Source organism: Bufo bufo, chromosome 9 (assembly GCF_905171765.1).
Source record: "Bufo bufo chromosome 9, aBufBuf1.1, whole genome shotgun sequence".
Classification (NCBI taxonomy): Eukaryota; Metazoa; Chordata; class Amphibia; order Anura; family Bufonidae; genus Bufo; species Bufo bufo.
The window spans coordinates 146,794,234-147,770,169 of NC_053397.1; the positions used below are offsets into that span (position 1 = coordinate 146,794,234).

The following is a 975,936-nucleotide window of genomic DNA, read 5'->3' on the forward strand; positions in this document are numbered from 1 at the left end:
TAAGTATGATGCTTCTAATATTGTAATATTGCTAAGTAACCATGGCAACCAGGCCTGCAGTAGCGTCCTGGTTGCCATGGTTACCGATCGGATCCCCAGAGCGATTAAACTGGGACTCAGATGGGAATCTCCGCTGCCACCAATGATCGGGCGGGTAGGGGGGGGAGAGGGGAGGCCGCACACTGGCCACCAATGATATTACAATAGAGGGGGGGAGGGGGGCCAACGGAGGCCGCACACTGGCCACCAATGATATTACAATAGAGGGGGGGCCGCGCACTGGCCACCAATGATATTACAATAGAGGGGGGGCCAGGGGGGGCGCACACTGGCCACCAATGATATTACGAGGGAGGGAGGGGGGGGGCTGCACACTGGCCACCAATGATATTACAATAGAGGGGGGGGGGGGCGCACACTGGCCACCAATGATATTCAAACTGGGGATGGAGGGGGGTCTGCCCCCTGCTGCCTGGCAGTCCCTGATCTCTTACAGGGGGCTATGATACGCACAATTAACCCCTTCAGGTGCGGCACTTGAAGGGTTAATTGTGCTGATCACAGCCCCCTGTAAAAGATTGGGTGCTGTCAGGCAGCAGGGGGCAGTCATGTACACAGTTGGTAGTATATTCTAACTAGAAGCGTCCCCATCACTATGGGAACGCCTCTGTGTTAGAATATACTGTCGGATCTGAGTTTCACGATGTAACTCAAATCCGATGGTATATTCTAACATAGAGGCGTTCCCATGGTGATGGGGACGCTTCAAGTTAAAATATACCATCGGATTGGAGAAAACTCAGATCCTATGGTATATTAACTCCTGACTTTACATTGAAAGTCAATGGGGGACGGATCCGTTGGAAATTTGCACCATATTGTGTCAACGTCAAACGGATCCGTCCCCATTGACTTGCATTGTAATTCAGGACGGATCCGTTTGGCTCCGCACGGCCAGGCGGACACCAAAATGACTTTTTTTTCATGTCCGTGGATCCTCCAAAAATCAAGGAAGACCCACGGACGAAAAAACGGTCACGGATCACGGAAAAACGGAACCTGTTTTTGCGGACCGCAAAAAAAAAACGGTCGTGTGCATGAGGCCTTACTCTGTAGGGTCAATGCTTTTGTATTGATAAGAAAAACCATATGATTTTATATTACATGCTTGTTACTATTAGGCTACATTCACACGTCAGTATTTTTCTATATCCCGATTTTCGGTCCGTTTTTTGCGGATCCGTTGTTCCTGAAAATGTTTCCGTATGTCATCCGTATGTCATCAGTTTTTTGCGGATCCGCAAAAAACGGAAACATGTATAAATTTCAATCAGCAAATAAAGTTGTTTGGATTTCTTTGAAAAAAAATTGAAAAAAAAAAAGTGAATAAAAGTCTAGTTATGTGTTACCTCAGGTGCCATTTAATTTCCAGGAACGGAATCCGCATATAACGGATGACATACGAATGTCTTCCGTTTTTTGCGGATCCATTGACTTTGTATTGGTCCAGGATCCGATTTTTGCGAAAAAGAATAGGACAAGTTTTATATTTTTTCGGACATGCGGAACGGAACAACGGAAACGGACAGCACACATTGTGCTGTCTGATTTTTTCCAGGACCCATTGAAAATTAATGGGTACAGAACTGGTCCAGATCTGTTCCGCATAAAACGGAACAGATCAGGAAAGAAAAAACGGACGTGTGAATGGACCCTAAGGATGTATAATTTATGTCACGGGTGAGAATGTTTGTGCAGGTGTCTCACATCATTCTAATTGTCTCTGTGTCACCCCTACTTCCCCGAACTCCTCCTGGGGGGCGGGGAGACTGGAGTTGGACCCTATTTCAATGCAGAACATGTCAGACACCTCAGATCATGACTAAGAACACTACTGTTCGAAACGCGTAGATTCTCTGGGATTAAGTGGGAGACAGTGCCACTGATTGCTGTATCCATTTGGAACATGTTGATGAATAAAGATTGGGATTTTTAAAAACGTCTACATTTGGTGCTGGAGCCTTCTTCTATACTGGAAAGTAATGAGCTACAGAAAAAAAGACATGAGGAGGCTATGTGTGCACAGATGCAGACAAACTATTTCCTAATGCAGCAGCTGGTAGCCATGCAAGAGTCGGTGCGAACATCCCTGCTAGGAGTTTCAACCGCGACAGCCCCGACTGTGTCTACCGCCAGGGACAAAGTCCGATCCACCCTGAAGAAAATGGGTCCGGAAGACGATATAGAGGCATTCCTGACGGTGTTCGAAAGAGCAGTGGGCTGAGATGGTGGCGCTTTTTCTTGTGGGGGACGCACAAAACGCCTATTTTGACCTCAGCCTGGAGGAGGCCAAGGACTAAAAATGTCCGGGTCCCGAGCCTGAGCACCCCGTGGCAGGGGCACCAGCCGTAGGGGTCACCGTAGGGGAGGTGGAGTGTAACCCCAACCGTTTTCCCCTAGAAGGATTGGCGGGTGAGACAGTAGAAAGTTCATCCATCCTAGATCTGGAGGTACCCCAAGAAACCTTCGGGTCGCTAAGCTCCAGGATCTGATGTTATTGCGGGCTAGAGAAGGTGTGTCGGTGATCAATGGCGTTGCCCAACGTCCCGGGGCTGATACATATTTCCTCACCTTGCCTATAACCAGCACCTGTTATACCGGGTAGACAAGGTGAGGCAGGAGGTGGTGGAACAATTGGTGGTGCCCCAACCTTACCGGCGAATGGTCTTGGATTTAGCGCATGCGCATGTGTTGGGAGGGCATCTGGGGGTTAAGAAAATGCTGGAACGAATTTTACAATGGTTCTATTGGCCTGGGTTATATGAGGAAGTCCGGAGGTTCTGTCAGTCCTATCCAGTGTGTCAGGTGACTAGCCCCCAACCTCAGTATCGCAGTCCACCAGTGCCTATGCCCATTATAGAGGTGCCTTTCGAATGGATCGCCATGAATCTGGTAGGCCCCATTATTAAATCAGCCCGAGATCACCAACACATCCTGGTAGTGTTAGACTATGCCATACGGTATCCAGAGGCGTTCCCATTGCACCATACATTGGCCAAGGTAATAGCTAAAGAGCTCATGAGTATGTTCACCCTGGTGGGGATACCAAAGGAGATTCTGATGGACCAGGGGACACCCTTTATGTCCAAAATAACAAAGGAATTGTGTAAGCTATTAAATATTAAACACCTGCACACGTTTGTCTACCATCCCCAAACCGATGGGTTAGTAGAACGATTTAATAAGATCCTGAAGTCCATGCTAAAAAGAGTCATGGCTAAGGACAGGAGAAATTGGGACTTACTGTTGCCCTATGTTTTGTTTGTGGTATGGGAAGTGCCCCAGGCGTCCACGGGGTTCTCGCCCTTCGAGTTGTTATATGGGCGTCATCCCCGTGGGCTACTGGATATCGCAAAGGAGGCATGGGAGCAACAGCCTACGCCTCATAAAAGTGTGATAGAACACATAGGAAAAATGCAGGACCGAATAGGGGTCGTGTTGCTGATCGTCCGTGAGCACATGGAAGAGGCACAACTGGCCCAGAGTCGGGTATATAACAATTCCGCCCGGGTACAGACATTTCACCCGGGTGACCGAATTCTTGTACTCGTGCCCACGGTCGATAGTAAATTCTTGGCCCGGTGGCAAGGACCCTATGAAGTTAAGGAGAAAGTGGGCCCAGTTGATTACAGGATATACCAGCCAGGTGTCACAGATCAGAGTGGGGGTAACTCTAATCCGTCGGATGTCAATATGAAAGATAGCTGCTAGGCCAGGACAGGAGTCAGGGAGCAGGTCACCTCCTATTACATCCCTAAATCTGACCCTGTCTCCTAGCCATATGAGCCAACCCTGATGGTAGGAGGGCTCATACTCAGGAACCTAAGATCCCTACTAGCCCTCAGGGACGCCCTGGACTAGGAGCAGAGTAAGACGACCTGTTCCTCCACATCACAGACGAACAGGAGTCTCAGTGGCCAGGCTGCAAGGAAAGGTGGCACATGTACAGCATATGGCAATGGCAGGTAAGTAAACTAGTATTACACGTACCTGCCACAGACACACAGCCTGGAACCCATGCACGAGAGCTGCTGTCCACAAGAACACAAACGGACACAGCCCACACCACACATCACACAGGAACCCAGGACCATAAGCTGCAATAAAGATAAAGACACCACTAGACATATAACAATATAAGAACAATAATGTCTAACATAACTTATGACCACAAGGGTGGCCCTCACTGGCAGATGGTATATAACCAGGAGGATGACTCCAGCTAACCATGGCTGAAGTACCCCTCAGATACAGGCATCCAGCAGGAGCTAAATAACCCCAAGTAGCCACACCCACACACAGACACACCCAGTGTTCAAACACAAAGTAGGGAGTTAACCCTTTCTACACCAGGCAAGGGAAGAAAGCCACTTAAAGGGGAAGTGTACCAACAACTAACAAACTGCAGCTGTTACCGCCGGCAACGACATGCGTGGCAACCATGTCCTGGGAAACAGCCAGAAGGCCGAGACAGTGCCACGACATGTACACAACAACACACGTTGCCACGGACAACCACAAGTGACGAAAAGTGTCACAATGCACACATACCTCGTGCACAACAAACCGGGAAAGTGCACACATACAAAGAGAGGTTGCCAGGTGTAACCGCATGCACTTGACAGCAAGCTGCCTAGCAACAGCTCAGGCTGCTATACTGCCAAATACAGTCCTGTTGCCAGCGGCAACCACACGTGAGGCAACCACAAGCAGCCCTCACCATGTGGTTGACAATAAAACAAAACCACAGGCAACTGCATGCGGATCCAGGAGTCACGAGCATAAACATGGGCGTGACACCAGGACGGCGGAAGCCCGAACAGGTATATCATGTGAACCTACTGAAACCTTGGAGAGACAGAGAGAATTTTTTTGGAGACAGCCCGCCCTCTGTCTGGACGGCAGGGAGTGACCCGGGGTCACCAAGGTTCCGGAGAACGCAGCTGGGGTGACGATAGGGGACGGACTGTCAACCAAACAGCACAAGAGGTGAGAGAATTCGTGAGTCGGAATAGGGACGTATTCTCTGACCTTCCTGGACGTACCACCTTGATAGAGCATGACATTGTCACCGAGCCCCTGGTGAAAGTCCGCCTGTAACGGCACCCCAGGTAAAAGCCGTTTAAAAGATATTCCCTTTCCAGAGGCACAAGCAGCTACTAAAGATGCCAATCTCCCGAACTGGAAACCACATGAATGCTGCATACAGCCGAATAGGAAAAACCATAGGAAAGGTTTACACTCCTAGCAGTCGAACTGGAGTAGCATACAATAAATCCCCCCAAGAACGAGACAAGGCGCCGTATTGAGGGTCAAGCAGTGGTCAGCCAGAGCTGTGTGTTTATTGTTCTTATATACACATTCTTACACATTAGTACCACCCACGGGGTTTTGTAAAACAACCAGTAACCCCGTACAATACACTCAGACACTCCCACACAAAATCCTCCCCTCTGACTGTTATACAATTACCTTACACAATGGGTTAATGTAATTATCACAGGCAGGAGAATACACAGTTTTACACAATGTCTTCTGTCCTGGAGACAATTGGGAAGTAATCCAATTTATCTCCAAGGGCAGAGGCAAAACTCCATTAGCCACATGGTAGCAAAAGACAATAAAAGACATAAGAATGTTTAACTGTGCAGCTATTGCATAAAACATAGATATTTAACATATCCCCAGATAGCTCAGGTCTGAGCGCATTTAATTATTAGGTTAATGGCATAAAGACTAAACTAATACAGTAGAATCGCCATGGAGCCAAAGTCTTTCACATAGTCTTTTATTATCCGAATGGGCTCCATGGCATAGCTATCTGGGGTATCACTGTGTGATGTTGTGATTGATGCAGAATGTGGTCTGGCATTATCTTGTTGAAAAATGCAGGGTCTTCCCTGAAAGAGATGACGTCTGGATGGGAGCATATGTTGTTCTAGAACCTGAATATATTTTTCTGCATTGATGCTGCCTTTCCAGACATGCAAGCTGCCCATGCCACACATGCAACCCCATACCATCAGAGATGCAGGCTTCTGAACTGAGCGTTGATAACAACTTGGGTTGTCCTTGTCCTCTTTGGTCCGGATGACATGGCGTCCCAGATTTCCAAAAAGAACTTTGAATCGTGACTCGTCTGACCACAGAACAGTCTTCCATTTTGCCACACTCCATTTTAAATGATCCCTGGTCCCTTGCTTAGAAATTGCTTCTTCTTTGCACTGTAGAGTTTCAGCTGGCAACGGCGGATGGCACGGTGGATTGTGTTCACTGACAATAGTTTCTGGAAGTATTCCTGAGCCCATTCTGTGATTTCCTTTACAGTAGCATTCCTGTTTGTGGTGCAGTGTCGTTTAAGGGCCCGGAGATCACGGGCATCCAGTATGGTTTTACGGCCTTGACCCTTACGCACAGAGATTGTTCCAGATTCTCTGAATCTTCGGATGATGTTATGCACAGTTGATGATAGATGCAAAGTCTTTGCAATTTTTCGCTGGGTAACACCTTTCTGATATTGCTCCACTATCTTTCTACGCAACATTGTGGGAATTGGTGATCCTCTACCCATCTTGGCTTCTGAGAGACACTGCCACTCTGAGAAGCTCTTTTTATACCCAATCATGTTGCCAATTGACCTAATTAGTGTTAATTGGTCTTACAGCTCTTCGTTATGCTCAAATTTACTTTTTCCAGCCTCTTATTGCTACTTGTCCCAACTTTTTTGGGATTTGTCGACACCGTGAAAATTGGAATCAACGTATTTTTCCTTTAAAATTATACATTTACTCGGATTAAACGTTTGATCTGTCATCTACGTTCTATTACAAATAAAATATTGACATTTGCCATCTCCACATCATTGCATTCAGTTTTTATTCACAATTTGTTTAGTGTCCCAACTTTTTTGGAATCCGGTTTGTAGTATAAACCGCAAAGTGAGACAGTATGGGAGGGAATATAAAGGAAAGAGGATTAGTCTAAATAGGTGACACCTAGGAGAAGGAAAGGAGATGAGAAAGCGAAACCAAAACAAAGAACATCATGCAAGAGGTAGAGAAGGACGTCTGTCAGACCTTCTCACAGAACTGGCAGTGACAGTACCCCTCCCTCTACGGGTGGACTCTGGACACTCAGAACCCACCTTCTCAGGATGAGACCTATGGAAAGCCTTGATGAGACGAGTGGCCTTAATGTCCGCCACTGGGACCCACATCCTCTCCTCAGGACCATAACCCTCCCAATGAACAAGGTATTGGAGAGAACCGTGGATAATGCGAGAATCCACAATCCTAGAGACCTGGAATTCAAGATTACCATCAACAAATATCGAAGGAGGAGGCAAATAGGATGGTACAGTGGGTTGGACATAAGGTTTTAATAGGGACCTGTGAAAAACATTATGGATCTTCCAAGTCTGAGGAAGATCAAGACGTAAGGCAACAGGATTGATGACGGACAAGATCTTGTAAGGCCCAATAAACTTAAGACCCAACTTCTAGGAAGGAACCTTCAGTTTGATATTCTTTGTAGACAACCACACCAGATCACCCACATTCAGGTCCGGACCAGGCACACGTCTCTTATCCGCCACACGCTTATATCTCTCACTCATCCTCTTCAGATTACCCTGAATCTTTTGCCAAATAAATGACAAAGACGAGGAAAATCTCTCCTCATCAGGTAAACCAGAAGACCCTCTCCAGAGAATGTCCCAAACTGTGGATGAAACCCATATGCACCAAAAAATTGTGACTTATCAGAGGACTCCTGGCGACGGTTATTTAAAGCAAACTCAGCAAGGGACAAAAAAGAATACCAATCCTCCTGATTCTCCGCCACAAAACAGCGCAGATATGTCTCCAGATTCTGATTGACGCGTTCGGTCTGACCATTCGACTGCAGGTCAAAAGCAGAAGAAAATGACAACCGAATCCCCAAGCGAGAACAGAAGGCTTTCCAGAATCTGGAAACAAATTGCGTGCCCCTATCAGAAACAATGTCTGAAGGAATGCCATGCAATTTAACAATGTGATCAACAAACGCTTGCGCCAACGTCTTAGCAATGGGTAACCCAGGAAAGGGAATGAAATGCGCCATTTTGCTAAAACGGTCCACTACCACCAGAATCACAGTCTTCCCCGAGGAACGAGGCAGGTCCGTAATGAAGTCCATGGACAGATGCGTCCAAGGACGGGAAGGAATGGGTAACGGGAGGAGAGAACCCGATGGCCGTGAATGAGGGACCTTGGCACGAGCGCAGGTCTCGCAGGCTGCCACAAAACCCTCAACCGTCTTACGAAGAGCCGGCCACTAGAATCTCAGAGCAATGAGATCTACTATGGCTCTACTCCCCGGTTGCCCAGCAAGGACAGTATCGTGGTGCTCCTTAAAATCCTTAAGTCGTAAAGCGAGAGGCACAAACAACCTCCCAGGAGGACAAAGATCAGGAGCCTCTGCCTGGGCTGCCTAAACCTCTTCCTCCAAATCAGGATAAAGAGCAGAGACGACCACCCCTTCAGCCAAAATGGGACCCGGGTCTTCAAAGTTCGCCCCTTCCGGAAAACAACGTGACAGGGCATCCGCCTTCACATTTTTAACCCCAGGGTGGAACGTGACAACAAAATTAAACCTAGAAAAGAACAAAGACCATCTGGCCTGTCTCGGGTTCAGACGCTTGGCTGATTCCAAGTAGGCCAGATTCTTATGGTCGGTAAACACGGTAATAGGGTGTCTGGCTCCCTCTAACCAATGGCGCCATTCCTCAAAAGCTAATTTGATGGCCAACAACTCCCTATCTCCCACATCGTAATTTCTCTCTGCAGAGGAGAGTTTCCTTGAGAAAAAGGCACACGGTCGCCATTTGGCAGGAGAGGGACCCTGAGATAAGACCACACCCACACCCACCTCAGAAGCATCCACCTCAACAATAAAAGGTAGAGAGACATCAGGTTGTACCAAAATGGGAGCGGAGGCAAAACTCTCTTTGATACTAGAAAAGGCCTTAAGCGCATCTACCGACCAGGAGGAAAAATCTACCCCCTTTTTAGTCATATCAGTGAGTGGCTTAACAACAGAGGAATAATTCAAAATGAACTTTCTGTAATAATTTGCAAAACCCAAAAACCGCATCAGCGCCTTCTGATTCTCAGGAAGCTCCCAATCAAGCACAGCGCAGACCTTCTCAGGGTCCATGCGAAAACCAGAAGCGGAGAGAAGAAAACCAAGAAATTGAATCTCCAGAACCGCAAACACACATTTTTCCAGTTTAGTGTACAATTTATTCTCCCGCAGAATGAGCAAGACCTGACGTAGGTGATCCCTATGAGTTTTGAAATCAGGAGAAAATATCTAAATGTCATCTAGATACACCAGTACAAATTTACCCATTAAATGATAAAAAATGCTGTTCACAAAATGTTGGAAGATGGCCGGAGCATTCATCAAACCAAAGGGCATAACCAAATTCTCGAAATGACCCTCAGGGGTATTGAAGGCCGTCTTCCATTCGTCCCCTTCCCTGACCCTGACTAGGTTGTATGCCCCTCTTAAATCCAACTTAGAAAAAACTTTAGCCCCAACAATCTGGTTAAACAGGTCTGGGATTAGAGGAAGCGGATATGGGTCACAAATTGTGATACGGTTCAGCTCCCTGAAATCAAGACAAGGTCTTAAAGAAACATCTTTTTTCTTAACAAAAAAAAAAAAACAGCAGCAACAGGTGACTTCAAGGGTCGGATGTGTCCCTTTCTCAGGCTCTCAGAGATATAAGTGCGCATAGCGACTCTTTCAGTTTGGGACAATGGCGGATCCAGAGCCTGGTCTCGGGAGGGGCACTTCTAGATTGTTTTGTGGGGGCGGACAGAAAATAATGTGTTGTTTACAGAACAGACTATTTTATTTAACCTATCGTACAGCTCTAACCTGATTTAAAAAGTCACATTTATCTTTCCAAATTACGGATTTTAACCGCCTCCGGACCGACTAATGCAGGATCGCGTTCCGGAGGCGGCAGCGCTGCGCTGCGCAGAGTCACGCATATACGCGTCATCTCGAGAGATGCGAGATTTCTCTCAAAGCCGGCCCGTGCATGCGCATCGCGGGCCGGCAAAAGTTAAAGAACAATTTCGTCACCAGCCTGCCAGCAACGATCATTGGCTGGCAGGCTGGCGATTTTCAAAAAAACTAATCACAAGCCATATAACAGATCATATTAGTAAATCTGATCTGTTATATGGCTTGTCTGCTCCTCTGCTGGTCCTTTTCGTCGGTTGGATCCAGCAGAGGAGCAGACTTCACAGTGAGTAGCACCAACACCACACTTTAGCCCCAGATCACCCCCTGCACCCCAATTAACCCTTTGATCACCCCTTTGATCGCCCCTGTCAATCACTTAGTGAAAGACAAAAAGTGATCAGTGTAAACTGTCACTTTTTTTTTTCACTAGTATTGGCTGTTAGGTTTTAGGATAGTTTAGGCCCCTTGGTTAGGTAGTTAGCGATCGGTTAGCGCCCAGCCCACCGCACCGCAGTCACTTATTCGCTGTTTAGCGTATCGCTAATCAGCATTTGTACTTTTATAGTATCTGTAAGTGATCAAAACTGATCACGGTCAGATCTATAATAGTATTAGTGTCACTTTAGTTCGCCCTCCACCCAAAACGCAGTGTTTGCCCGATCAGGCCTGATCGGTCGCCCACACGTGCGTTCACCCACGCCCGCCCCACCGCAGTGACAAAAAATATATATTTTTTGATCACTGCACATTCACTTTACAAGCACTGCGGCGATAAAAAAATCAGTTTTGATATTTTTTATCAACCGCAGCGGCCTCCGGTACTTCGCTAGCCTCCCCTTTGTAAGACAGGCTTGCTTTTTTTCTTGGGTAGTCTCAGGGAATACCCCTAAATTTAGTAGTCCAAAATGTCAAACAGGGGGTATTCTTCTGAAGAGGCCTACAGGATTCTGACCCAGTCGGATGAGGAATGGGAACCCTCATCTGACGAATCTAGCAGGTCAGAATATGAACCTGTAGAAAGCAGTGGCTCTCTGACCAAAAGTTCGGACGAGGAGGTGGAGGTCCCTGATAGCACCAGGCGTACCAGGCCCCGTGTCGCTAGACCACAGGTTATGCAGGATCCGCTTCAAGAGCAGCAGAGTGAGGCTGGCGCTGCCGGATCACGTGGTGAGGCATACACCAGCAGCGCAGCCCTCCCTGGACCTAGTACCAGCACTGCCGTACAACATGGTGACGTGGCGAGCACCAGAAGGGCAGTTGAAGCTGGTACGGTGGCACGTGCAATAGTTACCCCGTCGCAGCTACCGCAAAGACAGGCCCGTAGAGCCCCTAGAATCCCTGAGGTGCTGGCAAACCCTGATTGGCAGTCACCAACTTCAGCCGCACCATTAGTTCCCCCTTTCACCGCCCAGTCTGGAGTTCGGGTTGAGACGGCTCATATCGGTTCGGCCCTGGGATTTTTTGAGCTGTTCTTGACTGCGGAGCTCTTGGACTTAGTCGTGGCAGAGACAAACCGGTATGCCACACAATTTATATCCGCCAACCCGGGAAGCTATTATGCCCAGCCTTTCCGGTGGAAACCAGTCCAAGTTTCCGAAATTAAAATTTTTCTCTCCTCAACATGGGTCAAACTAAAAAGCATAAATTGCGGTCATATTGGTCCACGAACCCGATTCATCACATGCCCATGTTCTCTGCTGCTATGTCCAGGGCACGATTTGAGGCCATCCTCGGTTTCCTGCATTTTAGTGACAACACCACCTCCCGTCCCAGAGGCCACCCAGCTTTTGACCGGCTCCACAAAATTCGGCCCCTCATAGACCACTTCAACCAGAAATTTGCAGATTTGTATACCCCCGAGCAAAACATCTGCGTAGACGAGTCCCTAATACATTTTACCGGGCGCCTTGGCTTCAAACAATACATCCCAAGCAAGCGTGCCCGGTATGGGGTCAAATTGTATAAGCTCTGTGAAAGGGCCACAGGCTATACCCACAAATTTCGGATCTATGAGGGAAAAGATCAGACCCTGGAGCCGGTCGGTTGCCCTGACTACCTGGGGAGCAGTGGGAAGACAGTCTGGGACATGGTGTCACCCTTATTTGGCAAGGGGTACCATCTTTATGTGGACAATTTCTACACAAGTGTGGCCCTCTTTAGGCATTTGTTTCTAGAACAGATTTGCGCCTGTGGCACCGCGCGAACTAGTCGCGTGGGCTTCCCCCAACGGCTCGTTACCACCCGTCTTGCAAGGGGGGAGAGGGCTGCCTTATGTAACGAAGAACTGCTCGCGGTGAAATGGAGAGACAAGCGTGACGTTTACATGCTCTCCTCCATTCACGCAGACACGACAATACAAATTGAGCGAGCAACCCGTGTCATTGAAAAGCCCCTCTCAGTCCACGACTATAATTTGCTCATGGGAGGGGTGGACTTCAATGACCAGATGTTGTCTCCGTATTTAGTTTCCCGACGCACCAGACGCTGGTATAAGAAGGTGTCTGTATACGTAATTCAATTGGCTCTGTACAATAGTTTTGTTCTCTACAGTAAGGCTGGGAGAACAGGATCCTTCCTCAAATTCCAGGAAGAGATCATCGAGAACCTCCTGTATCCAGAAGGTTCCGTGGCCCCATCCACCAGTGTAGTTAGCCGTCTACACGAGCGACATTTCACCAGTGTCGTTCCTGGTACCTCAACCCAACCGTCACCCCGAAAAAGATGTTGTGTCTGTAGCAGGAGTGGAATAAGGCGTGACACCCGCTATTTCTGTCCTGACTGTCCTGACCACCCTGCCCTATGCTTTGGAGAGTGTTTCCGGAAGTACCACACACAGGTACACCTAGCATAGGGATTGCATCTCACAGAACAGGCACACAGGGCTGTTAGGGCCCTTTTACTCACAGCTGCTGCAAACCTCTCCTTTCACCTGGGATAAAGTGCATAACGTACTTCGCCACATCTTTGGGCAATTTGCACTTTGCACATTGTCCCATGGGGAAGGAGAGGTTTGTTCTATAAAGGTAAAAAAAACTAAACAAAAAAAAAATACCGTTAAGTAAAAAAGTTAACGTTCAGATAAAAAAGTTAAAAAAAGTTTATATGTTCTGTTCAAAAGTTAATAAATTTATTGCGTTGCGGCCTGGTTTTTTCTTTTTTGTTTTGTTTTTTTTACCTTCCAGGTGGACCAACCGATCGACTAGCTGCAGCACTGATGTGCATTCTGACAGAAGCATTGCGCTGCTGTCAGATTACACGCAAGTCGGTGTATGCGGTGCTGCAAGACAAGATTTCTCCTCTGCAGTAAAAGATACGTTTGCCGAGGCATATGAGCTGAGGAGGTGGCGGTGTTCATATACTTTGGCAAACACTTTGTATATATAAAAAAAAAAATCCCGGCAAGGATTTATTCATCCACATCGATTGATGTGAATGGAGAAATCTAATTTGCCAGGGCATACGAGCTAAGTGGGTATGGATGTTGGGCGGAGCTCCTATGTCCTGGCAGACGCCTTTCCCCTCCTTTTTCTTTTTTTGGCAGAGATTTTTTCATCCACATTGATCGATGCGAATGAAGAAATCTGTGCCGTTCATTTTTTTCTTTCAGCCCAGAGGCTGAACGAAAAAAAAAAATCTCATTACCCGTATGCTCAATATAAGGAGAATAGCAGAAACTCCTAATGCTGGGCATACATGTAATGATTGCGGAGACCCTCAAATGCCAGGGCAGTACAAACACCCCACAAATAACACCATTTTGGAAAGAAGACACACCAAGGTATTCGCTGAGGGGCATATTGAGTCCATGAAAGATTGAAATTTTTGTCCCAAGTTAGCGGAAAGGGAGACTTTGTGAGAAAAAAATCAAAAAGATCAATTTCCGCTAACTTGTGCCAAAATTTTTTTTTTCTATGAACTCGCCATGCCCCTCATTGAATACCTTGGGGTGTCTTCTTTCCAAAATGGGGTCACATGTGGGGTATTTATACTGCCCTGGCATTTTAAGGGCCCCAAAGCGTGAGAAGAAGTCTGGTATCCAAATGTCTAAAAATGCCCTCCTAAAAGGAATTTGGGCCCCTTTGCCCACCTAGGCTGCAAAAAAGTGTCACACATGTGGTATCTCCGTATTCAGGAGAAGTTGGGGAATGTGTTTTGGGGTGTCATTTTACATATACCCATGCTGGGTGAGAGAAATATCTTGGCAAAAGACAACTTTTCCCATTTTTTTTATACAAAGTTGTCTTTTGCCAAGATATTTCTCTCACCCAGCATGGGTATATGTAAAATGACACCCCAAAACACATTCCCCAACTTCTCCTGAATATGGAGATACCACATGTGTGACACTTTTTTGCAGCCTAGGTGGGCAAACGGGCCCACATTCCAAAGAGCACCTTTCGGATTTCACCGGCCATTTTTTACAGAAAAATTTATTTCAAACTCCTTACCACACATTTTGGCCCCTAGAATGCCAGGGCAGTATAACTACCCCACAAGTGACCCCATTATGGAAAGAAGACACCCCAAGGTATTCGCTGATGGGCATAGTGAGTTCATGGAAGTTTTTATTTTTTGTCACAAGTTAGTGGAATATGAGACTTTGTAAGAAAAAAAAAAAATATAAAAAATCATCATTTTCCACTAACTTGTGACAAAAAATAAAAAGTTCTATGAACTCACTATGCCCATCAGCGAATACCTTAGGGTGTCTACTTTCCGAAATGGGGTCATTTGTGGGGTGTTTGTACTGTCTGGCCATTGTAGAACCTCAGGAAACATGACAGGTGCTCAGAAAGTCAGAGCTGCTTCAAAAAGCGGAAATTCACATATTTGTACTATAGTTTGTAAACGCTATAACTTTTACCCAAACCATTTTTTTTTACCCAAACATTTTTTTTTTTATCAAAGACATGTAGAACAATAAATTTAGAGCAAAATTTTTATATGGATGTCGTTTTTTTTACAAAATTTTACAACTGAAAGTGAAAAATGTCATTTTTTTGCAAAAAAATCGTTAAATTTCGATTAATAACAAAAAAAGTAAAAATGTCAGCAGCAATGAAATACCACCAAATGAAAGCTCTATTAGTGAGAAGAAAAGGAGGTAAAATTCATTTGGGTGGTAAGTTGCATGACCGAGCAATAAACGGTGAAAGTAGGGTAGGTCAGAAGTGTAAAAAGTGGCCTGGTCTTTCAGGGTGTTTAAGCTATGGGGGCTGAGGTGGTTAAAAATTACAAACAAATAGGTGATATTTAACCACATGTAACTTTATTTAACAGTTTTGGAGACATTTTCATCAGGAGTTTGTATACTGATTATAGAACAGAATATTCCCAGACAAAACTGTAACAAACCATGCACAATTATGTGTAAAAAGGTAGAAATATACTGATAACAGTGTCACTTTCCAAACACTAAAAGCAACAGACACATCACATTTGTACATTAAATAACATGAATAATTTACAGAATTAGCTAAATTCTGCGTTTTCCTTGCTTTGCAAATAGCTCAATTATTCTGTCAGTATTCACAGGAACATCTCTATGAATGTAAAGCAAACTCAATCCATTTAATCTTTCCTCTGACATTCGTGACCGAAGCCATGTTTTTACACGACAGAGGGTTGAGAATGATCTCTCTGCAGAGGCCACGCTTACAGGTAGAGTTGCTAAGATCAGAAGTAAACTTCTGATGGTTGGAAAGAGGTCCTTGTCGCACACATCTAAAACTTCAAGGACTGTTTGTGGAATTTCATTGTTTTGGGATAACTCCCTTTTCCACTTTGTGAGCCAGAGACAAATTTCTCCCTGAAGTAATGTCTCCACTATCCTAAGGCTACCATCAGCTAGAAGAGGGTGGAAACGGTTTGATAAAGAGTGGACAGCAATAGGATCCATGGTTTCAATTTTGTTTTTTACAAGTACGGGTGGCATCAATATTTGAATCTGGAAACACTGCATTGAGTTTTCTGGCAAACGAGCTTTTAAATCGTTAATAATGTTATCCAGCAAAGTAACATACAAAGATTTCCTGTAGAATTCTTCAGTTGATCCTGCATTGTAATTTGATCTGTGCACTTGTCTTTCTACAAGACGTGGCAATTTTAGTTCCACTCCAAGTTCTGAGGCCAATTCTGTAGCCTCCATATGCAAAGTGGAAAAAGTCTGATCAGCGTTAGATCGCATATTCTCCAGGGATGCCATGGTGACATTCAGACATTCAGATGCGCTTGTCAAATCAAGTGTTGGAGATTGAAGAAAACGACTCAGAGGTAGTGTTACTTTCAGAACATTGATAAGTGAAATCAAGGAAAAGATAAATTCTGCACTGCACAAAGAATGGATGAGAGTAGAGGCTGATGAACTAGAGCTTGAGCATTTCCATTGAGATATTGCTGATAGTGCACTCACCACTTTAACTAGTCCATCTCGAAATCTTATAAGAGAATCATGGCGCTCTACCCATCTAGTTTCACAAAGACTGGTCAGTTGAGAGCCTAACTCCTGCTTTAAAACAAAATTTCGCTTTGTTGACTGGTTGAAAAATGAAATGGTTGAATTGACCACTGCTACAGCATTGCGAACTGCTGAAACGTGTGAGGACTTTGAAATTGAATTGTTCAGAGAATGGTTGTAGCAAGGACATCTGCAACTGTTGGGTGTTGCTTTAATAATTTCTGAAACGGCACCAGCCACCTCTGAAGACATAACACTGCAACTGTCTGTTCCAATGCCAACACAATGAGTGATATCCAGGGAGAGGTCTTTGATAAGTTGGATTACCATCTGGCCTAAAACCTGTCCTGTAAGCCTTAGTTCTGAATCTGAACTATCCAATCCGGACTCACTCTGAGTTGCAAATTCATAGGCATCTACGAATTTTATAAAATCTTCACGAATAGATCCATTGTAGACATATCTAAAGTTAAGTGAAAGCTGTTCTATATGTGAAATATCTGTAGTTTCATCAAATATTACACTACAATAGCAAGCCTCTTTAATTCTACCAACAATAATTGTGCAGATTTCATCACCACAACACTTGATTAAATAATTTTGTGTGGATTTTGAAATGTACTACACGTGAAGATGCAGTAAGGAGGTGCTTCTCTAACATTTTGTCTCCAGATGCAACACGGTATCTCAGCAATTCCCGAAAGTTCCCTTCATTCACGTCCGGAGTGGAGTCATCCATTAATGCACCATCATCTCGGTGCCCACGTAGAGGTATATTTTGTCTACCCAAGAATATAATGGACTCAATGATAGGACGAATTCGCTCTTGGTTCTCCTTCACCTTCTGAAGACGATGTGAATTTATTTGATTGACAATTTCATTGTCAGGGGAATGGTAGGTTTTTAAAAATGCTTTTCCTTGGGTTACACTCTTTTGGTGATAAACTAGTCTTGCATGGACTTCCAAATCTCCTTCCTTACCCTTAAGCTTTTTAAAATAAGTAAGGGGCTCAGTTACCAATTTTCCAAGTGCCATGCCTTTGTTATGACCACCTTTGCGATGTTGTGCAAACAACGCACAGTACTTGCAGAACAAACCCTTCTTAACAGCTGAATATACTAGCCAAGGAAAACTGTCAATATGTTGTTTTGACAAGTATCGTTTGATTGTCTGAGTTTCTCAATTTTTGGAAGTCGTGTTCTGAACAGAGAAAGGTAGCTCATATCCAGGAGGAGGCTGCCATGGATTTTCCAGTAACAAGCATTTGGTGAAGTCATCAATTGTTTTCCCAAGATGTGTCATTCATTAGGATACTGCCTGTTTGAGGTGGGGTATCAACAGACAGTGGCAACACAGAATCAGTTTGACAAGGTATTGGCTCTACATGTGACTGTGTACCAGAACCAGAGACGAGTGTCAGTTTCTATAGTTGAAGTGCTTTCTAGTACAGGCTGTGCTCCTGTTGACTTTTTTGCACTAGTACTGAAGAAGGAATCTATAGTCCTGCTATTCACCCTTTTCTGGCTCATTTTGCGCTTTCTACAATTAAATCACAAAAGAGCACACCTTGTAAAATAATTGTAAAATAATTGGCTTGCTAGGACATCATGCCCACATCCATTATGTTATATCATGATAAATAAATGCAATAGCATTACAGTACCTTGTTTAAAGCACAATAAAGCTAGCCTTCTAATGTAATTAATTTTGCCAATAAAGCCTGCACTCTACTTCAGATATCAAATAAAGATCATTTAACATCTGTGTTTAATAGATCGGTCAGTCTAGGTACACAGGGTTTGATCATTTAAGGTAACCCCCCCTTCCCACAGTCTGTCGTTCACTGATAGCAGGCTCAGGCTGGCAAGGCAACTTGAATTGTGCTAAAGTGGCTGGGCTAGGGCCATTTTAGTGAACTCTTATAGTGTGACAGTCAATTTGCATATGGTCAAGCCGGCCATTAGGCCATAATGTCACTATGGCCTAATGGCCGGCGTGACCACATGCAAATTGAAGCTTTAGACTATGGCCAGTCAGTGGCTCTAACTCTATGGAGTAAAAACCCCTTTAGGTTTAATACACTAAAGCAGGGATGTCCAACCTGCGATATACAAACTAAGAAGACAGGTTGGCATAAGCAGGAGGTGCTCAAACCCACATGCAGTTGTGCATATATATAGGGGAGCAAATCCTGCACTTGTGGCCCGTTGCTAATGGCAATCCCCAGCAAAATGCATACAATGGAGGATGCCCGCGGCGAACCACAAGTACCAGAATAGACATCCTACACAAGGTAACAAGTGCGGATGTAATAATTTATATAACAATATAACAAAACAATAACAAACACAGGTGCACTCTGCAGTATCACTAAATCCTCAAACTGATTTTAAAATTGAGAGATTAGTCAACATGTCCTACGGTGTAGAACATGTCTAAGCCCGGACACCACGACAAGGTTTCTCAAGTAGCCCGGGACCCTACACTCTCCTACCTGAGCCGTATGGGCGATACCAGGAGCCAGTGGGCAAATTACAGGAGCATAAGGCCGACTCACAAACAACTCACCAGTTACCTCCAGCATGTGGCCATGCTTGCAATGGGAGAAGGGAGGAGTCTGTGAGTCCCACTCAAGACTTGCTGATATGTCCCAGGCCTCACAGGTGCACCTAAATGTGGCCTGTATATGGAAAACAGGCACATTTAAATAGGAGTTTATACACCTCCAGGAATCTATATATACAAACTAAGAAGACAGGTTGGCATAAGCAGGAGGTGCTCAAACCCACATGCAGTTGTGCATATATATAGGGGAGCAAATCCTGCACTTGTGGCCCGTTGCTAATGGCAATCCCCAGCAAAATGCATACAATGGAGGATGCCCGCGGCGAACCACAAGTACCACAATAGACATCCTACACAAGGCCACATTTAGGTGCACCTGTGAGGCCTGGGACATATCAGCAAGTCTTGAGGTAACTGGTGAGTTGTTTGTGAGTCGGCCTTATGCTCCTGTAATTTGCCCACTGGCTCCTGGTATCGCCCATACGGCTCAGGTAGGAGACTGTAGGGTCCCGGGCTACTTGAGAAACCTTGTCGTGGTGTCCGGGCTTAGACATGTTCTACACCGTAGGACATGTTGACTAATCGCTCAATTTTAAAATCAGTATGAGGATTTAGTGATACTGCAGAGTGCACCTGTGTTTGTTATTGTTTTGTTATATTGTTATATTAATTATTACATCCGCACTTGTTACCTTGTGTAGGATGTCTATTGTGGTACTTGTGGTTTGCCGCGGGCATCCTCCACTGTATTCATTTTGCTGGGGATTGCCATTAGCAACGGGCCACAAGTGCAGGATTTGCTCCCCTATATATATGCACAACTGCATGTGGGTTTGAGCACCTCCTGCTTATGCCAACCTGTCTTCTTAGTTTGTATATATAGATTCCTGGAGGTGTATAAACTCCTATTTAAATGTGCCTGTTTTCCATCTACAGGCCACATTTAGGTGCACCTGTGAGGCCTGGGACATATCAGCAAGTCTTGAGTGGGACTCACAGACTCCTCCCTCCTCCCATTGCAAGCATGGCCACATGCTGGAGGTGACTGGTGAGTTGTTGGTGAGTCGGCCTTATGCTCCTGTAATTTGCCCACTGGCTCCTGGTATCGCCCATACTGCTCAGGTAGGAGAGTGTAGGGTCCCGGGCTACTTGAGAAACCTTGTCGTGGTGTCCGGGCTTAGACATGTTCTACACCGTAGGACATGTTGACTAATCTCTCAATTTTAAAATCAGTTTGAGGATTTAGTGATACTGCAGAGTGCACCTGTGTTTGTTATTGTTTTGTTATATTGTTATATTAATTATTACATCCGCACTTGTTACCTTGTGTAGGATGTATATTGTGGTACTTGTGGTTCGCCGCGGGCATCCTCCATTGTATGCATTTTGCTGGGGATTGCCATTAGCAACGGGCCACAAGTGCAGGATTTGCTCCCCTATATACAGGGAGTGCAGAATTATTAGGCAAGTTGTATTTTTGAGGATTCATTTTATTATTGAACAACAACCATGTTCTCAATGAACCCAAAAAACTCATTAATATCAAAGCTGAATATTTTTGGAAGTAGTTTTTAGTTTGTTTTTAGTTTTAGCTATTTTAGGGGGATATCTGTGTGTGCAGGTGACTATTACTGTGCATAATTATTAGGCAACTTAACAAAAAACAAATATATACCCATTTCAATTATTTATTTTTACCAGTGAAACCAATATAACATCTCAACATTCACAAATATACATTTCTGACATTCAAAAACAAAACAAAAACAAATCAGTGACCAATATAGCCACCTTTCTTTGCAAGGACACTCAAAAGCCTGCCATCCATGGATTCTGTCAGTGTTTTGATCTGTTCACCATCAACATTGCGTGCAGCAGCAACCACAGCCTCCCAGACACTGTTCAGAGAGGTGTACTATTTTCCCTCCTTGTAAATCTCACATTTGATGATGGACCACAGGTTTTCAATGGGGTTCAGATCAGGTGAACAAGGAGGCCATGTCATTAGATTTTCTTCTTTTATACCCTTTCTTGCCAGCCACGCTGTGGAGTACTTGGACGCGTGTGATGGAGCATTGTCCTGCATGAAAATCATGTTTTTCTTGAAGGATGCAGACTTCTTCCTGTACCACTGCTTGAAGAAGGTGTCTTCCAGAAACTGGCAGTAGGACTGGGAGTTGAGCTTGACTCCATCCTCAACCCGAAAAGGCCCCACAAGCTCATCTTTGACGATACCAGCCCAAACCAGTACTCCACCTCCACCTTGCTGGCGTCTGAGTCGGACTGGAGCTCTCTGCCCTTTACCAATCCAGCCACGGGCCCATCCATCTGGCCCATCAAGACTCACTCTCATTTCATCAGTCCATAAAACCTTAGAAAAATCAGTCTTGAGATATTTCTTGGCCCAGTCTTGACGTTTCAGCTTGTGTGTCTTGTTCAGTGGTGGTCGTCTTTCAGCCTTTCTTACCTTGGCCATGTCTCTGAGTATTGCACACCTTGTGCTTTTGGGCACTCCAGTGATGTTGCAGCTCTGAAATATGGCCAAACTGGTGGCAAGTGGCATCTTGGCAGCTGCACGCTTGACTTTTCTCAGTTCATGGGCAGTTATTTTGCGCCTTGGTTTTTCCACACGCTTCTTGCGACCCTGTTGACTATTTTGAATGAAACGCTTGATTGTTCGATGATCACGCTTCAGAAGCTTTGCAATTTTAAGAGTGCTGCATCCCTCTGCAAGATATCTCACTAATTTTGACTTTTCTGAGCCTGTCAAGTCCTTCTTTTGACCCATTTTGCCAAAGGAAAGGAAGTTGCCTAATAATTATGCACACCTAATATAGGGTGTTGATGTCATTAGACCACACCCCTTTTCATTACAGAGATGCACATCACCTAATATGCTTAATTGGTAGTAGGCTTTCGAGCCTATACAGCTTGGAGTAAGACAACATACATAAAGAGGATGATGTGGTCAAAATACTCATTTGCCTAATAATTCTGCACGCAGTGTAGGTGACCCCTATAAAACCCTAAGAGCTCACCCTGACTGCTAAGCACATAAAGTACAAGGGTCTCAAAGGTAGACGATTGTATGCCCACGTACCTAAGACTGTATGACACCTGAAAACCCTATAATAGTGAGGGGACACGACCACCGTCTCCCTGCACTTCATACGGAGGGAGTCAGGGTCACCTAGAATCAAGCCAGCAAGGAAACACAATATATGAAAGGACTTCGCTGAACAAGCAGCAGCAGAAGCCTCCAGCAGTGAACACTTCATCCAGGAAGTAGTATAAACCGCAAAGTGAGGCAGTATGGGAGGGAATATAAAGGAAAGAGGATTAGTCTAAATAGGTGACACCTGGGAGAAGGAAAGGAGATGAGAAAGTGAAACCAAAACAAAGAACATCATGCAAGAGGTACAGAAGGACGTCTGTCAGACCTTCTCACGGAACTGGCAGTGACAGATGGCCTTTGTCACCCCGGAGGGGCTTTTTCAGTATCGGGTGTTGCCTTTTGGGTTGCATGACGCTCCGGCTACGTTCCAGTGTCTGATGGATGTCGTCCTCAAGCCCCATCACCAGTATAACTCCGCGTATCTGGATGATATAGTTGTGTTCGGCCCGGACTGGAAGGGTCATTTGTCAAAACTTCAGGCAGTGATAGATTCTCTCAGGAAGTGCTCGGTGGGGCTAGAGGAAGCTCGCTATTTGGGGTATGTGATCGGACGTGGAGTCGTTAGGCCCCAAGTGAATAAAGTCGAAGCATTCCGGAAGCATTCCGGAATTGGCCTAGGCCTCGTACGTCCAAGCAAATACGGTCATTTTTGGCCTGATTGGGTATGATGAGGTTCATTCCCCATTTTGCTGCCTTGGCAGCCCCATTAACCGGACTCTTGAAGGGTAGAAAGTCGGTGATGGTTCGCTGGGGAGAGCAGGAGGAGGAGGCGTTCTCCCGTTTCATGTCGGCCCTATGTGGGTCCCCGGTTCTGGTGACGCCCGACTTCAAGCGGGAGTTTGTAGTTCAAACATGCCTCGGGAGTAGGACTAGGGGCTGTGTTTCACAGGAGCTCAATGGGGAAGAGCACCCTGTTGTTTTTCTAAGCCGCCAGCTTACCCCAGCAGAAACCCGGTATAGCATCGTGGAGAGAGAGTGCCTCGCCATCAAGTGGGCACTTGAGTCTCTCAGATATTACCTCTTAGTGAGAAGGTTCCGTCTGGTGACCGACCACTCCCCTCTCCAGTGGATAAGTCAGGCTAAGGAGGGGAGCGCTCGAGTCACCAAGTGGTTCTTATCCCTCCACAACTTTAAATTCACTGTTGAGCACAGGGCCGGCCGCTTACAGGGGAATGCAGATGCCCTGTCCCGGGTACACTGCTGTGCATGTGTTCATTTCCTCAGGTTTGAACAGTATGTTCAAGCCCTCAGGGGGAAAAAAAGGGGGGGATATGTAAGAGAGTCCCCGGGATAATAATGGACGGACGATACGTGCCACCAGAGGTCCTGGCCTCGGTGGAGTAAGAACCGGATCATTGCGGTTACATCGGCGAATGCTGCTGGCGCAGCGTGTCCGGGCCGGTTCTTACTGGGAACAGGTAAAGAGCAGGGTGGTGCCTGTTCCCCACGGCCAGCCCAGGTTTTTGGTGGAGCTGGGCCTTTAAAGAACCCAGCCTGGTGAAGATGGGGGGTGTGGTGTGTCTTGCTGGGCTGGAGATTTTGACAGAGTCGGTGCTGGTCAAGTAGAGACTGGGCGCAGCTCAAACTGAAGGATAGCCCTGTGACCTGTGGTGCCACTAGCCGAAGGGCCTCCGGCCTGTTGGTGGCAAAAGCAGGTAGCCTAGAAGCCTGCAGGACCGGTGTGGTCCGTACAGAAACAAGGTGACTCAAACCTGCTGTTTGTTTGCCATGGAAGGACTCTTTGTTCTATGCTCTATGTGGCTACGCCTCTGTGTGGTCTGCACATTGCCTGTTATGCCTTTGGTGTGAATAAAGTCACGGTGTATCACAAAGTCTGTGATTGCCTCAATACTGCCGCCGCTACCGTAGCCTACCACGAGCACACACTTACAATATATATATATATATATATATATATATATATATATATATATATATATATACTTATAAATGACGCCCAATTACGGGTGCCCCCCCAGCTGATGAATCCTCCTGCAGAAGGGGATGCCTCCCGGATAACTGGACAAATGTGTCCAGTTGCGGGCACATCAAAAGACAGAGGATCAAAGAGATCCTCTGCCTTTTGCTAAACACCTCTGGCAGGGCCGGAGATGTTTGGCATAACAAGGACAGGGGAACAAAGAGCTCCCCTGCCCTTGTATGCCGCTTACCTTTGGCGCTGTAATTACAGCACCAGAGGTACACGGTCACTTCAAAGACAGGAGGATCAAAGCGATCCTCCGCCTGGAACCGCCGAGATGCGCGGGCTGGTGCAGTGATGTCATATCACCATGCCAGCCCACGTGCACTTGCCTGCAGGCATACTCATATGCCTGCAGCGCGGGCTGCTCAGGACCGAGCCCCGCTGGATTTAAATAGTTTGGCGGCGGAGCTCTCGTCAGTTGAGCCAAGCGGTCCCATTGAGAAGCAAGAATCATCCATAAGCAGAATCATCCCCTGGAAAATTTGTCTAAGCCAGGATCATCCCCTAGGAACGAGCATTAACCCCTCACTGTCTGGCTGAGTATTATTAACCCCTGCACCCCTGTATAACACCTACTACCACCAATGGTATATTAATATTAACCCTAAATCCCACTGCCTCCAATATTATTAACCCTTTCCCTATAACCCCTAGTTACAGTGTTCTACCCTTACCTTGCCATACCCCTGCATCACCCTATACCACCAACACATTAACCCTTTCCTTATGTCCACTGCATTACCCTGTCCCTGCATTTACCCCTGTAGTGCCCTTATCACTGCATTTAACCCCTGTATTGCCTCCATAGCCCTATACCCCTGTATCCCACAGTTACCCCTGTATTGCCGTTAACCCTTTGTATTCATTTTTTATCCCGTCGGGACAGCTTATAGCTAGGTTTGGGAGGGTGCTGCAGTTGCGTGTGTGTGTAAGTGTATGTCTAGCTAGATTTTGGGGTGGAATTATAGTGGGGATTGTATAGTGTTAGTGTAGTAAGGTTTATTATTGTGCTGTTAGTGTATTACCATGTGTGTCTATATGTATATATATTTATATAACCATTAATATAAATACATGTAGACATAGCAGAAATAATTGACTGTAGACTTGTTATTGGTTTAATAAATATTTTATTATTAAAATACAGTGTATAGTTTTTTTTCGCCACTGTAATACAGCCCACGTAGCTCAGGAAAAAGGCAAAGCAACAGGGAGAAAAAGGAAATAGGTGGAGCCAACTATAGCTGGCTATGCCTTATAATTAATAATAATTATTAATATTAATCCCAAAGATTAATAATTCATATTTCCTTTAACAGCAACAGTGGTTTTAACATTTTTCTACCATATTCTGAGTCAATAAAGGAGTTTGTTTTTATCTGAGTGCCAGATCCATCCATGTTTTTTCTGTATGGGCTGGTAGCTCTTTTTAACCACCACGTTTCCCCCCTCTTCTATGTCTGCTCCTTCTATTTTCCTCTTGCACCTGTTTTGGGTGAATGCTAAGACGGAAAAATCTTGTCGATTTGGAGTTGAATAGGGTAGCTTTCATCCAGGGCTGGGACAAGGTCCACCACCAACAGAGGCTGAGCTGCCCAAGTGCGCCCCCCCCTCTCCGTCGCCGCCATTTAGATATGTATGTTTGTTATTAATCATCATCCAGATTCCCCTCCCCTAAACAGTGCCATCCACAGATCCCCCGCCCCTATACAGTGCCATCCACAGATCCCTTTCCCCTAAATAGTGCCATCAACTGATCTCCCTCCCCTAAATAGTGCCATCCACAGATCCCCCCTCCCCTAAATAGTGCCATCCACAGATCCCCCGTCCCCTAAACAGTGCCATCCACAGATTCCCCTCCCCTAAACAGTGCCATACACAGATCCCCCTCCCCAACGCCCCCAGGAGTACATTTATAAACTAATCAGTAACTTTAACTTGTGTTACATACATCAATTTAGAGTAAAAAACAAGTGCGCCACCCCTATACAGATTATCCAATTACATGCAATTAATAAAATACACCAATGAGAATGCATGTTCACTTTATCTAATTTACCTATATGTCTCACCTGAATATTCAACCTTCGGGAGGATTTTGGATATTCAGGTGAGACATATAGGTGAATTAGATAAAGTGAACACGCATTCTCATTGGTGTATTTGAGCCATTGCCTGTAATTGGATAATCCGGATAGGGGTGGCGCACTTGTTTTTTACTCTAAATTGATGTATGTAATACAATGTCAGTAGGCTTGACAAAGGCTGTGTATCAGCCGAAACGTTGCCATTTGTATTATTGCTTTTGCAGCACGCCAGACCTGCAGGGTATAGCGACAGTGAGGTCACGGTATGGGCAATCGAGGGTTACTCACTTTTCTGAGGAGAACCCTGGGCAGGCATGCAACAGTGAAAGGAGAGGCAGACACTAGTTCCTCTGGGGCACACTCTGTAGATAGGGACCTGGCCTGATGTTGTGTGAGGTGCCCTGGATGTTGTAGGTGTTTTGAGTGCCTTAGGTAAGGTCCCTTTAAGATTCGTGACGCCAGTGCCTGTAACGGTGGCACACCGATTTGTAGGAGGATTAATAGAGTACGCAGTTGGTAAACCAAACGTTGCTTTACTTGGTGGAACAGTCCAACTTTTTACATACAGTTGCAGTGGTATATAATGCAGTCCTTTATCATACAAAATGCACAGCAGGTTTACTTCACAGCAGGTTTCAATCTTGCAAGATACTTGGAGGGCAAACAGTTAATACTTTGCAGTGCAATGCTGCTCTATCCCCACAGCTATTCTAGCTGGCTGGATCCCAAGGCCCGGATGCCTAATTTCTGGCTTAAATCCTTGGTATAATATCCTTCCTCCAGTATTGGCACTTGCTTAAGGTTACAATACCTTCTTTTCCTAGCTGTCTTCAGTGCTGAATTTGAAAGGTGGCTGCAGGTTTCTCCCAGGAGGTGCTGTCCTACTACTGTGTATCTCAACTGAGCTAATCTTAGCCTCAGGAGCTTCAGGTTGACTAAGTGACTCCTCTAGTCCCCTGGAATACACTGACCCTCCCCTGTCTGGGCCTACCTATATATACTTAGGGCTCTCTAGCTCCCTCTAACGCCTGGGAAGCTAAACTGCACCCTGACAGGCCTGACACCCAGTTAACACAGGGAAATCATACATGTAAAAACACATTAACACCTTTGTGTAGTGCCCACCTTTACCTAGTGGGACACTACATACCCCCACGCTATGACGTTGCCCGTCCTCGGCGCAACATGGCGGGTCCGCCCATCTGGAAGCGGCATCCTAAAAGACAAATGAGAGCATGCATATACAGCAATCACCACAGTAACAATATAAAAATTGACAAACAGTGTCACTGAAAGGAGTGGTGAAAAGGGGCGTCGTTCTCTTCTCTCAGGATATGTAAGGGAACAGGGGCGCTGACCTGGTGCGGCGTATCAATAAACCAGGATAGTCCATTATAAAACTTTAAATTCAAATAGTCCATAAAAATGTAAACAAACATAAGTCCTTGGAGGCTCAAAGGATCATGAGTCCGTACCCAGGCTTGCAAAGGGTTAAACAGGGGTTTCCCGTGAGGGGCTACCTGGGCCCATAATGTAGTCTCCAAACCTCACAGGTGGGTGCCCCCTGGTAGAACGGGTAGACCACCTGACTGGCAGGGGTTCTTCCTGCCTGGACTCAGGAAGGTCAGAGGAGCCCACCGCCTCTGGGGCTGCTTCAGGAGCTCTCTGGGGTAAGATGTCCTGTGGCAGAGGACTAACAGGAACGGGAGCAGGAACCATTAAATTCAACCAGGGCGTGAGGAACCAGTGGAGCGGCTCCTTGTCATGGATTAAGTTCTCCACAGCCTGCATAGGGTCCATAAGTGGAGCTGGCAACTCCGCTTCAGAAGGCTCAGGCTCCATATCCTCTGCCGCTGGTTCTCCTTCTATACAAGGCTTGAGACGGTTCCTATGAACGATTTGGGGACCTTTTCCTTCTCTGGAGACTTGATAAATATGTGCTTCAGCATTGGGGATGGCAGAAATAATATAGGGAATCCTTTCCCATTTGCTGTCCAACTTGCTGGTCCGGTGGTTGTTTTTCAACCACACATTGTCTCCAAGAGCCAGGGGTTCCGCATGGGCAGCCTGGTCATAGTCTTTTTGCTGCCTTTCTCGAACATTCTCCATGCGTTCCTGGACGATCTCCTTAGCATTGAGGAGACGTCTTTGATGTTCCACTACCCAATCCGTCCTTGGCAGTGGGTTGATCACATCCAGTACTTGCACACCCAGGGAATGATCCGCAGGCAATCTCCCTTGTCGGCCAAACATCAAATAGAACGGGGTGTAACCGGTGGAACAATGAATGGTGTTATTGTAAGTGTACATGAGTTGCGGCAACAGAGTAGGCCAATCACCCCTCGTCTCAGGGGGTACTGCTCTCAGCATTTCAATGAGAGTCTTATTCATTTTTTTGCAGAGTCCGTTACCTTGCGGATGGTAGGCAGTGGTCCAGACTTTCTGGCAGTTATGCAGCAGGCACATCTCATGGAACAGCTGTGACTCAAACGCAGACCCTTGGTCGGTGAGGATCCTTTCTGGGCAGCCGTAGGGCAGTAGGAAAATGCTTCCAGAACGCCTCCGCTGTAGTCTTGGCTGTCAGGTCTTTCACAGGCACTGCTACGACAAACTTGGTGAAGTGATCAATAATAGTCATGGCATAAGTATACCCTGAGCGACTCGGCTCCAACTTCACATGGTCAATAGCAACAAGTTCTAAAGGAGTTTTACTTACGATAGGATGGAGAGGCGCCCTCTGGTCATGGCGTTCAGTTCGCCCCACAGCACAGGCAGTGCATTCTCGGCACCATTTCTCAATATCCTCTCTCATCCCAATCCAATAGAATCTTCTGCGAATGGTGGCCTCAGTCTTCTGCACACCGAAGTGTCCGGACTGGTTGTTGTGATACATATCCAGCACCAGGCTGGCATCCCGACGTGGTAGGAGAATTTGATACACTATCACAGGACACTGGATCCAGACTCCTTCTGAGCAACAGGCCTCTTTGAAGGAATAGTTGGTGGCGATGTCTCCACAGTCTCGCTAGTTCTGGGTCTGCACTCTTCCTGCGGATTCTCTCAGGGATTTTCCCACTGGTAAGGAAGTCAAGCAGTTCACTGAGGACTCTACTTTCGGACTGGAGCTTAATCCATCTTTCTTGCTCGCCTCTGGACTCAGGACCATCTGATGAAGGAGGATCAGCAGCAGGGAGATCTTCAGTACGGATATTATCCTGCTGGGCAAATTTATTGTAGAACGCTGGCATTTCCACTTCTTCCCAGGCATCTTTTAGTTCATCTGGGGCCTGTGTAGTGGGAAGCCGCGACAGAGCATCAGCTTTATCATTGGAGCGGCCTGCCCGGTATTTCACAGTAAAGTCATAGTTGGCAAGGCGGGAGGCCCATCTTTGCTCCAGTGCCCCTAATTTGGCTGTATTCAGATGCGCCAGGGGATTATTGTCCGCGAAGGCAACAAATGGTGTGGCAGCGAGATAGTCTTTAAACTTTTCGGTCACAGCCCACACTAAGGCAAGAAACTCCAGCTTGAAAGAACTGTATTTCTGGTCGTTCTTTTCAGCTCCCTTCAGGGATCTGCTGGCGTAGGCAATTACCCTTTCTTTGTTATCTTGCACTTGAGCCAACACGGCCCCCAGGCCTCTTTTACTGGCATCTGTGTAGAGGTGGAATGGCTTCTGATAATCTGGGTAACCCAGAACAGGGGGTTCAGTCAACTTCTTCTTTAGGAGTTGAAAGGCAATTTCCCGTTCTTCGTTCCATTCAACAGGAATAGGAGTTTTTGGGCTCTTCTTTGGATGCCCCCTCAGGAGCTCATGGATGGGATCCGCAATTTGTGCGAAATGCGGGATGAAACGCCTGTAATACCCTGCAAAACTGAGAAAGCTCCTCACCTCTTTCACGGTCGTAGGAGTAGGCCAGTTGCGGACAGCAGCAAGTTTATCAGGATCACGCTGTACTCCTTCGGCACTGACAACGTGCCCGAGGTATTTGACCGCTGGTTTCAGCAGGTGGCACTTGAATGGCTTGATTTTGAGGCCATATTTAGTAAGAACTTGAAACACCTCACCCAGGTGTTTTAAATGGTCCTCATACGTCTTGGAGTATATAATGACGTCATCCAGGTATAATAGCACAGTCTCAAAATTCCTATGGCCTAAACAACGTTCCATCAGCCTTTGGAACGTTCCTGGAGCGTTACACAGCCCAAACGGCATATAATTGAATTCAAATAGGCCCATAGGTGTAGTGAAAGCAGTCTTTTCTCGATCTTCTGGGGCCATGGGTACTTGCCAGTACCCACTGGTTAAGTCCAAGGTGGAAAAATAGGCTGATGACCCCAGGGCAGTCAAGGACTTTTCAATGCGTGGCAATGGATATGCATCTTTGTGGGTGATTTGATTAATTTTTCTGTAATCCACGCAGAACCTTATGCTGCCATCTTTTTTTCGGACAAGAACTAGGGGCGCAGCCCAGGGACTATGACTGTCCCGGATTATATTAGAGTCTTTCATCTCTTGTATCATCTCTTTCACAGACTGATAGGTAGTAGGTGGTATAGGTCTGTATCTCTCCTTAATAGGAGGATGAGAGCCAGTGGGTATGGTATGTTTGATTACACTGACCTCTCCGTAGTCCGTGGAGTGTTTGCTGAAAGCCTGGTGGTGCTCCTACACCAGCTTCAGGACTCCCTCTATTTGCTCTTTTGGGGTGGATTCGTTCCCCACATGTAGATCTTCCCACCAGGATGTCGTAGGGAGGCTGCTGCTCTGTGTGGTCTGGAACGCCTCCGTGGCAGGCAGACGGATCACATCCTGGAAAGACACCTGAAAAAGCTGAGCAACGGGGCAGTGCTTAAGGAGAGTAACGGGATGATCACCAAAGTTAATTAAACGGACAGGCACTTTACCTTGAGACACGGTCACCAGGCTCTTGGCTGTCCGTATGAAGGGATGATTTTCAATGGGAATAGGTTCCACTAAGGCCTGATAGTCCTGGCCCTGGATCCCTAACACAGCACGGCACCAAAGGATGATCTGGGAATTGGAGGCAGAATTACCGGCCGCTTATCCCGGATCCGGACAGTACAAATTACTCCTTTTTTGTTGGCGAACCTTTGTTGAGCACACAGCACACTAATAGTCTTTTGAATAACTCTTCTGGAAGCAGGTGAGGCTGAAGATATAGTTTGATTTAATGCGTCAAGCACTTCGGAGTAACAATTTTTTTAGAACGTTAGTCCCTAAGATCACAGGGTGTCCTCCTTTATCTCCTGCTTGTACCACAATCACGCCTTGCTGTGGCAGGGTGGCTTCTCCCACCTGAAGGGTAGGTTCCCAATACCCATGCACTTTCACTAGCTTACCGTTGCTGGCAATGATATCTAGCCAGGACTCTGGTGGCTGGGTGAGGAGACTTGGATCCCAGAACTTGTCAAAGGCAGGCCGTTGAATGGTGGTGACCTGTGACCCCGTGTCCAACAGGGCTTCAAAGGGTATCCCGTTGATACATATATTAATTTTTGGACGGGATCCTACATACTTTAGGCATCCAGCTTGGATCCTTTGGACCTACTGTTCTACCTCCCGAGGGGCGGTCCTCTGCCTCAGGGGTTGCCCGTTTAACTGCCAGCACATTGATTCGGTATGTCCATATTTCTTACAATGGTGGCAGACAGGCTGTTTTCTACTTCTGGGCCGGTAACTCGGTCGCCCATCAGGTTCTTTTGGATATACATCCCTATAGGCAGGTGGGAGCCTTGGAGGAAAAGGGCCTTCATCTTCCAGTAAAAATGGTCTCTCCCACTCCTCGATTTTCTTACACACCTTCTCTAAGCTTAGAGTAAGATGGTTCACTTGCTCCATTAGTGCTGCCACTACATCTGTGACTGGAGCCTGGGTGGCCTGACTGACTCCTGCAGGCCCCACATTAACAGTCTTTGGCTGACAAGCCTGAGGTTCAAGGAAGGCTGCTGGCCTTGGAGCAGGGTTCTGGCCTAGTATACTGATGGCCAATTCCTTAAAATCCAAAAATGTACAGTGGGGGTGTTGAGCTGACAACATCCGTAGCTGGCCCTTTAAATGCTCAGTACTTACGCCCGCAATGAACTGCTCTCTAAGAGTCCGGTCCTGATCCTCAGCTTCTTTGGGATCCACTTGGACTACAGCTCTCAGTGTCTCTTGTAAGGACAGGGCAAAATCGCGGAGCGACTCTCCAGGCTGCTGCTTTCTGCTGAAGAAACGCATTTTAACTTCTGACACCGTTCTGGCCTCAAATGTGGTGCCCAAGCGATCAAAAATCTGTTCCAGGCTACTCGTCTCAGAGCGGGGCCACGACATGACTTCCCTGCGGGCGGCCCCTTCTAACTGAGCTAAGAGGATCTCCATTTGCTGTTCGACAGTTATGGGATAAAGCCGGAACAAGGCCAGTATCTGCTCCCTAAAGTCCTTTAACCTGTGGGCTTCCCCTGAATAACGTGGGAACCAGGGGGCCCCAAAATAATACGGCATGGTTAACGGCATCAGGCTTGGCGGTGCCCCGGCGGCAGGGGCCCTAGAGTCGGCTGTGGGTACTTTGGAAGGCACGACTGGGGCCGCCTGCCCGATTTCCTCAGGTGCGGACATGGCGTTAATAGGCGGGTATGGCCCTTTAAATGTAGCGGAGCGGAGCGGCAATGTAATAACTTTTTCTAAGTAAAGTCTTTGGTCACTAAAGGGATCCTCTCCGGTGCCCTGGCAGGGGTCGGGAATGTTCCGGTAAGGTAATCGGAAGAGCCGGCAAAAGTTTAAAGTCTGTACTTACTCCGGTGATGCTCGCTCCAGATCTTGCGAGATGCGTGGCTACGGGCGCCGAGCGTCCTGCGTACAGCGTCAGTGGGTGGGCGCGGTCTCTCGTAGCTCCGGGACTCAGGTAGGCGGCACCTTTTCTTCCAGACAGGGCGGCGTTCTTCCTCCTTGTTCTTTTTCGCGCCAAAGTCCTCTTTTTCGTGCCAAACGGTTCCACAAGGAGCACTTGCAATCCAACTCAGGTTAAGTGGGCAAAATCGCTGTCGATTCACTGACAGCAAGCGGTGGCTTACGCAAACGGCAAACAGTCCAGACAATAAAATCTTCACACCGCAAATTATTACAGTTCACTTTGGCCCAGCAATGTTCAATAAAGCAATTAGGGCTTGGTCACTTTAAGGCAAATAACGGCACACAGTTTTTGTATCCGCAATGGCGCAGGAATGATCGTATCCTGTTTGTGACGCCAATTTATGCAGCACGCCAGACCTGCAGGGTATAGCGACAGTGAGGTCACGGTATGGGCAATCGAGGGTTACTCACTTTTCTGAGGCGAACCCTGGGCAGGCATGCAACAGTGTAAGGAGAGGCAGACACTAGTTCCTCTGGGGCACACTCTGTAGATAGGGACCTGGCCTGATGTTGTGTGAGGTGCCCTGGATGTTGTAGGTGTTTTGAGTGCCTTAGGTAAGGTCCCTTTAAGATTCGTGACGCCAGTGCCTGTAACGGTGGCACACCGATTTGTAGGAGGATTAATAGAGTACGCAGTTGGTAAACCAAACGTTGCTTTACTTGGTGGAACAGTCCAACTTTTTACATACAGTTTCAGTGGTATATAATGCAGTCCTTTATCATACAAAATGCACAGCAGGTTTACTTCACAGCAGGTTTCAATCTTGCAAGATACTTGGAGGGCAAACAGTTAATACTTTGCAGTGCAATGCTGCTCTATCCCCACAGCTATTCTAGCTGGCTGGATCCCAAGTCCCAGATGCCTAATTTCTGGCTTAAATCCTTGGTATAATATCCTTCCTCCAGTATTGGCACTTGCTTAAGGTTACAATACCTTCTTTTCCTAGCTGTCTTCAGTGCTGCATTTGAAAGGTGGCTGCAGGTTTCTCCCAGGAGGTGCTGTCCTACTACTGGGGTATCTCAACTGAGCTAATCTTAGCCTCAGGAGCTTCAGGTTGACTAAGTGACTCCTCTAGTCCCCTGGAATACACTGACCCTCCCCTGTCTGGGCCTACCTATATATACTTAGGGCTCTCTAGCTCCCTCTAACGCCTGGGAGGCTAAACTGCACCCTGACAGGCCTGACACCCAGTTAACACAGGGAAATCATACATGTAAAAACACATTAACACCTTTGTGTAGTGCCCACCTTTACCTAGTGGGACACTACACTTTGAAGTCCGAATAAAGTCGATGATGTGAGATGCTGCTGATACCGTCTGCACTTTTCTTCATACCATAACCTGTCTCCCTATTGGTCATGATTGTAAGACCGCCTTCCAGCCAATCACTTCATACCATAACCTGTCTCCTCATTGGTCATGATTGTAAGACCACCTCCCATCTTCTGGTATAAATAAACCACGCCTAGCCGTTGGAAGCAGGCATATTATTGGAACCTACTTGAGAACGTCTCTGTGATGTTATTTTGGAGGAATTGCGCACACATCGACGCACACTACACCAAGGATTTCCCGATTGTACTTCTGGCGGTCGTTTTCGGTTGTGAGAATGAGACAAAGGAGCACATGGCGACATCAGTTGGTGAGCACAGTTAAGGAGCTCATTTTTTCCCCCATTATCAGCAGAGCTTAAAGGAGACACAGCTTAATTTTCAAAAAGCAAAAGACGCCGGCATAAGGTAAGAAAATCTGCGGTACGCCAGACCTGCAGGGTAATGCGATTGTGAGGTCACGGTTAATGGCAAGCGAGGGTTACTCACAGTTCTGTAGGGAAACCCTGGGCAGGCATACAGCAGTGAAGGAGAGGCTGGCACAGGAGTCCTCTGGGGCACACTCTGTATTTAGGGACCAGGCCTGGTGGTGGATGAGGTGCCCTGGATGTTGCAGGTGTTTTACGTGCCTGGGGCAAGGTCCCTTTAAAGTACGTGACGCCAGTGCCTGTAACGGTGGCACACCGATGGATGGTCTTAATAAGCGAGGAACACAGATGGTATGGTGAACCAAACTTTGCTTTACTGTAATCAATTCCACTTTATACAGTTAGATGTCAACTCAGTTCCACATATCAAGTACACTTCGCAAGCAGGGTTTCACAATCATGGCAGGTATACTGTTTCCTGGCAAGATACACAGAGGGTAAACATCCACACGCGCAGAATCAGGCTGTACAGACTCCTCGGAGATAGTGTACACTGTTCCTTAGAACTCCTGTCTGGCTTTGATCCCAAGGCCCGGATACCTCAATGTAGGCTTTTATCCTTGGTAAATAATCCTCCTCCGGTACTCATTCTTGCCTTACATTTCTACCCTTTCTGCCCTTCAGCTTACTTGTATCAGCTGGACATGTTGACTCTGCTTGACTTGGTGGGAACTACAGGGTTTCTCTCCCAGGAGGTAAACTCTTCCCTTGGGGTACATCTTCTGAGCTAACCATGGCTCTCTGGATCAGTAGGTAGACTAGGATCCCTCTACTAGTCTCCTGGTAGCAGCTAGAAGCCTGGGCTGTCTAGTTGCATGTCAGGAGAAGGCTCTGGCTTGTGCCTTCTAGCTTGTCTCTGCAGACTCCTGACCTTCAACTCCCTCTCCCTGTCTGGGCCTGGACCTTTATACTAGGGGTTCTCTAACTCCCTCTAACGTCTGGGATGACTAACTGCATCCAACTAGGCCTGCTTATGCATATTACAGGGGAACATTGCATACAAACAATACCTTATAAATGACATAAAATGCACAATTAGAGATAACATTCCTGTCCCTAGTGAGGAGGAGTAACGCACACACCAATTGACCCTTGTGTAGTGCCCACGCTTATCTAGTGGGGACACTACAAATCCTTTTCCTCACTCTCATTTTTGAGAAAGTTTTGCTCTTTGTGAATTGAAATCTGTGTACTCCAATCTGCTGATATCAGGAAAAGAATCTACTGAAAGAACCTTTTGGTGTATGTGGTTGATGTTTTTCCAATAATAGCTATTTACTGCAAAGCAGTGAAGAAGCTCTTAGCGCATATTCTTGATCAAAAATATGTCGAGCCCACCTACCAGACGACAAGGTCCCACCTGATAAGAAGCTACCTTGTCGTCTGGTAGGTGGGCTCGACATATTTTTGATCAAGAATATGCACTAAGAGCTTCTTCACTGCTTTGCAGTAAATAGTGACATCATGTATTTGACCCTGTTCACATATTCACCTGTTTACTCAGTCTTAGCACATTTAGTGGTGTGCTGCTACTTCATTTGTTTGCTATATTATTGCCAGGTAGCTTGCACCTGCTATTTGTCTCAGGAGGTGCTGTTCCGTTTTTTGCTTATATATATATATTATAGAGGACCAGGCATCCTCTTTGGAACTTTGCACTCCCTGCCCATCCCCCACCCCTTGGTGTTTTTAATCAGAGTAACAATGGAGCTGGACCCTCCATGTTAGAGTAGGTCCCACCTGATAAGAAGCTACCTTGTCGTATGGTAGGTGGGCTCGACATATTTTTGATCAAGAATATGCGCTAAGAGCTTCTTCACTGCTTCGCAGTAAATAGTGGCGTCATGTATTTGACCCTGTTCACATATTCATCTGTTTACTCAGTCTTAGCGCATTTAGTGGTGTGCTGCTACTTCATTTGTTTGCTATATTATTGCCAGGTAGCTTGCACCTGCTATTTGTCTCAGTAGGTGCTGTTCCGTTTTTTGCTTTATATTATATATATATATTTGTGGTCCTGGCTATGGCGCGAAGCCTGGTGAGTGTGACTGAACCTAATCTAGCTAAAGTGGCTGGTGGTGTGCCTGTTGCCACGTGACGAGGGTAGGCCAAATAAAGGGGGCATACCCTATGGGAGATGTAAGGAGAAGGGCCGGGAGGGAGGGGCGAGAGAGGACGTGCACCAGGAGAGCTGGGCGGCGGAGCTTAAGAAGCCCCCTACGCCCCTCCCACAAAAACAGGCTGGATTCAGCCTGCTGAATTTGTGGTCCTGGCTACGGCGCGAAGCCTGGTGAGTGTGACTGAACCTAATCTAGGTAAAGTGGCTGGTGGTGTGCCTGTTGCCACGTGACGAGGGTAGGCCAAATAAAGGGGGCAAAAATACGAGTAGGAAAGGTTAGGAAACAACTCTTTATTGTAGATGATGGTATTACGGAACCAAGTCAGAGAAAGCTGCGGCGATTTCGGCTTTTGGATGCGGGATGTATTGTGAGAAACAGGAGGACTTCCAGCGACCCATTTTGCGTATGATTTGGGCCGGGACCCCATGTTTGGATGTGGCGGAGGCGGCTCCGATCCTGAATGAATGGCCCGTGATGGCCTGGGGGTTGAACCCTAACCCTGACGCGAGGCTGCGAATGTGTTTGACGAACTGCGAGGACGTGAGTGGCCGTGACGGGAAAGGAAGGAGAGGGCTGGCGGGAGCCCGGTTGCCCAGGGTGGTTAGTAACCTGTTGAGGACGGCCACGGGACACCAGGAGTTGGTGGTAGGAAAGTATTCTATGCGCACTGGGGGCCCGATTTGTGAGGTTTTGGAGACTGGCAAGCTGAAAGTGAAATGCTCGTGACTATGGGTGAGTTGGTTTAGAGCGGGGCCTGTGTTGTGAGGAGAGGTGCCGGTGAATTCCCCGGGCCGGAGAAAGCCGTAAAAGCTTAAGTAGAGGGCGGCTTTAAGAATGCAGCTTCTGAAAGGGCCAAAAGGACTGCTGTCTAGGGAGGATGAGAGTTTCCTGAACAGGTCCCCTGAGACGGGTTGCCTGGAGGGTTCGGATTTGTGTGAGCTTTTTTGAATACCCCGCAGTGTGGCTTTGATGGCGTGGGAAGAAAAGATTGGGTTGCTGTCTGGATGATGGATCATGAGGTGATGTTGGACCCCTGACAAATACGATCTGATGGTGCTGAAAGAGAGGTGTAGGTCCTTGTGGCAGTATGCCAGGAAAGCCATGATGAAAGTGGTTTCGCTTACGTTGCCCCTGGGGTGAAGGTGACGAAAAACCTCGAAAGCTTTCCAACCTGACTGGTAATTTCTGGTGGAATTTGCGGATGAGAGTTTGAGCCATGGATAAGTGCCTGTCTAGTCCAGGATCAGGGAGCCGAAGTCCAGGGGAGGGATCCCGATTCTCTCGGCTTGTGGCATGACCTGGAAGAAGAGAGTTAGATTTAGGCGAGACAAGGCATCTGCTGCGATGTTCCTGATGCCCTGGATGTGGGTGCAAGAAACATGAAAATTGTGTTTGAGGGCAAGCCAGGTGAGCTTGCGTAGGAAGCGCATGACTTTGGGTGAGCTGGATCTGCCTTTAGTGATGATGTCGACGACCGTATGGTTGTCGGTGATGAAACGTACTGGCATGTTGCTCCATTCTTCGCCCCAGACTTGTGCGGCTGCCACGATGGGGTACAACTCAAGGAGAGGAGAGGGCTGAATGGCTTGAGGGTCCGAGTGGATTTGGGAGGGCCAGGAATCAGCGAACCACTGGTGGCCGAATAAGGCGCCGAACCCGACGGATGCGGCCGCATCGGAGTACACGGTCGGACAGGTGGGACTCCAGCGAGGGACGAACATGGAGATGCCATTCCATGCTGACAGAAAGACCCTCCACATGTCTAGGTCGGCCAGGGCTTCACGGTCCAGTTGAATCAGCGAGTCCTGGGTTATGGCTGTAGGTAACAATTGGAGGAGTCTTGCTGTGAAGGATCGTCCCTGTGGCATGATGCGGGTTGCGAAGTTGAGAGAGCCCAGTAGTGACTGCAGGTCGCCTTTGGACATGGTTCTGGATCCTATGTGAGCGGAAATGGATGATTGGAGTCTGACTAGTTTGTCCTCTGGGAGTCTGGCTTCCATTCTGCAGGTATCTAACGTGATACCCAAGAAGGTGAGGGCCGTGTTAGGGCCATCGACCTTTGATGGCGCCACTGGGACCTGTAAGGCGGAGAAAATGCTAAGGAGACTTTCCAATCTGTCGGGCACATGGTTGGGGTGCTCGACCAGTAAGAAATCGTCCAGGTAGTGTATGACTCTGGGACAGTTGCCGTGGTTTACCAGGATCCAATGGAGGGCCTGGGCGAACTGATCAAAGAGCCAGGGGCTGCTCTTTGACCCGAACGTGAGGCGGGTGGCGAAGTAGTACTGGTCCCTCCATTTGATCCCGTGAAACCTCCAGAGGTGGGGTTGGATAGGCAGGAGCTTAAAAGCGTCCGAAATGTCCACTTTTGAGAGCCAAGCGCCCGCCCCAACCTGTAAGATGAGTTGGATGGCTTCATCCAGGGAAGAGTAGTGCATAGAGTACTCTTCTGACGGTATCAGGGAGTTGAGGCTCGGGACGCTGGATGCATGAGGCGCAGACAAGTAGTAGATTAAGCGTTTTTTATTGGTATTTTTCTTGCAGACCAACCCGATGGGGCTCACCCTGTAGACCTGGAAGGGAGGGGTGGGAAAAGGGCCTATGATGAAACCCTTCTGCAGCTCGACCTGCAGAAGAGAATCCACCGAGGCTGGGTCCTCCATGGCCGACATGACATTGGGGGTCTCCCAGGAATCCCGGGGCAGGGTGACAAGACCGGTGTGGAAACCTGTTGAAAAACCGGAATGCAGGAAATCAACGAAGGCGGGATCGTGGTGGGCATTGAGGAGGGAGACGAGAAGGGGGACATTAATGTCGGCTAGTCAGCTTTTGGCCGAGCGCTGGGAGCAGGAGGACTGGGGGTGGGCCCGGAAGCAGGTGGAACAAATGTGGAGCGCCTTACATTTGCTGTAGTTGCAGAAGCTGGAATTGAAATTATTACACAACTGGTTTTTACCCAGGTACACGATGGGGCAACCTAATTTGTCCAGGAGCGGACCCGGCTTCTGGGGGGCAGAAGTGCTGGGCAGCTGTTTGGGCTGGGAGGAGGCGTGGGCGTTTGGGCACCAGTCGGATGCGTGCAGAACTGACTGGCAGTTGGAGCAAAAAGGTGACCTGAGACCTGCAAAGTGTCTGCAGAATAGCTCCATGTCTAGAGAGGCCCAGTTGGTGATATGCTGGAACTGGGCGACGGCTGCGGCTGCCTTCGCCGAAAACGACCGGTGATAGTCGTAGAAAGCGAATCCTCCGTATTTGTGCCCCAGCTCCGTAACCCTGTATAAGTATGCGTCCAGCTCGTCTCTTCTAGCAGGATGTGCCGAGCAGATGATGTCGCGGTAGAGGCTGAACGCGAGCACGAACTCTGGGATGGAGAGTTTTTTGTTCAGGCGGGAGTCTTTGGCCTTCAGAACTACGGACACATCCCCGCATGCGATGGTCCGGTTTTCCACCGTGTCATGCGTGGAGATGAGGACCGCTGCCAGGTTCACGTCCTTGCCTGCGAGTATGTCCCTGCGCAGGTTTTCGGGGACGAAAAAGGAAGGAGCTATTTCGGGAGCCCCGGACGACCTACCTGGGGAAGACGGCTGGGAAGTGAAAGGACCAGGGGCGGGACTGGTCGGAGCGGCAGGCGAAGCGTCCCAGCTTTCGACTGCCTGGAGCCTGGTGTTGATGTCGCAGATGGAACTGGACATGTTATTGATAGCGGCGTGTAATTGCGTCAGTGACAACTGTATGGTTGACATGGAGACCTGCTCCATGGACTCTGTGGATGGCTCAGGAAACAAGAGGCGATATAATTCGGCCTTTCGGGCTGTGGCCGAATGGCGGATTCCTCGCTTGTTCAGCTCGGCGATCATCTTGGGAATGGTCCATGTCCGGTAAGAAGAGTGACTTGCTCGTTCCGATACCGCGGACTCCATGGTCGATAGAGCGTCCTCAAGATCGGAAACGTGGGACATGTTAGAGCTGAAAAACGAAGAGGGAGAACACGAAAGCTGGAGGGGGAAGCGAGAGCGTCTGGTCCCCTTGTCGGGCGTGATTTATCAACTTACCTTAAGTCACTAGAGCCATTCACGCCGCGAATAAAGGGGACGGGAAAAAACTGGGGAAGCCAAGATTGTCACTACTTCACCTACAAAGAACGGTATATGATGCTACGATTGGCTATGCCGGGCGGCCAGAATAGCGAATCGTGTCCACTACTTACCTGGAAGATCGAATAGATTCTAAGGGAGCACTCACGGAGTAGCTTAGCCACCTGAAAGAACAAGACCGGACGTGTTGATTTGGGAAACCGTAGCTAGTGCGCGACCAGCGGTTTCCTGGGGTATGACCGGGCCGGTGCCGGGAATGACGCGTGTGACTGCTGCAGCGGCAAGCAAAGGGGTGGGAAGGGCGCCATGGGTGGGATTGCGCCCCCGCGAAACTGATGGAGTTTTTAACAAGGGGTCACAGAGTGAAATGTGTGCCAGGGCGATCCTGGGTGGACGAGGTTAAGGAGCGGTTCAGGGCGTACCTTTGAAGAAGACTGTTGGGACAAAGTAGGGCCTGGGCGTAGCAGGCCCGGGGTAGGTGTGGGAAAGCGAGGTGGGCGCACCACCTTGAAGACACATGGGTTGCGTGACCCGAGCAGAAAACAAAGAGAGAGATAGGACACAGACAGGCGATGTCGGATGGACGGAGGGAAACAGGCTTTGCCTGTGAAGGCCGACAAGCGACCAGATAGAGAGGAAAGAAATGAGAAGAGAGCAGGGCGTTCCTGCGGACAGAAAAGTAGTGGAGGATGGACGGGTTTGGAACCAATTTTTTTATTTTATTTTTTTTATATATTTTTTTTTGGATACCCGGACGGGACCACCCGGAGAAGGATGACGCTGGTCACCTGGCGGGTGCTTGAATGGTGGACCCCCCTAGCCGCCGGGCCCCCCCCCGGCCGCACGGGCGGCCACCACCCGGACCCGAGGCACCAGGGAGGGCAGCCCGCGCAGAGAAGTGCACCATGCGATGGTGGGTGTGAGAAACTAGTGTTAGGGGGGGCAAAGTGGGAGGGACAGGCCGAACAAGAAGGCCGCATTGTCCCTCCCCCGATGCTGGTGTGCGGGTGTCATGGGTGACGGCAGGTTGCCAGGTGTGGGGGGGGGGGGGGGCTGGGGGTGGAGTGTGGGAATGGAGATGGCTGCAGCCATGTTTATTTTAAATGACTTTTTTTGTTGTTCCCGGCCGCCGGCTCCCTGCCCTCCGCCGCGGTCGGGAGCGGTGTTCCGGCCTGGGCAGGGCGGCAGGAGGAAGCGGTGGGCGGCCGGGGACTGAGGCAGTGGTGGAGCCCGACGCAGGTGGTAGGCTCACCCCGCCGACCTCTGACCCGCCGTGGCAGCGCGATGCGCTCCACGCTGGAGCGCACGGCGGTGGGCGGAAGGCGCGGGAGTGGGCGGACCGGGCGGAGGGAACAGACTGCAATGGAGCCGGTCGGGTCAAGCGCGGTCCTGTGAAGAACAGTTTGTCATGGTAAGTAGAAGTGCACTTACAAATGAAAGTACTGTTGCAGTACATGTAAGAGTTCATACCTGCTGAATATGAGATCGCAACACGTCCTAGAATAAGATGACTCTTTCAACCAGAATTTTGAAATATGTTTAGCTTAATATACTACTTATGATTATCTCTTGGTGTTGAAAGAAGCAAGGGGAGTAGCTGAGAAATAATGGGCAAAGTTCAGTAACTGGGTTCAGCTTGCCAAACACGGATGCATGCCATGCTATGTCAGGCAGCAGAGTGGCATTAGTGTGGTGAGTGTTATGGACTTGGTCACAACTGCAACCACTTTTATCCCTATAGCTACGCCAGATATGTATGCAAATCGAAATGCTTTACATGTATGTATGTATATATTATATATATATATATATATATATATATATATATATATATTTGTAGGGGGATCTGTGGGGACCCGGGGGATCGGTCTGCGCTGGCTCCGAGTACAGGGAGCATGAGAGATCATGCCAGCGGCCCCCGCCAACTTCCGCCTTGCCGCGCGGCGGTCACGTGATGCGCTCCACGCTGGAGCGCATGACGGCGAGGCGGAAGCGGCGGGAGAGGGAGAGAACCGGCCGGGTAACGGAGGAGATGGCTGCGGGGTGGACGGTGTGGGAGCTGGCGGGGGATGAAGGAACTGGAGGGGGCAACTTACCTGGGAAGCGGCGGGTTCTGGCGCACAGAATCGCCGCACGTGCGGGCAGCTTGGCCGGAAGCGAAATGACAGATGCAACTCCTCCTACCAACGAAAGGCGAGAGAGGACGTGCACCAGGAGAGCTGAGCGGCGGAGCTTAAGAAGCCCCCTACGCCCCTCCCACAAAAACAGGCTGGATTCAGCCTGCTGAATATATATATATATATATATATATATATATATATAATAATAATAATATAATATAATATATCTCTTTATCTCTATCTCTATATATATATATATATATAGTCGGGGGGTAATAATTCAATTAAGAATTATTAATTATGGTCATAAAAATAATTAACCATAAAAAATTTAAATTTGTCATAAATTCTTAAAATCATGACCTGGTGAATTGTAGACAACCTAATTGATACAATTCACATCTGAGTCCGACTATTTCCTCAGATAAATAAGTTCTTTTTGACGCGAGATGACGTTAATGATAAAATGTAGTTTGGCATTATACAATAATACAGATATTATAAAAAAAATATGCAGATTTATTGGTTATAAGGTTATAAGCATATATAAGTAAATAAACACAATGATACATGCAAATGAATATATAAATATCATTAATATAAAGCATTACAAGCTTAACAATACATGTGAGTGGAAATAACTTGTCACATTATAACCAAGCTATTATTAGGTTAGGGTATCAAAATAGGAACATAAGTTATATACATTACTTCTGTTCAGAGAAAACCTCATGATATCAGGATGGGCATGTCTAATCCTAGACATCAATATAGAATGCTAAATACATTCTGCCCCCCTAACCAACTACACATCACATGACTTCGAGATGGGCAAATCCATCCAAGGATATGACTTTGGTAAGACTATTATTAAGACAAATAACAGGGATCTAGGATCTTAACTGGGAAGGATTTGAAACAAATCTTCCTTGTGGGAATCCATCACTTAGCTTGGCGAAGAATGTTATATATATATATATATATATATATATATATATAAAAGCAATTATTTAATGCTTTGCTAGATTATGAGTCTAGATTCTTCTGCAGGTAGAATGAAGCCTCACAATATCCTAAGACTACATCTCAATATGGAGATGATCAATTTATTTAATCATTTATTTATTCGCCAATCTAGATGGTATAATTTCACCCACACTATCAAATTAGTCTTAATAAAATGAAATATCATTTTCTGTGTCTCTTACCAAGTCCTAGCAGGAATCTCACTTCTGCTCCTAGGAAAGCTGGGTGGTCCATCATAGCGCATCTCATTATGGCTTCCATCTTGATAGACCTCAACTTCTCCTTTACTAGCTAGCTCTCTTTTCTCTTGAACCCCCCCATGCTACTCCACACACAAATAATTATTCCCCCCCTTATCTAAGAATCATCCCCTTTAGATTAGGATTCCCAATCAGGTAGGGTGGGTGTATTCGCATGCTAATAACCTCATGACGTTATCTCAACTCCTAATATGGAATCGAGCAAATAATGAAATAATATAATGTTGCCCATCTGACTCCAGATGGCACTGCGGTACTATAGGTGAATATAACAACTTTTTAAGCATTAAAATTAAATATCTAATAATACTTTCACAGGACCTTTTTGACCTCTCTACCATAAATCACTGAGAAAGGTCTTTTTCCTTACACTTTTAATTACCTATATCCTGGACTAGTTGGAGTTGACTGTCTTCTCCTATCTTTTTGAAATATAGGTTGACTTGATAAAAATTTTATGTAGCGGCTTTGATGCTTGGTATCGGAACTTGTACATTCCATTTATGTTCTCCCATGAATAACTATTGTTTTGAAATCCAATTAACTTAAATTTACTGAGTTGTTTCTGTACCTTCTAAATGGTAAATACATAGTATGACATATATATAAATCGATACATTGTTACACATAGATAACACATTATATGAATTATTGATTAACATATGTTGTAAACTAAATATACAATGCAGAGATATATATAATATAATTATGAATATATAATCCTCATACAGCAGGTGTGCTCCAAGGACATGAGTCCTTATCAAGTAACCATGTCCCCTCCATGTTTTAGGGAGCTGACTTACTCCTTAACAGATGGTCTCATATCTTCAGCACTAACTTTTAATACAATGTCCATCTATGTTCACAACTATTATTTTTTTTCATATAAACTGAACTTGCCATGAACTCATCTTGGCTTTTTCAGCCACATAATATAATTTTGGTTCAGGCTGGTCTTATTCTTAAAGGCAATGAGATGAGCATTCATTTTGATTATAATGTCATTAGATAATATTGTATACGTATGAAAATGCCCAACAATATATATATATATATATTATATATATATATATATATATATATATATATATATACACACACACACACACACACACACACACACACACATATACATACACACACACACCTAAAGAATTATTAGGAACACCATACTAATACGGTGTTGGACCCCCTTTTGCCTTCAGAACTGCCTTAATTCTACGTGGCATTGATTCAACAAGGTGCTGATAGCATTCTTTAGAAATCTTGGCCCATATTGATAGGATAGTATCTTGCAGTTGATGGAGATTTGAAGGATGCACATCCAGGGCACGAAGCTCCCGTTCCACCACATCCCAAAGATGCTCTATTGGGTTGAGATCTGGTGACTGTGGGGGCCATTTTAGTACAGTGAACTCATTGTCATGTTCAAGAAACCAATTTGAAATGATTCGAGCTTTGTGACATGGTGCATTATCCTGCTGGAAGTAGCCATCAGAGGATGGATACATGTTCTCATTCTGTTTACGCCAAATTCGGACTCTACCATTTGAATGTCTCGATCTGAAATCGAGACTCATCAGACCAGGCAACATTTTTCCAGTCTTCAACAGTCCAATTTTGGTGAGCTTGTGCAAATTGTAGCCTCTTTTTCCTATTTGTAGTGGAGATGAGTGGTACCCGGTGGGTTCTTCTGCTGTTGTAGCCCATCCGCCTCAAGGTTGTGCGTGTTGTGGCTTCACAAATGCTTTGCTGCATACCTCGGTTGTAACGAGTGGTTATTTCAGTCAACGTTGCTCTTCTATCAGCTTGAATCAGTCGGCCCATTCTCCTCTGACCTCTAGCATCCACAAGGCATTTTTGCCCACAGGACTGCCGCAACCTAGAAATGGTTGTGGGTAAAAATCCCAGTAACTGAGCAGATTGTGAAATACTCAGACCGGCCCGTCTCGCACCAACAACCATGCCACGCTCAAAATTGCTTAAATCACCTTTCTTTCCCATTCTGACATTCAGTTTGGAGTTCAGGAGATTGTCTTGACCAGGACCACACCGCTAAATGCATTGAAGCAACTGCCATGTGATTGGTTGACTAGATAATTGCATTAATGAGAAATAGAACAGGTGTTCCTAATAATTCTTTAGGTGAGTGTATATATATATATATATATATATATATATATATATATATATATATATATATATATATACACACACACATACAGTGGGATGCAAAATTTTGGGCAACCTTGTTAATAGTCATAATTTTCCTGTATAACTCGTTGGTTGTTCCGATAAAAAATGTCAGTTAAATATATCATATAGGAGAAACACACAGTGATATTTGAGAAGTGAAATGAAGTTTATTGGATTTACAGAAAGTGTGCTATAATTGTTTAAACAAAATTAGGCAGGTGCATAAATTTGGGCACTGTTGTCATTTTATTGATTCCAAAACCTTTAGAACTAATTATTGGAACTCAAATTGGCTTGGTAAGCTCAGTGACCCCTGACCTACATACACAGGTGAATCCAATTATGAGAAAGAGTATTTAAGGGGGTCAATTGTAAGTTTCCCTCCTCTTAATTTTCTCTGAAGAGTAGCAACATGGGGGTCTCATAACAACTCTCAAATGACCTTAAGACAAAGATTGTTCACCATCATGGTTTAGGGGAAGGATACAGAAAGCTGTCTCAGAGATTTCAGCTGTCTGTTTCCACAGTTAGGAACATATTGAGGAAATGGAAGACAACAGGCTCAGTTCAAGTTACGGCTCGAAGTGGCAGACCAAGAAAAATCTCGGATAGACAGAAGCGACGAATGGTGAGAACAGTCAGAGTCAACCCACAGACCAGCACCAAAGACCTACAACATCATCTTGCTTCAGATGGAGTCACTGTGCATCGTTCAACCATTCGGCGCACTTTACACAAGGAGATGCTTTATGCGAGAGTGATGCAGAGGAAGCCTTTTCTTCGCCCACAACACAAAAAGTGCCGCTTGAGGTCGGCTAAAGCACATTTGGACAAGCCAGCTTCGTTTTGGAATAAGGTGCTGTGGACTGATGAAACTAAAATGGAGTTATTTGGCCATAACAAGGGGCGTTGTGCATGGAGGAAAAAGAACACAGCATTCAAAGAAAAACACCTGCTACCTACAGTAAAATATGGTGGTGGTTCCATCATGCTGTGGGCTGTGTGGCCAGTGCAGGGACTGGGAATCTTGTCAAAGTTGAGGGACGCATGGATTCCACTCAGTATCAGCAGATTCTGGAGACCAATGTCCAGGAATCAGTGACAAAGCTGAAGCTGCGCCGGGGCAGGATCTTTCAACAAGACAACGACCCTAAACACTGCTCAAAATCCACTAAGGCATTTATGCAGAGGAACAAGTACAATGTTCTGGAATGGCCATCTCAGTCCCCAGAACTGAATATAATTGAAAATCTGTGGTGTGACTTAAAGAGAGCTGTCCATGCTCGGAAGCAGTGCAGTGGCGTACCTACCATATAGGCAGATCACGCAGCTGCTATGGGGCCCGTGGCATGGGGGGGCCCGGAGTGCATGGAAGGCCCCGCCCCCTACATCTGCAGACAGTTTATCGGGTATTGAGACACACCCACTTGTCCTGCATTCAGACCTGGCCGGGCCCTGCTTGCTTCCCCTATTCTCGGTCAGGGCCCCCCTCCGAACCTCTCCGTCCCCCCCATTCTGTACACAATAGAGCACACACTGCTGATGTCCCGACCCTCTGTGTCAGGCTCAAGCAGACAGAACTTCACAGGCCATGCCCACCTCCATTGAGACACACCCCATCCGTGAAGCCACGCCTCCCATCGACAGCCCGGGGGAAAATACTGCAGCAAAAAAGAATCTGAGGTAGGAAACTAGCTGTCTGACCCCCCCCCCCCCCCCCCCCTCTATCCTGCTGTTACCTATCTCCCTCCTGGCCCGCACAGACCTTCTCTTGTATGCCCCTCTACTACTCTCCACACAGAATAGCTGCAACCATCTGTGGCCTCCAGCCACTATCATCTTCTATGTTCCCTGAAGTCCCCAGAGACTCCTTGCCACCTTCTGTGACCCAAAGAACCTGTACCAGTTTCTGTGCCCCCTTCTCATAAAAGAGCCCCTTCTACCTTTTGTATACCTTGTCACCACCACCCACTCACAAAGCCCATGGAACCCTCCGTCCTCCTCCAATTTCTTTCTGTCCACCCATCAATAACTAAGTCCATGCCACCTGCTTCTTTCCCCTTTCATATAAAAGAGCCCATGCCATCTGCTGCTAACCTCCCTCTAATAACAGATCTTCTCCATCTCCTTTTGTCTTTTATGTTCACTCCCCTCATAGAGCCTCTAGCAGCTTCTAATCTCCCACCCACTACAGTGTCCCTGACATCTGCCTCCTCTAAGGCTCCATTCACACGTCCGTGGAATGGGTCCGCATCCGTTCCGCAATATCCGGAATGGGTGTGGACCCATTCATTCTCAATGGGGGCAGGAATGGATGGGGAAAGCACACTGTGTGCTCTCCGCATCCGCATTTCCGGAGCGTGGCCCCAATCTTCCAGTCCGCAGCTCCGGAAAAAAATAGAGCATGTCCTATTCTTGTCCGTAATTGCGGACAAGAATAGGCAGTTGTATGGGGGTGCCAGCCGGGTGTATTGCGGATCCGTAATACACTACGGACGTGTAAATGGACCCTTAGGCCCCTTTCACACGGGCAAGTTTTGCACCCGCACAGAATCCGGACCCATTCATTTCTATGGGGCTGTGCACATGAGCAGGGATTTTCACGCATCCCTTGTGCGTTGCGTGAAAATCGCAGCATGTTCTATATTGTGCATAGAAGTGAATGGGGCTGCGTGAAAATTGCAAGCATCTGCAATCAAGTGCGGATGCGGTGTGATTTTCACGCACGGTTGCTAGGAGACGATCGGGATGGGGACCCGATCATTATTATTTTGCCTTATAACATGGTTATAAGGGAAAATAATAGCATTCCTAATACAGAATGCATAGTACAATAGGGCTGGAGGGGTTAAAATAAAATTCAAAATAATTTAACTCACCTTAATCCACTTGCTCATGCAGCCGGCTTCTCTTCTGTCTTCATCTTTGCTGTGCACGAAAAGGACCTGTGGTGATGTCACTACGCTCATTACATGGTCTGTCACATGATCCATCACCATGGTAAAAGATCATGTGATGGACCATGTGATGAGCGCAGTGACGTCATCAAAGGTCCTATTCCTCAAAAAAGAAGACAGAAGTGAAGCCGGCTGCGCGAACTAGTGGATTAAGGTGAGTTTAATTATTTTTTTATTTATTTTTAACCCCTCCAGCCCTATTGTACTATGCATTCTGTATTCAGAATGCTATTATTTTCCCTTATAACCATGTTATAAGGGAAAATAATACAATCTACACAACCTTGAACCCAAACCCGAACTTCAATGAAAAAGTTCGGGTCTGGGTACCACATTCAGTTTTTTATCACGCGCTTGCAAAAGGCATTGCACCTGCGCAATAAAAACTGAACAACAGAAAAAAAATCGCAGTCAAAACTGACTGCAATTGGGTACCTACTCGCGCAGGTTTGCCGCAACACATCCGGACTCTATCCGGACACGCTCGTCTGCAAGGGGCCTTACAGTGCCTAGTGGTACTGACTCTGTGGCAATTATGGGACCAAACATTGCTAATAGCAGCTCTGTCCCACTGTGTACATGATATGGTGGCTTTATCTGTGTACATTTAATAAGGGTCCATTCAGACGTCCGTTAAAAGGGTCTGGATCCATTCTGCAATTATGTGGAATGGGTGCAGACCCATTCATTTTCAATGGGGCCAGAAAAGATGCAGACAGCACACAGTGTGCTGTCCACATCCGCATTTCCGATCCACTGCCCCGAACTTCTGGCCCTTGCTCCGGAACAAAATAGAGCATGTTCAATTCTTGTCCTCAGCTGCAGACAAGAATAGAAATGATCTATTAAGTGCCGGCGATGTGCGGCGTCAGTGTTTTGCGGACCGCAAAACAGTATGGACGTCTGAATGGAACCTTAACAGGATTATTTATCTGTATAGCATATTATGTTATTATTTGTGTATAGTGGCCCCTTTCACACGGGCGAGTATTCCGCGCGGATGCCATGCGTGAGTTGAACGCATTGCACCCGCACTGAATACTGACCCATTCATTTCTATGGGGCTGTTCACATGAGCGGTGATTTTCACGCATCACTTGTGCGTTGCGTGAAAATCGCAGCATGCTCTATATTCTGCATTTTTCACGTAACGCAGGCCCCATAGAAGTGAATGGGGTTGCGTGAAAATCGCAAGCAAGTACGGATGCGGTGCGATTTTCACGCACGGTTGCTAGGAGACGATCGGGATGGAGACCCGATCATTATTATTTTCCCTTATAACATGGTTATAAGGGAAAATAATAGCATTCTGAATACAGAATGCATAGTAAAATAGCCCTGGAGGGGTTAAAAAATAAAATTAAATAATTTAACTCCCCTTAATCCACTTGATCGCGGAGGCCGGCATCTCCTTCTGTCTCCTTTGCTGAACAGGACCTGTGGTGAGCATTCATTACAGGAAAATGACCTGTGGTGACGTCACTCCGGTCATCACATGATCCATCACATGATCCATCACCATGGTAAAAGATCATGTGATGGATCATGTGATGACCGGAGTGACGTCACCACAGGTCATTTTCCTGTAATGAATGCTCACCACAGGTCCTGTTCAGCAAAGGAGACAGAAGGAGATGCCGGCCTCCGCGATCAAGTGGATTAAGGTGAGTTAAATAATTTTTTATTTTTTTTAAACCCCTCCAGCGCTATTTTACTATGCATTCTGTATTCAGAATGCTATTATTTTCCCTTATAACCATGTTATAAGGGAAAATAATACAATCTACAGAACACCGATCCCAAGCCCGAACTTCTGTCAAGAAGTTTGGGTACCAAACATGCATGATTTTTCTCATGCAAGTGCAAAACGCATTACAATGATTTGCACTCGCGCGGAAAAATCGCGGGTGTTCCCGTAACGCACCCGCACCTTTTCCCGCAACGCCTGTCTGAAAGAGGCCTATGGGAGAACCACTATATGGTGGAGTTACTGGTGTGTGCAAGGTTTAACAACATTATTGGTGTGTAACGTGTAATAGATAATAGTTTTTGTGTATAACGTATGATGTTCACGCTTTATTTCTTGCACGTTATGAGTCATTATTCATGATAAATGGCTATTTTTTTCTCATGGTAAACTAAGTATCAGCAGCAAGGAGTTAAAGAGGTTATCGTTATCCAAACCCTATAATGCCCCCCAAAATGCCAGGGCACCTCATACAGGTAATACTTAACCGGCTCCCGTCCCCCGCATCACTGATGCCCACACGGCCACCACTGCATCCCCCCCGTCACATGAATAAAAACATCCAGAGACAAGGGGGGCAGTCAATAGCAGGCCACAATGGGAACGAACCTCCTTAGCATCACGGGTGACACTAGGAAGGCTAATTTCCTTCACGGCCTGCTGTTGGCTGCACACACCCCTCTCTCTCTCTCCCCCCCCCGAGCATATGTATTACCTGTATGCGGTGGCCAGGCATTTTGGGGGGGAATAATAGGTGTTAGATAACCCCTTTAACAATTAGGATACCAGAGATTTTTTCATTTTTGCATAATTCGATTTTTCTTCCCTATCTTCCTTGAGCCATGACTTTTTTTTTTTTCTAGTCACATATCCATATGAGGGCTTATTTTTTGCAAGACAAGTTATACTTTCTAATGCCACCACTTAATATGGCATACAATGTAGTGGGAAGCAGTAAGAAAATTCCAAATGGGGTGGAATTGGAAAAAAAAAAATGCAATTTCTCCACCATTTTACAGGTTTTGTTCCTATGGCGTTCCCTTTGCAGAGAAACTGACCTGTGCCTTTTATTCTCTGGGTCAGTAGGAATTCAATGGGGTGTGACAGGGGAGGAGCCAGGGCAGGTGGTGGGATGGGCCAGGGGTGGGTAGTGGGCGGGGTTAGGAGGCCCAAATCAGATTCTTGCTATGGGGCCCAATGATTTCTATGTACGCCCCTGCTCGGAAGCCATCAAACCTGAATGAACTAAAGATGTTTTGTAAAGAGTAATGGTCCAAAATACCTCCAACCAGAATCCAGACTCTCATTGGAACCTACAGGAAGCGTTTAGAGGCTGTAATTTCTGCAAAAGGAGGATCTACTAAATATTGATTTCATTTATTTTTTGTGGTGCCCAAATTTATGCACCTGCCTAATTTTGTTTAAACAATTATAGCACACTTTCTGTAAATCCAATAAACTTAATTTCACTTCTCAAATATCACTGTGTGTGTCTCCTATATGATATATTTAACTGACATTTTTTATCGTAACAACCAACGATTTATACAGGAAAATCATGAATGATTAACAAGGTTGCCCAAACTTTCGCATCCCACTGTATCATATATATATATATATATATATATACGCTCACCTAAAGAATTATTAGGAACACCTGTTCTATTTCTCATTAATGCAATTATCTAGTCAACCAATCACATGGCAGTTGCTTCAAAGCATTTAGGGGTGTGGTCCTGGTCAAGACAATCTCCTGAACTCCAAACTAAATGTCAGAATGGGAAAGAAAGGTGATTTAAGCAATTTTGAGCGTGGCATGGTTGTTGGTACCAGACGGGCCGGTATTTCACAATCTGCTCAGTTACTAAGATTTTCACGCACAACCATTTCTAGGTTTTACAAAGAATGGTGTGAAAAGGGAAAAACATCCAGTATGCGGCAGTCCTGTGGGCAAAAATGCCTTGTGGATGCTAGAGGTCAGATGAGAATGGGCCGACTGATTCAAGCTGATAGAAGAGCAACGTTGACTGAAATAACCACTCGTTACAACCGTGGTATGCAGCAAAGCATTTGTGAAGCCACAACACGCACAACCTTGAGGCGGATGGGCTACAACAGCAGAAGACCCCACCGGGTACCACTCATCTCCACTACAAATAGGAAAAAGAGGCTACAATTTGCACGAGCTCACCAAAATTGGACTGTTGAAGACTGGAAAAATGTTGCCTGGTCTGATGAGTCTCGATTTCTGTTGAGACATTCAAATGGTAGAGTCCGAATTTGGCGTAAACAGAATGAGAACATGTATCCATCCTCTGATGGCTACTTCCAGCAGGATAATGCACCATGTCACAAAGCTTGAATCATTTCAAATTGGTTTCTTGAACATGACAATGAGATCACTGTGCTAAAATGGCCCCCACAGTCACCAGATCTCAACCCAATAGAGCATCTTTGGGATGTGGTGGAACGGGAGCTTCGTGCCCTGGATGTGCATCCCTCAAATCTCCATCAACTGCAAGATGCTATCCTATCAATATGGGCCAACATTTCTAAAGACTGCTATCAGCACCTTGTTCAATCAATGCCACATAGAATAAGGCAGTTCTGAAGGCAAAAGGGGGTCCAACACCGTATTAGTATGGTGTTCCTAATAATTCTTTAGGTGAGTGTAAATCTAAATAGATCTCTCTATATATACCGTACAGACCAAAAGTTTGGACACACCTTCTCATTCAAAGAGTTTTCTTTATATTCATGACTATGAAAATTGTAGATTCACACTGAAGGCATCAAAACTATGAATTAACACATGTTGAATTATATACATAACAAACAAGTGTGAAACAACTGAAAATATGTCATATTCTAGTTTCTTCAAAGTAGCCATCTTTTGCTTTGATTACTGCTTTGCACACTCTTGGCATTCTCTTGATGAGCTTCAAGAGGTAGTCCCCTGAAATGGTTTTCACTTCACAAGTGTGCCCTGTCAGGTTTAATAAGTGGGGTTTCTTGCCTTATAAATGGGGTTGGGACCATCAGTTGCGTTGAGGAGAAGTCAGGTGGATACACAGCTGATAGTCCTACTGAATAGACTGTTAGAATTTGTATTATGGCAAGAAAAAAGCAGCTAACAGTCTATTCAGTAGGACTATCAGCTGTGTATCCACCTGACTTCTCCTCAACGCAACTGATGGTCCCAACCCCATTTATAAGGCACGAAATCCCACTTATTAAACCTGACAGGGCACACTTGTGAAGTGAAAACCATTTCAGGGGACTACCTCTTGAAGCTCATCAAGAGAATGCCAAGAGTGTGCAAAGCAGTAATCAAAGCAAATGTGGCTACTTTGAAGAACCTAGAATATGACATATTTTCAGTTGTTTCACATTTGTTTGTTATGTATATAATTCCACATGTGTGAATTCATAGTTTTGATGCCTTCATAGTCATGAAAATAAAGAAAAAAACTCTTTGAATGAGAAGGTGTGTCTAAACTTTTGGTCTGTACTGTATCTCTCTCTATTTCTCTCTCTCTCTCTCTGATTTGGTTGGGAGACCTTTCTTTAGTTACTGGGGGAACTACTGTCTGAATTCAAGGGTTGCTGCTGAGCGAGAAGTTTTTGATCAGTCACTGCAAAAAAGGGCTTTGTGTGCTGTTCAGCTTGACTATATAGAATCATATCGACAAAGGAAAGTGAGTTGATGAGGTTTTTTTTTTTAAAGAGACAAGGTGATATACACTCACCTAAAGAATTATTAGGAACACCATACTAATACGGTGTTGGACCCCCTTTTGCCTTCAGAACTGCCTTAATTCTACGTGGCATTGATTCAACAAGGTGCTGATAGCATTCTTTAGAAATCTTGGCCCATATTGATAGGATAGCATCTTGCAGTTGATGGAGATTTGAAGGATGCACATCCAGGGCACGAAGCTCCCGTTCCACCACATCCCAAAGATGCTCTATTGGGTTGAGATCTGGTGACTGTGGGGGCCATTTTAGTACAGTGAACTCATTGTAATGTTCAAGAAACCAATTTGAAAGGATTCGAGCTTTGTGACATGGTGCATTATCCTGCTGGAAGTAGCCATCAGAGGATGGATGCATGTTCTCATTCTGTTTACGCCAAATTCGCACTCTACCATTTGAATGTCTCAACAGAAATCGAGACTCAGACCAAACAACATTTTTCCAGTCTTCAACAGTCCAATTTTGGTGAGCTTGTGCAAATTGTAGCCTCTTTTTCCTATTTGTAGTGGAGATGAGTGGTACCCGGTGGGGTCTTCTGCTGTTGTAGCCCATCCGCCTCAAGGTTGTGCGTGTTGTGGCTTCACAAATGCTTTGCTGCATACCTCGGTTGTAACGAGTGGTTATTTCAGTCAACATTGCTCTTCTATCAGCTAGAATCAGTCGGCCCATTCTCATCTGACCTCTAGCATCCACAAGGCATTTTTGCCCACAGGACTGCCGCATACTGGATATTTTTCCCTTTTCACACCATTCTTTGTAAACCCTAGAAATGGTTGTGCGTGAAAATCCCATTAACTGAGCAGATTGTGAAATACCGGCCCGTCTGGCACCAACAACCATGCCACGCTCAAAATTGCTTAAATCACCTTTCTCTCCCATTCTTATATTCAGTTTGGAGTTCAGGAGATTGTCTTGACCAGGACCACCCCCCTAAATGCATTGAAGCAACTGCCATGTGATTGGTTGACTAGATAATTGCATTAATGAGAAATAGAACAGGTGTTCCTAATAATTCTTTAGGTGAGTGTATATCACCCGGGCATACCAATAGCTGTGTGAGTAACCCTTTTCCACTCCAGGTCAATTGGAAGCCCTATCCTTTGGTCAGGTCACTATTCAGAGCCAAAACCGAGGCTGGTATATCTCATTAGGAGACTCAGAGGGCCGCCGTGTGTCGGCGAAAGCCCTTTTCCTCACACTGCTACTCCTTTTCCTAAGGTCTAACAGAGTCCGTGTGCCGGTGCCAGAAACCCTAGGGCAACTCAGAGGCGAACGAAGGGGAGTAGCAGCCGTCCAGGCGTGTGCCGTGGGACAGTCCAAGCGTGTGTCGCGGTACACTGTAGGTGGACGCACCTACTTTTAGAAGGCTCGAGCATGGGTGTAGGCAAATCTAGGGAACAGAAGGGTACGACTTCTGACTATAGGACAGCCAAGCAGCACATGAAATCCATCTATGGAGGAGGAGTTGTTAAGCCCCTCAAAGATTGGCACTAATGGACTGTAGGTTCAGAGTGAACCATCCCCAAAGAAGGGACATTTGAGGTCTGGATTTGGGAAAAGCTTGTCCATGTATTCCCCACTAGCCATGGTTCCCTCTAGAAGGCAGAACTTTGGCTGCACGAATGCATCGAGCTCCAGCAACAGAGCATTCAAAAGTCCCAGACAGTGCGAACTAACACTGTCATGTACTCCCGTTCAACTAAAACTACGGAGTCCAATAAAACCAGGGATGAGACCGAACTGCAGGCAGGCTTAAACCTACTTGCTACACAGGCCATACCAGCAGCCTCAGCCGCTCTGTCTCCATCTCCACCACCAACTGAGGGACCGGCAACCAATCTCTCTGATAATCGGATTTCCCAAGGTGTCAGTAATCCGTTTTAAGTCACACTATGTGAAGCCAGAGGCATCTCCATAATCAATAAACCCAAACCAGAGTGCATAGCGGCCTTAGAAAGGGATGATTTCCAACAGAGCCCGGAGGGGGATTATAGGTGCTATCGAGAGGAACAGTTGAGTGCCAGACTCAGGGAGGTTTATGGAGTCAAGTTTGATGGTAGTCGGAGACTACTCATTACCAAATTGTGGCAATTAGATGCAAGCCTGAACAGGCAAACACCTCCAATTGAACCGACTCCTAGAGCCCCGGACTCTGAGCCAATAGCTAGTCCTCAAAAAATAGAGCCTTTGTATCTGCCTTTGGCCAATCTGGGGGAAACTGTGACTGTGGCAGAGCCTCTCCAACCCCCTACCAGCGACCTACCACCTTCTAAGAGGCCTCCCGCTGAGGGTGGTCCACCTCCCGGGGTGTTTCCAGTCTGGGTACAAGAATGTGAGGGACCCCCCGGACAAAACACTACGAGCCGTATCACCTGGCACGTACCTTTTACCGCAGGGGAGATCAGGGAGATCTTGAATGACCTCCCGGATCACAGGACCAATCCGCGTGGGTTTGCCAAAAAAATTAATGTCAATCAGCTGAGCTATGGGATGAGTGGAGCAGATTGTGCACGCATCCTCAGAGCCGCTGTAGGTGAAGATGTTGCAGATGACATCATTTCCAGGTGTGGTATAACCACACATGAGCAACTCACGACGTGGGGTAAGGAATTTTGCAAACACTTGACAGACAAAATGCCTACCATGTACAGTGTTGCGTCCCCCTTCCAGTTCATGGCAACAATCCAGGCCATAGAGCTGGACTTGCATGCAAGGAAGGAGGCCAAGTCGGCCAAAATCATGACAGCATTTGAGTTAATTGCCCAGAGTAATCATCCTAGGCAAAGGAGAAACAAAGGGAATAAATATCCTAGTTCCTTTGCTGTCAGAGAGGTCATGTAGCACACTACTGTCCAGAATATGAGGATGAGGAGGACCAGGATTCTCCCAAACCTCGTAAGACCACCCCTGACCGGCCCTATGCACATAAAACAAACCCAGGGAAATCGTACCGCAATACGGATGGCCCTCCGGGAACCTACCATTTCATCCCCGATCCCGTACATTCCCAGAAAATCTGAGCTGTTACACATTCCAACAGCTCAGCCCGCTAGGGAAACGGCAAACCGGTGTCAGCTCATGTCAATCTGTTTCTTGAGGAATTGCCATACCCTCTATCCTGTCTCATTGACACCGGCGCAGCCAGAACTGTCCTAAAAACCTAAGACCTCAGAGGCGGGATTCCACTTTCTGGCAAGACTACCCCCACTGTTGGATTACAGGTCAATCAGTGACTCTCAGAGAGACTAAACTATTGCACTGTAAGTTAGGCTAACACACAGAAGCAGTTAGATCTTTGTTGATCTCAGATGATGTCCCTATTAACCTTTTGGGGGCAGACATTCTGTCGGAAATTCAGGCCAAAATCTCCTATACCCCAGAGGGTGTTGTGGTTACTAGTGCACTCACAGACGAGCTGCTGTGTGCAGTGGTGGCAGTTCCGTATACTGGAGAACCTGGCAACTTTGTGCCCCTGGACGTACTGGCCGAGGTAGATCCTAAACTTTGGGCGGTTGACAAGTATGACGTCGGCCTGCTGCCGGTACCTCCAGCCACTATACGGATTGCCCCCGGTTGCGTATTACCAAGATTACAGCAGTACCCGCTGAGTGTAGCGCAGATGGACAGCCTCAAAATACAGATCAACAGGTATCTCCAAATCGGGGTCTTGACCCCAACTCAATCCCCATGTAACACTCCTCTATTTCCAGTGGCAAAGAAATCAGCCAAGGGCCAGGAAGTCACTTACCGACTGGTCCATGGTCTCAGAGCCATTTAACAAAATCATTGTCAGTGATGCCCCGTTAGTGCCTAATCCTCACACATTACTTGCTTCCATCCCTCCTGAGGCTTCGTACTTTAGTGTCATCGACTTGTCCAATGCCTTTTTCTCTGTACCACTGGATCCCCAGTGTCAATATCTCTTTGCTTTTTCATTCCAGGGTAAACAACTTACATGGACCCGGTTACCACAAGGGTCCATGACTAGCCCGTCGGAATACAGTTGTAAGCTAAAGGTGGTATTAGATCAGTGGGTGCCAGAGGATCCGGAGGTTGCCCTATTGCAATATGTGGACGATTTGTTGGTTTGTTGCCCGCATAAGGAGTCATGCTATAGGCATACCATCTCGTTGCTTAACCACCTGGTATCCACTGGGAATAAGGCTAGCAAGGAGAAATTGCAGTTTTGTATGGAGAAGGTTACTTTTCTAGGCCACTGTATCTCAAAAGGAACCCGACATTTGACAATGCAACGGATACAGACTCTCAGAGACTTTACTCAACCTCGTAATGCCCGACAGTTGAGAGCCCTTCTAGGTCTAATCAATTATAGCAGAGATTGGATCCCTAACATTTCATCCAAACTGGGTCCTCTCTATACTCTTCCGTCACAAACACCATTTCAATTAACTGATGAAAACTGGTCAACCCTCCAGGATCTGATCCAGGAACTTTCTAGAGCCCCGGCACTAGGTATTCCCAACTACAACCAACCCTTTTCCCTTTTCTGTCACGAAAGTAAATGGCATGCCACTGTGGTACTGACCCAATTACACGGATCCAGGTATAGACCCATTATGTACATTTTAACTGAACTGGATCCGGTCATCAAAGGCTCACCTGGGTGCGCCCGAGCTGTAGCCGCCTGCGCTGTACTATTGCACAAAGTAGGTGATATCGTTTTAGATTCCCCTTTGACCCTTTTCACCCCACACTCTGTCCAAGAGCTCCTTAACCAGGTCCAAACCAAACATCTTTCGGCCGCCCGTTTGACCAAGTATGAAGTAGCTCTCCTCACCCCTACTAACCTTACACTAAGACGATGTACCATCCGCAATCCTGCATCTCTTCTCCCGACCCAATCAGACTCGGAAGAAGAGAGGGGGGATGAAAGGATTGCGACTGACGTTCAAGGAGATATGTGAGGCTCTCCACATCAATCAGGGTCTCCATACTCCTTATCATCCCCAAAGCAGTGGCAAGGTGGAGAGACTCTATCAAGAACAAGATCTCTAAGATCTCTGCCGACACGGGTAAACCGTGGCCCGAGTGTTTGTCCATTGCTCTCTACTCTGTGCGCAATGCACCAAGACGGCCTCATGGGCTGTCCCCATATGAGATTCTGTTCGGGAGTAGACCAAAGACGGGGTTGTACTTTCCCCAGCAGCGGTCATCTTTACATTGTCAGCTGACGGGGTATGTGCAGTCTCTTCAACGGGAACTCCAAAAGATGCCCCAGAGAGTTTATGAATCTATTCCAGAATCTATAACTGGTTTGCATTCCATACAACCAGGCGATTGGGTGGTCGTTAAAAAACATCAGCGCCAGGGACTGGAGGCGAGATATACCGGGCCGTACCAGGTTCTACTTACAACACCAATCTCCCTCAAGGTCGAGGAACGTGACGGATGGATCCACGCCAGCCATTGCAAGAAACTACTGGACCACAAAGTGCAATGATCAGGTACCTCGTATTCCTTTATTCTTTCTGTCTAATGCACTTTGGAAAATGTTATGAGGAGTCACATCCGAATTTGTTATTCAGAATGCATTTGCAGTTAACAAAGACGGCAAATAGATCCAACTGCTGGGTGTGCTCCAAACCACCTCCGGGTCAGAGCCTCCCGGCCATGGCGGCAGTTCATACCCTTTATGACATCAGGGTGGGTATGAGAAAAATCAACCCTTTAGGTAAATCTATGGAGCGTCACCTATCCATAGAGTTCAACCATACATTCTTAGATGGTAACGTCACTTATGGTCTTGATTTCAGCCCTGAGACTTGTAGTAGGCTTAGTAGACCCGTGTGGGTATCCAGTCAATTAGGGCGACCCCAGATTTGTTTGAATATCAGCTCTGGATTTGGAACTAAGTCCATGGGTCGGACCAAATGCCCATCTGGGATCACTGTCCAGATCGACCATAGAATCCCTGACCGTAACAACCTAACCACCAGACACGACTATATCTGCTGGGGGGAGGGTGTGACATTCAGGACGGTGCAGCAATCCCTTTATCCATCCAGCTGTTGCTCAACTCCCGTAACCGGGACCCTAATGACCTTTGTGTCTCTCTAACTGGGCCCTATTACTTCTTGTGTGGGTAGGCTACTTACAGAGTCATTCCCACGAATGCTAGAGGGCATGTCCTTAGTCAGGTTAGTCCCCGCCTCCTACATTGCTGATGGCCACGAGGGTCTGATGGTGCAGAGGAGGGTGAGTTTGGGAAGAAGGACTAGGAGGGAGCTGTTCTCTGCAGGGGACTGTGCTTGGGCATGGTTTCCGGCATGGACCGGATGGGGTACAGAACTTATGAAGCGGCTGAACAAATTTTCTACCATAGTGGATGAGATGTTCAACGAGACAGTCGAAGCCATGAGAGAAGTCTCCTCCGAACAGCGACAGTTAAAAACTCTTCTCCTCCAGGAGAAGATGACTCTCGACTATCTTTTAGCTGAAAAGGGGTGTTTCTGTGAATTCATCGGGGAGGATTGCTGCACCTGGGTGGAAGATACTGGTGACAAGGTTCAGGCCCATCTAGATAGAGTTAAGGCGTTACAGGGGCAAGCACGTGTGATTGCAGATGAAGGTTGGAACCCCTTTAAAGGTCTGGGGGGCTTTGGTTCTCTATAGGATCATGTTGTTCTCTATAGGATTATGGCTTAAGGAAATAGGAGTGTATGTCCTGTTACTGCTGTGCTTTATATTTCTTTTCTATGTGGCGATGAGAATGACCTGCTGCTTGATGAATCGAGTAGCGAGGAGCCGTTCAGAGGACCATGTTATAATCGCAGAGAACCATCACCTAGAGCAAACGGATTCTTACTCCAGGAGGACCAACCCAAGAAGAACCACCGCATTTTAAGGAACCGTCATGGAGAATCACCCTTCCTTTTGAAGGGATTTCTTTATTAGAGACACTTTAGAGACTTTTCACTGTCACCACCCTTGCCGGACGTCGCGGTCAAGCAACCGAAGAGGCCAAAGAATGATAGGCCAGGTTCTTCTTGTTAGTTCATCTGTAGTGTAGCATGTTCCCCTTTACATGTTTATTCCCTTAAGGCTGGGTTCACACTTGAGCGTTTTACAGCGCGTTCAAACGCGCTGTAAAACGCTCAACACATGAAAACCAATGATTCCCTATGGCCCTGGTTCTCACTTGAGCGTTTTACAGCGCGTTTGAACGCGCTGTAAAACGCCCTACGCTCAAACAAGTTCTTGAGCTTCTTTGGGGCGTTTTGACGCGCGTTTGTGGCCATAGGACACTGCAGTCAATCACACAAACGCGCGTCAAACGCGCGTTTACTACTGCAAAAAACGCGCATAAAAACGCGCGACAAAAACGCGCGTTAAACGCGCATATCAAATACGCTCAGGTCTGAACCCAGCCTTAGAGGTCTGGTTTGAGTGATTGTAGTGTTAGGAAGCCGCTGAAATGACGACATATGGCAAAAAAGGGGGGAACTGTTGTGGAAAAATTATTGTTCGCCGTATGGTCACCATCTATCCTATGGAGATGCGCAGATTCATTCGCGTTCACATCTGCGCAGAGACTTTCGCACGATGGTCTGGTCGTCCCGAATGTGCGATAATTCACATCTTTGCCAGCCAATCACTTCATACCATAACCTGTCTCCCTATTGGTCATGATTGTAAGACCGCCTTCCAGCCAATCACTTCATACCATAACCTGTCTCCTCATTGGTCATGATTGACCAATAGGAATTTTAATAAACAGCAAACTAAGCTGCAAAAAACAGTGTCAGGCAGCTGCTGCCAAGGCCAATAAGATAATGGGTTGCATCAAAAGGGGCATAGATGCCCGTGATGAGAACATATTCCTACTACTTTACAAATCACTGGTCAGACCACACATGGAGTACTGTGTACAGTTCTGGGCTCCTGTGAACAAGGCAGACATAGCAGAGCTGGAGAGGGTCCAGAGGAGGGCAACTAAAGTAATAACTGGAATGGGGCAACTACAGTACCCTGAAAGATTATCAAAATTAGGGTTATTCACGTTAGAAAAAAGACGACTGAGGGGAGATCTAATTACTATGTATAAATATATCAGGGGGCAGTACAGAGATCTATCCCATCATCTATTTATCCCCAGGACTGTGACTGTGAAGAGGGGACATCCTCTGCGTTTGGAGGAAAGAAGGTTTGTACACAAACATAGAAAAGGGTTCTTTACGGTAAGAGCAGTGAGACTATGGAACTCTCTGCCTGAGGAGGTGGTGATGGTGAGTACAATAAAGGAATTCAAGAGGGGCCTGGATGTATTTCTGGAGTGTAATAATATTACAGGCTATAGCTACTAGAGAGGGGTCGTTGATCCAGGGAGTTATTCTGATTGCCTGATTGGAGTCGGGAAGGAATTTTTTATTCCCCTAAAGTGAGGAAAATTGGCTTCTACCTCACAGGGTTTTTTTTGCCTTCCTCTGGATCAACTTGTAGGATGACAGGCCGAACTGGATGGACAAATGTCTTTTTTCGGCCTTATGTACTATGTTACTATATTGTAAGACCGCCTCCCATCTTCTGATATAAATAAACCACGCCTAGCCATCGGAAGCAGGCACATTATTGGAACCTACTTGAGAACGTCTCTGTGATGTTATTTTGGAGGAATTGCGCACACATCGACGCACACTACACCAAGGATTTCCCGATTGTACTTCTGGCGGTCGTTTTCAGTTGTGAGAACGAGACAAAGGAGCACACGGCGACATCAAACTTATCTCCTCATAGAAACTGAATAGATTAGTTTGACATGACCAATCTCTCATAAATCTGTGCTGATTCGGCACTATGCATTGTAAGGGATCGCCTTTTATTCGGGGGTCATTCTCACAATGATCTTCATAACCACTGGGTTTTAGGTCCAAACAGTGCAATTTATTTTACACTCTTCATACACAACATGGCATAAAACAAAAGCCTGCCCGTCTGGGCTCTACCTAAACATAATAAACATCGTATCCCTAACTCAGCTATACGATAACGTTCCCACATGGAACCAGGTGCGGCTTACCCCAGACATACAGTCCACCAGCCCTCAGGCTGTAACAAATGCAGTACCTTTGGAGGGGTTTGTGGTCTAGCAGTCCTCCTGACTCTGACCTTTCAATGCTTGTTCCAGGGTGTCGCTGAGTCCCTCAAAGTCCAGGCTATTGCATAGCCTCGTGGCCCCTCAGCCTTGCCCAGCTGAGACCACACTGACAGAGCCTCACCAGGCCTCTGTCTGCACACTCTCCAGAGTGAGACACACCCAGGATCCAGTAGCAGGATTAAATAGGATCCCTGGACATGAGCATGTCTCAAGTCCCGGACTGGAACCTGGGGAAACAACACCTCAATGTTCACATTGCCACATATCCCCCCCCACCTCTGTTCAAACCTGTGGGGGTGAACACATGTACCAACTGGATGCTCGTGACAGGGCATCCGCATTATACTGCCATCTTCCGGCTCAACGTTCCCGCTGGAAGAGATGGCCAGCGTCACATGCTTCCCTTTATTTTGCCAGACCCAGGCCATCAGAGCTTGGTTTGTCATAAACACTGCCTTCCTACCTAGACTACAGTGTCTAAGGGCCTCCTCCGTAATCTCTTCGCTGGAGAACTTAGCTTTCTGGCTTGCTTCTTTTCTAGATTTCTTCTTGGTCCCACAACCTTTAACTTCCGCAACCTTTACAGCCGCGGTTTCCACGGGGAGCTCCCGCCTCCTCCTTTTGTTGGAGATCCAGTTGGTCAGTTTTAAACCACCCTTCAGCTGCTCTAATGTCACCTGGATATCAGGCAGTAGATCCTTCAGCTCACTTATCTCCTTCTGATTGCAGCTGTACTGACACGTCTGGTCATCTAACACTGCCTGGGTATAGGTCTCAGTCACTAGGCTGACGTCTCCCCACTTAACTCTCGTCACATCAGGTATAACTGTTGTCTGGTCGCTACTAGCAACTACTTTAATTTCACCAGACCTTGACCTGGTAGCTTCATTCTCTGGGTTGCTATCGTTCACAGCACATACGTCACCTATACCGCTCGTGTCATTATTAATTCTGACCTCTAGGGGCACCGATGAGCTAATTACCACCTGGGACACTTCCTTAGTAACCAACCAACATTGTGGAGACTGCATTTCCACCTCTGATACGTGCGGTACACCCTCTAACCCGATCAGATTTTCCTGCACCTTCAAACACTGAGCTGGAGCTGGGCTTTGCTCCACACTACTTATATGCATGTCTTCAAACCTTTTGATTAAGTCATATAGCGCTTCATGAAACATAACAGATGCAGAAAATAAAGTTTCATCATTTACATTTTTACCACCAGGGGGCGCGTCTCCCCTGACCCCAACCTGCAACGGAAAAGATATATCACTGTCACCACATATTTCATATGACATCACATTTTCCTTATGCATTTCCGCATTTTTGTCACCATCACTTTGCACTTGACCAGCACCATTGTTTTCAATGGTCAATATTCTTTCCCCATGGAGGTCAATGTGCAGCTCCCTTAGATCTTCACTTAAAGGACAGGTACAGGTTCTGCAGGAGTTTCGTCACTATCTGCAGAAGTGTCTACCTTACCCCCCAGCAACAAAACGATATCACGGCCCAATAACACATTAGGTATACGTGAAACTGCATCACGAAGTTCACCAGTCCCAGATTGCACTGGAGTCTCACACTCAGGGAGAGCAACCAGACAGTCCATGCCAACTCCATGAAAGTCCTGCACATAGTTCTCAGACACCCGGCTGGCAGGTACCAGGATCACCTGGCTCTCTGCGTCCAACAACGCCTGGATTGGACTGCCCTTCTCCACAAGGTCACACATTGGTGTAGCAGTCTCTAGTCCTGGTGTTTTTACACCGACTGGCTCGGCAGATAGCAACTGCTGCCGGCTCATACCACAGCACAGGGCTTCTGAGACATTAGGGCCCTGGTCAGCAACATGCCCAACCTCCAGAGCCCTGCTGCCTGTCACTTTAACTGCTGTATACGAAACAACTGGAACGCTCTTACCCACAGCCGTCACGGGTTTGGTGCTTCCAAGTGCTGTCTGCACGTCTCCCCAGCAGTCATCTTCCTTCTCCGGGATGTTGGGAACCTCCCATCTTGGATTCCTGGTCATAGGACAACCAGGTGCACACCTTCCCACTTGGCGACATCTCCAGCAGCACTCTCTCTGTTGCCGGACAGCTGCCTGCTGTCGTGGTTGGTTGCCCTTAGCAACAGCTTTACGGCATCTTCGCACATCCTCTCTAGGACTCTGTACACCTTGGCAGAAAACACTTGAACTCTTGAGAGCCGCACTGCTCTCTATCTCACTCTCTTCCCGCCGGTTGCCCTTGGCAACGGCATACACCACCTCTGCATCCAACCGCATCCCGAGAACCTGCAGTTCTTGGCTCCTAGTCACTAGGTCACTGCCCAGTTCCTCCGCACAGCGGTTACCATGGGAAACGCCCTGGGTTAGGACGTCTCTGTTTGTCCAACCCGCACATGAGCTTTTCCTGCTCCTGTTGCCACATCATTTGCCTTTGGCTAGCCTTCAGATTGGCCCGCATAAGCTGCTTGGTGAAATCCTCCATCCACCCCATAGCAACTGACAGTATTCTAGCAACACACCAAAAAAAAAAATTATTTTTTTTTCCAAACAGGTCAGTCTCTTTTCTGGTCTTCTGGCCCTTTAAATCTCTGCACCACAGCAAAAATAGTCCACAATAGCACGAGCAGCACCTGCTCCACCGAATAAACAGGCTTCCGGGCCTTTAAACTCCAGCACAGCAGGGTTCAGCAGCACCTGCTCTTTTTCTTGTTGTTGTCCCTAGCAACCGTCTGTTGCCCTTCTCTCATGGACAACTTGCCCGCATCCTCCACCAATTGTAAGGGATCGCCTTTTATTCGGGGGTCATTCTCACAATGATCTTCATAACCACTGGGTTTTAGGTCCAAACAGTGCAATTTATTTTACACTCTTCATACACAACATGGCATAAAACAAAAGCCTGCCCGTCTGGGCTCTACCTAAACATAATAAACATCGTATCCCTAACTCAGCTATACGATAACGTTCCCACATGGAACCAGGTTCGGCTTACCCCAGACATACAGTCCACCAGCCCTCAGGCTGTAACAAATGCAGTACCTTTGGAGGGGTTTGTGGTCTAGCAGTACTCCTGACTCTGACCTTTCAATGCTTGTTCCAGGGTGTCGCTGAGTCCCTCAAAGTCCAGGCTATTGCATATCCTCGTGGCCCCTCAGCCTTGCCCAGCTGAGACCACACTGACAGAGCCTCACCAGGCCTCTGTCTGCACACTCTCCAGAGTGAGACACACCCAGGATCCAGTAGCAGGATTAAATAGAATCCCTGGACATGAGCATGTCTCAAGTCCCGGACTGGAACCTGGGGAAACAACACCTCAATGTTCACATTGCCACAGCATGTAGTTTCATCAAGATACAGGATAGCATCTATTATAAAACCTAATCCACTTATTTAGCAGTCTGTACCTATTTTAGTGTCTGTATTTATATTGGGGTTTGGCCTGAGTATTCACTTTGATAAGGTTGGCTTCGTTTGTGGGCATGACCTGTGTAAATATTATTATTATTATTATTTATTATTAAAGCGCCATTCATTCCATAGCACGGTACATATGATAAGGGGTGCACATACATAATACAGACAATTGCACTAATCATAAACAAAATGAGTTACAGACTGGTACAGAAGGAGAGAGGGCCCTGCCCGTGAGGGCTTACAATCTACATGGTATGGGAGAAGGACACAGTAGGTGGGGGTGAAGTTGGTCATGGCGGTATAGAGGCAGCAGGGTCACTGGTTGTAGGCTTGTCAAAGGGGTGGGTTTTCAGGTTTCTTTTGAAGGATTCCACTGTAGGTGAGAGTCTGATATGTTGGGGTAGTGAGTTCCAGAGTATGGGGGATGCACGGGAGAAATCTTGGAGGCGATTGTGGGAAGAGGTGATAAGAGGAGAGGAGAGAAGGAGGTCTTGTGAGGATCGGAGAGTGCGTGTGGGGAGGTATCGGGAAAGTAGCTCAGAGATGTAGGGAGGGGACAGGTTATGGACGGCCTTGTATGTATTTGTTAGTACTTTGAAGTGAATTCGCTGGGCAATGGGGAGTCAGTGAAGGGATTGGCAGAGGGGAGAGGCAGAGGAGTAATAGGGTGAGAGGTGAATTAGTCGGGCAGCAGAGTTGAGGATAGATTGGAGGCGTGAGAGAGTGCTAGATGGAAGGCCTCAGAGGAGAGTGTTGCAGTAGTCTAAGCGGAAGATGATGAGGGCATGTACAAGCATTTTCGTAGATTCAAAGTTAAGGAAAGCGCGGATGCGGGAGATGTTTTTGAGTTGGAGGCGGCAGGTGGTGGAAAGGGCTTGGATGTGCGGTCGGAAGGAAAGGGCAGAATCCAAGGTCACTCCAAGGCAGCGGACTTGGTTGACCGGGGAAAGTGTGCAGCCATTGATCATGATAGATAGGTCTGTTGGGGGGGTTGAGCAAGATGGGGGAAAGATGATGAATTCTGTTTTATCCATGTTAAGTTTTAGAAAGAGAAAGGCGAAGAAGGATGATATAGAAGACAGACATTGTGGGATTCTTGATAGTAAGGTGGGATGTCTGGACCAGAGAGGTAGATTTGTGTGTCGTCAGCATAGGAGTGATACTGAAAGCCATGGGACTCTATGAGCTGTCCCAGGCCAAAAGTGTAGATAGAGAAGAGCAGGGGTCCTAGGACAGAGCCTTGTGGGACACCAACAGAGAGAGAATGAGATGAGGAAGTGGTGCGGGAGTGGGAGACACAAAATGTCCATTCTGTGAGGTATGATGTGATCCAGGAGAGGGCCAGGTCAGTGATGCCAAGAGATGAGAGAGTTTGCAACAGAAGGGAGTGGTCAACAGTGTCGAAGGCCGAGGACAGGTCAAGGAGAAGGAGGACAGAGTATCGTTTATTGGTTTTGGCTGTTAGGAGGTGACTTTGATAAGGGCAGTCTCATTCGAGTGGTGGGGTCGGAAGCCAGATTGTAGGCGGTCAAAGAGGGAGCAGGAGGAGAGGTGAGAGGACAGTTCTGAATGGACATGTTATTCAAGTAGCTTTGAGGCATACGGAAGAAGTGATATGGGGCGATAACTGGACAAAGCAGATGGGTCAAGTGAAGGCTTTTTGAGGATGGGTGTAATGGTAGCATGTTTAAAAGCAGAGGGGAAGACACCAGAGGTTAGTGATAGGTTGAAGAGATGAGTTAGGGCTGGGATAAACACTGTGGTGAGGTTAGAGATGAGGTGGGATGGGATTGGGTCAAGTGCGCAGGTGGTCAAATAAGATCTGGAGAGTAGAGTGGAGAGTTTTTCTTCTGTAATGGTGGAGAAGCGGGTTTTTGGAGAAGAGGACCGAGCAGTTGTGTAGAGGGTCCATGGGGACTGTGTACTGAAGCTTTCTCTGATGTCGACTATCTTTTGTTTGAAGTATTTGGCAAAGTCTTCAGCTGAGATGAGAGGAGAGGGTGGGGGCGCTGGGTGACGGAGAAGGGAGTTAAAAGTATTAAAAAGTTGTTTAGGGCTGTGAGCGAGGGAAGATATGAGAGATGAGAAGTAGGCCTGTTTTGCATCAGCGAGTGAGGATTTGAATATGAGGAGGGATTGCTTGTATGCGGTGAAATGATCTTTAGAATGGGATTTCTTCCATCGCCGCTCAGCAGCCCTGGAAGCTTGTCTGAGTTTTTTGGTCAGGTTGGTGTGCCAGGGTTGTCTGTTAATTTTTCGGGTTTTGTTGCGTGTGAGGGGGGCAACAGTGTCCAGAGCTGTACTTATTGTGGTGTTATACAGGGTGGTGGCAGCATCTGGGTCTTGGAGGGAACAGATGGTAGAGAGTGGGAGAAGAGAGTCAGAAAGCAAGCGAAAGTCGAGATGTTTAAGGTTCCTGCGGGAGTGTGCTAGTGTAACCGGGGGAGCTGCAGAAGAGGCCAGTGAAGAGAAGGTGAGTAGGTTGTGGTCGGATAGGGGGAGAGGCGAATTAGAAAGGTTAGATAGGGAGCACAGGCGGGTAAAGATAACATCCAGAGTGTGACCAACTCTGTGGGTGGGAGCGGAAGACCACTGTGATAGGCCGAAGGAGGAAGAGAGTGATAGTTTAGAGGCGGCTGAGTGGCTGGTGTCAATAGGGATGTTGAAGTCACCCATGATGATAGTGGGGATGTCGGCAGAAAGAAAATGTAGTAGCCAGGTGTTAAAGTGGTCAAGAAAATTGTCAAGAAATAGTGGGCAAATGTTAAAAAAAGTATGTGTGTCACATTGCACTGCTTCAGAGAACCTCACTTATGTAATCATTCAAAAGAAGATAAGTATGGTGTGTGAATCTATGTTTTTATAAGGCTACTTTCACACTAGCGTTTTGGCTTTCCGTTTGTGAGATCCGTTCAGGGCTCACAGAAGCGGTCCAAAACGGATCATTTTTGCCCTAATGCATTCTGAATGGAAAAGGATTTGTTCAAAATGCATCAGTTTGCCTCCGTTCAGTCACTATTCCGCCTGCAGCAGTTGGCTGTCCGCCTGATGAAGCGGAGCCAAACGGATCCGTCCTGGCACACAATGTACGTCATTGGGGACGGATCAGTTTTCTCTGACACAATCTGGCACAATAGAAAACGGATCTGTCCCCCATTGACTTTCAAAGGTGTTCAAGAGGGATCCGTCATGGCTATAGAAGACATAATACAATCCGTTTATGACGGATGCATGCGGTTGTATTATTGTAATGGAAGGGTTTTTGCAGATCCATGATCGATCCGCAAAAAACGCTAGTGTGAAAGTAGCCTAAGCCGTAAATTTGTATGTTTTATGTGAGTATACCTCTATACCTGAAAATCCATATGGGTTTATGGCCTTTTTACATAGGCCAATGATTGGGAACAAAAACTCTTTTCTCCATCATTTTCCCTTGTAATCATGCTGTTCATTACCCAACAAATGAGTAAATGCTCGTTTTTTGTGCACTCATCCTTTACATAGCTCCAAAAATCGTTTGTTGGCACACATTGCATATGTAAACAGAGGATGTCCTGCCGATAATATCCAAAATAAATGAGGCCCCTTTTGAGAGCCACATCTTAAGTTTGTGATAAGCTAATACATTCGGTAGCTACAGTTAGTAGCATTGTCATTATATTCTTATTGGCAAATTGTAGTACATAGTACAGGGTGGGGCCAAGGGTTAAGATATTTAATGGGGGCAATCTTCATGCAAATGCTTATTCTTATCCTCTTTATATAGGTGCCACTACTATAGGCACCTAAAGCCAGCAAGCACATTGCACTGTGTAAACAGGGGCATGCTGCTGACAAACAATGAATCAGTATGGGAACAAACAATCACAGTAGATCCCATGTGGAGGGAATGATTGCTACATATAAATGCCGCTTTACTGCAGCTCAAAAATCGGGCAATTATCAGGAATGAATGGTTTGTTTCCAATCAATGCCCTGTGCTGCCCACACTGTTGGCGTAACAGATATACCTCCCCTCCCCCATACACATGGACTCTTAGTATCATATACTTGAGATGGTCAACCCAAGCTGGTAAGTTCAGCCAACATTAATCTATCGTGTATGGTCAGCACCTAAATTTTATTATGATGGAAAGAAGGTTGTGAATATTTCTCATCAATTCTGTGATTGATGTTTATAACAAAATACATTTCTAACATTAGGGATTTGGTGGAACAAAATATATCAATAAATGACTTGAGTTAATTTAGTAGCTGTGCCATAGTTTTATTGTAGCTCACATATCTGCCATGACCAGTGTTGTGTATTTGCTCAGAGCGGCTCACACAGAGATAGGAAAAGAGAGGAACTTCTTTATCAGATAATTGAGGAAGTGAAGACAGGTCATGGGAAAAACAACCTATAAAGATAGGACACTAAAGCGTTGCCTTGTGTACAGGACATCTGCATCATAAAACATTCTCATGTATAACTAATTACTTTTCTTTACTCGGATGATAGCTAATTTTCTGTCAAATATTGGATTTGTAATCCTACTTCTTGTTATTGACTCTACATATGCAAAGAAATAGAGTTGTTAAAGGTCAATTCTACATACAAAAATGTGTATTAATTCTGTAAGAGACCTGACATGATATTACAACCCACTAACCAATATATGCTGGTATTCTAGTACTAGAAAACAAATATGTTACCTCAACCTTAATGGGGGTTGTAGAAATCGTATGTGCATGCTGCGTGAACAGTCTTAATCATAGATATGGAATGGATTTCTGCCACAAATCTGCTATATGTAAAAACCTCTTTTACAGAATGGGTTATTAAACTCTGCATAAGTAGTGCAGTAATATAGTCTACTGGTTCTACCCCCTGTAGTAACAGAAAAATACTGTACACGGAGGGCACAATAGAATGGATGGAGAACATAATGGCACAGGGGTTAGATACTATTGCTTTACATATGTAAAGTGCAGTGTCGACTGTACCAGTGAAATATACCACCTACTGGTTCCACCTCTCTATACTACATAGTATACAGAAAGTTGGGTTAATAGGGTATATAATACATGTATGTTAATCAGATAAAGGTGAAAGGGGCTGAATACAGAACCCAGATGCACTTATAATTAGAATTGTTTCAGCAAGGTTATAACTAAAAAAAAACATTACAGAAGAATATGAACAAAGACAAAAAACAATAATAAGTGACCTACAATAATGACATAATACAAGTAAATGGACCATAAATTGTTTTTCTATCTGACAGATATGTTTTTTTTCCAGCTGGGGTCTGCAGCCTAGGAATCCAGAACATTCATGATTCCTTAAGGTAAGCTTATGGTCAGTTTCTTATCTAGATACAGGAATTAGTTCTAAAACCTGGAATTAAAGCTGTCTGATCCTGGCCTAGATTTAGACAGGTGGTGGATATGTTGAAGTTATGTAGAGGCCGGCGCCTCTACATAAATCTGACGAATCTACCGTCAACTAAAGGGGTATTGAAAAATGCTGGGCTTACAAATGACCCCCATTATGTGCAATTCAAATATACATATGTCTTTACTGGTGCTAATGTCAGTTGACGGGGGGAAGTCAAAAGCTACCCACATCTGCTTTACTTAGGGAGTTCTGTAGGCTCCTGGACTGTTTGTAAATGGTAACATGTCCATACCAGATTCTTGAACCTGGGCATGATTTGATTAACAGGAGCCAATTTTTTCATAGTATAATTTTGATCTTTGGCATTATTGGATGATATATTTTAATGGTAGTGGGGGTACTGGTACCTAGCGCCCTGCCAGAACATGTATGTACTTGTGTATGTCCATGCTCTTCCACAGACACTCAGTGGTACTTGTCTGGCAGATTCCCAGCATTCTATGGCAGAACAGCCTACCTGAACAGGATGCTGGCAGTGTGAAGCAAGCCTAAGCCCATTGTCATGATCCTTTTGAACTTTAATCATTTTAGAGAATTCTCAGTAGCCTTTGGATGGTTACTCAAGTACAAACCGGATTCCAAAAAAGTTGGGACACTAAGCAAATTGTGAATAAAAACTGAATGCAATGATGTGGAGATGGCAAATGTCAATATTTTATTTGTAATAGAACGTAGATGACAGATCAAACGTTTAATCCGAGTAAATGTATCATTTTAAAGGAAAAATACGTTGATTCAAAATTTCACGGTGTCAACAAATCCCCAAAAAGTTGGGACAAGTAGCAATAAGAGGCTGGAAAAAGTAAATTTGAGCATAACGAAGAGCTGGAAGACCAATTAACACTAATTAGGTCATTTGGCAACATGATTGGGTATAAAAAGAGCTTCTCAGAGTGGCAGTGTCTCTCAGAAGCCAAGATGGGTAGAGGATCACCAATTCCCACAATGTTGCGCAGAAAGATAGTGGAGCAATATCAGAAAGGTGTTACCCAGCGAAAATTTGCAAAGACTTTGCATCTATCATCATCAACTGTGCATAACATCATCCGAAGATTCAGAGAATCTGGAACAATCTCTGTGCGTAAGGGTCAAGGCCGTAAAACCATACTGGATGCCCGTGATCTCCGGGCCCTTAAACGACACTGCACCACAAACAGGAATGCTACTGTAAAGGAAATCACAGAATGGGCTCAGGAATACTTCCAGAAACCATTGTCAGTGAACAGAATCCACCGTGCCATCCGCCGTTGCCAGCTGAAACTCTACAGTGCAAAGAAGAAGCCATTTCTAAGCAAGATCCGCAAGCTCAGGCGTTTTCAAAGGGCCAGGGATCATTTAAAATGGAGTGTGGCAAAATGGAAGACTGTTCTGTGGTCAGACAAGTCACGATTCGAAGTTCTTTTTGGAAATCTGGGACGCCATGTCATCCGGACCAAAGAGGACAAGGACAACCCAAGTTTTTATCAACGCTCAGTTCAGAAGCCTGCATCTCTGATGGTATGGGGTTGCATGAGTACGTGTGGCATGGGTAGCTTGCATGTCTGAAAAGGCACCATCAATGCAGAAAAATATATTCAGGTTCTAGAACAACATATGCTCCCATCCAGACGTCATCTCTTTCAGGGAAGACCCTGCATTTTTCAACAAGATAATGCCAGACCACATTCTGCATCAATCACAACATCATGGCTGCGTAGGAGAAGGATCCGGGTACTGAAATGGCCAGTCTGCAGTCCAGATCTTTCACCTATAGAGAACATTTGGCGCATCATAAAGAGGAAGGTGCAACAAAGAAGGCCCAAGACGATTGAACAGTTAGAGGCCTGTATTAGACAAGAATGGGAGAGCATTCCTATTTCTAAACTTGAGAAACTGGTCTCCTCGGTCCCCAGACGTCTGTTGAGTGTTGTAAGAAGAAGGGGAGATGCCACACAGTGGTGAAAATGGCCTTGTCCCAACTTTTTGGGGATTTGTTGACACCATGAAATTCTGATTCAACATATTTTTTCCTTAAAATGGTACATTTTCTCAGTTTAAACTTTTGTTCCGTGATTTATGTTTTATTCTGAATAAAATATTAGAAGTTGGCACCTCCACATCATTGCATTCAGTTTTTATTAACGATTTGTATAGTGTCCCAACTTTTTTGGAATCCGGTTTGTATAATAAAAGCCCTCTGTGGTCAGTTGGTTAACAGTTAGTTTATCTGTGGACAGTTTACTCATTGTGTTTTTCAGAACAAGTGTTCAAGGAAGCTGTTACTATGAAAGTAACAGTGTGCCGAGGTCTGGATCAATTTTATTCAGTTTCTACAAAATTCATTGAAGATTGTAAGTCACCCACCACCCTCAACAAATACATAAGACATCATCAATAGAATATTGCAATAATATGGCATGTTTGTGTAAGATTAGAATATACAGTATATTGGTATATGTTGGCCTCACCTTTTTTTGTATGTGATAATTGTACTTAAAGATAAAGAAATAGTAAGTAGAATATTAAAGAGAACCTGTCACCGGGATTTTGTGTATAGAGCTGAGGACATGGGTTGCTAGATGGCCGCTACAACATCCGCAATACCCAGTCCCCATAGCTCTGTGTGCTTTTATTGTGTAAAAAAACCCGATTTGATACATATGCAAATTAACCTGAGATGAGGCCTGTCCCTGACTCATCTTACTGTCGCTGATGGTGTACAGGAAACAAGACAATACAATATAAACAATGACGCACTGGATCCACAACTAAGGAACAAAAGGGAGACCCCTGCATGAGACCTGCCACTCTCCCTTATTGCTCAGCCTATGCGACCACCCCAAAGGTGGATGGGCGCATATCCACGTACCTCGACTATCTTACACCTGAAGACCCTACAATAGTGAGGGGATACGACCACCGGCTCGCTACACAGACACAGAGGGAGTCAGGGTCACTTGGATCCAGAAAACAGAAAATCATAAATACATAAACAGCACTTATCTTGCAGACGACTGGGGACTGTGGACTGAGAACTAGGAACAGCATGCACACACACTCCAGGAAGTTGTATAAGCCGCACACTACTGCATTCTGGGGAGGAACTTAAAGGGCAGCAATCAGTCCAACTGCATGACAGCTGAGATAGACTAACGAGATGAGGAACTCAACCAAAACAAAGAAATTCAAGGAGGAGGATCTGAAAGGCTCGTGTCAGAGCTTCTCAGCTGTCTGGCTGTGACAGTACCCCTCCCTCTACGAATGGACTCCGGACACTCAGAGCCCACCTTCTCAGGATGGGACCTATGGAAAGCCCTGATGAGATGAGAGGCCTTAATGTCCGTCACTGGGACCCACATCCTCTCCTCAGGACCATAACCCTCCCAATGAACGAGGTACTGGAGGGAACCGCGGACAAGACGAGAATCCACAATCCTAGAGACCTGAAATTCAAGATTTCCATCAACCATAATCGGACGAGGAGGCAAAGGCGAGGGTACAATAGGTTGAACATAAGGTTTCAATAAGGACTTATGAAAAACATTATGGATCTTCCAAGTCTGAGGAAGATCAAGACGGTAGGCAACAGGATTGATGACAGACAGGATCTTGTAAGGCCCAATAAACCTAGGACCCAACTTCCAGGAGGGAACCTTCAATTTGATATTCTTGGTAGACAACCACACCAGATCACCAACATTCAGGTCCGGACCAGGCACACGTCTCTTATCTGCCACACGCTTATATCTCTCACTCATGCTCTTTAGATTATCCTGAATCTTTTGCCAAATAGATGACAAAGACGAGGAGAATCTGTCCTCATCAGGTAAACCAGAAGACCCCTCTCCCGAGAAAGTCCCAAACTGCGGATGAAACCCATATGCACCAAAAAATGGTGACTTATCAGAGGACTCCTGACGACGGTTATTTAAAGCAAACTCAGCAAGGGACAAAAAAGAACACCAATCCTCCTGATTCTCCGCCACAAAACAGCGCAGATATGTCTCCAGATTCTGATTGACGCGCTCCGTCTGGCCATTCGACTGCGGGTGGAAAGCAGAAGAGAATGACAACCGAACCCCCAAGCGAGAACAGAAAGCCTTCCAGAATCTGGAAACAAACTGCGTGCCCCTATCAGAGACTATGTCTGAAGGAATACCATGCAATTTGACAATGTGGTCAATAAATGCCTGCGCCAGCGTCTTAGCATTGGGCAAACCAGGAAAAGGGATAAAATGCACCATTTTGCTAAAACGGTCCACCACCACCAGAATCACAGTCTTCCCCGAGGAACGAGGCAAGTCCGTTATGAAGTCCATGGACAGATGTGTCCAAGGACGGGAAGGAATGGGCAAAGGGAGGAGAGGACCTGATGGCCGTGAATGAGGGACTTTGGCATGAGCGCAAGTCTCGCAAGCTGCCACAAAACCCTCAACCGACTTACGAAGCGCAGGCCACCAGAATCTCCGAGCGATGAGATCCAGTGTGGCTCTTGCCCCCGGGTGCCCAGCAAGGACCGTATCGTGGTGTTCTTTAAAAATCTTGTGTCTCAAAGCGAGAGGCACAAACAACCTCCCAGGAGGACAAAGATCAGGAGCTTCTGACTGGGCTGCCTGCACCTCTGCCTCCAATTCAGGAAAAAGAGCAGAGACCACCACACCTTCAGCCAAAATGGGACCCGGGTCTTCAAAATTCCCACCTCCCGGAAAACAACGTGACAGGGCATCTGCCTTCACATTCTTAACCCCAGGGCGGAACGTGACAACAAAATTAAACCTTGAAAAGAACAAAGACCATCTGGCCTGTCTCGGGTTCAGACGCTTGGCTGACTCCAAGTAGGCCAGATTTTTATGGTCAGTAAACACGGTAATAGGGTGTCTGGCTCCCTCTAGCCAATGGCGCCATTCCTCAAAAGCCAACTTGATGGCCAACAATTCCCTATCTCCCACATCATAATTTCTCTCTGCGGAGGAGAGTTTCTTTGAGAAAAAGGCACACGGTTGCCATTTGGCAGGAGAGGAACCCTGAGACAAGACCGCACTAACCCCTACCTCAGAAGCATCAACCTCAACTATGAAGGGTAACGAAATATCAGGTTGTACCAGGATGGGAGCGGAAGCAAAACTCTCCTTGATATTAGAAAAGGCCTTACGTGCCTCTACCGACCAGGAAGAAAAATCTACCCCCTTTCTGGTCATATCAGTGAGTGGTTTAACAACAGAGGAATAATTCAAAATAAATTTCCTGTAATAATTGGCAAAGCCCAAAAAACGCATCAGCGCCTTCTGATTCTCAGGAAGCTCCCACTCAAGCACAACGCGGACCTTCTCGGGGTCCATGCGAAAACCAGAAGCGGAGAGAAGAAACCCCAGAAATTGAATTTCTGGAACTGCAAACACACATTTTTCCAGTTTTGCGTATAATTTATTCTCCCGCAGAATGAGCAAGACCTGACGTAAGTGTTCCTTATGAGTCTTGAAATCAGGAGAAAAAAATCTAAATGTCATCCAAATACACTAATACAAATTTTCCCATTAAATGATAAAAAATGCTGTTCACGAAATGCTGAAAAATGGCTGGGGCATTCATCAAACCAAAAGGCATAACCAAATTCTCAAAATGGCCCTCAGGGGTATTGAAAGCCGTCTTCCATTCGTCTCCTTCTCTGACCCTGACCAGGTTGTATGCCCCTCTTAGGTCTAATTTGGAAAAGACTTTAGCCCCAACAACCTGGTTAAACAGGTCCGGGATCAGAGGAAGCGGATAAGGATCACGAATAGTGATACTGTTCAGCTCCCTGAAATCCAGACAAGGTCTTAAAGAACCATCTGTTTTCTTAACAAAGAAAAAGCCATCGGCAACAGGTGACTTCGAAGGTCGTATGTGTCCTTTTCTCAGACTCTCAGAGATATAAGCACGCATAGCAACCCTCTCAGGTTAGGAGAGATTGTATAAACGAGATTTAGGCAGCTTGGCGCCTGGGATGAGATTAATAGGGCAATCATACTCCCTGTGCGGAGGCAAATCCTGAACTCCACTCTCAGAGAAGACATCTGAAAATTCAGAGAGGAAAGGTGGTACAGTCTTAGTAGAAACCTCAGAAACAGATGTTATGAGGCAATTCTCTCTGCAAAAGTCACTCCAACCATTTATTTGCCTCGCTTGCCAATCAATGGTGGGGTTATGTTTAGTGAGCCAGGGTAGTCCCAACACTAGAGGAGTAGGCAAACCGCTAAGGACGAAACATGATACATCCTCAACATGAGCATCACTCACAATTAAACGGATATTGTGAACTATGCCCTTTAATGATTTCTGAGAAAGTGGAGCGGAATCAATAGCAAAAACATGAATATCCTTTCCCAAAGTGCATACCTGGAAACCATGAGTTATTGCAAATTGATTATCAATGAGATTGACAGCTGCTCCACTATCCACAAAAATCTCACAAAAAATGCTCTTGCTCTCTAGCGCCACCCTAGCAGGTAGGACAAAACGGGAACTACAAGTAAACGGAAAACCTTCAATTTCCACCTCAACCCTGCCAATAATAACAGACGGAACATTTTTAAAAGATTTTTTCCTTTTTGTCTCTTTATTACTCCCAGAAAACTGCCTGAATCTCCTAGAGGGACAAACATTTGCCAAATGATTTATACCTCCACAACAAAAACAAACCCTCCCATGCAGGCTGAATCTTCTATTGTCTGAGGCAATCAACCCCAGCTGCATGGGTTCCTGCTCAGAAGGGGCTGACAGTGACTGAGACCCCTGCGCACAGAATGAGACCGCTGCACTGTCCCGGGACTGAGTATGACAGGAAGGAGAGATCTCTCCTCTCTCACTAAGACGCCTGTCAATACGAACGGCCTGAGACATAGCAGAGTCCAGGGAGATTGGCCTCTCATGAAAGGCAAATGCATCTTTCAATCCCTCTGAAAGACCCTGGCAAAATTGACTTCGGAGTGCAGCATCATTCCAACCAGTATCAGCTGCCCATCTCCGAAATTCTGAGCAGTATATCTCTGCGGATTGTTTACCCTGGCATAACAGACGTAGTTTAGACTCAGCCAGAGCAATACGATCCGGATCATCATATATCTGACCCAGGGCTAAAAAGAATTCATCCACTGAGCGGAGGGGCCATGCCCCCTCCGGTAGCGAAAAGGCCCAAGACTGAGCGTTACCCCTGAGCAGCGATACAATGATCCCCACCCTCCGTTCTTCATCACCAGAGGAATGGGGAAGAAGGCGAAAATGGAGTTTGCAAGCCTCTTTAAAACGCACAAAATTCACTACCCCCAGAGAACGTATCCGGGAGCGAGATCTTAGGCTCAACACAAACTCCATGAACGCAAGCTGAACCTGTCACTTGAAACTGAGAAAAAATCCTACGGAGATCAGCTACCTCCAATGAAAGACCCTGGAGGCGTTCAGCCAAAAGTGAAACCGGATCCATGCTTGAGACGGTTTTGGCGGCTTATAATGTCGCGGATGGTGTACAGGAAACAAGACAATACAATATAAACAATGACTCACTGGATCCACAACTAAGGAACAAAAGGGAGACCCCTGCATGAGACCTGCCGCTCTCCCTTATTGCTCAGCCTATGCGACCACCCCAAAGGTGGATGGGCGCATATCCACGTACCTCGACTATCTTACACCTGAATACCCTACAATAGTAAGGGGATACGACCACCGGCTCCCTACACAGACACAGAGGGAGTCAGGGTCACCTGGATCCAGAAAACAGAAAATCATAAATACATAAACAGCACTTATCTTGCAGACGACTGGGGACTGTGGACTGAGAACTAGGAACAGCATGCACACACACTCCAGGAAGTTGTATAAGCCGCACACTACTGCATTCTGGGGAGGAACTTAAAGGGCAGCAATCAGTCCAACTGCATGACAGCTGAGATAGACTAACGAGATGAGGAACTCAACCAAAACAAAGAAATTCAAGGAGGAGGATCTGAAAGGCTTCTGTCAGAGCTTCTCAGCTGTCTGGCTGTGACACTTACGTACAGGACTCCTCTCAGGTTAATTTGCATATGTATCAAATCGGGTTTTTTTACACAATAAAAGCACACAGAGCTATGGGGACAGGGTATTACGGATGTGCTAGCGGCCATCTAGCAACCCATGTCCTCAGCTCTATGCACAAAATCCGGGTGACAGGTTCCCTTTAAGTAGAATAAAGTAGAATATTAAGAGACAGGCATAATGCACTGCACTGCATAAATAGCACAGTGTATTATATAAGCAATCAATGAATCACAAGTTCAAGTCTCCTTTGGGGCTCATAGTAAAAAACTGAAAAATGTAATTTTTAACAATAAAACCCCTTTGTCAGCAATGAATTAAACTATACATGTTTGATATAATTTACTTGCATAGTGAATGGCATATAAAAAGGACCATTTGCTGTTTTTGTTCATCCAAACATAAAAATAAAAAAGCCATCGCTTGCAGAATATTGCTACACAGATTTTGTGCAAAAGTAGTAAAGCTTAAAAAACCTATATAAATTTGTTATTTCTGTACTCTTACCGACCCACAGAATAAGGGTCCATTCACACACCCATAATTTTTTTGCGGTCTGCAAAAAACACGGATACCAGCTGTGTGCATTCCACATTTTGCAGAACGCACATGGCTGGCCCTATGATAGAAATGCATATTCTTATCCACGATTGCGGACAAGAATAGGACATGCTCTATCTTTTTTGCGGGGCCGCTGAACGGAACTACGGATGCAGACAGCACACGGTGTGCTGTCTGCATCTTTTGCGGCTCCATTGAAATGAATTGGTCTGCACCCATGCGGACCCAGAACTATGGACGTGTGAATGGACCCTAAAGGTAACATTTTATTCACGCTTCATGATACATGAACAGGTAAAAAGCAGTGGAAGACTTGCTGTTTTTTTTTACATTACATTACACCCATAAAGATGTACTGAAATTTAATCAGTAATTAAGCACCTCAGTAGTGCAATTGCAAAATAAAAATTGTCCCATACAGAGAAGCCTTGGCAAAGTTAAGATTTTGACTTTTGGAATACTGCATCCTTAAAGAGGTTGAGCCTTGTGGCTGTTTTACGTACTCCAGCAGTATGTTGTACCTAGTGAAAAAAATCATACCCACTGGCTGCTCGCTACTCATTCTGTTCCAGTGCCCCAACTCAGTTCCACAGTCTTCCAGTCCCCAGCCTGTAAAATTCTAGATGGGGTCAAGCATGGCACTGTGACTGCTCAGTCACGTGCTGTTTTGAAATATGTCACCACCGAGGCCAGTCATTGACTGCAACACTGCACTTGAACTCGTCCAGAAGTCTGCAGGCTGGGGAAGTACAACACTCCGCTGTGGCTAATTAAAAACAGCCATAAGCCTGGACAAGGTTGGACTCTGAGTAAGGCAGCTACACAGTTAGGACTAGTTCACACGAACGTTTGTTTTGCGAGTGTACGGGCCGTTTTTTTGTGTTCCGTATACGGTCCATATACAGAACCATTCATTTCAATGGTTCCGCATAAAAAATGGAATGTGTTCCGTTAGTATTCCTTTTCCGTTTTTCCGTTCCGTTGAAAGATAGAACAGGTCCTATTATTGCCCGCAAATCACGTTCCGTGGCTCCATTCAAAAATGGAACACATACGGAAATGCATCCGTATGTCTTCCGTATCCGTTCCGTTTTTGCTGAACCATCTATTCTATGTAATTACTATATACTGTACATGGCATACGGAAAAACGGAACGGAAAAACGGAAAGGAAACGGAAACACAACGGAACTCAAAAATGGAACAACGGATCCGTGAAAAAAGGACCGTGAAAAACTATAAAAGCCATACGTTCGTGTGAACTAGGCCTTAATGTCAGTTTCTTTAAAGGGCTTCTGTCACCCCCAAAACACATTTTTCATTTTTGGGCTTGTTAAAATCCTTATTTAATGACTATTCCCTATATAGGGCTCTTACCTTGGTCTGTGGCTTCGTTTCATAAAAAATCGATCTTTTAAAATATGCAAATGACTTCACTACCAGCAAGTAGGGCATCTACTTGCTGGTAGCTGCCGCATCCTCCTTTTAAAAAAACGCCCCCTCCTCCTGTTGATTGATAGGGCCAGCGAGCGCTCTCCTCCTCCGGCTGGCCCTGTCAGCATTTCAAATCCCGCGCCTGTCTTCATTCGGCGCAGGTGCTCTGAGAGAAGGACGCTCGCCTCCTCAGCACTCCCTCAGTGCGCCTGCGCCGAATGAAGACAGGCGCGGGATTTGAAATGCTGACAGGGCCAGCCGGAGGAGGAGAGCGCTCGCTGGCCCTATCAATCAACAGGAGGAAGCGGCGTTTTTTTAAAAGGAGGATGTGGCGGCTACCAGCAAGTAGATGCCCTACTTGCTGGTAGTGAAGTCATTTGCATATGTTAAAAGATCGATTTTTATTGAAACAAAGCCACAGAACAAGGTAAGAGCCCTATATAGGGAATAGTCGTTCAATAAGGATTTTAACAAGCCCAAAAATGAAAAATGTGTTTTGGGGGTGACAGAAGCCCTTTAAGAATTCTTTTAAACTCTTTAAATCTTTTAGCTCACTTCCTTTTTTCTTCAGTTATCCTATTTGCTGGTCCCAATGAGCCTGTACCAACAATGTCCCGGCTGAATCATGCATTGGTTTCTCTTTGCGGTGTGCTTCCCCTCTTCCTAAGGTGAAGTAACGTACCATCCTGCTGACATGCTATCAAGCCAAGCCCAACACACTTGCGCTGAGGTCTTCAACTGCTTATTTAACCTAAGTGAGTAATCAGGAGGCAAAATGTAGACAGTGTGCAGAATCTTGGTGCTGATTACTCTCCTTTCTTGTCATAATCACAAGATTAAAAGCATTAAAAGCTAAACTTTCTCCATGCCTGATCGGTTTCTCCATGTGGCTTTCTCAAGGGCTGCAAATCCACTGATTGCTTCTCACCCTATGCATTTTATATACCCACCTTCACAGCTTTAAATAAAACCAGCTCTACATTTAATCCATTTGGAGTCAGCGTATTCATACAATATCTACATTGTAAAAAAACTCTAGGAATCCAGCTAAAAGCAAAAACAGAGGAATCTTTATTTCAGTGGTTAAAAACTTCCAGTACAGGATATAATGTTACACGTTTCAGACCTCTTTTAATTCGGGTCCTTCATCATGACATACTAATCACTCAAATGGATGCGCTATATGTGCTAATCTGACACCTGACTCTAAATGTATTTGTGTCTGAGGGGGGAGGTGGGCACATCAGAGATTTGCACCTCTACATATAGAAAGGAATCTTCAGGTAATACGATCCTTCATGCCTCCTCTTGTCATCCACCCCATGTTCTGTATAATATTCCCCTTGGGTGAACTAATCCGCGTAAGACGCAACTGTTCTGGAGGAGGTTCTTTTATTCGTGAAACCGTGTAATTAATAGGCTTTCGAACAGATCATATTCACGTCAGCGGATGTTAAAACAGAGACAGTTTTCCTATCCGGAATGGATAGGAAGGAATTAATTTTTCCCTTCCCCCACGACAGCACCACAGAGAGAGAGGATCCGCCCCAAGGGACAGGAAACCTGCAGAATAAAAAGGTGGAGCCTCTCTCCCACCTCAGTGTGGTTTCATGTCCCTGGAGTGGGAGACCTGCAGTTTCTCTTTCAGGTTCTTACCTATGAGCAAGGAAGTCTCAGAGATGCTCTGGAGGGCTATGAGGTACATACCTGCTGGGGTCTATCGCCAATATGTTGGGCTGGCAGGACCCTAGGAGCGGTGGTGGTCCGGCACCTAGCTTTTGCGGCAGGTGCGTGTGCACTCCTCAATTGGAGTGAGGCCACCCTGAAACAGAAAGGAAATGGAAGCAGCCCCATGTTCGGTGTTGTATTCCTCCGCATACGGCCGGGACCCAGCAGGGATTTGGGTCTTCTGGAGCAGCTTTTTTACTATGCATGCGGTCCAGAGGAGGAGATAGCGCTAGAAGTGGACATCACTTTTAGAAAGCGTAGGTTTTACAGCAAATTTTTGGTGTTATATGGCCTGGTTGGCTGGCTGTCTAACTCATGGCTTCAGGGCCTGGCTGTCTGCCTCATGGCTTTACAACCTGGTTGTCTGCCTCATGGCTTTAGGGCCTGGTTGTCTGCCTCATGGCTTTAGGGCCTGGTTGTATGCCTCATGGCTTTATGGCTTGGTTGTCTGCCTCATGGCTTTAGGGCCTGGTTGTCTGCCTCATGGCTTTAGGGCCTGGCTGCCTGCCTCATGGCTTCAGGGCCGGGCTGTCTGCCTCATGGCTTCAGGGCCGGGCTGTCTGCCTCATGGCTTCAGGGCCGGGATGTCTGCCTCAGGGCTTCAGGGGCTAGCTGTCTGCCTCTTGGCCTCAGGGCCTGCTTGGCTTCAATGCCTAGTTGTCTGCATCTTGGCCTCAGGGCCTGTTTGTCTGCCTCATGGCTTTAGGCCTTTCTGGCTGTTTGCCTTTGGTGTTATGTTGGTTAGGCCAAACTCTGATGACGGTATGGTTGAACGCCTTTGCATCCATGCATGCTTGGTTGAATGTTTTGCTTTATACCTATCTATGGTCAGCTGTACGCCTGTTGCGTTTATTCCTGGTTGGCTGTACGCGTGTTGCGTCTATAACTGGTCGGCTGATGCCCGTAGTGTTTATGCCTCGTCGGCTAACGCCTGCAATGTTTATGCCTGATCGGCTCACGCCTGTAACGTTTATGCCTGGTGGGATAATGCCTGTAACGTTTATGCCTGGTCGGCTGACGGCCTGTGAGTCTGTACCTGTCCGGCTGGCGGCCTGTGAGTCTGTGCCTGTCCATCTAGCCTGTGCCTGGCTGCCTTCCTGGCTTCCTGTCCCTCAGTGCAGCAGCGTCCTGTCTCTATATTAGTCAGAGCAGAAAGACAGCACAACATTTGATCCGGCATGCAGGGTCACATGGTGCGCTGGCCAATGACAGCTCTGCCAATACTAGGCATGACTGTGATGGCTTCCAAGTGCCCACAGCTTGAATGCTTGTTGATTGGCTGCGCTGCAGCCTTTCAACAAGCTTTATTTAAAATCTGAACAACGGACATGACTTTCGCACCAATATCTGTGTTCTGGTGACCGGACACCGTAATGTTGCGGTCCGGGTTCGCTCATCCCTAGTCTATAGATATTCAATAATTAGTATAGATAGATAGATAGATAGATAGATAGATAATATAGATATATAGATAGAGTAAAGCTTAAAAGTTTGTGAACCTTTCAGAATTTTCTTTATTTCTGCATAAATGTGCCCTAAAACTACATCAGATTTTCACACATGTCCTAAAATCAAATACAAATAAATCAAACAAATGAGTCAAATATTTTAGACTTGGTCATCTATTTATTAAGGAAAATGATCAAATTTCACATGTCTGTGAACTGCAAAAGTATGTGAAATGTTAGGATTAGTAGATCATTTGAAGGTGAAATTATAGTGAGGTGGAATATTTTCAGAAACTTCTGAAGGGTTTACAAACTGTAAGAGATAGAACTCCATCTTGTATATCCTATATCTATCTGAACCAGAGTTCAATTGGAGGTTAATAAAATGTTAGCTGTCACGCTGGAGGAGAGGGGGGATCAGCTGACAACCTCCCCTTCCTTCCTGTTCTATTTTTATAAATGCTAGCTTCTGCTATGCTAAGTTCACATCCTCTTCTTTGATAAAGATGTTTCATTTCTTCTGTCTTTGTGGTTTTATGTGACGCACGGCTGTTGGACGTCTACCAACAATCATGGTATAAGATTGTCTGTTAATTTACAATAAAGTAGATTACTGATTACAACCATTGTGTTTGTATCAGCTTTCTCTGTACACATATGCTATTTAAATTCGGAACCCATAATCATAGACGCAGGGGTAATTGCCCTCACAAAACCTGGCCCCCAATGTGGGGTGGGGCTGGACTAATCGGCTCTTCCTCGACACCCCGATAACCACGGTCAGACGGTCAGAGGACGTACAGATCCACTTAACCACCTCCGGACCGCTGTACGCAGATTCGCGTTCCGGAGGTGGCAGCCCTGCGCTCAGCGACGCATATACGCGTCATCTCGCGTGAGCCGGGATTTCCTGTGAACGCGCGCACACAGGCGCGCGCGCTCACAGGAACGGAAGGTAAGAGAGTTGATCTCCAGCCTGCCAGCGGCGATCGTTCGCTGGCAGGCTGGAGATGTGTTTTTTTTAACCCCTAACAGGTATATTAGACGCTGTTTTGATAACAGCGTCTAATATACCTGCTACCTGGTCCTCTGGTGGTCCCCTTTGTTTGGATCGACCACCAGAGGACACAGGTAGCTCAGTAAAGTCCCACCAAGCACCACTACACTACACTACACCCCCCCCCCCCGTCACTTATTAACCCCTTATTAGCCCCTGATCACCCCTGATCACCCCATATAGACTCCCTGATCACCCCCCTGTCATTGATTACACCCCTGTCATTGATCAACCCCCTGTAAAGCTCCATTCAGATGTCCGCATGATTTTTACGGATGCACTGATAGATGGATAGGATCCGCAAAACGCATCCGGACGTCTGAATGAAGCCTTACAGGGGCATGATCAATGACTGTGGTGATCACCCCATATAGACTCCCTGATCACCCCCCTGTCATTGATTACCCCCCTGTCATTGATCAACCCCCTGTAAAGCTCCATTCAGATGTCCGCATGATTTTTACGGATCCACTGATAGATGGATCGGATCCGCAAAACGCATCCGGACGTCTGAATGAAGCCTTACAGGGGCGTGATCAATGACTGTGGTTATCACCCCATATAGACTCCCTGATCACACCCCTGTCATTGATCAACCCCCTGTAAAGCTCCATTCAGATGTCCGCATGATTTTTACGGATGCACTGATAGATGGATCCGATCCGCAAAACGCATCCGGACGTCTGAATGAAGCCTTACAGGGGCATGATCAATGACTGTGGTTATCACCCCATATAGACTCCCTGATCACCCCCCTGTCATTGATTACCCCCCTGTCATTGATCAACCCCCTGTAAAGCTCCATTCAGATGTCCGCATGATTTTTACGGATCCACTGATAGATGGATCGGATCCGCAAAACGCATCCGGACGTCTGAATGAAGCCTTACAGGGGCGTGATCAATGACTGTGGTTATCACCACATATAGACTCCCTGATCACACCCCTGTCATTGATCAACCCCCTGTAAAGCTCCATTCAGATGTCCGCATGATTTTTACGGATGCACTGATAGATGGATCGGATCCGCAAAACGCATACGGACGTCTGAATGAAGCCTTACAGGGGCGTGATCAATGACTGTGGTTATCACCCCATATAGACTCCCTGATCACCCCCCTGTCATTGATTACCCCCCTGTCATTGATTACCCCCCTGTAAAGCTCCATTCAGATGTCCGCATGATTTTTACGGATGCACTGATAGATGGATCGGATCCACAAAATGCATCCGGACGTCTGAATGAAGCCTTACAGGGGCATGATCAATGACTGTGGTTATCACCCCATATAGACTCCCTGATCACCCCCCTGTCATTGATTACACCCCTGTCATTGATTACCCCCCTGTAAAGCTCCATTCAGATGTCCGCATGATTTTTACGGATGCACTGATAGATGGATCGGATCCGCAAAACGCATACGGACGTCTGAATGAAGCCTTACACGGGCGTGATCAATGACTGTGGTTATCACCCCATATAAACTCCCTGATCACCCCCCTGTCATTGATCACCCCCCCCTGTCATTGATCACCCCTCTGTAAGGCTCCATTCAGACATTTTTTTGGCCCAAGTTAGCGGAATTTTTTTTTTTTTTTCTTACAAAGTCTCATATTCCACTAACTTGTGTCAAAAAATAAAATCTCACATGAACTCACCATACCCCTCACGGAATCCAAATGCGTAAAATTTTTTAGACATTTATATTCCAGACTTCTTCTCACGCTTTAGGGCCCCTAGAAAGTGCCAGGGCAGTATAAATACCCCACATGTGACCCCATTTCGGAAAGAAGACACCCCCAGGTATTCCGTGAGGGGCATATTGAGTCCATGAAAGATTGAAATTTTTGTCCCAAGTTAGCGGAACGGGAGACTTTGTGAGAAAAAAAATAAAAAATATCAATTTCCGCTAACTTGTGCCCAAAAAAAAAAATTTCTATGAACTCGCCATGCCCCTCATTGAATACCTTGGGGTGTCTTCTTTCCAAAATGGGGTCACATGTGGGGTATTTATACTGCCCTGGCATTCTAGGGGCCCCAAAGCGTGAGAAGAAGTCTGGTATCCAAATGTCTAAAAATGCCCTCCTAAAATGAATTTGGGCCCCTTTGCGCATCTAGGCTGCAAAAAAGTGTCACACATGTGGTATCGCCGTACTCAGGAGAAGTTGGGGAATGTGTTTTGGGGTGTCATTTTACATATACCCATGCTGGGTGAGATAAATATCTTGGTCAAATGCCAACTTTGTATAAAAAAATGGGAAAAGTTGTCTTTTGCCAAGATATTTCTCTCACCCAGCATGGGTATATGTAAAATGACACCCCAAAACACATTCCCCAACGTATCCTGAATACGGCGATACCACATGTGTGACACTTTTTTGCAGCCTAGGTGGGCAAAGGGGCCCACATTCCAAAGAGCACCTTTAGGATTTCACTGGTCATTTACCTACTTACCACACATTAGGGCCCCTGGAAAATGCCAGGGCAGTATAACTACCCCACAAGTGACCCCATTTTGGAAAGAAGACACCCCAAGGTATTCCGTGAGGGGCATGGCGAGTTCCTAGAATTTTTTATTTTTTGTCACAAGTTAGTGGAAAATGATGATTTTTTTTTTTTTTTTTTCATACAAAGTCTCATATTCCACTAACTTGTGACAAAAAATAAAAACTTCCATGAACTCACTATGCCCATCAGCGAATACCTTGGGGTCTCTTCTTTCCAAAATGGGGTCACTTATGGGGTAGTTATACTGCCCTGGCATTCTAGGGGCCCAAATGTGTGGTAAGGAGTTTGAAATCAAATTCTGTAAAAAATGACGAGTGAAATCCGAAAGGTGCTCTTTGGAATATGGGCCCCTTTGCCCACCTAGGCTGCAAAAAAGTGTCACACATCTGGTATCTCCGTATTCAGTAGAAGTTGGGGAATGTGTTTTGGGGTGTCATTTTACATATTCCCATGCTGGGTGAGAGAAATATCTTGGCAAAAGACAACTTTTCCCATTTTTTTATACAAAGTTGGCATTTGACCAAGATATTTATCTCACCCAGCATGGGTATATGTAAAATGACACCTCAAAACACATTCCCCAACTTCTCCCGAGTACGGAGATACCAGATGTGTGACACTTTTTTGCAGCCTAGGTGGGCAAAGAGGCCCATATTCCAAAGAGCACCTTTCGGATTTCACTCGTCATTTTTTACAGAATTTGATTTCAAACTCCTTACCACACATTTGGGCCCCTAGAATGCCAGGGCAGTATAACTACCCCACAAGTGACCCCATTTTGGAAAGAAGAGACCCCAAGGTATTCGCTGATGGGCATAGTGAGTTCATGGAAGTTTTTATTTTTTGTCACAAGTTAGTGGAATATGAGACTTTGTATGAAAAAAAAAAAAAAAAAAAATCATCATTTTCCACTAACTTGTGACAAAAAATAAAAAATTCTAGGAACTCGCCATGCCCCTCACGGAATACCTTGGGGTGTCTTCTTTCCAAAATGGGGTCACTTGTGGGGTAGTTATACTGCCCTGGCATTCTAGGGGCCCAAATGTGTGGTAAGGAGTTTGAAATCAAATTCTGTAAAAATTGACCTGTGAAATCCGAAAGGTGCTCTTTGGAATATGGGCCCCTTTGCCCACCTAGGCTGCAAAAAAGTGTCACACATCTGGTATCTCCGTACTCAGGAGAAGGTGGGGAATGTGTTTTGGGGTGTCTTTTTAAATATACCCATGCTGGGTGAGATAAATATCTTGGTCAAATGCCAACTTTGTATAAAAAAATGGGAAAAGTTGTCTTTTGCCAAGATATTTCTCTCACCCAGCATGGGTATATGTAAAATGACACCCCAAAACACATTCCCCACCTTCTCCTGAGTACGGCAATACCAGATGTGTGACACTTTTTTGCAGCCTAGGTGGGCAAAGGGGCCCATATTCCAAAGAGCATCTTTCGGATTTCACAGGTCATTTTTTTACAGAATTTGATTTCAAACTCCTTACCACACATTTGGGCCCCTAGAATGCCAGGGCAGTATAACTACCCCACAAGTGACCCCATTTTGGAAAGAAGAGACCCCAAGGTATTTCGTGATGGGCATAGTGAGTTCATAGAATTTTTTATTTTTTGTCACAAGTTAGTGGAATATGAGACTTTGTAAGAAAAAAAAATCAAAAAAAAAAAATCATCATTTTCCGCTAACTTGTGACAAAAAATAAAAAGTTCTATGAACTCACTATGCCCATCAGCGAATACCTTAGGGTGTGTACTTTCCGAAATGGGGTCATTTGTGGGGTGTTTGTACTGTCTGGCCATTGTAGAACCTCAGGAAACATGACAGGTGCTCAGAAAGTCAGAGCTGCTTCAAAAAGCGGAAATTCACATTTTTGTACCATAGTTTGTAAACGCTATAACTTTTACCCAAACCATTTTTTTTTTACCCAAACATTTTTTTTTATGAAAGACATGTAGAACAATAAATTTAGAGCAAAATTTATATATGGATGTCGTTTTTTTTGCAAAATTTTACAACTGAAAGTGAAAAATTTCATTTTTTTGCAAAAAAATCGTTAAATTTCGATTAATAACAAAAAAAGTAAAAATGTCAGCAGCAATGAAATACCACCAAATGAAAGCTCTATTAGTGAGAAGAAAAGGAGGTAAAATTCATTTGGGTGGTAAGTTGCATGACCGAGCAATAAATGGTGAAAGTAGTGTAGGTCAGAAGTGTAAAAAGTGGCCTGGTCTTTCAGGGTGTTTAAGCACTGGGGGCTGAGGTGGTTAAAGCAGCGCTGCAAGGTAAGAGACGTTATCTTGCTAAAATCTGTGCCTAATCTCCTGTCTGTCCAAATCGGTGTGGAGTTGGAGTTTAAAAAGCTGTTTTACAGTCCAACCTGTTTTTGGTAAAGAACTCTAAAGAGATGATATTCCTATGATTATTGGGTAAGACTTTTGACTATGACGTTTGAGACAGTAAACTGAGATTGCTGATATACAGTTGGAAGAAAAAGTATGTGAACCCTTTGGAATGATATTGATTTCTGCACAAATTGGTCATAAAATGTGATCTGATCTTCATCTAAGTCACAACAATAGACAATCACAGTCTGCTTAAACTAATAACGCACAAAGAATTGAATGTTACCATGTTTTTATTGAACACACCATGTAAACATTCACAGTGCATGTGGAAGAAGTATGTGAACCATTGGATTTAATAACTGGTTGAACCTCTTTTGGCAGCAATAACTTCAACCAAACTTTACCTGTAGTTGCAGATCAGACGTGCACAACGGTCAGGAGTAATTCTTGACCATTCCTCTTTACAGAACTGTTTCAGTTCAGCAATATTCTTGGGATGTCTGGTAGGAATCGCTTTCTTGAGGTCATGCCACAGCATCTCAATCGGGTTGAGGTCAGGACTCTGACTGGGCCACTCCAGAAGGCGTATTTCCTTCTGTTTAAGCCATTCTGTTGTTGATTTACTTCTATGCTTTGGGTCGTTGTCCTGTTGCAACACCCATCTTCTGTTGAACTTTAGCTGGTGGACAGATGGCCTTAAGTTCTCCTGCAAAATGTCTTGATAAACTTGGGAATTCCTTTTTCCTTTGATGATAGCAATCCATCCAGGCCCTTACGCAGCAAAGCAGCCCCAAACCATGATGCCCCCACCACCATACTTCACAGTTGGGATGAGGTTTTGATGTTGGTGTGCTGTGCCTCTTTTTCTCCACACATACTGTTGTGTGTTTCTTCCAAACAACTCAACTTTGGTTTCATCTGTCCACAGAATATTTTGCCAGTACTGCTGTGGAACATCCTGGTGCTCTTGTGCAAACTGTAAACGTGCAGCAATGTTTTTTTTGGACAGCAGTGGCTTCCTCTGTGGTATCCTCCCATGAAATCCATTCTTGTTTAGTGTTTTACGTATCGTAGGATTCGCTAACAGGAATGTTAGCATATGCCAGAGACTTTTGTAAGTCTTTAGCTGACACTCTAGGATTCTTCTTCACCTCATTGAGCAGTCTGCGCTGTGCTCTTGCAGTCATCTTTACATGATGGACACTCCTAGGGAGAGTATCAGCAGTGATGAACTTTTTCAATTTATAGACAATTTGTCTTACTGTGGACTGATGAACAGCAAGGCTTTTGGAGATACTTTTATAACCCTTTCCAGCTTTATGCAAGTCAACATTTCTTAATCATAGGTCTTCTGAGAGCACTTTTGTGCAAGGCATCATTCACATCAGGCAATGCTTCTTGTGAAAAGCAAACTTAGAACTGGTGTGTGTTTTTTATAGGGCAGGGCAGCTGTAACCAACTCTCCAATCTCATCTCATTGATTAGACTCTAGTTGGCTGACACCTCACTCCAATTAGCTCTTGGAGATGTCATTAGTCTAGGGGTTCACATACTTTTTCCACGTGCACTGTGAATGTTTACATGGTGTGTTCAATAAAAACATGTGAACATTTAATTATTTGTGTGCTATTAGTTTAAGCAGACTGTGATTGTCTATTGTTGTGACTTAGATGAAGACATTTTATGACCAATTTGTGCAGAAATCCATATCATTCCAAATGGTTCACATACTTTTTCTTGCAACTGTAGATATCTGTTGTCCGGTATGTTTTGCGGAATATAACTTATAACAAAAAAAAGGAAATCAGGACCCCTGGAACCCCCTGAGGGGTTGAATAAGCTGAGGCTCAGTGCAGAATACACTAGGCATATAGTGGGGAAGATCTGTGGAAAACTGAGTTAGGTTTGCTGGAAAAATAATTTTAGTCTTCTAGAGTACACTGGTACAAGTGAGGAAGCTCTAGGTAAGGACTAGGAGAAACTGACGTCAGGAAATTGTATTCTTTGGTGTTGAATGACAAAACTTGTGGACAACTGACAGATATGACTAATAATCTTAGTGTCCCAGAGGGTTACAAGACAGCACAGACTCTAGTGGAAGTGTGGGAAAAGTTCAAACAAACTTATGGTGGTTGGATTAGGGATCATGGATGCAAAGGAGTTGTTGACATATGTATAAAAGTAGTTTGTGAGGTTGAAACTGGGTGTTTGAGAGAGAATGAAGCATTGGTAGCCGACATAAATGACCTCCGGGGCGTTACGAAAAGCACTTGAGGAGGGGACCGCGGCCCCATGAGAAGGTAAGCAATCTTGCCTGCCTCTAGTTGCTTTATTTCGTTACATCACGGCTGTCTGTCTGCTGGACGATGATCATACTGTGAGTAGTAACTGGTGTTGACATTTTGGGTCCTTAGAACTTCAGACTAAGAAGGAAAATTCTACTCTATTGTGGATATTCGTCTCTGTGTTTTCTGTGGTTTGTGTTGTGTGTCAGGCGCCTCCCAGGTAGCAATTAATCCAGGACAAGAGAATTCCCCTGGAAGGAGGTTGCGCTTTGAGCGCAGGGACGGGACTGAAGGAGACTACAAGAGATTTCTGCCTGTGAGAGTCTGGAGGAATTGCCAGACGAGGGGGCAACCGTGGAAGCCGGGAAAAAATCCTATCTGCCAGTGAGGTGAGCCCTGCTTGTTGTTAAAGAGGGGAGGTGCCGCTTGTTTTAGTCTTGTTAATGTTCAAGTGGGTAAACAAGAAGTTGAAAAGTTTATCTTTATCTTGTATACTTGTTGATTGTGTCTCCCCTCAGAAGAAGAAAAAAATAAAATAAAAAATGTAGCAGAGGAAATTCCTGTACTGATTCTTTAAAGTTGTGACTCATGAAGTCCGGTTGTGACTGCCATCCCTCTCAGGGTGTGAGGGGTGTTTGGGTTAAATGTACATGCAAGAATTACTGCTGCAGAACCCGTAGGAACTCTGTTTGCTGAGATAGAGAACATATGGAGACGGAGAGCTGGGTACTTGTAAGGGACACCCCGTGTTGAGGTTATTATAGACCTGGTGGGTCCCCAAGGTGGTCTATGCGTAAGTCCTGACTAGGTGAACCAGAAGGACTGTCCGAGGGAGGATAACCTAGAGTAGGTGAACCAGAAGGACTGTCTGAGGGAGGAGGACCTAGGGTACTTTCACACCTGCGTTAGGTGCGGATCCGTCTGGTATCTGCACAGACGGATCCACACCTATAATGCAAACGCTTGTATCCGTTCAGAACGGATCTGTTTACATTACCATAAACAAAAGAAAATCTTTTTTTTTTTTTCATGATAATGCAAACGGATCCGTTTTGACTTACACTGAAAGTCAATGGGAGGCGGATCTGTTTGCACCATATTGTGTCAGTGAAAACAGATCCGTCCCCAGCGTTTTGGTGTCCGCCTCGAGAGCGGAATGGAGGCTGAAAGGAGGCAAACTGATGCATTCTGAACGGATCCTTATCCATTCAGAAAGCATTGGGGCTAAACTGATCCATTTTGGGCTGCTTGTGAGAGCCCTGAAACGGATCTCACAAGCGATCCAGAAACGCCAGTGTGAAAGTAGCCTTAGCTATGTGTACCAGAAGGATTATGATCCGAGGGAGGAGGACCTAGGGGAAGCCCGGCCGGCAAATTATGTAATTCAGGATTTGGGGTGTTATGTGAGCCAGACCCAAATCCTGGGATTGGACTGAGACAGACCATGGGGACCATACCAAGTAAGTCCGGGGAGGAGAAGAGGAAAACTGCCAGACAAATAGTGAGAGAGAGAGTAGGAAAGAGTTTCTTGCAGCCTTCTCAGTTAACCCCTTGTTATGTACCGGCTGTGGGATTTATGGGAGAAACTGTTTTTGTCTGTGAATCTGAGCCAGTTAAACAAAAAATAAAAGACAGTATGGTTGTTACCCAATTGTTACTAAAGAAGAAACCTCAGTTACAGGATGGTTCATGTTCTTAGAGAAGTTAACAAGGTGACAATTTTGAAAACCCCAGATAGAAGGGAGGCTGTTGAAAGGATTCAAGTGCCCAAAGGAGCACAAAGCCTAAGGGTGTTTTTAGGACTGGTGTCATACTGGATTGGACATGCCTCAATGTTAATGCAGCCTCTGTGTAATTGTCTGTTATCTGACCCATTTCACCTGACAGGAGAGGCAGTGAATATTTTTCATACAATGAAGCTGTGCATAACCTCAGCCCCAGCCCTGAGTATTCCAAAATATGATGAGGAATTTAACTTGTTCTGTTCTGAAATGTACTAATCTGAATCCTGCTACTTTGTTACCAATTACAGATTCAGAAATGAGGGAGGGTAGCACAGGTAGCCTTTTGTCTGATTTAGCTCAAAATGCTTCTCATGATTGTATACAGTTGATGCAACAAGAAACTTCTGGATTTTCTCATGATGAACCTCTTGATAACCCTGATTTTGAGTGTTTTGTAGATGGAAGCAGGAATATGGGAGAGGATGGCCGGTTCCACACTGGATATGCAATGATCACACAGCATGAGGTAGCCGTTTCTGAACCACTCCCTCCGCACATGTCTGCGCAGGAGGCAGAGCTGAAGGCACTCACTGAGGAATGTAAATTGGCTGAGGAGAAGAAGGTGAACATCTATATAGATTCAAGGTATGGTTTTGGTATTGCACATGACTATGGACCCATATGGCTGGCTAGAGACTGTCTAACCTCTGCAGGTCAGTCCATTAAAAACAAAGACTCCGTGCTTGAACTGATGAACTCTTTACTGTTGCCAGAAGAAGTTGCTATTGTAAAGGTAAAGGCTCACACAAGGTGTACCACGGTAGAGGCGAAAGGCAATGGCAGAGCTGACAAGGCGGCCAAACAAGCTGCGCTCTAGCCAATAAATGCTGATGCCACTCCGGTAAGAGCCTTAAAGCCTTTGGATATTTCTAAATACATTTTAATTAAGTTGTTTGAACAGGCCCCACTTGAAGAGAAAGAACTGTGGACTAAACAAGGGGCTAGGCCAGATGACCAAGGAGTATGGAAAAACAAGGAAAACATTTGTCTACCACGCTCTCTGTACCCAGTTATGGCACAGGAGGGCGCCGACCCAATCATCTATCAAAAGGGTCCATGGTAAGTGTAGTTAATACAGGGTGGATTGCTCCAGGGTTTTCTCTGTGCACTGAATAACCCTGGTCAAGTGGTAAAGACTCCAAGCAAGCACACCCCCAGGCCACTTTACCTGTTTCAGAGATTGCAGATAGATTATATACAACTACCAAAGGTAGGAGTGTATGAATTTGTGTGTGTTAATCTCTTTTCAGGTTGGCCGGAATCCTTCCCAATAACCAAAGCAAATGCCAAGAATGCGGCAAAGAAACTGGTCAGTGAACTGATATGCAGGTATGGTGTTCCTAAAGTTATTGAGTCAGATAGAGGTTCTCATTTCGCAGTTGAAGTGATGAGGGAAGTTATGCAAGCATTAGGGGTGATCCAAGCATTCCGAGTTGAGCGCTTGAACGGATAAAAGGCCATGCCGGAGATCCAGAGGCCCTGGACAGAGTGCTTGCCTCTTGCTCTACATTCAGTAAGGACTATCCCAAACAAGAGGACAGGGTTGTCCCCTTTTGAGTTCCTGTTTGGATGTGCCCCCAGGTTAGGGTTGTACTTTCCCCAGCAGCTGCAGATGAATAATGACAGTCTGACCAGTTACATACGGGCCCTCACAAAAAGGCTAGAATACATGCATAAACAGGTGTTTGCTTCACTTGCAGATCCTGACTCAGTAGAAGGAACTCACAACTTGCTGCCCGGAGACTGGGTGGTAATAAAAAGGCATGTGAGAAAAGGACTAGTTCCAAGATTCGATGGTCCCTTTCAAGTACTGTTGACCACCCACACCGCTGTAAAGGTTGAAGGAAAACCCAACTGGATACACGCTTCTCACTGCAAGAAAGTCTTGGAACCACAGGATGAAGATCCTCCTGCTGACAGTGGCTCTGACCCTGAGCGTGTCAGCAGTTTTTGTCCACTGAATGATGAATGGGACAATGCTTTGATATTGCACCATCAGGTGCTGTTTGAAGGAATGAATGAAATTGAAAAATTGATAGACTGTTGGCTCTGTACTCACAGTCCTGTATGCCCTATTTCGCCGTGCCCCTCAGTTTTTTTGAATTGACTGAACTGGCCAACTCTACTATCTTTTTCACAGGCATGAAGCATGAAGCAGGTTAAGTCCAAACTAACCCCCCTGGCTCATGGTAAACAGATCAGGGCCACCAGTTAATTATAGCTCTACCCCCTGGAACGAGAACATGTGGTGCAATGTGTCATGCTTTCCAAGTTGGACACACTGTTATTGTTTGCAAATACAGTCGAAAGGTATGTCTTTTAGTCGTCATGACAAATTCGGCTACAATGACTCTAACCCGAACAGCCTGGTGCAATGTGTTGGTATAGATCCTTTAAAGGGTAAGAATCTGGCCTGCAACAACCGAACTGTAGTTGATTTAATTGCTGGAATAGCCTCTAAATCCTCAGGTGGTCAGTAAAAGGGACTGTCAGAAGGTGTCCTACTGGCCAAAATAACTCAATTGTTTAATAGTATGGTGGTTGCAGTCCCAGAAGATATATTCCTGGTCTGTGGGCATAAGGCATACAAGTGGTTGCTCAGAAATGTCACTGGTTTATGTACAATCGCCCGGCTTACTCCTGCAACCTTTATAATACCCCATTCCAACATAGATATGTTTATTAATAAAGTTTGTAAGAAGGGGAAACAATATCGAGATTATTGAGCCTATTTGTGGTACTGTTCCCCCTGAAGGGAATCCTTAAGGTAGAATAAGGTTAGCTTGTTCTGAAGTACCTTTGGGCGGTAACAGTTCACAGATTTCTCAAAATGGGGGAATTGTGAGAGATAGAACTTCATCTGAACCAGAGTTCAATTAGAGGTTAATAAAATGCTAGCTGGCACGCAGGGGGGGGGGGGGATTCAGCTGATAACCTCCCCCCCTTCCTGTTCTATTTTTATAAATGCAAGCTTCTGCTGCGCTAAGTTCACATCCTCTTCTCTGATAAAGATGTTTCATTTCTTCTGTCTTTGTGGTTTTATGTGACGCATCACAGACGCAGGGGTAATTTCCCTCACAAAACTATTCAAGCACCATTGTGTATATATAAGATTTTGTTTCACAACCTTTTGAGGGAATCATTGCAATCAAGCTATTTCTGTAACTCTCAAGGAGACTTCTGCACCTGTCCACAGGTATTTTGGCCCTCTCCTCTTGAGCAAAGTGCTGTCTCAGGTTTGAAGGGTGCCTTCTCCAGACTGTATGTTTCAGCTCCTCCCACAGAGGTTTAATAGGATTTAGATCGCGGCTCATAGAAGGCCTCTTCCGAATAGTCCAATACTATGCTCTTAGCCATTCTTGGGTGTTTTTAGCAGTGTGTTTTGGGTCATTATCCTGTTGGAGGACCTATGCCCTGCGACAAAGACCAAGCTTTATGACACTGGGCAGCAGTGGCCCACATAGAGAAGTAAGGGCCTCATAACAAGGATCAACCAGGCCCCTCCCCCACACACAGGGCAGAAGGGTTTCCGCCTAAACCTCTTTCAATGACCTTTGGACAATTTTTTCCACTGCATCATTTGCTAAAAGTTGTTCCTTTAGAGGCTTAAGTCCTGACCAAGTTTTCACCCCCAGTAGTAGAGGGGATGATCCCAAATGGGCCCCTCTTACCTTGGGCCCCATAGCAGCCACATGGTCTGCCACTAAGGTAGTTACGCCCCTGCTAGGCAGCTTATTTCGCTACAGAATGCATTGATAGTCTTGAGATTTCATTGTACCCTGCACAGATTCAAGACACCCTGTGCCAGATGCAGCAAAGTAGCCCCAAAACATAACCGAGCCTACTCCATGTTTCACTTTAGGTGCAATGTTCTTTTTAATTTTTTCACCTGTGAACATAGAGCTGATGTGACTTGTCAAAATCATAAATATATTCACAGTTATTATTCACATGATAATATGATTTGGCTGCATAAAGCAAAGGAAGACTATTTATACCTGCCTTCATTGACTGTAAAAAATGCTAAAACGCCATGTTGTTTCCCATATGAGTAGAGGCACTTTTAATATCTTGCCTTATTTAAAGGGCTTCTGTCACCCCCAAAACCCATTTATTTTTTTATGGGCTTGTTAAAATCCTTATTTAATGACTTTTCCCTATATAGGGCTCTTACCTTTGGCTGTGGCTTCTTTTCCTTAAAAATCGATCTTTTAAAATATGCAAATCACTTCACTACCAGTAAGTAGGGCGTCTACTTGCTGGTAGCCGCCGCAAAAAACCGCCCCCTCCTCCTGTTGATTGACAGGGCCAGCGAGCGCTCTCCTCCTCCGGCTGGCCCTGTCAGCATTTCAAATCCCGTGCCTGTCTTCATTCGGCGCAGGTGCTCTGAGAGAAGGACTCTCGCCTCCTCAGCACTCCCTCAGTGCGCCTGCGCCGAGAACGTCTTCTCTTTCAGTGACATCATCGGCGCAGGCGCACTGAGGGAGTGCTGAGGAGGCGAGCCTCCTTCTCTCAGAGCGCCTGCGCCGAATGAAGACAGGCGCGGGATTTGAAATGCTGACAGGGCCAGCCGGAGGAGGAGAGCGCTCGCTGGCCCTGTCAATCAACAGGAGGAGGGGGCGTTTTTTTGCGGCGGCTACCAGCAAGTAGACGCCCTACTTGCTGGTAGTGAAGTGATTTGCATATTTTAAAAGATCGATTTTTAAGGAAAAGAAGCCACAGCCAAGGTAAGAGCCCTATATAAGGAATAGTCGTTAAATAAGGATTTTAACAAGCCCCCCCCAAAAAAAGGGTTTTGGGGGTGACAGAAGCCCTTTAACCGCCTCCCGACCGCCTAACGCAGGATCGCGTTCCGGAGGCGGCAGCTCCAGGCACAGCCACGCATATATGAGTCATCTCGCGAGACGCGAGATTTCCTGTGAACGCGCGCACACAGGCGCGCGCGTTCACAGGATCGGAAGGTAAGCGAGTGGATCTCCAGCCTGCCAGCGGCGATCGTTCGCTGGCAGGCTGGAGATGCGATTTTTTTTAACCCCTAACAGGAATATTAGACGCTGTTTTGATAACAGCGTCTAATATACCAGCTACCTGGTCCTCTGGTGGTTCCTTTTGCTTGGATCGACCACCAGAGGACACAGCAAAAGGGACCACCCTCTGTTTTCTATCACTCGGCCAGTTACTTACCCACATACAGACATTTTCTCCCAGTCTGAGCATTCTCATTTTATATACTAACCTTTTATGTGGTACAGTGTCAAATGCTTTGGAGAAGTCCAGATATATGACATCCATTGATTCGCCGCTGTCAAGTCTAGAACTTACCTCCTCATAGAAACTGATTAAATTAGTTTGGCATGACCGATCCCTCATGAAGCCATGCTGATATGGCGTTATTTGCTTATTTCCATTAAGATGCTCTAAGATAACATCTCTTAGAAAATCTTCAAACTGTTTACCCACAACAGATGTTAAACTTACCGGCCTATAGTTTCCAGGCTCTATTTTTGGACCCTTTTTGAATATTGACACCACATTTGCTATGCGCCAATCCTGTGGGACATTCCCTGTCAGTATAGAGTCTGCAAATATCAGAAATAAGGGTCTGGCTATGACATTACATAATTCCCTTAGGATTCGGGGGTGTATGCCGTCCGGGCCTGGCGATTTGTCTATTTTAATCTTTTTAAGTCGCTGTTGTACATTTTCCTGGGTCAGACAGGACTCTTAATGGGGAATTCATTTTTACATTCAGAATTTCATCTGACAGTTTATTTTCCTCAGTGAATACATTGGAGAAAAAAATATTTAACAGCTTTGCTTTCTCCTCATCGCTCTCTGCGACTCCCCCCTCATTACTCTTTAAAGGGCCGACACCTTCAGATTTATACTTTTTAACATTTATATAATTGAAGAACATTTTAGGGTTAGTTTTACCCTCTTTGGCAATTAATCTCTCGGTCTCTAGTTTGGCCGCTTTTATTTGTTTTTTACATGTTCTATTTTTTTCCTTATAGTTTTTCAGTGCTTCCGTGCTACCCTGTTTTAGTGATTTATATGCTTTCTTTTTGTCATTTATTGCTTTCTTTACAGTTCTATTTATCCACATTGGTTTCTTTTTATCCTTAACCTTTTATTCCTATACGGTATGTACCTCTCACAATGAGATTTTAGGATGCTTTTAAAGATATCCCATTTTGTGGCTGTATTTTTATTTATGAGGACTTTGTCCCAGTTAGTTAGGCCTATGACCTCTCTTAGTTGGCTAAATTTTGCTTTTTTGAAGTTTGGTATTTTTGTTCCTCCCTGTAGAAACGCTCTTTTGAATGATAATTGGAAGGTTATTACTTTATGGTCACTATTTCCCAGGTGTCCCCCAACCTGCACGTCTGTTGTTCTGTCAGGCCTATTGGTTAATACTAAGTCCAGTATGGCCGTCCCTCTAGTCGGGTCCTGAACCAGTTGGGAGAGGTGATTGTCTTTGGTTATTGCCAAGAACCTGTTTCCCTTATGAGATATAAAAGTTTCAGTTTCCCAGTCTATATCTGGGTAGTTGAAGTCCCCCATAATAACCACCTCATTATGATTTGCCGCCTTGTCTATCTCATTTAGTAGTAGATTTTCTGTGGACTCTGGTATATTAAGTGGTTTATAGTAAACTCCTATTAGTAATTTATTATTGTTTTAAGCTCCATTATCTCTACCCACTCCATTTGTTCATGTCCCTCACTTATATATTCCTGGAGTGTGGGCCTTAGACAGGACTTTACATAAAGGCAGACCCCTCCCCTCTCCGGTTTTGACGATCCTTTCTAAACAGACTGTAACCTTGTACATTAACTGCCCAGTCATAGCTCTCATCCAGCCATGTTTCCGTTATTCCCACTATATCATAGTCCTCCTCACACATCACTAATTTTCCAGTTTTATTAGTCAGGCTTCTGGCATTAGTGTACATACATGTGAGAGGTTTATGTATATTTTTTACCCTACACCATTCCTTCTGAACTGTTCTAGTCCCTCCTTCCATTCCTCCCCCAGTCCCACTACCTTGCCCCCGGTCTCTATATGCACTATCTTCCCCTCCTATAATGTAATTCCCCCCCCAAGTCCCTAGTTTAAACACTCCTCCAACAGTACATATATATCACACTGAAGCATGTCTGCAGTGAATTTCTATCATTGTGCAGCTTTTCTACATAGCCATCGCATCTTGCCTAAGGTATATGACTCCCCCAGAGTGAAGATAAACCATTGAAGACTACCTGTGACATTTCAACCAATTTGACAACTATGTCCAAGGCCTGTGTACACAGGGTGGATACATTTCTTTTTGTAAGCCTGTCCATACATAATGCAGCCTGGCAGTATAATCCACGTGCAGATCATAGCTAATTTTTGGGCCACACCTGTACTTACCGGGTTACACCTGTACATGCTATTTATAGCAAATAGTGTATACATGTGCTGGGTGGTAAGTACAGGTGTGGCCCAGCAATTAGTGGTGGTCTGCACAGGTATCTTGTCTGGCTGCATCATGTATGGGCAGCCTAAGAAGAGCAAGGGCTGTTTCCTACCCTTTTACATGTCTGAAGAAAAATATCCAACTTGAAGGAAAATAATAACATGTTTTCATAAAGGTGATAATCTTGATGTGTTTGGCATTTACTTTATTTATTTGGCATGTTCAAATTTACTTGTTTTGTCCTTTTGACTTTATGATTCCAACTAATCAAATTGTCAGGATTTAATATGTTTTTATCTTATCCTGCTTTACTATGTCATTTGTTTTAACTGCTATCTTTTGTTTGAATTGCGTACACAAGTCTGATGTATATTGCTGCTGGAAACATGTAATTGACCCATGTCTCCATAAGGTAAGCATATGTTACAGGAAATCTTTCTAACTGCCTAGTACAAGACTAAACCAAGTGCATACTGTTTAACTGATAATAACAGATATTCAACGCGTATGAGAGTATATCCACTAAAACTGAATGGATGAAACTACATTTGTGAAACAAACTATTCTGACAGGTTGCATAGGGCAGCGCAGTTTGAGGCCTCTTACCTTTCTTTGATGTCCACATTAGCAGAACCAATGGGGATATTGTATCCTTCTGAAAGGCAGGGCAAGTGGTATTAATTATAGTGTTGATCGAGCATGCTCAGCCGAACACCAGTTCGGCTTGAGCATCACAATGCTCGGCACATCGCGCTGTTCGGCCGAATACCGCATGTGCTCGAGCGCAATGCTCGAGTCTCCTCCCGCACATTTGTTGGCTGCTATGCAGCCAATAAACATGCAGGTAAGTACTGCCACTCACTGTAATGCCGTAGCCATGTTGGTTACTGGCATTACAGTGATTGGTTGTAGGGAATAAAATTTTTTTTTTTTGTTAGGCAGGGTTGGTGTTACAGACCCAAAAGTCCTTTTAAGGACTATTGTTGTATCTGGCAGCAATATATATTATTATCGCAACCTGCGCTAAATTGTGTGCAATTGTTAGAGACTCAAAAGTCCTTTTAAGGACTATTGTTGAATCTGGCAGCAATATATATTGTTAGCGCAACCTGCACTTAATAGCTTGCAATTGTTTGGCCGCTGCAGACAGCGACATTATCTGCGCTACACCTCCTGTGTAACGTGTGCACAGCCTAAAAATATCTGTGACATCCAGTGTACTTTTTCCATAGACGGTGTCCACTGCAGACAGTGACATTACCTGCGCTACATCTCCTGTATAACGTTTGCACATCCCAAATATCTGTAATTTTTTATTAGCCGCTGGTCACAGCAGCGTCATTGCCTGCATTATATATCCTGTATAACGTTTGCACATCCGAAAAATATCTGTAACATCCAGTGTACTTTTTCCATAGACGCTGTGGACAGCGACATTATCTGTGCTACATCTCCTGTTTAACGTGCGCGCATACTAAAAATATCTGTGACATCCAGTGTACTTTTTCCGTAGACGCTGTGGACAGCAACATTATCTGTGCTACATCTCCTGTTTACATGGGCGCATGCTTAAAATATCTGTGACATCCAGTGTACTTTTTCCGTAGACGGTGTCCACTGCGGGCAGTTACATTACCTGCGCTACATCTCCTGTATAACGTTTGCGCATCCCAAATATCTGTGACATTCCCTGTAATTTTTTATTAGCCGCTGGTCACAGCAGCGTCATTGCCTGTGTTATATGTCCTGTATAACGCTTGCACATCCTAAAAATATCTGTAACATCCAGTGTACTTTTTCCATAGACGCTGTGGACAGCGACATTATCTGTGCTACATCTCCTGTTTAACGTGCGCGCATACTAAAAATATCTGTGACATCCAGTGTACTTTTTCCGTAGACGCTGTGGACAGCGACATTATCTGTGCTACATCTCCTGTTTACATGGGCGCATGCTTAAAATATCTGTGACATCCAGTGTACTTTTTCCGTAAACGGTGTCCGCTGCGGACAGTTACATTACCTGCGCTACATCTCCTGTATAACATTTGCGCATCCCAAATAGCTGTGACATTTCCTGTAATTTTTTATTAGCCGCTGGTGACAGCAGCGACATTACCTGCGCTACATTTCCTGTATAACGTTTGCGCATCATAAAAATCAGTGACATTCAGTTTAATTTTTTCGCCGCTGGTGACAGCGACATTACCTGCGCTGCATCTCTTGTATAACGTTTGCGCATCATAAATATCAATGACATTCCCTGTAATTTTTTATTAGCCGCTGGTGACAGCAGTGACATTACCTGCACTACATCTCCTATATAACATTTGCCCATCATAAATATCAGTGATATTCCCTGTAATTTTTTATTAGCCACTGGTGACAGCGACATTACCTGCACTACATCTCCTGTATAACGTTTGCACATCCCAAATAGCTGTGACATTCCCTGTAACTTCTTATTAGCTGCTGGTGACAGCGACATTACCTGCGCTACATATCCTTTATAATGTTTGCGCATCCTAAATATCAGTGACATTCAGTCACATTTGTTTGGTGCTGTTGGCAGCGACATTACCTGCGCTACATCTCCTGTCAAACGTTTGCACATCCCAAATAGCTGTGACATTCCCTGTAACTTCTTATTAGCTGCTGGTGACAGCGACATTACCTGCGCTACATCTCCTGTATAACGTTTGCACATCCAAAATAGCTGTGACATTCCCTGTAATATTATAATAAGTTAACGGCAATTAGTGTCTCAAGAGGTTGATGATGAGGATGAGACACAGTTGTCAATAAGTAAGGTTGTTGTTAAGGTCAACAAGTCAGGAGGATGACCAGAGTGAGGAAGTGGAAGAGGAGGTGGTGGACGATGAAATCACTGACCCAACCTGGGAAAGTGGCAAGCCGAGTGAGGACAGCAGTACAGAGGGGGAGGGATCCGCAGCACCACAACAGGCTGGAAGAGGCAGTGGGGTGGCAAAAGGGAGAAGGCGGGCGGCGGGCCACACCAAACAGGCCCGCAACTGTTCCCCGGAGCACCCCCTTGCGGCAAACTCCCTTGCCAAGGGGTAGGTGTTCCGCAGTCTGGCATTTTATTGAGGAAAGTGCGGACGATAAAAGAATTGTCATTTGCAACCTGTGCCGTACCAAAATGAGCAGGGGCGTGAACACTAGCAACCTCACCACCACCAGCATGATCCTGTCACTACCAGAGCTTTGGGACGTTCTCACAGCTCTGTTTCTCCACCCCTGTGATGATGTCACTACTAGAGCTGGGAGGAGTTCTCACTACTCTGTTTACTTTTGGTTTCTTTCACCACAGCTGTCCTTCATGTGTTTGATTTTCCTCTCTTTATATCACCCCTCCTCCTATGATAGGATGTGGATTATAGTTCTCACTTCAGTTGTAGCTCTGGCTTTAGTTTCTTCACTTGTAGCTATCAGTTCACTGGACCTGTGTTCTGCTGCAGCTAGCACTCCGGATATTGCCAGCCTGTCCTTGGATCCGTCTTCTCTGCGGCTGCAACACCGTCAGCTAAGTGTGCAGACATTGTTGTGTTCCTGTTTATTTTCTGACTGGATCTGAGGTGGCCACGGTTCCCTCCATATACTGAGTAGGGCACTGGTGGCCGTGCCCCTTCCACTATTGTAGGGGTTACAGTGGTCATTAGTCTTAGGCACGTGGGCATGCCTCTTTCCGCCATTTGGATCCGGGCATGTGCTTTAGCAGAATAGGGAGAGCGTTGAGGGTCGGACAGGGGTCACCCGTTATCCTCCCTAGTTCTGGGTCCAGTCAGTAGCTCTGTACTGTGTATTACTATTGTTGCCCACATACAGCCGTGACATTATAATCCACCAAAACCGTCCTTTTTTGACATGGATCCGCTTTCTGGCCTGGTTGACCGCATGCAGGGTCTTTCTTTGGAAGTAGCGGATCTCCGTCAATCTATGACTCAGCTTCAAGCATTGGGCCCTGCTCCGGCTCATGGAGTCTGTTGCGAGCCAAAGGTCTCACTTCCGGAGACGTTCTCCGGGGGCAGTGAGAATTTTGTTCGTTTCAGAGAGGCATGCAAACTCCATTTTTGCTTGTGTCCTCACTCTTCTGGTAATCAAGAGCAGAGGGTGAGGATTGTCATCTCCCTGCTCAGGGGTAATGCTCAGACTTGGGCTTTTTCGCTGCCATCAGGGGATCCCTCCCTTCGATCCGTGGAGGGATTTTTTGTGGCCCTGGGGCAGATTTATGATGACCCGGATCGTGTTGCTCTGGCCGAATCTAACCTACGTGTTTTATGCCAGAACAAACGGTCTGCGGAGCTTTATTGTTCTGAATTTCGGAGATGGGCAGCTGATTCGGGTTGGAATGATGCTGCACTCCGGAGTCAGTTCTGTCATGGTCTCTCGGAGAGATTAAAAGATGCGTTTGCTTTCCATGAGAGACCAACGTCCTTAGAGTCTGCCATGTCATTGGCGGTACGCCTTGACAGGCGTCTAAGAGAAAGAAACGAGACCTCTCTGTCCAGCCATTGTCAGTCTAGGGGAAGTGGTGCGGACTCATTCAGTGTGCAGGGGCCTCATCCTGTCTCGCTCCCCTCTGAGGAGGAGCCCATGCAGCTAGCTCGACTTGCCCCTGATAAAAGAGGATTTAGTCCTCAGAGTATGGTCTGTTTTTGTTGTGGGGGCATAGGTCATTTGGCAAATGTTTGTCCATCTAGGAGATTCTTGAACCGTACTAAGAGCGATAATAAGAGAAAAATCTCAAAAGGTAAATCATCAAGTTCTGCTTCATCTGCTACTTTGGGCAAAGTTGATGTAGGATATGATGCTTTTCCTCTGACCTGCAGTTCCCGTTTTCTCCTGTCTGCCAGGGTGGCGCTAGAGAGCAAAGTCATTTCTTGTGAGATTTTTGTCGATAGTGGAGCGGCCGTCAATCTTATTGACACTCAATTTGTAGCCATGCATGGTTTTCAGGTTTGCACATTAGATAAAGATATACCTGTTTTTGCTATTGACTCTGCTCCACTCTCACAGAGATCTCTGAAAGGCATTGTTCACAATATCCGGCTAGCTGTAGGTGACACTCATGTGGAGGATATATCTTGTTTTGTCCTTAACGGATTGCCGTCTCCTCTAGTTTTGGGGTTACCCTGGCTCACTAGACATAACCCCACTATTGATTGGCAAGGAAGGCAAATAAATGAGTGGAGTGACTTTTGTAGAGAGAATTGTCTCACAGCGACCTTTGCAGAGGTGTCTACTAAAACGGTGCCATCATTTCTCTCTGATTTCTCGGACGTGTTTTCCGAGAGCGGTGTTCAGGAGCTACCTCCTCACCGGGAGTTTGACTGTCCCATTAACCTCATTCCCGGCGCCAAGCTGCCAAAAGCACGCCTCTACAATCTCTCACAACCGGAAAGAATCGCTATGCGAACTTACATCTCCGAGAGTCTCGAAAAGGGGCATATTCGTCCCTCAAAGTCACCTGTGGCCGCGGGTTTTTTTTTTGTTAAAAAGAAAGATGGCTCTCTGAGACCTTGCCTAGATTTTAGGGAGCTGAACCGTATCACGATTCGCGATCCCTATCCCCTTCCTCTGATCCCGGACCTCTTCAATCAAATTGTTGGGGCCAAGGTGTTTTCCAAATTGGATTTGAGAGGCGCGTACAACCTGGTCAGGGTCAGAGAGGGGGATGAATGGAAAACGGCCTTTAATACCCCTGACGGGCATTTCGAGAATCTCGTTATGCCTTTCGGCCTGATGAATGCTCCGGCCGTCTTTCAGCATTTTGTTAATAGTATTTTCTATCATTTAATGGGGAAATTTGTATTGGTGTATCTTGATGATATTTTGATTTTTTCCCCTGATGTTCAGACCCATCAGGATCATCTTTTTCAGGTTCTGCAGATTCTGCGGGAAAATAAATTGTACGCCAAGCTGGAGAAATGTCTTTTTATGGTATCGGAGATTCAATTTCTGGGTTTTTTCCTCTCTGCTTCTGGTTTTCGCATGGATCCCGAGAAGGTCCGTGCTGTACTTGAGTGGGAGCTTCCTGAGAATCAGAAGGCATTGATGCGCTTTCTGGGTTTTGCGAACTATTACAGAAAGTTCATTTTGAATTATTCCTCTGTTGTCAAACCCCTCACTGACATGACAAAAAAGGGGGCGGATTTTTCCTCTTGGTCGGAGGAGGCGCTTGCAGCCTTTTCTAAGATTAAAGAGAATTTTGCGTCTGCTCCCGTCTTGGTGCATCCCGATGTTTCCTTACCTTTTATTGTTGAGGTGGATGCTTCCGAGGTGGGTGTGGGTGCGGTTTTGTCCCAGGGCCCTTCCCCTGCCAAGTGGCGACCCTGTGCCTTTTTCTCTAAAAAAACTCTCCCCGGCAGAGAGAAACTATGATGTGGGCGATAGGGAGTTGTTGGCCATCAAGTTGGCTTTCGAGGAATGGCGCCATTGGTTGGAGGGGGCCAGGCACCCTATCACCGTTTTTACCGACCATAAGAATCTGGCATACTTGGAGTCGGCCAGGCGTATGAATCCGAGACAGGCCAGATGGTCTCTGTTCTTCTCCAGATTCAATTTTGTTGTTACATTCCGACCTGGGATAAAAAATGTGAAGGCTGATGCTCTCTCTCGCTGTTTTCCGGGAGGAGGAAACTCCGAGGACCCGGGTCCCATTTTGGCGGAGGGGGTAGTTGTTTCTGCTCTATATTCCGATTTGGAGGCCGAGGTCCAGGCTGCCCAGACTGAGACACCTGCCCGTTGTCCTTCTGGGAAGTTGTTCGTGCCTCCTGAGCTACGTCACAAACTCTTTAAGGAGCATCATGATACGGTTCTTGCTGGTCACCCCGGGAGTAGAGCCACGGTGGATCTCATTGCTCGGAGATTTTGGTGGCCGGCTCTTCGTAAGTCGGTGGAGGGTTTTGTGGCTGCTTGTGAGACGTGCGCTCGCGCTAAGGTCCCTCGTTCACGGCCTTCAGGTTCCCTTCTCCCGTTACCCATTCCTTCCCGTCCTTGGACACACCTGTCCATGGACTTTATCACGGATCTTCCTCGTTCCTCGGGGAAGTCGGTGATCCTGGTGGTGGTGGACCGTTTTAGCAAGATGGCTCATTTCGTACCTTTCCCTGGTTTACCTAATGCTAAAACGTTGGCGCAAGCTTTTGTCGACCATATTGTTAAATTGCACGGCATTCCCTCTGATATTGTTTCCGATAGAGGCACGCAGTTTGTGTCCAGGTTCTGGAAGGCTTTCTGTTCTCGCCTGGGGGTTCGGCTGTCCTTCTCTTCTGCTTTTCATCCGCAGTCGAATGGTCAGACTGAGCGCCTCAATCAGAATCTGGAGACATATTTGCGCTGTTTTGTTTCAGAGAACCAGGAGGATTGGTGTTCATTTCTCCCTCTTGCTGAGTTTGCTCTGAACAACCGTCGTCAGGAATCTTCTGATAAGTCACCATTCTTTGGTGCATATGGGTTCCATCCACAGTTTGGGACATTCTCGGGAGGGGCTCTTTCTGGTTTACCTGAGGAGGAGAGATTTTCCTCGTCTTTGTCTACCATTTGGCAAAAGATTCAGGGTAATCTTAAAAAGATGAGTGAGAGGTATAAGCGTGTGGCTGATAAGAGACGTGTGCCTGGTCCGGACCTGAATGTGGGTGATCTGGTGTGGTTGTCTACTAGAAACATTAAGTTGAAGGTTCCCTCCTGGAAATTGGGTCCCAAGTTTATTGGGCCTTATAAAATCTTGTCAGTCATCAATCCTGTTGCCTTCCGTCTTGATCTTCCACGGGTTTGGAAGATACATAATGTATTTCACAGATCTCTCTTAAAACCATATGTCCAGCCCACGGTACCCTCCTCTTTGCCTCCTCCTCCGATTTTGGTTGATGGCAATCTGGAGTTTGAGGTTTCCAGAATTGTGGACTCTCGCATGGTCCGCGGTTCTCTTCAGTACCTCGTTCATTGGAAGGGTTATGGTCCTGAGGAGAGGATGTGGGTTCCGGTGTCGGACATTAAAGCCACTCGCCTCATCAGGGCATTTCATAGGGCTCATCCTGAGAAGGTGGGTCCTGGGTGTCCGGAGTCCACCCGTAGAGGGGGGGGTACTGTCACTACCAGAGCTTTGGGACGTTCTCACAGCTCTGTTTCTCCACCCCTGTGATGATGTCACTACTAGAGCTGGGAGGAGTTCTCACTACTCTGTTTACTTTTGGTTTCTTTCACCACAGCTGTCCTTCATGTGTTTGATTTTCCTCTCTTTATATCACCCCTCCTCCTATGATAGGATGTGGATTATAGTTCTCACTTCAGTTGTAGCTCTGGCTTTAGTTTCTTCACTTGTAGCTATCAGTTCACTGGACCTGTGTTCTGCTGCAGCTAGCACTCCGGATATTGCCAGCCTGTCCTTGGATCCGTCTTCTCTGCGGCTGCAACACCGTCAGCTAAGTGTGCAGACATTGTTGTGTTCCTGTTTATTTTCTGACTGGATCTGAGGTGGCCACGGTTCCCTCCATATACTGAGTAGGGCACTGGTGGCCGTGCCCCTTCCACTATTGTAGGGGTTACAGTGGTCATTAGTCTTAGGCACGTGGGCATGCCTCTTTCCGCCATTTGGATCCGGGCATGTGCTTTAGCAGAATAGGGAGAGCGTTGAGGGTCGGACAGGGGTCACCCGTTATCCTCCCTAGTTCTGGGTCCAGTCAGTAGCTCTGTACTGTGTATTACTATTGTTGCCCACATACAGCCGTGACAGATCCTCCACATGGCATCAAAGCACCCTAATAGGTGGGCCGAACGCCTAGGTCCACAATCAGTGTCTGCGGGTCACACCACTGCCGTCTCTTCCCCTGTGTTACGTGCTGGCCAATCCCCTGTCCAAGACGCAGGCCTGGATGCCTCCCGCCCTGCACCTGGACCTTCGCAAGCACCATCAGCTAGCACATCCACTTCTGTGTTCCAGCACAGCGTACAGATGTCAATACCCCAGGCCTTAGAAAGTGCAAATGTGAGGCCCGGGCTATATCAGCCAGTCTTGGGTGGGGCTCAGAGCTCTCTGCCTCCTCCCATTGTATGCATGGTCACATGCTGGAGGTTACTGGGAGATTGCTTTGAGTCGGACCTTGCGCTCCTGTAATTCGCCCACTGGCTCCTGGTATTGCCGCATGGCCCAGGTAGGTTTAGCGTTAGGTCCCGAGCTACTTGAGAAACCTTGGCGCAGTGCTCGGGCTCAGACATGTCCTCACGTAGGACATGTTGGCTAATCTCTCAATTTTAACACCAGTTTGAGGGCTTAGTATGATCGCAGAGTGCACCTGTCTTTGTTTTTGTTATATTATATATACTGTTTATCACATCCACACATTTGCTATCCTGTGTAGGATGTCCATTGTGGTACTTGTGGTCCGCTGCAAGCATCCTCCATTGTATGCATTTTTGCTGGGGATTGCCATTAGCAGCGGACCACAAGTGCAGGATCTGCCCCCCCCCCCCCCCCCCCGGTATAGATGCACCACTGCTTATGGGGTTGAGCACTTCCTGCTTTTTAATACTACACCAATTTGTAGTTTGTATTTAGACTTTTTTGAAGGTGTAGAAACTCCTAGTCTGAATGTGCCTTTATTTCCATCTACAGGCAGCATTCTGGTGCACATGTGAGGCCCGGGCTATATCAGCCAGTCTTGGGTGGGGCTCAGAGCTCTCTCCCTCCTCCCATTGTATGCATGGTCACATGCTGGAGGTTACTGGGAGATTGCTTTGAGTCGGACCTTGCGCTCCTGTAATTCGCCCACTGGCTCCTGGTATTGCCCACATGGCCCAGGTAGGTTTAGCGTTAGTTCCCGAGCTACTTGAGAAACCTTGGCGCGGTGCTCGGGCTCAGACATGTCCTCACGTAGGACATGTTGGCTAATCTCTCAATTTTAACACCAATTTGAGGGCTTAGTAAGACTGCAGAGTGCACCTGTCTTTGTTTTTGTTATAGAAAACTAAAGCCCTACAGATGATTTTCCCAAAAATCCAGCTTCCAAACTTATCTGAAGTTTTGGCAATTTGCTTCCGACGAATCTTACAAAATAATGCCTGTGCTATTTTACTATGAATAATTTGTGGGAAACAGGGCAAGGAGGATGCAGTTGGAGGAGACGCCATTCTGAATTTAGCTTTCAATTTGAGAGCATGAGTCAGCACTCTTGTTGCTGTAGGGATAGGTTAGGGACATATTTCGTTAGGTATATTGAATCAATAGGTAGAAAAGTCAGGGTTTTATCAGGGAAAGAATAGGGTGGTCATCAGTGGCGTACATAGAGAAGTAAGGACCCCATAGCAAGGATCAAACCAGGCCCCCACACAGGACAGAAGTGTTTCTGCCTAAACACACTTTCAGTGACCCTTGGGCCATTATTCCACTGCCTCATTTGCTAAAAGTTGTCCCTTTAGAGGGTAGAGTCCTGACCAAGTTTTCTCCTCCATTAGAAGAGATGATCGCAACTGGGCCCCCTCTTGCCCTGGGCCCCATAGCAGTCGCATGGTCTGCCGCTATGGTAGTTACGCCCCTTGTGGTTACTGAGAATTGTGTGTGGGCTACTGTGGGCTGCTGCTGGTGGCAAGTGGAATGGTCATGTACGAATTGGAAATTCTGCAATCACCAAAATCCTGCACGAACCTCTTTTTTTCTGTACATGAAAAGCCTGCCTTATTTTAAAAAAAAATCAAGTTTCTACAGTACTTAAAGGGGTTGTCATGTTTCCTATATCATTAACATCAGATCGATGGGGGTCAGACTCCTAGCTCCCCCGCCGATCAACTGAAGAGAAGGCAGCGCTAGTGCAAGTGTTACATTCTCTTTGCTGTTTACCTGATTGCAATCGGCATTGCAGCAGCAAGCAGGTATAATAACAGCTACTCCTTCCCTTTAACTTGAATGGGAAGGAGCACTTGCTGTTACACCCCATCCCTTGTGTCAATACACCGTGCAGTTTTACAGTGGGGCAAAAAAGTATTTAGTCAGCCACCAATTGTGCAAGCTCTCCCACTTAAAAAGATGAGAGAGGCCTGTAATTTTCATCAAAGGTATACCTCAACTATGAGAGACATAATGAGAAAAAAAAATCCAGAAAATCACATTGTCAGATTTTTTAAGAATTTATTTGCAAATTATGGTGGAAAATAAGTATTTGGTCAATAGCAAAAGTTCATCTCAATACTTTGTTATATACCCTTTGTTGGCAATGACAGCGGTCAAACGTTTTCTGTAAGTCTTCACAAGGTTTTCACACTAGTGATGGACGAACATCTGCCGGGACGATCGCGCAAACGTGATCAAATGTTCGCAAACCGCAAGTTCGCGGCGGGTCCCATTCATTTTAACGGCAGGCGAACCTGAAAAACCTTCACCTCATATTTGCAGCCAAGAAATAATTACTAGAAGTGCACAAATTGTCCCACAACATGGACAGTGACATACCAGATGCATTATTCGAATTTGCGATCTCCATTAATTTATTTTTTCAATGCGAAATATCGGCAATATAATTTTCGCGTACGCGCATGCGCAAATGCACTATACAGTACCCAAATGCACTATAAAGAAAGTATATTGGTATATAACACCCCGCTTCAATCAGTTTTTTTGGGGGACGACTGGTATATCACACCAGTAGAAATAATTTGTTCCAATAACGCTTGTCCCTCTATATACCTGCAGTATCGCAGAAGAACCGCACACAACTGCCGCACAATACAAATGCACTATAATTAGAGATGGGACGGGGGATTCGTTGAATCCACGAATTCCCCGAATCTTGCTGGATTCTTGCTGGATTCTGAAGGTCTGAAAGGAGAAGATGAGGAAAGAGAACATCTACATCAAAGGAGACGTCACTGGATGTAAGAGGTATGTGGCGCTGTATTACCCTGTATGTTCTGTAGTGATAGGAGCAGGGGTCATAGCGGTCATATAGGGTGCGACCGTGACTGGGAGGTGGAGGTTCAGACAAACTGACGCGGTCTGACTTTGTTTCTTACACCGTGCGTTCACACAATTATGTACAGGATTTGTAGGATTTGAGATTCAAAAGATTCAATATATTCGAGAACCTTTTCGGATTCGGATTTAAAAAAAAATTGGATTCGTCCCACCTCTAACTATAATATACTTTCTAACATAGAAAGTATATTATAACATTGTACAAGGAAGGCAATCCATTAGAATATACATAAAGATAAAACGCAACCTATAATAATGTTACTATGAGGATCCATTCACACGTCCGTAAGTGTTTTGTGGATCCGCAAAACACGGACACTGGCAATGTGCATTCCGCAATTTGTGGACCGCACATCTCCAGCACTATAATAGAAAATGCCTAATCTTGTCTGCAATTGCGGACAAGAATAGGACATGTTCTATTTTTTTGCGGAAACGGAAGCACAGATGAGGAAGTGCGCATCCGCAAATGCGGATGTGGATCCGCAAATGTGGATGCGGACAGCACATTCCGGCCCCATTGAAAATGAATGGGTCTGCACCCGTTCCGCAAAATTGCGGAACGGATGCGGACCCATTTTGCGGACGTGTGAATGGAAAAGATATCCCTCAAAATGAAAATAAATAAAATTATTAAAGTTAAGCAAAAAGCATAGACGTGGTAGGCAATAACAAGTGCTCGACGGCACTAAATCAGGAACCATATGTCCTACCACAATCCGGGGGGTTCCAGTGCACATCGATAAATCCAGGAGGGAAAGCAAAAAAACATCCATCCCTGGGCTAGATGATGATGTGGCATTGAAGGACAAGGTGGGCAAAGAACTCTAGGTCTCTCATCCTGAGAGACCTAGTCCTGAGTGTCCGGAGGCCCCTCGTAGAGAGGGGGGTACTGTCACGAGGGTGTCAAGAGCCACGCCTGACTCTGTTATACCCGGGGTCAGGAAGTCGCAGCGGGTGGCTGCGCGCTCTATGTCTAAAGACAGTGCTGTTTATTAATGGTAGCTTTCTGGGTTTGCCTTGCAATCCTTTTTGGCTCAGTCAGGGATCCGTAGCTTCTCCTCCTCAGCTGTTTCTTGTCCAGCAATCCCAACCTCCTTATATTCCCATCTCTCACTTCTCTGGTTGCCAGATATAGAGCTTCCTGCCTGGACTTCTATAATGACCCACTGGAGCTGTGTAGCTGTGTTCCCTGGTTGTTGTTCCAGAACGTTACCCTCCGGATCCCTGTTGGGCCTTGGTGGTCTGCTGTTGTCGCCCATCTGGGATTATATGTTTGTCTGTATTGTCTGTCCTCTCCTTGGTGTTTTCCTCTTAGTGTCAGTGGTGCGGACTAGTGATCCCACCGCCCCGTTCACTACATAGGGCTCATCTTAGGGAAAGCTAGGGTTTAGGCACGTGATCGGCGTACGGGTGAGGAACCCGTCTAGGGACGTCAGGGCAGTCAGGTGCCAGCCGCAAGGTGAGTCAGGGGTCACCATCTTTCCCTCTCCCTTGGACAGGGCCTTCCCATTTCCCAACCTTTGCGTGACGCCGGTCATTACATTATATCTGGCCCTTATTTTGTGTAGGTAAAAAAAATAATAAAATAAAAAAAAAAATTACTTTTTCTTTCTATCTACTTAGAATCCAGTATGGATCCAATTGCTGCTTTGTCAAAGCAACTTCAAGGCCTGTCTATGAAGGTGGCAGGATTGAAGGCGTCGGTCCTCCAGCAACAGCAGCAATTGCTACAGACCGCAAGCCCAGCGGTTGCTACAGGTAACCAGGTTGTTGCGGAACCCAAGGTTGCTCTTCCTGACAGATTTTCTGGGGGAAGGGACAAATTTGTGACGTTCCGTGAGGCCTGTAAATTATATTTTAAACTGCGCCCTTACTCCTCTGGTAATGAAGAACAGCGGGTGGGGGTTGTTATTTCCCTGCTTCAGGGGGACCCGCAATCCTGGGCGTTCTCTTTACCCACTGATTCCCAGGCTCTCCGGTCAGGTCCGTCCTCCTGAGGCTCGCCGTATGCGTGGGGTTTCTTTTTTCTGTGGGGAGAGGGGTCATTTTATTAATGTCTGTCCTTCCTTTCTCAAAAACAAAAGAGCGTCGGAAAACTACTAACCCCAGGCTGTGTGGAGGATGTCAGCCGGGGGGTATACGTTTCCTCCATACGAACATCGCAATTTGTGTTGCCAGCGGCTGTTGTTTTTGGTGTTAAGACGGAGACTATTTCTTTTTTTCTAGACAGTGGAGCAGGAGTAAATTTGATAGATGCCCATTTTGCCCACACTATGGGTTTGTCTCTCTGTATGCTACAGAGACCCATTCCCATATTCGCTATTGATTCTGCTCCTCTGTCTCAGAGAAACCTCACTCACATTGTCCATAACTTACACCTTCGGGTAGGGGACCACCATAACAAGTGGCTTTCATGTTATGTTCTGGAGGGGCTTCCCACTCCTGTGGTGTTGGGTCTTCCCTGGTTGGTAGCACACAATCCAGTGGTGGATTGGCAGGCCAGGGAGATATTGGAGTGGAGTGAGCATTGCAGAGAAAATTGCTTAAATAGCAATTGCTTAGTCGCCTCCATAGCTACCCTACCTACATTTGTTTCGGACTTTGAGGACGTTTTTTCTGAAAAGGGTTTTTCTTCGTTAAAAAGAAAGATGGGGGCCTGCGTCCTTGCCTAGATTTTCGCGAATTAAACCGGATAACCATCCGAGACCCATACCCTCTTCCTCTCATTCCTGACCTGTTTAATCAGATTGCGGGTGCTAGGTGGTTCTCCAAACTTGATCTTAGGGGGGCCTACAATCTGATTCGTATCAAGGAAGGGGATGAGTGGAAGACAGCTTTTAACACCCCTGAGGGGCATTATGAAAATCTAGTCATGCCTTTCAGTCTGACCAATGCTCCTGCTGTCTTCCAACATTTCGTTAATGACATTTTTAGTCATCTTATCGGCAGGTTTGTGGTGATATACCTAGATGATATTTTAATTTATTCGTCTGATCTGAAAACACATGAGGTGCATGTCAGACAGGTACTGCAGGTCCTACGGACGAATAAATTATATGCTAAAATTGCAAAGTGTGTCTTCGCCGTTCAGGAAATACAGTTCCTAGGTTATTTATTATCTGCTTCAGGTTTCCGTATGGATCCTAGGAAGGTCCAGGCAATTTTAGATTTGGATCTTCCTGAGAACCTCAAAGCACTGCAACGGTTCTTGGGCTTCGCAAATATTTATAGAAAGTTTATTAAAAATTATTCGGTGATTGTAAAACCCCTTACTGACATGACTAGGAAGGGGACTGATTTTTCTAAATGGTCTGACGCCTCTAAAATTGCTTTTTCCTCTCTAAAAGAGAGGTTTACCTCGGCACCTGTACTAATCCAACCTGTTGTCTTCCAGCCTTTTATTGTTGAAGTTGATGCGTCAGAGGTGGGAGTGGGGGCTGTGCTGTCTCAGGGTCCGTCTCCTGGCAAATGGCGTCCTTGTGCGTTCTTTTCTAAAAAACTATCTGCTGCAGAGAAGAACTATGATATTGGCAATAGGGAACTATTAGCTATTAAACTAGCGTTTGAAGAATGGCGTCACTTTTTAGAGGGGGCAATCCAACCCGTCACTGTGATTATGGACCACAAAAACCTTCTGTACCTCGAATCAGCTAAGCGTCTCACCCCTAGACAAGCTAGGTGGTCGCTATTTTTTACCAGGTTTAACTTATTATTATCTATAGGTTATTACCTATCGTCCTGGGGCAAAAAATACCAAGGCAGATGCACTATCTCGTTGTTTTCCTGGAGGGGGTAATGTGAGTGATCCGGTACCCATTCTACAAAGAGGAGTGGTTGTCTCTGCGGTACACTCTGTTCTGGAGGGGAAGGTGTTAGAGGCCCAGGGGGACGCCCCGGTCTCTTGCCCCACAGAGAAATTGTTTGTACCATTAAACCTGCGTCTCGAATTATTAAAGGAACATCATAATTCGGCACTTGCTGGGCACCCGGGTAGTAAATCAACCTTGGAGCTATTGTCTCGTCGTTTTTGGTGGCCAAGGTTGCATCAGGATGTAATGGATTTTGTGTCTTCCTGTTCTACTTGTGCGCGCGCGAAAGTCTCTCATACACGTCCTGCAGGTTCTTTATTGCCACTTATCATTCCCAATAGGCCATGGACACATCTGTCAATGGATTTTATCACTGACTTACCTTTGTCTGCGGGTAAAACAGTTATCTTGGTAGTAGTGGACAGGTTTAGCAAAATGGTACACTTCATTGCGTTACCCGCACTACCTAATGCTAAGACTCTTGCTCAGGTATTCATCAGTGGAATCGTGAAGCTTCACGGGGTCCCTTCCGATGTTGTTTCGGATCGGGGAACCCAGTTTATTTCTAAATTTTGGAAAGCTTTTTGTTCCCCTTTGGGGGTACACTTGTCCTTTTCCTCAGCTTTCCATCCTCAGTCGAATGGACAGACTGAGCGTACCAACCAAAACCTTGAGACATATCTAAGATGTTTTGTGTCTGAAAACCAAGAGGTGTGGTCATAATATTTCCCGTTAGCCGAGTTTGCCATAAATAATCGCCGTCAGGAATCTACTGGCAAGTCACCATTTCTTGATGCATATGGTTTTCATCCCCAATTCTGTACTTTCAAAGAGGTGGGGTCTTCTGGGGTTCCCGAAGAGCAACGGTTTTCGTCATCTCTTTCTTCTGTATGGCAGAAAGTGAAAGCTAATTTGAAAAATATGGGAGGTAAATATAAATGCATGGCTGATAAGAGACGGTCGCCAGGTCCGGACCTAGTAGTGAATGTCTATGTGTGGTTGTCTACTAGGAATATTAAATTAAAGGTTCCCTCTTGGAAACTGGGTCCTAGGTTCATTGGCCCTTACAAAATAGTAGCCATCATTAACCCCGTGGCTTTTCGCCTGGAGCTACCTCAGACTTTTAAAATCCATAACGTCTTCCATAAGTCGTTACTCAAGAAGTATGTTCCACCTCTAGAACCGTCACCGCTGCCACCTCCTCCTGTTGTTGTGGATGGTAATCTAGAGTTTTAAATATCCAAAATTGTTGATTCTCGTCGGGTCCGCTGCTCTCTTCAATATCTGGTGCATTGGAGGGGTTACGGTCCCGAGGAAAGAATGTGGGTTCCAGCGTCTGAGGTAAACGCCGACAGGTTAGTTCGGGCTTTTCATGCCTCTCATCCTGAGAGACCTAGTCCTGAGTGTCCGGAGGCCCCTCGTAGAGAGGGGGGTACTGTCACGAGGGTGTCAAGAGCCACGCCTGACTCCGTTATACCCGGGGTCAGGAAGTCGCAGCGGGTGGCTGCGTGCTCTATGTCTAAAGATAGTGCTGTTTATGGTAGCTTTCTGGGTTTGCCTTGCAATCCTTTTTGGCTCAGTCAGGGATCCGTAGCTTCTCCTCCTCAGCTGTTTCTTGTCCAGCAATCCCAACCTCCTTATATTCCCATCTCTCACTTCTCTGGTTGCCAGATATAGAGCTTCCTGCCTGGACTTCTATACTGACCCACTGGAGCTGTGTAGCTGTGTTCCCTGGTTGTTGTTCCAGAACGTTACCCTCCGGATCCCTGTTGGGCCTTGGTGGTCTGCTGTTGTCGCCCACCTGGGATTATATGTTTGTCTGTATTGTCTGTCCTCTCCTTGGTGTTTTCCTCTAAGGCCTCCTGCACACGACCGTTGTGTGCACCCGTGGCCGTTGTGCCGTTTTCCGTTTTTTTCGCGGACCCATTGATTTTCAATGGGTCCGTGGAAAAAACGGAAAATGCACCGTTTTGCAGCCGCATCCGTGATCCGTGTTTCATGGCCGTGAAAAAAATATGACCTGTCCTATTTTTTTCACGGCCAACGGTTCACGGACCCATTCAAGTCAATGGGTCCGTGAAAGAACACGGATGCACACAAGATTGGCATCCGTGTCCGTGATCCGTGGCCGTAGGTTAGTTTTTATACAGACGGATCCGAAGATCCGTCTGCATAAAGCTTTTTCAAAGCTGAGTTTTCACTTCGTGAAAACTCAGAACCGACAGTATATTCTAACACAGAAGCGTTCCCATGGTGATGGGGATGCTTCTAGTTAGAATACACTACAAACTGTGTACAAGACTGCCCCCTGCTGCCTGGCAGCACCCGATCTCTTACAGGGGGCCGTGATCAGCACAATTAACCCCTTCAGGTGCGGCACCTGAAAGGGTTAATTGTACTATCATATCCCCCTGTAAGAGATCAGGGCTGCCAGGCAGCAGGGGGCAGACCCCCCCCCCCCCTCCCCAGTTTGAATATCATTGATGGCCAGTGCGGCCCCCCCCCCCCTCTATTGTAATTATTCGTTGGTGGCACAGTGTGCGCCCCCCCCTCCCTCCCTCTATTGTAATAATTCCTTGGTGGCACAGTGCGCCCCCCATCGGCCCCCCCTCCCTCTATAGCATTAACAACATTGGTGGCCAGTGTGCGGCCTCCCATCTCCCCCCCCCCCCCATCATCATTGGTGGCAGCGGAGTTCCGATCAGAGTCCCAGTTTAATCGCTGGGGCTCCGATCGGTAACCATGGCAACCAGGACGCTACTACAGTCCTGGTTGCCATGGTTACATAGCAATAGTACAATAGTAGAAGATTCATACTTACCGGCTGCTGCGATGTTCGTGTCCGGCCGGGAGCTCCACCTACTGGTAAGTGACAGCCTCAGGTCTGTTAGGCGCATTGCTAAATGAACTGTCACTTACCAGTAGGAGGAGCTCCCGGCCGGACACGAACATCGCAGCTCCCAGGTCCCAGGTAAGTATGAATCTTTTACTATTGTACTATTGCTAGTAACCCGCTGCCACCAATGATCGGGGGGGGGGGGATGGGAGGCCGCACACTGGCCACCAATGTTGTTAATGCTATAGAGGGAGGGGGGGGCCGATGGGGGGCGCACACTGTGCCACCAACGATTTATTACAATAGAGGGAGGAAGGGGGGGGGGCAGGGGGCACACACTGTGCCACCAACGATTTATTACAATAGAGGGAGGAAGGGGGGGGGGGCGCACTGGCCACCAATGATATTCAAACTGGGGAGGGGGGGGGGTCTGCCCCCTGCTGCCTGGCAGCCCTGATCTCTTACAGGGGGATATGATAGTACAATTAACCCCTTCAGGTGCGGCACTTAAGGGGTTAATTGTGCTGATCACGGCCCCCTGTAAGAGATCGGATGCTGCTAGGCAGCAGGGGGCAGTCATGTACACAGTTTGTAGTATATTCTAACTAGAAGCGTCCCCATCACCATGGGAACGCCTCTGTGTTAGAATATACTGTCGGAAATGAGGTTTCACGATCTAACTCATATCCGACAGTATATTCTAACATAGGGGCGTTCCCATGGTGATGGGGACGCTTCAAGTTAAAATATACCATCGGATTGGAGAAAACTCCGATCCGATGGTATAAAAGGGACTCCAGACTTTACATTGAAAGTCAATAGGGACGGATCCGTTTGAAATGGCACCATATTGTGTCAACGTCAAACGGATCCGTCCCCATTGACTTGCATTGTAATTCAGGACGAATCCGTTTGGCTCCGCACGGCCAGGCGGACACCAAAACGGCTTTTTTTTCATGTCCGTGGATCCTCCAAAAATCAAGGAAGACCCACGGACGAAAAAACGGTCACGGATCACGGGAAAACGGGACCCGTTTTTGCGGACCGCAAAAAAATACGTTCGTGTGCAGGAGGCCTTAGTGTCAGTGGTGCGGACTAGTGATCCCACCGGCCCGTTCACTACATAGGGCTCATCTTAGGGAAAGCCAGGGTTTAGGCACGTGATCGGCGTACGGGTGAGGAACCCGTCTAGGGACGTCAGGGCAGTCAGGTGCCAGCCGCAAGGTGAGTCAGGGGTCACCATCTTTCCCTCTCCCTTGGACAGGGCCTTCCCATTTCCCTCCCTTTGCGTGACGCCGGTCATTACAAGTACCAATCAAACCGTCATCTCTTCCTGCAAAAAATTAGCCCCTACATAAGACAATCCCGCCCCAAAAAAAATGGCCAACAGAAAATCGAGATGCTAAAACATGATTTTTTTTTCAAAAATGCCTTCATTGTGTAAAACTGAAATACATAAATAAATTTGACATATTAGGTATCGCCGCGTCGGTAAAAACCTGCTCTATAAAAATATCACATGATCTAACCCTTCAGTAGAACGCTATTAATTTTTTTTTATAAAAACTGTGCCAAAATAGCAAATTTTTGGGTCAGCTTGCCCCATGAAGAAAAGAAATGTAGCTTTCAGAAAATGAAGACAAAAAAACATTATTTTTGTTTTCAAAAATGCTTTATTATGTAGAACTGAAACAACAACAAAAATACACATATTTGGTATTGTCGCATCCGTATCAAGGTGCTCTATGAAAGCAACACATGATCTATCCTGTCAGGAGTTCTCCGTAAAAAACTAAAAATAAAAACTGTGCTGTAACAGCCATTTTTTTGTTATCTTGCCTCACAAAAGCGTAATATAAAAAACCTCACAAAAAATCATATGTACCCCAAAATAGTACCAATAAAACTGTCACCTCATTCCGTAGTTTACAAAATGGGGTCACTTTTTGGGAGTTTCTACTCTGGGGGTGCATAAGGGGGGTCTTCAAATGTGACATGGTAACTTGATTATCCCAGTGAAATTTGCCCTCGAAAACCCATATGGCGCTCCTTTCCCTCTGCACCCTGCCGTGTGCCCATACAGCAGTTTACGGCCACATATGGGGTGTTTCTGTAAACTGCAGAATCAGGGTAATAAATATTGAGTTTTCATTGGCTGTTAAACATTGCTATGTTACAGGGAAAAATAGATTAAAATGGAAAATCTGCAAAAAAAAGTGAGATTTAGAAATTTCACCATTCTCCTTTGATTCTTGTGGAACACCTAAAGGAACAAAGTTTGTAAAATCAGTTTTGAATAACTAGAAGGGTGTAGTTTCTAAAATGGGGTCATTTATGGGTGGTTTCTACTATGTAAGCCCCACAAAGTGACTTCATAACTAAAGTGGTCCTTAACCTGTTAAGGACACAGGGTGTACCTATACAGGTACATCCTATGTAGTTCCGATCACCGCTGCATGGCGGGTGGAGATCGGAACTGGGTGCCTGCTAAAATCAATCAGCAGGCACCCTGAATCAATGCCTGGGTCATTTTTAACTAGGTGCGGGCGGTGCTGGGGGGGCGGGCGCGCGATCATCCCGCACGCCCGCTCTCATATTCAGGATGGCCGAGCGGTTAGCAAGCAAAGTGTCAGCACATTGCTCACACTCTGCTTGAAACGGCTGACATCTGTGCTGTGATGTCAGCCGTTTAACCCCTTCCATGCCGCGATCCACAGGGACCACTGTATGGAAGAGGTTACTAGGGAGGGAGCTCCCTCCCTCTCCCATCGGGGGCTGCTGTGCCGTTTCAGCCCACGATTCTTGATGGGATCACAGAGGAAGGCGTCCCTCATCCCTCCCCATCACCCGCTGCTCTGTTGTGGCAGCGAGTGATGGTTACCATGGCAACCGGACGCCTTCACAGGCTTCCGGCTGTCCATGGTGCTGATCAGACTTCTGCTAAAAGCAAAATGTACTGTACTGTATTATACAGACACCAGACCCACTGGATCTTCCAGAACCAAGTGGGTCTGGGTCAAAAAAATGTAAAACAAAAAGTGAAAAAAATGTAAAAATAATAAAACATATTTAGCACTGATTAAAAATAAAAAAATAAAATGCACTACACATATTAGGTATCGCCTCGTCCGTAATAACCTGCTCTATAAAAATATCACATGACCTAACCCCTTAGATGAATACCGTAAAAAATTAAAATAAAAACGGTGTAAAAAAAGCCATTTTTTGTCACCTTAAATCACAAATTGTGTAATAGCAAGCGATCAAAAAGTAATACGCACCCCAAAATAGTGCCAATCAAACCGTCATCTCATCCTGCAAAAATCATACCCTACCCAAGATTATCACCAAAAAACTGAAAAAACTATGGCTCTCGGACTATGGAGACACTAAAACAGGATTTTTTTTTCTTGGAAAAATGAAATAATTGTGTGAAACTTACATAAATAAAAGAAAGTAGACATATTAGGTATCGCCGCATCCATAATAACCTGCTCTATAAAAATACCACATGATCTAACCTGTCAGATGAATGTTGTAAATAACAAAAAATAAAAACAGTGCCAAAACAGCCATTTCTTGTTATATTGCCTCACATAAAGTGTAATATAGAGCAACCAAAAATCATATGTACCCTAAAATAGTACCAATAAAACTGCCACCCTATCCCGTAGTTTCCAAAATGGGGTCACTTTTTTGGAGTTTTTACTCTAGGGGTGCATCAGGGGGGCTTCAAATGGGACATGGTGTCAAAAAACCATGCCAGCAAAATCTGCCTTTCAAAAACCGTATGGCATTCCTTTCCTTCTGCGCCCTGCTGTGTGCCCGTACAGCAGTTTTCGACCACATATGGGGTGTTTCTGTAAACTACAGAATCAGGGCCATAAATATTGAGTTTTGTTTGGCTGTTAACCCTTGCTTTGTAACTGGAAAAACTTTATTCAAATGGGAAATCTGCCAAAAAAGTGAAATTTTGAAATTGTATCTCTATTTTCCATTAATTCTTGTGGAACACCTAAAGGGTTTACAAAGTTTGTAAAATCAGTTTTGAATACCTTGAGGGGTGTAGTTTGTAAAATGGGGACATTTTTGGGTGGTTTCTATTATGTAAGCCTCACAAAGTGGCTTCAGACCTGAACTGGTCCTGAAAAAGTAGTTTTTAGAAATTTTCAGAAAAATTTCAAGATTTGCTTTTAAACTTCTAAGCCTTGTAACGTCCCCAAAAAATGAAATGGCATTCCCAAAATGATTCAAACATAAAGTAGAATGGGGAATGTAAATGAATAACTCTTTTTGGAGGTATTACTATGTTATATAGAAGTAGAGAAATTTAAACTTGGAAATTTTGGGGTAAATTTTATATTTTTTTATGAATAAAAATGAATTTTTTTGACTCCATTTTACCAGTGTCATGAAGTACAATATGTGACGAAAAAACTATCTCAGAATGGCCTGGATAAGTAAAAGCGTTTTAAAGTTATTCACACATAAAGCGACACTGGTCAGATTTGCAAAAAATGGCCTGGTCCTTAAGGTGAAATATGGCCGTGTCCTTAAGGGGTTAAAAAAAGTGGGTTTTGGAAATTTTCTTAAAAATGTTAAGGTTTGCTTCTAAAATTCTAAGCCTTCTAATGTCATAAAAAAAAATGACATTCACAAAATGATGCCAACATGAAGTAGACATCTGGGAAATTTACAGTAACAACTTTTTCCTAAGGTATCACAATCTGCTTTAAAAGCAGAGACATTCAAATTTAAAAAGTGGTGAATTTCTTTTTATGAATAAAGGTGAAACATATTGACTCAAATTTACCATTAACATGTACCACATAAAAGCTTAGTATATAAAATGAGAATGCTCGGACTGGGAGAGAATGTCTGTATGTCGGTAAGTAACTGGCTCAATGATAGAAAACAGAGGGTGGTTATTAACGGTACACACTCAGATTGGGTCACTGTCACTAGTGGGGTACCTCAGGGGTCAGTATTGGGCCCTATTCTCTTCAATATATTTATTAATAATCTTGTAGAAGGCTTGCATAGTAAAGTAGCAATTTTCGCAGATGACAATAAACTGTGTAAAGTAATTAACACTGAAGAGGACAGTATACTACTACAGAAGGATGTGGATAGATTGGAGGCTTGGGCAGATAAGTTGCAGATGAGGTTTAACACTGACAAATGTAAAGTTATGCACATGGGAAGGAATAAGGCAAGTCACCCGTACATACTAAATGGTAAAACACTCGGTAACACTGACATGGAAAAGGATCTAGGAATTTTAATAAACAGCAAACTAAGCTGCAAAAACAGTGTCAGGCAGCTGCTGCCAAGGCCAATAAGATAATGGGTTGCATCAAAAGGGGCATAGTGTCACCGCCAGACATCTGAGAAGCTCTGACATTCTTCAGAACCTCCTGCTTGAGGTTCTTTTGTTTTGCTTTCGTTTTGTCATCTCGTTTCCCTCTCTCAGCTGTCATCTAGTTGCACTGATTGCATCCCTTTAAATCCCCTCCCATACTGCATCACTTTGCGGTTTATACAAATTCCTGGAGCGTGCTGATGCTAGAAGCTGTTACTGCTGCATCCACAAGATAAGTCTGTTTCTTTATTCCTGTTTTCCTGTGAGCTTGATCCTAGGTGACCCTGACTCCCTCCGTATTAAGTGTAGGGAGCCGGTGGTCATGTCCCCTCACTATTATAGGGTGTTCAGGTGTCATACAGTCGAGGAACGAGGGTATGCAATTTTCTACCATTGAGATTTTCGCATAGGCTGAGCAGTAAGGGAGAGAGCTAGGGTTGTTACAGTGCTTACCCTTCTGTTCCTTAGTTTTGGATCAAGTCAGTCGGATCTTCATTTGTGTCTTCTAGTTTTCTGTAACACCATCCTGTAATGACCGGCGTCACGCACAGGGAGGGAAAAGGGAAAGCCCTACCCAAGGGAGAGGGAAAGGTGGTGACCCCTGACTCACCTTGCGGCTGGCACCTGACTGCCCTGACGTCCCTAGACGGGTTCCTCACCCGTGCGGCGATCACGTGACTAAACACTGGCTTTCCCTAAAATGAGCCCTAGATAGTGAACGGGCCGGTGGGATCGCTAGTCCGCACCACTGACACTAAGAGGGAAACACCAGGGAGAGGACAGACAATACAGACAAACACATACACCCAGGTGGGCGACCACAGCAGACCACAAAGGTCCAACAGGGATCCGGAGGGTAGCGTTCTGGACCAACAACCAGAGAACGCAGCAACACAGCTCCAGAGGGTCAGAATAGATGTCCAGGCAGGAAGCTCTATATCTGGCAACCAGAGAAGTGTGAGAGGGGAATATAAGGAGGTTGGGAGTGCTGGACAAGGAACAGCTGAGAAGATTGAGCTACGGATCCCTGAGTGAGCCAAAAAGGGTTGCAAAGCAAACCCAGAAAGCTACCATAAGGAAACAGCCCTATCTTACATAGAGCGCGCAGCCAACCGCTGCGACTTCCTGACCCCGGGTATAACGGAGTCAGGCGTGGTTCTTGACACCCTCGTGACATGGACGGAATAGGAGGAGAGACAATTGGTACTGTGGGGGCGGGGAGGGGGCGGAAATGAGGCGGGATTTGATGGGGGAAATGGGGGAGATGGATGGTGCTGAGGTGGGGGAGGTGGGGGTGGCGGGAGTGGGGGTATTTTAGGGGGGACGCATGCGGTGAGGGAGGAGGTGGGGAGGCAGAGGGATGGGGGTGGTTGGCATGTGGGAGTGGGAGGGTGGGCGTGTTGGGGGTAGGGTGTCTTAGTCTAGGGGGGGTGGCTGGAGGCCTTGGACTGGACGGGTGTGCGTGCATCTGGATGAAGAGAATCAGGATAAGGGGTGGAGTATATGGTGGAAATGGTAGACTGCGATCTGGGGTTTAGAAACAGTTGGTTTCTAGAGATTCATTTAAACCGTATGGTTCTATAGTTTGAAGTTTGAATATCCAGTACATTTCTTTTCTCCTCAATTTCTGGTAGCGATTTCCATGGGTGACTGGGATTTCTTCGATGGGTAATAGGGAGAGATCCCCTGGATCTTTGTTGTGTGCCTGAACAAAATGTCGGGACACCCCATGTTTAAGAAAGCCGTTCGTGATGTTCCTGCGGTGCTTGTTCATCCTCTCTCTCAAAGTGAGGGTGGTCCGGCCGATGTACTGTAGTCCACAGGTGCACTCCAATAGATAAATGACGTATGTTCATGAACAATTTAGGAAGTGTTTTATTTCGAAATTCTCTCCTGTCATGTTACTGGAGAATTTGGTAATCCGACTTGAGATGTTTAGGCAGCACTTACATCTACGGTGTCCGCATTTGTAACTGCCCAGCACTTTGGGAAACAGGCTCAGAGTTGGAGAAGGATGTTTCTTCTGAGCGCGCAAGCGACTGGGGGCAATGACATTTTTAATTGTTTGTGCTCCTCTAAAGGTTATGTGTGGCTCCGGTTGTATATGTTTTGTTAGGAAAGGATCCGCTTGTACTATCTGCCAATGTTTCTTGAGTATATCTCTAAGGGTCGTGTGGTTGGTGTTGAATGTAGTTATGAAGGACGTCTTGTATTTCTTAGTGGTGTCTAGATCAAATTTTTTGGTAATTGGTAGTTTAGTTTCTGATTTTACCATTTACCAAAAGTACACAAATCTATCCATAACCCACCAGGGAGACCCATTATTTCTGGCATCTCCTCACTAACATGCAATTTATCACATTACATCGACATTTTTTTACAGAAATATGTTGTCCAGTTACCATCCTACCTCAAGGACTCCGCCACTCTAATCACCCTCCTCAATTTGAAAAAATCATACATTTGGGCCACACTTTACGTTGCCTCATTATACTCAAACATCCCACACAAAACAGGGATAGATGCCATACGACATTGTCTACAACAGGATGTGAACCTCCCGGCCTCACAGGGACAATTTATCTTGGATGGCGTCGATTTCATCCTTAATCACAATATCTTTACTTTCGAGAACAAAATTTACAAGCAGACAAGGGGGACCGCTATGGGGACGCGATTCACGCCCAGCTTCGCGAATTTGTACATGGGGATCTTCGAAGAGCAATTAATTTATAACGAACATCCTTGGAAAAACAAACAGTTTTTTATAAACGTTACATCGAAGACCTACTTTTGATCTGGGACGGCAGCCTAGAGGAGGCCAACAATTTCACCACCCATCTAAACAACAACAGCTTTAACCTCACCTTCACAGCCAATTACTCTGAAACTTCCATTGAATATCTGGACCTTTTCCTATCCACTAGGGACAATGCCATTGAAACCAAGACCTTTTTCAAAAAGGTAGATGGAAACAGCTATCTGGACTACCGGAGCGCCAATTTAGGCGGATCCGCCGGAACTGTACAAAGGATGAGGATTTCCAATTACAAAGTCAGAAAATTGAAAAAAGATTTCACAACAAAGGGTACCCATGTGGCGTCGTCAAGGCAGCACTACGGCAGGCACAGAAATATTCCCAGGAACACTGTCTACCATCAGAAACTAAACTACCAATTACCAAACAATTTAATCTAGACACCACTAAGAAATACAAGACGTCCTTCATAACTACGTTCAACACCAACCACACGACCCTTAGGCCTCATGCACACGACCGTATTTTTTTGCAGCGTCCCCATCACCATGGGAACGCCTCTATGTTAGAATATACTGTCGGATTTGAGTTACATCGTGAAACTCAAATCCGACAATATATTCTAACACAGAGGCGTTCCCATGGTGATGGGGACGCTTCAGGTTTGAATATACTAAAATAACTGTGAACATGACTGCCCCCTGCTGCCTGGCAGGTGCTGCCAGGCAGCAGGGGGCAGCCTCCCCCCTGTAGTTAACACATTGGTGGCCAGTGCGGCCGCCCCCCCCTCCCCTGTAGTTAACTCATTGGTGGCCAGTGGGCCCCCCTCCCTCCCCTGTAGTTAACTCGTTGGTGGCCAGTGGCCCCCCTCCCTCCCCTGTAGTTAACTCGTTGGTGGCCAGTGGGCCCCCCCTCCCTCCCCTGTAGTTAACTCGTTGGTGGCCAGTGGGCCCCCCTCTCTCCCCTGTAGTTAACTCGTTGGAGGCCAGTGGGCCCCCCCTCCCTCCCCTGTAGTTAACTCGTTGGTGGCCAGTGGGCCCTCTCCCCTCCCTCCCCCTCCTAATTAAAATCTCCCCCCCTATCATTGGTGGCAGCGGAGAGTACCGATCGGAGTCCCAGCTTAATCGCTGGGGCTCCGATCGGTAACCATGGCAACCAGGACGCTACTGCTGTCCCGGTTGCCATGGTTACTTAGCAATTTGTAGAACCATTATACTTACCTGCGAGCTGCGATCTCTGTGTCCGGCCGGGAGCTCCTCCTACTGGTAAGTGACAGGTCATTAAGCAATGCGCCGCACAGACCTGTCACTTACCAGTAGGAGGAGCTCCCGGCCGGACACAGTATATTCTAACCTGAAGCGTCCCCATCACCATGGGAACACCTCTGTGTTAGAATATACTGTCGGTTCTGAGTTTTCACGAAGTGAAAACTCCGCTATGAAAAAGCTTTTATGCAGACGGATCTTCGGATCCGTCTGTATAAAAAGTAACCTACGGCCACGGATCACGGACACAGATGCCAATCTTGTGTGCATCCGTGTTCTTTCACAGACCCATTGACTTGAATGGGTCCGTGAACCGTTGTCCGTCAAAAAAATAGGACAGGTCATATTTTTTTGATGGACAGGATACACGGATCACGGTCTCGGCTGCAAAACGGTGCATTTTCCGATTTTTCCACGGACCCATTGAAAGTCAATGGGTCCGCGAAAAAAAACGCAAACGGCACAACGGCCACGGATGCACACAACGGTCGTGTGCATGAGGCCTTAGAGATATACTCAAGAAACACTGGCAGATACTACAAGCGGATCCTTTCCTAACAAAACATATACAACCGGAGCCACACATAACCTTTAGAAGAGCACAAACAATTAAAAATCTCATTGCCCCCAGTCGCTTGCGCGCTCAGAAGAAACATCCTTCTCCAAATCTGAGCCTGTTTCCCAAAGTGCTGGGCAGTTACAAATGCGGACACCGTAGATGTAAGTGCTGCCTAAACATCGCAAGTCGGATTACCAAATTCTCCAGTAACGTGACAGGAGAGAATTTCGAAATAAAACACTTCCTAAATTGTTCATGAACATACGTCATTTATCTATTGGAGTGCACCTGTGGACTACAATACATCGGCCGGACCACCCTCACTTTGAGAGAGAGGATGAACAAACACCGCTGGAACATCACGAACGGCTTTCTTAAACATGGGGTGTCCCAACATTTTGTCCAGGCACACAACAAAGATCCAGGGGATCTCTCCCTATTACCCATCGAAGAAATCCCAGTCACCCATGGAAATCGCTACCAGACATTTAGGAGAAAAGAAATGTACTGGATATTCAAACTTCAAACTATAGAACCATACGGTTTAAATGAATCTCTAGAAACCAACTGTTTCTAAACCCCAGATCGCAGTCTACCATTTCCACCATATACTCCACCCCTTATCCTCATTCTCTTCATCCAGATGCACGCACACCCGTCCAGTCCAAGGCCTCTGGCCACCCCCCCTAGACTAAGACGCCCTACCCCCAACACGCCCACCCTCCCACTCCCACACGCCAACCGCCCCCATCCCTCTGCCCCCCCCCACCTCCTCCCGAGCCCCATGCATCCCCCCTAAAATACCCCCACTCCCACCACCCCCACTTCAGCACCATCCATCTCCCACCTTTTCCCCTGTCAAGTCTCGCCTCATTTCCCCCCCGCCCCTACAGTACCAATTGTCTCTCCTCCTATTCCGTCCACCTCGCTTTGCCACCACACACACCATATCATGTTTCAACACACCAGCCCGAACATCATACATTATTACACATTGCCAGCCCGCTTTGGACCCCCCCCGCGCTGTTTCAGTATCCCTGTTCAAGAACATCAGCGCATCTCCTGTCCAGCGCTTGCCGAGCGGGGATCCTCCTCTGACCTCACCAACCACGCCTCCAGCACACCAGCTGGTCGGCGCTTCAGAGAAAGCATTCCCGCCTGACGTCACCAACCACGCCCCCCTGCCACCCCATCTTTAAACAGCGCGCGCTCACACACGTGGTGAGCGGCGCCCTAGACAGCAACACGCACCAGAGATAATGTACGTACATACCCCTCTAACCTTTTATTGTATAATGCTCATACATACCCCTCTAACCTTTTATTGTATAATGCTCGTACATACCCCTCTGATTATGTGGGGAGATATTTGGCTTCAGCACTTTCGTTGTATCTTTTTAGACTTGAGAAAGGAGTTATAAACTCCGAAACGCGTTGTCTATTGCACAATAAACAGCTATTACACCAAAAGTTCCCGATTTGAGGTTGTTTTATGTGCGCCAAAGAAGTACCCTACTGTGTGCCAGCACACAAACCATCCACTACTTCATGACAAAACAACACATGATCTCAACATGTGAATCACCCACCCTTAACAGAATACCATGAGCAATATGAGTGAGACTCCTTTGAGAAAGAGGGGAAGAATCAATTGCGAATACCGGAATCTCTCTTTCTAAAGTGCAAGTACTTAGACCCAGATTTTGATGAAAAAGAAAATCAATAAGGTTTACCCCAGCACCACAGTCAATGAATACTTCAACAAAAAAAATTCTTGAGTCTATCGCCACCATAGCTGGAAGGAGAAAACGAGTATTACAGGGAGCTTGCATACCTGCTTGCTCCACCACCCTATTCACACTACCAAGAGTCTGGAATGTTTTTTTTTTCTTTAAGTAAACCTCTTTGTGATTCTTTCTCATCAACATGCGGTTTAACAAAAGGACAAGCAAAAATAAAATGACCACTTTTTCCACAGTAATAACATAGTTTATGCAACCTCCTAAAGTTCCTACTACCAGAACGGAAAGATACCTGACCCAGCTGCATGGGTTCCTCCCCTACCCCAGAGTTACATGTCATATCACCCTGGGGATCAGGTGAGACAAAACCACTCACAGAAGGGATCCCTTGTGCGGATGGAACCTTACACCTCTCTCTAATACGTCTATCTAACCGTACTGCCAAAGACATAGCATTCTCCAATGTATCCGGGTACTCATGAAAAGCAAGGGCATCTTTCAATCTCTCAGATAACCCCTGACAAAACTGACTACGTAACGCGGGGTCATTCCACTCTGACTCGGTAGCCCATCTCCTAAACTCAACGCAGTAAGCCTCTGCAGTATGTTCACCTTGTAATAAATTACGTAATTTAGATTCCGCCATCGAGACCCGATCTGGATCATCATAAATTAATCCCAAGGCTTTAAAAAATTGGCGGGTTATAATGTCACAACGGACAGGATACAAGATACACAGAATGTGAACAAACAAGTTTCTAGGCAAGAAGCTGGGGATCAAGGTCACCTCCTGACAAATCCCTACCAGCTCTCCCTAGACTTCTATGCCCACGTTCAGACCCTGATGGTGGGAATGAACGTGTCCTCGTGCCTAGGCTGAAGATTCCCTAAAGTCCATAAGATGGTGAAAGGGGGAAAGAGGCAGCCTGCTCCCTCAGACCTGGAGGGGGCAGGCGTCTCTCTAACAGCCTAGACAGACAACCACAAGATAAACAAAACCAACTTATCTTTCTGAGCAGGAACAGCAAATCCTTCCTTTCTTCCTTCCTCTGAGCCAGACAAAATCTATAACCCGCACAGGACACTGGGAGTGGGCGTAATTTAAACTCAAACCAACAACCCCACCAAGTGCACCTGAAGAGAGGCGGATATAGCTCAAATCCAAAACAAAAACAAAAGGCTACACACGTGCTGCTTACCGGGCAGACCTCCGCACATAGCCTGAGCAAGGCATGACAGTTCGTAATCGCGAATATTCTAGTTTATTTTTAATCAGTACTTCTGTTTCTTGCTTGTGGGCCAATGGCAAGGCTGCAATATCTTTGTCAGAGCTTAGCAACATCCCTAGCAACCAATAGGTAAGTTGCCTACCCCTTACTATATAGGAAACTCCCCAGCAGGAATTACAGTGCTATGATAGGGATTAGTGTCTAATATCTACTCAGACTTGCGAAAATGTAAAGTTTCATGTATTGCGAAAAAATATGCGCATCATTAGTGCCGATTTGCGCAATCGCGAATATATTGGAGCACTCTATCTGCATATAAAGCTATTGTTCTTCCATGCATGCGAAATGTAATCAAAAACAGTGCTTTAACCACTTCAGCCCCCCTAGCTTAAACACCCTTAATGACCAGACCACTTTTTACACTTCTGCACTACACTACTTTCACCGTTTATTGCTCGGTCATGCAAATTACCACCCAAATAAATTTTACCTCCTTTTCTTCTCACTAATAGAGCTTTCCTTTGGTGGTATTTCATTGCTGCTGACATTTTTACTTTTTTTGTTATTAATCGAAATCTACTGAAATTTTTGCAAAAAAAATGATTTTTCACTTTCAGTTGTAATTTTTTTTAACCACTTCCCATCTGGGCCCTTTGCCCCCTTCCTGACCAGGCCAAATTTTGCAAAACGGACATATCTCACTTTATGTGGTAATAACTTTGGAACGCCTTTATTTATCCAAGTCATTCAGAGATTGTTTTCTCGTGACACATTGTACTTCATGATAGTCATAAATTTGAGTCAAAATATTTCACCTTTATTTATGAAAAAATCCCAAATTTACCCAAAAATTAAAAAAAAATCGCAATTTTCTAAATTTCAATTTCTCTGCTTTTAAAACAGAAAGTGATACCTCATAAAATATTTATTATTTAACATTCCCCATATGTCTACTTTATGTTGGCATCATTTTGGAAATGTCATTTTATTTTTTTAGGACGTTAGAAGGCTTAGAAGTTTAGAAGCAATTCTTCAAATTTTTAAGAAAATTGCCAAAACCCACTTTATAAGGACCAGTTCAGGTCTGAAGTCACTTTGTGGGGCCTACATAGTGGATACCCCCATAAATGACCCCATTGTAGAAACTACACCCCTCAAGGTATTCAAAACCGATTTTACAAACTTTGTTAACCCTTTAGGCGTTCCACAAGAATTAAAGGAAAATGGAGATCAAATTTTTAAATTTCACTTTTTTGGCAGATTTTCCATTTTAATCAATTTTTTTCTCTAACACATCGATGGTTAACAGCCAAACAAAACTCAATATTTATTACCCAGATTCTGCGGTTTACAGAAACACCCCACATGTGGTCGTAAACTGCTGTATGGGCACACGGCAGGGCGCAGAAGGAAAGGAACTCCACATGGTTTTTAGATGCCATGTCCCATTTGAAGCCCCCTGATGCACCCTTACAGTAGAAACTCCCAAGAAGTGACCCCATTTTGGAAACTAGGGGATAAGGTGCCAGTTTTATTAGTACTATTTTTGGGTACATATGATTTTTTGATCATTCAATATAACACTTTATGGGGCAAGGTGACCAAAAAATTGGTTGTTTTAGCACAGTTTCTATTTATTTATTTTTACAGCGTTCACCTTAGGGGTTCAGTCAAGTGACATTTTTATAGATTGTTACGGACGTGGCGATACCTAATATGTATACTTTTTCTCATTTATTAAAGTTTTACACAATAATAGCATTTTTGAAACCAAAAAATTATGTTTTAATGTGTCCATGTTCTGAGAGCTATAGTTTTTTTTATTTTTTGAGAGATTTTCTTATGTAGGGGCTCATTTTTTGCGGGATGAGGTGACGGTTTTATTGGTACCATTTTGTGGGACATACGCGTTTTTGATCACTTGGTGTTGCACCTTTTGTGATGCAACGTGACAAAAATTGCTTGTTTTGACACAGTTTTTTTTTTTTTTTTTTTACGGTGTTCACCCGAGGGGTTAGGTCATGTGATATTTTTATAGAGCTGGTTTTTACGGACGCGGCAATACCTAATATGTATACTTTTTTTTATTTGTTTCACTTTAACACAATAATAGCATTTTTGAAACCAAAAAAATTATGTTTTAGTGTCTCCATGTTCTAAGAGCTATATTTTTTTTTTTTTTTGAGAGATTTTCTTATGTAGGCGCTCATTTTTTGCGGGATGAGGTGACGGTTTTATTGGTACCATTTTGTGGGACATACGCGTTTTTGATCACTTGGTGTTGCACCTTTTGTGATGCAAGGTGACAAAAATTGCTTGTTTTGACACCGTTTTTTTTTTTTTTTTTACGGTGTTCACCCGAGGGGTTAGGTCATGTGATATTTTTATAGAGCTGGTTTTTACGGACGCGGCAATACTAAATATGTCTATTTTACTTTATTTTTTCTATTTTAATTTTTTTTTTTTTATTCCTAACTTGGGAACTTTTTTTTTTTTTACATGTGAAACTTTATTTTATTTTATTTTTTCAACCCTTTATTTTTTTTATTTTTTTTTACACTTTTCGTCCCCCATAAGGTCATACAAGACCTCTGGGGGACATTTGCTTCACTTTTTCTTTTTTTTTTCACAGTTGATTTCTCCTGTAACTGGGGCTGACATAGTAGCCCCAGTTACAGGACAAATGCACCCCTATAGAGGCTGTACAGCAGCAATCCTGCGCTGTACAGCCTCACAGCAGGGCTGATCGAGGTCTCTGAGAGACCTCACACAGCCCCTGCACTCTCCGGTCACGGCGGTCACATGACCGCCGGGCCGGAACAGGAAGCGCACAGCGCTTCCTTCTCTGCAGACACAGCGCTCGGTGAGCGCTGTGTCTGCAGCGATCGTGAAGGCAGGGACACCTGGGAACTGTCCCTGCCTTGTCTTAGGGTTGCCCTGCTGTCACTGACGATTAGCGTGCAGCTGCTATTTCTGACAGGACGTTTTAAAACGTGCTGTCAGAAATAGACGTCCACCCATAGGACGTTTATATCCTATGGGCGGACGTGAGGCGGTTAAAAAAACGACATCTATATATAAATTTTTCTGAAAATTTATTTTTCTACATGTCTTTGATAAAAAAAAAAATGTTTGGGTAAAAAAAAAAATGGTTTTGGTAAAAGTTATAGCGTTTACAAACTATGGTACAAAAATGTGAATTTCCGCTTTTTGAAGCAGCTCTGACTTTCTGAGCACCTGTCATGTTTCCTGAGGTTCTACAATGCCCAGACAGTAGAAAAACCCCACAAATGACCCCATTTCGGAAAGTAGACACCCTAAGGTATTCGCTGATGGGCATAGTGAGTTCATAGATCTTTTTATTTTTTGTCACAAGTTAGCGGAAAATTATGTTTTTTTTTTTTTTTTCTTACAAAGTCTCATATTCCACTAACTTGTGACAAAAAATAAAAACTTCCATGAACTCACTATGCCCATCACGAAATACCTTGGGGTGTCTTCTTTTCAAAATGGGGTCACTTGTGGGGTAGTTATACTGCCCTGGCATTTTAGGGGCCCTAATGTGTGGGAAGTAGTTTGAAATCAAAATGTGTAAAAAATGCCCTGTGAAATCCGAAAGGTGCTCTTTGGAATGTGGGCCCCTTTGCCCACCTAGGCTGCAAAAAAGTGTTACACATCTGGTATCGCCGTACTCAGGAGAAGTTGGGCAATGTGTTTTGGGGTGTCATTTAACATATACCCCTGCTGGGTGAGAGAAATATCTCGGTCAAATGCCAACTTTGTATAAAAAAATGGGAAAAGTTGTATTTTAGAGAGATATTTCTCTCACCCAGCATGGGTATATTTAAAATGACACCCCAAAACACATTGCCCAACTTCTCCTGAGTACGGCGATACCAGATGTGTGACACTTTTTTGCAGCCTAGGTGGGCAAAGGGGCCCACATTCCAAAGAGCACCTTTCGGATTTCAGAGGGCATTTTTTACACATTTTGATTTCAAACAACTTCCCACACATTAGGGCCCCTAAAATGCCAGGGCAGTATAACTACCCCACAAGTGACCCCATTTTGGAAAGAAGACACCCCAAGGTATTTCGTGATGGGCATAGTGAGTTCATGGAAGTTTTTATTTTTTGTCACAAGTTAGTGGAATATGAGACTTTGTAAGAAGAAAATAAATAAATAAATATCATAATTTTCCGCTAACTTGTGACAAAAAATAAAAAATTCTAGGAACTCAACATGCCCCTCTCGGAATACCTTGGGGTGTCTTCTTTCCAAAATGGGGTCACTTGTGGGGTAGTTATACTGTCCTGGCATTTTAGGGGCCCTAATGTGTGGGAAGTAGTTTGAAATAAAAATGTGTAAAAAATGCTCTGTGAAATCCGAAAGGTGCTCTTTGGAATGTGGGCCCATTTGCCCACCTAGGCTGCAAAAAAGTGTCACACATGTGGTATCTCCGTACTCAGGAGAAGTAGGGCAATGTGTTTTGGGGTGTCTTTTTACATATACCCATGCTGGGTGAGAGAAATATCTCGGCAAAAGACAACTTTTCCCATTTTTTTATACAAAGTTGGCATTGACCAAGATATTTATCTCACCCAGCATGGTTATATGTAAAATGACACCCCAAATCACATTCCCCAACTTCTCCTGAGTACGGCGATTCCACATGTGTGACACTTTTTTTGCAGCCGAGATGCGCAAAAGGGGCCCAAATTCCTTTTAGGAGGGCATTTTTAGACATTTGGATTCCAGAATTCTTCTCACGCTTTAGGGCCCCTAAAATGTGACACCATTTTGGAAAGAAGACACCCCAAGGTATTCAATGAGGGGCATGGCGTGTTCATAGAATTATTATTTTTTTGCCACAAGTTAGCAAAAATAGATTTTTTTTTTTTTCTCACAAAGTCTCCCTTTCCGCTAACTTGGGACAAAAATTTCAATCTTTCATGGACTCAATATGCCCCTCAGCGAATACCTTGGGGTGTATTCTTTCCAAAATGGGGTCATTTGTGGGGTGTTTGTACTGCCCTGGCATTTGAGGGTCTCCGCAATCATTACATGTATGGCCAGCATTAGGAGTTTCTGCTATTCTCCTTATATTGAGCATACGGGTAATGAGATTTTTTTTTTTTTCCGTTCAGCCTCTGGGCTGAAAGAAAAAATGAACGGCACAGATTTCTTCATTCGCATCGATCAATGTGGATAAAAAAATCTGCCTCGGCAAACGTATCTTTTACTGCAGAGGAGAAATCTCTTCTTGCAGCGCCGCATACACCGACTTTTGTGTAATCTGACAGCAGCGCAATGCTTCTGTCAGAATGCACATCAGTGCTGCAGCTAGTCGATCGGTTGGTCCACCTGGAAGGTATAAAACAAAAAAGAAAAAACCAGGCCGCAACGCAATAAATTTATTAACTTTATAATAACATTTGAACGGAACATATAAACTTTATTTAACTTTTTGAACAGAACGTTAACTTTTTTGCTCACCGGTGATTTTTTTTAATTTTTTTTTACCTTTATAGGACAAACCTCTCCTTCCCCATGGGACAATGTGCAAAGCGCAAATCGGCCAAAGATGTGGCGAAGTACATTATGCACTTTGTCCCAGGTGAAAGGAGAGGTTTGCAGCAGCTGTGAGTGAAAGGGCCCTAATAGCCCTGTGTGCCTGTCTTGTGAGATGCAATCCCTATGCTAAGTGTACCTGTGTGTGGTACTTCCGGAAACACTCCCCTAAGCATAGGGCAGGGTGGTCAGGGCAGTCAGGACAGAAATAGCGGGTGTCACGCCTTATTCCACTCCTGCTACAGACAGAACATCTTTTTCGGGGTGACGGTTGGGTTGAGGTACCAGCAACGACATAGAGGAAATGTCGCTCGTGTAGACGGCTCACTACAATGGGGAAGGATCCTGTTCTCCCAGCCTTACTGTAGAGAACAAAACTATTATATGCAGCCAATTGAATCAAATATACAGACACCTTCTTATACCAGCGTCTTGTGCGTCAGGAAACTAAATAAGGAGCCAACATCTGGTCATTGAAGTCCACCCCTCCCATGAGCGCATTATAGTCGTGGACTGAGAGGGGTTTTTCAATGACACTGGTTGCCCGTTCTATTTGTATTGTCGTGTCTGCGTGAATGGAGGAGAGCATGTAAACGTCACGCTTGTCTCTCCATTTCACCGCGAGCAGTTCTTCGTTACACAAGGCAGCCCTCTCCCCCCTTGCAAGACGGGTGGTAACGAGCCGTTGGGGGAAGCCCCGGTGACTAGGTCGCGCGGTGCCACAGCAGCCAATCTGTTCTAGGAACAAATGCCTGAAGAGGGGCACATTTGTGTAAAAATTGTCCACATAAAGATGGTACCCCTTGCCAAATAAGGGTGACACCAAGTCCCAGACTGTCTTCCCACTGCTCCCCAGGTAGTCAGGGCAACTGACCGGCTCCAGGGTCTGATCTTTACCCTCATAGATCCGAAATTTGTGGGTATAGCCTGTGGCCCTTTCACAGAGCTTATACAATTTGACCCCATACCTGGCGTGCTTGCTTGGGATGTATTGCTTGAAGCCAAGGCGCCCGGTAAAATGTATAAGGGACTCGTCTACGCAGATGTTTTGCTCAGGGGTATACAAATCTGCAAATTTGTTGTTGAAGTGGTCTGTGAGGGGCCGAATTTTGTGGAGCCGGTCAAAAGCTGGGTGACCTCTGGGACGGGAGGTGGTGTTGTCGCTAAAGTGCAGGAAACGCAGGATGGCCTCAAATCGTGCCCTGGACATAGCAGCAGAGAACATGGGCATGTGATGAATTGGGTTCGTGGACCAATATGACCGCAATTCATGCTTTTTGGTTAGACCCATGTTGAGAAGAAGGCCCAGAAATTTTTTTAATTCGGAAACTTGGACTGGTTTCCACCGGAAAGGCTGGGCATAATAGCTTCCCGGGTTGGCGGCTATAAATTGAGTGGCCTACCGATTTGTTTCTGCCACGACTATGTCCAAGAGCTCTGCAGTCAAGAACAGCTCAAAAAATCCCAGTGCTGAACCGATCTGAGCTGTCTCAACCCGAACTCCAGACTGGGCGGTAAAAGGGGGAACTACAGGTGCGGCTGAAGTTGGGGACTGCCAATCAGGGTTTGCCAGCACCTCAGGGACTCTAGGGGCTCTACGGGCCTGTCTGTGCGGTGGCTGCGACGGGGTAACTATTGCACGTGCCACCGTACCAGCTTCAACTGCCCTTCTGGTGCTCGCCACTTCACCATGTTGTACTGCAGTGCTGGTACTAGGTCCAGGGTGGGCTGCGCTGCTGGTGTATGCCTCACCACGTAATCCGACAGCGCCAGCCCCACTCTGCTGCCCTTGAAGCGGATCCTGCGCAACCTGTGGTCTAGCAACAAGGGGCCAGGTACGCCTGGTGCTATCAGGGACCTCAACCTCCTCGTCCGAACTTTGGGTCAGACTGCCACTGCTTTCTACAGGTTCATATTTCTGACCCGCTGGATTCGTCAGATGAGGGTTCCCATTCCTCATCCGACTGGGTCAGAAGCCTGTAGGCCTCTTCAGAATAATACCCCCTGTTTGACATTTGGACTACTAAATTTAGGGGGTATTCCCTGAGACTACCCAAGAAAAAAAGCAAGCCTGTCTTACAAATGGGAGGCTAGCGAAGTACCGGAGGCCGCTGCGATTGATAAAAAATATCAAAACAGATTTTTTTTTTGCCGCAGAGCTTGTAAAGTGATTGTGCAGTGATCAAAAAAATAATTTTTTGTCTCTGCGGCGGGGCGGGCGTGGGTGAACGCACGTGTGGGCGACCGATCAGGCCTGATCGCGCAAACACTGCGTTTTGGGTGGAGGGCGAACTAAGGTGACACTAATACTATTATAGATCTGACTGTGATCAGTTTTGATCACTTACAGATACCATAAAAGTACAAATGCTGATTAGCGATACGCTAATCAGCGAATCAGTGACTGCGGTGCGGTGGGCTGGGCGCTAAACGATCGCTAACTACCTAACCAAGGGGCCTAAACTATTCTAAAACCTTACAGTCAATACCAGTGGGAAAAAAAAGTGACAGTTTACACTGATCACTTTTTCCCTTTCACTAGGTGATTGACAGGGGAGATCAAGGGGCAATCAAGGGGTTAATTGGGGTGATGGGGGGTGATCTGGGGGCTAAGTGTGGTGTTGGGTGTACTCACAGTGATGTGTGCTCCTCTGCTGGAACCAACCGACCAAAAGGACCAGCAGAGGAGCACAGAAGCCATTTAACACCTTATATTTATTGGCGGTTAATGTAAAATTACTTACAGTGAGCAGGAGTTCTTCCTCACACTCACAAAAGTTTTTGCCAACCATTTTCTCCAGTCTCAGGAAACTTCTAGCACAGGGGTGGTCAACCTTACAGACACAAAGAGCCCAAAAAAAAAACGTATGACTACCAGGAGCCACAAGCTATACATTTACACAAGAGTCACCGTATTTCTCGCCCTACAAGATTCACCCAGGTTTTAACAAAGAAAAATAAGAAAAAAAAATATTTTTAATCTGATCTGAGGTCTGATTAAAAAAAAAAATCTTATTTTTCATTAGCAGAGAAAAAAATAAAACATATATTTTTCATCAGACCTCAGATCAGACTCCTAAATCAGATCTCCAATCCTCATCTGACCTAAAATAAGATCCCCAAACCTAATCAGACCTCCAAATCTGACCCCCAAAATAAGACCCCCAATGCTCGGATCGGACAACACAAATCAGAACCTCAGTGCTCAGATTTTCTCCCGCCCCAATGCTCAAATCTCCCTACCATGCTTAAATCTTCCCCCTTCTCAGATCTGCCCCCCCATGCTCAGATCTGCCCTCCATGCTCAGATCTTCCCCCCCATGCTCAGATCTTACCCCCATGCTCAGATATGACCCCTATGCTCAGATAAGACCCCAATTGCTCAGATCAGGACCCCCCATGCTTAGATCAGAACCTCCCATGCTTAAATCAGACCCCCATGCTCAGTTCTATAATTGTAAAAAAAAATCTCATCCCTCTCCTGATCAGGCATTGGGCTCCTGCTCGGGCACCTGCTACTCTGCAGGTCTGACACGCTCTCCACTGTGACTTGATTAGCACAATGTCAGGTCATAGTGCGTGTCTCCACGTACTATGTTCTGACACTGTGTGCATCAGGACGTAGTGGAGAGTGAGCTGGAGCTGCAAAGTAGCAACAGTGTCTGGTCAGGAAAAGAGATCTGAGCATGGGGTAGAAAGTGAGCCAACCTGACTGCTTCCCGGCTCCACAGCTAGAGCCGCACTTGAAGAAGCAAAGAGCCACATGCTACTCAAGAGCCACAGGTTGGCCACCCCTGTTCTAGCAGCTTGACAAATGTAGCAAAAATTAGCCACTCCTTTATTGCGCGCGCAATACGCGCAAATAACGTTGCTGATTTTTTGCAATAAAGAAAATAACTGGAGATCACAAATTCTAGAATTTGCTAATTTATGGCAAATATTGAGCATTAAATTTGCAGAATATCTCGAAAAAGAATTTTGCATATGCCGCTCATCACAACTTCTAGATCGCTGTATACACAGACCTTGATCAGCCATGCAATGAGGCTGTACAGCGCTGTACAGCCCCTCTAAGGGCGTGTTTAGTTAAATGCTTCCCAGAGGTCTTGTATGACCTTATGGAGGATGCAAAGTATAAAAAAAATAAAATAAAGTTTCACATGTAAAAAAAAAAATCCGAAATTAAGTAATTAAAAAAAAATGTTAAAAATAGTAAAAAAATTGTCCGACAAACACCATAAGAAAATCAATAAAAATTGTGTAAAAAAAAAACATTTTTGTCATCTCATCCCGCAAAAATAAGCCCATACTTAAGAAAATCTCTAAAAAAAACTATAGCTCTCAGAACATGGAGACTTTAAAGGGATTCTGTCATCAGAAATGAGCCCTATAAGCTAAACATATGGCGATGTCCCTTGTAAAACACTGAATCCTAAAGTGAGTTTATCAAATGCCCCTGTGGCTCTATATTCATAAAAAAGCGGTTTATATCACCTGTCAATCACTTAAAAATGTGTCTGGGCACCTAAACAGCCGGGCACCTTTCACCATGAGACGTCCCCTTGGACACATTTTTAAGTGATTGACAGGTGATATAAACTGCTTTTTTATGAATATAGAGCCACAGGGGCATTTGATAAACTCACTTTAGGATTCAGTGTTTTACAAGGGACATCGCCATATGTTTAGCTTATTGGGCTAATTTCTGATGACAGAATCCCTTTAAAGCATAATTTTTTTCCTTCAAAACTGCTATTATTGTGTTAAAATTAAATAAATAAATAAAAAGTAGACATATTAGGTATTTCTGCATCCGTAACAACCTGCTCTATAAAAATATCACATTACCTAACCCCTCAGGTGAACACTGTAAAAAAAAAAAAAAAAAAAAGTGCCAAAAAAGCCATTTTTTTGTCACCTAACATCACATAAAGTGCAACTCCAAGCTATCAAAAAGGCGTATGCCCCCCAAAATAGTACCAATCAAACTGTCACTTCATCCCTCAAAAAATGAGACCCTAACTAATACAATCAGTCAAAAAATAAAAAAGCTATGGCTCTCAGACTATGGAGACACTAAAACATAATTTTTTTTGTTTCAAAAGTGCTATTATTGTGTAAAACGTAAATAAATAAGAAAAAGTATACATATTAGGTATTGCCACGTCCGTAACGATCTGCTCTATAATAAATGTCACATGACCTAACCCCTCAGGTGAACGCTGTGAAAATAAATAAATAAAAACTGTGCTAAAACAACCAATTTTTTTTGTCACCTTGCCCATAAAGTGTAATAATGAATGATCAAAAAAATCATATGTACCCAAAATGGTACCAGTAAAAACGTCAACTCTTCCTTCAAAAAAGAGCCCCTGCACGAGACGATCGGCATAAAAATAAAAAAAATGGCGTTCAGAAAATGGAGACACAAAAACATAATTTTTTTTCAAAAATGCTTTATTATGTAAAACTGAAACAAACAAAGTAGACATATTTTATATCATTGCGCCCGTAACAACCTATAAAAATAGCACACGATCTACCCTGTCAGATGAATGTTGTAAAAAAAAAAATATAAAAACAGTGTCAAAACCTAGCCTCACAAAAAACATAATATACAGCAATTAAAAATCATATGTACCCCAAAATAGTACCAATAAAACTGGCACCTTATCCCCGAGTTTCAAAAATGGGGTCACATTTTGTAAGTTTCTACTGTTGGGGTGCATCAGGGGGGCTTCAAATTCGACATGGCATCTAAAAACCAGTTCAGCAAAATCTGCCTTCCAAAAACCATCTGGCGCTCCTTTTCTTCTGCGCCCTGCCGTGTGCCCTTACATCAGTTTACGACCACACGTGGGAAGTTTATGTAAACCACATAATCAGGGCAATAAATATTACGTTTTCTTTGGCTGTTAACCCTCAATGTGTTAAAGAAAAAAATGGATTAAAATGGAAAATCTGACAAAAAAGTGAAATTTTATCTCCATTTTCATTTAATTCTTGTGGAACACCTAAAGGGTTAACAAAGTTTGTAAAATCAGTTTTGAGTAACTTGAGGGGTGTAGTTTCTACAATGGGGTCATTTATGGGGGGTTTCCGCTATGTAAGCCCCACAAAGTGACTTCAGACCTCAACTGGTCCTTAAAAAGTGGATTTTGGAAATTTTCTTAAAAATTTTAAGAATTGCTTCTAAAATTCTAAGCCTTCTAATGTCCTAAAAAAATTAAATTACATTTAAAAATGATGCCAACATAAAGTAGACATATGGGGAATGTTAAGTAATAAATATTTTATGAGGTATCACTTTCTGTTTTAAAAGCAGAGAGATTGAAATTTTGAAAACAGTGAATTTTTTCTTATTTTCGTTAGCTTTTGGATTTTTTTTTCCTTGCAATATGGGACCGTGCATTATCATACAGCAACATGAGATGATGGTCGTAGTTGAATGGCACAACAATGGGCCTCAGGATCTCGTCATGGTATCTCTGTGTATTCAAAATGCCATCAATAAAATGCACGTTGTGTTCGTTGTGCATAACATACGCCTGCTCATACCATAACCCCACCGCCACCATGGGCCACTCGATCCACAATGTTGATATCAGCAAACCACTCACCCACACAACGCCACCCACGCTGCCTGCCATCTGCCCTGAACAGTGAAAACCGGTACTCACCCGTGAACAGAACACCTCTCCAATGTGCCAGACACCATAGAATGTGAGCATTTTCCAACTCACGTCGGTTACGACGACAAACTGCAGTCAGGTCCAGACCCCGATGAGGACGACGAGCATACAGATGAGCTTCCCTAAGACGGTTTCTGACAGTGACAGTTTGTGCAGAAATTCTTTGGTTATGCAAACCGATTGTTGCTGCAGCTGTCCGGGTGGCTGGCTCAGACTATCATGAAGGGGAACATGCTGGATGGTCCTGGGCTGGTGTGGTTACATGTGGTCTGCGGTTGTGAGGCTGGTTGGATGTATTGCCAAATTCTCTGAAATGCCTTTGGAGAAGGCCTATGGTAGAGAAATGAACATTCGATACACGGGCAACAGCTCTGGTAGACATTCCTGCAGTCAGCATGCCAATTGCACGCTCCATCAAACGTTGGGGGGGGGGGAGCTGCTGGCACAAGAGGGGAGAGCTGCTGGCACAAGAGGGGAGAGCTGCTGGCACAAGAGAAGAGAGCTGCTGGCACAAGGGGGAGAGCTACTGGCACAAGGGGGAGAGCTACTGGCACAAGGGGGGAGCTTCTTGCACAAGAAGAGAAGAGCTGCTGGTACAAGGGGGGAGAGCTGATGGCACATGGGGGGAGAAATGATGGCACAAGGGGGGAGAGTTCATGGCACAAGGGGGGATAGCTGATGGCACTGGGTGGGGAGAGCTGAAGGCACTGGGGGAGTAGAGATGATGGCAAAGGGGGGCTGATGGCACTGGGGGATAGTGGAGCTGATTGTACAGGGGGGAACCGATGCACTTGGGCTGATCGCACAGGGGGGAACAAAGGGTGTTCAGGACTGATGGTAGGGGGTCTGATGAGTTTTTATAAAGGAAAACAGTCTATTAATTCATTTTTTCTTATTAGATTACTCCATTAATCGTAAAAAAAAAATCTATAGAATACTCGATTTCTAAAATAATCATTTACTGCAGCCCTAATATATATATACTTAATCAAATTGAACCCCATAAAAAAGGATTTTTGTGAAATTGTGTGTGGGGGGAGGGGGGGAGGCAGTGGAGGGACTGAAAGTATATGCTTGCAGGAGGCTGCTTTTAAGGTGCACCTGCACTTCTGATAGCAGGCACAGTCAGCCACAGTCAGCCACGGGTTCTGTCTTCTTTTTCCCTGTCTCTCAGCTGCCCTTCTTTTCTCTATTGTACACAGCACACACAATTCTTAGCCTTTCCCTAACGGCCATCACAGCGCCGAATGACTCGACACGCACAAGTGTGAGGCTCTTCTGCTTTACAGGCAAAAAGTTAAATAGAGATTCTCGCTCCTGATGAATTGTGGCTCATATGCCATAGCGAGCCGGTGATCTTGTCCTCTGACACGGCTCTCCAGGCAGGGTGTCATTATACACAAAGCAGCGCAACAGCTGACTTGGTGGTTTACACATGGTCTGTGGTTCTGGCCTATACCTGAGGGTCAAGGCAGGCTGACGGAGATAGCTGAGTGAGCGTCCACAACTTGGCATCTGGTGGATGCTTTACCCTCATAGGGATAAACTCACTCGCTATCTACCTCACATTGCCCAGCCAGGCATGGCCAAATATGATGCACCTGAGTCTGGTTTAATTATATGAACCGTGTCTTGATCCCTTGCCAGCGTATATTAGCAACTACGTGCTAGCTGGATAGGGATTTAGTCCGGACTTATAGGTTGTGGTGTGGATTTAATCCCACTCCTACACCACTTCATCTGAGTCTGGAAGCCTGATAGTCACAGATGTGATATTCAGTTTCCCGTTTTAATATATGAATCAATAAAGTATTTATTATTTTCTCCCATACGTCTATTCAGGCAGATAATTTTTGTACAATAGCGGACATAAAATTTCCTTCCTTACGCTTTTGTGAATTTAATTTTCCCTTCACTCTCCCAACAATAAGCTTGATAGATTTTTATGTGGCCCTAAGTGAGGTCAGCATAAAATTGATGACAGGTTCCCTTAAAAAGATTCAGTGGCTGTCACGGATGGTGTTGCAGAAAGCTGGAACTTATAAATAAACATCCGACTGGCTTGATCCCAAACAAAGGAGCATATGGGTGAGCCCTATAAAACCCCTAGAGCTCTCCCTGACTGCTATGCCCATGCAAAGGTCTTTATGGTAGACGATTGCATGTCCACGTACCTTATACTATGTGACACATGAAAACCCTATAATAGTGAGGGGACACGACCACCGGCTCCCTGCACTTAATACGGACGGAGTCAGGGTCACCTACAATCAAGCCAGCAATGAAACACAAATAAAGGAAACAGACTTATCTGAGGAATCAGGAGAAGCAGCATCCAGCAGTGAACAACTCATCCAGGAAGAAGTATAAACCACAAAGTGAGGCAGTATGGGAGGAAATATAAAGGGAGACAATTAGTGTATATAGGTGACAGCTGGGAGAAGGAAAGGAGATGACAAAGTGAAACCAAAACAAAGAACGTCATGCAAGAGGTAGCAAAGAACGTCTAACAGACCTTCTCACAGAGCTGGCGGTGACAGTGGCTCAGTCGTTAGCACTCGTGCCTTGCAGTGCTGTGGTCCTTGATTCGAATCCGACCATGGACAACATCTGCATGGAGTTTGTATGTTCTCCCCGTGTTTGTGTGGGTTTCCTCTGGGTATTCTGGTTTCCTCCCATACTCCAAAGACATGCTGATAGGGAACTTAGATTGTGAGCCCCATTGGTGACAGCCCTTTGGAGAAAGCTTCATGCTAATGTCTGTAAAGAGATGCGGAATATGTCAGTGTTATATAAGTAAAATAAATAAATGAATATGAAGGTCATTTCTGAGTCTGATACTGTGCCATGAAGCTAGGGGTCACAGCATTCCTCCAGCTCCTCATTTCAGCCCCAGAGAAGACTTTCAGTGCCATTCTCTCTGTCTTCACACCGCCTTCCTAGTGGGGCACCTTCTTTTTTCCTAAGAGGCAACAAAATCCCACCACAGTCTACGTCAGAGTGTCAAGAGAGTGTCCTGTTAATGACTTGTGTGAGAGCAGTCAGTGTTTGGACTGCCCTGAGGAGGAGGTTCAGGAGGATGTGGGGGAGCCTATGCATATCTGTGTTGGTGGTGGTAATCAGTGGCATAGCATGGGTTGCCAGCACCCGGGGCAAGCCAAGTATTGCGCCCCCCCAACCTGTGGCCATGCCCCTTTTCCAGATAACGTAGTTGATGTCACTTGCAGTCCTATGTAACACCACATATAACACAGTGATAACTCTCTGAATACAAATAATGTAGTAGATGGGTGTGAGGCCCCAGAACTCAGAACACGCACAGTGTGACCTGAAGACTGGGGCCAGGCTGAGGCAGTGTAGGCCAAATTCTATATCCCCCAACCCTACTGTGAAACAGATATTTGGATGGACATTACATACATTGCTACGAAATATACAAATATACAGGAGAATACAGCAGCACATACCTCTTACATCCAGTGACATCTCCTGCGATGTAGACTTTCCTCAATGTCTTCATTCAGACACCTTCTTTGTGTCTTGTCTCTGCAGAGTTTCACAGAAAATGTTTTCATATTCCTCACTTTACTGTCATCCTCCCCTTCCTGGTGCCTAAACACTGTCATCCTGCTGCTACCTCCAATACTGAGCTAGTTTTATTCAAATAGTCTCCCATAAAAATATGCTCCCAAACTGACCTTAATGGCAATAGTGTTCCCTACAGCAGGGTTCCTCAACTCCAATCCTCAGGGGTCACCTGAACCAGGTGTTCAGGATTTCCTCAGTATTGAGCAGATGATATGATTAGTGTCAGTGCATCAGGACATACCACAGGTATTCATTCTGTGGGATACTCTCAAATCATGACCGGTAGGTGGGCCCTGAGGACTGGAGTTGAGGAACACAGCCCCACAGTGCCTCCAATAGCATCTCCATTAATATGTGCTCAATAATAATGCCCCCAGCAGTAACAAGGCCCCTCTATAAGATACCCCTATAAGAGCCAGCAATAGTAATAAAGTCCCCTATAGTGTCTGCAGTAGTTATAATGCCTCATATAGTGGTCCAATTATTTATAAAGACACGCTTCAGTGCCCCATGTAGTTACAATGACCCTCTGTAGTGCCACTATATAAAGGACCTCCCCTCCCCCCGTAGTGCCCATATGTATAATGGCCTCTGTATTATTATTATTATTATTATGGACCCCGGTGTATTATTATTGTAATACTGGCCCCCTCTGTATTATTATTGTAATTATTATGGCCCCCTCTCTATTATTGTAATAATTAGTGTTGAGCGTGAATATTCGAATAGCGAATATTTATCACGAATATCGTAACTTTGAGAATTCGCGAATATGTAGAATGTGACAATATATTTGTTAAAACGAATATTAGTTTCCACTGAAGCTAAATAAATTCATAGAAAGATAATCGCTTAGGCCAAATGCAATTTGAAGAACGCACATATTATATATTCTGTCTTTCAGAAAATTTCGATTAATAAAAACTTCTCCCAATTTCTATTTTTCCCGTCGATGTTGTTCATGCGAATAATTTCAATTAAAGAAGCGCATTATTCGCATCGCACCTGACAACTGTGGTTGGGTTGGTAATCGAATATGTCGAAGATAGCGCTATATTCGACGATTACGAATATAGCACTATATTCTCCATATTTTCGTAAATTCCAACTATCGAAGTTCCTTCAACATCTTCTTCTTGATTACTATTTACTGCATTACTCAAATGCCTTTTCCAATTCGAATCAAGCGCATAGATTAAAATAGAAGAAGCATCCTAATTTGTTTTCCATATGTAAGAAATTTAAAGTATGAGATATTAAAAATGTTATCCTTAAGTATGCGCTTAAATATAATAGCATAATGGCATTCCCAATCCGTATTTTTCGAATATAGTGCTATATTCGTAATTTACGAATATCACGCTATATTCTAAATATTCGTCATTTCAGCAAAGTCAAGCATTGCTATGCTTATTGCTTAAAGCTTGTGTGGTATCCAATCTACGTGCATATTCGAAAGAGGATTTTTCGCAAAAGCTTAGTTATGTTCCATGACAAGCAACCGTGCCGAGAATTCACATGACATGTCAAAAACCATTCAGTATCAGTACTCATTTAATTTTAACACTATGTCAATATATTGCATTGTATGCGAAAATTCGCTGCTAGTACATTCGCAAACATCTTTTCGTGTAATGGTTTTCCCGCCTAAACTACTGTTAGCGAGTATTTCACATATAGTGTATATTAAGAGAAAAATCGGCACTTAAATATTACCACACATCCTATCGTGTACTGACTGAGTGACCCTTGAAATACCATTCCATGTAGCCTATTTTACAACGGTTCCTGTTATGCGAAAAATCGATCATTAAACATTCGCAGAATTCTATTAGTGTAAGGGCGTTAGACTATTGAGTCTGCTTGGTCGAATAGTAGAATATGGCGATATATTCGTAAAATGAATATATATATATTTTTTTCTTGTATTCCATTTGAGGTGATTGCTAACCCCTCCCTAGTCTTGCTTATAGCCAATGAGAAGGCATTGTCACAGCTTAGCAACATCCCTAGCAACCAATCAGAAAGTAGTCTACCTCTCACTATATAAATCAAGGCACTCCCCGGCATCCATTTTGTGGGGTTGGTTTTTGGAGAGATAGGAGCTGGTGGTTGTGTTCTGTGCTGTGCATTTTCATTGTTCAAGAAATTCGAATTCAAACTCTGATTTAGCTATTTAGTGTTAGGTAGGGATTAGTGTTGATCACGAATATTCGAATAGCGAATTTTTTATTTGCGAATATTTAGAATATAGTGATATACTGTATATTCGTAATTTCGAATATTCAAGATTTTTTATTGCAAATTTTCGTAATGCAAATTTTTAACACAAATTTTTCAATTGCCGAGTAAAAACATGATTCCTCCCTGCTTCTTGCTTGTGGGCCAATGACTCATTGGCCCACAAGCAAGAAGCAGGGAGGAATCATAACTTTAAATGGGAAAAATTATGAATATTCTAAAAAACTAATATATAGCACAATATTGAATATATTAGTTTTTTTCAAATATTCGTAATATTCTAAAACAAGAATATATAGCAATATAGCAAATATTCTAAAAAAAAAACGAATATAGAGCAATTTAGCTAATATAGTGCTATATTCTTCTTTGTCTAATAGTTGTCATTTTTTTCTCATCTGAAGTTCAGATTGGAAAAAAAATTCAAAAATAAAAAAAGGGCTAGTAATAACAGATTTTAGGTTAGGTCAGTTAGGTATTTAGGGTAATTTTGTGTCTGTCTGTCCTTGTTAAAAAGTTCAGTTTTAATAGTTTTTTGTTTAGGTTAGGTTTATCTGTCTTGTCTTTGTGTCTGATTGTCTGCGTGTTTCTGTGTTAGAGTTTAAGAAAAAAAAAAAGGTTCAGTTTTAGTGTTTAGGTTTGGTTTATCTGTCTTGTTTTTGCGTCTGATTGATTTCTGTGTTAGAGTTAGAAAAAAAAAAAGGTTTGTTTTTTGTGTTTAGCTTAGTTACATCTGTCTTGTCTTTGCGTCTGATTGTCTGTGTTTTTCTTTGTTAGAGTTTAAAAAAAAAAAAGGTTCAGTTTTATTGTTTAGGTTAGATTTATCGGTCTTGTCTTTGCGTCTGATTGTCCACGTTTTTCTATGTTTGTCTTAGTTTAGTGTCATAAAAAAACAAAAAAAAGTTTTTTATTTGCTTTGAATTACTTTCGTTTAAGTTAGGGCTTTTATTTATTTTACGTTTATTACTGTAATTTTTTTATAATTTTTTTTTTTACATTACAAGTTAAATTAATATTTTTTCACACACACGTCCCTACCCCAATACAGTTTTCTCCAAATCACCGTTATATTATATATTTTTTTATTATAATTTTTATTTAATAAACTATGAGTGGACCGGGCCATGCAGGCAGCCGCGGTCGGGCCAATAGAGGAGTCGGTTCCGGTGCTGGACCGCTGCCAGCCCGGGGCCACTCCTCCAGTCGCGGACAGGCAGGTGCAGGTGGCAGGGGTGTCCGCCTGATCTGTGACTTTTTTTGTTTAAGCAAGGGCCATAAGTTCGCAGGACGCCGAGACAGTGATGGCTCTGGTGGCTGACTCGAGTGCCACGGAGTCCTCAGCTCCAGTTCACAGCAGCAGCAGGAGCAGCAGATCTACGCCTCCTGTTGAAGCAACCCCCACTTCCACAGAATTGTCCCCGCTCATGTTCGAAAAGGAGGACACTGAGCTGGACATTCTGGGTAAGACTATTCAGGAGGCGAAATGACAGTTCAGCCCTCAAGATGGGCAGGACTTGTTGGAAGGGATGGGGGATAATGAGGAGCAGGAAGGGGTAACGCCAATACATACCCCTTTGAGCCACACAACTCCCGCACCTAGTCAGAACCAGGTGTCAGCGAGGGGACAGCGGAGCCCGGTCAGGGGCTCCATGTTAGCTGTTCCCCTCAGTCCACCACTGTTTGGCACCGGGTCTGACATTGCAGATGAGGAGGAGGGTGACGCCGAATGGGTGCCACCTACTTTGTCAGGTGACAGCAGCACTGAAGAAGGTAGGCACCCGAGGCAAACGGTGCGGCAGGTCTCCAGGGAGCCCATTGGCAGGGGCTCTACTGCCATTACTTTGCCAGGACTGGCGTCCCTGCCCTACACCAGCACCTTGTGCAGAATGTATGCCTGTCGCTGGATCATGCTGTCAGCGACAGGGTGCATCTCACAATGGATGCTTGGACCAGCAGGCATGGGCAGGGTCGATACCTAAGTTTCACAGCCCATTGGGTTCCCCTCTGAGGCGACGGGGAGGGAACAACGGCATCTGAGTTTGTGGTGCCACCCCGAGGTGTCCATGGGAAAAATGCTCCTCTCCCACAAGCCACTGTCTCCACGGCTGCTGAGCGCAAGCAAGCGTCCCCGTAGCTACGCAAGTGTGGGGCACGTCCGCTGCCAGGCCGTGCTCCAGCTTGTGAGCTTGGGGGAATGGAGACACACTGGATCTGATGTTCTGGCCGCACTACAGGCTCACGTCCAGAAGTGGCTGACACCCCAAAGGCTCCAGGCAGGTATGGTTGTCTGTGACAACGGCAGCAACCTACTCGCCGCCCTTCAGGCTGGCAGTCTGACACACGTGCCCTGCATGGCACATGTCCTCAACCTTGTGGTACAGCCACTTCCGCCGATCCCCAACCGCCGTCGTGTCCCTGTCCAAACTGCAGCAGGACAACAGCCTGCCCCCCCCAATGGCTGATTGTGGACAGTGTGACGCGGTGGAACTCCACCCTCAACATGCTGGAGAGGTTGTGGGAGCAGAGACGGGCGGTGAGGGAATACCTGCTGGAGCTAGGCACTTCAGGGCCATCGCACCCACTCCCCTACGTCACTAATGCGGAGTGGGGTCAGATTTAGCAAGTCTGCCACTTGTTGACCCCATTTGAGCAGGCGACAAAGATGGTCAGCTGGGAGCATGTCGGCCTCAATGACGTGCTCCCCTTAATGTTCCTGCTGGACAGGACACTAGATCGCCTGCTTGAGGCTGGGGAGAGTGCCTTGGTGGAGTCAACAATGCACCACCAGGACCAGGCCCAGGACAAGGAGGATGATGAATTAGTGGACGTCCAGGAGTCTGGACTTGGTCAGGAGGGAGAGCTGGTGCTGGGGGCACCGTTAGTCCAGGGGTGGGGCAGCTCCAACCAGGAGCAGCAGCATCGGCAGCAGGAGGACCAAGAGATCATGGTCCCGGGCAGCCCTGAAGAGTCACAGCGGGCTGTGCTCTTCCCCATGGCTGCCCATATGCTGAGATGCCTCAGGAGGGAACCCCGGATCAGGAAAATAAAGGAGAGGGATGAGTTTTGGTTGGCCACCCTTTTAGACCCTCGCTGCAAGGGGAAACTAGAGCAGTTTCTCCCAGCCAGTCGGAGGTAGGCCCGTATTGAAAAATTGCGGGCCTGTCTGGTCCACCGGCTGGAGGAGGCACACCCTCGGCCTCACGCTCCAGTTCTCCCCGCCCATCTCACCCAGCAGGTGGCTGGAACCAGCAGCACCAGCCGAGCAGGTGACCTTATGGGTGAGATGAGGCTGTTCTACCAGTTTCAGCGACCCAGTACCAGCAGCAGCATCAGTCACCACCAGCAACTGGCCCGCATGGTGGCAGACTACATGGGGTCCGTAGGTGCTTCCAACAGCATGAGCACCGACGACCCCATAGAGTACTGGGTTGCCAGGCTGGACACCTGCCATGAGCTCACTCAGTGTGCGGTGGAGTTACTTTCTTGCCCCCCCTCCAGCGTACTGTCTGAGCGGACTTTCAGCACGGCAGGTGGGGCGGTCACCGACAAGAGGACCCGTCTGTCCACTGACTCCGTGGACAGACTCACATTCATCAAAATGAAGGAGTCCTGGATCGGCAATGACTTCTTGGCTCCCGCTGTCGGTTCAGGGCGCTGAAGGGTCCCTTGTCCATCCCTCTCTTTGGCTCTCTCTCCAAAACTCTGTTGTCTTTTTTTTTTTTTTTATGACAAATCGATATTTTTTTAATTATTTATTTACTTATTATTGTATTATTTATTTATTCTATAATTAATTTAATTTTTAAATCATGTATTTTTTTATTTTCATTATTTATGAATTGTTTCTTTGTTTTAATCATGTAATGTCTAATTGTCTTTGTATATTTATAATTATTTAAAATCATGTTTTTCTTGATTTATATATTTGTATTTTATGAAATATATAAATTTATTTTTTACCAATAATTTAGCTTTTTATTATTTTTCTATTGTTCGATTGTCGATTTCTTTGTGTATATTTAATTACTTTGTTCAAAATATTATTCGTAATCTATATTTGTTTAATTTACTGTAATAATGTTTTAATTTTTTTACTATATTTTTTAAATGTATCTAGTAATGTGGTAACATATACAAAATAAATATTTAAATTAAAATTTTGTTTCATGAAAAACAATTTTACACTCTATTTTTAATTAATCAATATGGTATCCTCTACAACAGCAACATTCAGCTGGAATTTTCGATATAAGGCTCATCAATTCTGTAGCAGACCACTGCGTTAATGCAGCATGACTCAACGTGTTCTGATTCCTTTGAGCCAGAGGCATGAAGGACTGCAAGGGTTTTGTAGTGTCTCTGTTGTCCTCCGTTTGTCTGTGAGGAGGGATGTGTAACACAGGTCGCCAGACCCATACACGATTGGCGCTGCCCACACCCAGCGCTAAGGACATGGCCACGACCACACCGTCCTCTGATCGTCAGAGCACAGAAGTCAGTGAAGAAGTTGCTTGCCCTGGGCCAGGTGTGTTAGTGTCCCCGTCTCCGCCACCTGGGTCAGTTCAAATTCCCTTCGTTCATCACTCTGTCATGGTCCCCGTCTACTGGCGTAGTCCTCGTTGGCTGCCTCTAGTGCGTAGCCTGGTTCATCTATTGTCGGCCATGCAGCAGAATAAGGATGTAGCTGTGAGTCTTGACTACACACGGGGAGTAGTGTCACCAATCCTGGATCAGACTTCACCGTGGAGGGGCTGACAGGCACAGGGGAGCAGAGCAAATGTTTGACTCTGTAAGCCAACATGTGTGCTGTTGTTACTGAGAAGTGGCGTTATTTTTGGTTGATTTTACATGTCAATTATTGATTTAAAGGGTTTCTACCACCAGATTTTCACCTATTTAGCTGTCTGACACTAGCGATCTGCTAGTGTCTGCTGATCGGCGGCGCAGGGAGCAGCCCGACAGTCACTGCGCCTGCGCCGAATACAGAAGCACACGGCACAGGCGCGAGAATTCGGCCGAGATGGAGAGAAGTAGGCTGTCAATCTAGAGGAGAGGGGCGGGCTGGAGCGCGCTGGGCGGCAGAAATAGTGAGTAGACGGAACCTCTAGGTGCTGAAAAGACGCCCCCATAGCACCTAGAGGCTCATTTACATATCAACAAAACTAAGTTTTTAAGCTTAACCGCTCCGGACAAAGGTAATACATGAACATGGTTAGGTACAGCAGACACTAGCAGATTGCTAGTGTCAGACAGCTAAATAGGTGAAAATCTGGTGGTAGAAACCCTTTAAGATCTGTAAAACAACACAGTCATCCAGTCCTCTATAATGCAGTTCTCGTTAAGGGGAAGAATAATGCAGGGGTTCCCGTTACAGATGGGGTACATAGATATATACAAGTGGTCCATCCTGGAATAAATTATCTAGGTACCCTATCTCTATAAAGTAGACCGGAAATTATATATCAATCAAAATATCGCCATTATAGAGGAATGGATTACTGTGCATTTTTCACAAAGAAACTGGATAAGATTTTAGATGTCAAGTCCACATCCAAGAAGCACTTAAGTTATGTTGTTTAATTGTTACTGCTGTTCGATGTCACTCCAGAACGCATGTTGCCTTCCAAAAAGTTGACAAACAACGCTTTGATGGAGAACAGTGTACAATCGTGGCCAAAAGTTTTGAGAATTACATAAATATTGGAAATTGGAAAAGTTGCTGCTTAAATTTTTATAATAGCAATTTCCATATACTCCAGAATGTTATGAAGAGTGATCAGATGAATTGCATAGTCCTTCTTTGCCATGAAAATTAACTTAATCCCAAAAAAACCTTTCCACTGCATTTCATTGCTGTCATTAAAGGACCTGCTGAGATCATTTCAGTAATCGTCTTGTTAACTCAGGTGAGAATGATGACGAGCACAAGGCTGGAGATCATTATGTCAGGCTGATTGGGTTAAAATGGCAGACTTGACATGTTAAAAGGAGGGTGATGCTTGAAATCATTGTTCTTCCATTGTTAACCATGGTGACCTGCAAAGAAACGCGGGCAGCCATCATTGCGTTGCATAAAAATGGCTTCACAGGCAAAGATATTGTGGCTACTAAGATTGCACCTCAATCAACAATTTATAGGATCATCAAGAACTTCAAGGAAAGAGGTTCAATTCTTGTTAAGAAGGCTTCAGGGCGTCCAAGAAAGTCCAGCAAGCGCCAGGATCGTCTCCTAAAGAGGATTCAGCTGCGGGATCGGAGTGCCACCAGTGCAGAGCTTGCTCAGGAATGGCAGCAGGCAGGTGTGAGCGAATCTGCACGCACAGTGAGGCGAAGACTTTTGGAAGATGGAGTGGTGTCAAGAAGGGCAGCAAAGAAGCCTCTTTTCTCCAAAAAAAACATCAGGGACAGATTGATCTTCTGCAGAAAGTATGGTGAATGGACTGCTGAGGACTGGGGCAAAGTCATATTCTCTGATGAAGCCTTTTTCCGATTGTTTGGGGCATCTGGAAAAAGGCTTGTCCGGAGAAGAAAAGGTGAGCGCTACCATCAGTCCTGTGTCATGCCAACAGTAAAGCATCCTGAGACCATTCATGTGTGGGGTTGCTTCTCATCCAAGGGAGTGGGCTCACTCACAATTTTGCCCAAAAACACAGCCATGAATTGTCACTACCAGAGCTTTGAGACGTTCTCACAGCTCTGTTTCTCCACCCCTGTGATGATGTCACTACCAGAGCTTGGAGGAGTTCTCACTGCTCTGTTTCTCCGCCCCTGGGATGAGGTCATTACTTTCTGTTTCCTTCCTCCCAGCTGTTCCTCCTATGTTTGATTTCTCTGCCTTTAAATCACCCCTCCTCCTTTGTAGAGTGTGGATTATATTTCTCATTTGAGTTGTAGCTCTTGCTTGAGTATCTTCACTTGTAAGCGATCATTTCACTGGACCTGTGTTCTGCTGCAGCAAGTACTCCGGATATTGCCACCTGTCTTTGGATCCGTCTTCTCTGCTGCTGCAGCTCCTTCAGCTAAGTGTGCAGACATTGTAGTGTATCTGTTTGTTTTCTGACCGGATCCGAGGCGACCACGGTTCCCTCCATATACTGAGCAGGGCACCGGTGGCCGTGCCCCTTCCACTATTGTAGGGGTTACAGTGGTCATCAGTCTTAGGTACGCGGGCATGCCTCGTTCCACCATTAGGATCCGGGTATGTGCTTAGCAGGGGTCACCCTTTATCCTCCCTAGTTTGGGTCCGGTCAGTGGCTCTATTTTCTGTGTATGCTCTAGTTGCTCACATACAGCCGTGACATTATAATCCACCAAAACCGTATTTTTTGACATGGATCCACTTTCTGGCCTGGTTGACCGCATGCAGGGTCTTTCTTTGGAGGTAGCGGATCTCCGTCAATCTATGACTCAGCTTCAAGCATTGGGCTCTGCTCTGGCCCATGGAGACTGTTGCGAGCCAAAGGTCTCACTTCCGGAAACGTTCTCCGGGGGCAGTGAGAATTTTGTTCGCTTAAGAGAGGCATGCAAACTCCATTTTTGCTTGTGTCCCCATTCCTCTGGTAATGAAGAGCAGAGGGTGAGGATTTCCATCTCCCTGCTCAGGGGTAATGCTCAGACTTGGGCTTTTTCGCTGCCATCAGGGGATCCCTCCCTTCGATCCGTGGAAAAAATTTTTGTGGCCCTGGGGCAGATATATGATGACCCGGATCGTGTTGCGCTGGCCGAATCTAACTTACGTTTTTTATGCCAGAACAAACTGTCTGCGGAGCTTTATTGTTCTGAATTTCGGAGATGGGCAGCTGATTCAGGTTGGAATGATGCTGCACTCCGGAGTCAGTTCTGTCATGGTCTCTCAGGGAGATTGAAAGATGCGTTTGCTTTCCATGAGAGACCAACGTCCTTAGAGTCTGCCATGTCATTGGCGGTACGCCTTGACAGGCGTCTAAGAGAAAGAAATTAGACCTCTCTGTCCAACCATTGTCAGTCTAGGGGCAGTGGTGCGGACTCATTCAGTGTGCAAGGGCCTCGTCCTGTCTCGGTCCCCTCTGAGGAGGAGCCCATGCGGCTAGGTCGACTTGCCCCTGATAAAAGAGGATTTAGTCCTCAGAGTATGGTGTGTTTTTGTTGTGGGGGCATAGGTCATTTGGCAAATGTTTGTCCGTCTAGGAGATTCTTGAACTGTACTAAGAGCGATAATAAGAGAAAAACCTCAAAAGGTAGATCATCAAACTCTGCTTCATCTGCTACTTTGGGCAAAGTTGATGTAGGAATTGATGCTTTTCCTCTGACCTGCAGTTCCCGTTTTCTCCTGTCTGCCAGGGTGGCGCTAGAGAGCAAAGTCATTTCTTGTGAGATTTTTGTCGATAGTGGAGCGGCCGTCAATCTTATTGACACTCAATTTGTAGCCATGCATGCTTTTCAGGTTTGCACATTAGAAAAGGATATACCTGTTTTTGCTATTGACTCTGCTCCACTCTCACAGAGATCTCTGAAGGGCATTGTTCACAATATCCGGTTGGCTGTGGGTGACACTCATGTGGAGGATATATCTTGTTTTGTCCTTAACGGATTACCTTCTCCTCTAGTTTTGGGGTTACCCTGGCTCACTAGACATAACCCCACTATTGATTGGCAAGGAAGGCAAATAAATGAGTGGAGTGACTTTTGTAGAGAGAATTGTCTCACAGCGACTTTTGCAGAGGTGTCTACTAAAATTGTGCCATCATTTCTCAAAGATTTCTCGGACGTGTTTTCCGAGAGCGGTGTTCAGGAGCTACCCCCTCACCGGGAGTTTGACTGTCCCATTAACCTCATTCCCGGCGCCAAGCTGCCAAAAGCACGCCTCTACAATCTCTCACAACCGGAAAGAATCGCAATGCGAACCTATATCTCCGAGAGTCTCGATAAGGGGCATATTCGTCCCTCAAAATCACCTGTTGCCGCAGTTTTTTTTTTTGTTAAAAAGAAAGATGGCTCTCTGAGACCTTGCCTAGATTTTAGGGAGTTGAACCGTGTCACGATTCGCGATCCCTATCCCCTTCCTCTGATCCCGGACCTCTTCAACCAAATTGTTGGGGCCAAGGTTTTTTCCAAATTGGATTTGAGAGGCGCGTACAACCTGGTCAGGGTCAGAGAGGGGGATGAATGGAAAACGGCCTTTAATACCCCTAACAGGCATTTCGAGAATCTCGTTATGCCTTTCGGCCTGAGGAATGCTCCGGCCGTCTTTCAGCATTTTGTTAACAGTATTTTCTACCATTTAATGGGGAAATTTGTATTGGTGTATCTTGATGATATTTTGATTTTTTCCCCTGATGTTCAGACCCATCAGGATCATCTTTTTCAGGTTCTGCAGATTCTGCGGGAAAATAAATTGTACGCCAAGCTGGAGAAATGTGTTTTTATGGTATCAGAGATTAAATTTCTGGGTTTTCTCCTCTCTGCTTCTGTTTTTCGCATGGATCCGGAGAAGGTCCGTGCTGTACTTGAGTGGGAGCTTCCTGAGAATCAGAAGGCATTGATGCGCTTTCTGGGTTTTGCGAACTATTACAGAAAGTTCATTTTGAATTATTCCTCTGTTGTCAAACCCCTCACTGACATGACAAAAAAGGGGGCAGATTTTTCCTCTTGGTCGGAGGAGACACTTGCAGCTTTTTCTAAGATTAAAGAGAGTTTTGCGTCTGCTCCCGTCTTGGTGCATCCCGATGTTTCCTTACCTTTTATTGTTGAGGTGGATGCTTCCGAGGTGGGTGTGGGTGCGGTTTTGTCCCAGGGCCCTTCTCCTGCCAAATAGCGACCCTGTGCCTTTTTCTCTAAAAAACTCTCCCCGGCAGAGAAAAACTATGATGTGGGAGATAGGGAGTTGTTGGCCATCAAGTTGGCTTTCGAGGAATGGCGCCATTGGTTGGAGGGGGCCAGGCACCCTATCACCATTTTTACCGACCATAAGAATCTGGCATACTTAGAGTCGGCCAGGCGTATGAATCCGAGACAGGCCAGATGGTCTCTGTTCTTCTTCAGATTCAATTTTGTCGTTACATTCCACCCTGGGATCAAAAATGTGAAGGCTGATGCTCTCTCTCGCTGTTTTCCGGGAGGAGGAAACTCCGAGGACCCGGGTCCCATTTTGGCGGAGGGGGTAGTTGTTTCTGCTCTATATTCTGATTTGGAGGCCGAGGTCCAGGCTGCCCAGACTAAGGCACCTGCCCGTTGTCCTTCTGGGAAGTTGTTTGTGCCTTCTGAGCTACGTCACAAACTCTTCAAGGAGCATCATGATACTGTTCTTGCTGGTCACCCCGGGAGTAGAGCCACGGTAGATCTCATTGCTCAGAGATTTTGGTGGCCGGCTCTTCGTAAGTCGGTGGAGGGTTTTGTGGCTGCTTGTGAGACGTGCGCTCGCGCTAAGGTCCCTCGTTCACGGCCTTCAGGTTCCCTTCTCCCGTTACCCATACCGTCTCGTCCTTGGACACACCTATCCATGGACTTTATCACGGATCTTCCTCGTTCCTCAGGGAAGTCGGTGATCCTGGTGGTGGTGGACCGTTTTAGCAAGATGGCTCATTTCATACCTTTCCCTGGTTTACCCAATGCTAAAACGTTGGCGCAAGCTTTTGTCGACCATATTGTTAAATTGCATGGCATTCCCTCTGATATTGTTTCCGATAGAGGCACGCAGTTTGTGTCCAGATTCTGGAAGGCTTTCTGTTCTCGCCTGGGGGTTCGGCTGTCCTTCTCTTCTGCTTTTCACCCGCAGTCGAATGGTCAGACTGAGCGCCTCAATCAGAATCTGGAGACATATTTGCGCTGTTTTGTGGCAGAGAACCAGGAGGATTGGTGTTCATTTCTCCCTCTTGCTGAGTTTGCTCTGAACAACCGTCGTCAGGAATCTTCTGATAAGTCACCATTCTTTGGTGCATATGGGTTCCATCCGCAGTTTGGGACATTCTCGGGAGGGGCTCCTTCTGGTTTACCTGAGGAGGAGAGATTTTCCTTGTCTTAGTCTACCATTTGGTAAAAGATTCAGAGTAATCTTAGAAAGATGAGTGAGAAGTATAAGCGTGTGGCTGATAAGAGACGTGTGCCTGGTCCGGACCTGAATGTGGGTGATCTGGTGTGGTTGTCTACAAGAAATATTAAACTGAAGGTTCCCTCCTGGAAATTGGGTCCCAAGTTTGTTGGGCCTTATAAAATCTTGTCAGTCATCAATCCTGTTGCCTTCCGTCTTGATCTTCCACGGGTTTGGAAGATACATAATGTATTTCACAGATCTCTCTTAAAACCATATGTCCAGCCCACGGTACCCTCCTCTTTGCCTCCTCCTCCAATTTTGGTTGATGGCAATCTGGAGTTTGAGGTTTCCAGAATTGTGGACTCTCGCATTGTCCGCGGTTCTCTTCAGTACCTCGTTCATTGGAAGGGTTATGGTCCTGAGGAGAGGATGTGGGTTCCGGTGTGGGTTCCGGGGGGGGGGGGTACTGTCACTACCAGAGCTTTGAGACGTTCTCACAGCTATGTTTCTCCACCCCTGTGATGATGTCACTAGCAGAGCTTGGAGGAGTTCTCACTGCTCTGTTTCTCTGCCCCTGGGATGAGGTCATTACTTTCTGTTTCCTTCCTCCCAGCTGTTCCTCCTATGTTTGATTTCTCTGCCTTTAAATCACCCCTCCTCCTTTGTAGAGTGTGGATTATATTTCTCATTTGAGTTGTAGCTCTTGCTTGAGTATCTTCACTTGTAAGCGATCATTTCACTGGACCTGTGTTCTGCTGCAGCAAGTACTCCGGATATTGCCACCTGTCTTTGGATCCGTCTTCTCTGCTGCTGCAGCTCCTTCAGCTAAGTGTGCAGACATTGTAGTGTATCTGTTTGTTTTCTGACCGGATCCAAGGCGACCATGGTTCCCTCCATATACTGAGCAGGGCACCGGTGGCCGTGCCCCTTCCTCTATTGTAGGGGTTACAGTGGTCATCAGTCTTAGGTACGCGGGCATGCCTCGTTCCACCATTAGGATCCGGGTATGTGCTTAGCAGCATAGGGAGAGCCTTGAGGGTCTGACAGGGGTCACCCTTGATCCTCCCTAGTTTGGGTCCGGTCAGTGGCTCTATTTTCTGTGTATGCTCTAGTTGCTCACATACAGCCGTGACATGAATAAAGAATGGTACCAAAACACCCTCCAACAGCAACTTCATCCAACAATCCAACAACAGTTTGGTGAAGAACAATGCATTTTCCAGCACAATGGAGCACCGTGCCATAAGGCAAAAGTGATAACTAAGTGGCTCAGGGACCAAAACGTTGACATTTTGGGTCCATGGCCTGGAAACTCCCCAGATCTTAATCCCATTGAGAACTTGTGGTCAATCCTCAAGAGGCGGGTGGACAAACAAAAACCCACTAATTCTGACAAACTCCAAGAAGTGATTATGAAAGAATGGCTGTCACGGCTGAGGATGGGGGAAACCCTCAGCCGTGTGCCGGAGGATGGTGGTCGCTGCTTGACCAGGACAAACAGGATTAGGGAGCAGGTCACCTCCTACAGCATCCCTAACCTGACCCTAACTCCTACCTGCATGGGCCGACCTTGAAGGTAGGAGGACCCATGCGCAGGAACCTCGGAGCCCTAACTTACCCTCCGACCGGTCCCTGGGCTAGGAGTCAGAGTAAGACATCCTGTTCCTTCTGGATACGGAGGAACAGGAGTATCGCTGGCCAAGCTGCAAGCAAGGGGAAACAAATGCAACCTATAGCAATGGCAGGTACTTGCCACAAACATAGCAGAGACCTACCACAGACAACCAAGCCTGGAACCCATGTGGATGTACTGCCCACAGACAGCAGGACTCAGCACACAAACACACAACACACGGGAACCCAGGACCACAGGTGCAATAAAGAAACATAAAACCAAACACATCTTCCAGACACCAAAGGACATATATTTAGCTTATGACCAGAAGGTTGGCCCCCACTGGCAGTTGGTAAGTAACCAGGAGGATGTCTACAGCCAGCATGGCTGAAACACCCTCTCTGGCTACTGCCTACAACTGAGGCTTTATAGGGCCAAGAGGCCACACCCAACAATCAGACACATCCCGTGACTCACACACACTGAAAGGGAGTTAACCCTTCCAAAACCACAGAAGGGAAAACATAACTTAAAGGGGAAGTGTCCAAACAACAAACACACTGTGGCTGTTGCCGCAGGCAACGACATGGGTGGCAAGAGTGTCCTGGGATTCAGCCCAAAGGCCGGGACACTGCCACCACATGTACATCATACCACCAAACGTTGCCACGGACAGCCACAGTGCAGGGAAAATGTCAGTGCACACCAAACATAAACAAAGTGCACACAGACATACAAAAGTGCTTACAAACGCGCACACAACTCCGAGGGAACCGCACACATAGCTGTTGTCCGCGGCAACCGCACTTGAGGCTAGCAACCTTATGCCTCAAGCTGCGGTTGACACTACAACCCAAAACCGCGGGCAACAGTATGCGGCTCCCAAGGAGTCACGGCCAAAACCGTGGCCGTGACACTCCCACCCCTCAAAGCCCCCCCCCACCAAAAAAAAACACGTGAGGGACTCACACAAGGGGATGGGAGAAGGGGACGTCCACTCTCAGAACATGGTTCCCAGAAAGTCGCTGTCAGCTGCATCCTCTCCCAGCACACAAAACAGCCAGTCCGACGAGGCCTGCAGCCCGCACCAGCGACACAGGAATGGAAACACTGACAACTGAGAGTGGACGAGGGGACTCTCCACTCACGTCCCCACTCCAGTCGCTGCCAGCAGACACTCCTAACCAGCACGCAGCCAGACCACTTACGGAGTGCTGCCAGCAAACAACCAGAGATGGGAACATGGAGAGGGACGAGGGATCACCAACACGGACACGGAAGGTAAGGTGGCGGGGAATAAGCCACCAACCGTGCCGTTAACGGTGATCCCCCCGGAACGCTCTCCCTCCGGAGAACGCGCATGCAGGCCACAAAGCGAATGGCACTGCATGCTGCACCCTCTTTCGAAGGTCTGCACCCGCACACCAAACAAACACCACGGTGAGGGGATAAAAATAACAGGGGACGCCAAACGAACACGGCGAAGAAGTGGCAGGGAAAAGCCACTCACCGCGCCGACAGCGGCGAAACCCCCATAACGCTCTCCCTCCGAAGAGCGCGCATGCACCCCATAAGCATATGGCGATGCATGCTTTACCCTCTTTCGAGGGAGTGACCAGGTGAGGAGCCTTTCTGGTCATACTGTCACGGCTGAGGATGGGGGAAACCCTCACCCGTGTGCCGAAGGATGATGGTCGCTGCTTGACCAGGACAAACAGGATTAGGGAGCAGGTCACCTCCTACAGCGTCCCTAACCTGACCCTAACTCCTACCTGCATGGGCCGACCTTGGAAGGTAGGAGGACCCATGCGCAGGAACCTCGGATCCCTACTCGCCCTCCGCCGGTCCCTAGGCTAGGAGTCAGAGTAAGACATCCTGTTCCTTCTGGATCCGGAGGAACAGGAGTCTCACTGGCCAAGCTGCAAGCAAGGGGAAACAAATGCAACCTATGGCAATGGCAGGTACTTGTCACAAACATAGCAGAGACCTACCACAGACAACCAAGCCTGGAACCCATGTGGATGTACTGCCCACAGACAGCAGGACTCAGCACACAAACACACAACACACAGGAACCCAGGACCACAGGTGCAACAAAGAAACATAAAACCAAACACATCTACCAGACACCAAAGGACATATATATTTGCTTATGACCAGAAGGTTGGCCCCCACTGGCAGTTGGTAAGTAACCAGGAGGATGTCTACAGCCAGCATGGCTGAAACACCCTCTCTCGCTACTGCCTACAAAACCGTGGCCATGACAATGGCTTGCTATCAGTCAGGAATTGGCCCAGAAGTTGATTGAGAGCATGCCAAGTTGAATTGCAGAGGTCCTGAAAAAGAAGGGCCAACACTGCAAATACTGACTCTTTGCATAAATGTCATGTAATTGTCGATAAAAGCCTTTGAAACATGAAGTGCGTGTAATTATATTTCACTACATCACAGAAACAACTGAAACAAAGTTTGTGAAAACTAATATTTGTGTCATTCTCAAAACTTTTGGCCACGACTGTAGGTGCTCCCCTGTGCCTGTCACCCCGTCCCTAGTGAAGTCTGCTACCGGATGTGTGACACTACTCCCCGTGTGTAGTCAAGCCTCGCAACTATAGCCTTATTCTGCTGCATGAGTCATAGAGTCATGAACGAGGGGAAGGAGAACTGACCCAGGTGGCGGATACGTGGACACTAACACACCTGGCCCAGGGCAAGCAACTTCTTTACTGACTTCTGGGCTCTGAAGATCAGAGGACAGTGTGGACGTGCCCATGTCCTTAGCGCTGGGTGTGAGCATTGCCGATCGTGTATGGGTCTGGCGACCTGCTACAGAATTGATGTGCCTTATATTGAAAATTACAGCTGAATGTTGTTGGCGTAGAGGATACCTGATTGATTAATTAAAAATAGAGTGTGTTAAAAATGTAAAATTTCTTTACATCATTTTTTTTTAAATTAAAATATTTCATAAATTATATATGTTACCACATTACTGTTTTAGACTCTGAAAATACTAATGTAAAGTGTGTTTAATTAATTTTTGTTTGTGGTCCTGGTCTGATGGGTGGTCCATTCATGATTTCACATTCCTGCTCCAAAGTTAGAAAATGATGCAATCTGAGGTGTATTCTTTTAGTGTTGGTGCTGCCCCTGTTTGTTGGTGGGGCCATTCCAAGTAATATATTTTGGCTGCACATTTAGCTGCTGCTGCTGCCTGTCCTGCTGAGTTGGCCCTAGCTATATGTGGTCCTCATACTAGACCATTTTAAAAAATCCTGTGGTGGATGCTGCTGCCTGTCCTGACTCCTGATCTATCTGAGTCATCTAGGGGCCTAATAACACTAGATTACCTGCTGTTGCTGCCTGTCCTGCTGAGTTGGGCCAAGCTATATGTGGTCCTCATACTAGACGATTTAAAAAATCCTGTGGTGGATGCTGCTGCCTGTCCTGATGTCACACCGGTGACAGGTTTGAGAAGGTCTGAAAGATTATCTACTCATTAGTGATCTGACAGCATCTTTTGGTTTCACTTTGTGTGTTGCTTGTATGTCCACACCTCCTGTTCGGGTGTGGATCATGTGACCTTTAACTCCCCCTATTTAGTTTGACTTCACCCATCACTCCTTGCTCTGGAATGCTTCATTTGGTGTTGGAAGAGCTGGAGTGTGGTTCTAGTTGAAGTCCTGATCATCCATCATCCTTAGAAGTTAAGTGTTCCGCTTGTTGTGTTTTGTATTCCTCCCCTTTCCCCTCTGTTGTTTACTAGGCCTCAGTGAGATGCTGTATCCTTCACCAGGGAAGGAGCGGGTTGTCTCTGCCCTGTCATTAAGTCTAGGGCATCTGAGGGCCACCAGGGTTTTCTAGGTTCCTGTGTATGGGCATCTCTACCATCGAGAGGTGCCCATATGGATAGGAGTTAGGGCCAGGAGTAGGGTTTCATAGGTGGTGACCCTTTTCCTTCTCTAGCGGTGAGGCCTAGTGTCTTTTCCCTTCCGTCTTGTTGTCTTTTGGTGTTCTCGCCTACTACATCCGTGACATTATCCAGAGCCAATACAACCATTTTTTGTGCATCTGATTCTGATCTGTGCAGCTATGGATGCTATGACTGCACTGGTCGAAAAGATGCAGAATCTGACTTTGGAGGTAGCAGACCTCCGTGCGATGGTTTTGCAGATTCAGAGCCCACAGGCTGCTGGTTCCGGTGGTGGGTTCCAGGCCTGCCCTGAACTGAAGGTAGCTCTCCCGGACAGGTTTTCCTGGGGTAGTGATAATTTCATCCGGTTCAGGGAGTCATGTAAATTATACTTTAGGCTTCATCCTTACTCTTCTGGTGATGAGTGTCAACGTGTGGGTATGATTATTTCATTACTTAAAGAGGACGCCCAATCTTTTTCTCTGCCGACCGGATCACCGTCCCTCCATTCGGTAGATGAATTTCTTAGAGCCTTGAGTCTTATCTATGATGACCCAGATCGGATCTCTCAGGCCGAGACCAAGTTACAGGGTTTGCGGCAGGGAGAACATTCTGCGGAGACCTTTTGCTCTGAATTTAGGAGATGGGCTACGGATACAGAGTGGAACGATTCTGCTCTCCGTAGCCAATTCTGCCAGGGTCTCTCTGAGAGACTGCAGGACGCATTGGCTTTTCATGAAAATGCTGAGTCATTGGAAGCAGCTATGTCCCTTGCTGTACGTCTTGATAGACGCCTGAGGGAGAGATCTAGGGGTCCTCACCCTCAGAACTTACTATCTATTAAGGGTACTGCTTCCTTTGACACTTATGGTGGAGAGACTCGGGTGGTTGTGCCTTGTGATGAGCCTATGCAGTTAGGAGGAGCTACTCCTGGAACTACTGGCAAAAGCTTGGGTCATGTGAAAGGAGTCTGCTTTTGTTGTGGCAAGAAGGGACATTTTGTGAATATTTGTCCGTACTTGCAGCATCAAGGTGTAAACCAAAGGGAAAAAAAAGTTAAATCCCCAAATTACTATTGGTAGTGTGGGTGGGCAGCAATAAAACCTACTTTTGTCTTTTACTGGTAGTACCCGTTTTCTCCTGTCAGCCGAGGTGGCGCTAGAGTCCAAAATCGAAGCTTTGTGAAAATCGAAGCTTTTATTGACAGTGGGGCAGGAGTTAACTTGATTGATGGACAGTTTGTACGTATTCACGGGTTGACTACTAATGCATTAGAGAATAGTATTTCTGTCTTTGCAATCGACTCAGCACCTCTCACCCAAAAATGCCTGTTGCAGGTAGTGAATGACATTCATTTAAGAGAGGGTGATTTGCATCAGGAATCTATCTCCTGTTATGTGTTGGAGGGTCTGCTTGCTCCGTTGGTGTTGGGCTTACCATGGTTAAGCAAACATAACCCTAACATCGATTGGCAAGCGAGACAGATTCTCGAGTGGAGTGATTTTTGCATGGACAACTGTCTTAATGCATCGTTCTCTATGGTTACCACTAAAACTGTACCCTCGTTCATTTCCGAATTTTCTGATGTGTTTTCTGAGAGTGGTAATCAGGAGTTGCCTCTGCACCAGGAGTATGACTGTCCCGTCAATCTTATTCCCGGAGCTAAATTGCCCAAATCTCGGTTGTATAATCTTTCGGAACCCGAAAGAAAGGCTATGCAAGAGTATATCACCAAGAGTTTGGCAAAGGGACATATTAGACCATCCAAGTCCCCAGTGGCTGCTGGATTTTTCTTTGAAAAGAAAAAGGATGGTACCCTGAGACCATGTCTGGACTTCCGTGAGCTCAATCGTATTACCGTCCGTGATCCTTACCCCCTTCCTTTGATTCTGGATTTGTTTAGTCAGATTGTTGGTACCAAGATGTTCTCTAAATTGGATCTGAGGGGGGCATATAATCTGGTAAGGATCAAGGAGGGGGATGAGTGGAAGACCGCATTTAATACCCCTGAGGGTCATTTTGAAAACCTGGTCATGCCCTTTGGGTTAACCAATGCTCCTGCGGTTTTTCAACACTTTGTCAATGACATCTTTCATCATCTGGTGGGGAGGTTTGTCGTTGTATACCTTGATGACATACTAATTTTATTCGCCTAATATGGAGACTCATCAGGATCATGTGAAACAGGTGTTACAGATCCTAAGAGAGAATAAGTTGTATGCTAAGATGGAAAAGTGTGTATTTGCTCTACAGGAAGTGCAATTTCTGGGTTACCTGCTCTCATCCTCAGGTTTTCGTATGGATCCCGAGAAGGTCCGTGCCATGTTGGACTGGGATCGACCCGAAAATCTGAAAGCGCTTATGCGGTTTTTGGGGTTTACCAACTACTACCGTAAATTTATCTTGAACTATTCATCGGTGGTTAAACCTTTAACAGACATGACTAGGAAGGGTGCTGATATTTCTATCTGGTCTGATGCGGCATTACAGGCCTTTTCTGCTATGAAAGAATGTTTTGCTTCGGCCCCTATTCTGGTGCAACCGGACGTGTCTCAGCCATTTATTGTTGAGGTTGACGCGTCAGAGGTTGGGGTAGGAGCAATATTGTCGCAGGGTCCTTCACCCAGTAAATGGCGCGCATGCGCATTTCTCTCTAAAAAACCTTCGACTGCTGAAAGGAATTATGATGTGGGGAATAGGGAATTGCTGGCCATTAAGTTGGCGTTCGAGGAATGGCGACATTGGTTGGAAGGAGCAATTCATCCTATTACGGTAATTACGGATCACAAGAATCTGGCCTACATGGAGTCGGCTAAGCGACGGAACCCAAGGCAGGCCAGATGGTCATTGTTTTTCACCAGATTTAACTTCATCGTCACTTACTGCCCTGGGGTTAAGAACGTCAAGGCGGATGCTTTGTCACGTAGCTTTCCTGGGGGGAGGGGGGGGTGAGTCTAATGACCCTAGTCCCATTTTATCTGAAGGGGTAGTTATTTCCGCTCTTTATCCTGATCTCGAGGCCAGGGTGTTGGAGGCACAGGAGGATGCTCCGGACTCTTGTCCTCAGGGGAAATTGTTTGTTCCCCCCGAATTACGTCACAAGGTGTTCGAGGAACATCACTGTACGGTGCTTGCTGGGCACCCTGGGAGCAGATCGACTATCGATCTCATCTCTCGCAGATTCTGGTGGCCGGGGTTGCGTAAGTGTATTGAGGACTATGTGTCAGCCTGTGGTACCTGTGCACGTGCTAAGGTGACATACTCGGCCTTCCGGATCTCTGCTTCCATTGCCCATCCCGTCCAGACCTTGGACCCATTTGTCCATGGATTTTATCATGGATTTACCGAATTCTTCAGGAAAGACCATGATTCTGGTGGTTGTCGATCGTTTTAGTAAAATGGCGCACTTTATTGCATTACCTAGTCTACCCAATGCTAAAACTCTTGTGCAGGTGTTTGTCGACAACATCGTGAAACTACATGGCATTCCCCCTGATGTGGTGTCCGATAGAGGGACTCAGTTTGTTTCCAGATTCTGGAGAGCGTTCTGTACTCGTCTGGGTGTACAATTGTCCTTCTCTTTGGCTTTTCATCCTCAGTGGAACGGACAGAGGGAACGCACAAATCAGAATCTGGAGACTTACTTGAGATGTTTTGTTTCAGAGAATCAGGAAGAGTGGTCTTCATTTTTGTCGTTAGCTGAGTTTGGTATAAATAACCGTAGACAGGAATCCACTGATAAGTCGCCGTTTTTTGGGGCATATGGGTTCCATCCACAGTTTGGTACATTTTCTGGTGCTCATAATTCCGGCATTCCTGAGGAGGAACGATTTTCCTCTTCTTTGTCTTCTATTTGGCGGAAAATCCAAAATAACCTGGAAAAGATGGGCAACAGGTATAAGCGTGCGGCTGACAGGAGACGTATGAGTGGTCCGGACCTGAGAGTGGGTGATTCTGTGTGGCTGTCTACAAGAAACATTAAAACTTAAGGTACCTTCTTGGAAGTTGGGACCAAGATTTATTGGTCCATATAAGATCACTGCCATTGTTAACCCTGTAGCCTTCCGTCTTGAACTTCCTCAGGCATTAAAAATCCATAACGTATTTCATAAATCGTTGTTAAAGAAATGTGTTGAACCTGTTGAGTCGTCCTCCTTGCCTCCCGCTCCTGTCATGGTGGACGGCAATTTGGAATTTCAGATCAGCAGGATTGTGGACTCCCGAGTTCTCCGGAGATCCCTCCAGTATCTCGTTCATTGGAGAGGGTACGGACCAGAGGAGAGGATGTGGGTTCCAGCGACCAATGTTAATGCTAGTCGTCTGGTGAGAGCATTCCACAGAGCTCATCCTGATAAGGTTGGTCCTGGGTGCCCGGAGGTCACCCGTAGAAGGGGGTTACTGTCACACCGGTGACAGGTTTGAGAAGGTCTGAAAGATTATCTGCTCATTAGTGATCTGACAGCATCTTTTGGTTTCACTTTGTGTGTTGCTTGTATGTCCACACCTCCTGTTCAGGTGTGGATCATGTGACCTTTACCTCCCCCTATTAAGTTTGACTTCACCCATCACTCCTTGCTCTGGATAGCTTCATTTGGTGTTGGAAGAGCTGGAGTGTGATTCTAGTTGAAGTCCTGATCATCCATCATCCTTAGAAGTTAAGTGTTCCGCTTGTTGTGTTTTGTATTCCCCCCCCCCACCTCTGTTGTTTACTAGGCCTCAGTGAGATGCTGTATCCTTCACCAGGGAAGGAGTGGGTTGTCTCTGCCCTGTCATTAAGTCTAGGGCATCTGAGGGCCACAAGGGTTTTCTAGATTCCTGTATATGGGCATCTCTACCATCGAGAGGTGCCCATACGGATAGGAGTTAGGGCCAGGAGCAGGGTTTCATAGGTGGTGACCCTTTTCCTTCCCTAGCGGTGAGGCCTAGTGTCTTGTTGTCTTTTGGTGTTTTCCCCTACTACATCCGTGACACCTGACTCCTGATCTATCTGAGTCATCTAGGGGCCTAATAATACTAGATTACCTGCTGTTGCTGCCTGTCCTGCTGAGTTGGGCCGAGCTATATGTGGTCCGCCTACTAGACGATTTCAAATATCCTGTGGTGGATGCTGCTGCCTGTCCTGACTCCTGATCTATATGAAGGAAAAAAAGACAATGCAGCAGCACCCTGCAAATCAGATAAAGTACAACAATGCCATAGTCACAAAAATTATAGTGCTAATGCTACGCTTATTTATAAAGTGAGATGCTTGGCCAATGCATTTTGTATAAAACCATCTGAGCACGTCTGCCGTACGTCAAGGCGTTCTCTGTTAGACGGGTCCTAAGACTAAATACTACCTGTTATGTGCCATAATGGACACCATAAAATTCAGGGAGTGTTGGATCCACATGCATGCTGGGTCCACTCTGCCTTTTACATCTTTTGGTGCCATAATGGCCTCCATTACAAGGGATGCAGGTACCAACATGCATGTAGAGCCCACTCTATACCTTTCCTTGTGCCAGACAGCTTCCAATGAATGTAGTGAGAGCAGGCTACAGCTTTATACTGAAACTAATTAAAATCAGCATATGGGGCAGGCAGGCTAATCGGGTGGGCACGACTCGCTGGAGTGCCACATCTCCAGCATTGTAAATCTGCAAAAAAAAGGGGGTTAGTCAGCACCTGACTAACCCCCTTTTTTTTTTGCAGATTCCTGATCTATCTGAGTCATCTAGGGGCCTAATAACACTAGATTACCTGCTGTTGCTGCCTGTCCTGCTGAGTTGGGCCGAGCTATATGTGGTCCGCATACTACACGATTTCAAATATCCTGTGGTGGATGCTGCTGCCTGTCCTGACTCCTGATCTATCTGAGTCATCTAGGGGCCTAATAACACTAGATTACCTGTTGTTGCTACCTGTCCTGTTGATTTTGGCCAAGCTATATGTGGTCCTCATACTAGACGATTTCAAAAATCCTGTGGTGGATGCTGCTGCCTGTCCTGGCTCCTGATCTATCTGCTGCCTGTCCTGATCTATATGAGTCATCTAGGGGCCTAATAAGACTACAATAAATGCTTTGATGAGTCAATAAATTTTGTAGTCCTTTCACTACATAGTTGACATTTAAATGCTGCTGTCTTACATGTTTATAGTTTGTTTTGGCCTTAAATTGTAGCTTTATTACAATTGCTTTAGTACACATAAAAAATTTTATACGTTATTTTTATAAGATAATATTTTGCAGCCACCAATTAGAAAATTAAAGCATGTGTTAATATATTTCTGCTCCGTATTAATTTTCTTTTAATTTCATAAACAATGCAGAAAGACAAATCTTCTGCTTGGGTAAAAAAATATGTTTGTAATTTTCAGAAAGGTCAATACAGTGTCAAGTATCAAGCATAGAGCGAACTATTAAAGAGATTGACCTGAGTCCTAAAATGTGTGTAATAAATGTTCTAAACACTGTAAAAAACTTGAAGTCTAGAACTGACACGTAAAATTATGAATATTTAAGATAGATGGAAATATAAACTTTATTATCCTGCCAGGCAATAACTAAAACATTTTGTGAAATAAATCTTACTAAAACCACAATGGAACTACTGTACAAGCCTGTGGGTCCAGTGCTATATTCTGGGGTTGCAGCAGTTGTTCAAGCCTATGTTCAGCAACAGTATGTTTTGCAAGAATGAGGTCACATGACTAATTCAACAGATCGAGTGACCATGTTATTAATACAGCAATGCATTTTTTCTTCCATGATGCCATGAGCAGTCTTGAAGAAGACTGATTGATCACCCATCCACAGGATATTTTTCCAATATGTACTGATCATCAGGGATATACCTATTTTCACATTGGGATAGGGCTGCTAGCAGGGTGGTGCATGACTGTGTTTTGTCCCTGCTTTTTTTTATTTTTTGTGACATACATTGTTGTCCATGTCCATATTTTAGAGATATATTAATAAAATTTGACTTTTTTACCATTCAATATTGGTGTGTTATGCACTCCTTTTTTTGTTGTGTTATTTTCAATACTGTGGAAGTGTACCCTTTCACAAAAGACCGCAGGTGATTTAATTGTTTAAAATTCTGTTTTTTTTGACAGAGCAATCTTTGGTCTATTTCATCATGGACGTAAGAGCCAGAGAGCAGGCCTGGTTGGCACAAGCCGATAATTTGTTTAGCGGGGACACACAGCCTGTTTTTAATGATGCCACTGTTCAGATTAAAGAGCTACAGAGAAAGTTTAAAAATTTATGTCATAAAAAAACCAAAACCTGGTGGAATAAGAAAACTATAGAAAGCTATATAACTAAAAAAATAATCCCCAGAGGCCTCAGAATACAGAAATTCCCTAATTTTGGGTTGGAGGATGACGATCTGAAAAAAAGATGGGAAGAAGCAGTCAACAAATGTTCCCTAGAATTTATGGAAATTATTATAGAATCTAATAGTAGAAGATTAAGATCTTTGGAGGAAGAGATCTCTGGCCTGCAGAGTCAAATACAGAGCATTGGTACAGGGGAAGATCTCCAGAAATTGGAGGAAGATCTAACATCCAACTACACCACCTGGGAAAAGGAGATTACCACACAAAAAATGCAGAAATTTCAGCGAGATATATCCGATTATAATAATCAGAGGGTATATAAATGGCTGCAGGAATCAGGGGATAAGGGAGTACGACCCCGTAGCTCTTCCATTTCATCGGCAGGCTCAATATCGGATTCTAATTCCCAGAAGGGTGAAGCATCTAATGCATATACTGGGCGCACAAGAGGCAACTGGTTAACCCGTAATCAACATGGGAAACGCAAATATGACAAGGCTGATAATAAGATTCCGAAAAAAAGGAAAGATGATACGCCGCAGGTAATAAATCTTTCAAAAATACCACTTACTAGTGATCAAATTGCAGTTTTGGAGAAAGGATTAACTTTCTGTCCTACTACTGATATAGATGTTTTTACAGCAATAAAGGATACACACCTGTTTGCCAGAAAACTGCTTTTAAGAAAATTACACTTTAAAACACGATGTGAGGATTGGCTGACAACAAAAGAGGAGAGGGAAGCATTAAAGATCCTGGAGGAACTGGCGGAGCAAAATGAAGTAGATGAGGATAAGGAGGTGAGTTCTTTGCCAAAGGGAATTATGAAAAAATCGCAGACCTTCCCTCCCTTTTATTTATGTCCAGCCATAGACATTTTTGTAAAAATGGTCTGTGAAGATTTGGGCAGGATTAAAAAGAGAAAAGGGGAAAGAAACTTGAGCAGGATGGAATATAAGGCCCTTAATGAATTGAAGGAAATTGAGGGGGTTGTAATTAAAGCAGCAGATAAGGGGGGGAATATCGTGGTTTGGCCATTAGAAATGTACGAACGTCAAGCATTCAGATTACTTAAAGATACAAATTGCTATAGGGCTTTACCTGATAACCCCCTTGTCTGCTTCCAGAATAAGCTTGAGTCAATTTTGAACTTAGCAGTGGAAAAGGATGTCATTTCCAAAAATATTAAGGACAGTCTTTTGATACAACATGCAAAAGTTGCAACCTTCTACATAATTCCCAAAATTCACAAGAATAGTACAGATCCACCGGGGCGACCTATTGTGGCAAGTAATGATAGCCTAAGCGAAAACATCTGCAGGTCTGTGGATTTTTATTTACAACAACTGGTGATTTGCCTACCTTCCTTTGTACAGGATACTACAGCGGTGCTAAATCGACTTGAAGGAATACAGCTCACTGATGAGATGATCCTGGTAACGGCGGACGTAGAATCTCTCTATACAAGTATACGCCATGAGGATGGTTTACGTGCTACATCGGATTTTTTAAAAAGTAATAACTTGGAACCTTCTCTTAACCTATTGCTGTTACAACTTTTGGAGTTTGTTTTAAACCATAATTTCTTCGTCTTCAAGGACAGATTCTACTTGCAGACACAAGGCGTCGCGATGGGGGCTACGTGTGCCCCCTCGTACGCGAATCTGTTCTTGGGAGCTTGGGAGAGAGAGATCTTCCATGGTGGCCTCCCTGAACATATCGATAGAGTCCACAATTGGATTCGATATATATCGATGATATACTGTTCATATGGGAGGGCACCATGGAAGATCTCAACAAATTCATGAGCATGTTAAATAACAACACGTCTAATATCAGGCTCTCCTTTAAGGCAGGACGTGAAATAGATTTTCTGGATATAAAGATCAAAGCGGATAATGAAGGAAAACTGCTGATGGAGATTTATAGAAAAACAACAGCTGTAAACTCTCTTTTACATGCTAATTCCGCGCATCCAAGGTCAACAATTGACGGAATTCCAAAAGGTCAGTTCATACGACTTAAAAGAATATGCTCCAGTAAAGTGAGCTACCTTGAGGAATCCGAAAATTTAAGAAATCAGTTTAAAGAAAGAGGGTACAGCAACAGGCAGATAAAAAAAGGGCATCCAATTAGCGAAAACACATAAGAGAGAAAAATTGCTATGTCCAAATGAGGAAAATAAAAAAGAAAAAGTGACCTCTTCTTCCAATCAAAATATCAGGTTCATCACCAATTATAATGATCAGTGGAAAAACTTACGTGAGGTCTTAAATAGGCATTGGGGTATTCTCAAGACGGATTTGAAGTTAGGCAAATGTATTCCAGAAAAACTACAATTGACTGACAGGAGTTCTAAGAATCTAAAAGATTTACTAGTTCGCAGCCATTATGTACCTGGGGAAAAAATGAGCCGTCAAACAGTGATCAAGGGATCTTACCCCTGTGGCGCATGCAAGGCGTGCGCCAATATAGATAGGTCCACCCAATTCACAGATTCGGACAAAAATAGACTCTATGAGATCAGAGAGTATATTTCCTGCATGTCGACCGGGATCATTTATTATGCTGTTTGTCCATGTGATAAAATCTACATCGGTTTGACCACTAAGGAGTTTTGCAAAAGGGTAAGAGAACATGTGCGAGACATTGAAAAGTCCAAAGATGTCCAGGACCTAAATGATCTCAAAACTCTTAAAGTGGATTACGATTTAGAGGCATTGACCAAGTACATTTGGGGATCAGAGGGGGCAATTATAGTAAAATTCTGGCCCAAATTGAGACTAGATGGATATTTAGACTCAAGACCCTGACCCCCAAAGGATTAAATGAAAGCTTTGGTTTTGGCTCCTTTCTCTGATCAAGTGGCATCATCTTAGGGGTATAGTGGGGTAAACACCCATTTTTTATATTTATTATCTTTGGGATGTGACTGACATGTTTATATATATGCTAATTTTCTTTTTCCTATATTTCTTTAGTTCGCCGACTATGAATTTTGATGTTGTCCATGACCTCCCGTCACTATGAATTTTATGCATTATTTGGAAAATGAGCATCTACAGCATTATGCTGGAATTGTGTTTTTAAATATACGTAGTAATGAAAAGCATATGAATATTATATATTATTTATGAATTATTATTTTGTTCTTTGTTAGCTCACAATTTATGAGAATGTTATATCATGCACTGTATAATCATGTATTATAAAGATGACATATGTACTAAACACAATCATGAATTAAAATTATATGTAATTAATTTTTGTATGTATTATGTAAAAATCACTCTTAATCTATTAGTTATGAATAATTATGTCCAAATAATTTATGGACTTTGTTTATAATTAACAAAGAGAATCGGTACACGTATTTACCTAATAAAGTTACATTTTATTGCGACATAAAAAACATACAAACATAAATGTAGAGACCATACAGCATGCTTTGAAGAGGCAGTCCACAATATATCCACTGTTGATGAATTAAATTGCTTGACTTGCTGCAATCACTTTCAAGACACCCTATATCTGGAATCTAGATCAGCATATATTATTGAAAGCTGTATCTAGCCATGATATTGTAATAGCTTCTGGTGTGGAGCAAGTCAAGCATGGGTCTATGGCGAGCATAAATGACATTCATATATTAGGTTGCATCCTATCTGAGTAGATACAATTCTTAATACATATTCAATATACATTCAGAGTGGATGCATCAAATCGATCCAAGTTGCTCACCTACCCAATGTCCAGTGGTCTACGTGTGGGCTCTCTCTGTCAAGCGTACTCCTCGACGTACGTTTCGCTAATGCTTCTTCAGGAGGATTTCTTTCTAATGGCTAGGGAGGTCTTTTTAAATGCCCAGTGGCCAATACTGGTCGATTCCTGCGTCATGTGATTATATTCCAGGTGATTCCTATATCGGCGCATCCCGTAATCATCAACACAATGGGCAGCACATTGAACACATTTTATAAGTGGTCAGAAACTTGTAAATAACTCATGAAAGAATAAAGTTACGTTAAAACCAAGCACACCATTGTTTTTCTTGTGAAATTCCCAATAAGTTTGATGTGTCACATGACCCTCTTACTATTGAAAAAACAAAAGTTGGATTCAAAATGGCCGACTTCAAAATGGCCGCCATGGTCACCACCCATCTTGAAAAGTTTCCCCCCTCACATATACTAATGTGCCACAAACAGGAAGTTAATATCACCAACCATTCCCATTTTATTAAGGTGTATCCATATAAATGGCCCACCCTGTATATTGAATATGTATTAAGAATTGTATCTACTCAGATAGGATGCAACCTAATATATGAATGTCATTTATGCTCGCCATAGACCCATGCTTGACTTGCTCCACACCAGAAGCTATTACAATATCATGGCTAGATACAGCTTTCAATAATATATGCTGATCTAGATTCCAGATATAGGGTGTCTTGAAAGTGATTGCAGCAAGTCAAGCAATTTAATTCATCAACAGTGGATATATTGTGGACTGCCTCTTCAAAGCACGCTGTATGGTCTCTACATTTATGTTTGTATGTTTTTTATGTCGCAATAAAATTTAACTTTATTAGGTAAATACGTGTACCGATTCTCTTTGTTGATTTATATATTATGGAGGTACACCCTTGTTAACACAAGGCTGTTTTGATCCAGTTGAAGTTTGTTTATAATTAGTTGTCTAATACTAATTATGTTGCACTTGCACTTTATTTCGTGCACTTTGAATAACAGGGTGTTATGCTATTCTTAACGTATGACAATTTAATTGTTAGTTATGGAAGGGCCCTTTCATATTATATGCATAAAAAGATCTCATTGAAATGCATAGATTATTTCTTTGCATCTCACCATTGCTGCGATCCATTGATGTCACTTGTGCGCATGTCCGCTCTGCCTGTGCGTCCACTTCCGCCCTCTCTCTCTAGTGTAGGTTTGGTGACGGCGATGGCGATCAGCATCATCATTGCTTGACCGCCCTCTCCGTCATCGGCCTCAGGGGAAGGGCGGAAGTTGTCTGACGTGGCAGGCGCAGATTGGCCATGCGCCGCTATAGTGATGGGACATATCACATGATCCATATCGGGACCTGTGATTGGCAAGCAGCACTTCTTAAACCTGCCCCATTCCCCCAGCCATTAACTCCTCCTGAGGAAGCGATACTATACGCGAAACGCGCGTCGAGGAGCACCTACGCCCTGGCTCCAGCCCCCTCCTTATACTGGTATGTTACCCCACTATCTCATGCACCTCTTGGTCGGTTGACTTTTGTTCTGGGCCTTAGCAGTGTTGCAATATTGTATAGTGGGGCACGCTTGTATTTGTTTATTGTATAACCTTGCCCTGATTGATCACCCATCCACAGGATATTTTTCCAATATGTACTGATCATCAGGGATATACCTATTTTCACATTGGGATAGGGCTGCTAGCAGGGTGGTGCATGACTGTGTTTTGTCCCTGCTTTTTTTATTTTTTGTGACATACATTGTTGTCCATGTCCATATTTTAGAGATATATTACTAAAATTTGACTTTTTTACCATTCAATATTGGTGTGTTATGCACTCCTTTTTTTGTTGTGTTATTTTTGTATAAAATGTGAAAGCCAGGTACAAACCACAGATTCAAGACCTTTACCACTGTATTATTTTTTTCATCATTTTTTTTTTTTTATAACAGTGTACTTACTGGTTATTTTCTGCCCTTATTCTGCATAGTTATGAGTCATAGTCTGTAAATCATAACTTTTGAGTCGGCATTATACTACAGTGTTAACTGTAAAACATGAATGTTCTTAATCGTGCGTAGACAACCAGCATGGATCACTTTTTCTACTTTGCAGTTTAACAAGTCTAGAGTGTGGAATTCTCACAACATGGTTTGGATTGTTCATATTCACGCATGTTCTCTGTTAACCATTTACCGCTACGCTAACGCCGAAAGGTGTCATTGCTGCGGCGCTCCCAGGCTACACTAACGCCGATTGGCATCATCTCGCGTGAGCCGAGATTTCCTGTGAACGCGCGCACACAGGCGCGCGCGTTCACAGGATCGGAAGGTAAGCGAGTGGATCTTCAGCCTGCCAGCGGCAATCGTTCGCTGGCAGGCTGTAGATGCGATTTTTTTAACCCCTAACAGGTATATTAGACGCTGTTTTGATAACAGCGTCTAATATACCTGCTACCTGGTCCTCTGGTGGTCCCTTTTGCTTGGATCGACCACCAGAGGACACAGGCAGCTCAGTAATAAGTAGCACCAAACACCACTACACTACACCCCCCCTGTCACTTATTAACCCCTGATCACCCCATATAGACTCTCTGATCACCCCCTTGTCATTGATCACCCCCCTGTCATTGATCACCCCCTTGTAAGGCTCCATTCAGACGTCCGTATGATTTTTACGGATCCACTGATACATGGATCGGATCCGCAAAACACATATGGACGTCTGAATGGAGCCTTACAGGGGGGTGATCAATGACGGGGGTGATCACCCCATATAGACTCCCTGATCACCCCCCTGTCATTAATCACCCCCCTGTCATTGATCACCCCCCTGTAAGGCTCCATTCAGACATCCGTATGATTTTTACGGATCCACTGATACATGGATAGGATCCGCAAAACACATACGGACGTCTGAATGGAGCCTTACAGGGGGGTGATCAATGACGGGGGTGATCACCCCATATAGACTCCCTGATCACCCCCCTGTCATTGATCACCCCCTGTAAGGCTCCATTCAGACGTCCGTATGATTTTTACGGACCCACTGATACATGGATCGGATCCGCAAAACACATACGGACATCTGAATGGAGCCTTACAGGGGGTGATCAATGACAGGGGGGTGATCACCCCATATAGACTCCCTGATCACCCCCCTGTCCTTGATCACCCCCCTGTCATTGATCACCCCCCTGTAAGGCTCCATTCAGATGTCCGTATGTGTTTTGCGGATCCGATCCATGTATCCGTGGATCCGTAAAAAACATACGGACGTCTGAATGGAGCCTTACAGGGGGGTGATCAATGACAGGGGGGTGATCACCCCATATAGACTCCCTGATCACCCCCCTGTCATTGATCACCCCCCTGTAAGGCTCCATTCAGAATTTTTTTTGGCCCAAGTTTTTATTTATTTATTTTTCTTACAAAGTCTCATATTCCACTAACTTGTGTCAAAAAATAAAATCTCACATGAACTCACCATACCCATCACGGAATCCAAATGCATTTATATTCCAGACTTCTTCTCACGCTTTAGGGCCCCTAAAATGCCAGGGCAGTATAAATACCCCACATGTGACCCCATTTCGGAAAGTAGACGCCCCAAGGTATTCGCTGAGGGGCATATTGAGTCCATGAAAGATTGGAATTTTTGTCCCAAGTTAGCGGAAAGGGAGACTTTGTGAGAAAAAAACTAAAAAAATCAATTTCCTCTAAATTGTGGCAAAAAAAATTAATTTCTATGAACTCGCCATGCCCCTCATTGAATACCTTGGGGAGTCTTCTTTCCAAAATGGGGTCACATGTGGGGTATTTATACTGCCCTGGCATTTTAGGGGCCCTAAAGCGTGAGAAGAAGTCTGGGATCCAAATGTCTAAAAATGCCCTCCTAAAAGGAATGTGGGCCCCTTTGCGCATCTAGGCTGCAAAAAAGTGTCACACATCTGGTATCGCCGTACTCAGGAGAAGTTGGGGAATGTGTTTTGGGGTGTCATTTTACATATACCCATGCTGGGTGAGAGAAATATCTTGGTCAAATGCCAACTTTGTATAAAAAAATGGGAAAAGTTGTCTTTTGCCGAGATATTTATCTCACCCAGCATGGGTATATGTAAAATGACACCCCAAAACACATTGCCCAACTTCTCCCGAGTACGACAATACCACATGTGTGACACTTTTTTGCAGCCTAGGTGGGCAAAGGGGCCCACATTCCAAAGAGCACCTTTCGGATTTCACCGGTCATTTTTTACAGATTTTGATTTCAAACTACTTCTCACGCATTCGGGCCCCTAAAATGCCAGGGCAGTATAACTACCCCACAAGTGACCCCATTTTGGAAAGAAGACACCCCCAGGTGTTTCGTGATGGGCATAGTGAGTTCATTGAAGTTTTTATTTTTTGTCACAAGTTAGTGGAATATGAGACTTTGTAAGAAAAAAAAAAAAAAAAAAAATCATCATTTTCCGCTAACTTGTGACAAAAAATAAAAAATTCTAGGTACTCGCCATGCCCCTCACGGAATACGTTGGGGTGTCTTCTTTCCAAAATGGGGTCACTTGTGGGGTAGTTATACTGCCCTGGCATTCTAGGGGCCCTAATGTGTGGTAAGTACTTTGAAATCAAAATGTGTAAAAAATGACCTGTGAAATCCTAAAGGTGCTCTTTGGAATGTCGGCCCCTTTGCCCACCTAGGCTGCAAAAAAGTGTCACACATGTGGTATTGCCGTACTCAGGAGAAGTTGGGCAATGTGTTTTGGGGTGTCATTTTACATATACCCATGCTGGGTGAGATAAATATTTTGGTCAAATGCCAACTTTGTATAAAAAAATGGGAAAAGTTGTCTTTTGCCAAGATATTTCTCTCACCCAGCATGGGTATATGTAAAATGACACCCCAAAAAACATTGCCCAACTTCTTCTGAGTACGGCAATACCACATGTGTGACACTTTTTTGCAGCCTAGGTGGGCAAAGGGGCCCACATTCCAAAGAGCACCTTTCGGATTTCCCGGCCATTTTTTACAGATTTTGATTTCAAACTACTTCGCACGCATTTGGGCCCCTAAAATGCCAGGGCAGTATAACTAGCCCACAAGTGACCCCATTTTGGAAAGAAGACACCCCAAGGTATTTTGTGATGGGCATAGTGAGTTCATGGAAGTTTTTATTTTTTGTCTTAAGTTAGTGGATTATGAGACTTTGTAAGAAAAAAAGAAAAAAAGAAAAAAAAAATTAAAATCATAATTTTCCGCTAACTTGTGACAAAAAATAAAAAGTTCTATGAACTTACTATGCCCATCAGCGAATACCCTAGGGTGTCTACTTTCCGAAATGGGGTTATTTGTGGGGTTTTTCTACTGTCTGGCCATTGTAGAACCTCAGGAAACATGACAGGTGCTCAGAAAGTCAGAGCTGCTTCAAAAAGCGGAAATTCACTTTTTTGTACCATAGTTTGTAAACTCTTTAACTTTTACCCAAACCATTTTTTTTTTACCCAAACATTTTTTTTTATCAAAGACATGTAGAACAATAAATTTAGAGAAAAATTTATATATGGATGTCGTTTTTTTGCAAAATTTTACAACTGAAAGTGAAAAATATCATTTTTCTGCAAAAAAATCTGTATATTTCGATTAATAACAAAAAAAGTAAAAATGTCAGCAGCAATGAAATACCACCAAATGAAAGCTCTATTAGTGAGAAGAAAAGGAGGTAAAATTCATTTGGGTGGTAAGTTGCATGACCGAGCAATAAACCGCTAAAGTTATGGAGTGCCGATTTGTAAAAAAGGGCCTGGTCTTTAGGGGGGTATAAACCTATGGTCCTTAAGTGGTTAATTATGTATTGTCAATATTTAGATACTGAAATATGTATATAAATATATTTTTTTTTTTAATGGTATCCTGCGTTGTTTGGCTTTATTTACAAAATGAAAATATTTTACTTTATTTTATGTTATTATGTTTTATTTTAAAATAAGTTGGGTTTGGTGCGGCCGTGTTGTGGTTCACGCTGTAGCAAGTTGTGTATCGCATGTGGCCTTCACTTATCAAAAGGTCTTGTGCAGTAAACATTGTACTGGACTTATTGATGAACCTAATAAAACATTTTTATTTTCTTTTTTTCTTTTTCATTTAGATACGGATTTTGGTTCGAACATGGTGTTGTCTGTTGTCCTGGGAGGGATGGCTGACTTCCGTGTTGACCTATCTACATGGTTGGGTGTGACTGGTGTTATACTTATCCGTGTGGCAATCTGGTTTTGTTAATTAAGCCTGAATGACACATGTATATATGGCTAGTTACTTTTATATATTTTTTTTAATATTGACAATTATGTAATGATAATTATCACATTCAAAGTGTATATAGACACAAGTTTAAAAAAAAAGTGTAATACAGCCAGGTCCATAAATATTGGGACATCGACACAATTCTAACATTTTTGGCTCTATACACCACCACAATGGAAATGAAATGAACAAGATGTGCTTTAACTGCAGACTGTCACCTTTAATTTGAGGATATTTACATCCAAATCAGGTGAACGGTGTGGGAATTACAACAGTTTGCATATGTGCCTCCCACTTGTTAAAGGGACCAAAAGTAATGGGACATAATAATAATCATAAATCAAACTTTCACTATTTTTTTTTTTCACGAAGTATCAAAAGAGTAGACATTTCTTTTTTTTTCATTTTTTTTTTTTACTTTTAACTCTTTTATTGAGCAATATCATAGAATACAGAGACAGAGATTTATGACAATGGTGAAGTCAACAAGTCTCCAAAAATTACAGTTGTTTTACAATGTGCATTTCTTCAATAAAGGGATGGAAAACAACAGGTCGCATATTAAGTTGATATAGAAGGCAAGTGATATGCATTCAAGTAGTTAAATCCAATATTCTTATGCTAGAGTCTGAGGCGGATTAGGTGTTGTAGCCGAGAGCTGATATTCCACAGCTAATCTACACTTAAGATCCCAGTGAGGCTCAGGAACAAGTATTATAAGTCCATAGAGTAGTAATTCCAGCAGGCAAAATAGTCCAATACTATCCCAACAGCAATCCCAATGACTGGACGACACACAGCATCAGGAGCAGAACTAACTTTATTTAGACATAGCACACCTACTTTAAACCCCCTAACAGCCTCATTTACATACAATAGGGCACATAGATGACTATGGTACAAGGAAGGGTGGGGCCAGACAATAGCAAGGGCTGATGGGAGATGGAGGAGGGACAGAGCAGCTAGATTACTGGTCTCCCAGTGTCCCTAAGACAACACCTTGCTGGGGAAACAATGGGACAGGAAAAAGGGGGAGGGGAAGAGGCACAGAAAACCAATGCATTTAACATAGTAAGCATTACAGTAAGAGCAAGATATATACAGTTTACAATACATAGCAATACAATTAACTGAATGCCGTTTTACATGAATTAAACAGGACAGGCTAAATACAATCCGCTACACTGCTCCCCCTTGCCCACAAGCCGGCATACACAGTCTGATCCAGCACGGATTGGCTTGGGGATGTCCGGGGTGCTCACGGATCATTTCTCCAAATCAGTTTGTCTCGACAACCCGTCAGCGTTTCCATTTTGTTTGCCCGGGCGGTACTGAATATTAAAGTCAAAAGGCTGCAGCGCCAAACTCCAGCACAGCAGCCTGGCATTGTCCCCAGCCACCCGGTTCAGCCATACTAACGGGTTGTGATCCGTGAACAGGGAAAAAGCCTGTCCACATAAATACGGCTGTAACTTCTTTAGGGCCCACACCACAGCCAGGTATTCCTTCTCGATGGCGGCGTAGCTTACTTCTCTGGGTAATAGTTTGCGACTGATGTAAGCCACGGGATGTTCTCCGCCATCGGCCCCAACTTGGCTCAGCACTGCCCCCAATCCAAACATAGAAGCGTCTGTGTGAACAAGAAAACATTTAGTTGGATTGGGAGCTGCCAAGACAGGGGCATTAATAAGTGCATTTTTCAGATCTTGGAATGCCTGCTCACACTCCGGGGTCCAGGTTACTTGGCGGGGAAGGTTCTTACGGGTCAGGTCAGTAAGGGGTTTGGCCAGGGCGCTATAATTGGGGACAAACTTTCTGTAATATTCTGCTGTCCCTAGAAATGCCAACACCTGAGTCTTAGTCCTAGGGGTAGGCCATTGGGCTACAGCCTCTACTTTGGCTGGTTCTGGCTTCTGTTTCCCACAACCCACTCGATGGCCCAGGTACTGTACCTCGGCCATTCCTATACTGCATTTGGCCGGTTTCAACGTCAAACCGGCCTCCCTAATCCTGTCTAGAACTGCTCCTATATGGGTCAAGTGCTCCTGCCAGGTATTGCTAAAAATTGCAATATCGTTGAGGTAGGCACAGGTGTAGTCCTGGAACCCATCTAGAAATCGGTCCACCATCCGCTGGAACGTAGCCGGAGCGTTTTCCATTCCAAATGGCATAACCTTAAAGTGGTATAGGCCGAATGGGGTGACAAAGGCTGACTTAGGGATGGCGTCCGGAGCCAGGGGTGTCTGCCAGTACCCCTTACACAGATCAATAGTAGTGAGGTACTGGCCTCTGGCCATCCGGTCTAGCAGTTCATCTATCCTGGGCATCGGATAAGCGTCTGATACAGTCTTTTCATTCAACCTCCGGTAGTCTACGCAGAAGCGGGTCGTACCATCCCGCTTCGGTACGAGGACTACCGGAGATGCCCAGGGGCTGCCTGAGGGCTCAATCACCCCCAGCTGGAGCATCTCGTCGATCTCCTTACACATATTCTCTTGCACCGCTTCAGGGATGCGGTACGGGGTCTGGCACATGGGTAGTTGCCCTGGGGTTTCTACTCTGTGAGTGGTCAGAGGAGTGTACCCAGGCACATTGGAGAAAGTCTCCTGCTTCTCTCTTAGCAGCTGTTGTACCTCGGTACGTTCCTGTGGGCTCAGCCGGTCCCCCAGTACAACTTCTCCTAAATCCCCAGACAGCTGACCGTCCCCCAGTAGATCTGGCAGGGGAAGACTGTCAAACTCTTCAGAGCTGGGTGCACAAATAGCGGTCACCTCTTCTGAGCGTTCCTGGTAGGGCTTCATCATGTTCACATGGAGCATGCGTCGCCCTCCGGTCCCTGCGCAGGGGCCAATTATATAAGTGGTGTCACATCTCTATTCCACCACTCTATAAGGGCCTTGCCAGGCGGCCTGTAACTTATCATGTCGGACAGGTTTCAAAATTAAAACTTTCTGCCCAACCTGGAAGCTACGGTCCCTGGCGCCCCGATCGTACAATGTGCGCTGGCGCGTCTGAGCCGCCCGGAGGTTTTCCTTTACCGTCTTGGTTAGAGCTTCCAAGTGATCTCGGAGCGCCAACACATATGGTACAATGGGGGTGCCGTCTGCGCTACTGTCTCCCTCCCAATGCTCCCTAATTAAGTCCAGCGGTCCCCTTACTCTCCTCCCGAACAACAATTCGAATGGGGAGAATCCTGTGGATTCCTGCGGCACCTCCCGGTAAGCAAAGAGGAGGTGAGGCAGGAATCGTTCCCAGTCTCGGTGGGTCTCAGCAAAGGTTCGGAGCATTTGTTTTAAGGTGCCATTGAACCGCTCGCAGAGCCCATTGGTCTGAGGATGGTAGGGGGCACTGATTATAGGTCTGATTTTGCAAAATTTCCAGAGGTGCTGGGTGACCTCTGCAGTGAATTGAGTACCCTGATCCGAGATGATCTCCCTGGGTAACCCCATCCGGGAGAAAATCTGCATCAGGGCCTCTGCCACGGTTTCTGCATGGATGTTTGTCAAGGCTACGGCCTCTGGGTAGCGGGTGGCGTAATCCACCACCGTCAAAATATACCTCTTGCCAGAGGGACTAGGTTTCCGGAGGGGACCTACTATATCTACGGCTATTCTATGGAACGATTCCTCGATTATAGGTAGCGGGTGTAACTTTGCTTTCCGCCGGTCCCCCCTCTTCCCTACCCTTTGGCACGTATCGCAGGTGCTGCAATGTTTGCGTACTTCCTGGCTAATTCCTGGCCAAAAGAAACTTTGGGTCAGCCTATATCTAGTACGACTGACCCCCAAATGTCCGGATAACGGAATATCGTGCGCTATCCGGAGCAGTTCGGCTCGGTACCTCTGTGGTACAACTAGCTGTCTCATAATGATCGGGTCTGACCCAGCTACCTGCTTGTCTGACTCCCTGTATAATAGCTGCCTATCCCATACAAATCTTTACCCCTCCACCCCCGGTTGGTCAGAGGTGACTTTGTCTCTATATACCTGTAGAGTAGGGTCAGTGATCACCTCTGCCGCAAATTCGTCAGGAGGGGCCCAAGGGACACAGTCTAGGGAAGGGAAAGGTTGTCTTACTTGGACCTCAGGCAGTGTGTTGTAGTCCTGGGTGCGGGCCTGTTGCCTGGTGACCACTGGATGTGCTTCCTCAGTGGTTGTGGTTTGCGGCTCAAACGCAGATGTGAGCTTTCCCAGGTCATTTCCCAGTATCACCTCTGCGGGTAATTGGGGCATCAACCCCACCTCCACAGTCCATGACCCCGCACCCCAATGCAAATGAACCCTCGCTGTATTCAGCCGATATACGGCTCCCCCAGCAACCCTGACAGCCACAGTCTTATTGGTTTTAGCTTTGTCCGCGACCAAGTGGCTTTGGACCAAGGTTATGGTTGCTCCCGAATCTCTGAGTCCCTGCATAGGTTTCCCCTCCAGGTATACTGTTTGCCTGTGGTGCTGCTGATTATCCGCCTGTGCTTGTAGTGGGTTGGCCTCGTGGAGTACTTCCCACTGTTCTATAGTGGTGACTGGAACTGCAGAGCCATAAGCGGTGGGTGTCTCCTCCTGATAGTGGTGTGCTGCTGCTCTCGGTGGTGGTCCTGGTCGGATCCAGGTGGATCGGTCTCTAAGCTGCGGGCATTCCCGCTTGTAGTGTCCCCACCTCTGGCACTGGTGGCATTGCACAGAGGAGGGTGGGCGAAACCTCGGTTTAGCCGCTGTAGGAGCTGGTGGGGGTCTCAGTGGTGTGTTGGTGCTAGCTGAAAATTGGTTTCCCCCTAGAGGTCGCACAGCTGGTTTAACACCCACAAGCTTGTGCTGCCTGCGGGCATCCATATAGTCATCGGCCTTTTTAGCTGCTTTTGTGAAAGACATGGGGCTACGGTCTCTCACCCATTCCTGCAGGTCTGCGGGTATCCCATCATAGAACTGTTCTAGTAGCAGCATTTGTAATAGGTCCTCCATGGACCGTGCCTGGTTCGCCTGTACCCATCCGAGGGCTGCCCTTTGTAAACGGCAAGCCCATTCTGCATGCGAGTCTTTTTCTGCCTTTTTCAATTCCCTGAACCGTCTCCGGTATGCCTCTGGTGTCATAGCATATCGGGCCAGGATAACCTCTTTGACACGGCTGTAATTCCTAATTTCTGTATCAGGTATCGTACGATAGGCTTCAGCTGCCCTCCCAGTTAACCGTCCTGCTAAGATGGGTACCCAATCTTCCATATATATTTTCTGTAACGTTCATAGTCTTTCAAAGTCTTGGAGGAATGCATCTACATTTAGGTCCATAAATATTGGGACATTGACACAATTCTAACATTTTTGGCTCTATACACCACTAGAGTTGAGCGAACACCTGGATGTTCGGGTTCGAGAAGTTCGGCCGAACTTTCCGGAAATGTTCGGGTTCGGGATCCGAACCCGATCCGAACTTCGTCCCGAACCCCATTGAGGTCAATGGGGACCCGAACTTTTGGGCACTAAAAAGGCTGTAAAACAGCCCAGGAAAGAGCTAGAGGGCTGCAAAAGGCAGCAACATGTAGGTAAATCCCCTGCAAACAAATGTGGATAGGGAAATGAATTAAAATAAAAATTAAAAAAATAAAAATGAACCAATATCAATTGGACAGAGGTCCCATAGCAGAGAATCTGGCTTCACATCAGCAGAGAATCAGTCTCTTCATGCCATAGCAAAGAATCTGGCTTCATGTCAGCAGAGAATCAGTCTCTTCATGCCATAGCAGAGAATCTGGCTTCATGTCAGCGCAGAATCAGTCTTCATGTCATAGCAGAGAATCAGGCTTCACGTCACCCACCACTGGAACAGGCCACTGTCACACATTTAGGCCCCGGCACCCAGGCAGAGGAGAGAGGTCCCGTAACAGAGAATCTGGCCTGATGTCAGCACAGAATCTGTCTTCATGTCATAGCAGAGAATCAGGCTTCACGTCACCCACCACTGGAACAGGCCACTGTCACACATTTAGGCCCCGGCACCCAGACAGAGGAGAGAGGTCCCGTAACAGAGAATCTGGCCTGATGTCAGCACAGAATCTGTCTTCATGTCATAGCAGAGAATCAGGCTTCACGTCACCCACCACTGGAACAGGCCACTGTCACACATTTAGGCCCCGGCACCCAGACAGAGGAGAGCGGTCCCGTAACAGAGAATCTGGCATTATGTCAGCGCAGAATCTGTCTTCATGTCATAGCAGAGAATCAGGCTTCACGTCACTCACCACTGGAACAGGCCACTGTCACACATTTAGGCCCAGGCACCCAGGCAGAGGAGAGAGGTCCCGTAACAGAGAATCTGGCCTTATGTCAGCACAGAATCTGTATTCATGTCATAGCAGAGAATCAGGCTTCACGTCACCCACCACTGGAACATGCCACTGTCACACATTTAGGCCCCGGCACCCAGACAGAGGAGAGCGGTCCCGTAACAGAGAATCTGGCCTTATGTCAGCGCAGAATCTGTCTTCATGTCATAGCAGAGAATCAGGCTTTACGTCACCCACCACTGGAACAGGCCACTGTCACACATTTAGGCCCAGGCACCCAGGCAGAGGAGAGAGGTCCCGTAACAGAGAATCTGGCCTTATGTCAGCGCAGAATCTGTATTCATGTCATAGCAGAGAATCAGGCTTCACGTCACCCACCACTGGAACAGGCCACTGTCACACATTTAGGCCCCGGCACCCAGACAGAGGAGAGCGGTCCCGTAACAGAGAATCTGGCCTTATGTCAGCGCAGAATCTGTCTTCATGTCATAGCAGAGAATCAGGCTTCACGTCACCCACCACTGGAACAGGCCACTGTCACACATTTAGGCCCCGGCACCCAGACAGAGGAGAGGTTCATTTAACTTAGGGTTGCCCCGCAATATAATGGTAAAATGAAATTAAAAATAGTATTGAATGAGGAAGTGTCCTGGAGTAGAATAATATATTGTTAAGGGGAGGTAGTTAATATCTAATCTGCACAAGGGATGGACAGGTCCTGTGGGATCCATGCCTGGTTCATTTTTATGAATGTCAGCTTGTCCACATTGGCTGTAGACAGGCGGCTGCGTTTGTCTGTAATGACGCCCCCTGCCGTGCTGAATACACGTTCAGACAAAACGCTGGCCGCCGGGCAGGCCAGCACCTCCAAGGCATAAAAGGCTAGCTCTGGCCACGTGGACAATTTGGAGACCCAGAAGTTGAATGGGGCCGAACCATCAGTCAGTACGTGGAGGGGTGTGCACAGGTACTGTTCCACCATGTTAGTGAAATGTTGCCTCCTGCTAACACGTTCCGTATCAGGTGGTGGTGCAGTTAGCTGTGGCGTGGTGACAAAACTTTTCCACATCTCTGCCATGCTAACCCTGCCCTCAGAGGAGCTGGCCGTGACACAGCTGCGTTGGCGACCTCTTGCTCCTCCTCTGCCTTCGCCTTGGGCTTCCACTGGTTCCTTTGTGACATTTGGGAATGCTCTCAGTAGCGCGTCTACCAACGTGCGCTTGTACTCGCGCATCTTCCTATCACGCTCCAGTGTAGGAAGTAAGGTGGGCACATTGTCTTTGTACCGGGGATCCAGCAGGGTGGCAACGTTAAAATGTGGGCAACTCTGCTGTCGTTGCGCAGGCACTGCAGCATGTAGTCGCTCATGTGTGCCAGGCTGCCCAGAGGTAAGGACCAGTGATGGGCCCGAGCTGCTTTGGGTGCCACCCCGCTGTGAACATGCTTCATCCTCATCCTCCTCCACCTCCTCCTCATCCTCGTCCTCCAGTAGTGGGCCCTGTCTGGCCACATTTGTACCTGGCCTCTGGTGTTGCAAAAAACCTCCCTCTGAGTCACTTTGAAGTGACTGGCCTGAAAGTGCTAAAAATGACCCCTCTTCCTCCTCTTCCTCCTGGGCCACCTCCTCTTCCATCATCGCCCTAAGTGTTTTCTCAAGGAGACATAGAAGTGGTATTGTAACGCTGATAACGGCGTCATCGCCACTGGCCATGTTGGTGGAGTACTCGAAACAGCGCAACAGGGCACACAGGTCTCGCATGGAGGCCCAGTCATTGGTGGTGAAGTGTGTCTGATCCGCAGTGCGACTGACCCGTGCGTGCTGCAGCTGAAACTCCACTATGGCCTGCTGCTGCTCGCACAGTCTGTCCAGTATATGCAAGGTGGAGTTCCACCTGGTGGGTACGTCGCATATGAGGCAGTGAGCGGGAAGGCCGAAGTTACGCTGTAGCGCAGACAGGCGAGCAGCGGCAGGGTGTGAACGCCGGAAGCGCGAACAGACGGCCCGCACTTTATGCAGCAGCTCTGACATGTCGGGGTAGTTGCGAATGAACTTCTGCACCACCAAATTCAGCACATGCGCCAGGCAAGGGATGTGCGTCAAACCGGCTAGTCCCAGAGCTGCAACGAGATTTCGCCCATTATCGCACACCACCAGGCCGGGCTTGAGGCTCACCGGCAGCAACCACTCGTCGGTCTGTTGTTCTATACCCCGCCACAACTCCTTTGCGGTGTGGGGCCTGTCCCCCAAACATATGAGTTTCAGAATGGCCTGCTGACGTTTACCCCGTGCTGTGCTGAAGTTGGTGGTGAAGGTGTGTGGCTGACTGGATGAGCAGGTGGAAGAAGAGGAGGAGGAAGCTGAGTAGGAGGAGGAGGAGACAGGAGGCAAAGAATGTTGCCCTGCGATCCTTGGCGGCGGAAGGACGTGCGCCAAACAGCTCTCCGCCTGGGGCCCAGCCGCCACTACATTTACCCAGTGTGCAGTTAGGGAGATATAGCGTCCCTGGCCGTGCTTACTGGTCCACGTATCTGTGGTTAGGTGGACCTTGCCACAGATGGCGTTGCGCAGTGCACACTTGATTTTATCGGACACTTGTTTGTGCAGGGAAGGCACGGCTCTCTTGGAGAAGTAGTGGCGGCTGGGAACAACATACTGTGGGACAGCAAGTGACATGAGCTGTTTGAAGCTGTGTGTGTCCACCAGCCTAAATGACAGCATTTCATAGGCCAGTAGTTTAGAAATGCTGGCATTCAGGGCCAGGGATCGAGGGTGGCTAGGTGGGAATTTACGCTTTCTCTCAAATGTTTGTGAGATGGAGAGCTGAACGCTGCCGTGTGACATGGTTGAGATGCTTGGTGACGCAGGTGGTGGTGTTGGTGGTACATCCCATGTTTGCTGGGCGGCAGGTGCCAACGTTCCTCCAGAGGCGGAGGAAGAGGCCCAGGCGGCGGCAGCAGCAGAAGAGGCCGAGGCAGCAGCAGCAGAAGAGGTAGCAGGGGGAGCCTGAGTGACTTCTTTGTTTTTAAGGTGTTTACACCACTGCAGTTCATGCTTTGCATGCAGGTGCCTGGTTATGCAGGTTGTGCTAAGGTTCAGAACGTTAATGCCTCGCTTCAGGCTCTGATGGCACAGCGTGCAAACCACTCGGGTCTTGTTGTCAGCACATTGTTTGAAGAAGTGCCATGCCAGGGAACTCCTTGAAGCTGCCTTTGGGGTGCTCGGTCCCAGATGGCGGCGGTCAGTAGCAGGCGGAGTCTCTTGGCGGCGGGTGTTCTGATTTTGCCCACTGCTCCCTCTTTTGCTACGCTGTTGGCTCGGTCTCACCACTGCCTCTTCCTCCGAACTGTGAAAGTCAGTGGCACGACCTTCATTCCATGTGGGGTCTAGGACCTCATCGTCCCCTGCATCGTCTTCCACCCAGTCTTGATCCCTGACCTCCTGTTCAGTCTGCACACTGCAGAAAGACGCAGCAGTTGGCACCTGTGTTTCGTCATCATCAGAGACGTGCTGAGGTGGTATTCCCATGTCCTCATCATCAGGAAAAATAGTGCATTCTATCTCTTCCACCCCTGGGGAAGGGCTAGGTGGATGCCCTTGGGAAACCCTGGCAGCAGAGTCTTCAAACAGCATAAGAGACTGCTGCATAACTTGAGGCTCAGACAGTTTCCCTGATATGCATGGGGGTGATGTGACAGACCGATGGGCTTGGTTTTCATGCGCCATCTGTGCGCTTTCTGCAGAAGACTGGGTGGGAGATAATGTGAACGTGCTGGATCCACTGTCGGCCACCCAATTGACTAATGCCTGCACCTGCTCAGGCCTTACCATCCTTAGAACGGCATTGGGCCCCACCAAATATCGCTGTAAATTCTGCTGGCTACTGGGACCTGAGGTAGTTGGTTCACTAGGACGTGTGGCTGTGGCAGAACGACCACGTCCTCTCCCAGCACCAGAGGGTCCACTAACACCACCACGACCATGTCCACGTCCGCGTCCCTTATTAGATGTTTTCCTCATTGTTCCCGTTCACCACAATTTTGAGAATGGCAAATTTGGGAATGGTTTTTCAACCCAGAAAAAAAAGTGTGCTTTTACGGTCACTACAAATAACTTGACCAGCTAAAACAGTAGAGATTTGGTTAAATAGAGATGTGAGGCCTGTTTTTTTTTGCGCTGTGTGACAGGTATAGGTTTAATCACAGAATCAGATTTCTATCAGCACGCTAGCGTGTGTCTTAGGTTTTTCTGAATGACACTATCACTAGCTTCAATGTAAGATATTCTTTTTGGGATAGATTTCAAGTAGGCCTCAAATACCAGAAACTAGTTATTTTGAGAATGGCAAATTTGGGAATGGTTTTTCAACCCAGAAAAAAAAGTGTGCTTTTACGGTCACTACAAATAACTTGACCAGCTAAAACAGTAGAGATTTAGTTAAATAGAGATGTGAGGCCTGTTTTTTTTTTACGCTGTGTGACAGGTATAGGTTTAATCACAGAATCAGATTTCTATCAGCACGCTAGCGTGTCTCTTAGGTTTTTCTGAATGACACTATCACTAGCTTCAATGTAAGATATTCTTTTTGGGATAGATTTCAAGTAGGCCTCAAATACCAGAAACTAGTTATTTTGCGAATGGCAAATTTGAGAATGGTTTTTCAACCCAGAAAAAAAGGTGTGCTTTTACGGTCACTACAAATAACTTGACCAGCTAAAACAGTAGAGATTTGGTTAAATAGAGATGTGAGGCCTGTTTTTTTTTGCGCTGTGTGACAGGTATAGGTTTAATCACAGAATCAGATTTCTATCAGCACGCTAGCATGTGTCTTAGGTTTTTCTGAATGACACTATCTCTAGCTTCAATGTAAGATATTCTTTTTGGGATAGATTTCAAGTAGGCCTCAAATACCAGAAACTAGTTATTTTGAGAATGGCAAATTTGGGAATGGTTTTTCAACCCAGAAAAAAAAGTGTGCTTTTACGGTCACTACAAATAACTTGACCAGCTAAAACAGTAGAGATTTGGTTAAATAGAGATGTGAGGCCTGTTTTTTTTTGCGCTGTGTGACAGGTATAGGTTTAATCACAGAATCAGATTTCTATCAGCACGCTAGCGTGTGTCTTAGGTTTTTCTGAATGACACTATCACTAGCTTCAATGTAAGATATTCTGTTTGGGATAGATTTCAAGTAGGCCTCAAATACCAGAAACTAGTTATTTTGAGAATGGCAAATTTGGGAATGGTTTTTCAACCCAGAAAAAAAAGTGTGCTTTTACGGTCACTACAAATAACTTGACCAGCTAAAACAGTAGAGATTTGGTTAAATAGAGATGTGAGGCCTGTTTTTTTTTGCGCTGTGTGACAGGTATAGGTTTACTCACAGAATCAGATTTCTATCAGCACGCTAGCGTGTGTCTTAGGTTTTTCTGAATGACACTATCACTAGCTTCAATGTAAGATATTCTGTTTGGGATAGATTTCAAGTAGGCCTCAAATACCAGAAACTAGTTATTTTGAGAATGGCAAATTTGGGAATGGTTTTTCAACCCAGAAAAAAAAGTGTGCTTTTACGGTCACTACAAATAACTTGACCAGCTAAAACAGTAGAGATTTGGTTAAATAGAGATGTGAGGCCTGTTTTTTTTTGCGCTGTGTGACAGGTATAGGTTTAATCACAGAATCAGATTTCTATCAGCACGCTAGCGTGTGTCTTAGGTTTTTCTGAATGACACTATCACTAGCTTCAATGTAAGATATTCTTTTTGGGATAGATTTCAAGTAGGCCTCAAATACCAGAAACTAGTTATTTTGAGAATGGCAAATTTGGGAATGGTTTTTCAACCCAGAAAAAAAAGTGTGCTTTTACGGTCACTACAAATAACTTGACCAGCTAAAACAGTAGAGATTTGGTTAAATAGAGATGTGAGGCCTGTTTTTTTTTGCGCTGTGTGACAGGTATAGGTTTAATCACAGAATCAGATTTCTATCAGCACGCTAGCGTGTGTCTTAGGTTTTTCTGAATGACACTATCACTAGCTTCAATGTAAGATATTCTTTTTGGGATAGATTTCAAGTAGGCCTCAAATACCAGAAACTAGTTATTTTGAGAATGGCAAATTTGGGAATGGTTTTTCAACCCAGAAAAAAAAGTGTGCTTTTACGGTCACTACAAATAACTTGACCAGCTAAAACAGTACAGATTTGGTTGAATAGAAATGTCAGGTCTATTTTTTAGGCGCTGGGTGACAGGCTCAACTTGCCCCTGATGTAATATATGGCCAAAAAATAACCACACTGTTGATGGTTAAATGCACTTGGGTGACACAGGCTCAGCCTGCACCAGATGTAGTATATGGCCAAAAAATAATCAGACTGTCGATGGTTAAATGCACTTCGGTGACACAGGCTCAGCCTGCAGCTGATGTAGTATATGGCCAAAAAATAACCAGACTGTTGATGGTTAAATGCACTTCGGTGACACAGGCACAGCCTGCAGCTGATGTAGGATATAGCACAAAATAACCACACTATCGATGGTTAAATACACTTGGTGATAGCTTGTGCTGGCGCACCACAAGTCACAAAATGGCCGCCGATCACCCCAGAAAAAAAGTGATCTAAAAACGCTCTGGGCAGCCTCAAAAAAGTGAGCAAGTCAATAATAGCACTTCAATGATCCACAGCTGCAGATCGATCACAGAATGAAGTCTTTTGGAGGAGTTAATCTGCCTAATCTCGCCCTAACGTCGCAGCTGCAACCTCTCCCTATACTGATCATAGCAGAGTGACGTGCGGCGCTACGTGACTCCAGCTTAAATAGAGGCTGGGTCACATGCTGCACTGGCCAATCACAGCCATGCCAATAGTAGGCATGGCTGTGATGGCCTCTTGGGGCAAGTAGTATGATGCTTGTTGATTGGCTGCTTTGCAGCCTTTCAAAAAGCGCCAAGCAAGAGCCGAACACCGAACCCAAACCCAGACTTTTACAAAAATGTTCGGGTTCGGGTCCGTGGCACGGACACCCCAAAATTCGGTACGAACCCGAACTATACAGTTCGGGTTCGCTCATCCCTATACACCACCACAATGGATTTGACATGAAACGAATAAGATGTGTTTTAACTGCAGACTGTCAGCTTTAATTTGAGGGTATTTACATCCAAATCAGGTGAACAGTGTAGGAATTACATCAGTTTGCATATGTGCCTCCCACTTGTTAAGGAACCAAAAGTAATGGGACAACTGGCTTCTCAGCTATTCCATGGCCAGGTGTGTGTTATTCCCTCATTATCCCAATTACAATGAGTAGATAAAAGGTCCAGAGTTCGTTTCAAGTGTGCTATTTGCAGTTGGAATCTGTTGCTGTCAACCCTCAAGATGAGATCCAAAGAGCTGTCACTATCAGTGAAGCAAGCCATCATTAGGCTGAAAAAACTAAACAAACCCATCAGAGAGATAGCAAAAACATTAGGTGTGGCCATAACAACTGTTTGGAACATTCTTAAAAAGAAGGAACGCATCGGTGAGCTCAGCAACACCAAAAGACCCGGAAGACCAAGGAAAACAACTGTGGTGGATGACCGAATTATTCTTACCCTGGTGAAGAAAACACCCTTCACAACAGTTGGCCAGATCAAGAACACTCTCCAGGAGGTAGGTGTTTGTGTGTCAAAGTCAACAATCAAGAGAACACTTCACCAGAGATAATACAGAGGGTTCACCACAAGATGTAAACCATTGGTGAGCCTCAGAAACAGGAAGGCCAGATTAGAGTTTGCCAAACGACATCTAAAAAAGCCTTCACAGTTCTGGAACAACATCCTATGGACAGATGAGACAAGACCAACTTGTACCAGAGTGATGGGAAGAGAAAAGTATGGAGAAGGAAAGGAACTTCTCATGATCCTAAGCATACCACCTCATCAGTGAAGCATGTTAGTGGTAGTGTCATGGCGTGGGCATGTATGGCTGCCAATGGAACTGGTTTTCTTGTATTTATTGATGATGTGACTGCTGACAAAATCAGCAGGATCAATTCTGAAGTGTTTCGGGCAATATTATCTGCTCATATTTAGCCAAATGCTTCAGAACTCATTGGACGGCGCTTCACAGTGCAAATAGACAATGACCCAAAGCATACTGCAAAAGCAACCATGGAGTTATTTAAGGGAAAAAAGTGGAATGTTTTGCATTGGCCAAGTCAATCACCTGACCTGAATCCGATTGAGCATGCATTTCACTTGCTGAAGACAAAACTGAAGCGAAAATGCCCCTAGAACAAGCAGGAACTGAAGACAGTTGCAGTAGAGGCCTGGCAGAGCATCACCAGGGATGAAACCCAGCGTATGGTGATGTCTATGCATTCCAGACTTCAGGCTGTAATTGACTGCAAAGGATTTGCAACCAAGTATTAAAAAGTGAAAGTTTGATTTATGATTATTATTATGTCCCATTACTTTTGGTCACTTAACAAGTGGGAGGCACATATGCAAACTGTTGTAATTCCTACACCGTTCACCTGATTTGGATGTAAATAACCTCAAATTAAAGCTGGCAGTGTGCAGTTAAAGCACATCTTGTTTGTTTCATTTCAAATCCATTGTTGTGGTGTATAGAGCCAAAAATTTTAGAATTGTGTCGGTTTCCCAATATTTATGGACTTGACTGTATATCTTCCTCCGCTTCTACATACATTTTAAATGCCTGGTATGGAATTTTTGGCTTACCCTCTTGCACCATAGACACTGCTGGGCTTGGTGTTTGTGGTCTCCTATGCCGCGTTATAAATTCTTGAACCTCTGTCATTGTCTTGGAGATAATTTCCACTGGTGGGTTCTCCCCATAAAATGACAATCTGAATTGGAGCTGCCTTTGGAACTCTGCTTGCTCTGTTCCGTCTGTCTCGTCCCTCTGTGCAGTGACCGAATCATCCTCTGTTCAGATTTCTGCCATTATTTCAGAGATAAGTGTTGCCTTTGTTTTGTTGCTGGCTGAAATTCCTCTTGCTTCCAGAAGATCTTTAAGTGTGGATCGTTTTAAAGTGGAGTAATCAATCTCCATTAATCCTTGTTCCTCTGTGAGTCTGGATCCCATCGCTGCCAACCAATGTAGCGGAGAGCTGATATTCCACAGCTAATCTCCACTTAAGATCCCAGTGAGGCTCAGGAACAAGTATTATAAGTCCATAGAGTAGTAATTCCAGCAGGCAAAATAGTCCAATACTATCCCAACAGCAATCCCAATGACTGGACGACACACAGCATCAGGAGCAGAACTAACTTTATTTAGACATAGCACACCTACTTTAAACCCCCTAACAGCCTCATTTACATACAATAGGGCACATAGATGACTATGGTACAAGGAAGGGTGGGGCCAGACAATAGCAAGGGCTGATGGGAGATGGAGGAGGGACAGAGCAGCTAGATTACTGGTCTCCCAGTGTCCCTGAGACAACACCTTGCTGGGGAAACAATGGGACAGGAAAAAGGGGGAGGGGAAGAGGCACAGAAAACCAATGCATTTAACATAGTAAGCATTACAGTAAGAGCAAGATATATACAGTTTACAATACATAGCAATACAATTAACTGAATGCCGTTTTACATGAATTAAACAGGACAGGCTAAATACAATCCGCTACAGGTGTATTATCACCAGTAGCTGCGTGCCGATATAATATCGTAGAGACAAGTGAGGGCAATAACCTTACGAAAGAAACTTTTAGGCCCTGGGGGGGTTTAGTCTCCCAAGAGCTTTAGGTCTTATATCCTCTATAGGACTTCCAATCCTTCCATGTCTTGTCAAAAGTATGGTGTGATCTCGTCTCCCAGGAGGATATCTCCTAGAGCCTGAATATCTGATCGATCTTAAGGAACCATTGTTCTAGAGATGGGACTTCAGGAGAAAGCCACAGGGTTGGGATCAAGAGTTTGGCCGCGCTTAATAGGTATTTAAACAGCTTTAAGTTAGGTGTAGAGAGATCTCTAGGGAAAAGATTTAGAAGGGCAGTTTCGGGAAAGGCAGGGTAATTGGCTCCACAGATCTGGTTTCCATGTTTGAAAATATCTTTCCACCAGAGAAGTATTATAGGGCAACTCCACCAGATATGAATGTATGTACCTCTATCTTTAGAGCACCTCCAGCACACATCCGACGCCGAAGCAAAATATAAGCATGTTTTGTCAGGGGTTTTGTACCACCTCGAGATTATTTTGTATCCGTTCTCCTGGATCTTCACACATCTAGAAGCAATATGGGGGGAAATATATATTTTCAGAATTTCATCCCTATGAAAGGATTTGTGTAGATCCTTTTCCCATAAGTGGATAAAAGCAGGAACTAGTGAGAATGAGGGGTCTCTTAGTTTTTTATAAAGCTGAGAAATAATTTTAGGTGGTGGATGGGTTTGGGAGATAATGCTCTCAAACCATGTGAGAGGTCTAAGAAGAGTATTTAGTCTACCATGTTGGGACATGTATGCTCTGAGGAAATATATCAAATTATAGCATGATGGGGCCACATCTAGAAGTTTATGCATTTCGTCTATGGAAATAAAAGAATTCTCCTGATACAGATCTATGATCTTCACATTTGACAATTTAACCTTAGGTGGGATACTATCTCTTAGTGCCTGAGGGGCCAAATCAAAAATATCCTTTACATATAGTGTTGGGGATGGAAGAGGTATTCCAAAGTAGGAGCTCTGCAGGGTGTTCCAAGCTTGGAATGTTGCTTTCATGACAGGAGATATGTTAGAACGAGGAGGGAGAGAAGACAATTTGCCCAGCAAGAAAGCTGTGAATGGTGATCCAAGTAGAGATTGCTCAATTGCAACCCACGATTTATGAGGGGGACACCTCAGCCAATCCACTGCTCTTGCCAGAAGGACCACTCTACCGTATTGTTCTGGATCGGGCAGTGAAATTCCTCCTTTCTCTTTTGAGTAAGTTAAGGCCCTATATGAAATCCTCGCCCTCTTCCCGGACCAAACAAAGGATCTGAAAAGAGAGCGAAGGGAAGCATAATAGGTAGAGGGTATAAGTATTGGAAGTGTTTGTTGAAGGTATGTCAATTTAGGTATGATCAGAGACATCAATATATTCTTCCTCCCAAACCATGAAAGGATAGGGATATCCAAGGATACTAGGTCGGTCTTGATTTTCTGTAGAAGAGGGAGGTAATTTAAGTTAAAGAGTTGGCTGGGGTCTGTACATAGCTTAACTCCTAGAAACGTTAAATGTGGGGAGGACCAATTAAAAGGCGAGTTTTGAACTAGGTGTCTCTTTAGAGTATTTGAAATGCCCGTGGAAATTATGAGTGATTTATTATGGTTGATTTTAAGATTGGAGTGGGAGCCAAAATTTTCTATATGTTTATAGATCTTAGGGAGTGCTGTGGTTGGGTTGTGGACCATTATTAGCATATCATCCGCAAATGCAGCTATTTTGTGTTGCTGGTCACCTAAGGCTATCCCCTGGATATCGTCATCTAATCTAATAATTTGCAGTAGGGGTTCTAAGGTTAAAACAAAAAGGAGGGGCGACAAGGGGCAACCTTGTCATGTTCCGTTACTTATTTGGAAGGGGGCTGACAAGGTGTCATTAACTGTTATGGAGGCCGATGCATTTAAATACATAGCATGAACTGCTTGGATAAAGGGATTGGGAAAATTGTTAGAACGTAAGACTGAGTACATAAAGGACCAGCTAACCCTATCAAAGGCCTTCTCAGCATCTGTGCTGAGAAGGACCAGGGGTAGAGCCCGCTTATTAACAAAGTGAAGGATGTTGAGTACCCTGGCTGTATTGTCCTTACCTTCCCTGTTCTTGATGAAACCTACTTGGTCTCTATGGATCACGGTCGGAAGGATCCTAGCTAATCTATTGGCCAACAATTTTGCTAATAGCTTTAGGTCTATGTTGAGTAGGGAGATGGGCCTAAAATTGGAGCAAAGTGTGTGGTCTTTGCCTTCCTTCGGGATCACTGTGATGTGGGCTTTGGTCATATCCCTGGTCAGTGGAACACCCTGCAGAGTTGCATTAAAAATAGGCAGTAAGTGGGGAATTAATATTTCATGAAAAGTATTGTAATAAGGGATGGGTAGCCCATCCGGACCTGGGCATTTACCCTTGGGGGAATTCCTGATGACTTCCAAAAGTTCTTCCGGAGTGAAGGGAGTAGAGAGCTGTAGTCTATCCTGTTCCGTTAACTGCGGGAGATCTAGACCTTTTAAGAAGGATATGTGATCAGGGGCAGTCTCTATAACCTTATTGATCTGACTCGAGGGATGTAAATTGTAAAGGGCTTCATAAAAGTCCCTAAAAAGGGAGGCTATCCGGTCAGAGCCAAAAGTCAAGGAACCCTCTGAGGTTTTCATTTTATGCACATAATTGTTGAGCTTCCTATGTTTAAGTCTTTGCATCATGAATCTGGAGGCCTTATTGCCATGTGCAAAAATTTTCTGTTGTGAATGCAGAAAATATTTTGCAGATGAAGCATTAAGGAGATTCTTAAGAGAGGCCCGGCAGCCAGAGAGCTCTGTTAAGTGAGCTTGAAGTAAGGAACTTTTGTGAGTGCTTTCTAGAGATCTTATTTTCTCATGCAAATCATCAACCTGTTTCAATCTCTCTTTTTAATATGGGCTCCCAGACTTATGCAATGACCTTGGATGAAAGCCTTGTGGGCGTCCCAAATTATATGTGGTGTAACGTCAGAGGTGCAATTGGTGTTGAAATAGTTCTCCAGGAGGATTTTCAGGCGAGCTTTAGTGTCTATGAGGCCTAAGAGTTGTTCGTTAAGGCGCCAGTTCCTAATAGGGCGACGGTTTCGTGGGGTCAAGAAGGTTAGAAATATTGGAGCATGATCTGAAATGGTGATAGACCCTATCTCCGACTCAGAACAGTACTGGAGATGCTCCTTAGACACAAACACATGATCTAGGCGCTGATATGATCCGTGTACCTGGGAGAAGAAGGTATAGTCCCTCACATCAGGGTGGAGAGTGCGCCAAACATCTACTAGGTGGTTCCTGGCTAGGTTATTTAACAGAGATCTAAGGGATTTTTGAGATTGGGCTGATTTTTGTGAGGAAGAATCCAGGAATGGATTCAGGATTAAATTGAAATCCCCTCCAAGGAAAGTAATTCCTTCCCTGAAAGATTCCGCTATCTGCAAGACATCTATCAGCCAACGAATTTGATTAGTGTTAGGAGCGTATATATTTATAAAAGTGAACAGATGTTGACCTATTGTGCCTTTTATCATGATATATCTACCTTCTGAGTCACAGATTTGGTCTACTAGAAGGAAAGGGATTTTTTTGTGGAAACCTATACTAACACCCTTTGAATTAGATGTGGGGGAGCCACTGTGGAACCAATTGGGGAATACGGAAAAGGAGAGATTGGGAAAGTGGTTTATTTTAAAATGAGTCTCCTGAAGAAAGGCAATATTTGCTTTGTCTCTCTTTAGGATCCCAAAAATGTGGCTCCTCTTTGAAGGAGAGTTACATCCCCTTACATTAAATGAGGCTACTTTTAGGGCCATCGTGAGGATTACTAGTGGCAATTGTAAGCTGGGTTAACACCTTTATGACATAGACATGTAAGGAGAGTTTTGAATAACACTTATCTCTTGCAAGTCGCCGGTACTGGAAAGAAACCTTCCGCCTCAGACGAATATCAGATGACCTGTTGAAGGACCAAGAAAAATAAAACATAAGAAAGACATAATAAACAAGGGTAATTGAGAACAAGGGTGAAAAAGCGGCATGTTGATGCCAAAAGAGGGCTGGAGGGGGAAAATGGTTTGTCACCAGTAAACACCACTTTACAAGAAGAGTAGGTAATTAAGCCTAATTTGGTGTGTGAAAGGCGGAAATTAATTAATTAAGGGCCATACTATAAGTATGGGTCTGTAAGAAAATAAGTAGAAAGAAAGACACGGGGAGGGGAATGGGGGGGGGAGGGGGAGGGGGGATTGAGAGGGACAGGGGAAGATTGTCTGGGGATAGGAAGGGATGAGAATGAGAAGGAAATGGAGAGGGTGGAATGCTATAGGTATTTTCCTTTTGGGGTAACCATATTAAGGGGCAAAGGAAAAAATTCCATGTCTGGATGGCATATGAAGATATGTTATATTAGACCCAGGGGAGTAAGGGATATATCTATTTCCTGCATGGGCGTTTAGGGCAGGATGAAAATACAGACTTCTGCAAGACAGTCCTGAAGATGATTGTAGAACAGTCCCTTATGTGGAAACATGCAGTAGTTGAATGAATATTTTCGAGGGCATCCTACATGGCACTGGAGTCGTCCGCAGGCAGATATGGATTGAAATAATTGGAAGATCTTAATGTAGGCTCAGCGATCCTCTGAGGTAATGCGCCTTGGGGTAAGAGGTTGGTTCCTTCTTTTTTGACGGTGGGACCTCGGGGTGTCTCTGGATTCAAAGGGGGTAGTTTTGGGTATCTCCGGCAGCATCATTAGATCTCGAACCAAATCCCATTCTTCTATGACTAGAGGTGGAATGTCCAGTAAATCGTATATTGGGCCCAGGTCAGAGTGGGCTTTGATGTTAATTCTTCTGCCGTTGATCGAGAAAGAAAGTTCCATCTATATAGTATTTTACGATTTCTAAGCCAGTCTGTTAAAGGTTTTAGAGCTTTCCTTTTTTGGAGGGTGATAGGGGCCAGATCTTGAAAAACGGTAATGGTCGCTCCGTTGAACTTCACTCCTTCAGGTCTGCGAGCTTTATTTAGGATAGCTTGCTTGTCCTGAAATTGTAGGAAGTGGCATATGATGTCCCTGGGGGGATCATTGGCGCTCGGCTTCGGGCGAAGAGCGCGATGGGCCCTTTCGATAATTAAAGGATCGGGGCATTCCGGGCCTAAGAGATCCGAACAAATGGCTCTGACAATGACCGAAATTTCACGCGGGGAGTCTGACTCAGGAACGCCTCTGAACCTTAGGTTATTTCTCCTACCGCGGTTTTCTTGGTTCTCTAGTGCATTGTAAACTGCTTTGAGGTGGGTCTGGCATTTCTGTATGCTTGAGGAAGATGCAGTTTGAAAATCTAGCATGGCGGCTTGCGTCTCCTCTAATGCTTCAACCCTGCCTCCCACGTGTCTAATGTCCTCCCTCAGAGAAGAGATCTCACCTACCAGTGGATCCATTGCTTTCTGGAGGGCCAGGTCCAGGTACTTCCTAGAAATCGGAAGGTATTTGTGGCTTTTAGCACCATCGGTGTCGCTTGTGTCCTCTTGTGCGTCCGGATCCTGTTCAGCAGTCTCCCTGCAGGGGACCGGCGCCATCTTTGGCTCCTTAGCCACGTATATAGCGGCTGCTTTTTTGATAAAGCGGTCCATATCTCCGCTGTTTGTAAAGGTTTTTTGATGCTGGGACGAGTCCCCGGTCCTTTGCTGACCGATTTTGCCCATTCTTTAGTCCAGAGTCTTAAGTGAGCTAATGTAAAGTGGCATCTTCCTCACAGAGCTCAGACACAGACGTCCATGTCGGTCTGGCGCTAGGTCCGCCCCCAAACTTTCACTTTTTAATACTTGGTTGCAAATCCTTTGCAGTCAATTACAGCCTGAAGTCTGGAACGCATAGACATCACCAGGCGCTCGGTTTCATCCCTGGTGATGCTCTGCCAGGCCTCTACTGCAACTGTCTTCAGTTCCTGCTTGTTCTTGGGGCATTTTCCCTTCAGTTTTGTCTTCAGCAAGTGAAATTCATGCTCAATCGGATTCAGATCAGGTGATTGACTTGGCCATTGCATAACATTCCACTTCTTTCCCTTAAAAACCTCTTTGGTTGCTTTTGCAGTATGCTTGGGTTCATTGTCCATCTGCACTGTGAAGCACCGTCCAATGAGTTCTGAAGCATTTGGCTGAATATGAGCAGATGATATTGCCCGAAACACTTCAGAATTCATCCTGCTGCTTTTGTCAGCAGTCACATCATCAATAAATGCAAGAGAACCAGTTCCATTGGCAGCCATACATGCCCACGCCATGACACTACCACCACCATGCTTCACTGATGAGGTGGTATGCTTAGGATCATGAGCAGTTCCTTTCCTTCTCCATACTCTTCTCTTCCCATCACTGTGGTACAAGTTGATCTTGGTCTCATTTGTCCATAGGATGTTGTTCCAGAACTGTGAAGGCTTTTTTAGATGTCGTTTGGCAAACTCTAATCTGGCCTTCCTGTTTCTGAGGCTCACCAATGGTTTACATCTTGTGGTGAACCCTCTGTATTATCTCTGGTGAAGTGTTCTCTTGATTGTTGACTTTGACACACAAACACCTACCTCCTGGAGAGTGTTCTTGATCTGGCCAACTGTTGTGAAGGGTGTTTTCTTCACCAGGGTAAGAATAATTCGGTCATCCACCACAGTTGTTTTCCTTGGTCTTCCGGGTCTTTTGGTGTTGCTGAGCTCACCGATGCGTTCCTTCTTTTTAAGAATGTTCCAAACAGTTGTTTTGGCCAGGCCTAATGTTTTTGCTACCTCTCTGATGGGTTTGTTGTGTTTTTTCAGCCTAATGATGGCTTGCTTCACTGATAGTGACAGCTCTTTGGATCTCATCTTGAGAGTTGACAGCAACAGATTCCAAATGCAAATAGCACACTTGAAACGAACTCTGGACCTTTTATCTACTCATTGTAATTGGGATAATGAGGGAATAACACACACCTGGCCATGGAATAGCTGAGAAGCCAGTTGTCCCATTACTTTTGGTTCCTTAACAAGTGGGAGGCACATATGCAAACTGTTGTAATTCCTACACCGTTCACCTGATTTGGATGTAAATACCCTCAAAGTAAAGCTGACAGTCTGCAGTTAAAGCACATCTTGTTAGTTTCATTTCAAATCCATTGTGGTGGTGTATAGAGCCAAAAATGTTAGAATTGTGTCGATGTCCCAATATTTAAGGACCTGACTGTATATAATGCTCTGGAAGCCAGGTCACCAGTTAGAGAATTCTTATACTCTGAGTCATGTAATCACATTTTTCGGTCTGTTTGGCAGAAGCAATGCCCGGACATTTACAATTTTTAAAAAAGTGTGCTATCAAGGATCCGTGCTGTTTAGTTTTTACCACATTTTTTCTTATTGTTACTGACCTTTATTTTTTTGTGGGGTAACCAGAATTAATTCTAAATAAATTTGATATTAGTTCTCACTCTTATGAATTGAGCTCTTTTAATAATAAAAATGTTTTTATTCCTAATCATTTCATTGGCTGGATACAAATATTAAATTTTTTTATTCTTATACCAAAAATTATTATTTTTATATTTGAAAATATATTAATCATTCTAATTTATGTCAATTTAAAAAATAATGCATTTATGTTCAAAATAGCTAATTCTTGTATTTATACATGTAACTAGCCGTATTCGATTGTTTTAATTTTTCTAAAATAAATTAGATTACCTATTAACCACCTCCGGACCGCTGTACGCACAGACGCGTCCTGGAGGTGGTTGATTCATTCCGCCTGGACGCATATACGCGTCATCTCGCGAGACGCGAGATTTCCTGTGAACGCGCGCACACAGGCGCGCACGCTCACAGGAACGGAAGGTAAGAGAGTTGATCTCCAGCCTGCCAGCGGCGATCGTTCGCTGGCAGGCTGGAGATGTGTTTTTTTTAACCCCTAACAGGTATATTAGACGCTGTTTTGATAACAGCGTCTAATATACCTGCTACCTGGTCCTCTGGTGGTCCCCTTTGTTTGGATCGACCACCAGAGGACACAGGTAGCTCAGTAAAGTAGCACCAAGCACCACTACACTACACTACACCCCCCCCCCGTCACTTATTAACCCCTTATTAGCCCCTGATCACCCCTGATCACCCCATATAGACTCCCTGATCACCCCCCTGTCATTGATTTCCCCCCTGTCATTGATCAACCCCCTGTCATTGATCACCCCCCTGTAAAGCTCCATTCAGACGTCCGCATGATTTTTACGGATCCACTGATAGATGGATCGGATCCGCAAAACGCATCCGGACGTCTGAATGAAGCCTTACAGGGGCGTGATCAATGACTGTGGTGATCACCCCATATAGACTCCCTGATCACCCCCCTGTCATTGATTACCCCCCTGTCATTGATCAACCCCCTGTAAAGCTCCATTCAGACGTCCGCATGATTTTTACGGATCCACTGATAGATGGATCGGATCCGCAAAACGCATCCGGACGTCTGAATGAAGCCTTACAGGGGCATGATCAATGACTGTGGTGATCACCCCATATAGACTCCCTGATCAACCCCCTGTAAAGCTCCATTCAGATGTCCGCATGATTTTTACGGATGCACTGATAGATGGATCGGATCCGCAAAACGCATCCGGACGTCTGAATGAAGCCTTACAGGGGCATGATCAATGACTGTGGTTATCACCCCATATAGACTCCCTGATCACCCCCCTGTCATTGATTACACCCCTGTCATTGATCAACCCCCTGTAAAGCTCCATTCAGATGTCTGCATGATTTTTACGGATGCACTGATAGATGGATCGGATCCGCAAAACGCATCCGAACGTCTGAATGAAGCCTTACAGGGGCGTGATCAATGACTGTGGTGATCACCCCATATAGACTCCCTGATCACCCCCCTGTCATTGATTACCCCCCCTGTCATTGATTACTCCCCTGTAAAGCTCCATTCAGACGTCCGCATGATTTTTACGGATCCACTGATAGATGGATCGGATCCGCAAAACGCATACGGACGTCTGAATGAAGCCTTACAGGGGCATGATCAATGACTGTGGTGATCACCCCATATAGACTCCCTGATCACCCCCCTGTAAAGCTCCATTCAGACGTCCGCATGATTTTTACGGATCCACTGATAGATGGATCGGATCCGCAAAACGCATCCGGACGTCTGAATGAAGCCTTACAGGGGCATGATCAATGACTGTGGTTATCACCCCATATAGACTCCCTGATCACCCCCCTGTCATTGATTACACCCCTGTAAAGCTCCATTCAGACGTCCGCATGATTTTTACGGATGCACTGATAGATGGATCGGATCCGCAAAACGCATCCAGACGTCTGAATGAAGCCTTACACGGGCGTGATCAATGACTGTGGTGATCACCCCATATAGACTCTCTGATCACCCCCCTGTCATTGATCACCCCCCCTGTCATTGATCACCCCCCCTGTCATTGATCACCCCCCTGTAAGGCTCCAGACATTTTTTTTGCCCAAGTTAGCGGAATTATTATTATTTTTTTCTTACAAAGTCTCATATTCCACTAACTTGTGTCAAAAAATAAAATCTCACATGAACTCACCATACCCCTCACGGAATCCAAATGCGTAAAATTGTTTAGACATTTATATTCCAGACTTCTTCTCACGCTTTAGGGCCCCTAGAATGCCAGGGCAGTATAAATACCCCACATGTGACCCCATTTCGGAAAGAAGACACCCCCAGGTATTCCGTGAGGGGCATATTGAGTCCATGAAAGATTGAAATTTTTGTCCCAAGTTAGCGGAACGGGAGACTTTGTGAGAAAAAAATTAAAAATATCAATTTCCGCTAACTTGTGCCAAAAAAAAAAAAATTTCTATGAACTCGCCATGCCCCTCATTGAATACCTTGGGCTGTCTTCTTTCCAAAATGGGGTCACATGTGGGGTATTTATACTGCCCTGGCATTCTAGGGGCCCCAAAGCGTGAGAAGAAGTCTGGTATCCAAATGTCTAAAAATGCCCTCCTAAAAGGAATTTGGGCACCTTTGCGCATCTAGGCTGCAAAAAAGTGTCACACATCTGGTATCGCCGTACTCAGGAGAAGTTGGGGAATGTGTTTTGGGGTGTCATTTTACATATACCCATGCTGGGTGAGAGAAATATCTTGGTCAAATGCCAACTTTGTAAAAAAAAATGGGAAAAGTTGTCTTTTGTCAAGATATTTCTCTCACCCAGCAAGGGTATATGTAAAATGACACCCCAAAACACATTCCCCAACTTCTTCTGAATACGGCGATACCACATGTGTGACACTTTTTTGCAGCCTAGGTGGGCAAAGGGGCCCATATTCCAAAGAGCACCTTTAGGATTTCACAGGTCATTTACCTACTTACCACACATTAGGGCCCCTGGAAAATGCCAGGGCAGTATAACTACCCCACAAGTGACCCCATTTTGGAAAGAAGACACCCCAAGGTATTCCGTGAGGGGCATGGCGAGTTCCTAGAATTTTTTATTTTTTGTCACAAGTTAGTGGAAAATGCTGATTTTTTTATTTTTTTTCATACAAAGTCTCATATTCCACTAACTTGTGACAAAAAATAAAAACTTCCATGAACTCACTATGCCCATCAGCGAATACCTTGGGGTCTCTTCTTTCCAAAATGGGGTCACTTGTGGGGTAGTTATACTGCCCTGGCATTCTAGGGGCCCAAATGTGTGGTAAGGAGTTTGAAATCAAATTCTGTAAAAAATGACCTGTGAAATCCAAAAGGTGCTCTTTGGAATATGGGCCCCTTTGCCCACCTAAGCTTCAAAAAAGTGTCACACATCTGGTATCTCCGTACTCAGGAGAAGTTGGGGAATGTGTTTTGGGGTGTCATTTTACATATACCCATGCTGGGTGAGAGAAATATCTTGGCAAAAGACAACTTTTCCCATTTTTTTTTATACAAAGTTGGCATTTGACCAAGATATTTATCTCACCCAGCATGGGTATATGTAAAAAGACACCCCAAAACACATTCCTCAACTTCTCCTGAATACAGAGATACCAGATGTGTGACACTTTTTTTGCAGCCTAGGTGGGCAAAGGGGCCCATATTCCAAAGAGCACCTTTTGGATTTCACAGGTCATTTTTTACAGAATTTGATTTCAAACTCCTTACCACACATTTGGGCCCCTAGAATGCCAGGGCAGTATAACTACCCCACAAGTGACCCCATTTTGGAAAGAAGAGACCCCAAGGTATTCGCTGATGGGCATAGTGAGTTCATGGAAGTTTTTATTTTTTGGCACAAGTTAGTGGAATATGAGACTTTGTATGAAAAAAAATAAAAAAAAATAAATCATCATTTTCCACTAACTTGTGACAAAAAATAAAAAATTCTAGGAACTTGCCATGCCCCTCACGGAATACCTTGGGGTGTCTTCTTTCCAAAATGGGGTCACTTGTGGGGTAGTTATACTGCCCTGGCATTCTAGGGGCCAAAATGTGTGGTAAGGAGTTTGAAATCAAATTCTGTAAAAAATGACCTGTGAAATCCGAAAGGTGCTCTTTGGAATATGGGCCCCTTTGCCCACCTAGGCTGCAAAAAAGTGTCACACATCTGGTATCTCCGTACTCAGGAGAAGTTGGGGGATGTGTTTTGGGGTGTCATTTTACATATACCCATGCTGGGTGAGAGAAATATCTTGGCAAAAGACAACTTTTCCCATTTTTTTATACAAAGTTGGCATTTGACCAAGATATTTCTCTCACCCAGCATGGGTATATATAAAATGACACCCCAAAACACATTCCCCACCTTCTTCTGAGTACGGAGATACCAGATGTGTGACACTTTTTTGCAGCCTAGGTGGGCAAAGGGGCCCATATTCCAAAGAGCACCTTTCGGATTTCACAGGTCATTTTTTACAGAATTTGATTTCAAACTCCTTACCACACATTTGGGCCCCTAGAATGCCAGGGCAGTATAACCACCCCACAAGTGACCCCATTTTGGAAAGAAGAGACCCCAAGGTATTTCGTGATGGGCATAGTGAGTTCATAGAAGTTTTTATTTTTTGTCACAAGTTAGTGGAATATGAGACTTTGTAAGAAAAAAAAAAAAAAAATCATCATTTTCCGCTAACTTGTGACAAAAAATAAAAAGTTCTATGAACTCACTATGCCCATCAGCGAATACCTTAGGGTGTGTACTTTCCGAAATGGGGTCATTTGTGGGGTGTTTGTACTGTCTGGCCATTGTAGAACCTCAGGAAACATGACAGGTGCTCAGAAAGTCAGAGCTGCTTCAAAAAGCGGAAATTCACATTTTTGTACCATAGTTTGTAAACGCTATAACTTTTACCCAAACCATTTTTTTTTTTACCCAAACATTTTTTTTTTATCAAAGACATGTAGAACAATAAATTTAGAGCAAAATTTATATATGGATGTCGTTTTTTTTGCAAAATTTTACAACTGAAAGTGAAAAATGTCATTTTTTTGCAAAAAAATCGTTAAATTTCGATTAATAACAAAAAAAGTTAAAATGTCAGCAGCAATGAAATACCACCAAATGAAAGCTCTATTAGTGAGAAGAAAAGGAGGTAAAATTCATTTGGGTGGTAAGTTGCATGACCGAGCAATAAATGGTGAAAGTAGTGTAGGTCAGAAGTGTAAAACGTGGCCTGGTCTTTCAGGGTGTTTAAGCACTGGGGGGTGAGGTGGTTAATAAACAAAACATTTCATTTTTCTTTTACACTTAACGCTACAAACTAATAACATTTTGCTGTCTGTTCCTTCAGAGTGAATCAGGGCTATGTGTAGACCTTAAACTACAACGTTAACTAACCATCTGCCTGCTGCTGGTTTGTCAAGATGATTCGGAGATTGGTGTAGGCCTTATAATCCACCGTTTTCAATAACTGCTGCTATTATCCAGATCCTTAATGATTATGTGTAGGCCATATACTCCACCATTATCAAGGACTACTGCTATTATCAATATCCTTTGGAGTTCTGTGTAGGACAAATTGTCACGACTGTGACTGATCCAGACAGGTCTGGGAGGAGAAGGTCGCAGCGACTTGCTACTCGCGATAGCTTGTGAGTTTTCTCCGTGGTTCAGGGTATGTCATCTGGGTTTTGCCTTGTGAACCTTTTTGTCCTGACTGGGAGTTTGTAGGCATCCTTCTCAGGTGAGTCCTGTCTGCCACTCCCAGCTACTATATTAGTTTCACTTTCACTTGCAGTCATTGCCAGATATAGTCCTTACTTCTAGTTCTATTCTGACCTTTGAAGGAGATCGTTTGATGGTGTTGCTGTGGAGCTCTTGTCCGGCGTGGACTGTTGTGATTGGGATCGCCTTCTCTGCTCGTGACTGGATAAGTCTATCTCTGCTATAGTTTGTTTGTTGCTGTCTTCCCCTGCTGTTCTCCTAGACATGAGTGATGGTGACTAGTGCTCCCATCGGCCTTTCCCCACTCTAGGCTTGTTAGGGTGACTGAGGGTTTAGGCATCCTGCTCGCCGCACGGGTTCACACCCCGTCTAGGGTGTCAGGGCAGACAGGTGCCAGCTTAGGGTTAGTCAGGGGTGGCCATTCTATTCCCATCCGTAGATAAGGGTCCCCCTTCCCCTCCGTCTGGTGCGACACGACTGCTGCTGGGATAGCGGTCGTGACAGTATATCTGGCCTTTTAAAAAAAAAAAAAAAAAAAAGTGACATTTCTTTTTTTTTTTTTTTGCTTTGTATTTTTCTGTTCCACTATGGATCCTGTAACTGTTTTGGCGAAACAATTACAGGGATTATCCCTTGAAGTGGCAGGATTAAAAGCAACAGTGCTGCAGCAGCAATCCTTGGGTTCCACCGTTGCTACGGGAAACCAAGGTACTCCTGAGCCAAAAGTGGCTTTACCTGATAGGTTCTCAGGAGGGAGAGACCAATTTGTAACCTTCAGAGAAGCTTGCAAATTGTTCTTCAGGTTATGCCCTAGATCCTCCGGTGGTGAGGAACAACGGGTGGGCATTGTAATTTCTCTCCTGCAAGGAGATCCGCAGGCTTGGGCTTTCTCCCTACCATCAGACTCTCTGGCCTTACGATCAGTGGAGGAGTTTTTTGAAGCCCTGGGTCTCGTATATGATGACCCGGACAGGGTCTCACTGGCTGAGTCTAAGCTACGTAGACTTCGGCAAGAGAACCGGTCTGCTGAACTATATTGTTCCGAATACTGTAGCTGGGCTACTGATACGTTATGGAACGACTCGGCCCTTAGGAGTCAGTTCTGCCAGGGGTTGTCTGAAAAATTAAAAGACTCGCTGGCGGTATATGAGGTCCCTGGGTCTCTGGAGGCTGCTATGTCTCTGTCCATAAGAATCGACAGACGACTCAGGGAGAGACTATTAAATTTTACGGAGGCCTCTATAGGGCAGGGATCGGTTTGTTATGATCCAGTCGAACCAATGCAAATAGGGGGCGCCACTAGACGGGTGAATCCTCCTAAGTTCCGCCGTAGGTCAGAGGTTTGTTTTCGTTGTGGGGGGAGGGGTCATTTTGTAAAGGTTTGTCCCTCAGAACCCAAGAGACCACAAACAAAGGAGCCGCCGGAAAACTAGAGTCCCCAGATTGTGCGGAGGATAACAGTCTGGGCGTATTCGTTTCCTCCATACGCATGTCTCAGTTTTTGTTGTCCGCTACCGTTGAGGCGGGCAATAAGACTGAGATCTGTTCCGTCTTTTTGGACAGTGGGGCGGGGGTCAACTTGGTGGATTCACGGTTTGCTCAGGCTCTGGGTTTTACTCCGGAACCGATACGCAGAACTATTCCTGTTTTTGCCATCGACTCCTCCCCTCTTACTCAGAGAGAGTTAACTCAGATCATCCATAATATCCATCTGCAGGTAGGGGACCTCCATAAAGAGCATATCTCTTGTTATGTCCTGGACGGTCTTCCGGCTCCTATGGTATTGGGGCTTCCCTGGCTGGTGACTCACAATCCAGTGGTGGATTGGCAGGCCGGGGAGATTGTGGAGTGGAGTGAACATTGTAAGGACAACTGCTTGAGTAGTAGGTGCTCTACACTCTCTGTAACATCTTTACCTGCCTTTCTGTCAGATTTTATGGATGTGTTCTCTGAGAAGGGTTGTCAGGGGTTACCACCTCATCGTCCATATGATTGCCCGATTGATCTATTACCTGGGGTAAAACTACCTAAAACCCGGTTATACAATCTTTCCAGCCCGGAGAGGAAGGCTATGAAAGATTATATTTCGGAGAGTTTGGCTAAGGGACACATCAGACCCTCTTCTTCACCTGTGGCTGCAGGGTTCTTTTTCGTTAAAAAGAAAGATGGGGGTCTACGTCCTTGCCTGGATTTCCGGGAATTAAACCGGATAACTATCCGAGATCCCTATCCTCTTCCTCTCATTCCCTACCTCTTTAATCAGGTTGCTGGTGCTAAATGGTTCTCCAAAATGGATCTCAGAGGAGCCTATAACCTGGTTCGCATCAAAGAGGGGGATGAGTGGAAGACGGCTTTTAATACTCCGGAAGGGCATTATGAAAATCTGGTAATGCCATTTGGTCTTACTAATGCGCCTGCGGTATTCCAACATTTTGTCAACGATATTTTTAGTCACCTTATCGGGAGATTTGTTGTGATATATCTTGATGACATCCTGGTCTATTCCCCGGATCTGGATACACATAAGATCCATGTGAGACAAGTGCTGCAGATATTAAGGGCCAACAAATTGTTTGCTAAGTTAGAAAAATGTGTGTTCGCCGTAAAAGAACTGCCATTTCTGGGGTATGTGTTGTCAGATTCAGGTTTCCGCATGGATCCAGAGAAAGTCCGGGCGATTATAGACTGGGATCTGCCTGAGAACCTGAAGGCATTGCAACGCTTCCTGGGGTTTGCCAATTTTTATAGAAAGTTTATAAAGAACTATTCCTTGGTGGTCAAACCACTGACGGACATGACCCGAAAGGGATCCGATTTTTCCAAATGGTCACATGCAGCCAAAACTGCCTTTGCATCTCTGAAGGAGAGATTCACCTCGGCCCCTATTCCCGTACAGACAGATGTCTCGCTTCCTTTTATTGTAGAGGTTGACGCATCAGAGGTGGGGGTGGGAGCAGTACTATCTCAGGGCCCGTCCCCTGGTGAATGGCGTCCGTGTGCTTTCTTTTCGAAGAAATTGTCTACTGCAGAAAGGAACTATGATATTGGCAACAGGGAACTTTTGGCTATTAAGTTGGCTTTTGAGGAGTGGCGTCATTTTTTGGAGGGGGCGGTTCATCCCGTCACGGTGATTACTGATGACAAAAACTTATTATATCTGGAGTCTGCTAAACGTCTCACCCCTAGACAGGCTCGGTGGTCGTTATTTTTTACTAGGTTTAATTTTGTAATAACCTATTGCCCGGGGGCAAAAAATACTAAGGCGGATGCATTGTCTCGAAGTTTTCCTGGAGGGGGTGATGTTGAGGTACCAGAGCCCATTTTGCAAAAGGGGGTGGTGGTCTCTGCATTACACTCAGGTTTGGAGGGGAGGGTGTTGGAAGCTCAGGGGGACGCCCCGGCCTCCTGCCCCTCGGGTAAACTGTTTGTGCCAGAAAATTTACGACTAGAGATACTAAAAGAACACCATAACTCCACACTGGCAGGACACCCAGGTAGTAGGGCAACCTCTGAGTTAGTGTCTCGTCGGTTCTGGTGGCCTAAATGGCGCCAGAAGGTGTTGAATTTTGTGTCTGCATGTGCTACCTGTGCTCGTTCTAAGGTAGATCATACTCGTCCGGCAGGGCGTCTTTTACCTCTGGCCATCCCCAACAGGCCTTGGACGCACCTGTCAATGGATTTCATTACGGATCTACCAGTATCAGCGGGGAAGACTGTTATTCTTGTAGTTGTTGACAGATTCAGTAAAATGGTGCACTTTATTGCTCTTGCCGCATTGCCTAATGCTAACACACTGGCTCAGGTTTTTATTGACCACATCGTGAAGCTTCACGGGGTCCCTTCCGATATTGTTTCGGATCGTGGTACCCAATTCGTTTCTAAATTTTGGAAAGCTTTTTGTTCTCGTTTAGGGGTTCATCTGTCATTTTCTTCATCTTTCCATCCACAGTCCAACGGTCAGACTGAACGTACCAATCAAAACCTAGAGACATATTTGAGATGCTTTGTTTCCGAAAATCAGGAGGAATGGTCATCTTATTTACCGTTAGCCGAGTTTGCCATTAATAATCGTCGTCAAGAATCCACCGATAAGTCACCGTTTTTTGGTGCGTATGGTTTCCATCCTCAGTTTTGTACGTTTAGTGAGGGGGGGCCGTCTGGGATTCCCGAGGAGGAACGATTTGCGTCTTCACTTTCTTCAGTGTGGCAGAGTGTGCAAGAAAGTTTGAAGAGAATTGGTGGTAGATACAAACGTGCGGCTGATAGGAAGCGCTCTGAAGGTCCGGACCTTGGGGTGAATGACTTGGTGTGGTTGTCTACCAGAAATATCAAGTTGAAGGTTCCCTCGTGGAAATTAGGTCTGAGATTTATTGGTCCTTATACGGTAATTAAGATCATTAACCCGGTGGCTTTTCGTGTGGAGCTACCTCGGACTCTAAGGATCCATAATGTCTTCCACAGATCTCTGCTTAAGAGATATGTAGAACCTCCTGAACCATTGCCACTACCGCCTCCACCGGTGGTTGTTGATGGCAGTCTTGAGTTTCAGGTAGAAAAAATTGTTGACTCACGATATGTTCGCCGCTCTCTTCAGTACCTGGTGCACTGGAGAAGTTATGGTTCCGAAGAGAGAATGTGGGTTCCAGCTTCAGAGATAAAAGCGGACAGACTCATTCGGGCTTTTCATAGCTCCCATCCGGAGAGGCCTGGTCTTGAGAGTCCAGGGGCCCCTCGTAGAAAGGGGGGTACTGTCACGACTGTGACTGATCCAGACAGGTCTGGGAGGAGAAGGTCGCAGCGACTTGCTACTCGCGATAGCTTGTGAGTTTGCTCCATGGTTCAGGGTATGTCATCTGGGTTTTGCCTTGTGAACCTTTTTGTCCTGATTGGGAGTTCGTAGGCATCCTTCTCAGGTGAGTCCTGTCTGCCACTCCCAGCTACTATATTAGTTTCACTTTCACTTGCAGTCATTGCCAGATATAGTCCTTACTTCCAGTTCTATTCTGACCTTTGAAGGAGATCGTTTGATGGTGTTGCTGTGGAGCTCTTGTCCGGCGTGGACTGTTGTGATTGGGATCGCCTTCTCTGCTCGTGACTGGATAAGTCTATCTCTGCTATAGTTTGTTTGTTGCTGTCTTCCCCTGCTGTTCTCCTAGACATGAGTGATGGTGACTAGTGCTCCCATCGCCCTTTCCCCACTCTAGGCTTGTTAGGGTGACTGAGGGTTTAGGCATCCTGCTCGCCGCACGGGTTCACACCCCGTCTAGGGTGTCAGGGCAGACAGGTGCCAGCTTAGGGTTAGTCAGGGGTGGCCATTCTATTCCCATCCGTAGATAAGGGTCCCCCTTCCCCTCCATCTGGTGCGACACGACTGCTGCTGGGATAGCGGTCGTGACACAAATAATGTCCCTTTTATATGTACCTGCAGGTGATGTTTGTCAGGATACTGATGAGTTTGTGATGGAGTATAGGGGCCTTACTGTAACCTTGTGCTTAGAAATTAAAAAGAAACCTTCAATTAAAAAAATAACAACAAACACACAATATAAGTTAAATATTAAAACATTATAATTATATAAAACAGAAAAATAATAAAATGAACAATTTGCATAAAGGCAATGCTTGTACTTTGTCGTGGAGGTTTAGGAGTTTCTCCACGGCCTTGGTGTGCTGCTCCTCCAAAACTGCCATTTTGTGGGAGAACTGGAGCTTGATCTCCCTAAGCTTTCTATTGTGGAGCTCCCGGAGCTCCCGTAGATTCTTAGTGTGGTCCCGTTGAAGGGCCAAAATTTTAGTTTTCAGTTCTTTAACCCCTTAGGGACGCATGACGTACCGGTACGGCATGTTTCTCGAGTCCTTAAGGACCCATGACGTACCGGTACGTCATGTGGTGTTCCGATCACTGCCGCCCGGCCGGCTGTGATCGGAACACGGTGAGTGCTCAAATCATTGAGCAGGCACCTAGGCTAGATGCGTGGGGGGGTCCCGTGACCCCCCCATGTCGGCGATCGCAACAAACCGCAGGTCAATTCAGACCTGCGGTTTGTTGCGATTTCTGCAGTTTCTGATCCCCGCGGTCCCTGACCGCGAGGATCAGAAACTTTATAATGCCCAAAATCTATCTGTATCCCCCCCCTGCACCCCCGAGTGATTTTAGCCCGGTGGGAGGTGCAGGGGGAGGGTTGCGGGCGGTGCGGGAGGCGGGCGGTGCGGCAGGCGAGATCGCGATCCCCCGCCCGCCTCCCATTGAATAATCGTTGGTGTACAGTGGGTATACCAGGGTGCCAGCACATTGCTGGCACCCTGGTATAAACGGCCGACATCGGTGATGCGATGTAAGCCGTTTAACCCTTTCCACACACATTTATCACTGATTAAAAATGAAAAAAATTAAATTCCCTACACATGTTTGGTATCGCTGCGTCCGTAATGACCTGATCTATAAAACGGTCATGTTACTTTACCCGAACGGTGAACACCATAAAAATAAAAAATAAAAAACTATGATGAAATAGAAATTTTGCCCACCTTACTTCCCAAAAAAGGTGATAAAAGTGATCAAAAAAGTCGCATGTACGCCAAAATGGCTCTTAGACTATGGAAACACTAAAACATCATTTTTTTTGTTTCAAAAATGAAATCATTGTGTAGAACTTACATAAATTTAAAAAAAAAGTATACATATTAGGTATCGCCACGTCCGTATAGACCGACTCTATAAAAATATCACATGACCTAACCCCTCAGGTGACCACCGTAAATTTTTTTAAATAAAAACGGTGTAAGAAAAGCAATTTTTTGTCATCTTACGTCACAAAAAGTGTAATAGCAAGCGATCAAAAAGTCATGTGCACCTCAAAATAGTGCAAATCAAACCATCATCTCATCCCGCAAAAAATAAGACCCTACTTGAGATAATCGCCCAAAAACTGAAAAAACTATGGCTCTTAGACTATGGAGACACTATGGTTTTAAAAATGAAATCATTGGGTAAAACTTACATAAATTTAAAATAATTGTATACATATTAGGTATCGCCGTGTCCGTGACAACCTGCTCTATGAAATTACCACATGATCTAACCTGTCAGATGAATGTTGTAAATAACAAAAAAAAAAAAACTGTGCCAAAAAGCTATTTCTTGTTACCTTGCCGCACAAAAAGTGTAATATAGAGCAACCAAAAATCATATGTACCCTAAACTAGTACCAACAAAACTGCCACCCTATCCCGTAGTTTCTAAAATGGGGTCATTTTTCTGAAGTTTCTACTCTAGGGGTGCATCAGGGGGGCTTCAAAATGGAAAATCTGCCAAAAAAATGAAATTTTGAAATTGTATCTCTATTTTCCATTAAATCTTGTGCAACACCTAAAGGGTTAACAAAGTTTGTAAAATCAGTTTTGAATACCTTGAGGGGTGTAGTTTCTTAGATGGGGTCACTTTTATGGAGTTTCTACTCTAGGGGTGCATCAGGGGGCTTCAAATGGGACATGGTGTCAAAAAAACCAGTCCAGCAAAATCTGCCTTCCAAAAACTGTATGGCATTCCTTTCCTTCTGCGCCCTGCCGTGTGCCCGTACAGCGGTTTACGACCACATATGGGGTGTTTCTGTAAACTACAGAATCAGGGCCATAAATATTGAGTTTTGTTTGGCTGTTAACCCTTGCTTTGTAACTGGAAAAAAAATATTAAAATGGAAAATCTGCCCAAAAAGTGAAATTTTGAAATTGTATCTCTATTTTCCATTAAATCTTGTGCAACACCTAAAGGGTTAACAAAGTTTGTAAAATCAGTTTTGAATACCTTGAGGGGTGCAGTTTCTTAGATGGGGTCACTTTTATGGAGTTTCTACTCTAGGGGTGCATCAGGGGGGCTTCAAATGGGACATGGTGTCAAAAAACCAGTCCAGCAAAATCTGGCTTCCAAAACCCATACGGCGCAATTTTCCCTCTACGCCCTACTGTGTGCCCGTACAGTAGTTTACGGCCACATATGGGGTGTTTCTGTAAACGGCAGAGTCAGGGCAATAAAGATACAGTCTTGTTTGGCTGTTAACCCTTGCTTTGTTAGTTGAAAAAATGGGTTAAAATGGAAAATTAGGCAAAAAAATGAAATTCTTAAATTTCATCCCCATTTGCCAATAACTCTTGTGCAACACCTAAAGGGTTAACAAAGTTTGTAAAATCTGTTTTGAATACCTTGTGGGGTGTAGTTTATAGAATGGGGTCATTTTTGGGCGGTTTCTATTATGTAAGCCTCGCAAAGTGACTTCAGACCTGTAGTGGTCCCTAAAAATTGGGTTTTTGTAAATTTCTGAAAAATTTCAAGATTTGCTTCTAAACTTCTAAGCCTTGTAACATCCCCAAAAAATAAAATATAATTCTCAAAATGCTACAAACATGAAGTAGACATATGGGGAATGTAAAGTCATCACAATTTTTGGGGGTATTACTATGTATTACAGAAGTAGAGAAACTGAAACTTTGAAATTTGCAAATTTTTCAATTTTTTTTGTAAATATGGTATTTTTTTATGCAAAAAATTTTCTTTTTTGACCCAATTTTAGCAGTGTCATGAAGTACAATATATGACAAAAAAACTATCTCAGAACGGCCTGGATAAGTCAAAGCGTTTTAAAGTTATCAGCACTTAAAGTGACACTGGTCAGATTTGCAAAAAATGGCCAAGTCCTTAAGGTGAAATAGGGCCGAGGCACTGTAAAAAAAAAAAAAAAAAAAAAAAAGGGGTTTATTATTTTGTCATCAGATTAAATGCAATTTAGTGAATATTGTATAAAGCTGTTGACTAATGGCGATTGTAGGTGAAACAAATACTGTGAAGAATACATTTTTCAGAGGTTCTGTCTACATAAAATCAGATTTTTTGATGTATAACCTGCCATTGGGCCAGGAATAGTCTATGGCATTGAGGTCGGTCATAATTTACATATGCTATTTGATTTGTATCATAAATTTTGAATTATTGGTATGAATGATAGGGCTCTTGTTGTTTTTTTTTATTTTATAATCATTTTATTTTTAAAAAATATTGCCTCTACCAGATTGAAAAGTGTCAAAACTATAAACTAATTAATTTATCTACATCATAACCATTATCTGAACTACTAAATAACACTACACTGTAATGAAGTGTTCCAAAATAAACCACTACCTATATTTAATTTATTGAGATATAAATAGTATTCTATCATATTTTGCGACAAAAAACAAATCTGAAATGTAAACTGTGCTCAAAGTGGATTCACCTCCAGAAGTCTTTACTCTCGAGTGAACAAGCCATGTATGGCAACTGTGGCAAAGTACGACGGGATTGGCAGGTGGTTGGCACAATAGTGTTCTTGTTATAACTTAATCTTTTCCATAATTATTAAAATTTATATTTTACCACTGTTACGTTTTGAAAGTAAGGATTGATATTGCTATCTGCACTGTAGTAGCCCAAAGGGGAGAATCAGGGATGCTCGGTATGTCTCAATGGGAATGTATGCCTCAGGGAGATAATTTACGTGAATCAGTATGCCGGGAATCAGCACGCCAGTTTGGTTTCTGGGGTTTTGTCTTTAATATGGATTTTGGATCAAGGTTTTAATAGTGAACAGAGACATTGGGTGGAACCGGTCTCACCCGTACTCCATCCTAGTTTCTCATAACGGTGTGGTTAAAAAGGCTGTTAAGATAAAGTGTGGACAGGCCATTCCAACGCAGAACAATCTGAGAAGGGAACCAGAACGGTAACAGACTGTAAAGAGCATTGCGATAGTACTGTTTTGTTACCCTGCATGTAATGAACTGTAAGTGTGGGACTTTATGTTATCCAATATGACTAAACTGACACGTGTGTGTGTGTGTGTGTGTGTGTGTGTGCGTGAATGAGTTGAAACAGCAAAGCACATATTTACCCTCCTTGTGTGGGGTTGTCACTAATACATCCTCCTCCTCTTCCTCCTCATCTTCATCATTAAATACTGGGGGGGGGGTGATTCATGTTGGGGTGAGGGTCCACCCTGTTCCTCCTCCATTAACTCCCCCTCATGTGGTGGTGCAGGGGCATTTGGTGGCCCTGAGTGTCCTGGCTGCTCCTCCTCAGACGCAGAGACCTCCCACAAATCCCTTCTGGCAGGCCTGTGTCTGACAGAGGGAGGGCGAGCACCTATAATAACAGATTAGAGTTATGTAAAAATAAAAATCACTAATCATAAATGTACCTCAGCATTACGTTACTTTTGTATATTTCACCAACACTCAGTAAACATTGTACCTGGACAGTGTTTATCACGGATCTGGCAGATTCTATCAAGATGCATCCGCTTGAGGTCCGACCATTTTTTTAACACGGCCAGGCGACTATGTTGTCCGTCGTGATCCCTCCAGAGTTCCACTCGGAGACGACGGACATCGGCTTGCTTGTCTCTCTGGGAGAGGATCTCATCATAGCCTTTGTCTAACATGCGCTGTGGAATAGAAAAAAAAAGGAAGCATTTATTAAAAAAAAAATTATAAACTAAGATTACGCAACTTTAACATTAGCAGCAGGGGAGTACGTCAGGCTATTCCAGGAAGGTGAACAACTGGTCGGATCCGTCCTGCCGCTAGTTCACTTATGCCCCCAGACAGTGGCGTAGCTAGAAATGACTGGGCCCCACAGCAAATATTTTAATGGGGCCAACCTACCCCAGAAATTTTTTCACAACCCATTCCTTTCATGCCACCCCCATTACTGTGGATAGTAAAGATCGCTCTCTCACACCAGGTCCGGCACACCATCCGTTTCCTACACTGTCTATACATTCACTGCGTATAATTTCATTGTGTTATACTGTTGGGTGGGCCCTGACAAAATATTTTAGTCCTCCTCCTCCTCCTGGATGGGCCCCTTCTGGGTCAGGGCCCCCAAGCAGCCACTTCACCCGGCATCCCCTGTAGCAACGCCCCTGCCACAAGAATGACGATCCGTCCACATTTACTATAATGGTGGCGGCCAGGGGCGTAACTATCGGGGAAGCAGAAGAAGCGTCTGCTTTGGGGCCCTGACCCAGAAGGGGCCCATCCCGGAGGAGGAGGAGGACTAGAATATTTAGTCAGTGAAATTATGCCCCAATGAAATTATGTAACACAGTGACAGTATAGACAGTGTAGGAAACGGATGGAACAGCTGCCACTGGAGGCGGGGGCAAAGTTCCGTCAGCAGCAAGGCAGCACACGGCGAGAGGCAGTCTAACTAAAAGCTCTGCATGTTGTAGTTTAAGTCCGGGAAACCGCTCACCGTGCGCTGCCTTGATGCCGCCGTAACTAACCACCACCATGTCGTCATCATCATCTCAACCACCAAACCAACAATTATTATTGTTTTGAAAGTGAAATATTAGAATTTAAGTTAACGTTAACTTATAACATCTGATTGTATTAAAATTGTATGTGTGTGGGGGGGGGGGGGACCTATTAGATATTGTCCATCAGAGGAGAGGTGTACCTGTCTAGTGACGTGACGGCATAGTATGGGGTGTAAAGCTGGTTCGCCTCCATGTGGTGCACCCTGGGTAACGCTAAATAAACCAGCAAATACAGAATGTTAAAAATTACTTCTCCTGACCAACAGGACACTTATTAGAATCTTTAGACTAGACATCCGCACACTGCGGCCCTCAAGCAAACTGCGGCCCTCTAGCTGTGGCAAAAATACAACTCCCATCATTTCATGACAGCCTACAGCTATCATCCTATAGAAGGGCATAATGGGAGTTGTAGTTTGACAACAGCTGGAGGACCGCAGTTTGAATAGACTGTGTGTGTGTGTTGGGGGTGGGGGGTGGTCAGAGGGTGTGTGGGTTTGAGAGGGGGTTTGGTGGTATGGAGTGTGGATATATTGTGTGAGGCAGGAAATTAGTTGTGCAATGTGCATCTGATATATATTTGTCTGCTATCCATAAATAATGACATGTCGGCCACATGTATGTATGGATAGCATATAAATATATAGCAGATGCCAGTGAGAGTGCTTTGATGGCAGACCAACCGTTTATTGTCATATCAAAAGTGCTGTATTTATTTTAGTAATACAAATAAAATAACATTTTATCTTGTATGAGTAAATGTTAATGATTATGTGAAATAAATATTGCTTTTGAATATCAACAATACTTGTTTCCACAAATCATTTATATCTAATCAAAGTATGTGCAATGCGAATTTAAATGTCATGCGAAAATAGTTTTCACATACAAGGACATTTCCGAAAACTTAAATTCCATAAACTACATAAGAATATTAGTAAGATAACTAAACAAGTTGAAATGTTCAATTTACTTACTATGACGAGGATCTCTTCCTCAGCTTCCTTGAATTTACTTGCCACCATGATTCGATTGGCATCCAACTCAACTCAAACTGTATTCTAGATGAAACCGGTTACTTCCTGCCAGGAGTGACTCCCAAGTCACGTGCACATGCGCATACGAATATTTCATTGCCGTTTCAGCAATGTGTATTTTACGAATATTAGCTATATTTCTATAACATCATTTTTAGAATATTCGTAATATTCAAAAACAATAATATATTGGAATATCGAGAATATTCGTAAAAGACACATAGCTGATATAGTGCTCTAGTATTTTTTTTAAATAGGGTACGTTTTTTCAAACAATGAAGTTCAGAAGAGAACCAAAAAATTTGACTATAATAAAAAAGATTTTAGCACTATTATTAAAATTGCAGTCTATTTGTGAATTTTACGAATATTCGCTATATTGCTATAACTTGGTTTTTTGGAATATTCGTCAGATTCTAAAATAATATATAGCAATATAGCGAATATTCGTAAAATACACAAACCATTTTCAAACATAGGAAAGTTGCACTATACATTACACAGTAGAGACTTATAGAAAAATTGAAATACACGAATAATAAAATCGCATATTTATTGCGTTAAATAGAAAATGACGAATATTCGATTTAGACGAATATAATATGAATAATCAATCGAATATTCACGAAATCGAATATGGCACCTCACGCTCATCACTAGTAATAATTATGGCCCCTCTGTAGTATTATTGTAATAATTATGGCCCCCATTATTTCTATATATGATTGCCTCCTTTATATAATGTCCCCCACCCCCATAGTACCCCCAGTCCATGGCCTCCATTCTTTCTACATATGATTGCCTCCTTTGTATAATGTCCCCCACCCCCATAGTGCCCCTAGGCCATGGCCCCCACTCTTTCTATATATTATTGCTTCCTTTGTATAATGTCCCCCACCCCCATAGTGCCTCCAGTATGGCCTGCCTATTAAAAAATTATAATAAATACTCTTTTCTTCCTTCCTTCATCACCACTTCTGGCCGGTCTTCAAGTGTTCCCACACAGGCAGCCATGAACACATCACCATGACCTCCTGCGCCACGTCATCTCATGAGACCCTGCTCAGGAGGTCGCGGTGAAGTAATCGCGATCTCCTGCACCGCTCTACTGCCTCATAGGCTTCAGGTCACTAGCCTGAAGCCTATGAGACTGAACGGAGGGGACGGGAGCCATAGGCTCCCATGGCACACATTTAAATTCCTGCTGCCTGGCGCCCCCTGCAATTTTGCACCCGGGGCAACGGCCCCCTTCCCTCTTCCCACGCTACGCCACTGGTGGTAATAGTGGCACCCATAGAAGAGGGCAGAGGATACTTATGGCTAGAAACTTCCAAACAACTGCCAGGGCCAAATCTACTTTAGGAAATGGTGATGCCGCTGACATTGTGGGTGCATTAGGCCCAAAATATGCCAGAGCTAAGCCAAGCTCAGCTGCCTCTAACTCTACGTGAATATCTCTGGTCTGGCAGTTTTTATCCTGCCGGAAGAAAGCAACATTGCCCTATGCAAGCTCTGCAAGAGTAAAATAAGCTGTGGGCAGTCAAACACAAACATAGGCACCACGGCTCACTTCATCCCGTGGTAAAAAGAGGTGGCCGACAGCTACTGCAACAAGAGTTTAGTCCTTCTTCTGGACTCCCTTGTAGCAGCCAGGCCAACTTTACACACCTTGCAATCCAATCCAAGTTGACCAATTTGCTGGCGTACCATTTAGTAGAGTCTGCTGCCTTTAGGGAACTGATTATGTCCATTCAACCTTGCTGGTAGTTACCTAACCGGCAATATTTCTCCCAAATAGCAATCTCTGCTCTTTACTCATGTGGCACAGAATGTGGGACACTACTTACCATTGTGTGGCAAGGTGCACACCCGGAGTAGCTGTTACAGGCAGGGACAGTACATATCTTTCAGGGCCCACTGGGTCACAGTTTTTTGCGGTAGTGGAGAGGCAGCACGCCAGCAACAAGGCCAGGTACTTTTGATGCCTCCATGATTGTGTCAGCCTTGCTTCCACACCAAGCACTTATCCGCCTCCTCCACCTCCTCCTCCATGGACACCCTTGTCCTATCATGTGTCAAGTCAAGCATTGCCATGTGGTGTTAGAGCTGATCGCCCTGGAGGAAATAACACATGCTCTCTGCATGGCACACGTGATTAACCATGCAACGCTTTTTAAAAAAGTACACTGGATTGTGCAAGGTGCTGTCAATGTCCAGGAGACTGTCCTCCCATTTCAAACATTGTTATGTGGCGGGGAACGCTCTTCTGGACTTGCAGCAACAGAACAGTCTGTCTTTATACCGCTTTATTTGCAACTTTTTAATTGGAATTCAACATTGAGATGCCAGAGCGTCTCTACGAACAGCGTAAAGCCATAAATGATTTTGTTATGCACCAGAGCATCTCAGCAGGGATCATGATCCAGTGAGTTATTCTGACTGCTTGATTGAAGTCGGGAAGGAACTTTTTCCCCTAAAAAGAAAAATTGGCTTCCATTTCATGTTGGTTTTGTTTTATTTTATTTTTTTATCTCCCTCTGGATCAACTTGCAGGATAATAGGCTGAACTGCATGGGTGTATGTCTTTTTTCAGCCTTATAAAGTATGTTACTATGTGTTGTTTTGAGGTCAGGCAGTGGCAGCTCATCAAAGAGATTTGTCTGGTGCTGATGCCATTTGAAGAAACCACAAAATATGTCAGTAGGGGCAACTGCGGCATGAACGATCTCATCCCCCTCATATTTATCTTAGAACAGACACTGATTTTCATGCAGCAGGGGATGACCGTGGAAGAACAACTAATGCAGCTTGCCGTCCCTTCCTTTAACTGTTGGGAACCCACAAGAAGAAAGAGGAGGAGGATGAGAAGCCACCACCGAAGGACGAGTCAGAAGTAGAGTATGATGACGGTGAAACCGGCCAAAACACCCAATCTTCTCAGTGGGGGGTGGAGCTGGAAAGAACTGGTTCCTTGGGCATGCTGGGCAGAATGGCGAGGTTTATGCTGCTTTCTTATGCATTGACAAGCATATCATTCACACCAAGCAGTCTGATGATTACTGTATAGCCATGCTTTTAGAACCTCCCTATCAAAGCAAAATGGGGGAATATTTTCCTCTTTTTCAAAAGGAAGGCCAGAAAACTCTGTGTACTCAGCTTTCACTGAGCGGACACCTGCCGTCATCGTAAGGAGGCCCCCTCTCCGCCCCCCATAGAGTCAACCATCTCCCCCCGTCCTTTCAGCTGCCACAAGCAACAGAAGCCACAGCAGCCAGTTCAGTCTCTTCAACATAATGGACCGTATTTTTCATGTGCCACGCCAGGCTGAGGCAAATGAGCAAGTGGAGACCTCAATGCCCAGGTTCAGTCCTATCTAGACCCTGACCTGTATCCGTCGCATATGCTGTTCCCTGACCCCATGAACTTTTGAGCAAGCAGACTGGAACAATGACCTGAACTGGCCCAATATACTCTCTGTCATCTTTCCTGCCCAGCGTCCATTTTCATCTTGGAGAGGATTTTAACCACTGCAGGGGGCATGGTGACAAACCAAGTTATCCTCTGCCAGTGTCCAAAACATCACTTTTGTCAAACTGAACCAAGCCTGGATTCAGGAGGATTTTCACACTCCTCCGGCTGAGGCTGATAAATTGATCTGGGCTTGCTCACAGTGCCCCATCTTGCCACTGTTGCTGTCTGCCTCCCTACCATCATGTTCCGTACAGCTGCTGCTATCATGCCACTGGTACTATCATGCCACTGCTGCTATCTACCTGTCAACATGTACCATATGACTACTGCCGCTGACACCACTGCCACCACTATATACACTAAGCATCTGCTGCTACCACTACTACCACACATAAACAGACGATCTTCCGCTTAGTATGTTCCTTGCTATGCTGCTTCTGCTACTATTGCAGCCACCTTCCTCTATTGCTCTACCTTTTCCACAACTTTATTGTACTGTTGCTGCTCACAATTAAAAGGTGATAATTTTTCTAGGCTTGTTTAGAATGAGCCACTCTTTCTTCTGACAACTAGCACTTGTGCACCTATGGGTAGACATTCTGACCTCATCAAGGCATAATTTTTGGACATTTGGTCAGGATTGCCAACCATCCAGAAATTTATGGACAGTCCGTAAAAATAGGCGACTTTTTTCCTGTGTCCGTGAAAAAAATATGTGTCCGTGAATATTTTGAGGCTGGTGGTACTTGACTAGATTATTTTGTTGGTAATTATCATCATTTTACATCTCAATTTGTCCATAAAAAATGTTGGCTTTCCGTAACTTTGGGATAAATTGTCCAGAACAAAGATTCTGATTGGCAACCCTGCACTTGGTCCCTCAACAATCCACTGTCATTTTTTTGCAATCCCATAACACTGTATGTGTTTAAACACCATCTGCCCCCCAATAAGGGAGTATTTTCAGAAAAGCATAAACACATGTGCAGTGTGTCTAAACACAGTGTTCGTTATTGCTGTTAAACATGCTCTACCCAATGCAATGTACACAACTCACAAAAAGTTACGGATATTTGGCTTTCAGGTGAAATTTATGAGAAAAGTTAAATGTTCACGCTACAGTGATATTATATCATGAAATTAGGGCATTTAAGTAGAAGCATGCAATGGTGATTTTCTCATCTCAAACAATGTATTGAAACAAAAGCCGACAACAGTAGTGGGTATATACCCACAAAAAATGTCTCAATAACTTGTCATGTGGTCTTGAGAATCAATTGCAGCTTGACAACGACATTTCATGCTGTTCACAAGCCGACTTATTATCTGCTGAGTCATGGCATCCCACTGTTCTTGAAGGGCGGCCCTGAGATCATGAGGTTCTGAGGTACAGAGTTACGAGCCTTTACACGGCGATTCAGCTGATCTCATAGGTTTTTAATGGGATTCAGGGCTGGAGAAAGTGCAGGTCACGCCATTTGAGGTACCCCAGTCTCCAGCACCCATTCCCTAATGATGTGACTTCGATGAGCTGGCACATTGTTATCCATGAAGATGAAATTAGGCCTTTGTTGTTCATGCAGAGGCACAATGACTGGATTAATGATGTTATTCAAGAAGTCACTGTACCATTCACAAAGTGTAGGGCAGTTCTGTATTGACAAGACACACCTTCCCACACTATAACACCACGAACAACAAAGGCTAACCAGTGGCTGATGCATAATGCTCTTCTTGACGTCTCCAATATTGTTGGCGACCATCATTTCTGATCAGTGTGAATCGACTTTCATCAGTGAACAGCACTGAGGTCCACTGGTCCCTTGCCCAGCGTAGATGCTCCCTGGCCCATGCAAGACTATGACACCTGTGCCTGGTGGTGTGGTCAGGTCAGGTACCTTTGCAGGTCGTTTAGCATGCAGACCACGCTGATGTAAACGGTTTTGAATGGTCTGGCATGACACTTGGGTGCCTCTAACCTCCCTTAAATGTGCCTGGAGTTGTGTGGCATTCATCATCCGATTCTGCAGTGCATTGTTCATAATGAAGTGATCATCAGTGTGGGATGTGGCTGAAGGACGTCCACTTCTATTCCTTTCTGTGACTCTACCAGTCTCTCTGTATCTCTGTTGCAACCTGCTGATGACACTCTGTGACACTCTAAGATCAGTGGCCACTTCCATCTGAGAACATCCTGCTTGTAGCCTCGCAATGGCAAGGTACTGTTGATCATTTGTTTGGTGTCGTCTTGGTCTCATGATGTCAAAATGTGAACAGCATGATGAGGAAGACTGTTTGAACACCAATTCTAATTGAACCAGGAAATTTGTTGGGCAATTCATTGATCAAACAGCTGTTCTGAATTTTGCCATTAAGCTCCTTGTTAGAGAACAGCAAGTTGTGCAAAAAGTACTGAAACATTGAACAGTTAGATATGTGCATTCAAATGTTTAGAGAAGGCCACATTAAGTGCATTTTAGGTTTTTAGGTTCATCCTGAAATTTCACCAAGCCAAAAATCCCTAACTTTTTGTGAGTAGTGTATGTGTCGCTCTGACATGATTTGCTGTAATTGCGTTCAAAAGCTTGGGGGGGGGGGGGGGGCAGCAAAATTACCAAAAAGAGATAACATCTATTCCTAAAAAGTATGAGTCATAGGAGATTAGATAGTGTTATATACCAATTCTCAGGGCAATTGGAACCACTTTGGTTTTTTAGGATCCATTCAGGTACAAACCAAACTTTTTCAAAAATTTGTTGAACCTGAACCAAACCAAATCTCAAAAGGTTCACTCATCTCTAGATCTTACCTATTTCTGTACTAGTATAGAATGCAAATACAGAAGCAATCTTTCTGTTATCTACTGCTGTTAATGTGTGACCAGGTAATTCTGAGATGGGAGTAGAAGGAAGTTTCATGTTATCACTGCTCTCTTTCACTGCATTTCTGTTATGCTGAGAGTTTCAGTGACATCCTGGAAAATTTCTAATAGATTATTGTTGAAGTAAAATGGTGAAGACGGTGATATATCTGTTCATATGTATTCTATGTCTGCCATCCCTGGTGATTTTACAGTGCTCCAATGGCACCTACACTCTTAATATGATTATACTGAATGACACTTCAACAGAATGGGATGTAGAAGCTATTAAACTAGCTGTAGAACTTGGCGTGTCAAAGCTCAAAATTGACCTGGAAAAGGAAGGTATGAGTTGTACATTTTATCCTACTGTTTTTTATTTATTTTGTATTTAATATGTGTGCATGATCACAAAACTTCTGTGCAAATGAATTGTATACATTTATGAATTGTCAAAATGCAGAACAATGCAGTTATGTATGTGACTCCTGATGGTATCCTTGGGAATTTTTATTGAACATATACAAGATACATTCATATTAGTTATGACTTTTATCATAAAAAGAGTTACTGAACTTTTCCAATTTTATGTAAGTTTGCAATTACACATCCAGGTGCATCAATAGAAATATAGAAATCAATGACTTCTCTCCAAAGACCCTTTCAGGTTTTTTTTCAGGTTTTTAGTTTACAAATGAATAAAACATAAGCTGAACCAATAACCAGGTATAGTTCAAATACTACTCCTTGATAAGAACACTGAGGGAAATTTATCATCTGCAGTTATTTTTGTGTCAGTTGTAAGTCTGTCTTTGCTTTGTGTGCCTGCTCCTAATTTATAAATTGACACACCTTAATAATATATTTGGTGTGAATGCAATGTGGTTTACACCTATATGTATAAAGTACACCGGGGGTTGCTTGGTGTGAAGTTATGACTTTTTTGCGACTTTTGCAAAACTTGCACATAGTGAAAGTACCATAATCCAGGTATAATCTCACTTTTAGCCCTTAAACATAGACCACATTGAAAAGTGGTGAGGATCACAAAATGTCTCAAAACCCCCCCCCCACTATTATTTGTGACTTTTTTAAGCCACAAAAAAGACGTATCTATTTTGATAAATGTCACCCTGTGTGTTGTGTATTACAATCTGATGAATAAGAAGTCACTGGGAATTTCAGACTATTTAGACCATTGATACATAGGATAGTCCTGAAGATGATTAATAACAGGTAAGGGTGAAGGTCGCCCATATTAACCCCTTCTACCCCGGGCCACTTTTCACCTTCCTGCCCAGGCCATTTTTTGCAAATCTTACATGTGTCACTATATATGGTAATAACTTTGGAACACTTTCATTTATCCAAAACATTCTGAGATTGTTTTCTCGTGACACATTGTACTTCATGACAGTGGTAAATTTGAGTTGATATATTTCACCTTTATTTATTTTAAAAAATCCTAAATTTACCAAAAATTTAGAAAAATTCACAATTTTCAAAATTTGTATTTCTCTACTTTTTTAATATATATTCTTTTTTTTATTTGTACAGCTCAAAATCATACATCAACATCAATGTAACATTAGATAATATAACACATCCGATATCGTAATCATAGATTGTAACTAGGGATGAGCGAATCGACTTCGGATGAAACATCCGAAGTCGATTTGCATAAAACTTTGTTCTAATACTATACGGAGCAGGAGCTCCATACAGTATTAGAATGTATTTGCTCCGATGAGCCGAAGTTATTGCTTCGAAGTCTCGTGAGACTCTGAGCAAATAACTTCATAAATTTATTTGTATTATAAAAAAACATTTCCCGAAGTAGTACCTTGGAACCAAACCCGAGTTCAGGAAATGTTTTTTTACAGTACAAATTAATTTATGATGTTATTGCGCGAAGTCTCGTGAGACTTTGCAAAGCAATAACTTCGGGTCATCAGTGCCAATACATTCTAATACTGTACAGAGCTCCTGCTCCGTACGGTATTATAACGAAGTTTTATGCGAATCGACTTCGGATGTTTCATCCGAAGTCGATTCGCTCATCCCTAGTTACAATCTATGATTACGATATCGGATGTGTTATATTATCTAATGTTACATTGATGTTGATGTATGATTTTGAGCTGTACAAATAAAAAAAAGAATATATACGGTATTGCTCTGTACGGTATTAGAACGAAGTTTTATGCGAATCGACTTCAGATGTTTCATCCGAAGTTGATTCGCTAATCAGTCCATAACATTTAGATCAAATTGTATGACATTTTCCAGAGTGTGTAAGGGCTATTCATATGCAGATGCATTCCCATTTACATTTGCTTTTCAAAGAAAAAACTAAATTAGACTAAACTAAAGAACAAAAAACATAAGGACAGCTGGGATAGGAAGAAAAAGAAAAAGAGGGGGGAGGTGAGGGGGGGTGGCACTCTCCGGTTACAGATCTCAGTTCTTCCATAGATTAAAGAGGACCTTTCATCTGTTTTACTTATAGGAGCTAAATACCTGTACTTGAGGGGTACCCTCCGCTGATGCTGCCACCCAGTTTATTTTTTTTAAAACATCGCCCCTACGCCGCTGCACCCGCTGAAGTTCTCACGCTCAGTATGTAAATACTGAGCTTCGGAACAGGGAGGAGGAGACACCAGGGTTTCTCAATGGGCGTCTCCTTCTCCCTGGCTGTGCCGCGATCCAATCTTATGGGATAACATCACCGCCACGGAGGAAAAACCTCCTATAAGTAAAACAGATGAAAGAATACTTTAAAGAGAACCTATGTCTATAAAGAGAGCCAGCAATGTCTCGCCATGGTTGCCAGATCTTGAGAAACCTATTATGTGTTCTGTTAATCCAACTAGACATTTCTTCAAATTGACAGATCTGATTGACCAGCATTTAGCCAGTGCAAAGGGATCAATGATCTTGCGGATGCTAAAAGATGTGTGGTAAGGTTGTTTTTGGATGGTTTATATGCCTTATTTGGTCTGGCCAAGACTATTATATCTAGCGAGATCTGAAAATCCGGGCACGTAAGTTTCCTAATTACTTCTCGTACCTGGACCCAAAAAGGGTGGATGAGAGAGCAGTGCCACCAAATGTGAGAAAATGAGCCTACATCGCCCCCACATCTCCAACAATTTGCTGAGGGAGTTAGACCTCTGCTATTCAAAAACTCCGGAGTCCTGCACCACCTGGACAGCAACTTGTAGTGGCCTTCTTGCATACAAATACAGGATGAAAAACCATGAGATTATGCTAGTATCCTCTTAGTTTCTGCCTCCGATAGAACCAAACCCAATTCCTTCTCCCATTCCACCAAAAAGGTGGTTTTAAGTCTCTCCCTCGGCCTCCCAATAGAGCGTATAGTGTTGAGACTTTCTTATGCTTCAAAACCGGAGAAACAATGCATTTTTCGAAGGGAGTCAGTGATCTTTGTACATCATTCCTCAAAACACTGCGACATAACTTTTGAAAGTGAGAGTGATATAAAAATAAATAAGGGGACTGTCTAAGAGAGGAGGGGAGGATCTCTGGAGGTGGTATATTGTGATCCAGAAATAGTTCTCTTAAAGTAGTGGAGGAAAATGAACTCCAGATTTATGAGTGTATGCCAATTGGGACTCCCATAAAGTCTGGAAGTAACCATGCTGGCATTGTCAAAGAGGGCTCCAGAATGAGATCCTTACCCACCTCCAGCCAAGTCTCCCAAAGACCCTTTAGAAGTGGGTCACAAGTGTCAGACTCAATAAGATGTTGGTCAGGGAGCCATAGGGGTCTGCAAAAAGCAGAACCATTTACATATTCCACTAGTTTAATCATATATACCTGTCTCCTTGGGTCTACCATTTCTAGCCATCTGTTCAGTTGGACATCTGGAAGGCCTAAGCCTCCCTCCTCCCTGCTCCTAATATACCGTAAGCTAAGCGAGCCCTTTTTCTTCCTCATTGATATCTCAGGAAAGCTCTTTTGATGTATGTGAAGAATTTAGAAGGTAGAGTAATCTGGACCATCTGCATTGTGTAGAGTAGTTTAGGGAGTATATAGGTCTTTAAGACATTTTTGCATCCCATCCAAGACAGGAAGGGTATGTCACATTTGTGTAGCAAATGTTTTACATTCTCCATTAAAGGGACATAGTTGAGATGATACAACTCCTGTAGGTTTCTTGGGATTCTTATTCCCAGGTATGATATTGGGCCCTTTGAACATGGGAAAGGTGATCGAGTTTCAAGTCGTATGTGTCACGGTCCCTCCCGTGACAGAAGTGAGAAGATCGAATAGACTTTCTGCACGAAAGACTATCTGACAGGTCTCTCTGTTTTCCTCTTAGCAGGTTGTTGTTTGGCAGGATCTCACCTCTCCTCAGGTTCTGCTCATTATCATTGATAAGTCTCTATTTAGGTCCGTCTCACACTGCTTACCATGCGGTTGATATTTCCTGTTGGAGTTGCTAGAGCTTCTTTGTTTTGGATCTACTGCTTCTCCAGACATCCCAAAGCTAAGTGCTTGTTGCCTTTTCTGTTTGTTGTTTGCTTGTGTGTTTTGTTCTAGGCCTCAGGGAGACGCGGGTTCCTTCATCTGGGAAATAACCAGCTGTCTCGTCTCCTGCTACCAATCCTGTAGATCATCAGTTTCAGCAGGGCCTAGGTATATGGCGTATGAGCATTTCCACCATCAGGATCTGCTCATACTGGCAGGAGTTAGGGAAAGGCCTAGAGATTACTAGGAGGTCACCATCCCTCTTCCTTAGCTTTTAAGGCCTAGACTGTTGTCTATTTATTTTGTGTGTATCTGGTGTTTTCCCCTTCCCCACTTCCCGTGACACTATCAACCGCCCAAAAAAACTTTATCCTTTGTTTTGTCAGTGCAGCTATGGATACTGTTTCTGCACTAGTTGATCGTATGCAGGGGCTGTCTTTGGAGGTGGCTGACCTCTGCACGGCTGTTTCAGAGACCACAGGCGGTGGGTTCCGGCAGCGGGAACTAGGCCTGCCCTCAACCTAAGGTCACTCTCCCAGATAGGTTTTCGGGGGGAAGTGACAATTTTGTTCGGTTCAGGGAGTTGTGCAAATTATATTTTAGACCACATCCTAACTCTTCTGGGGACGAGAGTCAAAGAATGGGGATTATTATTTCATTACCGAAAGGTGACGCTCAGTCTTGGGCTTTCTCTTTGCCAACCGGATCACAATCCCTCCAGTAGATGAATTTTTCAGAGCTCTGGGGCTTATCTACAATGACCCAGATTGGGTTTCCCTGGCCGAATCTAAGTTGCGTGGCTTGCGGCAGGGAGAGCGTTCTGCAGAGTCCTATTGCTCTGAATTTAGGAGGTGGGCAACTGATACTGAGTGGAATGACCTAGCTCTCCATAGTAAATTCCGTTAAGGGCTGTCTGAGAACCTGAAGGACGCCTTGGCATTTCACGAAAATCCTGAATCATTGGAGGTGGCCATGTCTCTAGCTGTACATATTATTAGACGCCTAAGGGAGAGATCTAAAGTTGCTTTCACCCGGGACGTACTATCATATGGGAAAGCGGATGCTTCTGACACTCTGGTTAAAGAGATACTCGAGCTTATGTCTGGTGATGAGCCAATGCAATTGGGGCAGATCACTTCTGGACCAGGTGATAAACACTTTAGGGTTAAGAAAAGACTTTGCTTTTTCTGTGGTAAAGGAGGACATTTTGTTAACGTATGTCCTTATGTTAAACATCAAGGTGAAAAGGGAAAAAAAAAGTCTAATGTGTTTAGTCCTCTTCTCACTCTTGGTAGTGTGGGTGGGGAATCTGAGAATGTACTTTTGTCATTTACCGGTAGTACCCGATTTATCCTGCCTGCCAAGGTGGCTCTAGACTCCAAAACTGTGGAAATGGAAGCATTTATTGACAGTGGGGCAGGGGTTAACCTAGTGGATGGTCAGTTTGTCCGTATGCATGGTTTGACAACAAGCGCATTAGACAAAGATATTTCTGTTTGCGATTGATTCCTCCCCTCTCTCTCAAAAGTGTCTCTCAAATGGTGCAGGACATTCGCCTAAAGGTGGCAGATTCTCATATTGAATCCATTTCATGTTTTGTGCTGGAGGGCTTGCCTGCTCCTCTGGTGCTAGGTTTACCATGGTTAACCAAACATAACCCTATCATCGATTGGCAAGCGAGACAGATTCTCAGATGGAGTGATTACTGCATTGTCAACTGTCTTAGCACGTCGCTTTCTGTTGTAACTACTAAAATGTTACCTTCTTTTCTTTAAGATTTTTCTGATATATTCTCTGAGAGTAGAAACCAGGAGTTGCCTCCTCATCGGGAGTATGATTGCCCCTTCAACCTTATTCCCGGAGCTAGATTGCTAAAGTCTCAGTTGTATAATCTTTCTGCACCCGAAAGAGTAGCCATGCGAGAGTATATCACCAAGAATTTGGCTAAAGGTCATATTAGACCATACAAATCACCAGTGGGTGCAGGGTTCTTCTTTGTTAAAAAAAAAAGGATGGAACTCTTAAGCCATGTTTGGACTTCTGTGAGCTTAATCGCATCACTGTCCGTGATCCCTACCCCCTTCCTTTGATCCCAAATTTATTCAATCCGATTGTCGGCGCCAAGGTGTTCTCTAAGTTGGATTTGAGGGGGGCATATAATCTGGTAAGAATCAAGGAAGGGGATGAATGGAAAATGACCTTTAATACTCCTGAGGGTCATTTTGAGAATCTGGTCATACCTTTTGGTATGAACAATGCTGTTTTTTAACACTTCATTAATGACATCTTTCATCATCTGGTGGGCAGGTGTGTGGTGGTTTATCTGGATGATATTTTAATTTATTCCCCTGATATGGAGACGCATGAGGATCACGTGAGACAGGTCTTAAGAGAGAATAAATTGTATGCTAAGATGGAGAAGTGTGTTTTTGCGATCCCGGAAGTGCAATTCCTGGGGTACCTACTCTCATCTTCGGGTTGTCGTATGGATCCGAAAAAAGTCTGTGCTGTGGTAGACTGGGATCGACCCGAAGATCTAAAGGCACTCATGCGATTTTTGTGGTTCACCAACTACTACCGTAAATTTATCTTGAATTACTCAACTGTTGTTAAACCATTAACGGATATGACTAAGAAAGGTGCGGATTTCTCAGTCTGGTCTGAAGAAGCATTACATGCTTTTTCAACAATAAAGGAATTTTTTGCTTCTGCTCCTATTTTGGTGCAACCTGATGTGTCACAACCATTCATTGTGGAAGTTGACGCATCAGAGGTAGGGGTTGGAGCAGTCTTGTCGCAGGGTCCTTCTCCTAGCAAATGGCGCTCTTGTGCTTTTTTCTCTAAAAAACTCTCTACTGCCGAAAGAAATTATGATGTAGGTAATAGAGAGTTGCTGGCCATTAAGCTGGCTTTTGAGGAATGGCTTCATTGGTTGGAAGGAGCGATTTATCCCATTACGGTAATTACTGATCATAAAAATCTGGCTTACCTGGAGTCGGCTAAACGCCTGAACCCAAGGCAGGCCAGATGTTTTTTACTAGATTTAATTTCATTGTCACTTATCACCCTGGGATAAAAACGTCAAAGCGGATGCCTTGTCACATAGTTTTCCCGTGGAAGGGGGGGGGGGGGTGATTCAGAGAATCCTGCTCCGATATTGGCTGATGGGGTGGTTGTATCCGCCCTTTATCCTAAACTTGAGGCAAAGGTGTTGGAGGCCCAGGGAGAGGCATAAGGTGTTCAAGGAACATCACAATACTGTTCTTACAGGACACTCTGGGAGAAGATTCACTGTGGATCTCATTTCCCAGAGATTCTGGTGGCCAGGGTTACGTAAATGTGTTGAGGGCTATGTGGCAGGTTGTGAGACTTGTGCGCGTGCCAAGGTGACTCATACTCGGCCTTCAGGATCTTTACTTCCCTTGTCTATCCCATCCCGACCCTGGACTCATTTATCCATGGACTTTATCACAGATTTGCCTAATTCCTCAGGGAAAACTGTGATTCTGGTATATATAATATAACATATTATGGCGCACTTTATAGCATTATCAGGTTTACCTAATGCCAAAACTCTCGCTCAAGTGTTTATCGATAACATCGTGAAACTACACGGCATTCCCTCTGATGTGGTGTCTGATAGAGGGACTCAATTTGTTTCCAGATTCTGAAAGGCATTCTGTACTCGCCTGGGGGTCCAATTGTCCTTCTCTTCGGCCTTTCATCCTCAGTCGAACGGACAGATTGAGCGCACTAACCAGAATCTGGAGACTTATTTGAGATGTTTTGTCTCTAGAATCAGGAAGAGTGGTCTTCATTTTTGTCATTAGCCGAGTTTGCCATAAATAACCGTAGACAGGAGTCCGCTGATAAGTCGCCGTTTTTTGGTGCATATGGGTTCCATCCGCAGTTTGGCACATTTTCTGGTACTGAGACTTCTGGTATACCTGAAGAGGAAAGATTCTCCTCTTTATTGTCATCTATTTGACGAAAGATTCAAAACAACTTACCACCTCCTGTCCGCCCATAGACTATAAACCGTCCGGGAGGTGGTTCTCTATTTCTGAATGGACGTTCCAGAACGTCTATTCAGCAACTGCAGCTGCACACTAATCGTGCAGCTGCTGATCGGGTTGCCCGTTGTCAGTGACAGCAGGGCAACCCAGAGAGAAGGCAGGGACAGTGCCCAGGTGTCCCTGCCTTCTGGATCGCTGCATACACAGCGCTCACCGAGCGCTGTGTATGCAGAGCAGGAAGCGTTATGCGCCGGCCTAGCGGTCATGTGATCGCCAGGACCGGAGAGTGCAGGAGCTGTGTGAGGTCTTTCAGAGACCTCGATCAGCCCTGCACTGAGGCTTTACAGTGCTGTATTGCGCTGTACAGCCTCTCGGGGAGGGGGGGTGTATTTCTCCTGTAACTGGGGCTACTATGTCAGCCCCAGTTACAGGAGAAATCCACAGAGAAAAAAAAAAAATAAAGTTAAGTAAATGTCCCCCAGAGGTCTTGTATGACCTTATGGGGGACGAAAAGTGTAAAATAAAAAAAATAAAAAATAAATGTTAAAAAAAAATAATAAAAAAAAAGGTTTCACATGTAAAAAAAAAAATTTCCCAAGTAAGGAATAAAAAAAAATTTAAAAATAGAAAAAATAAAATAGACATATTTGGAATTGCCGCGTCCGTGACGGTCGGCTCTATAAATATATCACATGATCGACCCAGTCCGATAAACACCATAAAAATTTTAAATAAATAACTGTAAAAAAAGCCATTTTTGTCACCTTACATCACAAAAAGTGCAACACCAAGTGATCAAAAATGCGTATGTCCCACAAAATGGTACCAATAAAACCGTCACCTCATCCCGCAAAAAATGAGCCCCTACATAAGAAAATCTCTCAAAAAATAAAAAAAAATATAGCTCTCAGAAGATGAACACATTAAAACATAATTTTTTGGTTTCAAAAATGCTACTATTGTGTAAAACTTAAATAAATAATAAAAAGTATCCATATTAGGTATCGCCACATCTGTAACGATCTGCTTTATAAAAACGTCACTTGACCGAACCCCTCAGATGAACGCTGTAAAAATAAATAAATAAAAACTGTGCTAAAACAACCAATTTTTTGTTCACCTTGCCCCATAAAGTGTTATAATGAATGATCAAAAAATCATATTTACCCAAAAATAGTACCAATAAAACTGGCACCTTATCCCCTAGTTTCCAAAATGGGGTCACTTCTTGGGAGTTTCTACTGTAAGGGTGCATCAGGGGGGCTTCAAATGGGACATGGCATCTAAAAACCATATGGAGTTCCTTTTCTTCTGCGCCCTGCCGTGTGCCCATACAGCAGTTTATGACCAGATGTGGGGTGTTTCTGTAAACCGCAGAATCTGGGTAATAAATATTGAGTTTTGTTTGGCTGTTAACCTTCAATGTGTTAAAGAAAAATTGGATTAAAATTGAAAATCTGCCAAAAAAGTGAAATTTTAAAATTTGATCTCCATTTTCCTTTAATTCTTGTGGAACGCCTAAAGGGTTAACAAAGTTTGTAAAATCGGTTTTAAGTAACTAGAGGGGTGTAGTTTCTACAATGGGGTCGGTTATGGGGGTATACACTATGTAAGCCCCAGAAAGTGACTTCAGACCTGAACTGGTCCTTAAAAAGTGGGTTTTGGCAATTTTCTTAAAGATTTTAAGAATTGCTTCTAAACTTCAAAACCTTCTAACGTCCTAAAAAAATAAAATTACATTTCCAAAATGATGCCAACATAAAAGTAGACATATGGGGAATGTTAAGTAATAAATATTTTATGAGGTATCACTTTCTGTTTTAAAAGCAGAGAAATTGAAATTTTGAAAATTGCGAATTATTCAAAATTTTTGGTTAAATTTGGGATTTTTTCATAAATAAAGGTGAAATATATTGACTCAAATTTATGACTATCATGAAGTACAATGTGTCACGAGAAAACAGTCTCTGAATGACTTGGATAAGTAAAGGCGTTCCAAAGTTATTACCACATAAAGTGAGATATGTCAGATTTGCTAAATTAGGCCTGGTCAGGAAGGGGGCAAATGGCCCAGATGGGAAGTGGTTAAAGGCAAAAAGTATAAACATATGGCTGACAAGAGACGTATGAGTGGTCCGGACCTGAGAGTAGGTGATTCTGTGTGGCTGTCCACAAGAAACATTAAGTTAAAGGTACCCTCTTGGAAGTTGGGGCCAAGGTTTATTGGGCCATACAAGATCTTTGCCATTATTAATCCGGTTGCTTTTCGTCTTGAACTTCCGCAGGCTTTGAAAATTCATAATGTGTTTCACAAGTCATTGCTGAAAATATATGTCGAACCTGCTGAACCATCCTTCCTGCCACCCCCTCCTGTCATGGTGAATGGTAATCTTGAGTTTCAGATTGCCAGGATAGTGAACTCATGTATTCTTTGTGGATCTCTTCAGTATCTCGTGCACTGGAAGGGTTACGGTCCAGAGGAAAGAATGTGGGTTCCTGCGACCGACGTGAATGCCAGTCGCCTTGTGAAGGCTTTTCACAAGGCACATCGTGATAAGGTCGGTCCTGGGTGTCTGGAGGTCACCCGTAGAAGGGGGGTACTGTCACGGTCCCTCCCGTGACAGAGGTGAGAAGATCGAATAGACTTGCTGCATAGAGTCTGACAGGTCTCTATGTTTTCCTCTTAGCATGTTGTTGTTTGGCAGAATCTCACCTCTCCTCAGGTTCTGCTCGTTATCAGTGATGAGGCTCTATTTAGGTCCGCCTCACACTGCTGACCATGCGGTTGATATTTCCTGTTGGAGTTGCTAGAACTTGTTTGTTTTGGATCTCCTGCTTCTCCAGACATCTCAAAGCTAAGTGCTTGTTGCCTTTTCTGTTTGTTGTTCACTTGTGTTTTTTGTTCTAGGCCTCAGGGAGACGCGGGTATCTTCATCTGGGAAAGAACCAGCTGTCTCGTCTCCTCTCCTGCTACCTATCCTAGGGATCGTCAGTTTCAGCAGGGCCTAGGTATACGGCGTATGAGCATTTCCACCATCAGGATCTGCTCATACTGGCGGGAGTTAAGGGAAGGGCCTAGGGATTACTAGGAGTTCACCCTCCCTCTTCCTTAGCTTTTGAGGCCTAGATGTTGTCTATTTCTTTTGTGTGTATCTGGTGTTTTCCCCTTCCCCATTACCCATGACAGTATGACTTCCTCCCTCGAGAGAGTGACATTCAGTAGTTCCGACCTAGTGGGGTTAATCTTAAAGTCAGAAAGCTCACAGAAGGCTCTGAGGACATTAGCCAAAGTTTGCAGCCCCATCTTCGGATTGGTGATAAGAAACAGCAGATCATCAGTGAAGGCTATGCACTTAAGATCCCTCTCTCCATATCGGATACCAGTGATCAAGGTCTCTTAACGAACTGATTGGATCAGTGTCTCTGCCACCAAGACAAAAAGGGACAAGGACAAACTGGCATCCCTGCCTCGTTCCATTAGAGATCTCAAAGATGGGTGAAATTGTTCCATTTATCCGAAGTTTAGCATGCAGTTGATTATATAACGAAAAGACTGCTTGGACAAGGGTATCAGGGATATTAAACTTGTGTAATGCTAGTCTCATAAACTCCCAGTTGACTCTGTCAAATGCCTTTTCGGCATCAATACCTAGGAGTACCAGGGGGATCTTTTTATGATGTGCTAGGTGGATGGAGTGTAATATGTGGTGACCATTGTCCCTACCTTCTCTACCTTTCACAAAGCGAGATTGATCGCAACCAATTAGAAGGGGTAGTGCCGTGCCTAATCTAATGGCTAAAATTTTAGCCCAAATCTTTAAGTCTATATTTAGTAATGAGATGGGTCTATAGCTACCACAGCTCAATGGGTCCTTCCCTGCCTTAGGGGTCCTTCCCTGCGATTGCCTGGGGAGAGGTTCCCCTTGCATTAATCTGTTGCAGACCTCAGTGAGATGTGGGAGTAGTATATCCTGAAACTTTTTGTAATAGACCAGTGGGAACCCATCGGGACCAGGGCTTTTCCCCAGAACGAAGCTATGGACAATGGCCCTCTTCTAGGGTAATTGGTCTGATCAAATGTGCTCCCATTTCTGGTGAGAGTAATGGCAAATTGAGCGAATTGGGAAAAAAAGCAATTCGATCACATTTGTTAGAAGTCTCCCCCTTCCCCGTTCCTTGATTAAATTTATATAGGGCTGAGTAGAACTCCTGGAAAGATTTAGCTATTGAAGTGGTATCACAAACCAAGCTGTCATCCGTCCCTTTAATCTTGGGGATATAGGACGACTGCTTGGTTTTCTTCAACAGCGCAGACATCATCTTGGTTCCTTTGTTTCCATGAGCATAAAGTTTATGTTGGAAATATAGCAGGTGTTTCACTAATTTCTGACAAAGGAGATTCTTTAAACTTATGTCTAAGGTGTACCAGGTCTGTCTGTGCAGTTGCGCTTGCAGACTTTTTATGAAGTCTTTCTATGGTTGTGATTTGTGCCAATAGTGAATCAATGATTTTTTGCTGATCTTTCTTTACTTTAGTGCCTAGTGCAATAAAGGTCCCTCTCAAAAACCCCTTGTGGGCCTCCCAGACAAGAGGATACTTAAAGTTAGATGAAGCATTGATGGAAAAGTAAGAGGATAGATTGGTCTTGATCAATTTGCAGTGTTGGAGGTTGTTTAAAAGCGATTCATTAAGTATCCAGTTCCAAGTTCTGCGAGGCAGGGAGGTCAGAGTGAGAGTTGCCACGCAAGGGGCATGGTCTCAGATCGTTATAGTTCCTATCTCAGAAGAGCTACAGGACGAGAGGAGAGAAGCAGATATTAAAATATGAGCTAGACGCTGAAATGAAGAATGGGTTATAGTAGGATGAATAATCTTTAGTCGTGGGATTAAAATGTCATCAGATATCGAGAAGATACAATTCCTGCAATTTCCTATGTAGTTTGCTAAAATGCCTCTGAGAATTGTGAGATTTCCCAGAAGAGGAGTCTACAAGAGGATTAAGTACTAAATTAAGATCTGTTCCTATTACCACTTGTCCCTCAGCAAATAGCTTCAGAGTGTCCAGTGCTTTCAAAAGCCATGGCACTGTGTAGATGTTGAGGGCATAAAAATTGGCGAATGTAATTTTCTGGGAAGCAATGTCCCCTTTTAGAAGAAGCATCCTGCCCTCAGTGTCCGCCAGACGATGTTGAAGAACAAAAGGTACCGTGTGATGAAAAGCTACAGTAACACCTTAGGACGCAGAAGAGGGATGGCAGCTATGGAACCATTGCCTGAACGGATGAAGGGATAGTTTGGGAACCCTCCCTTGCTTAAAATGGTTCTCCTGTAAGAAGATTATTTGAGATTTAAGCTTCTTTAAAGGTAAGTATGAGTTGACCCAGTTTATTTGGAGAGTTCAGTCCCTTTACATTGTAGGTGGAAAGCATGACGTCTGCAATTCCCACCGTGGGAGAAGAGAGGGATATTAACCCTACATGTAGTAATCGTTGTTGGAGGTGTGTGTCACCACAAGTGGAACGCCAGGGATATAAGGGGAAAAGATCATGGAGCGTTAAAGGGAACCTGTCACTGGGATTTGGGGTATAGAGCTGAGGACATGGGCTGCTAGATGGCCGCAAGCACATCCGCAATATCCAGTCCCCATAGCTCTGTGTGCTTTTATTGTGTAAAAAAAACGAAACGATTTGATACATATGCAAATTAACCTGAGATGAGTCCTCTCCCTGACTCATCTCACATACAGGACTCATCTCAGGTTAATTTGCATATGTATGAAATCGTTTTTTTTACACAATAAAAGCACACAGAGCTATGGGGACTGGGTATTGCGGATTTTCTAGCGGCCATCTGCCAGCTCTATACACAAAATCCCGGTGACAGGTTCCCTTTAAGGGCTAATAGAGCGAGAAAGAAGGGGAAAGAAAAGGAAAGCAAACTATACAGAAAAAAACTAAAGTTGAAATATGGTGAAGGGTCAGATCACTCTGGGATCCGACTCTGAACCTCAGGACCTCTAAGTCGGCCTGAAGCCTAATACCCCCAAGAGTTAACCAGTACAGGCGCAATTACGCTTGTCGGGGGTGGTTAAGTGTAAACGGGGGTAAACTCTTAAATACTTAAATAACAACCTAGCCATGTAACCAAAACACCTCAGCCTGTCTGAAGAAAAAAAGAGCATGAGTGACCTTCTCCGGGACCATCTCTGTATCGCCTATTGGTGCCATGAAGGCGTATTCCCCCAGGGTCCCAGATAGTTTTCTACCACTGCGTGCTTATAAAAAGCATAGTTGGGAGAGAAAGGGTAAAGAAAGACAGTTCGGAAGAAAAGAGTACAGAAAGGTCGAAGGAAAGATAAGAAAGACAGAAAACCCAGTAAATATGAAATATATAGGTAGGAACTGGGCTCAACTGGGGCCGCGTTGTTCAGACCTCTGTCAACCCCATCTCAGGGTTTAGAGTCTCAGCCGGTCCCCCCATCCGCATACAGTCCGGCACTGAAAAAAATAGAGGGGGAGACCTAGATTACAACTTTGGTACGGGTCTGTCGAACCCATTACAGTCTCTTCCCCTCTCCCACCAAACCAGTAACCTCAGGGCCCAGGAAAAAGAGAGTCCTAAGTTATGACGGTCCCAGTCTCAGGTTGGTTTCGATGCCATCGTGGCCTGCAGCTTGTTGGATTTAGAAGGTTTTTGCTTGGAGACCTTGTTCCACGGGTCCATCCGAGGGAGAGCAGGCAGTTGAGTGGCAAGGGTAACCGGCATCCATGAGGGTATATCCATCGGTGTCAGATCTAAGGCAGCACAAGCCTTCTCGAGGTCCTCTGGAGTATGAATGGATCGAGATGCCAAAAGGGTAAAGCCAAGTGTCTTTGCGGCACATACAGTACAGACCAAAAGTTTGAACACACCTTCTCATTCAAAGAGTTTTCTTTATTTTCATGACTATGAAGGCATCAAAACTATGAATTAACACATGTGGAATTATATACATAACAAACAAGTGTGAAACAACAGAAAATATGTCATATTCTAGGTTCTTCAAAGTAGCTACCTTTTGCTTTGATTACTGCTTTGCACACTCTTGGCATTCTCTTGATGAGCTTCAAGAGGTAGTCCCCTGAAATGGTCTTCCAACAGTCTTGAAGGAGTTCCCAGAGATGTTTAGCACTTGTTGGCCCTTTTGCCTTCACTCTGCGGTCCAGCTCACCCCAAACCATCTCGATTGGGTTCAGGTCCGGTGACTGTGGAGGCCAGGTCATCTGGCGCAGCACCCCATCACTCTCCTTCATGGTCAAATAGCCCTTACTTTCAAAGTTTTCCCAATTTTTCGGCTGACTGACTGACCTTCATTTCTTAAAGTAATGATGGCCACTCGTTTTTCTTTACTTAGCTGCTTTTTTCTTGCCATAATACAAATTCTAACAGTCTATTCAGTAGGACTATCAGCTGTGTATCCACCTGACTTCTCCTCAACGCCACTGATGGTCCCAACCCAATTTATAAGGCAAGAAATCCCACTTTTTTAAACCTGACACACCTGTGAAGTGAAAACCATTTCAGGGGACTACCTCTTGAAGCTCATCAAGAGAATGCCAAGAGTGTGTGTGGCGAAACCAACCTCGCCACTGGGTTTTGGAGGGGCCTGGCTGCTGGCCTCTTGCCCCAGGATTATGGGCCCTCTCATCAGCCAGGCCTCATTTGTTCACAAAGGACTTGAACTAACTTGAACTCCTGGTCTAATTCGTGCCATTTTGGGATGTTAAATGTCTGTGTATTGAAAAGGGTTGTGACATTGTATGTTTAAAAGTTGATTTCTGTTCTGTTGTCCCCACATGTGTATTGGTGATTTCTCTTTGTCTTGAGAGATAATTGGATTACTCCTCGGGTGTCTCCAGGGCAGAGAAGAGGAAACCATGATGCATTGTGGGGATGTATTGTCTCTGTGTATCCTGCAGTGCTGCCTATTTGTCCTGTGCCCCAGTCTTCTATCTGGTTCCCTAGGGGCGTGTACACCAGATGGGCTTGGTTGTTTTATACCTCCCTGTGGGCGGACCTGTATTTGCAACAACTGTAATAAAAAACCAGGCTGGGTGTGCCAGCACCTCAGACCACTGCTTGACCCTCAACACGGAGCATTGTCTCGTTATTGGGGGGATCCACTGTATGCTGTTAGAGACTGATTGCCAGGAGTGTAAGCTGATTCCTGTTCGTCTGCTAGCAGCTATTCGTGAGGTTCCAGTTTGGAGTGCTATTTTGTATCCAGTTCGGGAGTTTGGTGTTCTGCAGTAGCTGTGCCTGTCTCTCAGAAAGGGGCATATTGCCTAAACCGATTTTAACCCCTTGTCTGCTGAAACGGTCCGTTACAGTGTGCAAAGCAGTAATCAAAGCAAAAGGTGGCTACTTTGAAGAACCTAGAATATGACATATTTTCAGTTGTTTCACACTTGTTTGTTATGTATATAATTCCACATGTGTTAATTCATAGTTTTGATGCCTTCAGTGTGAATCTACAATTTTCATAGTCATGAAAATAAAGAAAACTCTTTGAATGAGAAGTTGTGTCCAAACTTTTGGTCTGTACTGTACATTTTCCAGGAGCGGTCTCAAAAGGCACCTTTTCGCCAGAGTAGATGGTGCTATATCTGTGAGCTAGCTCCGCTCCCTCGTATGTGATCCACGGATTGGCCCTGGCCACGGCAAGTATACGTGCTGTATCTACATAAGACAGGAGACTGCAGACCTTTTAGTCTATCCGAGTCTCAGCGCTTGATGTATGTGCTCAGTCATGATTGACTGTGCCGCCCCCTGGCCCACAAGGTCAGTGAACAACTCCTGTGCCACCTTTTGTAGGACCTCTGCGGCCCAGGATTACAGTAAGCCTTTAACACAGATATTTTATCTACGGCTCCGGTTCTCCTGATCCTCGATGAGGGTTAATGCTCTATTGATTTCAGCGGTGAGGGGCGCTATGTGGTCAGCGACCGCTGTAGAGTGCGTCACAATCTCTGAGGCTGTTGAACCAGTGGCCATCTTGAGCTCAGTTCCCTGCAAGTGCGTAGTGTTCTTTTCAAAGCGTTGTATGACTTGCTGCCCTTTGTGAGGTCTGGGGGAGTCTGTGACATCAAGACCTCTATTTCTCCCTTATTTGACCATATTGGATCAGGTCACTAGCTTTGAAAACAGTTCTTAAGTGATCAGCTATGGAGGAGCTGTAGCTTCACGCTGCCATCCTCTTCAGCGACCAGGCTCCGCCTCTCTACTTTTAAGACGGATGGTAATGCCTCATAAAAAAGTTATCAGTCATCATTCCACATATGTCTACTTTATGTTGCAATCATTTAGTAAAATGTCATATTTTCTTTTTTTTTAGGATGCTTAGAAGGCTTAGGAATTTAGAAGCGATTTTTAAAATTTTCAAGAAAGTCTCCAAAACCATTTTTTTAAGCACCAATTCAGTTCTAAAGTGATTTTGAGGACCTTACGTAATGGAAACCACCCATAAATGACCCCATTTCAGCAACTACACCCCTCAAATTATTCCAAAGTGATGTTCCAAACTTTGTTAACCCTTTAGGTCAGGAATGCTCAACCTGCGGCCCCCCAGCTGTTGCAAAACTACAACTTCCAGCATACCCAGACAGTATACAGCTATCAACCTACAGCACTTTTCATGTTGATAATTTTTTTCTTGCAACACAGCAAGGGCTAACAGCAAAGTAAACCTCAATATGCATTACTCTGATTCTGCAGTTTACAGAAATAACCTATATGTGGTGGTAAACTGCTGTAGGGGCACAAGGTCAGAAGGAAAGGAGACCCATATGGTTTTTGAGGCAGATTTTGCTAGAATGGTTTTTGGGCATCATTTTGTATTTGAAGAGACCCTGACTTACCCCTAAAGTGGAAACCCTGAAAAAGTGACCCCATTTTGGAAACTACACCCCTCAAACTATTTATTAAGGGGTGTACTGAGCACTTTGACCCCCTAAGCGTTTTACGGAATTTAGAAACATTTGGCTGTGTAAATGAACAATTTAATGTTGCATTAGCCCCAAATCTTTCCTTTTCACAAGGGGTAACAGGAGAAAAAGCATGTCATAATCTGTTACCTATTTTCTCCTGAATATGGCATAACCCCATATATGGTGGTATACTGCTTTGGGGGCACATATGGCTTTTGCAGCGCAGATTTAGAAAAATAAAATCATGTTTTAGTGTCTCCATTTTCTGAAAGCCATTTTTTTTTTTTTTTTGGAGCGATTGTCGTATGTGGGGTTTATTTTTTTGTGGGATGAGGTGACATTTTCATTGGTACCATCTCGATCACTCGATATTACACATTTTGTAAGGCGAAGTGACAAAAAAAATAACTGTTCTTGCAGTTTTATTTATTTATTGGACAGTATATCATGTGATATTTTTTATAGGTTGTTACAGATGAGGCAATACCTAATATGTCTATTGTTTTTATTTTCTTTAAGTTTTATATGGTAAAAGCATTTTTGAAAAGAATAAAATCTTGTTTTTGTGTTGCCATTTTCTGAGAGCAATATTTATTTTATTTTTAGAGCAATTGTCCTATGTAGGATCGCATTTTTTGCGGGATTAGAGGACGATTTGATTGGTACCATTTTAGGAGACATATAACTTTTTGATCACTTGGTATTACACTTTTTGTGAGGCAATGTGACAAAAATTGGCTGTTTTGGCACAGATTTTATATATATTTTTTTTACAGCTTTCACCTGAGGGGGCATTTCATGTGATATTTTTATAGAGCAGGTTGTTACGGACACGGCAATACCTAGTGTGTCTATTATTTTTTTTAAGTTTTACATGGTAAATGCATTTTTGAAAATAATAAAATCTTGTTTTTGTGTTTCCATATTCTGAGAGCAATATTTTTTATTTTTTTTTAAGAGATTGTCTTATGTAGGGTCTCATTTTTGCGGGATGAGATGACTGTTTGACCTGTACAATTTTGGGGTACATACAACTTTATGATCGCTTGCCATTTCATTTTTTTTTTATTATGTAAAACACTTTTTAAATGTAATGCATTGGCTCGTCACTGCAGTACGGGGACCCAATGGAGATGGGGAGGGAACTACCTCCCTCAACACACCCCGCATATGCCGGGGTCAGCGGCATAGCAAGGGGTAATCTGTATTTTCACCAATGCCGGCGCATACAGCAGGGGCCCGGCTACCAGTGACTGCCGGACCCCTGCTGCTGATACTACAATTGGGGTTGTAGACAGTATTTAACCCCTTCCCAACCAGCGCTGTGGGAATTGTCTTTCTGACCATCGCAGTAGCAATGCGCCTGCCTGATCAGCGCGCTGTAGCAGTACGGCGATGGTTGGGAAGTCACTTGCCGCAGTGCCGCACTGTTACGGCACTGGTCGGGAAGGGGTTAAATATTGTCCACTACCACAATTGTAGTATCAGAAAAATGCTTTTACTGATTCATGATCATACACAAAAATAGGACATAAATGTAACCTATAATCCCCAACATGTGGTTCAGACTTTTAATACAAAGGTACCAGTTAGAGGCTCTATACTGGTGTACAAGATAACCAGTTACAATCTGATGAATACATAACATGTACTCTTATATTTAGGCAGCAGTGCACAGCTCACAATTACATTTTTTTTTTTAGCTTAAAAATATAGAAAAGTGTAATTAAAATAAGCTGTACCTATTTACAAGCCATTCAATATGCTGTATGTTTATTTTTAACCACCTCAGCCCCCAGTGCTTAAACACCCTGAAAGACCAGGCCACTTTTTACACTTCTGACCTACACTACTTTCACCATTTATTGCTCGGTCATGCAACTTACCACCCAAATGAATTTTACCTCCTTTTCTTCTCACTAATAGAGCTTTCATTTGGTGGTATTTCATTGCTGCTGACATTTTTACTTTTTTTGTTATTAATCGAAATTTAACGATTTTTTTGCAAAAAAATGACATTTTTCACTTTCAGTTGTAAAATTTTGCAAAAAAAACGACATCCATATATAAATTTTGCTCTAAATTTATTGTTCTACATGTCTTTGATAAAAAAAAAATGTTTGGGTAAAAAAAAAAATGGTTTGGGTAAAAGTTATAGCGTTTACAAACTATGGTACAAAAATGTGAATTTCCGCTTTTTGAAGCAGCTCTGACTTTCTGAGCACCTGTCATGTTTCCTGAGGTTCTACAATGCCCAGACAGTACAAACACCCCACAAATGACCCCATTTCGGAAAGTACACACCCTAAGGTATTCGCTGATGGGCATAGTGAGTTCATAGAACTTTTTATTTTTTGTCACAAGTTAGCGGAAAATGATGATTTTTTTTTTTTTTTTTTTCTTACAAAGTCTCATATTCCACTAACTTGTGACAAAAAATAAAAACTTCCATGAACTCACTATGCCCATCACGAAATACCTTGGGGTCTCTTCTTTCCAAAATGGGGTCACTTGTGGGGTAGTTATACTGCCCTGGCATTCTAGGGGCCCAAATGTGTGGTAAGGAGTTTGAAATCAAATTCTGTAAAAAATGACGAGTGAAATCCGAAAGGTGCTCTTTGGAATGTGGGCCCCTTTGCCCACCTAGGCTGCAAAAAAGTGTCACACATCTGGTATCTCCGTATTCAGTAGAAGTTGGGGAATGTGTTTTGGGGTGTCATTTTACATATACCCATGCTGGGTGAGATAAATATCTTGGTCAAATGCCAACTTTGTATAAAAAAAATGGGAAAAGTTGTCTTTTGCCAAGATATTTCTCTCACCCAGCATGGGTATATGTAAAAAGACACCCCAAAACACATTCCCCAACTTCTCTTGAATACGGAGATACCAGATGTGTGACACTTTTTTGCAGCCTAGGTGGGCAAAGGGGCCCATATTCCAAAGAGCACCTTTCGGATTTCACTCGTCATTTTTTACAGAATTTGATTTCAAACTCCTTACCACACATTTGGGCCCCTAGAATGCCAGGGCAGTATAACTACCCCACAAGTGACCCCATTTTGGAAAGAAGAGACCCCAAGGTATTCGCTGATGGGCATAGTGAGTTCATGGAAGTTTTTATTTTTTGTCACAAGTTAGTGGAATATGAGACTTTGTATGAAAAAAAATAAAATAAAAAAAAATCATCATTTTCCACTAACTTGTGACAAAAAATAAAAAATTCTAGGAACTCGCCATGCCCCTCACGGAATACCTTGGGGTGTCTTCTTTCCAAAATGGGGTCACTTGTGGGGTAGTTATACTGCCCTGGCATTTTCCAGGGGCCCTAATGTGTGGTAAGTAGGTAAATGACCAGTGAAATCCAAAAGGTGCTCTTTGGAATATGGGCCCCTTTGCCCACCTAGGCTGCAAAAAAGTGCCACACATGTGGTATCTCCGTACTCAGGAGAAGTTGGGGAATGTGTTTTGGGGTGTCTTTTTACATATACCCATGCTGGGTGAGAGAAATATCTTGGCAAAAGACAACTTTTCCCATTTTTTTATACAAAGTTGGCATTTGACCAAGATATTTATCTCACCCAGCATGGGTATATGTAAAATGACACCCCAAAACACATTCCCCACCTTCTCCTGAGTACGGAGATACCAGATGTGTGACACTTTTTTGCAGCCTAGGTGGGCAAAGGGGCCCATATTCCAAAGAGCACCTTTAGGATTTCACTCGTCATTTTTTACAGAATTTGATTTCAAACTCCTTACCACACATTTGGGCCCCTAAAATACCAGGGCATTATACCTACCCCACAAGTGACCCCATTTTGGAAAGAATAGACCCCAAGGTATTCGCTGATGGGCATAGTGAGTTCATGGAAGTTTTTATTTTTTGTCACAAGTTAGTGGAATATGAGACTTTGTATGAAAAAAAAAAAATAAAAAAAAAAAAATCATCATTTTCCACTAACTTGTGACAAAAAATAAAAAATTCTAGGAACTCGCCATGCCCCTCACGGAATACCTTGGGGTGTCTTCTTTCCAAAATGGGGTCACTTGTGGGGTAGTTATACTGCCCTGGCATTTTCCAGGGGCCCTAATGTGTGGTAAGTAGGTAAATGACCAGTGAAATCCGAAAGGTGCTCTTTGGAATATGGGCCCCTTTGCCCACCTAGGCTGCAAAAAAGTGTCACACATCTGGTATCTCCGTACTCGGGAGAAGTTGGGGAATGTGTTTTGGGGTGTCTTTTTACATATACCCATGCTGGGTGAGAGAAATATCTTGGCAAAAGACAACTTTTCCCATTTTTTTATACAAAGTTGGCATTTGACCAAGATATTTATCTCACCCAGCATGGGTATATGTAAAATGACACCCCAAAACACATTCCCCAACTTCTCCTGAGTACGGCGATACCAGATGTGTGACACTTTTTTGCAGCCTAGATGCGCAAAGGGGCCCAAATTCCTTTTAGGAGGGCATTTTTAGACATTTGGATACCAGACTTCTTCTCACGCTTTGGGGCCCCTAGAATGCCAGGGCAGTATAAATACCCCACATGTGACCCCATTTTGGAAAGAAGACACCCCAAGGTATTCAATGAGGGGCATGGCGAGTTCATAGAAATTTTTTTTTTTTGGCACAAGTTAGCGGAAATTGATATTTTTAATTTTTTTCTCACAAAGTCTCCCGTTCCGCTAACTTGGGACAAAAATTTCAATCTTTCATGGACTCAATATGCCCCTCACGGAAAACCTGGGGGTGTCTTCTTTCCGAAATGGGGTCACATGTGGGGTATTTATACTGCCCTGGCATTCTAGGGGCCCTAAAGCGTGAGAAGAAGTCTGGAATATAAATGTCTAAAAATTTTTACGCATTTGGATTCCGTGAGGGGTATGGTGAGTTCATGTGAGATTTAATTTTTTGTCACAAGTTAGTGGAATATGAGACTTTGTAAGAAAAAAAAATAATAATTCCGCTAACTTGGGCCAAAAAAATGTCTGAATGGAGCCTTACAGGGGGGGGGGATCAATGACAGGGGGGGTGATCAATGACAGGGGGGGTGATCAATGACAGGGGGGTGATCAATGACAGGGGGGTGATCAATGACAGGGGGGTGATCAATGACAGGGGGGTGATCAGGTAGTCTATATGGGGTGATAACCACAGTCATTGATCACGCCCGTGTAAGGCTTCATTCAGACGTCCGTATGCGTTTTGCGGATCCGATCCATCTATCAGTGGATCCGTAAAAATCATGCGGACGTCTGAATGGAGCTTTACAGGGGGGTAATCAATGACAGGGGGGTGATCAATGACAGGGGGGTGATCAGGGAGTCTATATGGGGTGATAACCACAGTCATTGATCATGCCCCTGTAAGGCTTCATTCAGACGTCCGGATGCGTTTTGCGGATCCGATCCATCTATCAGTGGATCCGTAAAAATCATGCGGACATCTGAATGGAGCTTTACAGGGGGTTGATCAATGACAGGGGGGTAATCAATGACAGGGGGGTGATCAGGGAGTCTATATGGGGTGATCAGGGAGTCTATATGGGGTGATCAGGGGCTAATAAGGGGTTAATAAGTGACGGGGGGGGGTGTAGTGTAGTGTAGTGGTGCTTGGTGCTACTTTACTGAGCTACCTGTGTCCTCTGGTGGTCGATCCAAACAATGGGGACCACCAGAGGACCAGGTAGCAGGTATATTAGACGCTGTTATCAAAACAGCGTCTAATATACCTGTTAGGGGTTAAAAAAAACACATCTCCAGCCTGCCAGCGAACGATCGCCGCTGGCAGGCTGGAGATCAACTCTCTTACCTTCCGTTCCTGTGAGCGCGCGCGCCTGTGTGCGCGCGTTCACAGGAAATCTCGCGTCTCGCGAGATGACGCGTATATGCGTCCACTCGGAATGAATCAACCACCTCCAGGACGCGTCTGTGCGTACAGCGGTCCGGAGGTGGTTAAAGGGGTTCTCCAGGAATTAAGAAAATGAAAATACCTAAATATTACTTCATTAAAAATATATTCCCAAATACCTTACATTAGTTATAATGGCTCGTTTTGTCTGGGGAGCAATCATTAGGAGAAACAAAATGGCCGCTGTCCTACTAGTACACACAAAACCTGTTCTAATCACACAGCAGGACAAGTTACTTCACAACACTAAGATAAAGAGCTGCCTCATCCTCCTATCTGCTCTACCTGTCGGGGATTATGATCCTGAATACAGATGATAAGATCTGTCATTGACTCTCTATTGGAATTGAGTTCAATTGAGAGCGAAACCAAGCAAAGCCGCTATACAATATAAAAATTCTCAGTTCACCCCTTGATAAATTACTTGAGGGGTTTATTTTCCACAAAGAGGTCACTTATTGGGTGTTTTAACTGTATAGGTACCTCCGGGTCTCTGCAAATGTGACAGTACCCAAAAATCATGCCAGCAAAATCTCAGAACCAAAAGCCAAATGGCGACCCTTCTCTTATGAACCCTGCTGTGTACTTATGCAGCAGCTTACATTAACATTTATGGCATTTCCGTATCCAGTAGAACCTGCCTACTGCCTGCCTGAATTAAAAAAGTGGTATGAGTCTCAGATGGCGCCATCTGAGCACAGAGTGTTGAGCGCTGAAATGCTATCTGTGGAAAACTTGCAATTATCACTTTGCACGGTCTGATTATTATTAAAAGGGTTTTCCGAGATTTAAATACCGATTCTAAAGGGGTCCGACATCCGGGACCCCCGCCAATCAGCTGTTTGAGAAGGTACCAGCACTCCTGGTTAATGCCACTGCCTTCTCCATGCTCACCAAGAACAGGGTCGTACAAATGTATAGAAGCTGTGCTAGGTATGGCAGGCATTCACTTCTTGGAGCTGAGCTGTGCTTAGGCCATGTGACCAATGAATGTGTTGTCCCCCGGCCTAGGGATAGCAACTAGAAGGCCTTAGCACTATGGCTAGTGCCGCTGCCTTCATGAACAGCTGATCAGTGGGGGTCCTTGATGTCCGATCCCCACTGATCAGGTATTGATAACCTATCCAGATGATAGATCATGAGTATTTAAGTCTTGTAAAATAACTGTGGCATTAAAATGCTTACTCCACCCCTTAACGGAGTTGTCTTACATCAGCAAATAGCATTTGTCATGTAGAGAAAGTTAATACAAGGCACTTACTAATGTGTTGTGATTGTCCATATTGCCTCATTTGCTGGCTAGATTCATTTTTCCATCACATTATACACTCTTCGTTTCATGGGTACGGCCACCCTGCAATCCATCAGTGGTGACCATGCTTGCACACTATAGGAAAAAGTACTAGCCTATGTGCGCTCCCACAGTCCTGGCAAGTAGAGAGGATGGTGCTTTTTCCCATAGTGTGCTAGTACGGCCACAACTGCTGGATAACAGGGTGGTCGCAACCATAGAAACAAGAAGTGTGTAATGTGTTGGAAAAATGAATCCTGCCAGGAAAGGAGGCAATATGGACAATCACAATAGATTAGAAAGTGCCTTGCATTAAATTTATCTACATAATAAATGCTGTTTGCTGAAGTGAGACAACCCCTTTAATACCTTCAGGGGTGGAGTTTTCCAAATGGGGTCACTTCTTGGGGGATCCATTTATAATTTCAAAGTAGAGGCTCTACAGTTGTAAGCATAAGCAGAGTAGATCACCACACTGGGCTTTAAAATGCATGATCACATGTATGTAGGGTGTATGTAAAAGGGCTTACTTTTCACATGGGCACACTATGGGCACAACATATTTGGCACTGAAATGGCACATCTGTGGAAAAATTGCGGTTTACACTCTGTACCATCTGCTGTGAATTAATCTTTGCAAAACACTTGTAGGGTCAAAATGTTCCCTCTACCCACAAATACTTTGAGGGGTGTAGTTTCCAAAATGGGGTCACTTCGGCATTCCATATATTTTTTCACCCCAGAGCCTTTACAGTTGTCACTGGTCCTCAAAAAAATCGTGCATTTTCCTGCGATGCATCCGCATCTTATCCGGGCCAAAAACATGACGCCCGTGTGAAAAAGGCCTTACTTTTGACACTTGCTCACGCTGGGCACAACATATCTGTGAAACAAAGTGCAATTTTAACTTTCCACCATCTGCTGTTAATGTTTGCAGGATAACAGGCCGAACTGGATGGACAAATGTATTTTTTCGGCCTTATATACTATGTTACTATATACTATGTTACTATGTATCTGTGTGGTTAAAATGCTCACTACTCCCCTTGGTAAATACTATGAGGGGTGTGGTTTCTAAAATGTCACTTCTTGGTATTTTTTTTATTTTTATTTCACCTCAGAGCCTCTGCAGTTATGGCCAGTGCATAAATCACCACTTTCTCTTCTGAACCCCGCTGCAGCTTATGACCACACAGAAAGTAGTCATATTTTCTAGGTCCTCTTTGAAGGGTATGTGCTTTACTGAAGTGAAGAGGTCAAGGTCACAAACTTTAGGGTGTAGCTGTGTGTGTGGCGGGGGGATGGGGTGGGGGGTAATAGTTTTGGTCAGCTCCTGTTATTGTTACAGTGTCATCTGCTGATCATTGTAACAACCAGCAATGGTGCATGTAGTCACCCAATTATATGTACCTATCTAAATAAATGTGTCTCCATTGCTCTGTTGTGTCCTGCCATGCTTCTTGTTCTGCTAGATTATTTTTAAGTATTTGTCTGCGATACACACATGCACACACACAGTTCTGCGACACACACAGCACTGCCATACCCACATAAAGTTCTGCTACACACAGATACAGCTCTGCTATACACAGAGCTCTACTATACACACATAGATGCACAGTTCCGTCACATACACACAGCTCTCAAAGTTAGAAAATAGCAATTTTTTCCCAATTTTTTGTAAATTTAGAATTTTTAAATAGAGGTAAAATAAACAAACTCAAATTTACCACTAACATGAAGCATGATTTGTCACAAAAAACTGTCTCAGAATCGCTTTGATAAGTAAAAACATTCCAAAGTTATTACCACATAAATTGACTCATCAGATTTGTTAAATTAGTCTGGACCCTGAAGGTGAAAACTGAGTCCTGAAGGGGTTAATGTAATTACTCAACTTACAGTATACTCATAGCTGTTGTTACACTTTTCTTTTCTTTCTACCCCTTTCCTTTTCTTAAAGGGAAGTTGTCAGCTCCGAAACACCCCCCAAACTAGAATAAGCACTGTCTGCTCGTGTGATTTTTATCTTCATACTCGCTTGCATTCCCATGCAGTGCTCTGACAAACCAGCATTAAAATGCATTAAGAGGACTCCTGTGCTCACACACATAATGGAGAGGACTCTAGGAGGAGTCCTCTCAATGTGTTTTACTGATGGTTTATGGGAGCACAGTGTCGGAATGCTAGTGAGTATTAAGATAAAAAATGACATAATCAGACTCAGACATCACTTTCACTATAACACTTCCAATATCTGCTGTACACGTGCAGCAGATGTTAGGTTTTTAAAAATAGCACTCACTTAGGAGCTGAGTGAGTGCCATAATCAGTGGGCATCTGCTGTTTTACACATCTGAAATCCACCAGCAGTGTCTCCATGATTGAAGACAACAGATAGATGACATGGTCAACTGTGACCACAGCATCTGAGAAGTAAATTTTTGTGAACCTGCTGCTTCTGATGCCTTTACAGTTTTCCTTCATCTAGATTGCAGGAGTCGTTCAGTTGCTTTCAGGGCCTGGAGCCTTGTGAAGGCTCCCATGGGTGCCATAGTGAAATTCGTATTGAGCCTTGCCTCAGGCAGGGCTCATAGTAACATAGCAATTTTCCTATAGACTGCTATGGTAGATTATTGAAGTCTATGTTATAAGTCAGAGCTCAACCTGGGGAACTTCAGCTGTTGCAAAACTACAACTCCTAGCATGCCCTAATAGCTGTAAGCTGTCCAAGAATGATGGGAATTGTAGGTTTGAAACAGCTGGAGGGCCACAGGTTGTGCACCCCTGTTCTAAGTCTATGTATGAGGATGAGTCATGGCAGTAGTCATCGCTCGTTCTCATAGAGTGGAGACAATCACTGCATCTAAATGCAGCTCTTTCCTCCACTGACAAGCAGAACACTTCTTTCCTGATAATTGTCCGCTTATTAGAGCAGTGTGAATGCTCCTTTACACAGAAAATGCTATCAGTCACTGATAACACCTCCCACTTGTATAATGAAGTCAAAAAGCAGAAATTTAAATGTATAAAATTACAAGTTAAACCGGGTTCACATCACCCTTTTAGTGTTCTGCATGCAGGACTTTTTTCCACCTAAAATAATAGATCTGACGGAAATGGCTAAAACAGATGCCAAATGTGCATAACTGGACATAACGGATGCTTAAAATACAGGATCCATTTATTTTTTTATTTTTCTGTTCTTCTGATAGATCAGAAGAACGGAAAACTAAACAGTGATGTGAATCAGGCCTTACTGACTCTTACCACAAAACTGCCGTATTTTTCACTTTATAAGATGCACTTTTCCCCCCCAAAAGTGGAGGGAAAATGGCCATGCATTTTATAAAGTGAATACTAGTGAGCGCTTCCAATATGGAAGCGCTCACTAGTATGCATTAGGTGTGCGGAGTGAAATACTACAAGCGCTTCCGGTACTCACCCTCTCTGGTCTTCCTTCCTGGGGCCGGCGTTGCACTGTCCGGACCCTGTACTGTCAGGTGACAGTGCAGCGCGGGCCGGAGAAGACGCAGGAAAGGTAAGAGGAGTTTTTTTTATTTTATACTGATCTGAAGTCTGATGGTCTAGCAAGGAACTCTGGGGAGTCTGGCAATCCAGGCTGATCTGAGGTCTGATGGTGGTCTGAAATAAAGGGCTGATCTGAGTTCTGATGGGGGTCTGAAATAAAGGGGTCTCACATTGAGGGCTGATCTGAGGTCTGATGGGGGTCTCACATTGAGGGTTGATCTGAGGTCTGATGGGGGTCTCACATTAAGGGCTGATCTGAGGTCTGATGGGGTCTGAAAAAAAGGGCTGAAGGGAGTCTGTCACCAACCTGACCAGTTTTAAACCGATAACATAGACACAGATGTCACCTGTGTTTAGTTTTTAAGATCTTCCAGCGGTTACTGGTGCGAAATCAGAGCATGCACACTGAATATCTCTGGGCCTCTACCCCAGTGGTAAAGCGTGGGGGGGTGGAGGGGGGGCGTTGCCCCGGGTGCAAAATTGCAGGGGGCGCGAGGCAGCAGTCACTTCAATGCTGTCCCCGCTATTCATCCTCATAGGCTTCAGGATAGTGGCCTGAAGCCTATAAGGCAATAGAGCATCTGTAGTGACTAGAATGGAGTTTCTCCTGGGAGGTATGATGTCAGGGGAAGAGGCGGAGTCTCGTCGTACAGGGGGGGCCTAAAGATGTGCGGGAGATTCTACAGAGCAGAATGTTGGAGAGAGGAGCAGAGGCTGCAGGTCAGTGTGTGGAGGAGAATAGTGACTTATTTTTACTTGTGGGGCTTTTTGCAGGGGCTGAAGGGAGGAGGAATAATCCTTGTACTGGAGACTGTATGTTAGAGGGGTCTAAAGAGAAGGGCGGTGGGGTGTGTGTGTGAAATTATTTACATGGGACTGTATGCTGGAGTGGCTGAAGGCAGGGGGGGTGATAATATTTTAAATGGGACTGTATGCTGGTGGGGTCTGAAGGCAGGAAGAGTGATGAATTTTACATGAGACTGTTTGCAAGAAGGGCTAGAAGGCAGGGGAAGGTATGTATCTTACATGGGACTGTATGCTGGAGGGTCTGAAGGCAGGGGGGTTTGTATTTTACATAGGACTGTATGTTAGAGGGGCTGAAGGTGGGGAGTGATGTATTTTACATGAGACTGTATGCTGGAGGGTCTGAAGGCAGGGAAGTGATTTGTCTTACAAGAGATTGCATTCTTGAGGGGCTGAAGGCATCGGCGGTTGTATCTTACATGGGACTATATGTTGGAGGGGCTGAAGGGAGGAGAGTTATGTATCTTACATGGGACTTTATGCTGGAGGAGCTGAAGGCAGGGGGAGTGATTTATCTTACACAGGACTGTATGCTGGAGGAGCTGAAGACAGGGGGAAGGTTGTATCTTACATGTGACTGTATGTTGGAGGAGCTGAAGGCAGGGGGAAGGTTGTATCTTACATGGGACTGTACGATGGAGGAGCTGAAGGGAGGGGGAAGGTTGTATCTTACATGGGTCTGTACGTTGGAGGAGCTGAAGGCAGGGGGAAAGTTGTATCTTACATCAGACTGTATGCAGGAGGGGCTGAAGGGGGCCATAATTATTACTATAAGAGTCCATTCACACGTCTGTAGTGTATTGCGGATCCGCAATACACATGGCCGGCACCCCTATAGAAATGCCTATTCTTGTCTGTAGAGATTGAATGGGTCCGCACCGATTCCGCACAATTGCGAAACGGATGAGGACCCATTCTGCGAACGTGTGAATGTTGCCTAACACAGAGGGGGCCATTATGATATTATTAATAATAATTATACAGAGGGGCCATTATATATCATAATTATACAGAGGACATTATACTTATGGGCACTACGGGGGAGGGGAGGTCTGTTATCTGAGGATGATAGTAACGTGCAGAGGCGCAGCTGAAAGAAGGTATCATGACGGTCCTATCTTCCAATGAAGACGCTGAGGAAAGTCTACATCACAGAGGATGTCACTGGATGTAACAGGTATGGTGCGGTATTCTCCTGTATATTTCTTAGCAACGTATGTTATGTCCATCCGAATATCTTTTTGTATTTTTTTGGAGGGGGGGGGGGGTGTATAGAATTTGGCCCACACTGCCGCAGCCTGGCGCCAGACTTCAGGTCACACTGTGCGTGTTCTGAATTCTGGGGCCTCACATCCATATACTGTACTCAGAGAGTTATCACGGTGTTATCTGTGGTGTTACATAGGACTGCAGGTGACATCTACTGCATTATTTGTAAAAAAAAAAGTAATACTTGGCTTGCCCCAGGTGGTGGCAACCCACCCTACGCCACTGCTCTGCCCACAGTGGGTAGAACACTGCTCATGCCCCGGACCTGGCGCTGATGCATGAAGGGGCTGCAGGAAAATATGATGTCACATAGACATAGGGCTTGCCAGAGCTTACTGAGGGGGGTAGTTAGGCGCGAGTAGGGCAGGGGAATCTGGGTACTTTCATCAAACTCTCCGCCTCTGGGCACTTGCGATTAGCATATCATAGAAACAACATTTTTGGAAGATCTGAAAAACTAAACAAAGTTGACATCTGTGTCTATGTGATCAGTTTAAAACTGGTTAGGTCAGTGGCGGATCCAACGCCTGGTCTCAGGAGGGGCACTTTCAGATTATTTTCTGTCCGCCGCCACAAAACAATGTTATAGAACAGACTACACAGTGTAGGCTATATGTGTATAACAAACATATTTCACATGAAAACTTACAATTACTTGGCTTGGCCCTTGGGGATCTCGGACACCACTTCAACACTTTGGCCGGGGGCTCGGTGGAGCTGATGTGTTTTATCCTAATGAGAAAGATTTCATAATAAGGATTTGGAGAAGGGGCAGAGGGATAGCAGAGCAGGGAGAGGCTGGTGCTGCTACTAGGTGCTGCTACTAGGGGGTCATACCATGGGGGAGTAATAAAGCCCACCATAATGCCCCCCCCCAGTAGAAATAATTCTCCTTATAATGTGACAGTGCAAAAAATACCCCCTTGTAATGCCCCCAGGTGAGCTAATGACCCCATAGTGCCCCCATAATGTGCCAGTATAAAATACCCCTATATAGTGCCCCCAGTAAATGCACCCATAGTGCTCCACACCCTCCTTCCTCCTAGTGCCCCCATAATGTACCAGTATAAAATGCTCCAGTAGATGCCCTCAGTGTCCCCCATAATTTGCAAGTATAAAATACCCCTTCTTAGTGCCCCCCGTAGATGACCCCATAGTACTCCTCTCCCCCCTTTCCCATAGTACCCACCATAATGTGTCCCAGTATAAAATTGTACTGTACAGAGCGCCCCATATAAAATACCCCTTCTTTGTGGCCTCAGTAGATGCCCCTATAGTGCCCCCTATCATGTGCCAGTATTAATAACAGCCCCCCCATGTGCCAGTATTAATAACAGCCCCCCCATGTGCCAGTATTAATAACAGCCCCCCATGTGCCAGTATTAATAACAGCCCCCATGTGCCAGTATTAATAACAGCCCCCCAATGTGCCAGTATTAATAACAGGCCCCCCCATGTGCCAGTATTAATAACAGCCCCCCCCATGTGCCAGTATTAATAACAGCCCCCCATGTGCCAGTATTAATAACACCCCCATGTGCCAGTATTAATAACAGCCCCCCATGTGCCAGTAATAATAACAGCCCCCCATGTGCCAGTAATAATAACAGCCCCCCATGTGCCAGTAATAATAACAGCCCCCCATGTGCCAGTAATAATAACAGCCCCCCATGTGCCAGTAATAATAACAGCCCCCCCATGTGCCAGTAATAATAACAGCCCCCCATGTGTCAGTAATAGCCCCCCCATGTGCCAGTAATAACAGCCCCCCCATGTGTCAGTATTAACAGCCCCCCATGTGCCAGTAATAACAGCCCCCCATGTGCCAGTAAAAACAGCCCCCATGTGCCAGTAATAACAGCTCCCATGTGCCAGCAATAACAGCCCTCCATGTGCCAGCAATAACAGCCCCCGATGTGCCAGCAATAACAGCCCCCCATGTGCCAGCAATAACAGCCCCCCCCCTGTGCCAGCAATAACAGCCCCCCTGTGCCAGTAATAACAGCCCCCCCCCTGTGCCAGTAATAGCAGCCCCCCCCTGTGCCAGCAATAACAGCCCCCATGTGCCAGCAATAACAGCCCCCCATGTGCCAGCAATAACAGCCCCCCCCTGTGCCAGCAATAACAGCCCCCCCTGTGCCAGTAATAACAGCCCCCCCTGTGCCAGTAATAATGTAGTGTCCCCCTACGTAAGGGTGGGCACTACTAAGGGACATGTTGCCCCCACCTCCTGTGGGAAATTGCTATTGTGTTTTGTATTGCATTGTAATGCATATTTTCATGTTATTTCCTGTGTACCAGGCCTGCTAGGGGTGTAGTTTCTCCTCCCAAGCTGTAGAGGGAGCTAGGGAACCCCCTAGTATATATAGTTAGGCCCAGACAGGATAGAGTTAGCTAAGTCCAGTCCAGGAGGCTAAGCAGCTCAGTCTAGCCTGCCTGAAGTCCTGAGTAAGCAAAGCTCAGAAGTTAGTCCAGGAGAAGAAGTTTCCTCCTGAAGTTATCCTGCATCAAGCAAAGTACAGAGCAGTGCTAATTATATCCAGCCAAGTACAAAGCTGAAGGGCAGAAGTTTATTTGCAGCAAGTGGATTTATACCAGAGGAAGGTTTCCCTATCCAAGGATAAAGCCAGCTATTAGGCATTCGGGCCTTGGAGAAAGTCAGACAGGATTCGGCAGAGAGTACAGCCTGATCTGTAAGTTGATTCCCTCTGAGTAATCTTGCTAGGATTCTACCTGCCATTAATGTAAAGCCTGCCTGTTACCAAATCTACTACATATGGAACTGTCTGAAGCCTGTATACAGTTGAATTGTGCAGTAAAGAGGAGTTCTAGTTCACCATAAACGTGTGTACCTCAATTATTCCTCCAACAAATCGGTGTGCCACCGTTACCGGCACTGGCATCACGAACTGTAAGGGATCTTGCCACCGTCACACTAAACTTCCAACACCCAGGGCACCTCACCTACCACCCGGCCTGGTCCCTATATTCAGAGAGTGCCCCAGAGGATCTATGTGCCAGCCTCTCTATCACTGCTGTACGCCTGCCCAGGGTCTTCTACAAACTTTGAGTACTAAGAGCAACCCTCGTTCTGCCTATTCACCCGTGACCTCACATTTGCTCACCCTGAAGGACTGGCGTTGTAACGGTCGCGTACACACACACACACAGGGGGGAGGGAAGTGACCACTGCACTCCACCCTTACCCCTGGCCCTGCCTACTTGCCTCGCGAGTCCTAATGACAGGGGACAACTGGACGGAAATCCCTAACTTGGAGTAAGTGCAGGGATGACAGACAGACAAACAACAGGACGTGAACGGACCGAGTCAATACCAGGAAGGCTGCAAAGTACAAATGGAGCAAGCAGAGAATTGTCAGGAGAAGCCGGGGTCATAAATACCAGGAGAGCAGAGAAGTACAAGAGGAGTCCTAAGAGAGTAGTCAGGTGGGAGCCGAGGTCACAATACCAGGACGGATGCGCAGTACAGGAGGATCAGGCAAAAGGATGGTCAAGGAACAGGATCAGGTAAGTATTCAGCAGTCCAACAAATACCAGGAACCTAGAAATTAACAGGCAACCTGTAGCCAGCAGGCTGCCTGTATTTATAGTGGGGAGTGAGGGTCATGTGACGTGGCCAGCGTCACATGACCGACAGACCAACCAGTCGAGCACCGAGTGATCAGCTCGGCGCTCAAGGCAGACTTAGGAGCAAGGAGCCACCCAGCTAGTAAAGCCGCCCTGGGAATGAGGTCAAACACAGAACCTCATTCCAAAAGCTAAGCAACAGTTCTGCAGGCAATGGGGGACCGAGTGCACCTTCGGAACCCCGTGACAGGCATACTGCATATTTTGGCGTCACGAACAGGATGCGAATATTTCTACGCCATAGTGGAATCTGAACTGTGTGCATAATTGCCTATTAAGTGATATATGCCCTATCTGTTTATTTGAAAATTTGGGGCCAAAGAACTGTGGACAATCGCGGTGTAAAACTGTACATTGTGGACTGTTTGCTGCTTTCTGAGTCACCGCTTGCTGTCAGTGAATTGACAGCATTATGCTGCAAGATGGCCGCTTAAGCTGACTGGAATTATTGTTGCGCCATCGTTGTGTCCGCCTGGCACGAAAAAGAAAAGAAGGCGCCGCCCTACCTGCAAAGAAGATACCGCCTACCACGAATCTTGAAGCTCAGAGAGGCCGCGCCTATCTCCTGGCGCTGCGCATGGGACCTCCGCACGACGTAATCACGTATCTCGCGAGACTTGGACTGCGCATCACTGGAGTGAGTAAAACTTCTGTATTAACCGGCCCCTTTGTATTCAAGTACCGGGAAGATTCCGATCCTTGTTGGGAGACTGGGGGGAGGTCCCTCGTTAGTGATAAAGGACTTGATTCGGGGGAAGCACATCCAATTTGGATTTTCGCCTGCTCCGCCACTCCTTAAAGCGCCATACCCTCTTCATGGTCACCCTTAGCAACGGCCTGAGAGAGCGAAGTCCAGCGTGAGTCTGCCTATAGAACTTGCCCCCATAGACCACACCATGTCCGCATCTGAGGAAACGGGGCAGGTGGCCCCCAACGAGCCTTCCTTAATTCACGCAGATGAGAACAGGGCGCCCGCTGCTGCGGCAGCATCCAGTCTGATGCCGCTGACAATGCCATATTATTTTGGGGCCCACATTATTCCAGGGAAGCCCACAAACTGAAAGACTTTAAAGACCAGATCATGGCCTTATTCCGGCTTTATCCTATCTCCGCTGAGCAACGGATGGACATTCTCTTAGCGCAGTTAGAAGGGAGGTCATGTCCTGGTCCAGTTTCGAAAAAAATAACATGGAACCAATCTTTGATCGCCTCGGCACCACGTTTGAAGCCAGGACGGTGTCGGAAGTTAAGATGCGATTTTTCAGCAGGAAGCAACAGCCCGGTGAGTCACTTCGTGATTTTGCTTTGTCCATGCAAGAGACCTTGAGGGCCGTGGTCCAGGTGGACCCCCGGGAGGCTGAGGACCAGGACCGGACTCTGAGAGAGCAGTTCATTGCGGGTGTAAACGCTGAACACTTAAAGGGCCAGCTGAGGATGCTGTCGGCCCAACACCCCAATTGTGTGTTTTTGGACTTTAAAGAGCTGACCATCAGTATCCTGGGTCAAAACCCGCCCACAGGGCCGGCGGTCTCCCTTGAACCTCAGGCCTGCCAGCCAAAAATGATTGATGTGAAAACGTCCGGAGCCAGTCAAGCCACCCAGGCTCCAGTAACAGATGTGGTGGCGGCGTTAATGGAGCAAGTTAACCATCTCACTAAGAGCCTGGAAAAGGTGTGCAGGAAAAAATAGGAATGGGAAAGACCATTGTTATTGGAAGACGAAAGCCCCCTACCTCAAAGGCTCCTCCCGCCTACATATAAAGAGGTCTACCCCATAGAACCCGATGGGCGACCGAGTTACCGGTCTAAGAATCGCAAACAGCCTGTCTGCACTATTGTAAAAAATATGGCCATACTGAGACAACGTGTTGGCAGTTAAACGTGCCACTCCCGAGGCCGAGGACCACCCCTCGGGAGGTAGAACAGTAGGTCCAAAGGATCCAAGTTGGATGCCCAGATATGTGGGATCTCGTCCGGAAATTAACATATGCATTACCGGGATACCTTTTGAAGCCCTGCTGGATACTGGGTCCCAGGTCACCACCATCCAACGACCCACCTTTGACAAATTCTGGGATTCAAGTCTCCTCACCCAGCCACCAGAATCCTGGCTGGATATCATTGCTAGCAACGGCAAGCCGATGAAAGTCCATAGGTACTGGGAACCTACCCTTCAGGTGGGAGAAGCCACCTTACCACAGCAAGGTGTGATTGTGGTGCAAGCCGGAGATAAAGGGGGACATCCCGTGATCTTAGGTACTAATGTCTTTAAAAAATGTTACTCCGAGGTACTTGAGGCCCTGAACCAATCCATACCTTCAGCTTCACCTGCTTCTAAAAGAGTCATTCAAAAGACTATCAGTGTGCTGTGTGCTCAGCAAAAATTTGCGAATGGAAAAGGAGAAATCTGTACTGCCCGGATCCGGGATAACCGGCCGGTAATCCTGCCACCGAATTCCCAGATCATTCTGTGGTGCCGTGCTGTACTAGGGATCCAGGGCCAAGACAGGAAATGAAGGACCCTAACATAATCCGGGACAGTCACAGTCCCTGGGCTGCACGCCTAGTTCTTGTTCGTAAAAAAGATGGCAGCATTAGGTTCTGTGTGGACTATAGAAAAATCAATCAAATCACCCACAAAGATGCTTATCCGTTGCCACGCATTGAAGAGTCTTTGACTGCCCTGGGGTCATCAGCCTGCTTCTCAACTCTTGACTTAACCAGTGGATACTGGCAGGTGCCTATGGCCCCGGAAGACAGGGAAAAGACTGCTTTCACCACGCCTATGGGCCTGTTCGAATTCAACTACATGCCTTTCGGACTGTGTAAAGCTCCATGGACGTTCCAGCGGTTGATGGATAGTGATGGCCCGAATAGTTCGCCGGCGAATAGTTCCCGGCGAACATAGCTTGTTCGCGTTCGGAGCGGCGGGCGAACATATGCGATGTTCAGTCCGCCCCCTATACATCATCATTGAGTAACCTTTGACCCTGTACCTCACAGTCAGCAGACACATTCCAGCCAATCAGCAGCAGACCCTCCCTCCCAGACCCTCCCACCTCCTGGACAGCATCCATTTTAGATTCATTCGGAATATGCATTCTCAGTGAGAGGAGGGACAGTGCTGCTGCTGCTGATTCAATAGGGAAAGCGTTAGTTAGGGCAGTGTTCTGTATCCACAGACTCATCTGCTGTAAGGACAGCGTCCTGACAGCACCCCAAAAAGCCCTTTTCAGGGCTGGTACATCAGTCTGCTTTTTTTAATATTTTTATATATATATATATATATATATATATATATATATATATATATATATTGCAGTTGCCTGCCCGTGTGTGAGAGGCTGCAGGCTCAGTCACAGACAGTACTGTGTGCACACCATTCATACAGGGTGTGACAGAAAATACCTCGCAGATAAAAAAAAAATTATATTTAATCTTTTTCTGTGATCTAATCACAGTTGCAAGCCAGTGTGTGTCAGGCCCACACAGACTGTATTGTGGCCACTGGCTAGGCCTCCACTCATACCGTTACAGGGTGTCACTCACTCACAAATACCTCGCAGATAAAAAAAATTATATTTTATATTTTTCTGTGATATAATCACAGTTGCAAGCCCGTGTGTGTCAGGCCCACACAGACTGTATTGTGGCCACTGGCTAGGCCTCCACTTATACCGTTACAGGGTGTCACTCACTCAAATACCTTTCAGATAAAAAAAAATCAATTTAATATTTTTCTGCAATCTAATCACATTTGCAAGCCAGTGTGTGTCAGGCCCACACAGACTGTATTGTGGCCACTGGCTAGGCCTCCACTTATACCATTACAGGGTGTCACTCACTCAAATACCTTTCAGATAAAAAAATTATATTTAATATTTTTCTGTGATATAATCACAGTTGCAAGCCCGTGTGTGTCAGGCCCACACAGACTGTATTGTGGCCACTGGCTAGGCCTCCACTTATACCGTTACAGGGTGTCACTCACTCAAATACCTTTCAGATAAAAAAAATCTATTTAATATTTTTCTGCGATCTAATCACATTTGCAAGCCAGTGTGTGTCAGGCCCACACAGACTGTATTGTGGCCACTGGCTAGTGGCTAGGCCTCCACTTATATTGTTACAGGGTGTCACTCACTCACAAATACCTCGCAGATAAATAAAAATTCTATTTAATATTTTTCTGTGATTTAATCACATTTGCAAGCCCGTGTGTGTCAGGCCCACACAGACTGTATTGTGGCCACTGGCTAGGCCTCCACTTATACCGTTGCAGGGTGTCACTCACTCAAATACCTTTCAGATAAAAAAAATTATATTTAATATTTTTCTGTGATATAATCACAGTTGCAAGCCCGTGTGTGTCAGGCCCACACAGACTGTATTGTGGCCACTGGCTAGGCCTCCACTTATACCGTTACAGGGTGTCACTCACTCAAATACCTTTCAGATAAAAAAATATCTATTTAATATTTTTCTGCGATCTAATCACATTTTTAAGCCAGTGTGTGTCAGGCCCACACAGACTGTATTGTGGCCACTGGCTAGGCCTCCAGTTATACCGTTACAGGGTGTCACTCACTCACAAATACCTCGCAGATAAAAAAAAATTCTATTTAATTCTATTTAATAATTCAAACAAAGGGGAGGGAGACAGTTTTTTTTTTAACCATCTCCCCGTTCGAAAAATCTATTTAATAAGTGGACCCCAGATGGGGACGTAACAGGGATGAAACTGATGAGAAGAGAGAACTACAGAAAATACCACTCATATCGGGTGTGACAGTAAATTGCACGGCGCAGACGCAGTGACCGTGGCGTGGATTCAAACAAAGGGGAGGGAGACAGCGTTTTTTTAACCATCTCCCCGTTCGAAAAATCTATTCAATTGACCTTTCTGGGACCCTTGGTGTTGTACGTGGCTGGGTGGAGGAAGAAACCTTCAATGACATCAACGGGACATGGCTAGCTTGGTATCCAACCTTGTACAAATGGAGAGTTTGCGGTTGGGCAAATGGACTGTTTGCGGTTGTTTGCGGTGCATTAAAAGGGGAGTTTGGTCTGTTAATGTCTGTGAAGCGGGTGTAACCCTTACACTACCTGATCGATACAACATCATACCTGATCGTATACACACACTGGATGTTTTAAACCACGTTGTTCAAACAAAATTTGGATTGTTAGGTGATTTATGCCCTTTATGGATTAAAATCCAACTCTGCGTCAACTATGTAATTTTCCATGCGAGTTTTGCCATGGATCCCCCTCCGGCATGCCACAGTCCAGGTGTTAGTCCCCTTGAAACAATTTTTCCATCACTACTGTGGCTAAAAAGAGTCCCTGTGGGTTTTAAAATTAGCCTGCCTATTGAAGTCTATGGCGGTTCGCCCAGTTCGCCCGTTCGCGAACATTTGCAGAAATTCGCGTTGGTTGTTCGCGATTCGCGAACGTAAAATGTTATGTTCGCGACATCTCTATTGATGGAGCGTTGTTTAGGCCATAAGAACTTTGAGACTGTACTGCTATACTTGGATGACGTCATTATCTACTCCAAGACATATGAGGATCATTTAAAGCATCTGGCCGAAGTGTTTCAAGTTCTCGCTAAATATGGCCTTAAAGTCAAGCCGTCCAAGTGCCATCTGCTGAAACCAGCTGTAAAGTACCTGGGCATGTTGTTAGTGCAGAAGGTGTCCAGCCTGATCCTGATAAACTTGCTGCTGTCCGTAATTGGCCTACTCCTACCACCGTGAAGGAGGTGAGAAGTTTCCTCAGTTTTGCAGGATATTACAGACGCTTCATCCCGCATTTTGCACAGATTGCGGATCCGATCCAGGAACTCCTGAGGGGGCATCCCAAAAAGAGTCCAAAGACTCCTATCCATGTTGAATGGAATGAGGAACGGGAGATTGCCTTCCAGCTCCTGAAGAAGAAGCTGACCGAACCCCCTGTCCTGGGTTACCCGGATTATCAGAAGCCGTTCCACCTCTACACGGATGCCAGTAAAAGAGACCTGGGAGCCGTGTTAGCTCAGGTGCAAGACAACAAAGAGAGGGTGATTGCCTACACCAGCAGATCCCTGAGGGGAGCTGAGAAAAACGATCAGAATTATAGTTCCTTCAAGCTGGAGTTCTTTGCTTTAGTGTGGGCTGTGACTGAAAAATTCAAGGTCTAACTTGCTGCTACTCCGTTTGTCGCCTTCACTGACAACAATCCCCTGGCGCATCTGAATACAGCCAAGTTAGGGGCTCTGGAACAAAGATGGGCCTCCCGCCTTGCCAACTATGGCTTCACTGTGAAATACCGGGCAGGCCGCTCAAATGAGAATGCTGATGCCCTGTCTCGGCTTCCCACTACAGAAGCACCAGATGAACCAAAGGATGCCTGGGAAGAAGTGGAGATGCCGGTGTTTTACAACAAGTTTGCTCAGCAAGATAATGTTCACAACTGAAAATAATTCAGCTGCTAATCCCTCTCCACCGAATAATCCTGAGTCCAGGGGCGAACAAGAAAGGTGGATTAAGCTCCAGTCAGAAAGTAGCGTCCTCGGTGAACTGCTCGACTTCCTTACTAGTGGAAGAACTCCTGAAAGAGTCTGCAGGAAGAGTGCAGACCCAGAACTATTGAAATTGTGGAGACATCGCCACCAACTCTTCCTTCAAAAAGGCCTGTTGCTAAGAAGGAGCCTGGATCCAGTATCCTGCGATAGGGTGTACCAGATCCTCATACCGCGTTGAGACGCCGGTCTTGTATTAGAGATGTATCATAACCGGTCCGGACACTTCGGCATGCAGAAAACTGAGGCCACCATTCGCAGAAGGGTCTATTGGATTGGAATGAGGGAAGACATTGAAAAATGGTGCCGGGAATGTACTGCCTGTGCCGTCGGGAGAAGTGAGTGTCATGACCAGAGAGTGCCTCTCCATCCTATTGTGAGTAAAACTCCCCTGGAGCTTGTTGCCATTGATCATGTGAAGTTGGAGCCAAGTCGCTCAGGTTATACTTATGCCATGACCATTATTGATCACTTCACTAAGTTTGTTGTAGCAGTGCCTGTGAAGGACCTGACAGCCAAGACTGCGGCAGAAGCATTCTGGAAGCATTTCCTCCTGCCCTACGGTTGCCCAGAGAGAATCCTCACCGACCAGGGGTCTGCGTTTGAATCATAGTTGTTCCAGGAGTTGTGCCTGCTACATAATTGCCAGAAGGTCCGGACCACAGCCTATCATCCGCAAGGTAATGGACTCTGTGAAAAAATGAATCAAACTCTCATTGAAATGTTGAGAGCAGTACCCCCTGGGACAAGGGGTGATTGGCCTACTCTGCTACCACAACCTATGTACACGTATAACAACACAATTCACTGCTCCACCGGGTACACGCCTTTCTATTTGATGTCGGGCCGTCAAGGGAAGCTGCCTGCCGACCACTCCATGGACGTGCAAGTACCCGATGTCATCAACCCCCTACCAAAGTCTGATTGGGTGGTGGAACATCAAAGACGTCTTCGTAATGCCAAAGAGATTGTTCAGCAGCGCATTGAAAGTGCCCGAGAGAGGCAGCAGAGAGACTATGACCTGGCTGCTCATGCGGAACCTCTTGCTATAGGAGACGTGGTGTGGTTGAAGAATAACCACCGAACCAGCAAGCTGGACAGTAAGTGGGAGAGGACTCCCTACGTCATAACTGCTATTCCTAATGCTGAGACCCACGTTTACCAAATTTCCAGGGAAGGTAAAGGCTCCCAGATTGTACGCAGGAATCGTTTAAAGCCCTGCATAGAAGGAGAAACTGCAGCAGGGGGCATTGAGCCAGAGTCTCCTGAGCCAGAGTCGTCAGCCCGACCTGTTGATCCTATGCAGGCTGTTGAGAACCTGTTACATGACAAGGAGCCACTTCATTGGTTCCTCACACCCTGGTTGAACTTGGTGGTACCGGCTCCAGTTTCTGCTAGTCCTCGACCCCAGGATGACCTGTACCAGGGTGTACCAGAAAGGGCTCCAGAGTCTCTGCCAGTAAGGAGGTCTACGCGGCCTACTAAGGGGCACCCACCTGTGAGATTCGGAGACTACGTTGTTGACCAGAGTAACCCTCCCCGGGAAACTCCTGTTTAACTGTCTACAAGACCCAGGTACGAACTCATGTTTTTCTTTTGAGCCTCCAGGAACTTTTGTTACTATGGCATTCCTATCATTATGGACTATCCTGGTTATTCCTGATACGCTGTACCAGGTCAGTGCCCCCGTTCCATGAACCAACTTATGAAGAGAACAATGCCCCTTTTCACCGCACTTGTCCTTTACCAGCAGAGCTGCCTGTTAATCGCATTGCAAATGCAGTGATTGTTGTATATGCCTTCTTTGCATTTTTGTCTTTCAGGTCACAGTTTCCAGCTGGACGGGCCCCCTGTGTTGCGCCGAGGACGGGCAACCTCAAAGTAGCGGGGTATGTAGTGTCCCACTACGTAAGGGTAGGCACTACTAAGGGACATGTTGCCCCCACCTCCTGTGGAAAATTGCTATTGTGTTTTGTATTGCATTGTAATGCATATTTTCATGTTATTTCCTGTGTACCAGGCCTGCTAGGGGTGTAGTTTCTCCTCCCAAGCTGTAGAGGGAGCTAGGGAACCCCCTAGTATATATAGTTAGGCCCAGACAGGAAAGAGTTAGTTCAGTCCAGTCCAGAAGGCTAAGTAGCTCAGTCTAGCCTGCCTGAAGTCCTGAGTAAGCAAAGCTCAGAAGTTAGTCCAGGAGAAGAAGTTTCCTCCTGAAGTTATCCTGCATCAAGCAAAGTACAGAGCAGTGCTAATTATATCCAGCCAAGTGCAAAGCTGAAGGGCAGAAGTTTATTTGAAGCAAGTGGATTTATACCAGAGGAAGGTTTCCCTATCCAAGGATAAAGCCAGCTATTAGGCATTCGGGCCTTGGAGAAAGTCAGACAGGATTCTGCAGAAAGTACAGCCTGATCTGTAAGTTGATTCCCTCTGAGTAATCTTGCTAGGATTCTACTTGCCATTAATGTAAAGCCTGCCTGTTACCAAATCTACTTCATATTGTCAGCGCAATTCATGCGCTTCTCCTTCTTCTTTGTGTGGTGCCAAATCAATTAGAAGTATAAGTATGTACGTATCATACTGCTTTCATAATGAGACCAGACACACTAGGTGGTTTCATGAAAGCATCTTCTCATCCCCCTTTGAGCCATGGTAGAAGAGACACACTTTATTCACATTACATTGACTTAAATAGCAGACATGACATCACAAAAGGGGTGTTCCTTAAGAAGAGACTATTGGCTCCTTAACCTGATAGGAGTGGTTTCAGCATCTTCAACTCTGAGTTCAAAGGTATATTTGAAAACTGTAATGTAATCCCCATTTTCCCCGTCCCTTATTTACCTTAAACAAAAGAATGCACACATGGCTCAAACATCTGACTTGCAGCCATCTTGTGGACAAAAATGTGTACTACAGAATGTTCACACCAGATACACATCTCTCACAAATCCCTCCTTTTGCGGGAAATAGACCAGAGGTGAACAGGCAAAGTGAGGTACTCTCCCAACGCCCTAAACAGCGAAGAGCTGGACTTTCCTTATTGCTTCACCAGGTCCCCTCAACTCCCTTTCAGCTTTGCCTTCACCTTGTCCTATTTACTCCGCAACCATCAACAAGGTTTTATTTCAGGATGGAATAATTTTTGTCTTTGACAGGGACACATCACATATATATATATATATATATATATATGTGTGGGCATGGATGTTTTATACATTCTTAAAAACAATTTTCCTAAAATGGAGAACTATATAACATCCTGTTAAAACCAAATGCTAAAAACATTGTCGTTGCTAAACCAGTTCCCAAAATATTATTCTGGCCATGAGATTTTTAATTTCAGAAGTTTTCTCGTCAGTTCATTTGATAAAGTCCATCAGTTTCCTCAGATCCTTGGTGATCCTTCCATCAGGGGCAGTGTTGTCTGGAATGTAGATGCAGTAGTTCCTGTAGACCCCTCATTTTTCTGCTGTCAAGGACCAGTTGGTTCTGTAGAGCCATTACTGGAAAAGAGCTCAATTGTTCCACCATTCCCTTAACAGCATCACATATATAATTCTTAAATCTCTGTTGATGACCATAGAGATGTTAATCCAATAAAAAAAAATATATATATATATTTTTACTAATCATGGGAATTAATGACTCAAATCCTGCAACTATCTGACTTTTTGCTTTAAATTAGTCAGAAACTCTACTACAGACTCTACTACAGACTCCTATGGCATCCATGTATACATGTGAGTCAAAGGATGTAGGGAGCGACCTCCTTTGTCTTGACCGGACATTGTTTTTGTCTACTGATTTGATCTCACTCAGGAGGTGAGAATAGAACAAATGGCATCAGGACTTGATCAGGACTTGATCAGTGTACATTGGCCACTTCATTCCACCTGCATCCTGGGTCGGAGTTTCAAATCTCTACACAATCACCAGATATCTGCGTTTTGATAATTTTGGTTGATAAACCAACGGTCAGGAACTATCAGTCACTACTTGTCTTCTTCAGCTGAATTAAGTAAGAACAATATCCTAGAGGGAAAACACTAAAGGGCTTTCCTGTATATAATCCTGTCTCTAAGGCCAGTTTGTCATATTATTTTTAAATTGACCAAATATTTAATGTCAATTATAGGTAAGGATGTAGAAGCCACAGACGCAACTGAACTTTGAGGTTTCTCCCTTACCAACATTCTAAATTTTCCTAGGGGATCTTTGTCACTTACACATGCTCCTAAAACATATATCCCCGAATCCTGTTGGATAGGATTTCTAATGGACAGGAACAGAGGATTACACTTATCATGTTTACAATTGTTTGGTGGTGTTCCCTTCAGGATAGTCATACTTTGCGACAAACCTTCAGCTTTAATGACTCTAGAGGTAGTTTCCACTGGTTTATATTCCCAACACTTCAGACTAGTGTTCCATTCTGTAAATCTCCAATATCCACAGTTGGTATGGTCATATTCAAACACAATTACCATAGACTGGGTCAGCTCCAGTCACACAGATGTACTTATCAGACCAAAACCAAGTGTCCTATCTGTCATCTGTCTTACAGTCCACTATACTGCAAAAGTCAACTTAGTTGTTCCTGACTCATCTTGATAATATAACTGTCACAGTGGGGAGTGGGGGAAACCCCCCACCGTGCGGTGTCAAAGGGTAAAAGAGAATCAGCCTGGCCAAAAAGGAGTAATAAGGGAGCAGGTCACCTCCTACAGCGTCCCTAATCCTCTCCCTGACTCCTCACCGTATGAGCGGACCCCGATGGAAGGACGACTCATACTCAGGATACCTAGAAACCCTAAGTCGCCCTGGTAATCCCTTACCAAGGAGCAGGGAAAAGAAAACCTGTTCATCCTAGTAATGGAGGAACAGGAGTCTCTATCTGAGGCCAGGCTGCAAGGAGAGGGGAACACATACAGCATAAGGAGATGGCAGGTAAGCGAAACCAATAACACACTTACCTGCCACAGACATACTGACTGGAACCCGTGCACAAGTGCTGCTGTCCACACCAACATTAAAGGGCACAGCACAAACCACAAACCACACAGGAACCCAGGACACCCATAGCTGCAATAAACATGAGGCAGGGGAATGTCTAGCAAACATGACACCAAACACCACCAGACATGTAACACCAAACTAGACATACAAACACCCTGAACATAACCCACTCCATACAAATAATAGGGACAGGAAGGGAAGGAGACACCGGGATAACATTGATGAACACAAGGGTGGCCCTCACTGGATAGATGGAACACCCTGGACTGGAGCAGAGCTCCAGTACCAACCACAGCTGAAATACAACTGACTCCAGCCAGGAAACCACAGAAGATATAAGCCAAGTGACCACACACAGTGAGGGAGTAAACCTTTACAGCACCAGACAGAGGGAGGCTACAACTTACGTTACCACCGGCAACAGCATGCATGGCAATCATGTCACGGCAATCACCCAGAAGGCCAAGACACTGCCACGCATGCTCTCACAGCAACATGTTGCCGCGTGCAACCACAAGTGTGGCAACAGTGTCACAGCGCAAACCAAAGGCCGTGACAATATCACCGTTGGAATTTGATTGTGATTTCCCCTTTGTACAATATGAAACAAACAATACGACATGAAACAAAACATTATGGCTCTTATAGTCCTGGCACTTGATTGCAATACGATCAGTTTCTCTTTGCAATTCGACAGCAGTGGCAGCGGTTATCAGGACTTGATGTAGATCTTCAAACCGTAGTTCTAGGACTTTCCGCATGTCTCTCGTTTCACCAGTACCCAATATCCTGAGTGTAAAGAATGAATTGCTTCTCTACAGTCTGGATTCTAGGAAGCAACTAAAACTTGGAAATACACATTAGACAATTCATTTGTGCAACAGACAACATAATTTTGGAAAACTACTATGCTGTATCTGGAGCTGTTGGGGAAATAGACACCTAATCCAGGAGCATTCCCAAGGAGTACTTCATGAGGACTTAGGCCTATCTTTCAGTTAGATGTGTACCAGATGGAGAAAAGCCCCAGGGATAGGTACTCTCACCTCAGTCAGTATCTTTTATCTGTAGCCTTTGCTACAGGCCAAATCGCCGAATATCCTGGAAAGAGATCAATAGAGACATAGACATATTCACACTGTTCCACCTTTGTTCTGAATGTAGTCAATCCGCAGTCTCTGAAATGGGTAAGATGACCTTGGCATATGCCTTCCTGGACATCCCATAGTTCTCCCATCACTATTACAGCATTCACCTTCAACTAACCTATCGGCAGCATTGTTGACCCCAGGAGCCATCCTCCACAGAACCCAATCACACCTTCTCTCTCTTGATTTGCCCATGTTCTAAATCCATCCTCTTTAGGTAGAGTGCCCTCTGAAGGAAGAGTTTCTTACCAACTCTCCAGAGTCCTATCATCACTTCTACCTTTATCCTTTGATTTTTACTTTTAGCCTCTGTAACCTGTATCTGAAAAAGGCAAACTTTTTGGAAGTCCACTGGCCCTAAGCCATCCTGTATCACACAAACTTCCCCTTAGTGTAGATTTCAGGTAATAGTTTAGCCTCTACCTTCTCAGGCAGCATCAGGGCATCAAACATCTTTCATACACTCAGCATTCATTATTGATGGGCTTACCCATGGATCAAACAAAATCTCTGCTTCACTAGATTAGACCATAATAATGAGTGATACCGAAGGCATACCTGGATTCAATCTTACCCTCAGCCATCTTACAAACCTCAGCGAGTGTCTTCAGCTCTGTCTCCTGCACTAACATTGCTGGAGAGAGTGGTTCTTTCTTTACAACATCAGATTAAGTAGGAACAGCATATCCTGTCCGAAATGATCCATCTTCCAGGAACCTGAAATGATCTACCAGAAACTCAAAAATGTGGTTATTAATTGGAGACATTCATGTAAATTTGAATTTTTTTATTTTTATTTACTACTCCCAGAAAGCAATTTTTTTTTTTTTTTTTTTTACAGAGGTGGGAAAGTATTTTTATTTACTACTCCCAGCCTCCCCACCTCCAGAAGCAGCAGAGTAGTTGGATCTAATTTTGCACACCCTTAAGACGATGATTAAATGGTGAGAGGAGTAGGAATTGCATTACTATCTACTCCTGCACATGTGTCACGACCTTTGGTTGAGTCGTGACTCTGTGTCTACACGTGCGGTTGCCGTTGGCAATGGTGTTTGCATGTGAGGCATTTTCCCTGGGTTGTGGTGTTTTCCTATTTTTGTGTGCACGGGGTTAAGGTATGTCTGCGGTCTGGTGTTGTTGTTCAGCCACAGGTGAGGGTCGCTAGTATCTTGCCTCACTTGTGGTTGCCGCTGACAACATGTGGTTGTTTTGCAGTTTGGCAGCCTGAGCTGGTGCTGGGCAGCTTGCTGCGATGTGCATGCGGTTGCGCCTGTCAACCTGCCTTTATGTGTGCACATTCCCTGTTTGGTGTGCACAGGGTTTGTGTTGCGTGCACTTTCCCCTTAAGTTGATGTCTTCCCTTCCCTGGTGTTGGAAGGGTTAACTTCCTTCCTAGTGTGTGTGCACTGGGTGTGTGCGATTGTGGGTGTGGCTACATGGGCAATAAAGACTCAGTTAAGACCTGATGTCTGAGGGGTACTCCAGCCTTGTAGTAAGCTGGAGGCACTCTCCTGGTCACATATACCATCTGCCAGTGAGGGCCACCCTTGTGGTCATAAATGTTATGTGATGTTAAAACTTGTTTGATGTTATGAAGTTCATGCATGGTGTTTAGTAGATGTTTGTTTGGTCTTTTGTCATTGCAGCATATGGTTTCCTGGGTTCCCGTGTGATGTCTGTTGTGTGCTGTGTCCTTTGTGTTGTTGTGGACAGCAGCACTTGCACGTGGGTTTCAGGTTGTGTGTCTGTGGCAGGTAGGTGTGGTACTAGTCTCACTTACCTGTCATTGCCATATGTCTGTTTATGTTCCCCTGTCTTTGTAGCTTGGCCAGTGAGACTCCTGTTCCTCCGCATCTAGCAGGAACAGGTCGTCTTACCCTGCTCCTAGTCTAGGGCCACCCTGAGGGCTAGAAGGGACTCCAAGGTTCCGGAGTATGAGCCCTCCCACCATCAGGGTCGGCTCATACGGCTAGGAGACAGGGTCAGAATTAGGGATTGATAGGTGACCTGCTCCCTGATTCCTGTCCTGGCCTTGCACTGACCATCCATCTGCTAATACCGCACGGCTGAGGGTTGTTCCCATCCTCAGCTCGTGACAACATGTGACACTACCCTTAGCCATGAGAGATCATGGAAAATGTTTGCTATGAGGCAATGGAATTAGATCCTAAGGATTGTATAGAAAATAGGGATCCAGAATTTAATTCTGGATTGTTAATTCCTTATGGGCGTTGCATTTGAAGGGCTGGACATTTGTAGCTCCTCCCACGGGTGAGGAAGTGGGCAAGTGCATACAAAATCTTCCTTCCCCCCTCTAGTGGGGAGGACTGATAGGTAGCCACGCCCGCCTTAGGCCTTTGTGTGATTTAACTTTAACAACATGGAGAGACAAAATGAACTTTTCTCAAGCCTAGCCAACACTAGACCTTTCTAGATGATCCTTAAGACCATCCACAAAGGCAGCACTTAGGATTTTCTCATGCATAGCTAAAGTAAGCTCAAAAATCCAAATCCACCCAACTTTCCTGGAGTCCAGTGAAAACTTTCTCCACACTCTCTGTTCTGATGACAATGTGACTGACTGATGACCTAAACACTTCCTCCCAGACTCAATTATCTTCACTATGCATTAAATCCCCAGCTCTACATTGGACTAAATTTTCAAAATCTCACCAATAACATGAGAAAACTCTCCATATTTCAACTAATTTTCTATAAAGCAGCATAAGTAAGTTCTCTGAATTGGGAATTCTATTCATCATGGCAAAATTGATGTTACTACTGGGTGTGGTAGATATCATACATCATACAATGATGCAGATATCCCTACACTTTCACTCATATCTGAATAAGGACATAGAATGGGTGCAACTTTAGATTGATAGGATTGGACACTTCCAATTGGCATCATGGGGCAATCACATGCGGACACTCTCTTTTTTTTTTAATTTTTTTTATTAGATTTTATTTTACAAAGGATAGAAATCCACAATCTTCCATTTCGATATCACAAAACAATAATACATCGTCTCATCCTATACCAAATTTCCCTCTGATTTTTTAGCCCCCCCTTCCCTCCCTCCAACCCCCTTTTTTCCGCGGAGCTACTGTCATTACATCTAGTGTTATCATTTCCAATTGCCCCATATCCGCAACCAAGCTGCCTTTTTCCCTGCTGTTTGGGCGAGAATGTGTTCATATTGCTTAACCCTATTCATCCGCTCCATCCACTCCTGAAAATTAGGATATTCCGTAGTGCCCCAATATTTAACAATTATTATTTTGGCCAGGGCGATGCCCCGGAGCCAAAGTAACTGCTCAGTTTTATTTTTATCTGTCTCTGGAAGAGAGCCCAGGATAACATAACTAATGCATGCTTCATATTTCATAGGGGAACTATCCCGCAGTTTCCGGAATATTTTGATCCAATAATCCTTTATCCCTGGGCATTCCCACAGCAGATGTTTATAGTCTCCTTTATCTTTACTACATTTATAACAGTTCTGTTTCCTGTCATTGTAAATAGCATGCAAAAAAGCTGGTGTATAATAGAGACGGTGTATGATTTTCAAAAGAATCCATGCATGGGCAGGGGAGACCGTCGATCTTTTAATATTTCTGTAAACGGTGTTCCATGGAATGGGTTCCCCATTTTGCAGGTCCTTTTCCCATTTAGCCTCACCTCTGAATGTGATCGTTTTAGTGTATTCATGTTTTAGCTTTGCATAGATGTGTGATATAGAAGTGTTGAGAGTCATATCTTGACAAAAATCTAAAAAAGTGTTCCGTACAATATTTAAATAATTCTTATTCTCCGTGTAGTGTATAGCGTGTCGTAATTGTTCATATCGGAATTTATCTATAAATCCTAGTGTAGTGTCTGGTAGGATTTCATTTAAAGGCTTAATCTGTCCTTTATGGAAAACCTGTGCAATTAAATATATCCCATATTTTTCCCAATATTCAACATCACCCAATAACATAACTTGTGGTAGGTGTGCATTCCCCCACAGTGGGGTGTACTGAACTGCTTGGGTTACTCCGACCATATATCTAACTTGTTGCCAGATATACCTGAGCATTCTACCGAATGGGTTCATTATTGTTCTCTTCTCCATGATACCAGTTTCAAGAATATGAAAGAGATCCTCCCAGGGTCTACAGTGCTCCCCATAAATAGGCCGAATGCATTTATTCTTTTGATTCCTCACACACCATCTCAATTGGGCAGCTATATAATATCCCTTTAGAAAAGGGACGGAGATTCCACCCTCTTCTTTATACAGATATTGTATCTTAATTCTGACTCGTTTGCGCCCCCATATTAGTTCACTGAAGAGGGTCTCTAGCTTATTAAAGAACTTATCTTCTATCGTTATTGGACTAGCATTAAATACATATAATAACATTGGTAGTAACGTCATTTTTATAAGTGCTATGCGGTTGATTTGTGACAGGGGAAGTTTAAGCCATGTTCAAATTTTTTCCTTAACTCTATCTATTATTGGAAGTATATTCAATTTCGTATAATGTTCCAATTTGGTCCCTATCTGGATACCTAGATATAATAAGGAGTCTGCTGGGGTCAATATGCTAACCCGAAGATTATGACCGGGCGGGACCGGACGTCTTAATGGGAGAAATTTTGATTTTTCCCAGTTTATCTCATATCCAGATAGGCACCCAAATTCGTCCAGGCTGTCCATAACCCTGGGCAAGTTCATATATCCTCTCCCCAGGAACAGTAACATATCGTCCGCATAGAGACAGATTTTGTCAACCTCTCCCTCGCACCCAAAACCCGATATTTCCCCATCTGCTCTAATTTTACATGCCATTGGCTCCAAGAACAGCGAGAAGAGCAAGGGGGAGAGGGGACAACTCTGGCGTGTTCCGCGTGTCAGGGGGAAAGGGACAGAATATTCACCATTGATTCGGACCCTGGATACCGGATTTTGATACAGAATACGAACCCATTTGGAGAAGTATTTGCCTATTTTAACCCGAGACATTACTCTGCAGAGGAAGGGCCACTCCACCCTGTCGAAGGCCTTAGCGGCATCCAAGGACAGGATGGAGCAGTCCTCCCCGTCCCCCATCTGGACGTTCAAAATGGCCCTCCTTACATTGTCCTGTATATTCCTTTTCGGGATGAACCCAGTTTGGTCCGCATTGACGACTTTGTGGATAACTGTTTTTAATCTATTGGCTAACAGTTTGCCAAGGATTTTGTAATCTGTGTTCAACAGAGAGATGGGGCGATAGGATGTAACTGACAGCGGATCTTTCCCTTTTTTGGGAATTAATGTGATGGTTGCTTCCATCCATGAGGGGGGTAGGGAACCCATTATCCATGATTGATTTAATACCTCCAACATTTGGGGAAGGATAATTCCCTCATGTTTTCGGTATATTTCGAATGGAAAGCCGTCCACCCCTGGGGAGGTGTTGCCCTTAATAGATTGCAACGTGGTTTGTAGCTCAATCAGTTGGATAGGTCTATTCAACCAGTCAATGTCTTGTTGGTCAAATTCAGGGATCTTAATATTGTCTAGATATTGATCTATTTTTCCTCCCTGATTTTTAGACCCAGCTTGATATAGCGTTGAGAAGTATCGGGTAAACTCCCTTAGAATATCATCAGGGTCTCGTAGGATGTTTCCTGCCTCTGTCCTAATTCCGGTTATATTATTACTCCCCCTTTGATTTTTTACTATCATGGATAACAGTCTACTTGGTTTGCCGGACTCGCTAAAGGTTCTCAACCCTGAGAAGAACATTTTATTCTGTGCTTTTTTATATAGATATTGTTTATATTCATCTTGTACTTTTTTTAATTGACGTTGTTTTTCTGGGGTATTTACATGAGTGATCTCATTCATTATCTGACCGAGCAAACCTTCTATTTCTTTTTGAGTTTCTGCAAAGGCATTTTTCTGTTTTTTGATTTGATGTGAATATATACCCCGAAGGTATGCCTTGAGCGAGTCCCAGACCATATGAATATGTGTTGAATTAACGTTATCACTCCAGAAGAGCTTTATTTCTTCATTAATCTTATCCAGATCTCTTATTAATGTCATCCAATGGGGGTTAAGTTTAAAAATGCTATTTTGGTTTAGTTTATTATGGCTATCCAATATTACCATAACCGGGCTGTGGTCAGAAACGCCATGACGTTCATAGTTCATTTTTTTAACCCTATTAATAAGCCCGGGGCTGGCGAGGGCCAGATCAACTCGCGACATGGACCTGTATGTCTTACTGAAACATGAAAATACTTGCTTATTTCCATAAAGAGATCGCCATATGTCGACCAGTGCCATTTCTTTACACATTCTAGATAGTAAAGTACTTGAACCAGGATTTGATTCATAATTAGTTATAGTAGAGGTCCTATCTTTTTTAATGTCCATGACCGAGTTGAAGTCGCCCATCACCAGTACCGGGCACTCCTCTCGTGCTGAAATATAATCCATCAGTCTACATAGTACAGTTGTTGTGAAAGGGGGTGGAATATATATAAAAGCAATAATTCTCCTTTGCCCCCTGCCAATAACAGTGAAGAACAATATACCGACCCTCTTGGTCAATTAGCTGTTCTATTGGGTCATAATCTACCTGTCTATGAACATAAACGCTAATTCCACGAGAATATGTGGAATGGCAAGAATGATATTCGTGGGAGGCCCATCTCCTTCAGCCAAGCGCTGCCACTTTTTCACCTGTAAGGTGTGTTTCTAGCAGGGCCACTATTGCTGGTAAATGTCTAGAGACCAAATCAAACACTACACACCTCTTGATTTTATCCGCAAAACCGTGAATATTCCAAGTCAGTATTCTTGACATTTTATATATTTTTTTAATTAGTCCCCCCTAACTTTAAGGCAGCACTGGGCGGAGGGGCAGGGGCATCCCCAACGATGCACCCTCCATACCTCGACAGTTCTCCGCGGAAAAAAGCCCCCACTCCCAACAAGTTGGACGTCCACTCACAGTACGATTCCACGATTGGTGTGGAATGTATGGGACCCCCAGCCTGGAACAGCCTGTAGCAGGCGTAGACCCCAGACGTCCAACTTCCGACGTCAGGCAGAGCAGCGGTGCCCTGAATGGCAAAGGGCTAGTCCGAGGAGCCCGGCAGACACAAGCGGCAGGTGCATCGGCGTCGGGGTCAGTGTCTCAGCAGAGAGTTAGGTAGCTCAACAGCGGCATTGCCCGTGTTGCATCCAGGGCTGGAGCCAGGGCCGGCGTTGGGGGCGGGGAGGACCGCTGCACGCACGCTGTCTACGTCATGCTGCCGCGTCTTCCTCTACGTCATGCCGCCGCCATGCGGGCACTCTCTTAACTAGTAAAGCATACAATTTGGAAAGGTCATTTGCAAACATCATTGAATCTAATCCAATGCTGGAGCCCTGTCTGGAAGATATATAGATAACATACATTAGTATCTTCACAGTCTGCAGATGCATTACCAATTACCAGCCCCCCCCCAACCCCCATATGGAGGGGAGTTGCACAGGAGGGGGATGTGAAGGATGCAGCAAAATACAGATGGGAGGGGTTCTTTTTTGAGAGCACATTCCAGAGAGAAAACAGGAAAAGTTCTTGTGGAACTACAAGTCACATTTTGGAAGTTACAGCAGATGTGGTGGGGGAAGGGATGCCACATGGCAACTTCTTTGTTCTCTGTATGATTCAAAATCCTCCATCTTGTAATAAGAAATGCTACTCATTTCATTTCTCCAACTTTCATTTTCTCTCAGTCACTTCCATAGACAATTTCCACCATAACTTAGCTTGCACCAGCCTATTATTATCCTTCAACCAACTTCTCTTTTCCTTCAATACACTTATCCACAATCCTTTCATTTAATCTACCGGTTTCTGGCATATCAATTGCACACATGAACGATTTTAACTTCATAACTGAAACTTTAGTTTCGATATGCACCCTCTAGGGGGAACTCTTACATAATACTACGTATTTCCGAATAATACCAGAAATCGCTGCTACTTAGTATGACAAAAATGCTTTCATCTTTTATTCCTAACTGAAACTTTTCCTTTCTTTCTTGCATCAACTGAGCGCCTGTTAACATCTCCTCACTATATCCTGTAACATTAGAGTTACCCATTTTATATGTTAACTTCTAGATTCTTTCTAGTCAGGGAAACCACAAATATTTTTAACCTAGATTCTTCCTAAACGGGAAATCACAGAATGTTTAACCTAGATTCTTCCTTAACGGGAAATCACAAAATTCTCAACCTAGATTCTTCCTAATTGGGAATTCTCAAAAAAAATAAAAAATAAAAAAAAATCCTAACTGAAGTCATCCAATTAGGGGAACTCAAACCTATATAATATAGATTCTTCCGAATAGGGGAAACTCAATACTATATATATATAATCTAGATCCTTCCGATCTAGGAATAGAATCCTTTTCTTTTTCCAAAAACTCGTCAGATTCTGGCTGGGATCCAATTCTACGTCACAGGATAAGCAACTCAGCTGTCTAACAACTTCCGCCTTAGTTCCAGCATGTCCTACCACATGAAAAGCCACACAAAGAAGGAATACTCAAACGGGTTCTTACGGACAGATCAGCTATAATTTGAACCCTTCTATCGCGATAACACCAATTCAACTCTTGAGAACCCACTTGGGCAAAAGACTCAGAGGAGGATGTAAGAATTAAAGCTTCTTACCTTTGCTGCAGCTTATGACCTCTCCTGGTGTTTGAATCGGAAGTTACGCAAGCTGTCTGCCCACCCATGGGGACGCGATTTTGTCAGCGCAATTCATGCGCTTCTCCTTCTTCTTTGTGTGGTGCCAAATCAATTAGAAGTATAAGTATGTACGTATCATACTGCTTTCATAATGAGACCAGACACACTAGGTGGTTTCATGAAAGCATCTTCTCATCCCCCTTTGAGCCATGGTAGAAGAGACGCACTTTATTCACATTACATTGACTTAAATAGCAGACATGACATCACAAAAGGGGTGTTCCTTAAGAAGAGACTATTGGCTCCTTAACCTGATAGGAGTGGTATCAGCATCTTCAACTCTGAGTTCATAGGTATATTTGCAAACTGTAATGTAATCACCATTTCCCCCCTCCCTTATTTACCTTAAACAAAATAATGCACACATGGCTCAAACATCTGGCTTGCAGCCATCTTGCGGACAAAAATGTGTACTACAGAATGTTCACACCATATACACATCTCTCACAATATGGAACTGTCTGAAGCCTGTATATTGTTGAATTGTTCAGTAAAGAGGAGTTCTAGTTCACCATAAACGTGTGTACCTCAATTATTCCTCCAACAAATCGGTGTGCCACTGTTACCGGCACTGGCGTCACGAACTGTAAGGGATCTTGCCCCCGGCACACTAAACTTCCAACACCCAGGGCACCTCACCTACCACCCGGCCTGGTCCCTATATTTAGAGAGTGCCCGAGAGGATCTATGTGCCAGCCTCTCTATCACTGCTGTACGCCTGCCCAGGGTCTTCTACAAACTGTGAGTACTAAGAGCAACCCTCGTTCTGCCTATTAAACCGTGACCTCACATTCGCTCACCCTGAAGGACTGGCGTACTGCAATAACAGCCCCCCATGTGCCAGTAAAAGTATTGTATATTTAAAATAATAAAACACATACTTACCTCCATGTCAGCGATGCGATGCAGGCCTCTTCCGGCCTGTGTCCCATGCTGCACGGCTCAGGCGGCGCAATGACGTCATCGCGCCACCTGCGCCGGCCTCTGATAGGCTGCCGGCCTGGTGCAAAGGGTCTGAATTCCTCAGTGATACAATATCATTTATTGCACGCCAAATAATATACGCATACTTAGTGTTTGGATGCTCAATAAGGAATTCATTTTATTTCAATCCTAAAATAGAATTAATTTACATAAAACAGATTTACCACAGTCTGAGAGCTAAAATACTGTCAATACCCGGGGCTGAGAGTTCTTCACAGTGAAAATGAACCTCACCCCAGGAACAGATTGCACTTTGTTTTATTCACAGATTGCTTTTATAAACTCCAGGTTACTGATTTTTCACACACAGGCCCAGATTTACTAATCCTATAGATGGTGTACACTTAAGGTGGATTTAGACACACCCATAATCGTCCAGATTACCTGGGATGACCGTTCCTGCGAAAGGTCGTCCCCGATTATCTGACCATCTAAATGTGTCGCTGATTTTGCTCATTCATTAGGTGATCCTGTTGTTCATGCAGGCACCACAGATCATGGCTTCTGAGCAGCAGATCATGCAGTGTAAACTGTAATTTGCTGCTCAGGTGCCATGATTCAGTATGAGGACGAGGGATCGATATAGCGATCCCACATCCTCATACAGTGAAGGAGATCGCCGCATGTAAATACAGTGGTCTCCTTCACTGAACAAGCAGCTGACTATAGGGAACACTTCCTTCCCGACTATTGGCCGCTCAATCAGCCCATCTAAATCCATCTTTAGACAGGCTATTTAGACCTGCACCAGATTTATCACAGTGGACCAGGCTGGATGATCTGGTTCAGGGCTGGACGTTTTTTTACTGACTCTATGCAAACTATTGGTTGTCTTACTTTGAGACAGATATTTACATCAGAGCTGAGCCAAAGTATTGGCACAAAATTGTGCATATTAGGCCCCTCCCACTTTCCAGAGAAGCTCCGCCTAGTCTATTTTCTGAGCATTTGGAAAAAAGTGTAGCAACCCTAGATGCACCAATTTGTGCCACTTTTCTAGACAGATTTTTGGCGCAGATACATTAGTAAATTTGGGCCACTCTTTCTTTCTTTCTGTGAAGTACTGTGACTCTTGCTTCTATGCACACAAAACAGACATATCATATTAAAATTTCCTGAACTCTGAACACATTTTGCTCATCTCATGTTTCACTTTTTCTGATAAAAAAAAATCTGGAAAAGGGGAAACTTGAGTTGTTTGTTACATGTATTTGGCCCTCAGACATCTCCTAAATTTAGTATTAGCTAGCATTGTGAAGTCTGCTAGTGGGACTAAAAATTATGCCATGGTCGATATTGAATGCATCATCTATTCTAAGGGGTTAAAGTGCCGCATGTGCCAATGTCTCTCATCCTGGCATTGACACTTATTACATCAAGTGGCGTGCCGCGGGGGAGGGGGTCGTCTGCCCCAGGTGTCAGGCTGTCAGCTACAGGGGGGTGCTGCCATGCCTGCCTGCGTGCCGGTAAGGTATAGTATTCTGACAGAACACGGCACTCTAGAGCGAACTGTGAGAGAGTGAGAGCTGTGGGAGAAAGGACCTTACATGACATCATCATCATGTGTCCAGTAACATAGCGATATTACTGGTCACATGGCTATGAGGTAATCAAAGGTCCTTTTTTTCTTCCAGGACTCAGTGTTGCTGCAGCCTGCAGGAGAAGGGTAGGTCACGTGGGTCGGCAGCGCTCTGCTATCACAGGCACTGGCCGACTGGCTGCAGAGTAGGAAAATCAGGGATGGATGCTCAGCACCATCTGTAGAGGGGAGAGAGTCTGTCAGCGCTAGAGAGATGGATGTGACTACTGGGGAGGGTCTGAGGATTGTATGCTGGGGGAAGCTGTGTGGGATTATATACTGGGGGGCTGCTGTGTGGGATTATATACTGGGGCCGGGGGGGCTGCTATATGAGATTATATACTGGGGCCGGGAGGGCTGCTGTGTGGGATTATATACTAGAGGGGGGGCTACTGTGTGGGATTATCTACTGGAGGGGGGCTGCTGTGTGGGATTATATACTGGGGGGCAGTGGCATCGCGTGGGTTGCCAGCACCAGGGGCGAGCCATGTATTGCGCTCCCCGCCCCCTCCAAAACCTGTGAACACGCCCCTTTTACAGATAATGTAGCAGTCCTATATAACACCACAGATAACATGGTGGTAACTCTCTAAGTACAGATGATATAGTAGATGGGTATAAGGCCCCAGAATTCAGAACACACACAGTGTGACCTGAAGTCTGGGGCCAGGATGCGGCAGGGTGGGCCAAATTCTCAATCAACCCCCCAACCCTACCGTATAACAAATATGTGTTTGGACATTACATACATTACTGCAAAATATACAGTATAATACAGCACCACATACCTCATCCATGCAGTGACATCTCCTGTGATGTAGACTTTCCTCAGCGTCTTCATTCAGAGATAAGACCGCCATCACACCTACCTTCAGCCGCGTCTCATTTATGCAGAGTTTTATTATTATTAGTTATTATTATATATAATGGCCCCCTCTGTATAATATATACACTGCGTGCAGAATTATTAGGCAAATGAGTATTTTTACCACATCATCCTCTTTATGCATGTTGTCTTACTCCAAGCTGTATAGGCTCGAAAGCCTACTACCAATTAAGCATATTAGGTGATGTGCATCTATGTAATGAGAAGGGGTGTGGTCTAATGACATCAACACCCTATATTAGGTGTGCATAATTATTAGGCAACTTCCTTTCCTTTGGCAAAATGGGTCAAAAGAAGGACTTGACAGGCTCAGAAAAGTCAAAAATAGTGAGATATCTTGCAGAGGGATGCAGCACTCTTAAAATTGCAAAGCTTCTGAAGCGTGATCATCGAACAATCAAGCGTTTCATTCAAAATAGTCAACAGGGTCGCAAGAAGCGTGTGGAAAAACCAAGGCGCAAAATAACTGCCCATGAACTGAGAAAAGTCAAGCGTGCAGCTGCCAAGATGCCACTTGCCACCAGTTTGGCCATATTTCAGAGCTGCAACATCACTGGAGTGCCCAAAAGCACAAGGTGTGCAATACTCAGAGACATGGCCAAGGTAAGAAAGGCTGAAAGACGACCACCACTGAACAAGACACACAAGCTGAAACGTCAAGACTGGGCCAAGAAATATCTCAAGACTGATTTTTCTAAGGTTTTATGGACTGATGAAATGAGAGTGAGTCTTGATGGGCCAGATGGATGGGCCCGTGGCTGGATTGGTAAAGGGCAGAGAGCTCCAGTCCGACTCAGACGCCAGCAAGGTGGAGGTGGAGTACTGGTTTGGGCTGGTATCATCAAAGATGAGCTTGTGGGGCCTTTTCGGGTTGAGGATGGAGTCAAGCTCAACTCCCAGTCCTACTGCCAGCTTCTGGAAGACACCTTCTTCAAGCAGTGGTACAGGAAGAAGTCTGCATCCTTCAAGAAAAACATGATTTTCATGCAGGACAATGCTCCATCACACGCGTCCAAGTACTCCACAGCGTAGCTGGCAAGAAAGGGTATAAAAGAAGAAAATCTAATGACATGGCCTCCTTGTTCACATGATCTGAACCCCATTGAGAACCTGTGGTCCATCATCAAATGTGAGATTTACAAGGAGGGAAAACAGTACACCTCTCTGAACAGTGTCTGGGAGGCTGTGGTTGCTGCTGCACGCAATGTTGATGGTGAACAGATCAGAACACTGACAGAATCCATGGATGGCAGGCTTTTGAGTGTCCTTGCAAAGAAAGGTGGCTATATTGGTCACTGATTTGTTTTTGTTTTATTTTTGAATGTCAGAAATGTATATTTGTGAATGTTGAGATGTTATATTGGTTTCACTGGTAAAAATAAATAATTGAAATGGGTATATATTTGTTTTTTGTTAAGTTGCCTAATAATTATGCACAGTAATAGTCACCTGCACACACAGATATCCCCCTAAAATAGCTAAAACTAAAAACAAACTAAAAACTACTTCCAAAAATATTCAGCTTTGATATTAATGAGTTTTTTGGGTTCATTGAGAACATGGTTGTTGTTCAATAATAAAATTAATCCTCAAAAATACAACTTGCCTAATAATTCTGCACTCCCTGTAATGGCCCCTCTGTAATATTAGGATATATAATGGGTAGGGATGAGCGAACCCGAACTGTATAGTTCGGGTTCGTACCGAATTTTGGGGTGTCCGTGACACGGACCAGAACATTTTCGTAAAAGTCCGGGTTCGGGTTCGGGTTCGGTGTTCGCTGCTTTCTTGGCGCTTTTTGAAAGGCTGCAAAGCAGCCAATCAACAAGCGTCATACTACTTGCCCCAAGAGGCCATCACAGCCATGCCTACTATTGGCATGGCTGTGATTGGCCAGTGCAGCATGTGACCCAGCTTCTATATAAGCTTGGGTCAAGTAGCGCTGCACGTCACTCTGCTGTTACAAGTGTAGGGAGAGGTTGCAGCTGCGACGTTAGGGTGAGATTAGGCAGTGATTAACTCCTCCAAAACACTTAAGACAGTGATCGATCTACAGCTGTGGATCATTGAACTGCTGCTATTCAATTGCTCACTGTTTTTAGGCTGCCCAGAGCGTTTTTCAGTCACTTTTTCTGGGGTAATCGGCGCCCATTTTGTGGCTTGTGGTGCGCCAGCACAAGCTGCCACCAAGTCCATTTAACCATCAATAATGTGGTTATTTTTTGCTATATCCTACATCAGGGGCAAGCCGTCACCAAGTCCATTTAACCATCAATAGTGTGGTTATTTTTTGGCTATATCCTACATCAGGGGCAAGCTGCCACCAAGTCCATTTAGCCATCAATAGTGTGGTTATTTTTTGGCTATATCCTACATCAGGGGCAAGCTGCCACCAAGTCCATTTAACCATCAATAGTGTGGTTATTTTTTTGCTATATCCTACATCAAGGGCAAGCTGCCACCAAGTCCATTTAACCATCAATAGTGTGGTTATTTTTTGGCTATATCCTACATCAAGGGCAAGCTGCCACCAAGTCCATTTAACCATCAATAGTGTGGTTATTTTTTGGCTATATCCTACATCAGGGGCAAGCTGCCACCAAGTCCATTTAACCATAAATAGTGTGGTTATTTTTTGGCTATAGCCTACATCAGGGGCTTGGCTGTGCTTGCTATTTTATTGAGGGGTGAAATACAATTGCCAAAATAGCAGTACCCTAAATCTGGTGTTTCAGCTGTGGCCAGCCAATTGTAATACTGTCTGCTGTCTGGCAAAGGATATATTTTTGTTCTGGATTCCCAATAGGCCTCAAATTTATATTCAGCTAAATCTGTGGTTATTGCTGTAGCTGGTCAAGTTATATTGTGTCCGTCAAAGCACAGTTTTTGTTCTGGGTTGAAATACAATTCCCAACCTAGCAATTTCCTAAATTAGTGGTTTCTGCTGTATCAGGCCTACTTTAAATCTATCCCTAAAAGGGTATCTTAGATTCAAGGTGCTGATAGGGTCATTCTCAATAACTTCACACACACGCTACTGTGCATATCCAAGTCTAATTCTGTCCGTAAACGTATACCTGTCACCCAGCGCCTAAATAATAGGCCTCAAATTTATATTCAGCTAAATCAGTGGTTATTGCTGTAGCTGGTCAAGTTATATTGTGTCCGTCAAAGCACAGTTTTTGTTCTGGGTTGAAATACAATTCCCAACCTAGCAATTTCCTAAATTAGTGGTTTCTGCTGTATCAGGCCTACTTTAAATCTATCCTAAAAAGGGTATATTAGATTCAAGGTGCTGATAGGGTCATTCTCAATAACTTCACACACACGCTACTGTGCATATCCAAGTCTAATTCTGTCCGTAAACGTATACCTGTCACCCAGCGCCTAAATAATAGGCCTCAAATTTATATTCAGCTAAATCTGTGGTTATTGCTGTAGCTGGTCAAGTTATATTGTGTCCGTCAAAGCACAGTTTTTGTTCTGGGTTGAAATACAATTCCCAACCTAGCAATTTCCTAAATTAGTGGTTTCTGCTGTATCAGGCCTACTTTAAATCTATCCCTCAAAGGGTATCTTAGATTCAAGGTGCTGATAGGGTCATTCTCAATAACTTCACACACACGCTACTGTGCATATCCAAGTCTAATTCTGTCCGTAAACGTATACCTGTCACCCAGCGCCTAAATAATAGGCCTCAAATTTATATTCAGCTAAATCTGTGGTTATTGCTGTAGCTGGTCAAGTTATATTGTGTCCGTCAAAGCACAGTTTTTGTTCTGGGTTGAAATACAATTCCCAACCTAGCAATTTCCTAAATTAGTGGTTTCTGCTGTATCAGGCCTACTTTAAATCTATCCTAAAAAGGGTATATTAGATTCAAGGTGCTGATAGGGTCATTCTCAATAACTTCACACACACGCTACTGTGCATATCCAAGTCTAATTCTGTCCGTAAACGTATACCTGTCACTCAGCGCCTAAATAATAGGCCTCAAATTTATATTCAGCTAAATCTGTGGTTATTGCTGTAGCTGGTCAAGTTATATTGTGTCCGTCAAAGCACAGTTTTTGTTCTGGGTTGAAATACAATTCCCAACCTAGCAATTTCCTAAATTAGTGGTTTCTGCTGTATCAGGCCTACTTTAAATCTATCCTAAAAAGGGTATATTAGATTCAAGGTGCTGATAGGGTCATTCTCAATAACTTCACACACACGCTACTGTGCATATCCAAGTCTACTTCTGTCCGTAAACGTATACCTGTCACCCAGCGCCTAAATAATAGGCCTCAAATTTATATTCAGCTAAATCTGTGGTTATTGCTGTAGCTGGTCAAGTTATTTTGTGTCCGTCAAAGCACAGTTTTTGTTCTTGGTTGAAATACAATTCCCAACCTAGCAATTTCCTAAATTATTGGTTTCTGCTGTATCAGGCCTACTTTAAATCTATCCCTAAAAGGGATCATCGAACAATCAAGCGTTTCATTCAAAATAGTCAACAGGGTCGCAAGAAGCGTGTGGAAAAACCAAGGCGCAAAATAACTGCCCATGAACTGAGAAAAGTCAAGCGTGCAGCTGCCAAGATGCCACTTGCCACCAGTTTGGCCATATTTCAGAGCTGCAACATCACTGGAGTGCCCAAAAGCACAAGGTGTGCAATACTCAGAGACATGGCCAAGGTAAGAAAGGCTGAAAGACGACCACCACTGAACAAGACACACAAGCTGAAACGTCAAGACTGGGCCAAGAAATATCTCAAGACTGATTTTTCTAAGGTTTTATGGACTGATGAAATGAGAGTGAGTCTTGATGGGCCAGATGGATGGGCCCGTGGCTGGATTGGTAAAGGGCAGAGAGCTCCAGTCCGACTCAGACGCCAGCAAGGTGGAGGTGGAGTACTGGTTTGGGCTGGTATCATCAAAGATGAGCTTGTAGGGCCTTTTCGGGTTGAGGATGGAGTCAAGCTCAACTCCCAGTCCTACTGCCAGCTTCTGGAAGACACCTTCTTCAAGCAGTGGTACAGGAAGAAGTCTGCATCCTTCAAGAAAAACATGATTTTCATGCAGGACAATGCTCCATCACACGCGTCCAAGTACTCCACAGCGTAGCTGGCAAGAAAGGGTATAAAAGAAGAAAATCTAATGACATGGCCTCCTTGTTCACCTGATCTGAACCCCATTGAGAACCTGTGGTCCATCATCAAATGTGAGATTTACAAGGAGGGAAAACAGTACACCTCTCTGAACAGTGTCTGGGAGGCTGTGGTTGCTGCTGCACGCAATGTTGATGGTGAACAGATCAGAACACTGACAGAATCCATGGATGGCAGGCTTTTGAGTGTCCTTGCAAAGAAAGGTGGCTATATTGGTCACTGATTTGTTTTTGTTTTATTTTTGAATGTCAGAAATGTATATTTGTGAATGTTGAGATGTTATATTGGTTTCACTGGTAAAAATAAATAATTGAAATGGGTATATATTTGTTTTTTGTTAAGTTGCCTAATAATTATGCACAGTAATAGTCACCTGCACACACAGATATCCCCCTAAAATAGCTAAAACTAAAAACAAACTAAAAACTACTTCCAAAAATATTCAGCTTTGATATTAATGAGTTTTTTGGGTTCATTGAGAACATGGTTGTTGTTCAATAATAAAATTAATCCTCAAAAATACAACTTGCCTAATAATTCTGCACTCCCTGTAATGGCCCCTCTGTAATATTAGGATATATAATGGGTAGGGATGAGCGAACCCGAACTGTATAGTTCGGGTTCGTACCGAATTTTGGGGTGTCCGTGACACGGACCAGAACATTTTCGTAAAAGTCCGGGTTCGGGTTCGGGTTCGGTGTTCGCTGCTTTCTTGGCGCTTTTTGAAAGGCTGCAAAGCAGCCAATCAACAAGCGTCATACTACTTGCCCCAAGAGGCCATCACAGCCATGCCTACTATTGGCATGGCTGTGATTGGCCAGTGCAGCATGTGACCCAGCCTCTATATAAGCTTGGGTCAAGTAGCGCTGCACGTCACTCTGCTGTTACAAGTGTAGGGAGAGGTTGCAGCTGCGACGTTAGGGTGAGATTAGGCAGTGATTAACTCCTCCAAAACACTTAAGACAGTGATCGATCTACAGCTGTGGATCATTGAACTGCTGCTATTCAATTGCTCACTGTTTTTAGGCTGCCCAGAGCGTTTTTCAGTCACTTTTTCTGGGGTGATCGGCGCCCATTTTGTGGCTTGTGGTGCGCCAGCACAAGCTGCCACCAAGTCCATTTAACCATCAATAATGTGGTTATTTTTTGCTATATCCTACATCAGGGGCAAGCCGTCACCAAGTCCATTTAACCATCAATAGTGTGGTTATTTTTTGGCTATATCCTACATCAGGGGCAAGCTGCCACCAAGTCCATTTAGCCATCAATAGTGTGGTTATTTTTTGGCTATATCCTACATCAGGGGCAAGCTGCCACCAAGTCCATTTAACCATCAATAGTGTGGTTATTTTTTTGCTATATCCTACATCAAGGGCAAGCTGCCACCAAGTCCATTTAACCATCAATAGTGTGGTTATTTTTTGGCTATATCCTACATCAAGGGCAAGCTGCCACCAAGTCCATTTAACCATCAATAGTGTGGTTATTTTTTGGCTATATCCTACATCAGGGGCAAGCTGCCACCAAGTCCATTTAACCATAAATAGTGTGGTTATTTTTTGGCTATAGCCTACATCAGGGGCTTGGCTGTGCTTGCTATTTTATTGAGGGGTGAAATACAATTGCCAAAATAGCAGTACCCTAAATCTGGTGTTTCAGCTGTGGCCAGCCAATTGTAATACTGTCTGCTGTCTGGCAAAGGATATATTTTTGTTCTGGATTCCCAATAGGCCTCAAATTTATATTCAGCTAAATCTGTGGTTATTGCTGTAGCTGGTCAAGTTATATTGTGTCCGTCAAAGCACAGTTTTTGTTCTGGGTTGAAATACAATTCCCAACCTAGCAATTTCCTAAATTAGTGGTTTCTGCTGTATCAGGCCTACTTTAAATCTATCCCTAAAAGGGTATCTTAGATTCAAGGTGCTGATAGGGTCATTCTCAATAACTTCACACACACGCTACTGTGCATATCCAAGTCTAATTCTGTCCGTAAACGTATACCTGTCACCCAGCGCCTAAATAATAGGCCTCAAATTTATATTCAGCTAAATCAGTGGTTATTGCTGTAGCTGGTCAAGTTATATTGTGTCCGTCAAAGCACAGTTTTTGTTCTGGGTTGAAATACAATTCCCAACCTAGCAATTTCCTAAATTAGTGGTTTCTGCTGTATCAGGCCTACTTTAAATCTATCCTAAAAAGGGTATATTAGATTCAAGGTGCTGATAGGGTCATTCTCAATAACTTCACACACACGCTACTGTGCATATCCAAGTCTAATTCTGTCCGTAAACGTATACCTGTCACCCAGCGCCTAAATAATAGGCCTCAAATTTATATTCAGCTAAATCTGTGGTTATTGCTGTAGCTGGTCAAGTTATATTGTGTCCGTCAAAGCACAGTTTTTGTTCTGGGTTGAAATACAATTCCCAACCTAGCAATTTCCTAAATTAGTGGTTTCTGCTGTATCAGGCCTACTTTAAATCTATCCCTAAAAGGGTATCTTAGATTCAAAGTGCTGATAGGGTCATTCTCAATAACTTCACACACACGCTACTGTGCATATCCAAGTCTAATTCTGTCCGTAAACGTATACCTGTCACCCAGCGCCTAAATAATAGGCCTCAAATTTATATTCAGCTAAATCTGTGGTTATTGCTGTAGCTGGTCAAGTTATATTGTGTCCGTCAAAGCACAGTTTTTGTTCTGGGTTGAAATACAATTCCCAACCTAGCAATTTCCTAAATTAGTGGTTTCTGCTGTATCAGGCCTACTTTAAATCTATCCTAAAAAGGGTATATTAGATTCAAGGTGCTGATAGGGTCATTCTCAATAACTTCACACACACGCTACTGTGCATATCCAAGTCTAATTCTGTCCGTAAACGTATACCTGTCACTCAGCGCCTAAATAATAGGCCTCAAATTTATATTCAGCTAAATCTGTGGTTATTGCTGTAGCTGGTCAAGTTATATTGTGTCCGTCAAAGCACAGTTTTTGTTCTGGGTTGAAATACAATTCCCAACCTAGCAATTTCCTAAATTAGTGGTTTCTGCTGTATCAGGCCTACTTTAAATCTATCCTAAAAAGGGTATATTAGATTCAAGGTGCTGATAGGGTCATTCTCAATAACTTCACACACACGCTACTGTGCATATCCAAGTCTAATTCTGTCCATAAACGTATACCTGTCACCCAGCGCCTAAATAATAGGCCTCAAATTTATATTCAGCTAAATCTGTGTTTATTGCTGTAGCTGGTCAAGTTATTTTGTGTCCGTCAAAGCACAGTTTTTGTTCTGGGTTGAAATACAATTCCCAACCTAGCAATTTCCTAAATTAGTGGTTTCTGCTGTATCAGGCCTACTTTAAATCTATCCTAAAAAGGGTATATTAGATTCAAGGTGCTGATAGGGTCATTCTCAATAACTTCACACACACGCTACTGTGCATATCCAAGTCTACTTCTGTCCGTAAACGTATACCTGTCACCCAGCGCCTAAATAATAGGCCTCAAATTTATATTCAGCTAAATCTGTGGTTATTGCTGTAGCTGGTCAAGTTATTTTGTGTCCGTCAAAGCACAGTTTTTGTTCTGGGTTGAAATACAATTCCCAACCTAGCAATTTCCTAAATTATTGGTTTCTGCTGTATCAGGCCTACTTTAAATCTATCCCTAAAAGGGTATATTAGATTCAAGGTGCTGATAGGGTTATTCTCAATAACTTCACACACACGCTACTGTGCATATCCAAGTCTAATTCTGTCCGTAAACGTATACCTGTCACCCAGCACCTAAATAATAGGCCTCAAATTTATATTCAGCTAAATCTGTGGTTATTGCTGTAGCTGGTCAAGTTATTTTGTGTCCAGCAAAGCACAGTTTTTGTTCTGGGTTGAAATACAATTCCCAACGTAGCAATTTCCTAAATTAGTGGTTTCTGCTGTATCAGGCCTACTTTAAATCTATCCCTAAAAGGGTATATTAGATTCAAGGTGCTGATAGGGTCATTCTCAATAACTTCACACACACGCTACTGTGCATATCCAAGTCTAATTCTGTCCGTAAACTTATACCTGTCACCCAGCACCTAAATAATAGGCCTCAAATTTATATTCAGCTAAATCTGTGGTTATTGCTGTAGCTGGTCAAGTTATTTTGTGTCCGTCAAAGCACAGTTTTTGTTCTGGGTTGAAATACAATTCCCAACCTAGAAATTTCCTAAATTAGTGGTTTCTGCTGAATCAGGGCTACTTTAAATCTATTCATTAAAAGGGTATATTAGATTCAAGGTGCTGATAGGGTCACTCTCAATAACTTCACACGCACGCTACTGTGCATATCCAAGTCTAATTCTGTCCGTAAACGTATACCTGTCACCCAGCGCCTAAATAATAGGCCTCAAATTTATAATCAGCTAAATCTGTGGTTATTGCTGTAGCTGGTCAAGTTATATTGTGTCTGTCAAAGCACAGTTTTTGTTCTGGGTTGAAATACAATTCCCAACCTAGCAATTTCCTAAATTAGTGGTTTCTGCTGTATCAGGCCTACTTTAAATATATCCATAAAAGAGTATATTAGATTCAAGGTGCTGATAGGGTCATTCTCAATAACTTCACACACACGCTACTGTGCATATCCAAGTCTAATTCTGTCCGTAAACGTATACCTGTCACCCAGCGCCTAAATAATAGGCCTCAAATTTATATTCAGCTAAATCTGTGGTTATTGCTGTAGCTGGTCAAGTTATATTGTGTCCGTCAAAGCACAGTTTTTGTTCTGGGTTGAAATACAATTCCCAACCTAGCAATTTCCTAAATTAGTGGTTTCTGCTGTATCAGGCCTACTTTAAATCTATCCCTAAAAGGGTATCTTAGATTCAAGGTGCTGATAGGGTCATTCTCAATAACTTCACACACACGCTACTGTGCATATCCAAGTCTAATTCTGTCCGTAAACGTATACCTGTCACCCAGCGCCTAAATAATAGGCCTCAAATTTATATTCAGCTAAATCTGTGGTTATTGCTGTAGCTGGTCAAGTTATATTGTGTCCGTCAAAGCACAGTTTTTGTTCTGGGTTGAAATACAATTCCCAACCTAGCAATTTCCTAAATTAGTGGTTTCTGCTGTATCAGGCCTACTTTAAATCTATCCCTAAAAGGGTATCTTAGATTCAAGGTGCTGATAGGGTCATTCTCAATAACTTCACACACACGCTACTGTGCATATCCAAGTCTAATTCTGTCCGTAAACGTATACCTGTCACCCAGCGCCTAAATAATAGGCCTCAAATTTATATTCAGCTAAATCTGTGGTTATTGCTGTAGCTGGTCAAGTTATATTGTGTCCGTCAAAGCACAGTTTTTGTTCTGGGTTGAAATACAATTCCCAACCTAGCAATTTCCTAAATTAGTGGTTTCTGCTGTATCAGGCCTACTTTAAATCTATCCTAAAAAGGGTATATTAGATTCAAGGTGCTGATAGGGTCATTCTCAATAACTTCATACACACGCTACTGTGCATATCCAAGTCTAATTCTGTCCGTAAACGTATACCTGTCACCCAGCGCCTAAATAATAGGCCTCAAATTTATATTCAGCTAAATCTGTGGTTATTGCTGTAGCTGGTCAAGTTATATTGTGTCCGTCAAAGCACAGTTTTTGTTCTGGGTTGAAATACAATTCCCAACCTAGCAATTTCCTAAATTAGTGGTTTCTGCTGTATCAGGCCTACTTTACATCTATCCTAAAAAGGGTATATTAGATTCAAGGTGCTGATAGGGTCATTCTCAATAACTTCACACACACGCTACTGTGCATATCCAAGTCTACTTCTGTCCGTAAACGTATACCTGTCACCCAGCGCCTAAATAATAGGCCTCAAATTTATATTCAGCTAAATCTGTGGTTATTGCTGTAGCTGGTCAAGTTATATTGTGTCCGTCAAAGCACAGTTTTTGTTCTGGGTTGAAATACAATTCCCAACCTAGCAATTTCCTAAATTAGTGGTTTCTGCTGTATCAGGCCTACTTTAAATATATCCATAAAAGAGTATATTAGATTCAAGGTGCTGATAGGGTCATTCTCAATAACTTCACACACACGCTACTGTGCATATCCAAGTCTAATTCTGTCCGTAAACGTATACCTGTCACCCAGCGCCTAAATAATAGGCCTCAAATTTATATTCAGCTAAATCTGTGGTTATTGCTGTAGCTGGTCAAGTTATATTGTGTCCGTCAAAGCACAGTTTTTGTTCTGGGTTGAAATACAATTCCCAACCTAGCAATTTCCTAAATTAGTGGTTTCTGCTGTATCAGGCCTACTTTAAATCTATCCCTAAAAGGGTATATTAGATTCAAGGTGCTGATAGGGTCATTCTCAATAACTTCACACACACGCTACTGTGCATATCCAAGTCTAATTCTGTCCGTAAACGTATACCTGTCACCTAGCACCTAAATAATAGGCCTCAAATTTATATTCAGCTAAATCTGTGGTTATTGCTGTAGCTGGTCAAGTTATTTTGTGTCCGTCAAAGCACAGTTTTTGTTCTGGGTTGAAATACAATTCCCAACCTAGCAATTTCCTAAATTAGTGGTTTCTGCTGTATCAGGCCTACTTTAAATCTATCCCTAAAAGGGTATATTAGATGCAAGGTGCTGATAGGGTCATTCTCAATAACTTTACAAACACGCTACTGTGCATATCCAAGTCTAATTCTGTCCGTAAACGTATACCTGTCACCCAGCGCCTAAATAATAGGCCTCAAATTTATATTCAGCTAAATCTGGGGTTATTGCTGTAGCTGGTCAAGTTATTTTGTGTCCGTCAATGCACAGTTTTTGTTCTGGGTTGAAATACAATTCCCAACCTAGCAATTTCCTAAATTAGTGGTTTCTGCTGTATCAGGCCTACTTTAAATATATTCCTAAAAGGGTATATTAGATTCAAGGTGCTGATAGGGTCATTCTCAATAACTTCACACACACGCTAGTGTGCATATTCAAGTCTAATTCTGTCCGTAAACGTATACCTGTCACCCAGCGCCTAAATAATAGGCCTCAAATTTATATTCAGCTAAATCTGTGGTTATTGCTGTAGCTGGTCAAGTTATATTGTGTCCGTCAAAGCACAGTTTTTGTTCTGGGTTGAAATACAATTCCCAACCTAGCAATTTCCTAAATTATTGGTTTCTGCTGTATCAGGCCTACTTTAAATCTATCCATAAAAGGGTATATTAGATTTAAGGTGCGGATATGGTCATTCTCAATAACTTCACACACACGCTACTGTGCATATCCAAGTCTAATTCTGTCCGTAAACGTATACCTGTCACCCAGCGCCTAAATAATAGGCCTCAAATTTATATTCAGCTAAATCTGTCATTACTGCTGTGCCTGTATTAGTGTAATACGGTACCTAAATAGATAGCCAGATAGTGTTAGGTGTCTAAAAAAAGGCCTGAATTTGAATTCAATACATTGGGCCAAATAATATTTTTCTTATTGTGGTGAACGGGAACAATGAGGAAAACATCTAGTAAGGGACGCGGACATGGTCGTGGTGGTGTTAGTGGACCCTCTGGTGCTGGGAGAGGACGTGGCCGTTCTGCCACAGCCACACGTCCTAGTGTACCAACTACCTCATGTCCCAGTAGCCGCCAGAATTTACAGGGATATTTGGTGGGGCCCAATGCCGTTCTAAGGATGGTAAGGCCTGAGCAGGTACAGGCATTAGTCAATTGGGTGGCCGACAGTGGATCCAGCACGTTCACATTATCTCCCACCCAGTCTTCTGCAGAAAGCGCACAGATGGCGCATGAAAACCAAGCCCATCAGTCTGTCACATCACCCCCATGCATACCAGGGAAACTGTCTGAGCCTCAAGTTATGCAGCAGTCTCTTATGCTGTTTGAAGACTCTGCTGGCAGGGTTTCCCAAGGGCATCCACCTAGCCCTTCCCCAGCGGTGGAAGACATAGAATGCACTAACGCACAACCACTTATGTTTCCTGATGCTGAGGACATGGGAATACCACCTCAGCACGTCTCTGATGATAACGAAACACAGGTGCCAACTGATGCATCTTTCTGCAGTGTGCAGACTGAACAGGAGGTCAGGGATGAAGACGATGCAGGGGACGATGAGGTCCTAGACCCCACATGGAATGAAGGTCGTGCCACTGACTTTCACAGTTCGGAGGAAGAGGCAGTGGTGAGACCGAGCCAACAGCGTAGCAAAAGAGGGAGCAGTGGGCAAAAGCAGAACACCCGCCGCCAAGAGACTCCGCCTGCTACTGACCGCCGCTATCTGGGACCGAGCACCCCAAAAGCAGCTTCAAGGAGTTCCCTGGCATGGCACTTCTTCAAACAATGTGCTGACGACAAGACCCGAGTGGTTTGCACGCTGTGCCATCAGAGCCTGAAGGGAGGCATTAACTTTCTAAACCTTAGCACAAACTGCATGACCAGGCACCTGCATGCAAAGCATAAACTGCAGTGGAGTAAACACCTTAAAAACAAGGAAGTCACTCAGGCTCCCCCTGCTACCTCTTCTGCTGCTGCCGCCTCGGCCTCTTCTGCTGCTGCCGCCTCTGCCTCTTCCTCCGCCTCTGGAGGATTGTTGGCACCTGCCGCCCAGCAAACATGGGATGTACCACCAACACCACCACCTGCGTCACCAAGCATCTCAACCATATCACACGGCAGCGTTCAGCTCTCCATCTCACAAACATTTGAGAGAAAGCGTAAATTCCCACCTAGCCACCCTCGATCCCTGGCCCTGAATGCCAGCATTTCTAAATTACTGGCCTATGAAATGCTGTCATTTAGGCTGGTGGACACAGACAGCTTCAAACAGCTCATGTCGCTTGCTGTCCCACAGTATGTTGTTCCCAGCCGGCACTACTTCTCCAAGAGAGCCGTGCCTTCCCTGCACAACCAAGTATCCGATAAAATCAAGTGTGCACTGCGCAACGCCATCTGTGGCAAGGTCCACCTAACCACAGATACGTGGACCAGTAAGCATGGCCAGGGACGCTATATCTCCCTAACTGCACACTGGGTAAATGTAGTGGCGGCTGGGCCCCAGGCGGAGAGCTCTTTGGCGCACGTCTTTCCGCCGCCAAGGATCGCAGGGCAACATTCTTTGCCTCCTGTCTCCTCCTCCTCCTACTCAGCTTCCTCCTCCTCTTCTTCCACCTGCTCATCCAGTCAGCCACACACCTTCACCACCAACTTCAGCACAGCCCGGGGTAAACATCAGCAGGCCATTCCGAAACTTATATGTTTGGGGGACAGGCCCCACACCGCACAGGAGTTGTGGCGGGGTATAGAACAACAGACCGACGAGTGGTTGCTGCCGGTGAGCCTCAAGCCCGGCCTGGTGGTGTGCGATAATGGGCGAAATCTCGTTGCAGCTCTGGGACTAGCCGGTTTGACGCACATCCCTTGCCTGGCGCATGTGCTGAATTTGGTGGTGCAGAAGTTCATTCACAACTACCCCGACATGTCAGAGCTGCTGCATAAAGTGCGGGCCGTCTGTTCGCGCTTCCGGCGTTCACATCCTGCCGCTGCTCGCCTGTCTGCGCTACAGCGTAACTTCGGCCTTCCCGCTCACCGCCTCATATGCGACGTGCCCACCAGGTGGAACTCCACCTTGCACATGCTGGACAGACTGTGCGAGCAGCAGCAGGCCATAGTGGAGTTTCAGCTGCAGCACGCACGGGTCAGTCGCACTGCGGAACAGCACCACTTCACCACCAATGACTGGGCCTCCATGCGAGACCTGTGTGCCCTGTTGCGCTGTTTCGAGTACACCACCAACATGGCCAGTGGCGATGACGCCGTTATGGAGAGCACCCGACAGGGTAAGGAGGGTGATGAGGGACTGGTGGTCCCCCTTCCCCTTATGTTTCCCTGGGTAGGGGTTAAGGAATAGGCCCCGGGTTGTTGGTAGTGAGAGGATGGTAAGGGGTTAAAGAAGTGTAGGTGGAGTTGGGAAGGAGGGGTGAGACGGTAGGAGGAGGAGTAAGGGTAGGCTTATATAGAGGAGGGCAGTGTGTAGCACTTCCTCTTGACAGGGTAAGCCGAGTTGCCCTCCCTCCCGCCCTTAGGTTTCTAATTTATTTTTATATCAGGTTATTTTTATACAATTCATATATGTAAAAAAAAAAATATATATATAATAATAATAAGAAGAATAATGATGGTGGTTATGGTTGAAAGACCAGTTTGGTTCATTATGTCTCTCTTTTGAGGTTCGGTGAAGGAGAAGTGAAGTCACAGCTGGCGGCATTTGAAAATGAAAGCTCGTGGTAAAGAGTTATTGGCGTACGTATGCCCTGGGGACCCAGGGTGGTATACCGCATCGGAGGAATGGTTCGTGTAGGAGGTGGGGTTTTGATACCGTTTTTGTTAATAAGGAAACAATTTGCTGTGGCCGATCATCACCTAGTAAAAGAGTGGTTCATAAAACTAAGTTGTCTGAGTTTTATTTGGTTGAAGTCAAAAGGGCCGGTGGCCTCTTTTCCTCCCTCCCCCGGTTTCCGTTGCCCCATCCTCATTTTAGTACCAGCAGTCTCAGCGTTACAATACCACTTCTATGTCTCCTTGAGAAAACACTTAGGGCGATGATGGAAGAGGAGGTGGCCCAGGAGTAGGAGGAGGAGGAGAAAGAGGGGTCATTTTTTAGCACTTTCAGGCCAGTCTCTTCGAAGTGACTCAGAGGGAGGTTTTTTGCAACAGCAGAGGCCAGGTACAAATGTGGCCAGACAGGGCCCACTACTGGAGGACGAGGAGGACGAAGATTAGGAGGAGGTGGAGGAGGATGAGGATGAAGCATGTTCACAGCGGGGTGGCACCCAACGCAGCTCGGGCCCATCACTGGTGCGTGGCTGGGGGGAAATGCAGGACGATGGCGATACGCCTCCCACAGAGGACAGCTTGTCCTTACCTCTGGGCAGCCTGGCACACATGAGCGACTACATGCTGCAGTGCCTGCGCAACGACAGCAGAGTTGCCCACATTTTAACGTGTGCGGACTACTGGGTTGCCACCATGCTGGATCCACGGTACAAAGACAATGTGCCCACCTTACTTCCTGCACTGGAGCGTGATAGAAAGATGCGCGAGTACAAGCGCACGTTGGTAGACGCGCTACTGAGAGCATTCCCAAATGTCACAGGGGAACAAGTGGAAGCCCAAAGCGAAGGCAGAGGAGGAGCAAGAGGGCAGGGTTAGCATGGCAGAGATGTGGAAAAGTTTTGTCACCACGCCACAGCTAACTGCACCACCACCTTTTACGGAACGTGTTAGCAGGAGGCAACATTTCACTAACATGGTGGAACAGTACGTGTGCACACCCCTCCACTTACTGACTGATGGTTCGGCCCCATTCAACTTCTGGGTCTCCAAATTGTCCACGTGGCCAGAGCTAGCCTTTTATGTCTTGGAGGTGCTGGCCTGCCCGGCGGCCAGCGTTTGGTCTGAATGTGTATTCAGCACGGCAGGGGGCGTCATTACAGACAAACGCAGCCGCCTGTCTACAGCCAATGTGGACAAGCTGACGTTCATAAAAATGAACCAGGCATGGATCCCACAGGACCTGTCCATCCCTTGTGCAGATTAGACATTAACTACCTCCCCTTAACCATATATTATTGTACTCCAGGGCACTTCCTCATTCAATCCTATTTTTATTTTCATTTTACCATTATATTGCGGGGCAACCCAAAGTTGAATGAACCTCTCCTCTGTCTGGGTGACGGGGCCTAAAAATATCTGACAGTGGCCTGTTCCAGTGGTGGGTGACATAAAGCCTGATTCTCTGCTATGACATGAAGATTGATTCTCTGCTGAGTCGCTGACATGAAGCCTGAATATCTGACAATGGACTGTTCCAATGTTGGGTGACGTGAAGCATGATTCTCTGCTATGACATGAAGACTGATTCTCTGCTGACATGAAGCCTGAATCTCTGTTATGGGACCTCTCTCCTCTGCCTGGGTGCCGGGGCCTAAATATCTGACAATGGACTGTCACAGTGGTGGGTGACGTGAAGCCTGATTCTCTGCTATGACATGAAGACTGATTCTCTGCTGACATGAAGCCAGATTCTCTGCTATGGGACCTCTCTCCAATTGATATTGGTTAATTTTTATTTATTTTATTTTTATTTTTATTTATTTCCCTATCCACATTTGTTTGCAGGGGATTTAACTACATTTTGCTGCCTTTTTCAGCCCTGTAGCCCTTTCCTGGGCTGTTTTACAGCCTTTTTAGTGCCGAAAAGTTCGGGTCCCCATTGACTTCAATGGGGTTCGGGTTCGGGACGAAGTTCGGGTCGGGTTCGGATCCCGAACCCGAACATTTCCGGGAAGTTCGGCCGAACTTCTCGAACCCGAACATCCAGGTGTTCGCTCAACTCTAATAATGGGCCATTATATATCCTAATAATACAGAGGGAGCCATTATATATTATAATAATACAGGGGGGTCATTATATATAGTAATTATACAAAGGGTCCATTATATATCCTAATATTACAGAGGGGTCATTATATATATTAATTATACAGAGGGGCGATTATATATATATAACAATAATACAGAGGGGGCCATTATATATCCTAATATTACAGAGGGGTCACTATATATAATATACAGGGGGGGCATTATATATTATAGTTATACAGAGGGGCCATAATAAATAATAATTATATAAGGGGGCCATTATATATTATACAGAGGGGCCATTATATATTATAGTTATACAGAGGGGCCATAATAAATAATAATTAAACAGAGAGGCTATTAATAATGGGCCCTCTGTATAATTCTAATATATAATGGCCCCCCTGTATAATTATTATATATAATGGCCCCCCTGTATAATTATTATATATTATGGCCCCCCCTGTATAATTATTATATATTATGGCCCCACTGTATAACTATAAATTATAGTTATACAGTGGGGCCATAATATATAATAATTATACAGGAGGGCCATAATATATAATAATTATACAGGGGGGCCATAATATATAATAATTATACAGGGGGGCCATTACATATTAGAATTATACAGAGACAGAGGGCCCATTATTAATAGCCTCTCTGTATAATTATAATATATAATGGCCCCTATGTATAATATATGATGGCCCCCTTGTATAATTATTATATATTATGGCCCCACTGTATAACTATAATATATAATGTCCCCCTGTATAATATATAATGGCCCCCTGTATAATATATAATGGCCCCCTGTATAATATCAAATAGTGCCCATTCTTTCTAAATATACTGGCCTCCTTTGTATCTCTTCTGCCCACCTCCATAGTGCCCTTAGTATGGCCCCCAGTACTTACATTAAAAAAAAATATATAATAATACCCACCTCTCTTCATCACTTCTTGTAGTCTTTGCTTGGGCGTCCCGGCGCAGGCGGTCAGTAACACATCACACTGCCCTCCTGCGCCGTGTCATCGCGTCATCGCGTCATCTCCCGAGACCCGGTGCAGGAGGTCTCGGTGATATAATCGCGATCTCCTGGACTCCTGCGCCGCTCTGCTGCTTCTTAAAGCTTCAGGCCAGGCGGATCGGAGGGGATGGGAGCCATAGGCCATCACCCTCTTTCTTCCTGCTTTCTGCCTGGCGCCCCCTACAATTTGCCACCCGGGGCAACAGCCCCCCCCCACTCTACGCCCCTGCTGGGGGGGCTTCTGTGTGGTATTATATACTGGGGGGGGCTGCTGTGTGGGATTATATACTGGGGGGGCTGCTGTATGAGATTATTTCCTGGGGCTTCTGTATGAGATTATTTCCTGGGGGGCTGCTGTATGAGTTTATATACTGGGGGGGCTGCTGTATGAGATTATATACTGGGGGGGGCTGCTGTGTGGGATTATATACAGTGGGGAAAATAATTATTTGACCCCTCACTGATTTTGTAAGTTTGTCCAATGACAAAGAAATGAAAAGTCTCAGAACAGTATCATTTCAATGGTAGGTTTATTGTAACAGTGGCAGATAGCACATCAAAAGGAAAATCGAAAAAATAACTTTAAATAAAAGATAGCAACTGATTTGCATTTCATTGAGTGAAATAAGTATTTGAACCCTCTAACAAAAAAAGACTTAATACTTGGTGGAAAAACCCTTGTTTGCAAGCACAGAGGTCAAACGTTTCTTGTAATTGATGACCAAGTTTGCGCACATTTTAGGAGGAATGTTGGTCCACTCCTCTTTGCAGATCATCTCTAAATCCCTAAGGTTTCGAGGCTGTCTCTGTGCAACTCTGAGCTTGAGCTCCCTCCATAGGTTTTCGATTGGATTAAGGTCCGGAGACTGGCTAGGCCACTCCATGACCTTAATGTGCTTCTTCTTGAGCCACTCCTTTGTTGCCTTTGCTGTATGTTTTGGGTCATTGTCGTGCTGGAACACCCATCCACGACCCATTTTCAGTTTCCTGGCAGAGGGAAGGAGGTTGTCGCTCAGGATTTCACGATACATGGCTCCGTCCATTTTCCCGTTTATGCGAATAAGTTGTCCTGTGCCCTTAGCAGAAAAACACCCCCAAAGCAAAATGTTTCCACCCCCATGCTTGACGGTGGGGACGGTGTTTTGGGGGTCATAGGCAGCATTTTTCTTCCTCCAAACACAGCGAGTTGAGTTAATGCCAAAGAGCTCTATTTTGGTCTCATCAGACCACAGCACCTTCTCCCAGTCACTCTCTGAATCATTCAGGTGTTCATTGGCAAACTTCAGACGGGCCTGCACATGTGCCTTCCTGAGCAGGGGGACCTTGCGAGCCCTGCAGGATTTTAATCCATTGCGGTGTAATGTGTTTCCAATGGTTTTCTTGGTGACTGTGGTCCCTGCTAATTTGAGGTCATTAACTAACTCCTCCCGTGTAGTTCTAGGATGCTTTTTCACCTTTCTCAGAACCATTGACACCCCACGAGCTGAGATCTTGCGTGGAGCCCCAGAGCGAGGTCGATTGATGGTCATTTTGTGCTCCTTCCATTTTCGAACAATCGCACCAACAGTTGTCACCTTCTCTCCCAGCTTCTTGCTAATGGTTTTGTAGCCCATTCCAGCCTTGTGCAGGTCTACAATTTTGTCTCTGACATCCTTGGACAGCTCTTTGGTCTTTCCCATGTTGGAGAGTTTGGAGTCTGCTTGATTGATTGATTCTGTGGACAGGTGTCTTTTATACAGGTGACTAGTTAAGACAGGTGTCCTTAATGAGGGTGACTAATTGAGTAGAAGTGTCTAACCACTCTGTGGGAGCCAGAACTCTTAATGGTTGGTAGGGGTTCAAATACTTATTTCACTCAATGAAATGCAAATCAGTTGCTATCTTTTATTTAAAGTTTTTTTTTCGATTTTCCTTTTGATGTGCTATCTGCCACTGTTACAATAAACCTACCATTGAAATGATACTGTTCTGAGACTTTTCATTTCTTTGTCATTGGACAAACTTACAAAATCAGTGAGGGGTCAAATAATTATTTCCCCCACTGTATACTGGGGGGCTGCTGTGTGGGATTATATACTGGGGGGCTGCTGTATGAGATTATATACTGGGGGTGCTGTATACTATGTGGTGCTATACTGCTCTACTGTATATGGTGGGGTGCTGTATACTGGGTGCTATACTGCTCTACTGTATACTGTGGGGTGCTGTATATTGTTGGGTGCTGTATACTGGGTGCTATACTGCTCTAATGTATACTGTGGGGTGCTGTATACTTGGTGCTCTACTGCTCTACTTTATACTGTGGGGTGCTGTATACTGGGTTCTATACTGCTCTACTGTATATTGTGGGGTGCTGTATATTGTGGAGTGCTATACTGCTCTACTGTATATTGTGGGGTGATATACTCTATGCTATAGGAAGCTATACTGCATAATGTGGGGTGTTATACTATGTATCGCATACTGTGGGTTGCTGTATACTATAGGGTGCTATACTGCATACTGTGGGGTGCTATATACTATAGGATGCTATACTGCATACTATGGATGCTATACTGCATACTATGGGGTGTTATACTATGTATTGCATACTGTGGGATGCAGTATACTATAGGGTGCTATACTGCATACTGTGGGTGCTATATACTATAGGGTGCTATACTGCATACTGTGGGGTGCTTGGGTGCACTGTAATGCTAGGGTGAGCTGAGCCCCAGTCTCCTTCCTGAACTGCAGAGCGGTGCCCACTTCCAGCCCTGAGCCTAGCTGCCCAGAGCACTGATCCTGAGCCTGCTGGAGTCTTCAGAACTGTAAGTATTTACAGTCATTCACTGTAAGCTATATTATATATAGTGGTGGAGGGCGTGATTGCCTGCAAGGGTGTGGGAAGGCGGGATCCAGGGGGCCCAAATAAATTCTCGCCCAGGGTCCAATCAATATTAAAAGACGGCCCCAAGCCAACCCACTACAAGCGCACCGTGAGTCCGCACGTGCCCCCCCCCCCCTCCATTTCCCCGGCGGCAGCGCAATTTATTCACCGATACAATTTATTTACCAGTTCGGCCGCTCACCAGTGCAGGGTGACAGGGTCCTTTAAGGCTAGCGCAGGGGCTGCATGGGTAGCGGACGTGTGTGACGCACATCTGCTACGTCACGTGACCCCCCCCCAGCGGGATTAATGCAGGGGAGCAAGCGCCGGCCTCTGTGACTCCGTCTGTTGCCTAAGTTCCTTTAGTGCCTGTCTGCCCTCAGTGCCCGCCCTGGTAATATATTGTATATAATTTAAAGTCCAGGAACAAATCAAGTATGCAAAGGAACAATAGTTGTAGTGCTTTGTCCTTTTGCATACTGGGGGTTGTAGTGCTTTGTCTCTTTGCATATTAGAGTCTGTAGAGTCTTGTAATGACATCACTCATTTTACCATAATATGTACGGTGAAACCCAAAAAGTTATATTTGTGGATTCTGTCGTGTCTACAATTACAGTATCAAAAAATTCATAGAGAACAAGGTAGGACTTCTAGAAAAGTAAACTTCGTGGTACAAACATATTTTGAAATTATGACAAGTGCCCTTTTTTTTTTTTACTTAAGCCCCTGCCCTTCAAAATGTCTGTGCACGTCACTGTTTGGCGCAGCCAGCCATGATAAAATGATGTTGAAATGAGTGCTAGGTGAGAATGCCCTGTGTGGGGACACAGCAGGAGGTAATACACTGTTTTAGGGGCACATCAGGGGATTTCATACTGCATGGGGGTCACTATATTAGTGTTGTAATGATGTGGAGTTTAGCAGTGCTATGTGGCGGAGACTAGCGGTACATCAAGGGTCCTCTGGGCTTTGTTTGGGGACCCAAAAATGCCAATTCTGTACCTGCATCTGTGAGTTGGACATGATCAGGACAACTTTTGAGCCTGTAGTCACTTTCATAGAATCTACAGAGAAAAACTCCACTGGAGCCTCTCCAGGTTTGGGCTTACAAATACTGATACAAACTACTGACGGTTTTAATTGTTGCTATAGCAGACATTTCCAAAGAAATTAAACAATGAAGGGCACGTGGAGCTCGCTGGAGCTTCATGGCCCCCTCAGTCAGCGGATCATTTGGGGCATTCTGGGAATCCTACTCCCACTGATCTCTTATTGATGACTTATCCTAAGGAAAAGTTGTTAATATTATAGTCCTGGAAAATCCCTTTTGTAAAGTTTCTTCCCTTATTTTTCTGACATATCAGCTCACAAAAATACTACCCTTCTGATGTCACAGTTACATGGCAGAAGTGAAGATATGAGAAAGGAGAAGTTGTGGTGGGTTTACAGCAGTCATAAACTAAATTAGTTAGCTGCTGTAATGGTTATAGGGGCACATCTCCTGCATATAAATATTTAGGGGTGGAGTGTGCTTCTTTAAAGTATACTTCTCCTTTTAATTGGAACAGTTTTAAAGGAAATGTGTCACCAAAAATGCTTTCTGCCAGTTAAAGCAGGATAGTAACACATCTTTTTTTTTATATCTAATCTGTTTTTATTTTCTGATTGCAGACTTTATTATTCTATTTCCTGAACATGATTATGGGGGAGGGGGGGAGCCATCTTGCCTGGGTTGTTCTAAACAGCATTTAGTAAAACATTAAGAAAATTGCTTTACGGCAGCCCCATGGTCCATAGACACAAAGGAAAGGAGGTGACCTCATTGACTTGTATGGGAAAGTTTTCTAGGCATGCTCTGTGACCTGTGCAGATGTCATTGTACAAGGAAAGGATAGATAACCTGTCTTATCTATACAGAGAGGTGATATCTGTACAGAACAAGAAGTGGCATCTATTATTAGGCTCAGTGACCAGTGCGAAAACTTCAGGATTTTATGTTTTTTGTTAAAATATAGATATTGACATGGAAAATTCAAAATAACATCACAAAAAAAATATGTAAAACATAAAAACGTGATTTAAACAATAGGTCACTTTCTGTTAACACATTCCCTTTAAGTTGATCATCTATTGTGTCCTCTGAGTACCTACTGGTTGTACTAATTGTTGGTGGTGGAGTGAAGCACAATAGAGCTGATCAGAGTCGTGACTCTCTAGAGGGAAGCTGGTGAAACAGGTGAAAGGTGATGGGGGAAGGGAGGCCACTGGCAGCACTGATGTACTGTGCATTGGTTGAAGAGAGAGATATTAGATACAGGAGAATGAAGGTACCATCTTCATGTGAATGGATAATGTGTGCAATAAAAATAAATGGGAATAGACAATGGGGGTCATTCAAAAAATGTGTATGCATCCAAAATTCAAAGACTTTTACACTAGAAATGAGCGAACCAGTCGGTTCAGCCAAAAAAAAAAATTAAGTTCAGTTTAGACCCGAATTGGTTCAGGCCAAACCTAAGTTGCTCCATTTGCCCTGAAAAATTGGAATATAACCCCCTCTAGCCTCCTATGACTTTTAGGAAAACTAGTTTTTTTTTCCATTTATTTTTTATGAATTTTTTCCCCCTCCCAAGCTCTGGAACGTAATAACAGCAATAGTAAATGATGTCTAAGTGACAGTGACATACATACCTATGGGTAAACACAAATTTGACGGCGTTAACATACTGTACTGCGTGTTTAAAAACACACCGTACCAACACGTTTTATGCTTTTTCAGATTCCAAAGCATCCAAAAATGGTCCCTTATCATGGGCAGATGATGTTATGGGATCAAAAAAAGTGGTTGGAGGGACAAAGTGTCCATAAAATATGCTTTGACGGGGTCAGAATGCCTGCCCATACAACACGCACAAGTGTTGATTGTCAGACTAAAAAGTGGCTCATTGTGAACAACCTGGGAGCAGCAGCAGTGCAGTGTGGATGTGGAAAGGATACGGTACGGATATAGTGGTATATAATGGTATGTGGCCGCAATATGGCAGCAGCAGGAGCAGTATAGCATGAAACATACAAGACTGTCTATGGGTAGCAATACTAGTAGTAGTAGTAACAGAAGAGAGTGGGCAGCCACAACCCAACACATTTACTATAAGAAAACATGTAAATTATAACTGAAATCTACCCCAGCTCCTAGCTGGTTAAAGCAGCTGAACAATGTCGTAAACTGCACCAACATTTGATGCAATTTGGTGCATCTTGCGTGCATCTAGCTTGACTACGGGCATGGCTTATTGGAAAGGGGGTGTGGCTTGTTAGGAAAGGAAATGTCCTAATATGTGATATTTAGAGCTACCACAATTCTGGCACAAAATTCTGTCTCAAACTAATCCAACCAATTATACAGAGCTGTACAAAAGTATCTATCCCTGCACCACATTTGTCATGCTGCCTGAGCCATACAGGCTCGGACTGACCCACCGAGGAGTCGGGGAAATCCTCGGTGGGCCCCTGGGATTTACAGTTAATGATTAGTGCAGCAGGCAGCTCCAGCGCCGCTGCCTGCCACTTCAATAAGCACTCAGGCTTAATGTTAGCAAGTGGCTAGATGACTGATTGATGATCACCTCGCCACTTCACTTGCCAATGCTGCCGCTGCCCAGTGCCTCCGCTCCCCTGTAGCTCTTGTTGTGCTGCCTAGTGCAGCTAGGTCCACCTTCCACCATGGTGGGCCCCGCCTCCTCATGTGTGCCGTGTGTGCGCTGTGCTCTGCGTACAGTATCTGCATCCCTACGCAGCACAGGCTGCACAGCCAGTTAGGTTCCCCGCTGCCCGCCCAATATCTGAAGTCTGCAGAGCGCGGCGGCGGGTTTATAGTGTGCCCAGCTTGTAGCAGCTGCTGTGCCTGGTGCTGACAGTGTGCACTGCGGTGCCAGGCTGTGTCTCGTCTCCTCCCGGAGGTAACCTTCTAGCTCTTTCACATCGCCTGTGACTTATGTGCTGTGTCTTGCTCTTTTCTTGCTCTTTTTTTTGTGATGTAGCAGAGTCGAGTTTGTCGTCTAGCACATTGTTTTTTGGTTTTGGTTTTTGCATAGGACTGCTGCTGAACCGACTGCATGAGCTTATTTTAAAGAGTTAGAGCCATACAATCACTCGCTTGACAGACTCAGCTCTGCTACATCTACCTTGTATCATTTATAGCTGAGTTATTATATTCCAGAGTCCAGATGAAACGTGGCTTTGTGGTGTAAGGATCAGAGGTTGTGCAGGGTGTTGGAATGGCAAGGGTTAATGTTATTACTTATTATGTGTTATTGGGTCATTGTCGCTATATTTTGGAGTCCACTTAGTTGTCAGAGGGAAGGGTTGTCGCCGGCATCATGTAATGTACACCACATTTATTGTGAGATCTTTTTTTTTTAAGCTGAGTCATGCCTCAAATCAAAATAATGCAGCCCAGCAATGAGATATACCCCCCCATCTCTGTGCGTGTATATTACCGTACTTATCACTAGGATGGAGCCCCTTCCACAGAAATTCCAGACTATCGAATGCTGGATTCATGGAATTCACCGTAAATCACGTCAATACAGATTGACTTCAGTTGCTTGTTTTGTGTTAGACAAATTACCTGCACGTATTTACTTTTGTGATGCCACTTTTATATGGTGCATGGGACTTGGCTGAAGATGCCGCAGACGTCTTATGTCTGTGATGGACAGTGCCGATACCATTGAAAACAATCCATATTTCTCTTCTCCCCAACACCATCACTAATGTCGCCACCTGCAGTTTTTTGTGTTTTTTTACAAGTGTTTTCTGGCCATTTTCAGTTTTTTGTCTTAGTTCTGTGTCCTTCAATGAACACGTAAGACCCACATGTCAATCCTCTGGTCTCACCCTCTAAAATATTCCTGTTCATGGCATCAAGATGACACTGCTCTCAGCGGTGACCATAGGGTGAGGCCTGCTGCATCGCCTTGCTTGTAGGGTCAGGCTCACAGCTGTGCCCATTGGGTCAGGCTCACAGCAGTGCCCATTGGGTCAGGCCTGCCTCTTTAAACACAGTGCCCATAGGGTCAGGCTCACAGCTGTGCCCATTGGGTCAGGCTCACAGCAGTGCCCATTGGGTCAGGCCTGCCTCTTTAAACACAGTGCCCATAGGGTCAGGCTCACAGCAGTGCCCATTGGGTCAGGCCTGCCTCTTTAAACACAGTGCCCATAGGGTCAGGCTCACAGCAGTGCCTGTTGGGTCAGGCTTGCCTCACCACTATGGCCACAGGGTCAGTCTTGCTGAGGTGCCCATAGGATCAGATGAAAAAGTTTACTGGAGTGAATACGCCATTCGCCACCACATATTGACTCCTATAGGGTCTTACTCAAGTGGTCAAGACACTTGAGAAAGACCCTATAGGGATTGTTACATGGTGGCCTATTCACTCCAGTACACTTTTCCATTTGAAGATGCTGGCAAACATTTGCTTTACTTTGGATATTGTTTAGGATGGCTGAGGGAAAGGGTGGTTCATCCAGGATAAGGAATTTCCATGTGTGAGTGCTATCCAAACTACTGACTGTAAATAACAGATAAATCATCAACTACAAGGAGTTGCTTAATGATAAACACTTTGATATAGTGCAGTGCACAATACTGGTGGGCCCTATGTACCCCAGTCCAACACTGGAGCCATATTATTAGGAAACGAGTACGAATATTGTTTAAATGTATGTTTATGAGACAACTGAAAAAACGATTTTTGCCAAAAATGAGTGAAAATGCAATAATAAAACAATTGCCCCCAAAGGTGACCATAGCGTTAACCTTTTCCTGACCACATTTACAGCAAGGGCTACATGACGACATGTGTCGCGAATGTCGTGCGACAATTTTTATAATTATAGTCTATGGTGTCGCACTGCGACATGCTGTGACAAGCATGGATTTTTCTGCGACTGTCGCGTTGCAGTGCGCAGTGCGACACCATGGACTAGCCTTATAAAAATTGGTGCAACATCAATGTCGCAGTGTAGTTGTGACCTATGTGTCGGGCCGTCATGTAGCTCTAGCCTTAAAGATGGTGCCCGCTCAGACGCTGAGCAGGTGCCATAGCCACCTGGTGCTTGCTGTATTACACAGCAGACACCTGGCAGCATTGTCCATAATATGCGATAACTCTGTTCACAGATATTTAACCTCTTAGATTCCCTGGTCAATTGTTACCACGGCATCTGAGATCGGCTCCCCAGCACTGAGATCGGAGCGGTTCAGTTGCTGTAGCAGCCTTGGGCCTTCTGAAGACTCTGAGGCCTGCCAGAGCAAGGTTCCTTTGGAGCCCTGCATGTGGCAGGGCTCCATAGAAACATAGTGAATCTCTGTTAGGCTTCAATGTTAAATCATTGCAGTCTACAGGAGAAGAGTCAGACTATTGCAGTGCCCTAGGTGCACTTAAAATAAGTGAAATAAAGGTTTTTACAAATATAAAAAAAATATGGAAAAAAAAAAACAAATCACCCCCTTACTATTGAAATTCAAAAAATGGAATAAAAAGTGATCAAAAAGTCTTACCAAATGCCAAAATGATATTAATAAAAAAACTACAGATCTCCCCACAAAAAAAATTTGCCTTTTCACAGTCCCGTCGATGGAAATAAAAAAAACTTATGGGGATAAGAATATTGCAATGCAAAGATGATGTTGGGGCTCCTGCCTGGTGGTGGTTGGTAGAGATGGCCCGAACTATCCGACGGCGAACAGTTCCCGGCGAACATAGCTTGTTCGCGTTCGCCTCTGCCGGGCGAACACATGCGATGTTCGGTCCGCCCCCTATACATCATCATTGAGCAAACTTTGACCCTGTACCTCACAGTCAGCAGACACATTCCAGCCAATCAGCAGCATACCCTCCCTCCCAGACCCTCCCACCTCCTGCACAGCATCCATTTTAGATTCATTCTGAAGCTGCAGTCTTAGTGAGAGGAGGGAGACTGTAACTGCTGCTGATTTAATTGGGAAATCGATAGCTAGGCTAGTGAATTCAGTGTCCACTCCAGTCCTGAAAGACTCATCTGATCTCTGCTGTAAGGACAGCGTCCTGACAGCACCCCAAAAAGCCCTTTTTAGGGCTGCAACATTAGTCTGCTTTTTTTTTTTCCTTTATATACATATTGCAGTTGCCTGGCCTGCCTGTGTGTGAGGAGCTGCAGGCCCACAGACTGTAGTGTGCCCACTGCCAGTGCTCACCCCTGTCATTCCGTGTGGCACAGGACTTTGCTTAAAAAAAGGCACTTAATTTTTACACTTTAATCTAAGGTTAGTTGCCTGCCAGTGTGTGTCAGGCTGACTTCCACTGACTGTAGTGTGCCCACTGCCAGTGCCCACCACTCATACCGGCTGGCACAGGACTTTGCATAAAAAAGGCATTTAATTTTTACACTTTAGTGTAATTTCAGCTGCTTGCCTGCTGCTAGTGTGTGTCAGGCCGACTTCAACTGACTGTAGTGTGCCCACTGCCAGTGCCCACCCCTGTCATCCCGTGTGGCACAGGACTTTGCTTAAAAAAAAGGCACTTCATTTTTACACTTTAATCTAAGGTTAGTTGCCTGCCAGTGTGTGTCAGGCCGACTTCAACTGACTGTAGTGTGCCCACTGCCAGTGCCCACCCCTGTCATCCCGAGTGGCACAGGACTTTGCTTAAAAAATAGGCACTTAATTTTTACACTTTAATCTAAGGTTAGTTGCCTGCCAGTGTGTGTCAGGCTGACTTCCACTGACTGTAGTGTGCCCACTGCCAGTGCCCACCACTCATACCGGCTGGCACAGGACTTTGCATAAAAAAGGCATTTAATTTTTACACTTTAGTGTAATTTCAGCTGCTTGCCTGCTGCTAGTGTGTGTCAGGCCGACTTCAACTGACTGTAGTGTGCCCACTGCCAGTGCCCACCCCTGTCATACCGAGTGGCACAGGACTTTGCTTAAAAAATAGGCACTTAATTTTTACACTTTAATCTAAGGTTAGTTGCCTGCCAGTGTGTGTCAGGCTGACTTCCACTGACTGTAGTGTGCCCACTGCCAGTGCCCACCACTCATACCGGCTGGCACAGGACTTTGCATAAAAAAGGCATTTAATTTTTACACTTTAGTGTAATTTCAGCTGCTTGCCTGCTGCTAGTGTGTGTCAGGCCGACTTCAACTGACTGTAGTGTGCCCACTGCCAGTGCCCACCCCTGTCATACCGAGTGGCACAGGACTTTGCTTAAAAAATAGGCACTTAATTTTTACACTTTAATCTAAGGTTAGTTGCCTGCCAGTGTGTGTCAGGCTGACTTCCACTGACTGTAGTGTGCCCACTGCCAGTGCCCACCACTCATACCGGCTGGCACAGGACTTTGCATAAAAAAGGCATTTAATTTTTACACTTTAGTGTAATTTCAGCTGCTTGCCTGCTGCTAGTGTGTGTCAGGCCGACTTCAACTGACTGTAGTGTGCCCACTGCCAGTGCCAACCACTGATACCGGGTGGCACAGTAGCTTGCCGATAAATAAGGCATTTAATTTTTAGACAGTAGTCTAAATTCAGTTGCTTGCCTGCTGCCAGTGTGTGTCAGGCCCGCTTCCACTGACTGTAGTGTGCCCACTGCCAGTGCCAACCACTGATACCGGGTGGCACAGTAGCTTGCCGATAAATAAGGCATTTAATTTTTAGACAGTAGTCTAAATTCAGTTGCTTGCCTGCTGCCAGTGTGTGTCAGGCCCTCTTCCACTGACTGTAGTGTGCCCACTGCCAGTGCCAACCACTCATACCGGGTGTGACAGTAAATTGCACGGCGCAGACGCAGTCACCGTGGTTTAAAACAGAGTGGAGGGAGCCAGGTTTTTTTTAACCATCTCCCCGTTCGAAAAATCTATTCAATAAATGGCACCCAGATTGGGGACGTTAGAGGGATTAAACTGATGAGAATAGTACTACAGAAAATACCACTCATATCGGGTGTGACAGTAAATTGCACGGTGCAGACGCAGTCACCGTGGATTAAAACAGAGTGGAGGGAGCCAGCGTTTTTTTAACCATCTCCCCGTCCGAAAAATCTGTTTAATAAATGGCCCCCAGATTGGGGAGTCGGGGACGTTAGAGGGATTAAACTGATGAGAATAGTACTACAGAAAATACCACTCATATCGGGTGTGACAGTAAATTGCACGGCGCAGACGCAGTCACCGTGGATAAAAACAAAGGGGAGGGAGCCAGCGTTTTTTTAACCATCTCCCCGTTCGAAAAATCAATTCAATTGACCTTTCGGGGACCCTTGGTGTTGTACGTGGCTGGGTGGAGGAAGAAACCTTCAATGACATCACCGGGACGTGGCTAGCTTGGTATCCAACCTTGTGCAAATGGGGAGTTTGCGGTTGTGCAAATGAACTGTTTGCGGTGCATTAAAAGGGGAGTTTGGTCTGTCAATGTCTGTGATGCGGGCGTAACCCTTACACTACCTGATCGATACAACATCATACCTGATCGTATACACACACTGGATGTTTTAAAGCACGTTATTCCAAACAATTTAGGAATGTTAGTTGATTTATGCCCTTTATGGATTAAAACCCGACTCTGCGTCCACTACGTAATTTTCCATGGGAGTTTTGCCATAGATCCCCCTCCGGCATGCCACAGTCCAGGTGTTAGACCCCTTGAAACAACTTTCTCATCACTATTGTGGCCAGAAAGAGTCCCTGTGGGTTTTAAAATTCGCCTGTCTATTGAAGTCTATGGCGGTTCGCCCGGTTCGCCAGTTCGCGAACATTTGCGGAAGTTCGCGTTCGCTGTTCGCGAACTGAAAATTTTATGTTCGCGACATCACTAGTGGTTGGAGTGGCTAACAAATAGACAAGTGAACTCAATAGTGGACTCAAGAACCAGGCCAGTTGGTGTAAATAAATGTCTCTCATTATTAAAATGCAGAATAAGAGTAGTAGCTATAGGGTAAGGGGCCCACCCAGGAGGAGGACTAAAAGATTTGATTGTCAGGGCTCCCTCAACAGTATTAAACAATGACATTATATATAGTGATGAGCGGCAGGGTTCATATTCGAATTCGCGATATTTCGCGAATATTTCGTAGAATATTCATCAAATATTCGCAAATTCGAATATTCGTTATATTCTACAATTTTTTTTACTCAAAAAATAGGCAAGGTAATGATCGTGTAATATGTGAATTTTCGTATTCGAATTTTCGAATTTTTATTGCGAATTTTTCAACTTTTAGACAAAGAATATTATAGCACTATATTAGCTAAATTGCTCTATATTCTTTTTTTTTTTTCGAATATTCTCTATATTGCTATAACTTTGTTTTTTTAGAATATTCGTAATATTCTAAAACAAGAATATATAGCAATATAGCGAATATTCGAAAAAAACGAATATAGAGCAATTTAGCTAATTTAGTGCTATATTCTTCTTTGTCTAATAGTTGTCATTTTTTTCTCATCTGAAGTTGATTGGAAAAAAAATTACAACTATTAAAAAAAAGATTATAGCACTATATTAGCTAAATTGCTCTATATTCGTTTTTTTTTCGAATATTCGCTATATTGCTATAACTTCGTTTTTTCGAATATTCGTAATATTCTAAAACAAGAATATATAGCAATATAGCGAATATTCGAAAAAAACGAATATAGAGCAATTTAGCTAATATAGTGCTATAATCTTCTTTGTCTAATAGTTTTAATTTTTTTCTCATCTGAAGTTCAGATTGGAAAAAAATTACAACTATAAAAAAAAAGATTATAGCACTATATTAGCTAAATTGCTCTATATTCGTTTTTTTTCGAATATTCACTATATTGCTAAAACAAGAATATATAGCAATATAGCGAATATTCGGAAAAAAAAGAATATAGAGCAAAATTCGCAAACAACACTACTCCTAAAGTCAAGTATATTGCAGCCTTCTTATTGGCCCACAAGCTAGAAGCAGGGAGGGATCATGTGTATTGATAAAAAAAAAAAATATCGGATATAAAAATAAAAATAAATCGAATATTCGAAATTACGAATATATATCACTATATTCAAAATATTAGCGAATTTTTGAAGTACCTATATTCGCGATAAAAATTCAAAATTCGAATATTCGTGATCAACACTAATTATATATAGTGATACTGTAGGAAATGTATTGAGCAGTTGCCAGGCCTAGTCTGAGAGTACAATTATGACTAGCCACAAGAGTGGGAGTTGCATGGGAGTCGGGGGTTGCAAAAAGGTCTCAGGGGGGGGGGGGCGTTCAGGAATATGCTGTGGGGCTCTTTATGTGGGGTCATTACTAGTTACATCACTGATAACAAGGCACAGTTCCAAAGTAGATCACAGTGCAAATCTCCTCCCAATAGCAACATATGAACAACAATAATGATGGGGATTATAGCACTTCTCTCTGTTTCTCCCTCTCTCTGCAGAACCTTAGGCTGGCAATAAGGTTCTTGATAAACATGTTTGCAAATTCCCAGACTGAGGAATGCTAACAGAGTAGCAATGTGCATGCACCACTACTTGGAAGAGATGACAGACCCTCACTGCTCAAGACCTTTGATGTGAGAGATCACTCTACATGTTAACATGTTTATGTCATGGCACGGTGTGGGTAAATAACTCCACACCGACCACAAGAGGGAAGTAAAAAGGCACTAGGCCTGGAAACTAGGGAAAGGGGGAAAGGTCACCACCTAGTGAATCCCTAACCCGAGCCCTGACTACTATAAGTATGAACAGACTGTCACACACACAGGGGGTGGGTAAGTGACCACTGAGCTCCACCCGCACCCCTGTCCCTGCCTACTTGCCTTGCAAGTCCTAACGACAAGGGACAACTGGTCGACAAACCCTTAGCTAGGAAAGTGCAGGGAAGACAGACAACACATGCAACAGAGTAGTCAAACAAGCCGAGTCAATAAACCAAGAGAGCAGTAAGGTACCGGAGGAGCAAGCAGAGGGTCGTCAGGAGAAGCCGAAGTCAGAACCCGGTGGGAACGCCAAGATAAGGGATAAGACGGACGGGAAATCAGAAGCTAAGCAGGAACAATAAACCAAGTAAGTATATCGCAGGAAGGACCTCAATAACAGGCAATCTGTGGCTAGCAGATTGCCTGTTTAAATAGGGCGCTATGTGGAGTCATGTGACGTGGCCAGCGTCACATGACTCCTGAGTTCCAATACAGCCGAGCGCCGAGTGATTAGCTCGGCACTCAGCCCCAGAGTGGTTACCACGGGAACGGGCGACGCCGGGCGCGCTGATGATGTGAGTGCGCCTCGGCCGTCCCTGCCTCCTGGAACCACGTACAGAGCGCATCGTGACAGTACCCCCCTCCTCCACACGGGGCCACCGGACACAAGGCCCCAGGCGACAGCTGCTTAGGATGTTCCACGTTAAATTTTTTGACAAGTCTAGCGGCATGAACATCTTTAGCTGGCACCCAGGACCTTTCCTCCAGTCCATAGCCTTTCCAGTGCACCAGGTACTGTAAAGAGTACCACAAACTCCTCAGAATCATTAACCAGTACCGGCGGCAGAGCGGACTGTGAACGAACAACAGGAGTAATCTGTTTTTTTAAGCAGAGATTTGTGGAAGACGTCATGGATGTGAAAAGATTTGGGCAACTTCAATCTAAAAGATACTGGATTAATTACCTCCGTAATCTCGTACGTACCTATAAAGTGAGGTGCAAACTTTTTGGAGGCCACCTTAAGAGGCACATTTTTAGAAGATAGCCACACCTTCTCCCCAACCTGAAAATCCATCCTCTTAGAACCTTTCTTATTTGCTTTGATTTTTTTTATTGTTTTGAGCTTTTTCTTGGTTCGACTGAACCCGAGCCCAAACTGTGCACAGTTCTGGCAAGACCTTATCCGCATCAGTGTTAGACAAGGAGACGGATGACCCAGAGTGAAAACGAGGATGGAAACTGTAATTACAAAAGAATGGGAAGACACCAGCGGAGAAATTCACATGGTTATTTATCGCAAATTCTGCGAAAGAAAGGTACTTAACCCATAACTGTTGATCAGAGACATATGACCTGAGAAACTGTTCTACAGACTGATTAAGTCGTTCTGTACGTCCGTTACTCTCAGGATGATAGGCAGAAGAGAAAGACAATGAGATTTGGCACCTCTGACAGAAGGCTCTCCAAAATCTAGACACGAACTGGACACCCCTATCAGACACAATTTTCTCGGGAACACCGTGCAAACGTACAATTTGTTCCACAAATACAGAGGCCAGAGTCTTAGCATTAGGAAGCTTACCTATAGAGGAACAAAATGTACCATCCTACTGAACCTGTATACCACTACCCAAACCACAGTTTTACCCTCTGCAGGTGGCAGGTCCGTGATGAAATCCATAGAAATATGAGACCAGGGTCTACTGGGAATGGGTAGGGGTCGCAGCTCACTAGCAGGGTGAGTTCTAGGGGGTTTTAGACTTGGCACACACCTCGCAGGCCAACACATAGGACTTGACATCCTTGAATAGGGTGGGCCACCAGTAAAACCTAGATACCAGCTCTTTAGTACTCTTGATACCAGGAAGTCCAGACACAACAGAATCATGACACTCACCCAACAGCCAGAGACGGAAATGTTCAGGAACAAACAACTTATCTGTTGATGTGGGTGCCGGGGCCAGATATTGTTCTGCCTTAATAAGAGCCGTAAGATCTTGGGACGTGGCTGCTAAAAAGACATTAGCTGGCAATATGGTTTCAGGCGGTGTGTCCATCGGCTGAAACGCACAGAAACTCTGAGATAGAGCATCTACCTTCAGGTTCTTACTTCCTGGCCTGAAAGTGATGGAGAAATGTAAACGTGTAAAAAAAACAATGCCCATCTGGCTTGACGGGGATTCAACCTCCTATCAGACTCAAGAAACATCAGATTTTTGTGATCAGTAACAACGATAACACAATGTTTAGCCCCCTCAAGAAAATGCCTCCACTCCTCAAACGCCCATTTAATGGCCAGCAATTCACGATTCCCCACGTCATAATTTCTCTCGGTTGGAGAAAATTTTCTGGAAAAGAAGGCACAAGGCCTTAAATTGGTAAGACTAGCGGGCCTTGTGAGAGGACCGCCCCTACTCCATCCTCGGAGGCATCCACTTCCACAATGAAAGGTCTCTCTTGATCCGGCTGAATCAAAACAGGAGCGCTACTGAAGGCCTTTTTAAGAGTTTCAAATGCTTCAGTAGCTTCAACAGACCAGTTATTTAGGTCCGCCCCTTTTTTTGTAAGGTCAGTCAAGGGCCTAGTAATTACCGAAAAATTATTTATAAATCTACAGTAATAGGCCAGTAAGCCTGACATCAATAGTGGGGAAATTAATGGAAACCATACTTAAGGAGAGGATTGTGGAACATCTAAAATCCCATGGATTGAAAGATGAAAAACAGCATGGGTTTACTTCAGGGAGATCATGTCCAACTAATCTTATAGATTTTTTTGATTGGGTGACTAAAATAATAGATGGCGGAGGTGCAGTAGACATCGCTTATCTAGACTTTAGTAAGGCTTTTGATACTGTCCCACATAGAAGGCTTATCAATAAATTGCAGTCTTTGGGATTGGACTCCCATATTGTTAAATGGATTAGGCAGTGGCTGAGGGACAGACAACAGAGGGTTGTAGTCAATGGAGTATATTCAGACCATGGTCTTGTTACCAGTGGGGTACCTCAGGGATCTGTTCTGGGACCCATATTGTTTAATATCTTTATCAGCGAAATTGCAGAAGGCCTCGATGGCAAGGTGTGTCTTTTTGCTGATGACACAAAGATTTGTAACAGGTTTGATGTTCCTGGAGGGATACTGTTCTGCTTTGCGTTATTGAACTGTTGTATAACACTAGTCAGACAGCTTAACAATAATTCAGAAGTCAAGAAACGTGAGACATCAGATCTGTATGTATTCTTTTTTCTGAATAACTTTGTAAAACTACAATATAAACATAAACAAAACATATGTGTCAGTACATTACATATAATACAGCAGCCTCACTCCATCAGTGAGAGTACTCACAGACAATTCCATCATTATTCCAGGAATAGGTCAAGAGCTCCTCTGCATGCAGCCTGCAACATCCAGGAGCAGTGATGAAATGGAGGAAATACAGTTCCAGGTTAAAGGTTACCGCCTCTGACTCAGAGAACAATACACTTCCTGTAAAGTTCTGGCGAAGTAGAAACTAACTTTGACCACTAGATGGCAGCAACGTCAAACATAACATTTCAGTATAATCTTTACAGTACATTACATCCATTTATTATGCACAAAATGGGCAGAACACTCCCTGTCTGACATAATTTATTATGTCACTACCTAAATAACTACTGCTATGCAGGAAAAACATATAAACAGGAAATGGAATCCTAGCTAATCGGAAACTAAAACTATAATGTCAGTTATAGGTCTAAGATAGATTTTGGAAGTCCCATTCTTTGCAATCTTGACCTCCACCTTCCTAACCTTGCCATCCCTGCTTGGTAGAGCATTGACAATAAGTCCTACAGGCCACTCGTTCCTGCTCTCTTGGCTGTCTTTCAACAGAACAACATCACCCACTTTTACATTTGGGGATCCTCAGTCCATTTCCTACGGCGTTGCAGATTGGACAGATACTCCCTCTTCCATCTTTTCCAAAAGGTGTCTGCCAAACATTGTACTTGCTTCCATTGTTTCGCATGAACTTGTGTTGTACTTATGGTTCCGGATGGAGCAGACAAAGAGTTCACCTTTTGAGTCAACAACATTGCTGGGGTAAGGACCATAGGTGTATCTGGGTCTGAGGACACAGGAACTATAGGCCTGACATTCATAATAGCTGTAACCTCTGCCATAAAGGTGCTTAAAGTCTCATGGGTCAAGTGAGCAGTTTTAGTTTGTAGCACTAGCAACATAGCGTCCAAGATTCGCCTGGCAATACCTATAAGTCTCTCCCAGACACCACCCATGTGTGAAGAGTGCGGAGGATTAAAGACCCATGTACATCCTCTGTCTTGGAGAAAGTCTTGCATTTGTGATTCACTGGCACAAATGTTAAGTTCCTTGCAGGCTCCTACAAAGTTTGTTCCTCTGTCAGAACGGAGCAGTTTTGCTGGGCCACGAATTGAGAAGAATCGCCTTAAGGCATTAATAAAGCTTGATGTTGACATGGTTTTAAGTAGCTCTATGTGAACAGCTCGGGTGGACAAACAAGTGAAAAGGACTGCCCATCGTTTACTGTCTGCGCTGCCTCCTCTAGTGCGGCGAGTTAAAACAGACCACGGACCAAATACATCTAAGCCCACATTGGTGAAAGGTGGTTGAGCAATTACTCTGTCCTCTGGTAGCTCTGCCATCTTTTGACTTTGTAACCTTCCTCGCAGCTTGCGACAGATGACACATTTGTGTATGACAGCTGATACCAAGCGTTTGCCACCAAGAATCCAGAAACCTGCAGATCTAATCGCACCCTCTGTGATGTGTCGCCCTTGGTGAACTACTTGTTCATGATAGTACCTAACAAGCAGTGTCGCAATGTGGTGATCATAAGGTATAATGACAGGCTGTTTCTCTTCCTCTGTAAGTTCTGCAAGAGACAAACGTCCACCCACTCTCAACAACCCATTTTTGTCTAAAAAGGGGCTAAGCTTCCTAAGACGGCTTAGTTTTAGGAATGTCTTTTGTTTTTTGATGCAGTCAATTTCCTTCTGGAAATGTTTGTTTTGAACAGAAGAGATTATAACAGACTTTGCCTGAGTAAGTTCTTCTAGATTGACCTGTTCATGGAAACTTTCCCACCTTCTGACCTGATTGCTGCTGGTTCCCCTCTGGAAGGTTCTAGCGACATGGATGAGTCTGGCTAGGGTCTTGACTAATATCTTCCAGCAAGAAAATCTATCAAAGCAATGTGAGTGAAGTGTGGCTTCAGAAGCTCTGGTGCTGAAGCTTGTAATTTCAAATCTGATTTCAGGGTCAGCTTCAGGCTCTATGAGTGGAAAAACATTAGCAGTGTCTATCCGCTCACAGTGTGGTTGGTACAGAAAGGATGGGCCTGAGAACCATATAGAGTTCTGAAGGCATGCTGCTTGAGTAGGCCTAGTAGCATAATCTGCAGGGTTTTGCTCTGTAGAGAGGGCCTGTTTATCATCATCTTTAGTTTTCTGAAATACTGTTATCCCTAGATTGTCTATCTCAATGTTGGAATTGACTTCTTCTTTACCATATAGTGTAGGAGAGTCACAGTGTTGTGTTGACCTGCCAAAGCTTTCCTTGACAATGAAGTTGTTGTGACAGGGACTGAGAAGGGATGTGCGTCCATTTGTTAACACAGACGTCTTCAAAGTGCTAATGTTGTCAGGCTGGTGCACTGTCCCCTGGCAGACTTCTCCTACAATGACCCACCCCAGGTCCAGTCTCTGTGCATAGGGGGCGTTATAAGGTCCATTGATTTTCTGGCGTACCTTGTGTACTTGCAAGATATCTCTTCCAAGAAGTAGAAGGATAGGAACATCTGGCTCAACAACTGGGATAAGGTGAGCAATTGAGCGGAGGTGAGGGTGGTGATGAGCCACTTCTGGAGATGGAATCTCAGTTTTGTCATCAGGTATCATGCCACACTCTATTAGGGTAGGAAGTGGGAACTGCACTTTCTTATTGAAGGATTCAATGGTAAAGTCAGTAGCTCTTCTCCCTGTGGTTTCAATTGTCCCTGCACATGTCCTTAGAGTGTATGGAACTGCACTTGCCTTAAGGTTAAAGATATCAAAGAAATCTGACTTTGCAAGGGATCTGTTGCTCTGTTCATCTAGCACTGCATACATTTTCACTGCCCTTTCTCTCTTGCCAGTGGGATACACAGTCACTAAACAGATTTTAGAGCATGATCGTGCACTCTTGCCTTGTCCACATACTTCTGTGCAATTAGACATTACAGAGGAGAGTGGGGTCTCTTGTGGCTCCCTGCCCTGATCTTTCCTGGGTTCTACAGTCTCTAGTGGGGCAGGAGCAGGGCCAGGGTGTAAAGCTGCAATATGTCTCTCACTGCCACATTCTGTACATTCTACTGGTATTTTGCAGTCTTTGGCAATGTGATAAGTAGATCCGCAGCACTTGAAACAGATGCCGTTTTGTTTAAGGAAGGACATCCGCTCTGCAATGGGTTTGCTTCTAAAGCCTTTGCATTTCTTTAGTGGATGTGTTTTTTTGTGTATTGGACAATGTCTATCAGGGTTTTCTATGGTGTGTACCTTGTGTGTGCTTTGGTAGTCAGTGACTTCTGAAGGTACAGCTGTTTTGTGTGTGGATACATAGGTCCTACCGTGAGGTCTGTGAGGTCTCTCAGGTCTGTGTGATTGATTGCCGCTGGTGGTGAAGGCGAAACTGGGATCACTTCGGATTTTCGCTTGCTGTCGGACAAACCTAGAAAACACAGAGAAAGGGGGAAAGGCAACTCCATAATCTTCTTTGAATTTGCCTCCTACAGACATCCACTTGTCTTGCAGATTTGAGGGTAGTTTCTCTACTATGGGATTAGTGCCTCTAGCTGTATCTAGATACGAAAGTCCTTGCAAGTAGCCATCCTCTTTGGCATATTCTATCTCTAGTAGAAGATCACTTAGTTCTTGTAGCCGCACGTTGTCTCTGTAGCCCACCCTGGGAAAGACTTCAAGTTTTTTCAACAGTGCTTCTTCTATTACCTCTGGGGATCCATACGTTTCTTCTAGTCTTTTCCAGGTCATATTGAGTCCTGCTCCAGGGTTGAACAGGTTTGCTCTTCTCATCCTCTTAGCATGCTCTGCTGACTCAGTACCAAGCCATTTTATCATTAAATTAAGCATTTCTGCTGGTGATAAGTTCAGACCTTCAGTGGCATTCAGAAAGGAAGATTTCCATGCCCAATAGTTTTCAGGATAGTCATCAAATTGGATAAAGCCTGAGCTAACCATTTCTTTGTGGATGAGATATTTGGTGACATCCACTGCACATTGTTGTTCGCGTATGTAATCTATAGGTTGAGGTGATGGGAACACTTGTTTTTTGTTCTTAGGGGTTTCTGGTGCTTCCTTCTTGGTTTGCTGGCAGCCGCTGACCTCATGTGGTTGATTGGGCCTGCTCAGGGGGTATGTTAATCTCGGCCTGAATTCCTTTGCTTCAGGTTTAAGAGACTGTTCCTTTGTATGCGCATCAGTAAGGCTCTGGACGTACTCACTTGTACGATCTGCAAAGAATAGAGGTTTTTCTGGAACCTCTGGGTCTTTATATGATTTTTCACTTCCTGACCGACTTGTTCCCATGTAGGCAGCGGCCTCTGCTTCAGCAACTGCAACTGCAGTCTGTCGTTGCAGGATGAGCAATTTTGATTCTAAAACCGCTTCTTCTTGTGCTATGGCAGCTTCCCTAGCTGCTGTCTCTTGTGCTATGGCAGCTTTCTTTGCTGCTAACTCCTGCATCATCATGGCTTCTTTTTCTGCGTACTGTAGCTGGACACGGGCAGCTTCTGCCTTGGCACGAGCTCTAACTGCTGAGGAACTTGCTGAGGACATCTTGCTAGCCTGTGAAGTTCTGGAGACATGCGACTTTGCATCGTCTTGCTGGGCACTGGGAATGTTCTCCCTGCCTTGCTGTGTCGGCGGTAGCGTGGCATCAGCCTGGTACTTTGTTCCTGATCTTAGACTCATGCTGCAGTAATGGCGTCTCAGTTTATTCCAGACCGCCACGTGGGTTGTCTTTTTACTGGCTATTCCAGACCGCCAAGTGGATTGTCTTTTTACTGACTATTCCAGACCGCCAAGTGGATTGTCTTTTTACTGTTCTGCTTCGCGTTATTGAACTGTTGTATAACACTAGTCAGACAGCTTAACAATAATTCAGAAGTCAAGAAACGTGAGACATCATATCTGTATGTATTCTTTTTTCTGAATAACTTTGTAAAACTACAATATAAACATAAACAAAACATATGTGTCAGTACATTACATATAATACAGCAGCCTCACTCCATCAGTGAGAGTACTCACAGACAATTCCATCATTATTCCAGGAATAGGTCAAGAGCTCCTCTGCATGCAGCCTGCAACATCCAGGAGCAGTGATGAAATGGAGGAAATACAGTTCCAGGTTAAAGGTTACCGCCTCTGACTCAGAGAACAATACACTTCCTGTAAAGTTCTGGCGAAGTAGAAACTAACTTTGACCACTAGATGGCAGCAACGTCAAACATAACATTTCAGCATAATCTTTACAGTACATTACATCCATTTATTATGCACAAAATGGGCAGAACAGATACACCAAATGGAAAAGGATTTAGGAAAACTAGAGGAATGGTCAAAAATCTGGCAACTAAAATTTTATGTTGATAAGTGCAAGATAATGCACCTGAGGCGTAAAAACCCAAGAGCAGAATATAAAATCTGTGATACAGTCCTAACCTCAGTATCTGAGGAAAGGGATTTAGGGGTCATTATTTCAGAAGACTTAAAGGTAGGCAGACAATGTCATAGAGCAGCAGGAAATGCTAGCAGAATGCTTGGGTGTATAGGGAGAGGAATTACCAGTAGAAAGAGGGAGGTGCTCACGCAGCTCTACAGAGCACTAGTGAGACCTCATTTGTAGTATTGTGCTCAGTACTGGAGACCATATCTCCAGAAGGATATTGATACTTTGGAGAGAGTTCAGAGAAGAGCTACTAAACTGGTACATGGATTGCAGGATAAAACTTACCAGGAAAGATTAAAGGACCTTAACATGTATAGCTTGAAAGAAAGACAAGACAGAGGGAATATGATAGAAACTTTTAAATACATAAAGGGAATCAACAAGGTAAAAGAGGAGAGAATATTTAAAAGAATAAAAACTGCTACAAGAGGACATAGTTTTAAATTAGAGGGGCAAAGGTTTAAAAGTAATATCAGGAAGTATTACTTTACTGAGAGAGTAGTGGATGCATGGAATAGCCTTCCTGCAGATGTGGTAGCTGCAAATACAGTGAAGGAGTTTAAGCATGCATGGGATAGGCATAAGGCCATCCTTCATATAAGATAGGGCCAGGGGCTATTCATAGTATTCAGTATATTGGGCAGACTAGATGGGCCAAATGGTTCTTATCTGCCGACACATTCTATGTTTCTATGTTTCTAATAATTAGTGAATCCTAAAAAACGTTGTAAGGCCTTTAAGGACGATGGCCTTACCCAGTCCATAATTGCTAATACCTTACTAGGATCCATTTTAAAAGCATGAGGATTGAGAACATAGCCGAGAAAAAATTTTGTACCCCAAAAACACATTTCTCCTGTTTGGCAGCCAATTGATTCTTCCTCAAAACCTCCAACACTTGTTTAACATGAGACACATGATTCTCAAAATCAGGGGGGAAAAAATCAAAACATCATCAAGATAGACAATTACGAATTTACCCAAGAATTCTCAGAAAATATCATTCATAAAATTTTGAAACACAGCTGGCGCATTGCTAAGTCCAAAAGGCATTACAAGATATTCGAAGTGTCCAGCTGGAGTATTGTAAGCTGTCTTCCACTCGTCTCCCTCCTTAATTCGAATTAAGTTATATGCCCCCTTCAAATCAATTTTAGAGAACCTGGAAGCCCCCATTACTTGATTAAATAAATCAAGAATCAACGGGAGGGAGTATTGATTCTTGATCGTAATCTTATTTAACTCCCGATAATCGATACAAGGTCTGAGGCCTCCATCATTCTTTTTGACAAAGAAAAATCCCGCCCCCATAGAAGATACAGAAAGCTTAATGTGTCCCTTACTGAAACTCTCTTTAACATAATCCTCCATGGCCTTGCGTTCAGGTCTAGAAAGATTATAGATGCGTCCCTTGGGAAACCTGGCACCCTCTACCAATCCAATGGCGCAATCGTAAGACCTATGGGGCGGTAGTGACTCAGGGTTTGAGGAGGAGAATACATCCATATATTCCTTTAAGACTAAAGGCAATGTATCGGATTCTGCTGAGACACCCGCTTACAGCACAAACAAGCAGGAGCCGCATTCAACCCCCCATTTCACCAGTTCCCCTTGGTCCAGTCAATAATGAGATTATGTAAACGTGAGCAAATTACCCGTTTGGAATCGCAAATCGAGTCTCTAAACGGGCAAGTTGCAACACTGAGAGGCATTGACAATTTGCAAAAGAGTTTTCTTCTCATCGAGCAAGCACTCTTTGGGGTAGATAAGGGGGAGGGTGACAGAGAGGAGGCTGAGGAAAGTGAGGTAGCTAGCTGGGTAACAGTTAGAAAGCGGGGTAGAGGGAAGAGTGCCAGGGAGGCTAGCCCTGATCTGATACACCCCAACAAGTTTGCACGTTTGGCAGATGAGGGAGATGTCAGTCCAGGGACAGCACTGCTGCAGCCAGACACTTCCTCTGCCAGTCAGGAGAATGTCAGCCCCAGTAAGCAGGGAACCAGAAGAGCAGGGCAGGCCAGACAGGTGCTGGTAGTGGGAGACTCCATTATTAGGGGAACAGATAGGGCAATCTGTCATAAAGACCGTGATCGCCGAACAGTGTGCCGTCTTCCTGGCACTAGAGTTTGACACATTGCGGATCGGGTTGACAGATTACTGGGAGGGGCTGGAGAAGATCCAGCGGTCATGGTCCATATCGGAACCAATGATAAAGTTAGAGGTAGGTGGAGAGTTCTTAAAAATTATTTCAGGGATTTAGGTCAAAAGTTTAGGGCAAGGACCTCAAAGGTAGAATTTTCCAAAATATTGCCTGTACCACGGGCAAAACAAGAAAGGCAGCGGGAGATTAACAAGTGGCTCAAGAACTGTTGTAGGAAGGAAGGGTTTGGGTTCCTGGAGAACTGGGCCGACTTCTCTATCGGCTACAGGCTCTATCGTAGTGACGGGCTGCACCTCAATGGGGAAGGGGCTGCTGTGTGTGGAGAAAGATGGCTAGAAGATTGGAGGAGTGTTTAAACTAGGGACTGGGGAGGAGGGAAATTATATTATAGGAGGGGAAGATAGTGCAGATAGAGACTGGAGGAGGAATGGAATGAGGGACTAGAACAGTTCAGAAGGAAAGGTAAAAAATATACATAAACCTCTCAAATGTATGTATACTAATGCCAGAAGCCTGACTAATAAAACTGGGGAGCTGGAATTAGTGATGTGTGAGGAGAACTATGACATAGTGGGAATAACTGAGACATGGCTGGATGATAGCTATGACTTGACAGTTAATGTACAAGGTTACAGTCTGTTTAGAAAGGATCATCAAAACCGGAGAGGGGGAGGGGTTTGCCTTTATGTAAAGTCTTGTCTAAAGCCCACACTCTGTGAAGATATAAGTGAGGGACATGAACATGTGGAGTCACTGTGGGTAGAGATACATGGAGCTAAAAACAATAATAAATTACTAATAGGAGTTTACTATAAACCACCTAATATACCAGAGTCCACAGAAAATCTACTACTAAACGAGATAGACAAGGCGGCAAATCATAATGAGGTGGTTATTATGGGGGACTTCAACTACCCAGATATAGACTGGGAAACTGAAACTTGTATATCTCATAAAGGAAACAGGTTCTTGGCAATAACCAAAGACAATTACCTCTTTTAACTGGTTCAGGACCCGACTAGAGGGAGGGCCATACTGGACTTAGTATTAACCAATAGGCCTGACAGAACAACAGATGTGCAGGTTGGGGGACACCTGGGAAATAGTGACCATAAAGTAATAACCTTCCAATTATCATTCAAAAGAGCGTTTCTACAGGAAGGAACAAAAATACCAAACTTCAAAAAAGCAAAATTTAGCCAACTAAGAGAGGGCATAGGCCTAACTAACTGGGACAAAGTCCTCAAAAATAAAAATACAGCCACAAAGTGGGATATCTTTAAAAGCATCCTAAAATCTCATTGTGAGAGGTACATACTGTATGGGAATAAAAGGTTAAGGAACAAAAAAGAAACCAATGTGGATAAATAGAACTGTAAAGAAAGCAATAAATGACAAAAAAAAAGCATATAAATCACTAAAACAGGAGCATAGCACGGAAGCACTGAAAAACTATAAGGAAAAACATGTAAAAAACTAATAAAAGCGGCCAAACTAGAGACCGAGAGATTAATTGCCAAAGAGAGTAAAACTAACCCTAAAATGTTCTTCAATTATATAAATGTTAAAAAGTATAAATCTGAAGGTGTCAGCCCTTTAAAGAGTAATGAGGGGGGAGTCGCAGAGAGCGACGAGGAGAAAGCAAAGCTGTTAAATATTTTTTTCTCCAATGTATTCACTGAGGAAAATAAACTGTCAGATGACATGCAGAATGTAAAAATAAATTCCCCATTAAAAGGGTCCTGTCTGACCCAGGAAGAAGTACAACAGAGACTTAAAAAGATTAAAATAGACAAATTGCCAGGACCGGATGGCATACACCCCCGTATCCTAAGGGAATTAAGTAATGTCATAGCCAGACCCTTATTTCTGATATTTGTGGACTCTATACTGACAGGGAATGTCCCACAGGATTGGCGCATGGCAAATGTGGTGCCAATATTCAAATAGGGTCCAAAAACAGAGCCTGGAAACTATAGGCCAGTAAGTTTAACATCTGTTGTGGCTATCTTAGAGCATCTCAACGGAAATAAGCAAAAAACGCCATATCAGCATGGCTTCATGAGGGATCGGTCATGCCAAACTAATTTAATCAGTTTCTATGAGGAGATAAGTTCTAGACTTGACAGCGGCGAATCAATGGATGTCGTATATCTGGACTTCAACAAAGCATTTGACACTGTACCACATAAAAGGTTAGTATATAAAATTAGAATGCTCGGACTGGGAGAAAACCTCTGTATGTGGGTAAGTAACTGGCTCAATGATAGAGAACAGAGGGTGGATATTAACGGTACACACTTAGATTGGGTCACTGTCACTAGTGGGGTACCTCAGGGGTCAGTATTGGGCCCTATTCTCTTCAATATATTTATTAATGATCTTGTAGAAGGCTTGCATAGTAAAGTATCAATTTTCGCAGATGATACTAAACTGTGTAAAGTAATTAACACTGAAGAGGACAGTATACTATTACAGAGGGATCTGGATAGATTCGAGGCTTGGGCAGATAAGTGGCAGATGAGGTTTAACACTGACAAATGTAAAGTTATGCACATGGGAAGGAATAATGCAAGTCACCCGTACATACTAAATGGTAAAACACTCGGTAACACTGACATGGAAAAGGATCTAGGAATTTTAATAAACAGCAAACTAAGCTGCAAAAAACAGTGTCGGGCAGCTGCTGCCAAGGCCAATAAGATAATGGGTTGCATCAAAAGGGGCATAGATGCCCGTGGTAAGAACATAGTCCTACCACTTTACAAATCACTAGTCAGACCACACATGGAGTACTGTGTACAGTTCTGGGCTCCTGTAAACAAGGCAGATATAGCAGAGCTGGAGAGGGTCCAGAGGAGGGCAACTAAAGTGATAACTGGAATGGGGAAACTACAGTACCCTGAAAGAGTATCAAAATTAGGGTTATTCACTTTAGAAAAAAGACGACTGAGGGGAGATCTAATAACTAAGTATAAATATATCACGGGTCAGTACAGACATCTATCCCATCATATATTTATCCCCAGGACTTTCACTGTGACGAGGGGACATCCTCTGCGTCTGGAGGAAAGAAGGTTTGTACACAAACATAGAAGAGGATTCTTTACGGTAAGAGCAGTGAGACTATGGAACTCTCTGCCTGAGGAGGTGGTGATGGTGAGTACAATATAGGAATTCAAGAGGGGCCTGGATGTATTTCTGGAGCGTAATAATATTACAGGCTATAGCTACTAGAGAGGGGTCGTTGATCCAGGGAGTTATTCTGATTGCCTGATTGGAGTCGGGAAGAAATTTTTTATTCCCCTAAAGTGGGGAAAATTGGCTTCTACCTCACAGGATTTTTTTTTTGCCTTCCTCTGGATTAACTTGCAGGATGACAGGCCGAACATGCCAAGGCATTCCCAGTACTACCTCTACTGGTAAGTTTTCAAGAACCAACAGGGAGCATATTTCGGAGTTGACACCCCCCCCCCACAGTCAAGGATATCTCAGGGGTGGAATACTTCACGGTACCACCCACCAGGGGGCTGGAATCAATAGCCATGATGTGGATGGGAGTAGTTAGTGTTAAAATCGGAATACCCAACCCTAATGCAAATATCTGATCAATAAAGTTGGCAGCAGAACCAGAGTCAATGAAAGCATTACCAGATTATTTGTTAGTACCCATGGAGACAGTAATAGGTACTAGTAACTTACTCTTGACCACATTAGGAAATACCTGGTTCTCAAGCTCCCCTGTCTTAGTAGATTTACCGGAAGAAGCTTTCTTGGAGCACTGGTTAATCCAATGGTCTAACTCTCCACAATAGAAACAAGCCCCTTGTCGGCGATTCTGATCTCTACGAGTCATTCCGACCTGCATGAGTTCCTCAGAAGAGGACAGACCTCATAGGACAGACCTCAGCCTGGACCGCCTTCTGGGAAAAAAGCAACCGTTACTGCCGTCTCTCCCTAACACGTCTGTCAAGTCGAACAGCGAGTGTCAAAGTCTTCTCTAATGTTTCAAGATGCTGGTAGTTCACTAATCGATCTTTAAGATTTTTGGACAAACCTGACCTGAACTGGCTTTTAAGGGTTCATTCCAGCCATTAATTATGGCATACAATGTAGTGGGAAGCGGTGAAAAAAAATCCAAATGGTATGGAATTGGAAAAAAAACGCAATTCCATCACATCACATCCTCTGTAAGGTCCTTCGTACTTCCTCTTTGTTACAGACATCAAGCTGGTGAGAGCAATTCTTTTTGACCTCTAATATCCTCTAGCATACCCTGATTCCCTGCTTTTGTTTTCAAGGCAAATCAATAAATTATCAAAGATTCACCATTGTATTCTCCTCACTGGATTATCACATGCAACTGGTGCCTATATCTGGAGATATTAGTGAGTTAAGCTATCTACCATTGCTTGCACAGGGGCTATCACTCACAACCAATCAGGGGATTTTCTCTAACGTACATCTGTGGCAGAATAGTCAAAAAGAAGCTTAAATCTACAGTCTTGCATGTCTACACACAGTCTGCCAGCGAGCTTAGAGCTGTCCGCCATCTTACACGCACGTGGCTTCATAAGCACAGTGCACAAGCTGGAATACCCTCTTAAAGAGACAGTACCGCTTAAACAGGAATAACATGTCCACAAGAGGCTTAGTGGATCTCTCAGTAACTGAACATACAGAAAGTCACCCTGCTCCCAAAAACTCAGATATGCAGGAAGCAGAGTCCATGTTAACTGAAGAACAAGCAGTTCGATCTAAACGTGTTATCAAGCCAACACAAAAGATTAGAGAGAACTTTGAGACGACCAAAGAAGAGTTCAGTGACAATTTAAACGATTTATGGCAGAGAACTGAACACTATATAGCAGCTCTTTTACGATATAACAACGACCCAACAAAGTTAACCACAACGTTGAATCGCTTAACTAACTCCTATGTCCACTATCAGTGACTCTCTGCTAAGTACATACCTTTCCTGAGCGACTCTGATGTTGACGAAGCCTCAGAGGAGCTGAGTGAGAGAAAGAATCTCCTTGAAGAGAAGGATGCCCTAGTACAAGATGCTAAGAGCAAGGCAGAACTCTGCATCGAACATTTACAGGAGGCGAGATCCCATCGATCAACTTCAAGTAAACATACCCTTTCATCTTCCAAAACCTCTCGTTCCGGAAGGTCAGCCTTGCATGACAAGCTTATAGAAGTCCGGGCAGAAGCAGAGGAAGCTAGCGTAAGAAGTTCCTTTGCTAAGAAGGAGGCGGAGATTACGAAGAAGAAAGCAGAAATGGAGGCTAAGAAAGCAGAAATGGAGGCTAAGATAGCAGAAATGAAGGCTGAGACAGAAGCCCAGCTAAAGATTCTCCAGACAGAAAGGGAAGAAGCAGCTACCTTAGCTAAACTAAAGGTCCTCGAGCAAGCATTAGGCCAAGGTACCGACCCAGACTGTTTCGTTCCAGGAGAAGAGGAAGACCCAGCCGACCGCACTGCCAGGTATGTGCTAAGGCAACCATCGCCTACTCCTCCTGCTAAATCGCATGCACCAACGCCACTTCTAACTCACCAACTGGGCGAACCCACAGAGTACCAGAGATCGCTACACCCCAGTAATAAGGTAATATCTAGCACCAAGCGGGCTGATCATCCAGAGACTAAACCGCAGCTTAATCCTTATGCCACATCATTCCATCCTGATCAATCTCAACCTTATCTGCCAGAGCCCCTACATGCTCTAGAGACACCACAATGCAATACAGCAATATGGAATGGGAGATCAGACATGTCAGACTTTGCCAGATACATGATGCGCAGGGAGCTGATTAACATTAGTCTCTCAAGGTTTGATGACCGTGCCGAAAACGACAGGGCCTGGAAATCGACCTTTAAAGCAGTAATCGGTGATATAAACCTCACTGCCATGGAGGAACTTGACTTGCTCATCAAATGGTTAGGCCCAGAATCTGCAGAACGCATAAAGACATGAAGAGTGGTTCATGCAGGCCACTCAGAGGAAGGTCTCGCTGCAGCATGGGAGAGACTTGAACAGACCTATGGCAGTCCAGAAGCTATAGAAAGTGCCTTATTCAGGAGACTTCAAGCCTTCCCAAGGATAGCTGGCAAAGACAATCGCAAACTCCAGGATCTGAGCGACCTACTAAAAGAACTTGAATTGGCAAAAATGGACCCACGTCGGCCAGGACTGAGTTACCTTGATACCGCCCATGGCGTTAATCCAATAGTGTTGAAACAACCACATGGCATGCAAGAGAAATGGGCAGACCAGGGCTCCAGATACAAGAGAGAACACAATGTGTCTTTTCCCTCTTTTATTATTTTACCAGATTCATCAGTGACCAAGCTCGAAAGAAGAATGACCCCAGCTTTGACTTCACTGAATCCACTCTACCTGCTTCATCCTCATGTTCAAGGTATGACAACACCACAAATAAACGTAGAGACTTAAGGGGGACAGTATCCGTTAGGAAAACCAATGTTCCACTTATTTCAACCTGCAATACTAGGAAGGAATACCCTGTCCTCAAAGAAAAGGACCCTAACCGCATGTGCCCCATCCATAAAAGACCTCATCCTTTAAAGGAGTGTCGTGGGCTCAGGGCAAAGACCTTGCAAGAACGCAGAGAGATACTCAAAGAGCTTGGAGTGTGTTACAAGTGTTGTGCCTTATCTAATCATATGGCGAAAGACTGTAAGGTTATTATCAAGTGTGCAGAATGCAGCAGTGACAAGCACGTTACAGCAATACATCCTACCTTGCCTTCAGACAACGCACCATCTCAAGCTGCGACCAATGCCGTCGCACTTCATGGCGGGGAGCCACCGGCTCAAGAATTAGCTACAACTACTATTTCCTCTTCCTGTATGGCAGTGCTTCTCAAATAGTGGGGAGCGCCCCCCAGGGGGGGCGCCAGGCTCCGTAAAGGGGGGCTCGTTCAGGACCGGCCTTTGGGGTGTGCGAATTTCTTCTGTATAATGCCGGCAGGCAGGCCGGGCGGCCGGCGCGTCCCTCAGTGATGTCATGTGCCTGCGCCGCCTGCTTTATGAATGAAGCAGGCGGCGCAGACAAGTGACGTCACTGAGGGACGCGCCGGCCGCCCGGCCCGCCTGCCGGCATTATACAGAAGAAATTCGGATATACGGTACTATTAGGAGTGAGGGGGGCATGTTTAATAACTTTAAACGGCGGCGGCGGGCACACGGAATCTGTGGATGGCACAGTTAAGGGGTGGGGGTCTGTGGATGGCACTGTTATGGGCTGGGGGGGCACTGTGGATGGCACTGTTATGGGGTGGGGGGTCTGTGGATGGCACATATATAACAGTGCCAGCCACAGATCCCCCTGTAACAGTGCCAGCCACAGATCCCCCCCATAAGTGTCCGTCATCCACAGATCCCCCCATAAGTGTCCGTCATCCACAGATCCCCCCATAAGTGTCCGTCATCCACAGATCCCCCCATAAGTGTCCGTCATCCACAGATCCCCCCCATAAGTGTGTGTCCGATCCACATTTCTTTCTTTTTTTATTCTCTTATACGTTAATAAGGATACAGTGTTATGCAGAGGTGTACTTATAACAATTTTATAGACAAATGATACTATTTACAGTCGCGCGGGGGGCGCAAAATGTTTTCTTCTTCCTAGGAGGGGCATGACAGAAAATAATTGAGAAGCACTGCTGTATGGCGATATGTGGCAACGAGGCTGATTCTAAGTGCTGTGCAAAGGTGTGTTTGGTCAACGTCTACCCAGAAGGGCAATCTGGAAAAGGCCATCAGAATGTACGCAATTATTGATGAACAAAGCAATAGGTCTCTGGCAAAACCTAAATTATTTGAGATTTTGGGCATAGCAGGAGAAGCAACACCATATACCCTCAACACTTGTTCTGGTCGTGTAGAGACTTATGGCAGAAGAGCCACTGGATACCTTATCTCCTCCATTAAAGGGAACGTTCATATACCCTTGCCAACGTTAATTGAATGCGACCAAATACCAGATGAAAGAGATGAAATTCCTACTCCAGAAGCTGCATATCATCATTCCCACTTGAAACATCTAGCTAGTGAGATCCTCCCTATGGACATGAATGCTGACATCCTACTTCTGCTTGGGAGAGACATTCTGAGGGTCCACAAGGTGCGTCAACAATGCAACGGTCCTGATAATGCCCCATATGCACAGAGACTCGATTTAGGCTGGGTAATCGTGGGCGATGTATGTATAAATAAGAGCCACAAACCATCTCAAGTGAACTCCTTCAAAACCTTTGTGCTCAACAATGGTCGCACATCTCATTTTAAGCCATGTGTTCATCATTATGAGGTGAAGGAAAGGCTTTCTAACCTCTTAAAGACACCAGACATCATTCCTACCAGTTATGACAACTTGGGAAAAACTGTGTTTTGTACAACACCAGACGACGACAAACTGGCCTTGTCAATGGATGACAAAGAGTTTATTAAAATAATGGAAGATGAATTCTTCAAAGATGCATCTAACCACTGGGTTGCACCTTTACCTTTTCGTGCTGTAAGAGCCAGACTCCCTGACAACCGGGAACAAGTACTCTCCAGATTCATCTCCTTGCAACGTACGTTAAAAAACAAACCAGAAATGAAAAGTCATTTTGTGGCCTTCATGGAAAAGATATTTCGCAATGATCATGCAGAGCTGGCTCCACCCTTACAAGAGCATGAAGAATGCTGGTACCTTCCATCCTTTGGGGTATATCACCCACGGAAGCCAAACCAAATAAGAGTGGTATTCGACTCAAGTGCCAAACATAACAACGTCCTTCTCACCGGTCCGAACCTGACCAATAATCTGGTGGGAGTGCTCATGAGATTCAGAAAGGAGCCAGTAGCCATTACTGCTGACATTGAACAAACGTTCCATTGCTTTATCGTGCGGCAAGATCATAGAAACTACCTCAGGTTTCTTTGGCACAGAGACAATGACACCAGCAAAGAAATGGTTGAATGCCGCATGAAGGTGCACGTGTTGGGTAACAGTCCTTCACCTGCTGTTGCTACATATGGCCTACGTAGGGCTGCCTTAGATGGTGAGTCAGAATTTGGGGAACATGCCAGAAACTTTGTCGTGAGAGACTTCTATGTGGACGATGCACTCAAATCCTTCCCTACAGAAGAGGAGGCCATAGATCTGCTCAAAAGGACACAAGATTGCGCCACCAGACCGGCATCTGGAAGAGTCTCTGCAACTTCTTCTTGGTTGACAGGTCCAGAGTTTCTGCTGAACCAGAATGAAGATACTCCTACCCAAGACGTCTTCAGTCTCCAGGACCCTCATGAAGATCCAGAGATTCGGCCTGAAGTTAGTACCTTCGTCACCAAGTCTGAAAGGAGGGCTGGCTTGGGCTGTCATCACTTTGAACGCTTCTCTAGATGGTCAAGACTCATTCACATCATTGCAAGGTTAGTCCACATTCTTCATTGTTTTCATGCTGAGAAGCATAACACTGACTGTCGCAGTTGGCACCTGTGCCATAAACCTCTCAAGGCAGAAGACATTATTCTAAGTGAATTGCTTGTGATACGTAACGTACAGCAGAGTGCCTTTAAAATGGAACTGAAATGTATACATGACAAGCAAGATATACCAAAAGGCAGCCCTATTGTCAACTTGAAACCAGTAATTGATGATCGTGGCATGCTGAGAGTTGGTGGTCGCCTAAACAAGGCTAAGCTAGAGATTGCAGAAATGAATCCCCTCATTATTCCTGCCAAACACCACGTTACTACATTGCTGATACGGCATTATCATAAAAGAGTCCAGCATCAAGGCCGACATTTCACTGAGGGCGCTTTAAGAGCCGCAGGTCTTTGGATAGTGGGAGCAAAAAGACAGGTTGCTCATATTATTCCCCATTGCATTAAATGTCGCAAGGCGAGAGGAAAATTACAACATCAACAAATGTCTGATTTGCCAGTTGATAGGACAAGCACCGAACCACCGTTCACTTATGTTGGTCTGGACGTTTTTGGGCCATGGACAGTCACTGCACGTAAGACTAGGGGTTGTCATGCAGAAAGCAAACGATGGGCAGTGTTATTTACATGCTTAAGTGTACGTGCTATACACATTGAAGCAATAGAATCCATGAACGCTTCTAGCTTCATCAATGCTTTAAGACGATTCCTCGCCATCAGAGGACCAGTAAAGCAAATAAGATCTGACTGTGGAACCAACTTCATAGGAGCCTGTCGAGAGTTGCAAATTGACTCTAAACCAGTTCAAGACTACTTAGCCAATAATGGTTGTACATGGATCTTTAACCCCCCGCATGCCTCTCATATGGGCGGTTCATGGGAAAGAATGATAGGTATCACCTGCAAAATATTGGACTGTATGCTGATGGACTCAAACTTCTCAAGGCTCACCCATGAGACTTTGACTACCTTCCTGGCTGAAGTGTCCGCTATTGTCAACTCAAGACCTCTTGTACCTGTATCTATGGATCCAGAATCCCCTGCCATTCTCACTCCAGCAACTCTTCTCACTCAGAAGTTTGGATCTGTTCCTAATCCACCTGAAGAGTCTTCTTCTAGTAACATATATCTGAAACAGTGGAAGCACGTTCAACATCTGGCCAACTGTTTCTGGAGCAGGTGGAAAAAAGAGTACTTAACGCTTCTGCAAGGACGTAGAAAGTCGCAACAGGTCAAGCCAAACTTACAGATAGGAGATCTTGTACTCATGAAAGACCAAAAGATGGAAAGAAACTCCTGGCCCATGGGACTCATCTCAAAAGTCTTCATCAGTGAAGATGGCAAAGTTCGCAAGGTGGAAGTGACCATCACAAAACAAGGCCATCCCAAATCCTTTTTCAGGCCTGCATCTGAGATTGTTCTTCTCTTACCCGTAGAGGAATGATTCTTTTACTTGAGGAACTTTATTCCTGGGATCCAGAAGACTCAAGGCGTTTCCATGTTCCTTTTGTTTGTTTTTTGTCTTTCAGGTTCCAACATTTCATGGACATTTTGTAGTTGCATATATAGTGAAATCCAAGGATTTCAGACGGGGAGTGTGCTGTTCCAGCCTTTATTCTTCTATTCCACTAATTGTTGTGTTTGCATTATATTATCATTTACTATGTTGTGTAACGCTGCCACCCTGTGGTTATTCTTATAATGCATCTTATAGTGTGTTATGTAAATTTCCGTTGCATTGCTCTTCTCCCTCTTTTGTGACATCACATCCTCTGTAAGGTCCTTCGTACTTCCTCTTTGTTACAGACATCAAGCTGGTGAGAGCAATTCTTTTTGACCTCTAATATCCTCTAGCATACCCTGATTCCCTGCATTTGTTTTCAAGGCAAATCAATAAATTATCAAAGCTTCACCATTGTATTCTCCTCACTGGATTATCACATGCAACTGGTGCCTATATCTGGAGATATTAGTGAGTTCAGCTATCTACCATTGCTTGTACAGGGGCTATCACTCACAACCAATCAGGGGATTTTCTCTAACGTACATCTGTGGTAGAATAGAAAGTATTTTTATATTTGAATAGTACGGGTGTTTTTGGTCGCCGTGATAACCATGATGTTTATATTTTTTGTTATCTAGATATTTATTTTTTATTATACGGAAAGGGGGGAAGGCGGAACTTTTATATTTTTTTAAATATATATTTTTAAAGATTTGTAATGATTTTGAAGCTTATAAATCAATTTTATTATTTTTTTATTCTTAACCATCATGTATTTTTAAAATGAATTTATTACTGTGAATTGCTCATTTCTTATGTTGGCCTGCCATCTGGTGGCCAAAATAATAATTGCAGCATGAATGCTGTAAGTCTCGTCAGCGAGACTCACAGCCTTAAAAGCAACTGCCGACAGCCCCTTAAATAAGCACTACGCTGCTGCTGAGCTGCCAACCAGAGGTACTATTAACCTGGATGCAAGGAGACCTCTGATATTGGAGATCGGCTCCCTTTTATCTATAGTTCACAAATAATACTATAAGTGGTTATGAATTGGGGCCTGAAAAAGCTTAAAAAGGACCTTTCACCTGGAAAAACATTGTGAACTAAGTATGCTGACATGGAGAGCGGCGCCCGGGGATCTCACTGCACTTACTATTATCCTTGGGCGCCGCTCAGTTCTCCCGTTATGCCCTCCGGTATCTTCGCTCTGTAAGTTATAGTAGGCGGTGTCTGCCCTTGTCCTGTGAGCGTCTCCTTCTCCTAGGCTGCAGCGCTGGCCAATCGCAGCGCACAGCTCACAGCTCACAGCCTGGGAGAAAAAAACCTCCCAGGCTGTGAGCTGTGCGCTGCGATTGGCCAGCGCTGCAGCCTAGGAGAAGGAGACGCCCACAGGACAAGGGCAGACACCGCCTACTATAACTTACAGAGCGAAGATACCGGAGGGCATAATGGGAGAACGGAGCGGCGCCCAGGGATAATAGTAAGTGCAGTGAGATCCCCGGGCGCCGCTCTCCATGTCAGCATACTTAGTTCACAATGTTTTTCCAGGTGAAAGGTCCTCTTTAAGACTAAATGAAAAATCCATCTGCTATAAGGGTAAATTTCTGACAGAGTGTCTTGGTTTAGTTGCCTTCCCTTCACGTTTTTTATCCTTTATATATATATTTTTTCCTCTCCCTGGCAATTTTACGTTCTTCTCTAGTCTGATGGAAGATTGGAAGATGGAAAATAAGATCAAGATAAAAGCAGATTAACTTTGTTCAATAATTGGATTGTAAGGACTTGGACGTATATGAATTTGGAGCTGGTCTCATAGTTGAGTCTCATAGTCTATAATCATGTTTTTTTCTTTTTTTCTCTTTCTTATTTTATAATTGGACTGCAAAGACTGGACATATATAAACTTTTGGTGGAATACTCACTGTCAGCAATCATGGCTTCTTTTTAATTCCTTCTGTCTTATTGTGTTTGAATTAAGGAACTGATTAAAAAAAAAGGAAAAGTGGGACTTTTTTCTTTATTTTTTGTTATTTGAATCATGTATAACTAATTCAAAGGGTTCCATCTAATTCCAAGGGGTACAGAGGGAAGGGAAGAATGAGGGGAGGGAGAAGAAGGGAGGAAGGGGAGAGAAGAGAGGAAGGGGAGGAGAGGCAGGAGGAAGGGAATAGGATATCAAAATTTCAAGTAAATTGAGCAATGGCAAGGCAAACAGAAGGACATAGAGGGAAGACTCAAATGAATTTAGAAAATACCACTTCCCCAGGGATTAAAAAGGCAGATCGTACTAAGCAACAGCTAATAACCAGCATAAATAGACAGGCGAATTCTCCGAAAACTACCCAACACAAGAAGGATAATGAAGGCCAAGATAGATAAAAAATAGAAAATAGATCTGGAAGAGCTAATATAAGATGTTTGGGATCCTGGAAGGAGACCCAGACCAATATTGGTCAAGTTACTGATGTCCAGGGATAGGGATGAGATACTCCATATGGCAAGGAAAAAGGGGACTTTGGATTGTAAAGGGACTCCAGTAATGATATTCCCAGACTACGCGAGAGAGACACAGCATGACAGAAGTCGATTTATAGAAATGAAAAAGGAGTTACACATGAAAGGGGTTCAATACTCAATGTTATTTCCAGCAAAGCTACGTGTGGTGTGGAGAGAAAAAATATGGTTCTGACTGGATGGGGAAAAACATTCATTGAATATGAAAAGCGCTGAGGCGAGTGCCAATGCTAAGTCAGAAGAGCGAGGGGTGAGAAAAGCCCTATGGGTCAATTGGTAGGGTATACTGAGATTGGGTGGGGAGATGAAGGGTATTTTTTGTTTTGTTTTTGTTTGTTATGCTTTTTCTCTCTCTCTTTCGCCCCATACCTCCCAAATTCCTGATCCCGTTCCTCTCTCTCCAGGTTTTTTGTGTTGCTTCTTATCTTTTACGGACTCTCCTCTCGAGCCATGCAAGATATATATTTATGGTAATCACTAAGAAGGAATAAGAGATGCGTATAGCTTCTTGGAATATTAGGGGTCTTGGAACAGGGATGAAAAGAAAAGCAGTATTTAACGTGATTAAAAAATTTCTACCAGCAATTATATGTCTTCAGGAAACGCATATAACCAAAGAAATGAGTAAAGAATTAAAGAAACCATGGGTACAGTAAGCATACCATTCGGTTTTTTCCACTTATTCTAGAGGTGTAAGCATTTTGGTTCATAAGGATATTAAGATACAAATAAAAGAGGTAGCGATAGGGAGGGGCGATATGTGGTAATGGATTGTATATTGAATAATAAACCATGGATAAGTGTTTATATACCGCCCCCCTTTTCAGTAGATGTATTGCTGAAGATTTAGGAGTTTTCGATACATAGAAGTGAAAAGGGCACTGTTGATGGTGGGTGCTTTTAATATGGTAATAGATGAGGGGTTACATAGATGTAGAATAGGCTAAAAAATAGACCCACATATAAAATCTAAACTAAAAAACACTATGTAAGAAATGGATTGGATACATATATGGAGGTTGTTAAATCTGATAGCAAGGAAATTTTCATGTTTCTCTAAAACACACAGAGTACTATCACAAATAGATATGGCAGTAGTAAACAGAAATGCAATGCACAACATTATTAAGGTTAAATATGCACAGAGAGGTGTTTTTGATCACTGTCCAGTTACGGTTAGTATAAGAGAGGATAGGGGAGGGAAATCAAATATAAAAAGGGGGCACAAGATAGGATTCAAAAGAAATCAAATAGTATTTTAATATTAATGATGGTACTGCGCATACTATGGTGGTATGGGAGGCTAGCAAAGCCTATATGAGGGAATTTTTTTAAAATACACTTCTATATATAAAAAAGTAAAAGAAAAACAGGAAAGGGAGTTAGAACTGCAAGTAAAAAATAAAGAAAGGGAATATGCTGAAAATCCTACTGAAGGCAGCTATGAGAGATGGTATGAGAGTCAAACTAAATACGATGAACTATATTTGATAGCCGAACAACAAAACATAATTTACGCAAAAGAACAAAATACTCAGGGACACTGGCATACCACCCATATAGGCAGACTAGGCAGATGCTATGGGGCCCGTGAGTGTGAAGGGCCTGGCCAGGCTAAATGGCCCCTCCTCCTTTCTGAACTAAATGAACAGTTCCCTTCCTACTGGCCCCTGCAGCTGCTGCCATCTGTCCAATTCCTCTGTTAGATACAGAGCTGGTCAATAAGCAGAGAGATGCTGTGTTCCCAGCTGAATTTTTGGCACTATGACCTGACCTGTCCTCCAGTCTTCACTCTGCTTCTTCACTGCCTGATGCATCTAGCATCATTACAGCAGCAGAGCGCCGTTAGAGAGAGAGGGGCCCTGCAAGTTCAGCAGAGCTTCACTGCCCTGACCTCCTAACTAGTGACCTGCAGAGTTAGGGATTAACTCTTCCAGCTAACGGGACCACACTGAATCGGTAAAGACACAGCAGACAGTGAGCTCACTACAATATTCACGGGTGACTGCTATGTCTGCTGTGCTTAAGATAGGTATGTAATATATGAGTATCAGGGTTAGTAGGAGTGCTGGCGTGTGTTTATATACTGTGTGTCTATATATATATATATATATATATATATATATATATATATCTATATATATATATATATATATATACAGTACAGACCAAAAGTTTGGACACACCTTCTCATTCAAAGAGTTTTCTTTATTTTCATGACTATGAAAATTGCAGATTCACACTGAAGGCATCAAAACTATGACTTAACACGTGGAATTATATACATAACAAACAAGTGTGAAACAACTGAAAATATGTCATATTCTAGGTTCTTCAAAGTAGCCACCTTTTGCTTTGATTACTGCTTTGCACACTCTTGGCATTCTCTTGATGAGCTTCAAGAGGTAGTCCCCTGAAATGGTTTTCACTTCACAGGTGTGCCCTGTCAGGTTAAATAAGTGGGATTTCTTGCCTTATAAATGGGGTTGGGACCATCAGTTGCGTTGAGGAGAAGTCAGGTGGATACACAGCTGATAGTCCTACTGAATAGACTGTTAGAATTTGTATTATGGCAAGAAAAAAGCAGCTAAGTAAAGAAAAACGAATGGCCATCATTACTTTAAGAAATGAAGGTCAGTCAGTCAGCCGAAAAATTGGGAAAACTTTGAAAGTAAGGGCTATTTGGCCATAAAGGAGAGTGATGGGGTGCTGCGCCAGATGACCTGGCCTCCACAGTCACCGGACCTGAACCCAATCGAGATGGTTTGGGGTGAGCTGGACCGCAGAGTGAAGGCAAAAGGGCCAACAAGTGCTAAGCATCTCTGGGAACTCCTTCAAGACTGTTGGAAGACCATTTCAGGGGACTACCTCTTGAAGCTCATCAAGAGAATGCCAAGATTGTGCAAAGCAGTAATCAAAGCAAAAGGTGGCTACTTTGAAGAACCTAGAATATGACATATTTTCAGTTGTTTCACACTTGTTTGTTATGTATATAATTCCACATGTGTTAATTCATAGTTTTGATGCCTTCATAGTCATGAAAATAAAGAAAACTCTTTGAATGAGAAGGTGTGTCCAAACTTTTGGTCTGTACTGTGTATATATATATATATATATATATAATATATAAAGCTGAGTGTATGTGTGTGTGTATGTATGTTCGCTAAAGGAATCTGCACCGTCGCATTTACAATCACGAAATTTGGCACATAGGTACATCAGGTGTCCGGGAAGGTTTTAGACTAGGTCTCGGCTCTCTAAGATGTACCATTCCTGAGATATTCCCAAAAAATGCATTAGACAATAGAAGCTTGGTCAGATGAAGCTCGCAGGCCGTTATCCTCCACATACACAGTTTTACTTCAGGTTTCCATAACAACCCAGCCATTTTATATCGGACAGTCCACTGTCTCGCCCCATAATAACATCATGGATCAGGCTGTTCACTATCCCAACTTCCTGGGTCACGGAAGTACAGCCATGGGCAACAGTCACTGGTATTAAGGGGTATTCCTTAATGTCCCCATGAATACAAACAACCCGAAGAGTCTTACTTACGGGGCCAAGTCTCCCGATCATTCTAGCATCACCATGCTGCCGGAGTCCAAGAGGGCTTTGGTCGGGAGATGGTACACCCAAATTTTACACTCAAACTGATCGGCAGTTAGGTCAAGATGTGCGACACATGCTTGCTGTGCGTACAGGGAGACTCTCCGTCCTGTCCTGCATTCCATGGGCTCGTCCTGAAGAGGGCATTGGGTCCAGGCAGGGCCATAGGCTCGACAACGCCAACACTGTATGATCCCCCGTCCTTCTTACAGTGGTTAGCCTCCGCGGTTCGGAGGGCACTGTTTTAGGTTAATCTGGTCCAGAATCTGGGATGGCTCCCCTCCTTGGTGTGGTAACTGATCGTACTGCCCTTGACGTGGTTTCCTGGTGCTTGGCGGGTCCGAGCAAGTCCTCCACTACAGTGTACCGCTCTACCAGTTCCGCCAACTGATTTGCCGTCGCAGGGTCCCCATGGCTTACCCAGCGCTGCAGGTCATGCAGCAGCGATCGCAGGTACTGGTCCATGGCCACCCGTTCCACAATTTGCGGGCCCGTAAATTTCTCAGGCTGCAGACACTTTCTTACTAGCTGCACCAGGTCATGCATTTGGGCTCTTGGTGGACAGCCAAATTGGTAACCCCAGGGGTGCACTCTTTGGGCCAGAACAGCCGTAGTTACCCCCAGTCGAGCCAGGATCCCCGCCTTTACCTGTTCATAGGTTTCAACGAGTTCAACTGGCAGGTCGAAATAGGCCTGTTGAGGGTCACCCGTAAGAAAGGGCGCAATGATGCTGGCCCATTGGTCCTGAGGCCACCCCTCTCTCTCTCTGCTACTCTCTCGAAAGTCAATAGGAAGGCCTCGACGTCATCACCGGATGTCAGTTTTTGTAATATGTGGCTGGCTCTTACAGCAACTTGGGGCTCAGGGGCAGTGGTCGCTTGCACTTGTCCTTGAGCCAACTGTTGTACAGCCTCCTTTAACGCCGGTACTTGGGCTTGTGTAGCTTCCTGATGTGCCGTAAGCTGAGCAATCAGCACACGGTTTGTCTCTTGCTGCGCCGCCATTGCTTCCTCATGGCGGCAGGTTGCCTCTACTGTGGCCTGCTACTGGGCCACCGAAGCTTGCTGCTGAGTTGCAGTGGCTTGCAGCAGGGCTTTTATAACCTCCTCCATGTCTTTTCCTACAGCTTGCAGAGATTTCACCCAAGACATGCCAAACAGGGTACTGTCTCTTTCTTTAAATGTCGCTTTTTATGATTTAAACGGCTTTTGTGGCTTTCATGCTCTATGCCCGCATCCGACACCAATTATAATACGGGAGGAAGATCGCTCCAATAAACTAGGTGCATGAGCCAGCCCAGGGTTAAAGAAAACAGGTGTTTATTTTCCAGTTTTTTTTTTAGTCTGTGATAGTTTTCAGACAGCTTTCCTGCCAAACTTTCCACGTGTGTCACGACTGTGACTGATCCAGACAGGTCTGGGAGGAGAAGGTCGCAGCGACTTGCTACTCGCGATAGCTTGTGAGTTTGCTCCATGGTTCAGGGTATGTCATCCGGGTTTTGCCTTGTGAACCTTTTTGTCCTGACTGGGAGTTTGTAGGCATCCTTCTCAGGTGAGTCCTGTCTGCCACTCCCAGCTACTATATTAGTTTCAGTTTCACTTGCAGTCATTGCCAGATATAGTCCTTACTTCCAGTTCTATTCTGACCTTTGAAGGAGATCGTTTGATGGTGTTGCTGTGGAGCTCTTGTCCGGCGTGGACTGTCGTGATTGGGATCGCCTTCTCTGCTCGTGACTGGATAAGTCTATCTCTGCTATAGTTTGTTTGTTGCTGTCTTCCCCTGCTGTTCTCCTAGACATGAGTGATGGTGACTAGTGCTCCCATCGGCCTTTCCCCACTCTAGGCTTGTTAGGGTGACTGAGGGTTTAGGCATCCTGCTCGCCGCACGGGTTCACACCCCGTCTAGGGTATCAGGGCAGACAGGTGCCAGCTTAGGGTTAGTCAGGGGTGGCCATACTATTCCCATCCGTAGATAAGGGTCCCCCTTCCCCTCCGTCTGGTGCGACACGACTGCTGCTGGGATAGCAGTCGTGACAGTATATCTGGCCTTTTAAAACAAACCAAAAAAAAAGTGACATTTCTTTTTTTTTTTTGCTTGCTGTTTTGCTTTGTATTTTTCTGTTCCACTATGGATCCGGTTACGGTTTTGGCGAAACAATTACAGGGATTATCCCTTGAAGTGGCAGGATTAAAAGCAACAGTGCTGCAGCAGCAGCAGCCATCCTTGGGTTCCACCGTTGCTACGGGAAACCAAGGTACTCTTGAGCCAAAAGTGGCTTTACCTGATAGGTTCTCAGGAGGGAGAGACCAATTTGTAACCTTCAGAGAAGCTTGCAAATTGTTCTTCAGGTTACGCCCTAGATCCTCCGGCGGTGAGGAACAACGGGTAGGCATTGTAATTTCTCTCCTGCAAGGAGATCCGCAGGCTTGGGCTTTCTCCCTACCATCAGACTCTCTGGCCTTACGATCAGTGGAGGAGTTTTTTGAAGCCCTGGGTCTCGTATATGATGACCCGGACAGGGTCTCACTGGCTGAGTCTAAGCTACGTAGACTTCAGCAAGAGAACCGGTCTGCTGAACTATATTGTTCCGAATTCCGTAGGTGGGCTACTGATACGTTATGGAACGACTCGGCCCTTAGGAGTCAGTTCTGCCAGGGGTTGTCTGAAAAATTTAAAGACGCGCTGGCGGTATACGAGGTCCCTGGGTCTCTGGAGGCTGCTATGTCTCTGTCCATAAGAATCGACAGACGACTCAGGGAGAGACTATTAAATTTTACGGAGGCCTCTATAGGGCAGGGATCGGTTTGTTATGATCCAGTCGAACCAATGCAAATAGGGGGCGCCACTAGATGGGTGAATCCTCCTAAATTCCGCCGTAGGTCAGAGGTTTGTTTTCGTTGTGGGGGGAGGGGTCATTTTGTAAAGGTTTGTCCCTCAGAACCCAAGAGACCACAAACAAAGGAGCCGCCGGAAAACTAGAGTCCCCAGATTGTGCGGAGGATAACAGTCTGGGCGTATTTGTTTCCTCCATACGCATGTCTCAGTTTTTGTTGTCCGCTACCGTTGAGGCGGGCAATAAGACTGAGATCTGTTCCGTCTTTTTGGACAGTGGGGCGGGGGTCAACTTGGTGGATGCACGGTTTGCTCAGGCTCTGGGTATTACTCCGGAACCGATACGCAGAACCATTCCTGTTTTTCCCATCGACTCCTCCCCTCTTACTCAGAGAGAGTTAACTCAGATCATCCATAATATCCATCTGCAGGTAGGGGACCTCCATAAAGAGCATATCTCTTGTTATGTCCTGGACGGTCTTCCGGCTCCTATGGTATTGGGGCTTCCCTGGCTGGTGACTCACAATCCAGAGGTGGATTGGCAGGCCGGGGAGATTGTGGAGTGGAGTGAACATTGTAAGGACAACTGCTTGAGTAGTAGGTGCTCTACACTCTCTGTAACATCTTTACCTGCCTTTCTGTCAGATTTTATGGATGTGTTCTCTGAGAAGGGTTATCAAGGGTTACCACCTCATCGTCCATATGATTGCCCGATTAATCTATTACCTGGGGCAAAACTACCTAAAACCCGGTTATACAATCTTTCCGGCCCGGAGAGGAAGGCTATGAAAGATTATATTTCGGAGAGTTTGGCTAAGGGACACATCAGACCCTCTTCTTCACCTGTGGCTGCAGGGTTCTTTTTCGTTAAAAAGAAAGATGGGGGCCTACGTCCTTGCCTGGATTTCCGGGAATTAAACCGGATAACTATCCGAGATCCCTATCCTCTTCCTCTCATTCCCGACCTCTTTAATCAGGTTGCTGGTGCTAAATGGTTCTCCAAAATGGATCTCAGAGGAGCCTATAACCTGGTTCGCATCAAAGAGGGGGATGAGTGGAAGACGGCTTTTAATACTCCGGAAGGGCATTATGAAAATCTGGTCATGCCATTTGGTCTTACTAATGCGCCTGCGGTATTCCAACATTATGTCAACGATATTTTTAGTCACCTTATCGGGAGATTTGTTGTGATATATCTTGATGACATCCTGGTCTATTCCCCGGATCTGGATACACATAAGATCCATGTGAGACAAGTGCTGCAGATATTAAGGGCCAACAAATTGTTTGCTAAGTTAGAAAAATGTGTGTTCGCCGTAAAAGAACTGCCATTTCTGGGGGATGTGTTGTCAGATTCAGGTTTCCGCATGGATCCAGAGAAAGTCCGGGCGATTATAGACTGGGATCTGCCTGAGAACCTGAAGGCATTGCAACGCTTCCTGGGGTTTGCCAATTTTTATAGAAAGTTTATAAAGAACTATTCCTTGGTGGTCAAACCACTGACGGACATGACCCGAAAGGGATCCGATTTTTCCAAATGGTCACATGCAGCCAAAACTGCCTTTGCATCTCTGAAGGAGAGATTCACCTCGGCCTCTATTCTCGTACAGCCAGATGTCTTGCTTCATTTTATTGTAGAGGTTGACGCATCAGAGGTGGGGGTGGGAGCGGTACTATCTCAGGGCCCGTCCCCTGGTGAATGGCGTCCGTGTGCTTTCTTTTCGAAGAAATTATCTACTGCAGAAAGGAACTATGATATTGGCAACAGGGAACTTTTGGCTATTAAGTTGGCTTTTGAGGAGTGGCGTCATTTTTTGGAGGGGGCGGTTCATCCCGTCACGGTGATTACTGATCACAAAAACTTATTATATCTGGAGTCTGCTAAACGTCTCACCCCTAGACAGGCTCGGTGGTCGTTATTTTTTACTAGGTTTAATTTTTTAGGTTTAATTTTGTAACCTATCGCCCGGGGGCAAAAAATACTAAGGCGGATGCATTGTCTCGAAGTTTTCCTAGAGGGGGTGATGTTGAGGTACCAGAGCCCATTTTGCAAAAGGGGGTGGTGGTCTCTGCATTACACTCAGGTTTAGAGGGGAGGGTGTTGGAGGCTCAGGGGGATGCCCCGGCCTCCTGCCCCTCGGGTAAACTGTTTGTGCCAGAAAATTTATGCCTGGAGATACTAAAAGAACACCATAACTCCACACTGGCAGGACACCCAGGTAGTAGGGCAACCTCTGAATTAGTGTCTCGTCGGTTCTGGTGGCCTAAGTGGCGCCAGGAGGTGTTGAATTTTGTGTCTGCATGTGCTACCTGTGCTCGTTCTAAGGTAGATCATACTCGTCCGGCAGGGCGTCTTTTACCTCTAGCCATCCCCAACAGGCCTTGGACGCACCTATCAATGGATTTCATTACGGATCTACCAGTATCAGCGGGGAAAACTGTTATTCTTGTAGTGGTTGACAGATTCAGTAAAATGGTGCACTTTATTGCTCTTGCCTAATGCTAACACGCTGGCTCAGGTTTTTATTGACCACATCGTGAAGCTTCACGGGGTCCCTTCCGATATTGTTTCGGATCGTGGTACCCAATTCGTTTCTAAATTTTGGAAAGCTTTTTGTTCTCGTTTAGGGGTTCATCTGTCGTTTTCTTCATCTTTCCATCCACAGTCCAACGGTCAGACTAAACGTACCAATCAAAACCTAGAGACATATTTGAGATGCTTTGTTTCCGAAAATCAGGAGGAATGGTCATCTTATTTACCGTTAGTCGAGTTTGCCATTAATAATCGTCGTCAAGAATCCACCGATAAGTCACCATTTTTTGGTGCGTATGGTTTCCATCCTCAGTTTTGTACGTTTAGTGAGGGGGGGGCCGTCTGGGATTCCCGAGGAGGAACGATTTGCGTCTTCACTTTCTTCAGTGTGGCAGAGTGTGCAAGAAAGTTTGAAGAGAATTGGTGGTAGATACAAACGTGTGGCTGATAGGAGGCGCTCTGAAGGTCCGGACCTTGGGGTGAATGACTTGGTGTGGTTGTCTACCAGAAATATCAAGTTGAAGGTTCCCTCGTGGAAATTAGGTCAGAGATTTATTGGTCCTTATAGGGTAATTAAGATCATTAACCCGGTGGCTTTTCATCTGGAGCTACCTCAGACTCTAAGGATCCATAATGTCTTCCACAGATCTCTGCTTAAGAGATATGTAGAACCTCCTGAACCATTGCCACTACCGCCTCCACCGGTGGTTGTTGATGGCAGTCTTGAGTTTCAGGTAGAAAAAATTGTTGACTCATTCGGGCTTTTCATAGCTCCCATCCGGAGAGGCCTGGTCTTGAGGGTCCGGGGGCCCCTCGTAGAAAGGGGGGTACTGTCACGACTGTGACTGATCCAGACAGGTCTGGGAGGAGAAGGTCGCAGCGACTTGCTACTCGCGATAGCTTGTGAGTTTGCTCCATGGTTCAGGGTATGTCATCCGGGTTTTGCCTTGTGAACCTTTTTGTCCTGACTGGGAGTTTGTAGGCATCCTTCTCAGGTGAGTCCTGTCTGCCACTCCCAGCTACTATATTAGTTTCAGTTTCACTTGCAGTCATTGCCAGATATAGTCCTTACTTCCAGTTCTATTCTGACCTTTGAAGGAGATCGTTTGATGGTGTTGCTGTGAAGCTCTTGTCCGGCGTGGACTGTCGTGATTGGGATCGCCTTCTCTGCTCGTGACTGGATAAGTCTATCTCTGCTATAGTTTGTTTGTTGCTGTCTTCCCCTGCTGTTCTCCTAGACATGAGTGATGGTGACTAGTGCTCCCATCGGCCTTTCCCCACTCTAGGCTTGTTAGGGTGACTGAGGGTTTAGGCATCCTGCTCGCCGCACGGGTTCACACCCCGTCTAGGGTATCAGGGCAGACAGGTGCCAGCTTAGGGTTAGTCAGGGGTGGCCATACTATTCCCATCCGTAGATAAGGGTCCCCCTTCCCCTCCGTCTGGTGCGACACGACTGCTGCTGGGATAGCAGTCGTGACAACGTGTCCTCAGATTCCAACTCTGCTCACAGCCACACACAGCAGTGTGTCCACCACACCACACACAGTCTCACTCACTTCCTTTTCCTCTTATCAGGAGAGTGAGTTAACCCTGTGGGTACCGGATCCCAGGTAGTGCTTTCTTAAAGGCACCACAAACCAAATAGTGGCGATATATATCTGTCATTGAGGACCCAAACTTGGGGTCCTCTAATATATATATATATATATATATATATATATATATATATATATATGTGTGTGTATATATGTATATATATATATATATATATATATATATATATAAATAAATATTCTTTTTTTATTTTATTTTTTTAAGTAACTGGCTATTCAGCTATTATAGCTGAGTGGTTAAGTGCCTTGCCTCTAATACAGAAGGTTGTGAGTTCGAATCCTGGCAGAAACCCTTCTGAAATACAGGCTAAATTAGATTTAAATACACTGGGGTGGCCCCAAGCACTGACTCCATATATGGACATAGCTATATATGGAGTCAGAGCAGGGACTCCTAAGCCGAACTAGAGTCCCAACACACTCCCCTTTTCAGAGCAGGGAGTGCCTGGGGTTCTTCCATTGTGGTCATTGGGTTCTTCCCAAGCATTGCAAAGTCTTCTACTTGAGCACACAAGCACTTTGGTGCTTGATCAACACTAATAAATACAGATAATAAATTACTAGCGAAGGTATTGGCGACTAGATTAAGAGGGGTCATATCAACACTTATCCATGAGGATCAAACCGGATTTAGGCTAGGTCTGCGCGACATTTTGTTGCACCAATGTCGCGCGACAATTTTTATAATGCCAGTCTATGGTGTCGCACTGCAACATGCAACATGCTGCGACTGCGACACGAGAGTCTCAGAAAATCCATTGGAGATTAATTTTGCTGCGACTGTCGCGTCGCAGTTGCAGCATGTCACATGTTGCAGTGCGACACCATAGACTGCCATTATAAAAATTGTTGCGCGACATTGGTGCAACAAAATGTTGCGCTACAAATGTTGCAGTGTAGTTGTGCTCTATCTGTCACGCGACAAATGTCGTTGTGTAGACCTAGCCTTATGCCCGGGAAATCCACATCGGATAATATTAGGTAATTGTTTTTAATATGCAGGTGGAACCAATAAATAGTGGCTAGCAACTAGTCGTATCAATTGATGCATCTAAAGCATTCGATACAATGGAATGGCCGTTTCTAATTGCTACACTAAAGAAAATGGGGTTTAGGAACAACAATATTTCATGGATAAAACTTCTATATGCGGTTGTTAAAGCTAGAATATTAGTAAATGTAGAGATCTCAGATTCTATAAAAATTCTGAGAGGATTTAGGCAAGGCTGTCCCCTATCCACACTTTTATTTGCTATAGCATTGGAACCCTTAAGCGTCTTTCACACGGGCGTCGCGTGTGAGTGCCGGATAAGATGCAGGTGCGTCGCAGAAAAATGCACGATTTTTCCGCGCGAATGCAAAGAGTTTTAATGTGTTTTGAACGCCCGTGAGAAAAATCGGCATGTTTGGTACCCAAACCCGAACCCGGACTTCTTCACAGAAGTTCGGGTTTGAGCAGGGCCGGATTAACGTAGGGGCTGATGGAGCTGCAGCTCCAGGCCACTACCATAAAATAGGCCCATCCGCCAGCCAAAAGGCCGTCGGGCGCGGCCCGCGCTAAAAGTCCTCTGTTGTACACAGCGCAGCGTCACACAGCACACAGACAATGCAGAGAAGCTCACCTCACGCTGGCAGCAGGAGCCTGAGGGAGGGACTCGGGAGGAGCTTCTGCCAGCCCCTCCCCTCCCCGCCCACCAACCAATCAGAGCTGAGGCAAGGCAAGCACTAGCAGCTCTGAGTCGTCTGAGTCGTACAGGGAGTCTAGAATAGAAATGAATCGAATGAGTCACAAGTTAAAAGAATCTAAAGATCTGATTAGTTAGAGACTCATTAGATTCTTTGAGTTAAAAGAGCCGTGAGTCAGACTCTAGAACAGGTTACACTGAGGCTGATGCTTTTGTTGCAGCAGTGATAAGATTAAGGGACAGGAGCAGAGAGATAAGAGAAGTGACAGATGACACAGAGTTTAGATTACAGGTTGAATTAACCCTTTGGGATCAAATTGGCTTCTCAGGAGATATATATGTTAAAGGCATCTCATTCAGTAGCTATATAACTAAGGGTGGGTTCACATCTCCTTTATGGATTCCGTTAAGTGGGGACTATTTTATTATCAGCCAGTGACTGTTACTGTAATACTGTTATTAATTTAGCACATAGTTTCCCCTGTGCGTGCATTCACATTTCACTTCACTTGGTTCGTTGTACTCCTGTCAGTGTCAGACTGTTGTCACTGTGGGTAACAATGCACACCACAGTGACAGCTCCTGACTCCTGTCCGGCGTCAGCCTCAGCTTCCCTTCACTATCACTATAATCAATCACTCTTCCTGATCCTGACTCAATCATTAGAGAGCTGAAGAGCCGACTGAGTCAGCAGCAGCAAGTGAATCGAATGGATAGCATCTGCGCATGCGCACCGGCACCTAGAGTCTTTGGTTCACTTGCGAGTCAGCTCAGCAGTCAGTGACTCAGCAAGTGAACCGAAGATCCGATTCATGAATCGGTTCATTTGAATGAGCTGATTCAAATGAACCGATTCATCTGAAAGATCCGAATTTCCCATCACTATTGTACACAGCGCAGCGTGCAGGAGGGATAACGACGGGCGCACTGAAGTCATATCCGGCGGGCCACGGCATTACAGGAACAGCACCAGCTGCTCTGACGTCCTGCCGCCGGATATACGTCACAGGATATCCGGCGGCAGGACGTCAGAGCAGCTGGTGCGGTTCCTGTAATGCCGCGGCCCGCCGGATATGACCTCAGTGCGCCCGCGGTTATCCCTCCTGCACGCTGCGCTGTGTACAACCTACTCAGCAGTTTCGACCAGCACACGGCCCACAGCGCTCAGCCACACCAGCTCGCGAGACACCAGGAGCTTCTGGAGCAGGGCAGGTATCAGATAAACTCATCCAGTTGGAAGGGAGGGCAATCATAGTGCTGTTATGATTTATGGACACAGCTCTCAGCATGCTTAGCCAGCCTTCTATCTGGCTTTGCATCTGGAGAGTCACAGTCCACAGGCTCAGTCCACAGGCTCAGACACAAGAGCTGTGTCCATAAATCATAACAGCACTATGAAAATTACTGACTGGCTAAGCATGCTGAGAGCTCAGTCTAAATAACATAACACATAAAGAAATTACTGTTTCTAGCTGCTAGTCCACAGCAGCTAGAAACAGTAATTTCTTTAAAGGGATTCTGTCACCAGGTTTTACCCCTGTCAGCTAAAAATATGCAGATGTTCAGGGCGTCTTCACGATTCCTAATGTGGGCTTATAAATGTAATCTGTGGGCTTATTTAGCTAAAAAACAGCTTTTACTAACCTGTCAGTCAAACAAATAAGGTGCCCAAGGGGATGTTAATGGATGCAAGGTGACGGCCGCAACCTCCGCCGTTCGTGCCCAGCGCCGCCTTTCCAGACTTCTGCGCCGCCTCCTAATCCTCTGTGCCGCCTCTCGCTCTCCCTCCCTCCCCCCTCCTTCTGCTGTAAGATCTCGCGCTTGCGCACAGGCCTCTGCCTGATGCGCCCGTGCGGACTTCTCCATTTGGCTTCTTACAGCGAAGTGCGCATGCGCCGGCACTTCGCTCAACCCCTGTATGCACGAGATCTTACAGCAGGAGGAGGGGGGAGGAGGGAGAGCGAGAGGCCACAGAGGATTAGGAGGCGGCGCAGAAGTCTGGAAAGGCGGCACTGGGCAATCTCTTTTTAAAAGAACTAAGCGCAATAGATAAGATACCTTGGCAGAAACATGGGATATACAGGTTTGGACAGATCTGGAATAATGGTGAAGTGATAGGGTTTCAAGAACTCAAGGATAGATTTGGTTTTATGGACAAAGGATTCTTTTACTTTACTCAATTAAGTCATGCGATTCGATTTGGTCAGGTAGGACAGGTTTATCTGAATTTCCACAACCTTTAAAAAAGGTTACTAAGTTGACAGAAGGGAAGAAAAGGGTATCAATAATTTAATACTTTATTACAACAAAAAAGAAAAAAGACCCCACTACAGTTGGAGGAAAAATGGGAAGGGATAGTAGACTCTTTGGACCCTGAAGGCTGGAAAAAAAATCTTAATGGAAATAAAGAAAATATCCATAAACCCTGCTCATAGACTGACACATTTTTTTGTGGTCCATTGATTGTACTATTCTCCAGCAAAACTAATGAAATATTAAAAAAATAAGGTATTTAAAAAATGTCAATAATGTGGAGAAATAGGATTTGACGATGTGCATGTATTATGGGAATGCTACTACATACAAAAATTCTGGAATGAGGTACTTATGCAAATAAGGAATTACCATCAGATTGATATTCTTAAGAGTGTTGAAGCATGTATATTGGGCAGTATAGGGGATAAAAGTAATGCTAGAACGCAAGAGCTAGTAGAAAAAATATTATTTTAAGCAAGGAGATGTATTATGAAGAACTGGATAGAGAAAAGGGTTCCAACAATCAAAATGTGGAGGAGCACAGTTAAGTGTTTGATAGCCTGTTAAAAAATGTATTATAAATCACAGAAAAAAGTACTGAAATTTGATAAGATGTGGGAGAGATGGATTAAAAAAGATGAGTAGAGGGTTGAATGGGGAGAGGATGGTGGGGAGAAAGAGAGGTTATGGGAATGGGGTTTTCTTCCTTTTTTTATGTTATGTTGGTTGGGGGGGGATGTGGGGATGCTTTGTAGGTTGTTTCTATAATTAAGGACTGTATGTATACCCTTAAAAAATTGTATCTTGAAAAATGAATTATTGATGATTTTAGATTTGAAAAAGGCTATTGTATCTATTATGTATGAATCTATGAAGAAATTGTTCCTATTCAACTATTTAATAAAAAATTATTAGAAGAAAAAAAATACCGACATCCCCATTGGCCACAGGTGATAAGAAGCCCAAAAACTTGAGCTTCCTGGTTTTTGACCATTTAGATGCCGTGATCTCACTTCTAGCCTTTAATTACTGCGATCGGCATTATTGCCAGTCATGGTAATTAGCGGCAGGTCTCTGCTGTTTGAAACAACAGAGACCTGCCGGCCATGACGCCCGCTGCACGTGTGAGCGGGCGCCATGTTTGCCTATCTCCTGGTAGAGAACGGTTTAAAAAGTCAGTATAAATGCACACTTAGGGCTCATGCACAAGACCGTGCTTTTGGTCCGCATCTGATCTGCATTTTTTGCGGATCAGATGCAGACCCATTCACTTCAATGGGGCCGCAAAAGATTCGGTGAGCACACCCATGTGCTGACCACATCCGTATGTCCTATTCTTTTTCATTTTATAGACAAATATAGGACAGTTCTATAGACGGCAAGACGTTCCTTTCCGCAAAATGTGGAACATGCATGGCTGGTATCCGTGTTTTGCGAATCCACAATTTGCGGACCACAAAAATTGCAATGGCTGTGTGCATGAGCCCTTACCTGGTGCCCTCCTTTTCATCTTTTTAGCTGTAGATCCCCCAATTTCCAGGCTATTTTTCTGCCAAGATGGCCATAACTATTCTCAGGCTACCTGATGCATACTGTGCATTTAGTAGCCCAAGACACAGATAGATAGACACACACACATAGACACACAGATACACAGAGGCACACACACATACACACAGACATATACACAGACACTCACACAGATAGACACACATGCATACAAACACATATAGACACACACATAGATGCACACTCACACACACCAACAAGCATAAACACACATAGATAGACACACACGCTTATTGACTTGCAGGCTGCTACTGGTGCTTCTACTATGTGGAGTCTTTTAGGGGCTTAAGAATTTTAGACAGACAGTCATGTGACATACACACATGATCATTTCCAAAGGTTAAGCCTCTCCCACATACATCTATACCTAGGAATTATTGTACATCATGGTTCTGTTGTGGTTCTTGCTGCAACCTGAGACCAGAGGCTCAATTTGCCTCATGAATGGTGTGTCCCGGTGGTACAGTGAAGAACACCATTAAATTCAGGAGGTTTTGTATGTGACTCCTATTTTCAGGTGACACAGTATAAGGTGGCATTATATTCAAGAGGTAAACGGGGTACATTATGATATTCAGAATTTTTGATATCATGTGTGGCACTATTATTTACGGGGGTTGACATTATTTTAAGGGGTCTCTGCATGTGGTGCCATTACTTTCAGGGAGTACACTCAGGGAGTGTGAAATATCATTATTTTATGGGAGTATGATATTTGTATGTTATGACAGTAGGAATAATTTGCTGCAGCATGATACAAAGCAGCACCTTGCTTACACATCCAAATGGGGAACCTATTGTTAAAAAAGTTTACTCCTACCCCTGGCTGCAGCCATTGTGTATTAGTGATAGAAACCAAATAGAATTCATACATTTGATAGTTATTCAGAAGGGTTGATAAAATTAATAACGGCACATTTTTTGGTATGTATTCACAGGAAAAAAATTATATGTTGACTACCAAGTGTATACCACAGATCTCTATATGACCCCAGGATGTCTATCCAGTGGCTGTGAAGGTGTAGAGAAACTGAAGTATCTTATGGTAAATCTTTCAAAAATATATACATATATACATATACAGTCAGGTCCATAAATATTGGGACATCAACACAATTCTAAAAATTTTGGCTCTATACACCACCACAATGCATTTGAAATGAAACGAACAACACGTGCTTTAACTGCAGACTGTCATCTTTAATTTGAGGGTATTTACATTCAAATTAGGTGAACGGTGTAGGAATTACAACAGTTTGCATATGTGACTCCCACTTGTTAAGGAACCAAAAGTAATGGGACAGAATAATCATCATAAATCAAACTTTCACTTTTTAATACTTGGTTGCAAATCCTTTGCAGTCAGTTACAGCCTGAAGTCTGGAACGCATAGACATCACCAGACGCTGGGTTTCATCCCTGGTGATGCTCTGCCAGGCCTCTACTGCAACTGTCTTCAGTTCCTGCTTGTTCTTGGGGCATTTTCCCTTCAGTTTTGTCTTCAGCAAGTGAAATGCATGCTCAATCGGGTTCAGGTCAGGTGATTGACTTGGCCATTGCATAACATTCCACTTCTTTCCCTTAAAAAACTCTTTGGTTGCTTTTGCAGTATGCTTTGGGTCATTGTCCATCTGCACTGTGAAGCGCGGTCCAATGAGTTCTGAAGCATTTGGCTGAATATAAGCAGATAACATTGCCCGAAACACTTCAGAATTCATCCTGCTGCTTTTGTCAGCAGTCACATCATCAATAAATACAAGAGAACCAGTTCCATTGGCAGCCATACATGCCCTCGCCATGACACTACCACCACCATGCTTCACTGATGAGGTGGTATGCTTAGGATCATGAGCAGTTCCTTTCCTTCTCCATACTCTTATCTTCCCATCACTCTGGTACAAGTTGATCTTGGTCTCATCTGTTCATAGGATGTTGTTCCAGAACTGTGAAGGCTTTTTTAGATGTCGTTTGGCAAACTCTAATCTGGCCTTCCTGTTTTTGAGGCTCACCAATGTTTTACATCTTGTGGTGAACCCTCTGTATTTACTCTGGTGAAGTCTTCTCTTGATTGTTGACTTTGACACACATACACCTACCTCCTGGAGAGTGTTCTTGATCTGGCCAACTGTTGTGAAGAGTGTTTTCTTCACAAGGGAAAGAATTCTTCGGTCCTCAACTACAGTTGTTTTCCGTGGTCTTCCGGGTCTTTTGGTGTTGCTGAGCTCACCGGTGCGTTCCTTCTTTTTAAGAATGTTCCAAACAGTTGTTTTGGCCACGCCTAATGATTTTGCTATCTCTCTGATGGGTTTGTTTTGTTTTTTCAGCCTAATGATAGCTTGCTTCACTGATAGTGACAGCTCTTTGGATCTCATCTTGAGAGTTGACAGCAACAGATTCCAAATGCAAATAGCACACTTGAAATGAACTCTGGACCTTTTATCTGGTCATTGTAATTGGGATAATGAGGGAATAACACACACCTGGCCATGGAACAGCTGGGAAGCAAATTGTCCCATTACTTTTGGTTCCTTAACAAGTGGGAGGCACATATGCAAACTGTTGTAATTCCTACACCGTTCACCTGATTTGGATGTAAATACCCTCAAATTAAAACTGACAGTCTGCAGGTAAAGCACATCTTGTTCATTTCATTTCAAATCCATTGTGGTGGTGTATAGAGCCAAAAATGTTACAATTGTGTTGATGTCCCAATATTTATGGACCTGACTGTATATATATATATATACACTGCTCAAAAAAATAAAGGGAACACAAAAATAACACATCATAGATCTGAATTAATTAAATATTCTTCTGAAATACTTTGTTCTTTACATAGTTGAATGTGCTGACAACAAAATCACACAAAAAAAAAATATGGAAATCAAATTTTTTAACCCATGGAGGTCTGGATTTGGAGTCACCCTCAAAATTAAAGTGGAAAAACACACTACAGGCTGATCCAACTTTGATGTAATGTCCTTAAAACAAGTCAAAATGAGGCTCAGTAGTGTGTGTGGCCTCCACGTGCCTGTATGACCTCCCTACAACGCCTGTGCATGCTCCTGATGAGGTGGCAGACGGTCTCCTGAGGGATCTCCTCCCAGACCTGGACTAAAGCATCTGCCAACTCCTGGACAGTCTGTGGTGCAACGTGACGTTGGTGGATAGAGCGAGACGTGATGTCCCAGATGTGCTCAATTGGATTCAGGTCTGGGGAACGGGCGGGCCAGTCCATAGCATCAATGCCTTCGTCTTGCAGGAACCGCTGACACACTCCAGCCACATGAGGTCTAGCATTGTCTTGCATTAGGAGGAACCCAGGGCCAACCGCACCAGCATATGGTCTCACAAGGGGTCTGAGGATCTCATCTCGGTACCTAATGGCAGTCAGGCTACCTCTGGCGAGCACATGGAGGGCTGTGCGGCCCTCCAAAGAAATGCCACCCCACACCATTACTGACCCAATGCCAAACCGGTCATGCTGGAGGATGTTGCAGGCAGCAGAACGTTCTCCACGGCGTCTTCAGACTCTGTCACGTCTGTCACGTGCTCAGTGTAAACCTGCTTTCATCTGTGAAGAGCACAGGGCGCCAGTGGCGAATTTGCCAATCTTGGTGTTTTCTGGCAAATGCCAAACGTCCTGCACGGTGTTGGGCTGTAAGCACAACCCCCACCTGTGTACGTCGGGCCCTCATATCACCCTCATGGAGTCTGTTTCTGACCGTTTGAGCAGACACATGCACATTTGTGGCCTGCTGGAGGTCATTTTGCAGGGCTCTGGCAGTGCTCCTCCTGTTCCTCCTTGCACAAAGGCGGAGGTAGCGGTCCTGCTGCTGGGTTGTTGCCCTCCTACGGCCTCCTCCACGTCTCCTGATGTACTGGCCTGTCTCCTGGTAGCGCCTCCATGCTCTGGACACTACGCTGACAGACACAGCAAACCTTCTTGCCACAGCTCGCATTGATGTGCCATCCTGGATAAGCTGCACTACCTGAGCCACTTGTGTGGGTTGTAGACTCCGTCTCATGCTACCACTAGAGTGAAAGCACCGGCAGCATTCAAAAATGACATAAAAAATCAGCCAGGAAGCATAGGAACTGAGAAGTGGTCAAGTCACCACCTGCAGAACCACTCCTTTATTGGGGGTGTCTTGCTAATTGCCTATAATTTCCACCTGTTGTCTATCCCATTTGCACAACAGCATGTGAAATTGATTGTCACTCAGTGTTGCTTCCTAAGTGGACAGTTTGATTTCACAGAAGTGTGATTGACTTGGAGTTACATTGTGTTGTTTAAGTGTTCCCTTTATTTTTTTGAGCAGTGTATATATAATTATATATATATATATACAGTTGCAAGAAAAAGTATGTGAACCCTTTTGAATGATATGGATTTCTGCACAAATTGGTCATAAAATGTGATCTGATCTTCATCTAAGTCACAACAATAGACAATCACAGTCTGTTTAAACTAATAACACACAAAGATTTAAATGTTACCATATTTTTATTGAACACACCATGTAAACATTCACAGTGCAGGTGGAAAAAGTATGTGAACCCCTAGACCAGGGCTGGCCAACCTGCGGCTCTCCAGCTGTTGTAAAACTACAATTCCCACCATGCCTGGCTGTAGGCTGATAGTTGTAGACTGTCTGGGCATGCTGGGAGTTGTAGTTTTGCAACAGTTGGAGAGCCGCAGGTTGGCCAGCCCTGCCCTAGACTAATGACATCTCCAAGAGCTAATTGGAGTGAGGTGTCAGCCAACTGGAGTCCAATCAATGAGATGAGATTGGAGGTGTTGGTTACAGCTGCCCTGCCCTATAAAAAACACACACCAGTTCTGGGTTTGCTTTTCACAAGATGCATTGCCTGATGTGAATGATGCCTTGCACAAAAGAGCTCTCAGAAGACCTACTATTAAGAATTGTTGACTTGCAAAAAGCTGGAAAGGGTTATAAAAGTATCTCGAAAAGCTTTGCTGTTCATCAGTCCACGGTAAGACAGATTGTCTATAAATGGAGAAAGTTCAGCACTGCTGCTACTCTCCCTAGGAGTGGCCATCCTGTAAAGATGACTGCAAGAGCACAACACAGACTGCTCAATGAGGTGAAGAAGAATCCTAGAGTTTGAGCTAAAGACTTACAAAAGTCTCTGGCATAGGCTAACATCCCTGTTAGCGAATCTACAATACGTAAACACTAAACAAGAATGTATTTCATGGGAGGATACCACAGAGGAAGCCACTGCTGTCCAAAAAAAACATTGCTGCACGTTTACAGTTTGCACAAGAGCACCTGGATGTTCCACAGCAGTACTGGCAAAATATTCTGTAGACAGAGGAAACCAAAGTTGAGTTGTTTGGAAGAAACACACAACACTATGTATGGAGAAAAAGAGGCACAGCACTCCAACATCAAAACCTCATCCCAACTGTGAAGTATGGTGGTGGGGGCATCATGGTTTGGGGCTGCTTTGCTGCGTCAGGCCTGGACGGATTGCTATCATCGAAGGAAAAACGAATTCCCAAGTTTATCAAGACATTTTGCAGGAGAACTTAAGGTCATCTGTCCACCAGCTGAAGCTCAACAGAAGATGGGTGTTGCAACAGGACAACGACCCAAAGCATAAAAGTAAATCAACAACAGAATGGCCTAAACAGAAGAAAATACGCCTTCTTGAGTGGCCCAGTCAGAGTCCTGACCTCAACCCGATTGAGATGCTGTGGCATGACCTCAAGAAAGCGATTCACACCAGACATCCCAAGAATATTGCTGAACTGAAACAGTTCTGTAAAGAGGAATGATCAAGAATTACTCCTGACCGTTGTGCACATCTGATCTGCAACTACAGGAAATGTTTGGTTGAAGTTATTGCTGCCAAAGGAGGTTCAACCAGTTATTAAATCCAAGGGTTCACATACTTTTTCCACCTGCACTGTGAATGTTTACATGGTGTGTTCAATAAAAATATGGTAATATTTAATTATTTGTGTGTTATTAGTTTAGGCAGACTGTGATTGTCTATCGTTGTGACTTAGATGAAGATCAGATCACATTTTATGACCAATTTGTGCAGAAATCCATTTCATTCCAAAGGGTTCACATACTTTTTCTTGCAACTGTATATAATTTCCCCTATGTAGAGTTTCAGTGACGTATAATACTGTGACTTTTTTCATTTTGCAGAAAGAGCGATATCTGGGATGTGCCATTCTTGGTCCAACTTGTACATATGCCACTTACCAGATGCTCTCGTAAGTAAATGCCATAAATTACATAACAATAGTACTGTATGCCATAAACACCTTTAGTTTTACCAACAGCACATGCTGCCTTTTTAAAGGGGTTTTCCGAGAGTTTGTTACTGATGACCTATAGGCCATCAGTATTTGATCTGATCAGCGGAGGGTTCCAGCTGTTTAAAAAGGCAGCTGAGCTCAAAGTAGTGCCGTAGCCTTCTCTCTGCTCACCAAGCCTAGAGCCGTACATTGTATAGCGGCTGTGCTTGGTATCGCAGCTCAGCTCCATTCACAGGGGCTAAGCTGCACCTAGGCCATGTGACTGATGAACACGATATCACTAGCCTAGGCAAAACTGGAGAAAGCTGCGTCGCTACTGTGAGTGCCGCTGCCTTCTCAAACAGCTGATCAGCGGGGGTCTGGGGGTGTTGGACCCCCACCAATCAGACACTGATGACCTATCCAGAGGATAGTTCCTCAGTTAACAAACTCTCGCAAAACCTCTATAAAACCACAGTATGTGCTATTGATCATGTTATGCCATGGTTTTCTGTGGTTTCCAATTAGCTTCACTGGGAAAAACTGTAGCAATAAAAAAATGATTCTGGAGTATTTTCTTATATCTCGTGTCATTCCGTTCCCCTGTTATTTATATTAAATATGTATTAATAAATTGGCAACTGGAAGTTACCATTCCCCTTGTCATTGTCACAGTGTCATTCTGTCCAGGGGCACACCACCAACTAGTAACACCCAGTTTTGAAGCAGTAAAGTATATGCTTAATTCTGAAGGAATACTTAAAGGGGTTGGCCACGTTCCAGTTACCATTGACCAATGTGTTTGTGAGATGATTATATGGCACTTACTAATATAGCCTTGGCTGATATTCTGCACCATTTTTATATTTCATAAGGTATGCCCCCTTGTTTGCCAAGTCTTTTGTGCTGTCCTAGGTCTTGTCCATAAAATGGCTGCTGATGGAGGTTTATGTGACCAGGCAAATCACTTCCATGTGATGTCTCCTCCATTCAAATACACTGTACCTGCCATGTTGGGAGTTTAGTATAGTGCAGTGTGTCTGAATGGAGGAGACTGAGTGATGTGACACTTTAAAAGAGGCCATCTTATGAACAGGACCTTTATGGGGATGGCACACAATATTTGCCTAACAAGGGGACGTGACTTATGAAGTATATACAAATGGCCCAGAATATCAAAGAACGGTTGCACAGTATAATAGTGCCATTTAGTCATCTTACATACTCATTGATCACAAGTAACCAGAGAGTGACCAACTCCTTTAAGTAAGCACATACATACTTGGTTACTCTTGAGAACTTAAATCAGCGATATAACATGAATATGTGCATGGCACATTTAGTTTACTATGGGTCCCACCCATTCTGTAGGTCCCAACACCTCCAACGAATGCCTCTGGGTCACAAGTCATATATACACTGCTCAAAAAAATATAGGGAACACAAAAATAAAACATCCTAGATCTGAATTGATTAAATATTCTTCTGAAATACTTTGTTCTTTACATAGTTGAATGTGCTGACAACAAAATCACACAAAAATAAAAAAATGGAAATCAAATTTTTTAACCCATGGAGGTCTGGATTTGGAGTCACACTCAAAATTAAAGTGGAAAAACACACTACAGGCTGATCCAACTTTGATGTAATGTCCTTAAAACAAGTCAAAATGAGGCTCAGTAGTGTGTGTGGCCTCCACGTGCCTGTATGACCTCCCTACAACACCTGTGCATGCTCCTGATGAGGTGGCGGACAGTCTCCTGAGGGATCTCCTCCCAGACCTGGACTAAAGCATCTGCCAACTCCTGGACAGTCTGTGGTGCAACGTGACGTTGGTGGATAGAGCGAGACATGATGTCCCAGATGTGCTCAATTGGATTCAGGTCTGGGGAACGGGCGGGCCAGTCCATAGCATCAATGCCTTCGTCTTGCAGGAACTGCTGACAGACTCCAGCCACATGAGGTCTAGCATTGTCTTGCATTAGGAGGAACCCAGGGCCAACCGCACCAGCATGTGGTCTCACAAGGGGTCTGAGGATCTCATCTCGGTACCTAATGGCAGTCAGGCTACCTCTGGCGAGCACATGGAGGGCTGTGCGGCCCTCCAAAGAAATGCCACCCCACACCATTACTGACCCAATGCCAAACCAGTCATGCTGGAGGATGTTGCAGGCAGCAGAACGTTCTCCACGGCGTCTCCAGACTCTGTCACGTCTGTCACATGTGCTCAGTGTGAACCTGCTTTCATCTGTGAAGAGCACAGGGCGCCAGTGGCGAATTTGCCAATCTTGGTGTTCTTTGGCAAATGCCAAACGTCCTGCACGGTGTTGGGCTGTAAGCACAACCCCCACCTGTGGACGTCGGGCCCTCATATCACCCTCATGGAGTCTGTTTCTGACCGTTTGAGCAGACACATGCACATTTGTGGCCTACTGGAGGTCATTTTGCAGGGCTCTGGCAGTGCTCCTCCTTTTCCTCCTTGCACAAAAGCGGAGGTAGCGGTCCTGCTGCTGGGTTGTTGCCCTCCTATGGCCTCCTCCACGTCTACTGATGTACTGGCCTGTCTCCTGGTAGCGCCTCCATGCTCTGGACACTACGCTGACAGACACAGCAAACCTTCTTGCCACAGCTCGCATTGATGTGCCATCCTGGATAAGCTGCACTACCTGAGCCACTTGTGTGGGTTGTAGACTCCGTCTCATGCTACCACTAGAGTGAAAGCACTGCCAGCATTCAAAAGTGACCAAAACATCAGCCAGGAAGCATAGGAACTGAGAAGTGGTTTGTGGTTACCACCTGCAGAACCACTCCTTTATTGGGGGTGTCTTGCTAATTGCCTATAATTTCCACCTGTTGTCTATCCCATTTTCTCAACAGCATGTGAAATTGATTGTCACTCAGTGTTGCTTCCTAAGTGGACAATTTGATTTCACAGAAGTGTGATTGACTTGGAGTTACATTGTGTTGTTTAAGTGTTCCCTTTATTTTTTTGAGCAGAGTATAACCCTTTCAACAAACACCAGAATAAGTACATAGACCACCCACAGACTGTTAAATGAATACTGAGCTTAGAACAAACCTCAATACAAATTCAGGCCAGACCCCAAATTGAAGGCAGATCCAAGATCAATTCAGACCACAAAATAAATAGACTCCAAACCCCAAACTGTTTTCACACAACTGTCATTTACCTGATCTCATTGATGTACAGTAGTCCTCTTCATTCCAAGACACTGCTGCACGTAATGTGATTACATTAGGGTCAAATAAGGAAATGCTCATCATTCTCTGGGTCGGTCAGAAGACAGGATGCAGCGCCTGAGAAACCTTCATGCTCGTCCAGGAAGTCTCCCCTTTTTTCGTAAGTCTCCCTGAAATTCCAGGAGACTTAGCAAGTATGAATACCACCTCTTTGTTCACCTACACGTAGCATCTCTTCTCATGTGCCTTGCTTATCTAATTAATAGGTTAATGAGTTAAAGTAGCCCTAGTTCTATGATCACACGCCCTATAAATGTAGATATAGAAGGTCCTTTTTCGAACAGAAATGCGCCTAAATTAGGCGAATTTCTGGCGTGGATTATGGTGCAAAGCTCCTTTGCACAGCATTTTTCGACTACTCCCGGCTCATGCCAGGTCTAAAAAAGTGGGATTGGCGTGGGTGGGGAAGGGGACAGGCCGGCTCTATCTTATGGTGGGCTACACTTTTCCCATAACCCTAGACCTGATAACAGGCATGGTAGAAGAGTAAGCATACTACTTTCTAAAGTGTATGTTTCAAGAGTTCCCTCTCTCACACTCCCTTCTTTTGAGGTTCACACTATCAGACTCTTCTGCTCACTCCCCCTTTGAGTGTCTGTCGTCTGTATCCCCCAGGCTCCCCCCACCAGTTCCTATATCACTTCATTGCCTGGCTTTCCTGCTGCCTATCATCTGAATTACAGACTCTTATTATGGGTGATTTTAACATTCCCATTTACGATCCTGTCTCCCCATCAGCCTCTATCTTTTTTTCTATAACTTCCTCTCTTGGACTTTCACAACTCACTTCCTCCTCCATGCACAAAGATGGCAATACACTTTATCTAGTCTTTTTTCTGCCTCTGCTCAATCTCTGACTTTGTCAACTCACCCTTTCGGCTTTCTGACCACAATCTTATTTCCTTTACTATAAAGAACTCTAACTCTTCTTGTGACATTCCTACCTTTCACACATACAGCAACTTACACACCATTAAAGGGGTATTGTCATCTTAACAATCATATCTCACTTTGTCCCTTATGTAAAGTTGATGAAATCTGCAAATACCTTCTTTTTTGCACCATTTTCCTTATTTTCCTCATTTGTGCCCTGGCTAGTTTATAATTGGTTTCCATGGGATATGGCCACCTTTGCCATCTTGCAATGATGGCTGGGCTTGAGCATTAGTGATAAACCTGGCTAGATTCTCAGGTGTGTGCCTGATATGATCATGCGCAGTAGCTCCGCCACCTCTCTGCATCTACTTCAGTAGGACGGCTCTCGGACGTGTTCAGCAGCAGTTTTTAAGCTCTGCTTGGCAGTTAGGTAAAATAAATAAGAACAGTAGAGCCCTTGTCAGGGCTGTCAGTGTGCTTTGATGTTATCACACTGTTATCTGTATGTATGGAGCAGCGGAGGAGCTCTCTGCACTGCATTTCTACTTCAGTGCTCACCAGGCAGCTGACATACTAGTGATATATGTACAGCTGCTGGGTTATGTACCTGGACGTGATCAAGCAGTGTTAGGCAGCAGGCAAAGGATGAGCTGGGGAGAATGAGAGCTCAGAAAGTATAGTGTTATATGGATGTGAAAGATCCCCTGTGGTTCAGAAGTGTAAGGTATGAGTACTGTCTATATACTATATACAGTCAGGTCCATAAATATTGGGACATCGACACAATTCTAAAATTTTTGGCTCTATACACTACCACAATGGATTTGAAATGAAACAAACAAGAGATGCTTTAACTGCAGACTGTCAACTTTAATTTGAGGGTATTTACATCCAAATCAGGTGAACGGTGTAGGAATTACAACAGTTTGCATATGTGCCTCCCACTTATTTAGGGATCAAAAGTAATGGGACAGAATAATAATCATAAATCAAACTTTCACTTTTTAATACTTGTTTGCAAATCCTTTGCAGTCAATTACAACCTGAAGTCTGGAACGCATAGACATCACCAGACACTGGGTTTCTTCCCTGGTGATGCTCTGCCAGGCCTCTACTGCAACTGTCTTCAGTTCCTGCTTGTTCTTGAGGCATTTTCCCTTCAGTTTTGTCTTCAGCAAGTGAAATGCATGCTCAATCGGATTCAGGTCAGGTGATTGACTTGGCCAATGCATAACATTCCACTTCTTTCCCTTAAACTCTTTGGTTGCTTTTGCAGTATGCTTTGGGTCATTGTCCATCTGCACTGTGAAGCGCCGTCCAATGAGTTCTGAAGCATTTGGCTGAATATGAGAAGATAATATTTCCCGAAACACTTCAGAATTCATCCTGCTGCTTTTGTCAGCAGTCATATCATCAATAAATACAAGAGAACCAGTTCCATTGGCAGCCATACATGCCCATGCCATGACACTACCACCACCATGCTTCACTGATCAGGTGTTATGCTTAGGATCATGAGCAGTTCCTTTCCTTCTCCATACTCTTATCTTCCCATCACTCTGATACAAGTTGATCTTAGTCTCATCTGTCCATAGGATGTTGTTCCAGAACTGTGAAGGCTTTTTTAGATGTCGTTTGGCAAACTCTAATCTGGCCTTCTTGTTTTTGAGGCTCACCAATGGTTTACATCTTGTGGTGAACCCTCTGTATTCACTCTGGTGAAGTCTTCTCTTAATTGTTGACTTTGACACACATACACCTACCTCCTGGAGAGTGTTCTTGATCTGGCCAACTGTTGTGAAGGGTGTTTTCTTCACCAGGGAAAGAATTCTTCGGTCATCCACCACAGTTGTTTTCTGTGGTCTTCCGGGTCTTTTGGTGTTGCTGAGCTCACCGGTGCGTTCCTTCTTTTTAAGAATGTTCCAAACAGTTGTTTTGGCCACGCCTAATGTTTTTGCTATCTCTCTGATGGGTTTGTTTTGTTTTTTTCAGCCTAATGATGGCTTGCTTCACTGATAGTGACAGCTCTTTGGATCTCATCTTGAGAGTTGACAGCAACAGATTCCAAATGCAAATAGCACACTTGAAATGAACTCTGGACCTTTTATCTGGTCATTGTAATTGGGATAATGAGGTAATAACACACCCGGCCATGGAACAGCTGAGAAACCAATTGTCCCATTACTTTTGGTCCCTCAACAAATGGGAGGCGCATATGCAAACTGTTGTAATTCCTACACCGTCTGCAGTTAAAGCACATCTTGTTCGTTTCACTTCAAATCCATTGTGGTGGTGGTGTATAGAGCCAAAAATATTAGAATTGTGTCGATGTCCCAATATTTATGGACCTGACTGTATATTCAGCACATCACGTAGTTTCTCCCTATACACTTTACTGTATGGCAGCATCGGGAACACACATCCAGAGCTCTGCAAATCATCATGTTATAACATTGCTTCGCTCACATAACAAGCAGAGCAGGGGAAGCAGAAGCAGAAAGGCAGTTGAAGATAATGCTAAAGTGGGTAATGGGAATACACCTTTAACTCCCAGCAACTTATTGACACTCTACAATCAATCTCTTCCCTCTCTTGTCTGGATTAATCTGCCAATCATTATCACCATACCCTCCAAACCACCCTGGATGAAGCAGCTCCAATTATAATCTGACCTTTCCGACATAGAATGCGGCAGCACTGGCACAAACCTGAAACACCTTTTCTCCAGTGGAGCTCTAGGTGTGCCAAATGCTTATATAGAAAATCACGAATACCTGCAGATTTCCTCTGTTATAAATGTATTCTTAAAACCTACAACACGACCCTCCACATTGTCAAGCAGAACTATTTCACCTGTCTCATCTGCTCACCCTCAAATAACACAAAACGACTCTTTGATACATTTCACGCCCTTCTAAGCCCTATAGTGCATGTGCCCATCACTGATCTCTATGCTGAAGACCTGGCCACTTATTTGAGAAATGATGTGACAGAAAAAAATCTCCCAGTCCCCAACCAGCTTCAATCCTCCTACCTCCCACACTTCCTCATATTCTCTCTCCCCTTTTGACCCTATAATGGAATAAGAAGTGTTTAGGCTTCTCTCTTCTCGACCCACGACCTACAGTAGTGATCCCATTCCCTCACACCTCCTTTAGTTCCTCTCCCTGGCTGTAAGTACTCACCTAACTACTATATTTAACCTCTCTCGCTTCTGGTATCTTTATGTCCTCTTGCAAACATTCTATTATAATCCCACTTCTAAAAAAAGCATCTTAACCCAACCTGTGTTGCTAGCTACTGACCAGTTTCTAACCTCCTCTTTATCTCTAAACTCCTGGTACATCTTGTCTACTCTAGGTTAATAAGCTATCTTTCTGCAAACTCTCTTCTTGACCCCTTACAATCTGGCTGTTGCCCCCCCCCCCCCCCCCACTGTACATTAACTGCCCTTACTATAGTGTCCTTCCAACAGCAAAAAAAGAATGACAACTATTCTTTACTGATTCTTCTGGATCTCTCTGCATTATTTGATATGGTAGACCACAAACTCCTCCTCACCATGCTCCACTCAGTTGGCCTGAAGAACACTGCTCTCTCCTGGTTCTCCCTATCTCTCTGGATGCTCCTTTAGTTTACTATTCACTGGAACTACATCTTTTAGTACCATCTCTATGCTGATGACACCCAACTTTACACTTCATCCCCTGACATCACCCCTGCTTTACAAAATAACACCAGTGATTGTCTGTCAGCTGTCTCTAACATCATGTCCTCTCTGTATCTAAAACTGAACCTCTCAAAACGGAACTTCTTGTCTTTCCCCATCTACTAACCCACCTAAATTTGATATTTCAATTTTGGTCTGTGGTAATATAATAACTCCCGTGCAGCACGCCCACTGTCTTAGGGTCATGCTTGCCTCAGATCTTTCCTTTGTTCTCCATATTCAATCCCTTGCACACCCATCTGCACCTCAAGAACATCTCCAGAATCCATCCTTTTCTCATGATGGAAGCAGCCAAAACTCTTGTTGCATTGATTCATTCTCGTCTTAAACACTGTAACTCATTACTAGTTGGTCTTCCCATCACTAAACTGTCCCCGTTCAGTCTGTCCTAAATGCAACAGCCAGGCTCTTCTATCTGTCCACCCACTATACTAATGCTACTAGCCTGTTTCAGTCACTTCACTGGTTGCCCATTCAACACAGAACACAGTTCAAACTTCTCATCTCCGCCCACAAAGCTCTCCATAGTGCTGCACCTCCATACATCTCCTCCTTAATTTCTGTATACCACTCTACTCGTGCTCTCCTTTCAGCCAACGATCTAAGATTAACATCCTCCATAATTACTTCCGTCTTCAAGACTTTTCTTGCGCTTCACCTGCTCTCTGGAATGCACTTCCCTGGACAATTAGGTTAATTCCCGACTTCCTTAGCTTCAAGCATGCCTTAAAAACACTTCTTTTCAGGCAGGCTTATCATGTTCGGTAAACTGACTCTTCCCCTAGTAACTCCCGTTCCCTAACCCTTATTCTGAACTGAACACCTTCTTCTGACAATAATCGCCACACCCAATGTAATAGCTCATAAAGCTTGGCCTGCACAACTCTATTTGGTACGTAGGTGGCTGGACTTCTTTGTCACACAACCAACCTTTTGTGTCACCTCCATTCTATCATAGATTATAAACTATATAAGCAGAACTTTCACTCCTGGTGTTTTATTTTTTACCTTGTGATATCTTTTGATTTGTACATGAACCCTCTGAATTTTAAAGCGCTGCGGAATATGGCGGCACTATATAAAAAAGTTTATTATTATCAAAATGTATTTTAGCTTTACCAAACATCTCCAGGAAGATGAGTACAGCCAGGAAAGTTGTTACATTCTCAGTCTATCTGGGCCTGTTATTTCTGTTAGTGTTGTCCATTAAACAATGCATTATTAACCTCTATACCATGCTATTTGGTTCTGGGCTGTTAAAAGAGGTGGCTGTTAACGTGGGTGGTGGTGGTGGGGGGGGGGGGTTACTTGACATTTGGGACACAAATTCTTCTAAGCAATCAATTCATATTTGTCTTTGATGCATTCAGCATTCTATACATCACTTGCTTTGCAATGTAGTGGTCAGATAGAACATATGTATTCATATGTAATCATTATGTATTTTTAGATTCAGATTCAGATTTCTGTGATGTGTTCCCTTAACAGGTTGAAAAAGGAGTTTGCTGTCCCAGTAATTTCAGCTGGAAGCTTTGGTTTGTCTTGTGACTACAAACAATTTCTCACCCGCATTTTAATCCCAGCTAGGAAGATAACGTACTTTTTTTATGAGTTTTGGAAATTTGATGGGTACAAGCCAGTGTGGAATTCTGTTTACATCTATAAAAGGGATGGTCACAAAGAATCCTGCTACTGGTAAGCAAAAACAGTGTACAGTTATATTTATCAGTGAGAAGATGTTATTTCATACGCATATGTACAAATTTACAGTAAAATTTCGTCTCTGTCTCAGTACTGCTCTCCTCACATAATCTAATACAAATTATTGTGATTAGAGAATGTGGGCCATTTATCAATAATGGCGTAATTTGAGACAAACAAATGCTAACATTACAAATCAAAAGTGGTGATTTGTTTCACCTTATATATCAGAAGGCGCATGGCTCTTTAAAAACTTGACTTTTTAAAATATAAACTTGATTATCCACCTATTTCTCTCGATTTGCTGAATTTTAATGCCAATAGCACTAAAATGTGATTTTTTTTAAAGCAGAAATGCACCATTTCAGCCAACCTTGAGAGACCACACTTGCGACTTTTGTAACATATTTGTGACATTTGAAGCATATTTGCGACATTTCCAGTGGTAAATTGCGACTTTTTTTATTGTTTTGTTTTTGCTGAATGTCAATTTTAGAGATGAGCAAATTTCTTAAAAGTTTGATTTGGCTGATTCGCCGAATTTTACAGAAGCAGATTTTTTGTAATTAGCGGGTGCAATGATAGGGAGCTGCGATAGTGCCACCCCCGTCATTGTACACCTCAGATGCTGTGTTCATACATGGTCGCGGCATCTGAGTGTAAAATTAACAATAAAATAAAAAATGAAATCAAACTTACCGCCTCCATTTGTTCGCGATGGGCCGGCCTCCACCATCTTGCTTGAAGATCTTGGCCGAAATCCTGTGCGGTGCGAGATTATGTCATCATGCCGGCTGGCACCGCACAGGATTTCGGCCGAGATCTTCAAGCAAGATGGAGGCTGGCGGCCCGTCACCAGCAAATGGAGGAGGTAAGTTTGAATGTTTTAGTTTTTTATACTATTTCAGGTAGAATCGATTCGCTGACACAAAGCACTGAATTTATCCTGAAATTCAGATTGAATTCCACTTCGTGGGATTCGATTCGCTCATCTCTAGTCAATTTACCTAATTTATTTTTATTGTTTTAATACTTACTTATTCCCATGACAAGCTGGTTTTTCTTTTCATAAATGCAACTTTTTGGCAAAAAGTCGCATCTTTATGCCATAAATGTGACTTTTTACACAAAACAGTACCACATATGCTGGCTTAATTGTACGCAACAGTTGCTACTACTACCACCAATACTAACAATGCAGTTATACAATGTATTTCACAAAATGGGAACGTAAAGGCTATGTACACCTTTGGAGACATTTTTTTTTTCATTTTTCCATTGTGCCCATTTTGAATTTTTTAAATTGGTCTTTATTAAAAAATGTTAGCACCTTTCTTTGTACAGCTTTGAGATTCTCTAGTAGCAGGATTTGTGTTTTACTCTGTTACGTCAGGCAGCTCAGCTGACGGCTCTTTATCTCTGACCTAATAAACGCACATTATAGCTCAATTCCTGTTTTACTGAAAAGAATGTGGCTTAAAGGGGTATTCCGGTTGGTAAAAGTTATCTCCTAAAGTACTGCTGGAACCCCCACCAACCACGAAAATGGCAGCCCCATACCCTGCAGCTCCTGAAATTAGATACTTGGAAAAGTTAACTAAACCTGCACCAAATTTATCACAGCTTAGGCTGGAAAATAAATGTGGTGCAGGAATAGACACTTTTCTGAACTCTATACCAACTACTGGTTGAATTATATCGAGAAATAATTTTACGCCAGAATTGTGGCACAATTTTGGAGCAAAATGTTGCATATAAGCCATGCCTCATTTCTTGTGACAGTCTGCAACCTTTTTGAACAAGTTGGAAAAAAGTGAAAAATATGTAATTTTGACAAAAACTGCCAAAATTGGACCAAATTGCTCCATTTCATAGACATATTTTAGGTGCAGACTAGAGAACAAATTTCTTGTTATTAATTTTGGGTCTGATTCCAACAAATTCGAGTCCAAAAATTTAATTCAGGTCCAGATTGATTCTTCTTAAATCAAAAGTGTTTCATTTGGCCTGAAATTTGGTGTATGACACTCTGAGGCCTCCTATTACTAATATTTTTTCTCTCACTTTTAAGCTCTGTAATGCAAAGACAGCAATAATAAATAATGTCAGAGTGACACTGACATAAATAGCTGTGGGTAAACACATGGTTGATGGTGTTAACAAACAGTCTTCATTTGCTATGCTTTTTAAATTAAACACTGTTCCATAAATTGTGCCTAATTGGGGGCAGATACCTGGCAGTGTTTATACACACACACAGTAATCTAAAAAAAATAAAAAGCAGTGGCTTGTTCTGAACAAGTGCCCACAAATTCTCCTTTTTTTGGGATCAGCAGGAAAGCAGTGTGGAAACTCACAGACGAGTCAGGGGATGTGCTCCCTTTTAGAGGTAGTAATAGTGGCACCAGGTAGAGTAGCAGCTGCAGTATTGCTCCGTGCGGTATGGAACACATTGAACAGGCAGACAGCAGCAGTTGTATCATTGGGCCAGAAATCAATAGTTATTGTCAGCAATGGCAGATCTACAGTATTCATTGTCATTAGCCAGAGATGTGTAGAAATCTTCATAGAACCATGTGCCTGATTCTTTTTGACAAATGAATGACACACTGGAGGAAGGACAAGACAGTATAACAATAGCAAAGTGGGCCAGTTCCAGCCATTGTTTCAGTCTGCCTCTCCAGAAGTTCCTGGGGTTAGGGAACATGGTATACGCTGGAGAAAAGGCACATCATTTGAAAAAGAGACAATTTTAAACTTTTTTCAACAAAAAAATTGATAGCTGGTCAGAAGTACGAATATCATACAGAAAAATTATATTTTGGTGAAGGTGCGGAACTTCACAACATTTACAAAACAAGACAATTTTATGAACAGCTGGCCAGAAGTATTAAATACCACACAAAAGGATTACATTTATGTGAATGTGTGAAACTGTACAACATTTATAAAATGAGGCAATTTTATGAACAGCCAGAAGAACTAATGCAATACAGCAGTATTAAATTTGGGTGACGACAGGGAGCTGTAAGACATTTGGAAACGAGAAAATTTTAACAGACAGCTAGCTAGAAGTACTACTGCCACAGAAAATACAATTTGGTTGAAGAAGCAGAACCACATGAAATTTGGAAAGCAAGAGAATTTTTATGGACAGTTGGCCAGAAGTAGTAATTCCATAGAGCAAAATTACATTTGAGTGAAGGCAAAGAACTGCAAGACAATTACCACAACTAAGTGATAAGGCAGCAACTGCACCACCAGCAAATTGGCCAGGTGGGATTTCACCTTGCCCACAGGCTAATTACTGGTTACAAATATTTTTCTCAAAGCCTCATATTTTAGTAACACAGTAACATAGTTAGAAAAAGACATCTGTCCATCCAGATGGCATCCTGCAAGTTGATCCAGGGAGGGGAAAAAAACTGTGAGGTAGAAGCCAATTTTCCTCACTTTAGGAAAAAAAAGACTCAAAGGATGTCCCCTTATTACAGTCAAAGTCCCGGTAAATAAATAGATGATGAGAGAGATCTCTGTACTGACCCATGATATATTCATACACAGTTATTAGATCTCTCCTCGGTCATTTTTTTCTAAAGTGAATAACCCTAATATTGATAATCTTTCTGGGTACTGTATTCTACCCGTTCCAGTTATTACTTTAGTTTCCCTAATTTGAACCCTCTCCAGCTATGCTATGTCTGCCTTGTTCACAGGAGCCCAGAGCTGTACACAGTACTCCATGTGTGGTCTGACTAGTGATTTGTAAAGTGGTAGGACTATGTTCCCATCACGGGCATCTATGCCCCTTTTGATGCAACCAATAATCTTATTGGCCTTGGCAGCAGCTGCCTGACAATGGTTTCTACAGCTTAGTTTGATGTTCACCTAAATTCATAAGTCCTTTTCCATGTCAGTGTTACCCAGTGTTTTACCACTTAGTATGTACGGGTAACTTGCATTATACCTTCCTATGTGCATAACTTTACATTTGTCATTGTTAAAACTCGTCTGCCACTTATCTGCCCAAGCCACCAATCTATCCAGATCCATCTGTAGCAGTATATTGTCCTCTTTCATGTTAACTACTTTACACAGTTTAGTGTCATCTGCAAAAATGTATATTTTACTGTGCAAGCCTTCAACAAGATCATTAATAAATATACTGAAGAGTATACAGCCCAATACTGACCCCTGTGGTACCGCACTAGTGACAGTGACTCAATCTGAGTATGTACTGTTAATAATCACCCTCTGTTTTCTATCACTGAGCCAGTTACCCACATACAGATATTTTCTCCCAGTCCAAGCATTCTCATTTTATATATTAACCTTTTATATTGTACTATATCAAAAACTTTGGAGAAGTCAAGAAATATGACATCCATTGATTCAATTCAAGCCAAAAATTATAAGGAACCGGCACTCCAGAACACCCTTTGTTACACATAAAGGAGGGCATCATACACACCCTTGAAAAATTATGATTGATGGCCTGCTGGTAACCCTCAAAAACATTTGGAGCAAGGGCCTGCTGATCTGACCATCTAAAACATTAGGGGCGAGGGCCTGCTGCTGCATTGGTGACTCTAGATAACCTCTGGGCGATTGCAGGTCCCAGTGACGGCAACGATCCATTTGGATGTCTGCCCTATCAACTTTCGATGTTCTTTTCTGCGCCTAACATGGTGATCACGGGTAACGGGGAATCAAGTTTCGATGCCGGAGAGGGAGCCTGAGAAAGGGCTACCACATTCAAGGGAGGTCAATGGCTGAAATCGGATTGGCTGTTGTTGCTTTCCCCCCTTTTTTCCTAATTGTGAACTAGTGATGAGCGGCAGGGGCAAAGAGGGTGGGACAAGTTATTAAAGCACAAGCGTCCAAATAAGGCAGCAGGCGCGCGGCAATTACCCACTCCCGACTCGGGGAGGTAGTGATGATAAATAACAATACAGCACTCTTAAAAGGCCCTGTTATTGGAATGAGCACACTTTCCGTTAATGAGGATCTATTGGAGGGCAAGTCTGGTGCCAGCAGCCAACTTGCTCCCGGCCTCCACAACGTTTACCCAGTGTCCCATCATGGTGAAGATTGTGTTGACCAGACTCTTGGCTACTGAGACTGGACTTGTAGGTGAGGGCCTGCTGCCGCTTTGTTGACTCTAGATAACTTCTAGGCAATCGCACGTCCCCGTGACGGCGATGATCCATTTGGATGTCTGCCCTATCAACTTTGGAGCAATTTTTCAACAAGGACCTTCTGGTATAGCACTGTTTTTCTTGTCCTCTCCACCAGAGGAATGAGAGATGAGAAGTTCTCTTTGTAGCGGAGGTCGAGAAGGGTGAACAACCAGTAATCCATGTTGTCTAAAATCTGTATAACGCGTGGGTCGTGGGAAAGGCAGCCTAACATGAAGTCAGCCATGTGTGCCAGAGTACCAACAGGCAAGACTTTGCTGTCATTATCAGAAGGTGAGCTCACCCTGTAAAAGATAGTAGGTGAGGGCCTGCAGGGGAGCTGACCCTGTAAAACATTATATGCGAGGGCCTGCAGGGGAGCTGACCCTGTAAAACATTATATGCAAGGGCCTGCAGTTGAGCTAACCCTGTAAAACATTATATGCGAGGGCCTGCAGGTGAGCTGACTCTGTAAAACATTATATGCGAGGGACTGCAGGTGAGCTGACCCTGTAAAACATTATATGCGAGGGCCTGCAGTTGAGCTGACCCTGTAAAACATTATATGTGAGGGCCTGTAGGTGAGCTGACCCTGTAAAACATTATATGCGAGGGCCTGCAGTTGAGCTAACCCTGTAAAACATTATATGCGAGGGCCTTCAGGTGAGCTGACCCTGTAAAACATTATATGCGAGGGCCTGCAGTTGAGCTGACCCTGTAAAACATTATATGCGAGGGCCTGCAGGTGAGCTGACCCTGTAAAAAATTATATGCAAGGGCCTGCAGGTGAGCTGACCCTGTAAAACATTATATGTGAGGGCCTGCAGGTGAGCTAACCCTGTAAAATATTATATGTGAGGGCCTGCAGGTGAGCTGACCCTGTAAAACATTATAAGTGAGGGCCTGCAGGTGAGCTGACCCTGTAAAACATTATATGCGAGGGCCTGCAGGTTAGCTGATTCTGTAAAAATGATATGCAAGGGCATTATATGCGACGAATAAGCATGTTGATAGGATGGAAGAGGAGGAGGATGAGAAAAGGAAGATTTAACCATATACCCTTTTTTGTGGTGGAAGGGGAGCATGGGAATACAGTGTATTGAGTACATTAAACAGCACAATTAAAGTGCCTTTGTTCATCCGCTTTCCTCTGGTGGAGTCGAGAAGTCTGGGGCAATCCAGGCCTTGTTCCTTTTTTATTAAGAGTCAACCTGTCAGCATTTTCAGATGACAAGCGGATGCGCTTATCTGTTATAATGCCACCAGCAGCGCTAAATACCCTCTCAGACAAAACGCTGGCGGCAGGGCAGGCCAGCACCTCCAAGGCGTAGAGCGCAAGTTCGTGCCACGTGTCCAGCTTGGACACCCAGTAGTTGTACGGCACTGAGGGATCACTGAGGACGCTGACACAGTTTGCTACGTACTCCTTCACCATCTTCCAAAACTTTTCCATCCTTGTGACAGTAGGCCACACATTCGGGTGAGGGTGCTGGCGGGGTGTCATGAGACTGTCCCAGGCCTTGGAGAGTGTTGCCCTGCCTCTGTTCGAACTGCTGTGTGTTCCCCTTGTCTCCCCTCCTCGGTTTCCCAAGGAAGTACAGACTCTGCCGCCAGTGTTGCCAGCTGGAAATTTTTGGAGCAATTTTTCCACAACGACCTTCTAGTATTGCACCGTTTTCCTCGTCCTCTCCACCTGAGGAATGAGAGATGAGAAGTTCTCTTTGTAGCGGGGGTTGAGAAGGGTGAACACCCAGTAATCCATGTTGCCTAAAATGCGTATAACGCGCAGGTCGCAGGAAAGGCAGCTGTCACAACCAGACAGCTGAGAAGCTCTGACAGGAGCCTTCCAGATCCTCCTCCTTGAGTTTCTTTGTTTTGGTTTCAGTTCCTCATCTCGTTAGTCTATCTCAGCTGTCATGCAGTTGGACTGATTGCTTCCCTTTAAGTTCCTCCCCATAATGCAGTAGTGTGCGGCTTATACAACTTCCTGGAGTGTGTGTGCATGCTGTTCCTATTTCCCAGTCCTCTGCAAGATAAGTGCTGTTCCTTTATTTGTGATTTTGTGTCTGCTGGATTTCAGGAGACCCTGACTCCCTCCGTGTCTTGTGTAGAGAGCCGGTGGTCGTGTCCCCTCACTATTGTAGGGTCTTCAGGTATTAGATAGCCGAGGTACGTGGATATGCGCCCATCCACCTTTGGGGTGTTCGCATAGGCTGAGCAGTCAGGGAGAGTGGCAGGTCTCATGCAGGGGTCTCCCTTTTGTTCCTTAGTTGTGGATCCAGTGAGTCATTGAATATATTGCATTGTCTTGTTTCCTGTACACCATCCGCAGCAGCAGCCTAACATGAAGTCAGCCATGTGTGCCAGAGTACCAAGAGGCAAGACTTCGCTGTTGTCATCAGGAGGATCACTCTCAATCTCCTCATCCTCTTCCTCCTCTTCTGCCCACCCACGCTGAACAGATGGAATTAAAGTTCCATAGGTACTACCCTCTGTAGCGGAGACAACCGTCTCCTGCTCCTCTTCCGCCTCCTCTTCATCGTCCAATTCACGCTGAGAAGACAGACGTGGGGTGGTCTGGCTATCACCCTGTGTAATGCCTTCTTCCTCCATTTCCACCTCTTCCACATGCAAAGCGTCTCCCTTAATTGTGAGCAGCGAACATTTGAGTAGACACAGAAGTGGGATGGTTATGCTGATAATAGCGTTATTGCCGCTCACCATCTGTGTTGATTTCTCAAAGTTTCTTAAAACGTCACAGAGGTCAGACATCCATGCCCTCTCCTCACTTCTGATTAGCGGAAGCTGACTGTAAAGGCGACGGCCATGTTGCAGCTGGTATTCCACTACGGCCCTCTGCTGCTCACAAAGCCTGGCCAACATGTGGAACGTGGAGTTCCAGCGCGTGCGCACGTCGCACAACAGCCGGTGAGCTGGCAAGTTAAAGTGCTGCTGCAGCATTGACAGACTGACTGAAGCTGTCGATGACTTGCGGAAATGTGCACACACGCGGCGCACCTTCACCAGTAGCTCAGGCAAATTGGAGTAGGTCTTGAGAAACCGCTGAACCACTAAGTTTAAGACGTGGGCTAGTCATGGGATGTGTGTGAGCTTGCCGAGCTACGGCCATTATCACACACAACCATGCCTGGTTGTAGGTTGAGTGGCGAGAGCCACAGCTCAGTCTGGTCTCTTATCCCCTGCAACAGCTCTGCGGTGGTGTGCTGTTTGTCCCCTAAGCATATCCGCTTCAGCACGGCCTGTTTACGCTTCCCCACTGCAGTGCTACACTGCTTCTAGCTACCGGCTGATGGCTGACTGGTGCTGCATGCGGATAATTCGGAGGTGGAAGTGGAGGAGGAGGCGGAGGAGGAGAAGTGGAGGTTGGAGCCACTAATGTAGGTGCTGGCGGAAACCCTGATGGAATTAGGGCCTGCAATCCTCAACGTCAGTAGCACCTGTGCCATCCCAGGGTTCGACTCGCTCCCGGCCTCCACAATGTTCACCCAGTGTGCCATCAGGGAAATGTGTTCCTGGCCAAATTCACTTGTCCATGTGTCCATGGTTAAGTGGACTTTCCCAGTAACTGCGTTGGTCAGGGTACGTGTGACGTTTCGGGACACATGTTGGTGTAAGGCGGGCACGGCACACCTTGAAAAATAGTGGCGGCTGGGGACAGAGTATCGCGGGACAGCGGCCGACATCAGGCTGTGGAAGGCCTCAGTGTCCACAAGCCTAAATAGCAACATTTCCAGGGCCAGTAATTTGGAAAGCTGCACATTTAGTGCTATGGCCTGTGGGTGGGTGGCTGGGTATTAGCGCTTGCGTTCAAATGCCTGGGGTAATGACATTTGGATGCTGCGCTGGGACAGGGAAGGGGATGTGGTCACTGATGGTGCTTTCGAAGGTCCAGGTGCAGGGCGGGAGGCATCCTCGCCTGCGCCTTCGAATGGTGATTGGCCAGCACGTACCAAAGGGGAAGAGGAGGCAGTGGTGTGACCCGCAGACACAGATTGTGGACCCAGACGTTCGTCCCACTTATTACGGTGCTTGGATGCCATATAGTGGATCATGCTGGTGATGGTGAGGTTGCTAGTGTTCACACCCCGTCTCATTTCGGTGTGGCACAGGTTGCAAACTACTATTCTTTTGTCTCATCATCATCCACCTCATTAAACACTAATTGCCATTCCCCACCGTCATTTTCTTGTGACTGTGGATGCTCAAGAGGTTGGGAATCAGGGCACAAGATCTCATGTCCCTCTTCAAGCATGCTTGGCGAGAGGGCCAAATCAAGTAATGGCAATGAAAAGAATTTCCGAGTGTGGGATCACTTCTTTGGCCCGACTCTCCATGCTGGGAGGAAGGAGAATCAGGGAGAGGATTCTGTTGACCAGACTCTTGACTACTGAGACGAGAATCATTATCTGCTACAATCCAACCGACCACCTTGTCGCACTGGTCTGACTTCAAAAGTTTTGTCCTGCGACACCCTGCAAACTGGGACATAAAGCTAGGTTTTGTGGATGATTGTTTTTCTTGTGCTCTGTCAGCAGGCACAGTTTTAACAAGCCCATGGCCATGGCCTCTGCATGAACCATCAGCATCACGGCCACTTCCCTGTCCCTTACTGCTTGCCTTCTTCATATTAAATGTTATATGCACGCTTGACACGCAAGATGTGGCACGGATGTCACAGTTCACAGCAGCACAGTATATGGAAAAAGTACGTAAAATTATGGAAAAAGTAAAATAGATTTCCCTTATATTTTTCCTATCTCTGGCCCTGACACACAGAAGGTATTGGACAGATGTCACAAGTCACTGCAGACACCCTTTATAGAAAAAGTATTGAAAATGATGGAAAAAATATACTAGTTTTCAATTATATTCTTCCTATCTCTGCCCCTGACACACAGAAGGTATTGGACAGATGTCACAAGTCACTTCAGACACCCTCTATAGAAAAAGTATCGAAAATGATGGGAAAAAAAATTATAGATATATTATATTGCTGCCAGCCTGTCACCACACACAATAGTCCTTACAAGGACTTTTGGGTCTTTGAAACGTTTTTCAACTAAATAGATTGCGATCACACTCCATACACTATCTGTCCCTTCGTAAGCGCAGCTCTCCCTGACTACAAATGAGCCAAACATGCGTCATCGGGTGCTATATAGCACCTGATGATGTGTTCAAGCCAGCCAATCACTGTAGTGCCAGTAGCCAACATGGATAGCATCTCTCAGGAAACCTTCAAACAATTTACCCAGGACAGATGTTAAACTTACCAGCCTATAGTTTCCGGGCTCTGTTTATAACCCCTTTTTGAATATTGGCACCACATTTGTTAAGCGCCTATCATGTGGAACCCTCCCTAGCAATATAGAGTCCTTAACCCTTTCACTACTGGAGGTTTTTTCATTTTTTCTTCCCTATTTTTCTTGAGCCATAACTTTTTTATATATCCGTTTACATAGCTGTATGAGGGCTTATTTTTTGTGGGGCAAGTTGTAATTTCTAATGCCAGCATGAATTATGGCATAAAATGTACTGAAAAAAAAAAAATCCAAATGGGGTGGAATTGGAAAAAAAACGCAATTCCTCCATCGTTTTACGGATTTTGTTACCACTGCATTTTGTTTGCGGCAAAACTGACACATGCCTTTCATTCTCTGAGTCAGTAAGATTGCAACGATGCCCCATATTAATAGTTTTTTTATGTCTAAATAGTGTAAAAATAAATGTAAACTTTGATTAAAAATTTTTTTTTTACTTATGTCTACTGAGCTGTTTAGGGGCTCATTTTTTGCGGGACAATCCGTAGTTTTTATTGATACTATTTTCGAGTGTGTGTGACTTTTTGATCACATTTTATTACATTTTTTTGGGTAAGAGAAGCAATGAAAAAATGGCAAATTGGCCATTTTGACCCTTTTTTCCGTTACGCCAATCGCCGCATTGGAATTTTTTAATTATTTTTTTATAGTATGGGCTTTTTCGGTCAAAGTAATACCCATGATGTTTATAATTATTGTTATTTAGGTAATTATATTTAAATTATACAGAAAGGGGGGTGATTAAAACTTTTATATTTTTTAATTTTTTACATATTTAAAAAAAATTTGTGTGATGCTTTTGAAGCTCAAATTTCAGCCTATAAATTATGTTTTTAAATTTTGTTCTATCAGGGATTTTTTAAATGGGATTTCACAGAAAATTGCTAATTTTTTATCCTGGCCTGCCATCTTGTGGCCAAAATAAGAATTGGAAATTGGAAAATTTGGTAGGGGGTCACTCAATATCAGGCAAACACATGTTTAAATTGTATCCAAAGTAAAATCTTTATAGTGATTAAACATGAAACATGAAACGTATCACATACAGATCATAACATATCATAAAAAGCTTAAAAATACCGCAATTTCAAAAAAATCCCAGTGCACATAATCCAGTATAAGAAGGGTGGATCAATTAGGGCATGTGACCCAATATAAAAGGTAAGTCAATCGTGTCTCTAACACAATAGTATTAGTTCAATTGAACTAGACCTCAAGATCATATATTCGTATGCACTCGCATATATTATAGGCCACAGGAAGTTAAGGTATTCTATTTGTTATTTTACGTTACCAAATCTTCATCTGTTAGCGCCAGTTTGTTTGTATGGCGTGTATCTCCACAATCATCTGTACGAGTCTGTGGTTGAAACTTCCCCCGCTCCTACGGGTACGATGCAGCAGTATAGCACAGTTCACCGTTGTGACCTGCCAGGACCTGCGTGGCGTCCCACGTGGTTCACTGTTCGGTCATGTGATTTTGAAGTTTTTCGAGCAGAGATTCGAATCACCTGTAGACGTGGGTAGTCAGTTCAAAGATCGCTATTATCTCCAGTATTGGAATATGCGATTTTTGAAGTATGCAATTATTGGAGCGCTCCTTCTTGATGATCCCTCACTGTTGTTTACCAAACGCGTTTCGGGTGAAACAACCCCTTCTTCAGTGGTTTAAACAGTGATGATCTCATATCCTCCTTTATATGATGTCCATAATTAGGGCAATACATGCTGGGACAGTGAGGGATATCTGGAAAAGACGGATATAGGTCCCATTTATATTAACTGGGACTCACGATTTCTTTCTTTCCAAAGCATATATAATGGTCATTAAATCGATGTTATCTTTCTATCGAATGACCATAATTCTGTAATTTTCGTATATCATGTCCATAGAATCGTTGTTAAAAACTTCAAGATCCTTATGTTTCCAACAAATCCTTATTTTTATGATATCCATTAGTGATATTTATAACTAGGGATGAGCGAACCCGAACTGTATAGTACATTTTCGTAAAAGTCCGGGTTCGGGTTCGGTGTTCGGCGCTTTCTTGACGCTTTTTGAAAGGCTGCAAAGCAGCCAATCAACAAGCGTCATACTACTTGCCCCAAGAGGCCATCACAGCCATGCCTACTATTGGCATGGCTGTGATTGGCCAGTGCAGCATGTGACCCAGCCTCTATTTTAGCTGGAGTCACGTAGCGCCGCACGTCACTCTGCTCTGATCAGTGTAGGGAGAGGATGCAGCTGCTGCTGTTAGGGCGAGATTAGGCAGTGATTTACTCTTCAAAAACACTTACTGAAGTGATCGATGTACAGCTGTGTATCATTCAACCTCTGCTATTTAATTGCTCACTGGCTGCCACCAAGTCCATTTAACCATCAATAGTGTGGTTTTTTTTTTTGCTATATCCTACATCAGGGGCTTGGCTGTGCTTGCTATTTTATTGAGGGCTGAAATAGAATTGCCAAAGTAGCAGTACCCTAAATCTGGTGTTTCAGCTGTGGCTAGCCAATTGGAATACTGTCTGCTGTCTGGCAAAGGATATATTTTTTTCTGGGTTGAAATACAATTCCCAAATTAGCAATTCCCTAAATCAGTGGTTTCTGCTGTATCAGGCCAAGTTTAAATCTATCCATAAAAGGGTATATTACATTGAAGGTGCTGATAGGGTCATTCTCAATAACTTCACACTCTACCGTGCATCTCCAAGTGTTATTCTGTCCGTAAAGGGATACCTGTCATCCATCCAGGGCCTAAATACTAGGCCTACAATTTATATTCAGCTAAATCTGTGTTTACTGCTGTGGCTGGTAAAGTTATTTAGTGTCCATCAAAGCACAGTTTTTGTTCTGGGTTGAATTTCAATTCCCAAATTAGCAATTCCGTAAATCAGTGGTTTCTGCTGTAGCAGGCCAAGTTTAAATCTATCCATAAAAGGGTATATTACATTGAAGGTGCTGATAGGGTCATCCTCAATAACTTCACACGCTACCGTGCATTTCCAAGTCTAATTCTGTCCGTAAAAGGGATACCTGTCATCCAGGGCCTAAATACTAGGCCTACAATTTATATTCAGCTAAATCTGTGGTTACTGCTGTGCCTGTATTAGTGTAATACGGTACCTAAATAGATAGCCATAGATAGTGTTAGGTGCCTGTAAAAAAAGGCCTGAATTTGAATTCAATACATTGGGCCAAATAATTTTTTTCTTATTGTGGTGAACGGTAACAATGAGGAAAACATCTAGTAAGGGACGTGGACGCGGACATGGTCGTGGTGGTGTTAGTGGACCCTCTGGTGCTGGGAGAGGACGTGGCCGTTCTGCCATAGCCACATGTCCTAGTGTACCAACTACCTCAGGTCCCAGTAGACGCCAGAATTAACAGCGATATTTGGTGGGGCCCAATGCCGTTCTAAGGATGGTAAGGCCTGAGCAGGTACAGGCATTAGTCAATTGGGTGGCCGACAGTGGATCCAGCACGTTCACATTATCTCCCACCCAGTCTTCTGCAGAAAGCTCAGAGATGGCACCTGAAAACCAAGCCCATCAGTCTGTTTCATCACCCCCATGCATATCAGGGAAACTGTCTGAGCCTCAACTTATGCAGCAGTCTCTTATGCTGTTTGAAGACTCTGCTGGCAGGGTTTCCCAAGGGCATCCACCTAGCCCTTCCCCAGCGGTGGAAGACATAGAATGCACTGACGCACAACCACTTATGTTTCCTCATGATGAGGACATGGGAATACCACCTCTGCACGTCTCTGATGATGAAACACAGGTGCCAACTGCTGCGTCTTTCTGCAGTGTTCAGACTGAACAGGAGGTCAGGGAGGAAGACTGGGTGGAAGACGATGCAGGGGACGATGAGGTCCTAGACCCCACATGGAATGAAGGTCGTGCCACTGACTTTCAGAGTTCGGAGGAAGAGGCAGTGGTGAGACCGAACCAACAGTGTAGCAAAAGAGGGAGCAGTGGGAAAAAGCAGAACACCCGCCACCAAGAGAGTCCGCCTGCTACAGGCCACCGCCATCTGGGACCGAGCACCCCAAAGGCAGCTTCAAGGAGTTCCCTGGCGTGGCAGTTCTTCAAACAATGTGCTGACGACAAGACCCGATGTCACGACCGCTACCCCAGCAGCAGTCGTGTCGCACCAGACGGAGGGGAAGGGGGACCCTTATCTACGGATGGGAATAGTATGGCCACCCCTGACTAACCCTAAGCTGGCACCTGTCTGCCCTGATACCCTAGACGGGGTGTGAACCCGTGCGGCGAGCAGGATGCCTAAACCCTCAGTCACCCTAAAAAGGCCTAGAGTGGGGAAAGGCCGATGGGAGCACTAGTCACCATCACTCATGTCTAGGAGAACAGCAGGTGAAGACAGCAACAAACAAACTATATCAGGGATAGACTTATCCAGTCACGAGCAGAGAAGGCGATCCCAATCACGACAGTCCACGCCGGACAAGAGCTCCACAGCAACACCATCAAACGATCTCCTTCAAAGGTCAGAATAGAACTTGAAGTAAGGACTATATCTGTCAATGACTGCAAGTGAAAGTGAAACTAATATAGTAGCTGGGAGTGGCAGACAGCACTCACCTGAGAAGGATGCATACAAACTCCCAGTCAGGACAAAAAGGTTCACAAGGCAAAACCCAGATGACATACCCTGAACCACGGAGCAAACTCACAAGCTATCGCGAGTAGCAAGTCGCTGCGACCTTCTCCTCCCAGACCTGTCTGGATCAGTCACAGTCGTGACACCCGAGTGGTTGGCACGCTGTGCCATCAGAGCCTGAAGCGAGGCATTAACGTTCTGAACCTTAGCACAACCTGCATGACCAGGCACCTGTATGCAAAGCATGAACTGCAGTGGAGTAAACACCTTAAAAACAAGAAACTTGTGACAAACTGCCATTTGCCACTGGGCATTATAGAAAACATATGGCTAGCCTCCTGCCCTACGACTCAAGAACAGTGTAACAGAACTATGCCGCATGTCTGGACTGTTAATAGGACCGAACGCGGTCAGCGGTGTATACTAAAGATTTTGTGGAACTAAAATCGGATGCGCAAATACACGAACACCGCTGACCCTTACCTTCTTCCATACTGAACTTTCAGCTCCAGAGACTAAGTCCTGTTCGAAGATGGGACTTAGTCGTTTTTATGCATGAAATTGACCGACCGCACAGCCCAAATTTATGGAACTGTTTTGGGCAGGAAATTGTGCTTGCGGTCGGTCATAAAGGACTTCCACTTAACTTTTGATCCGCTGGAGGGATTTGTGTGATTTTTGGAAGTGTTTATGTTTGATGTATGCTGAGTTTAAATATGTATTTTTTATGGAGATGGAATGTATGGTTTTAAAGTTACAGTGTATGTTTAAAAACTGTATTTTTACTGTCTGTGATAGTTATGTTAATCCATAATTATATCACAGACAGAAGGGAGGATTTTGTGTATTTGGGTGGTGATTCCTGCCCTGTTGTTCCCACATGTGTATTGGTGATTTCCCTTTGTCCTGAGAGATAATTGAATTGCTCTTCGGGTTTCTCCAGGTCAGAGAGGAGGAAACCATGATGCATTGTGGGGATGTGTTGTATCCTGAGTGCTACGTGTCTGTCCTGTATCACAGTCCTCCTTCTGGTCCCCTAGGGGCGTGTACACCAGATGAGGACCTGCATAAATACGGGCGGGTAGCCCTCAATAAAGAGTTCAGTTCATGTTTTTCTAACCCTTCAAAACGCAGCCTTGTCTCGTTATTGGAGGGAATTGCTGTATCACGCTGGGGATTGCTATGCTCTGCATATTCCCTGGAGGAGAGATCTTTGCTGGAGGTTCATTCAGGGTGGAAGGAAGACGGCGCGGCTCCAGTTAAGCTACGGCGGTTGTGGAGTCTGCGGTGGTTGTGGTGTCCAGTGCGGTGCTTGTGGTCCTTGGCGCAAGCTAGGAAGCGTCCACTAACGGAAGCGGATCCGTTACAGAACTCATTCAGGCTCCCCCTGCTACCTCTTCTGCTGCTGCCGCCGCCTCTTTCTCCGTCTCTGGAGGAACGTTGGCACCTGCCGCCCAGCAAACAGAGGATGTACCACCAACACCACCACCTCCGTCACCAAGCATCTCCACCATGTCACACGGCAGCGTTCAGCTCTCCATCTCACAAACATTTGAGAGAAAGCGTAAATTCTCACCTAGCCACCCTCGATCCCTGGCCCTGAATGCCAGCATTTCTAAACTACTGGCCTATGAAATGCTGTCATTTAGGCTGGTGGACATAGACAGCTTCAAAAAACTCATGTCGCTTGCTGTTCCACAGTATATTGTTCCCTGCCGCCACTACTTCTCCAAGAGAGCCGTGCCTTCCCTGCACAACCAAGTATCCGATAAAATCAAGTGTGCTCTGCGCAACGCCATCTGTGGCAAGGTCCACCTAACCACAGATACGTGGACCAGTAAGCACGGCCAGGGATGCTATATCTCCCTAACTGCACACTGGGTAAATGTAGTGGCGGCTGGGCCCCAGGCGGAGAGCTCTTTGGCGCACGTCCTTCCGCCGCCAAGGATCGCAGGGCAACATTCTTTGCCTCCTGTAGCCTCCTCCTCCTACTCGGGTTCCTCCTCCTCTTCTTCCACCTGCTCATCCAGTCAGCCACACACCTTCACCATCAACTTCAGCACAGCCCGGGGTAAACGTCAGCAGGCCATTCTGAAACTTAGATGTTTGGGCCTCCCGTGCAGGAGTTGTGGCGGGGTATTGAACAACAGACCGACGAGTGGTTGCTGCCGGTGAGCCTCAAGCCCGGACTGGTGGTGTGCGATAATGGGCGAAATCTCGTCGCAGCTCTGGGACTAGCCGGTTTGACGCACATCCCTTGCCTGGCGCATGTGCTGAATTTGGTGGTGCAGAAGTTCATTCACAACTCCCCCGACATGTCAGAGCTGCTGCATAAAGTGCGGGCCGTCTGTGCGCGCTTCCGGCGTTCACATCCTGCCGCTGCTCGCCTGTCTGCGCTAGAGCGTAACTTTGGCCTTCCCGCTCACAGCCTCATATGCGACGTGCCTACCAGGTGGAACTCCACCTTGCACATGCTGGACAGACTGTGCGAGCAGCAGCAGGCCACTGTGGAGTTTTAGCTGCAGCATTCACGGGTCAGTCGCACTGCGGAACAGCACCACTTCACCACCAATGACTGGGCCTCCATGTGAGATCTGTGTGCCTTGTTGCACTGTTTCGAGTACTCCACCAACATGGCCAGTGGCGATGACGCCATTATCAGCGTTACAATACCACTTCTATGTCTCCTTGAGAAAACACTTAGGGCGATGATGGAAGAGGAGGTGGCCCAGGAGGAGGAGGAGGAGAAGGAAGAGGGGTAATTTTTAGCATTTTCAGGCCAGTCTCTTAGAAGTGACTCAGAGGGAGGTTTTTTGCAACAGCAGAGGCCAGGTACAAATGTGGCCAGACAGGGCGCACTACTGGAGGACGAGGAGGACGAGGATGAGGAGGAGGTGGCAGAGGATGAGAATGAAGCATGTTCACAGCGGGGTGGCACCCAACGCAGCTCGGGCCCATCAATGGTGCGTGGCTGGGGGGAAACGCAGGACGATGACGATACGCCTCCCACAGAGGACAGCTTGTCCTTACCTCTGGGCAGCCTGGTACACATGAGCGACTACATGCTGCAGTGCCTGCGCAACGACAGCAGAGTTGCCCACATTTTAACGTGTGAGGACTACTGGGTTGCCACCCTGCTGGATCCACGGTACAAAGACAATGTGCCCACATTACTTCCTGCACTGGAGCGTGATAGGAAGATGCGCGAGTACAAGCGCACGTTGGTAGACGCGCTACTGAGAGCATTCCCAAATGTCACAGGGAAAGAAGTGGAAGCCCAAGGCGAAGGCAGAGGAGGAGCAAGAGGTCGCCAACGCAGCTGTGTCACGGCCAGCTCCTCTGAGGGCAGGGTTAGCATGGCAGAGATGTGGAAAAGTTTTGTCACCACGCCACAGCTAACTGCGCCACCACCTAAAACGGAATGTGTTAGCAGGAGGCAGCATTTCACTAACAAGGTGGAACAGTACGTGTGCACACCCCTCCACGTACTGACTGATGGTTCGGCCCCATTCAACTTCTCGGTCTCCAAATTGTCCACGTGGCCAGAGCTAGCCTTTTATGCCTTGGAGGTGCTGGCCAGCGTTTTGTCTGAACGGGTAATCAGCACGGAAGGGGGGCGTCATTACAGACAAACGCAGCCGCCTATCCACAGCCAATGTGGACAAGCTGACGTTCATAAAAATGAACCAGGCATGGATCCCACAGGACCTGTCCATCCCTTGTGCAGATTAGACATTTATAACTACCTCCCCTTAACAATATATTCTTGTACTCCAGGGCACTTCATTCAATCCTCTTTTTTTAATTTTACCATTATATTGCGGGGCAACCCAAAGTTGAATGAACCTCTCCTCTGTCTGGGTGCCGGGGCCTAAATATCTGACAGTGGCCTGTTCCAGTGGTGGGTGACATGAAGCCTGATTCTCTGCAATAGGACCTCTCTCCTCTGTCTGGGTGACGGGGCCTAAATATCTGACAGTGGCCTGTTCCAGTGGTGGGTGACATGAAGCCTGATTCTCTGCAATGGGACCTCTCACCTCTGTCTGGGTGCCGGGGCCTAAATATCTGACAGTGGCCTGTTCCAGTGGTGGGTGACATGAAGCCTGATTCTCTGCTATGACATGAAGCCTGATTCTCTGCAATGGGACCTCTCTCCTCTGTCTGGGTGCCGGGGCCTAAATATCTGACAGTGGCCTGTTCCAGTGGTGGGTGACATGAAGCCTGATTCTCTGCTATGACATGAAGCCTGATTCTCTGCTATGACATGAAGCCTGATTCTCTGCTATGACATGAAGCCTGATTCTCTGCTATGGGACCTTTCTCCTCTGTCTGGGTGCCGGGGCCTAAATATCTGACAATTGCCTGTTCCAGTGGTGGGTGACGTGAAGCCTGATTCTCTGCTATGACATGAAGCCTGATTCTCTGCAATGGGACCTCTCTCCTCTGTCTGGGTGCCGGGGCCTAAATATCTGACAGTGGCCTGTTCCAGTGGTGGGTGACATGAAGCCTGATTCTCTGCTATGACATGAAGCCTGATTCTCTGCTATGACATGAATCCTGATTCTCTGCTATGGGACCTCTCTCCTCTGTCTGGGTGCCGGGGCCTAAATATCTGACAGTGGCCTGTTCCAGTGGTGGGTGACATGAAGCCTGATTCTGTGCAATGGGACCTCTCACCTCTGTCTGGGTGCCGGGGCCTAAATATCTGACAATGGCCTGTTCCAGTGGTGGGTGACGTGAAGCCTGATTCTCTGCTATGACATGAAGCCTGATTCTCTGCTATGACATGAAGCCTGATTCTCTGCTATGACATGAAGCCTGATTCTCTGCTATGGGACCTCTCTCCTCTGTCTGGGTGCCGGGGCCTAAATATCTGACAATTGCCTGTTCCAGTGGTGGGTGACGTGAAGCCTGATTCTCTGCTATGACATGAAGCCTGATTCTCTGCTATGACATGAAGCCTGATTCTCTGCTATGGGACCTCTCTCCTCTGTCTGGGTGTCGGGGCCTAAATATCTGACAATGGCCTGTTCTAGTGGTGGGTGACGTGAAGCCTGATTCTCTGCTATGACATGAAGCCTGATTCTCTGCAATGGGACCTCTCTCCTCTGTCTGGGTGCCGGGGCCTAAATATCTGACAGTGGCCTGTTCCAGTGGTGGGTGACATGAAGCCTGATTCTCTGCTATGACATGAAGCCTGATTCTCTGCTATGGGACCTCTCACCTCTGTCTGGGTGCCGGGGCCTAAATATCTGACAGTGGCCTGTTCCAGTGGTGGCTGACATGAAGCCTGATTCTCTGCAATGGGACCTCTCTTCTCTGTCTGGGTGCCGGGACCTAAATATCTGACAGTGGCCTGTTCCAGTGGTGGGTGACATGAAGCCTGATTCTCTGCTATGGGACCTCTCTCCTCTGTCTGGGTGCCGGGGCCTAAATATCTGACAGTGGCCTGTTCCAGTGGTGGGTGACATGAAGCCTGATTCTCTGCTATGACATGAAGCCTGATTCTCTGCTATGGGACCTCTCTCCTCTGTCTGGGTGCCGGGACCTAAATATCTGACAGTGGCCTGTTCTAGTGGTGGGTGACATGAAGCCTGATTCTCTGCTATGGGACCTCTCTCCAATTGATATTGGTTAATTTTATTTATTTTATCTTTATTTTAATTCATTTCCCTATCCACATTTGTTTGCAGGGGATTTACCTACATTTTGCTGCCTTTTGCAGCCCTCTAGCCCTTTCCTGGGCTGTTTTACAGCCTTTTTAGTGCCGAAAAGTTCCGGGAAGTTCAGCCGAACTTCTCGAACCCGAACATCTAGGTGTTCGCTCAACTCTATTTATAACGGTATAGGTTAAAACCGGCCAAAACATATGTTAGGCACATATAGACCCTAAAAACAAAATAAAACAGGAAAAACGCACATGCGGTTTCTCTGCGTTTTCGGTGCGTTTTTTCTGAAATTGCTAAAATAAATCAATGCAATAAGATTGGATACACATAATCTATATATTAAGAGCGTTACGTATTGGCTGTGCTGTAATATGTATATGTGTACATATTACACGCACACATATCTATATCAGGGGAATATGGTATAGTTATTGGTGTTTACAACAATATAAGTACATAAAGTCAACCAAACATATAGTGATTACAAAAGAAACACTTATGCGATTCCTTTGCGTCTCCAATGCGATTTTTCACAGTTTTCCTAAAAAAGTTCAATAGGGTGGGATGGTGCAGGGGACAGCATATTAGGAACATCCAATGCTACTTGTGTCAGACTTAGATAATTCTGAAAGGATGTAGGCGCATAGTGTAGATATATGGGGGCGCGGAAGTCTGTTAGGAAGGAGAGATCTGGGTGTTGGAAAAACAGCCTGACTCAGATGTCCCATTCATAACAGACCAGCGTCCCATTAAAGAAACCCAAATAGCTCCATATCAGTATTTAGGCCTCTCGGTAATAAAGTATCAAATTCAAATATCCTCTTTGACTCTGTTCTGGACATCTGGAGAATGTGGTTCCCCCCTCTCTATGGATATTTAACTTTTTCAAGTGCCATATATATAAGGGTCGATGGATCATTATTATGATGGTCTCTATAGTGCTTGGACAGGGAATGTAATTCATATCCTTTCTTTATATTCGTGACATGCTCTGATACTCTCTTTTTTAGAGTTTGTTTGGTTCTTCCTATATATTATTTTCGACACGGGCATTCAATTAGATATATTTCATTAGTCGAATCGCATGTCAGACCCTCTTTAGTGTCCATTGAAAACGAGTTTTGAGTTGAGAGTGCCTTTAGTTTTTTTTAGGAAATGTAGTGATTCTACAATTGGAACAACGCTCACATCTGTGAAAACCATTAAAGGATAACCAGTTCTGTTTATTTTGAGTAATCTGATTTTTATTTTAATTTTTCACAGAAGGGGCAACTTTGAGGCCTAAATTAGGAACCGTAGTATATGTGATCTGGGGCACAGTGGTAAGCATTGGTCCAATTATTTTGTCCCCAAGCAAGTGATGCCAATATTTCTTATTATTCGTTCCATACTTCTGTACTGTGCATGGAATGGTAGAATCATTCTCAATGTATCCTCCATCATTTATCTCTGCTTGGGGACAAAAAATTCTTCCCTCTTCATTGTCCTAACTTCCCCTAGTGATCCTTCCAAGATATGAATGGGATATTGTTTGTCAAGAAACTGCCGTTTTAATGCCCCTGCCTCTATTTCAAATTGTTGCTCTTGAGTGCAGTTGCGCTTTAGCCTTCTAAATTGGCTTTTCGGTACATTGATCAGGCAAGTGGCAGCTTGTATATAGTATGTAGCTGTTTTTAGTCACCGGTTTATGATAGGTGCTACACACTAATTTACTATCCTCTACTATGATGTCAAGATCTAAAAATTGTACATTTACATCACTAATGGTGGAAGTGAATTTGAGATTCCGGTCGTTTATATTTATTTCTTCCAGAAAGGTCAGAAGGGCTGTCATCGTATCCTGCCACACAAATACTACATCGTCTATGTAGCGCCGCCACAGTACCAGACCCGCCCCCAGCATTGGCTGGATGACAGCAGATTCCCATTGAGCCATAAATAGATTGGCATAGCTGAGGGGCGAATCTGGTACCCATGGCGGTGCCCTTGCACTGTACATAGAAATCCCCATCAAAGGTAAAATAATTGTGTGTCAGTATGTGCTCAACCCCCTCTATTATAACCAATATTTGTTCCTCCTTCATGGTGTTATGAAGGGTTAGCTGTTGATGGAGAGCCTCCAAACCCTGTTTATGGTCAATTATTGTGTAGAGGGAATTCACATCTAAAGTACCCAAGATCCACTCCTTCTTATACTCCATTTCCTCTAATATTTTAATTATATCAGTGGTATCTTTTATATATGAAGTACATCCTTTACAGCAGGTTGTAGCAATTTGTCAATATATCCTGATAAATTAGAGGATATGGAGTTTATCCCTGATATTATAGGTCTTCCCAGAGGTTTTTGTAGGTCCTTGTGGATCTTGGGAATACAATATAGTACCGGTAACCTCTTTTCAGTATTCATAATATATTTAGCTTCCTGTTCTAATAGGATTCCAGACGCAGTGCCCTTTTTAAAGCATTTTACTAACCGTTTAAAATATTCCTCTGTGGGATCTTGTCTGAGTTTTGTATATGTGGTTTCATCGTTTAATTTTCTCAGACATTCCTGATTATACTCATCTGTGTTCAGGATCACAATCCCCCCCCCCCTTATCTGCTGGCCTTATTGTTATCTCATTGGTCGACTATAACTGTTTGATCTCTTTTTTGGTGAGGTTATGTTTCATATTGTGTCCTTTTAGTTTCCTCAAGTCGTTCTCCACGCATTTCTTAAAAGTTGATATTTGGTGACTGAGCTCCTGCTTAGGAACACAATCAATTAATCTGATTCACATTATTATCAATAGACGCACACAAATTTTAGTTGAAATTCCAGAACAAATGATTGATTTAAAGAAAACAGTGGACCAACTTCCAAACACAGAACAGGTACACAAATGACAACAGAGAATCTGTAGAAATCTGGATACATTAGAGAAAGATATAATTTATAAAAAATCCCAAAAATTGAAAAATTCCAACACAAATGATATTCAAAATACAACTATAGAGGAGTGTACCAGTAATGAATATAATAATCAATCTAGACAATCACAAGTACCACTTGATATAAATAAGAAGGGACACTCGAATCAATACAATGTCCCCACTGCAAATAAATATGAATCACTTTCATCACCTCTTTTTTTAGACTACACACCCCCACACCACAAAACGAAAACGAAAAAAACCCGGACACCAACACCAATAAGGAGAACCGGGAGGGAGCACAGACAAATACACCAATACAATTTAAGACACCGACAAACACCTGTGAGGGATATACCACAGAGACAGAACCACAACTATTATCACTCATCACAGAATCATTATCCATCGCAGGATTATGAAGTGAAGACACACAGAAGGGCACAACCCTACAGGGGAGAAGGAAGATTAGAAGAGGAAGACACTCTAAGAAGAAACAGACATGACAAACAGAGATTGTATCGAACATAGTAAATCTGAGTAATAAACAACTTACAGATGCACAGGTAACCCTACTTAACAAAGGTTTAACCACTTGCCATCTGGGCCATTTGCCCCCTTCCTGACCAGGCCTAATTTTGCAAAACTGACATATCTCACTTTATGTGGTAATAACTTTGGAACGCCTTTATTTATCCAAGTCATTCAGAGATTGTTTTCTCATGACACATTGTACTTCATGATAGTCATAAATTTGAGTCAAAATATTTCACCTTTATTTATGAAAAGATCCCAAATTTACCCAAAAATTTGAAAAATTCGCAATTTTCTAAATTTCTATTTCTCTGCTTTTAAAACAGAAAGTGATACCTCATTAAATATTTATTACTTAACATTCCCCATATGTCTACCTTATGTTGGCATCATTTTGGAAATGTCATTTTACTTTTTTAGGACGTTAGAAGGCTTAGAAGTTTAGAAGCAATTCTTCAAATTTTTAAGAAAATTGCCAAAACCCACTTTTTAAGGACCAGTTCAGGTCTGAAGTCACTTTGTGGGGCCTACATAGTGGATACCCCCATAAATGACCCCATTGTAGAAACTACACCCCTCAAGGTATTCAAAACCGATTTTACAAACTTTGTTAACCCTTTAGGCGTTCCACAAGAATTAAAGGAAAATGGAGATCAAATTCTTTAATTTCACTTTTTTGGCAGATTTTCCATTTTAATCCAATTTTTTCTTTAGCACATCGATGGTTAACAGCCAAAAAAACCTCAATATTTATTAACCAGATTCTGCGGTTTACAGAAACACCCCACATGTGGTCATAAACTGCTGTATGGGCACACGGCAGGGCGCAGAAGAAAAGGAACTCCACATGGTTTTTAGATGCCATGTCCCATTTGAAGCCCCCTGATGCACCCTTACAGTAGAAACTCCCAAGAAGTGACCCCATTTTGGAAACTATGGGATAAGGTGCCAGTTTTATTAGTACTATTTTTGGGTACATATGATTTTTTGATCATTCATTATAACACTTTATGGGGCAAGGTGACCAAAAAATTGGTTGTTTTAGCACAGTTTCTGTTTATTAATTTTTATAGCGTTCACCTGAGGGGTTCAGTCAAGTGACATTTTTATAGAGCAGATTTTTACGGACGTGGCGATACCTAATATGTATACTTTTTCTCATTTATTAAAGTTTTACACAATAATAGCATTTTTGAAACAAAAAAATTATGTTTTAATGTGTCCATGTTCTGAGAGCTATAGTTTTTTTTATTTTTTGAGAGATTTTCTTATGTAGGGGCTCATTTTTTGCAGGATGAGGAGACGGTTTTATTGGTACCATTTTGTGGGACATACGCGTTTTTGATCACTTGGTGTTGCACCTTTTGTGATGCAAGGTGACCAAAATTGCTTGTTTTGACACAGTTATTATTTTTTTTTTAAGGTGTTCACCTGAGGGGTTAGCTCATGTGATATTTTATAGAGCTGGTTTTTACGGACGCGTAAATACCTAATATGTATACTTTTTTTATTTGTTTCACTTTAACACAATAATAGCATTTTTTAAACCCAAAAAAATGATGTTTTAGTGTCTCCATGTTCTAAGAGCTATAGTTTTTTTTATTTTTTGAGAGATTTTCTTATGTAGGGTCTCATTTTTTGCGGGATGAGGTGACAGTTTTATTGGTACCACATTGTGGGACATACGCGTTTTTGATCACTTGGTGTTGCACCTTTTGTGATGTAAGGTGACAAAAATTGCTTGTTTTGACACAGTTTCTTTTTTTAAGGTGTTCACCCGAGGGGTTAGGTCATGTGATATTTTTATAGAGCTGGTTTTTACGGACGCGGCAATACCAAATATGTCTATTTTATTTAATTTTTTCTATTTTTAACATTTTTTTTATTCCTTACTTGGGCACTTTTTTTTTTTACATGTGAAACTTTTTTTTCTTTTATTTTTTCAACCTTTTATTTATTTATTTATTTTTTTTACACTTTTCGTCCCCCATAAGGTTATACAAGACCTCTGGGGGACATTTGCTTCACTTTTTCTTTTATTTTTCACTGTTGATTTCTCCTGTAACTGAGGCTGACATAGTAGCCCCAGTTACAGAAGAAATGCACCCCCCCAGAGAGGCTGTACAGCATAATTCTGCACTGTACAGCCTCAGAGCAGGGCTGATCGAGGTCTGTGAAAGACCTCACACAGCCCCTGTACTCTCTGGTCACGGAGCGCTGTGGCGTCCCACGTGGTTCACTGTTCGGTCATGTGATTTTGCAGGTCCTGGCAGGTCACAACGGTGAACTGTGCTATACTGCTGCATCGTACCCGTAGGAGCGGAGGAAGTTTCAACCACAGACTCGTACAGATGATTGTGGAGATACACGCCATACAAACAAACTGCCGCTAACAGATGAAGATTTGGTAACGTAAAATAACAAATAGAATACCTTAACTTCCTGTGGCCTATAATATATGCGAGTGCATACGAATATATGATCTTGAGGTCTAGTTCAATTAAACTAATACTATTGTGTTAGAGACACGATGGACTTACCTTTTATATTGGGTCACATGCCCTAATTGATCCACCCTTCTTATACTGGATTATGTGCACTGGGATTTTTTTGAAATTGCTGTATTTTTAAGCTTTTTATGAAATGTTATGATCTGTATGTGATACGTTTCATGTTTCATGTTTAATCACTATAAAGATTTTACTTTGGATACAATTTAAACATGTGTTTGCCTAATATTGAGTGACCCCCTACCAAATTTTCCAATTTCCATTTTCTATATACCAGCATTTGGGAGTGCTGTGGGGTAGTGCACCTCTTCCAGAAGTGGAACAGTGAGTGAGCCACCATTTTTTAAATTTTTTATTCAAAATAAGAATTGCAGCATGAATATTATCAACCTCGTCAGCAAAGCTTTTAGTGTTCAGCGCAACTTCCGATGCCTCCATTGGCTGCACGGGGCATCGGTAGGAAGCCTGGAAGCGACAACTTCCGGGTTTTTTCTCATTTAGATGCCATGATCTCACTTGATCACAGCATCTAAAGTCTTTAATTACCGCGATCAGCATTATTGCTGGTCACGGTAATTAGCCGCAGGTCTCTGCTGTTTGAAAGAGCCGAGACCTGCCCAGGTGCGAGCGGGGGCGCCATGTTTACACATCGCTCCAGTGCCATACATGTACGGTGCTGGTAGCGAAAGGGTTAATTATCAGAAATAAGGGTCTGGTTATGACATTTCTTAATTCTCTTAGGATATAAGGGTGTATGCCATCTGGTCCTGGAGATGCGTCTATTTTAATCTTTGTAAGACGCTGTTGTACTTCTTCCTGGGTCAGACATGGCACTTTTAATGGGGAATTTACTTTTACTTTCTGCATTTCATTTATTTTCTTCAGTGAATAGAGTGGAGAAAAAAATATTTAATAGCTTTGCTTTTTCCTTATTACTGTCTGCAACTACCCCCTCATCACTCTGTAAAGGGCCAACAACTTCAGATTTATACTTTTTACCATTTATATAATTGAAGAACATTTAAGGGTCCATTCACACGTCCGCAAAATTGGTCCACAATTTTGCGGAACAGGTGCGGACCCATTCATTTTCAATGGGGACGGAATGTGCTGTCCACATCTGGATTTGTAGATCCGCACTTCCGGATCCGCACTTCCTTTCCGCAAAAAAATAGAACATATCCTATTCTTGTCCGCAATCACTACGCAAGCAAGAGAGCATGCATGAGGCCATTTGCGCAAGTGACTCGGACGGACTCCCTGCCTCCATCTCCACTGCATACTGCCACGGTGTGTCTGGGTCCTCTACCTCGTCTTCCTCATCGCCCTGTAGCTGATCTGCGTGCTCCTGCTCCTCCTTTCCTGTCAGCTATGTAGAAAAACCACCCATTTCACTACACATTGCTTGTGCTCCAGTGTACTCCTCCTCCTCCAGTTCAGCCCCCACAGGGCTCCTGTGGCCGTGTGATGTAGGCGCCACGCCTCCAGTCCCCCGACCAGCCAGATTTATTAGCATCTGTTCCAGGACATGAAGCAGTGGAATGACATTGTTCATCCTATAGTGCTGGCGATGGACAAATAACGTGACCTCCTCAAAGGGCCTGAGCAAATGGCAGGTGTCACGCATGAGCTGCTACTGGCTGACATCGATGTTACACAGGGGAGTACTCCTGTCCTCTTGGATCATCATCTCTGTTTATACAGTCAGTCCAAAATATGGGGGGTGGAATTCCACCAGGTAGAAACATTGCATATCAGCCTATGTTGGGGGATGCCGTTCTGCTGCTCAGCTCAAGGAGGTTGTGCTTTGCGGTGTACGAGTGGCTGAAGTGCATGCAAAGTTTCCTGGCCATTTTTAGGATGTCTTGCAGATGGGTGGAAGACTTCAGAAACCGCTTGACAACCAGATTGAACACGTGTGCCATGCAGGGCGCATGGCTCAGCCCTCCTTGACGCAGCGCCGACACCATGTTCTTCCCATTGTCGGTCACCATGGTTACGATTTTGAATTGTCACAAGGAAAGCCAGGATTCGATTTCTTGATGAAGGACACGGAGCAGTTTCTCTCCTATGTGACTCTGTTTGCCCAGGCAAATGAGGTGCAGAACAGCGTGACACAGCCGTGCCCTGCACATGTGGTATGCTGGTGGGGCACTGTGAATTGTCCCTGCAGTGGAGGCTGAGGAGACAGATGCGGACATTGTCGCAGGACCAACGGCGTGTGAACGTGGAGGCGGAAGTGGCGTCACCTGGCCAAATTGCTGGTGTGGCTGTGCAGGAACCACATTCACCCAGTGGGCCTTAAAGGACATGTATTGTCCCTGACCGTAGTTACAGCTCCACACGTCGGCGCTGATGTGCACTTTGGCAGACTCTGACAGGCTCAACGACTGGCCCACCTTCTGTTCTACATGTGTGTGCAGGGCTGGTACTGCCTTTTTGGCATAGATATGATGGCTTGGGACTCTCCACCTCGGCACAAGCCATCAGTTCTCTGAAAGGTGCACAGTCCATCATTTGGAAAGGGAGGGACTGCAGCACCAGCAACTTGGACAGTAGCACGTTCAGCTTCTGCGCTATTGGATGAGTGCACGCATGCTGTTGTCTCTTGGCAATCGCTTCGGTGATCGATTACTGATGAAATGAGTGACGAGGAGTAGGATGACGAGGAGCAGGAGCATCAGGACTGGTAGATGATGGGAAGGACAGATAGCTCCCTTTCGCTGAGTTAGTAGAGCCATGATTGCCTGAAATCAGGGCCTGCTCCCGGGCCATGCCAACTAAGGGTTGTGTCTGGCAAACCCACCGACTCTTGGCTGGGGGTGTCTGATGTCAACACAGTCGAAGATTGAATCAACCATTCAAGAACCGCTGGGTTGCTGGTCAAGATACGATTGCTAGCTGACACTGGGAGCTCAGGCCTCTCGAAATGACCCCTGCTGCCACGGCCCCTTACTCTGCTGCAACCTCTGCCTGCACCAGAAACATTTAGACCTCTGCCACTCCCCTGTGCAGGGCCTGGCACTTCTCTGTCTGGCATACTGTTAGATCAAATAAATAAATGAAAATGAAATGAAAACACCCCAAAAAAGTCTGAAATTTTCTCACTTCCCAACCGCTAATAAGCCATTTTTTCACACTAATACACACCAAAAAAGTGCTTTAGAACATATAACTGCACCGCTGAACGGCAAATATATTTTACTTTTGCCACTAATACACGCCACAAAAGGCTTTAGAACATATAACTGCACCACTGAATGGCAAATATATTTTTCTTTTGCCACTAATACACGCCACAAAAGGCTTTAGAACATATAACTGCACTGCTAAACGGCAAAGATATTTTTCTTTTGAACACTAATACATGACAAAAAGGGCTGTAATTTTATCACTTCACCACACAACGGCTAATAAGCCCTTTTTTCCCACTAACACAAGCCAAAAATGCTTTAGAACTTAAAACTGCACCTCTCAAGGGCAAATAAGACGTAGAAATATTTTCTTGTAATAAACCCTGTTAATGGCTGTAACACCCCAATAACAAGAACGGTTTGATGGAATTACAGAGCTGTATAATGGCAATTTGGGTGACCAGTTAGTACAGCAAGGTGTAATAGGATTGTTCCTATTACCCAGGCTATAACCTCCCCTACTGATTCCTGTTCAACATAAATGCTGTGGAATGATTCCTCCCTATTAGAGTTGAACGGACACCTGGATGTTCGGGTTAGACGGGTTCGGCCGAACTTCAGAAAAAAGTTCGAGTTCGGGACCCAAACTTGACCCGAACTTGACCCCGAACCCGAACCCCTTTGAAGTCAATGGGGACCCGAACATTTGAGCACTAAAATGGCTGTAAAAATGTCATGGAAAGGGCTAGAGGGCTGCGAATGTCGTCAAAATGTGGTTAAGAGCAAGGTAAGTGCCCTGCAAACAAATGTGGATAGGGAAATGACTTAAAATAATATAAACCACGTAAAAATAAAAAATAATAATCTTGCTCTAGGAGGACCAGGTCCATCTGTAGTAGGAGGTTGAGGAGGCGGTGGATGTGGCGGTGTAGGTGGAAGTGGCGGTGGAGGAGGAGGAGGTAGCCTACACTTCTTTTTGGTTTTAAATGTATTTGTATTTTTTTTAATTAGGGTACACCCCAAACCATTGGGAAATATAACCTGTGATAACCCCCTCCAGTCATGCTAAACACACGTTCAGACAATACACTGGCTGCAGGGCAGGCCAGCACCTCCAAGGGTTAAAGGGCAAGCTCAGGCCATGTGCCCAATTTGGAGACCCAGAAGTTGCAGGGGCTGACACCTGTCAGTCAGTTCGTGTAGGCGTGTGCACACTTACTGCCCGACCAAGTCGCACGTCCCCGTGATGTTCACCATCCAATTTGGTATCTGCTCTATCAACTTTCGATGTTTTTTTATGTGCCTACCATGGTGATCAAGGGTGGCGGGGAATCAGGGTTCCAGGCCAGAGAGGGAGCATGAGAAAGAGAGACCACATCCAAGGGAGGATTCATTTTTTCAAATTTCAAATTATAGAGTTTAAATATGGGAGAAATTATTAAAGCGTAAAAGTGTGAAAACTTTTCAAAGTTTAAGCATTGAATGAAAGGATGTGGTGCGCATTAATTACTGAATAATATATTAAATTGTATTCCCTGTCACCTATGCATAGCAGGTGTTTATTCACGTCTAAAATTGTATAATGTCAACCCAAGAATGTAACAGAAAAATTATTGAAATTTATTAAGCTGTCAACTAGGTAGAGGAGGGGTATATTACACCCAAAAATTTGTGAATTTCACCCAGAAATGGAACTGACAAATTTTTTATTTAAACTTGTCTACTAGGTATAGCAGTGGTACATCACACCCAAAAATTGGTGAATTTCACCGGAAAATATAACTGACTATTTATTTTTTTTAACCTGTCTACTAGGTATAGCTGTCGTACATCACACCCAAAAATTTGTAAATTTCCCCAGAAAATGTAACTGACAATTTTTAAAAAAATTTTTCGGTCTACTAGGTATAGGAGTGGTACATCACACCTAAAAATTGTTGAATTTCACCAGAATATATAACTGACAATTTTTTTTTTGTTTAACCTGTCTACTAGGTATAGCAGTGGTACTATACACCCAAAAATGTGTTAATTTCACGAGAAAATGTAACTGACAATTTTTTTCCCCCCCGGTCTACTAGGTATAGCAGTGGTACTATACACACCAAAATTGGTAAATTTCACCCGAAAATGTAAATGACAATTTTTTTTTTGTTTAACCTGTCTCCTATGTATAGCAGTGGTACTATAAACCCATAAATTTGTTAATTTCACCAGAAAATGTAACTGACAATTTTTTTATTTTATTTTAACCCCTTAACCCCTTAAGGACTCAGCGCTATTTCACCATAAGGACTTGGCCATTTTTTGCAAATCTGACCAGTGTCACTTTAAGTGCTGATAACTTTAAAATGCTTTGACTTATCCAAGCCATTCTGAGATTGTTTTTTCGTCACATATGGTACTTCATGACACTGGTAAAATGAAGTAAAAAAAAAAATCATTTTTATTTATAAAAAAATACAAAATTTACCCAAATTTTTTTAAAAATTGAAAATTTCCAAGTTTAAATTTCTCTACTTCTATAATACATAGTAATACATCCAAAATAGTTATTACTTTACATTCCCCACATGTTTGGATCATTTTGGGAATGATATTAATTTTTTTGGGATGTTACAAGGCTTAGAAGTTTAGAAGCAAATCTAAATTTTCAAAAACCCAATTTTTAGGGACCAGTTCAGGTCTGAAGTCACTTTGCGAGGCTTACATAATAGAAACCACCCAAAAATGACCCCATTCTATAAACTACACCCCTCAAGGTATTCAAAACTGATTTTCCAAACTTTGTTAACCCTTTAGGTGTTCCACAAGAATTAATGGAAAATAGAGATACAATTTCAAAATTTCACTTTTTTGGCAGATTTTCTATTTTAATATTTTTTTTCCAGTTACAAAGCAAGGGTTAACAGCCAAACCAAACTCAATATTTTTGGCCCTGATTCTTTAGTTAACAGAAACACCCCATATGTGGTCGTAAACCGCTGTACGGGCACACGGCAGGGCGCAGAAAGAAAAGAATGCCATATACGGTTTTTGGAAGGCAGGTTTTGCTGGACTGGTTTTTTTGACACCATGTCCCATTTGAAGCCCCCCTGATGCACCCCTAGAGTAGAAACTCCATAAAAGTGACCCCATCTAAGAAACTACACCCCTCAAGGTATTCAAAACTGATTTTACAAACGTCATTAACCCTTTAGGTGCTCCACAAGTATTAATGGAAAATAGAGATACAATTTCAAAATTTCACTTTTTTGGCAGATTTTCCATTTTAATAATTTTTTTCCACTTACAAAGCAAGGGTTAACAGCCAAACCAAACTCAATATTTATGGCCCTGATTCTTTAGTTAACAGAAACACCCCATATGTGGTCGTAAACCGCTGTACGGGCACACGGCAGGGCGCAGAAAGAAAGGAATACCATATACGGTTTTTGAAAGGCAGGTTTTGCTGGACTGTTTTTTTTGACACCATGTCCCATTTGAAGCCCCCCTGATGCACCCCTAGAGTAGAAACTCCATAAAAGTGATCCCATCTAAGAAACTACACCCCTAAAGGTATTCAAAACTGATTTTTACAAACGTCTTTAAACCTTTAGGTGTTCCACAAGAATTGATGGAAAATAGAGATACAATTTCAAAATTTCACTTTTTTGGCAGATTTTCCATTTTAATAATTTTTTTTCCAGTTACAAAGCAAGGGTTAACAGCCAAATCAAACTCAATATTTATGGCCCTGATTCTGTAGTTTACAGAAACAGCCCATATGTGGTCGTAAACATCTGTACGGGCACACGGCAGGGCACAGAAGGAAAGGAATGCCATACGGTTTTTGGAAGGCAGGGTTTGCTGGACTGTTTTTTTTGACACCATGTCCCATTTAAAGCCCCCTGATGCACCCCTAGAGTAGAAACTCCAAAAAAGTGACCCCTTTTTAGAAACTATGGGATAGGGTGGCAGTTTTGTTGGTACTAGTTTAGGGTACATATGATTTTTGGTTGCTCTATATTACACTTTTTGTGAGGCAAGGTAACAAGAAATAGCTGTTTTGGCACCATTTTTGTTTTTTGTTATTTACAACATTCATCTGACAGGTTAGATCATGTGATATTTTTATAGACCAGGTTGTCACGGATGCGGCGATACCTAATATGTATACTTTTTTTAAAATTTATGTAAGTTTTACACAATGATTTCTTTTTTGAAACAAAGAATGTTTTAGTGTTTCCATAGTCTGAGAGCCATAATTTTTTCAGTTTTTGGGCGATTACCTTGGGTAGGGTATGATTTTTGCGGGATGAGATGACGGTTTTATTGGCACTATTTTGGGGTGCCTGTGACTTTTTGATTGCTTGCCATTACACTTTTTGTGATATAAGGTGACAAAAAATGGCTTTTTTTTACACAGTTTTTATTTTTATTTTTTTACGGTATTCACCTGAAGGGTTAGGTCATGTGATATCTTTATAGAGCAAGTTATTACGGACGCTGCGATACCTAATATGTATACTTTTTTTATTTATGTAAGTTTTACACAATGATTTCATTTTTGAAGCAAAAAAAATCATGTTTTAGTGTTTCCATAGTCTGATAGCCATGGTTTTTGTAGTTTTGGGGCGATTTCTTTGGGTAGGGTATGATTTTTGCGGGATGAGATTACGGTTTGATTGGCACTATTTTGGGGTGCATATGACTTTTTGATCGCTTGCTATTACACTTTTTGTGATGTAAGGTGACAAAAAATGGTTTATTTAGCCCGCAACCGCTGGATAAGTTAAAAGCCGCAAACCGCAGGTCTGAATTGACCTGCGGTTTGCGGCGATCGTCGACACTGCGGGGTCACGGGACCCCCCCGGCGTTGTGACAGGATGCCCGCTGAATGATTTCAGCGGACATCCTGTTGCGATTAACCCCCGCCGCGCCGCAATCGCGATTTAAACTTAGGACGTACCGGTACGCCCTGAGTCCTTAAGGGGTTAACGGTCTACTAGGTATAGCAGTGGTACTATACACACCAAAATTGGTGAATTTCACCCTAAAATGTAAATGCCCAATTTTTGTTTTTTAACCGGCCTACTAGGTATAGCAGTGGTACTATACACCTAAAAATTGGTGAATTTCACCCGAAAATGTAAATGACAATTTTTTGTTTTTGTTTAACCTGTCTACTAGGTATAGCAGTGGTACTATACACCCAAAATTTTATGAATTTCACCAGAAAATATAAATGAGAATTTTTTTATTTTATTGTACTGGTCTAATAGGTATAGGTACTATACACACCAAAATTGGAGAATTTCACCGTAAAATGTAAATGCCAATTTTTTTTTTTAACCGGCCTACTAGGTATAGCAGTGGTACTATACACCCAAAAATTGGTGAATTTCACCCAAAAATGTAAATGACAATTTTAACTGGCCTACTAGGTATAGCAGAGGTACTATACACCCAAAAATTTGTGAATTTCACCCGAAAATGTAAATGACAATTTTTTTATTTTTTTTTAACCGGTCTACTAGGTATAGCAGTGGTACTATACACCCAAAAATTGTTGAATTTCACCCGAAAATGTTAATGCCAATTTATTTATTTTTTTAACCGGCCTACTAGGTATAGCAGTGGTACTATACACCCAAAAATTGGTGAATTTCACCCAAAAATGTTAATGACAAAATAGGGAAATGATATGAAATAAAATACGTACAAATAAAAAAAAAATTGATTTATGAGGTGGAGTTAAATATGCAGTAGGAGTTTGAGGATGCGGTGGATGTAGCGGTGTAGGTGGAAGCGGCGGTGGAGGAGGACGAGGTAGCCAACACAGGTTTTTGGTTTTAATAAATTTTTTCAAATTAGGGTACACTCCAAAAGAGTGTGAAATATCCAAAATACAAACATGAGCAATTGCGCTGCAGTATAACAATGGCTGGTTAGTGCCGGTTTACATGTCTATTCTGGACAAGGTACAGACGAGTCCTGAGGGATCCATGCCTGGTTCATTTTAATGAACGTGAGCTTGTCCACATTGGCTGTGGACAGGCGGCTGCGCTTGTCTGTGATGACGCCCCCTGCTGTGCTAAACACATGTTCAGATAATACACTGGCTGCAGGGGAGGCCAGCATCTCAAAGGCGTAAAGGGCAAGCTCAGGCCATGTGCCCAATTTGGAGACCCAGAAGTTGAAGGGGGCAGACCCGTCATTCAGTACGTGTAGGCGAAATGCTGCCTCCTGCTAAGACGTTCCATATCAGCTGGTGGTGCTGGTTGTTGTGGCGTGCTGACAAAGCTTTTCTACATTTCAGCCATGCTAACCCTGAGGTGCTGGCGGTGACCAAGCTGCGTTTGGGACCTCTTCCTCCTCCTCTGCCTTCGCCTTGTGCTTCCACTGTGCCCCCGCTGTCAGGTGGGAAAGCCACCATCAGAGCGTCTACCAGCGTCGCTTGTACTCGCGCATCTTACGATCATGCTCCAGTGAGGGAATTAAGGACGGTACGTTGTCCTTGTAACGGGGATCCAGCAGCGTGGCCACCCAGTAATCAGCACAAGTTAGAATGTGGGCAACTCGGCGGTCGTTGCGGAGACACTGCAGCATGTAGTCGCTCATGTGTGCCAGGCTGCCCAAAGGGAACGAAAAGCTGTCCTCTGTGGGAGGTGTATCGTCTGTGTCCCCTGTATCCCCCCAGCCAAGCATCAGTGATGGCCATGAGCTGGTCTGGGTACCACCCTGCTGTGAACATGGTTCCTCCTCCTCCATCTCCTCCTCCTCATCCTCCACCTCGTCATCCTCCAGAACTGTGCCCTGGCTTGACAATTGTGTACCTTGGGTTTGTGGGTGTAGGAACCCACCCTCGGAGCCACTTGGGAATGACTGGCCGGAAACCCTACGAAATGATCCCAATTTCTCCTCCTCCTCCTGTGCCACATCCTCCTCCATCATCGCCAGGAGCGTTATCGGCACTGGCCATGTTGGTGGAGTACTCGAAACAGCGCAACAAGGAACACAGGTCTCGCATGGAGGCCCAGTCATTGGTGGTGAAGTGGTGCTGTTCCGCTGAGCGACTCACCCGTGTGTGCTGCAGCTGAAACTCCACTATCGCCTGCTGCTGCTTGCACAGTCTGGCCAGCATGTGCAAGGTGAAGTTCCAATTTGTGGGCACATCGCATATGAGGCGGTGAGCGGGAAGGCCGAAGTTATGCTGCAGCGCTGACAGGCGAGCAGCAGCAGGGTGAGAACGCCGAAAGCGCGCACAGACGGCCCGCACTTTATGCAGCAGCTCTGACAGTTTTAAGGAATCTCCACCAAATTCAGCACATGCGCCAGGCAAGGGATGTGCGTCAAACCGGCTAGTCCCAGAGCTGCTACGAGATTTCGCCCATTATCGCACACCACCAGGCCGGGCTTGAGGCCGGCTGGCACAAACCACTCATCGGTCTGTTGTTCAAGGCCCATCCACAGCTCCTGCGCGGTGTGGGGTTTGTTCCCCAAACAGATAAGTTTTAAAACTGCCTGCTGTCGTTTACCCCTGGCTGTGCTGAAGTTGGTGGTGAAGGTGTTACGCTGACCGGATGAGGAGCTGGTAGAGGATGAGGAAGCAGAATAGGAGGAGGAAGCAACAGGAGGCAAACTGAAGCGCCCTGCAATCCTCGGTGGTGGAAGAACATGCGCCAAACTGCTATCCGCCTCAGGCCCAGCCGCCACTGCATTTACCCAGTGTGCTGTTATTGAGATATAACGGCCCTGACCGTGCTTACTGGTCCAGGTATTCGTAGTCAGGTGCACCTTGCCAGAGATGGCATTGCGCAGTGCACACCTGATTTTGTCCCCTACTTGGTTGTGCAGGGAAGGGATGGCTCGCCTTGAAAAGTAGTGGCGGCTGGGGACGACGTACTGTGGGACAGCCACCGCCATGAGGCCTTTAAAACTATCCGTCTCCACCAGATGGAATGGCAGCATTTCAAAGGCCATTAATTTAGAAATGCTGGCATTAAGGGCTAGGGATCGCGGGTGGGTAGGGGGGTACTTCCTCTTCCTCTCCAGCATTTGGGAGATAGAGAGCTGAATGCTTCCGTGGGACATTGTGGAGATGCTTGGTGACCCAGGTGTTGGTGTTGCTGACAGATCCTCTGCGGGGGGGCAGGTGGCACTGTCACTCCAGAGGTGGATAAAGAGGCCGAGACTGCAGAAGAGGAAGCAGGAGGAGCCAGAGACCTTTCTTGGTTTTTGAGGTGTCTACTCCACTGCAGCTCGTGCTTTGCACTTAAATGCCTGGTCATGCAGGTTGTGCTCAGGTTGAGAACATTTATGCCTCGCTTCAGGCTCTGATTGCACAGCCTGCAAACCACTCGTGTCTTGTAGTCAGCACATTGTCTGAAGAACTGCCACTCCAGGGAACTCCTTGGAACTGGCTTTGGTGTGCTCGGTCCCTTGCTGCGGTGGGCAGTAGCAGGCGTAATGTCTAGAGGACGGCCGCTCCGCTTTTGCACCCTGCTCCCTCTTCTGCTGTGCTGGTGGCTCGGTGCGCCCACCGCCTCTTCCTCCGAACTACATAGGTCACTCGCATGACCTTGATTCCATGTGGGGTCGAGGACCTCATCGTCCTCCACAACATCTTCCACCCAGTCTTCACCCCTGCCTTCCTTGTCGGTCTGCACACTTTCGAAAGCCCCAGCACTGTGCAACTGTGTTTCGTAATCATCCGAGACGTGCTGCGATGGTCCTCCCATGTACTCATCTTGAAAGATAAGTGGTTGGGCATCAGTGCACTCAATCTTTTCCACTTCTGCGGCAGAGCTAGGTGGATGGCCCTGTTAAACCCTGCTAACAGAGTCATCAAAAAGCAGAAGAGACTGCTGCATGACTAGGTGCTCAGACTGCTTGGCTGATTTGCAAGGGGGTGAGGTGAAAGACTGATGGACATCGGCTGCATGTGCCAACTGTGGTCTTTCAGCAGGAGAATGGGTGGGAGACAATGTGAAGGAACTGGATCCACTGTCAGAAACCCAATCTACTATCGCCTGTACTTGTTCAGGCCTCACCATTTGTAGAGCAGCATTAGGCCCGACCAAATACCGCTGCAGGTTTTGTCGCCTACTCACACCTGAGAAAGGGGTTTCACTTGTGCGTGTACCTCAAGCAGATCGACCACGTCCTCTCCCTGCAACAGGAGCTCCACCAGCATCACCACGACCTGGGGCACGTCCCTTATTTGACGCTCTCCTCATATTTTTAGAATTTGGGATCTTGACCTAAATGGGTGTTTAATTTATAGTAGAATAGAACGACAGTATGTAAAGGGTGTATCTCACACGGCCTGAACCAGACTAGGCCTCAATAAAAGTTTTTTTTGCCCAAAATGGCTGTATTTGAAATGCCTGAATCAAACCCCTCTATGTAAATGGTGTATCTCACACAGCCTGAGCCACTGTCGGCCTGAAATTAAGATTTCTTTGCCCAAAATGGTTGTATTTCAAATGCCTGAATCAAACCCCTGTATGTAGAGGGTGTATCTCACAAGGCCTGAACCAGTGTAGGCCTAAATTAATTATTTATTTGCACAAAATGGCTGTATTTCAAATGGCTATATATCAAATGCTTGAATCAAACCCTTGTATGTAGAGGGTGTATCTCAACCAGTGTAGGCCTAAATTAAATATTTCTTTGCACAAAATGGCTTTTTTCAAATGGCTGTATTTCAAATGCCTGAATCGAACCATTGTATGTAGAGAATGTATCTCACACGGCCTGAACCAGTGTAGGCCTGAATAAAATCCCTGTATGTAGAGGGTGTATCTCACAGGGCCTGAACCAGTGTAGGCCTGAATTAAATATTTCTTTGCACAAAATGGCTGTATTTGAAATAGCTGTATTTCAAATGCCTGAATCAAACCCCTGTATGAAGAGGGTTTATCTCACAGGGCCTAAAGAGGTGTAGGACTAAATTAAATATTTCTTTGCCCAAAATGGCTGTATTTCAAATGCCTCTATTTCAAATGCCTGAATCAAACCCCTGTATGTAGAGGGTGTTTCTCACACTGCCTGAACCAGTGTATACCTGAATTCAATATTGGTGCACCAAATGATGGGTGTATTTCTAGCTCAAATTGCACACTGACTAATCCAGATGTTGTAGATTGCCAATAAAATGTTTTTTTGGTAACAGAATATGAAAGCTGTATATATATTAAACTTGAATTTAACACTTGCAGATCAGGAAAATACTGTTTTTTGAAAGAAAAGTGTGTTTTTCAAACCACAGAAAATGATGGGTGTATTTCTAGCTTAAATTGCACACTGACTAATCCAGATGTTGTAGATTGCCCAAAAAAAGTTTTTTTGGTAACAGAATATGAAAGCTGTATATATATTAAACTTGAATTTAACACTTGCAGATCAGGAAAATACTGTTTTTTGACAAAAAAGTGTGTTTTTCAAACCCCAGAAAATGATGGGTATATTTCTAGCTTAAATTGCACACTGACTAATCCTGATGTTGTCGGTTGCCAAAAAAAATTGTGATTTGCAATGTCCCAAAAGCTCAGATGTAGTGCTGGTGCACTGAGCTTGCATAAAATGGCCGCCGCCGCCGCCCACCTAACTAGCAGAATTATAAAAGTAAATTTTTTGGGGTAAATGGGGTTATGGCAGGGTAAAATGATTATGCCCTGCACCCACACTATTTCTAGGTAGATCGCTGAGTTAGATTCTCTCCTATTCTCTCCCTGAAATCACAAGTCCAGCAGCATCCTGTCCCTACACTTGTAACAGCAGAGTGACGTACAGCGCTACGTGACTCCAGCTTATATAGAGGCTGGGTCACATGCTGCTCTGGCCAATCACAGCCATGCCATTAGTAGGCATGGCTGTGATGGCTTCTAAGGTCAGACAGTTAACCGCTTGTTGATTGGCTGCTCTGCAGCCTTTCAAAAAGCGCCAAGAAAGCGCCAAACACCGAACCTGAACCCAAACTTTTACTGAAATGTTCGGGTTCGGGGTCCAAAAATCCTAAAGTTCGGTATGAACCCGAACTTTACAGTTCGGGTTAGCTCAACCCTACTCCCTATCCTTTCTCTACACATTGAATAATGTTTCCCTGCACTTGTAAATAGTTTTTTTTAGCAAAATGAAGTTTTCTCTTGCACTGTCCCTAGAGCCTGCTGACGTCTCTGGGACAGTGGAAAATGGCAGAATCCAAGATAGCTGAGGCTATTTATAGGGCTGTGACATCACAGGGATGGCTGACTGCTGATTGGCTAAATGCATGGCATTATGGGTGATCCCACCTTCCCAGAGTTCCTTGCTCTATGTCCTCACACGTGCAGCAGCCATTTTAGGAAAAAAAGGCGATTCATTACCACGAAGCGTGAGGAAATTCGTATTCGGTGCAAATCAATTTTTTCCTGAAATTTCGGATCGAATTCTACTTTGTCAGGTTTGATTCGCTCATCTCTACTCACCATCCACTACAGCTTTAAAAAGTGAAACTACCATCATTTTGTAGAGAATTATCTTGGCTATCTCATACATAAATTGGAGTTATGCAGATTCTTGTCATATAACTGCATTGTTACTATTTTGCTCCTGGTGGTGGAACAATCTTTTTCTTCTTGTATACTACACATTACAACCTGTTCTCACATTCCCTAATACGCACATTACACAAGACTGGATTGGGTCCTGAAAAATGGTGAAGAAGCCTCGACTTCAATATCATCATAAAAAGCGTCAGCTTGAGTTTGTTCCCACAAAATATTGATTAAAGGGTTTGATATACCTGCTTCCACAAAATACTGATTGATGGGTGCGATATACCTGCTTCCACCAAATATTGATTAGGGGTTCTATACGCCTGCTTCCACAAATATACTGACTAAAGGGTGTGATATACCTGCTTCCACAAAATACAGATCGAGGGGTGCGATATAGCTGTTTCCACCAAATACTGATTGAGGTCTGCGATATACCTGCTTCCACAAATACTGCTCTTCTCTAGGGACTTTGGCACATGGTCATTTTGAAAATGACAGGCAGAGGAAGAGGCAAGCTATTCCGCAGGGGTGTTAGGGGTCGGGCAGGTGCACCAGGCCAGAGCCTAAGTGGGAAGTTGGAAAATGTGAGTGCGATTAGAGTTGGTTGAGTGGCTCACTCAGACTTCCGCTTCTGAGCCGTCCTCATCATCTGTATCTGCACATTTCTCACTCTCTGCTGTGTGCACCCCCAAAGACACCACCACCCCCACCATAGCCCCTCCACTCGAGTCAGAGGAATTATTTTCCCATCCATTCCCAGACCTTACCAATGTGCAGCCATTCTTGGCATCGGATGAGGAAGAGAGAGGTAGCAACGGCCGCCACCCAGCGGTCTGATGACAGTACCCAGATCAGCCCAAGGAGGGTGGTCCCCACTGTTGCTGCTTACTCCGAGATCTCTATAGGGAGAAGAAGGAGGAGAAGCAGGCAGAACTCGCGGTGCACATGAGGCAAAAAGAAGACTGCAAATGTATCTGGAGCGAGCCATCCACCATACACGGTCACATCTTGCACTCCAGAAAGCCGGCACATGGCTCCACAGTGTGGGCTTTTTTTAACGTGTCAGCGGCTGACAATAGTGTTGCCATCTGTAGCCTGTGCTGTCAACGCATAATTCGCAGTAAGCCCAACACTCACCTAGGGACGACCGCCTTAAAAAGGCACCTGGCCTCCCATCACCGACCCCAGTGCGAGCAACGCCATCAGAACCCACAAAGCCACACTTCCAGCGCTCCAAGTCCTGCCTCTTCTCCTTCTCCTCTCATTTGTCCTCTACTCCATCTTCCACCGTACCATCGTCGCGTTCATCTGGCAGAAGGCAGGCTTTAATGGCCCAAATGTTCGAGCATAAAAAGTTGATGACGCCGGATAACACTCTTGCCCAATGGCTGACCGCTGGCTTGTTGGAACTGCTAGCCCGCCAACTACTGCCATATAAACTGGTGGACTCGGAGACCTTTAGAAAATTTGTGGCCATTGGCACACCGCAATGGAAGGTCCCCAGAAAGAAAATATTTCTCCCAGAAGGGCATCCCAGAGCTATATGGAAAAGTTCAGAGGCAAGTGAATATATCTCTGGCACACAGTGTCGGTGCCAAGATACATCTGACTACAGACACGTGGTCTAGCAAACATGGGCAGGGAAGGTACATAACTTTTACTGCCCACTGGGTGAACCTTCTGATGGCCATCAAGCATGTAACCCGTGGCACCGTGTGGATTTGGTGTTACCGCCACGGATTGCATGCAGGTCTGCCTCTTTTTCTTCTCCTACTACTCCATCCTCTGTCTCGTCCTTGGCTGACTTCTTATTTTTCACTTCTACCCCTCTTCCGCTGCACCCCCCAAGCTCCCCAGAACCTATTCGACGTGCCAGGTGAGACGTTGCCATGCTGTGCTGCAGCAGTTGTGCCTGGAAGCCAAGAGCCACACCGGTCCTGCACTCCTTTTAGCTCTGCCGTCACAGGCCGATCAGTGGCTAACCCCACTCAATTTGACAGTTAGTAAAGTAGTGAGCGTCAATGGTGCCAATCTTCTGAGCGCACTGAAACAGGGAAAAATTACACACGTGCCATGCATGGCACACGTCCTGAACTTAGTCGTGCAACAATTCGTTGCAAAATACCCCAGAGTCCAGGACGTCTTGCGGCAGGCCAGGGAAATCTCTGGCCATTTTAGAAGATCTTACACGGCCATGGCTCGCCTTGCTGACGTTCAGCGGCAACACCACCTGCCTGTCAGACGTCTGATTTGTGACAGCCCAACGCGCTGGAACTCCACCTTGTATATGCTTGATAGGCTGCTCCAGCAGCAACGTGCCGTTAACGACTACCAGTACAAACTCTGCAGCAGGACAGGTTCTGGGGACCTTGTTTTCTTTTCATCGCGCCTGTGGCTGCTCATGCGTGACGCATGCAGACTTCTGCGGCTATTTGATGAGATCACCAAACTGGTCAGTCGCAGCCAGGGCACCATCAGTGACATAGTACATTATGCCTTCTTTCTGGAGCATGCATTGCATTGTGTAATTGATCAAGCTGTCGAGGAGCAGGAGCTGGAAGATGAGGAAGTCGTAATGCTGAATGAATTCCCAGGGGGGGCTAATCCATCTGAGACAAGTCAGCAGGAGTCTGAAGAGGAGTCAGAGGAGGTTGGTGGCTGGGGGGGGGGAAAGAAGAGGAGCAAGAAGAGAAGGCTTTGAGGGGGACTGAACTTTTCGGGGATCCCTGGTGTTGTCTGTGGCTGGGGGAGGAGACCGAGGACGACATTCTCCTGGGCGATGAGCAGGAGCCAGGGCGCTCCACCGCTTCAAATTTAGTGCAAATAGGGGCCTTGATGCTCCAGTGTTTGAACAGGGACCCCCGTATAAAAAGCATAAAAGGCAAGGACCAGTACTGGGTGGCAACGTACTTAGACCCCCGGTACAAACGGAAAATGGCAGACATGTTACCAGCATCACAGAATACAGCATTTCCAGGCTTCCAGGCTTTGCTGCGAGAGATGCTGCATTCTGCTGTTGCGGGCGTTGTCAGAGGATTTTCCACCCACAGCGAAACAGGTGCGGGTACCAATCCTTCCACGCCTGCAAGAAGAGGGCGGTTTGAAGATGTGTTGGTCACTTTGGATATGAGATCATTCTTGCAGCCAACTCCTCGACAGACGCCCTCTGGATCCAGCCTCAGGGAACAACTATACCAACAGGTGTCCAACTACATCGGGTTAACGCCCGATGTGGATGCTCTGAGAAGTGAGGAACCCCTGGACTACTGGGTGTGCAGGCTTGACCTGTGGCCAGAGCTGGCACAATTTGACATGGAACTCTTGGCTTGCCCCTCGTCGAGTGTCCTGTCCGAAAGGACGTTCAGCGCAGCAGAGGGGATCGTGACCGATAAGCGCACTAGCCTAGCTCACGACAGTGTGGACTACCTCACATTTCTAAAAATGAATGAGGCATGAATCTCGGAGGAATTCAACAACTGTGACGACCACGTGTAATTGAATTTCTTCATGCCAGCCCACACATATCCGCCACCAACAAGAACTAAGAATGGTCCTTGTCGTATGTATATACAGTGGCATAAAAGACCTTTTCTGTCAGGTGAATGCCTAATTTTTGGGGCCTGTACTGGCCTACAGTAAAATTTTTATCAAGTGAACGCCTAATGTACCTCCGGCCACATAATCTCAAATTCTTCTCTGTCAGGTGAATGCCTAATTTTTTGTGCCTCTACTCCAGTGGCCTACAGTAAAAATTTTATCCAGTGACCGCCCAATGTACCTCCAGCTACATATTTGCAAGTTCTGTTCTGTCAGGTGAATGCCTAATTTTTGGGGCCTTTACTGGCCTACAGTAAAATTTTTGCCAAGTGAACGCCTAATGTACCTCCAGCCACATAATCAGTAATCACACGTTCTTTTCTGTCAGGTGAATGCCTAATGTTTGGGGCCTCTACTCCAGTGGCCTACAGTAAAATTGTTATCCAGTGACCGCCTTATGTACCTCCAGCCACATAATCACAAGTTCTTTTCTGTCAGGTGAATGCCTAATGTTTGGTGCCTCTACTCCAGTGGCCTACAGTAAAATGTTTATCCAGTGACCGTCTAATGTACCTCCAGCCACATAATCACAAGTTCTTTTCTGTCAAGTGAATGCCTAATTTTTGAGGCCCGTACTCCCGTGGCCCAAACAATTTTTTTCTCTAGGCTCCAGCAGGGCACATTTTTGAGAGTTTCCCTTTAAGACGCATAAAGATACATATTTTTTGTGGGAATTTTTGCCATTGATCCCCCTTTGTGCCATTTGTGCACTTCTAGTAAGTATTTGGTGGCTGAAAATAAGACCTGAAAGTTTTTCAGGTTCGACTACCATAAAAGTGAATGGGGCCCACCGCGAACACGCGGTTCGCGAACATTTTGTCCATCACTACTGACAAGATGATGACATCACTCCGGCTGGCATGCTGACATCATACGTAACCTAGCTTGGGATTTCGGACAGGGTAAGTATGATTCTTTTAGTTTTTTTGCACTATTTCAGGTTAAATCGATTCGCTACCACTAATGCTACTTTAACACTTGCGGCAGAGTGATACGGCAAAACGTATGCCAACTGATGGCATTTGTAAGACTGATCAGGATCCTGATCAGTCTTAAAAATGCCTGATCAGTCAGAAAAATGCATTAAAATGCCGGATCCGTCTTTCCGGTGTCCACCGGCAAAACAGGACAGATCTGGCATTCCGGTATTTTGCATTCCACTAATACATTCCTATGAAAAAAAATGCCGGATCCGGGATTCAGGCAAGTCTTCCGTTTTTTGGGCCGGAAATAAAACCGTAGCATGCTGCGGTTTTATCTTTTGCCTGATCAGTCAAAAAGACTGAACTGAAGACATCCTGATGCATCTTGAACGGATTGCTCTCCATTCAGAATGTATGGGGATATAACTGATCAGTTATTTTCTGGCATTGAGCCCTTTTGTCAGGATTCAGTGCCGGAAAAGAAAAACGCTAGTGTGAAAGTACCCTAAGCATGAGTAAATTCGGCTTTGCAGCAAATTGGGGACTTCCATTCGCTCAACACTAGTCATAGGGCTTTTCCATAGTGACATAAAAAGAAAGACAGCCTCCTTCTGTTGATGTTGACAAGCCCTTACTGCTGGAGAGGAGATGCAGGCCAGTGGGAAATGCATTTGTTCCTTTGGAGGGCCCATGCAGCTGTCTGTTGGCCATAGTGTACAGTAACTGTACTAATAATGTAACAGATTTACTATGAATGTGTCCGCAGTTCAACAAGATGCAGACAGCTATACATTAGATCACCCTTTAATACTAAGGCAGAGTAATTCTATATATCAACTAAAAGATTAACACAGATTGTATCAGCAGTTCAACAAGATAAATGCAGCCATATATTAGACCGATCTTTAATAGTGCGGCACATTAGTTCTAAATAATAAATAAGAGAGTAACTGCAAATGTGTCAGCAGTTCAAAAGGATGCAGATGAGACCACCCTTTAATACTGAGGCACAGTAATTCTATATATAAAATAAGTGATTAACTGCGAATATGTCAGCAGTTCAACAAGATGCAGACGGCAATATACTGTATAAGACTGTGCTTTAACAGTGCGGCACAGTAATTTTATATATAAACTAAGATTCTGAATGAGGCTGTAGCAAGGAGTCCAAGTGCAGCAGAAGAGAGAGTCTTCTTTCTGCAGGTGTTTGATGGAGGTAGGCTCCAGTGACTAAGCCATAGACCAGGCCTGACTGGGAGTCACTGGGTAGCGGCATTGAGCAGTTGTCACCATGGCTGCATAAATTAGAAGATGGCCATTTGCAGCAAAAGAGGCCCAAAGGGCTTGGAAAGAGAGAGAGGTGGGCCGAAGTGGTTGGGCCACCGAAATAAATAAGACTGCTGAATAATTGCAGAGGTGGGAGGAAAAGGAGTCTAGATTCCCATGGGTGTGCCACCATAGATGACCTGCAGATGAGACGGCTGCAGAAGATAAGATAAACTGCATATGAGTGGATAATAAGCATGAGAGTAGAGTAAGTCTTACTCCCTACCAAAGTATCGGGTGAGAAGCTGAGTCTATGGGAAGAAGAGGCAGCAGGTTTTGTGCTGGGGGAAAGAGGAGCCAAAGACCAGGTCCGTGTGTCAGCCCCTGGGAACACTGGAGCAGTGGCAGGATAGATTTTTCCGTGCAAGTGTCCCAAGCTATAAGAGGAAAAAGACCCAGAGCTAAGGCACTTGAGGCCTGGACATTGCCCCATGGGTCAGGGAAGTCCACTTTAGGATTAGTGATAGTGTATATATGGACTGCAAATAGTTGCAGGAACTGTGCCTGCAACTGTAAATGAGTAATCATCAACCCATGTGCCTTTTAAGAGACTAAAGAGACTGCAACTACTAACAGTACAATGCCCTTATATTGAGTAAGTTGCAACCATTAAGTGTTGCATCTGTTAATATGTTTTGATGCAACATTTGAATGTACCATGCACTCCTATGGAAAGAATAGGATATATATATATATATATATATATATATATATATATATATATGCCAGAAATAGGACAGCACTCCAAGACTTCAAAAAACGGTGTCTTTATTCACCCATGTGAAGCAGTAGCGACGTTTCAGCTCACAACTGAGCCTTTCTCAAGCAAAAAAATACAAGCTTGTGCCTTCCTTAAATAGCATTAAAATAATCAGATGACCAATGAACATACAGATCAAAAACATGTGACCAATTAACATGTGAAGACCATTTACCTAATTAAGTCATGTGAGCAATTACATATGCAAAATATCCTAACACTTGATACATAAGATTGCACATATTTGTGTTACATCCAAACACTTTACATTTGATAGTGTATTTACCAAAGTGAGTATGTACGCAACCACAGTGGATTTAATCGATGTGAAATTCATAAATAATATATAAATCATTAAAATCATCAACCACGTAGACTGAGAGAAAAGGGCGTTTGACTATGTCCGACAATATCGCGCGTCCATGTGAATACTGGCCAAAATTGGCATTTTTAACTAGTATTGCAGATGCCACATAGTGTCAAAGACAAACCTCTCACGGCAAGTTGCGCACGCAGCCCGGCTCCACTACATCGCCAGAAGCCCGGCTCCGCTGTATTTCCTGTGTGGAAGCCAGCTCATGCGCATAGTGCGGCATCGAATTAGAGGTGCCATCTTTGTTTCTAGAAGGGTACAAGTATTACCAATGTGTCAACCTAACTATCTGGGCCAATCAGAGAGGGATCCAACCTCCCGGATGGATCAACCCCTCCAAAGTTGTGGTCAGGTAAGGGGGACACCACACATAAATGTGGTGTACCCCGAACCATCTCACCATTACGGTCCATAGATATTCTAATGGGGATCTCCCATATATATCGCTTGCTAGCAGAGATTAATTTGGCACAAAGTGGAAACAATAACGCAGGAAAAACCATCCAGTTAATTCTATACGCATGGAACACCGCGAACTGTCACATATATTCAAGCTTCTATATTCGCCGTCTTCGCATCAGTCTACATTGCGTCTAAAAGGAAAAGAGAAAAGAGAGAGTTACTCATGTGCTTGTAAATCTATATTCCACCTATAATACAGGGATTGCATTCGAAAGCATCAATCATGGAATGTCAGGCAAGCAGCCATTCAAACACATCCAGGGTTATATTCAACATTTAATCCTTTAGGTTTTAAGCTGTCTAGGGTGTATATCCACCACATTTCTTTATTTTTCAATATTTTGAGTCTGTTACCCCCTCTCCTGGGAGGAGGTACATGATCTACAATTCAGCATTTTAATTCACGTTCCACATGTTTATGTTCAGTAAAATGATTTGGCACCGGTAAATCACGTAGTTTCTGACGTATGGAAAATCTATGATTGTTCAATTGATTTTCAAATCAGTGGAAGTTTCTCCCACATATATCAGATTGCATGGGCAAACCAAAACATAAACTACAAAATTGGAGTTGCACGTCAAATAAAAATTAATGGGGTATGTCCTTCCAGTGGCAGGGTGTATGAAGCTGCGTTCTTTGCCAATATACTTGCAGTTTACGCAGCTCAGACACGGAAAACTGCCCAAACCATGTTTTGTGAATTTCATTTGATGTGTTCTCTGTTTAGGGCCACAGTCTGCTCGTACTAATTGGTCCTTCAGACTGCTAGCTCTCCGGTATGATAACAGGGGAGGCAGTCTGAATTCTTGAATGTCACTGAATGTGTTCCCCAATATGCTCCAATGTCGTTTAATGATCCTACCAATAGCGGCACTTTCCTCCGTATGTGTAGAGATGAAAGGTATCCTACGTGAGGGATTGTTAGTATTCTTACCCGCTAGGGTTTCTGCTCTATCCATGTTATGAGCCCTCTGTTTATGTTTGTACAGCAACTTTGGCGGATAGCCCCTGTCTTCAAATTTCTTTGACATTTTATCAAGGGCCTCCGTCAAATTGCTGTCCTCTGAAGTTATCCTTCGTACTCGCAAAAATTGTGAGTACGGTAGATGTTTAACCATATTTCTCGGATGATTACTATCATACCGTAATATGATGTTTTTGTCAGTAGGCTTAGTATACAATTTTGTATGGAATCTGTCCTCAGAAAAAATGACCGTGGTATCAAGGAACTGTACCTCCGTATGTGAAGAGACCAATGTGAAATGAAGATCACTGTTTTTGCTATTCAGGTCGGTGTGAAAATCAATCAATTCGTCTTCAGTGCCAGTCCAGATGAGGAAGACGTCATCAATATAACGCCACCACCGCAGAACATGTCTGAAGTGGTGTGAAACATAGATGACGTCTTCCTCAAATTTTCGCATAAAAATATTTGCTAACGTTGGGGCCACATTGGACCCCATCGCCACACCCCTTAGTTGTTTGTAGAAGGTATCCTGAAATAGGAAATAATTCCAATGCAGGACAATGTGCAGAAGAAATAAAACGAAATGCCTAGCAGATTCAGTCATAGAGGAAAGTTCTAACATATATTCGACTGCTGCTATACCTAGTGTATGATCAATCGAGGTGTAAAGAGAGACCACATCGAAGGATGCGAGGATATATGTTTTCTCTCTGTCTATCTCAACCGCATTAAGTTTACACAGAAAATCAGTCGTGTCTTGAATGTATGAGACTGCCCCAATCGCAAAATTGCAGAGTATCCCATCCAAAAAAATCGCAATGTTACTGAATATCGACTCAGAGCCAGATACTATCGGCCGGCCAGGGGGATCAACCAGAGACTTGTTGACCTTGGGGAGCACATATATCACAGGTGTGACTGGATGTGCCACCACAAGGTACTCACAGAGGTCCTGGTCAATCACCCCCGCCGCCAATGCGTAAGGCATTGTCTGATGATCCTGGCGATTTCAAATTTAGGGTCACCATTAATCGCCATATACTCTTTTGTATCATCCAGTTGTCGCTCTATTTCCGCAATGTATTTGTGTTTATCTAAGATGACCACCCCCCCACCCTTGTCAGCAGGTTTAATTACCAAAAGGGGATCACTCCTTAATTGTTCCAATGCGGCTATTTCAAATTTAGTCATGTTAGGACGTGTGAATGTATTTGTGACAGATTATTTAAGAACAGACAACTCTTTTTTGACAACATTCATATATGTCTCCAACGCTGGGTTATTAACCACTGGTGTGAAGGTGCTTTTACCCGGCAGACTGAGTCTCCTCCTGCAAAATTCACCCACCTGAGGGGAGTCAGTCTGCAACTTATTGTGGAACCAAATTTTCAATTTTATGGACCTAAAAAAAGCATATAAATCCGTCTCAAGATTAAACCAATTAACATGTGTATTTGGACAATATGACAATCCCTTAGAGAGTACACTCACTTGAAATGGAGTTAGTAACTTTGAGGACAAGTTAACCCTTTCATGACCAAAGGTCATTGATGCCCCAGTGTCCAGGTCAAAATTTACAAATCTGACATGCGTCACTTTAAGTGGTAATAGCTTTGGAACACTTTTACTTATCCACGCCATTCTGAGATTGTTTTCTCGTGACACATTGTACTTCATGACAGTCATAAATTTGAGTCAATATATATCTCCTTTTTTTAAAAAAAATCCCAAATTTACCCAAAAAAATTAAAAATTTGCAATTTTCTAAATTTCAATTTCTCTGCTTCTAAAACAGAAAGTGATACCTCATAAAATATTTATTACATAACATTCCCCATATGTCTACTTTATGTTGGCATCATTTTGGAAATGTTATTTTATTTTTTTAGGACGTTAGAAGGCTTAGAAGTTTAGAAGCAATTCTTAAAATTTTTAAGAAAATTTCCAAAACCCACTTTTTAAGAACTAGTTCAGGTCTGAAGTCACTTTGTGGGGCCTACATAGTGGATAACCCCATAAATGACCCCATTGTAGAAACTACACCCCTCAAGGTATTCAAAACCAATTTTACAAACATTATTAACCCTTTAGGTGTTCCACAAGAATTAAAGGAAAATGGAGATGAAATTTCTAAATTTCACTTTTTTAGCAGATTTTCTATTTTATTACATTTTTTTCTTTAACACATTAAGGGTTAACAGCCAAACAAAACTCAATATTTATTACTCTGATTCTGCGGTTTACAGAAACACCCCACACGTGGTCGTAAACTGATGTAAGTGCGCACGGCAGGGCGCAGAATGGAAGGAGCGCCGCATGGTTTTTGGAAGGCAGATTTTGCTGGATTGGTTTTCTGAACGCCATATGTTTTTTATTTTTCTACCGATCGTCTTGTGCAGGGGCTCATTTTTTGCAGAAAGAGTTGAGGTTTTTATTGGTACCATTTTTGGGTACATAGGATTTTTTGATCATTCATTATTACACTTTATGGGACAAGGTGGCCAAAAAATTGGCTGTTTTGGAACATTTTTTTTATTTATTTTTTACAGTGTTCATCTGAGGGGTTAGGTCATGTGACAGTTTTATAGAGCAGATCGTTACGGATGTGGCAATACCTAATATGTATACTTTTTCTTATTTATTTAAGTTTTACACAATAATAGCATTTCTGAAACCAAAAAAATGATGTTTTAGTGTCTCCATAGTCTGAGAGCCATAGCTTATTTATTTTTTGGGCGATTGTCTTAAATATGGGCTCATTTTTTGCGGGATGAGGTAACGGTTTGATTGGTACTATTTTGGGGTATATTCGCCTTTTTTGATCGCTTGGTGTTGCACTTTTTGTGATGTAAGGTGACAAAAATGGCTTATTTTTTTACACCGTTTTTATTTTTTATTTTTTATGGTGTTTATTGGACGGGGTTGATGATGTGATATATTTATAGAGATGGTCGTTACGGACGCGGTGACACCTAATATGTGTGGTTTTCTGTTTGTTTTTTTTGTTTTTTTATAGGAAAAGGAAATTTATTTTTTACATTTTTATTTATTTATTTTTACTTTTATTATTTTCACATTTTTTTTTATCAGTTCCCTCTTGGATCTTGAAGATCCAGTGGGGCTGATGGTTGTACTATACTTTGCAATGCTCTTGCATTGCAAAGTATAATACAATCAGATGCCTGTAGGTGGCAGCACTGGACGCCTATACCATGGCAACCGGACGCCTTTGCAAAGCGTCCGGTTGCCATGGCAACCATCGGGCGCTGCGATCGCAGCAGCCCTGATGGTTGAGAGAGAGGGGGCCCCCTCCCTCTATTACCCCCATGGATGCCGCTACTGCGGGATCTATGGGGTTACAGCATTGTCAGGATAGAGCTGACACACGCTGCTGATGGCGGCGGCTCAGGAATGGAGCCGCCGCCATCACACACACACAAGGGGGACCGCATCGGGGGCAGGGGGCAGCGCTGGAAACGGGGGAGGGGGGGCAGCATTTTACTTACAGATCGGGGCAGGAGGGGGCGGACCGCTTCGGGGGGGCAGGATAAGATGATCGACACGAAGGAGGCACAGATCGGTGCAGGAGGGGGCGGACCGCATCGGGGGCAGGGCAAGAACAAGGAGGGGGCACAGATCGGGGCAGGACCGCATCGGGGGCAGGACATGAACAAGGAGGGGGCACAGAGGGGGCTTCAGGACACATTACCGATTTCAGGCTGTGATTTGCAGAGCGCAGATCAGAGCCTGAAACCGGCATTTTAACACTGCCGCGATCCGATTGGTTAGTCTGCACAGACTAACCAATCGGATCGATTGCCGGCAAGGGGCCACTCTGATTGACCCCTTGCCGGCATTACCGCACTGTATGCTGTCCGTGACAGCAGCAGGACAGGGGCAGAAGCTTAAATCCAAGCGCTTTGCAGCGCTTGGATTAAAGAGCTGCCAGAACGTGTATATACGTGGTAGCTGCACGGGGCATGTGCAGCTATCACGTATATATACAGATTGCAGTCGTGAAAGGGTTAATGACAGTCATTTCTTCTTTGTGTGCGGTTTGTTCTGAGAGCGCACCTTGCTGTTCCGGGTTATTTTGACGTCTATGTCTACGTCCCCCTTTTCGGGTGCGATTTCGTTTGTAAGTTCTGGTTCCTTCCCTAAACTTACAGAACTTACAAACGAAATCGCACCCGAAGAGGGGGACGTAGACATAGACGTCAAAAGAACCCGGAACAGCAAGGTGCGCTCTCAGAACAAACCGCACACACAAAGAAGAAATGACTGTCATTAACTTGTCCTCAAAGTTACTAACTCCATTTTAAGTGAGTGTACTCTCTAAGGGATTGTCATATTGTCCAAATACACATGTTAATTGGTTTAATCTTGAGACGGATTTATATGCTTTCTTTAGGTCCATAAAATTGAAAATTTGGTTACACAATAAGTTGCAGACTGACTCCCCTCAGGCGGGTGAATTTTGCATGAGGAGACTCAGTCTGCCGGGTAAAAGCACCTTCACACCAGTGGTTAATAACCCAGCGTTGGAGACATATATGAATGTTGTCAAAAAAGAGTTGTCTGTTCTTAAATCATCTGTCACAAATACATTCACACGTCCTAACATGACTAAATTTGAAATAGCCGCATTGGAACAATTAAGGAGTGATCCCTTTTGGTAATTAAACCTGCTGACAATGGTGGGGGGTGGTCATCTTAGATAAACACAAATACATTGCGGAAATAGAGCGACAACTTGATGATACAAAAGTGTATATGGCGATTAATGGTGACCCTAAATTTGAAATCGCCAGGATCATCAGACAATGCCCTACCGATGCATTGGCGGCGGGGGTGATTGACCAGGACCTCTGTGAGTACCTTGTGGTGGCACATCCAGTCACACCTGTGATATATGTGCTCCCCAAGGTCCACAAGTCTCTGGTTGATCCCCCTGGCCGGCCGATAGTATCCGGCTCTGAGTCGATATTCAGTAACATTGCGATTTTTTTGGGATGGGATACTCCACAATTTTGCGATAGGGGCAGTCTCATACATTTCCTATTTCAGGATACCTTCTACAAACAACTAAGGGGTGTGGCGATGGGGTCCAATGTGGCCCCAACGTTAGCAAATATTTTTATGCGAAAATTTGAGGAAGACGTCATCTATGTTTCACACCACTTCAGACATGTTCTGCGGTGGTGGCGTTATATTGATGACGTCTTCCTCATCTGGACTGGCACTGAAGACGAATTGATTGATTTTCACACCGACCTGAATAGCAAAAACAGTGATCTTCAATTCACATTGGTCTCTTCACATACGGAGGTACAGTTCCTTGATACCACGGTCATTTTTTTCTGGGGACAGATTCCATACAAAATTGTATACTAAGCCTACTGACAAAAACACCATATTACGGTATGATAGTAATCATCCGAGAAATATGGTTAAACATCTACCGTACTCACAATTTTTGCGAGTACGAAGGATAACTTCAGAGGACAGCAATTTGACGGAGGTCCTTGATAAAATGTCAAAGAAATTTGAAGACAGGGGCTATCCGCCAAAGTTGCTGTACAAACATAAACAGAGGGCTCATAACATGGATAGAGCAGAAACCCTAGCGGGTAAGAATACTGACAATCCCTCACGTAGGATACCTTTCATCTCTACACATACGGAGGAAAGTGCCGCTATTGGTAGGATCATTAAACGACATTGGAGCATATTGGGGAACACATTCAGTGACATTCAAGAATTCAGACTGCCTCCCCTGTTATCATACCGGAGAGCTAGCAGTCTGAAGGACCAATTAGTACGAGCAGACTGTGGCCCTAAACAGAGAACACATCAAATGAAATTCACAAAACATGGTTTGGGCAGTTTTCTGTGTCTGAGCTGCGTAAACTGCAAGTATATTGGCAAAGAACGCAGCTTCATACACCCTGCCACTGGAAGGACATACCCCATAAATTTTAATTTCACGTGCAACTCCAATTTTGTAGATTATGTTTTGGTTTGCCCATGCAATCTGATATATGTGGGAGAAACTTCCACTGATTTTAAAACCAGATTGAACAATCATAGATTTTCCATACGTCAGAAACGACGTGATTTACCGGTGCCAAATCATTTTACTGAACATAAACATGTGGAATGTGAATTAAAATGCTGAATTGTAGATCATGTACCTCCCCCCAGGAGAGGGGGTAACAGACTCAAAATATTGAAAAATAAAGAAATGTGGTGGATATACACCCTAGACAGCTTAAAACCTAAAGGATTAAATGTTGAATATAACCCTGGATGTGTTTGAATGGCTGCTTGCCTGACATTCCATGATTGATGCTTTCGAATGCAATCCCTGTGTTATAGGTGGAATATAGATGTACAAGCACATGAGTAACTCTCTCTTTTCTCTTTTCCTTTTAGACACAATGTAGACTGATGCGAAGACGGCGAATATAGAAGCTTGAATATATGTGACAGTTCGCGGTGTTCCATGCGTATAGAATTAACTGGATGGTTTTTCCTGCATTATTGTTTCCACTTTGTGTCAAATTAATCTCTGCTAGCAAGCGATATATATGGGAGATCCCCATTAGACTATCTATGGACCATAATGGTGAGATGGTTCGGGGTACACCACATTTACGTGTGGTGTCCCCCTTACCTGACCACAACTTTGGAGGGGTTGATCCATCCGGGAGGTTGGATCCCTCTCTGATTGGCCCGGATAGTTAGGTTGACACATTGGTAATACTTGTACCCTTCCAAAAACAAAGATGGCACCTCTACTTCGATGCCGCACTATGCGCATGAGCTGGCTTCCACACAGGAAATACAGCGGAGCCGGGCTGCGTGCGCAACTTGTCGTGAGAGGTTTGTCTTTGACACTATGTGGCATCTGCAATACTAGTTAAAAATGCCAATTTTGGCCAGTATTCACATGGACGCGCGATATTGTCGGACATAGTCAAACGCCCTTTTCTCTCAGTCTACGTGGTTGATGATTTTAATGATTTATATATTATTTATGAATTTCACATCGATTAAATCCACTGTGGTTGCGTACATACTCACTTTGGTAAATACACTATCAAATGTAAAGTGTTTGGATGTAACACAAATATGTGCAATCTTATGTATCAAGTGTTAGGATATTTTGCATATGTAATTGCTCACATGACTTAATTAGGTAAATGGTCTTCACATGTTAATTGGTCACATGTTTTTGATCTGTATGTTCATTGGTCATCTGATTATTTGAATGCTATTTAAGGAAGGCACAAGCTTGTATTTTTTTGCTTGAGAAAGGCTCAGTTGTGAGCTGAAACGTCGCTACTGCTTCACATGGGTGAATAAAGACACAGTTTTTTGAAGTCTTGGAGTGCTGTCCTATTTCTGGCATATATTAAGGGTGAGAAGCTCATTCCCTTAGACGTTGCACCTGAGCCAGTTTACTGGTGCCGCTGAATCCTTTTTTTTCTATATATATACAGTACAGACCAAAAGTTTGGACACACCTTCTCATTCAAAGAGTTTTCTTTATTTTCATGACTATGAAGGCATCAAAACTATGAATTAACACATGTGGAATTATATACATAACAAACAAGTGTGAAACAACTGAAACAACTGAAAATATGTCATATTCTAGGTTCTTCAAAGTAGCCACCTTTTGCTTTGATTACTGCTTTGCACACTCTTGGTATTCTCTTGATGAGCTTCAAGAGGTAGTTCCCTGAAATGATTTTCCAACAGTCTTGAAGGAGTTTCCAGAGAGACTCTGCGGTCCAGCTCACCCCAAACCATCTCGATTGGGTTCAGGTCCAGTGACTGTGGAGGCCAGGTCATCTGGTGCAGCACCCCATCACTCTCCTTCATGGTCAAATAGCCCTTACTTTCAAAGTTTTCCTAATTTTTCGGCTGACTGACTGACCTTCATTTATTAAAGTAATGATGGCCACTCGTTTTTTTTTTTTCTTTACTTAGCTGCTTTTTTCTTGCCATAATACAAATTCTAACAGTCTATTCAGTAGGACTATCAGCTGTGTATCCACCTGACTTCTCCTCAATGCAACTGATGGTCCCAACCCCATTTATAAGGCAAGAAATCCAACTTATTAAACCTGATAGGGCACACCTGTGAAGTGAAAACCATTTCAGGGGACTACCTCTTGAAGCTCATCAAGAGAATGCCAAGAGCGTGCAAAGCAGTAATCAAAGCAAAAGGTGGCTACTTTGAAGAACCTAGAATATGACATATTTTCAGTTTGCTTGTTATGTATATAATTCCACATGTGTTAATTCATAGTTTTGATGCCTTCATAGTCATGAAAATAAAGAAAACTCTTTGAATGAGAAGGTGTGTCCAAACTTTTGGTCTGTACTGTATATATATATATATATATATATATATATATATATACATATACAGTGTGGGGTTTTGCTCTGGTAGACAGGCTAGCAGACGCAGTATAGAGACAATCACAAAGTCTTTAACTTAAACAGTTCGGTGTTTATTCACACATAAGGAAACACAAAATGACCATTCACAGTCTTGGTGTTTGTTCACACCATGCAATGTCCATAGAACAAAATCTTCACCTGGTTTGCAGTCTTTTCCCGCAGCCGTCCACAGCAGGCTTTAGGTGCCTGTTTTCCAGCATGCAGCTTTCAAGCCTTTAGCACGGCACCAATTCACAGATCCAAAAACAGAGTCTCCACAGCTTCCCTGTCAGATGGAGGATCAACCACACCCAGCTGAGACTGCTGGCTGGGTTTTATATAGGCCAATAAAGACCCAGCCTGGAGCGTGGGGAGAAGCCACCCACCCAGCACTTTGGCTACTCCCACTAAGAGCTGGCCAGGATCGGCTTTACAGCCATACTAACAACAAACAGTGTCAATCAGCACTAGCTGCCGCTGACACTTAAAACTACCGGCTCTTACCTCACCGAGGCCAGGAACCTTGGTGACACGTACCTTTCATCAATGACGGCCCCTTGTGCCTTCCTACATACCTCCCCCCTTTGTTCAACCCTGAGGGGGTGAACACCCACTAGACAGTGTCCCCGGAACAGGGCATCTGAGTTTCCCTGTAACCTGCCTGCCCAATGTTCCACGGAAAATTTAAAGTTTTGTAATGATAAGAACCACCTGGTGACCCGAGCATTCCTCTCTTTGGCCTGGCTCATCCACTTGAGAGGGGAGTGGTTGGTCACCAGACTGAATTTTCTCCCCAACAGATAATAGCGGAGAGACTCGAGTGCCCATTTGATTGCCAGGCACACTCTCTCCACTATACTGTACCTAGTCTCGGCTGTGGTAAGCTTTCGGCTAAGGAAAACAACAAGATGTTCTTCCCCATTGATGTCCTGAGAGAGTATAGCTCCGAGGCCTACTTCAGAGGCATCGGCCTGTACCACAAACTCACTCTTGAAGTCAGGCGTCACCAATACCGGGGACCCACACACGGCAGACTTCAAAGCAGAGAAAGCCTTTTCCGCCTGCTCATTCCACTGAACCGTCACTGACTTGCGTCCCTTCAAAATGCCTGTCAATGGTGCGGCGACTGTAGCAAAATTGGGGACAAACCTCATATAGTACCCCACCATACCCAGGAACGACTTTACTTGCCAAGTAGTGACAGGTTGGGGCCAATTTCTAATTTCTCAATTTTGTTCACCTGAGGTTTGATAATTCCACGCCCAATTACACACCCCAGGTACTTGGTCTCTTCTAACCCTATTGCGCACTTTTTTTGATTAGCGGTTAAGCCAGCCTTCCTAAGGGAGTCCACTACAGCCTGTACTTTAGGTAGGTGACTTTCCCAGTCGGTGCTGTGGATAACGATATCGTCCAGGTATGCCGAAGCGTACCAACGATGTGGACGTAGTACAATGTCCAATAGCCTTTGAAACGTGGCAGGAGCGCCATGTAGACCAAAGGGTAATACCTTGTACTGATACAGCCCCTCTGGTGTGATGAAAGCCATTTTTTCCTTGGCAGCCTCCGTCAAGGGTACCATCCAGTACCCTTTGGTGAGGTCCAGCACAGAAAAATACCGGGCTTGGCCCAACCTCTCAATAAGCTCATCCACTCGGGGCATGGTATGTGCATCAAACTTGGACACCTCATTCAGTTTGTGGAAGTCGTTACAGAACCGCAATGTCCCGTCCAGCTTGGGTATCAAGACTATCGGACTGGCCCATTCACTTTTTGACTCCTCGATGACACCTAGCTGGAGCATTAGCTGCACTTCCTCCGCGATGGCTTGTCGCCGCCCCTCGGGTACCCGGTATGGTTTTAACCAGACTTTTGCCTGAGGCTCAGTGATAATGTCACGTCGGACTATGGAAGTGCGTCCAGGAAGGTGCCTGTTTTCCAGCATGCGGCTTTCAAGCCTTTAGCACGGCACCAATTCACAGATCTCAAAACAGAGTCTCCACAGCTACCCTGTCAGATGGAGGATCAACCACACCCAGCTGAGACTGCTGGCTGGGTTTTATATAGGCCAATAAAGACCCGGCCTCGAGCGCGGGGAGAAGCCACGCACCCAGCACTTTGGCTACTCCCAGTAAGAGCCGACCCGGACCGGCTTTACAGCCATACTAACAACAAACAGTGTCAATCAGCACTAGCTGCCGCTGACACTTAAAACTACCGGCTCTTACCTCACTGAGGCCAGGAACCTCGGTGACACGTTCCTTCCATCAATGACGGCCCCTTGCGCCTTCCTACAACAGTATATTTTTGTTTGGTGCAAGTTTTTGTGTGCTTCCGTCGGCCCTATTTTCATGTCATCCCTGAACTAGTCCACATCTTACAACACTACAGCAGAAGACAGTCATTATACAGTCCCTAAGGCTAATTTGACACCGTGTTTTGCAGTTTAATTGGCGGTATATGTGGGGAGAATTTCCCATTATATATCAAGGCATACAGTGGCATCCATCACCCATAGGCTTCCATTAAACAGAAAACTAAAATGCATACAGGTTTTTGCTGGATGTCTCAGCATGGAAAAGCGCAGTCTGCTGTGCTATTTCATACGGCAAAAACAGTATACTGACATTTACCAGCCTGGTGCATACCAGCTCTCCACTGGGTGAATAGGGCCTATACCATATTTTTCGCACTATAAGACGCTCCTGCCCATAAGACGCACCTGGTTTTTTGAGGAGGAAAATAAGAAAAAAAAATATTTTGAACCAAAAGGTGTGCTTTTGGTGGGTTTTGAACTACCGTAATGGTGGTCTGTGGATGACACTATCATGGGGGATGGCACTGTTATGGGGGCATCTGTGGATGGCACTGTTATGGGGGCATATGTGGATGGCACTGTTATGGGGGATCATTGTGGGGGCATCTGTGAATGGCACTGTTATGGGGGCATCTGTGGATGACACATATATAGCATCTTATGTGTCATCCACTGATCCCCCATAACAGTGTCCCTGTGTAGTGAATGGGAGCCGTCATCTGTTTCTGTAATGGCAGTGGGGCCCGGTGCAGTCACTGTATTCTACTACACCGGGCCCCTCTCTCTGTAGTATGCGGTAATCATATCTAACTTGTGGGTATTGTTAAAGTATTCCAATCATCTTAAATCTAGCGCTGTACTACTTACAACTAACTTATTGGCAGTCAGGAGGCCGAGCGGGCGGGCGCTCGTAGCGTAGCTCACTACGCTCACTGCGCCTGCGCCGCCTGCTTCATTCATAAAGTGGGCAGTACAGGCACAGTGAGCGTAGTGAGCTACGCTACAAGCGCCCGCCCGGCCTCCTGACTGCCAAGAAGTTAGTTGCCATTACAGAAACAGATGCCGGCCCCCAGCCCCTCCTCCCTCTCAGCATATTGACCGAATGGTCGCAGTATTTGCCCATTAAGATGCACTGCTATTTTTCCCCCACTTTTGGGGGGGGGAAAGTGCGTCTTATAGGGCGAAAAATACGGTATATACTTTTGACATACAGGCTAGGAGCTTTCCAGAAGCATATGGAAAATGTATACTGCAAATGATGTGTGAAAATACTATCCAGGGTGGTAAGATCATGTTAAAAAGTCTATTAAAGTGCCCCTTGGTCTGTCCCTAAAATAATAATGGTTATGCATAGCTATAGTTGTTTAAAATTAATATTTTTGCAAACATAAATGTATTAATATATATAAATTAGTGAGTGCCTCAAGGAGTGTATTATAAAAAAAAGTGTGCTTATTAAGCAAGATCAAATATAAAATATGGTATATAAAATAAAATAAAAAATATAAAAATAAAATAAATAAAATAAATATGAATATTCCAGCTAGTTAGACTTACATGGATCCGTATATGTATATATATATATATATATATATATACATATATATATATATACACAATATATAATTCTATAATTAACACAAATCCGATATTAACCCAAAAAAGGAAACTGAAATAATTTTGCAATCCCCAATATAAAGTGCACAGGTCTCTTGTTTCAACTGTACAGTATATAAGTAGACTGTAAACTGAGGTTAATGAAATACACTTTGTATTATATGCTCTGCAACATTTTATTCACTTGTGGAGCTGCGGAGTTTATATCTAGTCAGCTGACCTGTCTCTTATTTACTGTTAGCAGTAAAATCTTCACCAGTCTGATCCTTGTCACAAGGTGAAATGGGTTCCTCTTTAAAACAAAATATGGGGATCAGTCTCTTGTTAAATATCTGTTCAATTAGGCTAAATGCGTTTTGGGCTCCTGACCCCCTCCTCAGTAGCCACACAAATTGACAAGTCTGTCTTTCTCTTTTTCATTGCCATTTATAGGTAAAATGGTGTTCTGGAAATTCTGGACCTGCATGCGACTATTAATAAAATACTGATAATAAAACCTGAAGTGGACCAAACCTATTATCACCACTACATAATGGTACAATAATACCATGTCTATATAAAAGAGCTATGTGTCACATTAAATTTAGTTCTGTAATTACACATATAAGGCAATATATATATAGAAAATATGTAAATGTGATCTGAAAATAGAGATAAAATATGGCAGACCATGCCTAAATGTCTTGCTTTATGCTTTATAGAAGGATATGGTGTGTCCCTGGTGGGTCGCAGGGGCGTCTCTGTGCTGGAAAACAGCCTGACACAGACGGCCATGGGGCTCACAAAAAGCACACCCAATGAATGGATGAAATAACCTGTCTATAAGAAACCAAAAAGTTCAATGTCTACATTGTCTTGTGACAAGAGTCTCCAACTTATATATCCTAATATATATATATATATATATATATATATATATATATATATATATAATTACCTCCTTGCCAATCCTTGACATGTTCAATTGACATGTTCAATGGCTGCAAATTTCGGTTTACTAGGGTCTTTATTGTGGTATTGTTTAAAATGTGACGATAAAGCGTGTTTGACATATCCTGTATATATGTTACTAATGTGTTCTGATATTCTTTTTTTAAATTTCTAAATGTCCTACTAATATACTGTTAACTACACTCACACTCAGCAATATAAATGACTCCTTCTCTGTCAGGCATTGTTTAATCAAATTAGGTGCCCTTGTATACACAATGGGTGGTTTGCTGGGCAACTCTTTACCTAATATTTTATTGTCTCTGATTAAGTGGTAATGTTTATTAATAATTTTTCTATTCTATTAAATTTTTTGTATGTCCTGTATTGTATGGTAGTATGAGCTTAGGTCCCATTTCTATTACTTGTGGGACAGAAGTATGAAACAGTTTCTAGCAGTGGGCTTCTTATAGGTGGAACAAACTAAACTGTCATTATACACTGTAATCTTTAAATCTAAAAATTCTATATAATTTTGACTGACTTTGGGACTGAATTTTAGATTATACTGATTGTGATTCAAGTTGGCTATGAATGATTCCAACTTCTCACTCATCCAAATGAACAGGATGTCATCCATGTATCTACAACACAGTGAACCTAGTGCCCATGGCAGTCCCGGTCATCTGGAGGTAGTAGTTGTACTCAAACATAAAATGGTTGTGAGTCAGTATGTATTCAATACATTTTAAGACAAAATCGGTCTGCCTATAATGAAAATGTTGGTCCTGTTTAACCTCCTAAAATTGGAAAAACCCTCCCAAAAATGTCAGTTTTTTATTGTAGATTTTTAAAGAGGACCTTTCATGGCTTTGTATTAATTGAGATAAGTACCTTTACTTGCGGGGTACCCCCCACTGATGCTGCCACCCTTCTGATTTTTTAAAATATCACTCCTTCCTGCGCCCCGTTGTGCCCCCCGCAGTTTTCGGTACAGGGATGAGGAGACGCCAGGGTTTTTCTATGGGCGTCTCCTTCTCCCTGGCTGTGCTGCGAGCCAATCACAGCAGAGAGCATCACAGCCAGGGAGGAAAAAAAAGGAGGAGCGATATTTAAAAAAATCAGGCAGGGTGGCAGCATCAGTGGGGGGTACCCCACAAGTAAAAGTACCTAAATCAATTAATACAAAACCATGAAAAGTCCTCTTTAATGCATGTCTGCAGTAATTCTTGTTGGCACACAACTCAGGGCACAATACTGCATTTTTAACCCCTTAGTGACTTAATTAATTTTAGCCTTAAGGACCAATAATATTTTCCCTCTTTGCGTTCTAGTTGTCATAACTTTTAAATATTTTCTTCTAATTTTTTTTTATTTAGTTGTAGGTTTTTTAGGAACCATTTTGGGGTATATGTAGTGTATTAAATAAGTTTTATTATTTTATTTTTAGGGGGAAAGATAAAAAATGGAATGTGGAATTTATTTACGGCATTCACTGTGTGGTAAAAAAAATACATAATTGTTCTATGTAGGTCAGTACAGTGATAATAATGACACATTTCTTTAGCTGCTCATATCTCTGGCATTCCAAGCTTTCAAACAATACCAGAATGACAACAATATCTTCAGAACATGGGAAGATATCTGTCACGAGGGTATCAAGAGCCACGTCTGACTCCGTTATACCCGGGGTCAGGAAGTCGCAGCGGGTGGCTGCGCGCTCTATATCTAAAGATCACGTTGTTTTTTAGTGATTGTTTTCTGTGTTTGCCTTGCTATCCTTTTTGTCCCTCTCAGGGATCCGTAGCTTCTCCTCCTCAGCTGTTTCTCGTCTGCCACTCCCTACCTCCTTATATTCTCCCCTCACACTTCTCTAGTTGCCAGTTATAGAGCTTCTGCCTGGACATCTATACTGACCCACTGGAGTGGTGAATCCTGCTTGTCGTTCCTGAGTGCTACCCTCCGGATCCCTGTTGGGCTTATTGTTGTCTCCTGTTGTCGCCCACCTGGGAATATATGTTGAGTCTGTGTTGTCTGTCCTCCCCTTGGTGTTTTCCATTAGAGTTAGTGGTGCGGACTAGTGTTCCCATCGCCCTGTTCACTACCTAGGGCTCAGCTCAGGGAAAGCCAGGGCTTTAGGCACGTGATCGGCGTACGGGTGAGGAACCCGTCTAGGGACGTCAGGGCAGCCAGGTGCCAGCCGCCAGGTGAGTCAGGGGTCACCATCTTCCCTCTCACTTGGGCAGGGCCTTCCTCGTTCCCTCCCTCTGTGTCACGTATGTGATAGCCACGCCGACCGTGATATTATAACTGGCCCTTACTTTTTGAGAAAAAAATAAATAAATAAAAATAATTTATATAATTTTTTATTTGTTTTTTTTTTTTCTCTCTCTACTTAGAATCCAATATGGATCCTATTGATGCCTTGGCAGAACAGCTTCAAAGCCTGTCTTTGGAGGTGGCAGGATTGAAGGCGTCTGTTCTCCAACAACAGCAGCAAATGCAGCAGACCGCACCCCCAGCGGTTGCTATGGGTAACCAGGTTGTCACTGAACCCAAGGTTGCTCTTCCCGACAGATTTTCTGGGGGAAGGGACAAATTTGCGACGTTCCGTGAGGCCTGCAAATTATATTTTAAGTTGCGCCCTTACTCCTCAGGTCATGAAGAACAGCGGGTAGGGATTGTCATTTCCCTGCTTCAGGGGGATCCGCAATCCTGGGCGTTCTCGTTACCCCCTGGTTCTCAGGCTCTTCGGTCAGTGGAGGGATTTTTTGGGGCTTTGGGTCTCATATATGATGACCCTGACCGAGTCGCCCTGGCTGAGTCGAAGTTACGGAGACTCCTACAGGGAGATCGGTCAGCAGAGGAATATTGCTCAGAGTTCCGTAGGTGGGCTACGGATACTCAGTGGAACGACCCGGCTCTCAGGAGTCAGTTCTGCTCTGGGTTATCTGAAAGGGTTAAGGATGCACTGGCGCTGTATGAGACCCCCCTTTCCCTTGATGCTGTTATGTCCCTCTCTATCAGAATAGATAGACGTCTTAGGGAGAGATCGAAAATTCCGGAGCAATTGGTTACCTCTCCCAAGCAACAGTCAGCCTGTACTGACTTAGATGAGCCTATGCAGCTAGGCGGAACTTCTCGTCAGGTCCGTCCTCCCGAGGTTCGCCGTAGGGGGGGGGCTTGTTTTTTCTGTGGGGGGAGGGGTCATTTCATTAATGTCTGTCCCTCTTTTCTCAAAAACAAAAGACCGTCGGAAAACTACTAACCCCGGGCTGTGCGGAGGATGTCAGCCGGGGGGTATACGTTTCCTCCATACGAACATCTCAATTTGTGTTACCAGCGGTCATTGTTTTTGGTGTTAAGACGGAGTCTATTTCTGTTTTTCTAGACAGTGGAGCAGGGGTAAACTTGATTGATGCCCATTTTGCCCGCACTATGGGTTTGTCTCTCTGTACGCTGCAGAGACCTATTCCCGTATTCGCTATAGATTCTGCTCCTCTGTCTCAGAGAAACCTCACCCACATTGTTCGTAATTTACACCTTCGGGTAGGGGACCACCATAATGAGTGTCTTTCATGTTACGTTCTGGAGGGCCTTCCCTCTCCGGTGGTATTGGGTCTTCCCTGGTTGATAGCGCACAATCCAGTGGTGGATTGGCAGGCCAGGGAGATATTGGAGTGGAGTGAGCATTGCAGAGAGAATTGCTTAAATAACAATTGCTTAATCGCCTCCATAGCTTCCCTACCTACATTTATTTCGGACTTTGAGGACGTTTTTTCTGAAAAGGGTTGTCAGAAACTACCACCTCATCGTCCTTATGATTGCCCGGTTAACCTGATTCCCGGGGCAAAATTACCCAAGTCCAGGTTGTATAATCTTTCGGGTCCCGAGAGACAAGCCATGAAAGATTATATCTCCGAGAGTCTGGCTAAGGGACACATCAGACCCTCTTCTTCACCCGTGGCTGCAGGGTTTTTCTTTGTTAAAAAGAAAGATGGGGGCCTGCGTCCTTGCTTAGATTTCCGTGAGTTAAACCAGATAACTATCCGTGACCCATACCCTCTTCCTCTCATTCCTGACCTTTTTAATCAGATTGCGGGTGCTAAGTGGTTCTCCAAACTTGATCTTAGGGGGGCCTACAATCTGATTCGTATCAAGGAAGGGGATGAGTGGAAGACAGCTTTTAACACCCCTGAGGGGCATTATGAAAATCTAGTTATGCCTTTCGGTCTGACCAATGCCCCTGCTGTCTTCCAACATTTCATTAATGATATTTTTAGTCATCTCATCGTTAGGTTTGTAGTCATATACCTAGATGATATCTTAATTTATTCGGCTGATCTGAAAACACATGAGGTGCATGTCAGGCAAGTACTGCAGGTCCTACGGACGAATAAATTATATGCGAAAATTGAAAAATGTGTCTTCGCTGTTCAGGAATTACAGTTCCTGGGATATCTATTATCTGCTTCAGGTTTCCGCATGGATCCTGGGAAGGTCCAGGCAATTTTAGATTGGGATCTTCCTGAGAACCTTAAAGCCCTACAACGGTTTTTGGGTTTCGCTAATTTCTATAGAAAGTTCATTAAAAATTATTCAGTGATCGTTAAACCCCTTACCGACATGACTAGGAAGGGGACGGATTTTTCCAAATGGTCTGTCGCCGCTAAAGATGCATTTTCCTCTCTAAAGGAGAGGTTTACCTCGGCACCTGTTCTAATTCAACCTGATGTCTCCCAGCCTTTTATTGTCGAGGTAGATGCGTCAGAGGTGGGAGTGGGAGCTGTATTGTCTCAGGGTCCGTCTCCTGGCAAATGGCATCCTTGCGCTTTCTTTTCCAAAAAATTATCTTCTGCGGAGAAGAATTATGATATTGGAAATAGGGAACTGTTGGCGATTAAACTGGCGCTTGAAGAGTGGCGTCACTTCTTAGAGGGAGCAATCCACCCCGTCACGGTGATTACGGATCACAAGAACCTTCTGTACCTAGAATCGGCTAAGCGTCTCACCCCTAGACAAGCTAGGTGGTCGCTATTCTTTACCAGATTTAACTTTGTAATCACCTGTCGTCCTGGGGCAAAAAATACCAAGGCAGACGTATTATCTCGTAGTTTCCCTGGAGGGGGTAATGTTTGTGATCCGGTACCTATTTTACAAAGAGGAGTGGTTGTCTCTGCTGTACACTCTGTTCTAGAGGGAAAGGTGTTAGAGGCTCAGGGGGACGCCCCGGCCTCTTGCCCCTCAGAGAAATTGTTTGTACCGTTAAACCTGCGTCTTGAATTATTAAAAGAACATCATAATTCGGCACTTGCTGGACACCCGGGTAGTAAAGCAACCTTGGAGCTTTTATCTCGTCGTTTTTGGTGGCCAAGGTTGCGTCAGGATGTAATGGATTTCGTGTCTACTTGTTCTACTTGTGCACGCGCGAAAGTCTCTCATACACGTCCAGCAGGGTCTTTATTGCCACTTTTCATCCCCAATAGGCCATGGACACATCTGTCAATGGATTTCATCACTGACTTACCATTGTCGGCGGGTAAAACAGTTATCTTGGTAGTAGTAGACAGGTTTAGCAAAATGGTACACTTTATTGCGCTACCCGCACTTCCTAATGCTAAAACTCTCGCTCAGGTGTTTATCAGTGAAATCGTGAAGCTTCACGGGGTCCCTTCCGATGTGGTTTTGGATCGGGGAACCCAGTTTATTTCTAAGTTTTGGAAAGCTTTTTGTTCCCGTTTGGGGGTTCACTTGTCCTTTTCCTCAGCTTTCCATCCTCAGTCGAATGGACAGACTGAGCGTACCAACCAAAACCTAGAAACATATTTAAGGTGTTTTGTGTCTGAAAACCAAGAGTTGTGGTCATCATATTTACCGTTAGCTGAGTTTGCCATAAATAATCATTATCAGGAGTCCACTGGCAAGTCACCATTCCTTGGTGCATACGGTTTTCATCCCCAATTTTGTACTTTCAAAGAGGGGGGTCTTCTGGGGTTCCCGAAGAGGAAAGGTTTTCTTCATCTCTTTCATCGGTATGGCAGAAGGTGCAAGTTAACTTGAAAAAGATGAGTGGTAAATATAAATGCATGGCCGATAAGAAACGGTCGCCAGGTCCGGACCTAGGAGTGAATGACTATGTGTGGTTGTCTACTAGGAATATTAAGTTGAAGGTTCCTTCTTGGAAACTGGGTCCTAGGTTCATTGGTCCCTATAAAATAGTAGCCGTCATTAACCCTGTGGCTTTTCGCCTGGAGCTACCTCAGACTTTTAAGATCCATAACGTCTTCCATAAATCGTTACTCAAGAAGTATGTTCCACCTCTAGAACCATCGCCGCTGCCACCTCCTCCTGTCATTGTGGCTGGTAATCTGGAGTTTCAAATAGCCAGAATTGTTGATTCTCGTCGGGTCCGCCGCTCTCTTCAGTATCTGGTGCATTGGAGGGGTTACGGTCCCGAGGAAAGAATGTGGGTTCCAGCGTCAGAGGTAAACGCCAACAGGTTAATTCAGACTTTCCATGCCTCTCATCCGGAGAGACCTGGTCCTGAGTGTCCGGAGGCCCCTCGTGAAAGGGGGGGTACTGTCATGAGGGTATCAAGAGCCACGTCTGACTCCGTTATACCCGGGGTCAGGAAGTCGCAGCGGGTGGCTGCGCGCTCTATATCTAAAGATCACGTTGTTTTTTAGTGATTGTTTTCTGTGTTTGCCTTGCTATCCTTTTTGTCTCTCTCAGGGATCCGTAGCTTCTCCTCCTCAGCTGTTTCTTGTCTGCCACTCCCTACCTCCTTATATTCTCCCCTCACACTTCTCTAGTTGCCAGTTATAGAGCTTCCTGCCTGGACATCTATACTGACCCACTGGAGTGGTGAATCCTGCTTGTCGTTCCTGAGTGCTACCCTCCGGATCCCTGTTGGGCTTATTGTTGTATCCTGTTGTCGCCCACCTGGGAATATATGTTGAGTCTGTGTTGTCTGTCCTCCCCTTGGTGTTTTCCCTTAGAGTTAGTGGTGCGGACTAGTGTTCCCATCGCCCTGTTCACTACCTAGGGCTCAGCTCAGGGAAAGCCAGGGCTTTAGGCACGTGATCGGCGTACGGGTGAGGAACCCGTCTAGGGACGTCAGGGCAGCCAGGTGCCAGCCGCCAGGTGAGTCAGGGGTCACCATCTTCCCTCTCACTTGGGCAGGGCCTTCCTCATTCCCTCCCTCTGTGTCACGTATGTGATAGCCACGCCGACCGTGATAATATCACTGTTAGAAATTGGGATGCAGTGAATACAGCTGAAAGTGAAAGTAAAAGCAGGTTTTACCCATGATTATTCCCAACTTGATTTGTAACAGTGATATCTCCTGTTTAGCTTGGACTTTAGTTGCTACCATTCATGAGATATCAGCAGCTAAAGCATTTGATTCTAGGCAGACCAAATTTGTTTTAGGCCTCATGCACACGACCGTTGTGTGCATCCGTGGCCTTTGTGCCATTTTCCATTTTTTTTCGCGGACCCATTGACTTTCAATGGGTCCGTGGAAAAATCGGAAGATGCACCGTTTTGCAGCCGAGACCGTGATCCGTGTATCCTGTCCGTCAAAAAAATATGACCTGTCCTATTTTTTTGACGGACAACGGTTCACGGACCCATTCAAGTCAATGGGTCCGTGAAAGAACATGGATGCACACAAGATTGGCATCCGTGTCCGTGATCCGTGGCCATAGGTTAGTTTTTATACAGACGGATCCGAAGATCCGTCTGCATAAAAGCTTTTTCATAGCTGAGTTTTCACTTCGTGAAAACTCAGAACCGACAGTATATTCTAACACAGAGGCGTTCCCATGGTGATGGGGACGCTTCAGGTTAGAATATACTAAAAGAACTGTGTACATTACTGCCCACTGCTGCCTGGCAGGTGCTTCCAGGCAGCAGGGGGCAGCCCCCCCCTGTAGTTAACACATTGGTGGCCAGTGCGGCCACCCCCCCTCCCTCCCCTGTAGTTAACTCATTGGTGGCCTGTGTTCCCCCCCCTCCCTCCCCTGTAGTTAACTCATTGGTGGCCAGTGGTCCCCCCCCTCCCTCCCCTGTAGTTAACTCGTTGGTGGACAGTGGGCCCCCCTCCCTCCCCTGTAGTTAACTCATTGGTGGCCAGTGGGCCCCCCCCTCCCTCCCCTGTAGTTAACTCGTTGGTGGCCAGTGGGCCCTCTCCCCTCCCTCCCCTCCTAATTAAAATCTCCCCCCCTATCATTGGTGGCAGCGGAGAGTACCGATCGGAGTCCCAGTTTAATCGCTGGGGCTCCGATCGGTAACCATGGCAACCAGGACGCTACTGCTGTCCCGGTTGCCATGGTTACTTAGCAATTTGTAGAACCATTATACTTACCTGCGAGCTGCGATGTCTGATTCCGGCCGGGAGCTCCTCCTACTGGTAAGTGACAGGTCATGTCACTTACCAGTAGGAGGAGCTCCCGGCCGGAGCAGTAGCATCCTGGTTGCCATGGTTACTGATCGGAGCCCCAGCGATTAAACTGGGACTCCGATCGGTACTCTCCGCTGCCACCAATGATAGGGGGGAGATTTTAATTAGGAGGGGGAGGGAGTGGAGAAGGCCCACTGGCCACCAACGAGTTAACTACAGGGGAGGGAGGGGGGGCCCACTGGCCACCAACAAGTTAACTACAGGGGAGGGAGGGGGGCCCACTGGCCACCAACGAGTTAACTACAGGGGAGGGAGGGGGGGGCCCACTGGCCACCAACGAGTTAACTACAGGGGAGGGAGGGGGGGCCCACTGGCCACCAACGAGTTAACTACAGGGGAGGGGGGGCCGGCCGCACTGGCCACCAATGTGTTAACTACAGGGGGGGGCTGCCCCCTGCTGCCTGGCAGCACCTGCCATGCAGCAGGGGGCAGTCATGTACACAGTTCTTTTAGTATATTCTAACCTCAAGCGTCCCCATCACCATGGGAACGCCTCTGTGTTAGAATATACTGTCGGATTTAAGTTTCACAATGTAACTCAAATCCGACGGTATATTCTAACATAGAGGCGTTCCCATGGTGATGGGGACGCTTCAAGTTAAAATATACCATCGGATTGGAGAAAACTCCGATCCTATGGTATATTAACTCCTGACTTTACATTGAAAGTCAATGGGGGACTGATCCGTTTGAAATTGCACCATATTGTGTCAACGTCAAACGGATCCGTCCCCATTGACTTGCATTGTAATTCAGGACGGATCCGTTTGGCTCCGCACGGCCAGGCGGACACCAAAACGACTTTTTTTTCATGTCCGTGGATCCTCCAAAAATCAAGGAAGACCCACGGATGAAAAAACGGTCACGGATCACGGAAAAACGGAACCCGCAAAAAAATACGGTCGTGTGCATGAGGCCTTAAGATGTAGTGAATACATAATGACTCAATTTTATGTTTGAGTCCAACTACTACCTCGAGATGACCAGGACCACCATGGGCACCAGGTTTGTGCCCAGTTATGATAATTTATTTAAGGGCTGTTGGGAACATCTTAATATATAAGAAGCCCACTGTTAGAAACAGTTTCAGACTTCAGTCCAGCTGCCACCTTCCCAGTTCGCTTTTAAATGTGCACTAAGTCAATACAGCCATTTGAAACATAACCGCACAGAAGTATCTACTTTTGAAATAGAAGCTAAGGCCTTAACCCAGGATTTTTTGGAGAAAAAGTATCCCATGCAATGTTTGCATAAATCATTGGATAAAGTAAGATCCCTTGACAGAAAAAGGAGATAACAAAATTATTAACCCCTTAACGACCCAGGACAAGAATTCTCGTCCTAAATTGCCTGCACTTAGCGCTAGAGGACGAGCGCTCTCATCCTGCAGTCGTTCCTCCCCCCCGCGCGTGCGGTGCCGCGATCAGCGGCAGAGATCCGGCTGTTACTGACAGCCGGATCCCTGCTGCATCCACCAGCATCGCCGATAACGCCGATGCCGGTGGATTAACCCCTCATATGCCGCGGTCAGCGCTGACCGCGGCATATAGGAGGTTTGCGCTCCCTCACCTCATTCTGTAACAGTTCAATACAGCACAATACAGATGTATCGTGCTGCATTGAAACAGGGATCAGACCCTGTAATGTTGAAGTCCCAGAGTGGGACAAATAATAAAGTGAAAAAAAAAAGTTAATAAAATTAAAGTTTTACAAAAAGAATTAAAAGTTTCAAGCAAAAATAAAGTAAAAAAGAAATGTAAAAAATAGGGAAAAGACATATAGACATATTAGGTATTGTTGCGTCCGTATCGACCAGCTCTATAAACATATCACATGACCTAACCCCTCAGATGAACACCGTAAAAAATAAAAACTGTGCTAAATAAAATTAAAAAATTTCACCTTACATCACAAAAAGTACAACAGCAAGCGATCAAAAAGGCGTACGCCCACCAAAATAGTACCAATCTAACCGTCACCTTGTCCCGCAAAAAATGAGCCTCTACCTGAGGCAATCGCTCAAAAAATAAATAAACTATGGCTCAGAATATGGAGACACTAAAACATAATTTTTTGCTGTTAAAAAAGCTGTTATTGTGTAAAACTTACATAAATAAAAAATATATATACATATTAGGTATCGCCGCATCCGTATCGACCGGCTCTATAAAAATGTCACATGACCTAAACCCTTAGGTGAACACCGTAAAAATTAAAAAATAAAAACTGTGCTAAATAAACCATTTTTGTCACCTTACATCACAAAAAGTGTAATAGCAAGCGATCAAAAAGTCATATGCACCCCAAAATAGTGCCAATCAAACCGTCATCTCATCCCGCAAAAAATAAGACCCCACCTAAGATAATCGCCCAAAAACTGAAAAAACTATGGCTCTCAGAATATGTAGACACTAAAACATGATTTTTTTTGTTTCAAAAATGATATTATTGTGTAAAACTTACATAAATAAAAAAAAAGTATACATATTAGGTATCTCCGCATCCGTATCGACCGGCTCTATAAAAATATCACATGACCTAACCCCTCAGATGAACACCGTAAAAAATAAAAAATAAAAACTGTGCTAAATAAATATCTGTAAAGAATAAATCAAGGCAACTGGACTTACTGTAGATATCTTGAAAACGTTTCACTCGTTCTTCCAAAGAGCTTTCTCAATTCTGAGTGACTGTACAAGAATTCTCTGGGAATTAATATGTAACTGAATCAACATCTGGCAATTATACCCAGCATGGGGTCAGAGGTCACCTTACATCACAAAAAGTGTAATAGCAAGCGATCAAAAAGTTATATGCACCTCAAAATAGTGCCAATCAAACCGTCATCTCATCCCGCAAAAATCATACCCTACCCAAGATAATCGCCCAAAAACTGAAAAAACTATGGCTCTTAGACTATGGAGACACTAAAACATGATTTTTTTTGTTTCAAAAATGAAATCATTGTGTAAAACCTAAATAAAATAAAAAAAGTATACATATTAGGTATGGCCGCGTCCGTATCGACCGGCTCTATAAAAATATCACATGACCTAACCCCTCAGATGAACACCGTAAAAAAAAAAAAAAAAAAAAAACGGTGTAAAAAAAAGCAATTTTTTGTCATCTTACATTTTGGGGTGCATATGACTTTTTGATCGCTTGCTATTACACTATAGCAAGCAATCAAAAAGTCATATGCACCCCAAAATAGTGCCAATCAAACCGTCATCTCATCTCGCAAAAAATGAGACCCTACCTAAGACAATCGCCCAAAAACTGAAAACACTATGGCTCTCAGACTATGGAGACACTAAAACATGATTTTTTTTGTTTCAAAAATTAAATCATTGTGTAAAACTTACATAAATAAAAAGAAAGTATACATATTAGGTATCGCCGCGTCCGTGACAACCTGCTCTATAAAAATACCACATGATCTAACCTGTAGATGAATGTTGTAAATAACAAAAAAAACTGTGCCAAAACAGCTATTTCTTGTTACCTTGCTTCACAAAAAGTGTAATATAGAGCAACCAAAAATAATATGTACCCTAAACTAATACCAACAAAACTTCCACCTTATCCCGTAGTTTCTAAAATGGGGTCACTTTTTTGGAGTTTCTACTCTAGGGGTGCATCAGGGGGGCTTCAAATGGGACATGGTGTGAAAAAAAACAGTCCAGCAAAATCTGCCTTCCAAAAAACGTATGGCATTCCTTTCCTTCTGCGCCCTGCTGTGTGCCCGTACAGCGGTTTACGACCACATATGGGGTGTTTCTGTAAACTATAGAATCAGGGCCATAAATATTGAGTTTTGTTTGGCTGTTAACCCTTGCTTTGTAACTGGAAAAAAAATATTAAAATGGAAAATCTGCCGAAAAAGTGAAATTATGAAATTGTATCTCTATTTTCCATTAATTCTTGTGGAACACCTAAAGGGTTAATTATGTTTGTAAAATCAGTTTTGAATACCTTGAGGGGTGTAGTTTCTTAGGTGGGGTCACTTTTTGGAGTTTCTACTCTAGGGGTGCATCAGGAGGGCTTAAAATGGGACAGGGTGTAAAAAAAAAAGAACAGTCCAGCAAAATCTGCCTCCCAAAAACCGTATGTCATTCCTTTCCTTCTGCGCCCTGCCGTGTGCACGTACAGAAGTTTACGACCACATATGGGGTCATATGGGGTCATAAAGATTGAGTTTTGTTTGGCTGTTAACCCTTCCTTTGTAACTGGAAAAAAAATATTAAAATGGAAAATCTGCCAAAAAAGTGAAATTTTGAAATTGCATCTCTATTTTCCATGAATTCTTGTGGAACACCTAAAGGGTTAGCGATGTTTGTGAAATCAGTTTTACCTTGAGGGGTGTAGTTTGTAGAATGGGGTCATTTTTGGGTGGTTTCTATTATGTAAGCTTCACAAAGTGACTTCAGACCTGAACTCGTCCTTAAAAAGTAGTTTTTTTTAAAATTTCTGAGAAATTTCAAGATTTACTTCTAAACTTCTAAGCCTTGTAACGTCCCCCAAAAATAAAATGTCATTCACAAAATGATCCAAACATGAAGTAGACATATGGGAAATGTAAAGTAATAACTATTTTTGTAGGTATTAATATGTATTATAGAAGTAGAGAAATTAAAACTTGGAAATTTGCTAATTTTTCCAAATTTTGGGCAAATTTGGTATTTTTTTATAAATAAAAATGAATTTTTTTGACTCCATTTTACCAGTGTCATGAAGTAAAATATGTGATGAAAAAACAATCTCAGAATGGCCTGGATAAGTCAAAACGTTTTAAAGTTATCACCACATAAAGTGACACTGGTCAGATTTGCAAAAAAGTGGTTAAAGCACAAGTGAAAGAAATGGGACCTAAACTCATACTACCATACAATACAGGACATAAAAAAATAGAAAAAATAAGAGTAACAGCACACTGACCACCACTCACCAGCTGAGTTGGCAGATAACCAGTACTTCAGCTGAATACAACTAGAATCAGGCATGGAACCACAGAGCCCAGCCGACCAAACAATACTACAATGCATGCACATGGTTCTGGCAACATCTGATGATTGGTGTTGATCGCGAATATTCTAATCGCGAATTTGTATCGCGAATATTGGCACTTTGAGAATTCGCGAATATCTAGAATATAGTGCTATATCTTCGAAATCGTGAATATTCTAGATTTTTTTCATCAGTACCCATGATCCCTCACTGCTTCTTGCTTGTGGACCAATGAGAAAGGCTGCAATATATTTGACTTTAGGAGTAGTGTTGATTGCGAATTTTCGTATCGCGAATTTCAATCGCTAATTTTTATCGCTAATTTTCTGATTGCCGATTTTCGCAATCAAGAAAATAATGACGAGATCACGAATGATCGAATTCGCGAATATATGACGAATATTCACACAAATATTTGCGAAATATCGCAAATTCTAATATTGCCCCTGCCGCTCATCACTACTGATGATCTCTACCCAAACATAAGTGTTCAGAAACCAGCGCTTCCAGCTATAAACAAGCTCTCACACAGGTGTAAAGAGTGGTAAGTTAAACTATATATCTACACAGCCGACCGCCCACCTGAAATCGTCTGCGGTGAGTGAACTCTGTTTGCAGCACTATTGATGTCATTGCAGCTCAGCAATAAGAGACAGTTCAGCTGACTACATATCAACTCTGCAGCTCCACAGGTGAATAAAATGTTGCAGAGCATATACAGTAATACAAAGTGTATTTCATTAACCTCAGTTTACAATCTACTTATATACAGTTGAAATAAGAGACATGTGCACTATATTGGACATTGCAAGGTTATTTCAGTCTCCCCTCTTGGGATAATATCGGACTTCTGCTAATTATTAGTGATGAGCGGCAGGGGTCATATTCGAATTTGCGATATTTCGCAAATATTTTGTAGAAAAATCGGAAAGGTAATGATTGTGTAATATGCAAATTTTTGTAATTCGAATTTTCGGATTCAAATTTTTTATTGCGAATTTTTAACTTACAACTATTAGACAAAGAAGATTATAGCACTATATTAGCTAAATTGCTCTATATTCGATTTTTTTCGAATATTCTCTATATTGTTATAACTTAGTTTTTTCAAATATTCGTAATATTCTAAAACAAGAATATATAGCAATATAGCGAATATTCAAAAAAAACAAATATAGAGCAAAATTCGCAAACACTACTACTCCTAAATTCAAGTATATTGCAGCCTTCTTATTGGCCCACAAGCTAGAAGCAGTGAGGGATCATGTGTACTGATAAAAAATAAATAAAAAATCGAAAAAAATAAATTAAAAAATCGAAAAATAAATTTGAATATTTGAAATTACGAATATATATAACTATATTCGAAATATTCGCAAATTTTCGAAGTACCTATATTCGCAATAAAAATTCGAATATTCGTGATCAACACTACTAATTATATATTTTATACATATATTTGAATCCATATAATTCTAACAAGCTGCTGGGCCACAGCATATACACTCCTGGAATATTCATATTTAATTTTTTTATTTTTACATTTTTTATTTCACAGTGTATATTTTACATTGGATCTTGCTTAATAGACATACATTCTTGAGGTACTCACTAATAATATGTATTAATACATTTATGTTTGCAAAAATATTCATTTTAAAGAACTATAGCCATGCATAACCATTATTCTTTTATAGGCAGACCAAGGGGCACTATAATAGACATTTTTTAAGATTATCTTACCACTATGGATAGTATGAGAGAGACTTCTTTCACACATATAAATAGAATAGGCATACTTTTTTTTATAATATATTCCTTGAAGTACTCACTGATTATATCTAATACTATCCCATATCCTTGCTTCTCAAGTGAGCTGTCTAGTATTCCAGTATTTGTTTTATAAATGTATTAATGTGTGTCCTATACTTTCCTCGCAGGTACATTAATGCCTTAGAGCTAACTGTGTCCTATTTCACTGGTGCGGTCAGCTTCAGAGAAATCTTGAAGAATGAAACTGACGTGGTAAAAGTTCTTGAAAATTCATATCGAAAAAGCAATGGTATGACATTAAATTCAACTATATAGTATGCAATAATTAAAATGAAGATTGTTTTCTCTACTGTAGACATCCCCATTATTGCATTTTTGCTTCCACTTCCCCCTCCAAAACAGCACACCTATAAGATTTCCTCATGTTCCCTGTTGCTAGTAATAGTAGTTCCGCGATACTTTTTGATTTGCACACAGTGTGATGCTATGACATATGCTATGACTTCATGTTGCATGACCATAACAGTCAATTATGGCTGCCAGCAGTGATGTTCCATGACAAAGCATGCAGCAGACTGGATATGCTTTTCAAAACTCAAAGCTTTCTCCTAGATTCATAGAGCCAATATTACATCCAGGCATGGACAAAACCTGTAGAAAACAGGACAAAGGGCTCCAGTGCACTCTTTTTTATTTAAAAGGGTTGTCCCGCAAAAAATATTCTAGTTTTCAAACCAGCACCTGGAAGTGAATACTTTTGTAATTGCATGTAATTAAACTTTTTGTATAACCGCTGAGTTTTTCAATAAAAGTATTTGTGGTCAAGGCTCCGGGGGGAGTGTTGAAAAGAGGGTGTGGAACTGGACACGGTAGGACCTAACTTGGCTAGTGGTGTGCCTTTAGCCACGTGACGCGGGTAGCCAAAAAAGGGGGCTAACCCAGGGAGTCTGAGCTGAAGTGAGGCTGGAAAAGAGGGAGGGTCGGGTGGGGCACTGCGCGATGCCGACACCAGAGGGAGGGCGTGCGCCGGCTAAATACCCTATGCCCCTCCCACAAATGCAGGCTGGAAATCCAGCCTGCTATACTTGTGGTCAAGGCTCCGGGGGGAGTGTTGAAAAGAGGGTGTGGAACTGGACACGGTAGGACCTAACTTGGCTAGTGGTGTGCCTTTAGCCACGTGACGCGGGTAGCCAAAAAAGAGGGCAAAACATGAATTTTAGGCAGTTTATTATTTGGAGATTACAAAACCAAACTGGAAAAAGCTTTGGCAATCTCGACCCGTGGATGAGGGATGTAACGGGAAAAACAGGAAGATTGCCATCGTCCCATCTTCCGTATGACATGAGCGGGGACGCCATGTTTGGAGGCTGCCGATGCGGCCCCGATTTGGAAGGAGTGTCCGGAAATGGAAGCAGCGTGGAACCCCAGACACTGGGCACCAAGGATTGAACGAATTAAAGTATTCGATCTGTACCGGTGGACCGACTTGGGAGGTTTTGGAGGAAGGTAGAGAGAAGGTGAAGTGGTCTAAACTATGGTGGAGCTGACTGATAGCTGGCCCTGGATTCCGGGCTGAGGTGCAGCAGAATTCCCCCGGCCTGAGAAACCCATAGAAGCTGAGGTAGAGAGCGGCTTTGAGGATCAAACTTCTGAAAGGGCCAAAGGGATTACCATCTAGGGCGGCAGAAATTTTTTGGAATAATTCCCCTGTGACTGGTTGTCTGGTGGGAATGGAAGGAGAAGAGAGCTTCTGAATGCCTCTCAAAACCGCCTTGACCGCCTGGGGGGAAAAGAAAGAGGTATGACTGGGATGACTGATCATGTGGTGGTGCTGGATGCCCGCTAAATAAAGTCTGATGGTGTTGTGGGACAACCGGAGCTCCTTGTGGCAGTACGCCAGGAAGGCCAGGACGAAGGAGACTCTGTCCCTGTCCCCCCTGGGGTGCAGGTGGGCAAACCGCCTGAAGGTGTTCCACCCCGTTAAATAGTTCCGGGCAGAATTAGCCGAGAGAGACTTGTGGATGAGACCGTGGGCTGCGGAAATGTACTCCTCTAGTCCATGATCAGGACTTCGAACCCCGGAGGGTTGATCCCGACTCTCCGTGCTCCCGGCATGACCTGAAAAAACAAATTAAAGTTTAAACGGGACAGAGCATCGGCTGCGGTATTTTTCTTGCCCTCTATGTGCCTGCAGATGACACGGAAGTTGTTTTGAAGAGACAGCCAGGTGAGCCTGCGAACCAGACGCATGACCTTGGGGGAGCTGGACCTACCCCTAGCGAGGATGTCAACAACAGCCTGGTTGTCATTTATGAAGCACACTGGCCTGTTACTCCACGACTGCCCCCAGACAAGAGCGGCTGCGATGATGGGGTAAACCTCGAGCAGGGGAGAGGACCTGGCAGCCTCCTGGTCTGAGGAGACCTGCGCGGGCCAAGGACCCGCAAACCATTGGTCCCCGCAGATGGCCCCGAAACCGAGGGAAGCAGCAGCATCGGAGAACACCAAGGGAGAGGCCTCGTTCCACTGAGTAACGAAGAGGGAGATGCCATTCCAGCTGGACAAAAACAGTGACCACATGGCCAGATCCGCCAGCGCATCGCGTCCGAGGTGGATGAGGGCATGCTGATCTGAGGCTGCTGGGAGGAGTCTGAGCAGGCCGGCGGTGAAAGACCTGCCTTGGGGCATGATCCTGGCGGCAAAGTTGAAGGACCCCAATAAAGACTGGAGTTCCAACTTTGACACCGTGCGGGTGCCCACGAGCCTGGCCACAGAGTCCTTTAACCTGTTTAATTTGTCCAGGGGGAGGCTGGCCTCCATTCTGATTGTGTCCAGGGTGATGCCCAGAAAGGTGATTACCCTGGAGGGGCCCTCGACCTTAGCTGAAGCCACTGGAACGTTCAGGCGGCTGAACAGGCTGAGGAGGCTGTCCAACCTGTCCGGGGCGTGTTCGGCCTGCTCGATGAGCAGGAAGTCGTCCAGATAATGGATGACCCTCGGACAGTAGGCATGGTTGACCAAGAGCCAATGAAGCGCTTGGGCGAACTGGTCAAAGAGCCAGGGACTGCTCTTCGACCCGAACGTCAAGCGGTTGGCAAAGTAATATTTTGCCCTCCATTTGATGCCGTAGAACTTCCACAGGTGAGGCAGGATAGGCAGCAACTTGAAGGCATCAGCAATGTCCGCTTTTGACAACCAAGCTCCTGCCCCGACCTGTAAAATGAGCTCCACGGCCTCGTCCAGGGACGAGTACTGCATGGAGAACTCGTCCGACGGGACCAGGGAATTTAGGCTGGGGGTGCTGGATGCATGAGGAGCAGACAGGTCATAGATCAATCTTTTTTTATTAGAGGATTTTTTGGACACCAGACCTATGGGGCTGACCCGGTACAGAGGGAAAGGGGATTCCGCAAAAGGACCGATCATGAAGCCCTTCTGCAACTCCGCCTCCAACAGAGCGTCCACCGCCCCGGGATCCGCCAGAGAAGAGAGGAGGTTGGGGCACTCATGAGTGACCTGCGGAAGGGTGACTAGCCCGGTATGGAAACCCTCCGAGAAACCCTGTGTGAGAAACAGGACAAAACTGGGGCCATGATGTTGTTGGAGGAGGGAGAGTAACAGGTCAACGTTGACCCCGCCTAGTCAGGAGCGTTTTGCCGTGCGTTGAGAACAGGAGGACTGAGGATGGGCCCTGAAACAGATGGCGCAGATGTGCAAAGCCTTGCATTTATCATAACTGCAGAAACCCAGGTTGAAGTTGTTACAGATCTGATTCTTTCCTAAGAAAGTGATGGGACGACCGAGTTTGTCCGTGGCGGGGTTGGGTTTCTGCGCCCCGGAGCTGAACGTTGGCCTGGCAGGGGATGGGTTGGTGACATGGGGGCACCAATCAGATGAATGGAGGACTGATTGGCAACCGGCACAGGCTGGGGATTTTTGCCCGGCGAAGTGCCTGCAAAAAATCTCCATGTCCAACACTGCCCAGTTGGTAACATGCTGGTGCTGGAGGAAAGCCGCTGCAGCTTTGGCAGAGAAGGACCGGTGGTACTCATAAAAGGCGGTACCGCCATATTTGTAACCCAGCTCGGTGACCTTGTACATGTATGTGTCCAATTCTACCCTGCGGTGGGGATGAATGGAGCACACTATGTCCCGGTACAGGCTGAAGGTCAGCATAAATTCGGGGATGGACAGCTTCTTGTTGAGGCGGACGTCTTTAGACCTCAGCACCACCGACACATCACCGCAGGCGATTGTCCGGTTTTCGACCGTATCATGGGTAGAGATTAGGATGGTGGCCAAATTGATGTCCTTTCCCGCCAGGATATCCCGCCTGATGTTCTCTGATACGAAGAACGCGGGGGCGATGTCAGGAGAGGCCAGACTTGTACCTGGGACGTTGGCATGGGAAGTAGAAGGAACAGCTTCGGGCTCTGCCGGAGGAGGAGGTGTAGCAATCTTGCTCTCGACGGCCTGGAGCCTGGAGTCGATGTGTGACATCGAAGACGCTAGGTTGTTGATGGTCGCATGGAGTTGAGTCAGGGAGAGCTGAATGGTCGACATGGAGACCAGGTCTTCGGAGGCTCCGGGTGGTTCGGGAGTCCTGGGAGATTCAGGGAAGAGCAGATGATATAGTTCTGCCTTTCGTGCAGATGCCGAGTGGCGGATCCCTTTCTTCTTAAGTTCGGCGATCATCCTGGGGATGGTCCAATGCCTGTAAGACGCGCGGCTGGCTGCCTCGGAGACCGCTGACTCAGGGATGGACATTGAGTCCTCAATGTCCGAGACGTGAGACATGTTGCACGAAGAAGACCGGACCCTGTGGGAGGATCTGACGTGAATTGACAACCCCTCATGCAACCCCAAAAATTATTATTATTTTTTTTTTTTCAACTTACCTGGAGCCTCAGAAAGTTTAGGATGGAAAATTGTTTGGAAAACCTGGGAGCAATTGAACAAATACCCGGGAATGTCCGCGAAGAGGGTGAACTTCACACCCTGCGAATCTGGGATTGGTAAGTGAGGAAGAAATTTTATCTGGTACCTGCGGGGAGAGGTACCCCAACATATGCTGACAAGACGAAACTTACGTGATGATGAACAGGAAGAAAACGAACCCTGAAGGTGCCAGGCCGAAAAACGTAAGAAATCCTGAACGATATCAGGCGATGGAAGGACAACCTGAAAGAAAACACGAAAACCGAGCGGCCTGAGCGTATCAGGTAGTGATGAAACATGACCTGGCGTGAACAAGTGAACAAAACGCCGGGCCCTGAACAAGACCGAGAGCCGAGAAACGTCTGGAAATGAGGCCCCAACTGGCTGCCAGCGTGGAATTTACCAGTGTGGCAGGCAGTGAGGAGACATGACCCGTGCGTGATGGCAATGGCGAGCAACAGGCCCCAAGCGTGACAGATAAAGAAGCCTGAACTGACCGTGATAGGTACACCTATGAGGTAGGAGAAAGATGCAACAGGACAGTAGGAGAGGAAAGCGACGTGAAGTGAGATGCCGACCCCAAGAAAGATTCTGAAAAAGATGAACGAGCCACAAACAGGACTGACAAGACGGGACACGAACCAAACGTAACAGGAGGGAGGACATGATGAAGACTTGACCAGCAAGAGGACATGACGAGGACCTGAACGTATCAGGCAGAAAAACCAGAAGAAGAAAACCCGAACGTATCAGGCAGACAGACACGAAGACGGAAACCTGAACGTATTAGGCAGACAGACACGAAGACGGAAACCTGAACGTATCAGGCAAACAGACACGAAGATGGAAACCTGAACGGATCAGGCCGAAGGCACAAAGAACATCCTGAACGCATCAGGCAGGAGGACGTGGAGCCAATCCTGAACATATCAGAAAGAACTTGAACGGATCAGGTGGGAGGACATAATGAAACAAACCCCGGACGTATCAGGCAACCGGACCTGAAAAGGAACCTGAACGTATCAGGTGATCGGACAGGCAGCGAGCCTGGACTTATCAGGCGACAGAACCCGAAAGGGAACCTGAACGTATCAGGCGACAGGCACGGAGAGAACCATATTAATGCAAAACAGGAAAAGAAGACCACCTGGACGTCCCTGGAAGGAGAAAACATGACGGGCCAGGTAAATAGAAACCAGGTAAATGAAAACAGAACATATCTGAGCGGACAGAATTTTTTTATTTATTTTTTTATTTACTTTCCTGGGGACGCTGGAAACACAGGGGGGGGGGGGGGGCTGCGATTTGCTTAAAATGAACATGCTGCAGACAAACGGCTGTCATTCCTGGACCAGCGATGGGGCCCGCTCCGCAGACTGTGTGGGATGAGACATCAACCACCTTACTGTGCGTGAGAGGGACCCCTGACAGCATGCTGAGGTTTGTCCAGCATGCACGCTTCAAACAAGGCAGGCCAAAGTTTTTGGCGGAAAGAGCCGGGGAATTGCCAGCAAGGTGAACGGGCGTCTCAGGGTTAAGCAAGGGCCAAAAAGGGGCCCGACTATGGCGCTATGTCCACCCAGGGGGTAGGAAACCAACCACAGGGGACACGCCGCCTCCCCGTGTCCCCGTCTGCCGCTCCCCCAAGCACTGACAATGGAGAAGCAGTCAGCCAGGGGGGGGGGGGAGACGTGCGGCGCCCCCCGTGATGCGACGGCTGGGAGAAGTGGCGTGCTGCGGAGGAGACTACACGTAGGGAACGTAATACAAGCCATGTTTCGGGGCGCACATGCGAAAGTCTTGCCCCAGAGCTGCCTGAAAAACCGCACCAAGCGTCACATCTCCTGCTGCACCGCTCCCTCCGCTGGCCACGCCAGGAATGCGTGCTCCCACAGACCGGGCGATACGGCCGCGGCCGAACGGGAGTCAGGTGGCGCGGCCCAGAGCGCGCGGACAAGCGCAGCAGAGGAGACGCGTTGGTGGGGGAAGCGGAGCCGGCGGTGGGCGCCCGGAGATGTAGTGCGGCGACGAAGCAGCACAGGGTAACTTACCACGAAGGACCGCCGCACAGGAGAAGCGTACCGCCGCGGCCTCTGCTTCGTCGATCTAGCCGGAACCGGAAGTCGCACTCGGATGATGTTGCCGTAATACGAGATGCACTGCGCGATGCCGACACCAGAGGGAGGGCGTGCGCCGGCTAAATACCCTATGCCCCTCCCACAAATGCAGGCTGGAAATCCAGCCTGCTATACTTTTAGAGCACGGCCTGCTCTTCGTTCTTTTTCTTATCTCTTTGACCTGCTCACTGAGAAGTACCCTAACAGGACACACGTACATTTAAATTGCTACTGTCCCTATACCTCTGATTCCCTACAGTATATGCTTTATTACAGAGTTATGTTGCGAAGTTTAGAAAAATTTGATTTGACAAGAAATTGAATTGAATTTGATTAGTTCTGAATTAATTTGTCATAAATCACTATAAATCAGGTAAACCCAGACCACTCTGCCTTAGGGAATGGCCACACGGAACGGCCATGCTGCGGGCGGGTTGCAGTCATGCTGCAGTGAAGAATTGCACGGCCAATCAGCCCACAGCTCCTTTCGTTTAATAATGAAGACAGTCCTTTAGTCTGGCACCTTTAAACAGGGGCTGTTGTTGGTATGGAGTTTTGGCTGATTAGGTTGGGGGGACAATATGTATATTATTGCTGTTCTGGCCTACAATCTCCTGCAGGGTATTTGACAGTAAACACTGAATATTAATCAGCTCTGGCATACCCACTTCTCCAACCCCAGCGCTCTCCTGCCCTGCAGGTAGGAGCCCTTCTTCTGCCATCTGCATTTCCACATTATGTTATATCGATGAGATTATGTCATAAGGAACACCCAGCTCCTCCTCTCTCTGCATCTTGCTGACTTTTCTAGGAGACCAAGAAGGATCATTTAAAAGAAGTACAGCCAGCTAAAAATCGCAAGTAATTTACTGCATTTGGACATACAGTAACGTCCAATCTGCGCACCGGGGCTGTGACACTATAAAGTGTCACAGCCCCGGAGACTCTGCTCTCCCGGAGAGCAGAGATCTCCCGGAGAGCAGAGACACCGTGGAAGCCGGCAAGCGCTCCGATTGGCTAGTCTCTACAGACTAACCAATCGGAGAACTTTAGTGTGAAAATGTCAGTTTCAGGCTGTGATCTACACACTGGAGATCATAGCCTAAAATCAGCCATGACCCCCATTGTGCCCCCATTGATATAATGACCCCTGGTAATTTAATTGCCCCCATAATGCCCCCCATATTCCCCCTGCAGCCAGCCTCAGTGTGATGGCAGCGGCTCAGGAACGGAGCCGCTGCCATCAGCAGAGAGTGTCAGCTGTAACTTACAGCTGACACTCTGCTGCTACAGCCGAAATCAGTGCTGGCCGATCTTGGACGTTTAACATAGATAGCCTCCGGGCTGCCATGTATCTAAGGCTGATCAGGTCCTGAGGGTCTGATCAGCCTTAGTGTAAATGTATGTAAATGTAATACAGACTATACAGTGCATTGCAATAGATGACTATTGCAATGCACTGTATAGCCATCAGGCCCACTGGATCTTCAAGATCCGAATGGGTCTTGATAAATAAATAAAAAGTTTAACCACTTCACATACGCCCATAGGATGTAAACATCCTATGGGTGGATGTTTATCTCTGAATGGACGTTCTGGAATGTTCATTCAGAGATGGCAGCTGTACGCTAATCGTGCAGCTGCCGAGCGGGGGGCCCGCTGTCAGCAGGGCAACCCAGAAAGAAGGCAGGGACAGTTCCCAGGTGTCCCTGCCTTCTAGAATCGCTGTATACACAGCGCTCAACAAAAAATTAAAATAAAAACTGTGTCAAAAAAGCCATTTTTGTCACCTTACATCACAAAAAGTGCAACTCCAAGTGAACAAAATGGCAAATGTCCCACAAAATGGCACCAATAAAACCGTCAACTCCGGCTACGCCTACACATTTTGTTGCACTAATGTCGCGCGACAATTTTTATAATGACAGTCTATGGTGTCGCACTGCAAGATGCTGCAACGTTCGATATGGATTTTTCTGTGACTGTTGCGTCGCAATCGCAGCATGTTGCAGTGCGACACCATAGACTGCCATTATAAAAATTGTTGCGCGACATTAGTGCAACAAAATGTTGCGCGACAAATGTCGTCGTGTAGACGTAGCCTGAGTTGACGGTTTTATAAATTTTATTGACGTAGCCTCATGCCACAAAAAAGTGAGCCCCTACATAAGAAAATCGCTCAAAAAATTTAAAAAAATATAGCTCTCAGAACATGGAGACATTAAAACATCATTTTTTTGTTTCAAAAATGCTATTATTGTGTTAAAGTGAAATAAAAAAAAAAGTATACATATTAGGTATCGCTGCGTCCATCACAACCAGCTCTATAAAAATATCACATGACCTAACCCCTCAGATGAACACCTTAAAAAAATAAAATAAAATGGTGCCAAAAAAGCAATTTTTTTGTCACCTTACATTACAAAAAGTGTAACACCAAGCGATCAAAAAGGCATATGCCCCCAAAATAGTACCAATCAAACCATAACTTCATCCTGCAAAAAATGAGACACTACCTAAGACAATCAGTCAAAAAATAAAATAATCTATGGCTCTCAAACTATGGAGACACTAACACATCATTTTTTTAGTTTCAAAAATGCTATTATTGTGTAAAACAAATAAATAATAAAAAGTATACATATTAGGTATTGCCACATCCATGATGATCTGCTCTATAAAAATGTCACATGACCTAACCCCTCAGGTGAACGCTGTAAAAATAAATAAATAAATACTGTGCTAAAAACAACCAATTTTTTGGTCACCTTGCCCCATAAAGTGTAATAATGAATGATAAAAAAATCAGATGTACCCAAAAATGGTACAAATAAAAACATTAACTCTTCCTGCAAAAAACTAGCCCCTTCACTAGCCCCTTCACAAGACGATCGGCAGAAATAAAAATATGGCGTTCAGAAAATGGAGACACAAAAACATAATTTATTTTTCAAAAATTCTTTATGTAAAACTGAAATAAACAAACAAAGTAGACATATTTGATATAATTGCGTCTGTAATAACCTGCTCTATAAAAATAGCACATGATCTACCCTGTCAAATGAATGTTGTAAAAAATAAAAACTGCCATTTTTTGGTTACCTTGCCTCACAAAAACGTAATATAGAGCAATTAAAAATCATATGTACCCCAAAATAGTACCAATAAAAGTGGCACCTTATCCCCTAGTTTCCAAAATGGGGTCACTTTTTGGGAGTTTCTACTGTAAGGGTGCCTCAAGGGGGCTTCAAATGGGACGTGGCATCTAAAAACCAGTTCAGCAAAATATGCCTTCCAAAAACCATACGGAGCTCCTTTTCTTCTGCGCCCTGCCGTGTGTCCTTACATCAGTTCACGACCATACAGTATGTGGGGTGTTTCTGTAAACCGCAGAATCAGGGTAATAAATATTGAGTTTTGTTTGGCTGTTAACCCTTGATGTGTTAAATAAAAAAATGGATTAAAATGGAAAATCTGCAAAAAAAGTGAAATTTAGAAATGTCATCTAAATTCTGCAAATTGTACAAATCTTTCCATTATACCTTATCTCTATGTTGAAATCACTGATCAAGCACTGACAAAACACTGACTGCATAAAGAGGCCTTAGACATGTCATAATAGACAGATCCTGGAGTGTGTGGCATTGCATTCAAATAATGGAGCCATGCATTATCATGCTGCAGCATGAGGTGATGGTGGTGGATGATTGGCACAACAATGGGCCTCAGGATCTCATCACGGTATCTCTGTGTATTCAAAATGCCATCAATAAAATGCACCTGTGTTTGTTGTCCATAACATACGCCTGCCCATACCATAACCCCACTGCCACCATGGGCCACTCGATCCACAATGTTGAAGTCAGCAAACCGCTCACGCCACACACGCTGTCTGCCATCTGCCCTGAACAGTGAAAACGGGGACTCATCCGTGAACAAAACACCTCTCCAACGTGCCAGATGCCATTGAATGTGAGAATTTGCCCACTCAAGTCGGTTACGACGACAAATTGCAGTCAGGTCCAGACCCTGATGAGGATGATGAGCATGCAGATGAGCTTCCCTGAGACGGTTTCTGACAGTTTGTGCAGAAATTCTTTGGTTATGCAAACTGATTGTTGCTGCAGCTGTCCGGGTGGCTGGTCTCAGACGATCATGGAGGTGAACATGCTGGATGTGGAGGTCCTGGACTGGTGTGTTTACACGTGGTCTGCGGTTGTGAGTCCGGTTTGATGTATTGCTAAATTCTCTGAAACACCTTTGGAGACGGTTTATGGTAGAGAAATGAGCATTGCACGGGCAACATCTCTGGTAGACATTCCTGCAGTCAGCATGCCAAGTGCACACTCCCTGAAACGTTGCGACATCTGTGGCAGTGGCGTAACTACCAGGGAAGCAGGGGAAGCAGCTGCTTCGGGGCCCGGGCTGCCAAGGGGGCCCGGCGTCCCGGCAGCGTGTGTGACTGTTTATTTTCAAGTTCATTAAATATCGATGTCTTACTGTTCAGGGCCCCTTCACAGCAGCTGACCAGGCCCCCTCGCTAATGTGATCTCATCTTACTGTTTCCTAAAGTCTGATGTGTCTGGGATACGAACCAAAGTCTAGTGTATCAGAGTGTATTTACCCTCACAACCATAAAGGCTGCATTACAACTGATTGAAAAAAAATAAGACTTCTACTGTTATAGCTGGCTAAGTGTACATCTATACACATGACAGCTGCCCCAACACACCCATCACTGCTATATCTCTATATGACAGCTGTCCCAGCACACTCAGCTCTGCTATATCTCTATATATATGAGCAGCTGTCATGTGTATAGATGTACACTTAGCCAGCTATAACAGTTGAAGTCTCATTTTTTTTCAATCAGCAGCAAGACATCTCTTATGGTCTAGAGCAGGGGTAGGCAACCTTCGGCACTCCAGGTGTTGTGAAACTACAACTCCCAGCATGCATACTTGCTCTGCTCTTCTCAGAACTCTCATAGAAATGAATGGAGCATGCTGGGAATTGTAGTTTCACAACAGCTGGAGTGCCGGAGGTTGCTGATCCCTGGTCTAGAGGTTTGCCTCTGATACAGAAGGTCGTGGGTTCGAATCCCAGCAGAAACCTTTTCTGAAATACAAGCACTGACTCCATATATGGACATACAGGGCGGGACACAGGCTACATCGCATGGCTGACATTGAGGTAAGTAGAAGTGTTTATTTTATTTTTTTTAATACCCGACTGTTACTGCCATGGGGGGAGCGGGGGGCACTTGTTACTGGCACATGGGGGGGGGGGAGGGGTTGGCACCTGATACTGGTACCTTGGGGGGGGAAGAGGGGTTGGCACCTGATACTGGCACCTGGGGGGGGGAGGGGGGTTGGCACCTGATACTGGCACATGGGGGGGGGGGGAGAGGCACCTGATACTGGCACATGGGGGGAAGCACCTGATACTGACACCTGGGGGGGGGGGAGAGGCACCTGATACTGGCACATGGGGGGGGAGAGGGGTTGGCACCTGATACTGGCACCTGGGAGGGGGGGAGGGGGGGTTGGCACCTGATACTGGCACATGGGGGGAGGCACCTGATACTGGCACCTGGGGGGAGGGGGGGTTGGCACCTGATACTGGCACATGGGGGGGGGAGAGGCACCTGATACTGGCACATGGGGGGGAGAGGGGTTGGCACCTGATACTGGCACCTGGGGGGGAGGGGGGGGGGTTGGCACCTGATACTGGCACATGAGGGGGGGGGAGAGGCACTTGATACTGGCACTTTTTTGTGGGGGGGGGGAGATGGCACTATGATACTGGGACATGTGGGGAGGGAGGAGAGAGGCACTTGATACTGGCACATGATGGGGGGGCATTATGGGGGACACTAGGCCGGCAGCCTATCAGAGGCCGGACACTGAGGGGCATCTACTGGGGCACTATATATGGGGCATTTTATACTGGTACATTATGGGGGGCACTAGCAGGAAGGCGGGAGAGGAGCACTATGGAGGCATTTACTGGGGGCACTATATAGGGGTATTTTATACTGGGACATTATGGGGGCACTATGGGGACATTAGCTCAACTGGGGGCATTACAAGGGGGTATTTTTGCACTGTCATATTATAAGGAGAAATATTACTACTGGGGGGGGGGGGCATTATGGTGGGCTTTATTACTCCCCCATGGTATGACCCCCTAGTAGCAGCACCAGCCTCTCCCTGCTCTGCGACCCCACTGCCCCTTCTCCAAATCCTTATTATGAAATCTTTCTCATTAGGATAAAGCACAACATCAGCTCCGCCGAGCCCCCGGCCAAAGTGTGGAAGTGGCGTCCGAGATCCCCAAGGGTCAAGTAACTGTAAGTTTTCATGTGAAATATGTTTATGTTATACACATATAGCATCCACTGTGCCCTACAGTATACCGCTACACTGTGCCCCACAATATACAGTATACGGCTACACTGTGCCAAAGGAGTGGGGTTTACACAGGAGGAGGGAGGTGCGAAGCGCGCTGGGGGGGGCCCTTACAAATATTTGCTGTGGGGCCCAGTCACTTCTAGTTACGCCCCTGATCTGTGGCATTGTGCTGTATGATCAAACTGCACATTTCAGAGTGGCCTTTTATTGTGGGAAGTCTAAGGCACACCTGTGCAATATTCATGCTGTCTAATCAGCATCTTGATATGCCACACCTGTGAGGTGGAATGGATTATCTCGGCAAAGGAGAAGTGCCACTAACACAGATTTAGACAGATTTGTGAACAATATTTAAGAGTAATGGGTCTTTTGTGTATGAAAATGTTTCAGATCTTTGAGTTCAACTCATGCAAAATGGAAGCAAAACCAAAAGAGTTGCGTTTATATTTTTGTTCAGTGTATATTTTGGGGGAGATTTATCAAAAGTCATGCAAAGGAAAACTGGTTTGGTTGCCCATAGAAACCAATCAGATTTCACCATTCAATTTACAAAGGAGCTCTAAAAAAAAATGAAAGGAGGAATCTGGTTTCTATGGGCAACTAAGCCAGTTGTACTTTACACCAGATGAATCTCCACCTTCGTCTATATTTCTTTTGTGTGTTAAATACAATTATTATAATAGACACCATAATTTAAGGTTAAACACTTTTTTGAATGCAACACTACACAATCCATGATCTGTCGTTTGTTACATGTCTTAGAATGTGGATTTGTGAAGTTATGACATGTTTAAGAATGCGGTTTTGTTAAGTTAAAACTACAGTAACTTACCATATTTTTTGTTTTATACGAAAATGTCCATGCATCTTATAAAGCGAATACTATTGCTCATTAGTACAGATTGGGGAACTGATTTGGGGGTCTGATGAAGAATAGGGGTCTGATCTGAAATCTGATGAAGATGGGGGGGTCTGATCTGAGGTCTGAAGAAGATTGGGGTCTGATGAAGATTAGGGGTCTGATGAAGATAGGGGGTCAGATCTGAGGTATGATGAAGATTTGGGTTCTGATCTGTGGTTTGATGACGATTGGGGGTCTGGTGAAGATTGGGAGTCTGATTTGGGATCTGATAAAGATTGGGGGTCTGATCTGAGGTCTAAAGAACATTGGACGTTTGATCGAATGTCTGATGAAGATTAGGGCTTTTATCTGAGGTCTGATGAAAAATGTTTTTTTTTCTTATTTACTAACCTAGGTGCGTCTAATGGTCAGGTGCATCTTATAGAGCAAAAATACAGTAACAATTTTCAACAAACCAAAATGCAATAACTACATAAAACAAAAAAATAATATTGAAACTATTTTTTTCTCGCTATAGTTCTGCTGATGTGTGGCTCACCTGGTACTGTTGAGAATATAACAAACAAAGTGAAAATTCCTGAAGAAATGGTCGTCATTCTCATTGATATTTTCAAGTATGTCTTAACTCATTGTGTGATATAAATAAGCTTAATTTAGTGCACATTCTAATTTGCATTTAAATATGTATTTGTAGGTTATTATGTTTTTTAGTGTAATGTACAATGGTTGTGGAACCACTGTGCCAACTAACCTGTTTGGATATTCCTAAGGGCGTTGTACTGCTGTCAGTCCTCTGGTTTTCACTCTTTAACCCCTATACAGCAATCTGGTCTTTGCTGTAGGGGAGCCATCCGGCTGCTACCTCTTCAAATGGTCCCAGTGTAGTTGTGTAGTTAGCAACTGACCCACAAGGGTCAGAGACATTAGTTCAAAGCACCAAGGGATCACACAATACACATAGTCAGAAACTGGCTGAGGTCAGGCAGGCAGAGTACGTGAGTCCATGAAACTATTTATCAGGTGGCACAGGATCAGGGTCCAGGAATCAGGCAAGGTCGGTATATAGGCAGAAAAATTGATAATAACCTAACAAGATTTGTAGAGACCAGTTCTTTAGCCTAGAACCAAAGGAAACAGATGGCTCTATACTGTACAGGAGAATTATGGGATTTTACTAGTATATGACGTAAAGTCATGATTTTATGAAAGACACGGAGGCGAGTATTGCATAACTTCCTTTACTGACAACCACAGCAGCAAAGAAAAACTGAAGATATTAACATATTGCCATAGCAACTGTCCCTCCCCACACAGTAGACCCTATATAATGTCCATGTGTCTTCATAACTTCCTCTTTCTTGGCGAATGCCACCTCTATCAGAACGACTCCTGGAACCCTCACACGGAGACCTCAGGAAAACTGCGAATCCGCAGATTCGGAAAACTGGAGAGACCACAACCACATCCTTCCTTGGAACCGAAGGTCAACAAAGGAGCCTCCTGCAAACGGAACTGCCGAACTGGAACGGGCAGAAGACACCCCATAGGAACACCTGGATGTACATCATCATTCTATTCAACCTGCAAGAGAATAAAAATTGCATGAAAGGAAATGTTCCATCCAAATTAAGATCCGCCACCTGTAAATCAATCAAATGACATCAACATAAATCATTCAAAAATGACACAGTACAACCCAAATAAGCAATGAGCAATAATCCAAGGGAGGGAAAATACAAAGGGAGGGCAATACTCGCCTCCGTGTCTTTCATAAAATCATGACTTTACGTCATATACTAGTAAAATCCCATAATTTTATTCCAAGACACGGAGGCTTCCTATTGCAAGTTCAAAGCTGCACAACCACGGAAGAAAAAACATGAGGAGCAGGGCGAAAGTAAAATTCCTTAAAAGTCGAAACTCGAGACTAGTCGGCGATCTTCATAATGTCCTCCAAACGAGCTCCCGACACCAACATAGAGGTGGAAGCAGCGCTCCTAGTGGAATAAGCGGTGAATACCGAGGTATCCACCCCTGCCAAAGACATACACCACTTGACCCAACGAGCCAGTGTGGGAGTAGCCACCGGAGCAAAAGGACGCCGATAGGAAAGAAATAATTGAAAACTTTCAGGCGACCTATGCCCAGAGGTACGAGCTTTGTACTCTTGGAGACAAGCAACCGGACAAAGGTAAGGAATGGACGGAAAACTGGGATAAGATACAGAACGAATGTGGGTTTTGGTACGGCGAGAAATATTGAAAGTTACCCCATCCGGGGAAAAAGACCTGGCATCGACATCCAATGCCCTGACATCAGAAACCCTCTTGCAAGATACAAGGCAAAAGAGGGTAACCAACTTGGCAGAGAGCTGGCGAAGAGAAAGCAGAGAGTTAGACGGCCAAGCCGTGAAAAGATCCAAAACCAAGGAAACATCCCAGGTGGAAGAAAAACGTGGCCGAGGAGGCCATGACAAACGTGAACCCTTGAGAAGGCGACAAACTAGAGGATGTTGCCCGGCAGGCCGACCCTCAAAACCCAGATGGAAAGAAGAAATTGCGGAGCGAAAAAGGTTGATGGTGCGGTACGCCTTACCTTCCTCGAATAAAGAAGTTAAAAACTCTAGAACGTCTGAAACGGGAGCTGATCGGGGATCCAAACTCTGTGCGATGCACCAACTAGTCCATGATCCCCAGGCCGCTCTATAGGCCCTTCTGGTGCCAGGAGCCCACGACTGTTCCAAGAGTCTTCTAGCAGCGTCCGAAAGTTCCTCGCCCTGTCCGAAACGCCTGATATTCTGCAAGCCAGCAGACGGAGAGATCCCTCCAGCAATAGCGGGTGTTGTGCGCCTCCGGAGTCTAAGAGAAGCTCTGGCAGGTCCGGCAGGAACAACGGTGGTAATATGAGAAGGTCCAGCAGGTGAGGGAACCATGACTGAGAGGTCCAGAACGGCACAATCAACACTAACTCCGCATGTTGCCAGCGCACCTGGGTCAGGACCCGTGGGATCATCGCAAACGGTGGAAATGCGTAGAGTAGAGGTCCGTGCCAATCCTGCAGGAACGCGTCCACTGCGTCTGGATCCGGGCGCCAACTGAAGAAACGCGGCAACTGAGTATTCAGCCGAGACGCAAACAGGTCGATACAGAACGGACCCCAGAGGGAGGAGATGTGAGAGAACACCCGACCATCTAACTTCCAGTCGCTGCCATCCCTGAGATACCGAGAGTTCCAGTCCGCTTGGATGTTCTGCAGACCAGGGAGATACTCCGCCACCACCGTCACCTGTTGATTGAGACAGAAGGACCAGAACTCCTTGGCCAAGTGAGATAACATGCTCGAATGGGTACCTCCCATGGAGTTGACATATCGGACAGCCGAAACGTTGTCCATGCGTAGGCGAATGCAGGCGCTGGCACTGTGCTTGGCAAAACTGCGGATGGCAAAAGATCCGGCCAGGAGCTCCAGGGCGTTGATATGGAGTGAAGCTTCCTCCTGAGACCAGGGACCTCCAGTGGAAACTCCGTCGCAGTGGGCCCCCCACCCGAGAAGGCTGGCGTCGGAGTCGATGGTGAAATCCGGACGAGGACCGCAATTCGCCTTCCCATTCCATGCCTGAAGGTTCGAGATCCACCAGCGTAACTCGTCCCGAGTCTCGGGATCCAGCGAGATCGTATCTGCGTACGAAGCCCCGGTCTGTAGGTGCGCGTGCTTCAAGCGCTGAAGAGCCCGGTAATGGAGAGGAGCCGGAAACACTGCTTGGATGGACGAGGAGAGGAGTCCTATGATCCGTGCCAGGTGACGAAGTGTAATCCGTTGAGCGGTCAGCGTCTTGCGTAGCTCCTTGCGTATGGACCGGAGCTTCGCCAGAGGGAGGCTGAGAGTTTCCGAGACGGAATCCACCGAAAAACCGAGGAATTCCATAACTCTGGATGGGTCCAGGGACGACTTCTCGTAGTTGATGAGGAAACCTAGACGGGATAGGAGGTTCATAGTTACCTGTAACTGCGAGCGGAGAACAGCGGGGTCCTGGGCCATAAGAAGGAGGTCGTCCAGGTAGATGATCAACCTGATCCCGCGACTGCGGAGCCAAGCTACCACTGGGCGCATGACCTTGGTGAAGCACCAGGGGGCCGAAGACAGACCGAAGGGAAGGCAAGTGAAACGCCAAACCTGATCTTTCCACAGGAAATGGAGGAGATCCCTGGATGACCTCGAGACCGGGACAGTGAGATAGGCATCCTTCAGATCTAACTTCACCATCCAATCCCCTTGAAGGAGGAGATCCCTGAGTAGGTGAATACCCTCCATTTTGAAGTGCCTGTAACGAACGAACCTGTTTAGTGGTTTGAGGTTTATGACGGGGCGCATCTGCCCCCCTTTCTTTCGTACCAAGAAAATACTGCTGAGCAGACCTACCGAAGGGTAAGGCACCAACTCGATTGCGCCCTTGAGAAAGAGGTCTGAGAGTTCCTTGTCTATGGCCAGCGACGCAGGCCTGGACGTTGGAATGGGAGGGGGAGCAGGGAGATGATAAGGGGACTGAACCAGTTCTATCTGGAAACCCTGGATAGTGGCTAACACCCAGCCGTCCGACGTGATTGATTCCCAAGCATGAGAAAAAAGTCGGAGTCTGCCCCCTACACGAACTGGAAAAGAAAGAAGACGAGGAACACTTACCAAGGGGACGACGGAACCCGAAGTTTCCTCTGAACGGTCTTCGGCTAGGAGCACCTCGGGATGGGAAGAAACTCTGTGAAGGCCTTGCGTCCTGGAAGGAGGATCGTTGATTAAAGGGTCTTTGACCATAGGAGCCTCTGCCCGAGCCTCGGGCATGGAAGGAGGAGCGGCCGGCAGAGCGGCCCCTGAAGTTGCCGGCCCTTGAGGAAAAACGGCCCTGGAATACCTTCCTCATGGAAGATTGAGCCTTGTCAAGGGCCGTAAAGGCTCCGACAAATTTTCCCATGTCCTTAATAAATGAGTCCCCAAACAGGAGACCCTGAGCATCACTTCCAGCCTCAGTGAGGGACAAATTCACTAATTTGGGCTCAATTTTAAACAAAATAGCCTTACGGCGTTCAATAGACAGGGAACTGTTGACGTTGCCTGCTATACAGATGGCCCTTTGGATCCACCCACGGAGTTCCTCCGGATCCACTGATGTGTTGGACTCTCTGGCTATCTCTGCCATGTCAAAGATCTTGGCCAGTGGGCCGAAAACGTCCAGGAGTTTGTCCTGGCATGCTTTTAAGGCCGATTCAAGGCCCTTTCTGGGGTTCCACCCAGACTTAGATAAGAATTGGATCATTTTTGGATCCACTGACGGGGTCTCACAAACCTTATTCGCCACAATGGGTCTAGGGCATTCTGCTTTCATCTTATTGCGAGCCTCTTTAGATAGAGGGCAACGCACCCGAGCCTCTAGGTATTGTGCCACATGGTCAAGGGGAAGCCATTCGGAAGATCTAGGGTGGTGGAGATTGTCGGGGTCAAAAAGGGGATCTCCAAGGGGGTCGGTTAGGACGCCCGAAGGACCCTGTATAACGTCCGAGGACGAAGCGCCCAGAGGCGTAGAGGTAGGAGCCGAAACCAAGTCGGCAGGGGCAGAATCGGACATCTCGTCCTCAGGGAAAACCATGTCCTCAAATCTCACCTCCTCATCAGAGTCGACCTCAGAGTCGATCTCAGTTTCAGGGTGCGTTCTCGCACACTTCCAATTCCGCGCCCGTTCTGCCCGGCGGGATGAGGCTCTTTTGCGCGATAACGCGCTCTCTTGGGTGGCATTGGTCTCACCAATCAAAGTGTTTCTGGAGGCGTGAGGTACAGGTATTTCAGCTTGTATTGTGTCACTAGAGACACCAGGGCGTGCTGAGAGGGCATCGGAGATGGACCTGGTTAGGGTATTGGTAACGGTCCCCATAGCAGCCATAATGGCTTCAGACACTGACCGCTGAAAGGCTTCCGCAGAGAATGCGGTGCCAGCGGCTGCAGGAGCAGGAGAAGAGACCTGCGCGTCTCTCCCTGTCTCTGAGGGATGCCCAGTATAAGACATGATAACAACAGTATAATATATATGCCCAGGGAAAAGTGGCCAGTAAGTAAGCAGATGGGTCACACAAAGAGGGGGCTGTAAAACCACCTAGCAACTAACTAAACTGAAGAATTAGGGGCACACAGAGGGTAGTCACCCAGCAAGTGTGCACACAGGAGAAGAGACAGAACGGAACAAGCCCAGGGAGGAAGTGGGCGTGGCTACCGACGAGAGGGAACAAGCTGCACTAGAGGGAAGAACAGAGAAGGGAAAAAAAGACCACAAGAAAATGGCCGCCGCAAGATCACAGGCGGCCGAAGTCTCGCGAGATTACGGCTCCAGCACCAGACACCGGCTGGAAACTGAGAGACAAAAGCGGTAAGCTCTAACAGAACCGGCGTCTGGCCCCCACCAGAGACTAGAGGGGGGAAGAGGGAGGAGGTAGATCGCGCAGGGTAGAGGGAGATAAGAAATTAACCCATGCATCCCCCGATCCCGCTCCCAGAAGGGAGACAGGAGCAGGAGGCACAGGGAACGAACAATAAAAACGGCAGGCAAAACCTGGGGAAGCAAACCTAAATAGATATACCTTAATATAAATAAGTGTACCCCTGCGATAACCTGAATAATAATAATAAAAGAACAAACACAAAATGAACTACAATCCTTATAGTAGATGCTGCAAGATTAGAGTATACTTAGCTTGTGGCAGCAGCAAAGAAAGAGGAAGTTATGAAGACACATGGACATTATATAGGGTCTACTGTGTGGGGAGGGACAGTTGCTATGGCAATATGTTAATATCTTCAGTTTTTCTTTGCTGCTGTGGTTGTCAGTAAAGGAAGTTATGCAATACTCGCCTCCGTGTCTTGGAATAAAATCTGATTACCTAAAGTAAAAGCCATGCAGCAACTCACAGAACATATTACCCTAGCAGTGCTGCAACTGAGCAAAGATATAATGAACAATGTCCCTAATTCACACATAGAAAGCTGGCACCTGTGCACACAGGACAGTGGTGGCCATGAACCACCATTATAACAGTACCCCTCCTTCCCTTTCATATCCTTACAACCTCTCTTCTTTGAACTGGAGTGTTGCAGATATATCCTTAGAAGGGCAGGGGCATCAATATTGGTATGATTGAAGATGTTTTGAGGCATCACCTTTTGATTCGCTATATCAACTTATTTTTGGATAACAACTCTCAAAGTTTACTCTGACATGTTCAGATTTTGCTTGAGTTTCAAATACAGACAGAGGGTAAACTCAACCCTAGGGTGGTACCTGGGACCAGATTATTAGGACCATCATAAGGATGATGTGGAGGCAGGTTTTCATCCTTCTTCCTGATGAAAATGTTGGCATAACAGGCATATGCAAAAGGTAGATCTTGCAGATGTTAGAGTACAGGTGGATTCTGGACAGGCTGCACAGAAGACTGGCATCAGGAGTGACAGGCAGAACCCCAACAATGACTATGCACAGAGTTGCATTCAAGAAACAGACTTTGTAGGCAAACTAATGCAATCCAAGCAGAAGTGGACAAGTAGACACAGGCAGAACATGCAGGGAAATTTTCTCTGTATGGAGCACATCCACTTAACGCTCCAAAGGCACAGTAATGTACTGACGCAGGTCACGACAAAGGACTTTTTCAAACACTTGATGGGTATACGGTACTGGTTCACCAATGCCTGAAGCAGAAAGCGTAGAGTCTAGGAAGGCCTTGATGGTAAACTGTGTACTACTGAAAAACAAAGATACTGGTAAAGTCAATTTTGGAGAGAACTGTTTTTCACCTGGGACCATCTATCTTATGGTATGATTGAGAGTCTTTTGAGCACAAGTGCAGACATACAGCCCCTTGGTATCACAACACAGACATAAGTTGTTTGAATGCCTATGCAGATGTTCAGACAATTTGAGTCTGTCCACTTGCATGGGTTCTGGTGCAGACGAAGAAGAAGTAGAAGAAATCAGACATCTCTGCAAAGAAGGCACTAGCTGAGGAGGTAATCAGAATAACTCCCTGGATCAACGACCCATCTCTAGTAGCTAAAGCCTGTAATATTATTACACTCCAGAAATACATCCAGGCCCGTCTTGAACTCTTAGTGAATTCACCATCACCACCTCCTCAGGAAGAGTGTTCAATAGTCTCATTGCTCTTAACGTAAAGAATAATCTTCTATGTCTGTGTACAAACCTTCTTTCCTCCAGACACAGAGGATTTCCCCTCGTCACAGTCACAGTCCTGGGGATAAATAGATGATGGGAGAGATCTCTGTACTGACCCCTGATATATTTATACATAGTTATTAGATCTCCCCTCAGTTGTCTTTTTTTCTAAAGTGAATAACCCTAATTTTGATCATCTTTCAGGGTACTGTAGTCCACCCATTCCAGTTATTATTTAGTTTCCCTCCTTTGAACCCTCTCCAGCTCTGCTATGTGTGCCTTGTTCACAGGAGCCCAGAACTGTACACAGTACTCCATGTGTGGTCTAACTAGTGATTTGTAAAGTGGCAGAACTATGTTCTCCTCACGGGCATCTATGCCCCTTTTGATGCAAACATTATCATATTGGCCTTGGCAGCAGCTGCCTAACACAGGTTTCTACAGCTTAGTTTGCTGTTCCCTAAAATGGTCCTTTTCCAGGTCCTTTTCCATGTCACTGTTACCCAGTGTTTTACCATTTAGTATGTACTAATGACTTGCATTATTCCTTCCCATGTGCATAACCTTACATTTGTCACTTCTCTGCCCAAGAATCCAATCTTTAAGGTATGGACGTGCCTAGAGCTCGATAAGAAAGGGGCACAATAGGGAAGTACATTCTTTGACGTATATGTGATATACAATGGAGGCTCACTTTATTTGGTTGTGCTAATATAGGCACAACCCTATTGTAGACTTATTAGACAAAGGCCTGTCTTCAGGAGGAAGAGATAAAAATCCTGCTTCGGCACTACGAAACCCAGTCAAGACAGTCTTGTGTTAAAGAATCTTCTTTATTCCATAAAAAAACATACAGGGTAAAAAAACAACGCGTTTCGGGGAATTATGATCCCCTTCATCAGGTTAGCATGTATAGATAATCATATGGTACAGGTGCAGGTATATAAATGGTAAAAAACCGCCAAAAAAACGCATCTGTGGGTGGTTTCTGTGTAGTGGTACCACTCACATCTGTTGGAAGTATGTATACACATCAAAGTATTCTCATTTCCATGTTTATTGGCAATAAATCATTTATTAAAGTGACTGGTGTGGATTTACTTTGTTTATTAAATGCACTTAGAGAGGTTGTTGTATTGATTATTCAAATGAGTATTTAGAATAGAGGCAGTGGAGAACGAACCTAGGTCACGTGATCGTGGGGTTCCTGACCACATGACCGTTTCCATGGAGGCCCTGTATGTTGTTGTGGAAGAGTGGTGTTTTACAGGGTCAGCTCACCAGCAGGCCCTCATCTACAATCTTTTAGATGGTCAGCTCACCTGCAGGCCCTCGCATATAATGTTTTTGAGGGTCAGCTCACCAGCAGGCCGTCACCTACAATCTTTTAGATGGTCAGCTCACCTGCAGGCCCTCGCATATAATGTTTTTGAGGGTCAGCTCACCAGCAGGCCCTCAACCATAATGTTTTACAGGGTCAGCTCACCAGCCAACCCTTACCTACAATCTTTTAGAGGGTCAGCTCACCAGCAAACCCTCACCTACAATCTTTTACAGTGTCAGCTCAACAGCAGGCCCTCGCATATAATGTTTTTGATGGTCAGCTCACCAGCAGGCCCTCAACCGTAATGTTTTACAGGGTCAGCTCACCAGCAGGCCCTCGCCCATAATTTCTTCAATGGTTAGCAAAGCAGCGGGCACTCGCCCATAAATTCTTCAATAGTCAGCTCAGCAGCAGGCACTCACCCATAATTTTTTCGATGCTCAGATCAGCAACAGGCACTCGCCTCTAATGTTTTAGAGAGTCAGCTCTGCAGCAGACCCTCACCCCTAATGTTTTAGATTGTCAGCTCAGCAGCAGGCCCTCCCCCATAATGTTTAGAGGGTCACCAGCAGGCCCTTGCTCCTAATGTTTTTGAGGGTCACCAGCAGGCCATCAATCATAATTTTTCAATGGTCTATGATGCCCTCCTTTATGTGTAATAAAGGATGTATTTGAGTGCCGATTCCTTGTAATTTTTAGAAGCCCTTTCACTTAGTGCATAGGCTTTAAGAGTGTAGGAGTCCCACTACCTGAACAATTTTACCACAATGTGAATCAGGCCCTCCATTATGTGATATACAGGTTGCCTTGTAATTTTTGGCAGCACTTGCACTTTATATACAAGTAAATATACAGGAAAGAATGTTTCCTAACAATTTTTCCTCTAAAATCGATTATATCTTCGGTTTTGTGCGTATTATTGTCAGTCTGTAAAAGTGGCGTACTTTTGGACAACATCGTTCCCAGCAGCGACCTGGGAGTCCAAGATGCATCCAGACATCCTCCCCATGCTGTTCCTGAACCATTCTGATGGTGTTTCCATCAATTTCTGACCTTTTCCTATGAACCAGACACCCTGCCCTCTTCAGAGCAGGGGGTGACTGGTTTAATGCTCGGGTTCTCCCATTGACTTCCATTGTGCTCGGGTGCTTGTGCTTATGTGTGGAAAACATAACATTTTTAAAACTGAATTAGGCATAGATCCATGCTCCAGCTGATGCCAATAAATAGATCTGCCAATGTTGACAGAGGCTATTTATCACTGACCCAATGACGCCACCGCCATTGTCTGCCTGTTCATCACGTGCCATCCTGTACTGTTGTCCCTGCTGCCACTACTACCCCTTCACAGGCACATATCTTGCCTTGTCTGTTAAGTTCCATACTGTACTGCTGCTCCCAAAAATGGGTACAATTTTCCTCTGCTTTTGTAAAAACAAAAGCCGTTGCTTCTTCGCTTTCTCAGAACTCAGGTACACTGTCACAGGCACATAACACAAAACTTCTTGATACTCCCCAAAAAGCAATAATTTTTGGACAGCTTGTTATAAACAAGGCATTACTTCTTCAGATACCGCCATGTGTGTGTAAACACCAGCAGACATCTTCCCCCACAATGGATAGTTTTTGGACCGTTTTTTTATTTAAAAAAACATAACAAATCTAACAGTGCAGTGTGTTTTTAAACCGGCTGTTACCGCAAGCTACTACGTGCTTACCCATAACTATATACAGTATGTTGCTGTCACTTTGGCATTACTAATGCTTTTGTGGCATTAAAAAGCTCGAAAGGGGTTGAATAAAGAACTTGGAGACCTCAGTAAGTACCCAAATTGAATCTGACGACCAATACGTTCTAATCAGAGCTGAAAAAAGTTCAAGAAATTCACCCTTCTCTAACTTGCCAATTAAAGATGGAATATTAAAATGACTTTCGATTTTAGATTCAAATGGTGGTAGGTATGGTATTGCTGGGGTTCTATGTGGTTGTAGTATGCATTTAATTTATGTAAATATTTTATTTTTTTCATTCACTAGCTTTTGTCTTTAAATTCATATATCACATACAGAGAAAATAATTTTAAAGAATTAAACTCATAAATATACATATTCTCTATACACTCTTATTATTGTTATAAATTTGCTTTGTATTTTAAAATTCAACATATTCTGATGCAACATAAAGGATAGCTTACTGTAATTAATGAATGTCTTTACTTTTCTTCACATAGTCCCGAGTATTTTGAGAATAAAACCTCTCTGCCCTATATGAAGAATGTATTGGTGTTAACCCTGCCTCAGTCAAATTTTAGTGGAATATCTAACAGTTCTAACATAACTCAACAGGTAGGTCACTGAATATTGTGATGATTAGCTTAAATGGTGACTTCAGATATACAGTACAGACCAAAAGTTTGGACACACCTTCTCATTCAAAGAGTTTTCTTTATTTTCATGACTATGAAAATTGTAGATTCACACCGAAGGCATCAAAACTATGAATTAACACATGTTGAATTATATACATAACAAACAAGTGTGAAACAACTGAAAATATGTCATATTCTAGGTTCTTCAAAGTAGCCACCTTTTGCTTTGATTACTGCTTTGCACACTCTTGGCATTCTCTTGATGAGCTTCAAGAGGTAGACCCCTGAAATGGTTTTCACTTCACAGGTGTGCCCTGTCAGGTTAAATAAGTTGGATTTCTTGCCTTATAAATGGGGTTGGGACCATCAGTTGCGTTGAGGAGAAGTCAGGTGGATACACAGCTGATAGTCCTACTGAATAGACTGTTAGAATTTGTATTATGGCAAGAAAAAAGCAGCTAAGTAAAGAAAAACGAGTGGCCATCATTACTTTAAGAAATGAAGGTCAGTCAGTCAGCCGAAAAATTGGGAAAACTTTGAAAGTAAGGGCTATTTGACCATGAAGGAGAGTGATGGGGTGCTGCGCCAGATGACCTGGCCTCCACAGTCACAGGACCTGAACCCAATCGAGATGGTTTGGGGTGAGCTGGACTGCAGAGTGAAGGCAAAAGGGCCAACAAGTGCTAAGCATCTCTGGGAACTCCTTCAAGACTGTTGGAAGACCATTTCAGGGGACTACCTCTTGAAGCTCATGAAGAGAATGCCCATAGTGTGCAAAGCAGTAATCAAAGCAAAAGGTGGCTACTTTGAAGAACCTAGAATATGACATATTTTCAGTTGTTTCACACTTGTTTGTTATGTATATAATTCCACATGTGTTAATTCATAGTTTTGATGCCTTCATAGTCATGAAAATAAAGAAAACTCTTTGAATGAGAAGGTGTGTCCAAACTTTTGGTCTGTACTGTAGTTCAAGCAATAGTCTTATTATTTTTTCCAAAACGGATTCAAAAAATACTTGCTTACTTCAGCATGTAAACACACAAAAAACACAGTCCATGTGAAGTGGTCTGACTCACAGTCCTCTGTAGTTCTTGGTTTCCACCACCAGCTTGAGGGGGAAAAGACTTGGCAATAGCAGGCTTCTCCGTTGAAATACTCCACATAGCTAAACTCCCAGTCTATCACACGTCCAGACTAGGAACCACACCCCCAGCTCTCCTGGGCTTCCTAGCTTATATAGGCCAGCCAAAACCTGGTCTGGATACGTGGGAGTAGTCATCCCACCCTGCTCTTTGACTACTCCAATGGAACCTGGCCCGGATCAGCTGTAGCCAGCAGCTAAACTACTACTAACAAGTGTCAGTAACCTAGGGTTACTGACAAAATGTTACCGGTTCATTTCACCGAGGCCAGGCACCTCGGTGACACGTATCTATAGTCTACTATGGCACCTTGTGCCTTCTCACACTATTCACAGAACTAGTACTGCATACTACAGGGTGGCCCATGAAAAAGCCTCCAGTGATAGTATGACAAGATAAAGCAAGTGGATTCTTATTTTTTTTTATTACCCACAAAAGGCTCTGAAAGTGGTCCCCGTTCACATCTATGCATCTTTGGGCACGTCGGATCAAGTTTAGGGTTGAGCAAAACTTTGCGAGTTTGGGTACCTGGACCCGAACCTGGACGTTTCCACTGAAGTTCGGGTTCGGTGTTTGGGTGATTTATTTATTTTTCGTTATAACATGGTTATAATGGAAAATAATAGCATTCTTAAGACAGAATGCTAATAAAAATGGACATTAAGGGGTTAAAAAAAAAACTCACCTCATCCACTTGATTATGCACATCTTCTTTCTTCAGGACCTGCAAAAGGACCTGCGGTGACGTCACCGCACTCACCATGTGGTGAGCGTGGTGACGTCACTGCAGGTCCTTTTGCAGGTCCTGAAGAAAGAAGACGTGCGAGATGAAGGCTGTGCGATCAAATGGATGAGGTGAGTTTTTTTAATTATGTTTAACCCCTCAATGTCCATGTTACTTAGCATTCTGTCTTAAGAATGCTATTATTTTCCGTTATAACCATGGTATAATGGAAAATAATAAAGTGAGGTTCGGGTCCCCATTGACTTGAATAGGGTCCGGGTTCGAGTTCGGGTTAAGTTTGGGTCCTGAACGCGAACTTTGACCTGAAGTTCGACCGACCTGGCCCGAACTTCACCGGGTTCCCTCATCTCTAATCATATTGGCTGATACTGCTTGCAGCTTTTTAGCAGTGATGCTGCGGATAGTGTTATTTTCCTTGAGTTCATCCAGGGGATGTGGATTGTTAGCAGACACTTTCTGTTTTCAATTTTCCCACAGATAAAAATTGCACGTGGATAAGTCTGGGGAACGTGGTGGCCATAACCCCTTGCTCACAGGTCGCTCATCCGTAAACAGTTCATAACCTGTTCCAGTGAGTTCTGTGAGGTGAGGCATGTTGCCCCATCTTGTTGAAAAAAGCAGGACATTTTTCTTCTGCAATATCACTGCTGAAGAACTGCAAGCAGTATCAGCCAACATAATCCGACGTGCCAAAACATGCATAGATGTGGGACCACTTTCAGAATCTTTTGTGACTTGTGGGTAATTAAAAAAAAGACAATCCACTTGCTTGTTCATCTTGTCATACTATCGCTGTAGGCGGGCTACTTTTTCATGAGCCACCCTGCATAAGGCAACATGTTCCTTTGCAGACTAGGTGACTGCACTTTGTTTTTGCTGTACAATGTGTGAACTGTTCAGGACCCTAAAGAAGCTCCTGTCCTCAACTTTAGGAAGTGTTTTACACCTTTTTAGCAGTGTGTTACTCAAAATTATATGAAGGGACTTGTTTGATTTGTTTTAGTTATCTACTTATAGCCCAAGTTATTTCCTATATATTGGATAAGCGATAACTGCTAGATCAGTGGCGGTCTGATCACTCACCGATCTAGCAGTTATAATTACCAAAATATCCCCTTTAATCCATAGTATTCCATATCTTCGGTTGACATTTATGGGGCTTTGAAACCAATTACCAGTTTTCCATTTAGTTCCATATAGGTCACAACTTACATTACTTTTAAATTACAATGATTGTTATTAAACAAATGAATAATTGAACATTTTATTGATTATTTTCCTTCTGTCCGATGGGACAAAAAAATATTATGTATATGGGCATCTTAACACCAGGAACAGATTTTGGACCAAAGTGACCAACTGACACATTGTTGATACAAAGAACAAATTTTTATATTGGACAGTTTTTAAGGGTTCACAGACTGCCCACTGCCCCCTGTACCATAGTTCATTGAACATTCACTCCATAACCACTGCATTTTTAAAAACATAAATCAAAATTAAATATCTGTGTAAATGAAAACCAACCATGCCTTGTACTTTGAAGTGCCTGCTCACATTGTGTTTGTAAACTGCTTTCAGTGTATGTGACAGGAAAGCTCTCAGCACATACTTATACTTTAATATAAAACCACCCAGGAACAGATTTACTAAGATGTAGTAAGACTGGCATTTCATACACTGGTCTTAGTGCAAAGTGCGCTGTTGTAAGATGTGAAAGGACTATTAAGAGGTGCAAGCTTCTTAATAATTTTGTTGTATCTCAGTAGGTCCATGAACCAGAAATGTAATCTAGGTCACCTAGGAGGTGATGTAGGTTTCTGGTGTACTGTACTAAGTTTTCTGGCACATAAATTTGTCAGGCTGCATAGGCCAAACCCTGGCTACTTTTCTGAAAAGTGGCAAGCATGGCGTTGAGGCAGAAAGGTCCAAATTTTTGCACAAAGCAACTTTTGCACAAAAGATTTGCAACTTTTTGGCACCATATTTATAGCATAGGGGATTAATATATTTCCTCCCAAATTCTGAGATTTTCCAGTATAATCTGTATAGTTATTCAATCTCCAAGGACAGATCTCAGGAAAATTGAGTTTTAATGATCTATTGTTAATTTAAATAGTTGCAATGAACCAATTGCTTTTTGGTTTTAAATTTTTTTGTATTTTTTTAAATTAGGGTACAACCCAAATCATTGGGAAATATAACCTGTGATAACCCCCTCCAGTCATGCTAAACACACGTTTAGACAATACACTGGCTGCAGGGCAGGCCAGCACCTCCAAGGCGTAAAGGGCAAGCTCAGGCCATGTGCCCAATTTGGAGACCCAGAAGTTGCAGGGGGCAGAACTATCAGTCAGTTCATGTAGGCATGTGCAAACATATTGCCCCACCATGTCTCACGTCCCCGTGATGTTCACGATCCAATTGGATATCTGCTCTATCATCTTTCAATGTTCTTTTATGCGCCTACCATGGTGATCACGGGTAACGGGGAATCAGGGTTCCAGGCCGGAGAGGGAGCCGAGAAAGGGATACCGCATCCAAGGGAGGTCAATGGATGAAATCTGATCAGGTGGAAACATGCAAGGAAGGCAGCAGATGCGCGGCAATTACCCACTCCCGTCTCGGAGAGGTAGTGAGGATAAATAACAATACAGGACTCTTAAGGTGCCCTTTTATTGGAATGATTAATTAAAAATTACAGGAAATGTCACTGCAGTATTTTGGATTGGGAAACATTAGACAGGAGAGGCCCTGCTGCCGCTTTGTTGACTATAGATAACTTCTGTCTGATCGCACTTTCCTGTGACATCCACAATCCATTTGGATATCTTCTCTATCAACTTTCAATGTTCTTTTCTGAGCCTAACATGTTAATCACGGTTATCGGCGACTCAGGGTTCCATGCCAGAGAGTGAGCGTGAGAAAGGGAGACCTCATCCAAGGGAGGTCAATGGCTGCAATGGGATGAAGCGGAAATGTGGGACAGGTTTCCCACATTTATTAAAGCAGAAAGATCGAATGAAAGGGCCAATTAAAGACGAATTTTAGAAATTTAAGTCCCTGTCACCTATGCAGAGCAGGGGTTTTTCATCGGCAGAAATGGGTTAATGTCACCCACCAATGGAACAGATTATTTTTAAAAACTTTGGTCCCTGTCACTTATGCAAAGCAGGGGTTTATTCACGGCAAAAATTGTAAATTGTCACCCAAGAATGTAACAGAAAAATTTGCGAAATATATTACCTGTTTATTAGGTAGAGCAGGGGTCTATCACAGCCAAAAATTGTTGAATGTCACACGAAAATGTAACAGACAAATTAGTGAAATTTATTAAGCTGTCAACTAGGCAGAGCATGGGTATATCACACCCAAAAACTGGTGAATTTCACCAAAAAATGTAACAGACAAATTAGTGATTTTTTTTTACCTGTCTACTAGGTACAGCAGTGGTATATCACACCCAAAAATTGGTGAATTTCACAATTTCACCTGAAAATTTAACAGACAAATTAGTGAAATGACATAAAATAAAATAAAAAGTATGAGGTGGAGGTCCATATGTAGTAGGAGCTTGAGGAGGATGTAGAGGTGTAGCTGGAAGCAGTGGTGGAGGAGGAGGAGGTAGCCAACACTGGTTTTTGGTTTTAATTTAAATTTTTTTAATTAGGGTACACTCCAAAAGAGTGTGAAATATCCAAAATATGAGCAATTGCGCTGTAGTATAACAATGGCTGGTTAAGGCCGGTATACATGTCTATTCTGCACAAGGTACGGACAAGTCCTGTGGGATCCATGCCTGGTTCATTTTAATGAACGTGAGCTTGTCCACATTGGCTGTGGACAGGCGGCTGCGCTTGTTTGTGATAACGCCCCCTGCCAACACACGTTCAGATAATACACTGGCTGTTGAAGGGGACAGGCCCGTCATTCAGTACGTGTAGGCGTGTGCACAAATACTGCTCCACCATGTTGGTGAAATGCTACCTCCTGCAAAGACGTTCCATATCAGCTGGTTGTTGTCGCGTGCTGACAAAGCTTTTCCACATTTCTGTCAAGCTAACCCTGCCTTCTGAGGTGCTGCCGGTGCCCCCGCTGCGTTGCCAACCTCTTCCTCCTCCTCTGCCTTCGCCTTGTGCTTCCACTGTGCCCCCGCTGTTAGGTGGGAATGCCACCAGCAGCGCGTCTACCAGCGTGCGCTTGTACTCGCGCATCTTATGATCACGCTCCAGTGAGGGAATTAAGGACTGTACGTTATTCTTGTAACAGGGATCCAGCAGCGTGGCCACCCAGTAATCAGCACAAGTTAGAATGTGGGCAACTCGGCGGTCGTTGCGGAGACACTGCAGCATGTAATTGATCATATGTGCCAGGCTGCCCAGAGGCAACGAAAAGCTGTCCTCTGTGGGAGGTGTATCGTCTGTGTTCTCTGTATCGCCCCAGCCACGCACAAGTGATGGCCATGAGCTGGTCTGGGTGCCACCCTGCTGTGAACATGGTTCTTCCTCCTCCATCTCCTCCTCCTCATCCTCCACCTCGTCATCCTCCAGAACTGTGCCCTGGCTGGACAATTGTGTACCTGGCATTTGTGGGTGCAGGAACCCACCCTTGGAGCCACTTTTGAATGACTGGCCGGAAACCGTATGAAATGATCCCTCTTCCTCCTCCTCCTCCTGTGCCATATCCTCTTCCATCATCGCCACAGCGTTTTTTCAAGGAGGCATAGAAGTGGGATAGTAACGCTGAGAATGGCGTTATCAGCACTGGCCATGTTGGTGGAGTACTCAAAACAGCACAACAAGGAACACAGGTCTTGCATGGAGGCCCAGTCATTGGTGGTGAAGTGGTGCTGTTCCGCAGAGCGACTCACGCATGCGTGCTGCAGCTGAAACTCCACTATCGCCTGCTGCTGCTCGCACAGTCTGGCCAGCATGTGCAAGTTGGAGTTCCACCTTGTGGGCACATCACATATGAGGCGGTGAGCGGGAAGGCCAAAGTTACGCTGCAGCACTGACAGACGAGAAGCAGCAGGGTGAGAATGCCAAAAGCGCAGACAGATGGCCCGCACTTTATGCAGAAGCTCTGACATATCGGGGTAATTTTTAAGGAATCTCTGCACCACCAAATTCAGCACATGCGCCAGGCAAGGAATGTGCGTCAAACTGGCTAGTCCCAGAGCTGCTACGAGATTTCGCCCATTATCGCACACCACCAGGCCGGACTTGAGGCTCACTGGCACCAACCACTCATCGGTCTGTTGTTCAAGGCCCGTCCACAGCACCTGCGCAGTGTGGTGTTTGTCCCCCAAACAGATAAGTTTTAAAACTGCCTGCTGTTGTTTACCCCTGGCTGTGTGTCATGGCCACGGTTTTGGCCGTGACTCCTTGGGAGCCGCATACAGTTGCCCGCGGTTTGGGTTGTTGTTTTAACCGCAACTCGAGGCTTGATGTTGTTTGCCTCAAGTGCGGTTGCCGCGGACAACAGGTATGTGTGCGGTCCCTTTGGAGTTTGTGTGCGTGTATGTATGCACTGTCGTTTGTCTGTGTGCACTCTGTGTAGTGTGTGGTGTGCACGGACACCTTTTCTGCACTGTGGTTGCCCGTGGCAACGTTTCTCGTTGTGTACATGTGGTGGCAGTGTCCCGGCCTTGGGGCTGACTCCCAGGACACGGTTGCCACCCATGTCGTTGCCTGCGGCAACAACCACAGTGTGTTTGTAGCGTTGGACACTTTCCCTTTAGTTGGTGTTTTCCCTTTCCTGTGGTGCTGGAAGGGTTAACTCCCTTCCCAGTGTGTGTGATGTCACTGGGTGTGTCTGACCGTTGGGTGTGGCCTCTTAGGCCTATATAGCCTCTCACTTTGGCATGGCTCAGTAGGTTGCTTCAGTCATGCTTTGCTGTAGCAGCCTCCTGTGATTTCCATCTTCTTGTAAGGGCCACCCTTCCGGTCATAAGTTCTAATACCGTGATGTGTTGTTGATGTCTTGTGTCTTTGGTTTTTGTGCAGCTATGGATGTCCTGGTCCCTGTGTGTCTTCATGTGTGTGCTGTTTACCTTAGCCTGTGTGGACAGCCTTTCCTTAGCACGGGTTCCAGTCAGCAAGGCTGAGACAGGTTTGTGTGGAACTGTTTGGTTCACCTGTCTTATCCATAGTCATGTTTATGTACCTCCCTTCTTTATGCTGCTTGCCCAGTGAGACTCCTGCTCCTCCGTGCCTAGGAGGAGTGGGTTGTCTTACCCTGCTCCTTGTCGGTGGGTAATAATTCAATTAAGAATTATTAATTATGGTCATAAAAATAATTAACCATAAAAAAATAAAATTTATAAAAATTGTCATAAATTCTTAAAATCATGACCTGGTGAATTGTAGACAACCGAATTGATACAATTCACATCTGAGTCCGACTATTTCCTCAGATAACTAAGCTCTTTTTGACGTGAGATGACGTTAATGATAAAATGTAGTTCTACATTATACGATGATACACAGGTATTATAAAAATATGCAGATTTATTGGTTACAAGATTATAAACATATATAAGTAATAAACACAATGATACATGCAAATGAATATATATAGCGAGAATATAAAGCATTACAAGCTAAACAATACATGTGAGTGGAAATAACTTGTCACATTATAACCAAGCTATTATTAGGTTAGGATATCAAAGTAGGAACATAAGTTAATACATTACTTCTGTTCAGAGAAAACCTCATGATATCAGGACGGGCATGTCTAATCCTAGACATCAATATAGAATGCTGAATACATTCTGCCCCCCCCCCCCCCTAACCAACTACACATCACATGACTTCAAGATGGGCAAATCCATCCAAGAATATAACTTTGGTAAGAATATTAAGACAAATAACAGGGATCTAGGATCTTAAAATGGGAAGGACTTAACGTCTTTCCGGTGGGAATCCATCACTTAGCTTGGCGAAGAATGTTCTATCAATATATATATATAAAAGCAATCATTTAATGCTTTGCTAGATTATGAGTCTAGATTCTTCTGCAGGTAGAATGAAGCCTCACAATATCCTAAGACTACATCTCAATATGGAGATGATCAATTTATTTAATCATTTATTTATTCGCCAATCTAGATGGTATAATTTCACCCACACTATCAAATTAGTCTTAATAAAATAAAATATCATTTTCTGTGTCTCTTACCAAGTCCTAGCAGGAATCTCACTTCTGCTCCTAGGAAAGCTGGGTGGTCCATCATAGCGCATCTCATTATGGCTTCCATCTTGATAGACCTCAACTTCTCCTCTACTAGCTAGCTTTCTTCTTGATCGCTCTTTTTCTTGATCCCCCTCCTGCTACTCCGCACACGAATAATTATTCCCCCCCTTATCTAAGAATCATCCCCTTTAGATTAGGGATTCCCAATCAGGTAGGGTGGGTGTATTCGCATGCTAATAACCTCATGACGTTATTTCAACTCCTAATATGGCATAGGACAAATAATGAAATAATATAATGTTGCCCATCTGCCTCCAGATGGCACTGCAGTACTGTAGGTGAATATAACAACTTTTTAAGCATTAAAATTAAATATCTAATAATACTTTCACAGGACCTTTTGACCTACCTTACCATAAATTATTGAGGAAGGTCTTTTCCTTACACTTTTAATTACCTATATCCTGGATTTGTCGGTTGACTGTCTTCTCTTATCTTTTTGAAATATGGGTTGACTTGATGAAAATTTTATGTAGCGGCTTTGATGCTGGGCATCGGAACTTGTACATTTAATTTATGTACTCCCATGAATAACTATTGTTTTGAAATCCAATTAACTTAAACTTACTGAGTTGTTTCTGTACCTTCTAAATGGTAAATACATAGTATGACATATATATAAATCGATACATTGTTACACATAGATAACACATTATATGAATTATTGATTAACATATGTTGTAAACTAAATATACCATACAAAGATATATATATATAATATAATTATGTATATATAAATTGAAGCTCATACAGCAGGTGTGCTCCAAGGACATGAGTCCTTATCAAGTAACCACGTCCCCTCCAGACATACATGTTTCAGGGAGTTGGCTTACTCCTTAACAGATGGTCTCATATCTTTAGCACTAACTTTTTAAATACAATGTTCATCTATGTTCTCAATTATTTTTATTTTTTTATATAGACTGAACTTGCCATGAACTCATCTTGGCTTTTTCAGCCACATAACAAAACTTTGGTTCAGGCTGAATCTTATTCTTAAAGGCAATGAGATGAGCATTCATTTTGATTATAATGTCATTAGATAATATTGTATATGTATGAAAATGCCCAACAAATCCCCCCTTTTCAGCATATTCAATTTCGTTATTAGAAGGTTGAATAGGCTGAAATGCAATAAAGGGCTAAATGCTCCAAATCATAATGAATTTGGGAATGCAAGTTTTACCTTGGAATAAATTTATCACAACTTTGTGTGTACTTTTACGACACAAGTCTAACGCACAAACTTTATGATTAGTTTAACTACAAGTGTGTTACGTTCCTTGTATTAGTGATAAACGCGTATAGAACGCATATTATACAATTGTTTCGTTCTTTTCTTTTATGACCACTGTAGAGAGAAAAACGTTTCGGTAATTTTCTGGACTCTCTGGAAACGTGTCTCTAGTTAAGATCTTTCTTTGGTCCTCGAAGTAATAGCTTCCTGGCTTGTCAGCAACTTGGAAACTCGATTTAGCGAGCGGTGCTTGGCATCATATCTTCATATCTGCAATCTCGAATACTTTGTCATGTTGCACTGGTGTGATGTACTTTTGCAGTGGCTGTCGAATCTCCTGGGGTTCTGCCCACTTGTCCCTCCTGGATACATCTTGGATACATCTGGGTTGGCTCCGACTGGACGTCTCTTGCGTCACGGATAGCCTTGACCTCAGGTTCTCTTGGTTCCGGATATAAAGACTTTTTGGATTCCGCCATCTGTCCTTCCATCAACACGTGATCCCATCTTGGGCCACCATCTAAACTTAAGAAAACAACAGACAGTATGAGTAACAACGCAGCAAAAACTTTATCAGACATATACCTGCCTAGTTTAGGCCTTTGACTCATGCCATACTTTAGCCAGCAGCAAGTTGAGGACTTTTATGTTTTTTTTTTCCAAAGAAAAACAAACTACAGGGTATCATGAATAGATATAACTATTCTTCCTCTGCTAGGCTAATATAGCCTTAGGTGTTATGCCTATTTAGGATAATAACCCAATTAATACTTTGAGACTACCTCGAAACAGAGTAATATATATGCGTCCATATATCTACATGGAATACAGTGACGACAAGTTAGTCATAATTGATAGACAAACAATATGGTTAGTATAACTGTTCAGTCTCTTTTAAGTCATACAATACCACCACCAATCATATGAAATTTATGATGTGTCTCCATCTTCAAATTTTGGATTTTTCAATCTCAGTTCAGCTCTTGGCGTTTTTAGCACTGAAATAAAACTCTACACAAACATTATGTTAATGATCCTGTGGAAAAAATTTATTAGTAATCAATATCATTAATCATTTATTGACTTGTTATAATTATTAATTTAATGAAGCAGTTTGTTTCGTTTCTTGGACATTTATATCTCAGCAAAATATTAAATAACTTTTCTTTTACTCTTTATTCACTTCATGAGATAAAGAATTTACATTCAATGAAGTTGGGAGAATCTTACTCTTCCTTTACATTAGGCTGACTTAAGAAATCAGCTCGCAGCGCAGCTTTGCGACCTCTGACCTTTTCACTGACATGTAACTAACTTAGGAATGTGCTCATTCCCCCCTCCCATCTTTAAGATGGTGGGCAAAATGTTGGGACACACAGCATCTGCAATAAAACTGATTGTATACATGACACAGCTCTGTGACCCCTGGGAGTATACTGTGGTCTGCTGTTATCGCAAACTACTCCTCACCCCTCCCTTAGGAGACTTTTTAAGGCAATTAGAGTTAGTTAACAGAACTATTTAAATACAATTTTGCGCTTTTCACTACTAAAACAAATTAGCAGGTTCTAGGTATTCTGCTAAAAAAAAATAATATATTCACAAACAAATAAAACTAAAAAATCTGAAAAGATTAATCAGAGTGATATAAAAACAATTCCCCCCTTAGGGGATTATTATATCTGCAACAATTGCAGATTGTACATTAGGATCGTATAAGAAAGCATGGTTACATTAGCATACATAGCAATTAACCTGTTTAAAACTGTTCTCTTATAGATTCTATTTATCAATAACATTGGGTCAGACTTTATGTATAAAGTTCCTCTATTATCCTGTAACGCCCTGAGCTACTAAACTCAACCTCCCTGTATATGGGGGTAAATCTCCAACTATGGGAGTTAACTGGCCAGGAATTAATAGGAAGGTTCCTGAGTCAAACAAAGGACTAGAACCGGACCCTGTACCGCCTAGGCTAATGAGACCTATATCTGTTCCCTATCTTGGGACAATTTACAATTAATTTCTGGCGATACAAAAACATCAATTGTGTTTAGCATAGACAAACAACTCCTGAGTTGATTTACATGTCATGCACTGGTTGCATCCGTGTAATAACACTTTACTGCAACAACTCATCTGCGGTTCTGGTATGGGCTTAACCCCTTCAGTACCAGGACATTAATTTTGACTATGTATATATCACGCCCTTCTAAGGGTTGTAAACGTGATCTGGCTGTAGCATTCTAATGCCAGCAACAATATACATGACAATTTATCATTAATATGTCATCTCATCAATCATATCTCGGTGGGACCTCCATTTTATGTCGGTGGGTAATAATTCAATTAAGAATTATTAATTATGGTCATAAAAATAATTAACCATAAAAAAATAAAATTTATAAAAATTGTCATAAATTCTTAAAATCATGACCTGGTGAATTGTAGACAACCGAATTGATACAATTCACATCTGAGTCCGACTATTTCCTCAGATAAATAAGCTCTTTTTGACGTGAGATGACGTTAATGATAAAATGTAGTTCTACATTATACGATGATACACAGGTATTATAAAAATATGCAGATTTATTGGTTACAAGATTATAAACATATATAAGTAATAAACACAATGATACATGCAAATGAATATATATAGCGAGAATATAAAGCATTACAAGCTAAACAATACGTGTGAGTGGAAATAACTTGTCACATTATAACCAAGCTATTATTAGGTTAGGATATCAAAGTAGGAACATAAGTTAATACATTACTTCTGTTCAGAGAAAACCTCATGATATCAGGACGGGCATGTCTAATCCTAGACATCAATATAGAATGCTGAATACATTCTGCCCCCCCCCCCCCCCCCCTAACCAACTACACATCACATGACTTCAAGATGGGCAAATCCATCCAAGAATATAACTTTGGTAAGAATATTAAGACAAATAACAGGGATCTAGGATCTTAAAATGGGAAGGACTTAACGTCTTTCCGGTGGGAATCCATCACTTAGCTTGGCGAAGAATGTTCTATCAATATATATATATAAAAGCAATCATTTAATGCTTTGCTAGATTATGAGTCTAGATTCTTCTGCAGGTAGAATGAAGCCTCACAATATCCTAAGACTACATCTCAATATGGAGATGATCAATTTATTTAATCATTTATTTATTCGCCAATCTAGATGGTATAATTTCACCCACACTATCAAATTAGTCTTAATAAAATAAAATATCATTTTCTGTGTCTCTTACCAAGTCCTAGCAGGAATCTCACTTCTGCTCCTAGGAAAGCTGGGTGGTCCATCATAGCGCATCTCATTATGGCTTCCATCTTGATAGACCTCAACTTCTCCTCTACTAGCTAGCTTTCTTCTTGATCGCTCTTTTTCTTGATCCCCCTCCTGCTACTCCGCACACGAATAATTATTCCCCCCCTTATCTAAGAATCATCCCCTTTAGATTAGGGATTCCCAATCAGGTAGGGTGGGTGTATTCGCATGCTAATAACCTCATGACGTTATTTCAACTCCTAATATGGCATAGGACAAATAATGAAATAATATAATGTTGCCCATCTGCCTCCAGATGGCACTGCAGTACTGTAGGTGAATATAACAACTTTTTAAGCATTAAAATTAAATATCTAATAATACTTTCACAGGACCTTTTGACCTACCTTACCATAAATTATTGAGGAAGGTCTTTTCCTTACACTTTTAATTACCTATATCCTGGATTTGTCGGTTGACTGTCTTCTCTTATCTTTTTGAAATATGGGTTGACTTGATGAAAATTTTATGTAGCGGCTTTGATGCTGGGCATCGGAACTTGTACATTTAATTTATGTACTCCCATGAATAACTATTGTTTTGAAATCCAATTAACTTAAACTTACTGAGTTGTTTCTGTACCTTCTAAATGGTAAATACATAGTATGACATATATATAAATCGATACATTGTTACACATAGATAACACATTATATGAATTATTGATTAACATATGTTGTAAACTAAATATACCATACAAAGATATATATATATAATATAATTATGTATATATAAATTGAAGCTCATACAGCAGGTGTGCTCCAAGGACATGAGTCCTTATCAAGTAACCACGTCCCCTCCAGACATACATGTTTCAGGGAGTTGGCTTACTCCTTAACAGATGGTCTCATATCTTTAGCACTAACTTTTTAAATACAATGTTCATCTATGTTCCCAATTATTTTTATTTTTTTATATAGACTGAACTTGCCATGAACTCATCTTGGCTTTTTCAGCCACATAACAAAACTTTGGTTCAGGCTGAATCTTATTCTTAAAGGCAATGAGATGAGCATTCATTTTGATTATAATGTCATTAGATAATATTGTATATGTATGAAAATGCCCAACATCCTTAGCCCAGGGACAGGTCGGAGGGTAAGTCAGGGATCCGACGTTCCTGCGCATGGGTCCTCCTACCATCAAGGTCGGCCCATGCAGGTAGGAGACAGGGTCAGCGTTAGGGACGCAACAGGAGGTGACCTGCTCCCTGATTCTGTGTTCCTGGCGAGTAGCAACTGGACATCTTCCATCACCGCACGGCTGAGGATTTCCCCCATCCTCAGCCGTGAGACTGTGCTGAAGTTGGCGGTGAAGGTGTTACGCTGACCGGATGAGGAGCCTGTAGAGGATGAGGAAGCAGAGTAGGAGGAGGAAGCAACAGGAGGCAAACTGAAGTGCCCTGCAAATCTCGGTGGTGGAAGTACATGCGGCAAACTGCTATCCGCCTCAGGCCCAGCCGCCACTGCATTTACCCAGTGTGCTGTTATGGAGATATAACGGCCCTGACCGTGCTTATTGGTCCACGTATTCGTAGTGAGGTGCACCTTGCCACAGATGGCTTTGCGCAGTGCACACCTGATTTTGTCCCCCACTTGGTTGTGCAGGGAAGGGATGGCACGCCTGGAAAAGTAGTGGCGGCTGGGCACGACGTACTGTGGGACAGCCACCGCCATAAGGCTTTTAAAACTCTCCGTCTTCACCAGACGGAATGACAGCATTTCAAAGTTCAGCAATTTTTGTAATGCTGGAATTCAGGGCCAGGGATCGCGGGTGTGTAGGGGGCTACTTCCTCTTCCGCTCCAGTGTTTGGGAGATGGAGAGCTGAACGCTTCCGTGGGACATTGTGGAGATGCTTGGTGACCCAGATGGTGGTGTTGCTGGCAGATCCTCTGTGGCAGGTGGCACTGTCACTACAGAGGTGGATGAAGAGGCCGAGACTGCAGAAGAGGAAGCAGGAGGAGCCAGAGACCTTTCTTGGTTTTTGAGGTGTCTACTCCACTGCAGCTCGTGCTTTGCACTTAGATGCCTGGTCATGCAGGTTGTGCTCAGGTTGGGAACGTTTATGCCTCGCTTCAGGCTCTGATTGCACAGCGTGCAAACCACTCGTGTCTTGTCGTCAGCACATTGTCTGAAGAACTGCCACGCCAGGGAACTCCTTGGAGCTGGCTTTGGTGTGCTCGGTCCCTTGCTGCACCCTTTTGTACCCTGCTCCTACTTCTGCTGTGCTGGTGTCTCTGTGCGACCACCGCCTCTTCCTCCGAACAACACAGGTCACTCGCATGACCTTGATTCCATATGGGGTCGAGGACCTCATCGTCCTCCACATCATCTTCCACCCAGTGTTCACCCCTGCCCTCCTTGTCGGTCTGCACACTTTCAAAAGCCCCAGGAGTTGGCACCTGTGTTTCGTCATTATCCGAGACGTGCTGCGATGGTCCTCCCATTTACTCATCTTGAAACATAAGTGGTTGGGCATCGGTGCACTCAATCTCTTCCATTTCTGGGGCAGGGATAGGTGGATGGACCTGGCAAACCCTGCTAACAGAGTCATCAAAATGCAGAAGAGACTGCTGCATGACTTGGGGCTCAGACTGCTTGGCTGATTTGCAAGGGGTGAGGTGAAAGACTGATGGACATCAGCTGCAGGTGCCAACTCTGATCTTTCAGCAGGAGACTGGGTGGGAGACAACGTGAAGGAACTGAAAGCACTGTCAGCAACCCAATCTACTATCGCCTGTACTCGTTCTGGCCTCACCATTCGTAGAGCCGCATTAGGCCTGACCAAATACCGCTGCAGGTTCTGTCGCCTACTCGCACATGAGGAAGGTGTTTCACTTGTGCGTGTAGCTGGCGACCACGTCCTCTCCCTGCAACAGGAGCTCCACCAGCAGCACCACGACCGGGGCCACGTCCCTTTTTTGACGCTTTCCTCATATTTCTCAAATTTAGGATCTTGCCCTAAATGGGTGTTTTTTTAATAGCAGAATAGAACCACAGTATCTAAAGGGTGTATCTCACACGTACAGATCTAGACTCGGCCGCAACTTAAGATTTATACCCAAAATGGGTGTTTTTATAATAGCAGAATAGAACCACAGTATCTAAAGGGTGTATCTCACAAGTACAGATGCAGACTAGGCCGCAATTAAAGATTTTTGCCCAAAATGGGTGTTTTATTAATAGCAGAATAGAACCACAGTATGTAAAGGGTGTATCTCACACCTACAGATGCAGACTAGGCTGCAATTAAAGATTTTTGCCCAAAATGGGTGTTTTATTTATAGCAGAATAGAACTACAGTATCTAAAGGGTGTATCTCACAATGACATATGCAGCAAAGGCTGCAAAATTTAGTTTTTTGACCTAATTGGATGTTTTTTTAAATAGTAGAAAAGAACAACAGTATGTAAAGGGTGTATCTCACAATGACAGATGCAGCAAAGGCTGCAATATTAAGTATTTTGCCCAAATTCTTACTAACAGAATATGACAGCCGTATATAACGCTTGAATTTCACAAGTGCAGATGCAGCAAGGGCTGTAAAATGGTGTATTTTGCAAGGGTGTTTTTTAAAACCAAGAAAATTATAGCTGTATTTTTAGCTTAAATTGCACACTGACTAATGCGGCAGAGGCCCAAGATGAAGGTTATTGCCAAAAATTGGTGTTTTTTCAAAGCCAGAAAATTATTGAGGTATTTCAAACTTGTTTTTAACAATCACAGATGCAGCAAGGGCCTCAATATTAAGTATTTTGCCCAAAAAGGGTGTTTTTTTTACTAACAGAATATGACAGCCGTATATATAATGCTTGAATTTCACTCGTGCAGATGCAGCAAGGGCTGTAAAATTGTATAATTTGCCCAAAATGGGTGTTTTTTAAAACCAAGAAAATTATAGCTGTATTTCTAGCTTAACCTCTTTAGGACACAGGGCGTACAGGTATGCCCTGATGTCCTGGTACTTAAGGACACAGGGCATACCTGTACGCCCTGTGTATTTCTGATCACCGCCGCGCAGCGGGCGGTGATCGGAACAAGGTGCCTGCTCAAATCATTGAGCAGGCACCTCGGATAAATGCGCGGGGGGTCCCGTAACCCCCCGCGTGCCGGTGATCGCCGCAAACCGCAGGTCAATTCAGACCTGCGGTTTGCGGCTTTTCATGTTGCGGGCAGTGGCGGTGCCATCGGGTCCCCATAGGGCTGTAGGGGGGACCCGATGGCATGGAAGGCAGCGCGATGCCTTCCTAAGGCATCGCCGCTGCCTTCCTGTGACGTGCCTGTGAGATCCAGCCCCCTGGATCTCACAGGCCGGAAGCTGTATGAGTAATACACACAGTATTACTCATACAGCCAATGCATTCCAATACAGAAGTATTGGAATGCATTGTAAAGGATTAGAGCCCCAAAAGTTGAAGTCCCAAAGTTTTCCCCCCAAAAATTCAAAGTTTCAAGTAAAAATAAACAAAAACTTAATTTTCCCCAAATAAAGTAAAAAAAAAATTGGTGAAATATGCGGGGGAAAAAATAGACATATTAGGTATCACCGCGTGCGTATCGACCGGCTCTATAAACACATCACATGACCTAACCCCTCAGATAAACATCTAAAAAAAAAACTGTGCTAAATAAACCATTTTTTTTCACCTTACATCACAAAAAGTACAACAGCAAGCGATCAAAAAGGCGTACGCCCATCAAAATAGTACCAATCTAACCGTCACCTCATCCTGCTAAAAATGAGCCCCTACCTGAGACAATCGCCCAAAAAATAAATAAACTATGGCTCAGAATATGGAGACGCTAAAACATGATTTTCTTTTTGTTTCAAAAATGATATTATTGTGTAAAACTTACATAACTAAAAAAATGTTATACATATTAGGTATCGCCGCGTCCGTATCGACCGGCTATATACAAATATCACATGACCTAACCCCTCAGATGAACACCGTAAAAAATAAAAAATAAAAACTGCGCTAAATAAACAATTTTTTGTCACCTTACATCACAAAAAGTGTAATAGCAAGTGATCAAAATGTCATATACACGCCAAAATAGTGCCAATCAAACCGTCATCTCACTCCGCAAAAATAATACCCTACCCAAGATAATGGCCCAAAAACTGAAAAACTATGGCTCTCAGAATATGGAGACACTAAAACATGATTTTTTTTTTGTTTCAAAAATGATGTTATTGTGTAAAACTTACATAAATAAAACAAGGTATACATATTAGGTATCGCCGCGTCCGTAATAAGTTACTGTATAAAAATATCACATGACCTAACCTCTCAGGTGAACACCGTGAAAAAATAAAAATCAAAACTGTGCTAAATAAACCATTTTTTGTCACCTTACATCACAAAAAGTGTAATAGCAAGCGATCAAAAAGTCATATGCACCCCAAAATAGTGCCATTCAAACCGTCTCATCCCGCAAAAATCATACCCTACCCAAGATAATCGCCCAAAAGCTGAAAAAACTATGGATCTCAGACTATAGAAACACTAAAACATGATTATTTTTGTTTAAAAAATGAAATCATTGTGTAAAACTTACATAAATAAAAAAAAGTATACATATTAGGTATTGCCGTGTCCGTAATAAGTTACTGTATAAAAATATCACATGACCTAACCTCTCAGGTGAACACCGTGAAAAAATAAAAATAAAAACTGTGTAAAAAAAGCTATTTTTTGTCATCTTACATCACATTAAGTGTAATAGCAAGCGATCAAAAAGTCATATGCACCCCCAAATAGTGCCAATTAAACCGTCATCTCATCCTGCAAAAAATGAGTCTCTACCTAAGATAATCACCCAAAAACATTTTTTTTTTTGTTTCAAAAATAAAATCATTGTGTAAAACTTACATAAATAAAAAAAGTATACTTATTAGGTATTGCCTCGTCCGTGACAACCTGCTCTATAAAAATACCACATGATCTAACCTGTCAGATGAATGTTGTAAATATCAAAAAAAAAAAACGGTGCCAAAACAACTATTTCTTGTTACCTTGCCTCACAAAAAGTGTAATATAGAGCAACCAAAAATCATATGTACCCTAAACTAGTACCAACAAAACTTCCACCCTATACCGTAGTTTTCTAAAATGGGGTCACTTTTTTGGAGTTTCTACTCTAGGGGTGCATCAGGGGGGCTTCAATTGGGACATAGTGTCAAAAAAAACAGTCCTGCAAAATCTGCCTTCCAAAAACCGTATGGCATTCCTTTCCTTCTGCGCCCTGCCGTGTGCCCGTACAGCAGTTTACGACCGCATATGGGGTGTTTTCTGTAAACTACAGAATCAGGGCCATAAATATTGAGTTTTGTTTGGCTGTTAACCCTTGCTTTGTAACTGGAAAAAAATATAAAAATGGAAAATCTGCCAAAATAGTGAAATTTTGAAATTGTATCTCTATTTTCCATTAATTCTTGTGGAACACCTAAAGTTTTTTTTTTTTTTAAATAAATCTTTATTACATTTTTCCAATTCTTACAAAAAAAGAGAATTCTTTAACAGAACATCTTATTTTTACATAGTTACATAAATTAATTACATATAAATATTTCCCCCCCCCCTCCCCTCCCTTGGTTTGTCGGTTGCCACAGCAAAAAAAAAAAAAAACACCTAAAGGGTTAACGACGTTTGTAAAATCAGTTTTGAATACCTTGAGGGGTGTAGTTTCTAGAATGGGGTCATTTTTGGGTGGTTTCTATTATATAAGCCTCACAAAGTGACTTCAGACCTGAACTGGTCCTTAAAAAGTGGGTTTATTAGTAGGCATGGCTGTGATGGCTTCTAAGGGCACAAAGTTAGGCATGGCTGTGATGGCTTCTAAGGGCACACAGTTAAACGCTTGTTGATTGGCTGCTCTGCAGCCTTTCAAAAAGCGCTAAGAAATCGCCGAACACCAAACCCGAACTTTACAGTTCGGGTTTGCTCAGCCCTACTAATGACCTATCCTCTGGACAGGTCATCACTATCTGATCAGTAGGGGTCTGAACCCTGGGACCCCACTGATCAGCTGCTCACAGCTTTTTCTAGGCCAGTGATGACACATTTATCAGTCACGTGGCCTAGCCGCAGCTCTGATCTGATTGCAGGTCTGTTGCACTGTACTCACATTATTATGTGAGCACAGAACAGAAAATAACTGTGCCTAAGCAGAGGTCCCCCATAGTGTCCTTAACATTAATAGTGCCATGTGTTCCATAAAATAATTGTAGCACAGTGCCAACAAATAGTGCAACCTAAGCAGAGTAAAACAAAGTAAAAATACTACCTTGTTTCCAGATCTCACACATCAGTGCAGGCCAAAGTCTTCTTTCAGCCTTTCCTGAGAGTTGCAGGCAGGTGCCTTCAAGTCTTCACACCTGCCTACACTTGAGACCTGCCCTCTCATAAGCCACAAGTCTAAACTGGGCTGTGACCCTCAAGGCTGAGCCATGGGGTAAAGGGTCAATGGCTTATGTGCTTCATTGCAGTTTTCAACTTCATACTCATTCTGAGGTTGTGGATAAAGTTCATGGAGATCTGGGGCACCAAATGCCCTATGCTAACAATGACACTGACACTCATGATCTATTCCAGTCACCAACCCCTTGTTCTAGGCTTTTCTAACAAGAATAATATCCATATATTCAATAACCTGCCATGACTGATATGTTTACTATGGTGCTATATATGCTTAATACAGAAACATAGGAGGAGCCATTATATTTTGTTGATATTTATTATATGTTCGCTCAAAATTCAATTTTCATATATGTTGTTGCTGCTGTGGTGATATTCCATAATCACTCATTATTGTGTTCACATACCACTTGTTTAATAAGATTCCATCCATAGCATCCGTTCCTCACAAGACTTCTTTATGACTATCTTCTCAAGATGGCCGCTGATGCCCTTACCCTGAGGCTAAGACCTCCCTCCCTAACTACCCAGAATTCATTCGGCTCATCTCGGGAACACGCAGCCTCACCCCAACCAATCGGCTTTCTCCAGACTTAAACACGCCCTCTTCCTCCTGAGTAGTTGATCGCAAATTTTTATAGCGAATATCAGCACTATCCCGGTCCGACGGGAGCGCGCACGCAGTGTTCAGGACTGTCCACTACTACGTCCTCCGTCTTCTGTATATAGATAGGAGATGGAGGACACCTAGCAATGCTGTTTTAGCCGCCCCACTGAAATGCCTGGGGGAGGAAAGAACATGCTGCAATTACTATGTAATTCAATACCTATACAAAAGTATTAACTAGGGAACTAAGGTAAACTTAGTCAGACCAATCCAATTACATAAAAAAAGAATATGACAGTTACCCTTTAACTATTATGTTGTGTGTTGTAATGATCTTCTATTAATGAGCACTTTGCTTACATTGCCCATTATATCTCCACATAACACATTGTATACATATAGAAATTCATTTACCATCATATTATACCGTAGATATACTTTGCAGCTCATTAATTTGAATGTTGGTCACTATCCTACATATTGCTTCATGTGGTGGTTTCTCCCAGTGATGTGAGTGCCATTTAGATTAAACTTTGAGGATTTTTTTTTGTGAAGATTCTGCATATTTGATAATGCAGATGTGTCAGTTGGCTCCTATGTTTGTAAGTACATGTTAAATTGGAGCTGTGCAGGGCTGTCTTTAATATTGATTGGACCCTGGGCAAAAATATACTTGGGCCCCCTGGATCCCGCCTTCCCACACCCTAGCATGCAATCACGCCCTCCACTACAACACACACAAAAAAAATCTACACACCTGGTAGAGTACAGTGAATGACTGTAAATACTTCTAGTTCTGAAGACTCCAGCGGCTCAGGATCAGTGCTCTGGGCAGCTGGGCTCAGGCTGGAAGTGGGCACCACTCTGCAGGAAGGAGACCGGGGATTGGCTCACCCTAGCGTTACAGTGCACTCCAGCACCCCACAGTATGCAGTATAGCACCCTATAGTATATAGCACCCCACAGTATGCAGTATAGCATCCTATAGTATACAGCACCCCACAGTATGCAGTATAGCACCCTATAGCATACAGCACCCCACAGTATGCAGTATAGCACCCTATAGTATACAGTACCCCACCGTATGCAGTATAGCACCCTATAGTATACAGCACCCCACAGTATGCAGTATAGCACCCTATAGTATACAGCACCCCACAGTATACAAGCAGTTTAGAACCCTATAGTATACAGCACTCCACAGTATGCAGTATAGCACCCTATAGTATACAGCACCCCACAGTATGCAGTATAGCACCCTATAGTATACAGCAACCCACAGAATGCAGTATATAGTATAGCACCCCACATTATACAGCACCCCCCAGTATACAGCATACAGCACCCCACAGTATATAGTAGAGCAGTATAGCACCCCACAGTATACAGCACCCCAAAGTATACAGTGGAGCAGTATAGCACACCGCAGTATACAGCACCTCACAGTATAGCACCCCACAATATACAGCACCCCACAATATACAGCACCTCACAGTATAAAGCACCTCACAGTATACAGTATACAGCACCCCAAATTATACAGTATACAGCACCCCAAACTATACAGTATACAGTACCTCACAGTATACAGTAAACAGCACCCCACAGTATACAGTAGAGCAGTATAGCTCCCCACACTATACAGCACCCCACAGTATACAGTAGAGCAGTATAGCACTCCACAATATACAGCACCCCACAGAATACAGCACCTCACGGTATACAGCACCTCACAGTATACAGTATACAGCACCCCAAACTACACTGAATACAGCACCTCACAGTATACAGCACCCCACAGTATACAGTAGAGCAGTATAGCACCCCACAATATACAGCACCCCACAGTATACAGTAGAGCAGTATAGCACCCCACGGTATACAGCCCCCCACAGTATACAGCACCTCACAATATATAGCCCCCCACATTATACAGTACCCCACAGTATACAGCACCCCGCAGTATACAGTAGAGCAGTATAGCACTCCACAATATACAGCACCCCACAGTATACAACACCCCACAGTATACAGTACCCCACAGTATACAACACCCCACAGTATACAGTAGAGTAGTATAGCACCCTACAGTATACAGCACCCCACAGTATACAGTAGAGCAGTATCACACACCGCAGTATACAGCCACCCACAGTATACAGCACCCACAGTATACAGCCCCCACAGTATACAGCCCCCCACAGAATACAGCACACCACAGTATACAGCCCCCCACAGAATACAGCACCCCACAGTATACACACCCCACAATATACAGCACCGAACAGTATACTGCCCCCCACAATATACAGCACCCCACACTATACAGTAGCTTACAGTATATTAGCATAACAGCCCCTGTCATCTTTTCCTGATGTAATCTTCATAAAAAAAACTCCACAGTTAAGGCAAACTTCTCCTGCAGCAACACTCCTGGTAGAAAGAAAGGACCTTTGATTACCTCATAGCCATGTGACCAGTAATATTGCTAGGTTACTGGTCACATGGTGATGATGTCATCTAAGGTCCTTTCTCCTAAGAGAATTACAGCTCTCACAGTTCGCTGCCTGGAGTGGGCATGGCAGCACCCCCCTGTGTAGCTGACAGCCTGACACCCGGGGCAGTGGCCAGCAGGGCTCAAGAGGGAGCTGCCTTGGGCCCCCCAGGAGCAAATGGGCCCGGTGCAGCTGCCTCTTTTGCCCCTTTTTAAGACAGACCTGGAGCTGTGCACCTTATATTTACATATTTGATATTGATATATCTGTGTTATGCAATGATTATTTTTGGACTACATTTACACTGTTATATCCTCTTGTTTTTAGATAACTTGGTTATCTTAATATGGTTCTACAATATAGATTTGAAATATGTGGATTTTAAAATACAGCATTAGGAGTTAAAAATTTAGGGGAAACTTGTCAAATGTTAAAGTATATATTAATTGTATTTTTTATCAATATATTTTAGTTAAAAGATGATTATGCTGCTGGATACTTGGATGGGGTTCTACTGTTTGGACATGCATTAAAAAGCATTAAAAATCAAAGTCAAGTCGATTTTCTCCACATGTTTAGTAACGTTTCCATCCAAGGTTAGTTTACATAACGGTGCAGGTATGTGAACGGAGATATACATTACAAATTTATAATCATTTATGCCTCTCCTCTTGAAAAAAGGCAGGAGTATGATGATCTAAATAAAAAATGTGCAATACATGCACCACCAGCAAATAATTACACATAACACATATACTATAGAGGTATACTTTGTACCAAGAAAGGAATAGGGTTCCAAAATAACAAAACAGGGAAACCTTTCCCAAAGGTCTTTGGTGAAAGGTTTTCCTGCTTTGTAGGATAGATAGATAGATAGATAGATAGATAGATAGATAGATAGATAGATAGATAGATAGATAGATAGATAGGGGGGGTTATTTTTCAATCTGGTGTAGAATTTGCTTAGTTGGCGACAGCAACCAATCAGAATCCACCTTTCATTTTTCATAGATCCTTTGGAAAATTCATGGTGGAATGTGATGATTGGTTGCTATGGGCAACTAAGCCAGTTCTACTTTAGACCACTTTGGTAAATTTTCCCCATGGAGCCATACTATGGCTGGCTGCAAGTGGCCTAGCAAGAAAATGTTAGAAGGACAAGTCAAATCTGCACTAGGTGGGCATAAATCAACAGCTCCACTGCTCAATGAAATGTTTAGTGTACTCCACATATTTAGAAAGCAAATGACTTGAATATTACAAACGGAACATGAAAACAGTGAATGCAAATAAAAAATATAAACTTACTCTAAGAATTTTTCATGCATAGGTTCTTCAGGTGAAATAATACTGGATGAAATGGGTGATCGAGATGAAAATCTAACTCTATTGTACAGCTCAGTGACAACCAATAATGTAAGTAAAATAGAGTATTAACTGGGGTATGCATGCATGGAAGAAACCACACTGACACTAGGCAAGGGTCAAAGCAGTTCTCATTTATTACAGGAAGTTAAGCAGTTTATAAGTACATCAGAGGGGGCATCCCCCCTGAGGCTCGTGGCATTGTTCCATTGACTAGAATACAAAAACAAGAAAAGAGATAACACTTGGCATCTGCGCATTGTGTATTATTTTACTAACCTGCAAATTATGTAAACATCTAGGTGCCAGCACTATATTGAAATGGCTTCACATTAATATCATGACATCCTCAACACTGATCAAGAATGATATCCACATCTCTTTCAGTCCCCCCTTTGAAGCCATTTCAATTGGCCGGACGCTGTCCCTAATCTAAGTAGGTTCTACAATCTGCCCCATTGTACCTGTTGGTTGTTTCACCACTTTGGAGACAACCTATGCCTATTGGATAGATTCCCTCGTAATGGACAAGGGGAAGTCAGATTCTCGCCTATCCCTAATACAGAATATATGGGGGCGATGCTGAGTGGTGGATGCTTATTTGGGTTTCAGTCTTCAACTTCTCGATTATTGTGAACATAAAAACTATTAATACTGAGAATCTTTGGACAATACTATCCATGGGTCACTGGGCTGGAAGTATCGGACTGCAACAGCTTTGTTCTTCCTTTTACACAACTTTTTCATGGCCCAGAAACCTATTTTTACTATCTCATTTGAAATCCATATTCTTTGAGTCAGGATCACCAGTCACACAAGGGGCAACAAGAAACACCATTGTTTCAAGTACCCAGACTCAACAGTTTCTTGCAATGACTCGCGTAGATCCAATTAGGCTTTCCTTTGAGCTTCACTGATGTGCTTGCCTTGTGGTTAACAACACTTGGAATGGACCATCAAAACAGGGTTTGAGGACTTTTCTAACGTGTCTTTTTACCAACACCCAATCTCCAGACACAAGTGCGTTCCTGGTACTTTATCAGGATCTGGACGTGATGCAAAAACTCAAGAATGTATTTTAGTCAAATGTTTGTGCAAACTGATCACATAATCTGTCAGACAACCATGTTGTATCTGGAGCTGCTGTGGGAAATACAATCCTGTCCTAGGGGTACACCCAAAAAGGACCTTACTAAAAAGAGGGCGGCCAGCAGGCATTCTGTCCATGGCTTACCAGTCTCTGCCATGGCTTTTTGAATCTTTAAGAGTACTTTCACACTTGCGGCAAAGGATTCCGGCAGGCAGTTCCGTCGCCGGAACTGCCCGCCAGATCCAGCAATACGAACGCAAACTGATGGCATTTGTCAGACGGATCAGGATCCTGATCCGTATGACAAATGCATTGAGATGCCGGATCCGTCTCTCCGGTGTCATCTGGAAAAACGGATCCAGCATTTATTTTTTTAATTTTTTTTTCGGGCTGAGCATTAATGCATTTTCGGCATTAATGCATTTCAATGGCTGGCAGGTGTCTCCTTATCAGGTCTAATACCGCCTGTCTTTTTACCTTCTCCCCTAAACCCCAAACATTCCATGTAAATATTCTTGTGATAATTAATTAATCCTAAATTCTCCAAGTACCATCCTCCTCCATCTTCACTCCATTCCCCACTTACATGTTAGACGCATCGCACCCAACCCCCCCAGCATCCCCCCTACCCAAAAACCACTTGATCTGCAATTGAAAAAAAAAACAGACCTCTTAACTAGGACTATCCCTTCCCCACTCCTCCAACCGGGTCTCCAGCCCAAAAAATTCAAATCCCAAGGGGGAAAACATGTTTCAGTCAACAGTCCTATCTAACCAATCAGTGGCCATATCTGGAGTGTCAAAAAAAATGTACTGTTTCCTTAATTTGGCTGGGTACAAAAAAGAACACTTAATGTCCTTGCTCTGAAGACATTTTTTTACATCTAGAAAGGTACGTCTCTTATCTTAAACTTTTTTTGAAAAGTCCTAAAAAAGGAAAGTTTACACCCATTGTAGAAAATCGGAGATAAATCTCGTGCACATCTTAGGATCATGTCGCAGGCTGCAAGCATCTTAATTATTACAGTTCTTGGTGGCTTCCCTGGAATCGATTTACCACCAGGATTTCGATGAGCCCTTTTAATTAGAAACAGAGGTGAAAAATATTCCTTGCCGAAGTTATCAAAAATTATAGATTGTAACGTTCCTATCCCAAATTTTTTTTTCATCAGGACATTCTATTATTCTATTAGGCCCAAGATTCGTACATTGTATCTTCTTGACCTATCCTCTAGGTCCACCGTTTTTTTTATCAGGTAGTTATAGTCCTTTTTTACTGTACTGTTCTCAGCCTTTAACATTTTCACTTTTTGTTCCAATTTGTTCACTGTAATTTTCCAATTCCTTATCACGAATCTTTGTCATATCATCTTTTATAATAAGTACCCAGTTGTACAGAAATGTTTTCTATCGCTTTTCCATTATTTTTAACAATCAGTAAAATCTCCTCTAATGGATAGGGGCCCTTTTTTTCCTGCTTCTCCCCATCTCCGTTATCCGGGTCTCCCTCGTGTGGATCCTCCTATCTAAACTCAGCGCTATTTTTTTTTTTGCTTCAATATCTTGCTTCCCCTTTTGACCAGACCTGGTGTTTAAATTCGGTGACCTTAAGAATTGATCAATTTTAGCAGATTTTATTTGTTTCTGCCCTGGCTTGAACAGCGTCAAGTCTGTGGAATGTCTATTCTGTTTAGGAGCCATTTTTCCTCCCTTTTTTTTGGATTTAACTTCTTCTCCCCCCCCATTCCCCCCCTCTTTTTTTTATTTTTTTTTATTTTTTATTTTTTATTTTTTTCCTTTCCCCCCTTTTCGTGTACTTTTTATTTATTTATTGTTTTTCCCTTTTTATTTTTTTTCCTCTATTTCTCTTTTTCTTTCTCTATTTTCCGTACACTGATAGTTAACAGTTAATTAAAGGGTGGATTATTTTTTTTTTAAATACTACTATTAACTCAGGGGGGAGAAAAACAGACAAAAAAAAAAGCAAAGGGGAGCACAAAGTCCAGCAGCCAAAGTAAAAAAGATACCAATCCAGACAAAGGAGGGGGACACAGATTGATCTCACCAAACCCAGGTCTTCAAATTCTGGCTCCAATCTTCAGGGGACCTCGGACCAACAAAGACAAAAGTTCCAAACCTAATGTTTAGGCAGAGGGGTCCAGAAGGTCCAGACGGAATAGTCCATCCAACCAGAGGGAGAGAGCCGGGCAGACCAACAACAAGGAGTAGAGACACCGACCACCGAACAAGAGGCGAGAGCAGGAGGCAAGAAGGAGGCACAGCCACTAGCAGCCACAGACACGGGGAGTCTGTCGCCACAGTAGATAGATCCGGAGGGGGCACCCAATGCACATCGCCCTCACCCTCCAAGGGCAACGGACCAACCTCAAGCGGCGTCCTCACTGCAACTTCAGCATCCAGGAGCCGCACATATCTGTGAGGATCTGGGGAAGCCTCAAATCCGGGGGGGGGGGGGGGAGAACCCAACACACAGCGCTCTCACCCCTTCCAGGAGCAGCGGAAGCCAGCTTCAATCGGCGTCCACGATGCAACCCAGAGTCCGGGAGACAAGCCAAGGTAGATAGGGGTCAGTGGCTGCTTATTCAGGACCGCAAAGCGAACAAACGCTAAGGACATATTCCGGCCGGCATCAGGCATTAGGGGAGGGGGGAGAGCGCAACGCTGAGGCTGGTAAAAATCACTGTTAACCAAGACACCTGACCCTGATAAATAAAGGTTATCTAAATTGTGTTAGACGTATGAAATACGAGGCCAGATCCGTTTCAGACCATGTCCATTTCTTAGTAGAGCTATGTATGGCAGGGAATGATTTTAAACTGAAACCTCCATTTAGATTAAATCTCCACTGGCTATTGATAATAGATAACCACAATCAGATAGAAGAGGAAATTATCTCTTTCTGGGATAGGAATTATGGCTCAGCTAAATCTCAGTATATTTGGGATGCATTTAAAGCATTTATGAGAGGGATCTTTATTAGTACAATTGCAAATTTGAGTAAGCACTATGTGATGAAGGAGAAAAAACTAGAGGACGTCCTGGGAAGAATGGCTAGGTATGCTAAGACGAAAAGAGATGAAGATAGAGAGATTATGCAGAGGACAAGACAGGCTCTCTATGACTTTCTTCTGGATAAAGCACAACAGAAGTTGTTCTTTAGAGGACAAAAATATTTTTCGGAGGCAAGTCGTCCTGGGAAGATGCTGGCTAGAGTAATTGCAAGCCAGGACTCAAAGAAAGATATTCGTAGTATGCGTACGCCGGATGGCACGATTGTGGAAGATCAGGAGGGAATATTAGAAGTATTTATAAAATATTTCAGTGAATTGTATGAATCAGAGAGTGTCCTCTCAGAGGCAGAGATTGACTCGTACTTGGATTCTATCCCCCTTCCGGTTCTTACAGATGGGCAAAAGGAATGATTGGAGATGGATTTGTCTCTCCACGAGATAGAAGATGCAATGAAGACCTGCTCAGGTAACTCTGCCCCAGGACCGGATAAATTCCCGTACGAGTTCTATCGTAAATGCGGGGAGATTGTTTTTCCCCACTTGGGGAGAACACTCTCTGATTCAATAAAAGAGGGAGTTCTCCCAGAAATAATGATAGAGGCCGTGATAATAGTAATATTAAAGAAGGGTAAGGACCCTAGTGAGCTGGGATCTTATAGACCGATTTCCCTCCTTAACACAGATGTTAAACTTTATTCTAAAATTTTAGCTACGAGGCTATCTAGTGTTATGACATCAATTGTACATCCAGCTCAAAACAGCTTTATTCCCAATAAAGGGACTCATTATAATCTACATCGTCTTTTTGCTAATATACAGACTTCGGGTGGGCCTTCATGATCTATTTTGTCTATAGATGTGTCTAAGGCATTTGACAGAGTTGCAATAAAATGAAATAAAATGAGTCACTAGTAGGGATGAGAGAACCCGAACTGTATAGTTCGGGTTCGTATCGAATTTTGGGGTGTCCGTGACACGGATCCGAACCCGAACATTTTCGTAAAAGTCCGGGTTCGGTGTTCGGCGCTTTCTTGGCGCTTTTTGAAAGGCTGCAAAGCAGCCAATCAACAAGCGTCATACTACTTGCCCCAAGAGGCCATCACAGCCATGCCTACTATTGGCATGGCTGTGACTGGCCAGTGCAGCATGTGACCCAGCCTCTATATAAGCTTGGGTCACGTAGCGCTGCACGTCACTCTGCTGTTACAAGTGTAGGGAGAGGTTGCAGCTGCGACGTTAGGGCGAGATTAGGCAGTGATTAACTCCTCCAAAACACTTAAGACAGTGATCGATCTACAGCTGTGGATCATTGAACTGCTGCTATTCAATTGCTCACTGTTTTTAGGCTGCCCAGAGCGTTTTTTAGTCACTTTTTTCTGGGGTGATCGGCGGCCATTTTGTGGCTTGTGGTGCGCCAGCACAAGCTGCCACCAAGTCCATTTAACCATCAATAGTGTGGTTATTTTTTGCTATATCCTACATCAGGGGCAAGCTGTCACCAAGTCCATTTAACCATCAATAGTGTGGTTATTTTTTGGCTATATCCTACATCAAGGGCAAGCTGCCACCAAGTCCATTTAACCATCAATAGTGTGGTTATTTTTTGGCTATATCCTACATCAGGGGCAAGCTGCCACCAAGTCCATTTAACCATCAATAGTGTGGTTATTTTTTGGCAATATCCTACATCAGGGGCAAGCTGCCACCAAGTCCATTTAACCATCAATAGTGTGGTTATTTTTTGGCTATATCCTAAATCAGGGGCAAGTTGCCACCAAGTCCATTGAACCATCAATAGTGTGGTTATTTAAATCTATCCATAAAAGGGTATATTAGATTCAAGGTGCTGATAGGGTCATTCTCAATAACTTCACACACACGCTACTGTGCATATCCAAGTCTAATTCTGTACGTAAACGTATACCTGTCACCCAGCCCCTAAATAATAGGCCTCAAATTTATATTCAGCTAAATCTGTGGCTATTGCTGTAGCTGGTCAAGTTATTTTGTGTCCGTCAAAGCACAGTTTTTGTTCTGGGTTGAAATACAATTCCCAACCTAGCAATTTCCTAAATTAGTGGTTTCTGCTGTATCAGGCCTACTTTAAATCTATCCCTAAAAGGGTATATTAGATTCAAGGTGCTGATAGGGTCATTCTCAATAACTTCACACACACGCTACTGTGCATATCCAAGTCTAATTCTGTCCGTAAACGTATACCTGTCACCCAGCGCCTAAATAATAGGCCTCAAATTTATATTCAGCTAAATCTGTGGTTATTGCTGTAGCTGGTCAAGTTATATTGTGTCCGTCAAAGCACAGTTTCTGTTCTGGGTTGAAATACAATTCCCAACCTAGCAATTTCCTAAATTAGTGGTTTCTGCTGTATCAGGCCTACTTTAAATCTATCCCTACAAGGCTATATTAGATTCAAGGTGCTGATAGGGTCATTCTCAATAACTTCACACACACGCTACTGTGCATATCCAAGTCTAATTCTGTCCGTAAACGTATACCTGTCACCCAGCCCCTAAATAATAGGCCTCAAATTTATATTCAGCTAAATCTGTGGCTATTGCTGTAGCTGGTCAAGTTATTTTGTGTCCGTCAAAGCACAGTTTTTGTTCTGGGTTGAAATACAATTCCCAACCTAGCAATTTCCTAAATTAGTGGTTTCAGCTGTATCAGGCCTACTTTAAATCTATCCCTAAACGGGTATATTAGATTCAAGGTGCTAATAGGGTCATTCTCAATAACTTCACACATACGCTACTGTGCATATCCAAGTCTAATTCTGTCCGTAAACGTATACCTGTCACCCAGCGCCTAAATAATAGGCCTCAAATTTATATTCAGCTAAATCTGTCATTACTGCTGTGCCTGTATTAGTGTAATACGGTACCTAAATAGATAGCCAGATAGTGTTAGGTGTCTGTAAAAAAAGGCCTGAATTTGAATTCAATACATTGGGCCAAATAATATTTTTCTTATTGTGGTGAACGGTAACAATGAGGAAAACATCTAGTAAGGGACGCGGACATGGTCGTGGTGGTGTTAGTGGACCCTCTGGTGCTGGGAGAGGACGTGGCCGTTCTGCCACAGCCACACGTCCTAGTGTACCAACTACCTCAGGTCCCAGTTTCCGCCAGAATTTACAGGGATATTTGGTGGGACCCAATGCCGTTCTAAGGATGGTAAGGCCTGAGCAGGTACAGGCATTAGTCAATTGGGTGGCCGACAGTGGATCCAGCACGTTCACATTATCTCCCTCCCAGTCTTTTGCAGAAAGCCCACAGATGGCGCATGAAAACCAAGCCCATCAGTCTGTCACATCACCCCCATGCATACCAGGGAAACTGTCTGAGCCTCAAGTTATGCAGCAGTCTCTTATGCTGTTTGAAGACTCTGCTGGCAGGGTTTCCCAAGGGCATCCACCTAGCCCTTGCCCAGCGGTGGAAGACATAGAATGCACTAACGCACAACCACTTATGTTTCCTGATGATGAGGACATGGGAATACCACCTCAGCACGTCTCTGATGATGACGAAACACAGGTGCCAACTGCTGCGTCTTTCTGCAGTGTGCAGACTGAACAGGAGGTCAGGGATGAAGGCGATGCAGGGGACGATGAGGTCCTAGACCCCACATGGAATGAAGGTCGTGCCACTGACTTTCACAGTTCAAAGTAAGAGGCAGTGGTGAGACCGAGCCAACAGCGTAGCAAAAGACAAAGAGGGAGCAGTGGGCAAAAGCAGAACACCTGCCGCCAAGAGACTCCGCCTGCTACTGACCGCCGCTATCTGGGACCGAGCACCCCAAAGGCAGCTTCAAGGAGTTCCCTGGCATGGCACTTCTTCAAACAATGTGCTGACGACAAGACCCGAGTGGTTTGCACGCTGTGCAATCAGAGCCTGAAGCGAGGCATTAACGTTCTGAACCTTAGCACAACCTGCATGACCAGGCACCTGCATGCAAAGCATGAACTGCAGTGGAGTAAACACCTTAAAAACAAGGAAGTCACTCAGGCTCCCCCTGCTACCTCTTCTGCTGCTGCCGCCTCGGCCTCTTCTGCTGCTGCCGCCTAGGCCTCTTCCTCCGCCTCTGGAGGAACGTTGGCACCTGCCGCCCAGCAAACATGGGATGTACCACCAACACCACCACCTGCGTCACCAAGCATCTCAACCATGTCACACGGCAGCGTTCAGCTCTCCATCTAACAAACATTTGAGAGAAAGCGTAAATTCCCACCTAGCCACCCTCGATCCCTGGCCCTGAATGCCAGCATTTCTAAACTATTGGCCTATGAAATGCTGTCATTTAGGCTGTTGGACACAGACAGCTTCAAACAGCTCATGTCGCTTGCTGTCCCACAGTATGTTGTTCCCAGCAGGCACTACTTCTCCAAGAGAGCCGTGCCTTCCCTGCACAACCAAGTATCCGATAAAATCAAGTGTGCACTGCGCAACGCCATCTGTGGCAAGGTCCACCTAACCACAGATACGTGGACCAGTAAGCACGGCCAGGGACGCTATATCTCCCTAACTGCACACTGGGTAAATGTAGTGGCGGCTGGGCCCCAGGCGGAGAGCTGTTTGGCGCACGTCCTTCCGCCGCCAAGGATCGCAGGGCAACATTCTTTGCCTCCTGTCTCCTCCTCCTCTTCTTCCACCTGCTCATCCAGTCAGCCACACACCTTCACCACCAACTTCAGCACAGCTCGGGGTAAACGTCAGCAGGCCATTCTGAAACTCATATGTTTGGGGGACAGGCCCCACATCGCACAGGAGTTGTGACGGGGTATAGAACAACAGACCGACGAGTGGTTGCTGCTGGTGAGCCTCAAGCCCGGCCTTGTGGTGTGCGATAATGGGCGAAATCTCGTTGCAGCTCTGGGACTAGCCGGTTTGACGCACATCCCTTGCCTGGCGCATGTGCTGAATTTGGTGGTGCAGAAGTTCATTCGCAACTACCCCGACATGTCAGAGCTGCTGCATAAAGTGCTTACATCCTGCCGCTGCTCGCCTGTCTGCGCTACAGCGTAACTTCCCGCTCACCGCCTCATATGCGACGTGCCCACCAGGTGGAACTCCACCTTGCACATGCTGGACAGATTGTGCGAGCAGCAGCAGGCCATAGTGGAGTTTCAGCTGCAGCACACACGGGTCAGTCGCACTGCGGAACAGCACCACTTCACCACCAATGACTGGGCCTCCATGCGAGACCTGTGTGCCATGTTGCGCTGTTTCGAGTACTCCACCAACATGGCCAGTGGCGATGACGCCGTTATCAGCGTTAGAATAGCACTTCTATGTCTCCTTGAGAAAACACTTAGGGCGATGATGGAAGAGGAGGTGGCCCAGGAGGAGGAGGAGGAGGAAGAGGGATCATTTTTAGCACTTTTAGGCCAGTCTCTTTGAAGTGACTCAGAGGGAGGTTTTTTGCAACAGCAGAGGCCAGGTACAAATGTGGCCAGACAGGGCCCACTACTGGAGGACGAGGAGGACGAGGATGAGGAGGAGGTGGAGGAGGATGAGGATGAAGCATGTTCACAGCGGGGTGGCACCCAACGCAGCTCGGGCCTATCACTGGTGCGTGGCTGGGGGATAACGCAGGACGATGACGATACGCCTCCCACAGAGGACAGCTTGTCCTTACCTCTGGGCAGCCTGGCACACATGAGCGACTACATGCTGCAGTGCCTGCGCAACGACAGCAGAGTTGCCCACATTTTAACGTGTGCGTACTACTGGGTTGCCACCCTGCTGGATCCACGGTACAAAGACAATGTGCCCACCTTACTTCCTGCACTGGAGCGTGATAGGAAGATGCGTGAGTACAAGCGCACGTTGGTAGACGCGCTACTGAGAGCATTCCCAAATGTCACAGGGAAACAAGTGGAAGCCCAAGGCGAAGGCAGAGGAGGAGCAAGAGGTCGCCAACACAGCTGTGTCACGGCCAGCTCCTCTGAGGGCAGGGTTAGCATGGCAGAGATGTGGAAAAGTTTTGTCACCACGCCACAGCTAACTGCACCACCACCTGATACGGAACGTGTTAGCAGGAGGCAACATTTCACTAACATGGTGGAACAGTACGTGTGCACACCCCGCCAAGTACTGACTGATGGTTCGGCCCCATTCAACTTCTGGGTCTCCAAATTGTCCACGTGGCCAGAGCTAGCCTTTTATGCCTTGGAGGTGCTGGCCTGCCCGGCGGCCATCGTTTTGTCTGAACGTGTATTCAGCACAGCAGGGGGCGTCATTACAGACAAACGCAGCCGCCTGTCTACAGCCAATGTGGACAAGCTGACGTTCATAAAAATGAACCAGACATGGATCCCACAGGACCTATCCATCCCTTGTGCAGATTAGACATTAACTACCTCCCCTTAACCATATATTATTGTACTCCAGGGCACTTCCTCATTCAATCCTATTTTTATTTTTATTTTACCATTATATTGCGGGGCAACCCAAAGTTGAAATGAACCTCTCCTCTGTCTGGGTGCCGGGGCCTAAAAATATCTAACAGTGGCCTGTTCCAGTGGTGGGTGACATGAAGCCTGATTCTCTGCTATGACTTGAAGACTGATTCTCTGCTGAGTCGCTGACATGAAGCCTGAATCTCTGTTATGGGACCTCTCTCCTCTGTCTGGGTGCCGGGGCCTAAATTATATGACAATGGACTGTTCCAATGTTGGGTGACGTGAAGCATGATTCTCTGCTATGACATGAAGACTGATTCTCTGCTGACATGAAGCCAGATTCTCTGCTATGGGACCTCTCTCCTCTGCCTGGGTACCTGGGCCTAAATATATGACAATGGACTGTTCTAGTTGTGGGTGACGTGAAGCCTGATTCTCTGCTATGACATGAAGACTGATTCTCTGCTGACATGAAGCCAGATTCTCTGCTATGGGACCTCTCTCCTCTGCCTGGGTGCCTGGGCCTAAATATCTGACAATGGACTGTTCCAGTGGTGGGTGACGTGAAGCATGATTCTCTGCTATGACATGAAGACTTATTCTCTGCTGACATGAAGCCACATTCTATGTTATGGGACCTCTCTCCTCTGTCTGGGTGCCGGGGCCTAAATTATATGACAATGGACTGTTCCAATGTTGGGTGACGTGAAGCATGATTCTCTGCTATGACATGAAAACTGATTCTCTGCTGACATGAAGCCAGATTCTCTGCTATGGGACCTCTCTCCTCTGCCTAGGTACCTGGGCCTAAATATCTGACAATGGACTGTTCCAGTGGTGGGTGACGTGAAGCCTGATTCTCTGCTATGACATAAAGACTGATTCTCTGCTGACATGAAGCCAGATTATCTGCTATGGGACCTCTCTCCTCTGCCTGGGTGCCTGGGCCTAAATATCTGACAATGGACTGTTCCAGTGGTGGGTGACGTGAAGCATGATTCTCTGCTATGACATGAAGACTTATTCTCTGCTGACATGAAGCCACATTCTATGTTATGGGACCTCTCTCCTCTGTCTGGGTGCCAGGGCCTAAATTATATGACAATGGACTGTTCCAATGTTGGGTGACGTGAAGCATGATTCTCTGCTATGACATGAAGACTGATTCTCTGCTGACTTGAAGCCTGAATCTCTGTTATGGGACCTCTCTCCTCTGCCTGGGTGCCGGGGCCTAAATATCTGACAATGGACTGTTCCAGTGGTGGGTGATGTGAAGCCTGATTCTCTGCTATGACATGAAGACTGATTCTCTGCTGACATGAAGCCAGATTCTCTGCTATGGGACCTCTCTCCAATTGATATTGGTTAATTTTTAGTTATTTTATTTTTATTTTTATTCATTTTCCTATCCACATTTTTTTGCAGGGAATTGAACTACATTTTGCTGCCTTTTGCAGCCCTCTAGCCCTTTCCTGGGTTGTTTTACAGCCTTTTTAGTGCCGAAAAGTTTGGGTCCCCATTGACTTCAATGGGGTTCGGGTTCGGGACGAAGTTCGGGTCGGGTTCGGATCCCGAACCCGAACATTTCCGGGAAGATTCTCGAACCCGAACATCCAGGTGTTCGCTCAACTCTAGTCACTAGGTTTCAACGGTACTTGCGCTGCTGGTCTCCCGAAATGAAGTGGGTTCTTCACAAATGCAAAGTGTTAATATAGTGGGACCGTGCTGCTCCTTGTTCAGATTGAAGCTCAGAAAATCTATGCTGGATCGTTAAAGGCTTTTCTGCAAGATGTCATAAATCACACAATTAATCTCGCCCCTGACGAAGCTTTATGTGAAACCCCGGTCGGGCTGTGCGGAAAGAATACTATCATATTGATATGCTGAATAACCTTTTTACTTCTGTGAGTATAATAAAACAGAAAGTTTTTACTGTGCCGGAGGTACTCTCACTATTGTGTGATTTATGACATCTTGCAGAAAAGCCTTTAACGATCCAGCATAGATTTGCTGAGCTTCAATCTGGGTTGAAGCACACCACTATCCAACTGAAGGGTGTCTGTCTTGAGCCAGAGAAAGTGATTACCTGCATTCCTGGAAAAACGCCTTGTGTGAACAAGGAGCAGCGCGGTCCCACTATATTAACCATTTGACAGAGTTGAGTGGGGGTTCCTATGGAGAGTGCTTCATAGGATGGGCTTTGGCCCTAGGTTTATTAACATGGTTAAACTTCTTTATAGATCGCCTACTGCAAGACTAAATATAAACGGATACTTTACAAGAAGTTTTCACATGACTAGGGGCACTCGCCACGGATGTCCACTCTCCCCTCTTTTATTTGATATCTATGTCGAACCTGTGGCTGTCAGGGTTAGACAAGATCCGAGGATATTAGGCTTTGGGGTATTGGGAATGGAAGACCGCATTTCTTTATATGCTGATGATATCTTATTTTATGTCCAACAGACAAAACTTGCTCTCTCAACCATTATGGAAATGATAAACTCTTTTGGCCAAGCCTCATGTCTGGATGTAAATTGGGATAAAACTATGATTATGCCATTAGATACAACAATTATCATTTCCCAAGGATAGCCCATTGAACACCTTGAAAATTGTTAATTCTTTTGAGTATCTCGGCACCACAGTCTCCCCTAGGGTGGAAGATTTCATTCCGCTTAACTTGATGCCATTGATAAATAAGTTAAGGTAAAAATAACAACTTGGCTTCGATTACCTTTGTCAAAGGCTGATAGAATATCTTTTGTCAAGATGGTGATTCTTCCCCAGCTACTCTATCTCTTTAGGAATTCTCCAGTTTGGATCCCGGATAGGTATTTTAAGTTGATTGAAAGAATTATTAATGATCTACTCTGGGGCAGGAAATGGGCTAGACTTAAATTAGAGTATTGGTATAAGCCCCTGGAGAGTGGAGGAATTAACCTCCCCTGTTTTAAGGGTTATTTTTTAGAGGCACAGTTTTGTTTTTTTCGTGAATGGAGGGATAGCACACACTGCAGGGACTTAGTTAACAGATCTCCATATGATAATTTTTTTACTCTCTTGGAGTCTGATCAATTGATCAACTCCGATAGGGAATTTAGATTAGCCAGGAATCTTTTTGTGAAGTCATGGCAGGCTATTGGATTATGGTGTGGAGTGAAAGGTTCACTAAGTTGCACTCCTTTATGGTATAATCACCACTTTAAAACTTTAGATACACTAGTTAAGGAACAATATTGGCAAAAAAGTAATATTGTATATTTGACACAGGTAGTAAGTAATGGAGATATTATTTCAGATGTAGAATTAGCACACAGAAAAAAAGAACAGAGATTATTACGGTTTCGGTATTTACAGTTAAGATTGGCACTTTTGAGTATACAGGAGAAAAATAGGCTTCAAATAGACACTTTAACACAATTTAAAGAAAAATGTTGTTAATGTTATTTTTATATAACGTGTATTGCCGGATGATTAATAAAAAAAAAAAAAAAAATGGGTTTCGATCTATACAATCTTAATCGTGGTATGGGGTAAATGCAAGTATGATGCTCCTATATACCTGGGAAGCAAAAAACTGCACCAACCAGGCTAGGATTTTCATTACCATACAGGTGATAATAAAAAGTCAGCCACTCCTTGCATTTAACCCTTTATTGCTCACTTAGACTTGTAAAAACACAATGAAATACTATAAATATAACTAAATAACAGAACAAATCCTCCAACACCCCAATTCCCTGTAATTCTTGTTGTAATAAAGTAAATATACATATAACCTCAGTATAAGAGAGGAATAAATCCCCACATGGAGGGGTATCACATAAGCTAACATAAGTTTAAAAACTAGCACCATTCCTATCAATACTGGTTGGAATCATCATACTATCCTTGGATGCTGTTCACACTAGCAATGGTTAGAAGTTAGTAATTACAACATGTTCCATGTATTTTTGAAACAAATGCTCCACAATTATCCTTAGATGTTGTTCACACTAGCAATGGTTTGATAGTCAGTAATTACACCATGTCTCATACATGCTTGCAACAAATACTCCACAATTATCCTTGGATATTATTTACACTGCATGGATGCAATGTTGTCTACAGGAGACTTCCATCAATAGGACGGATTCTATCACCAAGTTGGTTTCAATCCACCACAACACATAAAGCAACTTGGTTACGAAACATTGTTTTTTATAAATGTGGCTCACATCCGTGCCGTATGTGCGGTTATGTAACACCAAGCAAACAATTCTCAAATGCAGACAATACTATGTCCTACACAATCAGGAATTATATAAACTGTAATTTGTCATATGTCATTTACATGATAAAGGGTTTCCTTTGCAATAAAAAATACGTAGGCTGTACTTCATGTAAATTAAAAACTCGTATTTTAGAAAATATCAATGATGTCACCAATCCCAAAATAAATCGGGATATATCAAATGTATCTAGACATTTTTTACAGATACATAAAGGTTCATTAATGGGGCTAAAGGTAATCGGCATGGAGAAAATTAAAAAACCTTTCAGATGAGGTGATGCCATGGATTTGTTACATAATAGGGAGGCGTTTTGGATCTTCCAATGTAATATGATAGCCCCAAACGGCCTAAATATGAAAAGCGAGATAATGTATCATTATTAATCTGAATAATCTTTTACACATAATTTGGTCTGTGCTGTGGCAGTGGTGCTTTCTATATTTTTTGTAAAAAAAAGTGTATGAGGCACGGTGTAATTATTGACATCTAGCTGTTCCTGGTGTGAACAACATCTAAGGATAATTGTGGAATATTTTCTGCAAACTTGTGTGCGGTGTGGTGCAATCGCTGATATCTAACTACTGCTAATGTGAACAACATCCAAGGATATTATTTACTGTGTGGAAACACCACAATCCATCGGCGCTACTTGGTTACAATTAGAGGTGGGACGAATCCAATTTTTTTCAAATCCGAAAAGGTTCTCGAATATATTGAATCTTTCGAATCTCGAATCCTACGAATCCTGTACATAGTTGTGTGAACGGTGTAAGAAACAAAGTCAGACCGCGTCAGTTTGTCTGAACCTCCACCTCCCAGTCACGGTCGCACCCTATATGACCGCGATGACCCCTGCTATGACCCCTGCTCCTATCACTACAGAACATACAGGGTAATACAGCCCCATACCTCTTACATCCAGTGACGTCTCCTTTGATGTAGATGTTCTCTTTCCTCATCTTCTCCTTTCAGACCTTCAGACCAGACCACCATTTTTCAGCCATTTTTCGTCTCTGCAGTTTGACAAAAAAAAATCTTAGTTTACTACTTTTCCATCATCCTCCCATCTTCTGGACAAATCATCCTAACACCCCCAATACTGTTCCGCTGTGCTCCCCAATACTATACTGCAGAAACAGATAATACCCCTGATAATACTAGTACCACACAGAGCCCCCCATATAAAATACCCCTTCTTTGTGGCCTCAGTAGATGCCCCCATAGTGCCCCCCAATAATGTGCCAATAAGAAGTGGCCACACAGTGCCACCCAATAATGTGCCAGTAAGTGTCCCCATAGATGCCCCCCTAATCATGTGCCAGTATCAAGTGCGGAGTGCCTCTCTCCTCCCCCCCATGTGCCGGTATCATAGTGCCATCTCCCCCCAATGTGCTAGTATTATAGTGCCATCTCCCCCCCATAATGTGTCAGTATCATAATGCCATCTCCCCACCAATGTGCCAGTATTATAGTGCCATCTCCCCCCATAATGTGCCAGTATCATAGTGCCATCTCCCCCATAATGTGCCAGTATCATAGTGCCATCTCCCCCAATGTGCCAGTATTATAGTGCTATTTCCCCCCATAATGTGCCAGTATTATAGTGCCACCTCCCCCCATAATGTGCCAGTATAATAGTGCCATCTCCCCCATAATGTGCCAGTATTATAGTGCCACCTCCCCCCATAATGTGCCAGTATCATAGTGCCATCTCCCCCCATAATGTGCCAGTATCATAGTGCCATCTCCCCTCATAATGTGCCTGTATCATAGTGCCTCCCCCCCAATGTGCCAGTAGTATCAGTGCCATCTCCCCCCATAATGTGCCAGTGTCATAGTGCCTCCCCCCAATGTGCCAGTAGTATCATAGTGCCATCTCCCCCCATAATGTGCCAGTATCATAGTGCCTCCCCCCCCAATGTGCCAGTAGTATCATAGTGCCTCTCACCTCTCCCCCTGGCATCCACAGATCCCCCATCCTATAACAGTGCCATCCACAGACCCCCCATCCTATAACAGTGCCATCCACAGACCCCCCCCACCACATAACAGTGCCATCCACAGACCCCCCCCACCCCATAACAGTGCCATCCACAGACCCCCCCACCCCATAACAGTGCCATCCACAGACCCCCCCACCCCATAACAGTGCCATCCACAGACCCCCCCACCCCTTAACCACCTCAGCTCCCCTACCTTAAACACCGTTAATGACCAGGCCACTTTTTACACTTCTGACCTACACTACTTTCACCGTTTATTGCTCGGTCATGCAACTTACCACCCAAATGAATTTTACCTCCTTTTCTTCTCACTAATAGAGCTTTCATTTGGTGGTATTTCATTGCTGCTGCCATTTTTACTTTTTTTGTTATTAATCAAAATTTTACGATTTTTTTGCAAACATCTATATATATATTTTTCTCAAAATTTATTGTTCTACATGTCTTTGTTAAAAAAAAAATGTTTGGGTAAAAAAAAAAAATGGTTTAGGTAAAAGTTATAGCGTTTACCAACTATGGTACAAAAATGTGAATTTCCGCTTTTTGAAGCAGCTCTGACTTTCTGAGCACCTGTCATGTTTCCTGAGGTTCTACAATGGCCAGACAGTACAAACACCCCACAAATGAACCCATTTCGGAAAGTAGACACCCTAAGGTATTCGCTGATGGGCATAGTGAGTTCATAGAACTTTTTATTTTTTGTCACAAGTTAGCGGAAAATTATGATTTTTTTTTAATTTTATTTTTTTCTCACAAAGTCTCATATTCCACTAACTTGTGAAAAAAAATAGAAACTTCCATGAACTCACTATGCCTATCACGAAATACCTTGGGGTGTCTTCTTTCCAAAATGGGGTCACTTGTGGGGTAGTTATACTGCCCTGGCATTCTAGGGGCCCTAATGCGTGGTAAGTAGTTTGAAATCAAAATGTGTAAAAAATGACCTGTGAAATCCTAAAGGTGCTCTTTGGAATGTGGGCCCCTTTGCCCACCTAGGCTGCAAAAAAGTGTCACACATGTGGTATTGCCGTACTCAGCAGAAGTTGGGGAATGTGTTTTGGGGTGTCATTTTACATATACCCATGCTGGGTGAGATAAATATCTTGGTCAAATGCCAACTTTGTATAAAAAAATGGGAAAAGTTGTCTTTTGCCAAGATATTTCTCTCACCCAGCATGGGTATATGTAAAATGACACCCCAAAACACATTGCCCAACTTCTCCTGAGTATGGCAATACCACATGTGTGACACTTTTTTGCAGCCTAGGTGGGCAAGGGGGCCCACATTCCAAAGAGCACCTTTCGGATTTCACCGGCCATTTTTTACAGATTTTGATTTCAAACTACTACGCACGCATTAGGGCCCCTAGAATGCCAGGGCAGTGTAACTACCCCACAAATGACCCCATTTTGGAAAGAAGACATCCCAAGGTATTTTGTGATGGGCATGGCGAGTTCCTAGAATTTTTTATTTTTTGTCACAAGTTAGTGGAATATGAGACTTTGTAGAAAAAAAAAAAATCATCATTTTCCGCTAACTTGTGACAAAAAATAAAAAATTCTAGGAACTCGCCATGCCCCTCACGGAATACCTTGGGGTGTCTTCTTTCCAAAATGGGGTCACTTGTGGGGTAGTTATACTGCCCTGGCATTCTAGGGGCCCTAATGTGTGGTAAGTAGTTTGAAATCAAAATGTGTAAAAAATGACCTGTGAAATCCTAAAGGTGCTCTTTGGAATGTGGGCCCCTTTGCCCACCTAGGCTGCAATAAAGTGTCACACATGTGATATTGCCGAACTCAGGAGAAGTTGGGGAATGTGTTTTGGGGTGTCATTTTACATTTTTCTATACAAAGTTGGCATTTGACCAAGATATTTATCTCACCCAGCATGGGTATATGTAAAATGACACCCCAAAACACATTCCCCAACTTCTCCTGAGTACGGCAATACCACAAGTGTGACACTTTTTTGCAGCCTAGATGCCCAAAGGGGCCCACATTCCTTTTAGGAGGGCATTTTTAGACATTTGGATCCCAGACTTCTTTGCACGCTTTAGGGCCCCTAAAATGCCAGGGCAGTATAAATACCCCATATGTGACCCCATTTTGGAAAGAAGACACCCCAAGGTATTCAATGAGGGGCATGGCGATTTTTTTTTTTTTGCCATAAGTTAGCAAAATTGATTTTTTTTTGTTTTTTTCTCACAAAGTCTCCCTTTCCGCTAACTTGGGACAAAAATTTCAATCTTTCATGGACTCAATATGCCCCTCAGTGAATACCTTGGGGTGTCTTCTTTCCAAAATGGGGTCATTTGTGGGGTGTTTGTACTGCCCTGGCATTTGAGGGTCTCCGCAATCATTACATGTATGGCCAGCATTAGTAGTTTCTGCTATTCTCCTTATATTGAGCATACGGGTAATGAGATTTTTTTTTTCCGTTCAGCCTCTGGGCTGAAACAAAAAATGAACGGCACATCGATCAATGTGGATGAAAAAATCTCTGCCAAAAAAAAAAAAAGAGGAGGGGAAAGGGGTCTGCCAGGACATAGGAGCTCCGCCCAACATCCATACCCACTTAGCTCGTACGCCCTGGCAAACCAGATTTCTCCATTCACATCAATCGATGTGGATGAATAAATCATTGCCGGGATTTTTAATCATTTTTTTTATATACAAAGTGTTTGCCAAAGTATATGAACACCGCCGCCTCCTCAGCTCATTTGCCTCGGCAAACGTATCTTTTACTGCATTGGAGAAATCTCGTCTTGCAGCGCCGCATACACTGACTTTTGTGTAATCTGACAGCAGCGCAATGCTTCTGTCAGAATGCACATCAGTGCTGCAGCTGGTTCATCGGTTGGTCCACCTGGAAGGTAAAAAAAACAAAACAAAAAAGAAAAAACCAGGCCGCAACGCAATAAATTTATTAACTTTATAATAACTTTTGAACAGAACATATAAACTTTATTGAACTCAACGTTAACTTTTTTTGCTTACCGGTGTTTTTTTTGTTTTGTTTTTTCTTTATAGGACAAACCTCTCCTTTCCCCATGGGACAATGTGCAAAGCGCAAATCGCCCAAAGATGTGGCGAAGTACAATATGCACTTTATCCCAGGTGAAAGGAGAGGTTTGCAGCAGCTGTGAGTAAAAGGGCCCTAATAGCCCTGTGTGCCTGTCCTGTGAGATGCAATCCCTATGCTAAGTGTACCTGTGTGTGGTACTTCCGGAAACACTCCCCTAAGCATAGGGCAGGGTGGTCAGGGCAGTCAGGACAGAAATAGCGGGTGTCACACCTTATTCCACTCCTGCTACAGACACGACATTTTTTTCGGGGTGACGGTTGGGTTGAGGTACCAGCAACGACATTGGGGAAATGTCGCTCGTGTAGACGGCTCACTACACTGGTGGTTGGGGCCACGGAACCTCCTGGATACAGGAGGTTCTCGATGATCTCTTCCTGAAATTTGAGGAAGGATCCTGTTCTCCCAGCCTTACTGTAGAGAACAAAACTATTATAGGCAGCCAATTGAATCAAATATACAGACACCTTCTTATACCAGCGTCTGGTGCGTCGGGAAACTAAATAGGGAGCCAACATCTGGTCATTGAAGTCCACCCCTCCCATGAGCGCATTATAGTCGTGGACTGAGAGGAGCTATTCAATGACACGGGTTGCCCGTTCAATTTGTATTGTCGTGTCTGCGTGAATGGAGGAGAGCATGTAAACGTCACGCTTGTCTCTCCATTTCACCGCGAGCAGTTCTTCGTTACACAAGGCAGCCCTCTCCCCCCTTGCAAGACGGGTGGTAACGAGCCGTTGGAGGAAGCCCCGGCGACTAGGTCGCACGGTGCCACAGCAGCCAATCTGTTCTAGGAACAAATGCCTGAAGAGGGGCACACTTGTGTAAAAATTGTCCACATAAAGATGGTACTCCTTGCCAAATAAGGGTGACACCAAGTCCCAGACTGTCTTCCCACTGTTCCCCAGGTAGTCAGGGCAACCGACCGGCTCCAGGGTCTGATCTTTTCCCTCATAAATCAGAAATTTGTGGGTATAGCCTGTGGCCCTTTCACAGAGCTTATGCAATTTGACTCCATACCGGGCGTGCTTGCTTGGGATGTATTGTTTTAAGCCAAGGCCACTGGTAAAATGTATTAGGGACTCGTCTACGCAGATGTTTTGCTCAGGGGTATACAAATCTGCAAATTTCTGGTTGAAGTGGTCTATGAGGGGCCGAATTTTGTGGAGCCGGTCAAAAGCTGGGTGGCCTCTGGGACGGGAGGTGGTGTTGTCGCTAAGGTGCAGGAAACGCAGGATGGTCTCAAAACGTGTCCTGGACATAGCAGCAGAGAACATGGGCATGTAATGAATCGTGTTCGTGGACCAATATGACCGCAATTCATGCTTTTTGGTTAGACCCATGTTGAGGAGAAGGCCCAGAAAAATTTTAATTTCGGAAACTTGGACTGATTTCCACCGGAAAGGCTGGGCATAAAAGCTTCCCGGGTTGGCGGATATAAATTGAGTGGCATACCGATTTGTTTCTGCCACGACTAAGTCCAAGAGCTCCGCAGTCAAGAACAGCTCAAAAAATCCCAGGGCCGAACCGATCTGAGCTGTCTCAACCCGAACTCCAGACTGGGCGGTGAAAGGAGGAACTACTGGTGCGGCTGAAGTTAGGGACTGCCAATCAGGGTTTGCCAGCACCTCAGGGACTCTAGGGGCTCTACGGGCCTGTCTTTGCGGTGGCTGCGACGGGGTAACTACTGCACGTGCCACCGTACCAGCTTAAACTGCCCTTCTGGCGCTCGCCACTTCACCATGTTGTACGGCAGTGCTGGTACTAGGTCCAGGATGGGCTGCGCTGCTGGTGTATGCCTCACCACGTAATCCGACAGCGCCAGCCCCACACTGCTGCCCTTGAAACGGATCCTGCACAACCTGTGGTCTAGCGACACGGGGCCGGGTACGACCTCAACCTCCTCGTCCGAACTTTGGGTCAGACTGCCACTGCTTTCTACAGGTTCATATTCTGACCCGCTAGATTTGTCAGATGAGGGTTCCCATTCCTCATCCGACTGGGTCAGAATCCTGTAGGCCTCTTCAGAAGAATACCCCCTGTTTGACATTTGGACTACTAAATTTAGGGGTATTCCCAGAGACTACCCAAGAAAAAAAGCAAGCCTGTCTTACAAATGGGAGGCTAGCGAAGTACCGGAGGCCGCTGCGATTGATAAAAAATATCAAAACTGATTTTTTTTATCGCCGCAGTGCTTGTAAAGTGATTGTGCAGTGATCAAAAAAAATATTTTTTTTGTCACTGCGGTGGGGCGGGCGTGGGTGAACGCACGTGTGGGCGACCGATCAGGCCTGATCGGGCAAACACTGCGTTTTGGGTGGAGGGCGAGCTAAGGTGACACTAATACAATTATAGATCTGACTGTGATCAGTTTTGATCACTTACAGATACTATAAAAGTACAAATGCTGATTAGCGATACACTAATCAGCGAATAAGTGACTGCGGTGCGGTGGGCTGGGCGCTAACTGATGCTAACTACCTAACCAAGGGGCCTAAACTATCCTAAACCTAACCGTCAATACTAGTGAAAAAAAAAAGTGACAGTTTACACTGATCACTTTTTTCCCTTTCACTAGGTGATTGACAGGGGGCGATCAAGGGGTTAATTGGGGTGATGGGGGTGATGGAGGGTGATCTGGGGGCTAAGTGTGGTGTTGGTGGGTACTCACAGTGATGTCTGCTCCTCTGCTGGAACCAACCGACCAAAAGGACCAGCAGAGGAGCAGAGAAGCCATTTAACACCTTATATTTATAAATATAAGGTGTTAGATGGCTTCTGATTCGATTTTTTAAAAATCAGCAACCTGCCAGCGACGATCATTGGCTGGCAGGTTGCTGACAAAATACTCCTCGAACTTTTGCCGGCCCGCGATGCGCATGCGCGGGCCGGCTCTGACCGAAACCTCGCGTCACGCGAGAGGACGCGTATATGCGTCCAGGAGGAATGAATCGACCACCGCCAGGACGAGTCGCTGGGTTCGGCGGTCCGGAGGCGGTTAATAGTGTCATCCACAGACCCCCAATTGCCGCTCCAGTACAGTTATAAAATGTGTAATTCAATTAATAATGATTCATGCTGACCCCTCTGTAGTATAACATTCAATATATCCTACTCACAGGGCTACTGTTATATCGTAATGCAGGCCGGCCGGGCAGACGAGCGGCAGAGTGACTGACTGACGTCACGTGCCTGCGCCGCCTGCTTCATTCATAAAGTAGGCGGCGCAGGCACGTGACGTCAATCAGTCACTCTGCCGCTCTTATGCCCGGCCGGCCTGCATTACGATATCAGTAGCCCTGTGAGTAGGATATATTGAATGTTATACTACAGAGGGGGCAGCATGAACCATTATTAATTGAATTACACATTTTATAACTGTACTGGAGCGGCGGGGCCGGAGCACAGTGAACGCACCGGCCCCCAGCTCCTCCTCCCAGTCCCTCCCACCGGGATTCGTCGGATTCGTATCCGGTAAATTACGTTGGGATTCGAGTCCACGAATCCCACGAATCCAGCAAGATTCGAGGGATTTGTGGATTCGACGAATCCCCCGTCCCATCTCTAGTTACAATACTGCAGCAGTGTTCCAAAACAGCTCCGTACCTCCGCTGTGATTACAAAACAGGAAACAACTTCAAAATGAATATAGGAACACCGCGCACCTCCACTGAACTTCTATACGCTGCGGTAGGAGGGTACTATTTAAGGTCAGATCTAGAAAAAGGATTTACCGTATTCTCTTTATGAGTCCTCCTCGCGACTGCTAGTAAGTCCGCTTGTGGAGTTGTTTAGATTTTGTTATCTTTCTTCTTCAGAGGGCTTCGGGGATCTCCCCTGATAATAGACAAAGTTCTTTTTAGGATTTTTTTCAAAGTTTGCCCCTGCCGGTGGCGCAGCTTTTGCTTTTACTTTTGAATTTCGCTCACGCTCACAGAATGGAGCGGGTGACGTCACAAGAGCTACGGTTCCTCTCAGACACCTCAAATATATGTCAAAAAAGGAGACACAGTGGATCTTTAACATGGACACAATGGAACCAAGGGGGTTAAATAAAGAAATTGAGTTATTTGGGTTTGATTAAACACATTACAGCAGAGTAAGGGTTAAACAGACAAGGACCGCAGCTGATAAAAGATAGACAAAGACGGCACCTAGAAGAATCCCTGACGAAGAGCACCGTAGTGCTAGAAACCAGACAGCTGAGAAGCTCTGACGGGAGCCTTCCAGATCCTCCTCCTTGAGTTTCTTTGTTTTGGTTTCAGTTCTTCATCTCGTTAGTCTATCTCAGCTGTCATGCAGTTGGACTGATTGCTTCCCTTTAAGTTCCTCCCCATAATGCAGTAGTGTGCGGCTTATACAACTTCCTGGAGTGTGTTTGCATGCTGTTCCTATTTCCCAGTCCTCTGCAAGATAAGTGCTGTTCCTTTATTTGTGATTTTCTGTCTGCTGGATTTCAGGCGACCCTGACTCCCTCCGTGTCTAGTGTAGGGAGCCGGTGGTCGTGTCCCCTCACTATTGTAGGGTCTTCAGGTATTAGATAGCCGAGGTACGTGGATATGCGCCCATCCACCTTTGGGGTGTTCGCATAGGCTGAGCAGTCAGGGAGAGTGGCAGGTCTCATGCAGGGGTCTCCCTTTTGTTCCTTAGTTGTGGATCCAGTGAGTCAATGATTATATTGCATTGTCTTGTTTCCTGTACACCATCCGTGATAGTACCCTCCTACCGCAGCGTATAGAAGTTCAGTGGAGGTGCGTGGTGTTCCTATATTCATTTTGAAGTAACATCCAAGGATAATTAGCTTATGTGATACCCCTCCATGGGGTATGCAGAGTTCCACAGCAGAAACTGGAGTATTTGTACATAGGACGACAATAAGCCGTACACTCCATAGAGTTGGGCTTTATGGCAGAGTGGCCAGAAGAAAGCCATTACTTTCAGCTAAAGACAAAAAGGCCCTTTTTGAGTTTGCGAAAAGGCATGTGGGAGACTTCCAAAATGTATGGAGGAAAGTGATCTGGTCTGATGAGATTAAATTGAACTTTTCTGACATCAAAGAAAACGCTATGTCTGGTGATGAGGGGATTTTTGCTTCTTGGAAATTGGAGGTTTATATATATCTCCGTTTTACATCCCTTCTATTCTATACCTAGCATGTTGCCCTTGTTTCCCATATAACCCGATTATTCTGTGTATAATTGCACCTCTTCCAGTCCTCCATATACCCCAGGGGCAGCACACATCCCTCGCAGATACTTATATATAAACATAGTTTACTGATAACATAGAGATGATAAAGCAATGGACATTATACATAAAGATACAGATAACACAATACAGTTGCAAGAAAAAGTATGTGAACCCTTTGGAATGATATGGATTTCTGCACAAATTGGTCATAAAATGTGATCTGATCTTCATCTAAGTCACAACAATATACAATCACAGTCGGCTTAAACTAATAACACACAAAGAATTAAATGTTACCATGTTTTTATTGAACACACCATGTAAACATTCACAGTGCAGGTGGAAAAAGTATGTGAACCCCTAGACTAATGACATCTCCAAGAGCTAATTGGAGTGAGGTGTCAACTGGAGTCCAATCAATGAGATGAGATTGGAGGTGTTGGTTACAGCTGCCCTGCCCTATAAAAAACACAGACCAGTTCTGGGTTTGCTTTTCACAAGAAGCTTTGTCTGATGTGAATGATGCCTCGCACAAAAGAGCTCTCAGAAGACCTATGATTAAGAATTGTTGACTTGCATAAAGTAGGAAATGGTTAAAAAAGTATCCTTGCTGTTCATCAGTCCACGGTAAGACAAATTGTCTATAAATGGAGAAAGTTCAGCACTGCTGCTACTCTCCCTAGGAATGGCCGTCCTGTAAAGATGACTGCAAGAGCACAGCGGAGACTGCTCAATGAGGTGAAGAAGAATCCTAGAGTGTCAGCTAAAGACTTACAAAAGTCTCTGGCATATGCTAACATCCCTGTTATCGAATCTACGATACATAAAACACTAAACAAGATTGGATTTCATGGGAGGATACCACAGAGGAAGCCACTGCTGTCAAAAAAAAACATTACGAACGTTTATCGAAAACCCACTGCCACCAATAGCATTTTACATTGGAGTAGTCACAACCCCCAAGCCGTAAAAAGAGGTATTCCAAAGGGCCAATACCTACGTATGCGCCGTAACTGCTTTGATAAGGAGAACTTCTATCACGAGTCGAGGAAATAAAAAAACAGGCTATTACAGAGAGGATATCCAAGGTCCACTCTAAGGGAAGCATTTCAGACAGCGGAGAAAAGGGACAGGGGAGATCTTTTGATACCAAGAACGAAAGAAACAAAAGACATCAACTTAATTCGTTTAATCTCTACCTATGATGTTGCAAATAGGGAAGTCACTGCCATCCTTAAAACCCATTGGCCAATCTTAACGATGGACAACGACCTGTCCAAAGCCATTTCCCCCTTCCCGCAAGTAACATACCGCAAGGGGAGGAGTCTGAAAGACAGACTCGTGCACAGCCACTACACCGGCGTGAAAAAGGAGGGTACATGGCTCGATAGACAACCGAAGGGGATGTTTAAATGCGGGGGCTGCAAGGCATGTAACTTCGTATGCACCTCAAAAACCATCACCTGTTCCATGACCAACTTTATTCATACCATAGATAACTTTGCCAATTGCAAAACACAGGGGGTTGTCTACATCTGTCAGTGTTCCTGCCCCAGAGATTACATCGGCAAGACATATAGGGAACTCAGACGAAGAATTTGCGAACATGTCAATGACATAGCAAAAAAGAAGGATACCTCTGTCGCTAACCATGTGAATGACATACATGGAGGGGATCCCAGCTCCTTCTGGTTCTTTGTACTTGAAGTCGTCCCTATACCCCTGAGGGGGGGCGACTGGGACCGGAAGATATTTCAAAAGGAATCCGAATGGATCTATCGCTTCCGGTCTCAGTCGCCCGGTGGCTTAAATGAACGACTTACATACACATGTTTCATCTGATATGGCCCTCTTTCCCATATTTACCCCCCCTTCCCCCCTCCCCCTCCCTCTCCTTCCCCTCCTTTATTCAGAGTAGGCTCCTCCGTCTATTTCTACATCCTTAACATTGTCCAATTTTTTGTCCATGCTGGTGCGAGAAGCACCATATCTACAGTGGTGACATATATATATTTTTTGTCACGTCATCTCTTCCCACACACATATCCTCTATTATCCTGTTCAGGTATATGTACGAGGTGGGCTTTATTGTTTAATTGTATAATTTAGTCTTTTTCTCCTATTCATGCTATTTTACTTAGGGCTCAAGTGTGGAAAAAAGAAAAATAATTTTCTCTATTTAAAAGTCCTCTGCCCCCTGTTGGTTGAGAGGGGGACCATACTGAAACTCTGCATTAACCGGTTTTGACTCACGTTTTCACCCACTACCAAGGATCAATAACTAGATAGGACTTCCGGCTAGACCTGCCTAAACATGCGTTCCAATATGCGGTTCACAGGACCGGAAGTGACGTATCGCGTCACTGCAATGCGTCTCACTCACCGGAAGCTTGTTTTCCTGTCGTCCGGAAGTATCAGTTCTCCCCAGTGCTTAAATAGTGAGCGCTGACACATCCATTTGGCCCTCCAGTCTCCTGTATACACGCGGTATCCACCTCTGGGGCCCTCTCTGATCGGTAAGTGCCAGCGATTTCTATGCTACTGGCTTTTTCAATACCTATCTATGAACACCTTATATCTATTGTCTCTATTTTAATTTATAGATTTCATCTAAATGACAGAGGTCTGCATCTGTGAATACTGCACAACTGAGTATACTTAGGAGCTAAGTACTATCCCTTTTTTTTTTTTTGCATTTTTCTTTATTCCCTACGTTCATTATTACTTAATATTACCTCCTGATGAGCTGCTATATGCAGCTGAAACGCGTTGGGGTGTTTTTTGTTTATACAGTATTACATCTGACTGTGATTCTCATTTTTTTTCTGGACTTATTGATTTCTGATCCAGTTTTATAAGTAGGGCGTCACTAGGGCCACAGGTAGGTTTAGGTACGGGGGCAGGGTGTCTCCACCATCAGGGGACATCCCTGTGCTACAGGATACTAGATCCATAGGGATATTTAGGGAAAGTAATTTTCCCACGGATTTACCTACCTACCCCTTACTTCCTAGTGAATTATAAGCTATTATCCTTTCTATCTGTAATAGGAGTTCTTGTCGTATCTAGGACATCACTTGAGCAAAGAAAATATTTTTTTGTTCTCACCCATATAATAATAAAGGTATTGTTTTTATTTAAGCACGTTAATTTCGCTTTTTTCCTGATTCAAAAAAAAAAACATTGCTGCACGTTTACAGTTTGCACAAGAGCACCTGGATGTTCCACAGCAGTAGTGGCAAAATATTCTGTGGACAGATGAAACCAAAGTTGAGTTGTTTGGAAGAAACACACAACACTATGTGTGGAGATAAAGAGGCACAGCACACAAACATCAACACCTCATCCCAACTGTGAAGTATGGTGGTGGGGGCATCATGGTTTGGGGCTGCTTTGCTGCGTCAGAACCTGGACGGATTGCTATCATCGAAGGAAAAATTAATTCCCAAGTTTATCAAGACATTTTGCAGGAGAACTTAAGGCCATCTGTCCACCAGCTAAAGCTCAACAGAAGATGGGTGTTGCAACAGGACAACGACCCAAAGCATAGAAGTAAATCAACAACAGAATGGCTTAAACATAAGAAAATACGCCTTCTGGAGTGGCTCAGTCAGAGTCCTGACCTCAACCCGATTGAGATGCTGTGGCATGACCTCAAGAAAGCGATTCACACCAGACATCCCAAGAATATTGCTGAACTGAAACAGTTCTATAAAGAGGAATGGTCAAGAATTACTCCTGACCGTTGTGCATGTCGGATCTGCAAGTACAGGAAACGTTTGGTTGAAGTTATTGCTGCCAAAGGAGGTTCAACCAGTTATTAAATCCAAGGGTTCACATACTTTTTCCACCTGCACTGTGAATGTTTACATGGTGTGTTCAATAAAAACATGGTAACATTTAATTCTTTGTGTGTTATTAGTTTAAGCAGACTGTGATTGTTTATTGTTGTTACTTAGATGAAGATCTGATCACATTTTATGACTAATTTGTGCAGAAATCCATATAATTCCAAAGGGTTCACATACTTTTTCTTGCAACTGTACATAGAGGACACCACCACACACAGCCACCTCCGTTCCTGCCCACCCTGGATGCTAAGCAAATGTGGCTAATAATGTGTATGTATATACAGTATATCCAGAGTCCACCAATTTATAGTCTACTGGATCTACTCTTCTAACAAACTCATATCCAGTACCTGACCATTAGTACATGTACATATAGAGACTCATGAATAAACAGCATATACACTCACCTAAAGAATTATTAGGAACACCATACTAATACGGTGTTGGACCCCCTTTTGCCTTCAGAACTGCCTTAATTCTACGTGGCATTGATTCCACAAGGTGCTGATAGCTTTCTTTAGAAATGTTGGCCCATATTGATAGGATAGCATCTTGCAGTTGATGGAGATTTGAGGGATGCACATCCAGGGCACGAAGCTCCCGTTCCACCACATCCCAAAGATGCTCTATTGGGTTGAGATCTGGTGACTGTGGAGCCATTTTAGTACAGTGAACTCATTGTCATGTTCAAGAAACCAATTTGAAATGATTCGAGCTTTGTGACATGGTGCATTATCCTGCTGGAAGTAGCCATCAGAGGATGGGTACATGGTGGTCATGAAGGGATGGACATGGTCAGAAACAATGCTCAGGTAGCCCGTGGCATTTAAACAATGCCCAATTGGCACTAAGGGGCCTAAAGTGTGCCCAGAAAACATCCCCCACACCATTACACCACCACCACCAGCCTGACCAGTGGTAACAAGGCATGATGGATACATGTTCTCATTCTGTTTACGCCAAATTCGGACTCTACCATTTGAATGTCTCAACAGAAATCGAGACTCATCAGACCAGGCAACATTTTTCCAGTCTTCAACAGTCCAATTTTGGTGAGCTCGTGCAAATTGTAGCCTCTTTTTCCTATTTGTAGTGGAGATGAGTGGTACCCGGTGGGGTCTTCTGCTGCTGTAGCCCATCCGCCTCAAGGTTGTGCGTGTTGTGGCTTCACAAATGCTTTGCTGCATACCTCGGTTGTAACGAGTGGTTATTTCAGTCAACGTTGCTCTTCTATCAGCTTGAATCAGTCGGCCCATTCTCCTCTGACCTCTAGCATCCACAAGGCATTTTTGCCCACAGGACTGCCGCATACTGGATGTTTTTCCCTTTTCACACCATTCTTTGTAAACCCTAGAAATGGTTGTGCGTGAAAATCCCAGTAACTGAGCAGATTGTGAAATACTCAGACCGGCCCATGTGGCACCAACAACCATGCCATGCTCAAAATTGCTTAAATCCCCTTTCTTTCCCATTCTGACATTCAGTTTGGAGTTCAGGAGATTGTCTTGACCAGGACCACCCCCCAAATACATTGAAGCAACTGCCATGTGATTGGTTGACTAGATAATTGCATTAATGAGAAATAGAACAGGTGTTCCTAATAATTCTTTAGGTGAGTGTATAATCTACTGGTAATACAATTGCAGACTAAAAATATCTACAGTCAGGTCCATAAATATTGGGACATTGACACAATTCTAAAATTTTTGGCTCTATACACCACCACAAAGGATTTGAAATGAAACGAACAAGATGTGCTTGAACTGCAGACTGTCAGCTTTAATTTGAGGGTATTTGCATCCAAATCAGGTGAACAGTGAAGGAATTACAACAGTTTGCATATGTGCCTCCCACTTGTTAAGGAACCAAAAGTAATCGGACATAATAATAATCATAAATCAAACACATATTTATACACACAAAGTACCGCCTATAGGAGGGGTCACAAGGTCGAAAGGGGTGTTGCCTAGATGGGTATATGGCAGATATAATGTGTATATCGGCACAATCCTCATAACGGACTGCCGATGTACACAACCTAAATGTGCTCACACGTTGTGGAACAGAAAATCATAATGCTACATGCTCATTTGGTAAAAACTATACAGTCACATGACATGGCGGCGCCCACTAAAAGGGCCGGCCCTCAGATTGAAAATAATTAGAAGCACATCAAAGTGCGCATCCAATGCGCCCAAAATCGCGCTTACTAATGATGTAATATTGTACTAATACTAAGTGCTCCGGACCCGCATCACATGAGCGGGGCCGGATCACGTGGAGGCCGTTGCCAAAGTTACAGAGACGCTCCGATGGCAGGGGAGCAGTCTGCTGTATAGGGGCGTGTTATGTGTTCCGGCCCAACATCACGTGATGAAGCCGGATCACATGGGAGCCGTTGCTACGCAACAGGAACACTCTGGTGGTATGGAGGCCGTTGCCGAAGTTACAGAGACGCTCCAATGGCAGGGGAGCAGTCTGCTGTATGGGGGCGTGTTGTATGTTTCGGCCCAACCTCACGTGATGAAACCAAATCACGTGGGAGCCGTTACTAAGCAACAGGGACGCTCTGGTGGTGTGAGAGCGATCCACTGTTTGCGGAGGCAATCTAGCCTATACTAAGAGGGCGGAATTTAATTTACATATCCTGAGAATAGAGGAATAAGACTCCTAAAGAAAATATGTATATACACACACATGCAACCATGTATATATACATACATGTACAAATACATATACATATACAGTCGTGGCCAAAAGTTTTGAGAATGACACAAATATTAGTTTTCACAAAGTTTGCTGCTAAACTGCTTTTAGATCTTTGTTTCAGTTGTTTCTGTGATGTAGTGAAATATAATTACACGCACTTCATAAATTTCAAAGGCTTTTATCGACAATTACATGACATTTATGCAAAGAGTCAGTATTTGCAGTGTTGCCCCCTATTTTTCAGGACCTCTGCAATTCGACTGGGCATGCTCTCAATCAACTTCTGTGCCAATTCCTGACTGATAGCAACCCATTCTTTCATAATCACTTCTTGGAGTTTGTCAGAATTAGTGGGTTTTTGTTTGTCCATCCGCCTCTTGAGTTCTCAATGGGATTAAGATCTGGGGAGTTTCCAGGCCATGGACCCAAAATGTCAACGTTTTAGTCCCCGAGCCACTTAGTTATCAATTTTGCCTTATGGCACGGTGCTCCATCGTGCTGGAAAATGCATTGTTCTTCACCAAACTGTTGTTGGATTGTTGGAAGAAGTTGCTGTTGGAGGGTGTTTTGGTACCATTCTTTATTCATGGCTGCGTTTTTGGGCAAAATTGTGAGTGAGCCCACTCCCTTAGATGAGAAGCAACCCCACACATGAATGGTCTCCGGATGCTTTACTGTTGGCATGACACAGGACTGATGGTAGCGCTCACCTTTTCTTCTCCGGACAAGCCTTTTTCCAGATGCCCCAAACAATCGGAAAGAGACTTCATCGGAGAATATGACTTTGCCCCAGTCCTCAGCAGTCCATTCACCATACTTTCTGCAGAAGATCAATCTGTCCCTGATGTTTTTTTTTGGAGAGAAGTGGCTTCTTTGCTGCCCTTCTTGACACAAGGCCATCTTCCAAAAGTCTTCGCCTCACTGTGCGTGAAGATGCGCTCACACCTGCCTGCTGCCATTCCTGAGCAAGCTCTGCACTGGTGGCACTCCGATCCCGCAGCTGAATCCTCTTTAGGAGACAATCCTGGCGCTTGCTGGACTTTCTTGGACGCCCTGAAGCCTTCTTAAAAAGAATTGAACCTCTATCCTTGAAGTTCTTGATGATCCTATAAATTGTTGATTGAGGTGCAATCTTAGTAGCCACAATATCCTTGCCTGTGAAGCCATTTTTATGCAACGCAATGATGGCAGCACGCGTTTCGTGGCAGGTCACCATGGTTAACAATGGAAGAACAATGATTTCAAGCATCACCCTCCTTTTAACATGTGAAGTCTGCCATTTTAACCCAATCAGCCTGACATAATGATCTCCAGCCTTGTGCTCGTCAACATTCTCACCTGAGTTAAAAAGACGATTACTGAAATGATCTCAGCAGGTCCTTTAATGACAGCAATGAAATGCAGTGGAAAGTTTTTTTTGGGATTAAGTTAATTTTCATGGCAAAGAAGGACTATGCAATTCATCTGATCACTCTTCATAACATTCTGGAGTATATGCAAAATGCTATTATAAAAACTTAAGCAGCAACTTTTCCAATTTCCAATATTTATGTCATTCTCAAAACTTTTGGCCACGACTGTACAATATGCAATAGGTACATATAAGGGTGGCATATTGAGGTGATATGACCTTAAAAAGATCAAAAAGGGGGGGGGGGATGATATATAAAGGCAATAATAAATAAATACCTAAATAAATTAAATAAAAAACACACATATATATATATATATATTCTCACACTTCAGGATGCTTAAAAATGAATTAAATATTAATGAAATCCATTTCAGACAGATGATGAATAGAGTTGAGCGAACACCTGGATGTTCGGGTTCGAGAAGTTCGGCCGAACTTCCCGGGAAATGTTCGGGTTCGGGATCCGAACCCAACCCGAACTTCGTCCCGAACCCGAACCCCATTGAAGTCAATGGGGACCCGAACTTTTGGGCACTAAAAAGGCTGTAAAACAGCCCAGGAAAGAGCTAGAGGGCTGCAAAAGGCAGCAACATGTAGGTAAATCCCCTGCAAACAAATGTGGATAGGGAAATGAATTAAAATTAAAATTAAAAAAATAAAAATGAACCAATATCAATTGGACAGAGGTCCCATAGCAGAGAATCTGGCTTCACGTCAGCAGAGAATCAGTCTCTTCATGCCATAGAAAAGAATCTGGCTTCATGTCAGCAGAGAATCAGTCTCTTCATGCCATAGCAGAGAATCTGGCTTCATGTCAGCGCAGAATCAGTCTTCATGTCATAGCAGAGAATCAGGCTTCACGTCACCCACCACTGGAACAGGCCACTGTCACACATTTAGGCCCCGGCACCCAGACAGAGGAGAGCGGTCCCGTAACAGAGAATCTGGCCTTATGTCAGCGCAGAATCTGTCTTCATGTCATAGCAGAGAATCAAGCTTCACGTCACCCACCACTGGAACAGGCCACTGTCACACATTTAGGCCCCGGCCCCCAGACAGAGGAGAGAGGTCCTGTAACAGAGAATCTGGCCTTATGTCAGCACAGAATCTGTCTTCATGTCATAGCAGAGAATCAGGCATCACGTCACCCACCACTGGAACAGGCCACTGTCACACATTTAGGCCCAGGCACCCAGGCAGAGGAGAGAGGTCCCGTAACAGAGAATCTGGCCTTATGTCAGCACAGAATCTGTCTTAATGTCATAGCAGAGAATCAGGCTTCACGTCACCCACCACTGGAACAGGCCACTGTCACACATTTAGGCCCAGGCACCCAGGCAGAGGAGAGAGGTCCCGTAACAGAGAATCTGGCCTTATGTCAGCGCAGAATCTGTCTTCATGTCATAGCAGAGAATCAGGCATCACGTCACCCACCACTGGAACAGGCCACTGTCACACATTTAGGCCCAGGCACCCAGGCAGAGGAGAGAGGTCCCGTAACAGAGAATCTGGCCTTATGTCAGCGCAGAATCAGTCTTCATGTCATAGCAGAGAATCAAGCTTCACGTCACCCACCACTGGAACAGGCCACTGTCACACATTTAGGCCCCGGCACCCAGACAGAGGAGAGAGGTCCTGTAACAGAGAATCTGGCCTTATGTCAGCACAGAATCTGTCTTCATGTCATAGCAGAGAATCAGGCATCACGTCACCCACCACTGGAACAGGCCACTGTCACACATTTAGGCCCAGGCACCCAGGCAGAGGAGAGAGGTCCCGTAACAGAGAATCTGGCCTTATGTCAACACAGAATCTGTCTTAATGTCATAGCAGAGAATCAGGCTTCACGTCACCCACCACTGGAACAGGCCACTGTCACACATTTAGGCCCAGGCACCCAGGCAGAGGAGAGAGGTCCCGTAAAAGAGAATCTGGCCTTATGTCAGCGCAGAATCTGTATTTATGTCATAGCAGAGAATCAGGCTTCACGTCACCCACCACTGGAACAGGCCACTGTCACACATTTAGGCCCCGGCACCCAGACAGAGGAGAGCGGTCCCGTAACAGAGAATCTGGCCTTATGTCAGCGCAGACTCTGTCTTCATGTCATAGCAGAGAATCAGGCTTCACGTCAGCCACCACTGGAACAGGCCACTGTCACACAATTAGGCCCCGGCACCCAGACAGAGGAGAGCGGTCCCGTAACAGAGAATCTGGCCTTATGTCAGCGCAGAATCTGTTTTCATGTCATAGCAGAGAATCAAGCTTCACGTCACCCACCACTGGAACAGGCCACTGTCACACATTTAGGCCCAGGCACCCAGGCAGAGGAGAAAGGTCCCGTAACAGAGAATCTGGCTTTATGTCAGCACAGAATCTGTCTTAATGTCATAGCAGAGAATCAGGCTTCACGTCACCCACCACTGGAACAGGCCACTGTCACACATTTAGGCCCCGGCACCCAGACAGAGGAGAGGTTCATTCAACTTTGGGTTGCCCCACAATATAATGGTAAAATGAAATTAAAAATAGTATTGAATGAGGAAGTGCCCTGGAGTAGAATAATATATTGTTAAGGGGAGGTAGTTAATATCTAATCTGCACAAGGGATGGACAGGTCCTGTGGGATCCATGCCTGGTTCATTTTTATGAACGTCAGCTTGTCCACATTGGCTGTAGACAGGTGGCTGCGTTTGTCTGTAATGACGCCCCCTGCCGTGCAGAATACACGTTCAGACAAAACGCTGGCCGCCGGGCAGGCCAGCACCTCCAAGGCATAAAAGGCTAGCTCTGGCCACGTGGACAATTTGGAGACCCAGAAGTTGAATGGGGCCGAACCATCAGTCAGTACGTGGAGGGGTGTGCACAGGTACTGTTCCACCATGTTAGTGAAATGTTGCCTCCTGCTAACACGTTCCGTATCAGGAGGTGGTGCAGTTAGCTGTGGCGTGGTGACAAAACTTTTCCACATCTCTGCCATGCTAACCCTGCCCTCAGAGGAGCTGGCCGTGACACAGCTGCGTTGGCGACCTCTTGCTCCTCCTCTGCCTTCGCCTTGGGCTTCCACTGGTTCCCCTGTGACATTTGGGAATGCTCTCAGTAGCGCGTCTACCAACGTGCGCTTGTACTCGCGCATCTTCCTATCACGCTCCAGTGTAGGAAGTAAGGTGGGCACATTGTCTTTGTACCGGGGATCCAGCAGGGTGGCAACCCAGTAGTCTGCACACGTTAAAATGTGGGCAACTCTGCTGTCGTTGCGCAGGCACTGCAGCATGTAGTCGCTCATGTGTGCCAGGCTGCCCAGAGGTAAGGACAAGCTGTCCTCTGTGGGAGGCGTATCATCATCGTCCTGTGTTTCCCCCCAGCCACGCACCAGTGATGGGCCCGAGCTGCTTTGGGTGCCACCCCGCTGTGAACATGCTTCATCCTCATCCTCCTCCACCTCCTCCTCATCCTCGTCCTCCTCGTCCTCCAGTAGTGGGCCCTGTCTGGCCACATTTGTACCTGGCCTCTGGTGTTGCAAAAAACCTCCCTCTGAGTCACTTTGAAGAGACAGGCCTGAAAGTGCTAAAAATGACCCCTCTTCCTCCTCTTCCTCCTGGGCCACCTCCTCTTCCATCATCGCCCTAAGTGTTTTCTCAAGCAGACATAGAAGTGGTATTGTAACGCTGATAACGGCGTCATCGCCACTGGCCATGTTGGTGGAGTACTCGAAACAGCGCAACAGGGCACACAGGTCTCGCATGGAGGCCAAGTCATTGGTGGTGAAGTGGGTCTGATCCGCAGTGCGACTGACCTGTGCGTGCTGCAGCTGAAACTCCACTATGGCCTGCTGCTGCTCGCACAGTCTGTCCAGCATATGCAAGGTGGATTTCCACCTGGTGGGCACGTCGCATATGAGGCGGTGAGCGGGAAGGCCGAAGTTACGCTGTAGCGCAGACAGGCGAGCAGCGGCAGGGTGTGAACGCCGGAAGCGCGAACAGACGGCCCGCACTTTATGCAGCAGCTCTGACATGTCGGGGTAGTTGCGAATGAACTTCTGCACCACCAAATTCAGCACATGCGCCAGGCAAGGGATGTGCGTCAAACCGGCTAGTCCCAGAGCTACAACGAGATTTCGCCCATTATCGCACACCACCAGGCCGGGCTTGAGGCTCACCGGCAGCAACCACTCGTCGGTCTGTTGTTCTATACCCCGCCACAACTCCTGTGCGGTGTGGGGCCTGTCCGCCAAACATATGAGTTTCAGAATGGCCTGCTGACGTTTACCCCGTGCTGTGCTGAAGTTGGTGGTGAAGGTGTGTGGCTGACTGGATGAGCAGGTGGAAAAAGAGGAGGAGGAAGCTGAGTAGGAGGAGGAGGAGACAGGAGGCAAAGAATGTTGCCCTGCGATCCTTGGCGGCGGAAGGACGTGCGCCAAATAGCTCTCCGCCTGGGGCCCAGCCGCCACTACATTTACCCAGTGTGCAGTTAGGGAGATATAGCGTCCCTGGCCGTGCTTACTGGTCCACGTATCTGTGGTTAGGTGGACCTTGCCACAGATGGCGTTGCGCAGTGCACACTTGATTTTATCGGACACTTGTTTGTGCAGGGAAGGCACGGCTCTCTTAGAGAAGTAGTGGCGGCTGGGAACAACATACTGTGGGACAGCAAGTGACATGAGCTGTTTGAAGCTGTGTGTGTCCACCAGCCTAAATGACAGCATTTCATAGGCCAGTAGTTTAGAAATGCTGGCATTCAGGGCCAGGGATCGAGGGTGGCTAGGTGAGAATTTACGCTTTCTCTCAAATGTTTGTGAGATGGAGAGCTGAACGCTGCCGTGTGACATGGTTGAGATGCTTGGTGACGCAGGTGGTGGTGTTGGTGGTACATCCCATGTTTGCTGGGCGGCAGGTGCCAACGTTCCTCCAGAGGCGGAGGAAGAGGCCGAGGCGGAGGCAGCAGCAGCAGAAGAGGCCGAGGCGGCAGCAGCAGAAGATGTAGCAGGGGGAGCCTGAGTGACTTCCTTGTTTTTAAGGTGTTTACTCCACTGCAGTTCATGCTTTGCATGCAGGTGCCTGGTCATGCAGGTTGTGCTAAGGTTCAGAACGTTAATGCCTCGCTTCAGGCTCTGATGGCACAGCGTGCAAACCACTCGGGTCTTGTCGTCAGCACATTGTTTGAAGAACTGCCATGCAGGGAACTCCTTGAAGCTGCCTTTGAGGGTGCTCGGTCCCAGATGGCGGCGGTCAGTAGCAGGCGGAGTCTCTTGGCGGCGGGTGTTCTGATTTTTCCCACTGCTCCCTCTTTTGCTACGCTGTTGGCTCGGTCTCACCACTGCCTCTTCCTCCGAACTGTGAAAGTCAGTGGCACGACCTTCATTCCATGTGGGGTCTAGGACCTCATCGTCCCCTGCATCGTCTTCCACCCAGTCTTGATCCCTGACCTCCTGTTCAGTCTGCACACTGCAGAAAGACGCAGCAGTTGGCACCTGTGTTTCGTCATCATCAGAGACGTGCTGAGGTGGTATTCCCATGTCCTCATCATCAGGAAAAATAAGTGGTTGTGCGTTAGTGCATTCTATCTCTTCCACCACTGGGGAAGGGCTAGGTGGATGCCCTTGGGAAACCCTGGCAGCAGAGTCTTCAAACAGCATAAGAGACTGCTGCATAACTTGAGGCTCAGACAGTTTCCCTGATATGCATGGGGGTGATGTGACAGACCGATGGGCTTGGTTTTCATGCGCCATCTGTGCGCTTTCTGCAGAAGACTGGGTGGGAGATAATGTGAACGTGCTGGATCCACTGTCGGCCACCCAATTGACTAATGCCTGTACCTGCTCAGGCCTTACCATCCTTAGAACGGCATTGGGCCCCACCAAATATCGCTGTAAATTCTGCTGGCTACTGGGACCTGAGGTAGTTGGTTCACTAGGACGTGTGGCTGTGGCAGAACGGCCACGTCCTCTCCCAGCACCAGAGGGTCCACTAACACCACCACGACCATGTCCACGTCCGCGTCCCTTATTAGATGTTTTCCTCATTGTTCCCGTTCACCACAATTTTGAGAATGGCAAATTTGGGAATGCTTTTTCAACCCAGAACAAAAAGTCTGCTTTTACGGTCACTACAAATAACTTGACCAGCTAAAACTGTGCAGATTTGGTTGAATAGAGATGTGAGACCTGTTTTTTTTTTGCGCTGTGTGACAGTTATAGGTTTAATCACAGAATGACACTTTTATCAGCACGCTAGCGTGTGTCTTAGGTTTTTCTGAATGATACTATCAATAACTTCAATGTAAGATTTTCTTTTTGGGATAGATTTCAAGTAGGCCTGAAATACCACAAACTAGTTATTTTCAGAATGTCAAATTTGGGAATGCTTTTTAAACCCAGAACAAAAAGTCTGCTTTGACGGTCACTACAAATAACTTGACCAGCTAAAACTGTGCAGATTTGGTTGAATAGAGATGTGAGACCTGTTTTTTTTTGCGCTGTGTGACAGTTATAGGTTTAATCACAGAATGACACTTCTATCAGCACGCTAGCGTGTGTCTTAGGTTTTTCTGAATGATACTTTCAATAACTTCAATGTAAGATTTTCTTTTTGGGATAGATTTCAAGTAGGCCTGAAATACCACAAACTAGTTATTTTCAGAATGGCAAATTTGGGAATGCTTTTTCAACCCAGAACAAAAAGTCTGCTTTGACGGTCACTACAAATAACTTGACCAGCTAAAACTGTGCAGATTTGGTTGAATAAAGATGTGAGACCTGTTTTTTTTTGCTCTGTGTGACAGTTATAGGTTTAATCACAGAATGACACTTCTATCAGCACGCTAGCGTGTGTCTTAGGTTTTTCTGAATGATACTATCAATAACTTCAATGTAAGATTTTCTTTTTGGGATAGATTTCAAGTAGGCCTGAAATACCACAAACTAGTTATTTTCAGAATGGCAAATTTGGGAATGCTTTTTCAACCCAGAACAAAAAGTCTGCTTTGACGGTCACTACAAATAACTTGACCAGCTAAAACTGTGCAGATTTGGTTGAATAAAGATGTGAGACCTGTTTTTTTTTGCGCTGTGTGACAGTTATAGGTTTAATCACAGAATGACACTTCTATCAGCACGCTAGCGTGTGTCTTAGGTTTTTCTGAATGATACTATCAATAACTTCAATGTAAGATTTTCTTTTTGGGATAGATTTCAAGTAGGCCTGAAATACCACAAACTAGTTATTTTCAGAATGGCAAATTTGGGAATGCTTTTTCAACCCAGAACAAAAAGTCTGCTTTGACGGTCACTACAAATAACTTGACCAGCTAAAACTGTGCAGATTTGGTTGAATAGAAATGTCAGGTCTATTTTTTAGGCGCTGGGTGACAGGCTCAACTTGCCCCTGATGTAATATATGGCCAAAAAATAACCAGACTGTCGATGGTTAAATGCACTTCGGTGACACAGGCTCAGCCTGCAGCTGATGTAGTATATGGCCAAAAAATAATCAGACTGTTGATGGTTAAATGCACTTGGGTGAAACAGGCTCAGCCTGCAGCTGATGTAGTATATGGCCAAAAAATAACCAGACTGTTGATGGTTAAATGCACTTCGGTGACACAGGCTCAGCCTGCAGCTGATGTAGGATATAGCACAAAATAACCACACTATCGATGGTTAAATACACTTGGTGATAGCTCGTGCTGGCGCACCACAAGTCACAAAATGGCCGCCGATCACCCCAGAAAAAAAGTGATCTAAAAACGCTCTGGGCAGCCTCAAAAAAGTGAGCAAGTCAATAATAGCACTTCAATGATCCACAGCTGCAGATCGATCACAGAATGAAGTCTTTTGGAGGAGTTAATCTGCCTAATCTCGCCCTAACGTCGCAGCTGCAACCTCTCCCTATACTGATCATAGCAGAGTGACGTGCGGCGCTACGTGACTCCAGCTTAAATAGAGGCTGGGTCACATGGTGCACTGGCCAATCACAGCCATGCCAATAGTAGGCATGGCTGTGATGGCCTCTTGGGCCAAGTAGTATGATGCTTGTTGATTGGCTGCTTTGCAGCCTTTCAAAAAGCGCCAAGAATGCGCCGAACACCGAACTCGAACCCGGACTTTTACGAAAATGTTCGGGTTCGGGTCCGTGTCACGGACACCCCAAAATTCGGTACGAACCCGAACTATACAGTTCGGGTTCGCATATCCCTAATGATGAATGAAATGGAATGAAATCCATTTCAGACAGATGATGAATATCAGCAAAACAGTAAATGGAGTGCCAATTTCATCACCACTTACAGTAGCAACCACAAGAATGTGAGGAACATCCTCTCTAAACAATGGCACATAATCAAAAAAGATCCATTTATAGGCAAATCTTTACCAACCCGCCCGCCCCTGACCTTTAGGAGAGCCAAAACCCTAAAAAATCTGTTGGCACCGAGCAAATTGCACGAACTACATCATAACAAAGCAGTAGTGCCAACTGTCAGTTCCTTTCCGCCATTTAGATCAATGGGTAGCTCAAAATGCAGACAACCCAAATGTTTGTGTTGCCTCTCCATACGTAACTCCATTTCTTTTCGCAATAACACCACTGGCGAAAATTTTCAATATTAAACAACCAATGAATTGCGGATCAAATAATGTGATCTATGTACTTGAATGTCAATGTGGATTACAGTATGTGGGACGCACTACACAAACATTGCGCAATAGGTTGAACAAGCACCGTTCAAATACTAAGAAGAAATTTAGGCAGCATAGTGTATCAAGACACATTACAGATAAATATCAGGGTCTCTTCTCAGGTATTTCTGTTCTACCCATAGAGCAGATTCATGCTGATAGCCGGAACATCATGAAAACAATCAAAAGACGTGAAATGTTCTGGATCTATAAACTGAACAGCTTGAATCCCCAGGGTTTAAACGAGGCATTCGAAATAAATTTATAACCCATAGATCCTTTGCAATTAATCAATAATAATAATAATAATAATAATAATAATAATAATAAATACAAGAGCAAGAGGAATAGGAATTTCCTTAATTACACCAGGTTTGGGTATATATACCCGCCCGAATTTTTTTGGGTCCACAATTTCTCTCCTATAGATCATTAGGCGTATTAATAGGCTGCATTATTATTATCACGATCGTCACCGATTTGTCATCTGGAGGGATGTGTGCATGTATGCATGCATCTGTTTGTTTTGTTTTTCACACACGTGCACGTGTCCATGGACCCACCCCCATTGCAATAAATATCACGATGATGACGATTATTATTAAATAGTGTTATCAATCATACACTTGGATTGTCTGATATATCAATTTACAACTTTCTGGATATGATTCTTTTTCCAGAAAATATTAATAATTTTTTATATATTAAGTTTTTATATAATAACTGTTTATGTGGCATTTTATGTGGGATTTCATTCCATTTCATTCATATTTAATTCATTTTTAAGCATCCTGAAGTGTGAGAATATATATATGTGTTTTTTATTTAATTTATTTAGGTATTTATTTATTATTGTGGGGGATTCAGTCAGCACAACCCTGTATGCAGGTGCACATCGCTATGGCGAAATACACATACAAACGCAAAAACACAAATGCAATAGCACTCTGCAACCAGCACTCTGCCCTGCCTCTATGCTGGATGTTGAATGAGGCATTGGGGTACATTTTGGCCAAAGCGTAATAAGCCACTCACCACGTCAAGGTCGCCTCTATGAGTGGTCCCTAACACTAGTTCCTACCTGTTTATGGGCCATGATAGCCACACAATGTCCAGGGAGCGCAGGTACAGCATGCACGCCAGGCACACTCTGCTTTTAACCCCGTCCAGTGCCGTGACAGCTTTCATCGGATCCAGGGATGCACGTACCAACATGCATGCTGAGCCCACTATATACTTCTCCTGGAGCCAAATGGCTACTGGTAGGCCCTGTAGAAGTAGACTTAGTTTTATACTGACTTTAAAAACAGCCTCCAGGGCAGACTAACTGGTCAGGTGTGCATGACTGCATGGAGATCGCCACGCCTCCAATATATACTACAAAGAAAAAATGTGGGGGATTCAGTCAGCACAACCCTGTATGCAGGTGCACATCGCTATGGTGAAATACACATACAAACGCAAAAACACAAATGCAATAGCACTCTGCAACCAGCACTCTGTCCTTCCTCTATGCTGGATGTTGAATGAGGCATTGGTGTACATTTTGGCCAAAGCGTAATAAGCCACTCACCACGTCAAGGTCGCCTCTATGAGTGGTCCCTAACACTAGTTCCTACCTGTTTATGGGCCATGATAGCCACACAATGTCCAGGGAGCTCAGCATGCATGTTGGTACTTGCATCCCTGGATCCGATGAAAGCTGTCACGGCACTGGACGGGGTTAAAAGCAGAGTTTGCCTGGCGTGCATGCTGTACCTGCGCTCCCTGGACTTTGTGTGGCTATCATGGCCAATAAACAGGTAGGAACTAGTGTTAGGGACCACTCATAGAGGCGACCTTGACGTGGTGAGTGGCTTATTACGCTTTGGCCAAAATGTACACCAATGCCTCATTCAACATTTATTTGATATTGACTTTATATATCATTCCCCCCCCCCTTTTTTTCATTTTTCATCTTTTTAAGGTCATATCACCTCAATATGCCACCCTTATATGTACCTATTGCATATTGTATATGTATATGTATTTGTACGTGTATGTATATATACATGGTTGCATGTGTGTATATACATATTTTATTTAGGAGTCTTATTCCTCTATTTTCAGGATATGTAAATTAAATTCCGCCCTCTTAGTATAGGCTAGATTGCCTCCGCAAACAGTGGTTCGCTCTCACACCACCAGAGCGTCCCTGTTGCGTAGCAACGGCTCCCATGTGATCCGGCTTCATCACGTGATGTTGGGCCGGAACACATAACACGCCCCTATACAGCAGACTGCTCCCCTGCCATCGGATCTTCTCTGTAACTCTGGCAACGGCCTCCACGTGATCCAGCCCCGCTCATGTGATGCGGGTCCGGAGCACTTAGTATTAGTACAATATTACATCATTAGTAAGCGCGATTTTGGGCGCATTGGATGCGCACTTTTATGTGCTTCTAATTATTTTCCATCTGAGGGCCGGCCCTTTTAGTGGGCGCCGCCATGTCATGTGACTGTATAGTTTTTACCAAATAAGCATGTAGCATTATGATTTTCTGTTCCACAACGTGTGAGCACATTTAGGTTGTGTACATCGGCAGTCCGCTATAAGGATTGTGCCGATATACACATTATATCTGCCATATACCCATCTAGGCAACACCCCTTTTGACCTTGTGACCCCTCCTATAGGCGGTACTTTGTGTGTATAAATATGTGTAGCTTTGTGCTGTTATTTGTGTGCAGCTCCTTTGTACCTGATGAAGGGGAGTGATTCCCCGAAACGCGTTGTATTGCTGCAATAAAAGACTCCTGTCTTGATCCTGGTGACTGGTTGATGGTAATTCGCGCCGTGGGACGTATTCGTTTTTCTTAGGTCTCTACTCCAACTGTCTTCAGTTCCTGCTTGTTTTTGGGGCATTTTCCCTTCAGTTTTGTCTTCAGCAAGTGAAATGCATGCTCAATCGGATTCAGGTCAGGTGATTGACTTGGACATTGCATAACATTCCACTTCTTTCCCTTAAAAAACTCTTTGGTCGCTTTTGCAGTATGCTTTGGGTCATTGTCCATCTGTACTGTAAAGCGCCGTCCAATGAGTTCTGAAGCATTTGGCTGAATATGAGCAGATAATATTGCCCGAAACATTTCAGAATTCATCCTGCTGCTTTTGTCAGCAGTCACATCATCAATAGATACAAGAGAACCAGTTCCATTGGCAGCCATACATGCCCACGCCATGACACTACCACCACCATGCTCCACTGATGAGGTGGTATGCTTAGGATCGTGAGCAGTTCTTTTCCTTCTCCATACTCTTCTCTTCCCATTACTCTGGTACAAGTTGATCTTGGTCTCATCTATCCATAAGATGTTGTTCCAGAACTGTGAAGGCTTTTTTAGATGTCGTTTGGCAAACTCTAATCTGGCCTTCCTGTTTTTGAGGCTCACCAATGGTTTACATCTTGTGGTGAATCCTCACTCTGGTGAAGTCTTCTCTTGATTGTTGACTTTGACACACATACACCTACCTCCTGGAGAGTGTTCTTGATCTGGCCAACTGTTGTGAAGGGTGTTTTCTTCACCAGGGAAAGAATTCTTTGGTCATCCACCACAGTTGTTTTCCGTGGTCTTCCGGGTCTTTTGGTGTTGCTGAGCTCACCGATGCGTTCCTTCTTTTTAAAAATGTTCCAAACAGTTGTTTTGGCCACGCCTAATGTTTTTGCTATCTTTCTGATGGGTTTGTTTTGTTTTTTCAGCCTAATGATGGCTTGCTTCACTGATAGTGACAGCTCTTTGGATCTCATCTTGAGAATTGACAGCAACAGATTCCAAATGCAAATAGCACACATGAAATGAACTCTGGACCTTTTATCTGCTCATTGTAATTGGGATAATGATGGAATAACACACACACCTGGCCATGGAACAACTGAGAAGCCAATTGTCCCATTACTTTTGGCCCCTAACAAGTGGGAGGCACATATGCAAACTGTTGTAATTTCTACACCGTTCACCTGATTTGGATGTAAATACCCTCAAATTAAATCTGACAGTCTGCAGTTAAAGCGCATCTTGTTAGTTTCATTTCAAATCCATTGTGGTGGTGTATAGAGCCAAAAATGTTAGAATTGTGTCGATGTCCCAATATATATGGACCTGACTGTATATGTACACATATAAAGTCTACTGGGATATTATACTTATATACATACCCACATAAGCACACATATAACTTAGCTTGCTCCTGAAATGCTGTTCATCCAAGGGTGTCCAGGAAGAGAAGAGAAAGCCCGACTCCCAACTTTTACCTATATGTTCCTGTGTCCCAGCCCTCCACCATAGATTCCACCCTGTGACCACCCAAATATCTTCCCCCATCTCTTGGCCAAGAGAATGTTGTTCAACTGCTTTTACAATGTGCCCTTCCTGCCTTAGATATGCTAACAAGGGACACAATGCTACTGGCCATGCTGAATGGGTGAATACCACTGGGTCCAATTATTAGGCATATTTGTGTGGTCATCAGGATGAGGTTCTGGCTTAAAGCCATATTTCCCTTAACATCTGGCACAAACCCAACACACCACATCACCCAAAGAACTCTATCTCCACAGTGAAACATGATGGTGGCAGCATCGTGCTGTGGGTATGTTTTTCAGCAGCTGGGAAACTGGTCAGAGTTGAGGGAAAGATGGATGGTGCTAAATACAGGGATATTCTTGAAAACCTGTACCACTCTGTGAGTGATTTGAGGCTAGGACTTAGATTCACCTTCCAGTAGGACAATGACCCCAAACACACTGCTAAAGCAACATTTGAGTGATTTAAGAGGAAACATGTAAATGTGTTGGAATGGCCTAGTCAAAGCCCATATCTCAATCCCATAGAAAATCTGTGATCAGATTGCTGTTCACAAGCGCAAAGCACCCAACTTGAAGGAGCTGGAGCAGTTTTGCAAGGTGGAATGGGCAAAAATCCCAGTGGTAAGATGTGGAAAGCTCATAGAGACTTATCCAAAGCAACTTGGAGCTGTGATTGCCGCAAAAGGTGGCTCTACAAAGTATTGACTTTAGGGGGGTGAATAGTTATGCACATTGACTTTTTCTGTTATTTTGTCCTATTTGTTGTTTGCTTCACAATTAAAAAATAAAATAAAATCTTCAAAGTTGTGGGCATGTTCTGTAAATTAAATGATGCAATTCCTCAAACAATCCATGTTAATTCCAGGTTGTATACCAGCTTCAAGTAACAACTGATTGAGGCCTGCCATATATCAGCTTCCACAAAATAGTGATAGAGGTTTTCCATATACCTGCGTCCACAAAATTACTACTTGAGGGTGATATACCTGCTTCAACTAACAACTGATTGAGCCCTGCCATATATCAGCTTCCACAAATACTGCTCTTCTCTAGGGACTTTGGCACAGATTAATTTTGAAAATGACAGGCAGAGGGGTGGTAGGGGTTGGGCAGGTCCAGCCTGGTGCCTAAGTGGGAAGTTGGAGAAGGTGCGTGCGATTATGCCAAAGGACGCACCAGAGTTGGTTGAGTGGCTCACTCAGCCTTCCGATTCTGCACCCTGCTCACTCTCTGCTGTGTGCACCCCCAAAAACACCACTACCACCATAGCCCCTCCACTCGAGTCAGAGGAATTATTTCACCATCCATTTCCAGACCTTACCGATGCACAACCATTTTTGGCATCGGATGAGGAAAAGGAGGTAGCAACGGCTTCTATCCAGCGGCCTGACAACAGTACCCAGATCAGCCCAAGTAGTGAGGTCCCCGCTGTTGCTGCCTACTCTGAGATCTCTAATGGCAGTGGTGGTCAAGGTGACGATGATGACGTGTTGATGGATTTCACAAGGGTGCCCACAAGAGATGAAGAAGAGGGCAGTTCAGAGGGAGCGATGGAGCAGCAGATAGGGAGGAGAAGGAGGAGAAGCAGGCAGAACTTGCAGTGCACAGGAGGCAAAAAGCAGACTGCAAATGTATCTGGAGCGAGCCATCCACCATGTACGGTCACATCTTGTGCTCCCAGAACGCCGGCACATGGCTCCGCAGTGTGGGCTTTTTTTAACGTGTCAGCTGCCGACAAAAGTGTTGCCATCTGCAGCCTGTTCTGTCAACAAATACGTTGCGGTAAGCCCAACACTCACCTAGGGACGACCGCCTTAAGAAGGCACCTGACCTCCCTTCACCATGCCCAGGGGGAGCAATGCCATCAGAACCCACAAAGCCACACTCCCTCTTCTCCTTCTCCTCTCTCCTCCCATTTGTCCTCCACCTTCCACCATGCCGTCATCTCGTTCATCTGGCACAAGGCAGGCTTCCATGGCCCAAATGTTTGAGCTTAAAAATTGATGACGCCGGATAATCTTCTTGCCCAAAGGCTGACCGCTGGCTTGTCAGAACTGCTAACCCGCCAACTACTGCCATATAAAGTTGTGGACTCTGAAGCCTTTAGAAAATTTGTGGCCATTGGCACACCGCAATGGAAGGTCCCCGGAAGGAAATATTTCTCCCAGAAGAGCATCCCTGAACTATATTTCCACGTTCAGCTGCAAGTTAATATATCTCTGGCACACAGTGTCGTTGCCAAGATACATCTGACCACAGACACGTGGTCTAGCAAACACGGGCAAGGAAGGTACATAACTTTTACTGCCCCCTGGGTGAACCTTCTGACTGCCATAAAGCATGTAACCCGTGGCACCCGTGTGGATTTGGTGTTACCGCAACGGATTGCATGCAGGCTGGCCTCTTCTTCTCCTCCTCCTACTCCATCCTCCTCCTACTCCATCCTCCGTTTCCTCCTCGGCTGACTCCTACTTTTCCACTGCTACCGCCTCTTCCACTGCACCCCCTAAGCTCCCCAGAACCTATTCGATGTGCCAGGTGAGACGTTGCCATGCTGTGCTGCGGCTGTTGTGCCTGGAAGCCAAGAGCCACACCGGTCCTGCACTGCTTTCAGCTCTGCGGTTACAGGCCGATCAGTGGCTAATCTCGCTCAATTTGACAGTTCGTAAGTGGTGTGCAACAACGGTGCCAATTTGCTGACCTAGCTGAAACAGGGCAAAATGACACACGTACCGTGTATGGCACACATCCTGAACTTAGTTGTGCAGCGATTCATTGCCAAATACCCCGGAGTCCAGGATGTCTTGTGGCAGGCCATTAAAATCTCTGGCCATGTTAGAAGATCTTACATGGCCATGGCTCACCTTGCTGACTTTCAGCGGTAACACCACTTGCCCGTCAGACATCTGATTTGGGACTGCCCGATGCGCTGGAACTCCACCTTGTATATGCTTGATAGGCTGCTCCAACAGAAACGTGCCGTTAACGAATACCTGTACGAACTCTGCGGCAGGACAGGTTCTGGGGAGCTTGGTTTCTTTTCACCTCACCAGTGGCTGCACATGCGCGACGCATGCAAACTTCTGTGGCCATTTGATGAGATCACCAAACTGGTCAGTCGCAGCCAGGGCGCCATCAGTGACATCGTACCTTACACCTTCTTTCTGGAGTGTGCATTGCATCGTGTCATTGAGCAAGCCGTCGTGGAGCAGGAGCTGGAAGATGAGGAAGTTGCAATGCTGAATGAATTCCCAGGGGGGCTACTTCATCTGAGACAAGTCAGCAGGAGTCTGAAGAAGAATCAGAGGAGGATGGTGGCTGGAGGGAGGAGGACAAGGAGGAGCAAGAAGAGCAGGCTTTAATCTTTCCGTGGCTGGGGGAAGGAGACCGAGGACGACATTCTCCTGGGCGATGAGCAGGAGCCAGGGTGCTCCACCGCTTCCAATTTAGTGCAAATAGGGGCCTTCATGCTCCAGTGTTTGAAGAGGGACCCCCATTAAGGTCAAGGACCTGTACTGGGTGGCAATGTACTTAGATGTAATGGATAGGGGAAAAAGAGGTAGAGGGTTAGTCCAAGACAACCCTGAATGAAATTTAGGTGGAGTCAAAGATTAACAGGCAGGGCACCAAAGGGTGGATCTAAGAAATGATGGATTATGAGGATACATACAACAGCATATGAAGAGGTGTTCAGGATACAGAGAGGCTGCCGATGATGGTCACCTATATGCGGGCACCACTACATAAATAGTAATCAACAGAAAGGCTTGAGGTATATATATATATATATATATATATATATATATATATAATACATATATACAGCCAGGTCCATAAATATTGGGACATTGACATAATTGCATATGTGCCTCCCACTTGTTAAGGAACCAAAAGTAATGGGACATCAGCTGTTCCATGGCCAGGTGTGTGTTATTCCCTCATTATCCTAATTACAATGAGCAGATAAAAGGTCCAGAGTTCATTTCAAGTGTGCTATTTGCATTTGGAATCTGTTGCTGTCAACTCTCAAGATGAGATCCAAAGAGCTATCATATCAGTGAAGCAAGCCATCATTAGGCTGAAAAAACAAAACAAACCCATCAGAGAGATAGAAAAAACATTAGGCGTGGCCAAAACAACTGTTTGGAACATTCTTAAAAAGAAGGAACGCACCGGTGAGCTCAGCAACATCAAAAGACCCGGAAGACCACGGAAAACAACTGTGGTGGATGACCGAAGAATTCTTTCCCTGGTGAAGAAAACACCCTTCACAACAGTTGGCCAGATCAAGAACACTCTCCAGGAGGTAGGTGTATGTGTGTCAAAGTGATCAATCAAGAGAAGTCTTCACCAGAGTGAATACAGAGGGTTTACCACAAGATGTAAACCATTGGTGAGCATCAAAAACAGGAAGGCCAGATTAGAGTTTGCCAAACGACATCTAAAAAAGCCTTCACAGTTCTGGAACAACATCCTATGGACAGATGAGACCAAGATCAACTTGTACCAAAGTGATTAGAAGAGAAGAGTATGGAGAAGGAAAGTAACTACTCATGATCCTAAGCAAACTGAAGGGAAAATGCCCCAAGAACAAGCAGGAACTGAAGACAGTTGCAGTAGAGGCCTGGCAGAGCATCACCAGGGATGAAACCCAGCGTCAGACTTCAGGCTGTAACTGACTGCAAAGGATTTGCAACCAAGTATTAAAAAGTAAAAGTTTGATTTATGATTATTATTCTGTCCCATTACTTTTGGTTCCTTTACAAGTGGGAGGCACATATGCAAACTGTTGTAATTCCTACACCGTTCACCTGATTTGTATGTAAATACCCTCAAATTAAAGCTGACAGTCTGCAGTTAAAGCACATCTTGTTTGTTTCATTTCAAATCCATTGTGGTGGTGTATAGAGCCAAAAATGTTAGAATTGTGTCGATGTCCCAATATTTATGGACCTGACTGTATATACCTTAAAAAAGGGACCACAATGCTGGCTCCAGTCTATCTGCCCCAAATGTAGATGGTATTAGGGTTTCCCTATGTGTGATCAAGAATCATACAAGGGTGTATTTAGTACATAAGAGAAACTAATATACCTGTACAGGTCTATGACCCTGGACCAGTGTCTGTGGTTTCCCTAAGGAATTCAGGATGCCACTGGCCCACACTTGGTCCACAATTAGATAGCGTGATAGGAAACTAGGCATTAAAAACACTTGAATGTCACTCACTTCACCAGGGAGGGGTGTTGTGGGATAAAGCTCAAGACACCCACAAAACTACCTCCCTCGCCTGGGTCGCTAGTAGGATCTTTGGAAGAAACAGCAGTCCCTCGAACGGTACTTCTTGTCAATTCCTTTATTGAAAAAGACAGGTGTAGCTCAACGCGTTTCGGGGTTATTCATAACCCCTTCCTCAGGAGCAGCAAAAAAAAAAACTATGGCAAACAACGGTTTATATACATATGCACCGTACAGGTGCAGAGATTGCAAAAGAGAGCCAGGAAATACGCCAAGGGCCTCACTTCTGGTACCGGAAGTGATGCGTTCCACAGTAGAACGCACTCGTTTGTCTCAGTGTAAAAAAAAGTATTTATACATAAACATTGAGCTTCGTTATAAAACTCCCTTTTAGACATCATAGATACCACTTCTCTCGCATTAAGCGCAAATGCAGAGGCGGAGGAAAAAGGTCTGGAGAGAGCACCGCGGCCGCACACAGGAAGTGGACCGACTTCCGGTCCATGGAGCGCATAGCTGGAACGCACCGGGGACCGGGGTTTGTGTGCATGCGCTCCACAGAAATGCCGGAAGGAGGCAAGGAACGCAAGTGCAGGCTGCCGGCCAGCGGTCCCCTGTAGAGCTCCCCTTTTTTCTTTTCCCCCTTTATTATTAAAGAATAGGAATATATATTGTGGGTAGCATACGGGCATAGAAGCACAGACAACGGGAATGAGGATTTCTAGAGCCATAAGGGCTTCATAAGGACATCTATAAATAAATAGATAAAGGGGGGTAAAAAAAAGACATAAAAGGGGGATAGATTAAAATTGGATGATCAAAAATATAAATATACATAAAAATCCAGATGAACTTAAAAACTGCAGATGGACATAAATATATTAGAACTCATATAGAATATATAGTGTACTGATAAGAATTCTCACAGATATATTATTATCTAAAATATATAGTATATTGATAACAATTACCATAGGTGGGTTATCACTAGGTGTACGCCTATTCATATAGGTGTAAATTGTATACACCATATCCGAGCAAGACCTATGGCATATAGAAAAAATATATATAAAAAAAATTAAAAAATTATAAATATACACTCACCTAAAGAATTATTAGGAACACCATACTAATACGGTGTTGGACCCCCTTTTGCCTTCAGAACTGCCTTAATTCTACGTGGCATTGATTCAACAAGGCGCTGATAGCATTCTTTAGAAATGTTGGCCCATATTGATAGGATAGCATCTTGCAGTTGATGGAGATTTGAGGGATGCACATCCAGGGCACGAAGCTCCCGTTCCACCACATCCCAAAGATGCTCTATTGGGTTGAGATCTGGTGACTGTGGGGGCCATTTTAGTACAGTGAACTCATTGTCATGTTCAAGAAACCAATTTGAAATTATTCGAGCTTTGTGACCTGGTGCATAATCCTGCTGGAAGTAGCCATCAGAGGATGGATACATGTTCTCATTCTGTTTACGCCAAATTCGGACTCTACCATTTGAATGTCTCAACAGAAATCGAGACTCATCAGACCAGGCAACATTTTTCCAGTCTTCAACAGTCCAATTTTGGTGAGCTTATGCAAATTGTAGCCTCTTTTTCCTATTTGTAGTGGAGATGAGTGGTACCCGGTGGGGTCTTCTGCTGTTGTAGCCCATCCGCCTGAAGGTTGTGCGTGTTGTGGCTTCACAAATGCTTTGCTGCATACATCGGTTGTAACGAGTGGTTATTTCAGTCAACATTGCTCTTCTATCAGCCTGAATCAGTCGGCCCATTCTCCTCTGACCTCTAGCATCCACAAGGCATTTTTGCCCACAGGACTGCTGCATACTGGATGTTTTTCCCTTTTCACACCATTCTTTGTAAACCCTAGAAATGGTTGTGCATGAAAATCCCAGTAACTGAGCAGATTGTGAAATACGCAGAACGGCCCGTCTGGCACCAACAACCATGCAACACTCAAAATTGCTTAAATCACCTTTATTTCCCATTCTGACATTCAGTTTGGAGTTCAGGAGATTGTCTTGACCAGGACCACACCCCTAAATGCATTGAAGCAACTGCCATGTGATTGGTTGACTAGATAATTGCATTAATGAGAAATAGAACAGGTGTTCCTAATAATTCTTTAGGTGAGTGTATATATATACTGTATATATACAGTATATAGAAAAAAAGAAAAAAGTGGCAGCACCGTCTCTAATGCAAACAAGGGGGTGCAGCTGTCCCAATATGGATATTAGCAACTCCAATGCATTAAAGTCAAAAAAGTGGGCAGCACTCCATAAGATTAAAAAGTACAAAAATCTTTAATTACCCAAACAGGACATTACTTTTATATATATATACTAGACATTAAGCCCGTTATAATAATGGGTGCTAGAACAGTAGTGTATAAACATTAGTAGAAACAGTCTATATTAAATAGTAAGATAATTTAACCACATTGTATTTCTTGAATTGATCTATTTGCTCGTTTTTTTCTTTGTTTTTCAGTAGAGTTGAGCGAACACCTGGATGTTCGGGTTCGAGAAGTTCGGCCGAACTTCCCGGAAATGTTCGGGATCCGAACCCGACCCGAACTTCGTCCCGAACCCGAACCCCATTGAAGTCAAAGGGGACCCGAACTTTTCGGCACTAAAAAGGCTGTAAAACAGCCCAGGAAAGGGCTAGAGGGCTGCAAAAGGCAGCAAAATGTAGTTAAATCCCCTGCAAACAAATGTGGATAGGGAAATGAATTAAAATAAAAATAAAATAAATAAAAATTAACCAATATCAATTGGACAGAGGTCCCATAGCAGAGAATCAGGCTTCATGTCAGCAGAGAATCAGGCTTCACGTCACCCACCACTGGAACAGTCCATTGTCAGATATTTAGGCCCAGGCACCCAGGCAGAGGAGAGAGGTCCCATAGCAGAGAATCTGGCTTCGTGTCAGCAGAGAATCAGTCTTCATGTCATAGCAGAGAATCAGGCTTCACGTCACCCACCACTGGAACAGTCCATTGTCAGATATTTAGGCCCAGGCACCCAGGCAGAGGAGAGAGGTCCCATAGCAGAGAATCTGGCTTCGTGTCAGCAGAGAATCAGTCTTCATGTCATAGCAGAGAATCAGGCTTCACGTCACCCACCACTGGAACAGTCCATTGTCAGATATTTAGGCCCAGGCACCCAGGCAGAGGAGAGAGGTCCCATAGCAGAGAATCTGGCTTCGTGTCAGCAGAGAATCAGTCTTCATGTCATAGCAGAGAATCAGGCTTCACGTCACCCACCACTGGAACAGTCCATTGTCAGATATTTAGGCCCAGGCACCCAGGCCGAGGAGAGAGGTCCCATAGCAGAGATTCAGGCTTCATGTCAGCAGAGAATCAGTCTTCATGTCATAGCAGAGAATCATGCTTCACGTCACCCAACATTGGAACAGTCCATTGTCATATAATTTAGGCCCCGGCACCCAGACAGATGAGAGAGGTCCCATAACATAGAATCTGGCTTCATGTCAGCAGAGAATCAGTCTTCATGTCATAGCAGAGAATCAGGCTTCATGTCACCCACCACTGGAACAGGCCACTGTCAGATATTTTTAGGCCCCGGCACCCAGACAGAGGAGAGAGGTCCCATAACATAGAATTTGGCTTCATGTCAGCAGAGAATCAGTCTTCATGTCATAGCAGAGAATCATGCTTCACGTCACCCAACATTGGAACAGTCCATTGTCATATAATTTAGGCCCCGGCACCCAGACAGAGGAGAGAGGTCACATAACATAGAATCTGGCTTCATGTCAGCGACTCAGCAGAGAATCAGTCTTCATGTCATAGCAGAGAATCAGGCTTCATGTCACCCACCACTGGAACAGGCCACTGTCAGATATTTTTAGGCCCCGGCACCCAGACAGAGGAGAGAGGTCCCATAACAGAGATTCAGGCTTCATGTCAGCAGAGAATCAGTCTTCATGTCATAGCAGAGAATCAGGCTTCACGTCACCCACCACTGGAACAGTCCATTGTCATATATTTAGGCCCCGGCACCCAGACAGAGGAGAGAGGTCCCATAGCAGAGAATCTGGCTTCATGTCAGCAGAGAATCAGTCTTCATGTCATAGCAGAGAATCATGCTTCACGTCACCCAACATTGGAACAGTCCATTGTCATATAATTTAGGCCCCGGCACCCAGACAGAGGAGAGAGGTCCCATAACATAGAATCTGGCTTCATGTCAGCAGAGAATCAGTCTTCATGTCATAGCAGAGAATCATGCTTCACGTCACCCACCACTGGAACAGTCCATTGTCAGATATTTAGGCCCAGGCACCCAGGCAGAGGAGAGAGGTCCCATAGCAGAGAATCTGGCTTCATGTCAGCAGAGAATCAGTCTTCATGTCATAGCAGAGAATCAGGCTTCATGTCACCCACCACTGGAACAGTCCATTGTCAGATATTTTTAGGCCCCGGCACACAGACAGAGGAGAGGTTCATTCAACTTTGGGTTGCCCCACAATATAATGGTAAAATGAAAATAAAAATAGGATTGAATGAGGAAGTGCCCTGGAGTACAATAATATATGGTTAAGGGGAGGTAGTTAATGTCTAATCTGCACAAGGGATGGACAGGTCTTGTGGGATCCATGCCTGGTTCATTTTTATGAACGTCAGCTTGTCCACATTGGCTGTAGACAGGCGGCTGCGTTTGTCTGTAATGACGCCCCCTGCCGTGCTGAATACACGTTCAGACAAAACGCTGGCCGCCGGGCAGGCCAGCACCTCCAAGGCATAAAAGGCTAGCTCTGGCCACATGGACAATTTGGAGACCCAGAAGTTGAATGGGGCCGAACCATCAGTCAGTACGTGGAGGGGTGTGCACACGTACTGTTCCACCATGTTAGTGAAATGTTGCCTCCTGCTAACACATTCCGTATCAGGTGGTGGTGCAGTTAGCTGTGGCGTGGTGAAAAAACTTTTCCACATCTCTGCCATGCTAACCCTGCCCTCAGAGGAGCTGGCCGTGACACAGCTGCGTTGGCGACCTCTTGCTCCTCCTCTGCTTTCGCCTTGGGCTTCCACTTGTTCCCCTGTGACATTTGGGAATGCTCTTAGTAGCGCCTCTACCAACGTGCGCTTGTACTCGCGCATCTTCCTATCACGCTCCAGTGCAGGAAGTAAGGTGAGCACATTGTCTTTGTACCGGGGATCCAGCAGGGTGGCAACCCAGTAGTCCGCACACATTAAAATGTGGGAAACTCTGCTATCGTTGCGCAGGCACTGCAGCATGTAGTCGCTCATGTGTGCCAGGCTGCCCAGAGGTAAGGACAAGCTGTCCTCTGTGGGAGGCATATCGTCATCATCCTGCGTTTCTCCCCAGCCACGCACCAGTGATAGGCCCGAGCTGCGTTGGGTGCCACCTCGCTGTGAACATGCTTCATCCTCATCCTCCTCCACCTCCTCCTCATCCTCGTCCTCCTCCAGTAGTGGGCCCTGTCTGGCCACATTTGTACCTGGCCTCTGCTGTTGAAAAAACCTCCCTCTGAGTCACTTCGAAGAGACTGGCCTGAAAGTGCTAAAAATGACCCCTCTTCCTCCTCCTCCTCCTCCTCCTGGGCCACCTCCTCTTCCATCATCGCCCTAAGTGTTTTCTCAAGGAGACATAGAAGTGGTATTGTAATGCTGATAATGGCATCATCGCCACTGGCCATGTTGGTGAAGTACTCGAAACAGCGCAACAGGGCACACAGGTCTCGCATGGAGGCCCAGTCATTGGTGGTGAAGTGGTGCTGTTCCGCAGTGCGACTGACCCGTGCGTGCTGCAGCTGAAACTCCACTATGGCCTGCTGCTGCTCGCACAGTCTGTCCAGCATGTGCAAGGTGGAGTTCCACCTGGTGGGCACGTCACATATGAGGTGGTGAGCGGGAAGGCCGAAGTTACGCTGTAGCGCAGACAGGCGAGCAGCAGCAGGATGTGAACGCCGGAAGCGCGAACAGACGGCCCGCACTTTATGCAGCAGCTCTGACATGTCGGGGTAGTTGCGAATGAACTTCTGCACCACCAAATTCAGCACATGCGCCAGGCAAGGGATGTGCATCAAACCGGCTAGTCCCATAGCTGCAACGAGATTTCGCCCATTATTGCACACCACCAGGCCGGGCATGAGGCTCACCGGCAGCAACCACTCGTCGGTCTGTTGTTCTATACCCCGCCACAAATCCTGTGCGGTGTGGGGCCTGTCCCCCAAACATATGATTTTCAGAATGGCCTGCTGACGTTTACCCCGGGCTGTGCTGAAGTTGGTGGTGAAGGTGTATGGCTGACTGGATGAGCAGGTGGAAGAAGAGGAGGAGGAGACAGGAGGCAAAGAATGTTGCCCTGCGATCCTTGGCGGCGGAAGGACGTGCGCCAAACAGCTCTCCGCCTGGGGCCCAGCCGCCACTACATTTACCCAGTGTGCAGTTAGGGAGATATAGCGTCCCTGGCCGTGCTTACTGGTCCACGTATCTGTGGTTAGGTGGACCTTGCCACAGATGGCGTTGCGTAGTGCACACTTGATTTTATCGGATACTTGGTTGTGCAGGGAAGGCACGGCTCTCTTGGAGAAGTAGTGCCGGCTGGGAACAACATACTGTGGGACAGCAAGCGACATGAGCTGTTTGAAGCTGTCTGTGTCCACCAGCCTGAATGACAGCATTTCATAGGCCAGTAGTTTAGAAATGCTGGCATTCAGGGCCAGGGATCGAGGGTGGCTAGGTGGGAATTTACGCTTTCTCTCAAATGTTTGTGAGATGGAGAGCTGAACGCTGCTGTGTGACATGGTTGAGATGCTTGGTGACGCAGGTGGTTGCCAACGTTCCTATAGAGGCGGAGGAAGAGGCCGAGGCGGCAGCAGCAGAAGAGGTAGCAGGGGGAGCCTGAGTGACTTCCTTGTTTTTAAGGTGTTTACTCCACTGCAGTTCATGCTTTGCATGCAGGTGCCTGGTCATGCAGGTTGTGCTAAGGTTCAGAACGTTAATGCCTCGCTTCAGGCTCTGATGGCACAGCGTGCAAACCACTCGGGTCTTGTCGTCAGCACATTGTTTGAAGAAGTGCCATGCCAGGGAACTCCTTGAAGCTTCCTTTGGGGTACTCGGTCCCAGATGGCGGCGGTCAGTAGCAGGCGGAGTCTCTTGGCGGCTGGTGTTCTGCTTTTGCCCACTGCTCCCTCTTTGTCTTTTGCTATGCTGTTGGCTCGGTCTCACCACTGCCTCTTCCTCCGAACTGTGAAAGTCAGTGGCACGACCTTCATTCCATGTGGGGTCTAGGACCTCATCGTCCCCTGCATCGTCTTCATCCCTGACCTCCTGTTCAGTCTGCACACTGCAGAAAGACGCAGCAGTTGGAACCTGTGTTTCGTCATCATCAGAGACGTGCTGAGGTGGTATTCCCATGTCCTCATCATCAGGAAACATAAGTGGTTGTGCGTTAGTGCATTCTATGTCTTCCACCGCTGGGGAAGGGCTAGGTGGATGCCCTTGGGAAACCCTGCCAGCAGAGTCTTCAAACAGCATAAGAGACTGCTGCATAACTTGAGGCTCAGACAGTTTCCCTGATATGCATGGGGGTGATGTGACAGACTGATGGGCTTGGTTTTTCATGCGCCATCTGTGCGCTTTCTGCAGAAGACTGGGTGGGAGATAATGTGAACATGCTGGATCCACTGTCGGCCACCCAATTGACTAATGCCTGTACCTGCTCAGGCCTTACCATCCTTAGAACGGCATTGGGCCCCACCAAATATCCCTGTAAATTCTGGCGGCTACTGGGACCTGAGGTAGTTGGCACACTAGGACGTGTGGCTGTGGCAGAACCACCACGTCGTCTCCCAGCACCAGAGGGTCCACTAACACCACCACGAACATGTCCGCGTCCGCGTCCCTTACTAGATGATTGCCTCATTGTTACCGTTCACCACAATAAGAAAAATATTATTTGGCCCAATGTATTGAATTCAAATTCAGGCCTTTTTTTACAGACACCTAACACTATCTGGCTATCTATTTAGGTACCGTATTACACTAATACAGGCACAGCAGTAATGACAGATTTAGCTGAATATAAATTTGAGGCCTATTATTTAGGCGCTGGGTGACAGGTATACGTTTACGGACAGAATTACACTTGGATATGCACAGTAGCGTGTGTGTGAAGTTATTGAGAATGACCCAATCAGCACCTTGAATCTAATATACCCTTTTAGGGATAGATTTAAAGTAGGCCTGATACAGCAGAAACCACTAATTTAGAAAATTGCTAGGTTGGGAATTGTATTTCAACCCAGAACAAAAACTGTGCTTTGACAGACACAAAATAACTTGAGCAGCTACAGCAATAGCCACAGATTTAGCTGAATATAAATTTGAGGCCTATTATTTAGGCGCTGGGTGACAGGTATACGTTTACGGACAGAATTAGACTTGGATATGCACAGTAGCGTGTGTGTGAAGTTATTGAGAATGACCCTATCAGCACCGTGAATCTAATATACCCTTTTAGGGATAGATTTAAAGTAGGCCTGATACAGCAGAAACCACTAATTTAGAAAATTGCTAGGTTGGGAATTGTATTTCAACCCAGAACAAAAACTGTGCTTTGACGGACACAAAATAACTTGAGCAGCTACAGCAATAGCCACAGATTTAGCTGAATATAAATTTGAGGCCTATTATTTAGGCGCTGGGTGACAGGTATATGTTTACGGAAAGAATTAGACTTGGATATGCACAGTAGCGTGTGTGTGAAGTTATTGAGAATGACCCTATCAGCACCTTGAATCTAATATACCCTTTTAGGGATAGATTTAAAGTAGGCCTGATACAGCAGAAACCACTAATTTTGAAAATTGCTAGGTTGGGAATTGTATTTCAACCCAGAACAAAAACTGTGCTTTGACGGACACAAAATAACTTGAGCAGCTACAGCATTAGCCACAGATTTAGCTGAATATAAATTTGAGGCCTATTATTTAGGCGCTGGGTGACAGGTATACGTTTAAGGACAGAATTAGACTTGGATATGCACAGTAGCGTGTGTGTGAAGTTATTGAGAATGACCCTATCAGCACCTTGAATCTAATATACCCTTTTAGGGATAGATTTAAAGTAGGCCTGATACAGCAGAAACCACTAATTTTGAAAATTGCTAGGTTGGGAATTGTATTTCAACCCAGAACAAAAACTGTGCTTTCACGGACACAAAATAACTTGAGCAGCTACAGCAATAGCCACAGATTTAGCTGAATATAAATTTGAGGCCTATTATTTAGGCGCTGGGTGACAGGTATATGTTTACGGACAGAATTAGACTTGGATATGCACAGTAGCGTGTGTGTGAAGTTATTGAGAATTACCCTATCAGCACCTTGAATCTAATATACCCTTTTAGGGATAGATTTAAATTAGGTCTGATACAGCAGAAACCACTAATTTAGAAAATTGCTAGGTTGGGAATTGTATTTCAACCCAGAACAAAAACTGTGCTTTGACGGACACAAAATAACTTGAGCAGCTACAGCAATAGCCTCAGATTTAGCTGAATATTCGAAGGTTCGCTCATCCCTTTTTTTCAGCCTTTCTTTTTTTTCATTTTTACTTGCTGACTTGACTGTTTCTCTAGGAGAATTTGGTTATGTAGGGTTTCATTGTCTGTGTCTTTTGTCCTACTTGATGTGTCCTTTTTTTTGGGTGGCATATTGTTAGTAAAAATTCCAAGTAATATAGGCTTGTACTTTTATAATTTTATAATATTTTCTCTAACTGTACTACTGACTTATATGTAGCTGTAATATGCGTCACTGGCACTGACTTTTGGCTGAGACTGCAGGCACTGTGACTGGTGGCTGATATGACTGCCACTGACTGGTAGTGCTGAGACCACTTGCACTGTGACTGGTGACTGATACAGCTGTCACTGACTGGTGGTGCTGAGACCACTGGCACTGTGACTGGTGGCTGATACGGCTGGCACTGACTGATGGTGCTGAGACGACGGGCACTGTGGCTGGTGGCTGATAGAGCTGGCACTTACTGGTGGTGCTGAAAACACTGTCACTGTGACTGGTGGCTAATACGCTTAGCACTGATTGGTGGTGCTGAGACCACTGGCACTGTGACTGGTGGCTGATACTGCTGGCACTGATGGCTGGCACTGACTGCTGGCACTGACTGGTGGTGCTGAGACTGTGGGCACTGTGACTGGTGCCTGAGATGGCTGGCACGGACTGGTGGTGCTGACTGGTGGTGCTGAGACTGCAGCTGATGGCTGAAACAGCTGGCGCTGACTGGTGGCTGAGACGACTGGCAGTGCCACGTGGTGCTGAGACTGCTGGTACTGTGACTGGTGGCTGATAAGGCTGGCACTGACTGGTGGTGCTGAGACCACTGGCACTGTGACTGGTGACTGATACAGCTGGCACTGATTGGTGGTGCTAATACGGCGAGCACTGTGACTGGTGGCTGATAGAGCTGGCACTAACTGGTGGTGCAGAAACCACTGTCACTGTGACTGGTGGCTAATACGCTTGGCACTGACTGTTGATGCTGAGACTGCTGTCACTGTGACTGGTGGGTGATACGGCTGGCACTGACTGGTGGTGCTGAGACGGCGGGCACTGTGACTGGTGGCTGATACAGCTCGCACTTACTGCTGGCACTGACTGGTGGTGCTGAGAAGGTGGGCACTGTGGCTGATAGAGCTGGCACTAACTGGTAGTGCTGAGACCACTGGCACTGTGACTGGTGGCTGATAGGGCTGGCACTGACTGGTGGTGCTGAGACCACTGGCACTGTGACTGGTGGTTGATAGGGCTGGCACTGACTGGTGGTTGATACGGCTGGCACTGACTGGTGGTGCTGAGACCACAGGCACTGTGACTGGTGGCTAATACGCTTGGCACTGACTGGTGGTGCTGAGACTGCTGGCACTGTGACTGGTGGCTGATACGGCTGGCACTGACCGGTGGTGCTGAGAACACTGGCACTGTGACTGGTGGCTGATACAGCTGGCACTGATTGGTGGTGCTAATACGGCGGGCACTGTGACTGGTGGCTGATATAGCTGGCACTAACTGGTTGTGCTGAAACCACTGTCACTGTGACTGGTGGCTAATACGCTTGGCACTGACTGGTGGTGCTGAGACCACTGGCACTGTGACTGGTGGCTGATACAGCTCGCACTGACTGCTGGCACTGACTGGTGGTGCTGACACGGCGGGCACTGTGACTGGTGACTGATAGAACTGGCACTAACTGATGGTGCTGAGACCAGTGGCACTGTGACTGGTGGCTGATAGGGCTGGCACTGACTGCTGTTACTGTGACTGGTGGCAATGATTGATGGCTGGCAATTATTGCTGGCACTGATTGGTGGTGCTGGCTAATACTGCTGGCAGCAGCTGCAGTGTGTATCTGAGAGCAATTTCTTTCACTGTGCATGTAATGGCGGCGCTTCTTATGCACTCTGCTTCTTATGCACTCTGCTCCAACTGACACCACACACCATAAGAGGTGGTTATTGGCCAGCGGCGCAGTTCTGGGGATGGTGTGATTGGACGGCTCCATGCTGTGGGCGGTCTGTACAGCGTGTGGTGCGCCATGTGTTTATTGGCTGGCGCAATTGTGGGCAGTCCGGGTGGCGACTTTGATTTGACGGCCGCGCTGCTGCGGGCTGTCCGGGATGCATGTGATGCGCCGTGTTTTTATTGGCCGGCGGCGCGGTGCTTTGGGCGGTCCCTGCTGTGTGTGGAGTGTGTGCTGATTGGCTTGTGCGCCGCGCATGCGCACTTCACTATGGCTACTTTCACACTGGCGTTTCAGGGTCCGCCTGTGAGATCCATTTCAAGGCTCCAGTTTAGCCCCAATGCATTCTGAATGGATGCGGATCCATTCAGAATGCATCAGTTTGGCTCCGTTCCGCCTCCATTCCGCTCTGGAGGCGGACACCAAAACGCTGCTTGCAGTATTTTATATACTATACATATTTTATATTTTTTTTATATCTATACTAATAAAATCCCTGTGTACGTGCTCAGGGCTGTTGTCCGTGCGTGTGTGCCGATTAGTGAAGTGCGCATGCGCGGCGCACAAACCAATCAGCACACACTCCATCGGATCTGAGTTTTCTCCAATCCGATGGTATATTTTAACTTGAAGCGTCCCCATCACCATGGGAACGCTTCTATGTTAGAATATACCATCGGATTTGAGTTAGATCGTGAAAACTCAGATCCGACAGTATATTCTAACACAGAGGCATTCCCATGGTGATGGGGACGCTTCAAGTTAAAATATACCATCGGATTGGAGAAAACTCCGATCCGATGGAGTGTATGCTGATTGGTTTGTGCGCCGCGCATGCGCACTTCACTAATCCCCCCTCCCTCCCCAGTATTAAAAGCATTGGTGGCCAGTGCGCCCCCCCCAGTATTAAAAGCATTGGTGGCCAGTGCGGCCCCCCCTCCCTCCCTCCCCAGTATTAAAAGCATTGGTGGCCAGTGCGGCCCCCGCCTCCCTCCCTCCCCAGTATTAAAAGCATTGGTGGCCAGTGCGGCCCCCCTCCCTCCCCAGTATTAAAAGCATTGGTGGCCAGTGCGGCCCCCCTTCCCTCCCCAGTATTAAAAGCATTGGTGGCCAGTGTGGCCCACCTCCCTCCCCAGTATTAAAAGCATTGGTGGCCAGTGCGGCCCCCCTCCCTCCCCAGTATTAAAAGCATTGGTGGCCAGTGCGGCCCCCCTCTCTCCCTCCCCAGTATTAAAAGCATTGGTGGCCAGTGCGGTCCCCCCTCCCTCCCCAGTATTAAAAGCATTGGTGGCAGTGGCCACAGGCTAACAACCCCCCTCCCCCCATCATTGGTGGGAGCGGAGCGTCATTTCCAATCGGAGTCCCAGTTTAATCGCTGGGGCTCCGATCGGTTACCATGGCAGCCAGGACGCTACTGCAGTCCTGGCTGCCATGGTTACTTAGCTTATACTTACATGCGCTGTCTGTGGCTGGCTGGCGCTCCTCCTACTGGGAAGTGACAGGTCTGTGCGGTGCATCGATAGGATTAAACTGGGACTCCAATCGGAAATGCCGCTCCGCTGCCACCAATGATGGGGGGGGGAGGGGGTTGTTAGCCTGTGGCCACTGCCACCAATGCTTTTAATACTGGGGAGGGAGGGAGGGGGGTCCGCACTGGCCACCAATGCTTTTAATACTGGGGAGGGAGGGAGGGGAGGGCCGCACTGTCCACCAATGCTTTTAATACTGGGGAGGGAGGGGGGGGCCGCACTTGCCACCAATGCTTTTAATACTGGGGAAAGAGGGGGGTCTGGCCCCTGCTGCCTGGCAGCATCCGATCAGGGGACTGAGATCCGCACAATTAACCCCTCAGGTGCGGCACCTGAGGGGTTAATAGTGCGGATCACAGCCCCCTGTAAGAGATCGGGTGCTGCCAGGCAGCAGGGGGCAGTTATGTACACAGTTCTCAGTATATTCTAACTTGAAGCGTCCCCATCACCATGGGAACGCCTCTGTGTTAGAATATACTGTCGGATCTGAGTTTTCACGATCGAACTCAAATCCGTTGGTATATTCTAACATAGAGGCGTTCCCATGGTGATGGGGACGCTTCAAGTTAAAATATACCATCGGATTGGAGAAAACTCTGATCCGATGGAGTGTGTGCTGATTGGTTTGTGCGCCGCGCATGCGCACTTCACTAATCGGCACACACGCACGGACAACAGCCCTGAGCAGGTACACAGGGCTTTTATTAGTATAGATATAAAAAAATATTAAATATGTATAGTATATAAAATATATAAAATATATAAAATATATAAAAACATACCTAATATAATATTATATATATATATATATATATATATATATATATATATATATATCAAGATGTAAATATAAACCTGTGATTCTACGTATAATCTACGTATAATGTTCGGAATTTCGCCTTGATCATGAAAATAATATTCATTTGCTTGTATGTGTATATTTATATAAAAAATAAAAAGATAGAATAACACTATATCTATTTTTTCGATATTTTCTTTCGAACCTTCTTCTAAAAAACAACTAATAGTTGATGTGTTCCAGGGCCTCATTAAGGCCAAAAGGGGACAGGGTATTTACCGTAGACGATATATCCAGTACATCTCCTTTCTGGATAGTTGCTGATAGGAGGATGGAGCCCATTCCAGTGGGGTAACTTTCAGGAGGGAAGAATTACTCTCATGGTGTTCATAAAAGTGTCTAGAAATGCTGTGTGTCATAATATTACGGTTAATATTTGAACGATGCTTGTTCATTCGTTCCCTCAGCGTTTGGGTGGTCCTGCCGACATATTGTAATTTGCATGGACATTCTAATAGATACACCACATTTCTAGTTGCACAATTCATTTTATGCCTAAGGGTGCATTTCTCGCCAGTCCCAGCAATGTTTATTTCTTTCCTATTATGAATTATCCTACTACAACATTTTCACCTTTTAATGTGACATTTGAAAGCCCCTTTCATGTTCTTTTGTGGGTCAACCAGAAATCCCCTAGAGGTCTGAGTGTCTTGTTTAAAATTAGGGCAGGAGGGGGCAATAATATTTTTCAGAGTTTGCCCTCTCCTAAACGTTAGAAATGGAGCTGGAGGTAAGAGGCTCTTCAGAATTGGGTATTTTAGAAGAATGTTCCAATGTTTTGTCAGTATTTTTCTGATTAGGGTATGTTTAACATTGTACCTTTTAATCAGATGGAGGTGACAGTCTTTTTTGGTGTCTATTTCAATTGGTTTCGCTTTTAGGGCTTCTTGTTGGTCTAACTTCAAGGTTCTTTTTAAAGATTCTTTTATTAGTGTTTTTGGATAGCCCTTTTCTTTAAAGCGTTTTTGGAGAACTGATAGTTAAGTTTTCAAGGTATAGTCGTTGGAACAGTTGGAACAGATAGTACTCTAAATCCATAATTACTAATCCTCCGCCCTTATCTGCAGTTTTAATAGCAATTCTTTTATTATTCCTTTGGGTTTTCAGGGCCCTTTTCTCCGGAAGAGTAAGATTCTGGCTTCCAAGAGATTTGTATTTCTGATTGTTAGTAATCATGGTCTTGAAGTCATCAAGAACCATATTGTAATAGCTCTCTAGATGTGGACCTCTACTCTCTAATAGAGATGTCGCGAACATCATTTTTTCCGTTGTATTGCTAGAATATAACGAAGATTGAGAATATAGTGCTATATTCGTCAATTCTAGCAATACAACCATTAGGAACTCAGATCTAAGTTGTAATCGCAATGCGATTAATATAACCTGTATTAATAGCATTGCGATTACAACTTAGATCTGAGTTCCTAATGGTTGTATTGCTAGAATTGACGAATATAGCACTATATTCTCAATCTTTGTTATATTCTAGCAATACAACCATTAGGAACTAAGATCTAAGTTGTAATCGCAATGCGATTAATACAGGTTATATTAATCGCATTGCTTAGATTCAGTGGCGTTGCGAGGGGGGTGCGGTGGGTACGGGCCGCACCGGGTGACACCAGTCTGATGGGGTGTCACCCGCGGCCCGCCGGCACAGGAGTACTCACTCACAAGTTCAACTTCTAAACTTCGCAAGCAAGCAAGCACGTCACACCGTCACGTGGTAAAGGGGGACAGGGGTGTGACTCACTGCAGCCTGTTGAGTGGTGGGGCGCCGCGGCAGCTGCCCTGCAGGAGTCTCTGGTGCCGGGAGGAGGAGGTAGGTAGAGTGGCTCTGACTATATAGACCAAATTATTTTAATAATACCCCAATAATAAAAAGTTAATAACCTAACCCCATTCATAAATTACTGGTGGATTATTCTAGAGACGGCCCCAGGCCAGGAGACATAAGGGGTTGGGTTGAACTGTGGGCTGGGGCCACCCGGCCACATTTACTAATCTTTGCTCAGGAAGGCCCTCATAAATATAGAACCACATGGTGTAGACTGGTCATTTTTACTAAGGAATATAGTTTAAACGTTTATGGGCAAAAGTTTAAACGTTTATTCGTTATATTCTAGCAATACAACAACCATTAGGAACCCAGCTCTAAGTTGAATTCGCAATGCGATTAATATAACCTGTATTAATCGCATTGCGATTACAACTTAGTCAAATTTGTGACACTGCAGCTTCCGAATGAATCTAAAATGGATGCTGTCCAGGAGGTGGGAGGGTCTGGGAGGGAGGGTATGATTCTGATTGGCTGGAATGTGTCTGCTGACTGTGAGGTACAGGGTCAAAGTTTACACAATGATAATGAATAGGGGGCGGACCGAACCGCATTTGTTCGCCCGCCGCGGCGAACAAGCGATGTTCACCGGGAACTATTCGCCGGCGAATAGTTCCCGGCGAACATCGCTTGTTCACGTTCGCCGCGGCGGGTGAACATATGCGATGTTCGGTCTGCCCCCTATTGGTCATCATTGTGTAAACTTTGACCCTGTACCTCACAGTCAGCAGACACATTCCAGCCAATCAGCATCGTACCCTCCCTCCCAGACCCTCCCACCTCATGGACAGCATCCATTTTATCTTCATTCGGAAGCTGCAGTGTCACAAATTTGACTAAGTTGTAATCGCAATGCGATTAATACAGGTTATATTAATCACTTTGCGAATTCAACTTAGAGCTGGGTTCCTAATGGTTGTTGTATTGCTAGAATATAACAAATATTGAGAATATAGTGCTATATTCGTTATATTCATCAATTCTAGCAATACAACTATTAGGAACTCAGATCTAAGTTGTAATCGCAATGCGATTAATACAGGTTATATTAATCGCATTGCGAATTCAACTTAGAGCTGGGTTCCTAATGGTTGGCGTTGCTATGGCTGGTGTCACCCGATGTGGTAGAAAATGGTGTCACCCCTGCACCCACCTTCCCCCGAAGCTATAATAAAGAGATAAAGAGAAAAAAAAGAAGTCACTAAGTCAGCTCTAATCAGATATCTGCATAGACCCAGAGTCTTGGTCTATGTGCAGATATCTGATTGGAGCTGACTTCTTATTTTCTCTTTTGCCCATAAACGTTTAAACTATATTCCTTAGTAAAAATGACCAGTCCACACCATGTAGGTCTATATTTATGAGGGCCCCCCTGAGCAAAGATTAGTAAATGTGGGCGGGTGGCCCCAGCCCACAGTATAACCCAACCCCTTATGTCTCCTGGCCTGGGGCCGTCTCTATAATAATCCACCAGTAATTTATGAATGGGGTTAGGTTATTAACTTTTTATTATTGGGGTATTATTAAAATAATTTGGTCTATAAAGTCAGAGCCGCTCTACCTACCTCCTCCTCCCGGCACCAGAGACTCCTGCAGGGCAGCTGCCGCGGCGCCCCACCACTCACCAGGCTGCAGTGAGTCACACCCCTGTCCCCCTTTACCACGTGACGGCGCGACATGCTTGCTTGCGAAGTTTAGAAGTTGAACTTGTGAGTGAGAACTCCTGCGCCGGCGGGCCGCGGGTGACACCCCATCAGACTGGTGTCACCCGGTGCTGCCCATACCCACCGCACCCCCCTCGCAACGCCACTGGATCTAAGTTGTAATCGCAATGCGATTAATATAACCTGTATTAATCGCATTGCGATTACAACTTAGATCTGAGTTCCTAATGGTTGTATTGCTAGAATATAACGAAGATTGAGAATATAGTGCTATATTCGTCAATTCTAGCAATACAACCATTAGGAACTCAGATCTAAGTTGTAATCGCAATGCGATTAATACAGGTTATATTAATCGCATTGCGATTACAACTTAGATCTGAGTTACTAATGGTTGTATTGCTAGAATTGACGAATATAGCACTATATTCTCAATCTTCGTTATATTCTAGCAATACAACCATTAGGAACTCAGATCTAAGTTGTAATCGCAATGCGATAAATACAGGTTATATTAATCGCATCGCGAATTTAACTTACCACACTCTGCGTCAACTACGTAATTTTCCATGGGAGTTTTGCCATGGATCCCCCTCCGGCATGCCACAGTCCAGGTGTTAGTCCCCTTGAAACAACTTTTCCATCACTATTGTGGCCAGAAAGAGTCCCTGTGGGTTTTAAAATTCGCCTGTCTATTGAAGTCTACGGCGGTTCGCCCGTTCGCGAACATTTGCGGAAATTCGCATTCGCCGTCCGCGAACAGAGAAAATTATGTTTACGTCATCTCTACTCTCTAATAGATAAAATGTGGACTTATTTTGAAGTTTAGATGGTACGGGGGTGGGGTCTTGTGAACGGATAACGGCATTGTGATCAGATTGAGGTGAAGGTCTTTTTTGGTGTGTATTTCAACTGGTTTCGCTTTTAGGGCTTCTTGTTGGTCCAATTTCAAGGTTCTTTGCAAAGATACTTTTATTAGTGTTTTTGGATAGCCCTTTTCTTTAAAGCGTTTTTGGAGAACAGATAGTTAAGTTTTCAAGGTATGGTCGTTTGAACAGTTCCTTCTTAGCCTCTTCATCTGTCTAAAAGGGACATTCTTTTTCCATTTAGCATGAAGGCAACTTTTGAATTCCAAATAGCTGTTTGCGTCAACTTTTTTAAAATGCGTTTTTGTTGTTATCATGTTGAACTTAGAACTTATATGGATATTTTGAAAAATGGCCTCATGAGGGTGATGGTTGAGGCTAAATGTTAGGCCCCAATCATTCTGATTTAATTCTTTAATGAAGCCTAAAATATCCTCCACGCTAACATCCCTGATGAAAATGATGTCGTCTATATAACGACGATAAAATCTGATCCTTTGATAGTGGAGTAGGCCATACTGTTTCTCAAATAAGTACCCATCGCCGTCCCCTTATTCCTAAAATTAAACCTCTCATTAATACAAAAAAAGTTATGGCGCAGTATAAAATTTATGCCCCTAAGAATAAACGCTTTTTGTACCTCAGGCATGGTAGAATCTTGACCGAGAAAATGTTTAATGGCTACGAGTACCAAATCGTGTCTTATGTTGCTATACAGAGAGGCCACATAAAGGGTCACCCAAATATACTTGTTTTTCTATTGGAATGGTTTTAAGAGATTAATCAAATGTGAAGTGTCTCTGAGGTAAGAGAGAAGGGATTGAACGTGTTTTTGTAAGAATAGATCGACATATGCTGAAAGCTTGGATGTAAGTGAATCAATACCTGAAATGATAGGTCTTCCTGGGGGATGGGTGGTAGATTTGTGCATTTTGGGTAAAAAATAAAACTTAGCTGTTGAAGGATGAAGTGGGGAAAGAAATTGTCTTTCTTTTTTATCGATGACTCCTGAAATATAACCAAATTCTTTTAGTTCCATCAAGGATTTCTTAAATAATCCAGTAGGATCCTCGTCTTGGGTTCTATAATATTTGGGGTCCGAGAGTATCCTGTTTGCTTCTGTCATATAGTACTCTGAATCCATAATTACTAATCCTCTGCCCTTATCTGCATTTTTAATAACCTTTCTTGTATTATTACTTAGCCTTTTCAGGGCCCTTTTCTCCGAAAGGGTAAGATTCTGGCTTCCAAGAGATTTGTATTTCTGATTGTTAGTAAGCATGGTCTTGAAGTCATCAAGAACCATATTGTAATAGCTCTCTAGATGTGGACCTCTACTCTCCAATGGATAAAATGTGGACTTATTTTGAAGTTTAGATGGTACGGGGGTGTGGTCTTGTAAACGGATAACGGCATTATCGGTTGTTTCTGTTGAGTTAGATGTGATTCGGTTTGTTTCATTCTTTGCTGTGGACTTAATTGTTTGTTCTGGGACAGGTAAGGTGAGTTCATTAATTCTGAAATGGCATTTGAGAGTTTGTTTTCGGATGAATTTATTCAAGTCTACAAATAATTCAAAAGGGTCTGGTTCATTGGTAGGACAAAATGATAGACCTTTGCTAAGAAGTAGTTTTATTTCATTCGGTTTCAAAGTATATTTAGGGAGGCCCTACTCACGATCACTTTCAGCAGAAGATGGGCCCTGTAAAATCAAAAAGTCCGGTACACACCTAGACACCTGTAAAAATTCCCTATTATCTGCTCCCAATACGAGCAATGCATATCCCAGTTTGTGCCACAAAAGATTGGACATCCCTGAGAGCACACAGACTCAGACACCAGTGATTCTTTCCATTTACTCCACACCAAATTCTACAAAAACATCACCACCCTTGATTAATCAGATTTCCCCACTTCATAACATCAATCCCACTATTATTGCATCTGCTCAACTAGAGAACGTTCCATTCGAGTCTACCTTGAGCATATCCACTTACTCTTCCTCTACTACACACTCAGATTTTTTTTTAGCTCTGCCGCCAAATCTATCCGAAAATCCTTTTTTAGCAAACACCGAATGTCACTCCACCGAATGAAACACCCCCTATGAGAAAGATCTTATCCAGCATCAAATTATTGAGCCCCTTCTTGACTCCGGTAGGTTTAACACCCAAAAACATCTTCCCCAGTCGACAGAATCTGAAGATCACGCACTTTTTCACTCCCCTATCATCTTCAAGAAAACAACAACAAAAACGAATCAGAGGATACAGAGGAGGTATATCCAAACGCGCTAGAAAAGAAAAAACTGAAGACACTAAATCAATAATTAGAGTAGAGGAAAATACAAATAATACCGACAAAAATTCCTCAACCTTTGAAAAAGATAAAGGAATATTTAACCTTTCTAAATATTCTCTGAAACCAAATGAAATAAAACTACTTAGCAAAGGTCTATCATTTTGTCCTACCAATGAACCAGACCCTTTGGAATTATTCGTAGACTTGAATAAATTCATCCGAAAATTCACTCTCAAACGCCATTTCAGAATTAATGAACTCACCTTACCCGTCCCAGAACAAACAATTAAGTCCACAGCAAAGAATGAAACAAACCGAATCACATCTAACTCAACAGAAACAACCGATAATGCCGTTATCCGTTCACAAGACCCCACCCCCGTACCATCTAAACGTCAAAATAAGTCCACATTTTATCTATTAGAGAGTAGAGGTCCACATCTAGAGAGCTATTACAATATGGTTCTTGATGACTTCAAGACCATGATTACTAACAATCAGAAATACAAATCTCTTGGAAGCCAGAATCCATATTTTTTTTTTTGCTGCTCCTGAGGAAGGGGTTCTAAATAACCCCGAAACGCGTTGAGCCACACCTGTCTTTTACAATACAGGAATTGACAAGACGTACAGTTCGAGGGACTGCTGTTTCTTCCAAAGATCCTATAAGCGACCCAGGTGAGGGAGGTTGTTTTGTGGGTGTCTTGAGCTTTATCCCACAACACACCTCCCTGGTGAAGTGAGTGACATTCAAGTGTTTTTAATGCCTAGTTTCCTATCACGCTATCTAATTGTGGACCAAGTGTGGGCCAGTGGCATCCTGAATTCCTTAGGGAGACCACAGACACCGGTCCAGGGTCATAGACCTGTACAGGTATATTAGTTTCTCTTATGTACTAAATACACCCTTGTATGATTCTTGATCACACATAGGGAAACCCTAATACCATCTATATTTGGGGCAGATAGACTGGCGCCAGCAGTGTGGTCACTTGTTTAAGGTATACATGTATTTTTTTATATATATACCTCAAGCCTTTCTGTTAACGTATTTAGACCCCAGGTATAAACACAAAATGGCGGACATGTTACCAGCATCACAGAGAGCTGTCAGAATGCAACATTTCTAGGCCTTGCTGCGAGAGATGCTGCATTCTGCTGTTGCGGGCACTGGCAGAGGAATTTTCACCAACAGCGAAACTGGTGCGTGTACCAATCCTATCTTACCGCACCTGCAAAAAGAGGGCAGTTTGAAGATGTGTTGGTCACTTCGGATATGAGATCATTCTTGTATACAACCCATCGACAGCTGCCTTCCGGATCCAGCCTCAGGGAACACCTAGACCGACTACATTGGGTTAACGGCCGATGTGGACGCTCTGAAAAGCGAGGAACCCCTTGGCTACTGGGTGTGCAGGCTTGACCTGTGGCCAGAGCTGGCACAATTTGCCATGGAAGTCTTAGCTTGCCCCTCATCGAGTGTCCTGTCTGAAAGGACGTTCAGTGCAGCAGGGGGGATCGTGACCGATAAGCGCACTCACCTAGCTTACGACAGTGTGGACTACCTCAAATTTTTTTAAATGAATGAGACATGGATCTCGGAGGAATTCAACACCTATGAGGACCACATGTAATTAATTTCCTCATGCTAGCCCACACAAATCCACCACAACCCAGAACAAAGAATGGTCCTCGACTTATATATACTGTATACAGCGGCATAAAAGGCCTTTTATGTCAGGTGAATGCCTAATTTTTGGGACCTGTACTGGCTGACAGTTACATATTTAGGCCCCAATCACACGTCTGCAATTTCGTTCCGCATTTTGCTGAACGAAATTGCGGACCCATTCATTTCTATGGGGCTGCACAATGTGCTTCCTAGATACAGAATTGCGTACCCGCACTTCCAGGTCCGCAATTCCGTTCCCGAACAAAATAGAACATGTCCTATTCTTGTCCGCAATTGCGGACAAGAATAGGCATATTCTATTAGTGCCAGTGATGTGCGGTACGCAAAATGCGGAGCGCACATTGCCGGTGTCCGTGTTTTGCGGATCCACAAAACACGCTACGTATGTGTGAATGGACCCTTATCCTGTTACCGCCTAATGTACCTCCAGCCACAGAATCCAAAGTTCTTTGCTGTCAGGTTAATGCCTATTGCCTAATTTTTGGGGTCTGTACTGGCCGACAGTTAAATATTTATCGTGTGACTGCCTAATATACCTCCAGCCACAGAATCCAAAGTTCTTTGCTGTTAGGTGAATGCCTATTGCCTAATTTTTATGGCCTGTACTGGCCTACAGTAAAATTTTTATACTGTGACCGACTAATGTACCTCCAGCCATAGAATCCAAAGTTCTGTGCTGGCAGGTGAATGTCTATTGGCAAATTTTTGGGGCCTGTACTCGCTGACAGTTACATATTTATCCTGTGACCGCCTAATGTACCTCCAGCCACAGAATCCAAAGTTCTTTGCTGTCAGGTTAATGCCTATTGCCTAATTTTTGGGGCCTGTACTGGCCGACAGTTAAATATTTATCGTGTGACTGCCTAATATACCTCCAGCCACAGAATCCAAAGTTCTTTGCTATCAGGTGAATGCCTATTGCCTAATTTTTAGGGCCTGTACTGGCCTACAGTAAAATTTTTATACTGTGACCGACTAATGTACCTCAAGCCACAGAATCCAAAGTGCTGTGCTGGCAGGTGAATGCCTATTGGCTAATGTTTGGGGCCTGTACTGGCTGACAGTTAAATTTTGATCCTGTGACCGCCTAATGTACCTCCAGCCACAGAATCCAAAGTTCTTTGCTGTCAGGTGAATGCCTATTGCCTAATTTTTGGGGCCTGTACTGGCCGACAGTTAAATTTTTTATCTCTAGCCACATAATAACACCCTTGTCTCACTCCTCTGCCTCTCATTATGGTGGTGTATGAGCCGCATTCACCATAAGGACCTTCTAATGTTACAGGGTCATGTGACTGTGCCCCCCACCCCGTACTGTTCCTCCTTATAACCTGCATCGTGCCCTCTTACCACACCCTGTGCAGTGCACCTAGTCATTCCCTGTACTGTGCCCTCTTATACCCTTTTATCCGGTCACTGTATGGCGATGTTATCCGGTCACTGTACAGAGGTGTTATCCGGTCAATGTATGGCGGTGGTATCCAATAACTGGATGGCATAAATGTATCCCTTTCCCTGCCCATGCCATCCTTTTTTTGACCTGGCATGAGCTGGAAAAATATGTAGATTGCGGTGCTAAGGACCTTTGCGCCACAATCCTGTGTCAGAAATATGCCTAACATAGACGTATTTCTACATAATAAATGTCCACCTAATTGCATTATTATTCAGGGATAGGGCTAATATCTTTATATTATATAGCTAATAGTGTATTATACTGTGCCCAGTATTTCCTAGTAGAAAATGATCCTTGGGAAACACAGTCCTCTCCCTGACCACCAGGACCAGGTAGCGCTCTGTCAGTACATGGCGGCCTCCCCTCTCTGCCACGCTGCTCCGCTGTGTACTGGTGCTTATTCTGACACTAGGGCTGGGTTCACATCCTATTTTTGCCATCCATTTAATGCATACCAAAAATGTATGTGTTAACAGATGCCTCAGACTGATGCCGTACAGTTGCGTTCGTTCACCATGCAGTTCCATGATAAAAAAAATAAAAAATTATCTAGGCTTCAGCAGGGCACATTTTTGAGAGTTTCCCTTTAAGACACATAAAAATGGCCCCTGATTAAAATACATATTTTTTATGGGAATTTTAGCAAATGATCCCCCTCTGGTATATCACTGTCCATGTTGTGGGACTATTTGTGTACTTCTAGTAAGTGTTTGCTGGCTGCAAATATGAGCTAAAGGTTTTTCAGGCTCGCCTGCCATTAAAGTGAATAGGGCCCGCTGCGAACGCGCAGTTCGCGAACATTTCGCGGATGATGTTTGTTCCTCACTACCGTTCAGTTCCTTTTTTTTCCCTACCCTACCGCTGCTTTGTGGATGGTATGAAGCATGTAAGGCCTGTTCTACACCCAAAACCATCATCATCTCCTGCATCACTTCACCTGTGAAGTGAACACCTCTGTCACTTTCAATGATCTCAGGTACCCCATACCTGCATACAACTTCGGCCATAATCTTCTTTGCTGTGGTCTTTGTTACCAGGTATGCTTCTGGCCATCTTGAAAACAAGTCATCACACACCAATACATACTCATACACGCCCACCTTGAGTAGTTGAATGTAGTCTGCAAGTGTTGAAACAGATACAAAGGGCAAGATGTGTGTTTCTGGGTTGCCTTAACCACCTTGCCCATGTTGTTCTGGGCACAAATCATACATCCTTGAGTATATCTGGCTGCTACAGTGCTGAATAGTGTTGATCGAGCACCAAAGTGCTCGTGCACTCGGGCCAAACACATCGGTATGCTCGTGTGTTCTACCGAGCACCCAAGCACAATAGAAGTCAATAGGAGAACCCCAGGCACCCCCTGCTTGGTAGAGAAGAGAGTGTCTGGTTCACAAAAAAAGGTTAGAAATTGATGGAAACCCCATCAAAATGGTTTGGAAACAGCATTAAGAGGATAGCTGGATGCATCTTGGACTTCTATTAGCTATGACATACAATAAACAACCACACAAAGGTTATATGCCAAAAGCCAGATATATATGCAAGCCATCAATCTATCCATCCATGAGACAGACGACAGGCTTAGTCAGCATACCTTACAATGGCAGCCTTGTGACATTCCAAACCAGCTCTCATCTGACTGAGAGCCAGTAAGTCTCAAAGTTACTTCAGATCTGTTGGATGGCTTGGGTGGACCTGTGCACCTAGATCAATATCATTAGGGAGACAAAGTTTTCTGATTGTCCTAACATAATATTCAATGACCTTTCTATACAGTTTTGTCATGTACAAACTCATTTGCATAAACATGGGCATATGGGAAAGACATGCAAATGAGCAGATCTGCTTTGTTTTTCAGCTGAAAAAACATTTGCATGGAAAATTTGCGATCTACACTACTCATGAACAGCACCATCTATTGGTTTTATAATCTTATGACAAGATTAATAGTATTGTCATAAGACTATGAAACCAATAGATGGTGCTGTTCATGAGTCATGAACAGCACCATCTATTGGTTTCATAGTCTTAAAAAAAGATTATTAGTGTAGCCTTTTGCATGGAAAATTTGCGATAATAATTTGCGATTAGAATATTTGCGATCTACACTACACAATGTAGTGAGTCATGAACAGCGCCATCTATTGGATTCATAGTCTTGTCATAAGACTATGAAACTAATAGATGACGCTGTTCATGAGTCATTACTAGCAGGGTAAAAGTCCTCAGATACACCCTAGCAAGCTTATATTACCGCAGATAAAGTGCTAGAAGATGTGTGAATGATAGCAGCAATCCGATATACACCTCAGTGTTAGCGCAGGCTTTTATAGGTTGAGTGCTACACGTGTGTGGACTCTGTTGAGCAGTGTGCCCCACTTACTAGCGCCCCAACAAGATGAACAGAACCATCTATTGGTTTCATAGTCTTATGACAATACTATTGTCACAGATGTATTAGGGAAGAACACCAAAAGACAACAAGACGGAAGGGAAAAGACACTAGGCCTCACCGCTAGGGAAGGAAAAGGGTCACCACCTATGAAACCCTGCTCCTGGCCCTAACTCCTATCCGTATGGGCACCTCTCGATGGTAGAAATGCCCATACACAGGAACCTAGAAAACCCTGGTGGCCCTCAGATGTCCTAGACTTATGACAGGGCAGAGACAACCCGCTCCTTCCCTGGTGAAGGAACCAGCGTCTCACTGAGGCCTAGTAAACAACAGAGGGGGGGAGGAATACAAAACACAACAAGCGGAACACTTAACTTATAAGGATGATGGATGATCAGGACTTCAACTAGAACCACACTCCAGCTCTTCCAACACCAAATGAAGCTATCCAGAGCAAGGAGTGATGGGTGGAGTCCAACTAAATAGGGGAAGGTAAAGGTCACATGATCCACACCTGAACAGGAGGTGTGGACATACAAGCAACACACAGACAAAGTGAAACCAAAATATGCTGTCAGATCACTAATGAGCAGATAATCTTTCAGATCTTCTCAAACCAGTCACCGGTGTGACAGTACCCCCCTTTCTACGGGTGACCTCCGGGCACCCAGGACCAACCTTATCAGAATGAGCTTTGTGGAATGCTCTCACCAGACGACTAGCATTAACATCGGTCGCTGGAACCCACATCCTCTCCTCTGGTCCGTACCCTCTCCAATGAACGAGATACTGGAGAGATCTCCCGAGAACTCGGGAGTCCACAATCCTGCTGATCTGAAATTCCAAATTGCCGTCCACCATGACAGGAGCGGGAGGCAAGGAGGACGACTCAACAGGTTCAACACATTTCTTTAACAATGATTTATGAAATACGTTATGGATTTTTAATGCCTGAGGAAGTTCAAGACGGAAGGCTACAGGGTTAACAATGGCAGTGATCTTATATGGACCAATAAATCTTGGTCCCAACTTCCAAGAAGGTACCTTAAGTTTTATGTTTCTTGTAGACAGCCACACAGAATCACCCATTCTCAGGTCCGCACCACTCATACGTCTCCTGTCAGCCGCACGCTTATACCTGTTGCCCATCTTTTCCAGGTTATTTTGGATTTTCCGCTAAATAGAAGACAAAGAAGAGGAAAATCGTTCCTCCTCAGGAATGCCGGAATTATGAGCACCAGAAAATGTACCAAACTGTGGATGGAACCCATATGCCCCAAAAAACTGCGACTTATCAGTGGATTCCTGTCTAAGGTTATTTATAGCAAACTCAGCTAACGACAAAAATGAAGACCACTCTTCCTGATTCTCTAAAACAAAACATCTCAAGTAAGTCTCCAGATTCTGATTAGTGCGCTCCGTCTGTCCGTTCCACTGAGAATGAAAAGCCAAAGAGAAGGACAATTGTACACCCAGACAAGTACAGAACGCTCTCCAGAATCTGGAAACAAACTGAGTCCCTCTATCGGACACCACATCAGAGGGAATGCCATGCAGTTTCACAATGTTGTCGACAAACACCTGCACAAGAGTTTTAGCATTGGGTAGACTAGGTAATGCAATAAAATGTGAAATTTTACTAAAACGATCGACAACCACCAGAATCACGGTCTTTCCTGAAGAATTCGGTAAATCCGTGATAAAATCCATGGACAAATGGTTCCAAGGTTTGGACGGGATGGGCAATGGAAGCAGAGATCCGGAAGGCCGAGTATGTGTCACCTTAGCACGTGCACAGGTACCACAGGCTGTCACATAGTCCTCAATACACTTACGCAACCCCGGCCACCAGAATCTGCGAGAGATGAGATCGATAGTCGATCTGCTCCCATGGTGCCCAGCAAGCACCGTACAGTGATGTTCCTCGAACACCTTGTGACGTAATTCGGGGGGAACAAACAATTTCCCCCGAGGACAAGAGTCCGGAGCATCCTCCTGTGCCTCCAACACCCTGGCCTCGAGATCAGGATAAAGAGCGGAAATAACTACCCCTTCAGATAAAATGGGACTAGGGTCATTAGACTCCCCCCCCCCCCCCCCCCCCCAGGAAAGCTACGTGACAAAGCATTCGCCTTGACATTCTTAACCCCAGGGCAGTAAGTGACGATGAAGTTAAATCTGGTGAAAAACAATGACCATCTGCCCTGCCTTGGGTTCAGTCGCTTAGCCGACTCCAAGTAGGCCAGATTCTTGTGATCCGTAATTACCGTAATAGGATGAATTGCTCCTTCCGACCAATGCCGCCATTCCTGGAACGCCAACTTAATGGCCAGCAATTCCCTATTCCCCACATCATAATTCCTTTCGGCAGTCGAAAGTTTTTTAGAGAAAAATGCACATGCGCGCCATTTACTGGGTGAAGGACCCTGCGACAATATTGCTCCTACCCCAACCTCTGACGCGTTAACCTCAACAATAAATGGCTTAGACACGTCCGGTTGCACCAGAATAGGGCCCGAAGCAAAACATTCTTTCACAGCAGAAAAGGCCTGTAATGCCGCATCAGACCAGATAGAAATATCAGCACCCTTCCTAGTCATGTCTGTTAAAGGTTTAACCACCGATGAATAGTTCAAGATAAATTTACAGTAGTAGTTGGTAAACCCCAAAAACCGCATAAGCGCTTTCAGATTTTTTCGGGTCGATCCCAGTCCAACACGGCACGGACCTTCTCGGGATCCATACAAAAACCTGAGGATGATAGCAGGTAACCCAGAAATTGCACTTCCTGTACAGCAAATACACACTTTTCCATCTTAGCATACAACTTATTCTCTCTTAGGATCTGTAACACCTGTTTCACATGATCCTGATGAGTCTCCATATAAGGCGAATAAATTAGTATGTCATCAAGGTATACAACGACAAACCTCCCCACCAGATGATGAAAGATGTCATTGACAAAGTGTTGAAAAACCGCAGGAGAATTGGTTAACCCAAAGGGCATGACCAGGTTTTCAAAATGACCCTCAGGGGTATTAAAAGCAGTCTTCCACTCCTCCCCTCCTTGATCCTTACCAGATTATATGCCCCCCTCAGATCCAATTTAGAGAACACCTTGGCACCAACAATCTGACTAAACAAATCCGGAATCAAAGGAAGGGGGTAAGGATCACGGACGGTAATACGATTGAGAAGTCCAGACATGGTCTCAGGGTACCATCCTTTTTCTTTACAAAGAAAAATCCAGCAGCCACTGGGGACTTGGATGGTATAATATGTCCCTTTGCCAAACTCTCGGTGATATACTCTCGCATAGCCTTTCTTTCGGGTTCCGAAAGATTATATAATCGAGATTTGGGCAATTTAGCTCCGGGAATAAGATTGACGGGACAGTCATACTCCCGGTGCGGAGGCAACTCCTGATTACCATTCTCAGAAAACACATCAGAAAATTCAGAAATGAACGAGGGTACAGTTTTAGTGGTAACCATAAAGAACGATGCATTAAGACAGTTGTCCATGCAAAAATCACTCCACTCGAGAATCTGTCTCGCTTACCAATCGATGTTAGGGTTATGTTTGCTTAACCACGGTAAGCCCAACACCAACGGAGCAGGCAGACCCTCCAACACATAACAGGAGATAGATTCCTGATGCAAATCACGCACTCTTAAATGAATGTCATTCACTACCTGCGACAGGCATTTTTGGGCGAGAGGTGCTGAGTCAATTGCAAAGACAGAAATACTATTCTCTAATGCATTAGTAGTCAACCCGTGAATGCGCACAAACTGTCCATCGATCAAGTTAACTCCTGCCCCACTGTCGATAAAAGCTTCGATTTTCACAGTTTTGGACTTTAGCGCCACCTCGGCTGACAGGAGAAAGCGGGTACTACCAGTAAAAGACAAAAGTAGGTTTTCTTGCTGCCCACCCACACTACCAATAGTAATTTGGGGATTAAACTTTTTTTTCTTTGGTTTACACCTTGATGCTGCAAGTACGGACAAATATTCACAAAATGTCCCTTCTTGCCACAAGAAAAGCAGACTCCTTTCACATGACCCAAGCTTTTGCCAGTAGTTCCAGGAGTAGCTCCTCCTAACTGCATAGGCTCATCACAAGGCACAACCACCCGAGTCTCTCCACCATAAGTGTCAAAGGAAGCAGTACCCTTATTGGACAGTACGTTTTGAAGGTGAGGACCCCTAGATCTCTCCATCAGGCGTCTATAAAGACGTACAGCAAGGGACATAGCTTCTTCCAATGACTCAGGATGACTCTCAGAGAGACCCTGGCAGAATTGGCTACGGAGAGCAGAATCGTTCCACTCTGTATCCGTAGCCCATCTCCTAAATTCAGAGCAAAAGGTCTCCGCAGAACGTTCTCCCTGCCGCAAACCCCGTAACTTGGTCTCAGCCTGAGAGATCCGATCCGGGTCATCATAGATTAGACCCAAGGCTCTAAAGAATTAATCTACCGACCGGAGGGACGGTGATCCGGTCGGCAGAGAAAAAGCCCAAGATTGTGCGTCCTCTTTAAGTAATGAAATAATCATACCCACACGTTGACACTCATCACCAGAAGAGTATGGACGAAGCCTAAAGAATAATTGACATGACCCCCTGAACCGGATGAAATTGTCACTACCCCCGGAAAACCTGTCCGGGAGAGCTACCTTCGGTTCAGGGCAGGCCTGGAACCCACCACCGGAACCAGCAGGCTGTGGGCTCTGAATTTGCAAAACCATCACACGGAGGTCTGCTACATCCAAAGTCAGATTCTGCATCTGTTCGACCAGTGCAGTCATAGCATCCATAGCTGCACAGATCAGAACAAAAAATGGTGGTATTGGCTCTGGATAATGTCACGGATGTATTAGGGGAGAACACCAAAAGACAACAAGATGGAGGGAAAAGACACTAGGCCTCACCGCTAGGGAAGGAAAAGGGTCACCACCTATGAAACCCTGCTCCTGGCCCTAACTCCTATCCGTATGGGGACCTCTTGATGGTAGAGATGCCCATACACAGGAACCTAGAAAACCCTGGTGGCCCTCAGATGCCCTAGACTTATGACAGGGCAGAGACAACCCTCTCCTTCCCTGGTGAAGGAACCAGCGTCTCACTGAGGCCTAGTAAACAACAGAGGGGGGGGGAGGAATACAAAACACAACAAGCGGAACACTTAACTTATAAGGATGATGGATGATCAGGACTTCAACTAGAACCACACTCCAGCTCTTCCAACACCAAATGAAGCTATCCAGAGCAAGTAGTGATGGGTGGAGTCCAACTAAATAGGGGAAAGTAAAGGTCACATGATCCACACCTGAACAGGAGGTGTGGACATACAAGCAACACACAGACAAAGTGAAACCAAAAGATGCTGTCAGATCACTAATGAGCAGATAATCTTTCAGATCTTCTCAAACATGTCACCGGTGTGACAACTATTACTCTTGTCATAAGACTATGAAACCAATAGATGGCGCTGTTCATGACTCGTCAGACCACACATGGAGTACTGTGTACATTTCTGGGCTCCTGTAAACAAGGCAGACATAGCAGAGCTGGAGAAGGTCCAGAGGAGGGCAACTAAAGTAATAACTGGAATGGGGCAACTACAGTACCCTGAAAGATTATCAGAATTAGGGTTATTCACTTTAGAAAAAAGACGACTGAGGGGAGATCTAATTAATATGTATAAATATATCAGGGGTCAGTACAGAGATCTATCCCATCATCTATTTATCCCCAGGACTGTGACTGTGACGAAGGGACATCCTCTGCAACTGGAGGAAAGAAGGTTTGTACACAAACATAGAAAAGGATTCTTTACGGTAAGAGCAGTGAGACTATGGAACTCTCTGCCTGAGGAGGTGGTGATGGTGAGTACAATAAACAAATTCAAGAGGGGCCTGGATGTATTTCTGGAGCGTAATAATATTATAGGCTATAGCTACTAGAGAGGGGTTGTTGATCCAGGGAGTTATTCTGATTGACTGATTGGAGTTGGGAAGGAATTTTTTATTCCCCTAAAGTGGGGAAAATTGGCTTCTACCTCACAGGGTTTTTTTTGCCTTCCTCTGGATCAACTTGCAGGATAACAGGCCGAACTGGATGGACAAATGTCTTTTTTCGGCCTTATGTACTATGTTACTATGTTACTATGTAGTCTTATGACAATACTATTACTCTTGTCATAAGACTATGAAACCAATAGATGGCGCTGTTCATGAGTAGTGTAGATCGCAAATTTTCCATGCAAATGGTTTTTCAGCTGAAAAACAAGGCAGATTCTGCTCATTTGCATGTCTTTCCCATATGTCCATGTTTATGCAAATGAATTTTTACATGACAAAACTGTATAGAAAGGTTATTGAATATTATGTTAGGACAATCAGAAAACTTTTTTGTCTCCCTAATGATATTGATTTAGGTGTGCAGGTCCACCAAAGCCATCCAAAAGATCTGAAGTAACTTTGAGGCTTACTGGCTCTCAGTCAGATGAGAGCTGGTTTGGAATGTCTCATAGTGCACAAGGCTGCCATTGTAAGGTATGCTGACTAAGCCTGTCATCTGTCTCATGGATAAATTGGTGGCTTGCATATACCTGTCTTTTGGCATTTAGCCTTTGTGTGGTTGTCTACTGTATGTCATAGATAATAGGAATCCAAGATGCATCTAGCCATCCTCTTAATGCTGTTTCCAAACCATTTTGATTGGGTTTCCATTCATTTCTAACCTTTTTTTGTGAACCAGAAACCCTCTCTTCTTCAGAGCAGGGGGTGCCTGGTTTGACACTCGTGTCTCCCATTGACTTTCATTGTATTAAATTGTACTCGAGAACCTGCAGTATTCGGCCGAGCATAGCAATGCTCAACACTAGTGCTGATCCCTGGGGCGTACCATATACTAAATCACACAAAGCAGTTTTTTGACTGGTGCATCACCCCATGGGTTGCCTGTGCCATCGTTGGTTAGAGTGACCTGGGAAGGCAGAGTTTCCCTTGGAACTGTATTAGGCCTTCCTCATTTGCAGTCCCTCCTTTTAACATCCACTAGTCCCTGTCACACACAATCGTCCTTAAAAGGACTTTTGGGTTTCTGAAAAGTATTTGTAATAAAAATCTTACAATAACACTCCCTACACTGTCTTTATCTTCCTATGCTCAGCTTTCCCTGACTAAGACTGATCCGAACATGTGTCATTGGGTATGTCATGGCTACGACATTACAGTGTGTGCCAGTACCTCCCTGCATGTTTATTGGCTGCGTAGCAGCCAAAAAACGTGCGGGGAGGAGACTCGAGCATTGAGTTCTACCATATGTGGTACCCGACCGAGTACCGCCATGTGCCGAGCATCGAGATGCTCGATCATCACTGGGCTCTGCCTGTGATACAATTACCAAACACAATAGGCTCTGCCTATGATACAATTACCAAACACAATGGGCTAACTTAATCACTCATAGGCAGAAAACACACATTTTCCCCCATAACACAGAAAACACCCCAAAGCCCCACATATCTCCATAAATTATACATCCCTAGATAGCTCTGATCTGGGTGAACAACATATCCAGAAATCAACCAGATCCGAGCAGGGGTTCCAGAATTCCATGGAAGTCACATTTGACCGACCACAATCATAGCTTTCCTGCCCAAAACAGTTCCATAGATTTAGGCTGTGCGGCCGATCTGCCTTCTCCTTCAAATTTTAGTATATGGGCCATAATCCTGAGGCAAATGGCTGGCAAACAGGCCCCTCCAAAACCCAGGGGCGAGGTTATTTCCACCCAGGGGCGTACACAGAAATCACTGGGCCCCATAGCAAGAGTCTGAATTGGGCCCCCAACCCCGCCCACTACCCACCCCTGGCCCATCCCACCTCCTGGCTCCTCCTCTGCCACACCCCCATTTGCCAATAAAAAAATGTATACATGTTCTACTGAAACCGTTAGAAACCTTTAAGAAATAGGTGCTGAATTCAGGTGCTTATAGCGCTTTATAATCCATACTCTCTCTGTATGGGAGTAAGGATCTCAGCCATGTACAGCACACATCACTGCTCCTGCCTGTCTGCTTTGGTAAAGTCGGGCATAAATGGGCGATGTCAGGCTTTAGCAGAGCGGGCACAGGGCGCCATATGTATGCGAGCACAACTGAACGAGTGCAGGGAAGGAGCCCGCACATATATCACTCCTCCTGCCTGTGCCCACTGCGGTAAAGCCTGACACAGCTTTGTTACCAGCGCCATTTTTTCATCACTTCTCTCACCCCAAAAAATGTAATAAAATGTGATTTAAAAAGTCACACACACTCCAAAAGGGTATCAATAAAAACTACAGTTCCTCCCGCAAAAAATGAGCCCCCACACAACTCAGTCGATCATATAACTATAAAAAAGTTATGGGGGTCAGAATATGGTGATGTAAAAAAGTAAATATATATTTTTTTTTATTAAAGTGTTAATGTATTTTTACACTATTTAGGCCTCTTTCACACTTGCGTTGTCCGGATCCGGCGTGTACTCCACTTGCCGGAATTACACTCCGGATCCGGAAAAACGCAAGTGTACTGAAAGCATTTGAAGACGGAACCGTCTTCCAAATGCGTTCAGTGTTACTATGGCACCCAGGACGCTATTAAAGTCCTGGTTGCCATAGTAGGAGCGGGGAGCGGGGGAGCGGTATACTTACAGTCCGTGCGGCTCCCGGGGCGCTCCAGAATGACGTCAGAGCGCCCCAAGTATACTGCTCCCCCGCTCCCCGCTACACTTTACCATGGCTGCCAGGACTTTAGCGTCCCGGCAGCCATGGTAACCACTCTGAAAAAGCTAAATGTCGGCTCCGGCAATGCGCCGAAACGACGTTTAGCTTAAGGCCGGATCCGGATCAATGCCTTTCAATGGGCATTAATTCCGGATCCGGCCTTGCGGCAAGTGTTCAGGATTTTTGGCCGGAGCAAAAAGCGCAGCATGCTGCGGTATTTTCTCTGGCCAAAAAACGTTCCGTTCCGGAACTGAAGACATCCTGATGCATCCTGAACGGATTACTCTCCATTCAGATTGCATTAGGATAATCCTGATCAGGATTCTTCCGGCATAGAGCCCCGACGACGGAACTCTATGCCGGAAGACAAGAACGCAGGTGTGAAAGAGCCCTTAGACATAAAAAACCTATACATATGTGGTATCGTTGTAATCGTACTGACCCAGAGAATGAAGGGAACAGGTCAGTTTTGCCACAAAGGTAAAGCTGTAGGAACAAAACCTCTAAAAAGGTGGAAAGATTGTGGGGTTTTCCCACAAAAAAAAGTTATGGCTCAAGGAAGATAGGGAAGGAAAAATAAAATGCAAAAATGAAAAAACCTCTGGTATCCTAAGGGTTAAAGGGGCTATCTAATCCCTATTATGCCCCCCAAATTGCCCAGGCACCGCATACAGTTAATACTTATGCCCAATGGGGGGGTGCAGACAATAGCAGGCTGCGTCGGAAATGAGCCTCCCTAGCGTCACCCGCGATGCTAGGGAGGCTCGTTCCCATTGTGGCCTGCTATTGGCTGCTCCCCCCTATGTCGCTGGATGTATTAATCTGCGTGACGGGAGGGAGGCAGTGGCGGCTGTGTGGGCATCAGGAGCAATGCGGGTGCTGGGGAATGAGGTAAGTAAGGTGCCTGGCCCGAGCATTTTGGGGGGCATTATAGGGGTTGGATAACCCCTTTAACTCATTGCTGCTGATGCTAAGTGTGCACATAGCCTCCAATCATATTCTCTCCCCGCCCCTGCAAGGTGACTGATATGCTGGGGGGCCCTATAGGATCATAGAGGACTCAGGAGGACAGTGTGCTTCCACCCTCTTCTCCCCGGGGAGTGAGGGGGGGGGGAGTAGGAGGAAAGCACACTGTCCTCCTGAGTCCTCTATGATCCTACAGGGCCCCCTTCCCCCAAACTCCACTACTTGCTGCTGCCCTTCCCCTATCAAGAATACCCATATCCAACAAATACCACATATGAACTTTATATTAAGTCTGCTGCTGTCCTCTTACTGTGGCACACTTCTGTGTTCACTGACCAGTCCGTCAGTATGGACCAGGGGTGGGGGGCACTCACTGGCTGATGACTGTCTTGAGGGTGGGCGGCAGATGGCGGGCAGCACGTGAGCGCAGAGGATAACTCTGCCACGCCGGGTGCACTCCTCTATTAGGGTGACCAGACGTCCGTTTTTTAGACTCCTGGTCCTCCGTCCGGAACAAGGCCAGGACGGACAACCAGAAGTCCTCCTTTTTTGTGGTCATCAGCGACTCTAGACTCGACGAGTACGGGGCACTTTAAGGATCACTCACATCACGGCGTAGAGCGCACCGACATCAGTCGCACGTCCGGCAGCTCCTGCATCGCGCCAGTCAATTCTGGTTTGTGCAGGCGCGGCCACGCAGGAAGTGGAGGAACAGACTCTGAGGAGCGCAGCTGCGCTGAGGTACTCCCTGGTCTGTGCTGTGGGCCGTCGGGGATTGCTCAAAGGAGGGAAGGGCAGGCGCTGGTAATTTTGAAAGGGGTTAATAATACCTACTGTGTGGGTCCTGGGAACAGCTGAAAGGGGGAAATAAATAAGTGTGAAGAGGGGACTGAAAGGGGTTAATAAATACTGTGAATGAGGGACTGCTGAAAAGGGTTAATGTGAAGGCCCTTCACACTTTCACAGTATTTATTAACCCCTTTCAGCAGTTCCCCATTCACAGTATTTATTAAGCCCTCAGGGAACTGCTGAAAAGGGTTAATAAATACTGTGAATAGGGTACTGCTGAAAGGGGTTACCGTTAATAACTACTACTGTCCCTCCAGGACACCCATGACCCCTCCACAAGTTCTTACCTCTCCTCCACCCGTTTCCCGGCAGGCGATGGGGGCGTGGCTTCGCGGAGGTGGGCGTGGTTTGTAAGTTTTGGGGGCGTGGCCGGCGAGATCCATGACGCCAGTGGCCACCCTAGTCTCTATGTGTGCCTGGCTGCGCTGCTCCTGCTGCCTGATACACTGGCCAACCAGCAGCAGCAGGATCCTTGCCTGGGAGGGAGATGCAGCCCGAACAATGGGTGGGGTTGGAGCCGGAGGGAGAAGTTCAAGAATGCCGCATGAAAAACTATGAATAAACTGTCACTGTCTTGTTGTGCAGAGTAGGGGGCGGAGCCTTTCATGCCCTCCGGGCCCCCCTGTGCCGCGGGCCCCATAGCAACGGCGTGGTCTGCCTATATTGGCAGTACGCCACTGTTTCCACCACAATAATACTTCCCACTTTCTCTCTACACCTCCTCTATACACTTTCCTCACTACTCACAGCCTGACTTCTGCCTGTTCTGTGAGCTTGTTTCCTTTCAGCCCGCCTTTATTTCACTTGAATCTTTTTCTCACTACTCTGGATTCAGTTTACCATCAGAAAGGTGGGGGCATGTGTTTACCTTTCATTAGCTTGCTGATGTCCTTCACTGCCTGTCTACATTCTTTCTTCCTTACTACTTCTGCAGCATCTTATCTCAAGGTTAGCATTCTTCAGCAACATCATATGAAAGACAGAAAGAACATAATTTGTCTGGCCTTAAAGCTACAGCTTACCACAGTTGAGACTATTTCCATCACAATCCCCTCCTTTTCTGATTCTAGCAGATGGACAGGACACCCAGGACCGGGTACTTCACTTGACCTGGAGTCCTGAACATCTGCACCAACCACAACAACCTGTTATGAATCGAGATGAAGTTACTTCCAAGTGCTGATTTAATCCTAGTAAAGGAAAAAAAAACATAAAAGTTAAGGCATTTCATCTAATTAAAACAATTAAACAATACTACAAGTAATAACTAATTATAGGTATATGTATATCCTGCACTTACTCTATGGGGTGCTACTTAGATCTATGTGCATTTGTTCATGCTTGTAGCCATATCAGGAAAAATGCCAGTAACTAAGATGGCTGCTGGGCAGGGAGTGAAGTTCCCTCAGTTAAGATGGCCGCTGGGCAGGAAATTGCAGTAGTTAAGATGGCAGCCAGGCCGGAAATTGGATTAGTTAAGATGTCCGCCGGTGAGGAAGTTACCTCAGTTTAGATGGCTGCTGGGGGTGTGTTAGGGTCTCTCAGCACCATCTTGGAGGGTAGTATCAGCGGCATGTAAAAATAATTACTTGTCTGTTCATCATACATTTCTGTCCAGCCTAATTTCTTATACTTAATTATTTTCATGCTGATGCTTGCATTGTTTCTCATAATATCTAGAATAGAATGTTCTAAATTCAAGGCCGAATGTCCTATGTTCACTCCTGTGAGAAACTTTGTAATAATTTCACTCCTTTTTGGTCTAAAGCCAGAGCACACACCTCCCTTTGTCTCTGTGACGATTTCTTTCATTTTCGACTTAATTCCAAATTTGGCCTCATCATCACATCAGTAGAGGTGATTTCTCTCGCAGTAAACTTGGCTGTGTGACCTTCCTCTAGTCAGTTTTCTATTTGGCAACAATTCCTGGTCCACACAGACATAACATTCAATGTAGAACAGACATAGAAACAGACAAACATAAAGAAACATTTCCCATACATTAACACACACAAGTCTTTGAACTTATTAACAAATAAAATTTTCTGCTGCTCCATATACACACACTCAGTACCTCACACACACTGCCTTGTTATTATCTCTTAGTATAGCAAACATTGTACTCGCTAACATACATTCCAATATCATGACATCACTCCACTCACAGCTGCGTCCCCCGCTGTCTCCCTTCATACACCTCAACCACCAGTTGCGGGTTGGTATATTCACCAGGCAACAGAGACACGGTACCTCACATGGTACACAGACAGACAAGACAAGACACTCCCTGAGAGGGATGGCAGTCACAACTCTTAACAGCCCTTCCTCTCAGGGGAGACACACAATCAGTGCGCCAGCTTACTTCCTTCTTCTCGGGCTACCAATTTAAGGGCAGTATACTCGCCCTCAGGCAGGGATGGGGACTGTCCCATGAGTTTACTCACTTGAACACAAACAAGACAAAAACAACCGGCACCTCCCCCTTTTTACCACCAAGCAGAGCTCACCTCTCGCAGAATTTTTTCCCTGGCTCCCATATCTGGTCTGCCAGCCAGGTCTAATGCATCTGCCGCCTCCTCTAGGGGGTTTCCCAGTCCAGATCTCGCTAAAATTTATTGTATATTCGGAATATTCTAAAAAAACGAAGTTATAGCAATATAGCGAATATTCGTAAAATACACATATAGACTGTAATTTAGCTAATATAGTGCTATAATCTTTTTTTTTATAGCATAATTTTTTTGGTCTCTTCTAAACTTCAGTTTTGGAAAAAATTTACACTATAAAAAAAAAATACTATAGCACTATATTAGCTAAATTACAGTCTATATGTGTATTTTACGAATATTCGCTATATTGCTATATATTCTTGTTTTCGAATATGACGAATATTCTAAAAAACAAAGTTATAGCAATATAGCGAATATTCGTAAAATACACATATAGACTGCAATTTAGCTAATATAGTGCTATAGTATTTTTTTTAATAGTGTACATTTTTTCCAAAACTGAAGTTCAGAAGAGACCAAAAAAATTAGAGTATAAAAAAATGATTATAGCACTGTATTAGCTAAATGACAGTCTATATGTGTATTTTACGGATATTCGATATATTGCTATAACTTCGTTTTTTAGAATATGACGAATATGACAAATATTCTAAAAAACTAATTTATAGCAATATAGCGAATATATTCGTTATTTTGAATATATTTGTCTTTTTTTTTTCAATGTGTACTGTTATTCCACTTTGGCATACTGCTCCCCAACAAGCGTCCCCATCACCATGGGAACGCCTGTGGGTTAGAATATACTATCGGATCTGAGTTCTCATGATCTCAGGGAAAACTCAGATCCGATGGTATATTCTAACTTACAGGCGTTCCCATGGTGACGGGGGCGCTTGTTGGGGAGCAGTATGCCAAAGTGGAATAACAGTACACATTGAAAAAAAAAGACGAATATTCTAAATAACAAATATATTTACTATATTGCTAAATATACGTTTTTTAGAATATTCGTCATTTTTTTTCTATATACATGATTCCTTCCTGCTTAAGTTGCTTGTGGGCCAATGACTCACTGACCCACAAGAAAGAAGCATGTAGGATAATATCATGACATCCTCACTGATCAAGAATGATATCCACATCTCTATCACCAGCAGCAAAACCTAAGTTAGTTTTTACTGATAAATATCTTGGATATCCTCAAAAATGCCCTCTCAATTAGCCACATCTAAAGGGGTTGTCCCATAGGATATGCCATAAATGTCCAAGAGGTGAGGGTCCTAGCTCTGAGACCTGCTCCTATACCAAGAATGAGGCCACATCACACACTCACGGAGTGGAAAGGAGAACACACATGCACAGCTTTCTACACTCACTGCTGTGGGATTTCTGAAAATGGGCGAGCCTGCTTATTGGCTATTTTCTGAATTCCCGTTGTAGTGAATGGAGAAAGACGAGTATGTGCTGCCTCCTCTGCATTCCCTGTTAGCATGTGACAGGGCCCTGGGAGCACCACCAATTTGACATTCATGACATCCTCTGGATATGCCATAAATGTTCAGATGGGATAATCCCTTTAAATGCAGACAATGGGATATTAATCTTGTTATATATGCTTTTACACATTAGCAGGATGATTGCATGGGAGCAGTATAAGGGTTCCCACACACATTCAATATCTGTCTTCCGACAGCTATCTATCTAGACTCCCTGAAACACATCCACGCTTGGTTCGGCTAAGTCAGTGTGTATTTTTTTTCAGAGGAGAGAGGAAAAACAGCAGCGAGACACCTTTTGTCACCCTCACCTGGCTATTTTCTCCTTGGCATTATCTGTTGAGGGAGAGTCAGGAGTTCCCATACACATTAGATTTGACCAACAATATACTAATTTAGATGGAGGACTTTTGATGTGAGTTGGGGAATTTAGGAAGCCAGGGATTAGTTCAATGGATCGATATTAGCAGGATTACAGGTTGGAATTTAAGGATTTTTGTCTTTTTCCAACCTTAACAACTATGTAACTATGTAACTTCCTAAGGCTTGTCAATTGGGGAATTATTATAACGATTTGCTTGTTTCCTAATAATTGCAATATCAAAGTTCCAGTGTGAATGCAGGGTCACATCATCCTGCTATGAAAACCATTGTTATCAGAAGCACACTCTGTAAATGTAAATGTCACTTGTGGCAACATTTATACTTACAATAAGCATTGCTGTCTAATTCAAGAGTCAGTGAGAGGCAAAAAGGGCTAAAAGGAAACTGCTGTCGCTAGCTTAGAGGATCTTATTGTCAGTGCAGATTAATCAAACCACCATTCATTAACCAGTATCCTTCATGTAAACAGATCAGTAGCTGTGCTGTTCCAGTTTTGATCCATGATTCTGTAAGGGAAGGTGAGGGAAGGGAAGCAAACCAAACACAACAAAATAACACAAAACAACAGGCTAAGCCCCATAGCTAGTGAACAGGGAAAGGTCACCTCCTGCACAGGATGAAGGAACCTGCGCCTACCTAAGGCCTAGCCAGAAAAAACAACAGAAGGGAAGGAAGGAGGACTTAACTGAAGATGGACTGGGATCAGAAGATCCACAAAACACCAGCAGAGAACTCCAGGAGAAACTATAAACCACAAGGGCTATAGTGAGAGGCAGGAATAAAAATCATCACTAAGAAACTAATGAGCAGAATCTGTGAGGAGGTAGGATCCTGCCCAAAGCCACAACAAAGCAATCTGTCAGATAGGTTCACGTGCAAGTCTGACAGATCTTCTCAGATCACTCACAGGGCAGGGCGTTACAGTACCCCACTCTACGGGTGACCTCCGGGCACCCAGGACCAACTTTATCCGGGTGTGCCCTGTAAAAGGTGTTCACAAGGCGGCAAGCATTGACATCGGTAGCTGGACCCACATTCTTTCCTCAGGACCGTATCCCCTGAGTTGAGTATTCTGGAGATCTGAAACTCCAGATTACCATCTACCAAGACAGGAGGAGGAGGCAAAGGAGATGGTTCAGCAGGTTCAACATACTTCTTCAACCAGGACCTGTGAAACACATTATGGATCTTCCAGCCCTGCAGAAGTTCCAGACGAAACACCACTGGATTAATATTGGCCGAGATTTTGTAAGGACCAATAAATCTTGGGCCCAAGTTCCAAGAGGGTACTTTCAACTTAATTTTCGTAGTGGACAACCACACCAAATCACCCACACACAGGTCCGGACCAGTCATACGTCTCTTGTCAGCCATCAGTTTATATCTTTCGCCCCCATCTTTTTCAAATTAACCTGAATCTTCCGCCAGATAGAAGACAACGAAGAAGAGAATCTCTCCTCTTCAGGTATACCAGAAGATTCAGTCCCAGAAAAAGTACCAAACTGAGGGTGAAAACCATATGCGCCAAAAAATAGTGACTTATCAGTTGACTCCTGTCTATGGTTATTCAAAGAAAACTTAGCCAAGGACAAAAACGAGGACCATTCTATATGATTCTCAGCGACAAAACACCTCAAATAAGTCTCCAGGTTCTGGTTAGCGCGCTCAGTTTGTCCCTCCGAATGAGAATGGAAAGCCGAGGAGAAAGACCACTGAATACCGAGACGAGCACAAAATACACTGAATACCACTGAATACCGAGACGAATACAGACGAGCACAAAACGCCTTCCAAAACCTGGAGACAAATTGTGTCCCCCTATGAGACACCACATCAGAGGGGATGCCGTGTAATTTCACGATGTTATCAATAAAGACCTGAGCGAGAGTTTTAGCATTAGGCAAACCTGATAATGGTACAAAGTGAGCCATCTTACTGAAGCAGTCCACCACCACCAAAATCACAGTTTTCCCAGAGGAACTAGGTAAATCAGTGATGAACGTCCATGGACAAATGCGTCCAAGGATGAGATGGAATGGACAATGGAAGAAGAGATCCTGATGGCCGAGTGTGAGCTACTTTAGCGTGTGCACAGGTCTCACAAGCTGCTGCATAGCCCTCAACATATTTACGCAAACCTGGCCACCAGAATCTCCGCGGAATAAGATCCACCGTGGATCTGCTCCCAGGGTGTCCCGCAAGGACAGTATCATGATGTTCCTTCGAACACCTTGTGTCGCAGTTCTGAACTAACAAACAACTTCTCTGGAGGACAGGAATCAGGTGCCTCACCTTGAGCCCCCAGCACTTCCGCCTCCAGCTCGGGATAAAGAGCGGATACCACCACCCCATCAGCAAAAATCGGAGTGGGATCCTCCAAACCCCCCCCCCCCCCCAGAAAAGCTACGTGACAACTCATCCGCTTTGACGTTTTTGATCCCAGGACGATAAGTGACCACAAAATTAAACCTGGTAAAGAACAATTACCATCTGGCCTGCCTAGGGTTCAGATGCTTAGCTGATTACAGGTAAGCCAGAATCTTATGGTCAGTAATTACCGTAATCAGATGAATCGCTCCTTCTAGCCAATGACGCCATTCCTCAAAGGCCAATTTGATGGTCAACAACTCTCTATTCCCAACATCAATTTTTTTTTCAGCAGCAGAGAGTTTCTTAGAGAAAAAAGCACACGGACGCCATTTGCTAGGAGAGGGACCCTGCGACAAAACTGCTCCGACTCCCACTTCTGATGCGTCAACCTCCACAATGAAGGGTTGAACTTGAGACACATCGGGTTGCATCAGAATGGGAGCGGAAGCAAAACATTCCTTAATAGCAGAAAAAAACTGTAATGCCTCTTCCGACCAGACCGAGAAGTCAGCTCCCTTCCTAGTCATATCGGTCAAAGGTTTGACAATAGTATAATAATTCAGGATGAACTTCCTGTAGTAATTAGTAAATCCTAAAAACCACATCAGAGCTTTCTGATTCTCCGGCCAGTCCCATTCTAGTACCGCACTGACCTTTTCGGGATCCATGCGAAAACCTGAGGCAGAAAGTAAATAACACAGAAACTGCAGTTCCTGAACAGCAAACACACATTTTTCCAACTTAGCATACAATTTATTCTCCCGAAGAATCTATAATACTTGTCTTAAATGATTCTGATGAGTCTCCATATCGTGTGAGTAAATCAGTATGTCATCGAGGTAAACAACGATAAACCTCCCCACCATTGTCATTGATAAAGTGCTGGAAGACTGCCGGGGCATTAGTTAAACCAAAGGGCATAAACAGGTGCTCGAAGTGACCCTCAGGGGTATTGAAATCCGTCTTCCATTCATCCCCTTCCCTGATTCTTATCAGATTATAAGCTCCTCTTAAATCCAACTTAGAAAACACCTTGGCACCGACAATCTGATCAAATAGATCTGGAATCAAGGGAAGGTGATAAGGGTCCCGGACAGTAATGAGATTCAGTTACCGGAAATCTAGGTACAGTCTTAGGGACCCGTCTTTTTTTTTTTTTTTTACAAATATGAAGCCCACTGCCATAGGTGATTTAGATGGTCTAATATGTCCTTTTGCCAAACTCTTGGCAATATACTCTCTCATAGCTACTCTTTTGGGTTGGGAAAGATTATATAACCAAGATTTTGGCAATTTTGCTCCCGGAACAAGATTGATTGGACAATCATATTCTCATGGGGGGGCAATTCCTGATCTGCACCCTCCGAGAATACGTCCGAAAAATCATAAAGAAATTACTGATTTGTTTAGTTTGCCAGTCAATGGTCGGATTATGTTTGGTCAACCATGGTAAACCCAGAACCAGCGGAGCAGGCAAACCTTTAAGAACAAAACAAGAAATAGATTGAACATGAGAATCACCCATCCTCAAATGAGTATCCTGCACAATATGAGTTAGACTTTTTTGCAAGAGAGGAGCGGAATCTATAGCAAACACTGATATCTCCTTGCTTAATGCGCTAGTTTTAAAACCATGACTCTGAACAAATTGATAATCAGCAAGATTAACCCCCTGCGCCACTGTCAACAAATACTTCTAATTCAACATTTTCAGAGTCTAGCACCACCATGGCAGGCAGGAGGAAACGGGCACTGCAGGTAGAAAACAAATTTACCTGTTCTGACTCTTCATTCACGCTACAAAGAGTAAGGGAACTTGTTTTCTTTTTGAAAAAAACCCTCCTTATGTTATTTGTTACCACTTTGAGGCTCAATAAAAGGACATACATTAACGAAATGTCCTTCTTTACCACAGAAATAACGCAGTCTTCTCTGCACTCTAGAGTTCCTGTTACCAAGGCAAGAAGAGACCTGACCTAACTGCATAGGTTCCTCTCTAGTCCCAGGTTCAAGTGTCACTGTACCCGGAGGGACAGATTCCCCAAGTGACAGTACCTCCTGCCTGAGGGGAACCTTGCACCTCTCCCTCAGACGTCTATCAATCATTACAGTTAGAGCCATGGCCGCCTCCAAAGAATCAGGATTTTCATGAAAGTCAAGGGCGCCTTTAGATGTCAGACAGCCCCTGACAGAACTGACTACGGAGTGCAGGGTCATTCCACTCCGAGTCAGTTGCACATCTTCTAAATTCAGCACAATATAACTCAGCCGTATGTTCCCCCTGACACAAGCTACGCAGATTCGGCCAGAGAGATCTGGTCCGGGTCATCATAAATCAGGCTCAGGGCTCTGAAAACTTGTGCACCGATCAGAGGGACAGCGAACCGATCGGCAGAGAAAAAGCCAAGGACTGAGCATCACCTTTTAGCAGAGAAATGATAATCCCCACTCTTTGATTTTCATCTCCAGATGAAATTGGACGCAGACGAAAATATAATTTACAGGACTCCCTGAACCATACAAAGTTATCACTTGCCCCGGAAAACCTATCTGGGGGAGCGACCTTTGGTTCAAGGCTGACCTGGTTCCCACCAGCGGCGCCAGATACCAGATATCTCTGACACCGTGCAACTGAATTATAGAGGTCTGTTACCTCCCAACATAATTCCTGCATGCGATCAACCAGAGTAGCAACAGTTTCCATTTTGCACCGAGCAAGGAAAATAAAATGACGGTATGGGCGGTTTATAATGTCACGTAAGGTAAGGGAAGGGAAGCAAACCAAACACAACAAAATAACACAAAACAACAGGCCAGGCCCCACAGCTAGGGAACAGGGAAAGGTCACCTCCTGACTATCCCTGAGCCCTTTCCCTGACTGCTACCAACATGAACAATCTCAATGGTAGAAGTGTTCATGCACTCTGACCTAATCCCTGCTGCAACTGATGCAAACCCTCAGCTGGGGAGCAGGCGAAAAGACAACCGGTTCCTTGCACAGGATGAAGGAACCCACGCCTACCTAAGGCCTAGCCAGAACAAACAACAGAAATGGAAAGAAGGAGGACTTAACTGAAGATGGACTGGGAGCAGAAGATCCCAAAACACCAGCAGAGAACTCCAGGAGAAACTATAAACCGCAAGGGCTATAGTGAGAGGCAGGAATAAATAGCATAACTAACAAACTAATGAGCAGAACCTGTGAGGGGGTGGGATCCTGCCCAAAGCCACAACAAAGCAATCTGTCAGATAGGTTGACGTGCAGCCAGTCTGACAGATCTTCTCAGATCACTCACAGGGCAGGTTGTGACAGATTCATAATGGAGCTGTAACGAAAATGTGTATAAATGTGCAATCTTGTGGTCACTGCCATCAGAGAGGCCGGCTCCTTTTTCAGTAGTGTGCAGGCATGGCCAATGTTGCTGGATTGAAAGGTGGTCATAACCCCTGGATACAAGCAGTGTATAATGAGATGGAAAAATTTATTCAGCCAGCAAAGGAGGCAATATGGACAATCACAATACATTAGTAAGTGGCTTGTATTAACCTTCACTACATGATGAATGCTATTTGCTGAAGTGACACAACCCCTCTAAGACAGAAAATTACATTTATGCCAACTACCGTAAGACACCACTTTCTGGCTGAAAACGTAATGCATACTGTATATCAGTATTGGTCACATGCCTCTTGATTAAACCCACCCACTTTTCTTACCTTTTTTTTTTTTTAAGTTGAAGATTATAGTGCAAATATGGCAAAAAATGCTTAATAAATTCCTCCCTGTTTTTTTCATACAGTAAGCTATTGGTGGGAAGGGGAGAAGGGGACCTTATCATTGGTTCTATTAATCACAGACTAATACAAGGCCAATTTTGCCCAAACCCTTTGAGATTTTTCCCCTTTATAAAACACAGATTTCAGTAAATTCTGCCCACTAACTTTATTACCCTTGGATATGATCTATTGCACATAATGGAGAAAATTATATGTGTCACAACAAATATATTTAACAGACCAGTCTGCATATTATAAAGTCATTGCTGAAAGGCATTAACTTACATAAACACATATATTAAATATAGGATACAGAATACCATGCACAAGTACTCAGCCCAAGTATATGAGCCCTTAGAGTGGTTGATATGGAACTTTCACATTGCACAACACTAAGAATAAGCTATCAAGGTTAAAAATAACTTGTAGGAAATTACAATGATGTTCCGTATACATTAAATCCTCTTTATTTCTGTTTAGTATACAGAATTTCTTCAGTTTGACACTAGGACTAATGGAACATCCATACTAGACAATGCACCATCATTTGTATGGAAGAATCATAGACTTCCTAGTGATGTTCCTGGAAGTGGTAAGTTTACCTGAATTATCATGGATTCTTTGCAATTATATTGAAACTGGTATATAAATCTACATATTTTTTTATTTCATTATAGGACCTAACATCATGACTATTGCAGTCTTCGCCCTAACCATAACTATTATACTTATACTTATCATTGCACTAATTGTTTTCAGGTAGGTGTTAATCAAAGATAATGTGCTCATCAGTACCTACTAACATATAATTCTATTGTTTTTCCTTTAGAAGCATAAAGCATTTGAATTTTTACTAAACATGAAGCTGTGGGTCACTGAATCTTGTTTTATGATCCTTGATTGTCAATTATCTTTACAGAAGAAAACTTCGGCTGCACACCTGTGTAAGGGAAGTCTCCCTCTCCCTCACATGGAGTGTCTCAGGGTTTATAATAACTAGACATTTACCCTGTCCTTAGCCGCACGCCTGTGTAAGGGCAGTCTCCCTCTCCTTCACATGTAGTCTCTCAGGATTTATAATAACCAGACTTTTACCCTGTCTTCAGCCGCACGCCTGTGTAAGGGGAGTCTCCCTCTCCCTCACATGGAGTGTCTCAGGGTTTATAATAACTAGACATTTACCCTGTCTTCAGCCGCACGCCTGTGTAAGGGGAGTCTCCCTCTCCTTCACATGTAGTCTCTCAGGATTTATAATAACCAGACATTTACCCTGTCTTCAGCCGCACGCCTGTGAAAGGGAAGTCTCCCTTTCCCTCACATGTAGTGTCTCAGGGTTTATAATAACTAGACATTTACCCTGTCTTCATCCGCATGCCTGTGTAAGGAAAGTCTCCCTCTCCTTCACACGTAGTCTCTCAGGGTTTATAATAACCAGACATTTACCCTGTCTTCAGCCGCACGCCTCTGTAAGGAAAGTCTCCCTCTCCCTCACATGTAGTCTCTCAGGGTTTATAATAACCAGACATTTACCCTGTCTTCAGCCGCACGCCTCTGTAAGGAAAGTCTCCCTCTCCCTCACATGTAGTCTCTCAGGGTTTATAATAACCAGACATTTACCCTGTCTTCAGCCGCACGCCTGTGTAAGGGGAGTCTCCCTCTCCCTTACGCGTAGTTTCTCAGGGTTTACAATAACTAGACATTTACCCTGTCTTCGGCCGCACACCTGTGTGAGGGGAGTCTTTCTATCCCTTACACGTAGTCTCTCAGGGTTTACAATAACTAGACATTTACCCTGTCTTCAGCCGCACGCCTGTGTAAGGGGAGTCTCCCTCTCCTTCACATGTAGTCTCTCAGGGTTTATAATAACCAGACATTTACCCTGTCTTCAGCCGCACGCCTGTGTAAGGGGAGTCTCCCTCACATGTTGTCTCTCAGGGTTTACAATAATCAGACATTCACCCTTTCTTCATCCAGATGCTTGTGTAAGAGGAGTCTCCCTCTCCCTCACACGTCATCTCTGGGTATAGCAATGAATAATTTCTCTTAAACAACAACTAAGACACTGGGAGATGATTCTGAAATGACAGTGTGTCTAAACAACTTAAACAACATACATTCCCTGTCATGGGGAACGCTGCGCTCAGCGTTGCTGCCTCCATGTGCGTCTCACTATGGCTGATGGCCCTCAGTAGGTCCCCTCAGGACTTCCTGGTAATCTGTGGTGTGTACTACATGGTTCAGCTGCCGGCCTCTGTCCCATTACGGCTTTCAGCCAAGTCTGTGACCTGCTTTGTGGATAACAGAGCCAGAGCCCCTTGAACCTGCTCAGTCAGCAGCTCAGCTTCCACTGCCTCACACAGCACATATCTACCTCTCTCCTTTGGGTTTTGGCTTCCTCCAGGTTGCTGTATACATCTCTCACAGCTCCCTCTGCTGGCTTGGGAGTAATCCTCTGGCATTACAGAAGAACCAGCTTTATTGATGACAAATCAATATGTTTTGGGGTTGGACTGACCCCTTCGTCGGGTAAGTACACAAGTAGATTTGGTGTACTTACCTGATGAATGGGGTCAGTCCGACTCCCGAAAGGGTTGATTTTCGATCAATAAAGCTGGTTCATAGATGCATATGGACATCGCACATTCTCTTTTTTCTGCTCTGCCAGAGATTTCCTTGTTTTATTCTGCCCAGATATCCGTAAGCCCTGGGATCCCTGAGACTGCAGGAAGGCGAACAGCAGTGAAGATTCCTGATTACACTTGCTCTACTAGCTGTTTTTGGGCTCACAAAGCTACCCAGTAAACAGCTTTCTACCCCCCCCCCCCCCCCCCCCCCGTCATTCTGTCCATGCCATCCTTCACATTCTGCTCTCCTCACTCTTCTTTTTACAGTATATCCTCTGACTTTGGCATCTAGGTTTTGTGGTTCTAGCCAATATCATAACCTCAGTATCTTGTTGGATGGGGCCCTGCAAGTCTCTCCTTTTATCCACTGTTAACGAATGCTGGACCCACAGCTTGTGGATAAAAAAAGGTAGAAAATAAAAATAAATAGGGTGCTATCTCAGTTTAGTAGAGGTAGAAGAGGTTTAAAGGTGTTCTCCAGGACTAGAAAAAAGACGGACCCTTTTTTCTAAAAAAAAAAAAAACAGGACCACACCTGTCCACAGGTTGTGTGTGATATAGTTCAGTTGAGCTACAATACAAGAAACAGCCCATAGACATCTGTATAGCTGTTTCTGGAATAAAACAACAATGTTTTTCTAATCCTGGATACGCCTTTAAGCAGGGAGCAGAAGAAGAACAGTAAGGTATACTGTCAACTAACAGAGTTGTGCAAATCATAGGCACTGGAGTACCTAGTAAGTCCAACTCATCAATAGAAGGGGGATGCTGAGCTCTGAATACATTTCAGACACCAATGGTCAATCCAGTGACTAGAATGGCTTGTGAAGATACGTTTTACCAGGAAAGGACCAACTTCTATTGCTGCTTGTTGAGACACCAGAAGTGGTGAAAGACATCAGCCTGATGTCTTTCACCTCATTTTTTGCAGCTAAATATTCAAAACTGCAGGTGTATAGTCTAGAGTTGAGCGGACACCTGGATGTTCGGGTTCGACAGGTTCGGCCGAACTTCGGAAAAAGCGCTATGCGCTTCCTGTTGCAGCCCGGCGGTCATGTGATTGCCTGGACCGGAGAGTGCAGGAGCTGTGTGAGGTCTTTCAGAGACCTTGATCAGCCCTGCACTGAGGCTGTATTGCCCTGTACAACATCTCTGGGGGAGGGTGTATTTCTCCTGTTACTGGGGCTACTATGACAGCCCCAGTTACAGGAGAAATCAACAGTGAAAAAATAAAGAAAAAGTGAAGTAAATGTCCCCCAGAGGTCTTGTATGACCTTATGGGGGGCGAAAAAAAAAAAAAAAAAAATAAAGTGTTACAGGTTACAAATGTAAAAAAAAAAAATTCCCCAAGTAAGGAATAAAAAAAATGTTAAAAATAGAAAAAATAAAATAGACATATTTGGTATTGCCGCGTCCGTGACGGTTGGCTCTTTAAATATATCACATAATCGACCCAGTCCGATAAACAACATACATTTTTTTAAATAAATAACTGTCAAAAAAAGCAATTTTTGTCACCTTACATCACAAAAAGTGCAACACCAAGTGATCAAAAAGGCGTATGTCCCACAAAATGGTACCAATAAAGCCGTCACCTCATCCTGCAAAAAATGAGCCCCTACATAAGAAAATCTCTCAAAAAAATAAAAAACTATAGCTCTTAGAACATGGAGACGCTAAAACATCATTTTTTTGGTTTCAAAAAATGTGTTATTGTGTAAAACTTAAATAAATAAGAAAAACTATACATATTAGCTATCGCAACGTCCGTAAAAATCTGCTCTATAAAAATGTCACTTGACCAAACCCCTCAGGTGAACGCTGTAAAAATAAATAAATAAAAACTGCTAAAGCAACCAATTTTTTGGTCACCTTGCCCCATAAAGTGTTATAATGAATGATCAAAAAATCATATGTACCCAAAAATAGTACCAATAAAAACGGCAACTTATCCCCTAGTTTCCAAAATGGGATCACTTCTTGGGAGTTTCTACTGTAAGAGTGCATCAGGGGAGCTTCAAATGGGACATGGCATCTAAAAACCATGTGGAGTTCCTTTTATTCTGCGCCCTGCCGTGTGCCCATACAGCAGTTTATGACCACATGTGGGGTGTGTAAACCGCAGAATCTGGGTATTAAATATTGAGTTTTGTTTGGCTGTTAACCATCGATGTGTTAAAGAAAAAATTGGATTAAAATGGAAAAATCTGCCAAAAAAGTGAAATTTTAAAATTTGATCTCCATTTTCCTTTACTTCTTGTGGAACACCTAAAGGGTTAACAAACTTTTTAAAATCGAAATATATTGACTAAAATTTATGACTATTATGAAGTACAATGTGTCACGAGAAAACAGTCTCTGAATGACTTGGATAAGTAAAGGCGTTCCAAAGTTATTACCACATAAAGTGAGATACGTCAGATTTGCAAAATTAGGCCTGGTCAGGAAGGAGGCAAATGGCCCAGATGGGAAGTGGTTAACCGGCCTACTAGGTATAGCAGTGGTACTATACACCCAAAACTTGTTAATTTCACCAGAAAATGTTAATGACAATTTTTTATTCGTTTTTTTAACTGGCCTACTAGGTATAGCAGTGGTACTATACACCCAAAAATTTGTGAATTTCACCAGAAAATGTAAATGACAAAGTAGTGAAATGATATAAAATAAGACACGTACAAAAAAAAAAAAATGGATTTATGAGGTGGAGTTCCATATGGAGTAGGAGTTTGAGGAGGCGGTGGACGTAGCAGTGTAGGTGGAAGCGGCAGTGGGGAAGGACGAGATTGCCCACACAGGTTTTTGGTTTTAATTTAATTTTGTAAAATTAAGGTACACTCCAAAAGAGTGTGAAATATCCAAAATACAAACATGAGCAATTGCACTGCAGTATAACAATGGCTGCTTAGTGCTGCTTAGAACATGTCTATTCTGCACAAGGTACGGACAAGTCCTGTGGGATCCATGCCTGGTTTATTTTAATGAACGTGAGCTTGTCCACATTGGCTGTGGACAGGCGGCTGCGCTTGTCTGTGATGACGCCCCCTGCTGTGCTAAACACACGTTCAGATAATACACTGGCTACAGAGCAGGCCAGCACCTCCAAAGCGTAAAGAGCAAGCTCAGGCCATGTGCCCAATTTGGAGACCCAAAAGTTGAAGGAAGCAGACATTGGTGAAATGCTGCCTCCTGCTAAGACGTTCCATATCAGCTGGTGGTGCTGGTTGTTGTGGCGTGCTGACAAAGCTTTTCCACATTTTGGCCATGCTAACCTTGCCTTCTGAGGTGCTGGCGGTGCCCCAGCTGCGGTGGCGACCTCTTCCTCGTCCTCTGCCTTCGCCTTGTGCTTCCACTGTGCCCCCGCTGTCAGGTGGGAATGCCACCAGCAGCGCGTCTACCAGCGTGCGCTTGTACTCGCGCATCTTACGATTATGCTCCAGTGACGGAATTAAGGACAGTACGTTGTCCTTGTAACGGGGATCCAGAGCGTGGCCACCTAGTAATCAGCACAAGTTAGAATGTGGGCAACTCGGCGGTCGTTGCGGAGACACTGCAGCATGTAATCGCTCATGTGTGCCAGGCTGCCCAGAGGCAACGAAAAGCTGTCCTCTGTGGGAGGTGTATCGTCTGTGTCCTCTGTATCCCCCCATCCACGCACCAGTGATGGCCATGAGCTGGTCTGGGTGCCACCCTGCTGTGAACATGGTTCCTCCTCCCCCATCTCCTCATCCTCCACCTCCTCATCCTCCAGAACTGTGCCCTGGCTGGACAATTGTGTACCTTGGGTTTGTGGGTGCAGGAACCCACCCTCGGAGCCACTTGGGAATGACTGGCCAGAAACCCTACGAAATGATCCCTCTTCCTCCTCCTCCTCCTCCTGTGCCACATCCTCCTCCATCATCGCCAGGAGCGTTTTTTCAAGGAGCCATAGAAGTGGGATAGTAACGCTGAGAACGGCATTATCGGCACTGGCCATGTTGGTGGAGTACTCGAAATAACGCAACAAGGAACACAGGTCTCGCATGGAGGCCCAGTCATTGGTGAAGAAGTGCTGTTCTGCCGAGCAACTCACCCGTGCGTGCTGCAGCTGAAACTCCACTATCGCCTGCTGCTGCTCACACAGTCTGGCCAGCATGTGCAAGGTGGAGTTCCACCTTGTGGACACGTCGCATATGAGGCGGTGAGCGGGAAGGCCGAAGTTACGCTGCAGCGCTGACAGGCGAGCAGCAGCAGGGTGAGAACACCGAAAGCTCGCACAGACGGCCCGCACTTTATGCAGCAGCTCTGACATATCGGGGTAAGTTTTAAAGAATCTCTGCACCACCAAATTCAGCACATGAGCCAGGCAAGGGATGTGTGCGTCAAACCGGCTAGTCCCAGAGCTGCTATGAGATTTCGCCTATTATCGCACACCACCAGGCCGGGCTTGAGGCTGACTGGCACAAAGCACTCATCGGTCTGTTGTTCAAGGCCCGTCCACAGCTCCTGCGCGGTGTGGGGTTTGTCCCCCAAACAGATAAGTTTTAAAACTGCCTGCTGTCGTTTACCCCTGGCTGTGCTGAAGTTGGTGGTGAAGGTGTTACGCTGACCGGATGAGGAGCTGGTAGAGGATGAGGAAGCAGAGTAGGAGGAGGAAGCAACAGGAGGCAAACTGAATGTGAAGATATGCGTATTGTGTGGCCTGTAATTGTACCATGTAATTTGTCTATTGGGTAATTTTTGTGGGTTTATTGTCTGGAGATAGTTAAGTTATACAGCGTCTGGACTAATCTCCAAGCAAACAAAGGGAGAGACCAAACTGTAAAGCATGTACTATTGGTTGTTTCTTGCCTCCCCCTGGGAAGCCCCCCCCCCCTTGCAGGGGGTACAGTATAAATACAAGTTCTGTTCAATAAAAAGAGAGTCTTTTTACACCCTTCATCAAGTTTCGGCTGATGTTTGGGTACCTGTGATGTGTGTGGGAGTGATACTGCTGAGATTGCTGGCTGTTATACCTTGGGAATCTACCAAACAAGCAACCGAACGGAGGGCTATACTCACTGCGTGCTTTTCCATTTGGGTAAACCAGACGAACCAGACGCTACTACTACGGGGTTCATTACAACTGGTGGCAAGCAGAGGGATGTCGTATCCCGAAGGGACGTCCCGGACAGGAGAATAAGTGAATGGCTCAGCAGTACGATCTACTAAAGAGAACCACATTAAAAGACCTGCTGGAAGCTCGAGGCATTGCGGCAAGTAACAAGTCGAAAGCTACACTAATTGCCGAACTAATTCAGAGTGACGGAGCCAGCAATGTGGAGAGAGGGAATACGGAACCAGATAAGCTGGAAAAGAAACTGCAGATGTTTATTCGGCTGCTAGGACCAAATCCCTCGGAAGGGGCTGTGGTACAGGTGATTGCGGACACCCACAGTGCACATGTAGCGCAGCAATCCAGAACCAGGGCATTGCAAGGGGACTCGCTACATTCCCCTGGATTTACAAATGGATATCCTAAAAAGGTAAATCATGCTGCCTTTAAAAATTTTGATGACAACGGAGCAGATATTGATGGCTTTTTTAAAGACTTTGAACGCCAATGCATGTTAGAGGGAATGGAGGAAGAAAGATGGGTCTCAGTACTCAGCAGCAAGTTAACTGGGCGGGCGGCAGAGGCTTATAGAGTAGTACCAGATGAGGACATTCGGAATTATCAAAAGATAAAGGAGGTACTGTTGTCCCGATTTTCCGTCACCCGAGAGGCGTATCGCCTGAAATTCAGAGAATTAAAAAAGACTGGGAAAGACTCTTTCACCGAATGGGCCTGCAGGTTAAAGAGGGCAGCACACAACTGGCTGCAGGGATCCCAAGCTTCAACGTTGGAGGATGCTTTGCAGCTCATCACGTTGGAACAATTCTATGATAATCTGGAGAAGGATCTCAGGCATTGGGTGAGAGATAAAAAAAAAAAACAGTAGAAGAAGCAGTAAAATTGGCGGATGAGTATCAGGACACCAGATGGTTGGAAGTCAAAGAGGTACGAGCCAGCTCCAAACCGTTTGTCCCTTTTTCCCCAATACAAAAGCCCGTACCCTACCAAGCAACTACAAACCCCAGGCATCAACCCAAAGTGTGTTTTCTGTGCAACCAACCTGGGCACATTAAGCCCCATTGTCCACTCAGAAACAGCTGGTTACCAGCAGGAGCCTAATGTCAACCCTGCGCCCAGTGAAGGACAGTGGAACATTTTGTACGAGGCCAATACGGCACAGGCGGAAACTGACAACCGGAATCATCACCGACAGTGGGTTACCGTAGATGGGGAGGAGGCCAAAGCTCTACGAGACACTGGGGCCACAATTACACTCATTCAGCCGCACAAAATTCGGCTGTCTGCCCGCACCAACCGCACTGTGGCAGTTCGAGTAGCAGGGGGAGCTATCCACAAGCTTCCTACAGCAAGGGTGCTTTAGAATTGGGGCACCGGCAGTAAACAGATGGATGTGGGCATTATGCAAACTTTGCCGGCCGAAGTATTGTTGGGGAATGATGTGGGTTGCCTTACATCCCATTTGGCTGGCCAATCTCCAATTGAAGGGTAACCCGTTACTACCAGGGCTCAAGCACGGAGGGGAGAACCTGCGCACCCGGAGGAACCTCAGGTAGGACATTCGTTCCTATTGCCCCCCTTGACCCCTACTCCCTTTCGGGATACCCCAGCAGGGTTTGAGCAGGCTCAGAGGGGGGATTCCACCTTAGCAGTTTACAGGAGGGAAGCAGAGAAACCCATGGAAGAGCAGGGGGGAGAACGGTTTAGTTGGGAAAAGGGGCTGTTGTATAGGATAACGGGGGGAGTCGGGAAGGGAGATACCCAATTAGTTAGACGGCAACTAGTAGTACCCCGGAAGTTTAGGGCAGAACTGCTAAAACTTAGCCACGATATTCCATTGGCTGGGCATTTAGGAGTGACCAAAACGAAGGATAGGTTAACGCAGACCTTCTTTTGGCCAAAAATTTCTCAAGACATTAAACTATACTGTAGGACATGTGAGATATGTAGGCGGACAGGTAGGAGGGGGGATCGCCAGAGGGCTAAACTTCAACCCCTCCCTATTATTAAAGAACCCATTAGCAGGGTAGCCATTGATTTAGAAGGGCCGCTCCGCAAATCGGCCACATCTAGAAAGAGCTACATCCTCACGGTGGTAGATTTTGCTACTAGGAATCTGGAGGCTGTGGCTCTGTCCAATATAGAGGCCGAAACCGTGGCAGAAGCCCTAGTAAGGATCTTCACCCGAGTAGGATTCCCGAGGGAAATTCTATCGGACATAGGGACTCAATTCACGTCCCATCGGACCCAACAATTATGGAAAAGTTGTGGCGTGAAACTCCTGTTCAGTACACCCTATCACCCGCAGACGAATGGACTCTGTGAACGGTTCAATGGCACTCTGAAACAGATGCTCCGAACCTTCACAGCGTCCAATCCTCACTGGGAAAGATTCCTACCTCACCTCCTGTTTGCTTACCGGGAAGTGCCCCAGGCATCCACGGGGTTCTCCCCCTTCGAACTTCTTTACGGAAGAAGAGTCCGAGGACCCCTGGATCTCATACGAGAGCACTGGGAGGGCAATACAGGAGAGGAGGGGGTACCTATCGTCCACTATGTGCTGGCGTTTCGGGACCGGTTGCAGGCGCTCACCGAATCTGTTCTGGAACACCTTCAGACGGCTCAGACACGCCAAAAGAGATGGTACGATAGGGGTGCCAGAGATAGGGTCTTTGACATAGGTCAGCAAGTCTGGGCTCTGAAGCCGGTTAACCAGGACAAATTACAGGCCTCTTGGCAAGGCCCTTGCAAGGTAGTAGAGAAGTAGGGATGAGCGAACCCAAACTGTATAGTTCTGGTTCGTACCGAATTTTGGGGTGTTTGTGACACGGACCCGAACCCGAACATTTTCGTAAAAGTCCGGGTTCGGGTTCGGTGTTCGGCACTTTCTTGGCGCTTTTTTAAAGGCTGCAAAGCAGCCAATCAACAAGCGTCATACTACTTGCCCCAAGAGGCCATCACAGCCATGCCTACTATTGGCATGACTGTGATTGGCCAGTGCAGCATGTGACCCAGCCTCTATTTAAGCTGGAGTCTCGTAGCGCCGCACGTCACTCTGCTCTGATCAGTGTAGGGATAGGATACAGCTGCTGCTGTTAGGGCCAGATTAGGCAGTGATTTACTCTTCAAAAACACTTACTGAAGTGATCGATGTACAGCTGTGTATTATTCAACCTCTGCTATTTAATTGCTCACAGTTTTTAGGCTGCCCAGAGCGTTTTTCTGTCACTTTTTTCTGGGGTGATCGGCGGCCATTTTGTGTCTTGTGGTGCGCCAGCACAAGCTGCCACCAAATCCATTTAACCATCAATAGTGTGTTGTTTTTTTTTGCTATATCCTACATCAGGGGCTTGGCTGTGCTTGATATTTTATTGATGGGTGAAATACAATTTCCAAAATAGCAGTACCCTAAATCTGGTGTTTCAGCTGTGGCTAGCCAATTGTAATACTGTCTGCTGTCTGGCAAAGGATATATTTTTTTCTGGGTTGAAATACAATTCCCAAATTAGCAATTCCCTAAATCAGTGGTTTCTGCTGTAGCAGTCCAAGTTTAAATCTCTCCATAAAAGGGTATATTACATTGAAGTTGCTGATAGGGTCATTCTCAATAACTTCACATGCTACCGTGCATCTCCAAGTCTAATTCTGTCCGTAAACGTATACCTGTCATCCAGCGCCTAAATAATAGGCCTACAATTTATATTCAGCTAAATCTGTGGTTACTGCTGTGGCTGGTCAAGTTATTTAGTGTCCGTCAAAGCACAGTTTTTTTTCTGGGTTGAAATACAATTCCCAAATTAGTAATTCCCTAAATCAGTGGTTTCTCCTGTATCAGGCCAAGTTTAAATCTCTCCATAAAAGGGTATATTACATTGAAGGTGCTGATAGGGTCATTCTCAATAACTTCACACACTACCGTGCATCTCCAAGTGTAATTCTGTCCGCAAAGGGATACCTGTCATCCATCCAGGGCCTAAATACTAGGCCTACAATTTATATTCAGCTAAATCTGTGGTTACTGCTGTGGCTGGTAAAGTGATTTAGTGTCCGCCAAAGCACAGTTTTTGTTCTGGGTTAAATTTCAATTCCCAAATTAGCAATTCCATAAATCAGTGGTTTCTGCTGTAGCAGGCCAAGTTTAAATCTATCCATAAAAGGGTATATTACATTGAAGGTGCTGATAGGGTCATTCTCAATAACTTCACACGCTACTGTGCATCTCCAAGTGTAATTCTGTCCGTAAAGGGATACCTGTCATCCATCCAGGGCCTAAATACTAGGCCTACAATTTATATTCAGCTAAATCTGTGTTTACTGCTGTGGCTGGTAAAGTGATTTAGTGTTCGTCAAAGCACAGTTTTTGTTCTGGGTTGAATTTCAGTTCCCAAATTAGCAATTCCATAAATCAGTGGTTTCTGCTGTAGCAGGCCAAGTTTAAATCTATCGATAAAAGGGTATATTACATTGAAGGTGCTGATAGGGTCATCCTCAATAACTTCACACGCTACCGTGCATTTCCAAGTCTAATTCTGTCCGTAAAAGGGATACCTGTCATCCAGGGCCTAAATACTAGGCCTACAATTTATATTCAGCTAAATCTGTGGTTACTGCTGTGCCTGTATTAGTGTAATACGGTACCTAAATAGATAGTTAGATAGTGTTAGGTGCCTGTAAAAAAAGGCCTGAATTTGAATTCAATACATTGGGCCAAATAATTTTTTTATTTATTGTGGTGAACGATAACAATGAGGAAAACATCTAGTAAGGGACGCAGGCGCGGACATGGTCGTGGTGGTGTTAGTGGACCCTCTGGTGCTGGGAGAGGACGTGGCCGTTCTGCCACAGCCACACGTCCTAGTGTACCAACGACCTCAGGTACCAGTAGACGCCAGAATTTACAGCGATATTTGGTGGGGCCCAATGCCGTTCTAAGGATGGTAAGGCCTGAGCAGGTACTAGTGATGTCGCGAACATAAAATTTTCAGTTCGCGAACAGCGAACGAGAACTTCCGCAAATGTTCGCGAACTGGCGAACCGGGCGAACCGCCATAGACTTCAATAGACAGGCGAATTTTAAAACCCACAGGGACTCTTTCTGGCCACAATAGTGATGAGAAAGTTGTTTCAAGGGGTCTAACACCTGGACTGTGGCATGCCGGAGGGGGATCTATGGCAAAACTCCCATGGAAAATTACGTAGTGGACGCAGAGTCGGGTTTTAATCCATAAAGGGCATAAATCAACTAACATTCCTAAATTGTTTGGAATAACGTGCTTTAAAACATCCAGTGTGTGTATACGATCAGGTATGATGTTGTATCGATCAGGTAGTGTAAGGGTTACGCCCGCATCACAGACATTGACAGACCAAACTCCCCTTTTAATGCACCGCAAACAGTTCATTTGCACAACCGCAAACTCCCCATTTGCACAAGGTTGGATACCAAGCTAGCCACGTCCCGGTGATGTCATTGAAGGTTTCTTCCTCCACCCAGCCACGTACAACACCAAGGGTCCCCGAAAGGTCAATTGAATTGATTTTTCGAACGGGGAGATGGTTAAAAAAACGCTGGCTCCCTCCCCTTTGTTTTTATCCACGGTGACTGCGTCTGCGCCGTGCAATTTACTGTCACACCCGATATGAGTGGTATTTTCTGTAGTACTATTCTCATCAGTTTAATCCCTCTAACGTCCCCGACTCCCCAATCTGGGGGCCATTTATTAAACAGATTTTTCGGACGGGGAGATGGTTAAAAAAACGCTGGCTCCCTCCACTCTGTTTTAATCCACGGTGACTGCGTCTGCGCCGTGCAATTTACTGTCACACCCGATATGAGTGGTATTTTCTGTAGTACTATTCTCATCAGTTTAATCCCTCTAACGTCCCCAATCTGGGTGCCATTTATTGAATAGATTTTTCGAACGGGGAGATGGTATCAGTGGTTGGCACTGGCAGTGGGCACACTACAGTCAGTAGAAGCGGGCCTGACACACACTGGCAGCAGGCAAGCAACTGAAATTACACTAAAGTGTAAAAATTAAATGCCTTATTTATCGGCAAGCTACTGTGCCACCCGGTATGAGTGGTTGGCACTGGCAGTGGGCACACTACAGTCAGTGGAAGAGGGCCTGACACACTGACTGGCAGCAGGCAAGCAACTGAATTTAGACTACTGTCTAAAAATTAAATGCCTTATTTATCGGCAAGCTACTGTGCCACCCGGTATCAGTGGTTGGCACTGGCAGTGGGCACACTACAGTCAGTGGAAGCGGGCCTGACACACACTGGCAGCAGGCAAGCAACTGAAATTACACTAAAGTGTAAAAATTAAATGCCTTATTTATCGGCAAGCTACTGTGCCACCCGGTATCAGTGGTTGGCACTGGCAGTGGGCACACTACAGTCAGTAGAAGCGGGCCTGACACACACTGGCAGCAGGCAAGCAACTGAAATTACACTAAAGTGTAAAAATTAAATGCCTTATTTATCGGCAAGCTACTGTGCCACCCGGTATGAGTGGTTGGCACTGGCAGTGGGCACACTACAGTCAGTGGAAGAGGGCCTGACACACTGACTGGCAGCAGGCAAGCAACTGAATTTAGACTACTGTCTAAAAATTAAATGCCTTATTTATCGGCAAGCTACTGTGCCACCCGGTATCAGTGGTTGGCACTGGCAGTGGGCACACTACAGTCAGTGGAAGCGGGCCTGACACACACTGGCAGCAGGCAAGCAACTGAATTTAGACTACTGTCTAAAAATTAAATGCCTTATTTATCGGCAAGCTACTGTGCCACCCGGTATCAGTGGTTGGCACTGGCAGTGGGCACACTACAGTCAGTTGAAGTCGGCCTGACACACACTAGCAGCAGGCAAGCAGCTGAAATTACACTAAAGTGTAAAAATTAAATGCCTTTTTTAAGCAAAGTCCTGTGCCACTCGGGATGACAGGGGTGGGCACTGGCAGTGGGCACACTACAGTCAGTTGAAGTCGGCCTGACACACACTGGCAGGCAACTAACCTTAGATTAAAGTGTAAAAATGAAGTGCCTTTTTTTTAAGCAAAGTCCTGTGCCACACGGGATGACAGGGGTGGGCACTGGCAGTGGGCACACTACAGTCAGTTGAAGTCGGCCTGACACACACTAGCAGCAGGCAAGCAGCTGAAATTACACTAAAGTGTAAAAATTAAATGCCTTTTTTATGCAAAGTCCTGTGCCAGCCGGTATGAGTGGTGGGCACTGGCAGTGGGCACACTACAGTCAGTGGAAGTCAGCCTGACACACACTGGCAGGCAACTAACCTTAGATTAAAGTGTAAAAATTAAGTGCCTTTTTTTAAGCAAAGTCCTGTGCCACACGGAATGACAGGGGTGAGCACTGGCAGTGGGCACACTACAGTCTGTGGGCCTGCAGCTCCTCACACACAGGCAGGCCAGGCAACTGCAATATGTATATAAAGGAAAAAAAAAAAGCAGACTAATGTTGCAGCCCTAAAAAGGGCTTTTTGGGGTGCTGTCAGGACGCTGTCCTTACAGCAGAGATCAGATGAGTCTTTCAGGACTGGAGTGGACACTGAATTCACTAGCCTAGCTATCGATTTCCCAATTAAATCAGCAGCAGTTACAGTCCCCCTCCTCTCACTAAGACTGCAGCTTCAGAATGAATCTAAAATGGATGCTGTGCAGGAGGTGGGAGGGTCTGGGAGGGAGGGTATGCTGCTGATTGGCTGGAATGTGTCTGCTGACTGTGAGGTACAGGGTCAAAGTTTGCTCAATGATGATGTATAGGGGGCGGACCGAACATCGCATGTGTTCGCCCGGCAGAGGCGAACGCGAACAAGCTATGTTCGCCGGGAACTGTTCGCCGTCGGATAGTTCGGGCCATCTCTAGCAGGTACAGGCATTAGTCAATTGGGTGGCCGACAGTGGATCCAGCAGGTTCACATTATCTCCCACCCAGTCTTCTGCAGAAAGCGCACAGATGGCGCCTGAAAACCAAGCCCATCAGTCTGTCACATCACCCCCATGCATATCAGAGAAACTGTCTGAGCCTCAACTTATGCAGCAGTCTCTTATGCTGTTTGAAGACTCTGCTGGCAGGGTTTCCCAAGAAAACCATCTAGCCCTTCCCCAGCGGTGGAAGACACAGAATGCACTGACGCACAACCACTTATGTTTGCTGATGATAAGGACACCTTATAACTAGTTTCTGGTATATGAGGCCTACTTGAAATCTATCCCAAAAAGGATATCTTACATTGAAGGTGCTGATAGTGTCATTCAGAAAAACCTAAGACACACGCTACCGTGCAGATAGAAGTCTAATTCTGTGATTAAACCTATACCTGTCACACAGCGCAAAAAAAAAACAGGCCTGACATTTCTATTCAACCAAATCTGTACTGTTTTAGCTGGTCAAGTTATTTGTAGTGACCGTAAAAGCACACTTTTTGTTCTGGGTTGAAAAACTATTCCCAAATTTGCCATTCTCAAAATAACTAGTTTCTGGTATATGAGGCCTACTTGAAATCTATAACAAAAAGGATATCTTACATTAAAGGTGCTGATAGTGTCATTCAGAAAAACATAAGACACACGCTACCGTGCAGATAGAAGTCTGATTCTGTGATTAAACCTATACCTGTCACACAGCGCAAAAAAAAACAGGCCTCACATCTCTATTTAACAAAATCTCTACTGTTTTAGCTGGTCAAGTTATTTGTAGTGACCGTAAAAGCACACTTTTTTTTCTGGGTTGAAAAACCATTCCCAAATTTGCCATTCTCAAAATTGTGGTGAACGGGAACAATGAGGAAAACATCTAATAAGGGACGCGGACGTGGACATGGTAGTGGTGGTGTTAGTGGACCCTCTGGTGCTGGGAGAGGACGTGGCCGTTCTGCCACAGCCACACGTCCTAGTGAACCAACTACCTCAGGTCCCAGTAGCCAGCAGAATTTACAGCGATATTTGGTGGGGCCCAATGCCGTTCTAAGGATGGTAAGGCCTGAGCAGGTACAGGCATTAGTCAATTGGGTGGCCGACAGTGGATCCAGCACGTTCACATTATCTCCCACCCAGTCTTCTGCAGAAAGCGCACAGATGGCGCATGAAAACCAAGCCCATCGGTCTGTCACATCACCCCCATGCATATCAGGGAAACTGTCTGAGCCTCAAGTTATGCAGCAGTCTCTAATGCTGTTTGAAGACTCTGCTGCCAGGGTTTCCCAAGGGCATCCACCTAGCCCTTCCCCAGGGGTGGAAGAGATAGAATGCACTAATGCACAACCACTTATTTTTCCTGATGATGAGGACATGGGAATACCACCTCAGCCCGTCTCTGATGATGATGAACCACAGGTGCCAACTGCTGCGTCTTTCTGCAGTGTGCAGACTGAACAGGAGGTCAGGGAGGAAGACTGGGTGGAAGACGATGCAGGGGACGATGAGGTCCTAGACCCCACATGGAATGAAGGTCGTGCCACTGACTTTCAGAGTTCAGAGGAAGAGGCAGTGGTGAGACCGAGCCAACAGCGTAGCAAAAGAGGGAGCAGTGGGCAAAAGCAGAACACCCGCCGCCAAGAGAGTCCGCCTGCTACTGGCCACTGCCATCTGTGACCGGGCACCCCAAAGGCAGCTTAAAGGAGTTCCCTGGCATGGCAGTTCTTCAAACAATGTGCTGACGACAAGACCCGAGTGGTTTGCACGCTGTGCCATCAGAGCCTGAAGCGAGGCATTAACGTTCTGAACCTTAGCACAACCTACATGCAAAGCATGAATTGCAGTGGAGTAAACTTATATTGGGCAGACTAGATGGGCCAAATGGTTCTTATCTGCTGACACATTCTATGTTTCTATGTAAACACCTTAAAAACAAGGAACTCACTCATGCTCCCCCTGCTACCTCTTCTGCTGCTGCCTCGGCCTCTTCCTCCGCCTCTGGAGGAACGTTGGCACCTGCCGCCCAGCAAACAGAGGATGTACCACCAACACCACCACCTGCGTCACCAAGCATCTCCACCATGTCACACGGCAGCGTTCAGCTCTCCATCTCACAAACATTTGAGATAAAGCGTAAATTCCCACCTAGCCACCCTCGATCCCTGGCCCTGAATGCCAGCATTTCTAAACTACTGGCCTATGAAATGCTGTCATTCAGGCTGTCATTCAGGCTGGTGGACACAGACAGCTTCAAACAGCTCATGTCGCTTGCTGTCCCACAGTATGTTGTTCCCAGCCGGCACTACTTCTCCAAGAGAGCCGTGCCTTCCCTGCACAACCAAGTATCCGATAAAATCAATTGTGCACTGCGCAACGCCATCTGTGGCAAGGTCCACCTAACCACAGATACGTGGACCAGTAAGCACGGCCAGGGACGCTATATCTCCCTAACTGCACACTGGGTAAATGTAGTGGCGGCTGGGCCCCAGGCGGAGAGCTCTTTGGCGCACGTCCTTCCGCCACCAAGGATCGCAGGGCAACATTCTTTGCCTCCTGTAGCCTCCTCCTCCTACTCGGGTTCCTCCTCCTCTTCTTCCACCTGCTCATCCAGTCAGCCACACACCTTCACCACCAACTTCAGCACAGCCCGGGGTAAACGTCAGCAGGCCATTCTGAAACTCATATGTTTGGGGGACAGGCCCCACACCGCGCAGGAGTTGTGGCGGGGTATTGAACAACAGACCGACGAGTGGTTGCTGCCGGTGAGCCTCAAGCCCGGCCTGGTGGTGTGCGATAAAGGGCGAAATCTCGTCACAGCTCTGGGACTAGCCGGTTTGACGCACATCCCTTGCCTGGCGCATGTGCTGAATTTGGTGGTGCAGAAGTTCATTCACAACTACCCCGACATGTCAGAGCTGCTGCATAAAGTGCGGGCCGTCTGTGCGCGCTTCCGGCGTTCACAACCTGCTGCTGCTCGCCTGTCTGCGCTACAGCTTAACTTCGGCCTTCCCGCCCACCAGGTGGAACTCCACCTTGCACATGCTGGACAGACTGTGCGAGCAGCAGCAGGCCATAGTGGAGTTTCAGCTGCAGCACGCACGGGTCAGTCGCACTGCGGAACAGCACCACTTCACCACCAATGACTGGGCCTCCATGCGAGACCTGTGTGCCCTGTTGCGCTGTTTAGAGTACTCCACCAACATGGCCAGTGGCGATGATGCCGTTATCAGCGTTACAATACCACTTCTATGTCTCCTTGAGAAAACACTTAGGGCGATGATGGAAGAGGAGGTGGCCCAGGAGGAGGAGGAGGGGTCATTTTTAGCATTTTCAGGCCAGTCTCTTAGAAGTGACTCAGAGGGAGTTTTTTTGCAACAGCAGAGGCCAGGTACAAATGTGGCCAGACAAGGCCCACTACTGGAGGACGAGGATGAGGAGGAGGTGGAGGAGGATGAGGATGAGGATGAAGCATGTTCACATCAGGGTGGCACCCAACGCAGCTCGGGCCCATCACTGGTGCGTGGCTGGGGGGAAACGCAGGACGATGACGATACGCCTCCCACATAGGACAGCTTGTCCTTACCTCTGGGCAGCCTGGTACACATGAGCGACTACATGCTGCAGTACCTGCGCAACGACAGCAGAGTTGCCCACATTTTAACGTGTGCGGACTACTGGGTTGCCACCCTGCTGGATCCCTGGTACAAAGACAATGTGCCCACCTTACTTCCTGCACTGGAGCGTGATAGAAAGATGCGCGAGTACAAGCGCACGTTGGTAGACTCGCTACTGAGAGCATTCCCAAATGTCACAGGGGGACCAGTGGAAGCCAATGCGAAGGCAGAGGAGGAGCAAGAGGTCGCCAACGCAGCTGTGTCACGGCCAGCTCCTCTGAGGGCAGGGTTAGCATGGCAGAGATGTGGAAAAGTTTTGTCACCACGCCACAGCTAACTGCACCACCACCTGATACGGAACGTATTAGCAGGAGGCAGCATTTCACTAACATGGTGGAACAGTACGTGTGCACACCCCTCCACGTACTGACTGATGGTTTAGCCCCATTTAACTTCTGGGTCTCCAAATTGTCCACCTGGCCAGAGCTAGCCTTTTATGCCTTGGAGGTGCTGGCCTGCCTGGCGGCCAGCATTTTGTCTGAACGTGTATTCAGCACGGCAGGGGGGCGTAATTACAGACAAACGCAGCCGCCTATCCACAGCCAATGTGGACAAGCTGACGTTCATAAAAATGAACCAGGCATGGATCCCACAGGACCTGTCCATCCCTTGTGCAGATTAGACATTTATAACTACCTCCCCATAACAATATATTCTTGTACTCCAGGGCACTTCATTCAATCCTCTTTTTTAAATTTTACCATTATATTGTGGGGCAACCCAAAGTTGAATGAACCTCTCCTCTGTCTGGGTGCCGGGGCCTAAATATCTGACAGTGGCCTGTTCCAGTGGTGGGTGACATGAAGCCTGATTCTCTGCAATGGGACCTCTCTCCTCTGTCTGGGTGCCGGGGCCTAAATATCTGACAGTGGCCTATTCCAGTGGTTGGTGACATGAAGCCTGATTCTCTGCAATGGGACCTCTCTCCTCTGTCTAGGTGTCGGGGCCTAAATATCTGACAATGGCCTGTTCCAGTGGTGGGTGACGTGAAGCCTGATTCTCTGCTATGACATGAAGCCTGATTCTCTGCTATGACATGAAACCTGATTCTCTGCTATGGGACCTCTCTCCTCTGTCTGGGTGCCGGGGCCTAAATATCTGACAGTATTTGGGAGAAATATGAGAAGGGGCCAAGGGCTATGAATAGCCAATATATATAGAAGTAAAGTTGAGGCACACAGTTTTTCACAATTTGCAAATAGGGCATTTATTCATTAGCATGTAATGCTGTCATCCGTAGGCCCAATCTATTTCAGATTATACACATATTGGCAGAAACCGTACGTTTCGGTCGTGCAGGACCTTCATCTGCGGTATTATCTGCTCAGACGAATGTGGGTGAGTGGGGAGCTGGATGCATCGGGACTAAACCAGTGTATGTCTGAATTCAATATGTGAGACAGTGACAGGTCTCACTCAGGTTAGAGGCATGGAAGGGGTGGATAGTGTGGTTCACACCCCTGTTCCACCTCAGGTGAGACAAGCTGGAGGTAATCAGCCTGGCATAAGGCACCTCCCAGAGTGTCAGAAAGGGGGTAGTGTGTTACCTGTGGACAGAGGCCTGGAGGCTCTGTCTGTGTGGTCTCAGCTGGGCAAGGCTGAGGGACCACAAGGCTGGGAGATAGCCTGGAGTTGGGGGACGCAGCGATGCCTGGGAGGGTCGCAGGGCCATAGTCAGGCAGACTACTGAGCCCCAATCCCCCACAAGAGACACTGAACTGTGGACAGTGGGCGTACTGTGCTCTGTACAGCCAGGAGGCTGTGGGACATTGGCTGACATAGCCGCATGAGTTCACAGGGTGTGAACTGTGACTTTAGGTGAGTCAGGATATTATATGTTTAGTTAGAGCCCAGCCGGGCAGGTGTTTATTTTGTACCATTTATGTTTGGATTGCTGAGGATCCAAATAAAGTGATGTTTGGACCAGAAACTTGGTGTCTGGCGACGATATTTGTGTGAATCACCCCCGGAGAAGAGATAACCCCCCACAAATATTTCTTTGCCCAAAATGGCTGTATTTCAAATGGCTATATTTCAAATCCCTGAATCAAACCCCTGTATGTAGAGGGAGTATCTCACAGGGTCTGAACCAGTGTAGGCCTGAAGTAAATATTTCTTTGCCCAAAATGGCTGTATTTCAAATGGCTGTATTTCAAATGCCTGATTCAAACCCCTGTATGTAAAGGATGTATCTCACAGGGCCTGAACCAGTGTAGGCCTGAACAGGGCCGGCGTCATAACCCGGCATCCCCGGGCAAGTGCCGGGGCCCAATGCTCCTGGGGGGGCCCACTGAGCTGCTATGAGCACTTCCATCAATACAGATGGGAGCTCTCACTGCTGTCATTTCACATACGCAGTACCCCTCTGGTGGGCCCTCTGAGCTGCAGAGACTCAGGACACGCCCCCTCTACACAGGACACGCCCCCTCTACACAGGACACACGCTGCCTGAGGAGACTGGAGAGAGACCGCAGGGCTGGAGCTGGAGCAGAGAAGTGTGAACACAGTCTGTAAGTCTGCACTGTGACTGTCTCTTCTCTGTGGGACAGAAGGAAAGGGGGGGACACTTCTGCTTCATTCTATTTAGTTGTGTTACTGTTTTATTAAGCTGATTGTCTCCATGACACCTGCCCCCCCCCATATCCTGTCCTATCTCGGCCTCATGGAGCCCCTGCTGTCTCCTTTCTCCCCTCATGTATCCAGAGCTCCTGTTCCACCCTCCTATCTCCTATTGCTGCCCTGCACAGACCTCCTGCCACTACTTGTATGAATCCCCCTCAGAGCCCCTTCAACCTACTTGCTGTGTCCACCCCTCCTGTCCATCCAGGGCCCCGGGCCCCTGTCTCACTCCTCTGCCTCTCATTATGGTGGCATCTGAACCGCATTCACCATAAGGACCTTCTAACATCACAGGGTCATGTGACTGTGCCCCCCACCCCGTACTGTGCCCCTTTATACCCTGCATTGTGCCCTCTTACCACACTCTGTGCAGTGCCCATAGTCATTCCCTGTACTATGCCCTCTTATACCCTTTTATCCGGTCACTGTATGGTGGTTTTATCCTTGTATGGCGGTGTTATCACTATATGGCGGTGTTATCACTATATGGCGGTGTTATCACTATATGGCGGTGGTATCCAATAACTGGATGGCCATAACTGTATCCCTTTCTGCCCACACCACTTTTTTTAGACCTGGCATGAGCGGGAAAAGATACAGATTGCGGTGTTAAAGACCTTTGCGCCACATCTGTGTCAGAAATACGCCTAATATAGACGTATTTCTATATAATAAATGACCCCCTAATCGTATGATTATTCGGGGGTAGGGCTAATATCTTTATATTATATAGATTCTAGTGTATTATACTGTGCCCTGTATTTTCCAGTAGAAAATGATCCTTGGGAAGCACAGTCCTCACCCCTGACCACCAGGACTAGGTAGCGCTCTGTCAGTACATGGCGGCCTCCCCTCTCCTCCATGCTGCTCCGCTGTGTACTGGTGCTTATTCTGACACTAGGGCTGGGTTCACATCACATTTTTGCCATCCATTTAATGCATACTGAAAATGTATGCATTGACAGATGCCTCAGACTGATGCCGTACAGTGGCGTCCGTTCACCATACAGTTCCATGGTAAAAAAACATATACGTTAACGTATGCATTTTTTACTTGACTCTGCAGGATACAAAAACGTGGAGTGCTGCACATGTGTATACATCAAACCGATAGGAAAAACGTAATGTGAACACACATTGGGGGGGAGGGGGGCGTACTAAATTTCGCTGTGGGGCCCAGTCAGTTCTAGCTCCATCACTGCACATCTCCTTCTCTCCTCCAGGCCTGGCTCACTGCTGCAGCGGGCCGCCGTAGAGAAGGAGCGCAGGGAGCTGCGGTTAGTGAATGACAGGACTGCCGGCTCCCCTGCAATGATAGGTATGTGAGGGGGCCACTGGGGGGTCATTCATCACACTGTGAGGGTCCCTTACACAGTATAATGACTCCCAGTGCCCCCCATTTAGTATAATGATCCCCATTGACCCTCCATTTAGCATAATGACCACCAGATCCCCCATTAAATATAATAACCCCTCGTGCCCCCTCCATACAGTATAACCCCCAGTGTGGGGGCGACTGGGGGTCATTATTCTGAATGGAGGGTCACTGTGGGGTCATTATACTGTGAGGGCCCTTTACATAGTATAATGACCCCCAGTGTCCCCCATTTAGTATAATGATCACCAATGACCCTCCATTCAGTATAATGACCCCCAGAGCCCCCTCCATACAGTATTCCCCCCGTGTGGGGGCTACTGGGGGTCATTCAGGGCCGGCTCCAGGTTCATGTGGGGAGCTGGGAGCTGCGGTTAGTGAATGACAGGACCACCAGCTCCCCTGCAATGATAGGTATGTGAGGGGGCCACTGGGGGGTCATTCATCACACTGTGAGGGTCCCTTACACAGTATAATGACTCCCAGTGCCCCCCATTTAGTATAATGATCCCCATTGACCCTCCATTTAGCATAATGACCACCAGAGCCCCCATTAAATATAATAACCCCTCGTGCCCCCTCCATACAGTATAACCCCCAGTGTGGGGGCGACTGGAGGTCATTATTCTGAATGGAGAGCCACTGTGGGGTCATTATACTGTGAGGGCCCTTTACATAGTAAAATGACCCCCAGTGTCCCCCATTTAGTAATGATCACCAATGACCCTCCATTCAGTATAAATACCCCCAGAGCCCCCTCCATACAGTATTCCCCCAGTGTGGGGGCTACTGGGGGTCATTATTCTAAATGGGGGCGACTGGGGGTTATTATTCTGAATGCAGGGCCACAGGTGGTCATTATACAGTGGGGGGGGGGAATTGGGGGTTCATTATACTGTTTGAAGGGCCACTAGTAGTCATTATACTGTATAGGGGCCACTGGGGGTCATTATACCGTGTAGGAGCCACAGGGGGACATGTCAATGTAAAAAAATGCCTCATGGGGGCCCACTGGGATTTATCGCCCAAGGGCCCACATGAACCTGGAGCCGGCCCTGGGCCTGAAGTAAATATTTTTTTGCCCAAAATGGCTGTATTTCAAATCCCTGAAGCAAACCCCTGTTTGTAGAGGGAATATCTCACATGGTCTAAACCAGTGTATGTCTGAATTCAATATTTCTTTGCCCAAAATGGCTGTATTTCAAATGGCTATATTTCAAATTCCTGAATCAAACACCTGTATGTAGAGGGAATATCTCACACGGTCTGAACCAGTGTAGGCCTGAATTAAATATTTCTTTACACAAAATGGCTGTATTTCAAATGGCTGTATTTCAAATCCCTGAATCAAACACCTGTATGTAGAGGGAGTATCTCACAGGGTCTGAACCAGTGTAGCCCTGAAGTAAATATTTCTTTGCCCAAAATGGCTGTATTTCCAATGGCTGTATTTCAAATGGCTGATTCAAACCCATGGATGTAAATGGGGTATCTCACACGGTCTGAACCAGTGTAGGCCTGAAGCAAATATTTCTTTGCCCAAAATGGCTGTATTTCAAATGGCTGTATTTCAAATCGCTGAATCAAACCCCTGTTTGTTGAGGGAATATCTCACACGGTCTAAACCAGTGTAAGCCTGAATTCAATATTTCTTTGCACAAAATGGCTGTATTTCAAATGGCTGTATTTCAAATCCCTGAATCAAACACCTGTATGTAGAGGGAGTATCTCACAGGGTCTGAACCAGTGTAGGCCTGAAGTAAATATTTCTTTGCCCAAAATGGCTGTATTTCAAATGGCTGTATTTCAAATGGCTGATTCAAACCCCTGTATGTAGAGGGAGTATCTCACACGGTCTGAACCAGTGAAGGCCTAAATTGAATATTTCTTTACACAAAATGGCTGTATTTCAAATGCCTGCATCAAACCCTTGTATGTAGAGGGAGTATCTCACACGGTCTTAACCAGTGTAGGCCTGAAGTAAATATTTCTTTGCCCAAAATGGCTGTATTTCAAATGGCTGTATTTCAAATCGCTGAATCAAACCCCTGTATGTAGAGGGAGTATCTCACAGGGTCTGAACCAGTGTAGGCCTGAAGTAAATATTTCTTTGCCCAAAATGGCTGTATTTCAAATGGCTGTATTTCAAATGCCTGATTCAAACCCCTGTATGTAAAGGATGTATCTCACAGGGCCTGAACCAGTGTAGGCCTGAAGTAAATATTTTTTTGCCCAAAATGGCTGTATTTCAAATCCCTGAATCAAACCCCTGTTTGTAGAGGGAATATCTCACATGGTCTAAACCAGTGTATGTCTGAATTCAATATTTCTTTGCCCAAAATGGCTGTATTTCAAATGGCTATATTTCAAATTCCTGAATCAAACACCTGTATGTAGAGGGAATATCTCACACGGTCTGAACCAGTGTAGGCCTGAATTAAATATTTCTTTGCACAAAATGGCTGTATTTCAAATGGCTGTATTTCAAATCCCTGAATCAAACACCTGTATGTAGAGGGAGTATCTCACACGGTCTGAACCAGTGTAGCCCTGAAGTAAATATTTCTTTGCCCAAAATGGCTGTATTTCAAATGGCTGTATTTCAAATGGCTGATTCAAACCCCTGGATGTAAATGGGGTATCTCACACGGTCTGAACCAGTGTAGGCCTGAAGTAAATATTTCTTTGCCCAAAATGGCTGTATTTCAAATGGCTGTATTTCAAATCGCTGAATCAAACCCCTGTTTGTTGAGGGAATATCTCACACGGTCTAAACCAGTGTAAGCCTGAATTCAATATTTCTTTGCCCAAAATGGCTGTATTTCAAATGGCTATATTTCAAATCCCTGAATCAAACCCCTGTATGTAGAGGGAGTATCTCACAGGGTCTGAACCAGTGTAGGCCTGAAGTAAATATTTCTTTGCCCAAAATGGCTGTATTTCAAATGGCTGTATTTCAAATGGCTGATTCAAACCCCTGGATGTAAATGGGGTATCTCACACGGTCTGAACCAGTGTAGGCCTGAAGTAAATATTTCTTTGCCGAAAATGGCTGTATTTCAAATGGCTGTATTTCAAATCCCTGAATAAAACCCCTGTATATAGAGGGAGTATCTTGCAGGGCCTGAACCAGTGTAGTCCCGAAGTAAATATTTCTTTGCCCAAAATGGCTGTATTTCAAATGGCTGTATTTCAAATCGCTGAATAAAACCCTGTTTGTTGAGGGAATAACTCACACGGTCTAAACCAGTGTAAGCCTGAATTCAATATTTCTTTGCCCAAAATGGCTGTATTTCAAATGGCTATATTTCAAATCCCTGAATCAAACCCCTGTATGTAGAGGGAATATCTCACACGGTCTGAACCAGTGTAGGCCTGAATTAAATATTTCTTTGCACAAAATGGCTGTATTTCAAATGGTTGTAATTCAAATCCCTGAATCAAACCCCTGTATGTAGAGGAAGTATCTCACAGGGTCTGAACCAGTGTAGGCCTGAAGTAAATACTTCTTTGCCCAAAATGGCTGTATTTCAAATGGCTGTATTTCAAATGCCTGATTCAAACCCCTTTATGTAAATGGGGTATCTCACACGGTCTGAACCAGTGTAGGCCTGAAGTAAATATTTCTTTGCCCAAAAAGGCTGTATTTCAAATGGCTATATTTCAAATCCCTGAATCAAACCCCTGTATGTTCAGGGAATATCTCGCACGGTCTGAACCAGTGTAGGACTAAATTCAATATTTCTTTGCACAAAATGGCTGTATTTCGAATGGCTATATTTCAAATCCCTGAATCAGACCCCTGTATATAGAGTGAGTATCTCGCAGGGCCTGAACCAGGGTAGGCCTAAATTAAAAATTTCTTTGCACAAAATGGCTGTATTTCAAATGACTGTATTTCAAATGCCTGATTCAAATCCCTGCATGGAGAAGGGGTATCTCACACGGTCTGAACCAGTTTAGGCCTGAAGTTAATATTTCTTTGCCCAAAATGACTGTATATCAAATGGCTGTATTTCAAATGCCTGATTCAAACCCCTGTATGTAGAGGGGGTATCTCACACGGCCTGAAACAGTGTAGGCCTGAAGTAAAAAAAAATTGGTCCAAAATGGCTGTATTTCAAATCCCTGAATCAAACCCCTGTATGTAGAGGGAGTATCTCACACGGTCTGAACCAGTGAAGGCCTGAAGTAAATATTTCTTTGCCCAAAATGGCTGTATTTCAAACGGCTGTATTTCAAATCGCTGAATCAAACCCCTGTTTGTTGAGGGAATATCTCACACGGTCTAAACCAGTGTAAGCCTGAATTCAATATTTATTTGCCCGAAATGGCTGTATTTCAAATGGCTATATTTCAAATCCCTGAATAAAACCCTTGTATGTAGAGGGAATATCTCACACGGTCTGAACCAGTGTAGGCCTGAAGTAAATACTTCTTTGCCCAAAATGGCTGTATTTCAAATGGCTGTATTTCAAATGCCTGATTCAAACCCCTTTATATAAATGGGGTATCTCACACGGTCTGAACCAGTGTAGGCCTGAAGTAAATATTTCTTTGCCCAAAAAGGCTGTATTTCAAATGGCTATATTTCAAATCCCTGAATCAAACCCCTGTATGTAGAGGGAATATCTCGCACGGTCTGAACCAGTGTAGGCCTAAATTAAAAATTTCTTTGCACAAAATGGCTGTATTTCAAATGACTGTATTTCAAATGCCTGATTCAAAACCCTGTATGGAGAAGGGGTATCTCACACGGTCTGTACCAGTTTAGGCCTGAAGTTAATATTTCTTTACCCAAAATGGCTGTATTTCAAATGGCTGTATTTCAAATCCCTGAATCAAACCCCTGTATGTAGAGGGAGTATCTCATAGGGCCTGAACCAGTGTAGGCCTAAATTAAATATTTCTTTGCACAAAATGGCTGTATTTCAAATGCCTGCATCAAACCCCTGTATGTAAAGGGGGTATCTCACACGGTCTCAACCAGTGTAGGCCTGAAGTAAATATTTCTTTGCACAAAATGGCTATATTTTAAATGGCTATATTTCAAATCCCTAAATTAAACCCCTGTATGTAGAGGGAGTATCTCACAGGGTCTGAACCAGTGTAGGCCTGAAGTAAATATTTATTTGCCCAAAATGGCAGTATTTCAAATGGCTGTATTTCAAATGCCTATTTCAAACCCCTGTATGTAAAGGGAGTATCTCACACGGTCTGAACCAGTGTAGGCCTGAAGTAAAAATTGCTTTGTCCAAAACTGCTGCATGTCAAATGGCTGTATTTCAAATGCCTGATCCAAACCCCTGTATGTAGAGGGGGTATCTCACACGGTCTGAACCAGTGTAGGCCTGAAGTAAATATTGCTTTTTCCAAAACTGCTGCATGTCAAATGGCTATATTTCTAATGCCTGATTCCAACCCCTGTATGTAGAGGGGGTATCTCACACGGTCTGAGCCAGTGTAGACCTGAAGTAAATATTTCTTTGCCCAAAATGGCTGTAATTTAAATGGCTGTATTTAGAATACCTGAATCAAACCCCTGTATTTAGAGGGAGTATCTCACAGGGCCTGAACCAGTGTAGGCCTAAAGTAAATATTTCTTTGCCCAAAATGGCTGTATATCAAATGGCTGAATTTCAAATGTCTGATTCAAACCCCTGTATGTAGAGGGAGTATCTCACACTGTCTGAACCAGTGAAGGCCTAAATTAAATATTTCTTTACACAAAATGGCTGTATTTCAAATGCCTGCATCGAACCCTTGTATGTAGAGGGGGTATCTCACACGGTCTTAACCAGTGTAGGCCTGAAGTAAATATTTCTTTGCCCAAAATGGCTGTATTTCAAATGGCTGTATTTCAAATCCCTGAATCAAATCCCTGTATGTAGAGGGAGTATCTCACACGGTCTGAACCAGTGTACGCCTGAATTCAATATTTCTTTGCCCAAAATGGCTGTATTTCAAATGGCTGTATTTCAAATACTTGATTCAAACCCCTGTATGTAAAGGGGGTATCTCACATGGTCTAAACCAGTGTAGGCCTGAAGTAAATACTTCTTTGCCCAAAATGGCTGTATTTCAAATCCCTGAATTAAACCCCTGTTTGTAGAGGGAATATCTCAGACGGTCTGAACCAGTGTAGGCCTGAAGTAAATATTTCTTTGCCCAAAATGGCTGTAATTTAAATGGCTGTATTTCAAATACCTGAATCAAACCCCTGTATTTAGAGGGAGTATCTCACAGGGCCTGAACAAGTGTAGGCCTAAATTTAATATTTCTATGCACAAAATGGCTGCATTTCAATTGGCTGTATTTCAATGCCTGCATCAAACCCCTGTATGTAGAGGTGTTATCTCACACGGTCTGAACCAGTGTAGGTCTGAAGTAAATATTTATTTGTACAAAAATGCTGCATGTCAAATGGCTGTATTTCAAATGCCTGATTCAAACACCTGTATGTAGAGGGAGTATCTCATAGGGCCTGAACCAGTGTAGGCCTAAATTAAATATTTCTTTGCACAAAATGGCTGTATTTCAAATGCCTGCATCAAACCCCTGTATGTAGAGGGGGTATCTCACACGGTCTCAACCAATGTAGGCCTAAAGTAAATATTTCTTTGCACAAAATGGCTATATTTTAAATGGCTGTATTTCAAATCCCTGAATTAAACCCCTGTATGTAGAGGGAGTATCTCACAGGGTCTGAACCAGTGTAGGCCTGAAGTAAATATTTATTTGCCCAAAATGGCAGTATTTCAAATGGCTGTATTTCAAATGCCTATTTCAAACCCCTGTATGTAAAGGGAGTATCTCACACGGTCTGAACCAGTGTTGGCCTGAAGTAAAAATTGCTTTGTCCAAAACTGCTGCATGTCAAATGGCTGTATTTCAAATGCCTGAATCAAACCCCTGTATGTAGAGGGAATATCTCGCACGGTCTGAACCAGTGTAGGCCTAAATTAAAAATTTCTTTGCACAAAATGGCTGTATTTCAAATGACTGTATTTCAAATGCCTGATTCAAAACCCTGTATGGAGAAGGGGTATCTCACACGGTCTGTACCAGTTTAGGCCTGAAGTTAATATTTCTTTACCCAAAATGGCTGTATTTCAAATGGCTGTATTTCAAATCCCTGAATCAAACCCCTGTATGTAGAGGGAGTATCTCATAGGGCCTGAACCAGTGTAGGCCTAAATTAAATATTTCTTTGCACAAAATGGCTGTATTTCAAATGCCTGCATCAAACCCCTGTATGTAGAGGGGGTATCTCACACGGTCTCAACCAGTGTAGGCCTGAAGTAAATGTTTCTTTGCACAAAATGGCTATATTTTAAATGGCTATATTTTAAATCCCTGAATTAAACCCCTGTATGTAGAGGGAGTATCTCCCAGGGACTGAACCAGTGTAGGCCTGAAGTAAATATTTATTTGCCCAAAATAACAGTATTTCAAATGGCTGTATTTCAAATGCCTATTTCAAACCCCTGTATGTAAAGGGAGTATCTCACACGGTCTGAACCAGTGTAGGCCTGAAGTAAAAATTGCTTTGTCCAAAACTGCTGCATGTCAAATGGCTGTATTTAAAATGCCTGATCCAAACCCCTGTATGTAGAGGGGGTATCTCACACGGTCTGAACCAGTGTAGGCCTGAAGTAAATATTGCTTTTTCCAAAACTGCTGCATGTCAAATGGCTATATTTCTAATGCCTGATTCCAACCCCTGTATGTAGAGGGGGTATCTCACACGTTCTGAGCCAGTGTAGACCTGAAGTAAATATTTCTTTGCCCAAAATGGCTGTAATTTAAATGGCTGTATTTAGAATACCTGAATCAAACCCCTGTATTTAGAGGGAGTATCTCACAGGGCCTGAACCAGTGTAGGCCTAAAGTAAATATTTATTTGCCCAAAATGGCTGTATATCAAATGGCTGAATTTCAAATGTCTGATTCAAACCCCTGTATGTAGAGGGAGTATCTCACACGGTCTGAACCAGTGAAGGCCTAAATTAAATATTTCTTTACACAAAATGGCTGTATTTCAAATGCCTGCATCAAACCCTTGTATGTAGAGGGGGTATCTCACACGGTCTTAACCAGTGTAGGCCTGAAGTAAATATTTCTTTGCCCAAAATGGCTGTATTTCAAATGCCTGCATCAAACCCCTGTATGTAAAGGGGGTATCTCACACAGTCTCAACCAGTGTAGGCCTGAAGTAAATATTTCTTTGCACAAAATGGCTATATTTTAAATGGCTATATTTCAAATCCCTGAATTAAACCCCTGTATGTAGAGGGAGTATCTCACAGGGTCTGAACCAGTGTAGGCCTGAAGTAAATATTTATTTGCCCAAAATGGCAGTATTTCAAATGGCTGTATTTCAAATGCCTATTTCAAACCCCTGTATGTAAAGGGAGTATCTCACACGGTCTGAACCAGTGTAGGCCTGAAGTAAAAATTGCTTTGTCCAAAACTGCTGCATGTCAAATGGCTGTATTTCAAATGCCTGATCCAAACCCCTGTATGTAGAGGGGGTATCTCACACGGTCTGAACCAGTGTAGGCCTGAAGTAAATATTGCTTTTTCCAAAACTGCTGCATGTCAAATGGCTATATTTCTAATGCCTGATTCCAACCCCTGTATGTAGAGGGGGTATCTCACAGGGCCTGAACCAGTGTAGGCCTAAAGTAAATATTTATTTGCCCAAAATGGCTGTATATCAAATGGCTGAATTTCAAATGTCTGATTCAAACCCCTGTATGTAGAGGGAGTATCTCACACGGTCTGAACCAGTGAAGGCCTAAATTAAATATTTCTTTACACAAAATGGCTGTATTTCAAATGCCTGCATCAAACCCTTGTATGTAGAGGGGGTATCTCACACGGTCTTAACCAGTGTAGGCCTGAAGTAAATATTTCTTTGCCCAAAATGGCTGTATTTCAAATGGGTGTATTTCAAATCCCTGAATCAAATCCCTGTATGTAGAGGGAGTATCTCACACGGTCTGAACCAGTGTACGCCTGAATTCAATATTTCTTTGCCCAAAATGGCTGTATTTCAAATGGCTGTATTTCAAATGCTTGATTCAAACCCCTGTATGTAAAGGGGGTATCTCACATGGTCTGAACCAGTGTAGGCCTGAAGTAAATATTTATTTGCCCAAAATGGCTGTATTTCAAATCCCTGAATCAAACCCCTGTTTGTAGAGGGAATATCTCAGACGGTCTGAACCAGTGTAGGCCTGAAGTAAATATTTCTTTGCCCAAAATGGCTGTAATTTAAATGGCTGTATTTCAAATACCTGAATCAAACCCCTGTATTTAGAGGGAGTATCTCACAGGGCCTGAACAAGTGTAGGCCTAAATTTAATATTTCTATGCACAAAATGGCTGCATTTCAATTGGCTGTATTTCAATGCCTGCATCAAACCCCTGTATGTAGAGGTGTTATCTCACACGGTCTGAACCAGTGTAGGTCTGAAGTAAATATTTATTTGTACAAAAATGCTGCATGTCAAATGGCTGTATTTCAAATGCCTGATTCAAACCCCTGTATGTAGAGGGAGTATCTCATAGGGCCTGAACCAGTGTAGGCCTAAATTAAATATTTCTTTGCACAAAATGGCTGTATTTCAAATGCCTGCATCAAACCCCTGTATGTAGAGGGGGTACCTCACACGGTCTGAACCAGTGTAGGCCTGAAGTAAATATTGCTTTTTCCAAAACTGCTGCATGTCAAATGGCTATATTTCTAATGCCTGATTCCAACCCCTTGTATGTAGAGGGGGTATCTCACACGGTCTGAACCAGTGTAGACCTGAAGTAAATATTTCTTTGCCCAAAATGGCTGTAATTTAAATGGCTGTATTTAGAATACCTGAATCAAACCCCTGTATTTAGAGGGAGTGTCTCACAGGGCCTGAACCAGTGTAGGCCTAAAGTAAATATTTCTTTGCCCAAAATGGCTGTATATCAAATGGCTGTATTTCAAATGCCTGATTCAAACCCCTGTATGTAGAGGGGGTATCTCACACGGCCTGAAACAGTGTAGGCCTGAAGTAAATATTTTTTTGTCCAAAATGGCTGTATTTCAAATCCCTGAATCAAACCCCTGTATGTAGAGGGAGTATCTCACACGGTCTGAACCAGTGAAGGCCTAAATTAAATATTTCTTTACACAAAATGGCTATTTCAAATGCCTGCATCAAACCCTTGTATGTAGAGGGGGTATCTCACACGGTCTTAACCAGTGTAGGCCTGAAGTAAATATTTCTTTGCCCAAAATGGCTGTATTTCAAATGGGTGTATTTCAAATCCCTGAATCAAATCCCTGTATGTAGAGGGAGTATCTCACACGGTCTGAACCAGTGAAGGCCTAAATTAAATATTTCTTTACAGAAAATGGCTGTATTTCAAATGCCTGCATCAAACCCTTGTATGTAGAGGGGGTATCTCACACGGTCTTAACCAGTGTAGGCCTGAAGTAAATATTTCTTTGCCCAAAATGGCTGTAATTTAAATGGCTGTATTTCAAATGCCTGCATCAAACCCCTGTATGTAGAGGGGGTATCTCACACGGTCTCAACCAGTGTAGGCCTAAAGTAAATATTTCTTTGCACAAAATGGCTATATTTTAAATGGCTGTATTTTACATCCCTAAATCAAACCCCTGTATGTAGAGGGAGTATCTCACAGGGTCTGAACCAGTGTAGGCCTGAAGTAAATATTTATTTGCCCAAAATGGCAGTATTTCAAATGGCTGTATTTCAAATGCCTATTTCAAACCCCTGTATGTAAAGGGAGTATCTCACACGGTCTGAACCAGTGTAGGCCTGAAGTAAAAATTGCTTTGTCCAAAACTGCTGCATGTCAAATGGCTGTATTTCAAATGCCTGAATCAAACCCCTGTATGTAGAGGGAATATCTCGCACGGTCTGAACCAGTGTAGGCCTAAATTAAAAATTTCTTTGCACAAAATGGCTGTATTTCAAATGACTGTATTTCAAATGCCTGATTCAAAACCCTGTATGGAGAAGGGGTATCTCACACGGTCTGTACCAGTTTAGGCCTGAAGTTAATATTTCTTTACCCAAAATGGCTGTATTTCAAATGGCTGTATTTCAAATCCCTGAATCAAACCCCTGTATGTAGAGGGAGTATCTCATAGGGCCTGAACCAGTGTAGGCCTAAATTAAATATTTCTTTGCACAAAATGGCTGTATTTCAAATGCCTGCATCAAACCCCTGTATGTAGAGGGGGTATCTCACACGGTCTCAACCAGTGTAGGCCTGAAGTAAATGTTTCTTTGCACAAAATGGCTATATTTTAAATGGCTATATTTCAAATCCCTGAATTAAACCCCTGTATGTAGAGGGAGTATCTCACAGGGTCTGAACCAGTGTAGGCCTGAAGTAAATATTTATTTGCCCAAAATGGCAGTATTTCAAATGGCTGTATTTCAAATGCCTATTTCAAACCCCTGTATGTAAAGGGAGTATCTCACACGGTCTGAACCAGTGTAGGCCTGAAGTAAAAATTGCTTTGTTCAAAACTGCTGCATGTCAAATGGCTGTATTTCAAATGCCTGATCCAAACCCCTGTATGTAGAGTGGGTATCTCACACGGTCTGAACCAGTGTAGGCCTGAAGTAAATATTGCTTTTTCCAAAACTGCTGCATGTCAAATGGCTATATTTCTAATGCCTGATTCCAACCCCTGTATGTAGAGGGGGTATCTCACACGGTCTGAGCCAGTGTAGACCTGAAGTAAATATTTCTTTGCCCAAAATGGCTGTAATTTAAATGGCTGTATTTAGAATACCTGAATCAAACCCCTGTATTTAGAGGGAGTATCTCACAGGGCCTGAACCAGTGTAGGCCTAAAGTAAATATTTATTTACACAAAATGGCTGTATTTCAAATGCCTGCATCAAACCCTTGTATGTAGAGGGGGTATCTCACACGGTCTTAACCAGTGTAGGCCTGAAGTAAATATTTCTTTGCCCAAAATGGCTGTATTTCAAATGGGTGTATTTCAAATCCCTGAATCAAATCCCTGTATGTAGAGGGAGTATCTCACACGGTCTGAACCAGTGAAGGCCTAAATTAAATATTTCTTTACAGAAAATGGCTGTATTTCAAATGCCTGCATCAAACCCTTGTATGTAGAGGGGGTATCTCACACGGTCTTAACCAGTGTAGGCCTGAAGTAAATATTTCTTTGCCCAAAATGGCTGTAATTTAAATGGCTGTATTTCAAATGCCTGCATCAAACCCCTGTATGTAGAGGGGGTATCTCACACGGTCTCAACCAGTGTAGGCCTAAAGTAAATATTTCTTTGCACAAAATGGCTATATTTTAAATGGCTGTATTTCAAATCCCTGAATTAAACCCCTGTATGTAGAGGGAGTATCTCACAGGGTCTGAACCAGTGTAGGCCTGAAGTAAATATTTATTTGCCCAAAATGGCAGTATTTCAAATGGCTGTATTTCAAATGCCTATTTCAAACCCCTGTATGTAAAGGGAGTATCTCACACGGTCTGAACCAGTGTAGGCCTGAAGTAAAAATTGCTTTGTCCAAAACTGCTGCATGTCAAATGGCTGTATTTCAAATGCCTGAATCAAACCCCTGTATGTAGAGGGAATATCTCGCACGGTCTGAACCAGTGTAGGCCTAAATTAAAAATTTCTTTGCACAAAATGGCTGTATTTCAAATGACTGTATTTCAAATGCCTGATTCAAAACCCTGTATGGAGAAGGGGTATCTCACACGGTCTGTACCAGTTTAGGCCTGAAGTTAATATTTCTTTACCCAAAATGGCTGTATTTCAAATGGCTGTATTTCAAATCCCTGAATCAAACCCCTGTATGTAGAGGGAGTATCTCATAGGGCCTGAACCAGTGTAGGCCTAAATTAAATATTTCTTTGCACAAAATGGCTGTATTTCAAATGCCTGCATCAAACCCCTGTATGTAGAGGGGGTATCTCACACGGTCTCAACCAGTGTAGGCCTGAAGTAAATGTTTCTTTGCACAAAATGGCTATATTTTAAATGGCTATATTTCAAATCCCTGAATTAAACCCCTGTATGTAGAGGGAGTATCTCACAGGGTCTGAACCAGTGTAGGCCTGAAGTAAATATTTATTTGCCCAAAATGGCAGTATTTCAAATGGCTGTATTTCAAATGCCTATTTCAAACCCCTGTATGTAAAGAGGGTATCTCACACGGTCTGAACCAGTGTAGGCCTGAAGTAAAAATTGCTTTGTTCAAAACTGCTGCATGTCAAATGGCTGTATTTCAAATGCCTGATCCAAACCCCTGTATGTAGAGTGGGTATCTCACACGGTCTGAACCAGTGTAGGCCTGAAGTAAATATTGCTTTTTCCAAAACTGCTGCATGTCAAATGGCTATATTTCTAATGCCTGATTCCAACCCCTGTATGTAGAGGGGGTATCTCACACGGTCTGAGCCAGTGTAGACCTGAAGTAAATATTTCTTTGCCCAAAATGGCTGTAATTTAAATGGCTGTATTTAGAATACCTGAATCAAACCCCTGTATTTAGAGGGAGTATCTCACAGGGCCTGAACCAGTGTAGGCCTAAAGTAAATATGTATTTGCCCAAAATGGCTGTATATCAAATGGCTGAATTTCAAATGTCTGATTCAAACCCCTGTATGTAGAGGGAGTATCTCACACGGTCTGAACCAGTGAAGGCCTAAATTAAATATTTCTTTACACAAAATGGCTGTATTTCAAATGCCTGCATCAAACCCTTGTATGTAGAGGGGGTATCTCACACGGTCTTAACCAGTGTAGGCCTGAATTCAATATTTCTTTGCCCAAAATGGCTGTATTTCAAATGGCTGTATTTCAAATGCTTGATTCAAACCCCTGTATGTAAAGGGGGTATCTCACATGGTCTGAACCAGTGTAGGCCTGAAGTAAATATTTCTTTGCCTAAAATGGCTGTATTTCAAATCCCTGAATCAAACCCCTGTTTGTAGAGGGAATATCTCAGACTGTCTGAACCAGTGTAGGCCTGAAGTAAATATTTCTTTGCCCAAAATGGCTGTAATTTAAATGGCTGTATTTCAAATACCTGAATCAAACCCCTGTATTTAGAGGGAGTATCTCACAGGGCCTGAACAAGTGTAGGCCTAAATTTTATATTTCTATGCACAAAATGGCTGCATTTCAATTGGCTGTATTTCAATGCCTGCATCAAACCCCTGTATGTAGAGGTGTTATCTCACACGGTCTGAACCAGTGTAGGTCTGAAGTAAATATTTATTTGTACAAAAATGCTGCATGTCAAATGGCTGTATTTCAAATGCCTGATTCAAACCCCTGTATGTAGAGGGAGTATCTCATAGGGCCTGACCCAGTGTAGGCCTAAATTAAATATTTCTTTGCACAAAATGGCTGTATTTCAAATGCCTGCATCAAACCCCTGTATGTAGAGGGGGTATCTCACACGGTCTGAACCAGTGTAGGCCTGAAGTAAATATTGCTTTTTCCAAAACTGCTGCATGTCAAATGGCTATATTTCTAATGCCTGATTCCAACCCCTGTATGTAGAGGGGGTATCTCACACGGTCTGAACCAGTGTAGACCTGAAGTAAATATTTCTTTGCCCAAAATGGCTGTAATTTAAATGGCTGTATTTAGAATACCTGAATCAAACCCCTGTATTTAGAGGGAGTGTCTCACAGGGCCTGAACCAGTGTAGGCCTAAAGTAAATATTTCTTTGCCCAAAATGGCTGTATATCAAATGGCTGTATTTCAAATGCCTGATTCAAACCCCTGTATGTAGAGGGGGTATCTCCCACGGCCTGAAACAGTGTAGGCCTAAAGTAAATATTTTTTTGTCCAAAATGGCTGTATTTCAAATCCCTGAATCAAACCCCTGTATGTAGAGGGAGTATCTCACACGGTCTGAACCAGTGAAGGCCTAAATTAAATATTTCTTTACACAAAATGGCTGTATTTCAAATGCCTGCATCAAACCCTTGTATGTAGAGGGGGTATCTCACACGGTCTTAACCAGTGTAGGCCTGAAGTAAATATTTCTTTGCCCAGAATGGCTGTATTTCAAATGGGTGTATTTCAAATCCCTGAATCAAATCCCTGTATGTAGAGGGAGTATCTCACACGGTCTGAACCAGTGTACGCCTGTATTCAATATTTCTTTGCCCAAAATGGCTGTATTTCAAATGGCTGTATTTCAAATGCTTGATTCAAACCCCTGTATGTAAAGGGGGTATCTTACACGGTCTGAACCAGTGTAGGCCTGAAGTAAATATTTCTTTGCCCAAAATGGCTGTATTTCAAATCCCTGAATCAAACCCCTGTTTGTAGAGGGAATATCTCAGACGGTCTGAACCAGTGTAGGCCTGAAGTAAATATTTCTTTGCCCAAAATGGCTGTAATTTAAATGGCTGTATTTCAAATACCTGAATCAAACCCCTGTATTTAGAGGGAGTATCTCACAGGGCCTGAACAAGTGTAGGCCTAAATTTAATATTTCTATGCATTAAATGGCTGCATTTCAATTGGCTGTATTTCAATGCCTGCATCAAACCCCTGTATGTAGAGGGATTATCTCACACGGTCTGAACCAGTGTAGGCCGGACGTAAATATTTATTTGCCGAAAATGGCTGTATTTCAAATGGCTGTATTTCAAATGCCTGATTCAAACCCCTGTATGTAGAGGGGGTATCTCACACGGTCTGAACCAGTGTAGGCCTGAATTCAATATTTCTTTGCCCAAAAAGGCTGTATTTCAAATGCCTTTTTCAAACCCCTGTACGGGGAGGGAGTATCTCACACGGTCTGAACCAGTGTAGGCCTGAATTCATTGAATTTCTTTGCACAAAATGGCTGCATTTCAAATGGCTGTATTTCAAATCCCTGAATTAAACCCCTGTATGTAGAGGGAGTATCTCACAGGGCATGAACAGTGGCGTACCTCTAATATAGGCAGACCACGCAGCTGCTACGGGGCCCGTGGGAGGAGGGGGCCCGGAGAAGATGTAAAGCCCCGCCCCTGATTATACTACAATAACAATAGAAACTGCTTGAGTCCCTATCTGGGGCTCTGGTGGGCCCTGCTTCCCCTGATCCCAGGGCCCATACCCCCTTACAAACTTTGTGTATGTTTCTGTGGCTGCCGTAGTTACAGACTGTCCCCGCTGTAAGCTGAGCTCTCTCTCTTCTGTCAGCTGAGCGCTGAACTGGCCAATCAGCGCAGCCGACAGATACAGAAACCAGAGAGAGTGAGGACTGCTGCTCCCATGTGAGACACCACGCTGGCCCTGCCTGTCTCAGTGAAGGCTGGCTGCCGGACAGGACCCGCACAGCCAGAGACTGAGTGAGTGACAAGAAGTTCATGACCTGGTTGTTGGAGTGGGGCAGTGATTCTGCCATCCTATGCAGCAGAGACCAGAGTTGCTTGTTTTTTTTGGAGGGAAACACTTCTCTATATAAGCATCAGTAGCAGAGTTCATGGCAGGGGTCAACCCCTTGGAACTCTGCTTGCTGCTGTTTCTATACAGGACATTGTGCCCTAGACAGAATCCTCCCCCCCCCCCCTCCCCATGTACTCTGCCTGGTGCACACTAAGCATCACAAGCAAGCAGAGTTAATGGCAGGGAGGGAGGTCTGCTTGGGTAAAAAAAAATATATATAATTTCTTAATTGAATAAAAAAAAATGTTCAAGGCATTTCTATACTACCGGTACTTCATTCCTTAAAATATAAGGATTTGTGTGTTGTTTTTAAATATTTATAATTTAAGAATAGGGATGACCGAACTTCTGTTTTCAAGTTTGGTGTACAAGGTTCGGATTATCTAAGAATTCTGTTATGGATTCCGGTAACACAGACCATTAGTTATGGTAGCGGAATCCATGACGGAATTCTTAGATAACCCGAACCTTGTACACCAAACTTGAAGACACAAGTAGTTCACTCATCCCTATTTAGGAATTAATTGTAACCAGTTGGGAATAAAAAAAGAATATGCATATATACACATATATACACACACACTAGTTGAACCTGAACAATATACACGCACACACTGTCCTCAATATACAGTAATTATAATATATATATGTATAGCGCCAATACAGAGAGGGGCATTATATGTACTGCACTGGGGGCCATTGTGTATATATATATATATATATATATATATATATACTTCAGGGGGCATTATATATATTATACAAGGGGCACTGCAACGGGGTTTTATAAAATACTGGGGCCACTATAACTTATTACCACTAGGGGCTTTAAAGGGGAGCCTTCTTAGTGCTGGGGGCACTATAGGGGGGTATTATTATTAAGTACAATTAGAGATTAGTGAATTTCCGCTTATGAAATTCGTTCACACTTTGTTTTGTGGTGAAAGGTGAATTGCATTATGGATTCCATTACCACGGACCATAACACAATTCTATGACGGAATGCATAACGGAATGCCTTTAGAGGCATTCCATTATTCATTCCATCATAATAGAAGTCTATGGGCTGCAAAACGGATCCGTCCCGATTCCGTTATGCAGGAGAGGACTCTACCTCCACACTCTGTCATTGTGCCGCTCTGTGGCCTCCTGATGCTGCTGCCACTTCCACTCATAATGGAAACGGAACGGATCCATTTTGCAGCCAATAGACTTCTATTATGATGGAATGAATAATGGAATGCCTCTAAAGGCATTCCGTTATGCATTCCGTCATAGAATTGGGTTATGGTCTGTGGTAATGGAATTCATAATGCAATAAACCTTTCACCACAAAACAAAGTGTGAACGAATTTCATAAGCTGAAATTCGCTCATCTCTAAGCACAATATAGAGGACATTACAAATAAAGTGGTTGTTTTGTGGGGTACTGTCAGGGCCACTATTAATATTCAGGGCAATCTAACATAGTAACATAGTAACATAGTACATAAGGCCGAAAAAAGACATTTGTCCATCCAGTTCGGCCTGTCATCCTACAAGTTGATCCAGAGGAAGGCAAAAAAAACCCTGTGAGGTAGAAGCCAATTTTCCTCACTTTAGGGGAATAAAAAATTCCTTCCCGACTCCAATCAGGCAATCAGAATAACTCCCTGGATCAACGACCCCTCTCTAGTAGCTATAGCCTGTAATATTATTACACTCCAGAAATACATCCAGGCCCCTCTTGAATTCCTTTATTGTACTCACCATCACCACCTCCTCAGGCAGAGAGTTCCATAGTCTCACTGCTCTTACCGTAAAGAACCCTTTTCTATGTTTGTGTACAAACCTTCTTTCCTCCAAACGCAGAGGATGTCCCCTCGTCACAGTCACAGTCCTGGGGATAAATAGATGATGGGATAGATCTCTGTACTGCCCCCTGATATATTTATACATAGTAATTAGATCTCCCCTCAGTCGTCTTTTTTCTAACGTGAATAACCCTAATTTTGATAATCTTTCAGGGTACTGTAGTTGCCCCATTCCAGTTATTACTTTAGTTGCCCTCCTCTGGACCCTTTCCAGCTCTGCTATGTCTGCCTTGTTTACAGGAGCCCAGAACTGTACACAGTACTCCATGTGTGGTCTGACCAGTGATTTGTAAAGTAGTAGGAATATGTTCTCATCACGGGCATCTATGCCCCTTTTGATGCAACCCATTATCTTATTGGCCTTGGCAGCCGCTGCCTGACACTGTTTTTTGCAGCTTAGTTTGCTGTTTATTAAAATTCCTAGATCCTTTTCCATGTCAGTGTTACCGAGTGTTTTACCATTTAGTATGTACGGGTGACTTGCATTATTCCTTCCCATGTGCATAACTTTACATTTGTCAGTGTTAAACCTCATTGCCACTTATCTGCCCAAGCCTCCAATCTATCCAGATCCCTCTGTAGTAGTATACTGTCCTCTTCAGTGTTAATTACTTTACACAGTTTAGTGTCATCTGCGAAAATTGATATTTTACTATGCAAGCCTTCTACAAGATCATTAATAAATATATTGAAGAGAATAGGGCCCAATACTGACCCCTGAGGTACTCCACTAGTGACAGTGACCCAATCTGAGTATGTACCGTTAATAACCACCCTCTGTTTTCTATCATTGAGCCAGTTACTTACCCACTTACAGACGTTTTCTCCGAGTCCGAGCATTCTCATTTTATATACTAACCTTTTATGAGGTACAGTGTCAAATGCTTTAGAGAAGTCCAGATACACGACATCCATTAATTCGCCGCTGTCAAGTCTAGTACTTACCTCCTCATAGAAACTGATTAAATTAGTTTGACATGACCGATCCCTCACGAAGCCATGCTGATATGGCGTTATTTGCTTATTTCCCATAAGATGCTCTAACATAGCATCTCTCAGAAAACCTTCAAACAGTTTACCCACAACAGATGTTAAACTTACCGGCCTATAGTTTCCAGGCTCTGTTTTTGGACCCTTTTTGAATATTGGCACCACATTTGCCATGCGCCAATCCTGTGGGACATTCCCTGTCAGTACAGAGTCCGCAAATATCAGAAATAAGGGTCTGGCTATGACATTACTTAATTCCCTTAGGATACGGGGGTGTATGCCATCCGGTCCTGGCGATTTGTCTATTTTGATTTTTTTAAGTCGCTGTTGTACTTCTTCCTGGGTCAGACAGGACACTTTTAATGGCGAATTTATTTCAGCATTCAGCATTTCATCTGACAGTTTATTTTCCTCAGTGAATACATTGGAGAAAAAAATATTTAACAGCTTTGCTTTCTCCTCGTCGCTCTCTGCGACTCCCCCCTCATTACTCTTTAAAGGGCCGACACCTTCAGATTTATACTTTTTAACATTTATATAATTGAAGAACATTTTAGGGTTAGGCTACTTTCACACTAGCGTTCGGAGCGGATCCGTCTGATGTTTTATCAGACGGATCCGCTCCGATAATGCAGACGTTCGCATCCGTTCAGAACGGATCCGTCTGCATTATAACTTAGAAAATTTTCTAAGTGTGAAAGTAGCCTGAGCGGATCCGTTCAGACTTTACATTGAAAGTCAATGGGGAACGGATCCGCTTGAAGATTGAGCCATATGGTGTCATCTTCAAGCGGATCCGTCCCCATTGACTTCCATTATAACTCTGGACGGATCCGCTCGCCTCCGCACGGCCAGGCGGACACCCGAACGCTGCAAGCAGCGTTCAGGTGTCCGCTCGCTGAGCGGAGCGGAGGCTGAGCGCTGGCAGGCGGATGCATTCTCAGTGGATCCGCCTCCATTGAGAATGCATCAGGGCCGTCCAGCTGCGTTCAGGACCGCTCGTGAGCCCCTTCAAACGGAGCTCACGAGCGGACACCTGAACGCTAGTGTGAAAATAGCCTTAGTTTTACTCTGTTTGGCAATTAATCTCTCGGTCTCTAGTTTGGCCGCTTTTATTTGTTTTTTACATGTTCTGTTTTTTTCCTTATAGTTTTTCAGTGCTTCCGTGCTACCCTCCTGTTTTAGGGTTTTATATGCTTTCTTTTTGTCATTTATTGCTTTCTTTACAGTTCTGTTTATCCACATTGGTTTCTTTTTGTTCCTTAACCTTTTATTCCCATACGGTATGTACCTCTCACAATGAGATTTTAGGATGTTTTTAAAGATATCCCATTTTTTGGCTGTATTTTTATTTTTGAGGACTTTGTCCCAGTTAGTTAGGCCTATGGCCTCTCTTAGTTGGCTAAATTTAGCTTTTTTGAAGTTTGGTATTTTTGTTTCTCCCTGTAGAAACGCTCTTTTGAATGATAATTGGAAGGTTATTACTTTATGGTCACTATTTCCCAGGTGTCCCCCAACCTGCACGTCTGTTGTTCTGTCAGGTCTATTGGTTAATATTAAGTCCAGTATGGCCGTCCCTCTAGTCGGGTCCTGAACCAGTTGGGAGAGATAATGGTCTTTGGTTATTGCCAAGAATCTGTTTCCTTTATGAGATATACAAGTTTCAGTTTCCCAGTCTATATCTGGGTAGTTGAAGTCCCCCATAATAACCACCTCATTATGATTTGCCGCCTTGTCTATCTCGTTTAGTAGTAGATTTTCTGTGGACTCTGGTATATTAGGTGGTTTATAGTAGACTCCTATTAGTAATTTATTGTTGTTTTTAGCTCCATGTATCTCTACCCACAGTGACTCCACATGTTCATGTCCCTCACTTATATCTTCACGGAGTGTGGGCTTTAGACAAGATTTTACATAAAGGCAGACCCCTCCACCTCTCCGGTTTTGACGATCCTTTCTGAACAGACTGTAACCTTGTACATTAACTGCCCAGTCATAGCTATCATCCAGCCATGTCTCAGTTATTCCCACTATGTCATAGTCCTCCTCACACATCACTAATTCCAGTTCACCAGTTTTATTAGTCAGACTTCTGGCATTAGTATACATACATATGAGAGGTTTATGTATATTTTTTACCCTACACCTTTCCTTCTGAACTGTTCTTGTCCCTCCTTCCATTTCTCCCCCAGTCCCACTACCTTGCCCCCGGTCTCTATCTGCACTATCTTCCCCTTCTATAGTGTAATTACCCTCCCCCCCAGTCCCTAGTTTAAACACTCCTCCAACCTTCTAGCCATCTTCTTCCCCAACACAGCTGCTCCTTCCCCATTGAGGTGCAGCCCGTCCCTACGATAGAGGCTGTAGCCGACAGCGAAGTCGGCCCAGTTCTCCAGGAACCCAAACCCCTCCATCCTACACCAGTTCTTGAGCCACTTGTTAATTTCCCTAATCTCCCGCTGCCTTTCTTGTGTGGCCCGTGGTACCGGTAGTATTTCGGAAAATACTACCTTTGAGGTCCTTGCCCTAAGCTTTTGCCCTAAATCCCTGAAATCATTTTTAAGGACTCTCCACCTACCCCTAACTTTGTCATTGGTTCCGATATTGACCATGACCGCTGGATCTTCTCCAGCCCCTCCCAGTAATCTGTCAACCCGATCCGCGATATGTCGAACTCTAGCGCCAGGAAGACAGCACACTGTTCGGCGATCACGGTCTTTGTGACAGATTTCCCTATCTGTTCCTCTAATAATTGAGTCTCCCACTACCAGCACCTGTCTGGCCTGCCCTGCTCTCCTGGTCCCCTGCTTACCGGAGCTGACATTCCCCTGACTGGCAGAGGAAGTGTCCGGCTGCGGCAGTGCCGTCCCTGGACTGACATCCCCCTCATCTGCCAAACGTGCAAACTTGTTGGGGTGTGTCAGATCAGGGCTAGCCTCCCTGGCACTCTTCCCTCTACCCCGCTTTCTAAATGTTACCCAGCTAGCTACCTCACTTTCCTCAGCCTCCTCTCTGTCACCCTCTCCCTCATCTACCCCAAAGAGTGCTTGCTCGGTGAGAAGCAAACTTTTTTGCAAATTGTCAATGCCTCTCAGTGTTGCAACTTGCCCATTTAGAGACTCGATTAGCGATTCCAAACGGGTAATTTGCGCACATCTTGAGCAAAGAAATTCAACCTGGAACGGCTGTTCCAGGACTGCATACATCATGCAAGATGTGCACTGGAGTGCGTTGTCAATTGTGCAACACATACTAAATGGGGATTACACCACAAAAGAAAAAAATACAATACAATGTAGTAATAATATACAGGCTAATTGCAGTCCCCCTCCGAAGTCCCTGAATCTAAAGTCACTTAATCTTAAGTCACACACTTAATCAACCACGCGTTGCGGTCAAACTCGCGTTATATATCTGCTTATATTAATATAAATGCAGCTCACTGCACCAGCCTGGTTTGCTTCCCCTCTGGAATCAAAAAGGCTGTGCTGTTCTTACTGCTGAGTTTTTAAAGTCTCCTAATTAGACAGCCACACCCTAATTAAACAGCCACACCCTAATTGCTCACCTGTGCAACCCCTGGAGAAAGAAAAAAAAAAGTGTTATCACAGCACAAAATACAGTCAAACACAGCCACTTATCAATGTCCACAAATAATTTAGCTCTCAGATACTCCCTCACTTAATCTTAAGTCACACACTTACACAACCACACTTAATCAACCACGCGTCGCGGTCAAACTCGCGTTATATATCTGCTTATATTAATATAAATGCAGCTAACTGCACCAGCCTGGTTTGCTTCCCCTCTGGAATCAAAAAGAGCACTATTATTATGGGGGGGACTATCTTTATGGCAGTGTAATTTGTATAGTATTTGGGGGCACTGGGGAGCACATAGTCCACAATATTGGGGATGGCAGCAGGATGACAATGTTCGGGCACAAGAAGGGGAAGGATGATAAGAAAAGTGAGGAACCTAAGATGTCTGTGTGCTGAACTCTGCAGAGACAGCAAGAACCATTATATATATAAATATATATATATATATATATATATGTATATTTTACATAAATTGTTCTTTATATTTGTGGAGGGAGGGAGTGGCCCAATGCCAAGTTTTGCGATGGGGCCCCATGATTTCAATGTACGCCTCTGGGCATGAACCAGTGTAGGCCTGAAGTAAATATTTCTTTGCCCAAAATGGCTGTATTTCAAATGGCTGTAGTTAAAATGCCTGATTCAAACCCCTCTATGTAGAAGGGGTATTTTACACGGTCTGAACCAGTGTAGGCCTGAAGTAAATATTTCTTTGCCCAAAATGGCTGTATTTCAAATGGCTGTATTTTAAATTCCTGAATCAAACCCCTGTATGTAGAGGGAGTATATCACCGGGCCTGAACCAGTGTAGACCTAAATTAAATATTTCTTTGCCGAAAATGGCTGTATTTCAAATGGCTGTATTTTAAATCCCTGAATCAAACCCCTGTATGTAGAGGGTGTATCTCACACGGCCTGAACCAGTGAAGGTCTGAATTCAATATTGGTGCACCAAATGTCGGTATTTAAAATCTCTGAATGTTTCCAAAATGTATTAAGGGTGTATCTCACAATGACATCTGCATCAAAGGCTGCCAACTAAATTTTTTGTGCCCAAACGAGTGTTTATTTAACAACTGAATTTGACAGCAGTATATAAGCCTGTAATTTCACACGTGCTGATGCTGCAAGGCCTGAAAATAGTGTTTTTTGTCAAAAAAAAAGTGTGTTTGTCAAACCCCAGAAAATGATGGGTGTATTTCTAGCTTAAATTGCACACTGACTAATCAAGATGTTGTAAATTGCCAAAAAAAGTCTTTTTTTGGTAACAGAATATGAAAGCTGTATATATTAAACTTTAATTTAACACTTGCAGATCAGGAAAATACAGTTTTTTGGCAAAAAAGTGTATTTTTAAAACCCCAGAAAATGATGGGTGTATTTCAACCTTAAATTGCACACTGACTAATCCAGATGTTGTAGTTTGCAAAAAAAAAAATTGTGATTTGCAATGTCCCAAAAGCTCAGATGCAGTGCTGGTGCACAGAGCTTGCATAAAATGGCCGCTGCCGCCACCCACCTAACAGAATTATAAAAGTTTTAGTTTTTTTGGTCAATGGCCTCAGGGCAGGGTGAAACGATTGTGCCCTGCATCCACACAACTATTTCTCTGTAGATCGCTGAGTTAGATTCTCTCCTATTCTCTCCCTGATATCACAAGTCCAGCAGCATCCTCTCCCTAAGGCCTATTGCACACGACCGTATGGCTTTTTCAGTGTTTTGCGGTCCATTTTTCACGGATCCGTTGTTCCGTTTTTTGTTTCCGTTGTGTTTCCGTTTTTGTTCCGTTTTTCCGTTCCGTTTTTCCGTATGGCATATACAGTATACAGTAATTACATAGATAAAATTGGGCTGGGCATAACATTTTCAATAGATGGTTCAGCAAAAAACGGAACGGAAACGGAAGACATACGGATGCATTTCCGTATGTGTTCCGTTTTTTTGGCGGACCCATTGACTTGAATGGAGCCATGAAACGTGATTTGCGGGCAATAATAGGACATGTTCTATGTTAAAACGGAACGGAAAAACGGAAATAGGGAAACGGAATGCATACGGAGTACATTCTGTTTTTTTTGCGGAACCATTGAAATGAATGGTTCCGTATATGGACCGTATACGGAACGCAAAAAACGGCCAGTAAACGGGGAAAAAAAACGGCCGTGTGCAGGAGGCCTAAACTTGTAACAGCAGAGTGACGTGCAACGCTACGTGACTCAAGCTTATATAGAGCCTGGGTCACATGCTGCTCTGGCCAATCACAGCCATGCCATTAGTAGGCATGGCTGTGATGGCTTCTAAGGTCAGACAGTTAACCGCTTGTTGATTGGCTGCTGTGCAGCCTTTCAAAAAGCGCCAAGAAAGCGGCGAACACCGAACCCGAACCCGAACTTTTACGGAAATGTTCGGGTTTTGGTCCGGGGTCCAAAAATCCTAAAGTTCGGTACGAACCCGAACTTTACAGTTCGGGTTCGCTCAACCCTAGTATAGTCCATTATATGTCATATTTGAGATATCTATTCTCCCATATGTCTTTTTTTTATCAAATAGACTAAAAAAGAGTGAATATCATTTCTTGAAATTTGCTTGGGGTTTTCTAACAGATGGGTCAGAAAATTTAAGTGTATTCCAATTGGGCTGAAAATTGGTGTATGATACTCTGAGGTCTCCTGGGACTCTTTTTTTTATTGCTGTATTCTAATTTTTCCCCTGTATGCAACCAAAATATATATATTACACTGTTGTTGATGCATTAAAAAATGATTATTGAAATGCTCACTCTTAAACAGTAGAAAATTGTGTTTGCGGAAAAATAACTGGAGCAATAGGACATCCCCTGGGTAAGACCAAAATATACATTATACTGTCGTTGACAAACTAAAATAACATAACTTAATGACGTTCTCCTGGCTTTTAATATTAATGACCTATTATCAGGATAGGTCATCAGTAGAGTTGAGCGGACTTCTGGATGTTCGGGTTCGACTGGTTTGGCCGAAGTTCGAGTTCGGGACCCGAACTTGACCCCGAACATGAAACACATTGAAGTCAATGGGGACCCGAACTTTGGAGCACAAAAATGGCTCTAAAAAAGTCATGGAAAGGGCTAGAGGGCTGCAAATGTCAGCATAATGTGGTTAAGAACATGGCAAGTGTTCTGCAAACAAATGTGGATAGGGAAATGACTTCAAATAACATAAAATATGTAAAAATAAAAAATAATAATCTTGATCTAGGAGGAGGAGGTCCATATGGAGTAGGAGGTTGAGGAGGCGGGGAATGTGGCGGTGTAGGTGGAAGCGGCGGTGGAGGAGGAGGAGGTAGCCAACACAGTTTTTTTGCTTTGTTTTTAATTTAATTTTTTTGTTTAAATTTGGGTAGACCACAAAACATTGGGAAATATATAAAATAAAACAAAGAGAAAGTGCGCTGGAGTACAACAATGGCTGGGTGAGGCCAGTATGCATGTCTATTCTGCACAAGATACGGACAAGTCCTGTGGGATCCCTGCCTGGTTCATTTTAATGAATGTGAGCTTGTCCACATTGGCTGTGGACAGGTGGCTGCGCTTCTCTTTGATAACCCCCTCCTGCTGTGCTAAACAAACGTTCAGACAATACACTGGCTGCAGGGCAGGCCAGCACCTCCAAGGCGTAAAGGGCAAGCTCAGGCCATGTGCCCAATTTGGAGACCCAGAAGTTGAAGGGGGCAGACCCATCAGTCAGTACGTGTAGGCGTGTGCACACATACTGCTCCACCATGTTGCTGAAATGCTGCCTCCTGCTAAGAAGTTCCATATTAGCTGGTGGTGCTGGTTGTTGTGGCGTGCTGACAAAGCTTTTCCACATTTCGGCCATGCTAACCCTGCCTTCTGAGGTGCTGGTGGTGCCCCAGCTGCGTTGGCGACCTTTTCCTCCTCCTCTGCCTTCGCCTTGTGCTTCCACTGTGCCCCCGCTGTCAGGTGGGAATGCCATCAGCAGCGCGTCTACCAACATGCGCTTGTACTTCTGCATCTTACAATCACGCTCCAGTGCCGGAATTAAGGACGGTACGTTGTCATTGTAACAGGGATCCAGCAGCGTGGCCACTTAGTAATCAGCACAAGATAGAATGTGGCCAACTCGGCTGTCGTTGCGGAGATACTGCAGCATGTAATCGCTCATGTGTGCCAGGCTGCCCAGAGGCAACGACAAGCTGTCCTCTGTGGTAGGTGTTTCGTATGTGTCCTCTGTATCCCCCCAGCCAAGCACCAGTGATGGCCATGAGCTGGTTTGGGTGCCACCCTGCTGTGAACACGGTTCCTTCTCCTCCGTCTCCTCCTCATCCTCCACCTCGTCATCCTCCAGAACTGTGCCCTGGCTGGATAATTGTGTACCTGGTATATATGGGTGCAGGAACCCACCCTCTGAGCCACTTGTGAATGACTGGCCTGAAACCCTTGTAAATGATTCCTCTTCCTCCTCGTCCTCCTGTGCCACATCCTCTTCCATAATCGCCCAAAGCGTTTTTTCAAGGAGGCATAGAAGTGGGATAGTAACGCTGAGAACGGTGTCATCGGCACTGGCCATGTTTGTGGAGTACTCGAAACAGCGCAACAAGGCACACAGGTCTCGCATGGAGGCCCACTCATTGGTGGTGAAGTGCTGCTGTTCCGCAGAGCGACTCACTTGTGCGTGCTGCAGCTGAAACTCCACTATCGCCTGCTGCTGCTCGCACAGTCTAGCCTGCATGTGCAAGGTGGAGTTCCAACTTGTGGGCACGTCACATATGATGCGGTGAGCGGGAAGGCCGGGATTACGTTGCAGCGCTGACTGGCAAGCAGCAGCAGGGTGAGAACGCCGAAAACGTGCACAGACGGCCCGCACTTTCTGCAGCAGCTCTGACATATTGGGGTAATTTTTCAGGAATCTCTGCACCACCAAATTCAGCACATGTGCCTGGCAAGGGTTGTGCGTCAAACCGGCTAGGCCCAGTGCTGCTACGAGATTTTGCCCATTATCGCACACCACCAGGCCGGGCTTGAGGATCACTGGCACCAACCACTCATCGGTCTGTTGTTCCATGCCCGTCCACAGCTCCTGCGCTGTGTGGGGTTTGTCCCCCAAATAGATAAGCTTAAAACTGCATGCTGTCGTTTACCCCTGGCTGTGCTGAAGTTGGTGGTGAAGCTGACCGGATGAGGAGGCGGTAGATGATGAGGAAGCTGAGTAGGAGGAGGAAGCAACAGGAGGCAAAGAGAAGCGCCCTGCAATCCTCGGCAAAGAGAAGCCGCCGCTGCATTTGCCCAGTGTGCTGTTAGGGAGATATAATGTCCCTGACCATGCTTACTGGTCTGTAGTTATGTGGACCTTGCCACAGATGGCATTGCACAGTGCACACCTGATTTTGTCCCCCACTTGGTTGTGCAGGGAAGGGACGGCTCGCCTGGAAAAATAGTGGCGGCTGGGTATGACGTACTGTGGGACAGCCACTGCCATAAGGCTTTTAAAACTCTCCAAACAGCCACGCCAGGGAACTCCTTGAAGCTGGCTTTGGTCTGCTCGGTCCCTTGGTGCGGTGGGCAGTAGCAGGCGTACAGTCTAGGGGACGGCTGCTCCGCTTTTGTACCCTGCTCCCTCTTCTGCTGTGCTCTTCCTCCAAACTATCATCCGAGACGTGCTGCGGTGGTCATCCCCTGTACTCATCCAGAAAGATTAGTGGTTGGGCATCGGTGCACTCAATCTCTTCCACTTCTGGGGCAGAGCTATGTGGATCGCCCTGGGAAACCCTGCTAGCAGAGTCATCAAAAAGCAGAAGAGACTGATGCATGACTTGGGGCTCAGACTGCTTGGCTGATTTGCAAGGGGGTGAGGTGAAAGTCTGATATGTCCATCTCTGGTGCCAACTCTGATCTTTCAGCAGGAGCCTGGGTGGGAGAGAATGTAAAGGAACTGGAGGCACTGTCAGCCACCCAATCTACTATCGCCTGTACTTGTTCTGGCCTCACCATTCGTAGAGCCGCATTTAGCCCTACCAAATAAAGCTGAAGATTCTGACGCCTACTCGCAGCCGAGGAAGGTGTTTCACTTGTGCGTGTAGCTGGCACAGATCGACCATGTCCTCTCCCTGCAACAGGAGCTCCACCAGCAGCAACACGACCGGGGCAACGTACCTTATTTGACGCTCTCCTCATTCTTTGCGTTCACCCACCAAACTAACAGATACAGTGGGATGCGAAAGTTTGGGCAACCTTGTTAATCGTCATGATTTTCCTGTATAAATCGTTGGTTGTTACGATAAAAAATGTCAGTTAAATATATCATATAGGAGACACACACAGTGATATTTGAGAAGTGAAATGAAGTTTATTGGATTTACAAAAAGTGTGCTATAATTGTTTAAACAAAATTAGGCAGGTGCATAAATTTGGGCACCACAAAAAAAAAATGAAATCGATATTTAGTAGATCCTCCTTTTGCAGAAATTACAGCCTCTAAACGCTTCCTGTAGGTTCCAATGAGAGTCTGGATTCTGGTTGAAGGTATTTTGGACCATTCCTCTTTACAAAACATCTTTAGTTCATTCAGGTTTGATGGCTTCCGAGCATGGACAGCTCTCTTTAAGTCACACCACAGATTTTCAATTATATTCAGGTCTGGGGACTGAGATGGCCATTCCAGAACGTTGTACTTGTTCCTCTGCATAAATGCCTTAGTGGATTTTGAGCAGTTTTTAGGGTCATTGTCTTGTTGAAAGATCCAGCCCCGGCGCAGCTTCAGCTTCGTCATTGATTCCTGGACATTGGTCTCCAGAATCTGCTGATACTGAGTGGAATCCATGCGTCCCTCAACTTTGACAAGATTCCCAGTCCCTGCACTGGCCACACAGCCCCACAGCATGATGGAACCACCACCATATTTAACTGTAGGTAGCAGGTGTTTTTCTTGGAATGCTGTGTTCTTTTTTCTCCATGCATAACGCCCCTTGTTATGGCCAAATAACTCAATTTTAGTTTCATCAGTCCAAAGCACCTTATTCCAAAATGAAGCTTGCTTGTCCAAATGTGCTTTAGCCCTCCTCAAGCGGCACTTTTTGTGCTGTGGGCGGAGAAAAGGCTTCCTCTGCATCACTCTCGCATACAGCATCTCCTTGTGTAAAGTGCGCCGAATGGTTGAAAGATGCACAGTGACTCCATCTGCAGTAAGATGATGTTGTAGGTCTTTGGTGCTGGTCTTTGGGTTGACTCTGACTGTTCTCACCATTCGTCGCTTCTGTCTATCCGAGATTTTTCTTGGTCTGCCACTTCGAGCCTTAACTTGAACTGAGCCTGTGGTCTTCCATTTCCTCAATATGTTCCTAACTGTGGAAACAGACAGCTGAAATCTCTGACACAGCTTTCTGTATCCGTCCCCTAAACCATGATGGTAAACAATCTTTGTCTTCAGGTCATTTGAGACCCCCATGTTGCTACTCTTCAGAGAAAATTAAAAGAGGAGGGAAACTTACAATTGACCCCCTTAAATACTCTTTCTCATAATTGGATTCACCTGTGTATGTAGGTCAGGGGTCACTGAGCTTACCAAGCCAATCTGAGTTCTAATAATTAGTTCTAAAGGTTTTGGAATCAATAAAATGACAACAGTGCCCAAATTTATGCACCTGCCTAATTTTGTTTAAACAATTATAGCACACTTTCTGAAAATCCAATAAACTTAATTTCACTACTCAAATATCACTGTGTGTGTCTCCTATATGATATACAGTATTTAACTGACATTTTTTATCGTAACAACCAACGATTTATACAGGAAAATCATGACGATTAACAAGGTTGCCCAAACTTTCGCATCCCACTGTAGTTTATGTCAGGCGACAATGTAACTGCCAATAGTCAACAATTAAGTTCACTGACAGTAAGGCAGTGCCGGTGTCATAAAGAGTTTTATTGAGGTCACACAATAGTGTGACAGGCGAATTTTATACAATTACTTCACGATCACAATTTCTTTTTAATTTGTCAACCAACAATGTAACAGCAGTATTGACTGGTTGTATTTGACTGTCAGAAATGCAGCAAAGGCTGCAAATGTATAATCTTGCCTAAAATGGATGTTTTTTTTAATACCAAAATATAACAGCAGTATTTAACGCTTGTATTGGACTGTTAGAAATGCAGCAAAGTCCGCAAATGTATTATCTTGCCCAAAATGGGTGTTTTTTAAATACCAGAATATAACAGCAGTATCTAACGCTTGTATTGGACTGTCAGAAATGCAGCAAAGTCCGCAAATGTATAATCTTGACCAAAATGGGTGTTTTTTTAATACTAGAATATAACAGCAGTATCTAACGCTTGTATGGGACTGTCAGAAATGCAGCAAAGGCCGCAAATGTATTATCTTGCCCAAAATGGGTGTTTTTAATACCAAAATATAACAGCAGTATCTAACGCTAATATTTGACTGTCACAAATGCAGCAAAAGCCCCAAATGTAGGGTCTTGCTCAAAATGGGTGTTTTGTTAAACCCAGAATATAACTGCAGTAATTAAAGGTTCTATTTGACTGTCACAAATTCAGCAAAGGCCCCAAATGTAGTGTCTTGCCCAAAATGGGTGTTTTTTTTTAAACCAGAACATAACAGCGGTATTTAACGCTTGTATTTGACTGTCACAAATGCATCAAAGGCCCAAAATGTATTATATTGCACAAAATGAGTGTTTTTTTTAAACCCAGAATATAACTGCAGTAATTAAAGCTTGTATTGGACTGTCACAAATGCAGCAAAGGCCCAATGTGTATTATCTTGCACAAAATGGGTGTTTTTTAAAGCCAGAATATAACTGTAGTAATTAAAGCTTGTATTTGAATGTCATAAATGCAGCAAAGGCCCAAAATGTAGGGTCTTGCACAAAATGGGTGTTTTTTTTAAACCCAGAATATAATTGCAGTATTTAAAGCTTGTATTTGACTGTCACAAATGCAGCAAAGGCCCAAAATGTATTATCTTGCACAAAATGTATGTTTTTTTTAAACCCAGAATATAACTGCAGTATTTAAAGCTTGTATTTGACTGTCACAAATGCAGCAAAGGCCCCAAATGTAGGGTTTTGCACAAAATGTGTAACGGGGTTCCGAAGGTGCACTCGGTCCCCCATTGCCCGCAGAACTGTTGCTTAGCTTTGGGAATGAGGATCTGTGTTTGACCTCATTTCCAGGGCGGCTTTACTGCTGGGTGGCTCCCTCCTCCTAAGTCTGCCTTGAGCACCGAGCTGATCACTCGGTGCTCAACTGGTTGGTCTGTCGGTCATGTGACGCTGGCCACGTCACATGACCCTCACTCCCCACTATAAATACAGGCAGCCTGCTAGCCACAGGTTGCCTGTTAATTTCTAGGTTCCTGGCTATTTGTTAGACTACTGAATACTCACCTGATTCCGTTCCCTGATGATCCTTTGCCTGCTCCTCCTGTACAGCGCATCCGTTCTGGTATTGTGACCTCGGCTCCCACCTGACTACTCTCTTAGGACTCCTCTTGTACTTCTCTACTCTCCTGGTATTTGACCCCGGCTTCTCCTTACCATTCTTTGCTTAACCCTTTGTACTGCGTAGCTCTCTTGGTTCTGACCAGGTCCGTTCATGTTCCGTATTTTGTCTTGTCTGTCTTCCCTGCACGTATCCTAAGTTAGGGACTGTCGTCCAGTTGTCCCCTGTCATCAGGACTCGTGAGGCAAGTAGGCAGGGCCAGGGGTGAGGGTGGAGCACAGTGGTCACTATCCTTCCCCCTGTGTGTGTGTGGACGTGACCGTTACAAAATGATTGTTTTTTTAAAACCAGAATATAACAGCTGTATTTAACGCTTGTATTTGATTGTCACAAATGTATCAAAGGCCCAAAATGTATTATGTTGCACAAAATGGAAGTTTTTTTAAACCCAGAATATAACTTCAGTATTTAAAGCTTGTATTTGACTGTCACAAATGCAGCAAAGTCCCCAAATGTAGGGTCTTGCTCAAAATGGGTGTTTTTTTAAACCCAGAATATAAGTGCAGTATTTAAAGCTTGTATTTGACAGTCACAAATGCAGCAAAGTCCCCAAATATAGGGTCTTGCACAAAATGGTTTTTTTTAAAAACCAGAATATAACTGCAGTATTTAAAGCTTATATTTGACTGTCACAAATGCAGCAAAGCCCCAAAATGTATTATCTTGCACAAAATGGGTGTTTTTTAAACCCAGAATATAACTGCAGTAAGTAAAGCTATTATTTGACTGTCACAAATGCAACAAAGGCCCAAAATGTATTATCTTGCACAAAATGGGTGTTTTTTAAACCCAGAATATAATTGCAGTATTTAAAGCTTGTATTTGACTGTCACAAATGCAACAATGTCCCCAAATGTAGGGTCTTGCACAAAATGGGTGTTTTTTTAAAACCAGAATATAACAACGGTATTTAACGCTTGTATTTGACTGTCACAAATGGAGCGAAGGCCACAAATGTAAGGACTTGCACAAAATGGGTGTTTTTTAATCCCAGAATATAACTGCAGTAAGTAAAGCTTTTATTTGACTGTCACAAATGCAGCAAAGCACCAAAATGTATTATCTTGCACAAAATTGATGTTTTTTAAACCCAGAATATAATTGCAGTATTTAAAGCTTGTATTTGACTGTCACAAATGCAACAATGTCCCCAAATGCAGGGTCTTGCACAAAATGGGTGTTTTTTTAAACCCAGAATATAACTGCAGTATTTAAAGCTTGTATTTGACTGTCACAAATGCAGCAAAGCCCCAAAATGTATTATCTTGCACAAAATAAGTGTTTTTTAAACCCAGAATATAACTGCAGTAAGTAAAGCTATTATTTGACTGTCACAAATGCAACAAAGGCCCAAAATGTATTATCTTGCACAAAATGGGTGTTTTTTAATCCCAGAATATAACTGCAGTATTTAAAGCTTATATTTTGCTGTCACAAATGCAGCAAAGGCCCAAAATGTAGGATCTTGCACAAAATGGGTGTTTTTTTAAAACCAGAATATAAAAACGGTATTTAACGCTTGTATTTGACTGTCACAAATGCAGCAAAGCCCCAAAATGTATTATTTTGCACAAAATGGATGTTTTTTAAACCCAGAATATAATTGCAGTATTTAAAGCTTGTATTTGACTGTCACAAATGCAGCAAAGGCCCCAAATGTATTATATTGCCCAAAATGGGTGGTTTTTTTTAAACCAGAATATAACAGCGGTATTTAACGCTTGTATTTGACTGTCACAAATGCAGCAAAGCCCCAAAATGTATTATCTTGCACAAAATTGTTTTTTTTTAAACCCAGACTATGACTGCAGTAATTAAAGCTTGTATTGGACTCTCACAAATGCAGCAAAGGCCCCAAATGTATTATCATGCACAAAATGGGTGTTTTTTTTTAAACCAGAATATAACAGCGGTATTTAACGCTTGTATTTGTCACAAATGCAGCAATGTCCCCAAATGCAGGGTCTTGCACAAAATGGGTGTTTTTTTAAACCCAGAATATAACTGCAGTATTTAAAGCTTGTATTTGACTGTCACAAATGCAGCAAAGGCCCCAAATGTATTATATTGACCAAAATGGGTGTTTTTTTAAAACCAGAATATAACAGCGGTATTTAACGCTTGTATTTGACTGTCACAAATGCAGCAAAGCCCCAAAATGTATTATCTTGCACAAAATTGGTGTTTTTTAAACCCAGACTATAACTGCAGTAATTAAAGCTTGTATTGGACTGTCACAAATGCAGCAAAGGCCCCAAATGTAGCGTCTTGCACAAAAGGGGTGTTTTTTAAAATCCAGAATATAATTGCATTAATTAAAGCTTGCATTGAACTTTCACAAATGCATCAAAGGCCCAAAATGTATTATCTTGCACAAAATGGGTGTTTTTTTAAACCCAGAATATAACTGCAGTATTTAAAGCTTGTATTTGACTGTCACAAATGCAGCAAAGGCCCAAAATGTAGTGTCTTGCACAAAATGGGTGTTTTTTTAAAACCAGAATATAACAGCGGTATTTAACGCTTGTATTTGGCTGTCACAAATGCAGCAAAGCCCCAAAATGTATTATCTTGCACAAAATGGATGGGTTTTTTTTAAACCCAGAATATAATTGCAGTATTTAAAGCTTGTATTTGACTGTCACAAATGCAGCAATGTAGTGTCTTGCACAAAATGTGTGTTTAAAAAAAAAAAATAAAAGAATATAACTGCAGTAGTTAAAGCTTGTATTTGTCACAAATGCAGCAATGTCCCCAAATGCAGGGTCTTGAACAAAATGGGTGTTTTTTTAAACCCAGAATATAACTGCAGTATTTAAAGCTTGTATTTGACTGTCACAAATGCAGCAAAGGCCCAAAATGTATTATCATGCACAAAATGGGTGTTTTTTTTAAAACCAGAATATAACTGCAGTATTTAAAGCTTGTATTTGACTGTCACAAATGCAGCAAAGCCCCAAAATGTAGTGTCTTGCCCAAAATGGGTGTTTTTTTTAAAACCAGAATATAACAGCGGTATTTTACGCTTGTATTTGTCACAAATGCAGCAAAGGCCACAAATATAAGGACTTGCACAAAATGGGTGTTTTTTTAAACCCAGAATATAACTGAAGTAATTAAAGCTTTTATTTGACTGTCACAAATCCAAGAAAGGCCTAAACTGTATTATCTTGCACAAAATGGGTGTTTTTTTAAACCCAGAATATAACTGGAGTATTTATAGCTTGTATTTGACTGTCAAAAATGCAGCAATGTCCCCAAATGCAGGGTATTGAACAAAATGGGTGTTTTTTTAAACCCAGAATATTACTGCAGTATTTAAAGCTTGTATTTGACTGTCACAAATGCAGCAAAGGCCCCAAATGTATTATATTGCCCAAAATGGGTGTTTTTTTAAAACCAGAATATAACAGCGGTATTTAACGCTTGTATTTGACTGTCACAAATGCAGCAAAGCCCCAAAATGTATTATCTTGCACAAAATGGGTGTTTTTTTTATACCCAGACTATAACTGCAGTAATTAAAGCTTGTATTGGACTGTAACAAATGCAGCAAAGACCCAAAATTTATTATCATGCACAAAATGGGTGTTTTTTTAAAACCAGAATATAACTGCAGTATTTAAAGCTTGTATTTGACTGTCACAAATGCAGCAAAGCCCCAAAATGTAGTGTCTTGCCCAAAATGGGTGTTTTTTTTAAAACCAGAATATAACAGCGGTATTTTACGCTTGTATTTGTCACAAATGCAGCAAAGGCCACAAATGTAGGGACTTGCACAAACCCAGAATATAACTGCAGTAATTAAAGCTTTTATTTGACTGTCACAAATCCAAGAAAGGCCTAAACTGTATTATTTTGCACAAAATGGGTGTTTTTTTAAACCCAGAATATAACTGGAGTATTTATAGCTTGTATTTGACTGTCACAAATGCAGCAAAGGCCCAAAATATAGGGTCTTGCACAAAATGGGTGTTTTTTTTAAACCCGGAATATAACTGCTGTATTTAAAGCTTGTATTTGACTGTTACAAATGCAGTAAAGGCCCCAAATGTATTATATTGCCCAAAATTGGTGTTTTTTTTAAAACCAGAATATAACAGCGGTATTTATCACTTGTAATGGACTGTCACAAATGCAGCAAAGCCCCAAAATGTATTATCATGCACAAAATGGGTGTTTTTTTAAAACCAGAATATAACTGCAGTATTTAAAGCTTGTATATGACTGTCACAAATGCAGTAAAGGCCCAAAATGTAGTGTCTTGCCCAAAATGGGTGTTTTTTTTAGTAGGCATGGCTGTGAGGGCTTCTATTGGCACAAGAGTTAAACGCTTGTTGATTGACTGCTCTGCAGCCTTTCCAAAAGTGCCATTAAATCGCCGAACACCGAACTTGAACCCGAACTTTTACTGAAAAGTTCAGGTTCGGGTCCGGGGTCCAAAAATCCTAAAGTTCGGTATGAACCCGAACTTTACAGTTCAGGTTCGCTCAACCCTAGTCATCAGTATCAGATCGGCAGGGGTCAAACACCGTGCACCCACGCCCATCAGCTGTATGAAGGGAAGGTGCATGCAGTGCATGCATGCTATCTCCTTTCTCTCTACCTGCTCGCCATAGACATAGCAGCAGCCAGGAGGAAGAGAGAAGGGAGACAGCACGTGCACACTGATCAGCAGGGGTGCTGTGTTTCAGACCTCCACCGATCTTGAGGATAGGTCATCAATATTAAAAGCCCAGAGAATCCCTTTTAGCTCTTTGTATACTTCTAAACTGTAGAAAAATTACAAAAACATTTTGGAAAAAAAATAGGCACGATTGGATGTCATGATCAAGTGAGATCACGGTATCTAAAGGGTGAAAAACACGGAAGCGCTTCTTACCAGCATCCTCAATGGCCAATGAGGATGCCGGCAATTGATTTTAATGTGCTGGGTCTTGCTGAAGAGACCTAGGGCATTAAATCTGTAATTCTTACTTTGGCCAGCAGGTGTCAGGCCAACATAAGAAATTAGCAATTCTGAACAATTAATGAATGTACAAAATCCATGATTGTTCAGAATAAAAAAAAATGATTTTGTAGGCTCAAATACGAGCTTCAAAATCATAAAAAGTAATAAAAAATATATATAAAAAATTTAAATAAATATAAAAGTTTAAATCACCCCCCTTTCCATAGAATAAAAAAATAAATACATAAATAACAAAAAATATAAACATCCTAAGTATGACAGAAATCACCATGACAGAAAACCTCTGTACTATTAAAATCGAAAAATATTTAAAAAAGAAAAAAAAAAAAGGGTCAAAATGGCCAATTTGCTATTATTTTGTTGCTTTTCTTTCCCCCAAATTTTTTATAAATTTCAAAAAGTCACAGACACTTCAAAATGGTATCAGAAAAAACTATAGATTGTCCCGCAATTTTTTTTACACTATTTAGACATAAAAACATACATACGTGGTATCGTTGTAATCATACTGATCCAGAGAATGAAGGGAACAGGTCCGTTTTTCCACAAACAGAACAGTGTGGGAACAAAACCCGTAGAACGGTGGAGGAATTGCGTTTTTTTAAAAAAATTCCACCCCATTTGGTTTTTTTCCTGCTTCCCACTACATTGTATGCCATATTAAATGGTGCCATTAGAAAGTAAAAATTGTCCTGCAAAAAATAAGCCCTCATACAGCTATGTGAACAGGAAAATAAAAAAGTTATTGCTCAAGGAAGATAGGAAGAAAAATAAAAAAGGCAAAAACAAAAAAAACTCCGGTATCCTAATGGTTAATTTAGAGAAATAATAGAAGATATTTTGGGTGTATAGAATTATACAGAAGTTAGAAGTGTGTTAGCCAATTAACTAGGCAGTTTTTGTTTTTCCTTATTCCCCCAAAAATGGTAGATCTAACACAACAGAACTCAAATACATAAAGTAGTTAAGGATTCAAATTTGCTACCAAAATCCTCCAATTCTCCAGGTAAATAAAAACTATTAATCTCAGGCTAATATTTAAAGGGGTTTTCCAGGACTTAAGCATTGATGACCGATCCTCAGGCTAGGTAATCAATATCAGATAGGTGGGAGCCTGACACCCAGCACACTTACCAATCAGTGGTTTCAGGAATCTTCCAGCACTGTAAAGTATACAGTGGACAGAAGGATCAGTATACTGTGCATGTGTAGCTTCCAGCGCTGGTGTACTGCAGCTCAACTACCACTTGTGGACAGAATCTTATGCTTCCAACTCCATCCACTGTATAGTTTCTTGCAGCTGACCTGTCTTTAGGAAAGGCCATCAATATCTAAGTTCCAGAAAACTTCTTTAACCACCTCCCGTCCGTCAATAGACTAAAAATGTTCGGGAGGTTGTTCTATATCTCTGAATGGACATTCCTAAACGTCCATTTAGAGACTGCAGCTGCACGCTAATTGTGCAGCTGCAGATTGGGTTGCCTGCTGTCAGTGACAGCAGGGAAACCCTTAGAGAAGGCAGGAACAGTGCCCAGGTGTCCCTGCCTTCTAAATTGCTGTATACACAGCGTTCGCCGAGCGCTGTGTATACAGAGCAGGAAGCGCTATGGACGGGAGAGTGCAGGAGCTGTGAGGTCTTTCAGAGACAGCCTCTCTCAGTGAAAAAAAAATACCCCCAGAGGTCTTTTATGACCTTATGAGGGACGAAAAGTGTAAAATAAAAAATAAAAAAAGAAAGTGTAAAAAATAAATAAATAGTTTCACATGTAAAAAAAACATTTTCCCAAGTAAGGAATTAAAAAAAATATTTAAAAATAGAAAAAATTGCCGAGTCCGTGACGGTTGGCTCTATAAATATATCACATGATCAACCCAGTCCGATAAACACCATAAAACAATAAATAAAAACTGTGTCAAAAAAGCAATTTTTGTCATCTTACATCATAAAAAATGCAACACCAAGTGATCAAAAAGGCGTATGTCCCACAAAATGGTAACAATAAAACCGTCACCTCATTCCGCAAAAAATTAGCCCCTACATAAGAAAATCACTCAAAAAAATATATATATATAGCTCTCAGAACATGGAGACACTAAAACATAATTTTGTTTGTTTCAAAAATGCTATTATTGTGTTAAAGTGAAATAAAAAAAAAGTATACATATTAGGTATTTCCGTGTCCGTAATAACCAGCTCTATAAAAATATCACATGACCTAACCCCTCGGGTGAACACCGTAAAAAAATAAAAATAAAAACTGTGTCAAAAAAAGCCATTTTTGTCACCTTGCATCCCAATAAGTGCAACACCAAGTGATCAAAAAGGCGCATGTCCCACAATATGGTACCAATAAAAAGATCACCTCATCCCGGAAAAAATAAGCCCCTACATAAGAAAATTGCTCAAAAAATAAAAAAAACTATAGCTCTCAGAACATGGACACATTAAAACATAATTTATTTGTTTAAAAAATGCTGTTATTGTGTAAAACTTAAATAAATAAGAAAAAGTATACATATTAGATATCGCCACATCCATAACGGTCTGCTCTATAAAAATGTCACTTGACCAAACCCCTCAGGTGAACGCTGTAAAAATAAATAAATAAAAACTGTGCTAAAACAACCAATTTTTTGGTCACCTTGCCCCATAACGTGTTATAATGAATGATCAAAAAATCATATGTACCCAAAAATAGTACCAATAAAACTGGCACCTTATCCCCTAGTTTCCAAAATGGGGTCACTTCTTGGGAGTTTCTACTGTAAGGTTGCATCAGGGGGGCTTCAAATGGGACATGGCATCTAAAAACCATGTGGCGCTCCTTTTCTTCTGCACACTGTTGTGTGCACATACAGCCGTTTATGACCACATGTGGGGTGTTTCTGTAAACCGCAGAATCTGGGTAATAAATATTGAGTTTTGTTTGGCTATTAACCATTGATGTGTTAAAGAAAAAATTTGATTAAAATGGAAAATCTGCCAAAAAAGTTAAATTAAAAAATTTGATCTCCATTTTCCTTTAATTCTTGTGGAACGTCTAAAGGGTTAACAAAGTTTGTAAAATCGGTTTTAAGTAACTTGAGGGGTGTAGTTTCTACAATGGGGTCATTTATGGGGGGTATCCACTATGTAGGCCCCACAAAGTGACTTCAGACGTGAACTGGTCCTTAAAAAGTGGGTTTTAGCAATTTTCTTAAAAATTTTAAGAATTGCTTCTAAACTTCTAAGCCTTCTAACGTCCTAAAAAAATAAAATGACATTTCCAAAATGATGCTAACAGAAAGTATACAAATGGGGAATGTTAAGTAATAAATATTTTATGGGGTATCACTTTCTGTTTTAAAAGCAGAGAAATAGAATTTTAGAAAATTGCGAATTTTTTAAAGTTTTTGATAAATTTGGGATTTTTTCATAAATAAAGGTTAAATATATTGACTCAAATTTATGACTAGCATGAAGTACAATGTGCGACGAGAAAACTATTCTCAGAATGGCTTGGATAAGTAAAAGCGTTCCAAAGTTATTACCACATAAAGTGAGATATGTCAGATTTGCAAAATTAGGCCTGGTCAGGAAGGGGGCAAATGGCCCAGATGTGAAGTGGTTAATATAATTACATTTTTTTTAAAGAAAATACCGCAAACAACATGAACTGCAACAGAAAAGGTGGTCCCATATTGCATCTGAGAAGATTTTGCCACTGGAGACAAATGAGACTTCTCATGTCAGCTTGAAGGTAATTATAATCAAACAAGCAAGCATTATTATATAACTTTGTCATTCAACAAACTTTGCATGAGTCATTAGTACAAGTAAATATAGGAAACTTTGTAATATATCTTATCAAAGAAAAATGCATCTTTCTCTTTCCACCCCTCCTAAACTAGCATTCTCCCCTAAAGCCATCATGAGAGACAACATGGCTATGAGTAGAGATGAACGAACTTCTCCAAAATTCTATTCAGTCGGTAATTTTCCAAAAAGATTTGATTTGATTCGAATTTATTTGTTATGAATCACGTAAAAAAACTGCTATTTCCTGGCTGCAGAGAGCGTGTATAGTGGTGTACAACACTGTGCCTTGCAGAAACATACATAGGGAGTCTGCTATGGTAGTTTAACAATACTGTGAGTCAGTATGACATACAGATGACAGGCTTTGCTCTTAGAATCACTTCAAACTTCACTTATTTGGGCAGTTATGGGGTTATTGGAAAACTGACCAAATAACTCAAGTGTGAACTCAGCCTTACAGGTCAATGTTAGCGCCAGGTATAAAGAACTGTGCAGTGGCCCAAGATTCTACTGTAAAGTGAAAGAGTGCACTCCTTTTACACAATTGTCAGCTGATTCCACATAGATTTCTACAGAACCTGTTCTATTAAATGCTGATACAAGTAGAGCCCCCCTGACAGAGTGGAGAGGGTGTCAGCAGTAAGTTTTTGTTGACATCACAGATTATTTTGTCCTTCCTCTGATCCATCTAAACAATAAGCCAAAAAAACGGATCCTGTATGTTGATCTTCTGCCTTCACATGGTTACTATTAGGTCAGTAATCCATCCGTATTGCTAACGCCAATAAAAAAAATAAAAAAACAGGAGTGGATCCAAAACAGAGATCACACATGCATGGAATATTTGCATGTCATCTGTGTTTTGTACCCACTCCTGCTTTTGGCTACCAAATCATAAGCCAATTCTGATGCAAAATAGGGACCATGTCATACAGGCCTTACAGCTGCTACATAAACAGGATCAGTTGTGTGTCTCATTTTTCCTTCCTTCTGACAGATCAGAAGAAGGGTCAAATAAATGGTGATGTTTTCCAGGCCAAAAAGGCAAAATAGTGGCCAAGTCATGGAGTGGGGAGGGTGAGAACAGCATTAGAAGTCCACAGAGTGGCCCAGTGACAGAGTGGTGAGGTGGCAGCAGCCTCAGGAAATCAGAGTGGTGAGGTGAGAGTGGTGAGGTGGCAGCAGCATGAGCAGAACACAGAGTGGTGAGGTGGCAGCAGCATGAGTAGACCACAGAGTGGTGAGATGACAGAGTGGTGAGGTGGCAGCAGCATGAGGAGACCACAGAGTGACCCAGTGACATAGTGTTGAGGTGGCAGCAGCATAAGGAGACCACAAAGGGGCCCAGTGGCATAGTGGTGAGGTGGCAGCAGCATGAGGAGACCAAGAGTGGCCCAATGACAGAGTGTTGAGGTAGCAGGAGCATGAGGAGACCACAGAGTGATGACATGGCAGCAGCATGAGGAGACCACAGAGTGGCCCAATGACAGTGTTGAGGTGGCAGCAGCATGAGAAGACCACAAAGTGGCCAAGTGACATAGATAGTGCTTAAGTGGCAGCAGCATGAGGAGACCACAGAGTGGTGAGGTGGCAGAAGCATGAAGAGACCACAGAGTGGCCCAGTGACAGAGTGTGGAGGTGAGGGGCAATACAAGTACCAGCTGAAGATGGTGGGTGGCAGTAGGAACACCTGGCAGCAGGTGTGTGGCATCAGGCGGGTGGCAGCATCAGAAAAGTAGCTGAAGCAGGTAGTCAGACGAAACAGGTCTCTTTTGACAAAGTTTAGGTGTGGCAACATGGATGATCTAGTCTGATGCATCAGACACTAGTGTGTGGAAATCATGGCTGATCCACGCCTGATTAATCTACACAAAAGGCCAGTTTCTCTACATTTTGGCTGGACAGATGAGTTCTCCTTGGGGTAACTATGGCCCCGTCGCACTAAACACCCGCTCTGATGCCACACTGCTGGCCGGCAGGAAAGCTTGTCCAGGGCAAACTCGTCCAGTTGCGGCCAGAAATCAAGTTTGGCTGGCAAGTAGTTCAGGGGATCTTCAATGTGGGGTGGCAGGGTGCAGTCAAAGTATGCCACAACCTGCTGGTTCAGGTTCTGCTCTATGTCTACCTGCTGCTGCTGGTGAGTAGTTTCTTCAGTAGGCGGGTGAAGAAAACTGCTCATCAGCGACTCTAGACTTAAGTTGCTGCTGATGGAGCTGGTACTGCTCCTGCCCTCCCCTTCCTGTAGAACAATGTAAATTCACAGCAGATTGGCATATAGGACGTATGTATTTTTCCTATTAATACACCTCGTAAATGGCTGTATGGCAATGTAACTTCATCGCAGATCGGCAAATAAGACATACTTTTTTTCCTATTAATACACCCCAAAAAAGGCTGTAGAACAATGTAACTTCACCGCGGAACGGCTAATAAGATGTACTTTTTTTTTCCACTGATACACCCCAATAAAGGCTGTAGAACAATGTAACTTCACCGCAGAACGGCTAATAAGACGTACTTTTTTTTCCTATTAATACACCCCCCAAAAAAACTTTAGAATAATGAGTATTTTTCGCTGTATAAGACGCACCCGATGATAAGACGCACCCCAGATTTTAGAGAAGGAAAATAAGAAAAAATATTTTTCATATAAGATCCTCAAATCAGACCCCCATAAATATCAGGACATCACATCAGACACCCATATCAGGACATCATATCAGACCCCCATATCAGCCTTCCATGTCAGAACCCCATCAGCCCTCTATGTCAGACCCCCATCAGACCTCAGATCAGCCCTTAATGTCATACCCCCATCAGACCTCAAATCAGCCCTTAATGTCATACCCCATCAGACCTCAAATCAGCCCTTTATTTCTGACCCCATCAGACCTCAGATCAGCCCTTAATGTCATACCACTATCAGACCTCAAATCAGCCCTTTATTTCTGACCCCATCAGACCTCAGATCAGCCCTTAATGTCATACCACTATCAGACCTCAAATCAGCCCTTTATTTCTGTCCCCATCAGACCTCAAATCAGCACTTTATTTCTGACCCCCATCAGACCTCAGATCAGCCCTTAATGTCATACCCCCATCAGACCTCAAATCAGCCCTTTTTTTCTGACCCCCATCAGACCTCAGATCAGCCCTTAATGTCATACCCCCATCAGACCTCAAATCAGCCCTTAATTTCTAACCCCGATCAGACCCCAGATCAGAATAAAATAAAATAAAATTCCTCTAACCTCTCCTGCGTCGCGGCTCCTCTTCATCTCCAGCAGAAGTTGTGCTCCCTTGTCTTCCCGACCCACGCTGCACTGTCACCTGACAGAGTGCAGCGTACTACGTCCTGATGCTGTACAAGGTCAGGACAGTGCAGCGCTGGCCCCATCAAAGAAGACCAGGGGGGGGGGTGAGTACCGGAAGTGCTCGCAGCACTTCTGTAACGGGGTTCCGAAGGTGCACTCGGTCCCCCATTGCCCGCAGACCTGTTGCTTAGCTTTGGGAATGAGGATCTGTGTTTGACCTCATTCCCAGGGCGGCTTTACTGCTGGGTGGCTCCCTGCTCCTAAGTCTGCCTTGAGTGCCGAGCTGATCATTCGGTGCTCAACTGGTTGGTCTGTCAGTCATGTGACGCTGGCCACGTCACATGACCCTCACTCCCCACTATAAATACAGGCAGCCTGCTAGTCACAGGTTGCCTGTTACTTTCTAGGTTCCTGGCTATTTGTTGGACTACTGAATACTCACCTGATTCCGTTCCCTGACGATCCTTTGCCTGCTCCTCCTGTACTGCCCATCCGTCCTGGTATTGTGACCTCGGCTCCCACCTGACTACTCTCTTAGGACTCCTCTTGTACTTCTCTGCTCTCCTGGTATTTGACCCCGGCTTCTCCTGACCATTCTTCGCTTAACCCTTTGTACTGCGTAGCTCTCTTGGTTCTGACCCGGTCCGTTCATGTTCCGTATTTTGTCTTGTCTGTCTTCCCTGCACGTATCCTAAGTTAGGGACTGTCGTCCAGTTGTCCCCTGTCATCAGGACTCGTGAGGCAAGTAGGCAGGGCCAGGGGTGAGGGTGGAGCGCAGTGGTCACTATCCCTCCCCCTGTGTGTGTGTGGACGTGACCGTTACAGATTAACAGGCCTAATAACCACTGTATCATGAATCCTCTTACTACCATGACTGACCATGTCTCTAACTTGACACAGATGGTGCAGGAGCTAGGAGAGAAACTCAGTTCTTTTGAGTTAGGGCAAGGTTCTTCCACTCCTCTGCCCTCCAGTCCACATTTTGAACCCCAGATCAAGCTCCCAGAACCCTTTTCTGGAGACCGGAAGAGCTTTCTCTCCTTTAAGTAGAGTTGCAAACTCTACTTCCGTTTGCGCCCCGTGTCCTCCGGTCCCGAGAGCCAACGCGTGGGGATTATCATTTCTCTACTACAGGGTGATCCCCAGGACTGGGCATTTTCGTTACCTCCTGGGGCCAGTTGTCTAACTTCTGTGGAGGTTTTTTTTCAGGCCCTGGGTACCCTCTATGACGAACCAGACAGGGCCCTGGTAGCCGAGACGGCTCTTAGGGCACTGGTTCAGGGCCATCTCTCTGCGGAGGAGTATTGCACCCAATTCAGACGGTGGTGTGTCCCCTCAAGATGGAATGAACCAGCCCTGAAGAGTCAGTTTAGGTCTGGTCTATCTGATAATTTAAAAGATCTATTAGTCAATTATCAAATTCCTGATACCTTAGAGGAGATGATGACCCTAGTTGTCCGACTTGACAGACGAGTTAGAGAGAGACGACAAGAACGACAGTTCTGTTCTCAGATGGTGGTCCAGCCAGAGGCCTTTTCCAGGGACAACACTGAGGTCTCCACCGAGGAACCCATGCAGGTTGGCATGACCCGGGGTAATCTTCGTCGTAGACGCGGAGAGTGCTTCTACTGTGGAGATCCTGGCCATGGGATCAACAAGTGTCCTAAGAGGGTCCTCTCAGACAAGTCTCCTAAGGCAAGACAACCTAAAGACCAGGTACACCCTGATTTTTCTAAATGTAAGCTTTTGGTACCCATAACAATTTCTCTGGGGGTTAATAAGTGGCCGGGTAAGGCCTTTATTGATTCCGGTTCAGCGGCCAGCTTTATTGACTTTGAGTTTGCTAGTAAATTGGGTATTCCAATGTTTGCTTTACCTACACCTATCCATGTCATGGCTATTGATGCTACTCCCCTGAATGGTGGTACGGTGAGGTCATGTACCTCTGAAATTTCTCTGACCGTGGGTGTGTGCCACTCTGAGAGATGTTCTCTTCTAGTCCTGGAGAACCTACCGGTTGAGGTGGTACTAGGGTTGCCTTGGTCCGTTTACATAACCCCACAATTGATTGGTCCAAAGGAGAGTTGGTGAAATGGGGACCTAAGTGTGACTCATGCTTGTCCATGGTCCAGGCTGGGGTTTCAGTAAGGTCTAATACATTACCCTCTTTTATTAAAGAATATTCTGATGTGTTCTCGTCCCCTACTCCAGAGGTTCTACCCCCCCCCCCATAGACCTTATGATTGCGCCATAGAGCTAATAGAGGGTGCCGAATTTCCTAAAGGGCGAATTTATAATCTTTCAGGGCCCGAACGCAAGGCTATGGAAGATTATATTAAGGAGAGCCTTGCTAAAGGGCATATTAGACCGTCAGTCTCTCCTATGGGAGCAGGGTTTTTCTTTGTTAAAAAGAAGGATGGTGGTCTTAGGCCTTGTATTGATTACCGGAGATTAAATAAAATCACTGTCCAAAATAGATACTCTCTCCCATTGATTCCGGATTTATTTAACCAGGTTTTAGGGGCAACCTGGTTTTCCAAGATTGACCTGAAAGGGGCATACAATCTAATCCGAATCAAGGAGGGAGATGAATGGAAGACAGCGTTCAATACTCCGATAGGACACTTTGAATATCAGGTGATGCCTTTTGGACTCAGCAATGCCCCAGCTGTGTTCCAAAACGTAATAAACGATATTCTTAGGGAGTCCTTAGGTAAATTTATTATTGTTTATCTTGACGACATTTTGATATTCTCTCCTGATTTCGAATCTCATGTGTCTCATGTCAAACAAGTATTAGAGGTGTTGAGGGAGAACCAGCTATCCGCTAAGCAAGAGAAATGTGTCTTTGGTGTACAGGAGATACTGTTTCTAGAGCACGTTTTGACTCCTCATGCCTTTAAGATGGATCCTGGTAAGGTTTAAGCAATTAAGGAATGGGTAAGGCCTTCATCCTTAAAGGCTTTACAACGGTTTTTGGGTTTCGCTAATTACTACCGTAAATTTATGATGAATTTTTCTGTAATTGCTAAGCCATTGACCGACCTTACTAAGAAAGGGGCGGATTTGGAGAATTGGTCTACCAAGGCCATTTCTTCATTTGAAACATTAAAAAGGGCATTTAATAGCACTCCCATTCTGATCCAGCCTGATCAGGAGAGACCCTTTATTGTGGAGGTGGATGCGTCCGAGGATGGCGCAGGAGCAGTCCTTTCACAAGGTCCTGCTAGCCTCACTAACCTGAGACCGTGTGCCTTCTTCTCTAGGAAATTCTCTCCCACGGAGAGAAACTACGACATAGGGAATAGGGAGCTGCTGGCTATTAAATGGGCATTTGAGGAGTGGAGGCATTTTTTGGAGGGGCCAAGGCATAGAGTAACTGTTGTCACTGATCATAAAAACCTAATGTTTCTCGAGTCTGCTAAGAGGTTGAATCCCCGACAAGCCCGATGGGCTCTGTTTTTTACCCGTTTTGATTTCTCCATTACGTTCAGGCAGGAAAGTAAAAATGTGAAGGCAGACGCATTATCTCGGAGCTTCCATGCTTTTCAACCCACTGAGACGCCGCCTGAATCCATCCTACCAGCAAACATCTTCTTAGCGGCTCTAACCCAGGATTTCTCGGCTCGCATTAAGGCTGAACAACATCTGGCACCGGCATCCACCCCAACAGATAAGTTGTTTGTTCCCGTACAATTTCGTCTCCAGCTGTTGGGTGAGTGTCACGATTCTGCCTTTTGTGGACATCCGGGTGTTGAGGGCACTAAGGATCTGGTTTCTAGATCTTATTGGTGGCCCACTCTGACCAGGGATGTCAAGTCCTACGTGTCAGCCTGTGAGGTTTGTGCCAGGTCTAAGACACCTAGGACTCACCCTGCTGGTAACCTACGACCCCTACGCATTCCCAGTAGACCCTGGTCCCATATCTCGATGGACTTTATAACTGACCTACCGCTGGCGGAGGGTAAGACTGTGGTTTGGGTAGTGGTCGATAGGTTTAGCAAGATGGTTCATTTCATTCCCCTGTCTAAACTTCCGAATGCTAAAACCCTGGCGTCTATTTTTGTGAGAGAGATTGTTAGTTTACATGGCATCTTGGAAAATATTGTTTCTGACAGGGGTGTGCAGTTTGTGTCCAAATTCTGGAGGGCCTTCTGTCAAAGATGTAAAATTTCATTGTCTTTTTCTTCCGCCTACCATCCTGAGAGTAATGGGCAGACTGAACGCCTTAATCAGTCTGTGGAACAATTCTTGAGGTTGTATGTTGCTGATGACCAGCAATTATGGGTCAAATTCCTTCCGTTGACTGAATTTGCTTTGAATAACCGTATCAATTCTTCTGCTGGGGTCTCCCCTTTCTTTTGTAACCATGGTTTTCATCCCCGTTTTCATTCTGGGTCGTCCGTCTCCTCCTCTAACCCTGAAGCGGATAAACTCTCCTCCGAACTGTGCACAGTTTGGGCCCAGGTTCAATCGAACCTAGAAAAGGCTTAAAGTTCTCAAAAACTCAAGGCCAATAGGAGACGTTCAAGGGGGGTGAACTTTCAGGTTGGGGATAAAGTATGGTTGTCCTCCAAGAATCTATGTCTCAAGGTAACTTCTAAAAAATTTGCTCCTCGTTTTATTGGACCATATAAGATCACGGAAGTGATTAACCCGGTATCTTTTAGGTTGGAGCTGCCCGAGTCATTACACATTCATAATGTGTTCCATAAATCTGTGCTTAAAAAATATTTTGAACCGGTAGTACCATCAAAAGCCTCGCCTTCGCCGGTTCTTGTTAATGATGCTGTCAAGTATTTGGTGTCTAAAATAGTGGATGTCAGGAAGGTGCGTAATGCCTTGCAGTACCTGATTCACTGGAAGGGGTATGGACCTGAAGAGAGATCTTGGGTACCTGCTAGGGAGGTTCATGCTCCTAGACTTGTTCGTAAATTTCATTTAGAACACCCTGAAAAGCCATCGCCTGAAGTCTTGGGTCCGGTGGCCCCTCGTAAAAGGGGGGGTACTGTCACGGGGTTCCGAAGGTGCACTCGGTCCCCCATTTCCCGCAGACCTGTTGCTTAGCTTTGGGAATGAGGATTTGTGCTTGACCTCATTCCCAGGGCGGCTTTGCTGGCTGGGTGGCTCCCTGCTCCTAGTCTGCCTTGAGCGCCGAGCTGATCACTCGGTGCTCGACTTGTTGGCCTGTCGGTCATGTGACGCTGGCCACGTCACATGACCCTCACTCCCCACTATAAATACAGGCAGCCTGCTGGCCACAGGTTGCCTGTTAATTTCTAGGTTTCTGGCTATTTTTTGGACTACTGAATACTTACCTGATCCTGTTCCCTGACGATCCTCTGCCTGCTCCTCCTGTACTGCGCATCCATCCTGGTATTTTGACCTCGGCTCCCACCTGACTACTCTCTTAGGACTCCTCTTGTACTTTGCTACTCTCCTGGTATTTGACCCCGGCTTCTCCTGACCATTCTTTGCTTAATCCGTTGTACTGCGTAGCTCTCTTGGTTCTGACCCGGTCCGTTCATGTTCCGTATTTTGTCTTGTCTGTCTTCCCTGCACATATCCTAAGTTAGGGACTGCCGTCCAGTTGTCCCCTGTCATCAGGACTCGTGAGGCAAGTAGGCAGGGCCAGGGGTGAGGGTGGAGCGCAGTGGTCACTACCCTTACCCCTGTGTGTGTGTGTGGACGTGACCGTTACAAATCCTAGATGTGCACTATATGAAACAGATGGGTTTTTTTCACCCCAGTAAGCAAAAAGCTGTATTTCTGGCCTAAATGTGACACTCACTTATGCACATCTAATCCCAGATGTGCACTATATGAAACAGATGGGGGTTTTTTTCACCCTAGTAAGCAAAAAGCTGTATTTCTGGCCTAAATGTGACACTCACTTATGCACGTCTAATCCTAGATGTGCACTATATGAAACAGATGGGGTTTTTTTCACCCTAGTAAGCAAAAAGCTGTATTTCTGGCCTAAATGTGACACTCATTTATGCATGTCTAATCCTAGATGTGCACTACATGAAACAGATGTTTTTTTTTCACCCCGGTATGCCCCAGTATGAGAAAACCGTATTTGTGGCCAGAATTTCACTGTCACTTATGCACGTCTAATCCCAGATATGCAGTATATCAGAGGGTTTTTTCATCCCAGTAAGCAAAAAGCTGTATTTCTGACCTAAATGTGACAATCACTTATGCACGTCTAATCCCAGATGTGCACTATATGAAACAGATGGTTTTTTTTCACCCCAGTATGAGAAAGCCGTATTTCTGGCCTAAATTTCACAGTCACTTATGCATGTCTAATCCCAAATGTGCAGTATATGAGAGTGTTTTTTTACCCCAGTAAGTAAAAAGCTGTATTTTTGGCGTAAATGTGACACTCTCTTATGCACGTCTAATCCTAGATGTGCACTATATGAAACAGATGTTTTTATTCTCACCCCAGTAAGCAAAAAGCTCTATTTCTGGCCTAAATGTGACACTCACTTATGCAAGTCTAATCCTAGATGTGCACTATATGAAACAGATGGGTTTTTTTTCACCCCAGTATGAGAAAGCCGTACTTGTGGCCTAAATTTCAGTCACTTATGCATGTCTAATCCCAAATGTGCAGTATATCAGAGTTTTTTTTTACCCCATTAAGTAAAAAGCTGTATTTTTGGCGTAAATGTGACACTGACTTATGCACGTCTAATCCTAGATGTGCACTATATGAAACAGATGTTTTTTTTTTCACCCCAGTATGAGAGAGCCATATTTGTGGCCTAAATTTCACAGTCACTTATGCACGTCTAATCCCAGATGTGCAGTATATCAGAGCGTTTTTTCACCCCAGTAAGCAAAAACCTGTATTTCTGGCCTAAATGTGACACTCATGCACGTCTAATCCTAGATGTGCACTATATGAAACAGATGGGTTTTTTTTCACCCCAGTATGCCCCAGTATGAGAAAGCCGTATTTGTGGCCAAAATTTCACAGTCACTTATGCATGTCTAATCCCATATGTGCAGTAAGTCAGAGGGTTTTTATAACCCCAGTAACCAAAAAGCCGTATTTCTGGCCTAAATGTGACACTCACTTATGCATGTCTAATCCCAGATGTGCAGTATATCAGAGGGTTTTTTCACCCCAGTAAGCAAAAAGCCATATTTGTGGCCTAAATTTCACAGTAACTTATGCACGTCTAATCCCAGATGTGCAGTATATCAGAGGGTTTTTTCACCCTAGTAAGCAAAAAGCTGTATTTCTGGCCTAAATGTGACACTCACTTATACACGTCTAGTCCTAGATGTGCACTATATGAAACAGATGGTTTTTTTTCACCCCAGTAACCAAATAGCTGTATTTATGGCCTAAATGTGACACTGACTTATGCATGTCTTATCCTAGATGTGCACTATATGAAACAGATGTGTTTTTTCACCCCAGTAAGCAAAAAGCTGTATTTTTGGCCTAAATGTGACACTCACTTATGCACGTCTAATTCCAAAAGAGCACTATATGAAACAGATGGGGGTTTTTTCACCCCAGTAAGCAAAAAGCTGTATTTCTGGCCTAAATGTGACACTCATGCACGTCTAATCCTAGATGTGCACTATATGAAACAGATGGTTTTTTTTCACCCCAGTATGAGAAAGCCGTATTTGTGGCCTAAATTTCACAGTCACTTATGCACGTCTAATCCCAGATGTGCAGTATATCAGAGCGTTTTTTTCACCCCAGTAAGCAAAAAGCTGTATTTTTGGCCTAAATGTGACACTCACTTATGCACGTCTAATTCCAGATGTGCACTATATGAAACAGATGGGTTTTTTTCACCCCAGTAAGCAAAAAGCTGTATTTCTGGCCTAAATGTGACACTCACTTATGCATGTCTAATCCCAGATGTGCAGTATATCAGAGGGTTTTTTCACCCCAGTAAGCAAAAAGCCATATTTGTGGCCTAAATTTCACAGTAACTTATGCACGTCTAATCCCAGATGTGCAGTATATCAGAGGGTTTTTTCACCCTAGTAAGCAAAAAGCTGTATTTCTGGCCTAAATGTGACACTCACTTATGCACGTCTAGTCCTAGATGTGCACTATATGAAACAGATGGTTTTTTTTCACCCCAGTAACCAAATAGCTGTATTTATGGCCTAAATGTGACACTGACTTATGCATGTCTAATTCCAGATGAGCACTATATGAAACAGATGGGGGTTTTTTCACCCCAGTAAGCAAAAAGCTGTATTTCTGGCCTAAATGTGACACTCATGCACGTCTAATCCTAGATGTGCACTATATGAAACAGATGGGTTTTTTTCACCCCAGTATGAGAAAGCCGTATTTGTGGCCTAAATTTCACAGTCACTTATGCACGTCTAATCCCAGATGTGCAGTATATCAGAGCGTTTTTTTCACCCCAGTAAGCAAAAACCTGTATTTCTGGCCTAAATGTGACACTCATGCACGTCTAATCCTAGATGTGCACTATATGAAACAGATGGGTTTTTTTTCACCCCAGTATGCCCCAGTATGAGAAAGCCGTATTTGTGGCCAAAATTTCACAGTCACTTATGCATGTCTAATCCCATATGTGCAGTATATCAGAGGGTTTTTATAACCCCAGTAACCAAAAAGCCGTATTTCTGGCCTAAATGTGACACTCACTTATGCATGTCTAATCCCAGATGTGCAGTATATCAGAGGGTTTTTTCACCCTAGTAAGCAAAAAGCTGTATTTCTGGCCTAAATGTGACACTCACTTATACACGTCTAGTCCTAGATGTGCATTATATGAAACAGATGGTTTTTTTTCACCCCAGTAACCAAATAGCTGTATTTATGGCCTAAATGTGACACTGACTTATGCATGTCTTATCCTAGATGTGCACTATATGAAACAGATGTGTTTTTTTCACCCCAGTAAGCAAAAAGCAGTATTTTTGGCCTAAATGTGACACTCACTTATGCACGTCTAATTCCAGATGAGCACTATATGAAACAGATGGGGGTTTTTTCACCCCAGTAAGCAAAAAGCTGTATTTCTGGCCTAAATGTGACACTCATGCACGTCTAATCCTAGATGTGCACTATATGAAACAGATGGTTTTTTTTCACCCCAGTATGAGAAAGCCGTATTTGTGGCCTAAATTTCACAGTCACTTATGCACGTCTAATCCCAGATGTGCAGTATATCAGAGCGTTTTTTTCACCCCAGTAAGCAAAAAGCTGTATTTTTGGCCTAAATGTGACACTCACTTATGCACGTCTAATTCCAGATGTGCACTATATGAAACAGATGGATTTTTTTCACCCCAGTAAGCAAAAAGCTGTATTTCTGGCCTAAATGTGACACTCACTTATGCATGTCTAATCCCAGATGTGCAGTATATCAGAGGGTTTTTTTTCACCCCAGTAAGCAAAAAGCCATATTTCTGGCCTAAATGTGACACTCACTTATGCATGTCTAATCCCAGATGTGCAGTATATCAGAGGGTTTTTTCACCCCAGTAAGCAAAAAGCCATATTTGTGGCCTAAATTTCACAGTAACTTATGCACGTCTAATCCCAGATGTGCAGTATATCAGAGGGTTTTTTCACCCTAGTAAGCAAAAAGCTGTATTTCTGGCCTAAATGTGACACTCACTTATGCACGTCTAGTCCTAGATGTGCACTATATGAAACAGATGGGTTTTTTTCACCCCAGTATGAGAAAGCCGTATTTGTGGCCTAAATTTCACAGTCACTTATGCACGTCTAATCCCAGATGTGCAGTATATCAGAGCGTTTTTTTCACCCCAGTAAGCAAAAAGCTGTATTTTTGGCCTAAATGTGACACTCACTTATGTACGTCTAATTCCAGATGTGCACTATATGAAACAGATGGTTTTTTTTCACCCCAGTAAGCAAAAAGCTGTATTTCTGGCCTAAATGTGACACTCACTTATGCACATCTAATCCTAGATGTGCACTATATGAAAAAATTATTTTTATTAACCCCAGTAAGCAAAAAGTTGCATTTCTGGACTTGCAGACATGCAGATATCCTGTGCTGGTGCACTATCATTGCATAAAATGGCTGCCGATTATGTATTGATATTGACAAACTGAAGTAAAAAAAAGTTTGTTTTCAGTAGTAGTTGGCTCAGGGCAGGATTAAAAAAATTGTGCACTGCACCCACAAAACACATTTGCTGTAGATCGCTGAGTAAAAAAGCAGTTCTTTATAAGATTTCTCCCTGATCTCTCCCTCACAGCAGCTGCAGCCTATCCCTACACTAATCCGAGCAGAGTGACGGGCGGCGCTACATGACTCCAGCTTAAATAGAGGCTGGGTCACATGCTGCAGTTGGCCAATCACAGCCATGCCAATAGTAGGCATGGCTGTGATGGCCTTTTGGGGCAAGTAGTATGACGCTTGTTGATTGGCTGCTGTGCAGCCTTTCAAAAAGCGCCAAGAAAGTGCCGAACACCGAACCCGAACTTTTACGTAAATGTTCGGGTCCGGGTGCCGAAAAACCTAAAGTTCGGTACGAACCCGAACTTTACAGTTCGGGTTCGCTCAAATTTAGTAGTAAGCGCTGTATTTTTTACTATTTTACATCAGAAAGGTCAGCTGATTATTACTTATCTTCTAAACACTCATTATAGCTCAATCCTTATCTTACTCATAAAAATGTGGCTGAAATAAGTGTTTTTGAGCTAGTTATTAAGTTAATTGTATTAGGCTAGTTCCACATTAGTGTTAGTGAGATCCGACAGGATGTTCCGACAGGGAACAGCCTGCTAGGTCTATCTGGATCAGGCATTTCCAGAAACTCTATGATGGCCATCTGACCGGTGGAGATCCGGCTGCAACCCAGCAAATATACTGAGAATCAGCTGGACTAACCACTGTGCTCATCTTTAACTTTATGCCTTTAACTATATGCCTTTTGCAGATCATTTTATCTTCAACTTGCTTACCTGTTAACAGTAACATTGACAGAATAGTTGAATATTTTTTAATAAAGACCAATTGAAAAAAATTTAAAATTCAATCATAAATATTGGTCCATGATGTGTACATAACCTTTAAAGGGAACCTGTCACCAGTTTTATGGTGTCCTAACTAAGAGCAACATAAATAAGTGACTGATTCTCTTAGCAAAATGCTGGGTCACTTTCTTTAATTGACCTAGTCAATCTGCCAACATCTTGTATTGAAAAGCTCCAGCTGATAATGATGAGTCGTGAATATTCATGAGCTCCTGACTCTTCCCGCCTACCTGCTGCTGATTGACTGTTTTTTTCCATATGAATCAGCAGCAGTTGGGCAGGGGAGTGGCTATAGCTCTGAATTAAATAAACGCTGGACTCAATGACATCACGCTGGACTCAAATCAGCTCATTAGCATGCGGCATGTGGCATCTTTGTGTGTATATTATGAGGTAACCATCTGTCACACCAGTAAGTGAATACATCTAAGGTACTTTTTAGTAGTTAATGATTGCATATAATTAGTTAGATTATAATCAAATATCCACATGACAGGTTCCCTTTAAGTTTAATACCAATATAGAAGAAGAAAGGCAATGCTATTAGAAATTGTGATTTGATGTAATTATTATTATTTTTTTTTAGATTGATGAAGATAAACGCCGTGAATCAATACCAAGACTCAGACGGGGAAAATATGACAAAAAGGTAAAAAATTTGAATGGAAAATCTTTTAAAATCTTTGTTTAGTCAACCGCTTTCCCTATTTGGGAGATTTAGATGTACTAAAGCCCTCTAGCAGAGAAGCTACAAAGAGAGGCTCATCTTATGGAGATGTCTCAATGAGCATAATTAAGTTTTAATTAAGGGATTAATTTACCCTAAAGCATTTTTATTGGAAATAGTAGTTTCACTATAAATATGCATTTACCAGTAACAGCTGGATAGATGGAGTCCCTTTAATGCTTAGTTCACATTTTGCATTTTTAGGCTTTTCTTTCATGCATTTTTGCTTTAAAATTGTGTCAGACATTGCAAAGTATAGCAACATTTAAAGTGTACGCTATTTTTTTTTTTTTTTTTAACGTGTAGGGACAATGATATTGAGGGGGGCAGTGCCTCCAAAAAGTTGTAAACTGTGACATATGCTGCTGTTGTGCAAAATTGTGTGATTTTTTTTTTTTTTTTTGGGGGGGGGGGGATGTTTACCCACTGCTGAGTGAGTGGTGAGAGACCAGAGCCGGCAGTTTGCCAAATGTATTATAATTCGCCCCAGGAAACTGGTCTAGATTATAGTGGAAATCTACACCAACTCCCTTGCTGGTCTAGATCTCTGCTTTGTTCCACTGACCTGCCAAGCTGTTGGAACCGCAGTAGGCAGGAATACACAGACAGCGAATCCTAACTGGAACCCCGCCCGCTTTCATTGCCTACTTGCAGTGCACACCCTAGGCGGCAAGTTCGCAACTACTCAACGTCCCTGTTCTTGCTAAAGTCCCTACACAATTATATATTTAAAGAAAAAAATGACAGTTATGCTTTAAAATGTACCAATCAGCAAAATGTTCTTTTTCTATGTTTTTGTACAACTCTTTCTAGAATTAAACTACTCACAAAAAGTTAGGAATATTTCGCTTTTAGGTGAAATTTATGGAAAACTTAAAAAGTTCTCGCTACAGTAATATTATATCATGAAAGTAGGGCATTTAAGTAGAAACATGCAAGGGTGATTTCCTCACCTCAATAAAATGTATTGAAACAAAAGCAAACCCGAACTGTAAAGTTCGTGTTCGTACTGAACTTTAGGATTTTTGGACCCCGGACCCGAACCAGAACTTTTCAGTAAAAGTTTGGGTTCGGGTTCGGTGTCCGGAGATTTATTGGCGCTTTTTGAAAGGCTGCAGAGCAGCCAATCAACAAGCGTTGAACTCGTGTGCCCTTAGAAGCCATCACAGCCATGCCTACTAATGGCATGGCTGTGATTGGCCAGTGCAGCATCTGACCCAGCCTCTATATAAGCTGAAATCACATTGCGCTGCACGTCACTCTGCTCTTATTAGTGTAGGAATAGGATGCTACTGCTGTGAGGGAGAGAATAGGAAAGAATCTTTTATCAGAAGTGCTTGTTAACTCAGCGATCTACAGCGATTTTTTTTTGTGGGTGCAGTGTACAATTTTTTTACCCTGCCCTGAGCCCAGTGACACAGAAAAATAACTTTTATCCGTCTGTTAGTTAGGTGTGCGTCGGCAGCCATTTTATGCAAGTTCAGTGCACCAGCACAGCATATGTGCATTTGTGACAGTTAAAGAGGACCTTTCACCATAATAAAACCTCTAAACTAACTATACAGACGCGTAGAGCGGCGCCCAGGGATCCCCCTGCACTTACTGTTATCCCCGGGCGCCGCTCCGTTCTCCGGTTATAGCCTCCGGTATCTTCATAGTTAGGCTCCACCCAGGGGAACCTGCCGGCGTCTCATTCTTCCATGCTGTAGCGCTGGCCAATCGCAGCGCTCAGCTCATAGCCTGAGGAAAAAAAAAACTCTCAGGCTATGAGCTGAGCGCTGCGATTGGCCAGCGCTACAGCATAGGAGAAAGAGACGGCGTCAGGTTCCCCTGGGTGGAGCCTAACTATGAAGATACCGGAGGCTATACCGGGAGAACGGAGCGGCACCCAGGTATAACAGTAAGTGCAGGGGAATCCCTGGGCGCCGCTCTACACGTCTGTATAGTTAGTTTAGAGGTTTTATTATGGTGAAAGGTCCTCTTTAAGTACAAGCTTGAAATACTGAAATTATATTCAGGGTTTTAAAAAACCACCCATTTTTAACAAGACCCTACATCTGGGTCATTTTCTGCATTTGTCAAAGTGAAATCCAAGCTTAAAATACTGCAATAATAATAATCTGGGTTTAAAAAAACACCCGTTCTTGGCAATACCCTACATCTGGGGCCTTTTCTGCATTTGTCACTGTGAAATACAAGCTTAAAATACTGCAATAATATTCTGGGTTTAAAATAAACACCCATTTTTGGCAATACCTTACATCTGGGGCCTTTGCTGCATTTGTCACTGTGAAATACAAGCTTGAAATACTGAAATAATAATCTGGGTTTATAAAAATACCCATTTTTTGCAAAACCCTACATCTGGGTCCTTTGCTGCATTTGTTACTGTGAAATACAAGCTTGAAATACTGCAATAATATTCTGAATTTAAAAAAACACCCATTTTTTGCAATACCCTCTATCTGGGTCCTTTGCTGCATTTGTCACTGTGAAATACAAGAGTTAGATAGTGCTGTTATATTCTGGGTTTAAAAAAACACAATTATTTTGCAATGCATTACATCTGGTGCTTTTTCTGCATTTGTCACAAGCTTGAAATACTGCAATTATATTCTGGGTTTAAAAAAAAACATCCATTTTCTGCAATAACCTACATCTGGAACGTTAGCTACATTTGTCACAGTGAAATACAAGCTTGAAATACGGCAATTATATTCTGGTTTTAAAAAAACACCCATTTTTTGCAGTACCCTACATCTGGGGCCTTTGCTGCATTTATCACTGTGAAATCCAAGCTTGAAATACTGCAATAATATTCTGGGTTTAAATAAACACCCATTTTTGGCAATACCCTATATCTGGGTCCTTTGCTGCATTTGTTACTGTGAATTACAAGCTTGAAATACTGCAATAATATTCTGAATTTAAAAAAGCACCCATTTTTTGCAATACCCTACATCTGGGTCCTTTGCTGCATTTGTCACTGTGAAATACAAGAGGTAGATAGTGCTGTTATATTCTGGGTTTGAAAAAACACCCATTTTTTTGCAATACCCTACATCTGGTGCCTATGCTGCATTTGTCACAAGCTTGAAATACTGCAATTATATTCTGGTTTTAAAAAAACACCCATTTTTTGCAATACCCTACATGTCGGGCCTTTGCTGCATTTGTCACAGTAAAATTCAAGCGTTAAATAGTGCTGTTATATTCTGGTATTAAAAAAACACCCATTTTGGGCAAGTTAATAAATTTGCGGCCTATGCTGTGTTTGTCACTGAAATACAAGCGTTAGATAGTGCTGTTATATTCTGTTTAAAAAAAAACACTCATTTTGGGCAAGATACTAAATTTGCAGCCTTTGCTGCATTTGTCACAGTAAAATAGAAGCTTGAAATACTGCAATTATATTCTGGGTTTAAAAAAAATACCCATTTTTTGCAATAATCTACATATGGTGCCTTTGCTGCATTTGTCAATGTGAAATACACGCTTTTAATACTGCAATAATATTCTGTTATTTTAAAAAAACACCCATTTTTGGCAATACCCTACATCTGGGGCCTTTGCTGCATTTGTCACTGTGAAATACAAGAGTTAGATAGTGCTGTTATATTCTGGGTTTAAAAAAACACAAATTTTTTGCAATACCCTACATCTGGTGCCTTTGCTGCATTTGTCACAAGCTTGAAATACTGCAATTATATTCTGGGTTTAAAAAAAACATCCATTTTTTGCAATAACCTACATCTGGGGCCTTAGCTACATTTGTCACAGTGAAATACAAGCTTGAAATACTGCAATTATATTCTGGTTTTAAAAAAAAACACCCATTTTTTGCAGTACACTACATCTGGGTCCTTTGCTGCTTTTTGTCACAGTGAAATACAAGTTTGAAATACTGCAATAATAATCTGGGATTAAAAAAACACCAATTTTTGTCAATACCTTACATCTGTGGCCTTTGCTGCATTTGTCACTGTGAAAACCAAGCTTGAAATACTGCAATAAAATTCTGGGTTAAAAAAACACACCCATTTTTGGTAATACCCTATATCTGGGACCTTTGCTGCATTTGTTACTGTGAAATACAAAAATTAGATAGTGCTGTTATATTCTGGGTTTAAAAAAACACCAATGTTTTGCAATACCCTACATCTGATGCCTTTGTGGCATTTGTAACAAGCTTGAAATACTGAAATTATATTCTGGTTTTAAAAAAACACACATTTTTTGCAATACCCTATATCTGGTGCCTTTGCTGCATTTGTCACAAGCTTGAAATACTGCAATTATATTTTCTTGTTTTAAAAAAACACCCATTTTTGGCAATACCCTACATGTGGGGCCTTTGCTGCATTTGTCACAGTGAAATACAAGAGTTAGATAGTGCTGTTATATTCTGGTATTAAAAAAACACCCATTTTGGGCAAGATAATAAACTTGCGTCCTTTGCTGCATTTGTCACAGAGAAATAGAAGCGTTAGATACTGCTGTTATATTCTGTCATAAAAAAAACACTAGTTTTGGGCAAGTTAATAAATTTGCCGCCTTTGCTGTTTTTGTCACTGAAATACAAACGTTAGAGAGTGCTGTTATATTCTGTTACAAAAAAAACACTCATTTTGGGCAACATACTAAATTTGCGGCCTTTGCTGCATTTGTCACAATGAAATACAAGCTTGAAATACTGAAATTATATTCTGGTTTTAAAAAAACACCCATTTTTTTTGCAATAACCTATATCTGATGCCTTTGCTGCATTTGTCACAGTGAAATACAAGCTTGAAATACTGAAATTATATTCTGGGTTTAAAAAAACACAAATTGTTTGCAATAACCTACATCTGGTGCCTTTGCTGCATTTGTCACAGTGAAATACAAGCGTTAAATAGTGCTGTTATATTCTGGTATTAAAAAAAACACCAATTTTGGGCAAGTTAATAAATTTGCAGCCTTTGCTGTATTTGTCACTGAAATACAAGCGTTAGATAATGCTGTTATATTCTGTTAAAAAAAAAAAACACCCATTTTGGGCAAGATACTAAATTTGTGCCTTTGCTGCATTTGTCACAGTAAAATACAAGCTTGAAATACTGCAATTATATTCTGGGTTTAAAAAAAATACCCATTTTTTGCAATAACCTACATATGGTGCCTTTGCTGAGTTTGTCAATGTGAAATACAAGCTTTTAATACTGCAATAATATTCTGTTATTAAAAAAAACACCCATTTTTGGCAATACCTTACATCTGGGGCCTTTGCTGCATTTGTCACTGTGAAATCCAAGCTTGAAATACTGCAATAATATTCTGGGTTTAAAAAAAAAACACCCATTTTGGGGAAGATACTAAATTTGCGGCCTTTGCTGCATTTGTCACAATGAAATACAAGCTTGAAATACTGAAATTATATTCTGGTTTTAAAAAAACACCCATTTTTTTTGCAATAACCTATATCTGATGCTTTTGCTGCAGTTGTCACAGTGAAATACAAGCTTGAAATACTGAAATTATATTCTGAGTTTAAAAAAACACAAATTGTTTGCAATAACCTACATCTGGTGCCTTTGCTGCATTTGTCACAGTGAAATACAAGCTTGAAATACTGCAATTATATTCTGGGTTTAATAAAACACCCATTTTTTGCAATATCCTACATTTATGTCCTTAGCTGCATTTGTCAATGTGAAATACAATAGGTAGATAGTGCTGTTATATTCTGGTGTTTGAAAAAACACCAATTTTTTGCAATATTAAGTAAGATGTCGCACTAAGAACACTCAAACGACACCAGGTGCTCCTGTAAATTGAGGCCACTCACTCAATATAGAAAAGCATATACGTATATAGGTGAACAGGGCACTCAAGGATAGCTGCGACCGTGTATTTTAAGCAAAGATGAGCTTTATTGATAATATAAATATATTTTATGCATAAAACAATCAAGAATGCAGTAGAATAAATAGGTTATTAACAAATAAATATAATGAATATTCGACAGAGCAAAGGCTATTATTCGATTAATCAACAAATATTCAATAGTCCAATATTGTAAATCTTGGATCCAATGATTGTGAACATCCAAAGACTTGTTTGCAATAAGTCTATTCGTTTTTTACTTTCATATTGAGACAACAGTCATATGCTTTGCAGTTATTCAAATAGTCGCGGCGGCGTCCCGCCAAAGCGACGTGAATGGCAGCAACTCACTGCTGAAAAGCTTGCAAGCGAATTAAGTCCATTACCTTTGTATCGACCAAGTGTTCGTCCGAAATGATCACAAGAGCCTTCAAGTGTACTTACTCCCAGGATCTGCCTTTAGATATTTGTAGCAGTATTCAATCAGGAGATTAAAGCCGGCTCTCTGTTCGGTTATGGTCGATTTAATGGTAAGGTAGGTTTTTCAGTACAAAGATGGGGTGTAGCACCAGACGCGTTTCGGGGTCCAACCCCTTCCTCAGTGGTATGCTTCACCCCATCCATAACCCCTCTTTTATACTGGATGTTACTTGTTTAACTTGGTCTCAATCCAATCTTCATTTCCTGTCTGTCGGTACTCAGGTGTTCCACATTGTATCACAATCACAAAGAGAGATGTCATATGTGGAAACTAAAAAATACTTTTGCTGACTTTTGCAATACATCATATTCCTGCAATTTCACACAGTTATATACTTTGAATTTCTACATCCATTGATGCAAAAAACGCATCTGGACACCATGCGTTTTTGATGCGGTTTCCATGCGTTTTTCGCATTTTCACTTAAATAAAGGTACATATTGCCCATCAACAATATATATTAATTTTAAAACATTAAGAACAATATCAAATACCATTTCTGTCTGTGATACTCTGGTATTCCACATTATATCGCAATCACAAAAAGAAATGTCATATGTAGAAACTACAAAATAAAATATCATATGTGGAAACTAAAAAATGCTTTTGCTGGCTTTTGCAATTCATCACATTTCTGCAATTTCACCCAGTTATATACTTTAAATTTCTGCATCTATTGATGCAAAAAACGCATATGGACACCATGCGTTTTTGATGCGGTTTCCATGCTTTTTTTTTTTTTTTGCATTTTCACTTAAATAAAGGCACATATTGCCCATCCACAATATATATTAGTTTTAAAACATTAAGAACAATATCAAATACCACTAAAAGTCTCTATTACAACTTTAAAAGGGAAATATAGACAGGATTATAATCTACCAAATGACTCCTAAATAAATATGTTAAAATGCACAAATTCTATAAAACTGTCAATATAGACATAAAAGATATAAAAATGGTTCATGTTAATACGAGGAAAAGAAATGGAAAAGAAAATTAAAAAGTTACATTTTATACCTAAAAATGGGCAAAATTTAATCACTAATGAAAACACAAATATAGACACTGTAAACATAGGGACAATATTAGAGGAATCACAGGATGTGGTGAGTAGAGAAAGGCCACATAATTTGAATAAATACACAATACCAACACACAATCGGTTTGAAGCACTTGAAGAGAGGCAGGTTTTTTTAGACAGGACCCCACCACACCACAGGACACGGACAAGACACATACCACAACAAGAAGAATCACAAATACACAATACCAATCACCAGGGGGACCATCAATACAATTTGAGGAACAGGCCTCAAACATTTCATATACCATATCACCAACAAGTAGACAAATCACAACGCCATCACGTCCCTCATCAGGAACACTACACTGCACAGCAGAATCACTATCAACAACCTTATTACCCAAAAAGGATAAAATCGTACGAGGGAGACAGACCAAAATACGGAGAGGAGGAAGGAAGAAAAAGGGGGCACCGCAGATAAATCAAGACCCAATAGAAAATGATTCTATTATTAATTTGAGTTCTACAACCCTCACAGAATCTCAAAAACAACTATTGAATAAGGGTCTGAAATTTGCCCCCACAATCACCCTTAATAAATTTGATACGTTTATAGGGGTGGAGAAGTTTATAAGGCGTTTGTGCCTTAAAAAGTATTTCCTTAAAAATCCAGTTACAAGAGATATCGATAATGGTGACCAATATGTACATACAACTTGTAAAAATAGATCCAAGAAATACCCAAGAAACTAGATCAGTCACGAAATGGCAAGTTTTAAAAAATGCGTAGAAAGCGATATACGGAAAATAAAGAATAGCACCAAATATAGACGGAATAATTTGACAAATGATGAAATAAAAGCTCTAAAAACTTTACAGAAAGAGGAAAATATAGTAATACGTCCAGCGGATAAGGGAGGATCCATTGTGATCCAGGACATTCAGAAATACAACACAGAATGTCTAAGACAGTTACAGGATACAAATACATACTGTAGACTGCCAAGTGACCCTACTAACCAATTTTATTTAGAACTTTTAGCATTTTGTAATAGAGGTTATAAGAAAGGACTTTTAACAGATGAGAAACACAAATTTTTATTGAATAAAACTCCGCGTATACCTATGTTTTATTGTGTACCAAAAGTACACAAGGACCAAGAAAATCCTCCAGGCCGACCTATAGTGTCAGGAATAGGATCCCTTACGTCAAATTTATCTCAGTATATAGATCAAATGTTGCAGCCCAGGGTTCAAAAAACAGAGTCATATACAAAAGACACCACACAAATTATTCAAATAGTGGAGAAATTGAAATTTAAGGACACCTGGATTATGGGATCCTTGGATATACAATCTCTATATACAATAATAGAGCATGATAAGGGCAAACAGGCTGTTAGGTCCCAACTTACATTGGAAGGTAGACTAGGAGTGGAACAAATTGAGTTTATAATTGAAGGGATAGACTTCATTTTAAATCACAACTATTTTAATTTTGAGGGGAATTTTTACTTACAAACACAGGGGACTGCCATGGGCACCAGGTTCGCCCCCAGCTATGCCAATTTGTTTATGGCAGAGTGGGAACGGCAGATCATACAGCCCAAGCTGGGGACGGACCTGGTGCTCTGGCAACGCTATATCGATGACATCCTGTTTGTTTGGCAAAGTGGTAATGAGAGTCTACAATCATTTTTGAAAGATATTAATTCTAATGATAGAAACCTCAAATTCACAGGGGTAACAAGCCAGGAAAAAGTAGAATACCTGGACTTGAATATTAGTATTGTGAATCAAGATATAGTATGCAGTACTTTCATTAAACCTACCGCCAAAAACAGTTACATCTTATTTAACAGTTGTCACCTGCCTAGCTGGTTATCAAATATCCCACAAGGACAATTCCGAAGAATTAAGAGGAATTGCACATTGGAAACCCAATATAAGTTGGAGGTTGACGAGATGAGAGATACATTTTTGAAGAAGAACTACCCCACAGGAATTTTGGATAAAGCATTGGAGCAAGTTAACAATATGGATAGGAAATCCTTTTTTGGGGAGAAGACACAATCTGTGGACCCTCCCCAAGAAATATTACGTTTAATCTTGCCCTTTAGTGACGATTATAAAAAAATACGCCAAATTGTGACCAAACATTGGCATTTGTTACAAAAGGACAAGATTATAGGAACCTTAATGCCGGTAAATCCAAAAATCACCTTTACAAAGGCACCTAATTTAAGTATAAAAGTGGCCCCTACGGTGAAAAAACAATTAAATAGGGAATCCACCATTTCAAGTTGGATAGGTCTACAGGGCTTCTTCAGGTGTGGTACCTGTAGGAACTGCAAACTAACATCTTTCCAAAAAAGAACCAACGAATTGGTGTCCATTAATAACAATCATCGTCATCTAATAAAGGATTGTCTAACGTGCAATTCAGAGAATGTTATTTACGCTATGGAATGCCCGTGTAAATTATTATACATAGGCAGAACTAAAAGATCTTTAAAAAAACGTATTTCGGAGCATATAAATAATATACGGAAGGGATTTGAGAACCATTCGCTATCATACCACTTTAAAATTACACATAATCAGGATCCCTCAGGCTTGAGGTTTTTAGCCATTGATAAAGTGGAGAAAGAATGGAGAGGTGGCAACCATATTGAAAGGATGTCGAGACTTGAAACCAAGCGAATCTTTGAATTCGATACTCTGATACCAAGAGGACTTAATGCAGAGTTTGAACTCTTTGGATTCTTATAAGTAATTGGTGGGCGCCGACGTTTCGACGTTTAACTGACTGTTTATACTACAGTCGGTTTTTCCTCTAGACGTGGGCGCCCCCCATAATACATCCCTCGTATTAACATGAACCATTTTTATATCTTTTATGTCTATATTGACAGTTTTATAGAATTTGTGCATTTTAACATATTTATTTAGGAGTCATTTGGTAGATTATAATCCTGTCTATATTTCCCTTTTAAAGTTGTAATAGAGACTTTTAGTGGTATTTGATATTGTTCTTAATGTTTTAAAACTAATATATATTGTGGATGGGCAATATGTGCCTTTATTTAAGTGAAAATGCAAAAAAAAAAAAAAAGCATGGAAACCGCATCAAAAACGCATGGTGTCCATATGCGTTTTTTGCATCAATAGATGCAGAAATTTAAAGCCAGCAAAAGCATTTTTTAGTTTCCACATATGATATTTTATTTTGTAGTTTCTACATATGACATTTCTTTTTGTGATTGCGATATAATGTGGAATACCAGAGTATCACAGACAGAAATGGTATTTGATATTGTTCTTAATGTTTTAAAATTAATATATATTGTTGATGGGCAATATGTACCTTTATTTAAGTGAAAATGCGAAAAACGCATGGAAACCGCATCAAAAACGCATGGTGTCCAGATGCGTTTTTTGCATCAATGGATGTAGAAATTCAAAGTATATAACTGTGTGAAATTGCAGGAATATGATGTATTGCAAAAGTCAGCAAAAGTATTTTTTAGTTTCCACATATGACATCTCTCTTTGTGATTGTGATACAATGTGGAACACCTGAGTACCGACAGACAGGAAATGAAGATTGGATTGAGACCAAGTTAAACAAGTAACATCCAGTATAAAAGAGGGGTTATGGATGGGGTGAAGCATACCACTGAGGAAGGGGTTGGACCCCGAAACGCGTCTGGTGCTACACCCCATCTTTGTACTGAAAAACCTACCTTACCATTAAATCGACCATAACCGAACAGAGAGCCGGCTTTAATCTCCTGATTGAATACTGCTACAAATATCTAAAGGCAGATCCTGGGAGTAAGTACACTTGAAGGCTCTTGTGATCATTTCGGACGAACACTTGGTCGATACAAAGGTAATGGACTTAATTCGCTTGCAAGCTTTTCAGCAGTGAGTTGCTGCCATTCACGTCGCTTTGGCGGGACGCCGCCGCGACTATTTGAATAACTGCAAAGCATATGACTGTTGTCTCAATATGAAAGTAAAAAACGAATAGACTTATTGCAAACAAGTCTTTGGATGTTCACAATCATTGGATCCAAGATTTACAATATTGGACTATTGAATATTTGTTGATTAATCGAATAATAGCCTTTGCTCTGTCGAATATTCATTATATTTATTTGTTAATAACCTATTTATTCTACTGCATTCTTGATTGTTTTATGCATCAAATATATTTATATTATCAATAAAGCTCATCTTTGCTTAAAATACACGGTCGCAGCTATCCTTGAGTGCCCTGTTCACCTATATACGTATATAATTTTTTGCAATACCCTACATGTGGGGCCTTTGCTGCATTTGTCACAGTAAAATTCAAGCGTTAAATAGTGCTGTTATATTCTGGTATTAAAAAAACTCAAATTTTGGGCAAGTTAATAAATTTGCAGCCTTTGCTGTGTTTGTCACTGAAATACAAGCGTTAGATAGTGCTGTTATATTCTGTTAAAAAAAAAACACCCATTCTGGGCAAGATACTAAATTTGTGCCTTTTCTGCATTTGTCACAGTAAAATACAAGCTCGAAATACTGCAATTATATTCTGGGTTTAAAAAAAATACCCATTTTTTGCAATAACCTACATATGGTGCCTTTGCTGAGTTTGTCAATGTGAAATACAAGCTTTTAATACTGCAATAATATTCTGTTATTAAAAAAAACACCCATTTTTGGCAATACCTTACATCTGGGGCCTTTGCTGCATTTGTCACTGTGAAATCCAAGCTTGAAATACTGCAATAATATTCTGGGTTTAAAAAAAAACACCCATTTTTGGCAATACTCTATATCTGGGTCCTTTGCTGCATTTGTTACAGTGAAATACAACAATTAGATAGTGCTGTTATATTCTGGGTTTAAAAAAACACCAATGTTTTGCAATACCCTACATCTGATGCCTTTGCTGCATTTGTAACAAGCTTGAAATACTGAAATTATATTCTGGTTTTAAAAAAAAACACCCATTTTTTGCAATATCCTACATCTGGGGCCTTTGCTGCATTTGTCACAGTAAAGTAAAAGCTTGAAATACTGCAATTATATTCTGGGTTTTAACCACCTCAGCTCCCCTAGCTTAAACTCCCTTAATGACCAGACCACTTTTTACACTTCTGCACTACACTACTTTCACTGTTTATTGCTCGGTCATGCAACTTACCACCCAAATTAATTTTACCTCCTTTTCTTCTCACTAATAGAGCTTTCATTTGGTGGTATTTCATTGCTGCTGACATTTTTAATTTTTTTGTTATTAATCAAAATTTAACGAAATTTTTGCAAAAAAATGAAATTTTTCACTTTCAGTTGTAAAATTTTTCAAAAAAAACGACATCCATATATAAATTTTTCTCTAAATTTATTGTTCTACATGTCTTTGATAAAAAAAAATGTTTGGGTAAAAAAAAAATGGTTTGGGTAAAAGTTATAGCGTTTGCAAACTATGGTACAAAAATGTGAATTTCCGCTTTTTGAAGCAGCTCTGACTTTCTGAGCACCTGTCATGTTTCCTGAGGTTCTACAATGGCCAGACAGTACAAACACCCCACAAATGACCCCATTTCGGAAAGTAGACACCCTAAGGTATTCGCTGATGGGCATAGTGAGTTCATAGAACTTTTTATTTTTTGTCACAAGTTAGCGGAAAATGATGGTTTTTTATTTTATATTTTTTTTCCTTACAAAGTCTCATATTCCACTAACTTGTGACAAAAAATAAAAACTTCCATGAACTCACGATGCCCATCACGAAATACTTTGGAGTGTCTTCTTTCCAAAATGGGGTCACTTGTGGGGTAGTTATACTGCCCTGGCATTCTAGGGGCTCTAATGTGTGGTAAGTAGTTTGAAATCAAAATGTGTAAAAAATGACCTGTGAAATCCTAAAGGTGCTCTTTGGAATGTGGGCCCCTTTGCCCACCTAGGCTGCAAAAAAGTGTCACACATCTGGTATCGCCGTACTCAGGAGAAGTTGGGCAATGTGTTTTGGGGTGTCATTTTACATATACCCATGCTGGGTGAGATAAATATCTCAGCAAAAGACAACTTTTCCCATTTTTTTTATCCAAAGTTGGCATTTGACCGAGATATTTCTCTCACCCAGCATGGGTATATGTAAAATGACACCCCAAAACACATTGCCCAACTTCTCCTGAGTACGGCGATACCACATGTGTGACACTTTTTTGCAGCCTAGGTGGGCAAAGGGGCCCACATTCCAAAGAGCACCTTTAGGATTTCACAGGTCATTTTTTACACATTTTGATTTCAAACTACTTACCACACATTAGGGCCCCTAGAATGCCAGGACAGTATAACTACCCCACAAGTAACCCCATTTTGGAAAGAAGACACCCCAAGGTATTTCGTGATGGGCATAGTGAGTTCATGGAAGTTTTTATTTTTTGTCACAAGTTAGTGGAATATGAGACTTTGTAAGAAAAAAGAAAAAATAAAAATCATCATATTCCGCTAACTTGTGACAAAAAATAAAAAATTCTAGGAACTCGCCATGCCCCTCACGGAATACCTTGGGGTGTCTTCTTTCCAAAATGGGGTCACTTGTGGGGTAGTTATACTGACCTGGCAATTTAGGGGCCCTAATGTGTGGGAAGTATTTTGAAATCAAAATGTGTAAAAAATGACCTGTGAAATCCTAAAGGTGCTCTTTGGAATGTGGGCCCCTTTGCCCACCTAGGCTGCAGGAAAGTGTCACACATCTGGTATCGCCGTACTCAGGAGAAGTTGGGCAATGTGTTTTGGGGTGTCATTTTACATATACCCATGCTGGGTGAGATAAATATCTCAGCAAAAGACAACTTTTCCCATTTTTTTATACAAAGTTGGCATTTGACCGAGATATTTCTCTCACCCAGCATGGGTATATGTAAAATGACACCCCAAAACACATTGCCCAACTTCTCCTGAGTACAGCGATACCACATGTGTGACACTTTTTTGCAGCCTAGATGCGCAAAGGGGCCCAGATTCCTTTTATGAGGGCATTTTTAGACATTTGGATCCCAGACTTCTTCTGACGCTTTAGGGCCCCTAAAATGCCAGGGCAGTATAAATACCCCACATGTGACCCGATTTTGGAAAGACACCCCAAGGTATTCAATGAGGGGCATGGCGAGTTCATATAATATTTTTTTTTTTTGGCACAAGTTAGCGGAAATTATTATTATTTTTTTTCTCAAAGTCTCCCTTTCCGCTAACTTGGGACAAAAATTTCAATCTTTCATGGACTCAATATGCCCCTCACGAAATACCTTGGGGTGTCTTCTTTCCGAAATGGGGTCACATGTGGGGTATTTATACTGCCCTGGCATTTTAGGGGCCCTAAAGCGTGAGAAGAAGTCTGGAATATAAATGTCAAAATTATTTTTACGCATTTGGGTTCCGTGAGGGGTATGGTGAGTTCATGTGAGATTTAATTTTTTGACACAAGTTAGTGGAATATGAGACTTTGTAAGAAAAAAAAAAAAAAACAATTTCCGCCAAAAAAATGTCTGAAAGGAGCCTTACAGGGTGATCAATGACAGGGGGTGATCAGGGAGTGTATATGGGGTTATCACCCCCCTGTCATTGATCACCCCCATGTAAGGCTCCATTCAAACGTCCGTATGTGTTTTGCGGATCCGATCCATGTATCCGTGGATCTGTAAAAAACATATGGACGTCTGAATGGAACCTTACAGGGGGGTGATCAATGACAGGGGGGTGATCAATGACAGGGGGGTGATCAGGGAGTCTATATGGGGTGATCACCCCCCTGTCATTGATCACCCCCCTGTAAGGCTCCATTCAGACGTCCGTATGTGTTTTGCGGATCCGATCCATGTATCCGTGGATCTGTAAAAAACATATGGATGTCTGAATGGAGCCTTACAGGGGGTGATCAATGACAGGGGGGTGATCAATGACAGGGGGGTGATCAGGGAGTCTATATGGGGTGATCACCCCCCTGTCATTGATCACCCCCCTGTAAGGCACCATTCAGATGTCCGTATGTGTTTTGCGGATCCGATCCATGTATCCGTGGATCTGTAAAAAACATACGGACATCTGAATGGAGCCTTACAGGGGGGTGATCAATGACAGGGGGGTGATTAATGACAGGGGGGTGATCAGGGAGTCTATATGGGGTGATCACCTCCCTGTCATTGATCACCCCCCTGTAAGGCTCCATTCAGACGTCCGTATGTGTTTTGCGGATCCGATCCATGTATCCGTGGATCTGTAAAAAACATACGGACGTCTGAATGGAGCCTTACAGGGGGGTGATCAATGACAGGGGGGTGATCAATGACAGGGGGGTGATCAGGGAGTCTATATGGGTGATCACCCCCGTCATTGATCACCCCCCTGTAAGGCTCCATTCAGACGTCCGTATGTGTTTTGCGGATCCGATCCATGTATCCGTGGATCCGTAAAAAACATACGGACGTCTGAATGGAGCCTTACAGGGGGGTGATCAATGACAGGGGGGTGATCAGGGAGTCTATATGGGGTGATCACCCCCCTGTAAGGCTCCATTCAGACGTCCGTATGTGTTTTGCGGATCCGATTCATGCATCCGTGGATCCGTAAAAAACTTCTTGACGTCTGAATGGAGCCTTACAGGGGGGTGATCAATGACAGGGGGTGATCAGGGAGTCTATATGGGGTGATCACCCCCCTGTAAGGCTCCATTCAGACGTCCGTATGTGTTTTGCGGATCCGATCCATGTATCCGTGGATCCTTAAAAAAGCATACGGATGTCTGAATGGAGCCTTACAAGGGGGGTGATCAATGACAGGGGGGTGATCAGTGACAGGGGGGTGATCAGGGAGTCTATATGGGGTGATCAGGGGTGATCAGGGGTTAATTAGTGTAGTGGTGTTTGGTGCTACTTATTACTGAGCTGCCTGTGTCCTCTGGTGGTCGATCCAAGCAAAAGGGACCACCAGAGGACCAGGTAGCAGGTATATTAGACGCTGTTATCAAAACAGCGTCTAATATACCTTTTAGGGGTTAAAAAAATCGCATCTCCAGCCTGCCAGCGAACGATCGCGGCTGGCAGGCTGCAGATCCACTGCCTTACCTTCCGATCCTGTGAATGCGCGCGCCTGTGTGCGCGCGTTCACAGGAAATCTCGCGTCTCGCGGGATGACGCGTATATGCGTGACTGTGCCTGGGGCTGCCGCCTCCGGGACGCGATCCTGCGTTAGGCGGTCCGGAGGCGGTTAAAAAAAGCACCCATTTTTTGCAATACTCTGGGGCCTTTGCTGCATTTCTGACAGTCCAATACAAGCGTGATATACCGCTGTTATATTAAATTTCTGGCATTTAAAAAACACCCATTTTTGGCAAGATAATACATTTGTGTCTTTTGTTGCATTTGTAAAAGTCAAATACAATGTTTAAATACTGCAGTTATATTCTTGGTTTAAAAAACACCAGCACAGCAGAAGAGGGAGCAGGGTGCAAAAGCGGAACGGCCGTCCCCTAGACAATACGCCTGCTAATGCCCACCGCAGTAAGGGAACGAGCGCACCAAAGCCAGCTCCAAGAAGTTCCCTGGCGTGGCAGTTCTTCAGACAATGTGCTGACGACAAGACACAAGTGGTTTGCACGCTGTTCAATCAGAGCCTGAAGCAAGGCATAAAGGTTCTCAACCTGAGCACAACCTGCATGACCAGGCATCTAAGTGCAAAGCACAAGCTGCAGTGGAGTAGACACCTCAAAAAAAAAAAAGGAAAGGTCTCTGGCTCCTGCTTCCTCTTCTGCTGCTGTCTCGGCCTCTTCATCCACCTCTGGAGTGACAGTGGCACCTGCCACCCTGAAAACAGAAGATCTGCCAGCAACGCCACCACCTGGGTCACCAAGCATCTCCACAATGTCCCATGGAAGCGTTCAACTCTCTATCTCCCAAACACTGGAGCAAAAGAAGAAGTACCCCCCTACCCACCCGCGATCCCTGGCCCTGAATGCCAGCATTTCAAAATTACTGGCCTTTGAAATGCTATCATTCCGTCTGGTGGAGATGGAGAGTTTTAAAAGCCTTATGGCGGTGGCTGTCCCACAGTATGTTGTGCCCAGCCGCCACTACTTTTCCAGGTGAGCCATCCCTGCACAACCAAGTAGGGGACAAAATCAGGTGTGCACTGCGCAACGCCATCTGTGGCAAGGTCCACCTAACTACGGATACGTGGACCAGTAAGCGCGGTCAGGGACGTTATATCTCCCTAACAGCACACTGGGTAAATGCAGTGGCGGCTGGGCCTGAGGCGGATAGCAGTTTGGCGCATGTCCTTCCACCACCAAGGATTGCAGGGTGCTTCAGTTTGCCTCCTGTTGCTTCCTCCTCCTACTCCGCTTCCTCATCCTCTACCGGCTCCTCATCCAGTCAGCGTAACACCTTCACCACCAACTTCAGTACAGTCAGGGGTAAACGACAGCAGGCAGTTTTAAAACATATCTGTTTGGGGACAAACCCCACACCGCACGGGAGCTGTGGACGGGCATGGAACAAAAGACCGATGAGTGGTTGGTGCTGCTGCTCGCCTGTCAGCGCTGCAGCGTAACTTCGGCCTTCCCGCTCACTGCCTCATATGCGACGTGCCCACAAGGTGGAACTTCACCTTGCACATGCTGGCCAGACTGTGCGAGCAGCAGCAGGTGATAGTGGAGTTTCAGCTGCAGCACGCATGGGTGAGTTGCTCTTCAGAACAGCACCACTTCACCATTAAGACTGGGCCTCCATGCGAGAACTGTGTGCCTTGTTGCGCTGTTTCGAGTACTCCACCAACATGGCCAGTGCCCATGACGCCATTCTAAGCGTTACTATACCACTTTTATGCCTCCTTAAAAAAACGCTTCGGGCGATGATGGAAGAGGATGTGGCACAGGAGGAGGAGGAGGAGGAAGAGGGATCATTTCATAGGGTTTCAGACCAGTCATTCACAAGTGGCTCCAAGGGTGGGTTCCTGCACCCACAAAGGCCAGGTACACAATTGTCCACCCAGGGCACAGTTCTGGAGGATGACAAGGTGGAGGATGAGGAGGAGGAGATGGAGGAGGAGGAACCGTGTTCACAGCAGGGTGGCACCCAAACCAGCTCATGACCATCACTTGCGCGTGGCTGAGGGGATACAGAGGACACAGACGATACACCTCCCATAGAGGACAGCTTGTCGTTGCCTCTGGGCAGTCTGGCGCACATGAGCTATTACATGCTGCAGTGTCTCCGCAACAACCGGCGAGTTGGCCACATTCTAACTTGTGCTGATTACTGAGTGGCCCCGCTGCTGTATCCCCGTTACAAGGACAACGTACCATCCTTAATTCCGTCAATGGGGCGTGATCGTAAGATGCGTGAGTACAAGCGCACACTGGTAGATGCACTGCTGATGGCATTCTCACCTGACAGAGGGGGCACAGTGGAAGCACAAGACGAAGGCAGAGGAGGAGGAAGAGGTCGCCAGCACAGCTGGGGCACCACCAGCACCTCAGAAGGCATTGTTAGCATGGCCGAAATGTGGAAAAGCTTTGTCAGCACGCCACAACAACCAGCACCACCAGCTGATATGGAACATCTTAGCAGGAGGCAGCATTTCAGCAACATGTTGGAGCAGTATGTGTGCACACGCCTACAAGTACTGGATGATGGGTCTGCCCCCTTCAACTTCTGGGTCTCCAAATAGGGCACCTGGCCTGAGCTTGCCCTTTATGCCTTGGAGGTGCTGGCCTGCCCTGCAGCCAGTGTATTGTCTGAACGTGTGCTTAGCATGGCAGGGGGCGTTATCATAAACAAGCACAGCCGCCTGTCCACAGCCAATGTGGACAAGCTCACGTTCATTAAAATGAACCAGGCATGGATCCCACAGGACTTGTCCGTACCTTGTGCAGAATAGACATGTATGCCGGCCTTACCCAGCGATTGTTCTACTATAGCGAAATTGCTCAATGTTGTATTTTTGTTATTTCCGCCTTTTTTGGGGTGTACCCTAATTCTAAAAAAATTAAAAATGAAAACCAAAAACCAGTGTTGCCTTCCTCGTCCTCCTCTACCGCCGCTTCCACCTACACTGCTACGTCCACCGCCTCCTCAACCTCCTACTCCATATGGACCTCCACCTTATACATTTAAGATTATTTTTTGTTAATTTTTAAGTATTTTATTTTAAGTAATTTCACTCATTTGTCTGATACATTGTTGGGTTACATATCCCAATTTTTTGGCTGTGATATACCCCTGCTCTTCCTAGTGGACAGGTTAATAAATATCACTAATTTGTCTATTACATTGTCGGGTGAAATTCACCAATTTTTGGCTGTGATATACCCCTATTCTACCTAGTGGAAAGGTTAATAAATTACACTAATTTGTCTGTTACATTGTCGGGGAAAATTCACCAATTTTTGGCTATGATATACCCCTGCTCTACCTAGTGGACAGGTTAATAAATTTCACTAATTTGTCTGTTACATTGTCTGGTGAAATTCACCAATTTTTGGCTGTGATATACCCCTGCTCTACCTAGTGGACAGGTTAATAAATTTCACAAATTTTTCTGTTACATAGTTGGGTGACATTCACCAATTTTTGGCTGTGATATACCCCTATTCTACCTAGTGGAAAGGTTAATAAATTACACTAATTTGTCTGTTACATTGTCGGGGAAAATTCACCAATTTTTGGCTATGATATACCCCTGCTCTACCTAGTGGACAGGTTAATAAATTTCACTAATTTGTCTGTTACATTGTCTGGTGAAATTCACCAATTTTTGGCTGTGATATACCCCTGCTCTACTTAGTGGACAGGTTAATAAATTTCACAAATTTTTCTGTTACATAGTTGGGTGACATTCACCAATTTTTGGCTGTGATATACCCCTGCTCTACCTAGTGGACAGGTTAATAATTTTCACTAATCTGTCTGTTACATTTGCGGGTGAAATTCACCAATTTTTGGTTGTGATATACCCCTGCTCTACCTAGTGGACAAGGAAATACATTTCACTAATTCATCTGTTACATTCTTGGGTGATATTTTACCATTTTTGCCGTGAATAAATCCCTTCTCTGCATAGGTGACAGGGACCTAAATTGCAAAAAATCGTCTTTTACATTGTCAGGTGACACTTTACCAATTTTGCCGCATACAAACCTCTGCTCTGCATAGGTGACTGGGACCTTATTTTTTGTAAAATTGTCTGTTGAATTGGTGGGTGACATGAACATAGTTTTGGCGTGAATAAACCCCTGCTCTAAATAGTTGACAGGGCCCGAAATTTTTAAAAATCGTCTGTTCCATTGGTGGGTGACATTAACCCATTTTTGCTGATGAAAAACCCCTGCTCTGCATAGGTGACAGGGACTTAAATTTCTAAAATTCGTCTTTAATTGGCCCTTTTATTCGATCCTTCCGCTTTAATAACTTGTCCCACATTTCAGCTCGATAACATTGCAGCCATTGACCTCCCTTGGATGTGGTATCCCTTTCTCATGCTCCCTCTCCGGCATGGAACCCTGATTTGCCGCTAACCATGATCAACATGGTAGGCGCAGAAAAGAACATCGAAAGTTGATAGAGAAGATATCCAATTGGATGGTGGACGTCACGAGGACATGCGATCAGGCAGAAGTTATCTAGAGTCAATAAAGCGGCAGCAGGGCCTCTCCTGTCAAACGTTTCCAAATCCAAAATACCCCATTGACATTCCCTATAATTTTTTATTAATCATTCCAATAACAGGGCATCTTAAGAGTCCTGTATTGTTATTTATCTTCACTACCTCCCCGATTCGGGAGTGGGTAATTGCTGTGAGCCCCTCCTTTACTTGGAAGCTGCGGCTTAAATAATTTGTCCCACATTTCCACTCGGCCACATTTAATTTCATCCATTGACCTCCCTTGGATGTGGTATCCCTTTCTCACACTCCCTCTCTGGCGTGGAACCCTGATTCGCCGCTAACCGTGATCAACATGGTAGGCGCAGAAAAGAACATTGAAAGTTGACAGAGCAGATATCCAATTAGATTGTGGACATCACAGGGACGTGCGTCATGGTTGAGAAGTATGTGTGCACACGCCTACACATACTGACTGATGGGTCTGCCCCCTTCAACTTCTTGGTCTCCAAATTGGGCACAGGGCCTGAGCTTGCCCTTTACGCCTTGGAGGTGCTGGCCTGCCCTGGAGCCAGTGTATTGTCTTAATGTTTGTTTAGCACGGCTGGATGGGGTTATCACAGGTTATATTTCCCAATAAGCACACAAACTTGTTCCAGCTCACCTCTTTGGTCGATTCATGTAAACCCGGTTCCAAAAGCCTGGGGGTGTGGACCCGCTGCAATAAGTAGATGCGAAAGGACGGCTCTGGATGCGTATGGAGATCCTCTAAAATACTCCTTTATTTGAAATTAGTATACACAGCAAACACATCCACCAGTACACAAGTTCTGTTGACGCGTTTCAGAACAATGTCCTTAGTCGTAACATTTTGACAAAAGTAACACCATGTTTAAATACCTTATTGATCCTCCTTCCTATTGGAATATAGGGAGGGGAAATTCATACCATTGGTTTGCTACATTGACGTTAACACCCTTCACCTAGCACATCTAATCAACATAGACAATGACTTTCACATTGTGCGGATACCTGAGGCCCCTTAACCCTTTATGTTCTATGGTCCAGCTTAATTCAAATCCATGTGGAGGGTGTAAAAGGCGCAGGAAAAAACGCACAATGTGAACAACGTGAAAATGATAATGGTTTGAATACATTAAAACTAGGTGAATGTGGTCTTCCCTCTATTTTATACCTTTTTACCACAATACAGAGATGGAACACTGCATAATACCGCGTTATAATCACACAATATCATACAATGTTGCACTATATTATTATACATCATTGATCCGTCACCATAAAACATAACATGTCAGATAAAAATAAAATAAAAAAAAAACAATATTACATGTAAACTGTAAAGTATATAGCAGTGTTCTCTGATTTTTATTGATAAATATACATAAGCTCTTTCCTTAAATTAAACCCTCTGGGGATCCTGCTACTGATTGGGTAGCAGGATCCCCAGAGGGTTAAATTTAAGGAAAGAGCTTATGTATATTTATCAATAAAAATCCGAGAACACTGCTATATACTTTACAGTTTGCATGTAATATTGTTTTTTTAATTTTATTTTTATCTGACATGTTATGTTTTATGGTGACGGATCAATGATGTATAATAATTATGGTGCAACATTGTATGATATTGTGTGATATAACGCGGTATTATGCAGTGTTGCATCTCTGTATGTGGTTAAAAAGGTATAAAATAGAGGGAAGACCACATTCACCTAGTTTTAATGTATTCAACCATTATCATTTTCACGTTGTTCACATTGTGCGTTTTTCCTGCGCCTTTTACACCCTCCACATGGATTTGAATTAAGCTGGACCATAGAACTTAAAGGGTTTAAGGGGCCTCAGGTATCCGCACAATGTGAAAGTCATTGTCTATGTTGATTAGATGTGCTAGGTGAAGGGTGTTAACGTCAATGTAGCAAACCAATGGTATGAATTTCCCCTCCCTATATTCCAATAGGAAGGAGGATCAATAAGGTTATTTAACATGGTGTTACTTTTTGTCAAAATGTTACGACTAAGGACATTGTTCCGAAACGCGTCAACAGAACTTGTGTAATGGTGGATGTGTTTGCTGTGTATACTATTTTCTAATAAAGGAGTATTTTAGAGGATCTCCATACGCATCCAGAGCCGTCCTTTCGCATCTACCTATATTTTCCCAATGTTTTTGGGGTGTACCCCTAATTTAAACAAAAAATATTAAAAATAAAAACCAAAAACCAGTGTAGGCTACCTCCTCCTCCACCTCCACCGCCCGCTTCCACTACATCGTCACATCCACCCGCCTCCTCGACCTCCTACTTTATATGGACCTTGTCCTCCTAGATCAAGATTATTATTTTTATTTTTGCGTATTTTATGTTATTTTAAGTCCCTATCCCTATCCACAAAGCCCTCTAGCCCCTTTCCATGACTTTTTTTAGAGCCATTATAGTGCTCCAAAGTTCGGGTCCCATTGACTTCAATGGGGTTCGGGGTCAAGTTCGGTCAAGTTCAGGTCCCGAACTTGAACTTTTTTGTGAAGTTCGGCCAAACCCATCGAACCCAAACATCCAGGTGTCGCTCAACTCTACTCATGATGTGAAAATGTGAACAGCATAATGAGGAGGAATGTTTGAAATACCAATTCTAATTGAACCAGGACATTTATTGGGCTATTAATGGATCAAACACCTGTTGTGAATCTTGCCATTAAGCTCCTAGTTAGAGAAAAGCAAGTTGGGCAAAAAGTACTGAAACATTGAACTGTTGGACATGTGCATTCAAAAGTTTAGAGAAGGTCACATTGCGTTTACCTGTTAAGGTTAGAATGCATTTTAGGTCATCCTGAAATTTCACCCACAAGCCAAATATCCCTAACTTTTTTGTGAGTAGTTGTATATAGTCTACACATTATGCATTGTGTATAACTTATTTTCTCTTATAGCCAAGGCTCTGTCTACATGTTTTCTTCCCTCAGGTTTTCATCACTTTTGATGATAAGATTATTGCAGCACACTGCGTTTTTCCTTACAGTTCAAAATGGTTAAAAACTTGAGAGAGCCTAATAGACCAAATTATGTCAGTCCACAGATAAAGAACTCACGTCACCCACCAGTGCTTAAAAATGCTCTCTTTATTCGCTTCACAGCAGATTAATACATGGGTAGGTAAATACACACATGGATTGGCAGTGGACGTTCGTGTACACCAATGCTTCTTCAAAGGTTGCTGGAAGAAAGCTACGTAGCACTTATATTTTCCTCCCATATCTACCACGAAAGACAGGGTACCAAAAATACCTTGATAACACACTATATAAATACATAATAACAAGTACCCATTTACAAATCACAACCTATAGAAAGGATAGGTAAGATCTCTCATTAAGACCCATTGGGCCTATAGCCTTGGACTTCATGATCCACATTGCGTCACCACTGCAGAAGTCTAGCATGTACAACCCTTGGGTACTTACTCCCTCTGCAAACCTGAAAAAATCAAGGTGGTTAAATGACTACCATGAACCTTTCTCTTATGCTTAATAAGTCTAGGGACTCCTTTTCAACTCTTTATTACATGAAGATGTTCCCAATTGCTTTTAAATAAAGGTCAAATAGCTTTACAGATGTAGCATACACTGAAAAAATCAGAGTGACCATGATAAAACTGATTCACCACATGTTACAAATTCCCTATGATTAGCAATCAATCAGTTGCACATGAATTTACAAAAAACATCAGTGGCCACATCTATAATTTCCTTTCAAGGAAGTTAAATCGTGTGTAGCCAATTTGAGCGACATTCTGGAAATCTATCCCCTCATCAATCACTTCAAATTTCATCATCTCTTGAAAGATAAAATTGGAAAAATGTGTTGTCTTATCTTTCAGTGTCAGAACTGGCTTCCAATAAGTGCCTGGAATTATCCTTTTTTTTCGACTGCCATATAGCAATGTATGGTCTATCCTGTTCATCAAATGATTCAGTGGTACAAAAGTTCAATCTCTTCAACAAGAGTTCTACTAGATCAACTTGCAGTATAACAGGTTGAACTGGATGGACAGATGTCTTTTTCAGCCTTATAAACTATGTTACTAATGTATAAACAAGGAAATGCAATATTGACAAAGTGTCACTCGATAGATTTTTGAGGCACCTTGAGGTACACATTCTCAGGTTCTATTATATGTAGATGGAAAGCCTTAATAGCATAACACTGAAATCCTCCTTGATTTTTATTTTGTCTATCATAAAGGGTATCTCATCATAAAAATGTATCATTTTTTATCATTAAAGGGGTTGTCCCATGAAAAATATTCTACAGTTTTCAAACCAGCACCTGGATCTGAATACTTTTGTAATTGCATGTAATTAAAAATGTTTTTATAGCCACAGAGTTATTCAATTAAATGTATCTGTATAGCAGCACCTGCAGTTTGTCTCGTTTTTCTTATTTCTTTGTCCGGCTCACTGAGAAGGCCGCACATGCTCAGTTCCATCCTTCAAATGCCTTTCTGAGCTGTGATAGGAAGAGAGATATAGAAGAAAAGACACTCCCCTTGAGCTTGCAGCTTTATATAAATCTAGCAGAACAAATGATCTCTGGATCCATGTGAGGTACAGGGCCTGGATCTAGCTTTCTTAGAAAGAGATTGTCATGTACTATATGATTTTCATTTTTTACATTAATCATAGGATAACCCCTTTAACTAATCCTTTTTTTTTTTTTTTTTTTTTTTTACAAAAATGGGTGGATGGTTTTCTGAATATAATTTTTTGAAGCCAATGTATTTTACTTCTTGCCTTGACTCTTAACTTTCTCCCTTGTTTGGTCTTTTAGCATGGCAAACTTGAGTTTCCCAGTCAGACTATTCACTCTGACTGAAGAGGAAAGAGTGACTCAATTAGAACATCAAACATTACACTGATAAGTTGCAGTGTTCTTCTATTGGCCATCTTTATCTATGCCTATCAATACAAAGCTGTCATGCAGTTATCCTAATTATAAAATCTATTATTATACTTGGAGATAACATCTTTCCCTAGCAGCAGTAGTAAATTAAAACAGACCTCTTAGTAGTTTAGAGATAAGGTTTATTAACAAGTGAAAGGGAAAGTACCAGTCACACAGTTTGAAAAAACAGTTAACCATTTGTAATAGAATGGCTCAATTCTTTTTAATAAAGGCCAATTGAAAATATGAATTTCCAGCCAGCCAAAAATAAGTTAAATCCTCCAAAGGTGTACATAGCCTTTAAACTGCTCTAGCTAGTTTTGAAAGATGAATATATATATTATAATATATATATATATATATATATTTCAAAGGATCGCTCTCTCGGGGTCAAAATCACAGACTTCTTTGCAGATAACGGATTTAAAGTCAAAATGGTCATTTATTTTGGCACCAGCAGACACAAATCAGCAAAACAAGCACCTGCCAGTCTGGGCTCTAACTAATACATAGTAGTTTTCCATGACTCACCTCTAAGCACAGGGTTCAGGCTTCAAGTCTTAGCAGGTCTGCTCATCAGACACAAGTCCATACAGTAAGGATCTGGCTTTCCTGTGGCTCCTCAGCCACATATGGTCCAGCAGCCTCCAGGCTGTGACAACACCAGCACACATGGGGAAGGATGGTCCAGAAGTCCCCCCCGACTCTGACCGTGAGCGACCCTCTTTCTGTAGGCATTGCTAGGGCCCCCCAAGTTCAGGCTTTACAAAGCCTTGTGGCCCCTCAAGCCAGGCCTCGGACTGGTCCACAGGGGTACAGGGGAATCACCCGGTGGGGCCCCTGAGCAAGGTTGGCCCCTAGTTCTCCCACCCACTGCCACAAGTGGCACATAACACAGTGGACTTACTGCACTACATACATATATTCAATGTACAGCACCTCAACCAGCCTATGTTCATATAAAAAAACTTGTTAAATTATTTATTATATTTGGATGTATCCGTATGTTGGGCCCCCAAAATACATTCTACTGGTGGGCCCTAGGTACCCCAGTCCGACATTGCCTTCAGCCCTCCTGGCTGAGACCACACAGAGCCTCTGTAGGCCTCTGGTTTCCAGTTTTCTCTCTCTCAGACTGACACACAGAGGGTTGGTTTTACCCCTCCTTGATTACAGCAGGCCTCACCTGCGATGTCCTCAGGTATAAGACAATACCTGGACTGGAAGGGTGTGGACTGGCAGATCCCACTACCAAACCTATCCACCAGTCAAAATGAAATACAGCCCAGAACAAAATGTAAGCAAAACTCCCTGCAAGCTTTCTGGATTTTATTTATCTCACCCGGCTGAGGTATCTGGGTGGGATTTACACACCTTCCAGCACTCATATTGTACACATGACCCACGATATATATATATATATATATATATATATATATATATATATAATGTATTAGGCTATTTGTCAATGCACAGGTGGCACATGTGGAATGTCCTCTCCTGGTTTACTAAGTTTCCATACTAGTTTGGTTTTGATTGGAACATTGCAAATGACAAATATTTCTTTTAAGGTCATTATAACTGAAAGACTTGAAACATGATGGGAATTTCACAGAAAAAACAGAAAATGGACCTTAACCAAAGTAAGATGTTTTTGTTTTTATTAGTATGGGAATAGAATTGTGAGGGGATGATGGTGTTTGCTTTTACATTGTATGCAAGGAAAGGCCAATTTTCTCCAGGGTTTGACAGAATTCCAGCATGGGTTATGTATAGATATAGTGGTATCTATCTATTATCATTACTTAAAACTATAGCTTAACCTCCCCGAAGTTTACATACTGATATAAAAATATATATGTACAGTCATGTGAAAAAATTAGGACACCCTTCTGAAAAGCATGTTGGTTTTTTGTAACATTTTTATAAATGGTTATTTCATCTCCGTTTCAACAATACAGAGAGATTAAAGTAATCCAACTAAACAAAGAAAACTGAAGAAAAGTCTTTTAACGATCTTCTGTAAATGTCATTCTACAAAAATGCCTATTCTAACTGAGGAAAAAGATAGGACACCCTCACATGTATTCCCTCTTAAATTGGCTCAGATCTCACACAGGTATATCACACCAGGTGCACATAATTAGTAGATCGTTACTCTGCATGTTGAATGAGGCTTGCCCTATTTAAACCTCAGACATTTAGTTTGGTGTGCTCCTGACTGTTGAAGTGAGATCTGAGCACCATGGTGAGAGCAAAAGAGCTGTCAGAGGACTTCAGAAAAAAGATTGTAGCAGCCTATGAGTCTGGGAAGGGATTTAAAAAGATCTCAAAAGATTTTGAAATCAGCCATTCCACTGTCCGGAAGATAGTCTACAAGTGGAGGGCTTTCAAAACAACTGCCAACAAGCCCAGGACTGGTCGCCCCAGCAAGTTCACCCCAAGAGCAGACCGCAAGATGCTAAAAGAGGTATCCAAAAACCCTAAAGTGTCATCTCGAGAACTACAGCAGGCTCTGGCTACTGTTGATGTAGAAGTACATGCCTCTACAATCAGAAAGAGACTGTACAAGTTTAACTTGCATGGGAGGTGTGCAAGAGAGGAACCTTTGCTTTCCAAGAGAAACATCGAGGCCAGACTGACATTTGCCCAGCGATAAAGTTGACAAAGACCAGGACTTCTGGAATAATGTTCTTTGGACAGATGAGTCCAAAATTGAATTATTTGGGACACAACAGCAGAGGACATGTTTGGCGTAAACAAAACACAGCATTCCAAGAAAAGAACCTCATACCAACTGTGAAGCATGGAGGTGGAAGTAGTGTCATGGTTTGGGGCTGCTTTGCCTGCAGCAGGGACCTGTCAGCTCACCATCATAGAATCCACGATGAATTCTACTGTGTATCAGAAGGTGTTTGAAGAACATGTGAGACCATCAGTTAGAAAATTAAAGCTGAAGCGGAACTGGACCATGCAACATGACAATGACCAAAACATACTAGTAAATCAACCAAAGATTGGCTGAAAAAGAAGAAATGGAGAGTCCTGGAATGGCCAAGTCAAAGTCCAGATTTGAATCCATTGAGATGCTGTGGGGTGACTTGAAAAGGGGCTGTACGTGCAAGAAACCCCTCAAACATCTCACAGCTGAAAAAGTTCTGCATTGAGGAGTGGGGTTAAAATTTCCTCAGACCGATGACGAAGACTGGTAGATGGCTACAAGAACCGTCCTCACTGCAGTTATTTCAGCCAAAGGAGGTAACACTCGCTATTAGGGGGCAAGGGTGTCCTATCTTTTTTCCTCAGTTAGAATAGGCATTTTTGTCTAGAATGACATTTAACCGAAGATCTTGAAAAGACTTTTCTCAGTCTTTCTTTGTTTAGTCGGATTACTTTAATCTCTCTGTATTGTTGGAAACGGAGATGAAATAACCATTTATTAAAAATGTTACAAAAACCCACATGGCTTTCAAAGGGTGTCCTAATTTTTTCACAAGACTGTATATCTAGCTTGTTTTAAGTTATTTAACAAAAATTTTGGGGGGAAAATGTAGATTGCATTAGATCCACCAGAGGATCCAATTATCACATAAGATTCAAACTTGTGTTCCAAAACTGTATCAGTTTACATTAAAGGGTAATTCCCATTTCAGACATTTATGGCATATCCACAGGATGTGCCATAAATATCCAATAGGTGCTCTCTCTGTTCACAGCAAGCGTTAAATGGGTATCGGAGGAACCCCTTTCTCAAGACACATGCTGGTCCCAGGTCTCCATAGGAACATCACTGTGGCAGGCATTGGAGCCTCTAGCAGACTCAAGGCTAACACAGCGATTGTGCAGGATTCCTTTCGGCCCTGTGAGCAATGCCTCTCACATGCATTGGTCAACATTGACCACATCATTTGAGGAGATAAATGTTCACTGATCACAGGACATAAGCTCCGGCGCTATATTAAAACAGCAGGTCCCTGGAGGCTACTGTGCCTGCTCAGCTTCTGGACTTCTGCAGTAAATGTACATCGGGGTCTGGAAGGGGTTATCTATTCCCTCAGTCACCAGTTCATGCTGCCCCCTAGGTAGGGCAACATAAAACTGGTGATAGTTTCCCTTTAAGAGGTCACACACACTTTGCAGCTTAAGTCATAAACACCTTTAACATTTTACATGGCACATGCATTTCTTATGGCTTTTTAAGTGGTGTTTTTTTTTTTTTTTTCATAAATATATGAATTATAGGTTTTTTTCAGGCATTTTTCCATATAGAGAAAAGGATGAAAAATGCTCAAAAAAAGCCATTGCTTCAGCAAGCTGCATCTTCAAAAAAATGCCACAAATACAAGAAAGCATCCCACTTGGATAAAAAGCAACAAAAAAAGCATTGTTTGTCCTGCATTTCGTGATTCCCATAGACTTTAAGTTAACTTCTAGAGTTGGCATTTTTACTGAAAAAATGCAAAAAAAGGCAAAATTTAAATAAAACCTGTGTGAATCCAGAAAATGGATATCTAGAATTAGTATATCAGCTCACTACTTTAGGCCCCTTTCACACGGGCGAGTATTCCGCGCGGATGCGATGCGTGAGTTGAACGCATTGCACCCGCACTGAATACCGACCAATTCATTTCTATGGGGCTGTTCACATGAGCGGTGATTTTCACGCATAACTTGTGCATTGTGTGAAAATTGCAGCATGCTCTATATTCTGCATTTTTCACGCAACGCAGGCCCCATAGAAGTGAATGGGGTTGCATGGAAAATCGCAAGCATCTGCAAGCAAGTGCGGATGCGGTGCGATTTTCCACGCACGGTTGCTAGGAGACGATCGGGATGGAGACCCGATCATTATTATTTTCCCTTATAACATGGTTATAAGGGAAAATAATAGCATTCTGAATACAGATGCATAGTAAAATAGCGCTGGAGGGGTTAAAAAATAAAATTATATAATTTAACTCACCTTAGTCCACTTGATCGCGCAGCCCGGCATCTCCATCTGTCTCCTTTGCTGAATAGGGACCTGTGGTGATGTCACTCCGGTCATCACATGATCCATCACATGATCTTTTACCATGGTGATGGATCATGTGATGGATCATGTGATGACGGGAGTGACGTCACCACAGGTCCTGTTCAGCAAAGGAGACAGAAGGAGATGCGGGCTGCGCGAACAGTGGATTAAGGTGAGTTAAATTTTTATTTTATTTTTTTTAACCCCTCCAGCGCTATTTTATTATGCATTCTGTATTCAGAATGCTATTATTTTTCCCTCATAACCATGTTATAAGGGATAATAATACAATCTACAGAACACCGATCCAAGCCCCAAACTTCTGTGAAGAAGTTCGGGTTTGGGTACCAAACATGCGTGATTTTTCCTCACGCGAATGCAAAACACATTACAATGTTTTGCACAAGCGCGGAAAAATCACGGGTGTTCCGTAACGCACCCCGCACATTTTCCCCGCAACGCCCGTCTGAAAGAGGCCTTAGGCGCACAATTCAATGTTTTCAAAGTACAAAGGTTAATCCAGCAAAAAGTAATTCAAATGTACAAACTTTATTGCAGGAAATGTATAAAATCCAAAGATTCATGACTTGCATTGGGTGCAGTAAAACAAATGTATGACGAAGGTTTATGAAATCCACCAGCAATGCGTTTTGGCCCTTGCTAGTCCTTACCCACAGCCATGTTGGAGAGGATAGCAGGTGTATTAGATAGTCTCACCTTGCTGTCACTGGGAGCCACATAATTACTGGGTGTAATTAAATATACATAGAAAAACAGTGTAGCCAAGATCAATGTATCACAATAAAAACATGCATCATGAAACCATCATACAATCATTCATTTGGCCTCAATTGCAAAAGTGATCTCATATTGTATTATTGAAATTCATAGATATGAAGGTTTTATGAATATATGTTTTAGGCCCCATGCACACGACTGTTATGTGTTTTGCAGTCCGCAAATTGTGGATCCGCAAACACGGATGTCCGTCCGTGTGCGTTCCGCAATTTGCGGAACGGCGCGGACAACCATTATTTAAAACTGCCTATCTTGTCCGCAAAACGGACAACAATAGAACAGGTATACTTTTTCTAGGCACCAACATAACAGACCTTCAGATGGGCACAGCACACGGATTGCAGACCGCATCTTTTGCTGCCCGTTGAAGTGAATGGGTTCACATCCAAGCCTGCAAATACTGGGGCTTGGATGCAGACCAAAACAAAAGTCGTGTGCATTGAGGCCTTAGGCTTCCTGCACACGGCCGTTTTTTTTTCTTCCCCCGTTTACTGGCCGTTTTTTGCGTTCCGTATACGGAACCATTCATTTCAATTGTTCCGCAATAAAAAAACGGAATGTACTCCGTATGCATTCCGTTTCCGTATTTTCCGTTTTTTTCCGTTCCGTTTAAAGATAGAACATGTCCTATAATTGCCCGCAAATCACGTTCCGTGGCTCCATTCAAATCAATGGGTCCGCAAAAAAAATTAAACACATACGGAAATGCATCCGTAGTCTTCCGTTTCCGTTCGTTTTTTGCGGAACCATCTATTGAAAATGTTATGCCCAGCCCAATTTTTATCTATGTAATTACTGTATACTGTATATGCCATACGGAAAAACTGAACGGAAAAACGGAACAGAAACGGAAACACAACGGAAACAAAAAATGGAACAACGGATCCGTGAAAAACGGACCGGAAAACACTGAAAAAGCCATACGGTCGTGTGCAGGAGGCCTTAGGCTGAGTTCACATTACCGATTAGCTTTCTTCTGATCAGTTATTTTGAGCATCAGTTATGCTCAGTTAGCAGTAAAAATAACATCCATCTTTTTTGAGCATCAGTTATGATTAGAGATAAGCGAATTTCATATTTTGAAAATTCGTTCACACTTCGTTTGTCGGTAAAAGGTGAATTGCGTTATGGATTCCGTTACCATGGACCAAAATGCAATTCTATGATGGAATGCATTACGAAATGCCTTTAGAGGCATTCCGTTAATCATTCCATCATAATAGAAGTCTATGGGCTGCAAAACGGATCCGTCCCGTTTCCGTTATGAGGGGGAGTCCTAGTTATGATCATTGATCAGTTTACATCAGTTTGTGTCACTTCCTTCAGTGATCTTTTTCTTCTTTTTTTTTTGACGGGAGAAAAAGTACAGCATGCAGGACTTTTTCTCCCATTAAAAATAATCTCTGTTGGAGGTGACACAAACTGATGCAATCTGATCATAACTGATACTCAAAATAACAGTTGATAAAAAAAATGGCTGCACAACTTTACACATACAAACAATAGAGCTGAGAAATGGGGATCACTCTAAATTAAAGTGGCATTATACCTACTATAAATGGAAAAATGGAAGCTCTTAGCGCCCATTTTTGATCAAACGGATCAGTTTTTTTTCTGTTCTTCTGACGGATCAGAATGGAAAACAGCTAAACGGTGATGTGAACTCAGACTTAGGCTGGGTCACTTTTTGCGAGTTTCTACTGTAGGGGTGCATCGGGGGATCTTCAAATGTGACATGGCAACTTAAAATTATTCCCGTGAAATCTGCTGTTCAAAATCCATATGGTGCTTTTTCCCTTCTGCGCCCTGCTGTGTGCCCATACAGCTGTTTTACGACCACAGATGGGGGTGTTTCTGTAAACTGCAGAATCAGGGTAATAAATATTAAGTTTTGTTTGGCTGTTAACTCTTTCTGTGCTACAGGAAAAATTGATAAAAATGTAAAATCTGCAAAAAAAGTAAAATTTTGCCTCCATTTTCCTTTAATTCTTATTGAAGTCACAAAGTAACTTCATAACTGAATTAGTACTTAAAAAAGTGGGTTTGGAAATTTTCTTAAAAATTTTCTAAATTGCTTCTAAAATGCAAAATCTTTATGCCAACATAGACATATGGGGAATATTAATTAATAACTATTTTATGAGGTATCGCTATCCGTCTTAAAAGCAGAGAAATACATTTTTTTAAAATTCCACATGTGTTAATTCATAGTTTTGATGCCTTTATAGTCATGAAAATAAAGAAAACTCTTTGAATGAGGTGTGTCCAAACTTTTGGTCTGTACTGTATATATTATATATATATATATATATATACAGTACAGACCAAAGGTTTGGACACACCTCATTCAAAGAGTTTTCTTTATTTTCATGACTATAAAGGCATCAAAACTATGAATTAACACATGTGGAATTATATACATAACAAACAAGTGTGAAACAACTGAAAATATGTCATATTCTAGGTTCTTCAAAGTAGCCACCTTTTGCTTTGATTACTGCTTTGCACACTCTTGGCATTCTCTTGATGAGCTTCAAGAGGTAGTCCCCTGAAATGGTCTTCCAATAGTCTTGAAGGAGTTCCCAGAGATGCTTAGCACTTGTTGGCCCTTTTGCCTTCACTCTGCGGTCCAGCTCACCCCAAACCATCTCGATTGGGTTCAGGTCCGGTGACTGTGGAGGCCAGGTCATCTGGCGCAGCACCCCATCACTCTCCTTCATGGTCAAATAGCCCTTACTTTCAAAGTTTTCCCAATTTTTCGGCTGACTGACTGACCTTCATTTCTTAAAGTAATGATGGCCACTCGTTTTTCTTACTTAGCTGCTTTTTTCTTGCCATAATACAAATTCTAACAGTCTATTCAGTAGGACTATAAGCTGTGTATCCACCTGACTTCTCCTCAATGCAACTGATGGTCCCAACCCCATTTATAAGGCAAGAAATCCCACTTATTAAACCTGACAGGGCACACCTGTGAAGTGAAAACCATTTCAGGGGACTACCTCTTGAAGCTCATCGAGAGAATGCCAAGAGTGTGCAAAGCAGTAATCAAAGCAAAAGGTGGCTACTTTGAAGAACCTAGAATATAACATATTTTCAGTTGTTTCACACTTGTTTGTTATGTATATAATTCAACATGTGTTTATTCATAGTTTTTATGCCTTCAGTTGTGAATCTACAATTTTCATAGTCATGAAAATAAAAGAAAACTCTTTGAATGAGAAAGGTGTGTCCAAACTTTTTGGTCTGTACTGTATATGTATGTATAAAACGGGCACTCGAGTCAGAGGTTGGTGCATCAAAAACGTTTATATAAACATGCCCACTATAACAGTTAAAATAACATTTAAAATAACATTTAAAAACAATTTTATATAATAAAAAACAATATGTAAAAACAATATGTAAAATTCGAATGATCTTCGATCGATATTATAGTCGACTTTGATGGTGTAGATCCATATTAGAATCGACTCTTGGATCTAATATGAGATAATCAGTGTCCAGAAAAATCGATCTCAAGAGCATCGATTATTTGAAGAATCTTCAAGGGCATCGACTATTAAGAAAAGCCACAGAAAATACTGGAGAGGCAGTGAACTTTTCAAATAATGTTCTCAATGGTGGCATATAAAACCACTTGTACTTTGTTTGTTAGCAGCTTGATAAACATATGGAAAAGGATAAGCAATCTCTTTTCTGTGTCTTCACCACTGCGGGTGGTTTTAGTTCGACAGAATACACCGCACGCTTAATCAGCGATATTTTCTTTTCCCATTAGCTTTAGTTGAATCTCTCAAAACTTTCAAATAGTGATCCTGTTTTTTCAAATGGTGATCACTTACCTGGTGGCGTCTCACGTGATTTCTATACGTCACCTCTTTACAGATTGCAGCGCGCTGTTTCCTTCGGATTGAAGTCTGTAAATACTGTAGTCAGATTATGCCATACGCGTTTCGAGGTTACACACCACTGATGAAGAGGTGTGTAAACCTCGAAACGCGTATGCATAATCTTACTACAGTATTTACAGACTTCAATCCGAAGGAAACAGCGCGCTGCAATCTGTAAAGAGGGTGACATATAGAAATCACGTGGGATGCCACGTGAGGACGCCACCAGGTATGTGATCACCATTGAAAAACCAGATCACTATTTGAAAGTTTTGAGAGATACAACTAAAGCTAATGGGAAAAGAAAATATCGCTGATTAAGCGTGCGGTCTATTCTGTCGAACTAAAACCACCAGCAGTGGTGAAGACACAGTAAAGAGGACAGCTTAACCTTTCCATATGTTTTATCAAGCTGCTAACAACAAAGTACAAGTGATTTTATATGCCAACATTGGGAACATTATTTGAAAAGTTCACTGCCTCTCCAGTATTTTCTATGACTTTTCTTAAATAGTCGATGCCCTTGAAGATTCTTCAAATAGTCGATGCTCTTGAGATCGATTTTTCTGGACACTGATTATCTCATATTAGATCCAAGAGTCGATTATAATATCGATCTACACCATCAAGTCGACTATAATATCGATCGAAGATCATTCGAATTTTACATATTGGTTTTTTTATTATATAAAATTGTTTTAAATGTTATTTTAAATGTTATTTTAACTGTTATAGTGGCATGTTTATATAAATGTTTTCGATGCACCAACTTATGACTTGAGTGCCTGTTTTATACATACATTCACTTTATCTTTGTTTTTTGGGGTAAACATTAACGTGAGCACCTAATTCCATTTGGTTTGGGAGGTGAGCCGCCTTATTTCTATTATCCAAAATATATACAGTACAGACCAAAACTTTGGACACACCTTCTCATTCAAAGAGTTTTCTTTATTTTCATGACTATGAAGGCATCAAAACTATGAATTAACACATGTGGAATTATATACATAACAAACAAGTGTGAAACAACTGAAAATATGTCATATTCTAGGTTCTTCAAAGTAGCCACCTTTTGCTTTGATTACTGCTTTGCACACTCTTGGCATTCTCTTGATGAGCTTCAAGAGGTAGTCCCTTGAAATGGTCTTCCAACAGTCTTGAAGGAGTTCCCAGAGATGCTTAGCACTTGTTGGCCCTTTTGCCTTCACTCTGCGGTCCAACTCACCCCAAACCATCTCGATTGGGTTCAGGTCCGGTGACTGTGGAGGCCAGGTCATCTAGGGCAGTACCCCATCACTCTCCTTCATGGTCAAATAACCCTTACTTTCAAAGTTTTCCCAATTTTTCGACTGACTGACTGACCTTCATTTCTTAAAGTAATGATGGCCACTCGTTTTTCTTTACTTAGCTGCTTTTTTCTTGCCATAATACAAATTCTAACAGTCTATTCAGTAGAACTATCAGCTGTGTATCCATCTGACTTCCTCCTCAATGCCACTGATGGTCCCAACCCCATTTATAAAGGCAAGAAATCCCACTTATTAAACCTGACAGGGCACACCTGTGAAGTGAAAACCATTTCAGGGGACTACCTCTTGAAGCTCATCAAGAGAATGCCAAGAGTGTGGAAAGCAGTAATCAAAGCAAAAGGTGGCTACTTTGAAGAACCTAGAACAGTGGTGGCGAACCTATGGCACGGTGCCAAAGGCGGCACTCTGAGCCCTCTCTGTGGGCACCCACACCCTGGTAAAAGGCAATGGTGTACCAATATACTTTAGACTTTTTCTGACATTCATCAGTGCAGGGCGCACTGTGAACAGCACAGGCAGCACATTGAATGTAGACAGGCTATCATAGCTAAATGATTAGTACATGGAAGATGTACTATATTGCACTGTAGTATTCAGGTTAAATTGCCGTGTTGGCACTTTGCCATAAATAAGTGGGTTTTTGGATTGCAGTTTGGGAACTCGATCTCTAAAAAGGTTCACCATCACTGACCTAGAATATGACATATTTTCAGTTGTTTCACACTTGTTTGTTATGTATATAATTCAACATGTCTTAATTCATAGTTTTGATGCCTTCAGTGTGAATCTACAATTTTCATAGTCCTGAAAATAAAGAAAACTCTTTGAATGAGAAGGTGTGTCCAAACTTTGGTCTGTACTGTATATATACGAAAATATATCTTTATTGAAACCGATAAAACAAATAAATAGATACATAAAATGGCCATTCTAGCGCCGTGTGAGAGGGGCCCGCACATTCCTACTGCCTTTTTCAGACTTTGTTTCTGGCTCAAAGCATTAGGTTACATTACGGGCGCCTGATGAGGCATCTTTGTTTGCAGAAACGCCTGGAGCCCTTGGACATTATTTGATGTGTAGCCTGTTAGAGATATGAGGCAACTTTTATTTTATTTTCTAAAGTTACATTTCAATGTGGGACTGTATTAGCTGCTTGCTAGCTGCATGTATTGCAGTGTGTGTGTGATAAATCAGCTTGTGCTCATCAGTAACAAGAGAGATGTGGGCACATTAATGTAGATTAACAACAGTCTCCACTGAAATAACTTCCATATTGGCAGTGATTATGGATGTTTGGGTTTGATAACAATACCCCGAGTCTTGTCCATTTTTGCTGGCTAATATTACCGCATCACCTAGCCTAGGGATAGGTATCTAAAGGGGCAGTCAGGTTTACCCCTGAGCCTTGAATATTGGATCACTAGATTTGATTGATTACATAATTATTTCCATTGGTGCGAATAGCACTGGTTTTATTCACCTTTTCCCAATTGAGTTTTGATTTAATAAAGTTTTTTTGTGTTTTTTTAGCTTCCCCTCCTTTGCAAGTTATTAGTAAATTATTATGGGGTGGCAAACCTGTATCATTGAGATTGTATACTGTATGTTAACGTTTGTATAATCTCATACACTTTGCTGGTAAGCACTAAGCATCCGCAAGGAAAAACCACACATATTCTGCACTGTGTGCAAGTGGCCCAATATTGTGCCAACATATTCTGCAGCACTCTACATGTCACATTAAACTTTTTCCTACATACGTTTCCCTATAAACCTGAAATCTATGTAACTGTACTAGTTCTATTCATAACTGAATTAAGCCGATTGTAACTCTTCAGCTTCTACAGATAGATTATTACAACCTGACAAAATTCTATGGAACTGTGAAGAAGGACGCTATGATATATGGTGTTATTGAATACTGTGAAAGAGGTTCACTTCGAGTAAGACCATTCAAAATTTTTATTTATCAAATATTTGCTTATGATTAATCAATTTGCAATGAGATCTCAGAGGATACATGACTGTCTATCCGGTGAACAAGTTTATTTAGTAAAGTGTAACAGTGATAAAGTCACTTCCTGCAAATGGACCTAACTGTATGTCTATTATACCAGTGAATTGCAGCAAATAGCCTTACAGTTATGTACAGCAGATGGCACATGAACTATGCCCACCCTGTCAGCAGCAGGTGGCAGCAGATAAACAGTGACCCACCGTTTTATCAGATGTGACCACTGCGACCAGTGAAAGACAGCAGCTCTCATGGGACCTCACAACTTATGGTCCAGCAGGGAACCTAAAACCACAGGGACAGGACAAGCAATGTTGGAAAAGCTTGAAAAGGTAAGTGGCAACTCCCAGGCGCTGATAAGTTTGCTGCAAGGAGTAAAGGAGACAGTAAAGAAAACCTTAAACTATTTGTTGCACACATTGTTCTTTTATGCCTGATTGATGGCTTTTACAACAGATTTATTACAGAAGTTTCTGCAGCTCTCAAATTCATTAGAAAGGGGCTTGCAGAAGTGTGCTTGCCATTGTCTGAGAAATTTGTGCAACAAGTATGCGATGTGTATATACAGAAAAAAAGACAATGTAGCAGCACTCTGAAGAACAAATAAAGTACAATAATGCCATAATTATAGAAAACATTCTGGTGCTAATGGTACGCTTATTTTGCAAATTTGAGATTCTTGGCAAATACATTTTGTACAAAATGATTTAGACCCGTCTGCCAAACATCAAGGCGATCTCTATAAGACAGGAACCAACACTAAATACTACCTGTTATGTGCCATAATGGCCACCATAAAATTTAGGGAGTACAGGTTCCACATGCATGCTGGGTCCACTCTGCTTTTTACCATTTTTTGGTGCCATAACGGCCTCCATTAAATCCAGGTACCAACATGCATGCTGAGTCTACTCTATACTTCTCCTGGTGCCAAATGGCTTCCAATAAATACAATGTGAGCAGGCTACAGCTTTATACTGGTGTCAGCCACACCCCCAGCTCAGTACAACTGCAAAAAAAGGGGGTCAGTCAGCACATCCCAATGTGCAGGTGCACGCTGCCATGGCTATATGTGAATATACCCTATCTGTGTGACTGTATGAGAAATTTAGCAGCAAATTTTGTTATCTGTGTATATATCTAGTCATAATTCATGTTTTTCTTCTCTAACTGCATAAAAGTATTAGTGAAATGATTACAAACCCTTTTTATATTTGGTGTCTTTGAATCCGTGTGCAACGCAGCAACTCAGGGCCCAACACTGGTCATAACTCAGTGTATCAGTTTTGCTTGGATTGCATCTTTAGCCCCATTGGTGCCTCCAAAGGTACTTTTAGAGTGCTACGGCTATGCACAAACCGCCATAAAGGTATGTCACCGCCACTAGCACAGTAATAGTGCACTTTTGTGCCTCACAGAGTAATAATGCCACTTGTTCTACCCCACAGGGTAATATAGCCCACATGTTCTATCCTAGTAAAATAAGATTGTTTAGTTAAAATAGTGATATAATAGTGCTCCCTTGAGAACGCACACAGTAAAAATGCCCACTTTTGTGCCCCAACATAATAATAATGCCCCCTTTTGCTTCCTACAATGTAATAATCCAACCTTTGTGACTCCTAGAACATAATAAAGGTGGGTATTTTTATTGTGTGGGGAGCAGAAACTTTTATTACTGTTTGACGGCAGAAGGAGGCATTATTAATAATACCACCCTTTTCTTCCCCAGATCAGTAACAGTACCATCTTTGTGTTGCCTCATAGGTAAAAGTGCCCTCTCACAGGTTATTGCATCACTTCACCTGTTATAGTGCCCCCTTCTAGTTTATAGTCCCCCTCATATGTTACAGGGCTCCCACTTCATTTATAGTGCCCACCTCACAGAAAATAATAAATCTTCACTCAACTTACCCAATCGCTTAAAGGGCTTAGCTGAGGCCTCAGTAGTCAGCACTTTGGCGCAGGAGACAAAATACAGTCACATCATTGCACCACCTGGTAGTGTAGGGAGTCTATGACTCCCTGCTCTGCCATCAGTATCCTGAGGACATGGATACAGTTGAGTGGCACTCCCACTGCCAGTTAAAGCATTTTAACTGAAGATCTGGGTTGGCATCCTGCATGTCTCTGTAACCCTGGACGTCTGGCTGATGTTCCCTAGTGGCACAAAATGGTTTTTTTTAAGTAGTGATGAGCGAGCATTCTCGGCCGAGTACCGGTTCGGCTCGAGCATCGCTATGCTCGGCAGATCTGAGCGTTCGGCCGAGTACCAAATGTGCTCGAGCGCCATGCTCGAGTCTCCTCCCCGCACGTTTGGCGCCTTCTAAGCAGCCAATAAACATGCTGGAAAGTATTGCCATCACTGTAATGCCATTAGCCATGTTTTCTACTGGCATTACAGTGATTGGCTGGCCGGAACACATCATCGGGTGCTTTTTTTTTGGTGCACTGGCAGCAGGCACAGTTTCATTGCGCCCAGTGCCAAGACCTCTGCCTGAACCATCAGCATAACGCCCACTTCCCCGCCCCTTAGTGCTGGTCTTCTTCATATTTATGGATTTTTTACTGGTTGTGACGCTTTTCTTTTTACTGTCCACAAAATACAGTTTTCAGATACAGGGCAGTATATGACACAGAACAGAACAGATTTTGGACAGTATTTTAGCCACAGATTATTGTAATTTGCAGTACAGACACTGTTTTATGATGTTGTTTATATTTATGACTATATTATTCCCAATATATGGGCCTGAAGCGTAGAGACAGTACAGAAATGCAATGCACTGCGATTAACGTTTTAAACCGCAGACAAGAAAACTGGGTGCTGATTTAGTGAAATGTGTATATATACTGATTTTCACTATATACAGTTGAAAGAAAAAGTATGTGAACCCTTTGGAATGATATGGATTTCTGCACAAATTGGTCATAAAATGTGATCTGATCTTCATCTAAGTCACAACAATAGACAATCACAGTCTGCTTAAACTAATAACACACAAAGAATTAAATGTTACCATGTTTTTATTGAACACACCATGTAAACATTCACAGTGCAGGTGGAAAAAGTATGTGAACCCCTAGACTAATGACATCCCCAAGAGCTAATTGGAGTGAGGTGTCAGGCAACTGGAGTCCAATCAATGAGATGAGATTGGAGGTGTTGGTTACAGCTGCCCTGCCCTATAAAAAACACACACCAGTTCTGGGTTTGCTTTTCACAAGAAGCATTGCCTGATGTGAATGATGCATCGCACAAAAAGAGCTCTCAGAATACCTACAATTAAGAATTGTTGACTTGCATAAAGCTCGAAAGGGTTATAAAAGTATCTCCAAAAGCCTTGCTGTTCATCAGTCCACGGTAAGACAAATCGTCTATAAATGGAGAAAGTTCAGCACTGCTGCTACTCTCCCTAGGAGTGGTCATCCTGTAAAGATGACTGCAGAGCACAGCGCAGACTTCTCAATGAGGTGAAGAAGAATCCTAGAGTGTCAGCTAAAGACTTACAAAAGTCTCTGGCATTGTCACGACCGCTTATCCCCGCAGCAGTCGTGTCGCACCAGATGGAGGGAAGGGGGACCCTTATCTACGGATGGGAAATAGAATGGCCACCCCTGACTAACCCTAAGCTGGCACCTGTCTGCCCTGATACCCTAGACGGGGTGTGAACCCGTGCAGCGTTGCAGGATGCCTAAACCCTCAGTCACCCTAACAAGACTAGACTGGGGAAAGGCCCGATGGGAGCACTAGTCACCATCACTGGTGTCTAGGAGAACAACAGGGGAAGACAGCAACAAACAAACAATCAACAGCAGAGATAGACTTATCCAGTCAAGAGCAGAGAAGGTGGATCCCAATGACGACAGTCCACGCCAGACAAGAGCTCCACAGCAACACCGCCAAACGATCTCCTTCAAAGGTCAGAATAGCACTGGAAGTAAGGACTATATCTGTCAATGACTGCAAGTGAAACTGAAACTAATATAGTAGCTGGAGTGGCAGACAGGACTCACCTGAGAAGGATGCCTACAAACTCCCAGTCAGGACAAAAAGGTTCACAAGGCAAAACCCCGGATGACATACCCTGAACCACGGAGCAAACTCACAAGCTATCGCGAGTAGCAAGTCGCTGCGACCTTCTCCTCCCAGACCTGTCTGGATCAGTCACAGTCCGTGACAGGCATATGCTAACATCCCTGTTAGCGAATCTACGATACGTAAAACACTAAACAAGAATGGATTTCATGGAGGATACCACAGAGGAAGCCACTGCTGTCCAAAAAAACCTATTGCTGCACGTTTACAGTTTGCAACAAGAGCACCTGGATGTTCCTGTCACAGCCAGACAGCTGAGAAGCGCTCACAGGAGCTTCTCAGATCCTCCTCCTTGAATTTCTTTGTTTTGGTTTAGTTTCTCATCTCGTTAGTCTATCTCAGCTGTCATGCAGTTGGATTGATTGCTACCCTTTAAGTTCCTCCCCATAATGCAGTAGTGTGCGGCTGATACAACTTCCTGGAGTGTGTGTGCATGCTGTTCCCAGTTCCCAGTTCCCAGTCCACAGTCGTCTGCAAGATAGGTTCTGTTTATGTATTTATGATTTTCTGTTTTCTGGATCCAGGTGACCCTGACTCCCTCCGTGTCTGTGTAGGGAGCCGGTGGTCGTGTCCCCTCACTATTGTAGGGCCTTCAAGTGTAAGATAGTCGAGGTACGTGGATATGCGCCCATCCACCTTTGGGGTGGTCGCATAGGCTGAGCAATAAGGAGAGCGCAGGTCTCTTGCAGGGGTCTCCCTTTTGTTCCTTAGTTGTGGATCCAGTGAGTCATTGTTTATATTGTATTGTCTTGTTTCCTGTACACCATCCGTGACATTATCAGCCGCCAAAACCGTCTCAAGCATGGATTCTGTTTCACTTTTGGCTGAACGCCTCCAGGGTCTTTCATTGGAGGTAGCTGATCTCCGTAGGATTTTTTCTCAGTTTCAAGTGACCGGTTCAGCTTGCGTTCATGGAGTTTGTGCTGAGCCTAAGATCTCGCTCCCGGATACGTTCTCCGGGGGTAGTGAGAATTTTGTGCGTTTTAGAGAGGCTTGCAAACTCCATTTTCACCTTCTTCCCCATTCTTCTGGGGATGAAGAACGGAGGGTGGGGATCATTATATCGCTGCTCAGGGGTAACGCTCAGTCCTGGGCCTTTTCGCTGCCGGAGGGGGCACGGCCCCTCCGTTCAGTGGATGAATTCTTTTTAGCCCTGGGTCAGATATATGATGATCCGGATCGTATTGCTCTGGCTGAGTCTAGTCTACGTCTGTTATGCCAGGGTAAACAATCCGCAGAGATATACTGCTCAGAATTTCGAGATGGGCAGCAGATACGGGTTGGAATGATCTGCACTCCGAAGTCAATTTTGCCAGGGTCTTTCAGAGAGATTGAAAGATGCATTTGCCTTTCATGAGAGGGCCAATCTCCCTGGACTCTGCTATGTCTCAGGCCATTCGTATTGACAGGCGTCTTAGTGAGAGAGGAGAGATCTCTCCTTCCTGTCATACTCAGTCCCGGGACAGTGCAGCGGTCTCATTCTGTGCGCAGGGGTCTCAGTCGCTGTCAGCCCCTTCTGAGCAGGAACCCATGCAGCTGGGGTTGATTGCCTCAGACAATAGAAGATTCAGCCCCCATGGGAGGGTTTGTTTTTGTTGTGGAGGTATAAATCATTTGGCAAATGTTTGTCCCTCTGGGAGATTCAGGCAGTTTTCTGGGAGTAATAAAGAGACAAAAAGGAAAAAATCTTTTAAAAATGTTCCGTCTGTTACTATTGGCAGGGTTGAGGCGGAGATTGAAGGTTTTCCGTTTGCTTGTAGTTCCCGTTTTGTCCTGCCTGCTAGGGTGGCACTAGAGAGCAAGAGCATTTTTTGTGAAATTTTTGTGGATAGTGGAGCAGCTGTCAACCTCATTGATAATCAATTTGCAATAACTCATGGTTTCCAGGTATGCACTTTGGGAAAGGATATTCCTGTTTTTGCTATTGATTCAGCTCCACTTTCTCAGAAATCATTAACCACCTCCGGACCGCTGTACGCAGATTCGCGTTCCGGAGGTGGCAGCCCTGCGCTCAGCGACGCATATACGCGTCATCTCGCGTGAGCCGGGATTTCCTGTGAACGCGCGCACACAGGCGCGCGCGCTCACAGGAACGGAAGGTAAGAGAGTTGATCTCCAGCCTGCCAGCGGCGATCGTTCGCTGGCAGGCTGGAGATGTGTTTTTTTTAACCCCTAACAGGTATATTAGACGCTGTTTTGATAACAGCGTCTAATATACCTGCTACCTGGTCCTCTGGTGGTCCCCTTTGTTTGGATCGACCACCAGAGGACACAGGTAGCTCAGTAAAGTCCCACCAAGCACCACTACACTACACTACACCCCCCCCCGTCACTTATTAACCCCTTATTAGCCCCTGATCACCCCATATAGAATCCCTGATCACCCCCCTGTCATTGATTACACCCCTGTCATTGATCAACCCCCTGTAAAGCTCCATTCAGATGTCCGCATGATTTTTACGGATGCACTGATAGATGGATCGGATCCGCAAAACGCATCCGGACGTCTGAATGAAGCCTTACAGGGGCATGATCAATGACTGTGGTGATCACCCCATATAGACTCCCTGATCACCCCCCTGTCATTGATCACCCCCCCTGTCATTGATTACCCCCCTGTAAAGCTCCATTCAGATGTCCGCATGATTTTTAACGGATCCACTGATAGATGGATCGGATCCGCAAAACGCATACGGACGTCTGAATGAAGCCTTACAGGGGCGTGATCAATGACTGTGGTTATCACCCCATATAGACTCCCTGATCACCCCCCTGTCATTGATTACACCCCTGTCATTGATCAACCCCCTGTAAAGCTCCATTCAGATGTCCGCATGATTTTTACGGATCCACTGATAGATGAATCGGATCCGCAAAACGCATACGGACGTCTGAATAAAGCCTTACAGGGGCATGATCAATGACTGTGGTGATCACCCCATGTAGACTCCCTGATCACCCCCCTGTCATTGATTACCCCCCTGTCATTGATCAACCCCCTGTAAAGCTCCATTCAGATGTCCGCATGATTTTTACGGATGCACTGATAGATGGATCGGATCCGCAAAACGCATCCGGACGTCTGAATGAAGCCTTACAGGGGCATGATCAATGACTGTGGTTATCACCCCATATAGACTCCCTGATCACCCCCCTGTCATTGATCACCCCCCCTGTCATTGATTACCCCCCTGTAAAGCTCCATTCAGATGTCCGCATGATTTTTACGGATGCACTGATAGATGGATCGGATCCGCAAAACGCATACGGACGTCTGAATGAAGCCTTACACGGGCGTGATCAATGACTGTGGTTATCACCCCATATAGACTCCCTGATCACCACCCCTGTCATTGATCACTCCCCCTGTCATTGATCACCCCCCCTGTCATTGATCACCCTCTGTAAGGCTCCATTCAGACATTTTTTTGGCCCAAGTTAGCAGAATTTTTATTTTTTTTTCTTACAAAGTCTCATATTCCACTAACTTGTGTCAAAAAATAAAATCTCACATGAACTCACCATACCCCTCACGGAATCCAAATGCGTAAAATTTTTAGACATTTATATTCCAGACTTCTTCTCACGCTTTAGGGCTCCTAGAATGCCAGGGGCAGTATAAATACCCCACATGTGACCCCATTTCGGAAAGAAGACACCCCCAGGTATTCCGTGAGGGGCATATTGAGTCCATGAAAGATTGAAATTTTTGTCCCAAGTTAGCGGAACGGGAGACTTTGTGAGAAAAAAATAAAAAATATCAATTTCCGCTAACTTGTGCCAAAAAAAAAAAAATTTCTATGAACTCGCCATGCCCCTCATTGAATACCTTGGGGTGTCTTCTTTCCAAAATGGGGTCACATGTGGGGTATTTATACTGCCCTGGCATTCTAGGGGCCCCAAAGCGTCAGAAGAAGTCTGGTATCCAAATGTCTAAAAATGCCCTCCTAAAAGGAATTTGGGCCCCTTTGCGCATCTAGGCTGCAAAAAAGTGTCACACATCTGGTATCGCCGTACTCAGGAGAAGTTGGGGAATGTGTTTTGTGGTGTCATTTTACATATACCCATGCTGGGTGAGATAAATATCTTGGTCAAATGCCAACTTTGTATAAAAAAATGGGAAAAGTTGTCTTTTGCCAAGATATTTCTCTCACCCAGCATGGGTATATGTAAAAAGACACCCCAAAACACATTCCCCAACGTCTCCTGAATACGGCGATACCACATGTGTGACACTTTTTTGCAGCCTAGGTGGGCAAAGGGGCCCACATTCCAAAGAGCACCTTTCGGATTTCACTGGTCATTTACCTACTTACCACACATTAGGGCCCCTGGAAAATGCCAGGGCAGTATAACTACCCCACAAGTGACCCCATTTTGGAAAGAAGACACCCCAAGGTATTCCGTGAGGGGCATGGCGAGTTCCTAGAATTCTTTATTTTTTGTCACAAGTTAGTGGAAAATGATGATTTTTTTTTTTTTCATACAAAGTCTCATATTCCACTAACTTGTGACAAAAAATAAAAACTTCCATGAACTCACTATGCCCATCAGCGAATACCTTGGGGTCTCTTCTTTCCAAAATGGTGTCACTTGTGGGGTAGTTATACTGCCCTGGCATTCTAGGGGCCCAAATGTGTGGTAAGGAGTTTGAAATCAAATTCTGTAAAAAATGACGAGTGAAATCCGAAAGGTGCTCTTTGGAATATGGGCCCCTTTGACCACCTAGGCTGCAAAAAAGTGTCACACATCTGGTATCTCCGTATTCAGTAGAAGTTGGGGAATGTGTTTTGGGGTGTCATTTTACATATACCCATGCTGGGTGAGTGAAATATCTTGGCAAAAGACAACTTTTCCCATTTTTTTATACAAAGTTGGCATTTGACCAAGATATTTATCTCACCCAGCATGGGTATATGTAAAAAGACACCCCAAAACACATTCCTCAACTTCTCCTGAATACAGAGATACCAGATGTGTGACACTTTTTTGCAGCCTAGGTGGGCAAAGGGGCCCATATTCCAAAGAGCACCTTTCGGATTTCACTCGTCATTTTTTACAGAATTTGATTTCAAACTCCTTACCACACATTTGGGCCCCTAGAATGCCAGGGCAGTATAACTACCCCACAAGTGACCCCATTTTGGAAAGAAGAGACCCCAAGGTATTCGCTGATGGGCATAGTGAGTTCATGGAAGTTTTTATTTTTTGTCACAAGTTAGTGGAATATGAGACTTTGTATGAAAAAATAAAAATAAAAAATCAGCATTTTCCACTAACTTGTGACAAAAAATAAAAAATTCTAGGAACTCGCCATGCCCCTCACGGAATACCTTGGGGTGTCTTCTTTCCAAAATGGGGTCACTTGTGGGGTAGTTATACTGCCCTGGCATTCTAGGGGCCCAAATGTGTGGTAAGGAGTTTGAAATCAAATTCTGTAAATAATGACCTGTGAAATCCGAAAGGTGCTCTTTGGAATATGGGCCCCTTTGCCCACCTAGGCTGCAAAAAAGTGTCACACATCTGGTATCTCTGTATTCAGGAGAAGTTGAGGAATGTGTTTTGGGGTGTCTTTTTACATATACCCATGCTGGGTGAGATAAATATCTTGGTCAAATGCCAACTTTGTATAAAAAAATGGGAAAAGTTGTCTTTTGCCAAGATATTTCTCTCACCCAGCATGGGTATATGTAAAATGTCACCCCAAAACACATTCCCCACCTTCTCCTGAGTACGGAGATACCAGATGTGTGACACTTTTTTGCAGCCTAGGTGGGCAAAGGGGCCCATATTCCAAAGAGCACCTTTCGGATTTCACAGGTCATTATTTACAGAATTTGATTTCAAACTCCTTACCACACATTTGGGCCCCTAGAATGCCAGGGCAGTATAACTACCCCACAAGTGACCCCATTTTGGAAAGAAGACACCCCAAGGTATTCGGTGAGGGGCATGGCGAGTTCCTAGAATTTTTTATTTTTTGTCACAAGTTAGTGGAAAATGCTGATTTTTTATTTTTATTTTTTCATACAAAGTCTCATATTCCACTAACTTGTGACAAAAAATAAAAACTTCCATGAACTCACTATGCCCATCAGCAAATACCTTGGGGTCTCTTCTTTCCATTTTTTTTTTTTACCCAAATATTTTTTTTTTATCAAAGACATGTAGAACAATAAATTTAGAGCAAAATTTATATATGGATGTCGTTTTTTTTGCAAAATTTTACAACTGAAAGTGAAAAATGTCATTTTTTTGCAAAAAAATCGTTAAATTTCGATTAATAACAAAAAAAGTAAAAATGTCAGCAGCAATGAAATACCACCAAATGAAAGCTCTATTAGTGAGAAGAAAAGGAGGTAAAATTCATTTGGGTGGTAAGTTGCATGACCGAGCAATAAACGGTGAAAGTAGTGTAGGTCAGAAGTGTAAAAAGTGGCCTGGTCTTTCAGGGTGTTTAAGCACTGGGGGCTGAGGTGGTTAAAGGGCATAGTTCACAATATCCGTTTAATTGTGAGTGATGCTCATGTTGAGGATGTGTCATGTTTCGTCCTTAGCGGTTTGCCTACTCCTCTAGTGTTGGGGCTACCCTGGCTCACTAAACATAACCCCACCATTGATTGGCAAGCGAGGCAAATAAATGGTTGGGGTGACTTTTGCAGAGAGAATTGCCTCATAACATCTGTTTCTGAGGTTTCTACTAAGACTGTACCACCTTTCCTCTATGAATTTTTGGATGTCTTCTCTGAGAGTGGAGTTCAGGGTTTACCTCCGCACAGGGAGTTTGATTGCCCTATTAATCTCATCCCAGGCGCCAAGCTGCCTAAATCTCGTTTATACAATCTCTCCCAACCTGAGAGGGTCGCTATGCGTGCTTATATCTCTGAGAGTTTGAGAAAAGGACACATACGACCCTCGAAGTCACCTGTTGCCACTGGTTTTTTCTTTGTTAAGAAAAAAGATGGTTCTTTAAGACCTTGTCTGGATTTCAGGGAGCTGAACAGTATCACTATTCGTGATCCTTATCCGCTTCCTCTGATCCCGAACCTGTTTAACCAGGTTGTTGGGGCTAAAGTCTTTTCCAAATTAGACCTAAGAGGGGCATACAACCTGGTTAGGGTCAGAGAAGGAGACGAATGGAAGACGGCTTTCAATACCCCTGAGGGCCATTTTGAGAATTTGGTTATGCCTTTTGGTTTGATGAATGCCCCAGCCGTTTTGCAGCATTTCGTCAACAGCATTTTTTATCATTTAATGGGAAAATTTGTATTAGTGTATTTGGATGACATTTAGATTTTTTCTCCTGATTTCAAGACTCATAAGGAACACTTACGTCAGGTCTTGCTCATCCTGCGGGAGAATAAATTATACGCGAAACTGGAAAAATGTGTGTTTGCGGTTCCAGAAATCCAATTTCTGGGGTTTCTTGTCTCCGCTTCTGGTTTTCGCATGGACCCCGAAAAGGTCCGCGCTGTGCTTGAGTGGGAGCTTCCTGAGAATCAGAAGGCGCTGATGCGTTTTTTGGGCTTTGCCAATTATTACAGGAAATTTATTTTGAATTATTCCTCTGTTGTTAAACCACTCACTGATATGACCAGAAAGGGAGTAGATTTTTCTTCCTGGTCGGTAGAGGCGCGTAAGGCCTTTTCTAATATCAAGGAGAGTTTTGCTTCCGCTCCCATCCTAGTACAACCTGATATTTTGTTACCCTTCATAGTTGAGGGTTGATGCTTCTGAGGTATGGGTGGGTGCGGTCTTGTCTCAGGGTTCCTCTCCTGCCAAATGGCAACCGTGTGCCTTTTTCTCAAAGAAACTCTCCTCCGCAGAGAGAAATTATGATGTGGGAGATAGGGAATTGTTGGCCATCAAGTTGGCTTTTGAGGAATGGCGCCATTGGCTAGAGGGAGCCAGACACCCTATTACCGTGTTTACTGACCATAAAAATCTGGCCTACTTGGAGTCAGCCAAGCGTCTGAACCCGAGACAGGCCAGATGGTCTTTGTTCTTTTCAAGGTTTAATTTTGTTGTTACGTTCCGCCCTGGGGTTAAGAATGTGAAGGCAGATGCCCTGTCACGTTGTTTTCCGGGAGGTGGGAATTTTGAAGACCCGGGTCCCATTTTGGCTGAAGGTGTGGTGGTCTCTGCTCTTTTTCCTGAATTGGAGGCAGAGGTGCAGGCAGCCCAGTCAGAAGCTCCTGATCTTTGTCCTCCTGGGAGGTTGTTTGTGCCTCTCGCTTTGAGACACAAGATTTTTAAAGAACACCACGACACGGTCCTTGCTGGGCACCCGGGGGCAAGAGCCACACTGGATCTCATCGCTCGGAGATTCTGGTGGCATGGGCTTCGTAAGTCGGTTGAGGGTTTTGTGGCAGCTTGCGAGACTTGCGCTCGTGCCAAGGTCCCTCATTCACGGCCATCAGGTCCTCTCCTTCCTTTGCCCATTCCTTCCCGTCCTTGGACACATCTGTCCATGGACTTCATAACGGACTTGCCTCGTTCCTCGGGGAAGTCTGTGATTCTGGTGGTGGTGGACCGTTTTAGCAAAATGGTGCATTTTATCCCTTTTCCTGGTTTGCCCAATGCTAAGACGCTGGCGCAGGCATTTATTGACCACATTGTCAAATTACATGGGATTCCTTCAGACATAGTCTCTGATAGGGGCACGCAGTTTGTTTCCAGATTCTGGAAGGCTTTCTGTTCTCGCTTGGGGGTTCGGTTGTCATTCTCTTCTGCTTTCCATCCGCAGTCGAATGGCCAGACGGAGCGCGTCAATCAGAATCTGGAGACATATCTGCGCTGTTTTGTGGCGGAGAATCAGGAGGATTGGTGTTCTTTTTTGTCCCTTGCTGAGTTTGCTTTAAATAACCGTCGTCAGGAGTCCTCTGATAAGTCACCATTTTTTGGTGCATATGGGTTCCATCCGCAGTTTGGGACTTTCTCGGGAGAGGGCTCTTCTGGTTTGCCTGATGAGGACAGATTCTCCTCGTCTTTGTCATCTATTTGGCAAAAGATTCAGGATAATCTAAAGAGCATGAGTGAGAGATATAAGCGTGTGGCGGATAAGAGACGTGTGCCTGGTCCGGACCTGAATGTTGGTGATCTGGTGTGGTTGTCTACCAAGAATATCAAATTGAAGGTTCCCTCCTGGAAGTTGGGTCCTAGGTTTATTGGGCCTTACAAGATCCTGTCTGTCATCAATCCTGTTGCCTACCGTCTTGATCTTCCTCAGACTTGGAAGATCCATAATGTTTTTCATAAGTCCTTATTGAAACCTTATGTTCAACCTATTGTACCCTCGCCTTTGCCTCCTCCTCCGATTATGGTTGATGGAAATCTTGAATTTCAGGTCTCTAGGATTGTGGATTCTCGTCTTGTCCGCGGTTCCCTCCAGTACCTCGTTCATTGGGAGGGTTATGGTTCATTGGGAGGGTTATGGTCCTGAGGAGAGGATGTGGGTCCCAGCGACGGACATTAAGGCCTCTCGTCTCATCAGGGCTTTCCATAGGTCCCATCCTGAGAAGGTGGGCTCTGAGTGTCCAGAGTCCACTCCTAGAGGGAGGGGTACTGTCACAGCCAGACAGCTGAGAAGTGCTCACAGGAGCTTCTCAGATCCTCCTCCTTGAATTTCTTTGTTTTGGTTTAGTTTCTCATCTCGTTAGTCTATCTCAGCTGTCACGCAGTTGGATTGATTGCTACCCTTTAAGTTCCTCCCCATAATGCAGTAGTGTGCGGCTGTTACAACTTCCTGGAGTGTGTGTGCATGCTGTTCCCAGTTCCCAGTTCCCAGTCCACAGTCGTCTGCAAGATAAGTTCTGTTTATGTATTTATGATTTTCTGTTTTCTGGATCCAGGTGACCCTGACTCCCTCCGTGTCTGTGTAGGGAGCCGGTGGTCGTGTCCCCTCACTATTGTAGGGCCTTCAAGTGTAAGATAGTCGAGGTACGTGGATATGCGCCCATCCACCTTTGGGGTGGTCGCATAGGCTGAGCAATAAGGGAGAGCGGCAGGTCTCTTGCAGGGGTCTCCCTTTTGTTCCTTAGTTGTGGATCCAGTGAGTCATTGTTTATATTGTATTGTCTTGTTTCCTGTACACCATCCGTGACAGTTCCACAGCAGTACTGGCAAAATATTCTGTGGACAGATGAAACCAAAGTTGAGTTGTTTGGAAGAAACGCACAACACTTTGTGGGGAGAAAAAGAGGCATAGCACACCAACATCAAAACCTCATCCCAATTGTGGTGGTGGGGACATCATGGTTTGGGGCTGCTTTGCTGCGTCAGGCCCTGGATGGATTGCTATCATCGAAGGAAAAATGAATTCCCAAGTTTATCAAGACATTTTGCAGGAGAACTTAAGGCCATCTGTCCACCAGCTGAAGCTCAACAGAAGATGGGTGTTGCAACAGGACAACGACCCAAAGCATAGAAGTAAATCAACAACAAAATGGCTTAAACAGAAGAAAATACGCCTTCTGTAGTGGCCCAGTCAGAGTCCTGACCTCAACCCGATTGAGATGCTGTGGCATGACCTCAAGAAAGCGATTCACACCAGACATCCCAAGAATAATGCTGAACTGAAACAGTTCTGTAAAGAGGAATGGTCAAGAATTACTCCTGACCGTTGTGCACATCTGATCTGAAACTACAGGAAACGTTTGGTTGAAGTTATTGCTGCCAAAGAAGGTTCAACCAGTTATTAAACCCAAGGGTTCACATACTTTTTCCACCTGCACTGTGAATGTTTACATTGTGCGTTCAATAAAAACATGGTAACATTAAATTATTTGTGTGTTATTAGTTTAAGCAGACTGTGATTGTCTATTGTTATGACTTAGATGAAGATCAGATCACATTTTATGACCAATTTGTGCAGAAATCCATATCATTCCAAAGGGTTCACATACTTTTTCTTGCAACTGTATGTTAATGGCGATAACGCTATTATCAGCGTAACCATCCCACTGCTGTGTCTACTCAAACGATCGCTGCTCACAATTAAGGACGACGCTCTGAATGTGGCAGACGAGGAATTGGGGGAGGACATCTCATAGGGTGATACCCAGACCACCCACAGTTCGTCTTCTCAGCACGAATTGGACCGTGAAGAGAAGGAGGAGGAGGAGATGGAGACTGTTGCCTCTGCTACTGAGGCTAGTACCCATGGAACTTTAATTCCATCTGTTCAGCGTGGATGGGCCGAAGAGGAGGAGGAAGAGGAGATGGAGACTGTTGCCTCTGCTACTGAGGCTAGTACCCATGGAACTTTAATTCCATCTGTTCAGCGTGGATTGGCCGAAGAGGAGGAGGAGGAGGAGGAGGAAGAGGAGATGGAGAGTCATCCTGATGTCAACATCTTGCCTGTTTTTACTCTGGCACACATGGCTGAATTCATGTTAGGCTGCCTTACCCGCGACTCTCGCGTTATATGCATTTCAGATAACACGGATTACTGGGTGTTCACCCTTCTCGGCCCCCGCTACAAAGAAAACTTCTCATCTCTCATTCCTGTGGTGGAAGGGACGAGTAAAATGGTGCAATACCGGAAGGTACTTGTTGAGAGATTGCTCCGGAATTTTCCATCTGACAACGCTGGCGACAGTCTGTACTTCCTTAGGCAACTGGGGAAGGGAGACAATGGGAAAACACAGCAGTTCGAACAAAGGCAGGGCAACACTCTCCAAGGCATTGGACACTTTCATGACACCCCACCAGCAACCTTACCCTGAAGCGCGGCCTAGGGGTACAAGGAGGGAAAAGTTTTGGAAAATGGTGAAGGAATACATAGCAGACCGTGTCAGCATCCTAAATGATCCCTCAGTGCCTTACAACTACTGGGTGTCCAAGCTGGACACGTGGCACGAACTTGCGCTCAACGACTTGGAGGTGTTGGCCTGCCCTGTCGCCAGCGTTTTGTCTGAACGTGTAATTAGTGCTGCTGGTGGCATCATAACAGATAAGCGTATCCGCTTGTTCACTGGCAATGCTTACAGGTTGACTCAGATAAAAATGAAAAAGGCCTGGATTGCCCCTGACTTCTCCACGCCACCAAAGGAACGCTGAGCTAATGAGGAACAAACACTCAATTTAAATGTATGCTTTATAATGTACTCAATCCACAAGATTCAGATGCACCCTTTTCACCTCCAAAAAAGGGTATATGTTTGAATCTCGTTTGCTCATCCTCCTCCTCCTCCTGTTCCATACAGTATATATGCCCTCAGTGCAATGGTTCATACTGTCTTCTGACCTGTAGGCCCTCACTCCAATGCTTCATACGGTCTGCTCACCTGTAGGCCCTCACCTCCAATGTTTCATACGTCTGCTCAGCTGTAGGTCCTCACTACAATGTTTTATGGGGTTCACTCACTTGTAGGCCCTCACCTCCTATGCTTCATCCGGTCTGCTCAGCTGTAGACCCTCACTACAATGTTTGATGGGGTTTGCTCACCATAAGGCCCTCACTACAATGTTTTATGGGGTTCGCTCACCTGTAGGCCCTCATCTCCAATGTTTCATATGATCTGCTCAGCTGTAGGCCCTCACCTCCAATGTTTCATATGGTCTGCTCAGCTGTAGGCCCTCATCTTCAATGTTTCATACGGTCTGCTCACCTGTAGGCCCTTACTACAATGTTTTATGGGGTTCGCTCAACTTCAGGAACCTCACGTCCAATGTTTCATACGGTCTGCTCAGCTGTAGGCCCTCACTACAATGTTTTATGGGGTTTGCTTACCTTCACGCCCTCACCTCCAATGTTTCATATGGTCTGCTCAGATATAGGCTCTCACTACAATGTTTTATGGGGTTTGCTCACTATAAAGCCCTCACTACAATGTTTTATGGGGTTCGCTCACCTGTAGGCCCTCACCTCCAATGTTTCATATGGTTTGCTCAGCTGTAGGCCCTCACCTCCAATGTTTCATACGTCTGCTCAGCTACAGGCGCTCACCACAATGTTTTATGGGGTTTGCTCACCTTCAGGCCCTCACATCCACTGTTTCATATGGTCTGATCAGCTGTAGGCCCTCACTACAATGTTTTATGGGGTTTGCTGACCTTCAGGCCCTCATCTCCAATGTTTCATACGGTCTGCTCAGCTGTAGGCCCTCACCTCCAATGTTTCATACGGTCTGCTCAGCTGTAGACCCTCACCTCCAATGTTTTATGGGGTTTGCTCACCATAAGGCCCTCACCTCAAATGTTTCATATGGTCTGCTCAGCTGTAGGCCCTCACTACAATGTTTTATGGGGTTTGCTCACCTTCAGACCCTCACCTCCAATGTTTCTTACATTCTGCTCAGCTGTAGGCCCTCACTCCAATGTTTTATGGGGTTCGCTCACCTGTAGGCCCTCACTACAATGTTTTATGGGGTTTGCTCACCCTCAGGCCATCACTACAATGTTTCATATGGTCTTCTCACCTGTAGGCCCTCACTTCAGTGTTTTATGTGGTTTGCTCAGCTGTAGGCCCTCACTTCCAATGTTTCATACGGTCTGCTCACCTGTAGGCCCTCACTACAATGTTTTATGGGGTTCGCTCAACTTCAGGAACTTCACGTCCAATGTTTCATACGGTCTGCTCAGCTGTAGTCCCTCACTACAATGTTTTATGGGGTTTGCTTACCTTCAGGCTCTCACCTCCAATGTTTCATACGGTCTGCTCAGCTGTAGGCCCTCACTGCAAAGTTTTATGGGGTTTGCTCACCATAAGGCCCTCACTACAGTGTTTTATGGGGTTAGCTCACCTGTAGGCCCTCACCTCCAATGTTTTATACGGTCTTCTCAGCTGTAGGCCCTCACTACAAAGTTTTATGGGGTTTGCTCACCATAAGGCCCTCACTACAATGTTTTATGGGGTTCGCTCACCTGTAGGCCCTCACCTCCAAAGTTTCATACGGTCTGCTCAGCTGTAGGCACTCACCTCCAATGCTTCATACGTCTGCTCAGCTGTAGGCCCTCACTACAATGTTTTATGGGGTTTGCAAACCTTCAGGCCTTCACCTCAAATGTTTCATATGGTCTGCTCAGCTGTAGGCCCTCACTACAATGTTTTATGGGGTTTGCTCACCTTCAGGCCCTCACCTCCAATGTTTCATACGGTCTACTTAGCTGTAGGCCCTCACCTCCAATGTTTCATATGGTCTGCTCACCTGTAGGCCCTCACTACAATGTTTTATGAGGTTCGCTTAACTTCAGGAACCTCACGTCCAATGTTTTATACGGTCTGCTCAGTTGTAGGCCCTCACTACAATAATTTATGGGGTTTGCTTACCTTCAGGCCCTCACCTCCAATGTTTCATACGGTCTGCTCAGCTGTAGGCCCTCACTAAAATGTTTTATGGGGTTTGCTCACCTTCAGGCCCTCACCTTCAATGTTTCATATAGTCTGCTCAGCTGTAGGCCCTCACCTCCAATGTTTCATACGGTCTGCTCAGCTGTAGGCCCTCACTACAATGTTTTATGGGGTTTGCTCACCTTCAGGCCCTCACCTCCAATGTTTCATACGGTCTGCTCAGCTGTAGGCCTTCACTACAATGTTTTATGGGGTTCGCTCACCTTTAGGCCCTCACCTCCAATGTTTCATACGGTCTACTCAGCTGTAGGGCCTTACCTCTAATGTTTCATACGGTCTGCTCACCTTTAGGCCCTCACTACAATGTTTTATGGGGTTCGCTCACCTTTAGGCCCTCACCTCCAAAGTTTTCCAGGGTCAGCTCACCAGCAGACCCTCATCCATAATGTTTAAGAGGGTCAGTTGAGTAGCAGGCCCTCACCCGTAATGTTTTAGAGGGTAACCAGCAGGCCCTTGCTCCTAATGTTTTTTGAGGGTCAGCAGCAGGCTATTATTAATAATTTTTAAATGGTGTGCATGATGCTCTCCTTTATGTGTAATAAAAGGTGCATTGGAGTGCCTGTTCCTTGCAATTTTTGGCAGGCCTTTTACTTAGTGCATAGGCTGTATAAGTGTAGGAGTCCCACTACCTGAACAATTGTAGCACCATGTGAATGAGGCCCTCCGTTATGTGATATAGAGGCTGTATCTCTTTTTCCTTGTAGTTTTTGGCAGCACTTACACTGTATATACAATTTGAATCTACAGGAAAGAATTTTTCCTAACAATTTTTCCTCTAAAAGGATTTTTTTTGTGGGGGCGGGGTTTTTAGGCGTTTTTTTTGTCTGTCTGTAAAAGTGGCGTACAACTCGAACAACATGGTTCCCAGCAGCGACATTGGTGTCCAAGATGCATCCAAACATGGTCCCACTGCTGAATCGATTTCAGAGGTGTTTCCATCACTTTCAGACCTTTTCCTATGAACCAGGCACCCTCCCCTCATCCGAGCAGGGGGTGCCTGGTCGCCTCCCATTGACTTCCATTATACTCGGGTGCTTGGCCGAGCGCGCGAATATCGCGATGTGTTCGGACCGAACACTCGAACACACGAACACTTTGGTGCTCGCTCATCACTATTTTTAAGTTATAAAATTTGTTGTGCCTAAAAAACAGTGAATGCCTAAAAAATGAAACCCAAAAAACAATGACAATGATGGGTTTTTTTTCCATTTCACCCCACAATTTATTAATTTTTTTACATTTTCTTAATACAATATATGGTACGTTACATGATAAAATTAAAAATATTACTTGTCCCACAAAAAACATGCCCTTAAGGGCTCATGCACACGAACATGTGCCACATGTGCTGTGCATTGGTACCCAATGCATGGGCACCGTCCGTGTGGCCTGTGCTGATGTATGTAGACCCATTCAACTTGAATGGGTCTGCGATCTGTCCACACAGCAAAAAATCAGACTAGATATTTTTTTTTACGGTGCAGAGGCACGGACGGAATTCCCATAGAAGCGCTCAGCAGTGCTTCCGTGGCCTTCGCTCCATGCCTCTGCTCCGTATCTTCCAGTTTGCAGACCAATTCAAGTGAATGGGTCCACATCCATGATACAGTGTGCACGCGGCCGATGCCCGTAAATTGCAGATCCGCTGTTTGTAGGCGGCAATAAGGGCACGGCCCTTAGGCTCTTTCACACAAGCACGTTTTCCATCCAGATGTGATGTGTGTATCAAACGGCTAGCATCCAGATTGAATCCTGATATTCATTTCAATGGGTCCGTTTTCACACATCATCTCTGTGTTCAGGAAAAATCATAGCGTGTTCTATACTGTACATTTTTCATGCCGCTCTAGAGCCATAGAAGTGAATGGGGCTGTATAAAAAATGGAAGCCATGTTTACTAGGAGATGTAGAAAATTGCACGCAATCTGGACAGAAAAAATGCACACAGTGAATGCACACACAGAAAAAATGGATTGAACTTGTGTGCAAAACTATCTGTTTTTCCCTGAACAGATCCTGACACAATACATATTGCTTGTGTTAAAGAGGCCTTATGCTAAGTTGATGCAAATATATAAAAAAAAAAGTGTTATGGCTCTTGTAAGGCGGGGAAAAAAAGAAAATGAAAAAAAATGTTAACTGGCATGTAACGCCATGAGAAAACATGGGAATGGATAATGATAAGCTGTTTATGTGAGATACATTTTTCCGGCACTGTCATAGTTTGTGTATTACACATTAAATGATTTGCATTTCATTACATGGATAATAGACTGTTTTGTCCACTTCAGGAAGTTCTCAATGATAAAATATCCTACCCAGATGGCACGTTTATGGACTGGGAATTTAAAATCTCCGTTATGTATGATATAGCTAAGGTAAGACTATGTATGAACACTCATACTATAAATGATGATGTTCACTAACTTATGCTTTATGGATCTCAGATCAGGAGAACACGAATTGCTGGTTACCCAGAACCAGCCAATTGAAAAAGGATATTGTACTAGCATCTGTTGGCTCTCAAGTAGCCATACATATAAGGCAATATGAATTGAAGTATCAATAAAATTGTTCAATGACAATGTGAAACAAAAAAATATAAAATTAACAAAAACAGCAATAAATAACAATAAAATTGCAAATGTGTGCACAACCCCAGTCCAGCAGTCTATTGGTGATTGCTGTGGGTCCTTCCTGGTCAAATATATCGAAATATTTGCTTGTATGAAAAAAATAGCCGCAGTGGATAGACCTTCATACAACTTGGACTTGTCATTGTTTTTAGCAACAATCATTATCTTATAGAAAAAACAGCAAATGTCAATAGCTGTTGTATTAAGTATACAGTAGGTACCGTTAAGTACGTAGTGAATTAAAAAGATGCCAATAGATAGGTATCAAAACTCCATAGATATACAGAAGAAACCAGAAACATGCAGCAGTGTTGAATGCCAGTGCGTCAAAACATGGCTATAGATATGTATCAAATATACAGTAGTTATCAGTTATCACGCTTTAGTGCTTCACACTTGATGGTATTGTGTCTCACCAGTGGCTGCCTAACGTACATAGGTAGTTGTGGGAATCAATCTGGATGTGGTATTCTCCAACTATTGTCCCTGCTAGTTTGGGACTATTATCACCTCTTCTGCTGTTGATGGAAGATCCGATCAGACTCCGGGTCCTCTGTGGATAGTGCTTGTGTACTTTGGGACAATCCTGACTCATCCGACTGTGTGCAGAGGAGTCAGATTTCTCAGTTGGAAAGTCCAGAGTTTGCACTGGCATGCTCCAAACTGCTGGACATTATGGAAGCTGTAATTAGCATGTGTTGATATATCGATGCAGTTATATGAGAATAGTTCCACGTGCAGATAAATATCCACATACTTTTGTAGCCTTCTGGGTTACCTTCTCAAGGGCAATGATACAGTCAGGTCCATAAATATTGGGACATCAATACAATTCTAACATTTTTGGCTCTATACACCACCACATTGGATTTGAAATGAAACGAACAAGATGTGCTTTAACTGCAGACTGTCAGCTTTAATTTGACGGTATTTACATCAAAATCAGGTGAACGGTGTAGGAATTACAACAGTTTGCATATGTGCCTCCCACTTGTTAAGGGGCCAAAAGTAATGGGACAATTGGCTTCCCAGATGTTCCATGGTGTGTTATTCCCTCATTATCCCAATTACAATGAGCAGATAAAAGGTCCAGAGTTCATTTCAAGTGTGCTATTTGCATTTGGAATCTATTGCGGTCAACTCTCAAGATGAGAGCCAAAGAGCTGTCAGTGAAGCAAGCCACCATTAGGCTGAAAAAAACAAAACAAACCCATCAGAGAGATAGCAAAAACATTAGGCGTGGCCAAAACAACTGTTTGGAACATTCTTAAAAAGAAGGAACGCACCGGTGAGCTCAGCAACACCAAAAGACCCGGAAGACCACGGAAAACAACTGTGGTGGAAAACCAAAGAATTCTTTCCCTGGTGAAGAAAACACCCTTCACAACAGTTGGCCAGATCAGGAACACTCTCCAGGAGGTAGGTGTATATGTGTCAAAGTCAACCATCAAGAGAAGACTTCACCAGAGTGAATACAGAGGGTTCACCACAAGATGTAAACCATTGGTGAGCCTCAAAAACAAGAAGGCCAGATTATAGCTTGCCAAACGACATCTAAAAAAGCCTTCACAGTTCTGGAACAACATCCTATGGACAGATGAGACCAAGATCAACTTGTACCAGAGTGATGGGAAGAGAAGAGTATGGAGAAGGAAAGAAACTGCTCATAATCCTAAGCATACCACCTCATCAGTGGAGCATGGTGGTGGTAGTGTCATGGCGTGGGCATGTATGGCTGCCAATGGTACTGGTTCTCTTGTATTTATTGATGATGTGACTGCTGACAAAAGTAGCAGGATGAATTCTGAAGTGTTTCGGGCAATATTATCTGCTCATATTCAGCCAAATGCTTCAGAACTCATTGACCTGAATCCGATTGAGCATGCATTTCACTTGCTGAAGACAAAACTGAAGGGAAAATGCCCCAAGAACAAGCAGGAACTGAAGACAGTTGCAGTAGAGGCCTGGCAGAGCATCACCAGGGATGAAACCCAGCGTCTGGTGATGTCTATGCGTTTCAGACTTCAAGCTGTAATTGACTGCAAAGGATTTGCAACCAAGTATTAAAAAGTGAAAGTTTTATTTATGATTATTATTATGTCCCATTACTTTTGATCCCTTAACAAGTGGGAAGCACATATGCAAACTGTTGTGATTCCTACACCGTTCACCTGATTTGGATGTAAATACCCTCAAATTAAAGCTGACAGTCTGCAGTTAAAGCACATCTATCACGATCGGCGTGGCTATCACATACGTGACACAGAGGGAGGGAACGAGGAAGGCCCTGCCCAAGTGAGAGGGAAGATGGTGACCCCTGACTCACCTGGCGGCTGGCACCTGGCTGCCCTGACGTCCCTAGACGGGTTCCTCACCCGTACGCCGATCACGTGCCTAAAGCCCTGACTTTCCCTGAGCTGAGCTCTAGGTAGTGAACAGGGCGATGGGAACACTAGTCCGCACCACTAACTCTAAGGGAAAACACCAAGGGGAGGACAGACAACACAGACTCAACATATATTCCCAGGTGGGCGACAACAGGAGACAACAATAAGCCCAACAGGGATCCGGAGGGTAGCACTCAGGAACGACAACCAGGATTAACCACTCCAGTGGGTCAGTATAGATGTCCAGGCAGGAAGCTCTATAACTGGCAACTAGAGAAGTGTGAGGGGAGAATATAAGGAGGTAGGGAGTGGCAGACAAGAAACAGCTGAGGAGGAGAAGCTACGGATCCCTGAGAGAGACAAAAAGGATAGCAAGGCAAACACAGAAAACAATCACTAAGAAATAACGTGATCTTTAGATATAGAGCGCGCAGCCACCCGCTGCGACTTCCTGACCCCGGGTATAACGGAGTCAGACGTGGCTCTTGATACCCTCGTGACAGTACCCCCCCTTTCACGAGGGGCCTCCGGACACTCAGGACCAGGTCTCTTCGGATGAGAGGCATGGAAAGTCTGAATTAACCTGTTGGCGTTTACCTCTGACGCTGGAACCCACATTCTTTCCTCGGGACCGTAACCCCTCCAATGCACCAGATACTGAAGAGAGCGGCGGACCAGACGAGAATCAACAATTCTGGCTATTTGAAACTCCAGATTACCAGCCACAATGACAGGAGGAGGTGGCAGCGGCGATGGTTCTAGAGGTGGAACATACTTCTTGAGTAACGATTTATGGAAGACGTTATGGATCTTAAAAGTCTGAGGTAGCTCCAGGCGAAAAGCCACAGGGTTAATGACGGCTACTATTTTATAGGGACCAATGAACCTAGGACCCAGTATCCAAGAAGGAACCTTCAACTTAATATTCCTAGTAGACAACCACACATAGTCATTCACTCCTAGGTCCGGACCTGGCGACCGTTTCTTATCGGCCATGCATTTATATTTACCACTCATCTTTTTCAAGTTAACTTGCACCTTCTGCCATACCGATGAAAGAGATGAAGAAAACCTTTCCTCTTCGGGAACCCCAGAAGACCCCCCCTCTTTGAAAGTACAAAATTGGGGATGAAAACCGTATGCACCAAGGAATGGTGACTTGCCAGTGGACTCCTGATAATGATTATTTATGGCAAACTCAGCTAACGGTAAATATGATGACCACAACTCTTGGTTTTCAGACACAAAACACCTTAAATATGTTTCTAGGTTTTGGTTGGTACGCTCAGTCTGTCCATTCGACTGAGGATGGAAAGCTGAGGAAAAGGACAAGTGAACCCCCAAACGGGAACAAAAAGCTTTCCAAAACTTAGAAATAAACTGGGTTCCCCGATCCGAAACCACATCGGAAGGGACCCCTTGAAGCTTCACGATTTCACTGATAAACACCTGAGCGAGAGTTTTAGCATTAGGAAGTGCGGGTAGCACAATAAAGTGTACCATTTTGCTAAACCTGTCTACTACTACCAAGATAACTGTTTTACCCGCCGACAACGGTAAGTCAGTGATGAAATCCATTGACAGATGTGTCCATGGCCTATTGGGGATGAAAAGTGGCAATAAAGACCCTGCTGGACGTGTATGAGAGACTTTCGCGCGTGCACAAGTAGAACAAGTAGACACGAAATCCATTACATCCTGACGCAACCTTGGCCACCAAAAACGACGAGATAAAAGCTCCAAGGTTGCTTTACTACCCGGGTGTCCAGCAAGTGCCGAATTATGATGTTCTTTTAATAATTCAAGACGCAGGTTTAACGGTACAAACAATTTCTCTGAGGGGCAAGAGGCCGGGGCGTCCCCCTGAGCCTCTAACACCTTTCCCTCTAGAACAGAGTGTACAGCAGAGACAACCACTCCTCTTTGTAAAATAGGTACCGGATCACAAACATTACCCCCTCCAGGGAAACTACGAGATAATGCGTCTGCCTTGGTATTTTTTGCCCCAGGACGATAGGTGATTACAAAGTTAAATCTGGTAAAGAATAGCGACCACCTAGCTTGTCTAGGGGTGAGACGCTTAGCCGATTCTAGGTACAGAAGGTTCTTGTGATCCGTAATCACCGTGACGGGGTGGATTGCTCCCTCTAAGAAGTGACGCCACTCTTCAAGCGCCAGTTTAATCGCCAACAGTTCCCTATTTCCAATATCATAATTCTTCTCCGCAGAAGATAATTTTTTGGAAAAGAAAGCGCAAGGACGCCATTTGCCAGGAGACGGACCCTGAGACAATACAGCTCCCACTCCCACCTCTGACGCATCTACCTCGACAATAAAAGGCTGGGAGACATCAGGTTGAATTAGAACAGGTGCCGAGGTAAACCTCTCCTTTAGAGAGGAAAATGCATCTTTAGCGGCGTCAGACCATTTGGAAAAATCCGTCCCCTTCCTAGTCATGTCGGTAAGGGGTTTAACGATCACTGAATAATTTTTAATGAACTTTCTATAGAAATTAGCGAAACCCAAAAACCGTTGTAGGGCTTTAAGGTTCTCAGGAAGATCCCAATCTAAAATTGCCTGGACCTTCCCAGGATCCATGCGGAAACCTGAAGCAGATAATAGATATCCCAGGAACTGTAATTCCTGAACAGCGAAGACACATTTTTCAATTTTCGCATATAATTTATTCGTCCGTAGGACCTGCAGTACTTGCCTGACATGCACCTCATGTGTTTTCAGATCAGCCGAATAAATTAAGATATCATCTAGGTATATGACTACAAACCTGCCGATGAGATGACTAAAAATATCATTAACGAAATGTTGGAAGACAGCAGGGGCATTGGTCAGACCGAAAGGCATAACTAGATTTTCATAATGCCCCTCAGGGGTGTTAAAAGCTGCCTTCCACTCATCCCCTTCCCTGATACGAATCAGATTGTAGGCCCCCCTAAGATCAAGTTTGGAGAACCACTTAGCACCCGCAATCTGATTAAAAAGGTCAGGAATGAGAGGAAGAGGGTATGGGTCACGGATGGTTATCTGGTTTAACTCACGGAAATCTAAGCAAGGACGCAGGCCCCCATCTTTCTTTTTAACAAAGTAAAACCCTGCAGCCACGGGTGAAGAAGAGGGTCTGATGTGTCCCTTAGCCAGACTCTCGGAGATATAATCTTTCATGGCTTGTCTCTCGGGACCCGAAAGATTATACAACCTGGACTTGGGTAATTTAGCCCCGGGAATCAGGTTAACCGGGCAATCATAAGGACGATGAGGTGGTAGTTTCTGACAACCCTTTTCAGAAAAAACGTCCTCAAAGTCCGAAATAAATGTAGGTAGGGAAACTATGGAGGCGATTAAGCAATTGTTATTTAAGCAATTCTCTCTGCAATGCTCACTCCACTCCAATATCTCCCTGGCCTGCCAATCCACCACTGGATTGTGCGCTACCAACCAGGGAAGACCCAATACCACCGGAGAGGGAAGGCCCTCCAGAACGTAACATGAAAGACACTCATTATGGTGGTCCCCTACCCGAAGGTGTAAATTACGAACAATGTGGGTGAGGTTTCTCTGAGACAGAGGAGCAGAATCTATAGCGAATATGGGAATAGGTCTCTGCAGCGTACAGAGAGACAAACCCATAGTGCGGGCAAAATGGGCATCAATCAAGTTTACCCCTGCTCCACTGTCTAGAAAAACAGAAATAGACTCCGTCTTAACACCAAAAACAATGACCGCTGGTAACACAAATTGAGATGTTCGTATGAAGGAAACGTATACCCCCCGGCTGACATCCTCCGCACAGCCCGGGGTTAGTAGTTTTCCGACGGTCTTTTGTTTTTGAGAAAGGAGGGACAGACATTAATGAAATGACCCCTCCCCCCACAGAAAAAACAAGCCCCCCCCCTACGGCGAACCTCGGGAGGACGGACCTGACGAGAAGTTCCGCCTAGCTGCATAGGCTCATCTAAGTCAGTACAGGCTGACTGTTGCTTGGGAGAGGTAACCAATTGCTCCGGAATTTTCGATCTCTCCCTAAGACGTCTATCTATTCTGATAGAGAGGGACATAACAGCATCAAGGGAAAGGGGGGTCTCATACAGCGCCAGTGCATCCTTAACCCTTTCAGATAACCCAGAGCAGAACTGACTCCTGAGAGCCGGGTCGTTCCACTGAGTATCCGTAGCCCACCTACGGAACTCTGAGCAATATTCCTCTGCTGACCGATCTCCCTGTAGGAGTCTCCGTAACTTCGACTCAGCCAGGGCGACTCGGTCAGGGTCATCATATATGAGACCCAAAGCCCCAAAAAATCCCTCCATTGACCGAAGAGCCTGAGAACCAGGGGGTAACGAGAACGCCCAGGATTGCGGATCCCCCTGAAGCAGGGAAATGACAATCCCTACCCGCTGTTCTTCATGACCTGAGGAGTAAGGGCGCAACTTAAAATATAATTTGCAGGCCTCACGGAACGTCGCAAATTTGTCCCTTCCCCCAGAAAATCTGTCGGGAAGAGCAACCTTGGGTTCAGTGACAACCTGGTTACCCATAGCAACCGCTGGGGGTGCGGTCTGCTGCATTTGCTGCTGTTGTTGGAGAACAGACGCCTTCAATCCTGCCACCTCCAAAGACAGGCTTTGAAGCTGTTCTGCCAAGGCATCAATAGGATCCATATTGGATTCTAAGTAGAGAGAAAAAAAAAAAAAAAAAAAAAATAATTAAATAATTTTTTTTTTCTTTTTTTTTTTTTTTTTTCTCAAAAAGTAAGGGCCAGTTATAATATCACGGTCGGCGTGGCTATCACATACGTGACACAGAGGGAGGGAACGAGGAAGGCCCTGCCCAAGTGAGAGGGAAGATGGTGACCCCTGACTCACCTGGCGGCTGGCACCTGGCTGCCCTGACGTCCCTAGACGGGTTCCTCACCCGTACGCCGATCACGTGCCTAAAGCCCTGGCTTTCCCTGAGCTGAGCCCTAGGTAGTGAAAAGGGCGATGGGAACACTAGTCCGCACCACTAACTCTAAGGGAAAACACCAAGGGGAGGACAGACAACACAGACTCAACATATATTCCCAGGTGGGCGACAACAGGAGACAACAATAAGCCCAACAGGGATCCGGAGGGTAGCACTCAGGAACGACAACCAGGATTAACCACTCCAGTGGGTCAGTATAGATGTCCAGGCAGGAAGCTCTATAACTGGCAACTAGAGAAGTATGAGGGGAGAATATAAGGAGGTAGGGAGTGGCAGACAAGAAACAGCTGAGGAGGAGAAGCTACGGATCCCTGAGAGAGACAAAAAGGATAGCAAGGCAAACACAGAAAACAATCACTAAGAAACAACGTGATCTTTAGATATAGAGCGCGCAGCCACCCGCTGCGACTTCCTGACCCCGGGTATAACGGAGTCAGACGTGGCTCTTGATACCCTCGTGACAACATCTTGTTCGTGTCACTTCAAATGCATTGTGGTGGTGTATAGAGCCAAAAAGTTAGAATTGTGTCGATGTCCCAATATTTTTGGACCTGACTGTATGTATTCAGGATGTTTGAATGCAGAAACACAAAAAAGAAAGAAAAAGTTTTGAATCTGTACAATAATGAAAAAAATATTAATTTGGTACTGACATAATTGTACTGTACCAGAGAGTAAAGTTGGTATGTCACTTATTATGCATAGTGAATGCCATAAAAACAAAACCCTAAAAATAATGAATCACATTGTTTTTTCTAACATCACCGCCAAAACGTCATTAAAAAATACAACCTGTCAGAGATTAAAAAACTGTAAGTCTACCTGCACACAGTGCATAATGGAATATCAGATATGTCAAGTGGTAGGGGGCACTCAACTATCTGGTACCAGATGGACAAGGATGCTGTAAACAGTATTCTAGCAAATATTTATTCGGAAAAAAACTGGTAATAATGGTATTGTGGTCCACTTCAGTGGATCACCAAAATCAATCATAGAAAACAATGATATACAAATAAAAACATTACATAACATATTATGGCGCAAAAGGAAAAAATGTAACCATGAAGAAAAAGAAAAAAGAAAAATAATACAAAACAGAAAAAAATGAGAATGAAAAAATGTCACTGAATGCTTCTAATGGTTGGTGATGTACAATAGGAGCCTGATCGTTGGAGCTCAAAGGCTCTAATTTAGGACATATAAGTCTGTTTGAGTCCGCGATACCATGAACTACAAGGACTTCAGATGATCAGGGTATCCAGGTAAAACAAAAATCTCTAATATGAGATATGGTGCTGTGTATCAGAAATGTTTAATGCAGCCTGCTTCCTATATACCGTTGCTCCAATGAGGGGCATGCACTATAGTAGGCAATATGGCAACTGAGAGATGACATTAGCATGGGTACATGTATAGTATTTATTTTATACCATGAGTACTTTACCGATCCAGAAGACGTTTGGTCCGATTGTAGTTCACTTGGATGATCCGGTCTGCGTGCGGTCAGACGCCAAGTATGTGTCTAGGACCTTCCGCCTTGTTCCACGTGATCCCAGGTCATGTGATCAGAGAAGATCCACGTGATCGGAGGGGAGAGTTCAGGAGGCTGAATTATCTTAGATGATTTCGCTGCTTAAGGCGCACGCCTGTTGAACTGGAAGCGAAGTGTAGCTGGTATTTGTAGTGTTCATATCCACAAATGTAGTAATGTGGAATCCATTGGATGATGGTAGCTGCTGAAACCAAACGCGTTTCGGGGTCTGAACTTGCCACTTCCTCAGTGGTCAACAGCATAGTGAGATATCTGTCCTTTTATAGAGGGTTGCACCTGAATGGGGAGGTGTCTTTTTTTTCAAAGAGATGATTGGAAAAACAGAACTGGAGCTGACTTGTTGCGATGTGCCGTGTGGATTACACCAGGTACATACAAAAATATGATTAAAATACAGATGAGATTTAATAATCCAAAGGCTAATAAAAAATGGTCTTAAAATCTCATATACAGTGGGATGCTAAAGTTTGGGCAACCTTGTTAATCGTCATGATTTTCCTGTATAAATCGTTGGTTGTTACGATAAAAAATGTCAGTTAAATATATCATATAGGAGACACACACAGTGATATTTGAGAAGTGAAATGAAATTTATTGGATTTACAGAAAGTGTGCTATAATTTTTTAAACAAAATTAGGCAGGTGCATAAATTTGGGCACTGTTGTCATTTTATTGATTCCAAAACCTTTAGAACTAATTATTGGAACTCAAATTGGCTTGGTAAGCTCAGTGACCCCTGACCTACATACACAGGTGAATCCAATTATGAGAAAAAGTATTTAAGGGGGTGTCATGGTCTTACCTTCTTGCTGTTCTCCTTCGTTTGACATGTGCTGGCGGCCATCTTGGTTTCTGGGTTTCTTGTAGCCTTCCACCCTGCGGCTCCTCCTTCCCACTGGGAGGAGCTGGATGCCTAGCTCATATATATAGGAGGTCTGTGGCTTCAGTTCCTTGCTTGGTCCTCCTGTGTTCACATGCTTCTAAGACTGCTGCTGCTTCTGGTTCCTGATCCTGGCTTCGTCTGACTACCCTGCTGGTTCCTGATCCTGGCTTCGTCTGACTACCCTGCTGGTTCCTGATCCTGGCTTCGTCTGACTACCCTTCTGGTTCCTGACCCCTGGCCTCTCAAAGACTCTGCTTCGGTTTCACCATCCGTTTGGACTTTTGCTTTACAGCTTTATTTTCAATAAAGCCTTCTTATTTTTCACTTATCTCTTGTTGTACGTCTGGTTCATGGTTCCGTGACAGGGGGTCAATTGTAAGTTTCCCTCCTCTTTTAATTTTCTCTGAAGAGTAGCAACATGGGGGTCTCATAACAACTCTCAAATGACCTGAAGACAAAGATTGTTCACCATCATGGTTTAGGGGAAGGATACAGAAAGCTGTCTCAGAGATTTCAGCTGTCTGTTTCCACAGTTAGGAACATATTGAGGAAATGGAAGACCACAGGCTCAGTTCAAGTTACGGCTCGAAGTGGCAGACCAAGCAAAATCTCGGATAGACAGAAGCGACGAATGGTGAGAACAGTCAGAGTCAACCCACAGACCAGCACCAAAGACCTACAACATCATCTTGCTGCAGATGGAGTCACTGTGCATCGTTCAACCATTCGGCGCACTTTACACAAGGAGATGCTGTATGCGAGAGTGATGCAGAGGAAGCCTTTTCTCCGCCCACAGCACAAAAAGTGCCGCTTGAGGTGGGCTAAAGCACATTTGGACAAGCCAGCTTCATTTTGGAATAAGGTGCTGTGGACTGATGAAACTAAAATTGAGTTATTTGGCCATAACAAGGGGCGTTATGCATGGAGGAAAAAGAACACAGCATTCCAAGAAAAACACCTGCTACCTACAGTAAAATATGGTGGTGGTTCAATCATGATGTGTGGCCAGTGCAGGGACTGGGAATCTTGTCAAAGTTGAGGGACGCATGGATTCCACTCAGTATCAGCAGATTCTGGAGACCAATGTCCAGGAATCAGTGACAAAGCTGAAGCTGCACCGGGGCTGGATCTTTCAACAAGACAACGACCAGTGGCGTACATACCAGAGTCGTAGGGGTCGCAGTTGCGACCGGGCCCGGCACTCCAGGGGGCCCGGCCGCCTGTGGACCCCCCCCAGGCCGCTGGCAGGGCCCCCGCTGTACTCACATGTAATGGAGCGCTCTGATGGGGCCGGCATGAAGTACAGTGGCAATTTCGGGCCCCATCAGAGCGCTCCATCCCTCCATTACATGTATAATATGGGGGTGGGGGGGGCGGAGGGTCAAGGAAGAGGGAAGGAGCGCACTCACTCACACATACCCGGCCAGGCAGTTCCGTTTCCATAGTGAAGCAGGGAAACCTCTCTGCTCCCTGCTTCACTGATCTTCAGAGCTCAGGAGCTCCCCCTGCTGGCCCCAGATTGCGCTGCTTGCTGTGGGAGGAGACCTGAAAGCCCGGCAATCTGCCTCCTCTCATCAGGGATGAAGGTAAGGATGTGTATTTTTTTTTTCTAACGCTGCAGACTGGGGGCAGGGGGGGGGTTTGATGGGCACAACTAGAGTGAGGGGGCACAAAAGTTGGCATCTCTACTAAGGGGCACCTAATCTGCCATAACTAATTTGAGGGGGGCACCTAATCTGCCATAACTAATTTGAGGGGGCACCTAATGTGGCATAACTACTGTGAGGGGGGCACATATAAAGGCATAACTATGAGGGGGCACATATGAAGGCATAACTACTGTGACGGGGCATGTAATCTGGCATAACCAATGTGAGGGGCACATATGTGGGCATATCTAATGTGAGGGGCACATAATCTGGCATAACCACTCTGAGGGGACACATATCTGGGCATATTTACTTTGAGGGGGCACATAACCGGGCATAAATAATGTGAAGGGGCACATAATCTGGCATTACTACTGTGAGGGGACACATAATCTGGCATTACTACTGTGAGGGGACACATAATCTGGCATAACCACTTTGAGGGGGCACATATCTGGGCATAACTACTGTAAGGAGACACATATTTGGCATAACTACTATGAGGGGGCACATATCTGGGCATAATTACTGTGACAGGAACAAAGGTGGGCATAACTACTGTGAGGGGCCACAAGGTGGGCATTAGTACTGTGTGGTTGCACTTAGGGGAAATGTCCTAGATTACCCTGCTATACATTGGCATGGCTCAGTCTTACAGGCCAGCACAGCGCCCCCTGCTGGTGATTTCACAGGGGCAGTCCCCATCCCTTCCTTATGTGATTATTCTTTTTTTCTCACCACAGGGACCTTGTTCTGGATCCAGCGGACATCACGCCGATACCAGCGACACCCTGGATGAGGTAGGACCAGATTTTATTAGGACTGGGTGAGTGTAGCCATGCATTGAGCTTAGGGCTCTTTAACACGAGCGGATCCTGTGCGGGTAATCCACTGCATGAAAGACAGCCAAGCCCCGTTCCGGACAGCAGAGACACGGAGCATTAACATGATTTTAATGTTCTGTGCCTCTCTGTGATCTTTTTACTACAAAATCACAGAGACATAAAGTTGTCACCGTGATTTTGTAGTAAAAAGATCACAGTCAATCATGTTACTGCTCCGTGTCTCTGCTGTCCAGAATGGGGCTTGGCACTCATTCACGCAGCAGATCAGCCGCACAGAAAGAGCCCTTAGTAAGAAAATCTGCCGGTTCTTTGTAAAAATGTTTGCACTGTGGCCCATTACACTATAGTTACAACACTAGTAGGGGAGGTAGTGGGGGGGGGGGGCTTGGAGGCAGGTTGGGGGGGGGGGCGACGGGGAGGGGGCCCCATAGATCAGTTTCACACAGAGGCCCCATGGATTGTGTGTACGCCACTGACAGCGACCCTAAACACTGCTCAAAATCCACTAAGGCATTTATGCAGAGGAACAAGTACAACGTTCTGGAATGGCCATCTCAGTCCCCAGACCTGAATATAACTGAAAATCTGTGGTGTGACTTAGAAAGCTGTCCATGCTCGGAAGCCATCAAACCTGAATGAACTAAAGATGTTTTGTAAAGAGGAATGGTCCAAAATACCTTCAACCAGAATCCAGACTCTAATTGGAACCTACAGAAAGCATTTAGAGGCTGTAATTTCTGCAAAAGGAGGATCTACTAAATATTGATTTCATTTCTTTTTTGTGGTGCCCAAATTTATGCACCTGCCTAATTTTGTTAGAACAATTATAGCACACTTTCTGTAAATCCAATAAACTTCATTTCACTTCTAAAATATCACTGTGTGTGTCTCCTATATGATATATTTAACTGACATTTTTTTATCGTAACAACCAACGATTTATACAGGAAAATCATGACGATTAACAAGTTTGCCCAAACTTTCGCATCCCACTGTATAAAAGTGTGATGTACACGATCCATATCACTTAAATCACAGGATAATAAAGTGGCACATAGGATATAAAATAACAGATGCTGGATAGAGTTGAGCGAACACCTGGATGTTCGGGTTCGAGAAGTTCGGCCGAACTTCCCGGAAATGTTCGGGTTCGGGATCCGAACTCGACCCGAACTTCGCCCCGAACCCGAACCCCATTGAAGTCAATGAGGACCCGAACTTTTCGGCACTAAAAAGGCTGTAAAATAGCCCAGAAAAGGGCTAGAGGGCTGCAAAAGGCAGCAAAATGTAGGTAAATCCCCTGCAAACAAATGTGGATAGGGAAATGAATAAAAATAAAATAAATTAAAATTAACCAATATCAATTGGAGAGAGGTCTCATGGCAGAGAATCAGGCTTCATGTCACCCACCACTGGAACAGGCCATTGTCAGATATTTAGGCCCCGGCACCCAGACAGAGGAGAGAGGTCCCATAGCAGAGAATCAGGCTTCATGTCAGAGCAGAGAATCAGGCTTCAAGTCATAGCAGAGAATCAGGCTTTATGTCATAGCAGAGAATCAGGCTTCACGTCACCCAACACTGGAACAGGCCATTGTCAGATATTTAGGCCCCGGCACCCGGACAGAGGAGAGAGGTCCCATAGCAGAGAATCAGGCTACATGTCATAGCAGAGAATCAGATTTCAAGTCATAGCAGAGAATCAGGCTTTATGTCATAGCAGAGAATCAGGCTTCACGTCACCCAACACTGGAACAGGCCATTGTCAGATATTTAGGCCCCGGCACCCGGACAGAGGAGAGAGGTCCCATAGCAGAGAATCAGGCTTCATGGCATAGCAGAGAATCAGGCTTCACGTCACACACCACTGGAACAGGCCAATGTCAGATATTTTTAGGCCCCGGCACCCAGACAGAGGAGAAAGGTCCCATAGCAGAGAATCAGGCTTCATGTCATAGCAGAGAATCAGGCTTCAAGTCATAGTAGAGAATCAGGCTTCATGTCATAGCAGAGAAACAGGCTTCACATCACCGACCACTGGAACAGGCCATTGTCAGATATTTAGGCCCGGCACTCAGACAGAGGAGAGAGGTCCCATAGCAGAGAATCAGGCTTCATGGCATAGCAGAGAATCAGGCTTCACGTCACCCACCACTGGAACAGGCCATTGTCAGATATTTAGGCCCCGGCACCCAGACAGAGGAGAGAGGTCCCATAGCAGAGAATCAGGCTTCATGTCATAGCAGAGAATCAGGCTTCAAGTCATAGCAGAGAATCAGGCTTCATGTCATAGCAGAGAATCAGGCTTCACGTCACCCACCACTGGAACAGGCCATTGTCAGATATTTAGGCCCCGGCACCCAGACAGAGGAGAGAGGTCCCATAGCAGAGAATCAGGTTTCATGTCATAGCAGAGAATCAGGTTTCAAGTCATAGCAGAGAATCAGGCTTCAAGTCATAGTAAAGAATCAGGCTTCACATCACCCACCACTGGAACAGGTCATTGACAGATATTTAGGCCCCGGCACTCAGACAGAGGAGAGAGGTCCCATAGCAGAGAATAAGGCTTCATGGCATAGCAGAGAATCAGGCTTCACGTCACCCACCACTGGAACAGGCCATTGTCAGATATTTAGGCCCCGGCACCCAGACAGAGGAGAGAGGTCCCATAGCAGAGAATCAGGCTTCATGTCATAGCAGAGAATCAGGCTTCAAGTCATAGCAGAGAATCAGGCTTCATGTCATAGCAGAGAATCAGGCTTCACGTCACCCACCACTGGAACAGGCCATTGTCAGATATTTAGGCCCCGGCACCCAGACAGAGGAGAGAGGTCCCATAGCAGAGAATCAGGCCTCATGTCACCCACCACTGGAACAGGCCATTGTCAGATATTTTTAGGCCCCAGCACCCAGACAGAGGAGAGAGGTCCCATAGCAGAGAATCAGGCTTCATGTCATAGCAGAGAATCAGGCTTCAAGTCATAGCAGAGAATCAGGCTTCACGTCATAGCAAAGAATCAGGCTTCACATCACCCACCACTGGAACAGGCCATTGTCAGATATTTAGGCCCCGGCACCCAGACAGAGGAGAGAGGTCCCATAGCAGAGAATCAGGCTTCATGTCATAGCAGAGAATCAGGCTTCAAGTCATAGCAGAGAATCAGGCTTCATGTCATAGCAGAGAATCAGGCTTCACGTCACCCACCACTGGAACAGGCTATTGTCAGATATTTAGGCCCCGGCACCCAGACAGAGGAGAGAGGTCCCATAGCAGAGAATCAGGCTTCATGTCATAGCAGAGAATCAGGCTTCAAGTCATAGCAGAGAATCAGGCTTCATGTCATAGCAGAGAATCAGGCTTCACGTCACCCACCACTGGAACAGGCTATTGTCAGATATTTAGGCCCCGGCACCCAGACAGAGGAGAGAGGTCCCATAGCAGAGAATCAGGCTTCATGTCATAGCAGAGAATCAGGCTTCATGTCATAGCAGAGAATCAGGCTTCAAGTCATAGCAGAGAATCAGGCTTCATGTCATAGCAGAGAATCAGGCTTCACGTCACCCACCACTGGAACAGGACATTGTCAGATATTTAGGCCCCGGCACCCAGACAGAGGAGAGAGGTCCCATAGCAGAGAATCAGGCTTCATGTCATAGCAGAGAATCAGGCTTCAAGTCATAGCAGAGAATCAGGCTTCACGTCATAGCAAAGAATCAGGCTTCACATCACCCACCACTGGAACAGGTCATTGTCAGATATTTAGGCCCCGGCACTCAGACAGAGGAGAGAGGTCCCATAGCAGAGAATAAGGCTTCATGGCATAGCAGAGAATCAGGCTTCACGTCACCCACCACTGGAACAGGCCATTGTCAGATATTTAGGCCCCGGCACCCAGACAGAGGAGAGAGGTCCCATAGCAGAAAATCAGGCTTCATGTCATAGCAGAGAATCAGGATACAAGTCATAGCAGAGAATCAGGCTTCACGTCACCCACCACTGGAACAGGACATTGTCAGATATTTAGGCCCCGGCACCCAGACAGAGGAGAGAGGTCCCATAGCAGAGAATCAGGCTTCACGTCACCCACCACTGGAACAGGCTATTGTCAGATATTTAGGCCCCGGCACTCAGACAGAGGAGAGAGGTCCCATAGCAGAGAATCAGGCTTCATGGCATAGCAGAGAATCAGGCTTCACGTCACCCACCACTGGAACAGGCCATTGTCAAATATTTAGGCCCCGGCACCCAGACAGAGGAGAGAGGTCCCATAGCAGAGAATCAGGCTTCATGTCATAGCAGAGAATCAGGCTTCAAGTCATAGCAGAGAATCAGGCTTCAAGTCATAGCAGAGAATCAGGCTTCAAGTCATAGCAGAGAATAAGGCTACACGTCACCCACCACTGGAACAGGACATTGTCAGATATTTAGGCCCCGGCACCCAGACAGAGGAGAGAGGTCCCATAGCAGAGAATCAGGCTTCATGTCATAGCAGAGAATTAGGCTTCATGTCATAGCAGAGAATCAGGCTTCACGTCACCCACCACTGGAACAGGCCATTGTCAGATATTTAGGCCCCGGCACCCAGACAGAGGAGAGAGGTTCCATAGCAGAGAATCAGGCTTCATGTCATAGCAGAGAATCAGGCTTCATGTCACCCAACACTGGAACAGGCCACTGTCAGATATTTTTAGGCCCCGGCACCCAGACAGAGGAGAGGTTCATTCAACTTTGGGTTGCCCCGCAATATAATGGTAAAATGAAAATAAAAAAAGGATTGAATGAGGAAGTGCCCTGGAGTACAATAATATATGGTTAAGGGGAGGTAGTTATAAATGTCTAATCTGCACAAGGGATGGACAGGTCCTGTGGGATCCATGGTTGGTTCATTTTTATGAACGTCAGCTTGTCCACATTGGCTGTAGACAGGCGGCTGCGTTTGTCTGTAATGACGCCCCCTGCCGTGCTGAATACACGTTCAGACAAAACGCTGGCCGCCGGGCAGGCCAGCACCTCCAAGGCATAAAAGGCTAGCTCTGGCCACGTGGACAATTTGGAGACCCAGAAGTTGAATGGGGCCGAACCATCAGTAAGTACGTGGAGGGGTGTGCACACGTACTGTTCCACCATGTTAGTGAAATGTTGCCTCCTGCTAACACGTTCCGTATCAGGTGGTGGTGCAGTTATCTGTGGCGTGGTGACAAAACTTTTCCACATCTCTGCCATGCTAACCCTGCCCTCAGAGGAGCTGGCCGTGACACAGCTGCGTTGGCGACCTCTTGCTCCTCCTTTGCCTTCGACTTGGGCTTCCACTTGTTCCCCTGTGACATTTGGGAATGCTCTCAGTAGCGCGTCTACCAACGTGCGCTTGTACTCGCGCATCTTCCTATCACGCTCCAGTGCAGGAAGTAAGGAGGGCACATTGTCTTTGTACCGGGGATCCAGCAGGGTGGCAACCCAGTAGTGTGCACACGTTAAAATGTGGGCAACTCTGCTGTCGTTGCGCAGGCACTGCAGCATGTAGTCGCTCATGTGTGCCAGGCTGCCCAGAGGTAAGGACAAGCTGTCCTCTGTGGGAGGCGTACCGTCATCGTTCTGCGTTTCCCCCCAGCCACGCACCAGTGATGGGCCCGAGCTGCGTTGGGTGCCACCCCGCTGTGAACATACTTCATCCTCATCCTCCTCCACCTCCTCCTCATCCTCGTCCTCCTCATCCTCCAGTAGTGGGCCCTGTCTGGCCACATTTGTACCTGGCCTCTGCTGTTGCAAAAAACCTCCCTCTGAGTCACTTCTAAGAGACTGGCCTGAAAGTGCTAAAAATGACCCCTCTTCCTCCTCCTCCTCCTCCTGGGCCAACTCCTATTCCATCATCGCCCTAAGTGTTTTCTCAAGGAGACATAGAAGTGGTATTGTAACGCTGATAACGGCGTCATCGCCACTGGCCATGTTGGTGGAGTACTCGAAACAGTGCAACAGGGCACACAGGTCTCGCATGGAGGCCCAGTCATTGGTGGTGAAGTGGTGCTGTTCTGCAGTGCGACTGACCCGTGCGTGCTGCAGCTGAAATTCCACTATGGCTTGCTGCTGTTCGCACAGTCTGTCCAGCATGTCCAAGGTGGAGTTCCACCTGGTGGGCATGTCGCATATGAGGCGGTGAGCTATAAGGCCGAAGTTACGCTGTAGCGCAGACAGGTGAGCAGCGGCAGGATGTGAACGCCGGAAGCGCGCACAGACGGCCCGCACTTTATGCAGCAGCTCTGAAATGTCGGGGTAGTTGTGAATGAACTTCTGCACCACCAAATTCAGCACATGCGCCAGGCAAGGGATGTGCGTCAAACCGGCTAGTCCCAGAGCTGCAACGAGATTTCGCCCATTATCGCACACCACCAGGCCGGGCTTGAGGATCACCGGCAGCAACCACTCGTTGGTCTGTTGTTCTATACCCCGCCACAACTCCTGTGCGGTGTGGGGCCTGTCCCCCAAACATATGAGTTTCATAATGGCCTGCTGACGTTTACCCCGGGCTGTGCTGAAGTTGGTGGTGAAGGTGTGTGGCTAACTGGATGAGCAGGTGGAAGAAGAGGAGGAGGAAGCCGAGTAGGAGGAGGAGGCAACAGGAGGCAAAAAATGTTGCCCTGCGATCCTTGGCGGCGGAAGGACGTGCGCCAAACAGCTCTTCGCCTGGGGCCCAGCAGCCACTACATTTACCCAGTGTGCAGTTAGGGAGATATAGCGTCCCTGGCCGTGCTTACTGGTCCACATATCTGTGGTTAGGTGGACCTTACCACAGATGGCGTTGCGCAGTGCACACTTGATTTTATCGGATACTTGGTTGTGCAGGGAAGGCACGGCTCTCTTGGAGAAGTAGTGGCGGCTGGGAACAACATACTGTGGGACAGCATGCGACATGAGCTGTTTGAATCTGTCTGTGTCCACCAGCCTGAATGACAGCATTTCATAGGCCAGTAGTTTAGAAATGCGAGCATTCAGGGCCAGGGATCGAGGGTGGCTAGGTGGGAATTTATGCTTTCTCTCAAATGTTTGTGAGATGGAGAGCCGAACGCTGCCGTGTGACATTGTTGAGATGCTTGGTGACGGAGGTGGTGGTGTTGGTGGTACATCCTCTGTTTGCTGGGCGGCAGGTGCCTACGTTCCTCCAGAGGCGGAGGAAGAGGCCGAGGCGGCGGCAGCAGCAGAAGAGGTAGCAGGGGGAGCATGAGTGAGTTCCTTGTTTTTAAGGTGTTTAATCCACTGCAGTTCATGCTTTGCATGCAGGTGCCTGGTCATGCAGGTTGTGCTAAGGTTCAGAACGTTAATGCCTCGCTTCAGGCTCTGATGGCACAGCGTGCAAACCACTCGGGTCTTGTCGTCAGCACATTGTTTGAAGAACTGCCACACCAGGGAACTCCTTGAAGCTGCCTTTGGGGTGCTCGGTCCCAGATGGCGGTGGCCAGTAGCAGACGGACTCTCTTGGCGGCGGGTGTTCTGCTTTTGCCCACTGCTCCCTCTTTTGCTACGCTGTTGGCTCGGTCTCACCACTGCCTCTTCCTCCGAATTCTGAAAGTCAGTGGCACGACCTTTATTCCATGTGGGGTCTAGGACCTCATCGTCCCCTGCATCGTCTTCCACCCAGTCTTCCTCCCTGACCTCCTGTTCAGTCTGCACACTGCAGAAAGACGCAGCAGTTGGCACCTGTGTTTCGTCATCATCAGAGACGTGCTGAGGTGGTATTCCCATGTCCTCATCAGGAAACATAAGTGGTTGTGCGTTAGTGCATTCTATCTCTTCCACCCCTGGGGAAGGGCTAGGTGGATGCCCTTGGGAAACCCTGCCAGTAGAGTCTTCAAACAGCATAAGAGACTGCTGCATAACTTGAGGCTCAGACAGTTTCCCTGATATGCATGGGGGTGATGTGACAGACTGATTGGCTTGGTTTTCAGGCGCCATCTGTGCGCTTTCTGCAGAAGACTGGGTGGTAGATAATGTGAACGTGCTGGATCCACTGTCGGCCACCCAATTGACTAATGCCTGTACCTGCTCAGGCCTTACCATCCTTAGAACGGCATTGGGCCCCACCAAATATCGCTGTAAATTCTGGTGGCTACTGGGACCTGAGGTAGTTGGTTCACTAGGACGTGTGGCTGTGGCAGAACGGCCACGTCCTCTCCCAGCACCAGAGGGTCCACTAACACCACCACAACCATGTTCGTGTCCGCGTCCCTTACTAGATGTTTTCCTCATTGTTACCGTTCACCACTATAAGAAAAAAATTATTTGGCCCAATGTATTGAATTCAAATTCAGGCCTTTTTTACAGGCACCTAACACTATCTGGCTATCTATTTAGGTACCGTATTACACTAATACAGGCACAGCAGTAACGACAGATTTAGCTGAATATAAATTGTAGGCCTAGTATTTAGGCGCTGGATGACAGGTATCCCTTTTACGGACAGAATTAGACTTGGAAATGCACGGTAGCGTGTGAAGTTATTGAGGATGACCCTATCCGCACCTTCAATCTAATATACCCTTTTATGGATAGATTTAACCTTGGCCTGATAGAGCAGAAACCACAAATTTAGGGAATTGCTAAGTTGGGAATTGTATTTCAACCCAGAACAAAAACTGTGCTTTGGCAGTATTACAATTGGCTAGCCACAGCTGAAACACCAGATTTAGGGTACTGCTATTTTGGCAATTGTATTTTACCCCTCAATAAAATAGCAAGCACAGCCAAGCCCCTGATGTAGGATATAGCAAAAAATAAACAACACACTATTGATGGTTAAAAATGGACTTGGTGGCAGCTTGTGCTGGCGCACCACAAGACACAAAATGGCCGCCGATCACCCCAGAAAAAAGTGACTGAAAAACGCTCTGGGCAGCCTTAAAACAGTGAGCAATTGAATAACAGAGGTTGTATGATACACAGCTGTATATCGATCACTTCAGTAAATAAATCCCTGCCTAATCTCGCCCTAACAGCAGCAGCTGCATCCTCTCCCTACACTGATCAGAGCAGAGTGACGTGCGGCGCTACGTGACTCCAGCTTAAATAGAGGCTGGGTCACATGCTGCACTGGCCAATCACAGCCATGACAATAGTAGGCATGGCTGTGATGGCCTCTTGGGGCAAGTAGTATGACACTTGTTGATTGGCTGCTTTGCAGCCTTTCAAAAAGCGGCAAGAAAGCGCCGAACACCGAACCCAGAGTTTTACGAAAATGTTCGGGTTCAGGTCCGTGTCATGGACACCCCAAAATTCGGTACGAACCCGAACTGTACAGTTCGGGTTCGCTCATCCCTATTTAAAAGTAATATCAGGAAGTATTACTTTACTGAGAGAGTAGTGGATTCATGATATAGCCTTCCTGCAGAAGTGGTAGCTGCAAATACAGTGAAGGAGTTTAAGCATGCATAGGATAGGCATAAGGCCATCCTTCATACACTCACCTAAAGAATTATTAGGAACACCTGTTCTATTTCTCATTAATGCAATTATCTAGTCAACCAATCACATGGCAGTTGCTTCCATGCATTTAGGGGTGTGGTCCTGGTCAAGACAATCTCCTGAACTCCAAACTGAATGTCAGAATGGGAAAGAAAGCTGATTTAAGCAATTTTGAGCGTGGCATGGTTGTTGGTGCCAGACGGGCCGGTCTGAGTATTTCACAATCTGCTCAGTTACTGGGATTTTCACGCACAACCATTTCTAGGGTTTACAAAGAATGGTGTGAAAAGGGAAAAACATCCAGTATGCGGCAGTCCTGTGGGCAAAAATGCCTTGTGGATGCTAGAGGTCAGAGAAGAATGGGCCGACTAATTCAAGCTGATAGAAGAGCAAAGTTGACTGAAATAACCATTCGTTACAACCGAGGTATGCAGCAAAGCATTTGTGAAGCCACAACACGCACAACCTTGAGGCGGATGGGCTACAACAGCAGAAGACCCCACCGGGTGCCACTCATCTCCACTACAAATAGGAAAAAGAGGCTACAATTTGCACGAGCTCACCAAAATTGGACTGTTGAAGACTGGAAAAATGTTGCCTGGTCTGATGAGTCTCGATTTCTGTTGAGACATTCAAATGGTAGAGTCTGAATTTGGCGTAAACAGAATGAGAACATGTATCCATCCTCTGATGGCTACTTCCAGCAGGATAATGCACCATGTCACAAAGCTCGAATCATTTCAAATTGGTTTCTTGAACATGACAATGAGTTCACTGTACTAAAATGGCCCCCACAGTCACCAGATCTCAACCCAATAGAGCATCTTTGGGATGTGGTGGAACGGGAGCTTCGTGCCCTGGATGTGCATCCCTCAAATCTCCATCAACTGCAAGATGCTATCCTATCAATATGGGCCAACATTTCTAAAGAATGCTATCAGCACCTTGTTGAATCAATGCCACGTAGAATTAAGGCAGTTCTGAAGGCAAAAGGGGGTCCAACACCGTATTAGTATGGTGTTCCTAATAATTATTTAGGTGAGTGTATAAGATAAGGCCAGGGGCTATTTATAGTATTCAGTATATTGGGCTGACTAGATGGGCCAAATGGTGCCGACACATTCTATGTTTCTATGTTATATTCTAGATATTTGCAAATTCTCGAAGTGCCAATATTCGCGATTCGAATATTCGCGATCAACACTATAGGAAAAAGCACTGGCCTCTCTAGTGGCCGGGACCTTGGGGGTGTGCATAGGCATGAATGCGCAGTAGCTCCAATCCCAGCCACCTCATATCTGCGCTGCAGATGTGGCCATAACCCCTGGATATGAGCATTGTATAATGTGATGGAAAAATGAATCAAGCCAGCAAAGGAGGCAGCATGGACAAACACAATACATTAGTAAGTGCCTTGTGTTAACTTTCTCTACATGATATACACCATTTGCTGAAGTGGAACAACCCCTATAATGACAAATCAGTGCATATTCTGCTTCAATATAGCAAATGTTTTTGTTACCAAAATAATTTCTCAATTACAGGGTATGTCCTATCTACACTCAAGTAAAGCTGAGGTCCATGGCAGACTTAAGTCAACAAACTGTGTAGTTGATAGTCGTATGGTAGTGAAAATCACTGACTTTATTTGTAATTCCATTATGAGTCCTAAAAAAGGTAAGTGTGAATATCATGTCATAAACATTTTTCTAACAAATAAATCTGTTTATCTCAATCATCCAAAGTATAAGTCTGACTTTTTTAGGTCTAAAATTTTTAGATAATTAATTTCAAAATTCAACTAAGGCAACTTTACAGATTTGCAGAGCAGCTTTGGAAGAAACTCCTCTACATAGAAATCAGTCTTCAATCACTTTTGCTAAACAGCACTGCTTTGCTACTGCCGTATCTTCTGTTTCACAACCCCAGACAATTATTACTTCTAACTCCCTACTCCTTACTTCAACATCTCTCATCTTATATGCCACATATTTTAATCCCTTGCAGGTTGCCACTGCAGTAGCCAAGGACATTTGAGATCTGTCCTTGCTGCCAAGGGCTGTATCTCTGGCTATATACCAGCTAAGAATCTAGGTTTTGGTCAGTGGTTAGTACTGCTGCCTACCAGTGCTGGGGTACTTTGTTGAAAATCAACCAAGGACAACATCTGCATGGAACCAGTATGTTTCTCCCATGTTTGCATGGGTTTGCTCTGGGTACTTAAGTTTCCTCTGATTAGAAAAGCACACTTTTAGTGAATTTAGATTGTGAGCTGTACCAGGGACAATGAGTGATGATGATTTCTGTAAAGCGCTGTGGAATCTGCTAGTGCTATATACGCAAGTAAAATAAATAATTTTTCAAACAAGGTGTCAGGAATCATCCTGCTATGTCTGTTTAGTTCAGATTATCTTGCCCTCAAGTTCTCCCTCAGTTAAGATGGTGGATTGTGTCTCAGCTGGGTGACATCTTACTTCCTGTTTCACATTTAAATCTCTCAAGCCTGTCACTCATTGCTTGAGTATTGTGTTTAGCTTCTGCCTGTGCAGTCCTTTTGCTTAGAACTAGCTCTCTGGTTTGTTCCTCCTCCTTGCGGTTTACCCTGCTACTCTGTGACATCCTGCTACCTCCTGTTACCAACCCGGATTGCTTGACTACGTTCCTGTGCTGCCTGCCCTGACCCATTGCTCATCTGACCTCGGCTCTACTTCATCCTTCGGTCCTGCACTGTTGCTACCAGTAACGGCTCCGCCTGCCTGGCTCTGCTGCTTCTTTTGGTCCTGCACTGTTGCTACCAGTAACGGCCCCGCCTGCCTGGCTCTGCTGCATCCTTTGGTCTTGCACCGTTGCTACCGGTAACAGCTCCACCTGCTTGGCTCTGCTTCATCCTTTAGTCCTGCAACCTCCTATCCAAGACTCCAATGCTTCCTGTGTACAGGCCTTGTCCCTGCCTTTGGATTCCAGCAGTATTCCACTAGTATCGTGACACAAGGTCAGGATTGCAATTTTAGCCATAATACAGCTGGTTAGTGGGAGCTGAATATAACTGCAGCTCTCACTCCCAACCTGGTTTCTACATGTGCTATCTCTGGCTGTATGTCTGATAGCACTGTGATTCCTCTCTTGTTTTACAGCTTAGATTAATAAAAGCTATGTACACTTTCAGGGACATTTTTTATTACTGCATTTTACAAATTTTGGGCAAAAATATATTTTTTCAATTTGTCTTTATAAAAAAAATATGCCATTAAAAAAGTATGCTAATGCATTAAAAGTATAAAATCATTTTGTTAGAATGTGATTCCTAATAGGATTATAAAAATGTAATTAAATAATTTAAATAAAAAAGCTTGCAAAAAGATAATATGTAATAATTTTTCATAAAATACATTTTATTGTGAATACTTTACATAAAAGCAAAAAACTACACTTACTGTATTCGGTATCCACATGACCGAAATAACCATAACAACCAATTTAACAGGTTATTCAATGTGAAATATGTATAGAACATGAGTATAAGAATGTTCAAAATGGCTTTTTCTATATTTGCAACAAAAAAAAAAGTATATAAACTACAAAGTAATTTATATATACCCTCAAATCGCACCAAAAATGCAATTTATCTCACATAAAACTAGGCCTTATATAGCCATACCAAGGTAAAAAGAAGTATAGCTGCTTAAACATTGAGAGGCAAAAACTATAAATATAGCTGGTTATTAAGGGGTTAACTCACAGTATGTGTGAAGGAAAGCAGTGGATGCGGAGCTCTATATCAGAAGATACAAAGATTATAAGTATATGTTATTAAATAAAACTATACTAATTTCTGACAAACGAAAGTAAATGATCATATTTAGAAATATTTGACTTTGACTTCATATATGTTTGTTCATTTATTAAAGATTTGTGGATGTGTCCTGAACATATACGCCAAGATGGGGTTTCTCAGAAAGGTGATGTCTATAGCTATGGAATCATAGCACAAGAAATTATTTTGAGAAAAGAGACGTTTTATACTGAACAATGCTATGACGATAAAGGTAAACTAATTAATGGAATATATGAACTAACATGCTATATCAGCTTAGTGACACATCAAAAACTAGAACACATTTTGTATTTTGATACAATCACATGTAGTGTGAGAGATTCACTCTGGTTTTAGACAACTTAGAAAGATAAGATATGCGAAGTTAGAGTTGATAAATATAGTTTTATGATTTCATATCTTCAAAAATTGGATGCCTACTTAATCCTCTGCACGGGTGTAGCCAGGGGCGGACATACCGCATGTGCAGCCGGTTCGGTTGCACAGGGGCCCAGAGCAGGAGGGGGCCCCTTCTCACCGGCGGCAGAGGGAGATGAGCGCTTCCATTGTGGAAGCGCTCATCTCTATTCATCTGTATCGGACGGCGATACAGATGGACGCTGCGGCGGGGCAGGGAAAAGGTGTCTCCCTTCCCCAGTCCTCTCATAGGTTTCAGGCCTAGTGCCTATAGCCTATCAGAGGCTGGCGCAGGCGGCGCGATGACATAATCGTGCTGTCTGAGCCATACAGCGTTGTACACAGACCGGAAGAGGCCTGCATTGCATCGCAGAAAGCAGCAAGGAGGTAAGTAATATGTATATGCGCTTATTTTTATTTTATTTACACTTTGCTAGGGGCCCAATCTGGCACTCATGGGTGCATCTACTGGGGCCTTATCTTATGTACTGGCACACATGGGGGGCACTATGGAGGAGGAGGAGCACTATGTGGGCCCTATTTTATATACTTACACACATGGGGGCACCATGGATGGGGAAGTACTATTGGGGCCCAATTTTATATACTAGCACACATGGGGGACACTATGGAGGGGGAGGAGCACTATGGGGACCCTATTTTATATACTGGCACACATGGGGGGCACTATGGAGGGGAAGGAGCACTATGGGGGGCCCTATTTTATATACTGGCACACATGGGGGGCTCTATGGAGGGGGAGGAGCACTATGGGGGACCCTATCTTATATACTGACACACATGGGGGGTACTATGGAGGGGGAGGAGCAATATGGGGGGCCCTATTTTATATACTGGCACACATGGGGGGCACTATGGAGGGGGAGGAGCACTATGGGGGACCCTATCTTATATACTGAAGCACATGGGGGGCACTATGGAGGGGGAGGAGCAATATGGGGGCTCTATCTTCTATACTGCCACACATGGGCGGCACTATGGAGAATAGGGGAAAGTACACTATGGGGGGCCCTATCTCATATATTGGCACACATGGGGGCCACTATGGAGAATGGGGGAAAAGGATATATTATATGGGTGCATTTTATACTGGCACAATGTCAGTCACCATAAGGACAAGGGGAGGTGCAATTTTGGTGCACGATATAGGAGTATTTTATACTGCCGCAAATTATAGGGCACTATGGGGAGTTTGGCTCAACTGGGGGACTAAGTTTTTTGGGCACACTAGGGGGCATTGGCACACATTATGAGGGTACTATGAGGACACTGGCTCTACAGGGGGCACTAAGAGGAGGTATTTTTTATACTGCCAGACAACAGGGCACTTTTATGTACTGGCGCACATTATAAGGGGGCATTTTTCTACTGTTACACAAAGAGTTATAAAGAGAATTATTACTACCGGGGGCATTATGGTGGGCTTTATTACAGTTGAGGGACAATGAGGAACTTGAATACTAGTATGAGTACTATAGGAGCAGTATTACTTCTGGGAAACAGTGGGGGCACTATTACTGTAGGGGTACTATTACTACTACGTGTTGTCTGGTAGATAATTATTTCTATTGGTGGGATTTTGGTGGGATTTTGTTACTTTGGTGGGCACCCTGGCACAGTATCAGCTTAGCACAATTATTTTTGGGGAACATTATGTTCACACTATTAGTGTCAGGGACACGGTTTCCTGGGTACAGTTATTTTTTAGGACACTGTGTGCCAATAATTATTGAAGGGGAACTATCTGTATGTAACTAATATATGGAGCACAGCAGTGCACAGCAGGCACAGTATCAGAGGGGCGTGATTAGGTGGGAGGATGATGGAAAACTAGGAAACTAAGATGTCTGTCTGTCAAACCCTGCAGAGAGAAGAGATGACTGAAAAAAATCATCATGGTGGTGTGGTCTGAAAGGAGAAGATAAGGAAAGAGAACATCTGCATCAAAGAAGACGTCACTGGATGTAAGAGGTATGTGGACCTGTATTAGGCTACTTTCACATCTGAGTTAGTGATTCTGGCAGGCTCTCCCAGCAGAGAACAGCCTGCCGGAATGCCCAGCACTGCTGAATGCAGACAGAATGCCCACCGGCCCCATTAACTATAATGGGGTGTGGCAGAGATCCGGTCACAATCTGGCAAAAATGCAGAGAATCAGCGGGACACAAACCACTGCATGCCTGAGGTTGTGTCCGGCCAATTCCTTGCATTATTTGCCGGATCAGGTGGCCAGAGCGTAGTGCTGCAGGTGTGAAAGTAGCCTTAACCTGTATGTTTTGTATTGCTATAAGTAATGTTAGGATGGAATTGGTTATGCTGAGAACTTGGCTTGGAGGGGAGTGGGCCCAGGTACATTCTTTGCACAGGGGCCCTCTGCTGTCTGTGCTCGCCCCCGAGTCTAGCTGAACATGGCTGAGGCCAAATTACAAACATTTAAATAAAAGTTGTGTGTTGAAAATCCAAGGAATCTTTCTTAATTATACACTATGTAAAAAACAGAAACTAGGTTGTGATAATAACCGTCGGAACCTTATTAGCTTAGATATGTTCATTCAGAACTGTTTACTTCAACTTGTGGTAAAGAAAAAAGAAAAAATTGCCAGTATAAGTTATTAATTCCAACTGAGCATTGATTCATTGTATGTTGTGTTTCTTCACCAATGATCAACAAAAGAAAAAATTGAAAAAGTGAAAAAGAATAATGGAGACTGTCCATTCCGACCAGACCTTCACCTGGACACAGCAGAGGAGTGGGAGATTGAGGTAGGAAGTACAGGAATTTCTATTAGACATTAATGGATTCGTGATTTAGCTCATTTATATAAAATCAAGGAGAAAATTATTTTCAATTTTATTGCTGTCTTTATTGTTTTTTTCTTTTATTGTTCTGTTCTTTTTTATTGTCAGCAAATAGTGCTCATCCATGCTACAGCCATATTCTAGCTGTTTTATAGCAATAGCTACAGAATCCTTTTACTCTACATGCAAGTCCTCGCATGTTTAATAGTAGAGATGGCCTTGCGGTTTACCCGGCGGTCGTTTCGCATCGAACTTTGCGTGTTCGCGATTCGACGAACATGAACATATGGTGATGTCCGCCAGCGCCATATTCTTTTGCATTGCGCCGAACTTTGATCCATTACACATCCATCAAGTGGGACAGGACAGCAAATTGAGACGTTTCAGCACAAGGACACCCCCCCACCCTATAAAAGAACCCAATCTGGCAGCCATTTTACATTCTGTGTTTTGCCAATGTAGGGAGAAGTTGCTTTATGGAGCAGGGACAGGCTGTTAGGGACACCAAACGCTAGCTAATAGGGCCACAAAAGTCCTTTTAAGGACTGGTATAGGTGTGCTATCGATAGGTGTGAAATACTGACGGGTGTGAAATACTTATAATATACTTTCTAACATAGAAAGGATATTATAGTGCAATTGTATTGTGCAGCAGTTGTGTGCGGTTCTGCTGCGATACCGCAGCTATATAGAGGGACAAACGCTATTTGAACAACTAATTGCAACTGGTGTGATATACCTGTTGCCTCAAAAAAAACTGATTGAGGGGTGTGATATACCTATAATATACTTTCTAACATACAAAGTATATAGTGCATTTGTATTGTGCAGCAGTTGTGTGCGGTTCTGCTGCAATACCGCAGCTATATAGAGGGACAAGCGCTATTGGAACAACTATTTGCAACGAGTGTGATATACCTGTTGCCCCAAAAACTGATTGAGGGGTGTAATATACCTTCTTCCACAAAATACTGATTTAGGGCTGTGATATACCTGTTTCCCCAAATAAACATGGTGGTGTAATATAACTGTTGTGGCAAAAAAAAAAAATTGAGGGGTGTGATATACCTGCTTCCACAAAATACTGATTATGGGGTTCGATATACCTATTTCCACCAAATATTGATTGAGGCCAGCAATATATATCTGCTTCCACAAAATACTGATTAAGGGGTTTGATATACCTGCTTCCACCAAATATTGATTGAGGCCTGCGATATACCTGCTTCCACAAAATACTGATTAAGGCCTCATGCACACGACCGTTGGGTGCATCCGCGGCCGTTGTTCCATTTTCATTTTATTTTTCGCGGACCCATTGACTTTCAATGGGTCCGTGGAAAAATCGGAAAATGCACCGTTTGGCTTCCGCGTCCGTGATCCGTTTTTCCAGTCCGTGAAAAAAATATGACCTGTCCTATTTTTTTCACGGACAACGGTTCACGGACCCATTCAAGTCAATGGGTCAGTGAAAAATCACGGATGCACACAAGATAGTCATCCGCGTCCGTGATCCGTGTCCGTTTTTCCTATCATTTTCAATGCAAACTTGACTTAGTTTTTTTTTTTTCACTTTTCATGTCCGTGGATCCTCCAAAAATCAAGGAAGACCCACGGAAGAAAAAACGGTCACGGAACAACGGAAATCCGTTTTGCGGACCGCAAAAAAAAACGGTCGTGTGCATGAGGCCTAAGGGGTTTTATATACCTGTTTCCACCAAATGTTGATTAAGGGGTTTGATATACCTGCTTCCACCAATTATTGATTGAGGCCTGCGATATTGATATACCTGCTTCCACCAAATATTGATTGAGGCCTGCGATATACCGGTACCTGCTTCTACAAAATACTGATTAAGGGGTTCGATATACCTGCTTCCACAAAATGCTGATTGAGGGTTGCGATATACCTGATTCCACAAAATACTGATTAAGGGGTTTGATATACCTGTCTCCAGCAAATATTGATTGAGGCCTGCGATATACCTGCTTCAACAAATACTGCTCTTCTTTATGGACTAGTGTTGAGCACGAAGATTCGAAAACCAAATTTTTTGTGCGAATATCGACACATCGAGAATTCGCGAATATTTAGAATATAGTGATAGAGATAGAGAGAGATATATATATATATATATATATATATATTGTGAGACAGTGACAGGTCTCACTCAGGTTAGAGGCATGGAAGGGGTGGATAGTGCGGTCCACACCCCTGTTCCACCTCAGGTGAGACAAGCTGGAGGTAATCAGCCTGGCATAAGGCACCTCCCAGAGTGTCAGAAAGGGGGTAGTGTGTTACCTGTGGACAGAGGCCTGGAGGCTCTGTCTGTGTGGTCTCAGCTGGGCAAGGCTGAGGGACCACAAGGCTGGGAGATAGCCTGGAGTTGGGGGACGCAGCGATGCCTGGGAGGGTCGCAGGGCCATAGTCAGGCAGACTACTGAGCCCCAATCCCCCACAAGAGACACTGAACTGTGGACAGTGGGCGTACTGTGCTCTGTACAGCCAGGAGGCTGTGAGACATTGGCTGACAAAGCCGCATGTGTTCACAGGGTGTGAACTGTGACTTTAGGTGAGTCAGGATATTATATGTTTAGTTAGAGCCCAGCCGGGCAGGTGTTTATTTTGTACCATTTATGTTTGGATTGCTGAGGAGCCAAATAAAGTGATGTTTGGACCAGAAACTTGGTGTCTGGCGACGATATTTGTGTGAATCACCCCCGGAGAAGAGCTAACCCCCCACAATTGGTGTCGGATGCGGGCAGGTGTCCCTGCTGATAAGTAAAAGTGCTGGAAGCCTGCTAGTTTGCAGAGCAGAGACTGCTGGTGTTAAACTGGACTTTTTTTTTTCTGTGGTGCAAACCGTGCAGGATTTAAAGGGCCAGAAGCCCAGTACAAGAGACTGAGCAGTGGAAATGGCTGCAAAATGGTATAGCCCGTGGGAGAAATCCTGCGAATTAGTGATCGGCGGAATCCCGCTGGGGGTCAGTCTAGACTCCCGCCAGCAAGTGTCTCGGGTCCTGCCTAATATTCTGGACTTTGTAACAAGGGGGCCAGAGACAAAAACTACGGTGTCACTGACCTTTGTGACGGACTATGGCTCTGTGCAATGGGAGCTGTTAAAATGTGAGACACTGGAAGTGGAATTTGTACTGGGCAAGGACTTTCCATTGTTTGGGCAGTTGTGGAGCGGAGTTCCTGATAAAAGGCAAAGATATGCCGTTGCCAAGGGCAACCGTCGGGAAGACAAAGAGGTGGAGAGCGGCGCGGTTCTCAGGAGTGCATATCTTCCCTGCGACTGTGTCCGGAGTCCTAGAGAGGGAGTGCGGAGGTGGAGTAAAGCTGTTGCTAGGAGCAACCACAACCTTGATGAGTCTGCGGGAGAGAATGTCACTGCTTTACCAGAATGGTTGATTACAAAGGGTAAGACTGTTCCTGTTATTAACTATGTGGCAGACCCAGTGACAGTGAGCCGGCGGCAGGGGATACCTGCTGGGCCGGTAGGTAATAAGTCTGTGTCTGGACAGGCGGATCAGCCTGCTGTGATCGCTCCCTCGCAGAAATCTACAGGGGAGAAGGTTTCTGTGTTACCTCAGTTGCCCATGACCAAAGCTAGTTTTGGGATGACAAGGATCCGGGATCCCATGCTAGCCCGGGTAAGAGATAGCACAATATTGAAACCTGAGACTGGTAAAATATTAAAGGTGCTGGACAGTCGTGCAGATAAGGACTATCCGCTGATTTTCACTGAGCGTGAGACTCCAATGAGAACAGAGACTGATGAACTTGATGTTACAGATACGCTCATGCATGAGGGAGTGTTGGGCCGTGATATCGGTTTGTTGCTGTGGGGTAAGGTAGACACTTCTGCAGATAGTGACGAAACTCCTGCAGAACCTGTACCTGTCCCTTTAAGTGAGGATCTAAGGGAGCTGCACTTTGACCTGCATGGGGAAAGAATATTGACCATTGGAAACAATGGTGCTGGTCAAGTGCAAAGTGATGGTGACAAATGTGCGGAAATGCATAAGGAAAATGTGATGTCATATGAAATATGTGGTGACAGTGATATAACTTTTCCGTTGCAGGTTGTGGTCAGGGGAGAAGCGCCCCCTGGTGGTAAAAATGTAAATGATGATGAAGCTTTATTTTCTGCATCTGCTATGTTTCATGAAGCGCGATATGACGTAATCAAAAGGTTTGAAGACATGCATATAAGTAGTGTGGAGCAAAGCCCAGCTCCAGCTCAGTGTTTGAAGGTGCAGGAAAATATGATAGGGCTAGAGGGTGTACCGCACGTACCAGAGGGGGAAATGCAGTCCCCACAATGTTGGTTGGTTACTAAGGAAGTGTCCCAGGTGGGGATTAGCTCATCGGTGCCCCTAGAGGTCAGAATTAATAATGACACGAGCGGTATAGGTGACGTATGTGCTGTGACCGATAGCAACCCAGAGAGTGAAGCTACCATGTCAAGGTCCTGTGAAACAAAGGTGGTTACTAGTAGCGACCAGGCAGTTCTATCTGACGAGATGGGAATTAAGTCGGGTGACATCATCCTAGGGTCTGAAGCCCATATCCAGACAGTTGTAGGTGACCTGACACGACAGTACAGCTGCAAACAGGAGGATGATCTCTCTCTCTCCTCACGCTCCCTAGAAACGTTAGAGATGGGACTAGCTGTCTTCACAGAGCAACTGAAGAAGGCTTCAGAAAGGGCAAAGAAGGAGAGCCAGAAAGAGAATGGTGATCCTCCTACATCTGCTGCAGCAGAGCCAAGCAAGGAGCAGCTGGAACCGGAGGCCAAAAAGCGGGGCACTTCCCACAAGCTTGTGCAAAAAGCTGAAAAGAAACTGCTGAAAAACATGGAGTTGGTGGTTCAGCGCCTGGAGAAACAGGGTGTGACATACAAAAAGGGGGAGAAAACTAAGAACAAACTTCAGCGAGGATTGGATGATCTGATGATGGACCTGGACCACCAGAAGCAAGTTCTGTCTAATCCAGCGAAGAAACAGGAGAAGTGTGACTGGCTCCTAGCTGAAGAGAAATACATCTCGGCTCGATATGGTGAAAAACGTGACCAAACAGAGACTGATGCTTGGGAAAAGGAGAACAAGGCCCTCTCCTTGGCTAAAGCCCTGGAAGAAGCGCTTGAGGAGCATGCTGAATTGGAGAGGCTGAACAAGCAACTCAGAGCAGAGAATGAAAATCTCATGAGCTTAAAAGATGAGTTGGAGAAATCTAAGTGTGCTCTCAAACAGCAGGTGGAAGGTGAGAAACCTGAAGAGGAGAGTTCTCTGGAAGATGTCAAGAAGCCAGAGCCTGTTAAAAATGGGACTGGAGAGGGTGGCACTGTGGTGCTGGCTGTGGCAGAGAAGATGGAAGATGCTTCTGCTAAACCAGATGATGGGGCTGATGTGGATGCCAAAGACCACAGACCCGTGGTAGCGTGTAGCCTAGGCCTGGAAGACGTCCCCTCTGCATACAAGGCCTTCCAAATAGCCAGCAGCCTGCTGGGGAAGAAGTACGAGGAGGTGAACGATCAGTTTACGGATCCGGGCTATTACAATGGGCTGTATCTCCTGAATCCTCCACAAAATGAGAACAGGGTCCTGGGTGAGCCTCTGGAGAAAATGACAGAAGACGAGGAGTCTGCTGAAGACCCTGGTGCCTCCTGCCTCGATGAGGGGGAGGGGTTAACAGGGCAAGTGTTTGGTGCCATGTCCGAGAAGGATGAGAAGGCGGTCAAAGAGACTGGAGACTTCAAGTAGGCAAAGACTGAAAAAGTTAAGGCCGATATGTTGGTTGACATGAAGTCCCCAGGTTCTACAGAGACCAAAGTTAAGCCAAAGGGAGCCGCGGCCGAAGTGGAAAAAGCCGCTAAAGAAGCAGAGGTCTCTAAAACTGTCATAGTAGCTGGAGTAACTACTGTTGGAAAGAAGGAAGAAGTGACCCAGATGCACGTAAAAGCGAGTAGGGGCAAGCATGCTCTGCTGAAGGAGCCCTGCAAAGCAAAGGAGAAAGTGTCGGGATATGACCATGACTCGGAACAGTTCAGGCAAGAGCTGCAGCAGTCCAAGAAAGGACGTGAGGTGCATGTACAGGAGCCAGAGGATCTAAAAAGAGAGAGAGATCAAAATATACGACAGCACATCATTATCACTCGGGAAAGAGTAGGAAAAGAATATCTGGCCATGAGATGGGCACATAAGGCCTTTAGGCAGTTTCGGTTAGGCAAGATGTTGGTTTTGGTGATAAACCAAGCTCTGCTGGCATGGGTCTGGCAGAACAAAGGGAAGGTACGTGTCACCGAGGTTCCTGGCCTCGGTGAAATAAGAACCGGTAATTTTCTGTGTCAGCGGCAGCTAGTGCTCGCTGACACTGGGTTACTTAGTATGGCTGTAAAGCCAATCTGGGCCGGTTCTTATTGGGAGCAGCCAAAGAGCAGGGTGGGTGGCTGTTCCCCACGTCCAGGCCAGGTCGATACCCTCTCACCAGCCTCCCGTGGTTATGCAGGTGTTCACCCTCACGGGCTTGAACAAAGGGGGGGGATATGTGAGACAGTGACAGGTCTCACTCAGGTTAGAGGCATGGAAGGGGTGGATAGTGCGGTCCACACCCCTGTTCCACCTCAGGTGAGACAAGCTGGAGGTAATCAGCCTGGCATAAGGCACCTCCCAGAGTGTCAGAAAGGGGGGTAGTGTGTTACCTGTGGACAGAGGCCTGGAGGCTCTGTCTGTGTGGTCTCAGCTGGGCAAGGCTGAGGGACCACAAGGCTGGGAGATAGCCTGGAGTTGGGGGACGCAGCGATGCCTGGGAGGGTCGCAGGGCCATAGTCAGGCAGACTACTGAGCCCCAATCCCCCACAAGAGACACTGAACTGTGGACAGTGGGCGTACTGTGCTCTGTACAGCCAGGAGGCTGTGAGACATTGGCTGACAAAGCCGCATGTGTTCACAGGGTGCGAACTGTGACTTTAGGTAAGTCAGGATATTATATGTTTAGTTAGAGCCCAGCCGGGCAGGTGTTTATTTTGTACCATTTATGTTTGGATTGCTGAGGAGCCAAATAAAGTGATGTTTGGACCAGAAACTTGGTGTCTGGCGATGATATTTGTGTGAATCACCCCCGGAGAAGAGCTAACCCCCCACAATATATATCTCTATCCATAGCGAATAAAAAATAATAATGTCCAGCACGAACCGATTCTTTCAAGTTGCTTTGGTCTTTATTCATATTCCTTGAGAATACATCCAGTGAACAATATCTCCACTTCCCCCTCTTGTTAACGCGTTTCGAACATTACAGTTCTTATTTGTAACAAACTGTGATATACCGCCACCAGGTTTAAATAACTCCATTCTCTTCCTCCCTTTGGTTTGTGTGGGGGAGGTGGAGCTGTACCTTGGGTGCGGTACACCTTTCATTTAACTCATATATGCCCGTGCTCAGTTTTACAAACCAACATATAAATTAATATATTTCCTACATACATAGGGTAAATTTGACATCATTATGTTTAGCCATGAGCATCCACTATTTCTTTGTAGGCTTGACCCTTGGCCATGGATGGCGATAAGGTTTTTGCTAGTGTACCTGAGTGCCTTGAGACTTTTTTGCACCCATTTTTTAATATCCCATGTAATGTATTGTCCTCAAATAATATCGGGAGACCTTTTTTAACTGCTTTTTGAATTAGTGGAAATTGTTGACTGTATGTTAAAACTAAGGTAGGTTTGTTTAAATTACTATTTTGTTGATTTCTATCCTTTCTATGTGCCGTGTTATGGAAAAGAAGATCTTCACGTGATTTTTTGTGTGCGATTTTTAAACCTCTAGTTATCATCCAATCTGCATATCCCCTTGCCTGTAGGCGCTTCCGAATAATTGCGGTTTCTCTATTGAAGGAAATATCTGTACTGGAATTTCTTTTGGCTCTCAAAAATTCACCCACTGGTATAGCCTTAATTGTGTGGGCTGGATGATGGCTGTTAGCTTTTAATATGGAATTACCTGAAATCCTTTTGCGATATGTCTCTGTAAAAATTATTTGATCTGGAACCCCCATCAATTTGAGATCCAGAAAATTAATGGAATGTGAGTCCTGTTCTTTGGTAAATCTAAGATCATATGGATTGTCATTAATGTATTCCACAAAGTCAGGTATGGCAGAAACATCGCCGCCCCAGATTAGGAGCAGGTCATCGATGTATCTGCCATAACAGACCAGAAATTGTGAAAAAGGAAATTTCTCTGTGAAAATATATCTTTCCTCCAATAGGACATTGTGAGGTTAGCAAGAAGGGGAGGAGGAATCGGCTTCTCTCCTGGGCGTTCCGAGAAGGAACGCCCAGGAGAGAAGCTAATGTCTCCTCCCCATCGCTCCGATAGTAGTAAGTAGCATACGGATCAGGAGACTGTAACTGGGGCACAGCGGTCGAACGGAGCGGCGTCCAGGAATAATAGTAGGTGCAGGGAGATCCCTGGGCACCGCTCTACATATCCTGCTAACTTAACTAAGTCTGAAACCATAAAAAAGGTTGTCCCATCATTGGTGGCGCAGTGCGCCCGCCCCTCCTTCACCCCTCTCTCCTCATTGGTGGCAGCGGCACAGGGGGGAGGGAGAGACTATTTCCTTCTCCCCTATGCTGCTGAGGGAACATGAGCGCGCTGACAGCAGCGCGCTTATGTTCTGTGATACTAGAGTGCGCAGCAGAGCAGCCCAGTATCAATAAAATGGAAATCCTGGCATCAATATGATACCGGGATTTCCATTTTATCGATACTGGGCTGTAGTATCGATTGGGTATCGAAATTTTGATACCTGCAACAACCCTATGTGCGACAACGGTGCCAATCTGCTGAGCGTGCTGAAACAGGGCAAAATGACACATGTGCCATGCATGGCACACGTCATGAACTTAGCCGTACAGTGATTTGTTGCCAAATACCCCACGGTCCAGGACGTCTTGCGGCAGGCCAAGAAAATCTCTGGCCATTTTAGAAGATCTTACACGGCCATGGCTCACCTTGCTGACATTCAGCGGCGACACCGCTTGCCCGTCAGACGTCTGATTTGTGACTGCCCGACACGCTGTAACTCCACCTTGTATATGCTTGATAGGCTGCTCCAGCAGAAACGTGCTGTTAATGACTACCTGTATGAACTCTGCGGCAGGACAGGTTCTGGGGAGCTTGGTTTCTTTTCACCGCGCCACTGGCTGCTCATGAGCGACGCATGCAGACTTCTGCGGCCATTTGATGAGATCACCAAACTGGTCAGTCGCAGCCATCAGTGACATTGTACCTTACGCTTTCTTTCTGGAGCGTGCATTGCGTTGTGTTATTGATCAAGCCGTCGGGGAGCAGGAGCTGGGAGATGAGGAAGTTGCAATGCTGAATGAATTCCCAGAGGGAGCTACTCCATCTGACACAAGTCAGCAGGACTCTGAAGAGGAGTCATAGGAGGATGGTGTCTGGGGGAGGAGGAGAAGGAGGAGCAAGAAGAGTAGGCTTTGAGGGGGACTTTAAACTTTTTGGGGATCCCTGGTGTTGTCCATGGCTGGGGGGAGGAGACCGAGGGCGACATTCTCCTGGGTGATGAGCGCTCTACCACTTCCAATTTAGTGCAAATGGGGGCCTTCATGCTCTAGTGTTTGAAGAGGGACCCCCGTATAAAAAGCATAATGGGCAAGGACCAGTACTGGGTGGCAACATACTTAGACTCCCGATACAAACACAAAATGGTGGACATGTTACCAGCATCACAGAGGCCTGGCAGAATGCAGCATTTCCAGGCATTGCTGCGAGAGATGCTGCATACTGCTGTTGCTGGCGCTGGCAGAGGAATTTCCACCCACAGCGAAACAGGTGCGGGTACCAATCCTACCACGCCTGCAAGAATAGGGCGGTTTTAAGATGTGTTGGTCACTTTGGATATGAGATCATTCTTGCAGCCAACCCATCAACAGCCGCCCTCCGGATCCAGCCTCAGGGAACAACTAGACCGACATGTGTCCGACTACATCGGGTTAACGGCCGATGTGGATGCTCTGAGAAAAGAGGAACCCCTTGACTACTGGGTGTGCAGGCTTGACCTGTGGCCAGAGCTGGCACAATTTGCCATGGAACTCTTGGCTTGCCCCTCGTCGAGTGTCCTGTCCGAAATGACGTTCAGCGCAGCAGGGGGGATTGTGACCGATAAGCGCACTCGCCTAGCTCACAACAGTGTGGACTACTTCACATTTGTAAAAATGAATGAGGCATGGATCTCGGAGGAATTCAACACCTGTGACGACCACGTGTAATTGAATTTCCTCATGCCAGCCCACACATATCCACCACCACCCAGAACAAAGAATGATCCTTGTCTTTTATATATACAGCGGCATAAAAGGCCTTTTCTGTTAGGTAAATGCCTAATTTTTGGGGCCTCTACTCCAGTGACCTACAGTAAAATTTTATCCAGTGACCGCCTAATGTACCTCCAGCCACATAATTACATGTTCTTTAAGGTCAGGTAAATGCCTAATTTTTGGGCCCTGTACTCCAGTGGCCTGCAGTAAAATTGTTATCCAGTGACCGCCTAATGTACCTCCAGCCACATCATCACAAGTTCTTTTCTGTCAGGTGAATGCCTAATTTTTGGGGCCTGTACTCCAGTGGCCTACAGTAAAATTTGTATCCAGTGACCGCCTAATGTACCTCCAGCCACATCATCACAAGTTCTTTTCTGTTAGGGGAATGCTTAATTTTTGGGGCCTGTACTGGCCTACAGTAAAATTTTTATCCAGTGACCGCCTAATGTACCTCCAGCCACATAATCACAAGTTCCTTTCTGTCAGATGAATGCCAAATTTTTGGGGCCTGTACTCCAGTGGCCTACAGTCAAATTTTATCCAGTGACCGCCTAATGTACCTCCAGCCACATCATCACAAGTTCTTTTCTGTCAGGTGAATGCCTCATTTTTGGGGCCTGCACTGGCGTACAGTAAAATTTTTGGCCAGTGACCACCTAATGTACCTCCAGCCGCATATATACAAGTTCTTTTCTGTCAGGTGAATGCCTAATTTTTGGGGCCTGTACTCCCGTGGCTTAAAATGAAATTTTTCTAGTCTTCATCGGGGCACATTTTTGAGAGTTTTCCTTTAAGACGCATAAAAATGGCCACTGATTAAAATACATATTTTTTGTGGGGATTATTGCCAATGATCCCCCTCTTGTATGTCACTGTCCATGTTGTGGGACTATTTGTGCACTTCTACTAAGTATTAATGAGTCTGAAGGTTTTTCAGGTTCGTCTGCAATTAAAGTCAATGGGGCCCGCCACAAATGTGTGGTTTGCTAACATTTTATCGTCTCGGCTGATGTTTGTCCATCACTATTAAATAGTCTGAATATATACCATTGCAAGAAAAAGCATGTGAAACATTTAGAATTACCTGAATTTCTGCATTGGCTGCTAATGAAATCTGATTATCTAAGTCACAATTATAGACAAAGACAATTGAAAGTAATATTACCAAACAGTTATACAGTCCGTGTCTTTTATTGAGTACATTGAGGGACATTTATCAAGACTGGTGTTCTCATACGTCAGTCTTGATCCCTGTGCGCAAAAATGAGATGCACCTAACTTATTAAGAGGCAGTTGCGTTGTCTGAATCGACCCTTAGGCTAATAGTCAACAATTTTATGCAGCTCAGATGTGGACCCATTCATTACAATGGGGCTGCAAATGTTATGGACAACACACTTTCCACATCCATACAGTATGTCCATTCTGCAGCTCTGTGAAAAAATAGAACATGTCCTATTCTTGCCCATTTTGCAAACAAGAATAGTAGAGTTGAGCGGACACCTGGATGTTCGGGTTCGACGGGTTCGGCCGAACTGGGGAAAAAAGTTTGAGTTCAAGACCCGAACTTGACTCCGAAACCGAACCCCATTGAAGTCAATGGGGACCGAACTTTTGAGAACTAAAATGGCTGTAAAAATGTCATGGAAAGGGCTAGAGAGCTGCAAATGGCGTCAAAATGTGGCTAAGAGCAGCATGGCAAGTGCTCTGCAAACAAATGTGGATAGGGAAATTACTTTAAATAACATAAAATACGTAAAAATAAAAAATAATTATTGATCTAAGAGGACAAGGTCCATATGGAGTAGGAGGTTGAGGAGGCGGTGGATGTGGCGGTGTAGGTGGAAGCGGCGGTGGAGGAAGAGGTAGCCTACACTGGTTTTTGGTTTTAAATTTTATTTTTAAAATTAGGGTACACCCCAAAACATTGAGAAATATAACCTGTGATAACCCCCTCTAGTCATGCTAAACACACGTTCAGACAATACACTGGCTGCAGGGCAGGCCAGCAACTCCAAGGGGTAAAGGGCAAGCTCAGGCCTATGCCCAACTTGGAGACCCAGAAGTTGCAGGGGCTGACCGCTGTCAGTCAGTTCGTGTAGGCGTGTGCACACTTACTGCCCCACCATGTCGCACATCCCCGTGATGTTCACGATCCAATTTGATATCTGCTCTATCAACTTTCGATGTTCTTTTATGCGCCTACCATGGTGATCACGTGGGTGGTGGGGAATCAGGGTTCCAGGCCAGAGAGGGAGCATGAGAAAGAGAGACCACATCCAAGGGAGGATTAATTTTTTCAAATTTAAAATTAGAGTTGAAATATGGGAGAAATGATTAAAGCATAAAAGTGTGACAACTTTTCAAAGTTTAAGCATTGAATGAAAGGATGTGGTGCGCATTAATTACTGAATAATTTATTAAATTTTATTCCCTGTCACCTATGCATAGCAGGTGTTTATTCACGTCTGAAATTGTATAATGTCAACCCAAGAATATAACAGGAAAATTATTGAAATTTATTAAGCTGTCAACTAGGTAGAGGAGGGGTATATTACACCCAAAAAATGGTGAATTTCACCCAAAAATTTAACTGACAATTTATTAATTTTTTTGGTCTACTAGGTATAGGAGTGGTACATCACACCCAAAAATTGGTGAATTTCACAAGAATATATCTGACAATTTTTTTTTTAACCTGTCTACTAGGTTTAGCAGTGGTACGATACACCCAAAAATTTGTTTATTTCGCCAGAAAATGTAACTGGCAATTATATATGTTTTTTTACCATTCCACTAGGTATAGCAGTGGTACTATACACACCAAAATTGGTGAATTTCACCGAAAAAGAAAATGACAATTTTTTTTTTTTTTTGTTTGTTTAACCTGTCTACTAGGTATAGCAGTGGTACTATATACCCTAAAATTTGTTAATTTCACCATAAAATGTAACTGACAATTTTTTTTATTTTTTTTTTACCGGTCTACTAGGTATAGCAGTGGTACTATACACCCAAAAAGTGGTGAATTACACCCGAAAATGTAAATGTACAAAATAAAAATGGATTTATGAGGTGGAGTTCCATATGGAGTAGGAGTTTGAGGGTGGAGGAGTAGGTGGAAGTGGCGGTGGAGGAGAATGAGATAGCCAACACAGGTTTTTGGTTTTAATTTAATTTTGTAAAAATAAGGTACACTCAAAGAGTGTGAAATATCCAAAATACAAACATGAACAATTGCTCTGCAGTATAACAATGGCTGCTTAGTGCTGGTATACATGTCTATTCTGCACAAGGTACGGACAAGTCCTGAGGGATCCATGCCTGGATCATTTTAATGAATGTGAGCTTGTCCACATTGGCTGTTGACAGGTGGCTGCGCTTGTCTGTGATGACGCCCCCTGCCGTGCTAAACACACGTTCAGATAATACACTGGCTGCAGGGCAGGCCAGCACCTCCAAGGCGTAAAGGGCAAGCTAAGGCCATGTGCCCAATTTGGAGACCCAGATGTTGAAGGGGGCAGATCCGTCATTCAGTACGTGTAGGCGTGTGCACACATATTGCTCCACCATGTTGGTGAAATGCTGCCTCCTGCTAAGACGTTCCATATCAGCTGGTGTTGCAGGTTGTTGTGGCGTGCTGACAAAGCTTTTCCACATTTCGGCCATGCTAACCCTGCCTTCTGAGGTGCTGGCGGTGCCCCAGTTGCGTTGGCGACCTCTTCCTCGTTCTCTGCCTTCGCCTTGTGCTTCCACTGTGCCTCCGCTGTCAGGTGGGAATGCCACCAGCAGCGTGTCTACCAGCGTGCGTTTGTACTCGCGCATCTTACGATCACGCTCCAGTGATGGAATTAAGGACGGTACATTGTCCTTGTAATGGGGATCCAGCAGCTTGGCCACCCAGTAATCAGCACAAGTTAGAATGTGGGCAACTTGGAGGTCGTTGCGGAGACACTGCAGCATGTAATCACTCATGTGTGCCAGGCTGCCCAGAGGCAACGAAAAGCTGTCCTCTGTGGGAGGTGTATCGTCTGTGTCCTCTGTATCTTCCCATCCACACACCAGTGATGGCCATGAGCTGGTCTGGGTGCCACCCTGCTGTGAACATGGTTCCTCCTCCTCCTCCATTTAATCCTCCTCATCCTCCACCTCCTCATCCTCCAGAACTGTGCCCTGGCTGGACAATTGTGTACCTTGGGTTTGTGGGTGCAGGAACCCACCCTTGGAGCCCCTTGGAAATGACTGTCCGGAAACCCTACGAAATGATCCCTCTTCCTCCTCCTCCTCCTGTGCCACATCCTCTTCCATCATTGTCAGGAGGGTTTTTTCAAGGAGGCATAGAAGTGGGATGGTAACGCTGAGAACGGCGTTATCAGCACTGGCCATGTTGGTGGAGTACTCGAAACAGCGCAACAAGGAACACAGGTCTCGCATGGAGGCCCAGTGCGTGCTGCAGCTGAAACTCCACTATCACCTGCTGCTGCTCGCACAGTCTGGCCAGCATGTGCAAGGTGGAGTTCCACCTTGTGGGCACGTTGCATATTTAATTCAGGCCTACACTGGTTCAGGCCCTGTGAGATACACCCTCTACATACAGGGGTTTGATTCAGGCATTTGAAATACAGCCATATTGGGCAAATACATTTTTAATTCAGGCCTACACTGGTTCAGACCCTGTGAGATACACCCCCTACATACAGGGGTTTGAATCAGGCATTTAAAATTCAGCCATTTGAATACAGCCATTTTGTGCAAAGAAATATTTAATTTAGGCCTACACTGGTTCATGCCCTGTGAGATACACCTTCTACATACAGGGGTTTGAATCAGGCATTTGAAATATAGCCATTTGAAATACAGCCATTTTGGGCAAAGAAATATTTAATTCAGGCCTACACTAGTTCAGGCCCTGTGAGACACACCCTCTACATACAGGGGTTTTATTCAGGCATTTGAAATACAGGCATTTGAAATACAGCCATTTTGGGCAAAAAAATAATAATTCAGGCCTGCACTGGTTCAGGCACTGTGAGATTCACCCTCTACATACAGGGGTTTGATTCAGGCATTTGAAATACAGCCATTTGAAATACATCCATTTTGTGCAAATAAATATTTAATTCAGGCCTAGACTGGTTCACGCACTATGAGATACACCCTCTACATACAGGGGTTTGATTCAAGCATTTGAAATACAGCCATTTGAAATACAGCCATATTGGGCAAATAAATCTTTAACTCAGGCCTAAACTGGTTCAGACCCTGTGAGAAACACCCCCTACATACAGGGGTTTGAATCAGGCATTTGAAATACAGCCATTTTGGACAAAGAAATATTTAATTCAGGCCTACACTGGTTCAGGCCCTGTGATATACACCCTCTACATACAGGGGTTTGATTCAGGCATTTGAAATACAGCCATTTGAAATACAGCCATTTTGGGCAAATAAATATTTAATTCAAGCCTACACTGGTTCAGGCTCTGTGAGACAAACCCTCTACATACAGGGGTTTGATTCGGGCATTTGAATTACAGCCATTTGAACTACATCCATTTTGTGCAAAGAAATATTTAATTTAGGCCTACACTGGTTAAGTCCGTGTGAGATACAATACAGGGGTTTTATTCAGGCATTTGAAATACAGGCATTTGAAATACAGCCATTTTGGGCAAATAAATATTTAATTTAGGCCTACACTGGTTCAGGCCCTGTGAGATACACCTTCTACATACAGGGGTTTGAATTAGGCATTTGAAATATAGCCATTTGAAATACAGCCATTTTGGGCAAAGAAATATTTATTTAAGGCCTACACTAGTTCAGGCCCTGTGAGACACACCCTCTACATACAGGGGTTTTATTCAGGCATTTGAAATACAGGCATTTGAAATACAGCCATTTTGGGCAAAGAAATATTTAATTTAGGCTTAGTCTTCTAGTTCAGACCGTGTGAGATATGCCCTTTACATACAGGGGTTTGATTCAGCCATTCGAAATATAGCCATTTGAAATACATCCATTTTGTGCAAAGAAATATTTAATTTAGGCCTACACTGATTCAGGCCCTGTAAGATACACCCTCTACATACAGGGGTTTGATTTAGGCATTTGAAAAACAGCCATTTGAAATACAGCCATTTTGGGCAAAGAAATATTTAATTTAGGCCTACACTGGTTTAGGCCCTGTGAGATACACCCTCTACATCAGTGGTTCTCAATCTTTCTAAAGCCGTGACCCCTTAATACAGTTCCTCATGTTGTGGTGACCCCCAACCATTACATTTTTTTCTTTGCTACGTCATAACAAATTTTGCTACTAATTGTAATGTAAATATCTGATATGCAGGATGTATTTTTATTGCTACAAATTGAACATAATTAAAGCAGAGTAATTAATCACAAAGACATTCACAGATCCCCCCCTAAACAGTGCCATCCACAGATCCCCCCCTAAACAGTGCTATCCGCAGATCCCCCTCCCCTAAACAGTGCCATCCACAGATCTCCCCCCTAAACAGTGCCATCCACAGATCCCCCTCCCCTAAACAGTGCCATCCACAGATCCCCCCTCCCCTAAACAGTGCCATCCACAGATCTCCCCCCTAAACAGTGCCATCCACAGATCCCCCCCCCTAAACAGTGCCATCCACAGATCCCCCTCCCCTAAACAGTGCCATCCACAGATCTCCCCCCTAAACAGTGCCATCCACAGATCCCCCCCCTAAACAGTGACATCCACAGATCCCCCCTCCCCTAAACAGTGCCATCCACAGACCCCCCTCCCCTAAACAGTGACATCCACAGATCCCCCCTCCCCTAAACAGTGACATCCACAGATCCCCCCTCCCCTAAACAGTGCCATCCACAGATCCCCCCCTCCCCTAAACAGTGCCATCCACAGATCCCCCCTCCCCTAAACAGTGCCATCCACAGATCCCCCCTAAACAGTGCCATTGTCACGACTGTGACTGATCCAGACAGGTCTGGGAGGAGAAGGTCGCAGCGACTTGCTACTCGCGATAGCTTATGAGTTTGCTCCGTGGTTCAGGGTATGTCATCCAGGTTTTGCCTTGTGAACCTTTTTGTCCTGACTGGGAGTTTGTAGGCATCCTTCTCAGGTGAGTCCTGTCTGCCACTCCCAGATACTATATAAGTTTCAGTTTCAGTTTCACTTGCAGTCATTGCCAGATATAGTCCTTACTTCCAGTGCTACTCTGACCTTTGAAGGAGATCGTTTGATGGTGTTGCTGTGGAGCTCTTGCCCGGCGTGGACTGTCGTGTTTGGGATCGCCTTCTCTGCTCGTGACTGGATAAGTCTATCTCTGCTGTTGTTTGTTTGTTGCTGTCTTCCCCTGTTGTTTTCCTAGACGTGAGTGATGGTGACTAGCGCTCCCATCGGCCTTTCCCCAGTCCAGTCTTGTTAGGGCGACTGAGGGTTTAATCATCCTGCTCGCCGCACGGGTTCACACCCCGTCTAGGGTATCAGGGCAGACAGGTGCCAGCTTAGGGTTAGTTAGGGGTGGCCATTCTATTTCCCATCCGTAGATAAGGGTCCCCCTTCCCATCCGTCTGGTGCGACACGACCGCTGCTGGGATAGCGGTCGTGACAGTATATCTGGCCTTTTAAAAAAAAAAATTTAAAAAAAAGTGACTTTTTTTTTTTTTTTTTTTTGCTGTTTTGCTTTGTATTTTGTCTGTTCCACTATGGATCCGGTTTCGGTTTTGGCGAAACAATTACAGGGGTTATCCCTTGAAGTGGCAGGATTAAAAGCAACAGTGCTGCGGCAGCAATCCTTGGGTTCCACCGTTGCTACGGGAAACCAAGGTACTCCTGAGCCAAAAGTGGCTTTACCTGATAGGTTCTCAGGAGGGAGCGACCAATTTGTAACCTTCAGAGAAGCTTGCAAATTGTTCTTCAGGTTACGCCCTAGATCCTCCGGCGGTGAGGAACAACGGGTGGGCATTGTAATTTCTCTCCTGCAAGAAGATCCGCAGGCTTGGGCTTTCTCCCTACCATCATACTCTCCGGCCTTACGATCAGTGGAGGAGTTTTTTGAAGCCCTGGGTCTCGTATATGATGACCCGGACAGGGTCTCACTGGCTGAGTCTAAGCTACGTAGACTTCGGCAAGAGAACCGGTCTGCTTAACTATATTGTTCCGAATTCCATAGGTGGGCTACTGATACGTTATGGAACGACTCGGCCCTTAGGAGTCAGTTCTGCCAGGGGTTGTCTGAAAAATTAAAAGACGCGCTGGCGGTATACGAGGTCCCTGGGTCTCTTGAGGCTGCTATGTCTCTGTCCATAAGAATCGACAGACGACTCATGGAGAGACTATTAAATTTTACGGAGGCCTCTATAGGGCAGGGATCGGTCTGTTATGGTCCAGTCGAACCAATGCAAATAGGGGGCGCCACTAGACGGGTGAATCCTCCTAAGTTCCGCCGTAGGTCAGAGGTTTGTTTTCGTTGTGGGGGGAGGGGTCATTTTGTAAAGGTTTGTCCCTCAGAACCCAAGAGACCACAAACAAAGGAGCCGCCGGAAAACTAGAGTCCCCAGATTGTGCGGAGGAGAACAGTCTGGGCGTATTCGTTTCCTCCATACGCATGTCTCAGTTTTTGTTGTCCGCTACCGTTGAGGCGGGCAATAAAACTGAGATCTGTTCTGTCTTTTTGGACAGTGGGGCGGGGGTCAACTTGGTGGATTCACGGTTTGCTCAGGCTCTGGGTTTTACTCCGGAACCGGTATGCAGAACTATTCCTGTTTTTGCCATCGACTCCTCCCCTCTTACTCAGAGAGAGTTAACTCAGATCATCCATAATATCCATCTGCAGGTAGGGGACCTCCATAAAGAGCATATCTCTTGTTATGTCCTGGACGGTCTTCCGGCTCCTATGGTATTAGGGCTTCCCTGGCTGGTGACTCACAATCCAGTGGTGGATTGGCAGGCCGGGGAGATTGTGGAGTGGAGTGAACATTGTAAGGACAACTGCTTGAGTAGTAGGTGCTCTACACTCTCTGTAACATCTTTACCTGCCTTTCTGTCAGATTTTATGGATGTGTTCTCTGAGAAGGGTTGTCAGGGGTTACCACCTCATCGTCCATATGATTGCCCGATTAATCTATTACCTGGGGCAAAACTACCTAAAACCCGGTTATACAATCTTTCCGGCCCGGAGAGGAAGGCTATGCAATATTATATTTCGGAGAGTTTGGCTAAAGGACACATCAGACCCTCTTCTTCACCCGTGGCTGCAGGGTTCTTTTTCGTTAAAAAGAAAGATGGGGGCCTGCGTCCTTGCCTGGATTTCCGGGAATTAAACCGGATAACTATCCGAGATCCCTATCCTCTTCCTCTCATTCCCGACCTCTTTAATCAGGTTGCTGGTGCTAAATGGTTCTCCAAAATGGATCTCAGAGGAGCCTATAACCTGGTTCGCATCAAAGAGGGGGATGAGTGGAAAACAGCTTTTAATACTCCGGAAGGGCATTATGAAAATCTGGTCATGCCATTTGGTCTTACTAATGCGCCTGCGGTGTTCCAACATTTTGTCAACGATATTTTTAGTCACCTTATCGGGAGATTTGTTGTGATATATCTTGATGACATCCTGGTCTATTCCCCGGATCTGGATACACATAAGATCCATGTGAGACAAGTGCTGCAGATATTAAGGGCCAACAAATTGTTTGCTAAATTAGAGAAATGTGTGTTCGCCGTAAAAGAACTGCCATTTCTGGGGTATGTGTTGTCAGATTCAGGTTTCCGCATGGATCCAGAGAAAGTCCGGGCGATTATGGACTGGGATCTGCCTGAGAACCTGAAGGCATTGCAACGTTTCCTGGGGTTTGCCAATTTTTATAGAAAGTTTCTAAAGAACTATTCCTTGGTGGTCAAACCACTGACGGACATGACCCGAAAGGGGTCCGATTTTTCCAAATGGTCACATGCAGCCAAAACTGCCTTTACATCTCTGAAGGAGAGATTCATCTCGGCCCCTATTCTCGTACAGCCAGATGTCTCGCTTCCTTTTATTGTAGAGGTTGACGCATCAGAGGTGGGGGTGGGAGCGGTACTATCTCAGGGCCCGTCCCCTGGTGAATGGCGTCCGTGTGCTTTCTTTTCGAAGAAGTTGTCTACTGCAGAAAGGAACTCTGATATTGGCAACAGGGAACTTTTGGCTATTAAGTTGGCCTTTAAGGAGTGGCGTCATTTTTTGGAGGGGGCGGTTCATCCCGTCACGGTGATTACTGATCACAAACACTTATTATATCTGGAGTCTACTAAACGTCTCACCCCTAGACAGGCTCAGTGGTCGTTATTTTTTACTAGGTTTAATTTTGTAATAACCTATCGCCCGGGGGCAAAAAATACTAAGGCGGATGCATTGTCCCGAAGTTTTCCTGGAGGGGGTGATGTTGATGTACCAGAGACCATTTTGCAAAAGGGGGTGGTGGTCTCTGCATTACACTCAGGTTTGGAGGGGAGGGTGTTGGAAGCTCAGGGGGACGCCCCGGCCTCCTGCCCCTCGGGTAAACTGTTTGTGCCAGAAAATTTACGACTGGAGATACTAAAAGAACACCATAACTCCACACTGGCAGGACACCCAGGTAGTAGGGCAACCTCTGAGTTAGTGTCTCGTCTGTTCTGGTGGCCTAAATGGCGCCAGGAGGTGTTGAATTTTGTGTCTGCATGTGTTACCTGTGCTCGTTCTAAGGTAGATCATACTTGTCCGGCAGGGCGTCTTTTACCTCTGGCCATCCCCAACAGGCTTTGGACGCACCTATCAATGGATTTCATTACGGATCTACCAGTATCAGCGGGGAAGATTGTGATTCTTGTAGTTTTTGACAGATTCAGAAAAATGGTGCACTTTATTGCTCTTATGTCATTGTCTAATGCTAACACACTGGCTCAGGTTTTTATTGACCACATCGTGAAGCTTCACGGGGTCCCTTCCGATATTGTTTCGGATAGTGGTACCCAATTTGCTTCTAAATTTTGGAAAGCTTTTTGTTCTCGTTTAGGGGTTCATCTGTCGTTTTCTTCATCTTTCCATCCACAGTCCAATGGTCAGACTGAACGTACCAATCAAAAACTAGAGACATATTTGAGATGCTTTGTTTCCGAAAATCAGGAGGAATGGTCCTCTTATTTACCGTTAGCCGAGTTTGCCATTAATAATCGTCGTCAAGAATCTACCTAGAAGTCACCATTTTTTGGTGCGTATGGTTTCCATCCTCAGTTTTGTACGTTTAGTGAGGGGGGGCCGTCTGGGATTCCCGAGGAGGAACGATTTGCGTCTTCACTTTCTTCAGTGTGGCAGAGTGTGCAAGAAAGTTTGAAGAGAATGGGTGGTAGATACAAACGTGTGGCTGATAGGAAGCGCTCTGAAGGTCCGGACCTTGGGGTGAATGACTTGGTGTGGTTGTCTACCAGAAATATCAAGTTGAAGGTTCCCTCGTGGAAATTAGGTCCGAGATTTATTGGTCCTTATAGGGTAATTAAGATCATTAACCCGGTGGCTTTTTGTCTGGAGCTACCTCAGACTCTAAGGATCCATAATGTCTTCCACAGGTCTCTGCTTAAGAGATATGTAGAACCTCCTGAACCATTGCCGCTACCGCCTCCACCGGTGGTTGTTGATGGCAGTCTTGAGTTTCAGGTAGAAAAGATTGTTGATTCACGATATGTTCGCCACTCTCTTCAGTACCTGGTGCACTGGAAAGGTTATGGTTCCGAAGAGAGAATGTGGGTTCCAGCATCAGAGATAAAAGCGGACAGACTCATTCGGGCTTTTCATAGCTCCCATCCGGAGAGGCCTGGTCTTGAGGGTCCGGGGGCCCCTCGTAGAAAGGGGGGGTACTGTCACGACTGTGACTGATCCAGACAGGTCTGGGAGGAGAAGGTCGCAGCGACTTGCTACTCGCGATAGCTTGTGAGTTTGCTCCGTGGTTCAGGGTATGTCATCCAGGTTTTGCCTTGTGAACCTTTTTGTCCTGACTGGGAGTTTGTAGGCATCCTTCTCAGGTGAGTCCTGTCTGCCACTCCCAGATACTATATTAGTTTCAGTTTCAGTTTCACTTGCAGTCATTGCCAGATATAGTCCTTACTTCCAGTGCTACTCTGACCTTTGAAGGAGATCGTTTGATGGTGTTGCTGTGGAGCTCTTGCCCGGCGTGGACTGTCGTGTTTGGGATCGCCTTCTCTGCTCGTGACTGGATAAGTCTATCTCTGCTGTTGTTTGTTTGTTGCTGTCTTCCCCTGTTGTTTTCCTAGACGTGAGTGATGGTGACTAGCGCTCCCATCGGCCTTTCCCCAGTCCAGTCTTGTTAGGGCGACTGAGGGTTTAGGCATCCTGCTCGCCGCACGGGTTCACACCCCGTCTAGGGTATCAGGGCAGACAGGTGCCAGCTTAGGGTTAGTCAGGGGTGGCCATTCTATTTCCCATCCGTAGATAAGGGTCCCCCTTCCCCTCCGTCTGGTGCGACACGACCGCTGCTAGGATAGCGGTCGTGACAGCCATCCACAGATCCCCCCTAAACAGTGCCATCCACAGATCCCCCCCCTCCCCTAAACAGTGCCATCCACAGATCTCCCCTCCCCTAAACAGTGCCATCCACAGATCTCCCCTCCCCTAAACAGTGCCATCCACAGATCCCCCCTCCCCTAAACAGTGCCATCCACAGATCTCCCCCCTAAACAGTGCCATCCACAGTTCTCCCCCCTAAACAGTGCCATCCACAGATCCCCCCTTCCCTAAACAGTGATGGCACTGTTTAGGGGAGGGGGGATCTGTGGATGGCACTGTTTAGGGGGGGATCTGTGGATGGCACTGTTTAGGGGGGGATCTGTGGATGGCACTGTTTAGGGGGGGATCTGTGGATGGCACTGTTTAGGGGGGGATCTGTGGATGGCACTGTTTAGGGGGGGATCTGTGGATGGCACTGTAGGCGGATCTGTGGATGGCACTGTAGGCGGATCTGTGGAATGCACTGCCATCCACAGATCCCCCTACAGTGCCATCCACAGATCTCCCTCCCCGACGCTCACAGCAGTATATTTATAAACTAATCAGTAACTACTTTAACTTTAATCATTGCTCATTGTTGAGCTCTTTACTTGGATTATAATTTATTTGGATATCGGATATCTTACTTTGTCTTAGCTCCTGTAATAGCAGGCAGTGCGGGGAACGGCGCTCACTCACTGACATCACGTGCCTGCGCCGCCTAGTGGGAGGAGCAGGCGCGTGACGTCAGTGAGTGAGCGCCGCCCCCCGCACTGCCTGCTATTACCGGAGCTAAGACAAAGTAAGATATCCCATATCCAAATAAATTATAATCCAAGTAAAGAGCTCAGCAATGAGCAATGATTAAAGTTAAAGTAGTTACTGATTCGTTTATAAATATACTGCTGTGAGCGGCGTGGCCCTGTATATTCTAACCCCCAGGCAAGCGTCCCTGTCACCATGGGAACGCCTGGGGGTTAGAATATACCATCGGATTTGAGTTTTTGCGATCTCACTGAGCTCGTAAAACTCAGATCCGATGGTATATTCTAACCCCCAGGCAAGCGTCCCCGTCACCATGGGAACGCCTGGGGGTTAGAATATACCATCGGATCTTCTGAGTTACTCAGCCGCAAAAGAAGCACCGGCTCTGCTTGGCCCCGGGCCAGCTCGGGGCCCCAAGCAATTGCTTGTTTTGCCTGTCTGTTAGCGACGGGCCTGGACCCACAATAGGAAGCCTCAGGCGACCCCCCGGAAAGGGCCGATCGACCCCCAAAGGGGTCGCGACCCCTAGGTTGAGAACCGCTGCTCTACATACAGGGATTTGATTCAGGCATTTGAAATACAGCCATTTTGGGTATAAAAATATTTAATTCAGGCCTACACTGGTTCAGATCATGTGAGACACACCCGCTACATACAGGGGTTTGATTCAGGCATTTGAAATATAGCTATTTTGGGCAAATAAATATTTAATTCAGGCCTACACTGGTTCAGATCGTGTGAGATACACCCTCTACATACAGGGGTTTGATTCAGGCAATTGAAATATAGCTATTTGAAATGCATCCATTTTGTGCAAAGAAATATTTAATTTAGGCCTACACTGGTTCAGTTCCTGTAAGATACACCGTCTGCATACAGGGGTTTTTATTCAGGAATTTGAAATACAGCCATTTGAAATACAGCCATTTTGGGCAAAGAAATACAAACCAGATTCCAAAAAAGTTGCGACACTAAACAAATTGTGAATAAAAACTGAATGCAATGATGTGGAGATGGCAAATGTCAATATTTTATTTGTAATAGAACGTAGATGACAAATCAAACGTTTAATCCGAGTAAATGTATCATTTTAAAGGAAAAATACGTTGATTCAAAATTTCACAGTGTCAACAAATCTCAAAAAAGTTGGGACAAGTAGCAATAAGAGGCTGGAAAAAGTAAATTTGAGCATAACGAAGAGCTGGAAGACCAATTAACACTAATTAGGTCAATTGGCAACATGATTGGGTATAAAAAGAGCTTCTCAGAGTGGCAGTGTCTCTCAGAAGCCAAGATGGGTAGAGGATCACCAATTCCCACAATGTTGCGCAGAAAGATAGTGGAGCAATATCAGAAAGGTGTTACCCAGCGAAAAATTGCAAAGACTTTGCATCTATCATCATCAACTGTGCATAACATCATCCGAAGATTCAGAGAATCTGGAACAATCTCTGTGAGTAAGGGTCAAGGCCGTAAAACCATACTGGATGCCCGTGATCTCCGGGCCCTTAAACGACACTGCACCACAAACAGGAATGCTACTGTAAAGGAAATCACAGAATGGGCTCAGGAATACTTCCAGAAACCATTGTCAGTGAACACAATCCACTGTGCCATCCGCCGTTGCCAGCTGAAACTCTACAGTGCAAAGAAGAAGCCATTTCTAAGCAAGATCCACAAGCTCAGGCGTTTTCACTGGGCCAGGGATCATTTAAAATGGAGTGTGGCAAAATGGAAGACTGTTCTGTGGTCAGACGAGTCACGATTCGAAGTTCTTTTTGGAAATCTGGGACGCCATGTCATCCGGACCAAAGAGGACAAGGACAACCCAAGTTGTTATCAACGCTCAGTTCAGAAGCCTGCATCTCTGATGGTATGGGGTTGCATGAGTGCATGTGGCATGGGCAGCTTGCATGTCTGGAAAGGCACCATCAATGCAGAAAAATATATTCAGGTTCTAGAACAACATATGCTCCCATCCAGACGTCATCTCTTTCAGGGAAGACCCTGCATTTTTCAACAAGATAATGCCAGACCACATTCTGCATCAATCACAACATCATGGCTGCGTAGGAGAAGGATCCGGGTACTGAAATGGCCAGTCTGCAGTCCAGATCTTTCACCTATAGAGAACATTTGGCGCATCATAAAGAGGAAGGTGCAACAAAGAAGGCCCAAGACGATTGAACAGTTAGAGGCCTGTATTAGACAAGAATGGGAGACCATTCCTATTTCTAAACTTGAGAAACTGGTCTCCTCGGTCCTCAGACGTCTGTTGAGTGTTGTAAGAAGAATAGGAGATGCCACACAGTGGTCAAAATGGCCTTGTCCCAACTTTTTGGGGATTTGTTGACACCATGAAATTCTGATTCAGCATATTTTTCCCTTAAAATGGTACATTTTCTCAGTTTAAACTTTTGTTCCGTGATTTATGTTCTATTCTGAATAAAATATTAGAAGTTGGCACCTCCACATCATTGCATTCAGTTTTTATTCACGATTTGTATAGTGTCCCAACTTTTTTGGAATCCGGTTTGTATTTAATTTAGGCCAACACTGGTTGAGGCCCTGTGATATACACCCTCTACATACATGGGTTTGATTCAGGCATTTGAAATACAGCCATTTGAAATATAGCCATTTTGGGCAAAGAAATTTTTTATTCAGGCCTAGTCTAGTTCAGACCATGTGAGATACACCCTCTAGATCAGTGGTTCTCAACCATTCTAAAGCCGTGACCCCTTAATACAGTTCCTCATGTTGTGGTGACCCCCAACCATTAGATTTTTTTCCTTGCTACGTCATAACAAATTTTGCTACTGTTATGAATTGTAATGTAAATATCTGATATGCAGGATGTATTTTTATTGCTACAAATTGAACATAATTAAAGCAGAGTAATTAATCACAAAGACATCCACAGATCCCCCCTAAACAGTGCCATCCACAGATCTCCCCTCCCCTAAACAGTGCCATCCACAGATCTCCCCTCCCCTAAACAGTGCCATCCACAGATCTCCCCCTAAACAGTGCCATCCACAGATCCCCCCTCCCCTAAACAGTGCCATCCACAGATCCCCCCTCCCCTAAACAGTGCCATCCACAGATCCCCCCTCCCCTAAACAGTGCCATCCACAGATCCCCCCCCTCCCCTAAACAGTGCCATCCACAGATCCCCCCCTCCCCTAAACAGTGCCATCCACAGATCCCCCCTCCCCTAAACAGTGCCATCCACAGATCCTCCCCTAAACAGTGCCATCCACAGATCCCCCCCCTAAACAGTGCCAGCCACAGATCCCCCCTCCCCTAAACAGTGATGGCACTGTTTAGGGGAGGGGGGATCTGTGGATGGCACTGTTTAGGGGAGGGGGGATCTGTGGATGGCACTGTTTAGGGGGATCTGTGGATGGCACTGTTTAGGGGGGGGGATCTGTGGATGGCACTGTTTAGGGGGGGGGGATCTGTGGATGGCACTGTTTAGGGGGGAGATCTGTGGATGGCACTGTTTAGGGGAGGGGGGATCTGTGGATGGCACTGTTTAGGGGAGGGGGGATCTGTGGATGGCACTGTTTAGGGGGATCTGTGTATGGCACTGTTTAGGGGGGGATCTGTGGATGGCACTGTTTAGGGGGGATCTGTGGATGGCACTGTTTAGGGGGGAGATCTGTGGATGGCACTGTTTAGGGGAGGGGGGATCTGTGGATGGCACTGTTTAGGGGAGGGGGGATCTGTGGATGGCACTGTTTAGGGGGGAGATCTGTGGATGGCACTGTAGGCGGATCTGTGGATGGCACTGCCATCCACAGATCCCCCTACGGTGCCATCCACAGATCTCCCTCCCCGACGCTCACAGCAGTAAATTTATAAACTAATCAGTAACTACTTTAACTTCAATCATTGCTCATTGCTGAGCTCTTTACTTGGATTATAATTTATTTGGATATCGGATATCTTACTTTGTTTTAGCTCCTGTAATAGCAGGCAGTGCGCCTGACATCACGCGCCTGCGCCGCCTAGTGGGAGGAGCAGGCGCGTGACGTCAGTGAGTGAGCGCCGCCCCCCGCACTGCCTGCTATTACCGGAGCTAAGACAAAGTAAGATATCCCATACCCAAATAAATTATAATCCAAGTAAAGAGCTCAGCAATGAGCAATGATTAAAGTTAAAGTAGTTACTGATTCGTTTATAAATATACTGCTGTGAGCGGCGTGGCCCTGTATATTCTAACCCCCAGGCAAGCGTCCCCGTCACCATGGGAACGCCTGGGGGTTAGAATATACCATCGGATCTTCTGAGTTACTCAGCCGCAAAACAAGCACCGCCTCTGCTTGGCCCCGGGCCAGCTCGGGGCCCCAACCAGCTCGGGGCCCCAAGCAATTGCTTGTTTTGCCTGTCTGTTAGCGACGGGCCTGGACCCACAATAGGAAGCCTCAGGCGACCCCCCGGAAAGGGCCGATCGACCCCCAAAGGGGTCGCGACCCCTAGATTGAGAACCGCTGCTCTAGATACATGGGTTTGATTCAGGCATTTGAAAAACAGCCATTTTGAGCAAATAAATATTTAATTTAGGCCTACACTGGTTCAGACCGTGTGAGATACACCCTCTACATACAGGGGTTTGAATCAGGCATTTGAAACACAGCCATTTTGGGCAAATAAATATTTAATTCAGGCCTAGTCTGGTTAAGACCGTGTGAGATACACCCTTTACATACAGGGGTTTGATTCAGGCATTTGAAATACATCCATTTTTTGCAAATAAATATTTAATTTAGACCTACACTGGTTCAGGCCCTGCGAGATACACATTCTACATACAGGGGTTTTATTCAGGCATTTGAAATACAGCCATTCGAAATACAGCCATTTTTGGCAAAGAAATATTTAATTTAGGCCTACACTGGATCAGGCCCTGTGAGATACACCCTCTACATACAGGGATTTAATTTAGGCATTTGAAATACAGCCATTTTGGGTAAATAAATATTTAATTCAGGCCTACACTGCTTCAGAACGTGTGAGATACACCCTCTACTTATAGGCGTTTGAATCAGGCATTTGAAATACAGCCATTTTGTGCAAAGAAATATTTCATTTAGGCTTACACTGGCTCAGGCCCTGTGAGATACACCCTCTACATACAGGGGTTTGATTCAGGCATTTGAAATACAGCCATTTAAATATTTTGTTGCACAAAATGGCTGTATTTCAAATGCCTGAATTAAACCCCTGTATGTAGAGGGTGTATCTCATATGGTCTGAACCAGTGTAGGCCTGAATTAAAGATTTCTTTGCCCAAAATGGCTGTATTTCAAATAGCTATTTTTCAAATGCCTGATTCGAACCCCTGTATGTAGAGGGTGTATCTCATACGGTCTGAACCAGTGTAGGCCCGAATTAAATATTTATTTGCCCAAAATGGCTGTATTTCAAATGCCTGAATCAAACCCCTTTATGTAGAGGGTGTATCTCACAGGGCCTGAACCAGTGTAGGCCTAAATTAAATATTTCTTTGCACAAAATGTCTGTTTCAAATGGCTGTATTTCAAATGCCTGAATAAAGCCCCTGTATGTAGAGGGTGTATCTCACAGGGCCTTAACCAGTGTAAGCCTGAATTGAATATTTCTTTGCCCAACAAGGCTGTATTTCAAATGGCTGTGTTTCAAATGCCTGAATCAAACCCCTCTATGTAAAGGGTGTATCTCACAGGGCCTGAACCAGTGTAGGCCTAAATTTAATATTTCTTTGCCCAAAATGGCTGTATTTCAAATGGCTGTATTTCAAATGTCTGAATAAAACCGGTGTATGTAGAGGGTGTATCTCACATGGTCTGAACCAGTGTAGGCCTGAATGAAATATTTCTTTGCCCAACAATACTGTATTTCAAATGGCTGTATTTCAAATGCCTGAATCAAACCCCTCTATGTAGAGGGTGTATCTCACAAAGCCTGAATCAGTGTAGGCCTAAATTAATTATTTCTTTGACCAAAATGGCTGTATTTCAAATGCCTGAATCAAACCTCTGTATGTAGAGGGTATATCTCACACAGTGTGGACCAGAATAGGCCTGAAATAAATATTTATTTGTCCAAAATGGCTGTATTTTGAATGTCTGAATCAAACCCCTGAATGTAAAGGGTGTATCTCACAGGGCCTGAACCAGTGTAGGCCTAAATTAAATATTTCTTAGCCCAAAATGGCTGTATTTCAAATGGCTGTATTTCAAATGCCTGATTTAAACCCCTATATGTAGAGGGTGTATCTCACACGGTCTGAACCAGTGTTGGCCTGAATTAAATATTTATTTGCCCAAAATGGCTGTATTTCAAGTGCCTGAATAAAACTCCTGTATGTAGAGGGTGTATCTCACAGGGCCTGAACCAGTGTAAGCCTAAATTAAATATTTATTTGTACAAAATAAATGTATTGCAAATTGCTGTACTTCAAATGCCTGAATCAAACCCCTGTATGTAGAGGGTGTATCTCACAGGGCCTGAACCAATGTAGGCCTGAAATAAATATTTATTTGCCCAAAATGGCTGTATTTCAAATGCCTGAATCAAACCCCTGTATATAGAAGGTGTATCCCACACGATCTGAACCAGACTAGGCCTAAACTAAATATTTATTTTCCCAAAATAGGTGTATTTCAAATGGCTATATTTAAAATGTCTGAATCAAACCCCTGTATGTAGAGGGTGTATCTCACAGGGCCTGATCCAGTGTAGGCCTAAATTAAATATTTTGATGCAGAAAATGGATGTATTTCAAATGCCTGAATAAAACACCTCTATGTAGAGGGTGTATCTCACAGGGCCTGAACCAGTGTAAGCCTAAATTAAATATTTATTTGCCCAAAATGGCTGTATTTCAAATGGCTATTTTTTAAATGCCTGATTCGAACCCCTGTATGTAGAGGGTGTATCTCACAGGGCCTGAACCTGTGTAGGCCTGAATTAAATATTTTTTAACCAAAATGGCTGTATTTCAAATGGCTGTATATCAAATGGCTGATGTAAACACCTATATGCAGAGGGTGTATCTCACACGGTCTGAACCAGTGTTGGCCTGAATTAAATATTTCTTTGTCCAAAATGGCTGTATTTCAAATGCCTGAATCAAACCCCTGTATGTAGAAAGTGTATCTCACAGGACCTGAACCAGTGTAGGCCTAAATTAAATATTTCTTTGCCCAAAATGGCTGTATTTCAAATGGCTGTATTTAAAATGTCTGAATAAAACCGGTGTATGTAGAGGGTGTATCTCACATGGTCTGAACCAGTGTAGGCCTGAATGAAATATTTCTTTGCCCAACAAGACTGTATTTCAAATGGCTGAATCAAACCACTGTATGTAGAGGGTGTATCTCACAGCGTCTGAAGATTTGTAGGCCTAAATTAAATCTTTCTTTGCTAAAAATGGCTGTTTTTCAAATGCCTGAATCAAACCCCAGTATATTAAGGGTGTATCTCACATGGTCTGAACCAGACTAGGCCTGAAATAAATATTTCTTTGTCCAAATGGCTGTATTTCAAATGCCTGAATCAAACCCCTGTATGTTGAGGGTGTATATCACAGGGCCTGAACCAGTGTAGGCCTGAATTAAATATTTATTTGCCCAAAATAGCTGTATTTCAAATGCCTAAATCAAACCCCTGTATGTAGAGGGTGTATCTCACACGGTCTGAACCAGTGTTGGACTGAATTAAATATTTATTTGCCCAAAATGGCCGTATTTCAAATTCCTGACTAAAACCCCTGTATGTAGAAGCTACTGTATATCTCACAGGGCCTGAACCAGTGTAGGCCTAAATTAAATATTTATTTGCCCAACAAGGCTGTATTTCAAATGGCTGTATTTCAAATGCCTGAATCAAACCCCTGTATGTAGAGGGTGTATATCACAGGGCATGAATCAGTGTAGGCCTGAATTAAAAATTTCTTTGCCCAACATGGCTGTATTTCAAATGGCTGTATTTCAAATTCCTAAATCAAAGCCCTGTATGTAGAGGGTGTATCTCACACGGTCTGAACCAGTGTTGGACTGAATTAAATATTTATTTGCCCAAAATGGCCGTATTTCAAATTCCTGACTAAAACCCCTGTATGTAGAAGCTACTGTATATCTCACAGGGCCTGAACCAGTGTAGGCCTAAATTAAATATTTATTTGCCCAAAATAGCTGTATTTCAAATGCCTGAATAAAACCCCTGTATGTAGAGGGTGTATCTCACATGGTCTTAACAAGTTTAGGCCTGAATTAAATATGTATTTGCCCAACAAGGCTGCATTTCAAATGGCTATTTCAAATACCTGAATCAAACCCCTGTATGTAGAGGGTGTATCTCAAACGGACTGAACCAGACTAGGCCTGAAATAAATATTTATTTGTCCAAAATGGCTGTATTTCAAATGGCTGTAATTCAAATGCCTGAATCAAACCCCTGTATGTAGAGGGTGTATCTCACAGGGCCTGAACCAATGTAGGCCTAAATTAAATATTTCTTTGCACAAAATGGCTGTATTTCAAATAACTGTATTTCAAATGCCTGAATAAAAAACCCTGTATGTAGAGAATGTATCTCACAGGGATGGAACCAGTGTAGGCCTAAATTAAATATTTATTTTCCAAAAATGGCTGTATTTCAAATTTCTGATTCAAACCCCTGTATGTAGAGGGTGTATATCACAAGGCATGAATCAGTGTAGGCCTGATTTAAAAATTTCTTTGCCCAATAAGGCTGTATTTCAAATGCCTGAATCAAACCCCTGTATGTAGAGGGAGTATCTCACAGGGTCTGAACATTTGTAGGCCTAAATTATATCTTTCATTGCTGAAAATGGCTGTTTTTCAAATACCTGAATCAAACCATTGTATGTTAAGAGTGTATCTCACACGGTCTGAACCAGACTAGGCCTAAAATAAATATTTCTTTGTCCAAAATGGTTGTATTTCAAATAGCTGTATTTCAAATGCCTGATTCAAACTCCTGTATGTAGAGGGTGTATCTCACATGGTCTAAACCAATGTAGGCCTGAATTAAATATTTATTTGTCCAAAATGGCTGTATTTCAAATGGCTGTAATTCAAATGCCTGAATCAAACCCCTGTATGTAGAGGGTGTATCTCACAGGGCCTGAACCAATGTAGGCCTAAATTAAATATTTCTTTGCACAAAATGGCTGTATTTCAAATAACTGTATTTCAAATGCCTGAATAAAAAACCCTGTATGTAGAGAATGTATCTCACAGGGATGGAACCAGTGTAGGCCTAAATTAAATATTTATTTTCCAAAAATGGCTGTATTTCAAATTTCTGATTCAAACCCCTGTATGTAGAGGGTGTATATCACAAGGCATGAATCAGTGTAGGCCTGATTTAAAAATTTCTTTGCCCAATAAGGCTGTATTTCAAATGCCTGAATCAAACCCCTGTATGTAGAGGGAGTATCTCACAGGGTCTGAACATTTGTAGGCCTAAATTATATCTTTCATTGCTGAAAATGGCTGTTTTTCAAATACCTGAATCAAACCATTGTATGTTAAGAGTGTATCTCACACGGTCTGAACCAGACTAGGCCTAAAATAAATATTTCTTTGTCCAAAATGGTTGTATTTCAAATAGCTGTATTTCAAATGCCTGATTCGAACTCCTGTATGTAGAGGGTGTATCTCACATGGTCTAAACCAATGTAGGCCTGAATTAAATATTTATTTGCCCAACGAGGCTGTATTTCAAATGCCTAAATCAAACCCCTTTATGTAGAGGGTGTATCTCACAGGGCCTTAACCAGTGTAGGCCTGAATTAAATATTTATTTGCCCAACAAGGCTGTATTTCAAATGGCTGTATTTCAAATGCCTGAATCAAACCCCTGTATGTAGAGTATGTATATCACAGGGCATGAATCAGTGTAGGCCTGAATTAAAAATTTCTTTGCCCAACAAGGCTGTATTTCAAATGGCTGTATTTCAAATGCCTGAATCAAACCCCTGTATGTAGAAGGTGTATCTCACAGGGCCTGAACCAGTGTAGGCCTGAATTAAATATTTATTTGCCCAAAATAGCTGTATTTCAAATGCATAAATCAAACCTCTGTATGTAGAGGGTGTATCTCACAGGGCCTGAACAAGTGTAAGCCTAAATTAAATATTTCTTTGCCCAAAATGGCTGTATTTCAAATGGCTGTATTTCAAATGCCTGATTTAAACCCCTATATGTAGAGGGTGTATCTCACACGGTCTGAACCAGTGTTGGACTGAATTAAATATTTCTTTGCCCAACAAGGCTGTATTTCAAATGCCTGAATCAAACCCCTGTATGTAGAGGGTGTATCTCACAGGGCCTGAACATTTGTAGGCCTAAATTAAATCTTTATTTGCCCAAAATGGCTGTATTTCAAATGCCTAAATCAAACCCCTATATGTAGAGGCTGTATCTCACACGGCCTGAACCAGTGTAGGCCTAAATTAAATATTTATTTGCACATAATGGCTGTATTTCAAATGCCTGAATCAAACCCCTGTATGTAGAAGGTGTATCTCACAGGGCCTTAACCAGTGTAGGCCTGAATTAAATATTTATTTGCCCAACAAGGCTGTATTTCAAATGGCTGTATTTCAAATGCCTGAATCAAACCCCTGTATGTAGCGGGTGTATCTCACAGGGCCTGAATCAGTTTAGGCCTAAATTAAAGATTTATTTGCACAAAATAGCTGTATTTCAAATAGTTGTATTTCAAATGCCCGAATAAAACCCCTGTATGTAGAGGGTGTATCTCACACGGCCTGAACCAGTGTAGGCCTAAAATAAATATTTCTTTGCCCAAAATGGCTGTACTTCAAATGCCTGAATCAAACCCTTGTGTGTAGAGGGTGTATCTCACAGGGACTGATCCAGTGTAGGCCTAAATTAAATATTTCTTTGCCCAAAATGGCTGTATTTCAAATGGCTGTATTTCAAATGCCTGAATCAAACCCCTGTATGTAGAGGGTCTATCTCACACGGTCTGAACCAGTGTAGGCCTGAATTAAATATTTCTTTGCCCAAAATGGCTGTATTTCAAATGGCTTAATCTAGCCCCTGTATATAGTGGGTGTATCTCACACGGCCTTAACCAGTGTAGGCCTAAATTAAATATTTCTTTGCCCATAATGGCTGTATTTCAAATGCCTGAATAAAACCCCTGTATGTAGAAGGTGTATCTCACAGGGCCTGAACCAGTGTAGGCCTGAATTAAATATTTATTTGCCTAACAATGCTGTATTTCAAATGACTGTATTTCAAATGCCTGAATCAAACCCCTGTATGTAGGGCGTGTATCTCACAGGGCCTGAACCAGTGTAGGCCTAAATAAAATATTTCTTTGCACAAAATGGCTGTATTTAAAATAGCTGTATGTCAAATGCCTGAATAAAACCCCTGTATGTAGAGGGTGTATCTCACACGGCCTGAACCAGTGTAGGCCTAAATTAAATATTTCTTTGCATAAAATGGCTGTATTTCAAATGGCTGTATTTCAAATGCCTGAATCAAACCCCTGTGTGTAGAGGGTGTATCTGACAGTGCCTTAACCAGTGTAGGCCTAAATTAAATATTTCTTTGCCCATAATGGCTGTATTTCAAATGCCTGAATCAAACCCCTGTATGTAGAGGATGTATCTCACAGGGCCTGTTCCAGTGTAGGCCTGAATTAAATATTTCTTTGCCCAAAATGGCTGTATTTTAAATGGCTGTATTTCAAATGCCTGATTCAAACCCTTGTATGTAGGGGGTGTATCTCTCACGGTCTGAACCAGTGTAGGCCTAAATTAAAGATTTCTTTGCCCAAAATGGCTGTATTTCAAATGACTGAATCAAACCCCTGTATGCAGAGGGTGTATCTCACAGGGACTGAACCAGTGTAGGCCTAAATTAAATATTTCTTTGCCCAAAATGGCTGTATTTAAAATGCCTGAATCAAATCCCTGTATGTAGAGGGTGTATCTCACACCGTCTGAACCAGACTAGGCCGGAATTATATATTTCTTTGCCCAAAATGGCTGTATTTCAAATGGCTGTATTTTAAATGCCTGAATCAAACCTCTGTATGTAGAGGGTGTATCTCACACCGTCTGAACCAGACTAGGCCGGAATTATATATTTCTTTGCCCAAAATGGCTGTATTTCAAATGGCTGTATTTTAAATGCCTGAATCAAACCCCTGTATGTAGAGGGTGTATCTCACAGGGCCTGAACCAGTGTAGGCCTGAATTAAATATGTCTTTGCCCAAAATGGCTGTGTTTCAAATGTCTGTATTTCAAATGCCTCATTCAAACCCCTTTATGTAGAGGGTGTATCTCACACTGTTTGAACCAGTGTAGGCCTGAATTAAAGATTTATTTGCCCAAAATGGCTGTATGTCAAATGGCTGTATTTCAAATGCCTGAATCAAACCCCTGTATGTAGAGGGTGTATCTCACAGGGCCTGAACCAGTATACCGATATAGCATCGCTAGCGCTCCCTTCAGAATCGCGGCAGCGCAAAGCGATTTCCAATTAAATTAGCAAACCCGAATCGCGTATATAGCCATTGAGAAAATTCAGGGTGCAATGTTGGTTTGTGAACACCAGATGGTGCATGGAACTACAGTCAGTAGTGCAGGTAAAGTGTAGGTTATTTTCCTGCTGGAGACCCTTTCACTGCTGGTGCCTTTCACTGCGCTTCTGGTGGAGTACGTGTTTATTAACTAAAATCAGGACAATAGCTATCTTATTTAATCTGTTTTGTCCATAGTGATAGTGCCAACATTACAATAAAAGATGGACACTTTACTTTCAGTGAGTCCGCGATCCCGAGATAACACCTGGTGTTATCAAAATCCAATCCACTTGTACAGTCACAGATCTAAAGACATACTGTACATACGCACAGCCTTTTTGTCATTCATATCTTTTTAATTTATGGATTGTCCTTGTGCACGTTTTTTATTCCCCTAACAGTCATTTTTTAATAACACGGTAGGCTGAGACGCCCTATAAATAAATACCATACACTACTGACCCTATATGGAACACTAGATATACAGTATATAGCTATATACCTGATATCTAATTTCATTATCCCCAGTAGTGATATTTCTATCTATGCCCCTTTTGCCTAAATGCCAGTATCGCTATATCAGGATAATACACACATCTCCTGCAGCCTGGTCCTTATAAATAAGCCGAACATACTGTACTGTACTGTACACATGGCAAGGCACACCTTACCCTTCCATCTCCTAACAGATCCTCCTCCCCACACAGAGTTACAGTAACGGTAGGCACAGTACTTTCTTATTTAATGTGTTTTGTCCATAGCGATAGTGCCAACATTAGAATAAAAAAATAGACACTTTACTTTCAGTGAGTCCTCGATCCCAAGATATGTATGGGGTTGTATAGTTTTTTCTGTGTTGGCTCCACTACTTGTCTGTATTAGATCCTATTGTAGCCATACTGAGGGTGTAAAGTAACACCATATAGTGTTAAACAGTCTCCCTCACTTGTTCACAAATAGCCAAACATGTGATAATGAAGGGCGGCATTAGCATATGAATCACGATTTGCATCTAAATACCTTCAGTGTTTAGGGAATAACAAAGTTATTAGAGAATGTCCCAATATCAAGTAATAAGATAGTTTTCTTCAAGTATGTCAGATATACAATCTATATTATTGCATTCATCTGTTTTTTTTTATCCTTTAAGTGTATAATGCTATTCTTAACCCTTTCAGGACCAAGCCATTTTTCACCTTAAGGACCAGGCTATTTTTTGCAAATCTGACCAGTGTCAGTTTATGTGTGAATAACTTTAAAACGCTTTTACTTATCCAGGCCGTTCTGAGATTGTTTTTTTTGTCACATATTGTACTTCATGACACTGGTAAAATGGAGTCAAAAAATTTCATTTTTTTTAAATAAAAAAATACCAAATTTACCCAAAATTTTGAAAAATTTGAAAATTTCCAAGTTTTAATTTCTCTACTTCTATAATACATAGTAATACCTCCAAAGATAGTTATTACTTTACATTCCCCATATGTCTACTTCATGTTTGGATCATTTTGGGAATGATATTTTATTTTTTGGGGACGTTACAAGGCTTAGAAGTTTAGAAGCATTTTTCAGAGAATTTCCAAAACCCATTTTTTAAGGACCAGTTCAGGTCTGAAGTCACTTTGTGAGGCTTACATAATTGAAACCACCCAAAAAAGACCCCATTTTGGAAACTACACCCCTCAAGGTATTCAAAACTGATTTTACAAACTTTGTTAACCATTTATGTGTTCCACAAGAGTTATTTGCAAATGGAGATGAAATTTCAGAATTTAAATTTTTTTGCAAATTTACAATTTTAATCCATTTTTTCCAGTAACAAAGCAAGGGTTAACAGCCAAACCAAACTCATTATTTAGGGCCCTGATTCTGTAGTTTACAGAAACACCCCATATGTGGTCGTAAACTGCTGTACGGGCACACGGCAGGACGCAGAAGGAAAGGAACACAATATGGTTTCTGGAAGGCAGATTTTGCTGGATTGTTTTTAGACACCATGTCCCATTTAAAGCCCCCTGATGCACCCCTAGGTTAGAAACTCCAAAAAAGTGGCCCCATTTTGTAAACTACGGGATAAGGTGGCAGTTTTGTTGGTACTATTTTAGGGTACATATGATTTTTGGTTGCTCTATATTACACTTTTTGAGAGGCAAAGTAACAAAAAATAGAAATTCAGAAATTTCATCTCCATTTGCCATTAACTCTTGTGGAACACTTAAAGGGTTAACAAAGTTAGTAAAATCAGTTTTGAATACCTTGAGGGGTGTAATTTCCAAAATGGGGTCATTTTTTGGAGTTTATACTCTAGGGGTGCATCGGGGGGGGGGGCTTCAAATGGGACATGGTGTCAAAAAACCAGTCCAGCAAAAACTGCCTTCCAAAAACCATATGGCGCTCCTTTCCTTCTGCGCCCTGCCGTATGGCCATACAGCAGTTTACGACCACATATGGGGCATTTCTATAAACTAAAGAATCAGGGCAATAAATATTGAGTTTTGTTTGGCTGTTAACCCTTGCTTTGTTATGGGAAAAAATGGATTAAAATGGAAAATTTGCCAAAAAATAGCTGTTTTGGCACTGTTTTTATTTTTTATTATTTACAACGTTCATTTGACAGGTTAGATCATGTGCTATTTTTATAGAGCAGGTTCTTACGGACGTGACGATACCTAATATGTATACTTTTTTATTTATTTAGGTTTTACACTATCATTTTTGACACAAAAAAAAAACATGTTTTAGTGTCTCCATAGTCTGAGAGCCATAGTTTTTTCAGTTTTTTGGCGATTGTCTCAGGTTGGTCATTTTTGCGGGATGAGATGACGGTTAGATTGGTACTATTTTGGGGTGCATATGACTTTTTGATCGCTTGCTATTACACTTTATGTGATGTAAGGTAACAAAAAAAATAGCTTTTTTGACACCTTTTTTTTTTTTTACAGTGTTCACCTGAGGGGTTAGGTCATGTGGTATTTTTAGAGATCAGGTTCTTATGGACATGGAAATACCTAATATGTCTACCTTTTTATAATTTATCAGGGTTTTACACAATAATATCATTTTTGAAACAAAAAAAAATCATGTTTTAGTGTCTCCATAGTCTGAGACCCATATTTTTTTTATTTTTTGGGCCATTGTCTCATGTAAGGGCTCATTTTTTGCGGGATGAGGTGACAGTTTTATTGGTACTTTTTTGGTGTACATGCGATTTTTTTGATCACTTTTATTACCTTTTTTGGGAAGTAAGGTGGGCAAAATTTCAATTTCCTCATAGTTTTTATTTTTTTATTTTTATGGCGTTCACCGTGCGGGGAAAGTAACATGACCGTTTTATAGATCAGGTCGTTATGGACGCGGCGATACCATATGTGTAGTGTATTTTTATTTTTATTTTTTTTTATTCAGTGATAAATGTGTTTTTTTGAAACTTTACTTTTTTCATTTTTTATACTTTTTTTTGACCCAGACCCACTTGGTTCTTGAAGATCCAGTGGGTCTGATGTCTGTATAATACAGTACAGTACAATATATATTGTACTGTACTGTATTGTATTTTACACTTGTCTGAACAGATCTATGCCTTTTAGCACAGATCTGTTCAGCACCATGGACAGCAGGATGCCTGAGAGGCGTCCTGTTGCCATGGGAACCTTCCCCATCTGCTCAGCACTGGTCAGAACTGCGCAGACGGGGAAGGGTAATCACAGGGCTGAGGGGGGCTGTCTGGGGGCTCTCTCCCTCTCCCATCGGGGGGCTGCAAAGGCACAGCAGCCCCCCGATGGGAGAGGGAGGGAGCTCCCTGACTGATAACCTTTTCCATATAGCGGTCCGTACGGAGCGCTGTATGGAAAGGGTTAAACGGCTGAAATCGCATCGCAGATGTCAGCCGTTTATACCAGGGTGCCAGCAATGTGCTGGCACCCTGGTATACCCACTAGACGCCATCGATCATTCAAGGGGAGGCGGGCGGTGGATCGCGATCCCGCCTGCCGCACCGCCCGCCTGCCGCACCTTACCGCACTGCCTGCGACACCCCCCCTGCACCACCCGCCCACATAATATCATTCAGGGGTGCAGGGGGGGTGAAAAATCTTTATTTTGGACATACTAAAGTTTCTGGGACCGCGGGGATCAGAAACTGCAGAAAGCGCTACAAACCGCAGGTCTGAATTGACCTGCGGTTTGCAGCGATCGCCGATAGGGGGGGTCACAGGACCCCCCTCGGCATTGACCCAAGGTGCCCGGCTGTGTGTAACAGCCGGGATCTCAGGGCTGTCACCATGTCTGCAGACATGGTGACAGTTGAATGCCATGACGTGTATACTCATCATGGCGCGCTAAGTAGCAGTGCTCCATGACGAGTATACTCGTCATAGGTCGGGAAGATTTTCATACTCTCTCCTTCTCTGATCGCTTCCCTGACAGGAATTGGGGCGATCAGAGAAGGAAAAGCACATAGTCCCTCCCTAACCCCCCTTACCTGCCCCGATGCGCTGCGATTGGTCCCTCTGCAGTATTGGACCAATCACAGTGATCGCGGGCGGGTCAGAGCTCCGATGCTGTTCCTTCCAGCTTCTCTGGTTGCCTAGCAACCCCAGCACGCCGGCTTCACTGAACCTTCAGCGCTTCGCTCCCTGTGCTGACAGAGAAAGCCAATCACGTACATGCACGTGGGGATGCGGTGAGGCACCACATTCCCCCACGTACATGTACGTGATGTTGCGTGAAGGGGTTAATGTTGGATCTCTTTCTCCACAATTGTGCAATGGAAACCTAATATGAATTATTATGTTAACACTGACACCATTAAAACAAATAATGTTGTTACATGAAAAACAAAAATAAATCAATACAGCTGCAGCGCTGGGTAAGTTTTAAAATATACCAAAAGTTTACAGGCAAAAATAGACCAATATATACAGCGTTGCTGCTATATTGATTTATTATATATAAATATTTTTATATATATTTTATATATTTATATTATACACTGCTCAAAAAAATAAAGGGAACACAAAAATAACACATCCTAGATCTGAATTAATTAAATATTCTTCTGAAATACTTTGTTCTTTACATAGTTGAATGTGCTGACAACAAAATCACACAAAAGAAAAAAATGGAAATCAAATTTTTTAACCCATGGAGGTCTGGATTTGGAGTCACCCTCAAAATTAAAGTGGAAAAACACACTACAGGCTGATCCAACTTTGATGTAATGTCCTTAAAACAAGTCAAAATGAGGCTCAGTAGTGTGTGTGGCCTCCACGTGCCTGTATGACCTCCCTACAACGCCTGTGCATGCTCCTGATGAGGTGGCGGACGGTCTCCTGAGGGATCTCCTCCCAGACCTGGACTAAAGCATCTGCCAACTCCTGGACAGTCTGTGGTGCAACGTGACGTTGGTGGATAGAGGGAGACGTGATGTCCCAGATGTGCTCAATTGGATTCAGGTCTGGGGAACGGGCGGGCCAGTCCATAGCATCAATGCCTTCGTCTTGCAGGAACTGCTGACACACTCCAGCCACATGAGGTCTAGCATTGTCTTGCATTAGGAGGAACCCAGGGCCAACCGCACCAGCATATGGTCTCACAAGGGGTCTGAGGATCTCATATCGGTACCTAATGGCAGTCAGGCTACCTCTGGCGAGCACATGGAGGGCTGTGCGGCCCTCCAAAGAAATGCCACCCCACACCATTACTGACCTAATGCCAAACCGGTCATGCTGGAGGATGTTGCAGGCAGCAGAACGTTCTCCACGGCATCTCCAGACTCTGTCACATCTGTCACATGTGCTCAGTGTGAACCTGCTTTCATCTGTGAAGAGCACAGGGCGCCAGTGGCGAATTTGCCAATCTTGGTGTTTTCTGGCAAATGCCAAACGTCCTGCACGGTGTTGGGCTGTAAGCACAACCCCCACCTGTGGACGTCGGGCCCTCATATCACCCTCATGGAGTCTGTTTCTGACCGTTTGAGCAGACACATGCACATTTGTGGCCTGCTGGAGATCATTTTGCAGGGCTCTGGCAGTGCTCCTCCTGTTCCTCCTTGCACAAAGGCGGAGGTAGCGGTCCTGCTGCTGGGTTGTTGCCCTCCTACGGCCTCCTCCACGTCTCCTGATGTACTGGCCTGTCTCCAGGTAGCGCCTCCATGCTCTGGACACTACGCTGACAGACACAGCAAACCTTCTTGCCACAGCTCGCATTGATGTACCATCCTGGATAAGCTGCACTACTTGAGCCACTTGTGTGGGTTGTATACTCCGTCTCATGCTACCACTAGAGTGAAAGCACCGCCAGCATTCAAAAGTGACCAAAACATCAACCAGGAAGCATAGGAACTGAGAAGTGGTCAGGTCACCACCTGCAGAACCACTCCTTTATTGGGGGTGTCTTGCTAATTGCCTATAATTTCCACCTGTTGTCTATCCCATTTGCACAACAGCATGTGAAATTGATTGTCACTCAGTGTTGCTTCCTAAGTGGACAGTTTGATTTCACAGAAGTGTGATTGACTTGGAGTTACATTGTGTTGTTTAAGTGTTCCCTTTATTTTTTTGAGCAGTGTATATAAATTTACATATAGTATAATTAGTGTAATATTGTATAATTATTTAATAATACAGGCTGCCGGCAAGGAGCAAATAATCAAAAGGCTTTGCTAAATTCAAATGTATCCATACTGTACATGTTGTTTTTCGATACTGTATTAACATTCAGCCACTATAGGAACATAGCTAATAAATACACTCTGTATCCACTACATTATATATCTGTATACTGTACACTGCTCCATTACATATCTGTATACAACACTTCATTATATATCTGTACACACCGCTCTATTATATATCTGTATGCAGTAGACTGCAAAAAATCCGGTACAATGTATCACTAGGTGTTATCCAAATCTAATCCACTTGTATCACAGATGTAAAGACATAATGGAGCGGTGTATACAGATATATACATTTAGTCCATTGTACTGTAGTTAGTCGTCCTGTAACTGTGCTTAGCATGAGCACAGCTACAGCTCCTAACAAAAAGAAAGAGTGCTTCACACCATTGGACTCACAACTGCTGTGACTAATCCCAACCCCCACAATTATCATCTATTGTTCTCAAAGAAAAAAAAAAAACGTAGTGCATATAGTACTTTCTTTAGCTGGGGGGAGGGTAACACACCAAATGTGTAACACCAAACCAGAAATAGAGGTGGGAAGGGGAAACTCTGTTTTATTCTTTTTATTTTGGTTATCCATGGTATCTTTCTGAGTGTATATAGTATGTATACTAACCTAACCCTGCACCCTCAGAAATGATGAAGTGCCTGCCCTTCAAGTACAAGTGACACTGGAGCGCTGCACTTTTATTAATGATGTATGCTGGCACTTGTAGTTCCACCACAATAGCCCACTCCCTCATAGTGATAACAGACAACCTGTAGCTTTGGATATGCTAAATATATATTGATGTATACAGAGAAAAACAAATAATAAATAAAAATTGCTTGCTAGAATTAACTAAGATAGAGAATATAGCGCTATATTTTCTATCTTCGTTAATAAGAAGATATATTGTATATTATTATTTGTTTTTCTCTATATACATAAACAAAGAGCTCAGTGACATAATCTGTACCCAGTATGAATGATTATTTATTTAAATACTGTAGTAAGGTAGAAGGTAAAAAAAATAAAAAATACAGTAATAAGGAGTACTAGAACTCCCCCTCATGTCCTTGCCACCAGAGCATGACCCTTTTTAGTACAATAAGTTCAACCTGTATCACTGTTCATCCTGCACCTCCTGGTTCATGAATAGAATGCCAGGTTTCTTGAGCTCTGCTAATCCTGATCTGCCTGTTTCATTAACCAGTATGATAACCACTGCAGGATGTTTTCTCAGTGAAGACTGGGATTTATTTGCATAATAAATCTGTATAATATATCTGTATACACCGCTCTATTATATACAGTACTGTATCTGTATCCACCATTTTATTATAGATCTGTATACACGGCTCAATTAGTGTACAGTAGGTCTTTAGATCTGTGACTGTACAAGTGGATTGGATTTTGATAACACCAGGTGTTATCTCGGGATCACAGACTCACTGAAAGTAAAGTCGGCTCTGTATATAAAATAATAATCTATTTATTTTTTAAATAATTTACTGTGCATAAAATCACAAAAATCCCTGTATCCTTATTTAAAAAAAAAACATAGAAAAAGATAACAGAAAAATAGAAAAATACAATTGCACATTTTATTACTACCATATAATAGTACTGTAGTGAGCAGATAACCACTACACAAGATCCATGATTGCCAGCAGTATATATATATATATATATATATATATATATACAGTACAGTACAGACCAAAAGTTTGGACACACCTTCTCATTCAAAGAGTTTTCTTTATTTTCATGACTATGAAAATTGTAGATTCACACTGAAGAAATCAAAACTATGAATTAACACATGTGGAATTATATATATAACAAACAAGTGTGAAACAACTGAAAATATGTCATATTCTAGGTTCTTCAAAGTAGCCACCTTTTGCTTTGATTACTGCTTTGCACACTCTTGGCATTCTCTTGATGAGCTTCAAGAGGTAGTCCCCTGAAATGGTTTTCACTTCACAGGTGTGCCCTGTCAGGTTTAATAAGTGGGATTTCTTGCTTTATAAATGGGGTTGGGACCATCAGTTGCATTGAGGAGAAGTCAGGTGGATACACAGCTGATAGTCCTACTGAATAGACTGTTAGAATTTGTATTATGGCAAGAAAAAAGCAGCTAAGTAAAGAAAAACGAGTGGCCATCATTACTTTAAGAAATAAAGGTCAGTCAGCCGAAAAATTGGGAAAACTTTGAAAGTAAGGGCTATTTGACCATGAAGGAGAGTGATGGGGTGCTGCGCCAGATGACCTGGCCTCCACAGTCACCGGACCTGAACCCAATCGAGATGGTTTGGGGTGAGCTGGACCGCAGAGTGAAGGCAAAAGGGCCAACAAATGCTAAGCATCTCTGGGAACTCCTTCAAAACTGTTGGAAGACCATTTCAGGGGACTATCTCTTGAAGCTCATCAAAAGAATGCCAAGAGTGTGCAAAGCAGTAATCAAAGCAAAAGGTGGCTACTTTGAAGAACCTAGAATATGACATATTTTCAGTTGTTTCACACTTGTTTGTTATGTATATAATTTCCACATGTGTTAATTCATAGTTTTGATGCCTTCATAGTCATGAAAATAAAGAAAACTCATTGAATGAGAAGGTGTGTCCAAACTTTTGGTCTGTACTTTATATATATTTATACATAAATACAGTAGATACACTGTACAGTATATACACTCTGAACCTAAGCCATTCTAATATTTATATGTGGACATTACATTAAGGCTGAGTTCACACGGGCGAGTATAATGCGTGATGTGAACGCATTGCACCCGCACTGAATCCTGACCCATTAATTTCTATGGGGCTGTGCACACGAGCGGTGATTTTCACGCATCACTTGTGCGTTGCGTGAAAATTGCAGCATGCTCTATATTGTGCATTTTCCATGCAACGCAGGCCCCATAAGTGAATGGGGCTGCGTGAAAATCGCAAGCATCCGCAAGCAAGTGCAGATACAATGCGATTTTCACGCACGGTTGCTAGGAGACGATCGGGATGGAGACCCGATCATTATTATTTTCCCTTATAACATGGTTATAAGGGAAAATAATAGCATTCTGAATACAGAATGCATAGTACAATAGCGCTGGAGGGGTTAAAAAAATATAAAAAAATAATTTAACTCAGATCCGACAGTATATTCTAACACAGAGGCGTTCCCATAGTGATGGGGACGCTTCAAGTTAGAATATACTAAGAACTGTATGCATAACTGCCCCCTGCTGCCCGGCAGCACCCGATCTCTTACAGGGGGCTGTGATCCGCACAATTAACCCCTCAGGTGCCGCACCTGAGGGGTTAATTGTGCGGATCTCAGCCCCCTGATCGGGTGCTGCCAGGCAGCAGGTGCCAGACCCCCCTCTCTCCCCAGTATTAAAAGCATTGGTGGCCAGTGCGCCCCCCCCCCCCTCCCCAGTATTAAAAGCATTTATTTTCAAGCTCTGACTCATCTCAGGTTAATTTGCATATGTATCAAATCATTTTTTTTACACAATAAAAGCACACCGAGCTTTGGGGACTGGATATTGCGGATGTGCTAGCGGCCATCTAGCAACCCATGTCCTCAGCTCTATACACAAAATCCACGTGACAGGTTCCCTTTAAGGTGAGTTAAATTATTTTTTATTAAATTTTAACCCCTCCAGCCCTATTTTTAACCCCGCTAGCTGTTCACCAGAGTGCTTTTAATACTGGGGAGGGAGGGAGGAGGGGGGGCCCGCACTGGCCACCAATGCTTTTAATACTGGGGAGGGAGGGAGGGGGGGCCACACTGGCCACCAATGCTTTTAATACTGCGGATAGAGGGGGGTCTGGCCCCTGCTGCCTGGCAGCACCCGATCAGGTGGCTGAGATCCGCACAATTAACCCCTCAGGTGCGGCACCTGAGGGGTTAATTGTGCGGATCACAGCCCCCTGTAAGAGATCGGGTGCTGCAGGGCAGCAGGGGGCAGTTATGTGCACAGTTCTTAGTATATTCTAACTTGAAGCTTCCCCATCACTATGGGAACACCTCTGTGTTAGAATATACTGTCGGATCTGAGTTTTCACGATCTAACTCAAATCCGATGGTATATTCTAACATAGAGGCGTTCCCATGGTGATGCGGACGCTTCAAGTTAAAATATACCATCGGATTGGAGAAAACTCTGTCCCTTATTACCATGGCAGCCCGGTTTCAACCTTGGATTCAGGATTTAGATTTTTATAACAATTTCTATACTCCCCACTATATGATTATAGATTATTTTTCCTTTTTGCTCTATGTCCGAAATGAATAACTATTCTCTGAGAGAGGAGGTTCTTGTACTGTAAAGATCTGCCTCCTTCTGATTTCCACGGAGGACAGGTCACCGGAAGTGATCATGCGTTCCACTGAGGAACTGCACACTCAATCCGGAAGCCGTGTTTGCGTTCCACAGCGAGCGGGACTGGAAGTGCCTTCTAGTCCCGCTCCTTCGGCCCATGTATCTAACGCTGGTGGCACCGATGGCGCCCCAGACACTGAACCACAATTGATTTAAATGGAAGAACCGCAACAGGCCACTATATATATATATCTTTATTCACCCTTGCGAATGGATCTTTATTCACCCTTGCGACGTTTCAGTCCACTTGCTGGGACTATTATCAAGCACAGTGGACTGAAACGTCGCAAGGGTGAATAAAGATCCACTATTTTTCACCTACGGATGTGCTGCGGTGTCCTTTCTTGTTTTATACTATACACCTTGGTAAGGTGTTCACACCGCTGGCACCCATCGTTTTGTTACAAGGAGTGCTGCCCTGATACTACACAGTCTATATATATATATATATATATATATATATATATATATATATATATATATATATACACATAAGGCAAGCTATACATATTTATTTGATCTCTGCACACCCCTGAAAACCGGAAGTGACATTTTATCATGTGACTACCCCTTAATGAGGCTGACTTTAAAAGACCCATGGGGGTGAGGTATTGTGTATGTTTATTTGCAAATTTTTACTGTAAGACTGCTCCTGAAGAAGGGGTTATTTACCCCGAAACGCGTTGAGCCTGACTGAGATACTAATAAAAGGAACCACAAGAAGTTACCATTGAAAACTGCTGTGTTTTGTTCCTGAGATACTACAAGCGATCCTGGCGGGGGAGGTAGAGTCAAAGAGTGTCTTGGGCTTTATCTCTTTGACCTCATCCTCAGTGAAGTGAGTCTGTTTCTCCTTTATATTTTTTATTTTTCCACTACACTGACTAATCTTTTTTTTCACTACTACTTTTATTATTATTGATATTGTTGACAACCCAACTGATTGGGACAAACAGTATAACAAACAGGCGGCTATAGGCACCCTTGGAGGTGGTGTTTTTTTGTTTTTTCTTGTCCCGATTGATGTATTCTGAAGAGCGACCTTAGGTTGCCCTCCAGTAAGCCACCAGTGGCAGCCTTACTGGTTCGGTATATTCTTACTCTCTGCGGGTTAGGTATGGAGAAGGGGAGTTATACCCATTCATCATCAGGCCATGTGGGCACCAACCAGCGGTGCTGCCATAAGGAGAGCTGATGACTTCGGAGACGGAAAGCGATCATTGAGTAGACTTGGCAGGCATTTCAGAGGCTTGTGGGTGAGGTGGGAGGAACAGGTCATGAGACAAGGCGGTATGTCTTGCTTCAAGGCCCAAGTGGCGGAAACCACTCCATCCGAAGCAGGAACAGACATTAAAAGGTAGTTATCCAGGATCCCCTTGGTAGATTAGATCTTGAGATAAAGTAGAAGGCCCGTGAGCACTCCTAATGCAGCATTTATCCGTACCAAGGTATTCCAAGCCCTCAAAGCTTGATTAGTGTGTCTAGGCACACATAGCTCAGTTCTCACATAGCCAGCATTACCAGGTGCCAGCTATGCCCCTGTTTTGTTTTGTTTTTTTTCAATTTTAATGAGACTGTAAGGGGGTTTAGCAACATTTTTAAAAGTATTATATTGTTGGAAAATTACCTGTTATTTAAACCAAGATTTAAACGTAAACATTTTGATTTTTTTAAATTTATTTTTTATGTCACTATCTATATTAAAGAACGTCTAAAAGGATTGGTAAGTAACTTTCTACAATGCAACCTGATTGTGTATCTTTGTGGTATGTTTTCAGGTTTATATTCTTGTGAAAAATTGCTGGGAAGAGGATCCCGAGAAGAGGCCAGACTTTAAGAAAATTGAAAGTACATTGGCAAAGATCTTTAGGTACTCTTTTTATAGAAGTCATTTTATATCATGTTACAAAGGTGGCTTCGCTTAGTGAAATTATTTTTTTTTTTTTACTTGTTACCCACATAAGCCCTATTTGATGAGGTAGAAAATTACCTATGATCACCAGTTCAGTGAGAAGATACTGCACTTATAAGAAGAAAGTATTGCCCTCATGTCCCCTACCAAGAAGCCATGCTGCCATTGTTATTAAATTGCCTACATTTGATAAAGCAGATCATCTCCAATTTCTACTCTCCTTTACATTTAGCTAAAGGACAGTATTCTACCTTGGGGTTTATTTTACCTCTGACTGCTCCCTTTTACACAAGCAGGTTTCTGCCCATAAAAAATTGCAATCAACAGTATAGGAAGTCGATTTGCACTTATTCAAGGACCTTTTAGACTGGCACGTAATTTCCCAAATGAACAGCCATATGAATGTTCGTGTCTTCCTTAGGATTGTATGTGTGGCCACTCATTTACATTATTGTCGGCAACACATCCTCTGCTTAGGGCTCTTTCACACTTGCGTTCTTGTCTTCCGGCATAGAGTTCCGTCGTCGGGGCTCTATGCCGGAAGAATCCTGATCAGGATTATCCTAATGCATTCTGAATGGAGAGAAATCCGTTCAGGATGCATCAGGATGTCTTCAGTTCCGGAACGGAACGTTTTTTGGCCGGAGAAAATACCGCAGCATGCTGCGCTTTTTGCTCCGGCCAAAAATCCGGAACACTTGCCGCAAGGCCGGATCCGGAATTAATGCCCATTGAAAGGCATTGATCCGGGTCCGGCCTTAAGCTAAACGTCGTTTCGGCGCATTGCCGGAGCCGACATTTAGCTTTTTCAGAGTGGTTACCATGGCTGCCGGGACGCTAAAGTCCTGGCAGCCATGGTAAAGTGTAGCGGGGAGCGGGGGAGCAGTATACTTACAGTCCGTGCGGCTCCCCGGGCGCTCCAGAGTGACGTCAGGGCGCCCCAAGCGCATGGATCATGTGATCACATGGATCACGTCATCCATGCGCATGGGGCGCTCTGACGTCATTCTGGAGCGCCCCGGGAGCCGCACGGACTGTAAGTATACTGCTCCCCCGCTCCCCGCTCCTACTATGGCAACCAGGACTTTAATAGCGTCCTGGGTGCCATAGTAACACTGAACGCATTTGGAAGACGGTTCCGTCTTCAAATGCTTTCAGTACACTTGCGTTTTTCCGGATCCGGCGTGTAATTCCGGCAAGTGGAGTACACGCCGGATCCGGACAACGCAAGTGTGAAAGAGGCCTTACACAGGTTATGTGCTGCCAACAAAAGGTAACTTATGTGCACATAAAATCTGCAGTAGCCAACAAATGGTTGTTCGCTGATAGGTGGACACCTTCACATAGGGCAGTGACTTTGAACACGCATTTAAAATGGCAATAGTTTCCCCAATTATCTTCTCATGTGAAAGGCCCTTAAGTATGTCATTTGTTGGTTATAGTTCCTCTCTATAGCAGGTTTCCTCAGTGCAGTGTTCCCTTCCATTGTTTATCTACATAGTCCCATTATCAACAGGCTTTGCCTTCAATATAATCTGTGTGCTGTTGGCACCCAGGTTTTTACTTACCCCCATAACATTTCATAAGGGTACTTCCCTTACGTCCTACCAGCAGCACAGATGGGGTTAACCACCCCCCATGGACTGGTAGGACCGGCGGAATTTTAATGAGCCCAAGTAATAATTAAACACTTAAACCTCCCCTATAAAGGAGGGAATCACCTCCAGCCCATTGTGTTTTTTTCTGTCCTCCGCACAGGTGGACTGGGCAGTGATTCCCCCTCTCTTAGGGGGGAATCTTTTTTTCATGTTATCTGTGGGCTTTGCCTCCGCTTTTACTACTAGGGTTTGTCCGGCAGCTTACCTGCTGCCGGCGCTGCGCAGCGGTGCTTCGCTGCGGTGCGTTTTTCGGCGTCCTCGGTCCTTTTCCTTGCGGCCGCTGGGCGCCGCCATCTTCCGAATCTGACGTCACTTCCGGAATTTTTTCCTTGCGATGCGATTTTGCGTCATTATTGCGATTCTTTTTATATATAATTCACAATTTTTCCCTCCGGTTGGAGGTTTTATTGTATTCCTTCCTGGGGGGAAACCTTTTTTACTGTTATGTGTTTTCTCCTCTGGGGGCGGGGACTCGGCTCTGAGCCCACTCCCGCCCCTATTTAAGGAAACATTGTGAACCAGGTCGTTCTCTGGCTGCACATGCTTTTTAAGCTAGCTCCCAGAGTCCCATAAGCTGGTGTTCCTCCACTTATTGGTGCCTTATTTCTGGTCCTCATTTTCAGCTATACGCCGGTCTGCCTTTTCTTTTACCTTTCTCCTGAAACATTTATTGGTTGTTTACAAATGTTTTACTTATCCTTTTTTTCTTTTTTCCCGCAGTGAGGTCAACGGTTATTCTAAGCTGAATTTACCTGGACTCGTCAGATCGCAGAAGATAAGCAGCTTGGGGTTTGGTAGGAACCAGCTTGGGAGACTGGTTGGGAATCCCTTGTTCCGTTGACTTTAAGAAGAAAAAAAAAAAAAAGCCTCCACGGGATTCGAATGGCAGAAAGGCGGTTTCCAAGCGGAAACATTTTTCGTGCTATGATTGTAGCGGGCTTTTGGAGGATAGCTGTCCCTACTCCAGGTGTGACGGCTGCCGTCCGAGGGTCCAACCTTCCACCGAACCTACGATGCAGCATATGTATCAGTGGGTAAACCCTATGTTGATGGATCCATCAAAGGGGTTATAAGCCTGCTGGATGAGAGGCTTCCTACTCAGACTCCTATGGAGTCTTCAGCTCCAGTAGAGAGACCGTCCGTAGTCTCCTTGAGTTCCTCCTCCTCGGATGAGGAGGAGCTTACTTCATGCTTCTTTCCTCCTGATAACACGCAAAAGTTACTTAAGTCCATCAGGTCGGGGGACCATGATGTTGACCTGGGGGAGCCCTCTGATCCCGCTAGTCGGGCACTTTGTGTCTTTAAAGCGGATGAGACCCTCCTCTCTGTCATGCGCACAGAGTAGAAGAAACCCGAAAGGGGTCCGATTCTAACTAAAGATTCAGAACCATGTTTCCGATGGCTAAACCCTTGGTGGAATCATGGGGTTCCATTCCCAAGGTGGACATGGCGATTGCCAAAGGATCCCCTTGACAGGCAGAGTGCACACTCAGGAGTCTACGGTCATCGCTGCTACAGAAGTTTCTACCTTCCTCTGGTCTCGATTAAACCAGATCCAGGATGACTCCTGTGACTCCTGCCATCCTGCCAGAAGACTTCCCAACTCCCCTGCCTCATCTTCCCATCGGAGATCAGCTCTCCCACTTCAAGGACATCTGGATCCGAGAGATTTCTGGATCCGAGAGGGGTACTCAATCAATCTTCTTTCTCTGTCTCCGGACAGGTTCATCAGAACCAAACTTCTACAGGCCGCAAGGCAGTCAGTTCTGGAGGCTTACATTCAGGATTACATCCACAAGGGGGCTCTGGAGGAGGTTCCGGCAGGGGAACGGGGCTTAGGGATTTACTCACCAGTGTTTCTGGTTCCCAAGCCGTCAGGGGATCTCCGGATGATTATCGATTTGAGATTCCTCAATCGATACGTAAGGAAAGTAAGGTTCCGTATGGAAACCATCATGTCAGTGGTTTACATTCTCAATCCTGGAGATGTGACGGCAACCCTGGACCTCAAGGATGCATATTTGCACATCACGATTCATCCGGCTTCCAGGAAATATCTCAGGATCGCGGTCCAGGTGTCAGGTGTCACCTGACACCTTCAGTTCATTGGCCTTCCCTTCTGCATTTCTTCTGCCCCTCACACTTTCACCAAGGTGGTAGTTTCTGTGGTGGCGGCTAGCACTCCAAGGACTGACCATCATTCCTTATCTGGACAATTGGCTTTTAAAAGCCTCTTCCTTTGTTGTCCTGACCCACCATCTTCATGTAGCGATTTCCTTTCTGTTCCGCCTAAGGTGGATCATCAACTGGCAGAAGTTGAACGTGAGCCCGTCGAATTCAGTAAGATATTTAGGCTTCATAATCGACTCCATTGGGAGATCTCTCCGGTTGACTCCAGAAAGAAGATCCCGAATACAGAACATGGCAGAATTCCTATCCGTGCCTTGGCGAGTTCCAATTTGGACTCTCATGAAGATGTTGGGGCTCATGTCAGAGTCTGCGTAAGCAGTCCCTTGGGCTTTATGGCACCTCCGGCAGCTGCAGTCGGAGGTTCTCTCCAAATGGAATGGCAGCCCCGCAGGGCTGAACTCCCTGTGCTCCCTGTCTTGGCGAACTCTGCATTCCCTCAGATGGTGGAGCCATCTTTTAGACGGGAAGTCTATGACCCAGCCAACCTGGGTCATATTGACAACAGATGCGTCCCAAGTAGGCTGGGGTGCTCATCTAGACGATTCTCCAGTGCACAGATCCTGGTCTCCTCAGGAGCGGCTCCTCTCATCCAATCTCCGCGAGATTCAAGCTATCCGGCTAGCCCTCCTTCACTTCGCCCCTCAGATCCGGGGCAAAGCGGTGAAAGTCCAGTCAGACAATATGACTGCGGTACTTTACATCAACAAGCAGGGAGGCACAAGATCACTTACCCTCTTATCAGAGATCGGGGTGATTCTGGATTGGGCAGAATGGAACCTTTCACAATTATCTGCGAACAGTGAAGTGGTCTTTACATCAGGAGATATTCAAGCAGATAGTCCTCAAGTGTGGAATGCCAGAGGTGGATCTTATGGCAACAAGGTTCAACGCCAAGGTGTAGAGGTTTTGCTCCCTTTACAGGGAGGATAACCCCCTGGCGATAGATGTTCTGTCAATATCCTGGAGGTTCAGGCTGGCTTACATCTTCCCTCCCTTTTCCATGATACCGAGGGTATTGATGAAAATTCGTCAGGATCAGGCCTCGGTAATAGCCATCATACCGTTTTGGCCCAAGAGATCCGGGTTTACCCAGCTCATTCAGATGAGTCTGGGACATTATTGGAGGCTCCCCCCACGGCAGACCCTGGTGTCATGGGACACTCACCTCTGCCCAGATCTGCACAGGTTCAACCTGACAGCCTGGAGGTTGATCAGTCCCTTCCCAGAATAGAAGGGCTTTCAGAGTCGGTCCTGAGAACGCAGTCTCATTCAAGAGCAGACTCTACTAAGAGAGCCTACTCACAGATTATGAGGATATTCTCTTCTTGGTGTTCCTCAAAGGAGGTGGTGTCTGCAGATCCGCCCCTCCCCATCATCCTTCAGTTTCTGCAAGATGGCCGTGACAAAGGCCTTGCTCCATCTACCTTGAGGGTTCAAGTTTCAGCCATTTCAGCTTGTTTCAACAAGTCTTTTTCGCAGGACCCGCTCATTAAACGGTTCCTTAAAGGAGCTGAAAGATTAAAGCCTACAGTACTGAAACCCATCCCTCAATGGGATTTATCAGTAGTTCTCAGGGGGTTAGCATCTCCCCCCTTTGAGCCTTTGGAGGAGGTAGATTTCAAGTTTGTCACATGAAAACTTGTTTTTTCTTCTTGCTGTGACTTCGGCCAAGAGGGTCTCTGAGCTTCAAGCTCTATCAGCGCACGAGCCCTATACCATTTTTTTGCAAGACCGGGTCCATTTAAGATTTCTCCCGTACTTTAGGCCTAAGGTTCCTTCTTTCCAGAATATCAACCAGGTGATATCCCTCTCAGTTCTTTCTAGACCTTCTACCTCCTCCGAGGAACCTGCTATACATCCTTTGGATGTCTCGAGATGCCTCCGGATCTATGTGGATAGATCAAGGAGTTCAGGAAAGATGAAAATCTTCTAATCCTGTTTGCCAGTAAGTTTAAAGGCCGTAAGGCGTCTAAACCATCCATCAGTCGATGGATTAAGGAGGCTAATGGGGAATCCTTTGTTTCCCAATCTCTAGACCCTCCGGGGTTTGTAAAAGCCCATTCTACGAGGGCTTTAGCTACTTCTTTTGCCGAGAGGAGTCTTCTTCCGCTCGACATGATTTGTAAATCTGCCTCCTGGAGCTCTGAATCAACATTCATCTCCCATTATAGACTAGATGCCAGATTAGCTTCGTACTCGGCCTTTGGGCAGACTATTCTTAGTTCTTCCAGGCATAATGGCTCTCCCTAGGGGTTCTTCTTGCTATCTCCCCATCTGTGCTGCTGGTAGGACGTAAAGGAATCGTTAATTTCTAACGATAATTTGTTTTCCCTTAGTCCTAACAGCAGCACACAAATTTCCCACCCTAGTAAGACTAGTTTTTTCTTGCTATAACACAATGGGCTGGAGGTGATTCCCTCCTTTATAGGGGAGGTTTAAGTGTTTAATTATTAGTTGGGCTCATTAAAATTCCGCCGGTCCTACCAGTCCATGGGGGGTGGTTAACCCCATCTGTGCTGCTGTTAGGATAAAGGGAAAACAAATTATCGTTAGAAATTAACGATTTTACACTTGCGGCAGAGGATTCCGGCAGGCAGTTCCGTCGCAAACGGATGGCATTTGTCAGACGGATCCGGATGCGGATCTGTCTGACAAATGCATTGAAATACTGGATCCGTCTCTTCGGTGTCATCTGAAAAAACGGATCCGGTATTTATTTATTTTTCATTTTTAAAGGTCTGCGCATGCGCAGACCGGAAAACTGTATCCATTTTGCCGGAACACTTAAATGCATTACGGCAAGTGTTCAGGATTTTTGGCCAGAGAGGAAACTGCAGCATGCTGCGGTATTTTCTCTGGCCAAAAAACGTAAAAGGGACTGAACTGATGCATCCTAATGCATACTGAACGGAATGCTCTCCATTCTGAATGCATTAGGATGAAAATGAGTTTTTTTCCGGTATTGAGCTCCTGTGACGGAACTCAACACCGGAAAAGAAAAACGCTAGTGTGAAAGTACCCTAATTCTTTTGAGAAACACCAGTGAGTATCTGTGAACTGTTTTTACCTCTCTATACCACAGTCTGGGGATAGTCAATGAATATTGAAGCCCTGAAATACCCCATTAAGACATTTGTATGACCTCCTTATGGAGGTTATCACTCTCTTTTCTTAAAATTTTTTGCTTTTCTACACATAGCAATTATCATAACCAGACAAGTGAGAGTTATATGGACACCTTACTGAGGCGATTGCAGCTCTACTCCAAAAATCTAGAGCACTTAGTAGAGGAACGTACCAAGCTGTACAAGGCAGAAAGAGATCGTGCTGACCGCTTGAACTTTATGCTTCTACCAGGGTAAGTGTTCATCTGCTTACAGTTCTACAAAATAATTAACTTAGAAAACATGCTCAGCTAATGAATGAAGTTCAGACGATGAACTGCTTAATTATACACAGTAGCAACATTGCAGCAGTTTTTTTGGGGTATTTTAAAGAGATGTAATTATACGTTCCCTTCTACAGATGCACTGGTATTGATGCACTGAAATGCACAAAAGTGCTTACTTATAAAATGTAGCAAAATTGAATTGGCTTTTAGAAAAAAAGGGCAATTGAGCAGTGTTTGCAGCAAAATGTATGCCACTGGTGATGGATAAAAGCCCATAAGGACCCTTTCACACAAACCATATGGATTGTATCCGGGTCTGTTCAGATAAAAAATGATGTTTTTGCATGCAAGTTCAGTGAGTTTGTCTGCAATTGCATTCAGTGGTTCACTTTTTTTTCACATAGAAGCTATCAGTTTTGATGCGTTTTTTCACGTGTATGAAAAAAGTCTGAAGAATTACAAACCTCTCCTGGCAACCATCAGTGAATAACGCATTACATCCGGATTGCACCTGGGTGCAATGCGTTTTTCAAGGAAGACCCATTCACTTCTATGGGACCAGGGCTACGTGACAAATGCAGAATATAGAACATGCTGCAATTTTAACGTAAAGCAGATATGATGCGTGAAAAACAACGCTCCGCTCATATACACAGAACCATAGAAATTAATGGGTCAGGATTTAGTGCAAGTGCAATATGTTTAGTTCACGCATTGCACCCATACAGTAAAATTTCCTCGTGTGAAAGGGGTCGAAAACATTTCAAATGAACTGTAGACACGAGTTTTTTTTTTTTTTTTTAATAAGGTAACTCTAAGTAATTCGTCACAAAGTAAATTTCTTTGTGAAATTCGTCAAAGCAGCCAAATCGAATTTTCTATAACTAAGCCCATCTCTAGTAACTAAGAAAACATGCTCAGCCAATGAACCCATTTAATAAAAGCATACTTATATGGTCAAGAGGTTCAGTGCTGCAAACCAGACATCAGAAGGGAGAAGATGAATGCTCTGTGGGCTGCAAGGTGGCTCAGTGGATAGCTCTGGTGTCTTCCAGTATCTGACCAAAAACATTTGCATGGAGTTTTTACTGTATGTTCTCCCTGTTTTTGCATGGGTTTTCTCCGGGTACTCCGGTTTCCTCCCACACTCCAAAGACATACTGATAGGGAACTTAGATTCTGAGCCCCATTGGGGACTGCAGATAATATCTATACAGTGCTGCAGAATATGTCAGCACTATACAAGTTAGTAAAATAAATACTACAATTGCTGGCTTGTGTCTGTAATTGCCTGTTGCCAGACACATGCTCTTTGAGATTGAAGGACTTGCCAAAATCTTGCCCCCTGATTGGCTCAGAGCTTTTCTGTCAGTCCCTGAGCCAATTAAGGTAAGCCCTTTCCCTCCCAGGGTTGTGTGATCCTCCATCTTCATTCTCCCTGCTGTCGTCCCCACCAATGTTCACAGTAAAATGGTGCTGGTGCAGTGCTCAGTAGTTTTGGATTCATTTGTCAGCAGAATGTTTTGTGAAATTCATAACAAATCCGATCAGTTCAAAATCTATTTCCTCATTTCTAAAATCAAATCAATATTTGGTGTGACCACTCTTTGCCTTCAGAACATTAATTCATTTAGGAACATGTGCACACAGTTTTTGAAGAAACTCAGCAGGGAAGTTGTTCCAAACATCTTGATGATCTAACTACAGATGTTCTATGGGTGTGGGTTTTGCTCAAATCCTTCTCCATGTAATCCTGTCTAGAAGATCAGGGCTTTGTGGCTACCATATCATCACTTCCATGACTCCTTGTTCTTTTTTATTTTCTTTATTTCATATTTTATTTATTCGTTTAATTATTTTATTTATGTATTTAATTTTTATTTTATTTATATTTTTTAATGAAGAAACTCAATTAACCCCTTGCTGCCACAGTCTGCAGTTAAGTTTACAGCCAGCAGAGGGTGCTCTCACATCAAGAAGACCATGCCCCTGCTGGATCTTTAACTTTACATTGGGACCAATTGCATTAACACCATGTTATAGTGATGCCACGCAGGGAGACCACTTTGGCTGTTCTCCAGGATACTTACTGTGACCACTGCTGTCTAACAACAGCTGTGGTCACAAAGACCTGCAGCACCATAGAGCGCCAGCAGATCGTAATGAAACCCAACGCTTTTATACATCAGGTTACAAATAAGAGCTTACCGCCACAATGTATATAGTCATGTGGCATTAAGCGAGGGATTAATAAAACAATTTTTAACCATTTAATAATCCTACAAGGGGTCTTTAATAGGCTATCTTTTGATTGCATCTATAATTCTCTGCTTTGCTTATGCACTGCATATAGGATTATACTGTCAGTGCTATATACTATGTAATTAAGCAGGCTGCACCAGAGAGGTGGGGCCTGCTAGGATACACTTTGTTAGGTCCCAGCCAGCCATGCATAAACATTGGCACCCCACGATTTTATTCATGGGGTGCCGATGGGAGACAGAGGGAGTCCACTCCCTCTGTAACCACTTAGATGCTGCAGTCACTATTGAAAGCTGCATCTAATAGGTTAAATGTACTGGATTGTGCCTACACCGATCCAAGCTGTAAGAGCAGGAGCCCCCACTCTCTGCTGCATCGGAGACCCATGCACCGCTTATTCTAGGCTGTTGTAAAAAGGCCTAGAATAAAGCCTAATAATGACTACTTTAAAAACACATCTGCAGTCATAAAGGGGTTACAATAAATATGGTTGAAAATTTTAAGAGCTTTGAAAAGAGTTTTCTGGGATTACTGTGAATTTTAACATATATGCTCATGTAGTTACCTCATGTACAGTGAGGAACAGAAGTATTTGAACACACAGCGATTTTGCAAGTTCTCCCACACTAGAGGGGTCTGAAATTCACCCTGAGAGACAGAATAAAAAGAATAAAAATCAGGAAATCACATTGTATGATTTTTAAAGAATTAATTTGTCTTGCACTGCTGAACATCAGTATTTGAACACCTAAGAAACAGCTAAAATTCTGGCTCTCAAAAAACTGTTACTGTGCCTTTAAAAAGTCCACCTCTACTCCACTCATTAATCTAACTTAGTAGCACCTGTCTGAGCTCTTTAAAGACACCTGTCCACCCTAAAGTCAGTCAGACGTCAACTTCTACCATGGGCAAGACCAAATAGCTGCCAAAAGACACCGGAGACAAAATTGTGGACCTCCACAAGGCTGGAAAGGGATACGGAGCAATTGCCAAGCAGCTTGGTGAAAACAGATCAACTGTTGGAGCAATTGTTAGAAAATGGAAGAGGCTAAAGACGACTGTCAGTCTCCCTCGGCCTGGGGCTCCATGCAAGATCTCACCTCGTGGGGTATCGCTGATGATAAGAAAGGTGAGGAATAAGCCGAGAACTACAAGGGAGGAGCTTGTCAATGACATGAAGAGAGCTGGGACCACAGTTTCAAAGGTCACTGTCGGTAGAACACTACGCCGTCATGGTTTCAAATCATGCATTGCACGGAAGGTTCCCCTGCTCAAGTCATCACATGTCCAGGCCCATCTGAAGTTTGCAAATTAACATCTGGATGATCCAGAGGAGGCATGGGAGAAAGTCATGTGGTCAGATGAGACCAAAGTAGAACTTTTTGGTCTAAACTTCACTCATCGTGTTTGGAGGAAAAAGAAGGATGAGTTGCATCCCAAGAACACCATCCCTACTGTGAAGCATGGGGGTGGTAACATCATGCTTTGTGGGTGCTTTTCTGCGAAGCGGACAGGACGACAACAATGTATTAAGGAGAGGATGAACGGGGCCATTTATTGTGAGGTTTTGAGCAGCAACCTCCTTCCCTCAGTCAGAGCATTGAAGATTGGTCGTGGCTGGGTCTTCCAACATGACAACGACCCAAAGCACACATCCAGGATAACCAAGGAGTGGCTTTGTAAGAAGAATATCAAGGTTCTGGAGTAGCCTAGCCAGTCTCCAGACCTAAATCCAATAGAACATCTTTGAAGGGAGCTGAAACTCCATGTTGCTCAGCGACAGCCCCAAAACCTGACAGATCTAGAGGAGATCTGTGTGGAGGAAGGGGCCAAAATCCCTGTTGCAGTGTGTGCAAACCTGGTCAAGAACTACAGGAAACGTTTGACCTCTGTAATTGCAAACAAAGGCTTCTGTACCAAATATTAACACTGATAAGTGTTCAAATACTTATGTTCAGCAGTGCAAGACAAATGCATTCTTTAAAAATCATACAATGTGATTTCCTGATTATTATTTTTTATTCTGTCTCTCAGAGTGGGAATGCACCTACAATGTGAATTTCAGACCCCTCCATGATTTCTAAGTGGGAGAACTTGCAAAATCGCAGGGTGTTCAAATACTTCTGTTCCTCACTGTACATCGTCCTGCTTTTTTTTTTCTTGACCCGTTTTCACCATGTACAGTAAACAAACACTGTGGTTTGTTTACATTCTGTATGTAGCACTTCCTCTTGCTCTATCCAACCAAACCCATGATGCATTTTTTCTCTGCACCACCCTTAACGTGCCCTGCTAATTTACAGCTCCCTCCCACCCCTGTAGTTACATAGACCAGTGTTTCCCAACCAGCGTGCCTCCAGCTGTTGCAAAACTACAACTCCCAGCATGCCCGGACTGCATTTGGCTGTGTGGGCATGCTGGGAGGTTTAGTTTTGCAACAGCTGGAGGCACGCTGGTTGGGAAACACTGACATAGACATTCACTTATCACTGCCCCTGTTGCTTCTTTGACACGCCCATGGACATAATATCACACAAAAAAAGAACGAGCTGCATGGACATGGTCATGTGACCACAGCCCAGAATGGAGGAGTAGAGCAAAAAAGGTAAAAAAATACATTACAAAATTATATCTACCTTGATAAATAATTATTAAAGGGATATTGATATACAGTAAACCAGAAAACCCCTTTAACGCTCTGGATACCGGTGTTCTGCCAGATCTCTATAGCTTGCCGAAAGTCTATAGCGGAAGTGACGTGGTGCACTGCGCAAGCGCACAAGCGTACTTCAGCGAAGCATTCCTGCAGCACCGAGCGTGCGCACACATTTCTTAAAGTGACAGTCATCTCCATTAAAATACAGCTCCATTAATCTACATTAATTTGTACCCTCGCGGGCTCGCTTCGCTCGCCACGCATCGGGCTCGGCCTCGCTGCGCTCGGCATTTAGTAAAACTAACTCTATGCCGCCATTGATAGTAAAGAAGGCAATGGATAGTAAAGAAAGAGACTATCCATTTCCTTCTTTACTATCAATGGCGGCATAGAGTTAGTTTTACTAAATGCCGAGCGCAGCGAGGCCGAGCCCGATGCGTGGCGAGCGAAGCGAGCCCGCGAGGGTACAAATTAATGTAGATTAATGGAGCTGTATTTTAATGGAGATGACTGTCACTTTAAGACGATGATGCGGATGATTTGTGGAAGTGCGCTTGCGCAGCGCACCACGTCACTTCCGCTATAGACTTTCGGCAAGCTATAGAGATCTGGCAGAACACCGGCCTCTGTTCTAATTAGAAGCTCATGAGTCCAGTATGTTCATGTTGCGTGATTATTGTGGCTTGTTTATTTTGGTTTAATCAATTTTCATTAAGCATAGCACAAAAATCATACAAAGCATATCCAATAATAATGTGCAAACATGTATATCTCTTATATATATAAAAATTTGTTTGTCTGTCTAGACGACTGGACCGATCTTCACACAATTTGGCACACAGGTACATCAGGTGTCCGGGAAGGTTTTAGACCAGGTCTGGGCTCTCTAGAACTTACCGTTCCTGAGATATTCCCAAAAAATGACCTGCATTAGCCAATAGAAGCCAGCAAGCCTTTGACTTAAATCCGAACTGCCATTTACACGGTCACATGTCCCTTATTAGCCAATAAAAGCCTCGCAGGTCCTACTCCAGGTTGCCATAACAACTGTTCACAGGTTTTAGCAGTTCGCAGGTCCTTAAATATTCAGTCATATGACGTATGACGGCACAACTACACTGCTACATGCATGGGGGGGACGGGGCCACTATTAAACGGACGGCCGCTGTGGAGTTCACTTTTAAAGGGGCGGGCACTGTGGATGTCACTGTTAAAGGGGTGGTCAATGTTAAAGAAGCGGGCACTGTAAAGGTCAATGTTAAAGGGGCGGGCACTGTGGAGGTCTCTGTTAAAGGGGCGGGCACTGTGGAAGTCACTGTTAAAGGGGCAGGCAATGTGGATATCACTGTTAAAGGGGCGGCCATTATCAAGGTCACTGTTAAAGGGGTGGTCGATGTTAAAGGGGCGGTCACTGTGGAGGTCATTGTTAAAGGGGAGGGCACTGTGGAGGTCACTGTTAAAGGGGAGGGCACTGTGGAGGTCAATGTTAAAGGGGCGGCCACTGTAGAGGTCAATGTTAAAGGGGTGGCCACTGTGGAGGTCACTGTTAAAGGAGCGGGCACTGTGAAGGACACTGTTAAAGGGGAAGCCACTATGAAGGTCACTGTTAAAGGGGTGGCCAATATTAAAGGGGCGGGCACTGTGAAGGTATCTGTTAAAGTGGCGGGCACTGTGGAGGTCACTGTTAAAGGGGCAACCACTATAAAGGCCACTGTTAAAGAAGTGGTCAATGTTAAAGAGGCGGGCACTGTGGAGTTCACTGTTAAAGTGGCGGGCACTGTGGAGGTCACTGTTAAAGGGGCAACCACTATAAAGGCTACTGTTAAAGAAGTGGTCAATGTTAAAGAGACGGGCACTGTGGAGGTCACTGTTAAAGGGGTGGGCACTCTGAAGGTCACTGTTAAAGGGGAAGGCACTGTATAGGTCAATGTTAAAAGGGTGGCCACTGTGGAGGTCACTGTTAAAGGGGTGGGCACTCTGAAGGTCACTGTTAAAGGGGAAGGCACTGTATAGGTCAATGTTGAAGGGGTGGCCACTGTGGAGGTCACTGTTAAAGGAGCGGGCACTCTGGAGATCACAGTTAAAGGGGCGGGCACTGAGGAGGTCTCTGTTAAAGGGGCAGGCACTGTGAAAGTCACTGTTAAAGGGGCGGGCACTGTGTATTAAAGGGGTGGTCAATGTTAAAGAGGCGGGTACTGTGGAGTTCACTGTTAAAGGGGCGGGCACTGTGAAGGTCACTGTTAAAGGGGTGGCAGAGATAAACGTCCCACGGCACAATGACCAACCACAGGTCACCAGGGTCAGGATTCAAGGTATTTTATTGCAGCAATACAACGTGTTTTGAGGAATCACTCCCCTTCATCAGGTACACAAGGCTGCACATATGTAAAGAACATATACTACAAACATTTATACACAAAAGAACCGCCTGTTTAGGGTTGGGGAGTCAAGGGGAGTGACCTCTGAAACAATTGATGTTTACCCAATAGCTGTTTCAGAAGTATATGTGTAAAGGGACACTGTATTAGACAAACTGTCCATTATTGGATCATGCAACAATTGTAAAGCTGTTTTTAAAAACTACAAAAGCTGTATATAAAATAGAGCGATGATTGTTAAAATCACGTGATCAAACGTCACGTTAGAGAGTCAGACACCTACAATCGTTCATGTCGGGCGATCGGGAGCGCACAGTGATGTAACTAGGGGGCATGTGATCAGGGTTCCGATCACGTGGAAGCGGCCGGCACACGTGACGGCCATCACTGCGCAACAAGGCTGCTCCGATAGCATGGGAGCAGCCAGTCACACGTGATGGCCATTGCCAGGAAACAAGGACTCTCCAATAAGGGGAGCCAGCATATGTTGGGTCTCGGCACTGTGTGAAAAGGCGCCCAAACCCATATTGGACATAAAAACATAAAAGGGCATGTGGAAAAATGTGTAATGTCAGAGCGCATTATAAGCAGATTGTATTCCACATTGCAATACGTGATTCAAAGATAAGGAGATTTTCTGCTTTATAGAGCTGTTACTGAATAAACTGAATATTGGAATGCCTTAAAATATGTATTTTATTAATACCGTTTAAAATAATAGGCCCTATTATTTTAAACGGTATTAATAAAATACATATTTTAAGGCATTCCAATATTCAATTTATTCAGAATCTTTACCTTGGGCGCCATTTATATTCATATTTATTTTGTTTGACCAGCTTTCACCTAGGTTGGGTTCATCCATCTTTATAGAGCTGTTAGAAACTACAGTATAGCTGGAATAGTATAATAAAACATAATAAATAATGATATGTTGGTAAGGCTGATTAGTCAGCCTGCATTTGTGGGAGGGGCGGATGCTCTTCATATACGAGCCACAGCCTCACTCACAGGCGTGGGTTCTCAGGTGCACAGCTGCCGCTGGGTGGTAGGAGTCTTTCTTTGCAGCATGGAGCCAGAATAGAGCTTGTTATTTTGCTCTCTGCTACCGTGGTATGCACGCGCCATACTACGTAAGTAAGTTGGGCCGGGGCCGTCTCTCCTGGCCGGTCGGAACCGATTTTGCTAGCGAACGGGAGGCTTCGCCTCAGAATCTGCTACCTCAGGTTTGCTTGTTGGGGCTAAATACTTCTATTTCTTTTCAACTTTGTTTGTTGGTAATAGGAGTTAGTTCCTATAAATCTTACAAGTTTCACTTCGCTTTGTTCGTCTCGTATGAAAAGTTACTTCAGCCGGTTTGCTGTAAAGGAAGAGTTACCCGGGCTGCATGTGACGTCATGTTTGGAGATCGGACGCAGCGTTTATTGTTTAGGCCTCTTGCTTTAGCTGTTCCTTGCCACGTGTCTCCCCCTCCCCCCGCTACCACCATATTTAGACTTCACGTATTTCACTGCTCCATGTACTTAAAAACCCTGCCGCACTTTTATGCTCTGCTGTTATCCTGAGCGGCATTTACACTTTCGGCTTTTATTTCATGTCTTATGCTGCATCCGCACGTCCTTACTGTCCTGCACTTTCCTACTCTTGGTTCGTATTCACTCAGATTGGTCTCACATTCAAGCTGCGTTCACCTGTTGGCTGTTACATCTCATTCCGTACCCAGCCGACAGCCGGATCCGTATTACACGCCTGTTATTACATGTTGTATACTCTGCTTACAGCCATAGCTGCTACTGTTACTCCGTTTTCATGCTCTGGACGCACCACCCTGGTGTTCCCACCTTGCTCCACTCACAACCAGAGCTGCGTTCATGCATCGACTGGTATACCATGTCTGCTCACTGTGAGAGCTGTGTTTACACGTCCGCTGTCACAACATGTTCATACTAGGCTTGTTTCAGAGCTGCATTCACGTTCACTGTTACATCATGTTTATGCTCGACTCACATTTAGAGCTGCTATTCTTCCTATTTCATTCTTGGCCACACCCAGAGGTGCATTCACACTACGCTGTCAAATCATTTTTTGCACTCCACCCACGACCAGCGTTGCATTCATACGTCTATCGGTACATCATGTTTGCTCTACTTGTACTCAGAGCTGCGTTCACACGTCCTATGCTACTACAGGTTCTTTCCGGGCCCATTTCAAGAACTGCATTCACGTCGCTGTTACATCTATGTTATGCTCCGTTCACAACCAGAGCTGCTGTTATACCAAATTTCATGCTCTGCTTATACCCAAAGTTGTGTTCACACTTTTACTGCTACACCAGGTCGTATACCCCACTCACCAAAGCCGCTTTCCATGTCTGCTGTCACATCAAGTAATATACCGTTCACATCCAAAGCTGCGTCAGCATGTCTGCTTTCACATCTTGTCCTATACTCCTTTCACTTCTAGAGCTGCGTTCACGTGTCTGCTTTCGCATGACGTCAATACTCTGCTCACTTTCAGGTTGCATTTATACGTCTGCTTTATACCATGCTTTTCATGCGCTACCCATACTCAGAGCTGCGCCCATACCATGTTTTTTAGGTACCACTCACATCCAAAGCTGCATTCACTCATTTGTTGTTACATCATGTGTTGTACTCTGCTCCCACTCAAAACTGCATTTTCCTGTTCATTCCTACGTCATGGTTTACTCAATAATCTCACTGGGGCAGTCTGCACCCACCGCTCTGGTACCTCTCTCCTCACAAACATAACTGCGTTCTTTTCAGGCTTACGTTCCCTTCCTCGGTGGTCTGTTACATTCCATAGGCCTACTTTCTGTTAATCCTGGTTCACAATCACTCAGACTGGTCTCCTTTTTACTTCTGGTTCGTATTCACTCAGATTGGTCACCTGCCCCAGTTGACCAAACAGCTCCTCAGCGGAGGTCAGTGGGCCAATAGGAGCAAGTTTCCTGCTATGTTTTCACAAGCTGTTCATTTGTTTGTCACGATAAGAGACTTCTCTTAGCGACCTTGCAATGCATCAGACTCTTGTTTTTCTCCCATCTCTGTTTCAATTTCATGTTCATGTTTACGTTTATGGTTCGCGGTGGTTAGTGTTTTATGTATGCACGTGCTTCGGATTACTAATGTCTATATTTTCAACGCCTGTCGGCAGTCATGTTCCTTAGGCCACCTTCTAGCCAATCCAATCATTCAAGTTGCTGCATATCCCATCAGGTCCGGCTTACGTTTTAATTACTTATCGTCACCGCAACGTCATCCCTCTGGCTTAGGCGGCCCCATGACCGTTTTTTCATGTTTTGTTTGTTAGGGGTACGACATGGTTGTAGGCTGGTTAGTGTCCAAGGTTTGCTGTTGGAGGGGGTCATGGTTATGCGAGTGCCCAAGGCATTCTGGTGCTGCATAAGTGGTTTATTTAAAAAAATAAAAATCATAAGAGGCTCGCACAAGTGGCTCTAAGCTTATAGGACCTCACGATTGGCACCGACACTTGTAGTTCGCATGGCCATCTGATACTTTTTTCTGCCATAAGAGTCTCGCACGCATGGCTCCTGCCATAAGAGACTCGCATGCATGGCTCCTCCCCTAAGAGACTCGCACGAGTGGCTGTTCGCTTATAAGACCTCACAACTGGCATCGTCATTCGTAGTTCGCACATCTGATACTTGTTCCGCCCTAAGAGGCTCGCACGCATGGCTCCCGCCCTAAGAGACTCGCACACATGGCTCCCGCCATAAGAGGCTCGCTGGAGTGGCTCTTGGCTTAGAGGATTTCACAATTTTCATCGACATTGGTAGGTCATACGGCCATCTGATACTATTTTCCATGGCACACCTTTCAGAAGTTTTCTTTTGTTCATTTATATTTTACAGATTAGTACTTGCGGTTCATTTCAGCCTCATTTCATTAAGAAGCTTTACCCCATGTCTTTGTCTTTCTAGGTTATCGAGTCCCGGTTGATTACTAAACCCATTGGGTTAAGCCCCAATCTTTTCCCCAGCCATCCTTAATTCTTAAGGTTCGCATCCCGGCGGCTGCCCGGACCCATGGGCCCCTGGTGGTTGCTTCGGCCCCATGGCTTCAGGGGTCCGACCAATGGTTGTCTGTCCACCTGTGCAGCTATGCTTTTGGTTTTGAATGACTCACATCTTTACCTGCTTGCCAGCTTACGTTATTTAGGTTTCATTTTAGTTAATGTCCATTATTATCTACATTTTCCATTTCATCCACCATGACGGCCCACAATGAGATTGACCCTTGACCTCTGTAGGGGCAGGAACACATGAAGAGAGTTTAAATTCCCCTCCACCTCTCCACCTCTCCACCTCTCCACCTCCTCAGTGCTTTCCTGCCCCTACAGGGGCCAACATGTGGAGAGAGCCGTCCTATCTGGGGGGTAGTAACTTTATTCTTTTACAGAAATCTCCTGCTGTCCTCCCACGGCATGGGCTAAGGCTGGACAGCATGGAGCAACAAGGACCCTCGTCTCGGCTTATGCGGAGGCCTGCGGTCCTTCCTTAACTATAGACCCCCTTCCTTATATTGGGAAGCAGTCTGGGGTGCCAGCTTCACTGGGAGGTTCGCACGCTGCGTTCGGCGTCCTCCTCACTGAAAAACATGTGACCGGCCAGGGGAGTAGGTGCGGCGCATGGAGCGCAAACATTAGGAGGCGGGCCGCATGGATGCATGTATCTTTAGAGGGCTGATGCGGCGTAGGCACACGCCAACAGCCCGGAGCGCAGCTGGATGACGTCAGACGCTGGGCAAGATTTAAAAGAATCGCGGTTCCAGCCAGCCCTCGCCTGCAATCACCACGATGTCTGAGACACCTACTCCCCGCCAGGAAGGCTTCGATCCTTCGGCCATCAGTACCGTGAGTCCCCTCCGGGGGGGTTGTATTTCAAATTCAGCACTCTTAAGTCTAGTTGCTAATTACGGAATATCTGGTTTTTTCATCACTTCCAGGGCACTAAAGAGTCTAAAACTAAAGTGAGACTCATAAAATGTAAGGCTCCCAGAAAAATACAAGAAAAGACTGTGCAGATCCTGCACGGCAGAAATCTGGAAAGAAGAGCAACCAGATATTCTTACAGAAATGAAATCTTTCATTTTGGACGAGATAAAGTCTTCTTTGGCCACTGTCAGCTCCCGCCAGTAACCCCAACCCTCCCAAGAAACGCAAACTCTGTTATTTCCTCCTCTGATGCTGAGGATGTGGAAGAAGCCTCCGTCTCATCTAGACAGATACCTAACGAGGATCCCCTATCAGAAGGGGAAATCGTGGAGGAAGATAAAAAATATTTCTTCTCCTCAGATGAAATGGAGGAACTGCTGAGGGCTGTTAGGTCCACAATGGGGATTGAGGATACCCCTAAGCCCCGTACTGTCCAAGACGAGATGTTTGGGGGTCTTAGATCAAAAACTTCCATTGTTTTTCCAATAAACTAAAACATACGGGAAATGATCATGGAAGAGTGGTCCGATCCAGAGAAGAGGCTAGGGGTCCCCAAGGAGTTTAGAAATAGACTCTGCTTTGATCCAATGGAATGCAAATTATTTAATGAGACCCCTAAGGTTGACATACAGGTAGCCAAGGTGGTAAAGAGAACCGCTTTACCTTTTGAGGACTCCTCTCAGCTGGGCGATCTGATGGATCGAAAAGCGGATGGGCTCCTGAAAAGAACCTGGGAGTCGGCGATGTTCGGAGTCAAAACGAATATAGCGGCAACATCCGTAGCCAGGGCTATGAATATCTGACTAGGGGAACTTGACGAACACCTAAAAAATAAAACTTCTAGAGAAGAGATTAGGGATTCTATCCCGCTCCTCCGATCCGCTACAGCATTCTTAGCAGATGCTTCCACGGAATCCATCAGTTTTTCAGCAAAAGAAGCAGCTTTCTCTAATGCAACCCGGCGGGCACTTTGGATGAAGGCCTAGTCAGGGGACAAAGCATCCAAAGCCAAGCTCTGCTCTATCCCATTTTCAGGGGAATTTGTATTTGGGCCCACTCTAGATAAAATTCTAGAAAGAGCTGCTGATAAGAAAAAGGGTTTTCCGGAAGATAAGGAAACTAAAAAGAAGCCCTTTCGTCAGTTTCAACCTCAACAAAGATCTTACAGGGGTAAAGGAAAAACCGGAAGATGGAGCTACCCTAAAGGGGGAAGAGGGAGAGGCTTCATCCTCAATCCCCAAAACAGACAGACCAAACAACAATGACGCCAGAGTAGGGGGCAGACTGATGGGTTTTCTATCCTCATGGGATCAAATCACCTCAAATCCCTGGGCTCTAAACTTAATCTCCCAGGGTTACAAGATAGAATTCACATCAGTTCCCCCAAGAAGATTCTGTATCTCGGCCCAGAACAGAACTACCAAAGATATGGCAGGGTGTCCGAGACCTTCTAGGTGTAATTCAAAAGGTCCCAGTACTAGAAGAAAGGAGAGGATTCTATTCCAACCTCTTTCTAGTAAAAAAAAACAGACCAGTCTTTTCGAACCATAATAAATCTAAAGCCTTTAAAGGGTTTCTATCACTTCGTTTCACCTATTGAGCTTTCAGACACTAGCGATCCGCTAGTGTCTGCTTTATCTAACCATCCTAATATAAGAGCTTATTGTCCTGCCGTTTAGCTAAAAAAATAACTTATATAGATATGCAAATGAGCCTCTAGGTGCTATGGGGGCGTGATTAGCACCTAGAGGCTCCGTCTACCTTAACAAACTGCCGCCGCCCAGCGCGTCCCTCCAGCCCGCCCATCTCCTCCGGAATGCGATGCTCCTCGTATTCGGCGCATGCGCAGTGAATGTCTGATCGCTTCCCTGCTCAGACATCTCCACTGCGCCTGTTCCTCGGAGCACTATGACGTCATCGGCGCAGGCGCAGTGGAGATGTCTGAGCAGGGAAGCGATCAGACATTCACTGCGCATGCGCCGAATACGAGGAGCATCGCATTCCGGAGGAGATGGGCGGGCTGGAGGGACGCGCTGGGCGGCGGCAGTTTGTTAAGGTAGACGGAGCCTCTAGGTGCTAATCACGCCCCCATAGCACCTAGAGGCTCATTTGCATATCTATATAAGTTATTTTTTTAGCTAAACGGCAGGACAATAAGCTCTTATATTAGGATGGTTAGATAAAGCAGACACTAGCGGATCGCTAGTGTCTGAAAGCTCAATAGGTGAAACGAAGTGATAGAAACCCTTTAAACAGATCCATTCTGTACAGGAAATTCAGGATGGAAACCATCCCATCCACAATTCCTCTCATCCAAAAAGGGGCATTTATGTCGTCGATCGACCTCAGACACATATTACCATATCCCTATTCATCATCTCTCTCAAAAAATATTTACGGTTCGACCTAAAGGGGGTAGACGGTTCGATCCACCACTTTCAATACGTCGCCCTTCCATTCGGCATCTCCTCTGCACCCAGAAATTTCACATAAATCGTGGTAGAAATGGTGGCTTATCTTCGCCGAGAAGGTATAACGATTATCCCTTACCTCGACGACTTCCTGATTCTGGGCAGAACAGAAGAAGAAAACCTATCGGCAACTCAAAGGTTTTCAGAGATTCTAAAGCTTCTTGGTTGGATTATAAACATAAAAAAATCCACAATTACTCCATCCAGAAGAATAAGGTTCCTAGGGGTAGAACTGGACTCAACCTTACTAAAGACCTTTCTTTCACAGGACAAAACAGAGGTGCTGATAGAGAAGATCAAGATGTTTCAGAGTTCTCACAGGTGCTCCATCAGGAAAGCCATGAGCTTACTAGGAAGCCTAACAGCCTGCATACCCTCAGTCCCTTGGTGCCAGAGCCACACAAGAATAACCCAGAGTTGGATTCTCAGAGAGTGAAATGGAAAACAGGTAGACCTAGACAGAAGAATATGGATACCACAGTCCGTGAAAACGGATCTCAACTGGTGGAAGCAAAAAAGAAGACTACTCGGAGGTCTAGAATGGCGGATCCATCCTGTGGTTCAGGTAATAACGGATGCAAGTCTCGAGGGCTGGGGAGACAATTTTTTTCAGGATACCTGGCCAGAAGACATAAAAAGAAGGTCATCCAACTACAGAGAACTGTATGCTGTCCTCGAGGCGATAACAAGAGGAGAAGACCTGTTAAAAGGGTCAACAATTAAAGATACTGTCCGACAACACCACAACAGTGGCATATTTGAGGCACCAAGGAGGGACAAAGTCATGCCTGCTTGGGGGAGTGGCAAAAAGAATCTTCTCTTGGGCAGAAAAGAACACCTTATCGCTCTCCGCCGTCCACTTGAAAGGATGCGAAAATACAGTAGCAGACTACCTGAGCAGAGAAAGAATAGATCCGGGAGAATGGTCCCTGAACAGAGAAATCTTTCAGAAGATATCCGAAAGATGGGGTCATCTCGAAATAGACTTATTCGCTTCCAGACAAAACACTCAGAGCTCTTTTGCTCCCTAAATCCAGAGGACGGACCTTGGGCGATAGACGTCCTGTCAATACACTGGAGATGGAGACTAGCATACGCATTCCCTCCAATACCTCTAATCCCTCGAGTCATCCAGAAGTTCCTAGGAGAACCAACCACTCTCATCTTGATAGGCCCCCTGTGGCCAAAGAGAAGTTGGTTTTCTGCTCTGAAACAACTAGCATTGGAAGATCCTTGGGAGATCCCCTTTCAGAGAGACATGCTAGTCCAGGGCCCTCTTCTACATCCCGACCCAAAAATATTCAGACTAGCCATTTGGATCCTGAGAGCGAGACCTTAAGAAGTAGAGGCCTTTCAGATAGAGTGATCCTCACCCTCAGGGCCAGTAGGAAAAGGTTACATCTTCCATCTACCTAAAAATCTGGAAAAAATACCGCTCTTGATTAGGGGCGTATCACCCGGACACCTCCTCTCCTCCCATCAATAAAATTTTAGACTTCCTTCAAAATGGCTTGGAATTAGGATTGAGACCTAGTACCCTGAAAGTACAAATATCGGCTCTTAGCACCTTCTACGACTGCAGCCTAGCCAATCACAGATGGGTAAGGAGGATGGATAAGAAGTGAAGGCAAAAGGGCCAACAAGTGCTAAGCATCTCTGGGAACTCCTTCAAGACTGTTGGAAGACCATTTCAGGGGACTACCTCTTGAAGCTCATCAAGAGAATGCCAAGAGTGTGCAAAGCAGTAATTAAAGCAAAAGGTGGCTACTTTGAAGAACCTAGAATATGACTATTTTCAGTTGTTTCACACTTGTTTGTTATGTATATAATTCCACATGTCAATTCATATTTTTGATGCCTTCATAGTCATGAAAATAAAGAAAACTCTTTGAAAGGTGTGTCCAAACTTTTTGTCTGTACTGTGTATATATATATATATTTTTATTAATTTTTTGGGATGGGAATAGTACGGGCCGTCATGGTGGATGCAAGGAAACGGAATTACCGGTAAGTCTAATTGCGGTTTTTCCATTTCATCCACCATGACGGTCCACAATGAGAGGTAACAAATGACTAAAAGGGTGGGATATCGCCTGTAGAACCTTCCGGCCAAAAAGAGCTTCATTCGAGTCCGGAAGGCTAAGACGGTTATGTTTGTTATGTATATAATTCCACATGTGTTAATTCATAGTTTTGATGCCTTCAGTGTGAATCTTCAATTTTCATAGTCATGAAAATAAAGAAAACTCTTTGAATGAGAAGGTGTGTCCAAACTTTTGGTCTGTACTGTATGTGTGTATGTATGTGTATATTTTATATATATATATATATATATATATATATATATATATAATAATATAATTTTTTTTTTTTTTAATTGTGTGTATTTATATTACACGGGGAAGACTTAGGTGATAATATATTAAGGGATATGAATCAATATCTTTTTATTTTTTGTTCCACCTTTCGGGTAATTTGTAAAGCACTGAGGAGGTGGAGGGGTGGGGGGAATTTAAACTCTCTTCATGTGTTCCTGCCCCTACAGAGGTCAAGGGTCAATCTCATTGTGGGCCGTCATGGTGCATTCAAGGAAACTGAATTACCGGTAAGTCTAATTGCGGTTTTTCTGTCACATTTCCCTTCGTATTTTCAGGTCATGCAGTTGAACTCATGTTGGGGGTCACCTTCCACGTCGGCCAGGTCTCGTTCCTAACGATATTTCGCCTTGCATGTTATTCAGGCCACGTAGTTTATCTTAGGTATCGCCTGCCACATCGGTCAGGCTCATGGTTTAATTTCACCTGCACCTTATTCAGGTCACTTTTTATAGTTATAATTCTTAAAAATAAAAAATAAACAGCATCGGGGGCCCGACGACAGCTTTGGCCCCATGGCTTCGGGGGCCCGACGACAGCTTTGGCCCCATGGCTTCGGGGGCCCGACGACAGCTTTGGCCCCATGGCTTCGGGGGCCCGACGACAGCTTTGGCCCCATGGCTTCGGGGGCCCGACGACAGCTTTGGCCCCATGGCTTCGGGGGCCCGACGACAGCTTTGGCCCCATGGCTTCGGGGGCCCGACGACAGCTTTGGCCCCATGGCTTCGGGGGCCCGACGACAGCTTTGGCCCCATGGCTTCGGGGGCCCGACGACAGCTTTGGCCCCATGGCTTCGGGGGCCCGACGACAGCTTTGGCCCCATGGCTTCGGGGGCCCGACGACAGCTTTGGCCCCATGGCTTCGGGGGCCCGACGACAGCTTTGGCCCCATGGCTTCGGGGGCCCGACGACAGCTTTGGCCCCATGGCTTCGGGGGCCCGACGACAGCTTTGGCCCCATGGCTTCGGGGGCCCGACGACAGCTTTGGCCCCATGGCTTCGGGGGCCCGACGACAGCTTTGGCCCCATGGCTTCGGGGGCCCGACGACAGCTTTGGCCCCATGGCTTCGGGGGCCCGACGACAGCTTTGGCCCCATGGCTTCGGGGGCCCGACGACAGCTTTGGCCCCATGGCTTCGGGGGCCCGACGACAGCTTTGGCCCCATGGCTTCGGGGGCCCGACGACAGCTTTGGCCCCATGGCTTCGGGGGCCCGACGACAGCTTTGGCCCCATGGCTTCGGGGGCCCGACGACCGCTTTGGCCCCATGGCTTCGGGGGCCCGACGACAGCTTTGGCCCCATGGCTTCGGGGGCCCGACGACAGCTTTGGCCCCATGGCTTCGGGGGCCCGACGACAGCTTTGGCCCCATGGCTTCGGGGGCCCGACGACAGCTTTGGCCCCATGGCTTCGGGGGCCCGACGACAGCTTTGGCCCCATGGCTTCGGGGGCTCGACGACAGCTTCGGCTACATGGCTTCGGGGGCCCGACGACAGCTTTAGCCCCATGGCTTTGGGGGCCCGACGACAGCTCCGGTCCCATGGCTTCGGGGACCCGACGACAGCTTCGGCCCCATGGCTTCGAGGGCCCGACGACTGTTTTCAGTCCTGCTGGGCTGATTGCCTGGTTGGTTGTACATCTGGGCTGATTTGGCCCGTATGTATCGCATACATACCTGCTTCCCTAATTTCCTAATAATCCCTGTTGATCGCTCACTTTGTCATGTCTTACACAGATATTTCGTCTTGCTTTAATTGTTCATGCTTTTGTTCAGGTCCTGCCAGAGGAAGAACAAGTAGGGCAATTCCCTCTAGCATTTCAGTCTCTGATCGTAGTTGATCATATCTTGTCAACCAGGTCCCCGCGCAAAGTCTTTGCCTTTTTACCACGACCAGGAATTAATTTTCGCCGGTAGGTTCATTGCATTGCATTCCCTCACTCATGGGAGAGCATAGACAGAATCTTGTATATTATGGCTTCGTAGCTTCTTTCCACACTAACCTCAGACTCCCTACAACCACGTTGAATCGGGTTTTGGACAAGGTCCAGCATTTCCTCACGGTAGAAGATTCAGATAGTAGGTCGGTCTTCACGTCTCAAGCGTTAAAACAATTCTCAGGGGCACACAGTAGAACAACGCGCGGACCATGGCTAGCAGATAGCTGTTGTCTGGGGAACTATTCAAGGATTCTCTTCCTATCTACATGGTTCTTTTTGGCCCTCATTCCTGCATAGTCTAGGCAGTTAGGTTTTGGTCCCTCGATCTCCTGAGGCTAGGGCATTGCCAGTACTCTCACTAGAACCAAAACTTTACAAGGTTCAGTTGGTTTTTATGATCTATTTCACAACGTATTCCCGTTCCTCCATTCTGCTTTGGGGCAGTATCCGCAATATTGAGCATCATGTCTCTGGCCTTGTCATCCACAAGATGGGTTGCAGGTCTCCTTCTGGTCTTGCCTCATACACCCCGAATTTTCGCTCTAGATCCCTGACGCCTTGCAGGTGGCTTGGTAATTAGTTTGCACATGCAATTCGAGTTCGTCTTCTACCCTACTTGGCTTGGTTTTTGCCCACTTACAGGCCTACCCACGATTATGGCTTAGGGCACACAACAAGCCATTTAGTCAGGTTAGCTAAGACACGCCTAGCTGGGTTAGGTTGTTCCCGTTGTTTCTCTCCCTAGGGTTCTTCGGATATCACTTGGTCGTGGAGGTTACTGTTAAGGCAGCTGTGTACTGTGGAGGTCACTGTTAAGGGAGAGAGGTACTGTGGCAGTCACTGTTAAAGGGGTGGGTACTGTGGAGGTCTCTCTAAAGGGGGCAAGGAACAGTGGAGGTTACAGTTAAGGGGACGGTCCTCTATGGAGGTCCGTGTTAAGGGCAGGTTGCTGTAGAGGTCACTGTTAAGGGGGTGATGTGTTGTGGAGGTCATATTTTAAGGGAATGGAGCACTGTGGAGGTTAGTGTTAAGGGAACGGGTTATTGTGGAAATCACTGTTAAGGAGATGACTTACTGTGGAGCTCACTGTTAAAGGGGCGGTTGCTGTGGAGGTCACTGTTAAAGGGGTGGCCAGAGTGGGCACTGTGGAGGTTACTGTTAAAGGGGTGGGGACTGTGGAGGTTACTATTAAAAGGGCAGCTGCTTTGGAGGTCACTGTTAAGGGGGCAGGTTATTGTGGAAATCACTGTTAAGCAGACTGGGTACTGTGGAGTTCATTAATAAAGGGGCAGCAGCTGTGGATGTCACTATTAAAGGGGTGGGTGCTGTAAATTTTACTGTTAAGGGGGCAGGCCACTGTGGAGGTCACTGTTAAAGGGGCAGCTGCTGTGGAAGTAACTGTTAAGGCAGCGGGGTACTATGAGGTCACTGTTAAGGGAGCAGGGTACTGTGGAGGTCACTTTTAAGGGGGCAGGGGACTGTGGAGGCCACTCTTAAAGGTGCAGCTGCTGTGGAAGTAACTGTTAAGGCAGCGGGGTACTGTAAAGTCACTGTTAAGGGAGCAGAGTACTGTGGAGGTCACTGTTAAGGGTCGGGTGCTGTAGAGGTCACTCTTATGGGGGATACTGTCGATATCTTTTACTCTCAGAAACAAACATTAAATGAAATAGATGAAATATACCCGTGCAAAGCCGGGTCCTTCTGCTGGTAATATATAAAACTCCTGATAAGAATATTGAATTCAATTGCATTCAGTATATGCATTTTTATCAGGATAAGCAATAAAAATAGATCAAACTAGTTAAGGGGGTGGGGGACTGTGGAGGTCACTTATAAAGGGGCAGCCGCTGTGGAGGTGACTGTTAAAGGGGTGGTAACTGTTAAGGGGGCAGGGGACTGTGGAGGCCACTATTAAAGGGGCAGCTGCTGTAGAGGTCACTCTTTTATAGGGGATACTGTCGATATCTTTTAACCTCACAGACAAACATTAAATGAAATATATGAAAGAAACCCGTGCAAAGCCAGGTCCTTCTGCTGGTAATATATAAAACTCCTGATAAGAATATTGAATTCAATTGCATTCAGTATATGCATTTTTGTCAGGATAAGCCATAAAAATAGACAAAACTAGTGATGAGCAAATTGGTACGACTCAGAAAAAGTTCATCTCTGAGGGGTTGCCTTCACAGATGAAGAAGCACCCAGCTGCCTCTTGATTGACAGGGCCAGACATGTTGTCAGGCCCTGACAATCCCGCTCCGAATTGAGGTGCATACGCAGAGGCTCTGCTTCCGCTACTGGAGCAGCCACTGTGAATGTACCATTACACTGGAAAGTCGCCACTGAGAAAGCAGAACCTCTGCACATACGCCACTGCTCAGCAGTTCAGGAGCGAGATTGTCAGGACCAGTCGATATGTTACGGACTTGTTAATCAATCGACAGGAGAAGCATCCTCAGCTTTGGGGACTCCTCGCAGGTGTCGAATTTTGCTTGATAAGATGAAATAAAAATATTACAAATATTACAAAAATGAATGAATTTATTGAATTAATTTAAAAATAAAAGAACTAAATATGTTTGGTGATCAAGACAGCAAGTTATGTAAATTTTGAAAGGATTAATCTAAAAATACAATATCCTTACTTTGTCATCCATAGCTTGTATCTTTTATCCTCTTATCTCTTAATGCTTATGTACCATAGAAAGATTTAAACTTAAATTTGTTTATTGCAGGCCTGTGGTAAAATCCCTTAAAGAAACAGGATTGGTCGAGCCAGAGTTTTTTGAAGAAGTCAGCATTTATTTCAGTGATATTGTTGGATTTACTACAATCTGCAAATATAGTACACCTATGGAGGTTGTGGATATGCTGAATGATGTGTACAAAGATTTTGATCGCATTTTAGATCATCATGATGTCTACAAGGTATTAAACTGAGCAGTTAGTTATTGTAAGTGATTGTGTACTCATGGTGGGGTCGGCAATGACAGACTATCAGACTTCAGGAGTTAAAAGTCTAAAGAGTGCTTTATTTTTCACGAAGCACATTACAGGGCATCCAAGTTAACTATCACTTGCTGAAGCCACAGCACATAACATAAAAAAAATCTAAACCAACACCTGTCTGTCTGGGCATTACCTAATAAAGAGAAACATCTCTATCTCAGCTGCAGTTCAGTAAGTCAGGGAATCAGGCTTCACACAGCCTCACAGTCAAACAGGCTCCATGCTCTGACCATGACTGAAGCTATGAGATGGCTATTTATTCACCAATAAGGATCCCAGTAGCTACACCTGGGATCTCTTCAGGCTAGGGGGAATAGCCGTTCTGGAGCCATTCCCACTACCAACCTACCCACCAGTCTAACTAAATCCAGCCCAGAACCAAGATTTGAAGGGAACCTGTCATGTGGATATTTGATTATAATCTAACTAATTATATACAATCATTAACTACTAAAAAGTGCCTTAGATGTATTCACTTACTGGTGTGACAGATGGTTACCTCATAATATACACACAAAGATGCCACATGCCGCATGCTAATGAGCTGATTTGAGTCCAGCGTGATGTCATTGAGTCCAGCGTTTATTTAATTAACAGCTATAGCCACTCCCCTGCCCAACTGCTGCTGATTCATATGGAAAATAATTGTCAATCAGCAGCAGGTAGGCGGGGAGAGTCATGAGCTCATGAATATTCATGACTCATCATTATCAGCTGGAGCTTTTCAATACAAGATGTTGGCAGATTGACTGGGTCAATTAAAGAAAGTGACCCAGTATTTTGCTAAGAGAATCAGTCACTTATTTATGTTGCCCTTAGTTAGGACACCATAAAACTGGTGACAGGTTCCCTTTAAATAACCTGTCTCAGCAAACTGATTTGCTGAGACTATAAATTTTTCTGGATTCTCTTATCTCACCCAGGTGAGAAATATACACCACTTCCAGCACTTTACCATATACTTTATTACATTGTTACATTACATACACTACATCTTGTATTTGAACAAGTTAAAAACATGGGTCCGTCAGCTCCAACCTATAATCCTAAATTGGTAAATTCTAAATGCTTATCAATGTGCAACCCCACCTAGAATTACAAAGCATTTTGTAAATTCTGCACCACCTCAAACAGCACTGCTATAACAAGTAACATACATTTTTTTTTTAAAGAGTAACTACACTTTTTTAAATTTTTGATATGCAATAGGGCCTTATCAGAAGTGTTGATCGTCAGGGGTCCCAGCTCTGAGACCCCCACCAACTACTAGAACAAGGGGTCAGAAGCGCTGAGTCGAGCGCAGCTTCTCCTCGCTGCTGAGCGTGAGACTGTAGACAAACTCAATAGAAAATCTACAGTCTCGCGCTCAGCAGCGAGGAGAATCTGCACTCGGCTAAGTGCTTCTGACCACTCGTTCTAGCAATCAGTGGGGGTCTCAGAGCTGGGCCCCCTGCCGTTAAACACTTCTGATATGTCTCTAGGACATATCAAAAATTGAAAAAGTGTAGTTACTCTTTAAGATCCCATTGGTATCCAGATAGTACCGCATTCAAAAGCTAGTGTGCATTAGATGATGAAGGCTAGTAAGTCTAAACAGCTATATTGGAATAAAAGACTGTTGCTGTGGTTGTGGATGCATATTTGTCCAACAAAGTCAGGAAGGAACAATATACACTTTTGCATATTATCCCAGAATAACAATTCCTTGGTGTGTGAATATGAGCTGGAAGGGAATACACTATATAAGTACCTTCTGCTTTTAGAACACCTTACTCATTCTAACCTTGTGTATTAAAAAGTCACATTCTATAAGAGGTAATAGTAATAAACATACAATATATCAGTCTATAGTGCCAACAAGTATAAACATGAAAAAAATAAAGATTGCTTTACAATATCCGTTCACAAGATCAATCTCTCTAAAACGTAATTCCAATGGATTCCCTATGAAAATGGAAGAACTGATGGGTATTTGATTTCATTTTCTAAAACAGATTGGGCCATACAAGACCATGTTTACACAGTCTAGATTTGGTGTGGCTTCTCTCTAGTTGAACAACAGACTCCTGCTTTTTGTCAGTTTTTCAGGACTTGATTTACCACTTGCAGACCACTTGCTGACTAAAAAATGTCTGGGCGATCCGCAGTTAACTTTGCAAGGACTTTCCTGAACGTCCTTTCAGAGTTAACGGCGGCACGGAGATTGTGCAGCTGTGGGGGCAGAGAGCCTGCTGTCAGTGACAGATGGGCTTCCCGTAGACATTTTTTGTACCATCCTTGCCTTCTCCATCACTGTATATACAGGGCTCAATGAGTGCCTCTTCCTGCTCCAAACCCAGCGATCATGTGATTACCTGGGGCTGGTTATTAGCAGACTCAGATCAGCTCTGCAGCGAGTCTCAACATCTTTGTACAACGACTCTGCGGGCTGTATTCCTTCTGAAACTAGGGCTAGTATATCAACCCCAGTTAGGCTGAGTTCACCCTTGAGTTATTTGGTCAGTTATTTCCATCAGTTAGGGCTCATTCAGACGGCCGTATGCTGTCCGCAAAAATACTGAATGCTATCCGTTTTTTTGCGGATCCGCAAAAAAACGGATCTGCAAAAAACGGATAGCATTCAGTATTTTTGCGGACCCATAGACTTCAATGGGGCCATGTCCTGATTTTCACGGACAAGTATAGGACATGTTTCATTTTTTTTGCGGATCCGCAAAAAAACGGATAGCATTCAGTATTTTTGCGGACCGCATACGGCCGTCTGAATGAGCCCTTATTTGGAGCCAAAACCAGGTGGCAGGTGTGGGTCAAAAACATAGAACAGGTGAAAATTTGTCCATAATACTTTATTTCTGTCTAGGCTTCACTACTGTTTTTGGCTCACAACAACTGATGGAAATAACTGAAGTGTGAACTCAGCCTAACTCGGGTTGATAATAAAAATGCCACCACACACCCCATTGTGGCTTCTAGCCCCGCCCCTGGCAATAATAAACGATATATCTCTCTATACCAAAATGACCGTTTTAGAAATTAGATATAATTTACAAAAGTATTTTAGTTGCACCTTGTGCACATGTTGAGGCATTATTCTTCATAATATCAGTATTTTGTTAATATTTTTTTTTTTTTCATTTTTACTATATTTTTTACTTTCATTTCTCATTTGTTCTCATTTGCTGTTTGTATATGCTTTTTTGGTGCTGATATTATACAAATTAAGGCTCTGGCTGAAGTGGTCATATTAATTTTAGCAATATAATATAAGCTTAAATGTTTATTTCCTACTTAGGTTGAAACAATTGGAGATGCTTATATGGTGGTCAGTGGTCTTCCTAATCGAAATGGAAATCGACATGCAGTAGATATATGTAGGATGGCTTTGGATATTCTTAGTTTTATGGGGTCTTTCGAATTGAATCATTTGCCTGGTTTACCTGTATGGATCCGGATTGGAATTCACTCAGGTATGCATCGTTCTGTAGAAAATATCTGGTGTTTCTGAATGAGGTTTTCTCTTGGGTTTTTGAAGCTCAGACTCCCATACAAATGTTATAATATTTCCATGTACATTCACTTAACTAATTGGACAATAAAATCCGCTCCAAAGTCATATTTTAGCTAAGCACACCACCATGTATGGTAGGTGTATTCCCGTTTCACAACCAATCTGACATTGATGAGCCCAGGATAGGTCATCAAAATTAGATTGGTGGGGTCCAATTCCCAGCATCCCTGCCGATCAGCTGTTTTATACGGCTGTGGACCTTGCATGATCACCGCATTTTCTTCAGTTTTTACCTGCACACTGTCTGCATTATTGCAATCGTGTAGGGTAATTACAGCTTCCTCTCCAATTCATGTGAATGGGACAAAAATCTATAACTATCCTGAGGATATGTCATCGATTTTTGCCATACATTTTTACGTATATGTTGGGGGGGAGGGAAAAGTGCAGCATCCAACGCTTTTCTATCCTGTAGAGTCCAGTAGAAAAAATGTATACGTTTAACATATAAATTTTTCTTTCAAACTCTATGATGAAGGATGCCACTGTATGTATACATGAAATGGTTAGCAAAATCTATGAACTCGGCCTTAGGGTACTTTCACACTTGCAGCAGAGTAATCTGGAAATATGCATGCAAACGGACAGCATTTGTAGACGGATCAGTTTTACGCGCTGACCGGAAGGACTGATCCGGCATTGTGGTATTTTCAATGCCGGTTCCGGCACTAATACATTCCTATGGAAAAATATGCTGGCATTCAGGAAAGTGTTCAGTTTTTTGGGCCGGAGATAAAACCGCAGCATGCTGCGGTATTATCTCCGTCCTGAACAGTCAAAATGACTGAACTGAAGACATCCTGATGCATCCTGAACGGATTGCTCTCCATTCAGAATGCATGGGGATAAAACTGATTAGTTCTTTTCCGGTATAACGCTAGTGTGAAAGTACCCTAACCCTTTAAGTTTTATTTATTTTTAGATAGGTGTAAAGCAGAGGAGAGCCTATAGGGTTAATTACTGCAGCAGGAGTCAGGACTGTCCACACTGGTCAATGTGACCCCTGGGACAGATCTTGTGCAGGTCCACAGCATTAGATCTGTCTTTGTTATTAACAGGGAGCAGAGCTGAACAATTTTAGTCATGTCCCATCCTTTTACCTCAGAGGTAGTCTATCTGGAGCATCCAGCACATGCCTCGGGTCCCATATGAAAGAATATATATGCACTACAGTAAGCAGAGCTGAGGCTCCTGTTTGACCCTAAGGCCTCTTTCACATTTTCCACGCGGGTGCAATGCGTGAGGTGAACGCATTGCACCCGCACTGAATCCGGACCCATTCATTTCTATGGGGCTGTGCACATGAGCGGTGATTTTAACGCATCACTTGCGCGTTGCTTGTAAATCGCAGCAGGCCCCATAGAAGTGAATCGGGCTGCGTGAAAATCGCAAGTGCTGTAAGCCGGATTGGGGCAGATGCACACTGGCGCAATATTAATAGTTCTTAGCTCGTGACGCCAGTTGCAGCTTGCACAGGTACTGTAGCCGGGCCCTTTAAGATGTTATAGCTCACGTACTAGGTAAGGAATGCCAGAGTGGGGATAGTGTCTCTGTGTATGTCAACGGTGTCTCCTACCTTGGTACGGCTGGACTCCTGGATCCTGGCTCACATGCAATAAATTGAGTGTGGTTAATAGGAGTAATTGAGGAATGAATGAGATCCAAACAGGTAATATGATCCAACTTGTCTTTACTTAATGGGTGCAGCATAAATCCATATGAGTACAGCAATAGTCTTTAGGTCCCAGCAGGTATTGGCAATGTATGGCAGGGGTTAATGCCTCTTCTGCTCCTATACTATATGCCTGGAGAATCTGGCAGGTATTTATCTTCTGCTCTGTCTGTCGTCTGCTTGATATGGGCCTGACTAGCTGAAGGAGGAATTTGGCTTCTCCTGGTCTTTGGATTAAACACTCACAGTTCTGCTCGCAGGGAATGGCTTCCTGGAGATCTGTAGATCTGGAGATGGCTGCTTGCTTGTCAACCAGCACTGAGGTAGGTGACTCAGGCTGGGAAGAGGGATCCTGGGCCTCAGCCGAGGTCTGGATCCTAGGTTGGGATCCCTGTGTCTGGGAGCTCCAGCTAACACAGCCTTCCCCAAGGAGGGGGCTGGTACACACTGGATCTAACTGGTTTCCTCCCTCCCTATGAGGCAGGATGTGGGAACATTCCACACCTCCTCAAAGAGGCGGGAGCTACATTGGAATGAACTATTCCAGTCTAGCTATACTAAACTGAACTAAACACATTGCTGCCACCTGCTGGTGTACATGGAAATTACAGCATAATATATGAAACAGGCATAGAAAATACATATAATGGAAAATGCAATGTTAGACTACACAAGATGACAATACATATGCACCTGACATGTTGTAGCAGGGAGAAAGAGTTTAGTGACATACTTCAGGATGTTACACAAGCATCCGCAAGCAAGTGCGGATGCGGTGCGATTTTCATGCATGGTAGCTAGGAGACGATCGGGATGGGGACCCGATCATTATTATTTTCCCTTACAACATGGTTATAAGGGAAAATAATAGCATTCTTAATACAGAATGCTAAGTAAATTAGGGATGGAGGGCTTAATTTATTATTATTTTTTAAATAATTAAACTCCCCTTATCCACTTGTTCGAGCTGCCCGGCTCGTCTTCTTTCTTCTTCTTTGATGACCTAGGAGGAAAAGGACCTTTGGTGACGTCACTGCGCTCATCACATGGTCCATCACATGGTCCATCATCATGTTGATAGATCATGTGATGGACCATGTGACGAGTGCAGTGACGTCACCAAAGGTCCTTTTCCTCCCAGGTCATCAAAGAAGAAGAAAGAGAAGCCGGGCTGCGCGAACAAGTGGATCAGTTAAGTTTAATTATTTTGTATTTTTTTTAAACGCTCCATCTCTAATTTACTTAGCATTCTGTATTAAGAATACTATTATTTTCCCATATAACCATGTTATAAGGGAAAATAATAAAAACTACACAACACCAAACCCAAACTTGAACTTCTGTGAAGAAGTCCGGGTTTGGGTCTGGGTACCAAACATGCAGATTTTTCTCACGCGCGTGCAAAACGCATTAAAATGCTTTGCACTTGCGTGGAAAAATCGTGCATTTTCCCGCGACGCACCCGCATCCTATCCGACCCCCACACGCGGCGCCCGTGTGAAAGAGGCTTAACAGCTGTAAATTCAGTCACCCTGCAAACAGCCTGTCTTCCTGTCAGCTCCTCTCTCCTCAGCTCTGCTCAATCATGCAGAGCACTTCTGCTGCTGCTTCCTTCTGACCTCTCACCCAGCCTAGGAATAGTGTGAAGGAAGTGACCGGCAGTGCTGGGGGTAAACAAGAAAAGAGAAGTGCAGGAGGACCTAGAGGAGGGTCAGCATGAGGGACATCACTGCTGATAAAAGTAAATACAAGGCTGCTAGCTGTGGGAGAAAACTTCTACTAAAGACATCACAGAGCGGCGGGCACATCAGGCAGTGAGCTGCTACCTGATTGGAGGAAGCGGCTGCTCACTCTCCTCTCCCTCCCTCCTTCCAGCCCAGTGCTGCACATAGTGCCAAATGAAAATGTAAATATGTAATGGCACTGGGGCGTTTGGGGTGGCAATGGGCCCCTCATTGACACTGGGCCCGGGGCTGCCGACCCAAACGCCCTATTGTAATCAGCCATTGCCGGTATTTATCTCTCTACTATTACTAATGAAGCGTGTATTCAGGTCGGAAAGGGGGCGGAGCCATGCAGCCTGGTCGGGCCCCATAGCCAGTGAGTGGTCTGCCTATATTGACGGTATGCCACTGCAGAATACCCCTTTAAACATAGTCATTGTGAAATTACTGTATGGTAATGGTTTCTTTTAATTTGTCTACAAAACAGGATGTATGTGCACTGTACGTGGGGTTGAACTGTTCTATGCACCATTGTTCTGCCAGTACAGCCGCCCAGTGCCTCCCCTGCTTGTTTGGCCCCACCTCATTGATTTCATTTCCCCACCTCATTGATTTCAGAGCTAGGAGTGACTAGGCAGTGGATGACTGGGACTGTTAGGTTGACCATACACTTAAGATTAACGTCGTCCGGAGTGGCAGATTTCAGCCATTCCATCTGATTGTCATTTGAAAAACTACTGTGATTGCTGATGGCAAACTCTTGTCTTCCTAAAATGTAATCCGCCATGCTGGTAAACTTCAGCCATTCATTGGCCAAAGCTGCATATTGATGACAAGATCGGCTGAATTCAGCCGATCACTTGTCATTGTGCTCAAGCACCTTATAAAAACTGACTTCCCTAGTCGGCAAGTTTTGTTGGTGGGATTGTTCGTACGAATGATCCCATGGACGACCGATAGTCCACAATGCAGCCGACCATTATCTCAACTGTATGGCTTGCCTTACTCAAACAAGGAAGGTGCGAGCTGGCATTACTGAAAGTGCCCAGAATATCACGGCTCCACCCAAAATGTACGTAAAACTTGTTTTGCAGACATATTAAAAGAAAGATTTCTTATTATTAGCATATAGTATATTCACTAAAAAATTATGCTTATGTTGAGGGTCACCTACCTAAATGGCAGTATGCTTTGTTAGAAAGTGATTGTGGAGCTGACAGACCTTTGGTTGTGCAGTTCGAAATGATGCATTTCTGCACGCTAATACCACTTTCCCTAAAATAATCAATACTTTAGATTGGATGTGGTGTGATTAATTGGTTTATCATATTTGCTCTGTTCAGGACCATGTGCTGCTGGTGTTGTTGGAATTAAGATGCCAAGATACTGCCTTTTTGGTGACACTGTTAATACAGCTTCACGGATGGAGTCTACAGGATTACGTAAGATTCATTCAAAATTACAAAATAAATCTTTTAAATGAAAGAGAATAATATATCTTAGAAATCTTTGACTACAAATGCATTTACTATAGATTGCCTTTGTTTTGAATGATACTATATACTACTTAAGTAATGCTACTTCAGTAGTAACTACTGTGCATGCACAGTGATGTGCCTGGATTTGACAACCAACCCTTGCAGCCAATCACTATCCCTAGCTGTAGACTGCTGAGGAAATTGATTGTCTGCAGAGGTTATGTGCTGTGGTCCAGGCACACCACCACTGCTGTTGAAGACGAATAGCGGCTGGAGTACTGGACCAGCACAGCAGAGAATGGCGCTGAAGAAAAGCACAAACATATATATTTTTTTATTTTAATACAAAGTAGGAATTGTCTTAGATTTTTATTTATCTTGGACAGCCCCATTAACCCTTTCTACCCCAGGCCAGTTTTCACCTTCCTGGCCATGGCAATTTTTTGCAAATCTGACATGTGTCACTATGTGGTAATAACTTTGAAGCGCTTTTACTTATTCAAGCCATTCTGATACTGTTTTCTTGTGACACATTGACACATGACAGTAGTAAATTTGAGTTGATATATTTTACATTTATTTGTAAAAAATCCCAAATTTACAAAACATTTTGAAAAATTAGCAATTTTTATGTATCTGCTGTTAAAATAGATAGTGATACCTCCTAAAATAGTTATTACTTAACATTCCCCATATGTCTACTTTATGTTGGCATCATTTTGTAGATGTTATTTTCTTTTTTTTTAGGACATTTAGAAGGCTTAGAACTTTAGAAGCAATTCTTAAAATTTTTAAGAACATTTCCAAAACTTTTTAACTCCTTAAGGACACAGCCATATTTCACCTTAAGGACCAGGCCATTGTTTTTTTGTCACATATTGTACTTCATGACACTGGTAAAATGGAGTAAAAAAAAATATTTTTTATTTATAAAAAAAATACCAAATTTACCAAAAATTTGCAAAAATTTGCACATTTCCAAGTTTCAATTTCTCTACTTCTATAATACATAGTAATACCTAAAAAAAATAGTTATTACTTTACATTCCCCATATGTCTACTTCATGTTTGGATCATTTTGGGAATGACATTTTATTTTTTGGGGATGTTACAAGGTCTGAAGTCACTTTGTGAGGCTTACATAATAGAAACCACCCAAAAATTACCCCATTCTAGAAACTACACCCCTCAAGGTATTAAAAACTGATTTTACAAGCTTTATTAACCCTTTAGGCGTTCCATAAGATTTAATGGAAAATGGAGATAAAAATTCAGAATTTCAATTTTTTGGAAGATTTTCCATTTTAATCCATTTTTTCCAGTAACAAAGCAAGGGTTAACAGCCAAACAAAACTCAACATTTATTACTCTGATTCTGCAGTTTACAGAAACACTCCATATGTGGTCGTAAACTGCTGTACGGGCACACAGCAGGGTGCAGAAGAAAAGGAACGCCATTTGGTTTTTGGAAGGCAGATTTTGCTGGATTGGTTTTTAGACACCATGTCCCATTTAAAACCCCCAGATTTTGAATGCAGACAGGGCCAGCAGAGGACGAGTGCGTTCGCTGGCCCTGTCAATCAACATGAGGAGGGGGCGTATTTATGAAAGGAGGATGCGGCTGCTACCAGCAAGTAGCCGCCCTACTTGCTGGTAGACAGGTAATTTGCATATGATAAAAATCAGTTTTTTTAATTAACTACTGAACCAAAATGATTAATAACATTATGTATTGATATATCGCAGTATAGGGATTATAAGTAGCCCAAAAAAAATATGACTTTAGTGGGGTGACAGAAGCCCTTTAAGGTGAAAATGAGCCCGGTCCCTAAGGGGTTAAAAGAACAAAATATATAAAATTGGATTAAAAACATGGCTAACGAAATCCCCCCTCTTGAAAACAAAACAAAACAAATGATAATAGTTGAAGTTCGATAACACGTGGTCGTCACAGGTGTTGAATTCCTCCGAGGTCCCAAACATTAGGCATTCACCGGACAGAAGATGCCTTTTATGCCGCTGTATTTACATAAGACAGGGACCATTATTTGTTCTGGGTGGTGGTGGTTATATGTTGGCTGGCATAAGGAAATTCAATTAAACGTGGTTTTCACAGGTGTTGAAATCCTCCGAGATCCATGCCTCATTTATTTTTATAAATGTGAGGTAGTCCACACTGTCGTGAGCTAGGCGAATGCGCTTTTCGGTCACGATCCGCCCTGCTGCGCTGAACGTCCTTTCGGACAGGACACTCGACGACGGGCAAGCCAAGAATTCCATGGCAAATTGTCGCAGCTCTGGCCACAGGTCAAGCCTGCACACCCAGTAGTCAAGGGGGTTCCTCGCTTCTCAGAGCATCCACATCGGCCGTTAACCCGATGTAGTCAGACACCTGTCGGTCTAGGCGTTCCCTGAGGCTGGATCCGGAGGGCGGCTGTTGATGGGTTGGCTGCGAGAATGATCTCATATCCGAAGTGACCAACACATCTTCAAACCGCCCTCTTCTTGCATGTGCTGTAGGATTGGTACTCGCAACTGTTTCTCTGTGGGTGGAAATTACTCTGCCAGTGCCCGCAACAGCAGAATGCAGCATCTCTCGAAGCAAGGCCTGGAAATGCTGCATTCTGACAGCCCTCTGTGATGCTGGTAACATGTCCGCCATTTAGTGTTTGTACTAGGGGTCTAAGTACGTTGCCACCCAGTACTGGTCCTTGCCCTTTATGCTTTTTATTCTTCAAACACTGGAGCATAAAGGCCCCCATTTGCACTAAATTGGAAGCGGTGGAGCCGCCTGAGGTCCTGATCATCGCCCAGGAGAATGTCGTCCTCGGTCTCTTCCCCCCCCCCCCATTCACGGACAACAACAGGGATCCCAGAAAAGTTTAAAGCCTGCTTTTTTTGCTCCTCCTCCCCCCAGGCACCATCCTCCTCTGACTCCTCTTCAGACTCCTGCTGACTTGTCTCAGATAAAGTAGCCCCCCCTGGGAATTCATTCAGCATTGCGACTTCCTCATCTTCCTGCTCCTGCTCCTCGACGGCTTGATCAATGATACGATGCAATGCATGCTCCAGAAAGAAGGCGTAAGGTACGATGTCACTTATAGCGCCCTGGCTGTGACTGACCAGTTTGGTCAAATGGCCACAGAAGTCTGCATGCGTCGCGCATGAGCAGCCACTGGTGCGGTGAAAAAAAAAACAAGCTCCCCAGAACCTGTCCTGCCGCAGAGTTCGTACAGGTAGTCGTTAACGGCACATTTCTGCTGGAGCAGCCTATCAAGCATATACAAGGTGGAGTTACAGCGCGTCGGGCAGTCACAAATCAGATGTCTGACGGGCAAGCGGTGTCGCGGTCATCCCTACGTGAGTTTTGGGCTTACCGCGACTTATGCGTTGACAGCACAGGCTGCAGATGGCAACACTATTGTCAGCAGCTGACATGTTAAAAAAAAGCCCACACTGCGGAGTGTGGCGTCATGGGAGCGCCAGATTTGACTGTGCATGGTGGATGACTCGCTCCAGATACATTTGCAGTCTTCTTTTTGCCTCCTGTGCCCTGTGAGTTCTGCCTGCTTCTCCTCCTTCTCCTCCCTATCTGCTGCTCCGTCTCTCCCTCTGAACTCCCCTCCTCTTCCTCTCTTGTGGGCACCCATGTGACGTCCATCGACACGTCCTCATCATCACCTTCACCAACACTGACATTAGAGATCTCGGAGTAGGTAGCAACAGCGAGGACACCCTCCTTGGGCTGATCTGGGTACTGTTGTCAGAACGCTGAGTGGCGGCCTTTGCTACCTCCTCTTCCTCATCTGATGCCAAGAATAGCTGCACATCGGTAAGGTCTGAAAATTGATGGGAAAATAATTCCTCTGACTCGAGTGGAGGGGCTATGGTGGTGATGGTGGTGTCTTTGGGGGTGCACATAACAGAGAGTGAGGAGGGTGCTGATACAGAGGATGAGGAGGGTGCAGAAGCGGAAGGCTTAGTGAGCCACTCAACCAACTCTTGCGCGTCTTTTGACGTAATCGCAAGGATTTTCTCCAACTTCCCACTTAGGCTCTGGCCTGGTGCACCTGCCCGACCCCTACTACCCCTGCGGAATAGCCTGCCTCTTCCTCTGCCTGTCATTTTAAAAATGACCCTGTGACAAAGTCCCTATAGAAAAGCAGCATTTGTGTAAGTAGGTATATAGAACCCCTTAATGAGTAATTGCTGGAAGCAGGTATATCAAACGCCTCAATCAGTTTATTTTGGGGCAACAACAGGTATATCACACCAATTGCAATTAGTTGTTCCAATAGCGCTTTTCCCTCTGTATAGCTGCGGTATCTCAGCAGAACCGCACACAAATGCTGCATAATACAAATGCACTATATAGAAATTATATTATAGGTATATTGCACCCCTGCCTCAATCATTTTTTTTGGGGGGGCAAATGGTATATCACACCAGTTGAAATTAGTTGTTCCAGTAGCGTTTGTCCCTCTGTATAGCTGCGGTATCTCAGCAGAACCGCACACAAATGGTGCATATGCACTATATATAATTAATATTATAGGTATATCACACCCCTGCATCAATCCCAAAAAATTTGGGCAGCAACTGGTATATCACACCAGTTGAAATTAGTTGTTCCAATAGCGTTTGACCCTCTGTATAGCTGTGTTATCTCAGCAGAACCGCACACAAATGCTGCACATGCACTATATATTATTATATGGCACCGTATGGTTGAATAAAGGAATCACTTATTTTCATCTTGCCGGAGTGCCATCCATTTTCTGGATAAATTATATTATAGGTATATCACACCCCTGCCTCAATTAGTTTTTTTGGGGGGAAACTGGTATTTCACACCAGTTGAAATTAGTTGTTCCAATAGCGTTTGTCCCTCTGTATAGCTGCGGTATCTCAGCAGAACTACAAACAAATGCTGCACAATACAAATGCACTATATAGACAGTATATTATAGATATATCACACCCCTGCCTCAATCAGTTTTTTGGGGGGCAACTGGTATATCACAACAGTTGCAATTAGTTGTTCGAATAGCGTTTGTCCCTCTGTATAGCTGCGGTATCTCAGCAGAACCGCACACAAATGCTGCACATGCACTATATATCAATTATATTATAGGTATATCACACCCCTGCCTCAATCGTTTTTTTGGGGGGGCAACTGGTATACACACCAGTTGCAATTAGTTGTTCCAATAGCGTTTGTCCCTCTGTATAACTGCGGTATCTCAGCAGAACCGTATACAAATGCACTATAACATACTTTCTATGTCACACCTATCGAATCGATAGCACATCTATACCAGTCTTTTAAAAGACTTTTATGGCCCTATTAGCTAGTGTTTGGTGTCTCTAACAGTCTGTCCCTGCTCCACACAGCAACCTCTCCCTACACTGGCAAAATACTGAATGTAAAATTGCTGCCAGATCAGGTTTATTTATAGGGTAGGGGGTGTGTCCATGTGCTGAAACCTCTCAATTGGCTGTCCTGTCCCACCTGATGTATGTGTCATGGGGCAAAGTTCGGCACAATGCAAAAGAATATGGCGCCGGTGGACATGTTCGGTGAACCGCGAAGGAGCAAAGTTTGCCGCAAAACGACCTCCGGGCGAACCGGCAGGCCATCTCTATCAGAGACAAACTCCTGGTAGACAACCATACTTTATCTCCCAACCCAAAATCCACTCCTTCTGTTAGCCCTAACTGTTTGAATCTCCTGAGCTTTTTTCAGGTTCGACTTAACCTGGGCCCAGACTGTGCACAGTTCTTTAACTACTACATCAGCTTCAGGAACCTGCGAGGAGGACAGCGAAACTGAACTAAATTGCGGATGAAAATTAAGATTATAAAAGAAAGGAGACATACCAGTAGATGAATTCACCTGATTGTTAATGTGATAATCTTAGTCAGATGACTAAATCAAAATATCATCCAAATACACAATTATGAATTTCCCAATAAATTGTCTAAAAATATCATTGACCAAATTTGAGAAAACCGCCGGGGCATTACTTCGACCAAATGACATCACTAAATATTCATAATATTCAGGGATATTAAAGGCCGTTTTCCACTCATCCCCCTCCTTAATTCGAATGAGATTATAGGCCCCCTGAGATCGAGTTTGGTAAACCAGTGAGCCCCAAGAACTTGATTGAACAGGTCATGAATCAACGAAAAAGAATACTGATTTTTAATAGTAATTTTGTCTAACTCTCTGTAATCAATACAAGGTCTCAATCCCACACCTTTTTTTTTAACAAAGAAAAATCCTGCCCCGATAGGAGAAACTGAGGGTCTAATATGACCTTTTTGCAAACTTTCTTTGAAATAATCCCTCATAGATTGTCATTCAGGACTAGACAAATTATAAGTCGTTTTTTGTTTTTGAAGGGGTCATTAGGCAATCAGAAAATCACTATGCGACCCTTAGGGTATTTGGATCCCGGAATAAGATCTATGACACAATTGTATGGTCAATGAGGGGGAAGAAAATCAGCATCAGACATGGAAAAACATCAGCAAAATCACTGATGTATGGGGGAAGAGTTTTCGACTCAGTAGTGATTCCAGCCTGAATAACAGGTAGACAGTATGAGCCAAGGCATGCCCAAAACTACCTCCACGGGTAAATTTTTTTAGTATAAAAAAGAACAAATTTCAGTATGAAGGGCCCCCACAGTCAAGGTTACTTCAGGAGTACAAAATTTCACAGTTCCGCCCACCAAAGGAGTAGAGTCAATGGCAATAATATGGACAGGGTTAGGAAGGGACAACATGGGTACCCCAATGGAAATTTCAAAATTATGGTCAATAAAATTAGAAGCAGACCCTGAGTCAATAAACGCTTTCCAAGAACCCTTACAAGAACTTAAAGAAATAATTACTGGTACTAATACTGGTACTAATACTTTCTTATTACCCACTTCTGGGAATACCTTAACCTTCAAGATGTCCGGCAGTGATGATCTTCGGGAGAGAGGAGTCTTATGGCATTGTCATACCCAGTGGTCAGATTCTCCTCAATAAAAGCAGGCACCCCTTAGATGTCTCTGATCCCTTCTGCTCATTCCTGATTTCTTCAGGATAATTCTCTACCTTGACTCCCATGGGTAAGGAGTCTGACTTGACCACCACCTGTGGAAAGGTCAAATGTTCTCGTTGTCTTTCCTTAATACACTGCGTGCAGAATTATTAGGCAAATGAGTATTTTGACCACATCATCCTCTTTATGCATGTTGTCTTACTCCAAGCTGTATAGGCTCGAAAGCCTACTACCAATTAAGCATATTAGGTGATGTGCATCTCTGTAATGAGAAGGGGTGTGGTCTAATGACATCAACACCCTATATTAGGTGTGCATAATTATTAGGCAACTTCCTTTCCTTTGGCAAAATGGGTCAAAAGAAGGACTTGACAGGCTCAGAAAAGTCAAAAATAGTGAGATATCTTGCAGAGGGATGCAGCACTCTTAAAATTGCAAAGCTTCTGAAGCGTGATCATCGAACAATCAAGCGTTTCATTCAAAATAGTCAACAGGGTCGCAAGAAGCGTGTGGAAAAACCAAGGCGCAAAATAACTGCCCATGAACTGAGAAAAGTCAAGCGTGCAGCTGCCAAGATGCCACTTGCCACCAGTTTGGCCATATTTCAGAGCTGCAACATCACTGGAGTGCCCAAAAGCACAAGGTGTGCAATACTCAGAGACATGGCCAAGGTAAGAAAGGCTGAAAGACGACCACCACTGAACAAGACACACAAGCTGAAACGTCAAGACTGGGCCAAGAAATATCTCAAGACTGATTTTTCTAAGGTTTTATGGACTGATGAAATGAGAGTGAGTCTTGATGGGCCAGATGGATGGGCCCGTGGCTGGATTGGTAAAGGGCAGAGAGCTCCAGTCCGACTCAGATGCCAGCAAGGTGGAGGTGGAGTACTGGTTTGGGCTGGTATCATCAAAGATGAGCTTGTGGGGCCTTTTCGGGTTGAGGATGGAGTCAAGCTCAACTCCCAGTCCTACTGCCAGTTTCTGGAAGACACCTTCTTCAAGCAGTGGTACAGGAAGAAGTCTGCATCCTTCAAGAAAAACATGATTTTCATGCAGGACAATGCTCCATCACACGCGTCCAAGTACTCCACAGCGTGGCTGGCAAGAAAGGGTATAAAAGAAGAAAATCTAATGACATGGCCTCCTTGTTCACCTGATCTGAACCCCATTGAGAACCTGTGGTCCATCATCAAATGTGAGATTTACAAGGAGGGAAAACAGCACACCTCTCTGAACAGTGTCTGGGAGGCTGTGGTTGCTGCTGCACGCAATGTTGATGGTGAACAGATCAAAACACTGACAGAATCCATGGATGGCAGGCTTTTGAGTGTCCTTGCAAAGAAAGGTGGCTATATTGGTCACTGATTTGTTTTTGTTTTGTTTTTGAATGTCAGAAATGTATATTTGCGAATGTTGAGATGTTATATTGGTTTCACTGGTAAAAATAAATAATTGAAATGGGTATATATTTGTTTTTTGTTAAGTTGCCTAATAATTATGCACAGTAATAGTCACCTGCACACACAGATATCCCCCTAAAATAGCTAAAACTAAAAACAAACTAAAAACTACTTCCAAAAATATTCAGCTTTGATATTAATGAGTTTTTTGGGTTTATTGAGAACATGGTTGTTGTTCAATAATAAAATTAATCCTCAAAAATACAACTTGCCTAATAATTCTGCACTCCCTGTACGTTGGTCCAGCCTAACAGCCAGAGTCATAGGTCATAGTCTGCTCTAAGGTGTCAGGGCAGGGATAGCTGACCAACATATCCTTAAGGTTTTCAGAGAGCCCTGACCTAAACTGTCACTTAAGCGCTGGCTCATTCCAACCAGAGGGAACACACCACTTCCGGAACTGAGTGCAGTATTCCTCCACTGGTTCATCCCCCTGAGTGAGAGCCTTCAACTAAGATTCACCCACAGTTGACTTGTCGGGTTCATCATAAAGTACCCCCAAGGCCTTAAAAAATGATTTCACGGAAGCTACACAAGGGGAGTCCATGGGGAGAGAACAGGCCCATTCTTGTGGGTCCCCCTGCAACAAAGAGATGATTATTCCTACTTTTTGCTGTTCAGAACCTGTGGAATGAGGGCGTAAACAAAAATAAAACTTACAACGTTCCTTAAATGTCAGAAAACACTTATGATCCCTGAAAAAACGGTCAGGCAGTTGACACGGGGTTTGAGATTTTGAGCAGAGGTGGCCGCTACAGGTGGGGCCTGATGCAATTCCTGCTGCTGTAGCCTCTCCATCAAATCCTGCACCATATGGGCGAGACTATGTACCTGGTCCGTGAGGACTCGCATAGGGTCCATGGTATAGGTAAGGCCTGTGATTCTGTCACGACAGAGGGTAGGGATAAGTGCAGCCCTAAACTCCAACCCACCACTGTCCCTGCCTACTTGCACGGCCCATCCTAACCGACGGCGTACAAGGTGGCGGCAGTCCCTCGCTTAAACATGTGCAGGGGCCTAAGAAGATAAAGAAATACCATAATTGAGTCAAGAAAGCCAAGGTCAAAGCCAGGAGGTCACGCAGGTACACAGCGAGAAATACAATAACGAGGTCAAAACACAATCCGGAGTCAGAAGCTTACAAGGTCAAGGTCAAAAATAGAGCCGAGGTCCAAACACACACAGAAAGGCGCGATACAAAATGCTGGTGAGGGTAGCAAGACCAATCACAGGCAACCTCAGATCCCCTGCTGCTCGTTGTCTAGGGGATGGAGGATGCCGGCCATGCTGAGGAGGCGTACGTGGCCAGGTCCTCCGCGCCCCCTGGTCGCCATGGAGATGAGGACGCCGACCGCATACTCACTTCCTGTATGCACAGGATTCTGGGGTCGCTGCGAATGAAGCGTGCGCCGCTGGCTCCCCATGACAGCAGATTTTGCTGGACACCATGTCACATTTGATGACCCCCTAATGCACCCTACAGTAGAAACTACCAAAAAGTTACCCTATTTTGGAAACTACAGGATAAGGTGACAGGATACAGGATAAGTTTTGTTGGTACTATTTTGGGGAACATATGATTTTTAATCGCTCTTTGTGAGGCAGGAAGTTAACCAAAAAATGGCTGTTCTGAAACTGTTTTTATTTTTTGTTTTTTACAATGTTGACCTGACAGGTTAGATCATTTAAGCTGTAAGTAAGCTGTTCCGGATGCAATGATACCAAATATATAAAAAAAAATTGTTTTGTTTCAGTTTTACATAATAAAGCATTTTAAAAAAAAATCATGTTTTTGGGTCTCCATTTTCTGAAACTCATATTTTTTTATTTTCTGTTGATCATCTTGTGTAGGGGTTTGTTTTCTGCAGGGAATTGATGTTTTTATTCGTACCATTTTTGGGGTACATAGGATTTTTTGATCACTCAACATTACACTTTATGGTGCAAGGTGACCAAAATATTGGTTCTTTTGGCACAGTTTTTATCTATTTAATTTTTTACGGAATTCACCTTAGGGGGTTCGATCAGGAGATATTTTTATAGAGCTGTGTTAAAGACACAGCAATACCTAATATGTCTACTTGTTTTCATGTTTTAGTCATTTTTTTCATTTTCTTATGTAGGGGCTAATTTTTTGCGGGATGAGGTGACTGTTTGATCGGTACTATTTCGGCGTACATATGTATTATATGTATAATATGACTTTTTAATCGCTTGCTATTACACTTTTTTGACAGAAGGTCATGTGATATTTTTATAGAGCAGGTAGGTACGGACAGGATGATATCTATTTTGTCTACTGTTTTAAATTTTATTTCAGTTTTACACAATAAAAACATTTTTAATCAACCTACAATCATAAATCTTATTCACTGGCAACCAGAACCTTTCCTCTGGTCCATAACCCTTCCAATGAACAAGGTACTGAAACGAATTACGAACTTTCCTAACATCAATGGTTTTAGAAATAATAAATTCATTTTGACCATTCACCAGTACGGGGGAAGGGACGGCCTGAGACGGAACTACGGGTGAAATATATTTTTTAAGCAAAGATTTATGAAATACGTTGTGGATACGAAACGAGTCTGGAAGTTTCAACCTAAATGATACAGGATTAATGATGTCAAGAATTTCATATGGTCCAACAAATCACTGCACAAAATTCCTAGAAGACACTTTTAAGGCCAAATTTTTTGTGGACAACCAGACTTTCTCCCCAACTTTAAAATCAACCCCTTTGGAATGCTTCCTATTCGCTTTCATTTTCTGAACCTCCTGAGCTTTTTCCAGGTTCGATTGAACCCGAGCCCAAACTGTGCACAGTTCTGAAGTTACGCTATCAGCTTCAGGGTTAGGTGAGCAAATAGAGGAATAAGAATTAAATCGAGGATGGAAACCAAAATTACAGAAGAACGGCGAGACTCCAGTGGAAGAGTTCACACAGATATTGATGGCGAACTCTGCCAAAGGAAGATATTTCACCTGTAATTGCTGATTATAAGAGATGTAAGACCTTAAAAATTGTTCCACATCCTGATTCAATCGTTCAGTCTGGCCATTAGTCTCAGGATGAAAAGCTGATGAAAAGGACAATGATATCTCACAACTCTGACAAAAGGCTCTCCAAAACTTGAAAACAAACTGAACACCCCTGTCAGATGCAATGTTCTCCGAAACGTACCACTTGCTCAATAAAAACAGAAGCCAGAGTCTTGGCATTTGGGAGTTTGGCCAGAGGAACACAATGTACCATCTTACTAAACCTATCGACCACTACTCAAACCACAGATTTACCCTCAGAGGGTGGCAAGTCGGTAATAAAATCCATAGAAATATGTGACCAGGGTTTACTAGGAATGGGTAATGGTCGTAATTCACCAGCAGGACGTGTTCTAGGAGTCTTGGACCTGGCACATACCTGATCCAGCTGAATCAAGACTGGGGCATTCCCAGAAGATTTCTTAAGAGTTTCGAAGGCTTCTATGGCCTCTACAGGCCAGTTAACAAGATCCACCCCCTTCTTGGTTAAGTCGGCTATGGGTCTAGCAATCACTGACATTTTTTTATTAAATTTACGATATTAATTAGAGAACTCAAGGGAGCGCTGTAATGCTTTAAGGGAAGATGGCCTCCCCCAATCTGAAATGGCCTGTATATTACCAGGATCCATCTTAAACGAGTGTGGAGTAAGGATATAACCTAGATACAAAATTTCTTGTACCCCAAAAATTAATTTTTCTAATTTGGCAGATAATAGATTTTTTCTTTGAATTTCAAGCACTTGTTTGATATGAATAATATGGGAATGCCAAGTTGGAGAAAAAAAAATCTAAATATCATCAAGATATACAATCATGAATTTACCGATTTTTAAATTCTCTGAATGTCATTCATAAAATTTTTAAAGACTGCAGGAGCATTACTGAGCTTAAAAGGCATGACAGTGTATTCAAAGTGTCCCTTAGGAGTATTAAAAGCAGTCTTCCATTTGTCCCCTTTGATCAAATTATATGCCTCATCTCAAATCAAGTTTGGAAAACCACGATGCCCCCAGAACCTGATTGAGCAGATCGGGGATCAATGGAAGAGAGTATTGATTTTTAATGGTGATTTTGTTCAATTCACGATAATCAGTCTGAGGTCTCCATCCTTCTTTTTGACAAAAATGAACCCTGTCCTCATAGGCGACACAGTGGGTCTGATGTGTCCTTTTATTTAGACTCTCCTTTATATACTCCCTCAAAGAATTGCACTTTAGACCAGATAAATTATATATCCGACCCTTAGGGAACTTGGAACCCATCACTAAATCAATAGCACAGTCATAAGATCTATGGGGTGGGCAGACTCCCCGGGTCAGATGAGTAAAACACATCAGCAAATTCCTTTATATATGAAGGTAACATCTTAGATTCTGCAGAGATACCCGCCTGTATAATGGGTAAGCAAGAGTTACATTTTAGGACCCCATTTTTCAACCCCACCTCTGGTCCAATTAATGACATGGTTGTGTAATTGGAGTCAGGGCATACCTAAAACCTTTTTGGCGGTCAAATTTTCTAAGATTAACAAGGAGCAATTTTCAGTGTGGGTTACCCCAACAGTCAGGGTTATTTCAGGTGTACAAAACTTAACAGTGCCTCCCAGAAAGGGGGTAGAGTCAATGCCTACAATGTAAATAGGGCTGGGAAGGGCTAAAATGGGTATCCCCACCTGAAGAGCAAATTTAAAATCAATAAAGTTAGAGGCCGACCCAGAATCAATAAAGGCACTACCTGACCCCTTGTTCAATCCAAATGAAATAGTAAAAGGTACCAATGACGTCTGCTTTACCAGAGTACCTTGTCTTTAGATCCCTCAGGTTTAAGTGATCTTCCAGAAGGAGGGACCTTGGGACATTGCCAGATCCAATGATCGGAGTCACCACAGTAAAAACATGTACCACGGCGACGACGTTGCTCTCTTCTGGTCAAACCGAGCTGCATAGGTTCGTCAGTACAAGGCTCGGACTTGGTCCTCACAGGATTAGTCTCTGGTTTGGACATAACCTGTGGAAAAAAACTAATGCTCTCGTGGTCTCTCCCTAATCCGTCTGTCCAGTCTCACAGCAAGAGTCATGGTTTGTTCCAAGATCCCAGGAGAGGGATAACATACAAGCGTTGAGAGTCTCAGATAAGCCAGACCTAAACTGCGTTTTAAGAGCAGGTTCATTCCAACCATAGGGAACGCACCATTTACGAAATTGAGTACAGTAGTCTTCTACTGGTCGGTCACCCTGCACAAGAGATTTTAACTGACTTTCCGCTACAGACGATCTGTCAGGTTCATCATAGAAAACCCCAAGAGCTTGAAAAAAACGTGTCAACAGATCTAAGACACTGAGTCGGGGGGTAATGAAAAAGCCCAGTCCTGGGGGTCACCTTGTAATAAGGACATAATAAGTCCCACTCTTTGTTGAGCAGAACCAGAAGAGTGAGGGCGCAAACGGAAATACAGTTTGCAGCTCTCCTTAAAGGCTAAACAACAATTGCGATCTCCCCGAGAACCGATCAAGAAGCTTAACATGTGGTTCCAACTGTAGTGCGGATGAAGAAGAAACAGAGAGGTTTTGGGCAGTTTCCTGTACTTGTAACCTCTCTCCTAACTCCTGGACAATCTGGGCCAGGTTTTGGACATGATCCGTGAGAGTTTGCAACGGATCCATAATATGGTAGTACGGCCTGTGATTCTGTGACGAGAAGGGGTGGGTAAGGTGCAAACTGACTCCACTCACACCTCTGTCCCTGCCTACTTGCACTTACCCGTCCTAGGCAACGGAGCGCAACTGGGCAGCGATCCCTAACCTGAGTAAGTGCGGAGAGACAAACACAGAGAGGTCGAACTAGCAAGGTCAAATCCAGGAGGCCAAGGCGGTACCAGGGAATAAGCAGAGTCAGCGTCAATATCCAAACCGAGAGTAAATGCCAGGAGAAGTAAGTAGGACACAGCGAGCAGGCAAGGACAGGTCTAAGTCAAGCAGAAGTCAAGTACCAAGAGAAGCAACAGTACAAAAGGAGCTAGCAAGAAACAAAGTCAAATAACAAACCAAAATACAAATACCCAGTCGAATGTCAAAGGGAATATATGCACGGTATAGGACCTTAATCACAGGCAACCTGTGGCCAGCAGGCTGTCTGTTAAATAGGGGAGAGGAGTCATGTGACATGGACAGCGTCACATGACTCATCCCCCTGCACACTGCTGAGCGCCGAGTGTCCAGTTTGGCGCTCAGACTTTTCGTCGAAACTACGGGAGCGGAGGACGCTGACCACGCTGAGGAGCAAGTCCTTGCTCCGAAGTTATCGCAGGGCGCCGGCGGCACCGAAGGAATACTCTGACAGTTGCCTAGGAGACCCAGCCTAAGGTGTGAAGGCTGCATTCTGACCCATCGGGGACCTGTTGGAGACTCTTACCCCTGCAAACACCTGCTATGCCGCGGTCAGCGCTGACTGCGCCATAGAAGGGGTTAATCCGCCGGCATTCGTTTTCACAGCGATGGCAGCGGATACAGCAGGGTGACGACTGTCAGTGACTGCCAGGCCCCTGCACTGATTGTGTGCACATGGCTCCGGTGCCCACCCGATCAGCATTACATACTAGTACGTCAAATTGCGGAAAGTCACTTCCCTCTGTTTTACTATTATGTCATATGTCGGGAAGGGGTTAAGAGCAATCACATGATCATCTATTTTTATAGTTTGGACTTTTTGGACGTGCCAATATGTAATGTTTATTTTTTTATTGTTTATATATTTTATATATAAACGTGCGCTTGTACTCGCGCATCTTCCTATCACGCTCCAGTGTAGGAAGTAAGGTGGGCACATTGTCTTTGTACCGGGGATCCAGCAGGGTGGCAACCCAGTAGTCCGCACACGTTAAAATGTGGGCAACTCTGCTGTCGTTGCGCAGGCACTGCAGCATGTAGTCGCTCATGTGTGCCAGGCTGCCCAGAGGTAAGGACAAGCTGTCTTCTGTGGGAGGCGTATCGTCATCGTCCTGTGTTTCCCCCCAGCCACGCACCAGTGATGGGCCCGAGCTGCTTTGGGTGCCACCCCGCTGTGAACATGCTTCTTCCTCATCCTCCTCCACCTCCTCCTCATCCTCGTCCTCCTCGTCCTCCTCGTCCTCCAGTAGTGGGCCCTGTCTGGCCACATTTGTACCTGGCCTCTGGTGTTGCAAAAAACCTCCCTCTGAGTCACTTCTAAGAGACTGGCCTGAAAGTGCTAAAAATGACCCCTCTTCCTCCTCTTCCTCCTGGGCCACCTCCTCTTCCATCATCGCCCTAAGTGTTTTCTCAAGGAGACATAGAAGTGGTATTGTAACGCTGATAACGGCGTCATCGCCACTGGCCATGTTGGTGGAGTACTCAAAACAACGCAACAGGGCACACAGGTCTCGCATGGAGGCCCAGTCATTGGTGGTGAAGTGTGTCTGATCCGCAGTGTGACTGACCCGTGCGTGCTGCAGCTGAAACTCCACTATGGCCTGCTGCTGCTCGCACAGTCTGTCCAGCATATGCAAGGTGGAGTTCCACCTGGTGGGTACGTCGCATATGAGGCGGTGAGCGGGAAGGCCGAAGTTATGCTGTAGCGCAGACAGGCGAGCAGCGGCAGGGTGTGAACGCCCAAAGCGCGAACAGACGGCCCGCACTTTATGCAGCAGCTCTGACATGTCGGGGTAGTTGCGAATGAACTTCTGCACCACCAAATTCAGCACATGCGCCAGGCAAGGGATGTGCGTCAAACCGGCTAGTCCCAGAGCTGCAACGAGATTTCGCCCATTATCGCACACCACCAGGCCGGACTTGAGGCTCACCGGCAGCAACCACTCGTCGGTCTGTTGTTCTATACCCCGCCACAACTCCTGTGCGGTGTGGGGCCTGTCCCCCAAACATATGAGTTTCAGAATGGCCTGCTGACGTTTACCCCGGGCTGTGCTGAAGTTGGTGGTGAAGGTGTGTGGCTGACTGGATGAGCAGGTGGAAGAAGAGGAGGAGGAAGCTTAGGAGGAGGAGGAGACAGGAGGCAAAGAATGTTGCCCTGCGATCCTTGGCGGCGGAAGGACGTGCGCCAAACAGCTCTCCACCTGGGGCCCAGCTGCCACTACATTTACCCAGTGTGCAGTTAGGGAGATATAGCGTCCCTGGCCGTGCTTACTGGTCCACGTATCTGTGGTTAGGTGGACCTTGCCACAGATGGCGTTGCGCAGTGCACACTTGATTTTATCGGACACTTGTTTGTGTAGGGAAGGCACGGCTCTCTTGGAGAAGTAGTGGCGGCTGGGAACAACATACTGTGGGACAGCAAGTGACATGAGCTGTTTGAAGCTGTGTGTGTCCACCAGCCTAAATGACAGCATTTTATAGGCCAGTAGTTTAGAAATGCTGGCATTCAGGGCCAGGGATTGAGGGTGGCTAGGTGGGAATTTACGCTTTCTCTCAAATGTTTGTGAGATGGAGAGCTGAACGCTGCCGTGTGACATGGTTGAGATGCTTGGTGACGCAGGTGGTGGTGTTGGTGGTACATCCCATGTTTGCTGGGCGGCAGGTGCCAACGTTCCTCCAGAGGCCGAGGCAGCGGCAGCAGCAGCAGAAGAGGCCGAGGCGGCAGCAGCAGAAGAGGTAGCAGGGGGAGCCTGAGTGACTTCCTTGTTTTTAAGGTGTTTACTCCACTGCAGTTCATGCTTTGCATGCAGGTGCCTGGTCATGCAGGTTGTGCTAAGGTTCAGAATGTTAATGCCTCGCTTCAGGCTCTGATGGCACAGCGTGCAGACCACTCGGGTCTTGTCGTCAGCACATTGTTTGAAGAAGTGCCATGCCAGGGAACACCTTGAAGCTGCCTTTGGGGTGCTCGGTCCCAGATGGCGGCGGTCAGTAGCAGGCGGAGTCTCTTGGCGGCGGGTGTTCTGATTTTGCCCACTGCTCCCTCTTTTGCTACGCTGTTGGCTCGGTCTCACCACTGCCTCTTCCTCTGAACTGTGAAAGTCAGTGGCACGACCTTCATTCCATGTGGGGTCTAGGACCTCATCGTCCCCTGCATCGTCTTCCACCCAGTCTTGATCCCTGACCTCCTGTTCAGTCTGCACACTGCAGAAAGACGCAGCAGTTGGCACCTGTGTTTCATCATCATCAGAGACGTGCTGAGGTGGTATTCCCATGTCCTCATCATCAGGAAAAATAAGTGGTTGTGCGTTAGTGCATTCTATCTCTTCCACCCCTGGGGAAGGGCTAGGTGGATGCCCTTGGGAAACCCTGGCAGCAGAGTCTTCAAACAGCATAAGAGACTGCTGCATAACTTGAGGCTCAGACAGTTTCCCTGATATGCATGGGGGTGATGTGACAGACCGATGGGCTTGGTTTTCATGCGCCATCTGTGCGCTTTCTGCAGAAGACTGGGTGGGAGATAATGTGAATGTGCTGGATCCACTGTCGGCCACCCAATTGACTAATGACTGTACCTGCTCAGGCCTTACCATCCTTAGAACGGCATTGGGCCCCACAAAATATCGCTGTAAATTCTGCTGGCTACTGGGTCCTGAGGTAGTTGGTTCACTAGGACGTGTGGCTGTGGCAGAACGGCCACGTCCTCTCCCAGCACCAGAGGGTCCACTAACACCACCACGACCATGTCCACGTCCGCGTCCGCGTCCCTTATTAGATGTTTTCCTCATTGTTCCCGTTCACCACAATTTTGAGAATGGCAAATTTGGGAATAGTTTTTCAACCCAGAACAAAAAGTGTGCTTTTACGGTCACTACAAATAACTTGACAAGCTAAAACAGTACAGATTTGGTTGAATAGAAATGTCAGGCCTGTTTTTTTTTTTGCGCTGTGTGACAGGTATAGGTTTAATCACAGAATCAGACTTCTATCTGCACGGTAGCGTGTGTCTTAGGTTTTTCTGAATGACACTATCAGCACCTTCAATGTAAGATATCCTTTTTGGGATAGATTTCAAGTAGGCCTCATATACCAGAAACTAGTTATTTTGAGAATGGCAAATTTGGGAATAGTTTTTCAACCCAGAACAAAAAGTGTGCTTTTACGGTCACTACAAATAACTTGACCAGCTAAAACAGTACAGATTTGGTTGAATAGAAATGTCAGGTCTATTTTTTAGGCGCTGGGTGACAGGCTCAACTTGCCCCTGATGTAGTATATGGCCAAAAAATAACCACACTATTGATGGTTAAATGCACTTGGGTGACACAGGCTCAGCCTGCACCAGATGTAGTATATGGCCAAAAAATAACCAGACTGTTGATGGTTAAATGCACTTCGGTGACACAGGCTCAGCCTGCAGCTGATGTAGTATATGGCCAAAAAATAACCAGACTGTTGATGGTTAAATGCACTTTGGTGACACAGGCTCAGCCTGCAGCTGATGTAGGATATAGCACAAAATAACCACACTATTGATGGTTAAATACACTTGGTGATAGCTTGTGCTGGCGCACCACAAGTCACAAAATGGCCGCCGATCACCCCAGAAAAAAGTGATCTAAAAACGCTCTGGGCAGCCTCAAAAAAGTGAGCAAGTCGATATTAGCACTTCAATGATCCACAGCTGCAGATTGATCACAGAATGAAGTCTTTTGGAGGAGTTAATCTGCCTAATCTCGCCCTAGCGTCGCAGCTGCAACCTCTCCCTATGCTTGAATCAGCAGAGTGACGTGCAGCGCTACGTGACCCAAGCTTATATAGAGGCTGGGTCACATGCTGCACTGGCCAATCACAGCCATGCCAATAGTAGGCAAGGCTGTGATGGCCTCTTTGGGCAAGTAGTATGACGCTTGTTGATTGGCTGCTTTGCAGCCTTTCAAAAAGCGCCAAGAAAGCGCCGAACACCGAACCTGAACCCGGACTTTTACGAAAATGTTCGGGTCCGTGTCACGGACACCCCAAAATTCGGTACGAACCCGAACTATACAGTTCGGGTTCGCTCATCCCTACTAATAATCACTAAAGGAAATCACTGACTGAATACTGACTGTGTGAATGAGGCATTAGTGGAATCACGGATATGTTCCTGTATTCTTTCTTTTAATTCTCGTGTGGTGCATCTTACATATATCAAGTTGCATTGTATACACTGAATGATATACATTATAAAATGTTTAATTTCATGTAAATTGCCTGTTATTTTGTTTGTAAAGTGTGATTTCCTTTTTGTGCAAAACCGCAACACAGACATTGTCTACTCCCACAGTTGAAAGAACCTTTGGTACTCAACCTTGTTCTTTGTTTTGTTTCATCATTAACCAACAAACTTGGGGAAACATGTTGCCTATAAAATTAGAAGATCTTTTAACTGAACAATTGCATCCTTCATTCAATATAGCACTGAAGCTATTTAAGAATAATAATTTTTCCCTTTTTTTATTTATATTTTTATCTTGTATGTTAATAAGATTTTTTTCTGTCTGTGTGTTTAACTATATTTTTGGCTCTATTTAATGTAAAGTATAAGCGGCATGTGTTGTAACAAACAGTTGTTCAGGATTTAATTCCATTGTGTAATAAAAAATTTTAAAAAAAAACACAGTAGTTAGGATTTTTCCTCGTGGTACCATTTGTTTATCTATGTAGGTTTTTAATGTTGTTAAATCCCACCAAGTCTTTTTTTCATGCATTAAAAGTTTCACTAATTCATGCATGATCTAGGTAGTCAAATTAGCACCATGATTACCAAACACCTGAGGATCCGCATTGAATATTGTCCAGTTTGTGCATTCTAGCACAGCAGTCTTCCACACTGGGTAATGAATGTAAAGGATTTGCCGTATTCATATTGGTATATGTGAGAGAGCATAAATCCCCTGAGACAGGGGGCAAAAACATAAATAGATAATGTGATTCAGTTTTTTATTATCCAAGAAAATTCTTTTTTTTCAAACATTTTCTGGTATGGCCACTACATTGATGATATAGTCATGATTTGGACTGCTAATGTACCGGACATACCAGAATTGATAAGTTACATGAATCATAATAAATACAATCATCATTTTACTTTTTTATCAGATGAGCACAGTGTTCCCTTTTTAGATTGGCGATGTAAATACAGATAGTCATTACCACCAACTATCGTAAACCAATATCGGAGAAAACAATTTTGCAAGCCCAATCATGCCACCCGCAACATACAATTCAAAGTATCCCAGTAGGAGAATATACTCTTTTAAAATGAAATTGCTTATGCCAAGAGCAGTATATTATACAGGAGGTGGAGATGATCGACCAGTTGTCAGCACAGGGATACTCACAATCTGCATTAGGGCTCATGCACGTTGTTGTTTTGCGGTCCATTTTTCACAGATCAGTTGTTTCCTATCTGAGTTTTTTTTTCATCTGATGTAAGTCCTCTTCCTTTCCGTTATTCCACAAAACATATCCGTATGGTTTCCGTATGCAATCCGTTTTTTTTGCGGATCGTAAATGGAAACAATAACTTATTATTCACCAAACACATGAGCAATATGGGCTGGGCATAGCATTTCTACAGTATGGATCCACAAAATAAGGATGAAATGCAGATGAGTTACAGATGTGTTACGTGTGCGTTACGTATTTTTTGCAGACCCATTGACTTGAATGGGTCCGCAAATGGAAATGGTATGCACACGGAGTAACTTTCGTTGTTTTTGCGGACCGATTAAAGTGAATGGTTCCACATACTGTCCGCAAGGAAAACGGAACGGAAGCGGAAAGAAAATACGTTGGTGTGCATGAGCCCTTAAATAGGTCCAAAAATATAGCAAAACACAAACACTGAAAAAAAAATCTTTTTAAAATACATAATATAAATAAAAAAAACAAAAAATAACTTTTATAACGAATTTCAGTCACAAATACTACAAAATCCAAAATATTATTCTTAAATATTTTCCTATCAGAAAAAAATCCCTACTTTAGGCAACATGTTATCCCCAAGTTTTGGTTGAGTACCAAGGTTTTTTAACCCCTTAAGGACTTAGGACGTACCGGTACGCCATGTTTGCCGAGTCCTTAAGGACCCATGATGTACCGGTACGTCCTAACTTTAAAACTACATTGCGGCGCGGCGGGGGTTAATCAGAACAGGATGTCCACTGAAATCATTCAGCGGGCATCCTGTCACAACGCCGGGGGGCGATCACAGCAAACCGCAGGTCAATTCAGACCTGCAGTTTGCGGCTTTACCTGAGGTTTGCGGCAGCGATTGGCGGTGCCATCGGGTCCCCATGCGGCTGTAGGGGGGACCCGATGACATGGAAGGCAGCATGATGCCTTCCTTAGGAATCAGCGCTGCCTTCCGGTGACGAGCCTGTGAGATCCAGCCCCCTGGATCTCACAGGCCGGAAGCTGTATGAGTAATACACACAGTATTACTCATACAGCCAATGCATTCCAATACAGAAGTATTGGAATGCATTGTAAAGGGGATTAGACTCCCAAAAGTTCAAGTCCCAAAGTGGGACAAAAAATAAAGTGAAAAAAAAGTTGAAAAAATAAAGTTTTCCCCCCAAAAAATTTAAAGTTTCAAGTGAAAATAAACAAAACGTCATTTTCCCCAAATAAAGTTAAAAAAATTGGTATAAAATAGGGGGGGAAAAAAAGTATACATATTAGGTATCTCCGTGTCCGTATCGACTGGCTCTTTAAAAATATCACATGACCTAACCCCTCAGATGAACACCGTAAAAAATAAAAAATAAAAACTGTGCTAAATAAACACTTTTTTTGTCACCTTACATCACAAAAAGTACAACAGCAAGCGATCAAAAAGGCGTTTACCCACCAACATAGTACCAATCTAACCGTCACCTCATCCCGCAAAAAATGAGCCCCTACCTGAGACAATCACCCAAAAAAAATAAAAAATATGGCTCAGAATATGGAGACACTAAAACATCATTTTTTTTTTTTTTTAAAAAGCTGTTATTGTGTAAAACTTACATAAATAAAAGAAAAGTATACATATTGGGTATCGCCGTGTCCGTATCGACCGGCTCTATAAAAATATCACATGACCTAACCTCTGAGATGAACACCGTAAAAAATAAAAAATAAAAACTGTGCTAAATAAACCATTTTTTGTCACCTTACATCACAAAAAGTGTAATAGCAAGCGATCAAAAAGTCACACGCACCCCAAAATAGTGCCAATAAAACCATCATCTCATCCCGCAAAAATCGTACCCTACCGAAGGTAATCGCCCAAAAACTGAAAAATCTATGGCTCTCAGACTATGGAAATACTAAAACATGATTTTTTTTTGCTTCAAAAATGAAATCATTGTGTAAAACTTACATAAATAATAAAAAGTATACATATTAGGTATCGCAGCGTCCGTGACAACCTGGTCTATAAAAATATCACATGATCTAACCTGTCAGATGAATGTTGTAAATAACAAAAAATAAAAACGGTGCCAAAACAGCTATTTCTTGTTACCTTGCCTCACAAAAAGTATAATATAGAGCAACCAATAATCATGTGTACCCTAAACTAGTACCAACAATACTGCCACCCTATCCTGTAGTTTCTAAAATGGGGTCACTTTTTTGGAGTTTCTACTCTAGGGGTGCATCAGGGGGGCTTCAAATGGGACATGGTGTCAAAAAAACCAGTCCAGCAAAACCTGCCTTCCAAAAACCGTATGGCATTCCTTTCCTTCTGCGCCCTGCCGTGTGCCCGTACAGCGGTTTACGACCACATATGGGGTGTTTCTGTAAACTACAGAATCTGGGCCATAAATATTGAGTTTGTTTTGGCTGTTAACCCTTGCTTTGTCACTGGAAAAAAACTTATTAAAATGGAAAATCTGCCAAAAATGTGAACTTTTGAAATTTGATCTCTATTTTCCATTAATTCTTGTGGAACACCTAAAGAGTTAACAAAGTTTGTAAAATCAGTTTTGAATACCTTGAGGGGTGTAGTTTATAGAATGGGGTCATTTTTGGGTGGTTTCTATCATGTAAGCCTCGCAAAGTGACTTCAGACCTGAACTGGTCCTTAAAAATTGGGTTTTTGAAAAATTTCAAGATTTGCTTCTAAACTTCTAAGCCTTGTAACATCCCCAAAAAATAAAATATCATTCGCAAAATAGTCCAAACATGAAGTAGACTTATGGGGAATGTAAAGGAATAACTATTTTTGGAGGTATTACTATGTATTTTAGAAGTAGAGAAATTGAAACTTGTAAATTTTTATTTTTTTTTGTTTATAAATAAAATATTTATTTTTTTACTTCATTTTACCAGTGTCATGAAGTACAATATGTGACGAAAAAACTGTCTCAGAATGGCCTGGATAAGTTAAAGCGTTTTAAAGTTATCAGCACTTAAAGTGACACTGGTCAGATTTGCAAAAAAAGTCCTTAAAGGGTTTCTGTCACCCCACTAAAGTGATTTTTATTTTTTGGGCTAGTTAAATTAGTTATATAGCGATATATTAAAATATAATAGTGTTCCTTACTTTGATCCAGCAGTTTAGTCAAAAAACGAAGTTTTATCATATGCAAATTCGGTCTCTACCAGCAAGTAGGGCGTCTACTTGCTGGTAGCTGCTGCAGAAATCTGCCCCCTCCTCTTGTTGATTGACAGGGCCAGCCGGGATCTCCTCCTCCGGCCAGCCCTGTCGGCATTTCAAAAATCGCGCGCCTGTGTTGAATCTGCGCAGGCGCTCTGAGATGAGGAGGCTGGTCTCCTCAGAGCTCCCTCAGTGCGCCTGCGCCGATGACATCATCGAAATAGAAGACGTCATCGGCGCAGGCGCACTGAGGGAGTTCTGAGGAGACGAGCCTCCTCATCTCAGAGCGCCTGCGCAGATTCAACACGGGCGCGCGATTTTTGAAATGCCGACAGGGCTGGCCGGAGGAGGAGATCCCGGCTGGCCCTGTCAATCAACAAGAGGAGGGGGCGGATTTCTGCAGCAGCTACCAGCAAGTAGACGCCCTACTTGCTGGTAGAGACCGAATTTGCATATGATAAAACTTTGTTTTTTGACTAAACTGCTGGATCAAAGTAAGGAACACTATTATATTTTAATATATCGCTATATAACTAATTTAACTAGCCCAAAAAAAAAAAATCACTTTAGTGGGGTGACAGAAACCCTTTAAGGTGAAATAGGGCTGAGTCCTTAAGGGGTTAAATGTGTGACTGTTGTTTTGCACACAAACATCACACTGTACAAACAAAATAACAGCCAAACGACATGAAATTAAATATTTTATAATGTATATCATTCAGTGTATGCAATGTAACTTGATATATGTAGGATGCATCACACGAAAAGTAAAAGAAAGGATATGGGAACATAAATGTGATTCCACCAATACACAAGTGTATCCCTCAAGTGTATCAAAATATTTTAGTCAAAACCTCTCAAGAGATTTGACTATGTTCAGATTTTGCGTTATTGAAAGACTCCTTTTAAATAGGGAGATTTGGGGGATATTTATGTTAAATAGCGCATATCCAAATGGTTTAAACAAGAAAACTGACAATGTTATATTACTGAAGGCTTTTTGTTGTCATGCCTAAGTTTTTCTTATTACTGATTTAATTATAAAACTACTGATTACACCTGTGACAGGGGAGTGTCAGGATATATATCTCTTCCCGTATTCACACTAACAGGTTATAAACAAGGAACAGACCATGCTCCGAAACGCGTCAACCTGATAGCCTTGTACTAGGACTGTCATATCATCCTGTTGACTGATTTGCAGTGAAATTATTTTAAACTTCATTGAGTAAAGAAAAGTATTTTACATTCATTGGCGGGGTGCTGAGATTTCTACTTGTTGCTGGTATAAAGAGACGGCCTGCTCATGCACCAGTGAGGTGAATCACATCATCTATTTATGGGTTTTTTGCCTTCCCCATTGCTGCATGCACAACGCTCAATGAGCATTCTGTATACTGCCAAGTCCTCCATTACCTCCAGCTTTCAGTCACAGTCTCATGTTGCTGAGGAAGGTCAATAAATGATCGAAACGTCCTCTTACATGAGTGGCTGTATAATATGAATATATGAGCATTCTGGACCAAACTGGATTTTGTACAATAAAAGCAAGTAAAAGAAGTGGATCAGCACTCGCCCTTTGATGCTAATAAATCTTTACTGTATTGCCATAAACAGAATACAGGCAAATGTGACGCTTTTCTTCTAAACAACCCAGGACACTAGCACCACCACATTCTTCCACAGTGCCGACTGATTATTTGTACAATAAAAGCAAGCTTAATAATGCATTTATTGAGTGATATAGTATTTCTACTGGAATTGTCTAGCTTAACAATCCCACTTTTGGAGTGTCCCGGGTAACTGAAAGAGCTGCTCAGTTTTAACAGGGACAGATCATCTTTATGATGCATTTCAGGAGGCTGTTTTCCTCATGTAATTGGAGCGAATATGTAAACCCCAGTGACAGGAGAAATCTGCAATGAAAAAAAGTAAAAAAATAAAAGGCAAAATAAAATAAAAGAACGCCACCACTAGTCCACACCACAGCTTCAGACCCTAAGGGACATAAACTATATATTCCCTATATCAAATTGACCTTAAAGGAAAGGCGCCATTTGAACACATTTGCATATGTGTTCAAACTACTTTTTCTACTAACTGAAGCAACAGTTTTAGTAGCTACATTCACCCCTTTTATAATAATAACAATTCTGGAGCATCTATTCGTATGATTGTTTGCAATGAAGGTCCAGGTGGGTGTTATCATTTTATTTATTTTTTGGGGTGGGGGGGCTTTCCCTGCACAGTATGAAACTGACAGCACTACTGCACTGACTTGTATAATAGTGTAAATTCGGTTTGTCCTCAAAATAACTCAACACACAGCTGGCAACAAAAGTGAGTACATCCCTAAGTGAAAATGGCCAAATTGTTCCCAAAGTGTCAATATTTTGGTGGCCAGCATTATTTTCCAGCACTGCCTTAACTCTCTTGGGCATGGAGTTTACTAGAGCTTCACAGGTTGCCACTGGAATCCTCTTCCACTCCTCCATGATGACTTCATGGAGCTGGTGGATGTTGGAGACCTTGCGCTCCTCCACCTTCTGTTTGAGGTTGCCCCACAGATGCTCAATAGGGTTTAGGCCTGAAGACATGCTTGGCCAGTCCAGCACCTTTACCCTCAGTTTTTATTTAGCAATGCAGTGGTGGTCTTGGAGGTGTGTTTGTGTCGTTATCATGTTGGAATACTGCCCTGCGGCCCAGTTTCCGAAGGGAGGGGATCATGCTCTGCTTCAGTATGTCACAGTACATGTTGGCATTCATAGTTCCCTCAATGAATTGTAGCTCCCCACAGCCAGAAGCACTCATGCTGCCCCAAACCATGACACTCCCGCCACCATGCTTGACTATAAGCAAGACACACTTGTCTTTGTACTCCTCACCTGGGGGCCAACACACACACGCTTGATACCATCTGAACAAAATAGGTTTATCTTGGTCTCATCAAACCACAGGATATGGTTCCAGTAATCTATGTCCTTAGTCTGCTTGTCTTCAGCAAACTGTTTGTGGGCCTTCTTGTGCATCATCTTTAGAGGAGGCTTCCTTCTGGGACGACAGCCATGCAGACCAATTTGATGAAGTGTGCCACCATGCTGAAGCTCAGTTTCAGGACTTGGCAGTCTTCTTATAGCCTAGGCCATCTTTATGTAGAGCAACAATCATTTTTTTCAGATCCTCAAAGAGTTTTTTTGTCATGAGGTGCGATGTTGAACTTCCAGTGACCAGTATGAGAGAGTGAGAGCGATAACAAGAAATTTAACACACCTGCTCCCCATTCACACTTGAGACCTTGTAACACTAACAAGTCACATGATACTGGGGCGGGAAAATGGCTAATTGTACTCACTTTTGTTGCCAGCAGTTTAGACATTAATGGCTGTGTCCAAACAAATGAAGTGGGGGGCGGCAAAATCAAACAAGCACTGGATTGATGTGGAGCGGTCAGTGCGGGTAGCAAGGCTGGCGAGGAGACACGCACTCGGCGGTGCACAGCTGAGACAGTGGATAGAATGTAACAAACTCGTAAGTAGGAAATGAACAGCGGCACTCACCAGTGTGCGATCACAGACAGCAGCTTTATTCCATAAGAATTAAGGCAAGGGGCAGACAATTCAAGCACTCAACTAACAGCGGCGGCCGTTTCGCGCTATCTGTGCTTCATCAGGCTGTGCGTCAATGCGAGCTTGCGTCAATACTCCTTTAAAACCCAGGTGCAGGTTACTGTCATAATGACAGACGAATCAAACCGCACCTGAGTAGGAGGAGACATTAACCACCTCCGGACCGCCTAACGCAGGATCGCGTTCCGGAGGTGGCAGCGCTGCGCACAGTCACGCATATACGCGTCATCTCGCGATGGCCGAGATTTCCTGTGAACGCGTGCACACAGGCGCGCGCGCTCACAGGAACGGAAGGTAAGAGAGTTGATCTCCAGCCTGCCAGCGGCGATCGTTCGCTGGCAGGCTGGAGATGTGTTTTTTTTAACCCCTAACAGGTATATTAGACGCTGTTTTGATAACATCGTCTAATATACCTGCTACCTGGTCCTCTGGTGGTCCCCTTTGTTTGGATCGACCACCAGAGGACACAGGTAGCTCAGTAAAGTAGCACCAAGCACCACTACACTACACTACACCCCCCCCCCCCCGTCACTTATTAACCCCTTATTATCCCCTGATCACCCCTGATCACCCCATATAGACTCCCTGATCACCCCCCTGTCATTGATTACCCCCCTGTCATTGATCAACCCCCTGTAAAGCTCCATTCAGACGCCTGCATGATTTTTACGGATCCACTGATAGATGGATCGGATCCGCAAAACGCATCCGGACGTCTGAATGAAGCCTTACAGGGGCGTGATCAATGACTGTGGTGATCACCCCATATAGACTCCCTGATCACCCCCCTGTCATTGATTACCCCCCTGTCATTGATTACCCCCCTGTAAAGCTCCATTCAGATGTCCGCATGATTTTTACGGATCCACTGATAGATGGATCGGATCCGCAAAACGCATCCGGACGTCTGAATGAAGCCTTACAGGGGCATGATCAATGACTGTGGTGATCACCCCATATAGACTCCCTGATCACCCCCTGTCATTGATTACCCCCCTGTCATTGATTACCCCCCTGTAAAGCTCCATTCAGACGTCCGCATGATTTTTACGGATCCACTGATAGATGGATCGGATCCGCAAAACGCATCCGGACGTCTGAATGAAGCCTTACAGGGGCATGATCAATGACTGTGGTGATCACCCCATATAGACTCCCTGATCACCCCCCTGTAAAGCTCCATTCAGATGTCCGCATGATTTTTACGGATGCACTGATAGATGGATCCGATCCGCAAAACGCATCCGGACGTCTGAATGAAGCCTTACAGGGGCATGATCAATGACTGTGGTGATCACCCCATATAGACTCCCTGATCACCCCCCTGTAAAGCTCCATTCAGATGTCCGCATGATTTTTACGGATGCACTGATAGATGGATCCGATCCGCAAAACGCATCCGGACGTCTGAATGAAGCCTTACAGGGGCATGATCAATTACTGTGGTGATCACCCCCCTGTCATTGATTACCCCCCTGTAAAGCTCCATTCAGATGTCCGCATGATTTTTACGGATGCACTGATAGATGGATCGGATCCGCAAAACGCATCCGGACGTCTGAATGAAGCCTTACAAGGGCATTAACAATGACTGTGGTCATCACCCCATATAGACTCCCTGATCACCCCCCTGTAAAGCGCCATTCAGATGTCCGCATGATTTTTACGGATGCACTGATAGATGGATCCGATCCGCAAAACGCATCCGGACGTCTGAATGAAGCCTTACAGGGGCATGATCAATGACTGTGGTGATCACCCCCCTGTCATTGATCAACCCCCTGTAAAGCTCCATTCAGATGTCCGCATGATTTTTACGGATGCACTGATAGATGGATCGGATCCGCAAAACGCATCCGGACGTCTGAATGAAGCCTTACAGGGGCGTGATCAATGACTGTGGTGATCACCCCATATAGACTCCCTGATCACCCCCCTGTCATTGATTACCCCCCTGTCATTGATTACCCCCCTGTAAAGCTCCAATCAGACGTCCGCATGATTTTTACGGATCCACTGATAGATGGATCGGATCCGCAAAACGCATCCGGACGTCTGAATGAAGCCTTACAGGGGCGTGATCAATGACTGTGGTGATCACCCCATATAGACTCCCTGATCACCCCCCTGTCATTGATTACCCCCCTGTAAAGCTCCATTCAGATGTCCGCATGATTTTTACGGATGCACTGATAGATGGATCGGATCCGCAAAATGCATACGGACGTCTGAATGAAGCCTTACAGGGGCGTGATCAATGACTGTGGTGATCACCCCATATAGACTCCCTGATCACCCCCCTGTCATTGATTACCCCCCTGTCATTGATTACCCCCCTGTAAAGCTCCATTCAGATGTCCGCATGATTTTTACGGATCCACTGATAGATGGATCGGATCCGCAAAACGCATACGGACGTCTGAATGAAGCCTTACACGGGCGTGATCAATGACTGTGGTTATCACCCCATATAGACTCCCTGATCACCCCCCTGTCATTGATCACCCCCCCCTGTCATTGATCACCCCCCCTGTCATTGATCACCCCCCCTGTCATTGATCACCCCCCTGTAAGGCTCCATTCAGACATTTTTTTCTCACATGAACTCACCATACCCCTCACGGAAACCAAATGCGTAAAATTTTTTAGACATTTATATTCCAGACTTCTTCTCACGCTTTAGGGCCCCTAGAATGCCAGGGCAGTATAAATACCCCACATGTGACCCCATTTCGGAAAGAAGACACCCCCAGGTATTCCGTGAGGGGCATATTGAGTCCATGAAAGATTGAAATTTTTGTCCCAAGTTAGCGGAACGGGAGACTTTGTGAGAAAAAAATTAAAAATATCAATTTCTGCTAACTTGTGCCAAAAAAAAAAAATTTCTATGAACTCGCCATGCCCCTCATTGAATACCTTGGGGTGTCTTCTTTCCAAAATGGGGTCACATGTGGGGTATTTATACTGCCCTGGCATTCTAGGGGCCCCAAAGCGTGAGAAGAAGTCTGGTATCCAAATGTCTAAAAATGCCCTCCTAAAAGGAATTTGGGCCCCTTTGCGCATCTAGGCTGCAAAAAAGTGTCACACATCTGGTATCGCCGTACTCAGGAGAAGGTGGGGAATGTGTTTTGGGGTGTCATTTTACATATACCCATGCTGGGTGAGAGAAATATCTTGGTCAAATGCCAACTTTGTATAAAAAAATGGGAAAAGTTGTCTTTTGCCAAGATATTTCTCTCACCCAGCAAGGGTATATGTAAAATGACACCCCAAAACACATTCCCCAACTTCTCCTGAATACGGCGATACCACATGTGTGACACTTTTTTGCAGCCTAGGTGGGCAAAGGGGCCCACATTCCAAAGAGCACCTTTAGGATTTCACAGGTCATTTACCTACTTACCACACATTAGGGCCCCTGGAAAATGCCAGGGCAGTAAACCTACCCCACAAGTGACCCCATTTTGGAAAGAAGACACCCCAAGGTATTCCGTGAGGGGCATGGCGAGTTCCTAGAATTTTTTATTTTTTGTCACAAGTTAGTGGAAAATGATGATTTATTTTTTTTTCATACAAAGTCTCATATTCCACTAACTTGTGACAAAAAATAAAAACTTCCATGAACTCACTATGCCCATCAGCGAATACCTTGGGGTCTCTTCTTTCCAAAATGGGGTCACTTGTGGGGTAGTTATACTGCCCTGGCATTCTAGGGGCCCAAATGTGTGGTAAGGAGTTTGAAATCAAATTCTGTAAAAAATGACCAGTGAAATCCGAAAGGTGCTCTTTGGAATATGGGCCCCTTTGCCCACCTAGGCTGCAAAAAAGTGTCACACATCTGGTATTGCCGTACTCAGGAGAAGGTGGGGAATGTGTTTTGGGGTGTCATTTTACATATACCCATGCTGGGTGAGAGAAATATCTTGGCAAAAGACAACTTTTCCCATTTTTTTATACAAAGTTGGCATTTGACCAAGATATTTATCTCACCCAGCATGGGTATATGTAAAAAGACACCCCAAAACACATTCCCCACCTTCTCCTGAGTACGGAGATACCAGATGTGTGACACTTTTTTGCAGCCTAGGTGGGCAAAGGGGCCCATATTCCAAAGAGCACCTTTCGGATTTCACAGGTCATTTTTTACAGAATTTGATTTCAAACTCCTTACCACACATTTGGGCCCCTAAAATGCCAGGGCAGTATAACTACCCCACAAGTGACCCCATTTTGGAAAGAAGAGACCCCAAGGTATTTCGTGATGGGCATAGTGAGTTCATAGAAGTTTTTATTTTTTGTCACAAGTTAGTGGAATATGAGACTTTGTAAGAAAAAAAAAAATCATCATTTTCCGCTAACTTGTGACAAAAAATAAAAAGTTCTATGAACTCACTATGCCCATCAGCGAATACCTTAGGGTGTGTACTTTCCGAAATGGGGTCATTTGTGGGGTGTTTGTACTGTCTGGCCATTGTAGAACCTCAGGAAACATGACAGGTGCTCAGAAAGTCAGAGCTGCTTCAAAAAGCGGAAATTCACATTTTTGTACCATAGTTTGTAAACGCTATAACTTTTACCCAAACCATTTTTTTTTTACCCAAACATTTTTTTTTTATCAAAGACATGTAGAACTATAAATTTAGAGCAAAATTTCTATATGGATCTCGTTTTTTTTGCAAAATTTTACAACTGAAAGTGAAAAATGTCATTTTTTTGCAAAAAAATCGTTAAATTTCGATTAATAACAAAAAAAGTAAAAATGTCAGCAGCAATGAAATACCACCAAATGAAAGCTCTATTAGTGAGAAGAAAAGGAGGTAAAATTCATTTGGGTGGTAAGTTGCATGACCGAGCAATAAACGGTGAAAGTAGTGTAGGTCAGAAGTGTAAAAAGTGGCCTGGTCTTTCAGGGTGTTTAAGCACTGGGGGCTGAGGTGGTTAATGGCTGTGTGTTGAGTTATTTTGAGGACACACCAAATTTACCGTTATACAAGCTGTACACTGACTACTTTACATTGTATCAAAGTGTCATATTGTCAGTGTTGTCCCATGAAAAGATAGAATAAAATATTTACAAAAATGTGAGGGGTGTACTCACTTTTGTGAGATACTGTATGTGAGACTGTGCAGGGAAACACTGTAAACTGTTAGCAATTCCTCATAACTTCTAGAAGGAGTAATAAAGGAATGACAAATCACATAAGTTATAAGAATAGATGTTCCACAATTTTTATTACAAGGTAGATGTAAGTAGTTGCTAAAACAGACAATTCAGAAGCGATAACAGGTAAGCAAATACAAGGTGACAGATTCCCTTTAACTGTCTTTCATTCATTTACATTTTTTTCTTCAAACAGCTTTACGAATACATGTAAGTAAATCAACCATTTCCATTCTGAAGAGGACAGACTGCAAATTTCAGTATGAAGTAAGAGGAGAAACTTATCTCAAGGTAAGAACATATAGAAAACTATTATGCACTTTAGCCAGTTTAAAGGGTTTTTGTCACCAGAATTAACCCTATTAAACTAGCTGACATTAGATATGTGCTAATGTCAGCTGAACCTAACTAGTCTATTCCTACTTTTTATCTATGCCCCCGTTACTCCAGAAATATAACTTTTATAAGATGCTAATCAGCCTCTAGGTGCAGGGGGGCATTGCCCCTGCTCCTAGAGGCTCCGTTCCACCTCTGGCCACACATTGCTAGACTAGATTGACACGGCAAGGCAGCGTTGGTCTCCTACTGCCGGCCCTGTCTGCCATGTAAATCTCGCGCCTGTTCAGTCCCGTTCAGTATTCAGCGCAGGCGCAGTGAGTGAAGGGCGCTCGCCGGCTGCCAGCTTCCTCACTGTCCCTGCACCGAATACTGAACGGCGCAAGATTTCCCCAGCGCACAGGGCCGGCAGTTGGAGGTGAAGGCTGCCTGGCCCTGTCAATGTAGTGTAGCAGGGCGTGGCCAGAGGTGGGAGAACGGAGTCTCTAGGAGCAGGGGCAATGCCCCCCCCCCCCCCTACACCTAGAGGCCAATTAGCATATTATAAAAGTTATATTTCTGGAGTAACGGGGGCAAAGATAAAAGTAGGAAAAGGCTAGTTAGGGTCTGCTGACATTAGCACATCACTAATGTCAGCTGGTTTAATAGGGTTAATTCTGGTGACAGAAACCCTTTAAATAGTAATGCAATATCTGAATAATTTATTGTAACCTGCTTCTAACAATAAATACAAAAATACTAAACACACATTATATTCCAGATTGCAATATTACAGTACTTGGTATAGTAATAACTTAAAACAGTTATCAGAGTTAAATAATAAAAAATTCTGTGAATGTGGTAAAATAACTAAAAAGTCAATACTCACCCGTTTTCTCCCTGGTCCTTCCAGCGCTAAGGTCTGGTCCTCAACAGTTTCTGGCTGAAGTGGTGACATTCCTTGCACATGGATCACAGCTGCAGCCAATCACTGTCCTCAGCACTGACGTCCTGTCTACTGCTGAGGCTAGTAATTGGCTTCACTGGTTACCTGTGTGCACAGAATGTCACTGCTGCAGACAGGAAGATTACGTCAGTGGCAGGGAGGACCAGAGCTCAGTGCTGGAAGTAGCAGGAAGAGAGAAAAGTGGTGAATATTGATTATTTTGTTATTTTACCACATTTACAGGGGCTGCCTGAGTTTTTGTTTAACTCAAACTACCCCTTTAAATAGTAATGAGAATCTGCCACTATATTTTAACAGCTGTTGGGTTTTGCTCTGGTAGACAGGCTAGCGGACGCAGTATAGAGGCAATCACAAAGTTTTTAACTTAAACAGTTAAGTGTTCACACACAAGGAAACACAAAATGACCGTTCACAGTCTTGGTGTTTGTTCAGACCATGCAATGTCTATAGAACAAAATCTTCAACTGGCTAGCAGTAATTTCCCCATCCGTCCACAGCAGGCTTTAGGTGCCTGTTTTCCAGCATGCGGATTTCAAGCCTTTAGCACGGCACCAATTCACAGATCCCAAAACAGAGTCTCCACAGCTTAACTGTCAGATGGAGGATCAACCAACTACATACCTCCCCCTTTTGTTCAACCCTGAGGGGGTGAACACCTGCCAGACAGTGTACCCGGGACAGGGCATCTGCGTTTCCCTGTAACCTGCAGTCCCTATGTTCCACGGAAAATTTAAAGTTTTGTAATGACAAGAACCACCTGGTGACCGAGCATTCCTTTCTTTGGCCTGGCTCATCTGCTTGAGAGGGGAGTGGTCGCTCACCAGACGGAACTTTCTCCCCAACAGATAATACCGGAGAGACTCGAGTGCCCATTTGATGGCCAGGCACTCTCTCTCCACTATACTGTACCTAGTCTCGGCTGGGGTAAGCTTTCGGTAAGCTTTCGGCTGAGGAAGACAACGGGATGTTCCTCTGCATTGATGTCCTGAGAGAGTACAGCTCCGAGGCCTATTTCAAAAGCATCGGTCTGTACCACAAACTCCCTCTTGAAGTCAGGCGTCACAAATACCGGGGATACAGACAGGGTAGACTTCAAAGCGGAAAAAGCCTTTTCCGCCTGCTCATTCCACTGACTTGCGTCCCTTCAAAAGGCCTGTCAATGGTACGGCGACTGTAGCAAAATTGGGGACAAACCTCATATACCCCCCACCATACCTAGGAACGACTTTACTTGCCGAGTAGTGACAGGTCAGGGCCAATTCCTAATTGCCTCAATTTAGTTCACCTGAGGTTTGATAATTCCGTGGCCAATTAAATACCCCATGGACTTGATCTCTTCTTACCAGAATTACCAGTAGAAAGAGTGAGGTGCTCATGCCGCTCTACATAGCACTAGTGAGACCTCATTTGGAGTATTGTGCTCAGTACTGGAGACCATATCTCCAGAAGGATATTGATACTTTGGAGAGAGTTCAGAGAAGAGCTACTAAACTGGTACATGGATTGCCGAATAAAACTTACCAGGAAAGATTAAAGGACCTTAACATGTATAGCTTGGAAGAAAGATGAGACAGAGGGGTATGATAGAAACTTTTAAATACATAAAGGGAATCAACAAGGTAAAAGAGGAGAGAATATTTAAAAGAAAAAAAAAATGCTACAAGAGGACATAGTTTTAAATTAGAGGGGCAAAGGTTTAAAAGTAATATCAGGAAGTATTACTTTACTGAGAGAGTAGTGGATGCATGGAATAGCCTTCCTGCAAAAGTGGTAGCTGCAAATACAGTGAAGGAGTTTAAGCATGCATGGGATAGGCATAAGGCCATCCCCAGGGGCTATTCATAGTATTTAGTATATTGGGCAGACTAGATGGGCCAAATGGTTCTTATCTGCCGACACATTCTATGTTTCTAACCCTATCACGCACTTTTTTGGAATAGTGGTTAAGCCAGCCTTCCTAAGGGAGTCCACTATAGCCTGTACTCTAGGTAGGTGACTTTCCTAGTCGGTGCTGTGGATAACGATATCATCCAGGTACGCTGAAGCGTACCGACGATGTGGACGGAGTACAATGTCCATTGGCCTTTGAAACTTAGCGGGAGCGCCATGTAGACCAAAGGGTAATACCTTGTACTGATACAGTCCCTCTGGTGTAATAAAAGTAGTTTTTTCCTTGGCAGCCTCAGTCAAGGGTACCTGCCAGTACCCTTTGGTGAGGTCCAACACAGAAAAATACTGGGGCTTGGCCCAACCTCTCAATAAGCTTATCCACTCGGAGCATGGGATACGCGTCAAACTTGGACACCTCATTCAGTTTGCGGAAGTCGTTACAGAACCGCAATGTCCCAGCTGGCTTGGGTATCAAGACTTTTTTACTCCTCAATGACACCTAGCTGGAGCATTAGCTGCACTCCCTCCACGATGGCTTGTTGCCGAGCCTCAGGTACCGTCATGTCGGACTATGGAAGTGCATTCAGGAAGGTCCGAGAACACATCCATGTTCCGACTAACTCCCTGGCTTCCTGAGCCTGTTTAGAGGAGAGGCTGTCAGCAATTTTCACTGTGGCAGCAGCTTCCCTTGCTTCAGACAGAGGGGCTGAAATCGCCTCCCCTAGGAACCCTGGTCGTTGGCTGTCTTCCGTACAGGTTTCCCTATCTTTCCAGGGTTTGAGCAGATTCACATGGTACACCTGCTCTGGCTTTCGCCTCCCTGGCTGGTGTACCTTGTAATCTACCTCTCCAATTTTTTCAAGCACCTCATAGGGCCCCTGCCACCTACTTAGGAACTTATTGTCTACGGTTGGTACCAGAACCAATACCCGATCACTGTTTCCATTCGTCTTTGCATCTGGGTGACGTACTCAACAACACTTCTGTGCAGTGTGGGTTGTTGTTCCCACGCCTCTTTGGCCACTTCCAACAGACCACGAGGGTGTCTGCCGTATAGCAGTTCAAAGGGTGAGAACCCAGTAGAGGCCTGGGGCACCTCTTGCACTATGAACATGAGATAGGGCAGAAGAAGGTCCCAGTCCCTCCCATCCTTAGAGACCACTCTTTTTAGCATATTTTTTATTTTTTTATTAAACCTCATTACCAGGCCATCCGTTTACGGATGATACACAGACGTCCGTAGCTGTTTTATGTGGAGCAACTTACAGAGTTCCCTCATGACCTTGGACATAAACGGGGTTCCTTGGTCAGTCAGAACCTCCTTAGGCAGGCCCACGCGAGAAAACATCTCCATTAACTCCTTAGCTATGAGTTTGGCTGATGTATGCCGCAGTGGCACCGCCTCCGGGCAGGGGCGGATTAAGTGCATGTTAGGCCCGGGGCTGGCTAACCAAATTCTGGCCCCCTCTATTTTAGTTTTAGTTTTTTTTCTGTATGAAGAGGCTGTGGTGCTTCGTAAGCGCCAAAGTCTCTTCCTAGGCCATATGACATCGTTCACATGGTCTAGGTGCAGCTCTGTCCCATCTGAGTTATTAGGGCTGAGCTGTAATACCAAGCGCAGTGCTATCAAATGGACAGCGCTGTCCTTGGTAACTAGCAAAGAGGCTGCGGCGCTCACTTTAACATCACGGTCTCCTCAAACAGCTGATTGGCGGGGGTGCCAGGAGTCGGACCCCCACCATCTCATAACTCTCTGAGTACAGATGTCATAGATGTTACCTGCAGTCCTATGTAACACCCCACATAACACAGTGAACTATTGTGTTATGTGGGGTGTTACATAGGACTGCATGGAACATCTACTACATTATCTGCACACAGAAAATTAACACTGTTATCTGGGCTGTTACATAGGACTGCAGGTGACAAATTTTAGTTGACAAATTTAAAATACATACGATTATGATTTAAAAAAAAAGACTTGGAGAAGATGAGACACAGGTCACAGTAGTGAGCCAGCTCTACATATAGGGGAATACAGCACCACCTACCTGTTACATCCAGTGACATCTTCTGTCATGTAGACCTTCTCTTTCCTCTTCTCCTCCGTTTGACCCAGACCGCCATGACAAATTTTTTCAGCCGCATCCGTCTCTACAGAGTTTGTTACAGACACGTTAGATTTCTCATAATTGGGGTCATTTATCAAACTGGTCTAAATTACAACTGGCTTAGGTGCCCATAGAAACCAATCAGATTATACCTTTCATTTTCCAAAGGAGCTGTGAAAACTGAAAGGTGAAATCTGTTGCAATGGGTAACTAACCCAGTTCTACTTTACACCAGTTTGATAAATTACCCCAAAGGTCCCTATAGTGACTACAGCAATTATAATGTCCCCTAGAGTTCCCCCAGTAATAATAACACCCTATATTGTGCTCCAGGTAATAATGCTTGTATAGTGTCCAAAAAATAATGTCCCCTAATATAAAAACGCCCCCACACTGCCCCATATAGTAATTTCCCCCACACTATCCCCATACAGTAATTTCCACCACAATGCCCCTATATAGTAATTTCCCCCACACTGCCCCCACACAGTAATTTCCACGACACTGTCCCCATATAGTAATTTCCCCCACACTGCCCCCACACAGTAATTTCCCCCACACTGCCCCCACACAGTAATTTCCCCCACACTGTCCCTATACAGTAATTTCCCCCACACTGCTCCTATATAGTAATTTCCCCCACACTGCTCCTATATAGTAATTTCCCCCACACTGCTCCTATATAGTAATTTCCCCCACAATGCCCCATATAGTAATTTCCTCCACACTGCCCCATATAATAATTTCCCACACACTATCCCCATACAGTACTTTACCCCACAGTGCCCCCACACAGTAATTTCCACTACACTGCCCCCATATAGTAATTTTCCCCACACTATCCCCATATAATAATTTCCCCCACACTGCCCCCATACAGTAATTTCCACTACACTGCCCCATATAGTAATTTACCCCACACTACCCCCATACAGTAATTTCCCTCACACTGCCCCCACACAGTAATTTCCACCACACTACCCCCATACAGTAATTTCCCTCACACTGCCCCCACACAGTAATTTCCACCACACTGCCCCATATAGTAATTTCCCCCACACTGCCCCATACAGTAATTTCCCCCACATGACCCCATACAGTAATTTCCCCCACACTACCCCATACAGTAATTTCCCCCACACTGCCCCCATATAGTAATTTTCCCCACACTGCTCTTATATAGTTATTTCCCCCACAAAGTAATTTGCCCCCTACACTGTCCCCATCAAGTAATAACCCCACACTGCCCCCCAATAGATAATTTGCCCCGACACTGGCATCCATTAAGTAATTTGCCCCCCACACTGCCCCCACAGTATTAATTTCTCCACACTGCCCCCACAGTATTAATTTCCCCACACTGCCCTCACAGTATTAATTCCCCCCCATGGTTGTAATTTGCCCCCACAGTATTAATTGTCCCCCACACTAGTAGTTTGCCCCCACGTAGTAGTTTGCCCCCCACTGTCCCTTTAGTAATGTCCCCTGTAACGGATCTCCTGGCACCCCGACTGGGTACCTCCGCTGATGGATGCTCCTAGTGCTTCCCGAGGGCTCCAAGCACTCCGCTCTACACCGTAACCACCGCAGGAACAAGGAACAGGAACAGCTCTTACAAGAGCTAGGAGTTATAGCCAGGGGAGTATACAACGTATAGCAATCCCCACACACATGAGACGAGGCTCTATGTTGAATGTAAAACAGGAACTCTTTAACCACCTCCGGACCGCCTAACGCAGGATTGCGTTCCGGAGGTGGCAGCGCTGCGCAGAGTCACGCATATACGCGTAATCTCGCGAGACGCGAGATTTCGCTCAAAGCCGGCCCGCGCATGCGCATCGCGGGCCGGCAAAATTAAAAGAAGTATTTCGTCACCAGCCTGCCAGCAACGATCATTGGCTGGCAGGCTGGCGATTTTCAAAAAATCCAATCCAAAGTCATATAACAGATCATATTAGTAAATATGATCTGTTATATGGCTTGTCTGCTCCTGTGCTGGTCCTTTTCGTCGGTTGGATCCAGCACAGGAGCAGACTGAACTGTGAGTACACCAACACTACACCTTAGCCCCAGATCACCCACCTGCACCCCAATTAACCCTTTGATCACCCCTTTGATCGCCCCTGTCAATCACTAGTGAAAGGAAAAAAAGTGATCAGTGTAAACTGTCACTTTTTTTTTTTCACTGGTATTGGCTGTTAGGTTTTAGGGATAGTTTAGGCCCCTTGGTTAGGTAGTTAGCGTCAGTTAGCGCCCACCCCACCGCACCACAGTCACTTTTATTCGCTGTTTAGCGTATCGCTAATCAGCATTTGAACTTTTATAGTATCTGTAAGTGATCAAAACTGATCACGGTCAGATCTATAATAGTATTAGTGTCACCTTAGCTCGCCCTCCACCCAAAACGCAGTGTTTGCCCGATCAGGCCTGATCGGTCGCCCACACATGCGTTCACCCACGCCCGCCCCACCGCAGTGACAAAAAATATATATTTTTTGATCACTGCACATTCATTTTACACGCACTGCGGCGATAAAAAAATCAGTTTTGATATTTTTTATCAACCGCAGCGGCCTCCGGTACTTCGCTAGCCTCCCCTTTGTAAGACAGGTTTGCTTTTTTTCTTGGGTAGTCTCAGGGAATACCCCTAAATTTAGTAGTCCAAAATGTCAAACAGGGGGTATTCTTCTGAAGAGGCCTACAGGATTCTGACCCAGTCGGATGAGGAGTGGGAACCCTCATCTGACGAATCTAGCGGGTCAGAATATGAACCTGTGGAAAGCAGTGGCTCTCTGACCCAAAGTTCGGACGAGGAGGTGGAGGTCCCTGGCAGCACCAGGCGTACCCGGCCCCATGTCGCTAGACCACAGGTTACGCAGGATCCGCTTCAAGAGCAGCAGAGTGGGGCTGTCGCTGCCGGATCACGTGGTGAGGCATACACCAGCAGCGCAGCCCTTCCTGGACCTAGTACCAGCACTGACGTACAACCTGGTGAAGTAGCGAGCACCAGAAGGGCAGTTGAAGCTGGTACGGTGGCACGTGCACTAGTTACCCCGTCGCAGCCACCGCACAGACAGGCCCGTAGAGCCCCTAGAGTCCCTGAGGTGCTGGCAAATCCTGATTGGCAGTCACCAACTTCAGCCGCACCAGTAGTTCCCCCTTTCACCGCCCAGTCTGGAGTTCGGGTTGAGACGGCTCAAATCGGTTCGGCCCTGGGATTTTTTGAGCTGTTCTTGACTGCGGAGCTCTTGGACTTAGTCGTGGCAGAGACCAACCAGTATGCCACACAATTTATAACCGCAAACCCGGGAAGCTATTATGCCCAGCCTTTCCGGTGGAAACCAGTCCAAGTTTCCGAACTTAAATTTTTTTTGGGCCTTCTCCTCAACATGGGCCTGACAAAAAAGCATGAATTGCGGTCATATTGGTCAACGCACCCAATTCATCACATGCCCATGTTCTCTGCTGCTATGTCCAGGACACGATTTGAGACCATCCTGCGTTTCCTGCACTTTAGCGACAACACCACCTCCCGTCCCAGAGGCCACCCTGCTTTTGACCGGCTCCACAAAATTCGGCCCCTCATAGACCATTTCAACCTGAAATTTGCAGATTTGTATACCCCTGAGCAAAACATCTGCGTAGACGAGTCCCTAATACATTTTACCGGGCGCCTTGGCTTCAAACAATACATCCCAAGCAAGCGTGCCCGGTATGGGGTCAAATTGTATAAGCTCTGTGAAAGGGCCACAGGCTATACCCACAAATTTCGGATCTATGAGGGAAAAGATCAGACCCTGGAGCCGGTCGGTTGCCCTGACTACCTGGGGAGCAGTGGGAAGACAGTCTGGGACTTGGTGTCACCCTTATTCGGCAAGGGGTACCATCTTTATGTGGACAATTTCTACACAAGTGTGGCCCTCTTTAGGCATTTGTTTCTATAACGGATTTGCGCCTGTGGCACCGCGCGAACTAGTCGCGTGGGCTTCCCCCAACGGCTTGTAACCACCCGTCTTGCAAGGGGGCAGAGGGCTGCCTTGTGTAACGAAGAACTGCTCGCGGTGAAATGGAGAGACAAGCGTGACGTTTACATGCTCTCCTCCATTCACACAGACACGACAATCCAAATTGAGCGAGCAACCCGTGTCATTGAAAAGCCCCTCTGTGTCCACGACTATAATGCGCTCATGGGAGGGGTGGACTTCAATGACCAGATGTTGTCTCCGTATTTAGTTTCCCGCAGAACCAGACGCTGGTATAAGAAGGTGTCTGTATATTTGATTCAATTGGCGCTGTACAATAGTTTTGTTCTCTACAGTAAGGCTGGGAGAACAGGATCCTTCCTCAAATTCCAGGAAGAGATCATCGAGAACCTCCTTTACCCAGGAGGTTCCGTGGCCCCATCCACCAGTGTAGTTAGCCGTCTACACGAGCGACATTTCCCCAGTGTCGTTCCTGGTACCTCAACCCAACCGTCACCCCGAAAAAGATGTCGTGTCTGTAGCAGGAGTGGAATAAGGCGTGACACCCGCTATTTCTGTCCTGACTGTGCTGACCACCCTGCCCTATGCTATGGAGAGTGTTTCCGGAAGTACCACACACAGGTACACCTAGCATAGGGATCACATCTCACCAGGACAGGCACACAGGGCTATTAGGGCCCATTCACTCACAGCTGCTGCAAACCTCTCCTTTCACCTGGGATAAAGTGCATAACGTACTTCGCCACATCTTTGGGCGATTTGCGCTTTGCACATTGTCCCATGGGGAAGGAGAGGTTTGTTCTATAAAGGTAAAAAAAAATAAACAAAAAAAAAAATACCGGTAAGTAAAAAAGTTAAACGTTCAGTTAAAAAAGTTTAAAAAAAGTTTCTATGTTCTGTTCAACAGTTAATAAAGTTATTGCTTTGCGGCCTGGTTTTTTCTTTTTTTTTTTTTTTTTTTTTTACCTTTCAGGTGGACCAACCGATCGACTAGCTGCAGCACTGATGTGCATTCGGACAGAAGCATTGCGCTGCTGTCAGATTACACGCAAGTCGGTGTATGCGGCGCTGCAAGACGAGATTTCTCCTCTGCAGTAAAAGATACGTTTGCCGAGGCATATGAGCTGAGGAGGTGGCGGTGTTCATATACTTTGGCAAACACTTTGTATATATATAAAAAAAAAAATCCCGGCAATGATTTATTCATCCACATCGATTGATGTGAATGGAGAAATCTGGTTTGCCAGGGCATACGAGCTGAAGTGGGTATGGATGTTGGGCGGAGCTCCTATGTCCTGGCAGACGCCTTTCCCCTCCTTTTTCTTTTTTATGCAGAGATTTTTTCATCCACATTGATCGATGCGAATGAAGAAATCTGTGCCGTTCATTTTTTTCTTTCAGCCCAGAGGCTGAACGGAAAAAAAAAATCTCATTACCCGTATGCTCAATATAAGGAGAATAGCAGAAACTCCTAATGCTGGGCATACATGTAATGATTGCGGAGACCCTCAAATGCCAGGGAAGTACAAACACCCCACAAATAACACCATTTTGGAAAGAAGACACCCCAAGGTATTCGCTGAGGGGCATATTGAGTCCATGAAAGATTGAAATTTTTGTCCCAAGTTAGCGGAAAGGGAGACTTTGTGAGAACAAAATCAAAAAAATCAATTTCCGCTAACTTGTGCCAAAATTTTTTTTTTTCAATGAACTCGCCATGCCCCTCATTGAATACCTTGGGGTGTCTTCTTTCCAAAATGGGGTCACATGTGGGGTATTTATACTGCCCTGGCATTTTAGGGGCCCCAAAGCGTGAGAAGAAGTCTGGTATCCAAATGTCTAAAAATGCCCTCCTAAAAGGAATTTGGGCCCCTTTGCCCACCTAGGCTGCAAAAAAGTGTCACACATCTGGTATCTCCGTACTCAGGAGAAGTTGAGGAATGTGTTTTGGGGTGTCTTTTTACATATACCCATGCTGGGTGAGATAAATATCTTGGTCAAATGCCAACTTTGTATAAAAAAAATGGGAAAAGTTGTCTTTTGCCAAGATATTTCTCTCACCCAGCATGGGTATATGTAAAATGACACCACAAAACACATTCCCCACCTTCTCCTGAGTACGGAGATACCATATGTGTGACACTTTTTTGCAGCCTAGGTGGGCAAAGGGGCCCACATTCCAAAGAGCACCTTTCGGATTTCACAGGTCATTTACCTACTTACCACACATTAGGGCCCCTGGAAAATGCCAGGGCAGTATAACTACCCCACAAGTGACCCCATTTTGGAAAGAAGACACCCCAAGGTATTCCGTGAGGGGCATGGCAAGTTCCTAGAATTTTTTATTTTTTGTCACAAGTTAGTGGAAAATGATGATTTTTTATTTTTTTTTTTTTCATACAAAGTCTCATATTCCACTAACTTGTGAAAAAAAATAAAAACTTCCATGAACTCACTATGCCCATCAGCGAATACCTTGGGGTCTCTTCTTTCCAAAATGGGGTCACTTGTGGGGTAGTTATACTGCCCTGGCATTCTAGGGGCCCAAATGTGTGGTAAGGAGTTTGAAATCAAATTCTGTAAAAAATGACCTGTGAAATCCGAAAGGTGCTCTTTGGAATATGGGCCCCTTTGCCCACCTAGGCTGCAAAAAAGTGTCACACATCTGGTATCTCCGTACTCAGGAGAAGGTGGGGAATGTGTTTTGGGGTGTCATTTTACATATACCCATGCTGGGTGAGAGAAATATCTTGGCAAAAGACAACTTTTCCCATTTTTTTATACAAAGTTGGCATTTGACCAAGATATTTATCTCACCCAGCATGGGTATATGTAAAAAGACACCCCAAAACACATTCCTCAACTTCTCTTGAGTACGGAGATACCAGATGTGTGACACTTTTTTGCAGCCTAGGTGGGCAAAGGGGCCCACATTCCAAAGAGCACCTTTCGGATTTCACAGGTCATTTTTTACTGAATTTGATTTCAAACTCCTTACCACACATTTGGGCCCCTAGAATGCCAGGGCAGTATAACTACCCCACAAGTGACCCCATTTTGGAAAGAAGAGACCCCAAGGTATTCGCTGATGGGCATAGTGAGTTCATGGAAGTTTTTATTTTTTGTCACAAGTTAGTGGAATATGAGACTTTGTATGGAAAAAAAAAAAAAAAATCATCATTTTCCACTAACTTGTGACAAAAAATAAAAAATTCTAGGAACTCGCCATGCCCCTCACGGAATACCTTGGGGTGTCTTCTTTCCAAAATGGGGTCACTTGTGGGGTAGTTATACTGCCCTGGCATTCTAGGGGCCCAAATGTGTGGTAAGGAGTTTGAAATCAAATTCTGTAAAAAATGACCTGTGAAATCCGAAAGGTGCTCTTTGGAATATGGGCCCCTTTGCCCACCTAGGCTGCAAAAAAGTGTCACACATCTGGTATCTCCGTACTCAGGAGAAGTTGGGGAATGTGTTTTGGGGTGTCTTTTTACATATACCCATGCTGGGTGAGATAAATATCTTGGTCAAATGCCAACTTTGTATAAAAAAATGGGAAAAGTTGTCTTTTGCCAAGATATTTCTCTCACCCAGCATGGGTATATGTAAAATGACACCCCAAAACACATTCCCCACCTTCTCCTGAGTACGGAGATACCAGATGTGTGACACTTTTTTGCAGCCTAGGTGGGCAAAGGGGCCCATATTCCAAAGAGCACCTTTCGGATTTCACAGGTCATTTTTTACAGAATTTGATTTCAAACTCCTTACCACACATTTGGGCCCCTAGAATGCCAGGGCAGTATAACTACCCCACAAGTGACCCCATTTTGGAAAGAAGAGACCCCAAGGTATTCGCTGATGGGCATAGTGAGTTCATAGAACTTTTTATTTTTGTCACAAGTTAGTGGAATATGAGACTTTGTAAGAAAAAAAAAAAAAAAAAAAAAATCATCATTTTCCGCTAACTTGTGACAAAAAATTAAAAGTTCTATGAACTCACTATGCCCATCAGCGAATACCTTAGGGTGTGTACTTTCCGAAATGGGGTCATTTGTGGGGTGTTTGTACTGTCTGGGCATTGTAGAACCTCAGGAAACATGACAGGTGCTCAGAAAGTCAGAGCTGCTTCAAAAAGCGGAAATTCACATTTTTGTACCATAGTTTGTAAACGCTATAACTTTTACCCAAACCATTTTTTTTTTTACCCAAACATTTTTTTTTATCAAAGACATGTAGAACAATAAATTTAGAGCAAAATTTATATATGGATGTCGTTTTTTTTGCAAAATTTTACAACTGAAAGTGAAAAATGTCATTTTTTTGCAAAAAAATCGTTAAATTTCGATTAATAACAAAAAAAGTAAAAATGTCAGCAGCAAAGAAATACCACCAAATGAAAGCTCTATTAGTGAGAAGAAAAGGAGGTAAAATTCATTTGGGTGGTAAGTTGCATGACCGAGCAATAAATGGTGAAAGTAGTGTAGGTCAGAAGTGTAAAAAGTGGCCTGGTCTTTCAGGGTGTTTAAGCACTGGGGGCTGAAGTGGTTAATGGGTTATTTTTCAGCATTTTATGCAGGTCTCCTAGCAAGGGACACTCCCCCTGGGGACCTTGTAGAAGACTGTGACAGTTTATATATTAGTCAATCACATGCATTTACAGTATTGAAACCTTCCCAGCAATTGTACACAAAACCCCCTTCCCTCTGTCTGTAACGCAATCAACAAAATACAATGGGCAATGTCTTTGACGCAATCAACAAAATACAATTACCAAAACACAATAGGCTCTGCCTGTGATTACCAAACATAATGGGCTAACTTAGTCACTCACAGGCAGAAAACACACATTTTCCATAAACCCCACATATCCCCATAATTTATACATCCATGGATAGCTCTGATCTGGATGAACAACATATCCAAAAAGCAGATACCTGACCTCACGATGGTCGGTACCTGAGTTAGTCTGGCAGTCCACCCACAACCAAATACTGGACCTGTTGAATGTGGTAGCCTGTCTCTGTCCAGTGAGTCCACCAAGGTTATGTTGGTAACTGGTACTCCAGGTCTCTGTGTTGCTCCATGGCTTGGAGTGGAGGTTGCTTTGTGGGCAGGGATCAGCAGTACTCTGCCCTGGTGCCAGAGCATCAGCTAGGCTAGTCTGTGGGGAGTTAGGCTCTGGACAAGAGGATAGGGGAGGGCAGAGGCTGACTGCGCTCTGCCCAGATGCCAGCTCTTCCGTTGGGATGTGGTTAGGGAATCCTACCCCCAGGACCTTGTTGCAGATCGGTTGTGGAGAGGAGGAATCACTTACCTCCTCCTCCTGGCATTCCAGGAGTAATGTCCCCTGTAACGGATCTCCTGGCACCCCGACTGGGTACCTCCGTTGTCCCCCTGTGGTTGGGGAGAGAGACCGGTTGTCTCTTCTCCCTTTATAACACACTGCTGATGCGGAGTCAGACCGACTGTCTCGACTCTCGGTAACGCTGTCTGGTGCTGGGTAGTGGGTGCGACCATCTCCACTCCTAGTAGTGATGGTTGCTGCAGGGACGGGGGACCGACAATCTCCTCTCCCTGTGATCCTGTCTGCCGCTGGGGAGAATGACCAGTTGTCATCTCTCCCTGTAAGGTAAGCTGCCGATGGGGAGTCAGATCGACTGTCTGGACTCTGGGTAATGCTGGCTGTAGTTGGGGATTTGGGCCGGCTGCCCAGCATCCCTGTAGGGCCGGTAAAGAGACTTCGGTACCATCTCTACCTGCCGTCGGGAGGTCTTCCCAGAACCAGTCGATGAAGTTCCCTACTTTAAGAGTTGGTAGGGAAGCAGGGGGTATCGCCGCCAAGTCTTCCCAGTTGTAGGGGGGCAGATCTGGCTCTGCTTATCGGGTTGGTTGGAGATGAACGGAGCTGAGCAGGTGTTGGTAGGTCTGCTCCAGCTCCCACTCAAATGTTACCAGGTGGTCATGTCTTTTCTCACCTCCCATCCATCAGCATAAACATGCATGTCCATCCGGTAGTCGTAGATGTTCCAAAACCTAGACTCCTCTGTGCTGCCGAGATCAATGTCCTCCTCCAAGGCTTTCTATAGTCACCCAGGTCCATTATAGTCCTTCCCTTCAGGTAAGTTGTGCTCGGCTGTCCAGGGGGAATGGTGAATGACATGCCACCTTAGGGCCCGGTAAGCATCCTCTAGCCAAAGCTCCTTCCATACCAGGCTCTGGAGCTCTATTACCCACTCGTCCAGGGGATGCTCTCCCAAGAGACCCATCCGCATCATCACACACTTTTGTAGCCGCTGCTCATAACTGGGGAGACTCTCAACTCGCCGCCGCTGGGCATTTTCCAGGGCATCATAACAGACTTCCTTTCTGTCTGCATCCGTGTAGTCTGCAGCTGCCTCCTCCTCCTCGTCATGGAACACTGTCCGAAGACTAGCCGATTTCATACTGCTGTAGCCAGGGGCGCTGTATGGATACTAGCGTTGCCCTCAATTTTGTAATTCCACAAACGGTGTCTCCAAGCTGCTTCTCCTCTCACTAGGACGCCATCCCACTGCTTGCCACCAATGTAACGGATCTCCTGGCACCTCGACTGGGTACCTCTGTTGATGGATGCTCCTAGTGCTTCCCAAGGCTCCAAGCACTCTGCTCTACACCGTAACCACCATAGGAACAAGGAACAGGAACAGAGCTAGAAGTTATAGCCAGGGGAGTATACAGCATATAGCAATCCCCACACACGAGATGAGGCTCTATGTTGAATGTAAAACAGGAACTCTTTAATGGGTTATTTTTCAGCGTTTTATGCAGGTCTCCTAGCAAGGGACACTCCCCCTGGGGACCTTGTAGAAGACTGTGACAGTTTATATATTAGCCAATCACATGCATTTACAATATTGAAACCTTCCCAGTAATTGTACACAAACCCCCTTCCCTCTGTCTGTACGCAATACACTAAATACAATGGGCATTGTCTTTGACGCAATCAACAAAATACAATTACCAAAACACAATAGGCTCTGCCTGTGATACAATTACCAAACATAATGGGCTAACTTAGTCACTCACAGGCAGAAAACACAATTTATTTCCAAAACACAGAACACCTCAAAACCCCACATATCCCCATAATTTATATATATCCATGGATAGCTCTGATCTGGATGAACAACATATCTAAAAATCACCCAGATCCGAGCAGGGGTTCCCGAATTCCATGGAAGTCACATTTGGCTGACCGCAAGCATGGCTTTCCTGCCCAAAACAGTTCCACAGATTTAGGCTGTGCGGTCGGTCTGTCTTCTCCTTCAAAGTTAGTATATGGGCCATAATCCTGAGGCAAGAGGCTGGCAAACAGGCCCCTCCAAAACCCAGTGGCGAGGTTATTTTTGCCACATCCCCCAAAGTTGGCACACTAAAAAAATAAAAAAATAAAAGCTAATACTTACCTGTGTCCCAGTCGGCGCTCACTCGTAGATGGTGTAGGCGCCAAGTGCGTTGCGCACACACGTCAGTGTGCTGCGTCCGGGCACAGGTGCGTCGCAATGAAGTCATCACGCCCGCCTGCGCCGGGATTTTACTACTGCATAGGCTTCAGGCCTACTAGGCCTGAAGCCTATGGCGTGATCGGCGGACAGTGGCAGGGCAGGGAACTATGTGCTCCCTTGCCCCGCCGTAGTTTGTGGGCATTTCGGTCGGCATTGGGCCCCCCAGCGATGCTAGGCCCGGGGGCCACAGACCCAAACGCCTTCATTATAATCCGCCACTGCCTCCGGCTACCAAGTGGCGTAGTCTAGGACGACCAAGATGTGTTGGTGTCCTCTAGCAGACTTCGGTACTAGGCCTACGAGATCCATAGCGATTCGCTCAATAATCGGGAGGGGTACCAGGGGAATACGGAAATGAGGCTGGGGGCTCGTTATCTGGCAGATTGGGCAAGACTTACAATATTCTTCTACCTCTCTGAACACATTGGGCCAGTAAAACCACTGTAGAATCCGTTTCTGTGTTTTTTGCATTCCCAGATGACCCCTGAGAACATGCTGGTGGGCTAACTCTAACACAAGTTTGCGATAAGCCTGGGGCACCACCAACTGTTCAATGGGTTCACCTCTCAGCTGGTGTACTTGATACATCTCTTGATAAACCACAAAACGGGGAAACACCGACTGTGCCCCCGGTTGTTGTGGTTCCCCATCTATTATTAATAAATTTTCCCAGTCTCTGGATAGGGTTGGGTCCCGGTGTTGTGCAGTACCAAAATTATCCCCAGAGACATTGAGGTCTGCTAGCTCTGGACCTGGCGGCAAGTCCTCCCTGTCTCCCGCCATCACACTTAGCGGGGTTGTCTCCCCCTCTTCCACCGAAGTGGCGGTCACCCCTACTGCTGGCCCTTCAGACTCAAGTTCCCAGGACTCTGGTCTCCCCCCTGAGCCGGGCCACTCTGCCAGGCTTACATCTGTCTCACGGGGACCGGTAACTTTCGTATCCGGCCATAGTGCCGGGAAACAGGGAAAGTCTAATGCAGTAACTTTGTGGCGACGGCCACCTCATGAGTCCATCTGCCGGCCACTGTTGATAGAGAGACCAGGGTGGTGGGATAGGCTTTTAAGTCCCTATGAATGCACACAACTCCGACCTTTCGGCCAGTATACTCGACGGCCCGCACCAGGGCAGCTCTTACCAGGGACACCAGGCTCCCTGAATCCAGCAGTGCCACTGCCAGAGTGTCCGCCAATTCCACCTAGCACAGGTGGCTATTGTCTACAGTCTTGGAGGTAACTGTGGCACACAGCATCCTGGAATACAATGAGTAGCGGTAGCCATAGTTGGTATCCATGGGTTCACCCCGATGGTGACAGTCGGCCCTTATGTGTCTAGGCTTGTGACACCACCAGCAAACCACGTCCCGGGCTGGTTTGGCTGGCACCGGCCGCCGGGTCTGGGGTGGAGATTTCCGGGGTTTGACTGGCCCCCTCCAACAAGAACCCCACTGCAGATTTCTGGTGGCCTTGTATCGCTCCACCAGGTCGACCATCTCTAAGGCATTACCAGGAGACACCTGGCCAATCCAGTGCTGGAGAGGATACGGCAAAGCCCTCCAAAAGACATCCGCCAACAGATGGTCCAGCATAGCAGTGGGAGTCAATATGTCAGGCTGCAGCCATTTCTGCAACCGGTGTAGCAGGTCATAATATTGTGGTCTGGTGGGTTCAGCCGAGTTAAATTCCCACTGGTGCCCCAGCTGAGCCCGGACCAATACATTCACCCCCAGTCTCACCAGGATCTCACCTTTTACGGTCAGGTAGTCGGCCGCTTGCTCATCAGGAAGATCAAAAAACACTTGTTGGGGTCCAGATGCCAGAAACGGAGTGACGACCTCAGCCAACTGGTCTTGGGGTAACTTCTCCCTCACGGCCACCTTTTCAAACATTGCCAGATAGTTATCCGAGGGGGACATCTTAGGGATCGCCGCACGGACAGCTTTCCAGCATCATGGACGGTCTTGGGCGCTCCGGCCGCTTGTAACGCCATTAAATGTTGTAATAGCAGCTGGTTAGTTTCCTGCTACTGCTTGTTAGCCTCCCGCTGCTGCAAGTTAGCATCCACGAGGGCTTTCACGACCGCCTCTATTTTGTTAGGGGACACGGGTCGTAACCTTGCCGGCTTAATATAGGACATGCACTTGTGCCCGGGAAAAACAAAAAATTTTCGCCTTCAGGTCTTCCTCACTGTGTTTGCCCACATCCGACACCGATTGTGGGGTTTTGCTCTGGTAGACAGGCTAGCGGACGCAGTATAGAGGCAATCACAAAGTCTTTAACTTAAACAATTCAGTGTTTATTCACACATAAGGAAACACAAAATGACCGTTCACAGTCTTGGTGTTTTTTCAGACCATGCAATGTCTACAGAACAAAATCTTCAACTGGCTAGCAGTCATTTCCCCAGCCATCCACAGCAGGCTTTAGGTGCCTGTTTTCCAGCATGCGGATTTCAAGCCTTTAGCACGGCACCAATTCACAGATCCCAAAACAGAGTCTCCACAGCTTCCCTGTCAGATGGAGGATCAACCAACCCAGCTGAGACTGCTGGCTGGGTTTTATATAGGCCAATAAAGACCCGTCTAGGAGCGTGGGGAGCAGCCACCCACCCACAACTTTGGCTACTCCCAGTAAGAGCAGGCCCGGATCAGCTTTACATCCATACTAACAACAAACACTGTCAATCAGCACTAGCTGCTGCTGACACCTAAAACTACCGTCTCTTACCTCACCGAGGCCAGGAACCTCGGTGACACATACCTTCCATCAATGAAGGCCCCTTGCGCATTCCTACACATCTGATACAGAATATGTATTCAATGTGAGTCAATTCACTTTTTATCATCTACTGTGATCCTGCAATGTGGGCATGCACTGGAGTCCTCTCAATGATAGGAACATGAATTGGAGTCCTCATATGCAAATTGTCAGCGCCACCCATCTCTTTTGATTGACATGTGAACCACACCAGCTTTCCTAAATTAAATCCCACATATGCATCGGACATGCAGAGAGCATGCACGGAGTTGCTTGTGAAATGAGCTGCCCTTATTCAACATTAGCACTGCATGTTTGCCCTCTCACTCCCATGGTCACTGCAATATAATTTCCAAGCTAAGTTACATTGCCTTATTCTGACACCTAACTTTTTTATTTTTCCATCAAAATTTTTGTGGGTTGAGCGTGATATTTGTGTGATCTCCAAAAGGACCCCAATAAAAAGTACTTTTTTGGGGGTCCTTTTGGAGATCAAGCAAATATTTTTTTTAGACAGAGTGAATTGGAGTCCTCATATGCAAATTGTCAGGGGTGTTTTTTCTAAAATGAATAACGCTAATTTTGATAAGCTTTCTGGATACTGTATTCCACCCACTCTAGTTATTTCTTTAGTTGCCCTTCTCTGAACCCTCTCCAGCTCAGCTATTGTTCACAGGAGCCCAGAACTGTACACAGTACTCCATGTATTGTCTGACTAGTGATTTGTAAAGTGGCAGGACTATGTTCTCATCATGGGCATTTATGCCCCTTTTGATGCAACCCATTATCCTTTTGGCTTTGGCAGCAGGTGCCTGACACTAGTTTCTACAACTTAGGGCTCTTTCACACCTGCGTTCTTTTCTTCTGGCATAGAGTTCCGTCGTCGGGGCTCTATGCCGGAAGAATCCTGATCAGTTTTATCATAATGCATTCTGAATGGAGTGAAATCCGTTCAGGATGCATCAGGATGTCTTCAGTTCCGGAACGGAACGTTTTTTGGCCGGAGAAAATACCGCTGCATGCTGCGCTTTTTGCTCCGGCCAAAAATCCTGAAGACTTGCCGCAAGGCCGGATCCGGAATTAATGCCCATTGAAAGGCATTGATCCGGATCCGGCCTTAAGCTAAACTTCGTTTCGGCGCATTGCCGGATCCGACGTTTAGCTTTTTCTGAATGGTTACCATGGCTGCAAGGACGCTAAAGTCCTGGCAGCCATGGTAAAGTGTAGCGGGGAGCAGTATACTTACCGTCCGTGCGGCTCCCCGGGCGCTCCAGAGTGACGTCAGGGCGCCCCAAGCGCATGGATCACGTGATCGCATGGCACGTCATCCATGCGCATGGGGCGCTCTGACGTCATTCTGGAGCGCCCCGGGAGCCGCGCGGACTGTAAGTATACCGCTCCCCGCTCCTACTATGGCAACCAGGACTTTAATAGCGTCCTGGCTGCCATAGTAACACTGAAAGCATTTTGAAGACGGATCCGTCTTCAAATGCTTTCAGTACACTTGCGTTTTTCCGGATCCGGCGTGTAATTCCGGCAAGTGAAAGAGGCCTTAGTTTGCTGTTTACTAAAATTCCTAAGTCCTTTTTCATGTCAGTGTTACCCAGTGTTTTACCATTTAGTATGTATGGGTGACTTGCATTATTCCTTCCCATGTACATTTCCTTACATTTGTCAGTGTTAAACCTCATCTGCCACTTCTCTGCTCAAGCCTCCAATCTATCCAGATCCATCTGTAGCAGTATACCGTCCTCTTCCGTGTTAATTACTAAAAAATAAAAAACATATAAATTTGCTATTGCTATAATCAAACTGAATACGGTTGTCATGTAATTTTTACCACACAGTGAACGCCATAAAAACAAAACCTCAAAAACAATGGCAGAATTAAGTTTTTTCCTCTCCACAAATATTTATTTTTGTACAGTTTCCCAGGATATTATATGTAACATAAATTTTTTCCATTACAAAGTACAACTTGTCCCACAAAAAACAAGCCCTCTATGGCTACATCAATCAAAAAATAAACATGTCAGTCATGCTTCGTCCACATTTCCGTGTTTAACTGACGTGTGCTGTCCGCATTTCCAAGGACAGCACATGTACCCATTGATTAATGAGAGATTCTTTGGAAATTAATTTTCTGCTGAGCAACATCAGTGAAGGGACACACGGGCCAACCACGGATCCTTCACGGACAGCTTCACGGATGAAACACGTATACTTTTTTTCACAGACATGTCACTGACACGGTAATGTGGACGAGGCTTTAGTCAAAATTTTTCCACTATTCCACTGTCTAAAGGTTAGCAAGTAGACGGAGCAAATTAAGAGGACAACACATGAATGTAGTACATGTAGATTTCATGCATGTGGAAAAACCATGTGCAGGAAACAGTGTGGCAGGAAATGGAGTTCAATTTACATAGTAACATAGTTTATGAGGCTGAAAAAAGACATCTGTCCATCCAGTTCAGCCTGTTATCCTGCAAGTTGATCCAGAGGAAGGCAAAAAAAAAACCTGTGAGGTAGAAGCCAATTTTGGCACACCATTAATCATAAGTACAAAACCCTATAAAAAAAAAGTGTTTCAATTTGTATGGATGCCATATGATGGAGTATGGTTCTATTTATTTCTATTCCATTCATATGGTACTTAACAGAAAAAATCTCTGTAGTCTTCTGTTTGAAATTAGAGGCATGAAGGTACAGTAATGTCCCATGCACCTCTATAGAAGCCCTATCCATCCAATGAGAAGCATAATACATTCTTGTGCGTTAGCTCTGAGTATTGTCAAATATAGATTTTTGTGAATGCTACATTTATGTCTATTTTTTTTTTAATATGATAATTAAAGTTGTAACAGTAATGGTGCATTTAAAAATGAATAAAAATGAAACAATAATAAATATGTGTACCCCAAAATAGTGGCAATAGAAATTGTGACAGCCCATAAAAAAATCCAAGCCATGAAACAACCACGCACCGGAAAATAAAAAATATTTGGCTCTTGGACTATATTAATAAAAAACAAACACAGTCACTTGGCCCTGAAGGCCCCAAAATAGACAGACCATAAGGGGCTAAGCATATGGCATGTGGAATATGCAGGGTTTGTGTTCCAGGGCTAATAAATAATGTTGAAATAAAAAAATATAGATACATGTTTTGTTAAAGTTATGTTCCTCATCATAGCTAATATTTCTTCCTTTGTATCAGGGGAGGGGTACAGAGACAACATACTGGCTTACAGGAGAAAAGGATCAACAGTACAACCTCCCTACACCTCCATCTGTGTAAGATAATTTTGTATGTTATTTTACAGATACAATTAAACTTAAAGGGTTATTCAAATATGTTAATGTGATGGCATTAGTTTGTAATTAGTGGGGGTCTGACCTCTGTGACCCCCACCAATCATGAGCATAAAGGGATTGATTTGCTTGTCTAGCTTTGCCTGCATTTCTCCTGGCCACCTACTCAGTAGGTGGCTGGGTGGGTGCCGAATTACAGGGAAAAGAGTATGCAGACCGTGGGTCCCCAGAGGTCGGATGTACACTGGTCAAAAAACAATGGCATAACCTAATAATGTCTCATTACTTAATGAGAGGGGAATAGACCTTTAAAGGGGCTCTCCGGGATACAGAGATTGCGAATTTATCTTCCTGATAGGTCACCAATGTCACATTGGTAGGGGTCTGACACCCGGCACTCACACCAATCAGCTGTTTTGTGCTGCCATGGGGCCAGAAACTATACTGTGTACAGAGCTGAAGGCAGACAGCTCCGTACATCGTGTAGTGGCAGTGCCGAGAAACTGCAGCTCAGTTCCCATTCAAGTGAATAGGAGCTGAGCTTCAGTAGGATGGCGGCAGATATACATAGTATATGGAACCTTCTGCTTCTGTCTGTACACTGTTAGTTTCTGGTGCCACGGCAACCCAAAAGAGCTGATCGGTGGGGCTGCCAGGTGTATCTGTAAGGATTAAGGATTACTTTATTATGTTTTTTATTGTGATCAATTAGACATAAACTACAAGTCTTTTATGAAAGTGTTATTGATAGTATAATGTTTCAAGGTATGATACAAACTAAGGCCATTTTCAGACAAATGTAAGTCAGCCAGTGTCGGACTGGGGAGCGTAGGGCCCACCAGTGGAATTGATTTTGGGGGCCCACCCTACAGCTACCATAAATGGAGATATTATTTGTTCATTTTTCGGCATTATGCACATGAATGTATGCATTTTAGCACACAATACGGTCTGCTAAACAGAACCTTATTGTGCAGTGCACTATATCAAATTGTTTCCCAGTAAGCAATTCATTTAATTGATAACTTTGTTATTCTCAGTCAGTAGTTTGGAAAGTAGATTCCATGTCCTAGATGAACCACCCAGTCTCTCAGCCAGCCTAAACAATATCCAAAGTGAAGGAAATGTTTGCCACAGGGCCCCACAGCAAATTTTCTACAGGGCCCCCCTCTCAAATTGATGACATATCTTGAGGACAGGTCACCAATAGTAAAATGTTTATTTTTGTTTATTTTTAAACAAGTATCTATCGCAGTATCAGTGTCCTAAATATCTGGATAGGAGTAGTAGTGCTCTAATTCTTTTATATATATATATATATACATATATATACACAAACTCTACTACCCATATACAGATATCCCTATATACACAATACAGTCACATACTAACACACACAGATATATATATATATATATATATATATATATATAAGATGAAAAAGGGCAGCACTCCACTGGATAAAAATAAAACAAACTTTATTTACCCATAAGGCTGTAGCGACGTTTCGGCTCTTACACAGGAGCCTTCCTCAAGCAGTGAGGCTCCTGTGTAAGAGCCGAAGTTTGTTTTATTTTTATCCAGTGGAGTGCTTCCCTTTTTCATCTTCTATATTTCGTTGGATTGGCTTTTATCCACACTGGGCCTGTGCACCCTTTTTTCTAATTTTTATTGTGACGGTGCTGCCATCCCCTTTTTTTCTTCTTTATATATATATATATATATATATATATATATATATACAAACCGGATTCCAAAAAAGTTGGGACACTAAACAAATTGTGAATAAAAACTGAATGCAATGATGTGGAGATGGCAAATGTCAATATTTTATTTGTAATAGAACGTAGATGACAGATCAAACGTTTAATCCGAGTAAATGTATCATTTTAAAGGAAAAATACGTTGATTCCAATTTTCACTGTGTCAACAAATCCCAAAAAAGTTGGAACAAGTAGCAATAAGAGGCTGGAAAAAGTAAATTTCAGCATAACGAAGAGCTGGAAGACCAATTAACACTAATTAGGTCAATTGGCAACATGATTGGGTATAAAAAGAGCTTCTCAGAGTGGCAGTGTCTCTCAGAAGCCAAGATGGGTAGAGGATCACCAATTCCCACAATGTTGCGCAGAAAGATAGTGGAGCAATATCAGAAAGGTGTTACCCAGCGAAAAATTGCAAAGATTTTGCATCTATCATCATCAACTGTGCATAACATCATCCGAAGATTCAGAGAATCTGGAACAATCTCACTGCGTAAGGGTCAAGGCCGTAAAACCATACTGGATGCCCGTGATCTCTGGGCCCTTAAACGACACTGCACCACAAACAGGAATGCTACTGTAAAGGAAATCACAGAATGGGCTCAGGAATACTTCCAGAAACCATTGTCAATGAACACAATCCACCGTGCCATCCGCCGTTGCCAGCTGAAACTCTACAGTGCAAAGAAGAAGCCATTTCTAAGCAAGATCCACAAGCTCAGGCGTTTTCACTGGGCCAGGGATCATTTAAAATGGAGTGTGGCAAAATGGAAGACTGTTCTGTGGTCAGACAAGTCACGATTCGAAGTTCTTTTTGGAAATATGGGACGCCATGTCATCCGGACCAAAGAGGACAAGGACAACCCAAGTTGTTATCAACGCTCAGTTCAGAAGCCTGCATCTCTGATGGTATGGGGTTGCATGACTGCGTGTGGCATGGGCAGCTTGCATGTCTGGAAAGGCACCATCAATGCAGAAAAATATATTCAGGTTCTAGAACAACATATGCTCCCATCCAGACGTCATCTCTTTCAGGGAAGACCCTGCATTTTTCAACAAGGTAATGCCAGACCACATTCTGCATCAATCACAACATCATGGCTGCGTAGGAGAAGGATCCGGGTACTGAAATGGCCAGTCTGCAGTCCAGATCTTTCACCTATAGAGAACATTTGGCGCATCATAAAGAGGAAGGTGCAACAAAGAAGGCCCAAGACGATTGAACAGTTAGAGGCCTGTATTAGACAAGAATGGGAGACCATTCCTATTTCTAAACTTGAGAAACTGGTCTCCTTGGTCCCCAGACGTCTGTTGAGTGTTGTAAGAAGAAGGGGAGATGCCACACAGTGGTGAAAATGGCCTTGTCCCAACTTTTTGGGGATTTGTTGACACCATGAAATTCTGATTCAACATATTTTTCCCTTAAAATGGTACATTTTCTCAGTTTAAACTTTTGTTCCGTGATTTATGTTCTATTCTGACTAAAATATTAGAAGTTGGCACCTCCACATCATTGCATTCAGTTTTTATTCACTATTTGTATAGTGTCCCAACTTTTTTGGAATCCGGTTTGTATATATACATGAACATATACACGCATATATACACTGCTTGTCCATAAAAAAAGTCGCCACCAAAAAATAGCCTTTAGCTTTGATTACGGCACGGATTCGCTGTGGCATTGTTTCTATAAGCTTCTGCAATGTCACACGATTTATTTCCATCCAGTGTTGCATACATTTTTCACCAAGATTATGCATTGATGATGGTAGAGTCTGACTGCTATGCAAAGCCTTCTCCAGCACATCCCAAAGATTCTCAATGGGGTTAAGGTCTGGACTCTGTGGTGGCCATCCATGTGTGAAAATTATATCTCATGCTCCCTGAACTACTCTTTCACAATTTGAGCCCGATGAATCCTGGGATTGTCATCTTGGAATATGCCCGTGCCATCATGGAAGAACAAATCCATTGATGGAATAACTTGGTCATTGAGTATGTTCAGGTAGTCAGCTGACCTCATTCTTGGAGCACATACTGTTGCTGAACCTAGACCTGACCAGCTGTAGCCACCCCAGATTATAGCACTGCCCCCACAGGCTTGTACAGTAGGCACTAGGCATGATGGGTGCATCACTTCATCTGCCTCTCTTCTTACCCTGATGCACCCATCTTTCACGGTGGGGAGTGGGGGCAACTCTCTAACGTACAATACAAAAGCAACAGCATGCGTCGCAACCGTGTCACGGCGCATACAACATTGGCCATGACACTGCCCCCGCATGCTACAACAACAAATCGTTGCCGCAGGCAGAAACATGCATGGCAACCGTGTCACATAAGCTGTGACACAAGGGCCGTGACACTCCCACCCCTCAAATACCTCCCCAGAAAAAAGGGGAAGCTAGTGGGAAACCCACAAACAGGGGGGGGGGGGGGGGGGTGGCAGAATCAGTGTCAGTGCTAGGGAGTTTCCCCAAGACTGCCGCCAGCACCCCGGAACCACCAACTAGGAACCAGGCAGCCAGCCAACAAACAGCCAGGAGAGACCACACTGACCACTGCATCCACACTCAGACACAGTTCACACCAGGTCACTGCCAGCATGCATCCCCAACCAGCAAACACCAGAGCCAGTACAAGCAATGCAGCCAGCCATCACAACACAAGCGACTGAACCACTGAGACATGGATGAGAGGAGACACAAACACAAGTGACGGTTTACACTTACTGCAACCACTGTCACAGAACTGTCACATGCTGAGCCCTTTTCCGAAGGCAAGAAAACCGAGGAGCCATAGTTGTCATACTGTCGTGGTGGGGAGTGGGGGAAACTCCCCACCGTAAAATACGAAGGCAACAGGGAAGCAACAAGGCCAGGAGGAGGAATAAGGGAGTAGGTCACCTCCTACAGCGTCCCTAATTCTGTCACAGAGAACTGCACTGTTAACAGGATCTCCCCTTTCACCCTCCCTCTGGAAGATAAGCATGTGCACCAGAAAACGGCAGGCGACACATGCTGAGCCCTCTTCCGAAGGCAAGAAAACCGAGGAGCCATAGTTGTCATACTGTCATGGTGGGGAGTGGGGGAAACTCCCCACCGTAAAATACGAAGGCAACAGGGAAGCAACAAGGCCAGGAGGAGGAATAAGGGAGTAGGTCACCTCCTACAGCGTCCCTAATTCTGACCCATACTCCGAAACCTCGGGGCCCTACTAACCCTCAAGAAATCCCTGGACTAGGAGCAGGGTAAAGACGACCTGTTCCTCCAAAACACGGACGAACAGGAGTCTCCACCAGCCAAACTGCAAAGAAAGGGGACCGAATACAGCATATGGAATTGGCAGGTAAGCGACGAATACAACACACTTACCTGCCACAGGCACACCGACTGGAACCCGTGCACAAGTGCTGATGTCCACACACATTAAGGACACAGCACATACAACAACCACACAGGTATCCAGGACACACATAGCTGCGTACGGACAATTGGTCCCCCCTCCGGGGAACCAGAGACCCCCTTCCGGTGGATACAACGTTACACAGGGAAATGTATAGCAAACATGCTGGACACCAAACACCACCAGACATGTAACACCAAACTAGACATACAAACACCCAGAACATAATCCACTCAAGACAAATAGGGATAGGAAGGGAAGTAGACACTGGGATGACATTGATGTCAACTAAGATGGCCATCAGATGACAAAGAGCTAGGAGCAAGGTCCTACTCCAACAAAGGCAGGCATACAACTGATCTCAGTCTCACAGCAACAAAATATAAAGAGACAAGAGACCACACCCAGCTCACTCAAGCACACACCTTAATCCGGGGCACACCAGGAAGGAAGGAAAAGCCTTAAAGGGAAAGTGCACACACATGCAACAACATGTTGCCGCAGGCAACAGCATGCGTGGCAACCGTGTCACGGCACACACAACATAAGCCGTGACACAAGGGCCTTGACACCATCACTCTGGAACAGGGTAAATCTTGACTCATCAGACCACATGACCTTCTTCCATTGCTCCAAATTACAATCTTTATTGTATACACATACACACATATACACAAACAGATAAACACACACACATATACACACAGACATATACACACACATATATTCACACAGATAAACACATACACACAAACATATATATATATATACACACAGTACAGACCAAAAGTTTGGACACACCTTCTCATTCAAAGAGTTTTCTTTATTTTCATGACTATGAAGGCATCAAAACTATGAATTAACACATGTGGAATTATATACATAACAAACAAGTGTGAAACAACTGAAAATATGTCATATTCTAGGTTCTTCAAAGTAGCCACCTTTTGCTTTGATTTACTGCTTTGCACACTCTTGGCATTCTCTTGATGAGCTTCAAGAGGTAGTCCCCCGAAATGGTCTTCCAACAGTCTTGAAGGAGTTCCCAGAGATGCTTAGCACTTGTTGGCCCTTTTGCCTTCACTCTGCGGTCCAGCTCACCCCAAACCATCTCGATTGGGTTCAGGTCCGGTGACTGTGGAGGCCAGGTCATCACCCCATCACTCTCCTTCATGGTCAAATAGCCCTTACTTTCAAAGTTTTCCCAATTTTTCAACTGACTGACTGACCTTCATTTCTTAAAGTAATGATGGCCACTCGTTTTTCTTTACTTAGCTGCTTTTTTCTTGCCATAATACAAATTCTAACAGTCTATTCAGTAGGACTATCAGCTGTGTATCTACCTGACTTCTCCTCAACGCCACTGATGATCCCAACCCCATTTATAAGGCAAGAAATCCCACTTATTAAACCTGACAGGATATACCTGTGAAGTGAAAACCATTTCAGGGGACTACCTCTTGAAGCTCATCAAGAGAATGCCAAGAGTGTGCAAAGCAGTAATCAAAGCAAAAGGTGGCTACTATGAAGAACCGAGAATATGACATATTTTCAGTTGTTTCACACTTGTTTGTTATGTATATAATTCCACATGTGTTAATTCATAGTTTTGATGCCTTCAGTGTGAATCTACAATTTTCATAGTCATGAAAATAAAGAAAACTCTTTGAATGAGAAGGTGTGTCCAAACTTTTGGTCTGTACTGTATATATTATATATATATATAGGAAAACAAACGTAAGACGGGTGCTATGTCCCATGGCATGTGTCCAAAGCCAAAATATAGAAAAAGGAAAATCGGACAGCACTCCAGGTAAAAAAAACTAAATTTATTCACCCATGTGGCAAAAAAGGAAGCAACGTTTCAGCTCAACAATAGAGCATTTCTCAATAAATTTTCCTTTTTCTATATTTGGGCTTTGGACACATGCCATAGCACCCGTCTTATGTTTGTTTCTTATATATATATATATATATATATACACACATACACATACACACACACACACACACAGTTCCATATATATTTGGACACTGACACAAATTTTTTTTAGGCTAGTTTCACACTAGCGGCAGGGGAGTCCGGCAGGCTGTTCCGGCGGGTGAACAGCCTGTGGGATCCGTCCTGCCGCTAGTTCACGTGTGCCCCCGGACTGCCACTCCGTCCCCTTTCACTATAATGGGGGCGGGGGCGGAGTTCCGGCTGCAGCACGGCAGCACACGGCGAGAGGAAGCCAAACTAAAAGTACTGCCTCTAGCCGTGCGCTACCGTGCGCTGCCGTGCTGCCGCCGTAACTCCGTCCCTGCCCCCATTATAGTCAATGGGGACGGAGCGGCAGTCCGGGGGCACACGTCAACTAGCGGCAGGACGGATCCGACAGGCTGTTCACCTGCCGGACTCCCCTGCCGCTAGTGTGAAAGTACCTTTACCTGTTTACTAAAACATATTATAGTTTTATAATGGACATGAACATAAAGTCCAGACTTTTAGCATTCAATTTCTTTAAAATTGGATGAAGGGTTTAGGAGTTTCAGCTCCTTTACATGTGGCACCCTGTTTTTAAAGGGACCAAAAGTAATTGGACAATTGACTTAATTGTTTCATGGGCAGGTGTGGGCAATTCCTTCATTATTTAATTCTCAATTAAGCACATAAAACGCCTGGAGTTGATTTGAGGTGTGGTCCTTGCATTTTCAAGATTTTGCTGAGAAGTAAACATGCGGTCGAAGGAGCTCTCCATGCAGGTGAAACAAGCCATCCTACATCTGCAAAAACAGAAAAAAAACATCAGAGGAATTGCTACACTATTAGGAGTGTCAAAATCTACAGTTTGGTACATCCTAAGAAAGAAAGCAATGGTGACCTCAACAATGCAAACAGACCTGGATGCCCACGGAAGACAACAGTGATGGATGAGCGCACAATAATTACCATGGTGAAGAGAAACCCCTTCACAACATCCAACCAAGTGAACAACACTCTCCAGGATATAGGCGTATCAATATCCAAATCTACCATAAAGAGAAGACTGCATGAAAGTAAATACAGAGGGTTCACTGCACGGTGCAAGCCACTCATATGCCTCAAGAATAAAAAGGCTAGATTGAACTTTGCTAAAAAAACATCTTAAAAATACAGCACACTTTAGGAAGAACATTCTTTGGATGGATGAAACCAGGAACAACCTCTATCAGAATGATGGAAAGAAAAAAGTATGGCGAAGGCATGGTATAGCTCATGATCCAAAGCATACCACATCATCTGTAAAACATGGCGGAGGCATTGTGATGGCTTGGGCATGCATGGCTGCCAGTGCCACTGGGTCCCTAGTGTTTGATGATGTGACACAGGACAGAAGCAGCCGGATGAATTCTGGGGTTTTCAGAGACATACTGTGTGCTCAAATCCAGTCAATCTGTTTGGTCAGCGTTTCATAATACAGATGGACAATGACCCAAAACATAAAGCCATAGCAACCCAGAAGTTTATTAAAGAAAATAATATTCTTGAATGGCCAAGTCAGGCACCTGATCTAAAACCAATAGAGCATGCATTTCACTTGTTAAAGACTAAACTTCAGACAGAAAGGCCTACAAACAAACAGCAACTGAAAACTGCTGCAGTAAAGGCCTGGCAGAGCATTAAAAAGGAGGAAACACAGCGTCTGGTGATGTCCATCAGTTCAAGACTTCGGGCAGTCATTGTTTTCAACCAAGTATTAGACATTAACATTTTATTTACAAGTATTTAATTTGTCCAATTACTTTTGAGCCCCTGAAGTGAAGGGCTTGAATTTAAAAATCCTTTAGTGCCTCACATTTTTATGTAATAATTTTGTTCAACCCACTGAATTAAAGCTGAAAGTTTGAACTTTAACTGCATCTGAATTGTTTTGTTCAAAATCCACTGTGGCAATGTACAGAACAAAAATTAGAAAAATGTTGTCTCTGTCCAAATATATATGGACCTAACTGTATATACACACACAAAATGTACTTACAGGCTGCAGTCTCTCTGTTCTCCTCTGATGTATATTGGAGGCTAAAGGACCTTTGGAATGCAGTAATGGTAGATTAAAGGACCTTCGATGATGTGACATGATGACATCATCAAAGATCCTTCATACTGGTATGTACAGCTTTTCTAGTACATTTAATCTATTCATTGAATTGTCCTAGAAAAGCCACTGCTCCCGGGCCCCTTCTCCACTCAGGCCCCGAAACAGCTGCTTCCCCTGTAGTTACGCATCTTCAAGTTTATTGAAGTGAATATGCCATACACAACCAGGTATCCACCCATATAGGGTCTTTCTCACTCCTATAAACTTAAAAAGGGTTTTCCGACATTCTACTACTGATTAGATATTCTCTGGATAGAGGCTTCTAAGGGTCTGAGCTGCACCTAGGCCACGTGACCGATGAACGTGTCGTCACTTGGCATAGGAAAAGCAGAGAGAAGGCCACAGTGCTCACAGGCTTACCAAACAGCTGATCTGTGGGTGCCTGCTGTTTTAAACAGCAGACACCCAGGCCAATGTATGCAATCGACAATAACGTCAATCAGTGCTCGGTCCCGGCCGTGCAAAAGCTCCTTCTAGTCGGGACCCAAATGTTGCTTGGTGCTCTTGAATCATCCAAGGATGCAGCAGCTATGTTCCCATGAAGACCCTGCCTCAATATTCTGATAGACTCCAATGCTAATGAATTGGAGTCTATGACAGAATTAATAATTTCTTGTTCAAGTACCCTAAAAAAGTGTAAAAAAAAAGCCCACACTATTAAGATATAAAAATAGTTATCACATATGGCGAATGTCATAATGAAAAAATACTTGATAATTTGACATTTTTTGGGTCACTTCACCTCCCCCAAAAAATTTAATAAAAAGTCATCCACACTCCATTTTTCCCCAATTTTTTTTCCAGTATGAAATCGCACTAAACTATGCATATGTAGTATTGACGTAATCATACTGACCCAGAGAATGAAAGTAAAGTCAGTTTTACCGCATAGGACCGCATAGAAAATGCTCAGTCACACATCCATGTCCGTGCTCAAATCTGTGAGTAGGGGGTCAGTGATGCATCCGTGAAGCTGTCTGTGAAGGATCCGTGTTGGGTCCGTGTGTCCGTTTTTTGGTGTCCGTGTTGCATCACTGTTTCACTGACACTGAACAGCTGAAAAATAATTTTCAAAGCATCTCTTCCTAATAATCTGTGGTTTTCATGGACCCATAGATTATAATAGACGTGATGGATCTGTGAACATGTACAAAATAGAGCATGCATCCATGCTGAAAACACGGACTGTGCTAAAACACTGATATCTGAATCATTGGCGTGCCCAGGGGGAGTCGGGGGGGCGGCTTTCTCTGGGGTGCCAGGCCCAGAAGCAATGAGCTCTTCCATCAATACAGATGGAAGCGCTCATTGCTGGAGTGCTCACGCCCACATATTGCGGCGGGGCACGGGAGCACATAGTTCCCTGCCTGCCCAGCCGCTGATCACCGCCATATGCTTCAGGCCTAGTAGGCCTGAGGCCTATGTGGTAGTGAAATCCCGGCGCAGGCATGCGCGATGAAGTCATCGCATGCGCCTGTGCTGGGATGCAGCACCACAGTGAAATGTGCGCGTCTTCCTCTTCGAGCAAGCGCCTGGACATAGGTGTGTATTTAGCTTTTATATTTTTTTTTGTTTTTATTATTTTATTTTATGTGCCAACTTTGGGGGATACAGGAGAACATGTGGGGGGGGGGGGGAAATATTATGGTGGGATACTGTGTAGGGGCACATTATGATGTGGGGGCAATAATTATGGGAGGGATTACAAAGTGGGGGCAAATTACAATATGGGGCAATGTGGGGGAAACTACTTTGTGGGGAAAATAACTATATGGGGGTAGTGGGGGGCAGTGTGGGGGAAATTACTGTGTGGGGGCAGTGTGGGCGACACTACTGTATTGGGGAAACTACTGTATGGGGGCAGTGTTGGGGACACTACTGTATGGGGACAGTGTGGGGAAAATTACTGTTTGGGGACACTACTGTGTGGGGGCAGTGTGGGGGACACTACTGTATGGGGGCAGTGTGGGGGAAATTACTGTGTGGGGCAGTGTGGGGGAAATTACTATATGGGGCAATGTGGGGGAAATTACTGTATGGGGACAGTGTGAGGGAAACTACTGTATGGGGGCAGTGTGGGGGAAATTACTATATGGGGCAGTGTGGGGGAAATTACTGTGTGGGGCAGTGTGGGGGAAATTACTGTGTGGGGCAGTGTAGGGCAAATTACTATATGGGGCAGTGTGGGGGAAATAAATGTGTGGGGGCAGTGTGGGGGAACTGACTGTGTGGGGGCAGTGTGGAGGAAATGACTGTGTGGGGGCAGTATGGGGGAAATGACTGTGTGGGGGCAGTATGGGGGAACTGACTGTGTGGGGGCAGTGTGGTGGAAATTACTGTGTTGAGGTAGTGTGGGGGAAATTACTATATGGGGCAATGTGGGGGAAATTACTATATGGGGCAGTGTGGGGAAAATTACTATATGGGGCAGTGTGGGCGAAATTACTATATGGGGCAGTGTGGGGGAAATTAATATATATGGGGCAGTGTGGGGGGAAATTACTATATGGGGCAGTGTGGGGAAAATTACTATATGGGGGCAGTGTGGGGGAAATTACTATATGGGGCAGTGTGGGGAAAATTACTATATGGGGCAGTTTGGGGGAAATAACTGTGTGGGGGCAGTGTGGGGGGGGGGGGAAATTACTGTGTGGGGGAGATTACTATATGGGGGCAGTGTGGGGGAAATTACTGTATGGGGCAGTGTGGGGGAAATTACCGTATGGGGCAGTGTGGGGGAAATTACTGTATGGGGCAGTGTGGGGGAAATTACTATATGGGGCAGTGTGGGGGAAATTACTATACGGGGCAATGTGAGGGGAAATTACTATATGGGGCAGTGTGGGGAAAATTACTATATGGGGCAGTTTGGGGGAAATAACTGTGTGGGGGCAGTGTGGGGGGGGGGAAATTACTGTGTGGGGGCAGTGTGGGGGAGATTACTATATGGGGGCAGTGTGGGGGAAATTACTGTATGGGGCAGTGTGGGGGAAATTACCGTATGGGGCAGTGTGGGGGAAATTACTGTATGGGGCAGTGTGGGGGAAATTACTATATGGGGCAGTGTGGGGGAAATTACTATACGGGGCAATGTGAGGGGAAATTGCTATATGGGGCAGTGTGGGGGAAATTACTGTATGGGGCAGAGTGAGGCAAATTACTGTATGTGGGCAGTGTGGTACAAATTACTATATGGGGCAGTGTGGGGAAAATGACTGTGTGGCGGAAATTACTGTGGGGGGCATTGCTATTGGGGAGGCACTGTAGGGGCAAATCTATTATTTCTGGGGACACTATACAGGGATTAATGCCTGGAGCACAATATAGGGTGTTATTATTACTGGGGGAACTCTAGGGGACATTATAGCTGCTGTGGACACTATAGGGACATTTGGGGTAATTTATCAAACTGGTGTAAAGTAGAACTGGCTTAGTTGTCTATAGCAGCCAATCAGATTCCACCTTTCATTTTTGACAGCTCTTTTGGAAATCCAGTTCTACGCCAGTTTGATAAATCACCCCAATTATGTCTACTGGGGTCACTATTTTTTCAGCAGTATAGTATCTGGGCCATTGGGAGGCACAACAGGCACAGTATTGGGGGTGGCAGCAGGATGACACTGTGGGGATACCGGGGTTGATGGAAAAATTTAGAAATCTAACATGTCTGTGTTACAAACTCTGTAGAGACGAGATGCGGCTGAAAGAATTTGTCATGACGGTCTAACGGAGGAGAAGAGCAAAGAGAAGGTCTACATGACAGGAGATGTCCCTGGATGTAAGATGTATGTGTTCAAGTATTGGGGGGGGGGCAGAGAAAGGACCCGCCCCGGGTGCCAAACACCCTAGGCACGCCACTGGTCTGAATACACACATTAAAATGAATGGGGACGTGTACTCTCCGTGGAGAACACGTACAGCACACGTCCGTGAAACACTGACATGTGAATGAGGCTTTATTCTTATAATTGTACCCCATTTAAAAACTATTTCCATTTTCCCACTACCGTATTTTTTTCCCTTTAGGACGCATCGGCCCATAAGACGCACCTAGGTTTTTGAGGCGGAAAATAAGAAAAAATATATTTTTAACCAAAAGGTGTGCTTTTGGTGGGTTTTGAACTTATAGTGGTCTGTGTATGACACTACTATGGGGGATCTGTGGATGGCACTGGTATGGGGGATCTGTGGATAACACTGTTATGGGGAATCTGTGGATAACACTGTTATGGGGGATCTGTGGATGGCACTGTTATGGGGGGATCTGAGGGGGCACTGTTATGGGGGGATCTGTGGATGGCACTGTTATGGAGGGGTGATCTGTGCATGGCATTGTTATGAGGGGGTGATCTGTGGATGGCACTGTTATGGGGGGGGTGATCTGTGGATGGCACTGTTATAGGGGGGTGATCTGTGGATGGCACTGTTATGGGGGGGTGATGATGATGATGATCATGTATAGTCTTGTGTACACGCAGTCTTACCCATCGGGCCTCGATGCGCTTAGCTGACTAATTCAACAGGGAGGAAAAAAGAAAGTATGACACTTTGCCATGGGCCACAAAGGCCTAGGGAATAAGGCACCTATTCCAGAGACCAATTTCCTAGCTCTTATCAAATGGAGAGTCAAGAAAAAGGGGAGAAAGGTAGGGGGATCTCAAGGTTCAAAGGGTTCGGACAAGATATAGAGAATGTGAAGAAAACAATTTAATAATCGTGGGGAAAAAGTATCTTTAAAATAAAAGAACATTACCAACCGTGAATTTATAGACTAAGATTTAAGAAAACCCCCAAAATGATATAAACCAAATAAGTGTTATATAGGAAGATCAAACGCCTGTTTGAAAAGTAAGGTTTTCAGTGCACGTCTGAATGAGAGAAGACTGGGAATCATTTTCAGGGCCAGAGGTAGGTGGTTCCAAAATCTGGCCCCTTGAGCCGAAAAGGATCTACCTCCACGTCTGATCTTGTTAACTTGCGGGATGTTAAAATTCCTAGAGTTACTAGACCTCAATGTCCTCAACGGGGCGTACCTGGTGAATTTACGTTGCAGGTACAAGGGCCCCATACCATGGAATACCCTATGCATGAAGCATCCAATCCAGGTGATTTGTGGATACAGGGTGATCTGTGGATTGCACTGTTATGGAGGGGGATCTGTGGATGGCACTGTTATGGGCGGTGGATCTGTGGATGGCACTGCTATATATGTGTCACCCACAGATCCCCCACCCCATAACAGTGCCATCCATATATCCCCCACCACATAACAGTGCAATCCACAGATCACCACCCCCCATAACAGTGCCATCCACATATCCCCCACCCCATAATAGTGGCATCCACAGATGCCCTAATATACCAGAGCTAAACCTGTGGGAGGGGCCGGTGTTATGGAAATGCGGCAGGGCCGGTGCGTTCACTGTACTCTGGCTCCACCACTCACTCACTGCTTTATTGCCTAAACATTTTATAATATAGCTTTCATTGAAGTTCCGATCCCCAGCCCCATCTGTACTACTTACTAAATGTCCTGTAGCAGGCAGAGCAGGGCGGGCAGCCGGCCGTAACTCACTGACGTCACGTGCCTGCGCCGCCTACTTTATGAATGAAATAGGCGGCGCAGGACGGGACGTCAGTGAGTTATGGCCGGCCGCCCGCCCTGCTCTGCCTGCTACAGGACATTTAGTAAGTAGTACAGATGGGGCTGGGGATCGGAACTTCAATGAAAGCTATTATTATAAAAGGTTTAGGCATTAAGGAAGTGAGTAAGCGGTGGGGCCGGAGTACAGTGACCGCACCGGCCCCGCCGCATTTGCATGACACCGGCCCCTCCTCCCTCCCCCGTACAGCTGATAAATCGCAGTCTGCGATTCACCCCATAAGACGCAGGGGCATTTTCCCCCCACTTTTGGGGGGAAAAGTGCGTCTTATGGGGCAAAAAATACGGTACATTATATGCAACCGTAAATGGTGCCATTAAAATGTACAAAACAAGCCTATACAGCTATGTGAATGGAAAAATGAAAAAAAAAATTAAATTAAGGCTCTGGGAAGGCTGGGAGTAAAAAAGCAAACATAAAAAAACTGAAAATTACTCTGTCATGAAGGGGTTAAACCCGCTACTGTGGCAAAAAGAGACATGTCCACTTTTGGTGCAGTATATGTTCATGGCTTAGCTCCATTCAATGTAGCATCTGTAGCAGCAAAAGTCACAGCAGTTTCTATCATTATTTATCATTATACATGGTGTGAGTGGGCCCTAAGAGTATGGCAGGTCCTAAAGGTCTGCAACTGAGAGGGCATGCTGGGAGTTATTTCCAGAGAGGAGAACAGTAAAAATATTATATATATATTTTTTTTTTATTTAAACGGTAAATACCTTTTCTTACATTACTTTGGGGACCGTCCTGGCTGGACACACTTTTGTAATCCTGCTTGATTTTAAAAAGAGCCTCTTGCTTCTCTCGTTTCTGTCCTGTCATCACATTCTCACACATTGATCTCCCACGCTCTGTTTAGACTCTGGAACATGGGCAGGCGGCAGGGGCGCTCCCTCTCTGTGTGCAGTGTCAGCTGGATGACTCATGCACGTAGCGAGAGCAGAGGTCGGGGGGGGAGAAGAGAGTTGAGGAACATGGGCCCTGCAGCACTGTCCAAGTATAAAAGAAGACAAGCAACTAAATGATGTTTATTACAACAGTGCTTGCAAGCAGGCAGCTGGGGTTGCTGCTAAGTAGTATAGACAGACAGGCAAGGGGCCAACCGAGGATTTCACTGGCTCTCCCATGAGCCAGTCCGAGCTGGACAGGTTAACCCAATTTGAGAATCAAGGCCTTATTGAATTGCTTATCTATTAAACAAGGATGACACAGTTTAATTACATAGCTCTGTGCCATACACAGGGATTGATGCAAACTGCGCTAACTGATGCAAACTGCGCACTCATATGGATCTCTTCAGCTTCAGATTACAGTCCCTGCCCTGTCTCTGCAGTCTCACTGTGCTCTCCCTACACTGTTCCTGCGCTCTCCCTTTCAAATATTCCACAATTAAAAGCTTTTAGCAATACTATGCCTAGTGCTTGTCATGTCTCTATCCTCAGCTCACTATAAAATGATGCAGACCGCGCAGAATGAGACTTTTAAAGGGCTGTGACATCACAGGAACTGGCTAGCTGTGGATTGGCTGTCTGCATGGCATTATGAGTGATCTTGCATTCCAAGGCTTCTTACTTTTACTTTGTAACATATGCAGCTGCCATTTTAGCAAAAAAAATGATTGGTTACCACGAAGTGCGACTTCCACTTTGGATGTTTTGATTCACTCAACACTAGTAATATTAAACCACATTGCACTTGCCCCTATTTCATTAAAATTATGCCTGGGGATGCCTAGAGTGGAGTTGCAACTTTTTTGCAACTTTTAAAAAAGTTAATCTGTCTAAATTTTTACTAGAAGGTGCAGTGCTCAAAGATGTTTTCGCAAGTGACCGGAAAAAGTTGCAAATCCCCTACTTGTGACTTTTTGAAGCCAGAATTGTATACACTATACACTATATATATATATATATATATATTGTGGGGATCCGCTCTGGTAGGCAGTGGTAGCGAGTGCAGTATAGAGGCAACACAGACCGGTCTTGGTGTAAAACACAATGCTTTGTTTATTCACACGGTGCATATTTGTGAAAGACGGTGCAGTTCATAGGGAGGGTGGTCACACACAGCAAAAATAATAGTTCAAACACAGCAAGTCCCTGCTGCAGGCTACTTGAGGCCTGTTTCAGTCACATAAAGCAAAGTGTATTTAAAGCCAGGAGTAATGTCACGTTTTCTCCTTGGTGAAGTAAGTCCATGGGTCCTGCTTCTAGCCACAGGACACGGATCCCTCCTGGATTCAGCTGCGGGTCCCTGCCCACTCCTTTACAGGCCTCAGCACACAGCCCAGCTCACCTCCACTTCTTACTCTCACAGCCAGAGAACACAGACGCTCCACACTGTGCCCCACACCCTTGTTGCTGGTCGGGTTTTAACCCTTCCCTGCAAAACCTGGCCTGGACCGTGGGGAGACAGGCACCCTCCCGCATATCTGCCTGCTCCCAATAAGAGACGGCCGCTGCAAAATGCACTTTTCCGGCTCTTACTCCACCGGGGCCAGGACCCCCGGTGGCACGTACCTCCCGTTTACCACCACCCCAGGTACTCTCCTACATATCCCCCCCCCCCTTTGTTCAACCTGAAGGGTTGCACACCCTGTTCAATCCTGAGAGGTTGGACACACGTACAACAGTGTACCCGGGACAGGGCATCGGCATTTACCTGTAAGCGGCCTGCCCTGTGTTCGACACTGAACTTAAAATTCTGGTGGGATAAGAACCATCTGGTGACCCGGGCACTCCCCTCCTTGGCCCGGCTCATCCACTGAAGAGGGGAATGTTCGGTCACCAGACGGAACCTTCTCCCTAACAGATAGTACCTAAGGGACTCGAGGGCCCACTTTATGGCCAGGCATTCTCTCTCTACCACGCTGTACCTGGTTTCCGCTGGGGTGAGTTTGCGACTCAGGAAGACAACAGGGTGTTCCTCCCCACTGATTTCATGAGAGAGTACTGCCCCTAGGCCCACTCCAGAGGCGTCCGTCTGAACGACAAATTCCCGTGTGAAGTCTGGTGTCACCAAAACCGGGGACCCACACAGAGCAGACTTCAAACAGGAGAACGCCTCTTCCGCTTGCTCATCCCAGCGGACCATCACCGTCTTCCTCCCCTTTAAAAGTCTTGTCAATGGGGCTGCCACTGTGGCAAAGTTGGGGATAAAGCGCCTGTAATATCCTATCATCCCTAGGAACGAACGTACTTGCTTGGTGGTAAGAGGTCTGGGCCAGCTCTTGATCGCCTCAACCTTGTCTACCTGGGGTTTGACAACTCCCCGCTCAATCACGTATCCCAGGTACTGGACCTCCTCGAACCCGATCGAACACTTTTTTGGGTTGGCCGTCAGCCCGGCTTTTCTAAGTGAATCGACTACAGCATGTACCTTGGGCAGGTGACTCTCCCAGTCCTGGCTAAACACGATGATGTCGTCCAGATATGCCGAAGCATATGGACGATGGGGCCGTAGGATGACGTCCATCAATCGCTGGAAGGTGGCTGGAGCGCCATGTAGGCCAAAGGGCAAAACTTGGTACTGAAATAACCCCTCGGGGGTGACAAAGGCAGTCTTCTCCTTTGCCGCCTCCGTGAGAGGCACCTGCCAATATCCTTTTGTGAGGTCGAGGACCGAGAAATAGCGAGCTTTCCCTAGCCGTTCTATGAGCTCGTCTACCCGGGGCATGGGGTAGGCATCGAATTTCGACACTTCGTTGAGCTTTCTAAAGTCATTGCAGAAGCGCAGAGTACCGTCAGGTTTTGGGATGAGGACTATGGGGCTGGCCCACTCGCTCCTTGACTCCTCAATCACCCCTAACATCAACATCGACCTTACTTCTTCTGAAATGGCCTGTCGCCGGGCCTCCGGTACACGATACGGCTTTAACCGTACCCTGACGTGGGGCTCGGTGACAATGTCATGTCGGACTACCGAAGTTCGACCAGCAAGCTCAGAGAACACGTCCCTATTTCGACTCGCCAACTCTCTGGCTTCCTGAGCTTGTTTGGTCGACAGACCACCCGCTATCTTTACCGCGGAGGTGCCCTCCGGGACCTCGGGTGGAGCTGGGATCTTCCCCGCAGACAAGACAGTGCTTGGGCCGTCCCCAATGAGACACGCCCTATCTCTGCACGATTTCAGTAAATTTACATGATATACCTGTTCTGGCTTCCGCCGGCCTTGCTGGGATATCTTGTAATTCACTGGCCCTACCTTCTCTTTCACCTCCTAGGGACCTTGCCACCGTGCCAAAAACTTACTGTCAATGGTGGGGACTAGCACCAGTACCCGGTCACCCGGGTTAAATGTCCGGACCTGGGCACTCCGGTTGTATACCCGGCTCTGTGCCAGTTGGGCGGCCTCAATGTGTTCCCGGACGATTGGTAGGACTGTCTCGATACGTTCCTGCATCTTTTCTATATGCTCTATAATACTCTTGTGTGGGGTGGGCTGTTGCTCCCACGCCTCTTTAGCGATGTCCAGCAACCCTCTTGGCCGTCGACCGTACAATAGCTCGAAGGGCGAGAATCCCGTAGAGGCCTGGGGCACTTCTCGCACTGCGAACAATACGTACGGCAGCAACAAGTCCAAATCCTTTCCGTCTTTGGCTACGGTTCTTTTAAGCATAGTTTTTAGAGTTTTGTTAAAGCGCTCCACTAGTCCGTCGGTTTGAGGATGGTATACGGACGTGTGTAACCGTTTAACCCCTAAAAGCTTGCAGAGATCCCTCGTCACCTTAGACATGAAGGGTGTCCCCTGGTCGGTCAGGATCTCTTTTGGAATCCCCACTCTTGCGAACATACCCATGAGTTCTTTAGCTATGAGCTTAGCTGAAGTATGACGTAGTGGGATCGCTTCAGGATATCTGGTGGCATAGTCTAAGACCACCAAGATATGCTGGTGCCCTCTGGCCGACTTGTTTATGGGGCCTACCAGATCCATCCCTATTCTTTCGAAGGGGACCTCAATGATGGGCATGGGTACTAGGGGACTGCGATAGTGGGGCTGGGGGCTTGTCATCTGACACTAAGGACTCATGCACTAGGGTTACCAGGCTCCCAGAGTCCAGCAAAGCATTAATCGGATGCCCATCGACCAAGACTTGGCACAGAGGTGGCATATCGGCGTCCGGCCAGGCATCTGCGGTACATACAGGCCGGGCAAAGAAAGAGGACCGGCGAGCGAACCCGCAGTCCATGGGTTCAGGTGTTTGAGGACAGTTCGCTGCCCTATGTCCCAGGCCGTGGCAGTGCCAACATTGAATCCCCGTGGTCCCTCCCCGGTCTCTCTTCCCTGTAGTAGGACTAGCCTTCCCCCCCCTTTGTGGTTGGGTCCCTTTTTCCGGATCCCTAGCCTGAGAGGGAGCCTGACGGGATTCCCGTGCCTGCGTCTAATCCCGCACCAAGTCCTGGCTCGCCACATACCTCTCGACTAGGCTTACTAACTGATCCAGGTTGCCGGGGTCTCCCTGACCAACCCAGCGCTGTATGGCCCTTGGCAGTGTCCGCACCAAACGATCGACCACCACCCGTTCCACCATCTGCGAGGGGCTCAATGTCTCAGGCTGCAGCCATTTTTTTACTAGGTGTAACAGGTCATAGGCCTGGGACCGAGCAGGCCGGGACTCAGAGAAGGCCCACTGGTAGACTCGATGTGCACGCACATAGGTATTAACCCCAAGACGAGCCAACACCTCCCCCTTTAGCCTCTTATAGCTCTTGGCTTCCTCCTGACTGAGGTCGAAGTAGGCCTTTTGTGCGTCTTTCACTAAAAATGGCGCTACTACTTCGGCCCACTGTTCTGCAGGTAACCTTTCCTGTTCCGCAGTGTGTTCGAAGACCATCAGGAACGCCTCAATATCATCCTCGGGGCCCATCTTTCTTAATGCTGAGCGCACCTTATCCCGGGCAGCAGGTAGGACTGCGGTTCCCCCTGGGACGGTTTGTTGTTGTAACACACGCATGGACTCCTGCATAGTCGCCAGTTGCTGGGCCAGTAGACTATTCAACTGCCGCTGGTCTCTCAGGGCTTCCTCATGTCTCCGAGTAGCCTCCTCATTACTTTGCACCAAGTGTCTAATGGCCTCCTCCATCTTATCTGGAGCCACAAAACTTGCCGGCTTAATATATGACATACAGTCCAAACAACACAATTTTTCAGCCTCACTGCTGTTTGCCCGCTGAAGCCACCAATTGTGGGGATCCGCTCTGGTAGGCAGTGGTAGCGAGTGCAGTATAGAGGCAACACAGACCGGTCTTGGTGTAAAACACAATGCTTTGTTTATTCACACGGTGCATATTTGTGAAAGACGGTGCAGTTCATAGGGAGGGTGGTCACACACAGCAAAAATAATAGTTCAAACACAGCAAGTCCCTGCTGCAGGCTACTTGAGGCCTGTTTCAGTCACATAAAGCAAAGTCTATTTAAAGCCAGGAGTAATGTCATGTTTTCTCCTTGGTGAAGTAAGTCCATGGGTCCTGCTTCTAGCCACAGGACACGGATCCCTCCTGGATTCAGCTGCGGGTCCCTGCCCACTCCTTTACAGGCCTCAGCACACAGCCCAGCTCACCTCCACTCCTTACTCTCACAGCCAGAGAACACAGACGCTCCACATTGTGCCCCACACCCTTGTTGCTGGTCGGGTTTTAACCCTTCCCTGCAAAACCTGGCCTGGACCGTGGGGAGACAGGCACCCGCCCGCATATCTGCCTGCTCCCAATAAGAGCCGGCCCCGATCCGCTGTTAACAGCATAACCGCTGCAAAATGCACTTTTCCGGCTCTTACTCCACCGGGGCCAGGACCCCCGGTGGCACGTACCTCCCGTTTACCACCACCCCAGGTACTCTCCTACAATATATATATGTTCAGCTTCTTCTGCTTTATAACATTCTGCCTGCAGATTGCACTGTATTTCATGGTGAAAGGCTGTCTTTATGGGATTAAAGGCTGTACACACTTTTGCAACTAATATGCATCAAAAATTCTTGTAAGAAAATCTGAATACAATGGGAAAGGAGTTTTTAAAGAGGACCTGTCACCACAAAATGCAATACAATCCTAAAGCATCATGTTATAGAGCAGGAGAAGCTGACCAGTTTGATATAAAAGTGAAGGGTTTTCCAGTGCTTGATAGCATTATGTGTATAAGTTTGCATAAAGAGATAGCTGTCAGCAGGGGTGTAGCTAAATTCTCATGGGCCCTTGTGCAAAAGTTCAGCTTTGGCCCCCCTTTCCATAAGTGCTTTGTGGCCAGGGGCAAGGAAGCACATACCCTTTGTGCTGCCTGAGTCAAAAATTGAAATGGCATCCCCCCATGCCAAATTCTTGACCTAACCCCTTTCCTCCAGCCAGAGATGTAACTTGACCAGCATGCACTTTCTATAATACTGGTGTCTTCTAATGTGGCACAGGGGTCTTTGGGACCCCTCAAGATCCTGGGCCCAGTAGCAACTGCTACTTCTGCACCCCCTATGCCCATGGCTGTCAGTCACTGATAATTCCAACCTCCTGTACCGATAGGTCTTCACAGGAAGTGGAAAAAGCAGAGATATACAGGTGAAACTCGAAAAAAATTTATATTGTGCAAAGTTCATTTATTTCAGTAATGCAACTTAAAAGGTGAAACTAACATATGAGATAGACTCATTACATGCAAAGCGAGATATTTCAAGCCTTTATTTGTTATAATTTGGATGATTATGGCTTATAGCTTATGACACCCTAAAGTCACAATTTTGAGGTACCCTTTGATCAGGGATATGGATTAATTAGCTGACTAGAGTGTGACACTTTGAGCTTAGAATATTGGACCTTTTCTAATTTTAAGCTGCACACGGCCGTTTTTTTTTTTCCCGTTTACTGGCCGTTTTTTGCGTTCCGTATACGGAACCATTCATTTCAATGGTTCAGCAAAAAAAACAGAATGTACTCCGTATGCATTCCGTTTCCGTATTTCAGTTTTTCCGTTCCGTTCTAACATAGAACATGTCCTATTATTGCCCGCAAATGACGTTCCGTGGCTCCATTCAGGTCAATGGGTCCGCAAAAAAACGGAACACATACGGAAATGCATCCGTATGTCTTCCGTTTCCGTTTCGTTTTTTGCTGAACCATCTACTGAAAATGTTATGCCCAGCCCAATTTTATCTATGTAATTACTGTATACTGTATATGGCATACGGAAAAACGGAACGGAAAAACGGAACAGAAATGGAAGCACAACGGAAACAAAAAAACGGAACAACGGATCCGTGAAAAATGGACCGCAAAATACTGAAAAAGCCATACGGTCGTGTGCAATAGGCCTAAGTTGCATTTCTGAAATAAATGGACTTTATAAATTGCAGTTTTTACTGACTCTTTTCCCGCAAAACTATATAACTGCTCGACTTCTCCTGCTCTATAAAATGCTGCCTGCATATTGCACTGCATTTTGTTCTTTAGGTCTCATGCAAACAACAGGCAGAATTCGGTTTGGACAGGGAATAAATCAGGATAAGGTGACTACCATCAGACACATAAAACTTCCTGGACCCACTATCCCTACCTACTTGTACAGTTACACTAGGCAGTCCCTATACAGAAATACATGGGAGGGTGACACATAAATAGGGAACAGTGTGTGTCCGATTAGCATTTTCTGCGGCTCACACACGGACCCATTCATTTTTATGAGTCTGCAAAAAAAAAAAAACACCACCTGTCTTATTCTTGTTGATTTTGCAGACTAAAATAGGCTATTTTTCCAGTAGTTCCCACAAAAATTGCAGGATGCACAAAGACTGCATTTGTATTTTGCGTATCTGCAATGGCTGGATTGCAGCAGGTATTTAAAAGCGCTTCCTACTACAGGAAGATGCCTGAGCAACCTCATGGTTTTAGCTTGTCTATCTCCAAGTGCTAAGGTGTCTCTCTTGTCTGCTTCTCTGTGTACCGGACCTTGCTTATTGAACTCCTGGACTTTGCCTGTCTGCCTCTGACCTCGGACTTCGCTTGATTGCCGCCTGTCCAGACCCGGAACCTCCTGCCCACACAAGTCAACTCGGTACTTGCACCAAGTACTCTGACCCCCTGGTCAGCTGCCACCAACTCGGGGACTGCTCTTTAGTAGTTCCTGGCAACTACCATAATGGCCCAAGCCTATCCTCACCATCAGAGGCTCTAGTGACGACCAGGTAGTGGCTTAGTTACGCCCCTCCAGAGTATATCCAGTCAGTGGCGCAGTGGATTCACACCCGCTTGCATAACAGTTTGCTCAGGCCATGGACCCCACTGTTCCGAACCCTCCCAGTACCACCGAGTTACACCAGGAGTTGACTCAGCAGCGTGAGCGTCAGGATCAAATATTGTCCTTGCATTATACTTGAGATATTTTTTTAGCACCTATGTAGGACTTTGTTTTTCAAATTTTTATTTTAGGATTTTTTGTTTTTAAACCTAAGAAAACAAATAAAAGCACAACTAAAATATATATTTTTAAAAATTAGTACAATTGCCATTAAGATTATTTTGATATAGGGTAAAGATAAGTGAACTGGTTCATGATTCAGTCCAAATTATATATATTTTTTAAGTTCTGATTCACACCAGAGAAAGACTGGTAAACAAATGTGTGTTCTACAACTAGAAATGCATTGTCAAAGGGGTACTCTTTCTCATTATAGAGAGCAGCTAGTATACCAAGTACATGTGCGCAGTATTGTAGGCCAGGCGATGCCCCTATGGGTTTCTGGGAAACATATTCAAATTAACTTTCCTAAACCTATCTGATGCCAGATGTTAGACTTGATAATTTGCATATGTCTTCCCCAGAAATCAAGAGGAGCATTTTTCTAGCCTTCAATAGTCATCTCATATATATCTAACGTTTTCCATAATAGAAATGGTACCCACCCAGAGGTTCCCCTTTAGGCCAACTAGAAAAAATGCTCTCATCCACTTTGCTCTGATAAAGTGCTTTTGTCCTGAAAGAGCTATTTTCCTAGCTTTGTTATATAGACCTGTTTAAAAGGCTGTAAAGATTCTCTGCTAATTCACTGTATGCAAATTCTGTGAAAAAAATAGCATATGGATGCTGTACTCATCTTACTGTTTACTGTAACATTTAATTGCTGTGCAGTTGCAAATAGTTGTACTTATAGCTCATGATATTCACCTTTAGGATACATCATCAGTATACTGTAGCAAAAACAGACAATACCTTTAGTAATTACATTTTTCACTATTTTGGATTAGCTTCAAATGAACCAGAGAGACCACCAAAGTAACATTCAACTGAAAGTAAAACAAGACAATTACAACACACCACAAAGCTTACATTTCTTTCAATGAAACATGCTAGCAAGTTCTCTTACTTGAAGGACAAAAAAACCTGAATATTTCAAAAGAAGCTGGGTTGACTGGCCTTGCAGAGTACTCTTTGGGGGTCTCCTTATCATTATGGAGACCAAACAAATATGCATGAATATTGTATGCCAGATGACCTTACTCTTGGTTTCTAGGAAGGGTATATTTCTTAATTCTTCTGGCATTAGATAGCATATCCCCTCTTTTCTTTTTGGCAAGCAAGCTAATTTGCATACCTTTAGCATTCTGGGAAAGGTATTAAAATTAGCTTTTCTTACAAAACAGAAAACAATGCTAATATTTTCTCATGTCAGCCAATTTTTTTAAATACATTTTTTTGTCTATATTTTAGTTTTATTTTTATTTTGCCTCTCACATGGTCATACAAGATGACCGTTAGGGGCATTGTAACAGTTTTCTCCTGTAACTTGGACTGACCTAGTAACAAGGGAACAGTTTCAATGTACTCACTCCAGAGCTGATCTGAGTTTGCTAAGACCCAGAAGCAACTGCAGTTATTTTGCACCTTGCAATCATGTGATTGCTGGGACAGAAGCAGGAAGCATCATGGCCTAAAGTGTATACATGGTGCACATTGATGGTAATAACTACCCTTTGAATTCTATACGGGAAGTCCAGCTGCTACTAACAACTGGCTCCCCCACTCCTACAGTTGTATGAGCTCTAGGAAGGTGCAGGCTCATCAAAGACATTCAGATAAGTCTGAAAGTAGTTAAAGATATTTATATAGCAGGCTTGATATATAGTGGGCAATTACTATGCCATCCCATAGTAAGGTGTTTCACTTTGAAAAAAAAGCCTTATAATATAGTTTTTATTTTGTGTATACTGTTGTTTTTATATATATATATATATATATATATATATATATATATATATATATAATGGTAGTGCACCAAAGGTATTCATGATTTAAGTTTTAAGAAATGTAGCTTTTGATTTAGTTGTGTTAAATTTTAACATTTATGTTGCTGTGTTAAATAGGGAAAATCAGCAGCGTCTACAATCTGATTTTGCGGAAATGATTAAGGAGTCATTGAAAAAGAGAGAAGAAGAGGGCTACGAAATAAGACCACTGACTCGTGTGGCAAGTTATAGAAGTGGTACACTGGAATACCTACAGATAGCCAAAAGTGGACCGCCAAGCACTTATCTGTAATTTAAGGATTTGCTCATTACTGTACTGGACAAAGCTGAATGTAGATGATGCCTTCTAAAAATATGTTTAAGTAGATGCTTTACACTATATTTAAATCATATACATTTATTTGCCAGTTAAAGAAAAATGATCAGACTTTCTTAAAGAGTATTTGTGAACAGAGAAAAATCTTCACATACATTAAAACTAAGACGCCAGTCTTATTAACTCCTGTGCTGGTGGTGGATCTGCCGAAGCTATGTAGAGGGGCCAGCCTCTACATAACTTTGGCAAATCCAGCACTGGTCTAAGGGTACTTTCACATTAGCGGCAGGGGACTCCAGCAGGCTGTTCCGGCGGGTGAACAGCCTGTCTGATCCGTCCTGCCGCTAGTTCACGTGTGCCCTCGGACTGCTGCTCCATCCCCATTGACTATAATGGGGGCGGGGCGGAGTTCCGGTGGCGGCACGGCAGCACACTGCGAGAGGCAGGACGGATCCGACAGGCTGTTCACCCGCCGGAACAGTCTGCCGGAGTCCCCTGCCACTAAGTTTGAAACTAGCCTAAATCTACTCCAGCTTACTTGCTGAAAACTGGCATATATCAGTTAGTAAATGACCCCCTCAAAGTCTATTTCCATGAGACAATTTCAGCCTGGAACAAGCAGTGATCAACTAAATAACAAGTAGATCAACACTCGGGTGAAGAGCTTTAGACATTGCCTGATGCAAAAGTTACGAGAATGAATGAGATTATTCAGTCCCCATCAGTTTGTAAATTGTCAGCAGCACATCCCCTGTTTACAAGGGCAGATGTACTTTTGACAACAATTGATTTTAGTCCCACATAAACTATACGATCAGTCGATAAATGAATGCATTGCATGAATGCAAATGTGATTGCTGATGTACGATAGATGGGAGGGGTCTCAGAAGACAAGTGATGTATAGCCTCAGAAAGGAGATGAACCACACAGAGGCTGAGACGGCATGTCTAAATAAAGCTGGCCATATGCATAACATACATAACATTTAATGATGGGGCACAAAGCAGCTGATCAGTCCTCTGTGGGATTGTTCATTGCCAGATCCTCTACTTCACTGTACGATCCCCATTAACTATGGGGTCTGGCAGTGACCCGGCCAATTTCCGGTAAAAATACTGGACTTCGGCTGGACAAAAATCTTTGCATGCAACGCTTTTTTGTCTGGCCGGATCAGGCTGCCAGATCTCCGAAACAGAGTCGAAAATGCAACCTAAGCTTGTCAATTAAGGTGTCAATTACATGAAGCTTAAAATTCAACCAATCATACCATACACAGGTACTTTCGTCTGATCACTAAAAAAATTTAAACAAGACTCATTTGATTACTAGTCAACATCTGAAATGGTTAAATAGTAACCAAAAATCAAATCTTTTATTAATGAATGTGGAGACAAAAACATTGTGTGTGAATACTCGTCTAGAATCACTATTTACAACTAGTAACACTATCGCTTACAATGGTCTGATTAGCACTAATAGAAATACATGGATATGTAGTTGGATCTTAAGTGCAAGATTTCCTGCCAGGGGTCAGCGAGAAAAAAGCTATATTAATATACAGTTGTGGCCAAAAGTTTTGAGAATGACACAAATATTAGTTTTCACAAAGTCTGCTGCTAAACTGCTTTTAGATCTTTGCTTCAGTTGTTTCTGTGATGTAGTGAAATATAATTACACGCACTTCATACGTTTCAAAGGTTTTTATCGATCGACAATTACATGACATTTATGCAAAGAGTCAGTATTTGCAGTGTTGGCCCTTATTTTTCAGGACCTCTGCAATTCGACTGGGCATGCTCTCAATCAACTTCTGGGCCAATTCCTGACTGATAGCAACCCATTCTTTCATAATCACTTCTTGGAGTTTGTCAGAATTAGTGGGTTTTTCTTTGTCCACCTGCCTCTTGAGGATTGACCACAAGTTCTCAATGGGATTAAGATCTGGGGAGTTTCCAGGCCATGGACCCAAAATGTCAACGTTTTGGTCCCCGAGCCACTTAGTTATCACTTTTGCCTTATGGCACGGTGCTCCATCGTGCTGGAAAATGCATTGTTCTTCACCAAACTGTTGGATTGTTGGAAGAAGTTGCTGTTGGAGGGTGTTTTGGTACCATTCTTTATTCATGGCTGTGTTTTTGGGCAAAATTGTGAGTGAGCCCACTCCCTTGGATGAGAAGCAACCCCACACATGAATGGTCTCAGGATGCTTTACTGTTGGCATGACACAGGACTGATGGTAGCGCTCACCTTTTCTTCTCCGGACAAGCCTTTTTCCAGATGCCCCAAACAATCGGAAAGAGGCTTCATCGGAGAATATGACTTTGCCCCAGTCCTCAGCAGTCCATTCACCAAACTTTCTGCAGAAGATCAATCTGTCCCTGATGTTTTTTTTGGAGAGAAGTGGCTTCTTTGCTGCCCTTGACACCAGGCCATCTTCCAAAAGTCTTCGCCTCACTGTGCGTGCAGATGCGCTCACACCTGCCTGCTGCCATTCCTGAGCAAGCTCTGCACTGGTGGCACTCCGATCCCGCAGCTGAATCCTGACAATGGAAGAACAATGATTTCAAGCATCACCCTCCTTTTAACATGTCAAGTCTGCCATTTTAACCCAATCAGCCTGACATAATGATCTCCAGCCTTGTGCTCGCCAACATTCTCACCTGAGTTAACAAGACAATTACTGAAATGATCTCAGCAGGTCCTTTAATGACAGCAATGAAATGCAGTGGAAAGTGTTTTTTGGGATTAAGTTAATTTTCATGGCAACGAAGGACTATGCAATTCATCTGATCACTCTTCATAACATTCTGGAGTATATGCAAATTGCTATTATAAAAACTTAAGCAGCAACTTTTCCAATTTCCAATATTTATGTAATTCTCAAAACTTTTGGCCACCACTGTATATATTAATATAGCTTTTTTCTCGCTGACCCCTGGCAGGAAGTCTTGTACTTAAGATCCAATTCATGCAGTCATGAGAAAAACAAAGTACCTGCTCTTTGAATTCTATGGTTTTATGGAATTCTATGGTTTTAAGTATCAAGACATAATAAAAAAAAATATCTGGTCCTTAGAAGGTCTTAAAATGAGGTAAATAGAGCCTCAATGAACAAATTACACAGTGTCATTATTTATTTAATAACAACTATGGACAGTTGGGAACTCATTGACTTCTATGGGAGAGTTTTCTAGGCAAGCTCTGTGACCTGTGCAGAGGTCAGGAGGGAGCTGCTAAGCCTACTGTTAATGGTGGATCCTGTGTTATCTATACAGAGGCGTTACTTGTCTTTGCAATTCTGCCTGTGGTGATTATGATAACTACAGAAAGGTTGCCTGTACAGAACAGGAAATCATGATCCATTACTAAGCCTAGTGGCCAGTATGAAAATTCCAGGATTACATATATTGAAAAAAAAAAAAGAGTAAAAAAAAATTGTTTAACATAAAAACGTGAAATAAGCAATAGGTCATTTTCTGATGACACTTCCTTTTAAAAGAACATGGTGGCGGCACGGCTTAAGTTTGCAAAGGTGCATCTGCAACAAACCAAAAAGACTTTTTAAAAAAAATGGCGAAAACTTATCACCACACACACACTGTGTTTGCAACTTTTTAAACATTACTTGCCACAAATTTTGTGGTAAGTGGAGTTTTTACACAGCCTTCGCCACTTTCTTGAAAAGGGGCCTGGTTATGGCAGGGAGGGCCAGCTGTCCCAACACATTTATCTTCATTTGTGCCAGTTTTTTGGGGCAAATAAAGACAGAAGTCTACAGCAGCTCTGAGCTGCTATAGATTTAATTCTGGTGCACAGACTGCTGGAGGATGCATCTAATTTATGAAAAGGTGTGTGCCTCGTAATTTTACAGCCACAGGACCTGACCACCTTGGAGTCATTGATTCGACTTTGAACTGCTCTATATTCCAAAGAGATTCTTGAGTCAAATGTAAGTCAATTTATCCAACAGCTAAAGCTTAGCTGAAACAGGGTCATGCACAATGATCTCTAGCACATCAGCAAATCTAGAACAGAATGACTGATGAAGAAAAAAATCAAGGTGCTGCAATGGTCCAAAGCCTAGACCTCAACCCAAATGAACTGACCACAAGCTAGGCCACAAACATCAATGAACTGAAGCAACATGGTAAAGAACAGTGGGTCAAAATTCCTCCAGAATGATTTAAAAGCCTGATAAAGTCTTACTTTAAACAATTACTTCAAGTCATGGTGGCCAAATGTGGTTCTAAAAACTATTGATTCATATGGTGTATAATGAAACACTGAAATCTGTTGTTTGTTGTTCATTTGAGGTTGTAGTTACCCAATTTTAAGACCTTCTAAGAACCATTTTTTTTTATATGTCCAGGTATGTAAAACTATAGAATTCAACATGGGTATACTTTGTTTTTCTCATAACTGTATATATGTGTATATACATATATATCTATACCCACAGTGGCTCATTTGTTAGCACTGGTGCCTTGCAGCGCTGGGGTCAGTGGCATAGCTAGAAATGACTGGGCCCCACAGCAAATTTTTGAATGGGGCCCCCCAGTAATTTTTTTTGCAACCCCTTCCTTTCATGCCGCTCCCATTCCTGTGGCTAGTAAAGATCACTCTCTCAGACTAGGGCCGGCAGCAGTTCCATCCATTTTCTACTGTCTATACTGTCACTGTATATAATTTCATTGTGTAATACTGTTGAGGGGGCCCTGACCAAATCTTTTTGTCCTCCTCCTCCTGGATGGGCCCCTTCTAGGTCAGGGCCCCAAATCAGCCGCTTCCCTTGCTTCCCCTATAGCTACGCCCCTGGCTGGGGTCCTAGTTTTGAATCCGACCAAGGACAACATCTGCATGGAGTTTGTATATTCTCCCCGTGTTTGCTTGGGTTTGCACCTTTACTGTTTATTTTATGAGGCTGATAATGTTGAAATGTACTTCAAAGGGTTTCTGCAATATCTGCAATATTATTATGTAAAATGATATGTAAACAGCAAAGTAATAGTGGATATTCCTTTAATTAAGTGCAATAAATGAATATTCTGATTGGAGACAACCACAGGATAAGCTATAAATATCCAATAGGCTCAGGTTCACATCTCTGTTGCCACCATCTTTCTGGAGAACTGGGTGTGACTGCCACTTCCCAGTCCTTGTAGCTGGTGACATAAGTGGACAGGGGTCCCAGAGGAGGACAGGGGTCCCAAGAGGCACGAGTAAAAGGATCTGACGACTTCCAGGATCCCTGATCTGGACCTGTTCAGGGAACCCGTACTGTCAACCAGTCCTGTCACTAACTTACTCTTCACTGACATCTTACAGTTTCTGTAGGGGTCGGGCGAGCGGTACCTCCCGAAGTCCCTTTCAAAAACTAAAGATGTGTGCCTATCATACTGGCACCTCTTGAGCAAAGATTTCACCCTGGAGATATCCTCGCCGCTACCTCCAGTCGAGACCAGATCTTCGAGTTTCCTCCTCAGACCCTGATACAGGCGGTACCTGTCCAGGGACCTGAGGCTCGAGAGCTGGCGGAAGAATTTTGCGGCCCGGTCTTTGAATATCTCCCACCACTCTGACTTAGTGTCACAGAGATCCAGCAAAGCTACCTGACTCTGAAGAAAGTCCTCAAAGGATTGTCTTACCTCTGCTTCCTCCAGGACTCCCGCATTCAGCTTCCAGTAACCTCTTCCCATTTGGGGGGATTCTGAAATATTCAGAGAGAACATAATCAGACAGTGGTCGGAGAATTCTACCTCCACAACCCTCAAGGGCGAGAAAGTAGCCTCCTCCTTCAAAAAAAACCTGTCTATTCTAGACCTAATCCTATCTCCTCTATAGAAAGTGAAACCCCCGTGGTCTGGGGTGTGCCTAATGTGGACATCCACCAGACAAGCCTCACTAGCTATGCTATTTAAAGCTATACTATCATAAGCCAGCGGGTTTCTGGTGCCTCCCCTATCTTGGGACCTTATGATGGTGTTAAAGTCCCCACCAAAGACCACTTGCCGGCTTGTAAAAAGGAAAGGCTTGATCCTCATAAAGAGACATTTCCTGTCCCACCTGGACTGGGGCCTATAGATATTGATCAGGCGCAGTTCCTGTCCCTTCATGAGGATATCCAAGATCAAACACCTCCCCATTTCCAGCTCAACCACCCGTCGGCATTCTACCGGTACGGTGAAAAGAACCGCCACTCCGCTATACGACTCAGCCGCAAGAGACCAGAAGGAGGGCCCAGATCTCCACTCCCTCTTCGCCTTGTGGACTTCTGCCAAGTTTGACAGTCTGGTCTCCTGCAAAAATAAAACATCAGCTTCAACTCGGCTGAAAAAATCAAAGGCTGTGTAGCGAGCCGCATCAGATTTAACGCTGGCGACATTAATGGTCGCCAGTGTCAGCTGAGTGGGTACCGCCATACTTGGTGTTTAAGCTGAATGTCCTCCTTCCTTCCCGACCCTCTTACCCCTCCCGGGGCTATCCTCTAAGGCGACGCGTCCTCTTTTGAGAGAGACGGTGGTGTCCATTCCATCTGTCACCACCGCTCCCTCTTGCGTACCGCCCCTGTCTTTCTCAGTTCCAGGAATCAGATTTGCCTCCTCTTCTGGGGACCTTACATCCACACCAGAGAGGGGCACGGGGCCTCCTGGAAGCCCTCCCACCTTCGCCCCCGGTACCCCACTTCTTACCTCCTCCCCGCATGAAGAGGAGGCAGAGGTCTCATCTAAAGTGAGATACCGGTTGGAGATCTCAAGAGGGGAGCCAGTTACGCCTTCCCTGGCTACTTTGGTCGGGCTCTTTTTTTTTGAGAACCGTTTCCGTCTATTGATATTAGACCCAGTCTCACTACCCTCTGCACTTTCGTAGTTTGAAGACTGGGTCTCATCGGCCCGGTCTAGTCTCCTGATCTCCACACTTAGCTCCCTGTCCCCTAGGGTCTCCGAACTACGGGAGCCCGCCACTTGGGGAGGGGCAGACATCACCCCATTTTGGTGGGGTTCCTTCTGTTCCCTCTCCGCCTGGCGCCTCTCCCTCCGCCTCTGCCGGGACGGACCGCTCTTGGTCTTCACTGACCCCTTAACTCGATTGTCTCCGCCAGCACCCGCCTCAGCCGAAGAGACCTCCCGGCCCACTCCTGCGTGAGCTCGGGCCGCATTGACCTCTGAGAGGGGACAGCGACTAAATGGGTGTCCGAGCACACCACACAAGTTGCACCTAATCTCCACACAAGATGCGGCAAGGTGACCTGTCCCTCCACACAACGCGCACTTCTGCACTTGGCAGCTGGCGCTGAAGTGTGAAGGGCTGCCGCACTTGTGACAGAGCTTAGGCTGCCCCCTGTAGAAAACGAGAATCCTATCCCGGCCGATGAAGGCAGAGGATGGAATGTGGGAAACCGTGCTTCCTAGACATTTCAACTTCACATTGAAAGTCCAGGCTCCCGACCAAATGCCAAATTCGTCCAGGTTTTTCGATGGTACACCCTGGACGTCCCCATACCTACTTAGCCACGTCAGAATATCAACGCAAGAAAGCGATTCATTACGGGTCAAAACGGTCACTTTCTTGACGTTGTTCTGCCGGGTTATCGCCTGAGCGAAAAAACCCTTCCAATCCGGTAAGTTCTTCACCAGCTCATACCCGGACCAGAAAAGCTCTAGGCCCTCCGGCCGGGCAAAGCTGATGTCAAACTCCCTGGAACCATAGGGATGTATCAGGGCGAAGATGTCAGCCACCCTGAAACCCATCTCAAGCAGGAGCTCCACCACCCTCTTTCTCGTAGGGCAGGCATCATTGCTTCTCCACTTGAGACAGACTACATTCCGTCTGGTCCCAGGGCCGGTTGTGGGCAGGGACCAGGTGGTCTCGCCCCCCCTTTCCTCTCGGAAAGCTCGCAGGCCGTGCCTGTCTATCCATAAGGATAGGTCCACCTTCTCACCCTCTACTGTCATGGAACCCTTTTTCAGGGCCTCCAGGAGCCGCCGCTGCAAGTCACCAACCGCGACTACTGGGAATGAGGAAGCCAACGAGGATAGCCCCTCCCCCCCCCACGGCCGCAGCCACACTGGCATAACTTCTGCCAGGTGTTACGGCCGCAGGAGGGGCAACCGAACCGGCCCCCCCCACTACACTAGCACCAGACACCACACCGGACCCCTCCGGAGGGCGGACTCCAGGAGCCGAAGCCATCGCTTTCTCAGCGACGGTCCGCTGACTCCCAGCATCTATCCCACCTTTGGGACCAGATGCAACACCTCCACCAACACCCCTACCACTACCCTGCTCACATGCACCCTTTCTCTCTGCTGGGACAGCTGGTGCAGCAGGTGTCATTTTACCTTTATTTTTTTTATTATTATTTGCCTTATCATTTTTTTCTCTACTATGCTCCTTGCCACCCTCATTGCCACTGGTCAAGCCCCCCCCCTGCTGCCCTTGAGACCTGGGCAGTGATCATCACACTCCTCCCCTCCCCAGCACTTAATTCAGCGCTGGAGGAGGAGGCGGAGACAGAGGGGGCGTGTCCAGTGGCAATGTACACGGCCACCTGTTCTGGTGCAACACAACCTTTCTTAGTGGACCGGAGCGCCGTAGTCATATCCTCCCCGGCAGCTCCGGCCCCCGACTCTTCAATACGCAGGCGTTTACTGCCTGCACCTGCACTTTCTTCAGCTACGGGAGTGCGTCCAGAAGCACCTCCAGACACACCCCCGGCCACGCCTCCTGCTTCATTCACCGCCGCCGCCTCCCTTGATCCCCGCCGCACGTTGGCAGCTGCAGGCGGGGACCCAGAACTATCACCGCCCCGGGTAGGAGGGACGGTGACCTCATCATCACACCGCCCCAGTACCACCCCACATACCTGAACGGCAGGCAGGGCGGCAGCCAGAGCGGTGGGCGGAGCGGCTGGCAGAGTGGTGGGCGGGGCCTCCCGATGTTTTCCCCCCCCCCCCCCACTTTCAATGGGTGACTGTCGGTTCCCTCTATCTGCCAGCACCTTCTCCCTGCCCCCGCATGCAGGGACGGCGTCCGGGGCCATTTTGGGCTGCACAATCTCCCCGCTCCTCTGCTCAGGCACCACCTCAGATGCAGAGCCAGGGAGTTTAGCGGGATACACGCCTGGTGAGGACTTTTCAGCCCCCACCAAGCGTGTATAGACATAACGTGTCTGGATGTTTTCTTCACTCTTTTTCTTGTTCTTCTTGTTCTTTTTCTTCTTGCCGCAGCTCTCGTCCTCGTCCAGCAGGTCTTCTCCGAATGCAAAACCCCGAAAGTCCACCGCGGGCGACTCCAACATCCGGATCTCTCTTAGCAGACCACCATCCTCATCGCTGCCCTCCATAGCTGATGCCTCATCCGAAGATGGCAATGCTGGTAAGCGCAATTGTTCTTGCTCTGGCGGAATGCCACTGTATGCCTCCGTTACTGGGGTTACCGGGAGGGCCGGTTCAGACTGCGAGTTTTGGGGACCTGCCTGGGATGCCAGAGATTTGGAGTTTTCCAACTCCTCCACCTCGCTCTCCACACCCCCGCACGGCTCCCCTCTCCTCGCAGCCTCCATCTCCCTAAATCGATCCCCGTTTAATAACTTTTCTCTGAAGGGCCCACTGCCCTCCAGCAACTGGTCCTGCCGCTTCAGGGAGGCCTCCAGGTCCTCTTTCAGGACCCTAATTTTTTCTCTGAGTGGGGGCCTCTTCGAATTAGAGGAGATAGTGGACCTGGCCCTCGTCTCCTTTAGATCCTTTCTTACGGCTTTGAGGTGCCGTCCCAGCTCATCGTATTCTCGCAGGTGGGCAGCTATACGAGAGCTGTAGGTGAGGGTACTCTCTCCCTCCCACCGAGACCCCCAACCTACCTGGGACGACACCTCTCGGCTTCCTGCTGGTAGTCTTTTTCCTCCTGATGTGATCGGGTCCTCAGCGGGGACTTGGCTACCACCGCGTCCAGATGTTTTCGCCCCCTCGCCGCCATCGCTCAGAGTCGGTCGCCGCCCGTCCATACTCCCCTCCGACCCACGCCGGGGAGCAGGGGCACCCTTCCTGGAGCTCATGGCCACAGGACCCCACCAGCTCCCTAGGGAGAGGCAGGGCCTGGGCTGGGGGAAAAGGTGTCACACTCCCCCGCAAGCCTGGAACTCCTCCTGGGGAGCAGATGGTAGGAAACTCCCCGGAGAGGCCTGTGCTGTGGAGGTTCAGGAGCTGCAGCAGACACACCCTTTCACCTCAGCTGCAGACACCAGACACACCCAAGCCTGAATCTCTGCTTAGGGACCTCTCTCCTCTGTCTGGGTGCCTGGGCCTAAATATGTGACAGTGGCCTGTACCAGTGGTGGGTGACGTGAAGCCTGATTCTCTGCTATGACATGAAGACTGATTCTGTGCTGACATAAAGCCAGATTCTCTGTTACGGGACCTCTCTCCTCTGCCTGGGTGCCTGGGCCTAAATATGTGACAGTGGCCTGTACCAGTGGTGGGTGACGTGAAGCCTGATTCTCTGCTATGACATGAAGACTGATTCTGTGCTGACATGAAGCCAGATTCTCTGTTACGGGACCTCTGTCCTCTGCCTGGGTGCCTGGGCCTAAATATGTGACAGTGGCCTGTTCCAGTGGTGGGTGACGTGAAGCCTGATTCTCTGCTATGACATGAAGACTGATTCTCTGCTGACATGAAGCCAGATTCTCTGTTACGGGACCTCTCTCCTCTGTCTGGGTGCCGGGGCCTAAATATGTGACAGTGGCCTGTTCCAGTGGTGGGTGACATGAAGCCTGATTCGCTATGACATGAAGACTGATTCTCTGCTGACATGAAGCCAGATTCTCTGTTACGGGACGTCTCTCCTCTGCCTGAGCCTAAATATGTGACAGTGGCCTGTTCCAGTGGTGGGTGACGTAAGGCCTGATTCTCTGCTATGACATGAAGACTGATTCTGTGTTGACATGAAGCCAGATTCTCTGTTACGGGACCTCTCTCCTCTGTCTGGATGCCGGGGCCTAAATATGTGACAGTGGCCTGTTCCAGTGGTGGGTGACGTGAAGCCTGATTCTCTGCTATGACATGAAGACTGATTCTGTGCTGACATGAAGCCAGATTCTCTGTTACGGGACCTCTCTCCTCTGCCTGGGTGCCTGGGCCTAAATATGTGACAGTGGCCTGTTCCAGTGGTGGGTGATGTGAAGCCTGATTCTCTGCTATGACATGAAGACTGATTCTGTGCTGACATGAAGCCAGATTCTCTGTTACGGGACCTCTCTCCTCTGCCTGGGCCTAAATATGTGACAGTGGCCTGTTCCAGTGGTGGGTGACATGAAGACTGATTCTGTGCTGACATGAAGCCAGATTCTCTGTTACGGGACCTCTCTCCTCTGTCTGGGTGCCGGGGCCTAAATATGTGACAGTGTCCTGTTCCAGTAGTGGGTGACGTGAAGCCTGATTCTCTGCTATGACATGAAGACTGATTCTCTGTTACGGGACCTCTCTCCTCTGCCTGGGCCTAAATATGTGACAGTGGCCTGTTCCAGTGGTGGGTGACGTGAAGCCTGATTCTCTGCTATGACATGAAGACTGATTCTGTGCTGACATGAAGCCAGATTCTCTGTTACGGGACCTCTCTCCTCTGTCTGGATGCCGGGGCCTAAATATGTGACAGTGGCCTGTTCCAGTGGTGGGTGACGTGAAGCCTGATTCTCTGCTATGACATGAAGACTGATTCTCTGCTGACATGAAGCCAGATTCTCTGTTACGGGACCTCTCTCCTCTGCCTGGGTGCATGGGCCTAAATATGTGACAGTGGCCTGTACCAGTGGTGGGTGACGTGAAGCCTGATTCTCTGCTATGACATGAAGACTTATTCTGTGCTGACATAAAGCCAGATTCTCTGTTACGGGACCTCTCTCCTCTGCCTGGGTGCCTGGGTCTAAATATGTGACAGTGGCCTGTTCCAGTGGTGGGTGACGTGAAGCCTGATTCTCTGCTATGACATGAAGCCAGATTCTCTGTTACGGGACGTCTCTCCTCTGCCTGGGCCTAAATATGTGACAGTGGCCTGTTCCAGTGGTGGGTGACGTGAAGCCTGATTCTCTGCTATGACATGAAGACTGATTCTGTGTTGACATGAAGCCAGATTCTCTGTTATGGGACCTCTCTCCTCTGTCTGGGTGCCAGGGCCTAAATATGTGACAGTGGCCTGTTCCAGTGGTGGGTGACATGAAGCCGGATTCTCTGCTATGACATGAAGATTGATTCTGTGCTGACATGAAGCCAGATTCTCTGTTACGGGACCTCTCTCCTCTGTCTGGGTGCCAGGGCCTAAATATATGACAGTGGCCTGTTCCAGTGGTGGGTGACGTGAAGCCTGATTCTCTGCTATGACATGAAGACTGATTCTCTGCTGACATGAAGCCAGATTCTCTGTTACGGGACCTCTCTCCTCTGCCTGGGTGCCTGGGCCTAAATATGTGACAGTGGCCTATTCCAGTGGTGGGTGACGTGAAGCCTGATTCTCTGCTATGACATGAAGACTGATTCTGTGCTGACATGAAGCCAGATTGTCTGTTACGGGACCTCTCTCCTCTGCCTGGGCCTAAATATGTGACAGTGGCCTGTTCCAGTGGTGGCTGACGTGAAGCCTGATTCTCTGCTATGACATGAAGACTGATTCTGTGCTGACATGAAGCCAGATTCTCTGTTACGGGACCTCTCTCCTCTGCCTGGGTGCCGGGTCCTAAATATGTGACAGTGGCCTGTTCCAGTGGTGGGTGACATGAAGCCTGATTCTCTGCTATGACATGAAGACTGATTCTGTGCTGACATGAAGCCAGATTCTCTGTTACGGGACCTCTCTCCTCTGCCTAGGTGCCTGGGCCTAAATATGTGACAGTGGCCTGTACCAGTGGTGGGTGACGTGAAGCCTGATTCTCTGCTATGACATGAAGACTGATTCTGTGCTGACATGAAGCCAGATTCTCTGTTACGGGACCTCTCTCCTCTGTCTGGGCCTAAATATGTGACAGTGGCCTGTTCCAGTGGTGGGTGACGTGAAGCCTGATTCTCTGCTATGACATGAAGACTGATTCTCTGCTGACATGAAGCCAAATTCTCTGTTACGGGACCTCTCTCCTCTGTCTGGGTGCCGGGTCCTAAATATGTGACAGTGGCCTGTTCCAGTGGTGGGTGACGTGAAGCCTGATTCTCTGCTATGACATGAAGACTGATTCTGTGCTGACATGAAGCCAGATTCTCTGTTACGGGACCTCTCTCCTCTGCCTGGGTGCCTGGGCCTAAATATGTGACAGTGGCCTGTACCAGTGGTGGGTGACGTGAAGCCTGATTCTCTGCTATGACATGAAGACTGATTCTGTGCTGACATGAAGCCAGATTCTCTGTTACGGGACCTCTCTCCTCTGTCTGGGCCTAAATATGTGACAGTGGCCTGTTCCAGTGGTGGGTGACGTGAAGCCTGATTCTCTGCTATGACATGAAGACTGATTCTCTGCTGACATGAAGCCAGATTCTCTGTTACGGGACCTCTCTCCTCTGCCTGGGCCTAAATATGTGACAGTGGCCTGTACCAGTGGTGGGTGACGTGAAGCCTGATTCTCTGCTATGACATGAAGACTGATTCTGTGCTGACATGAAGCCAGATTCTCTGTTACGGGACCTCTCTCCTCTGCCTGGGCCTAAATATGTGACAGTGGCCTGTTCCAGTGGTGGGTGACGTGAAGCCTGATTCTCTGCTATGACATGAAGACTGATTCTGTGCTGACATGAAGCCAGATTCTCTGTTACGGGACCTCTCTCCTCTGCCTGGGTGCCTGGGCCTAAATATGTGACAGTGGCCTGTACCAGTGGTGGGTGACGTGAAGCCTGATTCTCTGCTATGACATGAAGACTGATTCTGTGCTGACATGAAGCCAGATTCTCTGTTACGGGACCTCTGTCCTCTGCCTGGGTGCCTGGGCCTAAATATGTGACAGTGGCCTGTTCCAGTGGTGGGTGACGTGAAGCCTGATTCTCTGCTATGACATGAAGACTGATTCTCTGCTGACATGAAGGCAGATTCTCTGTTACGGGACCTCTCTCCTCTGTCTGGGTGCCGGGGCCTAAATATGTGACAGTGGCCTGTTCCAGTGGTGGGTGACATGAAGCCTGATTCGCTATGACATGAAGACTGATTCTCTGCTGACATGAAGCCAGATTCTCTGTTACGGGACGTCTCTCCTCTGCCTGAGCCTAAATATGTGACAGTGGCCTGTTCCAGTGGTGGGTGACGTAAGGCCTGATTCTCTGCTATGACATGAAGACTGATTCTGTGTTGACATGAAGCCAGATTCTCTGTTACGGGACCTCTCTCCTCTGTCTGGATGCCGGGGCCTAAATATGTGACAGTGGCCTGTTCCAGTGGTGGGTGACGTGAAGCCTGATTCTCTGCTATGACATGAAGACTGATTCTGTGCTGACATGAAGCCAGATTCTCTGTTACGGGACCTCTCTCCTCTGCCTGGGTGCCTGGGCCTAAATATGTGACAGTGGCCTGTTCCAGTGGTGGGTGATGTGAAGCCTGATTCTCTGCTATGACATGAAGACTGATTCTGTGCTGACATGAAGCCAGATTCTCTGTTACGGGACCTCTCTCCTCTGCCTGGGCCTAAATATGTGACAGTGGCCTGTTCCAGTGGTGGGTGACATGAAGACTGATTCTGTGCTGACATGAAGCCAGATTCTCTGTTACGGGACCTCTCTCCTCTGTCTGGGTGCCGGGGCCTAAATATGTGACAGTGTCCTGTTCCAGTAGTGGGTGACGTGAAGCCTGATTCTCTGCTATGACATGAAGACTGATTCTCTGTTACGGGACCTCTCTCCTCTGCCTGGGCCTAAATATGTGACAGTGGCCTGTTCCAGTGGTGGGTGACGTGAAGCCTGATTCTCTGCTATGACATGAAGACTGATTCTGTGCTGACATGAAGCCAGATTCTCTGTTACGGGACCTCTCTCCTCTGTCTGGATGCCGGGGCCTAAATATGTGACAGTGGCCTGTTCCAGTGGTGGGTGACGTGAAGCCTGATTCTCTGCTATGACATGAAGACTGATTCTCTGCTGACATGAAGCCAGATTCTCTGTTACGGGACCTCTCTCCTCTGCCTGGGTGCATGGGCCTAAATATGTGACAGTGGCCTGTACCAGTGGTGGGTGACGTGAAGCCTGATTCTCTGCTATGACATGAAGACTTATTCTGTGCTGACATAAAGCCAGATTCTCTGTTACGGGACCTCTCTCCTCTGCCTGGGTGCCTGGGTCTAAATATGTGACAGTGGCCTGTTCCAGTGGTGGGTGACGTGAAGCCTGATTCTCTGCTATGACATGAAGACTGATTCTCTGCTGACATGAAGCCAGATTCTCTGTTACGGGACGTCTCTCCTCTGCCTGGGCCTAAATATGTGACAGTGGCCTGTTCCAGTGGTGGGTGACGTGAAGCCTGATTCTCTGCTATGACATGAAGACTGATTCTGTGTTGACATGAAGCCAGATTCTCTGTTATGGGACCTCTCTCCTCTGTCTGGGTGCCGGGGCCTAAATATGTGACAGTGGCCTGTTCCAGTGGTGGGTGACATGAAGCCGGATTCTCTGCTATGACATGAAGATTGATTCTGTGCTGACATGAAGCCAGATTCTCTGTTACGGGACCTCTCTCCTCTGTCTGGGTGCCAGGGCCTAAATATATGACAGTGGCCTGTTCCAGTGGTGGGTGACGTGAAGCCTGATTCTCTGCTATGACATGAAGACTGATTCTCTGCTGACATGAAGCCAGATTCTCTGTTACGGGACCTCTCTCCTCTGCCTGGGTGCCTGGGCCTAAATATGTGACAGTGGCCTATTCCAGTGGTGGGTGACGTGAAGCCTGATTCTCTGCTATGACATGAAGACTGATTCTGTGCTGACATGAAGCCAGATTGTCTGTTACGGGACCTCTCTCCTCTGCCTGGGCCTAAATATGTGACAGTGGCCTGTTCCAGTGGTGGCTGACGTGAAGCCTGATTCTCTGCTATGACATGAAGACTGATTCTGTGCTGACATGAAGCCAGATTCTCTGTTACGGGACCTCTCTCCTCTGCCTGGGTGCCGGGTCCTAAATATGTGACAGTGGCCTGTTCCAGTGGTGGGTGACATGAAGCCTGATTCTCTGCTATGACATGAAGACTGATTCTGTGCTGACATGAAGCCAGATTCTCTGTTACGGGACCTCTCTCCTCTGCCAGTGCCTAGGTGCCTGGGCCTAAATATGTGACAGTGGCCTGTACCAGTGGTGGGTGACGTGAAGCCTGATTCTCTGCTATGACATGAAGACTGATTCTGTGCTGACATGAAGCCAGATTCTCTGTTACGGGACCTCTCTCCTCTGTCTGGGCCTAAATATGTGACAGTGGCCTGTTCCAGTGGTGGGTGACGTGAAGCCTGATTCTCTGCTATGCCATGAAGACTGATTCTGTGCTGACATGAAGCCAGATTCTCTGTTACGGGACCTCTCTCCTCTGCCTGGGTGCCTGGGCCTAAATATGTGACAGTGGCCTGTACCAGTGGTGGGTGACGTGAAGCCTGATTTTCTGCTATGACATGAAGACTGATTCTGTGCTGACATGAAGCCAGATTCTCTGTTACGGGACCTCTCTCCTCTGTCTGGGCCTAAATATGTGACAGTGGCCTGTTCCAGTGGTGGGTGACGTGAAGCCTGATTCTCTGCTATGACATGAAGACTGATTCTCTGCTGACATGAAGCCAGATTCTCTGTTACGGGACGTCTCTCCTCTGCCTGGGCCTAAATATGTGACAGTGGCCTGTTCCAGTGGTGGGTGACGTGAAGCCTGATTCTCTGCTATGACATGAAGACTGATTCTGTGCTGACATGAAGCCAGATTCTCTGTTACGGGACCTCTCTCCTCTGTCTGGGTGCCGGGCCCTAAATATGTGACAGTGGCCTGTTCATGTGGTGGGTGACGTGAAGCCTGATTCTCTGCTATGACATGAAGACTGATTCTGTGCTGACATGAAGCCAGATTCTCTGTTACGGGACCTCTCTCCTCTGCCTGGGCCTAAATATGTGACAGTGGCCTGTACCAGTGGTGGGTGACGTGAAGCCTGATTCTCTGCTATGACATGAAGACTGATTCTCTGTTACGGGACCTCTCTCCTCTGCCTGGGTGCCTGGGCCTAAATATGTGACAGTGGCTTGTTCCAGTGGTGGGTGACGTGAAGCCTGATTCTCTGCTATGACATGAAGACTGATTCTCTGCTGACATGAAGCCAGATTCTCTGTTACGGGACGTCTCTCCTCTGCCTGGGCCTAAATATGTGACAGTGGCCTGTTCCAGTGGTGGGTGACGTGAAGCCTGATTCTCTGCTATGACATGAAGACTGATTCTGTGTTGACATGAAGCCAGATTCTCTGTTACGGGACCTCTCTCCTCTGTCTGGGTGCCGGGGCCTAAATATGTGACAGTGGCCTCTTCCAGTGGTGGGTGACATGAAGCCTGATTCTCTGCTATGACATGAAGATTGATTCTGTGCTGACATGAAGCCAGATTCTCTGTTACGGGACCTCTCTCCTCTGTCTGGGTGCCAGGGCCTAAATATGTGACAGTGGCCTGTTCCAGTGGTGGGTGACGTGAAGCCTGATTCTCTGCTATGACATGAAGACTGATTCTCTGCTGACATGAAGCCAGATTCTCTGTTACGGGACCTCTCTCCTCTGCCTGGGTGCCTGGGCCTAAATATGTGACAGTGGCCTATTCCAGTGGTAGGTGACGTGAAGCCTGATTCTCTGCTATGACATGAAGACTGATTCTGTGCTGACATGAAGCCAGATTCTCTGTTACGGGACCTCTCTCCTCTGTCTGGGTGCCGGGGCCTAAATATGTGACAGTGGCCTGTTCCAGTGGCAGGTGACGTGAAGCCTGATTCTCTGCTATGACATGAAGACTGATTCTCTGTTACGGGACCTCTCCCCTCTGCCTGGGTGCCTGGGCCTAAATATGTGACAGTGGCCTGTTCCAGTGGTGGGTGACGTGAAGCCTGATTCTCTGCTATGACATGAAGACTGATTCTGTGCTGACATGAAGCCAGATTCTCTGTTACGGGACCTCTCTCCTCTGCCTGGGTGCCGGGCCCTAAATATGTGACAGTGGCCTGTTCCAGTGGTGGGTGACGTGAAGCCTGATTCTCTGCTATGACATGAAGACTGATTCTGTGCTGACATGAAGCCAGATTCTCTGTTACGGGACCTCTCTCCTCTGCCTGGGTGCCTGGGCCTAAATATGTGACAGTGGCCTGTACCAGTGGTGGGTGACGTGAAGCCTGATTCTCTGCTATGACATGAAGACTGATTCTGTGCTGACATAAAGCCAGATTCTCTGTTACGGGACCTCTCTCCTCTGCCTGGGTGCCTGGGCCTAAATATGTGACAGTGGCCTGTTCCAGTGGTGGGTGACGTGAAGCCTGATTCTCTGCTATGACATGAAGACTGATTCTCTGCTGACATGAAGCCAGATTCTCTGTTACGGGACGTCTCTCCTCTGCCTGGGCCTAAATATGTGACAGTGGCCTGTTCCAGTGGTGGGTGACGTGAAGCCTGATTCTCTGCTATGACATGAAGACTGATTCTGTGTTGACATGAAGCCAAATTCTCTGTTACGGGACCTCTCTCCTCTGTCTGGGTGCCGGGGCCTAAATATGTGACAGTGGCCTGTTCCAGTGGTGGGTGACGTGAAGCCTGATTCTCTGCTATGACATGAATATTGATTCTGTGCTGACATGAAGCCAGATTCTCTGTTACGGGACCTCTCTCCTCTGTCTGGGTGCCAGGGCCTAAATATATGACAGTGGCCTGTTCCAGTGGTGGGTGACGTGAAGCCTGATTCTCTGCTATGACATGAAGACTGATTCTCTGCTGACATGAATCCAGATTCTCTGTTACGGGACCTCTCTCCTCTGCCTGGGTGCCTGGGCCTAAATATGTGACAGTGGCCTATTCCAGTGGTGGGTGACGTGAAGCCTGATTCTCTGCTATGACATGAAGACTGATTCTCTGCTGACATGAAGCCAGATTGTCTGTTACGGGACCTCTCTCCTCTGCCTGGGCCTAAATATGTGACAGTGGCCTGTTCCAGTGGTGGCTGACGTGAAGCCTGATTCTCTGCTATGACATGAAGACTGATTCTGTGCTGACATGAAGCCAGATTCTCTGTTACGGGACCTCTCTCCTCTGCCTGGGTGCCGGGTCCTAAATATGTGACAGTGGCCTGTTCCAGTGGTGGGTGACGTGAAGCCTGATTCTCTGCTATGACATGAAGACTGATTCTGTGCTGACATGAAGCCAGATTCTCTGTTACGGGACCTCTCTCCTCTGCCTAGGTGCCTGGGCCTAAATATGTGACAGTGGCCTGTACCAGTGGTGGGTGACGTGAAGCTGATTCTCTGCTATGACATGAAGACTGATTCTGTGCTGACATGAAGCCAGATTCTCTGTTACGGGACCTCTCTCCTCTGTCTGGGCCTAAATATGTGACAGTGGCCTGTTCCAGTGGTGGGTGACGTGAAGCCTGATTCTCTGCTATGACATGAAGACTGATTCTCTGCTGACATGAAGCCAGATTCTCTGTTACGGGACGTCTCTCCTCTGCCTGGGCCTAAATATGTGACAGTGGCCTGTTCCAGTGGTGGGTGACGTGAAGCCTGATTCTCTGCTATGACATGAAGACTGATTCTGTGCTGACATGAAGCCAGATTCTCTGTTACGGGACCTCTCTCCTCTGTCTGGGTGCCGGGCCCTAAATATGTGACAGTGGCCTGTTCATGTGGTGGGTGACGTGAAGCCTGATTCTCTGCTATGACATGAAGACTGATTCTGTGCTGACATGAAGCCAGATTCTCTGTTACGGGACCTCTCTCCTCTGTCTGGGCCTAAATATGTGACAGTGGCCTGTACCAGTGGTGGGTGACGTGAAGCCTGATTCTCTGCTATGACATGAAGACTGATTCTGTGCTGACATGAAGCCAGATTCTCTGTTACGGGACCTCTCTCCTCTGCCTGGGCCTAAATATGTGACAGTGGCCTGTTCCAGTGGTGGGTGACGTGAAGCCTGATTCTCTGCTATGACATGAAGACTGATTCTGTGCTGACATGAAGCCAGATTCTCTGTTACGGGACCTCTCTCCTCTGCCTGGGTGCCTGGGCCTAAATATGTGACAGTGGCCTGTACCAGTGGTGGGTGACGTGAAGCCTGATTCTCTGCTATGACATGAAGACTGATTCTGTGCTGACATGAAGCCAGATTCTCTGTTACGGGACCTCTGTCCTCTGCCTGGGTGCCTGGGCCTAAATATGTGACAGTGGCCTGTTCCAGTGGTGGGTGACGTGAAGCCTGATTCTCTGCTATGACATGAAGACTGATTCTCTGCTGACATGAAGGCAGATTCTCTGTTACGGGACCTCTCTCCTCTGTCTGGGTGCCGGGCCCTAAATATGTGACAGTGGCCTGTTCATGTGGTGGGTGACGTGAAGCCTGATTCTCTGCTATGACATGAAGACTGATTCTGTGCTGACATGAAGCCAGATTCTCTGTTACGGGACCTCTCTCCTCTGCCTGGGCCTAAATATGTGACAGTGGCCTGTACCAGTGGTGGGTGACGTGAAGCCTGATTCTCTGCTATGACATGAAGACTGATTCTCTGTTACGGGACCTCTCTCCTCTGCCTGGGTGCCTGGGCCTAAATATGTGACAGTGGCTTGTTCCAGTGGTGGGTGACGTGAAGCCTGATTCTCTGCTATGACATGAAGACTGATTCTCTGCTGACATGAAGCCAGATTCTCTGTTACGGGACGTCTCTCCTCTGCCTGGGCCTAAATATGTGACAGTGGCCTGTTCCAGTGGTGGGTGACGTGAAGCCTGATTCTCTGCTATGACATGAAGACTGATTCTGTGTTGACATGAAGCCAGATTCTCTGTTACGGGACCTCTCTCCTCTGTCTGGGTGCCGGGGCCTAAATATGTGACAGTGGCCTCTTCCAGTGGTGGGTGACATGAAGCCTGATTCTCTGCTATGACATGAAGATTGATTCTGTGCTGACATGAAGCCAGATTCTCTGTTACGGGACCTCTCTCCTCTGTCTGGGTGCCAGGGCCTAAATATGTGACAGTGGCCTGTTCCAGTGGTGGGTGACGTGAAGCCTGATTCTCTGCTATGACATGAAGACTGATTCTCTGCTGACATGAAGCCAGATTCTCTGTTACGGGACCTCTCTCCTCTGCCTGGGTGCCTGGGCCTAAATATGTGACAGTGGCCAATTCCAGTGGTAGGTGACGTGAAGCCTGATTCTCTGCTATGACATGAAGACTGATTCTGTGCTGACATGAAGCCAGATTCTCTGTTACGGGACCTCTCTCCTCTGTCTGGGTGCCGGAGCCTAAATATGTGACAGTGGCCTGTTCCAGTGGCAGGTGACGTGAAGCCTGATTCTCTGCTATGACATGAAGACTGATTCTCTGTTACGGGACCTCTCCCCTCTGCCTGGGTGCCTGGGCCTAAATATGTGACAGTGGCCTGTTCCAGTGGTGGGTGACGTGAAGCCTGATTCTCTGCTATGACATGAAGACTGATTCTGTGCTGACATGAAGCCAGATTCTCTGTTACGGGACCTCTCTCCTCTGTCTGGGTGCCGGGCCCTAAATATGTGACAGTGGCCTGTTCCAGTGGTGGGTGACGTGAAGCCTGATTCTCTGCTATGACATGAAGACTGATTCTGTGCTGACATGAAGCCAGATTCTCTGTTACGGGACCTCTCTCCTCTGCCTGGGTGCCTGGGCCTAAATATGTGACAGTGGCCTGTACCAGTGGTGGGTGACGTGAAGCCTGATTCTCTGCTATGACATGAAGACTGATTCTGTGCTGACATAAAGCCAGATTCTCTGTTACGGGACCTCTCTCCTCTGCCTGGGTGCCTGGGCCTAAATATGTGACAGTGGCCTGTTCCAGTGGTGGGTGACGTGAAGCCTGATTCTCTGCTATGACATGAAGACTGATTCTCTGCTGACATGAAGCCAGATTCTCTGTTACGGGACGTCTCTCCTCTGCCTGGGCCTAAATATGTGACAGTGGCCTGTTCCAGTGGTGGGTGACGTGAAGCCTGATTCTCTGCTATGACATGAAGACTGATTCTGTGTTGACATGAAGCCAAATTCTCTGTTACGGGACCTCTCTCCTCTGTCTGGGTGCCGGGGCCTAAATATGTGACAGTGGCCTGTTCCAGTGGTGGGTGACGTGAAGCCTGATTCTCTGCTATGACATGAATATTGATTCTGTGCTGACATGAAGCCAGATTCTCTGTTACGGGACCTCTCTCCTCTGTCTGGGTGCCAGGGCCTAAATATATGACAGTGGCCTGTTCCAGTGGTGGGTGACGTGAAGCCTGATTCTCTGCTATGACATGAAGACTGATTCTCTGCTGACATGAATCCAGATTCTCTGTTACGGGACCTCTCTCCTCTGCCTGGGTGCCTGGGCCTAAATATGTGACAGTGGCCTATTCCAGTGGTGGGTGACGTGAAGCCTGATTCTCTGCTATGACATGAAGACTGATTCTGTGCTGACATGAAGCCAGATTGTCTGTTACGGGACCTCTCTCCTCTGCCTGGGCCTAAATATGTGACAGTGGCCTGTTCCAGTGGTGGCTGACGTGAAGCCTGATTCTCTGCTATGACATGAAGACTGATTCTGTGCTGACATGAAGCCAGATTCTCTGTTACGGGACCTCTCTCCTCTGCCTGGGTGCCGGGTCCTAAATATGTGACAGTGGCCTGTTCCAGTGGTGGGTGACGTGAAGCCTGATTCTCTGCTATGACATGAAGACTGATTCTGTGCTGACATGAAGCCAGATTCTCTGTTACGGGACCTCTCTCCTCTGCCTAGGTGCCTGGGCCTAAATATGTGACAGTGGCCTGTACCAGTGGTGGGTGACGTGAAGCTGATTCTCTGCTATGACATGAAGACTGATTCTGTGCTGACATGAAGCCAGATTCTCTGTTACGGGACCTCTCTCCTCTGTCTGGGCCTAAATATGTGACAGTGGCCTGTTCCAGTGGTGGGTGACGTGAAGCCTGATTCTCTGCTATGACATGAAGACTGATTCTCTGCTGACATGAAGCCAGATTCTCTGTTACGGGACGTCTCTCCTCTGCCTGGGCCTAAATATGTGACAGTGGCCTGTTCCAGTGGTGGGTGACGTGAAGCCTGATTCTCTGCTATGACATGAAGACTGATTCTGTGCTGACATGAAGCCAGATTCTCTGTTACGGGACCTCTCTCCTCTGTCTGGGTGCCGGGCCCTAAATATGTGACAGTGGCCTGTTCATGTGGTGGGTGACGTGAAGCCTGATTCTCTGCTATGACATGAAGACTGATTCTGTGCTGACATGAAGCCAGATTCTCTGTTACGGGACCTCTCTCCTCTGTCTGGGCCTAAATATGTGACAGTGGCCTGTACCAGTGGTGGGTGACGTGAAGCCTGATTCTCTGCTATGACATGAAGACTGATTCTGTGCTGACATGAAGCCAGATTCTCTGTTACGGGACCTCTCTCCTCTGCCTGGGTGCCTGGGCCTAAATATGTGACAGTGGCCTGTTCCAGTGGTGGGTGACGTGAAGCCTGATTCTCTGCTATGACATGAAGACTGATTCTGTGCTGACATGAAGCCAGATTCTCTGTTACGGGACCTCTCTCCTCTGCCTGGGTGCCTGGGCCTAAATATGTGACAGTGGCCTGTTCCAGTGGTGGGTGACGTGAAGCCTGATTCTCTGCTATGACATGAAGACTGATTCTGTGCTGACATGAAGCCAGATTCTCTGTTACGGGACCTCTCTCCTCTGCCTGGGTGCCTGGGCCTAAATATGTGACAGTGGCCTGTTCCAGTGGTGGGTGACGTGAAGCCTGATTCTCTGCTATGACATGAAGACTGATTCTGTGCTGACATGAAGCCAGATTCTCTGTTACGGGACCTCTCTCCTCTGTCTGGGTGCCTGGGCCTAAATATGTGACAGTGGCCTGTTCCAGTGGTGGGTGACGTGAAGCCTGATTCTCTGCTATGACATGAAGACTGATTCTCTGCTGACATGAAGCCAGATTCTCTGTTACGGGACGTCTCTCCTCTGCCTGGGCCTAAATATGTGACAGTGGCCTGTTCCAGTGGTGGGTGACGTGAAGCCTGATTCTCTGCTATGACATGAAGACTGATTCTGTGTTGACATGAAGCCAGATTCTCTGTTACGGGACCTCTCTCCTCTGTCTGGGTGCCGGGGCCTAAATATGTGACAGTGGCCTGTTCCAGTGGTGGGTGACGTGAAGCCTGATTCTCTGCTATGACATGAAGACTGATTCTGTGCTGACATGAAGCCAGATTCTCTGTTACGGGACCTCTCTCCTCTGCCTGGGTGCCTGGGCCTAAATATGTGACAGTGGCCTGTTCCAGTGGTGGGTGACGTGAAGCCTG

General features: G+C 44.6%; 1 protein-coding gene across 1 annotated transcript; it reads left to right on the plus strand.

Moving 5' to 3' along the window:
* The first annotated feature begins 235,526 nt into the window (after nucleotides 1–235,526).
* Nucleotides 235,527–951,376, plus strand: GUCY2C (guanylate cyclase 2C). Its single transcript, XM_040408779.1, is given in 28 exon segments — nucleotides 235,527–235,728; nucleotides 369,941–370,047; nucleotides 375,191–375,258; nucleotides 384,638–384,844; nucleotides 463,417–463,538; nucleotides 478,097–478,193; nucleotides 489,347–489,461; nucleotides 514,210–514,333; nucleotides 515,068–515,153; nucleotides 614,192–614,303; nucleotides 614,389–614,470; nucleotides 678,085–678,190; nucleotides 693,185–693,251; nucleotides 720,897–720,940; nucleotides 720,943–720,963; nucleotides 732,177–732,281; nucleotides 753,096–753,182; nucleotides 776,735–776,867; nucleotides 779,099–779,236; nucleotides 782,117–782,205; nucleotides 831,291–831,382; nucleotides 838,472–838,630; nucleotides 860,451–860,643; nucleotides 864,017–864,191; nucleotides 869,032–869,130; nucleotides 902,229–902,323; nucleotides 924,817–924,893; nucleotides 951,202–951,376. Coding segments are annotated over 28 exon segments (3,177 nt in total).
* Nucleotides 951,377–975,936: the final 24,560 nt, after the last annotated feature.